General features: G+C 37.9%; 32 protein-coding genes, 1 long non-coding RNA gene and 2 other non-coding genes across 44 annotated transcripts; 19 read left to right on the top strand and 16 right to left on the bottom strand.

The window, feature by feature from the left end:
* Positions 1-152329: 152329 nt before the first annotated feature.
* On the bottom strand, positions 152330-157280 carry LOC134748423 (lazarillo protein-like). Its single transcript, XM_063683208.1, has 4 exons — positions 156984-157280; positions 154478-154691; positions 153923-154024; positions 152330-152543 (listed from the first exon to the last, which is right to left on the bottom strand). Exons 1-4 carry the CDS (start codon positions 157089-157091, stop codon positions 152335-152337), a joined length of 633 nt encoding a protein of 210 aa, XP_063539278.1. The 5' UTR covers positions 157092-157280; the 3' UTR covers positions 152330-152334.
* Positions 157281-158905: 1625 nt separating this feature from the next.
* LOC134748420 (lopap-like) lies at positions 158906-161455 on the top strand. Its single transcript, XM_063683205.1, has 4 exons — positions 158906-159182; positions 159689-159896; positions 160609-160707; positions 161239-161455. The coding sequence occupies exons 1-4, from the start codon at positions 159057-159059 to the stop codon at positions 161424-161426; spliced, it is 621 nt and encodes a 206-aa protein (XP_063539275.1). The 5' UTR covers positions 158906-159056; the 3' UTR covers positions 161427-161455.
* A 1175-nt stretch (positions 161456-162630) lies between these two features.
* LOC134748268 (insecticyanin-A-like) lies at positions 162631-165073 on the bottom strand. The gene is made up of 4 exons (XM_063683003.1): positions 164914-165073; positions 164014-164245; positions 163545-163646; positions 162631-162869 (listed from the first exon to the last, which is right to left on the bottom strand). Exons 1-4 carry the CDS (start codon positions 165025-165027, stop codon positions 162679-162681), a joined length of 639 nt encoding a protein of 212 aa, XP_063539073.1. The 5' UTR covers positions 165028-165073; the 3' UTR covers positions 162631-162678.
* A 1201-nt stretch (positions 165074-166274) lies between these two features.
* Positions 166275-176603, top strand: LOC134748271 (insecticyanin-A-like). Its single transcript, XM_063683004.1, has 5 exons — positions 166275-166447; positions 169316-169541; positions 170857-170961; positions 172773-174590; positions 176402-176603. Exons 1-4 carry the CDS (start codon positions 166340-166342, stop codon positions 172964-172966), a joined length of 633 nt encoding a protein of 210 aa, XP_063539074.1. The 5' UTR covers positions 166275-166339; the 3' UTR covers positions 172967-174590; positions 176402-176603.
* A 74-nt stretch (positions 176604-176677) lies between these two features.
* On the bottom strand, positions 176678-183061 carry LOC134748521 (bilin-binding protein-like; the record flags this gene model as incomplete). Its single annotated transcript, XM_063683313.1, has 3 exons — positions 176678-178199; positions 180424-180525; positions 182818-183061. Coding segments are annotated over 3 exons (531 nt in total), but the record flags the coding sequence as incomplete, so codon positions are not given.
* Positions 183062-183589: 528 nt separating this feature from the next.
* Positions 183590-185878, top strand: LOC134748205 (uncharacterized). Its single transcript, XR_010128399.1, has 2 exons — positions 183590-183865; positions 185677-185878. It is a non-coding gene; the product is annotated as an uncharacterized LOC134748205 (long non-coding RNA).
* A 74-nt stretch (positions 185879-185952) lies between these two features.
* Positions 185953-212531, bottom strand: LOC134748204 (bilin-binding protein-like). Its single transcript, XM_063682918.1, has 4 exons — positions 212339-212531; positions 192093-192306; positions 189699-189800; positions 185953-187474 (listed from the first exon to the last, which is right to left on the bottom strand). The coding sequence occupies exons 1-4, from the start codon at positions 212447-212449 to the stop codon at positions 187290-187292; spliced, it is 612 nt and encodes a 203-aa protein (XP_063538988.1). The 5' UTR covers positions 212450-212531; the 3' UTR covers positions 185953-187289.
* Positions 196164-202743, top strand: LOC134748203 (uncharacterized). Of its 2 annotated transcripts, XM_063682917.1 has the most exons (6): positions 196249-196727; positions 197163-197281; positions 197961-198101; positions 198906-199619; positions 200107-200266; positions 201607-202743. In XM_063682917.1, the coding sequence occupies exons 1-6, from the start codon at positions 196664-196666 to the stop codon at positions 202113-202115; spliced, it is 1707 nt and encodes a 568-aa protein (XP_063538987.1). In that variant the 5' UTR covers positions 196249-196663; the 3' UTR covers positions 202116-202743. The 2 variants fall into 2 exon arrangements, 1 of the variants encoding a protein (XP_063538987.1); XR_010128398.1 differs by lacking the exons at positions 197163-197281; positions 198906-199619; positions 200107-200266; positions 201607-202743 and having other exon boundaries at positions 196164-196727; positions 197961-198493.
* A 5161-nt stretch (positions 212532-217692) lies between the features above and the next one.
* On the top strand, positions 217693-238803 carry LOC134748235 (uncharacterized). The gene is made up of 22 exons (XM_063682955.1): positions 217693-217908; positions 223954-224158; positions 224678-224764; positions 225257-225492; positions 226065-226275; positions 227187-227282; positions 228166-228395; positions 228862-229078; positions 229227-229325; positions 229816-230042; positions 230486-230699; positions 231064-231162; positions 231236-231468; positions 232296-232506; positions 232976-233071; positions 233380-233606; positions 234645-234852; positions 234927-235016; positions 235473-235699; positions 236238-236445; positions 236827-236922; positions 238510-238803. The coding sequence occupies exons 1-22, from the start codon at positions 217720-217722 to the stop codon at positions 238719-238721; spliced, it is 3918 nt and encodes a 1305-aa protein (XP_063539025.1). The 5' UTR covers positions 217693-217719; the 3' UTR covers positions 238722-238803.
* A 2891-nt stretch (positions 238804-241694) lies between these two features.
* LOC134748232 (uncharacterized) lies at positions 241695-285446 on the top strand. The gene is made up of 49 exons (XM_063682953.1): positions 241695-242071; positions 242972-243179; positions 243528-243614; positions 244019-244248; positions 245884-246097; positions 246333-246428; positions 246745-246974; positions 247516-247741; positions 249058-249153; positions 249482-249711; positions 250701-250917; positions 251001-251093; positions 251460-251689; positions 252138-252342; positions 260716-260808; positions 261278-261504; positions 261770-261983; positions 262373-262468; positions 262948-263177; positions 263304-263520; positions 263723-263815; positions 263955-264184; positions 271523-271730; positions 272212-272307; positions 272655-272881; positions 273187-273400; positions 273658-273753; positions 273915-274144; positions 274591-274807; positions 275043-275135; positions 275402-275631; positions 276433-276640; positions 276868-276963; positions 277311-277537; positions 278030-278246; positions 278699-278794; positions 279301-279524; positions 279939-280149; positions 280245-280340; positions 280814-281049; positions 281347-281566; positions 281801-281896; positions 282351-282577; positions 282675-282882; positions 283100-283183; positions 283300-283526; positions 283907-284123; positions 284316-284411; positions 284933-285446. Exons 1-49 carry the CDS (start codon positions 241949-241951, stop codon positions 285142-285144), a joined length of 8694 nt encoding a protein of 2897 aa, XP_063539023.1. The 5' UTR covers positions 241695-241948; the 3' UTR covers positions 285145-285446.
* Positions 285447-286929: 1483 nt separating this feature from the next.
* On the bottom strand, positions 286930-299271 carry LOC134748252 (serine/threonine-protein phosphatase 5). Its single transcript, XM_063682985.1, has 9 exons — positions 299028-299271; positions 298659-298900; positions 297768-297915; positions 296476-296597; positions 295737-296007; positions 294821-295051; positions 293847-294066; positions 293029-293110; positions 286930-292799 (listed from the first exon to the last, which is right to left on the bottom strand). Exons 1-9 carry the CDS (start codon positions 299119-299121, stop codon positions 292737-292739), a joined length of 1473 nt encoding a protein of 490 aa, XP_063539055.1. The 5' UTR covers positions 299122-299271; the 3' UTR covers positions 286930-292736.
* A 5319-nt stretch (positions 299272-304590) lies between these two features.
* On the bottom strand, positions 304591-307840 carry LOC134748210 (uncharacterized). Of its 2 annotated transcripts, none has more exons than XM_063682924.1 (5): positions 307425-307840; positions 306891-307047; positions 306274-306430; positions 305659-305845; positions 304591-304999 (listed from the first exon to the last, which is right to left on the bottom strand). In XM_063682924.1, exons 1-5 carry the CDS (start codon positions 307538-307540, stop codon positions 304846-304848), a joined length of 771 nt encoding a protein of 256 aa, XP_063538994.1. In that variant the 5' UTR covers positions 307541-307840; the 3' UTR covers positions 304591-304845. The 2 variants fall into 2 exon arrangements, with proteins under 2 accessions (XP_063538994.1, XP_063538995.1); XM_063682925.1 differs by having other exon boundaries at positions 304645-304999; positions 306891-307035; positions 307425-307780.
* A 6827-nt stretch (positions 307841-314667) lies between these two features.
* On the top strand, positions 314668-324051 carry LOC134748523 (uncharacterized; the record flags this gene model as incomplete). The annotated part of the gene is made up of 4 exons (XM_063683315.1): positions 314668-314766; positions 315176-315308; positions 322664-322898; positions 323886-324051. Coding segments are annotated over 4 exons (633 nt in total), but the record flags the coding sequence as incomplete, so codon positions are not given.
* Positions 315592-322413, bottom strand: LOC134748244 (uncharacterized). Of its 2 annotated transcripts, XM_063682974.1 has the most exons (5): positions 322252-322410; positions 317790-317899; positions 317263-317366; positions 316537-316758; positions 315592-316340 (listed from the first exon to the last, which is right to left on the bottom strand). In XM_063682974.1, the coding sequence occupies exons 2-5, from the start codon at positions 317872-317874 to the stop codon at positions 315801-315803; spliced, it is 951 nt and encodes a 316-aa protein (XP_063539044.1). In that variant the 5' UTR covers positions 317875-317899; positions 322252-322410; the 3' UTR covers positions 315592-315800. The 2 variants fall into 2 exon arrangements, with proteins under 2 accessions (XP_063539044.1, XP_063539043.1); XM_063682973.1 differs by lacking the exons at positions 315592-316340; positions 316537-316758; positions 317263-317366; positions 317790-317899 and adding an exon at positions 319941-322060 and having other exon boundaries at positions 322252-322413.
* A 598-nt stretch (positions 324052-324649) lies between the features above and the next one.
* On the bottom strand, positions 324650-649515 carry LOC134748240 (protein transport protein Sec23A). Of its 4 annotated transcripts, none has more exons than XM_063682968.1 (15): positions 649356-649515; positions 648982-649269; positions 647426-647681; positions 643853-644423; positions 643278-643420; positions 642553-642692; positions 641892-642010; positions 641126-641279; positions 638841-638992; positions 638242-638416; positions 637484-637639; positions 626561-626626; positions 626251-626271; positions 623715-623841; positions 324650-324665 (listed from the first exon to the last, which is right to left on the bottom strand). In XM_063682968.1, exons 2-14 carry the CDS (start codon positions 649258-649260, stop codon positions 623752-623754), a joined length of 2322 nt encoding a protein of 773 aa, XP_063539038.1. In that variant the 5' UTR covers positions 649261-649269; positions 649356-649515; the 3' UTR covers positions 324650-324665; positions 623715-623751. The 4 variants fall into 4 exon arrangements, with proteins under 4 accessions (XP_063539038.1, XP_063539037.1, XP_063539036.1 ...); XM_063682967.1 differs by lacking the exon at positions 324650-324665 and adding an exon at positions 475735-475833; XM_063682966.1 differs by lacking the exon at positions 324650-324665 and having other exon boundaries at positions 623015-623841.
* On the bottom strand, positions 324744-335696 carry LOC134748243 (L-asparaginase). The gene is made up of 13 exons (XM_063682971.1): positions 335218-335696; positions 333020-333145; positions 332060-332172; positions 331774-331899; positions 331332-331456; positions 330397-330626; positions 329647-329804; positions 329379-329492; positions 328030-328086; positions 326194-326338; positions 325773-325902; positions 325331-325556; positions 324744-324908 (listed from the first exon to the last, which is right to left on the bottom strand). Exons 1-13 carry the CDS (start codon positions 335585-335587, stop codon positions 324756-324758), a joined length of 2073 nt encoding a protein of 690 aa, XP_063539041.1. The 5' UTR covers positions 335588-335696; the 3' UTR covers positions 324744-324755.
* On the bottom strand, positions 337035-337107 carry Trnat-agu (transfer RNA threonine (anticodon AGU)). The gene has a single exon. It is a non-coding gene; the product is annotated as a tRNA-Thr (tRNA).
* Trnat-ugu (transfer RNA threonine (anticodon UGU)) lies at positions 337449-337522 on the top strand. The gene has a single exon. It is a non-coding gene; the product is annotated as a tRNA-Thr (tRNA).
* Positions 338352-342692, top strand: LOC134748184 (N-acetylneuraminate lyase-like). Its single transcript, XM_063682896.1, has 7 exons — positions 338352-338415; positions 338866-338995; positions 339488-339630; positions 339861-340029; positions 340410-340543; positions 340820-340991; positions 342512-342692. Exons 1-7 carry the CDS (start codon positions 338413-338415, stop codon positions 342667-342669), a joined length of 909 nt encoding a protein of 302 aa, XP_063538966.1. The 5' UTR covers positions 338352-338412; the 3' UTR covers positions 342670-342692.
* On the bottom strand, positions 342855-348542 carry LOC134748644 (N-acetylneuraminate lyase-like). The gene is made up of 7 exons (XM_063683439.1): positions 348458-348542; positions 347778-347907; positions 347096-347241; positions 345598-345766; positions 344356-344501; positions 343901-344072; positions 342855-343043 (listed from the first exon to the last, which is right to left on the bottom strand). Exons 1-7 carry the CDS (start codon positions 348458-348460, stop codon positions 342898-342900), a joined length of 912 nt encoding a protein of 303 aa, XP_063539509.1. The 5' UTR covers positions 348461-348542; the 3' UTR covers positions 342855-342897.
* On the top strand, positions 349444-356079 carry LOC134748643 (SAGA-associated factor 11 homolog). The gene is made up of 4 exons (XM_063683438.1): positions 349444-349878; positions 350013-350202; positions 350926-351069; positions 352036-356079. The coding sequence occupies exons 1-4, from the start codon at positions 349524-349526 to the stop codon at positions 352268-352270; spliced, it is 924 nt and encodes a 307-aa protein (XP_063539508.1). The 5' UTR covers positions 349444-349523; the 3' UTR covers positions 352271-356079.
* On the bottom strand, positions 356768-379997 carry LOC134748395 (adenylosuccinate synthetase). Its single transcript, XM_063683177.1, has 10 exons — positions 379710-379997; positions 371374-371476; positions 368359-368492; positions 364638-364783; positions 363795-364000; positions 362878-363032; positions 361852-361976; positions 360958-361084; positions 360587-360707; positions 356768-359634 (listed from the first exon to the last, which is right to left on the bottom strand). The coding sequence occupies exons 1-10, from the start codon at positions 379890-379892 to the stop codon at positions 359582-359584; spliced, it is 1353 nt and encodes a 450-aa protein (XP_063539247.1). The 5' UTR covers positions 379893-379997; the 3' UTR covers positions 356768-359581.
* Positions 381221-394330, top strand: LOC134748394 (post-GPI attachment to proteins factor 6). Of its 2 annotated transcripts, none has more exons than XM_063683175.1 (4): positions 381221-381657; positions 386648-386896; positions 389288-390448; positions 391442-394330. In XM_063683175.1, exons 1-4 carry the CDS (start codon positions 381372-381374, stop codon positions 392218-392220), a joined length of 2475 nt encoding a protein of 824 aa, XP_063539245.1. In that variant the 5' UTR covers positions 381221-381371; the 3' UTR covers positions 392221-394330. The 2 variants fall into 2 exon arrangements, with proteins under 2 accessions (XP_063539245.1, XP_063539246.1); XM_063683176.1 differs by having other exon boundaries at positions 381223-381661; positions 386652-386896; positions 391442-394329.
* On the bottom strand, positions 397505-398767 carry LOC134748108 (SAYSvFN domain-containing protein 1). Its single transcript, XM_063682803.1, has 3 exons — positions 398562-398767; positions 398265-398433; positions 397505-397922 (listed from the first exon to the last, which is right to left on the bottom strand). The coding sequence occupies exons 2-3, from the start codon at positions 398424-398426 to the stop codon at positions 397542-397544; spliced, it is 543 nt and encodes a 180-aa protein (XP_063538873.1). The 5' UTR covers positions 398427-398433; positions 398562-398767; the 3' UTR covers positions 397505-397541.
* LOC134748188 (FERM domain-containing protein 8) lies at positions 399192-409438 on the top strand. Its single transcript, XM_063682900.1, has 11 exons — positions 399192-399468; positions 399565-399782; positions 400097-400222; positions 401375-401614; positions 402653-402818; positions 403670-403831; positions 404286-404471; positions 405179-405308; positions 406394-406534; positions 407103-407220; positions 409204-409438. Exons 1-11 carry the CDS (start codon positions 399338-399340, stop codon positions 409386-409388), a joined length of 1803 nt encoding a protein of 600 aa, XP_063538970.1. The 5' UTR covers positions 399192-399337; the 3' UTR covers positions 409389-409438.
* LOC134748238 (dynein regulatory complex subunit 7) lies at positions 410354-611163 on the bottom strand. Of its 2 annotated transcripts, none has more exons than XM_063682962.1 (14): positions 610707-611163; positions 610494-610619; positions 420754-420948; positions 419983-420144; positions 419348-419533; positions 418575-418785; positions 415165-415312; positions 414560-414669; positions 414119-414266; positions 412246-412522; positions 411578-411799; positions 411154-411363; positions 410874-410965; positions 410354-410705 (listed from the first exon to the last, which is right to left on the bottom strand). In XM_063682962.1, the coding sequence occupies exons 1-14, from the start codon at positions 611115-611117 to the stop codon at positions 410549-410551; spliced, it is 2655 nt and encodes an 884-aa protein (XP_063539032.1). In that variant the 5' UTR covers positions 611118-611163; the 3' UTR covers positions 410354-410548. The 2 variants fall into 2 exon arrangements, with proteins under 2 accessions (XP_063539032.1, XP_063539033.1); XM_063682963.1 differs by having other exon boundaries at positions 610718-610815.
* Positions 603674-609943, top strand: LOC134748417 (protein distal antenna-like). The gene is made up of 2 exons (XM_063683202.1): positions 603674-603952; positions 607375-609943. Exon 2 carries the CDS (start codon positions 607391-607393, stop codon positions 608879-608881), a length of 1491 nt encoding a protein of 496 aa, XP_063539272.1. The 5' UTR covers positions 603674-603952; positions 607375-607390; the 3' UTR covers positions 608882-609943.
* LOC134748273 (calcineurin B homologous protein 1) lies at positions 616519-623023 on the top strand. Its single transcript, XM_063683006.1, has 5 exons — positions 616519-616894; positions 617569-617832; positions 618872-618965; positions 621114-622585; positions 622675-623023. Exons 1-4 carry the CDS (start codon positions 616828-616830, stop codon positions 621256-621258), a joined length of 570 nt encoding a protein of 189 aa, XP_063539076.1. The 5' UTR covers positions 616519-616827; the 3' UTR covers positions 621259-622585; positions 622675-623023.
* On the top strand, positions 632054-636990 carry LOC134748492 (uncharacterized). The gene is made up of 4 exons (XM_063683289.1): positions 632054-632226; positions 632535-632638; positions 632734-635160; positions 635260-636990. The coding sequence occupies exons 1-4, from the start codon at positions 632054-632056 to the stop codon at positions 636963-636965; spliced, it is 4410 nt and encodes a 1469-aa protein (XP_063539359.1). The 3' UTR covers positions 636966-636990.
* A 523-nt stretch (positions 649516-650038) lies between the features above and the next one.
* LOC134748239 (metastasis-associated protein MTA3) lies at positions 650039-788961 on the top strand. 2 transcript variants are annotated; one of them, XM_063682964.1, is made up of 18 exons: positions 650040-650410; positions 682262-682423; positions 749398-749505; positions 750995-751018; positions 771363-771556; positions 773528-773645; positions 774059-774261; positions 776020-776208; positions 776811-776944; positions 777429-777550; positions 777939-778039; positions 779720-779842; positions 780241-780463; positions 780911-781135; positions 781416-781559; positions 785152-785312; positions 786157-786263; positions 788381-788961. In XM_063682964.1, the coding sequence occupies exons 1-18, from the start codon at positions 650383-650385 to the stop codon at positions 788562-788564; spliced, it is 2550 nt and encodes an 849-aa protein (XP_063539034.1). In that variant the 5' UTR covers positions 650040-650382; the 3' UTR covers positions 788565-788961. The 2 variants fall into 2 exon arrangements, with proteins under 2 accessions (XP_063539035.1, XP_063539034.1); XM_063682965.1 differs by lacking the exon at positions 750995-751018 and having other exon boundaries at positions 650039-650410.
* A 4346-nt stretch (positions 788962-793307) lies between these two features.
* Positions 793308-800236, bottom strand: LOC134748408 (protein hairless). Its single transcript, XM_063683190.1, has 3 exons — positions 799477-800236; positions 796048-797397; positions 793308-795806 (listed from the first exon to the last, which is right to left on the bottom strand). Exons 1-3 carry the CDS (start codon positions 799649-799651, stop codon positions 795778-795780), a joined length of 1554 nt encoding a protein of 517 aa, XP_063539260.1. The 5' UTR covers positions 799652-800236; the 3' UTR covers positions 793308-795777.
* A 311-nt stretch (positions 800237-800547) lies between these two features.
* On the top strand, positions 800548-810708 carry LOC134748398 (eukaryotic initiation factor 4A-III). The gene is made up of 5 exons (XM_063683180.1): positions 800548-800841; positions 800923-801258; positions 801800-802022; positions 807786-808040; positions 810279-810708. The coding sequence occupies exons 1-5, from the start codon at positions 800691-800693 to the stop codon at positions 810529-810531; spliced, it is 1218 nt and encodes a 405-aa protein (XP_063539250.1). The 5' UTR covers positions 800548-800690; the 3' UTR covers positions 810532-810708.
* A 1556-nt stretch (positions 810709-812264) lies between these two features.
* Positions 812265-813890, bottom strand: LOC134748265 (ubiquitin-conjugating enzyme E2 J1-like). The gene has a single exon (XM_063683000.1). The coding sequence runs from the start codon at positions 813733-813735 to the stop codon at positions 812980-812982; it is 756 nt and encodes a 251-aa protein (XP_063539070.1). The 5' UTR covers positions 813736-813890; the 3' UTR covers positions 812265-812979.
* A 477-nt stretch (positions 813891-814367) lies between these two features.
* Positions 814368-828881, top strand: LOC134748438 (splicing factor 3B subunit 2). The gene is made up of 13 exons (XM_063683222.1): positions 814368-815393; positions 815469-815599; positions 816298-816458; positions 817180-817369; positions 818239-818448; positions 818876-819078; positions 819524-819674; positions 819817-820020; positions 820987-821062; positions 821192-821357; positions 823266-823372; positions 825807-826009; positions 828742-828881. The coding sequence occupies exons 1-13, from the start codon at positions 814487-814489 to the stop codon at positions 828808-828810; spliced, it is 2778 nt and encodes a 925-aa protein (XP_063539292.1). The 5' UTR covers positions 814368-814486; the 3' UTR covers positions 828811-828881.
* Positions 828882-832208: 3327 nt separating this feature from the next.
* Positions 832209-839400, top strand: LOC134748524 (probable cytochrome P450 6a18). Its single transcript, XM_063683316.1, has 9 exons — positions 832209-832385; positions 832564-832693; positions 833135-833328; positions 834002-834195; positions 835808-835944; positions 836104-836198; positions 836737-836868; positions 838351-838379; positions 839208-839400. The coding sequence occupies exons 3-9, from the start codon at positions 833275-833277 to the stop codon at positions 839398-839400; spliced, it is 834 nt and encodes a 277-aa protein (XP_063539386.1). The 5' UTR covers positions 832209-832385; positions 832564-832693; positions 833135-833274.
* The last annotated feature ends 1263 nt before the right edge of the window (positions 839401-840663 follow it).

Below are 840663 nucleotides of genomic sequence, written 5' to 3' on the forward strand. Positions count from 1 at the left end.
CTATATTATATAGCTACAAGAGCACTCATTTGCTCTGTTAATTATATCATCTATATAACTAGGTATACGGTTGGAATATAACGAATTCGTCCAATAAAAGCGTTTTATACCTAATTGTTTCATGGGATGAATTATACAAAGTATTTAAAACTAGACAATATGAGCAAGGTTTATACACCTACCAATTATAAGTTGTTAACTTGCTATAGAATGAGAAAACCCCTAACTGATTGAACTGACGATTTGGTCAAGATAATGGAAAACTGATGGATGAGGGAAGCGTACAAACGATCGTTGTGGAGAACGTTTTCCTCTTGGTATTTTGATGATGGTGATTATGAACTAAGAGTTACGTAGTTCCTTGTATACAATTACGATTTAACGTCCGTGTCTTGCCATACGTACAGTCTGTCAGATATTTTTTGCCTATATTTTTTTTGTTCAAAAATAAGTAGTGCAAGAAATTATACACTGATGTTCGATTAGTACCATCGACAGCGAGGAAGCTTAAGTATTGAATTATAGAAAACTAACAACTATTTTAAATATATTTATATTTCATACTGTATATAACTAGTTAAACTTCATTTTAAATTACCATATACGCTGTCGCCATTTATCTCGAGCAATAATGAACTAGCATTTCGCAAAATAATTTCCTAGGGTGCTCTTTAAATTTTATCTTTATTATCCATAGTACAATGGAGCAACCCTTATTTACGGAGAAAACTGTTCAGGAAAGCTGTTATTGGGTGATAACTGAGAAGTACTTAGGTCGTGATTACTTAAATGGGGTCATCTTATCCAAGTAACGTTCTTACATAAGAAAGTTGAGTGTTTTAATAAAAGTTAATATATAATTTATAAGGTAAACTATCAAACGGGGTGATACTTCATAAAATGTCCATATACATATAACATTAAATATATGGTGAAATAACACACACAAAAGCAATGAAAACCGTTTATATTTTTAAAGTATAAGTATTATAGACTCTATAATATGTATAGAATGTATGGCATTAAAATTATAAGGATCTCCGTGCCATAAAATGGGCCTACTTTGCTCTAAAACTCGAAATCTAAATTTATTTTTAAAATATTATGTTGTTATGTTCGGTATATAGCACTATTTTATGACTGTTGGATACATACAAATCATGTCTTCTCGATCACATTGTTTTAAATTGCCGATTGCTTTTTAAAGACGAAAGTCTCAGAAAGCGGTGAAGGGTGAAGGTGAAGTGGGTTGGGCTGGTCACGTCTGTCGCTGGCAACGATGCAGAATGAGTGGTAGACAAGATGACTTGACCTTGAAACAAGGGCTGAAAATCGATACACGATATTTTCATGAATACGGCAGTAATATTGAATAAATATCTGCGTGGAGTGCGTGGCATACTTTTGCGGCAGTGTATGAAGTTTTAGTAATATTGATAATTTAAATAGTGATAGATCGGTGATGACACTGGACAGGTATTTATGTATATGACACCATTCCCTTCATGCTTTGTTTTGTTTATGCTTCATGTTTTGTGCGTCACTTTTGTTTGCCATATTTAGGAAAGAATATCGAATATTTATTTTGGGCTACAACGAACATTGTGTGTTGCTGGTACGGGTTGTTTTTGTTGTTTTTATATGTTCTTTATTTCAAAATAAATATACAATATACAAAGTAATATGCTGTACACTAAACCAAACACTTACAAATCACGAATATAAAAATTACTTTCTCAGGCTAAACACCTATAAAAGTTAATGACATACATATTTGGTTTTTTTTTTTAACATGAAATATTTATTTAAAAGAAACTAACTATGATATAAAGGTGTGAACTTATTAGTAGTAAGTTCACACGTACGGTACGGTACGGGTGGCTGGTACGGGTAAAAGCATAGCTAAAACCCCTTTTGTATGTAGTAGTTGGTAGTAGCGAAGTGTCCAGATACAATTTCGATATTTGACGATGTATAATTGAAAAGTCTTTATTTACTTTGAAGTTTAAATATTGTTGTCGACTTAATAATATGTAGTTTGTTTTTCATATAAATTCAACAGGAATAGTTGTCAATGTCTATATAATGCATTGAATTGAGCTTCCCGTGAAATTATCTACCATTGTCCCGTAACAACGCGAATTTTCTGATAATTTGTTGGTATAGGATTTCCTTATTCTGTGTCAAATGATCAGAAATATGAACAGAAAATTAACCGTCGGCTTTAAACGCCGAAAAATACATTGTAATACATGAAATAAAATGCGTTTATACATGACAGCCCGTGGAATGCTCTAATGCATTTTTGGAAACTGCACGCAACACGCAAGAGGAATTTTAACTTTTTTAAACTATACAACGGGACGCAATATGCGAAATCAGTCACATGATGGAACGAGTATTACGGACGCACAATAATCGCATCCCGCATCCTGTCACACAGCTGCATCAGTTTACAACAAAAGGACGTAACCGACGGGAATTTTCTTATGATTGGCGACATTTTATTCAACCACTCAACTCGGTTACCGTTAACATGGCTACTGGTATAGTAATCTGGGAATATTTTCGAGTAGGTGTAGGTACATGGCAGCAGAAGTTGCTAAGCGGGCGAGGTGTTCAAAATGATCTTGACGCGACTTCATTGTTAAGAGAATAAGAGCGTGTCATTGAACACTTCCTCTTAGCAACTTCTGCTGTACATATTAATTCCTCGCTGATAATAGGTACTTATTAGCAAGTTCCAGTCATTTAAATGAAATGAAAAACTTTATTCTTAAGTTTAGGCATATTAAAATGTACTTTATTACTTATGAATGTCAAGAAATATCACCGGTTCTAATCTAACCCACATCACGGCGTATTCCCATTTGTCTCCGTCCCACGTGACCCGCCGCAATACATTAGGCGGGGACAAATGGGAATGATTCATATTATGCGCCTATTCCCATTTCTACCCGACGTGGACAAATAGGAATATACCCACATCACAGCCCCGAGAAGATACCGGCGCAAGAGACTCGGCGGGACTTATTATTTCAAATACTTAATTATTTATTAATATGCATAAAATTCCTAATTTTTCCAGTAAATCTGTTATTTACTGGTATTATAAGAAATTTATATTCTTTTATTAATTTTAATGTTGTTTTAACATGGAATAGTTTAAAATACATGTCGAACAATCATCGACTTTATAAACGTGAGTGACCCGGATTAATATATTTAAAAGTTTAAGGTGGTTCGACTAGGTTACCCAAAGCTTAAACCCCGCTAGATGGCGTCACTTTCGCAAATTTTCAGGTTTAATTTTTTTGTGGAATAGTGTTGGTATCTGTATACTTAAAAGTATGTTTAGCGCACTCTTTACATAAATATTGAACTATTATAATAAACATTGAATACTTCATTAGTGCAAAAAACACTTTTAAAGTCGACAGAGTGTTTCTGTCATGCTATTTCCTACTATTACTCACACATGCAAACAGTGTTTCCGTGATGCTTGTAGTGGACAATTTCATGCAGTGTAAGTATGCTGCAATGGCGTTGCGGTATGTTCGTGGAAATACGTGCAAGAGGATTCGGGTTCGAGACTGGTACGTCAGGGGTACTTTTTTGTCCTTTTTGTGTTATCTTATGTTTCTTATACCTTTTATTCTTCGAATTATTGTCCGATTCCGATATAACCGAAATATATTTCAGTGATATCGGAAACGGCTCTAACGATTTCGATGAAATTTGCTGTAAGGGGTTCGATCTAGCTAGGTCTTATCTCTGGGAAAACGAGCGTTTTTGAGTTTTTACTTATGTTTCCTTTTTCTCCCAGATATTCAGTATTATTAATAAATTAGTTTATAACATTTTATAAAAATATGTGACGTTTTGAACTAAAAGGTACCACATTGTCGGTTGTCGATTAGGTTGATTTCATTTTGAAGCTTTATGGAAATATGACAACAATAAGTAGGTACCCGTTTGGTTGAAAACGCCACATATATTGAAAACCTGACTTTCACAAATCTCACCTTTTTGGGTTCTTCCAACTCAGAAAGGATGGAGAATACTGACGATTCTTAGTAGCACTAGCCCAAGGAAGTCCAGGTTTGTAAGTGTCAGGTATCAGTTTTTTTTAAAGCGCTAAATATAGTTCTACAAGTAAAGCAATCCCTTACTGCCCAGCCTCTATAGTATTTTTCAAACTGGAAGGGTACGATGATAGATTTCATCTCCATACAATTTATAACCTAATAATGCCAAATGTTGCAAAATTATATTGAATTGAGATCTATCATCGTACCCTTGCAGTTTGAAATATTTATTTACGATACAAGTGCGGAAAAGAGAAAATTCGAAACGAGTGGCGACAGATTAAAACACGACCGCAGAGAGTGTTTTAAATCGACACGAGTTGCGAATTACCTATTCGCACGTGTATCGTACAACGTTTTACAGTACATATGGCCCTTTAAACTTTCGACATATGCATGAAAAGTGCTCTTTACGCACTAGGGCGAGAAAGTTTCACCATATGTACTGTAAAATACTTTTTAGTACATATGGTGCTACATATACGTTACCGCCCTAGTGCGGTAATTAGTACAATACGTGCATATGTCGAAAATGTAAAGGGCCATAATTATGTACTGTAAAACGTTGTACAATACACGTGCCAAAAGGTAATTCGCAACTCGTGTCGATTAAAACACTTCCTTCGGTCGTGTTTCAATTTATCGCCACTCGTTGCCAATTTCCTACTTTTCGCACTTGTATCGTAATGTACTAATAATAAAGTAGTAATTGTAAAATAAAATTAAAACTTTTTTTATATATTTTTTTTTGGATCCAAGTAGGTACAGTGAGTAACAACATTGCATGGCCTTCTAATTATAACTATTATAGAAAACGGGATATTTATCATGTTTATTTATATTATTTATTTCTCGATATTTTGGCCGGTCTTGCAAGACCAGTCGTTGTGGAGATCCCTGGGGAGGCCTATGTCCAGCAGTGGATGTCTTGTTGGTGTAGATGGATTCACACAACAAATGAAATAACATTTTTTCATATTTGTTATCCGTAGTTGTCCCTGTACCTGAAAGAAAAATAATATCATGATAGCACAAAATCTCTAATGTTATAGGAAGAAAGATGATGCAACATGCAACAATAATAATTAGTAATAATTGTGTTTTTCATTCATAGACAAAATTCCATAATTTTCATCCCCAGGAAATGTTTTATTTTCCTTTATTGCAGTGAGGATGTCCTGATTTTTTCTGGCTAATGAAGGAAAACATTTTATTTCCAAGAATGCCTCTTCATTTTGCACAATACCTAAAAAAACCTAGAGTTAGTGACACATTGACTATTCGGCAACCAAAACAGTAATAATTACATTATATAGGTATTGTTCACTGCTTATATCTACCATTACGGAAGAAGTGAGAATTATTTTCTAAAAAGATCGGCACGAGAAAATTACAATGTACAATGAAGGACTGAAACTGTACCTACCTTACGAAACTTCACCATCATGAATTCCGCTTCAATTGAGTCTGAATTTTTCTGGATTTTCGCGGACCAGAACACCGATGATTTTTGTAATTTGATTTAGACGTTGCTATCATTTTCAATTTATACAAACAAATTGATAAGCATAGATGTAGGTATCCATGTTGATAAGTCACAATAAACATGACCCTATGTGTCAGTGTCAACACTGTCAAATAAAAATGCACTAAACATGACGGCACTGCAAATCCTGCCAGGTCGGCCAGGCAACGTCGCCAACGTCATAAAGCGGCAACGCCGCACGCAACGTATTTGTACACGACATTTGTGACACACACATACGTAAAATTGATGAAAAAATTACGTTGATTTATGTATGATTTCTGTATGAAACAAAGTTTTTCTATTAATTTAGCGCAAACGAATATTCGAAAGTAGATAAATGAGCAAATATTTGTGTAGTAATAGTGTGTAGTGCCTTAATTAAAGCAGATTGAATTTTGTATGAAAATCGAACCACCTTAAAATACATTAAACAATACACTAATTAATGGAAGAAATAATTCAATGAATGGGATAAGAGATTAATTTATGGTTTTATATAGAATCAAGTAACACATAGAAAGTTATGAAAGACAAGAACAAAATTATATTATTAATAGGGCCTAATTAGCAGAATCGTTGCAAAATATGAAAGGTAAATAAGCCGCCTCAATGTAACTACAGTTAGAGCTAATTGATTAGTGAAATTAATACTTATGTTAAAGGCGTAAAGTTCAATATTACTCCATGAATTATGAAAACATCCCATCGTATGCCCTAAGACAAGTACTTAAAAACGACAGTATATTTCGATGCATTTTCCAACTAACCTACCTAGCGACTGGGATGTACACCTGTAATAAAATTTGCTACTGTAAAAATAAACAACTGGTTAAAAACCAGAATGGGGAAAAACGCGAATGGAACATAAAATATTGGGGAACAAAAATGTTGGGTAGCTAATCCAAACACTCCACTCCATAGCTCCATACTTGGTCGCTGCAAAGTAGAAACTGCAGTTAGTTAGCTTAGAATGTCATGCCACTAAAACAATGATGAAAAACGCACTATATGTCTTGTATATTTCTTGAGCCGTCCTTTTTATTCCATAAATGAATACTATGATAAGTTTTTTGACCAATGTACCTGACATCTCTTTTATTACTAATCTAACGCATTTTGCTCTTCTATAATAATTTGATATTTGATTTGACATTATTATTGTTTTATTTTACATAGTTTTTATTATTTGTGATACTTGTATTAATGTTTTATTCTTTAAACTTACCTGTCTAATTTTAAGATGTGTGTGTGTATTATTATTTCTAATATGTATTGTTGTGATCTGTTTTTCTTTAAATTGTATTTGCATGCATTTTTATGTGTTTGACGCAAATAAATAAATGAAATGAAATATACTAGCAGTTTTTATTATTTTCGTGTCTTTGTCACGCCTATAGGCTAATGGCACAAAGTTATTTAGTAAAATATGAAACAAGCCGACGGCAGTAGTAAGTTTTAATAGCTACCGCCTGCGCTTTTAACGGCCAGACAAATACAAATAGAGTTGTTCCGAGGTACAGTCGGCTTTAAAATTCAGTTTTTCTCGTAAAGTACGCTGCAGGTATGAGAGCTGGTGCAACTCGCGAGTGCAGCGTATATTATATGAAACATAAATTCAAATTTTTCACTGGGTTTGTTAAAACGTAAGAACTACGTGAGTTTTCGCAGATAGAAATTTGTAGTTATTAAAAATACGTGAACACGTAACGTCATATAATATTATTTCATGTTACAGTCCGCGTCTGCACGCGCGTGATGTTATACAGTTAACAAAACTTGTTGTATTACATAATTATACTGACAAGGCCATGATGGCACTAAATGAAACTAATTATTATTTTCTACAGTTCACAAAGCCAGTTTTCACAATAATTGTGATCATGCATAATCGTCACCATGCTTATAGTGCTAGCGAAACAGATACTTAGGTATAGGAAAAAACGTAACAATAGGGCTAATGACACATATCACATTTTTAACCACACCTAGTTAAATAGATAGAAAATTAGCAATTTGTCACAAAAAAAAATACAAGACCTCAAAGTTTCAAATTTTAAATTTGATTATCAATTTTAAGTTTATTTTTAGTTTTCAATTTAAAAAATAATGAAACCCATTCCATTAATTCAATGGAACCATTTAATCGTTACATTTTATTGAACATTTCACCGTCAAAATCGAACTTGTTTTCCATTCTTTAAGACCGCTTCAACTTGATCGTGTAGAATACCCTACGATTGTCAGACTGACTGTCACTTCTGACTTTGGTATTGCTTTAATGCATAGACATTTGATCTTCAAAACTAACCTGATCAACTGATACTGATACACTTGTCATATAGCCTAAATATTTCAGACTGCGTAAATGGGATGTGTATAAGCCCAGTGGCGCCATGCGTGCGCCATCGATATCGATGTCCATCGTCAATTCTCTGCAGAAGCTTGTGTAACGCAGCGTTTCGCAACGCGATCGCCCACGTTACCCACGTAAGGCACTTCTATAAGTATCAAAGGATTCACCCAGCGCCGCATCGCTTCGCTTCGCGTTCGCGTGTTGTTCGCCTACGTAGTACGCTGCGTGAGAAACATGTCATTCACAATCTACAATGAAATAGGATCATCAATGTACTTTACCTACGACAACGGTTGTATGTATGTATGTATTCACATTATTAACATTTAGCAATAACGTGCTTATTTATATTCATAATTAATTAATGTCAGTAAGTAATAATAGATTACTATCACGACAATAAATAATACCTATTACGCATTATGACATGATCTAATTTGTGCAGTTAATCTTTTATCTTTGTGCTTAATATTAAATAGTTGAAACATTGAATTATTAGTTGATAATATAAAATAACATGACAATTTAATATATTTTATCTGTAAGTCGTAATTAAGTATGCATTAGATTTTATTAAGTATTAATAACATAATTATACCTCAGTCAACTATACCCAGTAAGACTTGTCTGTTTGTGTGTGCAAACCCCAACAATCGCGCCTAAGATAGGATCTCGCTTATATTTCCAACAAAGATCCAAAACATACTGGATTAGGTATATCACTTTTTATACTAAGTATGATGTCTGAAAACATTTAATACCTTTTTCTTGTAGAAGTTATTAAAACCTTCGTGAATTCAGGCCTTAATAATATTTTTGTGTACTTTATAAATAACGAAATATTAATTAAAGGACAATTTTACACAGATCGCCCTTTATAATTTCGCCTAATAAAAAACAAAAAATTAAAAAGAGCATTAAAAATGTTTGTCTGTGTATATTTAGTACTTTAAATGTTATTGAAACGCTACGTACTACATATATGACTGAGAATAAGATCTAAACAATACTCATTTCAGAGATTTTTCGCAACTCGTCACAATACATAATGTCACTAGTCAAGTGGAGGTGCGTTAAACATGAAAAGGCAAAAACCTAGAGCAAGAGTAGGTATTTTAATCACATTCTAGTGTTTTTTTTTGGAATGCATTAAAAAAATGAGATCGGCAAACTATTAGTGGGTAAAAATATTCAAGCTTTTTACAATGTTGTTGTGTCGTTGCGTTTCACGAGAATCCCTTTAGCAAACTCAGTATTCGAGGTAAAAATCTTACGGTACTCTTAGTAAAGGGAAACAATAGTATGTAGGCAGTAGGATAGGCAGGTATATTTCGAGTACAAAAAAAATTGTATTCGAATTTGAACGATTTTAATAAACGGCACATCTAGTACAACAACTACCTATATCTTTGGTATAGCAAATATTAATAAGCCGCTTAAGGCGCTGTTGATTTATGTTCTTAGACGAGCCGTTTGCCATATATTTAACGACATACGTACAAACAAACATGGTCTTTAGGGGGTGTCATCTCTCTAACATTGCGGGAAACGTATACTTATCGCGTATTTATGGTTACGTATATTTTTATTTATTCATATTAAGTATTTAATATGTATTAACGAATTGCAGGAACTGTCATTAGTGGAAATATCTCGTTTAAGTGTTTGTTTTTTTTTTATTCATAACTTTATCAAGAAAATGACGGGACTGGCAGCTATTACATTAGGTATCATTGAATTGAAAGTTCCATATCTGTTTTTAGGGTTCCGTCCCCAAAGGGTAAAAACGGGACCCTATTACTAAGACTCCGCTGTCCGTCTGTCCGTCCGTCTGTCTGTCTGTCACCAGGCTGTATCTCATGAACCGTGATAGCTAGACAGTGGAAATTTTTACAGATGATGTATTTCTGTTGCCGCTATAACAACAAATACTAAAAGCAGAATATATTTAAGTGGGGCTCCCATAGAAGAAACGTGATTTTTTTGCCGTTTTATGCGTAATAAACCCTTTGTATAGAGAGAATAGGTCACTTATTACACTATAAGAAGTCACGAGGTACATTACAATTGACTACAGAATAATATAAATATTTAAATTTGGCTCCCATACAATCAATGTGATTTTTTTTGCTGTTTTTTTCCGTTATGTCGGACTCGCACTTGGCCGGTTTTTTTATATCACACCGAAGACACACGTGTAATTGTTTAGTATATCGATCAATCAATCAAACATTTATTGATAAAATAGAAGTATTTTACATGTCAACACATTATTTATATTTAATAGGATCACACATTTTATAAATAGAACATTACTAACACACACACATTATTTACTAATACCTATTTTATAATATCTTAGCGATAAATGCTTCATTTACAACATATTTTAGCATCTGAAAGTATGTTAGTCTATAAGGTTATATGTAATATGGGCCTTGTTGCCTGAATTGAATTCTCTTCTTCTTTGTGAAGGGATCAAAACTAAATAATATTTTGCCAATATCTTGCCACCTTTCCCCCGGGGGTAGCTCTTATCAGGTCTTCTGTAGTGCACGTAGTTGGACACAGGGAACACTGCATCATATGTTGCGTTGTTTGTAGGTCGCCACATTCGCATAGTACATCACTTTGTCCCGGGTTGATTCCCCACTTCAGAAGGTTGTCTTTGGATTGAATTTAAGGCAAGTAAGTAATTCGTCCCCATTTGTCAATTGTATTTTTTTAATACCCACCGTAGCAGAAAAGTCTGTTTAATACACAAACTACTGAAATACCTGAATTGATTTCGAAGAAAATTTTGACTAGAATATTTAAAAAAACTATTCTCGTTTTATACGTAAAACGAATACGTGGTTGAAGTTTGCCCGGTTATTGGATCGCGGAGGAATATTCAGATTTCCTGTTATCAACAGCAATGTTTCTGACTGAAGACACTTTTCTGGTTTCTGGTAAGGTTGTTCCATAACAAATCTATACAAAAAATTGCTTTCTGAATAAGCCTCCCCGTATGTGTGATACAGAACCTTAGTGAGTTTTTCACGGTACCCCACACGCGATCGTTCGTGACGTCTTCATCATGGAGATTGACGCCCGCGGCGCCTGCGCCGTGTTTACTTGTAAAATGCAACACCAGCTGTTCTCGCAGCTAAACGAGTACACAATTTGGTATCTCAAACCACAAACAAAAATAGCGAGACCGGCTTACTGATGTGTCGTTGGAAAGTTTCCAAAATCACGAAATTTCCATATTGAAAAATTTCGGAAACTTCTCATATTTTTGTGTGGGTATCGGGCATTACTGAAATTTCCGAGAACTATTCCAACTTTTTTGAAACTTTCCGCAACTTGCACAGCTGCTGTCAGAGACGGACTATGCTATTGTTGATTTGAGTAGTTATACACTGTTGCAAATGCCATGATCACGAAGCTATGTGCTGAATTGCTGATTCGGATAATATCCCGTTTTAATTTGTAAGTAATTGCTTACCTACTCCTAATTTAAACCTACTCAAATATCACGAAAATGCCCAATATTAAATATAATGCGTAATGCCTTGTTTATATATACTCTGGTCAATGTTGTGAGAAGACTATCCTAAAATACTTTCGAATCTTAAACTCATACTTAAGTTTACGAACGGTCAAAAGCTCAGAGGTATTAAACTTGAGGCCTAAAAACTCGAATCGAAATCATTAATTTGAGCTTTAAGGCTTTAAGGTTTAACTTAAAAGTTTAGCCTTCTAGCCTCGGCAGACGCGACTCGAGTCTTGTAGTTTACGCCTCGAAGCTGAAATTCACAACATTGTTACGATCAAGGAATTCAAATTCAGTACCATTTCGTACTTTGTCACAGTGACAATAGTATGAAGTCCCAGGCGACTGGTACGAAATGGTACGGAAAATAAATTCTTTTACTTTACCCACGAAGCGATGCACTCGAAGTTCAGTCGGAATAACATTGTGGAACTACTTTTTCTCGACGTAACGTCGTATATCAATATGCAACTAAAATTACTTATGCCCTTTTGTATTCCAAAATATACCAACGCACATAATTCGTGTTATTATGAAATTGTTCAAATAAATACTGGGCTTTTTCGACTCCGTATTGATGTATTACTGTATAAAATGTTTTGTATGTGAATTTTTTATCGTAACACTATTTTATGTTAAATACTTGAATAATTTATGTTTTATTAGGAAAAGTGTCCTCGGTGATTCCATATTTCAGAGGTAATAAACCTTAGGCATAAACATAAAACCCTATTATTATTTACGGAATTTTCAAGCTGTCACAGCGAGAATGCGCCATTTTAACGAGAGCTCTTAATTAACACAATTTTCGCCGACCGTCGTATATATAACGAGTTTCTAAGAAAAGCCAGGGGTAAAATTAGATTGGTCTCGTGAATCGTATGCCTGAATTCATCAAGAAAGACATAAACCCATAAGTCTCTTTCTCGAAGAAGCAACCACGTGGAATGCAATTTATAAGAGACGAGTTTGTCACAAAATCTAGTGGCCAATCTCCGAAGCGGGAGATATAAATAGAAATAACAGGGGCGTATTATTGAAAACTGTTTAGAAAACATCGAGTGTCCACTCAGTTCTGTGAAGACGTTTGATATAAATTGATATGAAATACTATTTCCAGTTTCTTTTATAGACCATGAATTTGATGTTTTGAGTCACGCTTGAATAGAAGTTGAAGTGTTTAAAGCTTTTGAGCTGATAACTTTTATGACTCATAATATTTTATATTACAAATTTGATATAAATATATAAAGCGTTTGTTTGTTTATTATTAGCCCTCATCACTATTACAATTTTTAGTGTCTAACTGGTGTATCTTGAGTGCCAGGAAACATTAAAACAGGTTTGGAACCAAAGAAGCCGCACACAGTTTTAATAAAAAAATATTTGAGCAGGTACTTTATTATTTTCTTTTAAGACATTCACTGTTCAAGAACACGCACGGATATGTTCACTTTGTATAAGGAATAGGGCGCTTGGCACTGAAAGTGTTAACGTATACTAACGTGCGTGATTGATTTAATAGTTTTATTTTGACTCCTTAGTATTTAAAACTAGCATAAAAATGTCCAAGAACTGAATGAGCACATTGATTTTTCACTAGACTACCCCGTAAAGAATCTCTTTATTTTTCAAAACTGATAAGAAAGCGGCATTTTATTCACAAGAATAGCAGTCATCTTGTGTAAATTTTGAGTTCTTTCCTCATGTTGGCTGGAAGAACTTACTTACTTTTAAGTGATGATTTTGAATAATAACTATTTAATAGCATCATTTAATTACATTTGATTTGTAATGTTTTATAGTTAGTATTTTCTTCGCATGGGTGTGGTGAAAAGTTTTGTGTTTCACTCGGTAGCAGTTTGTTTACACTAGTTACTTTTAAACTTTATTTATTATCACGAGGGGTTGAACAACAACTTTGCCCCCATGTAAAACAAATAACTTGTAATTAAATAATGAAAAAATTGTTTGACTGACCATACGAGTACGAAGCCCGAGCGAAGCGTCTGTTTTAGTTTGGGCATAATGCTTTCGAATGTCTGTCCGGGTGTTCTACTCTACAACATTCCTTCTCAACCGATTCTCGTTGCAAAAATCGCGTTGAAGCTTTATGCAAGAGATTGGATAATTTAGTTCTTGATAGATATAGGATAGGACATCTTTATAATTCACTATTTAGCTTAAATTGTAGTAGAAATTATACGGCACAAATTACTAATAAACCAATAACCCATATTCGACGATATTTCCGGCAATGTTTTATTACCTCTATATTAAATCGTTAATTTACATAATAATCCCCCGTTGATTGAGAAGTTGACGGTTAATTTTAGTCGCATAGCGTTTACGACTTCTGTCACCTCCTCTGTGAGGACATAGAGCGGTACGGTGCATTGCTACTGGATTCCCTTTGATATAGTTTATTTTTAGGTTACACATGACGCACTATTAAAACTTAGAACAGCGTAGCTCACTTTGTAGACTTTGCACGCATTAAAATGAGAACGAAACGTCGCAAAGCTCTTTAATTTTTATTTTAAAACAACATCCCCTTTATTTTGTACCTTTGGCAACAGCAACATATGTATATTGCTGTTGCCAAAGGTACAAAATACAGGGGATGTTGTTTTGAATTTGTCACCATTTATAATATGTATTATAAATGGTGACAAATTACAGTCATCTGTTCGTGATCCTCTCCATCATACGCCTGTCAAATGTTGCGCACAACTTGCTTAAATAGCTAACAGATAATATGAATAATCAAGTAAATAGGTACAGTCAGAATAGGTAAGTATAGGCAGGAGAGCGCGACTTGCAATCAAGAGGTTGCAGGCTCAAATCCCGGCTCGTACCAATGAGTTTTTCGGAACCTGAGGAAGAATAAGTAAAAAGTATTTCTAGAGGTCTAACTCAATTTGTAATGGCGTAAGCAGGTCAGAACTTTAAGAGCGTTTTCACATTTTCGGCGATTATGACAAAAACAGCTGCAGGAGAGTGCTATTGGCATTAAGTCCGCCTTTTGTGCGTTATTTATCGTTTTCTAGTGATAATGATTTATTAAATATATAAATAAATACAGAGAAACACATATATCTTACATTTTACTTCCTTCCGTCATCCAATATCGGATCAGACAATGTGACCGTGCTCCCAGAAAACGCTCTTAAGGTAAAGGATTAGCTGGTTCTCATTATTCTGTAACTTGAAGTCGGATAAGTTGCCAGGTGTCTGCTTGCTTTTACATCTATATTTAGTTGTGATGGCGCTTGATCAATTGCTTTATTGTTATGTTTGTTAAATGTTGTCACTTTTAAATTACTACTAATGTTAAGAATACACGTAGTTACATTTAATATTATGAAATCTAGAAGTCATTAAAGATTAAAAATTGCATGCGTAGCAGTGTCATTCACCCAAAAATAACAAGGACCGTGTGTAGCAAGAGATTCATGGTCATACGCGATTAACACTAACACCATAACTGAAACCAAATCAGACCTCTGGAGGCTAATTCGAACTTCCATCTTGATGTCAATGATAACAAAATGATGTAATTATTACATCAAAATGTAAGTTCCGGTTGGCCTACTATTAATTCAAACAACTTTAACTTTTAACTATGATAGATACCTATTATATATTTGTAAAATTATCTTTACACAGTGTCCAGTGTTACAGTCATCCCAGTCTTTCCCAATATTGAGCTTTTTTATAAAAATACTAGCAACCCGCCCCGGCTTTGCACGGGTTGTTCAACTAATTTACACAAAACCTTTACAAATTATACATATAAACCTTCCTATTGAATCACTATCTATTAAAAACGAACCGCATCAAAATCCGTTGCGTAGTTTTAAAGATCTTAGCATACATAGGGATAGACGGACAGACAGCGGAAAGCGACTTTGTTTTATACTACGTAGTGAATCATCGTCTGTAGTAACTCTCTAACCTCTGTGAGTGTGAGCCATAGAGAAACAAAATTTAGCGATACCATTGTAAACTACCTATACATGGCTGAATACTATCCAGTATTGGAGACCTGTTCAATAGATCTGTCACATACTCATCAAAGATAAGACATATCGATGTAAATTATACTGATCTCTGAGGTTGACGTTGCATACAATTAACATGGCAACATTAATACACAAACAGCTCATTTATCGCTGCTGTTAACCGCGTTATCGGGTCACATTCGAAATGGACTGGCAACACTGAGGCATTATTCCCATTGCAAACCAAGCACATCAGCCTCAGCCCAACCGCTTCTTGTAAGTGAGTTTTTCGAGTGCACACCACAAAAGAGTATATGGCGGTCATCCGCGTAAACGTGAGTTGTGGATATCCTTCATATTCCTCATCATCATATCAGCCTTTTATCTCCCACTGCTGAGCATAGACCTCTCTTCGATTACGCGACTTGTCCAGGTACTGAGCTAATCCCATCCAGAAGTAACCCGCAATCTTCCAAATGTCGTCCACCTAACTAGCTAACGGTCGCCAGGTGCTCCTTTTATCAGAAAGCGGCCACCAATGGTTATAAAACCATTTCCAAGAGTATTCAACCTTTGTTTGCTTCGCTGAGACCCGCGCGTTTCTAAATAATAATATTTATTAATAGTTGTTACGGATCTCGTCTTTCTGTTACACTGGCGCCTTTGAACTGAACTGACTTGTGCTCGCGCATCAAATGGGAATACAGTAGCTGAATGTGGGGTAATTATCCGTTTGGGAGTAATTGCTGGTGACACGAACACCGGTTACCTTATTATGTTCTTTACCCTGTATCAAAAGTAGTTACAATTGTATGATACTGTTATCGCAATGTACAAAAGTTTGTACACAAGTACATAATGGATCACTTGGCATGAAAATAGAAATCGCAAACAGTCCAGGGGGTCTACCGCGAAAACCGAAATTGGCAAATTGCGGGGATTTTTCTTTTTTACTCCAATGAAGGAGTAATTAGAGTAACAGAAAAAAATGCCCGCAATTTGCCAACTTCGATTTTCGCTGTTATAGACCAGAGCTCATGCAACTGCAAATACTGCAATATTTTAAAATTGAATCATCCCGATTTCAACACGCATACTCGTAATGTCAACCCATCTGTCATATGACTATAGGGTTATAATATAACTGGGAATTATACCCTACACATGTAATTCCCATTGCGTGTTTTTTTTTCACCGCCCTCGCGGCCCCTGTAGTATACCGTTTACTTCGAAAAAGGTTATAAACCCCATACCATTTAATGGGCTATACATCCTTTCAGTTTTAAGTGGATAGTTTGGTGCTCTCCTGTCATTGGTCGAAGTCCGCCTGACAGACGGACAACGCACGTTCAATTTGGACAATTAAGTGTATCGAGTAGATAGGAACGTAACTACAGCAGCTGTTATGGCGAAATATCGGGCAATGTATATATGTAACTTGTTATTGAAACTGTTGGAATTCAATTAATAAAACTGAGCTAAGTAGTTCAATATACCTGCCTATAGGTCGTTTCACTAACGTAGAATGTAATAAGGAGGTCAAGCTGCGTAGCCAACATGCAAATCGTTAACGCTCAACGAAACGCAACTGTCACTGTCGCACTTATATGGAAGAATGATAGACAGAAATAACTACGCTACGCCGCGGAGCGTTAAAGATTGGCACGTTGGCTAAGCACCCTGGAATGGAAAATATTTCATTACTTAAACTAAATTCGTGCGATTTAATTTGTACAGCAGTAGCTAAGCGGACGAGATGTATAAATTATCAGAACATATTTTTTAAAGAGATTAATCCTTAAATGCATGATTTATTATTTTTGGTTTGGTTTAAAGATGCGTTCAGAAACTTAAGCTTTTTTCTGTTGAATCTGTGTGCTCATGCTGTCCGATGCTTTGTATACATTTGGCAACAATATGCATTTAAGGTTTAAGAGCGTATGTAGATCTCGGTGATATTGCGAAATTAATTATCATGATTATGTAACTGCGTTTAACCGAGGTATTTATTGACAAAGTTGGGTAAAATTGTGGTAATCTGAAGCTATTTCTCGCTTTCTTGGAAAAGTATGCTATAATATAGCTATTACCTACCGCCAGTTATTTAGATCGCACCACTCCTAGATTTCACATGATCTTATTAATCATTCGAAAAACAATACCGTCTCCTCTTCGTCAACCGGCTCATGAAACAAAGTACGCGAGTTTATTGTACATATAAAACATTGTTTTGCGGTAACAAAACTACTAGCAAAAGCCATTTTACCTTATGTTATTAACGACTGAAATTTATTTAATGTGAAATCTCGATTTACTCTATCGTAAATTGTTTCCACTGTTATTATTAATATTTACTAGTGATGGAATTATTTCCGTTAAGATTTCCATTGCGTTTCTAATCTCACAGACGAGTTTTATTTTACGTAGCTCGTAGGTTGCACGGTGTTTGGTAGTTCGTATTGCTAAATGGGTTAGAGTGAGAGAGGGCTAATTCAAAAATAAAAATCTTATTTTATACTGAAATAGGCTATTTGACTAATTTTTGAAAATGGTTTTAATTTATTGTTTATGACTTAATAATTACACTACATTGATATTTCCGTGAAATTTCCTGTATTAAATATAAAAAAACAATGTTAAAGTTTATTTAATTTGAACGCGCCTTAAACGCTGTTTTTGTAAAGGGGCTAATCACGTGACACGTGTGACGTCACGCGCAAGTAAACTCAGTCAATGACCTTAGTTAATCTTATGGTTTATGTGCATTGAATTCATTATTTCACTGTAAAAAGGTATATAAATGGTGTATAGTGCCGCAATGTTCAAATACGACTATAAAAAATCCAGACAAATCATTTGTTTCCATTCCAACGAATCCCAAAAAAAGAAAAATGTGTTTAAAACTAGAGCGAAAAGACCCAAAGAGCATTTTACCGCATACAAATGTTTTTATGTGTGAAGACCACTTCGATGTAAGTAATATTTAACTGTAAATAAATATGGTAATTAAAGCAGCGGATTTTGTTATTTAACGAAACAAGATCTAGGTATTTAATGTATTACTACATAACCTCATAACATAGCTCTTTCAGCACTAGGTAGCATACTTTTTCTTTCAAACTAAAGTGCAGTATGGAGATACTATTCTCGTCATCGTATTCTATATATATATATCGTCGTCGTATTCGTATCATCGAAATCGAAATATTCGTAAATAAACAATTTCTACGTATACTTACACAGCTGTTTTTACATTTCTAAGTTCCGCAGCATAGTAATCCGGATTATCTTTAAAGAAAAGTGCAACCATATTAAACATATTAGTAACGGGTCACTCACGTATTTTAAGTCGAAAACGCTCGACATGTTTCACTCCGTACCGTCCGTCCGTTAATATGTCTGTGTCTCACGGAAGTTTTGTTATTAAAAAGTGCAACCATTAATGCGTCTATGTCTGGTAGGTAATTGCCGCTATCAGCTTTCACATATTTCGGCTCCATTTTGAGATTCTTATGAATATTGTGCCTTATGAATATTATACGGATAAATCGGAATATATCAGAAAACTGTGGAACAATAACTAAAATTAACTAAATACAAACAAAACAGTTAAAACACTCAAGACAATCAAGAATGTTTACCCGCGTGTGACGTCATCCGAGCGTTGACCAATCACAGCGTTCACGTCCCTGATGAAATTTCAAAAAATATTAAATTTTCTTTCGTTTATTTTCCAAAAAATAAACATAATTTACATTCAAATATAGTGAAATATACTTTATTAGTTTATTATCTTTCAGGATGACAGCAATTCGTTTTATATTTTTAATGTTGTCAAATACCCTATTGTGTCTTGCAAGCGAGATGCACAGATATTACTTAATAAAGGATCAAGATAAGATTTTAGAAAGTTTGAATAGGCCTCTAGGGAGTCTAGGGCCACTTACAACATGTTTTGATTTTGACTTATTTATCTGTAACCATACCAATAGTCATAGTCGAATAACTGATTTATTAACTATTGGTGGATCTGTTTAAAGTGATGTAAAGATGAAGATTATATTATCACTATATTTTGTCTTTTTACGTTGAAAATCATGTGTAGAAGGTAATACAATAGTATCAATACAAGTCATCAATGTTAAGAACCAAATCAATGGTATTATTTCTTTCGAACGTAATATAATTTGGCATTTGTACATAAGTAATTGTATACCGTTGTGGAATAAAGTTTAAATGAATAATATTTAACTACATTTTAAACGAAGTAACTTAATAAAACATTTTTAGCTTCAAATCAGTAGGTACGCCTTGCACCAAACTGTTTATCAACGTTACATAATTCGCTAAATTTGATTGTATGAAAGGTTTCATTGTAAACCGCCGCGGCGCGCCGGGTGACGTTGATCAGTGTCAAGTGCGGATGGTGCAACTGGCACTAAGTAGAATTTCAATGTAACGATAATGACAGAAAGGTGTGGAAAAAATACACTCTACACCGACCCCAAGTAAATGGGACAATTTTTCAAGCGGATAATAATAACCTGAAGGCGTATTTTGATTGTGTTATCAGTTTATGAATTTGATCTGGATTAGTTATGGATATGATCTATCAGTGTCAGAAATCACATTACCTACTTTAACCAGAAACGTCGCTTTTGACAATGACAAATCATATCCATAACCGATCCAGATCAAATATAGCACATCACCTTATTACCTACGCCTTCAGATTTTCTAAAGAACAACCGAACTAAATACCCAAAAATCTTCCTTACACTCTTGCTTTAAAGTAGGTACCTAAATATCTTGAACAACACTATTTCACTTCATCATATGAATATTATTTCACATTTCAGTGAGGATTGCGAAGTCCTAATAGAGTAGAATTTATTGGCGCAGCCTGCTGATTTAACTACGCACATAAATATAAAAGATTTAATTGAGTTATGATTATGGCCGTGTTATAAGCCCGGTGTCTGTCATAGTTGCGGTGGCGGTTTATCGATATCGATAGATGGTCAGTTGTCGAACTGTGTGAATAAATTATTGTGATTTTGGTTACCTATTGTAAATGTCAAATTAGTTTTAATATTAAAATCTTGCAATGTTCTAATTCATGGAGTTTAATCCTTAAGAATCGATTTTCATATATCAGCCCCGGGTTTGAAAATGTTTGGGTTACTTTATGTTTCATGCGCAATTGATTTTGCGCATCCTTTAGCAACTGCTGCATGGAAACACTTTATTTATTAAATGGCAACAAATAACAACTCTTAATTTGCGGAGTTTCGAACTTAAATTTTATAATGTACCTATTTAATAGTCGCGCGTCGTATCTGACACACACACACACACTTTTTTATTTACTTAAAATTCCTACTCAATACAAATCAATTTTATGCAGTCAAGCCTTTAATCAGTCCATAGCTGACCATAACATCTTCTTAACAACCGCCTCAATTAAACTTTAGACTAATAATATCTTTGCGTTGCGTAATTTTATCTAATATAAAATTCGGCAGATTACCCCAGAACCGCCATAAATAATATGACATTTTCGGCAAGAAGTATGCAATCACTATGATCTCTTTCAGCGGCCAAGACAAATGCACGACAAACGAGATGAAATTAAACACCGTCAAGTCTTTGCCAGTCTTTTTGCAAAAATACTTGCAAACAGCGTCTTGCGCCACTGTAATCAGTTTGACATATACTCACAAATAAAAACACTTTGAACTTTGCATCGGAAAAGTAATGCAGGCTCTAGACCCCATATATTCCATTTGTCAATTGGCATCTGTACTTTCCGATGTCTTCTGGCCAACATAACAGTTTACAAAGAGCTGTATCGATACTCGATAGTCCCCTCCCTACGTGCGTATTTTGGTCGTCAGTAGTCACGCGCAGCTGCCACAATTTGTCCAACTCCCGCGCGCGCGCAGACGAGACCCGACGTGGCGCAATGTTAACAACAATGTTTTGACGTTGTCGACTGTTTTTGGGCGAAACCCCAACATTCTGGTTGTTTGGAAGTGGAAGTCATTTGTTTTTACGATGTATTTCAATCTAAATAGAAAAGTAAAACATTGATAGTTAACGTACTTATTTACGAACGTAGAGGTCAGTAGGTTATTAAAACACTATCAGCTATTTAACGGAATAATCAAAATAAACCAAAGATATTTTTATAAAATAAAATAAACGGTTTGGAATTGACACTGCGTGCAATATAAATTGTGTATATTAGAAACGTAAATATATTATTATATGCTATACAAACGTGAAGCCTACGTATATGTACAAGGTAACAGATTACATACACTGGCCTGAAATCTGTACGTATACATGTTCCTTTAATAAATAAGAATGAGCCCCAGACTGTTTCTGCGTTTAACTTTAATAAGTGATATATTATTATTACAATTTTAATGTAAAATATAAACAGTCAAAGGTCTTCCTAGAACTCGATTTAAATCAAGCAGATATGTCTGCGAGCGATACTATTATTTTTTATATTTAAGAAAAAATTGAAACGTTCAATTTTAATTTTTTTCCTTTAATATCTATTTATATTTCTATAATATAAAAAATTCCTCGAACTGGTTTCATATTATCAATAATAAATAATACAAATTTATTATAACGAAAGTTGCGCCCAAATTAAAGAATCTTTACTTACCTACATTAAGTTACATACAGGCCAATTCGAACGTATATACACTGATATCAGAATGACATCTACATAACTGATGTCATTCAATTATAGTGCATTTCGGGCGTACATGTATTGGCGCTGGCGAGACGCACTAATTATAAATGATTCAAATATCATTGGGATGAAAGTGTACGTTCGAATTGGCCTGATTTATTTATTTGTACTGACGTTTTGGACATGATGTTTCGTTCTTGGTTACAGAAAAACCCAAACTACAAAGCGGTATCAATATCTTCTATCTGCGCGAGTTTTTCGAACTATTTCATTTGATAGTGTTACTTTACAATAATAAAGGAAGACTTCGTGAATGTAAAACCGATAGTGTGGTCAAGATTATAAAATATATTTGGTACTTAACTCTACGCGATGCTTGGAAGCACTAAATTCGACTCAACCGGGAAATACTCCGCTTAATGAATCTTCAACTCTTTTGTGTCTTTGACTCTTAACTTGATGGGGGTTCGCTGACAGTACCGATTTATAGTAATAAAATTATGAACAACTCTTTGAAACTTTCGGTTGTTTTAGTGATACTGGCCGCGTAGCCAACATGCCAATCGCTTACGCTCCGTAGCAAACGAAACGCAAATGTCACTGTTGCACTAATATGGAAGAGTGATAGAGAGACCACAAAGCGTTTCGTTGTCGTAGCGCAAGCGATTGTCACCTTTGGCTAGACCGACTGTACTGATTCGCCTTCGATCGAGTGCAAATCTTGCACTGGCAACACCTCATCACAAATCTAGTGCGTATGGTAAATCTTTTGCGGTACGAGCGGTTCAGCTTTGGAATGAGTTGTCCCCCTCCTTAAGGAAATCGCGGTCCGTTGCATCGCTTAAGGGGCAGTTAAGGAAACTGTGGCTATCGGACCAGAATTAACTGTTTGTGACTATGGATGTATATTTATTTTATAAAACGTAGGTATTATATATATTTGTTATACTGTTACTTCAAATTTTTATCTTATTTTATTTATTTTCGCCCTCTTTTATAAATTTATTGACTTTCCTCTAGTCTATTGTACGCAGTGCTATATTTGTCTACCGTTCTTCATCAATTCTCATCTACTCAAAGGTTAACTGGAAGAAATCCCTTAAAGGGATAAGTTCGCCTTTGTACTGCCTATTTCTGTGCCATATTTGTGTTCTATGTCTTTGTACAATAAAGAGTTTATACATACATACATACATACATACATTATTTGTGTCGAAGTTAAACGATAAATACATAAGAGTCCATAATAAGATTTATTCCATAAGAGATTCGATAAATAATTTGGAACGGCATCTCGCATTGGGGTATCTTCGAAAGCGGGATAAGTATGAAAATGGCAACTATCTATAAAACGAGAGGCACTTCATATTTTAGCACACTTACGCTAGTGCAACGCTTACCAAGGCAGCTTATTGCTTATAATAGGTATGCTGTAGAAATTGCTTCAAGTAGGTATAGTAGATATTTGCCATTATCTAAATTAACCCGCATTCGAAGTTATCCCAATGAACCTTTTTTATATATAAATACATATATCAAAAATGCGATACAAAAGATGTAGGTACCGACCGCAACAAAAGAAAAACACAACAAAAAAGACCTGGAGGTTCATAAATTATAAATTGTTAACTGAAATAAATACAATTATAACTAATGCATATCTATATCAGAATAGATTAAGAACAGGTATTAAAACAACTTACTACCTTATTTAAATTAAGATTGAAGTCAAAGCTAGAGAGCCATCTTCGACAATCTTAAGCAAGGCCTCACCTTAGAGACCGTCAAAGTTTCGTTATTTATACAAGTAATTTTTAAAATGGCAACTATATATGTACAAAACGAGAGGCACTACATACTTTAGCATCGTTACCAAGGCATCTTTCTTACTGTCTCTCCAATAGAAATTGCTTCTAGCTTAGTACCTAGATATTTGCCATTTTCTAAATTAACCTTCGAAGTTATCCCAATGCACCTTATTCAAATATTCAAATCAAGATTTACTATAAAGTCAAAGCTGGAGAGCCATCTTCGACAATCCTTAGCAAGGTCTCACCTTAGAGACAGTCAGTCTTTCGGTATTCATACAAGGATCTCGTTACCCTTAGTTGTCACTAATTGCAACAATTTAACTCGTATACATTTTATTCAAAATAAATTCCCCGGGCAGTCTCGTCATTAATTAATGATCGAATCAAACTGGCGATTTAAACAGTAATGATATGCGGTAGCACCATAATGGCAACACAAACTGCGAGTTTCGCACGGACGCGATTTATCGGGCCTTGGTTAATGAATCATTAATAAAATGTGCTTTTAGCGGGAATTTATTATTTAAGCTCAAGTTTATTTATCTCACTTAACCAAAGAGGAATTCAGTCTTTTGTTCGTTTTTTGTAGCAAACAAAAGTACAGCGATTGGACACTTACAACTTATTAAAGGGATGAAATATGCGCGTTATCTATACTACTTTTTTGGAGAAACTGTGTTTCTTTTATTAATCAAACGTCATAATCCTGATATTAACATAATTTGTTTAAGTGACATAAAATTTAATTCATCGCCAAGAGTTTTCATAATTATCATTTTATGAAAACTATTGGAATTGTTTGCAGGAACTGATTTTCAAATATAAAAATAAGGCTCACAGGGTTTAAAGTAAGTATCTATGATCGTACTTATAAAAGTTATACTTCTACTACTGATGATGATGATACTCTCTAGTGTTTAGACAAATTAGGTCAAAAAGTTAAGATTAAATTAATTAAATGAAATAAACCACGTATTCAAATAAAGAATGGAAGAATATTACGGAGCAAACGAATGACGTCATTAAATGGTACATTAGCTGAGTATTACCGTCAAGGTGATTTGGAGAATGAGACCTCCTTGAAAATATTAGGGTAATGATCATATTACCGAAGGGGGAAAACTGCGTTATTTGCGTAGATAAAAAATCTAGATTAATAAATTCATAGGCCATTTTTTATGGTCTTATCTTTAATCATTATGAAATTGAGTTACTTTCTTTTAAAACACGAGAATATTCCCTTTTAAATGCTTTATTTTTGAAAACTTAAGAAAATTATGATTTCTTTGATAATGATGATTGAATTTTACAGATTTCGATATAGTATTTTCGTGAGGCTCAGTCATATTAAATACTTGTACATATAATAATAGTAGTAATAGACATGACGTTCTACATGACATTAAAGCTCTCCAAGGGGCCTCTACGTGTTGGATCTATATCCCCACGCAAGCCTATCAAAAGACCGGGATTTATAGGCCCGTGAAATCCGAGGAGATACAAGTAGTAATAGTAACGTTTTAACATATTTATATTTTATCGTGATTTATTACTAGAAAAGTCTTCCCCGTTTTTATACCATTAACTTTCTTACCCAGGGGACACAGGCAATAGTTCCAAGGAAAATCCAGGGACATTGATCGGTAGTCCAGTTCTAGGAACAATTCATTGTTAAATAGGTAACTTGCGTGATTTCTGTAGGGATTTTCTTGTCACTAACCTTTCGAGCAGTTGCGCTCAACTTAAGTTACTTTATTTACATTACTTGATTAGTGTGACAGCTTAAAGCTAAACAACGCAGAAGTTAATTTTAAAATCTTTTAATCTTCAAAACTGCCTTCTACAAGCAAATTTCAGAGCAAAGAGCGGTAAAGAATAGCAATAACTCACAGACAAGTCGCTAAACGCATTCGTCTAACGACAATGGGAGTTTTGGCACAATGGGGGAAATTTCAGGCCAGCAATTATGTCATTGCCATCTGTATACTTCTTCTTGGTTATTCAATTACTATTTGAAAGCGTGGCTTTTAGTAAAAGTTTGTAGATTAGTAATACAAGTGGCTACTTCGTTACATTGTGTCGAAAGGCATTTACGAGTAGGTAAGTAAATCGTTAAAAAATTATACGAGTTTTAAATATTATAGACAAATTTTAATTTAATGTAAAGATGTTAATAGTTAGTCGGTTATTTTAAGTGAGATCCATCGTCACAAAATACGATCAAGAGTAATGGAAAAGGGTGACTTATAATAATTATGCTAATTTTCATTGGATGTGACCCATCTTTTTTTTGCTCTTGAGTTACCAGTTCATAGTAAAATACAAACAACAAACAAATAGGAATGTAGAAGCGTCTCTTGACCTTTTAGAAATATAGCAATGGAATCAAGTGTCGATTTTCCATGAATTTACTTTCGACCAAAATCCTACCTGTATCGATGGGGTCGAAGATGGAGCATGCTTAACTAAAAGGTGTCTTATCACTCTCGATTTGAAAAGATCCAAGTTGTTTTGAGCTAAGAATAGCTTTGCAAGAAGTGAATTCCACTTCTTAGCCGTTTGCGAAAGAAAGTTGGAAGCAAAGCGTTGTAAGCTCCACAATGTTAATGATTTTTTTGCAATTTTTTACCTAAATCCATAATAAATATAAGGCAGAAACAATGTAGGTAGTCGATTTTCCATACATAAGCAAATGGATTTGATGTCTGAGTAAATAATACGTTTACTATTCACTACCTTATTCCCTCGCAATAAGGCGACAAATTGACGCCAGGCATAGACACTGAAGGCCTTTGATTACAGTTATCTTGACGCCCTGTAATTAAGCGGCGCGGCTGACGCCGTCTCGAGTAACCTGCGCTGACAGCCTAAATTACTTATACGTGTAGGGGCATGTGGGGAATAACGGGAATATAAGTATATGTTAAAAGACGATTTGTTAATTGTCTGCGTTTGTATGCTGGTACTTACGTTAAATATTAGTTCTGCAATTTTTTTATTATATGGGATGACATTCTTATAATTATGTGTAATTGAAAGTGGGGCATACAATACATAGATTATGTTCTCAGGTGGTCTGTTAATATGCCTAACATAATACCTACGTCTAACTGATGAATACAAGATTTCTCTCATAGTCTGATGACGATATTATCCTGTACTCTAAGAACAAATTAAATTACTTCATTATGAAAATATTTTAATTTGTGTGTCACTACTATTTACACTATAAACGAAAATAAATATCATATACATAGGAAAAAATTACGAAGGCCTCCAGTGCCCGGGGCTGAAATCGAATCACCGTCCTCCGTTTACGCGACAGATGCCTGAACCGCTCGGCAGCCCGGGCTCGGTGGCATGGGTCGAAGTATATGACAATTTCCGAAGGCTTGTGGCGCCCCCTGGCCATTCCTGAGGTAGAGCAGAGGACGCTGGTTCGATTCCAGCCCCGGGCAAGATAATATTATCCGGGCCGATATTGGCCTCAGCGTCTGTGATAAATCAACTCCTGACCTGCATAAAAGGAACCTAGATACCAATATGCAGATAGTGTTACGATATTTTCCTTTATCGAATCGTTTATTATTAAGATCATCATCGTTATAATTTGAATTTAGAAAATAAATAATTGGGTTTTAAATCCACCAACCAGTACTCGAACCGACGACTTCGAGATTTAAAGACGCAAAACTGAATCACACCTCACCTATGTCGCAAACCTAGACTACAGCTCATGGTGTACCGTAAAATGTGGTTATTTTGAATGGCGGGGAAACATTGATAATTGATTTTTGAGAATTAGGGGGTTGATGTTTGATTGCAACCGTGACAGAAAATACATGATGATAGCGTTCAGAAACCATTTCCTTATAGTTTAAATAGGATCCGGCCTTCACCACTGAAAGGGCTTCGTCACGTTTTCTTTAATATATGAATATTATGACATCTATTACAGTTTATAATTTATATATAGGTAGCAGTGTGACTACTTAAAAAACACAAATCAAAAATATTTAATAAAAATAATTTGCTTTGTTCCCAAAGTTGTTCAAATGCAATAATCGTTAATAACCAGTCCTTGTGCTGTTAACGGATTTTCATTCCCGTAATTATAGTTCAGGTCATCGCTTGCGGTACATGCGGTACCGTTTGTTGTTGCAAGTACCGGAAATTTCCGGTGGACGTCCCGATTGATTAGAAAGCGATGTTTAGTAAACAAATCCAGGTTTATTCAATTTAGTTCCGATACCTAATATCGCTTCCCCAAACAGTTCCGAATGTTTATGCAAAGCTCCCGGCTTTAGATATTTGATTAAGGGCGCAGTTGACACCGTTGCGAACTCTTGTAGTGTATTCAATTAAGAGTAATCTAATCTAGTGCAGAGATATTTTGAGTCTTTGGAGTGAGCGTGTTGTCGCCTTCTTGAATGCCTATACTAGTTACTTTATTACTCTCTTTTTTTTCTTGCCTTTGTCTTCATTGCTAAGTTAATTTGCATTTTAGTTACTCCCTTATTAGTTATCATTTGTATACGCTCTGTTTACATATGTGGCTGCGATAGTGCGCAACCTTAGTATAGTACCTATTAGTTTGTATCATGTCACTACCTGTGAGTTCCTATAATTGGCTTCCTGTATCAACTATAATTTTTTATGTTAATGTCACAGCTGTTGGATCTCCAAAAAAATAAATAAATAAATAAATAAAGAGAATTCAGCTTGACTTAGTAATAACTTTGTCTTTTTTTTAATAACTTTTTATAATGATATAGGAGACAAACGAGCAAACGAATCACCTGATGGGTAATCAATTACTATCGCCCATGGATAGGGTTCGCACGACGGATCCGAAATTTAATGTATGGGAACATCCGAGGAGCCGGATCCGGATCCAAATAAATTCATACATTTCGGATCCGGATTGCAATCCCTACCCATGGACACCCGCAGACACCAGAGGGGTTATTACAAGTGCGTTAAAGCATTTAAGATGGGAGTACGCAATTTTCTTGAGAGTTTTAAGATCGTATCGGTCCGAAAATACCACGGGCGACAGTTCAGCTGTGCGACAACTGACAAAAACTGACAAAATATACCTTAAGTGTAGGTAATAGTTGAAATAGGCAAATAAAAATTGCGTCACAGACTCAGAGCTGCATGCTATCGCGGTACTCAACAAACCAGATTTAACTAGTACTCTTAGATCTAAACTGGGTGTAGGGATCGTGTAAGTGTATTATAGTCTCCTAAATAATACACTTTTTTGTGTGCCGTGACTCTGGATTCGTGTCATCTAGATTCTTACGAATTCAAGGCACTCATATTATACGTAAGTATCAAGTGAAATATTTTTGTTAGTGATCTGTATAAAACTTTCTTATCAACTTTGATATCTTCGGTGTTGTAATCAGTAATCAGTCTGTTTTTTCCTCTTTATTTATTCAGCTTGTAGTGTTTTACCTTGCATCCTTGGATTACTTCTCTGTAACTCCTCCCTTCTTTGGTTTCTAGCCTAAGAATCCAATTGATCGAACCTTTTAAAATTGCATTCCCTGGCTCCAATTAAATTACTATTTTCTTGATCTGCGCCTGAAAATCACAGGATAACGTTACGGAGATGCTTAAAGCTCTCGCGAACTTTCCTGTCGCGTGCGAAGTCTGAAACCTCTGCCTCGCTTGCTGTTTCATAATTCCTGAAACTTACCTTGCTGTTTTTCTAATCATTTCATGTTTTTATAATAATTTCAAAGCTAATCGACCTAAAATTCACTATAAATTTTCCTTGACATATTTGTTTCTTTGTTTCGACATAATCCGTCAAACTATTAATTTACTCTAAATTCCTTAGCATGAAGTTTAGGTCGTATAGTTTTCAAGTAGTTTGTTCTAAATTTTATCTAAAAATTGTTACTGGTGAACAAATATTTTCAAATATTTTCAAAAATAATAATAAGGTAAAGAATAATTCTAGAAAATGTTATCGCTAGCTATATAAGCGGCCCAGCGGACATCTGAATTCAGTTTGCTTCTAGTTCCCAACAAAGGAACGTCAGTTATAAGGGTCCGCGCGGGGCCAAGCCAGGCCCCGCACCATCAAGAAACCCTCGCTCGCGCTCCTTAAAAAGTACCTGTGTTCCTGGCGAAGTCTGGCGCTCTCTCTGCACGCGCCCAAGTCCGGTGGTGCTTTGCGGTTGCTCTAACGGAGCGCCTCGTCTCCTAGGCGCGCGCTATCGGCGCGCCTCGCCTCAACAGGCGCGTGCTGTCACCGCGCCTCGCCTCTTCGAAGAGCGTGCTATCAGCGCGCCTTACCCAGCGCGCCTTACCGTGCGCGCGCTATCAGCGCGCCTTACCCAGCGAGCCTTACCTTGCGCGTGCTATCTGCGCGCCTTACCTTTGCGCGTGCTATCTGCGCGCCTTACCTTTGCGCGTGCTATCTGCGCGCCTTACCTTTGCGCGTGCTATCTGCGCGCCTTACCTTTGCGCGTGCTATCTGCGCGCCTTACCTTTGCGCGTGCTATCTGCGCGCCTTACTGTGCGCGTGCTACCAGCGCGCCTCACCTTGCGCGTGCTATCTGCGCGCCTTACCTTTGCGCGTGCTATCTGCGCGCCTTACCTTTGCGCGTGCTATCTGCGCGCCTTACTGTGCGCGTGCTACCAGCGCGCCTCACCTTGCGCGTGCTATCAGCGCGCCTATCCGTGTGCGTGCTCCTGCCTTGCGCGTGCTACTAGCGCGACTATAATCGTATTTATTCTTTTTGTAATAAAACCATCTGTTAGCGTGTCATATTTAGACAAAAGCCGATAAATAAAGAACCTACCCCTGTTATATCTATCCTTTCCTTTCTACCTCTTTGTTTTACCTTGCATCCTTGGATTACTTCTCTGTAACTCCTCCCTTCTTTGGTTTCTAGCGTAAGAATCCAATTGATCGAACCTTTTAAAATTACATTCCCTGGCTCCAATTAAATTACTATTTTCTTGATCTGCGCCTGAAAATCACAGGATAACGTTACGGAGATGCTTAAAGCTCTCGCGAACTTTCCTGTCGCGTGCGAAGTCTGAAACCTCTGCCTCGCTTGCTGTTTCATAATTCCTGAAACTTACCTTGCTGTTTTTCTAATCATTTCATGTTTTTATAATAATTTCAAAGCTAATCGACCTAAAATTCACTATAAATTTTCCTTGACATATTTGTTTCTTTGTTTCGACATAATCCGTCAAACTATTAATTTACTCTAAATTCCTTAGCATGAAGTTTAGGTCGTATAGTTTTCAAGTAGTTTGTTCTAAATTTTATCTAAAAAATGTTACTGGTGAACAAATATTTTCAAATATTTTCAAAAATAATAATAAGGTAAAGAATAATTCTAGAAAATGTTATCGCTAGCTATATAAGCGGCCCAGCGGACATCTGAATTCAGTTTGCTTCTAGTTCCCAACAAAGGAACGTCAGGTATAAGGGTCCGTGCGGGGCCAAGCCAGGCCCCGCACCATCAAGAAACCCTCGCTCGCGCTCCTTAAAAAGTACCTGTGTTCCTGGCGAAGTCTGGCGCTCTCTCTGCACGCGCCCAAGTCCGGTGGTGCTTTGCGGTTGCTCTAACGGAGCGCCTCGTCTCCTAGGCGCGCGCTATCGGCGCGCCTCGCCTCAACAGGCGCGTGCTGTCACCGCGCCTCGCCCGCTATCGGCGCGCCTCGCCTCAACAGGCGCGTGCTGTCACCGCGCCTCGCCTCTTCGAAGAGCGTGCTATCAGCGCGCCTTACCCAGCGCGCCTTACCGTGCGCGCGCTATCAGCGCGCCTTACCCAGCGAGCCTTACCTTGCGCGTGCTATCTGCGCGCCTTACCTTTGCGCGTGCTATCTGCGCGCCTTACCTTTGCGCGTGCTATCTGCGCGCCTTACCTTTGCGCGTGCTATCTGCGCGCCTTACCTTTGCGCGTGCTATCTGCGCGCCTTACTGTGCGCGTGCTACCAGCGCGCCTCACCTTGCGCGTGCTATCTGCGCGCCTTACCTTTGCGCGTGCTATCTGCGCGCCTTACCTTTGCGCGTCCTATCTGCGCGCCTTACTGTGCGCGTGCTACCAGCGCGCCTCACCTTGCGCGTGCTATCAGCGCGCCTATCCGTGTGCGTGCTCCTGCCTTGCGCGTGCTACTAGCGCGACTATAATCGTATATATTCTTTTTGTAATAAAACCATCTATTAGCGTGTCATATTTAGACAAAAGCCGATAAATAAAGAACCTACCCCTGTTATATCTATCCTTTCCTTTCTACCTCCTCACTCCCAGCTCCGTTACTCACTCCTCCAATATACGTGGAGGAGAGAGTAACGTGACAAGCTATGAAACCCTATAGGGCACTACAAAGTTACAAACTACAATACAACTTGCATATCTGTGAAATGCGTTTCGACGCAGATAGTTAAATTTTGAAACAGTTATAGCAACTATTTAAAATAATAGTTCATATTTTATACACTCGTTAATATATACAGCTAGTGGTGACATGCTTACTACGAAATCTGCTCCTTAAAAAAAATTAAAACGATACGATTATTATAATTAAACTTAGCTACGATTATTGTAATTATTTGTTAAATATTGCAAAGGCAACTTCAATTAGAAAAAATTACATGATCTAAAATGCCGCCATAAAGCACAGAGATTGATAAAATCTAATACGTTTCGGTGCAACAAACGCCCGCCTTAATTAATACCTACTAGAGGGCGGATTTTTGTTTATTTATGTTCGGTTCGACTTTAAAATTTGTTTATAGCCGATAAGTATTTAAGTTGAAAGCTTTTAAGCGATTAACGTTTCAAATAACAATCATACTGTTTACGGTTGTTTACATTTAAACCCTTCTTCAATAATAATTAAATAAGCCTATCTTGAAGTGTTAAGTTGAAAGGTAATTTGAAAAATTGCAAGGTATGTATATCATTTAGGGCAAATAGACACCAGATGAATATATATGCAGCATGACTCCGGCTCCCTACATACCTACTTAAACAAGGACGTGCACACGCCGTTCGTAATATTTGGATTTATATGTCAGCTGTCACTTGCGACGCGTGTCTCAGGCGATATCATATGTTACAATTACAGCACGGCGTGTCCACTTCCGTTTCCAAGCAGCGACCTGAAATTTTCTTAAATGTTGCATCTGGTGTAGTTCGGCTTTAGTTCGTTACTTTAGTTTTCGATATTACTTTGTCCTTTAAATGGAAGACGAGACAACCTACATCTACCCAACCTATCTTAGCGCTTTTACGTGGCTTTTACGATTACGCTTGATAATATACGTAAGATTTAAGAATATAGAAATAAGTATAGGTATTTACTAAATACAATCATATATTTTTCTCCCAGCTGTTATTTTTCCCGCGTGTAATGATGAGGTTTCCACTTTTCCGCGAGCTGCAGATCAATTAAGGGGCAGGTGAGAAAATCTCGTAACTATTAGTGTTCCCAATAATACGGCGGCGCTGCAAATTGCGGTATTTTGGACACGAACTTTTATTAGACTAGGCGTTCAGACAAGACACAGAAGCCAAGCTTTTTCTAGGCAAACGCATTAGATAGTTAATAGTTTACCATTTTAACGTTTAGGCTTTAGTGTAAAACCTTTTAAAACTGCGAAGCTCTTGAAGTCCTTGAGGAACTCCTGATATTGCGATAATAGTTAAACTTGTTGAAAGACACAGAGATCACCTGTAGGTACATTTTTCGCACTTCTTTATAAAACAGAAATGGTTGTTTAGTTGCACTCACATTCACTTAAAATTTCCACACTTACGAAATTTCCACATTGTAAAATTTCAGAAACCTTTCATATTTTTGTATGGAGATCAAAATTTTCCGTTTCTAAAATGACAGTTTCCTTAATTTCCTACGAGTTTTTACTGGAATTTCCGAGAACTTTTCCAATTTTTTAAAACATTTCGCAACTATCATTATTATTATTATTTTCGGTATTAATCTGTAGGTAAAACTCCCCGCTGCTCGTTTCCTCTTGCACCACTCATCAGCACCGTCTGCCGCGTTATGAGCGCGCGTGTCCTGAATATTGCTGGTCCAAAATGAGCCAAACCTGTTATTTTTTCAGGAACATCTGTTTAATTATTCTTAACGACCTTGAATACTATAAATTATTCTTTGATTACGTTTTAATTTGTAAATTTATATTGTTTATTACACAGTATTCAATGATTGCTTACCGTACATTCGATAAATTAACAATCAAAAATAGCTACTCATAGGTCGTTAATGGAGCATCAATTTTGAGGAGAAAAACCAAAACTATCGATGCCTCTTGGTTTAGTTCAGAATCTCCTCCGTGCGCTACGGTATCCGTGTCCCATACAATTTCTAGTTTTTTGCACATTTACGATATCTAGGTAATAATTATGTAGTAACGTGTAAAGTAATTAAATGAGACACAGGCCTCAAAATCAAATCTGATACTATGTATTAATCAAAACCTCATTACTATCTTATACTGAATTGGCATTGATATAAGATTTTTTATTCTGCCACGTACAGTTAGCAGTAAAAGAAGCAAAGTGGGCGGATACGGATTTTTCAAAATGTTGTAAATGTTGTGTTTTGATTTTGAACACTTATGCCTGCTTATATAGCAACTTTTGCCGCTGACTTTACCCTTACTTAATTAACTCTTTATCACAAATTCGTTGATTGTAATAGATGTGAAAATTCTAAGAAAAACTTGTACCCCAAGTTTTATTACTACTGAAATAGACGGCGCTGTACGACGGCGACATATGCTTTGTGGTAATTATAAGCGTCATGAGTTTTTATTAAACGGTGACTTTTTACAACCTGAGTTACCTACGTCACAATGTGTATACGCAGCCGTACAGCCCCATCTACTCTAGCAGACAAAGTTGAAGTACGAATTTGTTTTAGCCCCTTATTCATAAAACTTAACAACATCTGAAAAACCTCTGTTAAAATTTGTCTCCTTCTAACAAACAGAAATGTCAAAATGACGGATAGGGACAAACGATTATCAACCGTTTGTTACATTTGACAAACGTTTATAAAATAACTCCATTCGACTTTACACATAAATTAACCTCTGCCTTTTATTCTTTCATCTTTTGTCCCCTGGAGGACACTCGAACAAAATCTCATAACAAACTCGGCTTATTAATAAATTTTCATAAACTTAAAATCACTTTAGAACCAACAAATTACACTGAGATGGACTTAGCCGGAATATTATTCACTAAGTTTTAATTAGTTCTCTATTAAGCCCCCCGGTCTTCGCCGTTGTTTTAGTTGCAAAATTGTTTTTAGTCCCGTCTGACTTTTTACACTTTCGTCCGTTTTCATTTTCGTTTTTTCGTCTGATAGTCTCGTTGATGTAATCTGCCTTTCTTTATCATGCTAACAAGCTAAGAAGAGTTTAATTAGTACCCATTATAATATTTTTAGTGTAATAACTTAAGCCAGTGGGCTATTCAATTATAATCATTCGCACGGGTGCAATGCTGATGTATTATACATATAAACCTTCCTCTTGAATCACAATTCGTTGCGTAGTTTTAAAGATCTAAGCATACGTAGGGACAGACAGACGGCAGGAAGCGACTTTGTTTTACTATGTAGTGATGTACGCCTATGATGGTCGCACTATTGTAGTCTGACGGCGCAGTAGGTAGTCAAATTCAAACAAGTAGTTATGTCTAAGTGCGTTAAGTTAGTGAAGCGCAGGTATCTAGCAAGCGCAGGCAGTAAGAGAATTTTAAAAACAATACACTCCTTTTTTGGGCAGTCGTGTAAAAATGGTAAGAAATAGCTTAACTTGTTCTTTGAAACCTAAAGAAATATTTAATTCACAAAATGTCTCTTGGGTCAGCCATCCTGGCGTAAAATCTTGCATTATCGTAATTTTACTTAGATACCTTTTAATAAACCATGAGCTCAATTTAGGTTTTATTTCCTTGATTTAAATTTATAATTACTTATAGTTACAGACCTACATTCACGACCAATTAGTATTCAAGTATACAATGCAGTCTCATCAAAATCGTTGCCGCGTCACTAAATCGACTGTCGCCGTTAACATAGTTAAACATGAAATCGAATTTCCGATAGAAATTAATTTATTCGTAATACTAACACTATTTTAATAATTGATTAAGCGCTGCAGCTCTCTAGTGCTCCGAGCAATGCGGCGTTTGAATGCTAATGCTATGCTTAATTTATAGGCGCAGTTTTATTTATTAATGGGCGGGTTAGTTAGTGCCAGGGATAAATTATCATTAAGGACATACCGAGGCCTGGGTTTATTTTCCGGACCCCGGAATACCCTTAAACTAATTCCAACCAGAAGAAAGGAGTTTCTAGTGAAATGTTACTTTGCTCGAATCAGCGGTAGCAGCATGGTTGCATTTTTATCATCTGTCACTATACCTGTCACTTTCGCACTTACAAAGTTGTTAGAACGTGACAGGTATGATGACAAGCGATAAAAATGCGACCGTGCTTAGCCCGGGAGCAGACCAATAGGGGAAAATTATAAGAAAGCCACGTTCACAATTTTTAAACACTGCGATTTATGCTGTAGGTAGATAATAATATGTAGTATTGTGTGATAAATATAGATAGGCAGATATATGTATGTCTATGCCTATGCATTATTTAACTATACTTGTATATATGTAATCACTATGTTGCACTGCCTACAAATTCTCTGCTTTGCCCGAAGGTTGACTGATAGAAAATGCCTCATAGCATTAAGTCCGCCTTTTGTACGATTGTTTTTTCTTTTGTGCAATGAAGATTAAATAAATAAATAAAGTTTATCTATCACCCACCTCCTCCTGTCACCTGTCTTGTAGGTATATACACCGATCCTATATATCGTCAGGTGACAACCAAAACTCACTAATTATCACCGTAAATTCATACCCATAGTGAACCGTATTAGTACCATGATAAGGTTAATTTTTAGTTAAGATTTTTTTTAGTAATTAGTGAGTTTTGGTTGTCACCTGACGATATATACTTACTCGTAATGGGTCGGCAACATGCTTATGACTCCACTGGAGTATGCAGTTGCGGTGGCCGATGTCCCACCGTTGTATCATCTACAGAAGAAGGAGAAATACAATACCTACAGAGACCTCTATTTTGTCTGTAGATGGCGTCACACGGTCAGGTCACTTGAGTCTTACCTAATCCGTCTTTACCTTTTTCACCTTTTTAGTTCTACTGTTTTTCTGTTGTATCATCTACAGAAGAAGGAGAAATACAATACCTACAGAGACCTCTATTTGTCGAGATGGCGTCACACGGTCAAGACTCAAGTCTTACCGAATCCGTCTTAACCTTTTTGACATTTCTACCTATAGTTCTACTGTTTTTCTAGCAAATAAGAAGTAATGTATTCTACATTACAAGTTAACTGGAAGAAATCCCTTAAAGGGATAAGTTCGCCTTTATACTGCCTATTCTGTGCCATATTTGTGTTTTGTACAATAAAGAGTACATACATACATACAAGTCTGTGTATTTACTTGTCACTGATTAATGCGAACAGGGGTAGTAGTCAAGTGTAAGTAATTAGCGAAACGTGACCACAACCTTAAATCGGCGTCTGTGTGTGAAAGGTAGGTAATTAAATTGAATTGATGTCAAATAGCGCTAAGCATGCCAATACTCTTTAATGTACACCTCTACAAATATAAGAAACACTGTACAAGTCTTCTCAAGCAAGTTTCAAGGATTTTTCAAGGAATCTTAACTTATAATTTCGGGGGCCCTTGCGGATACACTTCGACCCATAGGGATCTTTTGTGCAGTTACCCCCTAGGAAAGATCCGTCCGGTACTCAAGAGCTTTCCCCACTATCTCCATATGCCGGATGATGGACCTTATGGGTAGCGTTTTGAATTCCTTTGGTTCCAGATAGCCTGTTCCAAAGTCCTTAATTTTTTGTCTGGCGAGGGCGTGACATTCACACATAAGGTGTTCTATTGTCTCTTCCTCTTCGCCACACATACGACAATCGGTGTTGTCAGCGTGCCCCATCTTGGCCAGGATTCCCTTGACCCCGTAATGGCCAGTAAACACCCCCCTAAGGAATCTTAAGGGTAGAGATAAAAAATAGGCTGTCTTCCTCTCGAAATCATAATCATAATTAATTGAAATATATATATAAATGGATAGATCTTATCCATAACAAATCCAGATCAAATTGATAACCTGTTATTACAATCGTTACCCGTCCGTGAATACTTAGCCTAGTCTGACTGCACATAAGCCTATGTCAGTTTCGCGGGCTTTTAGGATATTAAACGCGCAAATCTTAACGCAGATGGCGCTTCAGTGAAAAGTTCCGATGTGTTTTCTTGTTCGTTGGCACGTTGGAAAAATGTTTAGCTAATGTTAGTTTGCCTATTAGAAAATAAATACACAGATTAGTGAAAAATCGTTTTATTTCGAGTATTGTCTTGTGACAAAGAACAATAAGTTACAAAAAGTATAATAGTATTTAATGTTACACCCTAATTTAATATTTCTTACTGTGCCGCAATAACAGATTAAATATTTGCCAAATTTACTGTTGCGGTCTAAATGGCTGGCCATTTGCCACCGCACGACCACTTAATGGCTAATTTTGTAATGTACACAGGGATGCTTAATCCATAGAAAATAATTGGGAGTTCAGCCCTCAGTTAACAGGCTATATTTAACATGTAATTGGACAATTAGGTCCACCTATTATATGTCAATTACTTAGTTTGAATAATAGTGGCCGAATGGTATAGAAAATTTACTAAGTAGCGCCTACGAAAAAGTATTTGCAATTATTTAATGTATCCACGGTTTCATCTAATGCGGCAGGCATTATAGGATATGGGCTAAAGGTGAATCATTTCACGAATTACGTTTGAGATAATTGTTATTCCTAAATATATTATGTTGTTCATAAAACATTGTTTTCCTAGCCTAGTCGGTAGTGACCCAGCTGCTTACCACGCAGGAGGTCCCGGGTTCTAATCCTAGTAAGGGTATTTATTTGTGAGTTTATCACAAATTTAAAGAACGCATAAGCGCTGGTGGCCTAGCGATAGCGGTAAGGGCGTGCGACTTTCAATCCGGAGGTTGCGGGATCAAACCCCGGCTCGTACCAATGAGTTTTTCGTGACCCATGTACGAAATATAATTTAATATTTACCAGTCGCTTTTCGGTGAAGGAAAACATCGTGAGGAAACCGGACTAATCCCGATAAGGCCTAGTTTACCCAAAATACTTGTTGAATCAGCAATATTGTCAATATACTACCATTGTCAGCGTGATGAAATAGGAGCCTGACCGTAAGATGTAACCATGACAACGATTCACAAGTAAGAGATCCAATCATAATTATTAAAGTAATATTACTTACATTATAAAAATATGTAAAAATTCTATCCTAAACCTGTTCCACCAATTATTGTAGTGTCTAAATAATACAAACTAGTTTATAAATCACTTTACGATCCCAAATAATTGTGTGTAATCGGAGACCACGCTTTACTGGTTTTCTCGAGGAGAGTGCTCATTAAAGCGATAAGAATAGGAGCTACGCTTAGCCGTAATACATAGGGCCGCGTAGGTAATATCGGGCCAATACCCGTACGAAATGTGCGTATTTAAATGGTATGTGACGGCATCTACGTCGTTTTGAAAATGTTCCACTGAAGCTTACGCGCAAGTTACATAAATATTTGAGTTTTCTGTTTGCCCGCCTAGCTCGGTAGTCGGTACGCGTTGCAATACGGACAGTCGGCCAGAATATTTCAGGAGGAATATTTAATAAGCGGTTATAATTTTATAAATATTCTCAAAATACATGCACTTACTGCTAGCTATTTGGCTTTATCTAGCAACGACTGTACAATTCGTAGGTTAAGGTTATTTTCGAATGGCACTGCGGAAGCGTTGCGGTTGCTACTTTACCTACTGACGGATTTAACGTTCTAACCGTTTTAACAAGGAGGAGGACAGTGATCGCTCGCATCAACGCCGCAAAAGTAATCCTGCAGCAGAAACTCTTCTGCAGTCGCCATTCGAATGGCACCTTTATGCAATATTAGACGAGGTTTCAATAATCGGTAAGTGTTTATATAACTGAGCACTTCAAAGTTTGTACAGGTATGATACTTGTTGATCACAAATATTGTTTTTCTAGGGATAAATAATTTTCTTTTTGGGTAAGCCTGACCGGGACCGAGAGCGTCATTATTAATATGATATTTTACCAGAAGGCCCGGAGTGGTTAATTACATATAAAAGTGTTAAAGTAGAAAGTGTATGAAATTTTGAGCTCTGGCTCGCTCGATAAAGAAGGTCTTGGATGAATAATATTGCAATAGCATAACATTCGTGTACATAGACAAAAGCTTCTCCCAATGTTGTTCTTAACGGTTGGTTTTGTTTTGCTTGTTCAGATTGTCAGTCTACTTATTCGGCAACCTTACTGCTGCTTTTTATATATGTACGTGGGCAACTCAAAAACTGGTTTATTTAATTCCATACCTAAAGGACCAAAAAGTTTTGCTGTCTGAAGTTATATATAAAAAAAGGGATCTTTTTCCGGATCCCGTTATTATTTATTACCTATTTTTTACTTTAGTTACTCACCAGTTAAGTTATGTATATTTATATAGAAGACCCGGGTAAAATTGACATAGGTATAATTAACCTTTATCTTGGCATCGTAACAACCGTGATACATGGAACATTTAAAAATCTAGCAGGTTCACTTTATTACTTAAAAAAAATATGCTATAAATATGTCGATCAACCCTCCTTTATCATAGCAAAAAATAATGCACACAAGTGTCATTGTAAATTAATTAGTAATTATCAACATGGCGCCGCAGAAACAACAGTTTTCATTTGGTACTGTAAGTTTTGCACTTGTTTCTTACATTAGAAACTGTTATGTATCATATTTGATACATTGCCAAGAACTCATAAAAGTACATGCGTATTACATTTAATACATTGCCAAATTATCGTCAAAATAGGTGTTCATGATTTATTTGAATTTAGAATTTTTTATACTTGTGGGGTGTTGCAAAACATGTTTAAAATATGTCATATTAGTTATCATACTATTTAGATAGTGTACTTTGATTTCTTAAAGTAATATATATTATTTAAACTGTATGTTCATACGCTGTAGCCTTATTGCTACGCCGTAGACCGTAGCGCGGCAAATTTTATTTATGGCAAAAAATGCCCCCTAAGTTAAAAATAGTTATTTGTTATACAAGGGTGCAAAGTTGTATTTTACCCGCGAGTGTGGAATTGAAACACGAGTAAGCGAAAGGATTCTATAGTTGAACCACGAGCGAAGCGAGTGGTTCTAAAATAGAATCCTGAGCGTAGCGAGTGTTTTAACACACGAGAAGTAAAATACATTTGCACCCGTGTGTAACACAAAACTTTTCCCCTCACTATAGCGAGGAAAGTGCAACATACACAGGCGTTAGATCATCTTCATCAACTGGAATCACTCATTTTTTTACGATATTATAACAAAAAACTGAAAATTCTGTACTTTTACGTGAGCAGTTTTTAAGTAAAATTTTTGTTGACAATGTTGACATTTCTGACGTATGAAATGTCAATGATGCGTTTTGAAATTGCATCGACTTAACTTGTGCGTTCAGAATTATATTTAACATAATTATTAAAAAATAAACGTTTATTATGGAATTTTAAGATTTATGACATAAAATCATTAAATAATGCTAAATCTGGTATTTTTTATTAGATTCTCAAACCATTTATTTAATAATAATTAATATCGAACGACCCATTATTATGAGCATTTTACGTTTTGTTATCTGTCAAGCTACTTAAACACGCTCCATCCAAGGTCAAATTACTTTCCCCACTAGTGGATAAAATGCGTTTTTCCCCGCTTGTTTTAAAGGATAAAAGACGGCTTTCCGAGCTAGTGAGGGGAAAAAGTTTTTTTTTACTATTATTGTTATTTGTTTACATGCCCAATTTTACACAACTTTTTATTAACGTGTTTTTTGAATCTCTACGGGATTAAAATTTTCTACCGTGTGATCAGGTTTTCGTAGATATTACTTATTTTTACAGGTGTGATAATCATTTTATGCTTTAGATTGCGGTTTTATAACAATAAATGATTATTTCTGTTTCATTACATGTTTTATTAAAATCCACATTTTTCTTCTAAAAAGTAGGCAACTAGTTTGTAGAGGGATTGGCACTGTATTAAATATGATACATATGATTTTCCGAAACTGGAAAAGCCTAAATTTTTTTCATCATTTTTTAATAGTCTATTATGGTCAATAGTTGACAAAAAACTAAAAAAATATTAAATTTTTAAATATATTGAGCCTTGCCAAGATAAGGGGTGAAAAAAAAACAATCAGAACCAATAGACAGGTCGCCTTCTTCTTCAGTCGGTCCCTCAATGCTGAGGATCGTGACAACATGTCCTTCTGTTGAAGATCAGGTTCCTCCAAGCGCATGTTCGTAGCCTACTGAGCTGGCATTTTCGTTTAAAGAAGGTCTTTTAAAAGTTCACTAAACTTAAGCACACTGGGAACGTTTGGTTCTTGGTTAGGATCTAAAAAAAAAACAGGATCAGGATCAGGACAAACGCGCAAGCGTCAGAATTTGGACACGCGTGCAAGCGTCAGGATCTGGACACACGTGCGATCCGACAAGCGCTATGGATTTAGTAGCTCGGATCATAACTCCAGACTTGGTCCCTAAGAAATTGGTCATATAAATAAATGTTCGATTTCGTAAAAGCGTCTTACACAATCAGGAACACCAATGTAAGCTTAATAAGTGGACTTAATGCTAGAAAGTGTTGTTCACCGATGTGGTAGTCACTAGGTAGTCACAGGGTTAAAGATTACTTAAAAAAAAAAAACAATCTAGCATCACTTTTAACTGACGAACAAAGACTCGCCACACTTACCCGATCCAGGGAATTGCTTTATTAGCTTTATTGTATAAGTACACGAGGAAGTATTTTATTTTAGTGAAAATTATATTACATTTAGAACATCAAGAAAAAATGCCAAATCTCAAAATCGAAAAGAAATCTCTTTTTTAGCTAAGCGCCTATCGCATAATACGTTTAGAAAGTAAGTTCAAGCAAACCGTTATAACGAGAGGAATTCTCAAGCAGACTGTACTCTCATATGTGCGGTAGACAAACACAAAATTTCATATTGACACACACATTTAATCAATCTCGAATTATGGTACCTGTGCTTTGAGGTCTGGAAAACCGCGTGTATTTGATTTGAGCAAGATATTATGCTAAAGAGAGAGAAATTATCATTTACGAAATGTACGACATGAGAATTAAAGACAAGTACTTACTGAATTATTAAGATGTTTAGACGTCAAAATTAGGGCGCAGAAGGTCCTTAATAAAGTAAAAAGTAGTAAAACATACGGGTACTTACCGGGTAATAAATTATAACTGAGAGTTGGGAGTGGCGATATAAAAAAAAATACTGCCCTTGTAGAAAATAAAAGGATAAATTATACTATTTTAAATATCAGTTATTAACTCAGGTTGGTAAAGTTTTCTGGTACAATCATCTCGTATTGTTAACACACGAACTGTCACAAAACAAAGTGTCAGCCAAGACATAACTTACCTGGGCAAAACGCAACGGCCACATGCTTTTGTTTCCCGTAGATATTAAGAAACGGAAGAAGAATTAACCGGTCAAGGTACAGAACGTTGTCTGACGCAGCCTTAACCCAAAGCGAACCAGTGAAGAGTGAGTTCAAGTCGAGACCCGTAAAATTAGATAGTCATGGAACTCAACGTTAGGTACTGGTATAACTGCGTCTAATCATAAAGTATTCTGTGGTCTAATAATAACAGGCCAATTCGAACGTACACTGCAGTGACATCAAAATGACATCTTAATGATGAATGAGAATACATGTACGAATAAATACGAGCGAATTGCAATATAACTAAATGAGATCATTTTGATGTCAGTGTGCGTTCGAATAGGCCTGTAAGTCTAACGTTCCACTGAGTAAAGCGATAAAACCACCCCAATTAAGTGTCTAAGGAAAGTACTTAACTCAAGACGCGAAGCGGTCTGGCTACTCCTTGAATATGGCGCTTGCAACAACGTAGAAAGGTCCGGAACCCATCGCAAATAGATACATAGTAACTAAACAAGTAGTAAGTACTGAAATCAATCGTACCTATTTGATGAGTGAATGCATGTCTACCTAAATACTGTCTGTATTATGCACTTACCGATTTACTAAAGTAGGTATTACACAACAAACAGTATTGGAGTGTGCATTTTCCTTCTCTACTCATCCTACGCCATCTGGCTGAAACAGCTATGATTTAAAACAACCAATTCAATTACTTACATTATGATGGAGGTTTTTAATTCCACTGAAAGTTCAAAACCACAACGCCCGATGTTAAGAGCACAAAATTTCATCTATCTAAATCACAAAGAGTTAATTTTAAAAAAAACTACTCGGCTCTTGGTTTAAACATCCTTTGTTCCAAGTTTTTCGGAAACATACGGGGCCTTAGTTTGAACGGGCACATTTAAAATATAAATTATGTTCTAAAAATTCTGCTGTCATCTAGAAGGACTTAACTTTTTTAATTCAGGATTTCCAGAAGAAAAATAAGATCATTCAAAAATGAAAAATGGAAGCCATTGAAAAATTAAAGCGCGAGATTTATCAATCAAAACTGTTTCAAAATTCCTTTTCTATTATACTTAGTATATTGTAGTAATTTATAGAATATGTAATTCATTTTCATAAAGTTGAATTATAAATTAAAAAACCGTAAGTGCACACGTTATCAACCCCTGTATTCATTCATCATACGAAACACGCTACATACACTGTCAAAATATGATTCTGTGTGTATAACAAATACCGAAATAAAGAGAATGGCAGCATTTAAATGCATATGTATCGCCTAGCGTAATGTTTAAGTTTAAGAGCCTAAAGGCTAATGCAATTCTAGACCAGTTTGCCTAGAAATACGTTTAATCTATGGTCATTCATAAAAAATGCAAATTCCTTCCCATTTTCTGTTTTAAATCGGTCTTATTTGAAACAATGTTTTTATTGTAAATACCATTTTCTACTTCCCACAAGCAATGATGCAACGCAGCAGGAATTTACTGTAGCAATTTAATATACGAGCTACTAGATATACGACTCGTAACTTATTAACTTATTAGAACCAAGTGTGCATAGTTGTGAAGATTCTGCAGAATTTCATACCAGGTATGCGAGTATGCGACCTCCTTTAGGTAAGTTTTAATCGTTCATCAATATTTGCACTTGCAATTATTTTATTTATCGTATGGCGTTTGTTTATTTATTTGTTGTATTTGGTGAGGGGGCCCTCGAATACTATGTGGTGTATAGTCTGTAGCAAGTGCAATGCAATTAAGGATATATATATATTATGGTAAGTAAATTCGAGCGCTAGTAGTTGCGTTTTAGAGTGTAAATAAAACTCATAATGTCATTATCTATTTTAAAATAATTGAGCTAATTAAAAAAAAAAACATTATTCTTTTGTGTAAATAGAGCTTTACCTAAAACAGATTGTAGATATATTACACTTATTATTTATGTACGATTTAATATGAAACACATAATTACAATATAATTATTACTATTTCGTGTATATTCTTTCGTATGTTCGTCTTTCGTCTAAATCCATGTAAATTTAAGCATCAATCAAGTGCGCTTTCAATCTAAAAATGTAACATTACAAGGGTTAAAGCATTACGTAATTTCACTTCATAAAAATGTGCCGACGTTATAAAGGTTTCATAAAAGCTGAACAAGCGAAACTCATTTAAAGCCCGGTTTGATTGATGGATACCCTTATTAGAGCCGGGGTCACTTGCCAGTCTTGAGGGCACCGGTACCAACGCACCCGGATCTCCCCTCCCTCCCAGTATGAAAAGATGCAAGGTCAAGGGGGGAGGTTAGGCCCGCACGAGCTAAGAGGTCAACGTGGTATTTGTTACAATGTAACAAATGGATAAAGGTTATCTTGATACGATTCGATTTTCATTGTTATTTTAAAACTGTCAGTGAAATATTAGTTAGTTGAGACACAGTTAAGGATATCTTGATATATTATGTATATAACTAGATAATTTAGAGCACTTTGTCTTGACACGTTATTTCAGTTTTGTAGCTTATTTAATTAGTCAAGAAATATTTACGTCCGCCAGGTGATTAAAAAGTTTTGTATCAAGTACCTATCTATTTATTTAGGTTGTATTTACGCCGTTTAAATATTTAACTTAATTTATCCACTTTCTGCTGCGTCAAACAAAATTGTTCCTATTCCGTCCTGATTGGGAATCCTGAAAAATCTCAATAAAAACAAGATAATAGGAACTATAAGCTTAGCTCTATTGACGCTATAGTTTGTCAAAGGACTGTCTCGTTTGAAACATAGACAGAGAGAATCATAATATCTTTCTTACACTAGTACTAGCACCCATAAGAAAAGGATGAGTATAATTTTTTTTTGTTTTTATTTACTGACAATTTGGTTTGACCAACTATACGTAATCAGTTTCGAATACAGACTTAAAGAAGCAAAGAAAAATTTGCAAAATCATGACCGACCTCTTTATCTGCTACGAGTATAGATAATAAATAAAACAAAAACGTCTGCCCCGCCAATCCAGACAAGGGCGTACAAAATACTATGATCATACATTTTTATGGGGTACCCGTAAAAACTTATTGCGTACCCGGGAACCCATAGTCTGCAATCGCTTAGATGCGGCCTTAAGAATGTTTTACGACTATAAATATTAAGAGATAGGTTGTAATTTATAGAAACGTAATATCTAAAACTAACCTCTGTATAAGGATTATATTTGTCCTGCGCAAATATGACCATGTGTCACAGTTCCGTTCTCAGCTCAAGTGGCTTCCTATTCGTCTTCATTGTGACTCTCATGTTCTCGCCCTTCTCTATGGCATTCTCTTTAACCCCGCTACACCACCTTATCTCAAAGAGCGTTTCAATTATCTCTCTTCTATCAGATGTTCACAGACTCATATTCTTGCTCCTCCCTCATCTACTTCTACAGTTTATAATAGCTCTTTTACCTTCCGGACTGTTCGGTTGTGGAATGCTTTAGCTAAATCTCTCCCCATTTTTAAATATCCTCTGAAACTATACTTTCTATCCCTGCCTTAAGACAACTTAAGTTGCCATTTTATATTTTGTATATATGTAAGTATAAATATATGTTATATATGTATGTGCGTGTATATTGTATATTTATTTGTGTTTTAGGCTCCTTGCACTACCTGTTGACTTTTGTACGACTTACTTACTTACCAAAATGTAATATAATGACATTTGTATGTAATAAACATTTTGTTTGTAAGAAATCATGATTAATACATTATTTTTAAACAACTCTAACAATAATAACCATAATTAAATATGAAAATATAATTTATGACATTTAATTTATGACTGTAAATAAAAAGTGTATAATCAACATCAATAAGCCTTGATTAATTCTGTCCATCCAATTATTAGATGAACCAAACGAACAGAAAATATGCGTCTCATTATACGCACAAATGCTGCTAAGCTCAGGGGTCAGTAATATCCCCACCATAAAATACCCATACCCTGTTTCGAATACAAACCAAGCGCAATGAAATACCTAAATTCGACAAATTCTAATTTTGAATTCTGTCCCGTCGAGGCACCATAAAGTCAGCTACAGACGGCACTGCGGTAGTAACATGAATCTAGTATAACTGGATCGGTCATGAGGGGTGGGGGAAAATGACCGAACTGGATAGTCTTATGTATCTTTCAGTAGGAGTAGCAGAGAAAGCGCTGTTATTCTTTGTCCTTGTCATAGTATCACTTTTCCACCGCTGCCACAACCGAGGTTGTGGCAAACAAATAAGTACGTGACATGTCATGTTTGTTCGTTGCTTGTTTAATTATTGTTGTTTTGTATGAAATTGTGCTTTCTCTTATGAAATATAGTGATGGTTGGCATTTTGAATGCTTGAACTTTGATAAAATAATGGTGAATTGTTCTGTAATCGGCTGTAATAGCCGCTCTGAGCAAATATATGAGATCATAACCTTTAACACGTAAGTACGGTATTTTACACCTCCCTTTTAACGCAATATGTGAGAATAACATCGTAAAATTACGTTACACTCAAAGCAATGTAGAATGTAACGATTTCAATAAAAATATCACAATTATTTACGCAAATTAACAAAACATTATTTGTAAAATTATCCGCCCAAATTACGTAGGTAGGTAGGAGTCTGAGGTCAGCCATTTTTAAACTTCTTCTTAATTTAGCTGCATAACAATCATGTTAAAGATAAGTACCAGATGAAAATATCATAATTTTATGGGTAATTTTGACCTCGAAGTTTTTTCGTACTTCTAATACCAAAAAAAAATAAACAAATGTTGTGAAGAATCAATGTGGTGTACATTAATTGGTGTGATTGCGATTTGTGATTTCTTTAAATTAAAACCCATAATACATTTTATTTTACGTTTTATTTACTAAACATGTTGTTTTGTACCACCTGCGCGAATTATAGGAGGTATTTCATTGTTCATACGCCTAAAAAGAACGGCCCATTGACATTTTATTTAACAATTTTTTTAATACCGTCAAACAAGCTAACTTTGCCTCCAGGGTAATCGCCCCAACGTGATATCAAATATTGGGGTAATTTTTACCAATATGGTATCCCCAGTTTATGACGTCATCTATATCTATCCCTTACGGGCGCACGCGGTAGGCCGCATCTATAGAAATATACTAGATCTATGGGTAGTAAGTATTAAGGCGTTTTATGAATTTTGCCCCGCTAGGTTGGTACACATGCGTTTGCCTGGCCAGATGTCGCACAGTAAAACCGTTTCCTTATTAAATTTAGGGGGCATTTAACGTCCCGCTTAATATAAGACATTTTGGGTTATTAAGACTTCCGCGATATCTTCCGCCTTTCCTTGAGAGTAATCGTGCGGATAAGGCTGAAGATTTTCTTTGAAGTTAGAAATGAGAAAAAAACCTTAAGAATTAGTGCAAATCGTGATTTAACTACATTTTATATTCGGTATAGTACTGGGCTTATAAAACATTTCAACATGTTTATCCCTTAAGTTAAACATTATATTGCTACCTACCAAAATAACTAGTTTTAAAAGAAAACGCGTTTCCGTAGTTAAAACTGTGGGGCTCAGTTAATTTGTGTAAGAATATGCTGTAACATTTATTCGTTATTTAAACAAAAACAATTTTTCCGTAACGCCTTAGTGAAAACTGGTTTTAATTTAACTGGTAGGTACTAGTTTTTGCAGAGTGCCTTGGGGTGCATTTAACCAATCGTTCAAAATTAATTTCAGTAAAGCTGGTTTGTCAATCAAGAGATAAGTTAGCCGTGACCAAACAGTCAGAACCGAATATTTTGTATTTTATAACTTACATGAATAATCATTTTTGTATTATGTGTACCTACAGCTTTTTAAAAACTATTTTATACTAAAATAAGATTTTGAACAAGTAGTCAAAACTAATTTTTACTACGTGGAAGGTCTGAAAAATCCCAGTAAAAACTAATTTTCATTTTATAAAATCTCCCTTAGATCCGTCGCTGGGGGAGCTCGATGTTGGGACCTATGATGAAAACCTAGGCCCAGGTTTTTCGGCCAAAGATATTGATAAATTCATCAAATCAATGTCTAGGGGCAGATCCCCGGGACATGATGGGCTCAGCATTGAGCACCTCCAGAACGCGGGTCCTCACATATCCAGGGTTTTGGCTATGTTCTTTACCTTGTGTATTAGACATTCCTATTTGCCCCTTGATATGATGCGGACAATTGTCGTACCCGTGGTTAAGAATAAAACTGGGGACTTGGCCGACCGTAATAACTACAGGCCGATATCATTAGCAACAATTATGGCCAAAATATTTGATAGTGTGCTTAATTCACAGCTAAATGAATGTGTTAAACTGCACTGCCGTGTCAGACGTATCTCTGCTATCTTTAGATAGCAGAGATACGCCTAACCAGTGCAAAATGAAACTAGACACTATCCTTTATATAATACTTAAACAAAATTTCAAAAAATGTCTTTAGTTACTGAGATATTTCATGTTTTAAGATAGACGTTTTCGAATTTTTGGACATTGAGTTATGCGTATCTCTTCTAACTCAAGTTAGAATAATTATGCGTAACTCTTCGCAGTTTTTTTACGGCAAACTGGATATCTACTATCTCGAGTTATCATAGTTTCGCGTAACCACACGCAGGTAGTACGGCGATAGGCGGCTCGCGGTGAGGCGGGGGGTGGGGCGCGGAGGGAGCGGCTAGTCGCTCCTTGCCACGTGTATTTGTTTATTTGTGTCGTTTTCAAACAAAAGGTACCACATTGTCGCTTATCATAAGGACATTCTGACAGGTTTTTCGTATAAAGATACAAGCAATTTTCGTCCTTATGGTAAGCGACAATGTGGTACCTTTTGATTGAAAACGTCACATTTACATTTCATTACGTACGTAATATTGACCCGGTTAAGTTAGCGTTCCGGTGTTTTTTTATGTTGTTTGTTCAAAATATGATAAATTAGTCTTTGAAATGAGTTTTTTACGAAGTAAAGCCTTGTTACGAATGTGTAGTGATAGAAATGTGGTAGAAAACAAAGGTTGTGCGACTAATTATCTTAGCTAATTTCACTTTGTAATCATTGCTGAAAACCCTGTGAAAAACTAATCTATTTCGTTTTTTTTTAAATCTTAAGATAACCTACATAGGTACTGAACTGTTTATCGTCGTCCGCTGTCTGTCATGAACTAGTCGTCAACTGGTCTTGTGATTGTCATGTCTAATTTTGAATTTAAATGTCGGTCGTTCCAAATGTTCCAATATTCCAAATATGTATGTCAGTCAGCCAGTCAGTCAGTCGGTCTATGTCAGGTCGCCACGGAGGTTAGAAGCCCCGACAGGTACCTACTTACAAAAACCTTAACGTAAATAAAAAATGACAAACACAAAATTAATTAAATTAACTGACAATATAATATAAGTAATGCACGAGTACTATCTTGTTACATACTTATGTAGTAGTTTCTTTCTTCTGTAGAAGATAACTAATAAATGCATAAAAAGTAAGTAAAGTTATGAACATAATTTATAAAACATATTTTTTTACTCTTCTTTTCATTTTTATTACTAAAAGCAAGAAAAAGTTTCAAACAGTGTCAGTAGAGGCAAAATATTAGTTTAAACATATATTTGGATCGCTGGAGTGTCTTATTTTGAAATACATAGAAACGTATAGTTAATGATTCTGATTCTGAATAATTTTTTTGGAGTAACTGACATTAATATTTTTACTATATATCTTCTAATACCCACAATAAATTTACACCAAACCTGAACCAAAACCTGAGTTCCACTAGGTACAGCCGGGGTTCATCATCAGCTCTATCTTGGGTACTGCTCTCCCAAGTGCTCATCAAGGCGTGTCGGATGACCAAAACAGCGTTTGCCTACGTTGCACCAAACCTGAGTTCCACTAGGTACTACCAGGGTTCAGTATCAGCTTTATCTTGGGTACTGCTCTCCCAAGTGCTCATTAAGACGTGTTGGATGACCAAAACAGCATGTGCCTATGTTACACCAAACCTGAGTTCCACTAGGTACAGCCGGGGTTCAGCATCAGCTCTATCTTGGGTACTGCTTTCCCAAGTGCTCATCAAGGCGTGTCGGATGACCAAAACAGCGTTTGTCTACGTTGCACCAAACCTGAGTTCCACTAGTTACAGCCAGGGTTCAGCATCAGCTTTATCTTGGGTACTGCTCCCCCAACTACTCATTAAGACGTGTTGGATGACCAAAACAGCGTGTGCCTATGTTACACCAAACCTGAGTTCCACTAGGTACAGCCGGGGTTCAACATCAGCTCTATCTTGGGTACTGCTTTCCCAAGTGCTCATCAAGGCGTGTCGGATGACCAAAACAGCGTTTGTCTACGTTGCACCAAACCTGAGTTCCACTTGTTACAGCCAGGGTTCAGCATCAGCTTTATCTTGGGTACTGCTCTCCCAAGTGCTCATCAAGGCGTGTCGGATGACCAAAACAGCGTTTGCCTACGTTGCACCAAACCTGAGTTCCACTAGGTACAGCCAGGGTTCAGCATCAGCTCTATCTTAGGTACTGCTCTCCCAGTTGCTCATTAAGACGTGTTAGATGACCAAAACAGCGTGTGCCTATGTTACACCAAACCTGAGTTCCACTAGGTACAGCCGGGGTTCAGCATCAGCTCTATCTTGGGTACTGCTTTCCCAAGTGCTCATCAAGGCGTGTCGGATGACCAAAACAGCGTTTGTCTACGTTGCACCAAACCTGAGTTCCACTAGTTACAGCCAGGGTTCAGCATCAGCTTTATCTTGGGTACTGCTCCCCCAACTACTCATTAAGACGTATTGGATGACCAAAACAGCGTGTGCCTATGTTTCACCAAACCTGAGTTCCACTAGGTACAGCCAGGGTTCAGCATCAGCTCAGATCTATGTATACTAAAACCTTCTCCAAAATGTAACAAACATTTTTCTGAATACCGCATCAAACTCGGTTCAGCTAAACGCGAGATAATCTCGGACAAACATACGGGTCAAACTGAGAACCTTTTTTTTAAGGCGGTTAAAAATTTTGGAGTAACTGACCTTCTGCCGTTAATTCCGCCTTTTACACTTACTGGGATTAAATATTAAATAAAGTACATACATACATACAGACGTACATACATACATACATACATACATACATACATACATACATACATACATACATGCAATGCATACAAACGCTATTAAACATAAGGCTCTTTCCACCATACGATTGATCTACTTTATAGGTATAACCAATGATGTAAGGACTGATGGAAATCGGGCTCCTTGTATGTAATGTGAGTTAGCACAATATAAAATGGATTATCTTGTGTAGTCTGGTTACGCGTTTTACTAGGAGCACTAATACAACGAACTCTTACAACTTAAGATAAAAGAACTACGCGTGACCACCTCAATATTCCCCATGCCCTGGTTACACGTTTTACTAGAAGTTGATACAATGTAGTCTTCTAACTTTAGATAAACGAAAACCGCAATAAGCCCGCGAGCCGTGGCCACGCGAAATAGTATGAGCGCTCATACAACGAACTCGTCTAACTTTAAGTTAACATAGTTACGCGCAACCACCAAATGTATGAAACAGTGGTTACGCCAAACTATGTTTATGCGTTTATTTCAAAAACTATGTACTTTTACAAAAAAAAAGTAAAGAAATATTATTCTTCACGTCTATTGAAACACAAAACACATATTAAAAATGACTTAACTCAATAAACTCACGAAATATATGAGTTTATTAGTTTTCACGCTCACCAAAAACTTTAAAGTCGATTTACTCAAAACTATGTTTTTTGAGATAGCAGAGATACGTCTGACACGGCAGTGCATGACAACCAATTTGGTTTCCGACCCCGTCTGTCTACAGAATCCGCAATACTGTGTCTGAAGCACACTATCAAATATTACACTAGGAGTAAGACCCCAGTTATTGCCTGTTTCCTGGCTCTATCTAGGGCTTTTGACCTGGTTTCCTACAATATACTATGAAAAAAACGTAAACGGTACGTATGTTTAGGTACTGGTATGGAAATCAGATCAACAGCGTTAGATGGGCAAATGTGCTATCTGATGAATACAGGTTGGAGTGTGGGGTGAGACAGGGAGGTTTGAGTTCACCAACGCTCTTCAATTTGTATATTAACGAACTGATTGAGACGCTCAGCAGCATCCATGTCGGGTGTCATATAGACGGAGTGTGCGTTAACAACATAAGTTACGCGGACGACATGGTGCTTCTGAGCGCCTCAGTCTGTGGTATACGAAGGCTGCTCAATGTGTGCGAGGCTTATGCTGCCGGTCACGGTCTGAAATATAATGTAAAAAAAAGCCAGTATGTCGTCTTTGAGTGCGACCGCAACAAATATTCAGAGTTCCCCGCAATTGCGCTAAACGACAGTACTATGGACCGGGTAACCCAATTTAAATATTTAGGCCATGTGGTTGCGGCCGACCTCAAAGACGACATGGACATCGAACGGGAGCGGAGGGCCTTATCGGTGCGTGCGAATATGATAGCTCGAAGGTTTACGGGGTGTTCCGGGGGGGTTCGGGTTACTCTGTTTAGAGCGTTCTGTACTTCCCTGTATACCTGCAACCTTTGGGTTCAGTATTCGCAGCGGGCCTATGGGGCTCTCCGTGTCCAATATAATAACGCGTTCCGGGTGATTGTGGGACTGCCTCGCTTCTGTAGCGCATCAGGAATGTCTGCGGAGGCGCGCGTTGATTGTTTTCAGACGACCTTGCGCAGGCGCGCCGCATCCCTGGTGCGCCGGGTGCGGGACAGTCCCAACATCATCTTAAGGATGATAGCGGATAAGCCGGATTGTCCGCTAATGTTACACTGTGCGGGGCTACATGCCCCAATGGGCTCCATACAGTGGTAACTTGTAGGTTAAGTGTGTAGGTTTAGGTATAGGTATAATTGTTATTAGGCTTAGGTATACTAACCCCCTTGAAACTGTCTTTTACTAACAGAATGTATGTGTCACGGTTACACGAAATAAAATGATTTCAATTTCAATTTCAATTAAGGATAAGGAAAACTAGTTTTAACTTAAACTGGGTTGTTACGATTACATATACCTACAAGATTTTTTTTAATTCAATATAAAAGATAAATATATATTTTACTACCTATAGCTGTCGCTGAACGGGAGGTTCTGCCGGTAAAGCCATTTATTCAGACCTAAATCATGTTAATTCAAAAAAGATGATTAATAACCAGAAATGACAAAGAAAATTAACGGTCCCAATGCCTTCGGTAATAAAAGTTACCTAAGCTTCAAATTTTACATTGTAAATGGCTGTAAATAATTTCCTGAAAGAAAATCTCACGGTGCCATCGAGAAACAATCGGGAATGTTAAGAAAATTCCAAGGAAATTCAATTTCCTTTCCAAAATAGATCTTTGCCGTTGATGCAGGTTGCTTTTAAAATGATTTCGTTTCAAATTTTTACTTTCCCGGTATATAATATTTAATTCGAAGAAAGCGTTTAAAGTAAGATGTTAGGTAACGCTGGAAATTGCAAGTTGGGAGACATGAAAAATTTTCGTTGCATAATTTAAAAGTTTTTTGCATTTTAGCACCACAATACAAAATTGTTGAATATCATGTTAGTATAAGGCCATAAAAATCTGTAAAAACCCTGCTTTTATAACTCGTCCGGTAACTTTTGTTTGTGAATAGTTTCAATACACTTAGATGGAAGATTACCGAGTTCTTTGCATTTTAGTCCGACAATTTATCGAGTATATGCCATCTTACTTAAGATAAGGCGTCTTTGACCAACTCTAAGGGCAAGCAGTACTCGATTGCACCTCCTATATCCTTACGGAATTACGATATAGCGAGAGAGACTGGTACTGCCATTTCTACACATGTGCCGACAATTTATAGTAAACGATTTAAAATATAATTATAATTACTGCCTACAGTAAGCAGGTCTGCTCATTAAATAAAACATAACCATCCACCTTTAGTAGTAACGTACCCATTTATAAAGGTTACAACGCCAACTTTAGAAACTAACAGAAAAATATTGAAAAATTCGAAAACAGAACGTCCGAATTAATCAATGTTTGCGCTCGCGACGTACTACCACAGTTTTCCATTAGGTTCTTTTTGGTGTAGTGCGAGGAAAGGAAGTTACACAATTTTGACCTACTCTGTCTGGCAGAGACTAGTGCACTATAAATATACTCAGTTGAGCGGCTCTTGAACGGAAGATCGATTTGGCGCGTAGTCGCAGAAACGATTTCATTTCAAACAAAATGTTTTGATGGCTCTTTTATACAGGAATAGTATTTGCCTCCGAGAGGTTTTTGAAAATGGGTTTTGCTTTAGGTGAGAACATGTTTCAGCGAAGTAGGTTTTGGGAGATAAAATAAAATGAGTCTTGTAGTTTTACTACATCTATGTAAATGGAATGGAATATTTGAAGACAAATCAGACAAAATGTCATAATCCGAAAAATTTATGCTTACTAAGCATATTGTAAAAAAATGGTATTCTAATGCAAAATCGAAAATTTTTTTTTCAACGCCCATAAGTATATTATTAATTTATTTTTGAAACAGAAGAGATCCTGCGGAAGTTCTTAGGCTAGATTCGGTTAGATTCCGAAAATCCGTTTGGAAAAAATGCGTTCGGTCAAAAATGACATCATATTATGTAAATTTAAACACCTCGCTCGCTTAATACTGCTGACTGTATATTGAAGAGGAAGCTGCATTGCAAGCTCTGCACTTCTGTCACTCCCCAAACGGAGTCCTAGGTAGTTAGAATCTAATTGTACAACAACAGATCGCCGCTATTTGTACACGGAGCGCACGAGACATTACCGCTCCGCTACCGTATACAAAACTGTCTCCGATTCGTAATTAGTTTGGAATACATACGTACACAACCCTAATTACAGTATAGCTACTTTATATTCACATCTGCGAGGCTTGAATTGCCGAACGGAAGGGGTGGGACCCCTATGCTAATTGCTAAGGGTTGTGACTAAAATAAGAAGTAGGTGCCAGTCCTAATGGCCTTTCATTTCTGTTATTTAATATTTCATAGGAAAAAGTGTATTTGAATGGAGGGTGGTTAATGATAGGAAGGGTTAAAAAAGAGGTCACCGAACTTGCGAATTCTGCATTTCAACTTCAGTAATTAACGGTAAAAAATGTTGGTGCCTCCAGCTCAGCGGGCTCACTTTGGTTCATTCTTTGCCAAATAACGGGTCCCATCGCTTTAAAATGTATACATGAATATTATTATTAGATTAAACCAAATTTGACACACAAAATACGACTGCAGTGCAGTTACAAACGTGACATTTTATGGTACCTATGATAGCCAAAAAATTAACACAAAGTAATAAACAACAAGATAATTCAGACAAGAAATGCGTACCGCTGCATTTCATATCATTGCTCAATATGTTCTACTAATATTCTACGTGCTATTTAGACATATACAAAGTGTAACTTAATTCCATCAAATCCCTTAAAGTCCCTTACTATTTTTATAAATTGTGTACTTAGTGAACAAAACATAGTTGCCGTACAATCAGGGTTCCGAAACCATTATAGAACGACACTAACTCATGTCTCACAGGTCCCAACTTTGCTTAGTCGGATTTCAACTTACCCACTGTTGCTCGTCTAATTTCCATGGACCAACTGCCCGATCTGCTGCCAATTAGTAAGTTTCGAATATCCTCGATACAAATTGTTAATTGATACAGCCGGTGGAAACATTGCAAAACTGTTCGCAAATTAATGGCCGATGTTTGACCGAACGGAAAAACGGCAACTTGTTATCCGATATGCGATTTTACTTTGAGTTTTTAAGCAAATTCGGGCTTTAAAAAAAAACTAGGAAATAAAGAGAAAATCCGATATGAGTGCATTAAAAATGGCTCATGTTTTTTACAGTGCAAATCTTACAAAAGGGCTACGTAAAAGTATTAAATCAGTGATGAACTCTGACGATGACGTTGCAAATGCATTTGGTAAAGTAGGTCACAGCAGAACGAGAAAAGGTGTACCTTCGTTTGAAGAAGCTCGACTTGGACACCTGTACCAAAAACGTCTTTTACGGAAACTCGATCTAAGGCGTTTTGAATTTATTTTCTTTAAGGGAAATAGTTCTATATGTTGAATCCATATAATATATGTTGTCATCAAATTAATTCTGTATTGCTTAAAAATACACAAAAACAAAATTAAGACGATTGTATGATTAAAATCTTTCATGGTTTCGTCATTTTTAAGATTTGAACTTGACACGACGAAAACCAAAAACAGATTAAATATGCCACTCATATGCGATACCCACTAACTGCCTGTCTAAAACTTCTAGTGGTTATCACCTATATTTCCCAAATTACAATATCCAAATACTGACTTGCAAACTACCGAGGCGAATTTATGTGGTATTATGTTGCAGAAAGTTTCTTGACGTATTTTGTATTGCATAATGTTACTTGGTAGAAATATCGTTTGGCAGAAATACTTTTAGCATACTGCTTTTCGCATAATATTACTTTGCAGAATTTCTTTTCGCATAATATTATTTGGCAGAAAACCCTAACCTAACCCACTTAGAAATTAATATTATGCGAAATGACTATTATGGCAAGTTTCTTTTCAAAAATCATTTCCTTCACAACTTAACTTATGGCAAGTATATATTTATGCGAAAGTATCATTCGACAAAGTTTTCTGCGATACGTGTTATGCAAAGTGTATTTCTGACAACCAATATTATGCCAGATGAGGGGAACCTAATTTATGTTCCTCAATATAAACCAAATCTTTGACCTACAAACTTCACTAAAATATGTTTTTATTACTTTAATATTAAGTTCCATTTTGATGCGAACTAATAAAATGAAAACCTTGGTGCAATAAGTGAATTTGCACATAAATCTCTCGCGTCATTGCCACCGAGTGTCACCGGAACGAAGAAACAGGTGGATGAGGCAAACTTTTTTCCAGAACTTACCAAACTGCGCTGTGCTGTTCTATTTCGAAATGAAACTAAAAACATGACTAATTAAGAAATCCTGAAAATAAAATAAAAGACGTATCGTAAACACCGTAGAATTGAAGAGAAAAATACAGAGGATATATTAAAACAATACGACGAGGTTAAAAATAAAAGGAAAAAACAAAAGGTAAAAGCATATTCAAATTTATTTTCACAAACATTCGTGCTCTGTGCATCTCTTGTTGTGTAAACTAAATATTATTTCTATAAACATGTGTGGAGTATCAAGAGGATCAATTTTGTTTCAACATATCTTCCCTCTTGTAGACACGTCTTCCAAGTATCTGAAGCAGAACTATTGACTGGAGTTGTCAAATCAGTATCAGACGCAGAGATAAAAGTATTCTCTCCCGGCAATTCAGAATACTGTACGCTCATGGGTATAGATTTTAATTTTGATTACTATAAAAACAAAATTTTTAGACAAATTTATTAATACTCTTTAAGTACAGCATTTGTTCCCTTCTACAATTTCCACGTGTCCAAGTATGAAATGTAGCATTGTAAAAAAAAAAAAACATTCTAGGACATTTCAAGCTATGAAATATCCAGTTAAAGGGTTATAAATAATCAAGAGGTTATATAGAGAAATCCCCAAATCCTGGAGGTTTGGTAATTTCCCTATATAACCTCTTTTGAATTTGGAATTTTCCTTTATTTCTATAAGAGTCCAAAACTGAAATTGAATTTGTAATTGTACACGTACGCGGGGACTTACGATACGAGGATAAAGCCTTATCCAAAACCATGTTCTTTATACACCCATGAAGCTGCATGCGACGGAGTAACGGATTAACTTCTAAGAAAAGTTGGCAAAATCCATACCTGAATCGTAAATCACGACGACGGGACTGAAATTAAACTTCGGGCCAACTTACGTAATTTTCGTAAGTGCTCCTAAACTAGGTACTTGCCTTTATTCTATCTATACAATCACAGTATGTAATCCCCTGCAATCAACTGATTTGATTTGTATTCATTTCGCCGACACTTATTGAGTACCGATTATACCAATTTATTTCAGAATATAAAAAATACCTTTTTTCGTCAATATTTTTACGGAAAATTATGACCGCACCTTGCCCTAATTAACAAAATATCCCCATCATAAAAAAAAACAGCGACTAATAACGCTGAATGGTCTACTTATTATCGAAAAAATCTGATTTATTTGCTGCTAACAGAAAAATGGTTTTTGTGTTAAATTTTGGTTGTGGTAAACCAAAACCCAGTAAGTGATATACTTTTACCAAAATACTATAGGTATTTATTTATTATTTATTTAAACTTTATTGCACAAATTTACACAAAAAGAGTACAAATGGCGGACTTAACGCCTTGAGGCATTCTCTACCAGTCAACCATTGGGCTAAACAGAGACAGTTTGGTGCAGGATTGTAAAGAGTAAATATGAAAAAGATCCAAGTCAGACTACTATGATACTATATTTACACAAATATCCATAAAGAAAATAATAATATACCTACATATATACAAATTTAATATATATATAAATAAACATACATATATTTAATAATTATGTACCTAATGTGAGACATCACGTAGACATTTAGTCGCGAATGTTCTCAAATAAATGCTTACGCAACTTGCTTTTGAATGTAAGCTTGCTTTGAGCTTGTCTGATAGGCAGAGGGAGAGCATTCCACAGCCGAACTGCTTGGCAGGTGAAGGTATGTGCTTGTGCAAAACATTTTGCATGGTCTGTTGCTAATACTATAGTTATATTTTCATAAAACGTACTGACTGTACATTTTTTTTTTAATTTCAAAGGATGCCAACGACGGTGTTAAATTACTACTAAGTCTATGCCATCCATTTGTCGGTTTGGCTTTTAAAAAGCTGTATTTTGGTCATATTGATAAATAATCAATTATCAAAACAGTCACTGATTTAGCAAGAGCTGCAAGTACCCATGCAAACTTGTATAACATATTATGTATCTACAAATTTAATTAAGGTATGTGGCATATATGAATATTAATTAATTGACATATTTCTCACATACTAGGTTTTAAACTGCACAGAATGACTTATGGTCCTATATCCCCTAGATGGGGCAGAGGGCATCCACAGTGCTCCGCCATCCCGTTCGGTCTTGAGCTTCGCGCTTCATTTCGCGCCACGTCTTGCCAATGGTCGCCGCCTCTGCGATGATCGTCCGCCGCCAGGATTGCTTAGGGCGACCACGTTTCCGTTTTCCTTGGGGATTCCAGTCTAGGGCTTGCCTCGGGATGTGATCCGGGTCCCTTCGGAGCGTGTGGCCGATCCAGTTCCACTTGCGGCGTTTGATCTGCTGGTCGATCGGAGTCTCACCGCAACGTTCCCACATATCTACGTTGGATATTCTCTCGGGCCACTATACACCGAGGACACGGCGAAGACAGCGGTTGATGAAGACTTGGAGCTGACGCGAGATGTTGTTAGTGACCTTCCACGTCTCACATCCAAACTGCACAGAATGGTGTTGAACAAATTAGCGGAAAGCAAACTGTCTTTATCTGCTATTTGGGTGCCATAAACGAATATTAACAAACAGCCCCAAAAAGGCTTTTTGCCGGATTTTCGGACGCATTTTTGAGAGCTTTTGTTTTTAGGATTTTGGTATTGAAGGCAGATATTCCGGCAGATATTTGCTTCAAATATAATTTTCCTTTTGCAACAGTTAATAAAAATAATTAGCTTCGTTACGTGCTAAAGTAAGGGCATTTGACTCACTAAATTGCTTTAAATCAGGAGAAAACAAAGATAACGAACAGAGGCACCATCAAAGAGCCATAAGAGAATGGAGCGCAAGCCATATCAATACATCACACAAATTAGCTGACTCCCTTATCGATGCGGAGCTCACACGTAGCCAAGAGCCAAAAATGAAATAACACAGGGAAAGTCAACAAAGCACAAAATTAGTTTTATACGAAATAGAAGGAAAAAAAGCAACGGAGCGAATTGCGGCAGAAATGGGAAATGTAGAAGCCTGCGGTTTTGTGCCGGTTGATGCGGACGCGTTGGACGCTAATTATCGCGTTTTGGATTTTATTTTATATTTTGCAGCAGTAGCACCGCTTGGTTGGATGGATATATTATGTTTTATGTCAGCAAAGCGCAAGCAAGCGACGGCTTCTAATGTTTACCGACCGAAAATTACGAAGTTATATTTAAAGTGATAATTAATTTAGACGTTACGGTTTAATGATATTAATATAAAAAATACCTACATACGCCGACTGGAACATGACAATATCTAACAGGCCAATTCGAACGTGCACAGACATCAGAATAATATTTAAATCATATTATTTAGTTATCGTGCATTACGCTCATACTTGTCCGTACATGTATTGGCGCAACATTTGTCTTTCACGCACAAACTACTGAACTGATTTGGAGTATAGTAATAAGTAGGTTAGGCCGAATACAGAATCATGACCGCGAATACCCGTCATAACGTCGCGATGCGCGGCCCTCCGTCATCTCAATTTGACGCGACGGCAACACCGTCTTCGTTTATAGTTTTAAGGTTCCGCGGAAATTACGTTACTGAACTACGATTTTTCTATGTCACGTTTGAGAGAATTTTACGCGTAAAAGGGCTTGGGTTGTTGGAATATTAACGAAGTAAGATGTGTGCGACTACAATAGGGTTATGAAACGTTTTTAAATGTATAGGAGAGGGCTGAAAATAAAGGAAAACTTTCTGGGGTATTAATGAATGAATTTAGGATCAAGAGTGATGTATGTTTTTACAAAGCCGATAAGCGAAACTCCTTCTGATTTAATATAAACCTAATACCAAAGAGAATTAAGTAGACATAGAGTGCTCACTCCATACATCAGTTTTGTTAGCAAAACGACTATTATTTTCGTAGCCGACATCTAGCGTCAAGTAGTGGAATTGCTACTCGACACTAGATTTGTATTGCTCAACAATATAACAACATATATGGAACTAGGCTGTACACATATATATTACCTAAAATATTGAATGATCTGCCAGAAGTTGTTTGTGCTAAATATTTAAATGGTAAACATATAAAAAAAGTCGTTAAAATGCACTTATTAAAAACTAACGACACAAGCTATGTATACTAAGAATCATATTTATGATGATATAGGATATATGATAAGATATAGGATATAATATTGTTTTTCTTTATGTTATTCTCGAACTCCCCATCGGCACACAAACCTCCATAAGGTTTTGCCTACGATGGGTCTTGTAATGATCTAAAACACCGTAATTTGCTTCCTTATTCAATAAATTAAAAAAAAAAAAAAAAAAAACAATTAAAGACTAATATTATTAGCAGAAGGAGTTGAAAATAGATTTCCAGTTAATCCGGTTATAATATTAGCTGAAAATCTGACTTTCCGTTCGTCGCAACATCTATTGTCGAGTAGCAGTACTGATAATTCCGCCACTTGCCGCTGGATGTCGACTACGAAAATAATAGTCATTTTGGTAACAAAACTGATGTATGGACTGAGCACTCTATGTCTACTTAATTCTCTTTGCTGATATGTACCTACAAAAGCCTAAAAGCCTACCTAAAAAACCTAAGTTGTTAGAAAAAGCCGTAGATAGTAGTTTGATATAAAATATTACAATACAGCTGATCGTAAGCGGTTGCCGTATCCTTTTAAAGTTTGCAAATAACTTTTTGCTTTGAGAGTTGCCGACCCTTTAAAACCAGTAAAAAAAATTGATCATTCCTTTTACTGTAGTCAATTATTTTTAATACCTACTGATGAAATAATTTTCCTGCTGGTGGTCACACAAAAAAAAACAAAAGAGAAATTACGAGTAGGCTTTTCAAACTGACATGGAAGTGATGTAAAAATTAGACTGTATGTGAATTAGTTATACGATTGAACTGGCCGTGTGCCACCGCGCACTTGCCAACTCCAAATTAAACACGTGAATTTACATGTAAATATTTAAAACCACAGACCTTTTGTTATCATTTGCATGCTTCAAAACATATGCAACAGCACAAGGACGTATATCATTTTGTTATTTTATCGTTGATTTTTTTGTACAATTCTAAAACTTGATAACCAACAACAATCTCCGCTATCCCCAAACTAACTAACGGTAAGTACGAGTAGGTAGCTATTGTTAGATTATACAAAAAACGAGTTTTAAAGAATCTGAAAAGTAACCCACAGTACATAAATATGTATCCGGTGAGAAAACGTTACAGTGTGGCTAATTACGTTCTGTTCGTGGGTGGGGTGGGGTTATTAAAATTAAATAGGCACGATACCTGTTATCTTTTTAGAAATCATGAGCGCTTGCAGATTATTACAAAAAAAAATATAACAATTACACATAAAATAAATAATAAAACTAAAACTAACTACAATAATAATAACTAAAGCTAAAAATTAAAAATACCTATCAAAATTTTGTGCCCTTGGTAGGGTGCCCATCACGCAGGCAGCGTTCCCGCGCTGGATTGCTATGGCCAATCTTTGCGCGAGAAAGCCGCCTGCGCGAGGGTCACCTGTGGCCTCCCTTAGGCGTTTGCTGAGCGCCTTGTGGAGCCCCCGTGCCCCTCTACCCCACGGGCCTAGTGTCTCGACGCCAAATGCTACAAACTCGTAGTGTGTCGTTGAGAGCGGCATGACGGGATAGGCGGCCGGCGCCCGAGGAGCAGACGAGTCCATGGTGGCCGAGACGATCAACGGAGGCTCCACAAGAGGCGCAGCTGTGGTCGACACATACATCGGCCCCGACCCGGAGACTGATAGCAATTCTGAGCGTGTTCGGGTCGATGAAAGTGCCGGTGTTGGGTGATGGATAGGCGTGCAGCCATTGTCCAGATTCTGGTCTAGACACAGCTAGGATCCTTGCGCGGTCCCTTCCCGACGACGTGTCAATTAGAGAATTGACACGTCGATTGTAGCTTGCAGATTGTATTCAACTGAATTAGACTTCAATTCATTAATCCGACCTATTTAAGTCCAAAATATTGTTTTTTATTTTCTTTAAACATATTGTTGCGCGAATACGGGTTATAAGGATCTTGAACTGGGGCAAACTACTTCAAAAGCAAACTATACCCATTGACCGACGTTGCCATGAATCTAACACCCGTGTCATGCATGCATAGATGATAGAGTTTGTCAGGAAAACTCATCACTTGTTCGAAGGAAACCAGTAGTTTCCCGCCAGGATGCGTGTGAGGGCTTCTACCGGCGGTTTAATCAAACTTGCTTCATCGAGACTTAAACTTTCTAGATGAGCCGGGGGATGAGCAATAGGGTTGGGACTGCTGGGAGGTTCGGTTATGTGCGCATTTAACTACTTGTGTCTGATCTCGCTTCTCCTGCAGTGGAAGCAAGTTTAGCTGTGATTCTAAAACCCCTTGACCATTGGGTCGTGTTCGACCTACATTTTAAATAATGCAGCAGAAGCATGTTTGGCATATGCCACTCCGGTCCTTCGACCTAATGTGGAGCCCGACCTTTTGAATTCATCGCTTTGCCATTTAGTTAAATTCTAAACTAGAAAGGCCTTTGCCCAGCATTAGGACACAATATAGGCTATAAAAAAAACTAGAAGTAAAACACATTTAAAAGGTTTAGAGGTTTACAAGTCTGCTTGCTGAAGAAATCACTTCAATAATGTTTACCTTCTACACCTGGGCTCTAGTAACCCGGCAGATTTTATTCATCCATTCCTGAGATCATAAGGAGCAAAAAAATGTTATAATATATGACTTTTGGTCAATTTCGTCAAAAAAATGTATGTGTGTTTTCTGCACACGACACGTTATTTCTTTTTACATCTTGGCAAAAAAAGAAGTATTTTTCATTTACGGATACATTTTGCGAGTTATATTACATAGGCTTGGGAGTCCGTACATTACAGTGCTAAAGTTAAGTTTGAAAAATGTGACGTCACCCGGCTCTAGGAGGTTAAATCCCACTAAAAAGTTATGTGGTAAGTAAATATGATTAAAGCACAATTACCGTATTATTGGACATTTTTTTTTTCAAAAGACGGATCAAATTCGAAAGGACATTAACTGTTAGTCAACTCTGTACCGCTCGATTTCGTTTTGCGTTATTACACGTAATCGTTTGAAGAGTAAAATTACTAGACGATGTTCTAGTAGCTATACATCTGCGTTGCGTTAATCGGCTCTTAGCGAGGATCAAGTGATCACACGATCAAAAGCTGCCGACGTCGCGGCTTAGGGAAACCACCTGCTTACAGCACAACAGTTTACGGTGTGTCGCCAATTGAGCACGTGCGGTGCAAACAGTTTAACGCTTTCCGCATCAGGAGCATTCCATGACATTGTCTACCGTTGTTCCGTACAAACGCGAATTTTCTGAAGATTTGCGAGTAAGAGTTTCCTTTTCTATGACAAATGGTCCAAAATGTGCACAGAAAAATAATCGGTTGCTTTAAATGCCGAAAAAAGTCACAACACGGGAAATAAAATGCGTCTGTACGGGACAGCCCGTGGAATGCTCCATCAAAGACGACTTTGTAGTTATCATTTACCAAAGGTTTAAAATATCATTTTATGCGTTATGTTTACGAACTATTTTGACTTGATTAGTTGGACGAACGGTCTGGCCTAGTGGGTAGTGACCCTGCCTGTGAAGCCGATGGTCCTGGGTTCGAATCCCGGTAAGGGCATATATTTGGTCCTGAGTCATGGGTGTTTTCTATGTATTTAAGTATTTATATATTATATATATCGTTGTCTGAGTACACATAACACAAGCCTCCTTGGGCTTACCGTGGGACTTAGTCAATCTGTGTAAGAATGTCCTATAATATTTATTTATTTATTTATATGCCCAAAACATACTATAAATAATACTAATTAATTTCAGACTAACGTCAGCAAGTATGTTACCTACGCAATGCATCTGACCCTGCACATTATACAATGATAGTGACAAAAGTGTCAACACAATTCTACTTCACCACGTACAGCAATTAAATATTTACCTAACGAATATTCTCGCGCAATAAATTCAAATGGTTTATTAATGGCTAATACCGCTGTTATGTGTAGTGGGACAGAATTTACGGCACTTTTTGAGTCTAGGACCTAATTCTTAAATCAGTTTTTTTTTAACAAATTTATATTATTAACGGTGTTTTATGAGATTTTTTTTTTCAGTGCTGCTAGGTGAAAAATAAATATAATTTTAGTTGAAGTTATTATTTATTTAGGTGACTAGGCAGACCGCAGACGTTTACAAAAACATATCTTTCTATTCCTTACATCTCGTTAAAAAATACAACAGTCAAAAATCCTCCTAACAATCGATACATAAAAATGCAAATCACAAGCCTGCAAAGTGCTGAACCAACGAAATCCCTAAAAATATTTGAAAACGTCGTGATCTTTGCGATAAAGGTTGTATCCGACAACAATATTATATAATACATAAGTCCTTCTTATATTAAGGTCACGTGGCTCTGAAAAACAATTGAGATAAGTTAATTCGGGACACGTACGGCTCCTGCGACAAATCTAAAAGGCCGAACGCTTAGAATTAAAATTCTGCGTGCGGGGGTTTTACCTATTGTCTACGCAAAATATCCTTTAATTATGTCGACCGTTTTGTTCTAAAGTGGGCTGTATGTGACAGGCGGTGGCAGATTTGTTTATGAGCATGAGCACGTTTAGCCTGAAAAGAAAGGGAAACTTAGACATAGGCGATTTTAATGAATTGATATAGTATATTCAAACAAGAAGATGCAATATCACACATTTTTTTTTTTTTTTTTATGAAATAGGAGGCAAACGAGCAGACTGATCACCTGATGGAAAGCGATTACCGCCGCCCATGGACACCCGCAACACCAGAGGGGTTGTAAGTGCGTTGTCACATGTCGTATTTAGTTAAACTTACCTACATCCTAGTAAATATTTTACAATACAGTCATCACTGTGAAATTTTGGAACCAAAGTTTAAGCTTAAGAGCTATCGAGGCAGAACAGGAGCTAAAGACAGAGTGCCCAATTTATTGCACCTACATTAAGTATACTACGCTCTGAAAAGAGGATTGGAAGGTCGTCTCCAATTATAACGTTTTTTAATATTCAGAGATCGTTATCAAGGAAAATAAATATCTCTGAACTCGCTCACCGTTTCTCTCTCACACCGCCGACATGTGTAAAAGGAAAGCACGTCCTCCTGAACAATACCCGCGTATTTCAGACGCTCAAACAGAACGAATGGTAACTGACACGTATAGAATCTTAATTGGTATGAATATATAGCCCTTAATCGATTTTAAGCTATTTTACACATTGTGAAGTTATGTGGTTGTAATGGCAATTGAGTAGAGTCGACTCTGTCGTGCACTGTCAGGATGGTCGTTCTTCAATTGTAATTTTATCTCGGCTGCCGGATTTTGTGCAACTTATGCACCAGGTACCTACATAATAAGTGTTCTTAAAATTCAAGTACTAAAGTTACATTATTGCGCAAAAGTTTTTAAATTGCACCCAAGTATAACCTAATTGTAAAAGTGATTAATTTTGAAAACGAAAACTAACCTTTTTTGAACATATTGCTTTGAAGCTGAGGCTTAAAAAATATAACAATTATACATTATACTATACCTATTCATATATAGGAATATAGTTCAGCGCCGCTACTAATTAAATTAATTTAGATTTATTTTTTTAAACTTATTTATTCTAAATATTATTATTTATTACTCGGTGTCAAAAATAAAATTGAAAATAAAAACATTAAGCCTAAAACCACGATCAAAATATAGGTATGCAACTGGCGAGTGTTTTGGAAAACATTATGTGTAGGTATTTTTATTTGGTTACTATTAAACTTTTAGTCCGAACTAGAAAAATCGCACAATAATACAAATCCACAAATTTAATACGTGAATACCGCAATTAAAAATTAATGCTATAATACTGTAACATTACATACAAAAACTATTACATCCAAAATTATCCAACCCTTTTCACAGTGGAAGGGATAACAGCGCACTTAACTTTACCGTCAAATATTACTAGTTAGGCTAACTACAAATGGGGGAACAGCGAAGAAGGTAAAGCGGGAGTAATTATTAATATCTGCAGGCGTTATCTCTTAAATGGGGATATTAGGGGGAGCCATGTTGGTTTGGTCAAAGATTACAAAAGACAATGTTCTAACGGCAGTGGCATAATAAGTGACAATGCGACGACAACAGCGATCATATAAAAATACAGTTGCCACTGTAAAGTTACAAGACCAGGGGGCCTAGCTAAGATGACAATCGTAGATCGACAGACGCTGATCGAAGAGAATAAAATCTATCGGGGTGTCAGAATAGATGCAACAAAAAGTCACGTGACTATTTATTTGCAAAACTAGTGATACTTTTAGATTTTGATATTTTTAGAACAAAAAATGTCCCTTACATGGCGTTATGAAATAGCTTTAACTCAAATGTCGCAAAGTAATTTAAATTATGACATATTATAACTAATTGGAGTTAAGGATGACTCATGCCATAACGGTCCGAGTCTGGGTCGAGGCGTCCGACACGTCTTCTTCATCACGTCAAAGCATCTCGTGATTATCGATCACCCATCATAGAAAACAAATAGACCGCGGGCCAGGAACAGATTTCCATGACCAATCGCCTCCCGGGCGAAAACTCGTATAGTGGTTAACGGCTATGTATGATGAACCCTCGTGAACGTCAGCTGCCGCTCCGTTGGTGGGTTGAGGAATGACAGCCACCGAAACGCGTTACACGGTCTTTTTACCGCGATACAACAGGCTGACGATTTGTTTTATTAACAATAGCATCTAAACTATTTGCGCCTAGCTCGCAGTCTAAAAGTGTCTGACGTCTCGAACCATAGCCATCAGTCATCCATAAGTGCAATTGGTTTCAATGACAATCTGGTGCAACTACAATAACTATTGATAACGGTGGCTTGTAAGTTGCATATCTACTAAAGTACGTGATCTGCGGACAAGCTTTCATTTCGGTGCAAAGAGGTCATGCAGAATTATGGAAAAGCTTGTTTACCAACGTTTCTGAACGCGGCAGTTATAATAAAGGATGCCATAAGGACATTTAAGCGGTTTGAAAGTTAGATAAATAGCAATGAAATGATGTTTAGAATTCTCTAAGTTGTGAATACGGGGTGAGGGAGGGGTGTTAAAACGTGACGCCATGGAAAAGTGGACCACCGCTTAAAAACTCTTCTCCATATGAACGTAGTCCTTCTTTCCTTGTTATGCCCCATACATGAGCCCCATATATGCCCGATGTTGTACTTTTTTAGATTAAATTGATTATTATAAGAGTTGGAGCGAAAAAAAAATACAAACATTATTTTAAAAACTTAACAGTCTTAAAATAATATCATGTAGTCTTAATATTTATTAAATTAGAAATTATATTCCTTGAATAAATCAATTCCGGAGTCCTTCTGTAGTCCGTAATTCCTTATGGCATCCTTAAGGCGCTGAACTTTGATTAAAGGCTGGGTATAAGTTATAATTAAACCATCATAGGCTTTTGTGCTATTGGACAAGAAGGGCTATATACTCGTAATATCAATAGAATCGTTACTATTGATTAAGCTTGTGAACAAGGGTCTCTCATGGTATGATAATGTATATATGGAACGGAGTGTTATTGATGTACATGCTTCGTTTCCAATTAGTGGGTTACTATGTTTAGACTGTGAACTGTTTTGTAAGATCTTGCTTATTAACATTTTTTTGCATTTTTTTGAAAACAATTTTTGTGTTCTATACAGTGACCACCACAAACATAATGAACGGTTAAAATATATTATTCGAATATATTTCTTATACATATTAAACGGGACCCTATTACTAAGACTCCACTGTCTGTCTGTCTGTCCGTCTGTCACCAGGCTGTACCTATCTCACGAACCGTGATAGTTGAACTAGACAATTGAAATTTTCACAGAACAACAAATACTAAAAACAGAATAAAATAAATATTTAAGTGGGCCTCCCATACAAGAAACATGATTTTTTTGCCGTTTATTGGGTAATGGTACCGAACCCTTTGTATAGAGAGATTAGGCCATTTATTGCACTATAAGCAGTCACGAGTTACATTACAATTGACTACTTTATGTCGGTTTTGTCTGATGATGTAAGCGTATGATTTAACGCCTTCTAGTCCAGCCAGTAGAGACCTAGCCCACAAAGCAGGAGGTCGTGGGTTCTGGATTTAAGTACGTATTAATATCTATTATATGTAGTCGTACAAAACCTATAACACAAGCCTCATTGAGCATACTATTGGATTAAGTAGGACGATATGTATTAGATTGCCCCATAATGGTTTATGATGAGCTGTTCTAGAATCACAAGATTTATTTAGAAAGTTAAACTAAACATTATACCAATTGGATTTCAAACATTAAAATTAATTTCTTTCATATTTCACACCGAATATGCCTCCTGTTCTAAACAATGAAAATTAGCATTCCACCGTCATTTGTCTCGAGTTGTAATTATGCGAGCTAAGCCGTTTAGCGTCAGTGATAATCGGCTGTATCTCAAAGTTACATAATCGGCCGTCAGCGGCACATGTCGCGTCACTGAAGTTGTCACGTAGCCGAGAACAGATGGCCGGAGCGAACGACTTGTGCTCGGTGCCCGTTGTTGGACGGGACGGGACAGGATGTTAGAGTACCTACGTACGTGTGGTGTTAGAAGGGTTAAGCACAAATTTAGTTTCCATCATAGATTTATTAATCGTGGAGGAGGAGTAAGACAAAGTACAGACTGGTACAGCTGTATTTTGTATTGTCTACTAACTAATAGTCTGGCTACTAGCTAGTAGCTATGTGTAAGATGGCGCTGTAAGGCCTTATTCATTATGCGGCAATGAGGGCTGCCGTTTTTGTGTTCATCAGTTGGCGCCACTGTAGATAGAAAAACATATCTCAAATTCTTCTATACTTATTTTTATAAAATCAATACGTTATATATACACAAAGGTATTTTAACGGCCAAATGTGCCATTTTTTAACCTGTTTAATTTTGCATATATTTTAGTTGGCCCTATACTAACATTTATTGAGCTATACGAGTATCTATTGTTTATTAATCAAAGATGGACAAACATTTACCACAATTATGAAGAAGGAGTGAAAATTCCCGATAAAAAAAGCTTTAAACCCCCAAAACTTCTATGCATTAGACATTTTGAAAGACCTCCATCTACACTAGTGCCCCTAGCGGCGAAATTAAACGACAATTCTGTTACCACAAACCATATGGCGCCGTATAACGGCAACTAGTGGTTGTTAAATTTCTGGGGTGCGATTTAATCTTAAAAATTACGCTACGGTTTATTTTAGTATATTTTTTCTGACAATTAAGTGCCTATTCTATGCAATATAGTGCATTCGGTAGGAATAAATTACTTCTGTTGTGCAGGAGAACAAGAAGATTTGACAAGAATAGTGTGTAGTAACCTGCAGCAGCTCCAACTCCAGGGAATTGGGCTCGACAGTCCGTCTGTTTCGGGCCTGGCATCCCTATATTATAGGTATTTCTTGATCTATATCTACGTAAATCAGTGAAGATATTATAGAGTGCAGAAAAATATATGTATAGGTACTCACAACTTCTATAATCTAAGTTTTTTTTGTGAAAATTGATGATTGTAATGATATTTCTTCATAGTCAACCTTGTTGGACATAATGTTGTTTGTGTATAATAATTATAAATAAAACAATGCCATTACTTTGAGATGTGTCTGAACGTGAACAGACCCAATTAGAGAGAGGGGGGGGGGAGAGTCATTCACAAGTTCAGCACATTTCAAAATAAAATCATACAACGGAAACAAACCCCACTTTGTACGTGTGTTGTGAATATTATTTGCTATAGCAATGGCGCGCGTAAAAATGGCTATACCCGGCTAGTTGGCTCCTAAAATATTTGGGATGCGGACGTGATGGTATACGTCATTGGATAAAGTGGCTCGCAGGTAAATAATCTCCGGGTAAATAATGAAGCTCATCTTTATATCTGACCCAATGTCTACAGAAGATATACCAAGATGATGTCACTTATTTATATAAAATATTACACTGTGTTGTCAGAATTGAGAGTCACACAAATCTGCCGCTAAAAAGGTTCTTAACCTTTTGGACCCCAATGACCGATATATCGGCACCGCAGGTCCAACGCCAGAGACCGATTAATCGGTCACAGACCACAGAGCAGCATAGACCTACGTGCATGTGCATAAAGTTCAATTTCAGTTTTGACACTTCGGTGACGTGGTGTCCGAGTGACAGCTTTTGTGTTTGACACGGCGTCGAAAAGGTTAAAAACACATCCTACGGAAAGCATCCTCGCACGACAAATAATAAACATAATACAGTATGTTGTGAAAAATTGCCTCTTTTAAATTTAAAATATAATAAACTTTTTATCTTCAGTTACAAACAGTTACTTCTTCGTGCGTCAAAAATAGGATGATATTGAATCTGCCATCCATTAGTAACTTTGTTTGTTCTATTTACAGTTCTCGGGTTACAGGTTTCAATAAAGATTTTTGAAATCGACCCCTTATATACTTTAGCAAGGTATACATTATTTTGAAGTTTATGAAAATAAATAGAAACCTTACTTACCCGAAAAATCCCTACATAGTATAAAACAAAGTCGCTGTCCGCTCTGTATGTATGTCTGTCCCTATGTATGCTTAGATGTTTAAAACTAGGCAACGGATTTTGATGCGGTTTTTATTTAATAGATTATATATGTATAATTTGTAAAGGTTTTGTGTAAATTCATTGAACTACCCGTGCGAAGCCGGGACGGGTCGCTAGTTAAATATATGTAAAACTAATAACTAATAAAAAACATCATTGTTCCAAATAGTTTATGCACCTTGGATTGAGTAACTTCGAAAGCGGGGCAATTTTAAAAATGACATCTATAAAACAAGAAGCATTTTATACTTAAGCCAGAATTGCGCCACTGCAACGCTTACCGTTGCTACAGTAGAATGTGCTTTTAGTTTAGGTGATATTTTCCATTCTCAAAATTACCCCGCTTTCGAAATTATCCCAAAGCTCCACAACACGTTACAAGTAACTATAGCCTGGCACAACAATTTTACAATTTTGCAAGTAAGCAATACTAGCATAAAAGTGAATGTATTATATTTACCTGCTTATGCCTCTCGTTGGGATTATAATAACAGCTTAATAAAAACAGTATAAGTCCGCTTAATATGCTCCACTAGCAATCAGCTCAGTCAGCGTCAAAAGTAGCGGATGTCAAAAGTATCTACAGCAGTATCTATTCTCTAGCAGCCTAACAAAAGGAGATATGTCGCTATATGTAGAACCTTTACACTGAAATAGATAGGTGGGCATTTTCACTTAAAAGTGTACCATTGACTTTTTCTCGAAAATCCATCAACTTCTACTCAGAAAAACGAGGACTATCGATTTAAAAAGAAAAAATATGTCACCAAAAAATTACAGTTTTACTGTAACGCATTTTCACATCCATTTTGTATAGACCGTTACAAAACTGACACCCAAAATTTGTATGAAAAACTGGGGACACGTTTTCTTTGTCTCATTCAATAGTACTCGTTCTTCTGAGTCTAAATAAACCAAAAGTTGATGGTTTTTCGAAAAAAAGTAAATGTTACCTACGTTACGCGAACTGTAGAGATTTATCTTTATCTGGAAAAGTATTCTAGGGTGGCAGATACTTTTGGCGCGTTGTTTCGCTACTATTGGTGCTGACTGTACATCCAGAAGTTAAGTTAGTGCAGTTATTTAGAATGCGTTTTCTTGATTAACTCGTCGAGACAAGACACTCGTCAGAAAAAAAGAAGCTCAACGATCGTCGGAAACCATATAAAACTAGTTCATATAATGAATTTTCCCTCTTTAAGAGGCGCTATAGTCTACCGACGTATTGCTACGAGTAAGCTGCCCCTACGGCGTAGTCGCGTAGCAGCGTAGCGTTTACACTCCGTAGCAAATATCCGTTCCAAAGATTGCACTTGCTATTTACGGCTTTCGCTGTTTTTATGAAGCACAGTACCGCGAAAATGGGCAAGCAGTTTTATATAGATCCTCGAGGAATCTTTTAGGGCCCAATTTTAAAAAGTTACAAGTTATAAGGTGTAAACCGGCAACATTTAAGCGGTTGGATAGTACTTTTGGTTGAGAGCCCTCCATGTAACCCGTATTTTCAGTTTTAAAATTGAAAAGTTTTAACTTGTAGATTTCAAAAATAGGCCTAGCTTTTCAATGAAGATCAAATAGATAAGTATCAATTCCAAGGAAACAATATTATTGTAAAAAATATATACTTAAGTTATTTTATTGAAGGCAATTATTTTCTTAAAAAGGGTTGCCCATAGTGTGGCACTACCAACTCATCTTAAAATTATGTATGGCCCCCTGAGGCAGAAAGGATTATTATTGTTTCTACGTTTTAAAAAAAATGTACATGTATACCTAAGCTAGATACACGTCAAATATCATGCATTCTGCCGAATGGGACCATACTTTAAGCTAAGCCGGACTTTTAGGTATAGTTAAACTTAACATTTACCAGCTGCCCCTATTTTAGAATATAACCGAGTGCTATGAAGGAAGACTGATTTACGGTGCGTAGATTCAAACATTTTATTACGATTAAGAGGGGGCGTAAATCCAGGAAATTATTAAGGAAACGCTTTTTTTTCAATTACTCTGAAAATATGCTTTTGTTTAATATTTTGCTTTTCAGATCCCTCGGCAATATCATTAGCTATTTTATACTAAAATTATACTGCTATGGTATGTAGAGTAACGTGATACAACTGAAAATACATTAAAATTAGATATATTTTTCTATAGAGCCAACTTAAACCTTCCAAGGCTTTGGTTAGTCTGCCCTTGCAAATTAATCAATAGACTAGTTTCTGTGAGAATTTTTCATGGCATTTGCCCTCGATTAAAACGTGTAGGGAAATAAATCCATACTATCCATAATATTGTCTTCGGTTACCGCGATTTTATTCCATACTATCCATATTTACTAATATTATAAATGTGAAAGTGGGGACTTCCGGTTCGAACGCCATCTTGATAGTAGCCTCGTGATTAATTCCTTTGTTTTTTGCTCATTAATATTGTTTAAAGTGTAATATCGATAGCTTTATTATACAATAATCTAATGTGGTAGTGTGCAGTGAATGGAGAATTAATCTCAAAGCATGTTTAACCACCATTTTGGAGTCAACGGCCGGTAGTCCACGTGCTTCTCGTAAAATCCAGCTATCGGTTTTACGAGACAACTAGAACAACCACCGAACAGCGTCGTGCTCTAAGAGCATTTATTTTGTTCCTACCCTTTTACGTGACATTGGCTACAGGCAACACCGCCCTCAAGTCCATCAAGAAAAGAAATGTGAAAGTGTATCTGTCTGTCTGTTACCTCTTCACGCTTAAACCGCTAAACCGATTTAGGTGAAATTTGGTATAGATATAGTTTGAGTCCCGGGGAAGGACATAGGGTAGTTTTTATCCCAGAAATCATCCTTGTAGGGGTTGAAAAGGGGAGTTGAAGTTTGTACGGTGAATCGATAAAAGCAGATTGGGTAAAAAATAAGCTACGCAAATTACTAACTCCACAATTTTGCGTTGGCCCTCTCTTAAATCTAGCAACCTCCACATAAATGCTTACTAATATTTTAATGTGCACTATACGATTAGTTGCTGTCAATCAGCGAACATGTCCGGACGAGCATTAGGCTAAGCACACGCGGTGACGCTATTAAGCGCAAAATGCGTCCACGTAATGAAGTTTATATTCAGCAAATACCCAAATATGGATGTGTCTCACACCGAAACGGTCGTTTTGTAATAAAAAAGTAAAAAAAAAAACAAGTACAACAATTCTGTACCTGTACCATCATGTTTTTCTCGATTTTTCTTTGTACCTTTTTATCAATTTGCATATTTAGAGCCCTGATCCAGTCGACAATTTTCCCTCGGAAAACTGCGATTATAATCGCATTTTCAAAAAAAAAATGTCCATTATTGTCAGAATGGCTAGAGACAATGTAAGATGTCAGGTTTGTTAGTAATTTAAATTGTATTGTTTTTCTTATTTACTCGTAATGCATGTTAATTATAAGATGTAATGTTTTAAAAAGATGTGTGCCGCCGAGTTTGTTGCCGGTTCCATATGGGGATACCCTCCTCCAATTGAGGGGGGATTTAAATCTTCTCGAGGCAGAGGTGTAGGGTTAGAGCCGGCGTAGCTTTATTTGACGTTCATAAGCGCATTGTATTATGCCTACTTGAATAATAAACTATCTTTATCAGGTATTTACAGTTGGAATAAGTATAAATCAAAGAGGTTTGCAAATAGATACTACTTTATAAGAAAGCTGATGCAACTGACTATACATTTTCTTTGTAAAGACCTGACAAAATTGGTAGACAGCTTGTATTTGCTCTATGTGGCACAAAGGTTTATTTACTCCAATTTTATTGTGCAGTTAAACGTACAAAATACATATCTAAAAGTACTAAAGGTTTTTATTTTTAGATATATTGTGTTATATTATAGATATTCTTTGAGCGTCGGTGTGACAGACGACCGCCTAAATACGGGTCACGCATCGATCAAGCGCCACGCGCGTTGTTTCCTTTATTATGGCCATTCATTCGCGTTCACTTTGTCCTTTTATTGAATATCCGTTGCGATAATGTATGGTCGGCCTTTCAAAACAATGGAGTTTGTTGTCGGACAAGGGAATTTTCAGCATTAAGCTAACTAACACGAAATAGCCGCTGACGCTAGCCTTATTTTTGTAATAAGCAGAGTTCGGTGTAGTTACATAAACTTTCGCTGCGATACATGACTGTTCGAATACTTATTTGTTGATTCTACCTGCTTTTGTTTTGTAATATAATAGATTTTTGTTAGTAAATAAATATATTATTATTTAATTAAATTACAGTACGAATATGATGGTCGTATTTGTCTACGTCAGGACGTGATAATGACAGTGTCTGTCTCCTTCAATCGCGTGGTGTTAAAAACTGTCAATTATTTTATCACGTGGATAAAACCATCCATAATACCTACGCTTGCTGGGCGTATTGGCAGAAATGCTATTAATTATTCCTATCGCCTCATTTGCGAAAAAGAAAAAATCTCCGCGGTGTTGCACCTAGTATAAAATTTACGTATATATTTTCCTAACTCCTAAAAAAACTCGATTTTTGACTTTGGCTCAAATAATTCGTGCAACTGCACCGATTCGAAATGCATCCTCATTAATGGTCTCGTCTGCGGCTGACGTTCTAATTTACGCGACATCGCCTCGACCCGGCTCGGGGAATTGGCTGAATTCATTCCACGCTTCCGATTAGGTTTTAATAAGTCTTATTTCATATAGTTTTTTTACAGCATGTACGGCCCGCTATAATCCAGGACCATCCTAGAATATACGTTCTATAGCGATTCGAACATAGGTACTCATTACTGTCCGTTATTTTTTTATTAAGTGTGTGTGTGTTATGTAAGTGCTTTTTTACCAAGATATGATTACTCGTACCTCTAGTTTGTGAATTACATAAATTATACATTTGAGTATTCAACAGAATTACAACAATACATTAAATAGAATTAAATTTAACAATATAGATGATGGCACCACTCGGTAATGAACAGTCACCTTAGAGAGTAATTTTAAGGCAAAAATTATATTCAAACATTAAGAAACTGGTGCTGGTTACCAAATCTAAACAATATTTTTCTAACGCAATGGCGACAAAAAAATATATTTTATTTATACCTTTAGTTTCGAATCAACGAAACGTTTCAGCATCGCACATATCTGTTAAAACCGAATACGTATTTGGCACGGCATTGGTTGAGCAATGTTTACCGCAAACGTTATAAACGAATACACGTAACTGCCACCACAAATACGTTCAAATCAAACACATATTCGATGAATATTCTGCGCTAAAACACAATGACATTAGTTATTCTGTGGTATTAGGTAAATTTAAGTACATAAAATAAAACTATGAAAACGGATTATATCGCGTATATTGAATTTATAATCCCGACGTTTCGAACCCTTTACAGCGTTCGTGGTCAACGGGTGACTGAGGAAAAATTACAAAGTGCAAAAATACCCACATACTAAAATAATTAACAATCATAGACTATAAACTTTAAGGCTGGTTGTACATGCAAAATCGGTTCATAAGGCTAGTTATACACTACAATTATTCTCAAGTAAAGATATATATATATACGCGATAAAAACTACGCCGGCTCCAACCCTACACCACGGACCCGAGAAGATTTAATTCCCTCCTAAATTGTATGAGGGTATCCCAATATACATAACAAAATATATAAGTACATAACTGCTCTGTTCTGTGGCATACATAAAATATAATACAATTTCGGTCCTATGCAAGTCGATGAACAAGTGAGATATAGATAATACAAGGTGTAACAAAAATAGTGGGATATCGTGTTTTGATTAGGAAAAAGAAAAGTAAAATAAAAAATTTTTTGACGTGAAATAAAATGTATTTTTCGTATGGGGCAGATTGCTCAAGTCGGCTAGCTCTCCATACAAAGGACATTTTTTTGCATCGAAATTTTTTTCCTTTATTTTTTCCTTCCACTATTTTTGTTACACCTTGTATAATAATTGTGGTTTTATTATACGACACGTCACGCTATCGAAATGAAATTTACACTAGAGCATTCCCCGACGTCTGGATCAATTAATATACAATTATTTCGAAGTAAGTAAGGACTCCAGCAAACATATGCAGCCGAATCCGCACGTGCATGGTTAATTCGGAATTGATAGCCCCGACGACGGCAAACTTCGCAAATAAGGCGAGTGTCCGACCAGCGGCGGCGGCAGAGCAATTCTATAAATCGTTTTATTTTGCGCAAGAATATACTTGTAGATAAATTGTGTACAAAATATTCATCAAGACTTTTATTGTGGTATTGTGAGCCTTTTTGAGTGCCGCATCGCCCGCGTCGACCAAGGAAAGGAGTGATCTATTGTGGCGGCTCTAATGCCCGTTGAATCTAGGAAATGCCATATTTTTTGGGCCGTAATGTTCTGTACCTTATAAGTATGCAATAATACGTGTATTTGAGTAGGCACTCCTTTTTGACATTAGTGGTCCGCAGGAACAGAGATAGTGCATTGCTGTCTTCTGTTTTGTAGTAGAACCTGCAGGCTGCGTTTTGTTTCTTTCCTATTTGAAACATGTATTGTGTTTGTTCAACTTGCAGTATCCTGTCATTATTTTTGTCTCATCAAGACTTACAATCACGGATCGCTGACCAACTGTTCACATTGCCATCGAATTATTTTCCTTCGTATGCGAAGACAATACTCGCTCATTGCTACTCAATACTTGCTGATCGCAGCTAGTCAGACAGATGCCTATTGCTAAAGAGATTCTATCAGTGTGCGTTAGTTGAAATCAATTTCTTGTAGGATACTAAAGGTCACTTACACCAGTCCGTGTCACTAATACTTAACCTTACGCTTTTCTAAGGACGTTAAGGGGCTGATAGAATGACCTTGAGCGACTCCCACAAGCTCGGTCTGTTTGCAGAGGAGTAAACGGTTAGCGCATATAACGTAACAGTGCTAGGTGTAGGTATATAGCAGTGATGACGCGTCCTAAGCTCAATTGGCTTTCCTATCTCGGGACTTCAGTCACAGGGCGGACATGCTATACATCAAAATCACTTACGTATCTATGTGTGAACGGCACGTCTGTACACGCGGCATGCGTCATTGTGTAAGTTGCTTAAAAATAGTACTGAGCGGTCGGCAAAAGGTCGTCAATCTGCTGTCGCGGGGCGAGGAAATTCGAATCGGAGCGGGGCGGTGCGTGGCCGTTCTGTATGATAATACTATTACTTATTCTTTACTTCAGTTCAGTAGGCTTAGCTAAGGATATCGCCGCGGCAGTATCTCGCGCGCGAGATATGTAGACTACCCGGTTTTTCTAACTGTATTAATTAGCGAGGGACGGGTAGTCTATCACGATTCACGTGGGCGAGATACTGCTGCGGTGTTCCTGTATTAAACGCCAGTCGAAAAATAAAAATGTCGGAATGACAGATGCGACGAAAAGTTACGTCACTATTTCCATGCAACACTTTATTTTACTAGGGAACAAATCAAACTATTTTTATGAAATATTTTGGACTTGGTCACTTTTTCGTGTATTCGTGTATGATATCTACTTCAGTTTATTACTTTTTTATTTTACTTATTCTACTATTACTTAAGATATGATAAAAAAAAAGATAAAAAGCAAACCAAATAAATTTCCGCTTACCCAACTCATAAGTTCGAAGCGTCGTCACTGTAACGTAGCAAATCTTTGTCTTAGCGATCGTAGCAATCTCGTAAATAGTAATGCAAAAAATAAATCAAGATAGAAAAAGGTTTAAACTGTTTGAAGTCACAAATTCGGAGTAATGCCTAAATATTCGTTTTCATCATGATATACATAGAACAGATGACCCTATTTAACACACAGTAACCCAAATACGACAGCTAAAAGGGCGTGACCGCAATTAATGGCCCACTGTATGTCAACCGCAATGGACCTAGGTCCGATTGGTACAAATATCCTATTGTGGTTAGGGCATTTTTCAACCAAACTAGTCAAGTGTATAATTGAATATAACGGGCATTATTAGACACGTTAAAAAATAAAGACATGATCGATCCTTCTATTTTTTAAAAGGTATATGATGAGGATCATTCCACGGGCTGTCCCGTACAAACGCATTTTATTTACTGTTTTGCGACTTTTTTTTTCGGCGTTTAAAGCAGATGATTATTCGTGGAAAGCTCCATGAAAGCCTTAAAATGTACCAAAATTATTAATGCACATATTATCTCGGAGAAACGGACGTTTTCCGGAACGTTTTCACACAAATGACATTTCGTGGCATTGTTGACGTTGACACGTCTCTAAAAATAAGCTGTGATCTTGATCGTGATTCAGAATATGTATCAAATTTTGCGACGAGACAAATACTATTTTCGAATTCAATACAATACATGTATGTGTTTAATTTAAGTGCTTAAGTAAACTGGACAATAACACAATGTATAGTCACTGCACAAACAATACTATCTCAACATACGTATCGCATCTCTATTCCTCATTAATAACCTCAGCCGACATGACAAAGGCGGGGAATAACATGTTTACATCTAAGTTGATTAGCTGTCGGCCGATATAGCTAAACCTTCACCATATCAACCATATTCAATAATACATAGTATGTACATTTGATAGGTATGATGATTTGGTAGGTATGTGCATTTGATGTAGGTATTAAAATGATGAGTATACGTTAACTTATATCACGTAATGGTTTGCAAAACATGATTTTCAACTCATTGTGTTATACTCGCCGTTTCATGTACCTATTTTTCGGAGCATGAAGCACTGAGGTATATTCAAATGAACTGAGATCGGTATCAGATTTTTACAAATATCGGAGGTACATTCTGTAAATTTTTGGTCGTCCTCCTGCCCCGCCACGCATCTTAAAAAGCAACATTTGAAATCTCACTCTATTGTGTAACTTATTTTCCAAATTCACACTGATTTTTCATAGTGAGTAACATTGTCGTTTTTTTGACCATTTTATCTTTTTCATTAAAACTGTATGTTAATAATTAAATGGAAAAGTGTGGACTGAGCGAAGATGTAGTGACAAAAATTGAGAAAGGTATGTTGAGAATCTCAACTTGAGATGGTTTGGACACGTGGAAAGAATGAGTGAAAGAAGGCTAACAAAGAGAATGTATAAGGGAGAGGTAGAAACGGGAGTTGGAAGGGGCAGACCTCGGCGGACTTTCTCTGATCAGATCGGGGAAATCCTGAAGAAAGGCCAAGTCAAGAGCACCCTAAACCGGCGAGCGTGTATGAGGAATGTTATGAAAGTGAAGGAAGCGAAAGAGGTATGTCAGGATCGTAGCAAGTGGAAATCCGTGGTTTCTGCCTACCCCTCCGGGAAATAGGCGTGATTATATGTATGTATGTATGTAATAATTAAATAATAGTTTTGCATTTAGTTTACACAGGTACTAAGTTGGTCCTTACGATGCTATATTAATGTAATCCCTCAACGCGTATCAAATATGTACGGAACACTAATAAGCTATTCTTGCCCCGGACACAACATGTAACAATGTAAATGTGGCTGCGGGGTGATTACAATGAATGTGCCACGCCCAAAGCAAACATTGCTACCTACATTAAAAACAATGGGTCCGACATTAGCAGGGAGGCTCTCACACCGATCTCTACGCTACGGGAAAATCCGCTTACGCCTTGGCCACGGAACCCACGCATTGATTTTAAAGCAAATGTATGGCGGTCGACGGTAGCCTCGAGAGGGCACGCTCGGAACGTTGCAGCCGAGGATTCAGCGTACATCGGCATCCAATGGTCAACTAAGAGCATAAACATTACCATCATGTAACAAGTACATTTTACCTGTTAGGTGTTAGGGGAGTTTTAAATCCAAATGGTAGCTATTATTTTAAAGTGTTGCTATACCTCACCACGCATTAATTATTTACCATATGCTCGTGTACTAAATTTAAAGTTCAATTTAATTTTCAAATGACACTTACGGTTATTATTCGTCGTGGGGCAGTAGGTACTTATCTACATAGTATAGAATTTACTTCTTAAAATACTTACAAGGTATTTCTTTAGCTACGGTGTGATAGACGGAATAAGAGCGTAGAAAAAATATTAGTACAGAAAAAGAACATTACACTAGGTACTTTCATTCTAGGTTAGTAGAGCCAAGATTTAGAAATAGTACTAAAGTCTGCCTTGTTCATTTTTTCTTTTAGAATGTTGAATAATCACAATGTATTATTATGTATGTTAGTGTTAGATCTATTGTTAACTAAGTCTCCTAAAAATGTGTAAAAAAGTTTCGAGTTTCGAGAGCTAAAATTTTTAACTTTGGTCATATTGATACGTTTTTAGGGTTCCGTACCCAAAGGGTAAAAACGGGACCCTATTACTATAAGACTCCGCTGTCCGTCTGTCCGTCTGTCTGTCTGTCACCAGGCTGTATCTCATGAACCGTGATAGCTAGACAATTGAAATTTTCACAGATGAGGTATTTCTGTTGCCGCTATAACAACAAATACTAAAAACAGAATAATATAAATATTTAAATGGGGCTCCCATACAACAAACGTTTTTTTTTTGGTGTTTTATTCCGTAACGGTACGGAACCCTTCGTGGGCGAGTCCGACTCGCACTTGGCCGGTTTTTTTTTATTCCACATGAGACTGACACAAATTATTGAACAACATAAACACAAACAGCTCAATCTGTACTTCACCGTTCTGGAGTTCACAAGTTAATTTAATGCAAGTTAACCCAAGATTAGGAACAGTCGTTTAGGCGGGCTAATACCTAATTGCCACATATCACAGCCTGTACTTCGCCAACAGTACTAGTTAGCGAGCGAGAAATGATCGTTCGCTGGGCATGTAGTGTATAATATACAGTCAGTATCAATAGTAGTGGGAAAAGTATACCCTGGAATACTCTTCCAAATAGAAATATATCTCTATGGTTCCCTTTCAAAAGTTCCTCTGTCACAATCTAATTGTTTTTCATTTACAGTAATTTTTATACTTACTTAGTTATTTTTTTATTTTCATCATCATCATCTCAGCCGAAAGACGTCCACTGCTGGACAAAGGCACCCCACAAGGATCTCCACAACGAACGGTCATTCGCTGCCCTCAGCCACTACTATTGTATTTCATAAATATAATAATACTAGCCCCTGCCAGCGATTTTTCGCTTAGAAGTTATGAAACTACCGCCTACGAAGGGGCTCTTAGCTCTCTTGAACGAAATTGCAACCCATATTGTACCTCCTTAAAGGATAATGAATTCCGAGATATGAAGATTATGAATTATTTTTTGCCCTATAAACTATGTGCTTGAATCTCATTGAAATCTGTTTAGCGGCTTTTTCGTGAGGGAGGAACGAACATCTAAACATACAAACTTCAACATTCCTTTATAATATTAGTACATAGTTAGATGACTCCTGATAAAACAATAACAGCGCACCTGGTGACTCAAAACCTGTCTAAGAACCATTATATGTAAGGAAATAGCAATAAAATCGGTAACCTATTCCAAAATTATTGAGAACATTAATACGTGTGCAAAAAACACAAACAACTACACTCATCCAATCGCAAAATAAATTGTCTTCGTTCCTTCGTTTTGCCCTAGTCATAATAATTGGATAACACGAAACTTATTTGTTTAGTGATACAACGAAAGATAGGATAAAGTAGAAGCAGCCATAATTAGCAGAATCTTCACACAATATTATTATGGTATATACATTATTATTCGTATACCTGCTTCTTTATATAAGTTGAAATAAAGTAAGACGAAATAAATTTAACTAGCTTCTATCTCAAGGACACGAGGTAGGCAAGCCTTGGAAATCGAGTTCAATGGACGCTTCTCTGCTAAGGGTATAAAGGGGTAAAGGTAAACCAACATGCTCGTACCTCTTTGAAATCCTCCACCGTATTGTGTATTCACATTGTGTATTTTTACTTAATGTCTGAAAATTTCCCTTATCACTATTTACCTATATAAATTCATTATGTAACTGCAAAATGAAACTGATTGGGTCGGATTCAAAAAGAGGCTTGTAAACAGTTATCGGTCCAACAAACACATTTATCAGAAAGACAGGCCAACAAGTATTTTATAAAACGTGACACTAATAAAAAAAATATTTTTTTGCTTCGACAAGTGCTAAATCCCATAAAGGCCGTAGAAGACAGCTACTCTAAGCGCGCAATTTCTAATTAGTGTCAGGAGGATTAGTGATTGGGACAGGAGGGTTGAACAATAGCTATTTAGATACTTACGTACTAAAATTTACGCCTCGTTTTATATCCATGACACTTGCAACACCGCCATGAGTGGCAATAGGGTATTTGACTACTAGTCAAATCATTTTTTTTTCGAGCTGTCAAAACGATTTTGCTACTATGGAATTTATATGAAACACTAGCATGTGACGTCACAATCAAATGACCTACTGTTTATAGAAATTGTGTCTAAAAATAACTGCTGTCTACGTTGCTCTATTAATCTTCTGGTGCTTTATTTCATGCATGGTGTGAAATAATTTATTTTATATCAAATAATTTTATTTTTGTTTTTGATATTCTTTTTATATTCCCTTTTTTAAGCATCTTATTTCTTTCATCGTATTGTCCTGTGTATGTGTGCTTTATTTCAAATACCCTATAGTAAATTCTCAATACGGTAGTACTAGTCGTAATAAAATTGAAAGGATAGTCGTATAAGTCGTAGTCGTAAGTGAATATACGGGCTTCGAATAGTTTTCTTTAAACTCGTGCTATATACCTATAAGTGGCATAATTGAATACAAAGACAAATAATTTATTGTTAGAAAGTGAGTAACAGAAATGATGTTTATGTGCAAATAAAGTGCGTCACAATCATTATCCTTTGTTTGACGTAACCATATTCCCTAATCGGTACCATGAGTCACCGTACCTATACACTAACTGTTACCTATTTCACTGCCATATTTGAGCATGAAGACCATTTCGACGTGACGTTTATGTCAACTTGTAAACACAACTATACTACACAGTTTTTTAATGTGAATGTATGAATTCTCACGATTATCCTTTCAATTTTATTATCAACGTAAAATGTAATAAATTATAATTGTACCATCAGCCATAAAAGTGCATGGCGAATTTATCAATGAATCTATTCATAATTTCTCTATGCAATTTCGCAGCTCACTGAGGGTGAAATGCATCAGCAGATAAAAAAAATGATACAAAGGTTGGTTTTCAACATAATACGTCCAACTGTACCACACACAGCACAGCCGAGCGTATTGCGACACAGGACACAGTTAATTAAGTGTAGTCACAGATCTCGCGCACTAAAGGCGGAATGAGCAAAAGGCGGGCCCAGCCAGGGCGAGTGACAACCCTACACGGTGCAATTAGACGGTAGCTTGAGATTAGGATATATATTTTATGGTAAGGTCACTACGATTTTATTGTCTTCTTCTTCTTCTTCTTCTTTTAAAATTATGGCTTCAGCCCAGTGGGACTATTTCGCCAGTATCAAGGTATTAAGAGGTTTAAAAACGACAAAAATTGTACGGTTGTACAAGACAGTGTACGGTGATTTGTTAGCTCTTGTAAATCGATAGCTTGACTTTACAAGAAGCACGTGGACTACCGGCCGTTGACTCCAAGATGGTGGTTAAACGCGCTTCAAAATTAATTCTCCATTCGCTGCACACTACCACATTAGTTTACTGTATAATAAGCTATCGATATTACACTTTAAACAATATTAATGAGCAAAAAACAAAGTAATTAATCACGATGCTAACTATCAAGATGGCGCTCGAACCAGAAGTCCTATTGTCGTTTATTCAACCAGAAATGTCACTATTGACAGCTGACAGATCATATTCAAGATTATTTCTTTGACTTTTTCACATGGATGTTTACATTATTCTTTTTTCATCCGGAAAGGTAGGCCAAAATGGTTACGGGTCACACGGAACACCCTAGATGGGTGCAGGCAGACCGAACAGGAGATGGCGGGACGACTTGGACGCATGCTACCCGAAATGGTGTGAAAATCCCAAGTAGGGTCAACTGGAGACATCGAGGTCTTTGCCCAGCAGTGGAAAACTAAATTAGGCTAATAAAATACAAATCTTTTTCGACCTCATTTTAACGCGATGTTGCATTGAGTCGATGCAGTTCACCTATACTTAGTATTTATATTCAAAGACACGGGAAAAATACATTACTTGACGCAAAATGGCATTTAAACTGTTTGAAACACAATACAAATATTTATCAAGATTCAAACCCGGGACCAAGAGGGAACAAAGCGCCGGTGATTACAGACATCGTTTTAAAACCCTGTACAATGGGCCACTAAAACAGCTACGCGCTTTTTTTTTTTTTTTTTAATTTATTTTCAAAAAAGTATAACACATTTTAAACTTATACAAGTTTCGCCAAACTTGCGTTTAACGGCGAAATGGTGCACTCATTTTCAATGTTAGTACCTTAATCTAAATTTAATGATTAACTTATATTACTAAGGTTAATACTTTTATATTACATTAACAGTGTAAGTTGTAGGTATATATGTTGTTGTTATTCTTTAAGAATTTATTTGTAGTTTTACATGTATGTAAAATGTATGTTTTTGGTGCAATAAAGCATATTTATTTATATACAATATTTACCTATCTTATATATTTAGTCATGCGTTGTACCCAATAGAAACTTCTTAATTTTTGATTTAAAGATGTTTTTACTAGCACACTCGTCTTCTATTGATAAATTGTTCATTATTCGCGGTGTGATATACTTGCGCGTCCTTTTACCATAGTAGTTGCTAGCGGTTGGTTCCACGTATTTACGACGTTTTAACCCCCTCGACGCTCGGGTGTATACTCGCGGAGTTTTGAATTCGGGATTTTTAAATTGATCAGTTGCTATTAAGTACTTAACTTTATCATGCACTGGCAGGATGTGTTTGAAGTTGCTTGTATTGTTTGTTGAAACTTTGCTTGTATGTTTATGTTATATGCGTGTTGAAATTATTTTACTTGCAACTATTGATCGAATGACCAGCTTCTCAACTGCAAGCTGCGCGAATAAATAGCCTTTTTCCGATTTGTAAATTACTACCCATGAGTAGGTATATCTCTATTTGTAACATATATGTTTGATATAATTTTAGAAGCTACATATCGATTATTTAGACTTAACTGTTGTGGGTAGTATTAATCCTAGATTAATTATGTCTGGGCATTTCTTGTACTTAAATAGTTTCTCTTTCGTACTAAATGCTTGTAAATTATATTTGGCTAGTACCTAAAGTGTAGTACATATCCAATATATCACTCAGTAAACTACACGTCCGTCGGGCTGTCTGTATCAATCGTATCTTCCAGTACACATATACCGCTTTATAGAATAAATACGAATTTTAACAGGCTGACTTATACCTATTGTCGGTCGGACTTTTTTTTCACCAATCGGCATTCGGCTTTTAGTACAGTTGGATGTACACGGTCATTATTTTCGTTTGGCTAACAAGGGTTCCGTAATTAATTCAAGGGTTCAATTAGAAAGCTTATAAAAGAGAATCGGAATTGACGCTAATGTAAAGGAATTAATGACTTTTAGAAAAAACACGAATCCGAAGTACAGCTGTTGCATTACAAACAGTAAAGAAAATAATCGCAAATATGAACTGCAATATTCAAGTGGGAAATCGAAATGGTTAATATACACAGTTTCTTCAGAGTAGGGGAGACCGGGGCAAGACGGAATACCTAAGGAAAAAACTTACATATAAGGAAAATTACTGTTCAATGAAATAACTTTTACATGAGTCGCAACATTAGTAAGTTAACTCTATATAATCAACGTGTTTTACTATCTAAATCACTTAGTTTTCGGTCTTCTTCTTCTGCCGTGCCTTATCCCTTTATTTGGGGTCGGCCCTCCTCGTTTTACGGCGCCAAGACGGTCGGTCTTGGGTTGTCTGCTTGTCTAGTTGAGCTCGTTCTAGATCGTTAGCAACGGTTGTCCACCACGTGGCGCACGGTCGTCCTCTACCTCTTCTTTTATCCGGGATAGCTAGGGCCTTCTTTACAGCGTTGTTCTCGTCCCGTCACATTACATCACTTAGTTTTCGGTAATTAGTAAAAATCAAACCGGGCATAATGGAAATCGCAAGGGGCAAAAAGAGCACATATTTTAGACGGGCTGACAATGCTCATGCGTATACGCATCCTCGTCCTCGTCCTACTCATCGACCATGGCGCAAGAATTGTGGGCCCTTATTACAAATCACCCACCCTTCGACTGAAAGCAAATGCTCACAGTAAATGCAAGCTCAGTCATTTCTCAGTCTCCTCCTTTATTGCACTTCTACTTACAAGGGTTTGTGAGGGTTATAATCAGAAAAATATAAAATGTTTAGCACAAATCGTAAAACGGGACAAAACGGCATACTATTCCGTTTTGCCCCAACGAACGAACGAACAACCTAAAGCTGTGAGGGTTATAAACAGTGCCTAATATTAAAAAAAAAGATCTTTCTTAACCGGTTTAGCTTCTCATAATACATCCACATTAAATTTGACTTGAAATATCGTATTCATATGAAGATTTTTCACGCGGGTTTTTTCTACTGACCGGAGAACCGCGACAACCGCGACCGGTACTAATGACGCTTCCGTAGCTCAATATCGTGCGTAACTCCCGCACAACAGCACGTTTTCCGTCCTGCCCCGAGGTTCATCTTGTCCCGGTTTCCCCTATATGTAAGCAAACTATATAGAAATATCCAATGCAGGTGTCAGGTTATGTTATGAACTACCTAACATACGCGTCAAATCACTAAGAGTTCTTTATGCGTATAAAAGCACATAAAAGTAACAAACATGTCCTACATGATTGTGTCTTTGCACACTATTTTTTTAAGTTAAGCGGGTCTTTAGTAGCATTATTACATTGAATTTATTATTTATTACAGTACCTTAGTTAAATATATATATTTCTCCTATAGAAACAAATGGGGATTTTTGTATAGCACCAATAAAACCGGCCTAAAATTTTAAGGCAAGATTATGACAACTTTAACTTGGAAATAATGAACCTACAATACCTATAATAAAAAAGAACAAATGCCAAAGCAATAAAAAACCAAAACAATAAAACAAGAGTCATGAAAATGATCATAAAGCTGATGTAAGAAGTCTTTCAATTTGTTTTTTATTGATACTAACAATTGAGAAGTTTGATTAAATTTAAAAATAAAAGTCTACTTAAAAACGCTTCATCAGATGAGTTAGTAATTTTTACTTCATAAAAGCAAATATTATTTTATAATGTATGTTAATTAATTTTAATTACTTATTTTAATTTTATGTTAGTAATTTTACAGTAAGTAATGGTGCTCCCACGCTGGCAGAGAGTTATATAACATCGTGTGACAGAGACATCATGATAGTATTGATAGTGTTATGCTGTCTCTGTCACACAATGTCATTACGAGTACGTTATATTATTAACTGCCAGTGTAGGACCATAGAATACCAATTCTAAATTCAATGCTGTCTCATAATTAAAAATCGTTGACATAAATTCGAGCATAAATTAACAATACCTTAAAATATCTACGCCAATCTTTCAAAGGCTCAACTGAAATAATTATTATGTCAATGATAACCGTAATTTAAGGATTCAATTCAAAATGATAAATCCGAAAACGATTATTCACAAAACAGCCAAGAACAATAATGTCCAACTTAATCAATCAAAGTTTGCTGAAACCATTCATAGAATGAGGACTTGAGTTTACTCAACGAAATAAGTGTTTAATTTTAATCAGTATTTACTAAGGCTGTACTAACGTTGGAGTTTCGACTCAGAATCTTATTGTACAAATTATTATGAATAATTTAATGTATTGTCGTTGTATAAGATTAATATTATTGGCAAGTTTCAATTTTTTAATAAAAAGTACGTTGAACAGATTAAATACCGTAAGGTCGGGGTACTTTAGCCCTCCAAGGTTACTTTATTACATTAAACCATTATTATATTAAACCTATTTTATTGAATTGATACATTCTTTCAAACGACATTATGTGATTTATCTGTTTTTGTGTAAGCGTTTAGTGTCGTTTTTAAGAATTTATGAATCCAATAAATGGGTTTTCATGGGTGGACAAAGTAACCTCGTAAGGGCTAAAGTACTCCGACCTTACGGTATTTAAAGTGAAAATTTTGCATTAAAAAAGGGTGTGTTTTATTGTTCTTAAATAATCAAACAATAATATGATTCCTTTTGTAAACAAATCAAATATTTATTTTAATACTTAACCTTATTTTCGCTCCGAAAAAGTTAAAGCATGTTGGCGTTACACACCGTTAGAGAATACGTGAGAATCAAACAAAAATGTATGTACTGTTTGTGTCTTTCACTGCTTTGCTAGTATTAGTACTACTAGGTACCTATTATATATATTATTTACTGTTACAAGTATAGATAATTACAAAAACGTAGTAGTTATTCAAAAGCAAATTTTCATTTCTTCAACATAAGCCCTTCTTTCAAGAATACATAATCCATATTTCCAGCTACACCTCTTACATCCCTCCACCACTCTTTGTCGTCTATTCGTAACATCTCTATTTAATACCTGAATTGCTTTAATACGGCCCGTATATCAGTGGACCGCGGTGATAAAGAAATAAGGATGGGAGGGGCTGCTATAGGTAGTTTTAAATTATACCTGTTGCTTAGAAAGTAAATTATTATATTATACCTACCTGTTACCTAAAATATTAGCAATATGAAATGATTAAATATGATAAATTATTTGTGATTCCGCTTCTGTGTTGATCTGGGGGCACGGCAGCCCCCGCTAAGACGAGCAAAGGGAAGCGCAAGGGCACTACCTACCTTTTCTCGAAGCGCTTCGTCGTTTTTTTGAACCTTCATAACTTGTGTTTAGATTACACCAGATGAACAAAATTCTCGGGATATGATGTAATTAGTGGACTTATTAAGCATTGAAATTTTCAATTACATAGCTCTTATACTTTAGATTTTATTCATATCTAAAAAAACCCGATTTCGTCACTCACTCACTCACTGATGATCGTCAAAACCTTTAGAGTACTTCCTGAAATCCTAGGAAGCTGAAATTTGGTATGTGAGATAGTCTTAGTAAACAAACAACAGAAAAATTCAAAAACCCAAAAAATTTTGCCCCTAAGGGGTGAAAAGGGGGGTGGAATTTTGTATGGGGAATTAATAACCGCTGAACCGATTTAGTTGAAATTTGGTATGTAGATAGTTTTTGTTATGGGTAAGGATATAGAATAGTTTTCAACCCCGTCAATCATGTAACGGGGTGGAAATAAGTGTAAGGGGGAAAAGGGGGTTGAAGTTTGTATTTTAAATCAGTAAAAACAGATTGTATAAAGGATTAGAGTTTTGAATGATTCACGGTTAGTTTCACTAGACTTATATTGACCGTCACCCGTCACCCGTGAACATGATGCATGTAACTGCGTCGAAATATCGGGAGCTCACAAATAATACAAAAGGTTATCCCGGTCAATATAAGTCTAGTGTATAAAGGATGCCTCCAGATACGTATTTCAGGATTTTTAATAGTAAATTACCCCCAACCCTTTAAATTAGGGGATGAAATGTGCCATTTTCAATCAAAAGGGTACTTATTGTCGGTTGTCAATAAGGCGCTATTTCCATACAGCTTTAATTTGAAATCAACCTTATTGACAAGCGACAATGTGGTACCTTTTGATTGAAAATGTCACAAATATTGTCAAAAGCAACTTACAAAAAGAAGTGAAATCCCACCAAAAACATTTTCATGTAAAATGTTGCCAAGACGAAACCATAAGGCTCGCACTGTCTAAAAGTTATCAGATCTCTTGTAGAGCCAAGCTTCTAACTACAAGCCCTAACTTCACAAACTCTACACCTTAGTCAAATTATATGGCTTGGCTGTTTCATTACTTCAAGATCTATTCAATCATAAGATTGTACGGTCAAAAACAGGTACGAACTTTTACAAAGTATTTTACCTCCGATGTTTTCCCCGCTCTCGTTTCCCAGCAGGCCCCTGCCCTAAAAGAAAAGCCTACTCGATAATATGTTATCGATAGGGGCCATTTTCATGTTATCGCTGCAATAATGGTCCATTCGGGTTTGGACTAGTGTGTATCAATCAATTTAGCTAGATTATTTACTCTGATAATGCTTTTAGGAAAACTGGGAATAGGGAAATTGTATAATATTTTTGCATAGAAGTGAGTAATTTGATTTATGTATTTTAATTTTTTTTTATGCAAAACACCAATGCGATCACTCCAGAAGAGCAAGATAACAGTTCATGTATCTTTGCTACTATGATTTACTTCTTGTAAGTAATTACAACAGAGTTAATAACACTACTACAGATGCTAACTTAACAAAGTCTAATTTTTATAGATATATTTCGATTTGAAGCATTTTGCTGAACATTTTTAATTTGCCATAGTTATTAAAAATATTCTTTACGCTAAAAATGTAAAAAATATATTGACATAAAATGTGGCTTAAGAACAAGTTGGTCCAGTTCTGTTTGATAACTATTGTTAAGAATAAAAGATTTTACAGCCTACTGACGGGCGTTATTCAATGTCTTATCAAGGATTCAAGCCGTGAGCGTATATATTCTAATTGATTGCGGGCCTTTATACATTTACAGCTCTGTTTACAAAGCAGGCAATGTGTTTCTTCTACTTACAAAGCTCTTGCTTTAGAACCAGTATAAATTTGATATCAGGTAACGTATAAAGTAATACGTTACCTGATATCAAATGAGATGACTGACATGTTATACATATATTGAAAATATAGTTAAATGGATAAAAAACGAGCAAAGTATCACGTAAAAGTGAAATAAAAATATCAAAGAAATTATGCAATATACCTTAAGAATGGTAAATATGCTTAACATTTAAAGACAGCATATTTCATTGCATATTGTTTTTCAATGATACAATAATACACTGCACCTGACTCTCGCTGTGCCGTGTAACAAGACCCGGTCATATGCGAAGTCTTTCACAGTGCGCGCTGTACAGTTGTGGAACAAGTTGCCATTATCCCTTAGACAGTCCCAGTCGGTAGCATCACTCAAGGGAAAATTACATAAGTTGTGGCTTTCTGATGACTTGTGTTGTACTTAGTTGAGTACTAAGATTATTTATTTAGTTGTGATAATATATATATATATATGTATATATATATATATATATATTTATGGTTATATATTTGTGTTTATATGGATATATATTGTATATATATGTATATATATGTTTATTTTATATTCTAGATTACAGGTTTTAATTATTTACGTTTGTAATAATTGAACCATAATTTACTTTCTGTTCATAGTGTTCGTTTGTCTATCTTGATCTGTTTATTGTTTCATTCTCAATTGCTCAAAGGTTGACTGGAAGAGATCCCTTATAGGGATAAGTCCGCCTTTGTACATTGTATATATTTATGTTCTTTTATTGTGTTTGAAATCTGTCTTATGTACAATAAAGTGTTTACATACATACATACATAATACATATAATTAAGGGTTCCATTCCGTTCTTTACGTTACAGTGCAAAATAAAAATTGTTCAAACGCAGTATGATTCAACCAAATAGTTTTTTTAAATTCCTCAATGCTACTCAGCAGTTTAAAAAATACTGAATCAGTCAATGTAGCTCAATATAACGAGCTTTTCAAACACCCAGTTCTGTTTCTTTGAACGCATTTTTGACAAAGTGTCTTTACATATTGATGACATTTTTGGTTGTTTCGTAGCGGTCTGAGAGCTCTGTTGAGTAGGAGCTTTCAGCCCTAAGTATGATATTTCGCTTCCGGCTTTAGTGATGAAAATCGTCAACATTCAAATTCCCACAGATGTTGACTTCGCACTGGTTCGTTTAAGACAAGTGCTTAGCAAGCGGTCGTAATACCAGCCCGAGCCGAGCAAGAGGCTGAATAATTAAGCGGTGCTAAGTGGGGCGTATACACGCTCTGACTACGGTTGGAGCACTGGTTTGTGCTCAAGGTTACTATTGATGAATCTGGGTGCGTAGACAAGACGCTAATCGTTCACGCTCCGTAGCGTAGCGTAGTTATCTCTCTCTATCACTATTCCATATTAGTGCGACAGAGACAGTTGCGTTTCGTTCGCTACGGACACAACGTGATGAGACTCGAACAACGCACAAGCCCTTACTAAGCAGAGGTCGTAAATATAGACGCTGGTGCAAAATACGTGCTGGGGCGAAAGAATATAACATAAAATATTTAAGCAAAATCAATTGAAATCATGTAGCAGTAAATATTGTGAGTCTAGGCAGGCCTGTACAAGAGGTCAATAAATTTAAAATCTCAACATTTTATTTTTTATCGTGATGCGACCTTCATAAGACACGTACCAATAAGTGCGAGTGAGGTGCCTTATGGCAGAAATTAACAATATTCGAATTTAACTTATCGTGAGACATATTAACTTAGCTAACTTAGCGGTTTCACTCACGTATTTTTAGTCACTCGCGCGACATGTTTCGGAGAGCCTAGGTCTCCATTTTCAAGCACTAACAGTGCCTGAGTGAGTAGTGGTCACGACGGGCGGGCGTCACGTACTCAGTACGAGTCAGTGGGATTTAGTGACTAAAAATACGTGAGTGGAACCGCTAAGTTAGCTAAATATACAATATTATCGTGTCAAAACCATATCAGATTTAAAAATCAGAATACCCCTTCAAGACATAGGTAGCTTTTGTTACGGATTACTTGATAGGTATCATCAGATCATCACTCTCACGCTTAGATATTTTTTTGTTATAAAATGACGGATGTCATTTCCACAACAATACGATTAAAAAATTATATTCTATCCAAGCCGGGTGAAATTGTTGTTTATCTTACGCGAACACAGGCAACCCGCACGAAAACCTTCAAAACTCTAAACAATACAAAGTTCAATGTCTGCTTTGAGGACTTAGTCAGTTTGAGAAGACAGCCCGTATTTACAATTAATCCCAAATTAGTTCAGCTCATTTTTCACTGGCGAAAAAAGGATGATCGACATACATCGACTACATCGACATCAACATCGAGAACCAAGAAAAAAAATGACAATACATACCTATAGTCGCACTTAAACTATCGTGAGACATATTTCAAAATATTTATCAGTACGGTTTTTACTCACTATTATTTTTAGTCGACATTTTAGAGCAGTTCAAAATCAACTCAGGATTGTGAAATTTTTGAGCGTTTTCTAATAATTTGTTAGACCAAGTAGTGAAAATGTTAGACTATATTTGTAATCTACTGACAATGTCCTTTCATTTGGTACCCCACATGGTATGTTTAAAAGAAAAAAGTTAAAAACTTTGTACTGCCGATTTTGTGACGTCACAGTTACACCCACACACTTAGAAAGTGACAAGTTCTTATTTCGTACTCGGTAAACTCTACCGAACACATCCGAACACGTCCAGTCACATCGAATGGTGTTTTAGGCCATCTGACCGCTGTACTAATATGTCTGCTTAGAAAAGTGATAAATAGTTACTACAACCTTTCACTGAGACGAGGCCAAAGGGCTCTCTAGGAGTCAAAAACAAGTTATAATTCAAATCTCAACTTGAAAGACTTGAGGTTTCAGTTACAGTTCTGTTTCAAGAAGCCAGCCTTTGACAAGTTCGAATGAGGCCACAATTTTAACTTAGTTGAAGTGTTTATTTCAATAGCGTAATTGTGGATTCTGCGTCGCAGTTCAGCGGTAAACTCCATGATCTTGAAATTTACTGCATTTATTTTTATTTTCCTATAATTTCACCCTAAATATAAATAATAGTATTTTTTTATGATATAGGAGGCAAACGAGCAGACGGATCATCTGATGGTAAGCGGTCACCGCCGCCACTGCGAACACCAGAGGGGTTGCAAGTGCGTTGCCGGCCTTGGGATTGTATTTTATACAATCGTGATACAACGGAGTAAGTAATAGATAGGGATAGCCTTATCCCTACTATAAATATTATAAATGCGAATCTCTTTCTGTTTGTCTGTCTGTCACCTCTGCGCGCTTTAACCGTTGAACTGATTTAGATCAAATTTTGTATGGAGATAGTTTGAGGACCGTGGAAGGCCATAGGATAGTTTCATCAATCATCAATGCAAATCAACAATGCCAATCTAAATTTATACATATTTGATCTACCACTTCGACACAAACAAAATAAAGTTGATGTGTTAAAACATAAAAGGGTTTATTTCAATACAGACTTATAATTATTATAGTAAAGTAGTAAATCGGATCTGCTAGCATGAGTTGCATTCTCGCGTCTCTACACGTAATCATCAAGGTATAATTTAAGGTTTTCTGTTTAGTTCTAGTAGAATTGTTGTTAAAAAACTATGGTCTGTTTTAGGAATACATTCAAACCTCAACCCTTACAGTACAATGCTAAACCAAAACTGCAACTTAGGCGAGATCAACCGCGTATATTCTTTACAGCCCAATCATCTTATAACTTTTTATCCTCTTGTTTCGTCTCACACCTTTGCAACCTCCTTGCTCTAGGCGGTCACGTTCCGCCCTTATAAAGGTGACAGTCGCACTACATTGCGACCACGAATTAGATTGCGACACTTACTCAACGTCGACTTATCTATCTACGAAACACAACTAGCTCTAAACAACAACCATTTTCAGGAACGTAATTCCACTTTGTTACTTGACATCTGATGACATAGCAAAGTTTGTAATACGACATACAATTAACCTTTAAGTTATGGCATGCATTATAATGTCAATAAATGACGTTCATGTCCACTATTTATGCCGGGGTACCTTTGTTTGACATAAAGTTTTAAGTAACTTTTCAGGATTTTCGTTAGGTAATCCTATAGATAGGTTAGGTTAGGTTTGTTTTATGGCAATCCTGTTGTCACGCAAAATAGGAGCCAGTCGTCAAGTTGCGGAAAATCGCCCGAACTACAATACAATGGCAATCCTGAAAAGTGACGCCTCTCTGAACCAAACAAATTATGACTAACGAAAATGCGTACAAACAATATGACTTAAAACGTTATGGGAAATAATAGTCCCATTTATGCCACTGGTCATAGTTAAAGCAAGTGGAGTGTGCTTTCAAATAAATTGCTAGGTAATACAGTCTGCTACAGTGATACCTGACCCCCTGCATACAAATATCTATTCAGGGTAGTCAGGCGCTTCTTCAGCTAATTGTACATCGCTTGTTAAAATAAGATCATAACGGCACTTATAGTAACGTTGTCTTGAAATATGTGAAGGTTGTCTGGAAGAGATCGCTGTTTAGCGATAAGACCGCCTGTTGTAACCTACGCCGTTAAATTCCAATGTATTCTCTGTAACCTTTATTTTGTAGTGTGCAATAAAGTATTTTATTATTATTATTATGTGTATCTCCGTTTTAAAACTCTCGGGTCTTTCGAGCCCGGTCATTTATAAGGCGTGCGTGGGGATATAGATCCAACACGTAGAGGCCGTTTGGAGAGATTTGATGTCATGTAGAATGCCTGGTGGAACCCATTCACGGGTACATCAATAGATATCCGTGAACCGGTTTCAGCAGGCATTGGAAACTATTGTAGAGAGTATGGACAGAGTACTGATCTATGGTTTAAGTTTGGGTGGTTAAAAGACTGGGCTATTACAAAGAAGTCCGGACACCTGCCATAACATTGCTTGCACAAGTTATCGAGGCAGGCGGTGACTCGCCACTCGTTAGATGGGCACCGGATGCGCCATCGTAAAGATGGCCAGACGCAACACCGGAGTGAGCGGCTCAGGGGTGTCGAGAGGTGTGCTGCGCTTTCTCCGAAGTTACTCGCGGCGTTATGCCCTTTAACACTTCCACCCCTGGAGCATATAACTCTTACGACTCCCCTCTGGACGGCCAATGAAGGCAAGCCAGAGCTGAGAGTCCTGCGGGTCCCCTTGGGGTCCACTCCGACCGACGAAGACACGCCGGAGACGGAGACCCTGACCGACTCTCTGGAGCACTCGGGTCCGTGGGGTCGTCACTCCCCAACAGCTCGCCACAAGCTGCCCTGCGGGCTTATTATTATTATTATTATGTGGTAATATTGAATGAGAGTCTTATGTTAAACCTGTCCAGCTATCGACAAGAGCTATATAAAACATGGCAAACATGCATTTGGTGTAAAATAACAGGAGCGAGGAAATTCAAAGTTCTCGAGTAGTCCCCAATCCTCGTAAGGACACGAGGACCATAGTCCAACCCAAGAGGGGTTGCATTCTCTGAGTTCTCCAAAGCAAAAGGCGGGAACATATTAGTATAAGCACCTACACTAGGGTGTAGGTGCTATATGTACATGAGTATTATGCTATATATGACGCGATGCTACCATCCATACACAAACGGAGATTTATGACGCTAAAATCCCATTTGATGAATCTATATTTTGCTGCGACTATTGTATTCAAACAAATCGCATGCAAAACATGAACAAAAAAAAATAAAAAGGACACACAAAAACGTTTATCAGCGTATCCTTTTATTCAAACTTCATTTTCAGCTTCCCCGTTACTTTTTCGTGAAAAACCTCATTTGGGCTTAATCCTTCGTGTGTAGAAAGTTCAGCGACTCTAAGCCGGTGAAACTAAAATGTTTCTAGGGAATTTTCAACTAAATATTTCAGCTCAGTTATATTTTTAGTTTCAGAGTTTAATGTTTCACTTCGCATTAATAATGAAAATAATGTTTGTCGGTACAAAGCACATAACATGCAGACGCGTAGTTCAAAATAAATGTTATCAACCATGTTGTTTATAATAAGAGAGATGTAGTATTTATAATGAATGTTCTGATAATTAGTAACGGCAATTTCTGATTTCTAGTAATATCTATTAAATGCTTTGTTTCGGCCAATTTGAGATCATGTATTTTAAATTTCCAAACATTTATTGTTAATAAATAGGAAGTCTGTTATTATTTAACTGTTCAATTGCTCATGTACTCTTTTGATAAATAAAGTTAATAGTAACAATACCTTTAGTTTACCCGCTGTCAGAAGAACTTGAGGCGTTTTCTGATACCTAAAACGTTAATTTTGCCACTGATAGATCGATCATATTCGTAATAAACCCAGATTAACCTTCCATTCGGCAACATTAGATAAATCTTTTCTAACACGTCAAGATCGTGCCGTCCCCGGAGATCGGCTATTTTAGAAATACCTAGGAAATAAGAATACTACCTACACTAAAACTTAAATAAAATAATGTATATAGTAAGTATAATTTACAGCAACATATGGTAAAGTGGTATTTCATGAAAAAGGAGGCAAATGAGCAGACGAATCGCACAAATCAAATCTATTGTAACTGAAATCGGCAGCTCATGTTTCGCTAATTAGACTGATATCATGTTTGCTAGACGCAATGAACAGATGAGCAAACTACATTTTGATTTAACAATCTATAGATGTATGTGAACCTAAAGGCCAATTGAAATTTACATTGTGACGTCAAAATTATATCTAAATGATGTTAGTCGCCCTTGCGTCTCGCTCGCGCCAATACGGACAAGTAAAGTAAGTAAAATAAAATAAAATAAGTGCAATAAGTAAAATCTGAGGAAAAAATTGTGTCATATTTTTGGTCCATAATTTTCAGATATTTGATGGATTTATTGTTTAGGAGTCACATGAACCTGGGCGCCACCATACAATCAGAGTGACGCTCCCATTTTAAATAAACATTAAAATAAATTTCTCCTTTCGTTCGTTCATATTTTCATCCAACCAACTCTGTCACACGAAACAAAAACTCATCACAACAAAACAGAAACTAAAATCGAAGTCCGAGCTTAACAGTCCATCAAACTACAAACTTGGTGTCCTTTGTAACTAGTTCAACTATATACGAGTATGGCGACGTTAACATTCCACCAACTTTAATACGGTTTGTTCAAAAAATATCTATACAATTTTGAACTTTAGTCACTAGACATAAAGTACCAGAATGTATAGTTATTATTAAAATTGACGGCACAGGTCAGTCTGAGCCGGTTAATGTACCACGAACAAGGATAAGTTTGATATAAGGTGGTTGGAGTTTTGGTTAGGGCGTGTCGGGGGGATTTTGTACTTACTAAGTTGTGTAGCTATTTAAAAAAATACAATACGTACAATTTATTCATTATAAATATTAATAGATTACAATATGTCCCTCACCATCTAAGTATAGGCAGGTACTAGACAACTCCAGACCACCGACTACAACTTCAGACTAGCGACTTGTTTGCGCATATTAGGACTGCAACTAGCGTTCCTTATTACTGCCGTTCTGGTGTCATGATGGATAGCCATGAACATCATGGGCTTCTCTGCGGCAGCAACGCCAGCACGCCAGTATCAATAATGACATCCGATGAGCCCTTGTCAGCGTTAAAGTTACGGCAATACTCGTGCCCATCGGTCTGTCAAGGGACGATGGCAAGAGGCCCGACGGTATGACGCCGGTGTCTTGGAAAATCGGACAGCCTCTAGTCTAGGTTGTCACATGCGTAGACAGACACCCTCGCGCCTCTCCATCTTCCGGGCACCAGCAGTGATGTTGGTCATGCCGGTCCGGTGCAGAAGACCTCAAACGCCGCAAATACGCCACGCTTAGTTACATTTTTGAGGCATTTTGGGTCGAAACGCTGGGGCCCTGGGGGCCAAACGCGCGTTTACTCTACAAGGGTTTACCGATCGAATACTTCTGGTCTGATAACGCGCGCTTCAGTTGAGACCTCGTTATGGAGCGAAACATATCAAGCAATTTTCGACTTAAGAAACTTGCGTAAATATATTATTTAATGGACCCTTCAGTATCGCCGTTGTGATGTGCAGCAGTTGTAAAATATATTTTTATCAGAGTCCGAGACAAGAGGGCCGGTAGTCGTGCATATCATAAACTTGCGACGACTCTTACATATTGTATACAACTGGGGATTATACTAGCACAAACTTGGAAGTTTAGTTCTAAACTAGTTCGCTTACTGGTTACTGGCTACCCGTTTCTTTGGCTAAATATACTTTAGATTGCTTTTATAAAGCCAAAGAGGATAAAATAAGATAGAGCGGTACTGTCATAGTAAATTTTGTAACCCCAGTAAATTCACTGCCATCTGTCGACACACTTTAAAACTAAAAATGAAGATTTATAAAAATACGATAAAATGTATTTAAATGTAGATAAATGTTTTTATTTTATTTGCATTAATTATTTTTATGATTTTGACCCATGTTCTTTCACTGATATGCGTTAAAATTGTTAAATAACAAACGAAACCGTCAACGCCATCTATACGACAGTAGGCCAAAACTAGTAGCGCCCTCTGAACGTGAATCAAATTTTCTTGATTTTCGAGGCACGTTTTTTCCTTAGACTGTATCCATCTATTACGGAGTTATATCTATCTTTGATAAAGCTAAAGTAACTAGATACAACTTGTAAATAAGTATTCAAAACGACTGAAATGTTTTTTTAAGGAATAGGTTTATTACTTTTATAACAAAGCGACGTTAAGAGGCCGTAGTCGATTTTGGAGCAAAAATATATAATTGATAGATTTAGTCGTTGAAATTATACACGTTTTGTTACGTAATATCTAAATAACAAGTATTGATTTCTATTAGCACGTCTTGCACGCTTGATCTGATAAAGGTAAGATAAGAAGACGTGCTAATAGAAACCAGTACTTGTTATTTCAATTAGGTAACAAAAGGAGTAAAATTTCACGGACTAAATCTATCAATTTTACATTTTTGCGACACCGGCCTCTTAAGAATGATATGAAAGAAAATTTGTTTAACTATGTAATCCACATTTATATGTATATATAATGTAAAAAACGGAATAAAGAATAATCTCCGACTCTCAATATAATTTTTATCTTTTGTTTTTCATAGCACGTCGGTATGAAAAATTAAATTCAAATACATATTTAAATTACGTTGTTTCGTTTAAGTTATTCATATTGGGTAGATACGGATCCTTATTTAGGTAAATTTATGATAATTAATTTTTCCGCCGTATCTTCGACTTATGCTTATCGTATTGGTGGAATAAATTTCGTAATGCTGCGAATTATTTAACGTAAAAAATTGACGACGAAAATTTAGATTTAAGTACAGTAATTTGATAATTTGCAACACCATTTAATGGTTATAAACTAAGTACTTAACTAAGTACAACATAGCTATACATATGAATTGTATTTATGCTATATACTGGGCAAAGAGAATAGATAGTATTATCATAGTAAATTTTGTAGTCACAGTAAATTTACTGCCATCTATCGACACAGGATTAAAACTAAAAATGAAAATGTATAAAAATAAAAATAAATTATAAATGTTTATTTATATTTTTTTAGAACGCCACGTCTTTGACCCATGTCTTGCACTGACATGTGTTAAAATTGTTTTAATGTCAAACGGGATCGCCAACGCCATCTACCCGAGTATAGGCCAAAGGTGTGGCGCCATTTATTGGAGTATAACTTTTTTGATATTTCGAGGCACGTTTTTTCCTTAGACTACTTATCTTATACGGAGTTACATATATGTATCTTTGATACTAGGTAAATAGAGAGAGAAAAATCTAACGTAGGGGTATATTTAGCTGTGGATCAACAAGAAATTGTGTCAAAATATTTTCAATAATGTTAATCCAGAGAAAAAAAGGAGGAGGAGGAGTTTGTATGAAAAGGCGATTTCGCGCGGGCACTCCACCTTCGTCTTAAGAGTTTCTTATTGACTACAGGGCCTTAACATTTCTTAATTATGTAATTTAAACACGTCTACTTAAGTAAATAAATAAAATATTTATCTTTAATATTTTCATCACGCCACACTCAATTAATCTAAACGGTGCTGGCCTAATAATAAATTTTCACTAAGAATCACTTTACTGCAAAAATTCTTGGAACCAACACAAATTTCACTTAACCAGGCTTACGGCTCAGTTTATGGGTCGCGCCGCGGCCATAAAAATAACAATACATGTATTGTTAGGTATATTGTATCGGTGCCATAATAAAGTTATGTTTTCGGCGTACGCAAAATCCTATATTACCGTCCAAAAGCAGTAAAGCCACGTTAACTCTGTACGCATTACGTCTTTTTGTTTTGTGGCGCTTACGGCATACAAACGAGAGTTAGGTGGAATGAAATGGTGGTAAAAATGCCGGGTATTTATAAGCTTTTATATGATCGTTTGTTTGGTTGGTTCATTGTGTAATTCGGGGCAATCTCCGGTCATATTTAGGTGTTTGATTCAGAATGAATCAGAATGGATCATTTATTTATTCATGGCAAACTACATTTCATACAAACGTATAGGAAGACAAAAGAAAATATTTTGTTCGATTGGGTCATGCCCTGATTTTAGAAAACCACGTGTTACTCGAGGCTTGCTTTGAACGGGAATCAAATATCGAATTGATCATCTTTAAGGTCTAGCTGGTCACAGATAGTGTGTACCAAAAGTTTTAGACCTCTTTTTCATATTTCTCACACCCACATAAGAACAACAATTTTAATTTCTTAGACTTCATTATGTAGAAATATGTACCTACTTAGTTACTTACTAGTGTTTACAAAAAAAGAAGCACGTACAGCGAGCTGCAAAATTGGATGGACACGTTATGAATGAGTTCGTTTATAATGTGGCCATGCAATTTTGCGGTTGGGTGTACATAAAGAATACTTATACATAATGTACATAAAGAATATTTATACAAGGGTGCAAAGTTGTATTTTACCCGCGAGTGTGGAATTGAAACACGAGCAAGCGAAAGGATTCTATAGTTGAACCACAAGCGAAGCGAGTGGTTCTAAAATAGAATCCTGAGCGTAGCGAGTCTTTCAACACACGAGAAGTAAAATACATTTGCACCCGTGTGTAACACAAAACTTTTCCCCTCACAAGTGCAACATCCACAGTTCATCTTCATCACTGGAATCACTAATTTTTTTACGATAATACGATATTATAACAGAAAACTCTGGAAGTTGTGTAATTTTACGTGTCGAAGTCGGTGAGCAAAATTTTGTTGACAATGTTGACATTTCTGACGATGCGTTTTGAAATTGCATCGACTCAACTTGTGCGTTCAGAATTACATTCAACATCATTTAAAAAAACAAATGTTTCTTATGGAATTTATGGTTTATTACTTAAAATCATTAAATAAAGCTAAATTTGGTATTTTTTATTAAATTCTCAAACCATTTATTTATGATAATTAATATGGAACGAACCAGCGTTTTACGTTTTGTTATCTGTCAAAAGCTACTTAAACACGCTCCATCCAAGATCAAATTACTTTCCCCACTAGTGGATAAAATGTGTTTTTCCCCGCTTGTTTTAAAGGATAAAAGACGGCTTTCCGAGCTAGTTAGGGGAAAAATACATAATTTATTCCTACTGGAAGTAAGTACCTATTTCATTTTGTCCATTACAACCCTCACTATTAGAACAGCTTATTAAGTCAGACCTCAAATTTATGAGACAATACATCGAACAAAGACTTAGCCTTTCAGAGGCGTCAAGAAGATGCGTATCTACCCTCCCATTAATTAATTTAAGGTGCCTATCTGCTTCACAGTCCAGTGGCGTCTATTGTCCATGGACCTATCGTGTCCTGTAGAATGAGAACGGGTTACACAGATTATTTTAACACAGACGCGACAACACTTTATTACCTACTATTGAAGTATACGAGTACGACAAACAAATAACGTAGTTGTGTTAGAAATTACGAGTAACTATGTAGATTAGTTTTCTGTAATTTCAGTAAATGTAATGTAATGAAGTACCTATGTAGGTACTTAGCCATAAGACACTTGTGAATTGACAGAAGAAAATCGAAGTGGAAACGCCGATAATTGTTAACATTTTGTGAGATCGAGAAATTCACGTAACATTCATCTACATACATTAAGTATGTATTCAATTTTCGATTGTTTCTATAAACGATTGACTTATGGCTAGGCCCCCGAAATCCACTTATTGTAATGTTGCTTTTCGCTAGTCACTTTATTTCCCGTCATAATCCCGTTGACTGTAATAACCAATATAAAAATAATAGTATAGGTATAGTATATTACGTTAGGTTACCAATGTCCCACCTAAACTCTGTTATCTTTGCCTAATATTGACCCAACCTCTTAATAGGTGTGATGTATGGCTCAAGGCTACGATGGCTGACCTCACCTTCCCTCCGGGTGAATGCCCCAGTGTTTAGTTTAATTACCTCTATGTTTAGGCATGTCACTTCGTATATATACCTATATATATATAGCTGCTGTCGTTGACTGTAGGTACTATGTGGAACATGACTGCACATTCCATATTTAAAAAATAAGGGAGTTTAAATAGTGCTGTAACGAAGAGGAATTTGATTTGAACTTGCAAATGTCATTAATTTGATTATATTTTGACATCACTTACTCCTTCTTGATAGGTACTGTGAGCTGTGACCACGCTTGCTTATTTTTTTTCGACCCAAAATCTTATAGTATTCAAACGTAAATTTAAATGTTCCAAACCATACAACCATGAATGATACAAAACGCCCATTCATTCTGCTCTGTCCAGGAACATAGAAATAAATCCTAAGCCATATAAAAAACTCCGGTGCCCATGTTTCACATGAAAACAGGTGTACACTATGTCCATTTTCAAAAGTGCTATCGAGCCATGATACTAAATTATTATTTCGTGATATAGTACCAATACTTGGAATGGAAGAGTTTTAGAACCTTAAAATATGAGTTTACACGGGTAAAAAGACCAAAGTGCTTTTTAATTTATGTTTAACTGGGACTTCATATATAACAAGTCATGGCTTTTGTATATAAAAAGGAATGATCTTCATCCAATTTCATTTCGAAATATGTTACCATTTAGGAATTATTTAAGCTCTGTTTTCATATTCCACATTTTTAAATAGCATTTAAAACTTTCGCGTTTAGAACACATCGTTAAATCATATTTTTTAAAAGGTCTATCGCGAATTGATTCCGTCCTCTTTTGTTTCCGGCGTTTCGGTGCAGGTTGCACTGGTCTCGCTTATTCTTATAAGCGCTCAAGCATGATCAAAGGGCATTCGAGTATTATATGTAGAGAGAGAACCACTACAAACTACTAGAAGATAAAACTCATTTGTTATTAATACAGTTTTTAGGCGACTTGTTTCGAATACTTACCGTTTTCAAGGTGCACCTCACCACGCAAAAGTGCCTCCGAGAATAAGTCGCTTACATTGACGGAAGATGTGGTAGGTAGTTCATTAACATCTACACAAACTGGGGGTTTTTCATTACTTATTTCAAATACGGCCCAGTGTCCGATGTTAGTACCACTAACCTACATGGAAGCGCGCGCCCAACATTCAATATTGAAGCACCTCTCAACCGCCGGCGCGCTGGCAAAAGCGTTTGCGCGAAACAAAATATTTTTTTACCTTTTACTTTTACAAGCAAGCAGTTTTTGGAGCGTGAAAATCGTTTTACACCGTGAAAAATCAAGGCGTCTTCTGTTTTAGCTATCAAAGGCGAAGAGTTCTTCGGTGTTTATGTGGTACTTATTTATGCGAAATATGCACCAGCTAACGAAAGTTTCTTTGAATTTCATTCACATTCACGGGGCATACCTATATAATATTGCGAGGTATACTTTTATGGTGGGTATGCTCTCCGTTTTATGTAGTACCTAAGTATGTACTTGTACCTCCTTACTTCGTAGAAAATATCGAAGGAAACTTATGGTTCACGGACAGCGTAATCTTGTAACGAAGATTTAAGCTCTTTGTGCAGTTTTATTTATTAATTTTAATACCTTCTTATTGTTACAACATGATATCGGAAGGTAGTTCATCGGTCAATAGGCGTCTTCTATTACTCGCGTTTACATATATTATATGGGTTTGTGTTATGGTCACCCTAAATTAACGATATACCAAAATGAGGAAACCGTTCAATTTAATTTTGACGAGGCTCCTGTGTGTGTTAGCGGTTGATATGTAACTCAACTTTATCTTAAACCTAAACTTACCTACTTAACCCTTTACTGCATGCGCAGCCTTATATGGCTGATTATGTTTTTACAACTCTGTTGATAGCTATCTTTTATATAATAGTTTACTTTTAACCAAATACAATAACACAATACAAATACAATAACATACAATAAAAAGATACCTTTAATAATATAATAGGCTTATCTTGTGCCGCACCTCACAACAAGTACACGGTAGGCTTTCGTCATGAGCACGAGAGCCCGATTCAGATTAAATAACGTATTACGGTTTTGATCTTATTTTGATACGATATTGAGTTCGCTGACGCTGATTAATGCATGCATAATTAAGTCAGTCGTGCGCTAGTGCGTGATACGCACGCCAATCACTAAGACGATCGTCACGGTCGTATCAAATCCAATTAAAAACCACATCAAACTGTTAAATAACAATCGCCCTCAAGGAAATATTTCGTTAGGCATCTCGCTCGCACTTACTGGTGCACGTGAGATACAACACGACTCACGGTTCTATCAAAATATAATTTAAACCATAACAAATTGTTGAAACTGAATCGGCTTTGGGTGTTTGCCATGCATTAACAAAATGGCCGTAGTAATGGCATTGCGTACTTTCCTTTCCCTCCTTTCACTGTGGTTTTGTATGGAAATACGTAATTACATGCATTGCTGGAGCCAAAGGGATACTGTTATGTAAGAATGAGTCTGAGCATAAGTGAATTTATGAGGAAGATGGAATCATAATAAGGTAAACTATCTTAATTTTTAATTAATACTTATAAAAAATATAAAATATATAACGAGAGTAACGCCTCACAAGTGACAAAGTTAGATAATAATAGTGTTGTCGCCGCGGCAATTTGACAATACCACGACGACGACCCTGGCAACATTGCGCGTGATGTACATCCGGAGCTGTCAAACCCAACGTCATAAAAGGGCAAGCACAAGGCGGGAGCGATGACTTGCCATCTAGCAGCCACCAGCGACGGAGTACTTCTGATACAGTGTATTGTTGATTTGGGTATTTGCTGTCCCATTTATGGTCGTATTAAATGTAATATGGTTCACATATTATGCTTAATACGACCAGTTGATTCCCTCGTATTATTGTTAAATGGATAAAATAAATAAATGTATTAATGTTGCTTGGGTGTTTATTTCAATAGTTACAGATTTTCATACAACGTACCCAACTTAAAATCATTACTTTCATCCCGGTTTACTATTTTATGAACTATTGTTACTTAATATAATGAACTGACATATGTATAGGTATGCATATGAAATCAAATCTTTGCGGTTTCAAAGAAAAACGAGAATAAGTAATAACAAGTGTAAAAAAGGATTAGCCAGAATTTTAAAACCCATAGGTAAACGTTTTAAATTTCATTGATGTGTGATTTTTATATAAAACATCGTGAAAACATGTGTTCAAAAGCTAGTTGTACGAAATAAATCTGCCGTGTACACAATAAATTGTCAGCGTTCAAATTGAAAAGAGCTGCTTCACAAAAATAATAAAAATATTGGCTGTCGAAAGCCGTTGAAAAATGAACTAATATTTTAAAATGTTTATTGTTTACTTATATATAATTTTTAGGGTTCCGTACCTCAAAAGGAAAAAACGGAACCCTTATAGGATCACGCGTGCGTCTGTCTGTCTGTCCGTCTGTCACAGCCTATTTTCTCCGAAAATACTGACCAATTAAGTTGAAATTTGGTATACATATGTAAGATTGTGACCCAAAGACGGGCATGTAACGTAAACAAATGAATTTTAAGCACGGAAGGCACTTTAAATAAGAAAATTAAAAAATAAAGTTTTTCAAAATATATCATGTTACATATCATATGAAAGAGCTCATTGTTAGAATCTCAAATATATATTTATTATATATTTTAAGATAAAAAGTTTAGAAGTTATTTAAGAAAATAGGCAAAAAATTACTATTCCCCCCTTTATCTCCGAAACGGCTGGGTCAAAAATTTTGAAAAAAATATACAAAATAGATCTTTACCTATAGATCACAAGAAAACCTATTAGAAATGTGCAGTCAAGCGTGAGTCGGACTTAATTACTTAGTTTTTGATCCGACCCCTATGCGGGTTTTTTAAAGACATTTTACATAAAAATACATTGTTTTAATTGTGTAATGTACGGAACCCTTGGAACGCGAGTCCGACTCGCACTTGGCCGGTTTTTAACTAGCCGTTGCCTACTACTTCATTTGCTTAAGTTTTTATCTTGATCGTTATAACAACCCATACGTTTTTTCTGCTAATTTGAAAACGATATTAAACTTGAATTAGTTATTTAATCAGTTCCATAAAAAGGTCAGGAATAATTTAATTGTTTTCTTTCATACGTATATTTTTCATAAAGTTCCAACTACTATCCGCACTGAGTTATTATTACGCTAGTAATAAGCGCTAATTTTAAGGGATAGAAGAGATTTATATAAGCGAATATTTGTGAAGTTTTCAACCAAAAGGTACCACAATAGTTAGTGCAACAATGCACAATGGTTAGTGGGTGGGTTAGTTGGGCTGCAACGCATCTCTCTCACAACAATAAGACAAACATCAAGTAACACGAGCGAAATGCGCTAGCGAGTAATGTCGAAATGAGATCAAGTTGACATCACTGTCAGTTGGAATCAGCCTCTAGAAAAACCGGATAAAATTTATAAGATATTGAAAAAATAAATTGTCAACCAATACTAAGCCTGTACCACAGACCTAGAATGACGCTTACGCTTAAAGATAAATAAAATATGCAAAAGAGAAGCCATCATGTTTCATAAGTGCGAAAGTGGCAGACTACAAATGAAAACACATGGCCACTTTTGAGCCTCATAGAGGCCGCCAGCGACGCTTGAATGTACCAACACATAAGTTATCGGACTGGAAAAGACGAAAACCTGTAGGTATTCAGGGGATGCGGTGGCTGATTATATCTTGGAATATACCGTTACAAAACAAATAATCACTATTATTTCTGAATTCAATACTTGAAATAACACCTGTAGGCCGAGCACATGATTGACGCGACAGTATCTCGCCGCGAGATAGACTACCCGTCTTCTACTAATTGTATGAATTAAAGGGGGACGGGTAGCCTATGTCGCGGCGAAATACTCTCGCGCCAATCATGTGCTAGCCCGGCAGACATCATTCCGATTTTGGTCGCAATTTTAATATTTGACAGACAATCTTGTACATCGTGGATACAAAAGGCTGGTGCAATTTATTTTTGTATTAAAAACTAAGACAACAGCTAAACTTTTTAATCAGCCAGTCTTTGTCATAACTTGTTCTATACTTACTCTAAACTAGCTGCCAAGAAATCTTTCTTTGACGTTATACAGTAACTTTGCTTTAGCTAACATTCCATACCTACCTTTTTTCTGGAAAATTTATATTATTTCCTTTTCTCTTTGTTACGAGCTCCTTTTGAAGTGGATGCCTCGCGTTGCTCGCTTAATACTTTTAGTGAAGGATTTCTTTTGACTGACCAAAGAATTATGGTTAAAGGTAGATTAAAATAAACCCCTTGTAAGACAATATTGGTATAGAAATTCTCTAGAAGATTGCGGTCGTTGTGAGAAGATATTTGTCAAAAAGACTTAACCTCCTTTGTATATTCTTATTTGCTCTATAATGATTAAATTTGTTAGTTCTATTGATTATATTATTGATTATTATATGGTTATTTTAAAACAAATTTATTCTTTACCTCTTGCTGTGCCTCTGGTGAGATCCTAAAATGTCTCGAACGGTAAGAGAATTAGTAATATTTACAAGGTCGTATAGAATTTTATCACAACACACGAATAATATAAGTCTAATGTCGTCTGCAAAGGGGCCCAGTGGCCCTCCTAATGGCTCCTCTACACGATAGCCCAGCGTAGGCCAGTCTAAGGGACGCAGTTATACGGTGGAGTGAGATAGCAATATCACTTGCTGCCTCTAATGCATAAATGCGTCCCTTGGACTGGTCTACGCTGGGCCATCGTGTAGAGGAGCCATTAGAGCTATGTAACTCACACTCACCATACAAAATTGCAGACCCTTAAATAAGTCGGAACTGAAATTCATTTACAGTATATAAGTAGTTACTATCTTCATTGGTAACCTATGAAGTCATTTTAGAAGCAATATGCGAATCCAGCAAGTTCCTCGCAGCTAAGAGCAGCATTTGTCTAGACAGTAAAAGCATAAAGTGCAAATATCAATACGCCACTAGATGCAATACTTCTTTATCTTGACAAAGGTTCATCTAAGTATGAGCGTCACATGAGTTACGCCTTTGTTTTACCCAGGCTACATCCTCAAGGGTGCTGGCACGTCCGCATAACTCGATTAGACTGCACCTATAGGAATTAGGAATCGATAACTGGAGATATGGCGCATACGGTAGACAACACGAATAGGGGCGGCAATGGAATATCTACTACACAGCTATACGTAGTATTTATAGTAGGTAGTCATGCAGACGGATACGTAGAACAATAGCCGGTAAACACGAATATTTCGACTCTCGATAATTCCGATTTTGGAACAGAAGCATAAGTAAGTAAAGTAATGAATAATACCTACTAGTTTGAAATTAATTTGTCTTAAATTAATATTTATCAGAATATGCCTTACTCCAGCAATATGTACCCTGGACATTGAGAGAAAAATAGCTTCATCTGTACTCGAAAGTTAAAGACTGACGTATAATAACTGGTTGTGATTGTGATTTAAATCGCTAAAAATAGCTGTCTCCGTAGTTTTTAGTTAAATTATATAATTGTAGGTAAGATTTGTAAGAAGTAAGAATTGATTTACCTGCAGAAAGTAACAAAACTAACCCATCCAAAGTCAAATTCTTGTTATAGATAGGTAAAATGTTCCTAAGTCAGGTATAGACAGCATCAAATAGATTGTAAGTATATACCTAACAACAATGTCCTAATTGATGCGATACCTAACGAAAACTGCAATCTGCTTTTAATAAATTCTCGTATATCGCTCACAAAACCCAACTATGTTGAAATTGTCCTCCATTCAGCCAGATTTTTAATATACGACTCAAAAATAAAAGCAAATTCACCTATGACAGGAATCAATAACTGCAGATATGGCATAAAAAGGCAGCGACACGATATGACGGCAAAGCAAATTATCGACGCTACTGGGTGAAGAATTTGTAAAAGTAAGTATGTAAGCAAAAAATATAATTATTTCTTTTGGTTCGAAATTGTTTCCCAAAAGTGAATTTAACGTTTATACGAGTAACAAGTATATAATATTTAACACTAAGTATTTAAACGTATTTAAAGGTCAAGTAACAAATCAGATTTATGGCTATATATAGACGCTTTATAAAATAAATTAAAAACGAATATGATAACAAAATACGCCTCAAAAATAAAATACATATTATATCTACCTTAAATACATAATATATCAATTAAAAATAAAAATAATAGTTTTGGTGATAAAAATTACATAACAAAAGTTGATAATGTTTAACTATATAAATTATAATGAGCTATATAAGAAATGCGCGAAACTATTAAAAACTCTTGAGAAAATACGACTTTCATTCGACTTAAGGGGCTAAAACTAGTACCTACTTCAATTCTTAGGATTAGTTGTCAAGCGGACCCCAGGCTTCCATGAGCCGTGGCAAAATGCCGAAATTACGCGAGGAAGAGTCCTGTAAATTGATGATACTTAAGCAGTTTTTTTAAGAAATACTATTTGTTTTAGTAAAGCAAAAAAAGATATATGTCGGATTTATGAGTAGATATTATAGGTGAACACGAGCCGTCGTCATCGGGCTCGCCCTGGCCCTCCATGTTGTAGCCGGATTAATTCAACAACAATTTACTTGTACGGTATATTTATTTATATGGTAATCACACAATTATTTAACCAATACACGTAAACACAAATAAACACAATCAGAACAATAAACAAAGTGATTCAGGTGTGATACAGCTCACCCTTAGGACGCGTAGACAGGCCGGCGGCTCGAGCGAAAGTGAGTTCTCCTCCGTTCAAAAACAAGCCAACCGGTCCGCCAACGGTCACCTGATTCACGGAATGATTAATAAAGTAGCCAACAGATGGCGCGCAAACGTCGGTAAAAGTAAATCATCTACCATAATTTCACAGTCTGCCACTAGATGGCACAGACAAACATGAAATAAAACAATTACAGATGGCGCTAATATCAATAACGCCGACACGACCATCCTGCTGCAGGTCGCGCTCGACATGCTCTACAGAAACTATCATACAAAACCAATCATCAGCCACTCGGCCAATTAGACATTTGTAAGCTTATGGTGTTCATAGAAGGAGGCCCCTGTCCTCAACGACTATGCAACAACAATAAATCTCATAGAAGGAGGCCCCTGTCCTCAAAGGCTATGCAACAAAAAGAGATCTCATAGAAGGAGGCCCCTGTCCTCAACAACTATGCATCAGCAAAAATCTCATAGAAGGAGGCCCCTGTCCTCAACAACTATGCATCAGCAAAAATCTCATAGAAGGAGGCCCCTGTCCTCAACGACTATGCAACAAAAAGAGATCTCATAGAAGGAGGCCCCTGTCCTCAACAACTATGCATCAGCAAAAATCTCATAGAAGGAGGCCCCTGTCCTCAACAACTATGCATCAGCAAAAATCTCATAGAAGGAGGCCCCTGTCCTCAACAACTATGCGATAGCATCAAATCTCAAAGATGGAGGCCCCTGTCCTCTACAACTTCAAGCATTCGAGCTCATAGATGGAGGCCCCTGTCCTCAACAACTATGTTCCACTGACAACTATCATAGATGGAGGCCCCTGTCCTCGACAACTATGTAACAATGTTTACACAGTATCAGTTAAACATTTACTTGAGATTCCAGTGAATATGTTAATATAAAATGTTTCATCAAAAAGAAATCTTGCTAGGTACAACAACTCGACAAATACATACAAGCAACAACTCGCTTACAGGTGATTTTAAGTACACTTACCTAGCGTACATAGTGATTTGTACAATATACTTATTGCTATGCATTAGAATTAATGATTAACTTTTTTTTTAAGAATTTTATTACTGTAATTATTAATCACTACACAGTGACTTAACGTTGAAGGGTTATCAATGATTACACATACAGTTAACTTGAAAGTAATTAATTACTTAACACACACTTAACTCATTCACTTAACTTTAAATAAGGTATTAATGATTACATCTCCACTTAACGTTGAATTCAATTCAATTAATGTTTTTTTTTAAGTGTTACTATTGTTTTTTTTTATAAAATCGAAAATAATCTCACGCTATGAATCAGATTTTCTTTTGTTGTTAGTTTTTTTTTTTTTTAATGGGTTCTTGATTTATCGCCGACATGGGTTCCTGACAGCTGTTCCTATTTCCGTGTTTTCCTTTGTTAAACTGTGTTTGTCCCTAAGAACACTTTATATTATTTTACGTACAGGTTGGTCGCGAAAACCGATACATTCAGCGTCATTAATTAAGCACACTAGTTTAGCGGGTACAGCATATGACATATCTGTTAGGGCTTTTACGTAAAGAAGTAAAAGTAGTCTTATTTTTTAGTGCAGTTTATATTAAGAGTATCATGAGGCCTTTCTTCCAATCATTAGACTCATAATTAGGGATTGCCATTTAAAAACTGCCATCAATATTCTCTTCACTTGACCGTTGCGTTGGATCGACTTTGTTGAAAACCGTTCTCCTTACAGTATGCCTCAAATTCAGTCGTGAAAACAGTGCCGTAATCACTTATTATTTTGATGAGGTGTTCGAGACAGGCATACTAGAGTTTTGAAAGCATTAAGCTTAAATATCGAAGTCTTACTTGTTGCATTGTAATTGGCGTGAATTTCGTATATGCGCGAATAATTAGGTACCACAACATACCCATGTGTATAAGGATTGTTTGGAATGGCGTTGATTTAAGTACCTACATTTGTACGTGTTTTGCACATGAAGATACTTGATTTCCAGATGACACAGTTATCCAAAAGTTTCTTAACAGTACTGGACATCGCGGCAAACCAGTGAACCTCACATCATTTTTCAAGTGTCTTCCTTCTCCCATCCAAAATGCTTCAAGGCCGTAAGCAGCTAGGGTGTGGTGGCATGTTTGTATATAAGTTGTATTTGTTCACTTCTTTACCGTGTTCTGACTTCTTTATTATTGCGGCTAAGTCAGGGTCACGTCTCAGCTCTACAACACCACAATAAATAAACTCGGGACTGAAGAAGCCCGTGCGCTTCATTGACGATATTCGAATAACGAGAATGACGAGATGCTTCGATAATGACTTTCCGGTTCTTTCGTTCACATGCTCATGTATGCTAATGCGTGTTGCCGGCCGTATTTTATTTGACCCATATTGCTCCTAAGCCAGAACTGCTAGAACTACTTAGGACTGTCGCAGGGAGCCAGCCTCATGAAAAGCAGTTAGAACTTTTGTTCCAATATTTAGAGTACCTTTTTTAAAAGTTTTTCATATTATAAGGACATAATCCGTGTAAATTAGTATTTAGTTGAGAAATAGGCGCAGTGTCGCTATTATTTCACGTTGAAACACCGCTTGTGTATTCATAAGCCCAAATTGCATCAAATATACTCATATAATATAAATCGTCTCGGATAACATACCTAAAGTGTTTTTGGGATACACTCTTCTTTGATAGGGATCTGATCAAAACCTTGAGTCATATCATGATAGGTGAAACAAGAGGCATAAGCTAATCTATCTATCTGATCTTTTGTTACGGAATAGTTTCTATGCAATATAATCAACGGGACAATACCGTCTTGGGATCTTCGAGTTGAATAATTTGGTAAATATTCTAGAAGCAAAGACAATCCTAATCATGTCCAAGACCGCTTTTAATTGCTGAAATTCATTTACGTTAGTCAAATCTGTATCAGTGTTTTGTATAAAGTCTTCATTCGTCGTCCCTACTACTTGAGCAGTTCCCATTAACGTCCATTTCACCAGATCGGATCCAATTACAAGCTCGCATAAAAACATATTTCAATGAATAGACTGATAACGTAGAAGACTGTTGTACATTGGCTAGACAAAATAGGTTCGCTTCACAATGGCATTAAAAAGTATATCCTTTCGTTTTCAGGTAACTTTTGGTCTAATGGTCTTCTTACTAAGCAGCGATCTGGTCCGCTGTCAAATAGTACTATAAGACGCTCATTGACTTTAATTTGCATTGGAATGGAATGGATACGTTAGACTTAACTGTAATCTAAGCTATTTTTTTCACCATTGTCCTTGAGTTTTTTGAAGCAGACGGTTTCGGTGTGACCTAATTTCCCACAATAATTACACTTTGATGGTTGCCTTTCTAAGGGTTTTGTGCTCACTGTTGAGTCATCAATGGTTAACAGAGGCTTAGGTTCAGTAACTTTACTATTGAGACAATTTGATTGCACATGGCCAACCTTGCCACATTTGAAACAAGACAGGAGCGATTCGTCTCGACTATTGCGAAGCCTAGGTCGTTTTGCTGGTGGTTCAATACTCTTGGATTCGCGGGGTTTTGTAGTTGACACAACAGAGATCAATTCAGGTACGGTCGTGCATTTACTAGATATCAGACGTAATCGCAAGTATTCATTATCAATACAACCTATAATTGCTTCGACAGCATCTTTTTCCCTATCACCGCTCATAATTCTCTTCCAAATAGTCCACGCCCGTGTAATAGATTCTGATAGATTTGACGCATCGAATTTGAAGTTACGTAATTTCACTATATCATTTGAATACCGTGCTTCAGGTTCAAACGTCTGCACTAAAGCATTTCGCATGTCGCTCCAAAGTGGGGATTTTACAAGCCACGTATCTCCGAGGGTCTTCGCTCGACCTTGTAATAAGCCAGCAATCTTAGTGCAAATCTAACCGTACCGGCTAACATTTCATTATTTGTATTCATGTTTGTTTGTTGTTGGTTTGTTAATCTTTGTAATATATCCGCTAACGACGATAATATTCGACTAGATTCATTATTAGAAGCGTTGGTCGCGGTGGCAGTTTGCACTTCATTATCGTTTATCACGGCAGAAACCGGTACACGATTATTTATCGCGGCAAAAGACGACACTATATTTTCATTTCTAGCGACCGGATTCGTCACGTTATTGTTATCTGTTGTGAAAGGAATTTGCACAGTATTTTGCACGGTCACAGAAGAAATCGGCAAGTCACTTTTGTTTACGTCAGGGTTTTGCTGAGTCGCGGACACGTTAAGCAATCTTTTTCCACTTCCGATGTCGGATTTATGAGTAGATATTATAGGTGAACACGAGCCGTCGTCATCGGGCTCGCCCTGGCCCTCCATGTTGTAGCCGGATTAATTCAACAACAATTTACTTGTACGGTATATTTATTTATATGGTAATCACACAATTATTTAACCAATACACGTAAACACAAATAAACACAATCAGAACAATAAACAAAGTGATTCAGGTGTGATACAGCTCACCCTTAGGACGCGTAGACAGGCCGGCGGCTCGAGCGAAAGTGAGTTCTCCTCCGTTCAAAAACAAGCCAACCGGTCCGCCAACGGTCACCTGATTCACGGAATGATTAATAAAGTAGCCAACAGATGGCGCGCAAACGTCGGTAAAAGTAAATCATCTACCATAATTTCACAGTCTGCCACTAGATGGCACAGACAAACATGAAATAAAACAATTACAGATGGCGCTAATATCAATAACGCCGACATATATGATAAAATTCATTATATTTCAAAGACCGTGGCTGAACTCGATACATGATTGAATGAAATAGGCTCGATAAAAATAATTGCAAAGATTGGTCTTAAAATCACCATTAAATATAACCATACCATACCAACCATATAACTGGGCTTTATATTTTTGACTTAGGTATAGGTCTGCAATTAAAATCAGAATTTCAAAACACTTATACCTAAACCGCGAACGAGTAATAACACATATAATCGTCATTTTTTTTTAAATAGTTTTCTTATTATTCCCTTGCCCAGGCCCAGTGCATGCGACAGTGCTATCTCATTTACTCCGATACAAATAGACAGTGTGCGCATTTTAGGTGTTCACAGCCTCTTAAGAATCATAAAAGTTAAACTTCAATGATAGAACTCATCCATTTGCAAGGCTGCAGACAGCAAGAATACTGCATCAGTTTTATGCCGCCGAAGTCGATATTGAGTTCGAAACTCAATAAGACAAAGCAGATGTTACTTGTTTATGACATAAAGTTGGAGGGCGAGACGAGAAGCTGGTGTACCAGGAGTAGATAGGAGCTGCTGCAAGCGCGTTAGAAATTTTACAGATTAAATAGATACGGTTAAAAAAAATTAGACTGTTTACACCGCTACGTGGAAGGCAAAATTAAACGAATCTATGCACGTCCGTCGAGGGTGGCGTTTTAAGCGGACCATAGCCTAACGTCTTAGCCACGAAACGGGCTCTCCGAACGCGACAACCAACAAAGATTGGTTTAAAACAAATGTCGTGCGTTTTGTGGTCCTGGGGTTAATTTTTTTTATTAACTTACAATTTGCCAAATTCTATAACCATTCTCTAAAGTTTCACTTGTACGTATCGCTAAACGTGTGGACGCTCCACAAATCCAAAGCTCATAAATATCGCCCGTCAACACTGCACCACACACCTTACCACGCAATAAAACGTCAACACAGTTATACAACGCAAATGGACGCCGATACGTCGAAATGTGCATTCGCCGCATTGCGCTGCGCTATCTCACCGGCACTCCGTGATTTACTACCTAGATGTTACAGTTTAATCAGAGGAGTCATATTTTTTAAACCTGGTTCTTAATTTCCGGTGAGCTTGACAAAAAGTATATCATGTTTTTTAAGATAGACGATTGAGTTAGTATATGATGCCTATTTACATACAAACCTAAAAATAAAGATGTGGAAACTGGATAAGTGGAATCGCAAGGGACCGGCTGTTTAGTTCCGCTTATCCAGGTTTTCCATTTATCCAGTTTTCCACTTAACCAGGTTCAAATAAAACGTTTTCTCACTTACAGAGGCTCTCGCTAACAGAGGTTGTGGATGCTAGTAATGTCGCTTATAGAGGTCACGTATATGCTCAAATAAGTGATCAAGATTTAAATAATCATCTTTTATTAAATATGTATGTAGATATGTATTAACAAAAAATTGGTATGTAATCCTGACTTAAAAAAAAGCAAAACTGTAAAAAATCCACAGTACTCGTATACAAAAATAATATTTGTCCTGTGTTATGAAGTAAATAAACACCTCCAAATATTTATTTATGCAAGAGAAACCAGTATGGTTAAATAAATCAATGTATCGATTGTACTTTAATGAAAAAAAATCCGTTATTTTGGTTTGTAACCACACCACGGGTAAAAAATCAAAATCTGATACAAAATACGTAGTGAAAATGAAAACACGAACCATAATGTTAACGAAACAAACTACCCTCCTTGTGACGGTTTATTAAAAATACAAATTTTATAACGCCGAGCTATTCCACTCATAGAGGTTTCGGAGATGGCTGCTTCCAGTTACAGAGGTAAAAATAAGAAATTTTAAAAAAAAAACGTATTCCGCTTGTAGAGGTCCCAAAATTCCACTTATAGAGGCAATTCGTTGCCAAGGGACTGGAACCGAGAACTTGGGTCCACTTAAAGAGGTTTTCCACTAACCCAGGTTCCACTTATCCAGTTTCCACTGTATATATTTTTTCTTTTATTATTTCTGCTAAACAAAATTAAGCGACTAATAATTTCTCAATAACAACAGAACAAAACAAACATCATAGTTTGGACTTTGGGAGCGTTTTAAGTATTACACATAACAAAGTATACAATAACCCTATATGTACATGTATTGACTTTCGTTTTATCACATAAGCAACTTGAGCAAGTGACACATCCTTACGTAATAATAGTATTCCTTACTATACAGTAACTACCCTACATCCATCACGTTGGAATCGCCTTGTCAGGCCAAGACTGATGGCAGTGATGCGAATGTCACGCCCTCTTGCGTTAGGATTCGATGACGGCATTTGAAATGGAACATTTGGAGCTGCGTAACTTTTATACTATGAATACCAGTGAAGTTTTAATTTTCTAACACTTGAGCCTAAATATTTAACTTTACGAGTAACTTGTCTAACGATCTGGAGGATCAAGGACCAAAAGACATGAGTCGTACGGTAAGAAACATTATCTTGTGAATTTTTGGTGGGACGCTGAAAATGGGATGCTTTGTATTTTTGCCGTAGTAAGAACAAAACCTTAATGACATAGTCTCTTTTATTGGCAAGTAAGTACTTAGTTCCTTGAAAACCATATACCGAGGTCAGGAAATGATCGATGAGTGTACAAATATTGGGCGAATCCCTCTCTGATTGAAGTTCTGTTTACTCAAAACCAATCTGAATCTTACTCAGCATTCACTAATACCTGTTTTTTATTGAAATATCGAAACATAAATTTTACTTCACATATCTATCTATGTATATACTACTTAGGGCAGGCTACTACTCTAAAAATGGATCTAATAGAATTATAATGAAAAGGTAAACAAAAATAGCTTAATTTATTTAACTAGTTTCTTTAGAACGTTTTTTTCATCTATTCCAATAATATTCGTTACCTAATCATAAGTTTATAATAAAAACCTATTTGAAAAGTCATGCAATACGTCTTAAATCACATTATGATTGTCTCAACGGAATACAACTCAGCTAAAGTTCAAATAAAACTCGGGAACAAAATATTGTTCTCAATTACCTACAACAAGCGGGCACTTAAGACGGTGAAATTGTTTATTTTTCCAAAGTCCGAAAATAAATCAAATGAACTCAGGCTGTTGAGATCCAGCCGAGACGTTCTCAAAGGATTTGCATACAAAATGAGACGGATGAAGTCTACTATAAAATGTGCTAATTTAGCCCCCACCGAAGGCTTAGCTTTCCGTTAAAAGTGAACGAAACTTTGCAACAATAATTTATTAGGTAATGCCGTTACGTAGAGAAAGTTTAATGAGTTTTAATGAGTTATTTTATAGTTTAAAGGACTGGTAATGGGTTTGCATTTTAATTTCGTTAAAACACTCAATTTTTATTCCCAATTTTTATAAATCTTAACCTTTGTCTTTTTATAATCTTGCCCACTGAGATACCACAAGTCAATAAAGAATATTGTGCAGTAACCCTCTATCTATCGTCATAGGTAACGTTATCTGTATAGGTTTTTTCATCAAAGTTTATTACAAAATATCGGTGCGCTTCAAACCTATCCTGAGGGACCTCTTTTGTTTCACCCTGTAGATTTTCCACGGGGGAGGTTGTAACGGTAGTCTAATATTGGAACAGAACGTCAACATTGTTTAGTTACACTTTTTATTGCAGGATTACCTGCAATAAAAATTGCAAAAAGTAAATTTTAAGTGTCCATTAGGCCTGATTTTTTTATGTCTCTCAAGAATACCTACTTAATACGTACTTAAAAAACTTTTTGTCTCAGAACAAATTAATAAAATATCAAAATGGAGATTATTGTTATGTAAGTAATCCTTTCTACTTTCTAAACGAATGGAATATCCTGTATTGTCTTTGCTTTATTTTTATTTATGTTGGTTCCTAAAACTATTTTTTTTACTGTAAACTTCAAATTGAAATATTAAGTATGGGTAAAGATTTAAAGGTGAGTAAGGTATCCTCAGGTTCATCTAACGTAGTAGTAACCTAACATGCCCTACACGAATCTACCTACTCACTCAGGTTATCTAAAGTTCTTGTTCATACTGTTCTCAATCTGTCTACTTGCTTTGATGGCTACCAAGGGATGGGTCTAAATTACAACAACCGTTTATCTGTTATGAGCCATGCAATCTGGCCGTAAGACTTTTATGCACGTGAGCTATAGCCCCTTTAAATTGGGGGGCTTAAGGGTCATTTTTATTTATGGTGCATGTAAGTGCAGTATTTTGAAGTAAAACGGGGAAGCTTCGTTTATAATGCCTTTAATTCTCGACGATGAGGCATATACCTACTTGTATTATACGGATTTAAGGTACCTAGAACGTAACTATTTTATGCACTTTGACTTAAAAGTTTTACTTAACCCTTATCTTGGCAAGGCACAAAATATTTTAAATTTTCATATTTTTTTAGTTTTTTTCACCTTTGGACCATACTAGACTATTAAAAGATAAAAATAAAAATCCAGGGTTTTCCAGTTTCGAAAAATCATATGTATCATATTTAATACAATGCCAATCCCTCGACAAACTAGTTGCCTACTTTCTCTGTATAACCCGTTAACAATACTTAGGTACTACAATTACATCTCAATGTTCAAGGTACCTAACAGAAATCAGACGACCTCATTAATTATGAAACAACTTGGCAACCAAACGGTACGGGTTTAGCGGTACGGGTAAGTAACGACAAAACTTCGCTTTCGCATACGGCGTCGGTGTTACAATAACACTCAAAGTAATGCTCCGTTAAGAAAGCCTCTTCGGAGGATGTGCGCAGGTTGCCTTACAAAGACAATGATAAAATTTACATTTGACAGAGAAGAAGTACCACTTTTGTCGTTCATTCAACATATTGCTGTTAAAATTAAATAGAATTGTCGTGATTACAGATTAAAGCACTACATTACATGTGACGTAGAATATTTTTAAGCCTGCCTGTTTCCTGCCTCTATCTTTAATCAATTGTTTTTTCTAAATCTGTATATTTAACTAAGGTGTACAATAAAATACTCTTTATAGCTCTGTCTATCTCTAATTGATAACGACAGGAGACGCCTTAAAATGTCATTTTATATCACATAAGCCGTAACTGTGGGATGCAATTGTTAACGCCGCGCCATGCCTTAGGAGCTTTTCGGGGAAGCTTCCGCTATGCCGCGTCGAAGATCTGGAATAATTCCCCCCCCCTTGAGAAACCTGCAAAGTATTCATAGTTTTAAGTCAAAGCTTAAACAGTATTTACTTAATCACCAACTTAACCAGGAAGCCTGTTGATACGAGCTGCCTATAGTTTGTACTTTTACTTATGTTTACCACAAGGTTTTCGGTTCTTCTGCCTCGCAAGGGTTTATTATTCCTGATACGCCATACATATTTGAGTATTATTATGTTAGGATTCGTCTTACTCTGATGCTGTCTTGTTAATAAACAAATCTTGTAAAATTGATTTCATGAACGCTCGATATTGTTATGATCTGTCATTGCCTTTTAGTTCGTGTAGCTGTCGTAGGCAAATTGTAGGAATCCGCCGTTTACAAACAGAGTTGTCATTTTACAAAAGTTTGTACGTTTTTAAAATGACGACGCCGTTTGTAAAATTGCCGAAGGCAAACTGTAAAGACATTAACAGCGCCATTTATAATTTGCCGTTTCCAAGAGGCCGTATGGAAAAAAAATATTAAACACAAAATACAGTAGTGAAAAATAAAGCATATTCTACTAACATATGTACTTAGTATCCGGACTCAAAATCAAATCCGAACTTTAAGTTGTTTTTCCCCTGGGCAACTTACCGAAACCATGGCAACGAGTGCCACTAAAAAGTTGATTTACCCACCTACATGTTCCTACACTGATTGCTATCAATAAAACTATCATCATGGAACTCCTGTGTATTCCAATCGGCATCGTTTGTTCGACTCCGAACATTATCCACACGTTCCCGATAATGACCAGAGGGATGGGTCTAATGCTGCCCTAGAATGGCAATTTATTGCAAAAATGTTAGCGCGCAAATGTAAATTATTGATTCTGAATTATTGTGATGACTATTTTTAATAAGAGTAATTTCCTATACTTTTCTTTGAAGCAAAATAACCGTGAGTTCAAGACTTGTCTGCGTCTAATAGAGCAAAAAGATCTGCAAAATAATGAAGAGAATAGGTCGCGAAATAAACTGTTGTAACTATGCCATGAAAGTACTTATAATATGTCTTTTGTGGATAGAAATCACTAATTCGGCCTACAAACTACCCAATGTTTAATTTTTTTTTTATACTACGTCGGTCGCAAACAAGCATACGGCCCACCTGATGTTAAGCAGTCTCCATCCAACTTTCTCTATTACTTTCTGTAAACTAGAAAAAGTCAACCAATCATGCATAACTTGGTTGGTTGGTTACTGTTTTCATAAATAGTCTATGATGGTTAATGTATTGGCGGAAACATAAAAAAATATGATACTCTGAAAACCAAACGTCAGAAAAAAATGTATAAGCGCGCAAATAAGATCCGATAAAAAAGTTCAAATAATATGCGAAAATCGTCAACGTTTAAATCCACATCTAAAAAATAAGTCATAAGGGTCAATTAGGCGGCAAGCCCTAAAACAATAAACAAGCGGCCTCGAAAATCTTTCGTATTTTCCCAAGGACACACTAAGCCTCGCAAATAGTGGGGTATCAACCGAAAGCGTTGTTTCGCAACAAAATGGCGGCAGTGGAGTGGGAGTGCACTTAGCGACATTACGCATGCAAATCCCGATCGTTTGCCGTCATCTGCGTTTGTAATCTGATTCTGGCGGGCGCTAGCCGGTTTTCCAGTAATTTTAGGGATCTGAAATATTTAAATGAGGTAAATGTATTATGTTTAAGATGGTATTTTCTAAACATATGAAAAATTAGTAAGAAATCCTATTTTTTACATTTTAAATATAGGGAACGTGCATTAACTAAAGGGGGCAGCACAGTGCTGCACACTAGAGCCGACTAGTGTGCAGCACTGTGAGGATTAAAATTGAAACTAAACGCAAGTCTGTCAAACTACCATAACAGTTGTTTCAAAAGTAAAAATATGTTCCCTCAAATTTCCCTATTTCAGGCGGGCCATGTTTTGGATGTGACCGAAAAGGTAAAACTGCAAAAATTTGTCGCAAAATCGTCGCACAAAAAAAAATTCGAATGTGTACGAGTATGATGCCCAAATTACAGTAAATATGTAGTAAGAACTGTTCTCGCGATCGCGACTCCAACCAACCGCAGTTTTCAAACAGCTCGCCGTAAACTTTACCTATGGACTACTTAGGAAAATCTAGTGGTATAATGCCTAGATAGTTCTTTACTAATGATGTCTCATTCCTTTTCAGCGCGATGACAATCCCAATATTTATTTTCCAGTGCTACATGCAAGTGATAAGCTAGCTTGTCTGGCAAATGTAAACATATATGTGCTAAGGAGCTATGGTTTGGTACATAAATTCGCTGTGCTGTGCATCCAAAACTAGTGAGGTCCAGCAATGGGGAAAACCTTCCCACCGGCAATTACTGGGATACGATAAGGGACTGAGGATGTCAGAACTCTTCCCTTCTCCGCCAAAATCAGAATAATTAAATAAAATGATTGAAGGACTTGAATATGTATAAGAATATTAACACTGATATTTTAGGACAATCTTTGAGTAACACACCTTTGTACCGAATATTACAACTACGAGTAGAACAAAGAAATAATAATGAAATTATAGCTGCAGAAACATTAGTCAATTTAGTCCAGATAACGGAAGAGAGAAAACTAAGTGAAATCATAAATACAATTGTACTAGATATATTATTTTTACAATGCGATGCACAATACTACACCACCGAACTACCTGTACCACTATATTTGTATGAATTCTACACCCAAAAAGTTTCCTGCGATGTGAACAAGACCATATTTTATTTAGTTGTAATTTTAACAAATCAATAAAAATAGCTGTTTAAAAAAATAAAATAAAAAGAAATCCCACCACGCAGCGCTATCTACCGATCCTCTTGACTACTCGTGAGCGTTCGACAACGAATCGATTCAACACGTGCAAGGGACATCCCGGCCTCCCGTTAAATGGCCCGGATATTAAAATGAACATAAATTACTCACATTCTTTATTTTTTTTTAAATACCTAAAAGGTTTAAAAAAATATTGTTACAGTACTTACATCATACAATAAAATACCTATTAAGTACAATGAACTCTGATGCCTTTACGAGTAAATCACTGTCGCATACTTCAAACTTACAACATCGGCATCCCAAAAAACGTGCAAACGTGCCACCATAAAGAACATCCAACACTAAAACTTTAAAGCAATTTACACTAACCTTTCCGAAATCTCGTAAATTCGCCCAAAGACTTCACCTACAGGAGAGTCATATTATTGAAGATTCGCGTCACGAGTGGGTACTCTCGCAAACCGGACCCGTATTCCCTGACGCCTCACTAGTTTCGCTCGCAAAACGTGCACCTGACTGGAAACTAATCCTAGTATAGCATGGTCTTCAGGTTTCTTATATCTGTGCAACATCGGAGGTCAGACGTACACTGGTTATGGGGAAGTGATTGGACTTTGTGGATAGCAACTCTGACGCCTCACTTGCCTCTTGACGCCTGACTCGTTCAGTGCCGACGCACTCCGGCTAGCATTTGGTGTAGATAAGAAATAACAGATGTCTCAATTCTTAATGCTTACAGTATTTGTAACGTAATGCTTGAAATATTTTTCACCACACCAGCTGGTAAAGGCTCTCTTTATTCTTCAAAAACGGACACCACAAAAATGGCAAAGTAAATCTTTCGCTTGTTCGGGTATTAAAATTAGCACGAGAGGTTATACAACAACTTATGCCCCCTTGTAAAACAAATAACTATGTGTAATAGCATCTAATCTACCATTCTTTACATACATTTAATATGGAGTCACGGCGATTAGACAGAGCCGATAGGGGCATATTTTTTAGAATAACCGAAACAGATGGGTAAATACTGTTAGCTCTTTATAAATTGACATCAACTGCATTCGCCCATCCAATTAATGTCAAACGATATTTCGCGTGTCTGCAAGAAAACAAAAGAAAAAAGATGTTAATTTTTTTAATTGAAGATTGACCATAATACAATATTTACGGAAAAGGGAATATTACGCGAAACTCTGCGTAGGGGGCGCTACCACAATTTGAGGGTCTATCGCGAAATACATCTCTGTCACTCTTGCATATTCGAGCGATACAGAAGCAGATAGCGAAATTTCGGATTCGCGTTTCCCGGTAGATCCTCTGTAAACAAACCACGTTGATGCATCAATGTCATATTTTATTATCTCTGAAATTTTGTCAAAACACTGTTAAAGACACAGTATGTATAAGTGACTATGGTTTACTAAAGGGGCTAGTGCTGCACTCTGGTGGCTGGTAAGAAAGTAAATAAAAAATGTTATGTAAAAACTACACAGTCAGTAGTTAGCTGTGTTAGATGGAGCTCGAGTTTGTCTTATTGCCTCTCTCGTCACTTGAATCACCCTCGTCCAGCGGCTCGCAAACTGTGCTCTACGTATGTTAGCCCAAATATAAGCGAAAATCAAATTTAGATTTTACTAGCCATTAACCAATACTCCATAGTATTATTATTATTTAGTTTTACTGATTTTGATAAGCCACGGTATTTTTTTTAATGGATGCCTGGCAATTTCCAATGTAAGTATTTGAGATTTTCAACACATAAAAATCTAGTTTTTACGACTAATTCAGCTTTAATATCAATTGTAGGTTAATCGTGAGTTTTTAATAGGGAATATTACGCTAAACTCTGCGTAGAGGGCGTCACTAGTACAATCACTGGGCCTACCTAGAAATACGAAAATCTAGTTCGGTTTCTGCCTCTCTATCACATTTGCATATTCGATCGATAGAGAGGCAGATAACGAAATTTCGATTTTCGCGTTTCGCGGTAGGCCACCTGTATGGCTACCACCAGTTTTGACATTGACACATTCGCTCACGTCTACGTAACTTACTTTCTACACCTCTCGCTTGCATTAATATGCGAGTACGAGCGAGATGCATAGAAAGTGAATTACGTAGACGTGAGCGAATGTGTCAATGTCAAAACTGGTGGTAGTGATACTGTAAACAAACCGCCTTGCTGCATCAATGTCATAGTGAAAACTTGTCAAAAAGCTGTTTAAGGCTTAATAAGTTACTCTGTGGGTTAGGATGTGCACTGGTGGTGCACTCTGGCGGCATAACAATGCAGTAATACTCCCTGTTACTTAATGCCTAATAGCTATCTATTTAGTAAACATGCACCATTATTTTGAATATAATTAAACCATCAAAAAGCACAGTTACCTAAAGTAAGAACGCGTAGCACGCGCATTATTATATTGCTGTCCCACTCGCACATTGGCATTGACCGTCGGCATCATCGGCGGTACAATGTCACATATCACCATACAATCTCACATGTGTTACAATGCCAATAATAAGGAAACATACAATGTTACAATGGGGATCCCGTTGTTTGATATAATTATTGAAAGTCATAATGTAATGATTGTCAGATTATCATCAGCTTATTATGAAACCGTTAACATTTCAGGATTTTCGTGAGGTTATCCTGTAGATAGGTTAGGTTAGGTTTGTTTTATGGCAATTCGGATACGGGTATGTCCTTAAAATACGTCTGGACCCGGGTATGTCCTTAAACTACGTCCGAAGGAGAGGTATGGGCACTGTGAATGACATCTCGCTTTGTGTGGTAGGGCACAGGACAGCGGATGTCATTTCAGATCTAGAGCAGAGCCCAAGTGGGGAAGTACCTCCACCTTACAGAAAACCGCAGCCAAATATCACTAGACCCTACTCATAGTAAATAAATAAATAAATTTTATAGGACATTCTTACACAGATTGACTAAGTCCCACGGTAAGCCCAAGGAGGCTTGTGTTATGGGTACTCAGACAACGATATATATAATATATAAATACTTAAATACATAGAAAACACCCATGACTCAGGAATAAATATCTGTGCTCATCACACAAAATAAATGCCCTTACCGGGATTCGAACCCAGGACCATCAGCTTCACAGGCCCTACCCACTAGGCCAGACCGGTCGTCAAAAGTATAGTGTTGTGTTCCTGCCGGTGAGTAAGGTTGCCAGACCTCAACGAGGGTGCGGAGTGTTAGGGTCGGCAACGCGCATGTAACTCCTCTGAAGTTGCAGGAGTACATAGGCTACGGAGACTGCTTAACATCAGGTGGGCCGTATGCTTGTTTGCCACCGACGTAGTATAAAAAAAAATACCTGAAAAGTTACGCGTTTCTGAAAAAATAACAATTATGACTAACGAAAATTCGGACAAACAATACATTATGACTTAAAACTTTATGAGAAACTATAGAGACCCGTTACAATGCCAATAAAAGGGAAAGTTTTGCAATCTCAGGTCCACTCGTGCCAATCAAAGACCAACACCCCGACGTTTTTATTCATCCAAAGTGCATTTTAACACGGAGGGTGAATTAAGGAGTTCATTTAGCATCTGAATTAGAAGCTACGGGGAACCTATTTAGAACCGTCAGAGCCTTTTGCAGAGAATGTTCGATGGAAAAGTGAAATTCGGGGATGTTTTTCAGTGTAGCTTTTTGATTTTTTGTTAAGATTCATTTGTTAGGAATATGATTAAAAATATCAATGTTTTTAAACAGAAAATTCACACTATGGTCTTTATACCGAGCTAGAAGCCTGTGTTCTCACTAGATTATAATTTATAGAAAACTTTAACCTTAGACATGTAGCCATGTTGGGTACGATTCTCTTCAAGTAAAGTAATTTATTATTCATTAATTTATTTATTTATTCATTTTGTATAAGTAGTTTATTCTTGTTAAGGTTAACCGGGGTAAATGCGTTACTGTTTTTTTTAATATGTTTTGCTCTCCTTATATTATGAAATATTTTATTAGTGTATTGAAATATTCTTTTGCTGTGTGCTTTCTACAACTCTTTTGAGTTGCTGAGTTACTTTTTCGTTGCACTATAATTAAAATATATAGAGATGTTTTTTAAACGGAAATTTAGATGCCTCTTCGCCCCAGTAGGGCAAATTTCGTCTTTAAAAAAAACAATTACGATATAGACTTTTCAAACCTTATGAAACGTGTTCATAATCATAATACAGTATTTTAGTAGGTATAATCAATACAAGTAGAAAATAGTATAATTTGTGTAAACGCGGCTCTAATTTGTAGACGCATTTATCCAAACCTAATCACCAGGTGTTGTAAACCTTTTTAGTCGATTAAAAAACGAATATAAAAAATAAATAAAAGGTTTTATAATACTGTCTTCAGTTACCGCGATAGTTACTCATATAATATAACTATGTAAATGGATTATATCGCGTATATTGAATTTAAACTGCATCCCGACGTTTCGAACCCTTTCGAATTATAAAAGTCATTATTTATATTATACCTACTTGGTTCGTATGAATTAGTGGCACAATTTAAAAAAAGCTATAACTCCCTTGGGAGCAATATAGGCCTTTGTCGTTCAGTACACCTGCACGAAATAAGATCTTTTTCTAGCAAGTGTGATGAAAAATATTTTTACGTTGTATAATCTAGGTTAACGTCCGCTCAAGAACTAAGCCATTTTCTAAAGAGGTCCTCTCTTATTCTCAACGAGTATCGCAAATATAAAGCCTTCTGAAAAGCGGTACATAGACGCTGAATAGGTAAAGACGTCGATTACCAACGTAACTACGTACCTGTCGACTGCAGTTTAGTTTATTTTTCCTTTATACCGTTTCTGAAGCACGGTTGCGTGCTGCAACAATGCAATAGTAAGTATGTTAGCATTTTAGGATTGGAGTGCTGTGTCTGTATTTCATTGCTAGCTTCTTTTTTAAACTTCTTTTTATCTACCTATATAGATTACGCTTACGTTTTCATTACAATGTTCTAGTTTATTCACTTTTTTTATTCTTTCTCCGACATCAGGAATCACAAAATAAATAGTGAATCCTGAAGTTTGACATCACAAGATTCGACTGTTTTAAAGAAAACACCCTACCACTTTGTATCATTTTCAACTGCACTAGTTACCGCTAATTGTTACCTACCAATGGTAACAACTGATAATTTTTTTCTCACCTTTTTCCACCGGGAACAACTGATATTAAAATTCCCACTAGTTACTATCAAACTGAGTTGGTAGTAATTGTTGGGAATTATTTTTCTCAGTTGTTACCACTAGTATAAGTTATAACTACTTGGTAGTAAAGTAACTAGGTACCTAATGGGAATAACCCCTAAAAATATATTTAAGTCAATGCGGAGAAGACCGACTATCAGGCAAGTCCGTCTACTCACTATAACTTTTATGTACGTATATACGTACGCCGCTTACTAAATCCATTGCTCTCCAATAGATATCGCTAGGACGAACACTACTCAACAATCAACTTTATTCGTGGTTCTGCAAAAAAATCGATAAAATAGAAGCAGTCGGAATATTTGTGTATGAAGTGTGTAACGTAGTAATTTAATAACCGTTTTTCTTGTCTAGTGCTATTCATTAATGCACTCAAAACGCTTTCAAATTATAGTTTTAAGCTTAAAATAAAATGTAAATTAAGTAATTAAATTAATTAAATTAAGTCTTCACCGCATTGACTAGACGTTTTTGAGTCCAAGTAAAAATATTTTTAACTAGGTATTACTTCCACGAAACATAAATTATAATCTAAAAAGGTGATGTTTACGGTACATAACAAGAACCTAAGGCATTTTGTCCAACGACAATATGAATAGGTAGTCATTGTCACATCCAAAATGTACCTGTTACAACAGGCAAGGTAATGGGATCTGCGTTACAAAGTACTGTGTGTATTTCAATTTGTATGTGCTTGCCATTCATCCCATCTCTGTGTCACCTTGTTGTCCTCACTAAAGGCAACCCGAGTTAAAAACTTGCCAGCTTTCTTTGCGAAGCCAATTCGCTCGGTGAAGCGGACTCGAGCCAAACAATCAGCGCCACTTCCACTTTTATACTTTGTTGGAGACTGTTTTTAATTTACCGTGTGTGAGTTAGGGTTTGTAAAGTGTTTTGTTTTGATGATAGGATATAATTCTTTTAGTGCAAAAGTTGGAGAATAATAGTTAAAAGTTTATATTTTTAGCGAGTAAAGCATGTTTGTGACGATGCAGAGTGCACTTATTTCATAATGCTATTCTGAAGGATCCTTAAAACCGATCTTATTCTAACACGACACACCAATGTTATGAGGGGGCTAAGTATATGCCATATGAGGCGCCTCTTAATTGCATTTTGTGAGGACCAATACCATGTGTATCAGCCAAAAAAAGTCCCCTGTTAGACATCCCAGTGATATTCACTCTATTGGTAGTAAAGTCTTCATCCCTCGAATTTTCGTGAATCTTGAACGAAGTCTCACTTTGTTGTATGCTTTCCCTCCCTCCGTTATTTACTCACTCAAGTCAGTATTATAAACTAACTAAATGTACTGTGCAAATAAAATAACAGCAAACATTTTCCATCCCAATCCCACCTGCTAAAATCTATAGGACATTTGAATCTGTACCTGCGTGGAAAATCACGCAGTCCTACGAAAAAAAATAGAAAAGTCGCAGCCACCGCGCTTCGCATATTTACATTGGTCGAATTTTCCCGAAACCCTTATTTTTTTTTGGTTTTCATCCTTTGTTTTCTAAATGCCGCCATGCACTACTGTATTCACAAGTTCATATTTGGAACCCAGTCGCGCGAAACGGGCTTTGACATACTGCATTGCAAGATGGGATGGATTTTAAGGTTCCTTAAGCAAAGTTCTTTTTTTTCTAACCTGGAAAGACTACTAGTAGTCAGTTTATTCAAACAATAAGCTAATTAACTGTGCTGTGCGTACACGGTAACTACGACATTATTGATTTGCACTAGTGGCTAAGGTTACTTACCCAAGTAGCACAGATAGCTGTATAGCAGCCGAATAATGACTGGGTAAGAGATATCAGTTACCCAGACATTATTCGGCTGCTATACAGCTAGTGTGCTACTTTGGTAACTATATAGTTGTGAACAAAAAATGAGCAAATATGTGTCCTTCGTACCTATATTTAAAACAAAACATAGGATCTCTTACTATTTTTTTATGTTTCTATTTACTATTTCTTTATGTCAACATTTACCTCATTTAAATATTTACTGGAAAACCCGCAAGCTCCTGCCGGTTCTCATTGCGTGTATTTAAATTGAACCTCTTCCAACACCTATGCTATTTCAATTTTTTAACATGCAGATACGTCTGCGAGCGATACTCCAAATTTCCCGGAAGACGGAGGATTTGCCGGAAGTGTAACTTTTCCATTTTTTCCTTTAATATAAAATTTGGACCTATGCTATTTTTCATTAGTCGGGATAATTTCGCCCTTGCAACTGTATTTCTGCTTTTTATTTAAAGCGTTTTCGTATTTTTAATCCCATAAAGGTATTTTAGTAAACTGAAATTGAAAGTTATACAGTGTGGAAAGATAAGTCGGGCCCTGGAGGGAAACTACCTTAAATCCTTAAGCTGGCTCATTTTACTTAAAGGATACATTCCTTTATTTTTAAAAAGGAACAAAACTGCATTCAAAGATTTTTTTAAACTCGCTTGCCTCGCCCGGGACTCGAACCAACTAAAATAAAAAAACACTCCCTATTTTATTATACTAATCGATATTATTATTATTCAGGATAAAATTTCTCTAACAAACATTTGGTCTTAAAAATAAAAATGATCGTTAAATCTAACATTAACTTTATTTTACTATCAATTTGTTACACTTAAATTATTTAACTGATAAATTATTCGAAATGAGCCCCCTCGTTCCGGCTACACAAAATTAGTTGCCGTTGAAATTCATTTCTTGTAGCCTTCAGCAAAGTATTGTGGTGTATGCCCCTAATAACATTTTCTACTGCAACCCTTAGCTCTTGAACGGTTTCATAGCAAGTTTTTGAGGTTATTTTAAAGCGGGTCACTCACGTATTATTATGTCGAATAGCTCGACATGTTTCGGTCGAATTTACGATTTTTGTAAATTGGACCGAAACATGTCGAGCTATTCGACTTAATAATACGTGAGTGACCCGCTTTAAAATAATCTTATATGTTTGAGTCTCACGGGAGTTTTAAAGTTTAGAGGTATTACTACCATTAAACGATTTTCTTATCGAAGATTTCATACAAGGTACTTAGCGATAAATTAGCAAGCGTGTACTTCATACGAAGTCTTTGAATGTTGGAGAGATAAAAGAACTGTTACGTGTCTTTTACTTGTTGAAAGTGAACAGTAGCCAAATGTTTGTTAGAGAAATTTTATCCTGAATAATAATACTATCGATTAATATAATAAAATAGCGAGTGTTTGTTTTTTTAATTTTAGTTGGTTCGAGTCCCGGGCGAGGCAAGCGAGTTTTAGAAAATCTTTGAATGCAGTTTTGTTTCTTTTTGAAAATAAAGGAATGTCTCCTTTAAGTAAAATGAGCCAGCTTAAGTATTTAAGGTAGTTTCCCTTCAGGGCCCGACTTATCTTTCCACACTGTATAAACTAACGAATATAATAAATTGTATTATGTTTAGTTTGTTATAACATGCGAGGTGACGGAATTCATATATACAAAAAGCGCTACGGAATCCCGTAATACAAAACGATCCATTCATATCTTTCCCCATGTTTCACATTCGTCAGTACTCACGGTAAGAAGTACAAAAAACATGTATTTCCCATCGACGTGAAGGATTTATGTGCATCAAGATACGTCGGGTCGGGATGAAAATGTTTTATTTCGCTTTTTCGACGGCCATTGTAGTGCGTCTGACCACTGCACTTGCACATTTAGAGCACAAAAGCGTATGCGTTGTTGTATTATTTATACAGAAATATCTATGGAAGTTAGTATATTTTGTAGTGAATTTTGGTAGCTTCATAGCTAAAAATTTATAAATAAATATTATAACTAGAAATAAGAGAACTCATTCTCGCTTTGATATTTCTCATATGGGGATATGCGATGGCTTTTGTATTTGAGATGAAGCCAACAGTATTTGATATGTTATTTTAATTTTGGTTTAAGGTAGTAAATCAAATACAGTGTGTAAATTCAATAGGGGCAAACCTTTAAACGGTGGTTAGCATAGGACCTAAGAAGTATATTGAGATAACTTTTTCTCAGAAATTTAATGAAAATAATTATTAACCACACAAGATAATTCGGCCCGCAATCTAAAGCAACTTAAGCAACACACAAGTTACAAGATATGTGCTTTTTAAAGTAACTGTCAACACTAGTTGGCAATTAAGTACTATAAAAAGTTCGTATATCTGGTAGTCTCGTAATGTTTGCGTACATTGCTGCTCGGTAAATTTTCAAAAATTAATTAATTATAAAATTAATAATAATATAATTATTTAATTAAAAGTAAAACTAACTAAGAATAACAACTTATAAATAATAAAAATTAAAAATTACTCTTAATTAAAAAACGGGCCAAGTGCGAGTCGGACTTACACACCATTTCGTGGTTCCGTACCATTAACTAAAAAAACGGTCACCCATCCAAGTACTGACCCCGCCCGACGTTGCTTAACTTCGGTCAAAAATCACGTTTGTTAGACTTATATTGAGGATATAGACCGTGATTACCTTTTGTATTATCCCACCCGCTATCTTCAGTCACCCGTGAACATGATGCATGTAACTGCGTCGAAATATCGGGAGCACACAAATAATACAAAAGGTAATCACGGTCTATATCCCGGTCAATATAAGTCTAGTGAAACTAACCGTGAATCATTCAAAACTCTAATCACGTTTGTTGTATGGGAGCCCCACTTAAATCTCAATTTTATTCTGTTTTTAGTATTTGTTGTTAGAGCGGCAACCGAAATACATCATGTAAAAATTTCAGCTGTCTAGCTATCACAGATCACGAGATACAGCCTGGTGACAGACGGACAGACAGACGGACAGCGGAGTCTTAGTAATAGGGTCCCGTTTTTACCCTTTGGGTACGGAACCCTAAAACATCTAAATAAGGGCCCCGCGGCATTGTGCCAAAGATGCTGGCAGTATTTCCTCGCTGAATGGCAATACTTATGCGCTGCGAGAGAAAGCCGCCAGCTCTATACTTGCCAAAGTAAATATTATTTTACACTTACAAATTTATAGTAAAAAAACCGGTCAATTGCGAGTCGGACTCGCGCACGAAGGGTTCCGTACCATTACGCAAAACACGGCAAAAAAATTACGTTTGCTGTATGGGAGCCCCACTTAAATATTAATTTATTCTGTTTGTAGTATTTGTTTTATACCGGCAACAGAAATACGAGTATATCGTCTGTGAAAATTTCAACTGTCTTACTATCACGGTTCATGAGATACAGCCTGGTGACAGACAGATGGACAGACGGACAGCGGAGTTTTAGGGTCCCGTTTTTACCCTTTGGGTACGGAACCCTAAAAAAGCAGGCTATAACTGATCTTAGCTGAACTTTTGGTTTTAATTATTGTTCTGTTTGTTTTGGGTCCATGACTGTACCTACTTTATTTTAAGTACATTTGGAACCTCATGGTTACATTATTATTCACAACGACGGGACTTAATCGCGTAAAATAAGTTTTAAATTTACCTCCGACGGTTAAAACTTATTTTACGCGATTAAGTCCCGTCGTTGTGAATAATAATGAGTAAAAATCGTGAAAGTTTAAATCAGTCTCATGGTTACAATTAATAAATGTGGGCAAACAATATATTATAACTTAAAACTATATGGGAAACAATATATTCCCGTAGAATCAATAGCGTAATTTTTAACTGCCAAGCACCCTGCGTTCCTTTCAAGTACCAACATCTAATCTAATACTCGTTAGAACCAAAACCTCTACTCTACTGCCAATAGTACCTATTCTAAAGATAGTAAATTACAGTAACGACGTACTTAAGATAAAAGTTCACCGCGATTCGTTTTTTAACTCTATTCTTTTAGCTTTATTAGACATCTTGGTCTTTAGAGGCACCATGTTAACAGCTTGACTTCTGGTTACAGATAATGTAAATGTTCTTTGATGGTGATACCTTCCAGGTTTTTCTTTTTTAAGGTGAATTTACAGGCATAAGTGGATTTAAAGTAATAATTATTTACGTAAATAGTATCATGAAATTGTAAGTAAACAAAATTTTCAACTATAAGCTTTCAAAACATTGGTATGTATCGCTGAGTGATATTATTTCGATGCAGCTCATACAAAAAAGATTATATTGTACCTAGGTACGCATACATCTAAGAATATCTATATATTACACATTATTTTAATTTGCGCGCAAAAAATACTTGATAAAGAAACTGATTCAATCCTACATTTGCACACCTGACGAAAGAAAATGAACAGAATCACTAAAAATAACACATAAGAAGTATTGGCCACTGAAAAATCTGCACCAGGCAGGGTAACACCGGTCCAAGCAGGTCACGTATTCCCACGGAGACTAATCGAAGGTTTCGGCAAACCAGTGTCACTCTGACTTCGAGATTTGTTAAACTATTAATAAATATGTATACATATAATTGTTCGAGATCAAACAAGTGTGTACGTTTTTGAACTATTGGTAGCCAGACGGTAAGCCGTGCAAATAATACCAATGAGTTTATCCAAACTTTTGCTGGAACCTACTTAATAATTTTCATTCTGTTTATTTATTTATTTTATATCCCCTTGTGTAATAGAAATATGCAAACCATAATTATCAGTGTTAGGTAGGCGAATGTAATAATAGGCCTGGATCGATTTAATCCTTTTTCCTACAGCGTTTGTTTGTACACCGGCTACGTGGACAGAGCAGCGGGGCAAAAAAATGGAGCATAGAGGTCTCCAGCCTTTACTACGTGCTCACACATTATCTGAAAGCAAAAAGTGTTATGAAAGAGATAGGCTGTAAAAAGTCCCTCTGGTCTTCATGAGATCCAGTTATTTATACAATATATAGATAATCGTCTTTTTAATCGTGTTGCCAGTATTACGTGTCGGTTGAGTGCCAACCGTGCCAAGCCTTGCGTAAAGATAAATAATAAAGCCTGTGTGGTCCCCATAATACTTGCATTTTGCAAAGCTTATGAATTAACTTAAAAGTATGTCGGTTTTTTTCAATCGTTGGTGAAACGATTAAGTCCTATTTTCGTTAAGATAAAGTGGAAGTTAAAAACATCTTGTTAGCATTTAGTTTCCTTTCTTAGGTATTTTATGAATATCACATGTCACGGCATCGCTACTAGATGCATCTCAGGTAGAATCAAAAATTCTCTCTATTAGTCAAAATTATCCAAGTTTTATTTCTCATCCCGAAAATTCATAATGCTCAAAAAATGCTCCACTGTCTCAAAATGGGCAAATGATAAACATTTTTGTCTGAAAGCATAAGCCGATTTTGTTATTGGCTTCAGTGGCTTCACTAAAAAAAAAAAAAGCTTAAAAATAACGTAATTAAAATATTGATTAACTATTATAAAATGTTTTGTATTTTTTTTTTATCAAGTACACATAAGTAGAGTTTTGAATGATTCACGGTTAGTTTCACTAGACTTATATTGACCGGGATATAGACCGTGATTACCTTTTGTATTATTTGTGAGCTCCCGATATACACCGATATCACGGTCTATATCCCGGTCAATATAAGTCTAGTACACATAAGTAATTGTAACTAATTTAAACTAGATACTAACTTATGTCTAAATATTAAAATGCGTACGTGGTACGTACTCACATGACATAGAGCAAACGTAAAGCGAGGTTTAGACTAGCAAAAATGCATGCAATTTTCGTTACATTGCGGTATCTGATCAAACTTTTGAATACAGTTTACTTTAGTACTCGGCAATGTAACGTAAATTGCATGCAAGTTCTTGCGAGTCTAAACCTCGCTTAAATGAACCGAGAAACAGAAGTACCTATATCACAGAGAGTGTGAAGATGCATCTTCTAATGAAAAAAATCTTATTGAGAACGTGCGCCTTTTTGTTTAAGTACAGATTGCTAACGTTGGCAAGCATGTTTCCTTTTTCACATATTTTTAAGACAAGTTACAAGTTTTTATATACCTGACGTAGGTACATATGTATGTTAAGTAAGAAACTGCCTGTTTATTTACTACTTGCAGTAATCCGAATTAGGTAATAAGTAGGTAAGAATCTACTTACACAAGCTTGGTATTAAGAAAGTAGTGTTTAGGTACTTACCAATTACAACATACGAGTATCTGATGGTGATGATAAGGATGGAGAATGGCAACAGCAACTTTAAAAAAATACTCACCTCATGGAGAATCAGCTCATCGTCGGCAATATAAAATTTTGTCCTTTTTTTGACAGGAACATACCGCTTTCTTTTTCATTCTCATCCATTTAACAAATTATCGGTCAATTCGAACAACGTGATAATTACTAGATACGAGAACAATACGAGATCTAATAGATAAGTTATCTTTTGCAGTTCTATTCGAGAAACCAATTGTCATTTCACGCTACAATTATTAGTAATATCTTAAGCAAATCTTAAACAGATCGCTTAAGAGGACATTAGGAATCGCGGAAATGTCAAATTTGACATGATTTTCTTAAATTTCTCGTTATCGTTTTTGTTTTATATCTAGTGGATATCTAGATCATTCTTCGAATTGGCCCGTCAGTGACTGTAGTACCTGATCCACTCTCTGGTGCGCCCTTAGGTGGCTCACGTACCCTATTTTCTTGCTAAATAAGTACTCGAGCGCATTTTGAGCACGTCAGCGCACCACCTCCTACATAGTTGTAGGGAATTGAGGTTGGCGGCCGAGCCTTAAGCTTATCTCGTTTTCTGTCGAGTTCACTGCAGTCTCAAAATCGCTGACTCGATCATGAATGAGGCGAACAACTCAGTATGCCCGTCAGAAGTTCGGCATGCTAATACTTAATAACGTTTCAAAATTCAAACAAAACACCGGCTAAGTACTTTAATTGGCTTAAAAATGAAACTTTTCAATTAAGACTTTATAAGGGAATTAATTGCGGCGCAGGTGATAGGTATTAAGGCAACTTCACGTCGTTAAAGCGGTACAACTTCACTCGGGAACTTTTAAGTCTTCAAGTATTGATGGGAGGATTTGCTGCCGTATAATTTGTTTAATGTAGCGCTGTTGAAAATTTTAAGTCTTTATGTATATTTAAACGGCTTCTTCGGCCTATAAAGCAGGTGGTTCTAGGTTTGAATCCCGGTATTCATTAAATTTGTGTGTTGAGTACCCGTGCGCTTGACTTACATATAATATATATAAATATACTTAAATATACAATAAAATAGAGAATAAAGAGCGTTTATTCGTTGCAAAATAAAAGAAGAAAACAACACGTAACATAACACAACTTAACATAATATTGTGTTTTTTATTTATTTATATTTAAATATAATCAATTATATATATTTAGTAGGTATATCCTCCTAAGACCCTGCGTATAACATTTTGTACATATTCCACAATCTATTTCGATCTTTCATTGAGTATATAACTAAGGGTTCCAAATTCAAAAACAAAACAAATGCTTGTGGGTCTAGGAGGATGTGGTTGTATAGTACCCACCCACGACACAAAGATACTAATAGTAGTAATAATACAATACAAGACTTAACTTTTCTTGCCTTATAATATAAATTGTCTGATATGTTTAATACTTACACCTTTTTACACCTTTGTATTTATGTACCTACTTGAATATTTTGTTTAAAGATATGGCTGTTTAGCGATGGCACTAGAATTGAAGAGATTGAGTCAATTTCATAACGTATTGGCGCACACCTACCTGTTATGTCAATTCCGTTTCAATATTCACCCGATATTAACCCTCGTCAGCTAATCACAGCTGCCAAAAGACGAGACTGAACAAAAATATTCCTCGCTGTTTCATATCCGTATCGACCCATTAATTTAATTCTGCGAATTGTACGTATTGACAATAGCATCCCCGCGGGGTGATTGGGGACATGTTTAATTTTATATTTGTGTTAAATTGGCGTTCCTGGACTATTAAGTTTTTACCCGTAAATGTAACCGTAAAATGTGAATGCGTAATGTTCCGTGTAATAATTAAAATTATATTTCAAAATAATAATAAAATTTAAAAAAAAGGGAAAACAATTAAATAATCACTCATTTCAGCACCTTTAACCTATAAAAAAAACTCGTATTTATATAGGTGGGTACCGTAGACTGGACTTCCTTTGATTTAAGCACTCACTCCACGGCACACTCACGACTCCTTCCATGGTATTTAATTTATTGTACAGTCAAGTAATTTAATTCCAGTACCATTTCGTACCTTGCCACAGTGACAATTAATATAAAAGCCGTTCTCTAACACGCTCTCTAACGCCTTGATAATAGAGGCGTGTTCAGATATTTGTGAGCACCTTGGCCGCTCCTATATATACATATGATGGCGACTAACTTACCTTTTTGCTATTTTTCTCTCGTTGTACCTGCCAATTAAAAAGCGATGCATAAAACATTTGATATTTGCTACAATGATAAAGAAAAAAGAAAGAAAACATAACAAGTATTTTAAAAAGAAGCGTTTGTGTTGTTAAATCTTTGTATTGGCAATGCTTATGCCAAAATGAATTTTGAAAGCGATACTAAATTAATTAACTACCTAACACTGTCAAAAATTAATCTCAGCGATTTTTGTGTTCCATTTAAATGAAAACTAGTGGCGAATATTAAATTCACCCGCGAACACGAGGCTTTGACACTGTTCATAATGAATTTCGTGCTAACGGACAAGTTTTTAATTTAAATGTATGACGTAGCGCGTTCATAGGGACACTGGAAGGCTCGTATTATGGGATTAGTCATCACATCACCAGCCTATATTCGTGATGTAGTTCACCTCTTTCAGGTGTGATTGGGCTCTAGTGCCCGCGCGAGCCTAATTCAGATTGCGAACGTCACATACAGTTGTGTGCAATAAAAACCAGTTAATAGGAAAATGAAAATTAGGGGAAAACTATAACTAAATCAATTATATGCTAGTCGATGCTGATATAATATTTAAAACACAAAAAAAATGTGTAAGGTCTCTATCTGTGGCTTGGTATCTGGATCACTGCAGACCTTTATTTAGGCACAATAAAATTTTGACATTACCTGCAATGTACATCTTTGAAATATGTACTTTTGTCAAAAAGCACCCCACATGTTTTGAAACTATCACCATGAGGTCTCAAAGAGGTACCCATCGACATAATCTGTACATGCCCAGGACAAACCTTTCACTGAGCAGAAAAAACGTGCATTACATGGCAATACAATTATTTAATACTTTTACTGACGATTTTAAAGCCCTTCCAATAAAACTATTCAAAAAAAAAATATTTGACCATTTGATAGAGAACTGTTATTATTCAATTGATGAATTTTTGATATTATGTAAATTATAGGTTATAGATTTTACATTGTTTGACTATTGATACACTTATAATGCTCTATAATTATTGAATATTTTCACATTAGACAAATTGTAATCTTAAATAATATTTACAATTTATGATTTTATTATTAATTATTAATTGTACTTTTATTATTTTTCAATGTGACATTGTATTTTAATGGAGGTTTAATATTAGTTAGGAATTTAAGGATATTTGTACGCCATGTATTATTGTAAATCAAGGACTGGAAACAATATTATGTAACAACAATTTATACCCTTTTTTGCACAAATAAACTATTCTATTCTATTCTATTCTATATTGGATCTTCATCAGGCGGGCCGTATGCTTGATGCCACCATAAGCACGGCAACTGAAGACTGATCTCTGAATTGATGCACTCAGGCAGCGCCAAAAATCAATCGGCGTGTACCTTTATACATATAAAAACTTCAAACAGTTGCCTGGCCTAGATAACAAATGGTGACAAGGGCCTCAAAAATACATACCTACCTAAAACACAGTTCAAAAATACACAGCGACAAACTATATTGCACTCCATATACAGGTTGGCTAAAAAATAAATGCATTTCCGTTGCCAGGGAGGTTTTGGGATTATACTGATCAACTTTTACTATGGGACCAACCACGAAATCGCGAAAAAAAATTGTTTATTGTTTATTTGTTTATTATTATACATATCAGCACTTACAGATACACCTTTACATGCTAAAAAAAAGATTTAAAAAATTGTTTATTGTTTATTTGTTTATTATTATACATATCAGCACTTACAGATACACCTTACGTGCTAAAAAAAAGATTTAAAAAATTGTTTATTGTTTATTTGTTTATTATTATACATATCAGCACTTACAGATACACCTTACGTGCTAAAAAAAAGATTTAAAAAATTGTTTATTGCTTATTTGTTTATTATTATACATATCAGCACTTACAGATACACCTTACGTGCTAAAAAAAACGATTTAAAAAATTGTTTATTGTTTATTTGTTTATTATCATACATATCAGCACTTACAGATACACCTTACGTGCTAAAAAAAAGATTTAAAAAAATGTTTATTGTTTATTTGTTTATTATTATACATATCAGCACTTACAGATACACCTTACGTGCTAATAGTGTTGTTAGTAATAATTTCATGTGATATACACTAACTCTAATATAATTCTACATTTACCCTTCCATAGAAAATGGACCAGCCAAAATGTATGAAACAACCAAATTTTTTTCGATATTTCGGGGTTGGTCCCATTGAAAAAGTTGCTCAGTATAATCCCAAAACCTCCCTGGCAACGGGAATGCACTTATGTTTTAGCCACCCTGTATATTAATCACATTTAAAATCGGGTCTATCGCGAATTTATTTTGTTACCTTTATTTTTACCGAAGTTTCGACACAGGTTTCACTGGTCGTGGTCGCGGCTAACTGATGTCCCAGCAAAATGTCAAAACAGAGATTTGTGTGACTACCCGACGAAAAGTGTATTTAAAGTTTGGGGTAGACATCACATTTTCAAACCAACCACTACACATAAATGTTAATTATTGTCAATAGTCCGACACGCGCAACACACAATATCCGCGCACACATCCGAAGATAGATCCCTTGGCTTTAACTTTTGGATCACTGGTCCCCAAGTTGCCGATAAGTTAAAACCATCTTCCCTATAAAAATTTCTGGAGTGCTTCTTGATTTCAATCGCTTCTCGCACAACTCGAGGATAATAATGGCGTTCAGTGGAGACAACTATTGGTTTATGAAGCTCAATCCAGTGATTTGCGCCAGATGTAAGAAGATGTTCGGCGATCGCGGATTTGTGTACTTGGCGATTTTTAACTGCAGTTATGTGTTCTTTCACCCTCTCTTGCACACTTCGTTTGGTTTGACGATTTTAAATGTGATTAATATGCGTTCAAAACGCGAAAGTTTTAAATGTTACACCCTGTATATATTTAGAAATCCTACAAAAACTCCTACCCCTATGTATGTCGCTTCCACTATTCGTTATCTATGCTTCCGCTCCTACGTGAGATTCGGTTTGAATTTTAGATATATCACAACGAGCGAGCAAAAACGAAGTAAATGCACTCGAATTTACAGGCACAACGCTCTTCGCGCCAATGAAATGGAAGATCAAAGGAAACTCACTTCAAAACAGAAAATAATATACATGCGTAGTCTTAATATTTTGTGGAATATTGGTATTAATAATTGTACTTTATTTTCGTGTAGTAAATGAGGTGAAGCACCGCCAGAAATTTTAATTCGTTATCTTCACTCACTTATTGTTTTATTGTTTCAAATGTATATTTGTCAGCCAGGTTCATTGAAATTTAAATTTTCACATTAAATACAGAAAACTGAGAGCCGGTAAATATTTGCCAAATCGCAAAAACGGATTTATCAAATCATACAGTATTAGTGTAGCCACATCAGCTTTTGTCCCTTTTACTTGTAAAACAGGCCCCTGATCATCTTTGGGGTATGTATATGCAGTATATGTATACATATCAATCATGATTCCAGGTTATAACTGCTCCATAAGTTCGGATGGCAACCGGTTCTAAATAAGCTTAACAATAAAGTAATTACCCCATGTGTCTACTCCGAATCCAAGCCCAACCCCAAATTTTCTCTGAACCTATTGCACTGTATCTCCTTGATCAATCGTTACAGCAGTGGACCTACGTTTCAAGAAACGCTGTAACACTTCACTATTTCACCTCCCAACATTACCGTAATCAACTCGTCTATACAACAACTAACTTAACCAACCCTTCCCACATAGAAAACTAATGAAAAATCGGCTTTAAGCTCGCATGTATACGATTTAAAGAGTTTCAAAGTCGGTGGCAATGTAAGTTGGCACGATCGGCCAACGCGAAGGCTTGCCATTCGTGGGTGTGTAAAAACTCCCATAAAAGTCAACGAGCGCCTAAACTCACAGGAAAGTTGCCGGCAGCGGCAGGAGCAGTAAACCTAAATTGCGAAAACTGTTTGGGTGTAATCATAATATGAAACGGTTTCCATCGATTGGACGTGGAATGTGGATTTAGATATGCAGTCGTGATTAATGGCCAGATTGTAATGAAATACGAATGATGGTAAATAATAATTTTAACTATAAATCCATCCGAAGGGGTTCTTAAGGGAACTAAAAATTATACCGAAGTTTTGTGTTAAATGTTATTATTGTGTTTAAAGGGTATATCGCAAATTAATTTGTTTGCCTTTAATCTCGCCGTTTCGCGCGGTGTTCACGGTCATGGCCACGGACAACTGAAATCCCAATAAAATATCAATATAAAGATTGAACTCGTCACTAGTTTAAATCAAATCAAAAAAATCAAAAAGCATTTATTTCGTTAAATAGTACATCATAACACTCTCATGGTTGGGACTTCCTAGTAAGTATGTATAATACCTGTGACAGGAAGCCCCGCTCTTCCACATTTATCTAGTACACTTGTACACAGTTAACCATAAAATGTAACATTGTGCAAACTGCTATTATTTTAACAAAATAACAATTTAACAGTTTATCTACTAAGAGGATATTACTAGTTTCAGTTCCAATTTTTGGCCTATCTATGTCCGTCCGGTACACCCTTGCTTCGTGTTCGGGAAAGATAGACAATAAGAACTTGTACAAAATAAAAGTAAAAAAAAACTATATATTCTATATATAACTATATAAACTATATATAGATATGTAGGTACTTCTTAATTTGTGTGTACAACATAGCATGTTCTTAATATTAAAACGTGTTCGACAATATCTTAACCCCTCGAGTGGCAAAGAAATATTTTGTTTGGCTAGGCAGAACATATACATTCATGTCCTATACTTGTACTAATTACCTTTAATGAAACTTAAATCATTTTTAATTGGGTAAGAGTTGCATTTGTTTTGTTTCGTTCGATTTGGGAATAATATAAAATCAATTATATTGTGTAATACTACTGATTAACCCCCTTATTCATAAACGTCTACTAAAGTTGACAAGCCGCTAATAAGTGTTTGTCCCTTTCCGACGTATTAGTATGATGGAAAGGGACAAACGATTATTAACGGCTTGTCAACTTTAGCAGACGTTTATGAATAAGGGGGTTAGAATGCAATTTTTCTTGTATGATAAACTTGTTTAGGTTTAGGACATTCATAGAGCAAAGCCCGGTGACCCACCTTACCTACCTATCCTTTATTTTTTGACAATAAACTTCAAAGCTTCGAAAACAATGCTGTTTTATTTTAACGCCATCTGTTACCTAATCACTGTACTAACTGCCGCAAACGTAGGTACCACAATGCGAAGAAGCCTGCTTAAAGTTAAGCTCACATTTGATAGATGGCGTTGACTAGAAAATTATTTACAATACTAGCTTTTGTCTGCGACTTCGTCTGCGTAGATTTAGTATTTTGGGTAGCTTCTTTTTTTATCCACTGCTTTTTATTGATTCCCTATACCTTCCTTATATCCTTATTTAAGAGACAATTCTAACTTCTAACGCCTTGATCAAATGTAGGTAATGTATGATTCAATTTGAGCATAATAGTTACATCATTGTCAGGCGATGCATCAATTATCTCACTTTCGGGGTGGAAGTGAATAATTTTCACCCTCTTAAGAGGCCAGTGTCGATTTTAGTCGCAAAAATGTAAAATTGATAGATTTAGTCAGTGAAATTGTACACCTTTTGTTTCCTAATTGAAATAACAAGGACTGGTTTCTATTACCACGTCTTCTTATCTTACCTTTTATCAGATCATTTTTTTTAAAACAGACTCACTTAATTAGTAATGTTTGCTTTTCTGATGGACGTCTAGGTAAACGCGCGTAAAGCACTGATTTTGTCGCTCTTATTTGTAAATATCGTAAAGTTTGGACGGCTAAACATGGTAATTTTGTATTACACATATCCTGTACTTGCCGTTTATCAGACTACATTTTTATTATTATGACTTTGAGGTAGTGTAAATGAAAGTTAGACGAAATCAATTTTCTCCAGAAATTACTTCAAAACAAGTGACAATTTCTCTGAAAATCGACTTAATTTCAACGTAATTTTCATACTTAAACAATCTACAACATTTGCTGAAACTATTCTTATACATCAATTTGTATAATTTACCACCATAAATTTTTGATGATTTTTTAAAAACTGCCCCTTCTTTTCATATATTACCGGTGACGCACGCTCGCGACCTCATTATTAAAAGGCAAGATGAGAAGACGTGCTAATAGAAACCAATACTTGTTATTTAGATATTACGTAACAAAACGTGTATAATTTCAACGACTAAATCTATCAATTTTAAAATTTGCTCCAAAATCGACTACGGCCTCTTAAGGGATGTTTTCCGGGATAAAAAAACCGGCCATCCGGCCGGCAAGTGCGAGTCGGACTCACGAAGGGTTCCGTACCATCATGTACCATTAACTATAAAAACGGTCACCCATCCAAGTACTGACCCCGCCCGACGTTGCTTAACTTCGGTCAAAAATCACGTTTGTTGTATGGGAGCCCCACTTAAATCTCTATTTTATTCTGTTTTTAGTATTTGTTGTTATAGCAGCAACCGAAATACATCATCTGTGAAAATTTCAGCTGTCTAGCTATCACAGATCACGAGATACAGCCTGGTGACAGACGGACAGACAGACGGACAGCGGAGTCTTAGTAATAGGGTCCCGTTTTTACCCTTTGGGTACGGAACCCTAATATCCTATGTCCTTCCCCGGACTACTTAAACTATCTCTAAGCCAAATTTCAACTAAATCGGTTCAGCGGGTTTAAGCGTGAAGAGGTAACACACAGAAAGACAGACAGACAGACTTTCGCATTTATAATATTAGTATGGATATAAATCATCACTAATGTACATATTATGTACATTAATTAGTTATTTACTATATAAATTACGCATCGACACTAGATAAAAATCATCACTTTGTTTGACCAGTGATGATTTATATCCATACTAATATTATATATATTATATAAAAAGCATGTTTGTAGGGTTAATGTTGTATAATTTTTCAATGTTATTTTATATTTTTCATTTTTATTTTATATTTTGTAATGTGATAAAATATAGGTTTTTCTTTAAAGATTTAAGAAGTTTTTTTTAAGATAAATGTTTTTATTTTTATTTTATTTATTTATAAAATTAGCTTAAATAGAACTTAAAAACCCTTTAATGTACTTAACAGTTAACATTGCTTTCGAAAATATCTAGCACCTTTGAATTAGCTAAAATTATACAGGTGATTCAGAAGACGTGAGCAGGATCAACACTGCGCATTTCATAAATTACAAGCAACTGTTTGGTATCAGTATTAGTGATATTAACGTTAGTTTTTTAGTCGCGTTGAAAAAAAAAAAAGGTTTTAATTTATTTACGACATGCATGATCGCCCTAAATAATGTCAAAATTAATATTTTTTTATTAATTAAATAGGCAGTATTTATTCTAACAGCACAGTTTTGCGATTTTACAGTACATATGGTGCTACTTTAACGCACTAGTGCGATAATTAGCACACTACGTAACTATGTCGAAAATTTAAAGGGCCACATGCCACTGTAAATCGTTGTACTTTCGATACGTGTGCGAATAGGTAATTCGCAACTCGTGTCGACTTAAATTAAAACACTTCCTTCGGCCGTATTTTAATTTATCGCCACTCGTTACGAATTTCCTATTTATTGCACTTGTATCGTAATGTACTATTATAATTAATACTTACCTATACCGTCTATTAGTATTATTTTTTTCAGACTACACTGTGTGATATTTAGAAATATGATATTCTGAAATGAGGGAGACAAGAATGTTTATATTCAAAATACTTATCATTTAACTAAATTTATTATTTAACATCATATTTTGTACATAAGGCCTTATTGTTTAAATAATAAATAATTATTAGCTACAATATTTTATCTTTAAATATAAATTGTCATCTCGGCAGGCCCCCTGATCATTCGTAAACCTTATAGCAACGAAATAAGGTCCAGGTACGGTCAGTTAATGGTGGTTATACCGTCAAATACAGATGTAGTACATAATTATTTTCCATCGTATTTTCACGGAAACTTACGAACGTGTCTTGCTATTTCAATCAGTCTCGGTACAAAAAGTACTGATGTTGACTGAAGTATCATGACAAATACGAACGTTTACGAGAAAATACGATGGAAAATAATTATGCATTACACCTGTACTGTTCTTAGCATTGTTGGGATACGAGCGACGATAAAAGGTCAAACGTCGAATTAAACCAGAGGTGTCCAAACTTTTTAGCCCGAGGACCGCACTAGACCTGAAATAAATTCGTTCGGACTTTAGGGTAATTACTAAGGTTATCCGGGCTATCGACTCTCCCACTTTCATTCTACGGGCCAGTTTGGAGACCCTTGAATAACGGTCACACGAACCTGGCCTGTCACCGTACGTATAACATATTTCTATATTTTTTATGTCTGGTCTGGTTTCGTTGCTAGATGTTGTAGAAGCTAGATTATTGTATTACAATATTTAGCAATGAATATATTACGTAAATCTTCATGCTAAGTTTTATGTAACTAATTTAAGCATGTTGTTTTAAATTGAGACCGTAACTTGGCGTTTTATAAAATAAATATTGAAAACCTGATTCCTACAAATCTGGACATTCTTGGGCTAATTCTACTCAGAATCGACAGCATTCTCCATCCCACCGTTAAAAAAAGATGTCCCAAAATGTCCATTACATTACGTCACGTTTTAGTGTGAACAATTTTTCCCTTGTATGTGCGTGACGTAGTGGAACGTACAATTTTCATACAAATTTTTGGGGACATTTCTTTTAATCATCAGAATTGAATATGCTAGTGTTTCTGAGTTGAAGGAACCCAAAATCATCACGATCTGTGAGAATTAGGTTTTTAAATTTATTTTAGAAAACGACCAACTACGATTATATAGGAGAGGCTTTTTGACGAGTTCGTGTCTCTTAGACAAAAATGGGGCATTTTCTATGAAAAGGGACCTTATTGTCGATGGCGCTTACGCCGCACTGTGGCGCGCGGCATTGTATTTATATCGGAGCATCGTTAATAATGACGTAAGCGCCATCAACAGTAAGGTCTCTTTTTATAGAAAATACCACAAATAAACTCAATAAAATCTTCTAAACAGTGCAAGCGTAGCAGCCGACGTAATAACTATAGAGGGGTGCATATCGCTGCCTCCGCTGCAAGTATCTTCCGTGGCGTTGAAATTGACAAACTGGGTGTCTTGCAGGTGGTAATTTGTTATTGCCTTGCTGATCTTATCTGCGTCCTGGTCTTTGAGGTGCGGACTTCTGCTGAGCTTCCAGAGTTCATCTGCAATTGGAAGGCTAGATTAAGACAGGACAAACTAAAAATAGGTAGAATAAATGTAACCAACAATAATATTGTCTTCGGTTACCGCGATAGTTACTCATGAAATAAAACTATGAAAACGGATTATATCGCGTATATTGAATTTATAATACATCCCGACGTTTCGAACTCTTTACAGCGTTCGTGGTCAACGGGTGACCGGTTAATCCGTTTTCATAGTTTTATTTCATGAGTAACCAACAATCTTATATAGTTTTACAGGTTGGTTCAAAAATGAGTCAAAAAAGAATTTTTAGGAATATTTTCTTAGGTAGTTACTTAATACGTCTTTTACAAAATTTAATTAAAAATTAAAACTGCAATAGTTAATTTAACTAAATCAAAACATCTTTATACTAATATTCTCCTTTTTTAGCTTTGATATACAAACGCTTTAAAATTTTGTTAAAATTACCGATAATATACCGCAGTCAAAAAAATATAAACGTATTTTTGTGCCTGTAATGCAAATTTTGAGTAAATTTCAAATAGAAAATAATGGAAGGATACCTCTCTAAATACAAATTTTCCAAACATTAAAGCAACTGTTTAAAGGGTAAAACGTCGATAGCATTAGATTAAATAATCATTCAAGATCATGAATCATGACCGTTCATTGACTTCTAACCTGCAAAAAAACTAATGAAATATACTAATTAAAAAATAATTGAGTCGCAGCATCACGCGGCTTTCCGTCCGAGAGCACGGCCCCCATCCATGCGGAAAATTGGTTTTTACTGCCGCGTTATCCCAACAAATAAACATTTCATTACGACGTTCTAGAATAACTCTTAATTGTGGATTTACTTGACGAGTAGCGGACTGAAATAAATGATCTCTTTCGTTGGCATAATTAAAAACCTATGCTATGAGGACATATAACAGTCACGCAAATATAAATTACATCGAGTATTTTCCCGCTAATTATATAAAGTATTGAGTATCATACGAAAATGACTGATCGTGCAGATTCTAAGTATGAAGTTTTGAAGTACTAGGTATGTCTATGGCCAAAATATTACCTGCACATTGTTTCTAGTTCTCTGGACTATTTTTAAATGTTATCTTATCCCAGGAACATGAGGATGTTTGTTGCACTTTAAAATGTTATAATCTTATCTATTTATGTAGGATAAAAAACGCTAATCCTTACTGCCTGTTTCATTTATCTAGGTATTCTAAATAAATAAAAAATGCAATGGTTTACCGGGACCATAAACGAACCATGGACTAGACTATGAGTACCTATAGTATGAGTCCAGCTTCCATACTGGACTATAAAAGTAAGTATAAACAGTATTAATGTTACACAATATGTACAAATTAAACACTAAACTTACATGTGCTGCTGTTGCTGCCATCATTACTGTCTAAACACGAAAACACCACCGCGTAGTGATCATAGTTTACATCGAGGAAGTAATACAGCTGGCTTTGCTTATCTGCAACAAACATTAACAAGCTAAGTGATGTACTCGACGTCATTACTGCTAGAGTATTATTAGGCCACCAAATGAAGGAAATACAGGGAAAATAATTCGTGTATAAGCAAATCTTGGCATAGTTGTAGGGAATGGTGTATCAAACAATTACTAAAAGTACCCGAGGGTGGGGTTGAAGCTAATGTGTAGGGGGCGGGGTTTAAAGGACCCTTTTTTATAGTTTTTCGTAAATAATTCTTAAACAGTGGCCCGTAGCAAAAAATGTTCTATTAAGTACATAAATTAAGTAATCTGTTCTATTAAGTAAATAAATTAAATAAAGGGGCCCACTGACTATCAGTCCGCCGGACGATATCGGCCTGTCAGTTAGAACAGAAATTTGACAGTTCCGAACAGCTGACAGGCCGATATCGTCCGGCGGACTGATAGTCAGTGTGCCCCTTAAGACATTACCTGTATAAGTTATCTGCAGCACATCCCCCATGCTGCTATTCGGGTCCATCATCAAAGCTACCGAGCCATTGTAGAAACTTATAGTGTTGTTATTGATCCAACTGATGGAAACATCTGTGGTGTTATCGCTTTTGTGGTTGAACACTACCATGGCGCAGTCTCCTTCCAGAGGCAAGTCTGTAGCCGCGCCCGCTAGGTACCATTTTCCGTCTAGCTAAGAGACAAAGTGACATTTTAAGTTATTATATTTTAAGGCGAAAACTGCAGCAATTCGCACGCAATAAGGTCAATATGTGTATTAACTGGTGTGCCGAATTCATGTTGCGTTATGCATCTCGCATGTAGTTGCCGTAACTCTTAATCTTACCCGAAAAGGTAAGATAGTAAATCATAATGATTTTGGTAAAAAATATACAAAATGAGGAACAAAGTATCTCTGTCTAGTATTGGTGCTTATGTCCAGAACTTTGTATAAAAACGCAGGTGAAGCATAGCATAAAAACCATGCGTCTATTCTGTTATTTCTGTATGCTTAGGTATGCTCTTTGATCCGGAGCGAGATGCGCTTTTATGAATTTGTCCTATGGGAGCTACCACAGCTACAGTCTAGAAGAATGTACCTACTTGCAACAGTGCCGAAATATAAAATTAAAAAGAAACAAAACAACATTATGAATAACCTGTTATTAATCGTAGTTATTAAGAGGCCGGTGTCGATTTTAGTCGCAAAAATGTAAAATTGATAGATTTCGTCGGTGAAATTGTACACCTTTTGTTACCTAATTGAAATAACAAGTACTGGTTTCTATTAGCACGTCTTCTTATCTTACCTTTTATCAGATAATTTTTTTGAAAACAGACTCACTAAATTAGTAATGTTTGCTTTTCTGATGGACGTTTAGGTAAACGCGCGTAAAACACTGATTTTGTCGCTCTTATTTGTAAATTTCGTAAAGTTTGGACGGCTAAACATGGTAATTTTGTATTACACATATCCTGTACTTGACGTTTATCAGACTACATTTTTATTATTATGACTTTGATGTAGTGTAAATGAAAGTTAGACGAAATCAATTTTCTCCAGAAATTGCTTCAAAACAAGTGACAATTTCTCTGAAAATCGACTTAATTTCAACGTAATTTTGATACTTAAAAAAACTACAACATTTGCTGAAACTATTCTTATACATGAATTTGTATAATTTACCACCATAAACTTATTAGGAAAAGATCTAAGTAATCGCTTGATGTTAATTTTTCTACGTAAAACTAGCAATCTATAGATTACAATTTATAACAAACTTCCGTTAATAATGAACCTTTTATAACATAATTGTTAATTTAATTATTATCTAAAGATATCGGGAAAGTCCTTATATGTACATATTGTGATGGCGTTACAACCTAGCTACCTAACTATGAACCATTTATAACTTGTACAATCAAATTAATTAGCTAAATATTGTTTATTTATTATTTTTGTAATTCATGATTTCACGGTTCCCCCATTGTAACAAGTAATCGAACGAAACCTCTCAAAGTCTAAAGGGGCCCACTGATTACCAGTCCGTCTGCAATCGCTGGCCTGTCAGTTGTTCGGTACTGTCAACTTTTTGTTCTAACTGACAGGCTGATATCGTCCGGCGGACGTAATCAGATGGCCTTTTAATATTTAGCTAAATTATCCATCATACTGAATATATTTTGTTATGAAAGTGAAAAAAGATAGTTTATTCAGAAAATGAAGTAGTTAAAGGTGGTTTACAAACATTTAAAAAAATAACGTCAATATATTTAAAATCAATTAATAAACTACAAAGCAAAATAAAATATTTTATTCCGTGAGCTGTACCGGGTGCAAAGGTGCCCATCACACTTGCCGCGTTACCACTTTGGATAACGATGGCCAGCCTTTGCACTAGGTACGAACCCGCGCGAGCATTCATAATACTAAAATTCATTAAATGATTCCACTATTGTAGATATACCTATATGTATGTACAGTATAGAGATAACTGACCCACTGCATAGAAATTTGTTTGCAGGGGGGTCCTTCAGGTAACTGTACTTACATAGGTAGGTCTACGGTCTACACGAACTTTAAAATATTTAATATATATATATATATATATTATATTATATTATATATATTAAATATCCCTATAATATTTAATATATATATATATATTATATTTATTTCTAAGTCTTTTTCGTAGTTATTGGTACCCGAGACGCACTGCGTATGCATATGAAGTTAAGATTTTATAATTTGATTAAGAGAATGAGCCTTCGTTTACAAAATCTGTATAAATTAAATCAATTTAATTTATATAACCAGATCGCTAAATCTAAATAATACTACTACACTATAATCTCAGTTACTTAAAGGTCAGTTGGAAGCGATCCCTTAAGGGGATAAGTTCGCCTTATACATTTACTGTATTTACTCTGTGATATATACTTGTTTTGTGCAATAAAGTGTTTAAATACTACTACTAATACTTACTTCTTTCAAATCCAACTCTCTAGTGCTCACATCGGGGCAGGTCACATTCTGCACAGCAGCATGTACGTTAAACACACAAAGTACCAAAATTAAACTGATAGCGAGCATTTTGGAACCTTGTCACAGTATGACGCCCACGAATGTTCGATGCTGGTCGGCTACTGAACGCGGGTATAAAAAGCAACGTCCTTTATATTGATTGATTTTTTGTGGGTGATCGAAAGGTTAAGTGATGAACGGATAGTAAATTGTTTAATTGAGTACCTATATGTTAGGGCTTTGGAATGCTTGATGACGCAGTGTCATAATTGTCTCTGAAAAGATTTTCACTGAAATATTTGCCGAACTTATGAGTAATTCAAAGTATGACTTACATAAATTAAGAAATACATTTTGATCAATATGCTAAAATCGATTTTGTTGATACAATAACCGACCTGAGGGCCGGTGTAACACACGGTCAAGACCCTTTTTTTTAATTTAGTACCTAACAAATTATTTTTTACTGTTATGTAAACATTTCTTTCGGTGATCTTCTAAGTAGAAGATGCAATGTATCTACGTTTTTTACGCTAAGTAAATGCTAAAAGTTTATAATAATTTCCATGTCCCAGAAAAAAATACTGGAACTGAAGCTCATTTTGTCGAATACAACTTTCAGCACCTAAGTTACAATTATTTGGTTTACAAATAAATTAAACATTTAATTTATAACATCGACATAGTTTTATAAGCACAGTTCAATTTATTCTTATTACATCATAATTGGCGTAGGAATACTTTTCCCTCATATACCAAGAAAAGGCAAAAGGTTTATTAGATAGGTATCAGGAACCGGTACAGCTAAAATTAGCAGTGGCAATTACGAACTCGCTTTTTTCGTTTATTTAATTTAGTACTTATATATGTACTTATTTTTTGTTCTGATTGCAATGTACCTATTTATGCAATTGTGTGTTTCTGCATCATCCAAATAAACGTTTGATCTATCTATCTTATTTTCACCATTTTGTCAAGTATTTGAATGTATTTACCTTCTTAACGGAAGCATTTTAAAAACGGAACAACTTTTTCTCTCATCACGCGCCGGCTATTCTATTGTCAATTTCAACAATGAACGAAGTTAAAGGCCATCCTTTCTTGTTTATTCACAAACAATAAAAAAAACGTCTAACGTCCATTGGATTATTTTTTGCTCAATCAGCGTAAAACTCTGTAATTAGAGTAATGTCAAAATCACAAATACAAATCTTGCCCATAAGCGCGGTTGCTTAAGTAATGTGATTATAAATCGCAAAAGTGTTCCTAAAAAGTGTTGCTGTGTACCTGCTAACCTACTTAAAAACCTGACCGTCAATGATCTATCTGATCGAAAGAAGAAGAAAGAATGTAAGAAAATACATATTAAAAAGAAGTCATGTATAAATAAAAAACATTTGAACGCTAAAATAGGACCCATTGCCGCGCAAACCGATTGTTGGCTAATATAGTAGTTGTATTATATTAGTCATGCCTTTTGAAGCCGGATAATATACATATGAGCAAAGATAGATATAACTCCGTAATAGATGGATACAGTCTAAGGAAAAAACGTGCCTCGAAAATCTATAAAATTTGATTCTCGTTCAGAGGGCGCTACTAGTTTTGACCTACAGTCGTATAGATGGCGTTGACGGTTTCGTTTGTTATTTAACAATTTTAACGCATATCAGTGAAAGAACATGGGTCAAAATCATAAAAATAATTAATGCAAATAAAAAAAAATCATTTATCTATATTTAAATACATTCTATCGTATGTTTATAAATCTTCATTTTTAGTTTTAAAGTGTGTCGACAGATGGCAGTGAATTTACTGGGGTTACAAAATTTACTATGACAGTACCGCTCTAGTATAAGTTACTCTATGATATGAGTAAAGACCTGCAGTTTCTGTAATCGAACATCAACGTGTCATTTTAATCTTAACCTTATCAAAAGTACAGATAAACGTAGATAATCTGACTTTCACTCGCGATATCACAGATGAAATACAGCACCCGTTCCTAGTTTTAGTACTGTAGTTAATAGTAAGATGAATAAAATTATTTGTGGTGTATTAGCTTTCATTTGTTTGATCCAGTGTTTGTGTGTGGCGCAAATATTGAAGTTTGGAACATGTCCTGATGTCAAGACCATGAAGTATTTTGAATTGGAAAAGGTATGTTGTAACGTTTTATTGGTTTTTATATTAACGATATCGCTTCTTTCCTAGATGTCGCTTTTTGTCGAAGGCCCATCTTTTGACGTCACCGTCTGTTTTGTGTTCTGCAGTGCTGATAGGCGTCTAAGTATAATAAGCCCAGCAGCAATGACGATCTTTGGCGATCTACTATGACGGGTTAATGACAGAAAATGTCGAACTACGGCAATCTCATTAGTAAACTACGTTACTAAATATATATTATTACATTAAAATAATCTAATAGCAATCACTGAACTAACTGAAAGACAGGAAAAATGTACCTACTACACAGATACTTACTGTTTTTTGAAGGTTGATAATCGGTAGGTACTGTGACGAAAAACTTACAATCTATGTACGGTCAATTCGTTTAGTATGGAAACAAGTGGCCTATTTTTTACACCTTGCTAACGCTTTTCTCTACGATATCGAATACATGTCAAATTATTTCATTGTTAAAGAAAGTCTTTAATTCTTTCCAGTTCCTTGGCGTTTGGTACGAAATAGAGCGGTTCCCGACCTGGTACGAGGACCACGGCGCCTGCGCGTATAAACGCATAAACGCCTGCGGGCGACACATTGAAATCGAGCACGTGTATGTAAAAGATGGCATCGAGTACGTACTTCATGTGAACACGACGTATTCTGCTGGAGACGAGGCTGTTTTCATCATACAGGAGAGTAACATCGGTACGTTTCAAACGAAACTTAGTAGTACAAGAAGGTACTTAGATAGGTAAAAACTTCAACGATTTACTAGAGCGTATACTGCAACCAGCGATGTACCATATCACACGTTCCAATACATTACAACCGGCTGGTGTTTTACACAGTGAGAGCCGAGCATTTGTTATATGTACCTATAATACTGGTTACCGCTCACCTCAACTACAATATGTGGTACTCGTTTTTGTTTTAAAATTAACGTACTATCAGCTAAGTACGTTTGTACTATCGCGATTTAAATAAGTTTCTAACTATAATTTCATTTTTGGTACAAGCTTTTATCGCCGACTTTACTTTTCTTTCCACAAGTAACTAATACTCATCGAGACAATTCTAAAAACCCCAAACACAATTAGGTTTCGATGTTTTATCACAGAGTTCCTATGACAACCTCCTGTCTCCATCATCAGATCAGCTCGATGGTATCATAATATTGCATTGTCACCCTACTTACATATGTACGCTAATTTTCAGCTTCATTGGAAGTCGAGAAATAGGTCAAATTTAACTTGCAATATTTGATCCGTACATACATATTTCATCTAAAAAGAACTTGAAGATTCGAAAATAATTTAATAATACATAAACAGATTGCTGTTATTGCTTGTTATTGAACAAGGATGCTTTCCAATCCCATAACTGAAATGTATTACAGCTATCGTCAAACTGATTTCAGATCCAATGGGCATACCAATATCAGTACTAACGACGGACTACACCAACTACGCCGTGATTTATGGTTGTAGGGACAGTGAAGAAATGGACCTGATGTATAGTAAGTATAATAAAATTAGTGTAATAGAGGTATTGCCTTCGAGTACCACGATAGTTACTCATGAAATAAAACTAACTTTTAACGAACTATATCGCGTATAATTACGAGTAGTAAATTTTAGTACGGTAGTATTACTTAAATAGATCTTTTAACCAATTATGGCACTATTAGCATGTATAGTTATGGTAAAGCCTTAAATTAAAAAAAAATATCTATTATTTTTGTATAGTGGGTTTTCCACATTGTAATTTTGACAGAGGTGAATATTTTTTTCCTCAGTCTCCCGTTGTCCACGAATGCTATACGATACGAATGTGTAAATTACGCATTATATTTATGAAATAAAACAATTTAAGGCGTATATTGAATTTAAAAAAATTCCGACGTTTCAAAACCCTTATTCCTATCGTCTGTATATGGCTAAAGTCCGTCTAAGTCTGTACGCCAAGTGCTACGCTACGTCGAGTGTTACTGTACCTACTTATCAATATAGGTAATCTGAATAGGTAATTCAAATCATATTCCTATCAGTTTCAGCCTGGATCGCCTCCCGCTCGTCCACTCTCGACCCCGAGACGCTAGATAAAGCGCGTCGCGAGCTAAGCTCCATCCCCTTTGCCAGTGCAGCGTACTTGGAGAGAGTGGAGCAGGAGAAATGCAGCTTCCACTGGACTGCGCATGTTGAAGCAGTTATAGCACATGTTGAAGATGAATCTTAGACAGTAATTACCTGCTCTACATATTTTTAAAATTGGCACAATGCTCTAAACTTTGTTTAATACGGATACTACAGAAGCCGTTGAAGTACCTATTTAGGTACATATAACTGTGTGTTAATTACGCACCTCAACTCTCCTACCGCTATATATTATATCAACTACCTATATAAAACTTTCTTCGCCTCGGTTACTTAACTCGTTATTTAAATGATAAATCGATCGTAGCCCAGGGGGCTTAGCCAAGTGACAATCGTTTGTAGTAAACGGCAATCGAAATAATATATTATGGAAATAATGAAGTTATTATCGCATCTGTCACCCCGATATTTTTACTTTTCAATTGAAGTTTTTCGATAATCGATTGTCACCAGCTTGGCTACAGCACCTTAATGTGAGTTCGAGTCTCACTTAATCGATAGTTTTTAATGATGAAATTAAAAATAACATGAACCATAGAGTCGGGGAATTGTTACGATCATTATTAAGCACGTATCGTTATTGTAACGCTTTATTACAAGTCAATATTTTTGCTTGAAGTCAGCACAATTTTACATATAGGAATTACTTACAGCTTGTAGTGTTTCAGCGCACCTACACGTATGATGCATACGTGTTTATCGGACTATAATGACAAGATAAAACATACGTGATATACTGACACTTGGTATGATAGTAACAGGTGAACGCTTTATTTTATAGTAATATGCTTACTTTAGTAGAGTAGGGAAATCGGGAACTAATATTTAACTATAGAATATTATGATTTCTTATTTATTTAGATTAGTTACTAATTAGATAATTACTAGCAGGATATAAGTATCTATTCAGAACGTTTGTGTTCTGAAATAACGGGAACTTATTATATAATGTATATTGATGTTTTACATCAGTGATATTATAAACCAAATTAAATACGAAAGGTTTAGGAAATGGTTTAGGTTTTGATGTAATATTTTAGTTATTTAATATATTTTTATATGTCACATAGTTGAGACATTATAACTATGATAAATTCATGTACTTTGTAAATACATATATACAATAAACATACATACTACCCAGAACTTTTTAATTAAATCAAACCTACATAGATACATAATATCAGATAAATATACAAAAAAAAAATTAAATTGATTTTTATTTTTTAATTGATTGAACTTATTTCAGCCTACATATTATGGGTTCGATATGTACATATATGCACATTTCTGCACATATATCAACATATATGCACATTTGAATAAGGTTTTATTTAAATCGGCACTGGATATCTAAAGGTCATAGGTTCAGTAGCCTTATCCTCATAATATTTGGGTTGGCATTTAGACCAATCTTCCTTCACCAGCTTAGCCGGGTCTACTCCGATCTGCTGCAGTGGCTTCGTAGCCAGGGCCAGTGACACCTCGTTAAGTAGGTGGGATCTAGATAGAACCCAGACGTAAACTGGAACACAATAATAAAGTTAATTTAGCAATTTAATAAAATAACGGAAGAAAAAAATTAAGCGAAGTAAATATTTTTATCCCACCGCAAAATAATAAAGTTACTTAAATTGTTAAAAGCCAAATTCTGCTAAATTTGCTACATGCAACAGGAGGTTTAATGGCTACTAAGCCACGTCTTCCAAACATTTTCGTAATTAATTTCAGAATTTCAAACAATATACATAATACATATACACGGTGTTTTTTTTTAGTCTGTTAATTTGCAAGGGTGCATTCCTGAGCTTAAAATTAAGTTACATTCTCAAAGAAACCGGTATTCTAGTTAACTTCATTTTGAAGATAATCAATGATTTATCTTTATCTGTTTACATATTGATTAGTGTTTAGTATGAGTTTATACATTTGCTACCGAAACGCAAGTAACTATCTCGAATATATATTATATGTCATAGTTTTTAATTGTTTGATGAATTTAAAAATAATATCCGTGCTACAACAACGTTCAGTTTCCTTAAATGTAGGTACCTACTTATTACGAAGTTAACGCAGTAAAAAAAACACCGTATATATAAAATTTTTAGTTAGTTTAAAAACAAAAACTAAAAAAAAACAAACGCTATTTAGTTTATAAACTCAAACTATTTGATATCGGAGTTTAATAACTAATACTCACTGAAATGTTTGTCGATTAAAGGGCTATACTCGCAAGTATATACGGTAGCGTAGTTGTTGTAGTTAGTTGCTAACACTCGGAATGGATATCTTCGTGTTTTTACTGAAACGGAATCAAAATATTGAAAGTTGTAGACACAGAATAGTTAATAAGTATCTAGTTAGTAGGTACATAATATGTATGATGGAGAACTAATCGGGGATTGACTCTCTTGTTTAACATTATAAGATGATGAGATTATTACCGTCAAATGCGACTAAAGTTGCACATTATTTTAACTTTTTTTTTATTTAACTCAGGCAACAAGGCCCATATTACAAATGCCTTACAGACTAACATATACATTTTATAAACTTAAAAATAAAAACTAAACACTATTTAGGCGACAAAACGGCGTGGCTCCGTTGAATCGTCTGATCATATGTTGGTTGGTCGTATGGTCTGGTCTGGTCTAATTTTGAGCACTTACGTCTTCTAGGAGCATTTTCAAATTGAAACTCAATATCTAAGTATGCAGGCTTCTCAATGTCGGATGGTATGAATATCCTTCCGATGCTGTATCGGTGGAACAGGCCTCGGTCTACCCTGGACTGGTTCAGGTATATTCCAGTGGGTCTGGTGATGAGATTGAGTACTGAGCAGTTGTTGTGGCGGTGGCCATCGCTGGAGTAAGAGTAGGTCTGGTACCAGTCGTTGTAAAACTGGAAACATATTTTTTGGGATCAATGCTTGACAAATACACGAAATAATTAAGAGCGAGCCACCGACACAGGCATTAACAGAAATTGGTATTTCGTAAAAATTGCCCTACATGGTTAGTATCTACCTACTACTTATCTTCCGTAGGGAACTTTCCAAAAATGCGAAATTTCCAAATGGAGAATTTTCGTTTTTATTTTTACGAAAACAAACAAACACGAGACAAACGAAATGTATGATTTGTATGGATATCAAAATTTTCCGTTTCGATAGTGAAAGTTTCCCTTGTTTCCTGTGAAATTTTCTTGAAATGTCCTTACTTTTCCTAGAAACTTTCCGCACCTTGCTCATCTGTAGTTAGTAAAGCCCGCAGGTAGAGCTTTTGCTTCTACACGAAGGGGCACTACACTTACATAAGGGTACAAACGAAATAACAAACGAAAGATTATTATCATGAACGACAAAAAATCTATACATATAAATGCTCGAATTTAACTATAAAGTAACGTAAATTATTAAACCTATATTAATAGATTTTACATAAAAAATTGTGTGTTGTAAGTTACTGTAAAATATGCCCCTATTTTTTATATAAAGCTACCAACTTTCATATGTTTCATAGACCATTTTGATACACATTTCATAAACATAATTTATTATTATCACTTACTTCAGCCAGTCTGAAATCTTCTTTCAAATTCACAATTTCGGGACATTTTCCTGGTAATGTAAAATACCCAAACACATGACAAAGCAATGAGACAATTATTAAAATTCTGAACATATTAAAGTATTAATCGAGCAGTTTCTTGCTTAAAAGTAAACAAGACTGAATGATCGTCTCTATAACACCGTACACAAAGTCATAGGTTATCGGAGGTGTGATATAATAAGCGGCGTAAATATTTATATAGACAGTTACTAGAAATGAGATTGCATTTGAATTTTATTATTCGTATAATTTTCCTTATGGAAATGTATAACGTTTTTCAAGGAGTCACCGAAAATTTATCTAGTTCCATTTAAGTGTCGATGCGAGCAAACCAATACGTTGCCAATTTAATTGAAATGCGTCAAATCTTCATAATATGTAATTAGTACTCTTGTATAGGTAATTAGTACTCTAAAGTACTTTCTCTTTTTATATGAGAAGTCCAATTTTTAAATCATAGAAAACAGTTATTCTCGTGTTATTCTTTGTTTGAGTATAGGTATCAATTTTCCTATTGTGATTCATAATTTACAAAACCCCATTACAATGGCTCACATAATTTATATCTTAATAAAATGAAGGCTTATAAAAATTGCCTACAATATACAATACTAAATCATTATAAACACTATTGTGTTTACTGTTGTTTTGTTTATGACAGCGAAGGTCTAGAAAACGATTGTATTATCTATTGACAAATTCGACTCATCCATTTGACCTTTTCCTAAAGGCATGTTCACAACACAGTTAAAATTTTAAATAAGTGCCCGAAAACTTGGGTTTACAAATCCACACAATATAAATTACTTAGGTAGCTACCTACTTTATAAAAAGTAATGTAAGTTAAATATGGTCGTTTTCTAATATAACTAAATAAAAAGAGGTCACTCACACATATTGTAATTTTCGGTCCAAATCGAACTTTAAGATACATCAAATATTACGTAGGTGTAGATAAGATATGGATTAGATATGTCAGTGTCAAGTGACTTTTCTTCAACCAAAAACTTCTCTTTTGACATCGACTTAATATATCTAATTCATATCGTATCTAGGCGTAATATTTGACGTATCTTAAAGTTCGAATCGGGCCGACTCTTTACCAACCTAAAATAATCATCGTAAGGAATATAATTTGCAATGAAATAATAACCAACACGTGCAAAAGACCTTGAAAACTGACCCATGTGGCGCACTATAAATACCCAGAGGAAACATTATAGGAAACTCCATACGGTTGTTCAATTTAACCAGCAATTTCAATATAAAACAACTTTACTCAGGGGTCATTTCATTGGATAATTATCGCGTGGGATGCGACGCGCAAGCATTCGATATCATACCTTCGCCCCGAGTACTTGTTTAAAAATACACAGAAATAAGAATGTTGCTTTTAGTATGTTGTCTGCTTGGAGTTTTTGGGGCTTGGGCGAATAACATACAGGGAGAATGTCCAACGATCAAAATTCAAGAAAGTTTGGATTACACTAAGGTAAAATAGATTAAATATGATTATGAAAAACCTCGAAACTTTAGTAAAAAAGTCTAAATGTAATCCTTAAATAATAATAAGCTCGTAAAAATGTGATTACAGGGTTTGATTCCACTTCCATTCTGTCCATCTCAGTACAGCAAAAGTGCGAAATTAAATGTTTGCAGAGATTTACTTAGGAATGATCATGCTTAATGAGCATGATTAATGGTTGTCATTTTATTACATCCTCTGGCATAAGAAAGCGAATAGGTTTGAAAATTTAAGGTGTCCGAATCTTACTTAAGTGTTGTTCATTATATTACCGGGATCTCCATCTTGTAGCATCGTGCGACCCAGACGGATAAGCCGCAAGAACTTGCAAGAACATAGTAAACTTAATGGAATGAAATGTGCAGGGTACCCAACTTCCAAAATATTGACCGAATAACTTGCGCTTTTCTGCATGTAGAGAATACTAAAACTTTTACGGATAAATAAAATGCATGGAAATGAAGTCCTTTGTTGTTTCTCTAATTTTTGTTTGGGACTTTTAATTTTTTACCTAGAGCTATTGTCCCGGCCAGCTTAGTTCATATTTTTCATAATCGAGATCAAAAATATTTATAGTGTGCATTTACACAAACAATGTAGGTACGTAATTAGGTATCATAAATTCTGTGGCATTTCTAAGATTGGCGACGTAAATTAAATCATTATTTAATTTAGTGTTTAATACCTTTAAATATATGTAGGGTAAACTCGCATTGTTTGGTGACACGCCTAATTCGGTGATACAAGTTTTGAAGCATGACCCCCAGGAAAGCTAGTGAATTAGGTCCTTTTAAATGGGACCTCACGGCTTCGACGGCTTTGCCGTAAGGCCCATTTAAAAGGCACTAATTCACTAGCTTTCCTCGGTATCATGCTTCCAAACTTGTATCACCGAATTAGGCGTGTCACCAATAATGCGAGTTTACCCTATGTCACTTTATTGCACATAAGTAAACAAGTTTACACATAATAGACATAACGGAGTACAAGATGTAAGTATATGTACAAAGGCGAACTTATCGCTGATAGAGATCTCTTCCAGCTAACCTTTGATAAAATGAGAGAGAAATAATAGTTATTTAGTTAAAATCTTGAGCGTAGCAAGGGACTCAAAAACACGAGATGTAAAATAACTTTGCTCTCATGTTGCACACATAATTTTTCACCTCAGTAGTGAGAACATATTAAAGGTTAAAATGTATTTCGAATTACACAGAATAATACAGAGAATTTTTTTTTTTATAAAAGTATGAAGTGGCAGTTGATGGCCTTCACTAAATTAAAAAGCTACTTTGTTTCACTCCCTGGAGTGAGGAAAGTCGCACTTTCTTCACTCCCCGGAGTGAGGAAAGTCACACTTTCCTCACTCCAGGTAGTGACGAAAGTATGCTTGTTCGAGCTGTTGAGGTGAAAAATATATTTGTATTTTTATTGATTATGTTATTTTACTGTTAAAATTTATTAATTAAATGTTTTATCCTCTTTTCAGCGGGACTGATATCCAGTTGATAAAGTATTAATAAATAATGTTACATTAAAGTTTATAGTTCACTAAATACTTAATTTATAGGTATCGAAAGTCGCGGATGAAAAATATTATGAAACATTTTCACCACGCCCAAAAGATTCTTAGTCATCAGGATATACATAGTACCTATCTAATGAATAATCATGTCCTCAGAATTCCGATACAATCTATGCAGATAACGGCAAATTAAAAAAAAGGATTATATGCAATTATTCAGAGATGATTAATTTATGTACCTAGGCAGTTGGGCATTTTTAGGGTTCCCCGTACCCAAGGGGTAAAAACAGGACCCTATTACTAAGACTCCTCTGTCCGTCTGTCCGTCTGTCTGTCACCATCATCAACCGTGATAGCTAGACAGTTGAAATTTTCACAGATGATGTATTTCTGTTGCCGCTATAACAACAAATAATAAAAAGTACGGAACCCTCGGTGGGCGAGACCGACTCGCACTTGGCCGGTTTTTTTTCTGATTAGTTGATGATTAACCTTTTAATTTGGTATTGATGTTTTGGCTAATTAATATATTTTTTAATCATACTTTCTGATTAGTTCATGATAATTTTAAAATTAGGTGGTAGTAACTTTTATAATAATTTACTTGTGATAGCAATTAAATCTCCTACACAAATGTAGGTAGGTAAAACAAGCCCATTTGCTTGATCTGGATGCACCTTTGAAAAACTTGCATCTTTTATCGTCTATTATTCATAATAAAAGCCTATAAAAGCATATATAAGGAAATAAGTAAGCATAGTGCTTTTCGTAGTGGACATCTAGCGTCAAATAGCAGAAATTTCAGTACTGATACTCGACAAAAGATGTCACGCCGAACGGAAAGTCTAATGCTTAACAATTTTCAGCTAATATTGTAACCGGATTAACCGGAACTTTATTTTCAACTCCTTCTGCTTGTAATATTAATTGTAAATTGTTGAGCAATACACTTTTCGTCAGTCGCGACACACGTGACATCTAGTGCCGAGTAGCATTGCTGATAATTGCGCTACTTGACGCTAGATGTCGACTACGAAAATAATAGTCGTTTTGGTAACAAAACTGATGTATGGAGTGAGCACTCAATTTTTACTTATTTTCGGATGAAAGGCGTCCGTTGGCTCGTTGGGTGGACTACATCCGGAAGATTGCGGGTCACTTCTGGATGAGATTAGCTCGGACCGGGACGAGCGGCGTACTAGAAGAGAGGCCTATGCTCAGCAGTGGGCGATAAAGAGCGGATATGATGATGATAATTACTCTACCTTTGGGTAATAAAAATAAAAATTATAATAAGTGTCCACAATCAGTTTTCAGGCAGCTGGTACAACGTGGCCAGCTACGCCAGCGATGGTCGATCGATCTACGACTGCTCTACGCTGGACTTCCAGGAGGACAACCTGGGTTACACCCTGAAGGAGACCTACGTGGTTGCTGAACTTGGGAACCGGACTCAGAAGTCTTATCTGGCTAGGGTTGATCCCACCTTCGATGCTGGAAACAGGGCGCAGTTCATTGTCAGTTACGAGAATGCTGGTAAGATACCCGAAGTAATATTATATAACGCTGACGCAAAAGAGGGGCATTTGTCTGTGCTACATATATATATCCCAGCTTCCAATCGGATTAAAACCTAATTGAATCATTGAGTTTTTCATGAAATAAAACTATGAAAACGGATTATATCGCGTATATTGAATTTATAATACATCCCGACGTTTCGAACTCTTTACAGCGTTCGTGGTCAACGGGTGACTGAGGAAAAATTACAAAATGCAAAAATACCCACATACTAAAATAATGAACAATCATAGACTACAAACTTTAAGGCTGGTTGTACATGCAAAATCGGTTCATAAGGCTAGTTATACACTATAATTATTTTTCAAAGCCAGAGAAAAGCCAGTGGCTTTTCTCTACCACCAGCTTGGGATCCTGTAGTCCACCTGATAAAGGAGCAAGCGAGATATAGACTGTGAGACCGTAGTGTTGGATGATGCTGGACATTCTGATGTTTTGAAAAGATGTGTCCCGCCGAGTTTGTTGCCGGTCCCATATTGGGATACCCTCCTACAATTTAGGAGGGAATTAAATCTTCTCGGGTCCGTGGTGTAGGGTTGGAGCCGGCATAGTTTTTTTATCGCGTATATATATATATCTTTACTTGAAAAATAATTATAGTGTATAACTAGCCTTATGAACCGATTTTGCATGTACAACCAGCCTTAAAGTTTGTAGTCTATGATTGTTCATTATTTTAGTATGTGGGTATTTTTGCATTTTGTAATTTTTCCTCAGTCACCCGTTGACCACGAACGCTGTAAAGAGTTCGAAACGTCGGGATGTATTATAAATTCAATATACGCGATATAATCCGTTTTCATAGTTTTATTTCATGAGTAACTATCGCGGTAACCGAAGACAACATTGAGTTTTTATTACTATAGAGAAGCCATACTAAACAATAAAATTATTGTCACAATCGCAATCTGTACCGCTCGAACAAAATGTCGAAAGCGCCGTAAAATTCATGGCGCTTACGCATTTAGGTGGCGAGATTCACGCTCCGCTTCCATATTTTGTTGTCGGTTGTCGGCCGTCAACAACCCATGGCGCAAAATACTGGTTCTCTGTGCCGGTTATATACCTATAATTGAATATTATGTTCAAATGGCTCTTAGCAAGATGGTTCGTTTATTTTTTATTTTTAGTTAGTTATTTCTTATTTCTAAAGGGATCATTTGAAACTAGTTATCGCTGTTACGAATCCAAAACCGGTATTTATCATTAATTTCATCAAGATTTTAAGTGTAATTATAACCTGCTATACTTATATGCTATGTTATTACAGACAAAGTGCTGCAGTTCCCGTTCTTCATACTATCCACTGACTACGACAACTATGCCATCGCATACACCTGCAAGACTTTCAAGAAGAAGCCGAGAACCCATTACGGTACCTATAGCGCCTTTATTATCCTTTTCTTCTTTGCTTATCTATTGTAAAACATGACCAATCGAATTGGATTTGTTCATGATAAAACCAGACTTTAAGGGTCGTCGGCAAGCTCGGTTCTCAATACAAACGTAGTTCCGCTCTCATTTTAAACCGACTAGCTAGATTGCTCTGATTTTGAGAATTTTGTACTTACAATAGGATAAGGTATATCTATGTCTGAAATTAGTTTATGTAGCTTAAGATACCATAGTTAAAAAAATACAGCGAATTTAAGTTTTTCATACAAAACTTGTTTTTGCTCTATTTCTTTTGTTTTATAAACTAGTTACAGGAGCTATTTAAACTAATTACAGACTAGATAGGCCTCATTTCATTGTATGTGCAAAGTTTCATTACAATCCATTACGTAGTTTTGAAACGAGAGCGGAACTACGTTTGTATGAAAAGGTGCAATTCGGCCGAGCTTGCTGGAGACTCCTCGACTCATCAGTCAGGCTGTCGTATGCGTATTGCATATGTCTACTTTTTTCTATTACATATTTTTTAAAGGGTGCTAAGGGTAACCAAGTGTGAAGTTGTATAAATAGTAAACAATCCAGAATTTGATCTGCAATATACTCCAAGTTATCTGGGGGCACGGTAGTGCCCCCGCCAAGTCGAGCAAAACATAGAGGCACGGCCGTACCATCCTTTTCTCGAGGCCACTCAGGCCATTTTCAACGTTCTGTAATTTTGTGATAGGTAAAGCTAGAACCCTGAATTTTCGGTGACGTATAGAGCATAACATTATTTAGATATATCCTCAATATAATGTAATTTGAACATGTAGTTTAAGAATTATTGCATGTCAAATATCCTTAGTTTTGTCACTGATACACTCACGATCATCATAATTCTAAGGTACTTCTAGCAGACCCACAAGCTCCAAATTTGAAACGTGATTAGTTTTTAGCGTATTAAGCCAATAAAAACTTAAAAATACTGCAATATCAGTCACGTTTTAAAGATTTAATAACTGCACAAGTAAGTTTGTAATCCTTTATAAATATATGCGATAACAAAGTTACGTTTGCAGTTCCTACAATTAGTAGGTTATGTATAGGTACACAACATTGTACGATGTGAGTATGATTGAAGATGTGTATAATTATGATATGTGTATACATAGTATGAGTATGGTATGGGTATTAGTACACGAAAAGAAGGACTGCCTACAAAAAGAGATGAGATCCCATCAAAAACATTACATGTAAATAGATGCAAGTCTCGCAACGCAGTTCTTCTACTACAAAAAAGTTTTGAAATGTAATGTGAAACCAAGTCGGTTATTCTAGTCAGTGCCAGGGAGTGATAATACCGTAACAATATTAGATACCATTATTTTTTTAATACATGTAATGACTTGGCAACACAATGCTTTACTTGTACCTTGTACTCGTATTATGTGTATTGCTCAAACTGCATGTCATTAGGGCCAGCGGCCAGCGTTATGTTGAATTAGTATTTTTTTACATAGTTGACGAATTATCCTTATGTCATTATGTAGCCGTGCGATTGCCAAGTCATTATAAGTATTAAAAAAATAAAGGTATCTAATATTGTTACGGTATTATCACTCCCGGGCACTGACTAGAATAACCGACTTGGTTTCACATTACATTTCAAAACTTTTTTGTAGTAGAAGAACTGCGTTGCGAGACTTGCATCTTTTTACATGTAATGTTTTTGATGGGATAGATTTATTGACGTATTACAGATACAGAGGTAAAAATTTGTAAATATTTATATTAGGTATGTTTTTTTTACAGTTTTCTCCTGGGTCTTATCAAGAAACAAGCAAAAGTTACAAGGGGAATCACTGAAAAAAGTAGAAGATGTTTTGTCAAAATACACGGAGTTGGCCGAGCATAGACAGTCATTTGTTTTCAAAGAACTCTCAGACGCAGAATGTCAGTTCTCGCAAAAATTCGAGACAGATTTTTTTACTAGTAATTTTTGGTAATGTTAAAAAGATTAAGTTAGTTTGCTTTAACGATTAGCATTCAATTATAAACCCTACTAATGTGACTAGACCTTTTCCGATGTTTAATTTTTATACTTACACTTATTACAAAAAACTGTGATTATAGATTTTTTTATTATAAACGACCGGTATTTTTATTGTTATTTTATTCTAAGACAACACTTGTTATTTTGTTAAATCACGTATAAATTCTTAAACACCGCTACATAATGTCAATGATCTATCAATAAATGGCAAAAATATCCATCGATCGACTTTTAAATGAAACCAATCGTCTCTAATTAACTAGTACAGATTGCTAATAGGCATTAAGCCGACCATTTGTATATTTTGTTTTGTAAATTATGCAATTAACTTTATTTAAATAATTAAAATTACGTATTGTATAGGATAGAGAAAACAAATAAAACATGAGAAAGAAAAATCATATCCTTATTACACAACTATTCAACTAAGTTCTAAACGGACTTACATAAATTATCACACTTTAAATGTAAAGTAGTTAGAGTAGCATAAACAGACACCAGCAATTTACTACGAAATGTGAAGTTGTTAGTCATTTTCATAAAAAGCTCCTCGTAGATCAATATGCATATTAATAAATCACTAGAACAAAAGGAGAAAAATTGAAGGCATGTTTACAAAAACAACATAACTACACTAGACATGAATTTACAGGAAACGAAAAAAACTAAATGTCTTCTTATACTAGTTATTGGACATAAACATTGTATAGGTGATTTTAGTAAGTGGCCAATAGTTCCGAAATATACGATTACCTACACATTTCAAAGACCAGTATTTTTGGAAAAAAATAGAAAAATAAGTTCGTCACTTATGCTGTTTTTGTAAAATTTTGTTAGTTATGTTCTATTTGTAAGAAAATAAAACAAGTTTCTATAGAAATTATGTTTTGTATTCTATCAGAGAGGTACAGATTTATCTTACTTAACTAGTGGATTTTGGACAATTGGGGTTATTTTTGGACACTATCTTTTGCTCTACGTGTAGATCCTGCTTAGACGAAGGCTATGATATCCCAGCTTCCAATCGGATTAAAACCTAATTGAATCATTGAGTTTTTATTACTATAGAGAAGCCATACTAAACAATAAAATTATTGTCACAATCGCAATCTGTACCGCTCGAACAAAATGTCGAAAGCGCCGTAAAATTCATGGCGCTTACGCATTTAGGTGGCGAGATTCACGCTCCGCTTCCATATTTTGTTGTCGGTTGTCGGCCGTCAACAACCCATGGCGCAAAATACTGGTTTTCTGTGCCGGTTATATACCTATAATTGAATATTATGTTCAAATGGCTCTTAGCAAGATGGTTCGTTTATTTTTTATTTTTAGTTAGTTATTTCTTATTTCTAAAGGGATCATTTGAAACTAGTTATCGCTGTTACGAATCCAAAACCGGTATTTATCATTAATTTCATCAAGATTTTAAGTGTAATTATAACCTGCTATACTTATATGCTATGTTATTACAGACAAAGTGCTGCAGTTCCCGTTCTTCATACTATCCACTGACTACGACAACTATGCCATCGCATACACCTGCAAGACTTTCAAGAAGAAGCCGAGAACCCATTACGGTACCTATAGCGCCTTTATTATCCTTTTCTTCTTTGCTTATCTATTGTAAAACATGACCAATCGAATTGGATTTGTTCATGATAAAACCAGACTTTAAGGGTCGTCGGCAAGCTCGGTTCTCAATACAAACGTAGTTCCGCTCTCATTTTAAACCGACTAGCTAGATTGCTCTGATTTTGAGAATTTTGTACTTACAATAGGATAAGGTATATCTATGTCTGAAATTAGTTTATGTAGCTTCAGATACCATAGTTAAAAAAATACAGCGAATTTAAGTTTTTCATACAAAACTTGTTTTTGCTCTATTTCTTTTGTTTTATAAACTAGTTACAGGAGCTATTTAAACTAATTACAGACTAGATAGGCCTCATTTCATTGTATGTGCAAAGTTTCATTACAATCCATTACGTAGTTTTGAAACGAGAGCGGAACTACGTTTGTATGAAAAGGTGCAATTCGGCCGAGCTTGCTGGAGACTCCTCGACTCATCAGTCAGGCTGTCGTATGCGTATTGCATATGTCTACTTTTTTCTATTACATATTTTTTAAAGGGTGCTAAGGGTAACCAAGTGTGAAGTTGTATAAATAGTAAACAATCCAGAATTTGATCTGCAATATACTCCAAGTTATCTGGGGGCACGGTAGTGCCCCCGCCAAGTCGAGCAAAACATAGAGGCACGGCCGTACCATCCTTTTCTCGAGGCCACTCAGGCCATTTTCAACGTTCTGTAATTTTGTGATAGGTAAAGCTAGAACCCTGAATTTTCGGTGACGTATAGAGCATAACATTATTTAGATATATCCTCAATATAATGTAATTTGAACATGTAGTTTAAGAATTATTGCATGTCAAATATCCTTAGTTTTGTCACTGATACACTCACGATCATCATAATTCTAAGGTACTTCTAGCAGACCCACAAGCTCCAAATTTGAAACGTGATTAGTTTTTAGCGTATTAATCCAATAAAAACTTAAAAATACTGCAATATCAGTCACGTTTTAAAGATTTAATAACTGCACAAGTAAGTTTGTAATCCTTTATAAATATATGCGATAACAAAGTTACGTTTGCAGTTCCTACAATTAGTAGGTTATGTATAGGTACACAACATTGTACGATGTGAGTATGATTGAAGATGTGTATAATTATGATATGTGTATACATAGTATGAGTATGGTATGGGTATTAGTACACGAAAAGAAGGACTGCCTACAAAAAGAGATGAGATCCCATCAAAAACATTACATGTAAATAGATGCAAGTCTCGCAACGCAGTTCTTCTACTACAAAAAAGTTTTGAAATGTAATGTGAAACCAAGTCGGTTATTCTAGTCAGTGCCAGGGAGTGATAATACCGTAACAATATTAGATACCATTATTTTTTTAATACATGTAATGACTTGGCAACACAATGCTTTACTTGTACCTTGTACTCGTATTATGTGTATTGCTCAAACTGCATGTCATTAGGGCCAGCGGCCAGCGTTATGTTGAATTAGTATTTTTTTACATAGTTGACGAATTATCCTTATGTCATTATGTAGCCGTGCGATTGCCAAGTCATTATAAGTATTAAAAAAATAAAGGTATCTAATATTGTTACGGTATTATCACTCCCGGGCACTGACTAGAATAACCGACTTGGTTTCACATTACATTTCAAAACTTTTTTGTAGTAGAAGAACTGCGTTGCGAGACTTGCATCTTTTTACATGTAATGTTTTTGATGGGATAGATTTATTGACGTATTACAGATACAGAGGTAAAAATTTGTAAATATTTATATTAGGTATGTTTTTTTTACAGTTTTCTCCTGGGTCTTATCAAGAAACAAGCAAAAGTTACAAGGGGAATCACTGAAAAAAGTAGAAGATGTTTTGTCAAAATACACGGAGTTGGCCGAGCATAGACAGTCATTTGTTTTCAAAGAACTCTCAGACGCAGAATGTCAGTTCTCGCAAAAATTCGAGACAGATTTTTTTACTAGTAATTTTTGGTAATGTTAAAAAGATTAAGTTAGTTTGCTTTAACGATTAGCATTCAATTATAAACCCTACTAATGTGACTAGACCTTTTCCGATGTTTAATTTTTATACTTACACTTATTACAAAAAACTGTGATTATAGATTTTTTTATTATAAACGACCGGTATTTTTATTGTTATTTTATTCTAAGACAACACTTGTTATTTTGTTAAATCACGTATAAATTCTTAAACACCGCTACATAATGTCAATGATCTATCAATAAATGGCAAAAATATCCATCGATCGACTTTTAAATGAAACCAATCGTCTCTAATTAACTAGTACAGATTGCTAATAGGCATTAAGCCGACCATTTGTATATTTTGTTTTGTAAATTATGCAATTAACTTTATTTAAATAATTAAAATTACGTATTGTATAGGATAGAGAAAACAAATAAAACATGAGAAAGAAAAATCATATCCTTATTACACAACTATTCAACTAAGTTCTAAACGGACTTACATAAATTATCACACTTTAAATGTAAAGTAGTTAGAGTAGCATAAACAGACACCAGCAATTTACTACGAAATGTGAAGTTGTTAGTCATTTTCATAAAAAGCTCCTCGTAGATCAATATGCATATTAATAAATCACTAGAACAAAAGGAGAAAAATTGAAGGCATGTTTACAAAAACAACATAACTACACTAGACATGAATTTACAGGAAACGAAAAAAACTAAATGTCTTCTTATACTAGTTATTGGACATAAACATTGTATAGGTGATTTTAGTAAGTGGCCAATAGTTCCGAAATATACGATTACCTACACATTTCAAAGACCAGTATTTTTGGAAAAAAATAGAAAAATAAGTTCGTCACTTATGCTGTTTTTGTAAAATTTTGTTAGTTATGTTCTATTTGTAAGAAAATAAAACAAGTTTCTATAGAAATTATGTTTTGTATTCTATCAGAGAGGTACAGATTTATCTTACTTAACTAGTGGATTTTGGACAATTGGGGTTATTTTTGGACACTATCTTTTGCTCTACGTGTAGATCCTGCTTAGACGAAGGCTATGATATCAAAAACTCAAATCCGCAAAAAATGTTAGTTATGTTGTTTTTGTTAACATGCCTTCAATTAATGTATACGAGCCTTTTTCTAATTATTTCCGCTTAAATCCTTAAACTAAAGACTACAAAAGGAAAGAGACAGTCATACCGATGTTTTTCACATATAAAAGACAATATTGGAACTTACACAATATAAGACTGACCGTTGGTAGATTTTATCTCCTTGCTATAAGGTTTAGGTCGGGCAGCAAAAAGTTAAAGTATATAAAAAAACGAAGAAGATTGAATGTAATGCACATTATTATTCTTTATATTATGATTTATCAAAAGTTGCGACTTTGGGTCAGTTAACTGGTACACACAGGGTTATTAATGGTGCTTCACAGCTTCAGTGATAAGGCTTGTGCTGGTGAACTTGCAGGCAGCCTCCGAGAAGTCGGTCTGCACGAACTTGGTTGTGTCCAGCTCCTTAGCGTTGGCCTTCAGGTAGTTGTCCACGGCGGTCTTGGCATCACCCTCTAGTTTCTTGCTTCGCGATAGGATCCAGGCGAAATCTGGGAAAACGAAATATAAAGCCTAGATACTTACAGATAGAATATCATTATCAAAAGTACCGACCATTAAGAGAATTATTTATTATGAGGTAAGATTAGGATAGGTAGTCAGAAAATTTAACTCCCGAGTCATCATGACACCATGCCACATTGACAAACAACAAACAATAAGACTAATATTAGTTTTCTAGTGCAAACAAACAAAACAATACACAAACAACATTTGTTAAAACATAATAGTGTAAAATGTGGGGCGGTTTGTCATCATCATAAAATTCGGTATCCATATGATAACTACAGAGAGTACAGAGCAATAGTGAAACTAATCTTTAATTAGGGAGTGTCCCTAAAAATCTAAGAAGCTTGTTTATTACTTTTTATTAATCCTAAGTAATCCAAGCGGTTTTTGTTATCATTTGAGTCACGTCACTAAAGACTCGTTTTAAAGATTTCCAAAAATGCGCAAAGTTGACCTGAACTAGGAGCACCGCATGCCAGCATAAAACAAATGTAGCGAACGCAAAAATACAATATTTGTACAAAAATGAGAAAAGTATTCTGATTTAACAATTTGTTAATGAAGTGCATTTTGTTTGGGTTTTGATCTTGTTTTGAATAGGATCGGCTCATCGGTCAGATCAGAATGGATTTCATGTAGAGTTCATGAACGACCGTACTGAGATTACTGAGCTTGTGAAGGACAATGAATGACTTCAGAAACTTCAAAAGGCATGTAACAGTCATCAAACAGGTTTAACAAGTACTTTATTTTTGACAATTATTTTGAAATATTTTTCTACTCCCATCTTTCCATGCAGTCCCTGTACCCCTAGCGTAAATTTCATTCGATAGCGCGACGTGAAGTACGCGTTTGCGTTAAGTGTCATTTTGTATGGGATTTTGAGTTTCACAACAAATCACATAAAAAAATAGACATACGCAAACGCGCACTCACGTCACGCTATCAAATGAAATTTACACTAGGGTTCTGAGCTCAAAATATTGGTAAAATTATTACACGTGCGATTCAAAAATATGCATTTAGCATAACTTGATGCCTTGATTACATGTAGTATTATTACTAAATCCAATCAATTTATTTTAGATATCTTTATAGATTTTATCAAGCATAGCTTATGCAGTTAATTAAATTTCGAGGAAACAATATTATTTTCGATAATGACCTAGATAAAGAAATATCCGGATATGTTTTCGTCATATGTCTAGTGACGCTAATGTAAAAAATACCACACGTAGACAATGTAGATAAGTTAATAGTTAGATATCTTTATACAATAACTAAAGGATTGTTTTTACGTTATAAGTACCTATGTAACTTTACTTTTGAGTGGCATTAACGTGAGACACTTCATTCGGTTCTTACAACAATAAATCAGCTACAGGCTTCGTCAATCTTAAACACTAAATTAAACTAGGCCAAGTCCCCACTTCGGACCGTAGCCGGTTCAAAAGTCCCCATGACACTGGCAGCTTTCGGTTCTTGTCTGATTGTCTGATTTAATTTCTTGTCTTACTTATATAACAATTCAAGTCTTGGAGACCTTTACGGATAATTTGATGATCGTTTTTTTATTATATATATTTTATCTCTGACACCTAGAGACTTTTACATCTCTAAATAATTTTAGTACTGTTGTTTGTATATTTTTTAGTAGTTTTTTTTTGTGTAATTTGACATTTAGACTGGATACATATCTAACAAAGTATCTAATGTTTTATTGATTCCATATTTGTAATTATTTTTTTAATTTTTGGTTAATTTTATTGCTTGTAAAAATTGACATGTAAAAAGCCCCTGTGGCCTATTTGCTGAATAAATGTTTGATGTTGATGCTACTGAAGACCATCAAAAGCATTCAAAGGGAAACAAATATTATAGTTTTCGATATAAATAATTTACCATTATTATTGTGATTTCCAATTCGATTTTTTTTTTCATGAAGATTTTTTTTTTGTAATTATAGTTATTAGGTACCTAGTCCACTGAGAAATAAATTGAACACTACTACCAAATAAAATTCAGTGCATGTTTGTTTAGCTACGGTAATTAAAAGATGGCCTACTTAAATACTATATTGATATATAAATTGACCATTAGTGATTTTCGTTTCTAAATTATAGACAATCACTTAAGCGTATAAAATATGTACTTTACTATGAATTTGGTTTCGTTCTCACATATTATTATTACAGGCAAACTAACCTTGGTGGTTCTTGTTCTTCTCGTCGTATTTGCAGTTGTGGGCAATGGCGTAGTGAGTGTAGTCCGTCGCCAGAATATTCAGTGGGGAGTCCTTAGTAACATCTGTAACCAAACAGGTTCTTGATGAAGCAAAAATAATTTCAGAAGATATTTGGACATAGAGTTTTTTTAGCACTAATTGTAGGGAACCTCGCACATCGGGTTACTAAGCTCACGTCACTACGGCGCACTAGCTGCACACATAACGAAGGCAGACGCTGCAGCTCCGTAGCGTAGTCACAATTTTCGCACTAACCACTTGATATCTAATAATTTCCACAAATTGCATCGGTGGTAAAGGAAGAACTTCTCATAGTTTTATCTCAAAAGCACCAATTTGTTCCCATAATATTTTTTATACAACACGTTTTTGTAATATATCACAATAATGTATTAGTGTTAAATACTTTCGATCATCAGACCTTCACACACACCGGCAGAATTGTAAATCAATACAAGAGCTACGCGAGGCACACACAGCACACGCAGCACCGAGCTGTGCGTGTCCGCCGAACCGGCTCGGTTCGCCGTCTCATAGGGAACGCCATTCAATACAACTGCACGTATCGAAGCGACATTGCCGCTCCGTTCTGTGCACGCGTGCTCGCAGCTTGCAACCGGTTTTTCTCGTCGGAGCTGCAGTGCGTGCAACGTATGCCACGCACACGTCACCGCACGCACACGCGCACGTCACATAAGCGGTGTGACATTTCTTATGAGAATTCTTAGTTAACACGCAACCGGTGTAGCCTTTATTGGACTTTAGTTCCCAGGCACAATGCTCGCTTGGAGAGAGATCTCTCTTTAGATTTCTACTCCTACAGAGCTTAGATTTCCCTTCTTAAATTACTTAAACTTTTCAAGATGAGAAAGTGCTTTAAACTGGCTATTAAACCAAGCCCAAACTTACCTTACTGATACCTTACCGTAGAATGTATGAAATTAAACTACAGTGCCTTTTACCTATATGTATCCGTTTAACCACGTTTAACTACCTCCCACAGAACCTATTCTATTTGAATCTGGATACGAATAACATGATAATCTTCGCGATAAACGAACAAAATTGATGAAATTAGCTACTAATTTCAACTGTAATGTGATAGCAATAAAGACTTGTGTAGCCATGCAGGATTATAGATAACTTATCCAACGCTAGCTCATGCGGTCGCACCCTCGTAGTGCAAAGTGTGTTATAGCCTTGTTTTCAATTATCGCATAAACCTAGCTAATATTCACACATATAGAAAAATCTCACATATAGAAAAAAATCCGGCCAAGTGCGAGTCGGAGTCGCGACCACCATTATGAAATTACGCAAAAGAAACGGCAAACAAATCACGTTTGTTGTATGGGAGCCCCTCTTAAATATTTATTTTATCCTGTTTTTAGTATTTGTTGTTATAGCGGCAACAGAAATGCATCATCTGTGAAAATTTGATGATGAAGCTATCACAGTTCATGAGATACAGACCGGGATTACAACCCGGGACAATCGGCATCATTCATAGGCAGGGTCATAATATGTCAACTAAGCGTGTCGGTTTTTAAAAACCCATTACGTCTTGAGACTTGAGAGCAGTGGAACCGGTGAGAGACTGAGTGGAGTGGTGTTGTGTTTGGTGGATGGCACAGTCAACGTCAAAGATATGTTTACATTTTTCGCCTAAATGTAAATGTAAAGGATAGTACAAAAGTGTAAACATATCTTTGCCGTCGATTGTACCAATACAACCTTTATAGGTACCTACTTAACATTTAAAGCCCCCGACCAAATTGAAACTGGATCTAGTGCGTTGAAGGGCCATTTCGACTGGCAATACTTTCGATAAACAAAAATAAATAATGAAATAAAACTATGAAAACGGATTATTTCGCGTATATTGAATTTATAATACATCCCGACGTTTCGAACTCTTTACAGCGTCACGAAACGTCGGGATGTATTATAAATTCAATATACGCGAAATAATCCGTTTTCATAGTTTTATTTCATGAGTAACTATCGCGGTAACCGAAGACAATAAAAATAAATAATTTCGTTACAATTCATTACAGGATATTGATAAAGAAGAGATAATTTATTACTGAAGAGATTATATTGATGTAAGTATGTACATAGTACATAGGCATTTATTGATAGTTGGTTTATTCCGTGTCCATTGTAAGATACAGGAAAACAATAAAACAATGTAAATTATGCAATTCACACTAGTCCCCACATATAACTTGCCGTGTGATGGGACATTTATTTCTTACAATGACTTATGTTAACTGACTGTGTTACTTATGGCCTCTGGAAGTACTCATTCTACGCACGCAAGTCGCAGGCTATATTAAACTCGTTTTACTTACCGCCAAACTTAAGCGAGACGACCAGCTTGCCAGCCTTATTAGCATCAGCAGCTAGCTTGGCCGTGCCTTCAATATATGTTTGAACTCCATCCACGACATGGACGTTCTTCACCTTCATCAGTTCTCCATCGAGTTTGTACTCGGCTGAGGCGCATTTGCCGTTCTTCTCCGCTGAATTTGGGTATTTGGAGATCTCGTACCATGTGCCTTGATACTGAAAGGGAATCGCAGATTCCTTATTAAGTGTTTAGAAGTCAAAAGTTATGAAAATATGTTATATAAATATGAATTACTGTGTCCTAAATAAGTTACAATGTAGCAAATCTCTCCAATCTCAGCTAAAAACATAAAAACAATTTTGAAACCAGATACCATCCACACACACTAACTTTAAAACACCTGTTATGACACATATTAAAAATGTTGAAGTAACGATCTATTTATTAATCGAATGGGCTTTAAGGATAATTTATTTTTATCTATCTTATCAGTAAACATACAACTACTAACCTACACTAATTAAGTATGCATTAGCCGATTAAAAAAAATGTCATAGATACGTAAAAACCTGTTACACTATTTATTATAATAATAATATCAATTGTCTAATATATGTACCTATAGTTTGTCAAAGGACTGTCTCATTTCAAAGTTAGAGAGAATCACATTGGGTTTGACCAACTATAGAATTTATGTACAACCAGATAGATATATAACTTAGCTTAGAGTCAAAAGTTACCTATAATTGAATATTATGTTCAAATGGCTCTTAGCAAGATGGTTCGTTTATTTTTTATTTTTAGTTAGTTATTTCTTATTTCTAAAGGGATCATTTGAAACTAGTTATCGCTGTTACGAATCCAAAACCGGTATTTATCATTAATTTCATCAAGATTTTAAGTGTAATTATAACCTGCTATACTTATATGCTATGTTATTACAGACAAAGTGCTGCAGTTCCCGTTCTTCATACTATCCACTGACTACGACAACTATGCCATCGCATACACCTGCAAGACTTTCAAGAAGAAGCCGAGAACCCATTACGGTACCTATAGCGCCTTTATTATCCTTTTCTTCTTTGCTTATCTATTGTAAAACATGACCAATCGAATTGGATTTGTTCATGATAAAACCAGACTTTAAGGGTCGTCGGCAAGCTCGGTTCTCAATACAAACGTAGTTCCGCTCTCATTTTAAACCGACTAGCTAGATTGCTCTGATTTTGAGAATTTTGTACTTACAATAGGATAAGGTATATCTATGTCTGAAATTAGTTTATGTAGCTTCAGATACCATAGTTAAAAAAATACAGCGAATTTAAGTTTTTCATACAAAACTTGTTTTTGCTCTATTTCTTTTGTTTTATAAACTAGTTACAGGAGCTATTTAAACTAATTACAGACTAGATAGGCCTCATTTCATTGTATGTGCAAAGTTTCATTACAATCCATTACGTAGTTTTGAAACGAGAGCGGAACTACGTTTGTATGAAAAGGTGCAATTCGGCCGAGCTTGCTGGAGACTCCTCGACTCATCAGTCAGGCTGTCGTATGCGTATTGCATATGTCTACTTTTTTCTATTACATATTTTTTAAAGGGTGCTAAGGGTAACCAAGTGTGAAGTTGTATAAATAGTAAACAATCCAGAATTTGATCTGCAATATACTCCAAGTTATCTGGGGGCACGGTAGTGCCCCCGCCAAGTCGAGCAAAACATAGAGGCACGGCCGTACCATCCTTTTCTCGAGGCCACTCAGGCCATTTTCAACGTTCTGTAATTTTGTGATAGGTAAAGCTAGAACCCTGAATTTTCGGTGACGTATAGAGCATAACATTATTTAGATATATCCTCAATATAATGTAATTTGAACATGTAGTTTAAGAATTATTGCATGTCAAATATCCTTAGTTTTGTCACTGATACACTCACGATCATCATAATTCTAAGGTACTTCTAGCAGACCCACAAGCTCCAAATTTGAAACGTGATTAGTTTTTAGCGTATTAAGCCAATAAAAACTTAAAAATACTGCAATATCAGTCACGTTTTAAAGATTTAATAACTGCACAAGTAAGTTTGTAATCCTTTATAAATATATGCGATAACAAAGTTACGTTTGCAGTTCCTACAATTAGTAGGTTATGTATAGGTACACAACATTATACGATGTGAGTATGATTGAAGATGTGTATAATTATGATATGTGTATACATAGTATGAGTATGGTATGGGTATTAGTACACGAAAAGAAGGACTGCCTACAAAAAGAGATGAGATCCCATCAAAAACATTACATGTAAATAGATGCAAGTCTCGCAACGCAGTTCTTCTACTACAAAAAAGTTTTGAAATGTAATGTGAAACCAAGTCGGTTATTCTAGTCAGTGCCAGGGAGTGATAATACCGTAACAATATTAGATACCATTATTTTTTTAATACATGTAATGACTTGGCAACACAATGCTTTACTTGTACCTTGTACTCGTATTATGTGTATTGCTCAAACTGCATGTCATTAGGGCCAGCGGCCAGCGTTATGTTGAATTAGTATTTTTTTACATAGTTGACGAATTATCCTTATGTCATTATGTAGCCGTGCGATTGCCAAGTCATTATAAGTATTAAAAAAATAAAGGTATCTAATATTGTTACGGTATTATCACTCCCGGGCACTGACTAGAATAACCGACTTGGTTTCACATTACATTTCAAAACTTTTTTGTAGTAGAAGAACTGCGTTGCGAGACTTGCATCTTTTTACATGTAATGTTTTTGATGGGATAGATTTATTGACGTATTACAGATACAGAGGTAAAAATTTGTAAATATTTATATTAGGTATGTTTTTTTTACAGTTTTCTCCTGGGTCTTATCAAGAAACAAGCAAAAGTTACAAGGGGAATCACTGAAAAAAGTAGAAGATGTTTTGTCAAAATACACGGAGTTGGCCGAGCATAGACAGTCATTTGTTTTCAAAGAACTCTCAGACGCAGAATGTCAGTTCTCGCAAAAATTCGAGACAGATTTTTTTACTAGTAATTTTTGGTAATGTTAAAAAGATTAAGTTAGTTTGCTTTAACGATTAGCATTCAATTATAAACCCTACTAATGTGACTAGACCTTTTCCGATGTTTAATTTTTATACTTACACTTATTACAAAAAACTGTGATTATAGATTTTTTTATTATAAACGACCGGTATTTTTATTGTTATTTTATTCTAAGACAACACTTGTTATTTTGTTAAATCACGTATAAATTCTTAAACACCGCTACATAATGTCAATGATCTATCAATAAATGGCAAAAATATCCATCGATCGACTTTTAAATGAAACCAATCGTCTCTAATTAACTAGTACAGATTGCTAATAGGCATTAAGCCGACCATTTGTATATTTTGTTTTGTAAATTATGCAATTAACTTTATTTAAATAATTAAAATTACGTATTGTATAGGATAGAGAAAACAAATAAAACATGAGAAAGAAAAATCATATCCTTATTACACAACTATTCAACTAAGTTCTAAACGGACTTACATAAATTATCACACTTTAAATGTAAAGTAGTTAGAGTAGCATAAACAGACACCAGCAATTTACTACGAAATGTGAAGTTGTTAGTCATTTTCATAAAAAGCTCCTCGTAGATCAATATGCATATTAATAAATCACTAGAACAAAAGGAGAAAAATTGAAGGCATGTTTACAAAAACAACATAACTACACTAGACATGAATTTACAGGAAACGAAAAAAACTAAATGTCTTCTTATACTAGTTATTGGACATAAACATTGTATAGGTGATTTTAGTAAGTGGCCAATAGTTCCGAAATATACGATTACCTACACATTTCAAAGACCAGTATTTTTGGAAAAAAATAGAAAAATAAGTTCGTCACTTATGCTGTTTTTGTAAAATTTTGTTAGTTATGTTCTATTTGTAAGAAAATAAAACAAGTTTCTATAGAAATTATGTTTTGTATTCTATCAGAGAGGTACAGATTTATCTTACTTAACTAGTGGATTTTGGACAATTGGGGTTATTTTTGGACACTATCTTTTGCTCTACGTGTAGATCCTGCTTAGACGAAGGCTATGATATCAAAAACTCAAATCCGCAAAAAATGTTAGTTATGTTGTTTTTGTTAACATGCCTTCAATTAATGTATACGAGCCTTTTTCTAATTATTTCCGCTTAAATCCTTAAACTAAAGACTACAAAAGGAAAGAGACAGTCATACCGATGTTTTTCACATATAAAAGACAATATTGGAACTTACACAATATAAGACTGACCGTTGGTAGATTTTATCTCCTTGCTATAAGGTTTAGGTCGGGCAGCAAAAAGTTAAAGTATATAAAAAAACGAAGAAGATTGAATGTAATGCACATTATTATTCTTTATATTATGATTTATCAAAAGTTGCGACTTTGGGTCAGTTAACTGGTACACACAGGGTTATTAATGGTGCTTCACAGCTTCAGTGATAAGGCTTGTGCTGGTGAACTTGCAGGCAGCCTCCGAGAAGTCGGTCTGCACGAACTTGGTTGTGTCCAGCTCCTTAGCGTTGGCCTTCAGGTAGTTGTCCACGGCGGTCTTGGCATCACCCTCTAGTTTCTTGCTTCGCGATAGGATCCAGGCGAAATCTGGGAAAACGAAATATAAAGCCTAGATACTTACAGATAGAATATCATTATCAAAAGTACCGACCATTAAGAGAATTATTTATTATGAGGTAAGATTAGGATAGGTAGTCAGAAAATTTAACTCCCGAGTCATCATGACACCATGCCACATTGACAAACAACAAACAATAAGACTAATATTAGTTTTCTAGTGCAAACAAACAAAACAATACACAAACAACATTTGTTAAAACATAATAGTGTAAAATGTGGGGCGGTTTGTCATCATCATAAAATTCGGTATCCATATGATAACTACAGAGAGTACAGAGCAATAGTGAAACTAATCTTTAATTAGGGAGTGTCCCTAAAAATCTAAGAAGCTTGTTTATTACTTTTTATTAATCCTAAGTAATCCAAGCGGTTTTTGTTATCATTTGAGTCACGTCACTAAAGACTCGTTTTAAAGATTTCCAAAAATGCGCAAAGTTGACCTGAACTAGGAGCACCGCATGCCAGCATAAAACAAATGTAGCGAACGCAAAAATACAATATTTGTACAAAAATGAGAAAAGTATTCTGATTTAACAATTTGTTAATGAAGTGCATTTTGTTTGGGTTTTGATCTTGTTTTGAATAGGATCGGCTCATCGGTCAGATCAGAATGGATTTCATGTAGAGTTCATGAACGACCGTACTGAGATTACTGAGCTTGTGAAGGACAATGAATGACTTCAGAAACTTCAAAAGGCATGTAACAGTCATCAAACAGGTTTAACAAGTACTTTATTTTTGACAATTATTTTGAAATATTTTTCTACTCCCATCTTTCCATGCAGTCCCTGTACCCCTAGCGTAAATTTCATTCGATAGCGCGACGTGAAGTACGCGTTTGCGTTAAGTGTCATTTTGTATGGGATTTTGAGTTTCACAACAAATCACATAAAAAAATAGACATACGCAAACGCGCACTCACGTCACGCTATCAAATGAAATTTACACTAGGGTTCTGAGCTCAAAATATTGGTAAAATTATTACACGTGCGATTCAAAAATATGCATTTAGCATAACTTGATGCCTTGATTACATGTAGTATTATTACTAAATCCAATCAATTTATTTTAGATATCTTTATAGATTTTATCAAGCATAGCTTATGCAGTTAATTAAATTTCGAGGAAACAATATTATTTTCGATAATGACCTAGATAAAGAAATATCCGGATATGTTTTCGTCATATGTCTAGTGACGCTAATGTAAAAAATACCACACGTAGACAATGTAGATAAGTTAATAGTTAGATATCTTTATACAATAACTAAAGGATTGTTTTTACGTTATAAGTACCTATGTAACTTTACTTTTGAGTGGCATTAACGTGAGACACTTCATTCGGTTCTTACAACAATAAATCAGCTACAGGCTTCGTCAATCTTAAACACTAAATTAAACTAGGCCAAGTCCCCACTTCGGACCGTAGCCGGTTCAAAAGTCCCCATGACACTGGCAGCTTTCGGTTCTTGTCTGATTGTCTGATTTAATTTCTTGTCTTACTTATATAACAATTCAAGTCTTGGAGACCTTTACGGATAATTTGATGATCGTTTTTTTATTATATATATTTTATCTCTGACACCTAGAGACTTTTACATCTCTAAATAATTTTAGTACTGTTGTTTGTATATTTTTTAGTAGTTTTTTTTTGTGTAATTTGACATTTAGACTGGATACATATCTAACAAAGTATCTAATGTTTTATTGATTCCATATTTGTAATTATTTTTTTAATTTTTGGTTAATTTTATTGCTTGTAAAAATTGACATGTAAAAAGCCCCTGTGGCCTATTTGCTGAATAAATGTTTGATGTTGATGCTACTGAAGACCATCAAAAGCATTCAAAGGGAAACAAATATTATAGTTTTCGATATAAATAATTTACCATTATTATTGTGATTTCCAATTCGATTTTTTTTTTCATGAAGATTTTTTTTTTGTAATTATAGTTATTAGGTACCTAGTCCACTGAGAAATAAATTGAACACTACTACCAAATAAAATTCAGTGCATGTTTGTTTAGCTACGGTAATTAAAAGATGGCCTACTTAAATACTATATTGATATATAAATTGACCATTAGTGATTTTCGTTTCTAAATTATAGACAATCACTTAAGCGTATAAAATATGTACTTTACTATGAATTTGGTTTCGTTCTCACATATTATTATTACAGGCAAACTAACCTTGGTGGTTCTTGTTCTTCTCGTCGTATTTGCAGTTGTGGGCAATGGCGTAGTGAGTGTAGTCCGTCGCCAGAATATTCAGTGGGGAGTCCTTAGTAACATCTGTAACCAAACAGGTTCTTGATGAAGCAAAAATAATTTCAGAAGATATTTGGACATAGAGTTTTTTTAGCACTAATTGTAGGGAACCTCGCACATCGGGTTACTAAGCTCACGTCACTACGGCGCACTAGCTGCACACATAACGAAGGCAGACGCTGCAGCTCCGTAGCGTAGTCACAATTTTCGCACTAACCACTTGATATCTAATAATTTCCACAAATTGCATCGGTGGTAAAGGAAGAACTTCTCATAGTTTTATCTCAAAAGCACCAATTTGTTCCCATAATATTTTTTATACAACACGTTTTTGTAATATATCACAATAATGTATTAGTGTTAAATACTTTCGATCATCAGACCTTCACACACACCGGCAGAATTGTAAATCAATACAAGAGCTACGCGAGGCACACACAGCACACGCAGCACCGAGCTGTGCGTGTCCGCCGAACCGGCTCGGTTCGCCGTCTCATAGGGAACGCCATTCAATACAACTGCACGTATCGAAGCGACATTGCCGCTCCGTTCTGTGCACGCGTGCTCGCAGCTTGCAACCGGTTTTTCTCGTCGGAGCTGCAGTGCGTGCAACGTATGCCACGCACACGTCACCGCACGCACACGCGCACGTCACATAAGCGGTGTGACATTTCTTATGAGAATTCTTAGTTAACACGCAACCGGTGTAGCCTTTATTGGACTTTAGTTCCCAGGCACAATGCTCGCTTGGAGAGAGATCTCTCTTTAGATTTCTACTCCTACAGAGCTTAGATTTCCCTTCTTAAATTACTTAAACTTTTCAAGATGAGAAAGTGCTTTAAACTGGCTATTAAACCAAGCCCAAACTTACCTTACTGATACCTTACCGTAGAATGTATGAAATTAAACTACAGTGCCTTTTACCTATATGTATCCGTTTAACCACGTTTAACTACCTCCCACAGAACCTATTCTATTTGAATCTGGATACGAATAACATGATAATCTTCGCGATAAACGAACAAAATTGATGAAATTAGCTACTAATTTCAACTGTAATGTGATAGCAATAAAGACTTGTGTAGCCATGCAGGATTATAGATAACTTATCCAACGCTAGCTCATGCGGTCGCACCCTCGTAGTGCAAAGTGTGTTATAGCCTTGTTTTCAATTATCGCATAAACCTAGCTAATATTCACACATATAGAAAAATCTCACATATAGAAAAAAATCCGGCCAAGTGCGAGTCGGAGTCGCGACCACCATTATGAAATTACGCAAAAGAAACGGCAAACAAATCACGTTTGTTGTATGGGAGCCCCTCTTAAATATTTATTTTATCCTGTTTTTAGTATTTGTTGTTATAGCGGCAACAGAAATGCATCATCTGTGAAAATTTGATGATGAAGCTATCACAGTTCATGAGATACAGACCGGGATTACAACCCGGGACAATCGGCATCATTCATAGGCAGGGTCATAATATGTCAACTAAGCGTGTCGGTTTTTAAAAACCCATTACGTCTTGAGACTTGAGAGCAGTGGAACCGGTGAGAGACTGAGTGGAGTGGTGTTGTGTTTGGTGGATGGCACAGTCAACGTCAAAGATATGTTTACATTTTTCGCCTAAATGTAAATGTAAAGGATAGTACAAAAGTGTAAACATATCTTTGCCGTCGATTGTACCAATACAACCTTTATAGGTACCTACTTAACATTTAAAGCCCCCGACCAAATTGAAACTGGATCTAGTGCGTTGAAGGGCCATTTCGACTGGCAATACTTTCGATAAACAAAAATAAATAATGAAATAAAACTATGAAAACGGATTATTTCGCGTATATTGAATTTATAATACATCCCGACGTTTCGAACTCTTTACAGCGTCACGAAACGTCGGGATGTATTATAAATTCAATATACGCGAAATAATCCGTTTTCATAGTTTTATTTCATGAGTAACTATCGCGGTAACCGAAGACAATAAAAATAAATAATTTCGTTACAATTCATTACAGGATATTGATAAAGAAGAGATAATTTATTACTGAAGAGATTATATTGATGTAAGTATGTACATAGTACATAGGCATTTATTGATAGTTGGTTTATTCCGTGTCCATTGTAAGATACAGGAAAACAATAAAACAATGTAAATTATGCAATTCACACTAGTCCCCACATATAACTTGCCGTGTGATGGGACATTTATTTCTTACAATGACTTATGTTAACTGACTGTGTTACTTATGGCCTCTGGAAGTACTCATTCTACGCACGCAAGTCGCAGGCTATATTAAACTCGTTTTACTTACCGCCAAACTTAAGCGAGACGACCAGCTTGCCAGCCTTATTAGCATCAGCAGCTAGCTTGGCCGTGCCTTCAATATATGTTTGAACTCCATCCACGACATGGACGTTCTTCACCTTCATCAGTTCTCCATCGAGTTTGTACTCGGCTGAGGCGCATTTGCCGTTCTTCTCCGCTGAATTTGGGTATTTGGAGATCTCGTACCATGTGCCTTGATACTGAAAGGGAATCGCAGATTCCTTATTAAGTGTTTAGAAGTCAAAAGTTATGAAAATACACTCAGAGAAAAATCCGGAGACAAGGCTGCAGTTTTACGTTGCGAACGAATTATTGATAAAAACACAAAACTACTTTGGGACATTGACAACCTAGCCTTTGCTAGCGCAGCAACTTTTTTTTTGCGAAACGCAATTATTGCGAAACTAACAATAAAAATGTTGTTAAACTATCAATTTTTCGATGCCTTGTCATAATAGCATAGTTAAAAATGCGAATTTAACATAGTTTGGCTTTGCTCATTGCACAACGTGTGATTTGTGAGTTGTGGTTTTAGCAACTTTGAGGACCTTTGTCAAAATAACAAAAGATAACTCTGCGAAATCTTCACAGTTAAAGTTTGTGCGGTTCGCAATGTTCGCCGACACATTGTTTTTTACTTTGTGACAATAGCAACTTCAAGAGCCTTTGTCAAAATAACAAAACAGAACTCTGCGGAATCTACACGGCTAAAGTTTGGGGGTTGACAGTGTTCACAACCACATTGATTTATACCTTGTGATGTTAGCAAATTTGAGGACCTTTGTCAAAATAACAAAGAATAACTCTGCGAAATCTTCACAGTAAAGTTTTGTGAGGTTCGCAATGTTGGCCGCCACATTGTTTTTTACTTTGTGACATTACCAATTTCAAGAGCCTTTGTCAATATAACAAAATAGAACTCTGCGGAATCTACACGGCTAAAGTTTGGGGGTTGACAGTGTTCACAACCACATTGATTTAAACCTTGTAATGTTAGCAACTTTGAGGACCCTTGTCAAAATAACAAAGAATAACTCTGTGAAATCTTCACAGTTAAGTTTTGTGCGGTTCGCAATGTTGGCCGCGACATTGTTTTTTACTTTGTGACATTAGCAACTTCAAGAGCCTTTGCCAAAATAACAAAATAGAACTCTGCTGAATCTACACGGCTAAAGTTTGGGGGTTGACAGTGTTCACAACCACATTGATTTAAACCTTGTAATGTTAGCAACTTTGAGGACCTTTGTCAAAATAACAAAGAATAACTCTGCGAAATTTTCACAGTTAAGTTTTGTGCTATTCGCAATGTTGGCCGCCACATTGTTTTTTACTTTGTGACATTACCAATTTTAAGCGCCTTTGTCAAAATAACAAAATAGAACTCTGCGGAATCTACACGGATAAAGTTTGAGGGTTGACAGTGTTCACAACCACATTGATTTAAACCTTGTAATGTTAGCAACTTTGAGGACCCTTGTCAAAATAACAAAGAATAACTCTGTGAAATCTTCACAGTTAAGTTTTGTGCGGTTCGCAATGTTGGCCGCGACATTGTTTTTTACTTTGAGACATTAGCAACTTCAAGAGCCTTTGCCAAAATAACAAAATAAAACTCTGCTGAATCTACACGGCTAAAGTTTGGGGGTTGACAGTGTTCACAACCACATTGATTTAAACCTTGTAATGTTAGCAACTTTGAGGACCTTTGTCAAAATAACAAAGAATAACTCTGCGAAATTTTCACAGTTAAGTTTTGTGTGGTTCGCAATGTTGGCCGCCACATTGTTTTTTACTTTGTGACATTACCAATTTTAAGCGCCTTTGTCAAAATAACAAAATAGAACTCTGCGGAATCTACACGGATAAAGTTTGAGGGTTGACAGTGTTCACAACCACATTGATTTAAACCTTGTAATGTTAGCAACTTTGAGGACCTTTGTCAAAATAACAAAGAATAACTCTGCGAAATCTTCACAGTTAAGTTTTGTGCGGTTCGCAATGTTGGCCGCCACATTGTTTTTTACTTTGTGATATTAGCAACTTCAAGAGCTTTTGTCAAAATAACAAAATAGAACTCTGCGGAATCTACACGGCTAAAGTTTGGAGGTTGACAGTGTTCACAACCACATTGATTAATACCTTGTGATTTTAGCAACTTTGAGAGAGCCTTTGTCAAAATCACAAAAGAGAACTCTTAACTACAAATTTTAAGTTGATTTACAATGTTTGCAGGTGTTACAAGGGTAAATAATCCAATAATAGGTTTTTGTTTTAACCTTTTCACCGCCAAAGACGGAAAATCACGTCAGCGGAAAGTCGTACCACTGACGCCACGACATTTGCTCCTATTAGAAAACCATACATTTGGTTTATTGCTTGGCGTCTGGTCTGAGTCACGTCGAATTACTTCGCTGCTTGGCGTTGAAACGGTTAAGACATATTAAATATACTAGCTGTTGCCCGCGACTTCGTACGCGTGGATTTGTATGTTGGTGGTTATATATTTTAAATGAGCATAGAACATTATGCAGCAAAAGATATCAGTAGGGACGGTAAATCATTTGTTAATAATTATACAGCGCATGAAATTTGTCTTTCACAAAGTACAAAGTTTCAAGCCCCTAGCTGAAAAAAATTGTTCTCGATATAAACCCTCTCAACACTCAGATTTTCAAGTCCACTATTTAAAAAAAATGTTCGCTCCCACTGCAAACTTTATTAATACAAACTTTTCAAACACGGTGCAATCAGTTTTCGTCTATTTTAATATAATGCCCTTTTACCAAGTTTCATGTTCCTAGCTAAAACGAAAACTTGTACTACATATAAACTTATATACATCCCCTTTTTAACACCCTTAAGGGTAGAATTATTAAGAACGTTGAAATAACCTTTTTTGTAATATTATACAATGCCTTTCTGAGAAATTTCAATAAGCATTTGTAATGAATTCAAACTTTCAACCCCTTTTTAACTCTTTTAAGGGATGAATATTTAAAAACGCTTAAATTACTTTTCTTGTATTCTAATAATATGCCTTCATACAAAGACTTCTTAGTCCTGTACTCAAAAAAAGGTTTGATCTCCATACAAACTATCAAATAGGGCTTACAAGTTACAAGGGAAGCTTACAAGTTTCCACACATTTTTTTTTTCGTGGTTGGGTAGATAATGTGTTTGTGTTCCAAAAATTGGTAATTTCTAGAAAAAGGCTTCGTTTTTGGGACATGGTGTTGTATAACTTTTTAATGTGGAATTTAACAAGCTTTCGTTTCGCTATACACAGTATTCACATTAAACCCAGATATTCCGAGAAAAAAAGAAAAACCAAAAAAGACTTATACTTTTCAAGATGGCGTTTGATCCCCGTGGACCCGAAGCTCCAATTTTATGACACGCAAACAGGGATCCCTGAAATTGTAGGTGTCAAATTTCATTACTGTCACTATTATTTAAACCCCATTTAAGACCTAAAATCTGTTTTTGTAGTCACATTTTTAAGTTTTACACATTTTTCCTCCACTTATTTTAGTAAATTTGTATTGCATAGCACTCGTGTACTAATTATGGATCTATTGATGTCTATTTGATTGAAATCCACTCAATAGTTTAGGCGCTAGAAGTAAAAATATGATTTACTATTCGGCGGCTATTCAAGGCGGCTGTATTAATTTTTCTTTAATAAAACGGAGTCGTAGCACGGTACGCTTATCACCATGCCTGTCACGTTCTAACAAGTATGTGAGTGCGAAAGTGACGGACTTAGTGATAGGGGAAACCATGCTGCGCGGGCTCTAGATTTAGCGACAGCGTCAGTGACAACGTCATGCTCGCGGCCCGCCAGCGCCGCGCTCACAACCCGCCCGCACCGATCTCTCTAGATAAGCAATTATTACCTAAAATAGTTTTTAATCTAACTGCTCTTTGAATCTGTCAAATGCTCACACATAATAAATTATAACCTTCTGTACGTACTACGTGCTGCCCGCGCAGCATGGTTTCCCCTATCACTAAGTCCGTCACTTTCGCACTCACATACTTGTTAGAACGTGACAGGCATGGTGATAAGCGTACCGTGCTATGACTCCACTCTCCAGGTTTGCAGTTTTTTATAAGGAACAACGTACTTAATTATTATTATTTGTACTTAGTACCTACTTACTAATGCCTTTACCCTAAAAACGGAATTCTAAGAAAGGTATTTGATTGCTCAAGTCGCAATGTTAGAATTGCGGAATTTACAAGGGAAAAATTTCTCAAGTTGATAATTTCACAACTTTTACATTGCGAAATAATATAAGCATTGCTAGAAACACAATGTGAACTTTGTTAAAATAGTGATGTTGACTAGTCCTTTGCAAAATTGACAAAAGAATCGTTCATTTCGCTGGCAACATTCGTACGGTTAGGATGCGTGACAAATCGCTAACAACGGAACGTATTTATTTAGTGATTATTATTGTCTTTTCAAACAACGAACCGTTCACGTTGTTAAAAATATAAGGAAATAGTTTCTTTAAAGTTAAGACAGTTATAGGTAAATAGTAAATATAAAGGATGGACGACTTAAGTGTGTTTCTGTTCAACTGTGATTTGATACACCTTTTTGGATCGCTAAACGGTAAGTTATAATTTGTATTTACATAGTTCTAACTAGTTACTATTGTAGTTAATGTAATGTGACTGTCGTTGCTAATCGATATTTGTTTCATCCTAATAAACTATTCGAAGTCGAAGATTTCTTAAATCGAATTTAAAACAATTATTTTTAGGTTATTTTTGAATTGCAATGTTGGACCATTTTTTTTTACACGACTGCCCAAATAAAGCAATGTATTGTTGTAGACATTATAGCTCCATCGAAATGGCCATTTACTTCTTATTTTTCTTGAAATCATGGAAAATACACGTTGCAATGAAATTATGGCACTTTGAAGCCCCATGGACAAATATATCTGCAAAAATATTGCCGGCATTGTTACCGCCATGACAGTGCAGTGTAGTGGGTTAAATTTATGCAATATGCAGTACTTATTATTTATCTCTATGCTTATAGATCAGGGCGCGGATCTCGATTTTTTATTGAACGCAAACGACCATGAGTTGTCGTTATTGGTCCCGGCAGCAGTTCAAAAAGGGAAACTGCGTATGGCGTTAGACCGTGAGAGAGAACGCGTGAGCAGTTTCATTTTTTCGTATACCTACTTGATTCAAAATTTAGATGTTTTCATTACTTTGAATCAATTTTTAACCGACTTCAAAAAAGGAGGAGGTTATCAATTCGACCGTTTTTTTTTTTGTATGTATGTTACGTCATAACTCCGTCATTGGTGAACCGATTTGGAAAATTGTTTTTTTGTTTGAATGTGTATAGTCCCAAGTTGGTCCCGTTTTTGTCAAAACCCAGTTTTGATGATGGGATCCATGAGGAATCCAGGGAAAAATTCTTGAATCTTATAGGCATACATATAGCGATTTTTGTATTTTCATTAATGAATCTAGTATTCACGTTCAGAAAAACTGACATTTAATGAAGTGGAACTGCTGATGATGATCAAAACGAAACTCTTTAACGATGCATAGTTCACTTTGACGATTTGTCCTCTTCGTTATGTTTACTAAGCCAGTAAGATTTATAAAGAATTTTTTATCAAGGTTAAGTCTGATGATGGATTCTTAGGGATTGAGGGAACTCCTCAAATCTTATAAGCATACATACAGCGACTTTTGTATTTTCATCAATAAACTAAGCATTAACAATTAAATAGTGCCATTTGATAAATAAATAAAAATAAATAAAATAATGTGAATGGGCATTATGGTTAAATTAATCACTCCTAATTTTATTTTATAGAGAGGAGTTACAAAAGATCCGAGGGATGTAGATGTACAGCAAGTTATAGCTCCAATTAAAAAGCAAGACTCCTTTGTGATTCCATCAAGTAGCCAAAAATCTAGTACATCCTCTGTTGTTACAACATCAACTGAATTATTGGTAATTATAATAATATTTATCTTTACTCTGTATTTAAGGTGGATCATGTTTTTGTTATGCAGAGGGAGTCAACTGTCTGTTCAATCCCCGGTCAGGGCAAATATTTGTGTGATAAACACGAGTATTTGTTCCTGAGTCTTAGGTGTTTTCTATGTATTAAACTATATAAGTATTTATATCGTCACTAGTACCCATATTACAAGTAGGCCAGGAAATAAATACATTTCACAGAATAATTATATTAAGGTACATTATTATTTTGGGTCAAATTATTTCAACTTATTTTAATACGAATTACTCCGACTAATTTATAATACATTTAATTATAATCATATATTTTTAGGGTTCCGTACCCAAAGGGTAAAAACGGGACCCTATTACTAAGACTCCGCTGTCCGTCTGTCTGTCTGTCACCAGGCTGTATCTCATGAACCGTGATAGCTAGACAGTTGTCATTTTCACAGATGATGTATTTCTGTTGCCGCTATAACAACAAATACTATAAAGTACGGAACCCTCGGTGCTCGAGTCCGACTCGCAATTGGCCGGTTTTTTACTATCCAAAAGATTAAAAGTGTAAGCTATTTCTATCATATGTAGTCAATATGAATATTTTGTTTTTAAGTCTAAAATAAATAAATAACGTTTAGTTTGGGACTAGGTTGATTTTCTGAATAAGATTGTCTCCAAATATTTATTTTATGTATTTATTTTATGTAAATATTATGATTGTGCCCAAATAGTAAATACCCACATGACGTGACTTCTAGTTCTTTAGTAACTTAGTGCTTACTTGATTTTCAGGAATGGGACATCAATTGTGACGATTTACAGTTTATAGATGCAAGCAAACTCATAGGGGCTATAACTGGCGGAAATCTTAAACAAATTTTAGAGACATCCAGTATTGGGAAACCTCTAATCAATAAAAAAGTATTATCTTCTAGTGACCGAAAGATACTGACGGCCCTTATTGTTGAGGCTGAGGTGCGGAAATTGAAAGAAAACACTGACCCAATACGAAAAGAAACCTGGGATACGTGGACATCAGAAATTATAAAGCTTTTCCCAGGTGAAACAAAGGGGGTATATTATAATCCTTTTCGTCTTGTTGATGGAAAAGCTATCCAGGCCAGTGGCCTGATAGTGAACCGATTAATAACAGTACGCAGAAAATTAAATGCAGAAATCCGCAGCCGCAGCAGAAGTCGTAACAGCAGTAATAGCGACAAGAGCAGCGACAGCAGCGGAGACCAAAACAAGAGAAAAAAATCTGCTGTCAAATCTTCTAATGCACGGGTTAGACCTTTTCCTGACACCTTTCAAACAATAAGTACCAATCAAGACTCTGAAAAAGATACCGTGCAGTGGTTGAAGCACTCTTCTTCACCGAGAGAATTGGTAGAAACAAAATGGAACAGTTGTCTACATGAACGCATGGCTGCACTGCAAGAAGGCGACCATGTTAGTTATTTGAGCATCTTCCCAGCACTGCAATGTCCTTGGGGCTATGAATTGGTGAGTCAATGATAATACTAATCAATCAAGTGTCTTCATGCCAGACTTCATGACATCACCAGGCAGAAGTCATCAATTTGTGTTAAGTTATTTTTATACCCAACTGCAGAAAGGAGGTTAAGTTTTTCAAGCGTATGTATGTATGTATCTTTAATTATTTGGCACGCTCTACTGCCTAAACCATTTAGCGGAGTTTAACATATGAGGTGTCATTACATTTGTCTCAGTTTTGCGAGTAAATCCATACTAATATTATAAATGCGAAAGTGTGTCTATCTGTGGCGGGTGGAGTCGCGGGCTAGTAGATTATATTATTATTATGCAGTCGGGTTATTGATTTTCATTTTAAATACTCATATATACACTAGCAACATTTCTCGTTGTATGATTATGAATGATGATTGATGACTAGCAACATTTTTGATTTTGTGAAAGAGCTTTTAAGCTCTAATTGAATAACAAATGTTTGATTTCTGTTTATTTTCAGCTGGCCAGTGACTTTGACAAAATATACCCTGAAATAGAAGGAAAGTTCGAAGAAAATTTCCCGGTAGTGAAAGGTCGCCTGCTATCATTACTAGATGAGAAGGCTCAACAGCTAACACGACCTGACACTTCTATTCAAACTGTTTTGGATCTTGCAACTTGTAAGTTATATTATCGTTTTTTTGTCAAATAGTGTCTTTATTGCCTCTATATGTAAATACAGTATGTACAGTGAGCTTCGAAATTGCATACACTGTACATACTAGGGTGGCTCTAAAAAACCTTTTGTTTTATTTTGTTACACTCATTTTGCTGAAAAAATATTCCCAATTTTGTAACTTTAACTACAAGAGGATGCGTATTTATTATTTAGATTTTTATTTATGTATCTGTTTACACACCATTTGAATATTTGATTTATAAGTTTTGAAGTAAAAAAAAAAAAACAATTTCATTTCTATTTTTTGTAATTTTTCAAAAGGTAGATTTTTTTAAATTCACCTAAAAATTCATAAAAATTTGAAATAAAAATGTTTTTTTACTTAATAACTTATAAATCACATTTTCAAATTATGGGAATAAAAATTGTAGTTGAGATAAAGTTGTGATTGATCAACAAAATAAGGGGGTAGAGCTTGAATTTTTCCCATACACACGTGAACCACCCTGGTACATACGTTTTATTTGTTCAGCCATATAGATTATATAGAAGTAAGTACCTAAGCATAACGTTCAAGTTCTTGCAAGGGGCTCGAGTTTGTTAATATTCTTACTCCCGGAGTAACACAGAATCACACTTGCGAAGAAAAAACTAAATTTTATGCGAAAAAATTCTTAAATACGGTGACATTTCAAACATTCGTCCGCCATATTGTGATTTTTTGCCAAGTTAGGCATCTAAGGCACATACCCATCCGGCATTCAGCCACGATTGAAAATTGAGTAAGAATATTATTTTGAACAGCTATTAAATTAATTAACCGAAATATCTAATTATAAACGTCAGTATTTTAAAAGTAAAACTCATGTATACCTACTTGGTTCATATTAAGTAGTAATAGTAGTAGTTATGACATAATAAAAAAAAAGCTGTAACTCCCTAGAGAGTTACACCTTTTTTTCACAATCCATAACTCCTGCGGGAACAATATAGGCCTTTGTCCTTTAGTACACCTGCATGATATTAGATCTTTTTCGAGCAAGTGTGATGAAAATAACATATTATATACAGGGTAGATTTTTTTAACGACACCTGTAGGCCGAGCACATGATTGACGCGACAGTATCTCGCCGCGAGATAGACTACCCGTCTTTTACTAACTGTATGAATTTAAAGGCGACGGGTAGTCTATGTCGCGGCGAGATACTCTCGCGCCAATCATGTGCTAGCCCGGCTGGAAGTGAAGTAGGTACTATAGATAGAGGAGATGACGAATTTTACTCAATAGAAACTTTACCTTAAGTAACCGTTAACCATACTAAGTATTAATTATTTTTGCAGCGGGGGAGGAACAAGCGAATGTTGCGACTTTTCTGGCAGTTCCCCTGTTGCTGAAACAAATGCACACTGTTCCCGTGAAAGGAGTCAGAAAACCCTGGAACCCGTCTAGATTAGAAGTAAGCAACGCGTTTTTAAGCTTGGTGCCATCTACATCGGACCTTCAAAGCCACTTCAGTGAACGGAAGGCCACATTGCAGGAAAAAAAATTGCCTGTTCTTCCATATTTGGTTGCTGTTGGGGCTTGCTGGCAGGATGTTACGCAGTATGATTTAATAATCTCTGAAGACATCAGGTACACGTTTCCCAGCATTTGTAAAGCTGTTTCAAATACTTTTAAGATTCTATGGGCATTAGACTTACCATATTCAAAAGATTGTGCCCCAGTCTGGATGTTTATCCAAAGAAGTATATATGTAATGAAGAGCAAGTTTGACACTGAAGGCACTCCTATGCTAGATTTGCTTGCTTCTGTTTCTAACAGGCACGATGGTGCTGTGTGCAATATGTAAAAGGTCTTTTGTCCAAATGAAGCAATTTAAAACCCATTTTACATTTTATCATCCAGGTAAATGTTATATTTGTCCAAACATGGATTGTGGGAGAACTTATCAACTCTACAATTCATTTAGGCGTCATTATTTGAAAGAACATTCAGATTCTTCTATGTTACAACAGGCTTCAAGTGTACAGGATTTTGCTATTGGACAAGAGACCTCTCCCGTGAATAATGATCCATTACATAATGTGTGTAGCGCAACCGAGTTTCAAATTAAAGAAAATAATAGTACTATACAGAGTGATAGCAAACACAACACACCGCCGCTAAGCGACAGTTTAGGTCAACTTTTCTCATCCCTGTATAGTAATCCCCATTTGCCGAACAATGTGCTAGATACAGTTTATAGCGGTATTCACAACATGTTCACTATGTCAATCAGACCTCTGTTACCAGTAACATCTAGCTCTGCCGTAGCAAAACTGACAACCGATCTAGAGATGTTTAGTTCAACTTATAAACGACATCAGTTCTTTGAAAGTAAGGGTACTTTAGTTAATCCTGAGCCTTATACTGTAGGGCGACGATTTGATTACGTAAAAAAAAAAGGTAAAACTTATTACCAAGCAGTAGAGTGCATAGCCCATAAAATACCTATTAGAGATGTGTTGCACAAATTTTTTTCGTTGCCTAACATACTTCATGAGACCATCGATGCTATGAAAAAACTGATGGCTCATGACACGTCAAACAGTATAGAGCATTATATGCATGGTTCATTTTGGAGACAGAAAAATCATGGAGATAAGATAGTCATGCCCATATTTTTGCAAATTGACGATTTCGAGACTTTGAACCCTTTGGGTAGTCATAGTGGTGTGCACAAACTAGGAGCCGCATACATTTCTCTTCCTTGCCTGCCGTACTATTGTGCCTCTCTGTTAGGTAACATATTTTTAGTCTTACTCTATCATTCCACTGACAGAGTGGAATTTGGGAATCGTATAATATTTCAGCCCCTGATTGACCAGTTTAATGATTTATTTAAGCATGGAATAGTTTTTGATTTGCCAGATTTCAAGGGCACAATTTACTTTGAGTTGTCATTAATTTTAGGAGATAATTTAGGCTTGCATAGTGTTTTAGGATTTGTTGAGAGTTTTTCAAGCAATTTTCCTTGCAGAACATGCAAAGTAGAGAAAAAAGTCATGGCTAATCAGGTTTATGAAGATGAATCTCTCTTAAGGACCGAGTCAAATTACCAGGATGATTTAAAAACGAATAATTCATCTCTGACAGGCGTCAAAGAAAAATGTATATGGCTCGACATAGAAAATTTTAATTTATTTTCGCAAATGGGTTTTGATGTAATGCATGACATGCACGAAGGCTGTGCCAAATACGTCATGTGCTCTTTACTTGTGGTTTTTGTAGACAAAATGAAATATCTTACAATTGATATTGTTAATAACAAAATTTCCTCATTTCAATACGGTCCCGATAAAAAAGATAAGCCCGTCACGCTGGCCATGTCCAATTTACGAAAAGGCAATATACGTTTAAATGCTGCCGAAATGAGCACATTTTGCAAGTATTTTGGTGTAATGTTTGGTGATTTCATTCCAAGACATAATAAATATTGGCAACTGTATATTCAATTAATGACTGTTTTAGATTTTATTATGTCACCCCGTTTTGTATCTGAGCAAATAGACTATTTTAAGTATATGATCGCTGACTTTTGCGAAATGTACATCACACTGTTTAACCAAAGTCTTAAGCCTAAATTTCACAATTTACTGCACTATCATTCGGCAATGTTACGTTTTGGTCCCTTGAGATTTCTGTCTTCAATGCGCTACGAAGCTAAACATCGCTTCAACAAGTTAGCTGCAAAATCAACAAATAACCGAATTAACATGACACTGACAGTAGCTCGAAAGCATCAGTTGATGTTAAATGACATATTCTTGAAAGAAACTATTCGTTCGCCTCTTTCGTTTGGGGGCCAAGCAGAAGTACCAGTTAGTGAATGTAAACAGATTTTAGATCAAATGCAATGGTCAGATATTACAAAATTATATAAAGTGAGTTGGGCGGCAAAGTGTTCCGAGCGCTACCAAGTAAATTCTGTAATAGTTACTGCTATTAATGAAGAAAACATTTATTTTTCCAAAATTGATGACATATATGTTGATGGAGTGTCTAAGATTAGTTTCAAGGCTAAGCCTTTACAAACAATTGGTTTTGATAATCATTACCATGCTTATAATGTACTGGACTCATTACAATCATCACACATATACATTGATCAAGACACCATGCAGTATCCGTTTTTGTGCAACTGTGTAGTCATTGGGCATAACATTAATCTTCCTGAGTATCATATCGTACTCAGTAAACCGATTTAATTAACCCAACTAGAGTAAGATTTAATAATTTGTAGTAATAGTAAGTATGATTACAATTACTTATGCAGGTAATGCATACCCTAACTCAGTTTAGTAAATTAAGTTCAAAAGGGCCGTGGAACATTACAGTGTTAACAATTCCTATTTTAAACATATTTTTGTTCGTATTTTATTTTACAGGAAGTAATCAAATGTTATATTACGGTAAATATGTAATGATTATTGATGGGAATAGCCCTCATTATGAAAACAGTTTTGTTCATGCAGTGATAATATGCTAATAACCCAAAAAAAAAAAAAAATCTGCGGATATAATTCGTGGTTTGGAAAATCCCCCCCCTACACCCTCGAGGACTTTTAGTATGTTTATCTGGACACCACAAGGTATAAATAACTATACCAATTTTCAAAACAACACGAATTATTTCCGCTGATTGATATTTTTGGGCTTAATTTGACGTGGCTATAAGTTTAGTTTCTATTTAAACGATATGTAACTACAGTTGTGGCCCTAAGCGCCACTTGCACCATCCTACTAACTAATGAGGGGTTAACCGGTTAACCCCTCATTAGTTAGTAGGATGGTGCAAGTGGCGCTAGATTGTTGTGTTAGGAAACACCTTGCATGTAAGTAGTGACCTGATGTATGAATAGCGTTGTCACTATAATATTGACAGTAAGGTACAGAACTGCACGGGGTGGGTCACGTTATACTGTTGTTGGTTATTACCAGTACTTAGGTTAGGTTAACAGCAGGTAGATATATCGTCGGGTGATAAGCAAAAGTCACTAAGTACCACCACAAGTTCATAGCCATAGTGAACCGTAATATTATGCGAATAAGGTTGATTTTTGTTTAATTATTTTTCAGTAGTTAGTGAGTTTTGCTTGTTACCTGACGGTATGCTAATTATTATTATTTGTTCACATTTAGCGGGTTCGATTCCCGGATCAGCCAGGCGATTTTTCTTAATTATTTGCAATTCGTATTGTTTTGAAATAAAAATGAAAGGAAGCTATTTTTACTTCTACTCGTCAAATATATGGTCATACTTCTAATCCATTCGCATCCATTTAACTTTGAAATAGTAGGTACAGTCAGCTTCAAATAGCCAGCCAAAGTCGCCAAATATGTCGCAACACACCTTTCTTGCCATGGGAATAAGGTTGTGTTTCGATATATTTGGCGAGTTGTCACCAAATATTTGACGAGTGGAAGTAAAAATAGCTTCATTTCTATATTTATTTAAAAACAATACGAACTACATTCAAAGAATTTGAAAAAAGTCGCCTGGCTGATCCGGGAATCGAACCCGCTTTTTTAGTACTTCTAAAGCGGGTTCGATTCCCGGATCCCGCTGACGGTACTTCTGTATAGTGGCTAGAGGGTAAATAGTATTTAAATAGGTATTTTAGTGTTGAATAATAATCACTTTTATATTCGACTCCGTATATTAAAATAACCAGTTAACTGTACAATGGTTCAGGCGGGACTGGCGTCCCGTTGATCCGTTCCTACGGATATGGGTTTTGGCTAATCAGATCAAATCGCGGTGCACGCGCGCTTGAATATGAGCTGACATAGCTTAACTGTTACTATACCGCTAAATGTGAAAAACAAAAAAAACCTTTCAATTTTACTGTACCGATCGAAAGGCTCAATCAAAGGGTTCTTCAAAATAACATAGCATCTTAAATAAATGTATGTAATTAAGCCTTCCGATCGGTACAGTAAATTGCAGGTCTTTCTTTCATTTAGCGGGTTCAATTCCCATTTTCGAAACACCGAGTGTTTGTTTTTGATTTACATATTAGTAAATAGTTGATTTTTCACTGGAAACTTTTAGTTTCCCATTATTATCTACATTATTTGTATTTTAGTGGGCAACATTTTTTTCTATTCTTACGGACCTGCAAACGTTTTTTAATAATAAAAGTTAGTTTTATAAATATTGTTGTATTTTTTCAGGTAGCTATTGTCGTTCGCGACTTTTGGCATTGCTAGTTCTGCAATGTTGAACGTAAACATTGCTATCCCCGCGATATTCCACTGCGGAGCTAGCAACGTCAGCATTGCTATCCCCGCAATATTCCACTGCGGAGCTAGCAACGTCTGAATTGCTATCCCCGCAATATTCCACTGCGGAGCTAGCAACGTCAGCATTGCTATCCCCGCAATATTCCACTGCGGAGCTAGCAACGTCAGCATTGCTATCCCCGCAATATTCCACTGCGGAGCTAGCAACGTTAGCATTGCTATCCCCGCAAAATTCCTCTGCGGAGCTAGCAACGTCAGCATTGCTATCCCCGCAATATTCCTCTGTGGAGCTAGCAATGTCAGCATTGCTATCCCCGCAATATTCCTCTGCGGAGCTAGCAACGTCAGCATTGCTATCCCCGCAATATTCCTCTGCGGAGCTAGCAATGTCAGCATTGCTATCCCCGCAATATTCCTCTGCGGAGCTAGCAATGTCAGCATTGCTATCCCCGCAATATTCCTCTGCGGAGCTAGCAACGTCAGCATTGCTATCCCCGCAATATTCCACTGCGGAGCTAGCAAAGTCAGTATTGCTATCCCCGCAATATTCCACTGCGGAGCTAGCAACGTCAGCATTGCTATCCCCGCAATATTCCTCTGCGGAGCTATCAACGTCAGCATTGCTATCCCCGCAATATTTCACTGCGGAACTAGCAACGTCAACATTGCTGTCCCCGCAATATTCTACTGCGGAACTAGCAGCGTCAGAATTGCTATCCCCGCAATATTCCACTGCGGAGCTAGCAAAGACAGTATTGCTATCCCCGCAACATTCCACTGCGGAGTTAGCAACGTCAGTATTGCTATCCCCGCAATATTCCACTGCGGAGTTAGCAACGTCAGCATTGCTATCCCCGCAATATTCCACTGCGGAACTAGCAACGTCAACATTGCTGTCCCCGCAATATTCTACTGCGGAACTAGCAGCGTCAGAATTGCTATCCCCGCAATATTCCACTGCGGAGCTAGCAAAGTCAGTATTGCTATCCCCGCAATATTCCACTGCGGAGTTAGCAACGTCAGTATTGCTATCCCCGCAATATTCCATTGCGGAGTTAGCAACGTCAGCATTGCTATCCCCGCAATATTACACTGCGGAGCTAGCAACGTCAGCATTGCTATAACCACAATATTACACTGCGGAGCTAGCAACATTAACATTGCTATCCCCGCAATATTATTCTGCTGAGCTAACAATATCAACATTGATGACTTCTCTATTCCGTCTTTCAACTTTGCTAAAACTACGACTTCAAAGTAGTTTATATAACGAAGTTCACTTGATAAAACCACAAAATAAAAATTGCTAAAATAGCTATGTTCGGAATAGGCATCAAAGAAAAATTGTTAAAAACTAAATTTGTTAAATTAACAATGTTCATATTGCAATGTAAAGATTTGCTAAATTAGCAATGTTATAAATCACAACTTTTACTATGTATTATTGTCAACGTTATTTCACAATGTCGACATTGCTGAATATTCACAAAGTTAAAATTGCAAAATAGGAGCAGACAGAGTCAAATTGCGAGAAATGTAACGTTGTGAAATTAGCTATATGATTTTTCACAAAGTTGAAATTGCGAAATAGGAGCCGACAGAGTAAAATTGTGAAAAATTCGACTTTGTGAAATTCGCTATGTGCTTTTTCACAAAGTTAACGCTTTCGCTTTGTCATTTACGCAATTTTTTTTCGCAAAATTAAGCTTGCTGCGCCCGCAATTTGACTCTGTCGGCTCCTATTTAGCAACGTTTTTTTGTTATTTTCACAATAGTTTTCTCTGAGTGTATGTTATATAAATATGAATTACTGTGTCCTAAATAAGTTACAATGTAGCAAATCTCTCCAATCTCAGCTAAAAACATAAAAACAATTTTGAAACCAGATACCATCCACACACACTAACTTTAAAACACCTGTTATGACACATATTAAAAATGTTGAAGTAACGATCTATTTATTAATCGAATGGGCTTTAAGGATAATTTATTTTTATCTATCTTATCAGTAAACATACAACTACTAACCTACACTAATTAAGTATGCATTAGCCGATTAAAAAAAATGTCATAGATACGTAAAAACCTGTTACACTATTTATTATAATAATAATATCAATTGTCTAATATATGTACCTATAGTTTGTCAAAGGACTGTCTCATTTCAAAGTTAGAGAGAATCACATTGGGTTTGACCAACTATAGAATTTATGTACAACCAGATAGATATATAACTCCGTAATAGATGGATACAGTCTAAGGACAAAACGTGCCTAGAAAATCAAGAAAATTTGATTCTCGATCAGATGGCGCCACTACATTTGGCCTACTCTCGTATAGATGGCGTTGGCGGTTTCGTTTGTTATTTATCATTTTTAACGCATATAAGTGAAAGAACATGGGTCAAAATCATATAAAAACAATGAATGCAAATAAAAAAAATCGTTTATCCATATATTAAATACATTTTTTGATATTTTTATTTTTAGTTTTAATCGTGTGTCGATAGATGGCAGTGAATTTAATGTGGCACAAAATTTACTATGACAGCACCGTAAGTTCATGAATGGATTTTTTTATCCGCGATTCCTTCACGCTCGGTCAGTTTGGTTGATGAGTCGTTCGAATTATCCCATTCATTCAATTGATTGATTCAGTTCCTCGGTAAAGTGATTGAAGCCGGAACTGCAATTGTTAAGGTTTGTTAGGAAAACTAGCGCTTTAAAAATTACTGCAATTTGACTGAATTGGATTGAGATAACTTTAGATTTTTTGTTGTAACTACTTGTTGAATGGGTGGATTAGTATTAGTAGGTACAGTATATAGGTATATGTATATATATATATACTCCACATCCTTAAGAGGCTGGTGTCGATTTTAGTAGCAAAAATGTAAAATTGATAGATTTAGTCGGTGAAATTGTACACCTTTTGTTACCTAATTGAAATAACAAGTATTGGTTTCTATTAGCACGTTCTCTTATCTTGCCTTTTATCAGATCAGTTTTTTGAAAACAGACTCCCTAAATTAGTTAACGCGCGTAAAGCACTGATTTTGTCGCTCTTATTTGTAAATTTCGTAAAGTTTGGACTGCTAAAAATGGTAAATTTGTATTACACATATTCTGTACTTGACCTTTATCAGATTACATTTTTGTTATATGACTTAGAGTTCGAGGAAATGAAAGTTAAACGAATTCAATTTTCTCCAGAAATTACTTCAAAACAAGTGACAATTTCTTTGAAGATCGACTTAATTTCAACGTAATTTTGATACTTAAACAATCTAAAACATTTGCTGAAACTATTCTTACACATCAATTTGTATAATTTACCACCATAATTTTTTGATGAATTTTTAAAAACTGCCCCTTCTCTTCATATATTACCGGTGACGCACGCTCGCGACCCCATTATTAAAAGGCAAGATGAGAAGACGTGCTAACAGAAACCAATACTTGTTATTTAGATATTACGTAACAAAACGTTTTACATTTTTGCTCCAAAATCGACACCGGCCTTTTAAGACGAAAGTGGAGTACCTGCGAGAAATCGCCTTTTCATAGAAACGTAATCCTCATTTTCCTCTCTGGATATTAACATTATTGAAAACATTCCGACACAATTTGTTGTATATCAACCACAGCTATGCCCATACGTTTGATTTTTGTTCGAATTTTTAATTATTATAAGTTAGGAGCATATAAAAATTTGTATCAAATCGGTTTTTGCTCCTAATTTTTACGTGTACTTGTACTTACCATAATCAAAAATCTAAAACAGTCAAACGTAGGGCAGAGCTATTATGTAAAAATATTTTCCATAATGTCAATATCCAGAGGGGAAAACGGGGACTACGTTTGTATGGAGAAACGGCCGTCCCCTTTCCTCTTAATAGTCTTAATTATACTGTAACAAAAGTCTGTTACGTTACGATATATTTGTTGTACCTAAGTTGAGCGCCAATATAAGAAGTTATGATTTAAGAAGTCATTTTATAGGTTGATAAAGAAGGTCATTTCTAGTAGAAGTTTTGAGACAAACTGCCTACAGCCGCGGCAAATAATCTATCATATTTATTCAGATACATTTGCATACATTTTTGAATAATTTCTCAAAAACGGCTCTTATATAGGGGCGTATGAAAACGACAATTTCTTTTCTTTATTTCTTTTTGCACCATGGTAATTACAAGATGTTTAAAACATGTAAAAAGTATCTCATGGACCCGGAACGGGTATGGCAGTTAAAACTTGAAACTAGGACTAGTGCTAATATAAATATTAAATTAATAAAAATTATAATTATTTACACAGTAACATTAGTTGGTACAAATATAGGAATCATTTAAAAAATCGTCAACTGCATAATAGTTTTTATTAATAAAAAAGCTTAAAGCTTAAAAAACAATTCGATTAAGCTAGATCATTTTGAAAACAATTAGTTTGCCCGAGGTTTCGCGGTAGCCCGGTGGATACTAAATATACTATGTATTTTCATGTTAATACTTTCTTAACATATACAAACTATGCTTTATGCAGCAAAGCTTTTTAACCAATCCGTAGCTGACCATAATACATTCGTACCAACAGCGTCCGTACGTAGACCTAGACTAGATGTAGATACTGGCTACAAATTAGCTGTAGGTAAGGAGTGTCGGTATTTGTCATCACTTATCTGTTTATTCTATACGTTTATCATTGTTGATTGCTGCAATTTTAGTATGAAACAACATGTGTGTCATTTAGATTTTTATCGGAAACTTGTCTTAAAACGATGATTAATTGTTATACATTTACCAAATCGATTAGTGAAAGAAACAGATGGAGCATTATCGCTCACTATCTCCGTACGAGATAATATATATTATCAGATCTAGCTTGTGATTCATCTTATTTACCACATCTTGTTGGTATAAAAATATTATGCACCTTCGCATTGTTTTTGTGAATTAATGATTCCGATACAAATAACAATATTTCAAATTTCACAACAAGGTGTTTTACGTTTAGAAAGCTTTACTATATGAAAAAAAATGGTCATCTAAAGAAATTACTGTTGCCTGTTTTTATGCTTTAATGCTTTAAAAAATACACCTTTCTTATACTCTATTTGTTATCTACGCAAATTCTTTATTATGATTATTTTCACCATTATTTAGACCTTATGAGTCCCCGGCAAGCTCGGTTCTCCATAGAAACGTAGTTACGCTCTCATTTTAAAACGACTGGCTCTGAAACTTTGTACTTACAATTAGATAAGGTATATCTAGGTCTGTAATTAGTTTATGTAGCTTCAGATACCAAAGTAAATAAAAAACACCGAATTTATGTTTTTCATACAAAATTTGTTTTTGCTCCATTTCGTTTGTCTTATAAACTGGAGCTATATTAACTAATTACAGACCTAGATATACCTCATGTCATTGTATAGGTATATGCAAAGTTTCGTTACAATCCAACACGTAGTTTTAAAATGAGAACGAAACTCCGTTTGTATGGGAAGGTGAAATTCGGCCGAGCTTACCGAGGACTTTTGAATGGCCTGAACAAGCAGTACTTTCTGTACAGAATTTAAAGTACCATTTCGTACCTTGTCACAGTGACAATAGTATGACATCCCCAGCGACTATCATATTGATTGTCACTGTGAGAATAAGGTACGAAATGGTACTGAAATTGAATTCCTTGACTGTACAAGTTAAATACTGCGATTATATTCAATACAATTTTTGTATGAACGTGATGTCTAAAGATGTGATACTAAGATGAAGAAAAAAATACTTACAGCTGTTAAATTGAAGTTTTCTACCGGCTTCAACACAGGGCAAATGTTTTCGTGGATGACATTAGCAGACACAGCAACTGCCGCTACGAGCAAGACGACTAATCGCAGCATTTTTATGTTAGGTTAATATACAAGCTCAAAATTAAGTCGCTGCCAACTGTACCAGTCGAGATCAAGCAATGTACTAGCCTGTTTGGGATGCAGCATCCTTATATAGGCTCGGCTAGCATAAGGTCATGGGCATGATTCAATTTTTCGATCGCAAGATTATTTAATTGACAAAATGGTGCCGGTGCGGTGCAGAGGTCGAAACGGACGCAGGGCTCGAGAAGCGTCTGTAAGTTTCTATGGTAACTAAATCGCACACGTGAACTCTAGAAGGTACAAAGTTTGGCCCTCACAAGACAAGCTCATAACACAAGCTTTTAATTATTTACGGTAAGTAATAATGTAAAACGAAATTTGGATTCTAGATACTTAATATATACTTACTTGATTCATGAATTCTGTAAAGCTAGAGCTGACTAACGATCCCGTACCTATATTTTTTTTGTGTAAAATATTTTTAGTACCTACTTAAAATTAAAATTCAAATAAATCACTTACCGACGAAATCGTAATAATGTCCACAAATAATATATTATGCTGTTATACATGCGATAAACCCACCTGTAATCTGCCTAAATCTGTAATCAATTGTTATTTCTAAAGCTGTATTTCTATATTGAGATATGCAATGAAGATTATATAATATTCTATATTCTATCAATTATTCGTCTATGTTAATTTGATATAGGTGCATATAAAAAAAAAAAGAAGTAAGCACATGGAGACAGAGAGGTAACAACAAAGAGCGATCTGTTTAGCGATAAGACTGGCTGTTGACTAATAACGTACGTAACGTACGTAGTGTTATGTGTGTGTTATTATCTGTTGTGTGTTCTTATATGTTCTTATGTGTTGTGTGTTGTTGTGTGTTGTTGTGTGTTCTTATGTGTTGTGTGATTATGTGTGTCTCTCTGTAAATGTTTTTGAGGTTGAGCAATATAGAGGATTTGTATTTTATTGTAATGTATATCGCCGCTCAGTTATAGGGCTATTCATTTCAAGACACAAAAAATGATCTGATTGAAGTAATAGCAAGGTATTGAATTGATAATTATGGCCTCGAAAGGGCGGATGATGTGGAACAAATCAGTCGACAAAAAATGGAGCAATTGGAGCATGAACAATAGCGAGGATAGAACTTATCGAAATGAATGAATGATAGTTTTGGCATATGTGTTGACTATAAAAACTGTAACACTAACCTAATACTTATCTCAGGCTGGTAAAGAATTTGGACAGTGATTTTCTAGTAGAAGGTAGGTAAGGTAAGCTGGCCTTTGAGACTTGAGACTAAAACTTGTTTATATATTACATTTTTACTCGTGGTATAATAATATACTCCGCCTGGTACTCTCCTCCGAGACTCGCAAACCACGTGACTGACTCAAGCCTACGTCATCGTGCTGTGGCTTGTGTCAGTCACGTGGTTCGCGAGTCTCGGAAGAGAGTACCAGGACTACCAGACGGAGTATATTATTATACCATGATTTTTACTTACTTAACATATTACAAATCAAGTTCTCACCAACTGCCTCAGGTTAACGGTAGGTAGACCTATAGCGTCTAAAAAAAGATATTCATGGAAAGATTAACCGCAGTCGAGCACGCTTCAAGAGTCCAATTGATTAGAAGTAAGAACAATTGGACCAATATTATCATAATATCGTAAATTTATTCTATTTTAATCCAAAATCACTCGAAAGGTAATTTAATATTTGATATTGCTGAACGTGAAAAATGCTTGCCTTTCACAGGGTGAGCCTTCCAAAAAGCAACATCAATAAAATGGCTGAGGACTCTCAGTCAAGACTAGTGACTGACTGAACTGGACTAACTATTAAACCTACAGCCAACTCGAGTCGTTTCCACAGCTACCCCCGAGATCGCAAATCTATTAGAAGCGCTCAGGTACATGGAAGCGCAGCCTCGCAGCGTTGCACTCTGATAAATCGCCGAATCTAAAGTTCTATAGTTTGACCGTTTGGTATAATAAACATTAAACCTTAAACGTGTGACGTAGACAAAATCTATATTTGAAGTGGTAAATACTAGTGACGTAAATAAAGAATTGTTGTTGTTGTTGAATTGTTGTTGTTGTCATACGTACTCCTCAAAAGGCTGGAACCGTACGCGGAAAAGATTCTCAGTGATTATCAGTGTGGGTTCCGTCGAAATCGCAGTACGGTTGACCAGATTTTCCTCTTAAAACAGATCATGGAGAAGAGATGGGAATATGCACAATCTGTACACGTAATGTTCGTAGACTTCGCTAAGGCATACGACAGCATAGACAGGGACTCTTTATACACCATACTGAGGAACTTCAACATCCCTAACAAGTTAGTCACCATGGTTGAGGCTGTAACGAGGGTCAGTAATATGAAAGTACGGGTCGATCTGACGGATGCGTTTTCGGTGGACACAGGGTTAAAACAGGGCGATGCTCTATCGCCAATGCTTTTTAATTTAGTGCTGGAGCACGTCCTCAGAAAAGTTCTAGATTTGGAACTCGGACTAGAGCTGAATGGAAAGCATATGGTAGTGGGGTATGCAGATGACCTGGCTCTTTTGGGTAGTAGTAGAGCAGGGGTCCAGGTGGCGACTAAGACCCTTGAGACTGAAGCGTTGAAAGTAGGCATAGGTATAAACTACGGTAAGACCGAGTATCTCCACATGCGACGTTATAAACCCGATCGAGGCAAACCTGCAGATCTACATGTCGGAGAGACCGTGTTTAAAGGGGTGGCCAAATTTAAATACCTAGGCTGTTCGATCAACGACAACAATACCCGTGACGAGGAAATCGACATTCGCATTCAGAATGCCTTGGTGTCCAGGCTTCTCAGCAGAAACACTAAGATCCGAATTTACAAGACCGTAATCCGACGTATTTTAACATCCGGATGTGAAGCCTGGACACTAACTTTGAAGGAGGAAAGTAAGCTGCTGGTGGCTGAGAGGAAGATTCTCCGCAAAATCCTCGGTCCAACGCAGAGACCCGATGGCAGTTGGAGAATCCGCAAAAACGCCGAAATTGAACAATTAGTTGCTGAACCAAACATCATTGGTGTGACAAAGGCGCAAAGGCTTCGGTGGCTCGGACATCTGGAGCGAATGGGAGCCGATCGGGCGGTGAAAAGAGCGTTTGAGGGAAAACCGACAGCACGCCGCCCGGCCGGGCGACCTAGGTACCGATGGGCAGATGTGGTGGACGCTGATCTGCGCGAGCTCCAGGTCCAAGACTGGCAAGAAACTGCACAGGACCGGGATCAGTGGCGAACTGTCGTGTTGGAGGCCAAGACACACTTTGGGTCGCTGCGCCAGAGGAGCAAGTAAGGAAGTAAATAAGAATTAATTTTAATGATGATAGGCGCGATTTCAAGGTATCTCATTGAATAAAATAGACTCGTATAGTATCTATTAAATCAAGCGAAAAAAGAATCAACTATATTCTATTTCTTTTACTCGATTTCAATACATTTTTAAAAACTTAGAATTTTACAAGATATTAAGGCATGATAATAATATAACACCTGTAAACAAGATTAATATATTTATTACTTATGGATCATAAGTTGTGATTATGCAATAAATATTCAACACAATTGATTGATTGATTGATTGATCAGGTAAGCGAAGCCCCCTGCAGTGCAATAACATCGGCTGATAAGCAGTGGAAAGCTTAGAGGACGCGGGTGATTTAGCAAATTACGCCCATTTCAATTGAGTAATTGTGTTGTCGACCACTAGCGGAGATGATTCTCGATATTCTGTATCGCTATAGCGATGTTTCGGTACTCAGGCGAAGTATTTCTACAGACTGGATTTATTTTGTATTTGGGCGTTTTCTAAAATATTAAAAATAACAAAAAAACATATACCTAACAGATATAAGTAAGTACAGTTAAGGTACTAAAGGTATATTTTAGGCAATTTGTCCGTGTCTATAACGGACAAATTGACAAAAATATGTACACACTACCTTAATGCGTGGGCAATAAGGTCGTGTATACATATTTTTGCCACTTTGTCCTTGTCGATATTTAATACCTTGACTGTACACCAAATGGGATGCAACTCATTACTCGGCATATGTCGTGCCATAAATAGACTTCAAAAATGCGAAGAGAGAGAGAGAGAGAGAGAGAGAGAGAGAGAGTTAACTGACATTTAGTATTCAATTATAATAATATGTACAAAGATAGTAGTACAAGTACATAATAGTTAAACATCCTAAAAAAATATAATCCATACCAATGGGCTGTTATTATACAGACTGTCCTTAGCCATTGGACAAACCCTGAAATCCCACGTTACTTCTCAGGAATGTTCTAACGTAATTTTTTTTTTAATTAGAACAAAGGATAAAAACAAATTATGAAAGAAGTTTCCGATAATCGCCAACAAAAAGAAACATTCTGTATAAATCATTGGCAGTGCTTTTGACAATTTGTTCGAAAATGTGCGGCTATGATGACATTTGTCAAAAGTCAGAATTTTATTAGTGTCATAAATAAAAAGGATACTTAATCAAAAAGGTCGAAGAAGGTTTTATACGATTTTAACCTTAGGAGCTACTAACATACAGGCTGCTCCAAAGTAAAAAATCGTAATTTGTTTCTTCGTAACCGCTACACCGGTTGTTATGATACTTTGTATACTGGTTCTAAATACCATATGTAAATATGTAAAATTCGGCAGTGTCCAATGGCTAGGGGCACCCTGTATTTTCTAATAGAACTATTTTTTCTTAGAATATGATTTTTAAGGTTCCGTACCCAAAGGGTAAAAACGGGACCCTATTACTAAGACTCCGCTGTCCGTCTGTCCGTCTGTCTGTCCGTCTGTCACCAGGCTGTATCTCATGAACCGTGATAGTTAGACAGTTGAAATTTTCACAGATGGTGTATTTCTGTTGCCGCTATAACAACAAATACTAAAAACAGAATAAAATGAATATTTAAGGGGGGTTCCCATACAACAAACGTGATTTTTTGCCGTTTTTTGCGTAATGGTACGGAACCCTTCCTGCGCGAGTCCGACTCGCACTTGGCCGGTTTTTTATTATTATTTTACCAAGCTGTTCTATAGACCTGTCTTCAGAAACGCATAAAGCAACAGTTTCGAACACGGCATTATACGATTCTGCAGGGGATTCACAAGACACCACGGTTTACATAAGTATAAAGTCCAATACTAATAATCTCACCTATCATCAGATTAGCGAATAATTATAACCTAAGATAAAAGAATCGATAAGCTATTGTATAAAAATGATAAACGGGGAGATACACAACCATTGTAGTGTTAGGTCTCGTGCCGTGAGTGGTGATCATAAGATGCACAGAATGATTTTATTGGTGGTTGGGTTGCTGGGGCTCGCTAGTGTGGGAAGTGCGCAAATAGTGCAACAAGGACAATGTAGTTCAATAAGTTCGATGCAAAACTTCGTTTTGAACTCGGTAAGTGATCGATTCACCGGTCATGCCGTTTCCATTAATGTCACCCCCCGGCACAATTATCTGCTTCCTTTGCTATTCTAAGCTACAAACTGAATTAGGCGACAGGCCGTTGCTAAGCCCCATGAATTCCCAATATTACTAAATACTTAAAAAAATATACTAAGGAGATTAACTTTTTTGTAGAAATATTATGAAGCAAAATGCCAGAGTACAAAAATCGTGAACGTGAATATTTTGATAAGAATAAATGTGCCATTTTGAACCAAAAGGGTACTTATTGTCGCTTGTCAGTAAGGCGTTACTTCCATATAGCTTCAATTAGAAATCAACCTTATCGACACGCGACAATGTGGTACCTTTTGGTTAAAAACGTCACAAATAAAAAAAAACCGGCCAAGTGCGAGTCGGACTCGCGCACCGAGGGTTCCGTACTTTTTAGTATTTGTTGTTATAGCGGCAACAAAAATACATCATCTGTGAAAATTTCAACTGTCTAGCTATCACGGTTCATGAGATACAGCCTGGTGACAGACGGACAGACGGACAGCGGAGTCTTAGTAATAGGGTCCCGTTTTTACCCTTTGGGTACGGAACCCTAAAAACAATGAATAAACTTTTAGGTTATTACATTTCGTATAATTCGTATCTCTCGTGGTCTGTGATTTTTTGTTTTAAATGGCAAATTCAAAAATAAATTAAAATGGTAGCATACCACAATATCAGTTAAGTGCAACTTTTAGTATGCATCAACATTAATTATCAGAGTGCAGAAGTAATACATTGAAGCGCCATTGAATACTATACCACGTCGCCAACACTCGCTTATAGAATACGAGCTAGCTCCGGAAAATGGTCAACGATTTCAACAGCAACGAAACCTGTCTAGTTGGTTTGTTGTACTGTCCTTATTACTTGATCTGGGCGTCTGGCGGCTTTTGAAGAAGCTTCCAAAAGATAGCCCACGCCCATGGACAGAAACAATAATTCATAGTTTATCCCATAGTCAGAAATGTCATATTTGAAATACCTATATATTAATTCGTTTTCCTAGAAAAGAGAACACGTGGTTACGAACATTTCAAATCTAAGTATCTCAATGGAAAATACTGATAAATCTCCATTGTGATGACACTTCTAGATCATGTATGATAACATTGATTACATTTTAAAACGTCAATGGCACACTGGGGCCCAATTCTGTATTTTTTTACTGATTACTGTTTGGTAATTGGTAACCTTCATCATTATCATCTGAACGACTATAATATCGCTAACTTTGGTGATAGTTGACAAAGCCGCTGCCAATAAAAACTGGGAAACTTCAAAAGTAAACAGTGAGGCCGTAACATTGCCACTTATCACAAATGTACCTAGGTATATATATGTGTGTCAATTATATTTATATACTATTTGTTTGTACGTTTTCTTACGTTGTGACTCAAAACTAAGATTCTAATAATCTGAAATGGCTCCGCGCGATTTCACCTACCTATGTACACGTACAGTCAAGGGCATAAATATATAATTATACATTCCCAGTTTCAAAATTATGTGTACGCTCTTACACCTTAAGCAATAAAGTCGTGTTCACATATTATTGAGTCATTTGTCTGTATCGATATTTTTGCCTTCGACTGTATATTATATTTTCAAACCGAATTTTAATATTCAACTCGGGAACAAACAAATTATTTAATGAAATATTTTGATTTGTGTTTTTGGACTGGGTCACTTTCTCTTAGGTGTATGATATCTATTTCAGTTTGAATTTTAATGTGTTTTTCCAATTGAGCTTCAGTAACGGAGTTTTACCAGAATTCCGTAATTATCTGTACTGATAAGTTACCATTATCGCACAAATGAAACTGTGCTTCAATATCATCAAACACAGTTTATCTTGAGTAGTTTTTTATGAAAATATAATCTGCGATATGGACCGTGGGCATAGTCGGTTAAAGATATAGATAAATCCTAACTTACAACAGATTGTCAGTTTATATGAAGGTGAACTTGATGACTCTGACATAAGTAGGTTGTAGTGATTTGTTGAATCAAGCAAGGTATAGTCAGGCAAGTAACTGGAGAATGCTGGCAACAACAAAAATAACGCCATGCCATACAATGCCGCGAGAATCGTCTTAGTTGTATAAGTAGATCGTGATAATTATTATTTTTACGTTGTAGATATTTGCGTATGGATACTCTCACCTTACTGTTATTTAAAATTACGAAACGTTAAATTAAACTTGCCTGACCACTGTCATAGGCACATAAATATATCTAAAGCGTAATATGTTAAAGCATTTTAAGCATATTCTTATTTAATGGCGCCATCTACATCTAGTTTACTTTTTAAAAATTTTAATTTCTCTAAAGGCAATTTAAGGTACACATAACGACACCCTTAAATAAGATAATGCCTATAATGCCTTAATTATGCTTTAGATCTTCTTTTGTGCCTATGACAGCGCTCTGGCATAAAGTTAAATAAAAAAACATAATTTTTAAGAAAAAAAAAAACCGACTTCAATGGGGGATGCCGCTGAAAGCATTCTTAGATTCCAGACAATGAAATGAAAAAGACAGCATCTTTTGCCTAATTATGTAGAAAAGGAGGTAAACAGACCCACTTTTCTAGTAGCATTTCGTTTTTGTAAGGGTCGCAGTTCTAACCTAACCTAACCTACTTTTCTGGTAGCATTTCGTTTCTGTAAGGGTCACAGCTCTAACCTAACCTAACCTACTTTTCTAATAGCAGTTCTGTTCTGTGAGAATCGCAGTTCAAAACACACCCACCCACCAAACCCACTTTTCTAGTAGCATTTCCGGGTCCGGGTCTGGGTCCGGATCCGAGTCCGGGTCCGTGTCCGGCTGTCCGGGTCCAGGTTTGGGTCAGAGTTCGGTCCGGGTCCGGGTCCGAGTTGGGATCCATGTTCAGACCCGGGTCCGGGTCCAAGTTTGGGTTTGGGTCCATAAGGAAGAGAACAAATCGCCAAACGTGAACTATGTGTCATTGAATAGTTCCATTCTGATCATCATCAGCAATTCCACTTCATCAAATGTCACTTTTTTAAATGTAAATGCTGGATTTGTTGATGAAAATACAAAAATCACTATATGTATGCCTTTCACATTTGAGGAGTTCCCTCGGTTCCTCGTGGGTCTCATCATCAGAACTCGAGCTTGACAAAAATATGTCTTAAAAACTTAAGTTGCTTAACAAACATAAAGAAGTGGACTAATCGCCAAACGTAAACTATGCGTCATTAAAGAGTTCCATTCTGATCATCATCAGCAGTTCCACTTCATCAAATGTCACTTTTTAAAATGGAAATGCTGGATTTGTTGATATAAATACAAAAATCGCTATATGTATGCCTTTCACATTTGAGGAGTTCCCTCGATTCCTCATGGATCCCATCATCAGAACTCGAGCTTGACAAAAATGTTTCTTGAAAACCTAACTTGCTTAACAAACATAAAGAAGAGGACAAATCGCCAAACGTGAACTATGCGTCATTGAAGAGTTCCGTTCTGATCATCATCAGCAGTTCCACTTCATCAAATGTCACTTTTTAAAATGGAAGTATTGGATTTGTTTATAAAAATACAAAAATAACTATATGTATGCCTTTCATATTTGAGGAGTTCCCTCGATTCCTCATGGATCCCATCATCAGAACTCGAGCTTGACAAAAATGTTTCTTGAAAACCTAACTTGCTTAACAAACATAACGAAGAGGACAAATCGCCAAACGTGAACTATGCGTCATTGAAGTGTTCCGTTCTGATCATCATCAGCAGTTCCACTTCATCAAGTGTCACTTTTTTAAATGTAAGTGCTTGATTTGTTGATGAAAATACTAAAATCACTATATGTATGCCTTTAACATTTGAGGAGTTCCCTCGATTCCTCATGGATCCCATCATCAGAACTGCTTTTTGACAAAAACGGAACTAATCTGTATGTATATACTTACAATCAAAAAAAGAATTTTCAAAATCGGTCCAGAAATGACGGTTATGGAGTAACAAACATTAAAAAAAAAAAAAAAAAAAAAAAAAAAAAAAACCGAATTGAGAACCTCCTCCTTTGAAATCTTGAAATCGGTTAAAAATTAATAAAATGCGCCACCTACAACAATTATGAGGCACGCGGGGATGATGGTTGTGGGACTTGAATATTTGGTAGTTGAATATTTGGTCGATTTGACTTCATGGTTTATTATCGCGTTATAAGGCTATGTCTCGTTTACGATATATACTCGTACAATAATTACATATTAAGTATATTGAAGAAAAAGATGCAATACGAATTGGGCCAAAAACGCCAATGTGTATTGCCAGCATCAATAGGGTATTTGACAATTTTTTATTAATGCTATCAGTCGAACAGGTTTGTTTTGAGGATCAAATGTCTGTAAGGCACCCATTGTGTTAAAGCAATACAAAAGTCACAAATGGTGGTCAAAGTCTGGCAATCGCATTTTAAGTCATAAGTCATTTATGGAACATATTTACATATTTACATATTACATATTACATATGCCGTTAACAAATACACAAAATCAATGGCAAGGCAATGCGAAACGCTTATAAACTGAATATTAAATATCAAATATCTTTATTTTGCTTAAAATATGGTACAGAAGATGGACTTAGTAACTAAGAAGCACATGCATACTTCACCAGCAACTGGCATGCAAAAAACACAAACGCGAGCTATGCTACATGGAATTAATAATGCTAATAAATCTACATGTCACTTCTTATAATTACAACGTTAAAAACAAATGTCATACTTAATCTAATTACAATTGTCAGAATCTAGCCATATTTGAAATAGTCAAAAAACTCATCAATTATGATGTATGGAAAACAAGGAAATTGCGATTTCGTCGGTGAAATATTGCGTTTATGTATATTGTTGAAATATAATTTCATTAATGGAATGTAAGCAATCGAATGGTACCATTATTTTTCTTCTATTTGGAAGCAAAAAAAAATTTTTTTTTTTTAAACAGGTTTTGTATTTTTTTTTTATTCCCGTCGACATCGACGATTCTGACGAGTGGAAAAACAGGGGGAGGCCTTTGCCAAGCAGTGTGACACAGTGGGCTCTGAATAATAATAATAATTATTATTCCCATATATTTAAAAAAAAAAACAATTTATTGTGATAAATTGCTCATTTTCTACCTATTTAACTAGATTTAGTTATAAAATTTAACATGTGTCAACAACCCTATTATGATATTTATGATATTAAATACATATCATGATATCATAATTGATGCTGCCAGCATAATGTGAGTTTATTTTGGACCATAGTTGGGAGATTTTGGACTATTGTTAGGTGGTTTTACGATAGATACAGTCAAGGGCATAAATATATATACATTCCCAAAGTTTCAAAAATATGTGTACGCTCTTACACCTTAGAAATTTTTGACCCATTTATCTGTATCGATATTTTTGCCTTCGACTGTACCTATTGTAGTAGTGTTGGATCTTAGTAGTGGTTTTATGGTACTATTTTCGACAGGTTATCTTTGATTAAGTTTTTCTCACAACTTTTGTTAATCTCTGTCATGCAGCTGCTGTTTTTAGATAATAATAAGCCTTTATTTAACCATCTTAAAAGTGTGTTACATTGCATCTTAAAATCTACGATTAATTCTAAACTATGATGTTTAACATTAAGTAATAATATAAAACTAGCAAACTTTATTGTTTTGATAGTTTTGCTTCTCAGCATAGGCCTCCCCTAAAGATTTCCACAATTCACGATCACGTGCTTTTCTCATCCATGTAGTCTCTGCTACTTCTTTAATATCATCTTCCCATCTGCGACGTTGGGGGCCTTGTCGTCTTTTGCGGTATCTTGGGCACCACTCTGTTTTTAGATTACGGCTTACGGTTTAAACTTGAACATGTTTATTAAATCACATTTACAAACGGGTTAGACCCGTTTGTAAATGTGATTAAATATGTGTTCAAACAGCGAAAGTTTTAAATGTTATATTGATCGTGTTTAATTTCTAGTTTACCGGAACATGGTACGAAATTGGCAAGTCTACGGCGTCGAATGCCGACTGTTCTAACCTGGCGTTTACCGTCGGTACCGACAATGCCATTTCTTACTCCAACCCGTCGGTGGTGAACAACTTCCTGCAGACCTCAACTGGCACGGCCATTCTTACTACTGGCACGGCCCAGTTTAGCATAACGTTGACCGGTTCTACCACCCGTAAGTAAATTATTAGTAATTCAATCATTCATGCCAATCATTACCTTTCTGAAATAGACTGGGTTCTGTACCCAAAGGGTAAAAACGGAATCCTATTACTAAGACTTCGCTGTCTGTCTGTCTGTCCGTCTGTCACCAGGCTGTATCTCAAGAACCGTGATAGCTAGACAGTTGAAATTTTCACAGATGTTGTAATTATGTTGCTGCTATAACAACAAATACTAAAAACAGAATATTATAAATATTTAAGTGGGGCTCCCATACAAAAAAAGTAATTATTTTGCCGTTTTTTGCGTAATGGTACGGAACCCTTCGTGCGCGAGTCCAACTCGCACTTGGCCGGTTTTTTAAATTTCGCCATATTGACATAAACATCGTTTTTGCTATTGGTTACTAAATATTTTCCAAAACAAATGTTTTACACTGTTCGGGCTTGATCACATATTTTCATATTTATCAAAATACTATAAATAATTTACTTTATGAAAGAAAAAAAATACATGTACATTTTTATTTCAGCATTTGACTTCTGGGTACTCGGATCTGACTATAATAACTACGCCATTGCCATAAACTGTGTTGATATTAACACAACACAAAGAGAATGTAAGTAGCTAATATACTTTATCATGGAATGTTTTTAAACTATTGACTTTGTTTTAGTTAAGAAATTAAAGTTTCTTACCAATCGCTGGTGTTTTTCGACATAATAATAGACAAATCAAAAAATATTTAAGACCAACCAAAATGTTCAAAAGTACCTACATTATGTACATCACTTGCTACTAACGTCCGTTATTCGTCTACGCTATGTTTGTACGCAAATTTCTGTAAATTTGTATGGACGTGGGGTAGCTTTTCTCTGCAGCTGACTGTACCTACACCAAGTGCTATGTCAAATATGGTGCGGATACTTAAAATTGATACTCCCGAGTCGGTACAGCCCTGGTACAGCCTTATTTGTACACGGACTAGGTATATAAAGAGCTGTACGACAGAGTCGACAGATTTTAAACTAAAGTTAATGTCCACATTAATTACTTATTATAACAAACAGTATATAAGAAACCCAGTAAACTAACTGTTAAAAATTTTCAGTAAACATTTGGCAACTGGGCCGAGCAGTTAACTCGTATGACACCGCAGCAACCTTGACTGCGGCCAACACCTTGCTCGCAGCTATCAGTCTCAGCGTGAGCGACCTGACAGCCATCGACCATTCCACGACAGCCTGCACTCAGCTGCCCGTGATAGGGGCAAACCAGCCTGTGATACTGGATGGACAGTGTAACACTGCTTCTATACCAGTCGTACAAAATTTTAACGTAACCAGCGTAAGTTTGCGATACTGAATATCACCTAGGTACCTTACAAGCCGTCAACGTAATTGTCGAGATTATGAGGAAGGGATTTGAATTATCATTATCCTATTGATGAAAGAGGACACAATGATGATGATATCTACTTTCTTTACAACATAAAGCAATGGTTATATGTAAGTTTCAAGAGTTGTTTTGTGTACTTACATGGTTGACTGATAGAGAATGACGGAATATATGTATAGCTAAATTAATAAGATAATAAAGAACTAAATATGTAGTACCTGCGGTGTTAGCATGGTTGCATTTTTATCACCTGTCACAATGCCTGTCACTTTCGCACTTACCTACTTGTTAGAACGTGACAGGCATGGTGACAGGCGATAAAAATGCTACCGTGCTAAGCCAGCTGGTCTACTTTCACTGAACATCCGACAATTTTTCATTATCGCGATTAGGGTAAATACGATGATTATACTGAGCTGGCCCATGATAACGCAATGATTGACATAGTTCTCTTATGAATCACACTGATGACATAATGGCATCAATATCCATCGGGCTAAATATTAAACCAAAGTTTTCAGTTCTCAGGCATATGGCACGAGACCTCGAGTTACTATTCCGCCAACGCAGTTGGAACCTGCGCAAGGGCCGAATACACGCTAATAGGAACGACAGTCGACGTAGTGAACAGCCAAGTACTCAACCAGCGACTGGAAACAATTACTGGAACTGCAACACTCATCGGCACCGACCAATCTGGAAGATTAAACGTGATTTTGAATGTAGGAGGAGGTATGTATAATCGTTGATTTACTACAGAATCGCTTAAAATCGATTATATTATAATATCTAAATTCTTCACCCATTGAGCAGCGTTTGCATTAGGTGGGAAGTTAGGTGACACGGGTGTTTACATCTAACCCGCTGTATTTTTTATTAAAAACTGGAACATATGCTATGAGAGTTACGATTTAAATGAAGGGCAGCTTTGAAATTAAACAAAATAATATAGTGTCTCTCAGGCTTCAGATATCTATAAGTATTATTTGTAATTTGATTTTTGCAATTTGCAATTTGACATGCTTACTTAACAGCAGTTTCACAAAAAATCGAGTGATTTATGTGTACAAACAAAGAATCTGGTTTCTTGGCCGCTTCGTATGATAATCAATAGACCTAGAACTTTTCCTGTAGCAATAACGAGTCCTTGATAAATTGTAATTTAGTTAAACCTATTATCAATAAGCATGTCAAAATCAAAGATGAATAAAAACAATAAAAACATAATGTGCCTTTCCTCTCTAGTATTAAGGACCTGAATATAAAAACAAAAACACTAAGGTCACAGAAAATCGCAAATATAATAAAGAAGATAACCAACGTGTCCTAATACCTATATTTGGCGGTAGCTATCATTTTTTAATATTGTGTATACAGTTGATATCGATAACAGTTATGTCGATTTTTCATTTTGTCAATCCCTTGTTTTTGCTGCAATAAAAATCTAGGTATAATGTTCAATATGAAAGTCACTAGGGATGTCATATTACAGTCACTGTGACAATATATTTACGAAATGGCACAGGAATCAATTTCCTTCACTGTACGTACCAATCCAAGGTATGTATCTAAGTAGTTACTTACTTATTAAATTATCACATTAGTACATTTAGTACATTTAAACTATTATTTGTAATTTCCAGTGCAAGTTGATCAAGAACTTCTAATCCTGGAAACCGACTACACCACCTTCGCTGTATCGTACTCTTGTATTGATATATCAACAACCCAGAAACAAGGTAAGAATACATTGTTTACATTGTCACTGCCAAAACTTAGCGTAATCGGCATCTATCAACAAGAAAAACTAGTTTGGCAATCGATGCGAGCGCAGAACATTCCCAAAAAATATATCGACATAATCAGGGATATGTACCATAATTGCACAACTCAAGTCAAAAGCCCAGCTGGCAATAGCGTCCCCTTTGAAATCAAAGTTGGTGTTCACCAGGGCTCCGCAATAAGCCCTCTATTGTTTAATTTAGTCATGAACTATTTAACAAAGGACCTGCAAATGCCACTGCCATGGTGCATGCTTTATGCAGACAATATAGTACTCGCCAGTAAATCAGCAGAAGATATGCAAAGAGAGCTTACATCTTGGGTTAAGGTATTGGAACAAAATGGTCTTCGTGTTAGCAGGAGCAAACCGAATATATGCACTGCTTTTAATGCCCAAACTGACAAAAATGTATACATCGGCGACCTACCTGTACCGAAGGTCAAAAGGTTTAAATACTTGGCATCAGTTATAACATCTGACGCAGATATACATGCAGACGTCTGTCATAGAACTCAAGCAGCGTGGTTTAAGTGGCGAAGCCTGTCCCGGGTCCTATGTGACAGCCATTAAAACAAAAGGAAAAGTACAAAACTGCGGTGGTTCCTTAAGGTTGTCATAAAGGGATGATTCACGCTTGAACAATCCGGATCGGAGTCGATGATCACGTGTTGCTTTCTATAGAAAACGAACTGTCGGACGCCTCGGCCCGGGCCCGGACCGTTCTTGCGTGAGTCATCCTTAATGCCTGAGCACATAAACGGAACCTATAAATTATATTGATACTAAAATTTAATAATATTTTATCCAAAATGGCAAATCAACTTTCATATTTCTTACAGTTAACGCTTGGATCTTAAGCAGAGATCAACAACTATCTGCTGAATCACAAATTGAAGTCAACACAGTGATCGCCTCTCTTCTCGATTTGAACACCGCGTATTTCCAAGCTACCGACCAGAGTGCCAATGGTTGTTTCTACTTCCCCGTTTACCAATCAGGACAGCCTGTGGTTTTTCCTGGCACGTGTGACAACACTATCGCTGCCGTTCCCAGCTTTAACCTAGCCACGGTAAGCAATATATTTATACCAACAACTACCCGATGAATTGCTCCAGCTAAAAATTTATAAGAATATTATTAGACTCTTCTATTGATACATTACGACCCATAAAACAAAAATTATACAATGCTCTAGAACCAGTGGTACCTATGTGTTTCCAAACAATGCGTCCGTTTTATAACTACGGAACATAATATATCAAAATCACCTACTTATTGACATGTGAAAACCGCATGAAAATCCGTTCAGTACTTGAGTTTATCGTGAACGTTTATGTTAATAGTTTTTGAAGTTTGTTACCCAAATTGTGTTTATAAATAGTTAAATACATACCTTTTTTTTAAATATTTATTATAGTTTACTTTGGTTTGATATACGAATATCGTCACTACTTGTGTTATTTATAATATAAACACAAATGCCTCAAATTAAACAAAATGCTAATTTTAATGGCATCACAAATTTCTGTCTTCAGTTCACCGGCACATGGCATGAAGTAGAAGCCTATCCAAAAGAGCAACAGACCGGAACCTGCGTCAACCACGTATTTAGCACAGGCATTGGCAACTCCCTCAATTTGGTTTCTAATCAGGTTGTTGATCGAACATTAACTTCGTCTAGTGGCAGTGTTACTCTGGTCTCTACTGATGGAAGTGGTAGACTCTCGCTCACTATGACTGCTGACGGACAACGTAAGGATCATTAAGATAGATGGCTTGGCATAAGAATTGCTTTTAATGGCCCAATAGTAAAACATTTATGTAATACTTATACAAAGTATTTTTTTCACTATTTCAGTTTAACACAAAACTTATTTATACATCATAAATATTTTTACAGTTATCGAATTCCCTTACTGGATCCTGGCTACGGATTACGAGAACTACGCTTTGGTCTACAGTTGTGTTCAACTGGATACTGCTATTGCAAGTAGAGCAGGTATGTTTAAAAAGTTCTGTACCTAAGCTACGATTGATATCACGGAGTGCGCCAAGGAAATAAGTTAATACTTTCAATATAATTGTATTTTTACAAACAAAACTTGGAGCGATCACATGGGAGAAGAATTGATAATTGAGTTTATTGATATAGGAACTCTCTACCTGCCAATAAATTATGCCCCTAGATTCCGAGGTATGTTCTTAATAAAAGGTTTCTGGTGCATTATAAAAAAACTGTTAGCTATCCAGAAAAATATCAGTTTTAATGCAACTCCCGTAAACTATCCATATTTTCATTTTTTCATTTATTTACTGCAATCCATGGTACACATAAGTGTTATAATCATTTTAATTGTAACTGCATGGTCCATATATAATAGCAGGATAATCTTTATTACGATAATAAATAATTTAATAACCATAACGAGATAATTTTATTACGATAGCGAGTGACTTTTACTTATGCTAATATTAATTTACTCTTACAGTGTACAGTTGGAAACTGAGCAGAAACCAAATCCTGTCACAGGCCTCGGCCGATCTTATCACAACCGCTATGAGTCTAGTTCAAGTACTGGATGAACAGTACTTTGAAACTGTTGACCAATCTGCTGACGGATGTTTCGTCTACCCCGATATCGCTGCTGGCGATCCTATAATTCTTGAAGGAGAGTGTGGAACTGTTACGCCAGTAGCAAACTTCCAAGCTATACAAGTAAGTAAAATTGTATTTTTTTTTACCCGACAATTTTTTAAGGGCACACAGTGTCAGTGCAAACAGTGTCATTAAATATTTAACGCATCATAGCGTAATTTTTTTTGATATTAAAATAAATCTATCCATATTTTTCTTTGCACTATATGAATGTGTTACTGCTAGAAAAGAATACAACTTGCTGGCAATAAGTCTGTTTATATTGTTTATGTTATAAAGTTATTATTTTTCTATGTCCTTTAAATGGTTATTTAAAAATAGTGATATTGTTTTTCTCGATAAAATCGCCTACTTCTACCGCTTTTTTTATTTATTTTTTTATCTTTATTGCACAATACATAATAGAACAAACATTTTATCTTTATTGCACAATACATAATAGCACAAATTGCGGACATTCTCTACCGTGGGATTTATTTAATTTTTTTATTATTTCATTTTAGTTTACGGGAACATGGTACGAGATTGCCCGGTTCGCGTCTGCTCGCCAGAGCGGCAACTGTACCGCAATCCAGTTCACATCCACTACTCAGGATACCTTCACGTTGACCCAGACCATAGTCTACAACGAGCGACTGACTACAGTGTCAGGCACCGCCACCCTGGCTACTGACGGCAGTGGAACCTTGACTGCTACTCTTAGCGATGGAGCTGGCCGTAAGTTAAATCATTATTGTATGTCTTATAACGGAGCAAATGGATTCTGGAACACGGATGCTGCCCGTGCCCATATCATGAGACGCAAACAGAGGCAGCTCAGCTATTGAGAGGAAATGGAATTTAAAGTTAAAAGTAGGTAACATAATAACTGGGTTTCCAATTGGATGATAAAAACACCCCGTATTAGTAAGTTTATAAAATTTGGTAGACTCTTTTACTCTTTTTGCTCAGTATTACCTTAGAGAACACTGTTTGTTACAATCACTTAAATGTGATATATTATTGTATATAACCCACGGTACGCTGATTATGACTAAAGTTAAAAATTCGCTTTAAATTAACCTATTTTTATTATTTCCAGTTTCCTACACAACGACATTGTATATCTTGGATACCGACTACAATGAATTTGCTTTGATGTATGGCTGCGAAAACATTGAAGGCACTAACAATAGACAAAGTATGTGCTTAACCTAATTTATTTGTATTGATAAATATGTAGGCATGTAAATCTAACCTATTTCATTTCGCAGTCTACAGTTGGAAACTCAGCAAATCGCAATTAGGGTTCTCGCAGGCTGCCAATGACAGAATATCTCAGGTGGTTACCGACACCTTAGACCTTTTAGAAAGATATTACCAGACTACTGGTCAAACTAGTTCGGACTGCTTCTATTACCCGGTCTTTGAAGGGACCCCCGAGGCTATTGTTTTGCCTGGCAACTGCCCCGCTGTCAGCGGTGTGGCCAGTTTCAACCCTACTAATGTAAGTGTTTTTAAAAACCAATTTTTATTCATATTTTTATCATAAATCACTATTGATTTGAATAAAAAGTTACCTTCCGCCAACAAACTAACACCATAAAGGCGGTACTTTTAATTATATGTATAATTAAACGCATACTTTTAATATTAACTGTTTTGGAATGAAATATTTGCACTTAAGAGGATAGGGGACGGTCGATTCTCCATACAAACGTAGTCTTCATTTTTCTCCCTGGATATTGAAGACACGACATTAAAGAAAATATTTTCACACAATTGGATGTATTTTAATCATAGCTATGCCCGACATTTAGATTTTTTTCGATTTTTACTTTATTATAAGTTAGGAGCTTTTAAAAATTTGTATGAAACCATGGATTTTATCGCTCTTAACTCTTATAATAATTAAAAAATCGAAAAAAATCAAACGGTCGAGCATAGCTATGATTAAAATATATCAAATTGTGTAAAAATATTTTCAATTATGTTAATATCCAGAGAGGAAAATGGGGAATACATTTGTATGGAAAACCGGTTTCGAGGCGGTCGTCCCCTTTCATCTTAATCGCCTTGACAATGAAATCGTGTACAGATAATTATTGTAAAAATCTCGCTGCTCGCTATTTACTCTCTAAACCTTATATTGTAATTTTATATTATGAAATAAATAAATCTAAAACAAGAGTTAAAATAAATTGTATTATCAATATATTGCAGACCACTAATTAAAATATTGATTTCCATATGAAATCACCGTACGAAATGTTTAAGAAAATTAATTCGAAAGTTCTGCACACTTGTCTTTTTAACAAGTCTTTTTTTTTTCAGTATCTTGGCCACTGGTACGATGTCGCCAGATATCCCGTCGAATCTCAGTTCGGCACCTGCCCGCGAGCAGAGTACTCCCTTGTTGATGGCGTCGTTACCATTCGGAACACAATGGTTGCCAACGAAACTCTGAGGGTACAGAATGCTATCGGTCGCCTTTCAGCTTTGGGCACCGGACTCGTCACAATCACAGTAGTGTTGGAAAACGGAGGTTGGTATTATTCTGTATCCTATATTAAAGTAGTTTTCTCAATGTTAAGGAATTATCCTTAACAATGATCCGTAACAGTGCTTTTGATTTTTGATCGAAGCGTTCCAATTGTTTTTTTTTTTTTTGTTCTGCGCTGCACGGTGTTAACATTTTAAATAGTAATACCTATTAGAACACTGACACTGAACTTATTTATTATAAATACTTATCACTACATTAGTATAAAACAAAGTCGCTTTCCGCTGTCTGTCTGTCCCTTATTATGTATGCTAAGATCTTTAAAACTACGCAACGGATTTTGATGCGGTTTTCACCTATCAATAGAGTAATTCTTAAGGAAGGTTTTAGTGTACAAGTTGTAAAGATTTTGTGTAACCCGTGCGAAGCCGGGGCGGGTCGTTAAAAATAATCTCTAAACTGAACTTTATTTAACACTGGCAAGCTTTTACATTCTTTTTGGCGTTTTCAGAGGAATCTGTGCTGCCAACCTATATCCTTGGCACTGACTACACTACTTACTCCCTAGTTTACGCCTGTCGTAACCTAGGCGATGGTACTAGTAGAGGTAAGTCCATAACCTTTAATACGAATAATGATAGTATTGTTCTTGAACAAAACTATTATTCTCTGCTATATTCATACAGCGTACTTATTATATTTTTTATGTTCGACAGTCGTCCAAGTGTGATCTCTGTTACTTGGTGAAATGCTTTGCAATGTACACCCAGCTGCAAAAGTGCATGGCCACTATAAATGTATTCGATTCATAATGTGTCCATGCAGTTTTGCAGCTCGCTCTACAAGTTTGTTGTCAATAACACACAATACATCCCTCCACCTATTTTTGTTTTTAAAAAACTTGTATTTTTGTAGTGTACAGTTGGAAACTGAGCAGAACACCGGCCCTGACTGTTGAAGCAAATGATGCCATCAACACCATCATCAGCAGCACGCAGGGTCTGCTCGGAGATTATTACCAGACCCAAACGCACACAGACCAGGACTGCTTCTACGTACCAGAACCAGTACCTGGAGAATCTGTGTTGTTCCCTGGAGCCTGCGGAGAAGTAACCGGCATGCAGGGATTCGAAGCTTCTCGGGTAAATATAATATGATTTATGACATAACTAGCTTCTGTCGACGACTTCGTCAGTGTGGAAAACTACCCAATGTCCTTCCCCGGGCCTCAAATTACGTTCTTGAATGCTAAGGTCGTCCGCTAGCTGGCGAAGGTGCACGGAGAGGGTGAGCAGGTTAACGAAAAACAGTATGAGCAACGCTAACAGACGCGGACGCGTGCGGCGGATTTTACTTACAATGGCACTCACGCACGTGCGTCCGTTCCGTGCACGCTCGCCAGCTAGCAGACGCCCTAAGACTTGAAGTTGGTTGTAATAGGCTAGATGACAAATTTTCATTAATGGTATCAATCGATCGGGTTTATTTTTAGGATCAAATGTCTATATGGGACCCATTGCATTAAAGCAATACAAAAGTCAGAAATGATAGTCAAAGTCCGACAGTCGTACTTCACCCGCGAAACGCTCCTAACAAAACGATAAGTGAACGTGACGTCAAGGTCACTAAGAGCCCATTTTTAATGTATTAAACAAGAAAATTGCGTTTTTGTCAGTGAAATATTGCATTTACGTATATATAGTTGCAATACAATTTCTTTTTGGATAAAATGTAAGGAAGCGAATGGTAACCTTACTTTTTTCCTTTTTGGAAGTTAAAAAATTACTTAAATTTTGAACATTGAAACAAGCGTCATCATCCCTATTAGACGCAGCAGGCATTTGCACATTTTCCTTAAATCGCCGTAAAAGATTTTGCTAAAATATTTTGCAATATGACTTGGAAAACCTCTACATATCTGTTTGAGTAACTATGGTCGGTGGTCGGTGGGTATGGTATTAATAAAATTAAAACAAATAATTATCCTATCTTTATTATTAATTATCGTAACTTTATCCTATCTTTATGAAAAACCAACTCTAATTTACAACTAAATAAATACTCTTCTTTTACGAGATAGTCAGAGTTTAATTCCGATTGAAATGGCAGTAGACAGGGCTCTCTTCTTCCGTAGGCTGGGCGTCTTCTTGCAGTATCATGAGTATACTCTTTTCCAACAGTACCTAGGCTGGTGGCATGAGATCGAACGCTACCCCACTGATAGCTCCCCGGGCCAGTGCACCAGCGCCACCTTCGAGCAAGCGAGCGACGGCTCCTACAACGTCATCGAGGCCAGCGTTTACGATAACGTGGCCAATGAGACCACAAGCAGCGCCGTCATTACTCAGAACGGACTCATCACGATCACTAGAGATGGAGCCACTACTCGTAATAATTTGTAACTACTACTCGTAATGTCCATAAAGGAGTTTAGAGACTTAATTTAGTTTTTTTTTTTTTAGAATGGACTGTGCTCGGCACGGATTACAACACGTATTCGCTTGTCTATTCTTGCGAGGATATGACGACTGAATCGGGTACATACCGGCGAGGTAAGTATTTTTTTTAAACAAAATGACTACTACGTGTGTAATATTATAATAGTGTTAACGACTCATAGGCACTGAAATATTCCTATTAAGAAAGAAACTTAGACTTTTTAGATCAGAGCCATCAAAACTGTTTAATCCGAGCTAACTCTGCATCGACTTTGACAGAACAGTGTGGAAATGTCATGTTAAAAAACTTTGTTTTGACAAACTGAACACTTATGGGATCACTTCGGTCTTGCAAATCAGTTAAATGCGTTTTCTGTTATATAAATTTGACAGCCGCCGTTCCAAAATACATTTTACCCCTCTGAGTTAGTAAGTGCCGACTTTGTAACCCACAGGGGTAAACTGTATTTCAAGGGTACCTAGGCTATTCACGCGTGTAGGTTGTTACTGCGTTTTGCCAGATCTTTCCAATTAATTCTTAGATATTTATGAAGTCGTATATTCTTTTAGTATGGAGCGCTAAACACAGCAAAGCTCGCGAACTAACTGCCGAAGCCACAGCTGCCATGCAGCCCCTTATTGAAGCCAACCCTGTCTTGCAAGATCAGTTCTATGAGGCCGTCAACCAATCAGATGCAGCCTGCTTCCACTATAGGGACGACGCTAGTACGCAAGTCATACTGTCTGGCCAATGCGATACCAGTATCCCTGTGCAAGCAAACTTCGATACATCGCAAGTAAGTACCGCAGACATATTTTGTATCATAGTAAATATAGTTGGTCAAACCAAATTGGCAGTAAATAAGAACAAAAAAACTATACTCATCCTTTTCTTTTGGGTGCTAGTATTAGTGTAAGACAAAGATCTTTGATTCTCTCTGTCTATGTTTGAAATGAGACATTCCTTTGACAAACTATATGTTTCATTAGGAACTCAGAGGAACATAGATGCAAAATGTTTAACTTTTTTTGCCGCATTACCGATTTATAGGTTTTGTTTATTTACAAGTAACAATTTACTAAATCTAAAAATAATACATTTTTAGTGTGTGTAGTAAAGTGTGTAGTTCTTTGTTTCTATCTGTACTAATTGTAACTGTAGACCGCCTGTTGTCTACCTCTATCCTTAATCATTTGTTTTCTGTAAGCTGTATCTTTTACTGAGTTGTGCCAGTAAAGAGTATTCTATCTATCTATCTAATTCCTTAACTCCAAAAGGCAAAATAAAAGCGTTCCCAAATCCCAAATAATTATTTTTAACAATTGTTTTTACAGTTTGCAGGTACATGGTATCACATTGAGAGATACCCTTACACAGCCAATAACGACGGCCAATGCATCGGAACTAGGTTAGAAGTTGATGGTGATAGCGTCTCAGTGCAGCACTGGGAAGTTCGCGACGAAACTCTTCATGTTAGAGAAGGCACTGCTACTGTCAATGAAGCTACGGTCACAATCAGATTACCTGCTGAAGGCAGTGAAGGTAAGAGTTACTTAAATTATGACTAATATTGTGCAAGAATCGGTTTTGCTAGATAAGGTTTGCGTAGGTATCCATTAATAAGACTGTCGGAGATATTTTTATTAGCATTATTTAACAGTTAAACTGCATTTTTTGTAGCATTTTCTTGTTTGATTTGACTTCGCTTATCCCTTCCGTTATCCGTCTAATTCATTGTGTTATAAACAGGCATCGTAAACTGCGAGCGAAATCCATTGAAGTACCAGGGTTGTTAACTTGTTACTTGTCAAGTCAAGTCAAAGTACGTCATTTAAATGGATTTCGCTCGCAGTTTACGATGCCGAGTTATAAATAATAGGTACAATTTTAAAATTTACATTTACATTATTATTTTTGTTTCAGAATCTGTGCCTGTGGAAGTCCTCATTCTAACCACGGACTATGAAGGATATGCTTTGGCATATACTTGCACTAATATCAATTCCTTCCAGAGAACAGGTACGAAACTTTAATTTGGTAAATTTGTTTATTGATGAAATCAGGCAAGTTTATTATTACCTACTACAACCTGGAAGTTGTCCCCATTTGTCTATATTAAAAAGCGTCTTAAGAGGCCGGTGTCGATTTTAGTCGCAAAAATGTAAAATTGATAGATTTCGTCCGTGAAATTTTACACCTTTTGTTACCTAATTGAAATAACAAGTACTGGTTTCTATTAGCACGTCTTCTTATCTTACCTTTTATCAGATTTGTTTTTTGAAAACAGACTCACTAAATTAGTAATATTTGCTTTTCTGATGGACGTTTAGGTAAACGCGCGTAAAGTGATTTTGTCGCTCTTATTTGTAAATTTTGAAAAGTTTGGACTGCTAAACATGGTCATTTTGTATTACACATATCCTGTACTTGACGTTTATCAGACTATATTTTTATTATTATGACTTTGAAGTAGTGTAAATGAAAGTTAGACGAAATCAATTTTCTCCAGAAATTACTTCAAAACAAGTGACAATTTCTCTGAAAATCGACTTAATTTTAACGTAATTTTGATACTTAAACAATCTACAACATTTGCTGAAACTATTCTTATACATCAATTTGTATAATTTACCACCATGATTTTTTGATGATTTTTTAAAAAATGCCCCTTCTCTTCATGCATTACCGGTGACGCACGCTCGCGACCTCATTATTAATAGGCAAGATGAGAAATCGTGCTAATATAAACCAATACTTGTTATTTAGATATTACGTAACAAAACGTGTATAATTTCAACGACTAAATCTATCAATTTTACATTTTTGCTCCAAAATCGACTACGGCCTCTTAATGAGACATGCCATCACTTTGATCATTGATGAAGCGCGCCAACAGGCCCCTATGTATAATTTTAATCAATTTAACATAAAAGTCAAATTTATTCAATAAATGTCAGTATAACAATAAAAAACAATTCAATAACTTAAGCCTAGTCAAAAAGTCCCCCCGTGTTGTCCCTGGCGCAATCAATTTAACTAGTGTATGTATCTAATGCATAAGGTACTCGTACCTACAGCATTGTAGGTCCCACACGAATACTCTGTTTTATTTGTTTCCTTTTTTTAGTTTACAGTTATAATAAGTGGTAATGTACTGTAGTTATTAGCTTCACCAACAATACAATACAAATATTTTTATTGCTCACCAATAACAATTGAAAAAGAACATACATATTAAGCATATTATAACTTAAACTATGGTAGACAACAGGCGGCCTTATCATTAAAGAGTGATGTATTCCAGACAACATTTGGGTAGTGTTGACAAGGCAAAAAAACAGGTAAGGTGAGTAGGTGATGCAAGTAGAGAAAAAAAAAACACAAAAACCAAATAAACAACTATATTATAAAAGCAAATAATATATTATAAACTATATACACTACGATTAATAAATAAATATAATAACAATCTTTTTACGAACATACTATATAAATCGTAGCAATGCGGCCAACAGCAATAAAGCAAGAACAGGACAGAGTAAAAAAAAATACATTAAAAACAATGTTTTGACAGTCTTCTAAAAATATACAATTTTTCGTTTACAGTCGGTGCGTTCAAGCTGAGTCGCACCCGCACACTAAACAACGATGCCCGATACGCCATCAACACCTACATGGCCACGAGGGAGGAGCTCCACCAACCCTACTTCATCAGCATCACACAACGCGAAGACTGCGATGAACCCAGCTCCGCCCTTCTCGTCAAGAGCAGTATTATTGTCATGCTAGTCTCCGTATTCGTACATTTAGTTAAATAGACTAGCTTAGTCTTTTAAGTCGTAATTTATTTATAATTTATATTTAATTGTTTTAAGAAGTAAACTATTTGTTTAGATCTCATCGTCCTTATTTTTCATTTTATTTAAGTTTAATTATGTATTGATTCTTTCAGAAACTTGTTTGTATGTAATACATAATAATATTATTATATACCTATACAAGTTTTTATTTCTAATAACAACGTGGTTTTACTTCTAAATAAAGTTTTTTTTAATGTTGTTTTTTTATTTTATTAAATCTATCCCAAAGCGCCGTGTAGGTATATATCGAACTCAAGCAACAAATTAGACCTATATTGACCGGGATATAGACCGTGATTACCTTTTGTATTATTTGTGAGCTCCCGATATTTCGACGCAGTTACATGCATCATGTTCACGGGTGACTAAAGATAGCGGGTGGGTGTCAAAGTTGTGTAGACAGCGCTCTGTCTACCCTCATTCTTGCGCGTCGGCTGCGTTCACTTTCAACGTTACCAACGGTCGCATTCACACTTGTTGGTCCGGTCGCATTCACACTCGTTGGTCTGTCCAAACACACTACACTCACGGTGTCACTACGCGTGTTTGATTCGGATATCACTGGTTTTTTACACAAACAAATCACAGGATTCCACGCATTTCAAGCAACAAAGATCGAAAACCATCCACCTCCATCAAGTTATTCTAAATCTTCACGCACGTACCTCATGTTTTGCTGTCTTAGCCAATTTGCAATAGACTGGGAACTCACTTCACTTCGCATGCAAAAATCAGCGTGAGAGATCTTCAAAGTCGTATCAAAATAAGATCAAAACCATAACAAGTTGTTACATCTGAATCAGGCTTCTTGTCTGTTGTTGTGGGTAAAATGTTTATAAAGCTAGTCTTTATCATATTAGGTTTGACTTAGTTACCAATCGATACTAATTTACAAGAAAAGTATATTTTATTCAGATACATACGATCGAATTTATTAAATATGTTAGTTATATTTACGTTGTTTATGAAGAAACAATGCCTTGCTGAAACTACAATGATCTAAAATCGGTCAGGTGTGCTAACTAGTACGCCTTTGACATGGTTATTAGTATAATATTGCCGGACAAACTGAAATCTCGAAAACAGAACACATCATTTAAAAACAAAAAAAAAACATTAAAATTTCCATGTCATTTAGGTACCTACATAGAAGTTCTATAAAGATTATTCATTCGGGCAGAATATGCCCAAGTTTCTGCCGAAAAATTCCATTTTATTTCCGATTAGCTTTACATTGGGCATTTGTTCAGAATTACAGACACCTTTTCGTGGAAGTGGCAGTAGATAGCGTTGCGCATTATCTATTAGATATCTGGAATGCATATATGCATATGACTATTATCACGATAGTTCAAATATAGGTATAATTAATTTTATTTATCTGCCGATTATGATAAAAACTGACACAGTTTGTGTCAACGTGCCTATCAAGTTGATACCATAATTCTGTAAATTAGATTATAAGGACCACAGACATTAAAAACGTCGACAGTTCGAATTCGAGGTCCAAGGATGCAAAATTTATCCCCTAAGTATTGCAATACGCGCCATGCAGCAGGTTCACAACCGGAGCAAAATTTCTTAATTACAATCCACTTCATTTTTTTGCTTTAAGGATAATGGAGCTGGAGGCGTATTCAGATTGCAAAAATGGTATTTCTTCAACCAGAACCGTCATTATTGACACTGACAGATTATATCCATAACAAAAGCCAGATCAAATTCATAACCTGTTATTACAATTTGAATACGCCTGCAAGGTACCCAAGAGAAGCAACAAAAGAAATCAGAATCACACAGGATGGGAGGATGACATCAAATTGACTGTACCTAGGTTCAAACTGGAGGAGAGTAGCAGAGGTCATGTAACAGAGAACTTTGGAAACCAAAGGAGGCCTATGAAAAGAGGCACTTCGACATTAGAGACATTTTTAAAGCATCTCATTTTTTAAACTGTAAATCATTTAAGAAATAAAGGCTCTATAATAAAACGGCTTATTCGTTCACTGAATTCCCTATTTAGAACGAACTAGCGACTCGCCCCGGCTTCGCACGGGTTACCCTTAACAAATAATACACCTAAACCTTCCTTAAGAATCACTCTATTGATAGGTGAATACCGCATGAAACTCCGTTCAGTAGTTTTGGAGTTTATGGCGAACATACAGATATATAGACAGATAGATGCGGCGGGGGACTTTGCTTTATAAGATGTATAGATAGATAATAATAACTTCATTAGCCGTAGGGCCTCTAAGAACTGGTTTAAGGCTACGGCTGTCTGTCGGTATGACACAACAATTTTACTAGAAAAAAACTATATTATTATCATTATGTGTGAATGCACAGGCAGCTTAAAGCTGATACGTGCACTTCAATGTCCATTTGTGTTTTGTAGTCTTCGAAAGCTATATATGCTACTTATATTTGATTAAATTTGGAACATGGATGTAATTTGTGAGCCGCTACCTATTAGCGTAAAAGCTACTTTCGCTTTAAATGTCCTAATCAAATTGTATGTAATCGAAATCCGCTTCTACGGTAGCCTATTATTTTTAAGATAAGATAAGATAAGAAAATGTACAATTAACAGTAGCTTATTTATTATTAATAACTTCCTGCCGAGGTACTTGGATTAATTTTCGCATTAAATAACTTCATTATCTATTTAAACATCTACAGATACAATTAGGTTTACAACGAGCAGTGATTTATTATTAATAACTACTATCAAAAATTTTGTGTTTTCTGTAAATCTTATCTTCATAATAATGTTGTGGCTTTAGTTTTGAAATGTAAGTTTTATATAATCGCGCCAGGAGTAACGGGTACGCAACCTTTAGTAATGACATCTTACTAAACTTCCAGAAGATTTAGTTGTCGTACATGTAAGAACAATAATGGCAACAATTAGAAATATTTTATTTTATCAGGAAAGCACTTTGCAGATACCTACTCAATTGCATGCTTATCTATGTCCACTAATACTTAAACATAGTCGATATCTACCGCTACCATTGACGTACTGACATCGAACCAATTATTTATATCCACAAATCACGGCACACATGATTAACGTTAAATACCAAATATCGATAGATAAAGTTTTTATAAATATGATAAGCTAAGATGATAACGCCATTTGAGTGGTGGGTTCATTAGTGAGCGGGAACAATAATGATCTCATGATGTTGACATTAATAATAGGTTTTAGTATTTTAGGGCTGTTAGGAACTAGTGCTCAAATTATCCAGGATGGACAGTGTAACCTGGATATTGATTTACAAGCAGGCTTCAATATTGACGATGTAAGTTTTAAGTTATTAAGTGCATGTTTAATGCTGTGATTTCGCTCCTTCAGCAACGTTATATAATAATTTGAAATAATTGTACCTTGGTAAATATGGTAAATATTTTCATGATGATAATTTGAAACTCGAACTGTGATCAACTGATCACTTCAGCCTGTCTGTCTACCATTGCATTGGCAGTGTTATCAGAGTGATTGGCAGTGATAGAAATTAATGGCAAAACAAAACGTATGTTGTATCAATTATTATTTTTTCTATTGATAGATAAAGATAGATAGATAAAGCGCTAAACCTAAGCTAAGTTATTGCTAAACTAATCATCGATATTGGATTATTTGCTTAAATTAAAAATAAACATGCTTAAGAAAAATATTGGATTAGTGTTTTATTTTACTCATTGAATGATTTGGACAAAATACAATTATATATGTATAAATGGCGGACATAATACTCAAAACAGGGACACGGACAAATGGAGCAAAGGGAAAAGTTCAGGTTATAAATTACTGTTTCAGATCTAATAAAAAAGCTCAAATGTATTTTTTTTCTTTTAATGATTAACTACTCGACAAAAGACGTATCAGTCCCGGTTATTAACATATTAGGCACAAATTAAGTACCTAATTATGTAAGACTGAATTGTAAAATGCAGTGGGGTTGAACTGGTAAATTCTAGAAATTGAAACAAATAAAAGATAATCAAAAAATTTGGTAATTTATTGCCGTCATCAGATATTATGATTTGATTAGATAAACACCGGCAAATTCTTGAGGCAAATTATAAAAGCTTCTCTACGTATGCAAAAGGAATGCAATAAGTACGAATCATAAAGAGTATCATATATCAACGTAATTTTATGAACAGGCAGTCTGTAAAATTTTGACAATTTGTCCTAGTTCCTTGGCTCCTGGTACGAAGTCTCCAGAACAGACAATCCCCAGCAAGTCGGAGACTGCTCTCGGCTTAGCCTGACCAGTGCCGACGGCGTGATTAGCATCAGTTATGAATCCGTGAACCGGAACTTTTATGAGGAGATCAATGGCACCGTCAGCCAGGAAGAGGGAACCGCTAAACTATCACTTAACTTAAATGGATTATCTGAGCGTAAGTATAATGAGGAAACACGATTATCAGGCGGTGTAATAGATTTCATAAATTCGGTAAAACAAATATTGACAAGAAGTCACGTCCATTCCTAAAACCCTTCGTGGATTTAAAGGCAACTAATATTACTTTATTTCTTTATTATTTATTTATTTATTAAACATTTTTTTGGCTTCGCTATTCAAAAAAACTCACCTTGGACTGGTCTTGACAAATTACTTTTAAGTAACTAAGTATATCCACGAGAGATAAGATAACGTCTTAAATTAATCAGACTAGAAATTACATTGAATTAGTAACCGTTTATCAATTGTTATATTTATAATCATTGATTTTACTTTATTTCAGCTGTCGATTTTTGGGTTCTGATGACGGATCATTCCACTTACGCTCTAGCTTACCAATGTGTCAACATTAACGCAAATCAAAGAGCTGGTAAGTGCGTCATGAATTGTCTCGAAAATAATTTATTGGACTGGCAGTACATTTCTACAACAAAATTCCTAATCATATAATTAATTTGCCAGATTATAAATTTAAGAAAATTGTCAAACATAAAAGATGTATGGGATAATTGTATTTGTTAATTGTATTAGTCGAATAATTAAAAATGTTATAGTATTAAGGAAATAATGTGCAATAATTGACGGACATAAGTGTATCTTTGTATACCTACATGGCAAAAGAAAATTGAAATTGTATTTTAGACTACATTCTTATATCCCACTTTGAATATAAATGCGATATCAGGGTAGATATGATAAATGATTATTTACATCGGATTACGTCATTTAACTAATAGTTTCGTCTATCAATAAAAAAACCGTAATTCCTTGCAGTATACATCTGGCAACTGGGCAGAGCTCAAACATTCACCGAACTGTACCTTGCTCTGATGAACACTAGGCTGAACAATCTCCTCGGCATCACCTTAGCTGAACTAAGATCAACGGATTTCGGCGAGGAAGCCTGCTATGAGCTACCCGTGATCGAGGAAAACCAACCCATTCTGCTCCCTGGGCAATGTGATGCGAACATAACCATTGTAGACTCTTTAGATGTTGAAAGAGTGAGTATTTAAGAATACATAAGGGCAATGATTACCGAGCGGAGCGAATGTCAAACCGTTTAGGTATATTCTTTATGTGAGAAGTTAAAAATATTTAACGGTTCACAGAATGGTTTCCGAAAAGACCGATCAACAACGTCAGCAGTTTTTGAAATATATAAATGAAGTATTAAACATAATAAACGATAAAAAAATATGCTATTGGTGTGCTGCTAGACATGAGCAAGGCTTATGACTGTGTTTTGCATTATATTTTATTAGAAAAGTTATTTGGAATAGGCATTAGAGTTTCAGCTCACAATTGGTTCCTTTCATATCTTACAGGTATGAAGAAGTAGAATACCATAACTATATAACGGGTAACATACAAACACTTATTATACATCACGTATAACTCCATACTCACGCTCGTATTATTTCATACATCTACATGTAACTTTTTAAATTGTGTTTCTTTTAAATTCTAGTGTAATATAAATCTAAATTCTAAAATGTTAGATTAATCTATATGTTTGTTTAGTTTAGGTTACTTTATTTACATAGTTATAGTTTATAGTTAGCATGTTAAATTTAGAATTACTTGTATTAGTCATGTTATTGTCTCTATTTAAAAACATAGTTAAGGCAGAGCAGTGTCTCCCGGCCATTTTTATGCTTACTGGGCGACTCTATCCCTTTAGATAATTTTGTAGAGTTAATTTATTAAAAAAATAATTTCGTATTTTGTATTTTTTGTATTTGTACTTAAATCAGAAAAAAAAACTAATATTACTTTATCCATATCTCAAGGCAGCGTTCTCGGCTGTATTTTATTTTTAATATTAAATGACCTGCCCAAAGCTATTGATAAATTTTGCACCCTTTTTGCTGACAATATATCTTTAATAATACCTTGCCATAATGAATTACAATTAAATACAACACTAGATTTAACCCTTGTAAATATTGTCACTTGTCACCTGATTAAATGATCATAACTTAAAGCTTAACTTTAGTAAATCAAAACTCATGCAATTTATCCTATCAGAAACGTATAACACTAAATTAGAATGCGTCCAAACTTTCCCACTCCTAGGCATACACATAGATTCCACTGAGAAGTCTGAGAGCCCACTTGAAATCAGGTTTCCTCATAGTTACAAATCAACCTTGTATTAGGTATAGGTACTTGTGTATCAAAATTTTTTTAAATTGTGTTTTCCCTGGTTGCCCTGAAAACCAGCGCCATGGCTAAATATCTTAGTCATCGGCATATGCTGAGTGGCATCCATTTTGGTGTTAGAATATATTAGAATAAGATGTAATAGGTTAAGTTTTATATTTTACACCAAATAAAGTATTCATATTTCTATTCTATTTCTATAAAATAAAATATATTTTGGAGACATTAGATACTTTGACTGCTATAAGTTATTGGCCACTCCATAGTAATTGGCCACTCTTATCAATAAGACTTCTATTGCCTTATTTATTTCTGATTTGTTAAGAGTGGCCAATTACTATGGAGAGGCCAATAATTGTATCAGTCACCCTAGTCTTCAGTAGTTAACTACTAAAATTTACTATGTACATTTTACTACTTATTTAATACTTATCAAATGTACCTATATTTTCTTAATGTCACCGTTTTCATAGTTCACCGGACTGTGGCACGAAATATCAAGCTACTACTCTGAAAGCGCCCTTGGAACTTGTGCCAGGGCTCAATACACCCTGGAAGGTGGCGTGGTCAACGTTGTGAACAGTCAGGTGGTCAACCAGGGACTGGAAACTGTCACGGGAACGGCGACGGTTATAGATGCCAATGGTGGCGGAAAATTATCGGTGACTTTGGAGGTAGCTCCTGGTGGTGAGTATGTGATGGACCCTCCATTTAAATTGTATTGATAATTTTCATCTCGATAAATGTTTGCTGTGATATGCTACTCCCAACAGCAGTGGCCGCAGTGGGAATAGCTAAGCTGGTGACATGATCAAAATAATCTGCAATCATTTTGGATTCGACTCTGGACAGCCGGCTAAGGCAAGTCAGAGGCAGAGGATTAAGCATGTACTGTAATGTAATTCTTTGTGTTTTATTTCAGTATTTACAGATCAAGAACTTTGGGTATTAGCCACAGATTACTCCGACTATGCAATACTTTACAGTTGTATCGACCAACCGAATAACCAGAAACGAGGTATTATTTTACGAGATTGATTTTATTTTATAATCTATAAATACAAAAATTAAGGTAAGGTGGGAACATATGTATTTTATTTAAGGGCAAGACAAACAGTGTAAGAATCTCATACAAGTGATAGTCTTACCCCACCTTATCTTAAAACTATTAAAAAAAACTGTATACCTTATTGATAGTTTCGTCAACAAAATAAACTTATAGTTGCGTGTTTAGATATTTATAATGATATGACAATAATTTTCATTAAAAATAAGAATTATTGTGATAATTCCATTAAGCATTTTTGTAAACGTAATTATTATTTTGATTTTAGTGTACAGTTGGATAACCAGCCGAACGAGAGTGCAAACCGATGCCGCCCGGACGGCAGTCACAGGAGTGGTGGACTCGATTATGGATCTAAACAACTTGTATTACGAACTAACCGATCAGACGGACGATGGATGTTTCTACTACCCTGAACATGTGATCGACCAGCCCGTGGTCTTCAGAGGCTCTTGTGATATGAGCATACCTGCTATGGCTAATTTTGATGCTGATAGAGTAAGTTGTGTTTCTTTCATTTCATACAAATTGGACGTAGTTAATAGTTATGCAAAAACGTTCCAACCCGCAATGGCGTTCATAGTGGGTTGGAATGTTTTTGAATAACTACGTCCAATTGAGTTACGGTGTTTACTTACCCGACACTCTTATTTACATGGTAAAGATAAATAAATAGAATGCATTTAATTCAGAGCACAATAATATCCATATTGTTGTTATTTTACTTGACAATAACTTGATCCCAAGATTTCGAACAGGCAAGAAGCGAACTTCGACCACTTTATATTTCTAGTGAGTAGATTTCGCCTTTATTTCGCATTTACTTAATTTACTATTTAAAACAGGAAAAATACATTTGTGGGCTTTACGAGTCCGTACAAGTCAAATAATAGACATCGGATTATATGATTTAGTTTAATAATAAAATTGTTCAAGTTCACTAAACCATAAACAAACTAAAGAATAAATGTATGAAGCTGCTGCTAAACATCATATATTCTGCCAATACAACTCGTATTTCAACCAACGTTTTTTTCAGTACATGGGATTATGGCACGAAATCGAATCATATCCTTCCGTCTTCCAAACTGGCACTTGCAATAATGCGAGGTACACACTAGACGAGGAGCTTGGAAGCGTCGATGTATTCAATACTCAAGTTATTGACCGAGCACTGGATACCATTCGCGGAAACGCCACCATAGCAGCTGATGCAGATGGTACTGGAAAGCTGGTTGTTTCGTTTCCAATTGCTGGAACACCGTGTAAGTAAATAAACATGACATCTTCCAGGGTCTTTAGTAAAACTTCAAGGTTTAAAAAGTAATAACAATAGGGTTGAGTTTTTTCGAAGATACGATATAATTATATGAGCTCTCCGGGATGTTTGCCAAAATATGGGCGGTATTTTTGCACGAAAATTTCAGTGGCTTTTTGTATAGGGATTTGGTAATTTTTATGGAATGAAGAATTTTTATAGTTTGCTGTATATAATACCGATGCATTACTTAGTGGTACCTACTAAAGAAATAACAATCGATATACCTACATGTATACAACATATTTGAGGACTATCTTACACAGATCAACCTAGCCCCAAACTAAAGCAAAGCTTGTTATAGGTACGGAAACGGGTACTAGGGTACTAGGCGACTATATACATATTTACATAGATATACATACTTAAATACGTACAAAATATTCGTGATGTACATATTTACAAACTAATGACCTTACCGGGATTCAAACCCAGGTCGTCCAGCTTCGTAAGCAGGGACACTACCGACTAGTACCGACTATTAAGGCTAGGAGGCGTTTGAAATATTCTGGGCCTTGGAAATACATTTTATCAAAAATCGTTCTCTAAAAAGTGTGTTGATCTATTTGACAAGTGATTATCAGTCAGATATGAACGCGGAATATAACTAGATACGTTTGTTATTTGTTTATATAAAACTATTAGTTATGCCTAATACCTTGATCTATTTGACAAGTGATTATCAGTCCGATATGAACGCGGAATATAACTAGATATGTTTGTTATCTGTTTATATAAAACTATTAGTTATGCCTAATCTATAGATGTTATATGTTATGATGTTATGATTACGATACTACAAGGTTATTTAATAGAATTGTCAAATGAAGTCAATGATTTAGATTGATGTTTACAGATAACGTAAAAGATCTGTACTTTATACATTTGCAATATAGTAAAAATATTGTCGTAAAGCTCATTCAACTCATCACAATAATAATCGCGTTCAATAGAATTTAACTGTTTTTTTAATGTAATGGCTATCTGCCGAAAAACGAACAAGTTCAAGCACATTCGTGCTAAAAAAATCAGTGAAAAACAATGATCAACAGAACAAAACTTTTAATGTGTTTTGCAAATCTTGAGAACTGAAACATTTTTATACGCATCAACACATGTAACGAACAGGCGCTTATTAGTTGGACACTAAGAAAAGCTATTTGCATATCTTTATAACCAAACATATAGGTTTATTTTAAAAATATGTATTTTATTTTAATTAAAAATGGAATCATTACTTAGTGACTACTGATTTACTTTCAGTCACAACTTCAACTGACTACTGGGTGTTGGACACCGACTATGACAACTACGCTTTAGTTTATACTTGCTACAACATTGACCCCGACACCAGAGGAGGTAATTGTTTTTTTATCGAATTTTATGTGGACATTATTTTTGTTTGACTGAAAGATTGAATCGCTTGTATTTTCCTACTTCTGTCCAATCTGAAGTCTCTCCTTTCTGAAGTCACTAGCAGAGCATTGAACATCTATACGCGTAAGAGGGAACTCACAACGGCAGTTTGAAAGTTTCACAAAAATTCCGTACACTGGTCATTAGATTTCAATACACATCTGACACGAAGTTAATGCACACGCATGCACGCATCTGATGTTGCCCTACAGATATTATGGCAAGTTTTCTCATGTGCACAGTAGTCAATTCTTGTATCACCTATTTTCAGTTTGGAGTTGGAAGCTCAGCCGTTCCAAAGAGCTATCAGCCGTGGCTAATACAACAATCAATGCAGTTATTGCTTCAATACCTGTTTTGGACGATCGTTATTACCAAACTAGAGATCAAAGCACCGATGGATGCTTCTACTATCCCGTACCCGAGCTTGGCGTTCCTGTCGTCTTCCCGGGACAATGCGATGACGGGATCGCTGCTGTTTCTAACTTTAATTTAGACGATGTACGTATAATGATCACAGAATAAATAATAGTACCACGTACAGAAGGCTCACTGTATGACAAAACCCCTGTTTAGGTATAGCTAACGGGCTTAAACGTTGCCGATTGGACATATTATATATACTTATGTGTAGTCAGCATTTTTGTCATTGTTCCTGCAACCAGTTTACTTTCTTTAGATATATTTGCATCCAAATCTGGTGACGGCCGCGCCACGCGGTATGACACACGCCTGGTATGATGTTAAAAAGGTTGCCATATATAACATTCAACGTTCATAAATAGAACAAACAGACGAAAGGTTTAGTTTATTATTGTCAGTAATCAGTATATTAGAAGGATTATTTACAAACTACTTAGACTATTTCCATTACATTTCGGTCAGGTTTTGCATTTTAATCTATTAACTCTTTCCAGATCCTAAAAACCATATTTGATTCATTATCAATGTTCAATGGATATAAATAGTCAATATACTGGTTGGTAGTCCCTTTAAATAACATTTCAAAGTTTGGTATAAACCTGAACAATGAATTTAGACATTATTTTATTAAGTAAATCAAAAAAGAACTACGATATAGCGCTACGATTGTAGCTTAGCACATTCACAGCGACCAATGCAAACATACATGTGACATCAAAATATCTAAATGTAAGGTTAAATTGGCCTCTAAGTTTAAAACATTCTAATTGTGACAATAGCAGTTGTTTCGCTGTGAAATTACAATCTTACTTTACAGCGTTGTAATAGTTATGACCAGACCCTTTAATTTAGTAATCTTAATATATACCTAAATAGGCTTCCTCCAATACTTTCTACGATATCCCGTCATGCGCCAATTCATGAATTCACCCAGTCAACGATCACGTGATATTGGATGTCATTTACCCATTACGGACTCTCACTCGTGACCCTCATTTTTGATATAAATTTTAACGAGGCAGGCATTTCATTGTCGATTTTATATTTTAATAACATTAACCGTTCAGTTTCAAGGAGTTTGGCACGAAATTGAAAGTTATCCGAAGATCGAACAAAGAGGAGAGTGTATCAGTCATGATTTTACACAAGGCACGGGTACAACATTAAATCTTCAGTCTTCACAAATTATTGACCAATTCCTATCAATTTCTTCAGGAAATGTAACTTTTACTTCAACTGATGGAAGTGCCAGATTGGTAATAACTATCGTCTCAGATGGTCAAGGTAAGTGAATTGCTTTTTGTCATGATTAGGGATTTTTTTTATTGCCAAGTTACCAATATTTAATTGTTTCAATTTCTTTTCAGTTATCGAAGTTCCTTATTGGATTATAAACACTGATTACACTGGCCATGCATTGGCTTACAGCTGTGTGAACCTCGATAGCGATTACAGAGGAAGTAAGTCTTAAATTAAGCTGTTTTCTTTTTTGTACATGGGTTTCTGAATTTCGGGCATGCATTGCAACTTCTGCTTGGATATAGGTATGTTTAATACATACAAGAAATATTTGTATAAATGTGTTTTTAACTGGAATTGCTCTCCAAACTGAAGTTGCAGGCGTCCATAGGCTACGATGATCGCTTACTATTAATCAAAAAGAATATTTAGTCGAGGAAATTATTTGTCTTCATAATACTGACTTCTCAAGCTAAGCATGGCCGCGCAAAGCGAGAAAAAGATTACAATCTTACTCATACACTTTGATAAGTAAAATAATATTCTTCTCTCATTCTATGTCTTAAACAAAAACATTTATATTTTAGTATGGAGCTGGAAGCTTAGCAGAACAAAAGAGCTCTCTTCATCGGCTAGCACGATCATCGATGAAGCTATTTCAAACATTGACGTGCTCGGCAACGAGTACTATGAGCACGTGGACCAATCAGATCCAGCCTGCTTCTACTTGCCTGATCTGGAGCCTGGGGAGCCTGTTGTGATCGTTGGACAGTGCCAGGCTAATATTCCTGTTGTACAGAACTTTAACGCTGATATGGTAATGTTCTAGGATTATTTAATTTACGTTCACAAGAAACCCTTATATATGTATATTTTGATAGGTATATCCTAAAAATATGTCAAAAGTTGACTTAGGTACTGTGTTTTATAAAAGAGTGGAAATCAGTTAACGGTATAATTTTACAATCGATAACGTCGAAGTGCTAAAAATTTTTTTTTTAATAATATTTTTCTATCTTGATTTTTAGGGTTCCGTACCCAAAGGGTAAAAACGGAACCTATTACTAAGACTCCACTGTCCGTCTGTATGTCTGTCTGACAACAGGCTGTATCTCATAAACCGTGATAGATGATGTATTTCTGTTGCCGCTATAACAACAAATACTAAAAAGTACGGAACCCTCAGTAAGCGAGTCCGACTCACACTTGTCCGGTTTTTTTTTATATTAAGGCGTGCAATGAAGAGTATTTGTATTGTTCTCTAGTTCGCTGGCCGCTGGCGTCTAATAGAAAGCTACCCGGTCAACTCCTCGACCGGAACATGTGACGACACGACATACACAGTTGACGGAGATTATCTGCGTGTAGTCCACACTCAGGTCATCAACGAACGACTGAACACCAGCCAAGGGTACGCAAATCTAGTGGCAATTGGCAATGAAGGGAAATTCTTAGTTACTTATACTGGTGGTAAGTGAGCAACAAGATATTTATGAAACTAATACGTATAATAGTGGGTAGCACTACCAATGCTAACAACGTCGGTCGACAGTGGCCAAAACAATAATTCATTTCTTTGATTTTAACGACCAGAACTATGTGAAATATATTCAAAGTTTTAGTTGACAATATAAAGCTCCATTTACAATCAAAAGTTTTTGTGACAGTGTTGTGATTTAAGTACAATTAGAGGATAAATGCAATCAGTGTTAAGTGCAATAAGTGAACGTACCCTCCAATAACCATTGTTATTCACACTAACTTCATATATAAATAACAGACTTGTACGGACGCCTCTAGTGACTCAATATTTTGCCTGCCTACGTCATCGCTACCGTAGTACTCTGTGCAACATCTCGGCTGCAAAACGGAGGCCGTTGGTTCAAACCCAGGACTTGACAAAAAAAAATTGTTTTTAAATTTTTTTTTTTTTTTATCAGTAAATAAAGAACAATGGTGAATTGCTTCTGTTGCAAAGAACCTGTACTTGTCACACAAAAGCGCATCAAGTGCTCAAATGGCGGTTGTACCTACACTTACCACCTCGACTGCGTGAATTGTAACGACTCTCCCGCAGCGCGCAATAAATGGATCTGCCCGGCTTGTGTCGCAGCGCGTCCCAAAGGCGGGGACAACTCAAATACTCCCGTGGGAAAAAACCAAAAGTCATCGTCTGAAAATAGGCCTGTTCCCGCGGGGCCCCAATTTTTGGCAAGCGACTCCAAGGAGGCCTCGGACAACAGCAGCCAGGGCGCTACGTCGTCATTTACACTTGAGGACGTCAAACAGCTTTTTCAAGTAGAGTTAAACAAGATGAGAGCAGACTTTGCCGCCATGATACAAAAAGAACTCGCTCCACTAAAAGCGGAAGTTGATAGCATCAAAGAATCGGTTGACTTTGTCGATGCCAAATGTGACAGCATAAACAAGAGGGTGGACGACTTGGAGAAGAAGCTTGCCGCTCTAGGATCTTCAAAAACGGATCTAAAAGAAGTCAAGTCAACTATTGCAAAAATTGACTGGGAACTGAATTCCAAAGAGCAGTGGGCAAGGCGCTCTAACATTGAAATCCAGGGCATACCTGAGGCCAAAAATGAAAATCTTCTCGACATCTTCAGTAATCTAACAAAGATGGCAGGATTTCCCATTAACGTGGATACTGACATTGATTTTATTACTCGGGTAGCCCCAATGTCGTCGGATACAAAAAAAACCAAAGCTATTGTAGTGCGGTTTCTAGCGCGTTACAAAAAAGACGATTGTCTAAATCGGTTGAGGAAGCTTAGGGACCTCAAGGCGTGCGATGTTGGATTTGCAGGAAATAACTCACCGATTTATTTTAACGACCACCTCACAAAGGTCAATAAGCTACTACTGAAAGACGCTAAGAGGATCGCTCGTGACAACGGCTACAAGTGGGTGTGGGTTAGACATTGTAGTATCATGGTGCGACGAAACGACACTAGTGCTGTAATAAATATCTTAAGTAGTGAAGATTTAAAAAAAATCAAATAAGAATCTTGTATTTGTGTTTTGCTAACTTTAAGAGTTGCTCTGTCTCTGTTTTATATTTGTGTTGGTTAAGGAAGAGTATAAATATTATTACCATCTGCATTACGTTTGTAAGTCGTGTCGAGTTCAAGCGGAGTCAATTAATTCGTATTTATTATTTTTATGAAATTATTTTGGGAGTTTATTTAACAAAAGTATTTTTTATATATTATATAGCTTATCATAGACAAAGTGAATACTGACTTGATAGTTTACTATCAAAATGTGCGCGGGCTTCGTACGAAAACCAATATTTTCTTTAATAATTTACTTAACATGAACGTTGATATAATTTGTTTGACTGAGACTTGGTTACTTCCGGGTATTCTAGACTCTGAGCTTTTTGACTCACGATATAATGTCTATAGAAAAGATCGCGATTACTCAGCTAGAGGTGACACCATGGGGGGAGGAGTTTTGATTGCGGTCCGTAGTGGGTTATTGATTGGGAATATCACACATCTGCCGTCGCGCAACTTTTCAGCCGATCTGTTAAGGATATCAGTTTCCACAACTATAGGAATCCGAAAAGCTCAGTGTCATTTTTTCTGTTGTTATTTTCCACCCTGTTCGGATTTGTTAGACGCTGAAGCCGAGTTTTTCGAATCAGTATCCGATTTTATGATTGAAAATGTAGATGACGCTTTTTTTATTGTGGGTGACTTTAATGTTAGTCAAGCACAATGGACGACTATATCATCTAATTCAGAACCTTACGTGAAACTGGTAACCGGCTCCACTGGCAACAGAACCGCGCTTGTAGAGATGCTTAGTGCTTTTCTGTCATTTAATGATTTACATCAATTTAATTATGTATTGAATGAAAATGGTAAACTGTTGGACCTAGTAATGGCAAACATGATATGTGAAACTACACGATGTTTTTCACCTCTGGTTCCTGAGGATAAGCACCATCCCGCCTTTCAAATTATAATTAAAAATATAAGCTTTTCCGAGCTAAGGCCACCACCCCGAAAGGTACGCCTTTTTCAAGCTGCCGATTATGATGCTGTTAATTCTGCGCTTGCAAAGGTCAATTGGAACAGCTGCCTCGACTTCGATGACATGGACCAATGTGTAAAACGGTTCTACGATATCTTAGAAACTATTATAACTAATTATGTACCTTTAAAAGTTGTATATTGTAATAATAAATACCCGGTTTGGTATTCTAAAGCTTTAATAAGAATTATATCAGAAAAAATAAAATTTCATAAAAGATGGAAAATTTATGGTCGCTTGGATGATTACGATACTTTCTCAATGCTTCGTAACAGACAAAAACTTGTGCAGCAGTCGTGTTATCAAAAGTATCTAAAATTAGCAGAATCAAAAATAAAAATGAACAGTAAATACTTTTGGCGTTTCGTTAAATCAAAGAGTGACCACTCGGGCATACCGGACACGATGCATCTTGGAACTGGTTTTACAGCTACAACCGGGAATAGTATTTGCAATCTTTTTAATCAGTACTTTCAATCAGTTTTCGAACCCCCTACTTCACCATTAGCTAACTTACAGTCAACCAGTTCTGTTGCCAGAAGCATTGTAAATCTAAGCAATGTCAACTTAAACCACGATGTAGTCTGCAAGTACCTGAGAGGGCTCGATACTAAGAAAGGAGCAGGCCCTGATGGAATACCTCCAATCTTTTGGCGACTCTGTCGGAGCCAGCTTTCCGAGCCTATTGCTGCGCTTTTTAACATGTCATTGCGTTCTGGTACTATGCCAAAGCTGTGGAAGCAGTCATTTGTTACTCCTGTTTTCAAATCAGGAAATAAACATGATGTACAGAACTATAGGCCCATTTCTAAACTCAACACAGTGCCTAAATTGTTTGAGAAAATTATTTATGATCAGATTTTTCCTGTTCTTAGACCCCTGTTAGTACAAGAACAGCATGGATTTGTTGATAAGAAGTCCACCGAAACTAATCTTTGTGAATACGTCGATAGAATCTTGTCTGGCATGAATGACGGTTACCAGGTAGATGTTGTGTACACCGATTACTCTAAAGCCTTTGACAAAATTTCTCATCCTATACTTTTACAAAAACTAGAGTCAGTCGGAGTGCATGGCGATCTCCTGCGCTGGGTTACCTCGTATCTGCGGGACCGAACTCAGGCTGTAGCTGTTAAGGGTTTCTGTTCTAGTGAAGTGTAGGTATAGAATATTAGGTAAGGATTCAAATAACATGTAATTAGATCATAAGGATCATATAGCTTAGCGGTACCATATACGGAGAGTCATATAAGACGACTCTCCCCATATTAGGTTAGGAATGTAATCCATATACGGAAAGTAATGTAAGATGACTAACAACCATTTGACACCTTTCACGTGTAGACCTCCCAAGTAGTGTGACTCATAGTTAACCTAGATAATTTAGTATATAAAGGATTGTATCTTTTAAATTAAGGATTATATCTTCAGTATTTAACCGACAGTCTTGTGTTTTACTTCTGTCTTGGGTCCCATCCTTACATGGCGATCCTGCCAGTGGCGTAAAGTCTACGCCATATGGCGCCTGCCGGTGCAGTAGGTGGTTCTGCACTGGCGGGGCGCGCTTCAATGGCAAAATTTCGAGTAAATAATTCAAGAAAATAATTTAAAACTCTTAATATGTGGACATTCGCAAGAAAAAAAAAACAGTGAAAAACTAAAATATCAAAAAGCAAAAACTGAAAGTGAAAAACAAACAATAATTTAAATAAACTAAAATAATGTGTGGGAAAGTGGACTCTAGTGATAAACATACGTAAAATTAAATAAAGCAAGACATAATATGGACAAGAAGGCAAGTGATATACCAGCGCCGGTTTGCTAATATAACGTAAATAAAACTATTTTTGTGAGAAATCTATCAGCGTGAATGTGAAAACGTGATTTAACTATTCGGATAAAGTACTGTGCAAATCCGCGAACCAAGACTGCATGTGTATGTGATGACGGTTATTGCTAACCAGTAACGAAAGCTGTGGGCGCGGCTGGATGACTCTAAGTGGACCCAAATAGACAAGAAGAAATGGACTCCTATTATATTAAGGTACACTCAATAATTGTGTTCGAGATTTAAATTATTTTTTAAGAGTGTACATGTGGATATTTAATTTGACTGTCATAACAAGCTGTATTTTCAGGGTAGTTATTTTTTTTTAAATTGCAAATATCTAAGGTTAATAAAATGTATTTAAAAAAAAACAAGAAATTCTTAGATGTAGATTCAATAAATTTAAAAATAGAAATATTTCATTCTTTTAACTTCTTCTTAATAGATTCTTAGGCGAAATGCATTAAATTTATTGATTTTATAATGTTTATTTTATTATAAGGTAAATTAAGTAGATATATGTCAAGTATGAAGGAAAATACATAGGATACTTATAGTAAGAAGATATGACTTTACCGGATTTGACTTTGTTAACACGGACTTGAATGCATAATAAACAAATAACGAGGAAGAAAATAAGTGATATATATAGAAAAATTAAACGTGGAATACATATATGTAACAAAGATTAAACGAAAAACGGTTAAATATTATGATAGGTCTATGAAATAAAACTTGATATTATTTTACTATGGGATATGGAAAATTAAATGTTCGTAGGTAACATTTTGTAAAGTGATGTTAAACGATTATTTTAGAAAATGAAGTTATTACAATATAAAGGACTGGTTTAAAGAGAAAATTCGCGAAGATAGAAGGTTCAAATTGTGAGGTTTATAAAGTTGTGTTAAAGATGGCAAAGCTAAGCAGATAAGTTTTATGATGTAATTAGCCTGATCACCTAAGAGCGAATTAAATCCTTATATGTTGTAGTTTTGATGGTTTGTGAGTAATATGAAGCGGATAATAATTGTTTTTAGATTATGAGGAAAATTAATTATTTTAAAAGAGATTATATGAGAATAATGAGAGCGGTAATAATGATATTCGTTAGCTTCAGTGGCCCGAAGGGAACTGTTGTGCGAATTAAAACAAGTAGCAAGGTACACCGGGATACAAGGGCAGGCACGAAATCCTTGTTACCTGATCATGATTCGGTCGAGCTACCTTTCGTGAAGGTCCTTGGACACGTGGTATGTTTGTTAAAGAAAGGAAGTGTTAAAAGAACTGCCTGTTAAGTAATAATTAATGGTATAAATAATATATGCGCAATAAAGAAAGAAATAATAATAAAAATATACCTTGTATCCTGAAAGAAATAATGAATAAAATAATAAATGAGTGAATATATGATATATTGAAGAGATATTGTAGCGCTACAGAATAGATAATTATGCTGTATACCCTTGCAATGAGAATCGCATACAGTGCATGTTTTATAAAAGAAATTGTATGAAAACAAATAATAAACATAATAAGCATGTGAAGACGTCATAAAAGAGAAAGAGATACATAAATAAATTGTGAAACATTATTTTCTTGCAAGTAAATAGGAAAGACGATACTATGAAAAGTTATGCATACTGACAATATGAAAAAAAAAAACCTGTGTAATTTAAGGTACCTAGGATTGTGACAAATAATTAATACGCGTATTAATCAATGACAATGACAATGAGAAATAAGAAAATTAATAGAAAAGGAGATTGAATTAAGAATTACTTTGTTATCAAATAAGTTTAATTTTATTAAGATAAGAGATTTTTGTATTATTAATGGTTTTATTTTAACATGTAAGTAAAATTTTATTTTAGCATAATTATGAACCATACTTATTATAGTGGAAGACATATGAATATTATTTTTGTGTTATGGATAAATAATTATAAAAAAAATTGTCAAAAAAAAAAAAAAAAGAGAATGTAAAAAAAATATATATACAAAAACAATAATATAAAAAATGTAAAAAAAAAGAAAAAATATATTCAGTAATATATTTTTCCTTTTCCAGAAGGAGGGAGATGAAGTGTAGGTATAGAATATTAGGTAAGGATTCAAATAACATGTAATTAGATCATAAGGATCATATAGCTTAGCGGTACCATATACGGAGAGTCATATAAGACGACTCTCCCCATATTAGGTTAGGAATGTAATCCATATACGGAAAGTAATGTAAGATGACTAACAACCATTTGACACCTTTCACGTGTAGACCTCCCAAGTAGTGTGACTCATAGTTAACCTAGATAATTTAGTATATAAAGGATTGTATCTTTTAAATTAAGGATTATATCTTCAGTATTTAACCGACAGTCTTGTGTTTTACTTCTGTCTTGGGTCCCATCCTTACAGCTCCAGCTCCGGCGTCCCTCAAGGATCTCATTTGGGGCCCCTGTTCTTTAATGTTTTTATTAACGACGTTACTTCCCATCTAAAATCTTCAACCTGCCTTTTATACGCCGACGATAAAAAGATACTGAAACTTGTTAAGAGCATAAGTGATTGTCAAGCTTTACAGGAAGACTTAACCCGATTGCATATATATTGTCAATTAAATCATTTGCACTTAAATATAAATAAGTGTAACATAATAACGTTCAGTAGAAAAAAACAATTTATTAACTACGACTACCTTATAAACAACGTGTCATTATGTAGAGTTTCTACCATTAAAGATTTAGGTATTTATTTGGATAGCAAATTATTATTCAGCGACCACACCGACAACTTAATAAATAGAGCCTTTAGGTTACTTGGGTTCATCTTGAGAACTTGTAAAGAATTCAAAGAAGCTATCACCTTGCTGACACTCTTCAACTCGCTAGTTAGACCAATTCTGGAATATGGATCAACAGTATGGAACCCTAGCTATAAATGTTATATTCATAGTATTGAAAGAATTCAAAAGAAGCTCATCAAACATTTAAAATATAAAAACCTTGTGTCAACTCAACCGCTTAACCTGAATAAACTGGTGTCTCTTGAAAGCCGGCGCACATTAAAAGATCAAATATTTTTGTATAAAGTATTAAGAAATTTAATTGACTCCCCTTATTTGTTAAGTAGACTTAGCTTTAAAACTCCCCGCTTGAACACACGGCGTAGCGATAAATTATTTTGTATTCCCTTTACTAAAAAGAAATACAAATCAAACTCCTTTCTGATAAGAGCTTGCAGATTTAATAATGATATTTTCTCAAAAATTGATATATTTAATGACTCCTTGTCTAAATTTAAACGTCAAGTACTTTTGGTTTTAAATAAACAAACGAATTAAAGACACTGTAACTTTACACTTAATTGCAAATGTAATGTATAAAAATAGTTTTATCTTCATTAATTTAGCCCCTGTCCTAATTCGACCCTCGTTGTTAATCTTTAAGTTTAGTTATCCTGTATTTTGTTTTTCTTTAATGAGCTATTAAGTGGTGGCAACTGTCCTGGTTTATGAATTATGTATAAGACACTAGTTATAAGAAACATGTACCGTTTGTGCCCAAATAAACATTAAAACATTAAAACATTAAAACATGTCATTATTTTATAAGGATCTATAAGAAACCTGTGTTTCATTTGTTAGTGACCAGCCTTAAGTTTAGCACTGCTGGACAAACGCTTCCTCTTTTTCTGCCACGCGTCCCAGTCTTGAGCAGTTTCCTTCCGGTTTTTAAAAAGTCATCAAGCTCATTTCACCAATCGCTGTCGAGATTTAACACGTATTGTATAATTTTAAACACAATTTTTAAAGTCTGGCAAAAAAGAGTAGAAATTAAAAAGTGGCAATACTGTAGTGTCGTCCCGTTTTTCTTAGATTGATTTGAAAGGGACGACACTACAGTATTGCCAATTTTTAATTTCTACTCTTTTTTGCCAGACTGTAACTGTATGCTTGTTTTTAGCTGATCCGGTTGAATATTGGGTACTCGATACGGACTACAACTCATTTGCCATCATGTACGCCTGTGAAAATATAGACAGCGAATGGAGACGAGGTAATAACACATTCATATATATTATTTAAGAGAACCCCATTTATGATCAATGATCATATTCCCGTTATTTAATAAGACATACAGTATTTAAATAAACTTATATAGACTGGGAAATGAACCGTGATTACCTTTTGTATTGTTACTAACCGTCAATCATTCAAAACTCTTACAGTAGCTATTCAAGTTGTCTGGACATTCTGGATTTAAAAAAAAAACAAGGCGTATACTTACACCTTGTTTTTTACTACACAATACGTAAATGTACATATGTGATGAACTTATAGTGTTTCCCCGCAGTCGCAGAAGAATTAGTTACGTAGAGGAATGAATTATTTATTCCTGCCTGACTTAAATAAACTGAAGCCTGTCTACATTCTGGAGACCAGCAAATGAGTTTAAATATTCCAAAGGCTTGATATTATTTCTAAAACAGATATTACTTATGATATTCATAAATTCAAAATTCCAGTATGGAGTTGGAAGATGAGTCGCACCACAGAACTGACGGAGGCAGCTGTGACTAGCATCAACCAGATAATCGATAGCGTCGACGTCCTAAACAACCGCTACTACCAAGAGGTCGATAATACTGCCGCCGGCTGTTTCTACTACCCCTACGCCGATGGCAACCCCGTCGTGTTCAGGGGCCAGTGCAATGAGAGCATTCCTGTTGTAACTAGTTTCAATATTGATAGGGTAAGTCTTAAATAAGGCACAGCACATATAAATTTGTGTGTATGTAATAAAAATTATTTAAATAAGCAGTTAAAGGATTAAAATCAATTATCTAATCAAAATTACAAATCTTCTTGCACACTACTAATATCTCGGCTTCTGAGTTGTAATATGGTAAATAGAAATCTGATAAAACTAATAGCAATCCACCTAGATACACTTTTACCCTCAGAATTTATATATGTATAGTGATCGCTTACTACCATTGTTGTTTATTATCTTTTAGTACATGGGTCTTTGGTACGATATCGCGAGCTATCCTCAAGAGTTCCAAGACGGAACCTGCGCAACTGCCACCTACACGCGTAACGGTGTCGTGGAGGTATACAACACTCAAGTCGTCAATGAAACTTTGGACTACATCTATGGAAGCGCTGTGGCCGACAACGACGATGGGTTAGCTAAGTTGCTTGTGACTTTTCCTATAGCTGGAACTAACTGTGAGTATGAGATTAATAATGTTTTTTTTGAAGTTGTGTTTTCCGAATAAAGACACGATACTCGGGGACTTTTTCCAGGGATACAATTGATGAAAATATTGACCAAAATTATATGAATAAATTACAGTAAGTATTAAGACAAAATTCAGTAAGACCATAACGTTTACAACAGGAAAAGAAAAAAAACAAATATCAAAACTTACTTCAGATCGTAATGAAGTATTATTTTTTTATACTACGTCGGTGGCAAACATCAGGCGGGCCGTATCCTGATGTTAAGCAGTCTCCGTAGCCTATGTACGCCTGCAACTCCAGAGGAGTTACATGCATTTCAACCGTGTTTCCGAAACATACTGTTCTGCGGATGTTTATTTATTTTTCTTTTACAGTTTCTATTACCTCTCAGTACTGGGTGTTGGATACGGATTATGATAATTACGCATTAGTCTACGCGTGTGTCAACCTCAGTGCCGACTCTCGCAGAGGTAAGAACTAAAAGAATTAAGACGAAACTGGAGGACCCGCGCAAAATCGCCTTTTCATACAAACGTAGTCCTCATTTTCCTCTCTGGATGTTAACATTATTGAAAATATTTTGACACAATTTGTTGCATATAAAAATAAATAAAAAATAAAAATCGTTTATTTCCGATATCAACCGCACCCTATGTTATTTTTTTCGAATATTTAGTTATTATAAGAGTTAGAAGCACTTCAACATTTGTATGAAATCTGTTTTTCGCTCCTAATTTTTACAATAGGTACTTAATCAAAAAATCGAAAAAAGTCAAAGGTAGGGGCATAGCTTTGGTTGGATTCTATAATGTCAATATCCAGAGAGCAAAATGGGGACTACGTTTGTATGGAGAAGCAGCCGTCCCTAGCTTTCCTCTTAAAAGTAAAAAATATTTTAAAATGGGTTTTCATAAATAAAATTGGCCATATTTGTATTTATTTATCTCAGTATCAAGCTGGAAGCTCAGCAGACAGAAGACCATATCAGAAGCATCAGAGACTGCAATCAGCGCAGTATTAGACAGCGTCCAAGTACTCAGCCAGGAATATTTCGTGACAAGAGACCACACTGATGATGGGTGCTTCTACTACCCTGAACCGGAGGCAGGCAAGCCTGTGGAGTTCCCGGGACAGTGCGATGAGAGTATCCTAGCTGTGCCGGATTTTAATTTGGATCGAGTGAGTATTAGCCTTGAGTTTGTTTTGAAAGTGTACCAAAAGCACAGTATCAGGCAAAAATTAAGAGAGAAGCTTTCTGCTATATAGTTTGAGAGATGTTTGATGTCTGATCGTACTTCTGAACAGTTCTCAGGACTATGGCACGAAACAGCCGCCTACCCCAAAGTAGAATCTGAGGGTCATTGCGTCAACTACGAGTTCACGACTGCGACTGCAGATTCCTTTAGTCTGTACACAACTCAAGTCATTGGTCTAGATCTGGATGAGGCTAATGCGACTGTAGTAAGGACGTCTACTGACAACAGCGCTAAATTCACTGTTACTCTTACCTCTGGTGGCAACAGTAAGTAAATATTTTTGTCCCTTTATGAATCCAAAGGAATTCCAATAAGTTGGTATCTATGTTTGAAGTATTTATTTAGTTAAGGATTACACTGACGCTCTTTCACTGATAATACTTAAGTAAATTAATAATGAATAATGGTTTTAAAAATATAAGTACAGAAGCAACATAATCAATCTTAAACGTCGATTTTTTTTTTCAGATACTGAGATTCTTTATTGGATTTTGGCCACTGACTACGACAACTATGCTCTAGCGTACAGCTGCATGAACATCGACGCTAACTATAGAGAAGGTACAACCAGCATTTATTTAATACACAATAGCTGTATTGCCTCTTTTCATTTATGATTTTCTAAGGTTAAAAATTTCTTCGCGTTTGAAGTTGGAATTCTGCCATCTCATTTAGAAACAATATAATTTATAATTTTCAGTATATAGTTGGAAATTAAGCCGCACTAAGGAAATGTCAGAAGTATCAGAAAACGCCATTAGCGCGGCCATGTCAGGCATTCAAGTCGTAGACGAGCGCTACTACGAATCGACCAGCCAAAGCGATGATTCCTGCTTCTACCTGCCCGTGCTGGCCCCTGAAGACCCCGTGGTCTTCGTTGGACAATGCGACCCTAACATTCAAGTCGTTCAGAATTTCGATCCAATGAAGGTAATTTGATTTTAATTAAATGGTCACTATTAAGAAGTTATATAAAAGTAATCTGGCCACTTTCATAAAAAATAATAGCTTATGCAAACTATACATATTTACCTTAGTATAGTTTGTGTTCAAAAGCTTGTTGGTCACTCAACTTAATGCTACTGCAGCACACATTTCCACGTGTCCCAAAGGAATGATTCGATTTTACTGGATTGAATGTCATCTGACATTAATCAAAACTCCTCTTCTAACTCAATTGTTAGCAACACTGTTTGTAAGGATCATTATTTATTAATAGCTTATATTTTGATCATTTTTACTTTTACGATTAGCTTAAAAAAAGAGTATCAGTTGACCCTTACTTGTCACTGGTTCCCGCCATGTTGAATGGTTATTAAAAGGCGGGTACACTGTGACAAGGGGCAGTTAGTGTACAGACGAGTTACAGTGTAGACGTCTTGGAATATTTATTGTAAATTGGTCGTTATTATGTTGGTAACGAACGAATAAAGTTAAAATATTGGTACAAGTATTAGTTTTCATCATCAACCCGGTGGTAACCTAACAATCAGAAGTGGGATCCAACAAAAATCGATAAGATTTTGTTTTGCCACGCCCCACGAACGTAAGGTTTTCTTTCCGTTGGTATCAGTGAGTAAAACATTATTTACCGGAAAGTATGTTAAATTATGGTAAGTCAGTCATAATTTTTATGTATTTATTTTACCTTCTTTCATTTTAAATAAAACTGGTTAGATAATCTATCGTCGTCTAAGATAATATCATTTAATGTAGTAATTTTGGCATATGTATGTGAAGAAAGAACGTACGAACAAATAACAGGTATTCTCAGTAATAATAAAAAATTAAAAGTATGAAATTTTAAAATTTAAAGTTGTCTATTAAGCGTTTTTGAATACAGCATATGAGTTAGTGAAAAGTCGATCGTGTCATTAGAATGTTCTTTATTTTTATTTTATAAAAATCGATTGTACGATGCTGTAACACATCGATTATTTCAAGTTCAGGCTAAGGATTCATTGTTTAGTTTTCTGCGTAGCAAAATAGCAGTAGTGTAATAGCAGACTACAGTAGGATATTGGTTTTATACACATTAAAAATTTACGATCTGCTGCATCTTTGAGGTCAGTTTGTGGTACTAAAATAGGCTATATGACAAATTTTCTTTAATGGTATCAATCGATCAGGTTTATTTTTGGGATCATATTCATGTTCCTTTATTGATAAAATTACAAATTTTACATGTCATAAATATTAACAAGTAAATATATGTCAGTTTAATTACAATTCATCCAATGTATATATGGGATCCATGGCATTAAAGCAATACAAAATAAGAATTGATAGTCAAAGTCCGACAGTCGTACTTCACTCGCGAAACGGTCCTAACAAAACGATATGAACGTGACGTCAAGGTCACTGTGAGCCCAACTTGAATGTGTGGAAAATAAGTAAAATTGCGATTTTGTCTGTGAAATATTGCGTTTATGCATATCGTTGCTATACAATCTTTTTTTGAATAAAATGTAAGGAATCGAATAGTACCCTTACTTTATTCCTTTTTGGAAGTTGAAAAAAAAACTAGATTTTGAAACTTCGATCCTGTATTTTCTTATCATTTCCATATATTATTTTAATATCCATATTATTGCGATTAATTGCTCATTTGCTATCTATTTTACTAGATTTTGTTATACAATTTAACATGTGTCATCATCCCTATTGTATAAATACACTGACTTAGTAGCCGTGAAACCGATGAGTGAACTAAAATGATAACTTGTCAATTGAATATCTCTTAATTAATGCTGCGTTTGAATAAGAAATGCCTCGAAGTGGTTAAACGCGATTTGCGTCTGTGTCATAATTGTCCTGTCCCGAATGCAATCTGTTCTTAAACTAAAATAAGCCTCAAATATTTTCATAAGGAATTAATGATGTAGCTGTCGAAAAACGAACCTTATTCTAATTTTGCCAACTCTGGTATGTTAAATCTCCAAGTTATGGAGCAGAGCATATGTCTTATTTTCCATATTGTACACTCCTCATGATATATATGTCTCGTAACTTTATGCGCTGAGCATTCAACTATTTTTGTGTCAATGTACCTATACACCTACTTATGTAACCCAATATTCATATGCAAATAAATCACTCATCATTCATACGAGGTCGTTGGGAAGTCGATATTATTATTGGATTAACTCGCATATTTTGAAAATTTAAAAAATTCATTTACCCGTTTTCTATTATTTATTGAGAATATTTTGAATGTCGTATAGTGTATTATATGGCAGTAACTACATTTTATTATTTATGTTTTGTAATAATACTAATTCATACGTAAATAAAAAAAAATAAGGGACCTTAATTGGAATCATATAATATATATAATGCGTAAAAAAATGGGCCTTGCCCCGCTGCCGGCGGCCAGGTTAGGTTTTTTATAATGTGTTTATATATGTTTTGTGCTGTTTTTTCAGTGCTTTTATATTTTACTTTAATATCCATATTATAAAAACACTAACTTAAGATGAAAGACAAATATAGAGAATATATTATAATGCGTAATATGTAGTCGGTTATGTAGTCGAGATGTACTCATATGTAGTCACATGTAGAGTCACATATAGAGTCACATGTAGAGTCACATGTAGAGTCACATGTAGAGTCACATGTAGTCACATGTAGAGTCACACGTAGAGTCACACGTAGAGTCACACGTAGAGTCACTTGTAGAGTCACTTGTAGAGTCACTTGTAGAGTCACTTGTAGAGTCACTTGTAGTCACATGTAGTCACATGTAGAGTCATATGTACAGTCAGAGCTATATTGAGTAATTCTCATAAATAGAAATAATGATGGCGTACGTGTAGACGCTAGTATCAGTAAATACGAACATACATCTTGTGAAATCGATGTGTATAGTTACCGCACGTGGATGAACGTGTGAGACCTTGAAGTGCGTGGATGAAGGGGCTAGACTTTTATTACAACTCTCATAAACATATTTACAACACTAAAATAATGAGTCAACCATGTAAATATGTATATCATACAAATAAACAATAATAATAAAAGGAAAAACTTAATAACGTCGCTACACGCTAATATGTGGAGTTCTCATTCAAGTGCAATTTAGATTAAAACTGAATAAATTACAGGTAATGTGAATGAAATATCATATTACATGTGTTATACATAACTCGTACTTGTATTTTTGTGTACACCTACAAAAAAAAATAAGACGAAGGAGTTATACACTTGACTAATAAGGAACGCAGCGTTATTATCGCTCGTTCATAAATATAAAGGAAATCGATATACGCGTACATTAGTGATACCTGTTTTCTTAATGTTCAATTTGAACTTGAGCGCGTTAGCCATAGAGTTGACATGTCATATATATATGAAAACTGCTTATTACTGAGGAGATATGATAAAATCTTTGCAAAAGAAATAACATGATCTTATAAGTTTCGTTCATAAGAGAATCTCATTTCTTCCATTATTTAAATCACCATAGTGACATGTAATTATGTACATATAAAATAGTAATTAATAAGGTGCTTCGTTTTCAATATCGTGTTCAATATTATCTTGACAAGTAAACATGATGTAAATTCTAGTCTCATATTTTATATTCTAATGTGTAGTGTGTTTGATAACTGATAATTCAGAAGAAAGTATCATTTATCCAAATGTCAATTTCAATACAACTAATAAATTGACAAAAAATTCTTAATTTAATAACGGTTCTTAATTAAAATAATTATTTACGAATACCTATCTCGATATAGTAAAATAGTATTAAAAATAATATGCAAGAGAAATTGTATTCGACATATATACCCACACTTTATTTTGCCCAGGGTTTTATACGTGAATTATGACAGTAATATTAATAGTCTTGTTTTCGTAAAGCCAAAATAATTTAAAAAAATATATTCCAAGCATACATATTGAAATAATTACATGCATTAATTGTGGAATCTGGAATTTAGTCTGAATAACGAATTAGGATAACAAATGCACCGTAATACCTATTTCAATTTGTTTCTAAAAAAAAAATACAAATATATTTGGAAATTAAATACTTTTAATAAAGTAATTAATTAAATTCATCTTTTTTTGTGACAAGGAATTTGTTCTTGTAAGGAATCACTCGTTAGTTTATTTGATGTTCTTAAATTTGGTTGAGTATTCATGAGTCTTTAATGGCTATAATAATGACCTAAAGCGGGTAACCGTCAAAGTAATATAATTTAAAAGAAATTGTCGAATAATCTTAATATTGAAACGGGACTTACTCGTTTACACTTCCGTTTATAAGTATTTGAATGAAATATTGTCAAATAATGGGTAGCCTAAACCAAACAACATAATTTGTTACTCATAATTAGTATTGTTATCAAGAGGTTTTTTATCTCAGCATATGCTTGCATTCATGTCGACTACGGGTTGGACCTGAAGATATAAAATCAAAACCATGCATTGTTTATATAGGTGTAAGACATGATATAATACATGACTAAATGACTAATATATTGTGGACTATGTGGCTTTAATAATTAGGTAAAATACTTGGTAGCCATGTCGTTTATGTACGAAAATATCTGAAACGTGTAGCAATATTAATCCATTACAATCTTAAATCGATATGACTACTAAACCAACAAATGAAATAAATCAATAAAATAAGACCACGAGTCTTAAGTATTCAATAATAATTTGAAAGGAAGTCTTGAAATATCGTCAATACCAAAGGGTTTACTATTGCTTAACTGCTGTTGACAATAGGAACATCGTAATATGGTTAATTACTGTTGGTTGTTAACTTATTAAAAATATTTGATAGATGAAATGGTTATTTAGGATAGGATAGGATACATCTTGATAATTATTATAGATCTTACTATTCATTTTTTAATAATAAGGTATATTTGTTGTCTGATCTCTATTTGGTACCTGCGAGGACATGTTATTCCAGGTTGCTTTATTATTATTAGAAGATATATATTTGCTATCGCAAACTTCTGGCGATTTGTGAATACATAAGAAAAAAAAAGTCGTGACCAGCTCAAACTTGCTGACCTATGTCATTAAATAAAGTGTAACTAAAAAATAATACTAATAATATTTACATGATTAGAATAAGCGCAACATAGTCTGCGTTATATGTAGTATTTATGTTGGTGTGATATTTAATACATTTATTTATTCAGGTGCTGAAATATGCCGTGAATTCGGTGATCAGTGATGATACGAAAATGAATGTTTATGCTGAAATATGCCGTATACTGCGGTGATCAGTGATTAAACAAGAAAATATATCTGAACTGAAATATGCCGTGAATTCGGTGATCAGTGATGATACGAAAATGAATGTTTATGCTGAAATATGCCGTGAATTCGGTGATCAGTGATGATACGAAAATGAATGTTTATGCTGAAATATGCCGTATACTGCGGTGATCAGTGATTAAACAAGAAAATATATCTGAACTGAAATATGCCGTGAATTCGGTGATCAGTGATGATACGAAAATGAATGTTTATGCTGAAATATGCCGTGAATTCGGTGATCGGTGATGATACGATAATGAATGTTTGTACTGAAATATGCCGTGCAATGCGGTGATCAGTGAAGAAATGAAAGAAAATATTTGTTCTGAAATATGCCGTGTAATGCGGTGATCAGTGACAAAATGAGAATGAATGTTTGTACTGAAATATCATCATTATTTCTGTTTTGGAAATGTACCTGTCGTTTAACGTGACAAGACTGGCGGATACCTTTAAATAATCACTTAATCCCCTTTTGTCGATGATGATGATAATTTAATGATGGAAAAACACAGATCAAAAAGAAGTCTCAATAAGTCACAGAGGACATTAAACGCTTCCTGAGTGTTGTTCGAGCTAATAAACTCACAAAAGGAGAGAGCCTTTATACTATCATGAAACTTTCTAGAAATAATCTCTACAATAGTCTTGATTTCATTAAAGGTTTAAAGCAATTGATTGTGCCAGGTCATGATAAGATGATTCAAGTTGCGTTTTGAGTATGAGATCTCGTCTACGGTGACGAGTACACATAAGAATGCATAAGTGCTCTCGTCTACAGTGACGTGTACAAATAAGAAGGAACGTGTGATCTCGTCTACGATGACGAGTACACATAGGAAGGTATGAGTGATCACGTCTACGGTGACGAGTACACATAAGAAGGTATAGATGATCTCGTCTACGGTGAATTAGACACATGAGAAGGAGTGTGTGACCTCGTCTACGGTGACGTCCACCAAAGAAGGAGCGTGTGATCACGTTAAAGGTGACGTGCATACTTGCAAGGAATCGACGTCTACGCTGAAAAATTGTATAAATAAATCGACGACGATGAGTGTGCAAGTTTTGAAATAATGGATTGGATTATAAAAGTGATACATTGTCCTAGAGTCTTATTTTATTTTAGTTTCATTTTTATATGCTTATTGCTTATTAATGATGTATAAGATTAAAGTTACATTTTAGAAGACTAGTCTTGTTAGACGTGTTTATTGAAATTAAATCCTTAATTTTGAGTGTCAATTTGTCTATTTTGCAAAAACTTAATTTTGCACGTAATATCATATAATATAACAAATAAAAGTGTACTCGTCAAGATAATTAATTATTAGTATAAGTACTCATGTAAGTGAATTGTAATATTCTTATGAGTAATAAAATTCTTTAAACCTAATTTCGTAGAGATTCAAAATAATTGTATGAGGCCATACGCCTTTTGTAGAATGGCCGAGCATTAATCGGAATTCGGAATAGGGACATTCCTACATCAGAATGGCCGTCTGTTAGCAACACTGTTTGTAAGGATCATTATTTATTAATAGCTTATATTTTGATCATTTTTACTTTTACGATTAGCTTAAAAAAAGAGTATCAGTTGACCCTTACTTGTCACTGGTTCCCGCCATGTTGAATGGTTATTAAAAGGCGGGTACACTGTGACAAGGGGCAGTTAGTGTACAGACGAGTTACAGTGTAGACGTCTTGGAATATTTATTGTAAATTGGTCGTTATTATGTTGGTAACGAACGAATAAAGTTAAAATATTGGTACAAGTATTAGTTTTCATCATCAACCCGGTGGTAACCTAACACAATATTTTAATCCCTCGTATGCCGCCTGTCAGATTTGATCATTGAAATAGTGACGACATTTAAAACAATAGATTTAAATTCCCATGCATGTAGGTATCCTTGTCGTAGCATACGAGGGGTTAAGAATTATAATTGTTTTATATTTATGTATAATTTATTTTTACAGTACGAAGGTCGCTGGCGCCTCATCGAGAGCTACGCTTCAGAATTCCAAACTGGCACCTGTAACGACGCCACGTACACCATTCAGAACGATGGCTCCGTCTTAGTTTACAACACGCAAGTCATCAACGAGGCTCTGGACACTATCACCGGTTCAGCTGTACTAGCCACTGCTGACGGTTCTGGAAAGCTACTTGTGACCTTCCCTGGAGGTAAACACAAATTTTATTCATACATGTTAGGGCTGCCTACCATAAACGCTGGATGTACCTAATTGCGAAGTGCTACGCAAATTCAAAACCCTACAGAAGAAAAGCTTAACAGTTGTATTTCACCTATAGTTTATACCTACCCATATTTTTAAATATATGTTATGACTCTAAATTATAATATTGTATTTCCAACATTTAAAACTTTCGCGCTTTGAACACATATATAATCACATTTACAATCGGCTCTAATCTATTTTGTTACCTTTATTTACCGACGTTACCTGTGTGGTACCTGTGTCGAAACGTCGGTAAATAAAGGTAACAAAATAAATTCGCGATAGACCCGATTGTAAATGTGATTTAATATTGTATTTCTAGTTATTGACGAGGAATCCGAGCAGTTTAGGCAGGGTAGGCAAAATGAGAAAATCGCTTTGCCGCCTGAAGTCGCATAATAATAAACAGTGTTCTATGTTTTCAGCGCTTGAACCCGTGGAGTACTGGATTTTGGACACCGACTATGATTCATACGCGTTAGTGTACAGTTGCGTCAATCTGAATAGCGATCAAAGGCGAGGTAATATTGAAATTGAAAATATAAATCTAGATGTACTGTATTATACTAACACTTATTTTAAGGAAATTTAGTTATATAGAGAGGAGTGAATTAATTATTCTAAGGGTCGGTTGCACCGAACCGTCTGTCACCGTTAAAGCGATCGCTAAGGTTTATTGCATAGGACGTTTCGTAGTTCATTACTGTGTGACGTTGATCAGTGACCCTTACTTAGACGTTATTTCATCACAAATGTCTAAATAAATTAAAACATAACATTCTTGATACCAACAAAGTTTAAATACTCCTAACTCTTGATTTTATTCGTAAAACAGATCGTACTTAATAGATATTTATAATAATTCCAGTATGGAGTTGGAAGATGAGTCGCACTACAGAACTGACGGAAGCAGCTGTGACTAGCATCAACCAGATAATCGATAGCGTCGACGTCCTGAACAACCGTTACTACAAAGAGGTCGATAATACTGCCGCCGGCTGTTTCTACTACCCCTACGCCGATGGCAACCCCGTCGTGTTTAGAGGCCAGTGCAATGAGAGCATTCCTGTTGTGACTGGTTTCAATATTGATAGGGTAAGTCATAAGGCACAGCACATATAAATGAGTGTATGCAATCAAAATTATTTAAATAAGCAGTATCCGAAAGGTTTAAATTACTTCCCTAATCAAAATTACAAATCTTCTTGCACACTAATAATAGTAATGATGTCTCGACTTCTGAGTTGTAATATGGTAAATAGAAATCTGATAAAACTACCAATCTAGATACACTTTTACCCTCAGAATTTATTAAATTTAAAAAAAAATTAAAATTAAAATTAATTAATTTATGTATGTATAGTGATCGCTTACTACCATTGTTGTTTATTATCTTTTAGTACATGGGTCTTTGGTACGATATCGAGAGCTATCCTCAAGAGTTTCAAGACGGAACCTGCGCAACTGCCACCTACACGCGTAACGGTGTCGTGGAGGTATACAACACTCAAGTCGTCAATGAAACTTTGGACTACATCTATGGAAGCGCTGTGGCCGACAACGACGATGGGTTAGCTAAGTTGCTTGTGACTTTCCCTATCGCTGGAGCTGACTGTGAGTATGAGTTTATTAATTCATTTTATTTAAAGTTGTATTTTTCCAAGCAAAAGACGTGTTATACGGCGACTTTTTCCATGGATATTGCTCAAAACAATATAAATAAATTACAGTTAGTAGTAATAAAATAAATCAAAGTTAAGTAAGACCAATGTCAAAATTAAGTAAGATCATAATGTAACAGCAAAAGAAAAAAAAACAAATATCTAAACTTATTAACTGTTGTTGGATATTTCTTGATTTCTCTTTTACAGTTTCTATTACCTCTCAGTACTGGGTGTTGGATACGGATTATGATAACTATGCAGTAGTCTACGCTTGTGTCAACCTCAGTGCCGACTCTCGCCGAGGTAAGAACTAAAATAATGACAAGTAAAAAATATGCAAAAGAACACATAAATTAAACTAAATAACAACTTTAGCGCAAAAATGGTTTGTGTACCTACACAATAATAAATGTTTTGATGTATTCATAAATCATATTGGCCATATTTGTATTTGTTTCTCTCAGTATCAAGCTGGAAGCTCAGTAGACAGAGGACCATGTCAGCGGCATCAGAAACTGCAATCAGCGCAGTATTAGACAGCGTCCAGGTTCTCAGCCAGGAATATTTCGTGACAAGAGACCACACTGATGATGGGTGCTTCTACTACCCTGAACCGGAGGCAGGCAAGCCTGTGGTGTTCCCGGGACAGTGCGATGAGAGTATCCAAGCGGAGCCGGAATTTAATCTGGATCGAGTGAGTATGGGCCTTGAGATTATTTTGAAGAGGCTTTCAGAGATACCTAAGTAATGACAAGAGACGTGTTTTAGCTGTTCGAAACGCACTTCAAGTAGTTAATTCGGATTTTTCCGTGGAGAGCGAAAAATGTGCGAGTTGCATGTTAATACCTGAGCCACACGTACGTGACGGTCTGATTGTGGAAGATCGGCTACCACAGGATTCTTTTTGTTATTTTTCCTAGACTCCTTATGACTCTTCATTTTGCTCAGTGTTACTCGTCTCTGTTAAGGATTCGTTTTTCTCGAGTATAAAGGGTTAGCTATTCATTTTTTTCGGGTTAATCGGCAATGAATTTGAAGCGTTGCAGCAAAATCGAACTATCGAGGTACCTACAAGTCTAACTAGGCACTCCGTCTGTGTAATTTGAGAAAATTTTGACGGCTGATCGTATTTTTTGACAGTTCTCGGGACTATGGCACGAAACAGCCGCCTATCCCAAAGTAGAATCTGAGGCTCATTGCGTCAACTACGAGTTCACGACTGCGACTGCAGATTCCTTCAGTCTGTACACAACTCAAGTCATTGGTCTAGATCTGGATGAAACTAACGCGACTGTAGTAAGGACGTCTACTGACAACAGCGCTAAATTAACTATTACTCTTACATCTGATGGCAACAGTAAGTAATTATTTCTGTCCCTTTTTGCTATATTTTGACGCATCCTAATAAATTAAATTTTTTTGGAGTTAATGTTTAAAGTCTGTATTTACTTAAGGATTAAATTGACGCTCTTCCACTGATAAATAGGTACTTAAGTAAATTAATAATGAATAATGGTTTTAATAATATAAGTACAGAAGCAACATCATTAATATACTTATACATATACAATTATACATCGCATTGTTTTCAGATACTGAGATTCCTTTTTGGATTTTGGCAACTGACTACGACACCTATGCTCTAGCGTATAGCTGCAAGAACATCGATTCTAACTATAGAGAAGGTATAAATAACCACCACTTATGTTACAGAATATTTATTTATTTAAACTTTATGCACAGTAAAAATATACTCACAGTTACACAAGGCGGACTTAATGGTCCTACATGGCATTCTCTACCAGTCTAATAGCATTAATGTCTCGTGAATCAATTTCAGAACTGTGATAAGGCCAAGTACAGTTCCTAACTTTAGATTTTTTTTCGAGTTTTAAGTTAGAATCCCGTCTCCGCATTTAGAAATAAAATATATAATTATTATAATTTTCAGTATACAGTTGGAAATTAAGCCGCACTAAGGAAATGTCAGGAGCATCAGAAAACGCCATTAGCGCGGCCATGTCGAGCATTCAAGTCGTAGACGAGCGCTATTACGAATCGACCAGCCAAAGCGATGATTCCTGCTTCTACCTGCCCGTGCTGGCCCCTGAAGACCCCGTGGTCTTCGTTGGACAATGCGACCCTAATATTGAAGTCGTTCAGAATTTCGATCTGACGAAGGTATGTTTATTTTAGTTTAAATGTCAATATGAAGAACTTTGTGTTTTTATGTAAAAGTAATTTAATAAAAAATAATGCGCTTACGTACAAGCTGTCCACGTTCTGCCTTTAAGCTTGATGGTCACTGAACTCATGCCACTACAACACATTGCACCGACACCACACACCACACATTGCACTTACTTAGGATAGACAAACTTATTGCTTGAGGTAGAACTACCTAATTAGACACGTTTATTTATGTTTTAAATATCGGAAGTAACGACATTTATTGTATGTATAATTCATTTATGTATTCTTACGAGATTTTAAACGAAACTGACACTGTCAAAAATATTATATAGGTAGTATATTTTTATATACCTAGTGAAACCCAGCCAGTGTTGCGTTTTAGGTTGCGTATAGAAATACCAACATTATGTGTATAGTTGGTCGAGCAAATCTTGTCAGGAACAAAACAACAAACATAGGAACAAAAAAAACTATACTCATCCTTTTCTTTTGGGTGCTATTACTAGTGTAAGACAAAAATAGTATAATTCTGTCTATGTTTGAAATGAGACAGTTCTTTGACAAACTATATATATGTGTATATGAAAAACCAAAAACCATATATCACGCGCCTCCTTGCGCAGCAAAATAGTGGAATATTGGTCCCAAACGAATGACTCGATTTTACATGACAGGTGACATCAACACCATAGAGCATAATATAATCTTGATCAACACTAAAGAAAGTCCTCTTCTAACTCAATCTTTTAAGAATTATGGTTGCTTCATAAGTATAATATATTTTTACAGTATGAAGGTCGCTGGCGCCTCATCCAGAGCTATGCTTCAGAATTCCAAGATGGCACCTGCAATGAAGCCACGTACACCATTCAGAACGATGGCTCCGTCTTAGTTTACAACACGCAAGTCACCGACGAGGCCTTGGATACTATCACCGGTTCAGCTGTGCTAGCCACCGTTGACGGCTCTGGAAAGCTACTTGTGACCTTCTCTGGAGGTAAATATTAATTTATTGGTACAAATACCCGTTGTGCAATGTGCCCCATGCAGACATGACAGCACTCAAAAACCCTGAAGTAGCATTCTTCTCCCCCCATGTCCCACCCCACTCGCCTTTTTGACCCTTCCCATACAATGGTTGCATAAATTAGTGAAAAAAGATATATCATCCTCCTGAACTTGCTGTTTAAACCTTTTAACCAATATTGTTACCTACTTTTTCAGCGCTGGAACCCGTGGAGTACTGGATTTTGGATACAGACTATGAGTCATACGCGTTGGTTTACAGTTGCGTCAACCTGAACAGCGATCAAAGAAGAGGTAATATTGGAAAGCGACTTTTCTTACAGTAAATAATATTGAATAATAAAGAAACGTACGCAAGTAATAGAACTAAAATCTGTCAGTGCGCGAGTTGTAAGAAAATAAAAAATGGTCACTGACCTTAATGTCCATGGATCTTGAGGTAACTCGGAACTGGACGATGGATAAATATCAGCTTCGGCAGTCTTTGCTTATCCGATGAGGTTAGCTCAGGTTTACGTGGCCCAAAACTTTATCAAAAGTATAATGCGGCAGTAGTGTTTCTTGACCTCAACCTCAATAAACAATAATAGCGCATTGCTTGATTTTCTTTTATAACTTCAAAATCTTCAAATATATTGCAGTATGGAGTTGGAAACTCAGCCGAACCACCAGCCTGACCGACGCCGCCGTAGCCGCGATCGAGCATATCGTCGGCTCCGTAAACGTTCTCGACGACCGCTACTACTCGACGATGGACCACTCGGCCGCCGGTTGCTTCTACTTCCCGGTGCCCGACGGCAAGCCGGTGACGTTCCGTGGCGAGTGTGATGACAGCGTCAGGGTTGTTGAAAACTTCGACATAGAGAGGGTACTTTTGAAAGCTTATCTTTGTCATAGACAATTTGTACATTTGGCTACATTTCCATTTTTTTTGAGATTGGTTTTTCGTCTTTGTAAGCTATTCCGGAAATTCCATCGAAACCCTTAAAGCTATTTGCCTGCGAAGCAGGTCTTGGCCCTAGGGTTTAAATCCCGGTAAGGGCATTTATTTGTGTGTTCATCACAAATATTTCTTCCTGAGTTATGGATGTTTTTTATGTATTTAAGTATTTATCTATATCTACCTGGTCTATTATATACATATTATTTATATCATCGTCTAGTACCTTTTTGAGCGTAATGTCCCTAGGTCGATTTGTGTAAGATTGTCCCGTAATTATTTATTTTATAGATATTCAAATATTTCACATTTAAGAGGATTTAGCAGTAAAAATGTTTCTCAAAAAGATTCAATGTGATGTTACTTGATAGTAAGGAAAAAACTAAACCATCTTACCGTATACGCTTAATTATTCCACAGTATATGGGCCTCTGGTATGACATCGAGAGCTACCCTCAGGCGTTCCAAGATGGCACGTGTGCCACAGCCACCTACACTCTCACAGGCGATGGTGTGCTTGTGTACAACACACAAGTCGTCGAGCAACTACTCGACAACGTGAACGCTACCGCTGTGCCCGCGGCCGACGACGGCCTCGCGAAGTTCATCGTCACCTTCCCTGTACCTGGTACTGACTGTAAGTACCACAGTACGTTTGTCGCTGGTCCGCCAGTGAGTGATGCTCTCAAGTGCTGTGCGATCGCCTTAGATGGATACACGGATGACGACGTGTTGGTGAAAAACACTGAAGTCATCCAGTAACTTTTCTAAACTTTCGGGTACACACCCGCGGCTCACGACGGACTTTGACAATCGATCGTCACTTTCCCCATTGCTGATGCTGATTGTAATTCAATAACTTATACTCAATGCTATGTACGAGTATGCTATGCTATGCTATATCTCCTTTCATGTATTTTAAGAAAAAAAATCCCGGTCCTGTTATGATTTCATACGCAACACAACGTAACTATACAAACTGGACTTATTTGCTGGGTTTCTGTCTATTTTCAAAATTAATGTAAAACACTATCTGATGATTTTCTTGTAAGAAAACCACAGTAATCAATGTTAAAATGTTCGTTTCAGTGACAGTGAACGTACCATATTGGGTGTTGGATACTGACTACGACAACTATGCTCTCGTCTACTCTTGCAGCCAAATAAATGATGAATACAGAAGTGGTAAGCCAATTGATCATGTTTTACATACTAACTTTATACTGTTTAATACCTAAGGTTTACGTATCGTCAGTTAGAATTGTGGACTTTTGTTTGATCGAAACATACATAAAGTGGACATTTTTAACAGACTTTAAAAACGAGCCTCCTCCCAATACGTCGGATATTTTTTTAAATGTAATTTCAACGATTACTCGGAGACTGAAAGAAAATGGCCCCATTGTTATCAAGTCAGGATCTGTAGACGTAATTCTGGAGAAATCGAGGGAACTCGTAAAATTGTATAGGCCTACCTGGTCTATAGATAATCTATTACAGTATTTTTAAAGTAACACTTGCATATTCTCAAAATAAAATAGCATTTTGCGAAATATTGCAGATTCAAAATGCCATAAAATTATGTAATTTTGAACTGTGTAGTGAAGTCGGTTCTTTATTGTCAAAGATGACTTAATTTAAGCCTTTTTCTTAAAATAATGCGTTTAGCTAAAAGCAAAATCTGTTTACAGTATCCAGTTGGAAACTCAGCCGCTCACAAGAACTAACACCGGCTGCCCAGACTACCATTAACGCTGTAATAGACAACGTTCAAGTGCTAGACAACCTGTACTACAGCCCGCGAGGGCACACTGAAGAAGAGTGTTTCTATTACCCTGACAACTTCGGGGGACCGGTATTACTGAACGGACAGTGCGAGGCACAAAATGTTGTACAAAACTTTAATCTCAATTTGGTGAGGATCTTTCATTTTAGACTAGGTATCTGTTTAATTTACTTCCTTTCCAGTAAAGATTTGCAGTAAGCTTCTCATATATCCTCTACTGCATTCTTGGTCCGTAGCCTTGATATCTTCCTACAGTCAGATGCTTATAAAAATAGCATTAACATTGACCATATATATAATATTACCTAGAAAATCCATTTTTGGTACATTCTGTTTAAATGTACCAGCAGATAATGATTTCGGAACATCATTATCTTTTGTGTTTGTGATTAGGTTGACTAGGCCTCTAGTAACCTTTTCATGAATCGATTAGAAGCCCATAAGATAAGCATAGATACATGAAAGTTAGAGCAGCATATGCAAAATCCACTATCTATTCTCGGTCATCGGATGAACCGTATAAAACCTTTATTTAAATTCCAGTTCGCTGGCACATGGCACGAAACAGCACGCTTCCCATCTGACGAACAAACCGGTGAATGCGCCACCAACGAGTTTGTGATCAACCAGAACTCCTTCGTATTGACTCAGACCATAGTGTATAATGAAAGACTGACCACGGTGTCTGGACCGGCGGTAGTAGCGAGCGATGGAAATGGTATTATTACTGCTACATTACAGAATGATGAAGGAGGTATGTAAGTTGCTGTGAGATGACAAAATTGTTTTTTGCATTATATGACGTGTAACCAATATCATGGAGGTGTATCTCTATAATTCAATTTTCAGTCTCCGTTGAAGTTACGCTTTACGTCTTGGACACTGACTACACGGAATACGCGTTGTTATTTAGTTGTGTGGATGTAGACGACACCAGCAAACAAAGTAAGTTCAATTATATAAACTGATATTGAAAATGTAATGTAATTTATGAACTGAACATCATAGAGAGCAAATGATTAGCGACACCTTAACCCAATGTAAAATATAACAACACAAGTACTTAAAGTAGGAAGGTTCTTAAGCATTCGACATCTAACATATACTTGTGGGTTGTGAGTCCTTCAGATATAAAACAAACGCTTCTACTCACTTATGATTACTATTCAGTAGATTCTGTAGTTATGAGTATGATCTATGTAAATTAAAATTTTGGAAAATAGGTACACAAACTGAAAGAAGGAATGCAATGCACTGTACTGCCCTGATATGGCAAAACAGCGCATCTGCTAGATAGGAAATGTGCAACAAGACACGCCGTTTTGCCGTAAGGCTAATACCATAGACCATAATATAGGGTTGTAGCTTGTAGCCGAGTTAGAAAAGAAACATTCAACGTTTAATACATTTTTTTACAGTTTACAGTTGGAAAATGAGCCGCTCCAGATCTGGTCTTTCTCAATTAGCCAACGACGCCATAGACGAAGTGGTTAATAACAACGTGGACCTCCACGAAAATTACTACGAAAGCACTGATCAGAGCAATGATGGATGTTTCCACTATCCAGTCTTTGACGAACCTCCTTCAGCTATCGTGTTACCAGGTCCTTGCGATGATAGGATTCAAGCCAAAGCCAACTTTGAAGTGAATGCTGTAAGTACCTACCCAGTACCTAAGTATAAACTGAATGGAAGCTAAATTGTTTTTGAAAGAATTCCTGTTTAATTCATCAGCTAGCATTGTTTTGCTACTACCTATTTCAGCTAGAGCTGTACATTTGAAATCTAAACTATTTAGTGTGAAAAAAGGATTTCGTGCAAATAATTGAAATAATGCACCGCTTTACTGCTAATGTCAATGTTTTAACAAAAGTTTTTAAGTGTCTGTGTCATTTTATGCCGCTCGGAGGTAAATTAGGCAATTAAATAACTTCCATTACTTTCACAACAGTACCTCGGAAGATGGTTCGAAGTATCCAAATACCCGCAAAGGGATCAAGTTGGTGAATGCTCCCGAGCGCACTACAGTCCTGGACAAGGTGATGCCCCCGTTGACGTGAGGAACACCATCGTCTACAACCAGACCCTGGAGACCAGGGAGGGATCCGCAGTGCCACACAGCACTGATGGAAGCGGTCTTTTGTGGATCACGTTCGTTCTTGATGACGGAGGTGAGTTTCATCTAAATTTTTACTTTATGCAATTTTTTGTAAGGTATGACAACCTTTAGAAAATAGATGATCAAATCTAAGGCTTATGATTCGGCATTTCTTGATTTTTGTCAGGCAAGCCAGGAAAACAGAATTAACATGAAATACATTGCTGCATTTACCACGGTTTCAAATAGCCAATATATCGCCTAAATAAGATAAAAACTTGTATAAAGCTGCCTCTCTGGTTTTCAGTGGTGGTGGAATCTAACTACTATGTTCTGGAAACCGACTACACAAGTTTCGCCCTCGTATACAGCTGCAGGGACTTAGACAATGGCGACAGTGAAGGTAATTTGAAGTACAATTTGATTCTTCAAGGGTTATTTAGTTATTAATACCAAGGGAATCCTGGCCAAGATGGGGCACGCTAACAACACCGATTGTCGTATGTGTGGCGAAGAGGAAGAGACAATAGAACACCTTATGTGTGAATGTCACGCCCTCACCAGACAAAGAATGAAGGACTTTGGAACAGGCTATCTGGAACCAAAGGAATTCAAAACGCTACCCATAAGGTCCATCATCCGGCATATGGAGATGGTGGGGAGCTCTTGAGTAGCGGACGGATCTTTCCTAGGGGGTAACTGCACAAAAGATCCCTATGGGTCGAAGTGTTGCAAGGGCCCCCGAAATTATAAGATAAGATAGTTATTAATGCTGTACGACTGACTAACATGAGAAAATTTTTCTCAGGATTTTATATGGTGAGATACAAACATCTAAAAACATTTCTGTGTAACAGTATACAGTTGGAAGCTCAGCAGAGAGCCGACGCTCAGCGACGCAGCCAACAACATTATCGATGAGGTCATAAGAAACACAAGAGGTCTGTTAGAAGAATACTACGTACCGACCAGCCAAAGTGATGAGGACTGCTTCTACGTGCCCGAACTGAATGAAAATTCTGCATTAGACTTTAGGGGACAGTGTGAAAATGTCTCCGGTGTAGAAGGTTTTGATGTGTCTCAGGTAAGAGATTATTTTTATAACAATAGCTTCCTCTTTTAATCTACTTAATGTTTCATCAAGTCGTATGTATTCATCAGTCTTAAAATTCAATTCACAGTACGCGGGCTGGTGGCACGAGATTGAGCGGTTCCCCACGGACGGCAACCCTGGCAATTGTACCAGCTCTCAATACACCAGCGTCGGCAACACCATTCATGTGGTCGATACCAGAGTGTTCGACCTCGCGGGACAGATCACCACCGGCACCGTTGTAGCTAGCAGCAATGGCGTTCTGACTAGGACCCTGAGCAATGGACAAGTCGAAGGTAATTTGAAGGATTTGATTTAGGTATTGGTCAAGTGATTACAGCTCCTAGTAAACATATACCTATGCACCCTAAATAGTGGTATAATACAAAGTATTCGGCCTCATGGGTCAGATCACAGTTAGAGGACACCACGCCACGCACACAACAACAGATCGTGTGAAAACATTAACCATCAGCGACATTTTAAATAACAATTTTATTATCTTATTTTCAGAATTGGTTGTTTTGGGAACGGATTACGAGACGTATTCGCTGTTGTACTCCTGTTCCAATAAGGAAGATGGAGAATATAGGCGAGGTATGTTTTTAATTTTCTGCTTATGTTTAGACATATATTATGGTTAACGTTGTTACTACATTTACTTTTTCAAAGGACTGGTTGTTTCCGCAACATAAGACTAAACATTCTTACAGTATGGAGCGCCAAACACAGCAAACAACAAGAACTGACAGAAGCAGCTGAAAACGCGTTTGCGCCTATAATTGAAGGCAACCAAGTGCTATACCCGCAATTCTACCTGACGGTTGATCAGTCTGACGACGCTTGCTTCCATTATCCTGAACCGACGGGCGAAAAGGTCAAACTTCGCGGACAGTGTGATGATGACATACCAACTGTTCAGGACTTTGACGTGCCTGCGGTAAGATATTTGAGCATTTACTATACATTTCCTGGCTGCTGAGTAACCAAAGCTAACCATGCTCGAAATACTATACTATACTACTATAATACTATATAGGTGTAGCTACGATGCAAGGGGCACTTTGATGCCATAAAATGTACTTACCCAACCCCATCGGTGGAGCAAAACTGGACATTTTACTTTTTTTTAATATGCCGTATTTATTTTGTGAGCATAGTTTACCATCATAACTAAATTGATTTTTAATGTTACATACATTTTCTGCAAGCCAGGTTCCAAACCATACCCTACTACCCTACCCCCTTCAGGCTTTGAAAAAAGGTGTTGAAACTCCCCCACGTCTTTTATACTCGTAACCTCTTAATATCTTCCACCAGTACACCGGCGACTGGTACCTCATCGAACAATATCCTAATCCTCACGTCTCTGATGACGGCACGTGCGTTGGCGCTCGCTACACGTACGACTTTGAGACTGAAGAGATCTCGATTCTCCACTGGGAGGTCGTGGGAGGAAACCTTACCTCGATTAATGGTACCGCGAGTACTGATGGCGCGAAGATGATTATAACAATGGCGGTTGCGGACAGCGATGGTAAGATTATCACTACAAGTTTGTGCATGCAAATAAGGTACTCTCAGTAAGCTCAGTCAGTTTACGGTTCACTTACTGGCCGTACGTTTGCTTGGTTCTGTAGATCCTACCTAACAATAGGTAGTGATAGTAGGAACCTACCTAAACTTAAAAAATGTTAAGCAACCTGTTACAAATATTTTTTTCTTTCAGACACTACAACAATAGAGTTGAAAATCTTGCAGACGGACTACGCTTCTTACTCCTTGGCTTACACTTGCACTAACGTTAACCAGTTCCAACGCGAAGGTAAGTTCAAATTCGCGTTAGCAAATACAAATTTAGTACGCTCACACGAACGCTCGCTCCTACCATAGAGTAACTTATACTAGAGCGGTACTGTCATAGTAAATTTTGTAACCCCAGTAAATTCACTGCCATCTGTCGACACACTTTAAAACTAAAAATGAAGATTTATAAAAATACGATAGAATTTATTTAAATATAGATAAATGATTTTTTTTTTATTTGCATTAATTATTTTTATGATTTTGATCCATGTTCTTTCACTGATATGCGTAAAAATTGTTAAATAACAAACGAAACCGTCAACGCCATCTATACGACTGTAGGCCAAAACTAGTAGCGCCCTCTGAACGAGAATCAAATTTTCTTGATTTTCGAGGCACGTTTTTTCCTCAGACTGTATCTATCTATTACGGAGTTATATCTTTGCTCCTACGCATGCACATACGGATAAAAATAAATATATAAGCAGTTGCCAGCTTCATAATGGCGCAAAACTACAAAGAGAAACTTTTTTGTTACAGTGACTGCCTTCAAGTTCAGCAGAACGCGCTCGCTGCCAGCGAGCGCTGTGACTGCCATCACCTCTTATATGGCGACACGACAAGAGCTTCACCAACAGTACTTCACCTCGGTAGAACAAAACGAAGACTGCCTGGAACCCAGCTCCGCGCTTTTGGTCCGCGGCAGTTTTATGGTTTTACTAGTTTGCGCTATTTTGAAAATGTTCATGTAATTTATAAGTGGGAGAAAAAGAGTTCATTCACATCCAAAGTCGTGTACTTACGTCACTTTTGTAAATGGCGCATCTGGAGCATGGCCGTGTAACCGCAACCATAACATCCAACTTTTTTATTGATAAGCAATTATTATAATGAAATTCGTAAAATGTGGTTTAGTAGTCAGCATCAAATAGATGGGTGACGGCAAAAGTGGCCAAATACATCGAAACACTTATTTTTACTGTAACGCACCTTTTACGATATATTTGGCCACTTTAGCCGTTCACTTTTTGGAGCTGACTGTAGTCAGCTGCAGAGAAAAGGCACCCCCCCTGCATACAAAGTTCTGTAAATTAGTATGGACGTGGGGTACCTTTTCTCTGCAGCTGACTGTACAAGACTTAGTGCCAGTTGCACCATCCGCACTTGACAGACTGATTAACGTCACCCGGCGCGCCGCGGCGGTTTACTATGAAACTTTCCATACAATAAAATTTGGCGAACTCTTTAACGGTGACAAACAGTTTAGTGCAACCGACCCTAAAAAAAAGTGGCGCCATCTACAACAATGGTGAGGCACGCGACTTTGTATGGTGAATGATAGTATTTATTATTTACTCATCTGTAAATACATCACATCACATTGTGACGCAGTTTGTAAAATCAAACTTAATTAATAAGTTTGTAAGAATGATTACACATGAATGATACTTATTTCAGTGTTTTACTTACCTTATTTAAATGTTCCAATACGCTTACACATTATTAATTAAATAAATCAAATTAGTATTCGGTAGGTATACAGGGGGGATTTTCTTATTGGGTCAGTGAGAGCAGCTACCAAATCCCGTGCTGCTACGTAAAAATGGTCTTAGAAGACCTTCCCTCGATTTCAAATTAATGAAGATTGCTGTTTACAGATTTTGGAAAAAACATTCAGGATGCGAGAAAAAGGTCATTTTTGAAAAACTTTTTTTTTTATGTCTATCGATCCCATTACTATCCAGGATCAAAAGCTTGTATATTTTATAGCTTGTGAATAAAATTTCACTTTTTCTCCATAGTAAATGTATGGAAAAAGCATTCTTTAATTTGTGGCTTTTTAGTACATTACCGTAGGTTTACCCCTAGGAAACTATTGATACTGGATAGGAATCGAATTGATTGGCATAAAAAATAGCACGTGAAAAATAAGTTTTCATATTTATACAAATTGTAGGTATAGAAAGTTTTTCTCGATTTGTAGCTTTTCTAGTCGTTTTTTTTTTGGTCCCATACAAGCTTTTGAACCTGGATAGTACCTAATGGGATCGATAGGCATCAAAAAAAGTTTTTCAAAAATGACCTTTTTCTCGCAACCCTGTATGGTTTTCCAAAATAGGTAAAAGCCAATCTTCATTCATTTGAAATTGAGGGAAGGTCCTAAGACCAATTTGGCGTAGCAGCACGGGATGTGGTAGCTGCCCTCACTGACCCAATAAGAAAATCCACACTGTATAGGTATTGGCGGTAACTTCAGTAGGTGGGGGTCATTCTACTTTTTACTGCAGCTTTTTATGATTTCAAACAATCTTGAAATTTTAATATTCGTAATGTGTTTTACCTTACACTAGCTACTAAGAAATTGATATGCACAGAATAGGCTTTAGACAAAAATATCTGCAGTAAAAAGTAGAATGACCCAGAAGAAATTTTAAAATCCGACTGTCACTAGCATGACATGACATGTTTAGCGAAGTCAGATTTCCTTCCAACAAAAATATACACTACATCTTCCAGGATAACAAAATAAAATCCCATTATGTACAAATTTAACAATTTATTGATTAAAATCAACACCAAACCCTATCTACATCGTCTGATATGCTCGGCAACTCAATTCATGACAAAAATAATGAACATCCATTCGCCTCTACATCGCCATAATAAAATAATATACCTATATGTTAATCAGGATAAACATAATTGAACTACCTCAGAAATTCCTATGTACTGCGAGATTTTGTTTTGGTGATTGCAAACAATATTTGAGCTAATAAAATTTGCTATATTGCTTCTCCCCGTCGCGATTTGTTCGTAAAAGTGAATTAGAAAAAATTACCACCTTTACCTGAAGTACAAATAAACTATGTATAAAGGTAAAGGACACTAATTGTTGGCATACACGAATTTTAATGACTCATTCACCCCGACTTTCGTGGTACGGGCGAGAGTCTAAAAAATGGCCGCCACGCTTTAATATTCGTTATTGGATTATTTTATTTTCGTTTTATAAAATTCTGTCGTTAAAACTGGATAAATAAATTTCTAATTTCCTGTGTATATTTTCTGTAAAAGAGTATTAAAACCCGTATAATGTAAGTAAATAAAATTAACATTTATCGTCAATCACCGAAACAAATGTTTCTAATAATATTCATAAGGTACATACGACAACAAACAAAAACATTACAGAGCAGTCTCAATAGCGCAACGTCCAATACTTACTTTCAAAATCTGCCGACAGACACACCAGTTTTGTTTCATTATGCTAGAAGTTACCATTTTCGAGATGCAAACCGTCAACATTGATGAAATTGACCAATGTCGCGAGGTCTTTCGACAAGTGTTGCCAGTTTACTACTTGTGAAATTGTAACTTCTACATTTACAAAAAATTAACTTTGAACGCATCTTATTTATTGTGACATTTTATTTAACCCCTTGCTAACTTTCACGAAAAGAGAAAGTTTTTATTTGGCTTCTCTAAACTAAACTATGTTGACGTCACGCTACTGTTGTAATCATAAGGTCAAAAAGTAATCCACAGTCCAACTACTCATTCCTGGGGGCCTATCTGTACATTATTTAGTTTCGATTGGGGTTTTCTATCATCGATTGTGATCTTGAGGCCCCCTGCACAGAAAGGGCTATATCCCCGTTCCTTGTAAAACTTGCTAAATAGTTCTCCTAACGAAAAAAACAACTATCTACCTATCAAATTGTCCTCTAATATTACCGTTTATCGAGAATGAAACATCCGACTTTAACAAGCGCATATTCCATAAGGGCGAGGACGGAAGTTCAAGTCGACAAACGATAAATGTTAGAAATCAGGGTAAATTAAAAATTAGGGAAATGCAGTGGATTCACAAGCTTCCTTAATTTAAATTTCTTGTCACTATACTTAAGTAATAGCTTAACTTATTGGTCTTTTAACCATTATTGCATTGGGTTACACTATTTTGTTCGTTATGAGTGAATGTATGAAGAAATGCATTGATTGGCGTAAAACTGCAATAGTAGATTGTTAACCAAGGGACGAAAGGCACTCTTTTCTGCCGAGGTATTTTGGCGCTCGAATGCAGTGAGAGCGCCAATAGTCCGAGGCAGAAATGATGCCTTTCACCCGAGTTAAACACTCTACTTTTCATTTCGAATACGAGGAAAGTAAAATGCATGTATTTTTTTTAAAACATGACTAAGTATACATTTTTATAGTATTTCTTGAGGGTACTTTCAATTAACAATTCAGACAAAAGTATCGTTATTTATGGAATGGAGAGTCAAATATCAAAATGAAAAATTTATTACAAATCCATTTAAACTCAAATTTCAATTGCGTATCGTAAAAAAATTAAAAAAGTCGTACTTCGAACGTAAAATGCTCTAGTGCAGACACGTATTATTTTCTGCGCACCTTTTAGAACAACAATGACCCTCTTTCAGAGCATGAGAAATGAAAAATGCTTTACAGTACATATGGTGCTACTTTCTCGCACTAGTGCGTCAAATAGCACTTTTCATGCATATGTCGAAAGTTTAAAGGGCCATATGTACTGTAAAACGTTGTACGATACACGTGCGAATAGGTAATTCGCAACTCGTGTCGATTTAAAACACTCCCTGCGGTCGTGTTTTAATTTATCGCCACTCGTTTCGAATTTCCTCTTTTCCGCACTTGTATCGTAATAGTTATTTACGATACAAGTGCGGAAAAGAGGAAATTCGTAACGAGTGGCGATAAATTAAAACACGACCGCAGGGAGTGTTTTAAATCGACACGAGTTGCGAATTACCTTTTCACACGTGTATCGTACAACGTTTTACAGTACATATGGCCCTTTAAACTTTCGACATATGCACGAAAAGTGCTCATTCCCGCACTAGTGCGAAAAAGTAGCACCATATGTACTGTAAATAACTATATTATCACGAATTAAGTCAATCCAAAAAGGTCTGCGAGTGTAAAAAAGTCATTCAAACTGTATAAGTATTAAAATAGTAAAATATAAATGCTGTATTTACGTCTTTCTTAAGATCAAACATAAAATAACCGCGACACACTCCGATATGATATTTGCGCAAATATATGTGCCATTTTCAACCAAATGGGTACTTACTTGTCAATAAGGCACTATTTCCATATAGCTACAATTTGAAATCAACCTTATCGACAAACGACAATGTGGTAACTTTTAGTTGAAAACGTCACATATGTCACTTTCGCCTGCGATATTAAGGAAAGAGATGTAGCACGAATATTTCGGCAAATAGGACGCAATGTGTCGCGGCATTATATTTACATTTAGGGTCACATTTAAAAAATGTGTTGGGCAAGTGCAACAACGGTAAGTAGGATTGTGTATATAGATTGTCAATGTGATACAGATGTAGTGCATAATTATTTTCCATCGTATTTTCACGGAAACGTACGAACGTGTCTTGCTATTTCATTCAGTCTCCGTATAAAAACTACTGAGGTTGACTGAAGTGGCATGACAAATACGAACGTTTCCGAGAAAATACGATGGAAAACAATTATGCACTACATCTGTACCTACTTAGATACTGTTTATATTGCTCCATTCTCCAAGCAAAATAAACTAGCGAAAACCATCATTGAATTCATAGTAGGAATAAAAATATGAGTTGTCATAAATAATACTTTTTATAATTGTACCATATGGTATTATAATTGAATAATCTATGTCCGTATTGGGTAAATTCACCTATTGAAGGCGCCCATCCAACTATTGGCATTAAACATTTTCTAAATATTTTGGTAGTGACCGTCTTGCAAAACCTTGGTGCCAACAACTGGTACTTGGGTACCAATCAATGGGTGTTTTAATCTATAATGCTGATAAACAAAGCACGATTGCTGGTACAATAAAAAGCACATGCTCTTTATTCTAACACTTGATTATGGAAATACCTGGAGAAATCTAGACCAAGTTGTGTCTTTAAAAACAAAAATATTATATAAATATTTCATAATATATTTACAAATTGAGAACGTGAGTAAAATAATAAGATGGCCAATGAGAACAATCTCATATCAAATAAAATACGCCATACAAGTTATTAAGAATAAATGCAATACCTACACTATTGCTTTGAAATCGTTTTAATGCATTTGGGGAAAATGTATATTTGTGAATGTGCCAATGAATAATAATAGATTTTCTGCAATATTCTGACTATAAGAATATTTGCCCCCTATTTGTCGATTGAGTTTATGCTATTGGTACAGTAGCCGATTTATCTGAGCGGCAGAGGTGCTCAAAAATATCTGAACACGCACTCTAGCGCCTTGACAATAGAGGCGTGTTCAGATATTTGTGAGCACCTCGGCCGCTCCGATATATATGATGGCGACTGTACAGCCCAAATTACTAATATTAAAGAATCACGATAATATACGATTGTAATATTACAACCATGATACAACCATGAAATACAGGTATCCGTTTTCCTCAGAAATATTGTGCCGTCAATGAAAACGGTTTTACATAAAATCTCTTTTTTTTTTAATTTTATCTAGAATTTCATTGTATAAGGTAAATACCTACCTTTGACGAGTTTGACGGCACCTCGGTACGTTCCATTTTAACGTAAATTATGGTGATAATTATCAAAACAAATGTGTGGTTTTTGGGTGCCATTTCTATGATGCACGCTGCGTCAGACAAATTTGAACGCAACCATATTAAATGTATACAACCGATTACCGTTATGATGCGTCACGACACAGCACTACACGACACGACACGTCAGACAAATGTGATCCGGCTTAAGTGTTGTGTTATAAAAATAATAAAAATTAGCACCAATCCAATTCATTCCCACGTTTCCATTGAAGGCACAACATGCGCTCAATGTCTAACTTAGAAAAATATTTTCACAGAGCTCCTACATAAGTATGTATTCGCACCTCGTCACAAATTTCGTGTTATCTCATGTGAATTGACAATTTATACTTTATTTTTGTTAAGAACGTTAACGCCGTCCAATAAAAAAATGTAACTAAATTCTCAATTTCGTAACAAGTTTTTATAATTAGCAATTTGGAAAATTAACTTAACTTTAAGCCCACAGTTCTATTAAAGCATATTTATTGTATCGAAGAGTGCTTTACAGCGAGATAAGGTTGTGGCACTGATAACACTTCCACTGCTTAAAAAACCTAGAAACAGGTTTTTTAAGCCGTGGAAGTGTTAAGCAACGAGTCCTCAAAGCTCAAATCCGGGCTAAGCTTAATTTAAGGCGGTCAATTTAAGATATAAGTGGCGTTATTCATAAACGTGCTAAGCCTCAATTTGCTATTAATAGCTTAATCTGTCACTTTGACTATGTATTTTATAAGAAAGAGATAAAAGATAAATTAACTAATTGAGGCTTATGAAATTTTATGAATTTGGTATACGGTAGGTCAATTTCTCCGTAACGGTTCTGTTACCATAATATAAAGTCAATTCGTGACAGATAAAATCCGAGTTACCTCGAATAGTTCAATACACAGCTAAGTTACATATGAATTCCCGGTACATGATTGTTACTATTCCATTTCACTGGACAGTTTTTCTCGGCTGATTTCTGGTCATTGCCGTACAAGAAATATATATTGTAAGCCTTGTTTGAAATGAATAATTAATAAATTAGAGCAAAAATGAAAAATATCAAGCTTTCTCAACATTTTCATCGCGTCACCGCGTACAGATCGATTTACGAAAGCTGGCACGAATGGAGTGAACGAAACTTTCATTGTATGAGTGGCATCTGTATCGGTATACAGTCAGAGCTACAGTAGAGTATAGTTCAATACACAGCTAAGTTACATATGAATTCCCGGTACATGATTGTTACTATTCCATTTCACTGGACAGTTTTTCTCGGCTGATTTCTGGTCATTGCCGTACAAGAAATATATATTGTAAGCCTTGTTTGAAATGAATAATTAATAAATTAGAGCAAAAATGAAAAATATCAAGCTTTCTCAACATTTTCATCGCGTCACCGCGTACAGATCGATTTACGAAAGCTGGCACGAATGGAGTGAACGAAACTTTCATTGTATGAGTGGCATCTGTATCGGTATACAGTCAGAGCCACTATTTTATTAGGTAATGTGTACTTGTGAATCAACCTGTATTTTTACACGCCACGAAGCGAGTAGCTGGGCCTCTCGCTCCAGCAACGACTTTTACATTTTTCCTCTAATTTAATAATTAAATTTCGTTAGCAGATGGCTGTGCTTAGAAAAAAATGAGTTAAAGAAAAATGTTACTGTTTGAATATCGTAAGTCAGCGTTGGCGGTGTGTGGAGGCTAACCGGCGTGGTTCCATCATTGGCAGAGCATGCTCAGGAACGAGTTGGCGTATGCCATTGGTTTGACGTCGGGGTGAGGCTGGAAAAAAATAAAGTCCGATTAAAACACACAGTTACAATATGTGCAAAAATACAAGCACCTTACGCCATTGAACAAACACCTTACGCCATTGCATTAAAATTTGTAAGAGTGTGTGTGTGTGTGTGTGTAAATATATATGTCATTCAATTCATGTCATACATTCGTGGGTGAACATGTATTTTCATGTAAATTGGTGAAATTAAAGTAAATTTTGTTATTTACTCACCACTGCCTCGTAGGATGTGAAGTTCGGCTCGAGGTCTTTGCCATTCATTGTGATGAAAGCACCCAGGTTACCCATTGTATCACTGAAAAGAAATAGATGATGTAAAATAAATTACATTTTTGATACAAGCTTTTATCGCTTACCATTTTTTTTTTCAACACCGAAAAGAAATATAAATGATATAAATTCCATTTTTGATGAACGATCATTGAGACAATTCAGCAAACCCAACCCCAATGAAGTTGCGTTTTTATCAACTCATTTCTATGGCTACCTCTGAAGTCTGGAGACTGATCTCGATCATCATCAGATAAACTCGATATCATCCATTATATTCCATTTAATGGTCATCGGTCTTTCATAAGTAAATCAATAAAAAAAGCCGTCACAATAGATCACTGCTTGGACGACGTGGCACTCAAGGGCCCGCAACACCCCAATAAATCAAATTGACTTATGTCGCCATTGTGTCGCCAAATTGAGCTCGCATCTTATCATCTCAATGCTTTTCTCGCCACTTCTAGCCGTCTTATTTGTAAACAAAAATAAAACATACCAGTAGGCGCGGAGAAATGCTCTTCCCATCATGCGCCAGCTCGTAGCCGTCGTTCTTGACCTCGTGACTACAAATGATGTATTGCAGCCCTTTCCGCTGCAGGAAGTTGGCCGTCACGTCGGGCCCGAACTAACAGTCAATTACTATACTTACTATGTCGTTATAGTGACGCCGTTGTGTCGCCAACAGCTCGCCATTATGTCGCTGAGCCCATTTGTCAGCACCTTTAGTCGTGTTATTAATAAACAAGAAAAAACCATACCAGTAGTTAGGCGCGGAGAAGACAGTAATGCACTTGTCATCATGCGCCAGCTCGTAGCCGTCGTTCTTGACCTCGTGGCTCCGGATGATGTACTGCAGCCCGTTCCGCTGCAGGAAGTTGGCGGTGACGTCGGGCCCGAACTGGCAGCCCACGCCGCGCTTGGACGGCGAGCGGCCGAGCATCGGCTGCGGGTCCGACCACAGGAGCTCGCACATTATGCCTGGAAAATAAATAGAACCGTTGAAGCGAGCTGTAGCCGTCTTTTTCTAACTGTATTAATTAAAGAGGGACGTGTAGTCTATCTCGCCGCGAGATACTGTCGCGCCAATCATGTGCTAGCCCGGCTGGGAGTTGAATGCGAGATCGAATTGGGAACAAGTTGAAGTGGTGCTAGACTTAAGTGACGTATATTGCCAACCATTGCCCGCGTGAGCTTAGGTTTTTGAGGGGCGACCGTGAACCGGATGAATTTGCAAGAGAAGGCCTCAACAAGGTACACCAATTATCAGGTCAAGATCACAGAGAACTGTTGGATGAGGGTAGGAATCAGTTTAGAGTCAGACCCAGCTAACTAAAATGGCATTTGCAATGACAATGTGTGGAAATGGCATCATTAATGTCAAATTTCTATGAAAATATGTCTTTCATAATGCCACTCACACACTTTGTTCTATTCAAGTCGGTGCAAAGTTAGCTTAGAGGGGCTCTAGAAGCCTATGTGATGGAAGTTTTCTGACAATTTATTGACCGAGTGAAACAAAGATCTCCATGTCAGCTGTGACAAAAGCTTTCTTGGACAAAAGGTGGTTTGTCCGTATGTTATCGTCTGCGGTTCGCATTTATTAACCAATTCTCGTGAAATTTGGAAAGCAGGTTCGATAATTAGGTATATTGATTTTTTAATCGGTTTAGTTTTATAATTTTTTTAAATGGCTGATGATGGTTTGCGAGGTCTACATTAATAATATATTTACCATCTTCCGGCGGCTGCTTATTCCTGTCCACCTTCCTAATATCATCCAACGTTATATCGTCCTTCGAGAACAATCCACCATGCATCACCAGAACCCTGCTGTTGATGCAGTGAGCTAACGGCAGCCAGTTGTACACCTCGGTGAATAGGTCCGCCATCTGGGAGGTGTACTTAGAGGTCACTTCGCCGCGGAAACCGTACATGCGGTTCATGTCCAAGGTCTCGTGGTTTCCTGGAAAAATAAGGATTGCTTTAACACATTCACTGCTGAGCTACGGTGTTAGCGCTACGTCGTAGCCGATAACATCAGTTTACCGGTATGTAGCGAAAATGCTTTGTAGAGTCAAGACGACAATGTGTCGTTATTAGCGCTGAATGGGAATGCATGCTCGTGAAACGATTGTTGGAAGTTGTTGCGTTCGATAAATAAAGAAAATTTATGGAAAAAACTACAGGTGAATCAGATGATGTCACAATGATAATAACTATAAATATATTTTATAAACCCCTAAACTTTCAAACTCTCCAAAGAACCAAGACAAGACTGGATTAAAAATAATACACTCAAATCGGTTTTGCGTTGGGAGTTACAAAGATCAGAATGCTTGTAAACGAATGTGTCTTCTCTTCTAATAACTAGTTCAGTTAAGAGTGAAGCACTTTGCAAAGAAAAAAAAGCATAAAGATTTTGATTTTTTTTTTTTATTATTTGGGGACAATCTTACACAGATCGACCTAGCCCCAAACTAAGCAAAGCTTGTACTATAATGGGTACTAGGCGACAATATACATACGTATATAGATAAAATCGTATACCAGATAAAAGGTATGTACTATCTTTCTAAAAACAAAGCACGGGTATAGTTAGGTATGGTTCTTAACCTTCAAAATAGTGGAAAAGTGAATAATATTCTTACCTCTAGACATGTAAAAGTGGTCAGGAAATAGCAGCTTGAAGCTAAATAGGGTGAAGATACACTCCACACTGAAAGACCCCCGATCCACAAAGTCTCCATTGAACAGATAAGGATTCGTTTCAGACGGTAGCCCGTTTAGGACGAAAATGTTCATTAGATCATAGTACTGTCCGTGAATGTCTCCGCAGACTGTGAATTTATTATCATCTCCTACTGTGATGTCTACGAGGGATGGTTGTTTTTGTAGATAGCTTTTGACGTCAATTAGAATCTGAAATAAACCATAAAAGATTTTTATGAACTTTTAACAAACTTGTACAGTCTATAGATATAATGTTGTATTGTTGAATGCAAATAAAGAAATGAATGAATGAATACAATTTACTAACTGGGCAATATTTGTGGTTAATACATGTAGATTCGGAGACTGTATGAGAAGAAGGAATACTGTAGTTATTCATTTAAAAACCTTTCGTACAGTACAGTTGTGTCTTATTCAAATTAAGGGTATGGCAAGCTCGGTTCTCCATACAAACGTAGTTCCGCTCTCATTTTAAAACGAGTAGCTAGTTTGCTCTGAAACTTTGTACTTACAATAGGATAAGGTATATCTATGTCTGAAATTAGTTTAAATAGCTTCAGATACCATAGTTAAAAAAAAATACAGCGAATTTACGTTTTTCATACAGTACTAACAGGGCAAGTTTAATAAGAGCTTGTAAAAAAAGAGGGAAATTACCTTATAAGCATATTTCTTGTGAAGTTTTTTCTGCTGTTTATAATGTTCCATAAGTTCAGTGACAAATTTAAGTGTCACCTTGCCATTTTCCAGAGCTGGGCCTTCATATTCATCCTCAATGGCTGAAAATTTTACAGCATTCATATGTGTGTGAAAAGGTACCACATTGTCGCTTTCCATAAGAACGAAATTTGCTGATATCTTTATACAAATAACCAGTCAGTGTCCTTTAAATATGGCAAGCGAAAATGTGGTACCTTTTGCTTGAAAATGACACATAATGTAATACAGGTATGTAACTAGGAAATTGATAACCATAATAATTAACTTTATTTTATTGAACCTATAGGGCCTATATGCCATTCTTGAAATATAAATAGGGCCTATAGCTACACAAAAATATTTTTTTCCAAATAGTATAAGCGAAAAGAGTCAGGCCAAGCTTACTGCACGGACTTTATGATAACAAAGTATGGAAATACTCATCAAATTTATTTATATGAAAATATGACATTTATAATGTCACTCCCAAACTCTGTTCATTTGTTCTGTCATTGTCTGTGCAGTATTAGCTTAGCTATCTGAGAAACCATGCAGGGGAACGCTAAATTCAAATTGATTAATTGACAGAAAGTTAAAATTCCAACACCTCAAGTGTCATATGCAGCATTGCCCACTAAAGGGTAAGGCCTTAGAGCAGGGGTCACCAAATGGTGAACCGCGGTCCGCATCCAGACCGCCAACCTATTTTATTTTTTTGCTTCAAGGAGAAATGGACCGCGATGGTCATTTTATTTTAAGAACCGGACCCCTGAGGAAACTAAATGGTGACCCCTGCCTTAGAGGATATAACCAAACGGAGTAGCCATTTACCTCTGTCGAAAATAGGTGGCCAATGGTCATACACAATGTATGGACTGCCGTTTATCAGACATGGCTATTTTTTAAGTTATGTATACATTTGGGAAGGCCGTGTACTACATGGAGGCGATCAGTTGAGAAAGAGGCTGGCTCAACTGGACTCAACTGGAAAGAGCTGGAAATAGCCGCGCAAGATCGTGACAAATGGAGGATTCTTCTGCGAGCCGTATGTCCCTAATGAGGGATAACAGGAATACATCATCATCATCATCATGTATACATTTGACGTAACTGGCATAATTAGCAGACTGTTTTGTACAGAAAATTACAGACATGGCCTCTCCGTTTTGTTATATCCTGTAAGGGCAAGACGGACCATATTATCTTTATTCTGGATCAAATATTTTTTTTTTTTACTAATATTGACTTACTCATGGCATCCAGGTTGATGGAGTCAGCAATGTTGACTTCCTTCTTGTCTACGGAGATGGCCTTTTCAAATGCAATCTTTTTCACAATTTTGTTACATTCATTAAATTTCATTTTCGCATCCTGATCACTTGGCCTAACTTTGGTTACCTGCAAATACAATTGTCATGGTTTAAAGGGGTGAAGTGATTATCATCCTGTCAGTTAGAACAAAAATTTGACAGTTCCGAACAACTGACAGGCCGATATCATCCGGCGGACTGGTAATCAATGGGCCCCTTAACAAGGAAAGCTTCAAGTTAGGATTTATGAGTATTAAGATGTATTTATTGAGATAATCTTTTTTATAATTATTGTAACTAACATTTTATTCGCAATTAACGTTAATTTAAATTTAAAAAAAAGAAGCTGTTTTACAAATCATGCAAGCAATTTTCTTTGTTGAAATATTGGATACTAGCTTCTGTCTACGACTTAGCCTGCATAGAATGATGATTGCTATGGTAAAAGCTATTGTCTTACCAAATTTCATCTACAATTTAGATCAGCAGTTTAAGCATGAAGAGATACAAATGCTGACAGATAAGTTGTTTTCAGATTTCTAATGTATTAGGGATTTCTGACATTTAGTTATTACAATGTAAACAGTGACTATGATTGTAATATATATAAGTCTAGTTGATAGGATATTTTGGTCAACTTGAATTTATTCTAGAAAACATAATCTAAAGTGGGACAATCAATTACTTATACTTATGATTAAAACCTTTGATAATGGTCTGTGATATGAACAATAGATATTTCAGCAATGATGTATGAAGTATTTTGTAAGTTTAATGTATAAAGAACCTGAATATTATTATGCATGTTTGACAACAACTGGCTATACTCACAAATTCAAAATCCTTAAGCGCTAGTTTGTACTTCCCAAGAGACATATGTGCCGCGGCCCTCCGGTAGTAGGCCTTTGTGTAGGACCTATCCAACTCAATCGCCCGCGACGCATCCGTAAGGGCATACCCGAAGTTCTCCAACCGCAAGTTAGATATACTTCTATTCGCATAGTACACGGCATTATTAGGATTATTCTCTATCGCCTTTGAGTACAATTCAATTGCAGTATTGTAATTCTGCTCTGAAATTTAAGGTTATGACAATCAATTTTTATTCTATTCTTGTCACGATCAATATTGGAATGTCATAAATTCGGAAGAAGAAATATGTAACATGGTATTTTGATCAATTATTTGCGTATTACTTACTTTTGAAGTATTCATTTGCTTCGTTTTTCCATCTATCTGCCGCCTCGATATCCTCCTTGGACACGGGCCCAGTAGGTTCCTCGCTACTTGCCATTGTTTCACGTTTTATGAATAAAATTAAAGCTTTAGTGACTTAGCGCTTAATCATAAGAAAAAAAATGTGATTTTCTCACATACATTTACATGCTTTCCGCACTTCAAGAAAAAGTGAATATACTTGAATGAATGTTTTTTTTTATTTATGAATGAACGAAAGAGTGTTACATGATCTAGGGGCGTGAAAATGTAAGTTTATCGACCTTTTACGCACATTTTACTCACGTGATTAAAAAGATCTAGTTTTATTGCATTATTATGTTTTATATTATTTGTCATTGAATTTACGTTCTTACATGAGTGTTTCTTAAATACAAATATCATCTAAAAATAATAATTTTAGCTTCTTTAATACGTTGAAACAATAAATATGTATCGATATTTGTAACAATTTCTACACACATCCTTAGTTTTTACAATGTTGCCATTACAACAACAGGCTGTCAGATTTATAGCTGCGTTCATTATATAAAAAAATGGCGCTGAAAAAGTACATTCAGTTTAATTAAATATTGTGTGTATAAATTTGCCGCCATTTTCTAATATCTACTTTCATACGGCTGGATCTAGTTTTTGGGTCGGTCACGTTTGATCATAATCTCGTATTCTTTAATCATAAATCATAATTTAATTTCTGATAGGCTGTCTCGCTCTAACTATAGCTCCATCTCACTCTGCTGTGTTGATGAATCGCAGTAGTATGTAGAGCCCCATAGACGGATCTCCCCTAGGGCATGGAGACTGTATAAAGGAGCCAAATCTCTATGTATGAAAAGTGTCCATCAAAAAACAGTAATTAGGCGGCGCCACCATACACCGAAATACTACCAAAAACAACCTACGTAATTTGGTCGGGTTATTTGTTGCCTTATATGTATGGTTCATGTTATATTCATGTCCCAGAGTCTAACTAGCGCCACCGGAGAGATTAGGAACTATTATTTAAAGCTTAACGCGGTCACTTTTACAACAATTCTGCCATAAGAGATTGCGATCCTTTCTATACCATCCATACCCTAGGGGCTGATTTTTGAATTTCGAGCGCTCGATTTTGTCACTCGAAAATCTGCTCAAAACGAAGAAATTGGGAATCGAGTGGTATTTAATTGACCACTAATTTATAGTTTGTAAAGGGGCTGTCTCATTTCGGGCGTAGACGGAGAGTCATGCTTTGTCTTGCACTGGTGCTAGACGGAGAGCTGGTGGAAATTTGGAGTAGGTCCTTGAGGCAAGCTTAAAATTTGCCTGATGCTTCTCCTATCTTACCCTACCTCAGCACTACAAGTCTGGCTGCAGGGTAGCGGGTCTAAACCAACCTATAAATTTTTAAAGAATTTTTTTTTTGGTGCCCAAAAAAGGTTCTTGAGGCAATCTGTAATTTCTACAAGTGAAAATTGAATATCTAAATAGTCATAAAAAAATTATGCCAGACGATTTGGCCGGGTCTTTAACCTTGCCAGACGCGTGCAAAATATTTTTTCAAAAAATTCAAAAAAGGTTCTTGAGGCAATCTGTAATTTTTACAGGTTAAAGTTAAGTATCTAAATAGTCATAAAAAAAATAAGCCAGACGATTTGGTCGGGGCCTTCTACCTGCCAGACGATCTAGAAAGTTACGTATGGCACTTACTCGCACGCAAAATTAAGTTTGTTATCCTGTATAAATGTATGCTAATACAAAGTTAATTTTGTAGTGCAGAAAATTAAAGATAGAAAAGTACAAATTTGGATGTACGATGTGATTGTGAGTATATATTTATGATAATTATGGGTATGAATAGGGTGTGGGCATAGTACATATGAAATTAGCGACAATATGTCCAGCTGTATCTCTATTGTAGATACATGGGTAGTTCATTAGTTATGACGAAGGCCTAGGCCGGGAAATATTTTTATTTTATTTTAATGTAAACATGGCGTGCATGGCTGTGTTCATGATTTTTTTTTCATCTTTCATATATCATATAATATAATTAAATAATAAATAATTTATTAAATAATTAATTAATTATTTTAGGGGTTTAATATAATTTTAGTCTAATTTAATTTTAATTTTAATCTTAACTGTAATATAATAATTTTATGTAATGTTATAATGTAATGTATTATGATCCTAAGTTGATTGAAATAAATGAATAAATGAAATAAAATTAATTACATCACACGTTTAGGGGGGGAGGGGGTCAAGAAAATGTGACATGTTGTGAGGGAGTCACAAACTTTGTGACGTCACTATAAGTTATTTAAATTATTTTATTCGCTGTACAGTTAAATAACAAGTTTTTGGAACGATAATCGTTTTTAATCGTTTAATTTTCTTGACATGCAATGAAATATCGTCCTCATGTGCGTCAAAACAGCCTTCAAAGTATCACGTTTCGGGCGGAGCAACTCGAGAGAACTGTAAAGCGAGGTTTAGACTAGCAAGAACTTGCATGCAATTTACGTTACATTACCGACTACTAAGGTAAACTGCATTCAAAATGTTTATCAGATACCGCAATGTAATGAAAATTGCATGCAAGTTATTGCTAGTCTAAACCTCGCTTAAAGGAATTTCATACGAAATTGAGTATTTTATTTTATTTTAATGTAAACATGGCATCTGTGTTCATGCGAACGGGCTAAACAGCTGAAATTTGTTTTAGTCGGAGCGCAAAAATAATCAAATTTTCTTTCCCGCGTAAGCAACCCTTAATTTATATTTAAAATAAACGCAAAAAAAAACAAAATCTTTATAGGGCTGTATCTGCTAAAGCATGCGTCGTAGCGCAAAAATAATAAAATTTTCGTTCCCCTCTAGGTAACCCTTAATTTATATTTGAAAAAAAAAAACCAAAAAGACAAAAAAATCTTTATAGGGCTGTATCTACTAAACCATGCGTCGTAGCGCAAAAATAATAAAATTTTCGTTCCCCTTTATAAAACCCCAAAGTAATATAATAAAGAACACAATGAAAATCAAAAAAGAAAAAAAATATAGGGCTGTATCTCCTAAACCATGCGTCGTAGCGAAAAATAATAAAAATTTCGTTTCCCTCTAGGTAACCCTTAATTTATATTAAAAAAAAAAACAAAAAAAAAATCTTCATAGGGCTGTATCTTCTAAACCATGCGTCGCCAAAAATAATAAAATTTTCGTTCCCCTCTAGATATGATCCTTAATTTATATTTGAAAAAAAAAAAAAAAAACAAAAGAAATATCTTTATAGGGCTGTATCTCCTAAGCCGTGCGTCGTAGCGTAAAATAAATCAAATTTTCGTTCCCCTTTAAAAAACCCCAAAGAAATATAATAAAGAACACAATGAAAATCAAAAAAGAAAAAAAAAGAAAAATAAATTTATAGGGCTGTATCTCCTAAACCATGCGTCGTAGCGAAAAATAATAAAATTTTCGTTTCCCTCTAGGTAACCCTTAATTTATATTTAAAAAAAAAAACAAAAAAAAATCTTCATAGGGCTGTATCTCCTAAACCATGCGTCGCCAAAAATAATAAAATTTTCGTTCCCCTCTAGATATGATCCTTAATTTATATTTGAAAAAAAAAACAAAAAAACAAAAGAAATATCTTTATAGGGCTGTATCTCCTAAGCCGTGCGTCGTAGCGTAAAATAAATAAAACTTTCGTTCCCCTTTAAAAAACCCATGTGATAAATAAAAAACACATTATTAATAAAAAACAACAAAAAAACGTTATAGGGCTGTATCTGCTAAACCGTGCGTCGTAGCGCAAAAATAATCAAAATTTTCCTCCCCTTTAGGAAAGCTTTAGGAGTTAATATAAAAATTACCAAAAAGAAAAAAAACAACTTTATAGGGCTGTATCTCCAAAACCGTGCGTCGTAGCACAAAAACAATCAAATTTTCGTTCCCTTTCAAGGAACCCATAAGTGATATAAAAAACACAATGATAAAATAAAAAAAAAAAAACGTTATAGGGCTGTAACTGCTAAACCGTGCGTCGTAGCGCAAAAATTATGAAATTTAAAAACAACGAAAAATAAATATATATATATGGCTCTAGCTTCTAAACCGTGCGTAGTAGCGCAAAAATAATAAAATTCTCGCCCCCTTTTACCCCACACACTGAATAACCTATGAGTACATGAAACAATCACCATCATCATCATATTTGTATTATTATTTGTATTATTCAAGCATTAATAATAAAATAACAAATTCACACATTATAATAATTACAACACATTACTATTCTGTATTTAAATTGTACATGTATTTATTAAAATTACAATACATTCTTATAAATTCGGTCATATTACATTTACTATATCCCTACTAATACTCAGTGTACATAATTATCATAAATATACAAATATTCATAATCACAATCACATCGTACATCCTAATTTGTACCTTTTACCTTTAATTTACTGCACTACAAAAATAACTTTGTATTAGCATACATTTATACAGGATAACAAACTTAATTTTGCGTGCGAGTAAGTGCCATACGTAACTTTCTAGATCGTCTGGCAGGTAGAAGGCCCCGACCAAATCGTCTGGCTTATTTTTTTTATGACTATTTAGATACTTAACTTTAACCTGTAAAAATTACAGATTGCCTCAAGAACCTTTTTTGAATAAAAAAAAAAATATATTTTGCACGCGTTTGGCAAGGTTAAAGACCCGGCCAAATCGTCTGGCATAATTTTTTATGACTATTTAGATATTCAATTTTCACTTGTAGAAATTACAGATTGCCTCAAGAACCTTTTTTGGGCACCAAAAAAAAAATTCTTTAAAAATTTATAGGTTGGTTTAGACCCGCTACCCTGCAGCCAGACTTGTAGTGCTGAGGTAGGGTAAGATAGGAGAAGCATCAAGTAAATTTTCAGCTTGCCTCAAGGACCTACTCCAAATTTCCACCAGCTCTCGGACCATGCTGGCACCCAGAAGAAGGGGATGAGTGTAGTTTTTAGGGTTCCGTACCTCAAAAGGAAAAAACGGAACCCTTATAGGATCACTCGTGCGTCTGTCTGTCTGTTTGTCTGTCTGTCTGTCCGTCTGTCTGTCTGTCCGTCTGTCACAGCCTATTTTCTCAGAAACAACTGGACCAATTAAGTCGAAATTTGGTATACATATGTACGTTTGTGACCCAAAGACGGACATGTAACGCAAACAAATGAATTTTAAACATGGGGGCCACTTTTGGGGGGTAAATGAGAATGAAAGAGCTCATTGTGAGAATCTCAAATATATATTTTTTTCTATCTCAAATATAATTTTAGAATAAATAATTTTGAAGTTATTCAAAAAAGTAGGCAAAAAATGACCATTCCCCCCCTTTATCTCCGAAACTACTGGGCCAAAAATTTTGAAAAAAAAATACACAAAATAGATCTTTACCTATAGATCACCGGAAAACCTATTAGAAATGTGTAGTCAAGCGTGAGTCGGACTTAATTACTTAGTTTTTGATCCGACCCCTACGGGTTTTTAATGACATTTCGCATAAAAAATACATTGTTTAAATTGAACCCTTCGAACGTGAGTCCGACTCGCACTTGGCCGGTTTTTTTATTCTTATTTACTGACAAGATTTGCTTGACCAACTATTAATGCCTTATTGAAATGAAAGACTGAAATTACTAAAAAAAATAAGCGATTGGAGCTAGTTCTAGTATGTAGGTACACGAGAATAGGCATAAAATACAAAATAACAACTAAAACATATTTATTCTACTATTTATCTTCATCTATTCTACGAGGGCACCAGCTGCGTCAGCACCTTGACGACGGTTTTCTTATCCATCTTGCACTTTGGATAAAGTTGCTGACAGTCGCCGTGCGTGCGGCCCGCGCTCACTGCTTCGAATATTGCTGTGCCATCCAACATGCGTCGGACTAGCGAGTTGCTAGAAACAAACAGGTAAAACTAATAAACAACTGGCCAAATAACTGGATGGATGGTGATTTTACTAACCACGTTTTCCATGGACGCCAAGATTATTTCTTATCAAAATAGCACCCAAAAGACTTCATTTCGATTATGGCCTAGCCCTTTTTTTTCTTTTTTTTGTCGGAGTGGGAATGCACTTATGCACGGTGTGTGGGACTCGCCGCTCCTTTTCCCTCTCTTGGCGAGAGGGGGGGGGGGGGAGAGAATTGGCCCTACCCACTAAACCGACTCCGGCGTTTCACCCTCTTTGCCGGTCGTGAGGGCGCACTGGGATCGATAACATTCCACTTATGGCCTAGCCCTGACAAGTATTAGTATTTCAACTAAACTTACAATTTTGCTAAAATGTGTGCAAAGTCAGAAGGTGATGGCAGACTTCCTCTTGATCATTTACAGAGGATTGAGAGGATGCACTGAACAATACACGTTCCTTTCAAACTGAGTGGTTCTTGTATGGGATACCTATTTAAAACAATCATCATTACATTAATTACCAATCACCAGCCTATACGTATAGGTACGTAGTCTCACTGATGGGCATAGGCCTCCTCTAAGAGAGTTTGGGCTAAAACCCTACTAGCTCAATGGATAAATACAGGAAGTTAAAAAAAATACCTGGACAGATTAGCTAATAGCGCGTCAAACTCTGTAGCATTCCCGGCCTGCATGTTCTCATTGGCCAGCTGAACATAAGAGCACGCTAGTCGCTGCGTACACGCACCCGAGTCGATATTGTACCGGGCCAACGTCTCGTCCAGTCGGTTCAGCATATCTGTTATTTGGGACGACTCTGTGTCCACACCTGGCGAGAAAATGAAATGTTTTTTTGTAAACATAGGTGTTTAGTTAGGTTAGTCCTCCTCATCTTAAAGCTTTTACTGAGAGGTTGTATCCTCCTGTTAGAGTTTGGAGACCACTTACGTCAACCGTTATTAATAATTAGCGCGAGCACTGGTTTTAACGAAAGCGACATTGTCATCTGATTGTGCAACCAAGAGGGGAAACCCTAGTTTTAGGAAAACATCGAGAATAACCGGCGTTTTTCAATTATTATTTTTTGGCTAGACCATGTAACTTTTATAATATCTACGTAAAACCCTTTTTATGTGCAAATAAATGATTATGATTATACGCGATATAATCCGTTTTCATAGTTTTATTTCATGAGTCACTATCGCGGTAACCGGAGAATATGATATATTCCTAAAGTTGGCATAATAGCATACTTACTGCGTCCGTATCCACCACCATAGCCGTACGAAAGCACGTGCATGATCTTCGGCAGGATCAGTACGGCGCCGAACCCGAGGATGGACCCGATCAGCACACCGCCCAGGTCTATCTTCAAGGGGCCGTATAGACCCGGCGCGGAACCGCCATACGAGCCCTAGAAATATAATAAAAACATGGATAATATAATATTGGTAGTTACGTACACGGTTTATGTACCTAGATGTGTATCGAGAAAATTTTTGATAGCGCGATTTAGGCTTTTTACTACATGTAACAGCGCCACCTAGCGCGTGATTTGTTAACTAAATAAAATCTGTATACGTCATTATAACGCGAGTCGGGATATTTATGTACATACTACACGGAACTATTAGGTATTTGATACCAAACTCATACATATTTTTTTACAACCGAGTCGACCAGTAGATTACTATGCCCCTGCGTAACCCCTTTTAGGCGTTTTACACTACCCTAAATACGTCACACATGTTCACATATATGGAGATATTTCCAAACGTCTCTAATGAATGGCGGTGTCCTGCTCTTTGGTCCTAATTTAGGGTAGCGTAAAATACGTTTTAGCTTATTTAAGAAGAGTAGTGGGCCCCCTTTACCTGCGCCCCCGTAGTGCCGTAGGTGGAAATCCCGAAGCGCTGCGTGCGGTCATTCTGCTCCCTCTCTTCTCTGCTCTTCTCTACCCTGGCCGAAGGCTCTGCCAGCTGGTCCTCCGTGCGAAAGCTGGAGCTCGGCATGAAGCCCCTGAAATTTATACTAGGGTAGCTGATAAAAATGTAGCTAAGTAAGGTTAATATAAGGTTGTGGTGAAGAAAGCTTACTTTATTTTGAGACTAAAAAGTGCAAACGTCAAAAAAACACTAAAAAAACCAGCCAAGTGCGAGTTGGACTCGCGTTCCAAGGGTTCCGTACATTACACAATTTTTGATAATGTATTTTTTTATTTGAAACGTGAGTAAAATGTCTTTAAAAAAACCCGTAGGGGTCGGATCATAAACTAAGTAATCAAGTCCGACTCACGCTTGACTGCACATTTCTAATAGGTTTTCCTGTCATCTACAGTCGCACACTCACCGGTACCTATTTTAACCTAATAAATTAACCCCTAACCTTATCAAGACCAAACAACTTACCCATCACTGTACTCCGCAGCCACCGCACCCAGAAGTAACCCGAAACACAACACCTCTTTCGGACTCATCTCACCAACTCCTATCGCAAACTGCCGTCTTCCATGTCCGTATACCATATATACGGGGCGTTCCGTATCGTGCTCAGAGACAATGTTATGGGGAAACACTATTGTCAAGTTTGTATGATCTTTCACATTGCACAATGACTTACTCGGCGTCACGCGTCGTGGACAGATGGTATCGAAGAGGGAAGAATGGGGTTAGTGATGACAACGTAACAGGTAGCAAGTAACACATTTACACAGAGATACCATCCCGAGTCCAGACTGTTAACTGTTAATTCGTAAGAGACTAACACTCAGTAAAGTACTCATTCAGTAAATATTAAGCTACTGTTTCGTACCGTACTATAGTGGGATTAACGTTCATTTTTTAGTTAGCCAAATGTTACCAGATGTGACAAGGAGAGGGAGATGGGTCTAAAAATCTTCAAATTCATGTGATGTAGGTAATTAATGAAAAAAAAAAATATTTACGACATGCAAGGTCACCCTACAATTACCACGCTTACTCCGTCTAATATCGATACTCTTTATTTTAGGCCTCATATGCACGAGTTTTAAAACCGTTCGCTTTAAAACCTGACGTCAGAAGTTCCGCTCACTAAATTCGACTTAACGGCCAACGCTCGAAGTCGAAAATCCAACCACGCTCGATAAAAAAGCACCAGCGCCAATGTGTTAATAATAAAACACGGATATGGTAACCGCGAACATCTTCGTTCCTTATTTTGCTCTTGAAATACAATACAGTCGGAAACCTAGAAGTAAGGGCCGGTACAGGCGGACTGCAACCCGACTGCAACTTGGATGGGAACTGCACGCCGACGTTTCAGAAGCAGAAGTAACAGTAGTAGTAGATTTGTTGTATAATTTCTAGCGGTTTATGGGCCCAGTGCGTGTTCAACGCGCTACTCTCTATTCTAGTAATGAATCAGTGATATTTAAATAAGAAAATAGTCACACTAACTACGTCTTCTCATGAAAATGTTAGCCCTGATGTGATCCCTGTACAGAAGTTACAAGCTGATGCTGAGAGTTGCGGAAAATTTCCAGTCGTACATTTTAAAGAAGACAAGAAATAAAAGGAAATAACCCATTTTAGAGAGAGGAGGAGCCCCATACGAAATTTATAAGTTTCTAAAAATTTTCTTTGTAGATAATTTCACAAATTATAAGGGTTTCAAGTTCCAAAAAACTTTAAGAAATGTAGGTTCCTAGTGGCCTTTGTCTTATCTTGGGTAGGGCATTGCTTTTACCTCGTTTCCTCATGCTCAGTAGGGCTAAGATGGTCGGCCGGCTCTTTGTCATTTGTAACCATGCCAGTCACGTTCTAACAAATATGTAAGTGCGAAAGTGACGCATGGCATGACAGGTGACAAAAAGGCGACCATGATACCGCTGTAGGGGTCGTGACCACATGAGGTCGTTGCTTCGTTGACCATCAAGATCAAGGCTCTTTTTTCCGCACGATGCTTATTAATGTTATGCCTATTATCAGGAAGACAAAATCCTGATTATAGGCATCTGGATACATACAATCTTATCATTCCTATTTCACTGTAATCACTGTATTAACCCAACGGGCCCAACTGTATTCTGAAATTAATGACTTCTTTCCTTTTGTAAGAATATTTTTGCTAGAGTAGAGATGAAAAATATTTAGAGCATGAAAAACCTTCATTGTCTTTACATGTGTCGCGACATAATAAGCATGATAAAATGACCGGTTATTGCAAGACTTGTGCAAGATATTTTAAATGATGTTTTTGTATGCAAGGCAAAATGATAAATGTATGTTTATGACCTTGACTGTACAACTGGAGCATGAATTAGGTCATCTTCCTCGCGTTTTCCCGGAATTTTGCCATGGCTCATGGGAGCCTGGGGTCGTCGACGTAGGCACTAGTTTTTACGAAAGCAACTGCCATCTGACCTTCCAACCCGGAGGGGAAACTATTTTATTTGGATTTTGGATTAGTCCGATTTCCTAACGATGTTTTCCTTCACCAAAAAGCGACTGGTAAAGATCAAATGATATTTCGTACATAAGTTCCGAAAAACTCATTGGTACGAGCCGGGGTTTGAACCCACGACCTTCGGATTGAAAGTCGCACGCTCTTACCGCTAGGCCACCAGCGCTTCAGGAGCATGAATAGTAGGTAACAACACATTACAATTTCAGCATTTATCCTTGCTTTTCCATCCGATACCAACACATTATCGAAGGTTCGCTTATTTCAAAGATAGATATAACTCCGTAATAGATGGATACAGTCTAAGGAAAAAACGTGCCTCGAAAATCAAGAAAATTTGATTCTCGTTCAGAGGGCGCTACTAGTTTTGGCCTACAGTCGTATAGATGGCGTTGACGGTTTCGTTTGTTATTTAACAATTTTAACGCATATCAGTGAAAGAACATGGGTCAAAATCATAAAAATAATTAATGCAAATAAAAAAAATCATTTATCTACAATATTTAAATACATTTTATCGTATTTTTATAAATCTTCATTTTGAGTTTTAAAGTGTGTCGACAGATGGCAGTGAATTTACTGGGGTTACAAAATTAACTATGACAGTAACGCTCTAGTATCAGTTACTCTATGCTTATTTTAAACCATTTAGGTCTAACCTCATCAGTTTATACAATGTACAGCCAACTTCACAAGCGGATAGAACAACGCGACAACAGATCTCTATGTGTAAAATTATTAGGGGGTGGTATATCTATCACCCCCTAATAATTTTACACATAGAGATCTGTTTTAGGGTTCCGTACCCAAAGGATAAATGACATGTTTCTATATAACCACCAACATACAAATCCACGCGTACGAAGTCTATGATAAACAGCATTTTTTGTCAAACAAAAGAATAATAGTTTGACCGACTCTTAAAATAATGCATTACCAGAGGCAAGCTGCGTGAAAATGTTACAAATTGGCCCTAATATTGACTGCCAGAGATCTACGAATACGAAGAGATGTCATAAATACAAGACGGTAGTTTGTTGTAATACGAGAGTTTAGCGCAAAAATCTAAATTTCGTTATCTGCCTCTCTATTACTCGAATGGGGGAAGAGCAATAGAGAAGCAGATAACGAAACTGATATTCGTCGAATAGGTATCGAGTGTTTATTAAGCTCAACTCAAAAGGACTTAAGGCTCCGAATAAAGAATATCAACATTTTTATGGGTTTTACTCGTATCTAAATTAACTGAGTGGACGTTCGAGTTGAGCGTGCAGCGGGGCGGGGCGTGCAGCGTGCATAACGTATAGGAGCGGCCTTATTGCACGCTGCTGAAATCGCTTGTGAGCCCGACGCCACGCTGCACGCACCGCCGAACGCTCCGCTTTGAGCGTCCACTCAGGCCTTACACTAACGCGTGGTACTGGTAGTTCTATCCGCTCTAGACTCTACACCGTTACATCTCGAGTTATCCAACAATAGGTCGCGGAAACACATTGTCACGTAATTTTAATATCCTTACACTAGGTACTACCTAAAAACTCCGCGAATTGCCGTCAAACGTGTCAGAGTTTTGCCGGTGGCACCACCTGTTTAGAAAAACACAATTGCCTGCAATTAAAAAAATACCTAAAAAAATGTGGCAAAGAAATTTGTTTTCTGTAACTTTAGTTGTTGTGTACGTGTCGTGTGAAAAAGATATGAGTGGTTCACGAAAAGCCAGGTTATTTAGTTTTAATAGGAAAGACCAAGATATATCGGTAAGTTTTTGGCATCTGCATAAAAGGATGTTCATATTATATATAGATTTAGTTGATAGAGAAATTAAATTGTATAATGAAAACTATGGGACAAGAATTAAGTAAATATATGGGAGCCACAGTTTTCAATGACCGTTTGCTTAATAATAAATAAAATGTGGTATTTTCTATAAAAAGGGACTTTATTGTCGATGGCGCTTACGCCATTTTAAACGATGCTCCGATATAAATACGATGCCGCGCGACGCTATGCGGCGTAAGCGCCATCGACAATAAGGTCCCTTTTCATAGAAAATGCCCCAAATAAATAATTAAGATGGAATGGATTCCCAAGTAGTTATATAATAGTTATTTGTGCAACAAGAGAGGAAAGTTGGTTTTTCTTGCGAGTGTTTATTTTACGTCCCGAGAAAGCTAAAGATTCTATAATTGAATAACGAGCGAAGCGAGTCATTCTAAGTTAGAATCTTGAGCGTAGCGAGGGACTCAAAAACACGAGATGTAAAATAACTTTGCTCTCGTGTTGCACATATAATTTTTCACCTCAGTAGTGAGAACATATTAAAGGTTAAAATGTATTTCGAATTACACAGAATAATACAGACAAAAAAAAGAATCTTTAACACAGTTGCTCAAAAAGTGCTACTTTTCGTGGCTGTTTAGCGTGCGGAAAGTTGGTTTTCGCGAACTAGTGATTTTTAGTTTTCCAATGTTTTTAAATTTTTGCTTGTTCCAATTCATGACTACTTATTGATGAGTGTTAATATTAGTTTGCTTTAAACGTCGTATCAACATAAAAACCTACTGTTAATGTAAGAATACGAAAAATATGCATATTTCATATTTTATTACTTACCATTATAAGTATTATAACACGTTTATTTTTTAATGTTGAAAAACCGTTCTTAATAAGTTGTCTGAATGGAACGGAAAGCCTGTCAAAGAAGAGGCGTATTTTCTTACTGCAAGAATGTTTTAAGTTTCCAAAGGCAACATTCGATATTGTTTTTATAAATATACGATACACAAATAATCGTAAATAACGATATTTAGGTAATAATAGTACTATGTATTAATATTTACAATTGTTTCTGTCTTATAGAACATGCATTTGAAAAAAAAACTTTCATTGAAGTGGGTATATTCTAGTCGAATAAAAGCTAGAAAAACACCTCTTCATAATGTCAATGTCAATGATGTCACAGAATTAATAATATAAAAGTTTCGACTTTCGAATTCCATTCCTTACTTGTTGCTTTTCTTATTTTTTCGCAACTGTAATAAAAAAACGTCGTTCGATACACGTGCGGAAATGTCATTCTTCACTCGTCCCGAGTCTTGCCACTCGCCTACGGCTCGTGGCAAGATATCTCGGTACTCGTGAGGTAATGACATACTTTCCGCACTAGCATCGAAATGTACTATTGTAATAGAAGTATGAAGTGGTAGTTCATGGCCTTCACTAAATTAAAAAGCTACTCCAGTGTAAGTAGGCTTGTTCGAGCTGCTGAGGTGAAAAAAAAATACGGCCCTTTGCGACGGATACATTCTACCGAAGACTAATTGATGAACGTTTCTGTTATTCTGTACCCTTTTCGTCGCGGACGATTTGTTGCAAACTGTGCGAAGCTACAATCGCGCTTAACGTGGCAAAAATACAATCTATCGATAAGATATCAGCAGTTTATTAAAAAAAAGGGTTGGCAAAAACACGTACATCAGCCTTTAGTAACTTCGCCTTAATTAGCATAAAATGTTATCATGGATTCACAGGCGTATTCAACAGTTTTCGGTGAAGGAAAACATCGTGAGGAAACCGGACTAATCCTAACAAGGCCTAGTTTTCCCCTCTGGGTTGGAAGGTCAGATGGCAATCGCTTTCGTAAAAACTAGTGCCTACGCCAATTCTTAGGATTAGTTGTCAAGCGGACCCGAGGCTCCCATGAGACGTGGCAAAATGCCGGGATAACGCGAGGAAGATGACAGGCGTATTCAACAGTTGGAATATTTTTTAGTATAATTTTCATATTAAAGAAAATTATAAGGCGAAATTGGGGACGGCTGGCAAAAATACGTCATATAAGAATTTTTATTTTTCACTTTTAATAATATTTACACTTCTCTTTTTATTGTGATTACAATGGATATCTATTTCTTGGTAAAATAAATTGATAAACGACGAAGTTAGGGTTCTCTACTTTATATATTTTGGTGTACCTACCCTTATTTTCAATGAATTGCAACACTGATAACGAGGTTTGCTCATAAATGTTATGTCATCTTAGCTACGCCTAACCAAATAATAATCGTGAAAAATGCCAATCGACACAACACTTACTGTCCCTCGCTTTCAGCAATGACATGGATTGATTCGATACGTCCGTACATTACCTATATTTATATGTGATGCATAAGCTTACAGCTATCCATTTTTGACGTCACGTGACGTGACTGAGTTAATTGGACGGTGCATTACATGTAATGCACGGACAGTAAGTGTTAAATTGTCGGAAATGATCACGTGACTTCCTTGACGATACCTTTTTACTTTGAAATTGGCGTTTATCGACAAAGGATCGTCATCTTGTCTATGGCCTCTGAGGTCGATTCTAATTCAACAATTTGTTATCGTTTTGAACTGGTTTTGATACGGTTTTGGCGATCGTCTGTGATCTTGGAGGATATAACCAAACGGAGTAGCCATTAACAGGCGTTCCCCTCTGTCGAAACGTCATCCAGTGGCGGATTTGCCCTTTAAGGTCAAGTAGGCCCGAGCCTAGGGCGGCAAGGCGTTAGGAGCGGCAGCAAGTAAGATGAGTGCTGAGAAAGGGGCGGCTGGTAGTTACTACAAGGCCTGGGGCCTAGGGCGGCCAATGACCAATGGTCATACACATTTGTATGGACTGACGTTTATCTGACATGGCTTTTTTACGTGCATTTTTACGTTACATATATACATTTGACGTGCCCCTCCCCCGCAAAAATTGGCAGACTGTTTTGTACAGTCCCCATCAGATATATCAGAGCGCCCGAGGTGCTCAAAATATCTGAACCCGCACTCTAACGCCTTGACAATAGACGCGTGTTTAGATATTTGTGAGCACCTCGGGCACTCCGATATATCTGCCCGCGCAGCATGGTTTCCCCTATCACTAAGTCCGTCGCTTTCGCACTCACATACTTGTTAGAACGTGACAGGCATAGTGATAAGCGTACCGTGCTAAGACTCCTGATGGCGACTGTACAGAAAATTACAGACAAGGCGTCTCCATTTGGTTATATCCTCCAAGTCTGTGATTGGCGTGCATCTCATGCACTACTTGCATTTCATTTGGTATGTACCAATCAGCCAATCAGTGTGAGCGATCTTCAAGGTCGTATCAAAATAAGGTCAAAACAGTAACAAGTTGTTTAATCTGAATCGGGCTCTCTTTACTTTACATCGATTTCTGTACATTTGATTGATGATTTACAGGTGGATTTGGATTTTTCGATTCCCTTCCTTTCTATACCATTAAAACCTACTGTGGATAACGTTTTCGGATCTATCGTGAGTCAAATTTAATTTTGTTACCTCTTTATAGAAAGAAAAATATGAAATGATAGCTGCTGAAACAATATTATAGAATGTGATAACAGTGTAAAGTATTATAATGTTCAATTAATAACATTTATTTTGAATTGATTTGCTTTTATTTTGTTTGACATTTTACAGTTAGTATTTTCCTTGTATTGGTATGGTGAAAAACTTTGTGTTTCACTCAGTGGCAAAATTGGTTCAACCCTCGCAACGCACAAGTTTCCACTTTTCGAATCTTTCGCTTGCTCGGGTATTAATATTAGCACGAACAAAAACTTTGGCCCCTTTTGTTAAAACAAATAACTATTATCTATTCCTAAATATGAAACCAGGCATCTTAGCTTAGCTTTAAGGGGCCCACTTCTTTTTTTTATTGCAGGGTATACCGACAGTGAATGTGAATTTACCAGCTCTCGTACTAGGAGGTGGCGTGGTCATCGCCTCAACTTTTCTGCTCCCACTCCTGTTCAAGAATTATGCACACCATCCACCATACGAGAGATACGCTAAGAGTAAGTAATACTACGTTTCGTACAGTGTACGGTTCGTACAGTGGTAATTTCTTCAATCGTAAGTTATATATGTTACGTAACTAATAGAGGGTATCATTCACTGGCCATTGTCATGCGCTAGAAATACGCCGAGAACTACGAGTAGATTAGGATGTTAATGTGTGATTACAGGCTACATAAAATAATTTAATTGGATCAACGAACTTAAGTACCTTCTTTACTAAATACTGTTAGTAGATGTGCCAATGTATGCGTAAGTTCTAACAATAATACGTATTTAAAGTAGCTATTTAACTTTTAATGAATTCAATATGGAACCTGCACAGACAATACAAGAATTTATGACTCAAAACGAATAAGACATATTATTTCGGGACACTTTATATGAATTCAAAACAAAATAAAAATCACAAACCCAATGGGCCCGTTTCCATGGTAAATGACGCCCGAATGATAATGCTCAACTAATGGCGCTTGACATCTGCAGAAAGGCTAAAGACCTGGTTTCATACAACAACACCGTTTCCTAGGCTGTTTCTTCGCTTTAGATGCACTTGACGAGCATTTCGTACACTTTGGAGGATCGACGATCCCCGCATCAGCTTTCGTGTACTGTGTTTCCACATGGACATAATGTTTCCTCTTTCTCGGGGCTAAGTCGAAGCAGCCAAAAGGCGGAGTATATTCGATGTCCCATGTCGCATTGCTGGATAAGGAGCTAAGGGACTCCTCTTGACATATGCAGTCAGGTTCTTTAAATGCTGGACAACTGTCTATGACTTTGTCTATCGCGCTTAAGTCGTTGCAGTACACGTCCATGTACGCACATTTGCAGATGTCCTCCACTGCTTCGGCGAGAGCCTTTCTGATTTGCCCGTCACGCTGTTTCTTTAGTTTGACCATTTTTCGCGCCTCGACCTTGGCCTGCTCCTCGGGGCTGCGTTTTTTGATGATTTTGAAAATTAACGGATCGCAATCTACATAAGGGTCTTCGTTTGGAGAAATTTCTGTTAGGTCTTTCAATGGATTAACCTGTTGAATAAACCAATTTTATAATTTACATTCCTGTTTTGATAATAATTACTTTTGGCCACATCAAAATGACAGGGTTAGCTCTGGTCTTAAACAATTGCTTATTATATAGGTAACTATGTCGTGTTTCCTATATGTATAGTGAGAAGGATCATGGTAAGTTAGCATAACAGAATTTAAAAAAGTTAAAACTAACCTGAATAGTAAAAGTGTCTCCTTTCCGCTGCACTTTCAGGGTAGGTTTCGGCTCCAAAGGTTCATCAGGCTCTGAATCTCCTCCACCGACATATTTCTGGCCAGGCTTCCGCTTCTTTTTCTTCTTATCTTTTTTTCCATCCATTCCTGCGCGGGCGGTTTTGAAGACCATGAGCTTGGCTACGCTTTTACCGATGCGGCCAGGTTGCCATCCTTTCGCTGGCTAAAATTTCAAATTTTTATTTTTTAGTTATTTTTAAATCAAATCAATTTATTTATTTATTTAAACTTTATTGCACAGTAAAAATATACAGTGACAAAAGGCGGACTTAATGCTACACGGCTATTTATGTAGCTGTTTTGTTTCGATCGTACTCTAAACGTGCGTCTAGACCTTGTGCATTCGCGGCATATTCGTTCGAGCTGACCGCGAATGCACCTATACTATACCTATACCTACCTATAGGTTGGGTGGGGAATGTACCTATAGGTTGTCTGAACGTACGTTTAGAGCAACTCTTGTGGAAGTTAGAATTTATTTTTTATATTTGGTATTTTATACATATAAGTAGGTACTAAGTATCAGAAAGCATTAGTTTGCTATTAAATCCTTGTAGGTGAACTTTGATGAATTTTGGAAATGGTACCTATAAATCTATTCAGCAAGTTTTGACCTAACAACGAGTAAGTAGACCGTACCAAAGTGAAAATAAAAAGGTCGTGTTACCTTAAGGCCAGGTACGTCAGGAGCGTTCCACAGCCAGCCCATCCTTGTGGGCACTGGCATACCCGGTCGTCCAAGGCACCCGCCATCGCATATCTTATGCCGTGCTGTGTAAAACCAAGTAAAACATAATAACCAGTACCTACCTATATTATCCATACTTAAAATAAAATGCACCAGTGCTAGTGATTACTAAAATATTGATCAATGTTATCGATACTATATGAAGCAATTTCTAAGTCAGAATAACTAATGTGACTCTTCCTCGTCAGCTCTTTCATTTTATATAACTAAAGTCAAATCAAAATTGCCCCCGTCAGATCGGGCTATAATAAGAATTAAATGAAAACGAGCAGTTACCAACCCATTCGCAAATATTACACGAATGACACTGGCGCATTTGCCAGATCTGGACGCACCTATAATATGTGAAAGGAATGTTTCCCATAGAATAGAACAGAATCATAAAATAGATACGTTCCATTGCCAGACCTTAATTTTTCTTCAATATTAACAACTAAATATCTTACGTGGGTAATTGTCTCCGAATGTATAGTTGTATTTTGATGCATTTTTCTTTTTTTTCTTATTGTTATTATCCTCTTCGTCTCCCATGTTATTTTATGTGTTATGTACGGTTCTAAAGATGCGAAAGATACAAATTAATGATATTTAATAACGAGAATTTAAAATAAGAACGGTAACTGAGCCGGTTGTCCGACTAATGCGGTTTCGGGTGGGACGCCTGTGTAATAATCGCCTTACACGATTACAAACTGAACCTAACATTACGACTACACAGTTTTCAGCGTCTTCACGTTTTGATCGCCATTTATTGTTTAAACATGTCGCGCACACGCCAACACCATTTTTACAAGCTTGCAAATATATACCTTAATTGAAAGCATAAAGGTTACTTTGACAGTGTATTGTTTGACCTTCATGCAACGGTATTTATTTTGCTAGCTTGTACCACAGCGGACGGGGGGCGTCCGTTGTACAACTAGGTATTCACCCCCTCGCCCGCTCCTCCCTTAGTCCCCTTACTCGTCATGCCTTCATTATGTCAAGTTTTCGAGAACCAATTGTGTGGAGTGAGCACTCTAAGCTAACTTGTTTCTCCATGGGTGAATAGATACTGTCCGCGCGCCAATTCCGTGCATTCGGAGGTCGAGGAAATGGGAGGGTGTGCGCCGCGCCCGTATGTACAAAATGACACCACTCTGTCATGACGCCCAACATTCCTAACATTCCTTAGCCGTGCACGGAATCCGCGCGCGGACAGTAGTTAGGTACGCCACTGTTAACAGCCCCAAACATTTACCTCAAGTCTTCTAAAAGGCATTTAAATTTCCAAAAATCCTCAACAGTTACATTCACGTCAAATTCAAATTATAAATTATAATTAGGGCTTGTTACGTCATACATTTTTGGCTAGTTTTTTAGGGTTCCGTACCCAAAGGGTAAAAACGGGACCCTATCACTAAGACTTCTCTGTCCGTCTGTCTGTCTGTCCGTCTGTCTGTCACCAGGCTGTCTGGTTCATGAACCGTGATAGCTAGAGTTAAAATTTTCACATATGATTTATTTCTGTTGCCGGTATAACAAATACTAAAAAGTACGGAACCCTCGGTGGGTGAGTCCGACTCGCACTTGTCCGGTTTTTTACGATAAGCAATTGAAATTTCAAATGTGACATTTTCAACCAAAAGGTACCACATTGTCGGTTGTCAATAAGATTGATTCTAAATTGAAGCTATATGGAAATATTGCCTTATTGACAACCGACAATAAGTACCCTTTTGGTTGAAAATGGCACAAATGGATTTGTTATACAATTTCCATTCTGATATTTAACTTCCCATTCCATAATAGCTGGGGAGCCGGCGATGCTAAATGTGTAGTTACTCGAACGTCATAGAGACCTATTGGAATCGAAAAATTAGAATCTAATCATTAGATGATAAGAAGAAAGAAAGGTTATACAAAGTTTTCTTTTCCAGCGAGCAGGAAAGCGTCTACAGATTTATTTTAATTTCGGGGGGTAGGTGGGGGGTTAAAAAAAAATCGTTAAGTAGATTGCAAGTGGTCGTTTTGGTCCAAGTTATTGCTATAATTTTTCCATAACTGAAATTGACACTTCCTAAATCTGATGACCACAAATTCGGCGCCCGATTTTCACATTGTAACCGTCAGATTAAGGAAATGCGTACAAATAATTGTCCGATTTTGTAATAGCACAATTATAGCATTAATTTGGAAATGACCAAATCCACAACCTGCTTAACGATTTGTTGAACCCCCGACCAACCAACTGCTCAACATAGACGGCTAAAAGCAGTAAAGGTAGATTCCATGGGGTAGCAAGATATCACTCTTATCTTAATCTGACGGGCTCGAGTAACTACAAAAATCCCCTCTTGGGCTCCCCGACCATAAGTAACGATACTTTTACCTAAATGGTTAATTGAAAGTACCCTCAAGAAATGCTATAAAAAATTATGTTTAGTCATGTATTAAAAAAATAACATTTATTTTACTTTCCTCGTATTCGAAATGAAAAGTAGAGTGTTTAACTCATAATCATTTTATCCCTTGGTTAACAATCTACTATTAAGAGTTAAAGAGCAAATGTTATAGGTATATATTAAGCTGAATATGAAGCAAAAGAAACCACCAGATTATATCAAAATTTATAATGATGATGTTACCGGGTTACAAAATAAAATAGTCAATGATAAGATTATTATTTTTACTTTTTGTCTTCTTTAAACTTCTCTTGTATAGCTAACTTGTGCACTCCGCAGCAGCTTTTGCCCATCTGCGACAGAAGAATCTGTTCCTTGTCACAACACCTTCTCTCGGTGTCTACATTAAATGTGTTTACGCATCGCATGTCTCTTTCTTTCTCATATTTCATGTATTCCCTTATGGCGGCCTTAATTCTTTCAAATTCTTTGGAACAACAAACTTTTCCAGCGTCACTGTAACTCGGGGGAAGTGGTGGTTGCGCAGCAGTTTTGTACATTCTTGCAAAACCATCTGGAACACTGCATGGCCTGCCTATGACCGGACAAGGGCCAAGTTTGATCGGCGGCAGGCCGTATGGCAGCGGCTCTGCTACCTCCTCGTCTTCTTCAGCCTTCTCCTCATCCTCTATCATCCTCGTGACAGGACAAGTAGTTTTATGTTTGTACAGAGGACAATACGCTTTATGCTTCTTCCTGGCAGCTATATTTAATGCCTCCGTTAAACAGACGCAATCAAAAGTTTTGCACGACGGAGTGGGTACCGGTGGGTTGCACTTGCAATCTTTGTCATCGGGAATGTCCAGACAAAGTTTATCTGGAGTTACAGTCACATTGTACACGAATTGAGTATTGGATCCTATAGTGTGTGAAGATTTCTCTTCCTTTAATGATTGCATATTAGGAACACTTAATGAATTGTATGTAGATTCTTTTGGATGCATAGTACCTCCTTTACTGCAGCCACAGCCGCAGCAGCCTCCTCTTTTCTCATTCATTGATTGTCTTTCTTTAGTGTTTAAATATTGATAGTAAGCATAGTCAATGTTTTGATACTTTTGATTTGCCTCTTTAAACGTCGGTACGCTTAGCACGTAGGCGACGGCCGCAGCATTCTTGTCCTTTTTAGCGGAATCTTTAGGGTTATTCGGTTTCATACAGTTTTCCATTTTGTCTTCTTGTTCCTTACAGGTGTGACCAGGCAGAGCATTACCGCCGCAACCCTCGCACACAGCTTTCGGGGCCGCAATCTTGTCAGGACACTCTTCGCGATGATAGCGATCATCTTTACAGTCACAAGCACCGCAGACCTTTTTCGTTGTATTCGTTGTGTTAGTTGGTAATGAACCAGCTCTTTGTTTATATGTATCGAGATTCCTGATGTAACATCTTACTTTATGAGCAAGCGCGCAATTAGTATTACCACATGGACCTCTAATGTCTCCCATTTTGATTTTATCAATAGGATATTCCTTTTTCTTAGATTTCTTTTCATGTTCACAGCGAAGATCCGCGTCAATTTTTTGGCCACAACTTTGCAATTCTGTGCACACTTCAATTTTCTTCTGGACATTATTAATCACATCTGGATCTTCTAACGTAGTAGTCTCGTAGAGACTCCCGATCATAGTAAAGTTAGGATCGTCGCCCTCCACGCGTTTACATCTGAACATGCTAGGAGCTCTATTGGTTCTAAATACGAAGCTTTCAGGATCATCCATCAGTTGTTGGAATTCTGTGGTGATCGATTCACCCAGAGCACTTATTCTAAGAATAAAGTCAATTTCCCCGACCTGCCTGCAACAACACTCATCCATGAGTTTGCTGCGTTGTTTGATACTAAGAGGCGGGTAGAGTTTACACGGTTCAGCAGAGTCCTTCAGTAACTGGTAAAAATCCTTTTCCCAGAACATTGTGCCAATTCCAACGAAGTCTTTTATTTCATTTTCTTCATCGGTCCAGACTTCCAATTCAAATGGAAACTTGTCAAGGATATTGAGTACGGTATCGGGGTAGCTAGGGAATAAGAACGACTTGCCAACTCTGAATATTCTGGACCATTTTCTACGCCCGTTCTCATCGCATTCAATAATGTCGTCTTCAACTTTTGGATTTTTGGCCATTTGCTGTTCTTTAATGATGAATTGGTTCTTAGGGCCAAATGCTAGTTTAATTATGAGCTTGTTTTCTGCGCTTTTTGACTCGTTGTCTTCAGATACAAATATCGCCACTCGGTCTATCATAAACTCAATCAGGTACAATTGCTCCATGACCTGTCGAGTTCAATCGATTTGTAAGAATACACTTCAACCTTTCGTTTTTGTTTTTATTTCGGGATTAAGCATGACTCACGAAAACCAAAGTATTAGGTAACGATAATTTATTTCAGAATATTAAAATGTAAAGACCAACAGTAAAACAAATTTGGTAAATAATTACTAAGTAGTTATCTAAAAGTACTTACGGCTGTTATTCGCCTTCTTGTCTTTTAGTTAGTTAATGTATTCATTACTATGGACACTGATAATTTTATTTTGTAACCCTAAATTTTGATACATTTATTCAACCATGTTCTTGACAAGACACGACTGTGCAGCCACTTAAAATAAGAACACCATGGCCGTCAGGATTTTTTTATTTTTCTAGTCTACGTATGGTATACATCATTGATTTATAACTTGTCAATTATTTAGCAAGTAGGTCGTTCTCTTAAAAATATTTTTCAAGTTTGACTGAGTCAAAGAATATAATACTTATGGAATGTAGGGTTATACTGTCTGAGTGCAGCGGGGGCACCAAAGAGTAAAGTAAGTATAATAGGTACAAACTTAGCGTCTTACTTGGTTCTACATCTGCAGTATAATTGATTTCGTTAGATATTAGATGGTTAAAGTTCGTCCAATATATACGAGTACAGCGGACTCTAAACTATTGTAGGAAAATGTTCTCTATTACAGTATTGGAGCATACTCAATTCGGGGCCGACGGTGTACTGGACTTTGCTAGTAACGTGCTGAGTGGCGGCGTGCAGGGTTGTGCGCTCAGGGTTGCTTGCTGGTCCGGCCAACGTGACCACGAAGACGGGGCGAAATTCTGGACTAGAGTTATGAGGTAAACATTAACAACATTATTATTATCACCAGCCCTTAGTCATTGCACCTCTGGGCACAGTCTGCATTGGCACAGGCCTAGTCGATAGTGACCCTACTTACGAAGCAAATCATTTATTTAGGGGCATTTTATTTGTGTGTTCATCATAAATATTTGTTCCAGTTTACCTATGTTATATGTAAATATTAATTGTACCTATACTAACACACTATGGACCACGGTCTGCAATAAATATTTCAATTTCAATTTTAATTTGGATGTTTTCTGTGCATTTAAGTATTTATTTATATCTATCTATTACATAATTATATCGTTGTCTAGTACCTACCCACAGCACAAGCCTTATTGAGGTTACTGTGGAAGTGTGGAGCTAGTTCAATTTGTGTGAAATTGTCTCATAATAAGTATTTATGTGTATAATATAGCCCAGTAGGCACTAAGGGCAGATAGCCCGATCCCGTATTCTGGAGGTACGCGAAAATGATTTCTGGGATACCTTCGTTAACTTTTAAATAAATGACGATTGGCATTTACTGATTTTGGATAAAATAAGCAGTCAGCAAAACGATCATAAAAATTGACTATTATTTTGTTGATGCCAATCAATTCCATTTATAAAAACCTTCTAAGAGACCAACGTAGAAACACAAATGAAAACATGAAAGCAGACACAATTTTTCCCATGCTCTTTTTTAAGGCCAATCAGTACTAAGACTGTTTTGTCTTCGCAAAAGGGATGGAAGCTATTCTCAGCGACCCATTTTAAAAATCCACCTTGTATACCCTAATCAGAAGTTATACATGTTTTTAAAACTTTGTACGGACAAATACCAGTAACATTGATGATTTACAATATCATATCATATCATATCATTTACTCAGTAATATTATACATTTCACTTAAAAAAAATTAAGAATAAAAAATATAGAATTCAATTAAATTAATATAATATAATTCAATTCAATTTAATAATTGAAATATTTCAGTAACCAGCTGTTGTCCACCCTGGTAAACTCTACGGCGGTAGAAGACGCCATTGCATCAGGCCGGCGTGGCCGGGACTGCTCCGTGTACTCCCCCTGCCCGCTCACGGCACAACACTACCCCATGCTTATGAAGAATTTGATACAACTGACTAATACTATTAGTTAAATTATAGGTTTAATTTATTGTATGCTAGAGTCATCACGGCAAGTGCTACGTCAATAGCGCTCCCATAAATTGCTTTTACTAAGTCGTTGTAAACTTGGTGTAAATGGACTCTTTATTCAACTGTTATATTATTGTTATTAAAGACTGATTATTTGAAGATGCCATTATTTCCGTGCAGCAAATCACCCCTATAAATTATATTTGTCGTTGGCCTTGTTGTAAGATATCAAACTATCAAGGTAATGTACGGTAAGCAGCAGAAGGTGATTTTAACGCGACTTCATTGTCAAGAGAATAAGAGCGTGTCAAGGTAATTTTGAACACCTCGCCCGATTAGCAACTTCTGCTAAAATATTTTTTTTGCACATGAATTGAACACAATAACAAACGTGACATGGTTTCTTTCCTACCTATCTGTTTATATACGATTCCGTAGCCAAAATGGCAAAAATGGAAATAAAAATGTCCATATAATTATATCCGTTCGTCTGCCTAGGGCCCATTTCTCGAACGATATTAGTCTAATATTATTAGTGTGTTGTCATGGCAACCCATGCGATTTGACAGTTCGTGGACTAATAATATTAGTCTAATTCAGTTCGAGAAATGGGCCCCTGGTTGTATGTCTCAGGCGTCACAGCCATATCTCACAAAACTCTACATTTTTGGTCGAATAGACTCAATAACACAAGTTCCAGAGCATTTCATACAGGAATATTCAACACATCAACGATATCGTTTCGGTTCAACTTGACGGCGTAGTCCAGAGCTGTATGGCCGAGCAGGTCTTGCAGGCTGGAGTCTGCGCCATGCTGCATCAGATACGACACCATCACGGGGAAGTTGCAGAGAACCGCCTGTGGAAAACAGAAGTCGTTAGAAGTAAACATTTTTATTCTGCACATTGGGCCACACGAGCAATATCCGATAAACTCTGTACTATAAAACAAGCACGTATGGACGCAAAGTGTATTCGGTTATTTTGGACTTACTTTCGAAAGCTGGTTAATTCCGAAAACAACCTATAATGTCATCATATCAGAGCCCATTTTCAAAATTACCTAAAATTTAAACAAGCATACACCATAATAAAGTATGCTGGGGCTACGTTCCCGACAGGTTTATAGATTTTGGATGGATTGCGAATAATGAATATAATTATGATATGAAAGTAATAATATGGCTGAGCTCTCAGGCTAGGTGAAGTATAGATGAAATCGTTTGCACTTCAGACGGACACCTGACTCGTGGAGAACTTATCCACACTGTCAACCATTACCTTATGCAGCGGCGTCTGCTTCAGCTCATCCATATCATTCAGATCCGCGCCCGCCTTCCTCAGCGCCTCAAGCTTGCTGACCGCCCCAGTTCTAGCTGCCAGAGACAGCAGCTCCGAGACTGACTTATGGTCCACACTTGACAGATGGGCGCCGCATTGTTGAAGCAGCTCTATGAGGTCCAAGTCGTCGCGGTGGATCGCCGTGATCAGCGGGGATTCGCCGCATCTAAAGAAAGCAATCGTTTTCACTTTAACTTGGAAACCCTAAAAACGACTAAGAGCTTTTTTTCTATAGTTAATTTTCATTGTTACTTGTGCTCATCTTAGCGCTTACTGGCTTCATCTTAATCCCAAGAAATGGCGATGGCATCCTGGTTTTTACGAAAGTGACTTGGTTAGTTTGACAAACCTGCCAGCGTGCCACGGATCAGAAAATACTTGCCTCGTTTTTAAGTGCACATTAGCACCGTTCCTTAACAAGTATTCGACTATAGTATGCTTTCCTTTTAGAATCGCTTCGTGTAGAGGACTTCTGCCTTCCGAGTTCTGCCCGTTCACGTCTGCCCCCATGTCTGAAAACAATAATCGTTATCCACATGTAACAACTCTGGAGTTGCAGGGTTCCATAGGCTACGGTGACTAATATGTTTGCCATCGACGTAGTAAAAAGTGTTTAATCTAGTAGTAGTGCTAAATATTATGGAGGGCCTTTTATTGTAGGGTGCGTCCAAATGTGGCGGTAAACGCTAATCCTGAACAAGCCTGCAAGCGCAAACAAGCGCATTCGCGACCCGTTCGCCAGATCTTGACGCATATGAACATAATATTTTGCCAAAACACACGTTAGTATAAAGTAGGCTCACCCAGCATCTTCTTGACAGCTATAAGATCGTCGTGTTCTATAGCATATAGAAGAAGGGAATTGAATACTTTCTCCGTCACTTCTATTAGTTTCTTGGGTGACTGGATGTTTAGACTCGCGGCTAGAGCGTCCACTAGAGTGCTGTCCTGAAGATAAAGACATGAGTAGCTATAGAGAAGTAAATTTATTAATACGTGTAACAAAGGCAAAATAGAAACTAATTTCATGTTAAGATGAGTCCACATACATTTGTGAATTGCCCGTGCGCTGCGCATCGATCGATATTCGAAACGAATTTTCGCGTGCATGTTTATGTACCTACAATATAACACAACTGCAACTAGGAATTCCCTTCTCCCTCACTCAAGACAGTCGAGAGCATAAACTATGTGGAAATTTTGGACACGATTCTAAAATTAAGTTAAGACCTATGGTTAAGACAATACGAACTACTTTTGTTTTAAAGTTAACCCCAATCATCGTCAGCGAAAATATTATTGATAACCCTGACTTCGAATTGTTGCGTGGAATGACCGTACAAAGGTTATCTTATCAGTCTCAAATAGCAATCGATTTATTTTTACATAATCTTTAATTATCGTGTGATCATACAAAACGAATCGTGTAAATTGTATTCCTCGCCAAGTGCATGGCCTCGTGCAGTTTTAATTGCATAGGTGCCATAATTTAAGCACACCATCTAGTGGGAGGAGGGCAACAACTGTGTCAACTGTACATGTACTCACTAGAATAAGATTAAGTATTAGCATAATCTATAGAAAAACTAAAATAATAAGCAGCTGCTGTCTTACAAGGACCTAAAGACCTACCTCGGCCGGGGATCGCCAAAACTAGCATATACTCCATGGACACTCGCCAGGCTCCCCACCTCCGAAATCATGCCAAATAAATAGATAGAATAGGTAGAGATAGATGGATAGATGAAATAGAAAGATCGAACTGTCGTCGGTCCACAATATTAGAAAAACTGTATTAAGGTTTACACTACTTACTGTAGTAAATTTTACAGATTTTTGGTTAGTGGCAATTAATGGAATTTCATGTAATGATTTGGTTCCGTTATCAAGAAAAGTAATTTAATTATAAATTAACAATCTTGCCTAAAGTAGTCAAACAAAGTTTATTTTTAGTTGCATAATATAATGTTTGCTCGCACTGAAGGTGACTGGTGTTGACAAGATGACATAATAATTTATTTACAAACTAGACTAGAGCGTGATTGTACCAACTCCAAAGTGGTTAAATTTAGGTAAAGGTGGATTAGGTAAACAAATGTCTATTTTCAAAGCATTTAGGTTGTTGAATACGCAGCGTTGTTTTCGTCCCCGGGACGGAGACAGAGTAAATCATAAATCATAAATGTTTATTGCAAACCATGGTACATATGTTGTTACAGGTGATAAAGTTTCACATGGACCCTGACAGGGTATAGCACATATGTACATAGTATAAGTATTGTTGTTGTATTGTTGTATACGACTGCCTTAGAGTTTTGAATGATTCACGGTTAGTTTCACTAGACTTATATTACACACACACACTTATAAATGATGCATGTAACTGCGTCGAAATATCGGGAGCTCACAAATAACAAAAGGTAATCACGGTCTATATCCCGGTCAATATAAGTATACGACTTTCTCGTTTGGTAAAATTCAATGCAAATACATTAAGTGAGCATTATAGTGTCAGTACAAATAAAGGTACAATAAACTAGCCATGAACCTAATAAACAGCGATGTACGCTGGAAGTTTCCTACAGTCAATCTCAATAAAAATACTTGTTGACTTATCGCACTATATCGGCCTTTATTACCTCAATGGCTATTGATGAGGTGTTGGTCAGTTCACCCCGTATATTGGTCGACATCAGCTGAAATAAAAACACATTTATAGAGTTAAAAGGTTGTCTCGAGACTTGCCTGATTTCCGTCAATATTATCACTTGCTATGCGTTATGACGTCAAACAAAAAAATATACAAAATACAAAAATACAAAATTCTTTATTTAATAAATTAGCTGTACAAAATGATCTGAAGGGATGGAGCCGCCCAGTAAGCAAAAAAATGCCTGTGTCGGGAGACACATATAATCACTTATTTTGTCTCTAGCTGAAAATATCCTCTATTATCGTTTCACGCGTTCTACATTACGATGACCTAATTTAAAGAAACGTTTGTAGATGCCATAGACCCATATAAACATAGATAAATAATAAACATAGTGAAACTAATTTGTCGTCCTTCCTAAAGGGACATACATTATTAGAGCATCCTATATTAAATCAAAATGAGCAAACAAATAATTAAATCAAATCAACCTTCCTGATAAAAATAATAATTGCGTGTTTGTTTGCGGAAGTTACCTACAAATATCGTAAGTCGTAAACAAAGTCATATTAAAAGATAACGATTCCTTCTAACTCTCTTACAGATCATAAACACGCGTGATAAGTAAAATAATAGATTATTATGTTAATCAATGTACTAATAACTAAGCTTGTACCCTATACTGTATCGCAGCAAATTGCACACGATTTTACACGCTCATAAACAAGTATTTGAGAATAGAGTTGCATTTTAAAGATAGAGAGATAGAGATCTGTATTCGCATCCAATGTACATATTTATATTACATAAGTAACATATATAGGCACATGTACCCTGGTAGGGTATCGCAAAAATATTTGTAAGTAATACCTGCTAAAAACAAATCAAATATAAGACTTATATATGTAACAAACATAACATAACTTAAAATAAATAAGTAGGTAACAATTAGGAACAATCAATTTAAAAAAAAAATTTACATACTTATAACAAGGTATCCTCCATAATAAGGATACCTTTATCCTCCATAAATTCAGATATAATACTGTAACAGCATTTTCCGACCAGCTTACTTTTTAGATTTGTTGTAAATTGTACAACCAATTTACAACAAATCTAAAAAGTAAGCTGGTCGAAAAATGGCCTGAGATTTTTAAATAAGCAGGAATTTTATTATAAATTTTAATAGCTCTATAATAGGGGCTCTATATTTGTATCGGTACAGGTATATCGTCCTTAGAATTAAAGAGAAATTGTCATAAAATTTTGCCTAAAATATTTACTTGTCAAAAAGCAGGAAATGTTACAATACTGTATTATGAGTAAGTAAAGTACCTCAGTTTTCTCCTTATAAGTAAGTTCAGTCTTTGATAGCACGTAGGATAACTTGGTCAGAGCTGCTTCAGGCGTCATGTCGAAGCCGGACACAACTCCACAAGACGCTAAGAACTGAAAGAAAAACAAACAGTCAATTCATCTGTCTGATCAGTGACAAAAAAAAGTTACAAAATAAATGAAGTTCAAAGTCGTTCAATAGTAGATATTGTCACAAGGGAGCAAAATGACACATTTACGACGAGGATCTAAATTGGTTTGTTCATACCCTGCCAGTCTCATAGAGGGGTGAAGCCACCGAACCCGTGGTGCACTGGGTTATGTTGACGAAGATCACACCGCGTTTAACAGCACCCTCTATTTCCTTGAATAGATCTTGACGGTTTGAAGGAATATTGCCCGCGCCATAGCTTTCTATTACTACGCCTGTGAAGTATAGATTTTGTTTTAGTACAGTCAGGAATGCAAGCAGCTATGCCTATGATGTGCTTGAAATTATACATGACGTTTTGTCTGAGCTTATGCAGATTATTTTCTACAGCCGCAGCTGTACCTAAACTGTAGCTATTAGGTCTCGTCAGTAACATTTTCCCAGTTTCGAAGTTCTTAGTTTGAACTGTGAGAGCAAATTTGTAGCATTTCGTAGCGCTTCCTGCTGTCTGGATGGATGTCTGTCCCTATGTATGCTTAGATCTTTAAAACTACGAGTCGGATTTTGATGCGTTTTTTTAAATAGATAAAGTGATTCAAAAGGAAGGTTTACATGTATAATACATCAGCACTGCACCCGTGCGAAGCCGAGCCGGGTCGTAGATAATAAAGAGGGGAGGAGCCAAGACCGAGCCTTGAGGAAGTCCGTTCTTTTGTAGTTTATTCCTTATACCAATGTTTCTAGATATAGATATAGACTAGCATATAACTACAGCATTCCGCCTGAGAAACATTAAAACTGAGCACATCCACTCATAATTCTACCAAGTGCATTTTAGCGGGTACTGTCTCAACAGTGACTACTTACCCTCAATAGGAGGCTGACAGAACGCATTGATGACCGAAGAGCTGATGCTAGGGAATATCCTGAGCAGTCCCACATTCCTGCAGAGTTTGGCGTGTAAGTGGCATCTCTCTATAGTTGTTGGCTTAAACACAGCCTTTTTGTTGAACTCTATATCGATCCCCACCTCGACCAGAGGAGGACAGTTGGGAGAGTCGAAGGCGTAGAGATTGAATGCTGAGATCTTGCGGACCCTATAAACAGTTTGTAATTAGTTATTTGTTCTACAAGGCAAAGTTGTTGTTTAACCTTTGGTGCTAATATTGATACCAGAGCAAGCGAAAGATGCCCAATATGAAGCACGAGCATATAGCGAGTGGTTCGAAAAATGTAATCTCGAGCGTTGCGACGGTTTCAAGGCACGACAGTTAAACAAATTTTGCCACGGAGTGAAACACAAAATTTTTCACCACACCAACACAAGGAAAATACAAACTGTAAAATATCAAACAAAATCAAAGCAAATCAATTCAAAATGAGTGTTTTTAAATATTTATCATTCAAAATCATCATTTAAAAGTCTATTCTACGAGCCAACATAAGGAAACAACTCAAAATGTGCATATGATTACTTTGCGTTACACTTAAGGCAATGAAAATGGATATTTGAGAAATATCTATACAACAATGTGACCCGTTTTCATTGAGAAATATCTGGGAAACCGAGCTTTGCTCGGAAAACATATAAAAACTCAAAAATGCGCGTTTTACCAGAGACATAAGACCTATCTAGATCGATTATTCACCCCCGAAAACCCCTATATAGCAAATTTCATCGAAATCGTTAGAGCCGTTTCCGAGATCCCCGCAATATGTAAATATATACCTATACAAGAATTTCTCGTTTAAAGGCATAAGATGTATACAGTATGCAAATACATTAAATTCATTATGCAAACCTGTTCCCTCTGAAGAGTTTGCCCCCAAAGAACACGGTGACTTCTGGTATGTTCAGGCAGCCAGCGATAAGCAACGACGAGACGAAGTTGTCAGATCCATCGCTGCGGGGCTCGAAGATCGGTATCTGATTATTTAATCAAAACAATTTAATCTTGTTCGCAATGTGTGTTCAGAATTCAGTCATTAGTCATTACAGAAATTCCTTTGAAATTGGCGTGAAGTACAAATGAAAATACCAAAGCTTCATGCTCATTTGAGTCATTTGATATGTTACATGCAGGTATTAGGTTTTTTATGTAACATCCTCGATATAACTTCATTACCAAAAAAACGTTAAGTACTATTCGTTTCTGTTTACAGTGATCGATTGGCCAATGTCGAAATAAATTAGGATCAGGAAGTAAGTAGATCTAATTTGTAGTTATAATAACCATACATTACCTGAGAGCCGGTGATGACAACACATTTACCAATGTTCTCGAACATGAATGACAAAGCTGATGCCGTATAGGACATAGTGTCTGTGCCGTGCAGTACTATGAATCCATCGTACTCTTCATAGTATTTCTGTAATAGAATATAAATGATTTATGACGTTGGATGTTTTAAATAATAAGTGCGTAAGCAACCTTATATCTTAGCTTTTTGCCTGTTTCATATTTTTCTCCTGAACCAAACTATGTATAAAGTAAGGCGCATAGATCTGATAAAAAAATAGTTCATTCACCATAACACTTTCTGCTATTTGTATCCATTGGGCTTCTGTCATGTTAGAGGAATCCAAGAGTGTGTCGTACTCCAGTATTTTATAGAATATCCGAGAGTCCTGATCTTTGACCTCTGTTCGATGATAAAAACACACGTAATTATATATCTAAGATCAATGTTCTAATATATCTATCATCCAAAATTTGTAAATAACTTCCTTTCAAAATTAAAACATAGAGCATGTTTTGAATGTGCCGGTTCCAAAAAACATCCGGCACCAGACGGGTGTAACGTATAATGTAAGATTACGTGTCAATGAGCGGCCAATGCTGCGCTTTAAAGATTGTGTCAAGCGTGATATGGTTGCCTTTAATATCCCATGCAACCAATGTTAGAAACTGGCCAAAGATCGACCCATGTGGCGACGTGTTATTCATAATGGTCAATCCAAGCACGACGATGCCTGGTTTACCTCTTTAAAAGAGAAACGCTTGAGGCGCCACCAGCAGGCCTCCAATCCCCGCCCACCTGGGGGAGCATACACCTGCCGCGTGTGTGGACGAGGGATCCTCTCCCGCATAGGGCTATACAGCCACGAACGAAGGTGTCGTTACCGGGATGCTGCTTAAAACATCTGACACAGATGAAAAGGCCTATTATTACAGCCGTCTGGACCCGGCTTCAGTTCAGAGGACCTACCGCGAACACCGAAGGTCACAAATTCAGGGCATCTTTCTCTTTAACTCCAATTAAGGCGTAATTACAGTGACAGAAAAAGATCCCCGCAATTTGCGTACTTCGATGTTCGCGGTAAGCCCTCAGACCATAAATTCAGAGTGCTTCTTCTTTAATAATGTCTAGCCTACTTTATATATATTATATACAGTCCACCAGTTTCGGTACCATTAATAGGGTTTTGAATTTGGCATATTCGTTACGGAGCAGTCCTTATGACAGTAGTAAAATCTTTCTCACATACGTGGTAAGACAAGGAAGGACGTATCGAACCCTGGCTCGGACAACCTGCTTCTCCAGAAAGCATGATCGTGGAGCTGCGGATATCCTCGGATTAGATTCTCAAAAGCCGCTTTTTGTGGTATTAAAACTGTGAACAAAGATATTGTTTTATACTTACGAGTTATTTGCTGGGTGAACTAAATATTATACTTAGATACAGTTTTGCAAAAAGTGAACCATTCTTAGTAAAAATCGTATTAGGTGCCTAGCGAAAATACTACCATTAGCCGATTTTTTATTTATTTTATTTAGGTAAACAAACTGTGTCTACGAGGGAACCTTTTCTAGGTTAAATCGTCATAATGTTTATGTTGTACTAAACGTGTAAATTGTACACTCAGCGTCAAATACTCTGTAGCAGTCAAAGAGGCCACATAGTTCGGTACACCATACTAAATATATAGTGTACCGAAGTATTTGACCACTTTGGTTGCTACAAAGTATTTGACGCTGAGTGTACCATTACAATGTACACGTGTAGGTAAAATCGTCATAATTGTAATGGTACCTAGATAAGGTTCCTTCGTAGACATAGTATAAATACGAGTAGGTACATGGGTACCTACTCGTATTTATACTATTATTTTGTTCATGATATGGCGTCAGCTAGTTATTGACTGTATGCCGAAGTTCAAGACCAATAAAGATTATCAAAACTAATTATCAATGGTTTGTTATTTGAATAAGTGATCAAGCGTATGATGTTTTTTCCGGGGACATTGCATAAATATATTTAATCCTTAAAGGTTTTCTCTTTTGCGCGGATTTCACAAATTGTGGCTAACTTACAATTTTTGATTAGTTACATATGGTTACATTTTTCTAAGCTAATACCTATCCAATCATTTATTTGGGTACATAAACTGCCACGAATATAGGTGTATTTATTTTAAATTATTCCTTACTAAAAATGTTATTACAATCATTCATGACCTGCTGATGTCAGATATGTTGTCTATTTACTACTCGTACTTTTGTATCCAAAATCTCAGTATTTTGCGGGATCTCAACTGAAACAGTTATTTACGTAACCTGAAAATGATACGTACAGCTCTAAAATTGCTTGCTGTAGTAGCATTTGCTACCTGTCCCGTTCTAGGTGAAAACCAATGTTCTAAGGTGAAGCTGGTAACAAACTTCACAGCGGTAAGTTACACTTTTGTTTCCATAAATCCTTACATTTATTGCATAGCATGTAATAAGATCACACCACTTTATTGTAACAATACAAGTGTTTCTAAGTAGGTACATATTAGTAATAGTGGCCTTACAAAATAGGTAAAACTAATGAATAGTACAATGTGTTACAAGGGAGCAAATGACATATTTACGGCGAGGGCGTACATTGAATCCTAAACGAAGCGAAGGATTCTTTAATAGAATCCCGAGAGTAACGAGGGATTCTAAAGTAGAATCCTGAGCGTAGTGAGGGATTCAAGTGTGTTACGTCCAAGATGGAAATAATTTTGCTACTAAGTATGTGACACATACGGCTTTTCACATGAGGTAATTATGATGTTTAAAAATATTATTTAAGCTAAAAAAATAATGTGCAAAAAATGTAAACATAGTGTCCTAGAACAGAAAAGTGTTACTTTGATCCCTACTAGCAGGGAAGAAAAGTGCCACTTTGATCCCTCCTAGCAGGGAAGAAAAGTGCCACATTGATCCCTCCTAGCAGGGAAGAAAACCCCTTTTTCGAATTGGTGATGTGAAAACCATATTGCTTGCATACCTACTCTTCTTTCTTACAAATGAAAGGAAACTAACGATTTTATATCTTTAAGTCTACAGAGAACACGCGTGGACTTGCCCAGCAGTGGGATATTCTTATAGGCTAGTAAAAAAAGTTATAGGTATATAAGTAAGTAATAAACCATAAATCTTCTTTGCGCAGCAGACTGGTAAATTATAGCTTGAGATTCGCTACAATTACATTTACACAAGGTTCCTTGATAGTGCTTTAATTAAATTTTTTATGTATAATTATGTCCAATCACATCTATAACTGGTTCAACCAGGTTTGCTTTTATATTCGTATAGTTTGGTTTAATTGGCCAAAACTAGCGGAACCAGCTGCGACTGCAACTATTTAAGTATGTAAATTAAATTATTGTTTTAATAACGATAATTTTTAAACGAATTTGAAAAAAAACTTACCGCCATCTCTGTTTTTGACCATTCCAATAGTACCGCCAGTATAAATAACTAGAACTCTTCTATCATTCCTCCTTAGGCTTTTAACAGGATTCGTAGTTAAGGTCAACTCCATAAAACTTCTTGCTTTATGAACTTTAGCTGCAACTTTTGGGTTAAAACCGCTAATATTTTCTGAACCACCATTTTGATTTACACTTTTCAGCGCGTTTTCGCCACTCCCGTTTTTTTCTGAATTGCCATTAGTCGGCTGCATTTCACTCTCCAATGCTGCCAGGTGCGGTTTTAATATTTTCACGATTTCTTTTAGAACGACGGACGCATGTGTGTTATGCACGCGAAGCTGAAAGGCGGACTGAAGTCTTCTCGGCATTAACGTAGTTATTCAAGGCGTTTGACCTATTAAAACGACTTATTTATAAATAGGAAACTGTTTTACGTACATTGATCTGTTATGGTACTGCTTAAGATGCAGGGTTCCTGTATTAGCTGCAATGAATACAAATTAAAGCAGAATAAGCGTGTCCAACTTTGATATGTATGAAACTTTCCACATAATATTTTTTTATTTCATTTTTAATCATAATTAAAGGAATATAAAAACATGATAAAAACCATAACTAAATTGCCCTTCTAGATACTATCAAAAATACAACTTTTTGTGTCAAGTGTCAATATACGTTTACTTCATTCCACAGACCTGTCATTTTTATGATTGCGCCTTCAATCTCAGTATCACATGGGTATTGGTATTGTATAAAAATTCATAATCATAATTTTATTAATCATAATTATGTTGCTATTACACCGTCATACCCTCGCACCCATTCTAGATCCGATAGCAAACTGCTATTCTCGTAGGTATCTACTTAAGTATACAGGATGCATTTTTTTAAATGAGGGCAGCTACCAGATCTCATGCTGCTACGCCAAAATGCAAACCGCTGCTGAATGGGAGGGGTAGGGGAATAGCTTAGATTTACCGATTTTGTAAGGCTCTAAGAGAATCCAAGAAATACAGACTGTAGAGTAAAATGAAGATGAAAAATGAGAACGAAAGTTTATTGATAACAATGGTAAAGAGTCGTCTGTTTAGTTAAGTACATAATGTATATTAAACCTACATACACATGGTAAGTTTAGTACTTATACCAGTTAAACCTAATACCTACTTGAGACATTATTAATATCTTCACGTCTTTTGCAACACGCAAGATTTATTCTATAACCATCCATAATTTATTTATTGAGGCGTAGTACTATATGTAACTTAATATTAACATTGTATATTTAGGGAGCTAGCAAAGCGTCTCACTGATGCTACGGGTGACCAGAGGGCTGGTTACTTCCTTGCCCAGCGCATTGGTATCGCAATTCAGCGCGGCAATGCTATCAGTTCTGGGCACCTTACTATCCGGCGCCGAGCTAGCTCCCATTTTTTAATTGTAAATATATGTAGATATTTTTAGTTAGTTTATGTTTTTATATTTTTATGTTTGTTAGAAATAAATAAAAAAATCACTTAATATTTAATTCTGGGTGCCTTTATCCCAATTCTGATGACGATAGGTACCTAATGTTCCCATGATGAACAACAGCTTAGGTAAATGTACAGGGGTCGGTCGTAAACTTAAAAAAAGAGCAAAAGTTTTAATTTTATCGGAGGTTTTAGTTAGTTAGTTTTGGGTCGTAACCCTAACAATACCCTATTTATGACCACATTTTAGAAACACACCCGCAATCAATAGGCTTTAAATTAATCTTGTATCTGCGAACGATGCTATTAAGCTTAGAAATAAATTAAAAGTGGAAAATTTCACTGTCTTGGGTGGGACTTGAACCCACGACCATTGGATCACTAGTACAGTGCTCTACCATCTGAGCCACCAAGACCGTACCCAATGCAGCGAACATTTCCACTATTTATATTAGCCATTAGAGAGGCTCTAGCAACAATCAACCGTAAGAGTGTTACACTTCTTAAACGGCTACCGGGGTTCCAAGTCATATTGGAAATTCACCAGTAACGATGCGCTATCCTATACTAAATTAATTTTGTATCAAGCAAAATAAATGCAAAAAGCATAATCAATCTGGGACTTTTCAAGGCAAGAGTTAATAGGTATCTCATAGGTAAGCGTGCTCCACCGTAGACCGCATCATCACTTATCATCAGTAGGGATCGTGGTCAAACGCCTGCCTATTCATCATTTAAAAAAAATGCATTGGGTACGGTCTTGGTGGCTCAGATTTGTAGAGCACTGTACTTGTGATCCAGTGGTCGTGGGTTCAAGTCCCACCCAAGACAGTGAATTTTTCCACTTTATTTCTAAGCTTAAAATAGGCTTTAGTTTAATACCTAAAATTCTACGCTCTATACAGCATTTTTGTACAATGTTTTGTAATAATTAACTAAATGATTAAATACCTATTAGTAAACAAGACTTTACTGGATATTTTAAATAAATCCACTACACTACCGGTGGTCATTACTGTCATTAGAGAATAGTTATTTACGATACAAGTGCGGAAAAGAGGAAATTCGAAACGAGTGGCGATAAATTAAAACACGACCGCAGGGAGTGTTTTAAATCGACACGAGTTGCGAATTACCTTTTCGCACGTGTATCTTACAACGTTTTACAGTACATATGGCCCTTAAAACTTTCGACATATGCACGAAAAGTGCTCATTACCGCACTAGTACGAAAAAGTAGCACCATATGTACTGTAAAGCCATTTAAAGCATACCGCAGGGCTGACATCAATGGGAAATAATTTACGTAATTATATTACCCACTATCTTACAGATTACATTTTAGTTATAACGAAATTGCTCATGTTGATAGGTATAAATATAACAGACTAATTATATAATATTAAGTAAAATTAATTAAAAATTTGAAAATTATAAAAAAATAACATAATCTAAGTAAGGCGTAAAGATTTTTGAAAAAAAATCTGATTGACCTATTCAAAAAACATTCTTGTGCTGGTTTGCCATTCAATATCTTTATTACCAGGTACTTAATGAACCTAATTACCATTACAAAGTTATGGACAACCCTAGCTTAAGGTATCAAGTTTAAACCAACACAATTATAAATATAATGCGGTTTCAAATATCAGCAGTTTTCTCTTGGCATTGTGTCCGATCAGTTGTGTCATAATTGTTGTAATACTGCATATTTTAGTAAAATGGTAAGATTTCATCCATTCTATGGTGATTTTATAACATGAAAATAAATAACGTCTAGAGACTTTCTTTCGCCTGTACGTACTAGATACCTACCTAAGGTATATTCAGGTAAATCCGAAAACTTAAAATTGTTGGGTTATTCCGAAAATAGACGCTCATTGGATGATTTGGATGGAATAATTATTAAGGATGATTTTCAGATTCACCCGACATTTTGAAGTATTCGGAATTACCCGAATATACCTTATTGACTTTAATTTACCCTCAAAGTACCTAACTCGCTGAAAAAAATGTGATAGTGGAGCAAGAGGCAATGAAGCGCTGGCCGTGAGCGGCTCGGCTCGCTGCACTCGCTGTTTAGCTCGAGTTGTAACATGATACATTACACTGGAATGCTACAAGTCAGCTACCTTGATATACTAAGTCAAGTATCTTATTTATCACATGTGCAGGTTTTCTTCGACATCAAGGGAGTCATAGCGCCCGTGTTCACGCCGATCGACTATGCGGGATGCGTCAACTTCTCCGTCATACCGGAATACTTCAACTACTTACATGAGAATGGTGTGCAAGGAATATTGGGTATGAATGATTTATTATTTATACATACAGATTGTCATAATATTATGATTGACTCACTAGTCTATTCGTTCATTGTCCAACCAAACTAAATAATGCAATGTAAGTTATACAGCGTGAAATTTTAACCACCAGTCATACATAATTTGGCTGTCCCATAGAAATCAGCGGCATCACATCCGCCGCGGAATGTATGAAATAGCCAAACTTTTTTGCGCGATTTCGGCATTGGTCCCATAATAAAAGTTGTTCAGCATGACCTATAAAGTCACTACGCAGAGTATGGCTGGTGGTAAAAATTTCACCCTGTATAAGTATTCCTTCAAATGTAAAGGGACCCATTACCAGCCCTCCGGACGATATCGGCCTGTCAGTTGTTCAGAACTGTCGAATTTTTGTTCTAATTGTTGGCGTGTACCTTCAGTTTTCTTGAGCACTGAGCTTTCGTACTATATCAACCATTATTACATTACTTGACCTTTCTTACCTCACCAGTGGGCGGTACCACTGGTGAATCCATCACGCTGAACTTGGAGGAGCGCCGAGCTCTTCTGGAAGCCTGGGTGAAAGCCAGACCAGAGAGTATGAAGATCATTATGCAAGTCGGCGGCGTGCCCATGCCTGACGTCATCAAGATGGTGAGTGACAACTGCTCACATTGCTTTTGTATTCGCGTCATAATTATTGTAAATCCCTGTTAAGTATGTACTTTGCGTGTAGCATTTCACTAGAGAAATTCTTACGAACTGACTGTCTAAATTTATCTTTAAATGCTATAGGTAGGAAACCATGGTTTTGATTGTCACAATGAAATTTTTGAGCTTAACCGTGGAGAATTAAAACTGAACGTTTTTCTTCACGTCTATAGGCACAATACGCCGAGCAGTTGAAAGCTGACGCTATAATGACCCTCCCAGAGATATACTACAAGCCAAAGACCGTGGAACACCTAGTGGACTACCTGCATGCGGTCTCCAGCGCTGCTCCCTCGCTGCCCCTACTCTACTACCACTTCCCAATGATGAGCGGAGTCGACGGTAAGACTGAATAAGCAGAATAAGCATACGTTGAATGCGAACAATCATTCCTCAGGATTATTGTTCATTGGCTTGTAGCATAAATATACCGCAAAACATTACCTGATGGACCCTTGCAATTCTAGTAGTTTCACGCGCGTTTTCGGCCTTAGAAGGACTACAAGGAGCAATCCTTGGATGGAAACCTTACTCACCATCAAGAATACTACATACCTACACAATTACTTCCCGGTTCGATTAATACTATTGTACCTACAGGTTGCTCTGAAATAGGAATATTTCCTAAGAAAAATACAATGTTAGCATAACAAGCAGCGTAATGTTCATAATATTTATCTATTAAATATTCAAAAGATATTAATTATTCATTCCTCTCACAGTAAACATGCCCGAATTCTTTAAACTGGCTTCAGCAAGAATCCCCAACTTCAAAGGAATAAAGGCAGATTTGGGAGTGGCGTTACAAGTTTCTGATCAACTCGGAGAAGACCAGAGAATATTCAATGGAAATCATGTAAGTTTTAACTTTATAACTTTAGTCAATATGCACGTGTTCTAGGCTCCGTAGTCTAATTAAAAAATTTCAGGGAATCTTCATACTTAAACCTGCGTAGAAATTCAACATGACCTCATTAACCTATACTAGGTGTTTGATCTGTGACCTTACAGCGGTATTACACTCGCCTAGTATACTTGTGAGTGATTACCCTTCTGTATACAAGCCTTGAAGCCCGCTGAGGGTGGGAACATTTTACCTAAGTATAAATTTATTTTGTCTTCCCACGCACAGCTTTTGGCACCACCGGTTTTGCTCGGCCACGATTCCAGCATTGCAACGGTTAACAACATGTTCCCCAAACTAGTGAGGGGAGTGATCGATGCGGTGAAAGGTGGTGAAGTGATCAAAGCCAGGGATCTCCAGGAGAAACTTAATGCTCTGGTTACTGCTATATCTGCTCAAGGTAAAGGTTTTTCTGATCCTTTTCTGTTTTTATATAAACAGTATAGATTTTGTTATCCTGGAGTATTGTGTCCCCCACAAGAAAGTTATTATGATAAATTCATGGTTTGCTAATTTTAATAACATACAATATACTTCTTATAATAATGTCCACGGATATTGAAGAACAATGTGAAGAAATTTCATACTTCGTGTTGAGTTAGTAGCTTATGTAGAATATCTGTAAGAGAACTCAGTAAACTGGTATTTTTAGGGTTCTGTACCAAAAGGGTAAAAACGGGACCCTATTACTAAGACTCCGCTGTCTGTCTGTCTGTCCGTCTGTCTGTCACCAGGCTGTCTGGTTCATGTTCTCATGAACCGTAACAGCTAGACAAATGAATCACAGATGATGTATTTCTGTTGCCGCTAGAACAACAAATACTAAAAACAGAATAATAGTTATTTGTGCAACAAGAGAGGAAAGTTGGTTTTTCTTGCGAGTGTTTATTTTGAGTCCCGAGAAAGCGAAAGATTCTATAATTGAATCACGAGCGAAGCGAGTGATTCTAAGGTAGAATCTTGAGCGTAGCGAGGGACTCAAAAAAACGAGATGTAAAATAACTTTGCTCTCGTGTTGCACACATAATTTTTCACCTCAGTAGTGAGAACATATTAAAGGTTAAAATGTATTTCGAATTACACAGAATAATCAGAAAAAAAAAAGTATTATAATATGTACGATAAGATACGATACGATACGATACGAGACGAGACCGGATCGGACCGGATCGGACCGGACCGGACCGGACCGGACCGTACCGTACCGTACCGGACCGTACCGTACCGTACCGTACCGTACCGTACTGTACCGTACCGTACCGTACCGTACCGTACCGTACCGTACCGTACCGTACCGTACCGTACCGTACCGTACCGTACCGTACCGTACCGTACCGTACCGTACCGTACCGTACCATAAAAAAATGTAATAAAAGTATGAAGTTCATGGCCTTCACTAAATTAAAAAGCTACATTGTTTCACTCCCTGGAGTGAGGAAAGTCGCACTTTCCTCACTCCAGGGAGTGACGAAAGTAGGCTTGTTCGAGCTGCTGAGGTGAAAAATAAATATTTAAGTGGGACTCCCATACAACAAACGTGAATTTTTTGCCGTTTTTTGCGTAATGGTACGGAACCCTTCGTGCGCGAGTCCGACTCGCACTTGGCCGGTTTTTTGTTTTCTAGGAATTCAACTAAGGATTTTTGCGTTCAACCATAGAGAAATAAGTAAGATAGAGTGATCACTCCGTACATCAGTTTCATTAGTTAATAAAGTTGAATGAGGGGTATGGATGTAGGTAAGTATTTTATGACCAAAAAGATTTCCCAAGGCTCGCTTAATACTTATTATAAATAAGTTTTTATCTATATATACTTATGGAGTGAGCAGTGTGTGCACTCTAAGCTTACTTATTTATCTATGCTGGTTCAACTATAACTACCCAACTAAATATTAACCAACATATTATTGCCATTTTCAGGTGAATTCCTTCCGACCATGAAAGCAGCAATGCCGATGATAACCGGAATCCAGGTGGGGCCACCTCGTCGACCGCTAGCCTGCATCGATGATCAAAAGAAGCGTCAGCTTATGGAGAACCTCAGGAGACTGAATTTTGGCCGAATGTGTGATGCGTGAGCGTTAAAATAAAGTTGACACTATTCAGATTCAATTACATAATAATCTTTAATTATTTCAAAACTTTGTTTACCCTTCATATCCTTTAAAGGCCAGCATTTTGCCAGCTACTCGTGGTAGTAAAGGGAGACTGGGAAAGTAAAAACAAATGGAAATTTGTGTGTTTAAAAGGATATAAAAATGTTATCCTTGCTTGCTTTTTATTTTTAGTCTTCAACAATCGTAATTCTACTTGACTAGTTTAATGCTCCTGAGTTTGCCTTCGATCCGTTTCCTCGCCTCGGCAGAAATGGGCCGTTGGGGCAGCGACGGCGGGCCCACTTTTATACCAGTTACGATTTCCATGCCGGCTTTCATTATTGGCACCCATTCACCTAAACAAAAAAGATAATGCAATCTCTGCTGTCTAAGTGTCTATCTCGGTAAGGCATTTTTGCAACGTAAAATATACAACATCCCAAATGCTTTTAAAATTGCTTGTCCGGGCAAAAAAATCCAGACAACCCAAAATCACAAAGGAGTTGGGACAATGTTTACTGTGATTTAACTTACAATAGATTATACTTTTCTAAAGCTTGACCGTAATATATAATCACGCGCCATGTTGCGGAATTTCACTGGAACTAATTTTTTCATACTATACTGAACTGTCACTCTATACATGAGAATAACAGCGCCCTCTTGACTTTAAACAACTGTACTCTCACAACGTTGCATCAGCATTGGGATACAACGAGGAAATGCCGCCAGCATCCTTGGTATAATGCCTCAAGGGCCTATTTTAGCTTTAAGCTAGTTATTCATTTAGTTTAGTATTTGTACAGTTACTGTAATACCTTTGTATACATATATCTATTATGTGAATAAATCATTTTATCTCACATCCCAAATCATAATATCCCTCCAAAACAGTGTGATGAGCGCTCCTCTAACACACATGGTTTTTGACCAAAGGGACGCAAAAAAGGGGATACAAGTAAAACCAAGCATTCCATACTGCACGATCTTGCAGCTGTAGCGCCTGTTTTACCGCCCTAATTGAATTACTATCTGACTGAACAATTAATAAAAACCCTTACCCTTAAAACCTCAGCCATGACTGTCACGAATTTTTTCGTCTATGATTGATGGTTATACATATTACCTATACATACTAGCTAAAATTCTTAATATTTAAGTTTTGTTTAGTCCCGTAGATAGGGCTTTGAAAGCGGTATACTGTATTACTTACCCTCAACAGTGTGTGCCTCTATAGCAAGACTGAGAGTTTCCTGCAGTGCTCTTGCTTTGGCAATATCATTGGCTTCCACAGCGGCCAGGATATCCTGAGCCAGTTTCGGAAAGAGGTTGAAAGAGGTGCCGATGCTGGACTTGATGCCAAGTAACGCTGCTGGGGCCAGTAACTGGAAATGAAAGAGGAAGTTCTATAAGAAACAGATTATTGCATTAATATTTTCTTCCCTTTGGGCCCCAAGCATCCTTTCTCTAACGCCACTTATCGCGGCTTAGTAGTCCTCCCACCAGTCACCATAAAAATGTCCATCCCGCTTTCTCGTTTTTGGTTTGCCCCTGCCCAGGCACATTGCTAAAACTTCAAAAATATCTCCAGTCCAGAACTAGCAATTTTTAACACACAATTCGTAACAATAATCAATCATATTGCCTAAAGAAGGTCAGAAAACTTACAGTATCCGCTCCTAGGAACATCTCTTGGCCGTCCTTAAGAGTCCTTAACACTTGCGCGCCCTCGCTCAAGTCGTTTGAGGTGAACTTGATGCCCTTAAAGTTGGGGATGCGAGCTGTGGCTTTCGCTACGAATGCTGGCATGTTTACTGCAAACAAAAGTAGACTTTTTTTAAATATCTAACCAAAGTGGACCGTAACATTTTAAATTGATTCCTGCAGAAAATTTATGTTGATTTAAAAATGAATTTCTAAATTGTCGTCATAAACGAAACAGATGATCCAGAAGTTCGATTCCCGCTTCGGCCACCGGTGGACTTGTTTACTTTTCCTTTTCCTAGTGTATGATATGTATTTCATTTTATAATTTATATATCATCAATCATCATCATCATTTTATCGCCTTTTATCGCCCACTGCCGAGCATAGGCCTCTCTTCCAGTACGCCACTTATCCCGGTCCTGAGCCAATCTCATCCAGAAGTGACCCGCAGTCTTCCAGATGTCGTTCACCCAACGAGCCAACGGACGCCTGCAGGCACTCCTTTCGTCTGGTGGCCACCATTCCGTTAAGATTTTGGCCCACCTGCCATCACTGTCTGGCAACATGTCCCGCCCAGCTCCATTTAAGTTTGGTAATGACGTATCCGACGTCTTGCACTTTGGTGCGGCGTCGGATCTCGACATTCCTCACTCGGTCTTGAAGTTTGATGCCGAGCATGGCGCGCTCCATGGCTCTCTGAATTTATATATATGACTATTTATGTGTGACTACTTAAAAAAATTACAAATAAAAAAAATATATATATTTGATTTGTGATAGTTGGATAGTGGTTGGGTTGATTTAGAAGATTTTTTTCCTGACCAACTACCAAACTGGGCCAGCACGGTGGGCCAAAATAACGAATCCCAATTGTCGCTATTTACACATTGTCTGTATTGGCTCTGGCTAGATAAAAAATGGACGTTGCAGCCGCGGCAATTTACTTATATAGTATAGCCAAGATACAGCCAAGCAGATATCTACACGCTGGCCCAACGTGTTGACCCAGTACCTTGGCCCAATGTGTACAGCGGCCTTAAGCCGACAAGGGATTGCAATCCGTGTTTCTTTCGAGGTACCATTGCGGTACTGGATTTCCCAGAAATCCCAGAATGTTTAACTGTTACTGTTCTGTTTATGTGTTTACCAACCCCTTATCTTTGCTATGGGAGCAAGTTTACCTTACCTTTTGGTCCAGCTTACCTTCGACTTTGCTCATGGAGGGAATGTGATAGTACAGCACAGGCAGTTTCGGTGCGGCCTGGGCGACCAGTTCCACATAGGAGACCAATTCGTCCACATTCTTGGGTTTGAAGTACAGCTCCGGAAGAGTCAGCAGGGAATCTGCGCCGACTGACTGACAGTATCTAGCCTGAAATTAAACACTTTTTAATTAGAATCCATTCCTTACAATCTTATACTCTGTGAAGATGGCATGTGCCGAAATATTGGGAACTCCAAACCAAAACAAATTTACATGGTAAATACCCCGTACTACCCCCGTACTATTTACCTATAATGTAAAATTACCAAGTTAGCTTAAAATCGTATTTAGGCGCCCAGACATCACAACTTGCCAAGACAGATGCAATTTTTAATCGTCAAAATAAAGATTCAAATTAGAATGTATTAACGGGCTAACGGGATACCTCTTTATAAGCCTCTGGGAAGCTAGTTTCTTTTAGGATTTTTCCTTTTGCATTTGAGTAAAAGAGTTAAGCTGAAGCAAGTGATCCGAGTTGTATTTATTAGTAAGTATTAAATGATAGTGTGCAGGAGATACCATACCAGGATCATTCATATGGTTTTTTTCTGCGTAGGTAGAACAATTTGTAAACAAGCAAATTCGCTTATTTAAAAAAAGGCAATCACATTATCTCCCCTGCAGAAAGTAGGTATAAGATAATGGTAACGTATTCAGCGATAACATGACAAATTAATTTTCATAGTGATTATACAACATTTTATTTATGTGTGTAAGTAACAAGTTTTCTGTTGTAGGTAGGTATACGATTTATATTGACTTGTCTAATTCGAAATCTGTATAATGTCTCCTTTTTCGTCGAAGCGTCGCGCGTCGGCGAAATAAGACATTATTGGGCTGGCATGGCTAATTTCCTATTTCGACATACCTTAAATGGCATATTAGTTGGCATTGGCATGCATGGTATAAATGTTTAATAAATAAAGTACCTAAGTACCTACCTACCTAAATACAATCTGATGCAACCTAGAACACCCAAAAGCTACCTGATAGCTACCAATCGTGTTATATAAATCTCATTTATAATTGTAACTACGAGACTAGGTTTAGTTTAACCCCGTACCTATGATTACAAATTCTTATAGCTTTTACAAATTCTTACTGTTTGCTACCTACTCTTCATTCTCCTCGAGACTCGTACGAGTGCCGCGGACCCAACGAAAGCGGCGCGCGGCGCGGCGAGGAGCAAATCAAGACCGTTCATATATTTGGTCGAGCGCATAAAATGGCCTTGCTTTGCGCGCCGCTTGTGTCCTCCGCGGCCTAACGACCCGGCCACGACATCGCGCGGCGGCGGCAGCGGCGAGCGGCGGCCATAGGTGAGAACGAAAGGCCCGATCGCTGTGTCTCGTTCCAACCTATGGCCGCCGCTCGCCGCTGCCGCCGCCGCGCGATGTCGTGGCCGGGCCTTAAATGTAGACTGCTTTTGCTACTTACCAAATCCTGAACATCTGCCATTGGCGCACCGCCGACTTGCACTTGGATATGCAGACCGGTGGTTTTGGCAACGGCTACCCACGCGTCTACCACCTTCTTCCTGTCGGCCACACTTAGGGACTGGTGCTCACCGGTGGTGCCGCCGACTGGAACAGTAGAAACTCTTGGTTCGGCAATGGACAATATTGCAAGGTTGGGTCATTTGTGTCAAGTATCTTCCCCCCCCCCCTGTGCGACGGTTAAAATGAACAGTCGGCATAAAACTGCGAGCAATGAATACACTACTATCACAGTTTAAAAAGTATACAGTGGACCGACGACTTTGACGTGTACCGAGCTATTAACAATGGCGAATGTATTCAGCTCGGGTGCGCGCGGTACACCCCTCGCCCCTCGCACCCCGCAGGATTTCTCTGTCTACCTATAGATGGCTTCTTCGAATGACTGTATTGTTTTATAGACTGTGCTACTGTTAGGGTGGCATCGCGGCATAGTTGACGATGAGATCATAGTTGAGACTGAAGAAAGATGGTATAAGTCCACGATGAACTACTAACTGTGCACTGTACTTACCTAGCACCGACTTGATGCCAGACTTCTGAAGAAATTGCGCATGGTACCTTTCTCCTGGTATAAGTCCACAACAAACACACTACTACTACCGTGCACTGTATAAACTTACCTAGCACAGACTTGATGCCAGACTTCTGAAGAAACTGCGCATAGGGTGGTATCGCGGCATAGTTGACGGTGAGGTCATCGTTCAGGGGAGTAAAGACAGGCGGCATGAGCCCACGAGCGTTGAACAGAACCTGTTAATAATACTTATGTTATAAATGTGAACTCCTTTGTGTAACCATCTGTTTGTCTGCTACCCTTACATGGCTTAAGTACTGCACCAGGATGTCCAGGATTTACCTATAGAAAGCAGAAGCTTTGTGTATGATGGACATGTACACAGTATATATGTTACCATTAGATGATCCGTCTGCTCGTTTGCCTCCCGTGAACGTCATAATTTCATAGAAGTTTGATGTTTAAAATAACGCGCAGTCCAGGCTATCAAAATCGCTGCAGAGTTATCATGGTCTAACTCTATTAATTTGACGAACCAAGTTAAATAAATTCAATTAATAATAACTGTTATCTAAAAATTTCAATCTTTTAATCATAAACAGCTACTGTCCTACCTACGTATTCACACGAGCAAACTTACGTTTCTTGTTTACCTACTTTCCAAATATTTACAGTAAAAAAACATAGGCAACTCACAGCCTTCAAATTTAAAGTCCTAAATGAAATAAATATTATTAAGATCGCTGAATATATTATTATATTACATGTTAATATAATATGTCTTACCATTTTAATTCTTGAAATAATATTGGCGAAATAACTAAAGCGCGACAATGCCCTGTCTCGACTCAACTCTCAACACTGAATCTCAACTCAACAGACACATAAATACATTAATTAGTTTGTCTCTTATCGGTGCGTTCATTCTTATCGAGAAACACAGCTTGATTACATAATATTAGCTCACCCATAAATTAAGCGATATATGTTCTGATAGTATAGTACGACAATATCCTTCAAAAACAAATAAGTTGGCATGTTATCCACCAAAATCAGTTCAGTAGTTTTGTCGTTACGGTGAAACACACGACGAAACTTCCTTTAGTCTTTAAGTGCCCTGGAAACGTTATTTCATTACAAGAAAATATCAGGACTTGTAAATATTAAACAGTCGCTTTCCGCTGTCTGTCCGTCTGTCCCTAAGTATGCTTAGATCTTTAAAACTAAGCAACGGATTTTAATGCGATTTTTTTTTAAATAGATAAAGTGATTCAAGAGTTTATATGTATAATTTGTAAATGTTTTGTGTAAATTAGTTGAACTACCCGTGCGAAGCCGGGGCGGGTCGCTAGTTATGTTACAAAACTTCTAAGGGTGGTATTCCATCTGTCCAATGTGTATTTGCATCAGATTTTGCTTAATGAGAGAGTGAGACGCAATGCACATTGGCTAAACTTTTTAAAAGTTTCAGGAATTCGCGCTTAAAATATTTTGACGTTTGGTACTCTAATGTTGCCAGGTATTGTAGAAAGGAAAGTAAATCTGGCAGAATCATTTTATTCACAGCAAACAAACAAAGGGATGAAAGGGAATTCTCTCTTCTATGTTATCTTTAAACATGTACCTATATTTTTGTGTATTTTGTCGTGTTGTGTTACATTCCGTACTAGAGAGTTTCATACGTCCTAACTTTTATTAGTACATCCCGGCAACATCCCGGAGGTACATCCCTACGCCTGTCAACTTTGAACACCATTCGATGCGTCTCATTCATTCGTTCATTCATGGTCTTTGTTGAATTTAGTTATTGGGGAAATAATTTGGTTTGATTTATTAAGTGTAAATAATCATAATGAATACCATCGTAAGTGAACTTAGTATGAACGATTTAAACAATAAATTCTTTGAAATAATGCAAAGCGAAAGTAATGCCGAAGACGCAGCCAATTTTATTTACGATAGTGTACTTGATGATGTCGCGATTGGATTTATTTTCGAGTTCCACCACGGCCTGAAAACTGGGTTGACGGATTTATTAGAAGGTGAAAAAGAAGACAAAGAGCCCTACAAAATTATAAACTCGCCAGAATGCGATGTGTTCGGATTTTCGGTGTTAAAAAAGACTCCAGATAGTAACTGTTCTTGCCCGAATTGTGAAAGGCCTGTGTCGGCCACCAGGTTCGCTCCGCATTTGGAAAAATGCATGGGTAAGTGCTGAGAGTTCTTCAATTTGATTTAAATCCGAGTTAAATGCAATATTTTCTTACTGTCATTACTAGGCATCCATTTTCCTTGTGTGTTAAAACCATGTAAACACCATAGACGAATATTTTTTTTTTAGGAATGGGTCGCAACAGCTCCCGCATTGCGTCCCGCCGTATAGCCTCAAACAGCCGCGAGCCAACCTCATACGCTGGACTCCTCAGTGACGACGAGGATGATGCAGACTGGGCTGGGGGCTCCTTGCAGAATGAACGCAGGAAGAGAAGGATTAAGAACAACAATAATAGGAAATCTAATAAACTTCAAAAGTAAGTTTCTAGAAATAATCATATAATAATATTGTTGCTGTGCTAGTAAATTCCTAGATGTGCTTGATTTTTTAAACCAGACAAGTGCGAGTCAGACTCACCCAATGAGGGTTCCGTACTTTTTAGTATTTGTTGTTGTAGTGGCATCAGAAATACATCAACTGTGAAAATTTCAATTGTCTACCTAGGAAGGTCGTCCTGCCATCTCTGTCTGACGTGAGCGCTTCTTTTGTGGCATCCACTTGGTGGGTATCCTAACCAACCTATCCCGATGTATGCACCAGACGTGACCCGCCCTTTCCCACTTGACCCTGGCGATTTTCTCCCCCACGTCAGCTATGCGTGTTTTGGAGCGCAATGTAGTGTTTCGGGTGTGATCTGCCCTTTTGACACCTAGAATGCTGCGCTCCATTGCTCGCTGGCACATATGGACTTCCGACTCTCACTGAGTGACCATGTAGCGTAGAGTGTACGCTTTAGTGACATTGGAAGGTCGCCCTTCATTAGCTCCTTCATGGACCAGTAGCTCTTCCAGGCACTTTGAACACTGCACTCAACTTCCTTGTCTTGCCTGTCGCTGAAAGAGACTAACTGGCCCAAGCTTTATATATCTTCTTATACAAATAATGTTATTTTTTCATATTTTGCAATGATATTCGGTGGAGTATTTCGAATTGTCTTCTTGATGAAAATACAATTATTTCACAAAAAATTCCCTTGCAGTGGCAACAACAGGAATAATGGAAACCAGAACTCTGACTCTAATGATGGTGTTACCTATGACACGATGACTGCCAATGACAAGAAAACCTTACTGCTGCAGATTTGTGGTGTGGTGTCTGAACACACAAAAAAATTATGCACTAGGTATGTCAAAGAAATAAATTAGTTTCTCTTGAAAAATACGCACAAATATACTTACAAACTAAAATGCTATTATGGAAGTGATGTGGTTTTAGCTCTTGCTCAATGGGGTTGGCAACTGTCAAAGGTTTGCATAGATGGCGCCATCATAGCTTGCCCCCTTTTCTAGTTAGACCAAGAAATGTCTGCAGAGATTTTGGCAGCACATGCAGTGCCAGTGTTATTTTATATGTCATAATTTCATAGAAGTTTGACGGTTAAAACAACACCTGCACTGCGTGTGCTGTCTCAATCTCTGCAGACTTTTCTTGGTTTCTCTATGAGATTTAAGCCCTGAAAGGGCTGGCATCCAGGGCATAAAATTCCTTTAAAAAACAAAAATTTGCAATAACTCTAGGGAGGGCATGGTATGCTGACGCCATCTTCTATTAAATGATCTACTAACAAAGAATCTGAATCGCTTATTAAGTTATTTATTATGTTGCAAAAATCAAAAACCTGTCCTATTTTTATCACACAAATGAATGAATCAAACCCAGAACCGCCAGCTCCATATACATAGGTGGACGCTCCACTTTTAACTAGACAAAAAAAAAGGACATTAAAAGTTAGTATTAGATAAATCTGGAACGCAGGAAATAAGTATCATCATCTTCCTCGCGTTATCCCGGCATTTTGCCACGGCTCATGGGAGCCTGGGGTCCGCTCGACAACTAATCCTAAGAATTGACGTAGGCACTAGTTTTTACGAAAGCGACTGCCATCTGACCTTCCAACTGGATTACTCCGGTTTCCTCACGATGTTTTCCTTCACCGAAAAGCGGCTGGTAAATATTAAATGATATTTCGTACATAAGTTCCGAAAAACGCACGCTCTTACTACTAGGCCACCAGCGCTTCTGAACGCAGGAAATAAGTATAATATTTTTTTTACTAGACAAAATAAACATAATTATTTTCCAATTTCAGATCTACCAGGTGCCCCCAACACACCGAGGAACAACGTCGAGCGCTCCGCAACACCGTGCTGGAGCCCTCGACGCCCGAGAGTGGGCTCGGCCTCGGCGCGGACGACGCGGGCTCCCCGCCGGACTCCAGCCCCTCCTCGTCGTGCTCCTCGTCCAGTCGCAAGAGGGACCGCCACCGGGCGCCCCCCAAACCTAAAAATAAGAGGGAGAGAATGTCTCCTAATGGGAGGGAATAGATGCGCCTATATTGGATTAGGATGCTTATGGGTTAAACGAAAATTCTTATCTTTATCTTGTAATCATAGATATGACTGTTTTGTTAGTATAATATGAAATGAAAGACTTTGTACCCTAAGAGGAGGAATTATGGACTGAGATCGTTTGTCACTCATTGTAAGAAATTACTTTCTAGCTATTTATACCAAAAAGTAAAATAATTTCTAATAGAAAGTCGTCGCGTCGTCGTCGTTTATCGTCTGGGATGGAATTGAAACGATTTTCTGTACGCTTAGAACAGCAGCATACAGAGAATAGACCGACACAGCAAGCCTTAAGGGTCCCTGGCAAGCTCGGTTCTCCATATAAACGTAGTTACGCTCTCATTTTAAAACGAGTAGCTAGTTTGCTCTGAAGCTTTGTACTTACAATAAAATAAGGTATATCTATGTCTGTAATTAGTTTATGTAGCTTCAGATATAGTAAAAAAATACAGTGAATTTAAGTTTTTCATACAAAACTTGTTTTTGCTCTATTTTATTTGTTTTAGAAACTGGAGCTATATAAACTAATTACATACCTGATGTCATTGTATGTGCAAAGTTTCGTAACAATCCAACGCGTAGTTTTAAAATGAGAAGGAAACTCCGTTTGTGTAGGAAGGTGAAATTCAGCCGAGCTTAACCATTTTCCAGGTCACACCAATATACAAGGAACGTACTGCTCGCCCTTAGAGATTGTCAAAGGCGCCTAGCCCTTCAAAGATAGCATGACACCACAGACGGGTACCGCCGTGGCCGGGTGGTCTAGTGGTCAGGACGTTAGCCGCGTAAGCTGAAGACGCGGGTTCGATTCCCATCTCGGCCAACGGTGGATTTGGTCACTTTTTCCTTAGTGTATGATATCTATTTCAGTATATACAAGGTTTTCCCAAAAAATCTAAATATATTCCAATCCAGCTTTGATGATTCATTTGAAGACGTCATATTTCCCAAAAGTTCAATCTAATTTGAACCTTAAATAGGAATGCTATTGTTGAAGTTCTGTTGGCGCGTATGTGATCGATGAATCGTACTATGCCTGGAAAACGGCTACGTGAATTACTTTCACGTCCCATTCCGTCCCCGTAAATCACAAAATGTATGCTGCAAACTTCAAAGCCAAAGCAAAGTTATTCACTTTGTACTTGACATCGTGTTATGCTGCTCCTCTTGTTTGCCATATTAAGAATAAGGAAGGAAAGAGATGGTAGGGATGTTGACATGAATCGCGAATATATAAAATGAAGTATTTAAAATAATGCCCTGCGTCACGTGACTGCAAACCCTATTGGGCAAATAGAATTTGGCTAATGAAAGCTGAACCTGAAAAACGCGGCAAATTCAAAAACTGTAGCAGGCGGCTCTTTGATTACAAGGATTGCATAACTTATATACTTTTTAGGGTTCCGCCCAAAGGGTAAAAATGGGACCCTATTACTAAGACTCCGCTATCCGTCTGTCTGTCACCAGGCTGTATCTCGTTGAAATTTTCTTAGATACTAAAAAGTTTGAAACCCTCTGTGGGCGAGAGCGACTCGCACTTGTCCGGTTTTTTTTATAATTTTCTTCTAGAAATCATGAAAAGTATAAAAATTATGTAATCAAAGAGCCGCCTCCTACAGATTTTGTCAGGGACCGGCCCGCTATCCCTTATCGGGGTTTTATAAGGGTATTGCATAAGGCTTAACTCACCATACCCTTTGCCAGACGAAACCCTTTGTTTTGCTTTTAAAAACCCTTATATAAAGCTACCACATTTGAGTAATCGGTAGCCCAAATACCCTTACAAAACCCTTATCATCCGCTCACCAACACCTTGCATATTGCTTATAAGGGTTAGCCTTATAAAGGGCTTCCCTTTTAGCATATAAGCGTGCTAATTTAAGTCGTCTACCTTGTTCATAAAGCACACATTACTTCGAATCCGAGCGATCGGCGACGGCGGCGTTCTTTGACTAGGCACGTATTTTCTTTCCTTTTCATACACTACCGTAGATATATACTAATCCTGTCTCTTTCACGCAAAGGGAAACCTTTATAAAAAGCGCTTAAAGATAAGGGTAACCCTTATTAAGAGCTAGCCTTATTTTTGGTTAGCTTTTCGGTAAGGGTTAGTCAAAGGTAAGGGTATGAATGGGCTTGCAGTTCAAAAGGGAAAGTCTTTTAATGTGTTAGCCGTGTTTAAGTGTCGCCCATTGAAAGGGTTTTATCGCGGAAAGGGTTGTCCGGTCCCTGGATTTTGTGAAATTGCGGCGTTATTAGTCCGTACCCAAAGGGTAAAAACGGGACCCTATTACTAAATCCTCGTCCACGGTCCACGGGCCTGGTGACAGACAGACAGACATGACGAATCTATAAGGGTTCCGTTTTTTGCCATTTGGCTACGGAACCCTAAAAACAGAATAATATCAATATTTAAGTGGGTACAATAAACGTGATTTTTTTGCCGTTTTTTGCGTAATGGTAAATTCGTGCGCAAGTCCGACTCGCACTTGGCCGGTTTTTCAGGTTCAACTTTTATTAGCCAGACTATGGCCGTGTGATACGTGTGTCTCACAATGGTCGCGTATTTATTCGTCATAAACCTTATAGTCAAACCTAATATTTTAGACGAATAAATATAATCAAGCTTCATCAACAAATTATTTATTCTCTCTTGTACTGATGATTACGAAATGCCTAAGGGTAGTATTTCCACCTGTCCAATGTGTATGCGTCTCACATTTTGCTTACTGAAAGAGTGAGACGCAATGCACATTGGACCAAGAAATTGGAATACCAACCTAATGTAAATATTAATGTATACTGTACAGTCAGCAAGAAGTTGTTAAGCGGACGAGGTGTTCAAAATTACCTTGACAATAAAGTCGCGTCAAGATAATTTTGAACACCTGGCCCGCTTAGCAACTTCTGCTGCTACATATAAGTGAGTCGCTTAACTTCAGACTGGTAAATCCATCTGTCAGATTATGCGATTTTGGTATTAAAAAAAGGTAATAGGGTAGATTGAGAGAAGATTTGCTGAGGGTCGAATAGATTTTCACCTCAGCAGCTCGAACAAGCCTACTTTCGTCACTCCCTGGAGTGAGGAAAGTGCAACTTTCCTCACTTCAGGGAGTGAAACAAAGTGGCTTTTTAATTTAGTGAATGCCATGAACTGCCACTTCATACTTCGGGGTCTGTTACAAATTCGAAATACATTTTAAACTTTAATATGTTCTCACTGCTGAGGTGAAAAATTATATGTGTCACACGAAAGCAAAGTTAATTTACATCTCGATTCTAACTTAGAATCATTCGCTTCGCTCCTGATTCAATTATAGAATCTTTCGCTTTCTCGGGACTCAAAATAAACACTCGCAAGAAGAACCAACTTTCCTCTCTTGTTGCACAAATAAATATTACTTGATTTTGAAGTTAAGCGACACAAGTAACTGTTAATGTATTAATTCTTTAATATTTAATGGAACTTTGTGTGCTGGATTTATTTAGACAGGGTTTTGTATATTTAAACGTAGAATTTAATGTCTTAAAATAATTTGTATAAATTGTTCAATTGTATCAATATTATCAGTTTTAATGGAAATATATCAGGCTCAAAATTGTTTTATTGTAAATAATCATGAAATATCTGTAAACTATAGTTGTCAAGGAAATCTTGTCAGTAGAAAAAAGCGCGAAATTCAAATTTTCCATGGGAATATATCCCTTCGCGCCTACGTTTTTTAAATTTGCCGCCTTTTTCTACTGACAATTTGCTTGACCAACTATAGCAAATATTCTGGGTAATGTAAAAAATAAAGTGATATAACTATACTTTCGTCTTTTATTCCTTATCGTCTCTCGTCACTGTTCTCATGGTTCTCTCAATATCGGACGAAAGAATAATATTTTATTACCATTATCCACCCTGGGTGGGATGGCTACAAGCCATTAGAATAGAATGGATCACATTTTGATGAATACAATATTATAGCTTCATTTTGCTAGATAAAGTAAAATAGCGAAGCAATGATATTCTAGTTAGGTACTCCGACTTCCGTAAAGTACCGCATGATTGAAATAATTACACTATCAAAACGTGTGTGGATAAAAGGTCTTCAGATAAGCCCGTCGCATAACTAGTATAAATACAAAACAAATTGTAAAATAATAAACCATTTATTTGATAATCATAATAGTATCTGTATTGAAATATTTACATTATTAATATAATAGATATCACATAAAAACACATGTCAAAAGAATGTAAGCGAAACAATGATTTCCAAATGTAAGTACCTAAAATTGTGTCGTTTACAAGCAAAAGGTACCACATTGTCGCTTGCCATAAGGACGCTCTGACAGGTTTTTCGTATAAAGATACAAGCAATTTTCGTACTTATGGTAAGCGACAATGTGGTACCTTTTGATTAAAAACGTCACGAATGATTTTCATGATCTTTGGAATGGGCGTGTAAAAAGAAAGACAATAAGTACATACATACCACGTTTAATAGATTCAATTAAGGCTAGTGGCTTAAATTTCCTATAGTCGAATAATAAAACTATTGTTAGCAAAAACATGTCACCCCTTTGGCAGCGGCATGCAAAACATCATTGTCTTAAATAATGGTAAAAGTAGTCAAAAAACAATATTAAGGGCTCTTACACACTAGGGTTGCTGCGCCGCGTTTTCACGTCGGTTCCATACTAATCGGCACGCCTCGTGAACGCGGCGACTCCGCGCCGTGTAATTTTGTATGGAAACGCCGAGAAAACGCGACGCAGAAACGCTAGTGTGTAAGAGCTCTAATCAACATTTTATCAAACTCCTTGAATTTAACAGGAAATTCCATTTGTGCTTCTTCAATAATTAGACATAAACTTCCGAGTGGCAACAGGTAAGTGGTATTTTAAATTGACTCGTCTCACATATTATCGATAACAAAAATTAAGTACTTTACTAAGATTAGGTGGCTATAATATCATCTACTCTTGGATCACAACTGCGATGTTTAAAGAATTGCCTTTGGCAAACAATTTTTTCTTGTGTTTTAGGAACAGTAAGAACTGAAGGATTTACTTGCATTTTTTAGCTTCTGCGCGCTTATGTTCACTATTTTATTTAGTGTTTTAAGCTTTTTCTCACTAGATTTTTATCTGATCTCGACATAAATATTATTCATAGCGTATTGCTAGTAAAAATTACAATATGTTTAGATTACATTTTATCTAGAAAATAAGCCTTGGTATCTTATAATACTATGAATATTTGCCTAATATTGGTGTTCTTGAATTGAGTTAACTTATGAAGGATGTAATTTTTAATTACAAATCTAATCCCTATTTAATTATTGCTCCTAGAGGAATATGTGTAAGTACGAACCTTTTTATAATCGCGGTCTGGACGCGGGGAGGTAAAAATGTTCAATCAACTTAATAGACAAATTATCTTTTAGTCTTTTAATCTACGGCAATTGAACACTTTTTGCTTGGTAAATTATTATCCGCGTGACATATGTATTTGTACTAAGCACCGTATAAGAGCATCAATGCTGCATGTTACAATGCGACTCACTGTTTTATGTACATCACCGTACAACTGTCTGGACACATCTATTAAAGTCTATGAGGATATAACCAAAGATAGATATAACTCCGTAATAGATGGATACAGTCTAAGGAAAAAACGTGACTCGAAAATCAAGAAAATTTGATTCTCGTTCAGAGGGCGCTACTAGCTTTGGCCTACTGTCGTATAGATGGCGTTGACGGTTTCGTTTGTTATTTAACAATTTAAACGCATATCAGTGAAAGAACATGGGTCAAAATCATAAAAATAATTAATGCAAATAAAAAAAAAAAATTATCCATATTTAAATCCATTTTATCGTATTTTTATAAATCTTCATTTTTAGTTTTAAAGTGTGTCGACAGATGGCAGTGAATTTACTGTGGTTACAAAATTTACTATGACAGTACCGCTCTAGTATAAGTTACTCTATGATATAACCAAACGGAGACGCCACGTCGGTAATTTGCTGTACAAAAAAGTCTGCCAACTTTTGCGGGGAAGGGGAACGTCAAAATAGCCATGTCAAATAAACGTCAGTCCATACATTGTGTATAACCATTGGCCGACTAGTTTCGACAGGGGGGAACGCCTGTTAATGGCTACTCCTTTCGTTATATCCTCCTAGATTAAAATATTCAAACACTGCAACACACAACAGGAAGTATAAAACAATATTTCGCTGCATATCGATTAACGGTAACAACATGACTACAGAACTCCGAAAAACACGACCTAATATTACTGGTTCACGGATATACCCTCGATTTAATCAATCAAACATTTTATTTCGTCATCATAGGTCGATTGCTGCAAATATCCATTTAAGACCGTACTATAGACTAACCAAGCTTCTGAGGGTCCAATGTCACCCTGACCTTGGTCGGGGCGCAACAATATGATGGAAACCACCTAACTACATTGTCGGAAACTTCGTTAGTTAGGTTAGGTCACATTTATATTTATCGGAAGCCTCGATTCCGACCGCGTAGAAATATTTTCGGAATTTTGCAGTCAAGTAAACCGTATGTCTCAATGGTGAAACACCAATAACAATACTGATTCCAACTCAACTGACGAAGTCGGCACCCTCCATAAGTTTCACTTTCTGCATAAGGGCTACCCGGGTATTGTACTTTACCCAAATTGACTTGCAAATAGAATTCGTTCTCGAGTTTTTCGGTCCGTAAAAAGACTTTACGGATACGGACGTTACGGATAAATTCATAAACCCGTTCTATTTCATTCGCCTCTATCATTTCCTATAAAGACATGCTCAGGAAGTCTACACATTAACGTAAAACACAGCTATAGTTATAGATAACTATCTGAAAGTCAATTAGGATAATAAACTGGTATTACCATCGTCCACACAATTATAATATAACTGACAATTCGAAAATGGTCAAATAAGACTGTTGCTGTTAGTACACTATGTATTGAAATTCTACAATAGCTCTTATTCTTTACCCCTTCGTTTCAAAAACGTCTATAGATTTAAAAGAAATCTTATGAATATCATTTTAGGAACATCTAGTTTTAGAGCCAAAACATAAGTGTTTCTCTTGACCATCTTAAATAATAAAATCTTCTGTTCCTGCTCTGAAGAAGCTATTCTAATGTCTTTCAAAAACAAATGACACATTTTAAAACTCTATAGACGTCGTGGAAACCTCCTGTGTATATTAATTTGAATGTAAACGACACTAAGTACTAACGAATGTTTGACACCAACGTTAATCTATCCGGATGATGCTTTCCCGGCCCTGGCCCACGCCAATGTATTGTACTGAAAAAAAAAAATAGTACAGGTTAGACATAAATTGTGGAGATTACATTACATTGTGTATTTATCAGGGTAATTCCCACTATAACTACCACCAGTTTTGTCTCATCTGTTCCCACAGTAGCGTTTGTATACGACAAAAGAGTGCGATATGCGGCAAATGATGATGATGGACTTTCCTCGCAGTCCGTCAGTTTTTTTTTTAACTAAAATACCCTAGTGGGATTATACCAAATGTTCAAGGGCAATGGAGCAATCAAAACATCGTCTTTTTCACAAAAATAAATTTAAACTATTAATAGGATCCATGTTTGCCATGGTTGGTAACGTCATTTTGACAGTGACCTTCCCCATGATCTTGCCTAACGGTATCTTCAACAACACACTTTCAGCATAAGGATTAAACTTAGTGTCTAACTATTTAATTCAGAAAATCTTGATATTTCTATTAAGAAAAAAAACCGCCGCATGTTCCCATGGTGATTGGTGATTTTCAGTCTTGTGAGTATTATTCGTAACACTATTCTGCAACCCTAAGGATCTCCGGCAAGCTCGGTTCTCCATACTAACGTAGTTCCGCTCTCATTTTAAAACGAGTAGCTAGTTTGCTCTGAAACTTTGTCCTTACAATAGGATAAGGTATATCTATGTCTGAAATTAGTTTATGTAGCTTTAGATACCATTGTAAAAAAAAAATACAGCGAATATACGTTTTTCATGCAAAACTTGTTTTTGCTCTATTTTGTTTGGTTTATAAACTGGAGCTATATAAACTAATTTCAGACCTAGATGTACCTCATGTCATTGTATGTGCAAAGAGTCATTACAATCAAAAACGAAATTTTAAAATGAGAACGGAACTCCGTTTGTATGGGAAGGTGAAATTCGGCCGAGCTTGCCGGAGACTCCTAAGGGGCTTAGGATTTTGTCAATTTAATTTCGGTTTGATACTAACCTGGTATCTGAAGGAATTCTGCGATAGTGCTCACATAAGCGCGCGCCTTCTCGGGCAGATCTTTGAACTCTCGCACCGCTTCAATACTGCACGCCCAGCCCGGCAGTGTTATGTACTCCACCTGCAAGCAAAACATTACTTTATTAGATCACTGTTTTCAAATTACTTAATTACTATCTATGCATACATAGGGACAGAAATCCATCCAGACAGCAGGAAGCGACTTTGTTTTATACTATGTAGTGATATTTGCGGTTTCCCATATCAAAAGATTACGGTACTTTACGGTAAATGCATAAGACACGTTTTAATAGTCATATTTGTAATTGAAACCACTACCTAATTTAATCAAACATAGTGAAGAATCATACCTCAACATTGCTCAGATCTGTCATCGAGGACGGGAAGTAGTCAATCTTCTTGCCGTTGAGCTTGTACGCCACGCCGATTTTGATCTCTTCAAGCGTATCCAGGATATCCAACTTAGTCAGACACAACCTGGAAGCAATGTATAACATTAGCGGCGAAATAATGTATGCACTAGCATTTAAAGTTGATAAAATTAAGGTAAATAAAGCCATTGCAGTTTTACTCAATATCCGGGCACCTCAATTTGTTGGAAGCAACGTGTGCGCCCTTCGGCTCTTGGTTACAATCAGATACCATTACTTTACCCCAGCGGCCATCGGTTCTATGAGCCCCGCCCACTGCCACTTAGGTAACTCACAGCTATGTTAACTTACAAATGTCAATATAATTCTCACCCGGCCAGGAGAGTATAGGTAGGTACTCTTATTTATACTCATCTGGCCTTTAGTGGTAAGTAACGTGCCTATACTCATCTGGCCGGTTACGGCCACGGCAACTGATTCAGGGTCTGTTTATGAAGGTTGGAGGTGTAATACATGTAAGAGTTAATTTGTCCATTCGCTTTCGCTTGCTTTCCTCCAACTCCGCGTAAGATACGTTTGACCCGATCCTCCGCCATCCTTAAAACGTGGCCGCCCCAACAAAGTTATGAATTAGTGTATTCAAAATATTTAGATCACTACGGTTACACTCACTAGTATTTTTAGTCGCTTTTGGCGACAGTACTGCAATAAATCATTCTTATTCTTATGTTTCGGACTCGTCGGGAGTCCTTCCTCAGGCTCGAGTGCCCGCGGCGGCTGTACTCCGTGCACTGCCTGCGCCGCCCGCCCCGTCATATTTTGAAATATGTCTCACGATAGTTTAATTTCAATGAGTGTATTGTATGTACTCACGCGGTGTACCCGTTGACCATGGCGGTGTACTGCACCACGACGAGGTCGAGCCAGCCGCAGCGGCGCACGCGCTTCGTGGTCACGCCCACCTCGTGCCCGCGCTCTTGCAGCAACCGCCCCACATCCTGCACAAATATTGTACTACATTGATTAGAATCAACCACTCGCTCTCTGTCATGTCTAGCCGCCGTAGGCAAGTGTGACAGAGAGACTTCGTATTCGCGTGCAGCGAGTGTTTGATTTTACTAAATTATTATTATAACTAAGGCCGGGACTACACTTGTAAGTTTTACTTACGTAAGTAGGGACACAGCTATACTACAGAATGAGATATGAATATCGTTATCTCGTTCTAGCAAATAGCTTTGTCCCTACTTACGTAAGTAAAACTAACAAGGGTAATCCTGACCTAAGGAACAAGCATTGAGAGCAATCCACAACTGGGTCCCTAACGCCTCGGCCACGAAACACACGCTCGACTCTAGTGCCAACAGACATAATGAAAAATAATTTATTTAGTTTACAGTCCATACTAATATTATAAATGCGAAAGTCTGTCTGTCTGTCTGTGTGTTACCTCGTCACGCTTAAACCGCTGAACCGATTTAGTTCAAATTTGACATAGAGATAGTTTGAGTCCCGGAGACGGACAAAGGATAGTTTTTATCCCGAAAATCATCCCTTAAGAGGGTGAAAAGCGGGGTGGAATTGAGATAATTAATGAATTGCCTGATAATTTGTGTGCATATGCTTAAATTGAATGATTGCTATTACACTTTCTCCAGGCGCCTAACTTACTGTAGCTGCTGTTACTGATTCCACGCAGACGAAGTCGCGGGCAAAAGCTAGTTTACAAATGTATGGCGGTCAACATTCGTGGCTATTTGTGGTTTCCTAGTGATTTCTACTGCGGTTGGCTCTTCTCAAGTTTGCTGACCCCTTCGTTATCGTTCTTGGCGCTACAGGCACAACTCACGACGCTCCAAAGTTTTTGTTCAAATTATAAACTTGTAAACGTAAACTTACATCATGTAACTCGGTAGGGAACGGCCCATCACCAACTCGGGTGGTGTAGGCCTTGACTACGCCCAGCACGTTGCCGATGACGCTCGGAGGAAGGCCAAGGCCTGTGCATACGCCGCCGATGCTGCAGTTTGAGGAAGTTACGTACGGGTATGTACCTGTAATGAAAGACATCAGTTGTAGAATCTCATTGAAGAAATCATATAGAAGTGCGAATGAAAAAAAAACCGGCCAAGTGCGAGTCAGACTCGCGTACGAAGGGTTCCGTACCATTACGTAAAAAACGGCAAAAAAATCACGTTTATTGTATGGGAGCCCCACTTAAATATTTATTTTATTCTGTTTTTAGTATTTGTTGGTATAGCGGCAACAGAAATATGTATATCTGTGAAAATGTCAACCGTCTAGCTATCATGGTTCATTAGATACAGCTTGGTGACAGACGGACAGCGGAGTCTTAGTAATAGGGTCCCGTTACCCTTTGGGTATGGAACCCTAAAAAGTGACTCATGCAACCAACACATATGAACTTAGGCTTGCTTTGATTTTCACAGTGAACACAATTTTACACTTACACATCACTTCAAAGTCATTTCTTTGGATGAATACATACTAATCCAACAAACTAAAACCTTGCTCTACGGTTGACGCCGTAAGCGTCTCTTTACATGCAAGAGAATGTGTGCACAGCGAACACCGTCAACCGGAGATCATGTAAGACCTAAAGATAATGATTAAATATCATTATAATTAAATTGGGTAAAATAAATAAATATGAAATATGTACTTTAAGTGCTTCCATCACGTTTCTGATCAAATAAGTTAGATTAGAATAGGTCAGTTTATTGATGGGTGGGCCGAGATGTTAGCACTAGCGGGGCTCCATCGCCTATACTTTCAGTACTAGGCCATGTACCTACCGAAGTCGATATCCAACATGGCGGCGTTGGCGCCCTCGACGAGCACCTTCTGCCCCTCGCGCAGCGCGCGGTGCAGGTAGGCCACGGTGTCGCGCACTAGAGGCCGCACTCTGGCCGCGTACTCGCGGTACTGCGCCAGCTGCCCGTCGATGTCCACCTCCAGGGCTGGGAACATCCGCTTGTATGATGCAGCTATCGTGCGGAATCTGGAACGATGGTTAGTTGTTATAAATATATAGAGATGTATACTAGCAGTTGGAGACATGTATAACACAAAATAATCATGTGCGCTTACAGCGTATTATGGATATGTGCATTCCTTGTTACGACACGGAGTTTTATTGTGGGGACACAGTACCGACGCACATCGTCGCCTTTGTCATGCAGAGATGACATGCATTCGCATAATCGTCAATATTAAACAAACAACTAGTTTTTGACACTATTCGACTAGTAAACTATTATTAGACTTGATAGTAAACTAGCATAGTGCCAAACCTCGGCTACAAGAAAATCGCGGCGCAACGTATATATAAGTTATTTAGATTCCTAGAGTTCAAGCTATTAAAACTTAATTCCTTATGTAAAATGTGCCTGTTAAAATATGGATAAAAAATCTGATGGTTCGAATAGCCTTCCTGCGTTATTTATAAACGCGCTACAAGCCTTAATTAGCTATTAATAGCTTGTCTTAATCCGTCTGGGGATGGGGATAAAATAAAACATAAATTAACTAATTGAGGCTTGTAAAGTTTTATGAATAAAGGGCTGTAACTACAATAAGTTCGAACAAACTCGTTTTTCAAAATACGAGGGATTCCTGGCTACTAGGATAAAACTAACTTTTCCTCGAAAAGCGCGAAGTCTCCCATCAGGTCTCCGATCCGCAAGCCGTTTCTCGACGCCTTCGACGAGTACGTCGGCCCGATGCCCTTCTTTGTCGTGCCGAGTGAGTTCTTGCCCTTTTCCGCTTCTTGCAGACCATCAACCTGCGAAAACAATAAACCGTACGGTTAGATACGGTATGTGAAACACTGTGGCAAGACAAACACATTTGGGATTCTCACATATCCTCTTGCCCCGGACAAAGTAAACTACCTACCTATGTTCCTCTTATCCAACATAACAGATAAAAATCAAAATTAAACAACACATGTGTGTCGCTTAACTTCAAACTCGGGTAAATCCATTCGACCCTCTCAGCAAATATCTACCCTATTACCTTTTCTTAATAACAAAATAGCATAATCTGACAGATGGATTTACCCGAGTTTGAAAGCGACTCTCATTCATAAATCAGGAAATCTAGGTAATTTTTGGCCGTGAATGGAACAAGCCGCTTATTTTATGTTTCATAGATTATGCTAAAGCATTTGACTGCGTTAGATGGACAAACATGTTGAACGTACTCTCTGAGATGGGTGTCCCTGCTCATTTAGCACACCTTATAGAGAACTTATATGCCGAAAGCACTGCCAGAGTACGCATTGAGAATACGTTGTCAGATCAGTTCAAACCGGAAAGGGGGGTAAGACAGGGCTGTATATTGTCTCCGAAGCTCTTTAATATCTACGGCGAATACATTGTGCGAAAGGCCACTGAGAACTGGGACGGCGGTATATCGATTGGCGGGAAGATGATATGCAACCTGCGCTATGCTGACGACAAAACGCTCTTGGCTTCTGATGAGGAGGAGATGAGCCGACTGTTTCGACGAATAGAAGCCGAAAGCATCAAATTAGGACTTCACGTCAACCATGCTAAAACAAAGCTGATGTTTGTGTACCGGAAAAAACCTCCTCCACGAAGTCTAGAACTACAACAACTTAATTGTGTCAGCACCTTCACTTACCTCGGCTCACTTATATCTAGCGATGGTAGCTGTGACGGGGAAATTATCCGGAGGATTCAAATAGCGAAGGGAGCTATGGCTCGGTTAGATAAGATCTGGAAAGATCGAGGGATATTGAAACAAACGAAGGTTAGACTTGTGCGCTCTCTGGTGTTCCCAATATTTCTCTATAGTTGTGAGACATGGACTAATCGAGCAAACTTGATCAAGCGTATCAACGCCTCTGTGATGTGGTGTTGGCGCCGGCTTTTACGGATACCTTGGACAGCTAGGCGTACTAATCAGTCCATATTGGAAGAGCTACGCATAGAACGCCGGTTGTCAACAATATGCCAGGACCTAATACTCATATACTTCGGACACCTCTCACGTCGCTCCTCGGATAGCCTGGAGAATGTTATAATGACAGGTAAAGTTGAAGGCACCAGACCTCAGGGCCCTCCTCCTACTAGATGGTGTGCTCAAATCACTGCACTTACGCAATTAAAACTGCACGAGGCCTTGCGCTTGGCGAAGCCTATGGAGGAACCTGATCTTCAACAGAAGGACATGATGTCACGATCCTCAGCATTGAGGGACCGACTGAAGAAGAAGAAGGAGGTAATTTTTGCTGCCAGGCATTTTTTTTAAAACAGAAACAGCAACCCTAAAAATGATTTTACACTTATACTTGTAACTTTAGGTCAAAGATTTCTTTATTTTTGGCCTATATTTCTACCTACCTACCACTTAGGTGGTAAATAAATAAATATACCTATAGCCCGCCTAAGAGATGCGTAAAACTCCAGAGGTGTCACATACGCATCCGACTGTTTTAAGAACCTGACCAATTTTTTCTCCTTTTCTTGTGCTTTCAATAAACTACAAAATAAATATCTACTTCGTTATATAAATATATATTTTTTACTGAATGAGAACTTCGCAATTTTATGACCATGGTGTTGATACTTGATAGGTCGTCAAATCCGCCCTTCGCGAACATAAATCCATTGACATTTATTCGCATTCCCAGCCGTAATGCGACAAGGGCACGCACCACAATGGATTATCGTACTAAGATAACATGATAACACACGTTTACATGTTATCAAATTTATGCAACTTAGCATTCAAACATGCATAATAATTGTGAAAATTAGACTGTCAGGACGATTGACAGTCTTTATGGACTAAGGCGGATGACAGCACGGTTACGGAGAGATACCTTGGTGACGCGAGGGTCAGTGAAGCTGACACCAAGATCCTCAGGGAGACCATGGTGGAGCGATTGAATCTGTCCTTGGATGCCGTGTCCGAATGGGGCGAGGCCAACTTGGTTGGATTCAACACCACTAAAACACAGGCGTGTCTTTTCACCGCAAAACGGAGCCAGTTCACCTTGGCTCCCACTTTCCGAAATGTGTCCCTTCCCGTGACCAACACTTTAGAGCTTCTCGGTCTAAGTTTAAAATCAAACTTAAACTTCGGGTCGACTATTGTGTCTAGGGCTAAAACTGCTGCCAAAAAACTTGGTGTCCTATTTAAGGTGAAGCGGTATTTCACGCCGAATCAGCTTCTCTCCCTATACCAAGCACAGGTACGCTCGTGCATGGAATACTGCTCCCACCTATGGGACGGTTCTGCCAAATATCAGCTGGCGGCCCTGGACTCTATAGAGCGCCGGGCTCATAGACTTTTTGACCTATCTGTCAAGTCAAGGATACAGAGCCTTGAGCATCGCCGTCGAGTCGCTTGCCTATCGGTGTTCTATCGGATACATTTCGGGGAGTGCGCACAGGAACTACACGACCTGATCCCACCTTCCCCTTTCCATCATCGGACATCCAGGCGCGGGGAGCGAATGCACCCGTTCGTGGTCCACATTCCATTCGTTCGGACGAAACGTTTTGCCTCCTCCTTTTTGGTACGGACGGCTAAGGAATGGAATGCGCTCCCGCCATCTGTATTCCCTGATCAATATGATCTCGGTCTCTTTAAAACAAGAGTGAATAGGCTGTTACTGAACCGGTGAGCTCCATCTTAGGCCCTGTCTTCACTTTCCATCAGGTGTGACTAGGGCCAATCGCCGATCAGTTTATAAAAAAAAAAAGGCAAACGGACTTTGGAATCTAGGGATCAGTTTTATTTTAGATTAGCTAGCAAAATGTTACCCATTCTTGAACTAAGTATTTGAACAAAGATCCAGTTACGATAGCGCCTCGTCAAAGATGTGTATTTATACATACATACACATACACACAGCGGGTGAGTCAAATACTGATTGTGTCTCCATAGACTATATAGGTTTTGCCCTTTTGGACCAAATGTTTTAAAATTCTACAATACAGATTCTTATTATCTACGTGTACCTACTGGATATGGCTTGTTGGTGATTAAGCAACTTATAATATTTCATCAGACCCTAAATCACAGTAGGTTATTCAATGAATTCAATTTGTGCATCCTAGTTTTTATTAAACATTATTAACGCTAAAAAAGTTTTGTTTTTTGTGTTATACCTACATCAGTAGGCAGGTACGCAAATGTGAACCCTACCTGTACCCTAAAATTGCATAGTGATACTAGAGAAAATTCTACCCATGCCGCCGTGACCCAGGTGACCGAGCGGTTTAGGCATCGACGCGGTTGCAGAGGACGCTGGTTCGATCCCTTGGGCACTGGAGGCCTTGGTCACTTTTTCTTTCGTACTATGACATTTATTTCAGTTCATACCTGTTGGTGTAGGTCCAGTACTAGATGCGCCCGGTCGGACACAAACAACCGCCCTTCCCAGGCCCGCATGCCTTTCGACTCGTTCTTTTTTAATTCCTCGAAGAGACCTGGTATGTGTACAACCACGCCGTTTCCTGAAAAAAAAAGTCTAGTTATATAGTGTTAACTAACTGAAAACAATAGTTATTTGTGCAACAAGAGAGGAAAGTTGGTTTTTCATGCGAGGGACTCAAAAACACGAGATGTAAAATAACTTTGCTCTCGTATTGCACACATAATTTTTCACCTCAGTAGTGAGAACATATTAAAGGTTAAAATGTATTTCGAATTACACAAAATAATACAGAAAAAAAAATTGTAATCAAAGTATGAAGTGGCAGTTCATAGCCTTCACTAAATTAAAAAGCTACTTTGTTTCACTCTGATTGGCTTCTACAGTGACGAAAGTAGGCTTGTTCGAGCTGCTAAGGTGAAAAAAAAAACCATAACCATTGTCTCCAGCATTTTTATTATAGGGTTTCATAGTAGCTGTATCTACATATCACATACACATTCAGATTTGGGATCCGTCACATTTATAGAAAATAAAACTTATGTGACTTTCCTTGATAAAGCTCATGGCGAAATTTCCAACTACAAATAATTTTAGTGTACCATTATATTCTTTATGGTCAAGAGTCATCAGATTCTTGAGACACAGATAAACAAACTGACAAAGTGAAGACAACTTATCTCGGGCACTCAAGAGATATTCCGGACGTAAGAATCCATCAATGTCCAAACATTTGTTTTAAATATTGTACAATTTGTTGTAGTCGCAGTCGCAAGATAACAAAACGTAAAAAAACAATGATGCAACACAAAATGTGGTTTTATATAGACACTGTAATGGAATCACATGACATGGTACCTAGAAGAAAGCTTACAATAGATGCATTATGTATTATGGGAAGTCCCTGATAAATTTAGCGTCGAGTATAACGACGCCCACTGTAAAAAACCGGCCATTTAGTATTTGTTGTTATAGCGGCAACAGAAATACATCATCTGTGAAAATTTCAACTGTCTAGCTATCACGGTTCATGAGATACAGCCTGATGACAGACAGAGCGACGGACGGACAGACGGACAGCTGAGTCTTAGTAATAGGGTCCCGTTTTTACCCTTTGGGTACGGAACCCTAAAAACGGTTGGGCGGGCGCATCTATCTCAGTAACGCAGCTAAATGATAAGTTTCATAAGGTGATTGACCATGTCCAGTAAATTTTAAGCCCAACCGTACAAAATAGGTAGCATTTGGTAGTTCTTGTACTTTCTAGAACCAGGCTAGAATCTAGCTTTTCAATTTGTACAAGATTTAAATAGTGGATCGGATAATTTATCATATGGTCACGTAATAAGGTGGTCGAATTGAAATGTCGTAGAATTAATTTTTTTTAACATGCAGATACGTCTGGGAGCGATACTCCAAATTTTATATTAAAGGAAAAAATGGAAAAAGTTACACTTCCGGCAGGATTTGAACCCGCAACCTCCGTAATCCGTGCGTTGCAACTTTTTCCATTTTTTCCTTTAATATAAAATTTGTCGTAGAATTGTTACTTTAATTGCTCTCATAAAGAATAAAAAGATTACGATTGCTAATAAGAATCCATTCTTAAGCCGCAGAACCAATCAGTCGACCTTGGGATTAATTTAATTGTGTGCAAGGTACCCGATTACTGTACCTCCGTGCCTGTCGTGCACCGGTACAAACGGCATTAGGACTTCTTTGCGAACGAGAAATATTTGCATTTAGATGCTTTACTGATCATTCCACGTCTTGTATAAGTACATGCTATTTGGTAAACGGTGAGGGTTAAAAATGCAGTCACGATTTTGCTTTTACGACTTATTTGGCATAGTTAAGATAAACATGCAAAGTCATCGCTCATTAAATATGATGCAAGCATTTGGTGTTGGACTCAGTACAGGGTAGATAAAACCAACATTATTTTAAGAAATTAAAATAAAACATCAATTAACTGCGTTCAAACTCAGCCGAGCACCGAATGTGATTATGTGATCAAATCTGTATTAGGTCATTGACTTATACATTTACGCAACTAATAATACAAAATATTTTATATGGAGTTTACATATCAGTCTTTTTAGTTCCTAGACTGCACGACTGGCTCGCATTGGTGCACACTACGCATGTTGCGCACCAATTTACTGGCCCACTTCGTACCGCCCGTAAGGCCCGTCTTTACGAAGTAATATATAAGTAAGTCAATGTATTAAGTATTCTGTAAAACCTGAAGTATTACTATAATTAAATAAGACATGTGTAGCATGCAGCATCCAATAGCCAATAAAAACGTTCACTTTATGTAGCACTGCCTCTGACTCAGCCATACGTGATAATTGAGGTACAAGTTCAGATCCAGTTAGATATATGCGGCTGCAGAGCATTTAAATTAGCATCAAGTGCTAAGTGAAATTGATGATGTACATTGCGCAATCTAATGATACTATATTCCCATACATCGCGACTACGGAAGTAGTTGCGGAAAGTATCCATAAACGTGGGAAGTTCTCGAAAAATTTCAATAAAACAAAGGAAACTTACGTTTTGGAAATAGAAAATTATGATTCCTATACGAAAATCTGAGAAGTGGCGCAATTTTGGAAACTTTTCGACGGCACATCAGTATGTGTGTCAGCTGCAGAGAAAAGTGACCCCTGCGTAGAAGTTTGTTTGCAAAGGTGCTAAGCGAATAGTATTGCTGACTTTACGTAGCGGACGGAGTCAATTAAAGACCAAGGCCATGAATGCCATGATACAGGACCGTATTTCCCAGCAATGTATATCAAAAAGCACGCGTTTGTACATCGAGGAGGCAACTAATTCGAGCTCATAGCTAATTTACAAGATGTCGAAATTAGATGATTATTTAATTTATCTCTATCTCTATTGCTTTTCCAATATTCGAGCGATAGGGACGCAGATACAATTTCAGCTGGCATACTCACCAATAACTGAGGTACATTTTGGATTGATGATGCCGCTCGGCAGGAGGTGGAAATCGAACATCTTGCCTTCCACGACTACTGTGTGGCCTGCATTGTTGCCGCCCTGGAAAATAAAACAAATAAACATTAAATAAAACTACATATCATTATTATTTGATGCGTCTATGGTTGCTTAAGTCTTAATTTAGTGTAAACGGGATCGTAATTAAAATTTATCACTTCAGCGTCGTTTACATCCATTTTCCATGTATAGAGATAGTTGAAGATAATAATGACTCTAACTCACTTTGTTCTGTTTATGTCGGTGCAAAAGATAACTTAGGACTCTATCAACTTGTCAGGTACACATAATAATTGGAAAAAAAAAGTATTTTTGGGATTCACACATATTAAAACTATTTTTATTTTTTTTACACCAGCATTACTGAACTGACATTGACGCGCTGAAAAAAATAGACCGACCATTAAATAAAAAAGTGTATCTCAAGTTTAGTAGGTACTGTAGATATTTTAAATACGAGCAGTAAATAAATAAATAAAATACAGCTCCGAGCATACCTCTCTGCAGTTATATAATCGTAATAAAACAACATGACGTCAGTTGGGATTACGTATGTCGAGCTGATGACTACAGTTTCTACAAATCACTTAGAGCAATTTTCAGTTGACAACTGATTTTCAGTTTGGTAGCACGAATTCTTAAAAAATTCAAAGAATAATAAGATTTTCCTAGAAACTATCGACTAGACAGTCCACCACCATTTTGACATAATAATGTAATCAATTGGTAGTAATTGAGGTTTATTTTTATCTAGAACTCTAATCCCACGAATCCTGATAGATGAATTTTATCAAATCGAATTCCTACAAGTTTGCAAGTAATTTATTTGCTATTGGTTGCGTTAACAGCTATCAGCCCTATTTTTAAAGTTAATAGTTTTTATTAGATTTTTGTGCGAATTCTATAAAACAGTCGTTTCTGGATTTTTGTGAACATATCCGGGATATCCGAGAGAGAGATAGATTATTTAGTAGAAGGATTTCCTTCTGCTAAATAATCGGCAATGTTGGCGATGTCAATCCTGAAATACAAATGCAAATGACAACCGAATGAAATGTACCTACTTCAAAAAAAATTAAAAGAAATTTTTGTAAATTATACGCCTCTGTTTGTTACATGATCTCCAAGTGGCCCTTTCTAAGAACTTTCAGTGTTGCCTATGTACCTAAATCGAGGTGCATTCCACTAGAATGTCTCCCCTACAAAACGCCGTTCTTCTAATAGTTCTGAAAAGGCTGAGAAAATGATATTGGGTCTGGTAATATTTCATGACTTTGCTAACAAATTGGCAGTATATTCTCGAGCTTTACGGATTTGATTGAATTAGCTGCCATACAAGACAAAAGCATTTCGTAAGGGACATTCTCGTGGAATCAAAAGGTGTTCCATGTCAAAGTAGCTAGAATTAATCTAAAGGCCAGACCAATAAATACTCGCACGTGAATATTTATACTTTATTATGTAAATATGTACCTAGATAAGGAGTAGAGATAATAAAGGTATAAACTAAAGACTAAGGCTAAAGACGGACGTTTACTGGTGCTTAGGCGCTTTTCCGACCGGCGGGGCGAAAACAATTATTTTTGCGCTCAAGTCAAGAAAAAATCCGTGAACATTAGCTTGTGTTGTGCGGCAGCACTTGTTAAGAATCTGGCCTTTACTTAACTTTGCCTATAACATCTATGCCTATGTCAATCTCTATCGCTCTATTTTGGCATATTGAATTGACAGAGATGGAGAGGAGAGGAGATACCTACTCTAATTTCGATATTCGAAGTTCACGGTCGGTTCATAGGCCCGAATAATGCGGCTGTTGTATACCTAGCTAAGCCGCTAATCCAAAGCACGAGCATTTTTAGAGCATAATGCGATATATGAACGATCGATTGAATTCCTTATCGGTATCTCAGTAGTCCTCCTCATAGCTAGCAATGTTAATAAAATAAAATCAACTTCTCGCACCGCACCGTCTAAATGACGCTTTAATAAATGCGTAAACAAGCGACGGTTGCCCAAGGGTTTTCAATGAATTTGCAAACCGAGGAGTGGATTTCAGTAGACGCAATACCTAATATGACGTCACAATTCAACATGAATCGGACATGCGGCCGGGGTACTGGACGGCCTTATCAATAAAAATACTAGTAATACTACAACGAGGCGGTCGGTTCCGGATAACTCGGGTATATAAACAAAACGGGCAATGTGTCGCCGGATGTTCGTCACGTTTTCATTTCGGTGCTGACGACGAATTACGTGAAAATTTTCATATACTCTTGAATCTTGATAATAGGGCCACCGCACACTTTTGGCCGTCGGCGTCTAGTCAGCGCTATGGAAAATGGCGTCGCTACGCAATTGTGCCAACGTTGCGTTAAACAGCAGCAGCCATGGAGTTGACTGAACGCCGACGCTTGGGAGCCGAGCCGGTAGTGTGCGGTAGGGGTTGGGGGTTTTATAGTTTAGTCTTCAAACGATTTATGTAGGGGTTTGGGGTTTACTCTGGATGTGTTGGTGTGATACCTACAACAAACTTAAATGCACATCATAATAACAATTGAAGCAAATAATTGGCCTGGTTAATCGATACACTTTCTACTCATTTATTGATAAATAATGCAAGTAAGGCCTTGTAGATACAATGGAAACTTATTATAGATTTCTTTTGTTGCACCACAAAATATAACCTTGTTCTGGCAGGCATTTGCAATAGCAAAGACTTGTTGTGTATTTTTGCGCAACTTGTTTACATTTAGGCTATACCTACGTGACTGACATAAATAAACAAATCTTAATAATCTTATCGACGAGCAACGAACGAACACGTATCGTATAGGTAATCTCCAGAGACTTGTATAGGTATATTGATAGCGTTTTTCAACTATCTAATTTCTTTATATGTACCTACCTATGATAAACCTACATTCCTATAGTATCTACATATGTAGTATAAAACAAAGTCGCTCTCCGCTCTCTGTCCGTCTGTCCCTATGTATGCTTAGATCTTTAAAACTACGCAACGGATTTTTAATGCGGTTTTTTTTTAATAGATCTAGTGATTCAAGAGGAAGGTTTATATGTATAATTTGTAAAGGTTTTGTGTAAATTAGTTGAACTACCCGTGCGAAGCCGGGGCGGGTCGCTAGTTTTTAGAAATAAATAGCAAAAAATTCATCCTATTTTCCAACTATTAGTAAACCTTGACGAAAGCAGTCTCGCTTATTTCACCTTAAAAATGTGTTAATACGAGGAATTAATTAAATTACGGTTCCAGAATGCACATGCACTAACACCAAACCATAAAACGGCACGAAATTGAATTATTAATGACCTATTGAATATGAGAGTATTGAGAATGATGAAATAGAATGATGTACAGTCAGCACAGCATCAAAAGTAGCGGAGAATGATATATATGGGTGCACAAACATCATATTCAAAAATATGTCCCATGGCCCTTATGACAGCGAATTAGGAACTATGGGACATATTTTTGAGTAAGTTATATGCACCCATATTTTTACACTTGACTGTACCTACTTTTTAAAGCGAATTGATTGAATTCCAAACAGAGATATTTGGAAAACTATTAGATTGAGGGCGGCAGATACTTTTGGGGCATAGTTTTATCCGCTTTTATTGATGATGATGATGATACTGTCTAAAAAGTTAGGTTACTAATAATCTCGGAATAAATAGTTTGTAATTAGTTCAAGGATTACACCAAGGTTTGTAAGATAAGCGTGATAGCAAACAATGTTAATAAGGGACATAATGCCATTTTTATAATTTCGAGTATTTAATGCAAGCGGCGAGACACAAATGTCATGTTAACGATAACGATAAGCTGATAAGTGGCTTAATGACGGCTATTCACGTGCCAACTATTGACAAAAAACAAATGGGTAGAGATAAAAGCCATTAGTATAATTGACTCATAGATCTTCTCTACAGTTTAACGCGGCGCCGGTTTTCTTCTTTCTCCCTTATTAATTTCCCAGATGACTGCGAACTACATGACAAAAATAAAACATCACTCTATATGTAAGAAGGTCTGGTTAAAGGCACTTGTCGCGAATCCCTTTAAGTTCACTAGAGAACTCTACTCAAGTGAGGAATATGGAGGATCGTATGTATGTTTGTACTTTGTACACTTGTCTATTTCCTGATTTTCTTTAGCAAACCCTACAGTTAAAAAGGTTTAAGAGGCCGGTGTCGATTTTAGTCGCAAAAATGTAAAATTGATAGATTTCGTCGATGAAATTGTACACCTTTTGTTACCAAATTGAAATAACAAGTACTGCTTTCTATTAGCACGTCTTCTTATCTTGCCTTTTATCAGATAATTTTTTTTAAAACAGACTCACTAAATTAGTAATGATTAGTTTTCTGAAGGACGTTTAGGTAAACGCGCGTAAAGCACTGATTTTGTCGCTCTTATTTGTAAACTTTGTAAAGTTTGGACTGCTAAAAATGGTAAATTTGTATTACACATATTCTGTACTTGACCTTTATCAGATTACATTTTTGTTATATGACTTAGAGTTCGAGAAAATGAAAGTTAAACGAATTCAATTTTCTCCAGAAATTACTTCAAAACAAGTTACAATTTCTCTGAAAATCGACTTAATTTCAACGTCATTTGGATACTTGAACAATCTACAACATTTGCTGAAACTATTCTTATACATCAATTTGTATAATTTACCACCATAATTTTTTGATGAATTTTTAAAAACTGCCCCTTCTCTTCATATATTACCGGTGACGGACGCTCGCGACCTCATTATTAAAAGGCAAGATGAGAAAACGTGCTAATAGAAACCAATACTTATTATTTAGATATTACGTAACAAAACGTGTATAATTTCAACGACTAAATCTATCAATTTAAAATTTTTGCTCCAAAATCGACTACGGCCTCTTAATGTTTGCAGCCAATAATGATAAAAACAATATTTTTTGTTTTCCTGTAACATATAGTTGACGTTTTATCACGTGCTAAACACTTATGCATTAATATTTTGTGAGACGTAAATGATGTAACGTTGAAATGAAATGTATGTTCTATCACGGTCACAGTGATAGGTGACAAGTGACAAGTGACAAGTTGACAACAGAAGCTAAGATGACAGCAAAACAATTACCTTAGCACCCCTGCATACATATTTATATGCAGAGATGCTAAGCTAATAATTTTGCTGTCCGTACCTATTAGTGTACGACCGAAGTTTCGGTTTCGTCAGGTTTCGGCATAAAAATCATGTTTCGGCCGAAGGTACGGTTTCGGTCCAACAATCCTAAACAGTGATAATGATAACATCACAGTAGGTAATATGTAGGTTTATTATACGTGACTCACTGCAAGGTCAGTGATGACAATTGCAAACATCGTAGGTACTTACACACTAAGTAAGCGCCTAATTTACAACATAACAGTGGGCACACATGATTTCTGTACAATCTAAGAGATCCTTAAGAATAGATTTCATCTTACAAAGATCTACATTGTATGGTACATTCAGCGAAGTAGTTTCAGTAGTTTGGTAAGCACCCTTTCATAGAAGTTTGAGCTTAACAAACTTTACTCTTTGTCCATAACAAATAAGCTCTAGTAAAACCTTTGTTAATAGGATTCTTTTCAAGCAAAATAAAACATGGCTGGAACTGAGTGTTCAAGGGTTGGCGAACTGTTCACGCTATTTCATAAATTTCCTAGATTTCAAAACATGAGCATTTAGATGGATTTACACTGATTATTACTGATATATGTACTGTATTTAGGAAGATCTTGTTTTAGAAAAAAATCAGAGTCTTGAAACTGCTGACATTAAACCAAAAATTATACATCTTATATCATCATCATCATCATTATCTTATAAAAAGGTGTGAACTGGTCATAAAATGGCATATTGTGCAAATTGAAACCAACAAGATTGTATTAAATTGTTACAATTATCACTGAAAATAAATAGTATAGTGAAGATAAAACTAGATTATACCTTCAGGTCAATAACCTCCCAAGCCAAACAAAAAAAAGATAATCATGAAACAGACACACAGCTATTAACTAACAGTTCAATCAACTATCTGTCTGTTATAGGTCAATTTAATGAATAACTAGTCACTAGATAATTTAATGAGCATAACTTTGAGCATGTTGCTATATGAACTTTGAACAAGCATAATAATTTAATAATAGCTATGATCCGAGGAAAATGTTAATACTTATAAGAATGGTCTAAAACAGTGATTCCCAAAGTTGACCCACCTACCAAAAATTGCCAAATTCGGGACCCACCTCTTGTCTGTCTTAAATATAGAGCCTGAAATATCGGCTGTTAACTCAATCGGTCAGCTTGTTGTCTTATGTTTCAGGGCCCATTTAAATTTTGCTCACAACCCACCAATGGGTCGCGACCCATAGTTTGGGAAATGCTGGTCTAAAGGATTGTTCAAATGACATGTGGTATGTATAGGAAATATGGCTCATTCATTGTTAGTTTTTTCCTGGGAAGGTGAGGAAAGGAAACCAGGCATGCTAGTGATGGAATGCAACAAAAACATATTGGGATAAAATATTTTTCTCTATCTTTTAAATCGTTAAGCAAAGATTCTTTACTTTTATGACAAAATCCCATATTTTTAACAACAATTTTTTTTTTTTTTTTTTTTTTTTTTTTTTTTTTTTTTTTTTTTTATTTGGGAAACATACAGCACATTATAATACAATAAGGTAAAAGATATAGTAAGAACATAGGCCAAAAGAGTTTCCACTTATAGTTAATACAAAATTCCTTTGCTCCGAAAAAAAAAGTACAATTATTAGGTATTTTGAATTTAAAGTTGAATTTGAATTTAACAATAACATTGAGTAATAATAACAAGCATAATTTTGAATTTGGAAAATAACAAGCACAATTTTCAATTTAGAATTTGAAATCAAATAGGTACAATTACAATAACAATCATAACAATACAACACAAGATTACAATTTTATTACTAGCTACGAGTTAACGAAATTTGCCATTTATTATATTTTTTTATTTTGTTTGATGACAGAAACAAAATGTTGGATAACATGCTTCTTATGTGTTATGCTTATGACTTATGACTACCATCCGATGGTTACTTTTCTGTATTTTTTATTTTATATAAATGGTATTATAAATATTATTCTTTGGTTCTTTCAATGAACAATAGTAAACCAAATCAATATTAAAACTCATATTGATTTTGTTAACTATAACCCAATAAAAAGTGATTTGAAATTTTAAGTAAATTAAATATGTGTAGGTAATTTTAACTTAGTACGTAAATTTACTATTTGAATAAAACAGATAATCAGCAATATTTGTTTTTATACTACATATAGGTTTAGATACTCGACATTGCTCCTTTAGTCCATAACTAATACTAAACCGATGAAATCTAGAAGAAGATAACCACATCTTGTAAAAGATATTTTATATACAAAGGGTCACATTTATACATATAATAATTATGTATATATTCTTATCAAATGTTTTCTATCCTGACAATAAATGATCCTCATAAGCTACCCGAGAACATTTACTAGCTATAAGCTTCATTTCTCAGGAATTTATTGAATCTATTTCAACAGACAGCGTAAATTTTGCCCTAGATTGAGAGAATGTGTGGATTCACAGTCATCAATAGAATAACCATGACAATTAATGTCCCAGACCTTGGCAAAACTCCACAATTAGTGTGAAGCGAGGTCGGATTACGATTTCACTGTCTACTACCAGCCGCACTAAGACTTCCATCCATTATAAGAATAAATAAATAAAAAACTCATGCAAAAGTTGCGTAATACATTCCTCGTAGATACTGCGTACGTACAATATTCCCGTAAATATTTTATGCAACATTAAACAACTGCCGTCAACCGATTCCCGCCAGAACGTTTGCCAACTCCGGCGAATCCCGCAATGTCGTACAAAAACATTGTATCACGCAGAATTGTTTTCAAACATGCTGGCGACCTGCCAATAGTTAAAGCTTCAACAAAAAACAGTACTTGAGCTCTAAATATTATAATAGCCCGGCTAGATCTTATGAAAGGGCAAAATCAATGAATATGAATGATGAAATTACTTTAATATAACCTCAACTGTAACCTGTTCCTGTTAAGGCGGAAATGTTTTGATACGGAATTTTACGATGACAATCAGGAAGAACGAGTTGGTTATTATTCCAGAGTCAAGTACTGAATCGGAATAACCAAAATATATTCCGGTAATTTCTAACCTGGCAGCGGCACACGATGTCCGAGTCCACAGCAAGCAGATCCACCACTTTTCCTTTGCCCTCGTCTCCCCATTGAGCACCAAGTACTACAGTCACTTTATTTTCCATTTTTGATTTTTTACACGCTCCGCCAAAACAAGGCCGTGATTCGCCGTTAACCTCTTGCTTCGCGGTCGAAGCCATTGTATTATTTTATCACTAATTTACTTAATTTACTTTCGAAATATTCACAGAATTTGATGTGAACATGCGCGCGCAGAAATCGCCGACTAGCAAAAAGATTTTTGGGATACCATGTCTCTTAACGAAAAGTACCTTTAAATTTTAAATCGCAGTTATTATTTTGAAGACCCCATTTTTAACTATCTTATATTGCCCATTTTAAACAAATAATATAAAATAGTCCTTTTATTTATTAAAACAAGGATTACTCATAATTTCCCATAATACTTTTACCGGTACAATTTTATTTTCATCTTCTACAGTAAATGAGTAAAGCTGGCTAAAAAAGTAGATATCAAAATGAGATTAAAGAAATAAAATAAAAACTTCCTTCTCTTATTTTGTTAAGAGTTTTGCTTATTTTAGGGGAAATTTAGAATATATGACAACATTAACCGAGTCGTATTATACTACAAAATATAGTAAGCTGAAACTCGCGCTTTATACCCCGGCCACCTCGACGTGTGGTATGGGAAGTAGTGAGGGAAGTATAGTTTGTCAAAGGACTGTCTCATTTCAAAATAGATAGAGATAATCATACTATCTTTGTCTTACACTAGTACTAGCACCCAAAAAAAAGGATGAGTATAGTTGTTTTGGTTCTTATTTACTGCTCTGGTTTGACCAACTATATGCCTGTCCCTGTAATTTGTGCGGGTTATACTGACCGTTCAGAAATCGACAAAGAAATAGAGACTGGCTAATGCAAGTTCAACCTGAAAAAACGCGGCAATTTCAAAAAATCTGTAGCAGGCGGCTCTTTGTACTAGGATTGCATAATTTTTAGGGTTTCGTACCCAAAGGGTAAAAACGGGACCGTATTACTAAGATTCCGCTGTCTGACTGCCTGTCTGTCTGTCTGTCCGTCTGTCACCAGGCTGTATCTCATGAACCGTGATAGCTAGACAGTTGACATTTTCACAGATGATGTATTTCTGTTGCTGCTATAACAACAAATACTAAAAACAGAATAAAATAAATATTTAAGTGGGGCTCCCATACAACAAACATGATTTTTTTGCCGTTTTTGCCAACTTCTATGAAATTATGACGTATAAATAACACTTGTACTGCGTGTGCTATCAAAATCGTTGCAGACTTTTCTTAGTCTCACTCTATTCTTTCTCGGTCTCGGTCGCTCGGTGGCGCGTCTATAACTACTTGTATATACTATGTCTATGGGTTGAATGGTTGAATGTATGCTGTTGAATGGGTTGTGACTGACAGTTTGACAGTGACGCTGACACGGCTGACATATCATTGGCCACTGGGAGCAGTAGGGAGGTGGTGCTGTCTCCAGTGGGTCTGGGTTAACGTCTTTTTTCGATCGTTAATCAAGATAATAATACTCAAAACGATAGCGATACATAATAAACATTAATTAAAATCAAAAGTGCCCAGTGAGTGTCTTACTCAGTTTTCAGGTAGGCACTAGGCGATATGAAAATCAGTTTGTATTTTTTCCTATTTTATGTGTGTAATACGGCATGCAATGGCGATAAAGAAGCCGAAGAGGAGGCGAGCAGGAAACGGATACTTGACCAATTGACGAAAACACGCACAGTGATACTGGATGACTACCATTTGGTCACTAGGCAGATAGCGACCGATGTATATATGTACAGAAGCTACCGCACTGTGTCTGTTGTGTTTTATCCCGTCAGGAAAGACGTTAGCGATGCACGCTTCACATTCCAGGCTGAAGAGCTTCATTTAAATAACATTGGTAGGTGTTTTGTGTGATGTTTGCAAATAATATTTATTTATGCAGGTTGAAAACAATTCACTCTATTTTTGACGCATGACTCCGCGAAATAAAGTTGGTATTGCTGTTTAATTGTGACTAATGCCCTCCTTCCACCGCGAGCGGACTGGGCTACGTTCGGTTCGGAGTACACTTGCAATGGTGATGTGCATACAAGCTCTTCCACTGAATAATAGTGGAATTCCATTTTACTCTGGTCCTCCCAGTCAGAAATGGAGGCATCCGCTTATTACCTTTTTTTGGTTGAAAGCGGGCATGAAGGGCAATATACTTACCTGTAGCGGGCATAAAGGGTTATACAGAAAATCTGGGATAAATCAAACTTTGTCTTGAGATAAGTTTTTTTAAATAATATAAATGATTTTTTTAAATTACGCAAACAATAGTCAGGCATAAAACTGAGGTGCAAAGGGTGTCAAACCATCTATCAACCTATTTACTATTTAGATATTTGATATAATATTTATGTAATTGATTCCTTTGATCTTTCTCACAATAACTTGCTATAGAAGTATCAGTGATATATTAGAATATTTTTAGAAACATGCTATTTATATTATCACATTTTTATTTATATTTATCTAATCACCAGAACTATGAACACATAGTAGGTTTACACTTACATTCTTATCTATTAGTATAGGCTTCTCTGAGGGCTTGTGACAAATTGTTTGTAATCTAATCATAACAACATTATAATTATTGCATAAAATGTATCATTGTTGTCTGCTGAATAACATTAATCAGTATGTTAATGTAACACCATGGCCATACTTTAGCCTGGATGGAAGTGATCCAGCTTATGAATGAATAATATTATATTTAATAATTATAATATTTATAATACAATTATTAATGCTGGTGGTCCTAATATGAGTCTTAGGATATTTCCAAACATTGAATATGTTAATAATACTATTAGTTAACCTTTTCGATGCCGTGTCAAACACAAAAGCTGTCACTCAAGATACCACGTACCACGTCACTGAAATGTCAAAACTGAAATTGAACTTTATGCACATGCACATTGGTCTATGTTGCTCTGTGGTCTGTGACGGATTAATCAGTCTTTGGTGTAGGACCTGTGGTGCCGATATATCCGTCATTGGCGTTCAATAGGTTAAATGATATGCGAGGAGTTATTTCCATAAAATATCAAGATTGTTTTTTGTATTCAATTACCCAGGTTCGTTACCAATGGCTCTAAACCCATCAGTAAAACTTTTCTTCTTTGTCCAATATGTAACAATAATGCAGCAAAGAGGGCAGTATCCGCAGAATGCTACATGCCCCTTGCCTGAGAGGGGCCCTAATTTGACCGAGAGCCTGTGAACACAGGCCCCCATTGCCCCATTCAATGACTTTGCCACATGCCTCCATTGGTATACCACTACTCGAGCCCCATTTGGCTCTTCTTTACTATTTACCTGTTGAATTACAAAGTGGCAGACACACTCAAAAATTTTGTACTAACTAGTCGAGTTTAGTAACATTTAAACAAAGGTAGCTCTTTGAAATTCACAAAGCTGTCAATTTAAAATGTAGGTTATCTTCAGAATAGCTATACTATCTCTTAATTAATCAATCAATCAATACAGTCCATATTTGTTAGTTAAGTACAGTAAAAACTACACATACACTGCACTGCACATACATGTCAACCTTGGACCTTTAGCATGATATCATCCCCTTTACTATCATGGCACATGTCCATATACTTTATCACAGAGACACGGGATTCTATCATTAGAACTGATTGATTGATGCAGTCAATTACATCAGTATTTATTTAGTTATTCAGAGTGGTTGCGACCATTACAGGGCTAGCATGGGTGTGGGTACCTTTAATAAAAAACAATGAATATTATTGCTTGTGACTTGAATTGATTCAATTGATTGGAACAAGTGAATGGAATTCCTGAGTTGTAACTTGTAACTGGAACTTGTGTTTATATTCTGTAAGTGTAGTGAGTGAAAGGGCAGGATTCTCAAAATGTATGTTACTATTTTGTTTCCTCAGAACTCCCTCATTTATTAGCCACATCTATTAATTAAATCGTGCTTTAGGGTTTCGTAGTCACCTAGAAACCCTTATGGTTTCACCATGTCCCTCTGTCTGTCCGAGGCTTTGTTCCGTGATCGTTAGAGCTAGAAAGCTGCAATTTGGCATGGATACGTAAATCATGTATTGCGACAGAACGGTAAAATAAAAACTATAAAAAAACTCCCATACAATTTTTTTTATTGTATTGTACCTATTCGGTCCTCAACAATTGATTATAACAATGTTATAACATGAGTTTATAATGAAGTGAAGTTTATTGTTTAAAACAAAATGATTTTTTATAATTTCTCGTATTAAATATTGATTAGGTACTTACAAATATTACAATCAAAAGACATAATATATATAGTACCACTATTATTTTATTTGTTGAGTTACACTTCTATACGTCATATAATTAGAAAACCGAAATCAAAATATGACCGAGTGGTCAGCAACAAGGCGTCGAAATTAATTTTGAACCAATTATCTTTTCATTTAAAAACTTTAACTAAGCAAATCAGTTTATGGTGTTGGCTAATAATTTAACATGACTTGCGTTGCACCTTCAGTCGCACTTGTCTCGTGCGGCATAACTATCTCAATCGCGACTTCAATTATGGTGTGTTGAAGTCTGGACTTCAATAGTAGGTAGATTGTGTCACAAGGGAGCAAAATGACATATTTACGGCGAGGGCGTACATTGAATCTTGAACGAAGCGAAAGATTCTATAATTGAATCCTGAGCGTAGCGAAGGATTCTAAAATAGAATCCTGAGCGTAGTGAGGGATTCAAGTGTTAACGCCCATGGTGGGAATAATTTTGCTACCATGTGACACATACTGTTTTTCACATCACCTATGACGAAACTGTTATGTTCCAAAATATTATTTAACCTCGCACTTAAACTATCGTGAGACATATTTCAAAATATTTATCAGTACGGTTTTTACTCATTATTATTTTTAGTCGCTTTTGGCGACATGTTTCGGATTGCCCGCGCCGCCCGCCTCGTCGCAGCACACGATGTACAACCGCTGCGGACACTCGTGCCTGAGGAAGGATTCCCAAAGAATCCGAAACATGTCGCCAAAAGCGACTAAAAATAATAATGAGTAAAAACCGTACTGATAATTATTTAACTTAAAAAAATTGTATGCAAAAAAAAAACATGTCCTAGAAAAGAAAAGTGCCACTTTGATCCCTCCTAGCGGGGAAGAAAAGTGCCACTTTGATCCCTCCTAGCAGGGAAGAAAACTGCCACTGATCCCTCCTAGCGGAGAAGATAAAGCCCTTTTTCGAATAGGTGATGTGAAAAATAAATTCGCGATAGACCCGATTTTAAATGTAATTAATAGCCGATGAGATTAAAATAAACTACACGTGTAGGCAGCGCAGGTAGGTGCGCAATTAATATTAACTCGTCAATGTTTACCCTCAAGCCTCAAGCCTGATCGATAAGGTGTACATTATAGCTACTTTAATATGTTAGCTATTTTAATATAGTGTGTTTACGTTTGAGCTATTTTAATATACGTAGGTGCGGATCGTCAAACGAAATGGTCTGTTTTTTTTTCTTGCAAAATTCTCGCTGATTAAGTAGGAAGTATTTATTTTTTTGCATTAGAGGACGTCTTTCCGGCCTCGTAAAAGTAGGCAAATAAAAACTTTTTGTTTGAAACGGAGAAAACGTAATGTTTTCACAAGTATGATTTAGATTAATGTACATTATAGCTACTTTAATATGTTAGCTATTTTAATATAGTGTGTTACGTTTGGGCTATTTTAATATACGTAGGTGCGGATCGTCGAACGAAATGGTCTGTTTTTTTTTTCTTGCAAAATTCTCGCTGATTAAGTAGGAAGTATTTATTTTTTTGCATTAGAGGACGTCTTTCCGGCCTCGTAAAAGTAGGCAAATAAAAACTATTTGTTTGAAACGGAGAAAACGTAATGTTTTCACAAGTGTGATTTAGATTAAGGTAATATTTAAAACTTGACAATTTAAAAGTGCTTGTTGCTAGGCCTATTTGAACAAAGAATATATTGAATTGAATTGTGGGTATGCACGTTCATCTCCTTGTCACGCAGTATATCCTAAACGTCATGTAATGATGTCACACCAATCAGCAGTATGTTTTGTGATTTGTCTAAATTCCCTGAGGTATATTAGTATTATTACGTGCTTCCAGAATAAACCAGCTTTGAGACACTTGTCGACTTGCCCCCTCTAATGGGTCGACCGCACGCTTGGCTTAGAATGCTTGAACTTATCTAATGTAAACTCGTGATGGACACATGACTCTCAGTAGGACGCTTGAACACCTCGCAACAAGAATACCAGTAGAAATTAACTACTAAATTAACTTTAGGTTCATTCATACGTATCCGTTTAACAACTGCACTCCTTTTAGAAATCACTCATCTCATCTTCTTGGCATTATGTTACTAGGATTGTGGATTTTGTTTACAATCTTACCTAAACGCTAATAGTTGAATCATATCCCGATAACCTGTAGATATGTCACGCTCTTTTCTTTGTTTTGCACACCTTATGCTACGGACAAATACGTGTCTATTTTGTATTTGTACACACTTCCCGTTTATATTATTTATATTTTTTTAACGATTGATTCCCGCGGGGAACAGTTTAAGGCTGAGAACGCACTGCGATTATTTTTTTGCGGTTTCAGAACCGCAAAAAGTGTAACGTACGGCATGTTTCATAAGCGCACGCACTTAAAAGACTGAAACCGCAAGAAATTAACCGCAATGCGTTCTAAGCCTGTTCTAAGTAGTGCATGGTCAGCAGACTTACGCTTCGCCATGCATTTGTTGGCGGTCGGCGTCAGCGTCGAGCCTGCCTGCGCTGCGTAACCCTCGGATAAACGTTCATTTGTTTTCAGGCAGGTGCGACCCTCAAGATGTCATAATCAACATAAAGCACGGCTCCTACCCAGCCGTGAACCCTGACGGGTACCCCTTCCCTAAAGACTTCGTGGACCCGGCAACCAGGGACAATATACACACGGTGGAACTGCTGTCGGATGGCAAGAATAAGTCTTACAGTATAACCCACCCCAAGCCTGGTTCTTGGTACGCGCTGGTGTATAGGAAATGGGAGGATCCTAGGACTCAGAAGGTTGAGCAGCAAGGTACGTGTATATTTTAACATGCTACGATGGTCGATGGTCATCACCAGTACAATCTCCAATTACAGAGAGCGCCTGTCGTAGGCTGTAAAAGTTTGCGACTACAGGGACCAAGCCTTCAAAAGATGGCGATGTATTGATTGACAAATTTAGACCAAATGTCGTCAACAAATCACGTTCTCAGATTATATATTTTGACAACGTAAGTAAAAAGGAAGTAATTAAGAAGTATAAGTGATTAACAGCATAATATGAAAGAAGCTGAACTTGCCATAAACCTTACCATTGCTTATTTATTATTCATATTAAACATCTCTTTCTCGACCTACGTAGGTACCAATTGTATCTATAGTCTGAAAATTGGTACATGCCTGAGTGCAGCCAGTTGAATTATATGGTCACCTGCCTATCTAGGTGCCTGGGCGAGGTCTAGAATTCTAGATAGGTAGGCCGAGTAAATCATCTAACTGCGGCAATTGGTGCGTGTGCGTGACGTCGGGTCAGATGAATTGTTGGAAACAATGTGCCCCGGTCTGCAATATACAATATCTTACAACTCGTGCTATTATATTATGTGACAAATCGGGGGCTAACTATTTTTAGGATTTCGGAACAATGGAATATATGCGATCGGCTCTTGGATACTTCACGATAATGGCCTTTTATTATTATAGCATTTTACATTTGTACAAGGTTGCCGTGGGTTCACAGACAAAGTCGTGATAAAGGTCATTATTTTTCATAAACTGATGAAGTAATTCGAAAGAATAATTTCACATTGCCACGCCGCAGCGCCGCACGCCAGAGTATTTTTAATTTTTTACTGATCAATAGTTAACACTGAACGTTTGTATTTTTCGTTACCCATCTAAGCCATGTAGGCGACAGAGTGGCAGATTTTCCATTTAGTAGGTATAAAAGGTCGAATCGATGGGCCGTATACATTGTTGAATATTACGCCCTCGAGACGGCCAAGTACACAGGCGCTCCCGTAGGGTGGGGTCGCGCGATCGTGTACCGCATAATCATGTTAATTCATGGGAAACTCATTGATAGTCTACGTGAAACCAATTAATGTTTAGCAGCAGCCCATCACAATTAATTAAACCAGGGCTTGACAACTTTGTCGAGCCAACCCCGAAGATATTTAATATTTTATACCGACTTAATTCCATCGCGGAAAAGAACATAAAAGTACATAAGTTATTGCCCCCCTTGCTAACTTGCTACATCCTCCCAGGGATTCGGAACACCTGAAACAAATTAAAACAATTGTGACGTATTTTCAATTTAAATGAAACTTCTGGTTAGAGTAAGGCGTGTGATTTCCAAAGCGGGAGTCGTGGGTTCCAAACCCAGTACCAGAGGTTCTTGGACTTCACGAAATGCTGTTAATTATTAAAGTAGAGGTCCTACTAGTCACTCTTCGGTGAATATACCTGAATCGCGAGGAAATCGGACGGACTCCAAAAAGTTTTCCTCTGGGTTGGACGGTCGGATAGCAATCGCTTTCGTAAAATTAAGTTGTGTTGTTCTTAGTATTCTATTAGATGTGCGTTAACAACCTTGTTGGTTTTTCAAAGTCAGAAAACTACTTATTCGCTGTTCTTTGTAGTAGCGCCCGTTTGCCTGAAACCGACGCATAGTGACATACGAAGTTGTATAGGTACAAAATACCGCGTTGACATACAGAGATACCGCTAGACTCGTTTTATTATAGAGTCAACGGCTAGATGGTAAATAGGTTGGCAGGAAGCCGGTACAATCACAACTGCAGTGATGTCAATCTAGCGCGAGCAGTGATTTTTGTGCTGTCTAGATTCTGACTGATCTAATGTGAACCTAATTTTGTACGTCATATAACTCGGTATTGACTGGGGTATGCATATTTGAAACGTAAAGTAGTGAAGAGGGGGAATATGTCCCTGGTGTCTTAATGTATTACGAATATGTGTGGTATGTGATTACTACTGATTACGGTATTACAGTAAAGTACGGAATTACAGTGTCCTTGGTCTATACAGAGAAGAATCAAATATTATATGTCTGTATACCCGAGTTAATGTTCCATATTTGAGTTTTGTCGTAGTATAAAAATAATACATTATATAAGTTATACACTATTCACTTCGTTTGAGAAATACGAGAAATGTTTGGGTTTATTCTATACAAAATTTTACTATGGGTCCCTATAGTAAAATTTTGTACAGTATAAATAAATATCCGCATTGGCATATTTTACTTTATACCTACCCAGAAATAAAATGCGCGAGTATGATTTGGATCGTTAACAGTCCGTTAAAGGGGTCAAAATATAATTTACTTAAAAAGACCTAATATAAACAAATAGGTAAGCCTCATATCTCACTCATTATTCTTGGCGTCTCATTCCAGGTCTCGTTGCCGACTGCCACACAATCTTATACACGGACCTGCAAGTGAAAATAGACGATGACATCCGACTTATAGACTGTGATCAGGGCATCACCATCTCCTACTCGAATATTCCCGCCACCTACAAGTGTATGGTCGTCGACAACATACAGCCCGTCAACTTCAATTTTACAATCACGAACACTGCCAGTGCTGACAGAGACGTCATCTTCCTTGTACAAGCCCTATACCAACCCACTCTAGATAATAACCTCCTCTCTTGTTACTTCGACCCAAGAGCCAGCAATGTACACTCAGTTAACTTCATTCCTCATCCCAACGCGTGGCATTACTTCAGAATAGAACACTATACCCCCGACAATGATACCAAAATCAATGACTGTAACAACCTATACTATGCCAGAACGGAAGAAGACGATCTCAGCAATCATTCCGTTATAGACCTTATGCGCGATGACAAAGGTCGCTTTTTCACATTCGACTACGGCTTGCCTACCACTGATTTGCAAGACGCAACCAGCTTAGTCAATCTGACCTCGGACGAAGTGAAGTCCTTAAGGTTTCCGGTGACCAAAATCTTAGATATCGGAGGCACTTTAGCTTTGGAAGCTAGTCTGCTTATGAAAAACTTAAAATATTACATGGGATGGAAAAGAGATCGGAAAGGTGTCCAAGGAAATTTGCTGGCGTTTACGGAGGATAGCCAGTATATGCGAGTTGTGATCTGTTTGGACATCGGTCACACGAGCTTGCCCTTATCGTCCGGACACTGCCAATACAACGATCACGTGAAGCCGGCTCTGTTCGTGTTGAACAGCACGGACTCGGAGTCCATAGACGATAAAGTGATAATTCCTTTTCCCGACGACGGGCAGTGGTATCTGACGTTCCGTTTGTTTTGCGATGAAGTCGTCTGTCCTTGTCGGACGTTCGATAACGGTACAAAGTATTACGTGAACTCGAGCGTGCTAGACAGGGACGAGGAAGACTTGGGGAACGTGTCGATGCGAGAGGGGGAGAAGGATTGCAACGTGACGGTGGTGCTGTCAATTTCATCGTCGTCTTGCGTAGGCGGCCGCTGCGGGAACCACGGCAGCTGTTTGCTCAACACGTTCGGGGGACTGATTATGTCATTTTGCTCCTGTACGGCTGGTTACGGAGGTAACGCTATAATTTTATAAACGCCAAATATAACCCGTCATACATGGTTGCATACTTCATTTGTGTTAGTAGCATGATAAATTTCTGTAATCGTCATGCGCTTGAAATATCCCATTCACTTGGGGTTGGTTTTTCTTTCTATATCACACTACAGTACACTTCCTTCCTTCCCTTTGCGTCACATGCCCATCTAGGTGATTTGCCCTTAATTTTTCTAGGAGGGGTGCAACTTTCAGACTTCCTCATATTTGACAATTAATTTGTTTTACAAAGGGAAAAAGGATCGTCAAGAGAGGCTACTAATGTACACGTTTACATAGACTATTTACACAACAAACAAACAACTACGTAATCATCAAATGAATCATAATTATGATTTGGCATATACACACTACATAACCATACATACTTGGGTTATACCTAAATTGGCCCTATATGCATGCATATTAAGCGCAAGCCCCAATTAGCTATTAATCGTTTGTATTAATCTTAACCTCTCATTTTTCCTATGCATTTGTAAGAAATAGATGAAACATTAATTAATTGCGGCTTGTAAAGATTTATACATAAGGAGTTATGTATGTAGCAATATGTACTTGTAGTTACCTATAGTCTAAGGGACAAGTCACAAGAACATTTCAATATTGAACAATTAGAAACAGGCAATTTTAAGTCGGATATTTACTGGAAAATAAAATCAGAATACATAACAATTAATTATACTCAGTCAGTGTGGTTAAATAACATTATTAACTGTGGTAATTAGTTAATGACTATCCATAACTCACATATACAACCTACATAAGGACTAAGACTCGTATTAACTATTTCAAATGTTATATTTTAATTAAAAACATTTGAATATTTTCTCCATAAGAGCTGTTTTAGACGAGTCGGCAAATGTGGCAATTACATATATTGTATGAACAATTGAACACCTACATACTTATAAATAAAGACAAAACGAATTAACATCATTCTTTATAATTTCAGGCTGGGACTGCACTGACGACTCAAGGATGGACAGCAGCGTCTCCATGATCGTGTCAGTACTGCTCCTGACCCTCAGCAACATGCTCTTCTTCATCTCCATCTACGTGGCCATCATCAGGCTGTACTACACCGAAGCCATGATGTATGGGTTCACCATGGTCTTCTCTACATTCTACCACGCCTGCGACGCGCCCGCTCAGGTAGCCTACTGTATAACCCGACCGAACATTCTACAGTTCGGAGACTTTTACTGTGGCATCATGTGCTTCTGGGTAACATTGCTGGCCATGGCCATCATGGGTGATAAACTAAGATCCTCATTACAACTGATCGGTGCAATAATCATAGCTTTACTCACTACCTGGAACATGCATTCTATAGTCGCGTTTATTTTACCTGTGGCGATTGGATGCGGATTTTTATTATTAAGTTGGTATCTAGATTGGAGAAAGGCTCATGCGTTAATGTTCAATAGATCGTATTACACGACTTTTTTGCCTATAGGCATATTTTTGGTCGGTGTAGGTTTGATCTGCTTTGCTTTCCTTCAGACTGAGCAGAATTATAAGATTGTACATTCGATTTGGCATATGATAATAGCTGCAAGCGTAGTGTTCCTTTTACCGGATATAAAACGCGGAGACGATGTCAACCCATTCCTGCCCGGCCCCAATTTCTGGAGACTGCCGTTTTGTAGCAAATTCAACAGATCTCAGACCCCTAACACTGTCAATAGATCTCAAACTCCTACAACAACGGCCCCGTTAACAGCAGACTGAAAGCGTCAATTGCCATCCATTATAAAATGAGCCTTAAGTCGTTTTGCTAAGGTGCAAATAAAAATAACGCGTTACTGTTAGTAGTAATTAAGATATAAATGTTATTTCCGTTAGTTATGACATTCTCCTACTAGTCAACACTATTTTGAACGAGTACAGATATTTTAGTAATTAGTATAGCTCTTGATAGTTAGGTGTAACGTATTGAATTCACATGACAATAGATTGATAGGTAATAGTACAATTTTCATATATTTATTGAAGTACATGAAACAAAATGAAAAAGACTGTGTGAAGAATTATAAAGAACTAAGTAGAGCCGGACTCGGACATTGCTATCGAGGTAAATCTATAATGGGCGATTGATGGATGCTATATATTTATCACTTACCTAATTGTTAAACGATATTAACCCCTATGAACGCCAAGAACCCTTATTGGCGTCGTAAGAAGTCGTGCCCGTGGCGCCAAGAACGCTTATAAGTGTTATTTTTTTTATACCACGACGGTGGCAAACAAGCATACGGCCCACCTGATGGTAAGCAGTCACCGTAGCCTATGGACGCCTGCAACACCAGAGATATTACATGCGCGTTGCCGACCCTTTAAAAACCTGTACACTCTTTTTTTGAAGAACCCCATACTGTAGCCCCTCGGGAAAACCTCAGCTCATTCCACAGCCGAAGCGTACGCGGGAGGAAATTCCTGTTATGGCGTACGTTGTCAAAGTAACCTTCAACGTTTCCAGTATGGTTTATATTTGCCAGCTTATGCCAGAAATATTGGCGTGTGCATGACGTTCTTGGGTTCGACAGATGGCGTTCAAAAGGTTAAGTTCGAGACATATGCAATGTGTACATGTCTAGAGCCTAAAAAACTTAGTGTACGGTACATATTTGTACCTATATACTGAAGACTAACCTACAATGAAAGCTAAAAATATCAATGCGACCATTGCATCGATATTTTACCCATAACTGTACAGTGATGATGACTGTGGAAAGAGCTTCACCAAATTGCAACCATTACTCGCCCATCATTGTGTATTTGGTGCCTTTATGTCCCTTCTTCCTGGTACCCTTTCAATGCCCTGAGTCCTGCCCTGGTAATACGAAACCAACATACCACGCCCCACGACCCCGTTAGAAATTAACGGACCAATTCTGATGTGATTTTATGTGATAGTGTACCAGAGTATATAGCTGATTTTTTATTATTCTGTTTCGATACTAATATTTTTAATTGATATTGATAACAAGGGAAGTCGAAGGCCCGTTCAAACTTTTGATATTTACAGCTACTTTCGTTTCTGAAACGGGTCTCGGTGTAAATAATAAAATATACATCCAAGGGGCTAATAACGCTACATGCGAAGTACGTGGTGTAGTAATACAAGCGACGGCAACGCACGGCGGGAAAAGAATGTGAACTTTCGTGGGACTATTTGACAGCTGTCAACTCAATCAGATAGTCAGTCATGCACAGATCGAAAATTCGTCACGATGGTCTTAGAGATGAGTATCTTTAGGGTTAACCGCTTAGGGCCACTTGCACCATCCTACTAACCCGGGGTTAACCGATTAGGCCTGGAGTTACCATGATTACCAGTACAATTTGACACTGGGTTAACGGTTTAGCCGGGTACCCCCGGGTTAGTGGGATGGTGCAAGTGGCGCTAAGTGTAACTGTTGGATATAAAAAAAAATTACTGATACTTCTGGACAATAAGACTGTAGACCATTCAAGTAAAAATATTAAAGCGTGGTCTTAATACGACCTTAATATGTAAATCTTATTGAAGTACCTATGTTGCATTATGTGCATTGCAAGTAGGTAAATCTACGTTTATTTCATGGCAAACGCACAATTAATTTAAAAAAATGCAATATATATGACATGTGACAATGACATTTCGCACAAGTTCTCATAAACCTGTTGGCACAAGCCGGGGTTCGAAGCCACGACCTCAAATTAGAAAGCAGCAAGCCTTACCACTTTGCTACCAACGCTCCATGACGAATTTTGGTAGTATAAGAGGGCTCGTATAAATTACGTAAGGTGCGTTGGGGTAAGATTGAATGGGTTTTTCATGAGGGCTAAGACAAAAAATCATCCCGATGCCGAAGCATTACGGGCGACTTTTTCATCCTACCCCTCATGAAAAACCCATTCAATCTTACCCCAACGCACCTTACATATGTACAGTCAGCAGCAGAAGTTGCTAAGCGGGCGAGGTGTTCAAAATGATCCTGACGCGACTTTATTGTTAAGAGAATAAGAGCGTGTCAAGGTAATTTTGAAGACCTCGCCAGCTTAGCAAATTCTGTTGCTGACTGTACTGTACATTATTATCGGACGAAGTCAATGTTGACCGAGCACTGACATAAAGTCAATAAATTCCTCAATTAAAATAAAACTAAAATGCTGTAGTTGTATACTTCATTATTGCAACTACATATTTATGTATTATATAAATCACTTCAAATTTTAATTTTAATATCTGGTTGTTGTAAATATAGGCATTTGTCCCATTAATAGAATTTATAATAAAAATAAATTAAAGTGTTCATGTGACTCCAACTCTAGTAATAGGTACTCGAAGAATGTTTTGGTACACTTCCTAATATAAAGGTGTTACCTTGTAAATATCTCCCACTTTCACATAAGTATCCCTTCATTTGAATGATAATAATAATGAGTAATTCGTATTCGTTTGATTCTGGAACTTTAATAAGCTTTAAAAATAATAATTTACTTAATAATATGAGGCATAATAATATAATTGTGAAAAAAAAATGATGGTGTTTGTAGGAGTAAGAGGGTCTACGAAATCACAATGTAAATTAAATATATGACTAAGTAAGAAGCTTCAGCAATTTTAACGGAAGCCTGTGCAAAAGTAGGAAATTATAAAAACACGTTGACTTCTAAAAATAGTATAGGTACGTATAGTGTAAGGCCCAAATAATAAATGGTTGGCATGGCAAAAAATCGCATGTAAAATCAACTTTGTGATCTTCGCGATAGAATCTAATCTGTATTGTTTTTTAATACATTAGGGGGCTTAGCCTAGATGTTAAATCGTACATCGCCTATCGTATATAAACTGTATTACATTAAGGTCCGGTAGCACTAGCCACAATCGACGAACTGATTACCGACATTACTTAGAGCAGAATTATGAGATTACCTTACCACTACAAAACGACGCTGGCTTCTTGGTGCAACCGGCCCTTGGTCTAGAGATCTAGGAAAGCGTATCGATTTTATTCATAATATTTAAAGTGTGTACATAGTTACAAACTATCTTCGGAAATTTTATTTATTAGTGACGAACCTTGAAATAAATGTTAGATTAGATACTTTTGCTGTTTCTTTGATGCCAATGTAAATAGATAAGAAATGTCCAGTATTGTTGTTATATAAACTGACGGTGCCTTATACCTATTGTCCACTTTCAAATTTCGAAACCGCTTGTGACTGAATTCTTGGCAATGGCAATATTTAGGACAATTGCAACCATGGGATAAAGTGGTATAAGATTTATACACTTCCACTGTATGTACGTCCACATACCCAATGATACCTCCTCTACCCTAATTGCTACTTGTATTATTATCAAATTTGTCTCATGGTTGAAACTGCTCTGATTCACCATAAATACCTAGAAAATACAAAGTACCTACCACTGTGTGTATCAATATAATTATAAGTTTAGTATCTTTAGTTTATTTATAGGAAAATTCGTCTGTAATAAAAAGATTGGTCTCCTTCTTCCATTAGCGTTTGTGCCATGTGTAATGTTAAGATTTAGAAAATTGAGATTATTTAGCGGCTTTCTCTTTATAATGCTCACTTGCTTTAAAAATGGCTGTCCCTTGTCTGTGTTGTTGTGTACAAAAATTTAAACATGGAACACAAACTTGCGTATTATACAAACCATACACTTCTACATAAATTAGGAGGCTATTTCACAACTATATGATCCTTCTTTTGTCTGTATCTCCGCAGTAAAGATGATAGAACCGCAGTTCCGAAGTATCTAAGTAATAATTATGTTAACAACAAAATAAGGTAGAAATGTGAGTTACTTACATTTAGAACCCTCGTTTATGTTCAATATGAACTGAGACCGTTTGGAAACTTGTTAAGGCAAGATCGTCTGTATTCTATATGAAACTTAAACATGTAGATACCGATAAAACAATACCCTACCAAACATACTTAATGGTGGTATTCCACCTGTACAATTTCTTGGTCCAACGTGCATTGCGTCTCACTCTTTCATTAAGCAAAATGTGAGACCCTAAGATGCGTTTAGATAGGGTACGTATATTTAAGTACGAGAGGTATGTTAAATTGTGTAGATGTAGACGGTCTTGCCTGCCCAGACGATGTTACCCTTATTTGACCTTAAATGATATATAATAGGTCTTTACAAAACTTGGCCTTATAATACTTGTATTAATGTTGACATTCCTTCCATCTTTGTTTGCTCAAATGGTGAAGTTTTACTTCTTTTTCTGATCTCTCGGGGCAAAACAGGAACTTTGTACATTTCTGACTAGCCTAAGTACGAGGCAGCTACAGTGTTTAAATGAACTTTATTTATGTGCCATCTTATTTATTTGCGTAGATAAGTTTCTAATTGGTTGATTTATATTAAATTTTATTACTTATAGTATCTTTTAAAAATCAAATACAAAGTGCTTTAAGCCAGAAGGGCTCTGGAATTGGTAGAAATTTCTAAAAGGATGACTTTTGACTGTGTGAATTGACATTTTAAGACTTTAGTTACAATCCAATTTAATCAAAAATTAGAAAATCAATTTCCAATATTAACATATTATTCTTTTTGATATTACTCCACTGAAGTACAGGGCCCAGTATAGGTATATACAAATATTAATTTGGATGTCTTCAAATGTTGTTATACTTTTCTTTTATAATTATTATAGTACATTTCTAAGTAGGCCATGTCATTGATGCTTTATGTATAGTTGTGTTAGTGTGATTTATACACATATACTCTAGTTAATGTTGTAATTTACTGTAATGTTCATGAACAAAGATGCCAGTTACCAAGCACACTAAATATTGTACCTACAGCAGTATAAGTTAATTCAATTAAAGTATATTTTATATTATAATCATGAACAATTATATTTGTTATAAAAGATTTGTAAGTAAATATAATTAATAAAACCAAAGTCTTTATGAAATATTAGAATTGTGTTTCATTTTACTTGTAAAAAAAGATTTTGTAGAGTTTTATCACCTTTATTAATAAATATTATATACTTAATTAGAATAGTCACTGTTCACCGAACAGCAGCACCATACATCATTTCTTTCATTAACTGTTCTGCTTTCAGTGTGCCATCGATGCTGGCACAGTCCTTATTAAATACACTGTACGCTGACACTTCTCCCTTTCTCTTCGGCCCTGTTCTAGTATTTAAATATATTCCAATTAAAACGGAAAATACAAAGAAGACTGCACCAAATTGTATCTTCAGGAAGAATGCATATAGTGTAAGCCATATTACAGTGTAAATGGACCATTTGATGATGAAGTATCGCCAAGATTCTTGTGTTCCTGGTACCACAGTTTCTACTTCACTGATTTCTGATGCTATGTCTGTACTATCTTCAAACTGGTGGAGAGGGTACTCGGAAGCTGTTGGCTCTTCATTTTCGATCTGTAATATAGGAAGAAAACATTCAGTATTTTTTGATAGTTTCTTCACATACATGGAATTATATAAATTGAAACTTGAAAGATTTTCATAGCTCAAAATTATCCAAAGAATGGATTGTTGAACATATATCACTAAACCTGGTAGCTTAAACCTTACTGAATGACCATGAATTTCAGAATAGCCCATTTAATGTTCATTGTCTAAAACAACAATAATAATGCAAACAATATTTTAGTACACGATCCATGCCTAACCTGCATTAAAAACTCAAGGATTTGAAAACATTCTAACACTAAATGATTAACCATGACCTTTTCAAGACAAACCAATCACTTTACATACCAACAACACCTCATCTTCTTTTGCCTTTTCCATCTCTTTGAAGAAGTTTGGAGTGATGAAATCTACAAATTTATTTTTGGATTTCTCGAGCTTGTTCTTCGCGCTTTCAATGAGCTCTTTGCGACGTCGAAGAGAGCGATATTCCTTTAATTTTGCCTCCATCCGTGACCTTATCGTCCTTATCGATGATATTAAAACAATAGTGCTCCGGCTATAAAATCTTTACGCTCAGTATATGCTTTATAAGTAGTCGCAGTGTTCATTAAAATCGACCAAACTTGTGATTACACTGATTACAATACAAGTAATTATAAACAACAAGTGTTATGTTATGTAGCGTTCAGTGTTACAGCACTCACAACTTTGACTATGTATTGTTTAAAAAAGGGGTTTTGTTCTCTGACATTCAACTGAATGTAAGGCTTAATTATGTTTATTTGGCGACATAGCCGCTGAAATTACACAAACACAAACACTATGCGAACAAATATGCAACGACAGTCGCCAGCTGATGCGCTGTGCTATTGCTATAGTTGTCATAAAATGACATTGACAGTTGACGCAAGCATTGTATAGGGTTGTCCCCGTTAGTTGAAAAAGTCATTCAAGTCGAGTTTTATTATCGTTAACTGACTGCAGACGTTCGGAAGTTTCCGTACGGAATGACATGTGTAAGCGAGACAGCGCTATGCATTTCTAGAGCGACGTCCCGTTCCCTTCTATCATTCCGTACGGAAACCGAATGAAATTCCGAACGTATCCTAGTGTGTCTGCGGCCAGGGTTAATTTAGCTAGTTTTAATTTTAAAAATCTTAGAATGTTAACATATTTTCTAAAATAGTAATGATGTTGAGAAGAAAATAATTTGGCTTAGGATTGATCAGATAAACGAACTGAGTGAAACAATTATTGCGCTGGTAACATTAGTTAAGGCGCGAATACCGATCGATAATTTCAATAACAAACGAATGTACCAAAGGAATATTAAATAAAACACAATATTGTTATATTTAGTTCATAGGACATACAATTACAATAATGCATTTGTAATAATAAAATAATATCAACCGTAAATGGAACATCAATCTGATATGGGGGCATATGGAGAGAATCCTAATGTTCAGAATTCGGGAAATTATATTACAATAATTCCCGTGGAGTATTCAAGAAGGGGATATCCGATGCAAGCGGAGTACCAATACAAGTAAGAGCATAACATTAAATGATAAAAAATAAATACCATTTTGTTTTACATGTTTTATAAGACACCGAAAATAAATCATTCTGCCATTTATTTCAGCGAATTCAGGTCACGAGAAGAATACTACAGCGTTCAGAGCCAGAAGTTACAAGCTGAAGTAAACGCACACCTATATTCTGTATCCCAGAGGCTTCCTCATTTATCATACAGTCCTTTAGGCCGCCATAATGAGTGGGACAAACATGATCCTCATAAGCCACTGCAACCTGATTCCAAAGAGAGTAACAGTTCGGACTCACTGGAGAAAAGTGTTATGGGTATGTTGGTAATAACCGTGAGCTAGTAATGGAACGAAGATCGATCTAAATGCTAAAGTTTGGCCTAGGACTGTCTCTTTTCGAACATAGACAGAGATAATCATACTGTATTTGTCTTACGCTAGTACTAGCACCCAAAAGAAAGGGATGAGTATAATTTTCCTGGTCCTTACTGATTGATGAGTTGTGTTTGCCAGACTATGATTGAAGTTAGTCAATGTGCTACCTATTACTTTGGAAGATATATATATAAACATTTTTGATGTTTCTTCAGTCGGAGTACTTTTTTACAAACTGATTTTAATTTTTTACAGGATCCAACTTAAGCAGCTGCTCTAATCAGACTGGATCAAGCAGTATAGCCGCGGGATCCTTCAGCACAACGGAGCCCATAACCAGTGGAGGCAGCTCATCTAGCGCAATCTCACCTCCACTTCCAGGTAAAAAAGCAGGTTGCTTCTTCCACAGAATATATACTACAGTACCGTACAGAAAGGACACTCCCTGCAAACCCGAAGTTTGACAGCGATTCAGGGTCGAATCATGCTGTCTCTCAATACTCAATATTTTATTGCAAATTCACAAAGTAATTGTACAGGTGGTAAACTTATAAGCTAGGTCTTTGTGAACCCTGTTGGGCACTGCAATATACTATAACTACAACTATAACTATAATTTACAATTCCAATGTATGGCACTATCCCTTTCGGCTATTTAGGGTTGTCAAAATTCAAGTCATTATCTTATCTGTGGTCGTGCAGGCAAAGGGACGTGAAGCTGTGCCAATGCCAACCCTAATAATTGTTCGGAGCAATGCTGAGCCGAACGGAGGCGGAGCCGAACGGAGGCGGAGCCGAGTTTGACCGAAAGGATGAGAGTCCCACCACTGCTTCTACATTAGTTCTGCTTGGCATATCTTATCAACTTTGTAAAATGCAAAATAACAATATAAATTCAAATTACACAAGTATTTTTTTTAAATATAAGAGCCCGTTCCCACTTGTCGTATGTCGGCCCCGGATTATAATGGGATCTCTCAGTGGCAGAACATTTTATATGCAGCTATTCACACTTGCCCGACACCGATATCCCCTGCCACTGGGACATCCGACTAAAATCCGGGGCCGACATCCGACTAGTGGGAACGGACTCTAAGTACGCGTACCCGACGCAAGATTATCTGTACTTACCAGCAGCTCCTGGCAGCGTTTTTGAAAGCCCAGACCGTGCAGGTATTATTTTAAACGTCAAACTTCTCTAAAATTATGACATTTAAATAACACTTGCACTGTGAGCTATCACAATCGCTACCAACTTAGCTTGGTCTAACTCTACCTAAATGTAAAAGTGCTCGTTACGTAAAGTATTCGTTATTTTTAAAAGGTCCAAAAGTTACTAAATCCAGTTTGCTTACTAAGTTTCTTTTTTTAAGTAGGTACCTATCTAATTTAACAGACCCAAGGTCAGCATGGCAGTAGCTCGATAATTCTCATAAAAAGAGAGAGATATGATCAGCAAAAACCAACCAATACCGGCTAAATCAAAAAATAGTAAATACTCAAAAAAACTATTAAACTTCTTGCTACCCACAGGTTCATCAGGCAGCACAACCTCCTCCTCCACCATATCCTCAAACCCCGTGACGTGCGTGTACCTCATGTCCCGCATCGCGATCATGGTGGAGATGAGTTCAGAGGAAGTGCCTTCCTGTGTCACTGCGTCGCGGTTCCTGAATGCTGTGCTGGCGACGGAAGAGCTGGGCATAACGCAAGCGAGTACTAGGAGTTTGGCGGCGAGTGTATTTGCACTGTGGATGTGCAGTCCGCTATTAGGTAATAATCTAAATACGAATAATATGAGTAATGGTTGTAGTGGATAAGTGCTTTTATGCATCGCGGCATCATCAGGTTTCAGAATGCGACGAAGAACTTGGGAATGACGGACTTCACTAAAGTAAGGACTTGTGCCGGTCTCTATGGCACGTGCGTCATAATTATATCCTCCTAAAGGGCCCTCCACACTCGTGCGCGAATCGCGACGCGAAGCCGCGTAGTCCGGAGCGAGCTTAAGGCCCAAGGTCCTACCTATAGTACTTCTTCAGTTCGATGAAATTTGAACCATATTCAATTGGAACAGATACATTTCGTTTCGCTACATTTTCGAACAAATAAAAATCAACTCTATTTCCTGCTTTATAGGTTCAATTTTCATTAGCAAATTTTGGGTTTTTCAGTAAATGATGCTGTGCGAGCGGGACAGCAGTATAATGTAAATGCGCGATAGAGATAGCTACAGGCGGGTCAATGTATTATAAGTATTCGTACTTAGCGTCCTTACTTTAGTTGTATACTTTGTCGTATTCGGATGTGCCGATGTGTACGTTGTCATTAGGTCAGGCATACCACAGGTCCACGCAGTTCAGAATAATAACTGTAGAGAGGGACCCCTTGTACGCTATAAGTACTCTTGATGGCGTCTAGAGGTCATCGTTACTTGTAGATGGTGATGACGATTTATAAGAAATCTCTGGCATGTGTCGCTAAGTGTGAACATGAAATAAACTTAGATATTGGTATAAACACCTGAACATGACTTCATTATTAAGGAGCTGCTTTTTAGGGTTCCGTACCCAAAGGGTAAAAACAGGACCCTATTACTAAGACTCCACTGTCTGTCTGTTTGTCACCAGGCTGTATCTCATGAACCGTGATAGCTAGACAGTTGAAATTTTCACAGATGATGTAATTCTGTTGCCGCTATAACAACAAATACTAAAAAAGTACGGAACCCTCGGTGGGCGAGTCCGACTCGCACTTGTCCGGTTTTTTTTGTTGTCTAAGTAGGTATACCTACTAAAATCTTATTTCCAGAAATCCAATTGAAGCCCCACCACTGTCCCTGGCGGTTATGGGCCAGCTGGCAGAAACTTCTGCAGCGATACGGACAAGGCTCCGAATCATGCCGCAGCAAAGACCAGCCTGTTCTCAGGCTCCAGCGAAATGTGTTCTTTCCTAAGCATTTGGAGGAAGGGATCAAGTGAGTTTTGTTGTTTTATGGACTTTCTAGTTCTTTGGAGTTCTAGTCTAACAAACTATGCTCTCTAGATGAGTCTTGCTTTTCCCGCATGATTTATCCAGGGAAGACGTAGTCGCTCCTGCTATCCCGGTAAACGTTTTTGATAGCTTGCGTTCACATTGTGGAGGAGCTACTTATGCGGTGGAATGAGATAGCTGTATGCGGCTCAACTCATCTTGAAAACTCATTCCAAGATTCATTGCATTCTGAGAAGACATATCGTTTGCGCCTATTATAATAATAAATCATTTATTTCAGATCGAGCTGATCCATAGTTTGTTAGTTACAGAGTATCTTAATAACTATGTTAGTGGCACAATACAAAAACAACAATAATTAAAATTTAACAATACAAATATAAAACTACATATATTACCTACACGATATAGGAAAAAAATTATTATTTGGCAGGGGCAAGCAAGGCAGACAACCTGCTCTACTTGGCCCTGCCAATCGCCACTTCCACCCAGTAGCGAGTGAGAGGAGAGTCGAGACGCTCAGCCAACGCCCTCAGAAGGCCGTTGCTGCTGCCCCGCAGACGACTTAGCAGTGATCCAACTCTTTTTCTCCTGACGGCGAAAAAGTCATCTGTACGCGCCTCAGCAAACATTCTGGATGCACTGCAATGTCTCGGCAGCCGCAACAACATTCTGAGGATGTTGTTGTATTGCACGCGAATTGCGTTGTAGGCTCTCTGTGTAAATTTCACCCACAGACTACACGTGTAGAACGTCTGACAGTACCTTATTATGCAATACCTACACCTTTTGTAAGTATTCTAGAAATTAAGTACGAAATTTCTTATTTTTCAGAGATTCCCGTATCCAAGAGTTGCTATACGAAGAAGCGCGTCATAACGTGGTAACAGGCCGGTATCCTCTCGAAAGCGCGCAGGCCGTCATGCTGGGAGGGTTGCAGGCGCGCATTCAGCTCGGGCCCTACGACCCGCATACACACACCGCGAACTTTTTCAGGTAATGGCCAGTATTCAGAAATAAAAAAACGTTAGTTACAGTGGTTTCTTGCTCGCATTTGCATACTGGTTTTGTTTCCAGGATCAATTGGTGAACTCGAGGAAGGGACATTTATTTGTCGTCGTAGTAAGATCACATTCATATGCACATTTCACAGATTTTTTGAACCAGAATCTTACCCAAAAATATGCCCTTGAATGCTGTAGAAATTAGTATCGACTGGACGAACGCGTAGATTTGTAATCCCAATCTCAATTTCAAAAAAGGCGTAAACTCGTACCAAATTCTTCAGAAGTGTATAGTAGATAGTGTATGTCATTAAAATTTCATAAAATCTGAGAAATTGTGCGTAGTGTGCAGACCTTCGAAAATGTTGTTCTACCACCTTACAAGATAATTATCAGTAATACAACTAAACCCTAGCATAAATTTATTTGCTATAATCTGTCTCCAGGGAACACCAAGACAAATATTTGCCTAAACACGCGCGCTCTGGGCGATGGGCGCAACTATTACCAGCTGGCCGTAAAGGCAGCCCCGAGGCCAAGCTCCTCGAGCAGGCTCAGAGGCCACCGGCGGCACCGCCGAGGAAACTGCGTCACAAATATTTGGCACATTGTCGGACTACGCCAACATACGGGTAAATGTTTACAATGATTGATCCGGACGATATGAAATAATTATGTCGTGTCGAGTTTTAATCTCCCAAATACAACTGGGTAGCCTAGCTTAGCCTAGCCTAGCCACGATGCCAATATCGTTTGCGCCGTAGCGTGCGAAACGCTAATGTCTCTGTCGCACTAATATGGAAGAGTGATAGAGAGAGGATATCGGATAATAAGAAGCTAGTTAACAATTTCCTAATACTGTAGAGCCCATACGAACCAGCAGCTTATTTTACATTAGTATCGAAAATGTATTAGTAACGTAGTTAGCAAACGTGGTCCCTAACTTTTGTTCGCTGGGAGTCCTAACTTGGGACCCTGAGACCTATTTAATTTGAGAGATTTATTTTACCCCGTTTTCAAATAAAATATCAACTACAATATATTACCCCATTACGGACAATACGGACCTGATGAACTAAGTGGTCCTTCGAACCATAGTATTTTCAATATCTCTAATATCTCTGATTCTAAGTTTCTAGAAAACTCCTAGCAGGGCTGGTAAGTGGTAACCCGTGGAGTTTATTACCACGCCTCCTTCTCCCTAAAGGAGAGGCCATATTTCAAGTCTGAATTATTTCGTTAAGTACATAATACAAAACCAATGAATGTATACACTGAAAGAATGTACCTAAGCATGTGTCAATTTAATAATTGGCTATTCTGATTCTGATTACCACAGGGCGGCGTTTTTCCAAGGGCAGATAGAGCAGCCGGTCCGCAGCCTCACGAGCTTACTCACACACGAAGACATTCCAGTCCTCGTGGCCGTCAACGCTAATGGCGTCTACGTTATCGATGACACGGAGAGTGTAAGTAAACAGATCTTCAAAGGTCATAAAACCAAAAACCATTTACCTTATGTAAGTGGATGATACAACTCGCAGTCATCATATAGTATAAAAGCGCGACTGCTAATGTCAGTTATGCGTTACGTAACTTGCAATTTTTACGCATGTAGGTACCTAAAGTAAACCACAAAATAAATGTGTCACTTAACTTCAAACTTGGGTAAATCCATTCAACCCTCAGCAAATATCTACCTTATTACGTTTTCTTAATATCAAAATCGCATAATCTGACAGATGGATTTAGGTACCCGAGTTTGAAGTTAAGCTACTCTAATCTCAAATAGAAGTTAGAAAAAGCTAAGTTGGCAGCGATTTTGATAGCACACACTGTGCAATCAAAATCGCTGCTGTGCTATGCTGTGTGTTTTAACGTACCTACCGTTTACGGGTAGAAGTTAACTTCTATGAACTTGTGACGTTTAAAATAACACTTGCAGTCTAATAGGCCAATTCGAGTTTTAGTAATTCGATCTGTTTCCGATATGATACTGATCTGTCAGTGTCCTGTGTCGTTTTTGGTTGAAATATCCCTTTTGTCACTGACAGATCAGTATCATATCGGAAACAGATCGAATAACTAAAAATCGCTGCTAACTTAGCTTGGTCTAACTCTATCAACAAAAATTGAGTGTAAAGGGTAAATAGGATGCAGCTGTCCAGTGTGCCTCTCAGAGTAGTATACAAGGAAAAAAACCGGCCAAGTGCGAGTCGGACTCGCGCACGAAGGGTTCCGTACCGTTACGCAAAAAACGGCAAAAAAATCACATTTGTTGTATGGGAGCCCCACTTAAATATTTATTCTATTATGTTTTTAGTATTTGTTGTTATAGCGGCAACAGAAATACATCATCTGTGAAAATTTCAACTGTCTAGCTATCACGGTTCATGAGATACAGCCTGGTGACAGACGGACAGACAGAGACAGCGGAGTCTTAGTAATAGGGTCCTGTTTTTACCCTTTGGGTACGGAACCTTATAAAACACTAACGACCAACTATTAACTATTTCTATTTATTTAACTATTTCATGTGTGGTGATATTGACAGACGGTGCTCCTAGGCCTTCTATTCGAGGAGCTGTCCTGGGATATCGGGCTGCCGTCGGACGACAACGAGGATTGCCTCCCGTGCCTTTTTCTGCAGTTCATGGTCGTGGAGAATGGGCTAAGGGTGTCTAAGATATTACAGGTATGAATCATAAAAAAAAAACATTTACTTGATATTAATTATTAACGAACAATAGGGAATATTACGCGAAACTACGTAGGGGGCGCCACTACCACAATCTGAGGGTCTATCGCGAAACAAGAAAATCGAAATTTTGTTATCTAACATCTCTGTCACTTGCATATTCGAGCGATAAAGAGGCAGATAGCGAAATTTCGGATTCGCTAGTAGGTAGGTCATCTGTAAACAAACCGCCTTGATGCATCAATGTCATATTTTATTATCTCTGAAAAATTGTCAAAAACTTGTTAGAGGTACAGTATATATAAGTTACTCTATGGTTTACTAAAAAGGCTAGTCCTGCACTCTGGTGGCAGAACATTGCAGTAATATCCCCTATTAATACGAAACGCAAAACGACGTTAAGTAATAGGATAGCAAATATCTTAGTTGGGTCAGTCATGTGCGCGTAGGATTGAAAAGTAGCGGGCTGTGTTGGTAACTAGTCTTCTAAGGTCCTTTTTTATATCCCGTTGGTGGCAAACAAGCATATCTACATCCATTCAATCTATTTCAATTTCAATTCCAGGTATTTTCGAAGCAGGCGATAATGATGGACACGTTAATAGAATACTTCGCTGCCGAGTACCGCAAACGCCTCGGCCAGGAGACACCCAGCGATCACGCCAACTTCGAATATCATTCTGGTAAATTCTTATCATACTTATTTTTAAACCCCTTTTCATAATTTGGAGCCAAGATAGTACGTGACAGGTATAGTTACCACACAAATGCATGTTTAGTCAATTTAAATCCTATGAAATCCAGTGACCCAAGAGTAACTATTGGCAGAGAGAAAAGAAAAAAATGATCGACCCATATGATTAAATTTAGTTTATGGATATAGAGACAGAGAAAATCCAGGACCATTCACCATCAAATTTAAGTGCTGATATCTCTTTTTGATATCACTGGCATGTGTATAGTCGTACTTACAAAGCCATAACTTTGTTTTATGACTATTAAATTAAAAATTTATAAAACGTATGCTGTATGCGAAAAAAATAAATTTTATACCAAAAATCATTTTGGAAAAGAACTGATATTCTATAAACTGCTGAATAGATTTCAATCAAACATAGCTAAGAACCACCGCATCGAATTCGGTTCATCCGTTGGAGATCTACGATGCCACAGACAGACATTGGTGTCAAACATATAACACCCCTTCAGGGTCACGGAATTGCACTATCGTAAGGATTTACTGAACCATCTATAATTAGATCTATGCATGTTTTTTTTTTAATTTTTGTAATCATAATTTATATCGTTTGAACACCGAAAAAAATAAAAATACTTTTGAAAACCTTCACATTATTTTATTAAAAAATATTTAAATCACTGATTTAAACTTTCACGATTTTTACTCATTATTAAATTTACATCCGACGCCGACGTTTCGAGGACGGCGTTGTCCCCGTGGTCTCGGAGAAGACTTCCCCCTTCCCCCCCCCCTTACCCCTTTCCCTTTTGCGATTAAGTCCCGTCGTTGAAAATAATAATAAATATTTAAATGTTGAAAAATTTTCAGCGGTTGAAACGCATAATTTATGGCGCGAAGAGCGTGATGACGTCACACGTTGGACGGTCCAAGTGGTCCAACTGACGTTTGCCACTAATGACACTAATGTGAACTAATCTGTCGAATGCGTGACGTCGCGTGATGTTTCGCGCGTTTCGGTCTCTAGAGTCACTAGCTTTTCGCGGGCAAATTTTTGTACTTTTTATTTATTAGTTTAAACAATTAAATGATAATTTAATAACGGAAATGCATTTGTAACTTGTCATAACGGTAACAAACATCCGAATAATAGTATTTTATACAATCGTGATATAATAGAGAGCTTTTCAGTCGAGTACCGTGTTTAAGCAACGAAGCTTGCTGAGTTGCTTAAGTTAAGGTACGAGATTGAAAAGCTTGATTATATCACTATTGTATACAATACTTTTTCTACGAGACAAAAAAATAATACTTTCAACTAGTAGAATCATAATATACTTAGGTAAACAAACCAAAAGTATACAGCTAAGATACGCGAGCTGCCGCGACCCGCGATACCTTCATACTCGGACGCGCACCGGCCGCGGCCGCCGCGGGCCCGGCGCCCCCGGCGGGTTGGTCAACGACACCTCCTCGTAACTCATGAGGCCCTGGTACCTGCTCCGCGCTAAATTCAATTTTAAGAAAGTTTTTTTTTCGATTTTGGCCACCGTAGCCTATGGAGACTAACAAGCAACGCTAAGCGGTTTTCGTAAGATATGGATGTTGCTATATGAAGGGTGTCACATGCGCGTTTATGACTTATGAAGCAATTGTTGGCCAACCAATCACAAAGCAGATGCGACGCAGCAGCGTGTTTAAGTAGGCTAATTTGCATTGAATCGAGTCTCCTTAAACAAGAAATATTTTACTAAAATGTATGAAGTTCTATTTTCAAAATTTTTATAATTGACTAAACCGTATCGATAAAATTCTTATGCTTAAGTCGGAAGTGCCATAGACTATCCAACGTTGAAAAGAGTAAGGTTGTAGTTGCATATGAAGTCGTAATACACAGATTATACTCGACGAGTAGAAAAAAAATATTTCGTTCAAATATAAACTTCATGCATGAGGCTAATTGTTCCAGACTCCGGCAGCATATCCCTCCCCCCACTCTCCCGGCCGGACTCGCCGCAGCGGCGCCTGGCCAACAAGCTGTCGCGCCTCGCGCTCGCCACGCACGACGGGCGCGGCAACCTGCTGGGCGGCGCCGGCGACTGGAACACCGGCTTCCACCACCCCATGCCCTCCTGGATACTGCCCAAGCACTAGTCTCACCTACAAACTTGAACAGTGGGTGGATCTACTTTTTTTGTTGTTATTTTGTCCCGTCAGCCAGGTGAAAACATACATAGCATAGTTTGATAAAAAAAATGTATGGAGATTACGTTCTACTACTTAATATTTATTTATTTTATTTATTTGGCTCACAAAACAAGTTACAGACATTTATATAAATTACATTAATGACTTACAGTTCAGATCTGGACCATAACTCTAAACATGTGTGCACAAAAGGAAAAGAACATAAAATATAACGCTAGAGGGAGGAGATGCTAAGTGGAGTAGTTGGCTCATTATGGACAGGGCTTATAACTGCCTTAAAAATGTATCGTTGAAAAAACCAGGGTTTTAAAAGTGACCCAGGGGACCATAAAACCATAGAAACGAGTGACAAGAAAAAGTTGATTCACCCAAGTAGTTTAGGAGACCGCGAAGGGTTATAGAATACTTTAGTTAAATTGACATAAAATTGTAATACTTGTAATATGAATCTCAATAAAAATTATTAAATTTTAACATTGTTTTATAATAATTAACGCAATAACAATATTTTACTATACCTAGAATAGCTGGAAAATTAGATCTAGACACAAAGTCGATATTTAACAATTATTATGGGTTTAAAAATCACATAAAATTAATAAATAGGTACGAGTAGCTAGAGAAAAGAATAACGATAATATGTGACTTTTCAACCAAAAGGTACCACATTGTCGCTAGTCGATAAGGTTGATTTGAAATAGCGCCTAATTGACAAACGACAATAAGTACCCTTTTGGTTGAGAATGGCACATATAATACTTGTTTGTTACAAGAGGGCAAAGTTTAACAACAACTCCCCCTCGTGCTCATATTGATTCCCGACAAACAAAAGGTTCCAAAATGAACCACGAGCGTTCTGATTAGGAAATAAAATAGAAGAAAAAAATTTGACCAAAAACTTTTGGCCTTTGGCCGACTTTTTTTTCGTGGCAAAAATTTTTTTCTTCTGCTTTTTCCTAATCAGAAGACGACACTAAATATGTCCTTAAACGGATCCCCACTATTTTTGTTACACCTGTATGTAGCAGCAACCAACTAAATCCAAGTAGTCAAGTTGTAAACTAGTGGACTACCACCTGGTTGGTTTGACTTGGCAGGTGGCAGGGCTACTTGATTCCGTGATGGTGTCTGATGCGGTTGAACTCCTTGAGCAGCGGATGCTTGTCCAGGTAATCCATGAGCGCCTTGTACCGCGGCGCGGAGTGATCCTGGTGACGGGTCAGCCGCACCTCTAGGGTATGTAGTTGGAACGCTAGCTCGGCGCTGGGGAAGAGAAATATATAAGTACTTAATGAGAATCATATTGCATAATCGAACTGACGTTTTAGTATAAAACCACACACAAAATAGACACATTTGATAACTTAGTATATGGGCAATCGAACTGAATGTAAAAATAAAGACGAGTACCCAAGATAAGGCGCAACTTACCTAGAAGCGAAATACTTGGCTTCTTTTTCTGGAGTAAGAATGTACTGATTCGCCAAGTACCACAATCTCTTGTCCTTGTATTCCGTGTTCATCTGCAAAGCAATATGTTTATCATGAATAAAATCTTCTCGAATGGGTAACCTACTCGTAAGTTTGTAATAAAGACATGTAGGTAGAGGTATCAGGTTCATGATAGAGGAGGCTAAAGTCATAGCTAGCTATATTCGCTACATTTTAATAGTAGCAAGCAACCGACAGAACAAAATGTAATGAAACCGACCGTTTCAAACCGCTCATGGACCAAAAGTTGTCGCTGCAGCTGCTTCGCTTTGAAGTCATTAATACACTGCTCCCTTATGAGCGTGGCTTCCTTAATGGTCAGTGGCGCTCCGCTGCCGTGCCCGGAGCCGAACATGCGAGCCAAGTATGGAGCTAGGGGGTCTATTTCGGCCTCCTTTTCGCGTTCTGACACTTCAGCTTTTCTAGCTTCCTGATGGGGTGGAAAAAAAATTGATAGTGAAATATCATCATAAGTGGAATAAAAATACGAAATCATAGACACTTAGTGTGGGTGTTTTCTCATTTGTCCCCGCCGGGCACAGACGGGAATAGGTGTTTTCATATATAAATCATTCCTATTTGTCCTCGTGCATGGCGGGGGCGTAGGGCGGGAACAAATGATCCCTAAAGCAATAAATCCATACTTGTTCCATCCATCCCTTCCTAGCGACATCGTTTCTCTCCGTGTCGAAGAGCGCCACCACCAGCTCTGGCTCTGTCAGCTCTTTGTGCCGCTGCTGCAGGTACGTGATGATGTCCGCCTCCCGGTCCCTGATGCCTTTGCGCGCCTTGTTCTCGTATTCCATATTCTCGCAGAGCGTCAGGTAAACGTTGAGGGTGCGGGGCGGTTTGGCGATAGGATCTGCCTGAGGAAAGAAAACAGAATATGTGAGTGATGAAAAAGAAAACGGATTTCAAGAACGCAGATTGTTAAAAATATATTAAACAGGCATGAAAAACACTCAATGGCATCAGCTACAAAAAAAACATAGGTATTGGGGTCTCATAAATACTAGAAGTTAGTGTAGCAACGTGCTAGGTACTTAACGTGATTAGAAATGTAACGCGGTAGTCGATGCGCGGTGAAATTGCAGCCCACCTTGGGTGCAACAGTCTGAAGATGGAATCTATGAACAATGCGGGTTTGAGGGTCTGCTTATCTGCTGCCTTGTGGCCCCATTTGAAATTAATAATTTGACATTGGTATTTCACGCCTATAAGCTGTGGGGCTCTTGTGCCCTCTACAGGGGAATCGGAATTAATAAGTTTACAATAGGCTTCCCATAGGCTATTTGAGCACATCAAAACTTACTATGTATCCTGATGTTTTCTCCGGATAGAACAAGATCTTGCCACCCGTCTCAGCCAGGTTGGACTTTAGGTATTTCCTGATATTATTCGTGACGAAGTTGTACGCGTAATGGTACAGGAGTTCGATTGTGTTTTCTGGGACCTGGAAGATCCTTCTCCAGATATCCTTTTCCGCTGGAACGCTGTAGTCGCGAGCATAATCGTCTGTGACCGTCTTTAGTTGACGCTTAGGTTCAGATTTGGTGCCTTCTGTGTATACTGTTCGACGAGATTCTAGACTGAAATATAATGTTAGAGAAAAAGGTGGACATGTTAGAAAAGTAAAAGGAAAACTCGGAGTTAACAGCACTGTTAACACACCTGCTTATAGTCTTTTTCTTATTTGTGTTTTATTTCTAATTTGAATTCAGAAGGCTTTTGATGGAATATATTATTGTTCCTATCTATATAATGATGACATAGATGATGATTTTTCTTGGACTTACAACGAATCACCTGAATACTGGCTGTTTATTAAGTTAAATTTTAAAGCCTGACCAGGAATATATAATCACGCGCCACGTTGCGGAATTTCACTGGAACTAATTTTTTCATACTATACTGAACTGTCACCCTATACATAAGAATAACAGCGCCCTCTTGACAATGATTATATATTTCTGGCCAGGCTTTACATTAGTCTGATAAATTTATAAAATAACCTCAGATGTTGATACTTTAGCCCAGTCTCATAATCTAGTATATCTGTCGCAGTACGATAGATAAAGCCGTTATATAGTTACAACCCTAGGGATATTATTATATGTCGTAACATAGTTATACGAAAGCGACTCATTACTCTTACTAGGAATATAACTATAATACGTCTTTAGTTTAGTGATATAGTTCTATTACTGGATTAAGTTTAGTGAAATAATTGTAGGTAGGAGTGCGGCGGTGCGGCGGAGGTTTCATTAAACCAAAGAGGATATAATAAGATAGAGCGGTACTGTCATAGTATATTTTGTAACCACTGTAAATTCACTGCCATCTATCGACATACTTTAAAACTAAAAATGAAGATTTATAAAAATAAGTTAAAATGTATTTAAATAGGGATAAATGATTTTTTTATTTGCATTAATTATTTTTATATGATTTTGACCCATGATCTGTCACTGATATGCGTTAAAATTATAAATAACAAACGAAACCGTCAACGCCTTCTATACGAGAGTAGGCCAAAACTAGTGGTGCCATCTGATCGAGAATTAAATTTTCGTGATTTTTCGAGGCACGTTTTTTCCTTAGACTGTATCAAAGATAGATATAACTCCGTAATAGATGGATACAGTCTAAGGAAAAAACGTGCCTCGAACAATCACCTACATACCTACCCACATAATAAATAAATATTAAGGGACATCTTACACAGATCAACCTAGCCCCAAACTAAGCAAAGGTTGTACTATGGGTGCTAAGCGACGATATACATACTTATATAGATAAATATATACTTATATACATAGAAAACACCCATGTATCAGGAACAAACTTTTTTTTTATACCACGACGGTGGCAAACAAGCATGCGGCCCGCCTGATGGTAAGCAGTCACCGTAGCCTATGGACGCCTGCAACACCAGAGATATTACATGCGCGTTGCCGACCCTTTAAAAACCTGTACACTCCTTTTTTGAAGAACCCCATACTGTAGCCCCTCGGGAATACCTCGGCAGGGAGCTCATTCAAAACTGTGCTCATCACACAAATAAATGCCCTTACCGGGATTCGAACCCAGGACCATCGGCTTCACAAGCAGGGTCACTACCCACTAGGCCAGACCGGTCGTCTGTACATTGTTTATCTATTAACGTCGAATAACCAAAAACTTACTAATCTTCTCTTTTAGTATAGTATTCGAAAAAGGTTAGGGGAGTGCAGTTGATTTTGGTGAGGTGGTCCAAGCGCGCATAGTAGTTGAACTCCATTGTGCGGCGGGCTTCTATTGAGGTCGGCGGGGCGTCGAACGAGTACTCGTGATCTAAATAAAGTTATAATGTGACAAGGTAAATTTCAAATTCAAGTGTTCTGTCCATCAGTCAATGTTTTACAGGAATGACACAATGTCCATACCTACCTACCTAACTGTACGTCAAGATCAGAGTGGTCAACGACTAACCTTTGAAAAAATGAGCTAAGGCAGAATATAAGTTATACCTATTTACGTAAGAAAATACAGCGAGTCGCGTGGATTTGAGAGTATTAGGTACATTGCGTTTAAACGTTTCCAAAATATGTATTCTATTCTTATTTTGGTTTGTAGAAAAAGCTTACAGATTAAATGTTCTCTTCTTCCGATGCCAAACTTTTCATATGTGATTTTTTTGACGTAGTCTATTTTAACGTACTCCATCAAGTCGGCTCGATGTTGAAACCACTCGTAGCTAAAACACAAATCATAATAGTTAAGTAAACTAAGTTTAATACAAAAGGTACCTACAGAAAAGGCAGATATCGACGAAAAAATTAAGAAAAAATTACCATAAAGGTAACAATTTTTAACATCTGCTAATCATTGGACTTTGATATTACTCGATACAGATAACAAGGTAGGTGTATTATACAGGGTGGCTAAAAATAAGTGCATTCCGTTGCCAGGGAGGTTTTGGGATTATACTGAGCAACTTTTGCTATGGGACCAACCACGAAATAGCGAAAATAAATTTTTACCCTCCCGCCAAATTTTATTTCACAATTTCGGGGTTGGGCCCATAGTAAAAGTTGCTCAGTATAATCCCAAAACCTCCCTGGCAATGGGAATGCACTTATTTTTTAGCCAATGTGCATAGAAATAGATGCAAAAATTTCATTGTAAAGACAAAAAAAAACAATACCTATAAATAGAATTAAAATTAATAGAAAAATTAAGTAATAATTACGTAATCAAAGACTTTGTCAAGGCGTAATCGTCATAGAGCATGATTCTCTTCACGACTCCATCGCGCTCGAAGTAGGGCGCAAACTTCTCCAGGAGCACCTTCTTGTAGTGAATCACTTTGTGGCTGCCCGGGAACCGCCGCTCGAATTCTGGTCATGAACATCAGTTAGTAGAACACAAACACACGTATGCTGCTCTAAGTTCAGTTAACATTTTACAGGGCAATTAAGCTACTATTACGAAATCACACAGATAAAATTGAGATTAACTTCGGTTGAACATAATCAAGGACGAAATAGAAAAAACTGTGAACGGGCATAAGGTTGGTGGTTATACAGTATGGAAAGAATGAATGGGCCCTGGAGGGAAAGTACCTCAAAACCTTAAGTAAAATCTTTGAAAGCAGTTTTGTTTCTTTTAAAAATAAAAGAATGTTTCCTTTAAGCAAAATGAGCTAACTTAAGGTTTTAAGGCACTTTCCCTCCAGGGCCCATTCGTTCTTTCCACACTGTATACGTAAGGTATTGCGCGTGAAGGTACTGAAGATGCATTCATTGACATCTTCAACATTGCGTGAGTAGGTACTATAATGCTAATAATTGTGTCCTGAGCAAGTACTAACCTGCATATGAAGAGAGGATCCTAATGAATCAGGTGTGTTAGGAGCATCTGAACATCCTGTATCCTAATATTGTCTTCGGTTACCGCGATAGTTACTCATAAAATAAAACTATGAAAACGGATTATATCGCGTATATTGAATTTATAATACATCCCGACGTTTCGAACTCTTTACAGCGTTCGTGGTCAACAGGTGACTGAGGAAAAATTACAAAGTGCAAAAATACCCACATACTAAAATAATGAACAATCATAGACTACAAACTTTAAGGCTGGTTGTACATGCAAAATCGGTTCATAAGGCTAGTTATACACTATAATTATTTTTCAAGTAAAGATATATATATATACGCGATAATTTCAATTTCAATTTATTTATTTCCTTTAAGTACAATTTTAATTTACATCATGTTGTTTATAAGAGCAGGAAACGATTCCTCCGTACTAGTAAAAACTGTATGACGGCAGGAAGCACCACCTCTCCCGGATCACATTTAATCTTATCTAGCAGTAGGTATACATGTATTTGCGCAGTACTAGATATATATACATATATATATATGTAATATTGTATAAAGATGACAAGAAAATGAAAAAAAAAAGAATAAAAAAAAGGCTGCAACAAGAAAAAAAAAAAACAAAGCAAATAGCATTGGAAATAAGTGTTTGTGTATGTGCGCGCGTGTGAGTGTATGTGTGTGTGTGTGTGTGTGTGTGTGTGTGTGTGTGTGTGTGTGTGTGTGTGTGCGCGCGTGTGCGTGCGCGTGTGTGTGTGTGTGTGTGTGTGTGTGATGTATGTGTGTGTTTGTGTGTGTAGTTGTCATCACTAGTGAGATTCTAAAGATCATGAGAAGCATAGCATGTATGGAAGCATATATGGATATATGATGGATATGTAATATGTGAGGGAAGCACAACGTATATAGAAAAAAAAATAGATATCAAGATTATCAAGCATTGCGTGTTCATTTTAAGTGGAGGGTAATTCTTTAAAAGTCCAGGTTTTAGTAAGTTAGGTAACCTTTTTGTATTAATTGTATTTAGTTTAGTTTAGACAGTGATTTTTAGGAGTTTTTCAGTGTCATCGTAGTCGTATAGTTTCAAAAAAGATGTAACGGCCGCTTTACAACGATTCACTGTTAGTTGATTTAAGTTAACATTTTTCGAGATCTTGTTGTACAGAAATGGGCCAAGGAAAAGGGCAAAGTCATGGGCAAAGCTAGTTCTACTAGGTGGATTGATAAAAAATCGGTTTCTCCTTCTCTCAGAAACTGCTGAAGATGGTGCTTTTTTGTGTTGTTTTAGAATGATGGACTTTATATATAATTGTCTTACCGATAGAACATTAAATTCTCTATATATAGCGGTCGTTGAGTATCTGAAATTTTTAAATGTACGTGTTTAAATGTTTAAATGCTACCTTAATAACTGCTCTTTGAGCTCGTTCTATTGCAATCATGTGAGACTTTTTGGCACCTCCCCAAGCTTCAATGCCGTATGCTATAATGGACTGGCATAGTGCAAAATATACATTTTTGACAACAATAGGATCCCTCAAATGCCTAATGTTTTTAAATATATACATTAGTTTTCTTACTCGAGAACATAGAGTATTAATGTGGTAGTTCCATTTTAGATTTTGATCTATATTTACACCAAGATATTTAACAACATTAGTTCTTTCAAGTGTGTAGCAGTTGCAGGGAGCCGCGTAAGTGTCTGGACAAGAGTGACCTTGAATATAAAAGTTAGATGGTTGCATGGAGTTCTTTATGCTAAACGTAACATATTTTGTTTTGCTTAGATTGAGAGAGAGGGAATTTTGATTGAGCCAATTCATAACGTGATACAGGCCTTTTTCTGCAGTGTACTTAACATCATGCCATGATGGTCCATCAAACATAAGTACAGTATCATCAGCAAAGGTCACAATAGCTGCATTTCTTAGTTTAAGGCGACAGAGGCCATCTATATATATTAGAAATAAAGTAGGGCCAAGAACGCTACCCTGCGGTACTCCGAATTTTACCAGCGTCTCATCACTTTTATGTTCACCTATTTTAACAACTTGAGTTCTATCAGTAAGATAGTCAGTGAAGAGTTGGTGAGGAGTTCCTCTTATGCCTAGGTTCTGTAGTTTATCAAGAAGGATTGGGATAGAGACAGTGTCGAAGGCCTTAAAAGCGGCCCGAAGCGTTACATACCCAGAATGCTGCGCGAGGCCATTGAGATTAAGAAATATCCAAACTTTAATAGGGAAGATGGCTTTTCTCTACCACCAGCTTGGGATCCTGTAGTCCATCTGATAAAGGAGCAAGCGAGACATAGACTGTGAGACCTTAGTGTTGGATGATGCTGGACATTCTGATGTTTTGAAAAGATGTGTCCCGCCGAGTTTGTTGCCGGTCCCATATTGGGATACCCTCCTACAATTTAGGAGGGAATTAAATCTTCTCGGGTCCGTGGTGTAGGGTTGGAGCCGGCATAGTTTTTATCGCGTATATATATATATCTTTACTTGAAAAATAATTATAGTGTATAACTAGCCTTATGAACCGATTTTGTATGTACAACCAGCCTTAAAGTTTGTAGTCTATGATTGTTCATTATTTTAGTATGTGGGTATTTTTACACTTTGTAATTTTTCCTCAGTCACCCGTTGACCACGAACGCTGTAAAGAGTTCGAAACGTCGGGATGTATTATAAATTCAATATACGCGATATAATCCGTTTTCATAGTTTTATTTTATCCTGTATCCTGTTCAATTCAACCTATTCTATTACCATACCATCAGGCGTGATATCCAGTTTCTCAACCCAGCTGGGCGGCATGTCGAGATGCTTTTCGGTCTCGACGGCAGTCCGCGGGTCCTCCTGGTCGATTCCCGTCAAGGCTCGTCGGTAAGTCGGCTCTCCGGCTAGCAGGTGCTCCCAACAGGACAGTTCGCATAGATCGTAGTTCAATGTTCCGAGACCCTCTTTGCAATCTTGGAGGTTCACCTGAGATAAGTAGTAATGTCCCGATTTTAAATGCAGGCTAAGAGATCGATTCAGATCTGTGAGCTGTCAATAGTGATATTTCGGGGCCAGAAAGATCTGCCAGAAGCCGACGGATCATATCCATTAACAAGAAATTAAAATCTCAATCGGGCTCTAGAACATCTAATATTTTGACATGAAGTTAACCGCGTGGGGAAATATATAAAAAGTCTTCGAAACAGAATAATTCTGTAAGATAATTGCCGAATCATTTAAAATAGCATAGTAAGATAGGTACATAAGTTAACCTATCATAAAGAATCGCCTGGCGTCCGTTGGCTCGCTGGGTGGATGACATTCGGAAAATCGCGGGGCACTTTTGGATGAGACTAGCCCAGGACCGGGATAAGTGGCGTACACGAAGAGAGGCCTATGCGTGCCTATGCTCTAGTGCGCGACTGAAGGCTAAAATGATGATAATGATGATGAGTACCTATTATGAAAATCGAAGAAAAGAAACTTTTACTGTGGCCTTTAGTTCATAATCTGTACACGAGAGTATAGTCGCCATCATACTTCTAACATAGTAATTTTCATGATTGTAAACGCTATCCAATCCCCTGTACTGCGGCGCGTCGAGCGGATACCCGGTGCCTTCGCTGGGCTCTATGAAGAAGGGTTCCTCGATGTCCTTGAACCCTGGCAGGACCAGCACCCACGCGTGTGTGCGCCAGTCCGTGATGTCGTCTGGCGGGGGCTTCTCGAGCTCCTGAAAAGGGTTTAGGCAAATAGGCACGTTTAGGTTATTTAGGAACAAACAAAAGTGTCATTAGTGGTTTTCAGGATTCGTACATTTTGTTGGGGAATTACCGCGTTAAAATCAAACGCGCGAGAATAAATGTTATACTTTTTTATGAATCAATGTTACTTTTATATTTACAATAATATTTCTAGATTTGATTCTATTAGTTCTGGGTACCAATCACTGTAACTGTGTCTCCGAAAAATAAACAGGAACCATCAGAACTCGAACACAGTGAGCGATACAAAAAATGTGAAACTCCATGAATCCTTCAATTATAAAAAAAAACACACCCTGTTCTTTTCTGTAAGTGTTGTCTTACTTTCAACGAAGTTAGTAAAACTTTGCACGTTACTCAAATGGCGAATTAAGAAAGAACACTTATGAAAATAAAGAAAATAAAATATATATCTTACGGCAATTTTGGCGAGCCGTTTGTTTTCAATTTTGTCAATCTCCGCTTGTCGCTTGGCTCTTTCCTTCTCCTCCATCGCGATGACGTACTTGGACGTGAGATCGGGCAGCGGCACCAGACGGTAACGCGGAACCTCGTCGGACGGGGGTGGCGCTTCTACTTTCTGGAAATGTACAAGTAATTCAACCTAATCTTAAACCTTACACCTAGTTTCTGACATGTCTGGTTTTTACATACTTAAAGTTCATTCCATAGAAAATCTAGAAGAATATATTGTCACATATCATCATCCTCGGACTCGTTACCTTATAGAAGTTGAGATATCATATACATATATAAAGCAAAATAGGAAGAACGTAATCATAATTCACATCTGATATCTGGGCCATTAGGTTGTTCTAAAACGTCTACATCAATGATACAAACCAAAACTAGGTCAGGACTCAGGACAAAGTTTAGCTGATATCAATCACAATTACAAATTAGGCTCCAACGTCACTTATTTTCAGTAACAGAAAAAACAACGAAGTTTTCCACATGTAAGTATATATCTCAGCTGTTACATCGCGATGTTTCATAACGTACGTGTACATACATACCCAAGACTGTATGAAGTAACAAAAGTCCTCAACGGGTTCTCGTCCGGCAGCTCCGGACACACGCACGGTCTGTACCCCATCCCGCACGATGCTGTACCCGTAAGCGCCGATCAGCCATGATACCGTGACGTGCGCCGGATCGAACGGTTGAATGAATTAACAAAACTTCTCACCGGGTTCTCGTCCGGCAGCTCCGGACACTCGGTCCGGTACCGGATGGCCATGCACACGTCCCGCACGGCGCAGCCCACGACCACGTACGCGTCGTATCCGGCGCCGATCAGCCACGAGACCGTGACGTGCGCGAGCTCGAACGGGTTCGCCTTCCGACGGATCAGCGCCGTATACGGGGACATTATGCGTTCCGGCTAAAACAAACAAAAATTACATTACTTATAAAATTAGTCACTGCGTACGCTTTGCGATTTTTCTGTGCCAATTATCCAGCACCCTGCGGGGCGCTAACCCTGCTTCAGTCTCGTCCCGGTAAAGGATGAGCAAAACCATGTAACGTATGGCGACTAGAAACTTAATAAAAATGGATAGGACCACTTTTTTCGTGTCGTTCGTCAACTTCGCTACACTATGTTTTTTCGCTATTTCGTGAAAATTTACAGATTTCATGATTATAAAACACACAAAAGTCACCTTTCCAATTAACGTCTGAAAAGTTCATGGTTTATTTATAAATTATGCGAATGATCGTGGACCACCGCCACTCTACACGGTGTTCACGAGGAACCCAAAAGATTTTAACCACGCTTATCTGAGGCCATAAGAAGGAAAAAATTTAATATGAGTTTAGGTCAATTTAGCAAAATATTTTTTTTTTACACTATTTTATGTATAAGTACCTAAATTAAAACCATAGCTAGGGGCATAGCTATGGTTCATTCGACTTTTTGAGACTTTTTGGTTGTTATATGACTTAGGAGCGAAAAACATATTTTTTGGAGGTTCCTCACTCTTATAAAAATGTAAACATGGAAAACAAAAAAAATAACTAAGGAACATAGTTGTGGTAAATATACATCAAATTGTGTAAAAATGTTTTCTATAATGTCAATATCATGAGAGAAAAATGAGAGGAATACGTTTGTATGAAAAAACGGTTTGCGGTCGTCCACTTTTGTCTTAGTGCAAGGTTTTTAGAGCTAATTGTTCCTAAGCTTCAAGAAACCCAATGCTGCTAGGTAGAAGATTCGTGCTATTCCCCCCATCAGCCCCTTAAATATTACCCTTATCTTTCATACATTCGCCGGCGGAAAAATTACCCCTTCTTACTTTTGAACCGGAACCGTACTAAATAATTGAAAAAATGAAGAAAATATAACGTAACACATTCACTGCCAACGATCCGCTACACGAGTTTTCTGTTCGTATGCGCTTTTCGCTACAAAGCGGATAATAAAACCACGTAAATCGGCTACGCTCGTAGCCCGTAGCGTCGGCTGGTACTAATTGTGTTAACAAATACTTTCTTCCAAAATAGTTTAGAACATAACATAATCAACTTCTTTATTTATTAACAGGACCTAAGTGCCGCGAAGGAACGCCCTTTTGCTTGTAAGACTTTTTCTTATCGTATTGAATGTATGGAAACCTAGCTCCATTATGCGTGGCCCGACACGCACTTGGCCGGCAATGTTCGAACAAATAATATTGAACCCAAATACATACAACTAGATTCCAACTTCTTTGTTTTTTTTTTTTATGATGAACGGCACGAGGCTAGTTACAATACTCAATTATAATGCCTGTCAATAGATGGCGCTGCATAGAGAAACTTTGAAGTTCAGTTAGCCCATCAAGTGGCATACAAGAAGTACCGAAGCGATTTGCCGAATACTAACACGGTGTCACAATTGAAACGTAGAGGGCGTTGTCGTATAATCTTTTAGTAGGAGGATTTTTCCGATATTATGATTTTTTCGTCACACTGCACTGTAATAATTTGCTACTTAAAGTCCGTTTTCTTATTATATTTAGGCAGTCTTCGCTGCAGTTAGATATTAAGGAATATCTACTCAAGGAGATAGGTAAGACTGGTATGAGTATATTACAGTGTGGAAATAATTAATGAGCCCTGGAGGGAAAGTACCTCAAAACCTTAAGTTAGCTCAATAGTAGAATAAAATAGCGAGTGTTTTTTTTGTCGGTTCGATTCCTGGGTGAAACAAGAGAATTTCAAAAAATCTTTGAATGCAGTTTTTTTTAATAAAATAATATTTCCTTTAAGAAAAATTAGCTAACTTAAGTTAGCCCGTTATCGATTTTAGTCGCAAAAATGTAAAATTGATAGATTTAGTATGTGAAATTGTACACCTTTTGCTACGTAATAGAAATAACAAGTACTGGTTTCTATTAGGACGTCTTCTCATCTTGCCGTTTTACAGACCAATTTTTTGAAAACAGTCTCATTAAATTAGTAATGGTTTTTTTTCTGACGGACGTTTAGGTAAACGCGCGTAAAGCACTGATTTTGTCGGTCTTATTTGTAAATTTCAAAAAGTTTGGACGGCTAAACAAAATCTTTGAAACAACTACCTACACAGCCTATCTATGCGTTCAGACAAAACAATTATTTAAAAAAGTGCTTAAGTAATTTTTATGAACGGAAGTAAAGCTTAACACAATTATGGTACTTAAGAGTCCTCGGCAAGCTCGGCCGAATTGCACCTTCCCATACAAACGTAGATCCGCTCTCATTTTGAAACTACGTGTTGTATGACATATGAGGTATATCTAGGTCTGAAATTAGGTTATATAGCTCTATTTTATAAAACAGACGAAATAGAGCAAAAACAAGTTTTGAAAAACTTAAATTCGCCTTATTTTTATAATTATGGTATCTGAAGCTACATAAACTAATTACACACGTAGATATACCTTAACCTATTGTAAGTACAAAGTTTCTGAGCAATCTAGTCGTTTTAAAATGAGAGCGGAACTACGTTTGTATGGAGAACCGAGCTTCAGCTTGGTTTCACGACCCCACTTACTTACTTTAAAGGCGTACGCTATACGAGTAGGTACCATCCGACCATCCAGTTACACAGCCTTCATATTTCTCTTTCGTTCTCAAACTTTGCAATACAACTTTCTCTTCCGCTCTCAAACTATCCCAAATTCATGAATGAAAGTTTGTTTATTCATAACATTTTTCAGCGTACAACGTTTAGGTCGTCCCATTGTCGGTTAGGGGGTGGTCCCCCTCCAATAGAATCCAAAGTTGGGAAACAAAGTCGGCCCGCCAAGTTGGACCTGATTTCACTCTCGTTTGAACGTTTTCACTTTTTACTTTTTTTGCTTTTGCACTTTGTAAGATTTTTTACTGGGAAGTATTGTCTTGAAAACTTAAGTATATTTAATAAACTAAAGAGTAAGCGTTCGATGGCGCAAAGTGGAAAAGATTTTTATTATTTTTTAGGTAAGTACACTTACGCTGTTACGTACGACTCTTTTGTCCATTTTTCAGTGGAAAAGTGGGTGCCGGATATTAAATGTCCTGTTGACGTCTTGGGTGTTGTTTTTGCTCGTTTTGATGTTTACTTTTTGCAGTAAATTATAGTCATAATTTGTCCTCTTCGACAAAGTTCAGTTTATAAAATAGCCTGTAGTGTTTGAGGCCTGATTACAGATGTGCAAGTTGCGGAAAGTTTCCAAAAACTTGGAAAAGTTTTCGGATATTTTAGGGAAATTTTACAAGATATCAAGGGACGTTTGAAAAATATCCGTGAGTTCGTATATTTGCCAGTAAACGCAAGTAGCACGAGCAAATCAACGTGTAAACCGGTTCGGTTCGAATGCTGCTTTATAGCTGATGCTATAATACCTGCTGAACTCGTAGCTCAGCTACGAGTCGTAGCGGTCGTAGCACATCGCACTTACATTGTAGTAGGTAATGGTAACTACGTATAAACTATAATTAGATGTCATATATTAAAGAAAAAGTGACGAAGCCCTCTAGTGGTGAAGGCCGGATTCAAAATCTAATCACTCTTGTTATGAAACTACACAATTTTCAAAAGTAATGATGATAGGTAAGTAAATTAAGTATGTGACATTATTTTAAGTTTATCTGCGTCGTTACTGTATGTCACCATTTACATTATTCTTGTGTTCCAGGTTCTAGGTATCGAGAGTAACCAGTTAAACTTAGTTAAAGTGAAGTACTTAATATTATTTAACTTTATATTTTATTACCCACAGTATCACAAAGGTTGTTGTTGAAAATAAAGACTGAGCGAGCACGCCCACGCGCGCCACGTGGATCGACCCACGCGTTAGTTGTTGAGGAGTGATATTGTGCTGAGCCGATTATCTAGAGGAACCCTAAAATAAAGAAGGCGAGAACGTTGGAATTTTAAGGTGTCCCAATAGCACTTTGTTATATTTGATAGACGTTTATGAATGCCAAATGTTAAAGGCAAGTATTCTGTAAAGATGACAAGGTACCTAATAATATTACCAAATCCGAACGGAATAATTTTATGGAACTTTCAAAAGGAGTAGCAGAGAAAGTGCTATTATCGTTTATCCTTGTCAGACTCTCACTTTTCATTACCTACTACTAAAAATAATAAGTACTAAGTGCCACGTCAAAGCGGTGCCTACGCAAGTTGTTGATTCCCATCGAAGCTTGGCAGGCAACAATTAATCAAAACTAAATTACTTACTTAAGTTTCTTTTAGTATGTTGTCAGCCATTTGTCAGCAATGTTAAAATGTGTATTTAATTTTGTCGCATTGCGCGGTTCAACTTCTTTCTTCTGTTTATTTGCAATTTGTTTGTGGCTTACACTAATTTTATTTGCGATTGTTTTCAATAGGTAGGTACTTATATAGAGATCTGATCTAATAAATATTGACACACGGGTGATCTTCTTATATTCTCCCACGCAACACGCGCTTCGAGAATCGACCCCCGCGCGGTCGCCCAAGCTGAAGGGGCCCAAGTCGAATTATTATTGTTTGAAACTAGTCGAATGAATAACCTATTATTATTAATAGGAAAATATGATATTGAATTGTTTATATATATCGCAAAATACTTATTATATCAAAATGTACGTGTCGTATCTAATAATAATAACTCAAAAATTTATACAAAATTCACCATTGATGCAGGTTAAATTTAGTCAAACTAGTTTTGCAGACAAACAATTCTGATATTAGATAGTTATACAAGTTGTGTATTTAAACTTTATAAATATGTTATTAATTTATAATAATGCATGATTAATATAAACCCAATATCAATATGACTCGAATCGAATGCGTATCTTGAGCCTTAAGAGTAGTACCTAAGTATTTAGTTGCAATTTTCTTTGTGCGATAATTAGGGCGCGAAACATCAATACGGGCTGTCTGCTTCCACGTTCACCTTCACCCCTCAGTAGTTCCGCCACCACACATTACCGTTCATGTGTAATTCTTTGTCGAGCTATATTAAACCAATATCAAAACAACCCATTACATATTTTAAAATCTCAGCTGTAAGAGAAGTATATTTTAGTCAGTCAGTCATATTGAAGTCATATTTAAGTAATGACGCTACTAACGGATTCTGTAGAGCAACGAATAAATGACAAGTTCTACTGATAAGTAACTGGCAAACAATTAGGGCACGACACATCAATATCGACTCGACTGTCCGGTCCCACGTCTACCTTCACCCCTCGGCAGTGCCGCCACCATACATTATTAGCGTTGAAGCGTAATTATTATTTGTAAAGCTAATATACAAATGTCGTAATGTCGTAATCTGGCTGTTCACGGAGTATGTAATCTGTGGTTTGATACCAAATGTATTAATAAGAAATGCATAATCTCGTTTTGTTTTTAGTCGTCATCTCATTTTTAGGGTCATCTCATCTCGTTTGTACCTCAGCTCAGTGAGCATAACTGGTAAACAACTGGATATTAACGCCAGGAAAGTCATAAGTTGATTTTTTTCTTAAGGTTTTTTTCTTATGTTCTACTTGCCAAACGAGGTTGATTTATATTTTTTTCCATTTATATAATAACTAAAAATTAAAATCCTAAAATATGTCACTTTATCAGTTCGATTGCCTACTGACTGATAACAATTAGGTCACAACATCAGAATACAAATAAGACCAAGAGCGATACACTGTTATCATATATAAAGTTCTAAATACACCTCCTAAAAAAATGTACCTACTCGTAAGTATACATTTTTCGCGACACTTAGGGCAGACAACAGTATCGACTGGCTCCCACGCGATCTGGGATTACCCCCCGATAATTCCAGAAACGCACGCGCTAGGGCGACCAGTAATTATTTTCTTTATATTTTTTTGCCTAATAGGCATGTTGTGATGTTTTGTTACCATCATTGTAGTAATCGCACTTGTTAAGTAGGATCCATAATATGTATTGATGAGATTTTCTCATGTATTGTTGACCTCAATAAACTCCGGCTCGTGGTTCATAGATGATAATATTCATTGCTAACTTTTGAGTACCAAATACACGAGTCCGAAATGTTAGAGGGAATTCGAGGTAATATGTAATTAGAATTAGTACAGTTTGCAAAAGTTGCTGAGCGGACCAGGCCCCGTAGTAACAGGCCCAGTAAACTACTGAATTACGTTTCTGCTATGGACCCATAATGTAGGTAGCACTAAACATCACAAGCATTCACAAGTTATATTTTTTTGCAATTGTGTATTGAACGTAAGTACCTCAATAGTATGTACCTATCATCTTTGTATATGTGTTCTGTATCTGACGTTAACCGCCCCGGGCGTCCGTATCGTATCGCCTGAATAATTTACTGTGTTTTGATTGGTCACCCGACATTTACATAATGGCCCATTAACTACTTTTTGTTTACAAAATCGCGTAATACTCTCCACGATATTCAAAAGGTTGCAAATATATTAGAAATAATAGGGTACATAAGTCTTTTAGTTTCGTTAAGCTTGCGACGTCCAGACCCAATCTGCATCTAAATTATTCACCGGAAGGTTTCATAAGGTATTGCTACCTTCTACAGCGTTTATTAATCTGAAACTAAAGCAAAGCATAGTAGAGTTGATATTTCAGTGACAAAATATTTTTAGATAGGCGCCTGTGAAAAATATTAAAATCGCGAAGTCTGTTAACCTTGAGTACATGGCTAACTGGGCCGCGCTTGTCTCTTTTTGTGATTTAAATTTCGAATTAGGATTTAATATTTTTAAATTCAAATTTAAAAAGTCCCATTGGCAATTAGCAGTCTTAGTACTGTATCACTTTTTTTTATGGTTTGTTCTACGTAATCACTACATAGTATAAAATAAAGTCGTTTTCCGCTGTCTGTCCGTCCGTCTGTCCCTATGTATTCTTAGATGTTTAAAACTACGCAACGGGTTTTGATGCGGTTTTTAGGGTTCCGTATCTCAAAAGGAAAAAGCGGAACCCTTATAGGATCACTCGTGCGTCTGTCTGTCTGTCTGTCTGTCTGTCCGTCTGTCTGTCCGTCTGTCACAGCCTATTTTCTCCGAAACTACTGGACCAATTAAGTTGAGATTTGGTACACATATGTAAGTTTGTGACCCAAAGATGGACATGTAACGTAAACAAATTAATTTTAAACACGGGGGCCACTTTTGGGGGGTAAATGAGAAAATTAAAAAATAAAGTTTGTCAAACTATATCGTGTTACATATCAAATGAAAGAGCTCATTGTGAGAAACTCAAGTATATTTTTTTATATTTTTAACAAAAATAGTTTAGGAGTTATTCAAGAAAATAGGCAAAAAATTACCATTCCCCCCCCCCCTTTATCTCCGAAACTACTAGGTCAAAAATTTTGAAAAAAATACACAAAATAGATCTTTACCTATAGATCACCGGAAAACCTATTAGAAATGTGCAGTCAAGCGTGAGTCGGACTTAATTACTTAGTTTTTGATCCGACCCCTACGGGTTTTTTGAAGACATTTCACATAAAAAATACATTGTTTAAATTGTGTAATGTACAGAACCCTTGGAACGCGAGTCCGACTCGCACTTGGCCGGTTTTTTTTAAATAGATAGAGTGATTAAAGACGAAGGTTTATATGTATAATTTGCAAAGGTTTTGTGTAAATTAGTGGAAACTACCCGTGCGAAGCCGGGTGGGTCGCTAGTTTTACTAATAAAGGGAGTCGAACCAAAGCTAACTCTGCGTGGCATTTGCGACGACAAAGTGTGGCAATGTCATCATTAATGTCAAATTCGAAATGAAGAAAAAATACGGTTAAATTAATTATATATCTTGTATATTAGATAAATATTCGGTTCCTTCTGAAGATTTTTCGCTATAAATATTAGACAACTCTTTTTTTACGGTTCCGTACCAAAAGAGTAAAAACGGGAACCTATTACTAAGACACCGCTGTCCGTCTGTCTATCACCAGGCTGTATCCCATAAACCGTGACTAGCTATCACGGTTGAAATTTTCACAGATGTTGTATTTCTGTTGCCGCTATAAATACAAATACTAACAAGTACGGAACCCTCGGTGGGCAAGTCCGACTCGCACTTGTCTGGGTTTTTTATCAGAAGATTAGCCAAATAGCTATGTTGAAAGACTTCCAGCGTTTTTAAAACCGCAGCGTTTTGACCCAAAACCATTGACGCAAACTTAAGTATTCACGTGAAAAATGAGCCAAGAGGCCATCAATAGCAAATTCCTTGAATATCATCGGGCAACGTAAACACGCAAAATCCCTCTAAAGGTACACCGCGGCCTCAGTCATGTGCGGGACATAAATTTGGCACGGAGGTATAGGGGTATACAGGCCTTATGTACCGGGAGTCCAGCTACATAAGGAGTATGTACGAAGCAACACGGGCGTCACTTATCCGCGCGGAGGATGCGGTGGCCGTCCGATCGGCCCCCTCCACCCCCACCCTCGAGCCACCCCCCACCCACTCGCGATTCATTAAGTCGGGCGCGGCCGGCGCGGCGGACGCGTCGCGAGTCTCCGTGAATTCAAATTAGGGGAGGCTCGGACGTCGTGTAGGCGGGTGGGGCCGAGTCGATGACTTTGTCGATAAGTTTTGTTTTTCATTTTAGTTAATGAAGTTCGCTGGACTAATTAGAGTACTTAACTGCGCTTTCATCAAAGCTCATATATACATTTTTTTTTTGTTTTAATTAGAGATAAAGCACTCAGTGTACCTAACCACTGAAGTATGGTTGTGTTTATAATTCTAATACCTAGTAATTAATCTGTACATCCGATCCATGACGAAGATCGAAAACACTGAATTATTGTTGTAACTAATTGTGTATTATATCGCTGGGTATCTAATCTACCACTCCACGTACTAATCTACGTGTTCTCCTCGTTGTCGTAGTGGCCACCAACAACGATATGGATCAATGATCTGAAATAAACGATTTTTCGAAGTAGCACTAACTAAACCCACTCACTCCCTTCATTCATTGGGATATTACAAGCATGTCAATACAAATAAAGTAAGTAGGTTAATTTAGCCTGTTATTTAGAATCATTATTCATTACTATTCGTGTTACGGTGACAAAACAACCTCAATCTCAAAGCGGTTTAGAAGTTGTGATCAGCTTCTACTAACTACAAGAACAAATTTACTATTTTATTCCAATTGTTATGAAGATGAACCATAATCATAACTAAGGTCTGTTTTTTTATTCCGTAGACTAAAATGACGTTTCATGTGTAAGACATGACATTTCTTAGTACCACATGAAATGTCATTTTAGTCTACGGAATAAAAAAACAGAATATAGTTGCTATCCCCGTACTAATCGCCTCAGTAAAAGAGCTAAAAAAAAATTACTAATTTTATCGATAGTCGATACTATCGACATACGGACCAAGTCCCTACCGCCCCTTTGTCTCAGCCGGACGGAAGTCGCGCTCGCACCGCGCTAAATGATTCAAAACTTCGGACCCGACCTGCAAGATTTACGAGTACCCCTACCCGCTACCCTACTACCCGGTAGATTAAGAATGTCGCGATATTGAAATACGCTCAAATTCGCTTATAGCTTTTGATTATTTATGACGGTCAGTTTGTTTATGGCTTGGTTGAGATTTTTTTCACGCCGAGGTAACGGCGCTATTTGCCCGCTCGGTGGAGGGAGTTCCAGATAAAGTAAACAACGCTTTGACATGTGAAAGCGTAAGTAATATTGGCGCAATTTAATTGCATCTTCCTGTGTCACATTTATTTTTATATTCAATAGGTATCTTAGCAATGTAGTAATAATTTTGGTGATAGGTAATATTGTTTATTACTGCCTAATAATCATTAAGCTGTCGATTTCACCCATTTGTTACCTATATTGTCTTATATTTGCGTTCGAGCGCCAATAGTCCGAGGCTGAAATGATGCCTTTCACCCGAGTGAAATCATCCATAGATTTAATGCTCAGTAAAAGGGGTTTAGCACACAAACCACTGCTTGCTTTGAAAATTTCTTTTATTACATTGATATACAGGATTAATTATAAGATTACATAAAGATCAAATCGAATATAAGTAACATAACCTCGCGCACAGGCCTGCCGCCAAATCTGACAGCTCTCCCTCTAAAACTAAAATGACCATAGATACAACAATCAAAAGTATAAAGCCAGGTACATACTACATGTAATTATCAGTAGTATTAGGCCACATATAGGATATTAACTATTGTGATGCTTACAGCTAGGCCATCCTTTTTATTTTAGTGAGTCCTCTCACTAAAAGTAATTAAACATTTATATCAACAACCATATATCATAACATGCCATCCACCTTAACACTAACGAAAGATAAACATACATAACAACATTATTTTAACCTTCTGGCTATTCAGTCCCTCATTAATCAATCGCAGCCAGTGACAATATGTATATCAACCTGATGCTTTAACCTGAGATCATGTAAACAGTCATTTCATACAACCAGCACCTATAGTAGCATTTACAGCCTTCTTCTAGTCTTTCACTATATAAACTAACTTACAGTCATGGTCTGCTCTAGACAGTCTGTTAAAGTATAAACCAACATCAACATTTACAGTCTGCCCTCAAGGCCTGCTCTAAACAGTTTGGTAAAGTATAACACGTTATAAACAATCATAGTCTACCCTTAAGGCCTGCTCTATGGCAAAGCATAATACATCATATACAATCACAATCTGCCCTTAAGGCCTGCTCTAAGCTGTTTGACATAGTATGACACATCATAAACAATCAGTCTGCCCTTAAGGCCTGCTCTAAATAGCTTGGCAAAGTATAAAGTATAACACATCATAAACAATCACAATCTGCCCTTAAGGCCTGCTCTAAACAATTTGGCAAAGTATAAAGTATAACACATCATAAACAATCACAGTCTGCCCTTAAGGCCTGCTCTAAACAATTTGGCAAAGTATAAAGTATAACACATCATAAACAATCACAGTCTGCCCTTAAGGCCTGCTCTAAACAATTTGGCAAAGTATAAAGTATAACACATCATAAACAATCACAGTCTGCCCTTAAGGCCTGCTCTAAATAGTTTGGCAAAGTATAATTCATGATAAACAATCACAGTCTGCCCTTAAGGCCTGCTCTAAACAATTTGGCAAAGTATAAAACATCATAAACAATCACAGTCTGCCCTTAAGGCCTGCTCTAGACATCATTCCAAAGTATAAAAATTGTTATGGCCTGCTCTAGACTAGACTAGTCTAGACAGTCTGCCATCACGGCCTGCTCTAGAAGACAGGCTGCTATCAAAGCCTGTTCTAGACAGTCTGCCAACATTCAACCTAGTCAATCTAATTATTTAATTAGACTGTTGTTATGGCCTGCTCTAGACTGGACCAGTCTAGACAGTCTGCCATCACGGCCTGCTCTAGAAGACAGGCTGCTATCAAAGCCTGTTCTAGACAGTCTGCCAACATTCAACCTAGTCAATCTAATTATTTAATTAGACTGTTGTTATGGCCTGCTCTAGACTGGACCAGTCTAGACAGTCTGCCATCACCACGGAGTAGGATGGAGATGGCAAGTGGGCGTTCCCGTCTATCCGACAGTTAGTAGCGACCGACTCACTTTATGCACAGACTATGCTCAGTTGTTGTGTAAACTTCATGCTCGAATGACATTCACGTCGTACGTACGCTCGTCTAACAAAAATTGATAATTAAATTTAAAATGCCGTATTGTGCAGTATTAAGCTGCAGAAATCACAGCGGTTTAAAAAATCTTTCACGTGGAGGTATTTCCTATCACCGGTGGTTATTTATTTAAATATAATCCGATAAATACGAAAAATCTGTTTCTTTTGCATTATTTACGAATGTTCGTTAAGTAAATCTATATTTTAACAGTTAGAACTTAGAGTTCACAATCCTTTGTCACTATTCTTTACGTTTATCTGGAATATTCGCTATCCTAAATGTCAAATAACTTCGCTACTCAGATGCTGCGCAATGTCGATATTTATATCGATAAAGTTAAAGTTACGATATTTCAAGTTTGATGTTTGGTAGTTCGGTAATAAATTATTATTTTAGACACGTTTCTAATTATTATTTGGGATAATCAATGTCTTAGTAAATATGGCAGCTCTGGTCATCAAGCACTAAGTTAAGTCGGGGTCATTTCATGGCAACCTTTCAAACCTTCGTATTCCTTTACATACGTTTTTGTTTTTTACACCCATCATATTTTCATCGTTAATATAATTAGACTAGGTACTTAATGCACTTATGCGTACAATGCATGCAATGTGCCATGAATAAACGTTTTATATTCTCTATTTCTTTATTATTAATTATTGTAGGTTACCACAAGATGCCGATATTAAAAATAAATGGATCAATGCTACTGGGCCAGAAAATTAGTTTCCGCAAAAATATAGCACCATTTGCTAGGAGCATTTCTTAGAGAAAGATTTCTGGGGATAAAATTGCCATACATCTCATCTAGCGTCCACACGCCTAAAACTTAGTTACTAATTTAGTAATTATTAGTGACATTCGGGCTCACTAAATTAATAAAAAGTGTTCCGTACCACGCAAACTAGCGTCAAATATTGGAATTTTGCCGCCCCCCTTCCTGATTTGATAGGTCACAATCTTACAATCAAATCAAGTGGGATCGATGAGCCAGTTTCATGTATGCTTTCACACCATACAATTAATTTGACAATTTAATCAGGTTGTCCCGTCTAGATTGGCCTTAAATGCTGCTACAAGTAAATATATTGTTAAAGACGAATACTTACCTATGTAAGTAATTGCAGATTTGTGATCACAAAATAACAGCAATACCGAGTTAATAGACCTTTAAAGAACTATGATTTTATCTGTTTGACTTTAAGATATATTTAATGTTCACATTAACAACCTAGTTGGTCAATTAATAAGAAACAAATTTCTAGTTAGATATTTGTTGTACTGTACTACATATTATTTTTCATACAATCACGATTATCACTACCTATATTATAATCATAAATAAAGTATCATCTAAATGTGTTAAAACATACGGTAATGAAATATCAATACCTAACTGAACACACAAATATCGATAAAACACTCCGATTACACTGTCCCCTCCCTATATCGTCGAATGGAAAGAAGTTCCAACGGTTAGCTACTCGCAGGCGTGTAGAGGTCTCGAAAAAACCAGTGTAACGTGACCGTGAGATCCGTAACAAACCATGCGTAATTAGACCTTACTTATACTGGTTTTTTAGCCTTTTTCTCGCCTGTAATAAGTGTGATTTTAAAATTATATAAAATAACGCCATCTGGTGTTGAGTAGTTGTATTAGGTGAACGTTGAGCGAGCTTTTGTGAGATGAATGAGATAATGAAAGAGTCTTATGTCATATAGCTTTGACATTATATTTTAAACCGTCACTCATGTAGCCTACAGTTGATATTCGTTCGAGAAATGTCCACCGGTAATAACTTTTTGGTATGGAAAGTTGCTACGAATCAGAGCAATTTTGTAAGTGTGTGACGTATTTTAACGTGGCTATGAATGTGTGAGTTTAGCGACACTGGTTTTCATACTAAACAGGAGTCATTTCACATCCACTAGTTTATTAATTCGTGGCCATCACGGCCTGCTCTAGAAGACAGGCTGCTATCAAAGCCTGTTCTAGACAGTCTGCCAACATTCAACCTAGTCAATCTAATTATTTATTTAGACTGTTGTTATGGCCTGCTCTAGACTAGACCAGTCTAGACAGTCTGCCATCACGGCCTGCTCTAGAAGACAGGCTGCTATCAAAACCTGTTCTAGACAGTCTGCCAACATTCATACCTATAGCCAACCTAATCATTTAATTTGTTATGGCCTGTCTGCCATCACGGCCTGCCCCAGACAGTCTGCCCTCAAGGCCTGCGCTGGACAGTTTGCCAAAGTATAACTAATTATTTATTTATTTTTGAATCTAACTACAAGGTCCATATTACAAGTACCTATCTTTGCCAAAATATAAACTAACATAATAAACAGTCTGCCATTACGGCCTGCACTAGACAGTCTGCCAAAACTCAACGGTTATATTCTAGATTCATAATATTATTATAATAACTAGCAGTCGTGTCAGCGAAGAGTCTCGACCAACACCGAGAGAGACTCTCGCTGAGTCGCTTGATCAGATGCATAAGACGGTAATCGTGGACACGGCGCATAGTACGTCGGTTCCTCACTCTGCGGCCCTGACCATCGGCAGCTTGGGCCCTGCCCACTGCTGGCAGCACTGTCTTAACAGTTTCACCTCCTTTGCTTCAGTTAGCTCTTGCTGCGATGCCCTCGCTTATCATCAACTTCATCCGTTCAGCCAGGTTACCAGCGTTGAAACATACAAAAATAAAAATAGTTATAATCATTAGCAGTAGCAAAGATAATTTTAGTCACAGTCATCCTCAACAATTTAATAATTGAAATATAAACATCGACTTAGTCAATCATTATCATCATCAATTAATCTTACTATATACCTAATCATCATCTATCATTATCTATATCGTCATCAAAATCGATCTGTTCGGTAATCATCATCAACATCAATATGGTCAGTCAAGCATTATCGCCGACATTGTTATCGAAGTCGTTCAGCTCCGTTTTCATCATCGATATGGTCAGTTATTGACCCTGTCGTGGACATCGAGACAAACATTCGTTGACATCGACACTGTATCGATATGTTCGATCATATACATAATCATCGTTCTCAGACCTCTGTTACCTAAGATCTTCCTTAGATACCTACTCATCGTTACTGAAATCGTAATCAGACGTCAATGACGTCATGGATATCAGTCATTATCTTCATCGAAAAATCCTCAACATTAATTAAATAAAATGACAAATATTCCATCGATTCATCAACTTTAAAAAGATTACATTTAAAACAGGTTTTTATTAATTTATTTATATAAACAGATAATTATTTATTCAATGACCTTATGATCCTGATGTTTCGTCCTAAACTTCGTTCAGTATTTCACAATGGTAATATTCAGCCCCAGGAATCGGCAAGAACGCAGCAACTATATCTCGGGATGACATGCACCCAAAAAAAGTAGCTCTAAATAATAGCGTATAGGTACTACACCGAGTACACCGTAACATATACTAGCGTCATTAGTGTCATTACCCCACCTACTATATTATTGGAAGTATTGGAAGTGATTAAAAGTTATTCCAATATACATTTATTCACTTTTTGTTAATTGATACAGCCAATATTTCTGGCTATGCTAATCGTGGCGACAACGCACTTAATGACAAAAATGCAACCATACATTTTGTCTTTATGAATCATGGTTCTTTTGCCTTACTATACTTTAATTAATATTACCAACTTATTTCTTGTCATCACTGTGTCTCTGTCATAAAATCATACATGTTACCTTCCATGCTACCTTCTGTTAAACCTACTGATCAAGCAAATTTTAAGAATACAAAGTTTCATGAATTGAAATGAAAAATAAAAATTAGTTCCAAGCTCCTTATAAGGCTTCTTGAGCCTACTTTATAAGGCTTCTTTAAGTTTGAATGTTATCTACTTTTAGCTTCGTTTATTTAACTTACCTACTCTGGTGTTGATTCTTTTGTTAAGGTCAGTCACAGACTTCTGCTCAGGACCATACTAAAATTTTGTACTAACACTTGTGACAGTGGTTGTACTTATTCATCGATTTTGCATTTCAAGTCAATTTTCAATGAGAATTCTTTGTCTTGTTTTTTTTCAAGCAGGCACTGTTTTTGTAAACTTTTTAATTTTACAAATAGACTTTCTTAACTTGATAATGTATACACAAGTATGCTGCTTTTGCCTTTTCTTGACACTTTATGGTCCTTACCTATTAGTAACCTGAATTTTATAATTTGTGACCTAAGAGTTTGATTAACTTAGTTAGGCATCACTAACTGTAAAATTTCTTAACCTGAATCTGTCATACAATAATTATTTCAGATTCACCCTTTATGCAAATGAAACCATAAAGTCACAAATTAATTGTATTTCATAGCAACAATTCATAGTTTCATTTGTGGTTTGTTATTGTATTGTACAACTGCATTGTTTCAATTTTGCATACCTAGTAAAAATTTAAAAATATAACTGAATACTATGCAATATGCTTAATACAAATATTGAATATTGTGTCAACAGCATGGAAAAAGTAATCTGTTCTTGTTTAGTCAATCTGCTTTTACTAGACAGGACTTGCACTAAACTTATAAATTTAGAGAAACAAATGTGTACATTGGTGTATATTTTGTGCAATAAGGTTTAAATATAAATACCGCTTGTCACCAATTCAAAGGTATGAAGTAGGTATTCAAGATTTCTAAATAGAGTGAAATATAACTTCTTTTAAATACCTACTAGGAGATCTTAACCACTGAAAGTGAACTGTACTTATTGTTATCAGAAAATAAACATTTATTTTTCATTTTTTTCATTTTCATATGCTATGTCAATATCCACAACGCAACCAGTCATCATGTAAATCATGCTCCCTGAATGATAATAATGATGTTTTAAAATTGTTACTTTGATTTTCAAATGCATGACATTTAAAACATGTTACGTACGTGTGCTGGCTTGCTAGCTAGAACCGAACTGGGGGTACCCGCAGATCTTCTTATGTACCCACATGTCAATATATAACATGCCTTTCCCTCTGGATAGATGACACTTCACTACATTTTGAATTCAATATCTATAGTCAGTTTTTCACTACACTGTTTATGCACTTAAACTATATTGTTCACTTATACCCTAACATGCTTTCATAGTCTTTTGTTATTATTGAGTAACTATCTAACTATTGGCTATCTGCACTATAATGTTCCTCATCTCCACTACCAGACTCAATGTCTGTACTATCATATTCTTGGAGAGCTATCTTTTTCAAGGATGGTCTGTTGGACGGTGGGCTTTCACTCGACCGGGGTCGCTTGTTACTGTTAAGTTCATTTCTAGGCACTGTATCATCCGAATCCAGTACTACACACTCTTCTGGACCTTTAACACCAATCATTTCTGCCCACTGACTCGGTGGAGGGATTCTTATAGTGCCAAAACCCTTATCTTCTCTTTCTTCTTCCCCTTGTTGAACTTCTTTACTATTACTTGATGGTCTTGCCTTGATTTCAGCTTGTTTTTCTTCTTCTGTGTCACTTCTAGTAAAACCAAGCATCTGGTTGACATGTCTAATGAATAATTTATTTCCTTGTTTAATTTTATATCTTAACACTCCAATCCTTTTGGCTATTGTTCCTTCCAACCATCTAGGCCCAGTTCTATAGTTCCTGAAACAGACTGTCTCTCCCACTCTAAATTCTCTCACACGTTTTGTTTCATTTTCCTGGATATCTTCTGTCTCCTTTTCTTGAATCGAAAGGGGGTGAAGCCTATCAAATTTAGTTCGGAAACGTCTATTGTTCAGGAGTTCCGCGGGTGTCTTACCAGTGACAGAACTGGGTGTTATCCGCAAACCATACAATATCATCCAGCAGTACCGCTGCTCCTGATACACCTGCCAATAAGTTGCTCATCATGCGCTGAAAAATTCCAGGACAGGCTTTAACCCAAAATGCTAACCTTTTACACCGGAATAACCCTTTAGGAGTATTTAAGGTAAGTAATTTTGAAGTTGGTTCATCCACTACCACCTGGGTGTAAGCTTGCTCTAAATATATCTTACTGAAAATAACTCCTCCTTGCAAAACCGCAAAAGCTTCATTTAAAGTTGGCAGAGGGTAAGTATCAGTCTCAGTAGCCATATTTACTGTGGCCCTGTAATCCCCACAAAGTCTGACTTTCCCATTCTTCTTAATGATAGGTACTATAGGACTGGCAAACTCAGAATGACTGACAGGTTCCAAAACATCTTCTGCAACTAATCTGTCAATCTCCTGTAACACTCTCTCTTTAATTGCAAACGCCACCGGCCTACACTTCAAAAATTTTGGTTTCGCTTCGGGTTTCAAAGGTATGGTTACTACTGGGCCGGTGTACTTCCCTAACCCAGACTGAAAAACTTCTTTATATTTTTCCAGTAAAGTATCCTATACCTCCATCCTCCAATTTCATGTTATAAATTCCATGAATATCAATCTTTAACTCTGGAAGCCAATCACGGCCCAACAAATTTGGCCCATTGCCTCTTGCGATCAGTAAGTTTAATTTTGTATGTATATTCTTAAACCTTACCTCAACTGCCGCTTCTCCTAACAACTCCACCTGATTTTCAGTCCAAGTTGTTAACCTAACACTTGATTCATCCAACCTTGGCATGTTTCCATTCCAAATTTCCCTCGCTGTACTTTCTCTCAACATGGTAAATGCAGCTCCAGTGTCGACTTCCAAATTGACTAGTCGACCATTTAATTCCACATTTGCATAAAAAGGATCCACTTTTTTTGACACCAAATTACACAAGACATCCTCATACAATCCATTAACCCGACTTGATTCCTTTGACTTACTTTTGTCTCGTGTATCCGAACATACTTCTGCAATATGGCCCATTCTTTTACACACATAGCACCTACTATATCTGAACCTACAGAAATTTCCGTGCCTTTTGCCACACCGCCAACAATCTTTGCCCGGTTCCAACGGTTTCGCTTTAATTCTATTAACCTCCATTGGCTCGTCACTGCCTGTACTAGTAGTACTAGTAGGCGCCACGCTAGAGGTCGCAGCCGTCGCTGGCGTCGCCATGACTATCACTCCGGCGTCCGCCGTTTCAGCCGTTAACGCCAATTTTACCGCTTGATCAAAAGTTAATGTTGTCTGCTGCAATAGTTGCTTCTGTACATCTTTATCACGAATGCCACATACTAACCGATCGCGCAACGTGCGATCCAAATCGGTAAAATTGCACTCTATAGCCAATTTACGCAAACTAGCCACGTACTCTTTTATATTTTCACTGCTCGATTGACACCTCATATGAAACTTATACGATTGCACAATTTCATTTTGTTTTGGATTAAAATGATCGTCTAACGTGGCCTTGACAGTTGTATAGGTTATGTCCGTGACCTTTTTCGGTGAAATTAACGATTCAACGAGATCATATAAATCACGACCACAAACTGCAAAGAAATTCGCTTTTTTTAACTCATCAGTTTGAATACTATTCGCGAGCAAACAATAGCCGAACCTATTCACGTAATTTTTCCAATTGTCTTTGTCCATCTGAAATTCACTAAATTTTAGAGGCATTTTATTGATTTCACTAAATAACACTTTTAAACATTCAAACACTATGTTTAAAGCACTTTTAGCCGCGATTCCCGAATTAAATCCCGTCGCCAGAATGTTACGTACGTGTGCTGGCTTGCTAGCTAGAACCGAACTGGGGGTACCCGCAAATCTTCTTATGTACCCATATGTCAATATATAACAAAACAGTAGTATGAAATAGATGTAAAACTATCAATGTCATTCATTTCAAATTTAGAATTCATACTGTGTGTAATTCCATTAATTCATTATTGTTTCTATATGCCTCTCTCGGAGTATCCAGACTAATAATTTTCAGTACAACAATGATTGGCAACTAAATGCATGTACCTACAGTACTACTATGTAGAATATACCATTCAATATCTTTAATTAACATTTTTTTTTTTACATTTGCCTATATACAAATGTTTATAAATAATTTGTTTGCATCAAAACAAAAACTAATTTCTTTGTCTTTTCACCTAAATAACCGATATGCACATTTATCTATTAAGATTCTTTTATTCTGAATTAGAGACCGGGGTATTTATCTCAATAAGTGTGATGCTTGGTAAAGGCCTTTTCTAAATCTTCCCATTGACAACCGTCATGGGCCAATCTCCTACAATTCTAGCCCGCTGTCAGTCTCTACCTCTCATCTTTGCTATCTCATCATTTCATCATGGCAATAACTTCTGCAATATCGGCCTGGTTGTTGTCAATCAGGGGTCTATCAACACATGTGTGCGACAACAGGGTGGTTCCATTGTCGACGTAACATTTGTTAATGCTGCCTTGGCCCGTCGTATTCAGGGTTGGGAGGTGCTTGAGAGCGTAGAGTCCCTATCCGACCATCGTTACATACAGTTCAGGGTCTCCGCACTCCCAGGTACTCCGAGCGGCCCAATTAGTCAGTCCCTGCGAGGTGACGGCCCAAGATGGGCGCTAAAACGCCTAGACAGAGAGGCATTGGTTCTTGCTGCTGAGGTCCAAGCATGGAACCCGATTCCCGTGGATCCAATAGATGTAGAGGAGGTGGCAAAATGGTTCGGCGAAGCCATGACGAAGATCTGTGATGCAGCGATGCCCCGAGCCAAGCCTCTTCCTCCTAAACGTCAGGTCTACTGGTGGTCTCCGGAGCTCGCACAACTCCGAGAGTCATGCGTTGCGGCGAGGCGTCTTTATAGTCATCACCGAAGGCGTAGGCTCCGAGATCCTGCCCGGGAGACAGAATTATATGCAACATATAGAGAGCGTGCAAAAAGCCTGAAGATCGCTATAAAGCAGGCAAAGGAGGACTCATATCGGGAAATGCTCGGGACGTTAAATAATGATCCTTGGGGGCGACCATACAGGATGGTCCGAAACAGACTTCGCCCTTGGGCTCCCCCCCTAACGCGAAGTCTTGAGCCGGATCTACTGCGGAATGTGGTGGAAGCGCTGTTCCCGGCCTGCGATAACTTCGTACCGCCAGTAATGGCAACCCCCGCAGAAATTGAAGGTGACGAGGAGGTGATACCTGACGTGTCTGGCGATGAACTTGGTGCAGCTGTGCTAAGACTCAAGTCAAAAAATAAAGCTCCTGGGCCTGACGGCATACCGGGTTGCGCCTGGGTCTTGGCCAGCAACGCTCTGGAGTCACGAATGCTGCAAATGTTCACAGCTTGCTTTCATCAAGCCAGGTTTCCACGGCAGTGGAAGACAGGCAAGCTGGTCCTCATAAAAAAGGAAGGCCGACCGGCAGACTCTCCATCTGCCTACCGCCCAATAGTGCTACTTGATGAGATTGCGAAGCTCCTTGAGCGCATAATAGCCAGCCGTCTTACCAAGCACCTCGCCCGTGTCGGGCCTGATGTGGCAGACTGCCAGTTTGGTTTCCGCAGCGGCCGTTCAACAGTCGACGCGATTCAGCGTGTTAAGGCCCTCGCTGACGAGGCGGTGTCCCGGGGCGAAATCGTCTTGGCAGTGTCCCTGGACATTGCCAACGCCTTTAACTCCTTGCCTTGGGGCTGTGTTAAGGAGGCCCTGCGGTACCACCAGGTACCAGAATACCTAAGGGGAACAATTGACGCCTACCTGTCGGACAGGTTCGTCACTTACCCGGGTCGGGAAGAGTGGGCAGGATACTCGATGTCTTGCGGTGTTCCACAGGGGTCGGTTCTAGGGCCACTCCTGTGGAATATCGGGTATGATTGGGTACTGCGAGGCGCAAACCTGCGAGGCATAAACCTCACCTGTTACGCCGACGACACTTTGGTGACAACTCGCGGGAAAACCTTTAGGGAGGCCGCCATACTGGCAACGGCAGGAGTCGCTCACGTCGTCGGTCGGATCCGGCGATTGGGGTTAAAGGTGGCCCTACAAAAATCGGAAGCTTTATGCTTCCACGGGCCCCGCAACACGCCACCGCCGGATGCGCATATAGTGGTAGGTGGAACCCGGATCGGCATCGAGTCCACGATGAAATACCTTGGCCTCATACTCGATAGCCGGTGGAATTTCCGCCCCCACTTCCAGCGCCTGACGCCGAAGTTGCTGGGAGCAGCAGGCGCTCTAGGGCGTATACTCCCAAACACGGGGGGGCCCAAAGCGTCATGTCGACGGCTGTACATGGGTGTCGTTAAATCCATGGCCCTGTACGGAGCCCCAATCTGGGCTGACGTTTTAAAAAGGAAGGAGGTAGCCCTACTTAGGGCACCTCAAAGGGCAATAGCAACGAGAGTGATAAGAGGGTACCGCACGATCTCTTTTGAGGCAGCATGTGTTTTGGCAGGGTCTTTACCGTGGGACCTAGATGCGAGAGCCCTCGCAGCGGCTTACCGTTGGCGTAAGGAGGCGCATCATAATGGAGACTCGCTAGCTCCGAGAGAAATTCTAGGACGACGAGACGCAATCCACCTAGAAATGGTGGAGGTTTGGGAACAGAGGCTGGCGCATCCCAGCGCAGGCCGTCTGACCATCGAAGCGGTGCACCCGGTTCTCAAAAAGTGGCTAGACCGGACCCATGGCGTGATGAGTTTTCGACTGACTCAGATCCTCTCGGGACATGGATGTTTCGGGAGGTATCTAAAGGATCTGGCCAGGAGAGAAATGACCGCAGTATGCCACCACTGCGACTGCCCGGAGGACACTGCCCAGCACACACTGGAAGTATGCCCAGCCTGGGAGGAGGAGCGCCGCACTTTAACAGCTGTTGTGGGCCATGACCTCTCGCTGCCCACCGTGGTGCGAAACATGGTGGAATATGAGAGGTCGTGGCAGGCTGTGCTGGACTTCTGCGAGGCGGTCATGGTGCAGAAGGAGATGGCAGAGCGCGGCAGGGAAAACGATCCAGCTTCCCAGCCAATGCGCCGAAAGCGCGTGGGGCGGCGGCGGCTGGCATATGACCGCCGACTTCCCCCTTAAGGGTCCCTGTGGGCGACAGGCTCGGGGACGTCTGTCGCCTACACAAGGGTCCCTGGGATGGCGAGCACGCTGAAAAAAGGCGCGCTACTAGGGCGGTAGGGGGAATAAAAATAAAAAAAATCCCTCCAGAGTTGGGTCCGGAGTCCGGACAGCCGCTGGCGAGGCTGCGGAAGAGTGCTCCAGTGTTCCTGTGGCCTCGCCTTATAGCCCTGAGGCGGTCAAGAGGGGTTTTTAGTGGGTAAACCGTGGGTCCCATGAGCCTATACGGGAGTCCCACATAACCATCCCAGGCCCGTCCCCGCGCCTGGGTGGTATGCGAAAAGCATTTTCCCCTCTATAAAAAAAAAAAAAAGGATGTTTAAAAAGAATCTGTCGTGCGGGTCGTGCCATATTAGATGACTAATCATCTTGCCCCTTCTGTTAGCTGTTGTGCCTAACAGGCATCTCTTCTCTCCTGCCATGCTCAGTTCCTCAACGTTCGTCTTCCTTTCTGTCCAGCTAATCCTTAGCATCCTCCGCCAACACCGGATTTCAAAGGCCTCCAATCGCTCTCTGTCCCGTTGTGTCACTGTCCACGTCTCACAAGCATTTAAAGCAATGCTCCAGATATACGCCTTAACTAAGCGTTTTTTTTTCACTTTCTTCGAGAAGTGTGCTTCATCTCTATACAGGTGAAAATAATCATCCAATTTCTATGTGGGCATTTGAATTCATAATCCCGCTTTCTGAGTTGAAATCATCCATAGATTTAATGCTCAGTAAAAGGGGTTTAGCACACAAACCACTGCTTGCTTTGACATTTCTTTTATTACATTGATATACAGGATTAATTATAAGATTACATAAAGATCAAATCGAACATAAGTAACATAACCTCGCGCACAGGCCTGCCGCCAAATCTGACAGCTCTCCCTCTAAAACTAAAATGACCATAGATACAACAATCAAAAGTATAAAGCCAGGTACATACTACATGTAATTATCAGTAGTATTAGGCCACATATAGGATATTAACTATTGTGATGCTTACACGAGTAGGAGTAAAATGCATGTGTTTTTTTAAAAACATGACTACGTATAAATTTTTGTAATGTTTCTTGAGGGAACTTCCAATTTCAAATAACAATTTCGGCAAACTATCGTTATTTATGGAATGGGGAGTTAAATATCATTATGGAAATAGTATAACAAATTCATTTTCAATTGCTTATTATTTTTTATTTATTTTAATTATTTTTTATCGTATAAAATTTAAAAAAATCGTACTTGGAACGTAAAATGCTCTAGTGCAGAAACGTATCATTTTCTGCACACCTTTCACACCTTTCAAAAATAAAAAATAAAAATCAATTCCTGGGCCAAAAGGGGCGTGGCGAAAAAGGGCGTGGCTTGGGACCAAAAGGGGCGTGGCAAAAAGGGGCGTTGCTAGGGACAAAACGGGTGGGGCAAAAAAGGGGATGGGAAAAGAGTCGTGACACGAAGGGGCGTGGCTTGGGGGTGTAGCCCCTCCCCCCTCCCCTGTGCGCTGGAACTCAAATTTACCCGCGAAAACCAACTTTCCGCACGTTAAACAGCTACGTAAAGTAGCACTTTTTGAGCAACTGTATTAAAAAAATAGGTACTTTCATTGACATTTTACGGGCATACCTAGATATAAGTAGTTAAACTATTTAAGATATAGATATAAATTTTCTAGAATTTTAAAGTTTTAACTCCTTTTCAAAATTACAAGCCAGCCAAAGTGCATATCAGTTCAACAAGATTAATAATCTTTTGTAAATAATAAAGTATTGTCACATTGGGTTGTAACCATTAGGACTATAGAATTTATGCATAGAACGTATGCATTCCGTGCTTATATTTACGTTACATTTCAAACGCGCGGCATGGTTGCGCGCGCCGCGCTGTGCGCCGCCGAGGCAGCGATCAAACGGTATTGATATATAGGTAGATCAACGGTATATAGATCAACGGGCTAGCGGGTAACCTAACCTTGCTAGACGCGTGCAAAATAATATTTCACAAAATTCAAAAAAATGTTCTAAAAGCAATCTGTATTTTTAACAGGTTAAAATTAAGTATCTAAATAGTGATAAAAATAATAAACCAGAACATTTGGTCGTGTCGTGTCTTTAACCTTGCCAGGCGATCTAAAAAGTATGGCACTTACTTGCACGCAAAATTAAGTTTGTTTACTATACAAATTGTATGCATTACAAAGTTATCTTTGCACACAAAATTAGGTTTCTCTACTATACAAAGCGTATGCATCGCAGTTATTTTTGCACGCAAAACTATGTTTGTCTACTAAACAAAGTGTATGCATTACAAAGTTATTTTTGTAGTAAATTAAAGACCACTAGGTAGGATGTACAGTCAGCAATACTATTCGCTTAGCACCTTTGCATACAAACCTATACAGGGGTGGTATCTTTTCTCTGCAGCTAACTGTACAATGTGATTGTAACTATGAGGATGGTGTATATTTATGATGTATGAGGACATTTCTATTAAAAGTTATGTTAGATTTTGAAATTTTTATATTGAGTATATCTACTTATATAAAAATTTGAATTTTGGTTATGGAATTTTATATTATATAACATCCAAAAAAAACAACAATAAACAAAAAAATATATATAGGGCTGTATCTTCTAAACCATCCGTCGCAGCGCAAAAATAAAAAAAATTTCGTTCCCCTCTTTCAATATACAAAAAACACAATAAATAAATAAATGAATATTATAGGACATTCTTACACAGATTGACAGTCCCACAGTAAGCTCAAGAAGGCTTGTGTTATGGGTACTCAGACAACGATATATATAATATACAAATACATAGAAAACACCCATGACTCAGGAACAAATATCTGTGTTCATCACACAAATAAATGCCCTTACCGGAATTCGAACCCAGGACCATCGGCTTCACAGGCAGGGTCACCCACTAGGCCAGACCGGTCGTACAATGAAACACAAAAAGAAAAAAAAATCTTTACACGGCTGTATCTCCTAAACCGCGCGTCGTAGCACAAAAACAATCATCAAATTTTCGATCCACTTTAAGAAACCCTCAATTAATATTAAAAAAAAAAAACAAAAAAAAACGAAAAAATCTCCTGAACCGTGCGTCGTAGCGCAAAATAATAAAATTTTCGTTCAACTGCAGTGGACCCTTAATTAACATTAAAAAAAAAGAAAAAAGGAAAGAAAATTCTTTAGAGGGCTGTATCTCCTAAACAGTGCGTTGTAGAGCAAAAATCGTGCGACGGAGCGCAAAAATAATCAAATTTTCGTTCCACTTTAAGAAACCCTTAATTAATATAGGTATATAAAAAACACAAAAAATCCGTATAAGGCTTAATCTCCTAAACCGTGCGCCGTAGCGCAAAATAATAACATTTTCGTCCGCCTGCAGTGGACCCTTAATAAACATTTTAAAAAAAAAAAAGAAAAAAAAACAGAAAAAATATTTACAGGGCTGTATCTCCTAAACCGTTCGTTATAGCGCAAAAATAATCAAATTTTCGTTCCCCTATCAGAAGCCCCTAAGTAAAAAACACAATGAAAACATAAAAGAAAAAAACAAAGAAAACAATCTTTTTATAGGGCTGTATCTCCTAAACCGTGCGTCGGAGCGCAAAAAAAGTAAAATGTTCGTTCCCCTCTAAAAAAGATAGATATAACTCCGTAATAAATGGATACAGTCTAAGGAAAAAACGTGCCTCGAAAATCACGAAAATTTGATTCTCGATCAGAGGGCGCCACTAGTTTTGGCTTACTCTCGTATAGATGGCGTTGACGGTTTCGTTTGTTATTTATAATTTTAACGCATATCAGTGAAAGAACATGGGTCAAAATCATATAAAAATAATTAATGCAAATAAAAAAATCATTTATCCATATTTAAATACATTTTAACGTATTTTTATAAATCTTCATTTTTAGTTTTAAAGTATGTCGATAGATGGCAGTGAATTTAAAGCGGTTACAAAATTTACTATGACAGTACCACTCTATCTTATTATATCCTCTTTGCCTCTAAGAAACCCTTTTTTAATATGAGAAAAAACAAAAAAAAACGAAAAAAATATTTACACGGCTGTAACTCCTAAACCGTGCGTCGTAGCGCAAAAATAATCAAAATTTCATTCCACTTTAAGAAACCCTTAATTTATATTTAAAAAAAAAATCTTTATAAGGCTGTATCTCCTAAACCGTGCATCGTAGCGCAAAATAATAAAATTTTCGTTCCATTGCAGTGGACCCTTAGTTAACATTAAAAAAAACAAAAAAAAAACAGAAAAATATCTTTACAGGGCTGTCTCTCCTAAACCGTGCGTTGAAGCGCAAAAATAATCTAATTTTCGTTCCCCTTTGAAAAGCCCCTAAGTAACATACAAAACACACAATGAAAAACTAAAAAGAAAACAAACAAAGAAAAAAATGTTTATAGGGTTGTATCTCCTAAGCCGAGCGTCGTAATATAAAAAAAAAATACCAAAAAAGTCTTTATAAGGCTGTATCTCTAAACCGTGGGTCGTAGAGTAAAATAATAAAATTTTCGTTCAACTTAATTAACATTTAAAAAGAAAAGAAAAAAAAAGAAAAAATTTTTTTAGAGGGCTGTATCTCCTAAACCGTGCGACGGAGCGCAAAAATAATCAAATTTTCGTTCCACTAAGAAACCCTTAATTAATATATTTAAAAAAAACCACAAAAAACCTTTTTAATTCTGTATCTCCTAAACCGTGTGCCGTAGCGCAAAATAATAAACATTTTCGTTCGCCTGCAGTGGACCCTTAATAAACATTAAAAAAAAAAACAAATAGAAAAAAAACAGAAAAAAATATTTACAGGGCTTAAATAATCAAATTTTCGTTCCCTTAACAGAAGCCCTTAAGTAACATACAAAAAACACAATAAATAACATACATCATAAATATACACCATCGTCATAGTTACAATCACATTGTACAGTCAGCTGCAGAGAAAAGATACCACCCCTGTAAAGAAGTTTGTATGCAACGGTGCTAAGCGAATAGTATTGCTGACTGTACATCCTACCCAGTAGTCTTTAATTTACTGTACTACAAAAATAACTTTGTAATGCATACAATTACTATAGTAGACAAACTTAATTTTACGTACGAGTAAGTGCCATACGTTACTTTTTAGCTCTTCTGGCAAGGTCAAAGACCCGACCAAATGTTCAGGCTTATTTTTTTCTGACTATTTAGATACTTAACTTCAACCTGTAAAAATTACAGATTGCCTCACGAACTTTTTTGGAGACCTAAAAAATCTTAAAAAATATAAGGGTTGATTTAGCCCCGCTACCCTGCAGCCAGACCTCCAGTGCTGAGTTAGGGTATGATAGGAGAAGTATCAGGCAAATTTTCAGCTTGCCTCAAGGACCTACTCCAAAATGTCTACCAGCTCTCGGACCACTAAGTAACTACAAATAATCAGTCCACATAACAAACATTTTGTACTCATTTTGAAGTCATAATTACATTAATTTCACGTAATATCGGCATCTAATTTATGTGCATGGTACACAAACTAATGAATGACAAGAAAAGTACGAAGTACTTACGAAGCTGAGCGGGGGGTGGGGCGACCGGGCGAGGTACCTATAGGTATAGATAGATACGAATGCTACGATAGGCTCCCGCGTGCCGCGCCGGCACCTTGACGGACCAGCGCGGCGTATGTATGAATTTCGCGCCTTTATAAATAGATTTGGCTATAACAATGGAAGCTACACACAGAAATTTCTTACTTTTCATAATATGGTTGCATATATTATTTTATAGTATGAAACTTATCTTTATAGACTTTAATTCAATATTGGACCTTACAGGACAAAAAACGCATATTAAAATTTAAGCAGCAATCCTATTTTTCTAATTTTTCGGCTTTGTCTATTAACTTAAGAATTTAGAGATATTATTGTGGATTTTTAAAACTTTAATTCAATATCGACAAAATAATAAGCTAATTTTAGTTTGACAAAGAAGCACGTTAAATTTTTTTCTAAAAATGTAACAGTTTAAAGAGTCATACATAATTTAAACGATGAAGCTTAAACTTTGCACTTTAATTCATTCATTCATATTCAAAAAGCATCAATCAAAATATATAAATACCTAATTTATACCTAACGCTCGTTCTAACTTTTACTCTTAAATTACAAATATGCTTAAAAACATGTCCCCTGCCATATAAACATCACTTTTCCTTCTTTAGAATTATCATAACTTTAAGGTCAAAAATATGGTCCCACTATCGGTCTAAATAAGGTTACATGTCAAGTGCCTTTCGGAAACGTGTTTTCGAAACTACTCCTAGCAAATACTTACTTGGGATTGTCCAACTTGGAATAGTAATTTATAGCGGGGATCTAGCCTGGACTTAGTGGATAAAGAACAGGACGAATATATATGTTAATGTCACTCGTCTGTAGGTAAGTATATGTATCGTATGTTTGTGGAGGTGTCATCGATTACCGAATCTTCGGGAATGACCATATCTACATAATCTATCATAAGTAACTAACCTAAACCTATCCAATGTGCACCTAATAAATTTCTCTCCACGCCTTATTTAAAATTAATTTGGCTCGCACGAAATTGACTCTCAATCGCCAAGCGACATATTCGTCAGCGAACTGGCGAAGCTCTTTCAGTTACAAAGCGTGCCAGCCGTTTCACAGGGACCCTAGAAAAGTGTAATATCCTGCATAGTATTGTGAGCCGTGCATGCGACACGCGACGCCACGATTTATCATCCGACACGATCGCTGGATGCTATTCCATTTTATTAAAAAGCACAGGCGAGTGTACAACTTTGGAGACCAAGGACAAAATTACGTGTAATTTGTATGGCTCTCGAAGTCACATTTATACTGGTATAATAGAGGCGAAGCTTTGTAAAGTGATATGAATAATAACTATAATCGGTTGCCTATTTACTTATGAACCTGCTCAATTCGATTAGGTTTGCTTCAATGAGGTTTTTGCGGGGTGCATTTTGTGTTCGGTACATTATATCTCTAAATTATGGTAATTACTTGAAAATTCGTGCTCGCTTTGAACTGGATATCGACTCGTTGCGGTAGTAAGTATACGAGTTATAATTGCTCTTGAAATTGTCAACTTTTGTGGTGAACCGTCAAATGGCCGAATGGAAATAGTTGAAGAAAGTTTATATTTAAAGAAATACTCGTTATGTTTTTTTTGTATTATTATTTACTGCTCGCTCTTAGAGTTGGTCAAAGACGTCTAGTCTTTCTACGATTACCATACCTATACTAGTTACGGGTTAGCAGAGGTATAGAGGTCCAGGGCATTAGCCGCGTAAGCTAAATCGCCGGTTCGTATCTGGTCTGCGCCACAGGTGGGCTTTGTCACTTTTTCTTTAGTAGGTAGGTATATGACATCTATTTAAGTTTATAAATTAGATACAATCAATTCTACAAATCCAAAATCAATTAACTACCCTATATCTTAATGTTAGCCGCCGAGACACAATGTTCCAATAGACCCATATTTATTAATATTTGATACCGTCCCCTAGCGGCGTCGATTCATTCTGATTCACATCTCGTGCGCGCCCCATTCAGGGCATTGTTTGTTCGATGGGGACTTGCTACTGCGAGGACCAGAAATTTGAGCCAGGGTGTGCTGTGATTAAGGTAATGACGGTAGCTCGAGGTGTTATTACAGTTGTGCAAAGGTATTAGAACTAATATCGCATTGTCACATTTTGATTTGCGGAGATATGAAGTGACAATATTTGATATACGACTCATATAATTGAATTGTGAGCCGAATGTCTTCTGACATTGACATTGGACGTATTTAGGTACTTACTTTCATTTATGGAAAGGAGACACGCCCAATCGCCCAAGTACTCCTTGTTATTTCTTTTCTTTTTAGGGTTCCGTACCCAAAGGGTAAAACGGGACCCTATTACTAAGACTCCGCTGCCTGTCTGTGTGTCTGTCTGTCCGTCTGTCACCAGACCAGGCTGTATCTCATGAACCGTGATAGCTAGACAGTTGAAATTTTCACAGATGATGTATTTCTGTTGCCGCTATAACAACAAATACTAAAAACAGATTAAAATAAATATTTAAGTGGGGCTCCCATACAACAAACGTGTTTTTATTTTGCCGTTTTTGCGTAATGGTACGGAACCCTCCGTGTGCGAGTCCGACTCGCACTTGGCCGGTTTTTAAATGTCAATTTGTTAAAAGGGACAGGGAGGTGTTCAAAGGGACAAAAAGTGAGATTACTATTTATTCATCGGAGCTGTCCACGAGGCAGTTATTGTTAAGGGGCCCACTGACTATCAGTCCGCCAGACGATATCGGCCTGTCAGTTAGAACAAAAATTTGACAGTTCCGAACAACTGACAGGCCGATATCGTCCGGCGGACTGATAGCCAGTGGGCCTCTTTATACCGAATTGGTATAGAATCGGCATTAGGTACCTTTGTGATGTAGTTTATAGGTAATGTATCAACTTAAATTTGAAATAACTTTAGTTACCAATGTACGTACATATATTGTGTACGATTAGACTAAAATGTATATACTTACACTAACTTATGAACATTATTTTCTACTACGACGCAAATTATGAACCACTATAGCACAGAAATGATAGAATCACCTCACACATTCCGTTTAATGCTTTCTGCAGCCACGATAACCCAGAAGAACTCAAAACTATGATCCCTAAAGCAAAAGTTCCCGCGCAAAGGCCAATATGCAAATGTAAACTTTCCCTGTTCCGCGCTGCACTTGGCCGATTTACTATCGTACCCGCCCAGCCTTTCAATTGAAACTCGGCCCTCTTTGCTACCGTACACGATCCTTTGTAATGGAACCCCCTTTTCAAGTTTTTGCGAGCGTTGTACGAAAGCCATTGATTACGTATACTCGTACGCGTGTACTTACTAGAACTTACAACATTCAGAACTAGACTTTTCTCTGTCTACTACAAAGCATCATAGATGTAATGTAATTATCCATGTAATATATGGATAATTACATTACATCTATGATGCTTTGTAGTAGACAGAGAAAATGCCTATGATATTAGAAGTCTAGGCATAAGTATAAGAAAATGAATCCATCCCAGTATTGATTCCTATAAATTCATCGTTAAACGTAACTAAGTTTGGTCAAATAACACCAAAGAACTCTTTTTAGATCTTGATATCATATACATGTATATTGGATGAATAAGGAATTAATCTGATATTTACTCAGACGTTAATGAGTAAGTACATATCCACTTTCCGCTTAAATCGAGCAATAGTTGAATTTTTCATTTTAGGTATAGGACATAGGTAGATATAAATAGTAGGAATATTTGTGAGTAAATAAAAGCGCGGTTATCTACGTTTGTTCCGCATTTACTAGGGAGTATTGTATTTAGATAGAGGATTAAGGAAATAAGTGCACAGCACGTAGCTAAGACTGCAAAGGTATCATACCCAAGAACCATTGAATTGTATCAAAGATATTACCTGTCCGGCTCTTGTTCGTTACCGGCTGAGTAATTAACGTGATTGCGAGCGTGTGTGCGGAGTATTCGGGCAGGACGCCTTTAGCTCGGACTCTGCAATAGCCTATTTACGGTGCCGGCTAGGATATCAAAGCAATCTGGCCGGGCTAGGCGCAATTCGGCTTGCTCCTTGCGCATATTGCATGCACGTACCAATGAAGTTTGCTTTGTAGGCGGTAATCTGCGGGGGTGTATCGGCTAGGGTGTCGGGCGGTGGGGTTATGTACACACGGCGCCGGAGGCGTCGAGGTAGGCAAATGGCCGGCGTAGGCCGAGATCTCGGCGATATCGATCCGCGATGCCCGCGACTCGCGTCGCCACGGACACGCCACCCCGTGACAAAAACACTCCTTTGTTTGCCGAGCCCCGCAGCGGGACATGTTTACTGGGGCTTTGACACGTTCCACAACCTGCGCGTTACCTAACGGGCTCCGCTCAAGGTTGTGCGGGCGAACTTTGGATTTGAAACGGGTGACCCTTTGTCATTGCGACCCGTGCAAAATTGCGGCTAAGGATTTTGGACTTAACATGAATTTAAAGGTCTTTTTTGTTTGCGATTGTTTAGTCTTTAGCTATATATGTATCGATATCGATGAGATCGCCTCCCCATCGCGGCCCTGGCGCCACGACCGCGCGACGGGTGGCGCAAATCACTCGCGCGGACTGCCGCTCTTCGTCCTCGAGAACCCTCGCGCTGGTGGACGGTTGCTGCTTTTCTATTTTTTTATCGATGAACTTTCTGCGATGTCGAATTTTGCGCTGTGCACTTTTCAGCTTCTAGAGGACTGCAATAAACTAAAAAGTTAAATAATTAGAATATTGACTGCAATTATTAAAACAATTTACATATTCCGTAAAAATCTTCAAGCCTAGCCGTTGTTGTCCATTATGTTAACATACCATTCAAGAAAATTGTGTATTCTATAGATGTGACTGCATCCTAACCTACGCCGCTGCATAAACGTTAGTTACTACTATATCAAAATATTTATTATTAAAAGTCTAATAAGTACACAAGGTTTTGTTGCAGTTTACCTTCAGCAGTTATTGAGAGTTCAATAGTGGATATCATAATAGCATTGTCACCGAACACTCATAAATATGCAGAATTTACAACTCGTCAATTCCGTAGTGGTTAAAAAAAATGCAATTTTAGTATCGGTCAAGTTACATAAGAAGGATGCAAGTTATAGAAAAAAAAAGATGAGTTTTGAAAAGCAGATTACGCAGACAAAACAATGGCAAAATTGACATCGAGATATCGATATATTGTGTCACAACATTCTCAATTATAGAGCTTACTGTGCACCGAAGACTCGCATGAGTGGCGTCCGCGCGTCGGCGTCGCCGATCCGCGACCCCCTCGATCGATACTCGCCGCGGTCGCACGGCAGGCATCGACAAGCGCCCGGCTCTAGCGTCTTGCTCGAAATTCGAATAACGCTTGGTCAAGCGCAGCTCAAAGCGCGGCACGCTCTAATTTGTACTAGGGTTGCTGCCAAAGTAGAAATAACAATCAGTATTCTTACTTGATACAGACATCTAATTTAATTGCGCTTAAATGAAAAGTTCTCCATGGGATTCAGTGGTGGCTAAACATAGAGTAAATAAAAGTTCATAGCTCAAAACTACACCTAAAAACAATACGCGGACCGTGCGTCCATTTACGGGGATATGCTGGGCTATCAAGTTACGGTATTCTAGCTGCAATTTCGCTATGATTTTTTCAGGCTTCGTAGGTAAAGATTACTAACTATTTTGCTAACTATTAATGGCGAGAAATCGTAAGGCAAGCAACATCTGTGTCTGATGTCAGCTGTCGACCACGACACTGCAAAGAGTATAACGACAAAGAAGAAGAACTATTTTGCAGTGGTCTCGTTTTAATTTCGATTTCATGTTATAGGTTAATATGGTAATTACAGAGGTTCTAAGTCAATAATGTGTGTATGTTAGAAGAGTAGATTTTAAGCTCATAAAGTCTAAACTTTTATTTGATTCATCATAGTCTTAAAAAAATCATGAAAATGATTCGATTTTGTTACAATACTGTTAACAGTTATTATCTTGTGTTACGCCGTGGGTATAATAATCGCTATAGGGAGAGCTGCCTCGTCGTACGGAAGCACGCCTTGAATATAATAGACGTGCTGCATTGGAACGCCCAAAATTTGATGGCCCGGGCGTTCTGACCTACCTTTGGGAAAGCGGAGGCTTCACTAGGATATCTTAATGTTAAATAGAATGCATAAAATATAAAAACTATCATAGAAGTCATAAGAAAACAATGTGTAGATCCGAAACATATCAGTATAGTTCTGTTTCGGCATATGTAGTACATCTATATAGGTACATTCAGTTCAATACAATGAAATCTTGTACTTAACATTAATAAGAAGGCAGGGTTCAAAAATACCACAAAAGGTTTTATCTGATCTATAAAAATTGAAAAGTAATTTCTCCCGTTCCGTTAAGGAAAACAATGAATAAAAAAAAATATTTCATGAAAAAATATCGCAGTCGAATGAGCCTTCAAGCACTGAAATACGGTATCATAGGATAAAATATTAGGTTCATATTAGTTCTTGTACAGGAGAAAACTATTGTATTGGGACTAAAATTTTCAAAAACAATGTCCCTACGCGTATTGAATCTAGGTAAGTACATACCTAAATAGTACCCAACTAAAGATCTCCTTTAGGTCGACAAAAAAGTACCTACCTAATTAGATGTACGTAATAATATAATTTAATAATTCCTGCGAGTACTTACGCTGATAATCATTACAATTTAAACACAGAAAAATGTTTTGGATCACAGATATTAACACAAAATAGCGATTTAAAAAAATACATATTCAGTTATCGACTCACACTTCCGTTTTGGCAGTACGTAGGTTAAAAGAGATTTACGATGTTGATAACATAATATACCTCGCCTGTTCATAAGTTTTGAGACGAATGTAAACTCAAATAGTTCGATTACTGAAATGTTATACGATTACATTCACATTTTTATTTAACAACTACACTTTAATTAATAAGAATAAATTGAATTTAATTTTAAATGGCCTGTGTTTTTAATTATAGTCATTTAATATGTTGGCATTTAAATCATAACAACATTATGAATTTGGCACCTTTTCTTCAAAAATAAGGAAAAATACCACCTTCTTCTCCACTTCTTCATCTTCCCCACCACAATACCGGCAAGGTAATTAAACATTGCTTATTAAGCAAAATAGTCGAAGCGTTTCTCAATATGTTTTGGTGTAAACCTTGATATTTCATCTTTTACAGTTTTCTTTTACTTCCGATCGTGCCTGCACCCCTTATAAATGCCAACATGTTAAATGACTATCATTAAAAACTCACAAGGCCATTTAAAAAAAACTCAATTTATTATAATTAATTAAAGTAAATAAAATATGAAAGTAATCGTATAACATTTCAGTAATTGAACTATTTGAGTTTACATTCGTCTCAAAACTTAGACGAGGTATTGATATACATAGGTATGTACAACATACACAAAACTGTTATCATACTGCCAACAAATAGATCATCACATGCATTGATGCATTGATCATAAATGTACTGTTTGTAAACAAACATTGCGTCTAAAAGTGTGAAACCATCACGCAACAGGTGGTGTCATTATAACTTATTTTATGGACATCTTCAAGCATTCCAACAGAGAAATATGGACCTTGCCATAATCGCTTTAAAGTTTAAAATTTGAGAAACGAGTAAGATTAATGCTCTGCAAATCTAAGATTGTAAGTAAATCTTTCTTTAGGATTACATTCGGAGCAGGACACCATTACCCGTTGTAATGGTGAAGAGGGTAACACAAAATGTTATCTAAATTATTGCAAGGTTTGAAGATTCAAATAGCGTTCCTAAATAGGTAGACACTGTAGACAGACAGACAGTGATAACGCTCAGAACGTTTTCCTGGCCTAAAGGTAAGAGTACATTACATATATACTGGTAAGAAAGGCCGTCCTCAGGTACTTGGTTATTTGCATATGACTAATAAAAAAAACCGGCCAAGTGCGAGTCGGGCTCGCGCACCGAGGGTTCCATACTTTTTAGTATTTGTTGTTATAGCGGCAAAAGAAATACAGCATCTGTGAAAATTTCAACTGTCTAGCTGTCACGGTTCATGAGATACAGCCTGGGGACAGACAGACGGACAGACGGACAGCGGAGTCTTAGTAATAGGGTCCCGTTTTTCCCCTATGGGTACGGAACCCTAAAAATCAAACAAACCGTTATATTGAATTACCGGTATAGGTATTAAAGTACAGTTGAGAATTCTCGTTTTACAGGATGTAATTAAAATGTAGCAGACTTAAAGGGCGATTTTTTAATCATATCGAATGCGATATGATAAATTAGATTACCAATGGATAATCTTATTTATTACAAAGTATTTTGTTTCCCACAGGACACTGATTGCCTAGCTGTACCTATTAATTCTGACGGTAAACTATTATTATCGTAAAAGTTCGTAAGATAAAGATTCCTTGTTGATTTAAGATTTTTCTTGTTTTGCTAAATAATCGCGCCTTTACTTTTTATTTAAGCTGTAATGTGACAGAAGACGATAGAAGATGACTGATTCTCCATACAAATGTAGTCCCCATTTTCCTCCCTATTGACATTATGAAAAATATTTTTCCTTATGCTTCGGATGCAAGGTTACGAGGCCGACTAGGACTAGGACAAGGCAGTAAAAGTTCTTCTTTGCCTAAAAAGTTGTCGGCGTTGTGTGCTTCTAGGTTCTAATAGGTCCATCTGATTAGAGTGGTATGGTGTCACTAGGCTCGGCAGTCAGGCGCATTGCAATGAACGCGCCCGTGGGACGTGCGTCCCTGGCGCGCGCACGTCCGCGTAGGGACGAGACCAACCGCGTATCGATAATCGATTGTCGATGAAAATCGACGTTCTAAATATCCAAGAATACTTTTTAGGATGTACGTAGGACTACATGTTTGTACTGTAATGGTTAAACTGAATGGAAATCTTAGTTAGGTATATAGGAAAAAAATTAAACGGGACCAAGGCTGTGAGTTATTTTCCTTTGCCTTTCTCAGTGTGATTTGTCCCACGTTTCCCAGCAAGTCATAAGTACACATAGTAACAGCTGTAGTTAACAAAATTTGGTAGATAGCAAATTCCGATTAGGTGAGTATATACATAAATTATGTTAATATATTTTTTTATCTTTTCATCCATTTCAAAACGTGTTTTAAAATTAGCTACATTGCATTTGTTTTACCCGGTTTGGTAGTTACGCAAATTATTTATTCTCAAGAGTTGCCAAAATTTTCTCACCGTTGCTACGAGTGGCAGAAAAATATTCTAGCGCTTTCACCTCCAATCGACACGAGTGCATCCCTACTGTTGTCCCCGCTATCGCGTGCGTCCCCCGGCGATGATGCGATCTCTCGCGAATGTGCGTGACCGCATCCTGCCTCGCGCCCCGTACCCCGCACTCCGCGCCCGGCTGCGCCAGCGCACGCAAAGCGCTTCCGCCGGGAGACCACCGACCAAGGACGAGCTTTCACTGAAGTGTTGGGATTTTTAAAGTTGCGGTTGTGACAAGTTAAAAGAAGCATCTAATTTTCGGCGCATCTGTTGTTCCGTGGCTAAGAAAGCCGATGGCAGATGAAAGTAAAGGAAAAAAAATAACTTGTTCCGTTTCCACAGCTGAGATGAACTGAGAATACAATATCTAGGCTAGGCTTGTAACAATACAAATTCTCACGGCGCGCGCGGCTCGAATACTTTCTCGTTCGCACAGTACTGCGTCACACCGGCCAGCCATAAGTCAATTATAAGATTTATAAGTCAATAAAAAGTATTGTTGACATTGGCGTTTGAGTGATAAACCCTAAACCCTACAGGCTATATTTTAGTCAAGAACACCCTGGTAAGTAGACAGAAAAAAACGTGGTCGCTGGCTATTGCAACTACAGCGTCAGCTATTACCAGATAAGCTTAAGCGATGTCAACCATCACATGGCGCCCATCCATGGGTGGCTGCTGAATGTTTGAGATTTTGTGAAGTGATCAGCACGATATACTTACGAGTATGTTCATTATGTTCATGTAACATTAGTTTCATAAGAAAGATAAAAATAAGTTTATTGCGCACAAACCTACAGCACACAATACAGAATTTGTGTGACATCGGTTGGTGCAAAGCATGATTTTATAAATATACAAGAGTTTCCAGGAGCCCGTACCGCGGGAGACCAAGAATGCATTTGTATGTCAACTATGTCATGTGGCTCATTAGTGTATGATTGTGTCATGTAAACGTGTTTATCAATAAATAAATAAAAAATGGCAACGTGTGTATAGTTCTTCTCGCAGTTTCCTAATACTAAATTGTTGAGTATTTATTTCTGATAGATTCCAAATATTTTATAACGTGTAAATTAGCTTTATGAATAAATGACTTATGACTTATGACATGACTTATTCCCAATAGGCAAATAAAGTTTAAATGTATGTATGTATGTATGTATTTATTTATTTGCAAAGAATAAGTAGGTACAATAGTGCTTTAATCTCATTCCATATTGTAATCTCTATATAGGTAATACATGTTCAGTGAGTTAATGAAACGTTACCCTTTTTAGGGTTCCGTACCCAAAGGGTAAAAACGGGACCCTATTACTAAGACTCCGCTGTCCGTCTGTCTGTCACCAGGCTGTATCTCATGAACCGTGATAGGTAATTTTCACAGATGATGTATTTCTGTTGCCGCTTTAACAACAAATACTAAAAACAGAATAAAATAAATATTTAAGTGGGGCTCCCATACAAAAAACGTGTTTTTTTGCCGTTTTTTGCGTAATGGTACGGAACCCTTGGTGCACGAGTCCGACTCGCACTTGGCCGGTTTTTTGTAAATATACATCCAATGCATTGTTGAACCATCACTAACTTTTGACCCATAAAGCAGCGCACCTGTTAAACGCGTTAACAAGGCTTGTCAATGCGTTAACAGCTCGTAAATTAGGCCCTTCGGGGAGAACTGCTAAGGGCGGTTTTATTGCTGACACTATAAACTTGCAAACGATACATCCTGTATAAAAAGGGTCGAACTTCGCTAAAGTACCTACGTAGCACCTTTCAAATAAAAACGGAAATGAAACCTAACTCCTGGGGCGTAGAATAGCTTATCGAACAAAATAATCGAGTATTATATGAGTATGTGAAGCGAAAGCAGTCAGTTGATTTGTTGGAATCCACAGGCTGTCTATAAAAAATGGTTTATAGTGAGTATTTATTTCGTATAACTAAACATTTTCTACTCGGGGGCATATTCTGATTGCAATAACAGGTTATGAATTTGATCTGGATTTGTTATGATGTGGAAATGGTTAAACAAATGTCACTTTTGACACTGACATAAAAATCCAGATCAAATTCACAACCTGTTTTTATAATCAGAATATGCCTCCAAGTCGTTGTTTGGCTATTTACTCAGCACTCGTCTATCATAGAAGAGCACAGGTGTCCTGTTGTGAAAAATTAAAATTTAACATTATACTTACTTATGTTTATTTCAGCACCTGGGTATATATATTTATGTACCTAAATTAAATTTATAATGTCTGTTCTTTAAAATAATACCTAATCAACTAGGTACAATAAGAAAGTATAAATAGACCAGCAGCAGCAACAGCACGTCGCGTAATTATCGACATAAATTATGACATTTATGACATTGCGTGAATCACGGCAAGTCATCTTAGACGAGCTGGGGTTGATTTCTGATTACCTAAATAATTACATGTATGTACAGTTGAATAATTTGGAAAAGTTTACAAAAATAAGAAGTTAATCCACTATGCTTTATATGACATCCGCTTAGTATGACGTTTTTGTCACTTCCCTTTGATGTCATTATTATATGCGGATTCTACTGTAATTCTGTTTCTCGTAAGTCTCGTAACGCGATAGAATATATTTAATCTTTTGTTAAAGGAAGCGGGTGGGTGTGGGTACGAACCATCCCGATTCTAATAAATAGGTACTAATAATCTGATGCCAATAAGACCTTCCGTTCTAGAGTTGTTTTCCATGTCCGTGCAAGTGAACTCAGTCTAGTGTCAATTAACTAATGAGGGTAATGAGCGAAGCTGCAGAACTGTAAAACTTCCAAAGCCACAACTTAAAAAGTCTCGCAGACTCAAAGTGACCCCACTTTAAAATAAATTCATAATCTACTCTAATCAGCCCCGAACACCCGCAGTATCGGCCAAACAAGCTCGCCGCTCAGACGCCGTAACTAAATTTCGAGACACGTTCCACCCCCCTTTAGTACTAGACCCCCTCTTCAATAATTACTAGCGGTCTGCCTGTCCGAATTTATTTTTAACCGAGAATTAAGTAGAGGTTCGAAGTGTTTGGGGACGAGAATAACCCGATCGATCACTATGTCATAGATTTAAGTAGTTCGGAGGTGTTTGAAGAGGACCACTAGCTGTGTTAGGGTTAGATGTTTGCACAGTGGCAATCCTACGCTCTGTTTAGGGTTTAGAATATTCAAAATAATCTTGATTTAGAGTGTCCCTATTCTTACAGTATCAGTTAATCTAAACTTTCATTTTGTCCGGTGACAGCCAAAACTATATACCTACTAATCACTCATTGCAAAACAAAAATCAACCTTGTTTCGTACTAGTTAGTACGGTTCACTACGGTTCTGAACTAGTAGTAGTACTCGTATAGTAATTAGTCACTTTCGTTTGTCACCTGAGGATTTGGATGTTGATAAGTTTCAGAGAAAAGTACAGATCTACACATGTAGAAGTCCATACCGCAACACACGTGTAGGGTGTAGGTTTTGAATTTAAAAGTAGATAAAGAGTTAATAATTTTATAATTTTCTTTACCACCATTTTCGGCAAGATATTTATTTTTAAAATAACTCCTTTAATAGTAATTTGCAGGCATCGTAAACTGCGAGCGAAATCCATTGAAGTACTAGGGTTGTAACTGGTTGTTGTCATACGTCATTTCAATGGATTTCGCTCGCAGTTTACGATGCCTGGTAATTTGTCAAGTGGTATATGGGGTGACTACAACAGAAAAAGACTGGGCGTTGGGGCATTTTGGCATTATTTAATTAGACAAATTTGTGTAAGTATATGTATGAGACACCTCATATTGGCTGTTTGCGATTGTGTGATAAGGGAATTAAAAGCTATATAATTTCTAGCTGTATAAAAAAAACTTTTGCCCTTTATTAAAGCTCGAGCCAAATAACTAATTTGTCCAAGTTCGCACTGTCCAATCCAATATCCAATAGGCAAAAACAATAGGTATTGAACGGTGATCTTTAATCCCACCGGTCGGGATAAACAATCAGGCATCCTCGACGGAAAAGTGCTACGTGTTTTTAGCTTTAAAGCAATCATTAATAATTCTAAATCCGCCCGATACCCCCGAACAGACAAATTACGGTGTTACCAGTTAAACGATATAGAATGCCTCAAAAATACGTAAGAAAAATATACCTTATCAGACAATAAAATTAGTTAGACATTTTTAGTACCCACTTCATGGAGTGAAACTGATACTTTATGAAGTCTCTACTACTAGTCCTTAAGGATTCAGTATTCCGCATGCGTTAAGAACTGTATTATTATACTATTAGTCAGTTAATTGATTTGATTATGTAACGAAAATTAACTATAATATAGTGTATTATATTGTTTTGTATTGCAAGCTTAAATAAAACTTATAGTTAATTTTCGTAACACTATATAATCAACAAACTGAAGACTAAATACCTATATAACATTTAAAACTTTCGCGTTTTGAACACATATTAAACCACATTTACAATCGGGTCTATCCCAAATAAATTCGCATTTGTAAATTCGCGATAGAACCGATTGTAAATGTGATTTAATAAATACCTATAGTTCTTGGCTTCATAATACAATGTTATTGTATTTCACCTATTTACTTCGTATAAAATAACTATAGTTTGTCAAAGGACTGTCTCATTTCATACATAGACAGAGAGAATCATACTATTTTTGTATTACACTAGTACTAGCACCCAAAAGAAAAGGATGAGTATCGTTTTTTTTTGTTCTTATTAACTGACAATTTGGTTTGACTAACTATAAGTTTGGCATCAGCGTACCACAAAATCAAATATTAAAAAAAAACGCTTCCCGACTAAGCTATCTTTAAAAAAACGAACCTCTTAGATCTTCTTTATTCGTCGCTATCTAAACTCGGGAGCCGGGAGCCAGTAAATCGCCGCGCTGGCAACCCGCGCACTATCGCGCCGCGCCGCGCCAGCCCTGAATCCCCACATTTGTTTCAAGTGGGCAAATAAAGAAGGAAACAAGTTAGATGGAGTGGAGCCGGACCGTTCGCGACTAATTAACCCCCCTCCTGCCGGGGGGCTGAAAAATATGCGGCTCCCGCGACGCGGGTGCACGGTCCTTGCAAATTGAGTTTTGCTATCTGCCGGATTGGGACGGCTGGTAATAACCGTGGTGACGGGCTGTGGAGACAGTTTGTTTTTTTTTTTTGTAAAAAAGATGGATAGGTTAGCTTGGTAAGGTCCGATAGGAATCGCTTTTGAAATTTGACAGTGCGTTAATGTGTACCTACTTTGTATTCCTAGTCCGTTTACAGACTTATGACAGATGTTCTTATATTAACTGATATGTACAGTCAAGGCATTAAATATCGACATGAACAAAGTGTCAACAATATGTACACATTACCTTAATGTAAGTATGCGTAATAAAGTCGTATATACGTACATAATTTTGGTACTTGCCCATGTCGATATTTAATATCTTGACTGTACAAGTATACATACCGTCAAGAGTTCTGATCGCATCTAGCAAAGATAATTTAGAATAGAGGCCTATTGTCAAAGTACATTTTGTAGTCACAGTATTTACTGCCAAATTTCGACACATGATTAAATTTTTTAGAACGCCATTTGACTTTGATCCTTTTTCTTTCACTGATATGTTAAATATCAAAAGGTGTCGCCATCTACACGAGTTTAGGCCAAAGGTATGGCACCATCTTTTCGAGCGCCTCTATTCTAAATTCTCCTTGCTTCTAGTAAGTCATCCAATTATTGTCACTCATTAATCAGTTAGGATCTTTTAGTTTACTCGATCAGTTTTCAAACCCCTCGGTTCATGGGGTTTAACTATGTAGTTAGTCGGTTGTAAGCTACTTGTTCGGCTACGGCGTAGCGCGCTGTAGCATGCTATTACAGATTCGTAGCCTAACTCCAAATATGAAAGTTTAGGCTCCATCAAAATTGTTGCGTACTCAAACGAATGTGATCACACGCAGTTTTAAAATGCGCATATTTGCTTCATAATGCGTCGACAATACGAGAAATTTGCTACTTGGGATACCTAAAGACAAAAATGCCAACCAAAGCGTACCCCGTTTAAGCAAATAAATAATTCTTTCTTTCCGCACACCTATCGACCCATCGAGATCTCTCTACGTGCCCCTACGTCTCGTCCAATGCACGGACCCCGTCCGTAACGGCCGCGGCCGCTATAAATATCCGCCACGTGTCCCGGCACGTGCTGTGTCCCCAATCCACCCAAAATGAGGATTCGCAGGCACATGCCTAATAAGGTACGTTGGGCGTTTGGTAACGCTGGCAGAAAAATAGAAGGCGTGTGACATGATTTGTAGATCTTTTTCTATATTTAATTAGTTATTTTTGTCTCCTAATATATATACTTAATGTGATTTTGTTTATTTTATTTATTCAAAAAATTTACAACAGCTTTACAGTGAACTAATACATTGTGAAATATAAAACAGACAGTATTTATACAGACTAGGTAGGTACCTGACATGATACCTACCTAGTCTGACATGATTAAAAATTTATCAGTGATCATTGATCAGTGAGCAGTGACCACAGATAATTATCGTTGCTTCTCCGTTATTTTAACACTCGACTCATGATTATGATTGCCTCTGTCCACAGATTGTACCTAAAAGTTATTAACAATTCCTATGCACAGTATAAGGCGTGTATACCTAGGCGTATTTGCAATCGTATTTCTGCGCTCATCGCAGTACGTTAATAACGCTAAATACGGCCGGGGGCGGTCTAATCTTTTTTCTTGACGCGACCCCTGTCTCCCCTCGCCGCGATGGCAAAGGACGTTACGACCAACTTTTGTGTCGGGTTTCTGACCAGTTTTCTTTCAAAAATAGTTTTTTTCTGACACTAATAAAAAAAGTGTTGTGATGTTTTAGAAATATCGTTCTTAAATAGGTTGTAACTAAACAGATGGCGCTGTTGTAACTTAGTAGAGGATTTATTAACATTTATGGCGTCCTTTATTGCTTTGTCTTAATTTAATCCAAGTTGAATATTTAATATTTTTTTATAAATTTACTTGCTGAATTCTTAGAGGTCATCGTCCAAAGTTCTCTCATAATATGACAAACACGTAGAACTTGTGAAAATAATACCGTTTTAGTTAATGTGTATTCTCAGTATCGACAGTACCTAACATTACTAATGCATGTGACCGCTACCGTCCCCTCGAGATTACCGCGGAAGTTGAGAAAACGCGAACGTGGGCGTGACGCCCGCTTGTGTCAGTCGGACTATTTGTTTCACCACTATCGCGCAGGAAACGATGATAGTAGAAACTACGATTTCCCGCGTATTTTGCCATTTTACACTGGAACCTGCCACTGGTTTTCATAATTTTTTTCACGATTCATTTGCTTTCCCACTTAAGGCCGTTCCATCGGTTTGCCGCTGTCACTGTCACATTTCGCAAGAAAGAACGGGAAAGATAATGCACGCCAAGTGTCAATTTTGATCGAATTTTGTCGATTTTTATTTATTTTAAAAACGTTACCTTACAATATCGAAATTTCAAAGCTATGAAATTACTATTTAAGTTAAGATTGTTTTTGTTTTTTTTTGTTTATAGTATCACATAATAAATAACCGAGTAAAGTTGGATTAAACTCCGAGTTAGAGGTTACTTTGGGAATTAATTGTATCGAGCGAAGTGTCATAATTCGTGTATCGGAAGCTATGTTATTAAAGATAATATAGTCAAGAACTACATATATTTTTTCCACCTCTACTAATATCAACGCCTCTTAGAAAAACATGATCATGTAAGGAGATTTTTCGCCTTCTGGCTCAGGGCTTAAGGCGCATTTTTGGCGTAGCCCATTCAGAATCTTCTTAAGCAGTCTTAGGTTTCAACAATGAAAACATACATACGTATTACTGTTTAGTAATTCATACGTGTAGATACTCTTTATTTAAACTTTATTGCACAATATAAACAATAAAGTACAAATGGCGAACAGCAAACAAGCACGTAGTACGTACTGCCCTTTAGAGTTGGCCAAAGGTACCTAGCCCTTCAAAGATTACATATACCTGTCCTACTAGACTAAACGTGAATTTGGGACGGGTAACCACGTTTGTACCACCATGGCCAGGTGGTCTAGTGGTCAGGACGTTGGCCGCGTAGGCTAATGACGCCGGTTTGGTTCCGGCCTCGGCCATCGGAGGACTTGCTTACTTTTTCTTTAGGAGGTACCTATACGTACGAGTATATGAGCGTAATATTTTAAATAATTTAAAATTATGATAAACTCTCTTCCATTCAGTGAGTCAAAGAGAATAGTGTATAGAGAGTTACTGTCATAGTAAATTTTGTAGTCACAGTAAATTTACTGCCATCTATCGACACAATTAAAACTAGAAATGAAAATATATAAACACAACAAAAATTATATATACCTATATAGGTATCTATGTAAAAAAAAATATAAAAAAAGATTTAGGATAAAAGATTTTTTTGTATTTATTTTTAGAACGCCATATGACTTTGACTCGTGTTCTTTCACTGATATGTGTTAAAATTGTTAAATATCAAACGGTGTCGCCACGCCATCTACCCGAGTATAGGCCAAAGGTGTGGCGCCATCTATTCGAGTATAACTTTTTCTTGATTTCTAAGGCCCGTTTTTTCCTTAGACTTTACTTATCTTATACGGAGTTACATATATCTTTGACTGAGTGTATCTCTTCTTCTGCCCAACTTCAAGGCACATACACAACTTCAGATTATTCGCACCAAAGAGGATATAAATAGGATAGAGCGGTACTGTCATAGTAAATTTTGTAGCCATAGTAAATTCACTGCCATCTATCGACACACGATTAAAATCAAAAAAATGAAGATGTATAAAAATACGATAAAATGGATTTATATTATGGATAAATGATTTTTTTATTTGCATTAATTATTTTTATTTGATTTTGACCCATGTTCTTTCACTAATATGCGTTAAAATTGTTAAATAAGAAACGAAACCGTCAACGCCATCTATCCGAGAGTAGGCCTAACCTAAAGTAGTGGCGCCATCTGATCGAGAATCAAATTTTCTTGATTTTCGAGGCACGTTTTTTCCTTAGACTGTATCCATCTGTTACGGAGTTATATCTATCTTTGTTCGCACCTACATGCCCCGATATTGCGCTGAAACGCGATATCACACCGCGATGCACTTCACCGTCTAGACGGTGTCAGCGTGACGTCACGGCGCCCGCGCCTGGACGCACGCACAATGCCATTATCTTGCACAAAAGCTACATCGAAGCCATTATGGTGTTAAACTACAAAAACGTTGACTCGGTATATCGTAACACTAGAGAGACACTAAATATCCAGGCGCGGGGAGCGAATGCACCCGTTCGTGGTCCACATTCCATTTGTTCGGACGAAACGTTTTGCCTCCTCCTTTTTAGTACGGACGGCTAAGGAATGGAATGCGCTCCCGCCCTGTATTCCCTGATCAATATGACCTCGGTCTCTTTAAAACAAGAGTGAATAGGCTGTTACTGAACCGGTGAGCTCCATCTTAGGCCCTGTCTTCACTTTCCATCTGGTGTGACTAGGGCCAATCGCCGATCAGTTTATAATAAATAAATAAATAAAAATACCTATCAGTGAAGTAGGTACGTTGTATTTCGAGTCTTTAAGAAATTTCGCAGTGTGCAAAAAACTGGCTTAATAAATACAATTTGAATAAGTACAGTATCATTTGATACTGTACTCAAATGCATTTATTATAGTGCGTTCACAAGGCGGTGTGGGCGTAAATTGTATAATAAACATAACGTGTACTCAAATTGTATTTCATATTTGTACATTGTCCCATCCATTTAAAATACATTTGCACCCGTGTGTAACACAAACCTTTTCCCCTCACTATAGCGAGGAAAGTGCAACATCCACAGGCGTTAGATTATCTTCATCACTGGAATCACTTATTTTTTTACGATATTATAACAGAAAACACTGGAAATTCTGATTTTTACGTGAGTCGGTGAGAATTTTGTTGACAATGTTGACATTTCTGTTCTGACGTATGAAATGTCAACGATGCGTTTTGAAATTGCATCGACTCAACTTGTGCGTTCAGTATATTTAACATCATTATAAAAATCTAACGTTTCTTATGGAATTTTAAGGTTTATGACTTAAAATTATTAAATAAAGCTAAATTTGGTATTTTTTATTAGATTCTCAAACCATTTATTTAATGATAATTAATATCGAACGAACCATTATTATGACCGTTTTACGTTTTGTTATCTGTCAAGCTACTTAAACACGCTCCATCCAAGGTCAAATTACTTTCCCCACTAGTGGATAAAATGCGTTTTTCCCCGCTTGTTTTAAAGGATAAAAGACGGCTTCCGAGCTAGTGAGGGGAAAATGCTTTTTTTACATAAGGTGCTTTTTGCTCGGACCTCGGACCCTTGAAAATCAAGTTAATGTGTTTTCGAATACCTAAATCCTTTCACCACTGATGATATATCTATATTGTTTGGCATAGGCATCTCAAGGTAACAAAAATTCAACAGAATACCCAGGTACGATTTAACGGAGTCACCTACTTAGGCGTTATGCGTTTAGTGTTCATTATACGAAATGTATATGTACTAACAAGTTTAATGTAGGTACTAGTACTTTATGTTACATATTTTATGTAATATGTAATGTGGGCCTTGTTGTCTGAATCAGGATTTTAATAAATAAATACAAACATTTTCATCTTCTAACTACAATGTTTCGTGTCCCACTTACCAAACTTGATTCCACGCAAACAATGTTATTGGTTCTCATATTTATTCTGCAAAATACATAGGTACTGAAACAATTATCTACTGAAGTATTCATCACTTGAATCTATTACCGAGCATTTAGTGCTTCCAATTAAGCGAAATTCTCAACTCTCAACTTAATCCTTGACTTGTGACGCACGATTCGCAATGATAAGCCGGTCAGTTGCTCGGGCGACGGTAAAAAAGAGCAGCCTGTGCACTATTTCCTAAAAATACATCGATACCTGGATTTATTCGTGGCGTATTTTCCTTCGACATTTTACAATTCATCAATCGAACTGATATCTTACTTGGGAACAAAAAAAGAAAGGGATAAATAAAAAGGAAACTTAGTGATATGCCTTACTAATATTAAATATGGTATTTTCAAATTTACATATGTATAAATAACTACCTGACTGAATTAGGAACTATATTGTAGCTACATGAATCATCGCTAAAATTAAATTGAAAATAAAAAACACTTCCGAAGAAATGTACCTACCCACAATCGAATTATAGTGACATATTTTTCGCACAATAATTAGAAATTGGTGCAGTTACTATTAAACTCATATTGTTTAAATTCCTTCTCCCTCGTATGACATAGGAAAACCTAAAACACTAGCCACAGGTAGATGCCAGTATGTATGAGAAGCCTAAACCTGAACGCTCGGGTTACCGTTGACTGCACAGGCTGTCCCATCTACCACGTAGCTGGGGTCCGTCCCCGCGGGGTCAAGCAGACCCCACCCGCTAATGAAGGTATCTTCAAAGGGGTCCATCCCTGCCCGCGGTGTTTTGAATCTTTAAAAGGGTCGTGGGACGGGTCGGCTGGGACTGAGTGCCCGTAAGCCCTCGGTAGTAATTATTGACAGTGGATAGTTGATGTAAATGAGTTTCCGTGACATAAGATGTCTTCGAGATTCATTAATTTCTTAATTTGTTTGCTTTAAGAGTACATACTTGTATGTCAACTATTGATGATCCCTTAATTACGTTTGAGCTGGTGAATAATCTTATTTCCCTGCCGACCAAAAAATAACAGCGCAACATAAACATCAAGCAAACGACCATCATGTCTAAACTATCGTGTCCATAACTACATGTTAGAGAAAAAACAAATGGCCATGGCCACTGACCAGGTAATAAACGGTAATGTAACTTGTGACCACTAGCCAAACTAGCATAACCAAATATCTTTGATATCCAGGTAAATACTTCCGTCGTGCAAACTAAACTCAACTTGTAAGACCGGCCACAAAGGCCGCCCGGGGAATCCCCGCCTTTGACCGCTCGCCGGTGGCGCCCTCTGGCGCCAGTGTCGTTTGATAACTCCTCCAAAGAGGTAAACTTCGTGCCATTTAATTTGATTTGCTGTAGAATTTGAGAAGTTAAGGAGAAACGATGTTAGAACTACACGTTAGATCTGAAATAGTTATTAACAAAACTATAAGAGGGTAAATATTTAATTTTGGTCCTCCTTAGGATGCTAGTTCAAATATTTCAATTGTTTCATACGTTTCAACTTCAGTGGCATTAGCTTTGCGTGCGCTAGTCACACTGTCTGTCTGTCTATTTTTGTAAGTATGAGATTTTGAACAGCGCACCAAACGGAATGTTTTTGGAAACTCAAAATCCCATACTAAATAAATGACACATATTAACGCAAACGCGTACGTCACGCCACGCTATCGAACGAAATTTACACTAGGGGTACCTGATCGATTCCAAATCAATAACTCTAAAACAGTGCCTATAGGCAGCCTATAGGTACCAGGTATAGGCCGAATAATTCTTGAAAGTTAAATTTGACTTAGTTTTGTGCTTTAACAATTTTAAAACTACACATGTATGCAGTAAAAATATTATTTACTTAACACAAAATCGAAAAAATGTGCTTTGACTAGTTCAAATGAAATATTCGCTATACCAATTAAAATCAGATTAAAAGTAGGACAAGCTAACAGATGTCGTAGGCACAGTATTCGCGTTCGCCTAAAGTTATGCCAGTTATCACCACCAGCGCTCCTTAGTGCCGCTCGACGAAGCCGAAACGGGGAGGGAGGCGCAGCTGGCGTCTCACCCATCATGGCGAATGTGCCTACACTGTTACAGGCAACATAAACGTACCGATAGAAGATATACGACGTTTTTGCCAGCCATTCGTTGCAAACAAAAGTGTGACTGACAAGCCAAAGTTGTTGCATGAAAACTTAGGACTATTGACTTAATTTTATGTTAGGCGGGACTTTTTGTTATGTTGGGTTAGGTTATATATCGGCATTAAATATTCTTATAGACATATAATAGGGATGTTGACTATTTTTTAGAACTATTTTCATTTTATAGATAGACACGTAATTACTGAAAAAAAAATTTTTTTTTCATTCATTTTTAATAAAAAATCGACGTTAATTAGTTTAGTGTTTAAATTTCGCACAAAAACGCTCCAAGCTGTCACGTGATCTGCCCGCGCAGCATGGTTCCCCTATCACTAAGTCCGTCACTTTCGCACTCACATACTTGGTAGAAAGTGACAGGCATGGTGATAAGCGTACCGTGCTACGACGCCGATGATGTAACGAGGTGATAAACAAACGACTGTCAGTGCCAGAGGACCACCGTTTGACAACTTGTCAGTGCGTGTTTCTCACGTGATGCTGGGCATTATTTTAAATACTTTTAATTATTAAAAGTATTTAAATTAATTTTTTACGCATATTTATACTTACAAAACATGATTATCAGCATTCTAATATTATGCTATGGTAAAAACATAAAATTTTATATTCGCGATTCATGTCAACATCCCTATTGGCGTTTTTATATTAATAACACGCTTTAATGCTGCTCAATGCACATGCACCGGTACCTTCAGGTACTTTCTTGTAAAACATTACCTACTAAATAATAACGAATGCAAGGGAGTTTTCAAAAAATAGTGTAGTATAGTTAAGAAAAGTTAAGCATGAAATCTTTATGGGAATCAACCTTTTGCCTTTTTATTGAAATTTTATGCTTAAAATCGTCACAAAACTGACTGTGATTATTTTTTCTTAACAACTCACGCTAATAGACCGCGGGCCAGGAGCATATATCGTCAGTCGCCGCCTCCCGACTGATACTTTGTCAGATGATAGTTTAGATGCTATCATGAATTAAAAAAATAGCCGGTTGTATCGCGGTGGAAAGACCGTCAGCTGATGACAAGAACTTGTATTTTTTTTTGTTCTTACACTCATAGCCTCCCGATTGATATATTGTATCAGATGATAGTTTAGATGCTATTTCAAATTAAAAAAAACCGTCAGCCGGTTGTATCGCGGTGGAAAAACCGTCAGCTATCCACATGAACATGTAAAAAACACGCACCCTACCATTTTATATCCGCAAAGTATGCGTAATGCGTTTATTGAAACCCTGATGAAATACTACAAGCAAAGTTTCATGAGATGAGTGTAGTATTACTATTATAAAAAGGTAAAGCGCTTATTTTTTACATGTTCAGGCCACCAGCTGACGTTGTTTCAACCGCGATACAACCGGCTGACGATTTTTTTTATTCACTATAGCATCTAAACTATCATCTGACAATGTATCCCACGGGAGGCGATGACACAAATTTTTTTTACGTGTTTCGGTGGCTGCCATTCCTCAACCCACCAACGGAGCGGCAGCTGACGTCCATGAGCCGTCAGTTGCCGCGTGATACATAGCCGTTAACAACTATTCGAGTTATCCCCCGGGAGGCGATTGGTCATGAAAAACTGTTCCTGCCTCGCGGTTTTTAATTGGGTACACTATATATTTTCTGAAAACTCCCGCAACTATAAGTTAGTATTATAGTTACAACTTCTTATCAGTTTCTTTCTTGGCACAAAACCTCAAATCATGTAACAAAACATGATGCTTACGCCTTTGATAGCAAGAAGTGCCTAGCCTAGTGTTCTAAGATCTACACGTTCAAGCAGCGAGGGCTTTCGCACAGCTGACGCCGTTACCCGGCCGTGATGCAATTGTATGTAGATTGCTCTGTCTACGTGGTACATTCGCATTATATGTGCGCGGCCTAGGCTATGCACAAGATAATCTAGATTGGTTAGATAGGATAACTTGAAAGTGCGAAGAAAACTTGCGGATATCTGAATATAATATAGCAACGCCCTCGTCTTGCCAAGTCTCGTATTTATTTCATTTTTATTTTATTTTATTTTTCATTTTAGGGATAACAAAAGACTATACAATATAATGTTACATTTAGTAATACAATTTACGTAATTTATTTGAACATAATGCATAGCCAACGACTGTAACCACAAATAAGAACAAAATAACGCAATGGTTGGCACATAAAAAAGAACAGTTAATTATTCGATGAAGGTACTTATTTAAACAGGAAAAAATTATATGCTAAGCTAGTTACGTCATGCCTTATATAAAAAATAGGTAATGAAAATAAATGAAATGTTTGATTAGATAAGTATGTGCATTCGTGGAACATTCTTGCCAATTTCAGATGCAGATTACAAGCTTTAACTTTAACTAATTAAGACGAAGGAGAAATGGTGTCTGCAGTCGTAAATAAATTTTGTGAATTAAAAAGGATCTTAAAATGCTATACAATCATAGTTACTCCCATTTTAAATGCCGGCAACGCACTTCCAACCCCTCTGGTGTTGCGGGTGTGTCCATCGGCGCTTACCATCAGGCAATCCATCTGCTCGTTAGGCTCGTTAGTATCATAAAAAAATAGTTATTAAACTTTATATTAGAAATTGGCTTCAAACAAACACGACACTCAAAAACAAAATAACATGCCATATATATGCGGAAATACGTGACTTGCAAACCACATCACTGGTTGCATATATTATGAATTTGTACCTAACTACTCCTTATCTCGCGCCGAACTGCTTTGTACCCAAGACTAATTGATAAAAGTAAGAAATTCATTAAATAGAGGAATAAATCGAGTTAATACTTAGAAACATTTTAGTCCATAAAAAGGAAACAAAAACACTGAAAATTACCTACCTAAGTGAAAAATACATAAATTCGCACACGGAATTATTCCAGTAAAAGATAAATTCATAAGGCCATGTGATGTATTTAAAAGCTAGATAAACACATGAATATAAATCACATGCCTACGTGTATTTACAATTTACAAATTTACATTGCATTGAAAAGTCTCCTTGCAATGCATTGATAAGCCTACCTACCCTACATTCGTTATTGTAATTTTAATATGTAATTGTTACGTCTTAATTACAAGGTTTCTGTACCTACTGTTTTTTATTTAATTGGGGTTGGCAATAAACACTTATGTATTTTTAAGCATCTATTTTCTATTCCCTACTTAGGTAACACCTTTGTGATTTCTTAAACCTTTTCGGCGTCACGTCAATGAAATAATAAAGTGTAATCAACACTAAGCCACAAACTGCACGTAAACAACCCGTATAACATATTATCAAGTCGTGGCGTGTGGGCACGAAATGTATTGACTTTATATCAAGTCAATGGCGGCGAAAAGGTTAATCTTGATTTTAGAATTAGACACGTCACCATCAGCACTCTGTAAAGGCTCGTATTTGTGTCGTGGGCATACCTAAGGCGGCCTTTGTGTAGGCCGATTGGGCAGGAGTGGCAGGACACAAGGACAGCCGCGGCGTCCGCGCTCTAATTAAAACACACCCTCCCTGCATACCACCCTACTCGATACTTTACATAGAGTAATTAAACAGAGACAGATTAATTTTTTTGGATTTTTATATGCAGAATCTTTTCAGCAAGACTAATTACCTGCTTACAACTCGTGCCTTGCATATATATTTGTAACTGATAGAATTACAAAAAATTGGTACATTTTTGGCAGGTTACAATTTGTACGAACATGTTACGCAATTATTGTTATTTACTTAAACGAACGGACTTAATCGCGTATCATTAAGCTTTAAAATTACCTCCGACGTTTCAAGACCAGCATTGTCCCTGTGTTCTCGGAAAAAGACTGGCTAAAGTTGACATCAACATCTTCTAGATTCACAAGTTTACCAATTACTTTCCTTCATATTTTCACGGAAACGTACGAACTACTACGAACGTGTCTTGCTCAGTCAATCTCGGTACAAAAAGTACTGAGGTTGACTGTAGTAGCATGACAAATACGAACGTTTCCGAGAGAATACAATGGAAAACAATTATGCACTACATCTGGGGCCCATTTCTCGAATGGTATTAGACTAATATTATTAGTCCACGAACTGTCTAGTCGTATGGGTTACCATGGCAACACACTAATATCATTAGACTAATACCGTTCGAGAATTAGGCCTCTCACATTTACGTTTTGTATATCAACTTCATCGGTTTGCACAGTAAAGCTTATCCCAGAAAAAAATGACGCACGTTGATTTCCACAAAATCTTACACAACAGTAAAAAACCAACTGTTTTATTGTAAATTCTTGTTGAAAATTTAATAAACAACATGTATGTACGCATTTTTGCAGTTTTAGACTTTATTAATCCCGAAATTTCGTGATTTTGTTGTAATGCCTACCATCGGGCTTTGTACATAGGACTGTGTTATCGATTTTTAAGCATTTTTTCCATTTCGGCTTGAAATTTTCAACTGATATGGCATTAGTTTTATGTTTGAAGAGCTTCTGCTTCATACGAGCCCATTATTTTTCAATGGATCGTTATTTAGAGCAGTTGGGAGGAATAAGGTGTTTTTTTACAAATTCGATATTGTTGACTTAGTACAACTTTATCACTTTTTTGGATAAATGGTACGTGGCCTAATCAGGCCAAGACAAAAAGGGCCTGTTGTGGTGATCTATGAATTATAACACAATTTTATAACAGTCGGTTTAGTATGTATCGCCTGTTACAGATCCGTTAACAAAATTTTAAGTGTCATTTTTGCCACATAAACAGATAATCTGCCATACCTTCTTCGCAAATTTATTAATTTTAATTATTTTATACTCGTCACTAGAGGTGTTTATCAGTTCCATGACAAAATTTCTGATTGGGTAGCAATTTGAAGTCAAATTTGCGGTATGCTTCATCATCCATTACAACACAGGATTTTTTGTTGCAATTTTTGAATAAAGTTTTCCACTTCAGTTTGCTGTTTTGCATTTTTGTTAGGTGCTTTAGTTTGTTTGTAGATCTTTATAGAGTTATTTTTTTTAAGTCTTTGCGCTGCCTATTTGGACGTTTTGCACTTTTTGGCTAAATATAGTACAGACAGGGTATGCGTATTTTGCAACGCAGCTATGATGTTCCTCTCTATATTTTTGTTGAAAAACCAGGCCTTATGACCACTTTCAGTCCGCCGTCATCTACCACCAGTTTTAACACCCTTTGAACAGGTCTTACTGACAAGATTAACTTCATTGCTAGTTTTTTGTGGAAAAACCTCGATTTTGTGAGTGTTTGTACAACATTTTTTCATGTGTGATGACGATATCTTCAAAAATGTAAACAAAAGAGATTTATTGTTATAAAGAATTAGAAAACAGGTATTTTTTTACATATAACAGTATTCTTAAGCCTTTTGGTCAGAAGTTATGCAGCCGGTGCGAATACAAACGACATTTTTTTCTGGGACAAGCTTTAGGTAACTTTATAAATTAACTAATAGATAATGTGTATAAAATCGTAACAGTTTAAATTGGGTCACGCAAATTAGGACACCATCATTTACCTACTTTCACAGAACTCGTACAATGGACATCATTTACGATGGGAAAGCACATAAAATCTGATCATAATGAACCCTCGCAGTTGACAAACCCTCTGACCGCACGATAATCTGTGCGTCGCAGCGACCGCCGGGGGCGATGTAAAAAGAACAGCGACGCACAGCGCGAGTAAGATTGCCCTCGTTAAACTTGCCTACCTACGTAACTACCTATTATACCCTATACCCACGTGCTTACTAGGGTATACCTATAGGTATATTGCATCTCTAACATGCTGTATGAACATGGGGTGTACATGCTGGATGCATGTAGAGTTTGTGGGGGATACCGACGCTTATCTGGCAGCGAGCTTGTTAATTATGCTTAATTAGGAGTCTTAGAATTATAGGCGTAATAGTATAATGTTACTTTTTAAGGTTCTGTGTCCGAAAAGTGCAATGCAAACCGAACACTCGTTTCTAAGTATCCGTTGTCCGTCTGTTTGTCAAGGTGCTGGAGTATGTTGCGTACTAATCTTGAAACCCGAGTAAGGGATCCTAAAATTTAACCAAGAGCGTAGCGAGTGGTGCAAGAGTGAAATCTTGAGGGTTTTAAGGCACCAGGGTTAAACAAACTTTGCCACCGAGTGAAACACAATTATTTTTACCACACCAATGCGAGCAAAATATTAACTGTAAAACATTACAAATCAAATTCGAATGGTTCGAATCGTTATATACTCGTATTAAATATTTATCATTAAAAATCGACACTTAAAAGTAAATTATATCAGCCCACAGGAGCAATCCACTCAAAATTTGCATCAGATTACTTTGCCTTACATGTGGATAAAACGCAACTTTCTTCTCCGTTTTTGAAGTACAAAGAGGGCATTTACGAGCTGGTGTGGTGAAATATATATGAATTTATATTTTTGTGTAAATATGTGCCTACATTTTCCACCTCATCTGCACCCTACGAAATATCACAACAGACATATAGGGTTTTTGGTCTCACCTCGGAGGCATCCGAGTGGACTGCCGCAAAGGGGCTGATAACGGCCAAAGCCACGGCCCTTTTGATAGCGCTGCCCGCTGACCCACCTTCGCAAGAGAGGGTTTACGCTCGAGTTTGGAACATGACGAAGTTTTAAAACGATAAGAAGACTGTTGACTAGTTAGCAGCTGCAAAACAAGTTTTGTAACAAATACATCATGTAAAGTAGATGTTAAAATAATGAAGACAGAAATAAAGATTACATTGTGGAATTGTGTTAAAAAATTCCAATGGTAAGTACCGTTAGCCAGACTGAAATTTGCTTACATTTTCTTTAAAAAAATATGGGATAACTTTATTAAACGTCTTCAGACTAGTAAACCAGTAGGAAAAGAGTCCTTTATGTAGACGCCACTAGACCTCGCCTCTATTACGCAGCACAATTACAAAAAAATAGTCATAAATCAGTTTTGTGAATAATTTGCTTCACAACATCTCCGCTAAACATTTCCGTTGCGTTCAGTCACGTTGTTACATATCTCGTACCACAGTAAAATATAAATCCAGTTTTTATTTGTAAGTAAACAAAAGTGCCGAGTACACAATCCCTGAAAATTTAGGTTTTAAAATATACCGATCAGTTGTGTACAAAGGATGCCATACGTTACGCAGGCAAAGCTCCAATATTGATGAGTCAGCTCTCCGGGTAGGAAAATATATTGACGCGATACATTTTATCCTTACGCAGCCTGTTAAAAGTGGTGGCCGCGGGCGGGCGTGCGTACGTTAAAGAATGGAATATTCGCAGAGGTTTCGGCCCCCGCGAAAACGGATGAGAGTTATTTACGTACCCGACCCTCGAGGTGATGCTTGGAAAAAAGAGTGATCGATACAGAGAGCGGCGACACGCCGGCGGCCCGGAGGGCGCGTCAATTTGGCCTTCGCCTCGTCAGCACTAAATTATCCCGACATCTTTAAATGGAATTTCGCGGGTCGTGCGTCCGAGTCCCTGCACGTTCCTCCAAGGGTTCGCGGGGGGCCGCCCCTCGCCACCTGGCTCCGGGCATTTACTCCGCGTCTTGTTAAAGGAAACGGGAAATATTCCGACGCTCACGTGCGAGCGTGCGACACGCTAACGGCGCGCCTATAAGCCGGTAATCCATGCCTGAGCGACGGCGAATGTTTTGTAATCTTCACATCGACTAAAACCTTCAATAATAAATCCTTACTAAGAGCATATTTTCCAATACTCGAGGTCAGAACGACCAAGACATTTGACCTAGCTGTGACCCGAATTACTATTTACGCGTTTTAAACGTCCGGAATAACCTAAGTTGAATAAACTATTGCCGTCTCCAGTCTGAAGTTTACACCAAATCCGCTATACCGGCTAGCTCATTATGCTATAATTAAGATAGCATGCCTACACTAGCGTGAATGTCGCTATCGTAAAAAAATAGGTGAATGCGATTTACATGAAACTGGGTTGAAGTTACTCCCTATGTTCTTGGTTAAGTTCAGCCCTCCGGCAACGTCAACGTCGACGACATGCAACCTCTATCACACCACCAACCGGTGAGCCGTGCGGCAAACGCTTTGATCAAACATTTGCATTGGACGGAATTACGCACCGCTGTGGTGTTTTGGATGGCTGGGTTGGGGACCGGGATTGCCGTTATTCCCTATCAACATCGGCAGTCAACAGCGCGATTAGGCGCTGAATTACGGGCACTCACTGTGACCCGCGTCTGTAAGCGGGAATATTCTCGTGTTGTATACGAGTACTAGATCAGGCGACGGGGGAATTCGGAAAACAACGCATAAAGTCTCTGTAATGGTCTGGCAGCTTTTGTTCACTCCCCTAAATAAAGCACATCCAACCTACGCGTTCGGATATGCCATCGGGCACGGCTCGCATCAATATTCTGTCATTACTTAACCTATTTAAAGCCATATCGTACCTACCAATAGGTAAAAGTATGTACCAAATCTATTTTTGTCTATTATTATTACGCATTAAGAATATTTCTTTGTACTTATTATTTTGCAATTAGATTAACACACGTGCATATTATTTACTTATTAAATTTTACAAAAGAAAATGCTTGAATGGGTCCTGTATGTATACTCTGCTACGGGTCTGCACCGCATCGTATTACATACTTAGTTGTGACGTGTTTCATTATAGTGACTATTAATGACGGTGTGCCTAAAGATAATCCTCCAATCAACTGATCTTTAATACAAGGCAATTGCTATGTCAGCAACCGCCGTCGCGGGCAGCACGTCGCTATCGCGTCGCCGCCGAATCCAATATCCTCGCGTAATAACAATCGCGACGATGGTCTATCGTCCCCGCGTAAATTATGTACCACCCACCCAACTTTCCTTTACCATTTACTCAAGTAAAATCAAACTTTATGCCAAGGTAGGTAAAGACGACTAAATCTGTAGGTGGTTGGGAATGGACGACGCAGCGTCGGCGTCCCGTTAATGGCAGCCCGGCGGCCCCTTTAGCTTTGGATGCGCGCAAGTAGCACGCACGGAGATTATAATTAGAGTTTGAGAAAAATACGGTGATTATTTTGCAGGGGTCTGGTGTTTTGCGGTAACGTGGGAATATGTCAGATTCAATTAAAATACTGCTTATATAAGTATTCTAACACAAATCAGAGTAGGTAACATTAACTAAGTACGTAAAACGTATAAACTGAACCGTAACTGCTTGTTTTTTTACTGTACACTTTAGGATTGTTAATTAGTCCGATATTTTGTGTTAGGTAGGAGCTTCAAAAGCCGTTTTTATTTCTTAAATGTATTTAGCTTTTGTTAAATATATATTTCATTCTTCGAAACTTACACAACACTAGTCTTCATTTCGGTAAGTTACCCAAATTACTTAATTCTTTATTGAACCGTTGACCATCAATTAACCTGCCGGCTTTCCTTCTACAGGCCATGTACTTACCTACGTCTATTAGTGCAGCGGGCGGTAGCAAGTCACAACCAGGGTAGCCGGACATCGAGATCTTAAGGCGCTAGTCGCTGTTTTTGGCCGTAAACTCTTACTTTCTAGAGTCTATATCTTCTTAACGGTTCTTAAAGCACAATAGTCAGAGACCATAGATATAGCACAGATGGAGCAAATACCCTAAACAGTCACTTAGTCAGTAGTATGAAACACAAGCTTGTCCATTTTTGCACACTGCGACATCAAGACAGCGATTTGGTGATTAAAAACTACTTTGCTAAAGTTTAGAATACCTATAATTAACTCCCATGAGGCTCTTTGCATACTAACAACAATAATCGGACAGTTAAAATGGCACGGAATATGAACTTGACTAAGCAGTATTCGGTGCCTGACACAAATAGAGACAAGCGACCAACGCGATATACTTACGCGCATTTACTGCCTCTAAGTACTTTGATTGTATGCTTCGTGGCTTTATGCCTTATTATTGATTCACCTTCGACTCGCCCGCCCAGTTTGCAATCGGAATGACATGACACACCTAGCCGGTGTTGGCACTATATTATTCACACCGCTTAAACTTGTACGCGAACCTTGTTGGTTATTCACGTGGGGCTGACGGGTGACCCTGTGGGTCCTTTGACTCAATAGTTGGTAAGTACTCCTAGGTTTTCGGTGTTTGACTGCCCATATGGGTTCAAGAATAGGTAATAGAGACTAGTTTACTTATCACCAGGCTTTCGAGGTATTGTTTTGGGATAAAGTTTACAACATACCTATTGTAGCTATGTTTGCATAGAAATCAAGTAGGTATACTATCAAATAAAACGCGTGAAGAAGACCTTTTCACTCTGGTTGTGCGGTGAATTCTTGGTTAGGTAATTCTGAAAGCAACGACCGCGATTATAATTCAAGTTAATACTTACATTAATTTTCACAACTGCTATGTTAATAAAATTTTAGAGGCATATATTCTTCTGATTTCTGAAAACACACCGATAACTATTATGAGTTCAAGAAGTGACAAATATATTAATTTGCTAATAGCTGCTTAAAAGAACTAAGCGCAGGAGACCTACGTGTCACCGCTGCTCTTTATACAAATGTATATACTCGCACATATAGTCTACACTGGCAGTGAACCGTACGCAACAAAGCGACACTTCTAGACATGGTAAGTTGGTAACGCGTCGATATCGATATTAATTGATTACCTATTTGGAACCTGAAACTGCCGATCAGATTATCAGGGTTTAACAGCTTGCTTTGGCCGCCATATGTACTTTTAAACACGTTATATTGCGTCAATCGTCTTTTTATTTCTCACACTCAACATAATCGATAAAAGCGTAGTGCAATTTGTGTTGGCCGAATACCGCCACGCGTTATCGCATCGCATTTAGCGCTATATTGACAGCCCTCACTCTCAGTTGGTAGTTATAAAAGCTAAGTATAGTGTCTTCATCGACAACAGCGTATGCAGCACTGGCATAATCGGGAGCAGCGTGGTATTAACGGCCCGCGCTGTCAATAAGGCACTCAGTTGCCAGCTAATTAAGCTTTAGTTATCAATAGAACGTAGTGCAGCACTGGCGTGTCGCGCGACGAGTGTGCGCGTCGATAAATTCCGCCGCGCGTCAATCTTGAGCAGCGTGGTATAAGCGGTCCGCGCCGCGCTGCAAAGGCACTCGGTTGCTAACTATAGTAAGCTTTATCGATAGAACGTAGTGCAGCACTGGCGTGTCGTGCGCCGAGTGTGCGCGTCGATAAATTCCGCCGCGCGTCAATTGCGAGTAGCGCGGTATTAACGGCTCGCGCTGTCAAGGCGCCGCAGTCGCAGGGTTGTCGCATATATTCTGTAAATTTTAAGGTGTTTGGAGCTAATATACCCGTACTAGTTGACAAGACCTGAACTCGTTTTCTATATATGTGATAGTCTACCGCCCAGCCACATCGTCCGATTAAGTTTTCATTACAGTGGCGTAATGTGCCGGCTAAATAAAAATAAGTATTTTGGTCGAATATTGATATGTAATATTTAAAGACAATACACGAACATTACAAGTAAATAAAATTAAAGCTTGTAAAAAGAGAATTAATAGAACACGAAAACGAGGCGAATTGTACAGCCTCGCTGCTGTTTTCTTAGCTGTATAGAAATGCCTATCCCTATCCCTAATGAATGAATGAATGAATATTAGGGATAGGCACTTCTATATAGCTGAATAACTATGTAGTTGAATAACTATGTAGTCAATTTTAAAGGAGATGTCGCTAATTTCAAATGCTAATAAATATTTCCAATGATCCTGCCCATGCCCATATAGGTACCTACGTGTCTTCTATCTTCTCTGAATGTAGGCCTCCCCTTTTACAGGCACATAATTTATTTACGAGGCCAAAGTATTTCATGCATATGCTTGCATTCCTTTGTAAATATACTATGCATATGTAACGTATGCGGAGTGAAATCTGGACAAAGTTTTGGACATGGAAAAAGTAAACAAAAAATTAAACTGAAATTATATCTTACTGCCAAATTAAAACGTATATGAGTCAATTAATCCGGTAAGTTTCATGGACATTGGATTATTTCCCTTGAAATCGAGGTTAATCTAGAAGAACACCATCGCGAAACTGTATGTAATTTCTCCAGTACTATTTCCCTGTGACCGAAAGCGAAGATAGTGAAACATTTTGTGGAAGCGGGTTAAAGCTGAAAGTATGTTTATAAATATTTTTGCCAACGGACGAGAATGTGAAATATGTCGAGCATACGAAGTTTCCTAAACAAGTTTTCCTAAGGAAGATAAAATTGTAATTTTAAAAAATGCCAACATTTGTGTTTCGACATCGATGGCTTTAAAGTACCGCAACTGCCGTTAAAAATCTCGCATTTGAGTAAACTTTGTCTTGCATTTAACGTTGTTAAATATATTATTAAAATAAATGAATATTTATGAAAAATAATCATGTTGTTTTTATTTTATACGACATTGAATTTTGTCCAGATTTCACTCCGCATACGTTAGTAATAAAAACTTTTTCGCGATTTTTGCCAACCCTCAAAAAAATCAGACCCTACGTCGCACGTATGTAAGCTGACAACCAAGAATTTCTTATTCCACATCCGTGCCACTACATTTTCTACACACGAAAAAAATCTTGACTTGGATAAAGTTAACGTGGCGTAAATCTTTTCTAGGACTTATATTTGGTCGACTATATTAATGCCTATTCCTTTTTGTTATGGCGAGACGATGAGTTGTAGCGAGTGGAGCGATTAAATCAAGTCTTAGGTCAGGATTACACTCGTAAGTTTTACTTACGTAAGTAGGGACAGCTATACTACAGAATGAGATATGAATATCGTTATCTCATTCTAGCAAATAGCTTTGTCCCTACTTACGTAAGTAAAACTTACGAGTGTAATCCTGGCCTTAAGATGGTTTAAATACAGTACTTGCTGTACTTGTTATAAAATATCTCATATCTATCGTAGACTCTGGCTACGAAAGGCTCTACGCCGTAGAAGTTCTACAATGCGAAAAAAAAACCTATAAAAGCCAAAAAATTAAATGCGGCAACCCTGCCATGACTGCCTCTAGGCAGCCTGAATTATATTAGACCTCGGCCACATGTGAGTCGGACTATACGACACTAGACTTGCCAAAATGCACTTTAAGTTGGAGCTTTAAGGTTCATTACTGATTTATCAATAAGGAACTTTGAAAAAATCTCGTGTACTCCAATATTATGTTAGAACCGCAACCGTGTGCCGTATGTAATACATACGGGACACGGTACGGTATGTTGTTGTCTTATTTAAAAGTGTTAAGCAGAAAAGAATCAAAAGATAGATAATTAACAACAAAAAGAAACCCTACTAACTATACAGCAACAAAAATGAAGAATGAAGGATTAATTATCTCCACACTCCCAGCAATCACTTGACCTCTCCACTCCACAGAAAGGTACCGATTAAAGGGTCCTTAACAAAATAAGAGTCGGCAGTAAATCGACAATCGCACGTCACACATTTTGATAAGCCTCCGCCCACCCCGCGGGCAACAGGTGCTGCGTTTCATGAAAACATTGTATACTTACAACCGTCATATTATATGTCCGTCTGGAGGTCACTCTGTGGACAGGCTAAAACTACGGACGCAGAAGGTAGGATAGTGTTTTTCGACTACGTTTACGTGTATGCTTAAATTTCTTTTCGTGATCGATAGCAATATTACAATAGCTGACTTTAAATTCGGCTTCATGTGGTGACAACAGTCTCTCAGACCACTCACTTGGTTATACGCCGATTTTTTATCCTTATAGCATAACAGTATGTACATACTTATTCTTTCGCTTTGTACCCACAGTAAATCTGTCATGTGTAGTTTGGATGATTCTCAATTAATACATGTTTTTTATTATGTCTAATTAAAATATGTTTATGAATAGATTGTTCAAACTGTATCATTGCAGCTTTGCATTCCCAGTGTTAGGTAGGTAAGTCTGGGCAAACTATCGTATTCTCTCGCCGCAGAGCATAGTGCTATATAGCTGTGCATTGCTTTTGAAACTCATAGAATTACTGATACACAGTTGCACTTCAGATTCAGGTAATTTGGTTTCCCTGTGTTAGGTAAATTGCCTTGGCAACCTATCGTATTTTCCCGCCAAAGAGCGTATGTAGGTACTGCATATTGCAGTACTCCATGGGTACAGTTGCCCGGTTCAGAAGGCAAGGTTCGGAAGGCGCAGTGTTGTGTGTGAGCGGTATGTGGACTGACCGGCTTAGTTGAATGAAGCTTGTTGATTCGGGCACTGGTTTTCTTGCGTCACGTTTCAATCGCTATCTATACTTATAGGTTCCCTGTGTTAGATAATTGCGTGTGCATTGCGCTCTGCAACACTCCGTGGGTGCAGTTGCCAGGTTCTGAAACGCAGTGTTGTGTGTGAAACGGTATGCGGGCTGACCCAATTTTCGAAAATCACAGACGTATATATAGTTGTGTTATTGTGTCTTGTTTAAGGTTTATTGATAAATCACTTAAGGGACAACTACCCTCCCGGAATATGAAAAAAAATCACACAAGTGGCTCCTAAATTGCTTGTACGCGGTGGTGCGATCGTTTAAAGTTTGACTTTAAATCTTCATCAGATGCAATATTTAGTTTCTTTCATTAATTTTTTCGTTTATCGGTTAGTCTTTTAACTAAATTATACGGTGTATTATTTGCACATATCAGGCAGATAGCACGCGGGCTGGTTGTTGAACTTATACATTGATATCAGCGAGATGAGAGATCAAAGACAGATAAGTGCAAATCTTCGCCGGATCTTTATAATTTTGGCTTTCAAGTACAATAATATCGTTTTTAATCGCGTGCAATTGCTAATGCAGGATACAATATGAACTAAGATTAGCCTATTGCAGTGGGAGTACAATCGGGGCCGCAAGACGACCAACCGCAGCGGGCAGCTTTGTGCGCTCGCTGCTAAATTACGATGCGGCTGGGGTAGCGAGCTGACCGGGGAACGGGGCGGGGAGCGGGGCGGCGAGCGGAGCTGAGACCAATGAGACCATAATATAATGACCAGTGTGTTCCAAGCGATATGGCTTGCAGTATTATACATATAGGCAATCTACCCTTGGACGCAGCGATTCGACATTTGTATGGCCAACAAACAAAACCTAAGTGACAGTGTGGCCAACGTTGTTCCAGGTTATAAAGTGAGAGCTATAATTAAATTTAATTAGGTACTTATCCATATCAGATCAATACTTTGCTTATGTCATGCTGCCCTACCTAAGAAAACTAGTCGATATCTCCAGTATCCATAAAAATGTAGATAGCTATTTTGTTAACTGACTTAAGTCCAAGTGTAAGCAGAAGTTGGTTTTTCAAAAGTACGACGATTCAATAAATGTTTCCATTAGTGACTGATCAGTCCATAACATTTATAAAACTCAACCGCCATTAGAAGCACTAGATGTTCGGGTTAACCCGCACCAGGCTTGAGCGTCAGGTGCCCGTATTTTGGTCGCTTGGATCCGACTAGCCGTCGCCGTTCCGTTTATGTAACGCGAACACATAGCTTATACCTACCCTCCACTATATATACTCTACGTACATAACCCGCTTCGCTTCGCCGAGCTTCAAGCTCACCTTACTCGGAACTAGGAACATGAATACTGAATAACTGTCGATTGTAAAACAACTAGAACAAATGAACCGATGCGAGCAAAAAATCTAACCCTTTGGGCGAAGGGGGTTTCGTGAAAGGTGAATTCTTACGTGCGCGAGGGGGTGGGGAGGGACGTGCGGGTCAATTTCGCAGTAATCTCGAGGCGGGAGCTCGCGTGTCGACGCAGCTAAAATACCGTATCACTGGGACACACGGCGGGCGGCGAGTGGTCAAACTGCTAACATTTGTCGTTCTGTGTAGCTACGAGTAGGTACTTTACCTATTCATTTAAAATCGCTAAATAAACTCGAAATTAGCTGCTATGGTTAAAACGTTTTAAAGTGAGCAGCAGGTTTCAGCAGTTACTCTTCCTCGTTATACCTACTCGTAAAATGACGTATTCTTTACTGTGAATCTATATATTCGCGAGTCGCGAATATGAAATCTCGTCAAAATATTGCTCATCACACCGAAAGAACAGCTGTTTCCTGCTGCAATTCGCTGCTATTCTTGAAAGGAATAAAATTACAACTTTGTTTTTTTTTTTCAAATAAAAGACCATTAACTAATACTGTTAATATATCTATGCGAAATTACTGCTACAAAAGAATGTTGGATCAAAAAAGATAAGTGACACTTTACGTGGCGACTAAATAATAGTAAGCCCGAAGAGTGAGATAATACGTGGATAATGATGGTAGATAATCATGATTTATCATTATCCCACCCATTATCTTACTTTCCCTCACCATTCTTCTGTAGCAGCAAAATTCGCATAAATTAAGTAATAGTACTAATAATGTGTAGTCCGGTATTTGGTCGAACTCGTACAGATAAAATTGCGTTCACAGAAATTACTGACCTCTTCTTCTCAGTTGGATACTCTCGTCAGAGCAGTCGTAGTCATTGACGCCGTTGCACGGCCTTTTTCGTTATTTCCCGCCATGCTTCTCTATTTATTGCGGTGAGAGCTTTCACATGATCGGTCCATCGCATTGAGGGCCGCAATCTGGGTCTTGTTCCATCCATTCTGTCACCTAAATATATATCACCATTCACCATCTGCCATCCATTCTGCCCTGAACAAGCCTCTCTATGGCTTCGTCTTCCCTGCGCGTAACGTGACCGAAGTATCTAAGGATACGAGAATGAACGATTGCCGAAAGTATTTGTGTAACCTTGAGTTCCTGGAAAATGGATATATTAGTGCGACGCTGAGTCCACGATATCCGCAGCATCCTTCTCCAGCACCATATTTCCAAAACATCAATGAGTTTCCGTTCACTCTCTCTTACTGTTCACGTTTCAGCACCGTAAAGCAACACTGGGAAAACGAGAGATCTTACGAGGCGAGTCTTCGTTGCCTTTGGTATGTTACGGTCTCTCCAGATCTTAGAGTTTCTCCATTGCCGACCTAGTAATGGCTATGCGTCGCTTGATTTAATCTTCGGAGCCTCCGCTGTCTGAGACCAATGACCCCAAGTATGTGTATGATGATACAACTTCAGTTTCCAAACGCTTTTGGTTTCACTACGTTGTTACGTGTTAATTACTGACCTGACTATAGCCATATTTCCGAGTAGAGGCATGAAATATTATTGGTTGAAGTTTGGAAAAGGGAATTTCCACGATACAAAATAGGTACCTATTTTTTACTAAAATATTCTGTTACCTAGTTCAGGGGACGGCAAACCGCGGCTCGTAAGCTGAATTCGGCACATTGGGAGGTACAATTGAAAAAAATTCACTCTGTGCTGAACTTTCTTCTCAAGTCTGCCGACCCCTTTCCTATAAGTTGTCGAAGCCCGTGGGCGCTGAGTGGTGCTGAGTCGCGCTGGCCGCGGCCGGTGGATTCAGCTCGTTTCTAAGAATTACACCGCACCTTAGCGGACAGGGAAATTAGATGGCGACCTTTCTACATGCGCAGAGTTTACGAAATAGATGACTATAAATAGTCAGCAGATATGTACGTGCTTCTTTATTGTAATTATGTAACAATACTCTTAGGCCGAGTTAGTAAAAGGAACGATTTAAACTAATATGACGTTACGTATTTCAGAAGTAATATAAGTATGTCAAAATGATTTCCTCGGCTAAGACGAGTCTCAGCGACATCTTATGCGTTAAAAACCAACCCTTTTGGTCGATACAATAGATTTTTCCCCTCACTAGCTCGGAAAGCCGTCTATTATCCTTTAAAACAAGCGGGGAAAAACGCATTTTATCCACTAGTGGGGAAAGTAATTTGACCTTGGATGGAGCGTGTTTAAGTAGCTTGACAGATAGCAAAACGTAAAACGCTCATAATAATGGTTCGTTCGATATTAATTATCATTAAATAAATGGTTTGAGAATCTAATAAAAAATACCAAATTTAGCTTTATTTAATAATTTTAAGTCATAAACCTTAAAATTCCATAAGAAACGTTAGATTTTTTGTAATGATGTTAAATATAATTCTGAACGCACAAGTTGAGTCGATGCAATTTCAAAACGCATCGTTGACATTTCATACGTCAGAACAGAAATGTCAACATTGTCAACAAAATTTTTACTGTTCTTCTCACAGACTCACGTAAAAATCAGAATTTCTAGTGTTTTCTGTTACAATATCTTAAAAAAATTAGTGATTCCAGTGATGAAGATGATCTAACGCCTGTGGATGTTGCACTTTCCTCGCTATAGTGAGGGGAAAAGTTTTGTGTTACACACGGGTGCAAATGTATTTTACTTCTCGTGTGTTGAAACACTCGCTACGCTCAGGATTCTATTTTAGAACCACTCGCTTCGCTCGTGGTTCAACTATAGAATCCTTTCGCTTGCTCATGTTTCAATTCCACACTCGCGGGTAAAATACAACTTTGCACCCTTGTATAACAAATAACTATTGTAGGCATGGGTATAGCTTTTCATGGCTTAGGCAAATCGCAAAAAGAAACTAAAAAATTATGATGAGATAATTTGGAAAATATTAGTTTACGTGTGTAAACTAATATTTTCCATTTCCCCAGAGAATATCATGAGTGACTATTATGACTATAGTCTATATGTCATTTTGTCTGAAATCTCTAGGATTAGAACTGCCACATCTGATTCCTCGACTGATAGACAGACTAGGCTCAATACGGCCTTAGCTGACAACACTGACTTTACGATCGCTGGACGCTAAAATTATCTACAGGATAATCTGCTCAATTATCTTAATCTTAAAATGGGCATCAATGGTGGAAATTAAGCTCTATGGGCGCGCCGCCAACGACTATTGCCATTGACACTCGCACTTTGAACTACTCCGTAATAATCGTTGTGTTTTGATACAGAAAAACAATAGAAGATCTGTAACATGCATAATTTTTTTTTTAATAGCCTGTAGTGTCCCACTGCTGGGCAAAGGCCTCTCCCCTTGATTTCCATGACTCCCGTTGTTGAGCTTTTCTATTCCTTTCTCCTCCCAACAAACCGCCACGCTTCTAAATGCATAATTAATGACGATAATAATTATGACGCTGACATTTTATGGAACGTTATTATTTAGGTAACCTTATAAATCGCTCATATATACCTATTATGAATCACTCTAAGCAGTTAGATAAAGCAGGATAACTCAGATGATCATGTAGGTTTAAAAGTAAGGACGGTTCGTTAATAACTTCTAGATCCTCTATTGGCCTTGCTGGTTTGTTTGGTTTATAGCCAATATACCTTTACATCTGACGAGGTAAAAATAACTCGATTAGAATAGCACCGAGCGTAATGAAAGCGGATCAGGTGAATTACAAGTGGAGTCGCGAACACAATCACGCGCTCGGGAGCGGCGCCGAGTCCCTAGAGTCGCTGATACGTGACGATCAGCGGACAACGAAACAACTTTATTTACTCCCGACAGTCCCGACTCGCCGTCCGTGGATATTATCAGGCGGATAGAAACGCAACTGGCCAAACCGTATTAGGGCCACGCGAGGTAACTTTCGGTATAGTCGTTAGCTTCTTTGTCTATTGTAAGTGAAACCGCACGTGCTACTTATCTGCATAAAAAAATATGGTTGGGGCGTTTGAACCAGTTATTGAATTACCACTATATGGAGATTGCGATAAGGTTCAAAATTAACAAATAGAAAAATAATTTGCGATTTCTTGTGTGGTCCCTCTACGGTTACTGAGTGCCGGCGAGTCGAACGCTATAGAACCAGTCTAAAATGTGCCATCGAGATGCGTAACAAAGGCGCGTTATCGGAGTGCGCACTTACACTGGTTTATTGAGCGTTGGACTAGCCCACGCTCAAATACCAATTAGAATTATATGCCAAAGACTGACCCTTTTTTGCAGGTAGTGTGTAGCACGTGCGGTTTTACTTAACAATAGACAAAGGATTAGCCATTCGGGGCCAGCTACAAAACGAGTATAGCTAAGTATTTTTTACTTATAATAGAAAAAACCTGGTCACAGCAGTTCAAGATGCAAAGTTATAAAGGGTGTAACAGTACAGTGTTATGGAAAGCCAGCCTAAAATTTGCCAGCTACTTATACCTAACGTTGAAATTTTGATGATGTCTTAGGCGCCTCTACTCAACTACGCCTTGGTAAACCTATGCTTGGGATTTTAAGGCAATAAAAGAAACTTAAGAAACCTTGCATACCAAATACTAAATAAAGAAGTATTTAGCCATTTGTACCTATTTCTAATTTAAAAAAATATATTAGTATCATCAGGTTACGACCCTGTATGTTATGTACGCGCCAATACGTTAAGTCTAGTGAGCGTTTTACGGCTAGCCATATATCCGAGGACGGTCCTGGATTTATACACCTAGTGGATACAGGTGCAGATACGTAGTGCCATATATGACTTATGCCTGGCCATAAATAATGCCATTAGTTCAAATATGCGCGCTTGAGGTACTCCTGCGGACTCGATTACTGCTTAATGAACTAGCTATATGACCCAATGCCAGCGGATACGAGCCGGGGGTTTTACGACATTACGACCGTATGGCCGAGTAGATGTACAGTCAGCAAAACTATTAGCGCAGCACCCCTGCATACGTATATTTGTATTAAAGCTACGGTTTAGTGCAATCATGTGAACTTGAGAAGCATAGGTGGGTTTGTGTACCTATTACCAATATTACCTGCTTCTAAAGTCATATCCATATCACAAGCTGTCCTTTTGATGACACCTCATTATCGCAAGCACAGGTTCTAAAACGTCACAGTTACCCAGAAGTCTAGTGACACTATACTTTACCTAATAGGTATATCTCGCTGTAGCTGCCGTAGTACCCACCTCGTTCCATAACCGTAACATTTCGCCGCCGGTCCAGGCACTTTGCTTATTAAACTAGAGCTCGAATAAAAATGCTCGCGACCTTACGACCGGAGCTGGTGCGGAAATGGCTAATACCTCTACCTCAATCAACGAGGCTTATCCCCTATTATATATTATATATGTATTATGCCTTATGCCCTTTGTAGGTTAAAATTGTTTTTTTTTTGTTTTAACCGTAAATGTGAGAAAATAAGTGAAAATGTAGGGAACTCATTTCTATTTTTAGGATCAATAGTTGTTTTTTCTCCCAAAGGTAAAGTTGCTGGCAAAGAATAATGAGTGGCGATTACTTCACCGACAAGAGCAAACTCTTAAGTAATGATGATGATGATCCATAGGTAGTACTCGAGATTCTGATTAGGAATAGCTTAAAATTTCTAGTAATCTTAAAAACACGTGTAACTACATTTCCTGAAAAAACGAAAATATTCATTCATTAAAACGCTAACCTAAAAAAAATATGTCAGCGTCTCGGGGTGCCTAATGTAATGATTGTCTTCTGAAACCGTTAACTTTTGAGGATTTTCCTCAGGTTATCCTATAGAGACGTTAGGTTGGGTTTGTTTAATGGCAAACCTGAAAAGTTACGCGTTTCTGAGAAAAACCAAATTATGAGTAACGAAAATGTGGACAAACAATACATTAGGTATGACTTAAAACTATATGGGAAACAATAGAGACCCCAGCGTCTTACTTCGCGTTCTTATAAAGACCTCAAGACTCGTGTACCTACCTACTGTATGTAGGTACATTTCCTGAAAACACTCAAATATTCATGAGTTAATATTGTATCGGCAATTTAAATACTAACCTAAAAATAAAAACGCTAGCGCCTCATTTCGCCCTCTAATAAAGACATTCCGAGTATCTCATGGATTCCGTAATTTCCGTATTCAATGTGCACGCGTCATTATTTATGCCGCGGAGTGCGGAGTCCGGCGCGCTGACGACGCTCGTCAACTCGTCAACGACCGTCGTACGGCGCGAGGATCGTCTAGTCCCCGTTTTACGATCCGGGCTTTGATGACGCCTCGACTGCAGCCTGCAGCTGCACACCGGGGAGTGTAGATTATCTCGCGCTAGATCTCGCTTAGCCGTACTAGTCAGCGACACTCAACTTAACCATCGATATCTGAGCAATAAGATTTACGAATTAGTCAACAATATACAGTACCAGCCAATAATATATCACCTCCATGTTTTTACGGTATAACTTTTTTTTTTATATTTGTGAGTGACTTCCACCTCACTGCTTTAGGTATTCCTTTGTACAGGCGATGAGAAAAATTGGTCTCAAGTAATTTTTTTTTTCATAGAGGTTTTTTTTATGTATTGTTCAACTTCATTTTTTTACTAGAGGTTTTTTAGTAATATGCTGAGTATCCTATTGTAACTCACAGTATTTCATTGCAGTATTCATCATATATTTGTATAAAATAACTAGTAAAATATGCAATCTACAAACTAACCTATATTGCTTACTCTATACAAGCTCATACAAAAACACTCAAAGGTAATATATTATTGGCCGGTACTGTAGATACTATAGATGATATAATAGTGACGTATTTCGCGCATGACATACTCGTTTTTAGCAAACGCACAGTGTCAGAAGGTGGAATATGATGGCGTTATATCATGCGAAATTAGTGTCATAAACATAATAAGCCTGAAGTTGTTAGGTGAGCAACTGTCAAGGATACAGACTGTCGTGATGAAGGTATTTATTATCCTCTACTGGATGGATTTAGATTTACATGTATTTTGTTCAGCATTAGCTTTTTTCATTCATAAAGTGTAGCTCGCTGTACCTACAAGAGAAGGGAATTAAATAAGAGTCGTCTTACATGCTCCACCTAGCGCTAAGTAATCTGTGCCCCGGACGCCCAAAAGGCGAAATTTATAGTCAAGAGCTTGGGAAATGCTTTATTCGGGCAGTTCAGCGCAGTGAAGTAACTCCGCGCTACGCTCGCGCTGTCGCGGGTTTAATTTAAATAATACTCAAGAATACTCGTGTGTGATCTTATTTCGCAGATATATGGTTTTAGAATGCCAGGAAAGCTTTAAACCGAATTTATTTTAAGAGAATTAGTGCTTTGAGATTTATTTTAGTTTCATGCCTGTTTTTATAGATGATTTCACGAGTTAACTTAGATTTGCATGATGACCACATTTAGCACTTTTCTGGTTGCATCCTCTAAAGATTTTTAGTTCAAAATTGAAAGATTATGTTATTAGTCTAGTCAGGTGGGGTAAGATAAGCACTTTTCCGGGAAAAATAAACCGTTTTCTTCACTTACCCCACCTGACCTTATACACTTCATTAAGGGTCATAGTGCCTATTTTATTTAACTGACATGTCGAAGACGTCGAATTTTTACCTGTTGCTGCTAGAATTTAGAAACAATTCTTCTTAGTTTCTATGAGACTGCTAGATGTCACTGGTTTAAGCCCGCCACGAGAGAACTCACCATCTGTGTGGCTACCACCAGTTTGACAATGACATAAACGCTATCGAGAAAGTAACTTACATCTCGTACATCTCGCTCGTACTCGCATATTAGTGCGAGCGAGATGTACAGAAAGTAAATTACGTAGACGTTAGCGTATATGTCAGTTTTGACACTGTCAGTGACTCATGGTACGGGCTCTGATTAGTTTTAGCCACGTCTGCCTGTCGAAAGGTAGATGTTTACTGCCGGCACTGCAATGAGCTGTGATGTGTGGATAAAAAACGTCTTATGTTGAACTGATTTCCTCCATACTTAAGGTATTTTGTAGTGCAACACGTGCACCTCGCGAAATGGCGCGAGTTACGATCGTTGCATTCACGGGCCTCATTTCCGGAGGTCATAAACAAATGCACTGAATTTCGTTTAAAAAAAGAGGTTAATGTGATTGGTTTTCTTCTCAATTAAGTATGCCTTAAGAGGAAACATTAGTGGTTATTTTTCCATACAAACGTTCTCTACATTTTCTTCTGTGGATTTTGGCCTTATTTGAATATTTTTATATGAGTACCATGTTACAATTACCTGTGTCTACTAACGTTTTTCATTTTTTGCGCCGTAAACACACGCCTACTTAGCATACAAAATCGGCAGCAATAAAAAAACGAAAAGGTCAAACACAGATAATTTCTTTCTCAATGCGCTCCTAAAATTTAGTTACGATTGGTTAAGTTTTGGAGGAGGAAAATATCGAGTACGAAACCTCGCTTTCTGAGACTTTTAAGCAGGGGTTTTCGCCTTGGCTGCAGTTGTCCTTATCGCACAAATTTTAGGAGCCGCCGCAATTAACAGGTCGGAACTCATATTAGATAACACAATCAACAACGCACAATAAATCCAATAAAATAGAATTACAGAATGAAAAATGTTCGACATTACCTCCAAAACGATTTAAAAAATACCTACGCGTGTTTGAGTAGACATTTTTACCGCTAATATTTTAATGAAATATTTTAAAACTGTATATATTTGTAAAAACTGTAATAGATGTCATATATTAAAGAAAATATTTAATAAAATAATTTGATTTGTTCCCAAACTTGTTCACTGTATTTGTAGTTAAATTTGCATTTCAATATTATTGGAATTTGTTAATAATGTTTTAATTATATATTTTTTTGTAAAATACAAATAAAACTGCAAAATATAGTTTGTCAAAGGACTGGCTCATTTGAAACATAGACAGAGAGAACCATACTATCTTTGTCTTACAATAGTACTAGCACCCAAAAGAAAAGGATGAGTATAGTTTTTTTTTGTTCTTATTTACTGACAATTTGGTTTGGTTATGGCTATATATCAAATATCGTTTTTCTTTTTTTTAATAGGCGTATTGGCGGAATGGAATGTCATACCGAACCAAAAAGCTAATATTGGTTATAGTTTTTTTTTATGGCTGAATGCCATGATGCTGTGTCACAAATATAAGTGAAATGTTTTTGTTGTTTGTTGACTTAGTTTATTGAAGTGACAACAAACATCAATGGAATACATATTGTGTAGAAGAAGTATAAATTCAAAATTTTGATTAGCCAGTAATATACAACATACTCCCCCGTAATCAAAATATGGTTATAAACATAAACCTATACCTTTTACACGATTCTGATGCCCTATAAGAGCTAATGGCTTTATGAGCACACTAGCCCACATCTCCAAAGTAGAAGTATAGCAGGTATTAACAATATTGTCTGCTTAAATAGGACACATATTGTTATACAATAAAATATAGTAACTACATGCTTGGCTCTGTCTTGGCGGACTGGATTCTAGGCCAACTTTCGGGCAGACTGCGAAATATTAATAAAGGCAATAGTTGACTTACCAAAAGGTATATTAAAACATCAACCGCTTTAAGAACACAGCATCCTTCGCCGCACTGGACAAGCACACAACATCTGCTTCGGTCGGTGAACAAGCAATCTCTACTTCTTACTCTCCCCCGAAATTGCGCCACCGGCCACATAGAAGAAAATTCCGAAATGAACGACGATGTACAGGACAATCGGTCCAACCTGCATCAGCATAGCTATAAGTAGACATCCACCGCTTTTCCTGTAATTCCCAATCGAATTTACTTTTAGATACTGCAACACTCGCATTATGGCAATCTAAAGGCACATAAGCGACGACCAAAAAATATTGACGAAAGAAATCAATTTCAAACAATAAGATAAAGAGACAATGAAGATTGTTTACATTACCTTCTTCGCAAATATGCAATAGCAACCCTTTTTAGTTTATTCGACAAGAAGTTGCATTTTAATGCTTAAAATTCTTTCAAGTACATTTATCTCATTAGATTTTTAATTATGAAAACCTAATTTAAATCATTTTAAAATATATTTACATATTTTATTTAAGTCGAAACTGACATGACATTTTATATTTTTAAAATTATATGACAATGTCATCGACATGGAAAGCGAGTATAATAAACTCTTTAACAACCTTCTTAGTATAAAATACTCAGTTTAAAAGGAGTTTTACTAATAACTGTGCGGGTGCAATACACCTAAGATATCGGCTAACTATTTACACCTACTACGCACATTTTTCTTCAGTTTAACCCATTCGCTATGTAGGACCTTATTATGAGTCCTATTCACGAAAGAACATGTTTCCTTCTCAGGCTGTGTCCGATTAGCTTGATACCACCTACCTTTATTTTCTGCTTTCGCAGCCTGTGATGAACAGCTTGTAGACTCATCCAAAAACTGAGAGGATGAAGTCTGTATACAAACACAATAGGCAGCAGAATTAGGGTTTCTGGATCTCAAATTGTACCTAGGTTCTGCAACTACATTCTCAGACTCTAATCCATTTGAAGAATGGGCAGTTATGGGTACTTGCTTATCTTTAACAACAATACTCGACACTGGGGTTAGTTCATTAGAACTACTTGAAGAGTTAACTCGTGAACTTAAGAGAAGAGGTATAAGTGCTGGTTCGGATATACGAACACCAGACTTACCATTATTACCCGTACCTTTAAAATCTTGAAAATGATTTTCGAAGAAAGTCACATCTCTACTCTTCACAACTTTACTGGGATATCGAATGTCCCTAAAATAATAGCTTCGCGGATCATCTGAATATCCAACGAAAATGTGTTCCGACGCTTCCATGTCCAGTTTCTTCCGATGACATTCGGGGACATGGATAAAAGCTCTACATCCAAAAACACGTAAATGAGACAGATTTGGTATCTTACCATACCACTTCTCGTACGCCGTCTTGCCTTCGAGAGCACGATGGGGCGATCTATTTTTGAGGTACACTGCCATCTCTACAGCATCTTGCCAATAGGCCGAAGAAAGTTCGCTGTAGGAAAGAATTGACCTGGTTTTCTCCATAATCGAGAGACTAGTTCTTTCAGCGACATCTTTATATTCTGAACCTCGGGGAACTGAAGTTTGGTATTGAATTCCTTCACTCTGTAAATAGTTCAAAAATTCACCATTAACACAATTGTCCCTATTAATATTCAACGCCTTAATTTTTGCTCCCGTTTTCCTCTCTACTAAGGACTGGAAAACACAAAACTTGTTCTTTATTTCCGCTTTTGAAGGAATAAAATAAACAAAAGTCATACGAGAAAAATCGTCTACAAAGAATATTATATACTTATTGCCTTGAAATGATGATTCAGGCAGGGGACCATAGACGTCTAAATGAATAGTTTCTAAAACTGAGGTTGACTTTTTATGTGAAACCTTTTTAAAGGGTTTTCGTCTTTGCTTACCTTCAATGCAGGAGATGCATGGTTCCTTATCTACCGCTGTGTAGTCAACGCCTACTGCGTGACCCTTCTTTAGTTGATCCATTCCAATGCGGCACAGGCAACCTAAACGTCTATGCCAAAGCTTGAAGCTAGAAACATCGGAGTGTGTCTCAAATGCGGATAATTGACAAGGTGTGTTGACTGTACAGTCTAAAGAATACAGTCCACCACAAACAGAACCATGTAGAAACATCACCTTTACAAGAAAAAGCATCAGAATCATAAAAATTACAACCAGTTTTATCAAAAACTACGGTAAAACCCTTATCAACCGACTTCTTGACTGAAATAAGATTAGACTTCAAGTTCGGTACGTGAACCACATCCGTAATCTTCTTTATATCAGTATTGTGACTGCAACTGGTAATAGAAATATCTCCGACGCCTTTGCTGGGTAATACTTCACCATTCGCAATGGTCACGTTCCCGGTTGAAGAACCTTTCACGTTTTCCATCCAATCTACTCTTGACGACATATGCGCCAAAGCACCAGAATCAACAAAGAATTTGTCATGTTCAAAGCCGTCATTAACATTCAGCGCACATAGAGAATTCTTGTGATATTCGCGTTTTCTCTTCTTATCCTTCTTATGGGGACAATCTGGCCGCTTATGTCCTGGCTCCATACAATCATAACAGACTACCGGCTTCTTTTGTTTCGATTGAGGTTTGATCGCGTTCATTCGGGTTCGAAAAGCAGTACTAGGGTTATCTAAGGCTGGCTTATTCAATTCATTCAATAATTTCGTCTTAATTAGGTCTACAGTAATGTCTATATTCGAGTTTTCTAAGGCCATTACTAAGGGTGCATATTGAGGACTTAAGCCTCCTAGAAGAATTGCAGCTATTGAAGCATCTTCCATAGTTTTGCCTATATCGGCTAAATCTTGCACAGTTGACATGACAGCATTTATGTAAGTCTCTATATTGGAGTCAAAATCATCAAGGCAGTACCTGTACAGCTTCCGTTCGAGACTTATACGACGCCCTAAGCCTTTGTCCTCGTAAGCAGACGCCAGAGCATCCCAAGCTTCTTTGGCTGTCTTACTTGACCTTACATGGGTAATAGCCATACCATCTACAGTGAGACATATTTTAGATAACGCCTTTTGATCGTTACGTAACTTCTTCTCAGCTGAGATATTGTTACCTTCAGGGTATCCGATGACGGTCTCCCATAAATCTTCATGTATGAGGTACATACGTATTTTAAACTTCCATGATGAATATCCCTCTCTATTTAGTAGCGGTTTTATTCCACCAAGAGAATTATTTGACATGATTACAGCTGTTCCAATGTCACAACAAAAAATATCGGAAAATTGTGATCTATTAAATTTTCACGGATTTTCACAAAATATACACGCACATATTGTAAAAACTTGCCTATTCACTTTTAATACAAGAATAATGCGGTTTCACGCGTGTAAATCTATTTAAAATATAAAATCGTGCTGATAACGAATGTTGTTTGTTGACTTAGTTTATTGAAGTGACAACAGACATCAATGGAATACATATTGTGTAGAAGAAGTATAAATTCAAAATTTTGATTAGCCAGTAATATACAACAGTTTTCATTACCTCAGATCTCTCGTCTAGCTAGCTACGCCTGAGACGTGATACTTCCCAGCTTCATATGAAGAATATACCTATCCATATATATATATACTACCATATTTATACATAAATATACTACCTATATAGTGTAATATTTTGCTATTTCGAGACTTTCATATTTTCAAACGTTAGCAGTATATAATATATACTGCTAACGTTTGAAAATACAACATATTATGTGGAAGCTCGTAATTTGCATTTAGTAGATAAGTCTGTTAACCTATATATATTATTGCAGCATTAAGCATCCCGAATAAAATAAAATATAGAGGTATAAATTAATTGATATTTTTATTTTTAGTTTTAATCGTGTGTCGATAGATGGCAGTAAATTTACTGTGACTACAAAATTTATTATGATGACAGTAACCCTCTATCCTATATAAATATTCTCTTTGGTTTTAATTAAAAGAGAAGTTTTTGGAAAAGCTCATTAATGACTCAAACGATCACGTTCAAAACAATTTTGGTGTGAAGTATTATTATTTCAATAACTAACTTTAAAATTTGGTAGATTTCCTTTCTGATATTCGACGCAACGAAATCCGGTTTCTGTGAACTGACTTTTACGCAATATCGAAAATTTCGTTATCTGCCACCCTAGTTTTTGAAATATGCAATAAGAAAGGCAGACAACGAAATTCCGATTTTCCGTGTTCGCTGAAACGCCTTTAAATCTGGGTCTGTTTGGTCTATCTAACTCACTGCCAAAACAGATTTATTTACGCGCAAACTAAGCCTAGGTCTAGGTAGGTAGGCCTAATCTACTTCTCAATTTTTAACGGCTATTTGCCATAAAGGGCTTCACATGAAATGGATAGTATTGTCTTTACCTCCACGTGTTCAATAATATCAGTTTCGGGTGTGCGAGCCATCCCACGTCGGCATCAGCCCCGGACCCGGGCGCCGATGGTATTTTTCGGCGGACCGGGTGCGGACGCGGACAACCTTTGCCTTTGTGTCGACGCGCTCGGATAAACTCGCCGGCCGCGGTAAAATTAAACTTCGAAGCGGACATTTTGGGAGATATTAATCAGGTCCTCATTGTACAGTTGTCAACCTCGAAAGAAGCATTGATGACGTAACGTAGTCGCTTACCATATATTGTACTATCGACTCGCCCCGGCTTCGCACGGGCGCAATGTTGATGTATTATACATATAAACCTTCCTCTTGAATCAATCTATTAAAAAAAAAACCGGCCAAGTGCGAGTCGGACTCGCCCACCGAGGGTTCCGTACTTTTTAGTATTTGTTGTTAAAGCGGCAACAAAAATACATCATCTGTGAAAATTTCAACTGTCAAGCCATCACGGTTCATGACTTTCATGAGATACAGCCTGCTGACAGACAGACAGACAGACGGACAGACAGACAGCGGAGTCTTAGTAACAGGGCCTCGTTATTATCCTTTGGGTACGGAACCCTAAAAACCGCATCAAAATCCGTTGCGTAGTTTTAAAGATCTAAGCATACATAGGGACAGACAGACAGCAGGAAGTGACTTTGTTTTAATACTATGTAGTGATGAGATTAGTAAATATTTTATGAATGACTAAAGAAGAAACTAGAGTTATACTACCGTAAACAATAAGATGTACCTATAGGCTATGTACTTAGTATGTATTAGCTAAGACTACCCATCTGTTTTAAGGGAGCCCCAACTGCCAACAAACTGTCTTGCAGTTTGGAAGGTTTATTTCGCCAGTATAAATGATTTATTTATTTTTTTATTTTTTATTAAAGTTGTTCTAATAGACTGCCGATGTAAGTACTATTTTATATTTAACCACGATGGCGACCTAACTTTTCACTAACGGCTACTTAGCGAAAATTCATTTTATGGTCATGGTATAAAGAATTATAATTACCAGCTTTCTCTAATATATTAACACACACAATTTTAAAGGGCAAATAGCATTATATTTGTCGAAAATAAAAATCGTATGGCTGATTCAGTATTGCGTTCCGGATAAATTCTGTGTCCAGTAGCCAGATTCTGAAGCGGCGCAGTGTTGTGTGCGAGGTGCAAGCATGCGAGCTAAAACGTCACTTTTTTACACTGACAGATTATATCAATAATCAAGATGAAAATTCATGGGTAACTTGTGACATTCAGAATACGCCTGCCTGTAAAATGATAGTGACACCTGTTTGTGTCTCGAGCAGAACTAAATATGGACGGAATCCATGTACACTATTTTTAAGGACATCTCTCATCGGAGCTATTAAGTGTATATGTAGGGTAATCAAAAACAACCATCACAGAAGGAAATAATCCAATCTTTATGAATACATGCCGTAAAACGGACCGTGAGAGCCTGGTGGTCACGATACGCCAACCGACCGTAGTGTTACGAGTCGTGGCAAATTAGTTGAAGAAGAACGTAAATACGAGCCGATAAAACAAAAGTCAGGCGGCGCGGCGTAGGCGGCAGCGGGGGCAATTACGAGTATAGGTAGTCGTGGCCATTCATGCTATGAATCCAGCCTATGAACGTCCTACGATCTGGAAAGATTAAATTAAACCGGGCTTCATACCAAATAAGTCAAAACAATTAGAATTACTTCTTATTGCGCCTCTGCGTACCTAGTTAGAAATCAAAAAGCTGGAATAAACCATTTAGGCCAAGCAACAAGAAAGTATAGAGAGGGAAATGCTTGAAACACAATTTTTGACTCCGTGACTTTGTCCCGGGAAAAGTCCCCGGCCGTAGCCCTTGAGTTGAGAGGGGGGAGAGGTTTGAAGGTACCATTTTTCGGTTTTTCACATATCTTGGACACTTTGCGTCTTAGCGATATTACTACTTACACAAAACGAAAGCGGATTAAATTTGCTACAAGTTTAACTTAGTCAAGTTTTTCGATATCTTGAATAGTTTTCGTGATATCCTCTGATGAAAGTTTATTTGGGCCTCTCAATTTTATCTTGATATTTACATCAGTGGAGCTCCTAGGCCGTGTTTGGTATCGTTTTCGTATAAATCGGGAGTACCAAATTTATTTATGGTATCACAATGACACCTTTCCGTAATAACAACATATGGCTTTTTTATTTTTAAGCTCCTCTTCACGCTTAAACGTTGAACCGATTCAGTTGATATTTGGTATAGAGATAATTTGAGTCCCGAGACAGGACATAACATAGTTTTATCTCAAAAATCATCCTTTAAATGTGTGAAATGGTGTGTGGGGGAATTCAGCTTCTTCGCCGAAGCTGAATTTCTGAGGTTAATAGTGTTAATACTGTTTAAAAGTTTGTTTGAAGTCATGTTTGGTATCATTTTTAACTAAATCAAAGATGTAGACCATCCCAAATTTCATCTAAATTGGTTCAGCGGTTATCTGATTCCCAATACAAATTTCCACCCCACTTTTTACACCCTCAAACAATGATTTTTGGTTATAATAACTATCCTAAGTCCTCTCCCGGGACTTAAACTATCTTTGTACCAAATTTCAAAGAAATCGGTTGATTGGTGTAAGCGTGAAGACGAGTTTAAAAAATGTATAGTTTTTTATTTTGTTTTTACTTCGGAATGGTGTCTACGTGATATCTCGAAAACTATACAAGATATCGAAAAACTTGACTAAATAAAACTTGTAACAAATTTAATCACCTTTCATTTTGCATAAGTGGCCTTGTCGTTAAGACGCATATAGGTATAGTTTAGTTTCGCATAGTTTCCGATATATAATCTAAAAACCGAAAAATGGGACCTTCAAACCCCTCTCTCCCTCCCAGCTCAAGGGCTACGGCCGGGGACTTTTAATATGTTCACCTCCTAACTAGTCCAAAAAAAGTTACGAAGCCAAAAATTGTGTTCCAGACATTTCCCTCTATAATTTTTTTGAGCATTCGCTGCCTAGCATAATTTAGAAACTGCGCACCCCTCTATAGCACCTTTGCTCACATCTAAAGACGCAACTTGCATAAACAATATGACCTTCAAAGCTTCAAAAAAAGATTGTACTCCTATATGATTAAAAGCCGGCAACGCACTTACAACCCCTCTGGTGTTGCGGTTGTCTAATATGGGCGGCGGTAATCGATGCAACAATAAACAAACAAACGCTAATTAAAACCTGGGGTACTCTAATTAAAGATCCCCAAAAGCTATTCGCGTTCTTCAGGATATGACGTGAATCCTTCGGCGGTGTGGACAGAACACTATCGAGGCAGTCATTAGACTGGGGCGCCCCCACACACGCGACCACGGGGGGTTGGGGTGGCGTCCGTGAATATCTTGCTCTTTTTGCATTTCTTTCCGATGCAAATTTCTCGTCGCGAGTAACGCCAGCATGGAAATGGAAATTGGGAATATTCGGTAATGTTTTTTAGGGTACGCCGCTCATTACGCTCCAGAATCTTTAGCGAATAAAAGAGAGTCACATTTTCAATTTTAAACATTTATTTCCCCGCTTTTTAGGTGTAGATTAGCGGACCTGGCGCTCCAGATAGTTTTTGTACCGTTGGCAGATCGCGTAACAAAGACAGCTTCTGTTGCATAATCGAATGTCGGGTTTTAATTAAATTTTCTTTGTTCACGCGAAACGGTTTCAGCGAACCCGTTCGGAATCGACGGGATCTAATACGCGTTTGGGTTCGCGTCAATTATTCCTCGGGGTCCGGCACACGCGGCATGGTAGGCGACTCGTAAATCAATATCGGCGGACCCTTATTAATTAGTGCGTTCGTTACGCGGACCCCCGGGCCGCGCGGCCCTACCCCGCCCGCCCCCCGCCTCGGGCCCGCGCTCGCCGGTCTTCCGGCTCGCGTAGAACGTTTTTAATTAGTATCCCCAAAGGGAACGGAAACTCGTAGGCAGCGCTGTGTTGACACCTTGCTCGCTGAAACTTAATAAGACTCCATGCAGCGAGTCTCTGCGCTATAATGAACACTCACACCGGCTCAGCGCGCCATGGGGCCGCTCGCTGCAGCCGTTTGTACCGGGGCCGACAATAGCGGTACAGGAATTAAGGACGAATAGTAGGAGGATAGTGAATCCTGCTTTTACACGTCACCTAACGGGAGACAATGCGCCGAGAATATAAGACACGGTTTTGTAACGTATCAGCTGGAAATTCGAACAAAGGAATGCGCTCATTTGAACAGGTCTCTTATTCCCGCGTCATGCGCCAAAGAGCCGGGTATAAACACGGCGAGCAGTTTTATTTCTCTGCTCGTAAACGCCAGCATAACTCTGCAAAATTGAGATGCAGAACTTAGGAAACGGGTGGATAAAGTTGGCGCTAACTGCGTAAACAATAAGTTGGCGCGTAATCCGGCGGTCGTTACGTAGGTGTGTCATCAAGAAAAGATTATCGGCCGATGTTGTAAATCGTACTCGGAGCACGGAGCCCGGAAGGCGGAGCGCGTCCCCGCGGGCGTCGTCCGTCCGGTGCGGCGTCAATTAGACGGGGGAGGCGCCGGGCGGCCGGCAGCCGGGGGCGCGAGACGCGCAAACCACGTATACGTTAGGTATATGCCCGGAAATTCGAGCCTATATATCCGAGCATGTAGCGCTGCCTTGGGCACCGTAATTAATAGCGAGAGGTCGAATCGGCCGTCGTCAGCCGCCTAATCTTGAACCCTAATTATTATTCCGGGGGTTTTTCCCGCTTGTTTATGCCGCGAGGGCGCTGATGAAAGAAAATTGCCCCGCGCCGCACCAGACGCTGTTTTATGTGCTTCCGCTGTCTTCTTAATGCGAAATGTTTGCCGAATCGTAAACGTAAATTGGACGTTTGCCTCATTATGATTATTGAGTTAGCTTTATGTTCTCGATTCTTTCAGAGCGGAGGTATTTTATTCCCTTATAGAAGCGGCCTGTTGTGTTGCTCGCGGTTTTTCTTGTACTCTACTTGCTTTTATTGCTTTTACATCAGGCTTTGCCTTTACGGACGCCTTGTTTTTATTTCTTTCATATTTTTCAGGGGAAGTATCTAATGGATTGAGGTTTGTTTTTGCAGCTAGATTCTGAAAATTGTTCCTGCATATTTGAGAGTAACATGCATTCGTTGTTATTACAAACATTAGAGGTAAACTTTGTACCTACATAAAATACATTTGCAAAATCAGGGAGTAAGTATTCTTTAGTTTTTAAATGTTGTTTAAACTATAATTTAATTAATAACTTTAACGGATTTTCAATCAGCTACCCCGATGCCAATCGATCCGATCAAATATTTGCTTTAAAAGTGGAATATGAATATCAAATAAACCAATAATAAACAAACCTATTTTAAATAAAACAAACTTGGATTCCGCTATTGCCGATGCATCATTTTCTATAAACTAAAATCCTTTCCCTCACATAAAGCGTTAATATTGCGCTGCGCAAAAGTTGTGGGCAATAAAAGTTACTCGCCGAAAGTGGGTCAAAGTTGCCGCGTAATATGTATGTAAGTAGGTCTGTCTGGCTCAGGCCTGCGCGGGTAGTGGGGGCAGGTTGTCTGGGTAGTGGGTACCCCATAGGTTGCCTGTGTAGCATGTCTGCGGGGTTGCTCCAGCCTCCGACGACGACGGTACGCGTCCCGAATTAATAAATTTCAATTGATCGCGTTGTTTTGTTGATGTTGTTTTCTATCGGAAAGTTATATTCGTCGCGCCATGGTTTATTTCTTAATCGCTCTTCAAATTAGTCATCAATTTGTGCCAATATACTCGTATACAGGGTAATTACAATCTAGTTAGTAAAAACCCATTTAAATCTGTAGCTGCTGACTTGAATTATGACAATGACGAAATGTTTTTGCCTTAGGTCCATTCTCCACATCAAATTTATATCTTTTTGGGTATTTTTTCTTTATTCATTATTTCCAAAGGGTAAGTGTTTATATCGTTTATCGTATTTGAAAAAAGGTTGCTTTACAAAAAAAACAGTATTTTTTATTGAAAAATAGTTAAATTTAATTATTTGCAGAATAAGGGTAAATGACATTACACGTAATTATAAAATTGTAACATCGCCAGTAAAGGAAATCAATAGTATCTTACAGCATAATATTCCATACAAGCCAACTCGCTGGGAAAAGCTGCGAGAAAAATAATTTCCAAATAGAGATTGGAATAAAAAGGAGAAAAAACCGCGCCGGACATAGGGGGAGCCAGCTGCGGCGGTCGCCATATTTGAAATTTTGAAGCCTTTTTTAATTCTCTTGCTTCAAAAGACGCTGATTGGTAGGTATACCCGACATTTTGGCTGTATCTGTGTGTTTTGTAAGGATTTATTTTGTTTGAATTGTTGGTTTTTATAGTTGATTTAGCATAGGATGGCAGCAATTTCTGCAGATTGGTAAATTCAATTTTTTTTACAAGGTTCAATGGGTAATTATGATTATTCGAATTCTATTTCTTGACACCGGCACCACATATTGTAATCCATACTAATATTCTAAGAACAAATTAAATTATTTTCTATGAAAATATTTTAATTTGTGGTGTTTCAAGTAGACACACTACTATTGAAACTATAAACTGAAATAAATGTCATATACAAAGGAAAATTTCGACCCATGCCATGCCATCGTGACCGGATAGCCGAGCGGTTCAGGCCACTGTCCGGTAAACGGGGTACGCTGGTTCGATTTCAGCTCTGGACACTGGAGGCTTTGGTCATTTTTTCCTTCGTATATGACATTTATTTCAGTTCATACTAATATTATAAATGCGAAAGTCTGTGTGTTACCTCTTCACGCTTAAACCGCTGAACCGATTTAGTTGATATCTGGCATAGAGATAGTTGAGTCCCGGAGAAGGACATAGGATAGTTTTTATTCCTTAAGTGGGTAAAAGCGGGGTGGAATTGAGATAATGTCTTACGGGGGAACTCGGACTGCCTTGAACTGGTTGCACAGCTCGTACGCCTGTTCGTACCATCTATAGCTAAGGCCCAAATTAATTTACGACCGCGAAGTCCTCACCTATTAGCTGTGCCTAAAACGCGCACTATGTCTCATGGCAAATCACCACTTGTCCGCGCTCTACAGTATATCAACGCGCTCCTCGCATCAGCACCGGAATGTGATTTATTTGCAAGTAGTTGGATGGATCTGTGTAAAGAATGTATGAAGTACTGTGAGGCGATGGATAAGCGTGAATCATCTGTTTTGTACTAGTTTTTTTTCTTACATTTGTTCTGTTGTCCTTTCTAGACTGTATCATGTACCTAGTTGTATAAATACTTTCTATTATAAATTTCTCAGTGTATTAGTTCGCTGTAATGCTGTGTAAATTTTTTGAATTAATAAAATAAAATAAAAAAAATAATTAATGAATTGCCTGATAATTTGTGTGCATATGCTCAAATTGAACGATTGCCATGAGACTTTATCCAGGCGCTATAATTACTTTAGCTGCTGTTACTAAGTATACGCAGAGTACAGACGAACTCGCGGGCAAAAGCTAGTATTGAATAACATGTAGGTACAGTTTTTATTTTCGATTCGTCTGCTCGTTTCCCTATATATTTTAAAGCAATTTGATGAATATGATTTGATTACTAATGCCTTCTCCAATTCATCGACCCAGCTTCACAGAAACTATTAAACTGGGTGGTAATATATTATCATACAATCTTCTTATCGCCGTATTTACCCTCGGCCGTCCGTGGCCATGTATCTGCGACAGAAACCAAACGGGGTGGTAATATCGCGTACAATCTTCATATCGCCGAATTTATCCCCGGTCCGTAGCCATGTATCAGCGTGCTCGGAGGTGAATCCGAATACAAATGAAGACATTAGGCGCGCAGCCGCTCGTTAGGCGACTAAATAGATTACCTCCTTAAGATTCAGCTTCATAAAGCGTGTTGGGTAAACTAGCCGTGCCCCATGATTGGCACTGAAAAGTACCAGGAATTGACAACTAAACAGTTAAATTAAATAGTTCCAGAAAATTCTGGTATATGGTAGGAAAGTCACACGAAAGCTTTATCATAAAGTTAAAGTTGGTAATGATGGTTTTATGAAAATAACTTAGTTTGCTCCACTTAGTAATAGCAGACAGCACAATTACCTAGTTGTTAAGTTGCTCAACAAACTAATAATTATAAGTACGTAAAAAAAGGGTTTTTTAAAATACTTTTGAAGCTTACCTACTTATTACAGTATGCAATATTTTTTAGTTATTTTTTATTTAATTTACGTTACGTGCATACAAATCGTACTAATTGACACAACGGAACTAAAATGGTACTATACTATATTAGTATGCGCGCAGCAAGCCAAGTCTTGCGTGCTCCATCTACGGTTAAGTGATCTATAAGCGATGAGGAGCGCGCGCTGGAAGGGCCAGAGATGGGTCAGAGTTTACGACCGCTAAACTTCCATTTTATGCAAACCTCAACAATTCTTGTGGCATTAAATTCTACAGTATTTTTGTGCGTGTGTCAGCAGTTGTGGCTGATGCTTAGCATATGTTACGGCGAGAGAATCGTTGCGTTGCGAAGTTTTAGGAACACAACTTTTTTTAAAGATTTTAGTTGTACGCAGCGATTAGAGAATTTATGTGTTTTATAATGGGAGCGAAATTTCAGAATAGCTGAATTTCAGAATTACTTTTTCAATGCACAACTCGGTATAAAATTGGTCAACAAATTATATCTTTTGAATGCTTAAAAAGTTTTCTGTCAGTGTCTATGATGAGGTGTGAGTACACACCTCTCTTTACTCACACTAAATATAACGCCTATTACGAAATTAAAATCCCTGAAATATGTAGTATCACAAGCAAATTGTACAGAGGAAAGAAACAAATAATGCCACACAAATGTATACAAGTTGTCTGAAAGAGATCGCTTTGCGATTTGTAACTTGTAATGTTTAGGGTTTCGTACTCAAAGGGTAAAACGGGACCCTATTTCTAAGACTCCACTGTCTGTCTGTCTTTCACCAGGCTGTATCTCGTGAACCGTGATAGCGTGATTCACAGATGATGTATTTCTGTTGCCGCTATAACAACAAATACTGAAAAAAATATTTGTACGGAACCCTCGGTGGGCGAGTCCGACTCGCACTTGTCCGGTTTTTTTTTCATTGTATGCAATGAAGCAACCTTAAATATTGGTATGTTATTGTATTAAATGTCTTTAAAGCGTACTTGCCCTTCCAGAGACTTTGAGTCCCTCGCAGTGTCCAAGGAGAGCGGAGCAGCATTTGCACCGGAATGGGTATTGAATATTTGGATACGTAAGTAGTCTCATTTGCCTGCCTTGGCCGGAAATTACTCGAGTATGTGTAGGTGAGGTATATACCTGTTACTAGGTAGGTATCTTAAATATGATGTCCTCATTTGTAAGGTTAATTAAGAATGGGATTTTGTCAGTTCCTGCTCTGGTAGGTAAGTAGGGAGTTTGTGGAACTAATAATTTTTATAGTCTCATAAGACAATAATTAATGGAAAAGTAAATATTATGAGATTACAAGATCTAAAAACAAAATGAAAAGAACAATACGACTATTGGAACTACTTGTTAAAGAAATAGCCAATTCACACAATGAACAAATCAGAAACATTTGTAAATCATATTAGTAAATCATTGGTAAAGCAAGGCGCTATATTGATCTCAGAATATAGAGGGGGCAAATGGAACAAATAGAATTACACAACAAATTAAAGGATTCTAAATTCCAAAGGGCGGTGACAGTACGAGTATCAGAATGTCATAAATACGACGTATTGTTATTCGCGTCGCACTCGTGAAACAAAAATCTTCCAGAAACGATAATTACTTAGTAATTTATAGTATTATAGTAATAGTAATTTATAGTAGTATAGTAATTTAACTCAAATAATTAAATACTTAGGTGTTTGCAGCACTCAATTTTGAGCTACCATTTTGACAGACCGCCAGCTATAACGTGCGACATGTAATTCTTGCAAGACAACAGAATATTCACGTAGAAGCCTCTTATCGACTTACGTCATGTCTGGTCGTTTCGCCTCACAATGCTCCGACGGCCGCAAGCCTCATCCAGCTTTGTGGGGGCTCCGACCCGGGCTCCGGGGGCGTGGGGTGGGGGGCTGACCGGTGGCCGCCCGTCTTAATCCTCGCGCTCGCGATTACGCAGTCACGTCTTGCGGCATATGCTATACAGCGAGATATACGAAACGAGGATATTAATGCTCTTTTGTGAGTTTTATCTTTATTCAATTTACATACGATTAATTGCAGCTGATGATCTCAAAGTTCACCGAAGTAATTATTAGCAAGCCACCCACATTCAATAAACTCTCGCAATCTTCACCATTAGAGGAAACCAAAATCAAAATGTTATAATATTTCTCGACTACTCGAGAGATTGAAATAGTAGATTGTTAACCAAGGGATGAAAGGCACTCATTTCTGCCGAGGTATTTTGGTGCTCGAACGCAGTGAGAGCGCCAATAGTCCGAGGCAGAAATGATGCCTTTCACCCGAGTTAAACACTCTACTTTTCATTTCGAATACAAGGAAAGTAAAATGCATGTGTTTTTTTTAAAACATGACAAGTATACATTTTTATAGTATTTCTTGAGGGTACTTTCAATTAACAATTCAGGCAAAAGTATCGTTATTTATGGAATGGAGAGTCAAATATTAGAATGGAAATTGTATAACAAATCCATTTAAACTCAAATTTCAATTGCGTATCGTAAATAATTAAAAAAATCGTACTTCGAACGTAAAATGCTCTAGTGCAGACACGTATCATTTTCTGCACACCTTTTAGAACAACAATGACCCTCTTTCAGAGCATGAGAAATGAAAAAAATTAAACGTACCTAACAACTTTTGATAACTGCAAGAGGAAGTCTACTTTTCTAATAAATTAAAAAGGCAGTCTCGCTTGTTTTGCAAGCTTCTATACAAAAGGGCTTCGTACATCGTAAGTCTACCTTATCCAGACTAACATATCCAGCATGGTTCCATTTTTATCGCTTGTCACTATGCCTGTCACTTTCGCACTTACATACTTGTGACATGCATGGTGACAGGTGATAAATGCGACCGTGCTCCGACCGCTGATCGTGATTGTCATTCCGTAATTTTTGGCTCCATCGTGCATCCGTTTTAATTTACATTAAAACCAAATCTGTAGCTGGCCTCTAAAATGGGTCGTAGAAACGCGTTCCTTGTGTCTTTCGCTTTCTAGATGACCAGGGTGCCTAGCCAAGATGCCAACCGATTAGGTACCTATAGTTTACATTAAAACCAAATCTGTAGCTGGCCTCTGAATGCGTAGTAGAAACGGGTTCCGTATGTCTTTCCCTTTCCAGATGACCAAGGTGCCTAGCCAAGATGCCAACCGTTTAGGTATCTAGAATATAATTTACATTAAAACCAAATCTGTAGCTGGCCTCTAAAATGGGTAGTAGAAACGCGTTCCTTATGTCTTTCGCTTTCCAGATGACCAGGGTGCCTAGCCAAAATGCCAACCGTTTAGGTACCTATAGTTTACATTAAAACCAAATCTACAGCTGGCCACTGTAATGGGTAATAGAAACGCGTTCCGTATGTGTTTCGCTTTGCAGATGACCAGGGTGCCTAGCCAAGATGATAACTGTTTACGCTCCGTAGCGAACGAAACGCAACCGTCTCTGTCGCACTAATATGGAAGAGTGATAGAGAGAGAGATTACCCTATCGTTCGCTGCGGAACAAACGACTGGTATCTTGGCTAGGCACCCAGGTTTAGGTACCTATAGTTTACATTGAAACCAAATCTATAGCTGGCCACTGTAATGGGTAATAGAAACGCGTTCCGTATGTGTTTCGCTTTGCAGATGACCAGGGTGCCTAGCCAAGATGCCAACTGTTTACGCTCCGTAGCGAACGAAACGCAACCGTCTCTGTCGCACTAATATGGAAGAGTGATAGAGAGAGAGCTTACCCTATCGTTCGCTGCGGAACAAACGACTGGCATCTTGGCTAGGCACCCAGGTTTAGGTACCTATAGTTTACATTAAAACCAAATCTATAGCTGGCCACTGTAATGGGTAATAGAAACGCGTTCCGTATGTGTTTCGCTTTGCAGATGACCAGGGTGCCTAGCCAATATGGCAACCGATTACGCTCCGTAGCGAACGAAACGCAACCGTCTCTGCACTAATATGGAAGAGTGATAGAGAGAGATTACCCTATCGTTCACTACGGAACGAACGACTGGCATCTTGGCTAGGTACTCTGGTCATCTGGAAAGCAAAACACATACGGAACGCGTTTCTATTACCCATTTTAGTGGCCAGCTACGGATTTGGTTTTAAGTGGTTTTAACGTAAACTGTAGGTCCTAAACCCGAGTGCCTAGTCAAAATTCCAGTAGTTCGTTCCGAAGCGAACAATAGCGTAATCTCTCTCTATCACTCTTCCATATTAGTGCGATAGAGACAATTACGTTTCGTTTGCTACGGAGCGTAAACGGTTGGCATCTTGGCTAGGCACCCTGGTCATTTGGAAACCGAAAGACATACGGAACGCGGTTCTATTACCCATTTCAGAGGCCAGCTGCAGATTTGGTTTTAATGTAAACTATAAGTACCTAAACGGTTGGCATCTTGGCTAGGCACCCTGGTCATCTCTGGGTACAAGTATGTATATTTTCTCAACATAATAAACTGAAATTACTACTACCATGCATATAAAATAAAATAAAAGAGTGGCTATAACAATAAAATTAATGTTACTTGCTATTGAAATCGACAACGATCAAGATTATTCTTCTCTACGTTCAAAACGCGTTATAGTTGCCGGCGCTCGCGTACCGTGCGTCAACGCCATCTATTGAGTGTTATTTCGTGAAATCGATGAACGCTCCAGGGAATAAGGCCTCTTAAGGCCATCACTGACGGAGCGATAATATATCGGCGGATACCGTAAGATACCGACAGATATCGACAGATATCTTAGAGTATCGCTAAGCACCACACACGCCAACGATACCAAAATATATATAGCTCTCTGTCTAGCACCTACATTGTGAGAGAGACGAAATATACCAAAATATATTGTAATATACCGAGCTATAACATCTTAAGGTATCTTAAGATACCAAAATATATACAGCTTCGTGTGTGGACTCTGTCCAATAGTACGTAAAAGATATCATAAGATGCTTAGATCTTACGGTATCTGCCGATATATTATCGCTCCGTCTATGACGTGCTTTATGCGCCGCTTACCTAGGACAATTATCGCTTCAACGCTACGGCGTAGATCTAGCTACATAAAGCGTAGCATTCACTGGAGCGTAAGGCTGTTCTCTGCTCGAAGTAATCACTTAGATAGTGGAGCTTCGAGACAAGCGGTCTGCTGCCCGGGCTCAGGCTTCACTTCAAATGTATTCTCATCGAAATATCAGACTAATCTAGACACACGGCAGTGTGACAGCCAAGTTCGCAAAGCAAAGAAATCGTCACACCGGGCGTGAATTATATTACACGAACCATTTTGGACCACTTTTGACCCCCCACAACATATTAAATCACATTTAGAAACGGGTCTATCGCGAATTTAACAAAATAAATAAAAAAACAACTAACTTTTTTAACAAAATAAATTCGCGATAGACCCGTTTCTAAATGTGATTTAATATGTGTTTAAACCGCGAAAGTTTTAAATGTTATATTGCAAACCCCCATAACATAATATTTTAACCTACGCAATTTTAATTTTACGAGCCTTATCAGACTATCTTCTAGTTTAACACTTTAAACTCTCGCGTTTTGTACACATAATTAATGTCATTAACGGGTCTAACGCGATTAAATTTCATTATTTTACCTTTTTTTCGACGATTCGGCTAGGTTGCACTAGCTGTGGTCACGGAAGACTGACGTCCGAGCAAAATGTCGATTGAGATATTGGTAAACAACACTAAACTACCCGACATTAGTTTATATAAATGTTCGGGGTAGACAACAGTACATTTAAAACATTCGTCCGCCATTTTAAATTCAGCGGTACAATTGAAAATTGTGTAAAAATATTTTAAACGGCTATTAAATTTAAATATTTTTAAACATAAACAAATATATTAAGTTATAAACGTCAGTATTTTATAAGTAAAACTCATTTTTACCTAGTTAATTCATATGAATAAGTGTCATAATTAAAAAAAAAGCTATAACTCACAAGTGAGTTATAGTTTTTTTTTTCACAATCCATAACTCACGCGGGAACAATATAGGCCTTTGTCCTTCAGTACACCTGCATTAAATAAGATCTTTTTCGAGCAAGTGTGATGAAAATAAAATTATCTACCCGTTTCACGCAACATTAACAATATCCGCACACTGGTCCGAAGATAGATAGAAGATAGATCCCCTGGAATCTGAATCACTGGTCCCCAAGTTGACGATAATTTGTACCCGTCTTCCCTGTTGAAATTTTTCGGGTGTTTTTTAATTTCGGTATCTTCTCTTACGATCCGAGGATAATATTGACGCTCAAAGATCAAGAAGAAAAAGTCAAGTGGACAACTTTGTTTATTTTAAGCTCATAGTAAATGTCGATTTTTATTTACTTATTCCCAGCATAACTCTCTTTCCCTTTAACTCTGCCAAATATCGCGTGTATCAAGCACAATAAATAGCCTTTAGTAAATTAAACCCCAGTAATATCGAATTGCACACAATAAATAAAAATAGAACTGATGTTCACAAACTCGTGGGTGCTCGTTGAAAATATGTATAATAGGACAATTCCTAAGCATGCTAACTGCTAAGGGTGGCACTTGTATGACATGCCCGAAAAAGTGATTACCTAGCGAGCGATGTTTTTGGATTTTTTTTTGTCTTGATATGTGAAATTTAAAAATATTTATAAATGCAAATTGTATTGAGTCACAGATTAAATAATAGTTTGATAGAGTTTTGCGAATAAGATTAATTCACAGTATACCTAGAAACGTCCAGCTAGTATATATGCAATATACATCTTCGAGCACGCACGTATATGCCTACCTTGAGTAGTTTAGATGGCTCACACGGCCTAGCTCTAGCTTATAGCGAACTGTGTTGACGCAGTAAGGCTGTGCAATAGAGCTAAGCGGAGCTACTTCAAGAATTACCTATGAACAGTTTTTACTGGCAGTTTTCTTCGTCAGTTGATGTCGGTCGTGGGTAGGCTACTAAATATTGTAACATATAACCTACAGGTACAAATAAAATAGAACTGACACATTGGCTCTTGAAAGTTAAAAATCTAGAGAAGTGGATTACAAAAAATTTTAGGCGGGCCACACTACGAAATATTTAATAAAATCATTTGGTTTGTTTCGAAACAGGTTTTTTAGGCGGGATTAACACGGTAAATAATTTCTTCATAAACATTGCCCTCAAAGCAAAATTATTTACAAAAGCGCCTACCTGACGGCTATGATATTATTTGCTTTTAACAGTTGACAGATATTAAATTGGTAGTATGTCATGGTACCTTGTAAACTTGAACCCACGAAACTCAAATTTTTACGAAGTTGAGCACACTAGTAGGTATAGGTAGTTAGGACGGGGACTATTCGACGGACGTCAAAGTGGTTTGGCATTATGTTGCTATTAACTACGGCGAGCACTACTTGCTACGTATATATTTACATATATAGGAGTTTTCAGAAAATAGTGTTCCAATTAGCGTGAGTAGTTAAGAAAAGTTAATCGCTGTCAGTTTTGTGACGACAAGTAAAAATGAAATCTTATGAGAATAATTTTTAGGGTTCCGTACCCAAGGTAAAAACGGAACCCTAATACTAAGACTCCGCTGTCCGTCTGTCCGTCTGTCTGTCTGTCTGTCACCAGGCTGTATCTCATGAACCGTGATTGCTAGACAGTTGAAATTTTCACAGATGATGTATTTCTGTTGCAGCTATAACAACAAATACTAAAAAGTACGGAACCCTCGATGGGGGCGAGTCCGACTCGCACTTGGCCGGTTTTAAGATTATTTGCCTTTTTTTACATTGTAATATCGCTTGACCCACTTGCACCATTCCACTAACCCGGGGTTAACCGGTTAAACCTGGAGGTACCATGGTTACCAGTACAATTAGACACTGGGTTAACGGTGTAACCGCTTAACACTGGGTTAGTGGACTTTATAGTTTATGAAATGAATGCTAAAACCAATATTTTATTGAAATTTACAATACAATACTTTTTATTGCACACCTCACATAGTTTACCATAAACGCACAAAAACATAAACAAACATAATTGGATAGAGGCAACAACAGGCGGTCTTATCGCTTAAAAGCGATCTCTTCCAGACAACCTTTGGGTATCGGAGACAAATGCATTTTTGGGTATTTAATGCTTAATTATCGTCACAAAACTGACAGTGATTGACTTTTCTTAACAACTCACGCTAATTGGGTACAGTATTTTCTGAAAACTCCTATATAGGCAATAGTAACCCGTTCCGCCCGGCACAGCGCGCTCGGCCCGCGGCTGCAGCTGCTCCGTGGAAATGGACGCTCGCACCATAAAGGACCCGCGTCTGCCCACACACTGGTAGCTAAGACACGGCCGGTATTCGACGGGCATCAAAGTGGACGGCTTTATGTTGCCAATGACTACGGCGAGCGTTGCCATATGGTATGTGTCCGAAATCCCAACTCGTGCCAATATGCTTTTTCGGAACATGCTCTTTCGGAAAGACAAAACCCCGAAAGGAGTCCGGAACTCCGGACTAATTTTAATTCTTGGGATTAATTGGCCTAACTAAAGCGGACCCCGAATTGCTGTGGATGCAACCTTAAAACGCTTAAATGACTAAAGACAACATCTCAGTTGGCGATTATGATAGTGAGACCCGCGTATAGTCACATCGGCTAAAGACAATCTCTGTAGCAGTGCCTCTATTAGAGAGGACACTAACGGGCCAATTCGAGCAATGATCTAGATATCAACTAGATATCCACTAGATATGAAACAGAAACGACAACGCGATATTTAAGAAAGTCATGTCAAATTTTACATTTCCGCGATTCCGAATGTCCTCTTGAACGATCTCTTTAAGATTTGCTTAAGATTACTTAGACATATAATAGATATCCCAAAACGTCACAATTATTGTAGCGTGAAATGACAATTGGTTTCTCGAATCGAACTGCAAAAGATAACTAGGTAGTTGTGAACTAAACTATAACTTATCTATTAGATCTCGTATTGTTCTCGTATCTAGTAATTATCACGTTGTTCGAATTGACCGGTAAGTGATATGGCGATTGTGTTGCTAATGACTATACATTTTGCGATAGTGTAACTAATGACAATGTGTAGGACCCGTACCCGCGTCTTCCCACACCGACTAAGGCAAACTGCCTCTATTAGATAGGCAACGAAATAAATTAGAGGTAAATAAATAAATTCGTTTTGTTTGTAATATTTATTTGTCGTTTATACGAATAAAACAGAATTTCAAAATATCTCTTCAAGCTTTTCTATCTTTGTAATTATGAATACAACTTTATTTATTTACGATTATGCCAACATTTACGTGTAAGCGAGTGTTGCAAAAGGAAAATTAAATGATTGAAATAAAAATGGAAATTACTGGATCCTTTTTTATAATACTTATGCATTACCTACTTGACATTGTTTCAAAATTAATTGTAACCTTTACTTAAATAATATTGGAAGTATAAAAATTATAATGAAAATCGGCTTTTTTACTACCTCGCGGAAATTCTTATAAAAACGTAACAACCTACGAAAAAAATACAATTGTGTACTATAATTGTAATTCAGTATGTTTGTCTATTATTTTCAATCAAAGCTTTACATCTAAACCCATGTCATTCCAACCCATTCTAAAGTAGGACCGTATACTAGTAGATGTTTACAGTAGAGGCACAAACATAGTTTAGACACACGCTGTTGATTGCAACGACCACTTTGCGTACACGGTTTCATTGCACCTAAACGCACTTAGGTAATGTTATCTAATGGGAATGAATGGACGGGCGATGATCAAATGCTCGTGAATATGTGCAGATTACATCAAGACATTGATATTATGAATATGTATTTGACTGTTAGTTACTGGATCATTCTGAGTTTTATTGTCGTTATTAGCGGTAAGATCGGCTAATAGTCAAGATCTTTTTTATTTTTGAGATTTCTAATACTTACCGTTATTACCTAGAAATAAGTTACGATTAGGATCTAGAAAAACAAAATGGGGTCCGGCTTACCCCAAAAATATGAATGTCGCCAAACAAATATTACTTACCTGGAAATAACAAAATAAAAGAAATTATTCAAGCTCAATACATTACAATCCATTACCTACATAACATAAATAATGGATTGGTGACAGTTAAGAGTAAATGTAAAAAAAATATGTAGTATCATTATTAGAAACTGTTGTTCGATTTTTCGTTAGGTATTGCATTGCTTGGTACAGTCAAGTGTAAAAATATGGGTGCACAAATGATCTCAAAAATATGTCCCATAGCGCTTATACACCCATATTTTTACACTTGACTGTACATTGCATAGGTACTTATTTAAAACTTTCAGTGAAGACATAAACATTCATACTAATTAATTATTAGGTAGGTAACAAAAAAAAATCCTCGCCCTGTACATGTGTAAACTACAAAATCACATATAAATTCACAACAACATAAAAAAAACGTTATACCAACATTAACACACACATTAAAAAGCACTAAAACACTAACGTGCTGAAAAGATGTCAGCTCGAACGACACAATAAATTCCATATCCATTCCATAATAAAACAAGTCAAAACAAAATAAAACTAATGCGGCAAATCGAGTACGAAGGGCCACTGAGGGGAAGGTGCAGGGAGCGGGGGCTTACAACTCTACTACGGCACTCTCGGTTTCATTCATAACTTTTTACAAGTTTATCTGCGGCGATACCTCCTACATATTTATGTGTTTAAGAGTGCTATGCACCAAAGATTATTGTACGAAGAAGTGACTGCATTGTTACTTTAGATGCAAGCCTCTACGAGAATTTACAATTTTAATGAAAATGTTGCGAACTGGTAAGTTTGCTACATTAACATCGCATTAATCGTTTAATTGTGCATGATACGCATTCTGCATTCTCCTGGGCGTTGCACTAATTTCCATTTTGCTTCCATTTTTCTTGCATGAAATTGACCTCTCATGTTGATAATATATTGCACTATTTAAACACAACATCACGTGAAGTTTATACAATTTGTGATTTATGTGGGTACGATACGAAACCACGGTTGATAAGAGAAACATGGGTAGTGGTAACTTTAAGATAGTAGTTAACCTACTAATAAGATTTGTAAATTACCTATACTTTTAAGTTATTATATTATGTAGGTATTAATATTACTGATTAGTTTATTGAAAGGTGTTGTAATAATTTTATTCTGCATAATTCGATGAATGGACGAGGTACATGAGAAGCCGCGATTGTGACTTCACTTCTGGAGTGACAAGTGTCATGATCAACCAGGTGCAAGTGGCTGGTGGCTAGCGGTGGGCATAAAAGGGCCCGGCAGAATTCATTTGGGTCATTCTGCTTTACGCTGCAGCACTGGTCCTCGGTAATGGAATTTTAAAAGTTAAGTAAATACTATGAATTATATATAACTATTATAATAATTATGTAAATACATAATCCACTTAATAAATAACTTGACGACAAATAAGTATGCCTAATTTATACACTAAATTTAGTGTTACTAAGCAGTAATGGGAATACAAGTAATATTAATTATTAATTTTGAGTTTAATATTCTAATTTGCTTATTTACATAATAACAGTGGGGTTTCCCCTTATTTACTTAGACATCTATTTTAACTTATTTTTCTTACACGCGCATATCTTGTGCTGGCGTATAATAAGAAGCTGTTTTAATAACCTCAAATAGTTATTTTTAAAATATAAGAAATAAAGTTTATTTCTTATATTTTAAAATAGGGCTCCCGGTATCCGTGTTACACGCCGAAACGAATACCCGTGTTCTTAAGCCCGGCGGTACTAAGAACCTGGTTTACACGGAACCGCCGGGATTCGAAAACGTTTCGAAGGAACGTTCCCAAGAAACGTATCTCAGACACGTATCTCCGTTTACACGGGTACTTAAGACCGTTCCGAACGGGTCTGAATACTCCGAACCAGTTTGAGCCAATGTACAATGGTAACAAGGTCCACTTTCCACTATTATTATGTTGACTTCAGATGAATTCGTTTGTCGTACGATTTTCAAAAGTAAAACTTTTATTCTATCGCCCCAATTTATTAAGTTAACATTAAAACCGCGATTTTAATACCGTAATTCGAATTAATTTTCGAAATTTTTTAGTTAAATGCCTACAATCCGAAAAAAGTTTCACTTGCATCGTGGTTTCATAAAACCGCACAATTTTTTTTTTAATTGTTTTTAACCGTATTGATAAAACATAGGAGCCATCTTCCTATGTTTAATAGTAGGTATATATAATTTTTATTTTAAACTATTTATATCATTTAATAAAACCGATTGCTTCTAAGCTAATTACATAAATTTGATATAGATCATAGTTTTTTTTTATAATTACATAATGGTATAGTATTTTTTCGTTAATAATAGGTGTGCAGATAGAATACAATATTAATTAAAAATAACAGTTTAATTATTTCGTGGTTATTTTTATCTCGGGTGTATTTCTGCTTTGCGAAAACAACAAACCTGCCAACGGCGCAAAAAAAGTTAGGTACACAAAAGAGGGATTATCGAGTAATCATGCTCAAATGAAAAGCAGAATTTTACCTAAGAACCATAAAAACCCATACTACCTTGGATAACTTGCGATAATATTCCTAAATACATTAAGATAATCTTTAAATTGGTAATCATTCATAATTCACTTTGGTCACTTTCTCACTAGCGTTCAGGTAATAAACTTAAATGGTCCATCCATCCATTGTTTTCCAATATCCTTTTGTTTGTCATCGTCGAAAACATGTAGGTTCCCAAACTATTATCACAAGTGTAAATACCATTATTCATACCTTCTATAACACTATACCTTATCTTTGCCTGAAACGCACACATGCGCAATGAAACCGGCCCTGGAACAAACACATTTACAAATTGAAATAAAGTTTGTTTTAGTTGGGCATTGGGCATGAATGAAAGCGAAAGGGAGGGGAGAGCGGCTGATTGTTATCAAAACAATGTCAGATTGCGGTGCTGAAAATTATTTTAATTCACTGTATTGGCGCGGCGTTCTTTTTTAAATGCTGGCTGAAATCTGGTGAAAACTAATGGTTTTCAGATGAAAGAAGGTTTAATATCAACAGATAATGTGCTAATAGAGAACGCGCGATAATGATAGCAAACTATTATATCACATTTTAGTTTAATAATTATTGAATAAAAAATTTTAAAGACCCCCTACGCTTTATCCAAAAATATCCACTTTATTCCAAAAATGCCTTACCTCATTTTCGAAAAGGGCTGATAATCTTCAAACTGATTTCTATCAAACATAGTTAAGAACCACCGCACGGAAACTTGCATTCACGTAAAAAAAAAAACAAATCGAAATCGGTCCATACGCTGTAGAGCTACGATGCCACAGACAGACAGACAGACATTGGCGTCAAACATGGGATCCCTATATTTTACCGAAAAATTTTGACCAAATTTTGTTTCCCAACCAAACTTTACCAACTGCACGTTTGTCAACTCAATCTTTCCCATTGGCAAACTTACAATCCGACAAATCGTCGCTGCGCGTACAAAAGTCGCCATGTGTTTTTAACCTACTTTTCAGGAGACACAAAAAGCTGTTTATTTCGATAATTATTGGACATAAAAAAATCAATATTTTTATGGCAAAAGTATTTGCACTTTAACATACATTAAGGAATTAATTACATGAAAAGATATTTTGGTTTTAATAATATGAAAAAAAATACTTTTTCATAAATATGTTACATAGCGAGTTTTGTTTGGGTCATAAATAACCTCTAAGTGTCTTACCATTACATGGTTAGATTTAATTGTTAAGGACCTTATACATTTTTTGTTCTTTATCGTCACATGGCTATTTAATAATATGATGTGAGCGTTCAATAAAACAGAAAAAAATGCTGTTTGAAGTCAATATAGTTGAATTTTAATCGTGAATTAATAATCTACGTACTTTATTATTATAACTATTACTTTAAATCCATTTATGATCAATTTGTTTCAGTTAATATCTTTGAACTAAATATGTTTACCTAATAGAACTAATTTAAATTGGTTTGATAATTATTTGCCAGCCCAATAAGTAATCAAATAATATACATACATACGAAGCAACGAGAATAACGATAAAATTCTATTTTTTCTAGTTTTGTAATCAAAATGTTACCTTTAAAATCTTGAAATGTAAAAAGTCTCATCTCTTTAAGGACTCCCTTCTTCCTGCCCTTATCCCACCTTATGTGGGGTCGTCACAACATGGTTTTCTCTTCCATTCTCCTCTATCTTTGGTCACCTCAGCATTCACTCCTTTCTTTCTCATATCCTCTTTCACACAATCCATCCATCGTTTTTTGGGTCTACCATCCGCACTCCGTCCATCAGCATTATTCAGCATTCATCCCTAACATTACAACGCTAACCTACTACTCCTCATCTTCTCCGTTACCGGTGCTACTTTCAAACTTCCCCTTATATACTTATTCAACAGTCAAATATCAGACGACAGTCGTATAATGGACTGTCATCGGTTTTCTCCTGCATTCCTTTATTAGTATTCCTTTATTTGTAAGTAATCACAGTGAAGTTAGGTTGTTTTCATGATTCAAGCTGTCAAAACCTGGGTGATAATCACGATGCATATCTTGTTTCTGAGTTTTTAAATTATTAAATTTGGTTGGATCAAATTTTTGTGAACAGGATGATTCGGGGCTATGCGACGTGGCGTTGCTGTGGGAGTTAGAGGCTCAGGTACTCGCCAATACGCACAGGGAGAGGGTCAGGTGCAGGGCCCTAAATGAATTCCCTGCACCCGAAGAACTGCCGAGGACGCGTCAACAAGCGCTGAAACGGATGCAGCAAAACTAGAAAAACTGTCGCTATGGATCTCATACCATAGAGGCACACTGCAGTCAAGAATGCAATCGTTGGGCCGTAGAGTGTCGCACCATGACGGCGGCTCTTGGATTAGGGAACGTTTCGCTGCGCAACGTTGTAACGACTATGTTGGGCAGCAAAAGGAAATGGAAGGCAGTTGCCTTCTTCTGCGAAACCGTCATTTCACAGAAGGAGGCCGCGGAAAGGGACCGTGAGAGTAAGAGCTGACGACGCGCACCCGAACCGGCGCAGATGGCGGTAAAGAAGATGGGCACAATTTGCTGTCCGCCTAAACCCCAAGCAAGGCCAGCGGGCTGTGGGGGCCCGCACTACAAGGCGCTACACGATTGGCGGTGGGTCAAGCATCTCTGACTCTCCTTTCCAGCGGTGTGGGTACTCCGGATTAAGATAAGCCAGGGCCGCCGGAAGGAGTAAGAATCTCGGGCATCCCGCAGCTCCTTGAAAACGGCAAGAAGGGTGAGCGCCGGAATGGCTTTTAGTGGGTATATCTCCTTTTCTCCTCTCACGAGGATGGTTGCAGGACGAAGTCTTATATATCCCCCAAATGGCTCCCCAAGCCTTTGTCAACAAAAAAAAATTAAGGAATTTCAAAAAGTTGAGTTTTAAATCATTTCCGAAATAAACCAGCATTCAATTAAAATTCGAGCTTTTGAAAATATAAGCAAAAAATATAAGGTCAACTCTTCTTCCTCGCGCTATCCCGGCATTTTGCCACGGCTCATGGGAGCCTGGTTTGCTTGACAACTAATCCCAAGAATTGACGTAGGCTAGTTTTTACGAAAGCGACGTGAGGGTAGATAAAAGTTTAATATACGGTAGACTCGATTGTTATAAGAAAATCCCGCTATGTATCGAAAAATGCACAGTATAGAAACATAACATCGATTGCAACTAGTACAAAAATATCGCTATGTGCAAGAAACTACATATCGGGAGCAAGCGCATCTAATCATTTTTCAATAAACTTGTAGAAAATATCACTATGTGTCAATCATCACATAGCGAGCACACGTCTGTAATTGCTGTTCAAATAAGCTAATGTAGTTATGTGATTTATTCCAGTTAGCGATTATAGGAAGAGCATTCATTGTATGGGCATCACATACCTACATTTGATAAATCCTTAAATATTGAAATAAGCGCCTCGCTGTTTTTGGAGCATATGCGTAAAGAAATAAGGTTCAAAATGGCATTAAAACCTAAAAATCGTTAAAAATCACATAGCGACTTTTGTACGCGCAGCGACGAAATGATCATTTCCCTAACTGTTACTTAGCAACTTTTATAAGACCAACTGTTTTTTTCCAAATGTTTTACTTGGACTATAAATGTTTGCTCGAATTTATTTTTGTCAAATAAATGACTGGACAAAATTATTTTGTCCAAAATTATCTTTAAGTACTCAAAAAATGTTTGTTCAAATAAATGTATTGCAAAACCACTACCGTCCTGACAAATTAGGTCTATCCAAAACATTGTGTTATTAAAAATGTTTTACGGCCAGCTTAGGAAAAGTGAATGAAAATCAAACAGTCCGCATTAAAAAAAACCACAGTATTACACTTCTATAATAGGTATCAAAGGATTGATTCATCCATCCATCCAGAGGCAAGATAGGTGCGACGAAGAGCGAAGCTAGGAGGAGTGTGTTAATTTGACCGCGATCAAACAGAACAGACACATGTAACAGCTGGTCAAAGACGCCTAGTCTTACTAAGATGGCATATAGTCGAGAAATTCGGACGGGCACCGCCGTGGCGGGGTGGCCTAGGGGTTCATGGCGTTAGCCGCGATAGCTAAAGACGCCGATTCGAATCCGGCCTTCACCACTGGAGGGCTTCGTCACTTTTTCTTTAATATATGACATCAAAAAAATGACAATCTACATTAAAATCATTTTCAATTACGTACTCCGATCGTCCGTTAGACAATATATGAGCTTCCAGCATTTATATTGGAAACAAATATGTATGTCTATATTTGCCACGTTGGCTCGCGACATAAAACGGAGACGTGACATGTCCACGCCGTCGGGGATTTCGCCTCCACAGCAAAAAGGCCGTATGTGCCATATAACTGTAATTAAGTTACGACCTTTAGATTTGGTACGGACGGGTTGATCGCCGTCGCGCAAACACCGCTTTTCTGGGCGCGTGAGGTCTCGAAGGGATATTATATTACACACGGAAAGTTAAAAACGTATTAGGCATAATATTGTCTTCGGTTACCGCGATAGTTACTCATGAAATAAAACTATGAAAACGGATTATATCGCGTATATTGAATTTATAATACATCCCGACGTTTCGAACTCTTTACAGCGTTCGTGGTCAACGGGTGACTGAGGAAAAATTACAAAGTGCAAAAATACCCACATACTAAAATAATGAACAATCATAGACTACAAACTTTAAGGCTGGTTGTACACGCAAAATCGGTTCATAAGGCTAGTTATACACTATAATTATTTTTCAAGTAAAGATATATATATATACGCGATAAAAACTATGCCGGCTCCAACCCTACACCACGGACCCGAGAAGATTTAATTCCCTCCTAAATTGTAGGAGGGTATCCCAATATGGGACCGGCAACAAACTCGGCGGGACACATCTTTTCAAAACATCAGAATGTCCAGCATCATCCAACACTAAGGTCTCACAGTCTATGTCTCGCTTGCTCCTTTATCAGGTGGACTACAGGATCCCAAGCTGGTGGTAGAGAAAAGCCATCTTCCCTATTAAAGTTTGAATATTTCTTAATCTCAATGGCCTCGCGCAGCATTCTGGGTATGTAACGCTTCTCCTTGGCAAGAACCAGAGGCTTATCAAACTTGATTGAGTGATTGGCTTTATCCATGACATGCTCACAGACAGCAGACCTAGGTCGACGGTGCTTGACATCAGCTATGTGTTCCTTCACCCGAGTGGAAATGCTCCGTTTCGTCTGCCCGACATATGATAGGCCACACTCACAGTCCAGCCTGTACACTCCTGCAGTCTGTAGAGGGGTATTGCATTTTACAGGCCTCAGGAATTGTGACATCTTCTTCATTGGCTTGAAATATGTTTTTATAGAAGCACGCTTCAAGATGTGGCTGATCCTGTCCGTGACCCCCCTGACAAAAGGCAGAATGGCAGGCCTGCGCTCGACTGTGGGGATCTTAATGTGGGACCTCTGGTTGACCCGCGGTATCCTGAGCTCATTTGCCTGGAGCGCGCGCCTGGCATGCTGGAGCTCCGCGGCCAGATGCTGGTCATCACATATCCTCTGGGCTCTCTGAAACAAAGAATTGCCTACTGTAACAAGTTGACTGGGATGGTGATGCGATTTGCCATTTAAGTACCTATCAGTATGAGTAGGTTTCCTATACACAGTGCGACCTAGGGTGTTATCAGGATTTCTTTTTACCAATACATCTAAGAAGGGGAGAGAACAGTCTTTTTCCAACTCCATAGTAAATTTTATTTTGCTATGGATGGAATTTAGGTGATCCAAGAAAGTTGAAACACTACTTTTTGGAAGTATAGTAAAAGTGTCATCTACGTATCTTTTAAATATCTTCGGTCGCACAGGAGCCAATGAGAGTGCCCTCTCCTCGAAGTCCTCCATAAAGATGTCAGCGACTACTGGAGACACCGGAGACCCCATGGCCACGCCGTCGACTTGAAGGTAGAATTCACCATTCCATAGCAAGTAGCCAGATGTAAGGCAATGTTCCAACAGCTTAGCATATTCCTCTGACATGTTCTGCTCACATAACCTCTTCTTGACAATTTCAATGCAGTCTTGTACCGGTAGGCTTGTAAATAGCGACTGAACGTCAAAACTGACCATGATCTCATCATCAGTCAATGTTAGGTCTTTAATCTCACCGATGAAATGGTAAGAATCCTTTGTATGCGTGCTAGTGTTACCACGTAATGCTGAGAGGGCTCCCGCGAGGTACTGAGCCAATTTATATGTGGGAGCATCTATCTGGCTCACTATGGGACGTAGTGGGGCACTAGGTTTGTGTATTTTTGGCAACCCATACAACTTTGGAGGCACGGGGCAGTCAGGAACTAAACTTGCAACATTCAGATCAAGGCTGTCCGAGTAATCACTAATTAGTTCTTTAGTGGTTTTCAATACTTTCATAGTCGGGTCCGTCTTTACATGTTTGTAGGTTGTAGTATCCGCTAATAATTCCCTAATTTAACCAGAAAATTAGAGAAAATTACTCCAAAGTTGTATGGGTTGCCAAAAATACACAAACCTAGTGCCCCACTACGTCCCATAGTGAGCCAGATAGATGCTCCCACATATAAATTGGCTCAGTACCTCGCGGGAGCCCTCTCAGCATTACGTGGTAACACTAGCACGCATACAAAGGATTCTTACCATTTCATCGGTGAGATTAAAGACCTAACATTGACTGATGATGAGATCATGGTCAGTTTTGACGTTCAGTCGCTATTTACAAGCCTACCGGTACAAGACTGCATTGAAATTGTCAAGAAGAGGTTATGTGAGCAGAACATGTCAGAGGAATATGCTAAGCTGTTGGAACATTGCCTTACATCTGGCTACTTGCTATGGAATGGTGAATTCTACCTTCAAGTCGACGGCGTGGCCATGGGGTCTCCGGTGTCTCCAGTAGTCGCTGACATCTTTATGGAGGACTTCGAGGAGAGGGCACTCTCATTGGCTCCTGTGCGACCGAAGATATTTAAAAGATACGTAGATGACACTTTTACTATACTTCCAAAAAGTAGTGTTTCAACTTTCTTGGATCACCTAAATTCCATCCATAGCAAAATAAAATTTACTATGGAGTTGGAAAAAGACTGTTCTCTCCCCTTCTTAGATGTATTGGTAAAAAGAAATCCTGATAACACCCTAGGTCGCACTGTGTATAGGAAACCTACTCATACTGATAGGTACTTAAATGGCAAATCGCATCACCATCCCAGTCAACTTGTTACAGTAGGCAAATCTTTGTTTCAGAGAGCCCAGAGGATATGTGATGACCAGCATCTGGCCGCGGAGCTCCAGCATGCCAGGCGCGCGCTCCAGGCAAATGAGCTCAGGATACCGCGGGTCAACCAGAGGTCCCACATTAAGATCCCCACAGTCGAGCGCAGGCCTGCCATTCTGCCTTTTGTCAGGGGGGTCACGGACAGGATCAGCCACATCTTGAAGCGTGCTTCTATAAAAACATATTTCAAGCCAATGAAGAAGATGTCACAATTCCTGAGGCCTGTAAAATGCAATACCCCTCTACAGACTGCAGGAGTGTACAGGCTGGACTGTGAGTGTGGCCTATCATATGTCGGGCAGACGAAACGGAGCATTTCCACTCGGGTGAAGGAACACATAGCTGATGTCAAGCACCGTCGACCTAGGTCTGCTGTCTGTGAGCATGTCATGGATAAAGCCAATCACTCAATCAAGTTTGATAAGCCTCTGGTTCTTGCCAAGGAGAAGCGTTACATACCCAGAATGCTGCGCGAGGCCATTGAGATTAAGAAATATTCAAACTTTAATAGGGAAGATGGCTTTTCTCTACCACCAGCTTGGGATCCTGTAGTCCACCTGATAAAGGAGCAAGCGAGACATAGACTGTGAGACCTTAGTGTTGGATGATGCTGGACATTCTGATGTTTTGAAAAGATGTGTCCCGCCGAGTTTGTTGCCGGTCCCATATTGGGATACCCTCCTACAATTTAGGAGGGAATTAAATCTTCTCGGGTCCGTGGTGTAGGGTTGGAGCCGGCATAGTTTTTATCGCGTATATATATATATCTTTACTTGAAAAATAATTATAGTGTATAACTAGCCTTATGAACCGATTTTGCGTGTACAACCAGCCTTAAAGTTTGTAGTCTATGATTGTTCATTATTTTAGTATGTGGGTATTTTTGCACTTTGTAATTTTTCCTCAGTCACCCGTTGACCACGAACGCTGTAAAGAGTTCGAAACGTCGGGATGTATTATAAATTCAATATACGCGATATAATCCGTTTTCATAGTTTTATTTAACGTATTAGGCAGTTTATCTTGAGGAATTAAGATCAGGCCATGCATATTGTTAAAAAAGAATTTGGAAAATCGTTTTGTCAAGCGGGTAAATTTTCAATGCATAAAGGAAAACTTTATCGAGAACGGCACCTTAAACTAAGCCTAATAGAAAATTGTCTACTAGAGCTGCGCTAAACGAGGATTCCGTTAATCAAGTGATTCCATTGGTTTTTAACAAACACATCCCTCGCTACGCATCCTCACACATCTCTGGTGGAAACGCAGCCTAAAGAGGTTTTATGGTCTCAGTGTCCTGCTGACCGAAGGACTATTTTTAGTACAATTGCATCTCAATATTTTCAATTGTAGGTACTAAAATAGTCCGTCGATTTGCATTCACTACGATCCCGACTAGTTGCACATGGCAACGCTTATATACCGTTTAATATTCCTGATGATATAATTTTATTAGTCGCAAATGTCGCAATGTATGTAGGTACCTACCTAAAGTGGCTGTGAATATTATAACGTCAATAAATGACAACCGAACGTTTATCATTACATTCTATAGAAATTCTCAGTTCTCAGCCTGGTAAAAAGATGCCTAAGTTCTATGTAGGTATTCGTCTAGTGTGACTTTAGAAGGTCAGCGTTAAATCGGGTCAACCAGGGCACGGGCGCAGCGGCTTGAGGACTTGGCGAAAAAACTGCCAGAGGTTAAGAATCGCGCAAGGACTCGAATAACATTACGAGAACAACGCGATACCGCACATACCTACTATGTATATAGGGACCTTTATAGCTTACTTATCTCAGACGGTTGGTAAAGAATTAGGAGCGTTTTAGCGTCTACATTAAAAACGTCTATCAAACTAGTCCTTTCGGGTTATAATCGCCCAAATCTTAAAAAAAAAAGATTTTTGACAAAGTTGCGTTTGGTGCTCGAGATCATAAACTTGGATTATTCATTGCGCCAATAACATAAACAAATCTGCAAAAAACAGAACAACCAGATTTGACGCAAACGCTAACTGGATTAAGGCGGTTCCTTGAGCCAAAAGGCGAAAAATCTCCTTAGGTATATAATCATATTTTTCTAAGACGTCGAAAACATATATATATATATACCTAGTTCTTGATTATATTATCTTTAATTTATAAGCTTCCGATACAATTTATTCCCAAAGTAACCTCTTACTAGGACTTTTAATCCAACTTTACTCGGTTATTTATTATGTGACACTATAAACAAAAAAAAAGAAGAAAAAACAATCTTAACTTAAATAGTAATTTGACCGCTTTCGAATTTCGATATTGTAAGACGTTTTTAAAATAAATAAAAATCGACAAAATTCGATCAAAATTGACACTTGGCGCGCATGGTATTTCCCGTTCTTTCAAGCGAAATGTGACAGCGATAGCGGCAAACCGATGGAACGGCCTTAAATGTTTATAACAATAACATGCGCGCATCAAGTGACATATATATATTACCTACCTAAATAAGTACAACCTCTGCTGACTAGATATTAGATAATCAGCGTCAAATTATCACCAACAATGTTTAGAAATAGATTTGCTCGTACCTAGATATACCTATATTACTATATCAAGCATACCTACATTTTTAGTTTTTATGGTAGTACAATGCGCAATTCAGTAACGATGCAGCATTGATACACCCAGTTCGTTCAAATTAGGTTAGATAAACAGTAGCACCAGCTACTTCCAGGTACTTAGATTATTTTAATACCCAAGAGAGTACTGGAGCTCGAATTGCTTGCTCCTCAATGTATTTGTAATGCATCACGTTCAATTAATTTGAGTGCTAGTTGACACGAGTAACAATTGGCTCCACCGACAAGCTAATAAGAAAGTCGGAAAAGCTAAGAGCATTTTAGGACGTTTAATTAACAAATGTTCTCTTCCTTCCAATCTGTACACAAACACAAAACAATTGACAAAACACTGTCTATCAGCCGAATTCTTATACGCCTTAAAAAAACAATACACGGGTGTCTGACCGTCGTAGGCAACGTGACGCGAACACGAGTCGGTGCGGGGTATGGGGCGCGGGGCGCGGGCGGGGGGTAGTCGCGAGGCCGCCCTTGCGCGAAGGTGACGCGGCAATTAAGCGGGCGCGCGGTCGTTGCCGCGCGGCTGGCGCGGTGTCAACGATTCCGATCATCCGAGTGGCGGCCGGACGCGGGCGCCGCGGACGTAGGGCTGCCGCGAGGGACGAAGCGTTTTACGTAACGTAACACATACACTTAGCTGTACCTACGAGAAGGCGTGCAACGAGAAACTTCGATCTTCAAAGGTTTAGAATGATTATGACACACGTTCGTTTGTTTGTCGTGGTACCAGGAGCGGCAATCGATTTATAAGAACTTGATTCTCAGTCCAGGTCATCTCGCTCCAATACATCCTCTTTTTATTAATAAATGCGCAAAGGAACTGACAATCCCAGTAACGTATATTTTTACAAAATCATTAGCTTCGGGGACTTTTCCTGACCGCTGGAAACAAGCTCTAATAACGCCTATACCCAAAAACAATAAAAAAGATGATGTATCCCAATACCGACCAATCTCAAAATTATGTATATTTGGCAAAATATTAGAAAAAATAGTTGTTAATGACCTATCTTTTGCAGTTCGCAACTTTTTGTCTCCAAATCAACACGGATTTTTCAAAGGTCGTTGTGTCGAGTCCAACTTAGTCTCCTTTACAGATTTTTTACTAACCGCACTAAATAATAAATGCCAAGTCGATGTCGTGTACACGGACTTCTCCAAGGCTTTTGATAAAATTAGTCACAGAATCTTATTAGAGAAGCTCTGGAGTGCCGGAATACATGGCGACTTGTTCCGATGGATCAAGTCATACATCACAAATCGCTCACAAGCCGTTTCGATCAAAGGTTTCATGTCAGATTTTCTTTACATTCCTTCAGGTGTCCCTCAAGGGTCGCATCTCGGTCCATTACTGTTTACACTTTATATAAATAATATTGGTGATGTACTTGGCAGCAGTCATCACCTGTTATATGCTGATGATGCAAAAAAATTTAAGATTATTAACACAGTCAATGATTGTTGCGAGCTTCAAGCCGATATTAATTCTCTGTCTGACTATTGTGAGAGTAATCAACTATTTCTTAATCCTGATAAGTGCAATATAATCACATTTACACGTAACAAAAATCCAATAACATATAATTATATATTAAATAATCACCACATAATCAGGGTTGACAAAGTCCGTGACCTTGGGGTTTTAATAGATAATAAACTTACTTTTAATAATCACATAGATATCGTTGTTCAAAGGGCTTACAAACAACTTGGTTTTATATTAAGGGTTTGTAGGCCTTTTCAAAACGAAATTACATACATGATATTATACTACAGTTTAGTCAGATCAATCCTAGATTTTGCGTGTATCATTTGGAACCCTTTCTTTAAGTGTCATATCAATAGGATAGAACGTGTACAAAGGAAATTTCTCAAGTCTATCGACTTCCGTATGGGACGGAGTCGAAACTCATATAAAAATAGTCTTGTTCACTATGGATTGCTGACACTTGAAGATCGTCGAGCACAGTTTGATATAATGTTTCTCTACAAAATCATTAACAGCTTTATTGACTCCCCCTCACTTCTTGGTACGTTGTTATTTAAGATACCTCGACGCACTGCACGCCATAAGAAATTATTTTCTATTCCTTTCTCTCGTACAAGATATTGCTCAAATTCTTATTTCAACCGTTGTCTCAATTATTATAATATAAATGTATCCCACATTGATCTTTTTTCGTATAAAACCTGTGAAAGTTTTAAAAAACAAATTATTACTCACTTCAAATCGAAATTGTAAACAATAACAAACTGTTTATTTAAGTAGGTATAATTAAACTTTTGTAACAACTTCTATAATTTAACATTGTAATAGGTAACTTATGCACAAATAATTTATAACTTTCTTTGTGTACCCCGTGTGGTTGTATGTACGAGTAAGCAACCTGCCCGTGCATACATATACATGGATGAATGAATATAGATACACTTCAAGTTACTGATAAGTTTGTTAATTAATGATAACTTTATTTTCCGCTTACTGCTCCTACACTAGCTACTTTAGATTAGAAATTATTTAATTAAGGTAGGGCACTCAAGGTCTATTAACACATTGCTTATTATTACATCATTTTTGTATATGACTGTTTGTTGCCTAAATAAATTAAAAAAAAAAAAAAAAAAAAAACATTTTAAGTCCAAGCAATTGGGAATATTACGCGAAACTGCGTAGGTGGTGCCACTACCACAATCTGAGGGTTTAACGCGAAACAAGAAAATCGAAATTTCGTTATGTAACATCTCTGTCACTCTTGCATATTCGAGCGATAAAGAGGCAGAGAGCGAAATTTCGGATTCGTGTTTCCCGGTACCTACCGGGAATATAACAGGCGATTTGTTTAAAGAAGACCTCCTCTGTAAACAAACCGCCTGTTATATTTTATTATCTCTGAAAACTTGTCAAAAACCTATTAAAGGTACAGTATGTATGAGTTACTCTATGGTTTACTAAAAAGGCTAGTGCTGCACTCTGGTGGCAGAACATTGCAGTAATACCCCCTATTTACACAAGGAACAATGCCCTGCTCAAAACTAAACAATCTACTGTGCATTATAATAAAATGCTTCTAACATTTCTAAAACAGGCGCTAACAGAAAGTCCAACTAAAGTCGGACGTTATTGTTACGAATTTTATTTCCGTTTCTCATCAGAAAACCTAAAACTTGCAAGTGGCATGTAGCTAAAATGCGTGCCGCTGCGAGACATTGCGGTTAAGTACTAACAGTTTCAATCACTATAATATTATAAGCGGCACACAGTATGGATTGATATGAAATATTTATTTTTCAGTAGTGACAACCCTGCGCGGCGCCCATCTTGCTAATATACGCGCCTCCAGACTGCGGTTATCGGCGGCAGCGGCAGCTGAAGCCACGGGTATAATGCGCCACATGGATATTGTGGGCTCAAGCTTCGCAAGGACGTATTGAGTTTCGCAACTGTGACAACCCTATGCACCCAAGACGCTGAATAGCGCTGCCTCAGACTGCGGTTATCGGCAATCGAAGCCACTGTGCGCTACTTGTTATCAATCGACGCAAGTTGCAGATCTAGGTAATGTATTTATTTTCAAAATGTGGATGGCTCGGAATGGTACTCAAAATGCTGAATTGTAGATGAGTGTGCACAAAATAGGTACGGATACGGTAGAAACTGTATTACGAAAAATTGTTCGATCACGAGTAGTAAAGATAAAGAGGAATGATGATAATTACTGATGATGATGATTTGCAGTCAACAAGGTACAAAAAAAATTACAAATGAAAAAATGAAAAATGAAAATTAAAAATATATTTATTTTGCACACACAAAGATGGGAATTTGCAGATGGAGTATACATGAGGTCCAGGTTGCGCGCATACAGCGGTACATTTATAACAGTATGAACAGGGGTCCCCAAACTAGGCATAGCCTGTATATTGGGCGACCAGTTAGTGAATTAAAAACTAGATTGAAAAAAGTATGTCTAAAGGATAGGTGTTAATGCTAATAACCTTAGCTACTAGGGATTTACGTTGGCCAGTCTGTCAGTCAAGTCTCTTAAGGCTAAGTGTCTATACCTATAGGTTAAGTGTCTAATTATGTAACATAGAGTAAGACTACTATATATGGACAGAAATTGAGGCTTATGGCCGTGATATTTAAAGCATTATACAATTTAGAGCATTATACAATGTTTCCTTTCTCCATACAAGTGCACCGTAGCGTCACTGCACTATCTCCTCAGTCTTATTATTATTATTAATTTTTTTATTGATGCAAAAAAATTACACAGCATTACAGCGAACGAATACACTGTGAAATTTAAAACAGACAGTATCATACATACTAGGTACATTATACGGTCTTAAGTAGAGGACAAACAGTAGGTACAAATGCAAAAATGAAAAACTAATACAAAACAGAAGATTCACGTTTATCCATCCTCTCACACTTCATGCACTCTTTATACAGATCCATCCAACTAAATTGGAACAAATTAAAAAAAAATGGAAATTAAATTGGGCCTTAGCCATAGAAGGGACTAACACGCGTACAACTTGTGCAACCAGTTCAAGGCAGTCCGAGTTTCCTCGCAGAATATTACAGGCAGAGGTCAAGAGCCCGTAGTTGCGTCTTACTTCTAAGGAATTAAACCCTAAAACGCCAAGGAAGAACTTTGATGGGTACATATATGGGTAGTACCCGTAAATCTTTTTGTAAAAAAATCTCAGAAAGGCTTTCTGGATTTTTTCCAAAAGCAAGATGTATTTGTCCTCATGCGGGTTCCAAACGACCGATGCGGCCTCAAGTTTGCTCCGACTGTGGGGATCTTAATGTAGGACCTCTGGTGGTGTCTGGTGGTGGTGGTCGTTACATACCCAGAATGCTGCGCGAAGCCATTGAGATTAAGAAATATCCAAACTTTAATAGGGAAGATGGCTTTTCTCTACCACCAGCTTGGGATCCTGTAGTCCATCTGATAAAGGAGCAAGCGAGACATAGACTGTGAGACCTTAGTGTTGGATGATGCTGGACATTCTGATGTTTTGAAAAGATGTGTCCCGCCGAGTTTGTTGCCGGTCCCATATTGGGATACCCTCCTACAATTTAGGAGGGAATTAAATCTTCACGGGTCCGTGGTGTAGGGTTGGAGCCGGCGTAGTTTTTATCGCGTATATATATATATATATATATATATATCTTTACTACCATCTTTATCTTTGCATGTACAACCAGCCTTAAAGTTTGTAGTCTATGATTGTTTATTATTTTAGTATGTGGGTATTTTTGCACTTTGTAATTTTTCCTCAGTCACGCGTTGACCACGAACGCTGTAAAGAGTTCGAAACGTCGGGATGTATTATAAATTCAATATACGCGATATAATCCGTTTTCATAGTTTTATTTCATGAGGTTTTTGACAAGTTTTCAGAGATAATAAAATATGACATTGATGCATCAAGGCGGTTTGTTTACAGAGGACCTACCGGGAAACGCGAATCCGAAATAACGCTATCTACCTCTTTATCGCTCGAATATGCAAGAGTGACAGAGATAACGCCACGCACGAGACGCCACGGTTATCAGCCGTTGAGCCCGCAGTGTGTGCGCTTTTAATTTACTACTAGCTGTACTTTGTGACATGACAAAAATATTTTGAAAGTTTATTTATTTTATAGACTGCGACAACCCTGCGCGACGGTTATTGGTATATTAGGCGCTGCACGCGCCTCCAGAGTCCAAACGCCACGCCAGCTGAGCCCGCTGTGTGTTATGGGCTTTATTTGGGTAGAGACTTTGTGACATGACTAACATGAGAAATACTTAATGTATTTACTTTCTCAGCGGCCATTGACAAATTACGCGCTGCACGCTTCTCCAGACGCCGCGGTTATCGGCAGCTGAGTCCGCTGTGTGCTGTGCGTTTTAATTTACTACTAGCAGTGGCATCCATCAGACTGTATCATTTTCCCCTTTCTAAACTTATGTTATGAAGCGGACTTTCAAAAGTGAAGTAGTCTATGTCCTGTTTGTATAAGGAAAATATTTATATCGATATTGAGATTATCGAGTAATTTTGTGTTTTGAAGGTGTCTCTGTATCGTCACACGTCAGCAATCGCGACAGCAATCTGTGCATCTGCGCCTGCTCATATCTCGATAAAAATAAAAATAAAACATGAAAACACAACACAATATGACAGAGGAATCACACTAAAATGGACTCTGAAATAAAAATGTATCGACCATTTTTGGTGTTGTTCTACAATTAACATTTCATAATTATATCTAAAATATATGTTCAAAAAAGAATCATAGTCCCAAAAATGAAAAACTAATACAAAACAGAAGATTCACGTTTATCCATCCTCTCACACTTCATGCACTCTTTATACAGATCCATCCAACTAAATTGGAACAAATTAAAAAAAAATGGAAATTAAATTGGGCCTTAGCCATAGAAGGGACTAACACGCGTACAACTTGTGCAACCAGTTCAAGGCAGTCCGAGTTTCCTCGCAGAATATTACAGGCAGAGGTCAAGAGCCCGTAGTTGCGTCTTACTTCTAAGGAATTAAACCCTAAAACGCCAAGGAAGAACTTTGATGGGTACATATATGGGTAGTACCCGTAAATCTTTTTGTAAAAAAATCTCAGAAAGGCTTTCTGGATTTTTTCCAAAAGCAAGATGTATTTGTCCTCATGCGGGTTCCAAACGACCGATGCGGCCTCAAGTTTGCTCCGACTGTGGGGATCTTAATGTAGGACCTCTGGTGGTGTCTGGTGGTGGTGGTCGTTACATACCCAGAATGCTGCGCGAAGCCATTGAGATTAAGAAATATCCAAACTTTAATAGGGAAGATGGCTTTTCTCTACCACCAGCTTGGGATCCTGTAGTCCATCTGATAAAGGAGCAAGCGAGACATAGACTGTGAGACCTTAGTGTTGGATGATGCTGGACATTCTGATGTTTTGAAAAGATGTGTCCCGCCGAGTTTGTTGCCGGTCCCATATTGGGATACCCTCCTACAATTTAGGAGGGAATTAAATCTTCACGGGTCCGTGGTGTAGGGTTGGAGCCGGCGTAGTTTTTATCGCGTATATATATATATATATATATATATATATCTTTACTACCATCTTTATCTTTGCATGTACAACCAGCCTTAAAGTTTGTAGTCTATGATTGTTTATTATTTTAGTATGTGGGTATTTTTGCACTTTGTAATTTTTCCTCAGTCACGCGTTGACCACGAACGCTGTAAAGAGTTCGAAACGTCGGGATGTATTATAAATTCAATATACGCGATATAATCCGTTTTCATAGTTTTATTTCATGAGGTTTTTGACAAGTTTTCAGAGATAATAAAATATGACATTGATGCATCAAGGCGGTTTGTTTACAGAGGACCTACCGGGAAACGCGAATCCGAAATAACGCTATCTACCTCTTTATCGCTCGAATATGCAAGAGTGACAGAGATAACGCCACGCACGAGACGCCACGGTTATCAGCCGTTGAGCCCGCAGTGTGTGCGCTTTTAATTTACTACTAGCTGTACTTTGTGACATGACAAAAATATTTTGAAAGTTTATTTATTTTATAGACTGCGACAACCCTGCGCGACGGTTATTGGTATATTAGGCGCTGCACGCGCCTCCAGAGTCCAAACGCCACGCCAGCTGAGCCCGCTGTGTGTTATGGGCTTTATTTGGGTAGAGACTTTGTGACATGACTAACATGAGAAATACTTAATGTATTTACTTTCTCAGCGGCCATTGACAAATTACGCGCTGCACGCTTCTCCAGACGCCGCGGTTATCGGCAGCTGAGTCCGCTGTGTGCTGTGCGTTTTAATTTACTACTAGCAGTGGCATCCATCAGACTGTATCATTTTCCCCTTTCTAAACTTATGTTATGAAGCGGACTTTCAAAAGTGAAGTAGTCTATGTCCTGTCTGTATAAGGAAAATATTTATATCGATATTGAGATTATCGAGTAATTTTGTGTTTTGAAGGTGTCTCTGTATCGTCACACGTCAGCAATCGCGACAGCAATCTGTGCATCTGCGCCTGCTCATATCTCGATAAAAATAAAAATAAAACATGAAAACACAACACAATATGACAGAGGAATCACACTAAAATGGACTCTGAAATAAAAATGTATCGACCATTTTTGGTGTTGTTCTACAATTAACATTTCATAATTATATCTAAAATATATGTTCAAAAAAGAATCATAGTCCCCGCCCGCCCGGTAAGGGCATTTATTTGTGTGATGAACACAAATATTTGTTCCTGAGTCATGTGTGTTTTCCATGTACATATAAAAATATGTTATTTATGTATATAAGTATGTATATCTTCGCCTAGCACCCAATATAGGCTTTGCTTAGTTTGGGGCTAGGTATATGTGTAAGATGTCCCCTAATATTTATTTATTAATTATTATTATGTTGTAATAGGATTTTTATTCATGACTCTTCCCTAGTTAAAATCGTGTAATCCTAAAATTTTCATAATAGTTATGGATCCTAAGAACACTATACCTAGCTCCTACCCTAGGTATCAGAGCGGTCCCTCTGTCATTAAACAGCTGTGTGTCGCTGGCAAACGCACTGTTTTCGGCACGTGTGCGCGCCGAGTGCAACGCAGTATCTGCACGATCGCGGCCCGTGACTGTGACATCGCTTCGAGCTGCTTATTAAATGCACTCGTACCTGCCTGGCACGTTCATTGGCCTACAACTAAATTAGGTAGGCACGGTATGGCGACAATGACAGTAGCTGTCTCTAGGTTAACATACCCAGAGGACGTGCAAATCACAAACAATTTCGACGTCTATGTAATTGAGTTAGTCGTCTATACAACAAAAACGCAGTGTATTGTTCATCAAGCTTACTTTTGATTAAAGTAGCCGCCACCTTGAGCTTTATGTCGAAATACATAATGAATGACTTCACAATCAAAGCTCAATAGCAGATCTTTTCAGATCTATAAATACCTACTATCATAGTCGTAGTTTAAAGTAAGTTCAGTAAAAGTATGACACTTAGGTAAATAAAACATAATTATAAGTCTACCTGACGCAAGAATACCAAGTAAAGAATAATCACCCTCTATCGGTAGACGGCTAAAAATCCCGTAACAATACCCGCAATATTGGAAAAAGCGTTTCTTACTTATGTTCGTTATTTACTCACTTGTCTTAGTTCGAAGTGGGCGCTTTTTCAAAGGACATATAAGTACATTCTCAATCAGTTAGGGTTGTTCCCCCCTGCGATGCGCTTTACCTGTCGCTAAATGCACTGAGATGGGGTAAGTATACTAGGAATGCTCAATAATGGCATACAAATTCCCATACTACCGAATTTCTGTAGAATGTTCTTCAGAGCGACTTGTTCACCACTGAACTTTGACATCTTTACACATTTTTTTATAAAAGTACATCAAAATTAATTGTTGCTGTAAGAGCAAGAGTTAAATAAATTTTTGAGTAATAATAACGTTTTACTCAATTTATAAGGTGACTCAAAAGTGCCGCATCAAGTTTCTGCACTTGAATTTCAAAACGTACTCCGCCGAAGGTGAGGCTGAAAGTCCGCCGGGTCGGGGGTGCTATGGCGACCGGCCCTGGAATTGGTCAGTCGCCGGACGCGGCGGGCGGCCGGAGGTCGACGGTTATAGATAGTATGCGTACAGCTACGATATCTACTAAATAGCGTAGGAGCCGTAGAAAAGAGAAGCACTATTGAATTAGCCACGCACAACCCGCCTTGAGCAGCGGGAAAAGTACGCGTTGCGCAAATATTATTGAAGAGTCCGCGGCGTCAGCGTCAGCGCTTCGGCTTCGGCTTATACTGGAGGATAATGGATATACTCGTAGGTAGTAAGTCATCATTACAGTAACAAATTGAACCAAACATATATATTAACATATTAACCTAACCTGTATGCATAGTTACTACAGGTTAGGTTAATTATATATTCTACACATATCGAACTCTTTCGAATCTTATACTCATAGAATATAATTTTTAATGTTTCATTACTCTTTATGCACGTAGGTATAAGTATGGGGAAATTAACCTCTTCCACTAAATTATTGATACTAACTATAATACTTCAATGCTTTTTTGTCATTGCCGTCAAAACGTTTTTTTCGTTTGCTTATTGATGATTATTGTAAGTTAATCCTAGTTCCTAGTCCTATTTTAATTTAACCCATTTAAATTGTTTTAAGACCTTAAGGCAAGGATAGGGATAGCTATAGCTGATTAGGAATGATCTAAAGGCGCCCACTGTCTATTAGTCCGCCGGACGATATCGCCCTGTCAGTTGTTCGGAACTGTCAAATTTTTGTTCTAACTGACAAGCCGATATCGTCCGGTGGACTGATAGTCAGTGGGCCCCTTTAATGAAAAATACAAATTTATCACTGATTAAAATATGTACAAGAAATATGATTTTAACGTTTTGATTCTTTAATTCAATTATAATTAAGGGTTCAAAAATTTGGGGCTGGAATTTAATACCTCCCAGTGTGAGTTTTCCCCTGGGGTCCCAGTCATTCTCTCTTTTCTCGTTCTTTTCGGCTTTACATCCCGGCCTTTCGGAACTCAGCACTGACTCTTTTTGATTATTTGGGGCCCCAATTTGTAAAGTTTTAATTTTTCATGGTTTGAAAGAAGAATTTCATTTTCGGTTACGTATTTCTATTCATAATGGTGCAATAAAAAATATTTTGTTTCTTTATTTTACCAAAATTTTACGATTTATACAAAAAGTCGAGCAACTCGAGAATTTGGACTCGAGAATTCTGGAAACTCGAGAAATAAAATGTGTCGAGAAATCAGAAAGCCTAATATTTAGGTACTTACATCTTACATATTCTGCCAAAGTTTATCTAACAAATGCTCAGCTTGTATTGTTTTCACTGAATCGCATTTTCACTTAATAATAATTGCATTTCACTACATAGTATATCTTTATAGATCTTTAAAACTATGCAACGGATTTTGATGCGCTTTTTTTAAATAGAGTGATTCAAGAGTAAGGTTTATATGTATAATACATCAACATTGTACTCGTGCGAAGCCGGGGCGGGTCGCTAGTATTTAATAAAGGTGTTGATTTTGGTGTCAACAAGCTGAGCTCTGATTACCTACGTCATTCATTAATTATTTACATACATGTAGTATGGAAAATGGACATATGTAATACGCACCTAATACTACCTAATGTAAAACAGATCAGACAAGTGACGAACATTGCAATGTACGGGTAAAATGGGTAAATAGACCCACGTACTAGTTTATATTGCTCATATTTCTGAAGTCGATTGGAAGCGAGCTATGGACGCTGTTTTACTAGCACGTATCCGATAGAGGCATGTGTACATGTATCGGTAGAATAAGTATAGGTAGTGTAGCTAGGTGAAGGTAGACAAGTTAGAGTCCAGGTGGCGGGCGAGCCATCGATCCCGGTAAAAATACGACAACAATTCCGGGTACTATTATATACCCAAGCCACACTTAAAATGCTGGCTTGTAATCAATATGTGCTAACGATCTTTATTTTCGCGTGAATAATCAAGGAATTTGGCTAACTAAACCAAACCAATCGAATGTCAGTCATACTCGTCGAAAATAGAACACATGTTTGAAGTGCCGTATGTGGGAAATATCGCTTAGCCGGGTAAAGGGTAAGTTTCTGTCTGACATGGAAAATAAGAGCAAACATTTACATTTTTTTTATTTTTTTTCGATACATTCCCCCTCTATTTCAACACAGTTTTAAACCTTGTAAACATTTTTATCCCCTTGTAAAAGTACTCTGAAAGTTTGTCCTCAAAATGGACGTAAACCGCATGGGTCACATCGCCGTCTGATGAAAATATTCTTCCCCTTAAGTCGGCCTTAAGTTTCGAAAACAAATAATAGTCACTAGGAGCTAACGGCGCGATTCGAGAAATGAATTAGAGATTAAAGATATGTGACATTTCACGGCAAAAGGTACCTTATGGCGGCTGGCGCTTACGTCGCATAGCGTTGCAAATTATTGCGGCGCTATGCGACGTAAGTGCCATCCAATATTAATTGGAGCGGCGTTAATAATAGCGTAAGCTCCAACCGCCATAAGGTACCTTTACTCGTGGGACGTCACATATCCTTACTATTTCATGTCTAGTGAATCTCTAATTAATTTCCTGAATCGCGCCGTAAGTCGGGTTGGCGAATTTCCTCAAAGCCACACTTTGCAACAGCAGCCTTGGTAATAATTATTTGTTATGCAAGGCCGCAAAGTGGTTATTTGGCGTGAGTGTTGAAATTGAAAGCTGAGCGAGCGAAGGAATCCTGAGCGTAGCGAGGCTTTCAAGACACGAGACGTCAAATAATTTTGCAGCCGTGCGGAACACACAACTTTTTACCTACCTCACTACAGCGAAGAAAATGCAAGAAAAAAATATATATACACATATATAAATAATCATATTTCATGTTGCCCTCTATTTAACATATCAAATTTAAGACATAACACACTCAAATCCAAACAAAATAAACAAGAGAAAAGCACACATATTCATCGTGTTCGAAATTCAAATGACATTTGCACGCTAGCGGATAAAATAGACTTTTGCACGCAGATTTCGCGCTATAAACTGAGGTTTTCCGAGCGAGTGAGGTGAAAAATATGTTTCATTTTAAGTCGACGTTTAAAAAAAACAAAATCACTGCAGTCTGCAGAATCTTTCCACGTAGCGTCCGCTATTGTTCCCCGTATATTCTCTAAGATTCTTTGCCTTATTATTATCGCCGGCGGCGCTAAAACATCCGCGTCCGCGGTCAGCGCGAACCGGCGAACTCGCACATATGCCTGGACTGGTTGTTTTTCACGAGTAGAGATGTAGATGATTAGAGGAATAAACTAATTTTACCATCGGAGACTGGAGAATAGAAATAAAAGCTTCTTAATATTAGCGCTTCTTAATTCATCTATTTCGTAATTAGACCTATTAAATAACATAAAGGGAACGATAAAAAAATATTTATATTTATCTTCTGGTTGTATCGAGTAGAATGTGAAATGAGAACCGCATTTACTTCAATAAAGACAGCTTGACGACCTCTTAACTACTTTGCCTACTTATCAAAAACAACCTTGACATTAACACGCCATAAATCTTAACACGAAATATCAAATTATTTTATGAAAATGTTACATTGGTGTTATTTTAAGTACGAGTAGAGTACGAAGAGAGTATATTATATGATATACGAAAGAAAAAGTGACCATGTGCCCAGGGCTAGCGACTTCTGTATTCACGGAAGACGTCACTTTTTCTTTCGTAACATAATTATGACATCTATATCAGTTTATAATTAACAAAAAATGTAAAAAAATTAAGATTTTATAAACAGAAGCAGTGTCTCTCATAAAACACAACAAGTATTTGTGTGTAGATACTCAGAAAGGTACCTATAGTTAGTCGCCCGCCGAGTAGGCGCACATATCTTCGGCGGCTACTGTTCGGGATGCCTTCTCGCAAGTCGTTTGGCTCGCTGCAATGGCAAGCACAAAGCATTCCGAAGCCCATAGGTCCGGGTATGGAGGGTTAAATTTATCTCAGGCGCGGACCGCTAAAGGCAGCTCATAAAAAGCGCGGCACGGTTGATTACAACGCCGCGGAGACGGTTCCATCATTATTGACAGTATCTTGAGTTACTAGGAAAGCTCAATAGCTTGATGATAGAACTAATAATAACACACTCACTGAATTTCGTCAAACCTTAATCTTCTAAACAGTTCTGGAACGGCGACCATACCTTCCAAGTGAACCGACGATCTGGTGGTGATTACGTGGGTGCGACAAGGGAATGATAGTTGTGGCGAAGCTCGCTAAGCTTCAGAGGCAATGTGGCGGGCGATTCATTGTGGCGAATCGGTATGTCCAGAAGAGCAATTTTTTTTAAGGATATGATAAATTTAATGAACCTTTCGTAGTGATAAGTATAGTGATTTCCTAATGATCAATTCGGTGTTTTCTGTTTCACAATACAGTATACATCACTATTATGTTACACTAACAGGAATATTTCACAGGTACGTATTCGCATATGGTAGATTTCATTACAAATTAGTAGGAAATCTTTTTTGTTACTAATAGTTATTTAACGATATCACAAATACTGGTTGCCTAACCTGACTGCGTCGCAAAGGCACTCCGAGGGTAGTTTTTCAGCCCGCCACATAAATAAGTGATCACGGCCCCCCGCGGTCGTAAACTAGGACCAGATAGCGAGAGGACTTAATGGCTGATCGGATTTTGATTAGCGCGGGCCGGCGTCGCCGAATTTGAATAGATAAGTGGGCACCCGAGAACGGCCGCGGGCGACCGTAATTTACATACTTTACCGGCTTTCGGCGCACCTACGTGCCAAGTTATGGCAAAAACGATAAAGTTGAAATAAAGCCCCGGTCATCGATTCGGGCACGGCGGTGCTTTTTTACCGGATTCTGTTTGTTATCGCCACGGGGTGTGCGTGGCTAATCGTGGCCGGGTTATCGACACTCGTATACCGCGTCTTTGCGTTATCCTGCCCGGACCGAACGTTATTGATAAACCTACTAGAATTACTAGACAAGTAATAACTAGTAGACTCTTCCCCTAAGAAACTCGACGGTAACGATATCTGTGTGATTTTATGGGAATAAAATAAAAAAGCTTTTGGATTTTTATTAACGTAGTCTAAAAACTGACACCAGAAAATATACCTATCACCTAGCACAACCATTCCATGCAAAATCGGTTGATCCACCGGTGATATTTAAAAAGCAAACTATTTTGATGCATAAAAGCGAAAATAAGAATCGTATATTTCCAGTTCTTCTATTAGGCTACTTATCCAAAAAGAAATCACACGACATACATTTGAATTCACCCCTACACTGTTTTTCAATGACCTACTTAAAATTATGCTGCAGTCAGCGTGTTTTGAGCAATTCGAGAGAGTTAACAACAAAAACGTGCATCGCCGCACCACAACATGTGGCGGCAGCGTTTCATTCGCGTGCTGCAAGAAATCCTCCGCAAACTCGTCCAAGCTCACATTGGACCCACGTGAACGGTTGTAAAAGCAACTTTAACCATGCATTACAAGTTGCAAGCTTCATAGCATTAGCTCGACAACATAAGATATTTTGAAAATGCACAGACAATCATTGCTAACTCTCAAAACCTCGTCTCTAGCTAACTCCTGTCTTAGCAGAACCGACTCTGTCTTCTGAAACTAAAGTTTCCATTCCGTTGACATCCTCAGAGTCATTCGAGGCTATGAAATGTAGAACATATTATATTACGTATACAGCTTTTCTAAGACACGAGAAGTCCACGAACAACGCACAGGCTGTCACCAATTTATGTATGCTACTCCAAAAAGCTCAATAGCATTTCGGATTTTTTGGGACTGTGTACAGTACGGTTCAGCTGCAGAGAAAAGGTTCCCAAGAAGCATCAGATGCGCACTTAAACAGTTTATTACACACCACAGTTTCTCTACCACAGCTTGATTGAGTCATTAATATGTACATAGTACCTACCTACTGTACCTGTATGTATAACATAATATACCTAGCCAAATAATATTATATATGGTACCTATGTATGCTATTAGCCTTATATTTAAAGCTCGCTTTAAGTAAATATCACAGTTATTTTATTTCCATGATAATTATTAACATGTAAAACAAGACTTTGTAAGATTAACACCACAGGCACGGGTCACTGACAAACTTGGACGCTGGCATCATTTGTAATTACGTAATTAGCGCCAGATCTACAACCCACCTTACAAAAGGGTTCCAGTGGGAAATTTGTTTTTGCCAACGAAGATGCGGGTCAACATATACAGGCTGTTCCAAAAACTGCTTAAACTTTAACTTTAACTTAAGTTAGAAATAAAATATATTAAAATAGATCAAGGAAGTTCGTTTTTACTAGATATTAATGAAGCCATATAACGATAGATTTATTACATGGGCAACCTGTATATTATACAGCTATAACGCAGGACAGCGGCGGCGCTGTTTAAAAGGCCATCAAAGCGTCTACATAAACGAGTGCCATTTTACATTCGGGCCGACTTTACGGCGGGCAACGGCCCAGCGTAATGAGGAAACCGGGCCCTACTATACGACTTTAATTTTATTCCTTGTGTTTACGCTGATTGGAGTTCGCATCTTGATTTGTTTATAGTTAATGAAAATTTATTTCAGCATCTGAATATGGCGGAGAATGACTCGCGTTCCACGGAACGATGGATGACATGAAATCAATTTAAATACCGTACTGAGCACCAGAAGAAAAATAAGGATATCGGAAACAGCGCAGCTTTGCAATAACCAGTTGCAGTCAAAAACTAATTAAGTAATCATTACATATTTAAGAGTAAGTATTAAGTTCTCCTAAATCGCTTGTCGTTGGAGAAGCAAGTCAAAGTTATTGATATTAAACAGAAAATAATTATATGGCCTTCATTTGAGCTGCTAGAATTTTGGCACTTAAAATTTGAAGAGGCTAATATTGAAAAATAACAGTATCTCAACTTTGAGCATTCAAACAATAAATAATTTGTATTTGTATTTCTGAAATCTTGGATTACTAGCAATATAAAAAAAATAGTCGAGGTGCGGTGGTAAGGGTGCGGTCCAGCTAATTTAGCTCTCGGCACCTTATCAGTGTCAACTTGTCAAGTAGCTAGGCAAGGAGCTTCAAGCTGAATAACCGACCAACCTTTGGCTATGGTTACTAATATGTATATTATGTTATGCGTTTCTCCGATCAATTTCCCACTGGGGCTCTCTTCCACATGACTGATATGCATGACTTGTCAACAGCTTGAGATATCGCCAATTCGGTATTCAAGATCTGCGGTTATTATAAATCTTATGATACTTATAATAATCAGCTGGGAGGAATTCGCACGCACGCGAATGAGAGATATGTTCAGGTACTTACCACAAGAGCGTAAATTTAGGCCTCTGGTCAAAAAGAGTGGTCTAAAGAGTGGTGGTGGTGGTGGTGGTGGTGGTGGTGGTGGTGGTGGTGGTGGTGGTGGTGGTGGTGGTGGTGGTGGTGGGTGGTCTAGTAATATGCTGTAAGATTTATTAAATAAATGTAAATAAATGTAAATGTGTTTGCGAAAATTTTGATTAATGAGAAACCTATACAAGATCAATAATTTTATTATTCACAAGTCAAGCCCTCAAAATTCTTCACACTTTAAAAGGTTTGTTTTAGCTGACTGTGTTATCTGTTTGAATTTGCGACTGGCCACTTGGAACAGCGTACCTGCGTCATTAGCCGCGTTCTCGTGATTTGCATAAGGCACCGTAATCGTCGTCGCAATCTCAGTATCTCGGTATTCTCTGACCAGCCTTAATATATTCTACTAGACCAGCCTAATTCACGAAGCGTGCTGTCTTGACTTGACTGTATGCTCATTGCTCGTGCCTAGTAATATGCTGCTTTTTACGAGAGATGTGCCGTATAGCTCGACGGTCGGCGAACTTAAAATTATCCTGTTAAAGATATACGCATAATGCCGCAGTAGGATTTTTTTATATATTTAATAAACTACTTTGGTTATAATTACTGATCTACATCGGCGACACTCATCAAAATGCTTGTTGCCGGTTGCCACTTTAACTATTGTGTTTTATATTAAAGGGAGCCCTGATGGAAAGTAACTGCCTTAGGGCAACTTGCACCATCCCACTAACCCGTAATTGTACTGGAAACCATGGTAACTTCAAGTTTAACCGGTTAACCCCGGGTTAGTGGGATGGTGCAAGTGGCGCTTAAAGTCTTAGCGCATTTTTCGGCACTGAATCGGCTTGAGCAGATTATGTTTTATTCATTTATGGATCTATTTTTATCGCTCATATGACATATCGCTCATAATTACCTATATTTAACTTGATTCGGTGTCGACAAATCCATTGTAGTAACAACCTTGTAGTCGTCCTCTTGAGGCGATGAGCTGTGCTAGGTTGCTAAACAGCCTAAACGCACGCGGTGAACAACGGTCCAGGTTTGCACTGCTTCGAATTGCTCACTTAGCTTGCCCTATTTCGTGTGTATAGTCTCGCGAGTCGCGTCTAATCGCCGGCGGCTCCGACAACAGTTTTAATTTTAGACCATCTAGGTGCCTATGAAGTTGATAGATGTGAGGAATAGTTTAGTTACCCGTTGTCATAACTTATAACGACATTTTAGTCTTAAGGCACAGTTTGTTCCTTAGAAAGAATAGGCACAGAATACAGAACGGCCACGCACCGCCCCGCCCCGATTCAAATTACCGAATTCAGATTGACGGCCGTTTGCCGGCCGCTCAGTACTATTTTTAAGCAACTTACTCACACTATCACGCATGACGCGTGTACAGACGTGCCGTTCACACATAGAAACGCAAGTGATTTTTGATGTATAGCGTCAATAGCGTGTCCGCCAATAATGTATAGGTAGAAAAATATAATAGGAACATTAATATCTTGCAAATTAAAATTTGACGTTCTTGAGCGCGTTATAGGTAGGTATTAACTACAAAACCGTACACTTCAAAGCTCAGCTAGAGCGTGCAACCAACTGCATGACCGTAATATTCATCTCTTGCCTCGCACTCGCCTCAAACAACCAAAATATAACCTTGATAATCTTGGTCTTGAAATGGAATAGATTTTATCTAAAATCTAAGTTATTTCTGCACTAATACAGTAAAGTATATCGCGATCAAGATACACTGGTTGTCCCGAGAACAACACGCTGGTGCTCGCCCAATCACATGAATGGCCAGAGAATGCGCTGGCGTGCTACCCGCGATAACGCGTAGCGGCGCGTCGCGCAATATGACAAAATTAACGCGGCGACTCCGTGATCGCGGCGACACGTGCGGAGGGGCTTAAGCGATGTCATCAACCAGAAACCTTATTCAGATGTCTCGTTATAAATTGCCGAGTTTGTGAACCAATGATATTAAAAAACTATTCGAAGTGAGTAAGATGAGGTTGGGTGAAGAAAAAGGGCCATAGTTTATTTATTCTGGGCAAGAGAAACCACCTGAGACTTAGAACTCTTGAATGGGAAGACGAATGACAACATTGACAACAAAACCATTTTCTGTTCTACATGTCGAATTTAGATTTTTTGCTCCCGTTACTAGGTAACCGAGCGTCCACGTTATCTGCGGAACACAGCTACTAGCTAGGTAGGTACACTACTAACACTAGGTACCTCTGAACACCCACGCCCCTGTATAGCCGCGCTTTTCCCTCGATATCTCCTCGGCCGACCTATCTCGAGCACCAGACGTCTCTTCTAACTTACGCAACAGAATTTACGCTCAAGCGACCCGAGGTCCAGTAGCACTAAACGTTACTCACACCCATGCAATTTGTATGAGCGCTCGCCCATCTAACTTGGACCCTCTCTCTCCCCTTCGGTCTAAGTAAAGTGGACGACGATGGGGTCTAATGTGCTCGTGGTGAGAGGTCTTGATACGACACACTGTGATATAGTGCGCTATTGCCAGTTTATTTAGACCTCTTTGGTCGCTGATTTAGAGGGGTTGCGGGGTCAGTGTAAGCTGGGTGGTTCGGTATGGTAGGTATGGTGAGTGGCGAGCGGGCGCCCGCGGCGTGGGTGAGACGTTTACGGTCGGATCGCCGGTCGACGGCGCGAGGGTGGCCAAGGCTTTGTTGAAATACAGGATCAGTTTTCAATAAACGATATGTATATTTATCAGTACGGTTTTTACTCACTATTATTTTTAGTCGCTTTTGACGACATGTTTCGGATTCTTTGGGAATCCATCCTCAGGCACGAGTGTCCGCGGCGGTTGTTCGTCGTGCACTGCCCGCGCCGCGACGAATGTAGAAACGATATGTAGTAATTGCATTTAGGAACGCTAGAATCTCAAAAAGTATATTGGAAATAAGCGGTGTACTTTCGGCCTTTAAAGCAAACGGAGGTTTAAGAGTCTCCGGAAAGCTCGGCCGAATTTGACCTTCCCATACAAACGGAGTTCCGTTCTCATTTTAAAACTACGTTTTGGATTGTAATGAAACTGCACATACAATGACATGAGGTATATCTAGGTCTGAAATTGTTTATATAGCTCCGTTTTGGATTGTAATGAAACTTTGCACATACAATGACATGAGGTATATTTAGGTCTGAAATTAGTTTGTATAGCTCCAGTTTATAAAACAAACGAAATAGAGCAAAAACAAGTTTGAAACAAAGAACTCAAAAAAGTAACCCAGCTAAAAGTAGGATGCCAATAAATAAACTCATAATTTTATCGTTGCAATTTTCACTTGCCTAAGCTAGTTGCATATGCAAGGCCAATTTCGCGTCTAAAACACAAGCTCATTCCTGAGACTACGAAATACACAAACTTAAAACAAACAAAAATTTAGAAATAAACCGATGGTCACCTCGCGCGGGCGCAATGCCGCTGCGAGACGCGCCGCGGTCGGCCCCTCGCGTCGCGCCAATTAATTACGGTGGCCATCTTACCACCCCCACCCACCACCCCGCCCGCTGCCCGCTGCCCTGACGGACAATAATTGCCGAATCTACAGCAAGCCTCTTGCCTTGCCCGTAGGTACTGCTCTTTGACTGCATGCTTACGTGAGTCGTGACATCCCAGGCATGTTCGTCGTTCGAGCGGGGAACGTTCGCTTGGCTAACCACATCTCTAAAGAAACTCACTGCTATGGTATGATCAAAGTTGTTGCTAGCAGTCAAGTATTTAGAAATCGTTAACTTCACCGCTATAAATGCGTTTATGATTAAAGTTATCAACTTATCAGACGCATTATAATTCGAATGGTTAATCTCGTCCCATAAGATTAAAATACTTATATACTCCCACTTACTTCTTAACTTTCTCTAGGTCTACCACTTATCTCTGGCGATTTGTAAAGAAGTTACGCGGTGATTTACTAGTAGAAGGTAGCTGAGTTTAGGGACTAAACCTAGTTTAGGTATATACTTACACCTTTACTTATTTAATACGAGTATAATACAAATAAATCAGCTTCATGCATCCAAACATTCAACCAGTCCGTAGCAGACCATAATAACTTCTTAGTCTTCCTACTAACCGCCTCAGTTAAACGGTAGACTTATAATATAATAATTAGGTACAGTCTGGCAAAAAAGAGTAGAAATTAAAAAGTGTCAACACTGCAGTGTCGTCCCGTTTTTCTTAGATTGATTTGAAAGGGACAGTGGGGTAAAGTTCTCAGTGTTGCCACTTTTTAATTTCTATTCTTTTTTGCCAGACTGTAATAGGTACAGTCAAGTGTAAAAATATGGGTGCACAAATTATCTCAAAAATATGTCCCAAAGATTTTGTCAGTGTCAGCGAATTAAGAACTATGGGACATATTTTTGAGTAAGTTGTGACTGTAGACAACTTACTCAAAAATACACACATATTTTTACACTTGACTGTACATATTGTTGCCCACCGGCAGAGTCAAGACACCTGTCATTTCATTATATTTTTGAATAAAAAAGAATTGAATTGAAGCTATGTAAAGTGTGCAATAAAGAGTTATTGTATTATAATTGAAGTGAAGTTATATCTATACATCCCAAAATTGTTTAACGGCAGGGAGGCAGGCAAACAGCAGGGATATGTATTTCAGTAAGTACCTACCTACAATTCATATAAAAATCGGATAGCATTTATATTAAATTTTCAAGCTAATCTCGATAGATTTTCTCTTCATCTTTTTCTCCCTAACCGACGTACAAAAACCTATCACTTCATCTTATACCCAGAATGCCTAATAAGGATGACTAGTGATTACAGAGTTGTGGGTAAACGTAAACAACCCGGGTCAGACGTATGACCGGACCTCTGCTGACCTTGGAACATGGAGACGGCTAAAGGACACTTTTTTGTGGGGGAAAAACACCTCGGTAGTGCTTAGCACCGCCGTTAAGAGTTTACTAATGTACAATTTATGTATGAAGACTGAGGACTGTTCTGAAAGTTTTTATTTACTCCCGTTTCTATGATTGCAATACAAAAAACTGGCCAAGTGCGAGTCGCACTCGCGCACGAAGGGTTCCGTACCATTACGGAAAAAAACAGCAAAAAAATCACTTTTGTTGTATGGGAGCCCCATTTAAATATTTATATTATTATATTTTTAGTATTTGTTGTTATAGCGGCAACAGAAATACATCATCTGTGAAAATTTGAAATGACGCAGGAAAATCACGGTTCATGAGATACAGCCCGATGACAGACAGACGGACAGACGGACAGCGGAGTCTTAGTAATAGGGTCCCGTTTTTACCCTTTGGGTACGGAACCCTAAAAATACCTTCCATGATAGGTATGTTATGTAATGGAATGGAGAAAAACAGGTAGGTTTTCGAAAAAACTACCTAGACATAGACTTGTATAATATATATAAGAGCATAAAAATGATTTTTTTACATTTATTTCAATATAAATACCTATCTTCTGCCTTTACACTCTGTAGTCCCGATAACTTAATCGTATAAGAAGTCTACCACTCCAGTCATTAACCACCCACGCCTCTTCTACGTGTTAAAATAAAAATAAATAAAGCCCTCGCGTTATTTATCACCTTAGTCCTTTCAACTAATTTTCACAAACGTGCATCGTTTTAGTGCTGTATTAAAAATGAACTCTATTTATTATATAGGAAGGTTGGTATAGAACCATAATTGACTGAGATGCGAGTATGTCAAACTCAACTGTCCTTTTTCTAAAGCTCCAATCACACATAAATAAAAACACAAGGTCCTCCTAACATTGCGCACATACAAATTAGCTCTACAACGCTTTTACTAATAGAAACTATTTGAAACTTTTAGGTACATGCGCTATTTCAGAATAGTCTGATTTATAAAGATCTCGCCTAGAGAAGGCTCCCAATTAGTTGTTCATCTGTTCACGATACCAATTCCAGTAATGATGGATTTCGGATTGCGATCACGTTTATCGTAGACACACTGATTAAGAACTGATTGGCACAAACGGTCCGTGCAGATTTCTGGCGGTCTATTATCACACGCACAAGTTGACCAAGAGTGTTAAGACTAAAACTTCTGATTCTGGGATAAATTTCTGAAAGGTCTAGTGTAAGGAAAATGTCATAATATAGTTTGTTGGAAATGGTGGGTGTATTCTGATTGTAATAATAGGTTATGAATTTAATCTAGATATGATGTTGATGAAATGTCACTTTTTACACTGACAGATCTTATCCATAACAAATCCAGATCAAATTATAATCAGAATAACACTATGTGTACAAATTTACAGGTAAATCCTATCGTAAATGCGTCAGGCCTTCTGTTCCTTTTCCACTGGAGCAGAACCTTCCGTACGTACATGCATGTTTAGTATATATGTTAATGCGCGAGCCCGGGCAGCGGCGACGTCTGGTCTTAACTGCTTTTGTCGCGCTAAGTTTGACGAGCCTCTCAATAACGGAGATCGGGCGGGAGCCGGCGCAGCGGCGGACCCCGTCATCAGCTAGATGCTTACCTAAACTTTCACTGTGTTTTCTTTTCTTTTCTTCTTTTTGGTCGGCGTCCTCTTGCTTGACTTGACAATGAGTCGAGAAGCTACATTCATTGTCAAGCTTCGATTTTTAAGTGTAAAAGTAGTAATGTAGAGCTACTTCTTTAGATGACAGAAGGTACAGTCAGCATCAAATGTAGCGGAATAATCAACGCACCAAAAATATCAGCGACCCTGGAATACTCCAATAAATAGTGGAATAGTTGTATGTAGTTTATTGTTTTAAAATTTTGCTGATTTTATTTATTTTTGCACCACCCGTACACTTAACTATGTCCGCCGTTTCGCAACCTGAAGGTTGTCTGGAAGAGATCGCTGTTTAGCGATAAGTCCGCCTTTGTTACCTACACCGTTAAACTCCAATGTATTCTTTGTAACTTTTATTTTGTACTTTGTAGTGTGCAATAAAGTATTATTTCTTTCATTGACACTTTTTATATTGTATACTTTCCCCAAAAAATAAAAGAAATTGTCAACCGCGACATATTTCATGCTAAATGGGTGGTTGCGTCTGGGGGAGGGTGTGGGACACTAGTGTGCGTAAAGCACCATACCCAAAGATATCATACTACGTTCATATTCATATTTTGCTAGCTATATAATTTGTTTGTCTTCCCCATACAACTTAACCTAATCAAATGTTCAACAGACTAATGTAAGTTAAAAATAGAACATATTCTATTATTGGCATTTTTTTATAAAAAATAAAAGATGCCAGTGCAAAATAAAGAAAAGTAAAATTTCTTTATTTTGCACTGGCATTTTTTAAACTTCGTCGCGATTTTAGTGGGTCGCATGATTTTATGAATTTATTATATTTTCTATTTACCTTACACAGGGAAGGATGGAGAAAACAACAAAAATAATCCATCAAATAAACCTTCAAATGCCCGATTTGAACAATAGGAATATGTAAAAACATAGCCTAAAAATTAATAATCGATACAATTATATACATAATCGAATTTAAAGTTTAAACTGATGTGAGACATACTAACATTAAAGACTAAAACAAGTGTCTAAATTGTACAATTTCACGGTTTAGAGTCTAAACCGTGAAATTGTACAATTATATACCTACTTATTGACCGAAGCGTTAGCTAAGGTCTCCGTTTTGACTCGGGCAATCTGCTTTCGTATGTCCGGATGTTCTCCTCTACAGGTCGCAATTCTCAACCGATTCTCGTGAAATTTTGTGAACAGATTCCATGATTTTTCTTTTGTCGATCCAGTTTTAGAAAATTTTCAAATGCTGAAATTGCCATAAAGGACTTAAGCGCCAACAGCGTCTATGGCACATAAGACCATTGTGAGTTCACTGTAGCTGTAATAAGTAATTGAAACAAGTATTTTAATCTTGATCAGAAACAACCCAACCCGTATCGCGGAGTTTCGTTACAATATATACCGTTATTATTAAACGACTTCCCACACAGATGGACGCCATTAACGCATGTCATTAATCGTTGCGCTCGCGGCGCGCGATCAACCGCCGCAGCGCGCGCATCTGCGCGTACCGCATCTGGCTATTCTAACTGAGTGTGCGTGGGTTGCAGGCGTTGCAGCACGCGTAAGTACCTACCTACCCGTAACCACACCGTAACTCGTCTCGTCGTAACGGACGTCTAAAGCGAGGGCAATGCTGAAATTTCTTTTGCTTCTCCATCTATTGATAGGAATGTGAATGAGTTAGCACTGGTAGTGGTAACCTTATAGGAATGTGGACAAGATAGGAAAGTGACGGACATATATGACAATAATGACAATTTAAGAAGGTGGTGAAAAAGGATTGTGGATGAAGTCGGCCTGAGCCTCGTCTGTTTCGTCTTAGAAAGATTCTTGTTATATCAAATTGCGACATACCTGGTTAGTTACATTTGGGTAAGTTCTTAATAAAATATTTAATATAATGATTTTCATATTCTAACTCTCTGCTGTACTATATTACGTATTATAATGGTATCCTATCCACACAACAAGATAAACAACTATCAAAAACTTTATCTAAAGAATAAAGCCTTAGTCCCATGGATCAGACGCTTTCTTGTTCTCCTCGCGTAGCTGAGGTGAGTAAAAACATTTTTGGATCTCTTCACTCTTCGACGACTACAGAATTTCCTCCCTCTTCATACCAAACTAACTCTTGCTCGTTCTCTTTTGCTCCATCTTCTTGACTATGGTGACGTTGCGTTTTTAGGTCTTAATGAGGAATTGCTGGATAAACATGAGCGTTTACAAAATGTTTGTACTTATCAGGTACATATTTGGCCTCCGTAAGTAGGTAGGATACGATCACATTCCGCTCCTAGCTCGGTTGGTTACGGATCCGCCGACGCCGAAATGTGCGTGTCCTGTTGTTGCTTTTCAACGTACTTTTTAACCCCTGTTCTCCATCTTACCTAACCGAGAAATTTAACTATCTGGCTGAAGGCAGTAAACACCGCTTATGCTCAAATGCTCTTACGCTTGCTATTCCTTCGAATAAGACGCGAACGTATGCGAATTCGTTCATGGTACGTGCTGTGAAGTTGTGGAACGAGTTGCCCCTGTCGTTCAAACAGTCCCACTTGTGATATCACTACATAGTATAAAACAAAGTCGCTTTCCGCTGTCTGTCCGACCGTCTGTATGTCTGTCTGTGATCTAAGCATACAAAGGTATGCTTAGATCTTTAACAATACGCAACGGATTTTGATGCGGTTTTTTTAATAGATAGAGTGATTCAAGAGGACGGTTTATACGTATAATTTGTAAAGATTTTGTGTAAATTAGTTGAACTAACCGTGCGAAGCCGGGGCGGGTCGCTAGTATTTTTATATATGTAATATATGTAGTACATATTTAAGAGTTTTGAATAATTCACGGTCTACATCCCGGTCAACATAAGTCTAGTAGTACATATTTAGTTATGTACGTAAGTAAATGGTATTTATATATTTTATTTACTTTTGGACATTTTGGTAAGTTTACTTTTAAAATGTTATTGTGCATTCCGTAAGTTTGTCTATCTAATTTGAATTCTCCCCTCATCTACTCAAAGGTTAGCTGGATGAGATCCCTTATAGCGATAAGTTCGCCTTTATACCTCTATTTTTGTAAATTTTATGCAAATCTGATTACTACTACTACTTAGTATAACATATTGTGTGCCTACCTTTTTAGGGTTCCGTACCTCAAAAGGAAAACACGGAACCCTTATAGGATCACTCGTGCGTCTGTCTGTCTGTCTGTCTGTCCGTCGGTCTCTCTGTCCGTCTGTCTGTTTGTCCGTCTGTCTCAGCCTATTTTCTCCGAAACTACTGGACCAATTAAGTTAAAATTTGGTACACATATGTAAGTTTGTGACCCAAAGATGGACATGTAACGTAAACATATTAATTTTAAACACGGGGGCCACTTTTGGGGGGTAAATGAGAAAAATAAAAAATTAAGTTTGTCAAACTATGTCGTGTTACATATCAAATAAAAGAGCTCTTTGTGAGAATGCAAATATATATTTTTTATAATTTTAAAGTAAATAGTTTAGAAGTTATTCAAGAAAATAGGCAAAAAATGACCATCCCCCCCCCCCCCTTTATCTCCGAAACTATTGGGTCAAAAATTTTGTCAAAAAAAAACACAAAATAGATCTTTACCTATAGATCACCGGAAAACCTATTAGAAATGTGCAGTCAAGCGTGAGTCGGACTTAATTACTTCGTTTTTGATCCGACCCCGGGTTTTTTAAAGACATTTCACATAAAAGATACATTGTTTAAATTGTGTAATGTACGGAACCCTTGGAACGCGAGTCCGACTCGCACTTGGCCGGTTCAAATATCGGTCGGTTGGTATCTATAATATGAACGCAATATAAAATAAAATTAATCATTAAAAAAATTACGCGAATTAAATGTACTCATTCAAATATTTACACGTGTATTTGAAAAGGAAACTCGGAGAAAATTCAAGTTCTCCGCGCGAAGTGGCTTATTAATTAACAACTCAACAACTTTGTCGGTAGACTCAAGCCTTAGGATAGTACTTTCAAAAACGATATCGTTTTAGCTCTCTCACTCGTTATTATGGTAATCGAGAGAAACAGCACGCTTTCAATTTCGAATTTAATTTTCCCGCGTGAATGTTTTGCAAATTTGCAACAGGTTAACGAGTGGTGCTCTAATAAATTACTGGTATTATTAGTGCTAAGTGACGAGCGATGGTCCTTGACTAGGTATTAGCCATGTGACAAAACTATTAGCAATTTATAATTTACACTTTACAGTGATTAATACCGTGAGTTCACACAAAAATGCCTGTTGATTAAAGATCTAACAAAAATCATAGCAACCCAAAATAACAAGGTTTAAAATAAGCATTATCGCCTGCGTGAGTACGCCGTATTAGGCTTTTCGCTCAAACGCTCTAATTTCGCGCCTAACTTTATTTCGAAAGCAGAAAATCGCGTCGATTCGATACCTAACATTTCACCTTAGTTAAAACTTACCTCTATGAATGAACTGTCAGTATCACGCGGTGAAAATAATAACAGAACAGTAAGTGAATGAAACTGCCAAAGCTTTTCAATAAAAGACATCAACGGCATTGTGCGCCAATGCCAAATTAAGTACTTAAACAGTTATTTTTCAATGCCGCCAAATTTCACCAGCAAAACTATTCACTGTTAAGTAATGTAAGTAGGTGTATATTCGTGTGTCACAGTAAGGCCCTCTTGCACCATCCCACTAACACGGAGTTAAGCGGTTAAACCGTTAACCCAGTGTCAAATTGTACTGGTAACAATGGTAACTCCAGGTTTAACCGGTTAACCCTGGGTTAGTGGAATGGTGCAAGTGGGCCTTAGAGATTTAGAGAAAGAAATTTATTCCTTAATTCATGATCTGACAGTTTCAACATGTCATTGGTTGAGTCGTCAAATCACAGGCCAATTCGAACGTACACTGACATCAGAATGATATCTAAATGATGTCAGTTAGCTATCGTGTATTTCACTCGAACTTATCCGTACATGTAATGGCACGAGCGAAACGCACGACAACTAAATGACATAAATTATATACATATCATTTTGAATTTCTGATGTCAGTGTACTTACGCTCGAATTGGTCTGTCGGTCATCAATTATTTTTAACCGACTTCAAGATTTCAAAAGGAGGAGGTTATCAATTCGGTTGTTTTTTTTTATGTTTGTTACTCCATAACTCCCTCATTTCTGGACCGATTTTGAAAATTCTTTTTTTGATTGTAAGTACATACATACAGATTGGTCCCGTTTTTATCAAAACGCAGTTCCGATCATGGGATCCATGAGGAATCGAGGGAACTCCTCAATTGTTAAAGGCATACATATAGTGATTTTAGTATTTTCATCAACAAATCAAGCACTTACATTTAAAAAAGTGACATATGATGAAGTGGAACTGCTGATGATGATCAGAACGGAACTCTTTAATGACGCATAGTTCACGTTTGGCGATTTGTCCTCTTCGTTATGTTTGTTAAGCAAGTTAGGTTTTCAAGAAACATTTTTGTCAAGCTCGAGTTCTGATGATGGGATCCATGAGGAATCGAGGGAACTCCTCAAATATGAAAGGCATACACACATATAGTGATTTTTGTATTTTTATCAACAAATTTAGCGTTTCTATTTTAAAAAGTGACATTTGATGAAGTGGAACTGCTGATGATGATCAGAATGGAACTCTTTAATGACGCATAGTTTACGTTTGGCGAATTGTCCTCTTATTTATGTTTGTTAAGCAACTTAAGTTTTTAAGACATATTTTTGTCAAGCTCGAGTTCTGATGATGAGACCCATGAGGAACCGAGGGAACTCCTCAAATGTGAAACGCATACATATTGTGATTTTTGTATTTTCATCAACAAATCCAGCATTTACATTTAAAAAAGTGACATTTGATGAAGTGGAACTGCTGATGATGATCAGAATGGAACTCTTCAATGACACATAGTTCACGTTTGGCGATTTGTTTTCTTCCTTATGGACCCAGACCCAAACTTGGACCCGGACTCGGACCCGGACCCGGGTCTGGACATGGACCCCAACTCGGATCCGGACCCGGACCGAATTCTGCCCCAAACTTGGAACCGGACAGCCGGACACGGACCCGGACTCGGATCCGGACCCAGACCCGGACCCGGAAATGCTACTAGAAAAGTGGGTTAGGTTAGGTTAGAACTGTGACCCTTACAGAAACGAAATGCTATCAGAAAAGTAGGTTACGTTAGGTTAGAACTGCGCCCCCCGCGGGTTGCTCACCTTGTCGTGGTGGAGGGGCTTAGTAACCGTGGCTTGGTCACCCACGGTGAAGCGAAGAGGCAACCAGGGCCGGCCTGTTTGGGTCGCGGGCTGGCCCGAGGAGGACGCTCCAAGTGGGCTGGTTAAGCCCGCTTGTGATGCGCCGAAGGTGGACCGTCGAGGAAGAGGAGTGTCGGTATTGCGGTAAGCCGTTCTCCCTATCTTCGGCGGCCGAGGTGGGATCGCAGGGGAAGAGGAGTGATGGTATTTCGATGCGCCACTCTCCCTATCCCCTGCGAACTTGGCGGGGCCGTTCCGCTGTAGCGGCGTTGGTGGGGCTGCAGAGGAAGAGGAGTGTCGGTGTTACGTTGTGCCGTTCTCCCTGTCCTCTGCAGCCGAGTTGTGGTTTTGCGGCAGAACCATAGACCTGATCTGTCGCCGGGCGCCGGGGAAATTCCTGGCGCCCGTGGCTTCCTTGTGGCGGGCTCGGGGGGGTCCGCTACAATACACAAAAAAGGTTAGAACTGCGACCCTTACAAAAACGAAATGCTACTAGAAAAGTGGGTGGTTAAACCTCCTTTTCTACATTATTAGGCAATATTATAATAATTAGGCAATTCGGCAAAATTAGGCAAAAGATGGATTAGGATAATTAGGCAAAAGATGCTGTCTTTTTTATTTCATTGTCTGGAATCTAAGAGTGCACCATCAACAATAAGTAAACTTTCAGCGGCATCCCCCATTGAAGTCGGTTTTTTTTTTCTAAAAAAATATGTTATGTTTATTAGTACTAACCTTTTTAAGGAAATCATAACATAAGATGTATATATAAGGATTAAATAGGTATGTCGCGTATTTGTCAGTAGGTATCGTAAATCTAAAACATCAAAGCAGTGAACACAGTCTCACAACCCTATCTTCATCTAAGTGTATATCTACCTCTTGCTTCTTACTAAGGTTGCCATGGCACATCAAGTGCCGATTCCCAGGGTTGGCAGTCTCGAGTTATCCAGTAGACGTTGTCCGGCCCGGGTACATATTAATGAGGGCAGGTAGGCAGGGTGGGGTTGCCATGGCGACGCGACGCGGCCTCGGGCGCGGTATTACAATGGCCGTGGAGCCGTGGTAAGACGCTTTTGGGGTAGCGCTGCGAGGAATACCTACTCTAGAAATTGAAAATTATCGGTACTAATAATGTATTCATGTTGGACATGGGTAATATAATATTTTTTGGGACTTATTGTTTTATTCTTCAAAAACTGTTGAGAAAGATGCATTTTATCCACAAGAGTGGCAACATAATTTGATGCAAATTTATTTTGAGTGGTTTCCTCATGTTGGCTGGTAGGAATGATTTTTAAGTGATCATTTTGGTATGATAAATATTTGAGAACGTTAATTTGGATTTAATTTGTAATGTTTTACAGTTAGTATTTTCCTCAAATTGGTGTGGTGTAAAATTTTGTGTTTCACTCGGTAGCAAAGTTTCTTTACCCTCGTAAAGGTCGTGATTTCACTTTTGGAACCACTTGCTATGCTCGTGGTTCAGTTCTGTACTTTCGGTGGCTCAGGTATCCAATATTAGCACGAGGAGTTAAAGAATAAGAATACCAATAACTACTTGACCCTTGTAAAACAAACGACAATTTAGTTTTACAGTGCATTTTTATTTCACCATATTTTGCTGTGATCGTAACGTAACATTGATAAAAAAATCATTTTCGGTAAACGGGTATTCCAATGGATTCGTATAAGAAATAGAATTAAAAAAAAAAAAACAGAAATAAACCAAAAACTTTCAATACCAAATTCATCTTATCTTCAGCGAATTACTTCTTAGGCACCTCCCCCGTTTGACCAAAAAGTGCCACGCGGCGTGCTGTCCACTGTCCATAAAATCCGCGCTAAGCCCGCTGGCTCGCTTAAGCACCCCCACACCAATGTCCTCAAGTTCTCAAACTTTAACTTTATTGTTGCTAAGTATAGAACGTTTAATATTGTAAACCGGAACTCTGGGTCGAATTAACCTTAAAAAACTAAGTTCGGAACTTTTTTTATATACTACAGGTTGGCGACAAGCATACTGGTTAGTATACAAAATAATTAAGACAGAAATATTTCCGAACAGATGATGTCACTGCTGTCATACGAATGTAACTATTTATTTTCCAAAATATTTGTAATTTATGGTGGTATCTTGCAACAAGGCAAACATAATAAAAAATATTTGCCGAATATTCGGCACGTCCCTAATCATAATATTCCCTATATGTGGAATCTATGCTTGTTTTAACATATTGCCACTGAGTAGCAACATTTGAAAGCCCGAATTTTTTTTATACCATGCCGCCACGATCAAAGTTTAAAACAATGTTTCTGTCACCTTAACATTAAAGTAAGGTTGCCATTATTGTAGTGGCGAAATTTTTATTAAACACATCGGCACTTTAATTAGTAAGTTTGTAACCGCGTAAATTAAAGATACCTTTATTTCTTACAGTACCATGCCCAAACTGGCAATGTGCATCCAGTGTATCTCCCCTTCCGTTTCGTTCCGCGATTACGTCACACGTCACACACGACGGGAGGACGCACGTCCGCGCTTTCTAATTTCGCTCGGCCCAGGATCGCCCTCTTTTGCGTTACAGGATTCCAAATGGAATTAGCGGTAAATAGCGGCTAGTTGGACTTTATTTCAATTTACAAAATTAAATTAAGTGAAACAATAATAAGTAAAATACGCTAGCCGGCAAGAAATAATAAAATAAAATTAAATTAAATTAAAAAAAGCAAGAATCGATTACAATAAATAATAATAGGAATTCGGGCTACATTCATCCCACTGCTGGGAACAGGCCTTACCTCATCAGCGATAGCCTTTAGGTTATAATTATAATCAAAGAAAAATCTGTTACTTTAAGAAAATTAAAGTGAAATAAAGTTTGCGCGAGAATCGATTATACTCATATAGTACCTACTTGGATTTCGCACCCAATGATATTATAAACTTCAAATTTCAACATTTATTCAGCAAATAGGCCACAAGGGCACTTTTACACGTCACCATTGAATTTACATACAAGCATAAAAAATATAATACTTACATCAACAATTATAATATACAACTATCTGCAACATCCAGTTCAAACTAACGTATTACAATTAATGTCGAATTACATTAAAAACCAATTATAATAATATTGACGTATTAGTATTTAAGTTTTTGTTACTAACACTTATATGGGTCATGCCTGAATTAAATGATTATTTAATTTAATTAAATTAAAAGAAACACAAATACCTACTATAAAAAAAAATCAAATCTAAAATTATTTAGAGGTGTAAATGTCTAAGTGTCAGAACTATAAGATTATATAGTTTATCAGATTATCCTTATACATGGTGATCAATCCAAATGGGTCAGTAGGGAGAAGTCAGAAACTATGGGAAATAGCGACATCTGTTGTTAGAAGCCATGGCTTCGATTTTAGATTTAATAATAATGGCATTCAGTTTTTTTTTGTTTTTTTTTTAAAGCACTGGTGGCCTAGCGGTAAGGGCGTGCGACTTGCAATCTGGAGGTCGCGGGTTCAAACCCCGGCTTTGTACGAAATATCTTTGATATTTACCAGTCGCTTTTCGGTGAAGGAAAACATCGTGAGGAAACCGGACTATAATCCCAATAAGGCCTAATTTCCCCTCTGGGTTGGAAGGTCAGATGGCAGTCGCTTTCGTAAAAACTAGTGCCCACGTCAATTCTTGGGATTGGTTGCCAAGCGGACCCCAGGTTCCCACGAGCCGAGGCAAAATGCCGGGACAACGCGAGAAAGATTCAATGCATTCAATTTTTTTTTTTTTTATTCAAATTTCAGGATCAATTATACAAACAAATACTACACGCGATTACATAAAGAATATTGACCAGGTTCGATTCCCGGTTATGTATGAGTTGAAAAAAAAAGTTTGAATGTCATTATTATTAAATCTAAAATCGACGCCATGGTTTCTAAGAACAGATTTCACTATCTCTCATAGTTTCTGACTTCTCCATACTTACCCATTTGGATTGTTCACCCTGTATAACTACATACCTATCTGGAGTTATAATACCATTGTTCGCACCCACTTAAAGTTCTAAAATCCCTTGTCATGGCCTTCTCATTTTAATTGGTAGGTTATTTGTTCTTAGATTCTTTGTTCATAGGTAACCTTACAAGCTGAAATAACACAGTTTAGAGCTGTAAAATTCACAACAGAATTAGTAATAAATATTACATAATACATTTATGTCTGTACCTACATTTCCTATTAGAATCAAAGATAGCATATAAAGTAATCGGCCTTGTTGCAATTTTAGAGCAATCAAACAGATTTAATATCTTATAAGATGTGAAAATATAAAACAGTTCTCGAGTTTTCAAAAACACCTTCCATTCTCAAGCACACGAACCGCTGATACTCGTAATAGATATCAGCGAATTTGTAAAACAGTTCTATTCAAAATAGTTACCAAGAACCGAAAGACGAAAAGCTCCCAGCCTAATAAATTTAAATTTAGTCAGACTAATCCTTTAAGCAATAGAAACCGCCATTACCGAAGTTGTACACGGGTTCAACAGGTGGCGCTATTCGTTTCAATATCTGCAAAAGTTTCCGACTCAACTCAATAAATCGACCAGTTTAATGTGACCCGACCATACCAGCTGCTTCGCCATAACAAAAAAATAACAATTCACTCTGGAAACGTAGGACGGGAGGCCAATTCAGATTAGCGTTGTATCCAGATGGTTTTATCAGCGACAACGTTGTTTTATTTGAGTTTAATTTGTTTCGCCGAAATATTTTAACCGTGATTTGATAGTAATAAAAGACATAAACGTGTTTGAATTTAGATTACCCTTTCACATGGGTGTGTGGGGTGTTAATATGACATGCTGTTCTTTATCTGAGCATAGAGCATGAGACAGTAATTGAGATTGATTAGGTACAATACCGTGCTAAAACAAACTAACCTACATACATACCGTATATATAAATTAATTAGAGACTTCGATAAGCTGTTTCAACAAAATTTGTTGAAACCGTTTATCGAACATTTAATGTTCGCTAAGCCCCGCGGGGAGGGGACCTTATCATTAGTCATTGGTGAGGATGGGAGGCGCGGGCGCGTCGCGCGTCGCGCCGACGCCGCGCGTACAATAACGCGTACGTATTCAAGATAGTCCATGTAAACATACGCTAAATTATCGCAGGAGAACTATCGCGGACGCTATAATGTAGGAATAAATACAACAGCGTACGTTCATTAGACTTCCGCATACATTACGCCGCTTTAGCGATAGAATGGACGTGACAATGCGCGGGCGCTGAGCATGAATTGGCGGTAGCGCTACAGTTAGGGAGTAAACAAAAGACCACATGCACCCTTTTCTCTGCGTATTATGTGCTGTTTTAGCCATAGACGCGACAGCGCGGCCGATCGGGGCGATATAAAAAAGCACGCAGCTGCGTTAGGCGTCGGTGCGTTGCACCGCACGCGATAAAAGGATGTAGTACTGACATGCTAAATTCTCATAGCTTAAAGATGCTTATTATTCTAACCCCTTTACGTCCTTTTTGGTATAGCGTGGTTGTTTAGCCCTTTTCTCCGTTATTGTTCGTTTAATAACTAGAGCGGGGATCCGGGCGCGGCAGGTATGCGCTGTACGTACTAATGCTAAACAGCACATTTTATCAACGTGTTTGTCATAAATATATGCATTGCATCTACATTAGTTAAAAGTCGTCATTGGTCTTAGTTGACCATGTTCACAAACTGTGTATAAGTATTAAACAATAAAATAAAATAACGTTGAACAAAGTGCAACGCAGGAAGAACGGGGGAATATTACTCGAGTATCGATATCACTTGGGACGTAATGGCTCAAAACCATACCTAATTATATTTGGAGATTACTATAGTAGCACAATCAGATAAGGACTAACGTCGAAATGTTTAGAAGAGTCCTGAAGTTTGGTATGTATGTTAATTAAAGGTTTCTCAAGGCGGCTGTTTTGAACAAAACAATAATAAAACAAATGAAAGCAGGTTGTGAAGGTCAAGAGGTGGAAAAGGTGTCTTTTTGGTTTAAATTTTATTGGCTTTAATGTTGCCTTACATCATATTGTCATAGACAACTTACATTTCGAGTAAAATGCAAAATTCTCCAAGATGGTACACATTTTCGAAGATGGCGGCGATTCCTCGAGGTCCTCAAATGTCAAATAGTGTGGACATGAAAAAGAGACCTTTAATTAACATACATACTAAATTTCAGGACTCTTCTAGAGATTTCGAGGTTAGTCCTAATCCGATTGTGCTATAGATACTACGCTTGACTTCACATGCCAGTGAGTCAACTCGTGCTGACGCCCGCGGCCGTGAAGGAGGCACATTCAAACTTACATTGTGCGACATCAAAATATTCAAAATGCGTCTCGCTTGCGCCAATATATACGGTCAAGTACGAGCGAAATACACGCGCGACTAACATCATTTAGATATCATTTTGATGTCACAATATAAGTTTCAATTGGCCTCACAACTATTAGTTTAAAACGTAGGTATATTTTGAGATTTTACTACACTGTCGCGAGTGAGCTCGCGCCCACGCCCGCGACTAATGGGTTATATTCTAAGTATATAATGGCCGAGCAATTGCTCTGAGCCAGTATGTTACTTTAGCGCCAGCGTGGACCAAACTGGAGTTACTCAACAGGCCCATTTCTCGAGCAGTCTTAACTACTGCCCCACTAAGCATAATTGCAATAACAAATTTTTAAATAGAGTACGGATACGTTTTATCATATTTTAATTGAAGTACAAAACAATTTGGCTCACGCCATCGATTCATTAACATCATGGTGAATCGAGATGTATAGTAAAAATCTAATCATATTATTTCTAATTCTGATTAGATTCAATGAGGAAGCAAAACGCTAACGCCTATATATGTATAGTGATTTAATTAGTTTCAGATTTAACAACGCAATGCCGACTCGCGACGGGCACGGAGAGAATATGAACTTGGCACAGATATATATCCAAATAAACATCGTATGTAGTTATCCCTTTATAATAATAAAATCTAGAATCAAACCACTGCCAGCCATAGTTAAACTATTTAAACTGTGCATTCTTGAGAGCCTACCGCCAAGTACCTACATATATGTATTATAAAACAAAGTTCCCAGCCGCGTCTGTCTGGTCTGTTCTGTCTGTATGTTCACGATAAACACGAAAACTACTGGATGGATTTTCATGCGGTTTTCACCTATAAATTTTTAAGGAAGGTTTAATTAATAATTAATAAGGTTTTATGTTAATAAGGTTTTGTGTAACCCGTGCGAAGCCGGGGCTAGTCGCTAGTATAAAAACTATATCACAACCTCATTTAAATGTTACAACATGATAGTAGTGATGGTCTACTTTAAATCGGCATATATACCAACAAACCTACCACAAATATACATAATAATTTTAAAACTTAAATTAAAGTTCAAATGTTGAAGCAGAGTAAGCACATTTGATGGTAGGTATTATTCTGGGTACCGTCATACTATCGAAATTACACTATCGTGTGACATATTTCAAAATATTTAGATCACTACGGCTACACTCACTAGTATTTTTAGTCGCTTTTCATCACTCGAGGAAGGACTCCCGACGACTCCGAAACATGTCGCCAAAAGCGACTAAAAATACTAGTGAGTGTAGCCGTGATGATGATGCATTCCTGTTATCCCTTATTAGGGACATAGTGTAGCCGTAGTGATCTAAATACCGTCATACTACATATGATGGTATAATATACCATAGAGTAACGTATACTAGAGCGGTACTGTCATAGTAAATTTTGTAACCCCAGTAAATTCACTGCCATCTGTGTATTTAAATATGGATAAATGTTTTTTTTTATTTGCATTTATTATTTTAATGATTTTGACCCATGTTCTTTCACTGATATGCGTTCAAATTGTTAAATAACAAACGAAACCGTCAACGCCATCTATACGACAGTAGGCCAAAGCTAGTAGCGCCCTCTGAACGAGAATCAAATTTTCTTGATTTTCGGGGCACGTTTTTTCCTTAGACTGTATCCATCTATTACGGAGTTATATCTATCTTTGATTATACGCTACCATTCTAGCTAGAGTGCTGATATCTAAGTGAAACAACTTTAAAGTCCTTATCTTGTGGAGAAGTGTGTGTCATCTAGTAAATTTATATGTCTGGGAGTTAGCCACTGCCTTTTGGATTCCTAGCGATTACTGGCTAATTTCCGCTAGCGCTTAGCATAAGCGTTCCGGGAACTGATTGCGGCATTCCGATTTTTGAAGTGAAAACTTCTTTTGGGCATTTTTGATATGGGAAAAATCCATTGAACTCGCTTCACCGTTACAAAATTCACGAAGGCTGATATTTGCTTGTAATTTCATACAAAATTTTAAGGACATTCTTTTTGAAATAATTTAAATTTCTATTTTATATTTTTTGTAGACTTTATTAACCTTATATACGGTAACTCGGTAACCTTAAATACGTCAAACTCTCTCTATTTGTCAAATTCAACGGTGAATGGACTATATCATAATAGGAAGTTTACAGTCACATACGATTTTTTGTTTTCGAACGTCACTGAAGTCACGGTTCCATCAAACAATTAATTCCCAACGGTTGGCTACTCGCAAGCGTGTAGACATCTCGAAAACCCCAGAGTAACGTGACCGTGAGATCCTAACAACTTATGCGCAATCGGAGAGCATACTTATAACGGTTTCTTTAGTCCTTGACCTGCGTATGATAAGTAAGCGACAAAATTAAAAATTATAGTAGTAGTAGTTTATAATAATGAATAAAACATTTCATTTTTAAGTATTTCCTGCACAATAAAATATTTCCTGACGATACAAACGTAATTGTTCAAGTTTTCACTTCTGTTCACTTCCGTCGGCACTCCCGGATGATTCCGCAGTGATCTGCTTTTTTTAAATCTGTTATTGATTTGATATTTAAATGCTACTCCTTTAAATGCATCTGGTTCACGCATAGTTATTAGTGTAAGCGCGAAGCATAGAGACTAAGTAAAGAACATAAATATGAAATCAGTAACAAATTCTTAAAATACGAGTGCCTCTCTTCGAGGCCCGAGGGATGGGCCCACGGGGCTTCTGCGAACGACTCGCCGAGAGACTCGGCTAACTGTCGGTTAAAACTATCCCGACCACTACCGGAAACTGAATTATTTAGTTATTATATATACGAGATATTAATATTGGAAGGTATTCCTGGAAGGACCATGGCGAAAATGCTTAGTTACAAGTTACGACCGTAACTATGTTCTCGATTAAACATTTTGAATATGAAATTTACTACATTCGAATTTCGAAACGGTGTATATCTCTTTTTATGAGGTGAAACGCATCTAAAGAAAATTTTCTACTCGTGTAAGCTATGTCGGTATAAAGGTGAGTGGTAGGAGAACTAATAGAGATAATAGCGCTTGGCGTAGCAAAAATGTGAATTTTCGTCGTTTCATATAATTTGACATTTATTTTGTCAACTATCAATTAACTACGTGTCCCATAGCGGTCAGACAAGCGCCAATGACTCGCACAAGTCGCACACAACCAACATCTACTGCTGTGTGCAATATAATAGCAGTCAATAGAATAATGAAAATTAGGGGAAAACTATAAAAATATCCAGTATAATTGATCTAAAGTTAGTTAATTTTCATTTTCCTATTGACTGCTATTTTATTGCACACAACTGTAGGTGTTATCGGCTGTAACAAAATCTAACGGTCAATGTGAAATACAATGTTTTAAAATTGATAACTGATAAACATAGATTAAGGTTAGTTTAGCTTTAGTTTACAATTTTAAATTAAGACGCTTCTTGTATGGTTTAGAATTTAGAACCAATTATGTTGTCCTCGTTGGAGAACAATATGCCCGTTGTCCAAACTACCTTCCACGCAGAACATACAAGAAGTAATATATTAAATATACAGTTAATAGTAGATTGTGTCACAAGGGAGTAAAATGACATATTTACGGCGAGGGCGTATATTGAATCCTGAACGAAACAAAGGATTCTATAATTTAATCCTGAGCGTAGCGAGGGATTCTAAAATAGAATCCTGAGTGTAGTGAGGGATTCAAGTGTTAACGCCCAAGGTGAAAATAATTTTGCTACCATGTGACACATACTGTTTTTCACATCACCTATGAGGACATTGTTATGTTCCAAATATTATTTTAACCGAAAAATATTGTATACAAAAAAGAAAAAAAATCATGTCCTAGAACAGAAAAGTGCTACTTTGATCCCTCCTAGCGGGGAAGAAAAAGCCCCTTTTCGAATAGGTGAAGTGAAAAATAAGTATCCGCACAACCTACGGGAGACAAGCCAAAGTGGCCTGCACGTGGAAAGCGGCACATAAAAGAAAACTTTCAAACTTATTGCCAATGAGATGCCAGTACCTCGTCTATGAAACACTTCCTTCTTCCGCGGCTCTCCCTTATATTGCATGGAACCATGTCCAAAGAAGATTTCGTTTCGCGCATCGTACTGCATCTCTTTAATCAAGCAGCAATGTGTGTAAAGTTTAGAGAAAATATCTACAGCATTGTTCGTTCGATGTTTTAAAAGTGCAATGATGCACCCACGCGGAACTCGGACTTAACGCGTCGAAATACTTGGTCAGAACAACATGAAGTTCCCTGCAGAGCAATTAGCGGCTACGGACATTTTGACCTTCGGAGGGGAAGGCACGTATGGTGTGCAATACGGTTTCTTTATCATCACGTATTTACTGATTAAGATGTACCTGTGTTTCTTAGTAATACTTACCTACTTAAGGTCAAGAGTTGCTCAAGGCGATTTACTAGTCCAATGTCGCATGATAATTAAGCCAGCATACTTGCACTTACAAAATGCAAGTACATAATTAGCGAGCGATTTTGAATACGCACGTTGAAACCTACTGATTAATACGCAGTAGGTAACCATAACGCTCAAAAAGAGCAATCAATAAGTAATATTCTAGTAGTACCAAATATGATAAAATTATCTTTCGAATTATGCTGCTTTGGATCATCGGTTGGGCAAATGTAAATGTCAAACTGATCATAATATGTAGCTTCCCGTCTCAGAATGGTCCTTATACTTCAAGTGCAATATTAAGGATTTTTACATCTGAAAATTCAATAGAAATTCTGATAAAAAGATCCTTATTGCTGGAGAAGCATTAGGACCCTTCCCTGATGGGAAGCCACATATTTCGTATTGGCGATTCTATTTTCATTTACCCTTTTTACTTTAAGTTATTTAGGCTGTTTTTAAGCATCAGCTTAACAGTCGGTCATTAGAGCAATAGCTGAGAACGTGCGATGCATGCCACGATGGCCACGATGGTATGGCGTTCGCAAAATAAAGGAAACGTGATCGATCGTCGCTATATCCGTTCGATGGTGACGCAACCGCCGCGAGCTCGCCGCGGCTGGGCTCTGCATTCATCGCTTACCCAGAAATTATCTCAAGATATCCAGTAAAACTGCAACCACGAAACGCGTAGCATCAATGCGTAATTGGCGATCGCAATCGCAGTGGTTAGCTTCAAGCGATTGCACGCCCGCGGTCGCCGCGGGATGCAATAACAACCTTGGCGTTAATCACTCCCCGATGCGGCGAGAATAACCTCGACTGCAATTATGTCATTGGCGGAAACGTACCGTCCAACAACAGACGCACAATTAAACGCGGCTGCCGCCAGGGTATAGTTATCGAAAAGTCTAATAACCCGGGCTGGAGGTTTTCAGTGAGAGAATGCAACAGTAAATAGGCAGTACAGTGGAACCTCGATGGCACCAATCTCAAGGGTAACGGCAAAAAGTTAGTGTTAACGAGGTTTCGTCTTATGGAGGGTATCAATTTAGAAAAGTTTTTACGGATTATGGTTCGTCTTAAAGAGGTTTTGATTCATCACTACATAGTATAAAACAAAGTCGCTTTGCGCTGTCTGTCCGTCTGTCCCTATGTATACTTGGATCTTCAAAACTACGTTACGGATTTTGATGCGGTATTTTTAATAGATAGAGTGAGTCACTCAAGAGGAAGGTTTATATGTAAAGGTTTTGTGTAAATTAGTTGAACTACCCGTGCGAAGCCGGGGCGGGTCGCTAGTTTAAAATAAAATCGAGTTATATATTAGGTTAAACTAAAACTAACGAAAAATTGGTATCACAGTGATTATTACACAATCACGTATTATACTATACAATTGTACCAGTCTTATGTTTTCTCCAAGTTACAGAGGTTTGTTACTTCGAGATATAGAAGTCCATTTCAAATTTTCGAGTTATGGAGGTAAAAATTGTACTGAATTCCAGTGAAGGGAATCATTTGTTATTTCGTCATAACGAGGTTTTTGAGTTGTAGAGGTTTTAAGCTTTGAAGGGAAGGGAATAGCGTTTTATTTCGTGTTATCGAGGAATTCGCCATATCGAGATACGAGTTATCGAGGCAATTCACTCATTCACTCCTTTTTAGGGTTCCGTACCCAATGGGTAAAAATGGGACCCTATTACCTATTACTAAGACTCCACTGTCCGTCTGTCCGCCTGTCTGTCTGTCCGTCCGTCTGTCACCAGACTGTATATATCTCATGAACCGTGATAGCTAGACAGTTGAAATGTTGACAAATGATGTATTTCTGTTTCTGTTGTCGCTATAACAACAAATACTAAAAAGTACGGAACCCTCGGTGGGCGATTCGCACTTGTCCGGTTTTTTTTTGGAATCTATGTATGAACAAAACTTCCGTTAAACACAGACATACTAAATATATTAATAACGGGTCACTCGCGTATCACGTTTCGACTTAAAATACGTTAAAATACGTGAGTGACCCGTTATTAATTAAATTAAATTAAATTTATTTATTTGAGAGACAACTTATGGTCCATATAGTTAGCTATAGCTTATAACTTATTAATATATTTAATATTAATCTATTTATGGTTTTTAGTTTAGTTTTATACACGCACGCGACTCGCGAGCCCGCTGCGGTCGGCACCGGTCTGCGGCGGTGACCTCGCACGTAGCGGCCGCTGCACCGCACGCCCACTATCGCAGTTTAGCGCGGTACAATGGAATGGCGTTATCATCTGCCCGTGTGCCTCTGCGACGCGGGGTAATTAAAACCGCGATATCGATGCGGCCGCTTTGTACAAAGCGCACGATTCTTCATTTTTAGCCAGTATTTTGAAGTTGTTTGTTTAGGTACCCAGTACCCAGGTACCCACTCGTAGATTATTAGACAGTCCACATAGTAAAAGTTGTTCAGTATGACCTACATATTCACCCCTCAGAGTTTGTTCAGAGATAACAAAATCAACCAGTACCTATAGAAAGAACAACTACTTTTAAAAACTGATGTCTGTAATACATATTACTTAACCCAAGTTTTAGTTAACATAACTACTTTATTTATTTAGATTATTTAATCTTTGTTTTAGTCAATAAACTTAATAGCGTAAAGAATTAAATTCATTTGCCGAAAAAAGTTTCAAAGAAAATGGTTAAAATACTTACCTACTATATTCTGCTCACTTGAATTTTTGCCAAACGCATGCGGAAACAAATGTCCATATGGGACTTTTGGGAGTCCACTGCGACTTCAAAGCACTTCAACACTTTTCCATTTAAACTCTTAGAAGGAGCAGCCAATTTCTAGGTACAGCTCAGAATCAATCTTAGGCAGTGCCAATCTTTGCCGATTTTGATAGACGATTACTAAATGTGCAATTGAACTTTTTTAAATTGTCTAATGGTAGCTTATCGAATGTCACGTCACTAGATGAGCAGCCCTTAGTAACCCTAGTCCCTATAAATCCGTAGTGGTCAAGTTCCAGGGCGGCGCGCGGCGTGCAGCACAGCGGCGGAAGCCGGCGCGCAATCAATATGCGGCGTGCACAGCCCTGCCCGGTGCCCGCATCACGCTTCCTGGAAGTCGCGAGCGCGGCGATGGCGATTCGGGGCCCGAGCCAGGGTTGTCCACGGTTTTTAATTACACACTTTGTCTAGGTTCACCTTATTTGCTAAAATCACATAACGCTACATATAAAACTTAAGACTTTTAAAAGATCTTCTTAAAGCATTCACTGCCAACCGATTTCGTAGCGCTACCCTCAAAGCCGATCCCAGCGTTTTCCCGCTTTGCAGAGGAAAACGACTACAAACCAAGAACCCGCCGAGCGGATTCCCGGCACTCAATGTGTTATGTATGTCATATGTTCGCTCTTTAATTGTAGATAATACAAATTTACAGCACAAATTAACTTTTGAAAAAAAAAACAAGTGTGTTACACACACACTAGTGGCGAACAAATGAACTGAACGTATGTATTTGAAATCCAAATATGAAAGGTTAGGTTAGGTTTCTGGAAAGAGATGATGTTTTACAATAACAGTTTTGAATGATTCACGGTTAGTTTCACTAGACTTAAATCACTCATATCGACCGGTCGATAAACTCGACGTCGACTCGATCGATGTAACTGCATCGAAATACCGGGAACTCGAAAACAATACAAAAGGTAATCACGGTCCATATCCCGGTCGACATAAGTCTAATGATGTTTTACGTCGTCGGATCATTAATATAATTATACATAAACATATATCCATAGAGAAGAGAAGGAACTTTTGTTGCCATCGATAACCTTCATCACGTATATTTACGTCAATGGCTGCTGGACACCACGAAGTTGTGTAAAATGACGATCTACATATTAAAATATACAAACATACTGCCAGGATCGACTTCAAAGCTGTTCTGATAATATAAAAACCATAATCAGAATTTAGGTATTCCTGATATGCCACCATCCCTGTGGCAGCCCTACCGGGCCCCCGGCGGCGCCGCGCCTCCATAAATCTCCAGGGCCTCGCCGCCGCTGCCGCCTTTTGTTTTTTTCTTCGCCCGTAATAAGATCGCGCGTCAACGTCAGGTATAGGGTATAGGACAGAGCCGACCGCGCGTAAAGTGCAGCGCCGCCGATGTTAAAACAGCGCAAGTGCGTGTTACTTATGTCAGAGTAGATTTGCATTGAAAGTAGAGGTAGTTCATCTTCAAATTACAAACGCAACAAAAAAAGACGTTTTAGGATACAAAAGGCACCGCTACCATGGATTAGTTGAGTTAAGAGCAGGCGTTGTGTCCAAAATTAGCATGTTGAACTTAATATCCCAAACATTTCTAATTGGTTAAAGATACTTAAGTGAAAATTGGGTATTAAGATTAAGACGAAAATGGCGGACCCGCGCCAAATCACCCTTTCATACAAACGTAGTCCTCATTTTCCTCTCATAGTTTTACACAGTTAGATATACACATAAACCACATTACTAGTTAGGAGCATTTAAAAATCTGTTTTTCGCTCCTAATTTATACAATAATCAAAAAATCTAAAAAATTCAAACATAGGGGCATAGCTATGGTTAATATACATAACATTATGTAAAAATAATTTTCATAATGTCAATATCCAGAGAGGAAAATCGGGACTACGTTTGTATGGAGAAGCGACCGTCCCCTTTCCTCTTAAGAGTCCCCGGCAAGCTCGGTTTTCCATACAAACGTAGTTACACTCTCATTTTAAAACGACTAGCTAGATTACTCTGAAACCTTGTACTTACAATAGGATAAGATATATCTAGGTCTGTAATTAGTTTATGTAGGTTCAGACACAATAGTAAAAAAATACAGGGAATTTTAGTTTTTCATACAAAACTTGTTTTTGCTCTATTTCGTTTGTTTTATAGACTAGAGTTATATAAACTAATTACAGACCTAGATATATCTTATGTCATTGCATGTGCTAAGTTTCATTACAATCCAATAACCAATACGTACATAGTTTTAAAATGAGAAGGAAACTTGTGTGGGAAGGTAAAATTCGGCCGTTGAGAATCGCACACTGGTGCTTTTCAAGCATGAAGCGAAGCCCGCATCAAAGTGATGAACGGCATATGTCAATGCCAATTACGAAAGCCAATAAATACATTTATCTAGGCTACAGTGTCCTTAGATGTATACCGTAGAATGATTCAAGTCCAGAGCCACAGTTGGCAATAAATCTTACGGGAAAAAACTATATTTAGCATTTCATTTTCAGTCGATGATTGATTTATTTAAGACCACCAACGAACACAAAGACGTAGGAAATAATGCAATGTTATTTTAGGCAGCATTTAAGCGATTTAAGAAGGAAAATACCACCCATCCCATTCCGTATCTACACTGGAGCATTCCATGAAATTGTCCACCGTTCGTTGTCCCGTACGAACGCGAATTTTCTGAAAGTTTGCAGCTTAAGAGTTTCCTTTTCTATGACAAATGGTCAAGAACATGCACAGAAAAATAATCGGTTGCTTTAAATGTCCAAAAAAAAGGCGCAACGCAGGAAATAAAATGCGTTTGTAAGGGACAGCCCGTGAAATGCTCCACGGATGAAAAACTTGGTAGGTACTTTAACTTAAACCGACATAATAATGAACATAGTAACTGTCGAAGAATTACAATCAGGCACTAGTAAAATCCATAATATTTGGATTATTATCGATTAAATAATCCAGATGAATAAGACAGTGCAGGACCACCCACAAAGAGTGACCTCATCAGCATAGAACAACGCTGAATTCTTTCTTATCAACCACAAAGCTGCATTTCCTAAGTCGCAGAAAGGGCATTAATCTGTCGTCACCGATAAGGGACCGACAACTGCGCACACGAAGCTTATTTTTATTATTATTAAAAACTATAATAGGAGCCAAGGTATTCCAAATAAAATAAAATTATATCAGTTATATCACATAAGTATATGTCCAACCCGTATTAAGCTCGAATCCATTTCGTGGAGGTAGAAGTCGTCAGGTGAAGTACCCAAAATCCTTAAAAAATCAGCTGTTGTTTCGATAATGATTTCGTTTTGCTTTATTTTTTAGAGCGGAACTCAATCTAATAGGTAGGTACCTTCTTAACATTATATAATTGAACCAAGGAAATAAAGTAATCCGCAGTAAGTAAGTACCTACATACATGAGATCCTTTGCTGTAGGTTGTACTCTTCGGCTATTGTCGCCGAGTATCATCACGCACGAATCAATTGCATTAACTATTCATTACGCGGCAGTAAGCGAAGCCAATCTCGCGTACCTTGCCGACCGAACACGTTGCACGGCTGCATGTTGCATTGCACAAGGCTTGGCTGATAAGAGATCATAGCCTTGTATGTGAGTTGATAAGAGGTGCAGCGTTACATACTCCAATCGAAATTGAAAATACTTCGAGAAATTTATACCTACAGTACAGCAAGAGTATAGCCAGGAGACAATTTGAAATAGTGTCAAAAATAGAGAATAGAAAAAGTTTGCGATTTATCATGACACGTGCTCGTATAGGTACTTGCACCGAGCAAGGTTACAGTCTAGGATTTGAATTACATGAAAAATTCGCCTAGGAATTTTATCTCCCATGCATAGGGCGTTTATTATAGGATGACACGTTCACAAGTTACACAATGAATTTTAGACAACAATTTTGAATGTATTTTGCCATTAAGGACGCATAAGAATTCAAACCGGATCACCGGATAAAAGGCATAGGTACCTTGAATTTATTTAAAAAAATATATAAATAGGTTGCACCTACACAGTACACTCGTCTGAATCGTACGTTACAAGTAGTTAGGTGGCGGTCCATATCTAACGCATAAAAAGCGTCAAACATCATATCTACATTGATTAATGGCCGGAGCCGATAATACAGCGTCGCCAGCAAGCCCTCATCCGCATTTGGAATAACAATCGATCCGAATGGGGCTCCAATTAACCGCCGCTCTCACGCAGGCCCGCGACTTTTTTGCCCGCGACGTCGCCAGCAACCCTTCAACGCGTTCCCACGAGCTAGTTCTACTTATTCTAGTCTCTTTGTCCGCGTATCAAACCGCGTGAGGCAAAAAACTGGCGTCGATAAGACACGTAGTGCGTTTGAGCAACTCGGCGGATGTTATCGCTGTTTTCACGCGGCGTGAGCCATAATAAATAAAATAGATGCTATCGCGACATTGCCTCATCGGATAGAAAGGAATTCAATATTTGAGAAGGAAATTTTAATAAGTGTTTGTAAATATATAATAGGTATTTATTCTGTTTTTCGATTTTTATTCAGTTTCATGGGCACTTCCGCACCTCATTTTCAGATCCGCACTGTGGGCAACGCTTCCAAGGATCTGTTGATAGCAAAGCATATACTAAATGTAGAGCGAGCTGCAACATTACATACTCACTTTATGAATTAAGTGCGTATGCACTTTTGCAGCTGAGTGTAACAATATTTTTTCTTTAATAGACAATAACGTTTTTAATACAACGCAACACATGTTTAGAAGAAATTACTGACAAGTGAAATGATGGATTTTTGTTGGAGATATAAGTATCTCTAAGGCCCACTTGCACCATTCCACTAACCCGGGGTTAACCGGTTAAACCTGGAGTTACTATTGTTACCAGTACTTACAATTTGACACTGGGTTAACGGTTTAACCGCTTAACCCCGGGTTAGAGGGATGGTGCAAGTGGGCCTTAATCAATTCGACGTGATAGGAAGGATATTTAACCACAATAATTCGTTAATTAACGATGCGTTAGCGTTCGGTGAATGCAATTTTGGACATAACCATGTGAACTGGGGTTACTACGGTTCTGCTACCTGCTTCCGGCGGGGTGGAATCACATCGTTTCCGGTTCAGAGTTCGCTGCTTCGTTATCCTCGGCTGCGACGAATTGACAGAGGCGTACGTAAGTCTTTAAAAGGCCACTGCGTTCAAAGTCCCCTTACGCTTAGTTGTAAGAAAGTTGCTGAAGTAGTCAGCATCTGAAGCTTAATCACGAAAAATTAGGCAATTGGTATTATTGGTAGGCAGTGCCGGGGTTTTGACAATGTTACGTACGAGTATATAGAGAATGTAGAGTTGATGTCAAATCGACATTTATTTAATGAAATTGATGACCTGTTTTTAAGTGATAACAGGGCCAAAGACGCAGCTCACTGGTTCAAAAAAATACCATATTTATTCATGCCTAGAAGGTGTCTCTACAATGTCATCCTACATAAACGAAGGGAGCGAATTTACATTTGTTGCTCAACTCTATTTACTAAACTTTATTTATTTTGTGTTATTTAGATAAAATGCGCGACGACGTGAAAATCCTATTTTTTATTTATTCTCTGCATTGTCGTCATCTTCACCACGTCGTGCGTACAAAAGCGTGATTAAACCCAATATACATGTATCGTATAGTATTAAGAACGTATCAACGTACCTACCTATAGAGCTAGAAGCATAATGGTATGCATCATGTGGTTGTCAGATGGACTCAGTTTAATATGATTTTGCATTACTCCATCATCCTACGATCCAGTTGAGGTCAACATTGTAAATATTCTAGTATCGATTCAGGTGGATACGATCTGGTACCCTCGACCAGTTGCCCGTCTGCAGTACTCCCAGTTTGGCATTGTCTAGTATTATTATGCCGTCGTTCATTGACACGCTCCCAGGTATTATTAGTCCGCCTGTAGAAAGCAAAGCGCAGCTTGCAAGTTTTTACGTAACCGCGGCTGATGGGCGCGGGGGGTGTGGGCGGGAGGGGGAGGCGGTAAATTATCGGCCGGGCCGGCGCGACGGCCGGATGGCGGCTGGGCACCAAGAGGGCTGTCATTCTCCTCGCGAACAGACCACGGGCAAACGTTCGCTTTAAACAAACCACGTAAGTATGATCTCCTATCCCTCATAGTTATTGCGAATCGCGGGCACTACTATATTGGTTCTGTACAAACGGATATTCACTAAGCTTCTGGAACACGGGGTGAGCTCTTTACGCGCCCGTCACCGCCGCCCGCTGGTGCGCTCCGCTGTGCCCCGCGCAAAAAACAGCGTTGTTTACTGAGAAACGATCGATGCTTCAAGCTACATTATGCCTATTCAATGAAAAAAGGCAGTATGATCGTATGAGTGCCATACGTTCATACTTCCTTCCCAAACTAGAATGAAAAGAGCTTCGCTAAGAAAGCTTTCTGGAAATCCTCGCACAATACCACTCGATTACCAGTCGCTTTGAAGTTTCAGGATACTATAAAATATTTGTAATTTTGTTGTAATAGGTAAGTGTGACTAAGAAGGTGCATAATATTGAGTACTTACCTATTGCAAAAATGCAAACTAATGACGCCACGGAATGTCATTGACATCTGACTCGATGACGCATGTTGTATTGTTCTACGTAGCAACGTATCACATAATAAGCTATTAGGTACACTACCTGCTTTGTAGACCAATGTAACGTAAAATCAACTCAGTAGTCACTTAGTCAGTCATGGAGACCATTCATTTTAAAATTGTTGAAAAAGCGACTCATAACGTGACCTGGAACACTAGCCTTTTGACAATAAGTACGGATATAAAATCCTTTCATGGATAATGATAGGGTGCGTAGGGGCACGGTGGAGTGCAGCTCGGCGCCATTGACGACACAGATACATGCGCGGCCTCGCGATAATGACCCGCTGCGCGCGCGTCGCGCCGCTATTCGCGCTTTATGCCACTCGTGTCGTTGGGACTCGTGGGAGTGTGAGGGTTATAGTTGTAGGTACGTACGGCGATGGTACGGTAGTTATCGATGAAAAGGGTTTATGTTACGAAGAATGGGATTGGGATAAGAGTATCATCAACGCAAAAACCTCGCGGAGAGTACATGATAACACCAACCATGACATCATTTACCAATATCAGCCTTCCGATGTATAGATACATAATAAAAATGCCTTTAGAGAAATCAGATAAAAATAAAGAATATGCTGTCTGTCTGAAAGTAAAAACAACATTTGTCACGGAATAGGAATTACTTATGTAATATGTACTAGTAAACTGTAGAACGTATCACAATAGATCAGAAATACCCACACGTATTCACTTGTCAATGAATAACAGTCTTAGGTAGTTATATGTAGTACATATAGGTATGGCCATAAGATCTTCGAGTTTGCAGTCTGTTGATATTTCAATGCTAATTGAAATTATGTGCTAATAAGATGCGCGACCGGTCACCAACTAATGTGACAACTTCTCAGAGAAGGTAATTCACTAACGCCATCTCAGATAATTGCTTACTTGCACGGACATTAAGCAACATTCCTTAATCACTTTAATGTTTGATTTAATCGCTAAATTTACAGCTTCGTCGCAACGCGGAGCATCTTTAATATTTCATGTCAAGCAAGATACAGTAAGTACTAACAAATGTAATCATGTTAGTGGAAAGAGAGAGATTTGCAGGTTGAACTGAGGCACTGTTTTGAAATATGTAGTTATATAATTACATATGTATGTACATATTATATATTCATCCAGTCAACGAAGGACGTCTACTTCAGCGGATCAAGTTATTAAATAAGTATATAGCGGAAAAGATCTTTGCACAGCAACGTTAATACTATTACTTATTCTGTGGCTACGTATATGTACGTAGACTATACGTAGTCAAAGATCTTAAACATAGGTAGGCAAAAAGTGATTCGTTGCTTATCCTAAAAATTGGTTACTCATGTTCATAAACGTGTCATAAACTAAGATGTCGTAAAAAAGCAATGCGGACGCCGTACGTGCCAATCCCAAAAAAACGCTCGACCGTCATAATCATTCGTCGATATCGTTAGATCGTTACCGCGGCGCGACGCGAGCGCGGACGCGGGCGCGTACCTGCGCGCGTTCATTATCCTTCCACTTCCATCTCTACCTGCGCACCGTCACCGCGCCTAATTGCGACGCGACCGACGGCGCGGGAGTAGGTGGGTGCAACTTACTTATAGATAAGCCTACTGTTACTATACGAACGTTATTGTACAGATACGAGATTCTGGATACCTATTTCACGTGCTCGGTTGTTATAGTTATCAATCCGGTTACAAGCGCGCAAATTACCCTTTACCTACGCCCGCGCCTAATTGTGATGACCGCGGGGGCGTTGAGTGTCTCGGGTGAAACTTGCTTAGGTAAGCCTACTATTACTGAACACGATTTCACAATTCACAACAACATGACATCAAAATGTTGATATTCGGGTAGATCGTGTACAAATGTACAGACAAACGTAGAATTCCTACTCATCCAAGTTTCATATCAAGAGAATGTCCCCTGGAAAACTATAAGCGCTCAATCTGGATTCAGCAAATATTTTCTACAAGAAGATTTAATTTTTCCGCAAAGGTATGTAGGACTATTTTGTGTAGAATTTAATATGCTTTAATGATGCCCTACAGCATATTTTCATAGAATAGGTAGATTCGGAGTAAAATGCGAATTTCTCCAAAAAGGGACCTTTAATTAAACCAAATTTCATGACTGTCCAAGAGATTTCGAGGTTTGTCCTATTCAGATTGTGCTAACTGTACATTAATAATACTCGCTCGACCAAGGCACGCGATGTTCGATTCGAATAACAGTGAATTCGCGTTTAGTGTAGGTACTTTTCTAGTTGTCCTGTCTAGGATATGATGTCAATAGACCGCGGGCCAGGAACAGATTTCCATGACCAATCGCCTCCCGGGCAAAAACTTGTATAGTGATTAACGGCAATGGCAGCAAATAGTCTATAAAAAAAATTTAGTCATCGCATCCCGCTTGATACTTTGTCAGATGATAGTTTAGATGCTATTGTGAATAAACAAAATCGTCAGCCGATTGTATCGCTGTGGAAAGACCGTCAGCTGGTCACATGAACATGTAAAAAAGAAAATTCTTTTCAGTCATCGGCGTCATCGCCTCCCGTTTTATACTTTGTCAGATGATAGTTTAGATGCTATTGTTAATAAAACAAATCGTCAGCCGATTGTATCGCGGTGGAAAGACCGTGTTACGCGTTTAAGTGGCAGCCATTCCTCAACCCACCAACGGAGCGGCAGCTGACGTTCACGAGGCTTCATCATACATAGCCGTTAACCGCTATACGAGTTTTCCCCCCGGAGGCAATGCCTGACGAAATTTGCGCCTGGCTCGCGGTCTACAAGAGTGTCAAGCTTCAACGAGTCGCCGGTCGCCGCGGCTTGAGTTTCGCCGCCCCTGTCGATGTCGCTACATCCGACACACAACGATTTGGATACAAGATACAACACACTGGCACTTTGGAAAATGTTCTTACTCAAACAGAGAGATATCGTTAACATCGATACACACCAAATTTCATCGATCCGATTGTCGATTTATATTACGAAGCTGGAGAGATTCATCGTGGATACCATCGTTCCCAAGAATGATGGCATTCATGAAAATGAAAACCAAGTTTTAAAATGAAAAAAAAACATAAGTGTAAGTATTCATTACTAATAGATTTTGTATATCTTTTCATCCACCAATAAAATATCAACGAAAGCTTGCTCATAATTATGTAATGTGCAATTTTCCATATCAGCTCAATATATTAATAGATACACGAATTACTCATTTCTCTCTCTCTCTGTATCTCTTGAACGAGTAATCAGGTAAAAAAGTGTGTATCGATAAGTGTCTAAGCAAGCTCATAGATTGTTGTAAAATGGTCAGCTAAGACACGAGATTGGCGTGGGTCGAAGTGCATCCAAAAAGGACTCGGGCGCCAGATAAGATAAAAATAGCTCAAGCGAGGAATATCACCCGTGTCTGTATTACTCATGAGTGGCGCCCATAAATAAGGACTGCGCAATAGAAGTTGTTAAGGCATTGGCTGAGTGTCTACATTCGGATCAAGGAGGCTAGCACAACCGACAGCGTGACATTGTCGCAAGAGAAAGAATATTGGTACAAAATATACCTTCTAAATAGAAAGTATAGGTACTCCGATTGAGCCTGGTCTTGAAATAAGAAACGTTACTAATAAGAGACTATAAAGAAAGCCAAATAAATCTAAGTACCTGCAGTGGCATGCAGTCAACTTTCATGTCTTGTGTTAGTTTAGTAAATTTAAAATGAAACTTTTTGGTCTATCCTTTTTCATGATATTTCAGACATAATATATTGCTGCTGCTGCTGCTATTATTCTAGCAGCAGCTTTATATTTATTACCTACAACTCCACACGCTATTTGTGCATGAAGCTCAAACAAAAATGGCGGCATGGGTACCTACATAAAACCGCGGGCGCGTGAACGAGCACCTGCCTAGCGAAATGATGGAATCCTTTAAGCGGCAAAAAATCGCGAACCGTCCCTTTCACGTGTTGCCTCCGTGGGCGATGGGGTGCACATCTGCTTTAGCGCCATACCTATCTGTGGTACGCACGCATGAGTACGTAAGTACCTTTCGTCTACATAGTTAACTAACTATTCGTTAACCTTATTGCAACGAGATAAGATACACCAGCACCAATGGTCAATTAAGTGTGTTGCTGTTTGCACAGGCGGCCAACAAGAATTTGATCCCTGTAGTGTTTTGTCATGGTACTCGTGAAAATTTAATTTGACACTCAATGGCGCTCGTTATTCCGGTCTGATCTCGATATTAGACCCTTTAAAGTGGATCAAGCCGTAATGACCCTTGCTTTGAAGTATGTAGTTTTAATTCGAATTATTCGAAATAACAAATCCCTGAAAATGCTCAACATTTTCATGGACACTAATCATAATGGGAACGTGTAATGATTTTACTACTATGGTCCTTTTTGCTATATCTAGTCTATGGCAATTATTTGCATATTAAAAGTATGCATGTAGGTAAATAACATTTGCCTGCTACATTGACAACTCTATAAGCCCTTATCATATGTAGGTAGGTACTGTGTATTCCCATTGAACACTCAGACCTAACAGGCTAAAATAATATAAGCTACCTTAGGTAGACTAGTAGTAGGTTAGTGGTAGTAGTTTTGCTAGTCTGCCTCGCTACAAAAAGTTGAAGAAGGCCTTGCCAATTTAGGTATGTTAACATGCAGGCAATCGTTAAAAAAATAAGTAGGTATGTAGATGTAAGTCATATTCTGCAGTTTTGCAAACTTTTACAAAGTTACCGGGGGTTACAAAGTTTTAAGGGCCAATTTTTTTTAAGTTAAACAATTCCCACGTTACTTTTTTCGCACTGAAAGTGTTTGAAACACCTCGTTCATCATGAGAATAGAGTTCACGCTAAGACTATTTCACCCGTCACCCGTATCGAACGCTCGGTAAGCGCCGGAAGAACTATAATATAATCTGTGGCGCCGGGAATGATGGATTGAAGATAATCATTTGCCCGCGCGCACGCTTTAGCGGCACGGCCGGCGGCGGCCATCTTTTCCCGGAAAACGCGACAATGCCGTCGCCATTGACATTTATATCTAAGGACGCCAAGGACGGGCCTTACGGGCACTAAGAATGGTGCTAGCTCAGCGGTGTCACTCACGAATTCGAACCAATCGTGCAGTATAACGCAACTAGTTGCGACTAATCGCGCGCGTGATGCAAACTCATCCACCAATCGCGTTGCGGCGTTAGAATGCACGATTGGCTCGAATTCGTGTTCGTGACACCGCTGTACTGGCCCCATTCTTATTGCCCGTAATGCCCGTCCTTAGATATATTTCAATGGCCGCCGCCGCGTTACGTGCGCTTCTCTATCAATGGCGATTTGGAAAAGACTATGTGCGCACGCCTGAGTTGCTTCGGAACTTATAATACATTCCTGTATTACCTAACGGCCAGTTCATTAAAAGAAATTCCTTCATGTTAAATTACCACAATAAGTAAAGATAGATAATAAGATAAATAATTTATTGCCACAACAAGGGTTTTTTTACAATTATTTTTACACACTTATGCTATACTTAAACTAGACAATTTATGTATAAGTAAGTTCAGATTACATATCTAAGTGACAATAGGACAGTCTCAGCCTGTGGTCTCAGCTAATGTACTGGAAGCCCCGCCTTTACTGCGTGGTTTCAGCGCTGGCTTTCAGCCTGCCCGAATTGAAGCGGTGACATGAGACGACTGCTAAGTACTAACATATTATATTATTACTATATTTTATTTACTTATTTATAGATTAAAAATTACTTACGACACTGAACCAAATTAAAGAGAAAATTTAACTACAAGACAAATAAAGTAATAAGTAGGTAATTATTTAAGGATATGGACATTAGAGCTAGATATAATTAATCATGTTCATGTAGGTAATATGGTCGTACATGGTCGGTCGGTATGGTTTTGCAAACCATAACTGTCGGCTGAGTCAGTTAGTTAGTTTATGAAAAAAAAGGGGAAATCAAGTAATTCTGCCCATTGCTGAAACTACTGAATAATAATACAAAGACACGGTGTCCGTTCGCGGCACTTTGCTAGTGTAGGTAAATTAATAAAATATTCGTTCGTTTATCTCAGGTTAAATTTAATCACCATATTGATTGGATAGCCCCATAAACCCAGTCAAACCATACCTTTGTCTATTAAAAAAAAACGCGAAGCTATTAACTCAGTTAACTCTCCCCTCAGCTCCGAGTAATAATACCCGGGTACGGGGGCGCGTTGTCCGAGTCCGAGGTCCGCGCCGCGGCGCACGGCGCTTTGTTGCCACTTATTACGGTTAAGTAGTTAGGGACGCGGACGGGTGCGTCACAATGCCGCTTCTCGGAAATCCCTTATCGAACGTGCGCAGCCGCGGCCGCGGGCAGAATGCAATTCGGTTCTTTCCATATTTGAATTATCTGCTAACGTTTCGACTATCGCATTCGGTTTTTTCCATACGGTATGCGAGGTGCAATTCCATTCCAATGTCACACGATATAAAATACGTAGAGTTTAGAGGTGCCGTCTGTTTAAACAGACTTACTAAATTTGGAATTATCACAAATGTAATAAACTAAATCTGGTGAAATAAAAGTACCGTCCTATAGGCGGCCCGCTGTTGGGCAGTCTGGGCCTAGTCTAGACTACTTCGTAAAGATAGATAGAGGACAGGGATTGGGCTATAAGTCATGGTTAAAGTATAATTTATAGGTTATGGTTAAAGTAATTTTTCAAATATACATACCTGGCTATACTGATTATATTAATTTATTTTAAATTCCATTTTTAAATTGTACTTATTAAAGTCTGAATGTACGCTCACTCAACCATTGTAACACCACAATTGTACTACATTTAAAGCAAATAAATTACTATTACTAATAAATTATAAATTATAGGCAAGTATTTCATTATTACGTATACAGAACATGACACGTTTATATAATTTTAATATTGCTTGGATTTGAATTCAAAGTTCCAGTACCAACCACACAGTCCCGATTCATTTTTGCTTTTCTTTTTTAATCCGAAACAAAAGATGCTAATTCCAATAACACTGAATCGCTGATAAGGAAACGTCGAGCGCACTAGGTAGACTCTGATAAAACGTTAATTGCTTGCAACGCTAATCTCTCTCATGTGCAGTTTAATTATGGTACAAAACGATTTTGAGAGTACATAGGTTTAGTATCATGGTACCCAAACCTATTTGAATACTATTTAAAATACATTTTAGGTTGGAATAAATAGAACACGACGTCTTTCACGTTGTAAATGTAAACCATTATAAACTAACTGCTACGACAATAGGCCTACCTAAAAATTTACAAGTGCAAATGTCACAAATGTTAACAAAAATTTACCCTATAAAGTATTAGCCGACAAGCCGTGGCAAAAAGTAGGGAAAAGACACAAATAAAGAAAGATACCTAATGATTACCTACTTCTATTAGAGACGCTTAAAACTTTTATTCGTCAAATACCATAAGCATTTCTATGCAAGCACCGTAAAAGCAGTGTTAAGTCAAACAAAAGGGTATTAAATGGTTTAATTAGCAACAACCGACAACCATTACGTTTCCCAGTCGCAACCAAAAAAGAGCACACATGTGTTTAAATGTTTGTTATACTTAAGCCCTTCCTAGGTCTGCGTGGGAAACGCGATTCGTACCACGCCACAGATTACCCAATGCAATAGATAGGCAATACAACTCTTAAAAAATGTGGTCTCCAAAATTATTAGGTACTTGAGTGAGTACGACTGCGAGACCATACACTTACAACACATGCACTTTTCAGGCACGCACGTTAGCGAATAGTACTGGGGTAAGTAAGTGCAGTGAGTATTCATTTTTGTCTCAGGAGGCGATGCCGCTTGGCACGATTGTTCCTTAGGTCAAAAATAGCTGATTTAGCCCGGTAGCCACAAGATCGTACCGTACCAACTACCAACCCCCCAAAAAGGGCAAAACTGTCACAAAAAAATTACATTATTTTAAATTTTTGTGCGAAAAGCATTTTTTTTGTATGAAAAGGTATACCGATTATTTCAAAGATGAACTCCTTGTCCCTAACTTGCCCTAGTTGCTAAGGCAGAAATTTAGCACAGATTGGACCTGGGGAGCCGTCTCTCTATCGCACTAATACGGAAGAGTGATAGAGAGACAGGAAGCGGTATTTCCGGACCGATATGACCTTCAAACCTTCAAGAAAAGAGCGTACTCCCATCTTAAAGGCCGGCAACGCACTTACAACCCCTCTGGTGGTGCGGGTGTCCATGGGCGGCGATAATCGCTTACCATCAGGTGATCCGTCTGCTCGTTTGCCTCCTATTTCATAAAAAAAAAAAAAAAAAAAAGCATTTCGTTGTCTCTAAATTCTCTTATTCTATAGCTAATAATACTAATAATACACGATGACAATCAATTTGGGTATACAATTACCTAGTATACATATTTAACATACGATGCCAAAAAATTCACCAGTATTGTACCTATGAAAGTGGCGAATTTGTTTTCATCTGTGAGCACGCACGAGGCAGCAACAGGTAATGGCTCCCTCGGATATTAAATTTGTTTTGTGTATCGCTCTTCACCGGTCTTTATTAGGGGAAGCATTTTAATTTACAACTCGCTATTGTGCCCAAGAGATTCCTTGACAGTAAAACCGTGAGAGTGATATTACTGAGTACTTTCAGACTTTCACTTTCTGGAAAAGTTAAAGAAAAGCTAGACTTATTTAGAAACTTACCTAGTTGGGGGCAATTTGACGAACTAAAGATTCTTTACCGGGTCCTTTATCTTTACTAAAGATTGTAAATTATTAGTACATAATTATTAGTCCAACCAAGATTATTAAAAAAAAGTAAATTTAGTGACAATTCGATACTTACTTACATAAGTTAAACTAAATTTATTTTAAAAACATTTATGATAAACTATTTTGAGATTTTAGAGCAAAAGTTTATCCAACCTAACGTTTCGAATTTATACTCTGATTCATGTAGAATTACGTAATTTTATGAGATTTATCGAGCGTAATGGATCTTATCCTGACTGAATGTATTTAACTACCTACTACAAAAAATAAATACATATGTAAATTTAACGCTGAACGTCGTTAGTAACAAGCCGATTAATTTTTCAAATTTAGAGCTGTGCCATAGGTGTAGGCGTCATTTGTATCACCTACGCCTTTTAAGACTTAGGACCTAGCCATCAAAATTTGCAATATTTCAAAATTAATTTATTTCGTAATTTAACGGACCGATCCCCAAAACAGAAGCAAAAGGTTAAAGAATAAATTAAGAATTATCAAATTTCGTAGCTTCACACATGGGTACGCGGAACATATTCATGCAATATTTTTTTGTTCCAATTCTAACATTATTATTCATAAGGGAAAATAAACTCCCGAAAGCTCGCTTCTTACACTACCGAACAACTGAAAAGAAACCTTATCAATTTACATACAAAGTTTAGTTTTCTTATACACAAAACATGGAATAGTACGTGCTCGTGAATTGTCACGATACATCATACAGTGACCCTTTCCTGTCTATCTCAGCACCTATTGTCTATGCCCAGGAAATGTAAAAACTAGCATAAAGCATGCTCTCCTTTGTCCGACGCAACGAGCGCAATGACGTCTCAATGAGCTTTTTTGTGACGAAAATGCAGCCCCTATGAGAAGTTACTGGTCTAGTCGCTGATACGAGATCGCTCGGGACTCGAAATGTCAACCGACGCATGAAACAATGGCAAACGCAGCCGCTCCTATGTGACCGTTTTTAACAATACACGTAACGATCCTGTAAAATATCAACGTCCTAAACTTCCTAAAGGGATCTTCTATCGTTAGGTCGTTAGTCGTTACTGATCTAGTTTTCGAAAAACGGCGGTTATCACAAGGATGCATGGATTCAGGATTCCGTGTCATGCAAGAAATGTAACAGGCTGAGTGACTTCGACATAATTATAATTTCGAACATTACAACCAACGTGTGAACAGTGCGTGTCTATGTAGTGAGCTAAAGCCGTATTACTCCTAGAGTATAGCAGATATGTATCTTGAAAACCAAACTAACGAATTAACGAATAGCTATAATAGTCACTGTAACAGCAATTATCACACAGCGGGTATCGCTCGGCCTTAAAGTAGCCATGTTTCAATTTACTTGACCGACTCGACCGTGGTAGATAGGTACTGGGTAAGGTAAAAAGTATTTAATTATCTCATATCAACAGCGAAACTACAGAACATATTAATTGTACCCAATAACCCAAAAAGTTGCTCTACGGGTAATAAACTCACGCGGGTTCTGTCTAATCAAATAAACAATGTAGCGAAAGTAAACACAAACATTTTGAGAACAATACGACAATCATTTGGTTATTTTACCTGCGCGAACGCATAGGGGTACGTCACCGTCACCTCTTTGTTATGCACGCCGACCTCCGCGGTTCGCGGAACAGGAAACGCTATTCATAAGGAAAGGGATAACGAGTCCCTTGGACTTGAACTCACGATGTGCACTGAGGAACACCTAATTAACGGGAACCCTGACGGGAAATAATAGAATAAGACATAATAGAATGCAAAAGCACGGAAATCCATAGCCTATACAAACGATGACTCTTCAGTCATGAACCGATGTCAATGAAGCCTCGAAAACCCGGTAACTGTAGCCATTCAACATTTGCAAGAAATAAAAGGAATCAATAAGTCGTCAATTGTAACAAAAGTTATGGTGCAAACTATGGCGTGCAAACTCAAATACAGAATTCTGAGGGTTTTGTGATAGGTATAAAGTACTTACTCCCATTTCGAAAGTGTCGATCTAAAATTCTTAAGTAGACGAAATTTAATTTGTGCGATAATACCTATCCTGTTTGTAGACTAATGAGCAATTGGTAAAAACCGTGACGCTAACTCTCACTTTGCGCTGTTGAAATGACCTTCGAGACTTAACAGCCTACACGGGTTTTCAGACACAATGAATCAAACAGATATTTAGATTTTAGGTAGTAGTCTGAAACAAAGCAGCAGCAGAGCAGGTCAAACATATCAGTTTACAAAAGGAATAATATTTTATGTTATCCTTTTTGAAGTCTGTTTTTAGGGTTTCGTAAAATGAAAAAACGGAACCCGTATATGATCACTCTTGCGTCTGTATGTCACAGCCCATTTTCTCCAAAAGTACTAGACTAATTAAGTTGAAATTTGGTACACATATATAAATTTGTGACCCAAAGACGGACATGTAACGTAAACAAATGAATTTTAAACATGGTTGCCACTTTTGGGGGGTAAATGAGAAAAAAAAATTTTTTTTTTTTAAACTATATCGTTAGAGCTCATTTTGAAAATCTCAAATATCTATATTTTTTGTAATTTTTAAATAAATCGTTTAGAAGTTATTTAAGAAATTAGACAAAAAAATGACCATAATGGGTGAATCATCTCGGTCGTTACCACACGCGGAGCCAGTTTAGGGAAAACCAATATAAGTAAGGTCATAGTCGTACATCTTATCAATTATAGTTTGGTTTGTTTATGTATGGAATCCCGGTGGTGGACAGGTAACCTAGAGACTGCGGCTATTGAACTGATAAAACTTCTAACAAGTTTCAATCAATGTAAAACACAAATGTGATCTGAACTTCATAAATTTGTCCGTATGTCCCTATTAGAACAAAGTAACAAATAACAAACGACTGAAGAAATAATGGTAACTAATTGATTAAAACTATTAAAAGCATTCCCACTTAATTAGAATACATAGAATCATATTCTCTAAATAAACCATATAAAATGCGCCCATAAAAATAAATTTCCGAATGCAATTAAATGTGTGCGAAATATTGTGGTGCGTAATCAATAAAATCATTAATTTTGTGTTCAGATGACGCGAGACCGCGCTCCGCGACGTTGACCTATGAAGCATTTCAAAACTACAGTGAGTAGGTACTTAAATAAATCGCGCGATATCTCGCGCATATAATTATTACCTAGTGCCGTGTAGTACGGTTAGGTTAGCGATATATGCACTTATATGCAGGGCCGTGACAGTATGCGTCAAGCGCGACCTCGCGTCCGCGGCCGCGACGCGGATGCATTTGCGCATGCACCGATGCAGTCGAGTTTAGGGAAAACAAGCACGTGATATTCGCTGGCGGCAGTCAGACGTCGCATTTAAATTGTCCCTAACTATAAATAAATGCAGTGGCTCCATTTTCGCAATTAAAACACCGGCCACGCATTTCATGAAAGAGTTATTGAACTTCTTTTTTTCTTTCTTAAATGCAATGGATGATGCCTTCCGAATTTGGTTATTAGTGACTCAAGTGAGTTGGTGACGAGTCGGGGTCGGGAGCATCGTTACCACTGTTACCAACCTATTTTATTTTGCAAGACTTGCGTGAATATATTGGTTTTCCTACAACATAATGTAAATGTATCAAACGTTTATGACGTGATGCCGTTATAAGGACGGGTTTCTATAAGGATAAAATTATGTATTACTAGCGACCCGCCCCGGCTTCGCACGGGTGCAATGCTGATGTATTATACAATACATATAAACCTTACTCTTGAATCAGTTTTAAAAATCAGTTTTAAAAATCTCTATTAAAAAAAACCGCATCAAAATCCGTTGCTTAGTTTTAAAGATCTAAGCATACATAAGGACAGACAGACAGCAGGAAGCGACTTTGTTTTATACTATGTAGTGATGTGGTAGTGATATAGTAATAGGTAATAATTTCCTGTCAGTACCGGAAATCTAACGCTGAATTGTAAGACAAAAATTAAAACAATCATAACACGCTTAAATAGTACTTAAATACTATAAATGTACAAACATGGTTTAGAAAAGTAAATATAAGATATAATTAAGATATTGTAAGCAAAAATTGTAACAGGCTCTAACATATTTTACATCAATACCTAAACTAAGTAACTTAATACTTGTATCTTAGGTATTTTATACATGTAGGTCAATGAAGTGTATGTTAGGTGCTTATTGAACAAAAATAATAAAAATTATTTTAGTAACAATAACGTATGTGTAAGTGTATTAAACGTTTCACCTTTAATATAAACAACAAAATAGGTAGTTTTTTTTTCTAGAGATAAGTAGTGAGGCGTGTTAGGCGCCCTCATAGTCTATGTCTATGCTATTATATATCTTATTATAAATATCTTATTTGGGCACTTTTTTTCGCTAGGCACTCATCTCCAGTTTTGTGGTCCGATGATTTTTTGAAGCGCAGACACGTAGCGCATTTCGGGGGTTCAGACAGTTTTGTGCATTCTTTGATGGTGTGTCCCGATAATCCACAGTGATGACCGCATGTGGATTCAGCTTCCAGTAGTTTCTTCCAATAATACTTAATCCTGATTTTTGAAGTTGCTGTAATGCTTTTAATTTTTCTAGGTCATCCTTTCGGTCGGTATTTATAATAACGCCTCCGTTCTTCGTCCGGATCTCATGCCGCGAACATGTAGTTTGAGAGCTTCAGGTTGTATCAAGTCCTGTACAAGTTTTCTCGTATCCTCGCTGGATTTGTCCTTCTTCTCCGCAGGGTAAATTACAATAGAATTGGTCTTACTATAGATGAGTTGTTACCTGTTCTCACTTTCTCGGAGAAGTTTGTTGTTTTGACTCTGTTTGTAGACTATGCTGGAGCTCCTTGATTTGTTCTCGGATGTTCTGCTGTTCGGATAAAGCTTTAAGATGAGCATTGTTAACTAAAACTTGCTGCTTAACCGCCTGGTACTGCACGGCCAGCTGGGACACTCCACCTGCCACATTCCTGCTTATTTTATTTATTCTTAGTTTCTGGTCCGAATTTAGTTTTCCTTCATTTGTAATAGGTAGTTTATATTTCGTTCAGGCACTGACCACTGTTCTATCGAGGATAGCCAACCTTGGATTTCAGAGGTTGACACCACATCAACCGACGCGGGCTGCGCTGAGCGTGTGTTCTTTCGGGAGGAGGAGTCCTTAGAGTTCTAAAACTTCTATTGAATACGTGTTCCATATTTGCGTAATTTAGTCCCCATTCCACACTTTGAATTGCAAAACGTGTAAAACTCACAGTTATCGAAAAGTGCTGATGTAGGTTTGACACAGTTACACAATTTTTGTTATAATTTAAATTCATTCAATATTTTAGATGACACGACCGCCCACGACAGCGATCGCCGACATACATAATTGTGACATAATAATATCCGATGTCATCATTTTCTCGGAAATGAAATCTTCAACACGACATAAAATAAAAATATAAAATGTGAATCGCTTATTCCAATATGGTTTGTAATTAAAAATAAGTTTTTGGAAAATAAGTTTATGGTACTTTCTTTTTCCACAGTCAACTAATACTCATCAAGACAATTCTAACAACTCCAAACACAATTAAATTGCGTTGAGTTATCACAGAGTTCCCATGGCCACCTAGCTCCTATCTCCATCATCAGATCAACTTCATGTCATCATAATATTGCATTGTCAATATTGTCATCCGAATTACATAATGTATGCAAAATTTCAGCTCAATCGGATATCGGGAAGTTGGTCAAATTTAGCTTCCAATTGATATGACCCACACTAAGGGTCGGTTGCACCAAACCGTCTGTCACCGTTTTACCGTTCGCAATTTTTTTTTGTATGGAAAGTTTCATAGTTCTCTGCTGCTTGACGTTAATCAGTCTGTTAATTGTGGTTGGTGCAACTGGTCCGAACTATAGCTATAACATATTACTAACAGGGCAAGTTAAATAAAGGCTTGTAATAGATGTGATGCTTATTATATAGATACATATTTGTGGGCGGTTTTGCCATCGTAAAATTGATCGTAAACTAGTGCTAGTTGACAGAATATGCCCCTATAGACTTCTTTAATGTTTGATTTAAAGAAAACAAAAGAAACAATATTACATTACACATACTACTTAGAATTCCATCTAAACGTTTGACAGTAGTATTTAAGTCCGAATGATATAGTTCTGTGGTGAAAACCCTTTCCTTTGCAGTTGGTCACTTTGAGAGGCACCTAATAACCAGACTTAAATTAAATTGAGATATTTCCAACATGTTTATGCTTAAAATGAATGACGTAAGCTTGATCATTGTCTTGTCACGCGCTCCCGCGCACCCTTAGGACAACTCGAAAGATGCCTGTCACACCAAACTTTCATTACTTCAGATATACCAAGCATGTTTATAGATCCAACAGATTGTAGCAAGAGGTAGCCCTTACAACACTTGGGTGAATAACGAAAGCTTGATCATTGTCACGCCTCGCGCCGCCCGTCGACCCGCAAGTCCCAGTTGTAACCGTTAGGTCACCTCAGCAGGCGCGCCTACGCACGCATTTGAAAGTGTCTGCACACCTTAATCGCACACATATCAGCGACTATACTATAACCATGGCTCCAGGCACAGCGTGCTTGTGCAGCAGGTCCACTATGCTTAAATGTCAGTTGAAAAACTTATAATTGTTAGGTTCATCAGTTCATCGGCTATAAATCTAACCTAATAAAAGTTTACTGAAGCATTGACTTTTCTTCAGACCAAGCAAAAAAAACTTGTGAATTATTGTGTGAATGGTAGAATCGAATACGTATTATACGTATTAGAGGTGGTACGTATGTCTCCGGTTTTCCTTCCTTCTGTCCTTTATTTGAGTTTCTAGTACTAACTGTCTCATGATTTACGCTGCTGTAAATCAGTCCTAAACAAGTCATTTCTGTCGGCTAAACGCAATCACACCGTGGATGGTTTGTATCTTGACCGATGTAGACCAATGTGTGACCGATGTGTACCAAGGCCGTAAGAACTTTGTCTATATTTTTTTGGTTCTGAAACTTATCAATCTCCCTTGCCATTCTAGCCAGTTTTAGCTGATCCCTGCACCGTGAACGGACATTCTGTACCTTATACATATTATCTGGTGTGGGTCTTGACCGATGTGTGCCCGAGCTTAGCTGAGGTCTTGAATAAATACTTTCTGATTTTATTAAGTATCTTGTGTTTTAACATCTCTGACTCTACTTCACTGGGCAATCCTAGATAATAGTAGCTGACCGCGCGCTGTACCTATCACAACCAAACCTTCTGTGCATTGTTTATCTGGTGTGTGTTCTTGTGTGTCTTGGACTGTCGGTCGGTGTGTGCGTCGGCCGAGGCCACACAAAGGCCCGCCGTCGTCGATTTACGGCGCGGCGCCCTGCCTGCACTGTATTTCGGGCATTGCCGATCTCCCGCGGCCGGTGAAACATGGATGTGGTAGATTATATTACTTTTATTAATAAGTTTTTTGAGCTGGAAATGCCTGTGACATACCTAATCAAAACCCGGCTATGACTATGAGTCGTCAAGGTAATCCCTGGTCAAAAAATGCATACACATCCTGTGATGAATTGATAACTTTCCAATTTTTCTGCAGAACTGACCGCATTTCCATGCTCTAATGTCATGTATAATAAAAATATTGACGGTTTCGCTGCACTAAACCGTAACATCCACTCAATAACTTCCGGACTCCGAATCTAATGATTATTTGTTTAAGTTAGAGTTTTGAATGATTCACGGTTAGTTTCACTAGACTTATATACAAAAAGTAATCACGGTCTATATCCCGGTCAATATAAGTCTATTTGTTTAAGTGCTTATAAAGTGTATTTCGTTAATAAAAACATTGGTTTCTTCTTGTCTAAGCGCTTTCCAGATTGGGCAACCAGTAGGAGTCCGGTCAAGCCCGGTGGTCTACCTATTCGGCTACCCAATCCAAGAATTGGTGCAACCGTACGTGGAGCTTTCGATGCTATCTGACATTGCAATCTCAAGATTCTCAAGTACCTATTCCAACATACCGCATCCACGCCATCTTCATTCGTACATCCCCGCGTAACGTTCTCTAGTGATTTTGTTATCGGCGCGGCACCCCCCGGCGACATCCGACGCCGCGCGCCATTACCTCCCCCCCTGCCGCCCCCTCGACCCCCCGCCCCTCGCTCGCCCACACACTCATTAGCCCGATCGCGAGTGCACTCGCCGCGGCTCGAGTTTTTAGTCGCGAGGTATCTATAGGTCACTTGAGCTGAGTCAGAGCTGACAGTCAAGGATGGGTGCGTCGCTACTGTCGCTAGGTAGATAGCGGTTTAATGTCGGTGACTGGCGAACGAGCGTCCTGGTGAATTCATTTTTATTGCACGTACCTACACACTACCTATATATATTTATAGATAAACATGGCTATTGTATTGACCTGTTAATGGCACATTGTAACGAAAGAACTCGCTTTAAAGTTCCATATCTGTAAATACTCGTAAGTAAACCTAATTAAAATTGGTTTCAACTTTTCCTTTAGGACCTTGTACGCAGAAGAGCACCTATATACCTATACATATCGAATCCTCTAGGGGTCAATCCGCGATGACAATCGTAGGTCGACAAACGCCAATTGAAATATGTTTTATTTTCCAAAAAGGCTTATTTCTTTATGGAAACTGTACAAAAAAAAGGCCCTTTTGGAAGTTTCGTTTGGCGTTTTTTCTATATACACGATTTTCACGCGGCAAGTTTCCCTGTTCTGTAAAAGCTAACATAATACAAATACCTAGATAATCTATCATCACCGCAAATTCAAAGTAAAACTTGCTTTACAAGTACACAACCCAGGAAACTACGTCCGTACACTGCCTAAAACCTAGGTACCTTACTAATTCTTTGTTTTTTCGCATTCTTCCGAGATTCTCTAGGGACAAGCTCGAGAATCAGTACATTTCAGTGTTGTTGTGTGCCGATTGAACAATCCTGCCTGTCACGCGCGAGTTCAAGGCAAAAGCCTCGACTTTCCGCGTACGGCGTAGGTATCATGCTATCGGTGCAGTGTCGCAATGAACTACCTAGAGTAGGTATATGCGATCTGTTGCTATGCCATACTTATAGGTAATATAATATTATATAATCTCTGACGCTTTCAGCCTAGTCTTACGTATCCGTTCTCGTAAATAAATAATAATAAAATGCTGATTTAAACTTTCACGATTTTTACTCATTATTATTTACAACGACGGGACTTAATCGCGTAAAATAAGTATTAAACCCACCTCCGACGTTTCGAGGACGGCGTTGTCCCCGTGGTCTCGGAGAAGACTGGCTAAAGTTGACATCAACATCTTCTAGGCGCGCGAGTTTTTCGAACTACCCGCACTTGGTCTTGTTTATTAACTTGAACGTTTTGCGCACTAGGGATGTTACCGGGTCGACACACAACACTCACAATATTCGATTTTTCAACTTTCGATATTTGGTTTCGCTTACACTTTCTAATGACTGGGTTCCATGTGGATGAGATCTTAAAACCTTCGTCTCGATTGAAATTTCTATGTTTCTTGATTTCAATGGCTTCACGGATTTTTCTACTATAAAACCCACGATCTGTAGAAAGTATTCTAGGGTTGTGAAGCTCAATCCAGTGGTTTGGCCCTGACTCTAGTAAATGCTCAGCAACAGCAGACTTGTTCACCTGACGGTTCTTGACAGCTGCGATATGTTCCTTAACTCGCTCCACAATGGTACGTTTCGTTTCCCCGATGTAGGAACTACCACAACTGCAATCGATCTTATAAACGCCAGGTGACTGGAACGGGATAACGTCCTTCGGTGACCTCAGGCTTCCTGCAATTTTGGATAAAGGAGTGTATACCGTCTGTGCGGGTAGTTCGAAAAACTCGCGCGCCTAGAAGATGTTGATGTCAACTTTAGCCAGTCTTCTCCGAGACCACGGGGACAACGCCGTCCTCGAAACGTCGGAGGTGGGTTTAATACTTATTTTACGCGATTAAGTCCCGTCGTTGTAAATAATAATAATAAAATGAATATACACGGTGTAGCATGAGGATACCGAATAATTTTAACAGCGTATTCCTGATCAAATTTAAAGACTAAAATGTCCTATAAACTTTTCTGTAAGTTGCAGTTAATACCAATTTAAAAAAAAAAACAAGTTTTTATTGTTAGGTAAGTACTTACCTAACAATAAAAACAAAGACAAGTGTTAGTGCAAAAGTTTTAGTGGGACGTAGTCTAAGTAACCTTATTGATAGATGTCAAAAAGTGACAAGTAACACTTTGTAAAAACTACGTTTTACGAAAAAAATAAGTAAAAGTCAACAGAAACAGACAGAAGTGACAGGTTTACCAATAATATTTACTTTTTATGTAAAATACATCTGAAAAATCGAAAAAAAATTTTTTTTTATTGCGAATTTGACCTAAACTTATTACATTTTTTCCTTCTTTTGGCCTCAGAAAAGCGTGGTTAATATCTTTCGGTTTCCTCGTGAACACCTTGTATAGGCATCGAGAAGTGTGAACGGAGCCATTTGAAACATCTATACTTACTAATTAAATTAATGAGGGAAGAAGAAACGTATAGGTATTTTTAGATTGTAGACATCTAAGGGATCACAAAGGCCTGTTTATAGATATGTAGGTCCATTAAGGGATTTTGGATATTTTTAGAAATCCACGGTTTCAAAGCAAATAACCATACCAATCCAATTTAAATTCTTAACAATTTTTCGGTAAATCAGGCATTAGAGTTTTAATATTTATTATTAAATAAAGGGTGGTCCAGAGAACCCTTTATGTTATACTCAGCTAGCTACAGTTATATTCGTAGTTTTGGAAATATTTTTGAAGTTCAGGCGAGATTAAACTTAAACCATGTGTATGTTTTTATTGAATTAAACTAAAGAACTCTAATTATACGTGAATTGTTTCTACTAAAACTGGGAGGCCACTTCAAAAAGTAGCGTGGGGATTGTTTGGGAGAAATTTTCCTTCTTTATTATGCTTTGAAAAGGTGTAACCTTATTATCTTCTAAAATTTGTAAATGATAACTAATGTAGTACTTTGTCACAGTCACAGTGACAGTAGTATGAGGTCTCTGGCGACTTTTATATTGATTGTCACTGTGACAAGGTACGAATAAGGTACCTATTACGAAATGGGTTGGAAATTAGATACTTTGACTGTACCTACGATTTTTTTTGCCTTAATTTTTAATTAATTATCGTAATATATAAACTTGTAGACATAATTAAAAGACACTGATAAACTCAAAAACAAAGTGTGCAATGTAAACCCTAACGCGCTAATAATGTGAATGGATAGGCGTTATCAAACACCACGCACGTGGGAATAAACTAAACGACTTAGGCGATGAATATAGACACACACATAAAAGGTAGGTAAAGAATAACCACGAGTTAATACGTTACTAGTACTTAATAAAGTTTATAGCGAACTGAAGTAGGTAGTAGTACTGATAGTCAAATCTACAGAAAGTTTTTTTAAGGTTTAGGTATGTTATATATTATATAGTATTCTTTCCCCAACTGCTTTTGGATTGATGAGTATTCTGTCCGTACGTGGTGTTAGTGTTTACGGGCTAACAATGGCCTCCCACGCCGCGTTCGAGGCCTCAAGGAAAGCCCTGGCCGCCTGCCAACTAATCACCAGGCAGCGCGACGCATGCCGCCTCACTAATCACTAGCTAACTGCTAACATTCATTACTCCGAGGGCCTACAGATGCCAGCTCCATTGTCTACGAAAGTGGAAGTCCACTTTTGACAGGATCCTGCACATGGAAACGGACAAACCGCATACGAAAACCTGCAGTGAACGGACTCGAAACTCGTAACGGTTGTAAAACTAAACTAACTAAAGAATCACGTAAGCGGTCGTAGCGGCCGCTACGACGCGTAGCAAACCCCGAAAACTCGTTCGCTTAGTAAACACTTATCTAATCAAACTTTGTTTGTTGAAAGAACAAAACTGCGTAATTAGTTCCTAACTAGTTACTTCGTAGACGAGCGTGAGACGATATTAAGACAAAGTTTAGTACTTCAACTTTTGAAGGGGCGTCTTCATTGTTCCGAAAACGAGAACTTTCCACGGCCGAACTTGGAAAAAGGACTTCGAATACGGGGCGATTGTCGCGAGGGTAATGGTCGCCGAGAAAGCTGATGCGTCGAAGGGAATTAATTGCAATAATAAAGTGCGGGGGCTAGGCCGGTGTTTACCGCGCGGCGGCGCGGAGGTCGCGGGGCGCGGGGTGCCCGGCCGGACACAAAGGCGAGAAGCGGCCGGCCGCGGCCGGGCCTTATCACCGCACACAGTCGCCGCGCGCGCCCCGCGACGGACGTCCCGCGATCGTGACTCGAGATCAGTGAGACAGTGATCAGTGAGCGCTCAGCGCACCCGTGTTACGCTTGTTCAGTGCTAAGACACTCCTGCAAAACGGCGGCACTCTCGGACATTGTAAACAGCACGCACGTGCCGGCTCGCAAGTAAGTTCAGTGCCGAGTTGAGAAAGGTTAGATTAGTTTACAACTAGGTAAAGACTACCTGTTGTTTAGGCAGGATCCCACTAATTTGCAGACCATAACAAGAAACTGCTGAAGTGCGGGTTCAGTTTTATGTTATTTTTATGAATTTGTTCCTCGATTAATTTTCCTCTTTGCACCAATTATGGAAAACTGGGCAGCAGTTTAGGTACTAAGTGGATTTTACCTTAACTTTTCAAAATTAAGCCTTGGCGGTAAGGCAATATTTTGAAGTCAGATCAAAAGTTCATGATGTTAAATGGCAATTTGTTGTTATTTGTATATTTTTTGCGACCACTACCTTCCTATTAAACGGTGCTGAACTTAAGATAAAGTTTTTCTTGGGTAAGTCGAAATTACATTTTAGCCACATGCATACCTAATCTCTTTTTGATTATTAAGTTGGTGTTACCGTTATAAGGCTAACTATTTTTTAAATAACATCTGTAAATTTTGGTGACCTCCGCTAGTTTAATTCTAATAGAAAGAAAATAGGTACACAAAATCCATAGCTTTTACCTTCACTGCATTTAATAATAAAGCTTAATTAAGAACTGAAAATTTGATCTTGATAGTTTATAAACCTACTTCATAACACTACCCCCAAACTTTTTGTTACAAGCTATATACTTATAGAACCTCTATAGCGTTAATTAATATACACTTAATACGGTTAATACATATTTTAGTAACCAAGTGATGAAAAAATTGTAACAAAACAAAAACACTGGGTAGCATTAAATAAAAATAGGTGCGTAACTTAAGAATTATCATAAGAATATTCACAAACAAACAGAATGATAACCATAGAATACAAATACACACAAACAAAACACATGAAATCAAGTAACAAATTATTAAAAATGTTAAATGTGTGTGAAACACGAACCTGGAAATAAAAGCGTTCCAGCAAGAAAAGGAGTAAATAAATAAAAATAAAATGCTTTCACAAATGTCAAAACAGTGTACACATTTAAAGAAGCGGTGCACGATTCGGAACACGCGGCGCCATCTACCGGTGACCGAGAGCGAGGCGCGTACAAGGTCACCGTGTCAACGACCTGACAACTTTTGCCGCCCACTGTTGTCGTAGGTCATAATTTTATGTCTTCTTTTTGTTTATCTTTTCGCAAGTTTATGGGTTCGCGTAAACTCTATTACCTAAATTGCGTTTCGGAAGTTTCCTAAATGAATAAACGTGTATCGTCGGTAGTCCGTTGTTTATATGCGATGCAATAGGTACACGCTGATAACGCGCAGTGCAACGGCCGCGTCTGTTTTTGTGCAATCTGTGACATTGTAGGTAAACAGAACATTATTCAATTATTTGCGACATTCACATTATCATCGCGGAACACCTACCTACGAATGGCTACGAAAATAATGAAATGTCCAGTTTTATAATTACCGAAATAAAATATTAATCAAAATCATACTCTTTACGAATATGTAACAAAGTTTGCTATTAATTGATAGTATAAACTTTAAATTTTACTGTTTTATTCGCTGACATATTATGTATAGACAAGCTGTCGAGAACAAATTGTGTCCGCGAGGTGTCCGCCATTTTTAGGGTTCCGTACCCAAAGGGTAAAAACGGGACCCTATTACTAAGACTCCGCTGTCTGTCTGTCCGTCTGTCACCAGGCTGTATCTCATGAACCGTGATAGCTAGACAGTTGAAATTTTCACAGATGATGTATTTCTGTTGCTGCTATAACAACAAATACTAAAAACAGAATAAAATAAATATTTAAGTGGGAGCCCCACTGATTTTTTTGCCATTTTTTGCGTAATTGTATTTGAATGGTACGGAACCCTTCGTGCGCGAGGCCAACTCGCACTTGGCCGGTTTTTTGCGTTTGACGTCTGTCACCAAGCTAAAGAATAAGCGCAGCTAGCCAGTAGCAATGAAGTACTTACATGCACTTCATTGAGGTGCGGATACATTTTCTTCGAGAGACCGCCTCTAGTGAATACATATTACCTCAATGGTTTTGATATTCCTGTCAAAAGCAATTTTTTTTTTTTTTTTTTATACCACGTCGGTGGCAATCAAGCATACGGCCCGCCTGATGGTAAGCAGTTACCGTAGCCTATGAACGCCTGCAACACCAGAGATATTACACGCGCGTTGCCGACCCTTTAAAAACCTGTACACTCCTTTTTTGAAGAACCCCATACTGTAGCCCCTCGGGAAAACCTCGGCAGGGAGCTCATTCCACAGCCGAAGCGTACGCGGGAGGAAATTCCTCTTAAACCGCACAGTACGCGACCATTTAGGTGCTAGGGTGTGAGGATGAACACCCTGCCGATGGCGAGCGGTGCGGTGATAGAAAGCGGCCGTTGGCATCATGTCAAACAATTCTTCAGAGCACAGCCCATTGTACAAGCGGTAGAACACACACAAGGAGGCGAAGTCTCTCCTTAGACTTAAAGGTTCGATACCGCTTGTGAGTTTGGGATCGTCGACGATTCGTACAGCGCGCCTTTGGACTGAGTCGAAGGGTCCAAGCTGGCATCCAGGTGCTCCTGCCCAAAGGTGACAGCAGTACTCCATATGGGGTCTGACTTGCGATTTATATAGCAGCAGTCTTTGCCCCGGAGTAAAGTATCGCCGTGCTTTATTTGCTGATAGGAAATTAACACTCTTAGGAATCAAACTTAATTAGTGCTTCTTTGCGAAAAGTTCACGGTTGGAAAGACGAGATAACTTTCAAGGTCTAGGTATATTAAATTTAGGCACTTCTCATTAGTGTCTTTGTGTTATTTTGGCTTGAATAGGAATGATATTGCTTAATAAATACCTGTTTAAAATTACGGACACGAACCACAGGTCTGAGCTATCGGTATACTTAAGATTACCAAATGCCTACAAAAGTTTTCTATCATCAACTGTAGCAACCTGAAAAAGTATTGTTACTCACAACTCTTGCTTGAACAAATAAATATATATGGGTTTGTCGACCGGTCTGGCCTAGTGGGTACTGACTACTGTGACCCTGCCTGTGAAGCCGATGGTCCTGGGTTCGAATCCCGTTAAGGGCATTTATTTATGTAATGAACACAAATATTTGTTCCTGAGTCATGGATTTTTGTTTATACCACGTCTGTGACAAACAAACAACAACAAGAAACAACAACAAGTGTTTTCTATGTATGTATATATAATACATACTATGTATTTATCTATAGAAGTATGTATATCGTCGCCTAGCAGCCATAGTACAGGCTCTGCTTAGTTTGGGTCTAGGTTGATCTGTGTAAGCAGATCTGTGATATTTTTTTATTTATTTTACTTGTTCCTGTTTTACTTGTATATATATATATATATATTTATATACTTACTGTAACAGTTGTTCTTAAATGTTATAATTTTGTTGCAGAAGGCGAGGTGGTACAATGGCGACGAAGGGCAAGCGTCCAATGCGCGCGCTGACGCCCGGCGACAAGATCGAGGCGATCCAGCGCGTGAATGACGGCGAGTCCAAGGCGTCAGTCGCGCGCGACATCGGCGTGCCCGAGTCCACGCTGCGCGGGTGGTGCAAGAACGAGGACAAGCTGCGCTACATGACATCGCGATTGTCCTCGCCTGAAACCGACAAGAGCAGCGACACTGAGCCTCTGGAAAAACGCGCGCGTACCGAGTCGCCTGTCGCGACTTCGCCTGCGCCGCTACCTCACGCCGGGCTCGACCTGTCAGCTCCGGCGTCGGCACCCGCGCACGCCCCGCACCCCTCCCCGCCCGGTGATGCTCCTGTCGAGCTGACCACCCGCCGCGCAGATCCCGCCCCCGCTCCGCCATCCCCACGCGACCGCAGGCCCGACCCTGGTGCTAGCGTCTCCATGAGCGCCATCAGCCCGCTATCCGGCCTCGCACACCTACCTGGTCTTGCACATTCACACCTCGGTCTCAGCTTCAATGAGATCGCCACCAATTTGACGCTTCTGGCGCAGCTGAACCCGGGCCTATCAGCGCTGTCCGCGCAGCCTGCAAGCCGCGCGTTACGCTCTGTGCGCTCGCCTAAGCCTGCGCATAATGGCATTCTCAACATGAACGAACCGAGCAAGCACCGCAGCAAGACCCACCACTACTCTCACTCGGACCCGTACTCGCGACACAGCTCCAAATCAAGTCATCACGTCTCCTCTACGACCACTAACCAGCCGGTCGATGACTCCCTGTGGTACTGGCTCAAGACGCAGCAGGCCATGCTCGATCTCACATCGCAGACTACGGCGGCTCACCCTCTAACCCTAGGCAAAAGCGAACCGAGCCTTCCACCAAAGCCCGTTGCGCCAACGATCCCTATCAGTTCACACCTTGACTACAATAGAAACTCCTGGCTGTGGCAGTATTACAAACAGTTCGGCGGGGCGATGCCTCTGCCGGAAGACAAGCTCAAGTCGGCCTCACAGGTACCAAAAGATAAGACATCAGAGAACATTCTGTACTCGCACCTAACAAAAGGGAAAACCGAGGAAGAGCGACCTAGCACAAGGAGCCCGGTGCAGCCCCAGCAGAATGGTGAAATGCGAGAGCCGACCGGCGAATCGGTGCGCGTGGCCGAGCCGGCCGCCAGCCCCGGCGCAGGCGCTGAGAACAAGGAGCCCGCCGAAAACAAGAGCCAGGCCAAGGCACGCACCGTGCTCGACAGTCTACTGTTCAACAATGGCGCAGAGGACGCGCGAGCCGCGGCCGCGCTGCCCGGCGAGTGGGAGGCGGGCGCGGCCGAGGCGCTGGAGCACGGCGACAAGTTCCTGGCGTGGCTGGAGGCGAGCGCCGACCCGAGCGTGACCCGCATGCACGTGCACCAACTGCGTGCTCTGCTGCATAATTTGCGAGCGCGCCGCACGCCCGCCGCTGCGCTCGATTCAGCGCGTCGCAAATAGGCGGGTTACAGTCGGCCCCCTCGCTACAGGGAATATCTTCAATTATATGTACATATTATGTAGTCTACGTCGCCAGTAAGCGTTCACTTGTGATATGTGTAGCCAAATTTGCGTAATTTCTTTGTTCTAAAAGAAAAGCTATGCATTATTTCCCTTTAGTCGTAAGAGTAATTAAGATCTGACACTGTTTGCGGAGTTTGTCGAGCCGCCTCGTTGAACGTCTTTAATAATTACAGTTTTCCAGTTTAACAAATATAATAAGTGTAGTGTCTAATGGATCTTAAACAAATTGATTTCCGATGCACATATTCTGAATATACATATAATAATAATTATTAATTGTATCGCTGTATGTTGCCATTTGATGATTACATTCCTAGTTGTATCCTTATAGTTTATAGTTGGATCCCTATGTTCTACCTCAAGTCAAAACTTAATGCTAAGTCACGGCGTCCTTTCAACCGTTCACTGTGTATTTAGGTGTGTGTGGTGCGTGTGAGCGCCTCGCACGTGCGGGTGTGGGGAGGACGGACGGACAGTGTCCACACTGTCCACTTGTCCCGGTTGTGGACAGATACCAAACCAAATAGCGAAAGGATGCGATCGTATTCGATGTGCCAATCGTGCGAACAAGGTAATATTGTTAAGGTATAGATGACTCTATCGCGTTAGAGCTAGACTCGTTGTGTAATTGTTTTCTATTGCTCAGTATTTTATATATGTAGTAGACATTCTCGATGTCACTCGGAATTGTATTATATGTTAAAGTTAACAGTTAAGGAAACTGTGATCAAAATTATAAATTATTGAGAGATTATTAATATTGTAAGTACATTCCTAAATAATAGAGTGTATTATTGTAATGTTAAATATTGTCCACCGTGGCCGAACCCAGCTGCTCTAATGGGAGGAACTTTATTTGCATTTCACATTTATTATAAATAAAAAGATTCGAGAGATGATATTTTGTACAAAATTAAAATTTTGGATTATAAAATTATAACTCTCTTATCACAGAGTTTGTGATCTCGAAAATGTTGATTAAACTTGATTGAAACTTTATGCTACGATTTTTATTGCATCATAATCAGATAATTAACCAACCCGTTGCTGACAAATGAACATTATGTTATGAACAACAGACTTGACCGCGAATAAGCGCTATGCGGCTCGTAGTAGTTTCTCGAAACTCTCTTTTCGGTGAAGGATGAAACCGTGAAGACACCTGCATAAATTCACAAAGAAACTCAAACCTGTGACGTTTCCAACCAGCTTTGGACCATCGTGAGGACTTAAGTCCCATCCCTCTTGTGCATGTGCTCAACAGTGGAACGTGTTGGGCTGAGTTATGATTTAATTAGAATTACCGTGACGACAAAAACCTAATAAGCATACTAAAACAAGTTCATGATAGTCGTATTGGGCATTTAAAACCCGTTACAATGATTATAACTTGACCCTAACGCCATCTGTTGACGAGTTAGATATTACAGCTAAATAAAACGCGCCCTAAGGTTGAATCGAAAGTGTATATGTATGAATAACACTGCACGGAAAATGTAGTTGAAAATGTGAATGTATCTAACTGGCATAAAAAATTGAGAGCACTTACCAACAACATAGGCTTCGAGAGAGGCTCGTAGTCAAAGAAGTCGGACACCAGCGAAGCGACTCCTTGCCACGTGTTGGTTTCCGGGTAGCAAAGTTTTGTTGGACGGATCGTAGTACACACCATTTTCTACAAAGTACCGATAGAATAAAGTAACAAATATTATTGTGTAATCAGTAAAACAAGAATCAAAAAACAAAATTATGAGATAGGTACCTGCAACCCACACTCATTTGGTACTTGGAATAGAAGAGGTCTCTTGAATTTATAGTGGAAATTGTATTGACGCCTGAAATTCTCCGCATAAGCCAGTAACAGGCGTTCCTTTGTGGAATTGGTATAGTAACTTGGAGGAAAGCATGTTCGCGTTTCAAACACTGGCTCGGTTATCTCAGGCCAGCATAAGTTTATCACGCCTAACTCATAGATGGCGTTATTCAAAGACGGCAAAGTCAACGGTTCCTTCACATCTTTGAGGGTAAATATACGGGGTGGAATTTCTTCGAATTCACCTTCTTCTTGCGGTCGGTCAAATATTACACTAACTTTTTCGTCTAGTTCTAAAACAGGCTCTAACTGTTCAGTGTCGGACTTTCTTTCCAAAAATGCTATTGTTTGTTGTGACATTATTATTATTAACACATTAAAATTATATTTATAAACAAAATCGAAAAAGTCGTATCACTGTAGTATAAAATAAACACAAAACTACGTAAAATCGTGATTACAGTTGCTTAGCAACTGAAACACAACTCCTGAAAATGAAAAACTATGGATGGTATAGAAAAGGATGCCAATCTCTTATGGCAGAATTGTTGCAAAAGTGACCGCTTTCAGCTTTAAATAATAGTTCCTAATCTCTCCGGTGGCGCTAGTTAGGGTCTGGGACATGAGTATAACATGAACCAACAAATAACCCGACCAATTTACGTAGGTTGTTTTTGGTAGTATTTCGGTGTATGGTGGCGCCGCCTAATTACTGTTTTTTGATGAACACTTTTCATACATAGAGATTTGGCTCCTTTATATAGTCTCCATGTGAAAAACAATAATTTTCTGAAAGCTCTACTTTCTGCGTTTATATAAGGGGCTCAAATAGTCCCACTGATTTTAGTGTTGCCAGAATATAAACTTTACCGTACATTCGAGGTCTACAAATCTTATTCTAGAAATGAATGGATTATTTTAGAATGTAACATTAAAATAATTGTTTTATTCTTAATGAGGTACTTACTTTCTTCACTGGCTCAGTGACCCAAAAGTATTTAAATTTCTTTGAATTTAGCACGTCTAAAAACATTGTTATGGGTTCCGTACCAAAAAAGGTACAAAAGGAACCCTTATGGCGCGACTGTCCGTCCGTCTGTCCGTCACATTGTTTTTTTTTTTTTAATATTGCAGCGCTATCTGCGTTAATTTAAAGAAATTAATGATTTTATTTGGCAACCCTCAAATAACTGTCATTGGACATTGATTCAACCATGAATCTAGTATTAACATCATAGACCTAGCATTACATAGACCAGCTATACGCGTGCGCCCGTAAGGGATAGACATAGATGACGTCATAAACGTGGGGATACCATATTGGTAAAAATAACCCCAATATTTGATATCACGTTGGGGCGATTACCCTGGAGGCAAAGTTAGCTTGTTTGACGGTATTAAAAAATTGTTAAATAAAATGTCAATGGGCCGTTCTTTTTAGGCGTATAAACAATGAAATACCTCCTATAATTCGCGCAGGTGGTACAAAACTAAACATGTTTAGTAAATAAAACGTAAAATAAAATTTATTATGGGTTTTAATTCAAAGAAATAACAAATCGCAATCACACCAATTAATGTACACCACATTTAATCTTCACAACATTTGTTTATTTATTTTTTGGAATTAGAAGTACGAAAAAACTTCGAGGTCAAAATTACCCATAAAATTATGATATTTTCATCTGGTATCCCTAACATGATTGTTATGCAGCTAAATTAAGAAGAAGTTTAAAAATGGCTGACCTCAGACTCCTACCTACCTACGTAATTTGGGCGGATAATTTTACAAATAATGTTTTGTTAATTTGCGTAAATAATTGTGATATTTTTATTGAAATCGTCTACGTTGCTTTGAGTGTAACGTAATTTTACGATGTTATTCTCACATATTGCGTTAAGAGGAAGGTGTAAAATACCGTACTTACGTGTGAAAGGTTATGATCTCATATTTTTGCTCAGAGCGGCTATTACAGCCGATTACAGAACAATTCACCAGTATTTTATCAAAGTTCAAGCATACAAAACGCTAACCATCACTATATTTCATAAGAGAAAGCACAATTTCATACAAAACAACGATAATTAAACAAGCAACGAACAAACATGACATGTCACGTACTTATTTGTTTGCCACAACCTCGGTTGTGGCAGCGGTGGAAAAGTGAAACTATGACAAGGACAAACAATAACAGCGCTTTCTCTGCTACTCCTACTGAAAGATACATAAGACTATCCCGTTCGGTCATTTTCCCCCACTCCTCATGACCGATCCAGTTATACTAGATTCATGATTAACATAGACCTAGCATTACATAGACCAGCTATACGCGTGCGCCCGTAAGGGATAGACATAGATGACGTCATAAACGTGGGGATACCATATTGGTAAAAATTACCCCAATATTTGATATCACGTTGGGGCGATTACCCTGGAGGCAAAGTTAGCTTGTTTCACGGTATTAAAAAATTGTTAAATAAAATGTCAATGGGCCGTTTTTTTTAGGCGTATAAACAATGAAATACCTCCTATAATTCGCGCAGGTGGTACAAAACGAAACATGTTTAGTAAATAAAACGTAAAATAAAATGTATTATGGGTTTTAATTTAAAGAAATCACAAATGGCAATCACACCAATTAATGTACACCACATTTAATCTTCACAACATTTGTTTATTTATTTTTTGGAATTAGAAGTACGAAAAAACTTCGAGGTCAAAATTACCCATAAAATTATGATATTTTCATCTGGTATCCCTAACATGATTGTTATGCAGCTAAATTAAGAAGAAGTTTAAAAATGGCTGACCTCAGACTCTTACCTACCTACGTAATTTGGGCGGATCATTTTACAAATAATGTTTTGTTAATTTGCGTAAATAATAGCGATATTTTTATTGAAATCGTTTGATTCTACATTGCTTTGAGTGTAACGTAATTTTACGATGTTATTCTCACATATTGCGTTAAGAGAAAGGTGTAAAATACCGTACTTACGTGTGAAAGGTTATGATCTCATATTTTTGCTCAGAGCGGCTATTACAGCCGATTACAGAACAATTCACCAGTATTTTATCAAAGTTCAAGCATACAAAACGCTAACCATCACTATATTTCATAAGAGAAAGCACAATTTCATACAAAACAACGATAATTAAACAAGCAACGAACAAACATGACATGTCACGTACTTATTTGTTTGCCACAACCTCGGTTGTGGCAGCGGTGGAAAAGTGAAACTATGACAAGGACAAACAATAACAGCGCTTTCTCTGCTACTCCTACTGAAAGATACATAAGACTATCCCGTTCGGTCATTTTCCCCCACTCCTCATGACCGATCCAGTTATACTAGATTCATGAGTATTAACTCTAGATCGGTCATGAGGGGTGGGGCGAAATGACCGAATGGGACAGTCTTATGTATCGTTCAGTAGTAGTGACAGAAAGCAATATATTACTTTTTGTCTTTGTCATAGTTTCACTTTTCCACCGCTGCCACAACCGAATTTGTGGCAAACAAAGAAGTACGTGACATGTCATGCTTGTTCGTTGCTTGTTTAATTATTGTTGTTTTCTATGAAATTGTGCTTTCTCTTATAAAACATAGTGATGGTTAGTGTTTTGAATTGATAAAATAATAGTGAATTGTTCTGTAATCGGCTGTAATAGCGCTCTGAGCAAAAATATGAGAACATAGCCTTTCACACGTAAGTACGGTATTTTACACCTTCCTCTTAACGCAATATGTGAGAATAACATCGTAAAATTACGTTACACTCAAAGCAATGTAAAATCAAACGATTTCAATAAAAATATCACAATTATTTACGCAAATTAACAAAACATTATTTGTAAAATTATCCGCCCAAATTACGTAGGTTGTTTGTGGTAATCTGTCAGCTACTCAGACGAGTCTGAGGTCAGCCATTTTTAAACTTCTTCTTAATGAGGGCTACGCGTATGAATTCGACGCTAGGGGCGCTAGTGTAGATGGTGGTCTTTTACATTGTTCGAAATGTCTGGATCGGTCATGAGGAGTGGGGGAAAATGACCGAACGGGATAGTCTTATGTATCTTTCAGTAGGAGTAGCAGAGAAAGCGCTGTTATTGTTTGTCCTTGTCATAGTTTCACTTTTCCACCGCTGCCACAACCGAGGTTGTGGCAAACAAATAAGTACGTGACATGTCATGTTTGTTCGTTGCTTGTTTAATTATCGTTGTTTTGTATGAAATTGTGCTTTCTCTTATGAAATATAGTGATGGTTAGCGTTTTGAATGCTTGAACTTTGATAAAATACTGGTGAATTGTTCTGTAATCGGCTGTAATAGCCGCTCTGAGCAAAAATATGAGATCATAACCTTTCACACGTAAGTACGGTAATTTACACCTTCCTCTTAACGCAATATGTGAGAATAACATCGTAAAATTACGTTACACTCAAAGCAATGTAGAATCAAACGATTTCAATAAAAATATCACAATTATTTACGCAAATTAACAAAACATTATTTGTAAAATTATCCGCCCAAATTACGTAGGTAGGTAGGAGTCTGAGGTCAGCCATTTTTAAACTTCTTCTTAATTTAGCTGCATAACAATCATGTTAGGGATACCAGATGAAAATATCATAATTTTATGGGTAATTTTGACCTCGAAGTTTTTTCGTACTTCTAATTCCAAAAAATAAATAAACAAATGTTGTGAAGATTAAATGTGGTGTACATTAATTGGTGTGATTGCGATAAGTGATTTCTTTAAATGAAAACCCATAATACATTTTATTTTACGTTTTATTTACTAAACATGTTTAGTTTTGTACCACCTGCGCGAATTATAGGAGGTATTTCATTGTTTATAAGCCTAAAAAGAACGGCCCATTGACATTTTATTTAACAATTTTTTAATACCCTCAAACAAGCTAACTTTGCCTCCAGGGTAATCGCCCCAACGTGATATGAAATATTGGGGTAATTTTTACCAATATGGTATCCCCACGTTTATGACGTCATCTATGTCTATCCCTTACGGGCGCACGCGTATAGCTGGTCTATGTAATGCTAGGTCTATGTGTCACTTGTCACTTCAATGACTGACAGCTGTTCTTTAGTCTTTTGGACCACCATCAACAGAGGCGCCAACTGGTGAGCAAAAAAACGATAGCCCTCATTTAGCTGCATAACAATCATGTTAGGGATACCAGATGAAAATATCATAATTTTATGGGTAATTTTGACCTGTATAGTTTTTTCGTACTTCTAATTCTTAGAAAAAAACAAATGTTGTGAAGATTAAATGTGGTGTACATTAATTGGTGTGAATAATGTGATTGTGATTTCTTAAAATTAAAACTCATAATACATTTTATTTTACGTTTTATTTGCTAAACATGTTTAGTTTTGTACCACCTGCGCGAATTATAGGAGGTATTTCATTGTTCATACGCCTAAAAAAACGGCCCATTGACATTTTATTCAACAATTTTTTAATACCGTCAAACAAGCTAACTTTGCCTCCAGGGTAATCGCCCCAACGTGATATCAAATATTGGGGTAATTTTTACCAATATGGTATCCCCACGTTTATGACGTCATCTATGTCTATCCCTTACGGGCGCACGCGGTAGGCCGCATCTATAGAAATATACTAGATCTATGGATTCAACTCTATGTGAAAATTGACGCACGTCACACGTCAGTGTCATAATGTCATTCATTTCATTTTCCTTGCTCTATGACCTATGACTATGACTATCAATAAAATTTATAGCATTTTCACTGTTTTCAGCATGAAAATGAGTATGGAAAATCGTGTAACGATCTAAAGGCCATTTAATATCCGCCTTTTTATTTTGCGGTGACCAAAAAATATTAATAAATTATTTACTTGTGCTATAAACTAGAATGAGTGTTATCATTATTCAATGACTTCAATGTGAATAAAGTTTAAAGTACAAATGTGACCAATCGTTTACAAAACTTAGTTCCGATCGCGTTAATCGTTCCTTAGATTAATCAAGGCTTATCAAACAGTGTTCGTTCGCTTCGTACTTGGGCCACATTCCACGATGGGAAACAAATCGTCTTTGATGTTGAGAGTAGAAGAAATAGCTCAAATTCAAGAGGAAACGGGATGTGAGCTTGAACTACTCATTTAACTTTATTGTTTATTTATTGTGCGATTTCCATGTTTTTCCACCTTGGCCTGTGTATCAAAGGTCACAGTGCATTTTTATTGTGTTTTAAAGTATTTTTATTGCATGAATAATTTGTAATTAGGTATTGTTGATTTTATAATCATATTTCATAGACATATATGTTGTCTAATAGTTAAATTAAGAAACTGACTAAAATAGGTCTGTATATATTATTTATGTACCTTGTATAAACTCCACACAATAAAAATGAGCACATGGGTTCTAGAGGAACTTGAGATTAATGAAAGGTTTTCTTTTATCTTATTTTTAACCTGTTGTCTACCAAGCTGTCAAAAAAGAGCAACCCTCTATCTACTCCAGATTTGTTACGATAGATTTTTTTGCACCCAAGCAAATTGCCAACTACCCCAAGTAGTTGTTTTTTTTTTGGCCGGTAATATCTGTTCTAGACAACAGGTTTAAAGATACAAAACACACTTCATCATTTTAATCTCAAAGTCCAACCACCTTTGATGTTGCTTATGTCCATGGTTGACTATGACCGCTTTCCATCAGGCGGCATGTCTGCTTGTTGGCTATCACATAAAAAAAACAGAAACCTAATATATGATCTCTTGAGTCAGGTTTTAATTTATTAACATTTTTCCACAGTCACTCCAAACCAAATTGAGCGCCTATACTCAAGATTTACATCCTTGGACAAAAATGACTGTGGTACATTGTCTCGAGAAGACTTTCTCCGTATTCCCGAACTGGCCATCAACCCCCTCAGTGAGCGCATAGTCCACTCCTTCTTTGCTGAGAGCCATGATGACCGAGTCAACTTCCTGCAGTTCATGAGAGTGCTATCTCACTTCAGGCCTATTAGAAAGAATAGGGAGAACAAATTGAATAGTCGGGAGGAAAAACTAAGATGTAAGTTGATTACACTGAATACATGTATTGTAGGCAAGCAAAAAGTCCCACTTTGTCGCCTGCCATAAGGAGGCTTTGACAGGTTATATGTATAAAGATACAAGCAAATCTCGTCCTTATGGTAAGTCACAAAGTGGGACCTTTGACTAGACTTTGACACATGTATATTCTGCTGTCACACACAACTCTGGACTCCACAAACGTAGCACAGTTGTGCATGATAAGGCAGTGTTATTAGCAAAAAATAAAAAGATTATTATTTATTAAACAATACACAGAAACATTTTTAGATAGCATGCAATAAGTATAAAATAAATAAAATATAAGTACAAAAGCTTGCAAAAACAATGATTTTCTTTGATATTAAAATTCTAGCATATATTATATAGGTATTGTTACTATATTAAGTTTAAACTGTTATCATTATCAATCAATGACTTTTGTATATGTTTGACCTTCACGTGTCCAGAAAGAAGAACTGAACATTCATTGATAAGCATATTTGCATAATACAGCCACGTGACAATCACGCTATCTATACAATGATATTATGGTCATTTAAAACAGATGTTTCTGCTTGATAAAAGATTAGTAGTTTTCCTGTTAACCGCCAAAGACGTCAACTAACGCGCGCGGGTATAAAGCCAAATATCAACCTTCATGCACCTGACAAGGTTCTTGATGGCGCGCCGCCCTCGATAGGCGTGGCGATCAAAGAGTTAAATCGCCTATACATCTGCATACTAACTGAGAAATTGTAGGAAAAGGGACATCCCTTTGGCCTTCAAACATCTGCACTTGGTGCAAGATGTTTTCCTCAGTTCAAAAATTCAAGGAGCTCAAGCTTTGCTCAATTCAATTCAATTATTTATTCATAAAATTTTACATTTTATACGTCCGTCGGTTTACGATTACACATTACATTACATATTAAATATACATTAAACAACTATTACTATTACAATCTAAATACTTATTTACAAAAAGATTTGTCATTCACATTTAGTATATTAATTTGATAACCATTGATTATTTTCAGTTGCATTCTCGATGTATGATCTGGACAATGATGGTAAGATCTCCAGGGATGAGCTGCTGGCTATACTGCACATGATGGTTGGAGTCAACATCAGGTATACCACCCATTTTACTGTGTAGTTAATTTGCAATATGCGCTAAATCAATATAAATGTATTTATTCATTGCATTGGATTTTTAAGAGTATCCGGCAAGCTCGGTTCTCCATACAAACGTAGTTCCGCTCTCATTTTAAAACGAGTAGCTAGTTTGCTCTAAAACTTTGTACTTACAATAGGATAAGGTATATCTATGTCTGAAATTAGTTTATGTAGCTTCAGATACCATAGTTAAAAAAATACTTACAGCGAATTTACGTTTTTCATAGAAAAATTGTTTTTGCTCTTTTTCGTTTGTTTTATAAACTGGAGCTGTTTATATAAACTAATTTCAGACATATACCTCATGTCATTGTATGTGCAAAGGTTCATTACAATCCAAAACGTAGTTTTAAAATGAAAACGGAACTCCGTTTGTATGAGAATGTGAAATTCGGCCGAGCTTGCCAGACTCCTAAGGTTCATAATTCATAATTTATTTATTGCATCCATGGTTTACATTAGGTGGTACATACATAGTGGGTTTCACATGGACCCTGGTAGGGCACAGCAATAGTCTTAAATCTAAGTTCCGTAGCCAACATGGCAAAAACAGACCCTTATAGTTTTGACATGTCCATATGTCACAGCTATTTTACTCGAAAACAATAACTAACTATTATCCAACTTACTTACTAAACTTCACAAGAATCGGTTGAAAAATAATACCTGTAGACGAGAAGACATACAAAAGAATTTTTGGTTTTGCTTGGTCAATTATAGGAATATACAACGCGCTATTTTTATCTTACACTTGGTAAATTGTTAGATAAAAATTTATGGGCGGGACAGCACGCGCGTGAAAGTATAAGTACGCGCGTGAGATAGAGATAGGAACAACATGTACGAAACTCCTCATGGTAAGGGTCCTTCTTTCTTTACTGGGTTCGTAGTTTATAGTGTTACTGACATACCTACATACAATCCGGAATTAAGTCTTCTAGAAGCCAAGTATTACAGCCAAAGAAAAATTGCCAACATAGGTATCCTATCTCCATAGGCTGATTAGATAGGAATGTAATACTTCGATATTATGATAAGCTCATAATAGGTACTTATCAATTTTTAATTCCGGATATGTACAGTCGCCATCAGATATATCGGAGCAGCCGAGGTGCTCACAAATATCTGAACACGCCTCTATTGTCAAGGCGTTAGAGTGCGTGTTCAGATATTGTGAACACCTCGGCTGCTCTGATATATCTGATGGCGACTGTACACATGATATTCAATAATATTTGTGTGTTATAATTAATTTATAAATAAACAATCATATGATGAACAGTTACTTGAACTCTTCACCTTTGAAAGTCTGAAGTCGTGGCACAGAATAACTAATAGTACTACCGTACAGAAAATTCACTCCTTCACGAAAGCCAGATTTAAGTATAAAATTATACCTACACTCGCCGCCTGCAAGCAAAATTGAAACTTATAACCGCGCACGAACTGTGAATCTTTGCGCGCCGCAGTTTTATGACCGAGCTGCGAGTGTCGGCACGGGGTTGTCACTTGACAAGTTTTTGTACTTATACCTACTGATTTATTATTTTTAAGATAAATATGTAGGAATTACAAACGTTGATTCTGTAAACATAATTTTTTTTGCCGGAGATAGTATGTCTGATTCTCACGGAAGTAGGTATGCCACAGAAGTACTTATTCCTTTGAAAATATGTCGGTCAATATGTATAGTCCGGAATTTAAAAAAAATGTTTTTTCTGCTTCCTTGTTCTTCCGTTTATTCAGACATCCGTAAACAGAACATTATCTTTTATACAGATTAGATCGCGATTTAGGTTTCGAAGCCATTGCGTACTTTTAATTTTGCGCGAGCGCCACGTGACACGACTATCGTGCGAGCCGAGCGGCAGCCCACTGCCATACACCTGCCCGGGCGGTGCGCCGGCCAAATATACCTAAACTGCGCAGTGACACCCCCCTGGTCGTGGCTGAGGCCTTGTGGCTTGTTGCAACGATTTCCACTTAAAAATCATATCCAATTTGATAGTGGGATTATTAAAATCTACAGTGTCACACACAGACAGTGTAACGTGGCCTCAGATTGTTTTACTTAACTTACCTACGCTATTTTTCATTTCGCAGCGAAGAGCAGTTGACCAGCATCGCGGAGCGCACAATACTCGAGGCCGACACCAACAACGACCAGATGATCTCCTTCGAGGAGTTCTGCCACGCGCTGGACCGCACCGACGTCGAGCAGAAGATGTCCATCCGCTTCCTCAACTGACCGCCTGGCCCTACTGACTGGCTCTATTACAGTCAAGTGTAACACGTCTTTTATTCTATCAACGCCAAAGACAACTAATCTAGACGCAAGGTTCATGTTTGTCGGGCCTTCATCGACTAGATCCTAAATTATATGCCCTATCCTCGTAAAGCTCATGTTCCTTAGTACTTATTAAGTTCGATGAAAATTTAATCATTTACTATCGGAATAGAGCTGCTTGTTTTGCTTCGTAAAATTTTCAAACTAAGCAAAAATCAACTCTATTTCCTACAATATAGGTTCAAATTTCACTAGCAAATTTAGATGTTTTTCTTGTATGACTGGGCCTTAAGAGGCTATAATAACTGTAGTTCAAATTGTGTATTTGAACCGAAATCAACACAGTTAACTGTCCATTCGTAAACCTTACTGTAAGTGTTGTTTTAAGTACATCGTCAAAGTATTCTTCATGCTTTGAAACCAGTTTTATAAATCTCTAAATCTTGTAGCATTAACGTTGGCGTGTGTGGCGTATGATCGTAAAAGATTACACCTTCGTCTAGCAATTTAGTGTGTAGCGTCGTTACATTTGACCATAAACAATACGCACCCGCAGGCAAGCCGAAGTCAAGTTGACAATTTTTTTTTAAGGATGGTATTACAACTCGTAATTGTTACTGTTAAAGTTATTTGATTCGAACGATTTTCGCAAAATTATATCTACCGTTATATAAGTAGATCAAATAGATCGTGACGCCCATAGTAGCCAAATATATCGGTGCACTCTTTTGTTACCATAAAAATAAGCATGTGTTGCGATATATTTGGCCACTGGCCGTCACTATCTATTTGATGCTGACTACAACATACAAAAAGTGATGTTAATTTTTGAAAATACGTTCGTCTCAAATAAACGTAATATTGTGCTCGTTTCGTTACAGTTTGTGTGGAAAACCATAATTTGGTGTATATAATAATATAATGGTGATATTATTTAGATTAAGTTTGATGGATTTAAAATGTGTTTATGTATGAATTTGTAAATTATATCGTAGTTGTATGGTAGCTGTCATTGACATTCGTTTTTGGATAATTTAAATAGAAAAAGAGTCATTTGTACTATTAATCCAGAGGGTTTCATCTCCCTAAATGAAAATGTGGACAAATTCTACGCCTAAATAGGTAAATAATTTTTTACAACCACTTTTAAACATTCAGTAAAGTGTGTTTCGCGAGTGACAATGTCTGTAGGCGCCGTATTTGTTATTAGTTTGTTTTTTACTTGTTGCTAAATTATAATTTAGGTATTTAAATTACTGTTGCATTGTTAACTCTGCATTTAAGATAGGTAGTTGCGTGCACCAAATGCACCAAACCGTGATAAATGGCGGAAGAAAGGGGTGGCCTTTGCCCAGCACTGGGCTATTGAAAAAAAAGTTGCGTAGGTTGAGCTACCCTTGGCTACTTCTTTGTAACGCTAAATGTTTTGTCGTATATTAGAGCCACCAACCAAATATATAATTTTAAATGTTAAGGGTTTGTGGGTAGACAGAAGTGGTTCTTGTAGATTAGGATATAATCGATAGTGAATGTATTCATATAAACTACTCATAGGTTCCATTAACACACTAATTTATTATTTATTATTGTACAATATTTATTTTCAAATATATATTATTGACAGGGATTGTAAAATAAACTGTACAGAGAAGAGGAAGTGGCGAGAGCATATACATATAGACCAATATATTTTTTCTTAAAATAAATCATTTAATCATTTCATAAACATTTGTTTTAATTTATAATGGAGAATATAAAAATAACTTAACAAGCAGCGATCTTGAAAAGAAGAGGAGCGTGTTAATAGATGATGCATTGGTTAAATAAATTCTTTAAGTATTGTCCCAACAGTAACACATATTCTCACATTCGTACAAATTCAAAGAAACAAGTCTTTCTTTGTATAGGGGAGAAGTGGCATGAACGAGAGCCAGGTTTTGAAAGAACCACTCGTAGGTATTATTTTGGTAGTTTCAGAACGAGTTTTGTACGAGCTTTTATTTTTTAAGTGACAATACTGATTGCACGTCACCTACAAACATAACATACAAAAATCGTCCTTAAAACTACCGAAATGCAGGAGGCTCTTTCAAAATCTAAATCCTTTATGCCACTTCTTTCCTAAAACCAACAAGTACGGCTATCACCAGTTTGACATTAACATATTCGCCAGCGTAGTTACACACACGGCTGTCCATGGCTGGAATGGCTTTCCATGCATCTCGCTCGTACTCGCATATTAGTGCAAGCGAGATGTACAGAAAGTAAGTTACGCAGACGTTAGTAAAAATGTTAGTTTGACACTGCTAAGGCAGTCGTGGTAAGGCTACAGACCAGTAACGCAGTTTCTGTATGAGATGGAGACAGAAGGTACATGTACTGCTAGATACATACATACAAATATTTCCCCTAAAGACCTGCCCTATTCTACAAGATTGTGTCCCGGCTCTCCGACTAGGCGGTGGACGACACGGCAAGCTTCTTGAGGTGCTCCATGAACACCTGCAGCGACACGTCGTCCGTGAGCACGGGGGCTCCGCCATCCTGTTTTACACATAAAATTATATAAGTACTCGGAAATTATGGAAATCAGTCCAAAATTGACTTAACGATATAAGGGCCACCCACACTAGTGTCTTTTGAGTCTGTGTCTAGTCAGCGCTATTGAAAATGGCGTCGCTGCGCAGTTGCGCCAACGTTGCGTCGAGCAGCAGCCATAGAGTTGACTAGACGTCGTCGCTCAGTACACGCTTCTGTGGGGTGGCTCTAAGAGTTACTGGTTAGTGCGTTAATATCTGTGTTTTGTTCAATTTCCAGTGACAATCAAATGTCTCTAATAAACCTACTATATATATCCCAGAAACGTCAAAAATGCGAAAATAAATCAAGCGTGTACACCGCGAAACCCCCAAGTCATTTAATAACATCTAAACAGACCGTCTACTTACTAACATTGTGCAAAGAGGATATAATAGGATAGAGCGGTACTGTCCTAGTAAATTTTGTAACCACAGGAAATTCATTGCCATCTATCGACACACGATTAAAAATGATTTATTTATTTGCATTAATAATTTTTATATGATTTTGACCCATGTTCTTTCACTGATATGCGTTAAAATTGTTAAATAACAAACGAAACCGTCAACGCCATCTATCCGAGAGTAGGCCAAAGGTAGTGGCGCCATCTGATCAAGAATCAAATTTTCTTGATTTTAGAGGCACGTTTTTCCTTAGACTATATCCATCTATTACGGAGTTATATCTAACTTTGCAGTGTGTGACAGTGACAACATAATAATTAATATAAAAAACCGGCCAAGTGCGAGTCGGACTCGCGCACGGAGGGTTCCGTACCATTACGAAAAAAAAAACAGCACAAAAAATCACGTTTGTTGTATGGGAGCCCCATTTAAATATTTATATTATTCTGTTTTTAGTATTTGTTGTTATAGCGGCAACAGAAATACATCATCTGTGAAAATTTCAATTGTCTAGCTATCACGGTTCATGAGATACAGCCTGGTGACAGACGGACAGCGGAGTCTTAGTAATAGGGTCCCGTTTTTACCGTTCGGGTACGGAACCCTAAAAGCACTATTAATCATTATCATGTTATCCCGTTAACACAATGTTATTTAACGTTATATGGTGGGACCAGTGGGACCACCGTAATAACATTAATAACAATAGTACAGTAACTGATTAGAATGGTTTCTTTGCTTACAAAAGCTTGTTACAAAAGTGTATATTATCGGCTCAGCCCTAGAAATAACTCATCCATGTATTACTTAATTTAGCTTCTCAATACAACTATTTCTTCCTAAATAGATAACGGAGAAAAATAATACACAAGAGATTTTAAAAAATTGCTTAAACCCCCAATTCAGATGTTATGCACAGATGTAGCGCATAGTTATTTTCCATAGCATTACTACGAACATGTCTTGCTTATTTCAGTCGGTCTCGGTACAAGAAGTACTGAAGTTGACTGAAGTAGCATGACAAATACGAACGTTTCCGAGAAAATACGATGGAAATCAATTATGCACTACATCTGTAGTACCAGTGTAATGAGGGCTACCGTTTTTGTGCTCACCAGTTGGCGCCACTGTAGATGTAGGTCCAGAAAAACAGATCTCAAAATTCATCTATGCTTATTTTTATAAAATTAATGTTTAATTTTGCATATATTTTATTTGGCACTTTTTTAAACCACTAAAATTTATTGAGCTACATCTATTGTTTACCATGATTAACCAAAGATGGACAAAGATTTACCACAATGAGGGCTAACGCGTATGAATTCGCCGCTAGGGGCGCTAGTGTAGATGGTGGTCTTTTCCATAGTTCGAAATGTCAAATGTCACTTGTCACTTCAATGACTGACAGCTGTTCTTTAGTCTTTTGGACCACCATCAACAGAGGCGCCAACTGGTGAGCAAAAAAACGATAGCCCTCATTATGAATAAGGAGTAAAAATTCCCGATAAAAAAGCTTAAAACCCCCAAATCTACACTAGTGCTCCTATAGCGGCGAAATTAAACGCGGTAGCTCTCATTAGTATACCTAAGTAATGATCTAAAAAAAAGGTTAAAAGTACAAAAACTTAATTCCCGTCGTAATTATTATATAAACCATAAAAGATTTAGAAAATATTACTATTTAGAAAATGTTAGCTTAGCACGTGTTGCAAAAGTACATTTTTTTTATTAAATGAAATATAATATAAAATTAAAGTATTAAACAGCTTAGTGCAAAAACATGCCTTAAAATAAAGTTAGATTTTTTCTATTTATTTTAGCATATATATTAATAGGTAAGTTAAGCTGAAAAAAAAAACATTTCAAGTGAAAGAGTTTGAAAGCGTTTGAAGCCAATGTAAAATTTTGAGTTCAGGAAGCCGACACCAAAATTAGTTTAAAAACAACTAAGTAATAAAAAAAATACTACCGCTGACGGCATCGGCATCGCCTGGTTTTCGCCAATACAATGATGAAACAAAAAAATAAAAAGTCAAACCATGCTGTAATGGCCGGTTCTTGTCATTATACCACTCCATGCGAATTAATAAAAATAGAACAGCTCCTTTCCTATGAATCCCGTAAAATTAAAATGCAAGTGTGATCTAAGTTTCTACAAACTTGTAGGAGCAGGGAGCTAAAATCGTGAATTTGAAATCAAGTCATGCATTTGACATCTATATAATGAATCGTATTAAAATGGCAACAAGGTGCTATTTTGATGAAATGATGTCACTCACCCCTCCATAAGCGTACATGTTGTTGTGCGTCTGAGATGGATTGACCTTCGACAGCAGGAAACGGGCCTGAAATTAAAAACATACTGTGAATAACTACAATACACAATACTAATAATATAAATCTAGAATATCTGAAAGGTAAGGCGTATTTTGAGGTATTAGCCGACATTCTGAAGCACCTATATACGAATTAACCCGTCTTCCCAATCTATCTATACATATAATAAAGCGGAAGAGGGTCGAAAGTCTGTACATGGAAGATATTCGAAAAAAAATTGGCTGGGGATACTTAGAATCGATAACAGAACACATTCCAACAGTTTTTAGAATTTTTGTCTGTTTATCTGTTTATCTGTTTGTCTGTTTATCTGTTTGTCTGTTTATTTGACCGCGCAACTAATGAAAACGGCTGAACGGATTTTGATGCAAACTTTACTAATCTGTCGAAAAAATCCACGGCCAGGTTATAGGCTATAAAAATTTGAGAAATTTTACCCCTAAAAAGGGGATGAAAGTTTGTATGGGGTTCAAGATTTATTTTAAGCTAGCAATTTGAAACTTCGTAAGAAGATATATTATTGAAATACAAGAAAACTAATTTCAGCGTTTTTGAAAATTCATCCCCTAAGGTGGTAAAATAGAGGTTGAAAGTTTGTATGGAGATCAATTTTTTTTTTGAGTGCGTTACTTGAAACTTTGTATAATGGGCATATTATTATAATACAGGAAAAGTGATTTTAGCGTTTTCAAGAATTCGTCCCCTAACAGGGTTAAAAGGGGGTTGAAAGTTTGAATCCATTACAAATGCTTTGAAACTTCTTAGAAAGGTATGATAGACGATTACAAAAAAACTAATTTTGACGTTTTTAGAAATTTAACCCCTCAGGGGGTTGAAAAGGGGATGAAAGTTTGTCTTGGGGTGCAAATTTTATTTAAAGCTAGGAACTTAAAACTTTGCAAAACGTTATTATATTAAAAAGCAAGAAAATTACTTTCAGCGTTTTTAAAAATTTATGGTGGTGAAAAAGGGGTTAAAAACTTTATCTTGATAGCTATATCATTTTAGCTACTAGGCCAAGTTAGGTATCGTTTTTGTATAAATCGGGTATGCCGAATTCATTTATGATATCAAAATGACACCATTCCCGAGTGAAAACACAAAAAATATGAAAAAACTTTTTTTTAATTTCTCTTTACGCTTAAACCGCTAAACCGATTTAGATAAAATTTGGTATAGAGATAGTTTGAGTCCCGTGGGAGAACAGGGTAGTTTTTAACCAAAAAAATGGAGACTGCGTTTGCATGGAGAAGCGGCCGTGCCCTTTCCTCTTAATAATGGTCACGAAGGTGGGTACTTTAAAAAAACATTTTTCAGTAAATGTCAAACTATTTGGGACTTAAACGCGTTACCATGCCTTCCCGAAAAAAATCGAATCTTTCGCGAAAGTCTCGCAATGCATTGCGGTCTCAGGAGTCTGAGAAAAACCACGGTGAGAGACTCAGTAGCGCTCTAGCCAGGCAGGTCGCTTCGCTTTCGGCTGAAACGGCAAGCCAGCGCGAGTTCGATTGTGATCCCAAATACATCGTACGTAATACATATGTAGGCGCAGATCCTGACGGAGTGTGGCGCCGGAGAAGCCGTGTTCATCCCGCGTATCCCCCTCATTCCGAGCAACTTCCCGTTCCGCTTCAAGCGCCTACAGGTCCCCGTGAGCGTCTGCTTCGCTATGACCATCAACAAGTCGTAGGGGCAGATGCATTTCCCACTCCGAAAACAAAAAAAAAGGGGCAGACGCTGCCCGTCGCCGGCGTTCATGCTTAAGACTGATTTGACTGGAGGACCGATTTGGATGACATGATTTTGATGGGAACTCCCAAATATTCCGAAATACGTTTTTCCGATTTTTATAACCACGACTTTCATAATCCCGATTATTTATAAGTCCGAAATATCAAAATTACGATTTTTAAAAACACGATGGAATAAAATCACGAATGTGCTATTTCCGAAAACTTAAAATCCGATTGTCACTTGACAGAAAGCTTAAAGTTCCGATTTTACACTTTTCCGAAAATGTTTTTTTTTCCGAATTCCTAAATTCCGAAAAATCATTGTCCGATCGGAAATAATAATTCGGTATTCAGAAATTCGGTTATTTACAAGATCGTAAAAATGAAATCCGTGATATTCAAATGAAGACTCACGTTTTAGTAATTATTACGGGTACCTGTCGTGCCGCATCATGTTAAATTCGGCATAAAATTTTTTTGGCATAAAAATTCGGCATAAATAAATTAGACAGAACTGCGAACCTGCGAACCCGAACTGTTGCCAGAAGTGGGTTAGGTTAGGTTAGAATTGCGACCCCAAGAAATCGAACTGTTGCCAGAAAAGTGGATTAGGTTAGGTTAGAACTGCGACCCCCCGCGGGTTGCTCACCTTGTCGTGGTGGAGGGGCTTGTAACCGTGGCTTGATCACCCACGGTGAAGCGAAGAGGCAACCAGGGCCGGCCTGTTTGGGTCGCGGGCTGGCCCGAGGAGGACGCTCCAAGTGGGCTGGTTTAGCCCGCTTGTGATGCGCCGAAGGTGGACCGTCGAGGAAGAGGAGTGTCGGTATTGCGGTAAGCCGTTCTCCCTATCCTCGGCGGCCGAGGTGGGATCGCAGGGGAAGAGGAGTGATGGTATTTCGATGCGCCACTCTCCCTATCCCCTGCGAACTTGGCGGGGCCGTTCCGCTGTAGCGGCGTTGGTGGGGCTGCAGAGGAAGAAGAGTGTCGGTGTTACGATGTGCCGTTCTCCCTGTCCTCTGCAGCCGAGTTGTGGTTTTGCGGCAGAACCATAGACCTGATCTGTCGCCGGGCGCCGGGGAAATTCCTGGCGCCCGTGGCTTCCTTGTGGCGGGCTCGGGGGGGTCCGCTACGATACAGAATGGAAGCCGAGGAGGAAGGCGCGCCTAGCGTGAAGGGCCTTCGGGCATTCGCGAAGGAGCCGCGCTCGTGGGCGGCTACCGCCGGTGGGGTCGCAGATGACAAGCGCAAGCGTTCCTGTAACCCCACCAATAAGGCGGCGAGGCGGCATATGGGGGGTTTTTTAGTGGGTACACCGTGGGCCTCATTAGCCTAAACGGGAGTCCCACATAACCACTCGGGTCACCCCCCGCACCCGGGTGGTATGTAAAAAAAAAAGGTTAGAACTGCGACCCCCAAGAAAACGAACTGTTGCCAGAAAAAAGGAAATTTAAAAATTGGGATATTTAAAATAGGAATCACGTTAATTCGGAATAAGGGCAATTCCGAATTCGTGATTTTGAAAATCGTAAATGTTAAATTCGGTGTTTGCCACCATCGGAATTGTTATAGTCGGAATTATGTAGTTCGGAATTTACAATATTCGGCTTTTTGGGTTTTCGGATTCGTGATTTTCATTTTCATCATTCGTAATTATGACAGTCGGAATATTGATGGGTCGAGCATTTAAAAATCGGAATGATAAAATTCGACATTCTAAAATTCGGAATAAAAAATTTCGGAATTATGTAGTGTACCCGATTTGCATAGGTACAGTCAAGGACGTTAAAATACAAAAATGGTACTGTATCGTTCGATATACACCTACTACATGCCGTTTAAATCATGTCAAAAATTTGAATAAGGGCAAAAAAATATTCATTTTGGAGTGTAATTTTATTTAGTGGTAGCATTGAGGATATAATATTATAGAGCGGCACTGTCATAGTAAATTTTGTAACCACAGTTAATTCACTGCCATCTATCGACACACTTTAAAACTAAAAATGAAGATTTATTAAAATACGATAAAATGTATTTAAATATGGATAAATGATCTTTTTTATTTGCATTAATTATTTTTATTATTTTGACCCATGTTCTTTCACTGATATGCGTTAAAATTGTTAAATAATAACAAACGAAACCGTCAAAGGTAGTAGCGACATCTGATCGAGAATCAAATTTTCGTGATTTTCGAGGCACGTTTTTTCCTTAGACTGTATCCATCTATTACGGAGTTATCTATCTTTGGTGGTAGGTACCTAATTGTAAAATATTTTATCTGGACTACAGTCCTCTAGCTAGCGTATCCATCTGTCAACTTTACTTTAAGTTCTGTCTCCAGGGGACAGGGAGATAAATTAGGGGTGAATTAGCCGCTTACTGACACAGACCGAATTCCACGCAGGCGAAGCCGCGGGCACAGCTAGTCATTAAATATTTATAATAATCCTACTCTACATTGCAGATGTTTTTTATTATCAAGCAGATGCCAAATACGTCTGCGTGCGAGCGATACTACATATTTCATATTAAAGGAAAAAATCATCGCTTCCGGCAGCGTCATCAATGTCATCATCCCGTAAAGTGTTCGATTTTTCCTTAAATAATATAAAATTTGTAGATGATTTATTGATTCACGCATATTTGTTTCTTTTTTGTGTTTCATGTCCCTATTAAATAAACTTTGATCTCACAAATAAGGCATATACGAAAAGGCCAATAACTTTCATATAATATTTTACCCTTAGGCCCACTTGCACCATTCCACTAACCCGGGTTAACCGGTAAAACCTCGAGTTATCATGGTTACCAGTACAATTTGACACTGGGTTAACCGCCTAACCCCGGGGTTAAGCGGTTAACACCCACTGGTGGTGGATAGTGCATCCCACTAACCCGGGTAAGTGGGATGCACCATCCACCACCTTACCCTCTACAAGGGCCTTAGTCTACAATTTGTCTCATATTTTTTGCTAAGAATAGAATTGATGATGAACAGACAGTCATAATATTTAGTGTGAGGACTTCGCTCCACATATGATCGATCTTGCGCTTCGTACACATAAAAAAGCGTACATTTACAAGCAAATCAAGCAATAGGTACAATATACCGCTAACACTTGTCACTAAACCTCCACGTCTTCAGCTGAGATAAGCGCGCACCAAATAAACGTGTCGGAGAGCAAAACGAACGCGAGCTGCGAGTAGATCCATTGTGGCGAACAAAAAGTCGCTATAATAATGTTGTGCCGGGCCCTGTTGGCCGCCGCCGTCTTTACATGTACGTTGTCTCGCGGAACGCGCCCACCGACTTTAAACTACATAAAAGGTTTACAAAAATATACGGAACGTAGGTTGCGACTAGAAGAAAGTGAGCTCATGGTGTTCCCAACGTTGATCAAAAGTTAATACGATTATAAATTGAACGATGATTGTGATTTGGGTATGAGTGTTAATTACAGTTTGTAAGGATGTTTATTTGTGCTTCATGCCCACATTTTGTCAGAGGGGGTGTCCGTTGTCAACGAAGTATAGGTACTTTTATCTCATTACGCGAAAGTAAATATCGGGTTGTGTACGTAACGCGTGTATCCAGTGGATGTATTTGAATATGGTTTTTTTACCTCTTTATTGTCAAAATATAATTATTTTGCTCACCAATTTTATTTAGGAACTGCCCGTCCCAGGTCTTACTTATCTATGCCTTTAGGCTGGCGTGCCATCCATGTTATAATAATATACGTAAAGGCAAGTGGTTTTGCAGATGTGTTGTGCGTGCTGTTGCTCAGTGGTGTCCAAAAGGAGGACATCGACGCGAGCACCCTGCGGAAGCTGCAGCGGCACAACGTAAACATCGACGATATCAACGGCCAGTGAGTTTATGCCGTATTGTTTTCGCCGCGATAACATTCTGTGATTTGATTCTTAAGGAAAAACGATCATGAATACCTACTTATCGTCTCAGTTTAGTGCGTAGCGAAAATAGAATCAGAATCAAATGTCAATGCCCCTCCAATAATTGTGATTTTATGTCAACATAGTTTACTTTCTCTGTATCACTGATTAAGTTTAAAGTAACGAAAACTACAAAAAAGTTGCTTCTTTACGATAAATATGATACCAACTGTAACAAAATGCCAATTCACTTTCAAAAGCTAAATATTTTCTCACTTTTAAATAGGCAGCTGAAAACACAATGTCTTGGTAAAACAGACAGTTCAATCACTTTGACCACGCCACTGACAAATCCGACAACCGAGAAAACAAAAATAACCGTTACCGACAGTAAGTAAATTTTTATTAAGTACGAAATAGTGTTTACTTCTATGATTGTGACGATGATGAAATCGACGAATAATAATGTAGTGTTATAATTCTAGAAATTGGACTGCCAGCCGAAGACACGACACCGCTACAAAAGATCTTTGAATATTTAGAACTTTTACACAAAGAAGAAAAAAGAAAAGCCTTGGAATCTAAAGATGACAAAAAAATAAAACAGGGACAGAAACCCTTCTCATTTCTATCCAGCTCCCCTTTTCGTGATAGAATTCAAGGAATAAACGTTGAAGATTTAAATACCGAAACACGACTTCCAAGAACGACCAGCACTAAGAAAGACGATGAAAAAAGCAAAATGGAAAAGAGTATAAATTCGAAACTAGAGGCCTTAATGAACGTTTTGCGAATGAATATTGGCAGGACGCCTGATATATCGCAGCAAGGAAGTACTACCGTTAAAACAGTTAAAGTTCTCCCTATTTCTGAACACACAAAAAATATCGACTACATTACAAAAATTGTAGAGGAAATAATGTCCAAGAGACAATTGAAAGAAGTAAACACAACTAAAGTCCCTAATTTGAATACAAATAAATCATTGCAAAATATAGACGAAAAGCTCGACATTCAATCCAAAAACAAATCAATATCACTAATAAGCTATTATTTAAAAAATTGCAAACTCGAGAATTTTTACGGAAATAATCAAGGTGATAAAGATAAATTAGATATATTTGACAATGTCAAAAGGCTTAGATCCAGTATTAACGAGCCAGATGGAAATGATAATAGCGAATACTCCATTTGCAATAAACTAAAAGTACAAGAACAGAAAGTTATCCCTGGCCAAAACGGCCACCCTATAATCAATAACATTTTAAGTGAATTAAAAGAGGAAAGTGAAAGGTTTAAGCTGTTAGATAAAGAAAGTGCCATTGGAACTACTATGGAACATCAACCACAAACTGCGCTCATCAATCAGAAAAATAACAAATTTCTCAATACTAAAGAAGGGTTAAATATAGTAAACAAAGACTACAATAGAGCATTAGGCAATGAATCTAAAAGTATTAGCTTTGATGGCCTAAGAGGTCACATAAAAATAAGTGGTGCTTATAAAGAAGTCTCGGATACTGAAACTGATAAAGCATTAAAAAATGTATTACAATCGCAATCAAAACTTTTTAATCAAATATTTAATCAACAAAGAAACATAATAAAAATGTACAATACCGACAAGGAAAAGTTAAAACCACGCGAAAATGAACGTCCCGAACCTTTACAATCTGCATTGAAAGCTCAACTAAATAATGAACATAATGAGCCTATGGTAACCATGCAACAATCACAAGATAACTACCCGACATACATTAATGAAAACAAACATAAACTAGAGCCTAAATTAGGACATGAGCAAGCAAAACTTGTAGGTCAATCACGTTTATTCCATTACAACCCATCCAAATCAGACAACAATGTATTGAATGAAGAATACAAAAGTTATCAACTTACGGCCCCAAACTCTTTTATTATAGAAGATCAAGCTACAGAGCCAAAAAATAATCTTAGAACAAGAAATAAGATAGATGATAAATTAAAAACAACCAACACACTAAATAGTATCGATCACGATCGAGACCTAGTTAAGGACTATAGACGACCCTGGTTCTATGCTGAACTGAGCAATAAACATTTTAAACCCAAAATCAATGGAAATCAACAGGGATTATATTTTACACCTAATAGCGATAACAAAATAACCAATACAGTCGAGCCTAGATTAAAAAATTCGTACGAAAAAAGTTGGTCACCGTACTTTGACACGGCCGATAATAACACTACAATTATTCAAACAAACGAAGATCTAAGGGCTAATAAAGAACATCCAATTTTAGTAGATCCATCATTAACCCAATCAAACGTCCGAGAATTAATTGATAGCAGTAAAAAATACCCCATGATCGACGGAACGTATCAATATGAAAATAAATATCGTAGCCTCATTGAAGATAAAAATTCTGAACAATTAAAAACCAAACAAGATAAGAAAATTGACATAGTTAATAGCCAGACATTTCATGAAACTAGGGTCAAATGCCTTTCCACTGCTGAGTATAAAAGTAACCATTTTAGAAATAACCAAAATAATATGAAAATTACTAATATTAGAGAAAATAATGATGAAACTGAAACTTTCAATAATAATATAAAAACGAAACATAATAATTATAGATTACCATCAAGACCCACTATCACTGAGCAGCACTTGGACAGTGACACAACTTTAGACCGATTCAAAACAAATATTGACGACGATGATTTGTTCAGTCAAAATGAGACTAAAGAAAGTAAAAAAATACCTTCATTACCTCCAAATGTTATAAAAGATATAGCACAAAGTATAAAAGAATTTGTGTTAAGAGATTTAAAAACGACGACGATAACACCTAGCAGCACTACAACTTCTCAGATGACAACTACAATACCTACTACAATCACCAAAACAGTTAAATCTACGACAAAAGGTAAATTATAAACAATACAAAAAAATTACTTACAATAAGCAGAGTTAAAAATAATAATTACAATAAGTGTTATTTTTATCGTCAATTTTTATCTTGCAGAAGACATGACAACGACATCGACCAAAGATCCATTAAAGATACAGGATGCTTCGAAAACATTGGAGAAAATGATGGAAATGTTAGCGAAAATTACTTTGATGAAAAATACAGTTTTAGAACCAAAGAACGTTAAGCATGTTCCGTACAACATGAATACAACAGTCCCAACACAAAAAACAATCACGCAACGCCATGAGCAACAAATAGTACCAACAGACAATACCCTCCGACATCAACAAAATATCCAATTGGAAGAAAACCGTGTACCGCATGTTCCACAACCTTTACAACAAAACGTAAAAAACCTTAAAGCATACGTGCCTCAACTGGTAGAAATGAAATATGAAAATTTGTTGCCATATGGTTCACAACCTTTGCAACAGAATCCAGAAAACCATGTACCATATGATACACAGCCTTTACAGCAAGGCCCTGTGAATGGATTACCATATGAAGTTCAAACATTAAAGCGCAACTTAAAAAACCCAGAAATTAGCGAGCCGTATGTGTCACAGGCAGTACAACTCAAAGAAGAAAACCGTTTACGATATTATCCACATACCTTAGAGCGTAATCCAGAAAACGAAGTATATGTTCCACAGGCCCCAGTAAACCATTCACCATATGTTCCAAAGGTTATGCAGCTCAACGTTGAAAACCCTACGTACGTCCCACATACCGTACAAATGAAAGCAGAAAGCTATTTTCCATTTGATTCACAGCTCTTACAAAATAATCAAGAAAACACACAGTCTTTCCAGCGTAATACAGAAGACCTTATACCAGTGCCAGAAGTTAAAACAGAAAGCCGAATACAGTACTTTCCACTAGCTTTACAACCAAAAACAAAAAACCGAATTCCATATGAATTGCAGCGGTCTGAGCCCAACCCAGAAAACCCAGCGCTCTTACAATATTTGCCACATGCTGCAGAATTACCACCAGGAAATAACATACCATATGGTTCACCGGCTGTGCGACTAAAAACGGAAGATTATTTACCATATAACCCAAAACCCTTACAAAATGGCTCAAAAAACAGACCATATGATTACAGTATGATGGACCCTTATCATCATTCGAAAATTGAATATAAAACATATCTAAAAGAGGTTCAAGCACCTGTCCCGCAAAACAAAGTAAAACCGTCTTCCGATAAACAAGTTATAACAGTACAAACAAACTCTGGAGAAATATCACCATTGAAAATAGTACTGCAGAAACCTTTTTTGCAAAATATAGTACTTACAACACAACCGCCAGTAAAAGCGCATCACAGTGATGAAACTTTCCATTTCAAAAAACCAATACAAAAACAAAATCGACACCAAGTGGAAGTCAAAGAAAGCGAAATGAGTAATATTAATGAAGACAAAGGTTATGTGCCTCGACATGCACACAAAGACACTAAGATAGCTGTTCCAAAATCTAGAAAAACTAAAAAGGAACGTGGAGTAGTCCAACACTATAAACCACGAGTTCTTAATGAAATTGAAAAATTTCATGAAAAGTTAGAGAGAGGCGATGCCTGGCATCGCGAAGATGAAAAGATTGCAAAGAGAGTGCAAAGACCTATTGTGAAGAATACTAATTATGATGACACGCATTTTCGAAACTTTCTACAAACACAACAGAAAGTAAACGCTATGCTTGAGAAAATATTGGCTTCTGGTAAAACCAAGCCAATCAGTGCCGAGGTTATATAAATTTTACTGTTTTGTAGTATTTTTTTAAATAAATCGTTTAATTAGGACGTGTATTGATTTTTGGAAACGAATGTTACATGTTAAATCAATTGAAAATTCAAGGCCATGTTGAATCTTGCTCAGTAACTGCTATAACAAAATCTATAACGGGTCAATGTAACTAAGATGGGGCTATTAACGTATAAAATAAACCTAACAATTACCCCCGACGTTTTGAGCGCAATTTTGCACTTGTAGTCCCGGAGGAAGACTGAACTTTTTATAATGACAAAACCCCTGTGACAATGCTTAAGCAGTTTTTTTAGTTACCGACACTTGTTGGTCCAAATTTATGTCTGTCAAATTTTTATTATATTTACCACAGAACGTTATCTTTTATCCATGTAATAGGCACAATATTTGCAATTCAAATAACGCGTTGGATCTCTTTATCTAAATTATAAAGTCCATTTGGACAGCCGCGAAAATGCGCCTTCTTGTCGACTGGAGAATCCTAAAGGAATGATTGTAATAAATACCTGAGAGCCTCCGTGCTCGGTGTCGATGTACCGCGGCACGGGGAAGCGGCTCTGCAGGATCTCCTGCGCGTCGTCGACGGGAGCCCGCAGCAGCTGGGCGAAGCTCTCGTACTCCGGCATGTCTTGGTAGCGGAGGGCGCGCCATTGCGCTATCGTCTGCAAATTATACATTAACCCCGTAATTCATGTCATAAAAAATATTTGTTTAAATTTGAACTTTAATAACTATCAATAGAGTTGAAAATTATAACTGCCATATACAAATGGCTGCGTATGGGGTAAAGGGTTAACACGATCAGCTGTTTACACATTCACCGCTGAGCTACGGTCGTAGCCGATAACGTGGGTTTCCCGGTATGTAGCGGAAATGCAAAACGACAACGTGTCGTGATCAGCGAATCCATTACAAAGCCAACAATGTAACCCAGGACTGACACTATCTTTCACTACGTGACGGGTATTTTAGCCGCCCGCTATCGATATAAATGTATAAATACGAATTCATCACTCGATTGCGACAGATGCAGTTTGCCACTTACACCACCACGTTTACACGCACCACGGTACACCACGTTTGAATCGTAGATTATACAGATGCTTTTCTCATCAAGTGCGATGTACATACTCTCATCTAAATGGAACCATAACTACCATAAGCTACATTGGAATGACGCTATAAACCAAATTAATGAAGGCTTTCTATTTGTCAATTTGGCCTAGTTTCGTGTTGGGTCAGGGTTCCATTTTGCTGCCTGTACCTCGCCGTGGTATATGAGGATCTGGAAGAAGGTGTCCATGAGCAGGATGCGGTCAGGCTGGATGGAGGAGGTGTCCAGCAGCACGGGCTCGGGCGGGCCGCCGAAACTGTACGAGTACAGGATCGGCTGGATCATGATCAGCGACTGGGTAAGGTCCTCGCGCATCAACATGTGCCTGTGAAATATTCAAATGTTAATTTTATAAATGCGGGCCGACTGCTCTATCTCGAGCCTTTAGTAAGATTGTTAGCCGTCGGATGAATTACATCAGTTAAATCAAACGTTGTTGATTGTAATAGAAAGTCTAAACTGTACAGCACAAATCACAATGTATTTGGTGGTCACTGAATGGTCAAAAGTCAACTTTTGACAACGAGTTACCGTTACCGCGTAATGTAATTTGTATCAGACTGGAGATGTGTGACTTGCACAATCAATAAATCTTTGGTCAAATCAAACCCACGAGTGACACGACTACGGGGATACGGCTTCTTAATAATTGTCGGATAATAGACCGTGACTTCCTAACCCTAACTAAACACTCCGTCTTTGAGTCAACTATTAAATTTGTTCTTAGAATGATCGTAAATATTCAATACCTGTAGAATGTGGTCTCGTCGGGCGAGTTGTTGAACACCTGCAGGAACTGGGAGCGACGCAGATGGTACATGAACTGCGGATAAAGGCTGAAGTTCTCTGAAAGCCGGAAACTGTTCGGATCATCCTTCGCATACTCGCCGAACTTCTGACACTGTAAGAGAAAAAGAAGGTTATGATTACTAAGCGGTATCGCAATACATTAAAATGGATCTTCAAGAGTCGAAGAGTGACGATGAAAGGAGCACCAAACTGGCCGTTGCATGACCGATCAATGTTATTGAGAAAACGTTTAGTCTGTCAGTTGATGAATTTTGTTTGATGTGATTTAAAAGCGTGCGCTCTGGGAGATTGATCAATTCAAGCAATCAAAAAGCAAAATTGTGTTTAGAGTGGTCAAATATTCAATGTTCAACTACATGCGTGTTATACGGCCAATTCTCAATACAGTGAACAAGGCAGAAGGGCAGTGTTGATGCCATAAGGAATTTCTAACCCCATCTGGCATTAGAATGTGATAAAGAACTTGGAAATATGTAAAGGCTTAATTTATATTTTTCATTTCTCATGCTCTGAAAGGGGGTCATTGTTGTTCTAAAAAGTGTACAGAAAGTGATACGTTTCGTATTTTACTTTCCAAGTACAATTTTTTTTTCATTTTTTACGATAAGCAATTGAATTTTGTTTTAGGGTTCCGTACCCAAAGGGTAAAAACGGGACCCTATTATTAAGACTCCGCTGTCCGTCTGTCTGTCTGTCACCAGGCTGTAGACAGTTGAAATTTTCACAGATGATGTATTTCTGTTGCCGCTATAACAACAAATACTAAAAAGTACGGAACCCTTGGTGGGCGAGTCCGACTCGCACTTGCCCGGCTTTTTAAATAGACTTGAAATGAAAAGTAGTGTTTAACTCGGGTGAAAGGCATCATTTCAGCCTCGGACTATTGGCGCTCTCATTGCGTTCGAACGCCAAACTACCTTGGCAGAAATGAGTGCCTTTCATCCCTTGGTTAACAATCTACTATTGGCGTCTCTTTTTCTTGGGTTTGGTATGTACTGGGCATTAACATACATAACATACATTAAACACACATGTAAGTTGTACAATGAAAAATGACAAAACGTAAACATATTTAGCAGCTCATTGAGATTGTTTAAGAAATTAGTGTATTCTTCTTTAAGATAAAAATACCCGAATAGCTACCTATATTAAGATTTCATCACATATCTGCGACATATAATGCAACATAAAATAGTAGAAATTAAATAAAATTTAACTAAAAAACTTTTTTACTAAATTGTTTAAGCATTTTACGTCAGAAATGTGACAGTTACGTAGGAAATGGCGCCCTCAATAATTTTCTTCAAATTCTTTCTTCTTCAGTATGCATGACATTTGTACTTAGTAATAAGTTTTTATTAATATTTGTTTACATATAGGAAAGTAACTAATTTAATTTTAAGCCTATATATATATTGTGTAATTTTGTTTCTTTTGTATATCTTGTAGTGTTCATTAGCCATAATTTATTTTTATGATAAACCTATGCATGTGTTTATGTACTTTAGAAGTGTTAAATGTCGTTATTGTTAAGTGTAAGTATATAGTGTATGTCTGTGTATTTAGTTCCGATCACAATGCTATCCTAAAACTACTGTCGGACCTCCTAGTGGGAATTGTCTTAGGATGTAGGCTATAATTTAATTTTAAGCCTATATATATATTGTGTAATTTTGTTTCTTTTGTATATCTTGTAGTGTTCATTAGCCATAATTTATTTTTATGATAAACCTATGCATGTGTTTATGTACTTTAGAAGTGTTAAATGTCGTTATTGTTAAGTGTAAGTATATAGTGTATGTCTGTGTATTTAGTTCCGATCACAATGGTATCCTAAAACTACTGTCGGACCTCCTAGTGGGAATTGTCTTAGGATGTAGGCTATATGTACTGTTACAACTTTGCCTGTAAATCTTATTGGCCTGTATCTGTTTTTTTCCCCAATAAAGAAAATAAATATAATAAAATATAGGTCTATTACTAGAAAGATGTCACTCTATATAGGTACTTATCTGTTTTATAAGACTGTTTCTTAAAAAAAAGAACGGATGGAGCTATATTAGGATATAATTTACGTGGAAACTTCTCCCAATCCTTGTACGGAGTCGTGGAGGTATAACCGTTTAGAATCTTATCGGAACGCATGAAAATTTCATTTTGGCCTGTAGTCGCGCGCGACACTTGATGTATTTGACGGTCAACGGGAAGCTGTCGTACGTCGTACCAGGCGGATGAGCATGCGGTCGAGCCAGCGCAGCACGTCGGGCCCGTCCTCCTGCTCGGCGCGGTACACCACGAGGCGCGCCATGACCACGGCCGCGGCCTCCTGGTCGAAGCCGGCCGCGATGTGCGGCAGGTTCACCGCGGCGTCCCCCCAGCTGGCACGATATTGGAATTTTAATAGTTACGAACAGTATACAGTCTGTTTACGATATAATCTTAAGACCTCGTATATTTGGGCTATGGGACACAGAAGAGATTTTTATTTATCATAACGTATGTATATAATTATAATATGTATTTTAAATAGTGTAGAACTGTAAATAATATTGGTACAATTTACTACTCGACTTTATATTAGTATGTACATAGAGTAACTTATACTGGAGCGGTACTGTCATAGTAAATTTTTTAACCCCAGTAAATTCACTGCCATCTGTCGACACACTTTAAAACTAAAAATGAAGATTTATAAAAAAAACATTTATCCATATTTAAATACATTTTATTTAAATATGGATAAATGATTTTTTTTATTTGCATTAATTATTTTTATGATTTTGACCCATGTTCTTTCACTGATATGCGTTAAAATTGTTAAATAACAAACGAAACCGTCAACGCCATCTATACGACAGTAGGCCAAAGCTAGTAGCGCCCTCTGAACGAGAATCAAATTTTCTTGATTTTCGAGGCACGTTTTTTCCTTAGACTGTATCCATCTATTACGGAGTTATATCTATCTTTGGTATGTATAAAAACGGTCTTACTTGCGTGCCACAGTCGTGACTCGCACGCGTCGCTGGCCGCTCGAGTGCTGGTACTGCGTGATGAGCTGCACGCAGCCGCGCCCGCCCTGAGGCACCGGCGCTGCGTGCTGATTCACCACCTAAATCCAAAACATACGAGTAGCTTAAGCAAGAGTAAAGCCTCATTTAGACGGTGTGAGATCTCATATGAGTCATATGCGAGTTCAAGTTTTTGGAACATTGGCTCAAAAATGTCTGTGAACTCGACCTCAGACATTTTTAAAACAATGTTCCAAAAACTTGAACTGGTTTTACAAACAACTGTCGCAAAAATCAGCAAAAGATTTTTTATTGATTAAATTATATTTCACACAAAATTTCAATTTTCTTAATATCTAAAATTTCACTTATAAAATAAATTACAATTAAATAATTAGCAAAAAATTAATTTGCGCAAAATAAATCAAATTCTATTTTATTCATGGATCGATCGATCGGATGTATGCTAACCTTCCCACCAAGCATTCGCTGGCTAATGTTGCCCATACCCACTTCCTTGTCCGACACGCACGGGCCTTTCACGTTTAACCAGACACAATACCCAATCCTCGCCCTCAGTTAGTTACTGACAACATGACATAACCATTGCTCACTCGGCCCTTACTGACAAACAAGAACTTACCTCAAAGAAGATTGCCATGGTGGTGCTAGGCGTAAAGGTGCACAGTTTCCACTGGCTCGTGTTGCCCATGCCCACTTCCTGGTCCGACACGCAGGGCCCTTTGACGTTCAGCGACACGCAAGAGCCGATTGCGCCGCTTACTGGGAAATTATATGAAATTCAGTCTTATATGCTTTGCTATAAGGTTGACTTTCTCCTGGCATTAAATACGCCTTTTAAGATATTCTTTAGTGGAATAAATATTAAACAGATAAATATGAATATGCATCATGAAAATTGCTTGTTGCTTAAAATACAGACATTTCTGAATATAAAGTTCAGAATGACTAAATGTGACGTTTTCAACCAAAAGGTACCACATTGTCGGTTGTTGATAAGATTGATTTTTAATTAAAGCTATATGGAAATAGCGCTTTACTGACAAGCGACAATAAGTACCCTTTTGGTTGAAAATGGCACAAATATGTATGTATGCGTGCGAATCGCGTGTGTATCGATACAAACGCGCGTCGACAGCGGCGCGTTAAAATCTCGCGGTCTGCAAATGCCCTAAGTTCCGTGAGCCAAATGGTGTTCTCGTGCTGTAAGCAAATATTTATTTTGGGTTGTTGCACCAAGCCAGTTACTAGTAGTTTCTAGCCGTATTGCAAAAACTAAGCTTTTTTTAGTGATGTAGCCATGATTTTTAGTCAAAAAATATAATAAAGAGAACCAAAGCGACTTACTTTTCAATTCTCGGCTGCACTTGACTTCTAAAGTGCCGTTGAACGCCATTTTGAAGTCATTCTTCTGGTCTTTTGCGAAGACACGTTGGAAGGTTTGCTTGAAGAGCGAGGAGTTGAACGAGTCGCCCATCACCATATGCCCTCTACAAAAATGTATCGTAAATTAATTACAAACATTAGATTTGAACAATAAGTGCCAGCTGAGCTAAGTACTCTTAAACTGTTCATGGAAGTTTGAATTCAGAATAAGTGCATTGCATATTTTACAAACAGTACCAGTTCCTTAAAACTACTGGGAAGTATGTGAAGAAATTCATTTCCCTGACACTGTGGGACTGACTGTCAACTCCGTGACTGACGCACATGCGTGAGTAACAGAATCAGGTCATTGGTCAAATCATAATTTCTAACTAGAAATTTAATGACAATAACAAATTCAGTTTTGAATGATTCACGGTTAGTTTCACTAGACACATTGACCGGGATATAGACCGGTAAAACAATACAAAAGATAATCACGGTCTATATCCCGGTCAATATAAGTCTAATAACAAATTCATCTAAAAGTTTCTTACCCTGTTGAATTACAACACTGTTTCATCTCCATCAGCCCAGTCTGATCCAGCGCACACGAATAAATATCGATCGAGTGGCCATTCGTCGCAGATCGGAAAGACAACGCTTCATAATGCTTGATAGCCTTCTTCATGTACTTGGCGTTATCTTTGTGAATGTCGTGATGCGAGCGGATGGGCTGCTTCAGCTCATCATTGACCACCTGACCGGGGCCTTGGGAGCAGGGCCCGCCAAGGAACATCATGATTCTAGCTCCAGTATTAGGATAAGTGACTTCTAATAATCCAACAGCTAATGAGAGGGCGACTCCGCTGCTTCTCAAAGGTCTTTTTCCTACTCCTAGAGGCCAGGGATCCCGGCCAAGCTCGCCGAGTAAGTCAGTTAGGGCCATGTCGCATTGTTTGACCGGTTGGAGGAAGCGGTGAGCCGGGGGCGTCGGCGCCTGGGTGCCGGGACGTTGCTGGGTGTTGGGCGCGTTGACGCGGCCGATCGCCAGCTGCTCTTGGATTTGCTTGGCACTCAAGTCTTTGGTTCCTTTGAAAACATAGCACTTGGATATGCCTTCTGTACCTAAAAAAATTTAAAAAGTTTAGTAAAATATGAGTAATATTAGTATACATATGATAAAAATTGGTAATGTTATAAAACAAGTGTGTATTTAAAACCATTTGCTTATCATCATAGCTAAAACAGTTTATATTTCCTCATTTGTCATGAAAATAATAGTGATCATAGTCAAGGCTTGTAAAAGTTAAGAGTAAAAATAAATAAATAATAAAAATAAAAAAGCCTTTTATTTCCAATTTACAATTGTTTTACATTAGAAGTTTTAGCATATTGGTTAGTAAGTTTCTTATAGTTAGTAGTTAGTGTTAGGTTTATGTATTCTATTTACTATCTATTTATTTAATTTGGACCCCTCTTTGGGTGTAGGCCTCCTCCAATTCTCTCCATTTCTGCCTGTCTTCCGCTTTGTTTAGCCAGTCTTTCCCTGCAATTTCTTTTATATCGTCCAGCCATCGTTTATATGGCTTTCCTACTTTCCTTTTGCCACTTGGGCCTTTCCATTTCGTTGCCAATATTGTCCATCTATGGTCTTTGTACCGTGCGATGTGTCCTGCCCACCGCCATTTTAATTTGAGGGCTTGAGTTAGTGCGTCTTGTAACTTTGTTTTTTCTCTTATAGATGTACTCTTTATTTTTTGTATCTTTTTTATGTTGAGCATGTTCCTCTCCATGGCTCTTTGGGTGGTTCTTATCTTTCTCTTTATTTTATCTGTAAAAGTCCATGTTTGGCACCCATAGAGCAGGCTCGGTAGAAGGCATGTATCTGCCACTATCTTTTTTAGGTTTAAGCTGTATTTGCCTTTTAGGATTTCTTGCAGTGACCAGAATTTCCTCCAGGTTATGTTGGCTCTCCTTTCTACCTCTTCTTCGTTGTTTGTTGTTGTAAAGGACAGTTGCTTTCCTAGATATATATATTGGTCTACATAGTCTATGTTGTTGCCATTGATATTTATTTGTATTTGTTTGCTGTTTGTCATTATTTTGGTTTTATTTGTGTTCATTTGTAAGCCTGCTTTGGTGCTTTCTTCGTCTAGTTGGTTTATAAGCACTCTTAGTTCTGTTGCAGTTTCAGCTACTATGACTATGTCGTCTGCAAATCTCAAATGGTTTATTAACTGGCCCTCCAGATTGATGCCTTTTGATTCCCATTTGAGATTCCGAAATATGATTTCCAGGACAGCAATAAAGATCTTGGGTGATAAAGGATCTCCTTGTCGGACTCCCCTTTCTATCCTTATCTGTTTCCCTCTTGTCTCCAGCTTGACTCGGCTGGTGCTTTTCGCGTATATATTCTTTATAATATTAATGTATTTTTGGTCCACATTAAGCTGTTTCAATGCATTCCAGATTGCGCTGTGATTGATGCTATCAAATGCCTTGCTATAATCTATAAAGGCGACGTATAGGTTCCTATTGAACTCTTTATACTTCTCTATCATCTGTTCTAGTGCTTGTATGTGATCAGTGGTGCTGAAACCTGCCCTGAAACCAGCCTGCTCTCTTGGTTGTGAGTCGTCAATTGTTTTGGATATTCGCCTTAACATTATTGAGGAGAACAGTTTGTATATGCTCGCCAGTAAGCTGATTGGCCTATAGTTACCGATGTCTAAGGAGTTGCCTTTCTTGTACAGCAATATTATGTCGGATGTACACCATTGCTCTGGTATGGTTTCGGAATTAAGTACCATATTGAATAGATGTGTTATATGTTGAAGCAGGATTGGTGTACCATGTTTTAGAGCTTCGTTTGTTATTCCATCAGGACCTGGGCTTTTTTTGGTTTTCAGCTGCTTTATGTGCTCATAAACTTCTTTTTCTTCGATCTGCTTTACTGGCAAGTTTACGTTATTCGCAATGGGTGTTTCCTCTTGTATGTGGTTGTAGTCTTTCATTCTGTAGAGTTCTTCGTAAAAGTGTGTAGCATGATTTATTACGTCTTTCCTTGTTTTTGTTTCTTCTTTGTCTTGTCCAAGTTTTTGTATCCATGATTTGTTTAGATTAAGTTCTTTTAAAGCTCTCTTTGTACTTCTGTGTTTCTTTAGGTTCCTTGTTATTACTTCCTTCCTGTGATTCCTGTAGTCTATTCTTATAGATTTCTTTGTTTCCTTGAACAGCCGGGTAAGTTCTTTCTTCATGTCTTGATCTTTGTCTTTCTTATACATTAGTTCTGTGCGTTGTTTTATGAGTTGTATTGTATGGTCGCTAAAGATTTTGTTTGTTTTTGTGTGGTCAGTCTTAGTCTTCTGTGTTACGCTGTCTATTATTGACTTTTCTATCTTATTGTAGTAATCTTGAACATTTGTATCTTCTGTTTTGTTTCCTAGTTTTGTCTCTAAGCCTCTGATATAACTTTGTATTTCCTCTTCTGTCTTTAGGCTTTTCAACGAGGAATGGAAGTTTTTTCGACTCTTTTTAGGAAGTTTTAAGTTAAATGTTGCTCTCAGAAGTCGGTGGTCTGATGGAAATAGTACATTATTCAGGACTTCGAAATTAGTGATATGTGCTGGTTGGTTTGTCATTATGAAATCTATTTCATTCCTGGTGTTTTGGTCAGGTGATATCCAGGTCCATCTTCTATTCGATCTTTTGTTATAAAAGGTATTCATTATGAAGAGTTTCTTTCCTAATGCATAGTCTAACAGTCTTTCTCCTCGTTTGTTTCGGTCTCCGTAGCCATACTTGCCCATAATTAGATTTTCTTCCTTCTTGGGGTAGCCTATTTTTGCGTTGAAATCTCCCATGACGATTAAGAGTAGGTAGTAGTAATTATGTAAATGACCGTGTAGGTGACATTCGGAAGATTACTTTAAAATAATCCGTACATTAGTCTTTGCCTAATAAGCATTAATTATGACGTTTTCAACCAAAAGGTTCTCGCTTGTCGATGAGGTTGATTTTAAATTGAAGCTATAATTATGGAAATAGTGACTTATTGACAACCAACAATAAGAATCCTTTTGGTTGAGAATGGCACAATTATTCTAAACGAATTTAAATGTACTGACCTAACTCATGAATCTGTACCATACGGCCAAATGTAATAAGCCCAACTAATGCATTCTGCGGCATCAAACTAAGCGAAGTCTGCAGGGAGTCCTTTAAAGCTCCCAATTCCTCCTCATCCATACAAGTGTCAACCACCAGCAGGTAAATGGGTGGCATCGTCTGAGCCCGTGTGATTGTGTACTCAATAGTTGAGAAGTTTGGGATGAGCTCAGCAGGTTGGTGCTGTTCGGATATGGCTGCATATTGCGGGGGGAACTGGAAAATAATAACATGTTACAGATGATAATTGATGCAGCATGCATGAGACTGGAGAGAATATGAAGGATGTGGTTTGATCTACACCAAAAAAGCAGCTCTTAAATTAGAAAAGTAAAAAATAATGATTAATTAAATTTTGTAATAGTAAGTGGTTAAGTTGACGAAATATAAAGTGAACCGATCTTGTTCAAAATTGTTCGAGAGATTTACTCACTTTATAGAATAGAATAAAAATAATTTATTCGTTAGCACACACAAATAGAAAATTATACAAAACAGATTCTATTTCCTCAACCTTAATAAGTGCAGTTTTCTTAAGTTTATCTTCTGTACACTGCCCATTACTGCCAAGAACGGGCTTTGCATTCACAAAATTATATTACATCTGGCAATTGCACAATTGAGTTCATAAATATGTATACATTTCTTCACCTGAATCCATTGCAATAAGATGAAAAAATTAATACATATTTACGAACTCGACTGTAACATAGTACATGAAATATGGGTCAAGAATATCAATGCTATACCTATCCAGTCTGACAATAAGCAGACGTTGACTCATTAAAGTTGGCACCAAAAAAGTGCATCAAGCTTTTTCATGATGTGAGCGCCTTGACAAAAAAAAACACTACCGCCTGGTTGTCATAAACTGTTTTTAGGGTAAAGGGTAAAAACGGGACCCTATTACTAATACTCCTCTGTCCGTCTGTCCTTCTGTCTGTCACCAGGCTGTATCTCATGAACCGTGATAGACAGTTGAAATTTTCATTTTTTTTTCTTGTCGAGCTCCAATACCCCAGTCTCATGATGCCACATGTTGTAAATATGGTTAGGACTCTTTTTAAAAACAATTCATGCAAACATTGATAAATTGTACACTCAGCGTCAAATACTCTGTAGCAGTCAGTGGCCAAATAGTTTAGTACACCATACTAAATATTTTTATTTTTTTTCCTATCTGGCTTTTACTCCCTGCAATTTTGCACAGGGTGAATTTGCCAATGTTGGTTTTGACTTTGTTGAGGAGAATGTTCGGAATTGTATTCTTGGGAGGATGTGGTTGGGAAAATCCTAAAAACAAATAATTGTTATGAACCACCATACTAAATATATGGTGTACTGAACTATTTGACTACTTTGGGTTCTACAAAGTATTTGATGCTGAGTGTACAGTTTAACCAACAACGACTAATTTTATAAGGAACACATTAGAATTGTGTGACGTGTTATAACTAAAAAATAAAATTAGTTCCTAAATTGAACAATAGAAGAAGGTAAACATGAGTGTACTCACAGGATTTCTTTGGAAACAGAAGTTGCACACCCACAATTTGGCTCTGTAATCGACCTGGCACATCGGGTTCAGTACAGCGCGGCAGGTGTTCCGGGTGCACAAGACTGGCTCATACTGAATTGGAGGCAGATCTGGCCGTTCTTTGAGTGGCTGGTACAAGCAGGCCAGAGGCACCACAAGCCGCGTTGCCTCGATTCTGCTAGACGGCCACACATTCCATGTAAACCGTATGCCATCCCGGTCTTCGTTTTGCTGAATAAACTCCTCATACGTCGCCATGTCTTAGATCTAGAAACGAAATATTACAAAAACACTATAATAACACGTATTCACTTAGCTCACACGTTTTCGTGAATCCAACACTTGTTACGTACCAGGAAGACATGCAGTGACCTAAGACTATGCACATTAGCGAAATTCTACAATCCAGTTAGACACCCATTCAGAAAATCGAATTAAAACAGATTTTAAAGGAATTTCTAACAGAAGAGCCAGTCGGGCTGATTTGGCAATTGTCAATACCAAAGACAAAACAGCTGTCATTTCAGCCACGTCATTTGTGAAAACGCAACATAACTGGGAAATGAAATTTACATTTTTATTTTAATAGTTTACGAATATATCACTTTTTCATCAATATTTAATAGGGAAAATCTATACAATTTAGATTTTTCTTGACGAAAACTCTAAATCCATAAAACATTTAGTGTCTTTGCCCCACAACAATTAATAAAAAAGAAAATACAATGTTCTGTCTATGGTTTTTTCATAGACAAAAGATCGAGCATAGACAAACGAGCGTGGCTTGTTTTTTTCTTTAATAAACACGTTCCGTTTCATGTCTTGGTTCAAGACAATAATTTTAAAATTACACATTGTATATTATATACATAAGAAAAAATTTAAAAAGTATAAAATGTAAATGAATTTATTTGTATCAAAAATTTAAATCGTTTAAAATAACAAAAAAATGCTATTTTAGTATTATTTTTTTCTTTTATGAATCATTCCATGCAGTCGCGTGTAAGGAAAACACGAAACGTTATTGAATGAAATATTTTTTTTTATTTTTAGGGCATAGTAAATTATATTTCAATTAGGGACATGATTTGTAAAATATTTCGTATTTTATATTTACTACACCATCATTTCGATGTAATTAGTGAATAAAATTTTAGGAACATGTCATTGCTTTGTTTTAAGAGCAGGAAGTTTACGCTAAAAAGTGCGACTGCGCACTGGCCAAATTAGTAGTGAGAAAGAAAATGGCGATCAGCGAAAGGCGTCCGGAGTTAACGTGATGAAAAACATTGTAAAAGCTCAATTACATAGTGTTATAGTTAATAAATGTGTCAGATGTAGATTATTTAAGTGTTAATGAATAGTGATTGTGTATAAAAAATGGCTGCGAATATGTACAGAGTCGGCGGTAAGTAGTAATAATTGGTTATTTTTGTTGTAGCTTCGCCGGTTCACCGCCAGCCGACTAGCGGTGCTTTGCTTTGATTGTCGTACCTTTATTAATCGCTCACATTAATTAGTTAATGTAGACCCTTTCTATATAGTCAAATTATCAACAAAATAAGATGTTTGACGCGAATTAGATCAAAGTTATACGGTGTTTGCGGGAAAGTTATATTTATACTAAATTTCGTCAAATAGGACATTAGCATTTGCATCTAGGTATCATTGTATCGGCTTGCGTACTGAGTGCGGGTGGTTAGGCATGGAGGAGCATCAATTACCTAATCGCGAATATGGTTTTTCGGAATTATTTTATGAAGTTTGTATGGTTTTGACACAAGATTTTAGGTTATATTGGATGTTGTCAAAACAATTTCATGTGAGTTTGCGGTGTCTGAACCCAGGAGTTGGGGTTGTTGGAGGATATGAGGAAGTTTGGTGTGGCGCGAAGTTGCCGGTGAAGGTTCAAGGTGTGTGTAGTGTTTTGTTTGGGGTTGATAATGGGTTAAGGTGATTAGTGCAGGGTGGGCCGGTGGCTTGGCCGGCGCCGCGGTTCGGGCCTCATGTCCGTGCTCGCGCGCGGAATGTTAATAAGCTCTTCCCTTTACACTTCCTATCATATCTCATGCATTGTACTGACTTCATACTTCATTGTGTTTGGTCAGGTGCTTATTACAATTTAAATAAACTGAACGGAATATAAGAGCTAATTTAAATACGAATAAAGATATAACTTCGTAACAGGTTTAGTATAGAATAGTAAATTTACTCCAGTTTTTTTTTAATTAAAGTTTTTAAAACTTTGTTTGTAGTGTCTGCATTCCATTAAGTGTATTAAAGCATTTAATATTCATTGCTATCTGACCTGAATTTAATTTACTGTACCTACCTATTTAAATAATAGCTTTGACATGTGATCAATTTTGGTGAGGCCATTATTTCATGTCATCAAAACTAAAATTATATGTTTATTTTGTCTCTGAAGAAACATCTAATCTAAGGTCACATAGTAGAAATCAGTCTAGTGTAATAATATAACTTCTTAATTTTCCTTTAGTTTACTAAATATTAATGATCTGTAGTAATAATGATCCTTTATAACTTAAACTGCAAAAAGTACAAATGTAAACATGTTTGAGTGGACCAGATCTATTATTTGAATAAGTGTACATATCTTCTTATTTTATTTAATAATACCTGTAGCCTTCAACCAAGTGAAAGAGAGTTCATTGACCTGTCATTATTGCCATTTGTTTGTAACCTTATTTAACTGTTGAGTTGTGTTCAGTACCTATTGAGACTTCTATTTAAACTATTATATATATATATATATATATTAAAAATACAATGATGCATAACATTCCAAAAGTCAAAACTAATCATCAACCAAGTGAATTCATATTCCTATTATTAAAAATATATACAAAATCACATTAAATTTAAGTACCAAGTTATTAACTTCTTATTAGGTAGGTACTATTACATTTTATACCTAACATATCACTTAATAGACATAAACATAGACATAGATATTTATTCATAATATTTTTAAATATTACATGTCAAGCATTATTCAATTCTTATATAACATTAAACACTAGGTTCACTATGAGACAGGTTATGGAAGCTGTTGGATGATGGTAAATTATAGTGCAGACCTTGTTTGTGGTATACTTTAATTACTTTTATAAAACAAATATTACCAAGTCCATTTCTGAAAACTGTCATTGTTTAAATGGTTGGAATGATTAAAGAAAACATGACATAACATAACCATCAAATGAAAACGCAATCAGATAATCAAAGTATGCTAATTTAATAGTAGTTTAAGAGTCTGTATGGACTTGTTTTTGTTTAACATAGGCATAATAATAATCTAGGTTAAGTGAAGTCCTGCTAGCACAGTTATTCTGATGCTCTATTTATTTTTAAATATTTGAAGCATTTTAAGGCACCATTAATTAACCTCTAGCAGCCCACCATACAAGAAAAATTGGCAGTCAAATTTGAATCATTTGTCAAAATAAAATTGAATTGGTTCTGTTTTAAAACCGAATGAAACAAAACAATAGCAACTCTATTTCAATAAATAGTAATTTAAATTTCATTGAAGGCAATTAGTACTAGTATTAGGACCGTAGGACGCTAGTGGTTCAACAATAAACTGATGCACATCTTTTTACATTAAAAGCCCTGGACTATACCCTTACCAACCAACTCTATTGTGTTGGTAGTAAGGCATAAAATACCATGAACATTTTACTACAACTCCTCACATAATACCTAATACTTTTACAGAGATACAGATACAGCCACAGTCTCAATAAGATTAATAAGGTATGAAATAAAAAAACGGCCAGGTGCAAGTCCAACTACGAATAATTAAGGACTTATATAATAATAATTTTCATCATTATTCATAATAAAAAAATCATGATTCTTGTTTACGTAATACCCCTTTTAATTTATATAATATGTTATGACCAATAGTGTTATTATTTGTTGTCATAGTGACAATAAAATTGCTGCCACCTTTTGAAAATTTAACCCTAAAAATAACTCGATTTTATAAAAAATATTACCAATAGTTTACATCTGTCACCCTTGTATTAATCCCCCTACCGTCATCTTAGCACCTTCCCGATTGCATACCTACTGCAGTAACCTGAGGCCGCTTACCTAATAACCTAATTAGGTTAGGTTAATATTATCCCAATAAAATAAAACTATGAAAACGGATTATATCGCGTATTGAATTTATACTACATCCCACCGTTTTCATAGTTTTATTTCATGAGTAACTATCGCGGTAACCGAAGACAATATTATTCTATATTAATTTTTAACAAGCAGAAACGTCTGCGATTGATGCTATTAAGCTTAGAATAAATTTAAAAGTGGAAAAATTACTGCCTTGGGTGAGACTTGAACTCACGGCCTCTGGATATAATTTAAAAGTATTTTTTCTACTTTTAAATTTATTCTAAGACAATATTATTATCCCAATAATTGACATATGTACTAGTTTTTATTTAAGAGCCTGTCATCTGACCTTCCAACCCAGAGAGGATATTAGGCCTTATTGACATTAGATTAGTGTCTCCTCAAGATGTGTTCCTTCTACGAAGAGCAACTGGTAGGTATCAATTGATATTTCGTATATTAGTTCCGAAAACAATCATTTAGATAACTAAGTTAATGATGTAGGTCATGCTCGTGAAGTTGACCACCCCATTTCGTTTGCCCGCAAATGGCATATCTATATCGTTAGTTCATCGTTAGTTCACGTTTGTTCAGTAGGTAAAATCGTTAGGACCCGATTCCAAAGTCGATTTTTTTTTAAAAAAAAAAGGGGTGGCTGTCTTCACGCTAGCCACCCCAAACCACTTTTTGTTAGTTTTTTTGGTCTAGATAGCAAGATATTCGTTAGTTCATGATTGTTCAGGCATTGGAATCGTTAGGACCCGATTCCTTCATTTTTTATTTTTTTTTAAAGTGGGGTGGCTGTCTTCACGCTAACCACCCCACCCAGAAATCAGTCAAACTAACCATGTGAATCCATCGGGCGACGTTAGTTCACGTTTGTTCAGGCATTAAAATCGTTAGGATCTCAATAGATTTGCTATAAAAAAATAAAATCAAAAAATTCATATTGGCCGGCCGAGATAGTTCAGCAGGGGGGGCGTAACAAGCAATCGACACTACTAACGATTCTATGCCCTAAATAAGCATCTATAGACGATATATAACCGATACAGTACGGTAACTTGCGGGTATTCAGAACAGATTAAAAGATTTTCGTGGTTTTATATTTTTTTTATTCTATTGTGGTGGCTGTCTTCACGCTAGCCACCCCAAACCACTTTTTGTTAGTTTTTTTTGTCTAGATAGCAAGATATTCGTTAGTTCATGATTGTTCAGGCATTGGTAGCGTTAGGACCCGATTCCTTCATTTTTTTTTTTTTTTTCAAAGTGGGGTGGCTGTCATCACGCTAACCACCCCACCCCGAAATCAGTCAAAATAACCATGTGAATCCATCGGGCGACGTTAGTTCACGTTTGTTCAGGCATTAAAATCGTTAGGATCTCAATAGATTTGCTATAAAAAAATAAAATCAAAAAATACATATTGGCCGGCCGAGATAGTTCAGCAGGGGGGGCGTAACAAGCAATCGACACAGATACTAACGATTCTATGCCCTAAATAAGCATCTATAGACGATATATAACCGATACAGTACGGTAACTTGCGGGTATTCAGAACAGATTAAAAGATTTTCGTGGTTTTATATTTTTTTTATTCTATGGTGGTGGCTGTCTTCACGCTAGCCACCCCAAACCACTTTTTGTTAGTTTTTTTTGTCTAGATAGCAAGATATTCGTTAGTTCATGATTGTTCAGGCATTGGTAGCGTTAGGACCCGATTCCTTCATTTTTTTTTTAAAGTGGGGTGGCTGTCTTCACGCTAACCACCCCACCCCGAAATCAGTCAAACTAACTATGTGAATCCATCGGGCGACGTTAGTTCACGTTTGTTCAGACATTAAAATCGTTAGGATCTCAATAGATAAAAACATAAAATCGAAAAATTCATATTGGCCGGCCGAGATAGTTCAGTAGGGAGGGTGTAACAAGCAATCGACACAGATACTAACGATTCTAAGCCCTACATAAGCCCGATATAACACCGACACAGTACAGTAATTTGGCGGCATTAAATAAGGTTAGACAGGTAATAATAAAATGCAAAAACTTTAACTTATGCTCCAAAGTCGACGGCTGAAAAAAATACTCAGAATCGGGTCCTTACGATGCCACTTGCAGAATAATATCAGCCGACCATGCTGATTCAAGATAGGTAGGTAATTTGCGGGCGATCAAAACAAATTTGCCGAAAAAAAAAAACTTGAAAATTTTAATAACCCAACTTATGCTCCTAAGTCGACGGCTGAAAAAAATACTCAGAATCGGGTCCTTACGATGCCACTTGCAGAATAACATGACCAAACCATGCTAATTCAAGATAGGTAGGTCATTTGCGGGCGATCAATGCAGATTTTGCGGAAAAAAATAAAACTTGAAAATTTGAATAACCCAACTTATGCTCCTAAGTCAACGGCTGAAAAAAATACTCAGAATCGGGTCCTTACGATGCCACTTGCAAAATAACATCAGCCGACCATGCTGATTCAAGATAGGTAGGTCATTTGCGGGCGATCAAAGCAGATTTTGCGGAAAAAAATAAAACTTGAAAATTTGAATAACCCAACTTATGCTCTTAAGTCGACGGCTGAAAAAAAAACTCAGAATCGGGTCCTTACGTTGCCACTTGCAGAATAACATGAGCAGATCATGCTGATTCAAGATAGGTAGGTCATTTGCGGGCGATCAATGCAGATTTTGCGGAAAAAAATTAAACTTAAATACTCGTATTTTAATAACCCAACTTATGCTCCTACGTAGACGGCTGAAAAAAATACTCAGAATCGGGTCCTTACGATGCCACTTGCAGAATAACATCAGCCGACCATGCTGATTCAAGATAGGTAGGTCATTTGCGGGCAATCAAAGCAGATTTTGCGGAAAAAGTAAAACTTTTAAATTTGAATAACCCAACTTATGCTCCTAAGTAGACGGCTGAAAAAAATACTCAGAATCGGGTCTTTACGATGCCACTTGCAGAATAACATCAGCCGACCATGCTGAATTAAGAAAGGTAGGTCATTTGCGGGCGATCAATGCAGATTTTGCGGAAAAAAATAAAACAAATACTCGTATTTGAATAACCCAACTTATGCTCCTAAGTCGACGGCTGAAAAAAATACTCAGAATCGGGTCCTTACGATGCCACTTGCAGAATAACATCAGCAGACCATGCTGATTCAAGATAGGTAGGTCATTTGCGGGCGATCAAAACACATTTTCCGGAAAAAAATAAAACTTGAAAATTTAAATAACCCAAATTAAGCTTTTAAGTCGACGGTTGAAAAAAATACTCAGAATCGGGTCCTTACGATGCCACTTGCAGAATAACATCAGCCGACCATACTGATTCAAGATAAGTAGGTCATTTGCGGGCAATCAAAGCAGATTTTGCGGAAAAAATAAAACTTGTAAATTTGAATAACCCAACTTATGCTCCTAAGTAGACGGCTGAAAAAAATACTCAGAATAGGGTCCTTACGATGCCACTTGCAGAATAATATCAGCCGACCATGCTGAATTAAGAAAGGTAGGTCATTTGCGGGCGATCAATGCAGATTTTGCGGAAAAAAATAAAACAAATACTCGTATTTGAATAACCCAACTTATGCTCCTAAGTCGACGGCTGAAAAAAATACTCAGAATCGGGTCCTTACGATGCCACTTGCAGAATAACATCAGCAGACCATGCTGATTCAAGATAGGTAGGTCATTTGCGGGCGATCAAAACACATTTTCCGGAAAAAAATAAAACTTGAAAATTTAAATAACCCAACTTAGGCTTTTAAGTCGACGGTTGAAAAAAATACTCAGAATCGGGTCCTTACGATGCCACTTGCAGAATAACATCAGCCGACCATACTGATTCAAGATAGGTAGGTCATTTGCGGGCGCTCAAAGCAGATTTTGCGGAAAAAAATAAAACTTGAAAATTTGAATAACCCAACTTATGCTCCTAAGTAGACGGCTGAAAAAAATTGGCTGGAGTTTATCGGTTTGAGTTACTGGAGGTTTCTTATGGAGGCTGATGGATGAGCTGTAGGGGTTGTTGTGGAGGCTCGTCGGGGACCACATGGTTCCCACCTAAGTACTCATCGGATGAGGTTGAGAAGAGTATACCTATGAGATGCGGGATGCACGATGAGTTCTCTTGTCGAGATTCAGTTGTGCCGTGCATCCACTGATACAAGCCACGGGACTTGGGGCCCTTCTAATCTCCCTGAGAGTGTTGAGGTTACATTCATAACAAGAGAATAGAGGTATGAGATTGAGAGCAGATGGAATTGTGCGCCCATCGAGTGTTGATTCCTGGTCAGTGCAATAGCTATTTTATACTGTGCTTTGTATACATAGAGATCCATGTAGCGAGGTTATCATTACATCCCCCTTGGAGTAAAACTCCGCTACAACTTTGCTGAAGGGTACAAGAAATGAATTTCAACGGCGACTAATTTTGTGTAGCCGGAACGAGGGGGCTCATTTCAAACAATTTATCAGTTAAATAATTTAAGTGTAACAAATTGATAGTAAAATAAAATTAATGTTAGATTTAACGATCATTTTTATTTTTAAGACCAAATGTTGGTTAGAGAAATTTTATCCTGAATAATAATACTATCGATTAGTATAATAAAATAGGGAGTGTTTGTTTTTTTTATTTTAGTTGGTTCGAGTCCCGTGCGAGGCAAGCGAGTTTAAAAAAATCTTTGAATGCAGTTTTGTTTCTTTTTAAAAATAAAGGAATGTCTCCTTTAAGTAAAATGAGCCAGCTTAAGGATTTAAGGTAGTTTCCCTCCAGGGCCCGACTTATCTTTCCACGCTGTATAATGATTTCAAATAAAAAAATAAAAATAGCGTCAAATACATCATGCCCAAAGCCCAGTCCATCATCTGATTAAATGTATTGCTGCAGGCAACTTTGACTTATAAATAGTTTTCTTACGGAGTAGTTGTATTTTGTACTAAGCATGATATCTTAAGCTGCATTATCAGCAACTGACCAGCAAGATGATTATTATCAGTGCGCTTTTTTCTGGAAATTATTTTTCATGGTTGCCTCCACTGGGTATAGGTGAAAAAAAATCTGTTGTTACCACTGTTACCAATTTGGTGGTACCTAGTGGGAATAATCATTTGAAACCCCATCACTGATTGATCTTCCTATGCCACCAATCAAAAATTGTTAGTGACAAGAAAGGGCTGTTTCCGTTAAAACTTCTTTGTTCTTTACTATACTATGCCAAGTCTTGAAATAAACAGGTTGCAGGCGTCCATAGGCTACGGTGACTGCTTGCCATCAGGCGGGCCGTATGCTTGTTTGCCACCGACGTAGTATAAAAAAAATAACACCAAAACTTGTCACTACGCATTTTGTACTGATTATTATCAAAATATATTGAGACATTAAGTAGTATGATAGGCAATTTATAATAATTATTATAACATAACAAAAGTATATCCGACCCGGGTATGTCCTTAAACTACGTCCAAAAGAGAGGTATGGGCACTGTGAATAACATCTCGCTTTGTGTGGTAGGGCACAGGACAGCGGATGTCATTCCAGATCTAGAGCAGAGCCCAACTGGGGAGGTACCTCCACCTTACAGAAAACCGCAGCCAAATAACACTAGACCCTACTAATAGTGTTGTGTTCCTGCCGGTGAGTAAGGTTGCCAGAGCTCGAGGGAGAGGAGTGTTAGGGTCGGCAACGCGCATGTAACTCCTCTGGAGTTGCAGGCGTACATAGGCTATGGAGACTGCTTAACATCAGGCGGGCCGTATGCTTGTTTGCCACCGACGTAGTATAAAAAAAAGTCAATGTAATATCGCACATATTTGGCACTAGTTGTAGTTCATTTTGATCTTAAATTGTACATTGTATTTTTTAACCTATGTTGACAGTGTATATGATCAGTAAATTCAGTACCTATAAATAAATCTATATGTTTCGCTATATTTATAATTCTATATCCTCCTATTGTCAGTAGGCAGGAGGGTTGTTATCTTAAAGGTATGCTATCAGTGCCGGATAAACCAGTGATCAAATAAAGCAGTTGCTTGGGGCTTTATGTATAGAAGGCACCAACATTTCAGGGAATTGGAGAGAGGAGCAAACTGTGGTGCGCAGATGATTAGAACTTATCATCTTCCTCGCGTTATCCCGCCATTTTGCCACGGCTCATGGGAGCCTGGGGTCCGCTTGACAACTAATCCTAAAAATTGACGTAGGCACTAGTTTTTACGAAAGCGACTGCCATCTGACCTTCCAACCCAGAGGGGGAACTAGGCCTTGTTAGGATTAGTCCGGTTTCCTCCCGATGTGTTCCTTCAGCGAAAAGCGACTGGTAAATATCAAATGATATTTCGTACATAAGTTCTGAAAAACTCATTGGTACGAGCCGGGGTTTGAACCCGCGACCTCCGGATTGAAAGTGCAGATGATTAGGACTAAAGGCATAAAAAAATTAAATGTATTGAATGATAAATAAAGTGAAACAAAATAGGTAAATAACTAATTATGTTATATTGTCATAATTAGAATTTTTTTTTTAGTACTACAATAAAATTATAGAATAATAAACACTTGTCACTTTAAGTAAGTTAAATCTTGTCAGTAGAAAAAGGCGGCAAATTTTAAAAATGTAGGCGCAAATTGATATCGTACCAAAGAAAATTTGAATTTCGCGCCTTTTTCTACTGACAAGATTTGCTTGAACAACTATATGTTAAAATTGGAAATTGTACCAAAATATATATCGCTCTCTGTTTAGCACCTACATTATTATTATTATTACTATATACGAATGCACAGGCAGCTTAAAATAGCTGATACGTGCATATCAATGTCCTGCACTTGTGTTTTGTCCATTCGTAAAATGTTTGTAGAGTCTGTTTTTAAAGGAGTTCACTGAAGGCGCACTGATTACGGATTCGGGCAAACTGTTCCACACTTTAGACAGGAAGTGTCGTCTTGGGTTGCTACTACTCTGCGTCCGTGCCAGCTTCAGAGAATGTCCTCTCAGTCTGTCATTCATATTCCGAGTGAAAATGTCACTTAACCCGGGTACGTTGTAGTGTCCTGTGAGTATTTTGTATGTTTCTATTAAGTCACCACGTTGCCTTCGCTGCTCCAAGGTTGTCACTGTTGTCAGGCCCAATTCCTTTAACCTATCTTCGTAAGATCGGTTTCGAAGAGATGGCGCCAATTTTGTTGCTCTTCTTTGGACTCTTTCAATAAGGTTGATGTCCTTTCGGAAATATGGATTCCAAATTTGGAACGCATATTCCAATAAGGATCTTACGTATGTTTTATAGAGTTTAATTAAAATATTCTTTTCCCCTCACTAGCTCGGAAAGTTGTCTTTTATCCTTTAAAACTAGCGGGGAAAAACGCATTTTATCCACTAGTGGGGAAAGTAATTTGACCTTGGATGGAGCGTGTTTAAGTAGCTTGACAGATAACAAAACGTAAAACGCTCATAATAATGATTCGTTTGATATTAATTATCATTAAACAAATGGTTTGAGAATCTAATAAAAAATACCAAATTTAGCTTTATTTAATGATTTTATGTCATAGACCTTAAAGTTCCCTAAGAAACGTTTGTTTTTTAATAATGATGTTAAATATAATTCTGAACGCACAAGTTGAGTCAATGCAATTTCAAAACGCATCATTGACATTTCATACGTCAGAATTTCAACATTGTCAACAAACTTTTTACTTACAAACTTCTCACGTAAAATACAGAATTTCCAGTTTTTTGTTATAATATCGTAAAAAAAATAGTGATTCCAGTGACGAAGATGATCTAACGCCTGTGGATGTTGTACTTTCCTCGCTATGGTGAGGGGAAAAGTTTTGTGTTACACACGGGTGCAAATGTATTTTACTTCTCGTGTGTTGAAACACTCGCAGGTAAAATACAACTTTGCACCCTTGTATAACAAATAACTATATCCATATAACGGAAAGCTTTCTTAATCATATATAAAACAGAGTTAGCCTTTTTGGTAAAACCCAAAATGTGTTCCTCCCAATGTTAAGTTATCAGCTATAACGACACCAAGATCTCGCTGGGAAGCAACACTGCAAATTGTGAGAGAAACGAAATATACAGACCGATACATCGCAATTCATCTGCAGATGCCTCGCGGAGCGAAGCCGCGAACGCGAGTGTGGTCGATTTCGCAGATCAGCGAACTCGACTCCACTCTCGCGTTCGCGGCTTCGCTCCGCGATTCGCCCACGAGTGTGGAGGGATCTTAAAAGATATCGGCAGATGCCGTATCTGTGATGGGCTTTATTTGTTACCCACCATAAACCATACTATGTGCACCATACTCCTACTGAAATATACATGTATCTTCAAGTATCTTTCAGTAGGTGTAGCAGAGAAAGCGTCTTCTAGTATAAGACTGTCCCGTTCGGTCCATTCCCTCCACCGCACATGTATAAAGCCCCCTCCACACACGAGTGGCTTAAGACTGTCTTGTACGAGCAAAGAGAATCCATGACTGATCCACTTATATACTAAGCCCCCTCCACACTCGTGCGGGAATCGGGGCGCGAAGCCGCGAACGCGAGTGTGGAGTCTAGTTCGCTAATCAGCAACTTATAACCTTCTTATTTTCTTTTAAAGCCTGGCAACCCTTATTTGTGACCGGATTTTTGCAGGCAACCCTATACCATTGTATTCGCAATAAAATATATTTTCAAAATTTTTAATTTTTTATTTTTATTTTTGAAAATATATATTTTTCTTTAAATTTCACCGATTTGTCTGACGAACAAAATAAGTTCCAATGGAAAGAATACAACTTGTACAACATGAATAAATTAGGTTGCCTATGTTTTTCTGGTCACTATTATGAGGTTGCCGTGTTTAAACGGGTGAGTTAAAATCGATAATTGCACCCATCTGTCTGACGCTTGAATTGTATATCAAAATAATGGTAATTTTATTGCGAATACAATGGTATAGGGTTGCCTGCAAAAATCCGGTCACAAATAAGGGTTGCCAGGCTTTAAAAGAAAATAAGAAGGTTATAAGTTGCTGATTAGCGAACTAGACTCCACACTCGCGTTCGCGGCTTCGCGCCCCGATTCCCGCACGAGTGTGGAGGGGGCTTAGTATATAAGTGGATCAGTCATGGATTCTCTTTGCTCGTACAAGACAGTCTTAAGCCACTCGTGTGTGGAGGGGGCTTTATACATGTGCGGTGGGGGGAATGGACCGAACGGGACAGTCTTATACTAGAAGACGCTTTCTCTGCTACACCTACTGAAAGATACTTGAAGATACATGTATATTTCAGTAGGAGTATGGTGCACATAGTATGGTTTATGGTGGGTAACAAATAAAGCCCATCACAGATACGGCATCTGCCGATATCTTTTAAGATCCCTCCACACTCGTGGGCGAATCGCGGAGCGAAGCCGCGAACGCGAGAGTGGAGTCGAGTTCGCTGATCTGCGAAATCGACCACACTCGCGTTCGCGGCTTCGCTCCGCGAGGCATCTGCAGATGTATTGCGATGTATCGGTCTGTATATTTCGTTTCTCTCACAATTTGCAGTGTTGCTTCCCAGCGAGATCTTGGTGTCGTTATAGCTGATAACTTAACATTGGGAGGAACACATTTTGGGTTTTACCAAAAAGGCTAACTCTGTTTTATATATGATTAAGAAAGCTTTCCGTTATATGGATATAGTTATTTGTTATACAAGGGTGCAAAGTTGTATTTTACCCGCGAGTGTGGAATTGATACACGAGCAAGCGAAATGATTCTATAGTTGAACCACGAGCGTAGCGAGTGGTTCTAAAATAGAATCCTGAGCGTAGCGAGTGTTTCAACACACGAGAAGTAAAATACATTTGCACCCGTGTGTAACACAAAACTTTTCCCCTCACCATAGCGAGGAAAGTACAACATCCACAGGCGTTAGATCATCTTCGTCACTGGAATCACTATTTTTTTTTACGATATTATAACAAAAAACTGGAAATTCTGTATTTTACGTGAGAAGTTTGTAAGTAAAAAGTTTGTTGACAATGTTGAAATTCTGACGTATGAAATGTCAATGATGCGTTTTGAAATTGCATTCCAGCCCCCTCCACACACGAGTGGCTTAAGACTATCTTGTACGAGCAAAGAGAATCCATGACTGATCCACTTATATACTAAGCCCCCTCCACACTCGTGCGGGAATCGGGGCGCGAAGCCGCGAACGCGAGTGTGGAGTCTAGTTCGCTAATCAGCAACTTATAACCTTCTTATTTTCTTTTAAAGCCTGGCAACCCTTATTTGTGACCGGATTTTTGCAGGCAACCCTATACCATTGTATTCGCAATAAAATTACCATTATTTTGATATACAATTCAAGCGTCAGACAGATGGGTGCAATTATCGATTTTAACTCACCCGTTTAAACACGGCAACCTCATAATAGTGACCGGAAAAACATAGGCAACCTAATTTATTCATGTTGTACAAGTTGTATTCTTTCCATTGGAACTTATTTTGTTCGTCAGACAAATCGGTGAAATTTAAAGAAAAATATATATTTTCAAAAATTTATTTAAAATAGCCTTGACCATATTTCTTTAGGCAACCCTATTTATTTATGTTCAGGAACATATTTTCTTTCATAAAATATAAGTTTCATCCGTCAGACGTATGGGCATGAAGGTCGACCATATAAGCCGTATCTCCTACTAGTAGGACTTTCGGGATAAAATGTATCCTATGACACTCCCGTGATCAAGACGAATCTAACGATACCTCATACATCAAAATCCATCAAGCCGTTTAGGCTACAGGAGGCCACTAAGAAACAGGCATACATACATACATACTTACATACACTCGAAAAACATTACCCTCCTCCTTTGGCAGTCGGGTAAAAACCGAATGACGTCATCCCGAATACAGCTAGTGCCTACGTATATTTTATTTGACTCGCCGCACACGGACAGAATATTCGGTTTCCGTACGGAATGACAGGTGTGAACGGGACGTCGCTATACACATGCATAATGGCTTGCAACTGTCATTCCGTACGGAAACCGATCGAAAATTCCGTATGTTTGCCCTGAGGCCAGGATTACACTTGTAAGTTTTACTTACGTAAGTAGGGGCACAGCTATACTACAGAATGAGATATAAATATCGTTATCTCATTCTAGCAAATAGCTTTGTCCCTACTTACGTAAGTAAAACTTACAAGTGTAATCCTGGCCTAAGGCCCCATCACACGAGGGCTTTTTCAACGCGCGTTAAACAAACGCTTGAAATTGCCCGCACGCTAAATTCGATTTAACTACCAAGGCTTAAAGTTGAAATCCAACAACGCTTCATAAAACGCGCTACCGCTATCGTGTGAATAAATACACATGTTTCCATTAGTGTCATTCAAACGCTTTTTTAACGCGCGTTGAAAAAGCGCTCGTGAGAATGAGACCTAACGCAAATAATCGAATGTGTGCGCTATGGTTACAAAATTCCGAATCTGTATTCCCAATGAGGGCTAACGCGTATGAATTCGCCGCTAGGGGCGCTAGTGTGGATGGTGGTCTTCGCCAAGTTCGAAATGTCAAATGTCACTTGTCACTTCAATGACACCCGTTTTGACGACCGGTCTGGCCTAGTGGGTAGTGACCCTGCCTGTGAAGCCGATGGTCCTGGGTTCGAATCCCGGTAATGGCATTTATTTGTGTGATGAGCACAGATATTTGTTCCTGAGTCATAGGTGTTTTCTATGTATTTAAGTATTTATATATTATATATATCGTTGTCTGAGTACCCATAACACAAGCCTCCTTGGGCTTACCGTGGGACTTTAGTCAATCTGTGTAAGAATGTCCTATAATATTTATTTATTTATTTATGACTTACAGCTGTTCTTTAGTCTTTTGGACCACCATCAACAGAGGCGCCAACTGGTGAGCAAAAAAACGATAGCCCTCATTCGGATTCCTGATCAGGAAACCGAACGTCTGAGGCCAGCCTTACCGCAGACGTTTGGAATTTTCATTCGGTTTCCATACGGAATGACAGGTGGGAACGAGACGACGCTCTACAAATGCAAAGCGCTGTCTCGCTTGCACCTGTCATTCCATACGGAAACCGAATGACAGGTGGAAACAAATGCATAGTGCTGTCTCGCTTGTACATGTGATTCCGTACGGAAAATTTTGCGAAACGTCTGCGGGCAGGCTTAATCGATGATCGCATGAGATTTGCGTTACATTGCCACATTTGATCGATCAATTAAATTTGCTGCACCGTCCAACAATCGAACATGTCTCAAACCACACCAGCGTCGTAAGGAGAAAGCCATGTTGCCATCTCGTTCCGGCCCACCGCATAAACTCCTTTAATTAACCTGTGTTGGCCCAATACATATGTGTCCTACAACATGAAGCGAAACCGTAATTAAATTTAAAATGCTCTGGTCCACCGACTTTGTCAGTAGAAAAACGCGGCAAATTTTAAAAAAATTTAGGCACCAAGAGTTGACTTCCCATAGAAAATTTTAATTTCGCGCTTTTTCTACTGGCAAATAAGCCCAGTACAGACGATATGATAAAATCGACCGATTTGATGATGAAAAATTGGCGTCATGGTGATATGATATTTGAGCGCTCTAAAACAAAATAAATAACTTCTAAACTGTCTATCCTAAAATTATAAAACCGGACAAGTGCGAGTCGGACTCGCCCACCGAGGGTTCCGTACTTTTTAGTATTATTTGTTGTTATAGCGGCAACAGAAATACATAATCTGTGAAAATTTCAACTGTCTAGGTACCACGGTTCATGAGATACAGCCTGGTGACAGACAGACGGACAGTGGAGTCTTAGTAATAGGGTCCCGTTTTTACCCTTTGGGTACGGAACTCTTAAACTAACAAGTGCTAGTCCGCCTCCGAATTGACCGAATCGAGCCAAATTGGCGTTTGCGTCCACCATCTGATTTGATCAGACAATTTAATTCCATCAAAAACATTACTCGTACATGTAAAATGATGCCCGTCTCGCAACCCAAAACTTCTACTACAAAAAAGTTTAAGGTCCCTCCACACTCATGCGCGAATCACGGCGCGAAGCCGCAATTCGCGCATGAATGTGGATGAACCTTTAGAGATGTAATATGATACCGAGTCGGTTATTTTAGTCAGTGCCAGGGGCGTTAAAACGGCATTAATATTAGATATCTTAAATTTTTAATACGTATAATGACTTGGCCATCGCACGGCTGCATAATGACACAAGGATCATCAACTTTTAAAAATAATTCTAATTGAACATAACGCTAGCGCTAATCACATGCAGCTTGAGCATTAATAGTACATTACTACAGAGGCCGGGAAGAAAGGGGTTGCCGGCCGAATAGAATATAGTTATGAGGCCGACAACCCGTTTTCACGCCGATGTATGTATAGTGCTTTTCTCAAACGTTTAATATAGGTCTATAGTTTGTCAAAGGACTGTCTTATTTCAAACATAGACAGAGAGAATCATCATACTATCTTTGTCTTACACTAGTACTAACACCCAAAAGACAAGGATGAGTAGTTTTTTTTGTTCTTATTTACTGACAAGATTTGCTTGACCAACTATATATAATCAAATATCGTTTATTGTTTTTTTAAACTCTTTAGGAGTATTCCAGCGTAGCAAAACCGTCTCGTGTGATGCGGAAGGGTCCTGGATTTTCCCCAGGCTACCATCCCCCCACACAGTCCTACCGCTCTAATGGCCCTAGTGCCATAGAGCCCGTCAGGTTAAAAAAAAAAAACACAAACAAATTTTTTTTTTTTTAATAGGCGTATTGGCAGAATGTCATAAACGAACCAAAAAGCAAATATTGTTTATAGTTTTTTTTAAATGGCTGAATGCCATGATACTGTGCCACAATTATATGTGAAATAGAAATTAAAAAAAGCCACTTCCCGGCCTAGGCCTGCCACTGTATGAAATTTCATTACAGACCTCTCGTCTAGCCGCGCCTGAAACGTGATACTTCCCAGCCTAATATAAAGAACGTAATATCAATATTACATAGCATGTTTGAGAAAATAGTATTTTATACAATCGTGATATAATAGAGAGCTTTTCAGTCGAGTACCGTGTTTAAGCAACGAAGCTTGCTGAGTAGCTTAAGTTAAGGTACGAGATTGAAAAGCTTGATTATATCACTATTGTATACAATACTTTTTCTACGAGACAAAAAAATAATAGTTTCAACTAGTACCTATAGAATCATATACGTAAGTAAACAAACCAAAAGTATACAGCTAAGATACGCGAGCTGCCGCGACCCGCGATACCTTTATACTCGTACGCGCACCGGCCGCCGGGCCCGGCGCCCCCGGCGGGTTGGTCAACGACACCTCCTCGTAACTCATGAGACCCTGGTACCTGCTCCGCGCTTCGTAAGTCATAAACGCGCATGTGACACCCTTCATATAGCAACATCCATACCCTACGGAAACCGCTTAGCGTTGCTTGTTAGTCTCCATAGGCTACGGTGGCCAAAATCGAGAAAAAAACTGTCTTAAAACTGAATTTAGCAAGGAGCAGGTACAGTTACGAGGAGGTGTCGTTGACCAACCCGCCGGGGGCGCCGGACCCGGCGGCCGGGGCGCGAGGTATCGCGGGCTGCGGCAGCTCGCGTATCTTAGCTGTATACTTTTGGTTTGTTTACTTATATGATTCTACTAGTTGAAAGTATTATTTTTTTGTCTCGTAGAAAAAAGTATTGTATACAATAGTGATATAATCAAGCTTTTCAATCTCGTACCTTAAGCAACTCAGCAAGCTTCGTTGCTTAAACACGGTACTCGACTGAAAAGCTCTCTATTATATCACGATTGTATAAAATACTATAGGAGTACGGTACGAGTAAAGCATTATATTGTGCGATTGCCAAGTCATTATATGTATTAAAAATTAAAGTTATCTAATGTTGATGCGGTTTTAACACCCCCCGGCACTGACTAAAATAACAGACTTGGTATCATATTACATCTCTAAACTTTTTTGTTGTAGAAGTTTTGGGATCTCATCTCTTTTTGTAGGCAGTCCGTCTTTTCGGGTACTACTTCTTGTACGTCAGCTACCACTTTTCTGAAAGCTCATACTCATACCCGTCTCACACTATACCTGTTACTCGTACTCGTACTCATACCTGTACAATACTCATGGTCATACCAAGCTATACTTGTATTCATCCAATACTCATACCCAAGTCCCCATCCCACACCATACCCGCACACTAGTGCCATATGTATGGTATGAACCTATACCATATTCAAATTCTTACCATACTCATAGCCATACCATACTCATACCACAGAATAACTAATAGTACTACCATACAAAAAATTCACTTCTTCACAAAAGCCAGATTTAGGTATAAAATTATACCTACACTCGCCGCCTGCAAGCAAAATTGAAACTTATAACCGCGCACGAACCGTGAATATTCTTTGCGCGCCGCAGTTTTATGACCGAGCTGCGAGTGTCGGCACGGGGTTGTCACTTGACAAGTTTCTGCACCTATACCTACTGATTTATTATTTTTAAGATAAATATGTAGGAATTACAAACGTACATTCTGTAAACATACAATTTTTAGCCGGAGATAGTATGTCTGATTCTCACGGAAGTAGGTATGCCACAGAAGTACTTATTCCTTTGAAAATATGTCGGTCAATATAGTCCGGAATTAAAAAAAATGTTTTTTCTGCTTCCTTGTTCTTCCGTTTATTCAGACATCCGTAAACAGAACATTATCTTTTATACAGATTAGATCGCGATTTAGGTTTCGAAGCCATTGCGTATTTTCAATTTTGCGCGAGCGCCACGTGACACCACTATCGTGCGAACCGAGCGGCAGCCCATACACCTGCCCGGGCGGTGCGCCGGCCAAATATACCTAAACTGCGCAGTGACACCCCCCTGCTCATACTATACACATCTTTATACACACATCGTACATCTTAGACCTTTACCTACTATTTGTTGGAACTGCAAAAGTAACTTTTTAATAGAATATATTCATATGGGAATACAAACTTACTTATGCAGTTCCTAAATATTTAAAACGAGACAGATATTGCTATATTCTTAGGTTTTTTATGGCTTGTTAAGCTAAAAACTACTTATGTTTAAAATTTGAAGCGTGTTGGTTGGCTAGAAGTACCTTAGAATTATGATGATCAGTGAGTGAGTGTGTCAGTGACAAAAATAAGGAACTTTGACGTGCAATAATTCTTAAACTACAAGTTCAAATTGAATGTTCTTGGGAATATATGTAAGCCATATTATGCCCTATATGTCACTGAAAATTCAGGGCTCTAGCTTTAGCCAGCACAAAATTACAGGACGTTGAAAATGGCCTGAATGGCTTCGAGAAAAGGATGGTACGGCCGTGCTTCTTTGTTTTGCTCGACTTGGCGGGGGCACTGCCGTGCCCCCAGATCAGATTGCCGATAAGTTTTATAATGTACAGAGTCCTTAGGAGCATGGGCTGCTGATGTTATTCTGCAAGTGGCATCGTAAGGACCCGATTCTGAGTATTTTTTTTGGCCGCCGACTTAGGAGCATAAGTTGGGTTATTAAAATTTTCAAGTTTTATTTTTTTCGGCAAATTTGTTTTGATCGCCCGCAAATGACATACCTATCTTGAATCAGCATGGTCTGCTGATGTTATTCTGCAAGTGGCATCGTAAGGACCCGATTCTGAGTATTTTTTGAGCCGTTGACATAGGAGCATAAGTTGGGTTATTCAAATTTTCAAATTTTATTTTTTTCCGCAAAACCTGCTTTGATCGCCCGCAAATGACCTACCTACCTTGAATAAGCATGGTCGGCTGATGTTATTCTGCAAGTGGCATCGTTAGGACCCGATTCTGAGTATTTTTTTCAGCCGTCGACTTAGAAGCATAAGTTGGGTTATTAAAATATGAGTATTTAAGTTTTTTTTTTCCCGGAAAATATGCTTTGACCGCCCGCAAATGACCTACCTATCTTGAATCAGCATGGTCGGCTGATGTTATTCTGCAAGTGGCATCGTAAGGACCCGATTCTGAGTATTTTTTTCAGCCGTTGACATAGGAGCATAAGTTGGGTTATTCAAATTTTCAAATTTTATTTGTTTCCGCAAAACCTGCTTTGATCGCCCGCAAATGACCTTACTATCTTGAATCAGCATGGTCTGCTGATGTTATTCTGCAAGTGGCATCGTAAGGACCCGATTCTGAGTATTTTTTTCAGCTGTCGCCTTAAAAGCTTAAGTTGGGTTATTTAAATTTTCAAGTTTTACTTTTTTCCGGAAAATCTGCATTGATCGCCCGCAAATAACCTACCTATCTTGAATCAGCATGGTCTGCTGATGTTATTCTGCACGTTGCATCGTAAGGACCCGATTCTGAGTATTTTTTTTAGCCGTCGACTTAGGAGGATAAGTTGTGTTATATTAAAATACGAGTATTTAAGTTTAATTTTTTTCCGCAGTATGCTTTGATCGCCCGCAAATGACCTCACTATCTTGAATCAGCATGGTCTGCTGATGTTATTCTGCAAGTGGCATCGTAAGGACCCGATTCTGAGTATTTTTTTTAGCCGTTGACTTAGGAGCATAAGTTGGGTTATTCAAATTTTCAAGTTATTTTTTTCCGCAAAATCTGCTTTGATCGCCCGCAAATGACCTACCTATCTTGAATCGGCATGGTCGGCTGATGTTATTCTGCAAGTGGCATCGTAAGGACCCGATTCTGAGTATTTTTTTCAGCCGTCGACTTAGGAGGATAAGTTGGGTTATTTAAATACGAGTTTTTAAGTTTTATTTTTATCCGCAGTCTGCTTTGATCGCCCGCAAATGACCTTACTATCTTGAATCAGCATGGTCTGCTGATGTTATTCTGCAAGTGGCATCGTAAGGACCCGATTCTGAGTATTTTTTTCAGCTGTCGCCTTAAAAGCTTAAGTTGGGTTATTTAAATTTTCAAGTTTTACTTTTTTCCGGAAAATCTGCATTGATCGCCCGCAAATAACCTACCTATCTTGAATCAGCATGGTCTGCTGATGTTATTCTGCACGTTGCATCGTAAGGACCCGATTCTGAGTATTTTTTTGAGCCGTTGACTTAGGAGCATAAGTTGGGTTATTCAAATTTTCAAATTTTATTTTTTTCCGCAAAACCTGCTTTGATCGCCCGCAAATGACCTACCTACCTTGTATAAGCATGGTCGGCTGATGTTATTCTGCAAGTGGCATCGTTAGGACCCGATTCTGAGTATTTTTTTCAGCCGTCGACTTAGAAGCATAAGTTGGGTTATTAAAATATGAGTATTTAAGTTTTTTTTTTCCCGCAAAATATGCTTTGATCGCCCGCAAATGACCTACCTATCTTGAATCAGCATGGTCGGCTGATGTTATTCTGCAAGTGGCATCGTAAGGACCCGATTCTGAGTATTTTTTTCAGCCGTTGACATAGGAGCATAAGTTGGGTTATTCAAATTTTCAAATTTTATTTGTTTCCGCAAAACCTGCTTTGATCGTCCGCAAATGACCTACCTATCTTGAATCAGCATGGTCGGCTGATATTATTCTGCAAGTGGCATCGTTAGGACCCGATTCTGAGTATTTTTTTCAGCCGTCGACTTAGGAGCATAAGTTGGGTAATTAAATTTTTTTTCCGGCAAATCTGTTTTGATCGCCCGCAAATGACCTACCTATCTTGAATCAGCATAGTCTGCTGATGTTATTCTGCAAGTGGCATCGTAAGGACCCGATTCTGAGTATTTTTTTCAGCCGTCGACTTAGGAGCATAAGTTGGGTTATTAAAATACGAGTATTTAAGTTTTATTTTTTTCCGCAAAATATGCTTTGATCGCCCGCAAATGACCTACCTATGTTGAATCAGCATGGTCGGCTGATATTATTCTGCATGTGGCATCGTAAAGACCCGATTCGGAGTATTGTTTTCAGCCGTTGACTTAGGAGCATAAGTTGGGTTATTAAAATTTTCAAATTTTATTTTTTTCCGCAAAACCTGCTTTGATCGCCCGCAAATGACCTACCTATCTTGAATCAGCATGGTCGGCTGATGTTATTCTGCAAGTGGCATCGTAAGGACCCGATTCTGAGTATTTTTTTCAGCCGCCGACTTAGGAGCATAAGTTGGGTTATTAAAATACGAGTATTTAAGTTTTATTTTTTTCCGCAAAATATTCTTTGATTGCCCGCAAATGACCTATCTTGAATCAGCATGGTCGGCTGATGTTATTCTGCAAGTGGCATCGTAAGGACCCGATTCTGAGTGTTTTTTCAGCCGTTGACTTAGGAGCATAAGTTGGGTTATTCAAATGTTCAAGTTCTTTTTTTTTTGCGCAAAATCTGCTTTGATCGCCCGCAAATGACCTACCTATCTTGAATCAGCATGGTCGGCTGATGTTATTCTGCAAGTAGCATCGTAAGGACCCGATTCTGAGTATTGTTTTCAGCCGTTGACTTAGGAGCATAAGTTGGGTTATTCAAATGTTCAAGTTTTTTTTTGCGCAAAATCTGCTTTGATCGCCCGCAAATGACCTACCTATCTTGAATCAGCATGGTCTGCTGATGTTATTCTGCCAGTGGCATCGTAAGGACCCGATTCTGAGTATATTTTTCAGCCGTTGACTTAGGAGCATAAGTTGGGTTATTAAAATTTTCAAATTTTATTTTTTTCGCAAAACCTGCTTTGATCGCCCGCAAATGACCTACCTATCTTGAATCAGCATGGTCTGCTGATGTTATTCTGTAAGGGGCATCGTAAGGACCCGATTCCGAGTATTTTTTTCAACCGTCGACTTAGGAGCATAAGTTGGGTTATTCAAATTTTCAAGTTTTATTTTTTTCCGCAAAATCTGCTTTGATCGCCCGCAAATGACCTACCTATCTTGAATCAGCATGGTCGGCTGATATTATTCTGCAAGTGGCATCGTATGGACCCGATTCTGAGTATTTTTTTCAGCCGTCGACTTAGGAGCATAAGTTAAAGTTTTTGCATTTTATTATTGCCTGTCTAACCTTATTTAATGCCGCCAAATTACCGTACTGTGTCGGTGTTATATCGTCTATAGATGCTTATGTAGGGCTTAGATCGTTAGTATCTGTGTCGATTGCTTGTTACACCCTCCCTACTGAACTATCTCGGCCGGCCAATATGAATTTTTCGATTTTATTTTTTTATCTATTGAGATCCTAACGATTTTAATGTCTGAACAAACGTGAACTAACGTCGCCCGATGGATTCACATGGTTATTTTGACTTATTTCGGGGTGGGGTGGTTAGGGTGAAGACAGCCACCCCACTTTAAAAAAAAAAATGAAGGAATCGGGTCCTAACGATTCCAATGCCTGAACAATCATGAACTAACGAATATCTTGCTGTCTAGACCAAAAACACAAACAATAAGTGGTTTGGGGTGGCTAGCGTGAAGTCAGCCACCACCATAGAATAAAAAAAATATAAAACCACGAATATGTTTTAATCTGTTTCGAATACCCGCAAGTTACCGCACTGTATCGGTTATATATATCGTCTATAGATGCTTATTTAGGGCATAGAATCATTAGTTTCTGTGTCGATTGCTTGTTACGCCCGCCGGCTGAACTATCTCGGCCGGCCAATATGAATTTTTTGATTTTATTTTTTTATAGCAAATCTATTGAGATCCTAACGATTTTAATGCCTGAACAAACGTGAACTAACGTCGCCCGATGGATTCACATGGTTATTTTGACTGATTTCGGGGTGGGGTGGTTAGCGTGAAGACAGCCACCCCACTTTAAAAAAAAAAATGAAGGAATCGGGTCCTAACGATTCCAATGCCTGAACAATCATGAACTAACGAATATCTTGCTGTCTAGATCAAAAACACAAACAATAAGTGGTTTGGGGTGGCTAGCGTGAAGTCAGCCACCACCATAGAATAAAAAAAATATAAAACCACGAAAATCTTTTAATCTGTTTCGAATACCCGCAAGTTACCGTACTGTATCGGTTGTATATCGTCTATAGATGCTTATTTAGGGCATAGAATCGTTAGTATCTGTGTCGATTGCTTGTTACGCCCCCCCTGCTGAACTATCTCGGCCGGCCAATATGAATTTTTTGATTTTATTTTTTTATAGCAAATCTATTGAGATCCTAACGATTTTAATGCCTGAACAAACGTGAACTAACGTCGCCCGATGGATTCACATGGTTATTTTGACTGATTTCGGGGTGGGGTGGTTAGCGTGAAGACAGCCACCCCACTTTTTTAAAAAAAATGAAGGAATCGGGTCCTAACGCTACCAATGCCTGAACAATCATGAACTAACGAATATCTTGCTGTCTAGACCAAAAAAACTAACAAAAAGTGGTTTGGGGTGGCTAGCGTGAAGACAGCCACCACCATAGAATAAAAAAAAAAAAAACCACGAAAATCTTTTAATCTGTTCTGAATACCCGCAAGTTACCGTACTGTATCGGTTATATATCGTCTATAGATGCTTATTTAGGGCATAGAATCGTTAGTATCTGTGTCGATTGCTTGTTACGCCCCCCCTGCTGAACTATCTCGGCCGGCCAATATGAATTTTTTGATTTTATTTTTTTATAGCAAATCTATTGAGATCCTAACGATTTTAATGCCTGAACAAACGTGAACTAACGTCGCCCGATGGATTCACATGGTTAGTTTGACTGATTTCTGGGTGGGGTGGTTAGCGTGAAGACAGCCACCCCACTTTAAAAAAAAATAAAAAATGAAGGAATCGGGTCCTAACGATTCCAATGCCTGAACAATCATGAACTAACGAATATCTTGCTATCTAGACCAAAAAAACTAACAAAAAGTGGTTTGGGGTGGCTAGCGTGAAGACAGCCACCCCTTTTTTTTTTAAAAAAAATCGACTTTGGAATCGGGTCCTAACGATTTTACCTACTGAACAAACGTGAACTAACGATGAACTAACGATATAGATATGCCATTTGCGGGCAAACGAAATGGGGTGGTCAACTTCACGAGGGTATGTAGGTCAGGTCGCATATGTAACTTTGAGATGTGATAACTAAGACACGTATTAATAAAGCTTACATGGACCCTAATATAAACACGCTAAAAGAAATGAGAAATGATATCTATATCGGTAAATGTGATAGCCTAAAGTGGATCACGTAGGTACGTACTACGTACCCTATCAACCTAGGAGTGCGCTATGCCCCATTACGGTGACGTCGTGCGTTGGTGAAAGCCACGTACTGAGCGTTTCCGAACAATGAACTGGTCCTGTCTGAGAACTCGACCGACCAGTCAGTCGGCGCAAATTATTATTTTACTAACTATTTTCTAAAGCACGCAGGAACTCAGCGGCCGAGCACGTCTATATCTTAAAAAATCGACATCTTCATTATGAAAGCTTTACATTGGAATTCTTGACACATGTGTACGTTTTTTCCGCAACTGTTTCTCTGCGAGTAATTATAAGCATTTGGTTGATTGTTACGACCGTTGCAACTGAAAAGTAGGTACGTCAAATTTTTTTAAATTATTTTCGCGGATAATTTAAAATGACCCAGCTTTATCTTAGGTAATTTTTATTATATAGCTTAGATTTACTATAGTAGACCCAAACCAAACAGACGACTCTGGGATCATATCACTATCTCTCTCACCCTACCTACGACCACGCGAGTGTCAATGAGAAGTTGAGAAGTATTACGACCCTGATCGTCCGTTTGGTTTGGTCTGCTATAGGCCCTATAGATGCGTACGAAAGATAGCAAAAAATCCATATATTACGCTAATAACTCATATTCATATATTTATGCTATATGACCTTGAACTTCACGGTACTTAAGTTTGACGAACGATAAAGTATATCTTTGATTTGATATTGTTTCGCCATGTGGCACTTCAAGTAAAAAAAACTCAATCACTACACCTTATATAATAAAGTCCCCCGCCGCGTCTGTCTGTGTGTATGTATGTTCGCGATAAACTCAAAAACTACTGAACGGATTTTCATGCGGTTTTTCACCTATCAATAGAATAATTCCTAAGGAAGGTTTAGATGTATAATTTGAAGGTTTTGTGTAACCCGTGCGAAGCCGGGGCAGGGTTTCAGGCATAACAATTTTTTGTTTGGATACATAGACATCTGTTGTGTATTAGCCTTAAAGCGTACCTATGTCACATTTGCAATTACAACCTGACCAACGATACGTATGTGCTTGCCCAGCACAGTACAGTCGAAGGCAAAAATATCGATCCAGACAAATGGCTCAAAAATATGTGAACACGACTTTATTGTCTAAGGTGTAAGAGCGTACACATATTTTTAAAACTTTGGGAATGTATATTTATTTATGCCCTTGACTGTACCTCTGAGAGATGAATTGTTTGTCACTCTTTTCTCAGACCTCTTAACCCTCTCAACATTTGGACCTTAAACGAAGTTTCATTTTACTGACCATTAACAGACAGACCACCCTATCTAGTAAGTCTTCTAGTAAAGAAGTTGACAAGATAGGTACTGCAGATTTAATTCCTTTACAATTGATGTAGATTTTCTGGCGCAGACGTGGTAAAGGGTACCGTACCGATTAGAACGAACAAGACATACAAGTATCAAACACGGCTCTATGTTTTAAAGGCGTTAGGTTGCGTGTTTAGATAGATTCACTTTGAATAGTATAGATAGGGCCAGATAGGCGATAGGCGTATGATGGCGATTCACAATGCAAAGTCAAAACCCAAGTCCCAACTAAAGTAGGTGTCTATATCCTAGCATGCTAACGTGTGTGTCTAGAAGAAAGAGTGTGCTACAGGAACGTAGTCGCGAGGCATTTACTCCACGGGACCGCAACTACCCGTCCACGTCCACCTGTTAACTAACAATTCGTAAATCTTATTGCAAACAAATAAGATCCAGCGATGGTCAGTTAAGACCGTTGCTGTTAAAGTACACCGTTTTTTCCAATGACATACATGAGTGACATGCCATGTATTTTTAATACGGTTCCTATGTTTGTATAAGTCGAGCTTCTCAAAATTTCAGGACATGCCTTTACCTACGTTTAGATTTTCGATAGGTAACCATGTTATCTAAACCTAACATCTACGTATAAACCTATAACTAATAATCACATTCATTAATCAGCGTAGCCTTCAAGCCCATGTTTTCCTGGGTGAGCCATTCAAAAGCAGCAGTGAGAAAATTCTAAAAACTAAAAATTAGGTACCGAAATATGAATTCTAGGACTGCCGATTCAGACTTTATAAAACCGTAAAAATGCGTGTCAGATAATTTTAAACATGCCCGATACAATTCATTGTGTTACCTACATCCCCGGAATCGAAATCAGTGAAATCTGTCCTACAAACAGAGATCGTTTTTATTAGCGAAATTAATAGTTCAGTTGGTAATAAAGGAGTAATTCCGATCGTTTTTTTTTTCGGATTTCGCCTTCTACACATGATGTATGTATGTACCCATGCCAAGTTACAGCTTTCTTGTAGTTAGGTACAGGGCCTTTTGGGTAAACCGCGCTGCCCGCGCTTGACGTGGCGGACATCACGAATGGTAATATAGGCTCCTTTCTTGTTGACTACTGAAACTGAACTCTAAAGGGACACTGAAAACTAAAAGAACCATGAATCGACAAACATAAACACGGGGATACTTGAAAATCAAAAACCTCACGCAGTCTCTCAGTCCCACGCAAATACGTTAGGTTAGGCGCCATTCATTTATTACGTAAAACGATTATGGACGGAGGGGGGTCGAACATATCTTATTTTTTTCTTACAAGGGGGAGGGAGGGGGTTTTCATAGTTCTTAAGTAAGATCACAAAGAGCGATGTTTTTTTAATTTCTATGAAATTATGACGTTTAAAATAACACTGACCCACACTATGCTATCAAACACGGTGCAGAGTTAGCTTAAACGGGCTCCAGTACCTTTAAAGGTACAAATATACGTTCCAAAAATGTTTTTTTTTTTTTAATAAACACTAAAACAAAAACAAAACAACAAAAAAACGTGTACTAATTTTTTCCTGTAGATTCTTACGTAATATTGCCAATATAGGGGGGAGGGGGTCAGCCTTTTTTTTCTTACATAGGGGAGGAAGGGGGTCAAACTGGCAAAAATCGTCTTACGTAATAAATGAATGACGCCTTACCCAACAATATAATATCTGAACATTCTGAACTAGTTTATAAGGTTTGGACAATGGCGTCGTGATCAGATGTTTGTGAGCATATTATTCTCTCAACTATATTTGATTGCCCTATTTTAGTCACTTTAGTCAGTAATAAACGTTAGCATGTCTCATTGCATTTAAGTAGAATATGTGATACTGATAATCTTCGTCAGACCTTTAGGAGTTTAAGACTTTTAGTCGTTAGCATCGTAACACCGTTCGTATGGTGTGCTTTAGAAATTAACCTCGCCATGAGGTCATCAATCGCGCTGAAAATCGATTAACTAGCTTTTATCGCCTTGTACCTAGCACAAACTCTTACCTTCAAATATAGTCCTACCCGGCAGAAAGTATACGAAACTTGGTTCGCATGTGACTTAATGTTATAGTTTTTAATAGTAATAGCCTATACCTACTAAAAGAAAAACAGTGGAAGGGCTAGCTTGTTGACAAACAAACAGCGAAGGCCTAGTACCTAATAGGTTCCCATTTGACACCCTTCGGATACATCCCCTAATCATTGATTGTAATTGATTAGTTTGGCAGCCATTTTTACACAGCATTCTTCTTATGAAACACCGATGAGATGAGTGACTTACAGGTTTATGATTGGTAGGAGTTTATCATTTGTTTTTTTAGATCCCACTTGATTAGAACTTACGATTACATATGATTAGTCAGCTAAGTACTGTTCTGTTGTATTTGAAAAAAAAATAGGTACCTACAACCGAAGATGACCCGATTTTGGATTTGTCAACTGCAAGTTTAAACATAGCTTTCATTGGTAAGGTTCTCAAATACAATACAATACAATTAGCCTTTAATCACTGACTCATTTAAAGTTATGTTTAGTTTCTTTATAATTGCTTAATGATTTTCACTAGTCAGGTTGTCGGGGTTTCCGACAAAAGCTTCCTCTGAAGCTTTCCAGTCGTCTCTGTTTCGAGCGGTTCTTAGCCACTTTGGTGGGAAATCGTCCTCCCATCTAATTTTCGGGTGTCCCTGACCTCTCTTGCTGTATGTAGGGAACCAGTTGGGTATATTTTGTGTTCATTTGTCTATTTTCGATATTGACATGCGACCTGTCCACCTCCATTTTCTTTTTTCTCTGGCTACGTCTCTAACTTTGGTTTTTTTCCTGATTATTGTCAGTCTCCATCTGTCATTTATTCTTATTCGTTGCATGTTTCTTTCCATGCCGTGTTGACAAACCGCAATCTTTTGTATGTTTTTCTTAGTGCATGCCCATGTTTCACAACCGTATGCCCGGAACCGGACCGGAAGGTTCTCAAAATTTAATAAATATTCCGACAATATGCTTCCGATATCCAATATTCACAAAGTTCCAGTTGGTGATTATTTTAACGTAATCTATTCACTCACGATAATTATTAAGATAATATCTTCAGTTATTCTCGATGAAACCAACCCGAGTTCTTCCCATCCCAGTAGTTATATTTTGCATGCACATTTATTGAGTGTTGAATATCGTATAACACGTGGCGATCCAAACAGCAAAATCTTCGGTACTCTCACGATGACGTGTCCAGGCTAATTTTAATATACACTTACTTATTGACACGTTCCAAAAATACACCAAAGTCTTGGCAAAACTGAACGGACGTTAACACCGCTATCAGCCGCATAATGCCCAACTTATATACCCACATAGCTACGCGAGTATGCATAGCTAGGTACGCTATGGACATAGCCGTTGGTAGGTATGTATAGAACCAGAACGGCAGCGGGTGTAGCTAGCTACTTACCTATCGGTATTAAAGTACGAGTGTCGTTCTTACAGCGGGGTCGCGGTAGGATAGTACCGCGATCTAGATTTGTAGATGCTTGGCGGGAATGGCGGGCCTGGTCGATTGTTTATTGGCTGGTGAGCAATAAACTGCAAGGATGTACCAAGTTTCATTGCGCTATCGCTATAGGTACCTTACCTGTTTAGTAGAATGCCACCACATATAGAACGGTAATTACATCATTAGATAACTTATTTTAAATGAAATGAGTTGCAGACGTGCACAACTGCACAAACATAATGTCGAATCCAACTTCAGCCGTGATTGATAAACAAAGTTTTCCAGTGATCTTTCGTTTGACGTAGAAAAGAGCATCCGCCTATCTTAGTATAGGTATACCACGGCGAATCACAACGTCTCATCGTAAGTTAATTTTAGGTGACCTCGAAATCGCACTAGAATGGAAACATCTATTCGAAATACGATATCTCCTTAGATTATTCTAACGTGGTTTGATGTATTAGTTTTGGTAATGAAACACTAGGTGACATGCAATTAGTTAATTTATTATTCCTACAAGACGGCACAAAGCTCAAACTCCAGTTGTCTATAAATCGAGAGAAAGGTGAGTACAGTATTGTCACAAGATTAATAGTCCACAACTAACGTCGTTACATAGGCTTTGTTTGGTATGAAAGGTCTGGAGCATCGCATTGTGCGCGCGTTAACTATTTAGTCTATGTGGTATAACGGTAATAAGCGCCATTTTTAGTTGTTATGTGGTACGAGCAACTGGCATAAGTGCAGGTAAGGTACCCGCTGATACAGACCGGCCATCCGTTCCGCTCCAACTACTTTCCACGCGACATGAGCGGCTTATGGCGATGGAACTAACCAACAATCGACAATTAGGAAGTTTTATACAATACAAATATAGGAATATTATACCGATCATGTATTATTATAATGCTAACCAGGTTAATTAACTTCTTTACTTCAAGATATTAACATGACCATTTTCCTCTTTGCGCAAAAGAGGTGCCTGAAACATGATTACTACGCCACTGATTATCCTTATGGATTGAATATCTGCAAAAGAACAGCAAACATTGTTAACAAAAGATTGACATCATGTAAACCCGGGTTTTCGCTCCTAAAATATGTATGTCTAAAAAGGAAAGAACTAAACATACTAAGTAATGAAATTATAGGATGTTATCCATAATGTAATGAATAAAAATGTATCTAGCATAATTTTATATTCACTATTAGGTATTTACAGAAATCAAGGCTCGGAACCGGTTTTTTCTTCATACCAAAAATACCGGTATTATTATGTTCTTTTTCGTTGTTTGGTTTATTATTTCATTTTTAATGGGACAATCTAATAATACGAAGTTGTTACCTTAATACATGATTCAGTCCTACGTAAAGAGCATAAAATAATTAAAAATGTTGGTCTATTTCGGGTTTAAAAATAAAGCCGGTTCCGAGCCCTGACAGAAATTATGCATGTATTAAAGATAACTCATTAATATTACTCTACTTACCTACGCTTAATATTTGCAGTCGTGCTAATATCAGGTGAACTTTTCGGCTTGGGCAGGTGGAGTAAAACATGTTCACCTGATATTAGCGCGTAGGTAAGTAGAGTGCATGGTGAGCTCTAAAAAAGTAACACTGAACTATCCTACCAAAATTATGCATCGAAGATAATGCAATTTTTGTAAATTCATAATATATGCACTATCAGACTTGACAGTACTTTCTCAAGGCTTTGACAAGACGTTCTTAAGTACGTATTTTTAAGAACATCTATTCAAGTACATAGCTTGAAATAAACATACACATCACATGCCTTGTTTTCGGAAAACATGTCACACTCAATCCGTACTATATATTACAATTGTTGTATCGCACTTAAACTATCGTGAGACATATTTCAAAATATTTATCAGTACGGTTTTTACTCACTATTATTTTTAGTCGCTTTTGTGACATGTCGCCAAAAGCGACTAAAAATAATAGTGAGTAAAAACCGTACTGATAAATATTTTGAATTGTTGTATCGTAAATATTGTAACACCTGGATTTAACAATTTTCTCTTTGTGCACAGACTGCGTCTATTTCGAGACGTCGTCGACGTCTCCGTACCAAATCCGGCGGATAGAAGAACTGAACAAGACGGCATCAGGCAACGTAGAAGCAAAAGTCATGTGTTTCTACCGGCGGCGGGACCTGCCGAACCCGCTCATACAATTAGCTGATAAGCATCAAAGTGAGTACATTTTGTACATAGTGTGTGTAGTGTTTGTGTCTGCTATCGAAATCACTAATTAATTATGTTATAAACCAAAAATAAGGTTCTATATTCATGAAGACTGTTGAGGTAAGTGTTCGCCGCACACTGCTGCAGCTGGTAGAACCCCTCCCCTTGAACATTCGTCTGATCCAGTTGGGCGAATATTCAAATTTTCCTTTATTTCATAAACAAAGTATTATAAACTTGAGTAGGGTAGCCTACGCTCTTTTATAGCATAAAACTTGTCGCGGTGTTAATGACATCTGTTGGCACCGAATAACATTATACCGATACGATTCTTTGTCGATATGAATGTGATTCAAATCGTAGGCATTTTCAGATAAACAGGTATGAAAAACTAAACTTACTGCGGTTTTTTTTAATAGTCGCTTAACTGGATGTAAGTTAAAATCTTTGTATGGGAGAGGTACTGGACCCTGAACGAATCAAATTCGTTTCAGTCGTTTCAGCGCTACTGTGGAACACGTAATACGAATAGAGTTATAGACCATGGATGATATAGACTACTAAAATAATGACACTTTCTTTGACATTGCCGTAGTCGGATAAAAACACATGTAAACTAGCATCTAAAGGTATGTTGAATATTCCAAGCTAGCTCTCTTACCACTCGTGACGTGACACTAGCGACGAGGGGCCTCTAATGTTCTTGCTGTGTGTTCTTGAAACCAAGTGTTGGCTGACCGCCTCAACCCTCATTCGAAGTTAACATTACTCGAATATCTGGCTTTATTTTAACACGCAATGTTTGTGTTTATATGAATAGATTTAAGCTAAATCCTGCGAGCTGAATGAAAACTAGTATCTGATGGAGCTGAATACCTACACACCTAGCAGTATGTTAAACTTCACGGTAGTTATGCAAAGTTATGCTACCATCTAACTGGTTTGATGGTGGAGATTGGAGTATTTTGAGAAAACCCTCAATCGCATTGAGATTGGGTTGATGAGGCGTAAAGTTGTTGATGACTAGTTGTTAAGGACAAGTACTTATAGTCGGCGATTATATGGCTTGTATCAAATATGACACATTTGGCAAAAAGTTATAATCAGACATGAACTTTTTCTGAAAAATACCAAATTTAGCTTTATTTAATGATTTTAAGTCATAAACCTTAAAATTCCATAAGAAACATTTGTTTTTTTTTTTAATAATGATGTTAAATATAATTCTGAACGCACAAGTTGAGTCGATGCAATCTCAAAACGCATCGTCAGAAATGTCAACATTGTCAACAAACATTTATTTTACTATAAAACTTTTCTTACCGACTCCGACTCACGTAAAAATGCACAAGTTCTGTCATTTCCAGTTTTCTGTTATAATATCGTAAAAAATGTGTGATTCCAGTAATGAAGATGATCTAACGCATGTGGATGTTGCACTTTCCTCGCTATAGTAAGGTGAAAAGTTTTGTGTTACACACGGGTGCAAATGTATTTTCCCCTCACTAGCTCGGAAAGCCGTCTTTTATCCTTTAAAACAAGCGGGGAAAAACGCATTTTATCCACTAGTGGGGAAAGTAATTTGACCTTGGATGGAGCGTGTTTAAGTAGCTTGACAGATAACAAAACGTAAAACGCTAATAATAATGGTTCGTTCGATATTAATTATCATTAAATAAATGGTTTGAGAATCTAATAAAAAATACCAGATTTAGCTTTATTTAATGATTTTAAGTCAGAACCCTAAAATTCCATAATAAACGTTTGTTTTTTAATAATTATGTTAAATATAATTCTGAACGCACAAGTTAAGTCGATGCAATTTCAAAACGCATCATTGACATTTCATACGTCAGAAATGTCAACATTGTCAACAAAAATTTTACTTAAAAACTTCTCATGTAAAAGTACAGAATTTCCAGTTTTTTGTTATAATATCGTAAAAAAATTAGTGATTCCTGTTGATGAAGATGATCTAACGCCTGTGGATTTTGCACTTTCCTCGCTATAGTGAGGGGAAAAGTTTTGTGTTACACACGGGTGCAAATGTATTTTACTTCTCGTGTGTTAAAACACTCGCTACGCTCAGGATTCTATTTTAGAACCACTCGCTTCGCTCGTGGTTCAACTATAGAATCCTTTCGCTTTCTCGTGTTTCAATTCCACACTCGCGGGTAAAATACAACTTTGCACCCTTGTATAACAAATAACTATTTTCACATTACCAGTTCGAAAAAGGGCTTTTCCTTCCCTGCTAGGAGGGATCAAAGTGGCACTTTTCTTCCCTACTGGGAGAGATCAAAGTAACACTTTTCTGCTATTTTAACATTTTTTTGCGCATTTTTTTTTTAACCTAAATAATATTATTAAAAATTATAATTACCTCATAGGTGATGTGAAAAGCAATACTATATAATGTGTCACATCAGGTCACATGGTAGCAAAATTATTTCCATCTTGGGCGTAACACACTTGAATCTCTCACTACGCTCAGGATTCTACTTTAGAATTCGTCGCTACTCTCGGGATTCTATTATAGAATCCTTCGCTACGTTTAGGATTTAATTGTACGCCCTCGCCGTAAATATGTCATTTTGCTCCCTCGTGACACAATCTACTATTACTTCTCGTGTGTTGAAATTCCACACTCGCGGGTAAAATACAACTTTGCACCCTTTTATAACAAATAACTATTTCACCATTACTTTGAAGGTTGCTGATTGAACTGTAATTGTAAAAAAAATTCCCGCCATGAAATAAAATATAAACACAGCTAATTATGTGCCAATACTATATGAAATAAGCTTTAGTTAAGAGGCCGGTGTCGATTTTAGTCGCAAAAATGTAAAATTGATAGATTTTGTCGATGAAATTGTACACCTTTTGTTACCAAATTGAAATAACAAGTACTGGTTTCTATTAGCACGTCTTCTTATCTTGCCTTTTATCAGATCAATTTTTTGAAAACAGACTCACTAAATTCGTAATGATTTTTTTTCTGATGGACGTTTAGGTAAACGCGCGTAAAGCACTGATTTTGTCACTCTTATTTGTAAATTTTGTAAAGTTTGGACTGCTAAAAATGGTAAATTTGTATTACACATATTCTGTACTTGACCTTTATCAGATTACATTTTTGTTATATGACTTGAGTTCGAGGAAATGAAAGTTAAACGAATTCAATTTTCTCCAGAAATTACTTCAAAACAAGTTACAATTTCTCTAAAAATCGACTTAATTTCAACGTAATTTGGATACTTGAACAATCTACAACATTTGCTGAAACTATTCTAATACATCAATTTGTATAATTTACCACCATAATTTTTTGATGAATTTTTAAAAACTGCCCCTTCTCTTCATATATTACCGGTGACGCACGCTCGCGACCTCATAATTAAAAGGCAAGATGAGAAAACGTGCTAATAGAAACCAATACTTGTTATTTAGATATTACGTAACAAAACGTGTATAATTTCAACGACTAAATCTATCAATTTAAAATTTTTGCTTCAAAATCGACTACGGCCTCTTAATAAATACTTGTAATAAGAAAATTACATCTTTGAAATAGACCGTGGGCCAGGAACAGATTTCCATGACCAATAGCATTCCGGGTGAAAACTTGTAAAGTGGTTAAGGATAATGTGTAATAAACCCTCGTGGATGTCAGCTGCCGCTCCGTTGATGGATTGAGGAACTGCAGCCACCCAAACACGTAAAATAATTAAATTTAGTCATCACCTCCCGATTGAAACTTTGTCAGAAGATAGTTTAGATGTTATTGTGAAAGGCCGTCAGCTGGTCGCATGAACATGTAAAAAAAGCCGCCTTAACTCTTTTTGATACATATTACTAATTATGAAACTTTGCCAAGTCATTGAATTAGGCGTGTCGCCTACTTCTTGCACAAAGTTTCAATCATCATTCAATTTAGGAGCTGTGGGCTCTTGTCAGTGCAGCGTGATGAAGTTGTCTCCACCTTTCAATCGGGAGGCGATTAAAAAATGTTTTACGTGTTTGTTTGGCTGCCATTCTCAACCCACCAAGTCCACCAACAGAACAGAACAGGCAGCAGACGTCCGCGAGGGTTCATTTCATTGCACATCGCCCATCGCACTTTACGAGTTGTCGCCCGGATGCGATGACTGGCGAAATTTGCGCCTGGCCCGTGGTCTAAAACTTGCATGTAGTAGAATTTACATCTTTTGTTTATTAATTTATTACTACTACTAATATAATACTTTTATTAGAGTTATCGATAACAGATTTATCGATATTTTATTTTCTCAAACACTCGTTTTTTCCGCGAAAAGTTCTATATGCCTGCTTATAATACAGCTTTGTGTGGTAGGGCACAGCACAGCGGATGTCATTCCAGATCTAGAGCAGAGCCCAACTGGGGAAGTACCTCCACCTTACAGAAAACCGCAGCCAAATAACACTAGACTCATAGTGTTGTGTTCCTGCCGGTGAGTAAGGTTGCCAGAGCTCAACGAGAGTGCGGAGTGTTAGGGTCGGCAACACGCATGTAACTCCTCTGGAGTTGCAGGCGTACATAGGCTACGGGGACTATTTGCCACCGACGTAGTATATAAAAAAAAAGTTACAAAATTACCTTCAAATTACCTAACTAGAACGCAGTCCTTGAAATGCAAATCCATACTAATATTATAAATGCGAAAATCTGTCTGTCTGTCTGTGTGTTACCTCTTCACCGCTGAACCGATTTAGTTGAAATTTGGTATACAGATAGTTTGAGTCCCGGGGAAGGACATAGGATACTTTTTATCCCAGAACTCACCCCTCAAGGGGGTGAAAATTTTTATGGGGAATCAATAACCGCTGAACCGATTTAGATGAAACTTGGTATAGTTTGAGCTGTGGGAAAGGATATAGAATAATTTTATCCCAGAAATCATCCCTTAAGGGTGTAAAAAATGGAGTGGAAATGTATAGTGTGGACCAATTTGGGGGTGAAAAAAGGATGTATTAAAAGCAGATTTGTTTAAGAATTAAGGTACCCAAATTACTAATTCTACGCAGACGAAGTCGCGGGCAAAAGCTAGTTAGTAATAATATTATTTGCTATCGATTTTCGTAACAGTCACGCAAGTCACCGTCGACTAAGACAGCACCGTTTGGTTTACCTAATAGTTTTACGATTGTACGTGTATTACAGTGCTGAAATTGGCCACGTTACGTGGGCCCATATGGCCTATCGCACGTGTGATTCTCGGCTATAAATAGTGGAATACCCTACCTCTCTTACAGTCGCATCTGGACTATTCTGGACTACATGTTCGGTTCAATCGCAATACATGATTTTAGGTCCTCGGAGCGGATTAATGTTTTGTTTACACATACATATTTATGTAATAATTGTTTAACATTGTCATGTGAATAATGAGGGATGTCAGAAACTGCTGATAGTGCTGATATACAATTTTTTGTCCGTTTTTAGGGTTCCGTACCCAAAGGGTAAAAACGGGACCCTATTACTAAGACTTCGCTGTCCGTCTGTCTGTCACCAGGCTGTATCTCATGAACCGTGATAACCTGTTGCCGCTACAACAAATACTAACAAGTACGGAACCCTCGGTGGGCGAGTCCGACTCGCACTTGTCCGGTTTTTTTTTATTAACTGCACAACTGCGATGTAAATTTTTGACGTCGCTGTTGAATGACATGCTTCTCTATGATCATCCGTTAAAGCGATTCAATTTGAAATTTTAGGAATAAACAGACGTACAAACTGCAATACTCTTAACAACTGTCCATCGGTGGAGTCAACCGGGTGGACCTTATGCCTTATATAATAAGGTTCATGAACTGTCAGTTAACAGTGTGGGGTGTGGGCGATGGTACGAGAACTTCGAGGCTTCATTATGAAAATATAAGCCCACAATGATAATCGTATAAAATGGTGACACGATAAATTCTTGGGTTGGAATGGAAATCGGAATAACGCTCGACGTACAATTTCCAAATTGCCAGCAATCCTGAAACACCAGTGTAACGAACAAATGGCATATACCTCAAAAAAATTATAAAGAGATATTTTCATGAATAATATGCCTCTTTTTAGGGTTCCGTACACAAAGGGAAAAACGGGACCATATTACTAAAACTCCGCTGTCCGTCCGTCCGTCTGTCTGTCTATCCGTCTGTCATCAGGCTGTATCTAGTGAACCGTGAAAGTTGAAATTTTTACAGATGATATATTTCTATTGCCGCTATAACAACAAATACTTACTAAAAACAGAATAAAAATAGTACATTCCGATGCTAGTGCGGAAAGTATGTCATTACTCCATGAGCACCGAGATATCTTGCCACGAGCCGTAGGCGAGTGGCAAGACTCGGGACGAGTGAAGAATGACATTTCCGCACGTGTATTGAACGACGTTTTTTAATACAGTTGCGAAAAAATAAGAAAAGCAACAAGTAAGGAACCGAATTCGAAACTTTTATATTATTAATTCTGTGACATCATTGACATTGACATTATGAAGAAGTGTTTTTCTAGCTTTTATTCGACTAGAATAGATTTTGTTATTATTATTGAACCCACTTAAATGAAAGTTTTTTTTTTTCAAATGCATGTTCTATAAGACAGAAACAATTGTAAATATTAAAACATTGTACTATTATTACCTAAATATCGTTATTTATGATTATTTGTGTATCGTATATTTATAAAAACAATATCGAATGTTGCCTTTGGAAACTTAAAAAACATTCGTGCAGTAAGAAAATACGCCTCTTCTTTGACTGGCGTTCCGTTCCATTCAGACAACTTATTAAGAACGGTTATTCAACATTAAAAAATAAACGTGTTATAATACTTATAAATGATGTAGAGGTAAGTAATAAAATATGAAATATGCATATTTTTCGTATTCTTACATTAACAGTAGGTTTTTATGTTGATTACGACGTTTAAATGAAACTAATATTAACACTCATCAATAAGTAGTCATGAATTGGAACAAGTAAAAATTTAAATAAATTGGAAAAGTAAAAAGCACTAGTTCGCGAAAACCAACTTTCCGCACGCTAAACAGCCACGAAAAGTAGCACTTTTTGAGCAACTGTATTAAAATAGTTATTTGTTATACAAGGGTGCAAAGTTGTATTTTACCCGCGAGTGTAGAATTGAAACACAAGCAAGCGAAAGGATTCTATAGGTGAACCACGAGCGAAGCGAGTGGTTCTAAATAGAATCCTGAGCGTAGCGAGTGTTTCAACACACGAGAAGTAAAATACATTTGCGCCCGTGTATAACACAAAACTTTTCACCTCACTATAGCGAGGAAAATGCAACATCCACAGGCGTTAGATCATCTTCATCACTGGAATCACTCATTTCTTTACGATATTATAACAGAAAACTTTGGAAGTTGTGTATTTTTACGCGAGTCGGTGAGAAAAGTTTTTTAGTAAAAAAATTGTTGACAATGTTGACATTTCTGAGGTATGAAATGTCAACGATGCGTTTTGAAATTGCATCGACTCAACTTGTGCGTTCAGAATTATATTTAACATCATTATAAAAAAACAAACGTTTCTTATGGAATTTTAAGGTTTATGACTTAAAATCATTAAATAAAGCTAAATTTGGTATTTTTCATTAGATTTTCAAACCATTTATTTAATGATAATTAATATCGAACGAATCATTATCATAAACGATTTACGTTTTGTTATCTGTCAAGCTACTTAAACACGCTCCATCCAAGGTCAAATTACTTTCCCCACTAGTGGATAAAACGCGTTTTTCCCCGCTTGTATTGAAGGATAAAAGACAACTTTCCGAGCTAGTGAGGGGAAAAAATATTTGTGGGGTTCCCATACAACAAACGTGATTTTTTTGCCGTTTTTTGCGTAATAGTACGGAACCCTTCGTTCTCTCTCTAAGCAGCCTCGCACTAAGCAGCCTTTTCTAAGAATTTTTAGTGTTGCCTACATATTAGCGCATCACGGATATAGCGCTTATATCGATCGATTATTATGCACTTAATTTTGAACATAAAAGATAACACCTACATGTATGTACTAGTATTATCATTGTCATTAACAAAATACGAATAGTTTAATGTTAAGGCGAGGAATGCCTACTAGAGTGAAGCGTGTTATTTTCGATTTGAATTTCTCTGATTCGAATGTAAAGCTTGTCCCAGAAAAAAAAATCGTTTGTATTCGCACCGGCTGCACATCAGACTTCTGACCAAAAAGCTTAAGGATACTGTTATATGTAAAAAAATACGTGTTTTCTTATTCTTTATAACAATGAATCTCTTTCTTTTACATTTCCGAAGATATCGCCATCACAGAAAATACTACATCCTAACAGAGTTCAATGTATAAAACCTGATGGTAGGCATTACAATAAAATCACGAAATTTCTGGATTAATAAAGTCCAAAACTGCAAAAATTCGTATCTATACGTTACACGTTGTTTATTAAATTTCCAACAAGAATTTACAATTGGTTTTTAACTGTTTGATTTTGTGAAAATTAACATGCGTCATTTTTTTTCTGGGACAAGCTTTAATCTAACCGTGTAACCATATCACTTGTTGTTGTTGTTGTTGTTGAATTTCCGATCCAGCGACATTACGAAATTAGCTCGATAGCCAATCGAATCGGAAACTCTACAATCGGTCAGGTCTCAGGGCTCATATCTCGCCCTTAAAATAGGCAAGTGTCCTTATTCGCAGTATTAAAAGGATTTTTTTAATACAGTTACTCAAAAACTGCTACTTTACGTAGCTGTTTAGCGTGCGGAAAGTTGGTTTTCGCGAACTAGTGCTTTTTACTTTTCCAATTTTTTTTTAATTTTATACTTGTTCCAATTCATGACTACTTATTGATGAGTGTTAATATTAGTTTCCTTTAAACGTCGTAATCAACATAAAAACCTACTGTTAATGTAAGAATACGAAAAATATACATATTTCATATTTTATTACTTACCTATTCATCATTATAACACGTCTATTTTTTTTTATATTGAGTATTGTAAAACCGTTCTTAATAAGTTATCTGAATGGAACGGAACGCCTGTCAAAGAAGAGGCGTTTTTTCTTTCTGCTTTATGTTTCCAAAGGCAACATTCGATATTGTTTTTATAAATGTACGATACACAAATAATCGTAATTAACGATATTTGGGTAATAATAGTACAATGTTTTATATTTACAATTGTTTCTGTCTTATAGAACATGCATTTAAAAAAAGTAATGACATACTTTCCGCACTAGCATCGAAATGTACTATTCCCGTACATCTGATTGAACATAAATTTTGCTAGTTTCGATTTATTTTAACCACAATTGAACTTATTTGTTGTGACTTATTTTAAGCACAATGCTTTAATTAGTATGTTCGGTAGTATTAAGTCTTCTATGGATATATAATCCGAAATAGAAGCTTTTTAGGTAATTTAATAATTAAAAAAAAGTATGTTTCAGTGGGACTCAGTTTAGGCATGTAGATCATGTTGTAAACAAATATTAAAATAACTTATTCTAAACTTAATTCCGAATACCGATGATGTAAACTGACAGTGGTATAGGTTATCGTTGATATCGAATATGCTGGTAGCCTAGCGGTACGAGTAAGAGCGTGCGACTTTCAATCCGGAGGTTGCGGGTTCAAACCCCGGCTCGTACCAATGAGTTTTTCGAGCTTATGTACTATATATCACTTTATATTTACCAGTCGCTTTTCTGTTAAGGGAAACATCTTGAGGAAATCGGACTAACTAATCCCAATAACCAATACCTTAATGTAAATTTAAATAAAACAAAACTCTTTCAATTTAGAAATTATAGAACTTCACCTATGTCTATCACCGTAACACAAGAAGCGGTGCCAATAGAACAAGTGGACAGCGCTAAATTCCTAGGAATTACAATAGATTCTCATCTCAACTGGAAGTCTCACATTGCAGATTTAAACACAGACATAATCTGTAAAAAATTCAACTGTCTAGCTATCACGGTTTATGAGATACAGCCTGGTGACAGACGGACAGACAGACAGCAGAGTCTTAGTAATAGGGTTCCGCTTTTACTCTTTGGGTACGGAACCCTAAAAACGATTAAATTCGTAACCTGTACCTTTTTTGAAGGCGGGTTAAATTAAAGCCAATAAAAGCGATAACGGGAGCACCCAATCTCAAAAGTTAGTGAAAAATCATGTTTAGCGGCCCGCAACTTGGTCGCCCGGGTGAATCTCCATAGTGATACCAGTGCAATAAATAAACTACCCGGCAAAAGCAGCTTTTTCTTTTCCATTAATGTACCAAAATGTTTTATGTTAAAATTTAGTTTCCTTTTAACAAAGTCAATGAGTAGAATATAAAGAAATTCTAATCAATATGGAAAAAATGGACGCTTTAAGTACCTTGCATGCTGCAATAATTATTTACGATTCAAGTGCGGAAAAGACGAAATTCGAAACGAGTGGCGATAAATTAAAACACGACCGCAGGGAGTGTTTTAAATCGACACGAGTTGCGAATTACCTATTCGCACGTGTATCGTACAACGTTTTACGGTACATATGGCCCTTTAAACTTTCGACATATACACGAAAAGTGCTCTTTACGCACTAGTGCGAGAAAGTAGCACCATATGTACTGTAAAAGTTTTTTATCACCGGCCACACCTTTGTTTACAAGTTTACATTAATTCCATTAAAATTAAATTCAGACTTTACGTGTGTAGGTACGTGTTTAGTTTATTTATTCATATTGTTATTGCAAAAAACAGCCTCACTACACTTTGATAAACATTTGCTTGAGTTTAAAATATGTAAAATGGGCTCAAATTTGTCCTAACAAACTTTTACTACAAATTTTATATTACGCGGTTTTCCTGACTTGGCCCTATACATTCATAAATTTTTGGCATCATCCTTCATTGTTCTGCTTATGCATTCTCCTATTTTAGCGTTTTTGAACCAATAAACTCTTTAAGGATTCCCCGTAAAACATAAACGAAAAGGGTTGCCAACTTAGGAGATGGAAATTCCTTGTATTTTATTTTATAAAAAAAAAAACATTGTTACGTAACGCCATGTTCCAACCCCCCTCCCCATATTGCGTTTACGCAATATTTGAACGCCCCCCTCTTCAACCAAAAACGTCACTTTTGACAATGACAGATTAGTATCATATTGGAAACAGATTTACTAACTAAAACACGAATTGGCCTGTACGTCTCTTACGTCGTCAGATACATGTGATTTTCATGCATGCTTGATCGTCTGCGCACCACTTTAGAACTGTCGAATAATCTAGAAATGTATTTGTTTAAGGCAGTACATAATCGAATATCATAAAGTCACGCGCCGTTGATCCACAAGCTACGGAAGTGGCCTTTTATATTCCACATATTTCCGTTTTATTATTGAACTATCCTGTTTTTATGTTCACCATAATATTAAAAAATTGATTTGCTACCAAACATACAATCATAACGATGTGATACAATGGAGACGTAGTTTTTGCATGAAATCGTCGGAGCAAGTAGCCGTTATGTTCGCACAGAGTTATATTTCTCTGATAAGCCTCTGATAACAGATCTGTCAACAGCGCGATGTAAGCAATTTTGTTAACTATTTCATGGTGGCCCGTGTATTAATATTGATTAGCTTGTATAGCCAGAAAAAACAGAAGTTTAACACGTTCGTATACAATATTACACAAAATTATCAGACAAGAATTTTAGCTTAGAGTCGGACTGAATAAATCTAATCTACACAACCTAAGACGAATAGAGGGCCCATAATGATTAACCCGTATAACCATAGAGTAACTTATACTAGAGCGGTACTGTCATAGTAAATTTTTTAACCCCAGTAAATTCACTGCCATCTGTCGACACACTTTAAAACTAAAAATGAAGATTTATAAAAATACGATAAAATGTATTTAAATATAGATAAATGATTTTTTTTATTTGCATTAATTATTTTTATGATTTTGACCCATGTTCTTTCACTGATATGCGTTAAAATTGTTAAATAACAAACGAAACCGTCAACGCCATCTATACGACAGTAGGCCAAAACTAGTAGCGCCCTCTGAACGAGAATCAAATTTTCTTGATTTTCGAGGCACGTTTTTTCCTTAGACTGTATCCATCTAATACGGAGTTATATCTATCTTTGGTATAACTAAATATTTTAAATACTTTATTTAAAGACTAAGTAGTACATTGCCGCTTATTAAGTTTTCTTAATGTCAAACGATGAGGTTTTTTGGGTTCCGTACCTCAAGAGGAAAAAACGGAACCCTTATAGGATCACTCGTGCGTCTGTCTGTCTGTCGGTCTGTCTGTCTGTCTGTCCGTCTGTCACAGCCTATTTTCTCCGAAACTACTGGACCATTTAAGTTGAAATTTGGTATACATATGTAAGTTTGTGACCAAAAGACGGACATGTAACGTAAACAAATTAATTTTAAACATGGGGGCCACTTTTAGGGGGTAAATGAGAAAATTAAAAATAAAGTTTTTCAAACTATATCGTGTTATATATCGAATGAAAGAGCTCATTTTGAGAATCTCAAATATATTTTTTTTTTATAATTTTAGCATAAACAATTTAGAAGTTATTCAAGAAAATAGGCAAAAAATTACCATTTTAGGCCCAGTAGTTTCGGAGATAAAGGGGAGGGGCCTTTATCTCCGAAACTACCGGGCCTAAAATTTTGAAAGAAATACACAAAATAGTTCTTTACCTATAGATGACAGGAAACCTATTAGAAATGTGCAGTCAAGCGTGAGTCGGACTTAATTACTTAGTTTTGATCTGACCCCTACGGGTTTTTTTAAAGACATATCACTCACGTTTCACATAAAAAATACATTGTTTAAATTGTTTGATGTACGGAACCCTTGGAACGCTAGTCCGACTCGCACTTGGCCGGGTTTTTTTATGAATTAAGCAGTTTTTTATTTTCAAAAAAAAATTTACAATCGGCTATCTCTCCCGAGGTGTCCGGGATTGATGATCATACCATTACAGGAGAGACGCCCATAAATATAACTCTTCATTTTAGTATATGTTTATTTTTCATTTTTATTTTGCGTCCTTTTTCTTCCTTAAACCCCGTTTAGGCCACCTAATACCAGCAAACAGCGCACTCAATGCAATCTTGGAGGAGAAGAAGCTCGTGATATTTTTTCCCACATCTGCAATGCAGTTATCTTTCTAAATGAAATCCATTTTCCTTTTTAGGGTTCCTTACCCAAAGGGTAAAATCGGGACCCTATTACTAAGACTCCGCTGTCCGTCTGTCACCAGGCTGTATCTCATGAACCGTGATAGCTAGACAGTTGAAATTTTCACAGGTGATTTATTTCTGTTGCCGCTACAACAACAAATACTAAAAAGTACGGAACCCTCGGTGGGCGAGTAGTCGAGTACGACTCTCACTTGTCCGGTTTTTTTTTAACTGTTTTCTAACCAACGTGTTGACATATACACCAACAAGAATATTGATTTTTAGGGTTTCGTACCCAAAGGGTAAAAACGGGACCCTATTACTAAGACTCCGCTGTATGTCTGTCTGTCACCAGGCTGTATCTGGTGAACCGTGATAGGTAGACAGTAGTGCCGGATTAAGCCAGCGCGGGCCTGTGGCAAATTTTATCAAGGGGCCCTTAGACTGTTTTGTTTAGGTTAGGTACTTATCGAGTTTATAGGTATTAAATAAAACAAAACTGTTACAAACAAACTTTTATTTTTTTATATCATTGACTTGACTTGAATCATTCAAAACTCAAACTTTTCTTGTTTTAATTTGGGCAAATTTATAAACAATGCTGTTGATATCGACTTCTCGAAGTAAATCATGTTCAATATTCATTAAAGTGAGGTGATTAAGACGTTGTTGGCTCAACGTGTTCCTCAATTCATTTTTAACACGTTTTAATGTTGAGAAAGATCGTTCACCACTGCAGTTGGTGTTCATGAGAGACAAATAAATGCGAAAAGCAATTTCAACTTTCGGGAAACAAGATTGTTAAGAATTATTTCTCAACAGCTTGTAAACCTGCATTTCCAGAGCCTCATGATTCCTGCTGTCAACCTACTACAAGCATACTAGCCACATCAGAATTAAGCATTGCAGCGAACTGCAGTAACTCGTCGCCCAGACTGTCCTCCAAATCATCATGGTTGCAGATTTTATCAAAATTTCTTCTGGTGGAAGAGATTTTTAGCTCTCGGAATATTCCGAAAATGACAGCAATTTTATGATAACTGAGTACGTTATCAATGGTGACAATAAACACCTGAATTTCATACCGTTGTCCGTTTGTTTAGCAGTATTGCCAACTTGCGTGTAGTGCGGTGCGAAACATTATATTTGGTATGACCAGCAGATAGAAAAATAAAATTATAGTTGATCATTTTGATGCAAATATTTTCTTTCTTTTTAAATCTAATATATAAATAATAATATTGTCTTCGGTTACCGCGATAGTTACTCATGAAATAAAACTATGAAAACGGATATAATCCGTTTTCATAGTTTTATTTCATATAAATAATACTTTTTTTATGGTCAGAAAACGTTGGTGCGCGGGGCCCCCAAATGCGCGGGGCCCGTAGCATTTGCTACTTTTGGTTCATGGCTAATCCGGCACTGGTAGACAGTTGAAATTTTCACAGATGATGTATTTCTGTTGCCGCTATAACAACAAATATTAAAATAGAATAAAATAAATATTTAAGTGGGGCTCCCATACAACAGACGTGATTTTTTGCCGTTTTTAGGGTTCCGTACCTCAAAAGGAAAAAACGGAAGCCTTATAGGATCACTCGTGCGTCTGTCTGTCTGTCCGTCCGTCTGTCACAGCCTATTTTCTCCGAAACTACTGGACCAATTAAGTTGAAATTTGGTATACGTATGTAAGTTTGTGACCCAAAGACGGAAATGTAACGTAAACAAATGAATTTCAAACATCGGGGCCACTTTTGGGGGTAAATGAGATAATTAAAAAATAAAGATTTTCTAACTCTATAGTGTTTTACATATCCAATAAAAGAGCTCATTATGTGAATCTCAAATATATTTTTTCTATAATTTTAGAATAAATAGTTTAGAAGTTATTCAAGAAAATAGGCAAAACATGACCGAACGCTGTTTTTGCAAAGGGGCACGTGACACGTGTGACGTCACGCGCAAGTAAACTCAGTCAATGACCTTAGTTAATCTTATGGTTTATGTGCATTGAATACATTATTTCACTGTGAAATGGTATATAAATGGTGTATAGTGCCGCAATGTTCAAGTACGACTATGAAAAATCTAGACAAATCGTTTGTTTCCATTTCCAACGAATCCCAAATAAAGAAAAATGTGGTTAAAACTAGCGCGAAGAGACACAAAGAGCATTTTAGCGCATACAAATATGTGTGAAGACCACTTCGATGTAAGTAATATTTAACTGTAAATAAATATGGTATTTAAAGCAGCGGATTTTTTTGTATTTAACGAAACAAAATCCAGGTATTTAATGTATTACTGCATAACCTCATAACAATAGCTCTTTCAGCATTAGTAGGTAGTTAGTAGCATACTTTTTCTTTCAAATTAAAGTGCAGTACGGAGATACTATTCTCGTCATCGTATTCTATATACCTATATATATCGTCTTCGTATTCGTATCATCGAAATCGAAATGTTCGTAAATAAACAATTTCTACGTATACTCACACAACTGTTTTTACATTTCTAAGTTCCGCAGCATAGTAATCCGGATTATCTTTAAAGAAAAGTGCAACCATTAATGCGTCTATGTCTGGTAGGTTGCCGCTATCGGCTTTCACATACGAGTATTTCGGCTCCATTTTGAGATTCTTATGAATATTGTGCCACTAGATATACGGATAAACCGGAATATATCAGAAAACTGTGGAACAATAACTAAAATTAACTAAATACAAATAAAACAGTTAAAACACTCAAGACAATCAAGAATGTTTACCCGCGTGTGACGTCATCCGAGCGTTGACCAATCACAGAGCGTTCACGTCCCTGATGAAATTTCAAAAAATATTAAATTTTCTTTCGTTTATTTTCCAATAAATAAACATAATTTACATTCAAATATAGTGAAATAGACTTTATTCGTTTATTATCTTTCAGGATGACAGCAATTCGTTATATATTTTTAATGTTGTCAAATACCCTATAACACTAGCATCACCACCGTGTAAAATATGAACCCTCTAAAAAATGTTTTCACTAGTCAAAACAATCAACAAGGATTTTACGTACTTTTACAATTTTTTTCCCCAAATTTTTGGCCACATCCCTGCTCCCAAGCATGACGTGAAGCGTACTAAACAAGAACTAGCGACATCTAGCCATCAGAACCATGAAATAATTCGATGGGCAATCTTGCCGTGGAGGTACAACAGTACATTTCATTAAATTATCGAAAAGTGCTCTACCCTGGCTTGAGTTTCGCGCCCGCCTGTCAAATGTCCAGAACTTCGTTTTTCTGTGTGCGGATAAGACAGTTTAAGTTACAAATGTTTCTTGTAATTTATTTGTATTTCAGCTTTTGAAATGGTAACCGAACCCATTCCTTTATCTAATATATGTATAGCTTTTCTAATAGAGTATCACCATCTTGGCCTCCTAGAATTACCTACTTTATACGTATTCACGTGTATAATATACTTCGAGATTATAATCTAACATATATGTTCAGCCATTGTTGTCGGTTGCCGGTCAAACTAATACGTGTACCCCTTCTCCCTGTTCGAATTACCGAACTCACCCTTTGATTAACCGTCGAATTTGAAAAGCTCCGGTCTGTGGTACAGTTGATACGCACCGAGCTGACGACTTTAATCAATTCTAATTGATGCCGAAACATTCATCTCATCGACTTTCATTAGGAGTCCCTCTACCTGAACTCATACCTACCTACAACTTTGCAGACGCCGGAATACTGCTTGTACATTACATGTACATAATGACATGCTAACTGAATATTGTACTTACATCAATTTCGTCGCGCATTAATTATTCGTGTGATTACAAAAACTTTAAGATTTAAAACTTTCGCGTTTTTGAACACATATTTACCTTTATTTACCGACGTTTCGACACAGGTTTCACTCAGGTCAATAGACTATTGACAATAATTAACATTTATGTGTAGTGGGTGGTTTGAAAATGTGATGTCTACCCCAAACTTTAAATACACTTTTCGTCGGGTAGTCACACAAATCTCTGTTTTGACATTTTACTGGGTCATCGGTTAGCCGCGACCACGACCAGTGAAACCTGTGTCGAAACGTCGGTAAATAAAGGTAACAAAATAAATTCGCGATAGACCCGATTTTAAATGTGATTAATATAAGAACTTTAAGGTGGAGTAATATGTATAGAAAGCACACAAAGTGCTTTAGTCGACCGTCTTGTACCTAATTGAGAATAATGCAATGTTTACATTATTCATGATTAGGTTAGGACTGCTAAGCATCGATGTACAATACCCGATTATAGGTATTTTAAACATTAATTAGGGATTGCATCGTGAGAAATGTATTCTCCTTTTTAGCGTTCCGTCCGTACCCAAAGGGTAAAAACGGGACCCTAATATTACTAAGACTCCACTGTCCGTCTGTCTGTCTGTCACCAGGCTGTATTTCATGAACCGTGCTAGCTAGACAGTTGAAATTTTCACCGATGTTGCGTAATGGTACGGAACCCTTCGTACGCGAGTCCGACTCGCACTTGGCCGGATTTTTTCTATTGATACTACAGCACAGCTATACGGACCTCATGCGCTAACTGTAGTTACGAGTAAGTATATCATTTTTGCCGTCACTTGTAGTAGTACTCCTTATTTACATAGTCACAGTAGGCCTTATTTGGATTAGTCCGGTTTCCTCACGATGGTTTCCATCACCGAAAAAATACGATAAAAAATCTCAAATGATGTTTCGTTCAAAGGGGTGATGGGGTTCGAATCCATGATCTTTAATGTTGTCGCGCGCTCTACCACTAGGTTAACAACGCTGCTTATTCAAGTAAAAAATAAACTTAAATAAAAAGGTACCTAATATTTATATTATGAGAAATCCATCGAAAAATGTTGTAACATTAATTTACTAGCGTAAGTTGTCACTTGTCAGCTACTTACGGCAGCGCGAGCAGCGGTCAGGGGCCATGCATTCCTATCCCTCGCCGAGCGGCATGGCTTCAGTATGAAAAAAATGAAAATGAAAAAATGAAAATGAAAAATAAATTTATTTTGCACACAAAAAGTATAACTGTGATCTTCCCATACGCATAGTAAATACGTATCACTTATACTGGTCGACCGGAGGAGATCTGCTCGGTTAGCTGTAGGAATGGGAATAAGCCCCGGTCGAGTTTTTAAACGATCCAACGGTTTACCCGCGCCGACCGCTGCCCGCTCCGAGCACGCGTCTTGATTTATTCGCTTTGTTTTCTAACAAAAAACATACACTTAAATCTTTATGGAATGTCGGTTCTTCTTTGTTTACGAAAAGTATTCTCAAATCAACGCCAAGCGGGCGATTGACCCTACATTCATCTAAAGCAATGGAATTCTGAAAATTTAGCTCACTGGTTCAGTAATAACGACCCACTATTGAATCTAAAGAAATATATCAAATATATAAAAAAATGCTTACAACCGGAGCGAGCCGGAGCTGCTTATGAATAGTAGGTATACTATGCTACATCAGGAACATACTTCTACTACATCTCGTGAACTTTTTATGAACATGAGAAATTATCAAACATCAAACATTTATTCAGCAAATAGGCCACGGGGGCACTTTTACATGTAAATTTTTACAAACAATAAAATAACCCAAAATTACAAAAAACAATTACATAAATATAAATGTCAAATTACACAAGAAAAAAAAACTAATAAAAACTATACAAATAACAGAAGTACTAAAATTGTTTAGAGATGTAAAAGTCTCTAGGTGTCAGAGATAAAATGTATATAATAATAAAAAAGATCATCAAATTATCCAGAGATGTAAAGGGTCTCCGAGACTTGAATTGTTTTATAATTAATAAAAAGACAAAATATTAAAACAGACAAGAACCGAATGAAGTGACAAGTCGATAACGTATTTGTCGTAAGTAGTCGTAACTAGACCTGCACCGGTATCATGGTCGCGTTTTTGTCACTTGTCATATCATGCGTCACTTTCGCACTTAAGTACTTACTTGTTAGAGCGTGACAGGTATGGTGACAAATGATAGACAGCCGTCCATCTTAGCCCCGCTGTACTACTTCAGTCAGATCATGTCAGACAATAAGACATTATAGGACGTAGGGACTTTGTATTGTTACTCCAATTGACTAAACAGTAAACACACAATAAGCTTTAAAAAGGCTCATGCGTTATAGGAACTTACGAATCGATACATATAATATATCTATATTTATAAGTACTTAAATACACTGAAAACACCCATAAGTTATGGGCCATGACTCAGGAACAAATATCCCTGCTCATCACACAAATGAAATGCCTTTACTGGGATTTGAACCCACGACCACTGGCTTCATATTAGGCAGACCACTACCGACTTGGCCAGATAGGTTGTGTTCGTTTTTACTTTGTTTGTTTGCGCTTGAATCACAAACAAACCTCACATCAATAAGTGTTCATATGAATGTATAGTTTAGAAGTTTACAATATCTACGGCACTTATACCATCCCGTGACGATGTGTTGGAAATGTTTGTAGGCAAGCTGCTGGATCTAATTCGACTTTCCTTCATTCATTAGATTAAACCTAAATTAGGTAAACCAAAGCTGGAAATAGAGTTCTATAGTTATTCGTTATTCGTACTCGTAACACCCGAAACAGGTTATTATTTTCATTAAATTTAATAAAAAGCGATACTTTCTTACTTCAGTGTTTTAGTTGACTATAAGAACTATAATCACATGACATAAATGAAACTGTAGGTTTTGAGAAAATTCGCTGAATTATGCATGATGGTCAGAAGGTATATAGGCCAATTGGCAACAGCAAACACCCGAAACAGCTACTTTTTCGTCTCGTTAATATTACTCCTATACTTTAATTATGGGTGTTCTATCAAAATAGTATATGATTCAATAGTTATAATATATCTTTCTAGTTCCCTTAATACAATATCGAATAAAACCTTGTTTAATGAGTTCAAGTGTTACACCTGAAACGGTGGAATAACCCTGCTGCAGTTTTTACCCAGCGGGCGCAGCATGGTTCCATTTTTATCGCCTATCACCATACCGTCGCTTACATACTTGTTAGAACGTGACAGGCATGGTGACAAGCGATAAAAATGCGACCGTGCTACCGCCGCAGAGCAAATAAATACAAAAACGTCAACGAAAAGCCTTTGACATTTAAATTAATGTGAAGAATTTTTGTTTTCGTTAACGCAATGCATGAAACAATAATTCGTTGTCTTTTCAATATAGGAGCATACATTACGTGTGAGAAGAAACTATGACCGATTGGACCCCCCCGCTAGACGAACACCAACTAGTCAACTACGCACCGAGAATCACAATAAGTCATTACGGCGCAAGTTCGTAGACATCCTTCATGTGATTCTTTCAAGTAATAAAAATAGCTCGGGGGACATCAATACTCGGCAAGTTGTATTCTAAACTCCTAACTGGATGCCTCCCCGGCCACCCCTCCCGTATCGACCGTGGCGCCCTCATCTCGCAGGTACACGCAACACTTATCCCGGTTTTAATTGTCGCCATCGCCACGCACCGATGACCCCCGCCTTAAAACTCCGATACCGGCACCGTTACGTTGCCTGCTCGTGCAACCGAGACCGAATTATGTTAAGCTTAGATGAAAACAATACGACCCCAATGCCCGCTAAATTGTATTCTTCGAGACGAGGATTATACTAGATTTTCATTCCATTATATATATCATCGACTACGATACGATCGATTCATGAAGATGTGCTTGGTAATCTCGCACAAAACAAGATTATATCGTGCAGATAACTTGAATTAACAGCTAGATGTTGTCTGTATGTTGATTTAATTGAAAACCTGATGAATATGCCTCCACTCATCGGCGAAAGCAAACTCATGTGTTGATTGGCGCCTACCCTTATATTCACAAAACAGATTGTCTCTAGAGTGAGCCCCTTCTATAAGTTGTATACCATAACAGGACCCCGAGATTCGTAACAACTGTGGGTAATTGGAGGTCAGACTTCACAGTTTCGCCTATAGCAACGAGCTTAGTTTAACAGTCCTGTAGTCTAGCTAGAGCATGGTAATCGTCTCGACGGCAGTCCACACACTAATCCTGTTTGGTTTACCCTTGTTATGAATAATTGAGTCATTCTATGTAAGCAATGTATGGGAAAATGAAACAAATTAATAAAGTTTTCAAACCTGTGTGGCAAGATCCATCTAGGTGTACTCTTTAAGATTCACCACTCCTCCCCCTCCACCTGACGCTCGACCCCCCCCCCCCCCCCACCTTGCAATGTGTTCCCGTTGGTTTTTGGCATTCTCACGAAAACTATACTAGGCTTTATGTGTTTTTGTACAAGTTGGACGGTATTCAAGCTATAAGTACTTGTATAACCTTATAATAACAAAATAACCATACTCGTTTGACGACGTGCATTACATTTTCAAAACGGCTAGACGGATTTTAATGAAATATATCTAAAATTCACCGCAGTGAAGCCAGCTATCAATAAAAAAAAACACATTAAAATCGGTTCATCTGTTTCGGCGCTACGAGGTCACAGGTAGACACACAAATACCAAAGACATGAATCAGAGAAATTAGCTGAAATTACGGCATTATTAATGGAAGACTTTTTTCAATTGGAAATATTGAGATGTGTACGTATAGACCAAAATTATTTTTAATGCAACCCCCACACCGCAAAGGGCCCGAAACGCGGTTTTTATCAATTTTTAAGGAAACAGTTCGAGATACAGAAAAAGTGTGCAGGAACGAAATGATTCCTCATAAATTTGCTATCAATCTCTAGTGCACACTATACATCTATAGTGCTGTCACTTATAGTTTTGGTGCAACCTATCACCAAAGATGCAAATTTTTTAGAATTAGAATTTTTTGACACATTTTTGATATCTATTAGTTTTCATGAGAATGACAAAAAACCACTAACGGGAACACATTTCTAGGTGGGGGGGGGGAGAGTGGGAAATTTTAAAGAGTACACCTAGATGTACAGTACCGGCCAATAATATATCACCTCAATTTTTTTACGGTATAACTTTTTTTTATATATGTGTGAGTGACTTCCACCTCTCTGCTTTAGGTAGTCTAGTAGTATTATTCCTTTCTATGGGCGATGAGAAAAATTGGTCTCATCTCATGTAATGGTTTTTTCATAGCGGGTTTTTTAAAAATGTATTGTTAACTTCATTTTTTTGCTAGAGGTTTTTTAGTATTATACTGAGTATCCTATTGTAATTCACAGTATTTCATTGCAATATTCATCATTTATTTGTATAAAATGACTAGTAAAATATGAAATCTACAAACTAACCTATATTGTTTACTCTATACAAGCTCATACAAAAACACTTAAAGGTGATATATTATTGGCCGGTACTATATCATGTAACACAGGTTCGAAAACTTTATTAATTTATTTGTCTGAAAACATATAATGACTCAATTAGAATTAACAGTTTACATTTCAAACTGTAGATCTCGCTTAGTATATCAGTTACGTCATAGATCGTGTAATGATTACGTAAACCCTATGTAGTTAGACCTCTTTGTAACCGCAACTTTAAAAAAAATGCTCCAAGCTATAAGCTTAGCGTTTTTATCACGAACACGAGACTAATGCAGGTTAATATTTGAGGTTATTTTAGTACATCTACAACGCAGTTCCTATTTATATCTTCTGATTCGAATTTACCGTCACCATCAAGCCAGCTTTCAAAACGCAGTTGTCAAAAATATATAAAACATCTCCAATCGTACCACTACCACCCTAGCAAATGCAAATCCTAGAAGTTTTTTCATATTCAAATTACGCATAATAAATAACAGACTGAGATCTCCGCTTGACGCTCGTCCCTCACGTTTGGCATAGGTACACGCCACACGGCACGGCACACACTGACCATAAGTTTCTAAGTACTATTCGCTCTCTGCATGACTGGCGCCGCCCTGACGGGTATGGGAGAGCATAAGTTATCTGACAGTTTACAGCTGTCATATAGTACGAAGAGGTCATCCTATGAAAGTTTACATATTTTCCACCCCGTGCGTTATTGTCGTTTGTATTTCCCCCACCACGTACTTCGCACATAGCTATTTAATTTATGTATACAGGAGTATTATTTATATTGCGATGTACGACTATAACGTCTAATCCATCACTTACAAATACCTCTTACTCTACTCTAACGTGCTCTAACTAAGAGTAAGATTAGTAACATATCTCTGAACTGAAAGAGAAAAAAATTCATCCTCACAAGGTACCTCATTTCTTTCACGCGTTATAGAGGGACGCCTATGTGAGTCACCGTTTAGTAGTTTCGTTTACTTTTACTTACTAGTTGGTTTGCTTTACATTACATTTACACTAGTGCGCTATATTTTGCACTTTCCTTAGGTCATTCAATGTGTGCACTTGCAAGAGTTCTTCACTGAGTACCACTATTCTGCTTCCTCTGCGCATCTGCAATATTAGCTTGATTCGATAATAGTTTTATACACATTATACAATTAAATTTGTTCATTTTCTTTTACCGCGTGCATACCCTTTGATAACGCTTTGTAGATATGCGCTACCTTAAGGAAAGTCATGGTTAGTGCATCGTTAACATGGTTCCCATGGGGGTCCTAATGAAGAGCACAAACAACCACGCTCTACCGGCTCCGGCAGCTAGCGTCGGGACTCAGGACGCGGCGGTGACGTCACCGTCGACTACGCGGCGCTGCGGCGGGCACGTGTAGTGGAGGCCTCGGCCTGCGCGGACGCAACGAAAGTGAGACCGCGGGGCGGGGTACGGGGCACGACCAACCGGGTCGACGAACTTCGCGCATCCAACCGATCCGCACTTGTACAACACCGTCGCATTGTTTTAACATCCCGTACCGGCTAACGTACATTCTAATTCTAACATGTTTGTGTCCTCTAAACTAAACTCACTTACGTGACCTAAACTTGCATTGACAGCACGATATGCCCGCTCGGTATGACATAATAAACGCAGCAACATTCACTAAAATGTACAATTCGGTTACAAAGGAAATTATTAACTGTTAACATCGATGACTGTTGATAACTAAGGTAAACGGCTAAAGAGCTCGACTTGCTAATTCCCAATAGTAGACACCTGAAGTATACATAAAGATGACATGTACCTACAATGATGGACACTCGGACGTCTACTTTACTGGTGGTTGTAAAATTATACACATTAAACTAGTGGCTCTGTGAGCTGTAGACCTCATGATAAGATTTATACGAGTAAATAAAAAAATAAATAAAAAAAAATACTTAAGGTCAACCATGCTCGTGAAGTTGACCACCCCATTTCGTTTGCCCGCAAATGGCATATCTATATCGTTAGTTCATCGTTAGTTCACGTTTGTTCAGTAGGTAAAATCGTTAGGACCCGATTCCAAAGTCGATTTTTTTTTTAAAAAAAAGGGGGTGGCTGTCTTCACGCTAGCCACCCCAAACCACTTTTTGTTAGTTTTTTTGGTCTAGATAGCAAGATATTCGTTAGTTCATGATTGTTCAGGCATTGGAATCGTTAGGACCCGATTCCTTCATTTTTTATTTTTTTTTAAAGTGGGGTGGCTGTCTTCACGCTAACCACCCCACCCAGAAATCAGTCAAACTAACCATGTGAATCCATCGGGCGACGTTAGTTCACGTTTGTTCAGGCATTAAAATCGTTAGGATCTCAATAGATTTGCTATAAAAAAATAAAATCAAAAAATTCATATTGGCCGGCCGAGATAGTTCAGCAGGGGGGGCGTAACAAGCAATCGACACAGATACTAACGATTCTATGCCCTAAATAAGCATCTATAGACGATATATAACCGATACAGTACGGTAACTTGCGGGTATTCAGAACAGATTAAAAGATTTTCGTGGTTTTATATTTTTTTTATTCTATGGTGGTGGCTGTCTTCACGCTAGCCACCCCAAACCACTTTTTGTTAGTTTTTTTGGTCTAGATAGCAAGATATTCGTTAGTTCATGATTGTTCAGGCATTGGAATCGTTAGGACCCGATTCCTTCATTTTTTTTTTTTTTTTAAGTGTGGGGTGGCTGTCTTCACGCTAACCACCCCACCCAGAAATCAGTCAAACTAACCATGTGAATCCATCGGGCGACGTTAGTTCACGTTTGTTCAGGCATTAAAATCGTTAGGATCTCAATAGATTTGCTATAAAAAAATAAAATCAAAAAATTCATATTGGCCGGCCGAGATAGTTCAGCAGGGGGGGCGTAACAAGCAATCGACACATACTAACGATTCTATGCCCTAAATAAGCATCTATAGACGATATACAACCGATACAGTACGGTAACTTGCGGGTATTCAAAACAGATTAAAAGATTTTCGTGGTTTTATATATTTTTTATTCTATGGTGGTGACTGACTTCACGCTAGCCACCCCAAACCATTTATTGTTAGTTTTTTTGGTCTAGATAGCAAGATATTCGTTAGTTCATGATTGTTCAAGCATTGAAATCGTTAGGACCCGATTCCTTCATTTTTTTTTAAAGTGGGGTGGCTGTCTTCACGCTAACCACCCCACCCCGAAATCAGTCAAACTAACTATGTGAATCCATCGGGCGACGTTAGTTCACGTTTGTTCAGACATTAAAATCGTTAGGATCTCAATAGATAAAAACATAAAATCGAAAAATTCATATTGGCCGGCCGAGATAGTTCAGTAGGGAGGGTGTAACAAGCAATCGACACAGATACTAACGATTCTAAGCCCTACATAAGCCCGATATAACACCGACACAGTACAGTAATTTGGCGGCATTAAATAAGGTTAGACAGGCAATAATAAAATGCAAAAACTTTAACTTATGCTCCTAAGTCGACGGCTGAAAAAAATACTCAGAATCGGGTCCTTACGATGCCACTTGCAGAATAACATCATCAGACTATGCTAATTCACGATAGGTAGGTCATTTGCGGGCGATCAAAACAAATTTGCCGAAAAAAAAAAAACTTGAAAATTTTAATAACCCAACTTATGCTCCTAAGTCGACGGCTGAAAAAAATACTCAGAATCGGGTCCTTACGATGTCACTTGCAGAATAACATCAGCCGACCATGCTGATTCAAGATAGGTAGGTCATTTGCGGGCGATCAAAGCAGGTTTTGCGGTAAAAACTAAAATTTGAAAATTTTAATAACCCAACTTATGCTCCTAATTCAACGGCTGAAAAAAATACTCAGAATCGGGTCCTTACGATGCCACTTGCAGAATAACATCAGCCGGCCATGCTGATTCAAGATAGGTAGGTCATTTGCGGGCGATCATAGTAGATTTTGCGGAAAAAAATAAAACTTGAAAATTTGGATAACTCAACTTATGCTCCTAAGTCGACGGCTGAAAAAATACTCAGAATCGGGTCCTTACGATGCCACTTGCAGAATAACATCAGCTGACCATGCTGATTCAAGATAGGTAGGCCATTTGCGGGCGATCAAAGCAGGTTTTGCGGAAATAAAATTGAAAATTTTAATAACCCAACTTAAGCTCCTAAGTCAACGGCTGAAAAAAATACTCAGAATCGGGTCCTTACGATGCCACTTGCAGAATAACATCGACCGACCATGCTGATTCAAGATAGGTAGGTCATTTGCGGGCGATCATAGCAGATTTTGCGAAAAAAAATAAAACTTGAAAATTTGAATAACCCAACTTATGCTCCTTAGTCAACGGCTGAAAAAAATACTCAGAATCGGGTCCTTACGATGCCACTTGCAAAATAACATCAGCCGACCATGCTGATTCAAGATAGGTAGGTCATTTGCGGGCTATCAAAGCAGATTTTGCGGAAAAAAATAAAACTTGAAAATTTGAATAACCCAACTTATGCTCTTAACTTAAGTCGACGGCTGAAAAAAAAAACTCAGAATCGGGTCCTTACGTTGCCACTTGCAGAATAACATGAGCAGATCATGCTGATTCAAGATAGGTAGGTCATTTGCGGGCGATCAATGCAGATTTTGCGGAAAAAAATAAAACTTAAATACTCGTATTTTAATAACCCAACTTATGCTCCTACGTAGACGGCTGAAAAAAATACTCAGAATCGGGTCCTTACGATGCCACTTGCAGAATAACATCAGCCGACCATGCTGATTCAAGATAGGTAGGTCATTTGCGGGCAATCAAAGCAGATTTTGCGGAAAAAATAAAACTTTTAAATTTGAATAACCCAACTTATGCTCCTAAGTAGACGGCTGAAAAAAATACTCAGAATCGGGTCTTTACGATGCCACTTGCAGAATAACATCAGCCGACCATGCTGAATTAAGAAAGGTAGGTCATTTGCGGGCGATCAATGCAGATTTTGCGGAAAAAAATAAAACAAATACTCGTATTTGAATAACCCAACTTATGCTCCTAAGTCGACGGCTGAAAAAAATACTCAGAATCGGGTCCTTACGATGCCACTTGCAGAATAACATCAGCAGACCATGCTGATTCAAGATAGGTAGGTCATTTGTGGGCGATCAAAACACATTTTTCGGAAAAAAATAAAACTTGAAAATTTAAATAACCTAACTTAAGCTTTTAAGTCGACGGTTGAAAAAAATACTCAGAATCGGGTCCTTACGATGCCACTTGCAGAATAACATCAGCCGACCATACTGATTCAAGATAGGTAGGTCATTTGCGGGCGCTCAAAGCAGATTTTGCGGAAAAAAATAAAACTTGAAAATTTGAATAACCCAACTTATGCTCCTAAGTAGACGGCTGAAAAAAATTGGCTGGAGTTTATCGGTTTGAGTTACTGGAGGTTTCTTATGGAGGCTGATGGATGAGCTGTAGGGGTTGTTGTGGAGGCTCGTCGGGGACCACATGGTTCCCACCTCAGTACTCATCGGATGAGGTTGAGAAGAGTATACCTATGAGATGCGGGATGCACGATGAGTTCTCTTGTCGAGATTCAGTTGTGCCGCGCATCCACTGATACAAGCCACGGGACTTGGGGCCCTTCTAATCTCCCTGAGAGTGTTGAGGTTACATTCATAACAAGAGAATAGAGGTATGAGATTGAGAGCAGATGGAATTGTGCGCCCATCGAGTGTTGATTCCTGGTCAGTGCAATAGCTATTTTATACTGTGCTTTGTATACATAGAGATCCATGTAGCGAGGTTATCATTACATCCCCCTTGGAGTAAAACTCCGCTACAACTTTGCTGAAGGGTACAAGAAATGAATTTCAACGGCGACTAATTTTGTGTAGCCGGAACGAGGGGGCTCATTTCAAACAATTTATCAGTTAAATAATTTAAGTGTAACAAATTGATAGTAAAATAAAATTAATGTTAGATTTAACGATCATTTTTATTTTTAAGACCAAATGTTGGTTAGAGAAATTTTATCCTGAATAATAATACTATCGATTAGTATAATAAAATAGGGAGTGTTTGTTTTTTTTTTATTTTAGTTGGTTCGAGTCCCGTGCGAGGCAAGCGAGTTTAAAAAAATCTTTGAATGCAGTTTTGTTTCTTTTTAAAAATAAAGGAATGTCTCCTTTAAGTAAAATGAGCCAGCTTAAGGATTTAAGGTAGTTTCCCTCCAGGGCCCGACTTATCTTTCCACGCTGTATAATGATTTCAAATAAAAAAATAAAAATAGCGTCAAATACATCATGCCCAGAGCCCAGTCCATCATCTGATTAAATGTATTGCTGCAGGCGACTTTGACTTATAAATAGTTTTCTTACGGAGTAGTTGTATTTTGTACTAAGCATGATATCTTAAGCTGCATTATCAGCAACTGACCAGCAAGATGATTATTATCAGTGCGCTTTTTTCTGGAAATTATTTTTCATGGTTGCCTCCACTGGGTATAGGTGAAAAAAAATCTGTTGTTACCACTGTTACCAATTTGGTGGTACCTAGTGGGAATAATCATTTGAAACCCCATCACTGATTGATCTTCCTATGCCACCAATCAAAAATTGTTAGTGACAAGAAAGGGCTGTTTCCGTTAAAACTTCTTTGTTCTTTACTATACTATGCCAAGTCTTGAAATAAACAGGTTGCAGGCGTCCATAGGCTACGGTGACTGCTTGCCATCAGGCGGGCCGTATGCTTGTTTGCCACCGACGTAGTATAAAAAAATAACACCAAAACTTGTCACTACGCATTTTGTACTGATTATTATCAAAATATATTGAGACATTAAGTAGTATGATAGGCAATTTATAATAATTATTATAACATAACAAAAGTATATCCGACCCGGGTATGTCCTTAAACTACGTCCAAAAGAGAGGTATGGGCACTGTGAATAACATCTCGCTTTGTGTGGTAGGGCACAGGACAGCGGATGTCATTCCAGATCTAGAGCAGAGCCCAACTGGGGAGGTACCTCCACCTTACAGAAAACCGCAGCCAAATAACACTAGACCCTACTAATAGTGTTGTGTTCCTGCCGGTGAGTAAGGTTGCCAGAGCTCGAGGGAGAGGAGTGTTAGGGTCGGCAACGCGCATGTAACTCCTCTGGAGTTGCAGGCGTACATAGCTATGGAGACTGCTTAACATCAGGCGGGCCGTATGCTTGTTTGCCACCGACGTAGTATAAAAAAGTCAATGTAATATCGCACATATTTGGCACTAGTTGTAGTTCATTTTGATCTTAAATTGTACATTGTATTTTTTAACCTATGTTGACAGTGTATATGATCAGTAAATTCAGTACCTATAAATAAATCTATATGTTTCGCTATATTTATAATTCTATATCCTCCTATTGTCAGTAGGCAGGAGGGTTGTTATCTAAAAGGTATGCTATCAGTGCCGGATAAACCAGTGATCAAATAAAGCAGTTGCTTGGGGCTTTATGTATAGAAGGCACCAACATTTCAGGGAATTGGAGAGAGGAGCAAACTGTGGTGCGCAGATGATTAGAACTTATCATCTTCCTCGCGTTATCCCGCCATTTTGCCACAGCTCATGGGAGCCTGGGGTCCGCTTGACAACTAATCCTAAGAATTGACGTAGGCACTAGTTTTTACGAAAGCGACTGCCATCTGACCTTCCAACCCAGAGGGGGAACTAGGCCTTGTTAGGATTAGTCCGGTTTCCTCCCGATGTGTTCCTTCAGCGAAAAGCGACTGGTAAATATCAAATGATATTTCGTACATAAGTTCTGAAAAACTCATTGGTACGAGCCGGGGTTTGAACCCGCGACCTCCGGATTGAAAGTGCAGATGATTAGGACTAAAGGCATAAAAAAATTAAATGTATTGAATGATAAATAAAGTGAAACAAAATAGGTAAATAACTAATTATGTTCTATTGTCATAATTAGAATTTTTTTTTTAGTACTACAATAAAATTATAGAATAATAAACACTTGTCACTTTAAGTAAGTTAAATCTTGCAAGCAGATCTTGTCAGTAGAAAAAGGCGGCAAATTTTAAAAATGTAGGCGCGAATTGATATCGTACCAAAGAAAATTTGAATTTCGCGCCTTTTTCTACTGACAAGATTTGCTTGAACAACTATATGTTAAAATTGGAAATTGTACCAAAATATATATCGCTCTCTGTTTAGCACCTACATTATTATTATTATTACTATATACGAATGCACAGGCAGCTTAAAATAGCTGATACGTGCATATCAATGTCCTGCACTTGTGTTTTGTCCATTCGTAAAATGTTTGTAGAGTCTGTTTTTAAAGGAGTTCACTGAAGGCGCACTGATTACGGATTCGGGCAAACTGTTCCACACTTTCACTACACGGTTAGACAGGAAGTGTCGTCTTGGGTTGCTACTACTCTGCGTCCGTGCCAGCTTCAGAGAATGTCCTCTCAGTCTGTCATTCATATTCCGAGTGAAAATGTCACTTAACCCGGGTACGTTGTAGTGTCCTGTGAGTATTTTGTATGTTTCTATTAAGTCACCACGTTGCCTTCGCTGCTCCAAGGTTGTCACTGTTGTCAGGCCCAATTCCTTTAACCTATCTTCGTAAGATCGGTTGCGAAGAGATGGCGCCAATTTTGTTGCTCTTCTTTGGACTCTTTCAATAAGGTTGATGTCCTTTCGGAAATATGGATTCCAAATTTGGAACGCATATTCCAATAAGGATCTTACAACCCGGTCACAATATCTGTGCACCTGACCTCGTGACGTCATATCGGCGGTCTGGGTACGGTGTGAAAAAAAGTTTTTCGAGAAATGTGGAGGTGTAGCGGCAACGAAGATGCTAACCGTACTGTCGCACCGGGGAGTGCGCGGAGAGGTGACAGGGGAAGCGGGAGAGGCGCCACATTCCAGCGAGGTGCACAGATATTGTGACCGGGTTGTACGTATGTTTTATAGAGTTTAATTAAAATATTCTTTTCCCCTCACTAGCTCGGAAAGTTGTCTTTTATCCTTTAAAACTAGCAGGGAAAAACGCATTTTATCCACTAGTGGGGAAAGTAATTTGACCTTGGATGGAGCGTGTTTAAGTAGCTTGACAGATAACAAAACGTAAAACGCTCATAATAATGATTCGTTTGATATTAATTATCATTAAACAAATGGTTTGAGAATCTAATAAAAAATACCAAATTTAGCTTTATTTAATGATTTTATGTCATAGACCTTAAAGTTCCATAAGAAACGTTTGTTTTTTAATAATGATGTTAAATATAATTCTGAACGCACAAGTTGAGTCAATGCAATTTCAAAACGCATCATTGACATTTCATACGTCAGAATTTCAACATTGTCAACAAACTTTTTACTTACAAACTTCTCACGTAAAATACAGAATTTCCAGTTTTTTGTTATAATATCGTAAAAAAAATAGTGATTCCAGTGACGAAGATGATCTAACGCCTGTGGATGTTGTACTTTCCTCGCTATGGTGAGGGGAAAAGTTTTGTGTTACACACGGGTGCAAATGTATTTTACTTCTCGTGTGTTGAAACACTCGCTACGCTCAGGATTCTATTTTAGAACCACTCGCTACGCTCGTGGTTCAACTATAGAATCATTTCGCTTGCTCGTGTATCAATTCCACACTCGCGGGTAAAATACAACTTTGCACCCTTGTATAACAAATAACTATATCCATATAACGGAAAGCTTTCTTAATCATATATAAAACAGAGTTAGCCTTTTTGGTAAAACCCAAAATGTGTTCCTCCCAATGTTAAGTTATCAGCTATAACGACACCAAGATCTCGCTGGGAAGCAACACTGCAAATTGTGAGAGAAACGAAATATACAGACCGATACATCGCAATTCATCTGCAGATGCCTCGCGGAGCGAAGCCGCGAACGCGAGTGTGGTCGATTTCGCAGATCAGCGAACTCGACTCCACTCTCGCGTTCGCGGCTTCGCTCCGCGATTCGCCCACGAGTGTGGAGGGATCTTAAAAGATATCGGCAGATGCCGTATCTGTGATGGGCTTTATTTGTTACCCACCATAAACCATACTATGTGCACCATACTCCTACTGAAATATACATGTATCTTCAAGTATCTTTCAGTAGGTGTAGCAGAGAAAGCGTCTTCTAGTATAAGACTGTCCCGTTCGGCCCATTCCCCCCACCGCACATGTATAAAGCCCCCTCCACACACGAGTGGCTTAAGACTGTCTTGTACGAGCAAAGAGAATCCATGACTGATCCACTTATATACTAAGCCCCCTCCACACTCGTGCGGGAATCGGGGCGCGAAGCCGCGAACGCGAGTGTGGAGTCTAGTTCGCTAATCAGCAACTTATAACCTTCTTATTTTATTTTAAAGCCTGGCAACCCTTATTTGTGACCGGATTTTTGCAGGCAACCCTATACCATTGTATTCGCAATAAAATTACCATTATTTTGATATACAATTCAAGCGTCAGACAGATGGGTGCGATTATCGATTTTAACTCACCCGTTTAAACACGGCAACCTCATAATAGTGACCGGAAAAACATAGGCAACCTAATTTATTCATGTTGTACAAGTTGTATACTTTCCATTGGAACTTATTTTGTTCGTCAGACAAATCGGTGAAATTTAAAGAAAAAAATATATTTTCAAAAATTTATTTAAAATAGCCTTGACCATATTTCTTTAGGCAACCCTATTTATTTATGTTCAGGAACATATTTTCTTTCATAAAATATAAGTTTCATCCGTCAGACGTATGGGTGAAGGTCGACCATATAAGCCGTATCTCCTACTAGTAGGACTTTCGGGATAAAATGTATCCTATGACACTCCCGTGATCAAGACGAATCTAACGATACCTCATACATCAAAATCCATCAAGCCGTTTAGGCTACAGGAGGCCACTAAGAAACAGGCATACATACATACATACTTACATACACTCGAAAAACATTACCCTCCTCCTTTGGCAGTCGGGTAAAAACCGAATGACGTCATCCCGAATACAGCTAGTGCCTACGTATATTTAATTTGACTCGCCGCACACGGACAGAATATTCGGTTTCCGTACGGAATGACAGGTGTGAACGGGACGTCGCTATACACATGCATAATGGCTTGCAACTGTCATTCCGTACGGAAACCGATCGAAAATTCCGTATGTTTGCCCTGAGGCCAGGATTACACTTGTAAGTTTTACTTACGTAAGTAGGGGCACAGCTATACTACAGAATGAGATATGAATATCGTTATCTCATTCTAGCAAATAGCTTTGTCCCTACTTACGTAAGTAAAACTTACAAGTGTAATCCTGGCCTAAGGCCCCATCACACGAGGGCTTTTTCAACGCGCGTTAAACAAACGCTTGAAATTGCCCGCACGCTAAATTCGATTTAACTACCAAGGCTTAAAGTTGAAATCCAACAACGCTTCATAAAACGCGCTACCGCTATCGTGTGAATAAATACACATGTTTCCATTAGTGTCATTCAAACGCTTTTTTAACGCGCGTTAAAAAGCGCTCGTGAGTATGAGACCTAACGCAAATAATCGAATGTGTGCGCTATGGTTACAAAATTCCGAATCTGTATTCCCAATGAGGGCTAACGCGTATGAATTCGCCGCTAGGGGCGCTAGTGTGGATGGTGGTCTTCGCCAAGTTCGAAATGTCAAATGTCACTTGTCACTTCAATGACACCCGTTTTGACGACCGGTCTGGCTTAGTGGGTAGTGACCCTGCCTGTGAAGCCGATGGTCCTGGGTTCGAATGCCGGTAATGGCATTTATTTGTGTGATGAGCACAGATATTTGTTCCTGAGTCATAGGTGTTTTCTATGTATTTAAGTATTTATATATTATATATATCGTTGTCTGAGTACCCATAACACAAGCCTCCTTGGGCTTACCGTGGGACTTTAGTCAATCTGTGTAAGAATGTCCTATAATATTTATTTATTTATTTATGACTTACAGCTGTTCTTTAGTCTTTTGGACCACCATCAACAGAGGCGCCAACTGGTGAGCAAAAAAACGATAGCCCTCATTCGGATTCCTGATCAGGAAACCGAACGTCTGAGGCCAGCCTTACCGCAGACGTTCGGAATTTTCATTCGGTTTCCATACGGAATGACAGGTGGGAACGAGACGACGCTCTACAAATGCAAAGCGCTGTCTCGCTTGCACCTGTCATTCCATACGGAAACCGAATGACAGGTGGAAACAAATGCATAGTGCTGTCTCGCTTGTACATGTGATTCCGTACGGAAAATTTTGCGAAACGTCTGCGAGCAGGCTTAATCGATGATCGCATGAGATTTGCGTTACATTGCCACATTTGATCGATCAATTAAATTTGCTGCACCGTCCAACAATCGAACATGTCTCAAACCACACCAGCGTCGTAAGGAGAAAGCCATGTTGCCATCTCGTTCCGGCCCACCGCATAAACTCCTTTAATTAATCTGTGTTGGCCCAATACATATGTGTCCTAAAACATGAAGCGAAACCGTAATTAAATTTAAAATGCTCTGGTACACCGACTTTGTCAGTAGAAAAACGCGGCAAATTTAAAAAAAATTTAGGCACCAAGAGTTGACTTCCCATAGAAAATTTTAATTTCGCGCCTTTTTCTACTGGCAAATAAGCCCAGTACAGACGATATGATAAAATCGACCGATTTGATGATGAAAAATTGGCGTCATGATGATATGATATTTGAGCGCTCTAAAACAAAATAAATAACTTCTAAACTGTCTATCCTAAAATTATAAAACCGGACAAGTGCGAGTCGGACTCGCCCACCGAGGGTTCCGTACTTTTTAGTATTTGTTGTTATAGCGGCAACAGAAATACATAATCTGTGAAAATTTCAACTGTCTAGGTACCACGGTTCATGAGATACAGCCTGGTGACAGACAGACGGACAGTGGAGTCTTAGTAATAGGGTCCCGTTTTTACCCTTTGGGTACGGAACTCTTAAACTAACAAGTGCTAGTCCGCCTCCGAATTGACCGAATCGAGCCAAATTGGCGTTTGCGTCCACCATCTGATTTGATCAGACAATTTAATTCCATCAAAAACATTACTCGTACATGTAAAATGATGCCCGTCTCGCAACCCAAAACTTCTACTACAAAAAAGTTTAAGGTCCCTCCACACTCATGCGCGAATCACGGCGCGAAGCCGCAATTCGCGCATGAATGTGGATGGACCTTTAGAGATGTAATATGATACCGAGTCGGTTATTTTAGTCAGTGCCAGGGGCGTTAAAACGGCATTAATATTAGATATCTTAAATTTTTAATACGTATAATGACTTGGCCATCGCACGGCTGCATAATGACACAAGGATCATCAACTATTAAAAATAATTCTAATTGAACATAACGCTAGCGCTAATCACATGCAGCTTGAGCATTAATAGTACATTACTACAGAGGCCGGGAAGAAAGGGGTTGCCGGCCGAATAGAATATAGTTATGAGGCCGACAACCCCTTTTTAACGCCGATGTATGTATAGTGCTTTTCTCAAACGTTTAATATAGGTCTATAGTTTGTCAAAGGACTGTCTTATTTCAAACATAGACAGAGAGAATCATCATACTATCTTTGTCTTACACTAGTACTAACACCCAAAAGACAAGGATGAGTAGTTTTTTTTGTTCTTATTTACTGACAAGATTTGCTTGACCAACTATATATAGGTATAATCAAATATCGTTTATTGTTTTTTTAAAATCTTTAGGAGTATTCCAGCGTAGCAAAACCGTCTCGTGTGATGCGGAAGGGTCCTGGATTTTCCCCAGGCTACCATCCCCCCACACAGTCCTACCGCTCTAATGGCCCTAGTGCCATAGAGCCCGTCAGGTTAAAAAAAAACACAAACAAAATGTTTTTTTTTTTAATAGGCGTATTGGCAGAATGTCATAAACGAACCAAAAAGCAAATATTGTTTATAGTTTTTTTTAAATGGCTGTATGCCATGATACTGTGCCACAATTATATGTGAAATAGAAATTAAAAAAAGCCACTTCCCGGCCTAGGCCTGCCACTGTATGAAATTTCATTAGTTTCATTACAGACCTCTCGTCTAGCCGCGCCTGAAACGTGATACTTCCCAGCCTAATATAAAGAACGTAATATCAATATTATATAGCATGTTTGAGAAAATAGTATTTTATACAATCGTGATATAATAGAGAGCTTTTCAGTCGAGTACCGTGTTTAAGCAACGAAGCTTGCTGAGTAGCTTAAGTTAAGGTACGAGATTGAAAAGCTTGATTATATCACTATTGTATACAATACTTTTTCTACGAGACAAAAAAATAATAGTTTCAACTAGTACCTATAGAATCATATACGTAAGTAAACAAACCAAAAGTATACAGCTAAGATACGCGAGCTGCCGCGACCCGCGATACCTTTATACTCGTACGCGCACCGGCCGCCGGGCCCGGCGCCCCCGGCGGGTTGGTCAACGACACCTCCTCGTAACTCATGAGACCCTGGTACCTGCTCCGCGCTTCATAAGTCATAAACGCGCATGTGACACCCTTCATATAGCAACATCCATACCCTACGGAAACCGCTTAGCGTTGCTTGTTAGTCTCCATAGGCTACGGTGGCCAAAATCGAGAAAAAAACTGTCTTAAAACTGAATTTAGCAAGGAGCAGGTACAGTTACGAGGAGGTGTCGTTGACCAACCCGCCGGGGGCGCCGGACCCGGCGGCCGGGGCGCGAGGTATCGCGGGCTGCGGCAGCTCGCGTATCTTAGCTGTATACTTTTGGTTTGTTTACTTATATGATTCTACTAGTTGAAAGTATTATTTTTTTGTCTCGTAGAAAAAAGTATTGTATACAATAGTGGTATAATCAAGCTTTTCAATCTCGTACCTTAAGCAACTCAGCAAGCTTCGTTGCTTAAACACGGTACTCGACTGAAAAGCTCTCTATTATATCACGATTGTATAAAATACTATAGGAGTACGGTACGAGTAAAGCATTATATTGTGCGATTGCCAAGTCATTATATGTATTAAAAATTAAAGTTATCTAATGTTGATGCGGTTTTAACACCCCCCGGCACTGACTAAAATAACAGACTTGGTATCATATTACATCTCTAAACTTTTTTGTTGTAGAAGTTTTGGGATCTCATCTCTTTTTGTAGGCAGTCCGTCTTTTCGGGTACTACTTTTTGTACGTCAGCTACCACTTTTCTGAAAGCTCATACTCATACCCGTCTCACACTATACCTGTTACTCGTACTCGTACTCATACCTGTACAATACTCATGGTCATACCAAGCTATACTTGTATTCATCCAATACTCATACCCAAGTCCCCATCCCACACCATACCCGCACACTAGTGCCATATGTATGGTATGAACCTATACCATATTCATATTCTTACCATACTCATAGCCATACCATACTCATACCACAGAATAACTAATAGTACTACCATACAGAAAATTCACTTCTTCACAAAAGCCAGATTTAGGTATAAAATTATACCTACACTCGCCGCCTGCAAGCAAAATTGAAACTTATAACCGCGCACGAACCGTGAATATTCTTTGCGCGCCGCAGTTTTATGACCGAGCAGCGAGTGTCGGCACGGGGTTGTCACTTGACAAGTTTCTGCACCTATACCTACTGATTTATTATTTTTAAGATAAATATGTAGGAATTACAAACGTAGATTCTGTAAACATACAATTTTTAGCCGGAGATAGTATGTCTGATTCTCACGGAAGTAGGTATGCCACAGAAGTACTTATTCCTTTGAAAATATGTCGGTCAATATAGTCCGGAATTAAAAAAAAATGTTTTTTCTGCTTCCTTGTTCTTCCGTTTATTCAGACATCCGTAAACAGAACATTATCTTTTATACAGATTAGATCGCGATTTAGGTTTCGAAGCCATTGCGTATTTTCAATTTTGCGCGAGCGCCACGTGACACCACTATCGTGCGAGCCGAGCGGCAGCCCATACACCTGCCCGGGCGGTGCGCCGGCCAAATATACCTAAACTGCGCAGTGACACCCCCCTGCTCATACTATACACATCTTTATACACACATCGTACATCTTAGACCTTTACCTACTATTTGTTGGAACTGCAAAAGTAACTTTTTAATAGAATATATTCATATGGGAATACAAACTTACTTATGCAGTTCCTAAATATTTAAAACGAGACTGATATTGCTATATTCTTAGGTTTTTTATGACTTGTTAAGCTAAAAACTACTTATGTTTAAAATTTGAAGCGTGTTGGTTGGCTAGAAGTACCTTAGAATTATGATGATCAGTGAGTGAGTGTGTCAGTGACAAAAATAAGGAACTTTGACGTGCAATAATTCTTAAACTACAAGTTCAAATTGAATGTTCTTGGGAATATATGTAAGCCATATTATGCCCTATATGTCACTGAAAATTCAGGGCTCTAGCTTTAGCCAGCACAAGATTACAGGACGTTGAAAATGGCCTGAATGGCTTCGAGAAAAGGATGGTACGGCCGTGCTTCTTTGTTTTGCTCGACTTGGCGGGGGCACTGCCGTGCCCCCAGATCAGATTGCCGATAGGTTTTATAATGTACAGAGTCCTTAGGAGCATGGGCTGCTGATGTTATTCTGCAAGTGGCATCGTAAGGACCCGATTCTGAGTATTTTTTTCGGCCGCCGACTTAGGAGCATAAGTTGGGTTATTAAAATTTTCAAGTTTTATTTTTTTCGACAAATTTGTTTTGATCGCCCGCAAATGACATACCTATCTTGAATCAGCATGGTCTGCTGATGTTATTCTGCAAGTGGCATCGTAAGGACCCGATTCTGAGTATTTTTTTCAGCCGTCGACTTAGGAGCATAAGTTGGGTTATTAAAATACGAGTATTTAAGTTTTATTTTTTTCCGCAAAATCTGCATTGATCGCCCGCAAATGACCTACCTTTTTTTAATTCAGCATGGTCGGCTGATGTTATTCTGCAAGTGGCATCGTAAGGACCCGATTCTGAGTATTTTTTTCAGCCGTCGACTTAGGAGCATAAGTTGGGTTATTCAAATTATCAAGTTATTTTTTCCGCAAAATCTGCTTCGATCGCCCGCAAATGACCTACCTATCTTGAATCAGCATGATCGGCTAATGTTATTCTGCAAGTGGCATCGTAAGGACCCGATTCTGAGTATTTTTTTCAGCCGTTGACTTAGGAGCATAAGTCGGGTTATTAAAATTTTCAAATTTTATTTTTTTCCGCAAAATCTGCTTTGATCGCCCGCAAATGACATACCTATCTTGAATCAGCATGGTCTGCTGATGTTATTCTGCACGTGGCATCGTAAGGACCCGATTCTGAGTATTTTTTGAGCCGTTGACTTAGGAGCATAAGTTGGGTTATTCAAATTTTCAAATTTTATTTTTTTCCGCAAAACCTGCTTTGATCGCCCGCAAATGACCTACCTACCTTGAATAAGCATGGTCGGCTGATGTTATTCTGCAAGTGGCATCGTTAGGACCCGATTCTGAGTATTTTTTTCAGCCGTCGACTTAGAAGCATAAGTTGGGTTATTAAAATATGAGTATTTAAGTTTTTTTTTTCCCGGAAAATATGCTTTGATCGCCCGCAAATGACCTACCTATCTTGAATCAGCATGGTCGGCTGATGTTATTCTGCAAGTGGCATCGTAAGGACCCGATTCTGAGTATTTTTTTCAGCCGTTGACATAGGAGCATAAGTTGGGTTATTCAAATTTTCAAATTTTATTTGTTTCCGCAAAACCTGCTTTGATCGCCCGCAAATGACCTACCTATCTTGAATCAGCATGGTCGGCTGATATTATTCTGCAAGTGGCATCGTTAGGACCCGATTCTGAGTATTATTTTCAGCCGTCGACTTAGGAGCATAAGTTGGGTTATAAAAATTTTTTTCCGGCAAATCTGTTTTGATCGCCCGCAAATGACCTACCTATCTTGAATCAGCATGTTCGGCTGATGTTATTCTGCAAGTGTCATCGTAAGGACCCGATTCTGAGTATTTTTTTTAGCCGTCGACTTAGGAGGATAAGTTGTGTTATATTAAAATACGAGTATTTAAGTTTAATTTTTTTCCGCAGTATGCTTTGATCGCCCGCAAATGACCTCACTATCTTGAATCAGCATGGTCTGCTGATGTTATTCTGCAAGTGGCATCGTAAGGACCCGATTCTGAGTATTTTTTTTAGCCGTCGACTTAGGAGGATAAGTTGTGTTATATTAAAATACGAGTATTTAAGTTTAATTTTTTTCCGCAGTATGCTTTGATCGCCCGCAAATGACCTCACTATCTTGAATCAGCATGGTCTGCTGATGTTATTCTGCAAGTGGCATCGTAAGGAACCGATTCTGAGTATTTTTTTTAGCCGTTGACTTAGGAGCATAAGTTGGGTTATTCAAATTTTCAAGTTATTTTTTTCCGCAAAATCTGCTTTGATCGCCCGCAAATGACCTACCTATCTTGAATCAGCATGGTCGGCTGATGTTATTCGGCAAGTGGCATCGTAAGGACCCGATTCTGAGTATTTTTTTTCAGCCGTCGACTTAGGAGGATAAGTTGGGTTATTAAAATACGAGTTATTAAGTTTTATTTTTATCCGCAGTCTGCTTTGATCGCCCGCAAATGACCTTACTATCTTGAATCAGCATGGTCTGCTGATGTTATTCTGCAAGTGGCATCGTAAGGACCCGATTCTGAGTATTTTTTTCAGCTGTCGCCTTAAAAGCTTAAGTTGGGTTATTTAAATTTTCAAGTTTTATTTTTTTCCGGAAAATCTGCATTGATCGCCCGCAAATAACCTACCTATCTTGAATCAGCATGGTCTGCTGATGTTATTCTGCACGTGGCATCGTAAGGACCCGATTCTGAGTATTTTTTTGAGCCGTTGACTTAGGAGCATAAGTTGGGTTATTCAAATTTTCAAATTTTATTTTTTTCCGCAAAACCTGCTTTGATCGCCCGCAAATGACCTACCTACCTTGAATAAGCATGGTCGGCTGATGTTATTCTGCAAGTGGCATCGTTAGGACCCGAATCTGAGTATTTTTTTCAGCCGTCGACTTAGAAGCATAAGTTGGGTTATTAAAATATGAGTATTTAAGTTTTTTTTTTCCCGCAAAATATGCTTTGATCGCCCGCAAATGACCTACCTATCTTGAATCAGCATGGTCGGCTGATGTTATTCTGCAAGTGGCATCGTAAGGACCCGATTCTGAGTATTTTTTTCAGCCGTTGACATAGGAGCATAAGTTGGGTTATTCAAATTTTCAAATTTTATTTGTTTCCGCAAAACCTGCTTTGATCGCCCGCAAATGACCTACCTATCTTGAATCAGCATGGTCGGCTGATATTATTCTGCAAGTGGCATCGTTAGGACCCGATTCTGAGTATTTTTTTCAGCCGTCGACTTAGGAGCATAAGTTGGGTTATTAAATTTTTTTTCCGGCAAATCTGTTTTGATCGCCCGCAAATGACCTACCTATCTTGAATCAGCATAGTCTGCTGATGTTATTCTGCAAGTGGCATCGTAAGGACCCGATTCTGAGTATTTTTTTCAGCCGTCGACTTAGGAGCATAAGTTGGGTTATTAAAATACGAGTATTTAAGTTTTATTTTTTTCCGCAAAATATGCTTTGATCGTCCGCAAATGACCTACCTATGTTGAATCAGCATGGTCGGCTGATATTATTCTGCATGTGGCATCGTAAAGACCCGATTCTGAGTATTGTTTTCAGCCGTTGACTTAGGAGCATAAGTTGGGTTATTAAAATTTTCAAATTTTATTTTTTTCCGCAAAACCTGCTTTGATCGCCCGCAAATGACCTACCTATCTTGAATCAGCATGGTCGGCTGATGTTATTCTGCAAGTGGCATCGTAAGGACCCGATTCTGAGTATTTTTTTCAGCCGCCGACTTAGGAGCATAAGTTGGGTTATTAAAATACGAGTATTTAAGTTTTATTTTTTTCCGCAAAATATTCTTTGATTGCCCGCAAATAAGAATAAGAATAAGAATAAGAAATATTTAAAATGACCTACCTATCTTGAATCAGCATGGTCGGCTGATGTTATTCTGCAAGTGGCATCGTAAGGACCCGATTCTGAGTGTTTTTTTCAGCCGTTGACTTAGGAGCATAAGTTGGGTTATTCAAATGTTCAAGTTTTTTTTTTTTGCGCAAAATCTGCTTTGATCGCCCGCAAATGACCTACCTATCTTGAATCAGCATGGTCGGCTGATGTTATTCTGCAAGTAGCATCGTAAGGACCCGATTCTGAGTATTGTTTTCAGCCGTTGACTTAGGAGCATAAGTTGGGTTATTCAAATGTTCAAGTTTTTTTTTGCGCAAAATCTGCTTTGATCGCCCGCAAATGACCTACCTATCTTGAATCAGCATGGTCTGCTGATGTTATTCTGCCAGTGGCATCGTAAGGACCCGATTCTGAGTATTTTTTTCAGCCGTTGACTTAGGAGCATAAGTTGGGTTATTAAAATTTTCAAATTTTATTTTTTCCGCAAAACCTGCTTTGATCGCCCGCAAATGACCTACCTATCTTGAATCAGCATGGTCTGCTGATGTTATTCTGTAAGGGGCATCGTAAGGACCCGATTCCGAGTATTTTTTTCAACCGTCGACTTAGGAGCATAAGTTGGGTTATTCAAATTTTCAAGTTTTATTTTTTTCCGCAAAATCTGCTTTGATCGCCCGCAAATGACCTACCTATCTTGAATCAGCATGGTCTGCTGATATTATTCTGCAAGTGGCATCGTATGGACCCGATTCTGAGTATTTTTTTCAGCCGTCGACTTAGGAGCATAAGTTAAAGTTTTTGCATTTTATTATTGCCTGTCTAACCTTATTTAATGCCGCCAAATTACCGTACTGTGTCGGTGTTATATCGTCTATAGATGCTTATGTAGGGCTTAGATCGTTAGTATCTGTGTCGATTGCTTGTTACACCCTCCCTACTGAACTATCTCGGCCGGCCAATATGAATTTTTCGATTTTATTTTTTTATCTATTGAGATCCTAACGATTTTAATGTCTGAACAAACGTGAACTAACGTCGCCCGATGGATTCACATGGTTATTTTGACTGATTTCGGGGTGGGGTGGTTAGCGTGAAGACAGCCACCCCACTTTTAAAAAAAAATGAAGGAATCGGGTCCTAACGATTCCAATGCCTGAACAATCATGAACTAACGAATATCTTGCTATCTAGACCAAAAAAACTAACAAAAAGTGGTTTGGGGTGGCTAGCGTGAAGACAGCCACCACCATAGAATAAAAAATATATAAAACCACGAAAATCTTTTAATCTGTTCTGAATACCCGCAAGTTACCGTACTGTATCGGTTATATATCGTCTATAGATGCTTATTTAGGGCATAGAATCGTTAGTATCTGTGTCGATTGCTTGTTACGCCCCCCCTGCTGAACTATCTCGGCCGGCCAATATGAATTTTTTGATTTTATTTTTTTATAGCAAATCTATTGAGATCCTAACGATTTTAATGCCTGAACAAACGTGAACTAACGTCGCCCGATGGATTCACATGGTTAGTTTGACTGATTTCTGGGTGGGGTGGTTAACGTGAAGACAGCCACCCCACTTTAAAAAAAAAAAAATTAAGGAATCGGGTCCTAACGCTACCAATGCCTGAACAATCATGAACTAACGAATATCTTGCTATCTAGACCAAAAAAACTAACAAAAAGTGGTTTGGGGTGGCTAGCGTGAAGACAGCCACCACCATAGAATAAAAAAAATATAAAACCACGAAAATCTTTTAATCTGTTCTGAATACCCGCAAGTTACCGTACTGTATCGGTTATATATCGTCTATAGATGCTTATTTAGGGCATAGAATCGTTAGTATCTGTGTCGATTGCTTGTTACGCCCCCCCTGCTGAACTATCTCGGCCGGCCAATATGAATTTTTTGATTTTATTTTTTTATAGCAAATCTATTGAGATCCTAACGATTTTAATGCCTGAACAAACGTGAACTAACGTCGCCCGATGGATTCACATGGTTAGTTTGACTGATTTCTGGGTGGGGTGGTTAGCGTGAAGACAGCCACCCCACTTTAAAAAAAAATAAAAAATGAAGGAATCGGGTCCTAACGATTCCAATGCCTGAACAATCATGAACTAACGAATATCTTGCTATCTAGACCAAAAAAACTAACAAAAAGTGGTTTGGGGTGGCTAGCGTGAAGACAGCCACCCCCTTTTTTTTTTAAAAAATATCGACTTTGGAATCGGGTCCTAACGATTTTACCTACTGAACAAACGTGAACTAACGATGAACTAACGATATAGATATGCCATTTGCGGGCAAACGAAATGGGGTGGTCAACTTCACGAGGGTAGGTCAACCGGGATAATTGCCACTTTGCGGGTATTGCGTCTTTTCGTATTATTTTTTAAACAACATTAGTTACTACAGCTCCCTCTAGTTCTCTTCCCTCCATTTAGTCTAGGGATAAGTTCGCCTTTTTACATCTTATTATTTGTACCATGTAATTTTTAATATGTATATTTGTACAATAAAGAGTTTACTACTAATACTACTAGTCTAGAGAAAAAGGTCAGAGCTACTTGGAAGACAACACGTAACATAGAGGGCGTTTTACTAAATCGTATTCAAATAGTTGGCTATTTTGAGAATTAGTTTCACCCCAGACCTACACGGTGTATGAGGTATGTCAACAAAATCCGTTTACATCCTTGTTTTATTTAGATATTTGGTAATATTTAGTAATAGACACGCGAACCACAATTTGTATTTATAATATGTACTTCTGTTTTGGAAAATAATCCATGTCAAATTCATGGAGGATATTTTTTAAACTTGGCAAAATTCGTCAATAATGTTGAGGTAATTGCGTCTATGTAAAGCATTTGGCCCAATGTCAGTGGCCAACAACCTTTTTACCAGTATACTTGATACGTAGTTTTAGCATATATTCAAGAAAAGTTACGTCAGTAACTTGCGAAGTTAAAATTTCAGCCCTTCGACTATACAAAATTTTATATTACTAGATTTACTAGCTTTTCTAAGGAACGGAACTTTCTTCTTGCTTGCCAAGCCTTTTAATATAAAGAATACATTTTCGAGTTTTTTTTATACCAGAAACATTTTTGCCCTTAAAATAAAACCTCTTTATTTTTTTATATTAGTTTTATAATCGATTAAAATGGTTTAGAACATTTGGAAATTAGGTTTGGATAAATGCGTCTACAAATAAACGTAAACGCATTTACCCAAACATACTATTTTCTACTTGTAGTGGAGTCAATATAAAGTTTAAGTTACATTAAATGCAAACTCAAATTTTTCTACATGGGTGAATTCAATATCATATTGAATACCCGTCTGTAAAGTAACAACTTGATATCAGTTCCCGTTTTTGAGAAATACAACTTTTTTTTAAATATTTTATACTACTTAAACAATAATTCCCACATAAGATATTTTTCGTAGAATGGGTTATGAAGCTTATACGACTACACGGTCAGAATATCTCTCGACAATAATGTAAATTATAGATTTATTGAAACAAATTATTATTTTGTAAGTTTTTCATGACCGAGGAACTCCCACACCGAGAGAAGTTTACTATGGTGGTTATGAAGTAGTTGTATCGATCATGTTTAAAAATCTCCCGAGTCACTACTATATTTGTAGAATAGCAGCAAGATTTTGGAAACAAACAGCAAATAATGTTCTGCACAATTAATGGACATTTCTAGTTTTTTGCCAGTAACTGCACAAGTTATGGAAGAATGACATTCATTTTTCTCTCGATAATTAAATCAATTTCCAGCATACAACATTTAAAAAGTATGCGGTATTTCCAGGCATTCACAGAGGCCAATTCGAACTTTATTTAAGATGTCAATAATATATCATTTTGTTATCATTCGCCCGACCGTCTCTCTCGCACCAACACATATTTAACTAGTACGAGCGAAACGCACACGCAAATTAAAAAAATGACATCTTTAATAACAAAGTTCGAATTAGCCTCAAGGTATATTAGGAAAGTATACCTTATGGCTTATGGCATTGCGTTAAGGTTCAATAGTTCAATGCATTAAGTGTCTGTCTTTATATGAAAAACGATAGCTGTCAAATTTTTATATCTATTTACAAAACGTTTAGAATACTGGATGCTGTGTCAGATATAAATAGACCCTTGAAGTCTTACAACTATCTATTATGCTTGATCTGAATCTTACTGGTTAGTAAGGACCGTCCACTTAGTTATACTTCGAATAGCCGCCCGGACAAATTATAAATCTAATTTCGAATTTTAAATTTTGACAATTCACGAGAAGAGTAACGTAACGTCAAACGATATGTTTGTCCCTTTTCAACGATCCTGTCATCCGATGCTTTTAGTAGCGGGAGCTGAAAAGATGCAAATGTCAGCAATTCTTACCGCTTGGTATTTGTCAGCGAGCGCATCGCGACATGAAACCAGTATGAACCTGGCCCTCGATTACGTATAATTGTAAGGAAACTTGGAATCAAGTTATATTAGTCTGAGGTCTAACAGTTGAGAATAAGACGTGCTCTGAATATACAGTGTGGAAATTTTTTATGGACCCTGAAGGAAAAGTGCCTTACAACCTTAAGTTAGCTCATTTTATTTTTAAAAAGAAACAAAACTGCATTCAAAGGTTTTTTGAAATTCGCTTGTCACGCCTGGGAATCGAACCGACTAAGAATTCCAAACAATAAACACTCCCTATTTTATTCTACTAGTCGATACAGTTAATGTTAATGATAACATTTCTTCAAGAAACATTAGGTCTTACATTCGTCCGTCGTACAAAATTTCCATAAAATCGAATATTTAGTACTCAAGAATATTTTTAGACAAGCAAAATTGAAAAAAAAAAAACTGAATGCAGTTTAGTTTCTTTTTAAAAATAAAAGAATGTCTTCTTTAAGTAAAATGAGCTAACTTAAGGTTTTCAGAGAATTTCCCTCCAGGGCCCATTAATTTGATTATTAAATTATAGTGGTAAGTAAGCGCATTGAGTATGCACTTTTGTCTCAGGCGATGCCGCTTGGCACGATTGATTGTTCCTTAGGGCAAATAAAACTGATTCAGCCCGGTAGCCACGAGATCGTAACGCCCCCCAAAAGGGGGGTGAAAGGGTCGGCTCCCCAAGTCCAATCTATGCTATATTTCTTCCTGTTCTTAGCAACTAGGGCAACTTATATATCATTTTCGTATAATTTAGGAACGAGGAATTCATTTTTGAAAGAATTATTAGACCTTTCCATACAAAAAAATGAGTTGTTTACAAAAAAAATTAATGTTATGTAATTTTTTGTGACAATTTTCCCTGTTACAATTACAGTGTGGCGATTTGCACTAAATAAAAAAATGGACAATGTAGCCCATTTATTGTTCATTCTGGAAAATATCACTTTAAAGGAATAGCTGCCGAAACGCCTGTCAATAAAGAGGCGTTTTTTCTTACTAAGCGGCGTTTTAAGTTTCCAAAGTTTTTATTCCTTACTTGTTGTTTTTATTCCTCACATGTTGTTGTTTTTATTATTTTTTCGCAACTGTGTTAAAAAACGTCGTTCGATACACGTGCGGAAAAGTCATTCTTCACTCGTCCCGAGTCTTGCCAAGATACCTATCTCGGTACTCGTGAAGTAATGACATACTTTCCGCACTAGCATCGAAATGTACTATTTATTTCATTTGGGCACCAAGAAGTATGTTGGTAGTAAACCTTTTAGTGCGAGTAAAATAATATGTAATAATGATTTAATATAATATTGTTAATTTACTAAAGTTTCATTATTGCGTCATTTCATCTCATAACCCTACTACCCATTGAATTGAATGACCTTTTTCACGTTTTCTGCAGCAATGCAGTCGACTGCAGCAATATTGAAGCGCGACATTGCTGTCGACTGCTACGGCAGTAGCCGTAAATGTCAAAATCAAATTTCCTGTCTGGATTTTGACGTTCATTTAAAATAAATAATCAAAGAGGATCATCGATTTTGGGCCCGGAGGACAAACCATCGCGTATATTATGGTACACTACACAGACGGTTACAGTAATTATAAACGCATTTGATTACGGAAAAATATATAATATTGGGTGTAAATGAAACGGGGAATGTATTATACAATAAAATAAATTATATCTATTATTAATTTCCGTAAATCACACCATCATCTTTATTAGCATAGCATAGCTTAACGCTCACTTTCGCACAAACCGTGAGGTTTTCACTAAGGAGTTTAAAATTCTCTTTGCACTAAACTTTATAGTTGGTAGAAAAGTCTGTATTCTAATTTGGCACTAACTGCCACTGTCTGTCATTGCTATGTCATAGCCTCATAGCTGACATACGTGAGATATATGCCGCAATGTATGCATTGCGCGTTTTATCGGAGCTTTGCCTGAGGTGTGTTAAGTAAGCGCGCAATCAAAATTAAATATGCGTAAACAATCGTTACGCGTACCGATGAAACTGGGTAAGTTAGTCATGGGAGAATTAACGGTCGACCGCATCGCGAACTCTCGGCAGTTCAAGCGGACCGATCGTCTACCGCGAACATTGAAGTGAGACGGAGATATGGAAGTCGATCAAACGTTCTCTACAGTGAATCAGTACCCGTCAGTTAGTGTCTGCGTGGGTAATTTAAATAGCTTGGACGTCGTAATAATTATGGTTGTATTCCATACAATATTACATATACGTGAGATTTTTTTTGTTATTACACTAACATGAGTAAGAGATTTATGAAGGTGAAACGAAAGTCGAGTGTCCATTTTCTATAAGCAACAAAAAAAAATTCGAAACAAAGATGGTTAATAGTAATTAAACGGATTCATTTACGTTAGAGATTTTTTTGTAGAATATAGTAAATATAAAGAGCTTAATTAACATGTAATTTTTATGTACACATTAGTTGTTATTTTTATGTAAAAAAAAATTTTTAATAAAGAAAGTTATTGGGGGCAGGTTTCTGTGTCAAGCTGGAAGAAAATATAAATACTTAATGAGTATATACTTGAGAACAGCATATTAGAAAATCTCTAGTGTGGGGATTGATGTTTTGGTTTATTTTTCTATTTTAGTAATAACTTGGATTTATAAAAAAATTTACATATTTTGTGGAGATTTTTTTCACAATATATTATTTGTAACATAGGTAATCACATCTCTAAAAATCTCTAATGTGAGAATTAATGTAGATTTCTCATACATTTTGAACTGTGCTGACCGGCCTATTGATGTTCTTAATTGCTGTTTTGGCCCCTTGTTTTGATTATACCTTCTAAAATACTGTATTATGAACACGTTTCATGAGGTTTGAAAAGTCTTATCGTAATTGTTTATAAATTATTTTAAAATAAAGGCGTCTAAATTTCCATTTTTTGAAAACATATATCTTTTAATTATAGCGCCGCGAAAAAGTTACTTTACGAATTATCTTGACAAAGAGTTATAGAAACTAGAAAGCAGACAGCAAAATAATATTTAGTTAAAAAAAATATTAAAAACAGTAACGCATTTATCCCGGTTGACCTTACCTACTTCATTGAGTCATTAACAGCGTACTCACAAACATGGTCAAGTGCCATAGACCCTAATGGCCTATTTCCACCATTTTGAATATTTTTCAAAAAACGAAAGGACAAAAGATTCTCTTCTATCTCACTACTGAACCTACTCGAGAATCGGTTGAGAATTGCGACCTGTAGAGGAGAACATCAAGACATACGAAAGCAGTTTTCCTTAGTCAAGACGGAGACCTTCGCTAACGCTTCGGTCAATAAACTCCCCCGATACCTCAGTTTATTTTTTCTAATTCTAGATATCAGATATTAGATTCTAGAGTCGCAAGGTTTTGCAAAACTAGAACTTCCTAAAAATTGTTTATGCATTTAAAACTAGTGGCTCCGTATTAAGCTCGCGATAAACTTATTTTTTTTTTAAATAAACACTTAATTTGATGATGTATGGAAGGAAAAGACGTGCTGCGCCGACCCCAAATGAATGGGATAAGGGCAAGCGAGTGATGATGATGATGACTTACTTCGATGAGTCATTATCACAGCGAGCTCACAATGGTCTTAAGTACTGGCGCTTAAGTCCTTTATATCTAATTCAGCTATTAAAATATTTTTATTTTCTGTAAAAAAAATAACTTCTGAACTTGCTCACAAAATTTCACGAGAATTGGTTCATAAATGCGACCTGTAAAGGAAAACATCCGGACATACTAGAGTTTTTGCCCAAGCTAACCCAACGGAGCTTTTGCCCAAACGGAGACCTTCGTTAATAATTCAGTTATTAGGTCGTTAATAGGTCAATAATTCTCTCACGAATGGAACCGCTGAAGTTCTGAAGTGGCATGTATATCCTAGGAAACACAGTTCCTCTGAACTACTCTGAACATTTAGTTACTAATAACCAGCCTAAGTACCAAATCATTAAAAATGGATACTCGTGCGATGTATTAACTAATAAGGTAAAAATTAAATACTTATACAATTTATGAAAAACTTATTTTGGTTCAGTCATTAATCGGCGGAAAAGGCGGATGGAGAGATCATCCGTCGCGAGGTGCTACCGCGCAGCCAGGTCGTATCGTAATAGCTTTCAATGGTGCTGAAAATACGTCATAAGTCTGGTCACTTTTCTCTGAAGCTGGTTTACGTATGTATCGGTAAGAGTCCCCGGCAACTCGGTTCTCCATACTCATACTGATTTATTCATAATATTCTTAAAATATTACATGTCAACATTAGAAAATAAATTATTATCATCACATAATTGAGAATAATAAAAAAAATATGCCTAGAATTAAAATTACAATATATCATTATGTTCATAAAATTACAATTACATTAGAAATAATATGTCAAGATTAAAATATCATGTCATGTTAGTACATAGGTAGTTATAGTTTGTTAATAATTAATTAGTGTCGAATAATTGCATTACGATTACAGTATAAAAAGTTCTATTAATTAGCCATTTTTTAAGTTTGTTAATAAACATATTCGTACTGTCTAATATTTTGATGTCATTAGGCAGCGCATTATAAATCTTAGGACCTAAGACATGCATGGTCTTTGAAAACTTGCTTAGTCTGTGTGGTGCTGATAGTAGTCGTTCTTTGCTTCCTAAACGGGTGCGTGTGAATTTGTTGGTAACAAAAGTGTGTTTTAGTGTGTGTACGTGTTTAGCTATATTGAATATAAATTGTGAGGGTAATGTAAGTATCTTCATGTCTGCAAATAGATGATTGGCTGACGTACCTGGTGGCGCTCTAGCTATTATTCTTAGGGCACGTTTCTGAAGTACAAAAACTCGATGCCACTCTGCCGCCTGTGCCTCATAGTTCCAGGCTGTAGCACATTTTAGAATGGAAAATTGAGAAGTAGGTTGATCTTAGTTCCTTGTAAGGTAGTACGTGAGCAAGCTTTTCCAAAGCAAAGCATGCACCGGAGAGCTTCTTACAAAGGGTGTCTATATGTTGGTTCCACTTGAGGGCGGTGTCTAGGGTTAGCCCCAGGAATTTTGTGTGTTGAATTTGTTCTATGGGTGTGTGGTCAATGTGAATTGATAAAGGCCTAGGAGGTCTACCACCTAAGTTAATGTGCATTACTTGTGTTTTTACAAGGTTAAGGACTAGGCCATTGAGGGTGAACAAGTTTTGCATTCGCTTGATGTCCTCCGTTATGAGTTCCTCTAGGTTTTGTATGGAGGCCTGGAGGGTGCTGTCAAAATGTCACAGGAGTCATCAGCGAATAGGTACATATCAACTTGGACGTTTGCAGGAAGGTCGTTAACCTGTAACCTGTACTGTAACCATACAGACGTAGTTACGCTCTCATTTTAAAACGACTAGCTAGATTGCTCTGAAACTATGTACTTACAATAAGGTAAGGTATATCTAGGTCTGTAATTAGTTTTTGTAGCTTCAGATACCATAGTAAAAAAGGACAGCAAATTTAAGTTTTTCATACAAAACTTGTTTTTGCTCTATTTCGTTTGTTTTATAAACTGGAGTTATATAAATTAATTACAGACCTAGATATACCTCATGTCATTGTATATGCAATTACAATCCAACACGTAGTTTTTAAATGAGAACGAAACTCCGTTTGTATGGGAAGGTGAAATTCGGCCGAGCTTGCCGGGGACTCCTAGTCTTATCCAAAAAGTGATGAAACGTTTCAGTTTTATTTGGCGTATTATAATTACATTCCGGAAAAGATGCTGTCCGTTGAGGCAGTCATTGTGTTTAACTCCAAGGTCGATCGGTTTGAGGCTCTGCAGGTGCCCGCTGCTGTAGCACATAAGGAGCACTACACTTGACACGCTACATTCGAATTCACGTTATTTGCGTTATTGTAAGTGAAAAAACCTAGAAAATCTTTAGACTTTTAGAGTTCTGATAAGACAGCGGGAGTAACGGATGTATTGTCAGCAGTTGATAAAGACAACTAGCAGGCCTACCCTAACTTATGTATTGTGAGGTTCTACCGCGAACATTGAAAATCGAATTTCCATTATCTGCACAGAATAAGTAGTAGTATTTCATATAAGTAGAACGGACATGCTCCACCCCGCCCGAATGAAATTCACCCCGCAATTGTAGCAACGTGATGATGGAAAGCTTAAAATGTTTGTCAACTGTAAATTACAACTTTTTCTTCTACCACCCCCGATTCCCCATTGTTATGGGTTAACTAGGTGCACATGTATTAAGCTCGACCCGAGCGCAAAATACGAATCCCTACCATCATTACGAAGATATAAAGACGATACGATAGCGCATGTACACTCAATTATATTTCTCAAGCTTCATTCTTCAGATATAAAAACCAGGTAGTCCTTTAACCTACTAGGCAACTCATCGCATGTTTAAAGTAGGTAGCAAAAACTTTAACCCAAACAGGTCTATCCCTACTTTTCACCTAGTCTTGATGGGGCGCGCGGCTTGCCGCCATTGCTCATTCTTTATTCTTGCGAGGCAACGAACGCACGTAAAATCATAATTTTATTTCGAAGTCGTTTAAAATGCCTATACGTAGTGCACTTAGTGCAGTCATTATACGATTTATACGAGAATACGAGATGTAAGCTGTGGGATTATTCGTTTCGTATTCGTTGTGCAATATAAAATATATTTGTTATTAAAATTGTTCATCATCCTGGAGGTTAGTCGAGAACTAACACGAAGGAATAAATCATCCTGGGGGTTGGTCGTGAATCAACACGAAGGAATAAATCATCCTGGGGGTTGGTCGTGAATCAACACGAAGGAAAAAAAAAATTTCTTGGGGGTTGGTCGTGAACCAACACGATGGAAAGTTTGTTCGTACTTCGAACACCGATTGCGCCCGGGGGTTGGTCGTGAACAAACCAAAGGTTTAATTAAGATCGGCCAGCGCGCAACGAAACAAAGGGCCCTAAATAATCATATTGTGTTGTGTTAAAGAGACGAGGGAGGCTTTCTCTTTATGTGGTTTTAGATGGCCCAACAGAAGAAACTCAAGCAAAATTGCCGAGTGATAATAGATTCTTCAGATCCTGAAGAAAAATCAGATACTTAAGTGTAACTATTTTAACTATTTTTGTAAAAAACTTACACTTTGTGATCAAATACCTTGCATTTACTTAGTACCGCGCGGGCCGTGAGTCCACGACTGGTAACTATAAACCTGGGGGGCGGCCTAGAGCCGTCACGAAGATAGAACTTGCTTGGGGTTGGCCGTGAGTCAACACGATAGCAATGCATAACACAATTTAATAAATCTATAGCGGTTCTCGATCAAAACCACGCACATTTTAAAACACCGAGTTCAAGTTTTTCTATGTGCAATAAAGAATTATCTTTTAAGTTCAAGTTCAAATATACTTTATTCATGTAGGCCTATTTATGTAATCTAGAACCTTACGGGTTTTATTTTGAAAAACATTCGAAGTCTACCCTCGAATAAAAAATATTTCTTTTAAATTTATTCACCAGCGCTCCGCGGTTCAGTTTTGATTTGTGCGTGTCAAGATACACGTCGGTCTAGCTGCGGAAATGTTCGGCACAAGACTACATTGCCTTTTAAAATAAATCCTTACATATAAAATATATTTGGATTTTTAATATCCAATTATATGTGACAGAACCTAACCCATAGTACGGTCTTTTATCCGCCCAGAGGTTGAATTTGAATAAACACGAGACTACCTCGTAAATTTATAATTGAAACAATACAATAGTACCTATATTGGTTTTATATTACCCACATAAGTATAACTTGTCTCTATAAGTGGGAATTGCTAAATAGGTGTACCTAAATCACGTCACGTGATGTGAATCTGAGCGAAATTCCTAAACTTAAGCTGGATAAAATCTCTTTTACCACAAATGAAATGGAATAAACTAAGTGGTAATACCCTGCACAATGCATATATTTTGGTGACCATTTTTGAATGTTTATATATATAACCATACAAATTATCGGGATACGTACGCCAATATTGTTATGGGATACATAAAAATATAAATATATTTATAATACCGTGATCGCTTAAAGGCATAGGCGATGTCAGTATCTAAGTACCTGGTGTCTGTTTAAAAATATGATTTTACTTTTTTAAGTGATATTGAATAATTAAATAATTTGAATCATCCAATTGTAACAAAGACACCTAACTGAATTGAATTACAGGAAAATGGGTTTATTCATCATTATCTATCTAATAAACCCAATGAAACAATTTGTGAGTACTGAATATGAAAGAAAGAAAGAAAGAAAATAACTTTATTTTGCATGAAATATGGTACAAAAGGTGGTCAGACAATATTATACATAAGTAACACATATTTCACCAGCATCTGGCATGCAAAAAACTAAACTTACAACTGAAGCTAAGAAACAAACGAAAACACGTTTCACGCTTATTTCTTCATAAATACAAGTTCATGCCGAAGCCTGACAAAGTGACCATTAGAGTACCATCTAACTGAGTTAATGATAAAGCGGTTTCGGTACAATTTGGCTAAATACACACACGAATATATTTGTTCGCATCTCTCACAGATATTTAATATTTATTTTTATGGTCGTAAATAATGGGTAACTAGGTAAATACCTATTAACCTGTATCAAAACTACAAAACGATTACCTTCCGATTATCTTTTAAAGGATCACCCTCAGATTATGCACATAAAAATATAAATACATAATTAAGAAGCTAATAGAAACCGTAAAAAATCAATAAATGACGAATGCACCTATGGTTCAACTCTCATGTGTCGGTCGCGATACTCTTTCAGCCATCATCAATACGATGGTACCATGCAATACGTTTTTGCCAAGTTTAAAATATATGTACCTTGATATTATAAGTTTAGTAACTGTAGTTGGTGGGGACCCACCACTTGCAATACCGCTATGTCATTAATATAGCACATTCATGACATAAGTCATGGATTAAAATATTAAGATGAATCCACTTCATATAATATTTGTTTTCTGAACTCTCAATACAACCATAGTAGCAATACAGCAAAGGCAATTTTTTTTTATTATTCCGGCTTTAATGTTTACATTTTATAAATATACAACATTACGTCGCACAGTCTTTCGTTCCTTGCAGAGCGAATACTTGAATGACGGGCATAAGTTTTTAGATTTGATGCTTAATATCTGAATTTCTGTTGATTGATATTCATTTCATTTCATTGATTGCGTGGTTGATTGCTGTGCTGTCCCGTTCGCGCTGCGAGAATAGAAGCCGCTACACCAATATTTGTGAAAATATGGTCAATCGCGCCTTGCGGTCAATAATAGTAATTTATATAAAATAAAAAAGGTTCATATCATTTATATATTCTATTTAAAGGTACTCGTCACATGCAGCCATTTATAAATGTATACTAAATTAATTCCTAATGATGTTTGTTAAACGCTGATTTTACCTACTCAGGTTTAACTGGATATTATTATGCATTTTAATAGCTCGAATATATGTACATTAGGTACGTATATATAATTAAATGATAAATAAATATTCTGTTACCATTAATGGACCTTGGCCCATTCATTATATGTAATATGAGCGCAATAATAAACATTTGAGTTTGAGTAAATTACAATCTTATTTGAAAGATTACTTCGAAAGCTGAGTAGACTGCTAGTCTTATAAATTATTTTTGTTTAGAATACCTTTGGTGATGCCACACATATGACATGCTTTATGCTTAATAACTGAACAGAAAGCATAATTTATGCACGTTCATATATTTTTTAGATTTCAGGAACGTGGTGGATTTTTTAATTTAATAAAAATCAAAATATAATTCTTCTTGGGTAAATCAAAGGACTTAAAAACGACGTTAGACATGTTTCGAGCAAATACATGTTTTTTGTTAAGTTGAAGCTCTCGGAACGAAGTCGAAGCTAGGCCGCGTGAGTCTTTGTCCATTGCACGCCGTGTCACTATTCGTTGATCAGGAGCTGCTGTAAGCCGATTTGCGCGTGCACACGCCTAATAACTGAATTTTCTCATTGTCGTCGTCTGCTCAGAGATCATCGTAAACAGGATGAGTCGTCGTGAGACAGACATCACACGGCCTACGCGTCATAAGCGTCAAGACGCGGGGAAAGACATCACAGCCACAGCGTATCCCACCCTGTATGGAGGTAACGCTGGGTTGTATCGTTAGCCTAAATTACGTCTTATCTTCGTAGATAATACACTTAGACGAGCCTGAATCTTGTCATCAATAGTGTACTGTTCTGAGCCTTCAAAAATTCCGTATCGCGGACAAGCACTGCTAGTGAATTTTAATACATTTCACAAAAGGACATATGTCTTATGAGTTTACTCGTATTAAACTTTTTTAGCTCGAATTAAACTTAATGCAAAGTTGACCACAAATTGTATGGAATCTTAGTCAATTAGGTTTTATGAAGAACAAATTAGATTTTGTTTAAATATCCTAATACGTAAAAGTATATATATATATATATATATATATACAACCTGGCTATACCTAATATATGTATACCTTTTTGAACCTGCATTGCTAAACTTTCCCGTGCTTCTTAACAATGCCTTATAACTCAATTGGAACAGTAAACTTGTGTATAACATACACATATGTACATGGTAGATAATTATTCCTACAAATATGTTTTCAGAAATAAATATGCTATGATAATATTGATAATGGGAAAGAATGCAGCAAAACTTTCAACTCTTAACATCTACCTGGTTTTTATATCTGAAGAATGAAGCTTGAGAAATATAATACATGATCAAACGAACTTCAAAGTGAAGTTCGATCAGTATTATATGAGTAAGCTTCATTCGAAGATATAACTACCCTCCCTCCCCTATACCCGGAAAGAAAGTTTTGCTTTAGAAAGTAAAGTCTCTAAAAATAATGAGCAATGGCGGCAAGCCGCGCGCCCCATCAAGACTAGGTGAAAAGTAGGGATAGACCTGTTTGGGTTAAAGTTTTTGCTACCTACTTTAAACATGCGATGAGTTGCCTAGTAGGTTAAAGGACTACCTGGTTTTTATATCTTCGAATGAAGCTTACTCATATAATACTGATCGAACTTCACTTTGAAGTTCGTTTGATCATGTAATATTTTTATGTAGATTTGCAACGGGATCCGGAGGAGAACATTCCGACTGGTGGGCGTATCTATAACATAAAGTGGTTAGCCCTATCTGTTCTCGTTCTATAGTTTCTGTCTGTAGTTAAGATTGTGTAGAAACTACTTTAGAAACAGACAGTTGGCTAAGGTCGCGGACACAAGAGGTGGCAATTTCAGTTAATATTTTCGTTACTCAAATTGAAGTGTTAATTATAGTATATCTCCACGAGTGCTCTTCTGTTGTTGACTTGTTCCCTTAACCTCATCACGTGATAGTCGTTAAGGATGTTGCACTCAGTCTTTGTTATTGGTGTCGTACGTTATCAATTTATTTAAACATATTTTGGCAATAAACGACAGCTTAACGTATCTTTTAAGCATTAATTGTCGACTAAAGCCGGCGGATTCCCTCGCTCGCTTGATACAGCTCGTATCGTGCGTAAAACCGGTTTTTATAATCGTAATGACGACGAGTCGCTGTCGGCGTTCTAGACTAAACCACTAAACGAATGGTACAAAAAAGTGTGCCCACTGTACCTTCGATTGCTGGCAAACCATATCGATGCCTGTGTTAATTATTTCATTGTTTACAATTTAGGTACATTACATACATAAATAGGTACATAACGAACATGCTGCACTTGAAAGAGTAACGCCCTTTTATGTAAATTAGTGATAACAATCGTGTTTTCTGCTCTTTATATAGATAAAATCTTTACTAGTTTCAGGTGTAGGTCACTTGGTTGGGTATCAAAATGAAACGCCAATTAGAACTATAAAAGTTGTGTATTTTTTCAGGAAGTCTGGGCAGCGTCTTCGCACGGGTCACTAAGGTGTTGCGCTTACTAAAATCGTAATATTTGCCGTTTGCGTTTGAAGCTCACTGCTAAAACGCGTCTTTTGTCTCCTTTGTGTGCTTACTCGCTGATACCATTTTTAAACTTAAAGGTTTAATCTAAAAACCCATTAATATAAATAGTGAGTTTAGTAACATCCCTAAACAAGTAGTACCACACAAAGAATATCTCTAAAACGATCACTTTCAGAAAAACCCATTATCTTAGCACATTTCCTGTGTCCCTAACAAGTCGTGATAGAGTCGGGTCTGTCGCGTGCATGTCGTCTACCTAGAACCTTGTTAAAGCGGCCCGATGTTGTGTCATTAGAGGGCGTGAATATTTAAGTGGAGATGGCGGGACCGGGGTGCGGTTTTACTCCCGGTCCCGGTCGGGATATAGGACTGTTGAGATTACCTTCTCATTGAATTAATTCTGTTGCTGATGAAAACGCTCAATCACATTCCATTGCTTTTAAAGAAAAAGTATCCTTCCAGATACAGTTTCTATTTCGATAAGACAATTCTTTGTTTTGGCATCCTGCCACTGTAAATGCGAAAAGAAAATTGTGAGTCACGTACTTAAGTATCAATACTATCGATAGACTATTTATGTTCGATTGTTAGATCTTGAGAAGTAAAGGTTTCGTTTCTACCTATGGTACTTGTTGTACTTATGTTGCATCTTTGTTATTCGCACTGATAAAAGGTCAATGAATTTAACGCTTATACCGTAGTTCTGTTGAAAAGGTTGACATAATTTGTTTACTTACTTTATGGTTAATCAAAGGGGTCATCCAGTCCGCGCCCAAAAGTCGCATCCGCGAAGTGGAGAACAGTCATATCCTATCGATTTGTTAAGATGGCGTGCGCGGATAGGGGAGGGGGATAGGTCGGCGGCGGGGCCGCAGCCTCCGCACGGCGCAGCGTGCACCGTGCAGGCTTGCACCTGCCCGCTAACCGAGACACATGAGACACTAGCGACAGTGCATCACTCACAGCTCAGCTCAAACAACCCCGTGCTACATTAATGAGGAGACCAACCCCCGCCGCTACAGCGTTAAACCTATCGTTACCGTTCAAAACAACCCGACTGTTGACATAAACAACATCAATACGTATTATGTCACTACAACAATCACAACATCTCATTAAAATCCGCCAATACAGAGACGTGTTTAACCGTTAGAGCGTGTCAAAGACATGCACATTTTCGCAAAACACAATACGTGAAATTACCCCCCATTCTTCACCAGTCAAATATCGCGTCTGAGAACCTGGAAAGAAAGTAATGTGATGTTATAATTATAACTCATATTTCATCAAAGGTTCATACGATGATGCAAACACAATCATGTGGTTAAGTTGCCACCACGACGGCACTGGAGTGACATTGATCACTGTAGTATAGATCAAAGCGCATAGTTAACTATGAACATGATGCGCTTGAGTAAGGCCAGGATTACACTTGTAAGTTTTACTTACGTAAGTAGGGACAAAAAACTTACAAGTGTAATCCTGGCCTAAGCATAATGACCTAGCTGCATCACTCCGTTACGCGCAGGTTCTCTGTTCTATATACAAGTTCGCAAAGGAAAGGAATATTTTCCATTCACTAACCTATTGTCTCCTTTCATAGCTAATCATAACATTGCACATTATGTCATGTTATGTTTCATTACAGCAGTGATTATAACCACGCATGACTACTAGTTTTCCCTGAAAGCTTTGTATCTGTCTGTAATCACCAGGCTCGATCCAGAAAGTTAAACATAAAAGGTTTTATTGACTGTACTAGCAGTACCTACTAGCAAAGATACATTAATTAAGATGCGTAAAATCTAAGACAATTTAAACGAGATAGGCCTGTACAGCTCCAAACATTTTGCGGTAAATCTGATTGTCAAAAGTTGACGATTGACGATTCAGTGACCGCAAATAGATGGCGCAGTACAGCGCACGGGCACGTTTTTTTCTTAGACTACCTCTCTCTTACAATCAATTCTCTTTGCTACTGGTAGTGCTGGCCTATTGGCTTAGTTCTCGTCACGCTGCTGTCCGAATTCTGAACTAACAGTTCTAAGCTTACGTCTCGTTTCACATAATACAACTTAAGGATTGTTTTGTTTACATATGCCCAAAAAAAAAGTACAAATTACTATTTTAAAGTCAGTTATTAGTCAGATATCCATATACTCCAACCACTCGGAATTGTTTAAAACCAAAGGAGAAATCTGTAAAACTAATAGTAGGTCTAAGAATCAGTTAGCCATACCAAATACCAAGTTAGCTATGTGCAGAAAGGGACCTTATTATCAATGTATTAGAATCACAAATAAACTACCCGACAGTATAAAACAGGAACCGAATGATTTTTTTTTTTTTTTTTTAATCTAAGGAACCGAATGATAAACTGTTTAAAAATACGCTTAAAAAGCTTCTTCTAGAGAAAGCATATTACACAATAGACGAATTTCTAAATGACCAAACACTGAAATAATGCTATGTACTTACCCAAATTGAATTAATTAAATTTTATTGAAATATTATTGTAAACATTTATTGACATTTATGCATTTTCTAAAATGACATATAGTTAATTAACATTAACTATATTGTTTCACATCATTTAAATCTATGTATAAATTAACCTGGACATTTAATATTTAGCATCATTATTTTATTATTTTACTAATTTTCTAAACGAACTTGACATTTAATGTTGCATAAACGTCAATAAAATATAAAGTTATAAATATAGATTTAATTGCTATTTGTATGAGATGCATGTAATTTTACCTAGACTTAAGAAAATTGAGTGCCCTGACAGGGTGTCATGTACCTACCATCCTCAAACTGTAACACCTAATGTATTATGAACATGACTGCAATACAATAAAGAATAAAAGAATACTACACTACATAGACATTCGGCAAACAAGCAAGACATTTGATACTTTGAAGTCCGACTTCAGTTTATTTTTCCGTTAAAAAATCTTCTTCCGTTACCTTTTTCAGTCAGTAAAAATAAAAATATAGCCCGTATCACCCACTCACCCACATCATAAAAACGGTTCGATTGACACTTTAATCACTAAAATAATTGACTAATAAAGTAATAACTTAGCTGCTAACTACTACCAATACGGATGACAAATATTGCGACCCGCTTTAAGGGACACTGTAAGCACTTAGGACATAATATTAGTAACCGTCAATCGTCAAAGCCAACCGGCATTGGGCATTGCCCCACGTTACGTCTTGGTGATACGAGATAACCATATGACATGTCGAATATATACAGTCTAGCGATCTACGGAGCGGATCACCGTACATTACTGAGCGTACAATGCAGCCTGCTCGGCGCAATCGACACGGCTTAAGAGGCCGGTGTCGATTTTAGTCGCAAAAATGTAAAATTGATAGATTTAGTCGGTGAAATTGTACACCTTTTGTTACCTAATTGAAATAACAAGTACTGGTTTCTATTAGCACGTCTTCTTCTTTTGCCTTTTATCAGATATTTTGAAAACACTCACTAAATTAGTAATGATTTTTTTTCTGATGGACGTTTAGGTAAACGCGCGTAAAGCACTGATTTGGTCGCTCTTATTTGTAATTTTCGTAAAGTTTGGACTGCTAAAAATAGTAAATTTGTATTACACATATTCTGTACACGACCTTTATCAGATTACATTTTTGTTAAATGACTTAGAGTTCGAGGAAATGAAAGTTAAACGAATTCAATTTTCTCCAGAGATTACTTCAAAACAAGTGACAATTTCTCTGAAAATAGACATAATTTCAACGTAATTTTGATACTTAAACAATCTACAACATTTGCTGAAACTATTCTTATACATCAATTTGTATAATTTACCACCATAATTTTTTGATGAATTTTTAAAAACTGCCCCTTCTCTTCATATATTACCGGTGACGCACGCTCGCGACCACATCATTAAAAGGCAAGATGAGAAGACATGCTAATAGAAACCAATACTTGTTATTTAGATATTACGTAACATAACGTGTATAATTTCAACGACTAAATCTATCAATTTTACATTTTTGCTCCAAAATCGACACCGGCCTCTTAAGGTAAACGTCCACAGGGCCGCATCACACGCATCGGACGCATCGCACGCAACGGATCAGTGGACGCACTTGTGTGACTTTCTATACAAAGAATACTAAAATCCGTTGCGTGCGATGCGTCCCATGCGTGCGATGCGGCCCTGTGTCCCGTCTACCTTTACACAAATAAATAAATAAATAGTTACTATGGGGCAATCTTACACATATAAGGCTTGTATTGTGGATTGTGGGTACTATAGGCTACGATACATATAATATAATAGACAAATATAGATAAATACTTAAATACATAGAAAACATCCATCATTTGAAAAAAAAACTGTGATAAGATAACACAAATAAATGCCCGTACCAGGATTTAAACCCAGGACCTCCAGCTTCGTATACTATTTAAAAATGTTGGTTGAATCATTTATTCAATTTATTAAACAAGAAGTGTTAACTAAAAATAGTACTAAAAAATACTACTTATTGTTGACTGTTTTGTATGTGTAATGGGAAAGTAAAATTTCAAGCTATAAAATAATTTCTGAAACCTCTACGTAACATAGACACAACACTACTATGTGCAGTACAGTCGCCATCAGATATATCGGGGCGGCCAAGGTGCTCATAAATATCTGAACACGCCTCTATTGGCTAGGAGGCGCTAGAGTGCGTGTTTAGATATTTTGGAGCACGTCGGCCGCTCCGATATTTTTGATGGCGACCCGAAACCGAGCTGATACTTAGGTGTTAATAAAGTTATTTAAAAAACACCAATGAGTTGATAGCAATATGGCCGCATTTGATGCATGTACGCTCTCCTCGGTCTTCCCTCCTTCCTCTTTGCTTCAACTTTCCCTTCTATGATGTTTTTGATAAATTCGTCGTGTCGTATCAGGTGCCCAAGCATCTTTCCTCTTCTATTATCTATAGTTCTGAACACTCCTCTTTTCTCCTACTATACGTAAAACCTCTTCGTTGGTTTTCTTTTCAGTCCAACTGATCTTTGCCATTCGACGCCAGCACCACATCTCAAAAGCCTCCAGCCTTTTCCTATCACGTTGCCTCGTCCATGTTTCGCTTCCGTACAGTGCTATGCTCCAGATGTACACTTTTATAAGCCTTTTGCGTATATTATCTGATATCTGGGCTTTAAATAGCCTCCCTCCCCTTCCCTAACCCTTCTTTCCCCTCAACTCAACGTCGTGTCGTATCAGGCAGATCAGGCTGTCAAAGAGAAGGCAGAGGACCGCGAAACATGGAAATGGCTCCACCGACAAGAGACTTACTCTTAAATATATGATGATGATGATGATGGACGCATTGATAAATGTTACCTTAAAGGCCCATTTACATGGTGCGAGTTTCTCGCACGTTTTGGGGCGAGAAATCGTATGACTTTATCGTATGCAATAATCGTCAGGCGAGTATCGTATAATAGTAGTTTATGTGACTGCTACATAATGAAATGCATTTTATATATATATATATATCTATATTTCAGAATATTCAAAATTCCATACAACATCAAAACTCGAGTGTGGGTTTATGAAACGAACGAAGTGAGTCTCATAATAGAATCACACGAGTGTTTTAATGCCTAATTATGTACACTGCTAGAGCTACTTTAAAAACAACAAAACAAATTATTTTTTTACTTACTCTCTAATTAAAAGATAAACTGCACGTCAAATGGCGGCAAAGAAATTTTTTTTACGCATATCACGCATCCGTAGAGTTGGCAATAAGTCTTCTGATTGATGGAGCCGCTACTGGCACTACAAACTGTAAACAAAACAATGTAATCCCTTGGAGTTGGGGCTCTAAAGAATCGTTGACAATAAACGGTCAACGTAGGAAAGCATTTTTGCGGTGAAATGTAATGTATTATGGATAATTGTTTTCCATACCTTGTTAGGCGTTAGACACCTTACCGTTAGACGCGTTACCTTCATCGTATAAAAAAAAACAATATAAGTTGTCATTAATGTCATACTCACGGAAGTTCATTAGGCGACACGAAGCAATTAGCAACAAAAGTTGTGGTACCTAAACACGTGGTTCGCAGTGTGCCCCCACCCGGACTCGAGCGCGCCCGGCGCCCCCGGCCGCGGCCGAGTCCCCTGTGACCGGCGCTGCCGTCAAGGTCGTAGACACCTCCTGCTACATTTTTATTCGATTTTGCTCTATCATTTACTAGGTTAAGCACATACACGTGGGCTCGAAAAGGGAACTTGCTTACTCCTTTATTCCAAGCTTTGGGGTCATCCATTAATTACATCACACGTTTAGGGTGGTCACTAAAATGTGACATGTTGTGACACGGGGGAGAGGGGAGTCACAAACTTTGTGACGTCTCATTAACTTATTTAAATTATTTTATTCGCTGTACAGTTAAATAACAAGTTTTTGGAACGATAATCGTTTTTAATCATTTAATTTTCTTTCCTAATCTGTTTTGGGTTATAAAATCACTAATATTTCTTTTGTCAAAAATATTTTAATAAAATATTAATCGTACTTAATTCGTTTTCATTGAAAAAATGTGACGAGGGGGGGAGGAGTTTGCCAAATGTGACAAGGAGGAGGGAGGGGTCAAAAAACCTCGAAATTCGTGTGACGTAATTAATGGATGAACCCTTTTATTAAGCTTCGTTTCCTTTAAAACTATTATTTCAATTGGCGACCAAGGCTTTAGTTACAGGTCTAAGAACAATTTGGAATACCATTAGCGGATTGTAACTTTCGTTTTTGGCTTTACACTTTTAATTTTAGTTTACGCTGTTGGGACAGGTTGCATTGACCACATTTACGGGGCTGATAAACGTGATTTGGGACCACATGTCAAGTAGACAGTAGCCCGGATTCTGTTTATCGAAGTACTTAATTTGTTTTGATAGAAATAAAACTGAAAACGGATTATATCGCGTATATTGAATTTATAATACATCCCGACGTTTCGAACCCTTTACAGCGTTCGTGGTCCACATAGTTTGTACTTTGTTTTGATAGGTTAAACTACATGTCCATTAGGACCATTAGCTTGACTAAAACTAATGTTAGTGTGGGGTGTGTGTTCCTAAATTAGTTTTTAAACATGATTGTTCTTAGTAACATCGATAGAATTTGACAAAAGGTCTTAATGGGTTGGGGGGGGGGGGGGTCGTGGCCTCTTTACACTGTTGCCATGTGTCAGTTTTTGCTACAGTTAAGGTAAATTTTAATTTGCCACCATTTAAGTCCTTGAGATGATTCATTACCACGTGTACTTACATAGTACAAAGGATTGACCACAGCGTACAGGAAGTCGAGCCAAGACATAGTATACGCATGTATCCTGTTTTATTATCGGACTTTCAATTAACTCGTACAACGTCACCTATTCCAACTTGTATATTTAAAAGGTCGATCTTTGCAATAAGTGCTGGCTGAGCCTGAAATAATAGCACTACCGATGTCACCATAGGTGACATTTACATGATTCCATAATAATGACTCAATAATTAACGAGCCTGCGACGCTAGCGCTACTTAATCATGTTTCGAAACGTAGTAAGTCCAATTTCTAAGACGATTTACTTATAGAAATAAATGGAATTTTATATTTGAGTGACGACGCTCCACCCCTCACCCGATTCTTTATAAATAAATATCCTGATCAATATTTTTTGTTACAGTGGCCCAGTCAGAAGACTCACCGGTTGCAATGAAACTCAAGAAAATATGTCTAAAGACGCCAGTCGGGGAAGAACAAGCAGCACAGGCAGTTCTAGACCCCGCGATAGGTAAGCTAGCCACCATCAACACCAAATTTAACCCTTTCACCGCCTTGCGACACACGTACAAAACTGACACTCTTATGCCAGCAGATTTGCTACCAGCACAGATCGCTTATCTACTAAAAGGTCTATACATATATGGGACATTTTTTTATGAAAAGGGACCTGATTGTCGATGGCGCTTACGCCGCGCAGCGTCGCGCGGCATTGTACCTATATTTATATCGGAGCATCGTTTATAATGGCGTAAGCGCCATCGACAATAAGGTCCCTTTTTATAGAAAATACTAGATACATATCTGGTATTTTGGCGGCTTGCGGTCACTACACACTGGCCTACGACGTTTTAGGGATTTTTTTATACTTAAAAACATATGGGTTGTTGTAGTATACAACGGTGTAGGGACTTTAGGGGACGCAAATGCGGCTTGCGGCGTATTGTTCAATTGCATACTACAAGTAAAGGCTGGACTAGATATTTTACAAGAAGTGAAGAACCTATGTGTGTTGAACGCAAGTCTTCGTATACATATATGGGACATTTTTTTATGAAAAGGGACCTGATTGTCGATGGCGCTTACTTACTACTTAAAAACATATGGGTTGTTGTAGTATACAACGGTGTAGGGACTTTAGGGGACGCAAATGCGACTTGCGGCGTATTGTTCAATTGCATACTACAAGTAAAGGCTGGACTAGATATTTTACAAGAAGTGAAGAACCTATGTGTGTTGAACGCAAGTCTTCGTATACATATATGGGACATTTTTTTATGAAAAGGGACCTGATTGTCGATGGCGCTTACTTACTACTTAAAAACATATGGGTTGTTGTAGTATACAACGGTGTAGGGACTTTAGGGGACGCAAATGCGACTTGCGGCGTATTGTTCAATTGCATACTACAAGTAAAGGCTGGACTAGATATTTTACAAGAAGTGAAGAACCTATGTGTGTTGAACGCAAGTCTTCGTAAACGCTTCAAAAAGCGGTTTCTATTGGAGGTAGTCTATGGGTACAAGAGATCGAATATAAACCTTATTGAAAAGCATGACGGATGATTTTGACATCTCGTGAGAATAGTCTAAGGGCCAGTTGCACCAACCACAGTTGACGGACTGTCTAACGTTACTCAGCAGTGAACTATGAAACTTCCCATACAATAAAATTTAGCGAACTCTTTAACGGTGACAAACGGTTTGGTGCAACCGAGCCTAAGACAACTATAATATTATTACTTTGTATCTGCTGCGGGCGTAATGGCATATGACGACTTGCGACCCCTTAAACATAAACATTCGTGGCCGTGAAGGGGTTAAAAGAAATACGTACATAGAGATATTTAATGTATAGCACAAATTATTCTTAATAATATTCGTTTATAACATTGATTGTCTAGATAGTCTAGTGTTCGAGGTCAATATGTCTGTTACATAATTATTACCCGTTAAAAGTAATTTGCACACCACGTCTTTATTTTTACTGTTTTTGTCTAGGTAACTTCGACGTCGGAAATGAACGTAAGTTAACATTTGATATAGTCTTTTTCTGCTATTTATTTATTTTATTTTTATAAGTTTCCTTAATACTTAAACGTCTTATATATTGCGAATTGAGACGCCGCCCTGTTGATTGAATTGTGCTCTTTTTCGTCGCGAGCGACGCATCGACTCTATGATGTCATCGGTTTAATTGCGGTGGCCTCTTGGTTAGCTACATTATATTATTAAAACGGCGTTACGGTTGTTCGAAGCATGCATCAATGGCACCGATTATCGATTGACGTTTCCTCTGTAAATATTTTATTCGCTGGTCACTTCGCCGCTCATTACTTGATTAGTTGAGAGGCAGCTTCGATCCCTATATATTTATGAAATATCTATTTTCTCTTTTAAGTTGTGCCTATGATTTGCTGCGGTGCGGTTATTGCATGGTACATTAGTATTAGTACATTCGGTGACACCCATCACAGCATGTGTGGCCGGCGCCGAATGTGTTAAGGGGGGATTATATAGTTTTGTGTACGATCTTGTATGACGCTTTGTAGATTAGAACATCGTAGTGCATGTGTTATGATTTGTGGTACTAAATGAACTCACAAGAAGGTACATGTTATTCTAAACAAATTAAGATATTAGTTACAGGTTATTTATACTTTATGGTTTCTATAATTTCTGCATTCGATCTTCAGATAAGTTAGGTATGGCGGACGAGCGGCGCTCACTGTGCGTGACTGTTTACATCACATTGCTCATCGCTTATACAGGACGGCCAAAAAATATGTGCATTCCCGTTGCCAGGGAAGTTTTGGGATTATACTGAGCAACTTTTACTATGGGACCAACCCCGAAATCGCGAAAAAAAAATTCTGGCTGTTTCATACATTTTGGCTGGTCCATTTTCTATGGGAGGGTAAAATCTCCCTGGCAACGGGAATGCACATATTTTTGGCCACCCTGTATAGACATGATCGGATGTACTGTTGGCCGCTTATGTTGATACAATTTATATGTATAGATAGGTAGTCGTGCACAGGTCGTTAATGGTGAACGTGGATCTGTTGTGTGGTACGCGGGTGGAATAACCTATAATTAGATGCGCGTACACCAATCCTCAACCGAGGCACTCGTGGACGTCTCGTTCGCCCGACATCCGCTAACCAATTTAGTGCAAAGCAGTCATCCTATCGCCGCATATCAACGCTGATTTGAACCGGGAACTGTTGGATGCGAGATTCGAGGAATCCTTAATGAAATTTATGTTTCCGGCGTTCCTTCGTAAACGAATGGGGAATCCAATTGTATATTTTACAAGAGGCCCGAGCTAGCTGCGTTGGTTTTTTAAGATATAATTAATTTCTATAATGAGGTAAAAACCGATAGCAATATGATCGTGACGGTAGTAGGGTCTCATGCAGTCATGCAATAGTAACGTAGCGAGTTGTCTGGCGCGCGAGGGCGGCCCGGAGGTCCCGGGCGCCGGACGCGCCGCTGCAGCGCCGCGGCTTGTTCTCCGCCGTGCGTGGCATAGCGTTGCAACTCTCCTCCATGGCCGGTAATTTGATTGGGCCCGAGCTGTCACCTATGCGCCGCAGTCGCCCGGCCGTCGCTCGCCGGCTATCGATTAGAGCCCCCGCCCTCTTGCCCCGCGCCTCCCGCGAACCGGATCTCGTCACGCCGCCATTGTGTACCCGCGACGCTTAAAACGCATTCGTTTCTCCCGATGCGAAAACGACGCATTCCTTCCGCGCGCCCGCCCGCACCCCGCCGCCCGCCGGCCGCGCCGCATCGCGCCACGCAGGGCCCAGGCGACCGACCCTCTCATTACACTTTTACCACATTACCACTCTGCCACTCATCCGCCGACCGCGCCAAACAAACCCGACCATTGACAATCCTTTCATATCGCCGAACACGCCGTAAACCTCCGCGTTATTCGCCCGCAACAAAACGAATGCAATAACAGTCTGCTGATATCTGCTACTTTATGACGAGCTTCGTCATTAATAGAATAGGTATCAGCAACTGCTGTAAATAACGAAATGCTGCCCCATTTTATCTCATACAGACAAATGTAGGAAATATTCAGAAATAGAGCCCGAATCTATATTAATTGAATTTCGGAGATAACAGTATGCTGCGTCACTAAGCTCATAACGTACCCATTACATGCGCTCGCGCTAGACAAACCGAAAAGAAGTATTTATCTAAAAAATAAGTCTGATTACTGCCTATGTTATTGACATGTTAAATAGTAGATTGTGTCACAAGGGAGCAAAATGACATATTTACGGCGAGGGCGTACAATTGAATCCTAAACGGAAACGGAAACGGAAGGATTCTATAATAGAATCCTGAGCGTAGCAAGGGATTCTAACATAGAATCCTGAGCGTAGTGAGGGATTCAAGTGTTATCGCCCAAGGTGAAAATAATTTTGCTACCATGTGACACATACTGTTTTTCACATCACCTATGAGGAAATTACATACTAACATTAGGTTTCAAAACATTATTATTTTAAGCAAAGATCGATACGGACAAAGTGCCAAAAATATGTGTACACGACCTTAGTATAGGTACATACTTCTGGCACTTTGTCCGTATCGATATTTTCAGACGTGACTGTAGTGACAAATTAAAAGTACCTACAGCTCATAATTATGTACCTAATATCTTTTCAAAAACAGCAGCAAACAACTAAAATGATACAATGAAAATCAAGTACATTATTTTTGTAGATTTTTCTGATAACAAATTAGCTCTTACCCCTTTGAACCAAATCTTCGGAAGAACACTATGAAGACTGATATCACTTATATTTATTATTATTAGTGTCGTTACCAGGATGCTGCTTAAAACATCTGACACAGATGAAAAGGCCTATTATTATTGATTTAAACTAAGTATTTACAAATTTATACAGAATACAGAACCGCATAATGCTTAGTGAAATATTTGTACAATTTTTTTTAAATATAAACTTTTTAAATTGCATAGACAAGTATGGCTGCGTTTAAGGAGACCTAAAATGTCAAAATGAAAATTAAATTATTAAACTAAAGTTTTTTTACGTTTCTTTGTAAATATTACGCTAATTAATTAATTTACTTAATTTAAATATGATATTAATTAATTAAAAATACGTTAATTACATAATTACATTTTTTGTTTACAATTACAACCAAATATTATTTAAGTATTAAAAAATACATCAATTTAATTCAGAAAATACATGACATTACAGTGTATATAAAAAAAAAATGGAATTAAACAATAAACTACAAAACTAACTAAAATATTTTATTCAAAAAGACCTCCGCGAGCTGTACCGGGTGCAAAGGTGCCCATCACACTTGCCGCGTTACCACGTTGGATAGCGATGGCCAACCTTTGCACCAGGTACGAACCCGCGCGAGCATCAGAGGTCCTCTCCCTAATCCTATGTCCCACCTCCCTAATAAACGATATGGCGTCAGACCCCCAACACCCCGTTGTCTCGAAGGCGAGGGGTACAAAATAATAATTTGCCTCGAGGATGGAATATTTCGTTCTCTTTCTTGAAGCTGCCGACTCTGCCGCAGCGCCAGGTGTCTGCACCGTCCGGCTGAGATGTGACGCGGCGAAAGTGCTGACGCACGTGGCGTCCCACAGTAGGCACTTCCCCTTCTGCCATGGCACCAACGTTAAACCGTCCGGCCTTTTGCCATCGGTGCGACAGAGACCCGGTGGTTCCAGAACACACGGTATGTTTGCGGATATTAGGGCTCTCCGGACGATATTAGGGCTCTCCGGACGATATTATTATTATTTAAGTTAGAAAAATTGTATGCACGTAATCGATTATAAAGAAATTGTAATCGATTATCTGCATACTAATTTCATATGTCTTTGTGTCAATATTTCATACTGGCAACAAAATGTCCTTGAACAGAAAAGTGCCACTTTGATCCCTCCTAGCAGGGAAGAAAAGTTCCCTTTTCGAATAGGTGATGTGAAAACTATATTGACATTCAGTAGACACTTACAACTCTTACTTTACTACATAGTTCCTATAAACGAAAACAACTTTTCTACTACCTCGCAAGTCTCGCAACCGAACCGAATATTAAGATTCCTACTTGTTCCAACGTTCGTCGCTCTGTTACACGTACATATATGTATGAGCAATGCCGTTTACAGACTGAACGAACGAAGAGCCTTCGCTGGCCTTCGTTGGTCCGGTCTGGACGGTTTAGCGAACGCCAACCAACGTTCGTTGGCGTTCGCCGGTGATCCGCAGCGTGACGGGGCAACATCAAAGGAACTGACCCATTCCGCTGAATTCTGTGTGGACGGCCGCCGAAGGCCAACGAACGAATGCTCAGTTTTATAAAAATAAAATGTATAAAAAAATTGATTTATTCTTATTTATAAATTTGATTGTCCACCGTCCCCGCTTTCGTTTACATTTTATTGTCCTTGCTAACCCAAATACAACAAAAAGTAATTTGGACACAGCATCATTATTTATTAAACATAATACCTATATATGTAACCAGATACTGTATAACATTAACAAATATCCGAAGCTACAATCAACCTTGCATCAACAATATATATTAATGAAATAAAACTATGAAAACGGATTATATCGCGTATATTGAATTTATAATACATCCCGACGTTTCGAACCCTTTACAGCTTTCGTGGTCAACGGGTGACTGCGGAAAAACTACAAAGTGGAAAATACCCACATACTACAAATAATGAACCATCATAGACTATAAACTTTAAGGCTGGTTGATGCAAAATCGGTTCTTAAGGCTAGTTATACAAATTCTAACGGCCAAATTATACGTGAAAGGTAATCCCATAATATTTTCGGTGTTTGTTGGAACGGCTAGCACATCATTGAACCGCACAATAAGGCATATCTTTTCCTTAAAGAAATAATCTAAATACTTCGTACTACGACTGTGACAACGGGCCGCCATTTGCGAACTAAATAGCGCCGTGGCACAATATTTACGCCCCACCCAGCGTGACACAAAATGTGTGGGGTCATTTTGCAGAGCTAGTTCGTCATCTAAATTTAGATTTAGATTTTTATTCTCACAATATAAAATTGCAATATAAATTATCCTAATCTAATCCATGCCAATTTATATTTTGATCGTCAATAATATTTACATTACATTATTTTATTAATAAAAAAAAACCGCCAAGTGCGAGTCGGACTCGCGCACGAAGGGTTCCGTACCATTACGCAAAAAACGGCAAAAAAATCACGTTTGTTGTGGGCGCCCTACTTAAATATTTATTTTATTCTGTTTTTAGTATTTGTTGTTATAGCGGCAACAGAAATACATCATCTGTGAAAATTTCAACTCTCTAGCTATCACGGTTCATGAGATACAGCCTGGTGACAGACGGACAGACAGACAGCGGAGTTTTAGTAAATGGGTCCCTTTGGGTACGGGACCCTAAAAATATACAATTTATAGCATATAAACTTCTTTTGAAGAAGCCAATCCCTTGATTAGCTTCTTCCCAACAGGGACCGGCCCGCTATCCCTTATCGGGGTTTCATAAGGGTATTGCATAAGGCTTAACTCACCATACCCTTTGCCAGACAAAACCCTTTGTTTTGCTTTTAAAAACCCTTATATAAAGCTACCACATTTGAGTAATCGGTAGCCCAAATACCCTTACAAAACCCTTATCATCCGCTCACCAACACCTTGCATATTGCTTATAAGGGTTAGCCTTATAAAGGGCTTCCCTTTTAGCATATAAGCGTGCTAATTGAAGTCGTCTACCTTGTTCATAAAGCACACATTATTTACTTCGAATCCGAGCGATCGTCGGCGGCGACGGCGGCGTTCTTTGACTAGGCACGTATTTTCTTTCCTTTTCATACACTACCGTAGATATATACTAATCCTGTCTCTTTCACGCAAAGGGAAACCTTTATAAAAAGCGCTTAAAGATAAGGGTAACCCTTATTAAGAGCTAGCCTTATTTTTGGTTAGCTTTTCGGTAAGGGTTAGTCAAAGGTAAGGGTATGAATGGGCTTGCAGTTCAAAAGGGAAAGTGTTTCAATGTGTTAGCCGTGTTTAAGTGTCGCCCATTGAAAGGGTTTTATCGCGGAAAGGGTTGTCCGGTCCCTGCTTCCCAACATGCTTTACTCGCCACCTTTGACCAACTCCAAGGGCGAGAATACGTTTTATCCAACTGCGTCAATAGGAGGGTAATGTTTTTCGAGCGTATGTATGTATGTCCGTTTCTTTGGCACGCCCTACAGCCCAAAGGGCTGGACGGTTTTTGACAGTATATTAGGTGTCAATGAATTCGTTAGAATTGTGGTAGTGACAATACAATTTATAGCGTATAAACTCCTTTTGAAGAAGCCAATCTCCCAACATTCTTTACTCGTACATCTTTCCATCGTCATTAGAGAGGCGACCTAAAAATGTAGGGTGCATATAAATGACATCGACCCGTGTTTTATCCATCAATACCAAAATGCAATATACCGAACCGTTCCTCGGATACAAAAGAAAAGCAGGAACAATATACTGATTTAAACTAACACGATTTTCACTCATAATTTTAAAACTAACACGGGACTTAATCGCGTACAAACTTACGTCACGTCACGTAACGTCACGTTCGAAACGTCAGGCCATAAATAAACGTATATTCGTGAAACTACAAAATTAAAAGCAGGAACCATTTATAGGTACATGTTTAGGGTTCCTGCCAATTATCGGCTTGAAGCTGACGAAGATCCGCTTCTACACTGTCTCCCCAGCAGTATCTGGGACGACCTGGGCGGGGGCAGGAAACGGCGCAGGATCGGGTAAAGCGGAGTACTCTCGATTCGTTAGTTTTTAGGGTTCTGTAACTTCCGTAGTCAACTAGGAGTAGGAACCCTTATTGTTCGCCATGTCTGTCTGTCCGAGGCTTTGTCACAAATTATATAATAGTTCTTACGAACAGATACTTATCTCTCAAAGAAAACGCAAATACCTACCGTTTTGATACCTACACAAAAATACAATGGAGTGACCTTCAACGCCGCGCTCCCCGCACCGCGCGCACCGGCACAACGCTAGGGTTGCCGACGCTTCTTTCAAATACTTAAAGGTGTCTTACTTAGGTAGATATCTAGCTATAAATGTGTCGTAAAAAACATTACCTACATCTAAAACAATTTAATAGTACCTACGTAGCTTGTTACTATCGTAAAAATAATAACAGTAGGTATATTGAGAATATCTACTTACTTTTCCTCATCCGTCTAAAGAGGAAAAAACTATATTTTTTATTTGTTTTGTTGTTTCTGCATCCATCCACACTACAATCTGTGTTATTTGTTCGTGACGAAGACATTTCTTTTGCATAGCGCGCGGTGACGTGCGTGCGTACTGCGTAAGCGCGTGTTGCAACCAACTGGCTAGCTTGAGTCCCGCCGGCGGGAAGCGAGTCGTAGGTATAAATCCGAGCTCGCGCGGAGAGTTCCATAGGCCTGGCTTTGTGTGCTGAGTGACCGTTAGTGCTAGAAAGCCGCAATTTGGTATGGATATATAAAATATAAATCAATCAATCCGGCAAAGTGGTAAAATAAAATCTAATAAAAAAAATTACACCTAAAGTGGGAATGAATTTTTTTTTTTTCGCTTCATTCCTATGGCGAACATGATCAGTAAAGCCGTTTTTGAGTTATCGCCAAACCCTTCATAGTAAAAAGACGTACCAAGCGCTGAGAAGGTACTCCCTTTTGCTTGTAATGTACATGATACTTACTAATAACACCCGATCAAGGTCTATTGTGACGGACGGGTAACTACAGAACCCTATACACTGAGCGTGGCCCGACATGCTCGTGGCCGGTTTTTTATTTATTTACTTAAGTCTATCATGAATGCACTCATGACATGACTAAGGAATACAAACCGGTTTTTAATTGTATGGAAAATCCGGTTAATAACCAGTTATTAACCGAAATTTCATACAAATAAAAACCGGTTTGCATTCCCTAGACATGACTCGTCTTATAGCTTTCCAACTGAAATCCCAATCCACTTGGATACGGATTCCCAAGAAAGAGGGTAGGCACTAGTGTTTACAAAAGCGATTGCTACTATAGCTAGATATGCCGAGTGCCGAGGTTTTCCCGAGGGGCTACAGTATGGGGTTCTTCAAAAAAGGAGTGTACAGGTTTTTAAAGGGTCGGCAACGCGCGTGTAATATCTCTGGTGTTGCAGGCATCCATAGGCTACGGTAACTGCTTACCATCAGGCGGGCCGTATGCTTGATTGCCACCGACGTGGTATAAAAAAAATCCTAAAGAAGAATTTACACCGGATTGTTTACAGTGTGCTTCTTCACCGAAAGGTGGGTTGAGAGACAACTGCTACGTCAAATGCGGTCAATCATTGCCACAACCAAGTTAGTGCAGAGCATAGATAGACGGAACTAAATATCCAATGCCACGTAGAGACAGAGACATAAGTTGCGCAAAACTAAATGTCCCGGGATCGAACCCTTGTCTTCCGGGTATAATCTCTCGCACACCTGAACTAAGGTTCCGCCGCCGCCGTCGCTTTGTCTGCAACATCACTCGGGAAACAGTTTTATTTTTATATGTAATTACCAGGCATCGTAAACTGCGAGCGAAATCCATTGAAATGACGTATGACAACCAGTTACAACCCTAGTACTTCAATGGATTTCGCTCGCAGTTTACGATGCCTGGTTATTACACAGGTAGCCGGAGCAGTGCTGAATCTAGCCTTTAGTTTCATATCAAGATTTATATATATTTTTTAATTTCTGCCCTATTTCAGTAAACTTTAGAGTTCATGTGATATGTAGATACTGATTTTGCTCTGAAGACTGGTAAATAGGATTTAAGTAGGTATGGCTCATGATTTCATTATCTTTCTGCTGCTTTAACCTCCAGCTCCAGGTCTGTTTCTTAAGTATGTTATGTACACTACATTGTACTACAAATCCATTTGTATATGTGATTGATTGTGTTCTAAATAAATAAATAAATAAATAAACCGGCCAAGCGCGAGTCGGACTCGCGCACGAAGGGTTCCGTACCATTACGCAAGAAACTGCAAAAAAAGTCACGTTTGTTGTATGGGAGCCCCACTTAAAGGGATCCCATGCCCAATGACCTTCGATCTGAATCCCTTAGTTTTCTAATGTTTTTGTATCTTATCACATTAAAAACTGGTTTTCTGGCCATAACTTTTGAGTTAATTAGTTTAGTTTAGACACATTTGTAGAGAAGTCAAAGTCGAACCCAAATATGTGACGTTTTCAAGCAAAAAGGTACCACATTGTCGCTTAGTATAAGGACGAAGTTTGCTTGTATCCTTATACGAATAACTTGTCACAACGTCCTTATGGCAAGCGACGTTTGCTTGAAAACGACACATATGTAGATTTCGTATATGTTAAGATCTTCAGAGCAATCGAGATACGGAAAAAAAAACCGGACAAGTGCGAGTCAGACTCGCCCACCGAGGGTTCCGTACTTTTTAGTATTTGTTGTTGTAGCGGCAACAGAAATACATCATCTGTGAAAATTTCAACTGTCTAGCTATCATAGCCTGGTGAGTGGTGACAGACGGACAGCGTAGTAATAGGGTCTCGTTTTTACCCTTTGGGTGCGGAACCCTAAAAAAGAATTAAGTAGACATAGAGACAGCTCACTCCATACAGTTTTGTTACCAAAGCGACTATTATTTTCGTAGTCGACATCTAGCGTCAAGTAGCGGAATTATCAGTTACTGCTACTCGATACTAGATGTCACGTGTGTCGCGACTGACGAAAATTGTATTGCTTAACAATTTACAACTAATATTATATTATATTAAGTAGTTGGAATACCTATAACAACTAGAGATGCTTAAAAAGGCTCTTTTCTATCTTCTTATTTTATTTTGTTCATAGGTGTGGTAATCACACTGTGATTGACGCATCTTACCTTTTGTGAGTCTCTAACTATGTATAGTACAGTACCTATTATAACGATTCCTCACTGAATTTACCCAAAAGGGATCTACATCAGACTTAATTGAAAATATGTAGTAATTTTGCAATGTGATGTGGAAATAAAAAAGCTTTTTTATTATTATGTTCGTCCTTTACATAATCTCGGGACCATGGGGTCCCGGACATTTGGAAGGCGTGCGTCAACACACAGAGGCCCTTTGTAAAAAGACAATTTACTCTAAAAGGTGATGTGACACCAACCGACGATTATCCCTGTATGCACTATAGTAGTGCACCCAAGGACAAGCCCCGGTTAGTGCAGGACTATTGCAATGATAAGAAACAAAATAAACTAGACTATTGTGTTGAGATGTTAGTGTACTGGTTACCGGGTCTATGGAAATACTATGGCACCTGCCCCAATCTATGTTTAAAAACACGAAAAAAATGGACAGGTGGTGACTCGCCAACTCACAATATGGGTCCCCGAAAACGGCCGCTCGCACGGAGCGACAAGGGGACAACATCGCGTGAGTGGCTCAGGGTGTGGAGAGGTGTGCACCGCTTTCTACCCAGTGGCTGTAAACACTCACAGCCACTGTGCCAACTCGCGTCTTATGCATATTTCACTTCCACCCTGCGAGCATATAGCTCTGACACCCCACTCTGGACGGCCGGTAAAGGCAAGCCAGAGGTGAGAGTCCTGCGGCCCCTGCTCAGTGTTCACTCCAGCCGGCCAATGAAGGCAAGCCGGAGGGAGGGGCCTGACCGACTCTCGGGGGTTTATTATTATTACTATTATTATATATATCCGTAGTCTGCAAAGAACACTTAGGTATTCGGTATTCATTTCGCCATGTCCGTCGTTTCTCTGTCTGTCTGTTCGTCTGCGTATTAGATCACTGACTATTATTATGTATATTGATCGTACCGATCATCATCCGTAGCCTGTATATTTATGTTCCAATGCTGGGCATATGCCTTCTCTCACGCTCGAAAGGGGTTGGCATAGTAAAGAATAATCGTCCTCACCCTGGCCCAAGTCCCAAACCAGGTTTGAGACTTCATTTTTGAATTTCTCCTCAAATGGGGGCAGGACTGCATTCGCCGAAAAACTAGTGATTGATATTAAATTACATTTCGTACATGACTTCCAAAAAAATCAATGTTACTAAATAAAATAGTTTAGAAACTACAAGTTTGTTTCGGTGAAAACTTTGGTTTCGTACACAAAACTGCCGAATCTTTCGACCGAGCCGAAACTTACACACTTGATTGTACTTTCGGATCGCGTTAGCTTTTCTGTATGATAAGAAAATTCTAATTTGTTTTTCCTAGGGGGGGGGGGTATGTAATTAGAATGGGACATAAGATATGGCGCGCCGCGCGAAACTTGCGACGGAATAATTTATAATTATCTTTGTTGCAGCATAATCGCCATTAATACGAACATACCTATTTACTGATACAAAATGTAATTTATTTATTTATCATTTATTTATTCATCGACTAACTTCCATTAACGGGTATACCATATAATTGACCATCTCGCATCTCTGTTTAAAATGTTAGTGGTCAGATCCCTTGGCAATATCACTGCTATTTAATACTAAAATTATACTGCTATGGTATGCAGAGTAACGATATACAACTGAAAAAAAATAGACATATATTAAATAATAGTGAGTGAAACCGTACTGATCTAAACGTTTTGAAATATGTCTCACGAATCTCACGATAGTTTAAGTTTGAAAATTAGACATGTTTTCGTGTTCATAGGGTTCCGTACCTCAAAAGGAAAAACGGTACCCTTATAGGATCACTTTGTTGTCCGTCCGTCCGTCCGTCCGTCTGTCTGTCTGGCGTGGTGGAGGAATCGAGTTGAAATTGAAACCATACACCATACACCGTGTTTTTTTATTTCCGTTAATTTCAAGGGTGCATTCCTGAGCTTAAATTAAGTAACTTTCTCAAAGACACCGGTATTCTAATTAACTCCATTTCGGAGATAATCATTTTTTTTTTTCTGATAAGGCCCCTACGAGCGTGTACACCTTGCCTTAGGACATGTTTACATTGGAGGAATTACATATTGGTTTAGGACGAGTTCATGCATTTGCTACTAAACTTAAGTACTATCTCGGACTATCGCCGTTCGAAATGACATTGGTATGTCACAGTTTTCAATTGTTTGGTTGAGTTAAATGTAATGCCCGTGTTCTATATGCAACATTTAATGACTTTTTATAAAAAAAATTTTTTTGGTTAATTACGCCATTTAGTTTTCTTAAACGTACTTAACCATACACTGAAGTTAACGGAATTCAATAAAAACACGGTGTATACTCAAGTCTAATAATCAGTATCATTCATAAAAGCGGTCTAATGATGGTCTAACTAAACCAAATAGAAGGATCAGTTCCTACCTATTATAGGAAATTTTATAGAACTGTTTGGTGTTTCATGTATTTTTGCTAATTAAGCATAACGTTGACACTGATTATCGGGTTGGGACGATAGAAGCTTCTTAAAAGTACCTATCGATAAGCCGGATTTCTTGATGGGCTTTTTATGAAGCTTTTTTGCAGTTTACATACATACATACATATAATCACGCCTATTTCCCGGAGGGGTAGGCAGAGACCACGGATTTCCACTTGCTACGATCCTGACATACCTCTTTCGCTTCCTTCACTTTCATAACATTCCTCATACACGCTCGCCGGTTTAGGGTGCTCTTGACCTGGCCTTTCTTCAGGATTTCCCCGATCTGATCAGAGAAAGTCCGCCGAGGTCTGCCCCTTCCAACTCCCGTTTCTACCTCTCCCTTATACACTCTCTTTGTTAGCCTTCTTTCACTCATTCTTTCCACGTGTCCAAACCATCTCAACATACCTTTCTCAGTTTTTGTCACTACATCTTCGCTCAGTCCACACTTTTCCCTTGTCACACTGTTCCTAATTCTATCTTGTAATCTCACACCACACACACTTCTCAACGCTCTCATTTCCACTGCATTCACTTGGCTCTGATGCCTCTTCTGCCATACCCAACTTTCGCTACCATACATAAGTATAGGCACCAGCACCCCTCTATGCACAGCCAACCGTGCCTTTTGCGCAACCTTCTGGCTGCTCATAAAAGCGTTAAGTGCCCCATTCACGCGATTTCCAGCACTCACTCTCCTTTCAATATCTTTATCATGCTTACCGTCCCTAGTGAATAATGTTCCCAGATACACAAACTCTTTCACTTGTTCTACTCTTTCTTGACCAATCAAAATTTCACAGTTTGTCATATATTCCTCCTTTTCAAATACCATAACTTTCGTCTTACGTACATTTATTTTCATTCCTTTCCTTTCAAAAGATCCATGCATTTTAGTTACCATCTCCTGCAACTCTTCACCCGATGACGCTAGCAATACCAGGTCATCAGCGTAAAGAAGACATTTGCAGTTTACGTTAGTATTAATGAAGCGTTACGCTGGTAATAACGTAGGTAACTTGCTAGGGTTTGTTAAATTTAAAAGCACCATCAAAGGAAATGATTTGAGAATTTTGAGATATTTTTATCGTAAAACGATGATGACGTGGGGCGATTAATATTAATTTAGTAGGTAATAGAATTTACTTTTCTTCCAGTAAGCTTTATTATTGGTCAGGGCAATTTCGTTGTTTAGCAGTAGGACACCGAGTAGCTAACAAAAAGCTACGAAACACAAATTGAAAATCTATCGTTGAATATCATTAATTCATTATATGTAGATCAAATGTATAGATTCGACCTTTGCGTTACCTTCTCAAGTTAATATGGGATTGGTAATCCGGGTTGCAAAATAATTATCATACTGTTATCTGTTGTTTCGGAAAAGGGCGTCATTGACCTCTACGAAGAGAGCAGAGGCGTCGCGGTTTCGCCACTAGGTACCTAGCTGACGGTTGCGCGCATGCCTGTTCCTAAGGTCGCGCCCGCCGCTGCCTTCCGATGGAAATCATTCCAATTAAAATGGCACTTGATGATTTTTGTGACGACATTACGGCGGGAAGGTCACCCTTCGCACCTGTTGTGGCATTTCGCCTCTGAGGCCGACAAAGCGGAGACAGTGCGGCCGCATCTTACCGGCGGCCGCTGTTGTCACTGCGGTGTTTCGCGGGCGGCAGATTTATTTGGACGTACCCCCTGAAGGGGGCGCGGGGCCGGGCGCGCCACCCACCACGCCACCTCCACACATTTGACTGGATCAATAAGTAAGCAAAGGATGCCCGAGCAGAAAAACCATACACCCGACCACCCCAAGGGGGCACACGTAACCGACACCCCCCCCCCCCACTACTAGCGGGGGGAGGACTCTACAGATTGCCATTTTCTCTTTGCCTACGCTTTAATTAGTTGCGTAGTGACGCGTATGTAGCCCTAATCCTCTGTTATTAAATTGCCAAACTACTCCCATTCTCTAGTCGAGGCGACCGCTACCGACTGTCGCATATCCCTTGAAAGATCTCAGAACCCCTAAGCTATCAAAACATTAAACCCGACGACAAACTCTTACCTTTGGGTACCGTCGTCGACTGCTATAAAAATGTCATAAACACTCTATAATATGTCTTCCAAAAAGTATGAATAACGATAAAAATCTCCGTCACAAAATATTCATTCGAAGCGGACTTCGCTCGCTGAATAGGGGAGAGCGGGGACAAAAGCAACACTTTGTACTTTGACCTTAGTTAGTTTCTGGTTAACCGTTATTATTTTGATGAAATTAATCTAAATTAATACAATAAAATTACTTTGCTAATTTGTTCTTTTCGCGGATTAGCAAAGTAATATTTTTGTATTAATTAATATGGATTTCCGCGAAGTAACGCCTAATTCTATTCATTATTTGAAATAAATGTAGTCATATATAACTTCAGTTCATCAAGCGCTGGTGGCCTAGCGGTAAGAGCGTGCAACTTGCAATCTGGAGGTCGCGGGTTCAAACCCCGTCTCGTACCAATGAGTTTTTTGGAGCTTATGTACGATATATTATTTGATATTTACCAGTCGCTTTTCGGTGAAGGAAATAATCGTGAGGAAATCGGACTAATCCCAATAAGGCCTAGTTTACCCTCCGCGTTAGAAGGTCAGATGGCGTCGCTTTCGAAAAAACTAGTGCCCACGCCAATTCCTGGGATTAGTTGCCAAGCGGACCCCAGGCTCCCATGAGCCGTGGCAAAATGCCGGGACAACGCGAGGAAGATGATGATGATATAATCAGTTCATGTTATGTACATTAACATATTGATTAACCTTATAATTGTGTATTTCGTATGTATTAATAGTAGTAGTAAAACACTTTATTGTCCAAAAATCAAAACAAAACAGGAAAAATAACATTCGTCATTAGTACAAAGGCGAACTTAAAAACCCTATTAGATGAGTGACTTTAAAAAAATCGTCCTTTGTTACTTATGACACCGTTGGCGAGCCGAAAGTAACACATTGTGGGTCAAAAGTAACAAGACACAGAGGTTTGTAATGAATATAATATGACATATGAAATCATAAAAACTACTAATTATGTAAATTATTATTAATAACACACTTTAATATTTGCATTTTAACTACTTAAACAAACAAATAAAAAAAAAAACAATATTTAATTCCTCGTTAGAAATTATTTTTATTTCAAGTGATGAGATCAATTATTGATGGCGGGTGGACTTCGGCGATTTCAACGAAATATTTATAAACATATTTCACGCGAAATGTATGTAATTATAGTGTACCTTCAGTGTACCTCCGTAAACTTTTATTAGAAATTGGTATACCTATCCCTAAAACGAGCTAGGCTCAAAACAAGGTCTGACTAATTCTGACTCCCGCCTCGTTGCGAATAAACTATGCATTGCACATACACTTGTGGGGTATTAAATGAAAGCCAATTAAATATACACTGTGTACCCAAAATACACAACAGTTCAAAACAATTTACATATTATGTCCACAAATCGACTAAGTGGCCATTGATATTTTCGAAATTTCGACTCATGAAAAAGTCCGCAGCGTGCAGCGTTCCATCAATAAATAATATGTCTGTTTAAAGATGTTAAAGTACTATTTCAGAACATAATTTTTATATATATTCTATGCTATACTAATTCAATTGTTTTTATTTTACAAAAAAAAGGGTTAATGAAAATTAGAATAACCCAGATACGGCTATCTTCCGGTACTCGAGTTTTATTACTTACCCAGTTGACAGCGCGTGGAAACCTCTCTGCCCGACTCGGACAGCACCATATTCGGAGCGGTATTATATCTCTCAAAACACATTTATTGCAACGAACGACCATTAATTTTGGTTCATCAGAGGGTGCTTAATGAGAATCCTGGTTTAAAACTGAAGTGACAATTAGTTTTGCATTCACCCTAGATGGCCACGCTACAGTAGTGTGGGTTTTGTAGGTAATTCGCACCAATTTACTGCATGAATGCTACATATTTGTTGATGTATTCTGAGTTCATATGATAACGCTTGATGCTACATTCTTATTCCGCATTCCATATGCCAAGAATGCACTGATACTGTTCGATGGTATGTTTTAGTCATAGTACTATATATCTTCATATAAGGAACCAAATCGACTACATTGTATTTAGGACAGGATTATTTATGAAACGATGACACTGCATGAGGTCAAATTTTTGGCTTACACGTTTTTCGTGGCAGATTCGCCGAATTGGCCTAGTTAAATTGGCTAAAATGGTGGTAATGATGAATATATCGAATGCTCCCAAATTGTCAAAAACATGAAAAATTATATAAAATCTTCTATGGCCGGTAAAAAAACTTATATTAAATAGGTAACACAATATTAGGTATTGGATGATCATATCATAATAGTTATTATCTCGTATTACACTTGTTGCAGTAATTAGCCAAGAAAATCGTATTTCAAATTTCCAGATCACTTTAAAACTCAGCCAATCGTCTTGCAAATTGGCTGGTGGCGATAAAACCAGGCCGGTGTTTCAGCCGTGATTTTTTAGCGGCGAGTGGCGTCGGTCGCACTCGCCTCGATCGTCGAGTGCGCCCTAGCTCCTTCGCGATGCCAATCCAAATAATTATCATAAAGTAAATCCCCCGCAATTCGGCCGCCCCCGGCCCGGAGCGCCGCAGCAGTAAATGGCGATGGCGGGCCCTCGCCGCCGCCACCGCTGCTACAACATAGGGATGCCGATGCCGACCGTGCGATAGAATGCTTTATCGTATCGATACATCACCATATCTCACCTCCCAATGTACAGGCCTTGCCTTGTCTATCGCACGGAAACATAAATAAATGATAGAGTCCTCCGTCAAGATGTAATAATATAACTTATTTAACTTTGACCTGCCCGTTAAATGGAAAAAGTAATTTAATCATGCATAATTAATGTTAACATAGATTTTCTATAAACACTAAAATATACCTGTTCATTCTTATACATAAGTATATTATTAAGATTTATCTTATTCCCATTATTCCAGTAAGTAATTCAGTTATTGTTAGTTTATTGCTTAGATAGTCAAAAGTCGTGATAACACGTCACAAATTAATTCACGTAGCGTATCGATATCGACAATGGGACTCCGAGAGGCATTATCGACTGGCCCTTAACTACCTAGCTCTCAGCCGGGAGGACCAAACAATCGCATTTTCAGTTTTTGCCTCACACCAACTCTCATCTCGGTGTTGCCGTTGGAATTAATTTCGCCCGCTTGTTTTAATGTCTTTCTCATCTTTTTGTCTCCTTCACCCTTACCTTATTATGCCAATAATGGTTTAGATTTGTATCCGGTCGTCTTAATTTATTTTTCATTTATTAAGCGAAAATTTGTTTCAATAACGTCTTAAAATAATGCAACATTGAAAACATTATTCAAACAAAGTATTATTATTCAACGCTATCCATTGTGCCTTGCATTGCACTAAAGAATTCTGTGACATCTGTCGTATAATACACGCCCTATTTAACGCCGAAATCGGCCGGCTTACCGAACGGAGCTTTTATTATTACTCGTGTGTAATTAGTTAGGTATCTGCGTGGTAATAATAAGTAGCCCGAACCCACCCTGCCCCTCCCCTCACGCCGCCGGCACGCGTTCTCATTCAGAAACCATATTAACTCAAGTTTTAATTTATGTACAAGATCCTCATGCGTTAACTTACCTTTGTCAGTACGTATAACAATTTGAGGTGTTGAATTGTAATGAGGTCACAGCACAGACATGTGCCTCATGAGCTCATGTCATGAACACCATAGTGGTTACTAGCGAGTAGCGACCCGCCCTGGCTTTGCACGGGTTACACAAAACCTTAGCAAATTATACACCTAAACCTTCCTCAAGAATCACTCGCATGAAAATCTGCTCAGTAGTTAGGGTTCCGTACCCAAAGGGTAAAAACGGGACCCTATTATTAAGACTCCGCTGTCCATCTGTCTGTCTGTCACCAGGCTGTATCTCATGAACCGTGATAGCTAGACAGTTGAAATTTTCACAGATGATGTATTTCTGTTGCCGCTATAACAACAAATACTAAAAACAGAATAATATAAATATTTAAGTGGGGCTCCCATACAACAAACGTGATTTTTTTGCTGTTTTTTTCCGTAATGGTACGGAACCCTTCGTGCGCGAGTCCGACTCGCACTTGGCCGGTTTTTAAAGTTTATCGCGAACATACATACACACGGACAGACGCGGCGGGGGACTTTGTTTTATAAAGTGTAATGTTGAATCAATTGCACTGGTTGACTTGATGCTCGTGTTAAAGCATGAGCTATTGGAATAGAGGTCCTTCCCTCAGCGGGGTTCTTTTGTCAGCCCGCGGGACCGGCACTACCGACAGTCCCCATGTTTACTTTTTCGGCGACAACGCCCCACTTGACTTTACACTGATACGGGAAAACATACGTACGCGACTGTTTCAAATGCGGAAGTTTTAATGATCCTCTGAATGTTTCCTTTTTATTTTAGTCAATTTAAATTGTAATGGGATATGTTTAATCATTTGCATATTCATTAGGTGGGACAGACATATTATCAGTAATAAACAAAATACCAGACAAAGTTTAACGTCTGCGCGTTGTAGTTAAATAAATATGCCTCGTGTCGTAATGGCGGCGGTCGTGTACACGGGCGTATTAAAATTATGAAGCTGACGTGGGCATGTTTCGCAACACCTGCCGATGCCGCTCGCCCGCCGCCGTCTGTCCGCGGCGCGGGATCACAATCATCCGCTCTTTACTCCGACATCAATTAATGCTGCACATTTACTTTGCCTTTTATGACACTGTCCTGGACTTTTATAATCATAAATGCGACAAAAAAACATCATATCTTGGGTTAACGAGAACTTTGATTTTATTGCACATAAAAAACTCGTTGTATGGCGTGTCCTTGCATGCGGTTGCCCAAGCGCACAGATTGGTGCCTTCTCTCGAAGCCAAACTTCCGCTAGGTACTTATAGTTACCTCATTAGGTATAGTTTTAATATCTGTAACAACAAACAAACTCTCGATTTAACAACAAATAATACAAATTAAAAATTAATATCGTATCGTATTAAGCTCTTGTAAGAAAGAACCACCACCATTTTGCATGGTCCGCACTTGGACAGGTTTTTTATAATAAAAAATAAAATAAAATAAAAATTATAATGCTATTTATTTTCTTTGGATGGTTATTTTTTCCTAAATCCAGAAAAAGAAACGGCATTTTTGTTTAACTTATCTATTTCCAGTTAATATGTTGGGATTTATATGCATAAATCCCAACGACGACGAATCACGAATGCTCGTGGGCTCATGCCTAAGATGGCTACTTTGTTACGCTTCTCTGTCTAAGTAGGTATGTCGAGGATATAAAATGTAATTGACGCTACGCTATTGTTAAATGTATAATTTTAGATCATACGTGGGTTTTCTATCGTGCAAAGTATCCAATATAAAGATATAGGATAAACTACCCTATGATTGGTCTTTTAGTAAAGTAGTCAGCCTCTATTTAATTAAAGTCGAAATCCTACAGTCATCATAAATTAAGATCATTTAAGGTTTAAGGGGCCAAGAATTTAAGGGGGGGGGGGGGCGACATTGGTATGGTATGATTTACCCTACACAAAAGCATGCCATTGTATAACAATGTAGTTTTAACACATTATGACGGCTAAAGTAGCCAAATATATCACCTTTGTTACCATATAAGTAAAGATGTGTCCTATTGATATATTTGGCAGTCACTATCTATTTGACGCTGACTGTACATACATACTAAGTAACACTATTCGACCTTCATATAGTACAAAATGTTCAATAAGAGTTAATGTTTTAATTCCAGCGTCAATGGAGGAGGAATCTAGCGAGCTGCCAGGCACAGACGGCCTGGCGCCCAAGCAGCGACACCAAGCCAAGCACCGAGAGCTGTTCCTCTCGCGGCACGTGGAGACGCTGCCCGCCACGCACATCCGCGGCAAGTGCACTGTCACGTTACTCAACGAGACAGAGTCGCTGATCAGCTATCTGAATAAGGATGTGAGTATGTACCGGAGTAGGGCGACACCGCGAACACTTCCACGAAATCACAGCACACACACCTACAATGCCTAATATGAGTAAAAAGGAAGTATGAGAATTCGTAAAACTTTTTACGGACCCATCACATGTAATCAAAATGCAGGTGCCTATATACTGTCGACATCAAACTAGCAGCGAAAATAGACAAATATACCGGACCAATAAAGATTTCAATTTCACCACCATAGAAGTAGAGATGTTACGATATACCTATATGGGCACTTTAGTTACTAAAAATATCTTCTCTCTTCTTGTCTTGACTATCTGTCGCAGCCGTTTGGTTAAACTAGCCAGCTAATTAGACGCCTAGGCCTTTCATTCAACGCCGGTATCCAATTTGATTCCTAGGCTGATAGTGATTAAATTAACTACTGAAAAACCGGCCAAGTGCGAGTCGGACTCGCGCACGAAGGGTTCCGTACCATTACGGAAAAAACAGCAAAAAAAATCACGTTTGTTGTATGGGAGCCCCATTTAAATATTTATATTATTCTGTTTTTAATATTTGTTGTTATAGCGGCAACAGAAATACATCATCTGTAAAAATTTCAACTGTCTAGCTATCACGGTTCATGAGATACAGCCTGGTGACAGACAGACAGACGGACAGCGAAGTCTTAGTAATAGGGTCCCGTTTTTACCCTTTGGGTACGAAACCCTAAAAAATAAACGCCTGGTTAAAAAGCAGAATGGGGAAAAACGCGAATGGAACAAAAGCTATTGGGGAACGAAAATTTTGGGTAATTAATCTATACAGTCGCGACATTTCGTCACTGCGGAAGCGGAAGAAAATGCGACTTTCCTCACTCCAGAGAGTGAAACAAAGTAGCTTTTTAATTTAGTGAAGGCCATGAACTGCCACTTCATACTTTTATTAGATTTTTTTTTTTTTTTTTTTCTGTATTATTCTGTGTTATTCGAAATACATTTTAACCTTTAATATGTTCTCACTACTGAGGTGAAAAATTATGTGTGCAACACGAGAGCAAAGTTATTTTACATCTTGTGTTTTTGAGTCCCTCGCTACGCTCAAGATTCTAACTTAGAATCTTTCGCTTTGTCGGGACTCAAAATAAACACTCAAGAAAAACCAACTTTCCTCTCTTGTTGCACAAATAACTATAGTCTACTAGTTCGTGTATTTTTTGTATTGTCTACCAGTAAAACGAAAACATCATCTTTAGTGGCATAAAGATAATTCAGTTACGCTAAGCTGCTCATAACATCAAGCTCATATAGATTATACGTGGTTTATTTTTAACGTAAAATTTGGTATCCAAAACATTGGCTATTTGCATTAGTACCGATTAAGTCAATTTGCAAAATAAGGGCACAAAAACGTAATAACGCGATTACATGTTAGTATAGTTGTTAGATTATTCCTAATATATTTTTGTGTCATTGACCAAAAAGTGTAGGTACCTACACCTAACGCTGAGATAGTGCCGTGTCACAGATTTGGATTAAATTTTCGATTGAATGTATCATTTGTGATATTGTTTATCTTATCTCAGTGACCGGCACTAACCCATTTCGCTGATTGCCTCCGGAACAGGGCTATCGTGACTAATAAGTCCCGTCACGCCTTGATCTGATGTCAACTTCCGTTTGATTGCATTGATACAATACTCGCTCTTTTTTTTACCGAATCGTCTCTTACAGTCTGATCCGAGAACCCAGTAGGCGAGGTCCATGAGATCCCAAATTTTGCAACTCATCAAGTTATCTAGTTACATCATTTTCAATTCACCACGTTCTCATGAGAAAGCTACAGATTCGATAAAGATGCAATTTTCAAAGATATCCACCAACTCTAGCTAGAGGTTATTGCGCAGTTCCGAATATCCTTGTACTTGTTCAAGTTTGTCCCCGAATAACTAAACTGTTGCCAAGGCTATGTGTTAACACAAACTTTTTCTTTTGTTTCAGGACGCATTTTTTTATTGTTTAGTATTTGATCCTTCACAAAAGACTTTATTAGCAGATAAGGGAGAAATCCGAGTTGGAAGTAGATATCAGACTGATGTAACTAATTTATTAAAAGAAGGTACGTTAACATTCTTAGCTTGTTATGTTATTAATTTGACCATTGATACGACAAGATGCCTCATACTGAAACGAATATAGATATATGATATAATATTAATTGTTTACAATTAATCAAAACAAAGTAGATACTTATGTATGTACTTTTTTTCACCGTAAAATACTGTATAATACGGCGCTTCTTGTTGTTGTTTAATTGATACAATCCTTGCACGTTTGAAGACTAACGGTATCTCCGATTGTCGCCGAGAGCTGCGTACAACGGCATGTTCTTTTTTTTAAAAACCGCAGTCTTTCCATACAACATGACACTTTGTAAACCAGTGACCGAAGCCTAAATCTCTTGCTCCAAAAGTATGTTGCGTCTTGCCTTTGGAAATGTTTGATCCGAACTCGTTGTGTAACCTGTGGCAGGCGAGGAGGACGGGCGCGCGAGCTCGGAGCTGGAAACGCTGGTTTGGACGCCGGAGCACGGTCTGACGGACCGGCAGATCGACCAGTTCCTCGTGGTGTCGCGCTCCGTGGGCACGTTCGCGCGCGCGCTCGACTGCTCCTCCAGCGTCAAGCAGCCCTCGCTACACATGTCCGCCGCCGCCGCCTCCCGTGACATCACACTGGTCAGTTGCTTTTTCTTTAACATTCCTTGCTTACTGCCGATGGGTTCTTATTCATATTCATAATCATATTTAATAATAATATACACATACATTACACATCAAAATACAAATTACAATTACAATTAGTGGAATAACAATTAAAATTTCAATTTATTTCAACATCGAAACAATAAAAGCAAAATTATTTACAGATGTTCAAAAATGTAATTACAAAAAAAAAACGTTTATTCAAAAATCTTACTTACAACTAAATACATATTTTCTTCTGCCAAACCACATAGTGGTTTGTTGGCAGACGAGGCTCCTTTGTGTTTGTGTTGAAAATTAGCTTAGCTTCAAATATTATGCTCCCATCCGACAAAAAGCGTGAAACGTGATATAAGTAGAATAGCTTTTGCATGTACAAAAAAAATTAGAAAAAAGCCGTTAAGTAAGGATTTAGTACTTTTTTTAGCTAAAAACTACTAATTTATACAAGAGGCTCCGTCGGTACACCCCATCGACATAGAATAGTACATTGTTGCCGTGGGATGGAAAGAAAGGCATTTTCTGACGTGATACCTAATAGGTACTTAAATGCCTCGCTCTGAGCAATGCTAGGTGGCTTGGCGAGCCTGGAAAAAGGTCCGAGTCAGAAAATGCCTGTTTCCACCGAGGTATACATAAAGCTTTTCTCAAACATGTAATATGTATATTTGGCGAATGTGGCATACGTTATGTACACGTTCGCTTCGCGTACTTGCGCGCACCGCGCCTCCGGCGCGCGGCGGACAAAAATGGAATCTGTATCGGTTATTTTACTCCTAGGAGCAAAATTATGCATATTGTTAATATTATTTACGCTAATTTCATTTTTGCCCGCTCCGGGCGCGCGGTGGCCGTGCGTTGTCGTCGCTGGGATAAAAATTAGGCACTTTGCGTTATCGATTTACGAACAAAATGCGACCATTTCCGAGCATGTGTTAGAAAATAGTACAATTCGATGCCAGTGCGGAAAGTACCTCACGAGTACCGAGATATCTTGCCACGAGCCGCACCTCGCTACGCTCGGCCGTCTATATCTACTTGGCATGCAACCCTTAGTTTACCGGCCTCTATAGTAATGTACTATTGCGTCGAGACATGATAAATGACTGGTTCCGTTACGAATCACAACATTCAATTAAGTATACTTGTTATGTACTCAGTTGAGTTATATAACCAATTGCTTTTATTGAACTTAAAAAGCTTCTAGCTATTTCCATTAATCCTAACCTATTCATTAGCGGTTGACCCTTAGCCGCACAAAGGCTTTGTTGTACCCAACTGTATTGCCCTTTCAATTCCACCCTCAAAGGATTCGGACACGCACTTGTCGCAATAGAAGCAAGAAAACCCAAAATCCCACTGTCAGAAAACCCTTGCGAGTGCCCTTTTTTAGGGTTCCGTACCCAAAGACTCCGCTGTCCGTCTGTCTGTCACAGTTGAAATTTTCACAGATGATGTATTTCTGTTGCCGCTATTACTAAAAAGTACGGAACCCTCGGTGCGCGAGTCCGACTCGCACTTGGCCGGTTGCTTTAGTTTTGCGCCCTAATTTGTAAAAGTCTTTTATCGATGGTAAAAGCTTGCAGTGCAGTTTTCGTTTTCGCTTACGGGCGAAAAGTTGCCAATGTATATCCATCAAAGAAATTCAATTATGCAACATGAGTTGCACGCTACAATTTTTTACAATGAAATGTTTATAATGAGCCTTACATAAAACCTGTTTTCCCACAGTTCCACGCAATGGACACACTACACAAGTCTGGCTACAGCATAGAGTCCGCCCTGTCGTCGCTGGTGCCCGCGTCGGGCCCCGTGCTCTGCCGCGACGAGATGGAGGAGTGGTCCGCCGCCGAGGCCAACCTCTTCGAGGAGGCGCTCGACAAGTATGGCAAGGACTTTGCCGACATCAGGCACGACTTTGTGAGTATCCCTTCATAACGATTACGGGGAGTACCTACGACCGGTCTGCAAAAAGCTGGCTGGATTGGTTGCCTCGTTCATTGAGCCCAATTTCCTGAACTGAAGGTTACTTATCTGGCGTTATTTCCAAACCTTTTCTCATTATTTCTAATAAGAGATCAGAGGACCAAGACAAGATATTATCAACCCGCAAGGAGGGGAAACTGGCCCTTACCTTCCGACCCCCTGTTATCTTAAGCTAGGTTAGAGTTACCATCTCTAAAGGCGATCTATAAGCGCTATTGATGCGGCAGCAATACCATAAAGATTTACTAATTTCAATTTCAACATTGTCAACAAGTTATCCTATTCACTGTAAGTGATATCAGTCACGATCTCTATTGTCTTGTGACTTGTTGGCGATTCCAATAACGTATAGCTTTGTTGATCAGCTTATCAGCGCTCAGGCGGAAGTCCAGTTCTGTCTTGTATGTCAGGTGTTTGATCTACCTATATGCAATAATATGCATTAAACTGGGACTTATATTTTTCTCTGGCAATATTCCTGTTACGTGTGTATTACATTATAATTTATTTATATCCATATCGGTATTTATGTACAGTTGCCTTGGAAAACGCTGAAGAACCTCGTCGAATACTACTACATGTGGAAGACGACGGACCGCTACGTGCAGCAGAAGCGCGTGAAGGCCGTCGAGGCGGAGTCCAAGCTCAAGCAAGTCTACATTCCCAACTAGTGAGTGTTTGTACCCACGCCCGCTTTTTAATACTTGTTATTCTTCGGTTGCTCTATTATTTGCCATGTCTCTATGATTCTCCTAAATCTAAAACATGAAAAACTTGTATTTGTTTATACTTATTTACAGCAGTAATCTAGAACTAGGTACCTATACTAGAAACAATACAAATAACAAATTACCTAAAACCAGGTTTATCTTTATAGTCCATTCGTACTTTAAGGCTTGGCCACATCACATACCTACACATCCCATCTGCCTATCGCGGAGCGCGAACCTAACATAGACGTTGCGCGAACGCTGCCGCTTGTTTGTGGCAGATATGGCCGGTGTAACCTTTGACATATACATAGGTTCTGCACTATGTTCCTGTTGAACAACATTATTAGAACTGCTTGCGCTTCTTCGAATAATGAAGTTAGTAGTGCGCTAGTGCGCATGTAGCCCTTGCAAGTTTAATGAGGTGCATGAATGGTGTTGCAGCAACAAGCCGAACCCGGCGCTGGTGAGCAACTCGGGCAGCAAGCCGGCCACCGTGCTCAACGGCGGCACCAACGGCACCGCCGCCATGCAGCCGCCCGCCATGCTCTGCGCCTCCTGCCAAGGTAAACACCATATAATGTTTTTGTCTGACTGACGAACATCATAAGTGATGTATTCATATTCATAGCGTCCCTCGCGCTCGGCGCGTTGTGCAAATTTGTACGAAGTTTTAATAGCGAAAACTACCGATGTCTAATGTCAATACTGATAGTTGGGACCTCGGGTAAGACTGCTGAAAATATCAACTTTTTGGTATTTTTAAGTTGACTAAACTGTAGATTCATTGTAGAACGTGAGGCAAGGAGGAAAACCGAGCATGCTTTCCTTTATCTTTACAAAAATAGTGATTTGTTTATTTTATAAGGTCGATAATTTCTCTAATACCTAACATGACTGACTCGTAGTTCAAATCAATTTGTAATGTAACGTATGTTAATTATTGTATTGCAGTAACGAATTCAAACCAGTGGTACACGTGGGGACCGCAGCATTTACAGTACAGACTGTGCGGCACGTGTTGGCAGTACTGGAAAAAGTATGGAGGACTCAAGGTTAGTGTGAACTTTTCTCATCTTTCTCATATTACGCGGTTATGACACTGGTGTAGATCCGTACGACACCCCCGTTGTATGAATGAGACAGCGCTAAGACGTGCGGATCCGCATCCAATGTGAATACCGCTTTATTCTTTGTTCCGATGGCATCTTCAGCAACTGTTTTGGAAGTTTGTAATAGTACCTTGTGTATTAAGGGCGGTAAACAAGAATTTACGAACGAGTGTGAATTTAAGTCCGAAGCCGGAGGCGAGGGTTTAATTAACACGAGTTCGTAATTCCTGTACCGCCCGTGGCACACACAATGTTTTTCGTCAAACTTGTGAGGAAAAAAGGGAAACAAATAGAACTTCTGCCTAATTTCGGACGTACATTATAGCCCTAGGTGATGAAAATTAACATTACGAAAATTTACCGACCATTGGCATACAAATGACATTCTTGGCAATATACTTTAATTAGCCCTAGAACCTCAAGTCGTTAAAATGCAGTTTATCAGTAGACAGTCAACCGTGTCGACGATCGTAATTTTGGGTTTCATTTATTCGAATTTTACTTGTAGTGTGTACTTTAGATTTTGAATTCTTCTTCTTCTTCTTCAGTCGGTCCCTCAATGCTGAGGATCTTGACATCATGTCCTTCTGTTGAAGATCAGATTCCTCCATAGGCTTCTATTCTTCGCCAAGCGCATGGCCTCGTGCAGATTTTGAATTATTGACACGAAATTTAGTATGGCCGGGTCGGGTACCATTGAAATGTTTGTGATCTGTATGTAGGATTTCCGTATAAGTATAGTAAATTTCAATGCAAGTGTACAAAGTGTGTCATTACTCACGTGTCCTGAGAGTGTCTTTTATGAGCCGTAGGCGAAATGTTTAATTTATATCGTGTAATAATATTTTTTGGCCGTAATAAACGTGTAATGGCGAAATAAAAATATATACAAAGCTTTTTGACATCCAAACTTTTTGGTGTGGACGTATGGATTACGGTTACAAATAAATTTAAAAAAGTACAGCTAAGTAAAGTAGCAATTTTTGAGCAACTGTATTAAAATAGTTATTTACGATACAAGTGCGGAAAAGAGGAAATTCGAAACGAGTGGCGATAAATTAAAACACGACCGCAGGGAGTGTTTTAAATCGACACGAGTTGCGAATTACCTATTCGCACGTGTATCGTACAACGTTTTACAGTACATATGGCCCTTTAAACTTTCGACATATGCACGAAAAGTGCTATTTGACTCGCTAGTGCGAGAAAGTAGCACCACATATACTGTAAAGCAATGAGGATATAATTAGATAGAGCGGTACTGTCATAGTAAGTTTTGTAACCGCTGTAAATTCACTGCCATCTATCGACATACTTTAAAACTAAAAATGAAGATTTATAAAAGTACGTTAAAATGTATTTAAATATGGATAAATGGTTTTTTTATTTGCATTAATTATTTTTATATGATTTTGACCCATGTTCTTCCATTGATATGCGTTAAAATTATAAATAACAAACAAAACCGTCAACGCCCTCTATACGAGACTAGGCCAAAACTAGTGGCGCCCTCTGAGCGAGAATCAAATTTTCTTGATTTTGGAGGCACGTTTTTTCCTTAGACTGTATCCATCTATTACGGAGTTATATCTATCTTTGCTGTAAAGTAATGTTTTGATTCAGACGGCGGGAGTGTTCGGCGAGACGGAGGTGGAGGCGGGGAAGGGCGCCCGCGCCGAGGGCGAGGACGCCGCGCTGTCCGTCTCGCACCGCCCGCATCGCTGCACCGTCCTCAACTGCTCCAAGGTATGCCTTGCCTTACTTTCTCTTCGATTTGAAAAAAGTATGGTTATTCATTATGAGGTTTAGTATCGATCGGGAAATATTTTTGGCGGCGGTATTTTATTAGCTCAGGAAAAGAATTAGGCTCAGACGATGTTTTCGTATGATTCTTATCATCCTGAGAGTAGGTACAAGTGAACCTGCGTCATATAGTTGATGCGTAGGGATGGTCTGAATTATTATATTTCTTCACCTACCGTGACCATAGTAGTGTTTGCTACGTTCAGTTCGTTCAGTAAGGACAAACGAGAGCGATTAAATTTTTAGGGACAGCTCCCATTATAAGTGTGACCTGTCTCTGCGGTCGGCACATACCACCAATGATATTCGCCACTGTATTCCCTCCCCCCCCCCCCCCTCAGGAGTTCAAGCTGCGCGCGCACCTGGCGCGGCACTCGGCGACGGCGCACGGGCTGGGCGCGGGCGACGGGTCGCGGCCGGTGATGAAGACGCGCGCGGCCTTCTACCTGCGCGCGTCGCCCTTCACGCGCCTCGCCCGCCGCCTGGCGCGAGCGCTGCGCCGCCCCCGCCACCACGCGCGCTCGCCCTTCGCGCCCATCAACCTGCACCAGGTCAAGCACGAGTGTGAGTACACCCCGACACATGTCTTACTATATCAATTATGTATTTTATAATTTTTTAAATTTTTTTTTACTTCACGTTACTTAGAAGTAAGAGATGGCCCGATTATAGAGTTTGCCGAATTCGAACATAACTTGCAGAATATACCGAATATTCGACCCATCTCTACTTAGCATACTTTTTCACTTTACTAGTCTCGTTTTAGTATAGGTAGCGCAGTTACGTCGCTCAACCTGATGTCGGAACACAAACTCGGTAGAAGTATTTCAGTGAAGCAAAATTCTAGTCTCGGGAAAGTCCAAATAGTCTGGGGTTTCCCAAATTACCTCCCCACCACATAATCTGATCGTTCTACCGCTCTAGGGTTATAGAGGTAGAGTCAAATTTAGAAATGAAGACATCCGAAGGTTCAATGATTATGTTTGTTTAAGTATGGTTTGTGTGTTTTAGGTTCTGTGGCGATGGCGGGTTTGGGCCCGGCGGAGCTGCGCGCGGGCGGCGCGGCGAGCGGCGCGGCGCGCGCGCGCGGGCCGGTGGGCGCGGTGGCGACGCGCCTGAGCGCGGCGCTGGGCAGCGTGGCGCCCGCCCGCGGCCACGAGTGGCTGCGCCTCACGCCGCGCGACTGCCTGCCTGTACCGCCGCACGTCGCCTTCCCCAAGCCGCCCAAGGCGCCCGGTCAGTACCTGCTACCTACTACCCGCCGGGTACTACTATAACTCATCGTGTATGAACGGGAGGCCTCCTGTGCCGCCTCCGACGGTTCTCTCTATCGGGACGCATCTAGGCTTGATTTCCTCCTACGCTTACATCGGTCGCTGACGTCTTCCGAACGGACCGTCGGTCGCGTATGACAAAAGAAAAGACCCGCACTGCGAAACCGATCGGCACTGAATGTTACATTTAACTATTTCGCTATCATCTTAAAAGTCAGTAACATCTAATTCCCATCCTGCAGACGGCAGCCTGATGTACGAGCGCGTGCTGTCGCGCGCCGAGAAGGAAGCCCGGCGAGCGTCGCCCGCGCCCGCCGCGCCCGCGCCCGCGCCGCCGCCGCAGCCGCTCAAGCGCCGCGCCTACGATGACATCAACGGACTCGACAGTCAGTATACCGTGCTGTACTCTACTGTAGGGATGTACGAGAAGGAGGCCCGCCGCGCCCGCGCCCGCGCCGCCGCCGCAGCCGCTCAAGCGCCGCGCCTACGATGACATCAACGGACTCGACAGTCAGTATACCGTGCTGTACTCTACTGTAGGGATGTACGAGAAGGAGGCCCGCCGCTAACAGCTATATTATAGAATGAGAGATATCATTATCTCATTCTAACAAATAGCTTTGTCCCTACTTACGTAAGTAAATGAAACAAGTGTATCTTAGGCCTAACGGGGGCGGCATTGCGACCCGTGAGCCGTGTGGTTTGGAGACCCCTGAGTCTACTTATACCATAAAAGGTTCTCTTATAAGAATGAATCGGTGCTATACCGACCTGTCTGGCCTAATGGGTAGTGACCCTGCCTATGAAGCAGATGGTCCCGGGCATAGATTAGTATATGTTATTACTGTAATAGATAAGAAACTCTCGGACATTTCACGTTCACGTCTCTACTAGTGCTGCCCCTAGCGGTCCTGCTCTCAACTAATGAGACTGTATATGCAGTAAACACGCACACATGTACACACACACACACACACACACACACGTACTTATGGCTTCTTTACCTACATGTAACAACTTTAATATTGGAAACTGATTTATGTAGTAATCTTTGTCGTACCAATTTCCATTTGCTTAGAAAACTACATAAATCAGTTTTTCAGAATAAATAAATGAAAACTTATGTTGAATCAAGTACAATATATTATTTATAAGTACCTACTTATTTACATACGGTCCATTCCAAGTAACTAAGACACATGCAAATACAGCGACGCTTTAAGCGCACTTCCGTGAAAATAACTTAACAGCAAGTATGTAACAATTTATTTCCTGACTATGTTTTAAACAATAATTAGAGGCAACCTAATTCATTTCTTCTTCTTGATCCCAAAATAACTTGGAAAGCTTCAATAGTTTGATCCAACTTTTTTTGATTTAATTTAGATCCATTTTTGTCGCATATATCATAGTTTTGAGAACATTCAAGCTTTTTATCCACAATTTGTGGTGCGGTGATCTGGGTGTTACAGCGCATTAGATTAGGTAGATTTTCCTTTTTTAGGTTCACTGAAATTGCCATTGACAACATCGAAAAACTTATCGAAGAAAAGCACGATACCTGCCGTGTCGCAACTTTATTCTGAAAGTTTTTTAATACCTGAAAATATATTAACAGTTAAGATGTTATCAAAAGTATAAAAAGGTTATTTTACAGCGAAACAGGACAAGTGTTGAGCATGCATTTTAAGGGTGTGCTATTGTCACATTTAATGTTAGGTAACAAGAAATCAGTGAATCGGGATATTATTCATGTAAAATGTCGACAAAGGTAACGTATTGTGGTTGGATTTTATCAGTAGATGTATGTCTTTCTAATTTTGGCAGGTTGTAGTTGATTTATCAGATTAAGACCTAGGCACGGAAAATAGTATCTTAATTATGATAATCAGAGCAACGTGTATGACGGGCCTTACGGGCACTAAGAATGGTGCTAGTTCAACGGCTGTTATTTGAAATGTTACAATGTTCCATGTTCCATCGCCAACATTTCATAAATATGCTTTACCCGAAGCCTCTATCAAAGCTTTTGATAAAGATGAAATAATAAATAAATGTTCAGGAGGTATATATATATTATAAACTCGAAAATTTACTTACCTTGCCCTTATACCGATGTACATACAAGAAGGTACACAGATTCGGCGCGGCCCGGCCGGCATTGCTTTTCATCTTGCCTGCGTTGGTTTGGTTGAATGAGTAAGAGCACAACTCAACACAACTTACAAGGTTGGTTGTGATATAAAGAAACGCTGTTTGTTAATATCTTAACATAAATCTGACCAAAAATATGTTTAAACGGAATTTATATTAAAAAACAACTTAGAAATAATTTCAAAATTTCCCGTCAAACCAAACGTCATTTGGTTTTTTTATTCGTCTAAATACGTCAGTCTGTCATTGTACGGTGTTTGCACTACATATTAAAAAAACTACTTTTACGTTTCAAATTTATTTTGTTTCCTAGTTCATTTGCAACGTAAGGTTAGTAACACTATCAAAACATTTTTTATTAAAATATATTCTTCTAGATTTAATTAAATACGATTAAGTTACCTGCTTAAATATTTGTTTTGGTATATTTTGTTTTCTACTATCTACACACAAGAATGATATCTAGCCACACTCAGCCCTCCTTATGCTAAAGGCGGTATCTCAAAAACGAATGAACTGGAAATGGAACGTTATGATTCAAATTTAAGGTACTTATTTGCATGCAATCTTCAATTGAGATACCGCTTTTTAGCTCAGCAGGGCACCACGGCTGAGGAATATATGTCCAGCATAACCCAGAGATGGCATTATTATCAGCATTACATTACTCCTCTTCAGAGATACTATACCATGGTCCCGGGTTCAAATCTGGTATGGGCATTTTTTGTATGATGAGCACGAATATTTGTTCCTGAGTCACGGGTATTTTCTATGTATTGAAGTATTTATAAATATTTATATATATACATATATCGTTTTCTAAGTACCCACAACACAAGCCTTATTGAGTTTACTGTGGGGCTTAGTCAATTTGTGTAATGATGGCCTCTAATATTTATTATTTTGCCGATGTGAATCCATACCCCTAATTGTAATGCACCGTAATCACGTATTTTTCATCATCCTGTCCTAGCCGGTTTCGGCCACGGCGACTGAGTTAGTACTGGCTAGTGAGAGCGACGATCGTGAGCTCTCAGGTGGCTGACGTAGCCTATTTTTGCAGAGAATGTACGGCCACACTCACTGCAGGTCAGCACCCCTCCGACAAAATTGTAATTGATGACTGCAGATGTACGGGTCTTTAAATCGTCACGCTTCGCGTGAGTTCCACTCGCCTCTGCTATTCGAAGGCTTGCACTTTTGTACTCACTGTATTTTTATGATGTTGGCAAAGGTTTTTTTATACCCAGAATATAACCCTAACATGAGTGTAATTAAGTATCTTGTAAAATTATAAATCTAAAGCTGTTATGTAATAAAAAATATTTTTCTCTTTTGCACTGCTTCCTGGAACAGCGCCAGGTTTGTATTCTGAATCATTTCTCATAATCAACTTATATTAAACGCCCCTCCACTAATTGATACTTTGAGATGTGAGCAACACGATAAACTTTCAGTGTTGATTTTACTTCAGTAGCTTAAACCCCTCAAGTCCTACCCAGTAAAATATTTAGATCACAACGGTTACACTCACTTGTATTTTTAGTCGCTATTGGCGACATGTTTCGGGCCCGTCGGGGGTCCTGGTCCTTCCTCAGGCTCGAGTGCTCGCGGCGGCTGCACTCCGTGCACTGAAATCCGTGCATTTTAAAATATGTCTCACGATAGTTTAATTTCAGCGTTTCGTGGTCGCGGAGTCGGAGGTAACTTTTGCCGACGCTATATCGCGTCCGTAGGACTGGAGGGGTTTAAGCGGCTTAAACAAACGCATCTACTATTAGAGCCACGAAGTAACGCATTTTCATGTAATGTCCTTTTGTACAGGAGCCGGGCTAGAGCGCTCAGGCGGAGCGGCCCCGCCTCCGGCCAAGCGGCCCAACAAGCACCCCGCGCCCATGCAGCGGCCCTCGCGCGAGCAGTACGCCGCCATGTGCGCCCGCGCGCAGGCCACGGGCCAGCCGCTTCCCGCGCACGTCTTCACGCACGTTAGTACCCCTACTGTAGCATCACCCCCCGGCCAAGCGGCCCAACAAGCACCCCGCGCCCATGCAGCGGCCCTCGCGCGAGCAGTACGCCGCCATGAGCGCCCGCGCCCCCTTACCTACTGCTACTAGCTTTCACGATCCCAGATTGAACTTCTCACACATGTTTGAGTATATTGCGCGCCTCGTAATAGCTGATGGGCATCGTACACGGCGTACACCACATGTGCTTTTTTACATATATTTATGTAAAAACTAAATTCAGCCGCATATGACAAACAGGTTAACAATCATTATCAGTATTATCACTCATCATCATTGACTATCTAAGAAAGTAATGGCAAACATGCTCTTCTTACGCTGAAAGACGATAGCTAGATGGAAACTTGCGCAATGACCCTAAGTCTATCGGGTTAGGGCCACTTGCACCAATCACGAGTTACCATGGTTACCAGTACAATTTGACACTGGGTTAACGGTTGAATTACCTGATTAACCCCGGGTTAGTCGGATGATGCAAGTGGCCCTTAGGCCTCATTCACGAGCGCTTTTTTTATATTATCTTTTTTATTTGTTTGAATAACACAAATGGAATCGTGTATTTATTCACACGATGGCGGTAGCGCTTTTTATCAAGCGTTCTTGGATTTTCAACTTTAAGCCTTGGTCTTTAAATCGAATTTAGCGTGCGGGCAGATTCAAGCGCTTTTTTAACGCGCGTTGAGAAAGCGCTCGTGAGTATAAGGCCTAAGTCACTAAGGGCCACTTGCACCATCACTAAGGCTTAGTAATTCACGTAATTCATCACGTGATTACTTCTAGTTTTTGAACTATTGTTTATGTACAGGTGAACGGGAAGCCGACCAATTTGACAGGACGTGGTGGACGGCGTCACGTTATATCATGGATGGACGCACCGGACGATCTTTACTTTAAGGCTACAGAGGCGGCTAAGTAAGTTTCTATCGCTTTACCAATTCATTAAAAAAAAACTCGTTATCAATTATTTGTTATGGATATGATATGATCTGTCATTCCTGGTAGAACAAATGTCACAGTCGATAGCTGACAGATCATGTCCTAAACAAAACAGTTCCAGATAAAACCGCTCTTTCTGTGAGATGGCGATGTGTGGCGATGTTCAGTCCGGCAAGAAATTGTAGGAATTATTGAGGGCGCCACTTCCTACGTAACTGTCACATTTTTGACGTAAAATGCTCAAACATGGCAACAATTTAAAGCCTGACCCAGTAATATAATGATCATGCGCCATGTTGCGGAATTTCATTGGAACTAATTTCTTACACTTGTAATAATTTTAATGATAGGTTGTCACTGTTGCCAGTGTCTTGTGGCGGTTTACTTGAATAATAGTTGTTGAATATTAAATAATAAATGACAACAAATGTCCCAAACTATACATAATCAAGAGCGAAACATTGTAAATAATGTAAATAGTAAACTGCTGGAAAATAACCGTTCGGGAAATGTAAACTATTTCGCTACGAAACATTTACAAATTAACATCATTACATCAGAGCTGACAGGTAAACAAATCAAAATGTAATTATAGTCCGGTTATTACGACTTGGTTATTATAGTGTTATGTTATACAAGCGAGGAAATACTTACAGTAACAAAAATAAGTGTGAAAAATTTACTATGGCCTTTGGAGACGATCAATCTTGTTCATTGACTATCTACCAGAGTCCAGAACCTATGTAAGGTAATTTTGACCTATGTGTGATGCGCTGATGCGTAAGAAAATTTATGATTTTTATACCGTAAAAAAGAAGAACGACAATAAAAAAAATGTGAACATCGAATATTTGGATTTGTTTTGATTACGGCGAATAAAAGTATGTAAGTAAAAAAAACGAGTTGCCAATCCACATTGTTCAGACTATACTGAACCGTTGCCATATAAATGAGAATAATAGCGCCCTCTTGACAATGATCTGCCGTGCCCCCGCCAAGACGAGCAAAGCGAAGCGCAAAGGCACTACCTACCTTTTCTCGAAGCGCTTCGTCGTTTTTTTGAACCCTCATAACTTGGGTTTGGATTACACTAGATAAACAAAATTCTCGGGATATGATGCTAATAGAGGACTTATTATGCATAAAATTTTTCAATTGCATAGCTCTTATACTTTAGATTTTATTCATATCTAAAAAAACGGTACTTCCTGAAGTCCTAGGAAGCTGAAATTTGGTATGTAAGATAGTCTTAGTACACAAACAACAAAAAAATTCATAAATTGAAATTTTTAGCCCCTAAGGGGGTGAAAAGTGGGTGGAATTTTGTATGGAAAATCAATAACCGCTGTACCGATCTAGTTAAAATTTGGTATGTAGATAGTTTTTGTTAAGGGGAATGATATAGAATAGTTTTTAACCCCAAAATCATCCTGTAAGGGTGAAAAGGGGCTGCAAAAGGGCGTAATCAGTAAAAAGCAGATTGTATAAAAGATACCCCCCAGATATGAAATTTCAGGATTTTTAATAGTAAATTACCCCCAAGTCCCCCAATTCTTTAAATTAGGGGATGGAAGATTGTCATAAGCAACTTACAAAAAGAAGTGAAATCCCACCAAAAACATTTCATATAAAATGTTGCCAAGACGAAACCATAAGGCTCGCACTGTCAAAAAGTTATCAGATCTTTTGTAGAGCCAAGCTTCTAACTCTACAGGCCCTAACTTCACAAACTCTACACCTTAGTTAAAATATGTGGCTTTGGCCGTTTTGTTACATACAAAATAATTTATAGTGAATACAATTTTCACCTTACGCCCATGTGACAGTAGCGAAACGGCCAAGCCACATATTTCGACTAAGGTGTAGTTTGTGAATTTAGGGCCTGTAGAGTTAGAAGCTTGGCTCTACAAAAGATCTGATAACTTTTTGACGGTGCGAGCCTTATGGTTTCGTCTTGGCAACATTTTACATGAGATGTTTTTGGTGGGATCATATATTCCTGGTCAGGCTTATGGAGGATTTTTAGTTCCATTTGATTTAATTTCTACAATTAGATGTCGCATTAGTGTACATTAATGTCGGTATGTCCTTAGATCTGCGCGCCGGAGCCTGAGCTGCGGCGAGCTGCGCCGCGGCGCGCGCGCGCCCTGGCGAGCCGTGCGCGGCGCGGGCTCGGGCTCGGGCGCGGGTGCGGGTGCGGGCGCGGGCGCGGGCGCGGTGGCGGCCGGCAAGGCGGCGGGCGCGGCGCCGCCGTGCCAGCTGGTCATCCTGGACTGACAGGAGCCTGCGCGCCCGCCGCCCCCGCACCCCCCGCCCCCGCCGCCGCACCCCTATACCATGGAGGCGCTGCTCGGCTGAAGCTCCGTGTATATTCCTGTTGTAAATACTACTGCGCCGAGGGCTGTACATAGCGAGGCCGACGCCCGCCGGGACCGGCCCGAGCCGGAAGCGCCAGGCGGTTACTTTAAACGAAGATTGTATTTTTGGTAAACGAATCGCCGAGAATGGATTCTGTAGATAATATTTTAAACTATATTGTTCTTACGTGGTTTGATCTGGAGTCGAGCAAAATAATGTATTTGATACATAAAATGATATGTAAGTCTATTTCATTCGGAGATTCATTGTAGGATAATTTACAATTTTTTTCATAAATAAAGCACAAATCGAGATATCCGTGAGTTTTATTTTATTAATTTTATTATTGTTTCATATACTAGAAACGTGTCTATACTACGTGACCCATTTTTTAATTTTTTTTACCCCGCCTGGGGGGCATGACTAAATATTTTTTGCAAACAAAAAGTTGAAAAAAAATATATATTTGCGATTTTGCGTCAAACCTAAGATCCTGTGACCGAGCATGGTATTCGTACAATTTCTAGGAGGATATAACCAAACGGAGTAGCCATAGCCGGCGTTCCCCTCTGTCGAAAATAGTCTGCCAATGGTCATGACTGACGTTTATCAGACATGGCTATTTTGACGTTACGTATACATTTGACGTTCCCCTCCCCCGCAAAAATCGGCAGACTTTTTTGTACAGAAAATTACAGACGTGGCGTCTCTGTTTGGTTATATCCTCCAAGTACAATTTACATATGTGGCTACGCGCAGGTACGCGACCCGCAGCGCTCGCTCTCGAAAGTTGCCCCTTGTCTCACATAAACTGGCAAATCGAGAAAACTTACGAACGTCATGGGTCGTAAGGTGCTCAACCACCTACCGGCTGACATTACTGCTGCACCAAGTGCGCCTATATTTAAGACTAAGCTCAAAAAATGGCTTCTCGAGCAGGCGTTTTACGACCATAGGGAGTTATTCTCTAATACATAGTGTAAGACGCTCTAATGATAATAATACTATTTGTAATATATTTTATATTAAGGTTGACATGTAATTGAATATTACCAAATAAAATGAATATGAATAATATGAATAACATATTTTGAATGTTGGGTCCAACAAAACCAGCATATGGGACCATATGCTCCTCCAAGATTTCCGTTATGTAACGCCGAGCAGTCAGGGATCCCTGGCTGTGACCAGCTTCAGCGGGAAATGCGCACGAGATCAGTTTTCCCGTTGTCGCGAACCCCCCTTGTGTGTCTGTGGACACATGCTACTTTATATATCCTTAATAGGATTGATAACTAAGGGGTTACGCGATATTACACAAGCACCTAGCCAAGGTTCGATATGATACTCAACTCCTTACCGTATCGATGATGGTGATCGCTGTCACTCTCTCTGCTTCGCTAATTAATGTGTCGCCGTTACCACGGCACCACCGTCCGTCATCTGGGGGTGAAATAGATTAATGACTACACAGTCATTAAGTACATTTAGGCCCGATATGGGTAGATACATATGGTCATTAGTTAAGGTCTGTCTGTAACGTCATCAACGTCTTGGGGACTGCTTAGTCACATGGTCGGTAAGTCAGTGAGGTCACAGAGATCATACCCTTCAGTATGTCGAGTCATCGAGGCATTAACGCCACACGGGCTGCCGATATCCATTTGACCCCGTCGGGTCATATCCACCGGGTGTGGATATAAAGCCGCACGGGCCATCAAACCAGACCCCCTTAGGGTTAAAGCCGCACGGGCCGTCAACACTTGTCTCATCTCCACCTAACCTCTGGGGGGAGATAACTGTACAGCTTGATCATAGGGACAATCATTATCTTTATCATGGAGGGTATCTAGCATCAGGTCATGAAACAAGTGGCAAGATGGATCAGTTACGTTACGAGTTCGGATTACATGGGCATGATATAGAACAAAGCACATCATAGGAGAATACACGGTTACAAAGAATACATATCAAGACTAAAGTTACTTAGTTCATATAACACGTGGCCGTTCACGAAACATACTTGTTAACACTACTGATCACTAAGGCTGCTGATGGCAAAATGACAGAGCCCTTGCTCGCGCCGGACGTACTAGAGTATGTTTCTACCCACTTATTTATATCAACAAAGTTTACCGGTTTCTAACTGACGATATTCTTGGCGGGTAAAACGCACCTGTCAGTAAGGATGCGTTCAGAACTCGGCTAACATTATGAAACGTAAACGTAACTAGTGCGAGAAAGTAGACCATATGTACTGTAAAGGCTATTTCAATTCAATTCAATATTATAAATGCGAAAGTCTGTCTGTCTGTGTGTTACCTCTTCACGCTTAAACCGCTGAACCGATTTAGTTGAAATTTGGCATAGAGATTGAGTCCCGGGGAAGGACATAGGATAGTTTTTATGTTGGAAATCATCCATAAAGAGAGTGAAAAGGGGGGTAAAATGAGAGATTTAATGAATTGCCTGATAATCGATGTCAAGCAATTAAGCTTATGCTCAAATTGAATGATTGCTATTACACTTTATACAGGCGCTAGACTTACTCTAGCTGCTGTTACTGATTCCACGTAGACGAAGTCGCGGGCAAAAGCTAGTTTCTTATAAAGCGTCATCTCATCAACATCAATAGATATAACATTTTCACATATATAAGAAACTAGCGACGACGGGTGCAATGCTGATGTATTATACATATAAACCTTCCTCTCGAATCACATCTATTAAAAAACCGCGTCAAAATCCGTTGCGTAGTTTTAAAGATCTAAGCATACATAGGGACAGATAGACAGCAGGAAGCGACTTTGTTTTATACTATGTAGTGATTTATTATTATTCACAACGACGGGACTTAATCGCGTAAAATAAGTTTTAAATTTACCTCCGACGTTTCGAGAACGGCGTAGTCCCCGTGGTCTCGGAGAAGACTGGCTCAAGTTGACATCAACATCTTCTAGGCGCGCGAGTTTTTCGAACTACCCGCACTTGGTTAGTTGTCTTGGTCTTGGTTAAGTCCCGTCGTTGTGAATAATAATGAGTAAAAATCGTGAGTTTAAATGTAATGATTTGTTCTAACAATTTTAACAGTACCTATTTAATTTGTATGGCGGCCGGAATTTACAGTTTGAACGCATCATAGTTTTTGAATTTTATCTACAGTCTACCAATAGCCACTGACTATTGCAGTGGCGCACTGTGGGCTGAAATTCGGCTCTCATTGACATAGAAGTTGCATCAAAGTTGTTATTTTCAATTTTTTTATTGAAACAGAATTTTTTTTATTTTTTTATTTGGGTAGTATGATTTTTTTTCGAGAAATGTATGACGCAGGAACAAAAAAAAGACAATTTATTTCAAAACCGCAAAACAAACCGTAATGTGAAACATGGGTCATTCGGTATCCAGAGTTCACAGACGTCACACCGGAACAGCTGGAAATAAAAAACATCCCAAGAAAATGATACCACAGAAGCAGTAGCCCTGGAGGAATCAGGAATGACGCAGTCTACTGTTGCTCGGCAACTCAACATAAGCCGTTGCCGAGTTGGACTGGAAACTTCACCAGGAAGCCTGGATCCGGAGGACACCGCTGCACTTCCTAGAGAGACGACCGCTATATTGTGTCGACTAGACTAGAGAATGATTCACGGTTAGTTTCACTAGACTTATATTGACCGGGATATAGACCGTGATTACCTTTTGTATTATTTATGCAGACACATGACGCATGATGCCTGATGATGCATGTAACTGCGTCGAAATATCGGGAACTCATAAATAATACAAAAGGTAATCACGGTCTATATCCCGGTCAATATAAGTCTAGTATATTGTGTCGACGTCTATGCGGGACCGTTTATAAAACGCTGTCCAGCTGCATCAGCAGATACAAGCAGTTCGGAGAACGGTGTTGCGTCTCTACAGTAAGGAGAAGGTTGCGGGACAAGATCATGGCCCATAAAGCGGCTACGGGTCCCAAATTGACGGCAGAGCATCAACGAATCAGACGTGAGTTTGCTCGCGAACACAAGGATTGAACGTTCGTCCAATGGAAGGCTGTCCTCTTCTCTGATGAGACCAGGGTATGTCTTGTCTGCAACGATAGGCGCAGAAGATCAGGCAAGGGGAACGTTACTCACAGGCCTGTCTTGAAGAAACCGTCGGATACGGAGGAGGATCCTGCATGTTCTGGGACTTCTGGGTGGCATTTCCCTCGCCGGCAAAACGGAGCTTGTTTGTGTTTACCGCACCGGTGGTGGTCGAGGCCAGGGATCCATGATTGCTCAACAGTACATCACAGGGATCCTGGAGGACCATGTGGTTCCATACGCCGAATTTGTCGGTCCTGGATTCACTTTCATGCAGGATAACGCCCTCTCCCACACAGCGTTGATTGTTCGGGACTACGTTGATCAGGTCCCAACCTGATCTCCGTTATGCAGAGGCCAGCAAGGAGTCTGAATCCCATAGAACACCTTTGGAATCGGCTAAAACGGAAGGTGCGGTCACGTGATCCTGCCCCTACGACCCTGGAACAGCTTCGAGATGCCGACATTGAGGATGCTATTCCTCAAAGATAGGTTTTAGGTGTTTATTTTGCAATTTTTGTTGATTTTAGCGAGTGTAAAGGAACCCATATGTGAATAAAATGAACAAACATTTTGTAAAAGTTATATTTATTCGAGTACATAACTACATCTTAATATAAATGGATAATAACTATTTTCCGCATTATAAATATGATTTAATGTGGTTTTAAGACACCGACATACTCGCTTTCTTTATATCCGAAAAGCGCTATCACATGCTTCGAAGAATCGTTTACATAGAAAAATATTTTATTATGTTTTATACGGCAGTTTTACAATGTCATGTATAAGAGGAACCTGTATACTTTCACATATAAAAGAAGAATATTAAATGGCACTCTGGTGTACTTTCCGCTTTCTTGGGCTGACCCTGATCTAATTGCTTAGCTTAGCTCGAACAACAGTTTCGAAATAATAGTAATAAAATATAAAAAGTTAGGTTTCGTAAAGTTCAGAAGAGAAGGATATATAGCATAACCCTAACCACCGTACTTCCGAAGTGGGTAGAATAAGAACTAATTTTAAAATGACCGCCCCTCCACTAATCGACACATCTGGAACTAAGAGAGATTATATATATTTTTCAATATAAATAATCAGACTCTTAGTTATACTTACTATTACTGTAAAGTTACACTACTTTTATCTACTGAAAAATCAGACTTCAAAATTGTAATTAAATAATTATAAAGTATGATTACTCATTCATTAAGTTTGAAGTATAGGTCAGGTTTACACAAACCACAAAGGATGAGAATTAGCAATAATAAATAAGAATAAAAATTTGGACGCAACTTTAAAGTGTAGACTATGTAATTAATGTAATTATGTTATAAAATAGGTTGATGGCTAATTGTTCATTAAATAATAAATTACTGTTCAATGGAATGCATAAACCTAAGAAAAAACGTATAATATTGGAAAACGACACAGTTCACTCTCACACAGGACATTGACTTGAAGTAGTTTCCTAACTGTACTCAGAATTAATTGAGCAGGATCTATTACAGCTACTTTTACACTAAATCAACTTTGTTGGGCGACAATACGATTGTTACAGTAGGCCTCCGATTACACAACTAATTTATACAATTCCATTAATGAATATTATTACATCAGAAGTCAGTCCGTTGCCGTCCTTTAACTGTCCTTATAAATACATACATAACCCCATATTTCAACTAAATTGCAGTAAAATACTACTTCTACGTTTTAATCTCAAAGCGTGCCGACGGCCGCTAGCAGACCCATTCTGTGCGCGAATGAGGACATGTTCACACTAGGCTGGTATTAATAGTGTATCACTCACGATCGCTCACAGCTTACGGTGAACCATCAGTCACCAAACACCCACCCACCAATGCAAACAAAATGTTCATACTACACTTATATAGTAGCGTGATTAATGATTATACAGCAGGAAGTATGCCTCTGGCTGTGAGCATGAGTGTGTGAACATGAGCCACGCAGAGAACAGCGAGCCGCGCCGTCCGCGACCAACTGAGAGCACTCACATACACCGAGCACACACCACCAACCGTCCTCGTAATAATTATAAAATACTCATTAAAGAAATACTGTACAAATACAATAATTATTTGAAGGTAATAAATCTTACGGATAAATCATAAGCGGTTAATGCTCTGATAAAATCTACGCCCAGACTTCCATCAATAATACACCATTCACAAATTATATACAATGTCGCTTATTTTTAATATACATGTTAGATAAACACACATCCAAATTTGATCCCAAAACTGTAGTCTTTACCTCATTTTATTTTCTAAATTAAATAATGAGATCGAACATAAACATTATGGAATTTTAAGTAAGGAGCGGGTATTCAGGTCGTGTAAATAGATCCGCGGAGCCCGCTCTCAGCGCGCCGAGTGCGGCCGGGCGCTTGGAAATTATTAGGATTTTGCGATATTTTACTTCTCTTAAATGTTTATTAGTAGTTTCTTTGAAAAGGCACTGATCGTCAATAATAATTTAGTGTTATTTGTTCATTTAGATCATCTTAGCATTCTACTCTAAAATAATAGCCAATATTAAAATATTCAACTCGGAGTACAATATTTTGTATGAAAATACTTATGTGACTCTGCATACGTACAGTACATCTATATTAAAAATATAATATTATTTCCGTGTAAAATACATGATGTGTAAATAGATTTCCAGACAAACAATTATACAAAAATATTTTTTGCCCATGTGCAAAAAGTGCATAATATCGTTATATAAATTTAATCGCTCCGAGCGTTTATAGGCTATTGGATTAGGTGGGATGTACTTTTTGGACTTCCAATACTCTCCAATCGATAGTGACCATGGAATGTTGATGGGACAACGTTGTCGACATTTCACCACAAGTTTACTGTTCGAACTTGTTCTTTAATGTATAGCATAAAATATAAAAAGATATTGCATAATCATATGCCACTTTAAATAAGCTAAAAGTCTTTGATTGCGTTTGTAATACATGTACAATAGTAATGTTCAGAGCGCACCGAACCGAGCAGCGCCCGCGCCTCTCAGTGCTTTGACAGGTTCAGTGGCAAATCTGAAAAAAAAGGCAAAATATACTAATAAAAACTAACGGCAGCAAAATGAATCAAAATAGGGAAAAGTGCTTTTCTATTGTGGGGAAATACAAGATCTTCTTTAAGTTGCTGAACAAGTAGTTATAGACTAGCTAGCCAGGGAGCTAGTCCCGGAAAATTACAATAAACAACATTGCCTAAATGTCAAAAAATATTGAAATTATTGAATCATCAAATTGTTTAATAAGTATCAGTCCTCACCTGACGTAGGTTCTTCTTTAGGTATGTGGTCGTTGATGAGCGGGTGCGCCAGCGGCGCCCAGGGCCCGGGCGGGACCGGCACCCCGTAGTGCATCCACAGCGGCGCCTGCGGCGCGCGGTAGCCCACGGCCGGCGCCACGCCGCCGTACCCGTACACGTACTGCAGGTCCCGCCAGTCCTCGCGGCGGTACGGCGCCGCCGGCCACTGCCGCCCGGCCGCGTAGGGCGACACGGGCGGCGCGTACGGCGCGTGTCGGTACCGCGCCAGGTCCGGCGGCGTCGGGGAGTCCCGCAGCGCTCCCGGCGTTGGCGAGCCCAGCGTCAGCGCCGAGTAGCGGTACCGGTAGTTGTCGGGGCTCGGGCTCAGGTCCGGCGAGTGCACGCTCGACGGCGACTCCGTCTTCAAGGAGGGCGGGTACGAGTGCGGCGACGGGGCGGGGCTCTCGTCTGGCATGGACAGCAGCGAGTGGATGCTGTAGCTGCTCACGTTCTTGGTGACGGGCTCCTTGCGGGCGGTGCCGTTGGTGGAGCGGTCGGGCGGCGCGGCGGCGCGCGCGGGCGCGTGGCTGGGCCCGGGGCCCGGCGACGGCGGGTACGACGCGGTGCTGAGCGCCGGCACGGTCTTGGCGCGCCTCTTCGTGCCCTGATCCTCTAAGCTGACGCGCTCGAGTTCGCGTAGGATGCGCTTGCGCGGCGATACCATCATGTGCTCTTGGCGACACGAAGCCAGCTTTGCGTTGACGGGCGCCGGCAGCGCCGCGACGCGTTCGCGCAGCTTGTCTATCGTACGGGCGAGCACCTTAGGCCTGATCGCCGGCTTCGTCTTTTTATACACCCTTAACTTATGATACTGATATGGTTTTTTGAGTTTCATGTGGTAATATTTCTCTCGGTCGCAATCCGTTCGCCGCTCGTCGGCCGGCTTGGCGGCGGAGTCGGGCGCGCCGTCGACGGCGTCCCGGCCGGGGGAGACGGCGCCGTTCCGACAGAGTCCGTTGCGCGGCTCGAGCGGCGTCGCGTCGTAGGGCCGACGACGCTTCGCTCGAGCGCCGGCGCGGATAGCCTGCGCGGTGAGCGCCGCGGGCCGGCAATAGTACATGGCTAGCTCTTTGGAGAGGTTGCGGCGCGGGGCGGGCTGCTTCCAGCAATGGTCGCGCTGCCAGGGCGAGGAGTGGATGGAGGAATTGTCGTCGGAGACGCTGAGCGAGGCGGTGGGGCCGGGCGCGGGCGGCGTGGGCGGCGTGTGCGGCGCGGCGGGCGGCCAGAACGTCTTGCGCGGCACCGACACCCAGCCCGAGCGCTCGCCCGCACGCGCGCATCCGCGCACCAGCTCCAAGATGAATTTGCCATCTGGAATATTACACATAACACTTAATTAATGTCCATGTTTCAAATGGCCTAAAGGGCTAATTTTATTTATTTAAACTTTATTGCACATCAAATTATAAGTACAAATGGCGGATGGTGGAAAGTTTCATGTGCATGATGGTATAGTTGAGTATAAAAGGTACTTATTAAGTCTAAAGATATTGTTCTGTTTACGGATGTCTGAATAAACGGAAGAACAAGGAAGCAGTTTTTTTTTTATTCCGGATGATATTGACCAACTTATTTTCAAAGGAATACGGCTGTGGCATACCGATTTACTTCCGTGAGAATCAGACATACTATCTCCGGATAAAAATTTTATGTTTACAGAATCAACATTTGTAATTCCTACATATTTATCTTAAAAATAATCAATAATAATAATCAGTAGTATAGGTACAAAAGCTTGTCAAGTGACAACCCCGTGCCGACACTAAAATAAAGTAGACTAAAAAAAAAAAAAAAAGTTACCGGTTACAACTGGGTTTTTTTTCTCACCTGTCTCCAATGGTAACAACAGAGAAAAATAATTCCCAGTAGTTACCACTAAGTCCACTAACATATTTTGGTGGTAACTAGTAGGAATATTTATTCTCAATTGTTACCACCAAAATATTGTAAGAGGTACATTCATCTGTTATTTAAATTATATCTTGAAGTAGCGGATGGCATTATCAGCGGGTCCAGGTGTGGTCCGGCTGCAGATATTACTCCCCAGCCAGATACCTTTTAAACACATATATCTGCCAAACTCTAGAGGTAGGTTCGATTTCCGACTTGGTACATAAGGTACATTAAGGGTACATTTCACCGTTGTAAACTCAGTGCAAACAGGCGAGGTGGTCCGGCTGTGGAGGGTCACGCCTCGTAAACATGTAAATATTCACAAATTATATAAAATAACTTTTCAGTTATAAGATATTGACTTAACATGTAAACTTTATTGTATGTGTATGAAAATCTGAATCTGAAACTGCACAACCATAAAGGAATATGAATCTTAGGAAATATAATTTCTAAATTAGTGGGTTGAATAATGTTTAGGAAATTAGTCAAATATTCAATAAGGAATATTTGACTAATTGAATTTATAGAATATATATAAAACCTAGTTTATTATATATTTGTTCTGTTGCTAATGCACTTGTTTATTTGTAGATAGATAACTAATTGTCAGTAGGTTTGTCCAAATATGATATCAAATAACACTTGCCTTAAATGTTTGTAGAATGTGCTGTTGTCAGTTGTTGAGTCAATAGGATCAAGTTAGAGAGGCTTATTATGACATATAAACACATTCCTTATATGTATGACTAAACTGTAATGGATCACATCATGTGGATGTAGCAACAAATAAAATAAGGGATTAGGGATGGTGTTATTTACCATATTAAACAAGATTTCACACTAAACTACATATAGAAACAAGCATTGGTGTATAAGTATATCCAGAATTAAATAATTGTACCAAATTTTTGAATCTATGCATTTTTATACAAAATAATTTTATTCCTCAATTTTTAAAAAACTTAAAAAGAGAAAATATATTTTTTATCATTCTAATTGCTTAAAATACATATAGAAAACAACAATGGTATGTTATGTTGTAATCCATATTTATGGGCTGCTACATGTTGTATTCTTAAATCAGCTGACATTTCCTTAACAGAGTAAATCACAAAACTAATGACCTGCTATTAAAATCAATATTCTAAGTTGTAAATTACTTTGTTTTGGTAAGTCCAATTCTAGCTATTTTAGTTATATCTGCTTTTTGGATCAATTATAACAAAAGTAATAAAAGTATGTCTATTAAGCTGTAATCTAAATGAATTTGTTTCTGGTAGGCTGCCCATGGCTTCTTATGAAACACACAACAATAGTGCAGAGGTAGTGCACAGACAATTGGCAACCACTCCGTCAAACGTGCCTGTGTATGGTTATCAGAGCATGAATGACTTTCTAGTTTTCCTTAAGTAGCCGACTGAAGTACAAAACAAGGCAAATAATAACTATATGTAATGACCCATCAGCTGTTTATATTAGTAACCCTCTACTGACCTTTGAAGAACTTGAGTCGGCCGCCCGAGCCCGAGTGCGCCGAGGTGGCGACGGGACTCTCCTCGCTCGCTGTCTTGCTACTGCTGTTCCCGTTTACGCCATGTCTTCTGTCTACTTCTTCTGTCATTTTGGAACATGTTGTCAGAGTTGTGTTCGTTGCTTCCTGTATATGCATTTCATTTCTGACCGCTCATGCGACACACGAGCGACTCTCTAGTCCGAACGCACTCGCCATATCGAACCGAACGTCGGGATCCGCGGCTCGCAGAGCGCCAGGCGCGGGCTAGGCACGACATTCAACACTTTCGACACAGTCCTCATCCTACTACGCTCGCCTGCTGATTATGAGGATCTCCTAAACATTTGTATAAACACATTTCTTTTCGACACGGTGACTACTGAATTAAACCAGTACTCGGACCACTTCGTTATTGACGGCACTCGCGAGTAAAACACTGCTTAAATTAATACTAAATAAATCACGACACCAGTTTCTCAATCCGACCATCGAGCTCACGCTACAAATCGACAAAAGCTGCTCGTTTTTCAATAGTTCATTCACACCCAGCATCCATTTTGATTCGTTCAAATATGATCGGTCTTTTTGCCTACAACCACAAATCAGAAATCAGAATGCGTTGTTATTTACGTTTAGATATTGATGCGTTGGTCTATAATTCGCCAATTTTCACTTGCTTCGGACTAATTATTGATGTGTCTGATATGTACTTTAAATTAGAAACCTTTTTGAATTATTTAAACGATAAATAATTATTTTTTAGTTGTGAAACCGGAATAAAGCCATTTAAAAATTCAAACTTCATAGGAATAATAAAACGCAGTATGTTTTTTTTTTGATAAATACATTCAAATATTCAAATAAAGAAATAATGTTTATATAAGACGTTTCTACCATACATGATCACTGTATAAATATTTATGATGTTAATTAAAGTGTGATTATAATTATTGGAGTATTTAAATACGTGTTCCAACCGTTCCAACTATTGCTTAAAACGCTCATTGCGCATTGCATTGCGTTCTGTTATGGCAACATTTTAGTCACCGGCCGCCATGTTGATTGTTGAAACAAATGTGACGACTGTACGCTGTTTGTAGTGCATTTTTCTCACATTTCTGGTTAAATTTTCTAAACGTGTTCAAGTGAAAGTAAACGGGGCTTTTCTTATTAATAAATTTAACGTCTTCTGAAAATGACGGCGTCAGAGGCTTCATACAATCGAAAAATCATATCGGAAGATTTATCAAATGTTGAATTCGACACAAGCGAAGATGTGGAAGTTATTCCCACATTTGACTCCATGGGTCTTCGGGATGAATTGCTGAGAGGAATATATACTTATGGTAATTATGATTTAAGCTTAAGCAATAACTTGCAAATTGTATCGTGAATTGTATTATGTATATCAAACTTTCTAATTCCAGGATTCGAGAAGCCTTCCGCTATTCAGCAGAGAAGTATTCAACCGATTGTGAAAGGCAGAGATGTGATTGCCCAAGCCCAGTCAGGCACGGGTAAAACCGCCACATTTTCCATATCTATCCTGCAGTCGTTGGACACGACTCTTCGTGAGACTCAGGTTCTGGTGTTGTCGCCCACTCGCGAGTTGGCTACACAGATTCAAAAGGTTATCCTGGCTTTGGGCGATTTCATGAATGTCCAGTGCCATGCTTGCATTGGAGGCACAAACCTTGGTGAAGACATTAGGAAGCTGGATTATGGTCAGCATGTAGTTTCTGGAACTCCTGGTAGAGTTTTTGGTAAGAAAATAAATTTTAAAACAACAACTATAATCATAAAGTTCAGCATGCCGAGTAATCAGTCCCATTTTAAGCAAACTGATACCAATACTTACACAGAATGTTCTTAATGAAACTGAATGATACCTTTTTCAAGCTTATAATTATTATACATGCTGATTATTTTTCACGTGCGGTCTTGAGCAAGTTTTACACAAAGGGCCTACAACATGTTGCGAGTCCAATACAATAATATCTTTAGGATGCTGTTAAGGCTGCTGAGGCACTGTAGTGAGTCAGGCATGTTCTCCGAGGCACGAACAGACGACTTTTATGCCATTGGAGGGAATAGAGTGGACTCATTACTATGACGTGTAGGCGGCAGCACTAACAGCATGCTAAGGGTGTTACGCTAGGTAGTGGATAGAAGTAGTCATTGGTAGGTCTAAGTATATATAGGTTACTACATAGTGTATGTACATAGTGTTAAGGCTGAAAGGTAACTAACAAAATATGGATCGCTTTTGGTCTGAAATAAAGAATTTCATTTTTTTATTTACAGACATGATTAGAAGACGTGTACTCCGTACCAGAGCAATCAAGATGCTGGTCCTTGATGAAGCTGATGAGATGCTGAACAAGGGCTTTAAGGAGCAGATTTATGATGTCTACCGTTACCTGCCGCCTGCAACACAAGTTGTACTCATATCTGCTACTTTGCCCCATGAAATACTGGAAATGACTTCCAAGTTTATGACAGATCCCATTAGGATTTTAGTTAAACGGTAAGGATAAAGGGCAAATTAAGTTAAATAATTAAGTGAGTTCAATTGGAGGTATTCCCAGCATATCAGCCCATTGATCAGAACTAGGTATTTCAATAATTATCTCATCCTTATAATCAGCATCACTGGTACTCTCCATCTCTGTACACTTATCATTATTATCTTTATCTGTTGTACCTTCTCCCCTTATCATCTCATCTTCAGGCAACACTCCGTCCGTCCGTTACTCTGCTGTAGTTTTAATCAACTGATCAATGTGTCTGTTAACTAATGAACCATCTGTAGCTTCAACTTGGTAACTCGAAGGACCACCTTTACTAACTACTGTTCCTGGTAACCATTTAGCGCCTTTTCCATAATTTCTGTACATAATTTTTTGGCCGATGTTACTTTCTCTTCGTTTCACTTGTGCATTTCGATCGATTTGCTGTTCTACTTTTTTATGAGCTATATTATTGGGGTGAATCACGTCCAGCAAAGTGCATAGCTTTCTATTCATCAGTAGTTCAGCAGGGATTTTGTTTGTTGCCGAGCAAGGGGTCAACCTCAAACCTAAGAGCATGTTAGTAATCAACACATCCCATGGCAAATTATTAATTTTTCTCAACTTATTTTTTACTGTTTGAACCATCCTTTCAGCTAAACCGTTTGTGGCAGCATGATAAATAATTAGCATGTTTTATTTTATTAGCCTGAAGAAAATGCTCCATTCCAATCGATGTAAATGCTGTGCCGTTGTCAGACACAATAGTTTCACATAAACCATGGGTGGCAAACAACCCACGCAAGTGTTTAATGACTGTAGCCGAGCTTGTATTAGGGACCATGAACACTTCAGGCCATCTAGAATAAGAGTCCACCACTATCAGAAAAATCTTTCCTTGAAAAGGGCCCGCAAAATCCACGTGTATTCTAGACCACGGCCTTGTAGGCGTAATCCATTCGTGACTGGTCTTAGGTGGCATGTGCCGATGTTCCAGGCATATAGAACAGTTCCCAATAAGCTTTTCAATTTTTTCATTGAGTTGGGGCCAGCAAACATAACTTCTTACCAGAGCTATTGATTGTACAATGCCATTGTGAGTACTATGAAGTACTTGTAGAGTTGCTTTACGCAACGCAGGAGGAATCACAACTCGACAGCCTAATAGTATACAGTCCTCCTGTAGAGATAATTCCATACGATGAAGCCAATACGGCCGTAACTCGTTGTCGGTTATTTTAGCAGGCCAGCCACGGTATATGTGATTCATAACTGCCGCCAATGTAACATCTTTTTTTGTTTCCTTTGCTATCTCATCAGCGTCAAAAGGGAAGTCTTGTGGTGTTTCTGCTATAAGTAAAATCTCGCTGAGATCTTGTGTTGGTTGATCCGGAACTGGCTGTGGCCATCTACTTAAACCATCGGCGTGTCCGATCTGGGGTCCTGGCTTGTAAATTATTTCGTAGCTGTGTGCGGTCAAAGCAAGAGCTATTCTCGTTAGTCGAGGTGATATCATGCCAGGCATTGGCTTTTTCGGATCAAAAATACCAAGCAGCGGCTTATGATCTGTCACAATTGTAAAGGAACGTCCGATTAAATAATTGTGGAATTTTTTAATGCCAAACATGATCGATGCCGCTTCTTTGTCGAGTTGAGAATAACGCCGTTCATGAATATGTAGCGTTCGCGAGCTCATGGCTATAGGGCGCTCCTGACCGTCGTCCATCACGTGCGCGAGTACCGTGCCCACGCCATATTCCGAGCTGTCACATGTCAGTACTAAACGTTTTTTCAAATCATAATGAACTAAAGTCATATCAAATGACAGTAAGTGTTTAGCTTTTTCGAATGCCGTTTGTTCGATCTCTGTCCATTTCCACGCTTTAGTTTTGTCGAGCAGTCGATGAAGAGGTTCAAGCATCGTAGCTTTATGTGGTATGAACCTCTCATAGAAGTTGTAAAGACCGAGAAAAGCCTGTAGTTCGTGTACATTTTGCGGTTCTGGAGTGTTTGTAATAGCTTCCACTTTACTTGGTGCCGGGTGGATACCTACGGCATCAATAACGTACCCAAGGAATTCAACCTTTTGTCTGGCTAACTTACACTTGTTGCGGTTGAGCCGAAGACCAGCTTTACCAATACGAGTGAGCACCTCGTTCAGACGATGCCACATTTCGGAGAGGGTGCGACCAGCTATGGTGATGTCGTCGATGAGGACCGCCACCCCCTGAATTCCGGCTAACAATGCTGTCATCAAACGTTGAAATATACCCGGACTCGCCTTGACTCCAAATGCTAGGCGATGAACCGAGTACAAACCTTTGCAAGTATTCAAAGTAAGTAATTTAGCCGTCGCGTCGTCCACGGTGACCTGTGTGTATGCCCGGTTCAAGTCTAGTGTTGAGAAATACTTGCCCCCCCCCGCAATGGTAGCGAAAACTTCATTAGCGGTCGGCATCGGATAGGTATCCGATTCTGTGGCTTGATTTACCGTTATCCCCGCACAATCGAATGTCACCTGACTTTTTTATAATGGGTACGACTGGAGTCGCCCATTCAGAAAAAGACACCGGGCGAAGTACCTCCTCGTGGACCAATCTGTCAATTTCTTTTTCGACACGATCTTTAATAGCATATGGTACCGGTCGCGCTTTAATATATTTAGGCGCCGCGCCCGGTTTTACATGAATGGTCACTGGTTGCCCTCGGTATGTACCTAATCCGTCTTTAAATACCTCACTATATCTCGCAATAATCGTATCCGTATTATGATCGATGTCTAAGCTCAATACCCTGTCAACGTTCAGTGAGAAGTGAAGTGGCGCAAACCAATCGCGTCCGTGTATAAGGTTAGGACCTTTACCCTTAGCGACAAAAACACTTAAATCACAAGTTATGTCCTTATACCGCACTTGAACAGTCGTCTGCCCGAGCAACTCGAGGGGCGCGCTCTTCCAGGTGCGCAGCGCGAGCGGCGGCTGTCTCAGCGGCGGCCGCGCCAGCGCGCGCCACGTGCGCTCGTTCACGAGCGAGTAGGCTGCGCCCGAGTCGACTTGCATGCGCTGCGGCGCGCCGTTCAACGCTACCTGCACGTCAAACGGCGGTACGCGACTGTCCGCGCCCACGTTGTAGATACCGCCGATGTACTCCTCTTGCTCTTCTTCGGTGTGTGTGTAGTTAACGGTTCTGTTACCACCTTTTTTCTTAGCGAGGCATATCTTTTCCAGATGTCCCTTCTTCTTACAATAACGGCAGATTGCGTTAGCAAAACGACATTCTCCTCCGTGGTGATCTCCACATCTGTAGCACAACCTGGTGCTTGTACCGCCGAAAGGGCGCTTGGAATGTACTGCGTTGACATCCATGGGCTCCGGCGCAGTGGACGCCGCCGCCGACTCGGTGGCGCTGGGCGTCGCGCTCGATGTGGATCCGTCGGAAACGGAACTACCTGTCACGATCATACAAACGTCTTTCTCCGCACTCCCGGACGAAAGTAACGCATCAACCACGTCTTTGTATCTGAGTGTATTCTTTTTTAACAGTTCATATTGCAATTTATTATCGTTCATACCGCACACCAGACAGTCGCGTAGCATCCGTTCCAAATCATTGAAATTACAAAACGAACCAATTTTCCTCAAAGCCGTAATATATTCAGACGCTTTATCGCTTTGTTTTTGGTCTCGTTTATAATACTTATATGACATTGATATTTCATTGGGCTTCGGGCTGTAATGTTCAGTTAGAATAGCTACAATTTCACTGAATGTCACTTCACTTGATTTTTTTGGAGTAATTAATGCTAAACATGTCTCAAACACTTGTGAACCACACACTGTAAAGAAATTGGCCTTTTTTGCATCTTCCGTAGTAACACCATTGGCTACAAAACAATAGTTTAACCTATCCAGGTAATTCTCCCAACAGTCTGTTTTAGGGTTAAACTCGTGAAATTTCATTGCTTGTTTGTACATCTTGATAACAATATATCCACTTTACGTATTACGTCGCCACTATTATATCCAATAAAACACTTTAAATGGAAATAACCTTTAATATGCTAGGGTGCACATATTGACACGACTTACATAGGAATATAAGTGAAGTACCTTCAGTTACTTTTTATCATAGAAAGTAAAAGAGTCTACCCACATCTTTACATATATATGACAATTATTATAAATTACTTAATAGCCAAAGTACACAATAAAGACAGGTATACACTATACCAATTATTATTCACCTGTAAGTCCTGAAACATCACTAAAGGCAGTAAAGGCCACTTGCGCGTTCCAGGGTTAGCCAACTAACTTGGAATTGACCGTTTATATAACTGTATAAACAGTTAACTACAAGTTAGGTGGCCAACCTTTGAATACACAATTTTTTTTTAAATTTGTTAACTCCTAAGGAAAAAAAACTTGTAAGTCATTGTATAGATATAGTAATCGCTTAGGCTGAAAAGGGAAGCGTAGCGGACAGCACGTCATATGACCGTTAGTTATTTACAATTATAAAATTAGGCTAATGGCAAGTATGTATTAAAGGGCCCACAGACTATCAGTCCGCCGGACAATATCGGCCTGTCAGTTGTTCGGAACTGTCAAATTTTTGTTCTAACTGACAGGCCGATATCGTCCGGCGAACTGATAGTCTGTGGGCCCCTTTAGATTACATGGGTACTTATAAGTTAATCGTTACTTTTATTACTTTTCATCACATTTGCTCGGAAAAGATCTTATTTCATGCAGTACTGAAGGACAAAAGCCTATATTGTTCCCGCGGGAGTTATTGATTCTGGAATGAAAAGCTATAACTCACTCGTGAGTTATAGCTACAAGGCCACAAGGCTAATAGTTCTAGAATAGCATTGGGGTATGCTTACCTTTTGCTACCTCTGCTTAACTTTAAACAGTTTAAACTAGAGATGCTCCGAATAGTGGTTTAGCCGAATACCGAATATTCGGCCCCGCTCTCGTACGAAGTCTCAAAAACCGGACAAGTGCGAGACGGACTCGCGCACCGAGGGTTCCGTACTTACATCATCTGTGAAAATTTCAACTGTCTAGGTTCATGGTTCTAACACGGTTCATGAGATACAGCCTGGTGACAGACAGACAGATGGATAGTAGTCTTAGTTTAGTAATAGGGTCCCGTTTTTGCCCTTTGGGTACGGAACCCTAAAAAGGGTCTTCGTATTTAACAATTTTCTAAGAATACATTTTTATATTGTAATTAGTTCTATCTTATTGTTATTATTGTTATTTATAATTATCGAACTGTTGACATTATTAATTTATAGTTATGTGCATTTTAAAAATATTGACATGTGAATTTATTATCATTTTGTAAGTAATTATTTTTTATGTAACTGACAGTGTATGATTAATACCAATAAAATTATATTCTATTCTATTCTAATATTAAATATACCTAGTTTTTGGTTATTTTTATTGTGTAATTTTTCTTCCTAGGTTGGTTGGTGCAACAGATATTCGGTATTCGGCCTAATACTAGAATATATAATAGAATATTAGGCAAAGTGGCCGAATACTGAATAGTTGCAGAATATAGTTTAAACCTAATTTCAAAGTGGTCATGGTCAAAGTTCTGTGATGCCAATAACTGTTGTTTTGAGTTGTCACTCTGACTTATTAATTTTTTATGGCACTGGAAAGTGGAAGCTTTAAATATTTTATCACACAAGTTATTGTTCTAGTAAGGTTGTTGTTGTCAGTCAAAGTTTCTGCAGTAATAAAGTGAGTTTTTGTTATTTTCAGTGATGAATTGACGCTCGAAGGCATTAAGCAGTTCTTTGTGGCAGTGGAGCGTGAGGAGTGGAAGTTTGACACACTTTGTGACCTGTATGACACATTGACCATTACACAAGCTGTGATATTCTGCAATACCAAGAGGAAGGTGGACTGGCTCACACAGAAAATGCAGGAAGCCAACTTCACAGTCAGCTCTATGCATGGTGATATGCCACAAAAAGAGAGAGATAATATTATGAAGGAGTTCAGATCTGGACAAAGGTATGTCCCGTGTCATTTTCTAGCTTTACAGATATTAAAATGGCAACAAGGGTGTTGTGTCGGTATTAGGCTTGTGCCTGCTTGTTCACTACAGAGAGCGCTCCACTCTCGGCCAAACAAACTAGTTCGGCCTTTTAGTTCAGTTAGGTTGTTGAGAGCCGGGAATGAATAGGAATTTGTTTTACACTCGATTTTTTTCCAACCTTTGCTAACAATATAATTCAAGTTGTACAATATGTCTAAAACACCATAAACAATAAAAAAAATATATATAGGAAAATATTTGATTTTCCTTCATATTTTTCGGGCTTTGGCGTGTCACATCGTTCTTTCATCTCGTTCGCACTTGTGCCAGCGACATTGTGAACCGTTTCGCTCTGTCAAGCGCTCTCCAATCCCACTGAACTAAAGGACCTGAAGACCGATTAAGAGCGTGCAAAAAGATTTAGTTCCTTTTGGTCCTTCACGGGATTTCATTGTTAACCGTTCTTAGTTGATGACCGACTCAACTCAAGCCTATTCGGTAAGAGTTCCATACTGATTGCTGTTCCCTTTGAACGCCATGCCTATCGTGCGCGACCATAGACATAGTATTAGGTATACAAGTAGTTATAGACATGAAACCGAGCGACCAGGGGTAAGAAAAAGACATATTCATATGGCAGTCCTTACCCGACCATGAAAAAATGCCCGGTCGGTGATAAAGACAAAGCATGGCACTATTTTCTCTTTCCTCTTTTAGGAATCGCAATAAGACTATCTTTCTCTATCAAAGAGTGTCAGGCCCTTGTGCGCGACGCGTCATCGTGAACCTTGTCGGACGGAATGCAGATGCACTAAGGTTGTCATTGGGCTGTAGCTAGGGAATGCAACCGAGTAATAAAAAAACCGAGTATCGAGTTTAACCGTCGGTTTTTAACCGATGCAAAACCGAGGTCGGTTTCGGTTAAAAACCGCGGTTTCGAGTTTTTAATTTTTTATCGAAAATCGAACTTTTGCATCTAGGTATCAAATCAATAATTTATATATGTGTCATTTTTAAGCAAAAGGCACCACATTGTCGCTTGCCATAAGGACGCTCCAACAGGTTTTTCGTATAAAGATACAAGCAATTTTCGTCCTTATGGTAAGCGACAATGCACCCTTTGCTTGAAAACGTCACATATTATGTGGTTACCTGATTCTAGAAAGAGACAGGAAAAAGAGTTGTCAAAGCTTGAGATTAAAAACCCACAGATTATATACGAATACCTAAACCGGTTTTGAAAGATTTTATTTAGATTGGTCCCATTATTATCATAATCTTTGGTGTGATGATGGAATCCATATAGCTCTTAAAAATTTTTAGGCATGAATATAGCGAGTTTTATATTTTCATCAACAAATCAAACATTTGAACTCAAAAAGGGTCTTTGATGAAGTGGCCCTGTTGATAAAGATCAGAACGGAACTTCTAACTCCTTGACTTACTAGACTTAATGTCCTATCACCTATGACCCCTAGATGGGCCAGAGGGCGTCCACTGTGCGCCGCCATCTCGATCGGTCTTGATCTTCGTGCTTGAGTTCGCTCCAAGTCTTTCCAATAGCATACGCCTCTGCAATAATGGTCTGTCGCCAGGTCTGCTTTAGACGGCACCGTTTTCTCTTTCCCCGGGGATTCCAATCTAGGACTTGCCTCCATATGTGGTGGTGCGTCGAGCTACGGCTACTTTGAGCCGCACTTCGGCCACTACCAGGGTGGTGATCAGACGGAGCGTCGCGCAGTACTTTCGAATTACTTCATGAATCTTCAAAACCAATCGAGATGCCATTATAAAAAAATTAAAGGACATTAGTACACCATAAGCCATATTATTGTGTAAAAAAAAAAAAAAAAAGTTGGAAAAAAATACTAACTTCCGGTTTGTTATATGAAAAAAAAAAACTACTATTCTCAAATAATCACTATTTAGTTATTAATAAATCTATTGAAATAATTGCAATAATATTTTTTTTAAAATCCGTTCCTCAAATTTTGTAGTTTTTTTAAATGCGTATAAATTTTTAACGAAGCAATATAATAAAAAAGTAATGATACCAAATTTTTTAGTTCACATATAGGTCCAATTAATCAAACTATGAACAAAATCCAGAACCTGACAATTTTTTTGCTGCCCGCTTGAATGCCCCAATATTGTAAATTATGTAATAGTAGTTTAAAACTCTAAACCATTAATTTTTTTTTCGTGTTTTACAGCCGCGTGCTAATCACGACTGATGTATGGGCAAGAGGTATTGATGTCCAACAAGTATCTCTTGTCATCAACTATGACCTGCCCAACAACCGTGAGTTGTACATCCACAGGATTGGTCGTTCCGGCCGTTTTGGACGCAAGGGTGTTGCAATCAACTTTGTCAAATCAGATGATATCAGAATCCTGAGAGACATTGAGCAGTACTACTCCACACAGATTGACGAAATGCCAATGAATGTTGCTGACCTCATTTAAATGAATTTGATCGTGTAAAGTTGAAATCTCCCCTTCTTTCACACTCTGTGAACAATAGGCACTGCATAAGGTGGTAGGGTTCTGTTTCCCTTTCTGCAAAATTGTGAGCTAAAATAAGCATCAAAATATTTTATAGACTTATCTTAATATGTAACACAATAAAAGTGATGTGTAAAATGTTGTTTTATTTTGAATTTGTTCTATTTTATCAACATAGCCACTGCCTGACTTCTCCTGTTTAGAGTTCCGTACCTCAAAAGGAAACAACCGGCCAAGTGCGAGTCGGACTCGCGCACGAAGGGTTGCGTACCATTACGCAAATAACGGCATAAAAATCGCGTTTGTTGTATGGGAGCCCCACTTAAATATTTATTTTATTCTGTTTTTAGTATTTCTTGTTATAACGGCAACAGAAATACATAATCTGTGAAAATTTCAACTGTCTAGCTATCACGGTTCATGAGATACAGCCTGGTGACAGACGGACAGACAGCGAAGTCTTAGTAATAGGGTCCCGTTTTTACTGACTTCATGACCATCATTTCTGTTCCTGATTTTCCAGAAAGTAGACACCCTGGCAAATCTTCCGACTATATATATGGGTCTAGGGGACCCTAGCTCTGCTGACTATGGATGAGGTCTTGGTGGCTCAGTTGGCAGAGCGCTGGAGTATCGATCCAGAGGCCGTGAGTTCAAGTCTCACCCAAGGCAGTATTTTTCCCACTTTTAAATTTATTATTTTCGTAGTCTACGTCTAGCGTCAAGTAGCGGAACGATCAGTACTGCTACTCGACACTAGATGTCACATATGTGTCGCGACTGACGAAAAGTGGAGGATTGCTCAACAATTTATAACTAATATATTGTAAGCAGGAGTTGAAAGAAAATAGAGTTCCGGTTATAATATTAGCTGAAAATCGTTGAGCATTTGACTTTCTGTTTGCCGCGACATCTATTGTCGAGTAGCAGTACTGAGAGTTCCGCTACTTGACGCTAGATGTAGACTACGAAAATAATAGTCTTTTTGCAACAAAACCGATGTATGGAGTGAGCACTCTGTCTTCTTAATTCTCTTTGGTTCTACTAGTTCGTATCTTAGTGAAATTCATTAACAGCATATTAGCGTAGTTAAAACAAATGTAATTTCTAACTTGGCAAGCGCAAGAGGTATTTTCTATAAAAAGGGACCTTATTGTCGATGGCGCTTACGCCATTATTAACGATGCTCCGATATATGCGTAAGCGCCATCGACAATAAGGTCCCTTTTCATAGAAAATGCCCCATTTGCAGTGGTCTAGAACTAGATATACTATTTGACCGAGCCAAGCAAAGGTCTCAGTTGCAGCTTGGGCAAAAAACGCTATCGTATGTTTTGTGTAGATACAGTTTGTGGATTTTTTTGATAATGGCTGAGCCATGGGGGTCAGCAAGATCATTCCGAGAAAGTGTGATCGAGTTTGATATCGTAGCTCCCAAACTGATGAATACTTTAGTCCGTTACTTTTAACTATGAAGTAACTACTTCCCACAAGTAGAATATAATATGGAACGCTCATTTGTTTCTTGCATAGAAAATGTATGGCATAGTACTTTATAGTTCAAAAAAAGCAGACTAGTAGCTAATATAAATCCATGGATATATAACTATGTATCTACCTATCATTCTTCCAAGAATACAATTTAACAATAACAAGATAAGTGAAGGACTAAAGTTCAAGAGAAAAATAAAACATTTATATGTTTAGAATACATTTTAATATTTTATAGTCAATATAAACAAGAATATGTATATCTTAAGATTTTCATATTAAATTATCTGATGAAAATACATGTAAATTCACAAAATATTTTGTGATAGTCTTATCCTAAGATAATAATTATGATCCTTAACCTATTTGTTATAATGAAACAAATTTCCAATGTAGATATAAAACCTTATCATTATCAGCTAACTTTTTGGAATGCCACAAAATGATTTTACTATTTTCAATAATTTCCATAAATACTACTCTACACATAGGAATCGATTTTTTGAATAAACCTACAAAACAAAACACTTATGTAGTTAAGTTAAATAAGAATGATTGATGAGATGACATAAGCTATAATATCAAGTGCATGACAAATGAATTGAATGCATAAGGTTTAACCTTATGGGGCCTGTTAGGCCTGTAGACCGGCCATATTTTCAATGCAATATGTGGCGACACCAATAGTAGCCAGCCACATATTGCAGTGAAAATGTGGCCCGTCTACAGGCCCCTTTATAATTGATGATGAATGCCTCTATACTATACTTAGTGTTAAGGCACACATACAAAACAATACACTTTTTAGATTGAAATAATAAAAGTGTACATTATCAAATAATTTATTTTTGCTTTACAGCAATAAAAATAATTCCAGTGTTCTTAGGCCCTAAGATCTGATGGAATTTGACTTGGGCATTACAGCTCAGTTTCTCCTACAGGTTCAAATGCTTTCCAACGTCGGTAAATGAAAATCCCTATGGCACCAACCAAGAGAGCAACCAGGATCTCTGTAAGTTGGTCTAAAAAGCTAGTACTAGGCTCTGTGGACTCCAATGCTTGAACTTCAGGCTCAGGAGCTGGTTCAGGTTCAGGTGGTTTCTGTGTCTGTTCATCCTCACCTTTAAATGCAATTTGGTTTAATACTGACTGCTCTTCCTCTGTCAATGGTTTGGCTGCAGTTGATGACAATAGCTTTGCTATTTCCCCACATTGAGGGCATGACCAGCTTGATGATTTTTTAGCTAAAATTTTACGTTCTGCAGGAGTATAGTCTAGTGACCCTATAGTTCCCTCAGCAGGAGTCGGCATGAAAGCAATTAAAGCCAAAAGAGCAGTCCGGATCGACCAAGATGGTTGCCAAGTCTCAGGATGGTGTCCAGATATTGATAAACATATCTTTTTGTTTACTTCGAATCTCCCGTTTGGCGTTAATAGTATTATATGAGGTGGATGCATAGGATATTCTTTGGGCAATAATATTCTACCGTGATAGATGCCGCCCTCAAAGTCGGTGCCCTTGGGACCCTGAACGGTGAAGTGCCACTCAAACAAGTTGTCTTCTAGGGGCCGTGCGCAATATTCTTCAGTGGCCTCCGCTAACTCCAGCGCTTCTTTCATTAGGCGTTTCACACCAGGACACTTGATATTGTACTTCTCACCCATTTCTGTCATATTAGGGGAACAGAGGACTAAACAGAAAATAATATAACAATGCTATGACGCAACAATGATCGCGATACAGGAAAACAATGTTCGTAAGCACAAGAGAATTTGATAACAAAATCTTATTTTACAGACTGTATGAGAACTGTCAATAGTATACTGACTATACTGTCATTTTGATCTGGAGAGTTGAGATTTGGTTGAGATGTTACACACGGCACGGAACAACACAGTTGACAATTTGAATTTATTGGAACTAAAAAACTAGAAAGATTACACCATTTATACCATATTTATAATGAAATAACATTTGAATCAGTGAAAACGTATTGCACTGTAATTCGTACACGTAATTTTATAGTTTGTCAAACGACTGTCTCATTTCAAACATAGACAGAGAGAATCTTACTATCTCTGTCTTACTAGTACTAGCACCCAAAAGAAAAGGATGAGTATAGTTTTTTTTGTTCTTATTTACTGACAAGATTTGCTTGACCAACTTTAGTTTGGTAAGAGTAATTTTATCGGCTTTTATTTAGAAGTCTTGAATTGAATAAGCTTGAGAATAAGCTTAAAGAATACGAAAGAAAGCGTTTTATTTTTTATAATGGCAACAAAAAAAAACTTGCTGTCAGCGTTGTGTCAAGAAGCGAACCAAGTCGACCAACCTCAATTTTTGTTTGTTGTGTGTAGTTTACTGATTTTAATACGGTTCTAGTGCATACTATAATCAAGCGGAGTGTGCAAAAACATTTTAACAATGGATGGTCCTCCCGGTATGGGGCCATCGAACGATGGCCCTATGTGCCCACCGGCGATGGGAAGTTTTCCTCCGATGCCACCGCCTCCGGGCTCCATGCCTCCCGTTACTATGCCACCAGGAATGCCCCCGAGTGGCATGTCTCCCGCCGGAATGCCCCCGGGTGGGATGCCTCCAGGCGGAATGCCTCCAAGTGGCATGCCTCCAGGAGGAATGCCTCCGAGTGGCATGCCCCCTGGTGCAATGCCTCCGGGAGGAATGCCCCCAGCCGGAATGCCGCCGGTCGCATTGCCGCCTCCAATGGGTCCACCAGGGACCATGCCGCCGGTAAGCTCAGCTGGTGGCCCAAATTTACCAATGGGACCACCACCAGGAATGATGGGGATGGGACCACCACCTGGAATGGGTCCGCCGCCAGGCATGGGACCTCCTGGTATGGGAATGGGCCCTCCGCCAATGGGACCACCCGGTATGGGTCCACCTAGGATGCCGCCAGGAATGATGCGTGGTGGACCAAACATGAAGGGCAACTATAATCAAGGAATGGATATGGGACCGCCTGGGATGGGGCCCCCACCTAATATGGGACCTCCAGGCATGGGTCATTGGGATAACCAGGGGCCTCCACCAGGATGGGGCAGGCAGGGAAGAGGGGATGGGCCTCCAGGATGGGATGACCGTGGTGATGAGGGTGATAATGATGGTGTTGAAGAGGAGCAGCAAGGGCCGCCATCAGGACCACCCCCTGCATTACCGTCTCTGCTTACAATGAAGATTGACACTCCTGAAGAGTTCCGCAACAAGCCCGCTCCAGTGGGAGGAGTAGTTCTTCCAAAGGCATTGGAAGAGGCTCTTGCATATAAAGACCAAAGACAAGCTGCTCTAGGTAGTGAAGGTCAAGAGAAAGGTAAAACCAATTTTGTTTAATACTGTATTTTCATGTTGCTTTTGTTATAAAAATTTGACTGTGTATTTATCCTAGAAAAAAATGAGGAGCCAGAAGCCCCTCCAGCACCAGTGATCAGCACAGAGTATGATGCAGAGGAAGATGATGCAGACTCGGATGAGGGCAGACCTGAAACTCCCACACCTCCGGTTATCTCTAAACTTGAGGTAAACATTGAATAAAGTAGATTTATTCAATTTCATTCTACATTTTTATGTAGAATAAATTGAATAAATCTGTGCTTTTGCACAGCTTACTTTTAAACATCTTGATATTGTCTCTATATTATTGAAATGTGTATTTTTGTTAAAAAGAAGCATGAATATTTCACGTTTTTATAATATCACAAAAGAGAGGGATGCATAGAAATAAATTGCTTTTACCTGTAACCAAACTAGAGTTATCTAGAAAAAACGTCTACTGTATGGCTATCAAATTATTAAATTTCCTATCTGTTGAATTTAAAGAAATGCACCTACAGACATTTAAAAAAACATTGTTTAACCATTTAATTGAGAATTGTTACTATTCTGTAGATGAATTTATAATCAATTGTAAACTATAATTTAATTTATCAAGTTTCATGTAAACCAATAATATATTTATTTTAATTGTTCATTAATGTTATCAAAAAGTATTTGACAATGTATTATGTACAGAACTGCATGAATAATCGTAGTGTGTAAGTTTAGCTTTATTATCTTGTACATAATTAGTTTAGTAAGTAAGTAGTAATATTTGTATGCCAGTCATGGCAAAACAAGAATCATCCTGTAATGAAATATTGAACACCTATCATGCATGCACTAACATGCTTGTTTAGTGCAAATAAACGATGAATGACAATTCATGATTTGTACTATAGGGTCAAAGCAGAGTAAACAAGAACAAGCGCAAGAAAAAGAAGAAGAAGTTAGCCAAGCAGAAGCGCAGAGAGGACGCCAAACAAAAGCAAACAGCCAAGGCACCAGAATCAGACAGCAAGAAGTCTAGTGACAAAGAAAACGAAAAAGAGGCTGAGATTGAGTAAGAATTTAAACCTATTGCATCATTTCCACTGTAACAAATTTCATGGCATTGCATAATTTGCATAGCTGTTATTTGTATGAAGAAAAAACTGGTTCCGAGCCCTGCTTTTAATCCATTAAACGGCATTTAAATAAAATTAAAACACACAACACAAATCACAAGGAACTTGCAAGTATTGCAACCATAAGTGTATAGTCAGCTTCAGATATAACTATATCTGCAATGCCAAAAGAGAGCACCAAACTCATGAAGTTTTTCTCAATCAAAATTTCTCAAAGTAACACAGTTGATTCTGTAAACAGAGGTGCATTTCTGTAGTTTGGTTTTAAATCTTCTTTATTGTAGCTCGTCCCACCACAAGGGGAGTGGCCTTAAACTGCTGCTCTTCATCAAACATCAAAACTATATTCTCACACTTAGACAACATCCTATCATGAATCCAATTCCTTAATATGAAATTTTGATATTCTTTACAATTATAATTATTGCAACCTATTTAAGGTACTGGTATATATATATACCAGTACCTTTCATGTTGGTAAAAAATCGTGAGCTCAAACCTCGGTTGTGCTGTATGGAGAAGAAAAAAATTGTTCTCGGAAAAAAGGCTAAAAATTCGGTCAGGATTCTTATCATAAACAGTGAGAGGTTAAGAGCAATGAAAATACAGTTTATTTATTTTTGTCTTAACATAATTATGTTGGTATGGTATCTCTAGATACATCCAAGAAAGCATCCAATTCCATGAGCTAGAGCCAATGTACCGGCAGTTCCACCGCGTGCTGGAGTCGTTCCGGATCGCGGAGCAGAAAGAGGAGGTCAAGGAGGAAAAGGAAGCTCCGCGCGCACAGCCTAAGCCGCAGGAAAAGGTTCAGGACCAGTTTGCCGCTGATGAAGAAGCAGTTGAGGTAATCAATATTTTATTAAACAATCTTCCTCTTAATAATTTTATAAAATTGTCCAGTAATGTAGCTTAGGCCAAGGCTAGACGTACAATATATACTGTGATCCATCATTATGGCAAATACTGATGGATCACGCATCGCAACAGCCGTCGCAGCCGGAAGGCGGACACGGCCTCTCATACCTCCCTTCGGGGAGGTATCGAAAGACATCCAGTCAGGCTACACGTGCAATATTTATCATGTCAGTACTGTAGAGTTCAGTCGTCAATCTCCATTGCTGTCGCGATGCGTAGGCTGACATATCCCACTATTTACTGTACGTGTAGTGTAGTATATTGACGGATGTCAATATTTATCACAAATTACGTTCCAAAATCCAGAAATCTACATTTCCGTGATAAATATTGTGATCCGTCAATATACTAGAATATAATATACGATCAATAAATATCGCAATATTTGATAAATATCAGTAAATCACAGTATTTATTGTACGTCCAGCCTTCGCCTTAGAAATCAGAATAGGCAATTTGCTACATTTTATAAAGATTTTTAGTTTAACTTTTTAGAGGGGAAATAAGGGCTTAAAAATGTTTGGAGAAAGGTATATTGAAACACTAAAAAAGTTTCTCAGCGTTTTTTTTTTTAATTTCTCGCTACAGAATTTAAAAACGGGGCTGAAATTTTGCATGGTCTTTGTAACATTTTTAATTTGTGTGTGCATGCATGGTTAGACTTAAAACTTCATTTTTTTTAATTGTTCATTAATAGGCAAGAAAACTAAAAATTCCTCCCATAAAACGGTTGAATAGGAGTTTTTATTTTATATGAGATAGACACGATATTCTAATGATAAAATGGATGTATTCTAGAAAAGTGCTGCTGACGAGAAGGAGCGACTATCCAAGCGCAAACTGAAGAAGCTATCGCGGCTGTCGGTAGCGGAGCTGAAGCAGCTCGTGGCTCGACCCGACGTGGTGGAGATGTACGACGTGACGGCGCGCGACCCCAAGCTGCTCGTGCAGCTCAAGGCGCACCGCAACACGGTGCAGGTGCCGCGCCACTGGTGCTACAAACGGAAGGTCAGTATCACCTACGTTTTACTTACGCCACTTGTAATACATTAGTGCACGCTTCCTTCAAATCTACAAAGTGAGTCGAGGTTTTGTTGCCGTCTCTTTTTTGGTCTGCCTGGAAGCCCTGGAAGGTCAGTTATTGCTCAATTTGAACAAATTTTTGGAGCTGGCATAAATTGAGGAATTACATTACTTAGCCAAACTTAACTAATGAGTATTTTGTTCTTAGTACTTGAGCTGACTGACCGACTTTTTTCTCAATGTACTTAGATCCCTTCTGAATAAAAGAGATGCATATATTAAGAACTGTTACAGTTTTCTAACACGAAATAATCACCAGACATCTAAAACTTAAAAAAAGTAATCTAATAATGAAATCAACTCTTATTAGGTTTCTATATAATTGTTAATATGGTGTTATTTTGTTATACAGTACCTGCAAGGCAAGCGCGGTATAGAAAAGCCGCCCTTCGACCTTCCAGACTTCATCAAGAAGACTGGCATCATGGAGATGCGTGCGTCCTTGCAGGACAAGGACGACCAGAAGACACTCAAGGCCAAGATGCGGGAGCGCGCCCGCCCCAAGCTCGGCAAGATCGACATCGATTATCAGAAATTGCATGACGCCTTCTTCAAGTAAGTAGGATCCTCATCAAGCCTATATAATATATGTAAGGGTTTATTATTCGCTTTAGCCGCATGCTATTCCAATGCGAAATTCGAAATAGAGACTTTACACAGAAGAAGTCAGTTTTCAGCTTAAGTCAAAGCCATTGATTCTACTTAAAAAAAATCCAATGACATGATGATAAAACAATAAAACTGTTTTATAGCTCCACACGAGCTTTGTTTTATCAGATTTTGTACCCTATGTCATTTAGCGCCATTTGCACCATCCCTCTAACCCGGGGTTAACCGGCTAAACCGTTAACCCATTGTCAAATTGTACTGGTAACCATGGTAACTCCAGGTTTAACAGGTTAACCCCGGGTTAATGGGCTGATGCAAGTGGGCCTTAAGAGTGTGTATGGACCTCAATATAAGTCTGGGAAATTTCACGGGTCTATTTTGTCATGTGCAGATGGCAGACGAAACCGCGCATGACGATCCACGGCGACCTGTACTACGAGGGCAAGGAGTTCGAGACGCGGCTGCGAGAGAAGAAGCCGGGAGACTTGTCGGAAGAGCTGCGCACGGCGCTGGGCATGCCAGTCGGGCCTGGCTCGCACAAGGTATAAGGAAAACCATAGTCTGACCATTGCTGAAATTAGTCACTTTTGAAGCAATACCAAGAATACCAACATTTTGGACTCGACTACACATGTAAAGATTTTGAGGCAGATATGTACAAATAAGTATTTGCGTTGACCTCAGGTGCCGCCGCCGTGGCTGATAGCCCAGCAGCGCTACGGGCCGCCGCCGTCGTACCCCAACCTGAAGATCCCCGGCCTCAACGCGCCCATCCCCGACGGCTGCGCGTTCGGCTACCACGCCGGCGGCTGGGGCAAGCCGCCCGTCGACGAGGCCGGCAAGCCGCTCTACGGCGACGTGTTCGGCCACCACGCGCTAGGGCCCGACGTGAGTTCAACTGATTATACCGAGATCAATTATATCATCCGAAGACCTGCAATATTGGATATAAGCCACCAGGCTGCAGTGCAACAAAGTTAGCTGTCGGTAACATAGAGGCCTTGATTGTCCGTTGAGTAAGACAGATCCGATATCTGTCTAATCAACAGACAATGCCACATGTTTTAATCATCTTTTAGGGTTTCGTACCCAAAGGGTAAAAACGGGACCCTATTACTAAGACTCCGCTGTCTGTCTGTCTATCTGTCACCAGGCTGTATCTCATGAACCGTGGTACCTAGACAGTTAAAATTTTCACTGATGATGGTATTTCTGTTGCCGCTATAACAACAAATACTAAAAACAGAATAAAAGAAATATTTAAGTGGGGCTCCCGTACATCAAAAGCCGGGTCCACACATAGCGAGCATACGTGCGAGGCAATTTCCTCGCGTACAAAACGGCCAGTGTAGACGTGTCTCACCCGAGGCGGCGCGCGCGTTTTCCTCGCCCGAGCGGCGGCGGTTTTTCGGCATGCTCAAAGGCGCCTCAGACGTTTGCCACGCGCCAGTGTAGACGTGTTTATTTATGGTGCGTGTGATTATTTTGTTCGTACTTACTACTTACGTCAAAAGTTGTCAAAACACGAAAAAACCCACAAAATCTCCTATGATTCCTTCTTTTCTTCCTCCTTTTCTTTTGAATTGCTTTAAAAACCAAAATAACAGAAACGCAAGCCACGGCAGTCAATACGTGCGGCGCCATTTTGATGACGCCATCTTGCCGAGTAAGTTGGCTCGGGTGAGGCAAACATGCTGAGGCAAAAGTTACATTTGCACGGGCGTTTGCCGCACGAGGAAATTTCCGCGAGGCTGCTCGCTATGTGTGGACCCGGCTAAACGTGTTTTTTTTGCGCTTCGTGCGCGAGTCCGACTCGCACTAGGCCGGTTTTTTACATATTGTGATTTTTTACAGGATGGAGAAGACCAAGATATCGACAGAACAATGTGGGGTGAACTGGAATCGGAATCCGAAGAGGAATCAGAAGAAGGTATGTTTCGCATTCTAAAGGTTTATTAAATCTATTGCGTGCATCTTGGGGTCATTGCGACATTTAACCAGTAGCAAAAAGCTTTCCTTCAGGTTTCAATAATGAACGTTTGATTATGTGTCGGTACAGAGGAGTCCGAAGGCGAGGCGGAGAAGGGCGAAGAGACGGCCGCGGGGCTGGCGACGCCGGGCGAGGGCCTGGTCACGCCGCTCGGCATCAGCTCCGTGCCGCCCGGCATGGAGACCCCCGACACCATAGAGCTCAGGAAGAAGAAGGTCGAGAGCGACATCGAGGGGTAAGCCCATCTGCGACAGGGTTCAGCAAGCTTTCGAGAAGATAACTCCTCCGCAGTGGAACCGCAAAAAAAAATTGCCTACCCCTGATCTGGGATATTCACATTCAGATCAACCAGAGATTTGACTTTTGGCATTGCTGATGATAGATAGCCTCAGTCCGTTTAGATGGCAGATCACGCTATTATTGGTGTTGCGTAAAAAAACCGGAAAAGTCCGAGTCGGACTCGCCCACCGAGGGTTCCGTACAAATTTAAGTTACATTTTAACTATTTTATTTTTAACAAATTTATAGTTTTCATATTTTTCCTTGTACTTGTAGTATAAGAAAATATTATTTGCCAAATTTCATAGTTCTAGGTCAACGGGAAGTACCTTATGAATTTTGATTCCCGTGAGAGTGTCAAAATATACGTTTTTTGCGGCATAAACGGCCGTATCTTTTATTTTACGTTAATTTAGAAGTTTAATTTTTCACAGCTTCAAGGGACTGTAGACCTGAGTATATATATGGTTTTAATTTAAACTCGATACCTCCACGCGGTGCTGAGATAAAGGGTCTTGACAACCAGACAGACGGACGGACAACAAAGTGATCCTATAAAGGTTCCGTTTTTTCCTTTTGAGGTACGGAACCCTAAAAATTGCCGTTTTAGTGCTTACCTAATATCTATTTAAATTAAATTATTTAGCTTTTTTGTTTTGTGATTGCATATTCCCCCTCCCCTACCCCCCCCCCCCCCTTTGCCTTGCATTTGTGGACTACGAGAAAGCCTTCAATTCGATCGAGACTTGGGCTGTGCTGCAGTCCCTCCAAAGGTGCCAAATTGACTACCGGTATATCGAAGTGCTGAAGTGTTTGTACGAACACGCCACCATGTCCGTCCGACTACAGGGCTAGAGCTCGAAGCCTATTCCATTGCAGCGGGGAGTCAGACAAGGAGATGTAATCTCCCCAAAGCTGTTCACCGCTGCATTGGAGGATGCCTTCAAGGTTCTGGACTGGAAAGGACGAGGCATCAATGGAAATGGCGAGTACATCACTCACCTTCGGTTTGCCGATGATATCGTAGTCATGGCTGAGACCATGGAGGACCTCAGTGCGATGCTTGCTGATCTCAGCAGAGTATCTGAACGAATTGGTCTGAAAATGAACATGGACAAGACGAAGATCATGTCTAACGTCCATGTTGTGCCAACTCCCGTATTAATCGGAGGCTCTGCGCTCGAAGTTGTTGACGATTATGTATACCTAGGACAAACAGTCCAGTTAGGTAGGTCCAACTTCGAGAAAGAGGTCACTCGTTGAATCCGACTCGATTGGGCAGCGTTCGGGAAGCTCCACAGTATCTTTTCGTCCAAATTGCCGCAGTGACTAAAGTCAAAAGTCTTTGACCAGTGTGTGTTGCCAGTGATGACATACGGATCTGAGACGTGGGCGCTAACGATGGGCCTCATAAGAAGACTCAAGGTCACGCAAAGGGCAATGGAGAGAGCTATGCTCGGGGTTTCTCTGCGTGATAGAGTCAGAAATGATGATATCCGCAGTAGAACTAGGGTCACCGACATAGCTCGCAGAATTGCAAACCTTAAGTGGCAGTGGGCGGGGCACATTGCTCGCAGAACTGATGGCCGGTGGGGCCGGAAGGTTCTGGAGTGGCGTCCGCGTACCGGAAGACGAACTGCCGGTAGGCCTCCAACGAGATGGAGCGACGACCTGGTGAAGGTCGCGGGAATTCGGTGGTTGCGAGCGGCACAGGATCGGTCGGAGTGGCGAGCCTTGGGGGAGGCCTATGTCCAGCAGTGGACGTCTATCGGCTGACATGATGATGATGATGATGATGATTGCATATTGAAATTTAAGTAACTTATCTCAGTAATTCGTGTTTAATGTGGGTGTGTATTGTCAGAGGCGACACGCCGGCGCTGTACCAGGTGGTGCCGGAGCGCCGCGTCGGGCTGACTGCGGGCATGATGGCCTCCACACACGTGTACGATCTCGGCGCGGCCAACCCTGGTGAGTCACTGCAGTCAGGTCACACCAGTCCTGGACCAGGTGGTGCCGGAGCGCCGCGTCGGGCTGACTGCGGGCATGATGGCCTCCACACACGTGTACGATCTCGGCGCGGCCAACCCTGGTGAGTCACTGCAGTCAGGTCACACCAGTCCTGGACCAGGTGGTGCCGGAGCGCCGCGTCGGGCTGACGGCGGGCATGATGGCCTCCACACACGTGTACGATCTCGGCGCGGCCAACCCTGGTGAGTCACTGCAGTCAGGTCACACCAGTCCTGGACCAGGTGGTGCCGGAGCGCCGCGTCGGGCTGACGGCGGGCATGATGGCCTCCACACACGTGTACGATCTCGGCGCGGCCAACCCTGGTGAGTCACTGCAGTCAGGTCACACCAGTCCTGGACCAGGTGGTGCCGGAGCGCCGCGTCGGGCTGACGGCGGGCATGATGGCCTCCACACACGTGTACGATCTCGGCGCGGCCAACCCTGGTGAGTCACTGCAGTCAGGTCACACCAGTCCTGGACCAGGTGGTGCCGGAGCGCCGCGTCGGGCTGACGGCGGGCATGATGGCCTCCACACACGTGTACGATCTCGGCGCGGCCAACCCTGGTGAGTCACTGCAGTCAGGTCACACCAGTCCTGGACCAGGTGGTGCCGGAGCGCCGCGTCGGGCTGACGGCGGGCATGATGGCCTCCACACACGTGTACGATCTCGGCGCGGCCAACCCTGGTGAGTCACTGCAGTCAGGTCACACCAGTCCTGGACCAGGTGGTGCCGGAGCGCCGCGTCGGGCTGACGGCGGGCATGATGGCCTCCACACACGTGTACGATCTCGGCGCGGCCAACCCTGGTGAGTCACTGCAGTCAGGTCACACCAGTCCTGGACCAGGTGGTGCCGGAGCGCCGCGTCGGGCTGACTGCGGGCATGATGGCCTCCACACACGTGTACGATCTCGGCGCGGCCAACCCTGGTGAGTCACTGCAGTCAGGTCACACCAGTCCTGGACCAGGTGGTGCCGGAGCGCCGCGTCGGGCTGACGGCGGGCATGATGGCCTCCACACACGTGTACGATCTCGGCGCGGCCAACCCTGGTGAGTCACTGCAGTCAGGTCACACCAGTCCTGGACCAGGTGGTGCCGGAGCGCCGCGTCGGGCTGACGGCGGGCATGATGGCCTCCACACACGTGTACGATCTCGGCGCGGCCAACCCTGGTGAGTCACTGCAGTCAGGTCACACCAGTCCTGGACCAGGTGGTGCCGGAGCGCCGCGTCGGGCTGACGGCGGGCATGATGGCCTCCACACACGTGTACGATCTCGGCGCGGCCAACCCTGGTGAGTCACTGCAGTCAGGTCACACCAGTCCTGGACCAGGTGGTGCCGGAGCGCCGCGTCGGGCTGACGGCGGGCATGATGGCCTCCACACACGTGTACGATCTCGGCGCGGCCAACCCTGGTGAGTCACTGCAGTCAGGTCACACCAGTCCTGGACCAGGTGGTGCCGGAGCGCCGCGTCGGGCTGACGGCGGGCATGATGGCCTCCACACACGTGTACGATCTCGGCGCGGCCAACCCTGGTGAGTCACTGCAGTCAGGTCACACCAGTCCTGGACCAGGTGGTGCCGGAGCGCCGCGTCGGGCTGACGGCGGGCATGATGGCCTCCACACACGTGTACGATCTCGGCGCGGCCAACCCTGGTGAGTCACTGCAGTCAGATCACACCCGTCCTGGACCAGGTGGTGCTGGAGCGGCGCGTCGGGCTGACAGCGGGCAAGATAGTGTTGTAAATATTTTCCGTACCAAGTAATTATAAAATGTATTAAAACCTGATTCAAACAATTTCTGGCCTGCCAAACGTCTATCTTCAATGCAGACGAAGTGGTCAAAATGATGTCACTTTGACACTAGCGAGATTCCGTGTTCGGCGGTATCTCGGACAGCCTCCCAAGATGGCCCGTGGAAAACTATAGCAGTGTCGTCGGCGTAACACAAGATGTCAGCATTTTTTATTGAGACAAACGAGATATCGTTTATATTTAAGAGAAATAAAGTAGGTCCTAAAATGCTGCCCTGTGGTATACCGAACGATATTGGTTTCATGTTACTAAGGTATTTGTCGATCTTGATGCATTGAGTTTTTTTAGTAGGATGGGAACAGAAACTGTGTCGAAAACGATTGCTAAATCAAGAAAGACTCCGACAGGCCCAAATGCGTTGAAATTGTTTTTGTAAGTGTCGATACCGCATCTTCTGTTGATAAACCTTTACGGAACCCAAATTGTCTATTTGTTAGCAGGGAATTTGTTTCAAGATAAGTCACTAAACTTATATTAAAATCTTAAACATCGGAACGTTAGATACCGACGTTCAGGAAGTGCTCGATCAGGAAGTGTTTTTCCTATGAGGATTTGTTTTTTTTTTTCAGGCAAGCGCACAGCTGTAGGCGCGGGGGCGGCCGCGGCCGCCGCCGCGGGCTCGGTGGGCGACGCGGGCGGCGTGGACGTGGCGCTCGACCCCTCCGAGCTGGAGCTGGAGCCCGAGGCCGTCGCCGCGCGCTACGAGCGCCACCTGCGCGAGAGCCGCCCGCGCGCCCGCGAGGACCTCTCCGACATGCTCGCCGACCACGTGGCGCGGCAGAAGGTCAATGTCTCAAATTTTACGCGGTTATTATATATATACTATAGCTCCGGGCACGAATTAATAAACTAGTGGATGTGAAATGACTCCTATTTAGTATGAAAACCAGTGTCGCTAAACTCACACATTCATAGCCACGTTAAAATATGTCACACACTTACAAAATTGCTCTGATTCGTAGCAACTTTCCATACCAAAAGGTTATTACCGGTGGACATTTCTCGAACGAATATCAACTGTAGGCTACATGAGTGACGGTTTAAAATATAATGTCAAAGCTATATGACATGCGACTCTTTCATTATCTCATTCATCTCACAAAAGCTCGCTCAACGTTCACCTAATACAACTACTCAACACCAGATGGCGTTATTTTATATAATTTTAAAATCACTTATTATTACAGGCGAGAAAAGGGCTAAAAAACCAGTATAAGTAAGGTCTAATTACGCATGGTTTGTTACGGATCTCACGGTCACGTTACACTGGTGTTTTCGAGATCTCTACACGCCTGCGAGTAGCTAACCGTTGGAACTTCTTTCCATTCGACGATATAGGGAGGGGACAGTGTAATCGGAGTGTTTTATCGATATTTGTGTGTTCAGTTAGGTATTGATATTTCATTAAGTACCGTATGTTTTAACACATTTAGATGATACTTTATTTATGATTACAATATATAGGTAGGTAGTGATAATTGTGATTGTATGAAAAATAATATGTAGTACAGTACAACAAATATCTAACTAGAAATTTGTTTCTTATTAATTGACCAACTAGGTTGTTAATGTGAACATTAGATATATCTTAAAGTCAAACAGATAAAATCATAGTTCTTTAAAGGTCTATTAACTCGGTATTGCTGTTATTTTGTAATCACAAATCTGCAATTACTTACATAGGTAAGTATTCGTCTTTAATAATATATTTACTTGTAGCAGCATTTAAGGCCAATCTAGACGGGACAACCTGATTAAATTGTCAAATTAATTGTATGGTGTGAAAGCATACATGAAACTGGCTCATCGATCCCACTTGATTTGATTGTAAGATTGTGACCTATCAAATCAAGAAGGGGGGCGGCAAAATTCCTATATTTGACGCTAGTTTGCGTGGTACGGAACACTTTTTATTAATTTAGTGAGCCCGAATGTCACTAATAATTACTAAATTAGTAACTAAGTTTTAGGCGTGTGGACGCTACATGAGATATATGGCAATTTTATCCCCAGAAATCTTTCTCTAAGAAATGCTCCTAGCAAATGGTGCTATATTTTTGCGGAAACTAATATTCTTGCCCAGTAGCATTGATCCATTTATTATTAATATCGGCATCTTGTGGTAACCTACAATAATTAATAATAAAGAAATAGAAAATATAAAACGTTTATTCATGGCACATTGCATGCATTGTACGCATAAGTGCATTAAGTACCTAGTCTAATTATATTAACGATGAAAATATGATGGGTGTAAAAAACAAAAACGTATGTAAAGGAATACGAAGGTTTGAAAGGTTGCCATGAAATGACCCCGACTTAACTTAGTGCTTGATGACCAGAGCTGCCATATTTACTAAGATATTGATTATCCCAAATAATAATAAGAAACGTGTCTAAAATAATAATTTATTACCGAACCAAACATCAAACTTGAAATATCGTAACTTTAACTTTATCGATATAAATATCGACATTGCGCAGCATCTGAGTAGCGAAGTTATTTGACATTTAGGATAGCGAATATTCCAGATAAACGTAAAGAATTGTGACAAAGGATTGTGAACTCTAAGTTCTAACTGATAAAATATAGATTTACTTAACGAACATTCGTAAATAATGCAAACTAAACAGATTTTTCGTATTTATTGGATTATATTTAAATAAATAACCACCGGTGATAGGAAATACCTCCACGTGAAAGATTTTTTTAACCGCTGTGATTTCTGCAGCTTAATACTGCACAATACGGCATTTTAAATTTAATTATCAATTTTTGTTAGACGAGCGTACGTACGACGTGAATGTCATTCGAGCATGAAGTTTACACAACAACTGAGCATAGTCTGTGCATAAAGTGAGTCGGTCGCTACTAACTGTCGGATAGACGGGAACGCCCACTTGCCATCTCCATCCTACTCCGTGGTTAATTGTATCCGTATCCAATTAAAGACATCAATTAAACGGCCAAGCCACATATTTAGACTAAGGTGTAGAGTTTGTGAAGTTAGGGCTTGTAGTTAGAAGCTTGGCTCTACAAGAAATCTGATAATTTTTTGACAGTGCGAGAAACCATAAGGTTTCGTCTTGGCAACATTTTACACGAAAATGTTTTTGGTGGGTTACTGTTTCGTCCAGTATTATTACAGTTTACCACACAACAGCTATCGTGGCCCATTTTTATCGTAAGTATGACTTTAAATCTAAAAACGTTAACAAGATAACTGAGAAGTGTGGGAATTGACAGAAACACTGCTACCAAACTTGCCATTTTTGGCCACATCAAGCGCTGCGATCGTTTCGGCTTCCCCCACCACTCGCTTTACACGGAGCGAATAGGGTACTGTGCTGTGGGACGTAAAGGAGAACAGTACTTCAAAACAGCTATGTTTTCACACTTACTCCCCTTTTTCCTCCCTGCGTATTTAAAACTCAGCCCAAACATGATTTATGTATTTAGATAATACATAAACATTTGTAACTTTAAATTAATTGCTGTTTTTATTTTCTTTGCAGAACAAGAGAAAACGACAACAAAACACGGATTCCAAGACGGCAAAGAAATACAAAGAATTCAAATTTTAGACTAAAATTTTAATTCTTTGTGTAGACACTGTGTATGTGTTGTGTAGTGATATCTACTTATATTGTTCTAATATTAGTGTAAGCAAAGTGTGGAGGTGTAGTGACATCTTACGCCTGTAATAAATAAGGTATAAAAATTGTTTTTATTTTATTCTATACAATGGAATATTACCAAAATATCTGTTGTACTTTTACACCCCTTTTAGCACTAATTATGGTATTTCATGATCTACAGACAATTACACATAATTATTGTTATCTACTTGCTTTAACCATTACTTTTCGGCTTCCTTGTAAAGCTGTTAAATTACAAATCGCACAGTAATTCAAGATAATAAGCATAAAGAGTCCAAACTTAATGCTAATCATTCGCATTATTTCTTGTTGCAGACAGCTTAAGAGGCTGAAAAAAATCTCATTTGTGTAACAAAAGACTTTATTAGGTTACACTCGCCAAGCATGCATTTGAAATGATTACTATTTTCAGCTCTGCCTACTTGTTCATCTACATTTTTACCTAGCTACCGCCAGGGTCGCCAATGCTGCGACTCGCACCGACCGTCGGCCGGAATCTGACACGATGACGTGTAGGGACTCGACCACTTTGATGGGTCCCGCGATGGTGATCTCGACGCCCTCGATTGTGATGTTTATTTCCGTCGTCATTCTTCAGCGGTTTTTGGCAGCAGTAGTGGAAGGCAGGTAGGTGGCGCTGATGCTCGATCAGAAGATTCGTCGCTGGCTCTTTAGGCTAAGGTTCGCCATCCAAGGTACTGAAGGTTTAGTATTTCCAGTATCTTCGGATTGGAACAGAGTGACGTCACAGGAGCGATTAGGGTTAGGCGAAGAGTAATGACACAATATAGGTAGAGTAGTACGTATAGTATGCAGTCAAACATACCATGTATGATATAATAACATATAAGCGCCTTGGTTATAGACTGTAAGCTTATTTGTAAATAAATGAAATGAAATGGCCGCGGACATCCGACGCACTCAGTTATCTAAACAAGTATTTACCATCGCGAATCCCCGCGTTTGAATTTATTCCGTTTACCATTGCTGATATTTTTGAAGCCCTAAAACACATAAAAAGGAAACCATCGAAAGATGTCAATGACATGTCGACCTATATTTTGGATTATCTACCACCTGTAGTAGTGTCATTACTACTTGCATTATTTAATAAATGTGTAATAAACGGTGTATATCCCGATTCTCTCAAGGTTATTAAAGTTCAACCCATCTACAAGGGTAAGGGGAATATGGACGAACTTAAATGTTATAGACCTATATCTTTGATACCCGTCATATCTAAAGTATTTGAGCATTTAATGAGTGTCAAGTTAATGAATTATTTAACTAATAATAATTTACTAAACGCGCAACAATACGCGTACCAACCTGGGCGCTCAACCGTAGACGCGACTCGGGATCTAGTGTCGCGCGTCATGTCACACCTCGAAGACAGGCGACATGTCGCAGCAATATTCTGCGACCTGTCGCGTGCCTTCGAAATGGTAGACCACACACTCCTTCTCTTGAAGCTGGCACAATACGGTATAAACGGGTCGTTTGCTCGTACAATCAAGGCCTTCCTAAACGGGCGTAAACAAAGCACGTATGTTCAAACCCATAAATCAGACCTTCAGGAAATAGGTGACAGTGCTGTCCCCCAGGGATCGGTGACAGGAAATAACCTGTTCCTAATTCTTGTCAACGACATAACCTCCGCCTCGGACGATGCGGAGTACATTATGTTTGCTGACGACACTTGCATAATAGTCACTGCAGAAAATTCTAGTAATTTAGAATCAAAACTCTCGCAAACCATGCAGAATATCTCGGACTGGTTTACAGCAAATGGCATGCTCCTTAATGTCGAAAAAACAAACATAATGTACTTTCAACTCAAAAAGAACTCAAAAGAGCGATTCGATATCACAATAAATGACACACCAGTACCTCAAGTAAGTGAGGTTAAATACCTAGGGTTCAAAATTGATGATGGTCTAACATGGTCTCCCCACATAGAAGCAATCTGCAAAAAACTCTCTTCAGCATGTTTCGCCTTGTCCAGACTTGCCCACAGCGTCTCCCAGGACAACCTTAAAACAGCATACTTTGGGTACTTTCATTCAATCTTAGTCTATGGTGTGGACCTATGGGCAACATGTGCGGAACGCGAAAAAGTGTTTAAACTACAAAAGCGTGCAATCCGTATCATGGCTAAAAAACCCTCTGACTATCATGCTAAGGAGTTGTTTAAGCAGCTAAAAATTTTGACGTTACCTTCTGTCTATGTACTTGAAGCATGCAAGTACATACGACGCAATCTCGAACGGATCCCCTCTAATTTCCAAAAACTACAGACCGTAACGCGTAGACGCAACCTCCTATACGTGCCCCCGCGACGTCTAGCTAAGTCTCGGAAATCCTTACACATAGTAGGCATCAAACTTTACAATGCTCTAGACGAGCAGTTAAAAGCTACTTCAGACTCGATGTTCGAGAAAAAACTTAAACAAATATTGTTGGACATGGCGTGCTATAGTGTCGACGAATTCGTTCCCTGCTACAAGTCACTGACCCACCCACAAAATTATTGAATCTGTGATATTAATTACCTAATGTACCTAATAATAATGTATAATATAGAATAGGAATAAGCAAAATTGACATGTAAATCTTTTTATATTTTTATCAATAAATGATCTATCTATCTATCTATCTAATGTGCTTTATTAAGAGAAATCTATCCATTTATACATGTAAATAGGTTGTCGCTGCACAAACAATATGCGTTTATGTTACGGTAAACCATTGCCATATTACAGCAAGGGGTAATTAAGAAAGCTCTCGTTTCCTTAGTTCCTAATTACCCCAATTGAATAACATCAATCAAAATGAGTATCACTCATGATTGTAATTGTAGTGAACTTGAAACCACCTTTATGTTTCCTGTTGATCCTTATAGCCATACTGCTGCGGCGCAACGACCCGAAGTGGATCTTGGCCTCCGACACCAAAGACCGCCATGCTACACGGTCCAAAGCCGTTTCTGTGTCCAGTCGACGGCGCCGAGCGATCGGCGGCAATCCTTATAGCCTTATCTTTCATAATTACTTAGTTAATAAGATAGGTATTGGTAGGTATAAGTAAGTTGCTTACAAATAATATTATGTATTATATCACATTGTTTTGCTTTCGAGACAGACTCGTGTAACAAGCAGATAGGTGCTTCATCTCTTATCTTAATTGCAAAACACATTAACATCTAATACGAATAAATACTCGTACCTTTATTTGCTTTGCTGCTAGTGGCTAGCTAGGTATCGTCCGATTGTCGCAGAAGCGTACAAATACAAACAAGTGAATAACAACATGTGGTTGATAATTGCACTCAGTTTACTATTAATAATAATATTATACTTTACGATTAAGAGTAAATCGTCGGATTATTGGGCGGAGGAAGGGATCCCGGTGGCGTCTGGGCGTGAGTGGTTCTTTGGACATTACAAGCAGGTGTTTTTGGCGAAGAAACATATAGCGCATCTTTATGCAGAACTTTACAAGTAAGGATTTAGGTGCATGCCAACTTTTTACGGTATGTACATTACGGCCCAACATACTGTAATATTTAAATATTTTTTACCAACAGTTTTGTTTATAACTCATTGAATTTTTTACCAACAGTTTTTATTATAACTCATTAGATCCTACGCTGACCATAAACTTACTGATTTGTTTTAGTGAGTTCCCAGAAGCTCGAGTGGTGGGATACTATCAACTTAACTACCCTGCCCTAGTGGTCCGAGATCCTGAACTTATACGAACCATCCTCATCACCGATTTTGCTAACTATGTCCGCAATGGCTATCCGGTAGGTCAAACATGTAGAGGTTTGTTTACAATTTTAATATTGGATTGCTCAAATTTACCTCGTAAATTTGGCGAAATCTCGTAATTTTGTGATCTATCCGGCTCGAAGGACCAACTATAGTTGCAAGAAGTTGCCATATTGTAGACATGGGACACCCATCTTTAATATTCAATGTTAGCGCTTCTTTAAATATGCTCTACCTAGATTCTACGGTAGAAAATTATTAGCTGCTAATTCTAAAGTGTAAGAAAAATTTATATAATATTTATATAGATACCTAGACCTAGACCTAGTCTCAAAATTCTCAAATGTTGGGACATTTAAGAACTATATATTTAAAAGTGTATGAAATCGTTTCTACACATAAACTTACATCCGATAAAATATTGGTCTCCTTTGGTAGTCTGGATCAGTAAAAGTGGATTTTCTGTTTTCCTATAGGTGGATAAAAATTATGACGTCCTCGCAGGTTTTAACCTTTTCTTCACAAAAGGCGAGGACTGGAAGATGTCCCGCAACCACGCGACACCGGCGCTCAGTACCGCCAAACTGAAAGGGTATTTGCCCAGCATTGTGACGAAATGGTCAAGTATTTGAGGAACAATTGTCAAAGGGCCAACATAGATCTGAAAGATGTAAGATTTACTTACTGAATATATTACTTTTACTAATATAGTTTTATCAAGCACGACATATCCACATGTAATCACCTTTGCCTAAGTTAACTACCAATAAGTGCGTGTATATGCTATATTAGATCCCCAATGTCAACCCATTACGTGCTATATTCAGCACGACCCCTTAGGAGGCCTTGTCCAATAAACACGTAAACCATACAGGTGATCTATGACAAGGGGAGTGATATAACTAAGCAAACGTTACAGTAGACCAACCAAATTAGTAACGGGTTATTTACATCAATCAAAGAGGATATAATAGGATAGAGTGGTACTGTTATAGTAAATTTTGTAGCCACAGTAAATTCACTGCCATCTATCGACACACGATTAAAACTAAAAATGAAGATGTATAAAAGTACCATAAAATGTATTTTTATATAGATAAATGATTTTTTTTTATTTGCATTAATTTTTTTAATATGATTTTGACCCATGTTCTTTCACTGATATGCGTTAAAACTGTTAAATAACAAACGAAACCGTCTACGCCATCTATCCGAGAGTAGGCCAAAGGTAGTAGCGCCAATCTATTTGAGAATCAAATTTTCTTGATTTTCGTGGCACGTTTTTTCCTTAGACTGTATCCATCCCATCTATTACGGACTTATATCTTTGCTTAAATGACCAGATAACAACAATGTTCACAACAGACGTGATGGCGAACGCAATATGTGGCATAGAGAACAACACGTTTGAAGACCGAAACTCCTTCGCCACCATCACTGGAGAGATCACGCGTCAACTCGATATCACGGTTTTAAATAACTTGATATATCTAGCAGTCACTATTATACCTGGACTCGATAAAATTATGCAGTTTTGGTAGGTTTTACTAGATTATAAACGCCATCGTACAATCAGAATTGTAATTTAACTACACCAAAAGTATGAATAACCTTTAACCCCTTATTCATAAAACTTTACGGACGAAATTATGTTTTATCCCTTTCTTGTAAGTGAAAATGACAGATAAAGACAAACGATTCATAGCTAATTCAGGCCAGTAACGCGTTTGTGATAACGCCATAAGAATAAGAAGATAAGGCTCTACCCATTATTATTTATCTCCACGGGACTTAATCGCGTAAAATAGTTTCAAATTTACCTCCGACGTTTCGAGGACGGCGTTGTCCCCGTGGTCTCGGAGAAGACTGGCTAAAGTTGACATCAACATCTTCTAGGCGCGCGAGTTTTTCGAACTACCTGCACTTGGTCTTGTTTATTAACTTGAACGTTTTGCGCACTAGGGATGCTACCGGGTCGACACACAACACTCACAATATTCGATTTTTTCAACTTTCGATATTTGGTTTCGCTTACACTTACTAATGACTGGGTTCCATGTGGATGAGATCTTAAAACCTTCGTCTCGATTGAAATTTCTATGTTTCTTCATTTCAATGGCTTCACGGATTTTTCTACTATAAAACCCACGATCTGTAGAAAGTATTCTAGGGTTGTGAAGCTCAATCCAGTGGTTTGGCCCTGACTCTAGTAAATGCTCAGCAACGGCAGACTTGTTCACCTGACGGTTCTTGACAGCTGCGATATGTAGATCGATTGCAGTTGTGGTAGTTCCTACATCGGGAAAACGAAACGTACCATTGCGGAGCGAGTTAAGGAACATATCGCAGCTGTCAAGAACCGTCAGGTGAACAAGTCTGCCGTTGCTGAGCATTTACTAGAGTCAGGGCCAAACCACTGGATTGAGCTTCACAACCCTAGAATACTTTCTACAGATCGTGGGTTTTATAGTAGAAAAATCCGTGAAGCCATTGAAATCTAGAAACATAGAAATTTCAATCGAGACGAAGGTTTTAAGATCTCATCCACATGGAACCCAGTCATTAGTAAGTGTAAGCGAAACCAAATATCGAAAGTTGAAAAATCGAATATTGTGAGTGTTGTGTGTCGACCCGGTAGCATCCCTAGTGCGCAAAACGTTCAAGTTAATAAACAAGACCAAGTGCGGGTAGTTCGAAAAACTCGCGCGCCTAGAAGATGTTGATGTAAACTTTAGCCAGTCTTCTCCGAGACCACGGGGACAACGCCGTCCTCGAAACGTCGGAGGTAAATTTGAAACTATTTTACGCGATTAAGTCCCGTGGAGATAAATAATAATGAGTAAAAATCGTGAAAGTTTAAATCAGTGATAAGGCTCTACCGCCTAAAAAATAATACTTTTCTCAAAAGTTTTCTGAACTCTGATCTACACTAAGCCCTGACAAAGGGCTCAGAAAATTCGAGCTATTCCTAGTAGCTAGTTCATCTTCTGTTGCTGACTGTACCCAATTAGTTTCAAAACAAAAATAGGCTTTCTTTCATCTGTTTTACGCAGGATTGTTACCAATTGTTTGATCTTAGTTCGTAGGAGTTTATCGTCGGAATTGTCAGTTGTATTTTGATTTTAATCAATACATATGGGCTTTATCAGTTTCGCAACGAAGAAGCTGGAGAACCTTCTTGTGTATCTAACTCGACAAATCATAAAAGATCGCACCGCTACAGGCAAAAAACGAAATGACGTTTATCAAGTAATGATGGCTTTCCGGGACGGTGATGATAAAAGAGGTATATTTATCTCGATGTCAAATTACTTCTATTAAAGTATTAGGTACTAAACTAATCAATATATTTTTTGATGTTCTCCATTGAAAACAATAAACAAATATCAATAATTTTGTTTGATCCGGTTCGAAGGACCAACATTACCTGGATTGTTATTTTCAGTGTTCACGGATGAGTACATTACCAGTCACGTGTTCACTATTCTACTAGACTTGTTTGAGACATCGAGCAATGCCCTGATGGTAGCCTTGTTTACTGTAAGTGGCTTTGTAACCGGGAGCCTTGTATTTTTATATGTGACTAGCTTTTGCCCACGACTTCGTCTGCGTTGACTTAGTTAACAGCAGTTAAAGTAGCGCCTGGAAAAATTATCATAGCAATAATTCAATTTGAGCATATGCACACAAATTAGCAGGCACTTCATTAATTATCTCAATTCCACCCCGATTTTTACTTTCTTAAGGGATGATTTTCGTGATAAAAACTATCCTATGTTCTTCTCAGGGACTCAACCTATCTCTATGCCAAATTTCATCTAAATCGATTCAGCGGTTTAAACGTGAAGAGGGAACACACAGACAGAAAGACAGACAGACTTTCGCATTTATAATATTAGTATGGATAATCAACTCACGCTTATTTAAATCGCCCTGTAGTTCCTATACTGAAATGCAATGAAAGCGGGTTACTTATTAAGGAATTTTACATTTATGTGACTCGTTTTTATGGCTCCTGAGTGTACCTAGTTTTCAACAAGCGTCTAAAATCTAAAGTAATAAACCTTGATTTCCTTAGCTGGCGTGGCATCCAGAACATCAACACAAACTTCGCTCCGAGATTTTAGACCTAAAATGGAAGACTAAAGGAGAATACACACTGGAGGATATCGAGAAATTTAAATATTTGGATATGGTTTTTAATGGTACGGTATATTTATTTATTATTTTATTCAAGGCAACATATGGTCCAATGAGTGTATATGCTTATGACCATAGATAGATATCTAGATATAAATCCATTGTCATCGTCAGTTAGTATCGTATCTTATGATAGTCATTTATGTACTAAATAAAGATAGCTGAATATACTTATAAAAGTTTCAGCATTAATAAATAGACCCAGACAAAATAAATTTCGTTAATTATTTTCGACTAATAATTTCAAGCAATTATTTTGATTTTTTTGTACTTTCATAGTTTTCCTATTGCAGAGTCTACGTTTGTACCTCCCTATATCCGTGTTATCCCGTGAGAGTACAAAGAATTGCACTGGATATCCCGGGGCAAAAGCCTATCCGAATAACTGAAGGCACACCAGTGATAATACCGATTGGTTGCATACAAAATACAAATACAAATAGTTTATTTTGGTTTAACATTTTGATACACTTTACATAAAAGGCTGGAGTCTCCCATTAAGTAAAACAATACTTTTGACGGGAGAGCCCGCTCTTCCATTAGGAAATAGGGTACTTAACAAGCTGTACTTAAATTAATTAATATACTTTATACAAACTATTATACAATTTACAATTTATGATCAGTTTCAATTGTGTGATTACAATTAAAGATCTTTAATATTCTATGACAAAGTTATAATATTATAAATAATATAATTATGTTTTAGGTGAAAGTGTGTGCGTGTCTCTCTCTCTCTCTCTCTCTCTCTCTCTCTCTCTCTCTCTCTCTCTCTCTCTCTCTCTCTCTCTCTCTCTCTCTCTCTCTCTCTCTCTCTCTCTCTCTCTCTCTCTCTCTCTCTCTCTCTCTCTCTGTCTGTGTGTGTGTGTGTGTGTGTGTGTGTGTGTGTGTGTGTGTGTGTGTGTGTGTGTGTGTGTGTGTGTGTGTGTGTGAATGTGTATGTGAGTGGGATTCATTCTAACAGTGCCTCCGTTTCTTCATAATTCAGTGTGCTTAGCCATGATCTAACATTATCTCTACACTTTAGATATGACATTGGGTAAATGTTAAGTATTTTATTAACAGAGTTATATAACTTAGCCGATTGAGTTGTAAATTGGCGTTGGGCGAATTTTGATTTGGTAGACGGAATTTTAACAACATTGGTTATTCTCCTACGTCGAGTCAAGTTGTCATTAACAAATTGTATATCCTTGTGTTGTTTGAGAAGCAAAGCTTTTATATAGAGTTTTCTTACGGAGTGTAGGTCGCTAATCCTATACAATTCAGTGGTAGGGAATCTAATAGGTTTAGAATATATGACTTTAAGCAAACTACGTTGCGCCCTTTCAACCTCCATAAGTTTAGTTTTAATAGCCCCTCCCCATACAGGGATGCAGTAGGTTTTTATAGACTGGGCTAGTGACAAGTACACTTGCTTTAGTAGTTCTATAGGTGCAACACGTTTCAAAACTTTGAAAATCCATATCAATTTCCTAATACTCCCATTCAGAAGTTCAAGCTGGTTATGCCAGGAAAGCCGTGAGTCTATTATTATGCCTAGATATTTTGTGGAGTGAGTCCGGGTAATGACTGTGCAGTTGCAGTTATGAGTATTGTCAGGGCAGTTATGCACTCTCACCTCCAAGGCTGCAGGAGGCTGCGTGTTACTATATTTTGTAAAGCAGATATAAGTTGTTTTTGAGCTATTTAGAGTAAGGAGGTTATTGATCAGCCAAGTAGCTATTTTACGTAGCCCAGCTTCTGCTGTTTCATATACAGCTTCCCAGGATTCGTCATGGAAAACCACTACAGTATCATCTGCATACGAGTACACACAGCCCCTGTCAATGTCTAGATTTGTAAGATCGTTTATGTATGCTAGAAATAAGGTAGGTCCGAGAACGCTCCCTTGTGTTACACCAAAGGAGATTTGAGACTTAGAACTAGTGTAGTCGCCTATCTTAACAGTTTGTGATCTTTCCTGAAGATAGCTTTTGAGCAACTCTAGTGGAGAACCACGAACGCCTAGTTTTTCGAGTTTTTGTGTAAGTACGGAGTGAGAGACGGTGTCAAAGGCCTTACGAAGATCCAGAAATACTGCAAGGCATTTTTTACCATTGTCGGTTTGACGTGTGATTTCCGTGGTGAGCGCCAGGATAGCATCTTCTGTAGATCTGCCTTTACGAAATCCAAATTGTCGATCTGATATGATGTTATATCTATTAAAGTAATTCGTAAGGCGATTGTTAATTAGCTTCTCAACTATTTTAGAAATAGCAGTCAAAACGGATATTGGTCGAAAGTTATTAACATCGTCTCTCGCCCCGGCCTTGGGTACAGGTGTCACAACAGCCTGTAACTGTTTAGGAAAGACACCGGCATCAAAGGCACACCAGTGATAATACCGATTGGTTGCATCCAAGTTGACCCCAAATATTATCCTGAACCAAGCAAGTTCGACCCGGAACGGTTTTCAGAACAAGAAATTGCTAAGAGGCCGAAATTCACTTTTATGGCATTCGGCGAGGGACCCAAGAAATGTTTAGATACCTACGAATAAGAACTGAAAGTTTATTCCCTTTTCAAACTGTAGTTTGTGTAAGTACTTATGTGCCCATCGCTGGGGAAAGTACGATAGCCACAAAATGTATATCTTGCCTAGATTCATCTGATGTAACTCAACTATCTTAACATCACTAATAAGGAATCTATTTACTTCTATTATTATTCCGATATGTGTCAGTTCAGTAGCAAAAGGACATGACTCATACCTGATAATTTTACTTCCACGGCTGCAATCTCCATGTGCGCTCCTCTTTGTACTTTGTGATGACCATATTAGTAGAACAGCTGGGCCTGTATTGTAAAAGGTACACATTGACTCCTCAATAGTCACTAAGTACATCACGATTTTATATTTATAGATGTCTCAGAATTTATTATTATACCAAAGCACATGTATTAACAGTTTATGTATGTACATGACTCAATCAGGCACCTTAGTAGTGCGTGACCCATTCATGTATTTGATTATTGTAATATACACAGTAACTTGTTTGTTACAATGTCCCATTTATTGTGCTGGACTCCACACATCGTCTGTTCATAGCTCGTCAGCCATGAGGAGTAGCGCTAGCTCCTAACAGAAACTATTATCATTAACCTCTCCTCAGAGCAGGTTACCACCATTGAATTAACTTTCTTATAGTCGGCGGACTTCTATGCCCCTTACCCGACAAAACCTCGCAAGGCATCTCTGATCTAACGCTGTCAAGACCGACCGAATCTTTATGTCTTCGACCCCGACAGCGCTAGCAACAGCATCTCTGGTCGAGCGTTCTTATGGCCGGCATGCTTTTCCTCCGACCGCAACAGCGCCCGACCCAGAGGAAATCAGTAAAATATTGACTTGAGTCTGTCCACAACCAGACTCCTTTATTTGATATAAGCAAGATTATCATGACAGCCTTCCCGCAGATAAGGCGTCTTATGCTAGTACATGGCTTTATCATTCGATTTTATTGAAACTATAATGTACTTGTATATCAACGTCAAATCTTTCATAGGGAATCATATTTGTTTTATTTCCCTTGTGACTTATATTATTATCTTTTTTACTAATTATACTTAGCTCTCAATTTGCAGTGTAGCGTCTTGTACTTTACTATATATTTATTGACACACTCAAAGAAATACTTTTCATAACAGCAAGTAGTTGTACACCAGTTGCAACAGGAAAAAGCGTCCTTTATCATAGATAATATAACAGAAGGAAGTCTTACCATAGACAGTGTGAAACGGAAGGAAGGTTTTTTATAGTAGG

The sequence above is a fragment of the Cydia strobilella genome, chromosome 16 (genome assembly GCF_947568885.1).
Source record: "Cydia strobilella chromosome 16, ilCydStro3.1, whole genome shotgun sequence".
NCBI lineage: Eukaryota > Metazoa > Arthropoda > Insecta > Lepidoptera > Tortricidae > Cydia > Cydia strobilella.

Bases quoted from the DNA above. Each gene is read 5' to 3' on its own strand.
- LOC134748243 (XM_063682971.1), bottom strand. From the start codon at position 335,587: ATGCCGAGAAGACTTCAGTCCGCCTTTCAGCTTCGCGTGCATAACACA. The intron at 330,627-331,331 runs GTTTGCATAATG...AACTGTTTATAG, and splicing joins AAACTCTTCAGAGGGAACAG to GGTCCGCAAGATCTCAGCAT. The intron at 326,339-328,029 runs GTAATAAAGGCC...CTTTATCTTCAG, and splicing joins CCTCATCAATAGCCATTGAG to GACAGCACTCTAGTGGACGC.
- LOC134748203 (XM_063682917.1), top strand. From the start codon at position 196,664: ATGGACGACTTAAGTGTGTTTCTGTTCAACTGTGATTTGATACACCTT. The intron at 198,102-198,905 runs GTAATTATAATA...CTTGATTTTCAG, and splicing joins CAACATCAACTGAATTATTG to GAATGGGACATCAATTGTGA. The intron at 199,620-200,106 runs GTGAGTCAATGA...GTTTATTTTCAG, and splicing joins GTCCTTGGGGCTATGAATTG to CTGGCCAGTGACTTTGACAA.
- LOC134748643 (XM_063683438.1), top strand. From the start codon at position 349,524: ATGAATACCATCGTAAGTGAACTTAGTATGAACGATTTAAACAATAAA. The intron at 350,203-350,925 runs GTAAGTTTCTAG...ATTCCCTTGCAG, and splicing joins AAATCTAATAAACTTCAAAA to TGGCAACAACAGGAATAATG. The intron at 351,070-352,035 runs GTATGTCAAAGA...TTCCAATTTCAG, and splicing joins ACAAAAAAATTATGCACTAG to ATCTACCAGGTGCCCCCAAC.
- LOC134748420 (XM_063683205.1), top strand. From the start codon at position 159,057: ATGAATAAAATTATTTGTGGTGTATTAGCTTTCATTTGTTTGATCCAG. The intron at 159,897-160,608 runs GTACGTTTCAAA...AACTGATTTCAG, and splicing joins CATACAGGAGAGTAACATCG to ATCCAATGGGCATACCAATA. The intron at 160,708-161,238 runs GTAAGTATAATA...TATTCCTATCAG, and splicing joins AGAAATGGACCTGATGTATA to TTTCAGCCTGGATCGCCTCC.
- LOC134748395 (XM_063683177.1), bottom strand. From the start codon at position 379,892: ATGGCTTCGACCGCGAAGCAAGAGGTTAACGGCGAATCACGGCCTTGT. The intron at 364,784-368,358 runs GTATGAACTGAA...TTGTTTTCGCAG, and splicing joins TACTGGACCTACACCAACAG to GTTGATGGTCTGCAAGAAGC. The intron at 359,635-360,586 runs GTTAGTATCAAA...TTTTTTTTTCAG, and splicing joins AGAATTCCTTCAGATACCAG to TACAATACATTGGCGTGGGC.
- LOC134748438 (XM_063683222.1), top strand. From the start codon at position 814,487: ATGGATGGTCCTCCCGGTATGGGGCCATCGAACGATGGCCCTATGTGC. The intron at 818,449-818,875 runs GTCAGTATCACC...TTTGTTATACAG, and splicing joins ACTGGTGCTACAAACGGAAG to TACCTGCAAGGCAAGCGCGG. The intron at 821,358-823,265 runs GTAAGCCCATCT...GTGTATTGTCAG, and splicing joins GTCGAGAGCGACATCGAGGG to AGGCGACACGCCGGCGCTGT.
- LOC134748210 (XM_063682924.1), bottom strand. From the start codon at position 307,540: ATGGTATACGGACATGGAAGACGGCAGTTTGCGATAGGAGTTGGTGAG. The intron at 307,048-307,424 runs GTAAGTTGTTTG...CAGCTACCCTAG, and splicing joins GCTGCGGAGTACAGTGATGG to TATAAATTTCAGGGGCTTCA. The intron at 305,846-306,273 runs GTAAGTATGCTA...TTTTCTCGCCAG, and splicing joins TGGTGGTGGATACGGACGCA to GTGTGGACACAGAGTCGTCC.
- LOC134748204 (XM_063682918.1), bottom strand. From the start codon at position 212,449: ATGCTGCGATTAGTCGTCTTGCTCGTAGCGGCAGTTGCTGTGTCTGCT. The intron at 192,307-212,338 runs GTAAGTATTTTT...ATTCCCTTTCAG, and splicing joins AAAACTTCAATTTAACAGCT to TATCAAGGCACATGGTACGA. The intron at 187,475-189,698 runs GTTAGTTTGCCT...TCGTTTTCCCAG, and splicing joins GAAGAACAAGAACCACCAAG to ATTTCGCCTGGATCCTATCG.
- LOC134748252 (XM_063682985.1), bottom strand. From the start codon at position 299,121: ATGGCAAGTAGCGAGGAACCTACTGGGCCCGTGTCCAAGGAGGATATC. The intron at 295,052-295,736 runs GTAAGAATATTA...TTATTTTTCCAG, and splicing joins CCACTTTTACATGTCTAGAG to GAAACCACGAGACCTTGGAC. The intron at 292,800-293,028 runs GTGAGTAAATAA...ATTTTTTTCCAG, and splicing joins TCACATCCTACGAGGCAGTG to CCTCACCCCGACGTCAAACC.
- LOC134748232 (XM_063682953.1), top strand. From the start codon at position 241,949: ATGATGTTGACATTAATAATAGGTTTTAGTATTTTAGGGCTGTTAGGA. The intron at 274,808-275,042 runs GTAAGTAATTAT...CATTGTTTTCAG, and splicing joins TCTTACATCTGATGGCAACA to ATACTGAGATTCCTTTTTGG. The intron at 281,567-281,800 runs GTGAGTTTCATC...TCTGGTTTTCAG, and splicing joins GTTCGTTCTTGATGACGGAG to TGGTGGTGGAATCTAACTAC.
- LOC134748273 (XM_063683006.1), top strand. From the start codon at position 616,828: ATGGGAAACAAATCGTCTTTGATGTTGAGAGTAGAAGAAATAGCTCAA. The intron at 616,895-617,568 runs GTGAGCTTGAAC...ATTTTTCCACAG, and splicing joins AATTCAAGAGGAAACGGGAT to TCACTCCAAACCAAATTGAG. The intron at 618,966-621,113 runs GTATACCACCCA...TTCATTTCGCAG, and splicing joins ATGGTTGGAGTCAACATCAG to CGAAGAGCAGTTGACCAGCA.
- LOC134748417 (XM_063683202.1), top strand. From the start codon at position 607,391: ATGGCGACGAAGGGCAAGCGTCCAATGCGCGCGCTGACGCCCGGCGAC.
- LOC134748394 (XM_063683175.1), top strand. From the start codon at position 381,372: ATGAAAATCAGTTTGTATTTTTTCCTATTTTATGTGTGTAATACGGCA. The intron at 386,897-389,287 runs GTACGTGTATAT...GTCTCATTCCAG, and splicing joins TCAGAAGGTTGAGCAGCAAG to GTCTCGTTGCCGACTGCCAC. The intron at 390,449-391,441 runs GTAACGCTATAA...TTATAATTTCAG, and splicing joins CTGTACGGCTGGTTACGGAG to GCTGGGACTGCACTGACGAC.
- LOC134748271 (XM_063683004.1), top strand. From the start codon at position 166,340: ATGTTGCTTTTAGTATGTTGTCTGCTTGGAGTTTTTGGGGCTTGGGCG. The intron at 169,542-170,856 runs GTAAGATACCCG...ATGTTATTACAG, and splicing joins TGTCAGTTACGAGAATGCTG to ACAAAGTGCTGCAGTTCCCG. The intron at 170,962-172,772 runs GTACCTATAGCG...TTTTTTTTACAG, and splicing joins GAAGCCGAGAACCCATTACG to TTTTCTCCTGGGTCTTATCA.
- LOC134748265 (XM_063683000.1), bottom strand. From the start codon at position 813,735: ATGACAGAAATGGGTGAGAAGTACAATATCAAGTGTCCTGGTGTGAAA.
- LOC134748423 (XM_063683208.1), bottom strand. From the start codon at position 157,091: ATGCTCGCTATCAGTTTAATTTTGGTACTTTGTGTGTTTAACGTACAT. The intron at 154,692-156,983 runs GTAAGTATTAGT...TTTGTCTCTTAG, and splicing joins GAGAGTTGGATTTGAAAGAA to CTAGACGGAAAATGGTACCT. The intron at 154,025-154,477 runs GTAATGTCTTAA...TGTTTGTTGCAG, and splicing joins GCTGCAGATAACTTATACAG to ATAAGCAAAGCCAGCTGTAT.
- LOC134748235 (XM_063682955.1), top strand. From the start codon at position 217,720: ATGATAAACGGGGAGATACACAACCATTGTAGTGTTAGGTCTCGTGCC. The intron at 217,909-223,953 runs GTAAGTGATCGA...TTTAATTTCTAG, and splicing joins AAAACTTCGTTTTGAACTCG to TTTACCGGAACATGGTACGA. The intron at 234,853-234,926 runs GTAATAATTTGT...TTTTTTTTTTAG, and splicing joins TAGAGATGGAGCCACTACTC to AATGGACTGTGCTCGGCACG.
- LOC134748492 (XM_063683289.1), top strand. From the start codon at position 632,054: ATGCCTTTAGGCTGGCGTGCCATCCATGTTATAATAATATACGTAAAG. The intron at 632,227-632,534 runs GTGAGTTTATGC...ACTTTTAAATAG, and splicing joins ATCGACGATATCAACGGCCA to GCAGCTGAAAACACAATGTC. The intron at 635,161-635,259 runs GTAAATTATAAA...TTTATCTTGCAG, and splicing joins AGTTAAATCTACGACAAAAG to AAGACATGACAACGACATCG.
- LOC134748238 (XM_063682962.1), bottom strand. From the start codon at position 611,117: ATGTCACAACAAACAATAGCATTTTTGGAAAGAAAGTCCGACACTGAA. The intron at 610,620-610,706 runs GTACCTATCTCA...GGTACTTTGTAG, and splicing joins CAAATGAGTGTGGGTTGCAG to AAAATGGTGTGTACTACGAT. The intron at 411,800-412,245 runs GTAAGTTTTGAT...TTCTTTCCTCAG, and splicing joins AGAAAACATCAGGATACATA to GCAGATCCTATCGCCAAACC.
- LOC134748188 (XM_063682900.1), top strand. From the start codon at position 399,338: ATGGAACATCAATCTGATATGGGGGCATATGGAGAGAATCCTAATGTT. The intron at 403,832-404,285 runs GTAATGGCCAGT...ATCTGTCTCCAG, and splicing joins CACACCGCGAACTTTTTCAG to GGAACACCAAGACAAATATT. The intron at 405,309-406,393 runs GTAAGTAAACAG...TGATATTGACAG, and splicing joins TTATCGATGACACGGAGAGT to ACGGTGCTCCTAGGCCTTCT.
- LOC134748524 (XM_063683316.1), top strand. From the start codon at position 833,275: ATGGTCAAGTATTTGAGGAACAATTGTCAAAGGGCCAACATAGATCTG. The intron at 835,945-836,103 runs GTATATTTATCT...TGTTATTTTCAG, and splicing joins GGACGGTGATGATAAAAGAG to TGTTCACGGATGAGTACATT. The intron at 836,869-838,350 runs GTATATTTATTT...ACTCCCATTCAG, and splicing joins ATATGGTTTTTAATGGTACG to AAGTTCAAGCTGGTTATGCC.
- LOC134748239 (XM_063682964.1), top strand. From the start codon at position 650,383: ATGGCTGCGAATATGTACAGAGTCGGCG. The intron at 749,506-750,994 runs GTAAGCTAGCCA...GTTTTTGTCTAG, and splicing joins AGTTCTAGACCCCGCGATAG to GTAACTTCGACGTCGGAAAT. The intron at 751,019-771,362 runs GTAAGTTAACAT...TTTTAATTCCAG, and splicing joins CTTCGACGTCGGAAATGAAC to CGTCAATGGAGGAGGAATCT.
- LOC134748244 (XM_063682973.1), bottom strand. From the start codon at position 322,057: ATGGAGCAATTGTACCTGATTGAGTTTATGATAGACCGAGTGGCGATA.
- LOC134748268 (XM_063683003.1), bottom strand. From the start codon at position 165,027: ATGTTCAGAATTTTAATAATTGTCTCATTGCTTTGTCATGTGTTTGGG. The intron at 163,647-164,013 runs GTAAGTGCTCAA...ATTCCGTTTCAG, and splicing joins TGAAAATGCTCCTAGAAGAC to TAAAAACACGAAGATATCCA. The intron at 162,870-163,544 runs GTGAGTATTAGT...ATTGTGTTCCAG, and splicing joins TTTAATCGACAAACATTTCA to TTTACGTCTGGGTTCTATCT.
- LOC134748240 (XM_063682968.1), bottom strand. From the start codon at position 649,260: ATGGCGACGTATGAGGAGTTTATTCAGCAAAACGAAGACCGGGATGGC. The intron at 638,993-641,125 runs GTACGACGTACG...TTTCTCTTACAG, and splicing joins ACCGCATGCTCATCCGCCTG to TGTCAGAAGTTCGGCGAGTA. The intron at 637,640-638,241 runs GTACAGGCAGCA...TATAATTTGCAG, and splicing joins TCCTCATATACCACGGCGAG to ACGATAGCGCAATGGCGCGC.
- LOC134748184 (XM_063682896.1), top strand. The intron at 338,996-339,487 runs GTATGAATGATT...TTACCTCACCAG, and splicing joins TGGTGTGCAAGGAATATTGG to TGGGCGGTACCACTGGTGAA. The intron at 340,992-342,511 runs GTAAAGGTTTTT...TGCCATTTTCAG, and splicing joins TACTGCTATATCTGCTCAAG to GTGAATTCCTTCCGACCATG.
- LOC134748408 (XM_063683190.1), bottom strand. From the start codon at position 799,651: ATGCATATACAGGAAGCAACGAACACAACTCTGACAACATGTTCCAAA. The intron at 797,398-799,476 runs GTCAGTAGAGGG...GTAATATTCCAG, and splicing joins CCGACTCAAGTTCTTCAAAG to ATGGCAAATTCATCTTGGAG. The intron at 795,807-796,047 runs GTGAGGACTGAT...CTTTTTTTTCAG, and splicing joins TAAAGAAGAACCTACGTCAG to ATTTGCCACTGAACCTGTCA.
- LOC134748398 (XM_063683180.1), top strand. From the start codon at position 800,691: ATGACGGCGTCAGAGGCTTCATACAATCGAAAAATCATATCGGAAGAT. The intron at 800,842-800,922 runs GTAATTATGATT...TTCTAATTCCAG, and splicing joins GAGAGGAATATATACTTATG to GATTCGAGAAGCCTTCCGCT. The intron at 808,041-810,278 runs GTATGTCCCGTG...CGTGTTTTACAG, and splicing joins GAGTTCAGATCTGGACAAAG to CCGCGTGCTAATCACGACTG.
- LOC134748108 (XM_063682803.1), bottom strand. From the start codon at position 398,426: ATGGAGGCAAAATTAAAGGAATATCGCTCTCTTCGACGTCGCAAAGAG. The intron at 397,923-398,264 runs GTATGTAAAGTG...CCTATATTACAG, and splicing joins AAGAAGATGAGGTGTTGTTG to ATCGAAAATGAAGAGCCAAC.
- LOC134748644 (XM_063683439.1), bottom strand. The intron at 344,502-345,597 runs GTAAGCTGGACC...TTTTGTTTGCAG, and splicing joins CTCCATGAGCAAAGTCGAAG to TAAACATGCCAGCATTCGTA. The intron at 343,044-343,900 runs GTAAGTAATACA...TTTTTTGTTTAG, and splicing joins AGAGGCACACACTGTTGAGG to GTGAATGGGTGCCAATAATG.